General features: G+C 44.5%; 2 protein-coding genes across 2 annotated transcripts; both read left to right on the top strand.

Moving 5' to 3' along the window:
- Positions 1-188,555: 188,555 nt before the first annotated feature.
- Positions 188,556-332,097, top strand: LOC146817888 (N-acetylglucosamine transporter UNC93A-like). Its single transcript, XM_085609261.1, has 8 exons — positions 188,556-188,645; positions 198,838-199,019; positions 221,316-221,545; positions 224,921-225,049; positions 246,985-247,196; positions 286,123-286,258; positions 304,037-304,168; positions 331,645-332,097. The coding sequence occupies exons 1-8, from the start codon at positions 188,556-188,558 to the stop codon at positions 331,875-331,877; spliced, it is 1,344 nt and encodes a 447-aa protein (XP_085465387.1). The 3' UTR covers positions 331,878-332,097.
- A 214,954-nt stretch (positions 332,098-547,051) lies between these two features.
- On the top strand, positions 547,052-1,062,265 carry LOC146817887 (N-acetylglucosamine transporter UNC93A-like). Its single transcript, XM_085611375.1, has 8 exons — positions 547,052-547,141; positions 612,661-612,842; positions 701,735-701,964; positions 729,958-730,086; positions 769,063-769,274; positions 803,996-804,131; positions 861,892-862,023; positions 1,062,036-1,062,265. Exons 1-8 carry the CDS (start codon positions 547,052-547,054, stop codon positions 1,062,263-1,062,265), a joined length of 1,341 nt encoding a protein of 446 aa, XP_085467501.1.
- The last annotated feature ends 91,168 nt before the right edge of the window (positions 1,062,266-1,153,433 follow it).

Below are 1,153,433 nucleotides of genomic sequence, written 5' to 3'. Positions count from 1 at the left end.
GTTCCCCTTCAGATGGAATCTGCTCAGGATTATTTCCAGCTGCCATTTTTAAATTAGTGAAAAAAACACCAAAAAAGGCAAAGAAGAGGATCAGCAAACAATAGATGTGTCTTCTGTGATGTTCTTGAAGGAATGAAAAAAATGGGTGGGGTCCTTCAAGTTCTAGAATCAAAAGGTTCTTAACCAATGAAATAGTTTCTTGTAAACTCACATGGGATTCGCGAACCCGGCGCGCACCTGGCGCGATTCCCCAAAAATTAGATTTAACAATAATTTATCTTTATTCCAGTTACAAATATATGACTTTTATAATTAGATTAAATAATCTCTTGCTATAATATACATATTAAACTTATATACATATATTTTTAAAACTTAAAGATTTGCGATGGATTCGCGCACCCGGTGCGACCCCCGGAACTACGTACACGATGTTATGCGGGCCCAGATTCGCACAACCATTGCAAACCAAACGTGCATCCTACATGACTTAACCAATATGGCAGCTTGAATTTGCGCACCCACTGAGACAGATACACGATCGTACGCGAATCCACTTAAAAAAAATGTATATTCATATTTTTGAAAAGAGAAAACATTACATTATTTTTATTACAAATAAAAAACTAAGAAAAAGTATTTTTGGGACATTATATAGCCATAGGTTTCAGGGACGTTATAGTTAGAAATTAGTCTTTTAAATACCTTAGAAATTCACTGAAAAAAACATAGGTTCAGGGATGTTATAGTTAGTTGGACATTTCACTCATACATAACCATAGAAATTCGGCCATTATAGTTAGTTGAGGTAACTATAACTGGTGCCCCCGCAAAGTAATGCTGATGATGTCACATAATACATCACTGATGACACGGTCAGTGACATCACTGATGACATCTCAATGACATCACTGATGACATCATCCACATGATAATCTGATGTACCTCCTCACACCCTAATATAACCTTTGATACACCCACTCTAAAATGCAGACTACCATTTTAGAAACCAAAGACACTACAATACCAGTTACTATATACCCACTCACTAATTTCTAGGTCTACACACACATCTACTCATTCACCCATATAGTCACTCATACATGCAGTCACTCATAAATACAGTACTATCATATGCACTCATACACTTATACAGACACTCACACACTGCCACTCACCCATAGAGTTACTCACACACATAGTCAGTCATGCAAAGAATCAATCACATTCCCATTTACTCACCTACACAATTATGAACACACCATCTCACTTAATCATACAGATACTAACACATACTTACTCTGTTATACAATCACTGACACAAGCACACACTTATCCATTCAGCCAGTCTCACGATTACTCACTCTCACATATAGTCATGTATATAGTCTAACACTCACATCTATTGCCTTTAACATATGTAGTTACTCACACATGTACCACTGAGACATCTAAACAGTCACCAACACACCCACACAACCATACACACACTCGACCACCCATGCAGCCCTTCACAGATGCACTATTAAACCCATACACCCAGTGAATCACCCACTCACACATCTATGCACAAAGTCACACCCCCACCTACCCACACACACACTCAGGCACCCATACAGATACTCAGACAACCAATCAATAACCCATATAGACAGTTTAGACACTCATGTAGCTACTCACCAACCCAGGCAGCCGCTTACACACCAACTGACACTGATACACAGTTTAGTCACTAACTCATGCATTCAGTAAGACACATTTAATCACTCACTTATACAGTCAGTTACACACCTACTAAATCATCTATACAGACACTCATACACCCACTCATTCTTCAATATACCTTGGCATATATTTATATATAAAACATGTTTAAACTTTACAGAAACACACAGTCACTGGATGATGTCATCAGTGATGTCATTTGAGATGTCATTAGTGATGTCACTGACCACGTCATGAGTGATGTAAAATGTGACATCATCAGCAGTGCATTGCGGGGCGCAAGTTATGGTTAATTCAACTAACTATAACTGCCGAATTTCTCTGGTTTTGTACGAGTTAAATTTCCAACCAACTATAACGTACCTGAAACCTATGGTTTTTTCAGTGAATATAAATATATATATATATATATATATGTAAATGTATATATAAATATATATATATATCAAACACTTCCCTTGTGTGGAAGAAAAGAACGGGTCGCACTCTGGATCAGGTTTTTGCAATCACGTGAATCTATATAAAAATATGGATAAGAGCACACATGATAAGTTTATATTTATACAATTAAAATAATGACCCTGTATAGATAGCCTTTGGGTTAAGTTTTTACCTCCTTTGTTTTCAGAATAAATCCCCAATGATGTGGAGTTCTAGTGGCATAAATGTTTGCACAAAACTTCGATTCATTCTAATAGTAAGTTTAATATTTTAACTACAAGGGAATATGAGATAGGAGGACTTTCTACAATAAAAAATAATATAGAATCCTATCTTGGTTACAGAATTAGGATCTGGATCATGTGGTTATATGTCTGGAAAACAAGAGCATCAACGTATTCCTACAACAGACGAGGAAGGCATAAGTTAGTTCAACTCCGAATATAGCGATCTTAAGGAGTGGGTCTGGAATGAATATAAATTGGATACCTTACTAATTATAAATGATACGTTTCCAGTTCCAATTATCCTCATATTTGAAGTCATTATTTATGTATGTCTTTCGACAGACAAGATGTTACTAATATGATTGGGGGCATGAGCTGCTATGGGGAAAAAATTGCACTTGAATAATATATAGAATGAAAGCTAGATCTACAAAGATGTGAAATATGGGGCCAAACATATTGAACTATATGCTTAGTGGGTGTAAGGGAAAGCAAAACTAGCGCTCCAACAGGAATCCACAATTATATTCACTAATCTGAACCAAGTAAATGCGGTGCTATCATAGTAGGGAATATCACCCAATTACCTACATAACTCAATCTAAGATTGATTAGACTAAAACAAGCTATTGATGCACACGCAATATTTTAAATGTAAGTATACAAAATCAGTAGACAAATGGCATTAATTAGAACTCTTGTTCTTCTTTATACTTGAAAGAAATCTTCCACTCCCAACGCGTTTCGTCGCAATAGGGATTAACCCAAGCGACTTCCTCAGGGCTTGAGTATTCTTAATTCATTGAATTCCTCGTTACTCCTTATACAATCTGTTTCCTTATAATCCAGAAATTCTTTTTAAGTCCGTTTTCACATTCTGCACCATAATCCCTCTAATACAAAGCCGTCGTATCTCATGCCAGTAAATATCCAAAACGCCGAACTAGAGCAATATTTAATTCGAAGGTACCTCAGATTCCAGGACCTTACAAAACGTGTTTTTCAAAATTGCCACGATTTTGAAAAACAAGTACAAGAGTTCTAATTAATGCCATTTGTCTACTGATTTTGTATACTTACATTTAAAATATTGCGTGTGCATCAATAGCTTGTTTTAGTCAAACATATTGAATCTGTTTTTTTGTCTTTTAGGTAATATACAATGGTGCCGATCACGATCCGGTAAAAACCGGGTACGAACCGTCGGTCGGAGCGTTTTCCCCGTCCGACTCGTACCCGGTCGTAAAACTTTACAAACATGGAATTACGATTCGCACGGAAACACCATTTCCGTACGAATCGTAAAAAACACCGACCGACGAAAATATACATACGAATGTGATCCGGGAATGCTGCGACGTGACGTCGGGACGCTTTCAGGCAGCGTTTCACGACCCAGGAATTACGATTCGAACCGACAGCAGTCCGGACGGCAATATTTTCACGGCACCCAAAAAGTGCCGCAAAAGCGAAGTACGGCGCGAATCGACCAGAGTAGGTGGCCCGGTATGCACCGTACCCCCCCCGCCCCTGTAGGTACGCGCCGTCCCCCCCCAGCCCCCGTAGGTACGCGCCGACCCCCCCCCAGCCTCCGTAGGTACGCGCCGAACCCCCCTGTATGTACACCCGTGTACGTGTCGAACCCCCCCGTGTACGTTCGAGTTGAACCCCCCGTGTACGTTCGTGTCGTACCCCCCCCGTGTATGTACGGTGCGTACCCCCACCCGTGTATGTACGGTGTGTACCCCCAGCGCGTACATACACGGGTGGGGGTATGACTCGAACGTACACGGGGGGGTTCGACTCGAACGTACATGGGGGGTTCGACTCGAACGTACATGGGGGGGTTCGACTCGAACGTACACGGGTGGGTACGCACCGTACATACACGGGGGGGGTACGCACCGTACATACACGGGTGGGGGTTCGACTCGAACGTACACGGGGGGTACGCACCGTACATACACGGGTGGGGGTTCGACTCGAACGTACACGGAGGGTTCGACTCGAACGTACACGGGGGGTTCGACTCGAACGTACACGGGGGGGTTCGACACGTACACGGGTGTACATACAGGGGGGTTCAGCGCGTACCTATGGGGGCTGGGGGGGGTCGCCGCGTACCTACAGGGGCTGGGGGGGTCGGCGCGTACCTACGGGGGCTGGGGGGGGTCGGCACGTACCTACGGGGGCTGGGGGGGGTCGGCGCATACCTACGGGGGCTGGGGGGGGTCGGCGTGTACCTACGGGGGCTGGGGGGGGTCGGCGCGTACCTACGGGGGCTGGGGGGGTCGGCGCGTACCTACGGGGGCTGGGGGGGGTCAGCGCGTACCTACGGGGGCTGGGGGGGGTCGGCGCGTACCTACCGGGGCTGGGGGCGCGTATGCGGGCATGTCTCCATGGTTGCTATGGGAGTTCGGTGCGGACGGTGATTTTTCCATCCGGTTGTAACCTCGGACGCACGGGATGGATCGTGATTCCTCGGTCGGACTTCACCTTTCACGTTTGTACGGTAAATCGTCCGAGGACGTGTCGGACACATTTTCCGACCCGAGGACGTGTGGGGAATGATTCCCAATGCGGTTCGTATGGACTTTTTACCATGCGAATCGTGATTGCCAGTTCGTACGGCACTTGTACGATTCGTACGGTGAAAAGACCGGATACGAGTCGCACGGGGATATTTTTTACCGGATCGTGATCGGCACCAATATGTTTTAGTGTGTCCTGAAGAAGGTGGGATGAACCACTCTATGTACCACCGAAATGCTGCGTTGACAGAATTTTTTTTTTTCATAAGTGTGTTTATGATATATGAATACTAATAGCCTGTTGTTTTAATTGAGACATAATATGACAATATTTTATTGAGCTAATAAGGGGTGTGTACTGTATATTAAATGTGAAGAATTTGTATGAATATGTATATGAATATTTTTTTTAAATGAATGTTTGAAAATGGATAGTGATAAATAAAAAATGTAATGTATTTTTTACATTTGCAGTCAAACTTGTTCTCATTTTTCATATATTTGTTAAGAAGTATATCGATTTAGGCCTCTTTTACATCCATAAAATTGATTAGTGCATCTTGTGAACCCTATCTATAAGGAGTCTCATACTCCAGTTAAGTTACAGCACAAAAGGGACATTTTTTGTTTACAGCAGTATACTTACCCTGATCCTTTTGGCGCAGAAGTGTGTCTCTCCTTGTTTTGTAGGGTAGGTTTTAGAACCCCATCAATATCTTCCCCAGCAAATTCACACGGATCGTTCTCAGCATATGCTAAATACCAAATATTTACACATCTCCTGATCAAGTAGAGCACTCTTTTAATGTGTCCACGCACAGAATATGACATCGCTGTAAAGACACTAGGTGGGACTGATCTCTTGAACTCACTGTACAGAATATCCTCAAATGTGTGACAGTCAGAACTTGCTTTCCACACTTGCACAAGGTATTTTTCTACTTCTTCTGTCTCAGCAAATCCTTTTAGATACTTTACTGGTTCAACAGTTATAGCTCTGGGGTTTGTTCAAGTTTTACTCATAGTGTCATCACCCGTAAGAATATGTGCCTTGATAAGAACACTGGGCATCTGTGGGTCAAGTTTCTGGTACAGAATATGAAGCAGGATTAAGTTTTTTTTCTCACATGTGTCATAATATATCCATAACTCTGATAATCCTTGACTTATGAACAATGCAACAAATCTAAGTAGCACAATAATAACATCTATGTCATTTGACAGTACAATGACTCGATTGGAACCATTTCGAACAGCTCACTCAACATGTGGCACAACACGAAGGTCAGCTTCCTCCAATTTGCTGTTAAGTTCTTGAACAATATGGCCCAAACCTTTTGAATACATCTCTGCAAGCACCAACTCCTCGTTGACAATCATTCCACTTGCAATAATTGGAAATTCAGTGTTTACTGAACCAACAGCAATGTTTTGGTGAGTTAACATCTACAAGTTCATCTTGTTCGATGTTGATGGCAAGAATTTATCAAATTGACAGGTATAGGTGTCAAAGTTTTGATGCAGGCAAGGCTAATTGTTCCACTTGTAAACATTCGTCTGATTCTTTCACATTCTTTGACAGACAGATAGTTCAAGATAACTGTCAAAGAGAATATGCAGTTCTTGCAAAATGCACACTGCTGAATTTAATATCCGTAGAACAGTCTGAACGACCTCTCCAACATTATGCATGAATGAAATCTTGACCATTCGCAATTGTGACATCAACAGCAGTTTTCAATAAGGACACCTTTTCAAATGGAAATTCTTCAGGTGAAAGTTTTTTTAGCTCTTGTACGAGTTTGAGCTTCACTGGTTTGGTTGCAGCATTTCCATAAAATAATGTGTTTGTTGGAAGAAGATCATGCAACAGAATGTCCTCGATAAATTCACCTCTTTTTTTTGCAACATCCATCTCTCGATGTGCTTGCCAAAGTTGTTTTTGTAACCTGTTTTGTAGTGGCTGGTGGATGATACTCTTACTATGGCAATTAAAGCATTGAAGTTTAGCTTTAGTGATATGTCAAACAGCTTTTTCTCTTTCAGTACAAATCTTTCCTGCTTCATTTCTGCGTGTAGTTTCAAGCCATGTTCCAGGACATCTAGTAGACGTGTCTTTATATCGTTATCCACATATGGTTTTGTCACGAAGTTGAGTAGTAACTTACGCTCAGTCATTTCAAAGGTAGTTCATTGCTGCTGCACGAAATGAAGAAGGCTGTCAACATGTTTATTGAAACATTCACCTCTCTTTCCCACAAATTCGTGGTGAGGAACTGTTTCCCAATGGTGCATTAATTTCAAATTTGTCATATTTCTGAAAACATTGCAAATAGAAAGAACTTCATGGTAAACTAGCTGCCATTGAGCAATGTATTAAATTTTACATGGCTGACCAACAATTCCCTTGGGGCTTCTCTGTGATCTCTGGATCATCTATTCCAGTTTCATATCTGCATTGAACCTTCCCTCTCACATTTTCTGTAGAAGTATGGTTTTATCACCTCTAGTTTATTCACTCTTTCCAAATACCAGGACCCATATCCCAATCCAATTTGCAAAACACACTAGCCAATGACCCCACAGTCTTCACATACAGCTTCCAATCACCTTCCCGATCTGCAGGTACCAAAGTTGTTCACCAAAGCTATCATGTGTAAAACATTTCCCTGGTATTTGCAAAGTTCTTTTCTCCCTTCAGATTCTATGACAAACTCTACAAACTTGGTTTTCAGGTTTTCTGATTTTGAACTGAGTGTATTAAACATTGCCCGGCTTTGCATTATGTCTTTTGAATGAAGTGCACCCTGTGCCTTGTTCACTTCTGAGATAAGATATGAAAAACCTAATTTGTCATTCTTGTTCCAGATAGCATTCCAATGTAGAATTGATGAGCAGAACTTGTAACAAATTAGCATATTGAGTTCCACTCAATACTGACTGGACTGTTCTTGCTTTCAAAGACTTCAGCCTCATTAGGTGCATTGCCTATACCACATGCACTGAGATACATTCTTGCACGCTGCAATACAACGTTTGTCATGTAGAAAACATCCATCATTGGAAAAAGATCATCGAATTCTACTGGGTTGCTCATAAAAATGTCAGCTACAATAGAGAAAACACCTTCATCACAGAAAATCGGCAGGATGGATTTGTCTTCAAGTTGAGCACAAACATTTTGGAACTTTTTTAGAGCTGTGTATACTGTTGCATAGTTTGTGACTGGAGATGGTATTACTCGTAAAAATCCAACCTTCTTCTTTGAGATGCTATTCTTGGAGATCAGAGCATGAATTCTAGACCACGGAGGAACTGGCTTTTCTTCATCCTTCCGTCCGCACCGAATAAGCTATACGATAAATTCAGTTAAATCAGCTTTGTAGACCTCAGCTTCAGGTGGAAGAAGATCCATGTACTCAGCCGCTTTGAAACTTTCTGGTAGGCTGGGACGTGTTGTTGGCTTGTAGTGATTTTGTACACATTGGCAAGGTAGTTGAGTTAGAAGTTTACAGCTTCGTTTGTTTATGCCTACAGCTGACATAGCTAGTTTTCCAGCAGCTATTTCATTGTTACAGTCTTGAAAAAGCACCATGGGAGTATAATGTGCACTTGATGTTCCAGACAAAAAAGAGCTGTCTTCAAAATCAAAATTATCAAGAGCAGCAATTGTAAATCCTTTTCTGGTAAAGTGACTTGGAAGTGGTGTGCTGTTAGATTCAGAAGATTTTACAGCATGAGCTGCTAACAAGTTCCTGATACGTACCATGTCATTATAACTTGTTGATACACCAATTCTATTCATTGAAGTGATGGTCTCTCTTCTTTTTCACTTGTCATATATTGCATGGGCAGTCATAATGTGTAGCGGAGTTTTCTTTTTGCTGTGATGTAATCGATAAAACATGATTTGGAAAAGACAGTACATTTGCACAGCATAAGCCTGTCAGTTCATGGGATTGTCTTCCACTTCTTCGCTTATATCTTCAAAGCCATCATCAATGTTGTTGGCTTCTGTTCCAAACTCAAGAATTTTAGTTTGTATCACTTTTACTTTGCTGATATTAAACAATGATGTAAAAAGCTTTAAGACATCAAGCTTTCTTTTTGGCTCTCATGATTTGCGGGGCTCTGGGGCATCACACAATTTGTCATTTCTTAAATGGTTCCTGTTATTTTACAGCATCTGGTGATCTTACTTTGGCAGCATGAATTTCTGGAACCAAATCAGCTGAGAACACCATAAGCGGCTCATTTTTTTGTTGGACTGATAAAAGCCAATTCTGTAACTGTACATTCTCACCAGAAAAACTTTAATTTCATGGTTATGGATCAATATAGTTTCATCAATGTTGACTATTATTTCTCTGATCTCACTGAGTTTGAACCCCGTAGCCAGCACTCAAGAGTGGCTTTAAAACTTAATTCGCTTTTTCAGAGAGTGCAAATATAACTGAAGGCTGGTGGTTTGTTTGCTGCTGGGAGCTCAAATGTATGCACGCATGCAGTTTGGATGGACATACAAATCTGCTGCAAATACACTCACCTCGCTGTTGAGATCAACTACTCTGCTGAAAACTTCATCTTGGAAGAAACTAGCTGCAGGTAAAAACATGTTTGCCCTTTAACACTCATATACTCTGTACTTTGTTCTTTAGTCAATCGCTTTGGCCCTTGTTCTGGCTAAACCACAGATAACACATTGAAGGTCCTCTGCTTTCTTATCAGTTGCTGGACATGGACTGGGGGTAGCTATCAATCTTCGAAGTGGATTGGCATTGGGTTGGGTTGTAGTCACTTTCTCAGAAGACTAGGATTCTTTTTGTGATTCACTGTTTTCTGCTATTTTTTGCCAAATTGTTTCCAGACTTTTTTCATTTGTCTAAGATTTGTAGCACTTGTTGCAATGATAATTTATTTAATCCTCTTCACCCATCAGTTTCAATCTTTTGTGAACCTCGTTTTGCCGTATTTCTGCAGTATCTCAAACTCTCTTTGGCCTGCTGCAGTTGATGTTAGATTTTCTTTCTGGATTAGTTTGGTATATGACACATTTTTCTTTGTTGAAGGAGTCCTCAGATTTTGTAGTTAGCAACACTCTGTCAGCTTCGCACATGTTTTCAAATTTAAATCAACGGAAAACCTGAAACAAAAACAATATTTAAAATAAATTGGCAATATGATGGCGAAAACACATCATTATAGAGCACCATTTTGGAAAATGGTGCAAGAATTGATCTGAGGGGTTATTTTCTGTATCTACTACTTGACCCCCAAAACCTATGTTTTGACAACAAAATTAAGTATATAGGTCTCATGGTTCCTGAAGTATTACACAATTACTGCAACACATCTGCCATTTTGAAAAATGTCATCCCGAAAAATTTGTCCTGAACTAGCAATGTCTACCCAAGCTAAATTACTTCTCTAATGATACAAAAACAGAAATCAAAAATGAAAATCTCTAAACAACAATTTGTTTGCCGAGGTATATCAAGCGGCCGGGACTACCATTCCACTTCAGTGTGGGTCCAGCCATATGCAAATCAGTATTGACCCTGCTCTAATGAGAACAGTCCAGCTCGAGCTGCCATGTACTATACGAAGCGGAACACAAGCAACCCAGGACTGGTTTCCCCCTAGTTAGGGCTCATCAGCCAGGGATAGCTAACAGAACTCTAGTAGAGCAGAGAGAGTAAGATAGAGTAGAAAACATGCAGATTTAGACTGCCATAGGTTTATAGTAGGGAGTCATAAGCAATATTATAGAGCCAATTAATTTTTGAAAAGTCAGATTTTAAGGCCTTTCTGAATGTAGTAAGGGAGGGTGCGAGCCGTAAGGCCGCTGAGTGCTTATTCCAAAGCTTCAATTCAGTCACTGCAAAGGATTTATCGACTGCCTAAACACATTACTAGTGAGGAATAACTAATAGATTAGCTCTGGCTGATCATAAATTGCAAGCCAGAATGTATTGATGGAACTTCTCCAGGAAATAATCAGGACCACTAAGGCCACTTTTAGACTAGGCAGATCTATTTAAACATAACCTTTTTGCTCACTGGCTGCCAATGAAGAGCTATGAGTGCGCCTGTCGAAAAAGAAGAACGTGGCCAACCAAGTGTTAACTTGGTACACCGTTCTGTGTTCTTTGTAGTTTCTTCATAGGCCTTGCATCAAGGCCTAAGAAAGGGGAGTTACAATACTCCAGGTGACCCAAGATTTTCACCTGGATCCCACTTGATGAACCTGCCGGGGCAGGAAAGGCATGCTCTTCCTCAGCTGTTTTAAAAGGAAGAAACACTTGAATGCAAGGTGAATAATATGACAGTCTTAGGAGAGCTTTGGTGCATATGCATCCCTAGGTTTTTTTACATTTTTACAGGTGATGGATATGAGGTCTAGGAGTTGAATTCAATTTGAGGGAGTTTGAATGTAGTCACTCTGATATTGCAGACATACACTGGTGAAATGGTTCAAGTGGGTTTTCAGCTACTTTTAGATCCATTGTGATGATCAGCTGGATGTCATCTACATAATTCAACACACTGAGACCAAAAGATTTTATTAATTTCACCAGTGTACAGATGTATTTATAAAACTTCACAAACTTCAAATTTGTGATGACCCCTGCTACACTCCGTAACTCAAATATTTAAACTGAGATGTGTAGATAGGGTGGTAGGAAGGCTGCTTGTGATCTCCCCTGTTGATAAAACCTACACTATTCAAGTGCCTTTCCTGTTATGACAATCTCCTTCATCCTAGTGAGTGAGATGTCGTGAGACACTGTATCAAATGCTGCAAACAGATCTAATAGGACTAAGGCACGCATTGCACTTGGTCTGCCAGCCTTCGTAAGTCATCTACCACTGTTACAAGGGCCATCTCTGTGCTGTGAAATGGGTGAAACCCTGACTGAGCTATCTCAAGTTGGTTGCTTTAGGCAAAGAGTCAGATAATAAAAGCTTGACATGTTTTTGGACGAGTTTTCCAGCAAAAGGCAGGAGGGAAATAGGGTTGTAGTGTGACAATATATCATAAGATCAACCTTAGCCTCTAGGTCATTCCAATTATTCATGGGTGTAGAACTCAAACCCTTGTTTAGTACCGCCAATTTATCAGCCACAAGTGATCTGTCAAAAAGATTATTAACAGTGGACTTTACATCGATGTTTCCTTCCTCAGTTGTGATCTTGTTTTTATTCCTTGTTTTTCTCTGCCTCTTTCTTCCTTCTCCTTGTGTTCCCTCATCTGGTCCCCGTTATCTCTAGCTCATTTCTTTTTTTTCGGTGAAACTCCCAAGTCCAACATCCTCATCCTTTTCAGTTCCTCTTAAAAAGTGCTTGCCATTCCACATCTCTTAGGAATAGCCCCAGAAGGGTTTTCCAAATCTGAATTACTATTACTGGATGCAATACTAGACAAACTATTAGTACTTGGTAATTCTGTCTCATTTGAAGGCTCAACTTTCTTAATATCACTAGACCTTTTAAGTGTAGGATCACATTTCTTAGCTTGCACTCCAGGGAAGATGGCAGAGTAGCTCTTCGGCTCCACTCCGAGAGGCTCAAAAACAGCAAAGAAAAGGAAGAATAGCAACTAACACAAGACAATAAAACCCACATTCTGCAATCGGAAGATGTAAGGAACATCGGACACCACAATTTAGAGGAAACAATTGTGTTTAACTGAAAGATCTATGTGAGATCGCCACCCGACCACTATCCGTCTAGAGACCCAAAATGGCGTGGCTCAGCTAATGGAGTGACCGCGTCTCTGAACCAGCCACTGGAAGGAAGAAATTCAGCATCATCCTCACAATGAGGAGGTAAGACTCACCAATAATGGGAGAATTCCCAAGTGTTTTACAAAAGCAGACTGCACAGGACATGTCCCAACTAATCCACTCGCTGCTCAACAAAAAAGTCAGGAGTGTTACTGGGACCGGTGTGTAATGCTCCTTGTGACCCAGATGCCCCGTCTACATCCAGCTGCAACCAGTCAACCTTTGAGACATCTGCTTCTAATTCATCCCCGACCAAGACGGGAAGGCATTACACCCCAGAAAACGCATTATTCTGCTGTCTCAGACCAGATAAACGTGTAATGCTTAAACATAAGGCAACTGCGTAAGGCGACCACATGGTGCAGCGACATGGGACACTGACCGGGAAATGTGATTACAGAGCCTCAGTAAGATGACATATTATTGAATGGCCAAAATGATTGTAGGCCCAAATGGTCTGAAAGTACTGTGAGGAAAGTTAACAAACTACTGCACACCTTAATTGAAAGTGACAAAGGCAGATTTGGGTGCTCTAAAGGGGACTACCGATCAATAAGAAGATCCCAGAGGATTAGTGAGGAATAGCGATGAATGCAATACCATCATTCAAATACCAGTAACTAAACCTTCTCCTCACTCACAAGGAAGAGGGGAAGAGGGGAGGAGATACAAATGAATCTATAAAACAGCTCTAGAGATGGTAACAACACATAATCTTACCATGCGCTGCACAGAAGAGTGCTAAAGTGAAGAGGGTCAATGAACCTGTGTGTACTGCCTGAGTGTGCTTCCTCGTCCATGGCAATACAGGCATACAACTGAGCCCAGAGCATTGCTGTACTAACTTGCACTAGCTTACATGCCCACTTGCCAGAGAAAGCTCTAGGAGCAAGGACATCACATGGGCGGTGTCACCGGGAACCCAGTAAGAAGAGAGCAGTGAAAAGACGTACACATGATGGTACAGCCTCATACAGCCTAATAACATTTTCACAACGGAAGGTTAAGGCACTGCTAAGTCTTCAGAAGCCAAATATAATGATATCATATGAGCCACTGTCGCCGGGAGTACGGGGGGGCAGTGACCCTACATCAGCCTTGATTGTCCAAAACACTCTGAGCTAATTATCTTCAATCTAATACTAAGTGAGACTCCCATTCACATTGGCTCAAACATCTCAGCTCAAAGAGCACAAATTATGCACACACAGCCCACAGAACAAACAGGTATTCTGCCAGTAGACCCACACAGCAGCAACAAAAACACACAATACAACAAGAACTACAGACACCCCATTGAAAGTGACAGCTGAAGAGGATGTAACATCTTTGTACCTGACCATGGCAAAGAAAGACTTAAACCAACGCATATAAGGCCTAAATATGATCCGCCTACTAAGGAATCCCCAATCAAAGGGGAAAATGACATTAATGCTACAATGGACACAAATACAAAATAAGTTGGCAGAAGTACACAACTTAGCCAAGTCAACTTCTAATACTGATCCTATACAAAATGATATTGCAGCAATCAGATCGGACATAACCAAAATAAAAATCAGATTAACAGAAAAGGGAAAGAGACTAAGCAACTTAGAAGACTTCCACACAAAAGCAAAAAAGATATTATTCATCTAATGTCTAACTCTAAAAGAAAACTTACATAGGCAAATATCATAAAAGGAGGACCGCAGCAGTAGAAGGAACCTCTGCATATTTGACCTCGCGGAAGGAGCAGAGGATAATGCAGGCTCATGTGCTAAGGTTTTTGAAACATGGCTCCCAAAAACAACAGGATTTCGCTTCAATAAGACCTAGAGATGGAAAGGGCACACAGAGTTCCCACCTTCAAACCCTCTCGTTCGGAGAAACCCAGACTAATTGTATGTAAGCCTCTGAGATATCAGCATGTCAAGCCAATCATGAGCTACATGAGGAAGAACAAAGCCATTGACTGGAATGGCAACACAATCTACATTTCACAAGACTTCTCTGTGGACTGTGGAAACTAGATAGGGTTTTCTTATGCTACGTCAACGATTGCGTAACAAAAACATCATGCTCTCCTTTGTTGGTCCTACAAGATTCAGGATAAACATGGATGGTGCAACTCATATCTTCAATGACCATACAGATCCACAGAGATATATTTTTTTTAATGGGGAAGCTGAGATGGACACCTCACATCCAGAATATACCACCAGATACACAAAAATGTTGACCTACCAGGTTCAGTAATCTGAATCAGTGGCGTAACAAAGGGCCCTGCAGCCACCGCGGTGCGGGGGAGGGCCCTCTGCATAGTATCCTGGTTTGAGTGTGCTCCTGATTGCGTCCGGAGGGGGGGCCTCCGTGTACTTTGCAAGGGGGCCCCCTCAAGTTTCGTTACACTACTGATCTGAATTTTTGAATTGATCAGTTAGACAGAATCTTCTAGATAGAGGTACATTTGAATACCTCCAGCTGCATGTGCCTCTATATTACTGGATCTCTTTCACAGGTTAAATAGCTGGAAAATTATAGTTGATTTTATTATGGGTTTCAAAGCTACTGTTGATCTTACCACGTAAGATTGTCAATATAGTATTATGACTATGAACAGTTTGGTAACACTTTGGTAATAAGGTTGTCAATATATATATATATATTCACAGAAAAAACCATAGATTTCAGACACGTTATAGTTAGGAATTAGCATTTAAAAAACTTCAGAAATTCACTGCAAAAACCATAGGTTTCAGGGGTGTTATAGTTAGCTGGACTTTTCACTTGTACAAAACCATTGAAATGACATCACTGATGACATCATCCAGTGAATGTGTGTTTTTCTGAAAATTAAATATGTTTTATATATGTATATCTCAAGGTCTTTGGAAGAATAAATGGGTATATAAGTGTCTAAATGGATGATTTGTTTTTGAAAAATTGATTGTGTAACTGACTGATTAAGTGTATCATAGTGAATGCATGGCTTAGTGAGTAATGTTTAAATATGTAAATATCTGTATCAGTCTCTCACTTTGTGTATAAGTGGCTGCATGGGTTGGTGAGTAGCTACATGGGTGTCTATATAGGTTATTAGTTGGTTTTTTGAGTATCAGTCTGAGTGTCTGCATGGTTCGGTGGGGGGTATTACGTAGTTCATAGGTGCATGAATTAGTGACTCACTCTTTGTATGTGTTGAAGACAGCATGTGTGCAGGACTGTATGGGTGGATGAGTGTGTGTATGGTTGTGTTAGTGAGTTAATGACTGTCTCAATAGTGTATTTATGAGTAACTACATATGTTTTAAACTAGTATATGTGACTTTTGGTGTATATAAGTGAGTATATGTGAGAGTGAGAGATTGGAAGAGTTCCTGTATGAATAAGTATGTGTTTCTATAAGTGATTGTTTCAAAGACTAAGTATGTGTAAGTTTCCGTAGAAGTAAGTGTGGTGGTGTGTGTATAACTGTATATGCAAATAAATGTATGTTTGATTCTTTATTAGCATGAGTGACTATATGTGTGAGTAACTCTATGGATGAGTGGCATTGTGTAACAGGATGTATAGGTGTATGAGTACATATGATGAGTGAATACATGTATGAGTGACTGTATAGGACTGTTGGTGAATGAGTGGATGTGTATGTGGATCTTAGAATTACTGAAGAGGTTGTTGTAACTGGTATTGGTATGTCCATTGTTTTGAAAAGTTTAGTCTCTATTTTTAAATGTGTGTATCAAAGGTTATATTAGGGTGAGAGGAGGTCTGCCACTCTATCACAAGGATGATGTCATCAGTGATGTCATTTGAGATGTCATCAGTGATGTCATGAGTGATGTCACTGACCATGTCATGAGTGATGTAATATGTGACGTCATCAGCAGTGCACTGCGGGCGCGCGAGTTATAGTTAGCTGAACTAACTATAACGGGGGAATTTGAATGGTTTTGTACAAGTGAAAAGTCCAGCTAACTATAACACCCCTGAATTCTATGGTTTTTTCAGTGAATTTCAAAGGTTTTTTAAATGCTAATTTCTAACTATGCCTACAGAGATAGGACATGTGAAGAAAGAAGACAAAATGCACAGGACGAAAAAAAAGAAGTGCAGAAAGAAGCAACAGAAGTCCTCAAAGACGAAGAAAAGTGCAGGAAGAAGGATAACGTGCAGAAAGAACAAAAAGAAGAGCAGAAAGAAGCCCTGTTGCAAAATCATCCTGTACCCTTAACTTTTTCAGACGGATACTGGTGGTAACTGAGTCTGACTAACCAGTCCTAGAGCCAGTGCTATGTTAAAAGACACTTAGAATACAGTGAAAACACCTACATACACTAGGGAACATTATGCGTTGGGGTCCCCCTGTGATTAGCATGACCTCCTCTGTAAGCCCCTAGTATATAATAGGGCAGGTGGATTAAAACTACCTCTTAAAACAGGCCACAGGGCGTTTTTGCACACGTTAACTCAGGCCCCGTCCCCTCCCTTCACCACTGTGTAAACACGCCCTGTGTCCGTTTTTAGTTGGGAGATTAAGTTCATTTGAATCCTGAGAGTCCCTAGGGTCCAACTAGCCCACTAGGTACCTCCAGTAAGTGCCACAGAGCTGCGTTGCAGAGAGGTGTAAAAAGTGGCACGGCCTGGACCACCTCTCTGCAATGCAGCTCAGTGGCGCTTACTGGAAGCACTTGGTGGGCTAGTTAGCCCCCAGGGGCCCTCAGTATTGAAGGAAAATTATATCCCCAATTTAAAACGTGCCATAGTGCGTGTTTGCACACGTCACCTCAGGCCCCGTCCCCTCCCTTCACCACTGTGTAAACGCGCCCTGTGGCTGTTCTAAGTTGAGAGATTAAGTCCCCTTGAATCCTAAGGGTCCCTAGGGTCAAACTAGACCACTAGGTACCTCCAGTAAGCGCCACAGAGCTGCGTTGCAGAGAGGTGTAAAAAGGGGCTTGGCCTCAGAACACCTGTCTGCAGCGCAGCTCCCTGGTGCATACTGGAGATGCCTGTTGGGCTAGTTGGCCCTCAGGGACCCTCAGTATTGAAGAGGAATTAATTCCCCAACTTACAACTCGCCAGGGGGCGCGTTTGCAGAGTGCTGCAAGAAGGGGGCCTGGCCTCCGGCACGATGCCAGTCTTTTATTTATTTTAATTTTTTAAGAAGGAGTCTGTGTGGTTCCCCTTCTTATTCTAATTTATTGGCCCTGATGTCCCCACCCCCCAGGGCCTGTCTCTTAATTATATTTTTTTGACCCCAATCCCCAGGGCAGGCCACTGTTTTTTATTATTTAAAAAAAATATATATTTATAGACACACCTAGGACATGCTGGACAAACCGTACGTACCTATCACCATGACGATTTGCGTGATATTCACTAAAAGGCGACTATGCATACAATGAATCCACGTGGAATGTATTTACACCACTAGTGAAGCTCTGACATGTCTGATGCCCTACCGTGCCTAATCCCGGTAGACACCCTTGTCGTTTATTTATACAAACATGGGTAGCTATTGACGGGCACATTTAATACACATGCACACCAAGCCATTCAAAGGGAATTCGACAAAAATTCGACCAAAACTATGCAAGAAACCCCCCTCACGGTTAATAAAACACACATCCACTGCCGGATGTGTAATACTTTTTATTTTACTCTCTGGAAAGGGAACAAACATCACTTGAGAGTCACAGCGCGCTCCTGACAGAGCCCAATGCTGTGTTACACTCACCATTGCCTGCTGAGTGCCACACACCTCTGTGTTGTATTCCACTAGCTAGTGCATATGCTATGACACTCTCTAGCCCATGTGCACTGTAACACCACCCCGTGAATATGTCATGCCACACTTGTCTTCGCACGGGTTATATTGCCCCATCTAACGTGCCTTCCTCGATGCCTATGTTATAACGCACAGTGCTATGCCATACATATTACAATCTGGGATCCATATCTTTGTCACAGTGCATATGCAACGTTACACTCCCCAGCACATATTTTATATTACAACTTTAGAGACTATTTAGGTTACACAACACTGCCCTGTGCATATTACACTCCAAGGCGCATATCGCATAGCACGCGCTAGTGCCTGTGCTGTCTCGCGCTCTCCAATGAATCTGTCATTGCGCACAATGTATTGCATATTATATTTCACGCCCGGTTCACCTTATATCACACTTTTTGGTGCATAGTTTATACCATACACTATATCTAGTTTTCATTTTCAATCGTGCTCTCAGGACTATGTTCTATATAACACTGTGTTCACCTACCCTTTTCACGGGCATTACATTTTGCGATAGGGGGTGGAGGGTCAGGGGGTGTTTCTGCCAAGTGAGCCCGGAGTCACAGTCACAAACGTCCTCTTCTTCCTGAATAAAAGTGAGATTATGCTGCATACTTGTTCATATTTTAAGTAGTTCGCACAGACACACGTTTTAAAAACAATAAAGTTCCTAACACCCGCCTTCTCTGAACAGTTAGCTTGCTGCCCCATCCCCCTCCTCCCTATCCTCTGTTGTGTGAATCCATGGACTAGCCTCCTCCCTCCTGCCATGCATGGTCTGATGTGCTGCCACTGCCCTCAATTTAGTATGGTGTACCAGTCCCCTCCTCCTGCCCTCCATTGCCCAATTCTATGCCCCATCATTGACCTCCTGCTTAAACTCTGTGCTTAGCTTGCTGCCCCTATTCTCCTTCCCCCTGCCCTCCGATGTCTTTGTGCATGCCCCTGCTCCATCCTTTTTGCCCACCATGTTCCATGGACCTGCCACTCATATCTACTCTGAGTGTTCTGTTGAGCTGCCACTCCCCTCCCACCTGCCTAGCATTGTCAGATGACTGTAACCTGTCCCTGCCACCTCCACCCTGCCTGTCCACATGCCATGCCCCTATCTTCTTCCTCCTGTCCTACATGGTCCATTGTACTGCCACACCCTTCTGCCCTCCCTGGTCTGTTGTGCTGCAACTGCTCCTCCTGCCTGCCCCGTGCGGTCTGTTGTCAGGCCCCTTCCCCTGAACTTTCTTGTCTGTGCACAGGTCCTGACCCTCCCTTCTATCCTCCATCGTCCTTTGTGCATGCCCCTGCACCCTCCTTCTTGCCCATCATAGCCATTGTGCTACCACTAACCCTCCCACTTGCCATGCATGGTCTTCTGTGCTGCCATGGCCCCTCCCACCTTCCCTGTGTGGTCAGTTAGCTGCCCCTGAACCCCTCCCACCTTCCCTCCATGGTCTGTGTGTATGCCATCACAGTCTCACTGTTGCTCTTCATGGTGTGTCTTGCTTCTAGTGCCCATCCTGCCTGACCTCCATGGCTATCTTGCTGCTCCTGCCCTGCCCCCTTGCCCCCAGCCCTCTGTTTACATGTGCAGACCCCTACTCCCTCTCTCCTGGCTTGTCTGTTCCATTGTAATGCCCCTGATCCATCCCTCCTGCCCTTTATGGTCTGTTATGCTGCAGCTTTCTCTCCTGTCTGTCCATTATGGTCCTGCCTCTTGCCCCTCTGTTCTCTGTTGTCCATGTGCATGGTCCTGTCCCCTCCTTCTTGCTTTCTATGGATTGTTGTGCTGCACTCCCGTCCCGCATGCCCTGTGTGGTGTATTGTGCTGCTGCAAACCCTGATGCCTGCCCTGCAGGGTCAGTTTGGTGCACCTCTCCATGTCCCTCCTGTCCTCTGTTATACAAGTCCATGTCCCTACCCCATTTCCTTCCATGATCCAATGTACCATACTGATGGATACAAGCCCCAGCTAGGCCCGCAGAATACAAGGGTTCGCTCTCCTGTAACAAAGGTTAGAAGGAAGTTGGCACGGAAGCTGCAAATACAAAGACAAAGTTTATTAACCCTTAAGGGTGGTCCTACAACCTATACAACACTCTTCAGCATTGCACAGAGTAGTACAAAGAACTTGCGTACACGGTCCCCTTTTATACACAACAGAGGGGCTCATAAGTGGGTGGATACAACATGAAGCAAAGTTCTTTACCTTTTATGGACATTTTCGATACAGAACCAATATGTGGACGGAGTAACCAATTTCCTGAGCCCGCGAAAACATGGTCAAGCAAGGACTAACTGATTACAGATGTGGTCAAGTCTGGGCATGCGCCAGACGGACAAAGGAGCTATTTATAGACTGTTACTAGGCAGATTACAAGAGCAACTAGCGAGAAGGAAGGACTCTTCTCGTGCACAGCACGTGGAGACATGACAATACAAAATGGAGTCCAGACATTAGTCAACATAAGACGACAAACATTTTCAGAGACAGGAGAGTTAATGTCTTTAGTGAATGCTTAATCATATCGCTGTTTTAGTTTTCAACAGACGACCCTTTCAGCATTTATTGAAGACATTCTGCCTATTAGGATAATCATCATATATGTCAATTTTCATCATCTCTTCCACCTCTTTGTTTAAATGTTTCTGATAGGTGACATTGGCAATAGCTTTCTTATCAGGAATACAGAATGAAACACATAAGGAACAGAGTAAAGGACCACACTGAACACAGATGCAACAGGAAAACAGAACTGCTACAATAATACAGAGACCAGTTAAAACTTTCCATCCCCATGTAGTGATCAATGCCCAAAACCATCCAGAAAAGGTCCAAGTGCCATTTTCTGTATGGATCTCAGCCGCAATTTTATGTAGTTTATTAATAGCGCTATAAACTGATGGCGTATGATCAGGAATAAACACACAACTACTTCCGATAATTTTACATGCTCCACCTCTATCAGCTAACATAACATCTAATACCATGCGATTCTGTAACGCAACAATTCTAGTAATTTGTAATTCTTCCGTAAGATTCCCAAGTGCAGCAGCGGTTTGATTCGTCACAGCTTCTACAACTCTTGTCAATCTTCGAACCTTCCTACTATTTAGGGCAGCTCCAACAAAGAAAAACAATCCTAAGTTAAAATCAATATACTGTTGCAAACTCGTATCAGTGTGATCAACATCATCAATAGATAGAGTACGTTTATACCTATTTACAGTTACATTGTTCAGCAGCTTCAAATCTTTATGATAGGATGCAGGTGCTAAAAATACAGGAGGTAATAAAAACGCTACATAACATACTCTGGACCAGCCGGCTGGTAAGCGGTAATAACCCTTATTCCCACATACAAAGTATGTATTATGGGAAGCTAAGAAAGTACTATTATTTAGCCCATCTATGTTCAAAACAATAATACAATCACTAACACCGACAGGAATATGACCCACACTCTGGACACACAGGTCCGCTTGAGCTTGTGCCACTTGAATCACAAAGCGCTCTTGTCCTGTAGTGTCTCTGGTGTTCGTGAAGATGTAGGGAATCGATTCATTGTCTGGTCGATATTCTTCCCATTCCCATATTGTTCCGTTCGCTTGTGGATAGCCATCTCTATCTTGATGACATTCCCTATTAAGTCTGAAAAGTAATCGTCCCACTGTAGGTTTCCGTGTGGCAAAAAGCAAAGTGTACCATGCTCTACAAGAGCCATTATGAGAAAAAGGAAGAGGTATGAATGGCGTTCCTCCTTTCTTCTGATGAGCTGGCATCATACCACATATCCAGCAGTTCGTAGCATTCGTGGCAACGTGGGTATGATGCAACATCTGGATGAAAGTGTTATTCAAATAAGACTGACGATGCTTCAGTTCTTGATACGGAAGGGTATAAAAGTAGTGCTCCTCAGGCACTGGAGTAGTCAAAACAAGCAACTCCCGGGCAGGAGTCACATCCTCAACGAACCATGTAGCTATACCAACAATCGCTACAGTAATAATAAAGCCTGTCGCACAAAGAATCTTCTTCTTTTCCATCTTGCAGTAAAAAGTCAATATCTTCCTGAAACTAAAAGGTTGTCAGAACTCTTCCCCTTAGGCAGCGGTTGATTTCTTCACCAGCGGGCCAAGACGGGTGTCGCTACACTAATGCAGGGCTGATCCCCCCCCTTGCCTCATTGGCTCTCCGTTTCACTAACCTAAGGGCCGTTCTGACAACGTATCTGGATACAGAAAAGAAAAATCACTTCCTCGTTTGAAGATGATATCTCCCTCCTCCGGGGATCACTTGGTCCGGGAAGAGCTCCGCAGTGTCGTTTGGTTCCACGGCACGGCCTTTCTCCGCAGTCAGGATTTCTCGATGGTCGGTCAACGCAGCAGGATCCACCAATCCAGACGGCACTTTACGACAGTGCAAGGAGTGGATCCAGTTCTTCCGATTGGAAACTCGCACAGCTGTCCTTGTTGCGAGCAGAACTTGCTCAGGGCCGACCCATCTTGGTTCCAGACTGTTCGTCCTTTGGAAAGCCTTCACCATCACCAAATCACCGGGTCGGAGGTTATGGCCTTCACCTGTGGACCGATCAGGGAGCGCTTCTCGAACCTGTTGATGAATAGAAACCAAATTATCCGTTAACTGTGCCAGATAATCACTCATCATTACACAAGGTACATCATACATTGACTGTGGTTTTGGTGGGCCCCAAATATTCATTGGGCGCCCAAACACAGTCTCATAGGGCGTGAGACCGGTCTGAGAATGCGGTATCGATCTAATTGACAATAATGCCAGCGGTAAAGCATCTGGCCAAGTCAAAGAAGTTGAAGCTTGAATCTTAGCAATTTTTAGCTTCAGTGTACCGTTATATTTCTCAACCAGTCCCGCAGACTGCGGGTGAAACACCGCATGGAACTTCTGCGTTATGCCTAGTCCTTTCAGGACATACTTAATGACATCTGCTACAAAATGAGGCCCGTTATCACTCCACAGCAATCTGCAAACCCCATATCGAGGGAAAAACTCCTTCAATAGCATCTTTGCTGTAGTCATTGCAGTATTGTCTTTCGTAGGGTAGGCCTCCACCCATTTACTGAAGGCACAAACCACTACTAGAACATACTTCAGATTGTTACAGCGCTCAAGCTGAATGTAATCCATCTGCAGAACCTCAAAGGGTGCAGTGGGTGTCGCAAACCCTCCTGCTGGAGTTCGTGTACCCTTCCCTGGGTTATACCTCAGGCAAATCATACAGGTCTGCACTACCCTTTTTGCCGTACTAGCGATCTCCGGATGCTCCCAAACTCGTGTGAGTAATTTGACAATTGCGGAAGCTCCGACATGCGCTAGTCCATGTGCCATCTGGACCATAGGTTGTACGAAAGCAGTGGGTAACTTCCATTTATCCATCTGCTTACTTCTCCAACACCCTTCATCATCTAATTCTCCATCATTGGACCATTGCTCCCGTTCCTTATCGGAAGCGGTCCTCTGTATCTCCAGTACTTCTCTCCTGGCATCGTGCCATCTTTCTGTCTGCGACTTCACAACATACATTGCAGTAGCACCAGGCTGCATCGAAGTCTCTCGCGCCACCCGGTCTGCTAAAGCATTCCCTTCTCCAACTTTATCAACCACCTTCTTATGGGCACTACATTTAACTATAGCAATCTTCTTTGGATATGTTAGTGCAGTCAAGAGGTTGTGAACTAACTCCCCATACATTATCTGGGTTCCATGTGACGTTAGAAACCCTCTCTCCTTCCAGAGTAGGCCGAAATCGTGCGCTACCCCGAAGGCATAGCGGCTATCTGTATAAACATTCACACGCAATCCTGCACTGAGCTCACACGCTCGTGTTAATGCTATCAGTTCCGCTGCTTGAGCTGATTTCTGCGGTATGCGTGCTGTCTCCACTATTGTTTGTAATGTGGTAATTGCATACGCTGCTGAAGTCGTACCATCTGATAGCTTCAGGCATGATCCGTCCACCCACAGTTCTCCATCTACATCTGTAAAGGGCGTATCCTGGAGATCGATACGACCCTTTGTCTGTTCCTCTGTCACAAGAATACAGTCATGTGTTTCTCGTGCTTCAGGCTGGTTTTCCGGAAATGGCAACAATGTGGCTGGATTTAACGTTACACACCTTTTTAACGTAATATGAGGAGCCAAAAGCGTCAACTCATATCCCGTTAAACGGGCACTGGTCAGATGCTGCGTCTTTATCTGATTGAGCAGGGCATCCACAGCATGGAGAACTAATACCAGCAGCTTGTGAGATAACACAATTCCCTTGCTTTGGCGTATTGACACAGCTGTCGCCGCAACCGAGCGAAAACACCCTGGTAATGCTCGGGCAACAGGATCAAGTACAGCCGAAAAATATGCACACGGGCGTTGCTTGTCGCCGTGCATCTGCACTAGAACTGATAATGCACATCCATCTTTCTCATGCACATATAGTGAAAATGGCTTCATATAATCAGGGGTACCTAACACTGGTGCTGAACAAAGAGCTTGCCGTAATTGCTGAAAGGCAGTTTCACACTCATGGGACCAGGGGAGCGGAATCGGAGTGTCTTTTGTCAAAAGTGCTAACAATGGCTTAGCTATGTGTGAGAACCCCAATATCCATTGCTTACAGAAAGAGGCTAAACCCAAGAATGCACGCACATCCTTCTGTGTGGACGGTACTGGTGTGTCCAAAATTGCTTGAATACGATCTGGTGTAAGTGCACGCTCCTCCTTAGACAAAAGGTGACCCAAATAAGTCACCTTTGGTCTACAGAACTGCAATTTCTTCCTCGACACTTTGTGATTGTGGGATGCCAAAAAGGAAAGCAAGGATAACGTAGTCTGCTCACACAGCTCAGGAGTGTCAGCTGCCAACAAGATGTCATCGACATATTGTATGAGGGCGACACCGTCAGGCAGAACAAAAGAATCCAATTGCCTTTTCAATGCTTGACTGTAAATACTGGGACTCTCTGTATAGCCCTGAGGGACTCTGCAAAACCTATAAGACCTATTATTCAAAGTGAAACCGAAAAGATATCGGCTATCAGGGTGAATAGGGATCGAAAAGAAGGCATTTTTCAAATCAATGACTGAAAACACAGTCGCCGTTGGCGGGACCAAAGTGAGTAACGTCGTGATATCAGAAACCACTGGATACTGAGGTATCACTATCTTATTCACCTCTCTTAAGTCAATGATAAAACGATAAACCCTGGTGTCAGTATCTTTCTTCAAAATGGGTAAAATAGGATCGTTGCAAACATTATAGGGAACTTCCTCCACTACTCCCACCTTAATCAAATCCTGCACAATCTGTATGAGTGCCTCCTCCCCCTCTTGGGAAATACGATACTGAGGAAGGCGCGGTAACACTGCACCCTCCTGGACACTAATGTGGACCGGCGGGATCACCATCTGTCCTACATCAGTATCCGAAATGGCCCACAAAGAATGGGGAAGAGAGGCTAATGCAGTATCCTCCGTAACCACACACATCCGATCTGTCAGGGGGTGATTATCGTTTAAGATCACACGTACTCCAGTAGGGGAGCAGCGGATCGTAGCTCTGAAGTGCTTAAGCATATCGAGACCCATAATGTTGTCGGGCTTGTTCGGAGCGAGCAAAAACGGACAGGGTGCAGAAAAGTGATCAACATGGAAGAGAAGGGGTCAAGAAAGAGGGCTGCGAGAGTGTGTACCATCAAACCCTACCGATGTAACCATTAAGCCAGATGGGGGAGCCCTCGGAACCAATTGTTTAGATAGCGCACTGCGAGTAGCTCCGGTATCAACTAGGAACCGATCAGTAGACCTCAAAACACTCGCTGAAACAGAAGGACCCTGCTGATCAACCGGTACTTCAACTGATTCCAACCCCCATCCAACGCAATCCTATGCATGCTGCGAATCATAGTACCCAGGGCGGTCATTCCCAGTCATTTGATACTGATTTTGCCGATCAAATACGTGAGGTCTATCTCGTTGCTGCACGCTAGGCTCAAAACGAGCACGATCACTGGAATGCCCTCTGAAGTTCGAAAAGCCCCCTCTACCTCGCGGTGGTCCCTGGCCACGTCCCTGATGAGATGCATATAATACCGGACATTCTCTGGCCCAATGGCCCGACTGTTTACAATATGCACATTGGTTTCTATTAACATCTGATCGACCGGAAGGGGGACCATAAGATCCTCCTCTACCTCTGTCGACACCTCGACGAGGCGGACCATATACTTGTGCTAACATCACCTTAGTTTTCAAATCTTTTGATTTCTTCTCCTCATGCCCCTTCGCTTCTTGTTCCTGATGCTCATAATACTGAGCCATAGTCAGGAGGGATGCCGGAGACGACGTGGACCAGGAACTTTCACTCGCTTTTAAACGAGCTGCTATTCCCGGCAATAAATTCGCCACATATTTATCGACAAAAAGATGTCGACCCGTATCATCCGTAAGTGACTGACCACTGAAATCATGAAACGTCTCCTCAAAACGTGTAAAAAAGTCTGAAACTGATTCGTCAACCTTCTGTTTACATGATGCTAACATATTCCAATCAATCTTTTTAGGGGGAATAATTGTTTTCAATTTAGTCAAGATAGCAGCAGGAAGATCTAAAATAAGCTGGGGTGGTTTTTGCGCGGGTTTTCTCTCCCTATCCTCATCCTCAATCGCAGACCACCTAGCCTTAAAAGCAGTAACATCATCCACCTTCCACACAGATCGCCACATATCCGGTGGTAAAATGAGCCCGAAAAACAAATCTATATCTGCTAAAGTCATCGTACAAGAATTCAAGGCCCCTTCGACCTCTTCGTAAAAGGCCGCTGGATTCTTGCGGGGATCAGGTAATGCATTCTTTAATGCCATAACATCAGCCCTATGCCAGGGAGTATAAACCCAATTATACACAAAATATCCCCTAACATCGGGGGAAGATGTATCTGAACTATTTCCTGCTCCTTTAGGAGGAACATACAAAGGTGCCGCCTCTCGCATCGGTTTAGCATGCACTAGTTCACTCTTATCTGAATGGGAAGTAGATGATTGGTCGCCGCTGGTACGGGAATCCAATTGTTCCGCCTCCCCTGCCTTTAGGCGCGCTTTCTCTTTAAGTTCAAACGCCGCATCCCGCAATGTAAACAGCCGTCGGACCGCATCGGGTACCTTAGAGGGAGAAAAAGTACCGTTACGTAATGCTTTAGCATCCGATACTACATCATCAGGCTCAAAAACATCACAATATTTCAGAAAGGCAGTAATCACATCATGAGAAAAGGTGTCAAGAAAATACAGCTGCTCTTTATCCCGCCAATTTTCCAAAGACTCCAATAATTCGGAAAGAGATAGCTTGCCCTTAAGCGCACGAAGAGAAATTTTCCGAAGCTCACCCATACGGTCAGTTGATAGCATGGACCGCGTGTCTACCTTATCCGAAACCAATCCAGAATCCTGTGTTCTCGGGGCGGACGCGCCAACATAAGGGGGCGGAGAGCGATCTAATAAATAAAAATCATCTTCAAGATTAGTAAGGACAGGATAAAGTGGCTGGCGGACAGCATACTGACCCGAGACTTGCAACCTACGCTCTTTCTCCTGTCTCTCCGCCAGTTCCCTTTCCTCCCGACGCTTCGCTTCCTGTGCTCTCACGTGATCATTTTTCCGTTGTTCTTTATCTAACAGCGCTTTCTCACGTTTCTCTCGTTCACGCACTTCCTTCACCCATAACCGTACACATTCAAACATGTCTTGCCGAGCACGCCGTTTCCACATACTCAATCTTACGCATATCAAACGATCCATACAAAGGCCATCGCAAATCAGGATCCTTTTTGGTGTATTTCCTCCACACTGTGCTGTACATTATAGAGGAAAGACCATGCTTCACATACATATCCCTATTAGGAGTCCCCTCTGGGGGGGCTGGAGCAGATTCCTCGAGATTTAACCGGTTTCCAAAACAGCAGCACCACTTACGGAGTGCGCTGAAAGCAGGCATGCTCAAAAAAAATGCAGAATATGCAGTATTATCAAAAAAATGGCACTTAAACTTTGTGCCGTTCAAATTGTCACAGTTCCGGAGAAATATCTCCACATTACCTGCCTATATGTGTTGCAACGCATATATTCTCACAGTAATCAATACAAAATATGACCGGTCATCACAAATCAAACTCAAATAGCCAACTCAGGCTTCAAAACTCGGAGCAAGTACCGTACAACGGTTCTTACCAATCAAGAGTGTCCAGATTCCAACTGCCAAGTTCCAAAATTCGCCCAAACGGCTATCGCGGCAAACCGACAGAAGAGGTCTCAGTCGAGGACCGGCGCCACCCAGAAGGTCAGTTCGGAAGGAAAGGAAGAAACCTCGGGATGCCAGGACTAAAAACCGCCGCTGGCAGTAATCACATCCCCGGCCAAATTCCTCACCTTCGTCACGACCAATCCTTCGAGCATCCGAGTCGCCGATGAGCCCCACGTGACGGGCGCCAATTGATGGATACAAGCCCCAGCTAGGCCCGCAGAATACAAGGGTTCGCTCTCCTGTAACAAAGGTTAGAAGGAAGTTGGCACGGAAGCTGCAAATACAAAGACAACGTTTATTAACCCTTAAGGGTGGTCCTACAACCTATACAACACTCTTCAACATTGCACAGAGTAGTACAAAGAACTTGCGTACACGGTCCCCTTTTATACACAACAGAGGGGCTCATAAGTGGGTGGATACAACATGAAGCAAAGTTCTTTACCTTTTATGGACATTTTCGATACAGAACCAATATGTGGGCGGAGTAACCAATTTCCTGAGCCCGCGAAAACATGGTCAAGCAAGGACTAACTGATTACAGATGTGGTCAAGTCTGGGCATGCGCCAGACGGACAAAGGAGCTATTTACAGACTGTTACTAGGCAGATTACAAGAGCAACTAGCGAGAAGGAAGGGCTCTTCTCGTGCACAGCACGTGGAGACATGACAATACAAAATGGAGTCCAGACATTAGTCAACATAAGACGACAAACATTTTTAGAGACAGGAGAGTTAATGTCTTTAGTGAATGCTTAATCATATCGCTGTTTTAGTTTTCAACAATACTTGCGAACATTTTGAACTTGGTAAGAGGGAGATTTTGAAAAAAAACTGGGGTATTGATTTTCCCCTTTGAGTTACATTGAAAAAGAGGAGATTGTAGACAGGAGACAGATAAAATAAAGCCCATTTGAGCTTAAAACATTGGACGTTTCCTGGCTGAATCGGGTCTGTTGGCATGTATGGTTGTACTACCATTGCCTCTTCCTTCTGCCAACAATGGTCTATTACATTGCCACAGCCTCTCTTGCAAGTCCTGTATTGTTGGTTTGTTGCCCCTGCCCCCCTTTCCACTGCCCTCCATAGTCTGTTGTGCTGCCAAGGCCCTTCCTGCCTGCTCAGTGTGGTTACATTGTTGCCTTTGCACCCTCCTACCTGCCTTCAATTTTCAGAGTCCGTGCCCCTGGCCTCTGCCTCTCAACAGTATCCTAATGAAAAACTAGATTGCTAACATTCTATATTTATTACAAAAGTGTGGAACGCCTGACGTCATCTTGTACAAAACTGTAATACCTAGAGCATTTCCTTTAGAAATTACATATATGAGAGGGTCTTATTGGCATCAAAATTATGGTTAGTGCTCTAAAAGACTAAAATAAGGACATATTTTCTGAGTTTTCAAATAGCGAGAAAGCACTTTTAAATTATTTGTTACCTTTATGTTTTTTTATCCAGTTGACCACTTGATTGAATGTTGCACTTAGGGGAGAGGATGTGGTGTTACTTCCAGAACTGCAGACTTTGCAACTGGGGAACCAGGTTGGAGTTTCTGCTTCAACTCGACATTCTGTGATTCTGGTCAAATCACTTAGTCTCCCCATGTCTACAACCAAAATGAATTCGTTCTTGTGTGATGTAACCAATGCTCATGTAAAGCACTCCAATACCTGACAAGTCTGCACTATATAACACTGCAAAAACACAAAATAATAAGTGTTTTGCACACCTATGTCATTGGGCTATATTTGGGCTACATCTGGGTGATTTTGGGCTACATTTGGGCTCTTTTGTCTCCAATGGCTATCTTGGGAGATTTATTTGTTATGAAGTTTCCTAATTTCCTCATGTAGTGCAGTCTCCTCAGTAGGAAATGCTTTCAGTTTTTTACTTTGATTCCATCATGAAGGTATTCAGATATGTCACACATTTGCCATAAATTCTGAATGTTAGCACTCTAGTTGCTCATTAGATTACTGTAGTAAAACTACTGTTCACCATGGAAGTCTGCTCCTGGTATTAAAAGTGCATGTTTCAGTCTGCATGTCAGAATTTTTTAATGAAATAGAAGAGGATTTGAGAAGTCACTCAAAATGTGCCCTCATTTTCTTTCTTCAGCATTAATCAAAATTTCTATGGCAAAATGAACCCCCTCATTGAGTTCCTTTTTAAATTAAATGTTTTAAATGTTACCAGTTTATTCCAATCAAGATGGCTTCAGGTGTGCCATACTTTTGTCATAATGAAGACAGTAAGCGCTCTAGTTGTTTTTAAGAACACTCTGGGACATTCTGTCATTGGGCTATACTTGGGCTACATCTGGGTGATATTTGGGCTACATTTGGGCTCTTTTGTCTCTGGTGGCCATCTTGGCAGACTTATTTGTTATGAAGTTTCCTAATTTCCTCATTTACTGCAGTCTCCTCAGTAGGAAATACTTTCAGTGTTTTACTTTGATTCCAAAGGCATTCAGATGTGTCACACATTTGCCATAAATTCAGAATGTTAGCACTCTTTTTGCTCATTAGATCACTGTAGTAAAGCTACTGCTCACCAGGGAAAACTGCTGCTGGTATTGAAAGTGCATGTTTCAGTCTGCATGTCAGAATTTTTTTATGAAATAGAAGAGGATTTGAGAAGTCACTCAAAATGTGCCATAATTTTTCTTTCTGCAGCACTAATCATATTTTTTATGGAAAAATGAACCCCCTCATTTTGTTCCTTTTTAAATTAAATGTTTTAAGAGTTACCACTTTAATCCAAGCAAGATGGCTTCAAGTGTGCCATACGTTTATCATAAGTAGGACTGTTAGCGCTCTAGTTGTTCTTTGGAACACTCTGGGGAAGCTGCAGTAGAACACAAAGGAATCAACTGACAGTCTCTGCCCTTGTTGGATGTACATGTTTTACTGAGAATGTCAGACTTCATTCTCACATGACTGAGAAAGATAATGTGAATTTACAGAAAATAAGCTCTCAGTTTAGCTTATAGATCACCTTCCAAACCTCTGTGAGAAAATATTTTTCTCTCAATCATGATATCCCAGCAGAAGGCTTTTTCACATGGTGAAATCACCTTAGAACATACCACAATTCCTAAAATGAGTATGGTACCATCAACAAATGATTTTTAATGTAACTAAATTCTTAAAACCTTCTATTAACTGCAATGCTTTTTAATGAGGTGCTATCATGTATATTGGTCCCAAGATGGCTGCCAACGCTTCTTGGATGAAGTGCTGACAGCCAATCAGATCTCAGGATGAGATGTGTGGTTAGGCTCCGCCCACATATATATATGATTTTACTTTTGATTTTCTCAGGAACTACTGAACAGATTGACACCAGACCTACAAAAGGCACATCCCTGATCTGAGGACTACCTCTCTGCCAAATTTCAAGTAATTCTGTTCAGCCGTTCGGGCTGTACCTTGGACTAAAGGTCCCTATGGAAAATTGCATGGGGAAAACGTGTTTTGGGACCCCCCGTTTTTCTCAGCCCCCGCTTGACGAATCCCCCCGAGACTTTCAGGGTAGGAGCGGAACAGAGCGCCCCACCTATTTTCAAAATTTCGCGAGGATTCGTTAACCGGCGCCAAAGTTATTCCAAATAGAATGTTGCGGATTTCCTATGGAAACACGGTCCTAACTATAACTATCTACTGGCGACCGCCAGTAGATAATATATATATATATATATATATATATATATATATATATATATATATATATATATATATATATATATATATATATATATATATATAACCTACTGGCGGTCGCCAGTAGGTAGTTATAGTTAGGACCCCTTTTCCATAGGAAAACCTCAACATTCTATTTTGAATAACTTTGGCGCCGGTCGATGAATCCTCGTGAATTTCTCAAAATAGGTGGGGCGCTATGCTCCGCTCCTACCCTGAAAGTCTCGGGGGGATCCGTCAAGCGGGGGCTGAGATAAAAGGGGGGTCCCAAAACACGTTTTTCCCATGCATTTTTCCATAGGACCTTTAGAACGAGCTACAGCCCGAACGGCTGAACAGAATTACTCGAAATTTGGCAGAGAGGTAGTCCCTAGGTCAAGGAAGTGCCTTTTGTAGGTTTGGTGTAAATCTGTTCAGTAGATTCTGAGAAAATAGCCTTTAAATCAATATATATATCTGAGCCCGCTTACGGTACGCTTACCGTACGCTTACCGTAAGCGTACGGTGGCGTGCGCGAGCGCGATTCTGATTGGCTCTTAGATCTTAGTAAACATTCGAATCGGCCGAAACCAGGAAGCGGCGGCCGCCATTTTGTGTATTTCACTCTGAAAAAAAAGAGTGAAAACAAGAAAAGGGGGCAATGAGGAGAGTTACAGACCCCCTAACATTTGTAAGGGGGTCAAAGAAGGACAGAAAAGTACAAAAAAAACATTTATTGATTTTTAAAAAAATCACGGGGTACGCGTACGGTAAGCTTACGGTAAGCGTACGGTAAAAAAAATAAAAATAAATAAATGAAAAGCAGATTTAAGAGTTTAGATATTAGGGAGCTCTAAAAAGAGCTGTTGTGTTTATGAAGTCATTTTTTTAGTGGTACCTACAAGTGAGTACCGATGCAGAGTCTAAGGTTCAAAAGGAAGACTCTGTTCCCTTCATCATTGAAGTGCACACCATCTCCTCTATAAATGTCTTGCATGTCATAACGCAAGTTGTTGTGGTAAATGGCACCCATACCATAGTCACGGAGGAAAGCAGAAACAGATTTGTTGACGTGCTTTCTTGCTTTGTCAATCTGTGGACAGAAATGATTGGACCAGTTCCATTTTTGCCTTTGGCATATGTTGGAAAACACAAAGGCAGTTTTAGGGAAAAGTGAAAACAGTTGTGCAAAGGTGTCCTTCATAAGCATTTCCAGACCTACCCCAGTCAAAGTGCCTAGGTCATTGCCACCACAGTGCACTATTATGAGGTCAGGGTGTTGGATTTGCATGAAGGATTTCACCAATGGCAGCAATTGGTGCCACTTTAACCCTCTCTGACCAATCCATTTAATGTCTACATTTGGCAAAGCAAGGTCTCTCACCATATCTGTTTTCTCTGCAAACTTTTCACTCCAGAAGACATAGCTGTGCCCTACAATCCACACTGTGAACATCTTCAAAGGAGATCTGGATGCACTCAGGAGGTGTCTTTCAGTAGAATGGCAATATGAAAAGAAAGACAGTTTGGAAATGGAGGCATACATATTTTTTTCAAAACAAAAAGAACTGATTGGCTGTTTCATACCATTCTAGAATAAAAACTAGGCTGTATGTGTAAATTAATAGAAGCATGTTTTGTATTGGTACAAAAAAATGTGTAACCAAAGAACAGTACTATGGATTTGCTGTTAGGTTTGAAAAGTCAAGCACTCTTGCTCTGTGGAATTGAAACATTGTTTGGCGAACTTCTTACCTAACTCAACACAGCAGTGTTCCATGAGCTGTTGCTATGGTAGCAGGCAGAAGTCAAGTTGGGGGAAGGGTACTAGGCAGAAGTCAAGTTGGGGGAAGGGTACTTTTGGAAAAGGGTTGGTTTTCAACCAATAGAAATGTGTGATTACATTTGAAAAAAAGGGGGAAGCACTGAGATTTGAAACTTACATGTATATGTGTGGAAAAATAGAGGGAAAGTTTGCCATTATCTGGTTCTGCTGAGAGGAGAGAGGTGAACACAACAGAGATCCTGGCTCTGATAATCTGCTGTTTGAGTGTCACATTTCTTTCACAACTAACTAATTTTAAAGGTGAGTTTACAGTTTGAGAGGGGATGTATGTGGTAACTTAAGAAATGAATAATAGAAATGGAAATTGTTTTTGTTGCGTATTGCTCTGGTGATTTCCCAGTTGCATTAGATGGAAAGGGGGAGCGAATTTTTGGGGGAAGAAGCAGACTCTTAGCACACACCCATGTGCTTGCCATGTATAATCATGCACAGTATTTACAAGCGAGTGGGGTTTTCAGGTTTCAGTCTGTAATGCAAATACATTCAGCATCACTAAGGCTGGTTGCCCTTGCTGGAGTGTAGGCAGTCACCGAGAATACACATGGTGGTGGTCTGAAAAAACAGTTTGGACATGTGCATTTAAATAAATCAAAAAAAGTGGTTTCATAATGTGTCAGTCTGTAAAAGTGATTTTCACTTGCCCCGAAAAAAAAAGAGCAGTAAGTGTGCTTTCAAATTGGCAAAGAAATTTCGTTTTGGGACTAATGTGAAAACATGACTCTGTGTGCAGAGAGGAATTATAGGCAGAGATTTATTGCGTATTGCTCTGGTGATTTCACAGTTGCATTAGATGGAAAGGGGGAGCGAATTTTTGGGGGAAGAAGCAGACTCTTAGCACACACCCATGTGCTTGCCATGTATAATCATGCACAGTATTTACAAGCGAGTGGGGTTTTCAGGTTTCAGTCTGTAATGCAAATACATTCAGCATCACTAAGGCTGGTTGCCCTTGCTGGAGTGTAGGCAGTCACCGAGAATACACATGGTGGTGGTCTGAAAAAACAGTTTGGACATGTGCATTTAAATAAATCAAAAAAAGTGGTTTCATAATGTGTCAGTCTGTAAAAGTGATTTTCACTTGCCCCGAAAAAAAAAGAGCAGTAAGTGTGCTTTCACAAACATTTTTAAAACTATTTTTCAAAAAAACAAATGAATAAATATTTTTTCAGTGAGTATGGTAAGTCAATAATAATAATTGTAGTCTCTCAAGGACCTTGTAATGTGTTTATTGATTTTTAGTGTTTTTTTTTTTTAAAAAAAAAAAAAGTACGCGCACCGTACGCGTACGGTAAAAAAAAAAAAAAAAAAGTTTTTAAAAACATATGTAAAAAAAAGATGAAAGATAAGGTTGGCTCTTAAAAGAACCGTTGTGTTCATGCAGGGACAGAGGAAAGGAAGCATGGGAAAATTATTCAAAGCGACAAATGTGCTGATCTATTTTGTTGTTCACTAGGGAAACACTGGTCTCCCTATAGCAAATTAGATCTTGACAAAATGTGCATCGAATATCAACCTTCCGAAATCGAGGGTTGATTTCCAGAGGGCCAGCAAAAGGAGATTATCCCCCCACAGATGAAGGGCTCACCTGACCTGCAGAAGAAGGAGTCAGCCCTGCAGATGATGGTCCAGGCTGAGCTGCTGTGGATGTACTGGCTTGTCTTTCTGAAGAGTTACCTCCAAAAAGATGACCATGTGTCCTTCTGTGTACATCCTGGAGGTGTCTCTTCATGGTGTGATTCCCAAAGGAATACTTCCTGTTAGGATTACCTCTAGAAAGTACACGCTTACACAGCTTACAAGTCACTAAGGGTGCATTTACCTTTTGCTGGCCTTCAGGAAAAGTAAAATAATCCCATACATAAGAGGGCTTTTGTTTCCTCGATCTCTGCTTCAAGACAGTGCTGCTAGTGCTAGCCTCACTCTCAGAAGAGCTCTGCTGTTCTGCCATCGTATCCCAAAGACAAACCAGCTCCTTCTCCCAAGGGATCACAAGCAGAAATGAGGGGAATGGGTGTGGTGTAGGAGAGTTCTAGAACTGAAAGTAGTTTCAACCAATCAAAAGTTGTGTTTCATGATCACATGACCTACCGTACGCTTACGGTACGCTTACGGTACGCTTACGGCAAAAGTGCGCATGCGCGTAAAAAAGACATGCGCTTGCGCGCATGCGCATAACAGTCACTCCCGGCACTTCCGCGTAACGTGCGCGTGTAGCGTACACGCGTACGCGTCCCACGCGGAGTACGCGCGGCTACGCAAATTGCGTAACTATACGCAAGCAGCGTAGGAAAATTACGGACGTTGCGTAAACCGTACGCTTACCGTGAGCTTACGGTACGCGTACTAAAAAAATTTAAAAAAAAATAGAAAAAAAGTACTGCAAATAAATTTTACATGTTTATTTTAAAAAATATATAAAAAAAAACATATTAAAGAATTTTAAAAATTTAATCATAGTCTTTATAAAAGGTAAGAAAATTAAAATAAAAATATGTTAGAAAAAATAGAAGAAAAAAAAAATTTGCATTTAAAAAACCTTGCAAATTCACTGAAAAAACCATGGGTTTCACACACGTTATAGTTAGGAATTAGCTTTTAAAAAACCTTGCAAATTCACTGAAAAAACCATGGGTTTCACACACGTTATAGTTAGGAATTAGCATTTAAAAAACCTTAGAAATTCAGTGAAAAAACCATAGGTTTCACACACGTTATAGTTAGGAATTAGCATTTAAAAAACCTTAGAAATTCAGTGAAAAAACCATAGGTTTCACACATGTTATAGTTAGCTGGACATTTTACTCGTAAAAAACCAATGAAATTCCCCCGTTATAGTTAGTTCAGCTAACTATAACTCGCGCGCCCGCAATGCACTGCTGATGACGTCACATATTACATCACTCATGACATGGTCAGTGACATCACTCATGACATCACTGATGACATCTCAAATGACATCACTGATGACCTCACTGATGACATCATCCTTGTGATAGAGTGGCAGACCTCCTCTTCCCCTAATAAAACCTTTGATACACACATTCAAAAATAGAGACTAAAATTTACAAAACAATGGACATACCAATAACAGTTACAACAACCTCTTCAGTAATTCTAAGATCCACATACACATCCACTCATTCACCAACAGTCCAATACAGTCACTCATACATGTACTCACTTATCATATGTACTCATACACCTATACATCCTGTTACACAATGCCACTCATCCATAGAGCTACTCACACACATAGTCACTCATGCTAATAAAGAATCAAACATACATTTACTTGCATATACAGTTATACACACACCACCACACTTACTTCTACGGAAACTTACACATACTTAGTCTTTTAAACAATTACTTATAGAAATACATACTTATTCATACAGGAACTCTTTCAATCTCTCACTCTCACATATACTCACATATATAAACCAATAGTCACATATACTAGTTTTAAACATATGTAGTTACTCATAAAGACACTATTGAGACAGTCATTCACTCACTAACACACCCATACACACACTCATCCACCCATGCAGTCCTGCACACATGCTCTGTTCAACACATACAAACAGTGAGTCACTCATTCATGCAGCTATGCACTACGTCATACCCCCCACCGAACCATGCAGACACTCATACTGATACTCAAAAAACCAACTAATAACCTATATAGACACCCATGTAGCTACTCTCCAACCCATGCAGCCACTTATACACAAAGTGAGAGACTGATACAGATATTTATATATTTAAACATTACTCACTAAGCCATGTATTCACTATGATACACTTAATCAGTCAGTTACACAATCAATTTTTCAAAAAGAAATCATCCATTTAGACAGTAATATACCCATTTATTCTTCCATCGACCTTGAGATATACATATATAAAACATATTTAATTTTCAGAAAAACACACATTCACTGGATGATGTCATCAGTGAGGTCATCAGTGATGTCATTTGAGATGTCATCAGTGATGTCATGAGTGATGTCACTGACCATGTCATGAGTGATGTAATATGTGACGTCATCAGCAGTGCATTGCGGGCGCGCGAGTTATAGTTAGCTGAACTAACTATAACGGGGGAATTTCATTGGTTTTTTACGAGTAAAATGTCCAGCTAACTATAACATGTGTGAAACCTATGGTTTTTTCACTGAATTTCTAAGGTTTTTTAAATGCTAATTCCTAACTATAACGTGTGTGAAACCTATGGTTTTTTCACTGAATTTCTAAGGTTTTTTAAATGCTAATTCCTAACTATAACGTGTGTGAAACCCATGGTTTTTTCAGTGAATATATATATATATATTATCTACTAGCGGTCGCCAGTAGATAGTTATAGTTAGGACCGTGTTGCCATAGGAAATCCGCAACATTCTATTTTCAAAATAGGTGGGGCGCTCCGCTCCGCTCCTACCCTGAAAGTCTCGGGGTGATTAGTCAAGCGGGGGCCGAGAAAAAAGGGGGGTTCCAAAACGCATTTTCCCCATGCTTTTTCCCATAGGGACCTTTAGTCCAAGGTACAGCCCGAACGGCTAAACAGAATTACTTGAAATTTGGCAGAGAGGTAGTCCTCAGGTCAGGGATGTGCCTTTTGAATATCTGGAGTCAATCTGTTCAGTAGTTCCTGGGAAAAAAGTTAAAAGTACATATATATCTATAGGCGCGCACCGTGCGCGTACGGTAAGCATACCGTACGCGCACGCTGCCGTGCGTGAGCGTAATTCTGATTGGTGGTTACATGACAGTAAACATTCCAGTTGGTCGAAATCAGGAAGTGTCGACTGCCATTTTGTGTGTCTCACACTAAAAAACAAAGGTGGAGAACGTGAAAAGGGGGCAAGGTAGAGAGTTGCAGACCCCCTAGCCTTTGTCAGGGGGTCCAAAAAGGACCCAGAAGTGTGAAAAATAAAATCTTATTTTTTTTAAAAAAATCGCGGCGTACGGCGGAAATAAAAAATAAAAAAAAGAATTAAAAATCAAAATTAAATGTTTAGATGTTGGTTGGCTCTAAAAAGAGCCGTTGTGTTCATTGAGTGTTTTTTTGTACCTACAAGTAAGTACCGATGCAGAGTCTAAAGTTCAAGATGAAGACTCTGTTCCCTTCATCATTGAAATGTACACCGTCTCCTCTATAAATGTCTTGCATGTTGTAACGCAAGTTGTTGTGGTATATAGAACCCATACCATAGTCTCTGAGGAAAGCAGAAACAGACTTATTGACGTGCTTTCTTGCTTTGTCAATCTGCGGACAAAATTGGTTGGACCAGTTCCACTTTTGACTTTGGCATATATTAGAATATACAAAGGCAGTTTGTGGAAAAAGTGACATCAATTGCACAAAGGTGTCCTTAATAGGCATTTCCAGACCTACCCCAGTTAAAGTGCCTAGGTCATTTCCACCACAGTGCACAATAATAAGGTTAGGCTGTGGGAGAAGTAGAAAGGTTTTCACCAAAGGCATTAATTGGTGCCACTTTAACCCTCTCTGACCAATCCATTTAATGTCTACATTTGGCAAAGCAAGGTCTTTCACAATACCTTTTTTTCTGCAACCTTTTCACTCCAGAAGACATAGCTGTGACCTACAATCCACACTGTGAACATCTTTCAAGGAGATCTGGATGCACTCAGAAGGTGTCTTTCAGTAGAATGGCAATATGAAAAGAAAGATAGTTATAAAATGGAGGCTAACATACTTTTTTTTCTTTTTTAAAGAACTGATTGGCTGATTCAAACCATTTTACAGTTAAAACTAGGCTGTATGTTTAGATTTTTACAAGCATGTTTTGTATTGGCTGAGAAAAAAATATATATATTATCTACTGGCGGTTGCCAGTAGATAGTTATAGTTAGGATCGTGTTTCCATAGGAAATCTGAAACTTCTATTTTGAATAACTTTCGCGCCGGTTGGTTGACGAATCCTCGCAAAATTTTCAAAACTAATGGGGCGCTCCGCTCAGCTCCTACCCTGAAAGTCTTGGGATGATTCGTCAAGCGGGGGCCGAGAAAAAAGGGGGGTCCCAAAACGCGTTTTCCCCATGCATTTTCCCATAGGACCTTTAGTCGAAGGTACAGCCCGAACGGCTGAACAAAATTACTTGAAATTTGGCAAAGGGGTAGTCCTCAGGTCAGGGAAGTGCCTTTTGCATATCTGGAGTCAATCTGTTCAGTATTTCCTGAGAAAATTGCATTTAAAAGCATATTCAGTGAAAAAACCATAGGTTTCACACACGTTATAGTTAGGAATTAGCATTTAAAAAACCTTAGAAATTCAGTGAAAAAACCATAGGTTTCACACATGTTATAGTTAGCTGGACATTTTACTCGTAAAAAACCAATGAAATTGCCCCGTTATAGTTAGTTCAGCTAACTATAACTCGCGCGCCCGCAATGCACTGCTGATGACGTCACATATTACATCACTCATGACATGGTCAGTGACATCACTCATGACATCACTGATGACATCTCAAATGACATCACTGATGACATCATCCAGTGAATGTGTATTTTTCTGAAAATTAAATATGTTTTATATATGTATATCTCAAGGACGATGGAAGAATAAATGGGTATATAAGTGTCTAAATGGATGATTTGTTTTTGAAAAATTGATTGTATAACTGACTGATTAAGTGTATCTTAGTGAATACATGGCTTAGTGAGTAATGTTTAAATATGTAAATATCTGTATCAGTCTCTCACTTTGTGTATAAGTGGCTGCATGGGTTGGTGAGTAGCTACATGGGTGTCTATATAGGTTATTAGTTGGTTTTTTGAGTATCAGTCTGAGTGTCTGCATGGTTCGGTGGGGGGTATTACGTAGTGCATAGGTGCATGAATGAGTGACTCACTGTTTGTATGTGTTGAACAGAGCATGTGTGCAGGACTGCATGGGTGGATGAGTGTGTGTATGGGTGTGTTAGTGAGTGAATGACTGTCTCAATAGTGTCTTTATGAGTAACTACATATGTTTAAAACTAGTATATGTGACTATTGGTGTATATATGTGAGTATATGTGAGAGATTGAAAGAGTTCCTGTATGAATAAGTATGTGTTTCTATAAGTGATTGTTTAAAAGACTAAGTATGTGTAAGTTTCCGTAGAAGTAAGTGTGGTGGTGTGTGTATAACTGTATATGCAAGTAAATGTATGTTTGATTCTTTATTAGCATGAGTGACTATGTGTGTGAGTTGCTCTATGGATGAGTGGCATTGTGTAACAGGATGTATAGGTGTATGAGTACATATGATGAGTGAGTACATGTATGAGTGACTGTATTGGACTGTTGGTGAATGAGTGGATGTGTATGTGGATCTTAGAATTACTGAAGAGGTTGTTGTAACTGTTATTGGTATGTCCATTGTTTTGTAAATTTTAGTCTCTATTTTTGAATGTGTGTGTCAAAGGTTATATTAGGGGAAGAGGAGGTCTGCCACTCTATCACAAGGATGATGTCATCAGTGATGTCATCAGTGATGTCATTTGAGATGTCATCAGTGATGTCATGAGTGATGTCACTGACCATGTCATGAGTGATGTAATATGTGACGTCATCAGCAGTGCATTGCGGGCGCGCGAGTTATAGTTAGCTGAACTAACTATAACGGGGCAATTTCATTGGTTTTTTACGAGTAAAATGTCCAGCTAACTATAACATGTGTGAAAGCTATGGTTTTTTCACTGAATTTCTAAGGTTTTTTAAATGCTAATTCCTAACTATAACGTGTGTGAAACCCATGGTTTTTTCAGTGAATTTGCAAGGTTTTTTAAATGCTAATTCCTAACTATAACGTGTGTGAAACCTATGGTTTTTTCAGTTTATTTTTTTCGTTTTTTTAAATGCTAAGTTACTTTACGCCATTCGTGGCGTGCGCGCCCACTTAACGCCACCAAAAGCACAGGGGGTGGGGTCAATGTGGATAGTGGTTTTTTATTTCGATTTTATATTTTTATTATAATTTAATGCAATTTTTTTTATTTCATTTTTTGTAAGCCTTTTTTTAATAATTTATGTACTATATCCTGCATTATCGAAAGGTTTTTTTTAATGCATTTTTTTCCGTGCGCGTACGGTAAGCTGACGCTATGCGCTTGTAAAATACGCGTACGGTAAGCTGACGCTACGCGCTCTGGACGTAATTAGTGCAGCGCGCCTACGTGATACGTGCGTGCCGTACGCGTATACCCGGAAGCAACGTCGCGGTTACGCAGGGGCGTGTAATGCGCATGCGCGATACGTGATACGTGCGTGCCGTACGCGTACACCCGGAAGCAACGTCGCGGTTACGCAGGGGCGTGTAATGCGCATGCGCGATACGTGATACGTGCGTGCCGTACGCGTACACCCGGAAGCAACGTCGCGGTTACGCAGGGGCGTGTAATGCGCATGCGCGAAAGTGACGTAAGCGCACCGTAAGCGTCACGTGCGCGCACGGTAGGTCATGTGACTTACAAAGAACACTTTTTATTGGTTGAAATTACTTTCACTTCCAGAAACTTCCCACACCACACCCATTCCCCTCTTTACTGCTTGAAAGAACACTTTTCATTGGTTGATACTACTTTCAGTTCCAGATTCTTCCCACACCACACCCATTCCCCTCATTTCTGCTTGTGATTCTCTAGGAGCAGGAGCTGGATTGACATTGGGATACAATGGCAGAACAGCAGGGCTCTTCTGAGAGTGAGGCCAGCAGCACCACCATGATCCAGAGAAGGAGGAAACAAAAGACTTCTTTTGTATGGGAGTATTTCACTTTTCCAGAGGGGGAGAAAAAGGTCAATGCTCCAAAGGTCACTTGCATACTTTGTGATCGTGTTTTATCAAGAGGAAATCCAAGTAGGAAATATTCCTTTGGAAATCACTCTATGATGAGACACCTTCAGGACAAACACCCAAGGACCTTTGCTCAACATACTGGAGAAAACTCTTCAGTAAGTCACCAGAGCCCAGCCTCAGATGCTCAGCCGAGTACATCATCGGCAGCTCAGCTGAGCCCTTCCTCTGTTGTTGGAGCATCACCTTCTTCTTTTCCTTTGGACATCAACCCTCGATTTGCGAGTGTTGAAATGAGGTGTACAAAATGTGGTGGTCTTATTGTTTTTGGGGAGGTTAGTCTTCCCCTTATTAACAATAAGATAGACCAGCATGTTTGTAGACGCTCATAATACTCCCATTCTTTCTTTCCTCCATCCCTGTATGAACCCAACGGCTCTTATAAGAGCCAACCTTACCTCACAATTTTTTTTATTTTTTTTTAAGCTTCCCTTTTCGCAAATTTTTTTTTTCCGTGCGCGCACGGTACGCGTAATTCCGCAGGTCGCCGTGCGCGTACGCTACGCGCATACGGCGATTTTTCGAAAAATAATTTTTTTTTATTTTTGCCCTTGAGGGTCTTTCTGGAACCCCCTGACCAAGGCTAGGGGGTCAGGAACTGTCGAGCCTGCCCCCTTTTCACATTATCCACCTTTTTTATTCACCCCCCTGACAGTTCAAGAGAGAAAATGGCGGCCGCCGCTTCCTGGTTTCGACCGATTCGAATGTTTACTAAGATCTAACAGCCAATCAGAATCGCGCTCGCGCACGGCACCGTACGCGTACCGTAAGCTTACCGTAAGCTTACCGTAAGCGCACGGTAAGCGCACCGTAAGCTTCCACAGATATATATATTGATTTAAAGGCTATTTTCTCAGGATCTACTGAACAGATTTACACCAAACCTACAAAAGGCACTTCCTTGACCTGAGGACTACCTCTCTGCCAAATTTCTAGTAATTCTGTTCAGCCGTTCGGGCTGTAGCTCGTTCTAAAGGTCCTATGGAAAAATGCATGGGAAAAACGCGTTTTGGGACCCCCCTTTTATCTCAGCCCCCGCTTGACGAATCCCCCCGAGACTTTCAGGGTAGGAGCGGAGCGTAGCGCCCCACCTATTTTGAGAAATTCGCGAGGATTCGTCGACCGGCGCCAAAGTTATTCAAAATAGAATGTTGAGGTTTTCCTATGGAAAAGGGGTCCTAACTATAACTACCTACTGGCGACCGCCAGTAGGTAATAAATATCTATAAGCGCGCACAGTGCGCGCACGGTGAAAAACCTTAAAAAAATATATATATATTAATAAATACATAACTTAGCATTTTAAAAACCGTACAAATTCACTTAAAAAACCATAGGTTTCACACACGTTATAGTTAGGAATTAGCATTTAAAAAACCTTGCAAATTCACTTAAAAAACCATAGGTTTCACACAGGTTATAGTTAGGTGGACATTTCACTCGTAAAAAACCAATGAAATTCCCCCGTTATAGTTAGTTCAAATAACTATAACTCGCGCGACCGCCACTCTATCACAAGGATGATGTCATCAGTGATGTCATGAGTGATGCCACTGACCATGTCATGAGTGATGTAATATGTGACGTCATGAGCAGTGGATTGCGGGCGCGCGAGTTATAGTTATCTGAACTAACTATAACGGTGGAATTTCATTGGTTTTTTACGAGTGAAATGTCCACCTAACTACAACCTGTGGGAAACCTATGGTTTTTTAAGTGAATATATATATATATATATATCACACCAACGAGTTGCCTGATGAGAGAGGACCACACTCAGGTAAGTTTTCTTTGGTCACCATTTATTGAGCAAAGGCGATCCTGCCACGAACATCGCTCCACAACAAATAGTCCTCCTGACGCGTTTCGTGCATAGAGAGCACTTCTTCATAAGGTATGGACTCGCAAGGATTGGAACCAGCATTTTTTCAAGCACGACATATATGACAACTTCCCCGGCCTTTTGGGCGTGGCCACCCCTGTGGCCTGATGGTCAATGTAGGCTTGTCTTACTGCAGTGAGTTGCGGGTTCCACCCTCGTTGATGTGTGTGGTCCTCTCTCAGCAGGCAACTCGTTGGTGTGATGTTTTGCGGCCCCGCCTGAGCCGCGAGAGTGACCCCGCTGCGCTCTGCGCAGTTCCGCTGATGTGTCAACCGGCATTTAGCTTTGGAACAGGAAGGGTGATTGAGCAAAGTGAAGCGGCAATCCTGAAACCTGCACGCTGTCTGCACACCCCACTTGGGAATTCATTTCAATCAACGAGGGTGGAACCCGCAACTCACTGCAGTAAGACAAGCCTACATTGACCATCAGGCCACAGGGGTGGCCACGCCCAAAAGGGCGGGGAAGTTATCATATATGTCGTGCTTGAAAAAATGCTGGTTCCAATCCTTGCGAGTCCATACCTCATGAAGAAGTGCTCTCTATGCACGAAACGCGTCAGGAGGACTATTTGTTGTGGAGCGATGTTCGTGGCAGGATCGCCTTTGCTCAATAAATGTTGACCAAAGAAAACTTACCTGTGTGTGGTCCTCTCTCAGCAGGCAACTCGTTGGTGTGATATATATATATATATATATATATATATATATATATATATATATATATATATATATATATATATATATATATATATATATATATATATATATATATATATATTACCTACTGGCGGTCGCCAGTAGGTAGTTATAGTTAGGACCACGTTTCCATAGGAAATCCGCAACATTCTATTTTGAATAACTTTGGCGCCGGTCGACGAATCCTCGCACATTTTTCAAAATAGGTGGGGTGCTACGCTCCGCTCCTACCCTGAAAGTCTCGGGGGGATTGGTCAAGCGGGGGCTGAGATAAAAGGGGGGTCCCAAAACGCGTTTTTCCCATGCATTTTTCCATAGGACCTTTAGACACAGCTACAGCCCGAACGGCTGAACAGAATTACTTGAAATTTGGCAGAGAGCTAGTCCTCAGGTCAAGGAAGTGCCTTTTGTAGGTTTGGTGTAAATCTGTTCAGTAGATTCTGAGAAAATAGCCTTTAAATCAATATATATATCTGAGCCAGCTTACGGTGCGCTTACGGTGCGCTTACCGTACGCGTACGGTGGCGTGCACGAGCGCGATTTTGATTGGCTCTTAGATCTTAGTAAACATTCGAATCGGTCGAAACCAGGAAGCGGCGGCTGCCATTTTCTCTCTCGCTCTCTGAGTTGGGCAGCAAAAACGAAGCCAAAAAATGGCTAAAGAGGCAGTTTCGTCACATCCTAACCACCCAGCATTGATATAGGGGTCCCCAAACAACCCACCAAGCCCAAAAAATTTTTTTTTTTTTTCGGAAATTCGCCGATTACGCGTACGGTAAAAATAAAAAAAAATAAAAAAATCCACATTCTCCCCACCCCGTGTGCAAATGGTGCCCGTAGTGCACCATTTGTGCATGGCTTATAAAAGCTATAAAATTAACAAAGAATACATTTCAAAACGATGCGCATAATATGTCCCCCATGTGCGCACGGTGCACGAAGCGCATCGTGCGTACATGGCCCATCCCGCATAATGTGGGCACGCGGTGCGCGCAGCGCACCGCGTGCTCACTGTGCGCGCACACGTGCGCGCGCACGTGAAGCGCACCGTGCGCGCACGGAACGAACTGCGTTAAGTGGGCGCGCAACGCCACGAATGGCGTAAAGTAACTTAGCATTTAGAAAAACGTACAAATTCACTGAAAAAACCATAGGTTTCACACACGTTATAGTTAGGAATTAGCATTTAAAAAACCTTGCAAATTCACTGAAAAAACCATAGGTTTCACACATGTTATAGTTAGCTGGACATTTTACTGATAAAAAACCAATGAAATTCCCCTGTTATAGTTACTGTAGGCAACTATAACTCACGCGACCGTAATCCTCTGCTGATGACATATGTGTCTTTATGAAAAAAAAATACTTGTAATATATGTATAGCTAAAATTTAATGGAAGAAGACATGGGCAAATAAGTGTCTAAATACAGTATTAGCATCAGCAGAGGATTGCGGTCGCGTGAGTTATAGTTGCCTACAGTAACTATAACGGGGGAATTTCATTGGTTTTTTATCAGTAAAATGTCCAGCTAACTATAACATGTGTGAAACCTATGGTTTTTTCAGTGAATATATATATACATATATATATATATATATTATCTACTGGCGGTCGCCAGAAGATAGTTATAGTTAGGACCGAGTTCCCATAGGAAATCTGAAAATTCTATTTTGAATAACTTTGGCGCCGGTTGACTTATCTTCGTGAAATTTTCAAAACTAATGGGGCGCTCCGCTCAGCTCCTACCCTGAAAGTCTCGAGGTGATTCGTCAAGCGGGGGCTGAGAATAAAGGGGGGTCCAAAACACGTTTTCCCCATGCATTTTCCCATAGGACCTTTAGTCGAAGGTACAGCCCGAACGGCTGAACAGAATGACTTGAAATTTGGCAAAGAGGTTGTCCTCAGGTCAGGCATGTGCCTTTTGCTTAAATGGTGTAAATCCATTCAGTAGTTCCTGAGAAAATCAAAAGTAAAATCACATATATATCTGGGCGGAGCCTAACCACACATCTCATCGTGAGATCTGATTGGCTGTCAGCACTTCATCCAAGAAGTGTTGGCAGCCATCTTGGGACCAATATACATGATAGCACCTCATTAAAAAGCATTGCAGTTAATAGAAGGTTTTAAGACTTTAGTTACATTATAAATCATTTGTTGATGGTACCATACTCATTTTAGGAATTGTGGTGTGTTCTAAGTAAGCCTGGGCAAAGCACTGCGCTACGCTCGCGTAGTTTGCGAAGTTCGCGCTACTTCGCACTACGCGTACTGCACGTAGCACAGTGCGAACACGCGTAGCGTAGTGTTGCGTAGTGCTGCAGTCATTTTTTGCTTGCTCGCGGTCCTCAACGTCAAGTTGGCGACCGCGAGCAAGCAAAATGACATCCTGGCGAGACTTTTTCCTTGTTCGCGATCAGCAACATCAAGTTGGCGATCGCGAGCATGGAAAATATACCTCCCGGCGAGATTCCCAACGCGAGGAGGTCAGGTTTCTCATTGCGAGTGGTCACGTATACTCGCGACCGCTTGCGATGAGAAACTACCAGTTTGTGTTGAGAAAGCTGCCGCTCGAGTAAAAATCTACTCGAGCAGCAGAAAACTACAGCTCGCACTGTGCAAGATGCCATTTTCAATTATTGCACAGTGCCGGTTGCTTGTCCGCACTGTGCAATCGTTGAAAACGACATCTGGCACATCTCGCAAGGTACTACGCAGTTCGCGAAGTGCTATGCGTAGCTCGCGTAGTGCGAACTGCACTTTGCGTAGCTTCGCGAAGTGCTACTTCGCGAACTACGCCCAGGGTTAGTTCTAAGGTGATTTTACCATGTGAAAAATCCTTCTGCTGTGATATCATGAATTATGTTTGAGAGAAAACTATTTTCTCATGCTTTTCCCACAGAGGTTTGGAAGGTGATCTATAAGCTAACTGAGAGCATATTTTCTGTAAACTTCATAACAAATAAATCTCCCACGATGGCCACCAGAGACAAAAGAGCCCAAATGTTGCCCAAATATCACGCAGATGTAGCCCAAGTATAGCCCAATGACAGAATGTCCCAGAGTGTTCTAACGAACAACTAGAGCGCTAACAGTCTTACTTATGACAAAAGTATGGCACACCTGAAGCCATCTTGATTGGAATAAAGTGGTAACACTTAAAACATTTAATTTACAAAGGAACAAAATGAAGGGGTTCATTTTGCCATAGAAAATATGATTAGCTCTGCAGAAAGAAAAATTAGGGCACATTTTGACTTCTCAAATCCTCTTCTATTTCATAAATAAATTCTGACATGCAGACTGAAACATGCACTTTGAATACCAGCAGCAGACTTCTCTGGTGAGCAGTAGTTTTACTACAGTGATCTAATGAGCAACTAGAGTGCTAACATTCAGAATTTATGGCAAATGTGTGACACATATGAATGCCTTCTTGATGGAACCAAAATAAAAAACTGAAAGTATTCCCACTGAGGAGACTGCAGTAAATGAGGAAATTAGGAAACTTCATAACAAATAAATCTCCCAAGATGGCCACCAGAGACAAAAGAGCCCAAATGTAGCCCAAATATCACCCAGATGTAGCCCAAGTATAGCCTAATGACAGAATGTCCCAGAGTGTTCTTAAGAACAACTAGAGCGCTTACTGTCTTACTTATGACAAAAGTATGGCACACCTGAAGCCATCTTGATTGGAATAAACTGGTAACACTTAAAACATTTAATTTAAAAAGGAACACAATGAGGGGGTTCATTTTGCCATAGACATTATGATTAGTGCTGAAGAACGAAAAATTAGGGCACATTTTGAGTGACTTCTCAAATCCTCTTCTATTTCATTAAAAAATTCTGATATGCAGACTGAAACATGCACCTTTAATACCAGCAGCAGACTTCCGTGGTGAGCAGTAGCTTTACTACAGTGATCTAATGAGCAACTAGAGTGCTAACATTCAGAATTTATGGCAAATGTGTGACATATCTGAACACCTTCTTGATGGAATCAAAGTAAAAAACTGAAAGCATTTCCTACTGAGGAGACTGCAGTAAATGAGGAAATTAGGAAACTTCATAACAAATAAATCTCCCAAGATGGCCACCAGACACAAAAGAGCCTAAATGCAGCACAAATATCACCCAGATGTAGCCCACATGTAGCCCAATGACAGAAGTGTGCAAAACACTTATTTTTTGTGTATTTGCAGTTTTATATAGTGCAGACTTGTCAGGTATAGGAATGCTTTACTTGAGCATTGGTTACATCACACAAGATCAAATGCATTTTGGTTGTAGACATGGGGAGATTAAGCGATTTGACCACAATCACAGCATGTTGAGCTGAAGCAGAAACTCCAACCTGGTTCCCCAGTTGCAAAGTCTGTAGCTCTAGCAGTAACACCACATCCTCTTGCCAAGGTGCAACATTTAATCAAGTGGTCAACTGGATAAAAAACATAAAGATTACAAATAATTTAAAAGTTCTTTGTCGCTATTTGAAAACTCAGAAAATATGTCCTCATTTTAGTTTTTTAGAGCACTAACCATAATTTTGATGCAAATAAGACCCTCTCATATATGTAATTTCTAAAGGAAATACTCTAGGTATTACAGTTTTGATTACATCAAGATGACATCAGGCGTTCCACACTTTTGTAATAAATATAGAATGTTAGCAATCTAGTTGTTCATTGGGATACTGTTGAGAGGCAGAGGCCAGGGGCACGGACTCTGAAAATTGAAGGCAGGTAGGAGAGTGCAGAGGCAACAATTTGACCACACTGGGCAGGCAGGAAGGGCAGTGGCAGCACAACAGACTATGGAGGGCAGTGGAAAGGGGGGCAGGGGCAACAAACCAACAATACAGGACTGGCAAGAGAGGCTGTGGCAATATAATAGACCATTGTGGGCAGAAGGAAGAGGCAGTGGTAGTACAACCATACATGCCAACAGACCTGTTTCAGCCAGGAAACGTCCAATGTTTTTAAGCTCAAATGGGCTTTATTTGATCTGTCTCCTGTCTACAATCTCCTCTTTTTCAATGTAACTCAAAGGGGAAAATCAAAACCCCAGTTTTTTTTCAAAATCTCCCTCTTACCAAGTTCAAAATGTTCGCAAGTATGGTACATTGAATCATGGTAGGCAGGAGGAATTGGGGTAGGGACATGGACTCGGATAACAGAGGACAGGAGGGACATGGAGAGGTGCACCAAACTGACCCTACAGAGCAGGCATCAGGGTTTGCAGCAGCACAATACACCACACAGCGCATGCGGGGCGGGAGTGCAGCACAACAATCTATAGAAAGCAATAGGGAGGGGACAGGACCATGCACATGGACAACAGAGAACAGATGGGAAAGAGGCAATGGTAGCTAGCTGACCATCATGGACAGACAGGAGAGAAAGCTGCAGCATAACAGACCATAAAGGGCAGGAGGGATGGATCAGGGGCATTACAATGGAACAGACAAGCCAGGAGGGAGGGAATAGGGGGTCTGCACATGGAAACAGAGGGCTGGGGGCAAGGTGGCAGGGCAGGAGCAGCAAGATGACCATGGAGGTCAGGCAGGATGGGCACTAGAAACAAGACACACCATGGAGAGCAACAATGAGACTATGGTGGCATACACACAGACCATGGAAGGAAGGTGGGAGGGGGTCAGGGGCAGCTAGCTGACCACACAGGGAAGGTGGGAGGGGCCATGGCAGCACAGAAGACCATGCATGGCAAGCGGGAGGGTTAGTGGCAGCACAATGGCTATGATGGGCAAGAAGGAGGGTGCAGGGGCATGCACAAAGGACCATGGAGGATAGAAGGGAGGGTTAGGACCTGGGCACAGACAAGAGAGTTCAGGGGAAGGGGCCTCACAACAGACCACGCGGGGCAGGCAGGAGAAGCAGTTGCAGCACAACAGATCAGGGAGGGCAGAAGGGTGTGGCAGTAAAATGGACCATGGAGGACAGGAGGAAGGAGATAGGGGCATGGCATGTGGACAGGCAGGGTGGAGGTGGCAGGGACAGGTTACAGTCATCTGACAATGCTAGGCAGGTGGGAGGGGAGTGGCAGCTCAACAGAACACTCAGAGTAGATAGGAGTGGCAGGTCCATGGAACATAGTGGGCAAAAAGGATGGAGCAGGGGCATGCACAAAGACATCGGAGGGCAGGGGGAAGGAGAATAGGGGCAGCAAGCTAAGCACAGAGGCTAAGCAGGTCAATGATGGGCCATAGAATTGGGCAATGGAGGGCAGGAGGAGTGGACTGGTACATCATGCTTAATGGAGGGCAGTGGCAGCACATCAGACCATGCATGGCAGGAGGGAGGAGGCTAGTCCATGGATTCAGACAACAGAGGATAGGGAGGAGGAGGATGGGGCAGCAAGCTAACTGTTCACAGAAGGTGGGTATTAGGAACTTTATTGTTTTTAAAATGTGTGTCTGTGCGAACTACTTAAAATATGAACAAGTATGCAGCATAATCTCACTTTTATTCAGGAAGAAGAGGACGTTTGTGACTGTGACTCCGGGCTCACTTGGCAGAAACACCCCCTGACCCTCCACCCCCATCGCAAAATGTAATGCCCGTGAAAAGGGTAGGTGGACGCAGTGTTATATAGAACATAGTCCTGAGAGCACGATTGAAAATGAAAACTAGATGTAGTATATTGTATAAACTATGCACCAAAAAGTGTGATATAAGATGAACCGGGGCGTGAAATATAATATGCAATACATTGTGCGCAATGATAGATTCATTGGAGAGCGCGAGATAGCACAGGCACTAGCGCGTGCTATGCGATATACGCCTTGGAGTGTAATGTGCACAGGGCAGTGTTGTGTAACATAACTAGTCTCTAAAGTTGTAATATAAAATATGTGCTGGGGAGTGTAACGTTGCATATGCACTGTGACAAAGATATGGATCCCAGATTGTAATATGTGTGGCATAGCGCTGTGCGTTATAACATACACATCGAGGAAGGCACGTTAGATGGGGCAATATAACCCATGCGAAGGCAAGTGTGGCATGACATATTCACGGGGTGGTGTTACAGTGCACATGGGCTAGAGAGTGTCATAGCATACGCACTAGCTGGTGGAATACAACACAGAGGTGTGAGGCAATCGGCGGGCACTGGTGGGTGTAACACAGCATTGGGCTCAGCCAGGAGCACGCTGTGACTCTCAAGTGAGTTTTGTCTCCTTTCCAGAGAGTAAAATAAAAAGTATTACACGTCCGGCGGTGGATGTGTTTTTTATTAACCGTGAGGGGGGTTTCTTGCATAGTTTGGTCGAATTTTTGACGAATCCCCTTTGAATGGCTTGGTGTGCGTGTATATTAAATGTGCCCGTCAATAGCTACCCATGTTTGTATAAATAAACGACAAGGGTGTCTACTTAGAGAGTACCCACCGGCGGGGGCACCGGGATTAGGCACGGTAGGGCGTCAGACACGTCAGAGCTTCACTAGCGGTGTAAATACATTCCATGTGGATTCATTCTATTCATAGTCGCCTTTTAATGAATATCACGCAAATCGTCATGGTGATAGGTACATACGGTTTGTCCAGCATGTCCTAGGTGTTTCTATAAATATATATATTTTTAAAATAAAAAAAAACAAAGGCTGGCCCCGGGGGATGGGGTCCCCGGAGCCATAAGTGGCCTGAGGAGGGGGGCAACGCAGCCCCCTCCTAAAGAATTTAAATTAAAAAAAGGCCATGACCCGGGGGTTGGGGTCCCCGGGGCAATTAAGGCCTTGGGAGGGCCAAATTTATTTTTTTCAACAAAAAAAATTAGGGTGCAGGCCCTGGGGGATGGGGTCCCCAGGGCCAGTAAATTAGAAAAAGAAGGGAGGCAACACAGCCCTCCTTCTTAAAAAAATAAAATAAATAAAAGACCGGCATCGCACTGGAGCACACGCCCCCTCCTTGCAGCATTCTGCAAACAAGCCCCCTGGCCAGTTGTAAGTTGGGGAATTAATTCCCCTTCAATACAGAGGGTCCCTGAGGGCCAACTAGCCCAACAGGTATCTCCAGTGTGCGCCAGGGAGCTGCGTTGCAGACAGGTGTTCTGAGGCCATGCCCCTTTTTACACCTCTATGCAACGCAGCTCTGTGGCGCTTACTGGAGGTACCTAGTGGGCTAGTTTGACGCTAGGGACCCTTAGGATTCAAGGGGACTTAATCTCTCAACTTAGAACGGCCACAGGGCGCGTTTACACAGTGGTGATGGGAGGGGGCGGGGCCTGAGGTGACGTGTGCAAACACGCCCTGTGTCGCGTTTTAAGTTGGGGAAATAATTCCCTTTCAATCCTGAGGGACCCTGGGGGCCAACTAGCCCACCAGGTGCTTCCAGTAAGTGCCACTGCTCTGCGTTGCAGAGAGGTGGTGCAGGCCGTGCCCCTTTTTACACCTCTCTGCAATGGCGCTTACTGGACGTACCTATTGGGCTATTTTGCCCCTAGGGATCCTCAGGATTCAAGGGGACTTAATCCCCCAACTTAAAAAATGGCCACAGGGCATGTTTACACAGTGGCGAAGGAAGGGGACCGGCCTGAGGTGACTTGTGCAAACACGCCCTATGGTGCGTTTTAAGTTGGGGAAATAATTCCCCTTCAATCCTGAGGGCCCCTGGGGGCTAACTAGCCCACCACGTGTTTCCAGTAAGCGCCACTGAGCTGCGTTGCAGAGAGGTGGTCCAGGCCGTGCCACTTTTTACACCTCTCTGCAACGCAGCTCTGTGGTGCATACTGGAGGTACCTAGTGGGCTAGTTGGACCCTAGGGACCCTCAGGATTCAAATTAACTTAATCTCCCAACTAAAAACGGCCACAGGGCGTGTTTACACAGTGGTGAAGGGAAGGGACGGGGCCTGCGTTAACGTGTGCAAACAAGTCCTGTGGCGCGTTTCAAGTTGGGAAAATAATTCCCCTTCAATCCTGAGGGCCCTTGGGGGCTAATTAGCCCACCAGGTGCTTCCAGTAAGCGCCACTGAGCTGCGTTGCAGAGAGGTGGTCCAGGCCGTGCCACTTTTTACACCTCTCTGCAACGCCTCTCTGTGACGCATACTGGAGGTACCTAGTGGGCTAGTTGGACCCTAGGGACCCTCTGGATTCAAATGAACTTAATCTCCCAACTAAAAACGGCCACAGGGCGTGTTTACACAGCGGTGAAGGGAGGGGACGGGGCCTGAGTTAACGTGTGCAATCAAGCCCTGTGGCGCGTTTTAAGTTGGGGAAATAATTCCCCTTCAATCCTGAGGGACCCTGGGGGCCCACTAGCCCACCAGGTGCTTCCAGTAAGCACCACTCCGCTACGTTGCAGAGAGGTGGTCTAGGCCGTGCCCCTTTTTACATCTCTCTGCAACGCAGCTCTGTGGCGCTTACTGGAGGTACCTAGTGGTCTAGTTGGACCCTAGGGACCCTCAGGATTCAAGGGGACTTAATCTCCCAACTTAAAACGGCCACAGGGCGTGTTTACCAGTGGGGAAGTGAGGGGACGGGGCCTGAGGTGACGTGTGCAAACACGCCCTGTGGCGCGTTTTAAGAGGTAGTTTTAATCCCCTGCCCTATCATATACTAGGGGCTTACAGAGGAGGTCATGCTGATCACAGGGGGACCCCAACGCATAGTGTTCCCTAGTGTATGTAGGTGTTTTCACTGTATTCTGAGTGTCTTTTAACATAGCACTGGCTCTAGGACTGGTTAGTCAGACTCAGTTACCACCAGTATCCATCTGAAAAAGTTGAGGGTACAGGATGATTTTGCAACAAGGCTTCTTTCTGCTCTTCTGTTTGTTCTTTCTGCACGTTATCCTTCTTCCTGCACTTTTCTTCGTCTTTGAGAACTTCTGTTGCTTCTTTCTGCATTTCTTTTTTTTCTTTCTGTGCGTTTTTTCTTCTTTCTTCACATGTCCTATCTCTGTAGGCATTGTTAGAAATTAGCATTTAAAAAACCTTTGAAATTCACTGAAAAAACCACAGGTTTCAGGCACGTTATAGTTAGAAATTAGCATTTAAAGAACCTTAGAAATTCACTGAAAAAAACATAGATTTCAGGGGCGTTATAGTTAGCTGGACTTTTCACTCGTACAAAACCATTGCAATTCCCCCGTTATAGTTAGTTCAGCTAACTATAACTCGCGCGCACGCAATGCACTGCTGATGACGTCACATATTGCATCACTCATGACATGGTCAGTGACATCACTCATGACATTACTGATGACATCTCAAATGACATCACTGATGACATCATCCTTGTGATAGAGTGGCAGACCTCCTCTTCCCCTAATATAACCTTTGATACACACATTCAAAAATAGAAACTACAATGTTCAAAACAATGGACATACCAATACCAGTTACAACAACCTATTCAGTAACTCTAAGATCCACATACACATCCACTCATTCACCAACAGTCCTATACAGTCACTCATACATGTACTCACTCATCATATGTACTCACACACCTATACATCCTGTTACACAACACCACTCATCCATAGAGTTACTCACACACATAGTCACTCATGCTAATAAAGAATCAAACATCCATTTACTTGCATATACAGTTATACACACACCACCACACTTACTTCTACAGAAACTTACACATACTTAGTCTTTTAAACAATCACTTATAGAAACACATACTTATTCATACAGGAACTCTTTCAATCTCTCACTCTCACATATACTCACTTATATACACCAATAGTCACATATACTAGTTTAAAACAAATGTAGTTACTCATAAAGACACTATTGAGACAGTCTATCACTCACTAACACACCCATGCACACACTCATCCACCCCTACAGTCCTGCACACATGCTGTCTTCAACACATACAAACAGTGAGTCACTCATTCATGCACCTATGCACTACGTAATATCCCCCCACCGAACCATACAGACACTCAGACACTCATACTGATACTCAAAAAACAACTAATAACCTATATAGACACTCATGTAGCTACTCACCAACCTGTGCATCCACTTATACACAAAGTGAGAGACTGATACAGATATTTACACATTTAAACATTACTCACTAAGCCATGTATTCACTAAGATACACTTAATCAGTCAGTTATACAATCAATTTTTCAAAAACAAATCATCCATTTAGAAATTTATATACCCATTTATTCTTCCATCGACCTTGAGATATACATATATAAAACATATGTAATTTTCAGAAAAACACACATTCACTGGATGATGTCATCAGTGATGTCATTTGAGATGTCATCAGTGATGTCATGAGTGATGTCACTGACCATGTCATGAGTGATGTAATATGTGACGTCATCTGCAGTACATTGCGGGCGCGCGAGTTATAGTTAGCTGAACTAACTATAACGGGGGAATTTCAATGGTTTTGTACAAGTGAAAAGTCCAGCTAACTATAACGCCCCTGAAACCTATGGTTTTTTCAGTGAATATATATATATATTCTTGAAAAAGCACTCAGTGGCCACAGTTTTTAAAAGGGCCCATGGGCTCACAAGATGGCCTTACAAAATGCTTCCTTTTGTTCGCTAGTCAAAGCCTAGCCAGATTATAGACAAAACACACTAATTTGGCACAACCACAAATTACAAGTAGGTTCTATTCCCCAAACAAGAGAGAGAAACAACTCTATCACTCAATTAGGTTTACCATCAGAACAACCCGTGAGTACAGTAGATCACCTTCACACACTTGCCCCCACGCAATCAAATGCATTAGAAGGTTTTCATTTCCGGTCTACAAAACAGCGACAGCTAGGCGTCTTTCCCGGTATGAATTTAAAGGTCGGACAATTTCGTGTCCCATGTATCACTTCAACCATACATATGAATCTCATATTGGAATCATAATTCGCCCTTCCCTCTTCACTAACACTGTCATTACAGCAACAAACAAATGTCCTCACCATTGCACAATAATCATAAGTAATATAGAGTACGCATTTGCCTACAACATCACTATCACTATCGGTATAAGCAGCAACTCCCCTGATTGCCACGTTCTATGATGACAAATGGGGGAGGGCCTGAGGGAGTGGGAGGGTGTCAGACTATGAGGGTTACCAAAGTCTGTTTTTTGCTCATTTGTATTTGTATATTTTGTTTAATAATTTGTCAAGTTCACCTCAGTAACTCCACCATGACCGCTCTTACAACAATGATGGGTTTACAGGATGGATCTTGCTTCAAAGCTCTGTACAATACACAAGAAAACTGCAACAGGAATGTTAAACAAATCCACTATTTAGAACTGCATAACAAAAATACCCCTCCCAATTTGGTGGTAATTTGATCCTGTTAGATGCTTATTTAAATACACTGAGATATTAGGGCACTACACAAATACATTACTAAGGCATGACACATATACCACCACCACTAAAAGTAGTATCACTAAACACCAAAGGCTTGAACCATGTGGTCAAGAGAAAGAAAATGCTAGTCTGCACTCTTGCATTAAAAGGATAGATAATTATTTTACAAGAATGCAAACTCAATCAATAATGAGCTCTTTATCTTAGCACATATGCAGAAGAATCTTACTCTCCAGAATTAGCAAAGAACAACAGGGTGATAACTTAGATTTCTCACGCCACCAAAATTAATATGCTATAATCCAAAGTAGATATGGAAGGGAGATGGATAATAGCTAAATTGGCCAAAATGTGGGTCACTTTTATGTTGCGAATGTGTACACTGCCAACGTAAATGATCAAGATTACTGGACCAAATTTACACGAAGCCTTATATCTATCCCCAAGTACTCCTTGCTCATACTAGCTGGAGACCTTAACCTACCTTTCGACCCCATCATTGATAGGGATTTAATGTTCAAATACAAACCTCGGAAATTGCACAAACTACTAAGACAACTTTTTAACAAGTTTAAACTCAAAGACTCATGGAGGCTGCAACATCCTTCAGAAGGGGATTACACATTCTTCCCACCCCCTCAATCAACGTATTCACGTATTGATTACATCCTGATTTCTGGAGACCATTCACACAATATTGCTCAAACAACTATAGAGCTGAAACTGGTTTTAGATCACTCCTGCATAACCCTAACGCTATCAGACTTTAAAACTAGCAATATAAATCCCTTCTGGAGGCTGAACGATGAAATCCTATCATCCTCTGATAATGTCTAGCACACAAGCTGTGCTATAAGAAACTTCCTTAATGACAATATCGAATCTGACAGCTCCCCTCTAACTAGATGGGACGCCCTAAAAGCATTAATAAGATGCTCTCTGATCCAGATAAGAACAAAAATGAACAAAGAAGCTAATGCAAAACTACTAGCCCTTGAAAAGGAATTACAAATCTTTAAACACCACCACATATGCTCGAAGGACGAATCCTATCTTGAATCCCTGACTACAAAGAAATACAAATATAACCAGATCTTAAGTAACTGAGCAGAATCTTGGATAAACAAACAAAAGAATATAGGACCTTGCGGAACAACAAGGCAAGGAAGATGCTGGTAGCCTATCTTAAGTACAAGCAGACATTAAAGATAAATCAGACAAGATTCTAATAAAGCAAAACCAAAGGGGGTGATGGACAGAGTGTTGAACAATGCAAGCACACACCCCCAGTCAACTGATCTGGGTTTAATCCATCATCATTCTTTAGCTCACTCCGCCACCCCAGTTCAGACATGGCCATATGCAAATCAGTCTGACCCTGTGCCTCATGGGAATAGTCCAGCCCGAACTGCCAAGCCATGACTCCCCGGGACCGGAAACAAGCTTCCTGGGACTGGTTTCTGGCTAATCAGCCGTCATCAGCCAGGCTAGTTTGAATCCAGTGGCAAAGTGAGCAAGGGACCCACGTCTGGGCATACCCTGCCAACTTAGGGCGAACAAAATAAAACCAAAAGGGATGATGGACAGAGTGTTGAACAATGCAAGCACTCACCCCCAGTCAACTGATCTGGGTTTAATCCATCATCATTCTTTAGCTCACTCCGCCACCCCAGTTCAGACATGGCCATATGCAAATCAGTCTGACCCTGTGCCTCATGGAAATAGTCCAGCCTGAACTGCCAAGCCATGACTTCCCTGGACCGGAAACAAGCTTCCTATGATCGGTTTCTGGCTAATCAGCCGTCATCAGCCAGGCTAGTTTGAATCCAGTGGCAAAGTGAGCAAGGGACCCATGTCCGGGCATACCCTGCCAACTTAGGGCGAACAAAGCAAAACCAAAGGGGATGATGGACAGAGTGTTGAACAATGCAAGCACTCACCCCCAGTCAACTGATCTGGGTTTAATCCATCATCATTCTTTAGCTCACTCCGCCACCCCAGTTCAGACATGGCCATATGCAAATCAGTCTCACCCTGTGCCTCATGGGAATAGTCCAGCCCGAACTGCCAAGCCATGACTTCCCTGGACCGGAAATAAGCTTCCTGGGACAGGTTTCTGGCTAATCAGCCATCATCAGCCAGGCTAGTTTGAATCCAGTGGCAAAGTGAACAAGGGACCCACGTCCGGGCATACCCTGCCAACTTAGGGCGAACAAAGCAAAACCAAAGGGGATGATGGACAGAGTGTTGAACAATGCAAGCACTCACCCCCAGTCAACTGAAACCCCGAAACCGGTCCTAGGATGCTTGTTTCCAGTCCAGGGAGGACCTGGCTTGGCAGTTCGGGCTGGACAGTACCCATGAGGCACAGGGTCAAGACTGATTTGCATATGGCTGGGTTCAAACTGGAACAGCATGATGAGCAAAAAAATGATGGATTTAGGCCCAGATCTCTGTACTGGGGTGAATGTATGACATTGTTCTGCGTTCTGTCCATCAACTGTTGTTTTTGCATTTGTCACCCTGAGTGGAAAGGGTATGCCCAGACGTGGGTCCCGTGCTCTCCATGCCACTGGAATCAAGCTATTGTGGCTGAAGAGGGGTGAAACCCCGAAACCGGTCCCAGGATGCTTGTTTCCAGTCCAGGGAGGACCTGGCTTGGCAGTCTGGGCTGGACTGTACCAATGAGGCACAGGGTCAAGACTGATTTGCATATGACTGGGTTAAAACTGGAATGGCGTGGTGAGCAAAAAAATGATGGATTTAGGCCCAGATCTCTGAACTGGGGTGAATGTATGACATTTTTCTGCATTCTGTCCATCAACTGTTGTTTTTGCATTTGTCACCCGAGTGGGAAAGGTATGCCCAGACATGGGTCCTGTGCTCTCCATGCCACTGAAATCAAGCTATCCTGGCTGAAGACGGGTGAAACCCTGAAACTGGTCCTAGGATGCTTGTTTCCAGTCCAGGGAGGACCTGGCTTGGCAATTCGGGCTGGACTGTACCCATGAAGCACAGGGTCAAGAATGATTTGCATGTGGCTGGGTTCAAACTGGAACGGCATGGTGAGCAAAAAACATGATGCATTTAGGCCCAGATCTCTGCACTGGGGTGAATGTATGACATTGTTCTGCATTCTGTCCATCAACTGTTGTTTTTGCATTTGTCACCCCGAGTGGAAAGGGTATGCCCAGACGTGGGTCCCGTGCTCTCCATGCCACTGGAATCAAGCTATCCTGGCTGAAGAGGGGTGAAACCCCGAAACCGGTCCCAGGATGCTTGTTTCCAGTCCACGGAGGACCTGGCTTGGCATTTTGGGCTGGACTGTACCCATGAGGCACAGGGTCAAGACTGATTTGCATATGACTGGGTTCAAACTGGAATGGCGTGGTGAGCACAAAAATGATGGATTTAGGCCCAGATCTCTGTACTGGGTTGAATGTATGACATTGTTCGGCATTCTGTCCATCAGCTGTTATTTTTGCATTTGTCACCCCGAGTGGGAAGGGTATGCCCAGACGTGGGTCCCGAGCTCTCCATGCCACTGGAATCAAGCTATCCTGGCTGAAGGGGGGTGAAACCCCGAAACCGGTCCTAGGAGGCTTGTTTCCAGTTCAGGGAGGACCTGGCTTGGCAGTTCGGGCTGGACGGTACCCATGAGGCACAGGGTCAAGAATGATTTGCATATGGCTGGGTTCAAACTGGAACGGCATGGTGAGCAAAAAATGATGGATTTAGGCCCAGATCTCTGTACTGGGGTGAATGTATGACATTGTTCTGCATTCTGTCCATCAACTGTTGTTTTTGCATTTGTCACCCCGAGTGGGAAGGGTATGCCTTGACATGAGTCCGGTGCTCTCCATGCCACTGGAATCAAGCTATCCTGGCTGAAGAGGGGTGAAAACCCAAAACCGGTCCTAGGATGCTTGTTTCCAGTCCAGGGAGGACCTGGCTTGGCAGTTCGGCTGGACTGTACCCATGAGACACAGGGTCAAGACTGATTTGCATATGGCTGGGTTCAAACTGGAACGGCATGGTGAGCAAAAAAATGATGGATTTAGGCCCAGATGTCTGTACTGGGGTGAATGTATGACATTGTTCTGCATTCTGTCCATCAATTGTTGTTTTTGCAGTTGTCACCCCGAGTGGGAAGGGTATGCCCAGACGTGGGTCCCGTGCTCTCCATGCCACTGGAATCAAGCTATCCTGGCTGAAGAGGGGTGAAACCCGGAAACCGGTCCTAGGATGCTTGTTTCCAGTCCAGGGAGGACCAGGCTTGGCAGTTCGGGCTGGACTATACCCATTAGGCACAGGGTCAAGACTGATTTGCATATGGCTGGGTTCAAACTGGAACGGCATTGTGAGCAAAAAAAGAATGGATTTAGGCCCAGATCTCTGTACTTGGGTAAATGTATGACATTGTTCTGCATTCTATCAATCAACTGTTGTTTTTGCATTTGTCACCCCGAGTGGGAAGGGTATGCCCAGACGTGGGTCCCGTGCTCTCCATGCCACTGGAATCAAGCTATCCTGGCTGAAGAGGGGTGAAACCCCGAAACCGGTCCTAGGATGCTTGTTTCCAGTCCAGGGATGACCTGGCTTGGCAGTTCAGGCTGGACTGTCCCCATGAGGCACAGGGTCAAGACTGATTTGTATATGGCTGGGTTCAAACTGGAACGGCATGGTGAGCAAAAAATGATGGATTTAGGCCCAGATCTCTGTACTGGGGTAAATGTATGACATTGTTCTGCATTCTGTCCATGAACTGTTGTTTTTGCATTTGTAACCCCGAGTGGGAAGGGTATGCCCAGACGTGGGTCCCGTGCTCTCCATGCCACTGGAATCAAGCTATCCTGGCTGAAGAGGGGTGAAACCCCAAAACCGGTCCTAGGATGCTTGTTTCCAGTCCAGGGAGGACCTGGCTTGGCAGTTCGGGCTGGACTGTACCCATGAGGCACAGGGTCAAGACTGATTTGCATATGGCTGGGTTCAAACTGGAATGGCATGGTGAGCAAAAAAATTATGGATTTAGGCCCAGATCTCTGTACTGGGGTGAATGTATGACATTGTTCTGCATTCTGTCCATCAACTGTTGTTTTTGCAGTTGTCACCCCGAGTGGGAAGGGTATGCCCAGACGTGGGTCCTGTGCTCTCCATGCCACTGGAATCAAGCTATCCTGGCTGAAGAGGGGTGAAACCCCGAAACCGGTCCTAGGATGCTTTTTTCCAGTCCAGGGAGGACCTGGCTTGGCAGTTCGGGCTGGACTGTACCCATGAGGCACAGGGTCAAGACTGATTTGCATAAGGCTGGGTTCAAACTGGAACGCCATCGTGAGCAAAAAAATAATGGATTTAGGCCCAGATCTCTGTACTGGGGTAAATGTTTGACATTGTTCTGCATTCTGTCCATCAACTGTTGTTTTTGCATTTGTCACCCAGAGTGGGAAGGGTATGCCCAGACGTGGGTCCCGTGCTCTCCATGCCACTGGAATCAAGCTATCCTGGCTGAAGAGGGGTGAAACCCCGAAACCGGTCCTATGATGCTTGTTTCCAGTCCAGGGAGGACCTGGCTTGGCAGTTCGGGCTGGACTGTACCCATGAGGCACAGGGTCAAGACTGATTTGCATATGGCTTGACCGGCATGGTGAGCAAAAAAAATGATGGATTTAGGCCCAGATCTCTGTACTGGGGTGAATGTATGACATTGTTATGCATTCTGTCCATCAACTGTTGTTTTTGCAAGATTCTAATAAACCCAGAAAAAATTTCCGACACCTTCAAAATATACTGTGAAGTCCTATATTTCCCAAACATGGAAATCACAGAACACGAAACAAACAGTACTTAGAAAAACTTACTCAATGAAGAAGAGCTAAAGGAGCTGAATTCCCCCATCCCCAAGCAAAACATTTAAAAAGGAACTAATCATCTAAAAACTAGTAAAGCCCTGGGCCCAGAAGGCTTCTCAGCCCTTTTTTACAAGGCATTTAGAGAACTACTCAATGATCCCCTTCTCAAATTGTATGCATGCTTGGCTGAAGCAGGTACGGTTTCGGGCACGCCTGTTGAGTCCGTAATAGCGGTCTCAGCAAAAGAAGGGAAAGACCCACTGCTAACTAAGATCTATAGATCAATATCATTGATCAATATTGACTGTAAAATCTATGCTAAGCTACCTGCCAAAATAATCCATCAATACATGCCAAGACTCATACACCCCTCACAAGTGGGCTTTCTAAAAAATCTACTTTCCAGTGATAGTACTAGACTACTTTGTCATGTGATAGAGAAAGCCCAAACACTAGCAACACCAACAGCCGCTATCTTGTTAGACACTGAAAAGGCATTCAACAAAGAGAACTGGAATTACCTTTCTGCAGTACTAAGGAAATGTAACCTTGGCACCACCTTCATCATGGCCTCTGTCATGGCCATATATACTAACTCCACCACCAGAGTCAGTGCCTGTGGTTTCCTCTCACAAGCCTTCCCACTGAGTCAAGGCACACAACAAGGATGCCCACTATCTCCTTCTCTGTTCCTCCTGTTGCTTGAACCACTGCTAACAAATATTAGACACAATAATAGTATCACAGAAATTGTATTCAGTAACATAATTGTTTAAGTTGCTGAATACACATACAATATTTCGATAGTAACAGAAAAAGATGGCCACGCCATCTCCCAAATAATGAATTCCATACCCAAATTTGCCAAAGCCTCAGGCTATGCCCTCAATAAAGATAAGTCGAAGGTTGTACTATTTAACAGCATTGGCTCCAGAGATCTATTAGGATACTCTGGTTCGACTTGGCAATCACACCATATTAAATAGCCGGGTCTCTAATTCTCAAACAACATAATCAACTCGCTCAAACACAACAAAGCCCTGACCCTTAAGAAAGTATTGGATCTATTAAAGGGTTGGTCTCCAAAGTACTTAATATGGTGGGAAAAGAAAGAAACAGCGAAAATAATGATCACACCAATCATAAATTACATAATTAGCATGCTACCACTGTCCCTCTCCGAAGAATGTTTAAGAAAAATAGATGGGCTCATTAACAAGTTCCTCTGGCAAAGGAAGAGGTCTGGAATATCATTGAAAAAGTTGGGACCTCCCAAAGACATGGGAGAGTCAATCTTCTGAACTTTAAAATATATCAAACTACTTTCCTATTCAAACAGGGTACCCACTGGTTAACCAGGAGGGAGGATTACACTTCAGTACGGCTAGACCTTGAAATATCTAGTGGGAGCCTTATGTCTTTCATCTTGATGGGAAAAGTAAGTCTTCTACACTCAGAGTATATACTAAATGCCACAAAAGAAGCCATCGAAAAATAGACTTCCTCTTGGAAAACCCGGTACGCTCATCCAACGTAGCCTCCATATGGAACAATCTTAAAATCAAATTAGATAGTTCTTCGTCCACTGGGAGGATTTGGCCTCGCGAGGCCTTGTAACCATCAACCAATTAGGATCAAACAAATTCCTGCTATCATTTGCGAACCATCAACATACATATTCTCTAGCCAATATGGATTTCTATAAATGTTTAAGGCTCAAAACTTGCATACGGAAACTAACTTACACCGATATAATACCATCATTACCCCAGTTCATTATAAACTAGTTCAAAGGGGGCACAGTGTATCGAGAATCTATATATATATATATCCCAAACATCCCTTAAGCCCATGAAAACTTTGCTTGACAAATGGAGGGATGACAGCCTGACACTAGAGAATAATAAGCAATGGTCCAAAATATTAAAGTTCCCCTTCTTGTATATGATCATCCCAGTCCTGGCTCAACCTAAATTTATGCTCATACATAGAACCTTTTGGACCCCTTCCCATCTACATAAGCTAAGACTTAGAGATGTACCCACATGCTGGAACTGCAATCAAGGGATTGGCAATCTTGCACACGTTCTTCTACTGCCCATCACTAAAAAATACTGGGACAGTAGTTTTGAATTCATTAGCGATCTATTTCATTTTCATTCCTGTAGGGATTTCACCTTCCTACTCAATGGCTCCTTAGACCCAAACCTAAACAGCGAGGAAGACAGGCAGTTATTGGATCTCCTGCTCACACTAGCATCTTTAACAAATGGCAAAGCAAAGCTGTGATTTCATCCAAAGCCTAGAGAAACTGGATTTCCTTCATTAGGGGCGCTGATAACATTTCATTCCAGACCACACCCAGGAAACCGGGAACCAAGAACACGAGCAATTTGGCCCACACTAGACAACTTTATAGCCAACACTATTTCCCTGTAGACAATTCTCACTCCGAGCTTACTCCAGGCATTGGAGAGCTCATGATAGCATCTGTTTCCTAAAAGGCACTCACAAGGAGATGATGGAAGGAGTGCTGAAACTTTTCAGACACTCACCCCAGTCACAGATCTGTGTTGAATCCATCGTCATTCTTTAGCTCACTTCGCCACCCTAGTTCAGAAACAGCTATATGCAAATCAGTCTTAACCCTGTGCCTCATGGGAACAGTCCTGCCCTGCCTGCCAGGCCATGTTTTCCCTGGAGTGAAACAAGCATCCTGGGACTGGTTTCGGGGTAACACTCCTCATCAGCCAGCCTTGCTTTAATTCTGTGACAAAGTGAGCAAGGCACTCACGTCTGGGCATACCCTGCCAAATTAGGGCGAACAAAGCTAACACAAAGAGATGATAGATGGAGTGCTGAAACATTTCAGACACTCACCCCCAGTCACAGATCTGGGTTGAATCCATAATCATTCTTTAGCTCACTTTGCCACCCCAGTTCAGACACAGCTATATGCAAATCAGTTTTGAGCCTGTGCCACATGGGAACAGTCCAGCCCGAACTTCCAAGACATGTCTTTCCTGGACCGGAATGAGATCCTTGGGCCACCATAAACCCCGCTCCACCTTCAAGTTAAGTTTGTCCCTGGGGGATGGAGTCCCCAGGGCCGATTAAGGCTTCCTTCTCTTTAAATATATGCTTAAGCCACAGTCCAAGGAATACTCAAGCAAATATTGGCTCAGAGAGGGAAGCTGTGCGTCCCTCCCCATAAAGTCCCCTAGGGGGTCCATGGGCCCCCCAGTGGCTTGGGGAGGGAGTCCGAGCACTCCCCTTAAAAAAAGTCTAGGGCCCAGGGTATTAGGTCTCCGGGACCTGAAGTGGCTCAAAGGGGGCACGTGCCCCTGTCTCTTTAAAAAAAAGGCCCAAGGGGGATGGGATCCCTGGGGCTTGAAGGGCCTTAGGAATGTAGGTTATGCAGCCAGACCCTGTGGGAAATCCCATGCCACACAATTCCTGAGGGCCGTGCGCAGTGTTGAGTTAGCTGCCTGCAGGGGGTTGATTGTAGTGCCTGGCTACCTGCCAGGCACTGTGGTTAACCCCACGCCTTGCATGGCCAAAGGCTGCCTAGATGGGGAATTATGGCCCTGGGGGATGGGTCCCCTGAGCTGTAAAGGTTAGGGGAGGAGGTCGTGCACCCCATCCCCTTTAAAAAGAATATGGCCCCAGGAGAAGGGGTAAGGGGGGACTGTAAAAGCTCAGGGAGGGGGCCAAATGCCTCCTTCCCTTTAAATGAATGTTTGCTCTGGGGGATGGGTTCACCGGGGCCTTCTGAGGCTTGCAAGAGGGGCATGCACGCCCTCTCACCTTTAAAAGCATAAGTGTTTTTCCAGTTTAAACAATTTACACATTACGGGCCTGATTCACAAAGGTAAACTTACACTTTTGTGTAAGTTTACCATTGTTTGCTGTTCACAAATGTATTTTGCTAGTAGGATAGAACAGTCTTTCCCAGGGTCTAGCTATACCAAATAACCCACCACATACTTGAGCAATCACTTCTCCGACAGTACTCAGGCTCCGTTTTTCTCATTCAGTGATTTTAAATAGCCGGAAGAAGATCTTGACTCACTGCTGTTGAGATATTTACAGTGAACAACTGAGTCAAAATTCAAAACATAAATTAAGCATTAGCAGGGAACCAGTCTGTGTTCTCAATTTACCCTTGTATAATCATATTAATGTCTCTCTTTTATATAATGAGAGCTTGCCCATGTATTAAAGGAGATGCAGTCTATCTTTAAAGAAGTATTTATCTTAGTATTGTTGTGCATTCAGCACAAGGAAGAGTGTTTTTCATGAGCAGAAAATGGATTGACAGCACCCAGATCAGATTTTAACTCAGCAAATCTTAGACGAGTGATCTTCGGTGAACGAAGGAAGAAACCTGTTTGACAAATAAGGTAGGAGCCAGAAATAATTGATAAGTTATGTGCAATTTGTGAATCTATATACTTTCTTAAGAATCAAAATGGGGAAAAGTGTATGAGGGTCTTCTCCAGTGTACCCTTCACACTGGCCTCGGTTCATGAAAGCATTGAAAGTGTTGGGTGATGTAATAATTTAAAGGGGGTTTTCTCAGGTTTCACACATGTTATAGTTAGCTGTACATTTTACTGATAAAAAACCAATGAAATTCCCCCGTTATCGTTACTGTAGGCAACTATAACTCACGCGACCGTAATCCTCTGCTGATGCTAATACTGTATTTAGACACTTATTTGCCCATGTCTTCTTCCATAAAATTTTAGCTATACATATATTACAAATATTTTTTTTTCATAAAGACACATATGTCATCAGCAGAGGATTACGGTCGCGTGAGTTAAAGTTGCCTACAGTAACTATAACGGGGGAATTTCATTGTTTTTTTTTCAGTAACATGTACAGCTAACTATAACATGTGTGAAACCTATGGTTTTTTCAGTGAATTTGCAAGGTTTTTTAAATGCTAATTCCTAACTATAACGTGTGTGAAACCTATGGTTTTTTCAGTGAATTTGTACGGTTTTTTAAATGCTAACTTACTTTATGCCATTCGCGGCGTGCGCGCCCAGTTAACGCAGTTCGCAGCTGCGCGCACCGCGTGCCCACATTATGCGGGATGGGCCATGTACGCACGATGCGCTTCGCGCACCGTGCGCACATGGGGGACATATTATGTGCATCGTTGTGAAATGTTTTGTTTATTATTTTCATTTGTTTGATCTACCAGGCGCAAATGGTGCACTTCGGTCACCATTTGCACTTGGGGTGGGGAGAGTGTGGATACTTTTTTTTTTTATACAAATTTTTACTGTACGCGTAATCGGGGGTTTAATTGGTAGGCCGGAAGTCCGAAATACAAAGCGTTGGCATAATCCAACCTGGACAAAATAAGTGCCCGTGTTACCATTTCCTTGGCCTTTTTAGGAAGCAATGGCAAAAACTTCTTAAGACATTTAAGCATGCCAAAACATGCACCCGCTAATTTGCTAATCTGGGTCAAGAATCTCAAGTCCTCGCCAAACCAGATACCCAGGTTTTTTGCTGGGCATCCTGAAGAACTCGGCAAAGGATAGCCAACCGGCCAAATCTCTTCCCTAAAGTTAGAGGGAAAGGCACCATAAAGAAGCACTTCGGATTTTTCCTTATTACACTTTAATTGGGCCTTTACTAACCATTTAAAGACCTCTGCTAGGCAAGTCTTGGCAATGGTCGGGCAGAAGTCTGTTTTGCTCCATGTGAAGAGGAGCTGGGTATCATCAGCGTAGATTATAATCCTCGCACCCAGCTCCTCAGCTAGATAAACCAAGGGAGTCATATAAACATTAAAAAGAAGAGGGCTGAGTGTAGAACCCTGCGGGACACCCGTATTCAAACTTCGCGGGGTAGTAGAAAAGGGCGGCAACCACACTTGCTGCGATCTATTAGCAAGGAAAGATTCAATCCATTCAATCCAATGTCAGAGTACAAAAAGTACTAATATACTTTGCATACTCCCTTAAATGGAAATAAAATGGAAATATTCAGGAAATATTCCTATACAGCTGGTGCAATTAGAAAGGACTCTGCCCTCCTTACACCGTTAATAATAGGGAGTTGGGCATCTTCGAGTCGATTCACAAAGGAATGTTAGAGTAGGTAAGTAAGTAGTCCTGCAGTAGTACTTTCTGTACTCAAACATTTTTTAGAAAAACAACCCAGGTTGTCCATCTCAAAAGTGTGAAAGGATGAGTTGCCCGGGCCGCATAGGAACTCTTGCCCGTGAAGTCGCACGCAGATAATAGCAGCCTGCCCTGGTTTAACCTTATTTTATACCATTGTAACCCATTTAAATCACTGAACCAGAACATCGCAGTCAAGAAAATATATTTTATGTGAAGAGAAACAAACATTTCCTTATTTATGGACCCACAAAAATATGTTAAATGTGGGCTATCACCCAACCCCTATTGGAAGGTACACAAACTCAAATCTCACTTTATCTGGAGTTACCAAAACTTGAAGGTAAAAAGTGTGTCACATAAAAGCAACTTTCCGTTTCTTTCACTAGACTCTTTCCAAATGGAGTTCAGGTCATGTCATCTGGGTGTGTATTTGTGGCTGGACTCCGTGGTTGTTTTGAGACAGGAGCTAATATTAAGCAGATAGAGGCCTTTAGAGCATGAGCTCTTTTTGTGTATGAATAAACATGCATGGTGTTTACATATCTATCAGGTCTCACAACTAATTGCATCCATGAGTTTGACCTTGTGAGGGTGAGGGCACCTCCCTCTTTTGAAGAGATGAAGACGCCCTCAATGCTTATGTAATAGGCACCCAAGACTCTTCAAAGGCAAGCTCATTTAGTCACTAGCTTACATTTATTTATGATCCACAAGTCATCAAGTAAGAAGATTAATTCTCAATTTTCACCCAAATTTTAAAGCCTTCTGTCTCTATGGAGACATATAATCACAGAATCCAAGTGTGGAATTTAATAAGATGTACAATTAAAGCCAATGTGAGTTTCGCAACTCAGTCGCTTCTTCAGGACAAATGATTGCGAACAATGGTACCCTTCAAACATCAACAAACTCTGACAAGCGAATTCAGCAACCTCAAATAATAATATGGGTATGTTTAAAACCACGCAGTATACATATCCTCAAGAACGGATGAGGGACTCCATGAAAAGGGAATCAAACGTCATTCAGAACACCAACAAAAACCTGATCTTACAGCATACCTCCAAAAACATTTTGGGATGTATGCTGTAAGATCAGGTTTTCATTGGTGTTTCAAATTACGTTCGATTCCCTTATTATGGGGTCCGAATTGAAGTCTTTTCGGCATTACGTCTTTGAAGGATGTGTTCTTACCCCTCTATTGAAGCTCTTTCATCAAGATGAATCCCACCAACCCTTTGGGGATCTCTTAACTGGATGGGCAGAGGAGAGGGACCCCAGCACCGGAGGGCTTGCTGGGCACCCTCCCATCTTTAAATGACCTTCTAAGTGTAAAGAAACACAAAAATGGCCTCATACATGAATTTGTATACTTCATGTGGATTAAGTACAAGGGAGATAGGAGGCACTAATTTATTAATTGATTAACAATGATGCAAATGTGTTGGATACAAAATAATCAAAACATTTTACACTTCCACCTGAACTCATGCTGGATTGCAGAAATATCTCTGCCTTCATTTATTTATGCCCAATGTGTCAGCAGAGATATTTTGCAGTTCTGTTGGAATATGAGAAGTTACTCATTTTGCTAGAGTGTAATCCTGTAATAATAATAATTTGTTTAAAAATGGAATTCCCAATGCACTTCTTCCCTTGCTAATCACTGTAAAAACCAGGTCTCACTATTACCCAATTTATTGTAACTTAACTTACAACCTCAAAACAATGGAAGGCGGAGTTGGCTTTTCAAGGATTCCAACTAATAAACTGCAGGTCATTAAATCGTAGCAAAGAGAATGTGACTAACTGGACCATCTTGCCCTTATGTGAACAAGTGAATGTCTCATTGCTCTAGTGCGTACTCTAGAAAAATGGACACCTCTGAAAGGGCAAAGAATTTAGACCACGCGCGGGTGGTGCACCTTGTACACTCGCTCTATGAGTGCCTTCTGGATTGGACAATGAAAGTCCACAGATCCTCTACAGTAACCGCCAAGAGGAAACTCTTCCCCCTTGAAAAGAGAATGGCAGTTGGTTTCAGATACAAAACCAGCTATTGTGGAGAGGGACACCTGTCTGGCCCAGCACACCCTTGCACCTGATTTCTAAGGGCTTCCTTTCGCCTTCCTAAAACCACAGCTGGGGCTTCAGCCACATCCTTACCGGGTCTGGTGTGGTCTATGCTGAGGTGTTTCTAACTTAGGTGGTAAATGTATACTGCAGTTCCAACCATGACTCTGTTATATGTGCAGGGAAATGTCACAGTCCTGTGCATGTAAGATTATCTAATCAAACCACTAACCTATTCTTTTAATTGGGGCAGGTGTTTTTTGTAACAGCAAGGAAAATATTAGCATGTTCAACAACAAGGACATGGTCGAGAGTAACCTAAAAAAAGACTAATTTTCAAAGATGTACATTTTTATAGTAAATTGAACATCAAGCAAACACTGATTAATTTGTCACGCTTTTTCGTGATCAGAAATTGAATGGCCAAGGCATTGTTGTGGTTGATGGCCTTTGTAAGCAGCATTTGTGTGGGGTTAAATTGTCTGTCCCTAACTTGCGTCCTTTCCTACCTAATAAAGAATCCTATTCAGACTGTATTTGAGTTAAATGGCGTTTGACATTATAACAATAGTAATGATTATTTATACCTTCTGGTTCACTGCTTGAGGCTAACTGCCCAATTTATCACAATCATTTTTTTCTGACAAAAAAACTTGATCTTAAAAAAAACATTTACAATTAAAGACAAGCATAATTATTATGAATGATGTACTAATGATGGTAAGAATGGGCAAATCGGATTAAGCTTGGTTCCCGTAGACATGGTATGAGAAGGTATAAAAACTAATTAAAATTGACAGTAGATGTGCTGTAGCCTAAATTCACGACTACCTGAGGTGTCATTCATGCCATGGGTTCCCTTGTCAGCTATGCCAGTCTGATGGTTGACCTTTGTGTGGTTTGTGTGCAACTCTGCATTGCCTACAATGAATGAAGGTTTCCAGGACTTCACATAAACCTGTGTCTACAACCATTATGTTACCACCAGATGGTGGGATGTGGGTTTTAGCATCATACATACATTCTGATTTGATTTTCGGAGGATTAAAATTTGTCAAAGTCTTACACATTACCTAGTTTTAGTTTAGGTAAGCTACATTTCCAAACCTGCTTTTACTTAGATTTATGCTAATATTTTTTGTTACATGTATTGTTGTAAAGGCTGATTTTTTACTAGTTGAGCTGTTTCAGATAATCTTGATTTTGAGTGTGTATATTTATTGCAATATATAACTGAGATTTGACCAAGGTGCATGATTCATGGGGTGTGTCCAATCTACCAGATATCCTATTGAAGCTAAAATTCGGATTGGAGCCAGGACTGTTTATTTTACTCCTATAGTCTGACTTTTCTTTTTGGATGCTGTTTGACAGAAAGTGGTACAACAATTGTTAATAAAAATAGAGCTCCATTTAATGCTCACATTGCAATGAATATTAGAAGTTATTAATAACAATGTTTACGTTCATCTCTGTATGGTGAACTACTGTACATGTGCAAGCATCTAAACAGTAGATATCTTTTCACATAAAGATGCACATTTTACATTAATGCGCACTGGACTTTTATACTGTTTAAATTTTAGATTTTATAAAACCATTACAAGGGAATCTACATTAGGATTCCTGGAAATAGTTGTGTCATGATGTGGAAAGAGTTGTAATAATGATTCGTTTTCAGTATTATATCAAAAAGATTTCAGGCTCTTAAGACCTCGCTATTAGTTTATTGAGGAGGCTGACTTTTCCCCAATATCACATGGGTCAGTATATCCTGGGGATGATATCCTTGAGTTTTTACACATTTTGACCCTTTTATTAGGGAATATCAGTGTGAACCTGTATTTGCAATGATTTCACCCAAAACAATCCTTTTGCCCCTTCATGCATTTCAACAGGTTTTACCTGCCCAAATGTGAACATAGGAAAATAAAAGGGTGTGTAGGTCAAATGCACAACTTGCAATTTCAATGCAGCTGGATACTCCCTTATTCACCAGCTATAGAATTACAAGAGACTTCACAATAGGGGTGGGGAGAAATGGGATTGCATAGATATTCTTTGATTGTCTTGTGTTACACCTCAGCCAAAATAATTGGCTAGTATTCTGAAAAATGTAGGCAAATGATGTGTATGCATACATTAAGAACATTTGATTGGATGTGGTTTGATGATATCCTGTGACAATTAACTGGATACAGTCTTTTGTTTGTCTATGTTTGAGACTGGGCACTACCAGATGGTAAAGGACACTCCAAGGCTGGCTGCTGGCCTTCACTCCTACATTAACAGTACTGAAATCCAGAAGGAGACTGTCTTTCCTGAGAGCTAGAGAGAGGATGTCCTGTTTGGCCCACTGGAGTCTCATGCTGGGAACTGCGGAGCATTGTGGCCCTTGACAGAAATTGCCCACTGTTTTTCACCTTCCTGCTCAAAATCACAGAAAGCTAGAGAGAGAGAGAGAGACCATAGTGGACAATCAGAGTTTGAGGCTGTGCACTATGCCAAATACCAGAAGATGATTAGTTTGAGGAGAAAACGTCTTTTGTTGAAGTATTACTGCTGATTTAAGGCATTTGCTTCTCACATCAGTCTCCTGTGAAATTTCGCTAGCATAAAAGGTTGTCCATGCTACTTATCAGCTACTGTACTTCGCAAGAACACACAATCTTGTAAAGTTGGTGAGAGTCATGATATTGATTTCTATCAGTTCTAGCTCCACTGAAAAGCACACTTAGCTCACCTTGCCCACTAAGTTATCTAATGTGTTTGTCTATTTCACTTTAATACTAAAGGATGTTCTATGTCCATGCTCTGCGCAATCAAGAACAAAGTTGTTCCAACTCTAGTTGAAGTTTCTGCCATCTGTAGGAAAACTCTTTCCTCTTTGTTCTATGCAGATGAATGAGGGCACCGTGAAAATATGTTAATTAAGGTCCCAGTGAGGCTCTTGACCCATCAAGCTTACTAAGAAAATTTAAAAGGCAGATTATGATATTTTTCCTCTATTTTATTGATCACCCCCTCAAGGAAAGGGGACAATAGGGCTAAAAAATATAATCAGGTACAAAATGTATTACAATTCTACTGAATAGTTTCCTCCTCTTCTCTGTGACTGAAGGGTTGTTTTTAGAGAGAGCCTTCCTGCTCCCTTACATTGTTCTGGTCCCCTCCACTGAACCTTCTGTAACAACATAAAAAGGGGTGAAGAACTACCACTCTTGAAAGAGGTTGTCTATTTGTAAAATGCTGCTATATGCATGGGCAGCCTTACTCTAAACTAGTGTCTCATATTAAACTACATGTTTCCCTTTACCTCGTCATTCCCTCACATTACTGCGTCAGTTCTCCCTAAATAAGATTTTTGACATTCAAAAACATTAACCATGTTTCATCGCTGATCCTTGAACAATCAGAACTTCTTTCTATCTCTATCAGAATGAATTTAATGACCTCAGCAATCTTAAGAAGTTCCTGTAATTCTGTTCTCACTGAAATGCCTTCTTCATGTAAGATCAGAAGCCAGATACACACTCAATATTGCAGGTGTGATCCTAAAGAAAACTTTAGACACATTGTTTTTCATATAGGAAAACACAGCTAAATGAATTATCTCATTCAATTGTTGACATTCTCATTCTATAGGATTACCCAATAATCTAATCAGAATGTTGGTACAAATAGTTGGAGAATTGACCACTAGTTAAAATGTTTTTCAGATATAAAATCTAATAAATGACTACTTCTATGCTTTCCCAAGTCTATCTGCTAACCTGATTACCGATGAATGGCGCCACACTAAAGGATACATCATTCATCACCACTCATAAGTAGTCTGACAAGTGTATAGCAATTTTTTTTTTTGTCTCTATTCATGACATGTGACATATTTTTATAGGATTGCAACTTACTATTGGTGATAATGAGAGCTATGCTGTCTCTGGTGGCCTTTATTGCCTTAACAATGGCCATTTTTAACCAAGCTCAATAACACTCCTGAAAAGAGGAAATCCTTGTTTTACTAATTACTTAAGAGGATCTGTAAAGCCTGCAGCCTTATCTTAAGGTTGGCTTGTCTTTTTTATTTCATAATCATTATTTATATTGTACTCTTTGGAGTACTATTTAATGGACAAACTAAGTGACCAAAGCACTGGACCAGGGATACAAACATGCCTCCTCCTCGATAGTATGACAAGTCTAGTCATATCTACAATCACTTCAGAAGACCAGCATGTAAAATCTCTTGTGGAACGTCACAATGAAACAATGACCGGGATAATCATTGAAACAGCTACCCTTCAAACAAAAAAGCCCAAAACTCAAGAAATGTTCTTTAGGATTCAAAAAGAAAGAAAACTAAACAATAATTCAGAATACAATGATTGTGTCAAAACCTCTCCTCTTCCAACCTTTTAAACTTTTGTAAAGATTGCATGAAGTATAAAAAAACATCTTTGAGGACAAATCCACTTCCTTTAGCTCAGATTGGTCTCCTAAAAAAAAATCAGCCAAGAAAGTAAACATAGCATTATCCAATTGACCAGCCAAACAATCTTCCTTGTGCAGCTTTAGTAAGCGATCCCAAAGAAAAAGGTAAGAAAATCAAAACAACTGAAAGATCAATAGCCAACTCTGATCGATAACCAAGGACTAAACTCCGCGGTTCAGAAATGCAAGAAATGTAAGAAGGTCTGGTTGACTATAAAACTGAGTACACAATATGAGGCAAATAACACCAAATTAACCTTGACCCAAACCTCTCAGTCAGTCAACCAAACTTTATTCAGCCATATTTTGACCATAAAAGCACAAAAGGACTAAACAGCACATATACACAAACCATGAATAAAAATGTTTTAAAGGTGGTAAAATATGTCTGCTCCAGAGATCAATATAAAATCCACAAAAAAACGTAACATTTAAAATATCTTGATCCGAAAAATCATCACAGGTTCAAGACCCTGGTTTGGAAAACCCCTTTGCAAATGTAAGACACCAGTGGATACAGTTAAACCTAAATCTTATTAAAAGAAAGCGATGGTGTACATTTTTTATATAAGAGCTATAAGGTTGTTCTAGGGGTCCCAATTTCAAAATTATGTTATTTCTTATTATTGGTTTTTTAAGTTCTATATTTTCCCTTTCCAGCGCCCACATGACTAAAAATTGATTTTTAATAGCTTTCAACTCTCCAGGATACATCTTTCTTGGATGTGTAAAGAGATCAGGACACCCTAGATTAGCTAGTTGCTTAGAAATGTAAGCTAACCAGGGTGCCTCAGCAGAACTATCCAGCCTCATACAGTCTTTTAATACGAATTGATTCAAGGTAGGTATCTGATCAGAAATGTAACCCTGCCCGAATTCTTCATGCACCATAAAAGACGGTGTAAGGGGGAACAGCTAACAGCTTCCGCAAATATTAATTTTCAGCCGCTTGCAGATCACCGGTCTCCTCATATCCCCATACTTCACTGCCATATGTGGCCATTGGTAAACATTTCTCATTATAGATCTTCAAAAGTAGGCACAAGGGTTTACTCCCCAATCTCCTAGCAAATTCCAAGGTAGCTTCTGCTGCTCTGGAAAGAGTATTTTTCTCAAGTAATCGTTGCACCACCCATGACCCCTTTTCATCAAACAAAATCCCTAAATACCAGAATGTGGCAACATTTGTCAGTTTCCCACCTTTACATACAAGCGTGCACTTTTCCTGTTTTAAATAACCTAAGGACAGTATGTGGGATTTGGAAATATTTATCGAAAGGTCAAGTGAGACCATAAAATCAATGAAGGAGTTTACAAGTCATTTTAAACTTATCAGTGTCCTAGCTAGCAAAACGGCATCATCTGCATATAGAAGAGCTGGTATTGATTTAGAGACTGCTCTAGGGATGTCGTTACTAGTAGGGGTGGGTGTAATTTGCGTAGTCGCGCTACGCAAAGCTCCGCGAAATGGTAAAAAATCTCCGCGAGTACGCAGAAATTACGCGAACATGCAGAATTGGTTGTTTGCGATGTTTTTCCCTGTTTGCGAACACTGTTTGCATGCTCGGAGGGAAATATCTCTCAAACACGCATTTTGAGAATGCGAACAAGCAAAAAATTTCGCCAAGCCGCGGGACGCAGAGTTTTGGGCAATTCCGTGTTCTCCGCAGAACGCAAAATTACCCAAATTCCGCGAGCGGAACGGAATTTACCGCCCAGGCCTAGTTACTAGCAATTTCCAAAACAGAGCCATATTTATTAATATATTGAGTAAACAAGACAGGAGCCAAAATGCACCCCTGTCTTACCTCTGTATTCAGATCCCAGGACTTTTTGAGGGAACCATTTTCATTAAATCTGACAGAGACAGTCAAATTTAGGTGATATCAATGTAAAAAAAACACCAAATTGGCTTCTATTTCCTAAACCAGTATTAAGGGCCATAGTTGTGAATTATTCACTCGATCTAAGGCAGATGTTAAATCCATGAATGCCATATACGTACAGCCCTTTTTTGCAAATGCATATTGGCCGGTCTGCATGAGCAGATTTATACACTGATCCACAGTCCCCATACCTTTTCTAAAACCATATTGCAGTTCTGAGATTACATTGGTGGCATCTATCCATATTTTTTATCAATCTAGAATCACCTTCTCCATAATTTTTGCGGACAAATCTAGTAATGATATTGGGCTGCAGCATGCAGGATCATCCCTGGAACCTTTTTTAAAAATGGGTAAATTACCGCTGTTGACCATGAAGGCGGAAGACCACCTTCTGTTGCTGAATTAAAGACCTTAGTTAAAATCTTTTTCCATGTCCCTGGGTCAGGCTTATAAAGATCCGCAGGACCCCATCAGGCCCAGGTGCCTTTTGACTAGCAAAATTGCTTTCTGAACCTCATCTATCCCAAAACTTAACAGTTGTGTCTCTATGGTAGGTTCCCAGGTAGCAGTATGTTACTCTTGGTCCACTCCTTTATAAATCTGTTCAAAGTGGCTAACCCATCTATCGGCAGGGATGACGCAGTCGATATTCGCCATATGCTGTTCCGCAAAAAAGAGACTATTTACAATTTTTCAAAATTTTGGACTGTTACGCAGAACACTAACCCAATGTAGATCCAGCCATGCCTGCTCCCGTTTCTTATCTTTCCTTTGAGTTATAGCTAATTTATAAGCTTTCCTACAACCCTTAATCATTTCTGTGTTCTTTGGCTTTTGTTTTATAGCAAGCATTAAAGCCTTATGGGTTTTAGAGCAGTCTGTATCAAACCATTTTTCCTTGTTATGCTCCCCTGTCCTTTGCCTCCCTGTTAAATTGCCTGCAATTCGCTTTGCAAGGTTACCAACGACCTCTATATTCATACTGGCATTTGAAAAATCATCAAGACACAATTCAATATCCTATTTTCCCTCCATATATAACTTGGCTAAAAAGGCTTCTGGAATCATCTTCCCCCACCTTATTTTTCGAGCCTGGTCTATTGGTATGAAGTCCCTCTTTGCCAGGCTCTTTCCCTCACCCCCTTGGAAGATCGACTCCTCTGTCATTTCTAAAGTTAAAGGTTTATGGTCCCTATAACAACTCCGGATAGGGTTTACTTTTAATCAACAGAGGGGCCGATACAATATTAAAATCTATAATCAAATCACACCCCCTGCCATTAAAAGATGGCACTGAGTCTGTCTCCCCGTGTACTCAAGACAGTGTAAATTATTTATTGCAAGTAAGCTCTTTAACCGAGAACCATGGGCAGAGTGTTCGAAGTGATTTGAAGGGGTCCAGATATTCCCAAATCTATCACCTTGGGAACAATTAGAGGGACAAAGATGTATGTTAAAATCTCCCATTAAAATAACCTCAAATTAGGAGCTCCTCTCCATATTGCTCAAAAAACCCCTCTAATGCTGCAATGTGCTCGTTATCGTTTTCCCTGCAGAAGGAATTGTAAAAATTAATTATTACCAATGTTGGACACTTGGCAAAAATGTATTCTACAGCTAACACATGGGGAGAAGAACAAAATAACCTCTACATCATGCAGGGTAATTTAAGTGATACCAAAGTAAGCAGACCTACCCTTGCGCGGCCTGCAGTGGAGGGTAAAGCAGCTTCATAAAAGGGTGTAAAACCTTCCAAAACAAAAGAGTTTGATGTGCCCCAGGTTTCTTGTAATGTAATGATGTGGCATGACTGAGTATTTGCGACCACCCCAGATAATTGAGGGAGCCTTCCGAGTTCCCCACCCTCAAGGTGAACCGGTTGTCAATCAATGCTATCTAGGTCCCTTAATGGGGCAATTCAATTTTCAAAGGAAATAGTGTTTTTCACAAATGAGGGTTGAAGTGGCCTTGCTGGCATAAGCCTTCGATGTGGTACCACTGAATGATAGAAGAAATGAAGTGGGGGAATCTTAATTCCAGTTTTAGAATCATGTCTATAGTGGCTTTGAATCATGGCTTTAGTATGTATCGGGTAAGTTAGGTTAACCACTATACAATCACCCTCCCTGTCTTTTTCTACAGTAGTTCCAACCCACCCACTCTTCTGGCCATGATAACATCGGATGATAAGTGACAATCATTTACTAGTGATTTATCCAACCAATGAATCACTTTGTGGATCAAATATATTGTGAACTCCTTAGTACCCTGTTTAGCGGGGGAATGCAGGTCATGACTGCCATTAAGGGAGCTGACTCTGTGGGCAAGTCAAGAATATTATTTCTCGCAGCTATATCTGGAGGGGGGTGGAAGGAATTTGTGCCCTGCACATCAGACCTTGGATTATTTCAAGGGCATGACTTCTCAATAGCTAAGGTCATCCTTGATGCTACAATGAAGCGGCGGACCTGGGGCTGTAGTCTCCTGCCCCGGCTCATTAAATGATGGGTCCCAAAACCTCCCATTGACACCTACCTTTAATATATTCTTCTGTCCTTGATAAAAGAAAAAAGTACATAAAACCATGTATTACCAAAACAGTCTAAGTGCTTTTAATTCCTTTTTCGCTTTGATTACTGCAAGTTATGATTTAGGAGTTGAATTATTTGTTATAGTATTGTGATCTAGGTTAGATGCTACCTTATCCAAATTATGTAGGACTAAATTGTTAGACAATGTATATTATTTTAGTTCATATCCACTGTGTTGTGCATACACTTATAGAGATAATTTGCATGTGTGCTGAAAATAATATTTAAACTTATTGAGAGCTATTGAAAAAAGGCATATGAGTACATATGAGTACTTTAGTAGCACTCTTCTACATACTCTTACTTGGCTTTGTGACTCATTCCCAAAACATCTACATTTGTAATAAAGCAGGAATAATCAATGATATTCATATGCAGTTAGTGTAAGGACTCTTCCCTGTTTGTACTTGTAATATTAAGGAGCTGGACATTTCAGGGATCCTTCACAAAGACTTGTAAAAATACATAAAAGAGTACTCCTGTAGAAGTACTTCTTATTCTCATGAATGCTTTTGAGAATTGGCCGCATTATTGATAATAGCCAAGCAAACCATAACTTACACTCTCCCAATGCTCATGACTGCACCCTTCATATAATAGATGCAATTACAAATGTCATAACGATCTTTCAGGTCAGATCACACATCACATTACCATTAACACTATCACAACTTCGAATGCAGAACGGTTTATTGTTTAGAGTATCTGTTGGTGTTTTACGATATTGTGCTTTTTGTTGTTGTTAATTATTGGTATTAATAATGGGAGACTGTAAGCATTGTATTTGGTGTGTGAGTTGTGATTTGCATGAAGGTTGCTTGAGTTGTGGATTGCTGTGCTAACTGGCCAATTTAATGATTTTGGCCTTTAATCCATAACCCTAACTGTATGTTAACAGGGCTTGAGAGTGAATTATAGAGTTTTTCTAATATGCATTAAGGTGTTATAACTAATTGTAAACACAACTTCACCTAAACTGTATGTATTCAGTAAATCTGTGATGTTTTTGATAATATGCTAAATCTAATATCTATAAAGCATTCTCTTCCAAGCTACAAATGTAGTTTGGCCATGCACACTGTTGACTGGCTGCAGGACCTAGCCCTTGGCAACCAATGTGCCACATATGAGCAAACCCTACTGCGCTCAATTTCAGCCATATGGAGTAGGGGTTGGCTTTAGAGCCCTAATGTTCCGAGGTAACCAACCCATGGTGCTCCTGTTCTTCTATCATGTACAATGGCCTTTGGCTGTGCACAGTAGGGGTTGACTGCAGGGCCATGCCTATGGCCAAGCCCTGCAACCAACACCCCATAGGAAGTTTTGCTATGCCTGAGAGTTGAAAGGTGCAAGCTCTTTTTTCAGTTTTCTTGTGATTCTGAAAATAATTTGTTCTTGGATTTTTGAATGCTTTGGGGGGGGAGGGTTCGTGTTTTCTGTCCTTTTACTGGTATTTTTCAACTTTGATGGCAACAGCCAATTATACACTCTCAGCTTTTTTAAATTGATGGAATTTTCTGTAATGTTCTTCTGTTATTTCATTCCCAAACATAGGATTCTTCTACGCCGGATGCTGCTTTTTCACCCAATGCAATATAGAGAAAAGATGCAAAGCTAGGGATTCTTATGTTCTGTTTCCTGCAACAGCTCTTGTGGAATGTTTTGGGGGTATCTCTGATTCCTATCTTGGTGGTGTTTGTTGTTTCTTTTTCTGCCCTTCCAGTAACTTGACATTATCCTTCTCATGCTTCATTGAAAGGTGTTATTTAATGATCAAAATCCTAAACAGAGGGAGTCATTACTGCCTCCCTGCTTAGCTTCTGGTCATGTAGCTTGGGTTATATGACACAATATCAACCAGCAAAATATTGATTTACCCCAATATAACTAAAAGAATATTGTTTACTAAAATATTGTCACGCTGTACATAAGCAAGAAATACAAACATATTGATAGACAAAATATCACTGTTGAAATTATCTAATATATAATCTTGAATACAAAAAATGTCTAAGCAAAATATTGGTTACACATGAAATCAATATGTAAAAGGAAAAAATATCAAAAACAACAAAATCGTCTACAGAAATATTGTTGAAAAAATGTACAAAAATGAAACCAATTTATTGTTATTATTAACTACCATAAATGAGCCAAGTTTATAAAATATGACACTAACCAAATAACACAACATAGAATAATATAAGTTATGTTTAAACTACATTTACTTACTAAAAAACTCAAATAAATGATAAACAATTTTGAATATACAAACACAGATAATAATATAAAAATAATAAACCTATAGATATATACTTTGACCGTGCAATCAAAAGCTTACACAAGATAAAGACGAACCCAAACGCGACAGAAAGGAGGAAATGCAACAAACATGTAGAGCAAAAAGCAACAGGGCCTGTCTAATATTCAGCTAAATAAGGCAGAAATCACTTGGTCTCACATTCTGCCCTAAGAGCAATTTCAACTACAGTCAGACACAGATTGATGTCTTTAAATTCAATAGGAAATTAAAACTTGCCAAATACTATAAAATCAAAAAAGCCTCGAATCAAAACACGCGGGAAACGAAGTCTGCAATAACTGACTCACTCAGTCTTCAAGTATCGGATATTCCTTCATCGTGAACATTGCAAGAGTTACATAAAGAAGTAAAACATCAATGATACGACAGAATCAACTCAAGGTGTTCTGAGTGATGAGGATATCAATCCTTCAGAAACATCTGTGAGTCCATTCAAATTGCATTAACGTTTATGCCTATGATGCCAAGAGATGCGGTTGACATTTCAGTGAACGAATTGTGGAGGAAATTAAAGTGCTCAGTAGCAAGACCAAGAAATCTTTTGGAAAGCATAACTATCAATGGAAACAGTACCACAATTTAAAATGCAAATTACAAAAAGACTCTGAAGTAATAATCAATAAATCCGATGAAGGAGGTAATGTGGTACATTGGCCAAGGAATGAATACCTTCAGGAGGCTTACAAACACCTCAATGATCCTATATGTTACAAAAGATCAAATATGAAACATGTGAGAAAAATCAAAGGTGAACTAAAAGAAATATCTAAATAGGTGGAAGCATGAGAGTTTGATTTCTAAGAAGGAAAATTTATTTTTGAATAATGATTTTCCAGTAACGCCAGTGCGCTATTTTTTACCAAAAATTCACAAAGGCATATCTCCAGTACCCAGATGACTGATTATTTTGGTGACTGTTTTCTCCAAGAATTTGTTGTCCAGTTACCATTTTACATTAAGGACACTGCTATAAGGACTATATGCTATATCTTGGTCAAAAAATAAATTGTGTTCTAATGACTATGGACATAACCTCCCTTTACACCAGAATTGTGCATATGGATGGTACAATAGCAGTTGAATATTATCTTAAGAAAATACCTATTCAATTTCATACCATAACTCTATGCTATTGCAAATGATTGATTGGTGTTTAAAGAATAATTTCTTCCTATTTGGTAATGAGGTGTTCTAACAACTAAAGGGGAGTTGCTATGGATGCCATCTTCTCCCCCAGCTATGCGTGTTTACATGTGGGCTGGAGGGAGGAGCGGGTACTCATGCAAGACTTCCGTACAGATTTGGATGAACATGGGATGAGATGGATGCAATACATTGACAATGTGTTTGTAATCTGGAATGGGAGTGAGGAGACTGCAAGCAAATTTGGCAAACACATCAGTAACAATGTATTGAATTTGGAATTTAACTCTCACATTGATGCATGATCCATAGAATGTTTAGATGTACAAATATATGTTAATGGCTTCAAATTTGAATCTAGATTACATTGTAAAGAGACCGCAGGAAACTCTACTTTACACGCATCCAGTTTTCACCCCAAACTTCTGATCAACAGCATCCGATACGGAGAAATGCTGAGATTACACAAAATCTGCAACTGAGAAGGAAATTTGGGTGCATGACAACATGAAGCGAAAAAATGTTTCATTGAGAGAGGTTATGTAGCAAATTTGATAAATTGGGCAATGTTAAAGGCCAATGATAAATCTATTCATTCTATTTTGTTCCCAGTATCTAATGTTTCAGACTCAACTGCAATTCCATGCCTTACCAATTAAGATGAGATTATCAACATCAGGCTGATCACTACATATATCTGCAAGAAAGATCAATCAGATCTATCATTAATAGCCAGTGGCCGATAGCACTCACTGATTCAACTTCAGTCATTCTCTTCCCAATAAACCAATCTTAACATTTCGTCAGGCTCCATCAATGAGAAAGTCACAAGTTAAAGGCAGTCCAGAAGTCATCAAGAAAAACAATTGGCTATCTTCTAAAAAAAGGTTTTTTTAAATGCAGTTCCTGCAGGCCATGCCGCATTGGTGTAAATACTTTGAACTAGCATTCAGTTCGAAAACGATTGATTTGAAAGGTCTTTACAACTATAAGACAGATTTTGCAGGGTTCTAATTGCACACAACCACTGGAGGTTTTAATTTAGAGGCACTTCCTACATGTTCCAGCATGCAACAGAAAAGGTTAATAAATAATGTCACACCGGAGGCCGGTTAACTAATTAAGCTAGCACGCAGGGAACTGTGGGAGCCTGATACTATGAATGCTAAGCCTCCCTGGCATAGGCATAACAAGGAGAAATATCTTTATTTTTCTTCCTTACTTCCACTTTCTATTTGTTCTGCATTCTGCAGCACACATAGAAAGTTTATGTGTATTTAGGTGTCTCTTACTGCACAAAAACAATCCTGCTTACAACACAGGCACTCTTGCACCGTGGTGCAAGGGTGCCTGCATTGGCACTTGGCAGCATAGTCTGTACCAGCACTGGGAAATGACCATAAAACACCATAGATTGTTAAGTATGGTGCATTCCTGCTCTTTCCCTATCATGCAGCGCAGCAAGGTGACTTGCTGTGCTGCATGACTATTTGTTAAATATGCCCCTTGGTTTAAAGTTAGTAGTGAATTTATTTTACCTGCTTGTAATTTTCGATTTGAATACAGCAGTAAACTGGTGACTGAAACTGGCAGCTCCTCCCTCTCGAACTGCATCGGTTTCACTGGTGTGCTGTATCTTTCTATATGTACTACACATAGTTCTTATGTCAGAGAGATCTGTTAGAGGAGAGGCCAGTTTTTTTCTACATCCTATTATGCTCACTTGATATGCAAGAGCGATGTCTTAGTATTTACTATAGAGTTTGCAAAGGACAGATCACAAGACAGGCAGAGTTCAGGCCCTAATAATCAAGATCGACTTGGCCAGCCTGTAATTGTCAACGAGACATGCATAGCTATGAATAAAGTGGAAAATGCTATGTCCCAAGTGAGGATTGACAGCATTTATGTAAACAATTTGATATCTCAGCTGAATCAAAAACAGCTCGCAATGTTTGAACAAATATATAAATCAGTAGAGCATGGACTATTATATGATAAGTCTGAATGTTCCTGTACAACATTCAAGCCAGCACTCCTCTATGTTAGTGGTCAGGCAGATACAGGCAAATGTTTTCTGATTAAATTAATGACTGCATTTGTTCACACGAAGACTAGTTGTGATCTTTCATATGTTCTGACTGCTCCTACTGGACTAGCTGCACATAACATTAAAAGAATCACATTGCATCGACTACGTATGTTGAATGTGGAACATGACAACAAGATAGAGTAATTGAAATTACCTGGTTATGTTTTTCATGAGGTCTCCAGGGTTCTGAAATAATTGAAGGTCCTCAATATTGATGAGGTTAGCAGGGCATCAAACCTAATGCTAGCTTTCATTCATCTGAGGAAGCAAGAGGTCCTCAGAGCTGAATATAATGTTCTGTTTAATGGTAAGCATGTCAACGTTTTGGAGACATTCTACAGTAGACTGCTGTGAAAGATCAACCAGTTTTTAAGAAACTGCTTCATGAAGAAACCAAAAGGTTGTTAGGAAGCATTAGAAATGTTAACACATGGTTATATTTTCAGCATGCTGAGTTGACTCAAAATATGAGACAGGCTGCAGATGTAGAGAATAACAATAATTTACAAGATATGAAAATAGGAATTATTAGTAAAGAAACAAAGAAAGCTCTTGCTTCTCGCATGGTTAGCTTTCTGTTCCCACACAATGACTCACCTGCTTCTATAATGTGACATCTGTTGAAAAGTCACAAACAGGTTGTGTGCCTCATGCCAACATTGAATGACTGACCTCAACTTAACTTTGAAATGCTTCATTTGGAAAAAGAAGAGATTGTGCATCTTAATAGTTAAGAGAAAATTAGACATCAAAGTTTAAACATAGCACTATATCAATAATCAGTGGTAAAAAATTGAAATCACTAGAGAAAACAGTTTCACATACTGCTCGTTTAGAAAAGACTGTTAATCTCTGTAAAAAGTGCTGAATATTTGTGCGGTAAAATCTTAACATCATGGAGGAATAAGTGAATGGTGCAATGGGGAATATGATAGACTTTGTTACATATCCCAATAGAGCAGAGCACGAGTATATTTTGGTTATATTTGATCACATTGCACAGGGTAAAAACATTGATTGATGCACTACTAGATTTCTGTCAGTAAAATACCTCTATGGGAGAAGACATCTGTTTCCTCTGTGGTTGGCCTATGCTGTCACCATTCTCAAATCTCAAGGATTACATTTGGATGCAACAATGATAAATATAGGTCACACAGCCTTAAAAGAAGACATATTATTTTGCTTTATCAAGGGTTAGGTCATTGTCAGGGTTGTACCTTTTACAGTTTGATGATAGAAAAGTCAATGTTGCCCATCATGTGTGATAGAATACAATCATTTGAGAGGGCTATATGCTCCTCATATGAGCTTATATCTCATTGTTGAGAAACAAGAAGTTATAGGATGCAAAAAAGTGCTAACTACGTGAAGTAGCTACAAAGACTTCACAAAAGTTAAAAACTAATGAAGTCAAGAATGTAATAGGTTTTGCATTTTCAAACATTTCAGGAGTTTCATGTTACTGCAATGTAGTAGTTAATGTTCAATGCCACATACAACCGGTGTTTGAAAACCTTCAGCAGAACAAATACAAACCTTTAAGCCAAGCTTTCACACCTCTGCTCAGTTTAGTACAGACTGAAAAACTTGTGTTCTTCAACCGCATTTATACGCAGTATTGTTGATCACTATAATGGTGGTTCATAGTTCACTCCGAATGTGCAACAGGATGCACAGGAATTTTAATGATAGTGCTAAATATACTAGTAAAGGAGGGAATTGCAATTAATAATTTTCTTAGAACTAGCTATTCATGGAATCACAAGTGTGGTAATTGTTCCTATTCAGGCAAAACACACACTGATTCAGAGTGATTTGTGTACCTTACATTACCAGAGTACATGTCAGTAGCTTTTGAACAACATTTGGTTAAAGCTGGACAGAATAACTTCTGTCCAGACTGCAGATCAGGAGTGTTGTCTACATTAGTTTTGAGACACAGTTACAAGTACCTTCATCTCATGCAACAGAGGTGTAGAACAGATGGCAGTAAAATAAACACTGATATCACCAACTTTAAAGCTGGTCAGATATCAATTTACAAGAAAACATACACTGCTGCTGCCATTATTTTCCACCAGTTGATCAGCTCTGGTTGTTGCACTGCATACCTTATATAGTCATCTGGCTCAACAGAATGTAATGACACATACCTTACGGTAAAGCAAAGGGTAAACACAGTTTCTATTAAATTATTTATTATTTATGAATCTAGAGCAGATTACTTTGCTAATAGAGTTATTTTTAGAACTTAGCATTACAATAACGACTTACTGACAGTAGCGTTCAGCAATTACGTTTTAGTAGTCTACTTTGACATAGTTTTAAGATATGATTAATCTTTCCCCATAGTTCAATGAGGGTCTGCAATACTGTGATTTATTCACAGTATATGCACTTTTTGTATTCCAATTAAAACATATGTCATATATGAAATCAAGATATATTCAGTATGAATGTAATTTCTGAGAACAAACAAAATTCAGTTCAGTAATTAGTAACGTTAATAAATATATTGAATCAGTAACATATACATAATATAGATAACATAATATGTTCTCTTTTTTATCAGGCTTGGAAGATCTAAAAAACATAGTATTGAAGAACAGAGTCAGTCATTATAGAGCCTACTGTACAACATTGGCACTCTATTGAGATCTTTTACCATAAATTTCACTTACTGCACGCCCTCTAGTGCAAATAGCCACCATTCTGAGGAGAAATGACCGATTATAGGTGTATACCTTTACACATTATAATAAATATATATATAGTAGACAGGAGATCAGTATCCTTGAACAGGGTAGTCTATCCTTACACCTTACTACATACACCAAAGACTAGTGCGTCTCTATATACTACTAACGATACTCAACATCTAAGACGGAGGCCAGTCTGAAGGTCTTACTTCTTCTGTATATTCTATACTACACTTCTATCATCCTGATGAGTACTGTCAAACATGAGACAGATGTGTTGGTATATACTACGATTTTGAACTATAACTCTAGTAACGTCTCTCACTGAGCAGGCTATTTTCCGCACTCACTCCATTAAACAGCGTTTTTTCTGAGAATCACTGTCACTTAACAGGCTAGTCTTTCCCGTTACCCTCATATCAACAGATATTACTCTTTTAAGCAGTCTAAAGAGAAAACTAAGAATGCTGTTATACCTTACTAAATACACCCAACACTGTTACAAGATGTTTTACATTAGAGATCATTACTTGTACGGATTATACACACACGTCTGAGACAAGAGTAAGATCTTAGTAGACAGGCACGTTCCTGTATAAAATCTACTATACAGATTAGTTATTGAAAAGAAAAGTGCCAGTGGAGTCATGACACCTTTTCTGCAACCCAAAACAAACATTCAGTGTAGAAGACAGTGGTATGAGCAGAGATGCCACAGTTTTGTTATAGTCTACTACATACACCTCTCAACAAATAGGCCGTTTCCTCTTCATACTATACTATATACACTGTGACACTATAAACATTTATTTGTAAAGAGGTTTGTGTCTTTACATGCCCTACAAAGCAAACACAAGGAGATGATGGACGGAGTGCTGAGACTTTTCAGACAATCACCCCAATCACAGATCTGGGTTGAATCCATCATCATTCTTTAACTCACTTTGCCACCCCAGTTCAGACACAGTTAAATGGAAATCAGTCTTGGCTCTGTGCCTCATGGGAACAGTCCAGCCCGAACTGCTAAGCCATGTCTTCACAGGACCAGAAACAAGCATCCTGGGACCGGTTTCTGGGTAACACCCTTAATCAGTCAGGCTAGCTTGAATCCAGTGGCAAAGTGAGCAAGGGACCCATGTCGAGGCATACCCTGCCAATTTAGGGCGAACAAAGCAAACACAAGGAGATGATGGACGGAGTGCTGAAACTTTTCAGACACTCACCCTAGTCACAGATCTGGGTTGAAACCATCATCATTCTTTAGCTCACTTTGCAACCCTAGTTCAGACACAGCTATATGCAAATCAGTCTTGACCGTGTGCCTCATGGGAACAGTCCAGCCCGAACTGCCAAGCCATGTCTTCACTGGACCAGAAACAAGCATTCTGGGACCGGTTTCTGGGTAACACCCTTCATCAGCCAGGCTAGCTTGAATCCATTGGCTAAGTGAGCAAGGGACTCTGTTCTGGGCATGGACGGAGTGCTGAAACTTTTCAGACACTCCCCTCCAGTCACAGATCTGGGTTAAATCCATCATCATTCTTTAGGTCACTTTGCCACCCCAATTCAGACACAGCTATATGCAAATCAGTCTTGAACCTGTGCCTCATGGGAACAGTCCAGCCCGAACTGCCAAGCCATGTCTTCACTGGACCGGAAACAAGCATCCTGGGACCTATTTCTGGGTAACACCCTTCATCAGCCAGGCTAGCTTGAATCCAGTGGCAAAGAGAGCAAGGGACCCACGTCTGGGCATACCCTGCCAACTTAGGGCGAACAAAGCAAACACAAGGAGATGATGGACGGAGTGCTGAAACTTTTTAGACACCCACCCCCAGTCACAGATCTGGGTTGAATACATCATCATTCTTTAGCTCACTTTCCCACCCCAGTTCAGAGGGGCACAGGGTCAAGGCTGATTTACATATGGCTGGGTTCAAACTGGAATGGCATGGTGAGCAAATAAACGATGGATTTAGGCCCAGATCTCTGTACTGGAGTGAATGTATGACATTGTTCTGCATTCTGTCCATCAATTGTTGTTTTTGCATTTACATGCCCTACTACAAAGAGTTGTTACTCAGGGAAGAACTTTTAGTAGAGACGTCAGTTGCTCTTTATACCCTGCTGTGCACAGTGAACACAATGAAAATAAGTGTAAACAAACTGATCAGATTTTCCACACACAACCTTTTCAGTCTGGAAAATAGAATCAGCACAAAAGCAGTCCCTTTCAAGCCAGAGAGTTTGTCTTAGTTCAAAGGAGACTTCTTTTTCACATTTTATTATGTAGATACTTCATTGAAGACAGAGATCTAGATGGAGAGAAGTGTGCATCCCCCTACTCTACTATGCACACATGTTACTCTGTGTATAAGTCTCATTAGAAAGTCGAGTCAATGTTAACACTAATATGAAGCACACATACTCTCAAGAAACATGCAAAAGATGATTGTAGTTTTTAACCATACCTTATCATGCAGTAGTCTTATCCTTTGTTTTAACCTTAGCATAGATGGCAGTTGATATCTCTACCCTGAAAACATGTTCATAATTTAATTAACAGAGGAGTCACAAGAGTTATCTGTCTTCCTCAAGAATGTGATATGGACACCCATCATAGAAAACAAAGATTTTCTGGTGAGGCTAGCGTCTCTCTGCACTCTAGTATATAGGTCATTTATACAACAAAGACTTTCAATGTATAATGTTGTGGAACTTGTAAAAATGTAGAAAAATCATGTGGATTAGGTCCTCAAGCTCGCGTGGGAGCCATCTGTTTTCTTAAAAAGGGGATGTTCTAATATAAATGTGATAGAGCATTAGTTTATAGGATAGCTCTGAAAGCTTTTTGAGGAATTTCCCAACTTTTTTGTTGTATTTTTTATTTTTGAGGAGAAAAAAACTAAAGAATAATGCTTCTTCAAAAAATGTGAAAAATACAAGAACTTTGATTTTCTAAAAGGCTGGAAAGGATAACTTGGAGGAAAACAATACCTACCTAAAATCTATTGTCTGCGGGGGGCACTGTTCCTGTGCAAGCTTATCCTGGGCAACTCTTCTCACTTCAGAAGAAAAGATTATTTGATAACACAGGCAGCTAAACATAGCAAATAAGATGGATTAGTAGCAGCCTGCCTGAACAGTACTTGAGGTGGTACTGCATTCCCAGGTGCAAAAGATGTAGAACCTCCTGAGGTGCTGTCCATTTCAGTAGAGTAAGCCATCTCAGTACAGGCAAGTCTCCATGGATGCATAGATCTTCAATGCTGCCATATGCTAGTAGTGTCCGTGCGGTACTGCTTCTTTGTCCCCCTGCTAAATTCTTTTTTTACAAAGTTTGCAAGTAGCACTCTTAAGGCAGATCACTTTTTTCCTCTTGCTCTCATGTAGAAAACTGTCGATCAGGAGACTGGTTTGCAGGTTGACCATCTTGAGGTGGTGAAACTGCTGATGTCTGCTTATCAGAGTCACAGGATTTTCAAGCTGCAAAAAAGATGATGTTGGTAGGACTGCCCACACTGAAAGGAAAGGATGGATTTGGTCTTTAGCAAGTAATGAAATTGATGTTACTCAGTAATAACCTGTTTGATGGGTGTGTCTTTACTCTTTCAGACCTCTCATGAGTAGCTGGTGGGTGTCTCATGTGATCGCAAAAACTTTGAAAAAATCATTGTAGCTTTGTAATGTTGTCATGCATACTCATTTTTTATTTTCTCAGATAACCTGTAGGATCAGATTTCCTTAACAATTACTATAAGGTAGTATTATCAACTCAATGTACAATGTACGGACTCGTAAATCAAGTCGTTTGCGAGAGCGTAACAGGAAGTTCTGCCCCCTCGGACTGCATGCAGAGAATTATGTGCCTGACTCTCTCTCGAGCCTCTCGTGGGGGTCATATATTGTAATAAAATAATAATAAGTGAACTATAGGTACTTACATGACACCCTTACTGAACATTTGTATTAACCACACACATAACAAATAAATTACATCTATAGTAGAGCATTAAACAAAAAGTATGAGTGTACGATCTTGCAAGACTCTCACAAGAGTAGAGGCACAGCAAAAAAAGGTATTTTATTGGTTAATACTAATACCATACATTATTGAGTGAAGTGTTCATCCTCCTTTTGTCATTTAGAATCAGCTGTTTGATGTGAAAAGATCTCCTGAGCCCTGGGAGGATCTTCTCACACAATACTATTGAACCTGCGAGAAAAGATGGCTTAATTAGCCATTGATGAAGAGAGAGAAGCTGGACCAGCTAAACTTCCTAAACCACCTAAGGAGACAATTGCATGGCAATTTTTCAAGATGTAACCTGATGGGAAGAAGGTGTCAGCGAAAGCATTTAAAATGCAAACGGTGCATAAGGAGTTTAGTAGGGGCACTGAAAAACAGTACACTATGGGAACAACAAGAATGTTGTGCCTCTTAAACTCAATCCATCGACAACATCTAGCTTGTGCAGAGATGCAGGGGGGGCAGAGGTACGTGCCTCATCAGATGCCTCTTCATCTTTTCAAACAAGCCAACCAGCACCATCTGAGGTGGTAACAAGGCAGGTCAATAACAACCTAACATATTTAAATAAGGCACTATTCTTCTTCCTATGTAAAACAATCATATTCTAATTATAGCCAATGGAGCAGCCCATGATAAGTTGCCACAGGACCATAAATGCCCTCCTAGGTATTAGATGTTTTTGTTCTTATACTTTTTCTCCCAGTTCAGAGTTCCTAATTTTTGTGAAATCTCCTTACTTTTCTTTTCCTGTTTAAAAAAACAAAACTCTCTTTTTAGAGACGCCTATTCTGGTTAAATAAAAACAACATTTTATATAGTTTTTGTTTACTGTATGTATCATGTTATCATTGCCTATCGCTCAATGCGCTGAAATAACTTTATTGTAATAAAACTCAACTTTAAGCTTACTAGTGAAACCTTTTTTTGACTCATTTGTAATTTTAGGTTTCATTTCAGTTAGAATATTGTAATGTTAGATGCTCCATAGAAGTCAATGAAGTGGCTCACAAGTTAGAATAGATGGTATAAGCCTTGTGCTCCAACATCAACATTCCAATGTTTATCTTTCTATATGTTCTTTTTGGATTTAGAACATTCTATCCTCTGTGGGTGGAGTGTTCTAATACTTTTACAGCTGTTCTGCCTTGGGCTATACTGGTTGCTAAAGGCCCTCTCATTTGTTATAGGTGTTCCTCTGTGGCTCAGGCCTATAACTCGAATTCAGCGCCTTCAAAAATTGATATGACCCTCAATAGGGGGTTGTAAGCTTATGATCAGATAGCGGGGTCTCTTCCCACACCAATCATCGAAGAGAAAGGTCTCAGCAGGGTATTCTACCTTTACTACAGGTCATTACTTCATATTACCATTACTACGCATGTTTTAGTTTGCAGATGCTATTACTCAGCATGCATTTACTACGCATGTTCCATTACTTAGCATGCACTTACTAAGCATAACGGAGTTACTGTGCAAATTAAAGTTTTGGGGTACAGGGGTATTTTTAGGGGTCAGGGTGGGTTAGGGTTTTGGGGTGTAGGGGTATTTTTAGGGTTCAGGGTGCATTTAAGGTTTTGGGGTGCTGGGGTATTTTTGGAGTTCAGGGTGCGTTTAGGTTTTGGGGTGCTGGGGTAATTTTAGGGGTCAGGGTTGGTTAGGGTTTTGGGGTGTAGGGACTAATTTTTGGGTTCAGGGTGCGTTTAGGTTTTGGGATACTGGGGTATTTTTAGTGGTCAGGGTGGGTTAGGGTTTTGGGGTGCATGGTGTTTTTTGATGGTTCAGGGTGTGTTTAAGATTTTGGGGTGCTGGGGTATTTTTGGGGTTCAGGGTGCGTTTAGGTTTTTGGGTGCTGGGATATTTTTAGGAGTATGGGTGGGATAGGGATTTGTGGTGTAGGGGGTATTTTATGGGTTCAGGGTGCATTTAAGGTTTTAGGGTGCTGGGGTATTTTTGGGGTTCAGGGTGCGTTTAGGTTTTGGGGTGCTGGGATAATTTTAGGGGTCAGGGTGGGTTAGGGTTTTAGGGTGTAGGGGTAATTTTAGGGTTCAGGGTGCGTTTAGGTTTTGGGGTACTGGGATATTTTTTTGGGTCAGGGTGAGATAGGGTTTTGGGGTGTAGGGGGTATTTTTAGGGTTCAGGGTGCATTTAAGGTTTTGGGGTGCTGGGGTATTTTTGGGGTTCAGGGTACGTTTAGGTTTTGGGGTACAGGGGTATTTTTAGGGGTCAGGGTTGGTTAGGGTTACGCCCTATCAGCATGGACACGCTAACGCGTGAATTCATGCCTTTGTGCCCATTTTTGTATCGCCTCGCCTCGCATCGCTAATGAGATGCGAGGTAGGCGTTCCCGACTGAAACTCAGTGGGAATAATCGCTAACAGGGCTACTCTCTATTAACTAGTTAATCGCTAACACGTCTAGCGACATTAAAATTTGCGCTAACCGGGTATTTCACCGGTTCCTTACGCCTGATAATTTCCCGACTTAGCAATATGTTGCATGAGAGGTGGATCATAATGCTAGATCCACCTCTCCCTATCTACAAGGTTTTCTCTAACTGTTTGTTACATCGCTGGTATTCCTGCGATATATAATGCCTATCGCTCCTTTTGCCGGGATTTCTATCACCTCGGCGATGCGCGTTGTAAATATTGCGCTGACCGGACGATAGAATCCGGCGTTAGGCAGCGTTAGAATTTTGCACGCTATATGTGGCCAGTGATAATTATCGCTGCCACTTGCAGATATGCCCCCTAGTCTCTCATCACATCCTATTACGCTCACATATCAGTCAATAAAGAGGTTTCAGCGAACAATGCAGTCTCTTCCCATAGACTACATTACAAAATCATTCCCCTTGGAAGGGATGAGTATAGACAGGATACTTCCTCTCCACATCTTACTATGTGCACCTTGGAAATAAAACATTACTTTACATTTGAAAGTAACAGAAATCTACTGTAAAAAAAGGTTAATATAACTTGACAGTTAGGTATAATAAAAAAGATCTTTTTTTTTGTTTAAAAAAATAAACCTTAGAAATTCACTAAAAAACAAAGGTTAAAGTGATGTAATAGTTAGACAATTATCTCAGTGATAACATTAACATTTTGAACAAAAAAAAAAAGCACCCAAATTCACCAGTTATAGTTAGCCGAGCTAACTTTAACTTGTGCCCCCCATTCACTGATGTCATGATCTCACATATTACACCACTTATAACATGTTCTATTACATCATTTAGGTAGGTCATCACTAATGGCATTTCAAATGACATAATTGATGACATCAATGATGACATTACTCAATTAGTGTGTTAGTTTGCTTTATAGGTTACATAGTGGCAGATAACTACCTTAATGGTACACCCAATTTGGTAGAAAGCTGAATCTTAGTCTAGAAAGCGGGCTTTTTGTGATTTGGCTAAAATATTTTGTATATATCATACTACACCTGAATAGAACTTAAAGCTCCCGGAGACTCTTAAGACCCCAGGGACCCCATCCACTGGGGTTGGCTCACCGACTGTGTCCCAGGGAACTTACACCTGGGGCACAGTTGTTTCCCTGCCCACGCTGATGCATACAAATGTTTGCTCCCATTTTTAACTCTGCCACCTTGTGGGAGCAAACATCCATTCCCTGCCTTCAGGAGCATAGGCAGGTAAGGAAAATCTGCTCTCACTTGAAGGGAGCTTTAAAAATGCCGCCACCGGGTGAGAGCAGACTTCTGCTTCCCTGTCCATGCTCCTGCGGGCATGGAAACACAAAATCAGCTGCTTCAGCGGGGACGGTAGCAATGCCAGCTACTGCAATATGCGGGGAGCTGGCTGGGGCCGTGGGGGCCATGGGGTGCCCCCACGGCCCCAAACCTGCTGTTTGGTGGGCCTCCTGGGTGGGCACTGGGGCACCTACTTAAAAGAAAAAAGGGATGTCCGCCCTTTGTTATAGCAATTGGCCCCAGGAAAAAGGACCTTTTAAGGCTCAGGTAGTTAGGTCACGAGACCCCCTCTCCTTTTAAGTAGCGTTCAGCCCTTGGGATGTGGACCCCAGGGCCTATTAGGGCTTGGTGAGCCGAGTCACATGCGCCCTCCCCTCTTCTAAGGAATTTGGCCCTGGGAGATGTGGTCCCTGGGGCCTATTAAGGCGTAGGGAAGGTGACCAGGTGGTTCGGGGAGGTCGAGTACCAAAAAACACTATTGGCTCAGGGAGGGGAGGGGAGAGGTCTTGCCCCCACCCCTTAAAGGGCATGGGGGTAGGGGTGCTCGGGCTCTTTGTGGCTGAGGGAGGAGACTCGTGCACCCCTTCTTTTACAAATATCTTTTGGCCCTAGGGGCCCGGGCCAACACCGGCTCAGGAAGGGGGCAGCGCTCTCCCTACCCTTTCTAACAAAGGGCCTAAGGGGATGCGGCCTGAAGTGGCTTTGGGACTGGGGTGCCCTAATTGTTTGGATGCACGGCGTGGGGTTGGCTTCACGTATGGTAACAAAATATTACATTTCGATTAAAAAAAAACTAAAGATTGACTGCAAAAACAAAGGTTAAAGTAAAGTTATAGTTAGGTGAGAATATCAGTGACAATGCAACATTTTAAACATACAAAACCACTTAAAATCACCAGTTATAGTTATCTCAAGTAACTATAATTCGTGCCCTAAGGTAACTATAACTCTCACTTTGTGTGCTTTATGTGTTTAATTTTTTTTTTCCGGCCTCGGGGACCAAATCCTAAAGTACAGTTAATGGTGGGGCTGCAATGTGTTCTCCTGAAGTGGTAGCCAGCCAATCAGATTATTTTGGTGCTGAGTGTCGTTAACTTTAAAACTCATTCATGCCCAACACAGCTCACTGTGCCACTGGATTCAAGCTATCCTGGCTGATGAGTAGTGAAACCCCGTAACCGGTCATGGGATGCTTGTTTCCGGTCCAGGGAGGATCGTTGTATTCCGCTTTAGGTGTTCGTACATAGGTTTTCCTGATACATGTCCTTAAATAGGTACAATTCGCATTGCCCTTATATAGGCATGGGATCCCAGTCCTTATTTAGGTATTAGCCATGCTATCCAAATACAGGCATGGTCACCTACATCCGTCCACCCCAACATCACAACGAGTTCTTAGAAACAAACCCTTAAGCTGTTGGGAGTTTCCCTAGCCCAGGATTATTGATTTCTCCATGAACTCATTTATTATGCATGAACCGCTATACATTACGGGTTTATTCATGACGTCTTTCTCTGCCCGACTTTACGTCAATGCAAACATTCCTAAGCACCTTCCAGGTATAAATATACCTTCATTTACCATGGCAAGCCACGACTCGGCTGCAAGACTTGATATTGCTCGCCACGGCGGCAAGCAAAGAGGAGACCTCAAGTTAGAGGAGCCCGTGTCCCGGCCTGACGCACTGAAAAGACGCTGTCATCCCTGCTCACAGAGAATCCAGCTTCCAGTGTTCTGACTCCCTTCGCTGGTGTTAGAGTTCGAGAACCGGACAGAGATTCCAACCTCTCTCATTCTTAAGGTATGGAGCTGACTGGAACCTAGAGGGACTCTTGGAATATCAGACTTGGTATCCTAGACTATAGCATACAGCACTTACTTCTTCCCTTGTCCTAGACTTAAGTACACTGGGGTAGAATTAGTTAGAGAACGCATCGCATGAGTACTCGCATTTTTAGCCTATGTTATTTGAGTATATGAATATATGTCATAGCTAAAAGATAATGCTAGCACAGTATTATTTCTTCCCGCTGTTTCTGCTGTACATAATACATCTTGCATACTGTCTTATGACTGTAACATCACATATCTCTTACACGAGAAATAAGACTGTTCAATAAATCCTTTTATTAAAACGCCCATCTACTCTTTCTGTGTAAACTCTGCAGAAACTAAGCATGCACGATTAGCTGAGTGAAACTGTTATCTATTGTTTCCACGATTCTGAGAGTGTTCCGATTCTACAGGAAAACAAAGTTGTCATGTTTATACGGTTGCCAGAAACTACTCCCTTCTTGTTTCACAAGGAGTTTCTAGTGGCCTCTGAATTAACTGGCACACAAAGTAATGAAGTTTAATATATTCGATAGGGGCATACTGATCTCAGTCGTATGCCAAAACTATAGTGTATATTATTCCAATGCGCAGAGCCTATTAGGGAAATAGGAACTACACTACATGGCGTCCAATGTTTGGTAAGGCAGTAATTTAACGCTAGATACTGAAGTAACTCAGTCGTGCTTTTCTCAGAGACCCCTACTCACATACTCCAAAGACGTTTGTAGTGAGTAATGTTAAGTATCCACCAAAAACTGAATAGGACAAAATATCCTATATTAGCTGTTTGGTTTGTTCAACGTTGAAGGATACAGTGTTCCAAAATATTCTGCACCTTATCTTTGTTTCCTTGAAACTTGTTCTACATTTTTCAAAAATGTCCAATTTCGGGGATAATGCTGAGTCTCTTCCAGCCGACGAAGCATTACATATCATTCTACCGGTTTAAATTAAACCGATGAGGATGCGATTCCTATCCATCCGAATATAAGAAGAGCCATCACTCTAAAACTTATACAACATGGTCTAACACCAACAGGTGGTAGAGCAGTTTTCGTGATAGAGGTACATGAATCTTTTCAGACAGAGGTATTCTATTCATGGATAGTATTCCCAGAATCAAATCCAATAACAAAAGTGTTTCACTTCTTTAAAGAAGATGATCCACCTGAGGAATATATTCCCTTCGAGGATACTGAAATTCCACTCACATACCAGGAGCATGATCTCTGGTTTAAAGGCGCCCTAAAACATCACAAAAACATTACAAGGCTCGGTCCACTAGGTAGACCAGGAGCAACATGGCCAAATTTAGCCGGCTACACACCTCATCCTGACATCGAAGAAATGTCAGACGAGGAATTACTCACTCAATTAAAAGAGTTAATACAAATTTACAGACAGTTAGTCCAAAATGTCATGCTGACTTTCACCGTCCAACCACCATTGACCATTTCAAATCAAACCCCTCAACAGGGTAACACACTGAAAATTACTCCACAGACTTTACACGCAGTCATGGGTAAAATGCCCACAAAACGTGAACAAATTCCGCTTTGGTTAGCTCAAAAAATTACTCAAATCAAAGCTGTATTTCCTAATACTAGCCCTTATGAGAAACACAGAATACTAACAATCTGTTTCCTAATGGGGATCACACCACAACTGCAAGACTGCACCACACGGGGCACAGTCTTTGCTTCCATCTATACTAAAACACATGGTGTTCCATTAATTGCGGTAATACCAGATGTCCTGAAACATATTCAAAACGAATACGGGGCAGAGCCTGCTCTGAATTTAGGTGTGAAATTACTGTAAAATTTCGACCAGGTCTCAACAATAATATTATCTAATATTAAAGGGGAGGCAGCATCAGTGGCGATCCACCAACGCTTAAGGGAATTTGATGTAACAGAACATCAACATGAACTACCCAGAATAATTGGAAAATCTTATGCAGAATTAGGCAGAGACAGTTTGGGTGGAAAACCTTTGAAGCCACAGCTGTGTGAAGGCCCTAAAAGGGACTCTATTAAACAAAATCCTACATCTTCTAAAAAGAAGTGGGAAACTAATGAATACATTTCAAAAGAGAGACGTTCTCAATCCCGAGGTAGGTCTCCTCAAAAGGAGCCCTCTGAAAGGAGGTATAACCTCAGGAATAGGGATAATTTGAGAAAACCTGACAGGTATGAGGATACTGATACACGTTCCTCTCGTAGCTTTCAGATATTGTCACAGACATCCAAAAGAAGAGGACGGTCAGAACACAAAGAAGAATGCGTGAAGTCCAACGACGATCAACACGTTAAGAAAAATAAATCAAAACCTCAATTCACCAAAAAAAAGGTAGCAGGTCTGAAGATCAGACATGCCGAGAATACTGAGAACACAGCTCATGAACGGAGAATGGGCTCAGACAATGCTGGACAGTGCAGCAGAAGTAACAATAGCTCGCCAGAACCTGAAGGAACTTCTGGAGATAGTGGACTTGAATGAGTACATAACAGTAGAGTCTGTAGACACCAGGGTTAGTAATTTACACCACAGACCGAACAGAAATTCAACCACAATAGTGGGAACAATACAAGCCTTGACTAATTTGTCATTTGCAGCTAATAACATTGCACCACTGTATCGCCGTCAACATCCAGTTCTTGCTATTGGAAAATGATTGGCAAATTCAGCATTTTGTGTATCACATCCCTTTATGTCCAAGATGCTCTTATCAATAATCATTTTTTGCAGATGCAAAAGTGGAATTACTTTAATACAGCTTACAACCACATCGCCTTCTAGACTAACTCTTCCTTCATTTAAAAAAGAAAAAAGCTTTGAAGTACCCCTCTCAAGTTTTTCTTTTTAGACCACCCTTATGGGTAAACTTCTTAACCTTTTCCAGGCACGTGTGCTTGGTAGATTCTAATTCGCAACAGTACTTAGAAAATCCATCTTCTTATAATCAAAACCTGTTTTAACAGCCATACTGGTAAAACCCCACTTCACATTCCCACTCATTCTTAGAGTCACTCACTTCAGACAGCCGAATAGACATTTTAGGCATGAAATCCACTTTGAGTTTCCGTACTCAATGTTGATTTAAGATGCTTGAATTTTGGATGACAATTTTGGCAAGCTTGCAGTTAATGTGTATCCTCCACTGTGAGAAAGAACACTTACCAAAGACTTATGTTAAGTCTGGATGTTAAATGTTTTCTCCCACAATTGGGAAAATGTTCTTTCTTACAACAATGCACTAGCAACTCCTACTCTTTCACAGAGTAATTCCTTTCACTTATTCTCGGAGTATTCAAAGCAACTGCTACTATTTATTCTATTTACTCATCTTTTTGTGAGAATACAGAAGCTAAACCATATTTACTCGCATCCACTGATATATTTCTTATCCATAACAAAAGATTTTAGAGATGGTGCATTAGCAATATCCTGCTCAAGACAATCAAAGACAATGTTTTGCTTCTGCCACCACACAAATTTAGCATTCTTCATAAGGAAAGGACAGGGAGTCACAGCCATGCTTGCAAAGTCTATGATTATTTGAGAATAAAATTATGCAGGTCCTTAAAATAAATTAGTGTTTTTTAAGACGGTTCAGGTGCTCAATTCCTTTACCTTAAATGGAATGGCTGAAATACTCTACACATTTTTGTTAAAATTTACATTTACCCACTTTTAAAGTAAGCCAATTGCCCTCTAATATTCTAAATAATGATTCCAAATAAGCATCATGTTTGCTCTGATCTTTTCCAAAGACTAAGGTGCCACTCGCCGAAGGAGTACTTGCCTGATCCAAGCCCTTGCCAGAAGCTGTGCGGAGCCCTGCCGGGCATTGATTTTATTGAACCTGGAAGCGGGGAGCCCCTGTGGACCTAGTGAATCGCCAGAGGGAGTGTGGGGGAGGAGGACGGGACTGCGAGGTCCAGCAGGCTGTGCGGGTTGTATTGAGCACACCTGCAGCCTCTTCCCGTGACCCCGCCCCCTCTATTCCCGACTAATTTAAGACCGGAGGACTTCACGCGTTAGCGGGACGCGTGTGCGGGACATCGCCCGGGACAAAGCCCGGACTAAGGGCGGACCCTCTAAGACCCTCATAGACACGAGGAGACTGGACTGGGCAAGAACCTCTGCCCGACCATTGTTCAACATAGACTAATCGTGTAAGTGTTTGTTTGTGGGGCTCATCGTACGTACATCATGTCCATTGAAATCCCAACATTGGAGTTACCTGGCCATGTGAAGTCGGTGGGCTTGGTAGACGGAACATTAGACAGGTATTTTAAGAAATCCCTACTCGATCCTTCTATTACCCCTACCCTTGAAGAACTACGAACTGAACGACGGCGGTCGATTGAAAGCTTAAAGAACAGACCATTGCCGCTGTCACCGGTGCTAATGAGCTCCAAGGGCGATATTTGCACTACCTCACAGGATAGTATCCCTCTAATATTTAGAGAAGGTACATCTATGAGGGAACCTGAACTCTTGGGCACAAATAGCAATCAGGTAGACACAGTTACTACTCCCGGTATCATTAATCCAGCTGTGATAACTAAAGCGCAAATTACCCCAATTCCTACACATATAAAAGTAGTCAACAGTAGGGTCAAAAAAGTTACGCAAGTTAAAATTCATGGCCCCCCTCCGGCTAAACGGCGTAAAAGTAACCTTTCCAAGAGGAAATTTAATCATGCAGACTTTGGTACGAAAAAGGGTGTTAGTACCAAAGGAGGATTGGTTAAAGTACTAGACGAAGGAAGGAAAGGAATTTCTCCAACGCATACATGTGTAACTACGTTTACCGACCCTGTTATTCCTATTATCGATAGCCCCCCTGCGATGGGAAAGATACAGGCATCTCCAGACAGGGTCCTGATTGGGAGCATAGAGTCCATAATGAGGACCTATTCCCTGGCTATCATAGAAAGACTTGATAAACTAGAAGACAGACTTGGGAATATAGAACAAGAACTGGAGAAAAAGCTCGTACCCAACAAAGTACCGTTTATTCTCCCTATACAAGCCCCAACGGTACCTTCTTCATCAGGGACATCCGCTACAATAACATTAACTACCCCTGAACAGATTATTACTCAGCCTCAACCCTCAACTTGTATGAGTGGAAGTGTATCAGGGAATATCCCTGTTGGACCTAATAGTAAATCTATATCAGAACAGGCTGAAATGTCCAACGGACAGCGGAATAACTCTGGCCAAGCCGTAGGGAATATAAATAGAGAGAGAGGTAACGAGCAACTGGCCCGAGATAAACTTAACAAGGGTCCTCTTCCAGAACTTCCGCCAGAAGCAGTACCCCTAGTGGTAGTTCTTACTGGGGTGCCGGAGCTGGAGAAAGATAAACGGGAGAGCTTTACCCAGTTGAGAAATAAAATATCACACTGGCTAAGTCTACATAGACCTATTACAAATAATATAAATGGAGAAATTATTCATGTCCGCCGCCTTCCCTGGTTGGGAGGAAGACCCAAGGATATTGAGGGAGATATAGTGGTCATTAATTTTAGAGATCGGAATGCCGTCCACTTTATACTTAATTGGCCGACAGACCACGATAGCAAACCTATTACCCCCCGCCCTCTAACCTATTTTTACCCTCGCTCAGTGGTGTTTCCACCAAATCATCATTTACAGCGAGCTCCCCCCCCATTTTTATCGAGGCAATTGCAACCAAACCCATATTGCCCACCCATCTACAATAATGGACCTATGTTTAGTGAGAGGCAACCTCCACCAGCAGTAGATCTGTATGGGTGGAATATTATAGGCCCAAGATATAACCCTCTAATACATAGGAGAATGGAACAGCTCAAACCTTTTACACCCCTAGATACCACCAACAGGTTTGAGGTGTTTAGTGGACTGGAAGATTGCGATTGATGCCATCGAGTCATAGGGAAGGGGGAGAGGGATTTTGGTGGGGATAGCGGGGGAGATATGGGCGGACGAACGGGGGAAAAAGGTCTAATAGATATTGATACACCCATTGGATACAACGTTATATGTAGTACTGGGGGTTGCACAAGTAATTTTGCCCAGTTTGACTGCAACCTCAAGGCTCTTTCCCCGGCTAACGGAAGCAGTAGTCAAATCTTACCAATTGTAGATCACGTGCCAGGGGATTTAACCCATGTTCACATCTTGCCCCCTTTATCCACCGAGGCTGATAGTTTAATGGAACGGGGTTATAAGATGGCGAGCTGGAATATAGCGGGATGGAATAACAAGGTAGAACGTCTTGGATGGTTAGAATTTATAACCCAGTTTGATATTCTGTGTCTCCAGGAGACTTGGGCGGCCGAAGATGTCTATCTTGATGGGTATGTTGCCTATAATTGCCATGCCCAACCATCCAACATGGGGAGAGCCAAAGGAGGAATGGTAATACTGCTTTCTGTGAGTCTACCGGTTCGAGTAAAAATACACCGGATAGTCGGTCAACACTCTCAGTTGCTGTGGTTACAAAATAGGAATGGGCGAAATGTTTTAGTTATAAATCACTACAACAATGCCTTTAACCACTTAAATACTGACACGGTTGATGAACTTGAAGCTGAGGTGGAAAGCCTATATGGGTGTAATGACGTGCACTTTGACATTTTGTGGGGTGGTGATCTTAACATCTACATGTGTCCACTTGCTGGCGATAGGGTGTGTGGGTATGAGGATGATGGGGGGGATGAACAGACCCACTTTATGCACTCGGTTTATGGGGATTCTCTTAATTCGTTTTTGTTAAAAATGGATTTATGTATTATGACACCTAGGGGTGACAGTGAGGGTAATTCGGTACCAACCTTTATTGGTAGGAACTGTGCCACGATTATCGATTACCTCATTGTCTCTACCAGTATTGTAGCCAAGTGTTCCTTACCTGTAATAGTAGATCCGTCACTTAGTGATCATAATTGTTTAACAATGTTTCTTTCTTTGTGGGGGGTCAAAGAAATGATGGTACATGGTGTAGTGACAGATATAGTCCCACACAGACCCAATGGCCCTAGAATTAAATGGGGTAGGCAAAACGAGGAACATCTACTTTGTACTATCGTGTCAGCCTGTATAGAAGAGGTGGAATGCTGTCTTGAACCTGGAAAGAATAATGTTGACATTCTAGTTAGTTTCGACACTATTAATAAAAATGTTGCTGAAATTTTAACTGGAAGAATAAAAAAGGGCCCTAGGAGTAATGGGGGATGGTTTAACAGAGAATGTACCAAATCTTTACAAAGACTTAAAGCTGCTCTCAAGGGAAAACCGAGAGATAAGGAAGCAGTTAATACCCTCAGAAGGGAATATACAATTCATCTGAGGGATAGGAAACAGGAATTAAGGGAAGAGGCTTGGAACAACCTGACTAAAGCAGTGGACCTTAAGGATACCAAGCTTTTTTGGTCCACGGTAAATAGCCCCTTCCTTCAAAACGAAGATGTCCCGGTAATGTCAGCCCAGGTATCTGAGGAACAATGGGTGTCTCACTTCACTAGTATTTTCAACCCCGAAGGATTAGCTGAAGGGGGGGATAATGAAAGTATGGCATTAACCCCCATACCTCTTAATATTACAATCTTAGAGGTAGATGCAGCCATTCAGGCTAGCAAGGGGGGAAAGGCACCGGGCCCGGATGGGGTACCCGTTGACCTTTATAAAGCTGAGATCTCCATTTGGAGCCCATTGTTAACAAAGGTTTTCAATGCAGCTGCGACGATTGCGGCTCCACAGACCTGGGGGGAATCAATCATTATTCCGGTATATAAAAAAGGGGATAGGGGCGAGGCAAAAAATTATCGCCCGATCTCCCTTCTTACTGCTTCCCTAAAAATAATGAGTAGAGTATTATTAAGTCGTCTGGAAGAATGGGTAGAAGACAACGGGATCCTTGCGGATTCACAGTATGGATTTCGCAAGGGGTTGGGCACTATAGAACAGTGCATCAATCTAGATCTCATTATATGTAAATATACACGAGCCAAACAAGGCTCGTTGTTTCTTTGTTTTGCCGATTTATCCAGTGCCTTCGACTTGGTTGACCATGGTCTTCTGTGGTCAACCTTGTTGGATATGGGGGCACCTCAAGATATTATTTATTTCCTGGCCCAATTGTACAGGAATCTGACAGCAAAAATACGATATGGGCAATCGGGGGAGTGTACCCCTAGTGTTAAAATAGGATCAGGTATCAGGCAGGGATGTGTTCTTGCACCTCTTCTTTTCTCCCTTTTTTTTAATGCGATTGAGACGGAACTTCGCTCCATAAGTGCAGATGTACCGACTGCAGGCGGCTTGCCCATCCCAATTCTGCTCTACGCGGATGACGCGGTTCTGCTCTCTCAAACCCCTTTAGGGCTGCAAAAACTAATGAATAAATTTGCAGATTTTATCAAGGGGAGGAAATTAAAAATTAATAATTCAAAAACTTTTATAATGCCCTGTGGGAAGAAAATTAAGAACTTAAGGCCCTTCACAGTTATAGATCAAACCATAACAGTGGTGGATAAATTTTGTTATTTGGGTATCACTTTTAATAGTGGGGGGATGTGGACCTCTGAAATGACAAATGTTAGAGCCAAGATGGCTAAGTGCTCTTTTGGCCTATTTAGGTTTGCATCCAAGCTAGGCTCAAGACGGATATTCGACATGTTATACCTATACCGACATAAATGTGTTGCTCTGGCTCTATACGGATCAGGAGTGTGGGGCCACTGTAACAATAACATGCTCCAGGTAGAGGAGAACAAATTTATTAAAAAACTTCTTTGTCTGCCATCTTCTTCTTCAACAAAGTTGATCCATCAAGAGTCTGGCTTAGAACATCTATCAGACCTGATTAGATTAAGACCCCTGTTAGTATGGAGATCTATCTGGTCGAAGGAACAGACTGGTTTTACTAGAAAGATAATCTCCGATTGTCTAAACCTGGATAAATGTTCCCGTATCCCGTGGCTTAACTATATCATTCGAACGTTTGATGACCTTTTTAATTTTAGGGTTTGTGATAACCCTTCCTGTGTTTTAGACATCACGAAGACTGAGATTAAACATGAATTTCTGAGGGTTAGCAGGATGAAGCGTATCGCAGCTACTGTCCAGTTCTCCACACATGTTTTTTATGACAAATATAACAAGGAAGAAATGGGGCCCCCAGGATACCTCAATATGGTTAATATTCGTTCCCACCAATTTGTGTTAACAAGACTTCGGATGGGGACTGTTCATTTGCTTGTTGCATATCCTGAAATGAAGATATATACTACTGCCCCCTGTCCGTGTGATGGGACTACTAAACAAAGTACGGAGCATTTTTTACTGCTATGCCCTCTTTATCTCCATCTTCGAAAAATATACCTGAAACCACTTTTTAAAAAATATAAAGTATTTAATATTGTTTCAGCCATGGGGCTTTTATTTGGGCTTAACTCACAGGACATTTGCTATTTTACTGCTGTATATATTTTAAAATCGATATGTATGAGGAAAAGCACCGTTTTATGACATGTGATTAATTTAAAATTTGCTGAAACCTCATGTTTTTATATCTATGTATGTATGTACTTTTATGATCATTAATTTATGATCGAATAAAGTTTTTTGAATTGAATTGACTAAGATGTCAACTTGGAAGGCCAATGCACCACAATGATTGCTCAGCATGGTTCTTTGAAATACTGAGACTTTGCTTGCAAGAGCCTTCAAGTTTTGCAAATGCTAGAGTTGTCTTCTAACTCTACATGGTGCAAGGCATTAGCTAGGTAAAGCATACAGTTGCACCAGCCAATGAAGATAACAATTCATGAATATTAAGTAGAGAACGGCAGTTCCTTAAATCAATGTATAATCTTAAATCGCCAGAAGACTTAAGATGAATTGAAACTATAGGTAAGTCAATAGGTTTGATTATATATTTTCTTACATACATACTCTTATAGTTCTTTCAAAGCAGCCCTATAAATAAAAGATACATTTCTTAAAAATGTCTCACAAGTGCTGCATTTTCTTTCATAACAGTTCTTTCCTTGAAACACACCAAATTTGTTAAAGTTCCACTAAACAATGTTTACATTTATTTTCTGATATTTAGTATTGCTAGTATTCCAGCCTACCCATTTGTGATTTTCTCACTCACGCTATAAACAGAAGGATTTCTGTTCGGGTCTAATTTAATGCCTTCTCTTCTAGATGTGGCCCCCCAACAGTACTTAACCCTTTCTTCACAAAATAAACCTTACCTCTTGTTTTTCCCCTTTAAAAGAAATATCAGCCCAAACGTATCCTGTCAAATCTAATTAATGTTAAGTTTAACTATCTGGACATATATACCTAGCATTTGTAGATCCCCTGATTCTCATACTTGCCTCAGTAAACTCTCTTGTTTAGTGGCGTACCATGCTCCAGGATGTATCTTAACCTCAATTTCCCCACCCATCAATTTCTATGAAACAGTGCGGTTATCTCTTTCCATTCTTCTTGCTCCTAGCTATATTCAACCCAATATTGCAATTTGAGCAAACTTCTTCATGAAGGTCCCCATCCTTCACTCAATTAATATCTGATTTCCTTGTATCGATGCAAACTCTGCTAAAATTATCACCATGGACACACTTATTGATTTTTTCACAACACCTTATCAAAATTTAAGTGGAAAAAGTATGACTGACTCACAACGTTTGAATGAATAATTTTTCTTGTTCTTGAGACTTTCGTCAGTCTTGCTGTCCACTTGATCCATATTTTTCTAGGATGTTTTTGTATACACAATATAAACTTCTATGTTACTTTTTGCTCGTATCTTCTCAACATACTTTTGTGACTGCTCAATATCTCTCACTATGTTTATGTCATGACCTATGGCTCTCTTTGTGCTTGACTACTCAGGAAGCACAATTTTCCAAATTGCATGATGATGCACGTAATCAGAAGCAGGAAATGCTGGCAATTTTGAGCATTTAGTGTTGGTACGACTTGTAGAGAGGCTTAGCATCTTTTCCAGATAAGCTAAATGAGATGTCTGAGTTCAGTGAAGCAAACCACATGTCCTGTGAAGCCACAGGACTCTCACACGGGCTGAAAGCAGCAGTAGCCCTTTTGAAGTCAGAGTTTAAACTCTTTGTGTACCAGCGTGTCCTTGCTTGGTAATTGAGACACATTGTTGATGCAACCAGGATCTTGTTGCCAGAATTAAGAGAAACCTTGAAGACTGTTTCAATACGTTTGGATTTGAGGAAAGACTGAACTGGATACAGAAAAGTATTATACCAAACCATTTTTGTTAAAGGATTTAGACTACATTTTAAAGTACTGTTTCAGTAGCTATCTTTTAAGAAATATGAATCCATATTTTTCAAAACTTCTGCATCATGTGAAAAATGAAAAGGATCATCACCACTTCATAGTCTTTGATAACATTACTTCTCGATGCTCATATTATATTATGATATCAATATAGGTTGGAAAAGTGATTTCTTATTTTCAGGGGAACTTTATATTCCTAATTTGTGTTTAAAATATTGCTGTTTAAGAACCTGTCTCTTGGAGAATAATTGAAATAATACAGTGTTTTCTTATAATACAGAAAGTCATTGCCTGTATTGAGACCAGCAGAATGAATAGCTCTGAATACCTTTAATATTTATTTCACAGATGATTTTGTATTCTGCTTCTAGAAGGACTCAGAGTTTAACCAAGTTTGGAGAGTAGAAAACACAGAAAAGTTTAGAAGGTATATCAGAAGCCATATTAGAAACTAGATGCTGTATCATGATTGATAAGATGCTAAAAGCCTCTTCTTAGCTCCTTGTTGATGCTCCTCCATCTGAAGGATATGTACAGCTGAAAGACAAATCATAGTGTTGATATCCAGAGTCTCTATTTTCTCTCATCCCATTTCAATTGTCCCATGCTTACTTCTAACCAAAATATTATTTGGTGCATGATTGGTGGTGGATTCAGACTGCTGGATCCACACTACAAGATTGGCCCTTTCTGAAAGTTTAAGGTTGCATCTAATGTAACATCCATTCACCAAATGCACATTCTTCACTTACCATATGCTCTTATTTGTTCCTGTTTTATGTTGTATGAAATAGTAAGCCGTTCAGGTTGAGTGTATGCCTTATTCATGAATGAATTACAGTCACTGGGATTGATTATGTGTTAAGTGTGGAAGAATTCCCCATACAAGTAAAGGATCTTTTTGGTGCCCTTTTGCAAAGCTGTATACCAATGTGTTGGGTCTAATGCTTGGTAATTGGAACAAAGGCACTTTCTACTGGACCTAATTGGTCTGTGCTATTCTTCCAGAATGGGCGATTAATCTCCTAGAAAGGCATCCTACCTAGAAAAATGTAACTTAGGTGTGAAAGTAGTTTCGCTCACACCTAGAGAAGTGGGGATGATTAATTTGCATGGTGAGGTTCTTTGAGGCACGGGGACAGTAAGTTTGGCAGAATGGGGTCTCTGATGAATTACAGTAGATGCCCCAATCCACTAAACTCCAAAAGACCTCATAGGTGTATGTTCACGTGAAAAATTGGGTGGTTGGTTGACTGGGGTGTGAGCGCTGACCAAGCAACAGCGACAATCCCTGACAGGGTGAACCACAAAAAGTCACTAAATTAACCTGTGCTTAAACTTGGTTAGCTTGGCACAAAAAGTAGTCAGGCTTAACTTAGAGGCAATGTGTAACATTTTATGCAGCACACAAACAGTTATAACGTGAAAACACAACAAAAGAAAAATCTCACACCAATTTAGAAAAATAGAGTAAATTTCAATAAATTATTTTACACCTATACAAAAAGAATCGAATCAGTAGAAACAGTGTAATGAATTTTACATTTTTTAGTAAAAACTAGTGCCTAAAAGATCAAAGCACCAACAGCGGACTTCTAGTCTTGCATGACTGGGTTCAAGTCGATATTTTTCGACGTTGACCCAGTCTTGCTGGACTAGATTGACAACCCCGATGGGGCATAGGCCGGAAACAAGGAGTAGATTTGACCCAGTCAGCACTTACCTTTGGACTTACAAAAAATTTAGAAGAAAAGTTATGAGAAGGTAAAAGTTCACGAGGACAAGGCTGCAGGTGGTGTCTGAGGAGGTAGCATCATAGTTGGGGAGCTTCTGGACGAAGCTGAAGTGGAAATTTCTACGTTCGCACTTAGTCACTTTTTTGGAAGTCAAAAATCTCCAGTGGGATGAGGCAGGAGGCTGTTGCCAAAGACATTACCACGAGGCTGGATACCCCTTTGGTAAAGGACCGCTGAACAGGATTTACTGCGGACATGAGCGTAGCAGGAGCAGCCGCAAGGTCAGGTCGACTGGCAATGCACCTTGGGCAGATAGATGCGCAGGTTGGTTCTGGTCTCCTCTCGGTTTTCAGAGAAGTTTTAAGCCAAAAATCACAAGTTTGGGATTTTGACTCTCTGGCCACCGTTAGCACCCCAACAAAGGGTCCAGGACTGATGGGACACAACTTGGGGTGTTGAGGACTCATGTCAGGCTGGTTCCAGGTGCAGGTCCATGATGGTGGGAGACTCTTATGTCCTTGTGTCTCAGACAGGAGGCAGCATACTAGCCCTTGGAGTCACTCTGGTAGTTCTGGGTCCAAAAGGCCATGTGCAGGAAAATGTAAACTTTCTAAAAGTGGCATTTTCAAAATAGTATTTTAAAACCAGAATTTATCAATAAAGTGGATATTTCATTACCATTTCATTGATAACAAACAGGAAGTGCTTTCCTGGTCCCAATAAAAATGTAGCACTAGTGTTTTCCTATGAGACAGATAGGCTACACAGGAATGAAAAATGAAGGTAGGATGTTTCACTACCAGCACATCAAATTTAAATGTGCATGGCCAACCTTTTAATTACAATGTACCCCACACTATGGCTACCTAGGGCCTACATTAGGGGTGACATACATGCAATAAAAGGCTTGACAAGGATATTATATTTTTTTTATCACACGCTTGTATCCAAACCCAGAATAGGTCTATAAGTCTCTAACTCTCCTATTGTTTGATATACTCCGCTGTTGCGGGAAGGAAAACAATTCCTTTTGTTAATTAACCCTCACACACCCTATTGGTGTCATGCTTCATCATGAGAGGCAAACTCTTTAGGGTCGTAGGACCATCAATTCCGAAGAGACCCGTTTTTCATTTTTTAATATCCATTGCATCCCCGCGAATAAAGGGATACCTGGTGAAACAATAGGATTTTTAATCTTTAAACCCCCCTGGCCTCTATATTCTAAGAGCTCCCTGAAAGACGGTTGAGCCCACCCAGACCTTTAGGAGTCTGGGTGAACCCAATAATGAAGCATGACACCAATAGGGTGTGTGAGGGTTAATTAACAAAAGGAATTTTTTTCGTTCCCGCAACAGCGGAGTATATCAAACAATAGGAGAGTTAGAGACTTATAGAGCTATTCTGGGCTTGGATACAAGCGTGTGATAAAAAGTTTACTAGGGAGGAAGTATCCATACGTCAACCTTTCCCACCCCTTATGGTATCAGTGAATTCTTCACTGGACACCTAGTGGTTATAAAGGACATTATATTGCCACATTGAACTGGCAGTTAAGACTGCATTCAGGCTTCCATGGAAGGCCTGGGACAGGTATTAAGGGGTTACTTAAGTTGGTGTCACAATGAGTGCTGCAGGCCAGCTAGTAGCATTTAATTTACAGGCCCTGGGTAAATAGTATACCATTCTACAAGCAACTTATACGTAAATTAAATATGCCAATCACGTGTTAAGAAATGTTACCATGTTTAGGGGAGTGAGCACAAGTACTTTAGCACTAGTTAGCGTGGTGAAGTGCACAGAGTCTTAAGTCCAACAAAAACAAATTTCAGCAGAAAAATAGAAGTAAGTAGGAAAAAGGTTTCGAGAAAGACCACCATAAGGCTGACACATCAAAAATTCAGTTTCCTTTCATCAAATGTCTCATAAATTCAAATTGACTGTATAGAAGTAGTGATGTAGAAAGTGGTGCTGGGTTTTATGTATTCTCTTCTTAAACTGTCATGGCCTTTCAGGCTCTTTGATATGACCTCTTTTATTCTCCGTAAGTTATTATTCATGATCTGTCACTGTTGCAGCGTGTCACAATAAGAATTGTATTTGGCGTCTCCATCAGATGGGTTGTATATAACAAAGAAAACATAAGAGTGGATGGTAATGTCAACATATAACTGGAAGGGAGGGCGGATGTAGGGAACCTGTCTTTTCTGCGAGATCAACCCACATGTTTTGCCTTTTTCTGGAACCTATTTTTGGTGGCTACAAAACTCTTCACTTTTCCCCTTCTAAACAGTAATAAAGTGTTTTTAGTCCCCCTTTAACTCAGGCTAAATTGACATATTCCTGGTTGGTAGATTTAACATGCCTATAATTCCCTAGTACATGGTGTGAAAAGTACATCCAGTACCTGGAAGTTAAATGCCACTTCTTGACTGCGCACTAAATGTGCCATCCACTATAATGAGAGTGCAAATATGGCTACAGGCCTACCGTGTTTAGCCTGATTGGTGCAGTGTAATACCTACTTTGCGATCTGTTAAAATAACCCTTTTGGACAGGCGAAAACCTCCCTTTTAAATATTAGTAAGTTGTCCATGGAAGCTTTGTAGCCCACAAGGTAGATGACATGGTTTCTGAAACTGGGACATGCACAAAATGTATATAACAATGTTCCTACAGTGAATAGACCCAGAAAGCTACTTTAGATGTGGCAGGCCTAGCTGTCCTATGTAGAAAACCAGAGTGTAGATTAAATACCAATACTGCAAACATTGAAAAGGGACCAAATAGAAAAATAATAACAATTGTAATAATTATTACAAATCCAATTCAATGGTGAATTCAGATTTGTGATAAATATTAAGGAAAGTAACTTTAATAATGCTACCTTTTCCCTGCCAGAAACTCCTGGAGGCAAATATGCATGAGCTCTCCAGCAGTAGCCCAGCCAGTGAGAAGCATTCAGTAGGTTTTATAGAGGTGTGAAATGCCTCCCAGGAGCAAACAATAGGCTGAAATTAATAGGCAGCTATGTCTCCTCTGAGCACAACAGAATATGCAGGATGTGGCTGTGAGCTTCCTTCTGACAGCACAGTGGAAAATAGGTGGTGGAAAATAGTATGCTTTATTGTTTGATTGATATAAAATCATTACAATAGTAAACGTACGAACAATAAAATATATTTTTTAAAAGATCATTCATTTCTAATTCCATACTGCATGTTTTCTTAACATTCTGTAGGAATCCTAAGTACAGACCTTAATCCATTATTAACTTCACATTTAAATAGAAAGTGATAAGAGATTGAAATATTTGGCAATTAATAATTACATAAAAAACAGTGGCCATTAAAATGTAATCATTTTTCTAATTTCATACTACTTTGGATTAAAACTGTATTCCGAGAAAGTCACAGTACTAATTCAAGAAGAGAGTCCTTTTTATTAGATCACAGTTGAGGAGCAGTAATACATTAATAGATTTTTACTTTATACTAAACGAAGGGGTCGGGGCTCTAATCGTTAAAAACCTGCTATTAATTCAACTGGCTTTATGACTTTATTTATAAAAGAATGAATCGTTACAGAAGGGTGGCATAAACTTTAATATCACCAAAAACACAAAGCCTTAAAAGGGGGCAGCCAGTGTACCAGACAGGGCCGCTATCAGTTAGTGCAGTACAAAACTATACCTATTCACGTCTTGTTGGATTTAAGGCAGCCCAATGCAGGATAATAGTTTTTAATTTACTGGCTCTTCCACTGAGTAAACCTTTTTGCAACTCTTACGACAAACTTGGTAAACCAAATGTTGAGCATCAAATTCTCTGGGTTCATGATGCAAGGATACCTTGTCAGCAGGAGCAAACACCAAGTTTGTTCCATTCGACCCTTAACAGCATCCTTTGATCAGTGAGTAGTGCAGGACAAACACACACCACATACTCAATCGATTCATTGCTGTACCCGCACCCCCTACACATAGTATTGTCATTTGTGGGGTGCCAGCCAGGTAGACGATGCAAAAAGGGCCATTCCCCCTTCCTGAGGATCATGAATCTTTTCTCCAAACAACTGCGTAGGTACATGACAGGTGTGGCGCCACAATCCCTGGCTTAAACCCCGATATAATCATCCAGGCATGTTTACGTTTTGCCAGTTGTGCTCTATCCGAATGAAAAGACTAAGAACGAACACTCTTTTTAATATACATTTTAAGGTCCTGCTGAGATGGATTAGTACCCCATATTTCTTTCGCTTCCAAGAGTTGCAAGTTTCTTCTAGGCGACAGCGATATTTTCATCCCAGCTGACTGGTTGATATTTTCTGCCACAGCATAGCCTCCAAGCTTCCTTGTCTGGACATGCAAAGCTTATTGCACAGTTTAATAAATGCTCCAGTCCGAACCGCTCAGTGATCTAGAAGGCCAAACTCAAGTCTTATCTAGGCTGGTGATGAGGTTTTTGGTAGACTAAGCACTTGCTTAAAAATTCTTGTTGTTATTTTGTTCACAAGGCTGCTGTCTTTCCCTAACATGATCTCCTGACCATATGATAGATAGTTAGAGATTTTAGTCTTCTTAACGGTTATTAAAGGGGTCCAACTTGGTCCGGATAGCCGCCTTGCAAGGTTCATAAGTGGTACCTGGATAGTCAGTGCGTTGGCTCCGACCTCATCCCTATGTTTTGAAAAAGTGCATCTAATGGTGCTATCCGCCGCCTTGATGTTCTCTTGTCCCATTGGTGATTGCCCTTGTCTTTGCTATATTTAATTCCAACTCATTAAGGGTTGTGTAGGAAAGCAACTGATTGAGCAGCCTCTGCAATCCAACCCTTGTATTACTGAGCAGGACGAGGTCATCTGCATACAGTAAGTTACTGACACAGGTTCCACCAAGTTTTGGAGGGTGTGAATTGACGTTTTCAAGTGACTGCAAAAGATCTGAGATGAAAAGGTTAAAAAGGAGGGGCGCCAACACACACCCTTGTTTTACTCTGCGTGATGTTTGTATTTTTCTTGAGATGTGCGATCCATCTCTCAATTTTATACAGATCCATGTGTTTGTATGGAGCTGAATTATAGCCTTTAAGAGGATGGGTGGAATCCCTCATTTATGCAGTTTGGACCAAAATAGTCCACTAGGCACATGATCTAAGGCTGCAATGAAATCCACAAAGCAGCAATGAATTAGCATTCTTGAGGCCACGCTTTATCCATCAGAACTGAAATCGCAACCAGGTTTGGTATAGTTCTTGATTTTGCCACAAATCCTGTCTGATTAAAGGGTAGAAGATGATTTTCTGTAGCCCACAATGACAGATCTTCAAGCAACAGACTGGCGAAGTATTTAGATTCGACATCCAAGAGAGCCATCATCCTTTAATTTTTTGGGTCAGAGTGTGTGCCACGTTTGTAAATTGTATGTATGATGGCTTCACGCCAGGACTCTGGAATAAACTGGCTAGACCAACAATAGCCACATAAGGGTGACAGATGTCCAACCCAAACTCAATATCCTGCTTGTCCAAGGCCTGGGTGAGACTATTTGGCCTAGGGGGCCCATCTGAACAGCCAATGTTTATGATTCGTGCCAATCGGGTCATCAGTGCTTCCGATGCCTTTGATGCCTGTTGAGAATGCTCCTCTTGTGGACTGGGAATTTAGGGTCAGTTACTGATGGTATCTGGATAGACATATCTATTAGTTGCTCAGATATCCCGGATGGCATTGTGCCTAGGGGGGACGACAGATGACTTAGATTGTTCAGGAGGACCGATGTTATAGATTTGACAGATGGACCCACTTCCTTTTCAGGTACTTTGAAGTGAGCCGTTAAGAAGGATACCCATTGCTTTATCCTCTTTGGCCATATATTCTCCCATTTACGAGGGACCAAAATGCCTTTGGATTAGGTTTTTTGCTTTCATGGACTAATTTTGTCCAGAACTGGTCAGAGCATTTTGTTCCTCCAGGACTATTGCTTGCCTAAATGCTTTTTGAGCTTGCTTGTAGGTGTTATTTAGCTGTTAGTCCCCTGGGCACCTCCATGCTTGTCTTAATGCTGAGTTGCATGGATTTTTTTAGTTTCTTGATCTCTACAGATGTGATTGTGTAGTTTCTCTTTTGATTTTTCGTTGGGTGGAAGAAAAAAGTTTTAAGCAGTTGGCTGGAAAAATCTCCCATGTTGTACTAGGCGAAATGTCGTCAAGACTCCTTGCACCTAACAGAGCTCTACATGTTGTCATTATTGTTGGTGTAGAGAAGTCTGTCATTTTTAACCCTTTTTAAGGCTCTCTGTGAAAATTCCGATTGTTGTCAGGCTTGTCATAGCATGCTGTGCTACAAAGGGGGACAGGTAATTACTTGGTGTCGATGGTCACCGTCTCCCCGTGCCACAATAGCATCATTTTCGAACATTTCCTTATTGCATATAGTGTAGTCTAGAAAGGAATGAGCACAACCATTTGTTCTTGTCCAGTTTGGGGTTTTGTCCATGGGAAAACGACCGTTCAGTGTTGGGTAGCCCAGAATGCTGAGCTGTAATACCATATATTCATCGAATTTACTGTATTTGTTACCGCTAGTTTTATTTGTTCTGTGGTATACTGGTATCTCCCCAAGCATGTTTCATCGTGCTCATCTGGAGGAGATTTGTGTTATAATCCCCTGAAATTAGACAGGCTATACTGTCGTCTGTAGTTTGCACATGATCCAGATCAGATGGTCAAACTTGTTCCTTTTCTCTCTGGAGCTTGGTGAAATATATACATTGATCAGAAGCATTTATTCAATGAATTTGGGTCTTCTGATCCTTATACAGGTAATCCAGTCTTCATCAAATCATAGCTGGTCAATGTTTGTATTTATCATGCCAGCAACATAGAGAGTCCACCCCTAGGTCTGCTGAACTTGTTTGATCTTAGAGCGGGGGACCTATATTCCAAGTATCCTTCAATTGGGAGGCTTACCTCGGACCATGTTTCCTGAAGAAGTATGACATTGTGTTTTTTTAAGAAACTTTATCACATCCGGTGACTGGAGTTTTGTGATGGCCCATTGATGTTCTAGGAACACACTGAAAGTCCGAGTTGGGCACTATTTCAATCATGAATTCCCCCAAAGAGAGCCACTGGCAACCAGGCCCGGTAGTTATTCATGGAGTCTAACTTCTCTGTTAGTAATTGGTTAATTCCTACAGGGGCTCGACTTTGAGCAGGTTTTAATATTGAAAAGGGTGGGTTGCTGGGATTGTCAGGAGGAACCAATATTTTTGGTGGTATCGACAGGCACCGCGGTTCTATTTGAGGATTTATTTTGATACACCAGCTGTTAAATTGGTCGGACCTTGATTCTACCGGGACGGAACGGCTGTTTAAAAGTCTTTCAGCGGAGTTTAGTGGCTTGCTTCTGGTTCCTTGTTTCCTGTATTAATTTCTCACTTTGCGCTATGCTCGTTAAAGACAGTCTGGGCGATTAAATCAGTTGAGTATAATTACGGGTACTGAAGCTGGTCTTGAGGATGTACGGGTAATTTCCTGTTTTCTGTCAGGACTGTAGCAAGGAACCGAGGGAGGGAGGACAGACTGTCAATTATTGGAGAACAGCAACATACTGATTGTACCATATTGGTGTGGGATTGTGCTTTCATAATCAGTTTACTAAGGCCTTCCAGTTTGTGGACTAACCCTGCCGTGCATACTGCAAGTGTATTTAAAAGATCAACTTGTAGGTCAACTTTATCCAAGTGAAAATTTAATGCATTTACTGTGGATTGTAAGGTTTGCAGAAGTTAAGGTCAAAGTGCATTAGGCTCAATCACAGTTGCGTCCCAAACTTTGTGTGTGTAAGTAATCCTGTTTAAATCTGCCTGGAAGAAAGATAGATCCAATAAAGAATGAGCGTTGGGCTCTCCTTGCTTTATTTTGGGGTAGTCGTAGATTATACTTAATACCACACTATAATTACCATATTTATGGGGCGTGGCTACGCCACAATGGAGACAGAGGTTCTCTTGTAGAGCTCCGTCGGCGGCTCTCCTCTCCAGCTGCATATCTCCGTTTATATGCATCCAGTGGGACCAGATGCCTTTCTATTAATGTCTGAGATGAACCCGATGCCCCGGTGAAAGTTTTGGCGGATGAAGGTTTCTGTGCCGCGTTATACAAGCTCTGGAGATGCCCAACAGGTCGCTGCCACTTTGGGGGACATTACCACGCATGTCCGCAGGCAGGTTCCTCCCACTAGGCCTAGCACAGTGGCGCAGACAGCTGCAGGGACGCTGGGGTCTACTGCCGCCGCCAAACCTGGCCGCAATTAATCTGCAGACGATTGGAGGGCTCCTTGCGGTGAGGTACCACTGTGTGGCTGGTTGCTCCTTTGGAACAACTACGTGCTTGCACAGTCACATGCCCGTCGGCGTGCTACATATTCGGCGCTCTTGCCCCACGCACCACTTGGACCGCGTGGCCCAGGAAAATCGCCCTCCCTTATAATCAGGCGTTTCCCTACCTGTCTGGTGACATGGGGTGAGAGGAGTGATATCACTCACGACTGCACACGAGGTATGGCAGCACTTCTAAAGAAGGGAGGGGGTCCCTGGCAGAGGGAGGCATCGGCAATGGTGAAAACAAAGGGGCAGAAATAAAGCACTATGCAGGAAGGCCCAGCCATGGACTGGCACAAAATCCCTGAACTGCCACCCTGAGACCAGAGGGGCCTCATGTGCACGTGGCGACCCATAGTGGTAGGGAGGCCTAGAAGTCACTGGAGTGGTGGCCTCCCCCTACATGTTCTACGCTTTATGTGCAAACGACCGACTGCCTGCGATACCCACAGTGTTGCCCTGCCCGCTGCCGATTCTCCAGCTCGGACGCCCCGAGACTCATGTTGTGCGGAGGTCGCAAAAAATCTGGTATTGGGGGCACACCAGCCCCACCCCCACAGACCCGAGCCCAGGCAGACAAGATGGCGGTGGTGGGATCGCCTGACCCAATGTCCAGCAAGCTAGACGCTGTGCTGGCGGCGGTGGAGAAACTGGGTGAAACACTGAACCAAACCTGCACTTCTCTGGAAGACAAGATTGACAAGGTGGCCATCGACCTAACCTTACTCCGTGCGGATCATCGAAAGCTCATGGATCAAACCACCACTATTGAAACCGTTATTGCTGACATTTGCCCGTGGGTAGACGCGGCGGATAAGCACATTCAAGGCCTTCTGATTCATGTGGAGTACTTGGAGGATAAGGCCAAAGATGCCAAAGACCGGGCTTGGCAGAACAACGTCCGAGTGGTGGGTCTGCTGGAGGGGACGGAAGGTAGAGATCCAGTGGCCCATGTCGAATCCTGGCTCCGCACGCTGCTGCCTGAGGAAACACTCTCTCCATACTTCGTCATCAAAAGAGCGCACAGAGTGCCGGCCAAGCCCCCGCCTCCGGGCTCCAATCCAAGAGCGCTCCTAATCCGCTTACTGAACTATAGAGACAGGGACACTATACTTCAGGAAACGAGGAAATTGCAGGACATACAGGTCGACAATCATAGAGTCATGTTTTTCCCAGATTGCATGCTACAAGTACAGAAGCAACGGTACTCGTACATGGCATTGAAGAGGCGGCTTCGACAATATAATCTCAAGTATTCCTTAATGTTCCCTGCGAAATTGAGAGTCGTTGCGAACGGAAAGTCTCACTTCTTTAATACTTCAGAGGAGGTGGAGGATTGGCTCAACACGTATGACTCCACGGGCACCAGAGCCCAGACCACTGGCATGAGAGAAACTGCACCTGGCGCTTTTCGGGCCGTCGTCGCAGGGAGAAGAAACAAGCCTCTCAAACTCTCAGGCCAGATCAGGAGCAGATTCTAAGCGACCATGCTGGGCCTTCCAGGCAGCCGCGGTCATCAACAGGACACAAGAAGATGAAACCACCTCGACTTCTAGCCAACATGGACAGGCCAGCAATGACGAACTCTCAGTTGGTTTCCCGGCCTCAAAGGACTCATGTGAACTACCTCAGGTCACCCCGCAGACCTCTGATGACTTTGTTTAGTCCCGTTTTCTCTCTTTTTCTTTTGGACTCCCCTGTCTGGCAAGGATAGAGCTGCGACGTCATGCACGCAAGTATCATATGTTTGCTCTAGGCCACCTTGTAGAGTTACTTGCTCACAGATGTAGAAATGTTGTACTGCAGCCGAAGATACAGACGTAAGTGGGAGGCGGGAGCCACAGCCAAAATGAACCTAAGTGTTAACATACTGGGGACAACTGCTTTATCTTTCCCCCCAAAGGTAACATCATATCCGATTTTAGTAATAAGGCCCTGATTCACACAAACGTGGCTGGAGGGTGGGACGCTGTTGAGGCACAATCCCTATCGTCCGACACTTGCAGCTTGTTGCGTACAATAACCTGCCTAGACATTGGTTACATTTTACTTCCACTAATTGTTTGGATGATTGCCTGTTGCACACTCGCCTTTTTGGTATTCTTGTATACAGTTTATGTTTGTTATGCCATCATTTACAAGCTGGGATGTGTTAATTGGAGACTTAGCTTGATGGAGTTACGGCGACTGCAACTGTTCTCAGCCGCAATGCTCCAACTTTACATGGCTGTTAGCTTGATACAGTCTTATACAACAATATTAACCGAATACCATGGCCCCAATTAGAATAGGTACTTGGAATGTGAGGGGTATGCACAGTCCCTCATGCACGTATCTCATTTACTCATACCTCAAAACACATCACATCTAAATAGCCCTCCTCCAGGAGACACACTTGCCTAAGTCAGAAGTGATGCAGCTGCACAGGAGATGGAGAGGGCAGCTATATGCGACAGGCTACTCAGCGTTTGCTAGAGGAGTCTCGATATGGGTGTGGCCAGGGACTCCCTTTCGAATCATGGATTCCTTAATAGATGCAGAGGGTTGCTATGTGGTAGTGAAAGGCATATTGGATGGCAGGCCGGTGGTCATAGCGTCATTATATGCGCCAAACTCCGACCAGGTCTCCTTTTTTGAAACCATGTCACACAAGCTGGCCGCCTGGAACGAGACCCCCATGGCGCTGGGAGGTGACTACAATAGCGTCCTTGATGTTTCACTAGACTGTTCCTTCCCCCCCTACTTGGCACAACTATACATGCCACAATGAAAGCGCTTAATAACTGGGCAACGCAATGGCACTTGACAGATGCATGGAGACATAGAAATCCACAAGATAGAATGCACTCCTCCTATTCGGGAGTGCATGGACTCCATGTACGCTTAGATCGATTCATGGTCTCTGACGACCTGTTATCGAATGTCTCCGCGTCGCATTATCTGGGACGGACGCCTTCGGACCATAACCCACACGTGCTGGAACTGGAGTGGGTGAGCGGCACGCCTCCGATCCCTATCTCGCACCTGCAACCTGACACCCTGCTTGACGTACAATTCCGTGACCTATTGGCAACTACAATAGCACAGTCCTTTGATGAAAATGCAGACACGGCTTCGACGCCATTACTAGAGTGGGACGCTTTCAAGGTGGTCACAAGGGGACACTGCTTGGGAACACAGGCAGGAATGCGCATACAGCTAGAAAAAGATCTCACCACCCTAGAGAAGAAACTGGCAGCTAGTGAAAGGGAGGCGGTCGAGGGCTCAGCTGGAATGTTAACACGGTATAGGGAGGAACATGCTCAATTATTAGAACGGCTCCGAGGCCTCAACTATGCAGCGCACTCAGCACGGACGCACCAAATGGGGGACAAAGCAGGCAAATTACTGACGTGGCTGATACACCAAGATGAGGCGACATCGCCGATGACATCGCTATGCACTACACAGGGTGTTACAGTATACACATAGCAGGACATACACCGCGAGTTCACAACACACTACACGGCAATATACATGTCTCACATGCAGGCCACCTCAACTGACATGCAGGCCTACCTCACGGAGATTGCCCTACCCCACCCCACTCACGAACAGAGAGTGAAACTGAATGACCCTATTCTCCTAGAGGAAGTTAGGGAGAGCATATTTTTGTTGTCGAACGGTAAGACGGCGGGGCCTGACAGCCTACCGGCAGAGTTTTACAAGGCCAATGCACACATACTAGCACCACATTTGCTGAAGGTATATGAGGCTGCTGTAGACAACTCTACTCTTACTGACACACAAAATGCAGCGCTGCTGATCTCTCTCCCCAAACCCGGTAGAGACCCTGAATCCCTAGGATCCTATCGTCCACTAGCCCTCTTAAACACTGATTATAAAATGTTTGCGTCAATAATAGCCAAACGCCTTGCCCCGTTAATAAAAACACTGGTTCACCTGGACCAGAATGGTTCCGTTCCCACTAGAAGTACATTCCTCAATATCCGTAGATTTTTCAGGGTACAGAAATACGCACTGCATAGATGGCCACGATCTGGCTGTCTAGTGCTAGATTTGGAAAAGGCTTTTGATTCCCTGGAATGGCCTTACCTGTCAGCGGTATTAAGTAAATATGAGTTAGGGGATCACGACATGAGTATGATCCAATTACTCTAGCAATGCCCCACTGTCAAAGTCCGGACAGGATGGCTTATCTCAGATACTATTCAGGTGAGAAGAGGCATGCGACAGGGTTGCCCCCTGCCCTCTTTACTTTTCTCCCTAGCCATGGAGCCACTAGCGATGCTACTCCGACAGGCTGGTGATGAATGGGGCATACGATTGGGAGGCGGAATACATGCCGTCTCTTTATATGCAGACGACCTACTGTTGTACATACGTGACCTACACACCATCCCCACGACAATAGCGGATACCCTCAGGGACTTTGAGAAAATGTCGGGACTCAGGGAAAACTGGAATAAATCGGGAGCTTACCCATTTAGTGACAGCACAGCGGAAATAAACGTGTCTATAAATACCTCCACCCTTGCCTGGTACCCAACCACGTTCTGTTATCTTGGCATCTTTATGTATCGGTCCCCCGCTGATATATTGGAAGGAAACCTAACTAGAGCAATCGCTGGTGTTAGAGCTCAGGTGCACTTTTGGAAGACCCTTCCGTTAAGTGTCATGGGCCGCATAACACTGACAAAAATGATAATACTACCAAAACTGCTATACTATTTTTCGCACATCCCGATCTATGTCCCGGCCAAAATATTTCAAGAATTGGAACGCCTGTTTCGTGACCTAATCTGGAATAAGGGCAGGACCCGGGTTGCGCTGTAGAAATTATATGCCCCCGCCAGCCATGGAGGGCTGGCAATTCCAAATATGGAACTGTATTACCTAGCGGCCCAGCTACAGTGGGTGATGAGATGGTTAAGTGGGGTGGGGTTGGATGTCAAGGCTGACACGCAGCAGCTGTGGTCTAAATCTTAGATTTACCACTTGTTTCACCCCACTGCTCATCTCCTATGTCCATCTCAGATATATCTGGTGCTGGCGCACAGGTGCTATAAGAGAGGTCTAAACCTTGCCTGGGGTGTGACCCCCTATGCCCCACTGATACCGCTCACGGGGATGCCCAGGGGGATGACGGGCACTTCCGATGGGGTGCTCGTGCACTGGCACGGGGCAGGCCTAAAGACACTGGGCGACCTTTACGCTGATGGCTCCCTGCTCTCTTTCGAGACACTGATGGCGGACTATGATTTACCTGCAGGACAATTCCTTCTACATAACTCCATTGTGAGGTCCTTGACAGTAGCGTGGGGAGACATAACGACTGAGCCAGAAACCCACCTGCTGCTGCAGTACTTGCATATCATGGGTGCAGGCTCGCATATAGTACACTGGCTAGTAGAGGCCCTACTCACACATACACTTAAACCCATGTCGAGCCTCCGGGAGCGGTGGGAAACAGATAGAGGGCAACCATGGACAGAGAAGGAATGGGGCATAATACTCGCCAGCCCCTCATACATACCAAGGAGTTCAACATTTAAACTCATACAAACGTACATAATACAGAGGGCGTATATTTCGCCAGACAAAATAAATAGGTATTTTAATACCACCACTTCTGCGTGCCCGCGATGTCAACACATAAATGCAGATCTCCTACATATGCTATGGTCCTGCACCTCCCTCAATGCCTACTGGTCTGCGGTCACCGCAACTCTCACGCAATGCACGGATGTACCACTGGCACACTCGTGGGAGGTCTGTATATTGGGCCTGTATACTAGATCCAAGAAGAACAGAGTCACCTCCAGATTCCGAGATTTGGGATTGATCGTGGCGAAGCGCCTCATTACAAAGAGATGGAGGCATGGCACCCCCCCCCCCCCCAGTAATAGACAGTTGAGTAAAATCCCTCACGGTATGGGCACAAGCAGAAAGCACAACACTGCTTCGGGAGGAGACTGTGGGACTACGCAAGTACACGATAGACACCATCCTCATGGCATTCACACAAGGGGGCAAAGTAGACAGCACTGCCTCCTCACAGGAAGCTAATGAGAGTAATGCAGCCATAGACACATAGCTGTATTATATCTCATGCACCAGCTGTGGCTTACACTACTACTAGGGCACAGCCTGCATTCACCGACACGAGCAACACCCATGGCATTAATCGCATGCCTGTTGATCTAGGTCCCTGACTGCATGGACGAGCCGGCATGCCACCCCAACGAGCTACTGGATCGCAACATGTATAAGTCGCACATACCCCATCCCAGCTGTGATAAGTTCTTGATTACAGTTTTAGTTGAGTTAATAGTTTGATAGACTAGAATACACACATCTTACTAGCACAATCCATAGACCCCTTGGTTGCAGGAGGAGATGACCCTTTACGAGCCACCCCAATGTAATATACAACTGAGCATTGACTACTGTAACTGGATACAGCCGTGCTTTTAACGACTGTGTGTCACATAGGCAACACTACCTGTGAATACAGAAGTGACATGGGATGGAAAGGACATGGTGCATAATTGTTCTCTTTACACTGTTGTATGCAGAAAGATATTAATGTGCTTTGCATTTGTAACGGTATTGCGAACCCCAACCATATGTTCCATTTAGCACTATATGTCCATATATGACTCAATGCAATTCTGAATAACCTTTACAAGTCTGTATAACCAAAGAAAAAAAGAAATGCAATAAAGATATTTAAAAAATAAATAAATTATAATTACCATATTTATAATTATCATAGTATAGTCCTTTCACCGACCCAGTCCTCAGAGCCAAGTTTAGTGACTTATGCCATCTTGGATTTGCCCTGACGCATTGTCTTTTGGGCCTGTTTGCAATATAGCAAAAAGGACCTACTGCAAAGGTAGGAAGGTCAAAATCTGGAAATTTTACCCAGTTTGGTTAGGGAGAGGATGGGAGTCACCCACAACTAGCGAGTGTGAGGCATAAATGAGGCATACTCAGGCACCCTCTTCAGTAATCCTGTTTAAATCTGCCTGGAAGTAAGATAGATCCAATAAAGAATGATCATTTGGGTCTCCTTGCTTTGTTTTGGGGTGGTCGTAGATTGCAAGGACTGGTAGCATCGTTGGAGTTAACTATTTGATACTGCCTGGTGAAATCCTGGTCCACTGAGCTGCTTGGGGGTTGAAAGTATTCATGATTCTTGCTAATTCTGTACTGTATGTGTGTGGGTTTAATTCCTGTTGCAGAGATGGCCTAAGATTAGTGGTAAAATCATCACTTGAGATGATAATTGGTGAAGAACTTTGTAAGTTGTGACTTTTTTGAGTTGGTAACTTGTGGTTGGTTTCATCACCTGACTGAGAAGATAGTCTTAACTGAAGATTTACTGAGGTAGAGCGTTCATCCGCTTTAAGGGAACCATCTGGGTATTGACAGGACCCTGCTTGTGGGACTGCCCGTGAATCATAGCCCGAACTTTGATTTGCACAGGATCTGCTTTCAGGCATGCTCGTGAAGACTGTATGGGCAATGTTGTCATTTAATTGGGGCCAAATCCTGCTTCAAAGGGACTATGAGCCAAATTAAACACTTGGGGCACACTTGCAACAGAGAGAATTGAATTGAATTGAATTGAATTGAAGGTAAATGTGTAGAGCGCGAATTAATGCCCAGGGGCGTCCAAGCGCTGGGAATAACAGAGGTGACCTCATAGAGTGGCTAGCGGAGAATTAATGAGGGAGGTTGAATAGGAATGTCTTTAACTGCTTGCGGAATGAAGAAAGGTTGGGGTTGACTCTAAGATGTGGGGGTAGAGTGTTCCAGGTCTTGGAGGCATTGTAGGAGAACGTCCTGCCGCCAGACCTAGTCTTTTTTATTCTTGGGGCCGTGGCCATAAAGGTCTGGCTTGAACGGAGGTTTCTGCTGGGTTGGTAGTGGGTGACTAAGTCACGGGTGATCATAGGACCTGTGTCCCAGAAGGCCTGATGGGCAATGCACATGGCCTTGAAGAGAATTCTCTGGTGCACTGGCAACCAGTGAAGGCTGACCAGACCGTCTCTCACTGATTGCCTGCGAGGAAGCTCAAGCAGTGTGCGAGCCGCACAGTTCTGCACTGTCTGGAGTCTGCATAAGGTGTCATCAGGAGCGCCAAGGTAGAGCACGTTGTTAAAGTCTAGGCGGGACTGTATTAAGCCCTGGATGGCTACCTGCTTAGCTTCCATGGGTAGAAGGGGGAGGATTTTTTTTAACATCCTAAGGAGGCCAAAACAGGTAGCCAAGAGTTTTGTGGCCTGAGTATTGAATGAGAGGGATCTATCCAGCCACACCCCCAGGCTCTTGATGTTGTCCTTGGGTGCTGGAGAGGAGCCTAGACAGGGGGGCCACAAAGAGTTGAAGAAACTGGGGTCGGAGGGGCCCAGGAGCATCAGCTCCGTTTTGTCACCATTTAATTTGAGGGATGAAGAAGACATCCAACTCTTTACTTCCTGTAGGCACTCTCTAAGTCCGCCTGACATTGGCGTGTTGGCCTCCTGCGCCACTGAGACCACCAGCTGGGTGTCGTCCGCGTAAGAAATAATCTTAACCCCAAACAGACGGACGACCTCAGCCAATGGCCTCATATAGATGTTGAAAAGGGCAGGGCTTAGAGAGGAACCCTGAGGGACTCCGCACCTTAGTGGTCTACTAGTGGACACAGACTCACCATCGAATACTCGGAAGGATCTGTCCTCCAGGGAGGATTTGAACCAAAGCCAGGCTTTGTCCTTGATTCCGACGCTAGCCAGACGGCACAGCAGGGTGTCGTGGCTGACCGTGTCGAATGCCGCACTGAGGTCGAGGAGGATCACTGCCACTGATCCTCCTTGATCCAGGATTTTTCTGGATTCCTCAGTGACCATAAGGAGGGCGGACTCGGTTCCGTGTTTGGGTCTGAAACCCGACTGGGTGGGGTCTAACAATTGGTGGTTTTCTAAGAAATTCACCAGTTGGGAATTAATGTATCTTTCCAAGATTTTACTCACCCACGGGAGCAGGGAGATAGGTCGGTAGTTGCTAAAATCTGCGGGATCCAGATTGGGTTTCTTTAACAATGCTCGGACCATGGCCCGTTTCCAGAGAGGAGGGACAGTGCCGGAGGTCATGGATACGTTCAGGACATCCCTAATGGTTGGCAGTGTGATCTGGGATGCTGACATTATGATATCTGGCGGGGCTGGATCGTCAGGGGAACCGGATTTTACTTTCCGAGCCACGGATTCTAGGGATGCAAGATCAAGGAGGGGGAAATGGTCCAAAGGAGGTTGAAGCTGAAGGGGGAGGGTTGCCATGATTATATTGGTCAGGGCTGAGGGGGTGGTAACTATGGGAGGGAAGGATGAATAGATTTTGTTAACTTTTTGGTGGAAAAACTCTGCTACGTTATTGCAATGGGTTGTAGATTTTGTTTCGTGCAGGCTAGAAGGGGGTTTGGTGAGTTTTTTCACAATTTTGAAAATTTCTTTTGGTTTTGATTTTATTAGGATAATTCTGTTCGAGAAATATACAGCTTGGCCAGCTTTGACATCTGCTTTGTAGTTATTGATTGACTCTCGGTAGCGAATTTTATTTCCTGGAGAATTGTCTAAACGCCATCGTCTTTCGGTTTTCTGCATTGGCGTTTCTTTTCCCTGAGAGCCTCTGAGTACCAGGGGGCGGTTTTATGGGAGCGTTTCAGCGTGGTTTTACTTCTTGGAAGGGTGTCTTCAAGAGATTGTGTGATCCAGTCTTCGTAAGCCTGGTTGGCTAGACAAGGATCCTCATTGTAGAGGGGTTGGTTGCTGGCAAGCTTGATGGACCATTCGTCGACTGGGAGGCGAGACCAGGCTCTGGTGAATCTTGTTGTGGGTCCCGTCGGTGGAGGCTTAAGTGTGGTCCAGGTGAAGGGGACCAGTAAGTGGTCCGTCCATGGGAGAGGGATTGGTAGCCCAGCTACAAGGTCTACACAGTTGCTGAACACAGGGTCCAACAGACGGCCCTTAACATGAGTTGGGGTCTTGACATGTTGGGTTAGTTGCAAAGCAGCTAAGTCATCTACGAGCGTAGTGACTGTGGGATCCAATGCAGCATCGAAATGAAGGTTGAGATCACCTAACAGAGTGAAATTAGATGTAGAGCTAACGCGTTCCGCCACAATCGAAGGAAGCTGATTGTGGAACTGCTTAGGGGGACCTGGGGGGCGGTAATGAGTGTTCCTGAAAAGCAGTTATTGGGGGAAAGTTCGAGACTGAAGGCTAGGCTCTCACAGTCAGGAATAGTTTCAGGAGTAACTCGGCAATGAAACTGTTCTTTATAAATGATTGCTAAGCCTCCTCCTCTCCCCTCAGGTCGGTCCTGTCGAGTGATTTGGAAGCCTGGAGGGAGAGCAGTTACTAGGGCAGGGTCGGAGTCTGTGGTGAGCCATGTTTCCGTCAGGAATACTATGTCCGGCATGCGTTCTTCTAATAGTAAGGCCATTTCCGCTCTGTGTTTCGGCAGGGATCTACAATTTAGCATAAACATACGGTAGTCGTGTGTCAGGTCTGGTGCCGGCTTAGGTTTAAGGGTTGATTTGCATTTTGGACAGGTTTGTGGAATATCTTCAGCATGATAGGGATGCAATAGGCAGGTCGTGGCAGGGGGCCTGTGTTAGACCTGGCACCTTGGCGTGAGTTTCCCTTCCACTTTTTGATGGTGTGCCTCGATTGTTTTGCTGGTGTTGTCCGCTCAGGGCACTGCGCCACGGCTAATCCGTGCCGCAGTGCAAGTGCTCCCTAGGTAAGGTGTACCTGTAATTGATGTCCATGATTGGGTTATTGGATTCACTGTCAGTCCCCAGTAAAGTGCACCAGGGGTGCCAGGGCTTGTGAATGCCAATGCTGCTGGTGGGCTTGCAGCGCTGGTTGCGCCACCCACAGAAGCGGCCTTGTAAAATGTGCCTAGGGTCTGCCACCGCAGACCCTGTGCGCGGTCCGGGACCGTCGCGCTGACTGCGCAAGTGCCCCCACTTGCCAGTCCCTAAACCTTCCCTTACCTACATATTAGCCACCCCTCTGGTAGGCCCAAGGGCAGGGTGCATTGTAGGCATAAGGTAGGACATGCCCTGATGTGTGTGGCATGTCTTAGTAGTGAATTACAGCCCTTGTCGTTCTTCACTATTGAAGGCTACCTGCTCTCCATAGGCCAGAATGGGCTGCCGGGATCACGCCGACGCTGTGACCCCAGTGGACTCAGAGAGCATGGTAGAAGTGTCAAGTTTAGTATGCCTGAACTCAGGATGATAAAATACTTCTTGTAGTCAAGTTTATTTTAATATCCTGGGTTTGTAAATACTACTTTTAGAAAGTTAGTATTTACTGACCTGACCATCTCAGTCCGCCTCTGCTGTATGTGTGTGTGTTCTGCCCAGCAACAGTAAGGAGCAGGGTTGGGGAATCCCCAGAGACAGGTTGGCTGCCAGGTGGTGGGTAGAGAGATTACACCTGGATGGGTGGGAGGAGTACACCTTGACTCTTGAATAGACCTGTGCTCTGCCACCACAAAGCCGGCGCCACCCCCTGTGGGGCGGCTGATGTCTCTGCCCTGCTGCTGAAAGGAAAGAGCAGAGTCACCATAACAAAGTGCTCCAGAACTGGACTGAGCCAGGCCTAGGCCCCCTGGCGCTAAAGAACAAAAGAATCATGGTATAAAAGTAGGAGCCTGGCTCCTAAGAAATCAGAATCCTGTTTACCACAAAGAACCTCTGCCCGACTAGAAGGAGAAGAAGACGCCGGAGGAGCTGGCCTGCTGCTTGCCTTGCTGAGAGAGGAGAGGAAGAGACTAACTAAAAAGACTTTGCTACTTTGTGCTTGAACATTCTCCAAGGGCTTGATCTGAGCTTGCCCCCTGAACTGAACCCCAGGAACAGTGGGTTCTCTGTGCTTCTTGCTCGTCCTCCAATTCGAGCCGTGTGTGCATCCCGCTGGAAAAGAGACTGCGCCCCTCATCGCCCCTCCTAGGGCCGTGACACCCAGAAGCTCGCCTGCCTCAAACCCGTGAGAGCCCCGCTCCGTCCCGAGCCGCTCTCTGTCCCCGGGCCAGGCCGCCTGCATCCCTGTCACCGCCTGCTACTGGAGCGCGCTGAACGCGCTATCACCCCTCCTGCCGGAAGCCGTCCGACGACTGTGATCTACGCCGGGTCATCCAGCTGCACTGACCGTGCCCTGCGACCCCGCTTCGCTATCCCCGGACATCTCAGGCCGCGCCGCCCCCGCTGTGGAGACCCTCCTGCACCGCCGTGCTAAAGGGTCGCTGGCCGCGCCTGCCTACGTGCCCACACCTGCTGATTGAGGACCCAAGAACACTTCCCAAGCTGAGAGTCGCACCGACCTGTGCCGACTCTCCACATCACGAAAGAAGCTCCAGTATCGGGCTCGGGGCCCGCAACGCCTTATTTCCCCGTTCGCAGGAACCGATCTCTGTGAGTACTGGAACTACAAGTAAAGAACCTACGAACTATCCATTTGAAACTACGAACCAAGAACATTTGCCTGCGGTATAACCTGGTGGCCTCGCGAAAACGTTATTGGTCTTGTGATAAGTCTGTTGAGATATATATACCTTATTTTTACATAAATAATCGTATTTTTATATATATCCAAGTCTGGTGTCCGTTTCTGGGGGGATTGATGTATTTACTGTGTGTACGATTGTAAGTGCTTAACCCCTTCAGCGCTGGGCGAATTCCGCCGCGGTGCTGAAGGGTTCGAGCGCGGGCGGGACCATGACGGAACGGTTCCGTCATGAGCACAGCTCAACCGTGGCTCATGACGGAACCGTTCCGTCATGAGCATGGAAGGGGTTAACCAACAACGCCTGAGGAATCGCCTTGGCTGCTCACGCCACGCACCTAGAGGGTGAGCAAGGGTCATTCGCGAGGGGTTATCCTGCGCCCTGACGTGGAGGAGAGGGTTCCTGCTTGACACAAGGGCAACCTTGCGCCAACCAGAGATCCCCGACTCTAACATTGTTGGCAGCGGGTGGGATTTCGGATTTGCACTTGTAATTTGCATACAGTGAATTATTAATCACCAGATAGTGAGAGCAGACCAAATAACGCCGCCACAGGTTTGTAATTGTTGAACTTTGTTGAGACATCTGCCATTACTGCAACCATGCCTGGCTCACACTCCGCTGGGAGGGCACTCTCTGTGATTTCTGGAATCGATGAGGTGGATTGGGAGAGACTGGAAGGCTACACGATGGAGCAATTGAAAGGCTACAGTGTACAATTCAGAGTCCCCCATGCTGGATGCAAGAGGAAGCCCCAGTACACCAAGGCGTTGAGAGCCTGGAAGGAGTCACGAGACCTACGGAATGCGGGGGACATCGTTCCACCCGACAACCTTGAGGAGCCCAGCAGAGTCCGGTCGCCAGAGGAGCTGGCAGACCGGGCAGCAGACAGGGCGCATGCAAGGGAGATGGCAAAGTTGGCAGGACAAATGGAAATGGAAAAGCAGAAGTTGGCCCTGGAGGCACAACAACGCCAAATGGATCATGATATCAGATTGAAGGAGTTGGAGCTGAAGGCGAAAAGTTTGGACACCGCTCCTTCTGGTGGCAGCGCTCCACCAGCGCAGGTAGAGTCCAAGGTGTACATCCCCAAAGATGTAGTAAAGGAGTATTTCAGAAAGGATGACATAGGGCAGTGGTTTAGGGCCTACGAGGTGGCCATGTCCTCACACCGGGTCCCTGAGAAAGACTGGGGAGCGGGGTTGTGGGGAAGGTTCCTTGCTGAAGGGCGTGACACGCTGTTAGATTTACCCTTAGATCTCCAAACCTCCTACCCCCATATGAAGGAAGCTTTAATGACCAGGTATGGGTTAACTCCGGAGCTATATAGACAGCGGTTCAGGGAGACGAAGAAGATCCCTGAGAATACGTATGTGGAATATGTGACCTTTTTCTGCAGAGCGCTGGATGGTTGGGTGAAGGGTAGCAAAGTGAATGATTATCAAGGGCTGCTTGATTTAATTGCATGGGAGCACTTGTCCAGTCAATGTTTTCCTGAGCTACGCCAGCACCTGATAGATAGCAAGCTGTCCAACCCGAGGAAGCTTGCTGAGGAGGCGGACCGCTGGCTCAGCACCAGGGTCCACAAGGGTCAAGTGGGAGACTCCGCCAAAGGTGGGCAGGGTCCCCAGCAGAAGAGTGGGGGGGACAAGGGTAAACAGAAGGGGTTCCAAAAAGGCCCCCAAAGTAATTCCCAAGGGAACCAGCAGAAGGGTTCTCAGCCTCCCCCACCCCCGCAGCAGAACGGGGCCCCGACAGGTAGACCTGTTCCAAAGGGGCCCTTCAATTGTTATAAGTGTGGTGATCCGGGTCACATTGCCTCTGATCCTAAGTGTCGCCTGTTTGGTAAGACCGCACCCACTGGTGCTCCACCCCGGCAAGTAGCTAGTGTTAACTTTGGGGAGGAGGTAGCAGTCCAGGAGGGTGGGGGTCCCGGGCAGATGACCCTAGTCTCGCTAGGAGACAGTGAGATGGTCCCTGTAACCTACCTGCCCTCTAACACTAAGAAATATGGGCAGGTGGTGACCATCAATGGAAGGAAGGTGGAGGCTCTTAGAGATACAGGAGCCAGCGTGACCTCGGTGAGGCAACACCTGGTGTCTCAAGAGCAGATTGTACCCAATGCCTACTGTAGGGTTGTCAATGCTGACAACGTAGAGAGTCGTTGTCCAATGGCTCAAGTTCCCTTTGAGTGGGGGGAGGTCTCTGGTACTCTACAAGTCGCTGTGAGAACTGACATGCCTGTAGATTGTCTGCTAGGGAACGACCTGGAGAGCTCCCCTTGGGAAAAGGTGGAGAAGACCACGCATCTGAGGATGGTGGGTCTACCCGACTGGGCGTGCGTGACCACCCGGTCCATGGCAGCCAGTAGGGGTGTTGAGAGGGCCCTGGAGCCTGAGGGAGAGGTCCAGGAACCGGCCTTAGGGAGAAGGCGCAGGAGGCGCGGGAAACCGGCCCCCGAAGTTCCCACGGCCCAGGAGGAAGTAGACCCTGAGGGGGATGCTCTGGAGCCTACCGGGGAACAGATTGCCGAACTGGGAGATCTGCCTGAGCTGACCCATTGGCAGCAAGAAGGAGGTCCCTCCAGGGAGGAATTCTGCAGGGAGCAGAAAGAATGCCCTTCTCTCGTAGGTATGCGGCAACAGGCTGCAGACCAGGCCAATGGTGTTCAGGCCAAAACACACTACGTGTACTGGGAGAGTGACCTCCTGTATTCCGAGCCTAAGGCTGCTGAACCTGGGTCAGCCCGTGTGCTGGTGGTACCCCAGAAGTTCAGAACCTTCCTACTGGGGCTGGCTCATGATGTGCCGTTAGCAGGACATTTGGGGATGGACAAGACCTATGACAGGCTTGTCACCCACTTTTACTGGCCCCAAATGCATAAGAATTCCGATTCCTACTGCAGAACCTGTCAGACTTGCCAGGCAAGTGGTAAGAGCGGAGGGAAGCACAAGGCTCCTCTGCAACCTTTCCCTGTGGTCGGTACGCCATTCCAACGAGTGGGTATTGATATTGTGGGGCCTCTGGATCCCAAGACAGCCCTGGGCAACAGGTTCATCCTGGTCTTGGTGGACCATGCCACCCGGTACCCTGAAGCCATCCCTCTGAGGACAGTGACGGCCCCCGTGGTGGGACGGGCACTGATGGGAATTTTCTCCCGAGTGGGATTCCCTCTAGAGGTGGTGAGCGACAGGGGGACCAATTTCATATCCACATATATGAAATCCCTGTGGAAGGAGTGTGGGGTAACTTACAAGTTCACCACCCCTTACCACCCCCAAGGAAATGGGTTGGTTGAGAGATTCAACCGAACCCTCAAAGGCATGATCATGGGCCTGGACGGTCCAATGAGGCGTAAGTGGGACGTCCTCTTGCCATGCCTGCTCTTCGCTTACCGAGAGGTGCCACAGAAGTCTCTAGGGTTCAGCCCCTTTGAGCTTCTGTACGGTCACCCGGTAAGAGGACCTCTGAGTTTGGTAAAGGAAGGCTGGGAGCAATCTCCCAGGAAACCTCCCCAGAATGTATATAGTTACATGCTGGCCTTCCGAAACCAGACTCGGCGTTTCAGGCAACTTGCTGAGGCAAATCTGGAAGCCAGCCAGGAGGAGATGAAGCGGTGGTACGACCGGAATGCCACTCTGGTAGAGCTTCAACCTGGACAAAAGGTGTGGGTCTTGGCCCCAGTGGAGCCTTGTGCACTTCAGGATAAGTGGACGGGTCCATTTGAGGTTGTGGAGCGCAAAAGTCCTATCACCTACTTGGTGGACATGCAGACTCCCAGGAACCTTTTGAGGGTCCTACATGTTAACCGCCTTAAGCCCCACTTAGAGAGGACCGAAGTGGGCATGCTGCTGGCCACTGATGATGGAATGGAAGAGGAGACCGAGCCTCTCCCTGACCTCTTAGTGACCTCTGAGAAAGATGGGTCAGTGGATGGAGTTAACCTCTCACCCACCCTGACGCCCGAACAACAGGAAGATTGCCGCCACTTGCTGGGACAATTTTCCGACCGATTCTCCCTGATTCCTGGTGTCACAGATTGGTGCGTCCATGATGTGGACACCGGAGACAGCTTACCTGTGAAGCACAAGGCTTACAGGGTAACTGACAGGGTCAGAGCTTGCATTAAGGAGGAGGTCTCCAAAATGCTTGCGCTAGGGGTGGTTGAGTCCTCCAGCAGTCCTTGGTCCAGCCCCGTGGTCTTGGTCCCAAAGGCTGCTGCGCCGGGAGCCACACCTGAACTCCGGTTCTGTGTGGACTACAGAGGACTCAATTCAGTCACGAAGACTGACGCGCACCCCATCCCCAGAGCTGATGAGCTCATTGATCGGCTGGGGGCTGCCCGGTTCCTCAGTACGTTTGATTTAACGTCTGGGTACTGGCAGATCGCCTTGACCGATGGGGCCAAAGAGAGGTCCGCATTCTCTACACCAGATGGGCACTTCCAGTTCCGAGTCATGCCATTTGGGATGAAGAATGCCCCTGCCACCTTTCAGAGGTTGGTCAACCAGGTACTGGTTGGGCTGGATGCGTTCAGTGCCGCCTACCTGGATGACATCGCAGTGTTCAGTGCCACCTGGCCTGAACACCTGCGCCACCTCTGGGAAGTGTTGATGGCTCTGCGCCGAGCAGGCCTCACGATCAAGGCAAGCAAGTGCCAGATCGGGCAGGGTTCCGTGGTGTACTTGGGACACCAAGTGGGGAGTGGCAAGGTGGCACCCTTGCAACCCAAAATTGAAACCATCCGGGCTTGGGAACCCCCCAAGACGCAGACCGCAGTGAGGGCCTTCCTGGGGCTCACTGGGTACTACAGGAGGTTTGTCAAGGGCTATGGAACAATCGTTGCCCCCTTGACAGAGCTGACTTCGAAGAAGCAGCCCAGGAACGTGATTTGGACTGACACCTGTCAAAAAGCTTTCGACACCCTGAAGACTGCCATGTGCACGGCGCCCGTGCTCTTGGCCCCTGACTTCTCCAAGGAATTCCTAGTCCAGACAGACGCTTCAGAGCATGGTGTAGGGGCTGTTCTCTCACAGATGACGGAGGAGGGCTGGGACCAACCCGTAGCCTTCATCAGTAGGAGGTTACTTCCACGGGAAAGTAGGTGGAGTGCAATTGAGCGAGAAGCATTTGCTGTGGTCTGGGCGCTGAAGAAGCTAAGACCCTACTTGTTTGGGTCTCACTTCCGGGTTCAGACGGACCACAGGCCCCTCAGATGGTTGATGCAAATGAGGGGTGAAAACCCGAAGCTGTTGAGGTGGTCCATCTCCCTACAGGGTATGGACTTTACGGTGGAACACCGTCCTGGTACAGATCACGCCAACGCTGACGGTCTGTCCAGGTATTTCCGCCTTAGTGACGAGGAACCCCCTGGGCAAGGGTAGTTCTCCCCACATTTCAGCTGGAGGGGACACGTGTTAGACCTGGCACCTTGGCGTGAGTTTCCCTTCCACTTTTTGATGGTGTGCCTCGATTGTTTTGCTGGTGTTGTCCGCTCAGGGCACTGCGCCACGGCTAATCCGTGCCGCAGTGCAAGTGCTCCCTAGGTAAGGTGTACCTGTAATTGATGTCCATGATTGGGTTATTGGATTCACTGTCAGTCCCCAGTAAAGTGCACCAGGGGTGCCAGGGCTTGTGAATGCCAATGCTGCTGGTGGGCTTGCAGCGCTGGTTGCGCCACCCACAGAAGCGGCCTTGTAAAATGTGCCTAGGGTCTGCCACCGCAGACCCTGTGCGCGGTCCGGGACCGTCGCGCTGACTGCGCAAGTGCCCCCACTTGCCAGTCCCTAAACCTTCCCTTACCTACATATTAGCCACCCCTCTGGTAGGCCCAAGGGCAGGGTGCATTGTAGGCATAAGGTAGGACATGCCCTGATGTGTGTGGCATGTCTTAGTAGTGAATTACAGCCCTTGTCGTTCTTCAGTATTGAAGGCTACCTGCTCTCCATAGGCCAGAATGGGCTGCCGGGATCACGCCGACGCTGTGACCCCAGTGGACTCAGAGAGCATGGTAGAAGTGTCAAGTTTAGTATGCCTGAACTCAGGATGATAAAATACTTCTTGTAGTCAAGTTTATTTTAATATCCTGGGTTTGTAAATACTACTTTTAGAAAGTTAGTATTTACTGACCTGACCATCTCAGTCCGCCTCTGCTGTATGTGTGTGTGTTCTGCCCAGCAACAGTAAGGAGCAGGGTTGGGGAATCCCCAGAGACAGGTTGGCTGCCAGGTGGTGGGTAGAGAGATTACACCTGGATGGGTGGGAGGAGTACACCTTGACTCTTGAATAGACCTGTGCTCTGCCACCACAAAGCCGGCGCCACCCCCTGTGGGGCGGCTGATGTCTCTGCCCTGCTGCTGAAAGGAAAGAGCAGAGTCACCATAACAAAGTGCTCCAGAACTGGACTGAGCCAGGCCTAGGCCCCCTGGCGCTAAAGAACAAAAGAATCATGGTATAAAAGTAGGAGCCTGGCTCCTAAGAAATCAGAATCCTGTTTACCACAAAGAACCTCTGCCCGACTAGAAGGAGAAGAAGACGCCGGAGGAGCTGGCCTGCTGCTTGCCTTGCTGAGAGAGGAGAGGAAGAGACTAACTAAAAAGACTTTGCTACTTTGTGCTTGAACATTCTCCAAGGGCTTGATCTGAGCTTGCCCCCTGAACTGAACCCCAGGAACAGTGGGTTCTCTGTGCTTCTTGCTCGTCCTCCAATTCGAGCCGTGTGTGCATCCCGCTGGAAAAGAGACTGCGCCCCTCATCGCCCCTCCTAGGGCCGTGACACCCAGAAGCTCGCCTGCCTCAAACCCGTGAGAGCCCCGCTCCGTCCCGAGCCGCTCTCTGTCCCCGGGCCAGGCCGCCTGCATCCCTGTCACCGCCTGCTACTGGAGCGCGCTGAACGCGCTATCACCCCTCCTGCCGGAAGCCGTCCGACGACTGTGATCTACGCCGGGTCATCCAGCTGCACTGACCGTGCCCTGCGACCCCGCTTCGCTATCCCCGGACATCTCAGGCCGCGCCGCCCCCGCTGTGGAGACCCTCCTGCACCGCCGTGCTAAAGGGTCGCTGGCCGCGCCTGCCTACGTGCCCACACCTGCTGATTGAGGACCCAAGAACACTTCCCAAGCTGAGAGTCGCACCGACCTGTGCCGACTCTCCACATCACGAAAGAAGCTCCAGTATCGGGCTCGGGGCCCGCAACGCCTTATTTCCCCGTTCGCAGGAACCGATCTCTGTGAGTACTGGAACTACAAGTAAAGAACCTACGAACTATCCATTTGAAACTACGAACCAAGAACATTTGCCTGCGGTATAACCTGGTGGCCTCGCGAAAACGTTATTGGTCTTGTGATAAGTCTGTTGAGATATATATACCTTATTTTTACATAAATAATCGTATTTTTATATATATCCAAGTCTGGTGTCCGTTTCTGGGGGGATTGATGTATTTACTGTGTGTACGATTGTAAGTGCTTAACCAACAACGCCTGAGGAATCGCCTTGGCTGCTCACGCCACGCACCTAGAGGGTGAGCAAGGGTCATTCGCGAGGGGTTATCCTGCGCCCTGACGTGGAGGAGAGGGTTCCTGCTTGACACAAGGGCAACCTTGCGCCAACCAGAGATCCCCGACTCTAACAGCCTGAAACTGTGAAGGGTTTCAGCACTGTAATACCTGGGCTCTTGTGACTGAGGTATAGGGGGCATGGCCCTTGGCCCGGACTCGGCGCGGACGAGCGCAGACGAGCTTGCCTTAAGCGCGCCTTCGGCGCGCATTCGTCGCGCCCGCTGCGCTTCCGGTAGATGCACATGTTTATGGGCAGAGGGAGGGTACGGGGGGCATGGCCTCACAAGTGGGCGTGTCCCGTGGCTGGGCGTGGTAATGGCGGCAGAAGTTTGTAAGAGATTCTCCCTCTTCAGCGCTAATTCCGCTGTGTGGGGGTGCCTGCACCAAGTAGATCGGGTGCCAGAAGCTCGGTAAGTGGTTTTAAAAACGATTTCTGCACAAGTTTAAAAAGGGTAATGCGAGCGAAAATGACTACTCCCGGCTGAGCCTCAGGAGGTTCCAATGTTAAATGTGACGCTTGTATTCAGCGTGCTTTAAGTAGTTGTTGCGGGGGGCGTGGCCTCACAAGTGGGCGTGTCCCGTGGCTGGGCGTGGGTAATGGCGGCAGAAGTTTGTAAGAGATTCTCCCTCTTCAGCGCTAATTCCGCTGTGTGGGGGTGCCTGCACCAAGTAGATCGGGTGCCAGAAGCTCGGTAAGTGGTTTTAAAAACGATTTCTGCACAAGTTTAAAAAGGGTAATGCGAGCGATAATGACTACTCCCGGCTGAGCCTCAGGAGGTTCCAATGTTAAATGCGATGCTTGTATTCAGCGCGCTTTAAGTAGTTGTTGCGGGGGGCGTGGCCTCACAATTGGGCGTGTCCCGTGGCTGGGCGTGGGTAATGGCGGCAGAAGTTTGTAAGAGATTCTCCCTCTTCAGCGCTAATTCCGCTGTGTGGGGGTGCCTGCACCAAGTAGATCGGGTGCCAGAAGCTCGGTAAGTGGTTTTAAAAATGATTATTGCATAAGTTTAAAAACGGTAATGCGAGCGATAATGACTACTCCCGGCTGAGCCTCAGGAGGTTCCAATGTTAAAAAGAGAGAACAGGATGCTAAGACAATTCTTGTGGATCCCTGTTTGATTGCTGAAGGACCCTGCTTTTGCCCTACCAGACATCTGGCTCCGAGTTGGTTGTGGGTACAGTGCTTGTTTCAAATTTGATTTTAGTGTTAGATGTGCGAAGACACTATAATTACCATATTTATAATTACCATAGTATAGTCATTTCACCGCCCCAGTCCTCAGAGCCAAGTTTAGTGACTATTGCCATCTTGGATTTGCCCTGATGCATTGTCTTTTGGGCCTGTTTGCAGTATAGCAAAAAGGACCTACTGCAAAGGAAGGTAGGTCAAAATCTGGTAATTTATACCCAGTTTGGTTAGGGAGAGAATGGGAGTCACCCACAACTAGCTAGTGTGAGGCATAATGTGGCATACTCAGGCACCCTCTTCAGAATTTTTCCTGGACCTGCTGAAGCACAGAAGAGGATTGGACCCCCAAAGGACTTGAACTGCTTCCTTTTGTACCCAGGACAAGAAAGTGGATTCCAAGGGTGTAAGAAATTGGAGTATTAGCTGAAGGTGGTGAGAAACTAGCTAAAATAATAGTCAGTCCTTTTCAGGGTGAACAACAAAAGTCACTAAATAAACCTGTGCTTAACCCCCTGATCGCTAAGCAAAAAGCAGTCAGGCTTAACTCAGAGGCAATGCGTAAATGTATGAAACAAGTTACTTACCGGTACACTATGGTTCTCCAGTATTGATATCTTTCATAGATTCACATGCTTGTATCTTACCCGTCGTCATGGTGGGAGTCTCACGGTAAAATAAATAAATAGCAGTAAAAAGAAAAAAACTGCCTAGATACCATAGATAAGCATAGACTTTGGTAGTCCAGTACCATCATTATGCGGTCCAAATGCCAGCCAATGAGACGTCATCCCTGAGATCACACTCCCCAGCAGAGCCACCATACCTCAGATTTCCAGCCCTGAGTGAGAGCCAAGGAAGTAATCAGAGATAAAAAAAAGTGGTCTACCTGAGAAACGGGGAGGCGGGCGGGTCTATGTGAATCTATGAAAGATATCAATACTGGAGAACAATAGTGAACAGGTAAGTAACTTGTTTCTTCTCCAGTATTGAATCTTTCATAGATTCACATGCTTGTATCAGAATAGAAAGCAGTACTCTTACAAGTAAGTGTTTCCAGGAAAGTACCCTTTTTTCTGAGGCTCTGCTTCCTGTTTGTGAGGTTAATAAATTTCCTCTAGAAGATAAAACAGATTGTATGCTTCAACATGTATCATAACGCCATAAATTACGCAAATTTGAATGACATATAGTAAAAAAAGTATTCAATGTAGCATTTTAGGAAAAGACATTCACATGAAAAAAGAGCAATTTTTTAGAGAAAACATTATCAGGTAAATACCTTAATGAACCAGATGACGTAGCACGGCTTGTCCCACTGCTGAATCTGCCTTCCAAGCTGTGTCCAGACAGTAGTGCTTGGTAAACGTGTGAACATTGTTACACGTTGCCGCTCTGCAAATATCCGGAAGAGATACTCCCGCAAACAATGCAGCCGAAGTCGTCATTTTTCTGGTTGAGTGAGCTCGAACCGTCGAGCTAAAGGACTTCCGGCTTTCTTGTGACACAAACTAATGGCTGAGGTTATCAATCTGGATATGCTAGTCCTTGATAAAGCCACACCTTTCCTGGGACCAGCAAACGCTATTAACAACTGACTTGACTTTCGAAAGGGCTTTGTCTTATCAAAATAAAATGTTAAACACCTCTTGACATCTAGTGTGTGCAAAGATTTTTCTGCTGCAGACGATGGGTTTTTAAAATATGTGTGAAGAACAATAAGTTCATTGAGGTGAAAATCTGAAGGAACTTTCAGAATGAATTTAGGGTTTATTCGTAAGATCACCTTGTCTGTCTTGAATTGAAGGCAAGGCTCTGTGATGGAAAAAGCCTGAATTCCACTGACCCTTCTCGCTGACGTCAGAGCCAGGAGTAGGGCTACTTTCCAAGATACAAACTGCAGCTCAGCTTTGTGAATCGGTTCGAACGATGGTTTCATAAGTTGTGCCAAGACTGTGTTCAACTGCCATGGAACTGATCGATGTCTAATTGGAGGGAGAACTCTGAATAATCCTTTTAAAAACTCCTATATCACTCTCTGTGACCAAAGAGATGGATGATTTGGTTTCCTGTGATACCTTGAAATGGCAGCCAGATGCACTTTGACTGATGCATGAGAAAGGCCTGCCTTGGCCAGATGAAATAGGTAAGGGAGAACCTGCTCTGGAGAAGAATGCAAGGGGTGAAGAGATTGTGTCAAACACCATTGGCAAAACCTTCTTCACTTTGCTAGATAGGTTTTATTTGTGGAAATTGCACGAGAGTCAGAGAGGATATCCCGGCATTCTTCATTAATGTTCAAGGACTGAAATTCGTGCTCATGAGGTTCCATGCCGACAAGTTCAGTGAGGCCAACTGGGGATGAAGAACTTGCCCCTTGTTCATGGAGATCAAATCCTGGATTAGAGGAAACTACACTCTGGGATTTGCTGATATGTGGAGAAGCTCCAAAAACCAGAATTGTCTCGGCCATGCCGGGGCTATTAGAATTAAGTGACATGGTTCCCATCTCATCGTTCTGAGCACCTTTGGGATCAGCGGGAATGGGGAAAATGCATATGCGAACATCCCTGTCCAACAGAGCTGAAGGGCATTCCCCCAAGATCCTGGCTGAGAGAATCTGCTTGCAAACTGTTTGGATTCCTGCAACGAGTGCTAGAATTAGGAGCAGACCACCTGACGCCGAGTGCACAAAGTTTGGAATCATTCCGAGGACTGCCTGAAAAGGTGTTAACAGTCCGAAACATATGCTTTTAAATACATGTACAATGCCGGTCGTATCAGACATGTTGAAGATACGTTCCATCATTTCTATGAAATGTATAGGGCAGTTTGTACTTATTAAAGCCAGTATCTCAGCCGAAGTCCTTGCAATTTGTAGATCATAGGTATCTTTGGCCGAGGTCAAAGGCACGGTTTGTTGTAAAAGCATGGCTTTCATTCTGCTTAAAGTATCAAACGGTATAGAAGAAACATTCAATGAAGGCCATAAAGGCGACTCCCTGACTGTGTCTGTTTGGGGGAATAATACTTGCATACAGCAAGTGACCCTGGCACCAACCGTTACCAGAAATGAGATTCCTGACAGCATGCCACAGCAACTCTGATCATTCAACATGAGGTAACTCCCATTCGAAAGTTGGCCAAACGTTGTATTAATCACATCAGCTGGTGTTCCCGGCAGGTGGAAGGACAGGTTTGCCACAGAACCGTTACAAGCCCCATGTAAACTAATATCCCGACAAATGAGTGACCCGCTCAGTGCATTTTCACAGTGTGTACCGCTAATAAACACTTCATGACCCCCCCAACATCTGTGTGTGTAAGGTAAATCCCAGGATGTCTTATTCTTTACCCAAAGTTTCATATTTGTCTGCTTGCATTTGTTTTAGGCAATACTGAAAATGGAAAGTTGTAACAGACAGAGTTATTTTTCCATGAATGATCCATTCTGTAGCTGGTTTTTCTGCTACCATAAATGGCAATTTTTCCAGTTTTTCAATGTTCAGCACTGTATACTTTGCTCCCCTTTGTGCCAGTTCAATCTGTTTATCAGTGAGATTGTATTCTGTAAACAGAGACAACGTGTTGATGGAATACCACGGCACATAGCCTGCACGCAAGTTTTGTAGCGTCCAGCCTAATAACATAAAAGAACGTAATTGAGATTGGCCTTGTTGCAGCATGGCTAAATCCTGTTCCAGTATGTCAATAGCAGAGGATACAATGTTGCCCAGTGAATATATCCTGTATGACAGTCATTAACCCATTGTCGATCATAGCGAGAGATTTCTCTAAATGAATATGATCAATTTCTCGTATTCTCTCTGCGGCTTCTGCTTGTGTAACCTTCCATATTTCATTATAAGCAGCATAGATTCCGACATATATGAAACATTTTTGACGCGTTGTTTTTGGTCCTAGCAAGAAATCCCTAAGGTCTGCACCTTCTTTAAGTAAAGATAAGTGTTGTTTCACATCCTTGAGTGTAGATTTCTGTAGCCAATCGAGGCACAGTTTTCCTACATTGTATGTTGTTACTATCCCTGGATGCTATCTTTGAACATAACATGGGTGTGGCCTAATGACAGTAAAACCCTGTATTCTATTCAGGAATCTTTCTTGACAGATGTTTGTGTCTGTGGGCCAAAGCAACCATTTTTCCCAATCAGGATCTGATCTGTTGTGTTGTAGTACGGTGTCTACTGTGACCGCTTCCTGTAAAGTGCTATTACTTGCAGGTGTTGGCACAGAAGCTGTGTTTATGTCCTTGATCTTGGCTAATCCAAGGCAAGATGTTCGTTGCACAGTGTCATTCAAAAACATTATTTGCTGTGGGATGATAAAGGCTCTAAACAAAGCTTCCATCCCCTGCACTTGCCAATCTTTCGAACCCCAAACAGATTTTGTGTCAATTGTGTCTTTCCAAAAGTCAAACCCTTGTCTAGACAGTTCGGCAATAAAGGCTGCAGAATAAATCTGTTTACTATTTGTTAACATACTTTTCTGTCCTGTTTTGTTTACATTTTTATAGAAAAAATAATCTGGATCAGATGTATTGTACCCTGAAAAATATGGAAACTTATTTGCAAATGTTTTTGAACTACTTTTTAGTGGTGTAGGACAATGTTCCCATTGGTCAAACATAAACAAATTTCTAGGTGTTGCAGATTTTTGCAAGAAATGATGACCACAGTGATTATAACAATAAAGCTGTTCGTAGTCTGATGAACCCTCTAAGTTTTCATTGTTAGAAAATGCTGCAGACCTTTCGAGATCAGACATAATGTTATTAACAGTCTCAATGTCCCAATCATCAGAATAGGTACTAGAGGTAATAAAGTAACTTAATGAAATTTTAAATAAGTGTGGAATCTTCAAAAGTTCCGACGGTCCGAATATATCATAATCGGTTTTGTCCCAAACTATACTATCTTGTATAGGAACGGCTGTGATGTTCACTGCTGACAAGTCTCTTGCTTCACGATGGGATGATTTGTGTGTCTTTAAAAGTAAGTTCACATGTTTACTTTCAGTGCCCAAATGAATATATCTGCCATTCACGAGCACGCTAATAGTCATTACTAAAGCTAGCCAAACCAGAAAGAAAAATATTCCAGAAATAAGCCATAGTTCAATCCATGGTGAAACCAGATATGTCTCTTTCAGAAAATGAAAAAAGTCTTGTACTTGTTCTTTGAAAGTTTTTTGGGCTGGCGTAGTTTCGGGCTCACTTGGATCCTCAGAAAACGTATCAAAGTTAATGTAGTAGCCAGAAGCAGTTCGGTCAATCATAGGAATTGCATCAGGATTCATTGAAATTGCTGGAACCAGTTGATCACGTGTTACATTGGCGTAGACAGGTGTGTCTGGACAAACTGTTATTTGAGTTTCAAGAGGGACGAGTTCCATTGCATGGTTGCATAGTCCTTCATCTGTTACTGCTGAATTCTCGATGGTGATGAGCATTTCAGTCTGAACCTCTTGTATATTAGCGAGAGGAGTGCGTTTGCTACTAGGTCGGAGTCCACGTGGCCTACTGTTTAGTATTGGCCACAGAGTGTAGTTTGATAAGGTCGATTGACACAAATCTTTTCTCCTTTCTTCCAGCAAGGGACGGCAGAAGTACTGTTCTTGTTCCGTGGATAGCTAGGACAGGTACTGGTTGTCTGTAAGAAGGCCCACATTCCTTCTTGTCCGCAATCTTCTCTCTGACTAGATCCCCAAGCTTTGGGATCCAGACAGGCCTTGCTGGGACGGCTGGTTTTTTCCCAGTGGGGGTTGGCTTCAGGAAAACGTTGCTTTGTTTCGTTCTTAGTTCATTTAGATCCTGTAAAACAGCCTAACCATCTTTGATATCAAAGGGCTTATTTTCCACCACTGTGCCTTTACATTCGAGATCAGGAACCCACATTCTTGTCTCAAATAGGACCTCATATGGAGTGAACCCCCAGAGAACTTCTTGGCAAATTGTTTAATGAGAGTTGGACCCCGTAAAGATGTTTGACCCACCCATCACCCGAACCTAATACTCTAGCGGTTATAGACTGCTTTATGTCCCGGTTTTTCCTTTCCAGAACAGAATTTCCCTCAGGATGAAACGAAGAGGAGTACAGCAATGCTACGCCCAAACTGGCCATGGCTTCTTGGTAAGCCCGAGAGCTAAACGCAGGGCCCTGATCAGAATGTAGTGTGCCAATTGCGTATGTGCTGATAAAGACTCGGAAATCTTTTATAACAGGTTGAGCTTCAGCCGAACGCTGAGGCCACATCCATAGGAACCTTGAGTTAGTATATTTGGGATTGCACTTGTCCAAATAGGAACCTGCACGTAGATAGTCTAATGCTGTCTAACAATGGTGTCTGTACTGGGCAGGCTACTATGTAGTCCTGTGTCTTGTGGCATTCTTTACTACGCTGTCTATTGCAGTCTATGCAGTTATTGATGAAGATGTGAATAAGTGTATTCATTCCAGGCCACCAGTACATCTCTTTTAATTGTAATATTGTTTTAGAGATCCCCTCATGTGACAGACCCTCCCCAATATGTGCTTCATGAATCAAAGCTGCTCTACGTTCCTTGTTTGGTATCACCCTATGCCCCACTCCAGGGATTCGAGCAAAGGGAACGTTGTTCACATCAATTACATAAGAGTACTTAAGTGGAAATTTTTTTGGGAACGCTGCACCACTTTGCTTGAAGCATTGACAGCCAACAATATCTCACTGTCTATTTTCGTTTTTGAATGAGTGATCGCAGCTACAGAAGCCGTTTGCACTGCCCCCTTCATGGCTTCATCAGCCAATGAATTCCCTGCAACGTGAACGCCATCTCGTTGATGACTCAGCGTGTGTATCACGTGAGTATTTTGTAGTCCGTTTCACAACTGAACTACTTGTTCCCAAAGTGTTTTATGCTGTATTGTGCCACCCTGTGCATCTTTAAATCCGTTTTGAAGCCAATACTGTAAATATTCATTTTATGACTGAACACAGTAAAAGGAATCGCACACTATAAGTGTTGGGAGTTCGCGATCCGTATTTTCAAGTGCCAGTTTGAATGCTTGTAGTTCAGCTCGCTGAGCTGTACAATCTCCTAGAGATTGAGTTTTAGTGACCATGGGTCTGAAGATACCATCTAGCATGCATCCTTTTACGATTGCACATGCTGCACTGTAAGCTTGCTTACTCCCTGTAGCAGGTTGTGCTGATCCGTCAGTATAAATTATAAATTTGTTCTGATCAAGAGGAAGAATCTCAGTGGGCAGAGGAGATTCATGTTCATATTGTAGGAATGCTTGTGTTTTTAAATCTGGATCAAAAACATATTCAACATCTGTTGCAGTAAGAAAATTAACCTATTGTATCCATCTTGGATGTAAAGCTTTTGCATTTAAATGCTCGCTTTTGTAACCGCCTCTAGGGCTGGTACAGGAGTCACGACAATAATGCGTTTTCCCTGAGCTAGAGCTCTTTCTTTTGCTACAGCGGTTTGAACTGAGGTCAGAATGTTTTCTGTTGAAGTGAAGCGCATTTCTGTTTGTGTATACAAATGTGATTTGTATGCAATCGGTACTTTTCCACCCTCATTAAATGTTAAATAGGTGAATACGCATTGACCCGAAATGATTCGGATCACTAAATTACGTGTATTTACGCATGTTCGTAAGTGATTTGTTGCTAACATGTTAGCTTGGAGTAAACGCAATATTTCTGTGTGTTTTTTTGTCCAATCTTTGATTCCAAAATTGAGGAAACCAAGAATCAACTGTCAATTTTTCCGCATTTTTGGAGGTTGGAGCAGTGCACATTTTTCTAAAAAGTTAGCTGCCAGGCTTTTGCCTTCACTTGTAAGCTCATATCCTAGGAAAAGGACATTGAGATGGGCAATTCTAGATTTTTTAACGTTGAATTTATAACCCTCAGAGTCGAAGCCCAGTATAATGGTACTCACCCTGTTCAAGTACCTATCTAGGTCATTGTCTGTCAGATAGATGTCATCGACATATCACAATGCCTCATCATCATAAATTTGTAGTAACTCTGTTACTCTTGCTGAGAATAACCCTGGGCTATTCCTAAACCCTTGTGGGAAATGTCAAAAGTGACGCCTAGTTCCCATTATTGAGAAAGCTGTTAAGTACCTGCTTTCAGGTGCTATGTTTTGACAAAAGAAACCATTTTAAATGTCTAATGTGGTTTAATATTTTTTTACGCACAATGTTATTCATTAATGCTGTACTATGTGCATTTTGCACTGCAAATGTTTTAGAACAATTGTTCAAGTGTCTCTAATCCAAAACTAGACGATATGTATTGTCTGGTTTGGATACAGGAAACAAAGGATTGTTCATTGAGGAGGTGCATGTTTTAATCACTCCTTGATATTCAAGTTGATCTAAGATCTCACTGACCTGCTTTTTAGCTTCTTGCTTTATTGGGTACTGCCTTTGTGCATGTTATGTTTGGTTTCATGTAATGTACTCTACTGTAAGTCGCCTTCCATAGAATATTGCCTGGACGTGAGACTGACCGGTTTATCCTGTGTAATCGCAAGCTTCACTCAATAAATACCTTACTTCCTCAAATCTGCGGTCATTACTTAACAAATTTGGCAACGACCTGGATCATTGGAACCATGCTGTACACTGAGGAGATTTATTTATTTTTTAAAAGAAGGTAGTTGAAATTGAAACAGCGACGGAGTGCTACTACATCGTTAAAATGGAGCTGAATACATACGAGAACTGGTAACTACGAGCATCGGGCATATTCGTGGTAAGCACATCTACATTAATAACTTTAAAGATTGTACCTTGAACCGGCTTCCGTTATTACATCGAACTTTTAAGTTGAAAGCTGCCATTGCTTAGCAACGTTGAGTCCTTGCTCGTGGCCACCCTCTCAGAGCTTCTCGCGCGTAACGTTCTGCTGGGAATAAAAGAACGTAGCGAGTCATTTTGTACATGCACGAACAGGAAACAGCGCGTCATCACGTCAACGCGCATCGGCCATTTTGAAGTGGGAAGGTCGCTTTATAAAATAAAAAAAGAATCCACTCGTCATTTCAAAGTTTAAAGCGATCCACATAATTACTGAAGAAACGCTTCAGAAACGCTTCAATACCGGTCAGTCAGCACTAACAATCGCTTTCCATTATTGCTTTTAGTAAACTGAACTGTCATTGTCTGTACTATCTGCATTTCTGGTGAAGTTATATTTCTGACTATTTTTACCATCACCTGCTTGTTCTGAGTTTCAACATCTTTTTGTCTGGATTCAAGTGGTGAAGTATGGACAGTGCTAAAGACCATATCACTGAACTATTCCACTAAGTTTTAAAAAACATATTTGTGCTTGTTTATTCAAAGTGTGACTCAAACTTTTTAATACTGATTATCATGTTTTTGGTTCTGCCATGAGTCAACAAACATTTTCTTTCAGCCATCCTCAAGCCTTTTGGTCATCTGGATCCGAACCTACTCTCAAATGGACAGAATGGAAGGAATATTTTTTAAATTATATTGAATCCGTAGATTCAGATGGAAAAATGGCTGCTCAACACAAAAAGTGGATTCTTTTACACTCTTTGGGTCCTCATGGTTTGAAAACATATAATCAAATGAACAAACCTGTTGTTGGAGATGGTGACAGTAATGTATTTACAGTAGCACTTGCCAATTTAGATAAGTATTTTGCTCCAAAAGTTTGTATTGGTATAACTCGCTACAAAATTTTTCCAGAGGAAACAACTTAAAAATGAATCTGTTGATGATTATGTCGGAGAGTTAAAGAAATTAGCTGTTGGTTGTGCTTTTGGGGGATTGTTGGAAGATTTTGTGCGTGACCAAGTCGTTATGCACGCTTCTAACCCAACCATTCAAGAACGCTTGTGGATAAACTGTGATGCACGTCTAAATGACATCCTCGCTATTATCCTCAAGGCAGAAACCTCCAGCAGGTGTGCTAATGCTTTAAAAACGGATGAGGCTGTAAAAGAAACTGTGGCTAAAATAAAATCCAGTTCTAAAAAAAAGGTTTATGTTAAAACTAAATCTGATGTAGGGAACAAGTATAGACCTAATAACCAACCTCCCAAATGTTACAGGTGTGGTAGTTTAGAACATTTAGCTTTTGCAAAGTCTTGTCCTGCTAGGAAAGTTAGATGCAGTGCATGTGGAATATATGGTCATTACACAAAATCCTGCGGGAGAAAGACGAAATCAGGTAAATGTATTCAAGATGAACCAGATTCGGATAGTGATTTAAGCAGCAATCATGATCAAGTTTCTGAATGTTCTGTGGCAGTCAAAAAGAAATTGATGTTAAATATTAGAGATGGATGCCTTATAATTGAAAACAAACCTGAGTGTTGGATCCATATAGGTCGTGTGCGTGTAAAAGTGTATGCTGATTCTGGCTCACCCTATTCAATTGTGAATGAGGAGGTATGGCAGAAACAGTTTACGAGTAAAGTTGGCTCAAAACTATTTCCCTCTGATATAGACCCTGAGGGGTACGAGGGAGAAAAAATTGACATACTAGGGTATCGTTGGTTTAAGTTTGAATTCAAAAATCGTCACGCTTATGGAAAATTGTATATTTCGAAAAAAGGACCATCGGTGCTCGGGTGGAAAGACCAAAAGAATTTACATATAATTCTTGATCCTAACTCTGATGAGCAAGTTTTAGTTATGGATGAAGGCATCAGAATTGGTGAAAAACTGTTAAAAGAATTTCCCTCAGTTTAAAAAAAAGAAATAGGCAAACTTAAGGGTTTGGAACATAAAATAATTCTTAAGGAAAATGCACTTCCCAAGATTCACAAAGTCAGGAGTATTCCTATTTCCTTAAGGGATGATGCAGCTAAAGAACTAGATAGACTTATCTCTGCTTACATAATTGAACCCGTTGAAGCTTCTGAATGGGTTTCTCCCTTAGTTATTGTTAAATGCAGCTATGGTAAATTGAGACTATGTGTTGATTTGCGCCATCTCAATGAAAACATAGTTATTGATCAATTTCCTTTGCCCAAAACAAATGAAATGTTAGCTTTATTGGATGTTGCAAAGTTGTTTTCCACAGTCGATCTATCTGCTGCCTACCATCAGATACCGTTACATAAAGACAGCAAAAAGCTCACCACTTTTGTCACACCACAGGGGTGTTTTCAATTTAAAAGGATGCCCTTGGGGCTAGCGTCTGCTGCTGCTGTTTTTCAGCGCTTAATGCATCATTTATTTTCAAATATTAAAAACACCAAATTCTTCCAGGATGACACCTTAAGTTTTGGAAAAGACAAAGCAGACCATGACAAAACTCTACAGGAGGTGTTGTCCATTTTGGATTCTAAGGGTTTGACTATAGGACTATAGAATATTCCAAATATACTTTTGCAAGCGATAGTGTCTCTTATTTAGGACACGTTATTGATAGCAAAGGAATTAGACCCAAACCGAACCTCGTCGACTCTATTAGGTCTGCCCCCGCTCCAAATTGCAAGGACAATGTGAGATCATTCATTGGTCTTGCTGAATTCTGTTCTAAATACATCCAAAATTTCTCATCTAGAACATACAATATCAGACAATTGTTAAAGAACAAAAACAAATTTGAGTGGTCCTTAGATTGTCAACGTGATTTTGAAGACAGTAAAGATTGTATATCCCAAGGTTGCCTCTTTAAAAAGTTTCAACCCTGAAGCCAACAGCATAATACCTACCGATGCTAGCATTAAGGGTTTAGGCGATGTCCTTTCACAGATTGATCCCCATGGAGAGGAACATATAATAGCATATGCCTCGAGATCCTTGTCACCTACTGAGGAAAAATACTCAGTGATTGAAAAAGAAACACTAACCTGTGTTTGGGCCGTTGATCATTTCAGAGCTTTTGTGTGGGGAAAACAATTCACCTTGCGTTGCGACCATAAACCTCTCCTTAAAGTTCTTACTACTGAAGGCACAATAAATACTTCTAGAGTTGCCCGGTTAGCAATCAGGCTACAGGGCTATTGTTACAAAATAGAATATATTCCGGGAAAAAGATTTCTTATCTAGGATGCCTAAACAACTCGATGAGTGTGAAGATGAAATCTGGAGCTCTTTCCGGATTGCTTTTGTTCAGGATTATGGTAACAATGGTAGTGCTAAAAAGAAATGGGATGAAGAATATATGAAAGATAGTGTATTGTGTGAAGTCAAATCTCATCTCACTCAATCTTGGCCCAGGAAATGATGTTCTAACCACCCTTTGAAACCCTATTGGGAAGTCAGATTTGAGTTAAGTGTCCGTGATAATGCCTGGAGAGGTGAAAGAGTTATTCCGCCTAAAATCTTACGCTCTCCTATTATTGCTTTATGTCACGAGGGCCATTTTGGCATCGTTCGTTCTAAACAAACTGTCAAAGCTTCATTTTGGTGGCCAAACATGGATGCTGAAATTGACTTATTCGTTCGCAACTGTGATGTATGTAACTTTGCTGATAAGTCTCTTTTTTTGTGTAAACCTCCTTTAGGCATTATGTCAAGACCCAGTTCTCCTTGGGAACATACTGCAATTGACATTATGGGTCCTATTGGCAGTGAACAAAAATTAATTATGGTCTTAATGGATTTATTTTCTAGATGGCCCATTGTTAAAATAGTTTCCAGGGCTGATACTGACTCCGTTCTTAAATTTCTTGACAAGTCTTTTCAATTAGAAGGTATTCCTTCTGTCCTGCTGAGTGATAATGGTGTTCAATTCACATCAAACAGGGCTAAGGAATACTTTGACAAACTTTGCATAAAACACAAAACCACCACGCTATATAACCCAAACAGCAATGGAATGGTTGAGCGTTTCAACAGAGTTATTAAAAAGACAATCCGAATGGCTGCCAAACAAGGTGATTGGGAAACGTAAGTTCAAAAAATGGTATGGGCTTATAGAGTGTCAATTTGTGAAGCCACGGGTTATCCACCTTTCGTTTTGATGCGTGGCAGGAATCCCAATACAAAATTTGCTCCTGGTTGGTTATTGAAGCACAACATTGTGCATTGGTCTGAAGAGGATGTTAGAGAAAAGTCTGTCACTCTTCAAACAAAAAGGAAGGATTGGTATGATTCCAAACACTATACTAAAGATTCTGATATAATGATTGAGCAGTGGGTCTGAGTTAAAAAACCTGGCAAAATTGCTAAAGAAGTTAGCAAGTTTTTTGAACCATTGCAAGTCATTGAAATCATGAATAATGCTGTTCGTCTTTCAGATGGGAAGGTGTGGAATCTTAAAAGAATTGCCAAATGTGCTCCACCTTCTTCTTGCACAAATACTGTTCCTTCTTTGTTTGATCTGGAGGATTGTGTTGACAAGGATTTGGCTGGTGACAACATCAATGTAAACACTGATGAATCTACTAATGTAAATTCTTCCACAAGTGTTCTCAATGATGCTCCCAGTACCTTGGTAACCTTGGTACAATCCTCTAGTACATCTGATCAGAGTGGCGAGGGTGTTACGTCCACTTCTGATGCCACTCATCGTAAGCTGTTTGGTTAAAGGATTAAATTTCTGAAACTTTTCCATTGTAACTGGCATAAGCATAAATGTAATGTGTATTTATACATTATGCTTTTTTTTGTTTTGAAGAAAAGGGGATGTGTTATGTTTGGTTTCATGTAATGTGCTCTACTGTAATTCACCTCGTGCTGTTTCACGTTCCATAGAATATGGAACGTGGAGCGAGCAAGAGGTCGTAGGACAGTTATTGCCTGGACGTGAGACTGACCGGTTTATCCTCTGTAATGGCAAGCTTCACTCAATAAATACCTTACTTCCTCAACTCTGCGGTCATTACTTAACAGTGCAGTAGGTTGATTTTTTAACTGTATTTTGTGGTGAGGTGAGTCCTCATCCCATCCTACATGATTTTTGTATAATGCTGGGGCCTGGGCAACTGCCCATTTCCTGGCATAAGTGTATTTTAAGTGAATTCGAATATGGTTGGAGAAGACTGGCATGTCCTCGCAATGTGGGCACTCCCTGACAAATTCTGGATGCCAGTCCTGTTCTGCTAGAAGTCTATCATAACCCCTTGAAAGTTTCTCCCAAAAGAGTGGAGTACTAAACTGGTCCTTGACATTGTGGGTCCATTTGCCACTTTGGAGCAGAAGGAATTTTTTTAGCCAAATAGTTTGTTTCTAGCAAACTGCAGTTATTTCAAGGAAGTCTGGTACTGTGCCTAGTGGGGTTGTTTTTTTCACCTAGGGGAGATGGAAAAATAGAACAAATGAATTTGGTTGTTCAGGAAGCTTACAATTGGCTGTGAAGTTGAACATATATTAGTGTAATGTGCATCGGAATGTCTAATTGAGCTTATAGATCAACACCACATTTTGCTGACCTTCTTCGCAGACGGAATTGGCCCTTAATGGATGATGGAAAGATGTTGTTCCAAGATGAAGGGAATAGACTAGGATATGATGCACAAAGTGAAGGCTCAGTATGGAAAGATGTTGAGGTACATGAACCGTAAGCAGAATTCAAAGAACTGTGAGCGTTGGTGGTTTCGGTGAATAAAAACATATGATGATAGTAAGGAAAAGTGTAAATGATCTAACCCCATAAGCATGGTGAATCTTTGAGAAAGATGGAGAGGATAGGGAATGGTAGGATATGGAAGTTTTGTAGGGTGGCAGTTTGCAAAGAGGTGGTGACTGGACCAGGGGGAGAGGAAACAATGAGTGATGCAAGGTTCTATGATACAATGAGTGAGCACGGAAGACCGCAAATTTCATATGGGATGGTTGGAGAAGGATATTGAGTGGGAGGATATAGTTAATGTTAATGTTAGTGGGATTTATAGAGCGCATGAATACCCGGGGGTGTCTTGGTGCTGAGAACACAGTAGGCCCGACCCAGGGTCTAATTCTGGAATAACCAGGTTTTTAGCCTTTCCTAAAGATGGTGAGGGAGCTGGTACTTCTGAGCTCACTGGGGAGAGTATGCCAGAGTTTAGCGGTGCCGTAGAAAAAACTACGACCGCCCCAGTGAGAAAATCGAATTCTTGGTACTGCCAGAAGTCTGCCCCCTGTAGACCGAAGTTGTCTGGCTGGTTTATACCAGACAACACGATTTTGGAGAAAGAATGGTCCTGTGTGGCTCAGTGCCTTGTATGCCAGACATGGGGCCTTGAATTTGATACGTTGTGTTACCGGAAGCCAGTGCAGGCCACGAATCTCTTTGGAAACAGATTTGTGCCTGGGACTGTTAACCAGCAGCCGAGCCACTGTGTTTTGAACATGTTTTTAGACATTGCTTATGTATGTTCAGATAGAGCCCATTGCAATAGTCCAATTTGGACTGAATTAGCGATGTAACCACTGTCTTCCTAGTGTCCGCGGGGATGTAAGGAAAGATCTTCCTTATTTTCTTAATGAGAAAATGGGAGGCGGAGAGAATGGCATTTGTCTGATGTGAGTGCTAGTTTGTTGTCGAACCATACTCCCAGATTTTTAGCCTTGTTTTGGTGGTTCACCCATCTCTGCCAGCCACCACAGGTTACCCCAGTTGGGTTGCATGTTGTCAAAAATTAGGACCTCGGTTTTTTTCAGAATTGAGTTTGTGACAATGTGTACCCATCCATCTATTTATTGCACTCATGCAATTCTGAAATTGTTGAGCAGGAGAGGCCTGATTTCTGTAGACAGCCACCACTATCTGGGTGTCAACGGCATAGGATGTCAGGTTAAACCCAAAATTATGGCTCAGCGGTGCAAGTTCCGAGACAAAGACGTCAAAAAGAGATGGGCTTAAGGAAGAGCCCTGTGGAATTCCGCACAGGGGGATACCCGGGAGGATACCCATCTACCGATACTGTAAGTCTCCTGTCCTTGAGAAAGGAGGACAGCAGGGCTAATGCCGCTCCCTTCACCCCCAGGCTCTACAGCCACTGCTGCAGAAGAGAGTGATCCACAGTATCGAAAGTGTCTGACAGATGAAGGAGTACCAGGGCGGCTGTTCCTCCTTCATCCATCACCGCTCTGATCTCTTCAGTGGCTTTGATGAGAGCCGTTTCCGTACTATGCTCGCGACAGCAACCGAACTGGGAGTGATCGAGGAGATTGTTTTCCCGAATAAATTGGGATAGTTGAGTATTCATAATTTTTTCGATTATTTTTGCTGGCAGCGGCAGCCGGTCTATAGGACGATAGTTGTTCGGGTTGGACCCATCCAGATTTCTTTTTTTTAGCAGTGGAAGGATGGAGGAATGTTCCATCTAGATGGAAAATTTCCAGTGTCGAACATAGAGTTGAAAATTTCTGTGAGACCCAGGGTTCACCACTTCCGCTATCTCTTTTACAAAGGCCGGCAGGCATGGGTCGGAAGGAGTCCCTGACTTCGCTTCTCTTATATATTTTTCCACTGTCTCCGATGATGTTGGGGAGAAACAGAGGAGGGTGTTATTTTTGTACTCAGGACATGTTGGTCGAGTGGTGGGAAGGTGGGCTGATGTATGTTGATCATTATTGTGGTTCACAAGATGTGAGGATTCTGAGAACAGTTGACTTGGGTCACAGGATGTTGAGGATGTTTTTTCAGCTTGGACTTCTTAGGAGGCATAAGTTATCTGATGATTATAAGGATTTTGTTTTGGATTCCTATTGATTTTTCTTTGATGCTGTATTTACTTTTTAGTGTTTTTTCTTTCTTAGGGAGACAGTTTTGTGGTAGGGAAAGAATTTGTATCTGGTGAGGTCCGGTGTCCTCTTTGGAATATGGGTGAGAATGTTGATGTTTGGGTGACAGGCAGGTGGATAGAATGGAGGAATGAAGGAAGTAACTTGATTGCTTCTTTTGGAACACTGTACGTCTTTCTGGTAATGAACTTTGAATAAGGTATTAAAGCTTACTGTGTTGTAATCTTGTCTTTGCAACAATGCGGAAATGAGCGAAATCAAGAGAATAGTGAAAGAGGGAAACGTGTTTGATAAAAAAGACTATTTTCAGGATGCAATAGATCTTCATGAGGCAACAGAGTTAACAACAAGTCTTTTATAGTGTCTAAAAAATATACTGTTGGACACCATTAGCAAAATGGTAGAAAGATACTATGATGTTGATAGAAATACAAAACCCAACTTATGCCCTGATTTACAGTTTGCTGAAGAGGGTACTCCATTGCAACGGAGACAGAGTATACTCACCACCAAATTTTCAGCCCGTTCCTCTCATTTAGAGCTAGGCGGACCAAAAGTATATCAACGATGGAGCTTACTCCAGCTCTGTCACTGACATACTCCTTCAATGGACCGACGGAGTGCAGTTCATCAGATGTTAGCCATTCACTGCCCACCCTACTTAGAGTTAGTGGTCGGATGGCATTTTTTGCTGTCAGTCACCACCAGGTTTTACCTTGCGGTAAAGGAAGGGAAAAAAAATAATGACCTCCACACCATGATGAGGGGGCCATTAGTTTTAGATTTTTCAATAACAAAATCCAATGTTTTAATGGTTTGCTGGAGGGCCATCATGTTTGATGGAGCCGTTCTTCAACCTTTTACAACATTGACTGGAACTGCTGTGACTGTGATTTGGCAGAGGTCTCTCAAGATGGCAGGAGTAATGTCCTCTACAATCTCGACAGACTCCTCTGTATTCCTCAATATTTAAAGCAGCCCCTAAATCAGTGTCAGGAAATGGTAATCAAAAAGCCTACTTTTTGTTCTGGATTTGTGCACCGGAGCCAGCAAAGATGGATCTCGCTGCTAGAAAATTACCCTGAAATGCTGTAACAGCCGACCAACAAAGCGAAGGTGGCTCATAGAGATTTCAGGCAACCATGCTACTAAGATAGCATAATTAAGCACGTTATCACAATGAAAATGCAGTGCACTCAAAGGCAATATTGTTCTAATAAACATGCATGTTGTTGAGGGCTTCAATAGGTGTTGAGTAGTTCGAGCAATCTCTAACAGCTGTGCCTAGATGCCTGCTCTCCACTGCAACTTTATCATTTAGAGTTAGGATATGGGTGAGGTGTGTCAGAAGAAGACTTTAGAGTCACATTTTTATAAAACTACAAGTGGTTTCACATTGTAGCACTGCATAGTTTTGATTAGTATAAGCAGAAAAACAAAGCAACACATGTTGGCATACATTAAAATAAAAAAGTCATTCCATATCTCTTCATTTGTTATTGGTCAGACGGGCCTGATGCAATAAGTGTTAGAGAAAAGTTTGGGATTTCATTTATGACTTGTGTAGATTTCTGACTTTTCAAATATTCACAAACTTTTTCTGAAATGTCCATAGAATTCTATGCAAAGAACACATTTCTGTGTTCTCTTGTTCCTCCATGTGTACTCCATTGGATTGTCTGCATGACTGGCAATCTGCTTGAATGCAAGTGGCAAAAAGTGCATTTGCTATTGTTTTCTGCTTTGGATCTTGCCAAGGTAAAATAAATTAACTGTGGGGAACCATTTCGATATACTGCCATGAAATCTGTGCTGATTCCTTGAACTAGCATGCAAAATATACTCTTACAGCATTTTTTAAGCTGTGTTATGCTCATTCCCACAGTCATAAAAATCTTGAAAGATGTTTGTGAAATGTGCTCCCTTTCTCACCTCTACTCCGAAACTTAGTTTTCCTTAATATCCACCATGCTAGCAGATTTATTGGAATACACAATTTACCCTGCAAGCATGAACCTCAATATGTTCTGTTTTTAGAACACAAGTTATTAGAATGTACTACAGCAGATGCCACTGTTCCTACAACAAAGTTTAACAAAAAACAGCTCTTAATCAGGTTCGCTTTTTGTAGTTCATCTGTATGTTGCCCAATATATAAGGGAGAAAGTACCCCCTACAGTACATGAAAAGGATATTGCAAGTCACTGAGGAGTTCCAAAACCATATAGAGGAACAGCCCGAAGGCCGAGTTCTTTTATAGGAGTATGGAAACTCTGAGGTGATGCACAATATCCTTATCATGTACGGCAGGGGGTACTTTATACCCTATAATACCATCACCTTTTCCACAACCCACTTAAAATCTTGGTGCATAGTTCTTTCATATGAAAGAGAGAGCATGTTTGTAAACATGCAGAATAAAAATAGTACCACTAGTGCAAAGTAAAACACGTCAAAAACCTGGACACATTACAAATCAGTTTTTTCAACAACAAAAAAAGCTGCAGTAATTTTCAATGCATAGAAACATGCAGAAGGACTCTAACTGTTCTATAATTATCTAAATAATGCACAAAATAAACGTGTTCTTTCTGCTTATCACTGTAGGCTAGAAAAATAGAGCAGAAGAAAGAAAATAAATGCTTTATTTCCTTGCTTTAAACAGCTGCTCTGTGTCCTGACCTGTCTGTTGCCTTGACTGCTGGCTCTGGCAGCAGGCATTGTAATGTCAGAACTCAACTGCAATAACTTATTAAAGTTGAGCTCTGACGTCTTTTCTTTATAATCGGTGATTGTGTGCATCACAAGTCGGGATTTGAAAGAAATAAGAGACGGGCCTTTATACAGGGATTACAGAATCCCATGTATTATAGTTTGATAATGTCTTTGAGTACACCATTGGTCTGTCAGAGGATTAAGCCTGCATGCCTTACATTTCTGGTGAGCCTGATTATTATGCACATCCACAACTGGTGGTGCTGGAATACAGTTATTTAGGTTTGGTGGCAGATTAGTCCTGCTTTAGAGACATATCCAGAGAGAATATATATTGATTTTTTTACTCACCACCAATAAAACTGAATTTGTGGATCTTGACATTAGGATCACTCATTATACAACACCACCAGTGTCTCCAAACTTTGCTTCACTACTTGTGAGAGATCTCCAGTGTGACACCAAAAATATCTGTAGATATTTGAACACAGCTGACAAATCACATGTGAAAGACAGGTGGAAAAGAGAGAGTATGACACAATAAAATGGAAGAAATGTGTTGTTCTGTTGATGGAGATGTTTAACAATGATTATTTCATTTATTGTTGAGGGGTTGACTCTCTCCTTTTCTAGATCCCTCCCCCTCAAAACTCAAATGAAAGGTTTAGCAGAAAATAAACACAATGAAAAATATTAATTTAAGAGTTTTCATTTTCAAATCTGTTCAACAGATGTTATTCAATATAAAGGGGCCGATTTTGATGTCGGGCGGAAGCAACTCGGTCCTAGAACCGACTGACCTCAGGTCGGTACTCCGACCGCCTCATTAGGATACAACCGAACACTTTTCTATCGCATTCCTGCATTTCCATATGGGAGCCTGCATTACGGCCATAAATCAGCCGTAATACATGCTCCCATAGGGCAATGGGAGGTGCTGTTCATCCCTGCATTTTGTGGAAAGCACCTCAAGGTGCCTGCCATGGTGTGTAGGGATCAACAGGGGGGCACCAGAGATGCCCCATCTGCCCCCAACTAGAGGCTGCGCACCCAAGGGGCCCCTGCTCTGGGCCGCCAAACACGCTTTCCGCCATGGTTTCCATGTCGTACATGACGGCATAGAAACCATGCAGGAAATCATGCATCGTAATCACAAGGGCAGAAAGGCCCGCCCTATGGGATTACGAGCCAGTTGCGATTGGCCAATGGGTTCCTTAATCCCGTGGGAAGCCAGCCAAAATGACCAGCTGGTTTAGTTTCTGACCTCCAGCATTTTCGGGCCACATCGTAATCGGCCCCATAGTCTTTATACCTTTAACACATATGCTAAGCTGCGCTTTCTGGATATATACAAAAGACATGTTCTATAAACTCAAACCTCATTTAAAAAGCAATGAACACTTAGCAGAGCAGTTTTTTGCAATTCTGTGCACTGAAATGTCTTTCAAACCAATTTGCATTTGGGTTGAGATTCATCTATTTAAAAAAACTAATTTTTGTAACCAAAAAATAAGCAGAAACATCCCCACAGTTAGTGCAAATGTCTCTTATAAGATTGACAAAACATCGCTGCCTGAAAACAGCTCTCAGTTGTTCTAATTTAAATATCTCTCCATTTTATTATTTCTGAGTCCTTCTGTTATATATGTATGTATGCATGTTTGTATGTATGTGGTGTAGTATAAACCTGGCCCTAAGGCAGCAGAGTGCTGTGCACAGCCAGAGACAAGAATAAAGTCAACGAGTTATAGGAGAGGTAGCTAGTTGTTTGAAGGATAATTCATTGTGATGTGGTTTATTTAAATAGGTGCGTCTTCACCTGTTTCCAAAACTGGAGCAAGGTTGGAATGGTCCTGATGGATTCAAATATATTGTTCCAGATCCTGGGTACATCTATTAAAAAGGCCTGCTACATTGTTTTTTATTTCTTAAATTTCTTTGTCTGCAGTCTGGTGTGTTCTGGCTGCGGGTCTGCCAGGAACTATCAAAGAAGGTGATATTACCCATAAGTTAAGCAGGGCTACTGGTTGTGATGGTTTTGTGAATGATGCAGCTGGTTTTGAAAATGATGCCTGGCAGCAAGGGAGACAATGGAGTTCAAACAGGATGGGGGTGATTTGATCATATTTCTTCAAGTCCTTAATAAGGCATGCTACAGCTTGTAGATGCCATTATGGGGTGTCAGTCTGGAATCTGGGAGGCCATGGAGTAAGGGTTTTTCACCACCCAGTTGCAAGAGTATGAGGGTTTCAACAGCAGTTCTGAAATCGCTTTCTGGAAGAAATGGTTTTACTTTGTTTAGAAGAGAGAGATGGTAATAGGTCTTCTTTGTGTTTTTTCGCAATGTATTCCATGAGGGTGAGGTTGGTTTCCAGGGTGAATCCAAGTGACTTGGCATTGTTATGATTCCCAATGTTCCCCAATATAGACCTGGGTAGTCACCTACCCTTTCATGTACATTTACCCTGCCATTGCACTACATAACGGTTCTGGTGCTGACCTTTTACCTAGTTAGGTGCTGCATAAATATCGTGTGGTTTTCTCCGAAACATAGATTCATTTATTATCCATGAGGTTTCTCAGAATCACAGCAGGATTACCATCTTTTGCATAATAACTCTGTATAAGGGTCATCATGATCATCATCCTTGGCCGACATGACACATCTAGGCAGAACCCCTGAGGGTACCTTTTTGGTATATAAGCACCACATCTCTGCTGGGCAAGGCAGAGGAGAAAGACTTCCATGCTGACACAAGACGCTGAGGTCCCTGCACCCAGATACTCCAGTACTCAGTGGTATGACATCCTTCGCGGGGTGTCCAACTCAAGACCAAGACGGGGTCCTTCATTCTCTTACATCAGGTAATGGGGTTGGCTCGTTCCTATGGGGATTCTTGGCTAAACACTTACATGCATGACAGGTACTTTTAGCTACATCTAGTTAGGGTTTGCATTGTAAGAGTACGCATTATTACTCTCATGTATCTATTAACCTGCATATATCCATTGTTTTAGCACTATGGTAGAATTCTGCCATCTATTTACTCTGCTGGTGCTTATAACCATATATATCTGTTTCTGTCTTATGGTTGTTGCAGCACACATATTTTATACTAGAATGACACTGGTTCAATAAATACTTATTGAAAACGTCCCCTTGTAGAGCTCCCTGAGACAAAGTGAGCACAAGTAACTGAGCGAAAAGTACTGTACTGATTCCACGATTCCTGAGGGGTCAGGGTTGTCATGTTCAAAAGTTGCAAGAAACTATTTTACCCCTTTGTAAGAGGACTTCTTAGTGCCACTGTGAGCTAGCTGGTACACAGGCGAGCATATTCGGTGGGGGTATCTGGAATCAGTCTGGACACCAATACCATAGTTTATGTTATCTAAACGCTCAGATCATATATAGATTTATAGGAACTAAACGACAGCATCTGACGAAAGTTGGGGTCCGAAAATGTCGGTTCATATCATTGAGCCAGGTTTGTTATGTTTCTTGTTTGTTGTCATCAGGAATTTTATGTTGGATGGTTTGAGCTTCAGGTATGCGCTGGATGCCAGATCTTGATGATGTGCAGGCAGTGTTTGAGGTGTTGGATGTTTAAAGCAGGGGAGTTTGAAGGAGATTGTGCATCATAGGTACATTGATAAATCTTGATTCTGTTATCTGTGATTAGCGCACCAAACAGCTCCATGAAGAGGTTGAAGATGACAGAAGACAGTATGGCATCAGGGGGAACTCTGCAGGTGATAGGGATGTTTTGGGACCTGGAGGTGTCCATGTGAAAAAAACTGGTGTTGGTTGGTAAGGTAGACCCAGTGAAGGACATTGCTGGTTAATACCATTTGAGACTCCAGGGTGCGTATGAGGGTGGGATGGTTGACTGTTTCGCAGTCAGCTAAGAGGTCCCGCAATATCTGGAGGCAGGGGTAATTTTCATCTGTGGCCAGGAGGCATCGTCTATGATGTGATATGCACAAAACATTTTTCAATTTTAAAACTGTCATTTTAAATCAAATTATACAAATATATCAAATAAATATGAACGGTTGCAACATTGCAAATATATTTTATATTAAATCAATACTTTAAGACATATGTTGATGTTGACTTTCACACATTGCATGTGTAGGAACCACATTTCATTGTAACATGTTTTGCCAAAAACAACATCTTTCATTATTGAAACCAGTACTTAATTTGTCAAAATAAAAAATAAAAGTGCCAGTGTACACGGTCTTTCTCAGGGAGCATCTGAAGCTTTAATCTCCCACTGTTCCTGCTAGAGCTACCAAATGCCACTCACAACTCTACAAATTTACCATCACATTCCTACAAATGGGACAATTTAGATTATTGTTGCCCATGCACAGTTGTTAGAATGACCTGGATGCAGTGGCATTGTTAAATTATTCAAATATGCTTTAACAGTAGACAAACAGCTCCACCATGTGGTGGGCTGTCATATAGAAGTGCCAGTGTTAAGAAATAAGTGCTGGTGCGAGCATGCAGCAAAAACCGGCACCATCAAGCAACGATCTCAATCAACCCCAAGTCTGCTTCTATGCTTTGGGTGTATTTTTAAATGGCAAATATAAGCTCTCTGCGATCCATTTATAATTATTTTTAATAAAAAATGTTACCTGCGTTGCTCTGTGGAACTGGAATATAATACACTTTCTTATAAATTCTGTTGCAAGAAGGCAAAATGATTATTTATTTTTTATAAAATGCATTTTACGAAGTACAACTCAAGTGGCTGTTATGTGGAGGCTGTAGCCAATTAGATAGCCAAAATAGAGCTCATTACGCCTCAGCGCCTTCAGACACAACCTTTAAGGTTAGCCAAATTCCAACAGTCCAGACTTGATCTAATGTTATGCTTTATCAATTGACTTTTTTGTCTGTTCTAGAGTAAAACTGTGATATTCTTCTGGATAATGTAACCCTTTGGCCCCTCCCGCCCTCCTACCCTACTGTTTTTAAAGAAAATTCCTCCTTTTAGCATTTAAGTGTGTTGGAAAGTGGTTTATTATTAGATGTAGGTAGGGACCTATCACTAATAATAAGGCCACAATCACAATATAAGGTCTCAATAAATTGTTCCCTTAGTAGCTCGCATCGAGCAGGCATTCTTAACTTAAGAGGCAGGTGTTTAAAGCATTTAAAAACACAAATACATTAAATAAGTAAAAGACAACACACAATAACAATCCATCACCAATTTATAAAAATAGGAAATATATGTATCTTCAAAATGACATAAAGCTAGCGCTTAGAGGCAAATAGTACTTAAATGGTTAAAATAGGTCGCGCTGGACCAGGACAAAGGCACAAGTTTGGGCCGCTCACCATATCACACTTCTACACTTACTTCTAGAAGTCTTTCTTGATCAGGAAAGGGTACACCCGCCAAGGGTCCAGAAGCTCTGATTTGCCTCTTAGAGGTTTGAGACTACAATTCTCACAATGCACCTGGTCAAATCCCTTAAAAGTGTACTGGACGCTGTTCAGCTGGGCTATTATTGGTGGAGTTGATGCAGGTGACTTCTTGAAGCTCTTTTGTATCTGTTGCTTCCAAGGATCTTACTCTTCAAACTTTAAAGCGGGTCAAAGCCCTCCTTTGTGAGGCCCAATGTTTGCAGCATGGGCAGTGTTTATGATTTCAGTCCTCTGTTGTGCAGACAAGGGGTTCAGCAAGGCAGTCCTTACTCTTCTTGTTGCTTCTTTTGTTCTTTGAAGTGTCCACAACACCAAATCCTGAATCTCTGAGTTGCTCCTTGGGAAGTTGGGGCTACAACACCCACAATGCACCTGGGCAAATCCCTAAAAGTCCAGCTGAAGGTGGTCGGCTGGTTTCCTCTTGGTGGAGATGATGCAGGTGGAGCACTTTTAACCTCGTTGCTTTCAGGGAGTCCACTCCTTAATCTTTCAGAGCTAGGCAAAGTCCTTAGAGCAGTAGTTCCCAAAGTGTGAAGTAGGTGCAGTCATTCAGAGTGCACTTCTCTTAGTGCAGGCCGGGGTTCCAGAAGGGCATTCATTTTTCTTCTTGTAGTTTCAGGAAGGGATCTGAGTTGCTAGGCAGCTCTTCCATCTTTATTCAGTGTTCCTGGGTGACAATCAGGGAGGTGCCACTGACCAATGGCATATTCTTGGCCCAGAAAGCATTATTCTTCCAAAATCCAAACTGGAGAAACTCTCTCCTGGAGTTTAAGATGTGGCTAAGATTCCATAACACTTCCAGCCCCTCTGCTAATCTAATTACTGGGGCTCCTGTCTGGCTGGGGGTGCAGGATATGGGGGTGAGCCTGTGCTGCTCTAAACTGTCATTGCCTCTTTGAAGACCAGTTTGGCTACTTCACCCCCATCCTTCCTTTTGCTTTGCAGCTTGCAGTTCTCCGTCCACAGGAAATCCTTTGCCTCTAATCAGGCCACTTCACACCTCATTAAGACAGGTTGGCTCAGCCTGGCAGAGGCGGGCCTATCAGAGAAGGGCTGCTGGAAGACTGGATTTTGGCTCCCAGAAAAGAAAGTGCTATAACTTATTTTATGTGATAGTCAGTGGCAAGTTGTTGAACTTTTTCTAGCTATCATTGTGATACTTTGAAGTATATTCTTGGCTCCTTTCTTTCAATAGTTACACTTCAATAAAGTATTTCCATGTTCCCAGGCTAAAGATACATTGTGCTACAATCTGGATAAACGTAATTGGCAGTTTCTCCCTCACCAGGGTATATAAAACATCTTATATAATGTCCCTGCTTCTAGGTACAAGGCACCCTACTCCTGGGATGCCTAGGGGATACCCTAGGGGTGACCTTATGTAAAGATAAGGTAGTTGGAGACTTTGGAAGTACCTTTAATTCCAAAGTCGAAGTTGCATATAATTTTAAGTTTGAAAGCAGCCCGCAAGGCAGGGCTGGCTTTTAAAATGACAGCAGGCACTGCAGCAGTGCACACTTAAGTGCATTAAATCTACTGGACATCTAAACCTACATGCCCTACTATATACTAGTGACTTACAGGTAGGTTGTCAGTACCAATTGTAACTATACCAAATTACACCTAATAACCATTTGAAAATTGTAGGGGTGCATCATATTCACCGTTAGTGGCACCCGCATATAATGAGTGTATCTTTTATTATTTCTGCTTGAACGTATAAAGAAATGTTTTAGCTATATCGTCATATAAAAGTGTTAGAGGGTGCGACAATGTATAATGGATATATTTAGTAAAATGCATAATGATAAGTTTTGTTTTAATGCAATGTATCAGACTAAATGTGTAACTCGATTGAATTAATTCATGTATGTCGTTTATCCACGTATGTGAAAGTAAAGGTACTAATGTTAGAATGTAATTTAGTAGTGTGTTTAACTTAGTAGAGGCCTGGAGACACATATATCGTTAGGGAGAAAGGCCTGGAATTTCTTATGTTAGCTGAATGCGGTAGGCCGCAAGTGATTTATACTAGTAGAGGTTTTGGGCTGCAGTAAATTGTAGAGTTAAAAGATGCGAAGTATTTCTTCATCCCATGATCTCACCGCAGGTGCAAGGACAGTTGGTTCGTTAGTAAAAAGGTCTTTGTTAAACCATTGAATTATGGAGAAAGCCAGGCATGGGAGTGCATTGGAATGTGCCAATTGTAACTCCTCGTACTGACAGTGTCTGGGACTCAAGGCCAAGCTGATGGACGAGGGAAGATGGACGGAGCCGAGTGGAAAATCACTGGAAGAAGACCCGGTCGAGGAGGTGTGCCAGAGGGCGTGTTCTATGTTTTGGGGTTTCGTATTAGGGACAGCACCCCGAGGGTTGAGCAGTTGAGAGTAGGACAGCCGAGCAGAGAGGAGAGGTAGGCGAGGAGTTAGAAGGAGCATTTTAGATCAAGCTCTCCAAGTGAAGACTTCTTAGGAAGTTCACTTCTGACACCTTTTTATGATTTTCGGGTCTTAAGGGAATGTTTAGCAGGGACGTCATCCAGCATAAAGTAGGGACAGAAATGCTTTGGTTTAATGATTCCTAATATCGACATTAGCTTGGTAGTTATCTACCTCATGCTTTTAGAAGCTGTATTGTTGTTCATATTCAGTCGTATGCGGATTCTTCGTAGAGTGGCATTTGTATTAGTACCCATTTACCTGCTGAGCCTTGTGTTAAGGTGCTTGTATCTGCAGATGTTTTTCCTGATAATAGAATCCCGATAGAAATAGTAATTGACGTCTGAGTCTTCAATTATGTCAAATTGCGGAAGGTATTCTTTGATAATTGTATTTGCTCCCTCCATGCTATCAGGCAAGTAAAAAGGTTCAGTCGACCAGAGTGGGTTCTTGAGATAAATGGATACAAGAAAATTGAGCCCCAGCAGTTGGTAGTAGAGGATGGTTACTTCCGATAGCGAGGGATGATTAGATAAGATAAGTGATTCTTGAGACCCATAGACGATAAGTAATGGTGAATCGTTAGATGGTGACCAGCAGACGACGGCGGATGATGAACATAGACGGCGAGTAGCAGCGCGGCAGGAAACAGCAGTTCGTGGAGTGAGTATGAACAGGATGAGATGCTGTAGATTGCGGTGTTGATTTTGTGTGATGTCTTGCGGAGTTAGAGTGAACGTTGAATGATTGTGAGATCAGGCTGTGAGCGCGCGCAGCCCGGGAATTGTGGTGTAGAAGACACCCGTGGTAGATATTGTTGACCACCCAAAGGAGATCGTGAGGTACCATCGATCACCTGGACCGAGATAGGGGGAGCGAATGTGTGAGTGCATGACAACTTGACGCTGGTCGTGGGTTGCTGTATGTGGCTTTGAATATTTGTAACCTATCAGAGGCGCTCTGTCTGATCGGATGGGGACAGACAGTTGCCAACCGAGGTCAACAATTTCGAGAGACTGCGGACGAACAGTCAGAGGCTGTGGACGGACAGCCAGAGAAATAATTTGTTTGGGACAAACGGTTATTTCAGTGTATGAATGGGACGAATGCAGGTGTGAAACGTAAACAGTAAAGAGAGGGAACTGCTGCGAACACAGGAAGGTGACGTCAGAGGGTGTCGCGCTGTGATAGGTCGGTTGTTGTTAGTCACGCTGTTATTGGAGGGTTTGACATAGAGTGGTAAACAGTGTGTGAGAACGAATTTTATTAATCATGAAGTGTTTTAAGGTCTTTCGAGAAATGTGTAGAGGCGATAAGCATGTGGTTACTCGAGAGGGAGAAGAAGCCCCTCCCGAGGATACTCCAGCACATTACATGGCAAAGCATGTGGGGTTGCATACGATTATTTGGCTTGAGAATTGGCATAAAATGACCCAAAGTGAAGGGGAATTAGCATTCCCGAGGTATGGTTCGTTCAGGCTAGCAGTGTTGTACCAGCTGAAATCTGTAATGGCGGGGTTACGACCTTTGCCAAGGCCGACACAGTTCAAGGCACTACATGCGTGGATTAGAGCAGACAGAGGGAGGAATCAGGACAGAGTGAAAAAGTCGATCAGGGCTTACCAGGATGCTAGATGGGACGCAGTGGAGAAAAGATGGCGGGTACAGACACTAGAGGGAGAGAGACTTTATCCCTTATTGATCACATCTGAGGGGGTAAAAACCGTAAAGTCAGAAGAGGAGGATGAGAGTGAGTTAGATGATGATTTTATGGAAAGATTATTGTCAGAGAGACCACCTCCGTATAACTCAGAGGTCCCAGAGGAGACGTTAGTCCAGATAGACGATGACAGGAGAGTGACATTCCGATCAGAGACGAGAGTAGAAGGAAGGCTCTCGATAGGAACAGAGAGTACGAGGAGCCCGTCTGAGGCAAACGAAAGGGGTGAGAGAGAGGGGAGGTTACCGGATGCCTTTAAAGTACCGGTTACCATAGGACCCATAGTTTCGATTTATCACCCCGATAGGGAGGAGAGTGAAAACCCAGGGCAGACAGCTGAGGGGGTTAGGAGAGAGGTCACTGAGAGTGGCCTGGAGGGTGCGATGACCCGAAACCCGAACCCTATAGAATGGAGTACACCCTTGCCAGCCATGTCGGATTCCTCAGGAGAACAAAGAGAACAGAGACCCGAGAGGTCGAGGTCCCTGATGGAGTCGGGAGCAGATTTACGATCATGGGTACTGCCACAGAGAGGTCAGGACCCAAGGGTAGGCATGGCAGAGAGAGAGCAGGCCGGCTCCAGAGACCAGTCCGCTTCAAGGGAAATGTTCCGAGAACGGAGGCCGCAGGACCAGGAATGTGAGGAAGACGGTAGAGGAGGGGTGGTCTGCCGAGAGGTGCTGAGAGGAGCCCTGGGAGCCGGTAGGATAGATGTAGTAAGGTTAAAAGCAGAAGTGGATGAGATAATAAGCGGAAGCCTGCCCATTGAAAGAGTGGTAACATATGGACCGGATGAAATACTTTTTGTGGCAAAGGATGTGACTCGGAAGGCACGAGCCGCACATGAGAAATTGTCAGAATTGGCTAAGCAATACGGGGTAGATCTGTCTAGAACGAAAGCATTGCAAGGAAACCATAGGTTGCAGTACAGTGACCAGGAATTGGAGGAGAAAAGGGTCATCGGATTGAGGGCTTATAGCAGAGAGTTGATCTTGTCCATAAGAATATGGATGACCCTTGACAAATGGGAAGAGAAGTGGTCTAGGAAGAAAGGCTCCAGAGGAATGATAGGAGAGACCCCACCTCCGGGTGGAGGGCAGGTGAGGATAGGGAATTTCCCTTTAAGGGAAGTGCAGAATGGAGGATATGTGTACGTACTCTGGAGCAGGGGCGATTTAGCGGCATTTACCAATGACTTCCCCCGGCTTAGGGAGAAGCCAGTAGAGTGGTATAAGCAAGTTGATCGTTTTGTTAAGATCTCAAAGGTACTGTGGACCGATTTGAATACCTTGTTCGACATTGTGGTCCCGGGAGATTTGTGGGCGGCATGTAAGACTGCCATTGACTGGCCAACTCAGGAGCCTGAGAGAAATGCATATACGAATGGTCCATCACCGGCAGTAATGAGGTTGTATGATCGGATGATTGCCTGGTTAAAGGAGAAGGTTTCACCCCAGGACATCGATTGGGTAAAGATAGACAGGACAGTGCAGGAACCGAAGGAGACAGTGCAGGAACCGAAGGAGACGGTGCATGAATTTTATGAGAGACTCTTGCAGGCTTTTAAGCAGTATAGTGGTTTAGACGCGTTGGACACAAAGGACATGGGACAGTTTGTTTCAAAGTTTGTGTTGGGACTGAGGCCAGAGGTTAGCCTCATGATACAGCAACATTTGATTTGCTGGCAGAATAAACCGGTTGATGTGATTTTACTTTATGCCCAATATTGCACAGATGAGATTGAATCCAAACATAGGAAATTGAAGGATAATTTGCTGCTAGTTCAGATGCAAACCACTCAGGGACAGTCTAATGGAGGAGCAGTAGGAAGGAGACAGGGGAATTATCAGGTAGGAAATCAGAATGCTCAGGGGCAAGGAAGGCCGAGGCCAGTAGACCCTAGAACGGGGATGGATGTGGCGATATTGAAAAAGACTACAGCCTGTCACCAGTGTCACCAGATTGGACACTGGAGACGCGAGTGTCCCCTGAACCCGTGGAATCAGGTGCAGCCAGAACAAGAGGTAGCTCAGGTCCCTGGGACGGACGCGGTTCAGACAATAACCCGACCTAAGACGATGAAAGGGGGGACTGGCGTCCCGCAGGTGCAGGTGCAGGTTCCCCAGCCACCCAGAATACAGACGATACAGCAGGGAGCTCGCACTTATTTGCAGATGCCAATGTTTGAAGTGAGTGAGGGAAATGATATAAGCTTGGCGGCCCAATTAGGGTCTAGCAGGGATGTGGACTGTATGCTTAGGGCCGTTCTAGAAGTAGATCAAGCAGGACCCTTTGTGGAAGCAGATCTTGACGGTCATCCTACGACCTTTTTGGTTGACACGGGGGGCTACTAGATCGACTTTAAGGTCGGCAGTGGTTCCACGGCTGGCCCTTTCTGGACAAAGCATTCAGGTGATTGGAGTGGCAAATAAGAAGCTGGTTAGTCCATTAACGGAGCCAATTCCAATCAGGATAGGACATTTCAGTGATCGACACCAGTCCGGTTTGCCTGCTAGGAAGAGACTTGTTGTGCAAGCTCAACTGCACGATTTACTGTACCCCGAAGGGAGTGGAGGTACAGATGAGAGACGATGACGCGACCTTCAAGGTTGCGAATCAGCAGGTGTGCATAGAAATGTATCCAGCGTTAACGGTGGAGGAACTTCCAGTTGATTTGATGGACTCAGTGTCCATCGATGTATGGGACCTTAGTGGCGAGGAGATTGGTTTAGTCAAAGGAGTAGATCCAGTGAAAATCCGGATTAAACCAAATGTAGAATTTCCGAGGACACCCCAGTATAAGTTATCCCCTGAAACTATCGCAGGGATTAAACCTGTGATTGAGTCGATGATTAGGCAGTGAATATTGATGGAGATTATTGGTAGCCCATGTAATTCACCTATCATGGGACTGCAGAAGCCAAGCGGAAAGTTTAGGATTGTGCAAGATTTGCGAAAAATAAATGAAATAGTTGTTCCATGTTGTCCAGTGGTACCAAATCCATCTGTGATCCTATTTCAGATCCCATGCGAAGCTGAATGGTTCACTGTGATTGACTTGTGTCAAGCATTTTTTCCGATTCCCTTACATGAGGATAGCCAATTTCTTTTTGCATTTAGGCTGGAAAATCGTGTGTTAACGTGGTGTCGTATCCCACAGGGTACACGGAGAGCCCATCTATCTTTAATCAGATCCTGAAGAAGAATCTCGAAGGGCTTGTGTTGCCGCAAAACTCCGTTTTAGTGCAATACATTGATGATCTGCTCGTTGCGTCAGAAACGGAAGACGCCTGCAGAATCGACACAGTTGCCCTGTTGAATTACTTGGGAGAGAATGGTCATAAGGTGTCTCCAAGCAAGCTGCAATACTGTTTGAAAGAAGTACAGTATTTGGGGCACCGAATTGAGAAGGGAAAAAGAAAGGTGTCTCCGGATCGCATTGATGCGATTCTGAGAATGCCAGTTCCCTCAACTCAGAGGGAGGTCAGAATGTTTTTGGGAATGGTGGGCTATTGCCGCCAATGGATCCCAAACTTCTCCTTTGAAGCGAAGCCTTTACAGCGGCTGACGCGAAAGGATGTGAGTGACCCGGTACCATGGGATGACGAGTGTTTGAGGTCATTCTTGACGCTGAGAGAAGCTTTATGCAGCGCTCCGGCTTTAGGGATGCCAGACTATAACAAGGCGTTTGCCTTATTCTGTTGCGAAAAGGAAGGTTGCGCATTAGCAGTGTTGACTCAGAGTCACGGAGGTGTCCGCAGACCAGTTGCCTATTTCTCTGCTACTTTAGATCTAGTAGCTTCTGCGTTGCCCAGATGTCTCAGATCCGTTGCTGCAACAGGTGTCTGTATCGAAAGATGCGAGAGCATTGTGATGGGTCACCCGCTTACTGTTCATGTGCCACATTCTGTTGAATTGTTGATGACTAGGACTAAAACACAGCACCTAACAAATAACAGGTTGACTCGTTATGAGCAAGTCATACTTGCTGCAGATAATGTGACGCTGAAAAGGTGTTCTGTTTTAAATCCTGCTACACAGTTGCCTATTCCAAATGTAGATGATGATGAAGATTGTGAGGACCATGATTGTCTCGATGTGACTGAACTATGCACCAAACCGAGGCCTGATATTGTTAATGAACCGCTCCCAGTTTCAGATGAGATTTTCTTTGTGGACGGTTCATGCTTAAGAGACAGTGTCGGTCGACTGAGAGCAGCCTTTGCTGTGTGTACTATCACAGGGGTCGTTGAAGCCGCTTGTCTTGAAGGAGTACATTCCGCACAGGTGGCTGAGCTTATTGCACTGAGCCGTGCTTGTTTAGCCGCTGATAAGATTCGTGTAACGATTTACACAGATAGCCAATATGGGTTTGGTGTGGTTCACGATTTCGGACAGCTATGGTCCCAAAGAGGGTTCAGGACATCTTCTGGTTCACCCATTAGAAATGGTGATTATGTGCGACAATTATTGGTTGCCCTACAAAGCTCAGAGGAAATTGCTGTTGTTAAATGTTCTGCACACACTAAGGGAACTGATTTTGTGTCTTTGGGTAACAATTATGCAGATGAAGTAGCTCGATTTTGTGCAGAGCAGGGATGTAATTATACTGAAAGTCACGTTGTGGAAATCGAAGGGAAAACAGATTATACTGTGATGTTAGCTATAGCGAACTCATGGGAGGAACTGAAGCAGTTGCAAGATGGGGTCACCGACCACGAGCGGGACAGTTGGATACGAGCGGGATGTGAAAAAGGAGAGGTGGATATATGGGTTTCGAGTGATGGACGTGCTGTGTTACCAGAATGTTTGTTGACTCCCATGGCGAGGCTAATACATGGTGCTGTGCATCTTGGCAGAGATGCAATGATGCGAGTGTTTCGCCAAACGTGGTACAATCCGAAGTTTCGGACAGTAGCTGAGGCTGTGTGTCAGAGGTGTGTTACCTGTCAACAGATGAATGTAGGAAAAAGAACCGCTGTGACGTTGAGTCACATAGGCAGGTCAGGTGGACCTTTTAATAGGATGCAGCTTGATTTTATCGAAATGCCGAAGTGTAATGGGTTGAGGTACATATTAGTTATAGTATGTGTCTTTTCCAGGTGGGTGGAGGCTTACCCAACACGTAGCTGTGACACCCTCACGGTAGCTAAGCTGGTATTGAGGGAACTAATCCCGAGGTACGGTTTCCAGACCTCTTTTGAATCAGATAGAGGAACCCACTTCCACAGTGAAATCATGAAGCTGCTTTGTGCTGCTTTAAATGTAGACCAGAGATTACACTGCAGCTACAGACCAGAGGCTTCTGGGATTGTGGAGCAAGTAAATGGAACTTTGAAAGCCAGAATGGCGAAAGTATGCTCTTCCACATCTTTGAAATGGCCAGATGCATTACCTTTAGTTCTCATGAGTATCCGCGTGTCCCTGATAGAAGGACTGGATTGTCACCCCATGAGATAATAATGGGGAGGGCGATGCGCTTGCCAGCAATACCTGCTACTGCTTTGATTAACATCACTGATGACATGATTTTGGACTATTGTAAAGGCCTGGCTGACGTGGTCCGTTCTGTGTCTCAGCAGGTGCAGACAGCAACGGTTCCCGCTGCAAGCGACCTGTGCCACGACTTGTGCCCAGGCGACTGGGTGTTGGTGCGCAAACACATGAGGAAGAGTTGCCTGGATGCTCGCTGGCGTGGGCCCTACCAAATAATCCTCATCACGAATACAGCAGTGAAGTGTGGGGGACTGCCGAACTGGGTACACGCTTCCCATACCCGTAGAGTTCCAGCACCCTTGGAAGAAACAGCCCCTCTTGAGAACGAAAATCCAGTTGAGGTGGCAGAGCCATCTGAGAGGGCAAGTCAAGCTGTAGGGGTTGCTGACGCAGCTGGTTGTGCACTGAATCCAGAATGTGAAGAGAACGTTGAAAGAGACTCAGAAGAAGAAGAAAGAGCTGCGGGGGGCAGTACCGAGTCTGATTCTGCTGAAGAAGAAAGCAGTGCACAGGGTATCAGTAGGGAGTGCGGAAGTGCCACAGAAGCGGAAAGAGTTTGGCCCGCGAGTCAGAGGTGGGGAAACTCGAAATCGGCACCAAGAACAGATCTTGCACCAGTTTCTGAAGAATCTGAAGCGGAGCAAGAAGACGTAGATCGGCCCCAAAGTGCCTTAAGCAGGTCGAAGAGAACAAGAGTGCCGTGCCAAAAGTACGCCTCACCAGAGTGGGCATACACTGTGACAGATGCCAAGTTTGTTGAACACGGGAAGATTGAGATCGATCACACTGGTCAACAGTCTCCCATTTCCGAGAGTGGAAGTGTTGCTGAAGGTTCCAGGTTTGGAGATCGAAGGAGTATTGACCATCAACATTCCAATCCCGCCATTCTTGAGTATTATCCGTGGTTTGATTTTGGAAACGCTAGACTTCCCAACCTTTGCAGTCATACCTGCACCCCAAGAACTGACAACCCTTAAGCTCGAAATCCTGCAGGCGGTCCTAGAGCTGTTGGGACCGGCAGTGATTCTGGATTGACTGTGAAGTAGCTGTACATAAACGTTGATGCGTAGATAAATTAGGCCCGAGAGGAAGAAGAATAAATTTAGGGATTTTCTGTGAAGAAACGAACAAGAGTTGGGGAAGCCTTCCCAATTAGAAGAAACAAGAATTTGGACTTTGCTCAAGGTTCCCCCAGTTCAAGAGGAAGTAGTTTGGATTGTACTCATTGGATGAGAAGGAGACTTGTATCCTTAGAGACTGTGCTAAGTATCGAGGACATTTCAGAGATAGCGGAACCTGGGCATGTGCATCGTAGAGCCAAATTAGTGATAGGCACACTGTTAGGAGTAGTGATAGCGGTCATATTAGTAGTGGTAGTAACTTCATACATGGTGGCCCATAGACAGGAGGGGGAGGTACAGGGAGCACCCACACCTACCACTCCAGGACAGGGAGGGGTCACTATTAGTGATCAGAGAGCTCAGACGCTTGAGGAGAATCGGATGCTCCATGTAGATTTGTCCAGAGAGGATTTTAAACTTAATGCTTATGCGAAGTTGTTGTATGAATACGTGGATGCGATGGATGCGAAAGATTGTTATGTGTGCATGCAGTTGCCTGCTTCAGTAGATGAGGGTATTAGGAACCATCATCTCCCCTTGACATATGGGATCTCTTGCAGCTTATTGCTTAGCTTGTTTTATGAAAGGAAACAGTTTGAGTACTTTTTCTCAAATTATGACACAGTACTTCCCGAAGTTCCGGCATACAAGCATTTGAATAAGTATGACTATTACAAGTTAGAGGATAGGCTTCAGAAGTATTTTAGACCGACTGTGAAGCTGGACACCGCATATGCTCATAGACATAATTTGACATGCTGGTTGTCCGAAACGGAAAAGAAGTTCATAGGTCAGATAGAGTATAGGTATAGAAAACTGACCCAGACATGCAACACGGTAGATAGCCCAGTGGATTGGACGGATGAGGAGAGATGGCATAAATCTAAGGGAAGCTATGGTCCGATTGCATTAGACGAGGTACAGAGGGGGGAATTGTGTGTTGCCCGGCCACAAACTCCCAAGGAGAAGATTCTAGTGGGGCATAGTATGTGTGAACATACTTTTACCATTAAGGACTCTGCCAAGAATTTCTTGCAGAATACGATACAGGTGATTCCGACTGTGTACTATGTGTGTGGGAGAAATGCGTATGTGATATTGCCTGCGAATTGGTATGGTACGTGTTATTTGGCGATTATTTTCCCAAATATTTATCACACAGAAGATTTGAAGCTGTTAGAGACAGGGCACCATTCTAAGGTGCGTAGAGCTGCGAATGCAGGGATGGTGATTGGGGACATATATGGCGTGACCATACCTAGTTTGGGAGTGGTTCTGAATGATGTAAAGATAAGAAAGTTAGCGACTGTAGTGGATGAATTGTCAATGAATTCGGCGAGGTCATTGCTATTGGTGAATGGAGAAATGTTATCGATACGAAATATGGTTTTGCAGAATAGACTTGAGTTAGACGTATTATTAGCAAAGGAGGGCGGAGTCTGTAAATTGCTGAAGGTCCAAGAATGCTGCACGTATATTCCAGACAATAGCAAGGATTTGGCGAAGTACATTGTCAACATTACCACGATCCATAAGGAAATAGAAGATTTGACAGAAGAGAATGTGTGGGAAAAGATTAGCCAAGGATTTGGTCGAGTGGGGGCTTGGTTTGCGAACTTGGGAATGGGATTCCTGGGTTCTGTGTTGAAGCCAATCATAATTGCAGTGGTATGTGTGATCTGTTTGTGGGGACTTCTAAGGGTCTGGAAGTGGTATAGAGGGAATAGGGCCGAAAGAGCCCTCAGAGCGAATGAGCAGAGAATGGAGAGATTACAGGATCGTCAGTATCAGAATCTCAAAAGGATTGAAGGGATTCGACATGGTGGGATGGTAGCGACTGCAGTTTAGAGGAGTTATCCCAGAAGAAATGAGAATGATGGTGTGATGACAGTTGTCATCAAAGGGGGGAACTGATGTAGCGCTTAAAAGTTTGAAAATTGTAGGGGTGCATCATATTCACCGTTAGTTGGCACCCGCATATAATGAGTGTATCTTTTATTATTTCTGCTTGAACGTATAAAGAAATGTTTTAGCTATATCGTCATATAAAAGTGTTAGAGGGTGCGACAATGTATAATGGATATATTTAGTAAAATGCATAACGATAAGTTTTGTATTAATGCAATGTATCAGACTAAATGTGTAACTCGATTGAATTAATTCATGTATGTCGTTTATCCACGTATGTGAAAGTAAAGGTACTAATGTTAGAATGTAATTTAGTAGTGTGTTTAACTTAGTAGAGGCCTGGAGACACATATATCGTTAGGGAGAAAGGCCTGGAATTTCTTATGTTAGCTGAATGCGGTAGGCCGCAAGTGATTTATACTAGTAGAGGTTTTGGGCTGCAGTAAATTGTAGAGTTAAAAGATGCGAAGTATTTCTTCATCCCATGATCTCACCGCAGGTGCAAGGACAGTTGGTTCGTTAGTAAAAAGGTCTTTGTTTAACCATTGAATTATGGAGAAAGCCAGACATGGGAGTGCATTGGAATGTGCCAATTGTAACTCCTCGTACTGACAGTGTCTGGGACTCAAGGCCAAGCTGATGGACGAGGGAAGATGGACGGAGCCGAGTGGAAAATCACTGGAAGAAGACCCGATCGAGGAGGTGTGCCAGAGGGCTTGTTCTATGTTTTGGGGTTTCGTATTAGGGACAGCACCCCGAGGGTTGAGCAGTTGAGAGTAGGACAGCCGAGCAGAGAGAAGAGGTAGGCGAGGAGTTAGAAGGAGCATTTTAGATCAAGCTCTCCAAGTGAAGACTTCTTAGGAAGTTCACTTCTGACACCTTTTTATGATTTTCGGGTCTTAAGGGAATGTTTAGCAGGGACGTCATCCAGCATAGAGTAGGGACAGAAATGCTTTGGTTTAATGATTCCTAATATCGACATTAGCTTGGTAGTTATCTACCTCATGCTTTTAGAAGCTGTATTGTTGTTCATATTCAGTCGTATGCGGATTCTTCGTAGAGTGGCATTTGTATTAGTACCCATTTACCTGCTGAGCCTTGTGTTAAGGTGCTTGTATCTGTAGATGTTTTTCCTGATAATAAAATCCCGATAGAAATAGTAATTGACGTCTGAGTCTTCAATTATGTCAAATTGCGGAAGGTATTCTTTGATAATTGTATTTGCTCCCTCCATGCTATCAGGCAAGTAAAAAGGTTCAGTCGACCAGAGTGGGTTCTTGAGATAAATGGATACAAGAAAATTGGGCCCCAGCACCATGTACTTTTAATCAAAGCACAGACTGGTTTGCAGAGCCCAGGGCACAATCAGAGTCAGAAGACCAGCATCTAGTAGCCAAAATGGGAGCAAAAAGTGGGGGGACACTGCAAAAGGTCTTGGTTTCTCACAAAGAGCCACAGTAAAATGTGAAGAGCATTTATTGGGAACTCTTTAGAATATATTACATCTCTGGTATAGGCAATGACTGCAGTAAGATACACCCCTTATCTGGATATTTGGAAGGACCCATGGAGCCATGAGGCAGCCCAGAATGCTGGCTACTGTTTCCCAACCCTGTGTGTTGTTAGGATTCCCCAGCAAGGTTGGTATGAACTGATCCCTCTCCTGATGTCATCTCATGATGAGTAGATATGAAAGTATGCTGTTCCTAGAAAGAGCTACTAATGAGTAAAGAGATGTATGTGTCCCCGAAGTCAGGAGGAGAGTCCTCCTTCAGGAAAAAGACCCTCACACATCCGGCAAACTAGCTGTCATATGTCGTCAGCATGTGGCCCAGATGTTAAGTGTCATCATCGGGTCTGCTCCGAATCGGGGCGGCGCTGCAATCCCCGATCGGCGACCCCAGTGGCGCCTTTTAGTGGAGATCTTTATTCCATAGTTGCCGGTGGGTGAATGCAGGTGAGGGCCTTGAAGTGAGGAAGTGTGTGGTGAAAGGAGTGTATTAAAAATAAGTAGTGGGGAACCTAAATAACGTTTATTAAATGACGGGGGTCCCACTCTTATTCTAAAAACAATAGAGTGCGTAATATTACAGTTAAAATGACTGTTTTACGCTGTGGTCATAAATGGTCAACATGTTTCTTGCTTTAGTAAAGTAACCGCAATTCTTCAGGACCAGGTGATTCACACACTTATTGGTAGTGGTAGTGGCTACTGTGGCACTTACCACACGTACAGCACCCTAATAAGTGGTGCCACTGTGTACCCCCCGCATCGGGCACTCTGAAATTTCTGCCATAGCACTAATCACAGTGTGGGCTGGTCATTTTTAAATAATACTCTTGTTTTAGTCCACTTCTTAAGGGTGTTCACACTTAGTACCACCTTATAGCTGAACACCTGGCAATATTGAAATTGCATGACAACTGATGATTGTAGTTTTTAAAGATAAGATCTACAATATTTGTCACATTGCGATTGTTATTTACATGTGTGTTTGTGTCCCTGTATTTTTCTCTTTCAGGCGTTGTACCTCACCTCCACTAGTCACCACTTATTAGGGTGCTGTACGTGTGGTAAGTGCCACAGTAGCCACTACCACTACCAATAAGTGTGTGAATCACCTGGTCCTGAAGAATTGCGGTTACTTTACTAAAGCAAGAAACATGTTGACCATTTATGACCACAGCGTAAAACAGTCATTTTAACTGTAATATTACGCACTCTATTGTTTTTAGAATAAGAGTGGGACCCCCGTCATTTAATAAACGTTATTTAGGTTCCCCACTACTTATTTTTAATACACTCCTTTCACCACACACTTCCTCACTTCAAGGCCCTCACCTGCATTCACCCACCGGCAACTATGGAATAAAGATCTCCACTAAAAGGCGCCACTGGGGTCGCCGATCGGGGATTGCAGCGCCGCCCCGATTCGGAGCAGACCCGATGATGACACTTAACATCTGGGCCACATGCTGACGACATATGACAGCTAGTTTGCCGGATGTGTGAGGGTCTTTTTCCTGAAGGAGGACTCTCCTCCTGACTTCGGGGACACATACATCTCTTTACTCATTAGTAGCTCTTTCTAGGAACAGCATACTTTCATATCTACTCATTTGTATCTGGGCTATGTATGCTGGACCTGTCATAAACAGCCCCTGTTCCTCCCCTTTTTGAGAGTCATCTCATGATGGCCACGATCCAAAACAATGAAAAATCCTTGAAGCAGACAGAAACGTCAGCAGAAGCTTTGCCAAAGACAAAACAAGAATTCCTCAGCAAAGACCAACAACCAGAGTGAAGATCCAGCTACACAAGCCAATCAAAAAGATCAATCCCTCTCTGTCCCTGCTAATAATATGGCCAAATGTGGCATCTCTCTTTCTGGAGGTATCTAGTAAAGGAAGGTGAGTTATCTTATATGCAATTTTATACAGACTCGAATCAGCATTGAATGTTGTGTGATGAATGATTATTTTATCTGAAACTTATCACATTGGATTGATTTATTTATAAAGTTTTATATAGCACGAACTTGACCCAAGAGGGTATCAGAGCGCTTTACATTTGGGATTGTTGCGTTAAAAGTTACATCAGATATAAGAGCATAGTAAAGTACAGTACACATAAACAATGTTTGAAGAATTCAAAGGAGGGAGGGGAGGAAGGAGTAAAAGCGGGGAGACGAGGAGGAACTGTGCCCAATGTCCGGCTGGGTAGGTGATGGTCAAGGGGGAAACCAGGGCCAATCTCCTCATTAGCTGCCTAGCAGCTCCACCGGGCATCAGCCATGTTGCTCAGGTCTCAGCATTCAGGAAAACTAGTTTTTAGTTTATTTTATTTGAGAAGGTTATATAGCGCTGGCTAGACTCGGAGGTATCAGAGCGCTATACCAGAGGAATATTGCGTTGCAAATTACATAAGTTACGCTAGCGTAGTAAGGTACAGTAAACAAACAACGAGGTTGAGAGAATTTGATGGAAAGGAGGGGAGGAAGGAGCCATAGCAGGGAGACGAGGAAGAACTGTGTCCAATGTCCGGCTGGGTAGGTGACGGTCGAGGGAGAAACCAGGGCCATTCTCCTCATTAGCTGTGTAGCAACTCCACCGGGCATCAGCCATGTTGCTCAGGTCTCAACGTTCGGGAAAAGAGTTTTGAATAGATACATATGCTATGAGGATAGAGGTAACAGAAGGAGGCGGGGGGGAGGGAGTAAAAACAAACCAGAGAAGGAGCTGAGGCTACCATATAGGCGATGGGGGATGTGATCAAGGTCTGGTCGGAGTACGGTGGTAGGGAAAAGTGTGGCAGCCATCTTGGGGTCTGGCTAGGGATTCTGACCTTGGAGTTAGATACAGCCGGTACCCATTTTAGTCTTTCATTTGAGGGGGGCCTCGAGCGGGGACACGCCTGCATCTGGATGAGTAGCGCCAGGATTAGGGTTGAGAGAGAGCTTCTGGCCGCCATGTGCATGTCAGGCATGACCCCGGAATGCCACCGATACCCAGGAGCAATCCGATCTCTCAAAGTGCAGGGGTGCCCCCCGTCACCATTTGAATCAGCGTGGGCCGATTTAAAACCCCCCCACTCATTAGGAGGGTGATGTCCCTCATGGTGGGCCGCCGCCTCAGTGCTCCACAGCCCAGTCACAGCACACTCAGGCAGCCTTGCCACTGTTTAAACACCTCATACACCAAGCCCAATCTCATCAGAAAGATAAAGCGATCCACTTCGCCTTAAACGGCCGCCATTTTAGAGTCAGGCACCGTACAGCTGCAGGACAACATGAAACTGTGGTCGGCCCCGTTATCAATTGCTCCTCAAAAACTGATATTTTTTCATCCTTGCAACCTCCTTCATGTAGTTTTTATCATGGAGGACAGGTAAAAGAAATTGTGCATAGTGAAGGGCTATTCTCGATAAGTTTACTTGTTTGATGCAACATTGATTTATAGTCTTTACTTAGCTTTGAAATGTATCCTTTAACTAAGCATACAAATCAAATGTTTCTTAGCATGTATTTGATGTACTTTTCAGAATCTCACATAATAAATCATTAATCAGTGTGTACTTTTATTTACTTTGGGATTTCCATTAGAAACTGTTCAATCTCAAAATAATTCCAGAATATGTTTAATTTTAATAAAATTATTTGATGCATAATGGTGGTGGATTTTTGTGTAGATCTGCAACTATTCTTGTTGGGTCGTATTTTTAAGATGTTTTCCAACTGTGATGTTTCTTCATATACTTTCACTTGAATCAGTTTAAAAAAAAAAATGTTTAACACTTAAATATTGAAGACGTTTTCCAATACCCAGAAGCAAGCAGCACTATCTATTCCATTTGGTAAATCTGTGACGATGTAGGTTTGCTTGTCAGATATCGCTGCTAATGCTGAATATAGAAAAAATATCGGGTTCTATTACACTTTATTTGAGATTGTTTTCCACTGAAACTTAAAGGTCAGTAGCTTTACTGACTTTTGTTATTCTGTGAGCACTTTAATATCACACCTATGCTACTTCTTTACATTATGAAGCATTACATTTTATGGATTTTATTTTTCAAACAATCAACATAGATCTTGGAGATAAAAAATAGTCTCTATAAACTGTGGCAGCTGTAATTGAGTTCAGCTTTCCAAAATATGATTAACTCCAATGTCAACACAGTAAAATGTTGTAATTCTGATCTCCGCTTGGTTAATACAGGGATAATGATAGAGACACAGGGGACTATACACAAAGAATATTTTACAAGAGAGTAAGGGCCTTCATATGACTTTGGCAGTCTCGGAGAGGGGCTGCCACGCCCCTGACCACCAAAGCCATAAAACAATGCCTGCCAGAGTACGACTTTTAAAGTTTCTGGCAGCCAGTTCTTTGGCGGTCCCACTGCGGTGCCTTTGAAAAATCAAAGGCTGTTCCTGCAGGGCATGGACTGCCAAGTCCATGCTCTGCAGGAACTGGGGGTGCATGCAGACAGAGGGCACAACATGTGCCCCACTGCATGCACCCCATGGCGCCGAGGCACAGGGGGGGCCTGTAGGGCCCCCTTTGTTTCCTCATGCCACACTTTCATGGCGGTCGCACCGCCATGAAAAGTGTGGTGGTGAGGTAGCTTGTAAAATGCTTGGCAGGGCCACAGCAGCCCCACAAAGAATATTGTGGTTTCAAGAACGCAGTGCAACAACCTCGTGATTGTGGTAGTCCCAGGGCAGCTCCACGGCCCTGGTCGTAATAGGGTGGTCTGAAAACAGCCAATGCCGTGCCCTCACGGCCTTGAATCTAAAAGTACAAATGTATTCATACAGTTTGTAGTAAATTTACTTCTTTTGGTGATTCACCATTTTCAAAGGAAAATGTACTTCCAAGTGTAGACCTACAAGTCTAAACCCTCTGAAATGGGACGGAACCAAATTTACGAGTGTTAAGTTGCTACCAGTAACTTTTCACATGTAGGCACAGGTCCCCTCCACTGGGGCAGATTTCTCCCCATAGTAAAATATACGGAAATTTTAAAGAGTGTATTGAACTTTAAAGTAATAGTAAAAATATGTTATATTAATATTAATGTAAATGAATGTTATACATTTATTTTAAATAGAGAACAAAATAAAAACATAATACAGCACTATCAACTTAATTTGGAATTAAAAATGTAATTAATTTAGACATATTAAATGAACTTAAAATATTTTTTTAAAGATGTTTTGAAAAATAAAGAAATCCAACAGAAAACTAAAGTGTTTCTGTTTATTTATTACTCATTAAAATTTGCTAAAAAATATCTATGTAATTAAAAAAACGAATTTAAGTCATTTTATAAAAAGGCACATTTATTTTTAAATGAAAAAGGTTATTCAAATATGTCATAATAAAATGTTAGTAATTTTTCATTTATATTCAATTTCAACATTACATTAAAGGCATCTAAATATATAGTTAAACAACAAAAACAAACACATTTATTTTAACTTTATTTCCCCAGGGATTTTATTTTAACCCCTTCAGCGCGACGCGGATTACCGCGCTGTGCTGAAGGTTCTATTGGGCGGGCGGGGCCATGACGGAGCGGTTCCGTCATACGCACAGCGCAACCGATGCGCATGACGGAACCGCTCCGTCATGCGCATCAAAGGGGTTAAGGCCCTTCTTTAATTATTGTCTATGAGAATGTGTTGCAGCACCACTGGTTGACCATGTGTTTTGGATTTACACCAGGTCTGAGCTGGGGTACATTTACGACTATTTGGGTCCATTTTGGCTGTAGTAAGTATAAAATTGCAGTTTGTGAATAACAATGGGCTTACTCTTGTGAGTGAGTGTTTGTCCCTCTCCAACTCCTCTTTAACCCTCCTTTAACCCCACTTTACCCCTCTTTAAATCCCTCCCATTTTGTAGTAAGTATGAATTTCCAGTCACTCCCCTCATCCCTCCTACATTTACTACTAAAACATAGGCATACGTATGCAGACAGCACAGACATCTCTGCACCAGAAAAAAAGGAGAAGCAGAGACATTCACACGGAGGTTTGAAAACTGCATTTTTGTATTATGTGAGTAGCACTATTGTAGCACTACTAAATACAATATAAAATGCAGTTTGTAAATTGGCCTGCTGTTTTTATTTGCCACATATCATTGACTACACTTCCATAAACCATAACACAAGTTATACTTCATGCATTGCCTTCTGAATTAAAATTACTGATCACATTTCATCATTTACAAGGTGGAGTCATGGCTTCTTGCTCCATAGCATGCACTTTGCACGTGTGATGTCCTCTGTGGATGTATGTCGTTACAACGCACACTTTTACAACGCATGCACTTACAACGCATTTTTTACAACGCAACATCCATTACAACGCATTCCATTACATAGCATGACACTACAACGCATTTTTAAAAACTACCTTTACAACGCATTCCATTACAACGCATACTACCTTTACAACGCATACCATTACAACGCATAATATTAAATTGCATTTAAGGTAAGTATTAGATAGTATAGGGGTAAAAATTACTTTTCTAACTCCAGGGTGTGCAACAGTAGGGTAAGTGTTGGATAGTATAGGGGTAAAAATTACTATTCTAACTCCAGGGGGTGCAACAGTAGGGTAAGTGTTGGATAGTATAGGGGTAAAAATTGCTATTCTAACTCCAGGGGGTGCAACAGTAGGGAACGTGTTGGATAGTATAGGGGTAAAAATTACTATTCTAACTCCAGGGGGTGCAACAGTAGGGTAAGTGTTGGATAGTATAGGGGTAAAAATTACTATTCTAACTCCAGGGGGTGCAACAGTAGGGTAAGTGTTGGATAGTATAGGGGTAAAAATTACTATTCTAACTCCAGGGGGTGCAACAGTAGGGTAAGTGTTGGATAGTATAGGGGTAAAAATTACTATTCTAACTCCAGGGGGTGCAACAGTAGGGAAAGTGTTGGATAGTATAGGGGTAAAAATTACTATTCTAACTCCAGGGGGTGCAACAGTAGGGTAAGTGTTGGATAGTATAGGGGTAAAAATTACTATTCTAACTCCAGGGGGTGCAACAGTAGGGTAAGTGTTGGATAGTGTAGTGTAATATTATGCGTTGTAATGGTATGCGTTGTAAAGGTAGTATGCGTTGTAATGGAATGCGTTGTAAAGGTAGTTTTTAAAAATGCGTTGTAGTGTCATGCTTTGTAATGGAATGCGTTGTAATGGATGTTGCGTTGTAAAAAATGCGTTGTAAGTGTAGTGCGTTGTAAAAGTTGCGTTGTAAATGTTGTTCCCCGTCCTCTGTATGGGACAGAATTATGATTAAAATGCAGAACAAAGAAGTCCAAGAATTCTCTTGCCAGAAGGAGATTTACTTGAGAAAACTCTGTTCAGGACTAATCCAACAGGACTACGAGATGATTAAATAAATGTGCTCTTCCTGTGTACCGAACATGTTTCTCTCAGGCTGTATAGCAGATATATTCGGTTAAACCCACTGTTTATTTGTGGCAAAACTCCAAGACCACTTAAAAGAAAGAAAAATTGGATTTATGGGATCATTATCTCTCCTGAATTCTATACTTTTCTAACCAGACTCCTGCACTGTGCACTACACAATGTCATAATGAATTTGTGACGCCATAATGAGACGTCTGTGCCTCTTCCCTCTGCAGCATCTGCCTCACTTCCGGTTCCTGCTCAAAAACCCGGAAACCTCTGATAAATAGGTCTACGTGCTCAGCTGAAAGTGACAATGGAAATACTTCACCTGAAGAACATCCTCATCCTTGGTGTTGGGTTTCTGCTTTTATTTACTGCCTATGGAGGGCTTCAGAATTTGCAGGTAAGCGATGTGGACTCCTAATACATTTTCAAATGTTCTTTTTACATTCTCGCCCATTTGTACTCTGAGATGTACACTTATTCTATCCTTTTTACTATGTCTTTACACATTTGAGTTTTTGTACCTATTCAAAATGTTCGGAGTGATGTAACTGGGCTTAAACAAAACACCAGCACACACCTGTCTGTGAAGATAAAATAAATGTGAATTATAGCCGCAACTAAAAAATGTATTATTTTCTGGTAGAATATTTATCTTTGTATAATTTATCATCTGTAGGTAACCCATTGGCAGATCTCACTGCATCAGTGTAAACATGAAATAGCAACAGAGATGGACAGAGTCTGTATGTGGAATTCCAGTGAATTCGCCTCAATAGGAACGAGGGGTGCACATGTTCTTACGCTGGCTGCCAATTAAAATAATTACATTTGCATGTCTGCTTGTGTGTCCACTGGTCGTAGGAAATGTCTCAAGCAGATTGGTTTCCCCTTGCACTGATTTCTAGACTGCATAAGAGCTGTGTGTCGGTCTGAAGAACAGAGCCTTCTGGCACCTGCAGTTTCCAGACTCCACTGCCTGGCAGCACAGCATGCCTCCATAGCCTTTCAGCCACCACTGCAGTGGGAGGGGCTTAGTCTAATGAAGACTGAGGCTTGTACCTGCCCCACAGTTGCCCTGCAGAGGTCTATGTGGTACTGTTGGTGGGAAGGGGTCTCCCACTCGGGGTAGAATCACTTCCCATTCGAGGGGGTTGCTGCTTTTGATTCTCTTGTCCTGGCTATTCCAGCAAGGTTTACTTTATATAGTCCGGCTCACAGGCCACTGTGCACAATGAGGAGGCTAGCGTCACATCCTCACCTCTTCCTCGGCCTTGCCAGAGGGGCCTATGTACAGGAATGGCCATAATAGTCAATGTTTCGCAGCACCGAGCACCATGTGTAGGCGTGGAGAGCATTATAGGAGTTCAGAAGAGCTCTGGCTCTTTCTCTCGGGAGTGGTAATCACACCTGCCAAAGAGCACTGGAAGCACTGCCTAAAATCGAGTTCCAGGCCCAAGGTTTGCTGAGGGGAAGGTGTGTAAGGCATAGAAGACCTTGCTATATAAGTTATATTACTTTTGACTGGGAAATGAAACACAGCATACTCCAGAAATGGACAGAGCGTGCATTGAGATTGGCAGACAGGCCTGCCAGTCACTCTGAGGATTGAATGCAATATTAGAAGCCCTCTGGTTGGTGCTCAGGGGAAGTTGTTCTTTCCTATGGGACTTCTCAAGAGAGAGTATCTTTCCTCTGCAGGCATGGGGTCCTCTATGCTTACTGTCAGAAATAGAGCTTGTCTGAGGGGTGGTAGTTCTTATACTCTGGTGGGACGTCATTCCTCTTACAATTACCTGCCTTCCTATCCAACTTGTGTCTCCAGTACCAGTGTACCCAGATACTACCCAGTGTGTACAAACCTTTCCTACTAGAAGATGAGAAACCTGCTGGGATGGGCATGCCCAAATGATAAAGACTACTTGTCAGGGATTTGGTTATCTGCCCTTTCGGATCAATATAGGGATTCCTGATCCAATTTTGACTGTTTGAATGTTTCTTCACTATTTGACTTTTTGATAGTGCATCCTCAGGGCTCCTAAATGTTCAATGTTATCTTGCTTGATTTCGGCTATGAAGTGTTTTAGGGAAGTGGTCCATTCCTGTAAAATGTGGCCCTATCTTTGTGCAAATCTCCTTATTTTTTATGGCCCAACCATTACACCATTGAGTCTGTGTAAGATCCTCTGACATCATTACTCAGGAGTGGTAGGGATGGTTGCTCAGAAATGTGTTTCTAGACATTGCAAGTCCTTCCATCTACCTGGTCGCCCAGCTGGCTATATGTTTATCTGACAACTGCTGTGCTCTGTTGTGCCAGTCATATTTTATGCAGTCATTTCATCACCAGCTCACACAGCTATGCTTTATGTGTTGACTTATTCAAAAGCTGGTAGCGAGTTATGAACTATATGCCAAGTCAGCATGGATTCCAATAGTCCTCACGAGCAGGTACATTTTAGAAAGAACTCAAAGTGGGACTTTAGGACATTTGCCAAGGGAGTGGTTTTACACACTTGGGGCCTTATTACAATGAGGCTCGGAAAGCCTTTTGAACACAGGTCAGAGGCTTTCCGAGCCTCATCGCGGTTTCACTACCGACCCCCTAATTACATTCTAGGTGGTCAAAAGTGAAACCGGACGGTCAATCCGACCGGATTCTGACAGGCTCAAGGAGCCCATCGGCCAGTCAGAGACAGGCACGTAATCCCAATGGATGGCTTCTCTGCCATTGTGATTACGATGCTAGGTTTCCAACAGGCTTTCCAGCCCGGACTTTCCGACATGGAAAGCTGGTCGGAAAGCGGGTAGCCTTGAAACCACCCACTACCATTTCTTATAATCACACTGTGGATACTTTTACACATTAGTAAGGTCTGCTTGACCAGAATAGTATGTTTCGCAATCATATTTGATTGCATTTTTAAAACAGTAACAAAACTTAACTTCAATGTTTAAATAAGTCTAGACATAATTAAACATTGGCAGTTTAATAAAATAATTGTGAAAAATTTTGAGAGGCTGCCCTGGTGATTTGTGTTTTTATTGGGGCGGGGGCACGGCGTTAAAACGTTTGAAAACCACTGCCTTACACCTCCTTCAGGCAGGTGTAATGGTGGGGAAATGTTTTCATTTTTTCCATATTTTTCAAAATTTGCATGTGTGCTGCAAGGCTCCCTTCCCACTACAAAATCTATGCTTATATGCGCATGAAAAGGAAGTATAAGAGTGGAGGATTTGATGAAGAAGTAGGCAAATCCTACAAAAAAAGACAATATTTGTAAATGCATTTGCCCATGCACTGAACCACATATTTTAAGCCTGGAATTTGAGAAGCGAATGTCTTTTGGAACTGTCTGGTTGCTCTCATCTCTCCAGAAAGCTTTATACATACCCATGTCTTGCTATAAAGCGACATGATAGCTTTCAGCAGTTTATTCGGGATATTCCAATTTTGTAACTTCTATCAAGGTTTGTTACGGGCCACTCCATCGAACGTAGTGGAGTAGTAGACTAAGCAAGCAAACACGTGCAGGCTTTTTGAATTGGCTGCTTGTGGGACTATATATGACAGGGCTACGATGTTATCTACTGCTGATCCTCCCTCACAACAGTTGGTGTGATAGAATGGAAGCAGACCGTCCTCTGTGAGCAAGACAACTGACTTATTGTCAGTGAAATTGCTCCCCCACCCTCGCTGCTCCACCATCAAGTGAGGAGTTCCTGAGCCCCTGCACTTTCGAGTATTGGTGTTCGAGGCCCTCCTCCACCCGCAGGCCATACCTGCGCCTCATCCCTGGTGGTCCAGTGGACCTCTTACTCCTTCTCTTGCTCCATTTTTCCTCTTGCCTTATCCTTTCACTTCTTTCCTTTCACCTTCGTTTTCCACCCCATTTACTCTCTTTCAATCACTGTCCATCCTCCTTTTTCAATTTTTACTCTGTTTTCTCTCCTTTTCTGGGCACCTCTCTAATGTTTTCCCTGAAGCTGCTGACCCCGCAGCCCCTAGCACTACTATCCCAAGCCAGTTTCCCCTCCCCGTCCTGCCTCCCAGCTGTCCAACCCTCCCTGACACCTACTTAATGGCAGCCGAAGGTGCGCCATCTGCGCCCATCTCTGCCCATCCGCGACCATCGCCAGAAACCCTGGACCTCCAACCTGCCAACGCTACAACCCAGCGACACTCTACACAATCAACTCAGGTCGCAAGAACAACTGCAAGCTAGCATCACCAGCCGACACCCATGGACCCTGCAGCTGTCACCGCTGCCGCCACTCCTGCAGCACCGCCAAGACCACAGATGCAGCACAACCTGCCTGCAACAACGCAACCGCACCAAAGACCCGGCAATGCATCCTCCTCAACGTCTGATCCCATCACAAACACGCCACCGAAATCTGGGAACTCCTCGACAGCACCACCCCGGACGTCGCATTCCTCACTGAAACCTGGACAAACACCACCTGGGGACCTGACATCGCCATTGCCATTCCCAAAGGATACAAGATCTCCCGGAAGGATCCTCCACCTCCCCCGGGGGGGGGGGATTTGCCATCGTCCACAAATCTACCCTCCGACTGAGCACACTTACCGACGAGCCCACAGACCTGATGGAACACCTTGACTTCAAGATACAGGCCAGCCCTGTCACCACCCTCTGGGAACCCCCATCTACCGTCCCCATGTTTTGCCACACCATCAACCGATCCATCGCCAACACCTCCTTTCCCTATGACTGGAAACACTCTGAGATCAACCCCCTCCTAAAGAAACCCTTGGCGGACCCCACTGACCTCAAAACCTACACACCCATCTTCCTTCTCCTGTTCCCAGCGAAAGTCATCGAGAAAGCCATCAACAGTCAACTCACTACCTTCATCGAAGAGCACAACATCCTTGACTCCTGCCAATCCGGCTTCAGAAAGAACCACAGCACGGAAATTGCTCTCCTTGCTGCAACAGACGATATCTGCTCCCTCCTGGACAGAGGAGAGACAGTGGCCCTCATCCTCCTCGACCTCTCAGCGGCCTTCAACACAGTCTCTCACCGCATCCTAACACGCAGCCTTCATGACGCAGGGATCGGGACAAGGCTCTCGACTGGACCCGCTCATTCCTCTCCAGCAGAACGCAGCGGGTCAGACTCCCTCTCTTCCTCTTGGACCCCACACCGACCACCTGCGGAGTCCCCCAAGGATCCACCCTCAGCCCCACGTTGTTCAACATCTACATGGCTCTGCTCACCCCCATCGTCAGAACCCACGGACTCAACATTGTTTCATACACAGACAACACCCAACTCATCCTCTTCTTATCCAACGAATCCAACGCAGCCAAACACAACTTTCAAGAGGGCATGGAAGCAGTCGTCAAATGGATGAAGAGCAGCTGTCTACAACACAACACGGACAAAACTGAAATACTCATCATGGGCCCACACCCCGACGCCTGGAACTACACCTGGTGGCCCCCCACCCTCGGAAGCCCGCCCACCTCAACCAACCATGCACCAACCTCAGAATAATCTAGTATACTGATTACTGCTTCCACAAAAACATGCTCTAAGATGGCTGATGGATTACATGTGCTACCCATCTATCCGCTGGTACTGATTGCGCCTTTCACTCTTGGTGTAACATAGAGTGTTTATATACCTCCAAAATTGCTGTTTATTCCGGGCTATTATGTCAAAAACGTTTATCCATTTGGCCTCTCGCAGTTTCCTCTTTTGGGGTCATGCTAGCTTTTTATGTTTTTTGTGGCCACAGCTAGCTCCTGCTCGGTGGTGGTGGTTCCTAATCTGTTGTTTGCTTAGAGTTCTGATCTTAGTTTGTGTGTGCTTGTTTTGACCTACCTCATGGGAAATTGTTAAAGTTATTACGTTTCTGTCGAGGCTTACCTAGTAAAAGTGAGTGCAGGTTGATGACCAAAGGCCAGCCATGGATGAAATTCTAAGTTTGGAAATTGATTGGCCAGCCCCCTACCAATGGTCTTTCCAGCCTTCCACCTTGGCTAAGTGACTAAATCATTTCTCTATTACAGGGAACTAAAGACATCACAAGTCGTCTGCAATAAAGAAATTAGAGACAGGCTTTTATACAGGCTGTGCAGGCACCCACATATCATAACAAACTATTACAGCTATGCCAAAGCGCAGAAAGCAATTCTGTGATGCACAATGGAATGGGATTGGCTCTCATGGCAAGATGTGCTGCTACTTGGTGAGCAAGGCATTGCCTTGTAGTTCCAAGGCTTTTAATGATATAATTCTATCAGGTTAGTGGCACCAATTACTATTTGTCGGCCCTCACAAAAACTTCAGGCCAAATTATGTTGGCGGTTGTACGTCGCAGCGGGTTGGAAACAGACGACATGTAATCGGTGGTTCCACCCTCCAAATTAAGATGCGACCGCTATGTCGGAAAAATCCCCTTTTCCATTGTGGCTTGTGCTGTGGCCCAGTGAAGGGCCGCAGCAGAAAAGGGGATGTTTTGAAACATCCATGCACCGTGTGCTAGGCACCATGTGGTGCCTGGCTCATAGGGCATGGATGTTTGGGGGCCTCACAGCGGAAGCCCACAGGGGACAGGGGCCCTGCTAGGGGCCCGTAAAGTCCCTTTTCAACAGCTTTTCCCTGGCGGTCCGACATCATAATCCCTACACCGGTGCCTGCATAGACATCACCCCTATTGTAGGGATTTCGATCTGGCTGATAACCCGATGGACTCCTTGAGCCTGTTGAAGGGGTCAGTCAGTCCCTCCGACCACTGCGGTTGGACCGACTACATCATAATGAGGCGGTAGTGCTACAAGGCTGCATGGCAGTCAGACAGCCGCCGATGGCCTGTCGGTGGCGGTCCAACCTCCATCCTAATCAGGTTCTTAGTATACATCCTTCACAACTCATAAAAGTTCATAAAGTTACTCTGGAGATAGACAGGGATATTTTATCAACATATTTACTTAACATATTTCTCAGTGATTTTTGCAAGCACCTGACTTCCATTACTACAAGTCAACATGATTAGATTCTACAAACATGTGTATGCTATTTCTTCTGATAATTTGTTATAGTTGGACCACATAGTCAAATTTCTACACAGAGTGATTAATATATTTGCCAAGTATTCCTAGACAGACCATCTAGTCCTTAAGTAAACAAATCAACTGCTAACGTTTGGCAAGTTGAGTTACAATGAGTATTCCCTATCAAAACACTAAGGGGGAAGATTTACCAAATCTACAGGCAATGCAGAGCAGCCTCCCATGAGGCTGCGTTGCGCGTAAGGGAAGTAGCAGGAGAGCGCCGTATTTTCAAAGATATGGTTCTCTCCGCCCCTTTCCCTTGCGCCGGCACTGATTTCAGCTGCTATGCGCAATACACCACCTTAGCGACATAGCGCTAGGGTGTGTGTGTGTGTGTGAGTCCAACATAGGTTTTGTATAGGAAGGGTACCCTTCCTGTACAAAATACTATGCCTAGTCATGAGGGAAAGTTTTTTCCACTTTGTATGTATGCTGCACGGTGCAGCACACTTGCAAAGTCGGAAAAGGAAAGAGAAAGTAAAGCATTTCTCCTTTCTTGCACTTAGTTTATAAGGGCGCAGTTTTCTCACTCTAAACCCAATCTACTGTGTTTAGTAAAGTGGGTTTAGTGTAAGAAACCTTAAGTGGTTGCATGGGAATGCCCATGCACCACCCTTGGCACGCCCCCATGACGCAAAGGAATGCGAAGCAGAGCTATGCGCTGCTTCGCATTACTTTTACGTTATTTCCACTTTTATGACGCAAACAGGGCACAAAAATTTAGTAAATCCCCCCTAATTTTCAGTAGTGACTGCATTTAAAGTATTGAGGCATTCTTTTGCCCAAAGACTGTTACAGTATTCTCTCTTCAAAGCTAAAAACTGTTGCTGTGAAAGCATTGTCGAATGGTCTTTAATATTTAAGGTCAGTAGCCGCAGTATGATCTGAAAGAGGCTAGGTTACCAGAGGTCGGGCATCTGTCAAAGGGCATTGTTGCACCAAGCTAATAAAAACATGGCAAATCCTGCTGGCAAACACAATGTATGCTGGCTGGGGCCACAAGAGTCCTGCCCCCGCCCCGTTCTCTCAAACTAAAATCAAACATGTGGGTGTGCCGGGGCGGCACTCTTGTGAAAAACAGAAACAAGTGAATAATAAGTGAGCAGCAGGATTTATTATTCACTGCTTCTTGAAGGAATGCCCCATAATGCCCTGCAAGGGCTCTATATGTTCTTTTAGCTTGGTGCTGTACGTAGAAAGGACAGGGGCACAACCAAGCATTTATTTTAATGTGGTGGGGGCTGCAGAGAGTGCAGCAGCCCCTCAGCAACATTACAAAAGCAGAACATCTCCTGGGTCATACAATCCATGAACCTGTCTCGATTCACTCCATGTGCTCTCATTCCCACCACCAGAGGGCTGAACTGTGGGGATTTCCAGTGGTCTAATAAGCTTCCAGACCCTCCCCTTCATGTAGATACTGACTTTCAGACATTTAAATTCTACTTGCAAATTGCGATCCATTCCCACTCCATGCCGGGTTTTGTGGAAGCCAGCCTGCTCATTCTGGAAACTCCATTACCTAGAACTCACTGCTCTGTCTCCACCCCTGCAGGCCAAGGATGGATGGAGAAATCCAGTTCAGTTGTGGCTAGCTGCTGCTTGCCTGCTCACACCTGATGCGCATGAGTACTGTGAGCTCTTTTAAGCCCCAGCTCCCTTCAACCCAGTGTTGGTCATTGGAGCTGTTTTCCGGTGAGAAAAATCCTTGTTTCCTGAGCTTTTGATATTCCTTGATTCCTGAGCAATAGTTAATCCTTGTTCCTTGATTCCTGTGCTATAGCTATTCCTTGTGCCTGAATTAGCACTGCCTGCAGTTCTACCTTGTTTACTGAGTAGCTCAGGAACTCAGGAAACAATGTAGCACTGCAAGCAGTGCTAATTCAGGCACAAGGAATAGCTAAAGCTCAGGAATCAAGAAACAAGGATTAACTATAGCTCAGGAATCAAGGAATATCATTCCCCAGTCCTTGCTCAAGTCCCTGACTGTGTTCCCGACATAGTCCTGGACAGTCTCTGACAGAACACAGGAGAAGTTATCATATTTTGTTAATGCACTCCAAGTTGGAAATCTATGCTCCTCAGCTGGAGTGCAAGGCCCTATTGTGGTTGTTTTTATGATTGCATTTTATGGGCAGAAAGATGTAGAAAAAGAAAGAGTCAGAAACATGTTGATTTTATTTTTGAAAAATAAACATCTCTGAGTCTTTCTTTTAATATTTTTCAGTCCACAAAATGCAATCATAAAAGCTATGTTAAAAGAAAGACTCGCAGACATGTTGATTTTTTTTTACCAATTAAAACTTTATTAAACATTGTTATAATAATCACTGGTATTAAACATTGCATTGTGTAAATTACTCAAATATATATTTAATTGAAAATATTGGTGATTTTTGGACAAAGATCATGGATCTGCCTTATATATATTGATATGCACACCCCTTGATAAAGTGATAAAGCCAATAGGTCCACTTTTAATATGTTGGTGTTGTAACTATTTGACAAAGTCAGTAAGTCAGCCTCAGTGGGGCTAGGACCTGCGAGACCAACCACACGATGCACATGCCAGAAGGCTGTGTGCTGAGGGGGTAGGGCTCTCACAGAAATTCACTGAAAAAACAAAGATTAAAGTCACACTGTAGTTAGAAATTGTAATGATATCTTACTTTATATATTTTTTAAACTGATTATACCCTGGGAAAAAAAAGGTAATGTTAAAGTTGGAACTTTCAGTCACAATGTCACGTTTTAAACTCCAAAAACCACTGAAATTAACCAGTCATAGTTATCTCAAGTAACTATAACTCATGCCCTAAAGTAACTATAACTAGCATATGCTCATGACCTCACATATTACAACACTCATGGTGTTTTCTATGACATCATTTATGACATCACTGATGACATCTCAATTGAAATCATTGATAACATCCCTGAAAATAATAATATATGCGCAGAATCTTATTGTTTAATTAAATTTATTGGAAGCATATGGCTGCCACGTTTTGGCAGTGACTTGTATTTTTTACTTGTTTTTGTTGTGTATACTTGCAATAAAAATGTAACCATCACAGCAGCTTGCCCTGGCGTGTCCCATTGGCTTTTTTAATGCTTGTTTTCCACTGGATCACTCTATCCCATATATTACTTTCCGCAAAAAGCAAAACAAAATTGTGATCTGTTTTGGTTGCGGTGTCTACAGTACTCACTCCAAACGCAGTCTTACAAGAAGAAAGGTTAAAAACGCATTAAACCAAAATTGAGGGGAAGCTTCCAATGAAACGTTTTCTGAGAAGCTGAATTACCCCAACTTTTGAATGGCCACATACTTCACAATCAAGAAAGACACGTGTTTAATGCTCTTTTATAAGCAGATATGTATTGCGAAAAACATTTGTGTAACTAGTCATTACACCGCAACAACATATTCTTTCGATTATGCAGTTTATTTTTTATTTTGAGTGCCCCTGTCTAATTATGCTTGTTGTTTATGTTTTTACAGAGTAGCCTGAATCCTGCTAAAGGGATGGGTGTTGCCTCACTTAGTGTCATTTATGTGTCCCTCATCATCTCCTCAATGTTCCTGCCTACCATAATCATCAAGAAAATTGGTTGCAAGTGGACACTTGTTATCTCCATGTGCTGCTATGTCACATACACAGTGGCAAACTTCTACCCACAATGGTAAAGAACACATAGCCCAAATTTCTTCTAATTGAAAATAGTAACATCTGTAGACAGCTATTGAAGTGAACCGATGTCATGTTGTAAGCACTCACTCTTTATTGTTCTGACAAGCATTAACCAGACATTTACATTATGTGACCTTTAGGCTCTTTCGTGTTTTAGGAAAAGTGAACTACAAGTCCCAGAACGCAAAGTGCTTCTTGCTAGGTAAACAAATAAAGGACAGGATTAGCTCAAAGTGTCACAGGTGCCATTTGGCCACTTAATAGCTGGGAGTTCTACTTTTTGAGGGATATCGCAATATGGGTAATTCCTATCAAGATGGCTCGATTTAAAAGTCTGTAATACTGCAACCGATATCAGGAATATCTTTAACGCTTGGTCCTGGTTTTACCAGGAGTTCATCCTGAATCTTGCATGTAAGACCATAATTAGCAGAGACAAAGCCCTTTTGGTATAACCTTTAACACATGATGGTTTACTGCATCCAGAGATAGTGAGGGCCAGATTTACTAAGGGCTTACCTTCCCCTTGCATGACGCAAGTATTCTCAAAGCAACACACGTCCTTATGTCTTGTCAAATGTTTTCATTTCTCCTCTTTACTTCCTTTTTCTATGTATGTTGGATTATGAGTCACACATAGAAAAAGGAAAATACCTTTAAGGATTGTTTTTGAGCAGGAAGGTTTTCCTTCCTGCATGAAAACAATTCTGCTTGTAATGCAGGCATCCCTGCACCATGGTGAAAGAGTGCCTACATTGGTGCTAGGCAGCACGCATTGTGCCTGCACAAGGAGGCAGCAGAAATGTGTCATATCTTTGTAAACATGGTGTATTTATAATATCTCCCTTTCACACAAAGCATTGCAGCAAGTTGCCTTCTGTTTTAGTACACCTGTGCCTGAGTGTGATAATACTGTATCACTTGTCAAGAAGGCCTTATTCTCGAAATTGAGGTAGACTCTTCAGAAATCAGTACTTCTAACAGGTAAATAAAGGTGCGTAGCTATGTGAATGAATGTGCCATGCTTACTGATTTTCAAAGAAATTAATGTTTTTTTCCATTTTAAGTATTTTCCTAATACATTGCATTTGTAACACAGGCACAAGAGTGCATCTTAGGCATCAAACAAAGCAGTAGAAATCTTGAGCGAATGAAAGTATCATATATGTAAAAGTTAGTACTCTTGTAACTTATACAATTAACTGTCCAATAGTCAAAATGTATACAATGCATAACTGTACCAAACAAACATTTCGGATTATGTTTTTTAGGTGAGAGCAAGAGAAAGAGAGGAAGATGAGTAGTGGAGAGTGTGATGCAGGGTTTGGAACGGTTTATCCGTGTAGACGTAGTTTATCATTAGCAGTATAGGAAAGCAATGTCGTTGCCTGCCTAAGAGAGATCTTGAGTAGAGAAATGCAAGGTTATTTTCATCAGGGAGTTTATGGAAGATAGACGTTGAGAGAGTCGCACACCTTTTTGAAAGAGTAGAGATTGTAAGATTTTCAGAAGCCTATTTTGTCAGCACTACTAGCAAGCCCACCACGTGTGGAAAGATATTAACATAGTCTTCCAAACTGAAATAATTTGTTTTGTTCCCAAGGCAATCATGAGGTCAATTAGTAAGAGGTCATTGGAGCGTAAGGGAAGCAAAAATACCCAGCAAGGCAATTGTAGCGTCAATGTTAAGTTGAATATTGAAGGATTTTTAATCAAGCTTTGTACTTTGGTCTATAGTGGAAGAGCACGCTTGCAAATAAAGAGCATGGGGGTTAGGTCGTCAGGTTCTAAATTACAGTTCCAACGATGTAAAAACTTGGTGAGCCTAGTTTGTGGAGTTTCTTTGGGATCTAAAAGGCATTGTGTAAAGTCCAAAACTTTGTTTGTGAAAGGGTTTTGTAACTTTACAATTGAATGGAGAATTCCATATCTTCTGGGGGAGGATAATATGGTCTGAGTGTTCACTTTTAATATTGTTCCATGTGGAAATAATTTTGCTGGAGGGATGTGATTTTGAGGGTGAATGTAGGTAGTATATCTTTGAAGCAGCGAGGTCTAGTTTGCCATTTCTAATTTTCTGAATATAGCTTTTAGTTATAGAAATTTGTAAAACATCATTGTTAAAGAATTTGTGTTTATGCAGTAATTCTGCAAATTAAAATGTTTATCTATGGATTCCATGTCACATATTGGGTTGATGCCTTTAAGGTCCATATGTTCCCAGAAAACCTTATTATTATCAATCTTGATGTGCTTGTTATGCCACAGGGATACTGATTCAGATTTTGGCATTTGTTTTTTTTGTCTAGTCTGTGTGGTGCATCAAGAGTGTTTGCTATTAATGATGCTGTGAGAATGTTCAATTTTGACGAGGATAGAGTTATAAATCGTGAGTGTAGCACTCAGCTGAAGCAACCACAGTAGATCCCTCCCTATGGGGAGACAAATAGGGATTTTATGGTTGCATGATGTAAACCACCATGAGCCTTGTATGACCAAGAAGATTGCTTGATATCTCATAAAACTAAGGTATTTTACTTCCCCCTCATTTTCGATCAATCTATGCTTATTTTGAGAGATGTGTTTTTTTTTATTTCTCCAGAGGAATTCAGATACCAATTGTCTATTGTTTTGTAGAAAATCTCATTGGGAGTATGCTTGTCAGGAAATTAATCAGGGGGGAAATCATTATCCTGATGGTTTCTAACCTTCTCCACCAGGTTAATGAGTTTTGGTGACCATTGTGAAACTAATTCCTTGATTTTTGTAATAGTCTTGTTTTCGATTGTAGATCGTTTGTCTTTAAGATCACTCCCAAACAAGATGCCAAGGTATTTTAGATTCTTATTTTGCCATTTAAATCTGGTGTCTTGTATAAAAGAGGAAGAGCAATTTATATTTAGAAGGAATACTTTAATTTGTACTCTGTTTATGGTATTGCCCAAAACTTACATTATTCCAGGATCGTTTCAAGGATCTGTGGCAAAGCTTTATCCGGCTTTTCCCTAAACAACAATGCGTCATCTGCATAAGCAGCGACTTTTTGAGCTCCCACTGAGAAGGTTGTGTTAAGTGAGGACCAGAATGCTGGATCATTGTTATTTGGTGCATATATGTTTATGAAGAAGAATTCAGTATTATCCTTTTCAAACGAGGTAACTAGCCATCTACCTGAGTTGTCTTGTTGTTGGGACATAATACTAGTTTTGGATTTCTTACAGATCATTAGGGTTATTACTCCATTCTTCTTATCTTTTGTAGGGGAGCTGGAACAATCCAAATATAATTGCATTTTAGGGCATGCCTGAGACCTACTCTTGTTTCTTATAAAATATTACGTCAATTTGCCATTGGCCGCTTTCAATTCGATCACCCCTAGCAGGACCTCTGCAACAATCTCTCTCAATGAATTTTTCAGCAACAAAATCCCTGCCATTTACAGCAACTTTGCCCACAACTGGGCTCGACAAAACTCACCAAAAGCCTCCAGGTCTTATCTAATTACCAATGCTAACCATGTGGGCCATCATCACCCAGAAAAAAAACACCACCACCATGAAGTCCATCCACTCAGGAGTAGAGGAACTCCTTTCTCTACCACGCCTACTCCAGAGGAATGCAACCCATCAGCACAATGCTCACATCCATTCTGAAAGCCTCCGCCTCTTCTGTGACCCTCCCAGATGCTTGAAAATACACAACTATAGTCCTATTGCTGAAGAAACGCTCTACAGACCCTTCACCGCTTGCCAATTACAGACCGATCTCTTTGCCAACTTTCTCAGCCAAGGTTTTGGAGAAAATCATGAACAGACATCTTACTGAATACCTCAACGGACAGCAACTACATGACACCACTCAGTCTGGTTTCAGATCCAACCACAGCATGGAAAATGCCCTCATTGGTGCCACATGAATCTAGACAGAGGAGACAGGGCGGCTCTCATCCTCCTGGACTTCTCTGTAGCACTTGACATAGTCTTCCACCCCATGCTCATTAAAACACCTACACAACATCGAATTCCAAGGACACGCACTCCTATGGATCTGCTCCTTTCTTATTGGAATGTTATAGTCAGTCAACCTGGCACCGTACTCCTCAGATGCCTGTGACCTCATCTATGGCATTCCACAAGGATCCTGAAATGAGTTTGACCCACTTCAACGCATACATAAGCCCTCTAGCAAAAATTGTCTGGTCTCACAATATCAACACACACTCCTAAGCAAATGACACGCAGCTCACTCGCTTCCTCATGAACAAGACACCCAGTACCCAGATCAAGTTCAATGCATGCATGACTGCTGAAGACCAACTGTCTAAAGGTAAACAACAACAAGATCAAAATCATGGTCTCAGGAACAGCACATCATTATAGGACTCCAACTAGTGGCCATCAGAGCTAGGACTGACACTACCCCCACCACCCACGCCAGGGACATGGGGATCATCATCACCCAAGTCAATACCGTCACCACCTCATGCTTCCATAGTCTGAAGATGCTGAGAAAGATTTTTAAATGGCTTCCAATCAACACCCAGAAAATTGTCACGCATGCCCAGGTCACAAGCAAGCTGGACTATGGAAACATCCCCTATGCCGGGATCAACAAAAGACTCACCATAAAGCTGCATATCATTTCGAACTCGGCAGCCAGAACCACTCTCAAGCTGCCAAGCGTACTCAAAACACATCACACCTGAAGGAGCTCCACTGGCTCCCCATCTACAATGAGCACAATTCAAACTCCTCACCCCCACTTTCGAGGCACCATGTAACACTGGCATAGAATACTTCAACAATTCAACTGCTTTCACAAGCCTTCCAGGTACTGCCTCTCATCCAGACTCCTAATTGCAAAATCCCACACATATGGAAAACCATATCCGGCAGTCAAGTCTTCTCCTACATCACTCCTAAACCATGGAATGACCTGCTGCTACACATAAGAGCCTCCCTCTCCATCCAGGCCCACCTTAGCTCTCTATTAAAGTGCTTTTATCAGCAGCTATCCTGCTCTGCCAGGTGTAATGTTACCGCCAAACCTCCACTATATCTCAGCGATCCCACAGTGGGTCCTTTGAGCCCGCAGGAGCTGCCACGATTGTGCCTCATGTGCTTATTTGCAGGGACATGGTGAAAGCCGCATGGTGGAAACTGCGATGGTAATGCAACCCTGGAGCACCTGTCCTGCTGAGGCTACAATGGCACTCCCCGGATGAACGGAGGTGTCCTTACCCACTAGCAGGGTTGGGCTACAGCCTGAAGAGAAGGTGCCTGCTGTGACTGTAGCTGCCTTCTACCACTCCTAACCTATGGCTGCTGTCATTTCCACATTGAGGGCACCCCCTGACATGGTGCAGGACGCATGGTGATGATGCTGCTGTGTCCTGGGCTATGCCAAGTTTGGGCTTTCTTGTCTGTGGCCTTTTGGTGGGCTGGTGTGCCCTACCCTGTTCTGATTGAGGAGAAGGATTACCGCTGGAGTGAGGCGCACCTTCTGTCCAAGTGAGCTGTTGTTCTCTGCTCTGCTCCCTGGCATGCTGGATGAGACAGGAGTCATGGCCGCCAGACCGAGAAACCTGTGTTTGGGCCCATTGTCAGATAGGGAGCGCCTGGGATCCTGGACATCCCCAGAGAGGCCTGACAGATGTGCTGGGAGGTTGGCACATGGCTGAAATCCCCTGCTGTGACTCCATGCTGTGTGGTCCTGGGAACGTTGGCGTACTGTGCTGCCTGCTCTTGGGGAAGTTGGAGCCAGGGGCCTTGCATGAAGGGAGGTAAAGGAGGGCCTTGGGACAGGGCTCTCTTGTTGAATTTGGTCCTCCGTGAGGGCACATAGATGCTGGAGGCTGCTGGCGGGTGGCTCAGCGCCAGATGATATGATGTAGCTGGGACTGACCTCCCTTCTAGTCTACCCTGTCTGCTGTTCATTTTGCCCTCCTCCTTATACCTTTTGGAGAAGGGCTACTGGGAGAGGGCCTTGTGCATGCTTGGAGGCATGAACTAGTGTGCTATGGCCATTTGCCATCATCTCTGGGCTCCATCATTATTTTTGAGGACTCTTTTGACCCACTATCCACCTCTTGATGCTCTGGTTGCCACCGGAATACAACAGCTTGGCCTGTTGCCCTGGTAATTGGGGGAGAGGGTTCCTCAGTGTTGAGACCCTGGTGTGGCGGATGAGAAGATTGTTGCTGGCACTACACCTTGCTGAGTACTAGGTGGCTGGCCTGCCAGCTGAGGCAGTGCCTTGTGGAAGACTCTCTCCTATGAGCCGAAGGACTGCACAGTGGGTGACGACCTACTGGCCTCAGCGTTCCAGGGCTGGTGTGGTGCCGGGTGAGTCGGCACAATGGTGAAGCCACGTCATATTAAACCGCCGGTGACTCCCTTGCCACACCTGGATGACAATGTGGTGTCTCCTTTGGCTGCTGGATCTGGCCCTGGGGTGCCCTGCACCTGGCTGTGCTGCCTGCTGCTCCTGACCCAGGCTGCATAGCACAAATCCTAGAGGCGTTCAATGCCTCCAGATTATCAGTTGATTTCAAAATGAATGCTGTGGCCATTGTCGTGACTCTTCTCCAAGAGGATCAACGTAAGCTGCAGTACGGAGTTGCCACCATGGAGTCGGCCATAGAGCAGCTTCAGCACCAGGTGGCAGTTCCCCAGTTTAGGTAGGGTCCGGGAGCTTACGGATCGACTCCATATTCTCGAGGAAAGGGCCGAGGATGTGGAAGGCCGCGCTCGGCGAAGCAATATCAGAGTAGTGGTCTCCTCCACTCATGCTCGGGCATCACAAAAATGGTCACAAAAGTCCTGAAGCTCTTGCAGATCTTGGAAGAGCAACTTCAAACAGTCAATCTGCCTTAGTTTCCGCCAACTCTGAGAAAGCTTCTGATAAGGAATTGGCACTGGGGGGCGCCGCGGCTATCTAAAAAAGGGACCGAGGTTTTTGCTTCCGACTCAAGTAGCGATAGAGCCACTCCTGAACTCCTTAGTAGCTCCGAGGATGAGGTGGAAGTACTGCTGAAAATCTAGTCGCAATCTGCTGATGATATCTTTTAAATAAAGACAAGGGCCCATGGTTCTTACCTGGAGAAAACTGCATCCTACATTTCACTGTACATCCAGATGCCATTTGTTGAATTCGGGCTCCTGTGGGACCCCACAAATGTGCTGACTGAATTGCTGAAGGTTATTGCCCCACCTCTTTTTTATTCCTCTTGCTTGATTCACGATAGGCAAGCTAGATGTTCATATGATTCCCCTGGGGGCCTGTCTCTTCTGTGTTATGACTGTTGTTGCCTGGGCACCGTGATCCGTTCTTATGAGCAGCATCGTTACTCCGCCCCCTTGACAACATTTGTTCTTTCCTCTATTTTCCTTCTTCCCCCTTACACCCTTCCTTATCTTACCCTTCCTCTCTTTCCCCACTGTTATTGTATTGCCCTTGCTTTTATTTGTTGCTTCAATTGGACAGGGTGTGTTTTTTTTTCTTCCAGCCTTGGGTGGGGAGACTGTTTTATCATTGTTAGGTTGTTCTACTTTTACAAGCTTTTTCATACCTACATAAGTGACTGATACCATTGTATTGCGAGACATTGGCTTAATAATTCACCATGGCATTGGATTGTTTGTGGGTTGATCCGTAATTCATGTGGCTGTGCTGATGTACTGCAGTAGATGAGGTATCCTTGCTCCCCCTTCCCCCTCTACCGACTACCATGTAGCGCCATGTCTAGTTTGCATACATTTACTTTTTTGACATGGTATGTTTGGGGTATGGGATATCCTGCTAAAAGACTATGAATACATTCATACCTCAGTGGGTGCAATATTCATATTGCCATATTGCAGGAAGCCTATCCCACTCAGGTGAAAGGTCAACGTTTGCAAGTGCGTTGAGGGGTCAACTGTATTATACCACATTTTCTGCATTCTCTAGAGTGCTGCTTACCTGGATTAGGGAAAAGGTCCTCTTTCAACTTGAAACCCAGAGAGTGGATTCAGAGGGGAGGTATGTTTGTATCTCACCTGAATAGGTCTCCTAGTCACATTCTGGGCCTTTATGCACCCAACACCGGGTAGGTTACCTACCTGCATTCAGTGGATGGCTTTACTGAATCCTCCTTATCGTAGCCTCTAGTGCTAGGAGGGGATTTCAATTGTGTGCTGGATACTTCCTTAGATAAGTGCCACCCCCTTTACCAGGCTTACTTTTCCATGCCATGTCTTCAGCCCTGCACTCCTGGATAAAAGCCTGGAATTTGACCGACGCTTGGTGTGTGATCCACCTGTTGCTGCTAGAATACGACCACTTCTCTCTCATTCATGCCTTACACACATGTAAAGATATGTTTATGGTCTCACCACACCTCCTGGGTTCGATGCTGGCCAGGATACCATCAGGTCATTGTGCCCTTTTGCTTACTCTACTCTGGTGCCCCTTGCGGGCCAGAATCCCTATGTGGAACTTTCAGTGCTCAGCGTACCACAACACAATTGAGGAGGAGATCCGGAATATCTTTACAGAAAATTCCGGCTCTGCATCCAGCCCCCTCATCAGATAAGATGCATTTAAAGTGTATTTTAGTGGGGATATGTCTTAAGACATCAACTGGAGTTTGCTTGGTCCTCCGTGCTCAGTTAGACCAGATTGAGTATGATTTACACACTACATCTGATACCTTGTCTGAGCAGTATTGGGGACTCACACCGTCTTCTTGTGCAAAAGCACCGGCATCATTCCGAAGTATGTACACAATTATCACACCATGATTATGGCATGTATATGGCTACCAGGCATGCGGAAGGGGATAGAGCCTGAAGACTACTTGCAGGGCTCCTCCGGCCAGAGACTCAACACCATCCCATTGCCACAATCTTTCACCCTGATGGCCATAAAGTACACAGGCAAGTGGTCATTAATGCAGTATTTGCCATGCATTACCCAACATAGTATGATCAACTGGAGGGCTCGGATGTGGAAGTTCTGAATCGCTTCTTGCACAATACCCTTTTGGTGGTGTTGGACCCTGATGACCATTTGGAGATAGAGGTTCCCATTACAAATCACAAAATCAATGTTGTTATTTAGCAGTTAGCCTCTGGTAAAACAAAGGGCACTTATGGTCTGGCATTAAATTTTACAAATGCTTTTAGGAGGACCTCACTAAACTCTTGGTAGTGATGTATCAGGCTGCATGGGAGGAAGAACCTCTACCACACTCCTCCAGAGAAGCCCTTACCCCATTGCTTCCTAAAGATGTAGGTGACCCACTGGACAGGGGTTCATATCACCCGTTGTTCACTTGTAACTTAGATTGCAGAATCCTTGGGAAAATAATAGCCAATCGTATCCTTCCGTGGCTGTCCATCTTGATCCATCAAGATCAGTTGGAATTTATACTTGGGCTAGTCAGCTAATATAAGGCTGCTTTTTCATATTCTGGATTGTCTTCCTGCACAAATGACGTGGGCTGTGGCACTCTTCATTGGCATGGAGAAGGCTTTTGATAGCCTCTCCTGGACTTCCTTGCTTGCCGGGGTGAAGCGCATGGGCTTTGGGCATTCCACTGTGTCGTGGATTTGTATCCTTTACTCTGCCCTGTGTGTGGTGGTCAGGAGTTCTCTGATCCTTGGCCCATACGCTGCAGTACCCGTCAGGATTGTCCACATTCACCATTACTCTTTGCTCATGCCATAGAGCCCCTAGCTTGTGAGATATGTCTGCTTGGTGATAAGCATTGACTGCTGATAGCCACCCATACGCATTCATGTCCCTTTATGCGGCCAACCTCCTTCGATATCTCCAGGACATTAACTCTGTGTTGAATTCAGTTATGCAACTCCTAAACTACTTTGTTCATTTTCTGGATGCCATGTTAATGTGCAGAAGTCCTGTATCTTTCCTTTGTTAGACACATATGCTGCTCTGCTGGAGGAAGGCAGGCTGACCACTCACAAAAAACAATTTCTGCTAGACTAAATCAATGAAGAAAATAGATGAGCTAGTCGACATTTCGGTGTGGATGGCATGAGTCTGTAAGTCCATCTTCAGGACGGTGAAAGGAGATTTACAATTGACCCGCAAAGCCGGTCAAGCATATATCAAGAACCAGATACTTCACTATGTGTAAAAATTCCAGGTTACTAACGCCGGAACGGTAACTTGTTCAGTATGCTTGGGTGAATATCCAAGCTGGCCATTCAATAAAAGCAATCTCACGGGATTTGCTTATGCTGACACTCAGTTCAATCGAGCAACATGTACGGGGCAATGCTCCTCTGAATTACTGCTGCCTCCACAGACGGCATGTACATGTCGCTCGATTGAACTGAGTGTCAGCATAAGCAAATCCCATGAAATTGCTTTTATTGAATGGCCAGCTTGGATATTCACCCAAGCATACTGAGCAAGTTACTGTTCCGGAGTTGGTAACCTAGAATTTTTATACACATAGTGAAGTATCTGGCTCTTGATATATGCTTGACCGGCTTTGTGGGGCAATTGTAAATCTCCTTTCACCGTCCTGAAGATGGACTTATGGACTCATTAAGAAAATGACAAAGCTGTTCCTAGGGAGAGGACGCACCATATAAGGGGAGGACTGTTATGGATATTGGAGCCCTCACACAGCCATCAGGATATTGTGAATCACATACCCTTCAGGATGTAATGTAACATCATCGGGCTGCTCCTACGTCGGGTCGGCTGGTGCAATACCCGATGGGCTCTTGTTTAGAGAGCACTCTTATGGAGATCTTTTATATCCAAGATAGCCGATAGTTCAAATGGAAAGGTGGGGCTCGATGAGAATGTAGATGAATGTTAAAAATAGGAGAGGAAGTACTATCTCAACAATTTTATTACGATGTCTCCTCACCTAATTAAAAATATGAGGTAAAAGTGTTAGTGACTCAGATCTATGTTCTTGGTTGCCAACACTGCCTCGTCATGGTCAACATGTTTCTCACTATAGCTGAGATGTGCTCAAGTGATTCATCAGATATTGTATAATAAGGGGGGCACCCAATATTCCCAACGCATCTGGGTGAAATAACTAACAAAAAACAGAGTGATGCAACGGAACAGATCAAAATGATATTTCTTTCAAAACATGAAGGGTACCATAAATTACTCCTTCACAGAAAATTACTTATATATTGAAATAAATCATCCATTAGTCATATCATTGTTCGGACACAGTTTTGCTCGATAAATCTCTTTTTATCAACATATCAAGACGATTTCAAATATTCATCTCATACAAAATTAAATAAGCAACAGTCCATTACTCGAAAAAAACATACAAAACAGAGGACATTTAATCCATTCCTTATTCCCCTACAAAAAATATATAATGGATGTAACCACTATTATCATAAGCATTCCATAGTATTAGAGTCGCCCCATGGGACAGTACTGGGGAAAGGAAAAAAGGTTTTACACCCCTAATGTAATTTATTGGTACTGTCTATGTCTCAATTCCATCAAAAGTTTAAATTCTTCCGGGGCTCCTAATATTAAACAATAGTCGACGCGTTTCAGCCCAACTTGCTTGGGGGCCTCATCAGGACTAGGGTATATAAGGATATATCTCCTGGAACAATATCTAAAATATAAACACAGACATATTTTACAATATGTACACCTATCTATATATGTACATAAATTATATACAAAATCACAACGATATGTAGAACCTCTCTAAGGGTGGCAGTATCAAGAAGTCACCACTTAACACCAATTGTGAAAATCAAATAATAAATGGAAAGAAACTACCACCAAAGAAGTACTGACACCCGTGCAGTAAGGTCTCAACTTTACCAGGGAAGCTATTAGAAAACCAACATCAGGCCAAACAAACACACGTGTAACATCTACAGATACGTCAAGACGCCATATACAAAGTACTTAAAAGTTACCAAAATCCGCAGCAAATCCAGTAGTCTCTTTAAGAAGCAGCCAAATATCTATGGCGAGAGAAATAATCTAAATAGAAAAATGGGGGACTAAATCAGTTTCTTTCTATTTATTATTTGATTTTCACAATTGGTGTTTGACACGCCGAGTCCGTGTCGCCCGTCGACCTACCCCGCACTTGTGCGGGGTAGGTCGACGGGCGACACGGACTCGGCGTGTCAAACGCAAGGAACTCCTTGCGCAACCTACCAGGGACTGCAGTGGCTTATCCTATGGAGTATATAGGGTAGACCGAGCCGCAGGTAACAATACCAGCTGTATATATGAATGCTTATTGTCTATCAAACAACCCATTCGGTATACACTTGTAGATAGAATTTTTTAAGGTCCTGATGAATCACTTGAGCACATCTCAGCTATAGTGAGAAACATGTTGACCATGACGAGGCAGTGTAGGCAACCCAGAACATAGATCTGAGTCACTAACACTTTTACCTCATATTTTTAATTAGGTGAGGAGACATCGTAATAAAATTGTTGACATTCATCTACATTCTCATCGAGCCCCACCTTTCCATTTGAACTATCGGCTATCTTGGATATAAAAGATCTCCATAAGAGTGCTCTCTAAACAAGAGCCCGTCGGGTATTGCACCAGCCGACCCGACGTAGGAGCAGCCCGATGATGTTACATTACATCCTGAAGGGTATGTGATTCACAATATCCTGATGGCTGTGTGAGGGCTCCAATATCCATAACAGTCCTCCCCTTATATGGTGCGTCCTCTCCCTAGGAACAGCTTTGTCATTTTCTTATTGTATCTTTGGGCACACTTAGCTGGACCTTTCCAAAAGCCCATTTGCCCCCCCCCCCCCTCTTTTGTTGACTTATGGACTCATGCCATCCACACCGAAATGTCGACAAGCTCATCTATTTTCTTCATTGATTTAGTCTGGCAGGAATTGTTTTTTGTTCCATTAGATTCTTTTCCTGCCGCTATATGTTTGAAATAGATGGTAGCACAAATGATTTGAAGGCTAAATTTCTGTATATGGGTTGTTTGCCTCTGCAATTGTGTTTTTGTTATCACAATTTGTACCCCCCTCTTTGTTTACCTTCATTAAATGAACAAGAAATTCAGAAACTTACACCTGTGTTGTAAATTGTTTAAGATATATTAAGTAAGATGTAATTGAGCAAATTGATGTTTATGATTTTTCAAAGGTTAGTTACCACTCAGGACTTAACCACAAAGTAATTTGCATAATTAGCTTCACTGAGCATCATAAATAAAATCCCTTGTAGGCACAGTTACCTTATACTTTTTGGAAGTGGCTCCTGTCAATATAACTTTATTTTGGCTATCAAAGCCATAAAAGTTCATACATAAATACATTTTAAATGTATATACAAAAACAAAAAGCACAAATGTTGCCAATAAAATGCAAGAACACATAAATAATGATATGTAAAGGATACTCAAAAGGCCCTATAAGTAAGTAGCACCAATATAAACAATAAACATATAATATAATAGTTAAAACCAACCTTAAAGGCAGTATTATACATATGCAAAAAGAGGGCCTTTCGCCGAACCCGCCACATAGCACCCAGAAATTTAGCAATTGCACAAGCATATAAGGGTTTACAGTCGGATCTGAGGATGGGAAGGGCGGAGCCATGACTGCTGGTGCCTAGCTGCCTAAAAAGAGGAGACAGCCTGACAACACAATCATCGACATATGCAGGGCAGGCAAAGAAAGCATGGGAAACAGTTTCCTTAGGGGAATCACACATTAGACAAACCATGGAATTAGATGCCACCCACTTATAAGTAAATGGTTTTAGAGGTAGAGTTCCCACTCTGAACTTAAAATACAGTTTTCTATCCAATGGCACTGTGATGATATCCCAAAACTGTTCATAACCACAGAATGATTTGAAGTCAAGAAGCTCTCTTGACAGTGTTGCATTAGCACCTTTATGGGCATCATCAGAAAATATTTTCGCTAAATAAAAATAAAGCTTTTTCAGAGTTTCTTTTGATGGACTGGGGGACTCCAATGAATTCGACCATAGATCACCCAAGCCAATAGAAACCCATGACTGTTTGATGTTATGTCTCCAGGGGCCGCATCACATTGTCCAAGATGGTGGTATTGCCTTGCCTCTTGTATTTATTTGCCAATGTCCCCATGTTTATCCCTTAGAAGGCATTTAGGGAGCTTAACACTTGGCTTTCTGACCTGACTTGGGCATCTGGCAGGCATCAGATTGTGCTGGAAGGATTGTTACTCCCTCTAGTGTCCGAGGGCCTTGCTGCTCCTGACTACGAGGCATATTACTTAGCCGGACAAGTATAGTGGATGATGACTTGGACCACGTCGGAACCCCTTTGGAGGCATGATGTTTCTAGCCTGTGGTTGACCGGCCTAGTGGTGGGTGATGAACTCAGCTGGCAGAGTTCATGGAGTTTTGCCCACTCTGTGGTACGCTTGTATTGCAGAGTTTCACAAAACTCCACCAGTTTTCTCATGAGAGAGATATTTTGGGTCCCCTATTGTGATTTTTGGGTGCTAGAATGCCACCTGTCAAGATTTTCTCAATGTGGGCAGTCACGTCAGTGCTCGACTGTTAGTGTTGAGAAAGTTGCCACTTGAGTAGAAAATCTAATCGAGTGGCAGAAAGAAGCAGTGCCCTCTGGTGCATGGTGCAGTGTGAGCTGATTTCAATCAATCAATCAATCAGGGGATTGTAAAGCGTGCTACTCACCCGTGAGGGTCCTAAGGAGCTGGATGGGGGGTGGAGCCACTCTGTTCAGTGGCAGAGCCAGGTCTTGAGTGTCTTCCTGAAGATGGTCAGAGAGGGGGTGCATCTGATGTTGATCGGGAGCTCGTTCCAGGTCTTGGCCGCGATGTAGGAGAAGGCTCTTCCACCTGTTCTGGCTCTGCGGATGCGCCGGATGTTGGCGAGGGCAACAGATTAGAGGTTTCTCTTGGGTACATGGAAGGAGATTCTCTCATTGAGGTATTGGAGTCCGGTGTTGTGGAGGCATTTGTAGGCGTGGGTGAGTATCTTGAAAGTTATTCTCTTCTCAACAGGGAGCTAGTGGAGGTTCCAAAGGTGTTGGGTGATGTGTTCGTGTTGAGGGATGCCGAGGATGAGTCTGGCTGCAGTGTTCTGTATGGTCTGGAGTTTGCCGATCAGAGACTTGTTGATCCCGCTGAAGAGGGCGTTGCCATAGTCCAGTCTTCTGGTTATGAGTGCGTGGGTGACGGTCTTCCTTGATTCGGAGGCGATGGCGTTGACCTGTCGGGTCATGGAGAGGGAGGAGTCGAGTAAGATGCCGAGGTTTCGGGCATTGTCCGTGGAGGCGGGCGTGGGACACAGTGCGGAACAAGCACCTGCCACAAAAAATCAGTACGATGTGCTGAATAACCCCTGCTCGCAGAATTCTGTGGAATCTTGCAGAGTTTTTATGTAACTCTGAGGAATTCTGTGGAGTGAAACTCTGCGAGTTTTGCCCACTCCTACCTACAGCCCTCAGAGATGTGCGAGGGGACTCGCCACGCAGTGCGGTTGTTCCACTGCGCCTTTGGGTGGTCAGGTACTGCTGGATCAGGTATCTCCGGTACCGACATTGTAAAATAGCATACTCACTGGATCTTCACCTATGGGTGCTGCCGGGTCTCGCTGAGCTCGGCGGTCGAGTAAATCAGGTTCACTGGCAACTCGCAGACATAGACTCAGTGGGGCAACTCTTTGCCTCTGAGGGTGTCCTTTCATTTGATGAGCTATGAAAGACTTATGATTTACCCCCTGGCCAGTTCTTGGAACACGCTGACTTGCTCCCTGGTTTGCGCGCTCTCTGGGGTGACTCCGACTCTGAGCCGATCACTGACCCCACGCTACAGATGCTGTTGATGTGGAGCCCTGAACATTATAGAGTCATCAATGTCTACAGCACAGTTTGACTCATTATTTTCCACTGGAGCGCAGAGATGGGGTCAGGACCTGCAATTGGATCTAACCGATAAGGGCTGGTCCAATATCCTTGATTATATCTAGTGGATTTCCAGCTAAGTCAGACTAACGTTTTTGCCATTTAATTATGTTCGAAGTACTTACTTGACCTCATCTCGGTTACACTGGATATTTCTGTCAGACCCATATGAGTGCCCTCACTTTGCGTCGGATCACACTGATTTTTTCCACATGACGTGGCAAGCCTCATGCTGCGCCCCTTCTGGACTGCTGCCTGTGACTCCTTTACCTGGGTGACCAGTAGTCGCCATATCAACATCCCATAAGCCTGCTTTGTTGGTTGGATGCCCCAGACTAAAACTGACAGAGTCGGGCCAAAACTAATCAACTTTGCTTCTGTACTGGCCAATCATGCCACCACGATGAATTGGAGAGCGAGGGAAGCCCCATCAATCCGTGCCTGGCAACTCGAGTTGCAACGTTGGACTCAGAGGAAAGATATTGTGATGTGTAGGCTGCAATATCAAGCAGGGCGGGGTGCACAGATCACTGGTTGGGATATTACATTGCTTGCCTTGGAGCTAGCTTCCGACCGGAGACCACCGTAAGCTAACAACTTCGTACTATGTGCACGGTATCTGTTTATGCTCCAGTGCACCTGGGTCATCAATTCCTGCAGTTGTGTCCGTGCAGCTTTTCTCTCTTTTGCACTGTAGTTCCCCTCTTATTTATAATTTCAAGAAGTTACGCTTCTGCATGCCTACTTATGTATTCCAACTCTTTTATGTACATGCATTTTAGTGTGATTGCTTACACTGCTGCCAATTGATGTATACTATTGCCTTGTCTCCCACTCTGCTTGTCAACTCTGCATTATGTCTCCTTTTCCCTTTCATTTTTTAGATCTCCTCATCATATGCTGTAATGGGTATCATGTCTAATTATACTGTTGTCCAGCCTGATGATCTTCTATGTACATTTAGCATTGTCTCAATAAAGAAAAATGTCAAATAAACAAAAAGTGGCATTTTCAAAACTGTAATTGAAAATCCGACGTCACCGTAAGCTAGGATTTTTCATTGCAATTTCAAAGACTCCAAACATTAGCTGGGTACATGTTCACATTTGTAAAACTTAAAATTACATGTTCAACTTTTTTAATAGACTGCACCCTGCCCTTGAGGCTGTCAATGGCCTCCCTTAAGTGTAACTTATATGTATTCAAAAGGAAGGTTTGGGCCTGGCAAACGGTTCATTTTGTCAGGTCGACTCGGAAGGTTACAAATGCACACACAGGCTCTTCAATGTCATGTCTGAGACATGTTTAAAGGGCTACTTAGGTGGGTGGCACAATCAGTGCTGAAGGCTCAGTATTAGCATTTAATTTACAGGCCCTGGGCTCTTGTAGTGGCACTTAACTGGGATATACAAGTAAATTAAATGTGCCAATTGGGTATAAGCCAATGTTACCATGTTGTAAGGAGAAGGCACATGCACTTTAGCACTGGCTAGCAGTGGTAAAGTGTCCAGAGTGGTTAGCAATGGTAAAGTGTCCAGAGTCCTAAGGCCAGCAAAAACGAATTCAGCGAAAACAGTAGGTTAGAAGGCAAAAAGTAAGGGGGAGACCACACCAAGAAGGCCAGTTCTAACAATCAATTTATATCACTGTTTTGAGAGGCATTTATTAAAACTGTTAATAAATGCCTCTCAGTATAGTGATATAAACTGATGTACTAAAGTGTAGAGCTCCCACATCAAAAGCATTCAAGATACTAGAGCACTTTAAAAAATGTAAGTGGAGGATGTGTGCATCCTGACATGAATTTTTTAAAAGTGATCCCTTGTATGTTTTTAACATGTGGGAGCATTTCACTTTAGTACATCAGTTTATATCACTATAATATTAACAGTTTTAATAAATACCTCTCAATAAAGTGATATAAACTGATGTGCTAAAGTGAATTGCCCCAGCATGATAAAAGTACACAAAGGGAGCACTTTTAAATACAAGTTTAGGTGCTGTGCCAGCCTGCAGTTTGTTTTTATTCTTTCAACAACAGTTCAAATAAGCAGGCTGGCAGGCATGATTAAATGCCTCCATCGCCCCCCCCCCCCCACCCATACGTCCTACTTACCTAGCAAATCCTGCCCTGGAACACGCAGGGTGGCCCACAACAGGATGTGCTGCTGCTGTCTAGTCCAGGAGAGGAGGCTTGAGAGCGCCAACAGTGCCCTCTCAGCCTCCGAATAAAATTATGTGCTATGAACAGATACTCTGTATATGATAAAGCACGTGCAGTGTTTCTGTTTACAGAATGCATGTGACGCGAGGTCACAGAGTCTCATGACTCTGTGACTGCAAATCACATGCCCACAATCCTTCACAGGCTGCATGCAACACCCGTTCCCAACATGTCACAGGTGACGAGTTGGGAAAGAGAGTTGCTTGCAGCCTGTGAAAATGATTGACAAGCAGTACCGGGAATACAGGGTTTATGCCATAGATGCCCGGGACTGCTTGTAAATATCACGCTGCAGCATGTCACACATGGATTATCTCTTCAGACCCCCGAAAATTGCAGGCCAGGGCTGGTGCTAGGTTAGCCCTTAGCCTGCTTAAGGATTTAGTTTTTTAAAGGATAATGTTGTGGGACATATGCTCACTAGAGCATGAGTCCCTCTCAAAAGTGCCTGGCTGCCTTACACTCATCACAGCAAGTGTGAGATGCAGCCAGACACGGAGGCAGCACCCGGCACAGGCTTAATGCCCTTATTTAATAAATAAAAAATAAAAACAACTTACATGGATGGCAATTGCTTTAGGCAATTACTATACAGATAACTTGAAAATTGAGGTGGGTGGCGCCCTGGCAACCTCTAGTGGCAGCCACTGCTGTAGAGGAGAGAGATGTCCAGGTGGAGGAGGAAGAAGAGATTCCACACCCCTAAAAAGAGTCCCTGATATGGAAATGTTTCAACATTTCATCAGGAGAAAAACAAAGGCAGAGTAGATATTGGAGTGCAACATCTGCCACAAGCAATCTTCGCGAAGAACTTGGAAAAGATACTCTCTTGGGACCATAGGCATGTGGAAACACATGTGAGCCATTCACCACAGCACCTGCCTCGAGCAAGATGGTGAACACTCATCAACATAATCAGCGCAAAGTGATGCTGCTAGGGACACTGCCCCAACAAACCTTTTGGAGCAGGGACAAGAGATCATCCCTGAACATATGAAGATGGTGATTTATTGTGGGAAGTGTAAAACTTGGTGGTAGTTGGGGAGCAGTGGACCTCTGCATGAGGGAGCACCAATGTCCCACACAGTAATTTATTTTTACAACTTCCAAGTTTTGATGCTCTTTTTTTCCAGTTTGAGAACAACTCACTGTTTAAAAAATAATTGCAAGAAATTTACCAAATGAAAAAAGTTTTTTTTAAAATGGTTCTTTTAAGAGCCATCTATTATGGTTTCAAAGATATGTGTTTTTATGTTTCGGTATGATTATAGTCTGCTACAGAAGTCTGTTCTTAATATTAAAACTCAAGCACATATACTAATAGATTTATTTTACAATTGTAAACATTTTGTGTTACTTATGAAAAGCATATCTGATATGAAAGATCTTTCTAATTTAACAGAAAGTACTTTTTCAGTTTTTTTATAATCAACAGTTATACAATGCAATACAATGCACGGCCTTGAATATTTTTGCATAAAGATGGTGTTCTTTGGGTCTTTACGGCCACAAAAATAGAGTTATCCAGGGAGTTAGATGCCATTCCAAATTTGCAATGACTTGTAAACATAGATTTGTGGCAAACTACTGCACCCTCTGAGGGTAGCGTAACAATGACAAATATTTTTATTCTCTTTTTTTGCACGTTTGCTATATTCTGCATTACATATACACAAAGGAATTAGCCTTAACTGATAATTTCATTGCACAAAGGGACTCCTTCTTGTACAAAAACGATCTTAAATAAAACGCAGACAATATTGCACCGCAAAGGTGTCTGTCTTGTGTACATAAAGTGTGAGAGTGCATTTAAAGAGTACAACAGTGCCCTTTCTTTAAAAATGTGAAAGAATATTGTACAAGGTGAAGACTGTCTGTAGTAGCGGATTGGCCACCTCCTTAGGCTTGAATGTGTAAATGAGTAGGTACTCTGTAAACAGTTGTGTACAGTATCAATACAATATAAAGTAATGCCTTAGCAACCTAAAAGAGCTTAGAGCCATATTCACTATGATTTTATGTCAGGGTTGTGTCACTTTCATGGGAAGGTCTAGATGCAAAATCCTTTCTGGCATTTACTAAGCCATGCAAAGTCGGTTTGTGTGGATTTATGTCGTGTAGCAAATACAAAGTAAAGCAGCACAGGGCATAATGCTGCCTTGCGTTACTTTGCATCAGGTAGGCATTACATAGGTGGATCATGGGTGTTCTCGTGCATCCACCCATGTATTTTAATGCAAACCCAGATTTACAAACACCTCTAAACCTTGTTTTGTGGTCAACTAGTGGGCATAATTTACAGAGGTGTAACAAGGAGAAAGACCTTAACTTCTCCTTGTTACTTCCTCTTTTTGTGTGTGCTGCATACTGCTTGCCTGGAGGGGGTGGGCTCTCCATGAAGACATCCATACCAGGCAAAGAGTAGGGGCTTTCACACCTAATGGGATGAGGCTGTCTGCGCAGAAACTGATGTGATACCTCGTGCATTGTCATTGTTAGCTCTTGACCCACTGGGGGGGATGTATGTCGTTACAACGCACACTTTTACAACGCATGCACTTACAGCGCATTTTTTACAACGCACAATCCATTACAACGCATGACATTACAACGCATGACACTACAACGCATTTTTAAAAACTACCTTTACAACGCATTCCATTACAACGCATACTACCATTACAACGCATACCATTACAACGCATAATATTAAATTGCATTTAAGGTAAGTATTAGATAGTATAGGGGTAAAAATAACTTTTCTAACTCCAGGGGGTGCAACAGTAGGGTAAGTGTTGGATAGTATAGGGGTAAAAATTACTATTCTAACTCCAGGGGGTGCAACAGTAGGGAAAGTGTTGGATAGTATAGGGGTTAAAATTACTATTCTAACTCCAGGGGGTGCAACAGTAGGGTAAGTGTTGGATAGTATAAGGGTTAAAATTACTATTCTAACTCCAGGGGGTGCAACAGTAGGGTAAGTGTTGGATAGTATAGGGGTAAAAATTACTATTCTAACTCCAGGGGGTGCAACAGTAGGGTAAGTGTTGGATAGCATAGAGGTAAAAATTACTATTCTAACTCCAGGGGGTGCAACAGTAGGGTAAGTGTTGGATAGTATAGGGGTAAAAATTACTATTCTAACTCCAGGGGGTGCAACAGTAGGGTAAGTGTTGGATAGTATAGGGGTAAAAATTACTATTCTAACTCCAGGGGGTGCAACAGTAGGGTAAGTGTTGGATAGTATAGGGGTAAAAATTACTATTCTAACTCCAGGGGGTGCAACAGTAGGGTAGGTGTTGGATAGTATAGGGGTAAAAATTACTATTCTAACTCCAGGGGGTGCAACAGTAGGGTAAGTGTTGGATAGTATAGGGGTAAAAATTACTATTCTAACTCCAGGGGGTGCAACAGTAGGGTAAGTGTTGGATAGTGTAGTGTAATATTATGCGTTGTAATGGTATGCGTTGTAATGGTAGTATGCGTTGTAATGGAATGCGTTGTAAAGGTAGTTTTTAAAAATGCGTTGTAGTGTCATGCGTTGTAATGTCATGCGTTGTAATGGATTGTGCGTTGTAAAAAATGCGTTGTAAGTGTAGTGCGTTGTAAAAGTTGCGTTGTAAAGGTTGTTCCCCCACTGGGGGCATTGGTGCCACCTGAAACATGAAATATCAGGTAAACACTTATTCTCTGTTTTTGATCTGTGCTTTCTTCCACTCAACGCCCCAGGCTATAACAAATCCAAGAGCCAGTGCTTTTTTGTAACTGGAAATGCTGGCCCCAGTCTGCGTCTGGTGGTCTCAGTGTGGTAGAACACTGATGCAAACCCAAGCTCTGTACTTAAGACCCCTGTAAAGTAACTGACCCTTGCTTCCATTTCCTACCGTCTAGCATGGCAGTGTGTGCGATAAGGAAGAGAGTACTGTATATTAGGTGTAAACTGCATCTGTTTGCCATATACCATATGTGAAATAACTTTAGAGAGCCAGAGACAGACAAGTTAATACACAAACCGATTACATAAAAATAATACATGTCACTGAAAAAGAAAATGGTTTGTGGGTGGTCTTTCTAATTCTCATTTTTTCTCTATAAAATTGTATCCATAAATTACTGCGTTTCTTTTCAGGTACACTTTGATGCCGACTTCTGTAATCTTGGGGTTCGCAGGAGGCCCTCTTTGGACTTCAAAATGCACATATCTTACAACAAGTGGCATCAGATATGCAGAGAAAAAAGGCAAAGACAAGACACACGTTGTGAACCTCTACTTTGGAATATTCTTCCTGTTGTTCCAGTCAGCAGGCGTATGGGGAAATCTCATCTCTTCTTTGATATTTAGTCAGAGAGCCGCTAATGGTAAAGATTGTGTGTGTGTATTTGTTTCATTATTACCACACAATTACTTCACTTAGAACAGGCTTCTCCAATGAGTAGCTCGTGGGCTACTGGCAGCTCACCAGCTACCTGTGAGTAGCTCTCCTTTGTGTAGCCCAGCCTGCTAACTTACAAGCTCGTTCTTGGTTAACTTGATAAATGTATATCAAAATTGAGAATATGTATGCAAGTCGGAATTGTGTGTATTTTCAAAACTATTTGGTTGGTGTCTGCAAAAAAATAGCAGAATTTTTAAAATTCATATTTGAATATTAAAATAATCCGGCACAGGGAAGACTTATTACTAATATAATCACACTGACAAAGACGTTTTTTTTACATTAATGCTGGCAACTCTGCCTGGTGCACCAAGCCGATCACTGCTAGAAGCCTTACATATGTGGCCGTAATCTTGTCTAGCATGGTCACTATTACAACACTAATAGTACCAGTAGCTCTGGATGGTTTTCATTGAACTTAAGTAGCTCTTTTTACTAAAAAGGTTGGAGACCCCTGATGTATTGTATCAGGGCACAATGCACACAATTCCTTGAATTAACAAAGCCAGCTCAAATGGCTGCCCGAATGGAAAGTCCCAATTTGTAATGCACAAAAGGGCCTTACAATTCATAACTACTCTTGATAATCATGATACGCACTTTGTGAAACCTTGAAAATTTCAAATAAAAAGGAGAGGCAATGGAGTGTTTTTTTCTGTAATTTATTATATAGCGCAAACTTGACTTGAAGGTAATAGAGCGCTTTACATGAGCACCAGCTACATTGTACAAGGAAACATTCATTTTTTTGGGGCATGGGAAGATTGAGTGATTTTCCCAGAATCACGGGATGTAGAACCCAGGGGGATATGTACAAGAAAATGTCGGACCGCAGTGTAACGTCAAATTTGGCAACGCTAAGCTCCGACATTTCCAAAATGCAGGGATGAGATGAAAGTTCAAAAATACGGTGCACCCCTGCATTTCGCCTAGTGCTGGCACTAAGAAAGCTGCCTAGCTACAGCGCAAGCACCCTTGCGCCATGTTGCAAGGTTGCCTGCGCTGCAGGGTTGATTGTTTATGTGCAGAAAGGGACACTGAATGCAGCACACATAGAAAGAGCAAAATACAAGGAGAAATTATTAATTCTTAACGTATTGCTATCCTAAGACCAGGTTTTACCTGACCTTAGTTTTTGGTGCTGCCCCATCTTTGTAAGAATGGGGCAGCGTAAAAAATCAATGGGTGGTGCGGTGGAAAGCCCAATGCAACACCAATTGCCTGCCCTTTGCCGCAGCGGACTGCTGCGGAAAGGGGCATGTTTACAATGTGGCATTAAGCCATATTTAGTGACTTAACGCCACCTTGTAAACACGGGGTATTGAGCAACGCCACCGGATCATCAGAAAAAGTGACACTTCGTTGGCATTAGGGGCTTATAAATATGCCCCACAATTCCCCAGTCACACTGCTGGCAGCTCTGGTTGTTATGCCACATCCTTTCAGGGGGTTTGCTCCCCCTTAGGACTCACCATGGAATGCACAAATTATTTGCAACATCGAATGCAGTCGAAAATCAAGACATGGTACCAAATGCAGAGAGCAGCCAGCAACCATTCACAAAGTGTAAGTCAATAGCTAACAATGGACATTCTGCGTTTGCAGTCTTCTAACACTGGGAAGACTATACAGCTTTCCCAGATACTCCTGCATGCTCTCCCCAATGTCTAATTCACAAAGTGCCATTAAAGGGGGCGATCCAAATGGTGCCACATTACAAACCTGAATGCTGGGAGAGGTCTGCTGTCCCATTCAGACCTCGGTCCAGTCATTCACTAATGTTCATATTGAGGTGCAAGAAAGTGCCCATCTATTAATAATAATGAGTCAGGCAGTTTGCATCACACGGCGAACAATGCCTTTCTGCTGGGATGGATGACAGAATCCCTCACAGCAAAAATGGTGTGGCTGCTTGTAGCACATCACAAAAGCAAAGCTCTGCAAGCAGCTTCTTTGTGCATCATGTGCCATGAGTAGTTTACTTGTTTCATTGATGAAAAATTCGAATATTTAATGAACAAACATTTTAATCCAAACATCTCTGCCTTTGTAACTGCCACCATTAAGGTGTTGCACTGCAATGCCCTGTAAGAATATCTTCCCATATAAAATGTGTGTCCTAAAAATGTGCTAGAAAAATATCATCCCGTTGGGTGTGTATTTTATATTATTAACTTCACTTTGATGGTAATTTTGTAACCAATATTTAGGATACCTTATTTATGGCAGAGTATGTTTCTGTAGGTAAACATTCTCACAGTCAACCCACTATGACCACTGTAGCTTTCCTCTTAAGTGCTTCCGGATTAGGCACCACAGAAAAGATAAGTCATGGTGTGTGGGTCCTGCCACATGCATTAGTACTCACTGCCCGATCTACACGCCCTCCATCGAGTACCTCTATCCATGAAGACCACGCAGAAGCAAAATAAGAAATCACCATTTCTGAAATTCCATTAATGAAGAAGTCCTCTTAAGCAATTCAGTTTGTAGAGTAATACCATACAAGTCTGTTCAGTCATCCATTTATCTGTTCATTCATATCATTCATCAATTCAATTTTATTGATTTCCAGTAATTACTTTCCCATCATTTGTACTTTCACATCATCTGTGCACAAGCAAACAGAAAATACTGTCATTAGCAGGGCAAGAGGAAGCTGAAACAGGTGGATGGTTGCACCTCCGTCTTGTTTGAGAAACAAGAGATTTGTGTGTGTGTGTGTGTGTGTGTATATATATATACATCTTTTTTTATTTTTTTTATTATATATATTTTTTTTCTTAAAAAATATTTTTTACATTGACAGCTAAACCATTCAGAAGAGATTCTAGGTACAATGGCTTTCTACTTGGTCCACCTCATTCCTGAGTCTCAAATGTGTCCATCTGTATTGGAATAGAAAAACAGTTGTACAACAGGGGTGTGCGTTCTATCACTGTACTGAGGACAGTGCAGGTGTCAACTGCTTCTCGTAATCATGATCAATTGGGCACTGCATTTATCCAACCAGCCCAGGATTATTTTGTTTCATTCATTTTATACAGACATCCAACCATGGGTGGTAACATTATATGGTTATCTTACTTTCAGAAAGTGATACATGAGTTTCTATTATGAATCTGGTGGATTGAAGGTTGATTGACTTTGTTTTACACAATGTTTTATGATGTCTTAAAGATTATATTCTGCGTTAGCAATGCTGGTATCCCAAAGGTCATATGAAAACAAAGTCTTGTGTTTAACAATGTTTTAAAGTGACCTTTACATTTCTAATGGCTTCATTTGCATTCTCCAGGGACAGGACTGAACTACACAAACTGTGGAGCTGTCAATTGCCCAGAACTGAGCATTAATGCTATTAATTCTACAGAAACAGCTCGACCATCAATTCATTTAATTTACACTTTGATGGGAGTTTATACAGGTACGTGCTTCTGCAGGTACTTAAGATAAGTCTGTAACGTTGCTTAAATAAATGTTATTACCCATAGAGAGAGAATAACAACTTCTGAAAATTGTAACCGAGGCTCGTTGTTCCTTAGCAGAGAAATCACAAGTCCTTCCTTCATCGTGTTTCACGGTAGAAAAAAACGGATCAATTTGAACTGTTGTGAACTTTTAAAATGACTGGCAAGACATAAATTAAAGAAACAAGGTTTTTTAGTTAGCACAGATACAATACCTTAAATGAACTCGACTTCTACACTTCTTGAGTCATGGGTAAAATATTATGAAAATGATGCCTAAAATAGAGTTTTAAGTGTTGAGGTAAATTGTTTATGAAAAGGCACAATGTTGACCCATGCCCAACCGTCTTGCCTGGCAAACATGAAAAAATTTGTTTACAGTAATGATCCCAAAGAACTTTGAGATTTCTTGCCAAAAGAAATGTAACTTCAACAAGATTTAAGAAATCCACCCTACTCAAAAGAACCCTGGCTGATCAATATGGTACATATGGAAGGATTTTCTATCGGATTCCTTTTGTACAAATATTGAGAACATTTGTGTTTATCTGTTATCTGTTATCTGTTTAATTTGCTGGTTAATGGTTACCTAATATTTTGGCCTGGACTACAGATATCTGTAACTGTCAGCTGACAACACCTCTTGCTTCCAATACAAATTACTTATATATTTAGAGAGGGTATTGGATCAAACCGATGCTCATGATTGGATTGCATTGTTGTCCGTTTCAGGTGGCTTGTGTTTGTCCCACCCATGAGCATTTAAGTTTTACTATGCTTTTGATTGGATTTGCTGTATGGCTCCAATGCAAACATCAGGCAACTATCCCTCCTTTTTCTGGATACCCACCCAAGTTTGATTTTTAATAATATCTAGTGTTCCATTTAATAAAGGTATTTCTCAAGGTACACTAAGGTATTTTTAAGTTTACGCCTGGATCCCCATTTCTGTCGGTGTTGTCCAGTAAGATTTATGTAAGAACTCCCTCCTTCTAGTCAGTCTTTGAGGAGGTTGAGTCCGCCTTGGTGGCACTGTCCTACCGGAGTGGGGATAGGACTCCTATGATGAAGCATGAAACTAAAAAGTGTGTGAGTTTTCCTCTTCCACTAAGGATGACTTTGCACAGACAGTAATCTAAGGTGAAGCTCTTTTTAGTCTATAAACATGTAAGTGCCAATAATCTTGGAGCATTGATTACACGGCTTATCATTCTTTTATAAGTGCCACCGTACTAATATTTTGTGTTAGGTATAATGTAAAGGGACGTACAGTGTCATACCCTTCCCTTCTCCTTCAATTGTGTTTCCATTCTATGTTATGGGCCAGCCACTTATTTCACTCTGATCCCTCCATACTCATCGGTTTCCTTGCCACCTGTAATTGTTTGTTTTGTTACAAAGCTATACATGTTTTGATATTTTAGAGAAATGGTGGTGAAATTTAAATTACGCTGGCATAGTTTGCAAAAAGTTAGGAATTGTGAGTTACCCTTGTAATGTAAAATGCCAAAATTATGCCATTACGCCAATCCACGTAATTAAGCACAAAGTGGCAGCTTTACAAATGCACAGGAACAGCAGAACGCAAGCAGCTGTTATTCATGGTACTTGTTTTTTTGGACTATTTTTTCGAGTGAAATGTGTTTCTAGGGCAAAACTTAAAGAAATGATGCAGTTGGTGCTTGGTGACAGATTTGCATTTCACGCAATTCTGTGTGGTTTTGCATAATTTTGCTGAAATGTAACATAATTAGGTGGAAGCAAATTATGTACATTTCTCATACCCCTACTCTTTTTCTAAAGTCTGTGCTGCTTGTTGTTTTATGAACAAGGGTAATACTGCTCATTAACCAAACTGAACTGAATGTAGAAATGTCCTATCACTTACCGGTAATCTTCATTACTCCGGGTCCCGTAGTCCTTGACACCGTCATGGACTAGTGAGATGTAACTATCTCGCTGACAGAAAAAGAACGAAGGAATGCTGGACCTACCCTTCCCCCTCCCACTGGGAGTACATAAGGAGTACCGTCCCAGCATTCCTCCTGAAATACCAAGCCATAATGAAGGCCGGCAGACAGGGAGGGAGGGAGGGAAGTCATGACGGTGTCGAGGACTACGGGACCCGGAGTAATGAAGATTACCGGTAAGTAATAGGACATTACCCCCAGGTCCCTCCGTCCTCGACACCGTCATGGACTAGTGAGAAATACCAAAGCAAACCCCGGCATTCATACTAGAAAACACAACAAACCACCAGGACAGCAAACAAACCCAGAGATTTATTGGAATAAAGCAGAAAAACAATCAGGAGCGAACAGAGCTCAACACCCCCAATGCAAAACCTCCATCATCCCCCAACAGATTGAGAAGGCGATAATGCCTGATGAAGGTATTGGAAGAGGCCCACGTGGCAGCCCTACAAATCTCAGAGAGAGGAACACCCTGAACCTCCGCCCAAGAAGCAGCCACCCCTCTCGTAGAACGACCCTGAACCCCCAGAGGAGGAGGAGAACCAGACAGAGAGTAGGCCAAGGAAATGACTTGCTTCAGCCAACGGCCGATGGACACAGAAGAAGCCTTACTCCCAAGGGAAGCCGCACCAAAGGAGACAAAAAGGGAGTCCGATTTGCGAAAAACCGCCGAACGGTCCAGATAAATGCGCAAAGCCCTGCACACATCCAACAAAGACCACTGGGGACCACCAGGAGAATCCAAAACAGAGCCCAGGGCAGGTAAAACCAACTCCTGACACCTGTGAAATTGCGAAGAAACCTTCGGTACAAAAGAAGAATCCAGTCGGAGCACCACACCCTCCTCCGTGAAGGAAAGAAAAGGAGGCCGAGCCATCAAGGCTCCCAACTCCCCAAGACGACGAGCAGAGGTGACCGCCACCAGAAAAACCACCTTGAGAGTCAGAAATTTTAAGTCCACCACATCCAAAGGTTCAAAAGGAGGACCGATTAAAACTCGCAGGACCAAAGGCAAATCCCACAGGGGAAAAGAAGGACGAGGAACAGGCCGAGAAACAGCAAAACTGCGAAGAAGACGAGAAACCAAGTCCTCAATATCCGAAAGGTTCCCCCACGGGGAACGAAAAGCCCGAACAGCGGCCCACTGTGCCCGCAGAGTAGACACAGCCAAACCCTTCTCGAAACCTTCCCACAAAAACTGAAGGACAACCTGCAAGGAACAGTACAAAGGGGAGACCCCCAACGTTGAACACCAACGGTCAAAATTACCCCAATGCCTATCATAAGCCTTAAGGGTGGAAGGCCGCCGGGAACGCTGAAGAGCCACCGCTAAATGTTCCGGGAAACCGCGCCGTCTCCAACCCTGCCTTTCAACTTCCACACCGACAACCGCAACCGGAGAAGCGACAGGGACGGGGAAGACCGAAGTGGAGACGGAGACAGGGGAAGAAACCAGGGACCCTGCACCGCCAAAAGACGCACCGTCGGAAACCAAGACCTCCGAGGCCAAAACGGCAGGACCGCCACCACCTCCCGATCCTCCTGACACAAACGGGCCAGAAACCTGGGAACCAGAGCCAGGGGGGGGAAGGCATAGAGGAGACGCGACGGCCACGGGAGAGACAGAGCGTCCACCCCCCAGCAACCCTCCTGCAGAAACCGGGAGCAAAACCGAGGGAGCTGAGCATTGTGCCGGGAGGCAAAGAGGTCCAGAAAGGGACGCCCAAACCTCCCGCACACAAGCCGAAACGCAACCGGGGTGAGAGACAACTCCAGAGAGTCCGGAAAGCACCGACTCAGGGCATCCGCCACAAAGTTGTCCACTCCCCGAAGATGAACCGCCGTCAGAGACAGCAGATGTCCCTCCGCCCAACAAAACAGGGGCACCACTATCGCATTCAAGGAAGCCGAACGAATCCCCCCTTGATGATTCAGATAAGCCACCGTCACCATGTTGTCGGACCGCACCAACACGTTCCGACCGAGCAACAGAGCCCGAAAACCCATCACAGCTCGGGACACCGCCGTGAGTTCTCTCCAGTTGGACGACCGGCGGCTCTCCAGGAGGGACCAACGACCCTGAAGGGAGTGAGATTCCAAGGTCGCCCCCCAACCCAAGGCGCTGGCATCCGATGTCAAGACCAGAGAAGGAGAAGACTGCAGGGGCAGACCCAAAGACAGATGATCCCTCACAGACCACCAAAGAAGAACCGGGAGGACCACCGGAGACACAGGAATAAGAACGTCCATGTCGCGGGACAGGGGATCCCAGAGAGACAGGAGGTACACCCAAAGGGGGCGCAGATGAAAACGAGCCCAGGCCACCGTGAAAACTGTTGCCGCCATCAGACCCATAAGACGCAACCAAAGGCGCACCGGAAAGGCACCCCCCACCCGGAAACGACGAGCAAGGGACACCAATGTCAAAACCCGAGGCTCGGGGAGGAACACACGGTTCAGATCCGAACGGAAGCGGGCCCCAATGAAAACCATGTCCTGCGACGGCGTCAGCTGACATTTGGGCAAGTTGATCAGAAACCCATGGGCCCGCAACGCCGAGCACACCACCTCCCTGGCCTCCAGCAACAGGACCCGAGATGGAGCATGGATCAACCAGTCGTCTAAATAGGGGTACACCATCACCCCTTGGAGATGAAGCCACGCGACCAAAGGCGCCACCACCTTTGTAAACACCCTTGGCGCCGACCGGAGACCGAAAGGCAACACCATGAACTGGTAATGACGCCCCTGAACACAAAACCGTAGAAACCTGCGGGATCGAGGATGGACCGCGACATGGTAATACGCATCCTGAAGATCGAGGGTACACATGAAGTGACCCGGCAGCACTAATGGAATCACCCTCTGCAAGGTCTCCATGCGGAAAGGAATCCTGGCCACCCATTTGTGCATGACCCGCAGATCCAAAATCAAGCGGAAACCCCCCGTGTTCTTTGGAACCAGAAAGACCAGGGAATAGAAACCCAACCCCATCTCCAACGGAGGAACCTCCTGAATGGCACCCTTCCGAAGAAGGTCCAGAATCCCGAGAGAAAGATGGGACCGCTTCACACGACTCGAAGGCCAAGGAGTCGGCCGAACACCCGAGTCTGGTGGAGGTGCCGTAAATTCCAGGACATAACCCTGGCGAATGATGTCCAACACCCAGACGTCGGAACACGACTGAACCCAGGCATCCAGGAAGAAGTGCAGCCGCCCTCCCACCAACAACCCGGGAACCACCGCCAAAGAGTCAGGAACGCGGCTTGGCAGGAGGAGGGGACTTACCCTTACGGTCCCGACCACGGCCAGAAGCAAACCTACCCTGGCCTCTCACAAACTGCCTACGAGAAGCAGGGCGAAAGAAAGATTTGGGTTTAGAAGGGACAGGAGCAGTAGTAGAGACTTTAAAAGAGGAAGAATGTTTCTTTTCTTTAAACAACTTGTGCAATTTCGTCTCCAACTCTCCTCCAAACAACATCGTACCCTGAAAGGGCAACCTCAAAGCGCATGCCTTCTGCGCAGAGTCAGTCTTCCAGTCCTTGAGGACAAGACTGCGACGAGCAGCCACACAAGCCCCCCCGGACAGAGCAGAAGCACGCACAACGTCAAAGGAGACATCAGACAGAAGCTCCACCTGACGCTCAATTTGCTCCAGCAAGCCAGAACAGTCCGTGGCATTATCCATAGACTGATAGAGAGACTTCAGGTCAGACAACAGGGACTGCGACACATAAGTCCCGTAGATGCCTGCCCTCAAGGCCAGGTGGGAGCCAGAATACACCTTACGGAGCGCCACATCCGCCTTCTTGTCAACCGGATCCTTCAGAACAGCATCTTCAGCAAGGGAAGTACGCCCCACCAAACTAGCCACAAACGAGTCAATAGGAATTGAATCAGGCAGTTCAGTGGCCATATCCTGCAGAGGATAGAGTTTCGTCATGAATCGAGGAATCAAAATGCGATCAGGATCAGCCCAGTCGCGCTTCAAAACATCTTTGATGAAGGGATGGACAGGCACATCGACAGTGGCAGCACTCTGAAATTGACGCAACAAAGGGCCCCTAGAGGTACTAGGCGCGTCTCCGTCAGGGAACCCCATGTTCTCTTTAACATGCTGCACAATAACTGTCATAGTATCCTTGTCCACATATTTGCCCTTCAACTCGTCATCCCCCAAATGTCCAGCAGACTCATCGCCACTAGAAGCTGAAGAAACAGGAGCAGGACACTTGCGACGGGAACCAACATCACCCATCTCAGTCAAGGTTTCCCTGATTAAGCGCTTAATATGCGCATCAGCACCAGCATCACGGCGCCTGGACCTGGCAGGAGAGGGAGACCTGGAATCACTAGAAGAAGAGGAAGACCTCTCCCGGTGATGTCTTTTCCTGGAATGCTTTCCCATCGTAAAGAATACACCAAACACAGCAAAAACGCCAGAGATAACAACCGCTATGCGGTACTCACCCCAAACGCTCGTTATAACGAGTCTCCCAAGCCGGTAACCTCGAGGCGCCTGACTTCCGTCCCCACGATCAAAAACCGGAAGTCAGGCATGACGACTTCCGGCCGGGGAAGGAGCTCCAACCAATCCAGAGGAGCATCACGGCCGCGCCCCCTAGCAAGCCCAGCAGGCCAGGAGAGGCGGCCATCGGGCCAAGAAGAAACCAACGCGGTATTACACCGCCGCGTGGAACTAGGAAATGGAGAGGCCCGCGCCACTCCCCCCAAGCCCAGCAGGGAGGGAGAGGCCAACAAGGAAGGGCCGCCGGCACCAGGTAAGAACCAGCGGCCACAACGATAAATCCAGAAAGAAGGCAGGAGCGCCCCCGCTCCTGCCGCGTCCTCTTACACCGTCAGGATGACAGAAAAAGAACAGGAGGAATGCTGGGACGGTACTCCTTATGTACTCCCAGTGGGAGGGGGAAGGGTAGGTCCAGCATTCCTTCGTTCTTTTTCTGTCAGCGAGATAGTTACATCTCACTAGTCCATGACGGTGTCGAGGACGGAGGGACCTGGGGGTAATAAACCCCTGTGCTGCTCATGACCCGTATGAGATGCAGGGCAATTTACCAGTGTGCGTTACCTTCTTGCTCGGTGGGGCGCTAAACTCTCCAGCAGCCCTTCTGGCTTCATGGAGTTTTTTCTTTGTTTTTTCTTTGGGCAAAACAGTATTGCCACAGGTGACCAGTATTGACAGCCTACTGGTCTGAGGGCTGTGGGATTAGAGGTTAATATCAACTTCGGTGGACTGCGGTCCTTCACACAGGAGTTTGAGTAACTCATCTAGAGCTTGGTAAGTGGCTTGCCATCGACAAAGGGGTTGAAGGTAATAACCTCTGCTGCCTTGGCTGACTACCGCCCACCATGTTTCGAGCTCTTCTTCTGCCTTGTAGAGATTTCCATGCATTCACAGGCAGCACTGCCATGTCGGCTCCCCTGGACACACTGAAATTTGCTGTTTGGCCGCCATGTTTCATGCAGCTGCTTTCCAAAGATTTTTATTTTACCAAAAAAAACTCTCAAAGTAGGAGTTAGTTTTTGAAAAACAAAAAAGAATGACCCTGATACGCTAGGAAAAAACCTACCTTAGTGTGGGGGTGATTTCTACATTTTTACTGTTACGGACTGCAGGATTTCTCTTGTGGACCCAAACATTAGAAAACACCTCAAATTGTATACTGAGTATTAAATGTAACCCAAAACTGTCTGGTTAAAGTATGCTCTTCAGTAAATTCTTTTGTGAAAATACATTGCAAAGGGAGACAAGCTATTGATTTAATCCATGTTGCTTAGCTTTTCACCCTTTCAAGTTTGGTAAATTGAGTACCATAAATTGGTTAAGAGTAACACTTGTTATTTAGAGTCTTGAAGCAGCAGTGGTATAAACAATCTATTATTAGTAATAATTTCCACAGTAGCATGGGCCCAAATGTCATCCAGAGCACCCTCGGTCTGGATGCTGTCTCTAGCTATCTGTATAACACACAGAACCCCCAACCCATGGATAGATTTGAAGGGTTTCAGAGGTATTGTCTACTTTTTTGATCAGGAGCCATCTTCCAACTGGCACCTCTCAAACACCTATAAAACGTTATTCTCCTCAATATCCTATGGCCCACAAACCTCCATCCCCTCACTTATTTTGCAGTCTCTTTTTGTTCAGTACACATCTATTTTTCTCAGCTAATCTCAGACTCACCCCCTCCGGACCTCAGTGCTTACCACTGATGAGCCCCGGCTTTTATAGTAATAAAATTTGGCATTTGGTGAGCCAAATATTCAAGCAGAATATTAGAAAAATGTTCAGGTCAACGTATATTTATATATTTTTGCAGTTTAAACAAACATCAACCTTTTGCTAGCAGAGCACTGTGTCACAATCAGTACAACATCTGTAAAACATCATAGTAGAAGATTGTTTAAAGATAGTAGCACCATTTTTTAAAATGTGCCCTTATTCTGATTTACTGGAATCTTAAGTTTATGTAGGTTAATTTATAAAGCACATTGGTGCCAACCAGGACTCCCCAGCAATAATGAATGACCATTAGCAAGTCAAAGCTGCCCAGCTAAATAGGTTTTTCGCTGTTTCCGAATAATTCCGCTCCACCACCAGCGGAGGTCGTGAAATTTTACCTACTCTACATTACTCTTGGAATGCTGAGTTGCGACACAACTTCTCCAACAGCCACGTGGCGGAGTTTTTTTCGGGCATGGTAACGTGAGAAAGTATTTGCCTCCTTTTGCGTGATTTTCAGGTGCTAGAACGCCTCCCAGTAAGATTTCTCAATGCTGTTAGTCGTGGCAGGTATCAAACGCTCCCATTGAGAAAGCTGCTCCTCTAGTAGAATATCTACTCGAGCAGCAGAAAGAAGCAGCGCCCTCTGGTGCTTCGCGTGGTGCCATTTGGGCAAATTTTACAGCATGGAGCAAGCTCCCGGCGCTAAACATCAGTGCAAGCAGCGTGATGTGCCGAATTGTGCCTGCTTGCAGAACTCCACGAGTTCCGCCCACCCTTAATTAGTACTATGCCGAAGGTGAGGAGGGGGCAATTCCAGCAATTGGAAGCCAGACATTTAAATAACCTGCCATCCACCTTGTCTCTTCTAAATCTAAGATGGATGGCTAGGTTGGAACTAGCAGATTTAAGTGCTCTAGCAGGAACAAAGGGCTGTACAAAAGAGTTAAGCAATATTGCCTGCTCTAAAAGATTTCTAATTGTAAAGAGTGGTGTCTTGAATTGAATCTGCTTTTCCACCGGAAGACAAAATAGACCACACAGCTTAGAGAACACAGATTGCCACTTAGGCATGTGTAAAAGCAGTCAAGCTGCGACATTTTGAATAGCCTGCAAATGCTTAATCGAGGAATGGGAAGTACCCAGATAGAGAACATTCCATAGTCAAGGCGAGAGATTATGACTGCCTGCACAGTTGTTTTTGGCTGGAATTTGTCAAAGTTCAGAGAAATATTTTAAGGCTTCAATTAACCCCACTGTTACTGGGCGATATGCGCCATCAGAAATGAGTGGGTCTTCTGTATTGCCAAGAGAGGGTTTTGTCAAACTTGGAGGGACCTGGCAGACTTACCTATTGCCAGGTATAGGGTCTCAAGTGAATATTTCTTCCCATGGCTCCAGATGAATTATCTCTGGTGGGGTGTGGCTCGTGTGCTGCATGGTTCAGGATCTTCAGTACATTTCTGTGCATGGCTGCAGGTCGACAGTTGTACTCTATATCCATGACCTTTAGTGCTTTTCAATAATTCACCACACACCAGTGCACTCACTCTGCCCCTACCATTTAAGGGAGACATTGCAGTCCCATGGACAGCATTTAGGGGTCGCCAGGGGTCAAAGCTGTGACCCCTGGCTTGCCCTTTGCGACTGACAAACCCTGGGGATTTTCACAGTGTTGTTTCTTGTTGGGCCCTAAAGAAAGGGGTTGTATATTGTTTTACAGGCTGTATTTTTTTTACATCATTGTACTTTTATAACTATATACATGAACGTTGACAGTTTATGTGCACTTGAATGAGCCAATGTTGGGTAGGTGTAAATCCGATGGTAAATAAAGGCTTCCTCAGATCATTGAGAAAAGTAATGCCATATTTCATCGGACTGATCTACTTATTATGAAATGTTCTAACACAGCTGAAGGCCTGGCCAACTTATTGTGAATAGCCTGTGTTAAAGATCTCTTTAAAGGATGGATTGTTATTTTACTGTGCTAAAGCTTGTATTTTCTTACATGGAATTTCACAGATTACAGTACTAAACAAATATTTGATGTTGGTAATTTACCTTAAACCGTGGGGATAGAATATGTGCATTAAAATAACCATTGTTAGGCTCTTTTTGGACAGATAGAATTTTGCTTTGCCATCTGTAATTGTGTATTGTTTGTACTATTATTACTGTATGCAGGACTCTTGCCTTGTAGAAAGTTTATGCTCAGTATAGCAGGCTTTAGTTGGTTTTGGTGACATGCCAATGTTAAAGGTTATAAGCCTGATTTTTTATAATGAAAAGTTACAATAAAGGCTGTAGACCTGTTATATTGATTGTAAAAACATATGTTAAAGTCAATAGGTATTTATGTGTGGTTTGTTATTACTCTGCATTAAAGCCTACAGATAAGTTTTTGTTAGATGTAACCTCACAGATGACCTTAGTAGACATGGGTGTTGGTGTTGGTTACTGTTAGATTTGGGGGTCTCTAGTAGGCACAGGTAGGTACTTGTGACAAATAGGGATCCTTGCCTCTAGTCAGGTTACACTCCTAAAATAACCCCTGCTCAACCCCTTGGTAGCTTGGCACGAGCAGGCAGGCTTATCTCAGAGGCAGTGTATAAAGCATTTGTGCCCACATACAGTAATCGAGTGACAACACTACAAATGGACACCACACAGGTTTTATATCAAAAATAAGTATACTTTATATAGATTTACCACAAGACCATAAACAACAAAAATACACAATACTACTACTTTAAGATGGTAGTTTTTAGCTTAATTCAGTTCAGTTCTTAAGATGCGACACTTTGCGTCAATGGACCTTATGATGCGTTGCGCTTCCACGACAAGCAATGTCGCAGCGATGGAAATGCGGCAAAGTTCTGGTGCAAAGAAATAAAGACGTGAAGATCTTCCAGATGCGGCATGCTTCTCCGGGGATGCGAGAAGTTCTCGGTTCGATGCGTGGACTGCAGCGGCGACACCCTTGTTCAGAAGTGCGATGGCAACAGCTTCAGCTGCGACACTCTTCTCCCAGTTTGAGTGAAGCTTCCGCACTATGCGACAACTACAGGGGCGACATCCTTGTTCAGAAATGCGACAGCACAGCTCCGACGGCGGCACGCTTCTCTTGGGATGCGAGGCGCTTTCCTCGATGCGGTGCAATGCGACACCCTTATTCAGAAGTCCGACGGCAGGCAGCAGCAACGGCAACACACTTCCTCTTCGTTGAGTCGCGCTTCCGGATCCTTGCGACACGCAGTCCCTCATAAGGCCCAAAACAGCAGCAGGCACTTCCAAAGAACTCTGGGGAGCTGGGGGTTGAAGTCTGTTGTTCCTGAGACTTCAGCAGGAGGCAAGCTCAGTTCCAAGCCCTTGGAGATCCTTACAAGTTGAAATAAGCACACAAAGTCTCTTCTCCTTCCTTTGGCAGTCAGGCAAACCACTGCAGGCCAATCCCCCAAGCAGCACTTCAGCTTAGGGGTAGTCTCTCCTCAGTTTCTTCAGGTTCCGCTCCTCAGTAAAGGTTTCTTCTTGTTCCAAAAGTGATCTCATTTCTTGGGATCAGGGTCCCAATATTTATACCCCAAAAGCCTTTGTCCTCTGAGGGCAGAGAGGCCTTTGCCCAGTCCAAACCAGTTCTGGAGCACTCTGTTTATATGACTCCTTCTTTCCTTTCACAGTGTAGAGCAGAAAAATCAGGCGCCCTACAGGAGGTGGAGCCAGCATTGTGGAGGGAAAGCACAGCCCTGGAGCACTTTGTTGACATGATTCCTTCTCTCCTTTCACAGTGCAGGGCAGAGACATCAGACGCACCACAGTGCTGGCTCCACCCACAGGGGGTGGAGCCAGCACTGTGGGGGGCAGGCACTGTCCTATTCAGGTCCCAGGTGCAACTCCTCCTTCCCATCTTGATGTAGATCTCTCTGTTCACCACTGGCGGACTCACCCTGTCTCCTGGAATCCCCCAGCCCTGTCACTCAAACTCCAGACAAGGAATACACAACCTAGCAGAGGCAGGCTTGAAAGGTTAGGCAAGAAAATACCTACTTTCTAAAAGTGGTATTTTCAAACACAGAATGTTAAAACCACCTTCACTAAATGATGTATTTTATCACTCTGAGTTCAGGCATACTAAACTCGAATTTCTACCATGTTCTCTGAGTCAGTTAAGATTATAAACATGTAATAATCTAACAGCCCATTCTGGCCTATGGAGAACAGGTAGCCTTGCAATATTGAAAAACGAAAATGGCTGTAATTCACTATTAGGTCATGCCACTCACATCAGGGCATGTTCTACCTTATACTTACAATGCACCCTGCCCTTGGGCCTACCACAGGGGTGTCTGATATGAAGTAAAGGGAAGGTTTAGGGACTGGCAAGTTGGTGCACTTGCCCAGTCAGCATGACAGTACCAGACTGCACACAGGCTCTGCAATGGCAGACCTTGGACACATTTTACAAGGCTGCTTCTGTGTGTGTCACAACCAGTGCTGGAAGCCCACCAGCAGCATTTGGATTTACAAGCCCTGGGCACACTCAGTGCACTGTACTACGGTCTGACAAGTAAACCAAATCAGTCAATTATGGAATCACCAATTCATACATCAATTTAAAATAGGGAGAGCATATGCACTTTAGCACTGATCAGCAGTGGTAAAGTGCCCAGAGTCATAAAGCAGCCAACAACAGGTCAGAAAAAATATAGGAGGAAGGCAAAAAGTTCAGGGATGACCCTGCAAAAAGGGCCAAGTCCAACAGTTACACCATATGACAAACAATGGGCATAGAAAATGTGCTCTGTGAGAATCCTTGTGTAGGCCTGTTAGTATTTTCTTCGCCAACAGTCATTTTGTATACATTTGCAATTTTATGACTGGATGCCTGATGGTTGCCTTGGGGGATAGCTCACACTAAGCACAGTAGGTCTGAGTTGGTTATGGTGACAAGCTAATGATAACAGCAGAAGGCTTAAATGGTGTAAAGGAAAATGTCAGGCCAGGTGCCATATGTTTGGCCTGTGTATTATGAAAAGTTATTACAAACGCAGTAGACCTGGTTAACTTCTAGTGGAAAGCACATGGGAAATACAATAGGCCTCCAAATGTAGATTGTTGTCACATTGTTACATCCTGTAAAAAGGTATTTATTTACATGTAATCACACAGATTACGATCATAAGAAAGGTTTTTGGTGTTGGTCATCGACTCTGACAAAGCAAGGAAACAGAGTTTCACTGTGATTATTCTTGTTAGGGCTCATAGAGAAGGGCTGTACATTGTTTTGTCAACTATAATTGTATAAATATTTGTAATTTTACACTGTATGCGTGGTTGTTGCCAGTTTATGCATATTTTTGTTGACCTGTGTTGTATTTAGTGTCATGCCATTGGTAAAGGCTAGAAGGCTTAAAGGTTCAGTTGGAAAAAGTTATGTCTGATTCCTTACATGTGTTCTATTATTATGACAGAGCAAGTAGGCATTACATACTTTATTGTGAAGAGCATGTGTTAAAGGCAATATGCTTTTAAAGGTGAATTGTTATTACACTGTGCTAAAGCTTCAAAGCAGGTAATTTGTTATGTGGAACCTTGCAGACCTTAGTAAGCAAGTGTTTAGGTGTTGGTGACCGAGCCAAACAAACCATGTGGATACATGATTTACACTATATTGATCCTTATAGGCTCTATTTATGGGTGTCAGGAGAACAATACTTATGCTAAGACTGGGCATTTTGCCTTTGAATGTGTACAATAGACACTGATCTGGCACTGTTAGTACGTCCAGAATATGTGATCTTTGTGATACGGATACAAGACCGCAGGCATGCACTCTTTTTCTGTCTGAACACAGTTGTTTTTGAAGCTAGAAATTGTTTTATAATACCATTGCATTTTAAATGCAAAATAACAATAGCTGATGAATTGATTAATATGGTAAAAGCTCCACCAAATGAAGTAGTCTGTTTCAATCTTTTTACATTTCTTAAATTGTTTTAACTGTCGTAGATATGTGTCATGCTTGTTTATATTTAAATCTTATTATATTGTGGATCTCCAATGAGATCTAAATAAATAAAAATGTTGACTTTGGCTTTTGATCTGTTTAGTCGGAAAATTTATGATAAATGTAGTAGTCCTCAAATCTTGATTGTGCTAAAGTCAATAGGCATTTAAGAGTGTATTGGTATTACCCTATATTAAAACTTACAGATAGGTAATGAAATTTCACAGATTACCCTTACATGCAAGGTGTTTGTACTGCAGTAATTCTTGCCAGAATCTCTTCTTAGTTGCCTGCCTGTAACAAAGAAAATCATTCAAGGCAAGCAGGCCCAGTTTTCTTCCAGGCCTCAGGCAACAGTGCTGCCCTTCCTATGAGTCTCCACGGGACCAGGGGTGTTCTGATGAGAGGTTCTGGGGTTGCCACTTTTAAACCCAGTTCCTGCCAGTGTGTGAGGTACATCCCTTTTGCCTAATCCTAAACTGGTTATGATCAGTTCTTCCCTTTCCCCTGGGTCTAGCTACAGCCTGGTTAGTGAAACAAAGGGCAGGCTGGTCCAGGTGTAAGCTGAGTTACACAGTGACAGAACAGGCATCTTCAGAAGTCAGAAAGGGGCAGCTCACAGCCCCCAGGCTACCATTTGAAGCACAGAAGGGGATGAGTACTATCCCAGGAGCTCAGGAGAGGAACACTCTTCTTCAAACCAAAGGCCTTTTTGTCCCCTGTCCAAAAGGAATACATATTACTTCACAAGAGAGCCATTAACAATCATGTGACTCTTGACACTGGCAAAAAGACACATCTGATTTAGACACAACAATGTCAACTTTCTAATTTTCAAAATAGTAATTTAAAATCCGAATTTACCATTAAAGTGGATTTTAGATTACCAGTAAAAGGAGTATGTCATATCCTTAGTATTACATTTAATTGTAATCAGCCTAGTTCCTCCTAGCTGCTCAGCCAGAGTGAGAGATGGTAATGAAATATTGGTGTGACTGTGATGCATGGAATGCCTGGGTGCCTGTGTGGATGAGTGGTGACAGTTGGAGATGGGCTGAGCAGCTAGGCAGGCTGCTCCTGGTGGGGCTGGTGTGGGAGCTGGTACATGGCTGATCCTTGATTGATACCACTTGACTTGGAACTAATAAAGAATACATAGAAACTTACAACATGGCTACCAGTGTCTTCATGTACAGAGCACAACATAATTTTGGCCACGAGGATGGGATCTGGACCCAAGTGTGCTTAAGGACTGAACAGTAACCCAGAGTCTACAAAGAAACCATTGTAACCAGCGCAACTACAAAGAAAAAAGAAAGAAAAATACATGAAGCAGAATGGAGTAAAAGGCAAGCCAGCCCCACCAGTGTCCTGTCATCGGATGGCCCCAACCTGAGTCCTGCCTGATCTTACTCCATGGACTTAGGGTATGCCTGATTTAAGATTCACCCTACCACTTCCTTTAGTATCTGCCGTATGGATGTATCCACTGCATAAAGGAAATGTGGCTGCACGGATTAGAGTTATGGACTAATTCTGTGAAGTAAATTTCACAGGTGCCACACAGGAGCGGTGTGGTTCTTCTGAGATTGCTGTTTTATTGGCACATAGGAAGTTCTACTTTTGTCAGTGAACTCTGTGGTAGTAATGTGCCTGGGGATCTGTTCACATCAGACTATTATTATGATATGACCCCATGAAATCCACAAGCGCTGTGAAAGAGGTGGTCATCTAGTGGAGGATTAACAATTATTAATGCCTTGCCTGCTGACAAGTTTGTTTTTTCTTCAAGTGGTCATGAGGATATGACAGCAAAAGGATTGGTTTTTACAACTGCCTAAGTGATGTCGTTTGACTGGTTGCCTGTCGACTAGTGTTGACTCATTTGCATCTATAATTGGATTACCAGAAAGTATATTTCTGCACACCATGTCTGCATGTTTTTAACATTTATTTTGACTGTATTGATTGAGCTGCATGTACTTCCTCTATCAGTAACCTGGCAGCAAAAGCGTTTATTGTCTTTGGCACACTACTAGGTCAAGTGTCAGTTTAACTGCATTATTGTGGTTTGAAAGTGAAGCGCGTGATCCTTTCAGCATGTGCACTCCTACCTGCATGGTGACTCTGATCTTCAGTCATCAGGCTCTTCATGATGCACTGTTCCTCGTGGGATCCACTATGACGTTTGCTTCTTTGCCGCATCACAGCTTCTTTGAAGTGCACTGGGGTAACGTGAGCCACTCTGCAGTGACATCCAAAGCGTGCCGCCATCTTGTGGTTGGCTTTGGCACTCAATTCAGCTATATTGTTTTTCCATCTCTCTGCCAACCACGCTGTTTTGGTTTGTTAAAATAAAGTTTCAACAAGGCCTGACGGAGACCGGGGACACTGCGGTGCTCGTTTCAGTACAGCAAGTTGAGAAATCATCCTCGAGGGATCCCTTTTGGTGGTTTGTTCTGCTTTGCTCTCTTTGAGGTAATCTTTACATTGGAAGTATAGGTTCCTTGTCTCAAAGTGTGTCGCTGCATGCCAGTAGTTTCTCCCGGTCACATTTTTATGGGGGGATTCCTTTGGGTGCTTGTCATCAACGATACTTACGAACACAGACTTGTTACGATAATGACTAGTTATTGGAAGCATGATGTATGTCCATGAGCTCTCCTCCATGGATGTGCTACATTTTTCAGACTGTATTTTTGGGGGCATATTGCTGCGGTGCCGGAAAGATTCATTCCTGTTATTTTTTGGGTGTCATATTGCAAGTAACATTTAATTCAATTGTATTAGATCTATACAATGTGATGTTGCTGGTGTACTTACACTCAACATATTGAGGATTTATTTGTGTAAGCTAGGTAACATGGTACAGTATTGTCAATACTTGTTATTGTTACTATCTCTGCCATGTTTTGCTCCTTGTGTATCATTACTTGTAGGTCTGTTCTCAATTTAGTTCCCTTACGCAAGGGTGTTTGTTTCCTGGCACAACTCGGGTGAGAGATCGCTCACCAGCGTGGGACACAGGTCACTAGTGTTCTACTGTAGATGGAATTGTATTAATAGTATCAAAAGTTTCATATTTCGTGATGCCACAGTTTTTCGCTGTTTAATCGGTTGGGACGTCCTAGTCTCCTGGTGGGTGGGCATCACAGTTTATCCCTTATTAGGGTGGTTCTGGTCTTGGTGGGTGGTTCCCATCTTCTTCGTGTTGTGTGTGTAAGTCGTGTTACGTCGCACGTTGGTCTGATGTGTCGGTAAGTCGCCTTGCACTGCACGTCTTGTCTGTGTGTATGTGTGTAAGTCGCCCTGCGCCTCACATGTTGTCCTGTGTAAGTCGCTCTGCGCTTCAGATGTTGTTGTGTGTAAGTCGCCCTGCGCATCACATGTTGTCCTGTGTAAGTCGCCCTGTGCTTCAGATGTTGTTGTGTGTAAGTCACCCTGCGCATCACGTGTTGTCCTGTGTAAGTCGCCCCGTGCTTCAGATGTGGTCGTGTGTAAGTCGCCCTGCGCCTCACTGTGTGTACCCTCTATGTGGTCCATATTGTGGTACACGTGTATCTGTAGTGTTGGTTCACCCTTGTTGTCTGTTTCTGGCCTCTGGTGTTTGTCGTGGGGTGTGTGCACCCTTCACTACCTGATTTTCAAATGTTCATGGGGAAGGATGGGGTTATTGCTAGTTTGTAATTTAAATTGCTTGACAATTTTTATTCCTTCCCAAAAGTATGCAGTGTTAGTCTGTTTCTCTGCGTTTTAACATGGTTTGTGATTTAATAACTATATGACTTAATAATCTTCATGAGGGAGGATGGGGGATTTTGATGCATGTTTTTTATATGTCGTATTTTGCCCATCTTTTCTTTATTTGCATTGTTCTCTCTTTTGCGATGTTTTACTTTTAGTTGCATCCTTGAGTTACGAACATTACTGCTTCTTTTGTGTATAGTTCTCTGCTTTAGTATCGTAGTCTTTGTTTTCATTTTAAAAGGAAAGGTATAATGTTATATCCTTAGTATTACATTTAATTGTAATCAGCCTAGGTCCTCCTAGCTGCTATTCCAGAGTGAGAGATGGTAATGGAATGTTGGTGTGACTGTGATGAATGGAATGCCTGGGTGCCTGTGTGGATGAGTGGTGACAGTTGGAGATGGGCTGAGCAGCTAGGCAGGCTGCTTCTGGTGGGGCTGGTGTAGGAGCTGGTACATAGCTGATCCTTGATTGATACCACTTGACTTGGAACTAATAAAGAAGACATAGAAACTTACAACATGGCTACCAATGTCTTCATGTACAGAGCACAACAGAGTGGAAGAAGTATTTCTCTACTGCTGCCATACTGAATCTATCACTTATTAAATTTTATAATTTATGGGAGATCTAACCTTGCTGCTGTGAATAACGAAATTGGAGTTTTTTCACTGCCAGGACATCTTAAAACACGAAATATACATGTCCTACGCATTACATACCATTCCCTCTGCCCTCTGAGCCTTTGAAGCTAACTTAGTGGTTACTTATATGTATTCAAAAGGAAGGCTCAGGCCTAGCAAAACGTTTATTTTGGCAGGTTGAAATCGCAGTTTTAAAACTGCACTATAGGTTGCACTGGCAGGCCTGAGACATGTTTTACAGTGCTAGTTTATTGAGTGTAACAATGAATGTTGCAGCCCACTGTTAGCATTTAACTTATATATACACAGTTTTTATTAATTTGATATACATATTCTGGATAGACTTAGTACTATTTTCTACAGACTTATATGTAAATTTAATGTGCCAATTAGCTGCATGCCAATTTTACCATGTTTAGAAAGGAGAGCAAAAGCACTATACCGCTAGTTAGCAGGAGTAAAGTGTGCAGAGTCCTAATGTCAACAAGAACGGTTTCACCCAAAAAAGGTTAGTGAAGGCAAAAATATGGGGAAATACCACACAAAAGATTTCATTTTCAACAATGTCCATATAGGTGCTTCGAAAGCCTTTTGGTTAATTCTGTTGTACCATTGGTCTGTCTGAGGGTCATTTACACTCTGCTTCCATCCATGACAAAATACTGCAGGAGGTAATGGTTCAGTCCACATCAGTCATTGGTTCTCTTACCCTGTGAATGCCTGCATATTCTGATCACATGTGTACATTCACCTGAAAATGAGTGAGCTTTAGTGTAAGTGTTGGTTGGCAAGAAACCTGAGACACGTTTTACTTGTTCTATGTGTGCTACACAATGCAGTACATATAGAAAGTGGAAGCAATGAGGAGAAATAAAGATATTTCTCCTTGTTATGTCTCTCCTGGGAAGGCATATCCTTTTTGGCACAATACCAGGTTTACCGATTCTGGTAAATCTGGGAATGCTTGAAATACCAAGGTAACACCCACACAACACCTATGTAATGCCTCCCTTGCGTGAAGTAAGACGATGCAGCGATTTGTGTTGCATTGCCTTACTCCAGATTTATGGAGCCACTCAGAGCCAAACAAAGTGGCCTTGCATAGCTTTAAAAATCTCACCTAAGGTTTGCGTTGTGCATGTACAACGTTGTGTGGTGCAAACACAGCTCAAACCGGCTCGCAAATAGGTCCCTTAGAGTTCATTATAAAGCATGTGTTGACCTTCAATTTCAGGGGTTTTGCAGTAGTTTGAATGTGTTTTTGAGCCTTTCATTGCTCAAAAGGATGTGATTTCTGATATTTATATATTTCCATGCACTTTCTTTCTTGGTGTTACTCACAAGAAAGTGTCACTCTAAGTGTCACACATTTGGTATTTGAATGTCACTCATAAGTGAACTGAAATTTGGAAATGCCATACATAAGCAATCTGCAAACATGGCAGCTATATGTACTCAAAAAAGGATTTGTCCATTAATTATCTAAAAATAATATGTAATGTAGTGCCAAACAATATTATGCCAACATAGACGTTAAGGTCTGGAGTAATCTATTTCCATTAAATATTGTAGTAATATATTTGTATTAAAGAAAACTTCATTAGTATAGCTTAATTTTCCTTTTATTGCATGTGAAGATAATATTGAGAACACTCTGGTAAGCCACGCTAAAGTATTCGCTAATGCATTTGCCTCATAAAAATATAGAGCCTGATTTACAAAGTGTATTGGAAGGGTAGGTGTGAATTATGAATAGGACAATTTACCTCGCACAGTTTTACTCTGCGTGCCATTACCCCGCAGTTTTCACACGGCAAAAAATATTATACAACACAGGGCTTTACAACGCAATCCATTACAACGCATTCCCCATTACAACGCAATTTACTATTCTAACTCCACGGGGGCGTTACTTTGGGGAATGCATTGTAATAGTTTGCGGTGAAAAGCCATGCATTGTAAAAGATTTTGTGGTGTAAAAAATGTGGGGTAATTTAATGCAGAGTAACGCAAGCGGGGTGAAGGATGTTTCCCATGAATTACTTCTGTCTTGAATGTAAATCAGTTCTAAATAATCAGGAGTTTTTCACAAAGCACTGTTTGTGAGTAGTTACATTTTACGGCAGGTATAGGTGTCACTAACTCATGATTTGTTCCTGAGTAAGACGCCTTTTCATGGAAAAAATTGTGAATCATGAAAGTTTTTTCTATGAATAAGAATGTTGACATCTGTTAATTTGGGGAGATGACAGTTCAGAAATATCAGTAACCAATCAATATTTGTCTACTGGTGTGAGAACCTTTTCTTCAAGTATTGCTTCTCTTTTAGTGTAAGTGAACATTTAGGCCCAGATGTACTAAGGCTTTGCCCTGGATCACAGCCACACAAAGCCATGCAATCCCACGAAAAGTCTCGCAAGGGTATTTACTTTCCAGCTCAAAAGTTATTTTGTGCTGGAAAGATGCTCTATTTTCACTGCAAATGGCACATTATACTGCTTTATGTGGCTTTGCGTCAAGGGGGCGTTACTGGGTTGTTACTTGAGCAGGTCAGCAAACACTCATATGTTTTGATGCAAATCCTGACCTTCTAATAAAGCCAGACTTGTCTTTGCATCAATGCTCCTCCTTGAAGCAAGCTCAAACAAGGAGATGTGTTTTGATTTCTCATAAATAACCACATGCTGCGTGTGTGGTGCAGAGAACAACACAAAGCCAAAGAATTGGATGCTTCAGAGTTTATCTAGGCATAGGAATTGTAGCTTTCAGTACAATGTTTATGCTAGACGCACACACCAACCTCTGCGAGGCTCTGAGCCTCTTTGCATACCAGTGCAGGGTATGCCAGCAACAGCTGGCCAATCTTAGTAGATATGGCTCTCTGCTGTTTTTCCCCTCACGCAATGTAGTGCAGCAAATATGGTTGCTGCACTGTGTTGCGTGAAAATTTAGTGAATCATACCCTTAGTGTCAGACTAGCCATGAAGAATAATTAGATTCCTTAACAAATTACACCTGGGCCTGGATTCCAAATAGGGAGCACTGAACCCTGTTGGTGCTGCGGTGCACCCTTAACCAAGAGCGCCCGTCGCAGACAGTGACAGTGCTCCTGATCATACTAAAAAATGTGCTGTACTTAATGCAGGCACAAACTCTAATCGCATGCCAGCACTGATGAGTGCTCAGGCTGTCACTGTGTATTATGTACTGTGCTGCAAGCAGTACTCGACACCAATAATGAGCTTACCTCCTGATTGTTCTTTTGCATTTATTGCAGGTTGTGGTGTGCTGGCAGTGCTGATTGTTGCAATATTTCTGGATCAAATTGATCTCAAAGAAGGCCAGGAAAAGGAAGAAGAAGATGTGACCATGTCTACATACTTTCTAGCTACCTTCTGGCAAATGAAAGATAAACGGCAACTTCTCCTGATCCCTTTGACCATGCTCAGTGGTTTCCAACAGGGATTCCTTTCTGGTGATTATACACTGGTATGCAGTGGCTTGGAAATATGCTCCTTCAGTTTGCCTTTCACAAATATATTCAATATTTATTATCAGTATTCTGTTATGGTTAGTTATTTTATTGAATCTAGTGCATGAACCAGGATTCACTGCCAGATCCCTTTTGTATGTTCATAAGGCCAGCAGGGGCTACTGGGACTCAGACATTGGACTGAGGTTGTTTGCCTCTAGTACAACCCCTTCATCACTTGATTCTCAGCAGTAGCAATAGCAAGCAGTCACAGACTCTTCAGGGAGGTACTGTGGGGGTGCACAAACTCACAATTCAGTGATTATCCATCAGAGCGATAACCAATTCCACAATGCTTTTCTTTAGAATTGAAAGAAATACTTTTTTTTTTGTGAATCTGTTTTATTGAGTTTTAAGTTACGGTAATGCATTAGGTATACCAGATCAAGCACTGTTGGGGAATACATCCAGCATATATGGTTCAGTGCATACATACATTAGAGTAACAGCCCATGTCTAGCTTAGCAGGCGAAATAATCAAGGACATGGTTTACAGGTACTTTTGCGAGTTGACAGCAGCAACCAGGTGCATGAAGGAAAAGTGGATAATGCAAGTGGGTAAGTACACACAATAATCATATCTTTAGCCTGCACATTAAGAGTCCTGCGAAGCAGGAGTATTGGCGAGTGTCTATAGCCACATGCCACTGCATGTATTGTGTCATTGATCCTGCAGGAATGCTGGTGTTCAGCCGTAATTGAGTGCCAATCATAGATTCGTAATTAGATAAAAGAAATTGAGAACTGCGAGTATAACAAGGAAGGGGAAGAAAAAAGTAAAGGGGAGGGAATGCGCAACACATGTAACCAAACGTATTTGAAAGAAATACTTTATGACACATTTAAAAAGAAATAGTCCACAGGAAACAGTAACTCCCACAAGTGAAAGAACTGGCTCTAGAGCTACTGTGCCTTGGGATACCAATTAACACTTCCCCTTTCCTGGGTGTCCCTCCTCTGGTAGGCTAGGCAGGTTTCCCCTAAGGTTAGAGCATCTATGCAGCACAAGTAATTCAAAGCTCAGCTGCAGATAACCCCTGTTAAGAAGCGGTACCGAGTTCAGTACAGTCCTATTTGAAGTCTCACCAACTGCAGGTCTCCATGTTAAAATTTCAGCTAGCAGGGAACTAGCATATACACCTTCACTTATGTCAATGCCAATTGGCTGGATCAAGCCATGTGAGTCCCAAAGGAAGACTGCCCTACGCATTGAATTGAATTACACGAAACCCCACACAGAAAAATCGACACAGGATAATCCACACCAGACAAGTACAAACCAAGAAGGTTTATTTAAAATTCATTACAGAAGGCAAAAAGGCAAATGGTTAGTCAATTCAATTCAGCATCATTCAATAGAAAAATATTCTAAGTATAAAGTCAAATCACAATCTGTCATAAAGACTGGTGAATAAGAACAAGGGACGAGCTCTCTAAATATTCCATTCATCAGTAAATAGACTGACATGAAGACTGTCTCTACAGAATAGTAAAACAACTCTCTACAGAATAGTAAAACAACTCTCAAAATATTCTAAGTATAAGAGGAACAAGTGACTTAAGGTGAGGTTCACCTCTAGGGAGACCAGGGAAAAGTCTTTAAAATATATAAGTCTCATTCACATAACAGACTAACATGGAGCTTCTCTTTCAGAAAAGGGAAAAGCTTCTGAAACAGAGTGAATATATTGTAAATGTAGTGTGAAACAAATGATGTATCACAATATTTAATAGTAAAACAAAAAAACACATCACATGGAAAATGGCTTTTGCTCCATTACTAATGACTAATCCTCTATTATGTATGAATGATAATTAAGGCACATTCAAATTATATACTCAGCCTCTACTAGCCAGAGGAAATGGCCTTGTAGAGATACAGTTGAGCTCCACTCCTTCCTCCAAGAACGAGGGTAGCACAAATAGGAATACATTTTAAAAAATACAACAGTGCAGGACCATAAAACTGCATGAATTAAAAGTATTTTACAAAATGCTGAGGGATACATTTTGACTTGAGCTGCATAGATAGAGGAACAAGAGAAAATGTTTGCTTTAAAATGTATAAATGCAAGTGAAGTTGAGACATGAGTAGGCCTACTTACGCTTTGATATAGTAAACTCAGATCAATTATATTGTTTGCAACTCATTCATGTTACCTAGACACACATAATTTGTTAAATCCAAATTCACTCAATCAGTCGCTCCCGCTTCTGGGACAAGATGCAGAGTTCACAGTAGCAGCCTCTGTCAGACCAGGAAGACCCCTGCAAGAGAGGAAAATGGAGTACAAGTCATACGTCTTGGGGTGTGAACACAAGTATTTTGTGGGGCCAGGTTCCTCTTGGTGTCTGATCTGGTCAAATGTTTCATGTGGGCCACACCATATGAAAGGGGGTGTTACGATGGCACTATAGACAGTGACAGGCACCCTCCTAGATCATCCCAACATTCATATAAAAAGAGTTTGCTTTTACGTAGAGCTCCATAATGCACCTCTGCTGTTTCTCAGCTCTATTATGAAAAATGTAAGGATGAGTTGGCCTTGATGGCGTTCAAACTTGTGGTCTGCAGATTATCAGCAGAGTTTGCTAGTGCATGGAGCCCTTTGCGGCAGATTGGTCTGCTGTTCTCTTGTTGCCAAAATGAACAGTTAAAGAGTAGTAGGGCAGTGGACAGATGCAAATTGAGCATTCAGAGATGTTAAACGTCAAACACTCATGCTCAGTGTGGTTCTGAGAGGCAGTGAGGAGGACAATCTAGTGCTGCCGTAAGTATTGGTGTCTTTGCGGGCTCAGGGTGAGCAATCTGCTCAGGTAAGAACCAAGCCTAATCTGCAAACCCCACTTCCTCTTATTACTGGATTACTCTAAGAGGATCAGTCAGTGAGAGGATGAGGAAGATCTGGCAGGCATAGTGAGTGCAAAGCAACTGTTGCTGCCTGATAGCGTCCCTGCTATCATTGTTGTCAGCCTTGTTCCACTGTCTCCAGCCTCATATAACCTTGTCTCAGTTCTGACTACTGTGAAATGTCAAATGATTTATCCAAGAACTGAACTTAGACAGAGGTACCTGGCACTTGCACTGCCAAGAACATTTTATGGGAGCTCCATTCTAATGGAAATTCTGGTTCGACACTTGGCCCCCTTAAAGCAATCCTCCATATAGCTGCCGGACTGAATGAGTTAATTCAAACATATTTCTCCAGGCCTTACTTCATTAAATTTGCTTCCCACCAAATCGAGGATGCCTTTCATGCTTGCATTTAACACCTATAAGGCAATTCATTTGAAAGAACCAAAGACTCTTTACCGCAAACATCAAATTTCAGGTGGACAATGACAACTTAGAAGTGCAGATAAGAACCCAACTGTGAACAAATCCAGAACACTGAAGTAATCCTTTGTGGAAGAGTCCCAAGACTTTGGATGTCTAACCCACTAATCATCAGGGCATTACAATCTTATAATGGATTTAAATAGGACATTAAAATACTTCTTTTCAGACACCACCCGCATCCATGATGACATATTAATATAACCAATTCAAAACTGAATTGAAAATGCTGCATTTCAGACACTATTGCCATCTTGGACTTGATAGCCTCAGCTGTCACATGGTTCAGCCCCGTCTTAAGGAATTACTACATAGCCTTCCGATGCACTTTACTACTGGGTCGTTAGTCCTGCAGAATGTGTCTGGCTCAATTCAGAGTGTTCAATCCTGTATACTTTGCAGATCTACATTGCTATGGCTGGAAGATGTTTAAACTTTCAAAGATGAAATTGTTAAACCTCCTCATTTCTCTATCCTATTCCTTCTTCCTGCTTGGTCTTATGATAGCCCCAACCTTTTGTGTACTGTATAGCACTCTGGCACATACAGGTCTGTTTCACGCTATGTAAAATGGCAAAATAAATAAATTAACCTCATCCCTGAACCCCCATCCTGTCATTCCTATAGTCTCTTCCCCCAAGCCCTGGATTTAGCATTTCCTACCCAAACAAGCAAATTTTCTGCTACCACCCAGCTTACAAAATATTGAAACCTCTGAGAGGGATCATGAAAATATATGTTCTTTCTTTCAACATTGAAATGGATAGAAACAATTACCAATGTAATCATTGGACTTGAATATTGATCAAAGCAGAGTTCCAATAAAAAAAAAAAGCTAAGTGTTCTTCAGTAGGAGTTTTCTAGCTTAGTCTAGATAGTATGAAACTCTTGTTTTGACCAATTGACAGTCCTGTGAGTGGTGCTAGAGATGTGGTGACATAGGTCTAAGAAGAAGATGTGGTTTAACTAAGCCAATTAGATTCATAGAATGGATGGTGAAACAAAAAGGAAGCCCACTCCTGCTTAGCAGGATGGAGATATCTTTTGACTCAATTTGAAGCATGTCGGTCTAATAAAAAAGGTTGCAAAGACAATATCATGGCCTGGTTTGAATTTAGGTAGAGATAATTCATGTGGGTAAGAGAATTAAACTCCCTTGCAAGTGGAAACTTTACTGTGCTTTCAATGAATAGCTATTTAAATCTACATATGCCAAAGAAGTGTTCTCCACTGTGTGGGGCACAGAATATTCTTGAAGCTAAAGTTAAGAGAAATTGATGGTGATAGTGTTGGGTAAACTGAGTCTTTGGCTCAGTTCTACAAGGTTTGTTTCACACCCAAGGGTGACACGAGTGAACCTAATTCAATGTACCAGCTCTGAATGTGAAAGAGAGGTTATTGTAGCCCTGCAGAAATCCATCTAAGATATAAAAGAAGTGGTGTCAATGCTTATGGGTGTTAACAGGGAGTAGAAGTAATCTAAACAATCATTCATTAGTTCACATGACATTTATAGTACCACACAAGATAAAAAAGCAGCTAAGCTTAGCAATAACATTGAAAGCAGGGAAAAAATGTAACATTACAATTTATTGCCATTAAACCCTCCTTATCCTATCTCTAAGCGATATGCTAGTTATAGCTGATGAATAAAACTTAAGCCTGAGATTTGGAGGTGGCAGGCATTCCTGGACAACAGGGTTTGTTGTGTTGTCTGTTTGGAATAGCTTGTCAGCTGTTTTGAGCACAGGGCCAAGAGCTAGGAGATTGCATCTGAGAAAGAACACAGTCCTGGCACCAGTTCATGAAGGCAGCATGGAATGCTTCGCAGAGCCTTTGGGAGTCTTGCTGGAGGCTTCTTCTGTAGAGATGGAATCTGGTGCTGTACTTATCTGCATCTGCGGTCTGCATCTGTGACTCAGGTGAAGTTTCTCTCCTAGGTAGTCAAATGGTAGTTCTTATATATTGTATCTTATCTAAGATGAAATTTGCAATGTCACCTTAGGAATGTTTTGACATAATCATATACATCAGTGGATGTAGTAAAAAGGTACACATGTCAATATACACTACATTACTTGGGCTAGAGTTATGATTTAACCTTGGAAAAGGCACCCGTCTGTTGTCTATATCTGAATGATTTGACACTTTCACAGTTCTTGGAAAGATAGGCAAACGCCACATCTGCATCAAAGGCAGACATGTTGATGATTCTACATAATTTGAGGAACAATGGCAACTTCCATTACCTAAGATGGTGACTTCCATTACCTAAGATTCATTTGTGACCTATTTAAAATGGAATCATACCATAGGACTTTACATCAGAATGACATGCAGTATCTGGTCCAAAGGTATACAGGATGGGCAGGCTATCTAAACTTCTTTAACTAAAAATGGAGGCTATAGCTAAAACGAAACCTGTTATGTATGTGTTTAAGAAAGAAAAACTAAAAGGAAGAAGCCTAAATGCAATTGATTCAAATAGATGAAAAAATTGAATTACAGAGAGAAACAGTCATAAGATTTATGGCATTCTTGGAATAATTTCAAAACCAAATAGTCACTGATTTATCACTAACTGTGTTTTTGATTGATCTTGATAATTATTATACATTTATAAAATAAAGGCACATGCCAGAAATGTGCATTTGATGAAATAATAATTCATCACTTTTTGCATGTTCAAAAACATATCTTCAAACTGAAATAAAAAAGGGGTATCTGTCCTGGAAAACATGATCCTTACAATATCCCCCAGTTGATAAGAAAGAAATATTTTTTTTAAATCATTACAAAGTTGAACAATATATGCAAGGAACATAAGCAAGGTTTTATGCACAATGATAAATAAAAGGAAGTAGACAAATGTTTTAATTTTCTGATTTTTGCGGCTAAGTGCTGAAAGAGAAAGAAAATTATAAAGACTGCAAAAAAGTGTAAGTAGAAAAACTATGTTAAACAAAAACCTAGCAAACAGGTACAGTTACATTCATGCACAGGGATGTGATCCTAAGCACCTGTGTTTCTTTCCGCTTATGATGTGGACGTGAGCTTGCCACTGAATTTAAGGGTTGAACATAGTTTAGTCTTTGGTGATGGCTTCTGAAAACAACAATACAGTAGCAGTTGGATTAGATATCACTGCTCTCGATTTGAATGTGAGAGATCCATTGTTTTACTATGAACAAATCAGGACTATTAATAACCCTTAAATGATTCTATATAGAAATCTAAAAATACTGAAACCAAGAAAATGTGAACAAATAATGTGATTAGATACTGTTTTTTGGGGGCGCTATCTTTTAGCTGAAAAATCAATTCGGAATGTCCAGGGTTATTTGAAATGCATATTTTCATTAGGTTGACTTTTAATCTTATGTTGTGATGTGCATGCATGCGTATATGGATGTCTAACTTTATATAGACCAATACTATTTTATAGGGTCGGTCAGATTTATTAAAACCTGAAAAAGGAGGAGTGTTCACTATAGAACTGGAAGACACTATACAACTTTGATACTGTAGCTAGCATAAATAGGTTCGTGTCTTGTTTATCTTCTGTCTTTGGAGGATTTTAAGCCTTCACTTGGGGCTCACTCTCTACGGGAATGACATATGGAACTGAATTTATTATCCCACCTATTGTACTTCTGTACATGGCTGGAGCCGGATTTGAAAGTCCACTTGCTTGAATATTTGTTACTTGAGCTCTTCAGGTACTAAGGAGAAAAAATTGCCAGTTGTAATACCTCCTCACTTTGAGGTATATCTCTTTATAAAGACTGGAGGGCAACTAACCTCTACAAAAAAGGATGTAAAAAACATGATGTTACAGAGATCAGATAAATGTGGATGGAATGTTGCTTTAATTTTGTGTAGTAATCCGACTTCAATCTGTATATGGTTTAATTATATTTACCACCAAGATTATAGTGAACTGTTGTCACTTCTACTGCACTAGTCTGAAGTACTATTTATGAATTGATTACATGTATTGTATGTATTGATGTGTTGCATGTGTACACATGTTGTGCAGATCTGGGATGAGCTACTCCTATAAAAGTCATTTGCATGACCTATTGTCTAAGTCGAATACAGAATGATACTACTTCATTTCGTTAGTGCGTTACTTGTAGAAGTGTAAAAATGCTTATGTCAGCGCCTGCCCTAAACCCAGCTAACATGTGACAGATGATTCTGTCACTCTTCAGCAAACCTTTACTATTATTCTGCGATGTATGGGGCAATTGACCACCAAACCATGTTAGGTTTTCATGATGTCTCAAAGAGAATTAAAGGTCTCAGTGGAGTACCTAGGTAACTACAAACTTTGTAGGTCTGTATGTCTAAAAGCTCCCAGTATTGGATACTATATCATCAAACTCCAAAACTCAAACCATAAATGAAAATATTTTCAAGAAAAATGCAGTGAATGCAATTATAAATATTTCAAAGAGGTATGCAGTGTGTGCATTCACCCTCTCTTCCAGTTAGGAACACATCTAGAAAAGAGATTTGTGTGTGTGCCCTTCAATAACTCCTATTGTAATGGAAGCTATTTGTGCCATGTTAGCAAACAGATTCAATTAACAAGAGATTCATTCTCAGAAGTCGTATGAGTAATTACTTTTTATCTGACAAGCACTTAGCAAACATATGTTAATGTTGCTCACTATTTAACAAGTAGGAAATAACACCAATATTACCCCAGATGGTCCAGACATCAATTTTTAAGCATAAAATTGGTCTTTTGGGTGTGCAATCTAAAACTACTAAAGTTTACTATCTTAATGTCTTAATGTATGGCTGTGTCTTTGTCACGACTATATCCACTATAGTTTTAGCAAGAATTCTGTGATTAATACTGTTTTGCAAGAATCAAGGTCTAAACACTGATATACTGATTTCAGGGCCCCGTGGATGATTTTAGCAATCTATGCAGCCATCTCATTCTGTGCCCAGAGCAACATCTTATCATTACTGCTGGGCATTTACATTTGAAAATGTACTAACCGAGCAGGTGCCCAGGACATTTGAATGAGTAAATCTATGCAAAGGTTAGTTGGTTATGGTCACTCTATGGTCTGTGTACGACCCAAAATGCCAAATACGTTTGAAAAGGGTCCACTAACCAATACATAGTCAGTCATACTTGTGGGAATCCTATGTGTAGATATGAAGAAAGTTTCATACACACCACCTTTGTACGGCCAACCTTGTATCTCCCACTGCTGCCACAGGACTGCCCTTCTCCAACTTCTCCTCAAGCTTGTGGCAATGCAGCTTGAGATAATTAGAACCCACCTTTGCTTGAAAGTCTCCTGATATGAGGCCGACATACCCAGATTCACTAGACTAACATGTTTGAAAAGTATGGTTGAAAAAGTCAGAAAGGATTACCATAATTGGTTATATTTCCCTCCCAAAAGAGTTGCTCTAGCAGTTAGCTGAAAGGTAAAGAAGAGCATTCTCAAACCTGTACTCCACCACTAAAATATTACTCGACTTGCTCCCCTATTTTCAACAGGGAAGGAAATGTTGACAGATACTTTCAGAAACAACACCCCACCCCATGGACCGCCCAAAGTACATGTGGACTGGAAGCATTGACATCCTTGAAGGTGACACACCTTTTCTGCAAAGTTACAAAATCGAATGTCTTAATGAAAGAAGCCCAAGCTATGTCATTTAATTTAGAGGCTAACCACAGATATGCTATGATTATATCGTAAGTAGACTAGTGGAGTTAGTACATCAGCTGCTGGGTTCTACAAATCTGCAATCTATATGCCCAGAGCTCAGAGTAACATCCTATTTCATTTTGGCAATGTACCTCCTCTAGACAACTGTAAATCATAGACAATTCTTCCTGGTTCTGGGGTTTTTGGGGGCTAACAACCCCTTAGAAAGTCAATTGTTTTGGCCTGGTGAGGGCATGTGGTCAGATCCATTCTAGATCTACAACTTTGGTGCACAAGACCCTTTTTCATTTTGAATTCACGCCTCAGAGTGATCTCTCGCTCTCAAGTAAGTTACTAAAAATTGTAATGCCATGAGGAAACCTACTGGACGCTCTCTGAATCTGAAGCTGGGGAACTCATTGATATCGGTACTCCCTGAAGAGTTATCAGTGAGCCCAGACCTGGAGAATTGTCATTGTAGAAAGGTAATACAAGCCCTATTTTTTTTAATGGTCTATACGTAAAAATTAGAAAGGTATGTACGCAGTTTCTAAAAAAGTTCCTGAAGGGAAATATATTGATATAAGTTTGATGGCCCACCCATCTATGGTGGAAGTGGTTCTCCTTGGTATGGGCAGGAATAAATGTAAACAACACACTAAAGTTACCTCATAAACCTTGGAAGAGACTCCCACGTATGCTACCATGGACGCTCTCTGAATATCGCGCAACTTCTGATGTGTGACAAATGTATTGTGCTTTGCAAATGCAAGGTAATGCTAATTGTTGACACTGTATCCTTATATTGTATTGTTGTCTAGTTCCTATAAACCTATATAGGATCTGCACCTTTAGACAACATACACTGCAGGATTGGTGTCCAGACTGATTCCAGACACCCCCATGAATATGTTAGCCTGTATACCACCTAGCTCACAGTGCCAATATAAACCCCTATTACCAAGGAGAGGATAGTTCTTGGCAACTATAGAACATGACAACTCTAATCCCCGTCAGGGATCGTGGGAACAGTACAGTACTTTTTGCTCAGTCACTCTTGCTCACTTCATCTCAGACAAATACACAGAATAAACAGTGGGACGTTTTCAATAAAGATTTATTGAACCAGCGTCATTCTAATGTAAAATAGGTGTGCTGAAACAACCATAAGACAGAAGAGATATTGATGATTGTAAGCGCCAATAGAGTAAAAGGATGGTAGAGTCTTACCATAGTGCTAAGACAATGAATACAGGCAAGTAAATAAACATACATGATAGTAATAATGTGTACTCCTATGATGCAACCCTAACTAGATGTACCTAAGTGTACCTAGCATGTATGTAGATGTAGAGCCAAGAATTCCGCTAGGATAAAGCCAACCCCATTTCCTGAATTGAGTGACTGTGGGACCCCGTCTTGGTCTCAAGATGGACACCCCGCGAGGGATGTCAGACCACTGCAAGCCAGAGTGTCTGCGTGCAGGAACCTCAGTGTCTCCTGTCAGTGTGTCAGCATGGAAGTCCTTCTTCTCCTCTCTCTGCCTCTGCAAAGATATGGAGTTTATATACCCAAAGCGGTACCCTCAGGGGATATACCTTACTGTGTCATGTCGGGCAAGGATGGCGGAAGGAATGACCCTTATACACAGTTATTATGCAGGAGATGGTAGTCCTGCTGAGATTCCAAGAATCCTCATGCAGAATACTGTAGCTAGGTAAAAGGTCAGTATAAGAACCGTTATGTAGTGTAATGGCAGGGGAAATGTAGGTGAAAGGTTTATCCACTACCTCAGCCTATATTGGGGTACCTGTAGGAAACATAACAGTATCCTTAAATTTGTCAGTTATTAAATGAAGTGGAGGGATTTATTAGAACAGCTACAAACAAAGGGAGAGAGAATGTATAAACCCTTATGAAAACAAGAACAGAGGAATCATCTCCCTAATTCCCAATTTTCTCCTGTCTGGATCACAGTATGCACACTCTACTAAAGGCTAAGGAAGATGACGTTCTTATCTTTATATATCTGGCAGCTTTATAGTTGGTGCAGACAATATGAGTTCCAAGACATATACAGACCTTAGGGTGATGACAACATCAATAGAGAGTGGAATCTAGTTTATCATTCCTCCTTTCACCTTTTTCGTGGATTGTGATTTAGGCTTAAATCTAATTGAAGTCTTTCATGTCTTCCATGTGTAGCCAGACGTTTTCCAAGGAACAATCATTTCACAGCCCATTAGATCATTGTTGGGACAAAGTCTTGATATTAGCCACCTGGTTACTTCGCCACAAGGTAAGGCTTTTCCAGACGGTATGGCAGCAGTCTGGAGAGATCATTTAGTAAGGGAGGATCTTTTCTTCTAATGTGTTAATCAAACAATTTCAAAAGATGGTCTATTGGGACTGAATTTAGTAAAAAAATGTTCACTACATATTACGAACTGACTTCTATCTTTTCCATGGTTGTCACCTAAGAGGAAATACTTTTAACCCAAATAGCCATTGACTAAAATGTACCCAGTTAGAATCATGTGTTAGGTTTCAGACAGAGATGCATTTCTGCATCTAAGATGAGTCAGTGTATCAGTCCTTGGAAGTCTGTACAGATGCTAGGCAGGTAAAGCACATACTTCATCCAAGGTCCCCACACTCAGATCACAGCACTTTTTAGATTGCATTAAGTTTACAGTTTAATTTATGAAGGAACCACCATCAAGACAAAAACCTATCATTTGGGATGGGCCAATTAGACTATAGCCCAGATTGTGTACCTCAAGATAGTACAATGATACATTTTCTTAAAATAGAGCGGGAGCTCGCAAATGAAATGGTTTGCAGTCATGCCACTACCTCAGTGCAGGAGCACAGATGAGCCCACTCTAGGCTGGCCTGTTGCTTGACAGCTGCTAAAGCAGAGCCCATGAACTTTAGTGCTTACTCAGTCATGGGTATGGACAAATGTAACGGCTGGTACTTCCCTCCAGCTCCAGCTGCTCCCACACAATGAACAGGGCTTTGGTTTCTGTGTGTATTTGGTGATGGGCGTAGCCTACTATAGAATGATGTACTAGGGTGGCTAAAAGTCCCAAGTTAGAGAAAATTACTGATGGTTTAGTCTATAGTAATCATTTATTGGCCCACTACTATAGAAAGTTCCAAGAAAATCAAAAAGAGCAAACTGGAGAAAAGAACTTTTGACGCTTCATTGAAAGTCAGTGGGAGTGACTGTTAATGACGAGGGGTGTGGATTAATACTTTTCTCTCTGTATCGTAGGACTGAAGATACACCTCACTGAAAATCCCAAAGAAGGCAAAACATGTTTCATATCGCTCATGTTACCTTAAAAAGGCTTGGGCTGGACAGAAGTGAGATTAACACTTATTTTCATATAGGGATTTCAAATAGTATTGGTGCAATAAGAAAAAATATGAAGGACAGGAAGGTGGCCTTTAGTGACTACCAGTGGCTGAGATTATTTGAAACATTTTTTATAGCAAAACTCTACTGAACGGAGTCACAGACTGTGTAAATAAACAGTTGATAGGAGTGCATGCTTTTTGACAAGGAACCACTATAAAATCAAGGATCAACACTAACCAAAGAGAGATCAACATCTAGTTCGGCAATTTCCTTAAAAACATTAGACATTGGTCATTAATATGTTTGGTAGGAAAAGGAAGACTCCAGAGCAGAGAGTGTAACAGTGGAGGTGAGAGAAGCACAGATTGTGCAAGTGGCATGAATATTGAAATAGGGAAGGAAAGCAGTGAGAGTCTGTAGAAAGTGGGGAATACAAGGAAGATAAAAGAGATGGATAAGTGAGGAGGTGCCCAATCTTTCCCAGCAATATTTTAAACAAGTGTGATTTCAGCCTTTAGAGGAATTGCTTTGGTGTCTCTAAGCATCTCAAGTCAAGAGGAGGGCCAGGAGGAGGGGGCTGCTTCAGAAAAAGACGTTGTGGCTACTTTATGAGTTATATTTTTCTTTTTGTTTCAAGTATGAAATATATATAGGTTCCTTAGATTTTGTTGCCACCAGAAATCTTCAGAGATGAGCAAAGGTATTCTGACTGTTCAGAAGAAGAGTTTTAAAAGTAATGGCCAGCAGTTTGAACTTTAATTTGGGTTCTAGTGGGGATAAAGAAGATGTTGGAGTGTTGGCCTAGATGATATTTCCATAATAGATGCTGGTTATCACCAAGGCCTGTACTACAGGTCTCTGTGTAAAATTAAACTTTCAGTTTACAGAGTGAAGTGTGTCTTTACCTTTATTTGCTGTAGGTTTCATGACATTAGGTCAGAGGGGAACTAAGTATTAGTCATTTAGAGGAAGTTATATATTGTTTAGGCCTGGGCGGTAAATTTTGTTCCGCTCACGGAATTTGCGGAATTTTGGTAATTTCGCGTTCCGCGGAGAACGCGAAATTGCCCAAAATTCTGCTTTCCGCGACTTCGCGAAATTTTTTCTTGTTCGCGTTCTCAAAATGCGTGTTCGCGAGATATTTCTCCCCGAGCATGCAAACAGCAACTGTGAACAGGAAAAAAGCATTGCGAACAAGCAATTCCGCGTGTTCGCGGAATTTCTGCATGTTCGCGGAGATTTTTTACCGTTTCGCGGAGATTTGCGTAACGCGATTACGCAAATTCTGCCCACCCTTAATATTGTTGCATTTTATTCTGTATTGTGAAATGTAGAGAACATATATCATGTTGCTCACTTCTTGCTGACTGTACGATGTTTGCTGATTATTTTGCTATAAAAGAGGGTTCATTTTGGAGAAAAGACAGACTTGCTTTGCCTGTGTTTTAGGGATCAGATTTGTGTTATTGAGACAGACCTTAAGTCATCTCATGCTACACCTATTAGCTTATAACATTGACAGATGCGGATCAGTCCAAAATCCAGTGATTTGACTTTCCTGGTCTTTGAGGGGCCACAGCCTTTATTGTCTAACGCTATTGGCATTCTCTGTTAAATTTCAAATCTTTTGGCTCACGGATAAGAATACATTCAGTTTCTAAGGAAAGAACTTGAAAAGCTTTAACCATTGAGGCCATGGATTGAGGAGACTTTTCAGAGTGAGGACACCCCTCATACATTGAGGAGATCATCCAACTATTTTGTTTGTTTTTCTCCATGAGGCTAATGTGCTATCTTGTCAGATAATCTAAAGATAAAGTGCCTATGCAGGATCGGGGGATTGGGGATTCTCCTCAACAATGTATGAGGTTATATGCCCTTAATAGATTAGGAATGTCAACAAATCAAGTTGCATAATCATTGAAATAAACCTTCACGAGTAAGTAACCATGAAGGTTTATCACAAGTTTAAAATCATTATAGAAGGCAAAAATCTGGGCAATCATTCAATGAAATACATCGAATTAGCATACATTTCTAAAATATTAGGTGCAGCATGAGATGACTTAAGTTCTTTCTTAATAACACAAATCTGTTCCCTAGGAGACAGGCAACACAAGTCTGGCTCTCCTATAAAGCGAGCCCCCATTTATAGCAAAATACTCTGGAAAAACCATAAAGCCAGCATGAAGTGAGAAAAATCATACATGTGCTATCACAATTCAGAATTAAATGCAACAATACCTAATACAGTTGTCTAAATGAATACTAATTTGTGCCACTCTGGCCTAATGACTTCGGACATGACAGTATAAATCTCATTACTCATGAAACAATGGCAAATTCATGAAATAAATAGACTCACTGAGTTTCAAGCAGAAAAAAACCTCAAACAGTTACATTCAAGAGGAAAATATTCCTCCTGAGTTTACCAAAAACATCATATTATTGATAGCACAAAACATTATCTCAAAGCATTACATCTAATAACATTTCTGTACACATTTTGCTGGGTGTGGAGAGAAAGATAATTAAAACACAGTCACGTTCTGATTTTCAAAAATGGAGTTGGGCCTAGTTTAGGCCTAGGTTAACCAATTTAAGGAAAACAGATTCATAAAGTAGAGCTAATGTGTTTCAAGTGCAAATCATTCCGGGCCATAAACAAATTTTACTTATTGATTAGAAATATCTTTCTCATATACACCAAGAACAATGGGTATGCCCAAGACGTGGGTCCAATACTCACTGCTCCTCAAGGATGACCCCAAAAAACTGTAATATGTCAGAGGTTGTTTGAATTCTCTTTTGGATGGGGCATATCCTAGCAGTTCCTACTGGAATATCCCTCTTGGGGCTGGGCCAGACCAGATTTGTTTGTGGTTGATTCCTGACTTTAATGACACAGTGAGAAAAATCAACTGGCATGCAGCTACGAACAATTACCTGTAACCGCTAATTATTAACTCATTCCATCCATCTATTTTTGTTCAATGAGAAGTGGTCAAAACAGGGTCAAAGGGCCACAATGGGTCTTTTTTGTGGGACCAATGAAAGTCGGGTCAACGTGCAAATGTAACTGGTCTTACATGATTTTCTCTAATAAACAAAAATGACTGATTTGAATGTTTCTAAAGAGCACACTACTCTCCATCACTTTCTGTCTTGAAGGAGTACCTTAATAGGGCTTGGGAGGTTCAAATAGGTATAGCAAGAGATTGCGGTGGAGAAGGCATGGGAAAGATAAATAGTTCTAATTTGTAAGCACATGTAAAAACTGGGGAGTTCTCTTCTTGTGCCCACTATTGAATAAGACACTGATTGAAAAAGAGGTACGCTTTTACTGCTGGCAATCTTGGGAAGTCTTCAAATTCAGCTCACAGGAATTCTGCAGACAGTGGTGGTTTAGACTTTAATTCCTCAATCTAGGGAGGGTCGACAGTCTGAATGCCAAAAGACCATAGTTAAAACCTGTATACAAACTAGTGGGTGTCAATTTCTTTCTCACTGCTCCTGTACAATGCTAGTTGTAGAGATAAAAGCAGTCACACACTTAGATTCATAGCTTCAAAGAGTGCCTCTGCAAGTCTCTATATTCTAGTTCTTCCTGGAATCTTCAGCTATCACACTATCAGCTCTTCTTAACATGAAAGGAGAGCTGGAATTCAGAAGAAATCATGCACCAACCCTGGTGAGAAGATAAAAAAGCTAATTTCACCTACTTTGCTAGGTAAATTTAATGGACAATAGATGAAAGGGAGTTCTTCTCTGCTTTTGCATTCAGGAAGTTAGGTATTTTGACTTAATCCAACACTGCTCCAAGATTCTGCAGGTTATCATTTTTAGCAGTAAAACCTATTCTTAATAGGGCAATTTCCAAGCCTTCAAGAAACTAATCCAAAAATGAAATTAAGATGGCACACATGGACATTAATCTGCAAGATATCTTGTGAGATATTATTTCAGCTGTTAGTTTTATACATCACTCTTCTTCCCAAATATTGAATGTCACCAGGCTCTACTTCCTGTTAAGAGCTCTCTCTTGCTCTTTTAAATCACAACAAAGGATGTATTTCAGGCAGAACTAGCCACATCAGCCAGACTGGAAACAGTAGTCCAATAAGGCCCCTCCTGAAACAATAGTTATACCTCCCTGATTCATTGATACCATAATTATTTTGCTTGATTCTCCACTGTGTTTTTGGCCATGCTACTATTTGTGGCAGTGCCATCTGCACCACCCCCACAAGAGGAACTGTATTGGATTATGCTGCCTAACTAGAGAAACAATTTTTATCTTCTGGCAAAAGTATAATATAATTTAAAAGACAAATCTTGGAAACTATCTTTAGATTCAGAAGATTCACGAAAAGTAGTATCTAGGGATTTTCACCAGAGAGAAGTGAAAATATACTTTGATTCCAATACTGAGCATCTAGAGGATCTGCTCTGTTGTGACTTGTTTGCTACTTAGCAGACAAGGGGCCTGATTTAGAGTTAGATGGGCAGGTTACTCTATCGCAAACATGATTGAGTAGCCACACCGCCAAACTCTTGGTTTGCTTCTCTATTTATAGCCAAGCAGACTGTCTACTTTCATTTGGCCATGCCCTTGTGGGCTCGGTCAACATAAAACGTATTCCCGCAACCTGTGCGTGTGCTAGCCACCAGAGTAAGGGCAACACACCACCATCTTATTTAGCGCTGACGGTCTGATGTATTTTTTTTAACAGAAAAATTAAAATAATGACCTCACTCCCTGGGAAAAGCTTCCTTGGTATGGAGGTCACTAGTTATTTGTTTTTCAAAAACAATGTCCCACTTTGGGAGCTTATATTTGAAAAACAAAAAGGCTGATGGATGGTCATCAAAACCGTTGTTGGCCTTTCACCAAACATTTGGTAACTTTAGAGGAATTTTTGTGATGGTGGTTACTCTGAAGGTACTGAGCTCATTGCTGGGCTGGAGGTGATCTCTGAATTTGGTGAACGGTAGTTTGTTGTTTTGTTAGACGTCATGTATTCTGCCACCCAGATGGGTGGCCAGCCAACCTCCAGATATAAATGACGCCCTAGATCCTTATAAAAGAGAGTTGTGGCATGCAGAGAGAAATAATAATGTTTCTGCAATTTCAATAATTGTTAGGCCCAGACTGCTGACAAAAGGGCACGGAAAACTATTTTCTGTGAGCACTTTTAGCAAGAAAAGAGTCCCCATGCACACTTCAACAGGCTTGTCTGGTGAAAGCTACACTTATATTACCTATTTAGTTTGAACATTTCTGAAGCGCTGATGAATTACACAGATGTACATGAGGACTGAGTAAAAAATGCATACATCAGTTCCCTGCTGATGTAAAAAATTAAGATTAAAAAACCCAAAATGTCTCAAAGTTCACAAAAGGCAAACTCACAACATCTTTACAAATGGAAGGAGGTGAAGGAGAGTTATGGAATTTGGTGTTCCCAATCTTCCTAAGAAGAAAGAGGTGCCATGAGTCCAGTTAATAATGGTATTATTTTTGTTGCTTTACAGGGGGATTCCCCTTCAAGAGACAATACTGTACAATACACTAAGGCAGTCATTCATAGTCACTTGCCTATTTGGCAAAGGAAGTTGCTTGGTGTTTTCGGGTGATACTTAATCTTCTCTATCCTCTGGCCTCTGACACAGTACCTCTGCATGTGATAGTGTTCACCTGGTCTTCATGTGTTTCATAGTTGACTATTCCTGCAGGTGCTGGGTAGGACCAATCCAGGGAAGCAAAACCAACTCAGGCAAAAATGCTCAAACCAGTTCCTCTCTGTCAGGAAAGAATCCAACGCTTCGCAGGAATGGCACGATGCTAAGAATGGACCCACCTCCAGGCACCACGAGGTTTATATAGGAGCCTAAGGATTAGCCAAGTATGGTTCAAGATTTACACACCCACTTACAAATATCATCCACAGCCACAGACTCTGCTCCTGGTCGGTGACTGTATGTTTTTGTTTCGACAGCACCCCCATTTCTCTTAAATTCCTGCTATCTGTGTATTATGCTAATTTGTTTAGTGGACCTATGAATTTTATATGTATTTTACACTGTTTTTAAAATCGCATTATTTACTGTGCGTGTATATTTGTAAAATCCCCGGATCTAAAACCCATCACTCGCTGCTTTTGCTCTTTTGCACACTTGTTTGTTCTTGTACTGGCTGGTCCCTGTTCCGCCACGGCTCGTGCCGATTGATGCGGAGGGACGTTGAGGCCATTTGCGTTGTTCAGGGCGGACGTGTAACTTTGGTCTAATCAGGTCACCGCTCTAGTCTCCATTTCAGCTGCACGCCCCGCCCTTTCTTGCCTACATAACGCGGCCTAGGGCGCGGACGCGCGCAGTGGCGCGCCGGCGGCGCGCCGAAGGCACGCCAAAGGCAAGCCCGTCTGCGCCCGTTCGCGCCAGAACGCCGCCTGACGTCCCGACTTCTTGGAGGAATTCAGTGAGTATAGATCGCCACTATGTTGTGTTACTCGAGTTTGGAGCTCCATCTCCTAAATCCCAGTAGACTCTCTCTGCCCAGCCCTCATCAACCCCCTTTAGTGACAAACAGTAGAGAGACGGCCTGCAGTTGCCCTCTGGTGCCAGATACTCCTCCCTCTAAGCCCACTAAAACCGCCCCGAACCCCCTGTCGGCTTTGTATTTAAACGCTCGGTCCATACCTAAGCACGCTTTTGAGCTCTGGAGCCTCCTTGATGAAGAAAAACCTGGAATCTGCTTTATCACCGAGACTTGGCTCCATGACCTCTCGTCAGCGTGCGTAGCTTTAGCGATCCCCCAACAATATCATTTGACACGGCTCGACAGAGTGTCGGGAAGAGGTGGCGGCATTGCAATAGCAGCAACAGCCCCGATTACAATTCGAATATTAGATTCAATTTCCTCCATACAATTGGAGATCCTAATCTTTGCCTTAGACATGTCGGGCTCAGAATCATGGAACGGGGCATTGATTTATAGACCTCCAGGCTCGAAGTCACACTTTGTCAACCAACTGTTAGAACTTATTGCACCTCATGTACTTGCGGCAGACAACTTCATCTTACTTGGCGATTTTAACTATCATGCCGAACAGTCACTCGACCCTGATACAGGCCATCTCATTGGGGCAATGTTAACACTGGGTTTGACTCAGAAGGTGGTTGGACCAACCCACTCTGCGGGCCACACCTTAGATCTAATATTTACTAATTCCCCTAAATTAACTATTAATCCTCCCCGCCCGACAATATGGACCGATCACTTCATTCTTGACTTCAGTATGCCCTTAACCATGCCTACCAATGATAGTTCAAAGATAAACACCTGGATACGGCCTTGGCGCAAACTTTCAATCGACACCTTTTCATCTCACTTTGGGCCTCTCTCACAAGGAGTAAAGGTGGATGCAGTTGATTCCGCTGTTAGTAACCTAGAATCATCTATCACACAGACCCTTGACAAAGTTCTTCCTCTTACAAGGGTCCAAGTAAAAAGTAATGCTTCACCATGGTTCACTGAGGCACTAAAAATTGACAAGCAAAAATGTCGGGCCGCTGAACGCCAGTGGAGGAAATCAAAGACTGATGAGCACCGCAGAAATTATATAAATTTTCACTCAATTTATATGAATAAGATTAAATCCGCAAAAAGGGCCTATCTTACTCAGCGTATCAACAAAGCGGCCCACTCTAGTAAAGAGCTATACAAGATACTGAAGGAATTTACCGCCCCTCAGGTTGAGCGATCTTCTTTTGTACCTACCCAAGACTGGGTCGACTCCATTGCCTTGTTTTTTGATAACAAGATCAAAACTATCTATGCCTCATTTCTCTCTCGGGCAGCCGTTCATGTCTGCCATACCACCAATATGAGTCAAACTAGTTCCTCGCCTCAACAGAATAACATTCCTTTATTAACGGAGTTTGATCCCATAACCAGCATCGAAGTCAGGGAGAGCCTAGGAAGGGTTAAGTCCGGCTCCCCCGCCGACCCCTTTCCTCCCCGCTCCTGTGCCAAAATTTTACCTCTATTTGTGGATATCTTAACCTTTGTTTTCAATCAGTCTTTTAATCAAGCCACATTCCCCCGAAGATGGAAACAGGCACAGGTGAAGCCCATTCTTAAAAAACCCTCGGCTGACCCTAGCTTGCCAGCCAACTATCGTCCTATCTCCTTGCTCCCCTACTTTGGGAAGGTCCTGGAGCTCCTAGTCAATAAACGTCTCATGACCTATCTTGAGACCCACAGGCTCCTCGATCCTTCCCAATCAGGCTTCCGTGCGGCTCATAGCACGGAGACCGCAGTCATTGAGGTAGTGGACAATATCAGACTGGCCCTGGATCGCCGAGAGTCGGCAATCCTGGTCCTTCTGGACCTGTCGGCAGCATTTGACACAATCTCCCACAGTATTCTCAAACATCGTTTGTGGGAGATTGGTGTCAGAGGGAGGGCCCTGGACTGGTTTGCGAGCTATCTGGCAGATCGTTTTACTAAGGTTTCTGTGGACGGGATTACCTCCCGTTCCTACCCAGTAACGGTCGGGGTCCCGCAGGGCTCGATCCTCAGCCCAATGCTGTTTAATGTTTACCTAGCCCCGTTGGCTGACATCATCAGGTCTTATGGTTTTGACACACTATCATATGCCGATGATACTCAGCTGTTAGTGACTTGTGATCCTGACCAGTCTGATGTCCAAACACGTTTCAAGAGCTGTTTAACTAAGATCAATGACTGGATGCATTTAAACAGGCTTCAGCTTAACGGTGGGAAGACCGAGGTAATCCTATTCGGGAAGGCCGAAAAGTTCTGGACCTGTGACTGGTGGCCTCCAGAGCTGGGTACCTGCCCTACGCCCAAGCTCGCAGTCCGTAACCTGGGTATTACAATTGATAATTCTTTATCTCTGAAAACCCACGTAAATCAAGTGCTGGGGACCTGTTTCGGCATCATGCGTCTGCTACGCAAGATTTTCAAATGGCTACCCATAGAAGCCAGGAAACCGCTGGTCCAGGGTCTAATCATCAGTCGATTAGATTATGGCAATGCCTTATTTACAGCACTTAACCAGGATCAACTCTGCAAACTACAGATTCTCCAGAACACGGCCGCGAGGCTCGTTCTGGACCTCCCTCCACGTACTCCCTCTGCCCCCATTTTGAATACCCTACATTGGTTGTCTATTCGCCAAAGAGGGCGCTTTAAAATCCTATGCCTTACGCATAAGCTAATGCAAGGCACCGGCCCTCTATACTTGGCGAAAAAACTCCAAAGGTACGTCCCAGGACGCTCGCTGCGGTCCAGCGCTAGACCTCTACTTGTCCAACCCCGTGTCCGGACTGCCCGTAATGGAGGTCGCTCTTTTTCATACCAGGCTCCCACGCTATGGAATAGACTTCCTTTGGATTTACTTTCCATAACCGACCATCCACTTTTTCGTAGAAAGCTGAAAACCTGGCTCTTTTCTCAAAAAGCTTAGGCACATCAATATCACGTTACTGCCCAGTCTCTTTGTCTTGGTTGCTAGCGCCCTGCGACCTTTGGTGATTTGTGCACTATACAAAAATCTTTGACATTGACATTGACACCCGTGGCGATTGAGAGGTCAGATGGACCTTTTTCACTGTATGAAAAATTGAAGGTAGAACAAAATAATACCATACATATATCATCGACACTCAGGATTTTAAGTTCAGTCAATGACAAGATGTTGGAGAAGGTTTCAACACCTTTATTTATATTTCAAGATTAGTATTGTCTTTGTAATCTTTATTCAGTTTAGTTGGCTTACAGAAATCTCAATAAAAGATTGGTTAGATACAGCATAAAATCAATACACAGTGCTCCATAAAGGAAGAATCTATAAATTAGCTAAAGCACCTAACTTAGCCTTAACGGAAAAGAGCTGGAGTGAGAGGATCCTCCCATTAAAAATCGTTCTGGAAAATCAGCTCAGTTTCCTACAGCCGCTGTAGCAACTGTCTGCAATAGGAAGGTATCTGCAGTAGCACTGATAAAAGAAAGGACACCAGATAGGAGAAGGTAAGTCACCTTAGCAGAAGCTGTCGGTAACAAGCAAAGAATCAACTCTTCATAAGGAAGAGTCTCCGAGCAGGGGAAGACTATCAGCCATCCGAAGATATCAATCCCCCAAAGGCAGTCATCAAAGAAATAGAATAGCAGTCTCTCCTCAATAATTCCAATATTCCAATACTAATCATACTCCTACTAACTAGTAACACTCATTAATATTAAGTCACATGAATTGTATCAAGCATTATCAGGCATTCCACTCTCCTTGTCCATTGGGGACAGATTATCCAATGCTGTTATCAATCTTCCAGTGCATTTCCTTCCGATTCCTGCAGAAAATATTCACATCAATATATGATTCTACATTATTGCAAGACTTTGTAACATAGGGGAAGATCTCATGAGAACCTTCTTTCCTAAGCTAAAGGATGCGCTATTAGCTCAGCATGAATATAAAGGCTTTTCAGAGATGTGGAGGAAAACTATCAATAATATTCGGATGTAGTGTGCATAAAATGGATGTATGATGTTACAACGCACACTTTTACAACGCATGCACTTACAACGCATTTTTTACAACGCATAATCCATTACAACGCATGACATTACAACGCATGACACTACAACGCATTTTTAAAAACTACCTTTACAACGCATTTCCATTACAACGCATACTACCTTTACAACGCATACCATTACAACGCATATTATTAAATTGCATTTAAGGTAAGTATTAGATAGTATAGGGGTAAAAGTTACTTTTCTAACTCCAGGGGGTGCAACAGTAGGGTAAGTGTTGGATAGTGTAGGGGTAAAAATTACTATTCTAACTCCAGGGGGTGCAACAGTAGGGTAAGTGTTGGATAGTATAGGGGTAAAAATTACTATTCTAACTCCAGGGGGTGCAACAGTGGGGTAAGTGTTGGATAGTATAGGGGTAAAAATTACTATTCTAACTCCAGGGGGTGCATCAGTAGGGTAAGTGTTGGATAGTATAGGGGTAAAAATTACTATTCTAACTCCAGGGGGTGCAACAGTAGGGTAAGTGTTGGATAGTATAGGGGTAAAAATTACTATTCTAACTCCAGGGGGTGCAACAGTAGGGTAAGTGTTGGATAGTATAGGGGTAAAAATTACTATTCTAACTCCAGGGGGTGCAACAGTAGGGTAAGTGTTGGATAGTGTAGTGTAATATTATGCGTTGTAATGGTATGCGTTGTAATGGTAGTATGCGTTGTAATGGAATGCGTTGTAAAGGTAGTTTTTAAAAATGCGTTGTAGTGTCATGCGTTGTAATGTCATGCGTTGTAATGGATTATGCGTTGTAAAAAATGCGTTGTAAAGGTAGTGCGTTGTAAAAGTTGCGTTGTAAAGGTTGTTCCCCGCATAAAATATCTAAATCATTATTTATTATAATAGTCACAGCAAGTCTCATTGTGTTTGAATAAATATTCTAACATGGGTGAGGAGCTAAATGAACATGAGGTTTAATTAGCGTATTATTAAGTGAGTTTCTAGTGTTAGGCAAAATATTCCACACAAATGTCTATGAAGCCATGAGCAAGAGTCGAGAGAAAAATGGCCTCTTTGCTCCTACCTAAAGGAGCACAATTATGAATGACTGCTCAGTGTGAAAAAAACTTTAACACATTAATTAGTAAACATTCTATGAACACTCTTAACCCTACATTTGCAAAGTTTGTACACATTTCATGTGATGTGCACCTTTTAACTACGTGTCATTTTTCTATGAAAAACATTTCTGCAGCAGTTTAAACCATTCTAAAGTCCCTCTCTAACATGGTCTACAAGTCAAATTTTAATTTAAATCTAATTTCCCTCTGTTCCCTCCCTTTTGATGATTGTAAAGTGTAGAAAGCACTTGCATCCCCAGGTGAGTATTGACTTATTGTTTTTATTCATCGGTTAAGCTGAAGTGATTTCATGTAGTCATCATTCATTATTCCTATCAAACCCATGTCCTTTTGTATCTTTTTAGTTGGAAAGCATCCTGTCTTTTGTGCATAAAATATTTACAGATCAGAAACAGGACATAATTAAGAAATATTAAGCATAGTTCTATCATCAGTATAGGCATTGGTATAGCTTCAATTATTTCCTTCCCAGCTGTTGAAAACCAGTTGCCAATTGTGCTCAATTCTTTTCCAAACTTGGTGTTCCCAATTCATATATCCGGGTTCTAATACTGATATGTTATTTGGAAAAGATTCTTTTTTGTTGCTTTCGTCTGGCATGTACGCACAGCAGTGGATTAATTTCAGCATGGGACAAACTCCCCCTTTCTCTGCGAGAAGTATGTCTAAAAGAAGACAGTCACCAATAGTCAATATTAATTAAGAGTAAAGCTCCTGATGTGATTGTCACAGTTTTATCAACTACAGTAGCCAACTTCCTGCATTTTCATCATTCAATATGATTCCCATATGTATTCTTGCACTAATCTGGAATAATTTTAAGACAATGTCAAGGCGACAGTCGGAGTCCATGTTTAATTCAAGGCATCTTGAAGGATACTTTAATGGGTGCCAGTGGGTATCGCCTTCTGATCAAGAGGCATGTGGATTTAAATATTGAAATAATGCATTTTCCTGAAGAGGCCAAAACGTCCCCACTTGGCACACCTATGAGTCCGCTTCCTAAATTAGACCGTTCATCCATATTTAATATTCTTCTTTTCTTCATCTTTCAAATTTTCAAAGAATATATAGTGTTCAAGGACAAACTACATTGTAGTTTTATCTTTAATTTTTCATATGTGATAAAACCCAATGCATTTCAGGCTTGGCCCTTTGTCAGGGGATAATTCCTAAAAAGTATTATCACTAATTCATCCAAAGATTCTGATTACCACCTAAATCATGTCTGAAGTGCCCATGTACAAAAACTGATAGAGCAAAAAGAACTAGAATGTATGGAAACCTCAATACATTCCTTAATCAATTATGTAAAAATAAAGTGCAACGCATTTGTGTGAAAAAGCAGTGAATAAACCGTTAACTGATTGCTGTACATCAATGTGATGGTCATATCCAAAACAGTCACCGCAACGTATGCTTAAACATAGATTTCACCATAAAGTATAAAGTGAGTCCATCCAGTGTGTAAAAGCTGTTCAGAAACGCAAGGAACATATCAAAAGAGTCAACGTGATACTCATCTGTGCCAAGATACGTATGCTTAAACGCAACCAACTGGTGTGTAATGGCTGCTCACCAATGTGATAATTATTTCATAAAACTGACAGTGCTTATCATAAGTGCCCTAATAAGCATGCTGCAACGCAAATCGCCATTAAATCAAAAGTACATTTCTGCGTACCATACATATGTAGTACTGTCAAACAGAATCCAGGAAAGTGAATGATCTGAGGTCCGCTGAATTCGGCGAGACCAGAAAGGTACTGGTACCAGGGTAGGAAAAACTGATATTGGCGGGTTGTTTTTCACTCGTTTGATGCCTTTTTCCATGTCACTTATCTAAAGTCTTATTCTATTTCACTTTACTGGTCCCTGCACATTTCCAGTTGCACTCTTTTGAAGGCCGTTATTAGTTTCATCATTTCAGAAATGGTCAGTAAAGGAAACATCCTTATTTCAGCATTTAATTTAATCAACTTGATGTCGGCATCCTCATCACGAGTCTGGAATGCTACACGGTCCGGTGTACAGTATAATGTGCAATTTAAAATACACAACACATCTCTTACTAATAGGTTTACTGGGCTTGAATCACAAAGTAATACATGGTGTTTCCCTTTGAATGAGCCTATTTTTACTGGAACCTCTTTTGAAATCGTTTTTGACATTTTATTTATTTGTTATCCCCTACGACTTTTATTTTCTTCCCCTAGAGAGGCAAGTCTGTAACTTCCACTGTTCTAACTGTAGATGTGGTAGCTCCTGTGTCAATCAAAAATGACGCGTTGTGACCAAAAACATTTGCATCTAAATATGGGCTTTGGTCTACCTCTAAGACTGTGCCAAGTATGCAATCCTCTTCATCTCTCAGGCACTTTCATTGGGAATTATCAGAAGTCGATTCTTTCCTTACTTTCTTTGTCTTTATTAGATCTTCCAGAGGCAGATCATAAAAGATACACAAAAGAGATCATACAATAAAAACAGAAATATTAAAAACATTTACAATAAAAACTTTTGATAACTTACATCCATGGAAATAAAAGTGCTTAGATCTTGGTTCAATGATTCAAGATGAGAATGGCAACATATTGTGCAAATAAACTCATGTCCCCCAATTCAGCATCATGGTAAGAGGCCCACAAATCATGATACATATTGATATATTTACACTATTATTTAACAGCATACTCCTTCTTTGTGCTAAAATGCTCTATAAAAAACTAGCAACTGAATAACGTGTTACAATCGTTGAGTTGCAATAAAAAAATGGAGCAGTTTTACACTTACAATTTATATCTACGCAACTAAGGTAATAGAAACCTCCTTGTAGATGGCAAATAATATCGATAGAAAAATACAAAATGTAATAGAGTTTGGCTAGATTGCTCATCACATGGGCAGGTACTAATGGTTGCTGAGGAGTATTGGCACAAATGAAAACATAATAGCCAACGAATAGAGCCTAACCTAATTCTAGCCAATAATGTTCTCTCGTACACATTTGACACATATAGTAAATAAGGGGGAAATCACTGGCACCATCTGGATTATACAATAATCTCTAACCAGGGGTTTGGCCACTTCCGTTAATTCCCTGGTGGCCTGTCTATACTTAAAAAAGCTGTCCTGAAGCCAATATTTATCCTTTTTTGTGATGGTCTTGGGTGCTCAAACAAATGTACACTACCAAGAGCTAGGAAGCGGTCTTTGGTATTTTTGAACCATGAAATTGCCAAGCAACAGGCGCAAGACAAGCAGTCTCTAATGACTGCCCGATTGAGATCAGTTTATTTGTTAGACCAAATTGAGAATCAGAGTACCAAAGGGGCGGCATTGATAGTCTAATGCACATCCTACATACCTAGCTCCTGGTACAGGGAGAAGTGCAGGGTGGGGGGGGCCTAATAACTGGTGGCAAAATCTATTCTCCTCCATCTGAATAACACCAACATCCCTGCATCCCCAAATACCCATTCCATAAGTTAAAATTGGCAAACATTTCCAATTGTATATCTCCAAAATCGGTGCAATAGGTTTTTTTGCCAATAATAACAGAAGTGAATTTATTAAGCTCAAACAAAGGACATTATCCCAAAGCATCGTGATTCTGATTTTGAATTTGTGGTATTATATTTTGGAATGGATTTGTATTAAACCTCTGCATTTGATTTAAATCTATTCCAGGGTTTGCTATTTGCGTAGGAGTAATGGGCATCATTTGGCTTTGATTATGTATTGGGATCTGTATTTGTTGTGCGGGCATTCTCTGACCTGTCATACCTTGGGGATTTTGGATTAAACTGACAGCAATTTCAGAATTAAATCAACATTCTCGTTTCCAATGCCCCACCTGATTACAAACATGACAAGTTGTAATGTTTTTCATGGCAGCCACATCTGTCCCTGATCCCACACCTGCAGAAACACCTATGCCTCTACCTTGGGGCATTCTCATCCCATTCTGATTTCCTGTAGAGCTAGCCTGTGGAACAACCACTCCCTGCATCATTCCATGATTTCCTACAAACGAAGGATTTTGAAAACCTTTCTGAGCCAATCTTATTTGAACCAACATGAATTTCCGCTTTATTTTCCTCTTTTCACGTCCAATTCATAACTGTAATTCTTTGCATAACGCAAAATCTCATCTAGTGTTTTTGTCTGCCAGCAGATAACACTTTGCGTGATGTGAACACTAATTTCAGGTTTTTAACCTAAGACAAACTTTTACACAATAATTTCCATATCCTTCTCAGGATACTCACAGCCAATGTGCTGTTTGAACACCTGCAACAATCTTTCATAATATTCATGAACCGTTTCGTTTGGCTCCTGCGAAGTTCTTATACTTTTTAACAAATCAGTGTCTCTGGGAGGTATCTTTCCTTTCATTAAAGTCATTACTGCCTCATATTTCGCCATCACCACTGGTGGCAGTGCACCTGTTCATCTCTCATTGCAGGTCCTGCTTTAGGTCATTATACTGCTACCTTACATTCTGCTGCTAAATCAGCTGGAACCACCATGTCAAGAAATGTGTCCAAGTCCCTCCACAAAACTTTTGACATCTTTACAAACCTCTCCACCTGATCATACAACTTCACTGGTTTGTCTCTCAGCTTTTGGAAATTGTTGGTAAATGCAATCAAATCACCTCTATTCCATGGAACTTCCCTCAATGAATATGCTGTTGCTTCATCTAATTCATCCTGTTTCCCTCTTTATCTTCCATCTTTTTCTTCTCAAGCTTCTTTGCACGTCTAAGTTCCAACTTCTCCACATCCTTCCTTTTGCATATTGTAGGACGATGGCTCTCTATATAGGACACTAAAACTAAGTGGATGATTAGAATGGCGTTGCGTTGCTTGGGACCCACCGCCTGTAAGGCAGTGGTCCCGCTAAGCTCATTACGATGCGCCCGACACTATGGCCGGCACATCCAGGGCCCTTAACATTGTGGATGGTGCTGCTGGCTGCAGCACAGTTCGCAATTGAAAAATGACACATAGTGCATTTCCCTGCACTACGTGGCAGGCACCACGCGGTGCCTGCCACTTTGTGCAGGCAAATCCCCCCCCCCCCAGGGCACCACCACCCTCCTCCCACAGAGAGGGGGCCCGCAACGGGCCCCCAAATCCATTCTCCGCCAGCCTGGCTGAGGCTAGCATTGTTATCTGGCGGACGGTGCCTGCTTGGCATGCCACCATTCACCTCCATCTGTCTGCTATATCAAGCAATCATAACGATTGCCTCTGACGGAAGAGTGGCGGGTGGTCTTTGCGCCCGCAATGCTTGCGGAACGATTCCCCACACCATCTTAATGTGGCGGTGGAGATTGCCAGTCAGATGGTGGAGGGCCCGCCACCGCACTGCTGGCGGTGGTGGGCCTTCCACCATCATAATGAGCCCCTAAGTACCCTGTGCAGAGAGTCCAGTGGTTTCCTCAATTGGTAAACAGAGGTAAAAGTAGATAATTCTAATGTTCTTTTTGTGGTAGTGTGGACAGTAAGATAGACTTATCAGAGGGTAGTGCTAAGCGTTTGTTGTACTCCACATAGGCAATAAAGGAGACTAACACTCAAGAATAAATATAAAACTAATTTGTATAAAAATAATAATTATCTTTATATATTTTAGAAGCAAGACTTCATAATTGGATAAATACTTGCTATACTTTTGGATAATGTGGAGAAAAATGCAGTACAGTTCAACATATGCAATTCTTTCAGTATCTCAGCACACAGTGGAAGATACCATCAAATATTTACCGTCGCTGTCAGTAGTTTTTAATGGAGTTCGGAAGTCTGCCAACAGAGCTACCACTGCGGTTGCTGGAAGAAGGCAATGAAGTTTAATATAGTTGGGGGACCACCACAAAGTTACCATGGATGTCGCTGGGAACAGGAGTCCGCTGTGGGGTTTCGGTCCACAGCGGTCTCTATTAGGTTTCTGAGGTGGTGTTCAACAGAAGGATGGAGGTCTTTGGTGGCACATGCCTCAGGCACAGCAGGTAATTTCGGACAGCATGACTGGGAGTCACCAGTGGTCATAGGGGCACTTTCAGTCATCACTGGCAGTGGTTGGGCCACAGGTGAGATGCAGGGCAGTCCGTTGAGGAAGGCGGTCATGCACAAGTTGCTGCTTTAGCGCAGTCGATGTAACCCACACAAGGGTGCAGGGTCTCAGAGTAGGGCTGCTTCCAGCTTTGGTCACTGGGCAGTGAAGAGCCCTTGGAACTGATAGATGCGCTGTAGGGGTCGAGGGTGGTGAGTTGTGTGGACACAGTCCATGCTGATCCTCACCACGATGGTTTGCTTTACAGGTGGAGGTCGGGGACTAGAGCTTCTAGCTCACAGAAAGGTTCTTGGCAATTTGAAAAGGCTGCAAGGGCTCCATGGTTTCTTTGAGGTCGTGTAGGTTTCAGGAAGGACAGCAGGTCACAGTTGTTGAGTTCTGTTTGCAGCAGTGTTTGTGCTGGTTTCTTCTGCAGCAGGACTCTATTCCTGGTCAGCCAACGGTCTTCTTCCATCTTCTTCTCTTAGGCCTGTTGAATCAGAAGTCAGGTTCTTCGGTAGCCCCCTGAATACTGAATTTAGGGTTGTTAGAGGGAAGGTCAGACAGTAGCAAATTTGCTGTTGACCTTCAGGGTGCCTACGCCCTCTATATGCTCATTCCACATGGAGGGTGTGATATCCTTGGCTCCTAATAGGCTTCTATCCCCATACTGAAGATGGTGGCTAGTGAAAAGTGGTATCTATCTCATCTGTCCCACCTGAGGGGTGGTTCAGGGTGAAGGTAGATACAACTCCTAATTTACCTGATTTTCCCAACAGCCATCCCATCAAAAGTAGAGCCGGACTGGGGGTCTCCATCCGCTTCTAATAGCAGGGGGGCAGGGTTCAAAGGCAGCATGTCCTCTGAAGCTTCCCGCTTCTTCTAGGCAGATCCTGCAGGGAAGGTGTGGCACCTCCACCCTGAGCAGGCTTTGTTCCTGGATCCGGAGAGCACTGGCCCTCACTCCATGGGTCCAGAAACATGTCTTGTGGTAACAGACTGACCAGAACCAGTCAAGCAACACCAAACATAAAGGGGAGCCTCAAAAAGGGTCTCATGTGTGAATTTATTAATAAGTCACAAACTGGCATCAGTAAGTAAGAATTTATTAACACAGGATGTTTGGTACCAAACATCTTAGAAATCAGTTAAGCCTTCATGGAGCTAGGAAACTCTTTTTGACAAGGATCCAGCCCATGCACCCCTGTTCACTTACAATACCCAGAATGGACTTCGCATGGTAGGGACATATCTGCTCATGCTGATATGCCCACACATAGGATATAGTGCACCCAGCCTTAGGGCTAAAGTCCTCCTGTGGGGGTGACTTACCTATATATTATGCAGTTCAAGGGTGGCATGGCACACAGGCACCATGTCAACTCTTCGGTTTTCTCTGCACCGAGAAAAGCAGCCACCAATGGCAGGGTGCATAGCCTTGGTGAGGGGCCCGAGAGGGTGGCACAAACAGTGCTGCAGCCCCGAGGATCCTTTTCAGTACTCACACCCCCGGTTAGAAGGTCTCATTTAGCAGGGACTTACAGGGAGATCTGAAGGTGTTTCAATCATGTTACAGTTTTGGGGAAAGAGCTCTGGCACTGAGAACCTGGCTGTAAGCTGACAGTTTGAAATCATCAGGCAAAATGTGGGAGCTAACCAAGCAAAAAGAGGCCCTTTCCTACACATATGTGCTTAATTAGTTCCATAATATGCACTCACATTCCTGCAATCCTCAAATTTTCTATGGCCTGTTCATCAAATTCGACTCTTTAACTATGTTGCAGATTTACATTGTTAGTGAGGTCTGTATCATATTTCTTGGCTACTCCTATCAAATGACTATTGTGTTGCAGCTGCTTTTCAAGCAATCTTCTTACACAGGTTAGCCAACTCATGTCTCTGGTATTGAACCAAATGATCAAAATCCAAACACCCTCTAATCAATTCTTCTAAATTGATTTTTAGTGTAGGAATGTCCAATGGCTCATCCTTCTTAGTTTCTGTGTCCTTTTTGAGGTCCTGTAGCCTCAGCTCTTCTGCCTCTAGTTATTTCTTCAGTCCAACCTGGTAAACCTTCATCTCCATTCCCAGCCAATTCATTTGAACACAAAGGAGTCGTAAAGACTAAGGTTCCACCTCCATCTATTAGAGCTTGCAAAATGGTGTGGAGGTCTCCACATCATTAACTGTGTATTCTAAGTTTTCAGTACATTCCCAACTACAGCCATCATCAAGATCTCTGGAGTTCTCTCACTTTAAGGTGGTGCAGTAGGGACCACTCGAGGTGTAACTGGCTCAGTATCAATAGGAACCACCGCTATTGGTCATCTCACAACTGGTAAAGTAAGGGTCGTTCAATGGGAGTTGGGCCTGAAACCACTGGAGCAGTAGCTACAGTTTGACTGGCACTAACACTTATCTCTCTGGGATCAGAATACATTACAGGTGGTGGTGGTCGCAAAGACAACATTTGTTCCAATATTTCATCTCCTGAATTAGAATCTGAGCCATCCTCTTCTTTTTTTTAAACAAATTTTATTATGTCAAAAGTTATATACAGTGCAGTGCTCCTTGACCCAGGAAACATCTGCCACATCAAACATTACAGATCTTTGTCTTTGACAGTTTGTTTATACATTATTATCATCGAAATTATTAAATACAATATAACATAAACACCTCGAACCGCCTCCTATCTTCTTCTTTTCATGCACATTCTTACCTTTACTGTACTTTCTGTTGTAAGGACCGAATATAACCTGGTTCCTTCAATAATCACCTTTCTCCATCTATGCTGTTCTTTATCCCATAGGGCATTTGCATAATTTTCCATTGCTTTCCCCAATCCTCTCTGGTATTTCTCCTTCTCTTTCTCCCTCACAACCTTTTTCCAAGCACTAAAATCATCATGTTGCCTAGGAAGGGTGGATGGCTTCATCTCATACAATGAACCCTTCAAATGATCTAGGATTCTGGTATTAAATGTCATATATCTTGAAAAATGTATTGCAACTTCACCCTCCGCAATTCTTTCCCATTGCTTTAGCCACGCTCAGTAGTCATTATATATGGTGGAGTACCATCAAGAGGTGCCTCCTCACCTTTTTGTACAGTAATAGTGATATCACCCCTAACAAGCTTCTTTAAATCCCTAAAAAAAATTTATTGACAGTCAAATTTTCAAAGTTTCATGTAAACCCAAATGTTTTGATTATGTTCCGTATACGTAAATTTTCGTACACCAATTAAATGACAGCTTTGATTTTCCCTACAAGTCCTCACCAAATCCAGAAATAGATCTCTCCTGTCAATATCCTATCACAGCGTGATAAAGAAAATCAACTGGCCAATGGCAGTGCAAAAGTGCACCAACCGTCCAATCTCAGCACGAAACACTATGACATCTGACTCACTCCTCACAGCATTCAACCTCCTTCAGTTTTCCCCATATTTGCACACACTTCTCAAATAGCTTCTTAAAACAATTCCTTGTTTGCTCTTTCTCCTAAAGAAATCAAGTTGACAATCACTCACGAAGTTGTACACTCGCAAGTGACTTTTAGACCATTGAAAATTCACACAAATTAATGCAGCTTGACCCGTTCACGCAATTAGGTTTTGCCAACCTTAACAAAGATTAATCACACATAAACGTTTGTCCCTAATGTTACTGATGGAAGTGATGGTATCTCACACTCCATATCAACTTGCTCCAGCAAACAAGTTTAATATCATGGGATATTTTGACTTTAATGAGCATAAAAACAAATTCTCTTTAACATCACATCAACTTTTCAATATTTCTTATTGCTCATTCAAGCCACCTAAAAAGGAAAAGAAACATCCAAACACTTCTCTTAAATTTACAACATCCCTATTAATACTCACACCTCCAAAACTACAACCGTCAAGACCGCAAACGCTTTGTCTGGATCTGGACACTGGAAACTGGAATCGGGATTATTTGAAATAGCTTGGGTACTAATATTAAAGCTCCAATCAAGGTGTGAACCATATCCCTGCTAGCAGAAACTGCTAGAGCATAAGGATTAGTCAAGCATGGTTCAAGACTTACACACCCACTTACAAATATTGTCCTTGGAAATCCCATGGCTCTTGAGAGGGCAGATGGACCTATTCCTCTGTACAAAGAATTGGAGCTAGAACAACATATTACCATACATATATCATCAACTATCAACATTTTAAGTTCAGTCAATTACAAGATTTTGGAGAAGGTTTCAACACCTTTATTTATATTAAAAGATTAGTAAGGTCTTTGTCATCTTTATTCAGTTTAGTCAGTTTACAGAAATCTCAATAAAAGATTAGTTAGAGACAGTATAAAATCAATACACAGTATTCGATAAAGGAAGGAACAATAAACTAGCTAAAGGACCTAACCTAGCATAAGGAAGAATCCATGAAGAGTCCTGTATGGAAAAGAGCAAGAGTGAGACAAATGGTGCACAGACATATTATCGAGTTTTAAACGTCGACATACACAAATATAGAGTTGAAAATATTGTGATGCAACAATATCGGGAGCAAGAATATCGTGGTCAAGAATATCGACTTAGAGGTAAGAAATATCGTTTTTGAAAATATCGAAGTGTGAACAATTGTTTTGTATAGGTATTGATTTTGTTTTTTGATATATGTGTTCATATAACTCCAACATGGTCCACAAGTCACCTTTTTATTTTAATCTAGGTTCCTTCAGTTCAAGAAAGCTGCTAGGGGTTGTTGAGCAATACTTAATCTTTTCTATACTTTTGACCTCTGTCACTGTACCTCTGCATGTGATAGTGTTCATCTGGTCTGCATGTGTTTCATAGTCGACTATTCCTGCAGCTGCTGGGTAGGGCCAATCTGGAGAACCAAAACCAACTCTGGCAAAAATACTCAAATATTTTCCTCTTTGTCAGGTCTGTTAGGAAAGAATCCAACTGTTCCAGCGAGTTACCAGCTAGAGATACTCACTAAACCACATACTCACCTGGGCCCAATACACACATTTATATAAGCTAGTAATTACCGCTGGGGTCAATTTGTTGTGCTAATACCTCTAAGATGATTTTATCTTATCATTTCTTACCAACCCTTTTCCATTCGTATATGAACTTTCCTCTGGTCAATGGATCTATTAGTTAACTTTTATAGGCAAAATGGACATAGGATAAATCTCGTTAAATAACCACAGACTGAGGAGAGTTTTAGGTGTTTATCTAATTAGAATCATGTGAACCAAGAACCAAAGTACAATTAAAACACCGTATTCCTCCAAGGAAGGGAATACATTTTAAGACAGAATAATCATTAAACAAAGGTATTACGATGACAGTACCTGAATAGGAGGAAACAGAGAGAGAGCAGTACAATGACATTCTTGTGGCCACCAACCCCTTTGCCAAGGAGCTGGAATGGGTCCCCTGGGACAGATCAGGTGACAAAGGCTCAGGACAGGATTCAGGGACAGGATAGGTGACCTCTTCTAAATGCAACGTCTGCGTTGCACCACTCCCTGATACTAACTTCCTCCTCGATTCTTCTGCAATCTTCTTCTATTATGTGTATCCTTGGTTCTTCTTCTTAGGCTCAAATTCTAAGTCTGGTATCTTATTCTTCTTCAGCATTTATTCAATTCTCAGACAGCATCCCGGTCTCTCAGCATTCTGGTCTCGCTGTGTTCTCCAACTGACTAACTAACTACCTCAATTATACCCTTCTAATGGCATGTACCACCCCTAAATGTTTCAAATTTATGAAACTCCTAACTCTGATTGGAAAGGACAAGGGAAGATGATCGTCACACCATGCTAAGTTTTAATATTTTTCTTTTAGCTTATTGTTCAGTGTTCCCACCCCTTAATTTACTTTCCCAAGCTTTATTTCCCATCCACGTTCACATTTTTATCAATCAAAATTATACATTTTAATATTTTCTCCATTCATCAGTCAGGAAGACAACTTCGTTCCCAGGACATGTAGAGGTCGTGGCCTTGGCGGAGGTTCAAGTATATTCGTCATAGTTCCTGGCGGGTTACAAGTGTGCCTGTGCGGAGACCACGTGGGGTAGGAACATCGGTCACCCTTTGAGGCCCACAATACGAACTAGTAAAGAAGTCAGAAAGAGACATATTAAATTCAAATTAAAATGATTTCACTGTATACCACCTATCTCTACTCTAACCCCCTTTACTTATATAGATCTTTTGCATTAGCATTTTATTAAAATTGCATGGTTTAGTTTTAGCAAAAGCATGTGCTTTAACATGTGAGTTTCAAGCGGCCATCTTGAAAGCGATTGCGCAGCTGCAAAGATTTCCCTCCAAGCAAGAACTCATCATTGCTACATAGATGTAGTTGGCGCATGCGCAGTACAGAATTTTGCATTAGCAGCCATTTTTAGCTATTAGTATTTACAAACACAATTATTACGGTATTACAAGTTATTTGAGAGGATTGCATCTGAGCAAGTCTCTTTTATATGAGCTCTTGCTCCATCACAACGCTTTCCAGAAATGGCACGATGCTAAGAATGGACTCACCTCTAGGCACCACTTGGTTACTAAATTAAACTAACATACTACCCTGAAATGCTTTGTGATGATAAGGAGGAGGCAAAGGGAATACTGAAAGAAGATCGGAAATGGCAACAATTAGAATCATTAGAACACTGGAACGTTGAGCACTCAAATGAAGACAATGGAGTGCTCCAGGCTTCTAATGACTGGTAGAAGCCCGGAGCACCAACATTCCAATGTATTCCTTTCACAGCTCGGGCTCTGTGAGGCCTTTCTCTTACTAATTAGCATTCAGCTTGGGCCTTAAATGCTGGAGCGGGGCTTAAATGGCCGGTATAGCCCACTACAGTGGGCTATACCGCGCTTCCACAGGGATGCTTATAACGCACATTACAAAGGTGTAACAGAGGCTGCATTCACTGGGCAGATTTACAAGCTCCATGAGGAGTCTAATATGCTGTAAACTCACAAACCATCATTCCAACTGCAACTGCAAGTCAGAGAGAGAGCACTTCTCCTCTCTGTCAAGCGAGGGAGAATTTGAATAGTAAGCATTTGTAACTGGGTGTGGCTATCTTATATACAGGGCACCCAACCATGTCAAAGCAATGGATCATGGTACTCGTAGTCCTCTAAAATCAAGGTATGTTTTTTCTGTGCTTATTGGCCTTGTCCAAGGGGATACGAATGAAACTGTCACCTCATTTCTGATCATGACACTCTCCCTTCATCTCCATGCAATCTCTGTCTTACCATCTATCCATTCTCTCTCTCACCATCTCTCCTATCTCTCTGATCAGTTTCACTCTACTTTCCTCCCCTTCGCCCTTACCCCCATTTCGTAGTAAGTAGTTCAAATTTTTCAAGCCACTTGCCACTTCCACATTTTCTATTAAAATATAGACTGCTCTTTTCTTAGGCCCAATATGTGAGGTACGTTGGGCTAAAAAATTAATACATTTACCTCATTATAAATTGTATATTATTTTGTTTTACATTTTCATATTGTAGCCTTTTTTGTTTTCATTTCTTTGGTTCAGCATATTGATGAAAGTTGATGTTAACGTTTTTCTCATTTAATTGTTCTCATTTTTCATTTCTCACAGTTACAGTAATCCCTTTGGTACAGTGTTCCCTGTATATTATACTTACAAATAATAAATATTTCTTAACTAAATATATATATATATATATATATATATATATATATATATATATATATATATATATATATATATATATATATATATATATATATAAACACACAAGTGCTGTATTTTCTGACACCCTGACAGAGATAACCATGTAGAAAAGATAGTAGAGGCGGAGGCAGAGGTCTCCCCCTACAGATTAGTGAATAGCATTTTATAGCATGTGAAGTAGTACTACTTCATGTATTACAAAATGCAGTTTGTGAATCAGGCCCTATCAGTTCGAGGTGATATCAAAGGTTATGGTCTCGATGCTGGGGAGAGAAGATACATAGCAGTTCATGTGCAATAAAGTGTTTTATGATTAAAATATTAAAATGATTGAAAATGTGTTGTATTGATGGGGGAGTGAATTCAATGTGAAGTTGGCACAGGAATGCCTGTAGGGCTTCTTCCTTCAGCCCTTGGACAGACACGAATACCAGATAAACACTTATGCATTCTGTCCTGGGCCATTACGTTCTCAATGTGTTTACAATCTCAGTTGCATGGCGCTGGAATAATATGGAATAAATATTGTCCAGAAAAATATTGTGTCCTAAATATAATTTGCAAAAATATCACCCTACTGGATTTAATAATAGGCAATCTATACTAATGAAACTGCTTAAACAATATTTAGGACACACTTTTTATTTCACATGGCATATTTAGCAAGAATATTCTGGCATGCAACCCTTCTATTTCAATGCTCAACTGATCACTTGTCCGATTACTGAACATAAATGCTGATACTGTTGAACTGTCTACAACCTTGTTCAGGAGATTTTGAGACATTGTTCCACCCTTCCTCAACCTTGCGAAAAAATAAAATGGCGTCCTGTTGCTAAAAATAGTACTTGGATGTATTTCCACCATTCTATTTTGTCTTTCATGTACATGCTCCTAATAATGAAATAGGTTTTGAGATAGCTTCTTAAAATAAATATTGTTTAAGAATGAGAATCAGTTAATCACAAGTGTTAAAATGTATGAACTTCTTTCCCTCTCTTAGTACTATGTAACCTGTGCCCTTGGGATACAGTTTGTGGGATATTTCATGATCTGTTTTGGAGCTGGCAATGCCATTCTCTCAATGCTGGCTGGAAAGGTTTCCCAGTACACCGGTCGGATTGCCTTGTTCATTTTAGGTAAGGATATCTATGCGTGCAGCTGAATGACTGGATGATGATCGGAGTTGTCAACTTTATTGGAAATAAAATGTGGACTTGAATTACTGCATGTGTTAGTGACACATTACTTGCAGCACCTTTAACTACAAATGTACTCAATGTAAGAATCCATATCTTATCTTATCTTATCTTATGCTATATTTATAGAGCGCACTGACACCAAAGGTTTCCTGGCGCTATGATTGAGATTGGAGGTGGGAGTCATAGTTTACATGAGTTTTGAGAAGAGCCATGTTTTTAGGCTCTTTCGGAAGCTTAGTAGGGTACCAGAAGTTTTAATGTGAAGAGGGAGGGAGTTCCATAATTTGGGTGCCAAGTAGCTGAATCTACAGCCGCCCAGTTTTTTTAGTTTGGCCGTCGGCGTGGTGAGAAGATGAAGATGGGCAGAGCGGAGGTTACGAACCGGACAATGAGGGTTCAGAAGGGATTCTAAAAAGGCAGGGCCCTTGGACTGCCGGGCCTTGTATACCAGGCAGCCAATTTTAAAAGCAGCTCGCTGTTCGATAGGCAACCAGTGCAGCTTGGCCAGGAGAGGCCTGGCGGATTGCCATTTGGGAGTTTTGCAGATAAGTCTAGCTGCCTGGTTCTGCACCAGCTGGAGACGATGGAGGAGGGACTTGGGTAGCCCCCAGTAGATTGAATTAGAAAAATCCAGGCGGGAGAGGACGAGGGAGATGACAATTTGCACCAGGGATTCGTGGGAGAATAAGTGGGAAATCTTGCGAATTTTGCGTAGCTGAAACATGCTGGCAGAAATGGTGGTACCAACATGAGTTTTAAGAGAGAGATCAGTGTCGATGGTAACGCCCAAGCTTTTTACCGAATTCAAAGGTTTAGGTGGAATGCCAAGCTCCTTAGGCCAGAAGTGAGGGCCCCAGTATAGAGGGCTGGTACCAGGCAGGAGGAGTTCCGTCTTCTCAGGGTTTAATTTGAGCTGGTTGGAGATCATCCATTGTTGGATATGCAGCATTGCTCCCTGAAAGTTAGATGCAGCATCCTGGGAATCTAATGGAAAAATGATTTGCATGTCGTCAGCATAATTGAGGACAGTGCAATTCCAAGAGCTCAGTGAATGGATAAGTGGGCGCAGATATAAATTAAACAATAATGGAGACAGAGAGGAGCCCTGGGGGACTCCACAGGTGGTGGGGACCTGGGTGGCGGTAAAGGGGCCTAGATGGACTGTTTGAGCTCGGCCCGAGAGGAAGGACTTGATCCATTCCCAGGCGGGTCCCTTGATGCCTGCCTGTCCGACACGGTGGAGAAGGATGTCATGATCCACCGTGTCGAAGGCGGCCGAGAGGTCCAAAAGGACCAACGCCTGAGGGGACCCTCTATCGGCATTCTCCCGAAGGGTGTCCAAAACTTTTAGAATGACTGCTTCGGTTGAATGCGCCGGTCTGAAGCCTGCCTGGTTAGGTAGCAAGAACCCGGAGCTCTCGACGAATGCCGAGAGGCAGGTGGTGACGTAGGCCTCGAGAAGTTTAGAGATATAAGGCAGAAGAGAAATGGGCCTATAGTTGGCAGGATTGGCGGGGTCGGCTCCTGTCTTCTTTAAGAGGGGGACCAATATGGCTTCCTTAAAAGCCCTGGGGACCGAGCCGGAGCTGAGGGAGGTATTCAGAAGGGGGAGAATACAATCAGGCAGAGCAGAGAAGGTTGCCCTAAGAACTTGGGGGGGGCAGCAGTCCCTAGGAGATCCAGATTTAACACGAGTGGTAAGCTCAGCGAGAGTGCTGGCGGTGATTGGTGGGAACTGGATGAAAGAGCAAGGGTTAAAAGGGGGGGAGTCAGGAAGGCTAAGAGGGGTAGAGGGAGGAATAGCATTCTTGATGTTTATAATTTTTTGGATGAAATAAGAATTGAGCGAATTACAGGTTTCCTGGGTGGGGGCCTGGGTTGGAAGTACTCTGTGGTCAGATGAGAAATCGTTGAAGATTTTAAAGATTTCTTTAGATTTATCACTAGCTGTATCGATTCTTTCCATGATGTGTAAGGCCTTTGCTTTAGTAATAGCGTTCTTATATTCATTCCGGGCCCTCACAAACTCGGTGCGGTCCTCCTTGGAGTAGCCCCGTCTCCAGTTTCGTTCCAGGTGACGCAGTTTAAGTTTCTGTACTTTCAGTTCCTCTGAGAACCAGCGATGAGAGTTACCATGTCTAGTATGAGCAAATTTGGTGAGAGGGGCGAATATGTCGCTGGCTGATGACAGCCAGGTGGTGATCCCATCCGACATAGAATCAATATCTGATTCGGGGAGGGTAGTGGGGTAGGTGTTGGTCAGGTGATCAATAAATCCCTGGGAATCATAAGAATTCCATTTGCGACTCAGCCCCCCGGGGAGGGGAGGAGCCTTAAGTTTCCCTTTAATTGAAATAGTGACGTCAATCAGGTGATGGTCAGACCAGAGGCAGGGGGAGATGACTGGGCAAGACAGGACGAGGTTGTGAGTGCAGATGTGGTCCAAAATGTGACCCTTGATATGAGTTGGGGAAGAGATGTGTTGGGACAGATTTAGGTTTGTCAAGATTTCAAACAGTTCGATGGCGTGGGGTCCGGCTTGGTCATCGTCAAACCAGTAATTGAAGTCGCCAAATACGGCGAGTCGGGAATGGTGGGTGAGCAGGTCGGCTACTTGCTCACTGAAGGACAGTGGAAATTATGGCATTGGCTGGGGGGGGCGATAGAGGAGTACAATCGCCAAGGCACCCCCAGAGGTTTCCACGCTGATAACTATGTTATCTGCCCCTGGTAGGGTAAGTGAGGCGGAGGTGAGGAATCTGAGATTCTTGTGTATGATGGCCGCTACTCCCCCTCCCGGGCGACTAAGAGGGCGGTTTACATTGAGGATGTAATAGTCCGGGGGGAGGGTCGCCAGGATATCCGGGTGGGAATCCGGCGTGAGCCAGGTCTCCGTTAGGAGCAAGATGTCGGGTTTATCCATGTTGAGCAGCAAGAATAAATCAAGCTGATGCTTCACCATGGAACGACTGTTAAGGTAGAGCACACGGAGATGGGTGTCATTGTTAGATGCCAAAGGGGGGGCCATAGGAAAAGAATGGACAAGACCATGGTCAGAGTGAGTGCCAGGGTCAGGCAGCTTACTAGTGATCTCCAGGAGGGCAGTGCGCTCCCACACACCAGGCGGCAAAGGGCAGTTGGAAAGCTGCAGGTCCCTGAGTGTTTTCGCAGGGTATGTGATGAGGGGGCCAGGGGTTGTGGCCCCTGGGCCCGTGCGGGCGCGGACGGGCGAAGACGGGCTCGCCTTTGGCGCGCCTTTGGCGCGCCGCCGGCGCGCCCGCTGCGCCCGTCCGCTGCGCCGACAGAATGGGGGTTCCATTTTGTAGTGGTCGAGGGCGGGAGGGCGGGAGGGGCGAAGCACAGGAATGCTGACCCTGGTCCGGCTCCTCACCTAAGATGGCGGCCCCCCGAGCAGCGTCCAATCGGCTGCGAGGGGTGAGATCAAGCGCGATCAGCAGCCAAGAGATCCCCTATTTTTAAGAGCGAATCTGTGTTCAGGGAGTAATTAAAAGCGCCAAGATACAACAAAGTGAGCAGGTAAATAAAGTGCTGATGACAGATTTTTCGTGGTACTTTTTTAAAAATGCGACGAATTTAAAATTAGCAATTCTACAAAGAGTGCATACAGAGTCCCGGCTTCCGCCTCAGGACGAGGTATCACTGACACACACACACACAATCGAATCAATCGTGGTGTGGGTTAAGAGGGCTTTTGTAGTGATCGAGGGCGGGAGGGCGGGAGGGGCGAAGCACAGGAATGCTGACCCTGGTCCGGCTCCTCACCTAAGATGGCGGCCCCCCGAGCAGCGTCCAATCGGCTGCGAGGGGTGAGATCAAGCGCGATCAGCAGCCAAGAGATCCCCTATTTTTAAGAGCGAATCTGTGTTCAGGGAGTAATTAAAAGCGCCAAGATACAACAAAGTGAGCAGGTAAATAAAGTGCTGATGACAGATTTTTCGTGGTACTTTTTAAAAATGCGACGAATTTTAAATTAGCAATTCTACAAAGAGTACATACAGAGTCCCGGCTTCCGCCTCAGGACGAGGTATCATATACATATGCACTTGCTTTTTATGGGACATATGGTTAACATGACAAGCAAGCTGGGAGAGAGAGGGGTCATGGTCTTGATAGGAGCTTTGACTAAGTTCCCATTCTGCCAGAACAGTAGGACCCACAAGAGTAAACCCTCTTGTCCATAAGAACATCCTTGTCTCACCTTTGGCAGCTTTGCTTGGGAAACCAGGCAAATCTCCAGAGAAATGTACATAAGGTTCATGTGTAACAAAAGTAAACATTGAATAAACAACTGGAAACATAAGCAAAGTTCTAGCAGTAAGAAATAAATAAGGATGAAAATGTTGCCCATCGTCTAAAACCAGGTGGGCTGGGAGAAGAGAAGATGGGTGTGGGAGTGTTCCTAGGAATAAGAACGTATGAATTTTTGAAGAATTACATAGGAGTACCAAGGGAGAGGGATAAGGATCAAGACGTGGAGCTTGGGGGATGCAGTGTAGGTGCACTTCAGCAGCTTGCACATCCTGAGTGGAATGAAGGAAAATCTTGATATCACTAAATAATACGAGCTAGGGTAGGAGAATAGATGGACGATCTCAGGTAGAAGAACACAAGAACACAAGAAATGCAGACAATCACAGGAGGTCGAAGATATCAGTTAGGGCATGTGAGTCAGATGATGTCGGAAATGGTAAGACTTTAGATATTGTTGGATTAACAAAAGGATCGGTTGAGTCTTGAGGTTGGCTGATAGAGAAGGGGCATGAGTGGTGTTGAAGCTTGGAATCTCAGGAGAAGTGTGGCTCAATGGTTAGAGCGGCAGACCTCGATGCAGAGCACTGGTCCGGGACCAGGGTTCGATTCCCGTCGCGGCAGGGTCTCGGGCTATAAATTTCGCGGACTGGATATTCTCGCCTCAGTGCCTATTCTAATCATGGGTCCCATGCTGCAACTCTGGGCAATAGCTTGCTTAATCTCCACAACGGCCCCCCCGCGGCGGGATGCCTGGCTTTCACCTTGGGGATGCCCAGTACGGGTTATCTCACAGGGAAAAACCAGGACGGGTTCCCAATGCAAGCGCCAAGATGCCCAAGGGTAAGTTGAGCGCTATATAAGAACACATAATAATAATAATAATAATAATAATCTGTCAGCAATAGCCACAATTATGTCATTCTATATGTTAAGAATGAACACCATTTTGCTAGGGCCAATCAGTGCCTAATAGTAGAAGAGACAGGTGGAAACTGTCATGAATTATAGCTTAGCTGGCCTGCCTAGGACCTTGTTTCCTTTTGTCTTGGCTGAGGCAAGGCAGACGTCACAAATCAAATGAGAACGACGGGATCTAGAGTTATGTTTGCCTTGCAAGGGCTGTTTATACATATCCCTTCACACAGGTAAAGCTGTATGTTCTTTATTAACATGTGCACTTCATAACTGTTTATGAGACATAATTCCACAGTATTGGAAGAGGTCCATGAATGTCTATATTCAGGTAGAGGTTAGGCCTACTTGCCTTATATTGTGCTCCCGGAAGCAAGGTACAGAATCTTCCTTCTCTTTTCCTTTCCAGGCTACACATGGCAAGCAGTGCTTCATCACAGATTCTAGCTTACTATAGTATTGCACTAACAAATTCCACTTGTATTCCATGCCTTATGTACCTATAGTGTGATGCCTACCCTTACCTATGACACTTGTCTTATGGTTGTAAAAATTGCATATCCCACTTTCTAATGACTCCAATATGGTGAAGCCCTCTCTTGCAGGACTAGAGGTCTGCAGGACCTTGAACCCAGTTGCTAATTCAAACTCTTTGCATAACAAGGGGCCTGATTTAGATCTTGGCAGATGGATTGCTCCATCACAATGGTGCATGGATATCCTGTCCTCTGAAATATAAATCCCATAGGACAGAATGAGATTTATTTTCGGTGGACGGGATATTCGTTACTGTTGTGACAGAGCAATCCGCCCACCAAGATCTAAATCAGGCACAAAGAGATTCCTCATCTCCTTCCTAACAGGGAAGAGAGATGTCAGCCTCAGAGTATAGCACCCCAGAGTCTGGGGACAGGGAAGCATTCAAAGTGAAGATTGTAAGCTCCATTTAGAATCTACCTGAGAGTTCGAGGCAAGGCGTACAACATCGCATCTACGTTATATTGAAATGACAATCCACCATAGCAGGGGAATGATTTATCCCTAAACTGTCATTTGCTGCATTAAAATTAATATGATGAACTTCTTAAATTGGTTTGACAAATTAACATAATTGAAATCTGATTTGGAATTCTGGGTTTTTTGCCCAAAATTCATAATCAATCAATCAGTAATTTGTAAAGCGTGGCTACTTGCCCGTGTGGGTCACAAGGCGCTAAGAGGGTGGGGGAGCTCCTGGTCCATCTGGGTGTGGAGGTTCAGTCTAAGAGCCAGGTCTTGAGATCCTTCCTGAATTGGGTCAGCTACGGGGAATGCCTGAGGTGGAGGGACAGGATGTTCCAGGTCTTAGCGGCGAGGTAGGAGAAGGATCTTCCTCCCGTTTAGTGTAACCTGTTACAACAGTGACCTAAGCCAGTTGTGTGTAACATAGATACAGAAGGGTGAGATATACATACTACATTTTCATCATAACTACTGGCTATTACATACATTTAATTTACATTCTTCTTTATGTATATGTACCTAATGGTTAGAATTTGACAATTTGGAATTGATACAACCTCCTCCGACCTTCATTGAGCTCCCCATCTTAAATGATAGTGTGAATCAATATGCATTCTGTCAATATGTTTTAATGTGTGACCGGGGGCAGATTTATATACTTAATGATACTAGCAGGGATGACCAAGACTATTATGGACTATGTAAAGTTTCTCTACAGCCAGATCTTTCTGTTTACATTTGCATTCAATCAAAGATAAACCTTTTTAAGGCGTTGGTAATTTAAACATATACCATTGTAAAATAGTTGCCTGCTTTAAATTTAGTAAAGTTCAGCAGCTAGCTTTACATGAGAAATATCTCAAGTCTGACATATTTTAAACAAGTCTCCATATCACAGCTCAAATTTATTGCACTGATTCCACATCTAGGCTTCATTAAAATATTAACGAGGCATTATTGTGCCACTTACTGCCCGTAGGGCTGGCAGATCATCCTGGCATTCTTAAATTCCCAGTTTTCACAGTATGGTTCCACAGTGTCAATTATTTATGTACATAAGCCTCTCCTCACCCAACAAGCTCCAAGTCCTAAGACTCAAAAATATAGCTTATTTAGCATGTGGATCTAACAAGGTCCTCTGCCTGCCTCTTACTTCTAGGTCATGCAACCAGACTAAAACAGTCATGAAAGTTCCTATTTTGAGGGATTTACTGCACACAACAGAAGAGACCATCTACTTTGGACTCACATCTGTGTATGCCTTTGAACTTGCACACCAATGATGTGATCTGACAGACCATGAGAACAGAAGTCATAGGAGCACATCAGCAGCCTGAATGAGGGAGAATAATTGGTGTGGTGATGAAAACAGGAATGCTTTTGATATAATTTGAGAGGAGATAGCTGTGGGCCCCAACGAATATACCGATGAACTAAACCTATAGCACCCCTGAAGCCATATTAAACAAAGTGGTCTTTGGTGCAACAGGCATGTGCACCTGTTGTTTTCAACCACAAGGCACTTTGGTATTACAGAAGGTGATGGCGGTGTGTGTGATCCTTTGTGTAAAATGTATCACGCAGCAGCATTCCCTCATTTGCATGTGGTGTGACCCCTTGCAAATGATGAAACCCTATTCTATTGCACCCACGCTGTATTACCATGTATTACAGACACGAGTCCAAGGATAAAGAAACTGTCAGGAAATGCACTGATTGTGCGCCATATAGAATGTGGTCCACAGCCATTGTGCCTTTCTGTAGTCACTCTTTGGGAGGAATTCACAGGGGTCCCAGGGACCCAAAGGCATGCCCCTGCAGGTAGGTGCAGTTATTGAACTCGCCTAGAGAGGGGATCCCTGCCTCATCTTCAGCCTGAGGTCAATCTGCCTTTAGTTAAAGATGGAGATGCATTTTCAAACTATAACTCTGTCTGTCACTAATGCGCTCTCCTCAGTGCAGGCACAAACTGCCACAGAGCTCACACTTGTGTTGAGGACAGCACATTATTTAGAGTAATTGGCCATACTGTTCTGGTTGGTGCTGGGTGCACAGAGTTAAGGAGCTGTGACCCAAACAGAGACAGTGCGTCTGATGTATAACTCAAGTCACGGGCATCTGTTAACACCATATTAAAGGATGTTTCAGCCTGGAGTAGGAAAAGTAAAGAAGAGCTAAAAGCATAACACAGCAAAGCTGCTGACATCACACTAGAGGGTGAGGCGCAGGAGAAGGAAGCTGAAGTGAGAAAATGGACTAAGTGTTTAGCAAACCAAGGTTTCTGCTAACATCATGCGAGTGGAGGTTTCAACTAGGGGTGGAAATGAGAAGAAGGACTAAATACAAACAACAGAGGGTCTACTGGCAGTGAAGAGATGCCTCCTGCTGCACACAGGACATGTGCTAGCAGGGGAGCCAGCCAGGTTGTGGGGCCCCTGGGCCTTCTCCCCTCCCCAACGAGGTACCTGCTCTGGGATGACCTGGGTGGGCAGCCCACTTAAAAAAAATTACAAAAGTTGATGATGCCAACTCCTGCAGTAAAATGGTGGGGCCGCAGAGGTTCTTGCACCCCCCCCCCCCGCTCCCAAGACAAATAATGGTCTGGATTGCCCCTGATTAATTTTAACAAACTGCCACAGTGGCCCTTGGACCCCCCCTACAGTCCACAAACAAATCAATAACAAAAGAGGGGGCCGGGACACAGAGAAACATAAAAAATTGAAAAACGTTAATAAATGAGTGGCCAGAGCAGCTAATGTATTATTCATTGCTCCTACCAATGAGCACCCCATAATACCCAAGGCAATTTCAGAAAACATAATTTTATTGGTGACCTAGGAAGAGAAAGGAGCACCACCAAACTTTTTTTTAATTGAGTTGGGGGATATAGGCAGCTTTTCAGCCCCCAAGCACCATTAAAAAAAAAGAAAGTATCTTGGGTCAGTCAGTCAAAAGATTCTTTATTCAGCTAATAAAAGCCATAAAAGCATAAGGATAAAAGTAAATGTACCAAGAGCAGTTGTTATAACAAGTCATTTAAAAGCCATAAATGTGTGACTGGTACTATTTGCACATATACATTTTCCTAAAACCATAATTACAGAAGATAAAATAAAGATATGAGTCATTAAAAACAAAATACTATGAGTAGTCAACATATAAAATTCATCAGGTAAAGTGCATATACATTTCATCAAATAGGGTGCAAATTCAGCTAAACAAAAAGGGTCTTTCTCCTAATCCTTAGAGCACCTGAGAAGAAGCTAGCAACTTCAAGGCAAACCATAGGCGAGGAAAGCATCTGCAAGTATAATAAAGCTTGCCTTGCCTGGACAAAATGACATGAGCTCAATAGCAGAAGAATGTATTTTTATCACAGGGAGACATAAAAAAAAGTAAAGTGCAAAGTGTCCTGGTCAAAGAAGTTGCCGCATGGACATGGCCTTGAATCCCCAGGCTTCAGAAAGCCTTTTGGAAAGGCTAGTAACCAATGGATAATGTTCGATCTGAATCTGGTTAGCAAAAAGTGGTGGTCTTCTGGGTCATTAAATCCATGATCCCAGGGCGCTTACTGTAGTTTTTCAAAACACTCTTAACTGTAGCTCTATGCTCTTCAGCTACAGAGCAAGGCCTCCTTGTGGTGGGTTTTACAGGTGCATGTTAAAACATAAAAAAAGAAACTAAAATACATGTTTGTTTTCTTTTCAAGAAAAACGTAATTTTTGTATTACTTTACTTTAAAAATACACTGAAATCCACTTAAAAACTTAGGTTAAAACAACAGGAATTGTTAGTTATGGTAAAAATATATTGTTTTACATAAAAAAAAAGTGTTAGGATTTCACTGAAAAAACAAAGCTTAGAGGGGCCGTTATAGTTAGGTGAAATTGTCAGTTAAAACATGCCATTTTAAATAAGCAAAACCCTTGAAATTCACCAGTTATATTTATCTCAAGTAACTATTACGTATGCCCTAAAGTAATTATAACTTGAATACTTATGACTAAATGGAAAGGATTTAGGGATGAGTAAGGTGGAATTAAGTGAGTGTTAGGAGGGGTTTAGGGAGGGACATGCACCCACTCACAAAACAATATGCCCTTTTTTATTCACAAACTATATTTCTAAAGTTACTGCACCCAAAAAGGACTCAAATCTTTCGTAAATGGGAGGAGGAGCCTAGCGCGCAACCAAGATGGCCGCGTAGGTGAGAGGCTCCCGAGGACCTCCGCAACCTCCTACGTTTATCCTGTCTTCATCCTGCATTGGTTGAGGGGACTGTGTCGGTGAGCCTGAGCCGAGGTGGTACCCGTTTTCCATTTTTGAATCGGACCCAGGGTGCCGGGGTGAGCACCGACTGACGTTTGCGGCCTACTTCCCTCCTGACCCCGGATTCGAGTTTGGGGGTAACCCAGTGGCGAAGTGAACAACAACGGCGGGCTGGGCCTGGCGAGTCGCGCACCCCGCACTTTCACTTTCGCTTTTGACTCCCCTTGCCGTCATCGCAAGTGGGATTACAGCTTTTCTTTGTGTTGGGGTGGCCTCGCTGGGAGACCCTGCCTGCCTGCCTGCGGTGGCCCGCTCTGCCGTCCTGGGGCTCTCGGCGTTGATTGATTGCTTGCTCTCCACTGCGTACCTGGTGAGGTCGCGAGCCACACGACGATGGCCACGAAGCAGGAAGGGGATCGGTTGAAGGCCAAGTCTACCCGGCGTGGCACCGCGCATCAGGCCAACATTATGGACCGCTACACCCTCCCGAAGGGGTCTCCCGGCGGATCGCACAAGTCCTCCGAGTGCCCCTCGGATGCCCCGGATTTGCCTGCGGATCTGACTTTGCAGGATGTTATGGGCGCCATTGCTGAGATGAAGACCTCAGTGGGCCAGCAATTCGACACCTTGGCACATAAACTCGACGCGGTCCTCATCGATGTCAACCTTGTTAGAGCCGATCTCTCTAAGACAAATGACCGGGTCGACTCATTGGCCCACACCGCGTCGGGCCTCACGACTGAGGTGGCGGCCCTTCAGACGGAGGTGCATCGGCTCCGTCAGGCAAGTGCGCTCCTGGATCGGCGCCTGGAGGACTCCGAGAGCAGGGCCCGGAGGAACAATATCCGCATTATTGGAGTGCCCGAGGGACGGGAGGAATCGGCGGCGGATCTCTTTGTGGAGGACCTGATCTCTACCCATCTCCAGCCTAAGGGGCTGAGTAAATTCTTTGCGGTGGAGAGGGCCCATAGAGTTCCCGGAGGCAGGCCGAAGGTCGGAGCCCCTCCGCGGCCTCTTATTGCCCGTATTTTTAACTTTCGGGACAGGGATGCGATTCTGCAAGCTTCCAGACTGCAAGGGCCGATTAAGCTGGAAAACATGGAGGTGAACTTTTATCCTGACTTCACGCAGGCGGTCCAGAAGCAGAGATTGAGTTTCCTGGGTGTCAAGCGGCGGCTTCGGGACATGAACCTAAAATATGCCATGCTCTTCCCGGCCAGGCTGCGGGTGGAGGCGGATGGTCGCACTCACTTCTTTGACCGTCCTGACATGGCCGGGGACTGGCTGGACACTTTGACTGGGGGACATGGTCGGGATGGGGGGGGGGCGACGGGAGGTGAGCGCTCACCGGACCGGGTCTGAGGTACTAACACCGTGGCTCAACCCGGGTGATGCCACTTTTGGCCATGCTTAGGGTCTTTTGCCTATTGTGCCTTGTTTCCCCTCCATGGGAGGTTGTGCTGGGTCTCGAGGGGGTTCACCCTCCTCCTCTAGGGGGTCTTAGTAGTTCCATTTATATAGGGGCGACAGGCACACTGCAAGTTGGGGGGGCTGTTTGGGCTCATGCAGGGGTGCAGGGAGGGGGGAGTTTTGTTGGGGCTGTTGGGTTGGGGTTGGGTATTGTTTATTTGTACCACAAGGCAGATGTATTGTTGTGCTACTTCTACAGTGCTCCCTGGGGGGAGATGGCTCGATTTCGGTTATGATGGGGGGTAGGGGACTGAGTCTTTTGTCCTGGAATGTCAATGGACTGGGGGACAGGATAAAACGGGGTGTGGTCCTGCAGTTTTTAAAACGTATTTCTCCCGATATAGTATTTCTGCAGGAAACGCACCTCATTGGAAACTCCTTTCGTGCTATGAATAGACGGGGCTATCGCCTTATAGCCCACTCGGGCTTCACCTCTGTTTCGAGGGGCGTGGGAATTATGGTTAAAACCTCGCTCCCGTTTGAGATGGATGAGGTGTTCCACGATGACAGGGGACGATACACGGCTCTGGTGGGTAGATTGGAGGGTAGAGTGATTGTTTTAGTTTCTGTTTACGTACCGCCAGGGTTGCAAACAACTACTTTCGCTGATCTGGGACGCCTCCTCCTTGGCCTTCCGGAGGGGATTCTAGTGGTTGGGGGAGATTTTAACGCTGTGGTTTCCGGTACTGAGGACCGTCACCCTCCTAGAGATCTCCCCCGTGCCCAAGCGTGGCTTTCCCGCCTCTTGGATACATTGGGGCTGGTGGATTGTTGGCAGCTGAAACACCCTACACAGATACAGTACACCTTTCATTCCAGGGCTCATGGCAGTCTTTCTAGGCTTGATTATGTTCTGATGCCAGCGGCACAGGCGGGGAGGGTTGGGGAGGTACGACATTTGGCGCGGGGTATTTCGGACCACTCCCCGCTCCTGCTGCATTTCGACATTGTCCCGAGGGGTGAGGGGAGGGTGGTCCCGGTCAATCCCTGGTATCTGCGTGACCCCACAATTCGCGCAGATTTGGTTAAATCTCTGGAGCGGTATTTTGAAGATAATGTGGGGTCTGTATTGTCTGCGGTCTCTCTGTGGGAGGCGTTTAAGACGGTAATCCGGGGGGAGGCCCTGTCCCTCATTTCCCATTCCCAGAGGCGTGGGCGGGAGGAGGTGACCCGTATTGAAACTGAGATAACTGAATTGGAGGGTGATCTGGAGTGTGGGGTAACGGATGATAAACTGCATGCTCTCCGACTCAAACAGGCGGACTACAAGGCCCTAGTCACGGAGGCAGCCAGGGGCCTGAGTAGAGAGCAACAAGGGCGAATGTATGATGTGGGTGATAAGGCTGGTAAATTGATTGCGTGGCTGGATAAAAAGGAGAGAGCGAGTCGAGTTGTCCCGTCGATTGAGAGACTGGATGGTGTGTGTGTCACTGAGCCGGAGGAAATTGTTGAATGTTTCGCTGAGTATTTCCGTGGGGTGTATTCCCCGGTATCTTCCCGTTCGGAAGAAGATTCCCATGACCTGCTTAAAGACATTGCGCTGCCTTCCCTTTCGGAAGAGGATAAAGTGTCGTTGGATGCCGCCCCTACATCTGAGGAGATTGCCCTCGCCATACGGTCGGTCGATTCCGGCAAGGCCCTGGGTCCTAATGGCCTTCCCATCGAATTGTACAAGCTGCGACCGGATACGCTGGCGCCACATCTTCGCGCTATGTTCCTCGCGGCCCGTTCGGCGGGCTCCCTCCCGCTGGACCAGCGTCTGGCCACTATCATGGTTATTCATAAAGAGGGGAGGCCGCGGGATCGGGTCACGTCCTACAGGCCCATTTCTCTGTTGAATGCGGAGCCCAAAATTCTCGCCAAGGTGCTGGCTAATCGGCTGGTTGGCGTGGTGTGCGATCTGATTCACCAGGACCAGTCCGGCTTTATCCCTCATCGCAACACCGCTCTTAATCTGCGGCGTCTGCACGGGGTGCTCGCGCGGGTCCCGTTCATACGAGAGCCAGCCATTTTGGCGTCCTTGGACGCCACTATGGCGTTCGACACGCTTGAATGGCCATATATTTGGGCGATGCTGGCGAAGTTTGGTTTTGGCCCGGGATTCATTGGCTGGGTGAAACTGTTCTACTCCGGACCTCTGTCGCAGGTGGTGGTGAACGGTAGAGTGTCGGCTCCGTTTGAGCTGGGCAGGGGTACGCGGCAGGGCTGCCCGCTGTCGCCGCTCCTCTTCGCGCTTGCCTTGGAGCTCCTGGCGGAGTGGCTGCGGTGGGAGCCTTCCATTCGTGGTCTCCGTTGGACCCCTGAGTATGAGGATCGCGTATCTCTTTACGCGGATGATATCCTTTTATACCTTGCTTCCCCGCGTAAATCGCTGATTGTATTAGTGGATGTTTTGCCTTCCTTTGGCCGTAATTCTGGCCTAGTCATCAACTGGGCTAAATCCTGTGTGTATGTCCTCTCCGGGGAGACTCCTATCCTACCGCGGGGCTGCCCTATCCAGGTCGCCTCGCAGGGATTTAAATACCTGGGTATCTTTATTACCCTGGATGCTGAGGCCGATATAAACAAAATTTGCTCCCCCCCCTCCAGCGCCTGAAGGAGGACGTGGCGCGTTGGAGGCGCCTGCCGCTCTCGTCGCTTGGCCGTGCGGCATTGTTTAAGATGATGTCGCTGCCACGTTTCCTATATGCTTTACAGAACACGATGGATGTTGTCCCGGCGCGCTACTTTCGCGAGGTAGAGAGTTTGCAGCGCCAACTATTCTGGGATGGGAGACCGCGTATCGCCCTTGCGAAGCTGACACTCCCGTGGTATGACGGGGAGGTCGCCCTCCCAGACATCAAACGGTACTACTGGGCCTCCCAGCTGGCCGCGATAAACCACGGCCTTTACGGGCCTGCTTTAAACCCGGTCTTTGAGATGGATAAACTATTACTGCCGGGTGGTGACTACAATCGGGCGCTTTATTCTCGATCGCTCGACGCGCGTCTGACGGGCCCTACGCGGGTCATGGTACGGGTGTGGCACGCGGCAAACTTGGCGATGGGGTGGAAGGATCGATTGACCCGGGCGACGCCACTGTATGCCTCTGAGCGGCTAGGCTCCCTGTGGACCTCAAAGGGTTTTGAGAAGTGGGACATGATAGGCATCAGCAGGGTGGGCGATCTCTGGACGAGGGGGGATTCAAGACATTCGATGTGCTGCAGACGGAATTCCAGTTGCATGACAGGGAGTACTTTCGGTATCTACAGGTCCGTCACGCGCTGGTCTCCGTATTCCCGGATGTTGCCTCCATCCCGGAGTACTCCCCTCTGGAAGATAGAGTGCTAGATGGGCATGTGCCGGATGGCACGATTTCCTTGATTTACAAAAAGCTCATCAATGATCGCTCGGGACTGTTGACTAGCCTTCGTGAGGCGTGGGTCGCCGATGGATTGGAGCTGGACGACGAGGACTGGGTGTCTGCGGTGGCCTCCCCGAAAGAGGTGGCCATACCGGCCCGCCTTCGCTTCGTCCAGCTCAAAATACTCCATAGGGTCTATGTTACGGAGCCGGGTTTGCTGCGTATGGGATATTCCGTGGATGGGTTGTGTAAGCGTGGGTGTGGTTCATTGGGGACCTTCGTCCATATTTTGTGGGAATGTCCGGAGGTGGCGCGATTCTGGCGTGGTGTGCATGCGGTGTTGCGGGCGGTCACACATGTGCCGCTGCTTCCTGAGGCGAGGAGGTGTCTGCTAAATGTGTGGGAGCCGACTGATTACTCAGTGCCGCAGACGTGGTGGGTGACTCTGGGCTATATGGTGGCAAAGCGTGACATAGCGCGACTGTGGGGCTCCCAGAGGTCGCCTACGATCTCGGCATGGAAGGACAACATGGATTGGTGTATGTTTCGGGAAAAAGTGGTGTATGTCGCGAGAGGTAAGCCTGGGAAATGGGTGAAAGTGTGGGGCCCCTGGAACTCCTACCGTGGCGGAATTTGTACCCCGCCGCTGACACCTGAACTGGCACTGGCCCCGTCTCCCTAGTCTCCTTGTCTCCTTGGTTCTGGGTACGGAGTCCGCTTTGTCTTCGCTCTGGCCTGTCCCCCCCCGCTTTTCCTGTGTATCGGTAGGGTCCTCCCCGGGGGAGCGCATACTGCTGCTTCGATTTTTTTGCTGCCTTGTGGATTTGTTTGTTATTTCTTACATAAAAATGGAACCGCCATCTGGGGGGTCCGGACGGTGTGGCCGCCAATGTTTTTTCTTTCCAACTCCTGTGATCTCTCTCTCGCTGCAGCGTGTGTTTCCCACTTGTATTCTATGTTCTTATCGTTTGCTAGCGGCCGGCCCGAAGGTTGTAGGCCCATTTTTGTAACTCTTTTGACTTCTGTAATAAAGGTTTAAAAAAAAAAAAAAAAAAAAATCTTTCGTAAATGGATCACAGCTCAGATCTGGCCAACCAATTAGTAGTAACATTCCACTTGGAAATTGGGCTCCACCCCTAAATTCAGGGGTGGAGGCATGCATGTATACACTTTGTGGTAAGTTTACACTCATAAATGGTGAATAACCAAAAATAGTAAATTGACTCCAAAGAGTACATTTACACATGTAGATTTACTCCCATGTATATTTTTCCCCTTATTATAGTAGCATACCAAAGTAATGCAAAGTAGTACAAACCCTATTTTGATTACTCTTTTCTGGCTACTTTCCAGATCAAATAACGTTTTGTGCCAAGATATTGCAGCATCTTGCATTACTTCTTGTGACTTTGCAAAATGTTGATCAATCAGCCACATTGTTTCTTTTTCCTATGCAAGTACGCTACTGCTCCTTAGGGGCCTCATTTATGGGGTTTTGACACAAGGAAGTGCAGCAAGTTACGTCAAAGTGAAAGGGAAAGAATGCACCATAATTATCCAATACATTGCATTCCTGTCCTTTTCCCCTTCACTGGTGCTGTTTCTTCAGCCTCGTACCAACGCAGGCACCCTTTCACCATGGTGCATGGGTGCCTGTGTTGTAGGCAGGATTGTTTTTGTGCAGGAAGGGACACATTCCTGCACAAAAACAATCCATAGAGGTGTTTTCCTCCATCTATGGAAAAAACTAGGAGAAATAAAGATATTTCTCCTTGTTACTCCTGCCCTGGGGAGGTGTAAGATTTTGACGCATTCACAGGTTTACAAGTCCTTGTAAATCTGGGAATGCATCAAAACCCATGGGAGTTGCGTGGGAACACCCACAGCAATGCCCATGGAAAGCCTCCCTTGTGCAGAGTAAGGTGATGTAGAGATTTATGAGGCCATTTAAAGCCACGCAATGTGGCTTTTTGTGGCTTCATAAAGCTGACTCAGAGGCTTGTGTCATACGTGTACCACTTTGCGTGGTATAAACGTGGTGCAAGGCTCTCATAAATATGCCCCTAGGTGTTGGTGCACAGGTGTGAAATTTCTTTTGCTGGTTGAATGGTTGGCTGGTTAATGGAAAAAAGGAGCAAAGCGTTTCTTGCATTGGTGACTGATGTGTGCCAGCCTTCGCTCTGAAACTTTGCTCTAGCTGATAATGCACATCTCTTGATGATTAAACAATATTTTTGATCAACTTCGTATGAAAGGGATTTCCTCTTCCTTTTTTCAAATTTGTGTTATCTTAATTCAATAGAATCTGAATGCCGTAAGCTCAATTAATTGATATATTTAATTTTTTTCACTACGTAGATATGAAATGAAAGGTTTTTGAGATAAGACCATAGCACAGATCATCGATACTAATCCTACATGTGTTATGATTACTTTCACCTACACAGCTGCAGTTACAAGCGCTTCCTGTATCATTGCCCTACTACTGTGGAGACCTCACCCTGATCAGTTTGCGGTGTTTTTTGTCTTCCCTGCTCTCTGGAGCATGGCTGATGCCATCTGCCTGACACTGCTGAATGGTAAGAACTGTTCATGAGATGAACTTGTTTTGTATACCAATCCTTGTTGGTCTACTTAATGTATGCGTGGCCTTGTTAGATCCAGTTTTTCCCAGTGTCTCAACTGAATCTCCTGTAATTCTTTTGCCCTCAGAAAGTAATTTGGTGTGAGCGGTAATAGAGATTTCTATTCCTCACTTTTAGAGTTACACATATAAATGGGGGGATCCGAGATCCTGAACTCAGCATTGCTAGAAGTTTGCAGGAATGGCAAAATACAATCAGCACTCGAGAGTCAAAGAAACAAGTTGAGTTGTCAACTTTTTAAGAAAGCCAAAAGTTTTCTCACAATCTTACAAATCTGTTTGATGCATTTTTTTGCATTTGCATCAATCAATCAGATTTTGCATGTGTTCGAAAATATTATCACTAGTGCGGAGTTGCTTATATCAGCATGACATCACATTAGCACTAGAGCTAATATAATTTGCACATGTGTGCAGTCTAAATGAGAGGCACGAACACACACACAAATTGATAAGACTACTGTAACAGATGGTGGCCCTGCACATGCTGAGACAAATAGTGACCAAAAAATGCTTTTATCCCCTCAGTCTCTGGACCAGATGAGGCCCCAGTGGACTTCTTTTTGCTGGAATAGATTGGGGTCAAAACAGACTTGTGTCCCCTCAGATTCTGGGACAGGTAGTAGGCACTATGCATTTCTCATTCTGCCGATGCTGGGACAGATTAGGGCATTAACTTACTTCTGTGCACACAGAAGCTAGGACAAATTGTGGCTGAAAACATTTGAGTCCTCGCTAATGCTGGAACAGTTTGTGGCCAAAACACACTCCTGACCTTGCAGATACTGAAACAGATTATGGATTCAAAGTATTTAAGTCCCAGCAGATTCTGGGACCAACTGTGACATAGCTAAAGCTGATGAGACAGCAGCAAAAGGCATGGGGAGACAGGGAAAGGCAGGGAGAGACAGAGAGCTTAAGGGAGGGATAAAAGAGTTAGAGAAAGACATTGAGGGACACAGAAAGGTGGTGTAAAACGAAAGCGAGAGAAAGGAAGAAAGCGAGAAAAGAGAGACACAGAAATGCAGGGCAAGAGAAAGACAAGAATAAACTGAGATACTCTTTTTTGACACTAGCAGTCACCCAGATGCCCACAACTGGTGGCCCTCTGAGATAGGCTCCCTGCCTACCCCTTCACCTGTGGTACGAAATAGTGGGGTCAAGTTTGACTCCAAATTATCCTTTGAACCCCAGGTTAGGGCTGGGACAGTCAGCTGCTTCCTCACACTGAAATTGGTCAGGAAAATGATCCACTTGATTCCTGTAGTAAACCAAAAAAAGTAATTCATGCCCGGTAAACTCAAAACTTGATTACGCAAATAACCTCTACCAAGGTCTACCAACCTATCTTTTTCAACACCAGCAGATTATTCAGAACGTGCAGCTCAGCTGATTCTGAAGATTCCAGCCCGGTCTTCTGTTGCAGGCTCCTTGTATGGTCTGCATTGGCTGCCGATTGCTATTCACATCACATTTAAAGTTCTAACATTTGCTTACAGAGCATGCAAGAAAATAGGCCCCTGCTATCTAAGGGAAAGATTGCATCCATACCATCAGGAGAGATCACTACGTTCTAATGAACAAAAACATCTACATGTACCTAGGGTCCACAGGGCAAGAAGAGGTGGTCGCTCCTTTTCCTTCTTAACTGCCAAGCTCTGGAACTCCTTGCCTTCGACTCATCGCTTTGTCCCCACCAAATCAGTCTTCTGTAAACTCCTGAAGACCCATCTGTCTGATACATAGGCCTGCCGTTCTGGGCTTGTTTCACTTTAAAGCCGCTAGCGTTGGGACTCCTCAATGGATGCAGCAGTAAAGTGAGAGAAACAGAAAGATATATATATAGAGAGAGAAAGATAGAGAAAAAGGCAGTAACACAGACAGAAAAAACTGTGACAGGGAGATACGGTGAAAGAGAAGGAATGAAAGAAAGACAGGGAGACACAGAAAAATACAGGGAGAGACAGGAAAATACATGGAGAGACAAAAAAGGCAGAGAAATACAGAGAAAGCCAGGGAGAGCCACATTGTTGTCACATTGAGTACATTGTCAAATTTAATCCTCTCTTCCCTTGTTGTTTATATCTTGACATTTTCTTACAATCATTTGTGGTCAAATGGGACAGTTGATCACCTCCATATTATCACGTGATTCCCCATATTGTCACTCTTGATTTTCTTCTCTCACTTCTTCTCTTTGTGTTGGAACATAAGCACCCATGATGTCCCATGAGTCACAGCCCTTCACAATGGGTTAACACACTGCGCCACTGCCCTTTTGCTTGACAAGCCCTGGTATCTCATAAGAAAGAAATCAAAAAGAGGACATGGGACGATCTCCTTCAGAAAAATATATTGAATAACAGTGCTAAATTAGGGGGTCTATTTTTTACGGAATCGGGTAATAGTGTGAAAGATTCATTGCCCCAGATATTGGGGTTTCATATTTTCAAAATGTATATGGCAATGTGTCAGAAGATTCCCAGAATCCAGATCAGGTACCACCTAGGGGTGATTATGTTTTGTATTTTTCCGAGGGGGAGGTATTAGAGGCCATTGCAACCATATCCAAAGATAAGACTCCCGGCCCTCACGGTGTTCCAGCAGATTTATATAAAGTGGATTAGCTCATTTGGGCTAAAATCTTAACTCTAGTGTGTACCGCAGCATGTAGAAAAGGTCTTCCATCGTTTTGGTCTAGGTCCATAACCGTCCCTGTTTTTAGGAAGGGATCGAGATCAGATCCAAGATGTTACCGACCAATCTCCCTTATAGACACATCCGTAAAAGTAATGGGAAGAGTGATCCTCTCGAGGTTAACAGAGTGGCTGTAGCAAAATAATGTAATTTGCAATTTACAATATAGGTTCAAGCTGGTGAAAGGCATGTTAGATCAATGCCTAAACTTACAGCTGCTAATTGGAAAATACACCGTGGGGAAGAGAGGCACATTATAAATGGCTTTCATGGATCTTACATCAGCGTCGAGTCAACAGATGTAAACTGTGGAGTGTGCTGACCAACCTGGGGGTGGATCGTAACATAGTTAATTTTCTATATGAACTTCATTTAGATCTTGTAGCATCAGTGAGTTATAATCAGGATGGGAGTCTGTTTGGTCAAACTTGTACAGGGGGCGTAAGACAACGCTTCATTTTGGTTCCACTTTTATTTATTAAATATATTAATAATTAAAACTGCTGATTTCAGGCAGCCGTCTAGTCGATCGTTTAGTGTACTGCATATACACAAACAGATCAAATCATTTGCCCACTGGGGCGTTATTATGGGTGCAAAACATGGTGGGTCAAGCGTTGACTGTGTGATAATGGTGAACTACTGGCTTTTGAAGAACGTGTATTAAGCCCACTTGGGCTACACCTTGTCCCTTGCTTTTTCTTTTCAGTCCGTTGCTTATATGTACCGGTTTTGATGAATTCATATTTTTGTGTGTTCATATATTTATCAATATATATTGACACTTTAAGGAATTCTATGTTAGTTGGTCAGTATGTATATACTTTTTTCACCACTCTTGAACCTTTTCACCATTCATGAATTTGTCACCATTTATTTTTGCTTGTGTATTTGATTAAGCATTAGCATTATGTATGGCCATTATGGTGGCAGTGTGGTATTCTCATTGCAATCAACTATGAAGTATTATACAATTTATTTTGTACTTAAAATAACAATCACCAATATGTTAAGATGGCCGCCTTGGTTTTGTACTGCTGTATATACTTTCGTTAAGAATCAGTCCTTTTTCTATGTCTATATCACTATGATAATGGAGGATATGCCATTTGCCTGCTTAGAGCATGATCAAGGCAAAAGCTGAAATGCGTTGTTTGGAGCCATTTAATAAACTTTTCTGCAACTTCCAAGATTGTTCGAGTAATTTTCGGATATCACAGAGGAACTGAATTGCAATTACAGGGTTGCCGGTAACCCGTACTCGAACTGCCTACAATTGACATCCTCGTACCAAAACCGGGATCTGCTTTGTTATATATATATATATATATATTCACTGGAAAAAACATAGGTTTCAGGCACGTTATAGTTAGGAATTAGCATTTAAAAAACCTTAGAAATTCACTGAAGAAACCATAGGTTTTAGAGAAAATTATAGTTAGCTAGACATTTCACTCGTACAAAACCTGTGAAATTCCCCCGTTATGCACTGCTGATGACGTCACATATTACATCACTCATGACATGGTCAGTGACATCACTGATGACATCACTGATGACATCTCAAATGACATCACTGATGACATCACTGATGACATCTCAAATGACATCACTGATGACATCACTGATGGCATCATCCAGTGACTGTGTGTTTCTCTAAAGTTTAAATACGTTTTATTATATATAGGGAAAGGCGTGTTGAAGAATGAGTGGGTGTATAAGTGTCTGAATGGATGATTTACTAGGTGTGTGACTGACTCTATAAGTGAGTGATTAAACATAACTTACTGAATGCATGGGTTAGTGACTAAACTGTGTGAATGTCTAAATTCGTCTGTCTGTTGGTGTGTAAGTGTAGGGGGCACGTTTGCAGAGTGCTGCAGGGAAGGGGCGGAGCCTCCGGCACGATGCCGGTCTTTTTTTAATGATTTTTTATTATTTATTCTTTTAAGAAGGGGGGCTGTGTGGCCCCCTTCTTTTCCTATTTTACTGGCCCTGGGGACCCCATCCCCCAGGGTCTGACCCCAATTTATTTATTTATTTTAAATAAATTGGAAGGGGGCCGCGTGGCCCCCCTCCCGAGGCCATAATCGGCCCCGGGGACCCCATCCCTCGCGGCATGGCCATTTGTTTTTTCCTATTTTTTCTGGAGGGGGCAGAGTGGTGTGAAAAGGGGCATGGCCTCGGACCATCTCTCTGCAACGCAGCTCTGTGGTGCATACTGGAGGTACCTGGTGGGCTAGTTGGCTCCTTGGGACCCTCAGTATTCAAGGGGAATTAATTTGCAGAGTGGTGGAGAAAGGGGGCGTGGCCTCCGGCTAGATGCCGGCTTTTTTTTAAAACTTTTATTTTTACAAGGGGGGCTGTGTGACCCCTTTTAATAATTGTTTTTTTTAATCGGGAAGGGGGCCACGTGGCCCCCCTCCCGTGGCCAATTTCAGCCCCAGGAACCCCATCCCCCAGGGCATGGCCAGACTATTAAAAAAAATTGTTTTCAATAATTTAGAGGGGGGCCGCGTGGCCCCCTCCTCAGGCCAATTATGGCCCCAAAAACCACAGCCCCTGGGCCGGCCTTTCTGTTTTAAAAAATATATATTTTTGAATTACAGGGGAGGGGTGCCTCGTGGCCCCCCTCCCAGGCCACTTCTGGCCCCGGGGACCCCATCCCCAGGGCTAGGCCTCTCCATTGGGGACCGTGGGGGGAGCCCCAATGCCCCCACGGTCCCGCCGGCTCCCTGCCTCCTGTGGGAGTGGCATTGATTTTGCACAAGGGGAGCTGCAGACATGCAGCTCCCCTTGTGCAAAAGCAATCCTGCTATGCTTGATTGAAGCGAGAGCAGGTTTACCTGCTCTCGCTTAAATCAAGCAAAGCAGAGTTTGCTATGGCAGGGCGGGAGCCATGTTCCCTTCCTGCCATAGCAAACGGCAATGTCCCGGGGGTGGGCACCCCGGGACATTGCAGGAGCCGGCCCTGGGGGGGGTGGCGGTCCCCAGGGCCATCAAGGGCTCCAGGAGGAGGACCATATGGCCCCTTCCCTTCATTTCTAAAGCCCCGGAGAGGTGGTGGTCCCTGGGGCTGGGGGTCCATGTCGGACCCCCAAATTTGAATATTTAGTGCCCCAGGAAGGTGGTGGTCTCTGGGGCTGCGGCGGGGCTGTGGGGTGGGCTGCGTGCCCCCACGTTTAATTGGCAAAGCCCCGGGGAGGTGGTGGTCCCTGGGGCATGTGGGGGGCTCGAGCCCCCTACACACATTTTAGTTTAACAAAATGAGAGCCCCAGTGAGGTGGTGGTCTCCGAGGCTGCCGGGGGGGGGGGGGCTGCGTACCTCCCGTAAATCATCAATGGAAGCCCGGAGGAGGTGGCGGTCCCCTGCTATATCATTTGGGATTGCCCCCAGGGTTCGTTTTTGGAAAAATGTTGCCGGCAGGATTCGAACACCCAGTGGGAATTCTGCTGTTTAAAATAAAAAAGGCTTTTTTGCCCCCCCCCCTCAGCAGGCCTAGGGGGTCAGGGTGTTTCTACCCTGCCCCCTTTTCTTGTTTTTAATGTTTTTTTCACTGTTTTCTTGTGACTCGGTTACTGAGTCACCAGAAGGCTGCCAACACTTCCTGGTTTGGAGTATTGGCAGCCAATCAGAAGTCAGCTCATGCTCAAGAGGAGTCCTCGGTGCTCAGATATCAAAACTTTTCATTTTCTAATTTCTCAGGAACTACTAAACCGATATCTGAACTAAGAGCTACCTTTCTACCAAATTTGGTGTAATTCCGTTCAGCAGTTCAGGCTGTATCCCCCCTCCCGAAGTGCTTGCTCTCCCCTTCCCTTAGCTGCCCGCTTCCCCACTCCTTGCACAATTGATATCCCCACCTCTCACTGGGTGCCTTGTCTCTCACTTTTCCTGGGTGCCTGCTCTTCCGTCTCCCTAGGTGTCTGCTAGCTATTCTCTTGCTGGATCACTGATCTTTCTGCTCTCACTGGGTGCCTTTACTCCTCCTCTCTAATACACTCTCTCTGCCTCTCACTGTGTGTCTGTGCTTTCTCCTGTCCCTGTTATCTCCCATCTCCTTCGGCCGTGAGTTCCACCTCCCTCCCCTCTTTATAGATGCTGAACAGAAGTCTTCCTGGGTGTCTGCTGTCTCCTTATGCCTAGTTGTTTCATCTCTGCCAGATTGTTACCCTGACAGAGTGGTTGCACTCTTCCTCTCAATTGGTGGCCGCATTCCCCCTCTGCATGGTGAGTGCTCTTCCCCTTTCCCAGCACAGCTTTCTCATCTCTCTCCTGCCCTTCACCCTTCTCTGAGTGCATGCTGCAAGCTTACTCTCCTCCCTCTCCCTGGGTATCTGCTGTACACCCCCCCTTCCTGACACATTCCTTTCTACCGGCTCACTGTGTGCTTGCATACTTTCTAACTCTTTCTCTCTCTCTGGACACCTGCACTCTCCATGCCAGTGGGTGACTGCAATCCCCTTTCCCAGCAAGACTTCTGTCTCATCTCTACCTCTCCTTTAGCATTGCTCGCCCTGTGTGCTTTTTGACTGCCTCTCCCTCTGTATCTGCTCGGTGCCTTGTCCCTATTCTTTCCCCCATTCGATTCAATTTCATCTTTATTCGATTCACACAAGGTGTATCATAAAAGAGTACATAACACTACAACACATTAGAAAAGCAGATATGGTAAAGTAAAAATATAGATACTAAAAATACACATTTTAGCATACCACAGGTAGAGACTTCTCATTTGAGTTGCCCTAAGAAATCTAGCAAGTACCACGCATGTGTAAAGATTTGGAAGAAGTTGCAAGTGTAAAAATGCCGGTCTACATTGTTTAAAATTTGAGGATTTCAATAAAGGTATGATAAAAAATCATCTCAGGTCAATATAAAATTTACAAAAAAACACTATATGTATGGTTGATTGTTTAGACGCGTTATCACAGGGGCAAAGCAGTAGATCAATTAACCAATTGTTAACAGTTATGAAACTTATCAGGCGGTGGAATATATTTAGCCTAAAGCGAGTTAAAACCAATCTGTGCTGGGCATTAAGACCATTAAAAAGGTATGGTTGCATAGAAAAAGTGGTCAAGACCATTTGGTTATGTTGCACAGTTGGTTTGGCCAATTCCACACACAATCTTCAGTTGATTTAAACACTCTGATTTTAGTGCTTTCCTCAAAATAGTTGTCAAAGATTCAGGTTGATCATAAAATTCTGGGTGACCAATGTCTGACATAAAGTTCTTAATAAACTTTAATCAAGGAATTTTTAAAGGCAACTCTGAGTCACAACAATCTTTTACTATGGCACGATTCAGATCCATATAGTCCGATGTCCATATTTTGTGCCAAAGCAGGACTGTCTGAATCTTGACCAAATCTATTAAGTGATTAGCTCCCAGTTCAGAGTGGCATACAAAGTTTGAACAGCTAGAAGGAAGTGCTAAAAGACTTTTTGAATAGGCATTTTCCACCACCTGTAGTAATTCAACATTTGCATGACCCCATATTTCAGAACCGTACATTGCAATACTTCTACCTTTTGATTAGTATATGGTTAAAATTATGAAGGGCCATAAAAGATCTAACAAATTGCAATCTTCTCGAGTTAATAGCACTTTTCCAATTAACTTCACAGTCAAATAAAATTTCCAAGTAGGAGAAGGTCGGGGGTTAAAGGTAAAATATCTTTTCCTATAAAAATATTGTGACAGTAGAATTACGGCCCACTTTCATCACATATGTCTTACTTATATTAGTTCTTAACCTCAAATTTTCCATAAAAATCACAAAACTGTCAAGAAGACGCTGCAGAGCCAGAGGGAGCCATAAGTACTGCGTCATCCGCATAAAGCTTAACGGGTATTGGCCGGTGCTTAACTTGTGGCAGATCCGCGGACGTACTCGCAAGTATGTTACCCAGATTATTAATATACAAGTCGAATAAGAAACGGACAAGTATGCACCCTTGGTGAACCCCTTTTTAAAAGCTAAAGGGGCGTGTGCACTCGCCCTTTATACTGAAACGTACCCTTGCTTAACATATTTGAATATGTGTCCTAACATGTTAATAATAGTACAGTCAATACCCATCGAGCTCATTACAAACCACAGCTTATTGTGGATTACACAAATGGAAAGCGGATGATAAATCAACAAAAATCATGTACAGGTTGCCACTTTTGATATACGCATATTTACCCATTAGCAGATTCAAATTGAAGGCTTGTTCCGTGGTGCCAATTCCCTGATGAAATCTATATTGTAAGTCAGAGATCTAATTAGGGCAATCCGCGCAGCTTTGTAGTCTAGCTAAGAGAATACGGCCAGCCACCTTAACCATCGAATCTAGTAAGGAGATTGGTCTATAATGTGCTGGGCAGTTGCGATCACCTTTTTAAATATAGGTCCAATCTAAGACTCTGCCCATGACGAAGGGAACCCCACACTCTGATAAGATCTAAAAACATGGGTAATAATGGGGCCCCAAAGATCGATATTAGCTTTAAAAAAGTCAATCGGGACCCCATCTGGTCCTGGAGCTTTATTTCCCTTACTTAAACTAATAGCAAGGGAAACCTCTTCCAGGGTGAAGTGTAGAGCAGACCAATCAGCGGCAGAAGTGAGTGTCGGTGGATCTACCGTATGAGCTGGAACAGGATGATAGATGGCACAATCTGTAGTAGCCGAGTATAAGGTGGTAAAATGTGCTACCCAATCCTCTTCAGTCACTGCCGCCTCTATTTTTGGTTTATCACCTTCACAAAAAAATGGGGAGTTGATAACACGCCAAAATGCAGTGGTATCGTTACTGTGGCTTGCCTCATACAGTTTCTCCCAGGTCTCCTTTTTTAGGGCTTTTTAACGTTTTTTTAAGGTAAGCCTATATTCTCGTCTCCAATGCTGAACCGCCTCCTTGTTCCTAGGATTGTTTTTCAGACCTCCTATGAGTTTTGTGTGGGTCTCACTGCATGCCTGGTCAAACCAACCCTTCCTCTTTGCCGTTCCTGTTTTCTGCTTCGATGTTAACCCCGTTTTGATAGCTCTGGTAATTTGGCCGAAAGACTCCATAATATCAGAGGCATCCTCTGAATTATCCAGACAAACACTGAAAGCACTCTTTTGCTGCTGGATTAATTGTTCTAAGAAACCAGTCAGGTCAATCACAGACCAACGTAAGGTGAAACCATTCATTCAAGAGAGCTCTAGGTTCTCCACAGCTAGAGTGTGGTCTTTTGCTAACCCAGGGTTTAGCACTAAACTCTGAGGGTAATGGTCACTCATTGCAAAGTAAAGTTAGTGACTAGTGCCAAGTAACGATTGGGGAAAAGCAGAAAATCTATGACACTGTTACCCATAGTGCCATCAAACGTACAAGCTACCTCAGTGGGACTGTTGCCAAATTCATTACTAAAGCCTAGATCATATTTAAAAATAATCTCATTAAGCTTCTTACCATAATCTGAGTGTAAAAAATGAGTGGCTTCATTTAATGGTGAGGTCATGCCACAAATACTTTTTTAAGGCAGTTTACAAGGTTGAATGTTGTTGTCCCCCACCCAAATTACGATTTTATCCCCATTCTCCTTCGAAAGAGTGGATTCCAATTCCGTATCAAGTAAAGCTAATATGACCAATATATCTGCATCACAAGTATTATTTTAAAAATTGACTAAGATCAGTTTAGAAGATACAGAAAAATCAATACATACAATTTTATAAAAAGTGCTAGGTGACTTACTTTAGAGGAGGGTAGTTTATTTGACACATAAATGCAGAGACCACCCTTGTTTCTGCCATATCTTGATGAAATAGCCAGAGAATTAAATGTTTTAAAACCATTGAGGAGACACAGATCGACAACCCAGGTTTCTTGTAAGCAAACAGTAGTGAAGTTAACTATGAATTTAAGCCAATCGGAAGAGTTGAGCTTACTACGCAGCCCCGCTACATTCCAAGATAGAACTGTAATGTTGTTTGGATCTGGGGACATAGAGTCCACAATTATCTCCTTGCTTGGGGAGGATTGTTTCACGATCGTTAGGACTATAAAACCCATCTCTGGCTGTGGATTATTAACAGAAGTCGGGTTTGTAGGACCAGGATTTTGCAATGTGGTGCCCACGAATGCTTTTTCTTTTAATCAATCTACCCCAGTAAGGCTGGAGAGAGCGTCAAACCTATTGGAGGTTGCAATGGAATACAGGGGGAGATTTACGTAGTATAAATTTGTAGGTGGTTGTTGCAGTGTGCGTTGAATTGGGGGGAGCCGTTGTGTCAAAACATTTGGCTGGCAGAACGGTTGCCTGAAGGGCTTATAAAATAAATCAAGTGGGAGGACTATAATTTGGTTTTGGGTTGAGAGAATTGAATTTGCCTGACCCAGTATGTCATTAACCAGTCCTGGGGATTTGAAAGAGAGCACCACACAATCACCTTGAAACACTTTGGTACCCTTTCCGACCCACCCAACCCATCTGGCCATCTTGAAATCTGCAAAAAGTGTTCCCCCAGCTCCACATTAGAATTTATCCAATTGAGAGATTTGTTTCTCAGTGAGTCCCATGATTCAAGGTGCGGAGACTCTATGGGCAGAAAATTTGCCAAGATGACCACATATGGGGTAACATCAGGAGGGAGGTCTAGTTGGTCCCTGACAGGTGGGGGGTTTCTAAGGGCTGTGCTCCCCGCATAGGTATTAAACTTGGAAGTTGGGGATGTTCCCCTATTATGAGCCCTTACCGCATCCGCAGGAGGAGCGCGTTGTGTCTGGGTCACTGTAGTAGACGCTTCGTGAAGGGGTTGGAATGGTTGAAAGGGCACCTCGGAAGTCCACATAATAGTTTGCTGTCTCGGGGGGGGGGGGTTCATAAGCATTCTAGAAGCAGCACCATCAGTACTACAGTAATCAGTTGACCCTACCCTCCCATTCCCAGTATACATATTCGCTGAACCCAATGGGCCCGATTCACAGAACTAACTTAAGACAAAATCCTAAACTTACTACCATTTTGGTATTCACAGAAGGCACTTACTCATTTTGGTATTCACAGAAGGCACTTACTCATTTCGGTATTCACAGAAGTTAGGAGTCCTAACTTTAGGACTCCTAAATGCCTTCTGTGAATACCGAAAGTCTTAAAATTAGGATTTTTCTCAGTTTAGTAGTAGTATAGTTAGGACTCCTAACTTTAGGACTCCTAAATGCCTTCTGTGAATACCGAAAGTCTTAAAATTAGGATTTTTCTCAATTTAGCAGTCCTAAATCTAAATTTAGGACTACTAAATTGAGAAAAATCCTAATTTTAAGACTTTCGGTATTCACAGAAGGCATTTAGGAGTCCTAAAGTTAGGAGTCCTAACTATACTAATACTAAACTGAGAAAAATCCTAATTTTAAGGCTTTCGGTATTCACAGAAGGCATTTAGAAGTCCTAAAGTTAGGAGTCCTAAACTTAGGACTACTAAATTGAGAAAAATCCTATTTTTAAGACTTTCGGTATTCACAGAAGGAATTTAGGAGTCCTAAAGTTAGGAGTCCTAACTATACTACTACTAAACTGAGAAAAATCCTAATTTTAAGACTTTCGGTATTCACAGAAGGCATTTAGGAGTCCTAAAGTTAGGACTCCTAACTTCTGTGAATACCGAAATGAGTAAGTGCCTTCTGTGAATACCAAAATGAGTAAGTGCCTTCTGTGAATACCAAAATGGTAGTAAGTTTAGGATTTTGTCTTAAGTTAGTTCTGTGAATCGGGCCCATCATTTCTGCACATGATAACACAGCACATTCAACAGCTTTAAGTCGATCTGTAAGACTGCACACAGAAGATTTAATAAGATCTATCAGAGCTTGCACTGAGGCCGCTCGTGAAGAGCAGTCCAGGGAATCAGACGGTACAGAGGGAAATAATTTGCTCAAATCTCACTGTGATTTTGAGCTAGGGCCCGGTTTTGATACAGATACCCTTTTTGTAACCTTGATTTTTCCATCTCATAGCGTCGTGTTGGCCTCAGCAGAATGGATTTTGGAGAGTTTGGGCCGTTTAGGTGGGGGGATAGGGATCGAGGTTCCCGGTGAAACAATAGTAGGGTTTTGGACAGACTCAATCTTTTTCACCTTATCAAGACTTGTAGGCTTCAATTCAGGTACTTGGTCCGAGTTTGAGGAAGATATACATATGTTTGGAGGTTCAATGCCACTCTCAGTGTAAGTAGTTAGCGTTTCCTCCACACTCAAAATTTGCTTCTGATGGCACTCATTGCCCCTGTTATGAAATTCATGATGGACTGACGCAATTTTAGAGGTGATTTCGCTAGGGCAGAACTCGGTTGTTTCCTTTTCCCCATGGCCACGTAAGAAGACACCACAAGATAAAAGCAAATAAAAACTACGCATACTAACAATAAAGTAACAACAATATGTAACAGTCAAGGTTTACAGTACCATAACAGGAGAAATCGTTGCAGGCCCAGAAGGTGGTAAATCAAAATTGTTGCTAGAACACACATAAAAGAGGGGGGGGCAGCCCTGCCTCCTCCTGCCGCTGACGGGTGCAGATTGGCCCGCCCTTGGCCCGGGCACGCCCGCACGCTTTCAATGCTGCGGGAGCCCTTGGTGGTTTGTTAAGCGCCTCCTGGCACAGTTGATGATGCTGGCGCCGGGCAGGCAGGCCGCTATGAGGTCTGGGTCTTGTAGTCCTGACCCTCGTCCTGTCAGGCAGTAAGCAGCAGAAGCTCAGAAAACGGCCTGTTTTTTAAGCCACTATCACTTTTTGAGCCTTTGTATACTAAATGCCAGCACTACAAATCCCAGAATGCAATGTGCAGTTTTGCTTAAAATCTAAACCTGGCTGAAAGTGCTATTCGGCAGCTGTGCTTGAGACTACTTGTGAGTGGCTGAATGCCCACTAGAATTCGCTCTGTCTCGCTCAGTAATTAACTGCAGCGCAGCAGGTTGACGCAGAGAGCAGCTAGGCGCACTTTAATTCTGCATTGTTATAGATCTTTCGATATCTCCTTCGCGACTGTTTGTGACCAGTGGGCTGCCGTACTTTGTTAATGTTAGCAATAATGCCCCCGTCAATGGACAGCCAGTGTCTCTAGAAAATTGTTTGGGTCTCCAACATACCTCTGTGGTGCGTAAATTGAGCCGCCTTTCCTCTGGTCCAGTACTGACTCCTGGATCTCACACCACATTCCTGCTCTGCCTCCTTCACAGGTCTCCGGACGCGAACATGTTGCTCGTGTGGTCTGAGTGCGGCCACTCCTGTCGACCACCGGGTGTTCTCAGCATACCACTGTGCCCAGCAGTCCCTCCACACAAGGCCCAGCATTCTTGTTTCGCTGCTGTAATCCTGGGCCTGGTTGCCCAGACCTCTCCCCACTAGTTGGGTGCCTTCTCAGCACTGTCTCTTGATGCCAGCTCTCCCAGAATACCTGCTTTCCTAATTGCGTGTGCCTACATTTATCCTCTATTTGTGTGCACGCACTGCCCCTTTCCCTGGATACCTGATCTCTCCCACTTTACCAGCTTGCTTGTTCCTTCCTTGGGCACCTGCTGTCTCCCAGCTCCCTTTCTTATTTCTCCTCTCATGCTCCTTCTAGAGGCTTTCTTTCAGTCAATGGCTCTTTCTGCTGTGCTTTTATTAGTGGATATATCTACTCTCCCACCTTGTCTGGCCACAGACTAATTTGTCTTTAAACTCAGTCCACCTGCCTCAGAGTGCCACAACATGTCCTCACCTTCTCTACTCCTGAAGGAATTGTGCCACACACTTTCAAAACTGTCATTGTGCTGATGCTTCTTTTTTAGGGACACTAAAACATGGTACCTCTAATGGGAACCAGACAGAGTCTATCGGCCCTTCGACTAATCGCTTTGTTGCAGAGACAGGAGTGTTATTTGGGTACAGTGGGGCAATAGGCAGTGTAACTAAACCTTTCCAGGATATAGAATGGTGCTGCTGAAACATGTACAAATATGCTTTGCACATGCACACCGTTTATTATATGGCCCATGCTCGGTCAGCGTTGCCCTGTCCTACTAGCTACTGGGTCATCATGCAAGCCATGGCCAACTTGCTCATTGTCATAGTCTTTTGCATAGGGTATATTGCTATGTTGCCTGGCTTCTGGTTGGCTCACTCCCCAGCATGATGATGCCTTTCTAGTTCTGGATTGGGTAGTGACACGCAGGAACCAGGCAGACAAAATTCAGGAAGGAAGCAAAAAGCATTTGATCAGGACATCGAAGCAAGGGATCTGCCTCCACACCTGATGCATGCAGGCCTTATGTTAATCTGTGTGACACATATTGCGATGCTGATTATGACTGATATGTAGAGCAATCGTCACCTATCAATAAATCCAGTTGTTATGCATCATTATCATTTGTCTGCCTGATAATTTTGTTGGGTGATTCTCTGCCACACCTGACTGAAGGTGAGAAATCTTACATTGGCAATGAGGAAGGCACACAACACACATTGTGACACCGCCCTTGGTCTTGCACAACTGACACATCAACACTACAGCCCACAGCATGATCACTTTTGTATCTGAAGAAAAGAAGCCATTCGTCACTGCAGGTAAAGGATCTTCTGAATATTTACTTGGACAATCAACTTCGCCTTCTGCATCACCTCTCCTAAGTTATTGCCCTTGGTAGGGCCACTGCCTTTAAGTTTAACTGATATCAACAATCATGGTTCCAGGTGGGGTCGATGGATGTAGGACTTTGACATTTACACAGAGGCCCTGGGCGTAAGAATGTAAAGCACCCTATTTGTTTGTTAATGGATTGTGTGAGTTCTGATACTTGTGACATCATTTACCAGTCTGATGATAAACAACAATCATCATATGATGGTCTGAAAAATTGATTCATGATAAACTTTCAGTCCAAGAGGAATGTTGATTATCAGCACTATCAGTTTCATTCAACGAGGCTGAAGGAGCATGTACATTGTGGGTTTATCAACTACAAAAGTGAAGAAGACCTCAGATCTCAAATCTTTGCTGGCTGTGAATTGGCTGCTTTCAGACTGAAGCTACTACAGAAACCTAGAAAGCTTGAAGCCATCCTTTTCATTGCGTCTACATCCAGAACTATAGAATATCAAGCAGAAGTCATGAGTAGACACAAAATGAAAACTGAAACAGGAGAATCAGTAATTCACATCAAAGATCTGCACTTTCCTGATGTCAGCCCCAAACAGATGTGTTCCCACAAAAGAGAAAATTAAGACCTATGTTGATCAAGGGCAGAGAGCTCATTCCACATACTGATTGCAAGGGAGATTTGTACTTGTCAAATCCTGGAGTAATCGTAAGAAAGATTCTAACTATGACCCCAAGCTATATGTGGTCAATTGATGACACTGGGTTCATGACTATTTTATGTTGAGATGGACACTACATTACACAAAAGTCTTCTTTCTCCTGGACATTATATCAAGATGCTTTTGAACAGTTATCTGAAGGAGAATTAATTCTCGCAGACAGTTACTCTGCGGAAGAAGATGAAGAAGACAGTGAAATTCCAGATGAAGGCTGAAATATCTCTGATGACCAAGTATCCTGCCATTCACTCTCCATTCCATTCTCTCTCCAGACTGTCACACTGCTTCACCCTCTGTCTGTCAATCTGAAGCAGTCTCAAATTTAAATACTTCTCACTCTGTCACTCATGTTGAATCTCTTGTCTTTTCCACTTATCTGCCAAGGCCAAAAAGCAAAATTGTAGCTCCAGAGCACCTCATAAACAAATGAACTAATGTGGTCAGTAAATTTAATTTAGGGGGGGAGAGGGTGTAGTTTTATTATGATGCTTGGCTTCCGAATGCATCACTCCACTCCATGATGATGCCTCCCTAGCTATGGGCTGGGAAGAAAAGTGTGTGCAGGATCTAGGCGGGTCATAATCAGAAAGCATAAGAAGTGCACCCCAGCAGAACATCTGCACGAGTGCTTCAATTCAAGCCTGATGCATGCAGGCATCAAGTTATCCTTCATGACAAGTACTGGAATGCTGAATGTGATTGATACATGCAGCTATAGTCACTTCCATTGTCCAAATCCAGTTGTTATGCTTAGTCATTATTTGTCTGCCCGACAACTACATTTGGTGTCTCTCTACAGTACCTACCTGAAGGTGATAGATTTTGCTTAGGGGGTGGATCAACGTCCTCCTCTCGGGAGTATGAACATCCATCTATCTTTACTGCCAGGCACTAATTCAATGATGCAAGGTCAACTCAGGCATCATGCAAATGTCACTCATAACTGGTCCGGGAAGAAAATTCCCACTTGAACATTGGTCAGAATCTGATCAAATATCTTGACCACAGTAGGGCACACTGCACTTCTAAATTCAACAATATGTGGCTTTTAGCTACTCACTCAGCATGCTGCCCTGTTACCTGGCAAGGAGTGAAACAGGATTGCCGTTAACAGGCGATAAGAGCATGGCATTAATATACTAATATTCAAAATAATCCATCTTAAAACAAATTTATTTTATATTCGAATAAATAATGGCAGGATATGCTTGAAAATATGCAGAAGATATGATAGACCAATTTTGCATACTCCCTCTTTACTATCAACTAAAGGGGAATCATGCATATGTCAACAAATAGAGGAAAAAAGATTACATTTTCTTTTTCCTGAAAACGAACACACTTAAAAATCTAACTCATAATCCCATCAGATTTCAATATAAACATAGAAAGGGAAATTTGAAAAAGGTAAAAGAATAATGAATGAAAAGTAAAGTATTTAATTTTTGGAAATATTATATATAACAATGAGGCTTTGAAAGGTACAAAGAAAATACCAGAGGAACTCAGAAAACGATTCAGTGTTAACTTTATGTTCTAACAATATCTATCCAACTATCTACTCTCATTCTTAGCAAACCTAACGTCAAACCAGTGGCAACGAATAATGTGCCACAGCAAAAACAAAACCGATATTATTAATGTACATTTTTAGGGCTATTAAGTACTAGTCCACACGTTTCATAGATTCCCCTTCCTTTTCAAAACAAAGAGTAGCAACAGCATTATTGCTCAGTATGAAAGTTGGATTGAGGACATCAGGTAGCTTTTACAGAATCAGATCATAAGATACTCTTACTAGGATTGAGAATTGGTTTGCAGGACAGGAAGACAGGACTGATGCCTGGTTCAGCATCTCATTTTGCCAAGATAAGCACAGGAGAAACCTGCTTTGAAGACTGTTTGTTCTTTTGTTTTCTGTTCCTGATAACCATGTATTTGTGACTGAAGAACCACATAAGAACCTGCAACTCTAGACTGGATCATCTGATCACAGCAATACCCATCAATTTCCAGCATAGCTTCTAGTGTAGTGCTTTATGGTTGAATGTGAAAAGAATACTGATAAGTCGGATGTGGAGAGTGTGGATAAGAATCCTCGGTTTATCAATCATAAATATAAGATCAGCAGCAACACAAGGAGCACTCACTTCTGTCACTATCAAAATAGGTCTACACGTGGATAATTACGGTTGAAGGTATGATGATATTTACATATCAAGAATGTCATTAATCCTTTTATGATAACATGAGATCTTGAGAAGCAGGGCCGGACTGACTACCGGGCGTTTTGGAATGCTGCTGAGCTGGGGGCTGATTTCGTTGATGGGGATCTGCGTGTACTGAACGAAATTCGTTTTGCTTTAATTATTTCGAAGTACACGCAGGTCTCCATGAACGAAATCAGCCCCCACCGCAGTGAAATCAGCCCCCTGCTCGGCAGAATTCCAAAACGCCCGGTAGTCAGTCCGGCCCTGTTGAGAAGTATGGGAGAGATCCCAACTAAGGTGGTAGGAAGCATTGCTAATGATCATATGTGGAATCATTTTAACCACGACACAAATTTCATGGCAGGTATTATTTAGATCATCAAAGAGCACTCAAACTCTTCCAGGTTGTAGGTATTGCCCTCCATTAGCCACCAAGCTCTCCGCTTGACTCATGCCCATCGCTTGAGCTAAGACATTGAGCTCGGTAATTGCTAACTCTCCTTGTGTCACTCTTAATCAGTCTCTCTTGAAGGTACTGTTCCTCCTGAGTTCAAGGGTGGAATTGAGTCCTTCCCTGTCAAGTAACAAATGTCTTAAACCCTTTTCGCCAGCCAACTGTAGAATATGTCCATGATGCTCTTGGCTGTGAAAATTATTGAAAGTCATGTTCATAACTAGCCTATAATCTTCCTAGTGACTAATCTAATTGTTTATGATGCAAAGACTGGGCTCCATCTGCCTCTGGGCAGAGAGTCATTTCTTGTGGCTGTCTTAACAACCTATGGGTAGTAACTGATGATGGTGGTGTCAGAGTCTGATACATTTGGATCTATCAGCACGATCTCACATTATTTTGCTAAACAGGCTGCAGGAATTCCTTTATTGGATGTCCTATTTTGATTGAACTTTCCCAGAGAGTATCCCTTCCACCATTTCAGACCTTCAAGCATAAGATGGCTGTTGATACTCCACAAGATTCTGCCCTTTACCCTACCTCTGGCCAGACTTATATCTTCTCAAAAGCCCTCATCAACCGGTGCAGTACCCCTTGGGAGGATACCGTCCCACCTGAGTGTCTCGAGGTGTGAGAATGAACAGGTAAAACCAAATGTATTTTTGCGCACATTTCCCTGCTGCTGGAAGTAATATGAAAATCTGTGCAAAAACAGACCCAGCAATTGAAATCACATGTGGAATACGACTTGGTAAATCATGGTCCTGAATATTTTCCTCAGTTCTGGGTTCAAAAACTCATACCAGCCCAATTCTTAGGGTGGAGTTACTAACCAGACTCGGGATCTCAAGTCCCATGATTTTTCTTCCAATTACTGGCAGACTTGTGTTGGCAATGTACGTCTCCAAATGTTTATGTGATCTTATGACATCCACATATCATTCTCTTTGGCTTGCTGTGGCTTCTGGGTGTCTGTTCAAACTTGTGTGAAAAAGGTTTCAGAGTGGATGTGTGCCATCTGACTCACACTAAAAACCATCAAAACTGAAATCATGTTAGCAATGCAAAAACCCAACATTGAATGCAGGGATATTGGCCTTCTGAGATGGGCTCCTGTGCTGTTTGAACTAAAATTGTGAAAAATCTTGTTTTCATAATTGATGCCAATCTTCAATTATCATCTCAAACCATGAGGAAAATTCTACCTTAGCCTACTGATTAAGTAGATTAAATCTGTAGTTGCTCTATCACTGCAGAAAAGGATCAGGGCAGGAATACTTCATCCCTCTGCATTTGAGTATTGCGAAAGGCCTTTGTATATGCCTACAAGGATTCAAGAAGAGAATGCTGCTGGTAGGACCTTATCCAATCCACCCACATTTTACAGTGCCTCTTCAATTTTTTACACCTAACAATGGGCCCGATTCACAGAACAAACTTAAGACAAAATCCTAAACTTACTACCATTTTGGTATTCACAGAAGGCACTTACTCATTGATGAGTAAGTGCCTTCTGTGAATACCAAAATGAGTAAGTGCCTTCTGTGAATTCCAAAATGGTGGTAAGTTTAGGATTTTGCCTTAAGTTAGTTCTGTGAATCGGGCCCATTGTCTCCGATTGAATGCCAAAATCTGTTTTAAGGTATCTTTTCTTGCCATAATGTTCGATTAGGAACTGTGCCTTAATGCTGAAAAAAGTTTAACTGAGCAATGCCTTGCTTCTTGCTTAGACTATACAGTCCATACCTCTTTGTCATTTACCATTACCAGTGTCAAAAAGCCATTTGCACTTTCTTCTGACACTTGACCTTACGCTTACCCTATAAAATCCTCACCCCAACCCACTGAAAGGTGTTCTGAAAGTGAGCTTTTTTTCCTAGCTTTCTCTAATTTCTTCTGGTCTAGTTTCCCCTCTTAAACCATCATTCTGAGTGGCTTGCAGTTCCAGGTTGTGACTTGCTGAATCAGAAATAACAATTAATGTGGTTTGCAGGTCTTCTTCACCTCGAACATTTCACCATTAGAAACCTGGTGAAAATGTCTGGATGGGGAAAGGGCCTAAATGGGTGATTACCACTACAAATTGGGCGACAAACCCAGATTCTCACAAAATTCCTCATTTACCAGATGTTAATCAAGGTTTATCTTAGATTACCATTATATTCCTACACATTGAAATTACCAATACTCATTTAACTCTCTATTCTTAAGTGCTGGAATACCTCATCAGTGTTCTCAAACGATCTATAACGAGAGTCTTAGTGCCACAAGACCTGCCTGCATGTACGGGCTCTTTAGAAAAGCTGCATAACATAACATAACATAATGTAACATAGCATAGCTATCCACGCTATCATCCGTCTTCGCTACACAGGTCACCGAATTGAAAACCATAAACTACACATGCTTTGTTTGTGGCATACAGGGGGCAATCGAAGGGGGGTCTCATGTGTTCAATACACGGTCCTCACTGATGGACACACAGCCAGAATCTGAAAATCCAGAGCGAGCAGAGACCGAGGAGAACAACCGGATCTAAGCGAGGAACTCAACTCTAGTAACACACTGAAAGAAAAGCCTATGGTAAATAATGCAGGTTCTACAAGTGCAGAGGATGGGACTGAGCCTTTCACAACTTCATTGTTAACCCAGAGAGCAAAGAAACACTTAAAGAAATGCCAGAAACAAATGAAATCACAGCTAATGAAAACAGATGCCCTTAAAGCCCGCAACGAAGCTGCAGTAAGCAGGGCCGGACTGACTACCGGGCGTTTTGGAATTCTGCCGAGCAGGGGGCTGATTTCACTGCGGTGGGGGCTGATTTCGGTCATGGAGACCTGCGTGTACTTCGAAATAATTAAAGCAAAACGAATTTCGTTCAGTACACGCAGATCCCCATCAACGAAATCAGCCCCCAGCTCAGCAACATTCCAAAACGCCCGGTAGTCAATCCGGCCCTGGCAGTAAGAAAAGAAGAATGGACGGCTGCCAGAGCCTCAACAAAACCCTTATATCCAAGTTTTCAAATCGGGTCATAACATTCGGCCCAGATTAATGGGACTAACGCAAACCTCACGATTACAAATAAGCCTACATATGCGTAGGTCATGCACAGCTCGCCCAGTGACAGCAATAAACCGATAACCAACATGGACATGCCGGCTGCATACAGGCAGACCGAGCAACTCGTAGGACAATGGCAAGAAGAACAGACTTGCCATTCAAGGCAGGTAACCCCTCATCTGGTCAGAGTACTCCAAGACACGGGAGCATTACATGGCATGAAACCAACCATCACACACCCCACAACATCCATTCTAAGCAGGGATACAGTACAAAGAGCACACAGAGAAAAAAAGGTCTCAATAAGCAATAAAGAAAACAAGGGGGATATATGACTGGACTGTAGAAGCTATGAGGCCTGCCATACTTGCCATACACAACAGATTGAAGGAAGACAGACCCGTACCAGACCCATGGGACACAGAACAAGCAACACTGGAATTAACTTCATGATATAAGAGGAGCCCCCACCCCTGGTAGGACCCGCCAGCGACATACCGAGCTGCCCAGTGACACAATTGCCCCAACCAGGGGACCACCTTCATTCCTATACAACAGCCAGATACAGCACATTGGAATGGGCCGATCCTCACAAAATGATATTCACTCCGCAGTACAAATCCAGAGGCAAATCGGACACTCTCAACAGATCAAACATACAAAAACTTGTGCAGCACATCCCCTTATTGTCATTCATCATCAAAAGTGAAGACATAGCAAGGATACAGTTTGATGTCATAGGGTAAGACAAATTTGAGAGAATCAACAATAATAACATGGTGAGATGCTAGCACATTAAAAAGTGATTGACAAGAAAGGCCGGTTCATGGAATGCAGGATCTTAGTACAGACGATGGAGAGAGAAACATTTCCATACATTCTAAGTCAACCCTCCACATACAGCCCAAAGAAAGGGATTACTAAAGGAAACAAGGAGGGCCGAAAGCGACCTAGCTTATATGAACCTCAACATTCAGTATCGGCCAGAAGGCTCAGAAGTATGCTGAAGAGTCATCTCCACTCAGAGTATCACTCCAGATCACATAACCGGCGTCGCAAACTTGAACTGGGTCGCCCCAGCCTATCCTTAGGGAATCTGAGATACTCCTAGCACAAGGCATGCCAAGGTCTTAACATAGTGACCTGGAAAGTGGCAGGAATCACTAAGATCATACAGAGAGATGATGTATTAGCATTTCTGTAACAAACAGACATCATCTGTCTCCAAAAGACATGGGCATTAACACCCGAATTGCTACCCAGGTATGCTGAACATCATAAGCCAGCCAAAAGATCCACTTGTTTGGGAGACCCTCAGGAGGGGCATCAATCCACATTAAGCACTCAGTACATCGGTCCTTCTATGAAATAAACAGCAAATCAGAAATACTTCAAGCAGGCATTATAAAAGGTCTCTGTGGCTCCAGAAGATCACAGCCAACACTAATCATTAACGTCTACTTTAAAGCTCACGGAGGCAGAGGGCTGGAAAACATAGAAATCTCGATTAGGCATCCAGAATCACTAAAAGGCATTCACACTGGCATGGAAATGATCCTGGTGGGGGACTTCAACATGCATTACCTGGGAGAAGATGGAACAAACACCAGGACATGCAGTGAGACAACTTTGAAGTTCAACACTTTCTTACGGTCCTATATTTTAGAATCAGTACAGAGCTCAGCAAAAAAGCACAAACCGTGGATCAATTACCCCCCGTCCCTTTCAACAATCAAACCACAATTGACTCATGGACCAACCTCAAAAATGACAGGCTTCTATTGGTGCTGGACATTGAGGGGAAGCCGGTACTAGTATACTTCTTCAGAAGATAGCCAACTGGGCCTGCGCTGAGGGCTTGCTGCCCTTTTACCAAACAGGAGTTCGAGCGGGAGGATGTACAATGGACAACATCATCACCATCTCTTATCTTGCCCATCAGGCTGTCAATCATAACTGTCATACGGTTTCCACTTTCTTAGTAGGAACTGTTCGTTTGTTCGACAACATAAAAATTGGGATGGTGTCAGACTGATTCCATGCACCCCCTCAGGATATGTAGGCCTATAGTCCTACTAGATCACAGTGTCACAATAAGTACCCCTAAACCTAATGAGGTAACATATGGTTTGAGCAACCTCAGAACATGACAACCCTGACTCCCCAGGAAATCGTGGTAACAGATCTAGAACCTTTTGGCTCAGTCACTCGTGCGTGCTGAGGAGGATACACAAGAAATACACAAAGAGGCGTTTCAATATCTATTAAACTATTGTGATTCTTGTATAAAATATATGCACTGCAATGATTAATAGACAGAAGCAGATAAAAGTGATTAACAATATAAGAACAGTGAAAAAGATGAACGATTCTACCACTGTGCTAAAACAGTGTATGTATGCTGGCATATAAGTGCTGAACATAGTGTACTCCTACCATGCGCTCCCTAACCTAGTTGTCTCGTGTTGGTGTTCTGCCAAGAATCCCCTGCTGGATGATCTAACTCCCCATTACCTGTAGGTAAGTGTGTGCAGGTCCCCGTCTTGGTCACAAGTTGGACTTCCCTCCTCGCTGAGGGTAAACAAGGAATCAGCTGGGCTGCGACTTCAACTCAATAACCTCGCAATGACAGCAGAGTGCTCCTCTGATTTGAGCACGAAATGTGTGTTTATTTATAACATCATCCATGCTTCTGTGTCGAGGCTTCAGCCAGGCTGACATTTGTTTATTCTCTTGTGATAGCCATGTCTCCTCATGGATGAATAACAAACAAAAACATTTGCACAATTGTGTTCAGGCCTTGTACTAAATGTTCAAGATGTCATGATAGGGTACTTATGAAGTGGAACTGTAAGCACCGTGGTTTCAGAGAAACTAGTCCTGCACTGTCATGCAAGCAAAAGTGTGTCAAAAGTCATTGTGTAGAAAAGAAGGAAACTTAAGAAACGTGTGTATGTAAAGATGGCAGGGTTTCTTCCTGGGCCTAACCTAGCCACATTACTTAATACTCTATCCGTTTTCACTTATTTCATTGACTACTCCTCAGACTATGATGGCGTGGTCCAGCACATCCTCTGGCAGAAATTAGAAAGGTGGAACATCTGTCCCAAATTACTGCGGGTCATCATGTCACTCTATACCAGTACATGGGTGAGAGTTAAGCTCTCGGGCGATACAGCAACAGCAAAAGTTACCACCAACCAGGGGTTAAAACAGGGGTGCGTACTCTCCCCAATCTTATTTAACCTATATACAGCTGATTTGGACCCGACAATATCCCAGGCCAACCTAGCTACCCTGAGGATTGGAGTCAGGAAAATTCACTTCATGCAATATGCAGAAGACCTCGTCCTTTTAGATGATACAAAAGTGGGGCTACAGAAGGCCCTGAAAGCCCTGAATGCTTATAAACAAACTCGTGGCCAATGCTAGCAAAAATAAAATTGTGATTTTGGGGCGCTACCTGAAAAAAAGGCTCATGAAATGGAGGCTGGGGTCACAGGGGCTCAACTGCGTACAAAACTACAACTATCTTGGGGTTCTGTTGAGCGAAACGGGCAAACCAACCATGCATCTACAAAACATGAAGGCCAAAGGAAAGATAGTCACACACGCCCTCTGCAAATTAAACAACCCCCTGACAGTCCAACGACCATGGCCATTAGGATGGTGCTCAGGGCTAAACTCCTGCCATCGGTAAACTACACGCAACAAGCCTTCCCATGTATGCTGGCGATAAACTCCAATGCACTGGGTACAAGAAAGTGTTTCAACTGCCACCTTACACAAGACACACTTTGATTAGACTTGAATTTGGCCTCCTTAATCAAAAACTCAGGTGCATGGCCGCCATGGCCAAATATTTTTATCAGATACCTGCTGCACCTGTACGATGAAGGCAGTAATCAAGTCACTCTTTGAAAGCAAGAACAATCCCTGGTCCTCTAACCTTGAAGCGGCACTGGATACCCTAAGCATTCCAGTGAAGAACTGGGCCCCAGACACCGCTGATTACACACCCATCTAATTGGCCATAAAAAAACAACTGCACTCTGCTCAGGGGAAATGGATGCCAAAATGCTACATGTGAGAGACCTACACACTTCCCTAATGACACCCCAAATAAACCAGTCAAGCAAACCACATCTTTACCAGGCATTGGGAAAATGTGGTTTAAAAAACATTTTTTGGGCAAGACATGTACCACTTCAAATCAGGGAACTGAGCCTGGCCTGGAAATCACTTGAAAATATCACACATTGCAGACTGTGCAACTACAGAAGGGAATTGCTGGCTCACATAATACTTTGTTGCTCGGCACTGCAAATCGCCTGTCACACACTCCTGAGGCCTATTCTTCTACAGCAGGGCACACACTGGGTAACAGAGGCTCAGTAGAGGCTCAAAAACTCTTATCCTCCCTGGAAACATTCCAAACTTGGAAAATGTAAATCCCAAGCCCAACCGCTTTTGAAGGGCAAGCCGTCAGAGGCCCCTGTCCAATGGCCGGTTTTCGCCCTGCCCTGGAGCACAGAGCAGTCAAGTGCACAATTGACTCTGCCACCTCTACATCAGACCTAGGGCACTGGAACACTTTGACCCCTGCACTTGAGAAGGTTTGTGCTTTGAAATACCCTGTGTTGCTGCTCTGAAAAGCTTTTATTCTTTTATCCACCAGGTCATGAACTAATCATTTTTATAATAAATTAATTTATCTCAAATATGTTTTTATATTGGCTATGGTCTTATTTTACACTGCTTTTACATGTGTGATGGTTTCAAGTAATCATACAATAAAATATTCATTCATAACATAGCATAACATAACATTCTGCAGTCTGCTCTGGGCATAAGATGCATTTTAGTCATTCAAGCAATTTTGGAAGGTTGTCTTGGTCCAGGTTTCAGCTTGTTAAAGATTTCAGCCAGTTACTGAAACACCTTCTGTTTCAGGCATGCAGCTGTCCAGTGCCAATATAGTGCTCAGTAATCGCCATCAATTTTTTCACTAACACACACAAGGCTGAAGATTAAATGTATCTACTGAATGGAGCAGTGCGTCTGGCAAACTCATGTCACTCCTTTCTCTCTCCTTAGACAGATCCAATGAGTTTCCATGACTACGTCCTTTGAGTTTATGTTCACTTATAACTCTTCTAAATAGAAATGTGCCCTAGTACTCCTGTCAAAGCATTCTATTCCTAACCTATTTCAAAAGCAGTAGCAAAGCATAACGAATCCACAAGCCTAGTGAAGATTACATAATAAAAATATAAATATTTCAATATATACTGTATCGTGCCACAAACTACCCATATATCATTGCTAAGCAGGGCAAACTGATTATAAAAATTGTAATTTGTACTTGTTATTAATTATTGAAAGAAATCACTATTTAAAACATTTAAAATGTATTAGCAAGCCTTTATGCATATAAACACACTACAGGATATTAGATGCATGAGTGAAGAGTCAGTATACAACATGTTTGGAGCTTTAGATTTATGTGTGCTCCATTGATATTATTAGCTCTAAGACTGTAGTCAAAATTCCCTATTTCACATATAAGATGTATTCACCAATTTTTTAGCAATGCCTTTTCTGGAGGGATCCTTTTAACTTTGTTCATTTTTTGTCATATTTCCACAGCTCTGTATGGGGTTTTATTTGATGAGCATAAGGAGGCTGCCTTTTCTAACTATCGTCTCTGGGATTCATTAGGATTCGCCATTTCCTTTGGATACAGCGCAACCCTGTGTGTCTATGTGAAGCTTTACATCGTACTGTCATTTCTGGTGCTTGGAATGGCCCTCTATGGAATTGTTGAATACATCGAATGCAGGAAGCAACCTGTAACAGCTACAGAGATGCAAGAAAAATAAAGTCTCCTGGTTATCAAAAAAACAAGCATCCCTACATACCTATACAAGCAGGGATGAATAAATGGACAACAAAAAAAACTAAAAAAGCTGTTCAGAAATAGATTTTATGGCAGTACAGGAGGCTAGCATTATGCATAAATCTTGTTGTCTCTCCTTCTGAACAGCAACCTAAAAGCCTCCAAAACATCACAATGTAATTTAGAACTCTCTGTCACATAAATACTCCATATCCTCCATCTACTTCCTCTTTTGTTTCATGCTTCTGAGCAGATAAGTATATTGAACTTTGCTTAGAGTCTTTTAGTGGTTGATTATATCCTATAAGTTTGATGTCTGTATGAGGTTAACTTTACCCAATTTATGGGTATCTTTTGGGAAGAAGATTGTCTTTATTGGAGAATTTTTCTTTGAAGAAATATCTTTATTTGTGTGTTAAACAAGATTAATTGCTATGCAAGTTGATGTTATTTGAAGTACTAAACGATTTATTAATTTTCGCATTGGTTTCTTCGCGTGTGAGTGTGGTAATAAGTGTTCGCCCAAAACAAACTGACCCTCACGCATCTTTGTATAGTAGAAAGGCCACTTTATTTAGAACAGGTAAACTCTCAAATAACTCTGCAATTTTATTATTTCACTTTATAATTTAGAATACTGAGCCAAAACCATTTCTAAAATCACATTTCCCCATTTTAAAACTTTAAACCAACCTTCAAACTTCTCTGTGTTATCTTTACCTTGTCATTCTTTTCTTCCCCTTTTCCTATCCGTCTTCCTGGGATGCCGGGTAAGACCGCTCCTGCCTCACCCACCCCAAACCTTGCCACCCAGGAAAACTGAAACGTTTTCCTGTCCCCGCCAACCATCACAGCCGTAACCTCCCTTCAGCAATCTTTGCGGTTGCACCAAAGGTCGACAGCCAATTCCATTGACAAACAATCCCTGATTTCCAGGCCCAAATCTGACAAATGAACCCCATCCGTTCTGAATAACTGTCCCTCTTTACTAGTGATGTTTCCATGTGACAGATACCTTATGCCCATTCCTGCACAATAGTTTTTCCTTTCCTTATTCAGCTTTTTGCGTGCTCTTTCCATTGCCACTTGGTCTCTTGCTTGCCTCCAATGCTGCCGATAAACAAATTCAGTCCATTCAACTGTCATTCCCAACCAGTTGTCCTTGATCACCGCTAGATCTAATTTCATGTTTTTTAACAGCGTAAGGCCTGAAAGCGATACTAGATCGTTCTCTCCTAAATGTATCAACAGCAAGTTTGGCGGCCGTCTATCATACATCAATCTTCTGAGAGTTGGGAACAGTTCCTCCCATTTCATGCCACCTTTTCCTTGCCAAAGCAACTCATGTCCTGCACTTGGGAGGCCGAGGCTGCGACCATAAATCTGTCTTTCAGCGAAGAGGCCTGCCCATTTGACAAACGAATGTCTGATGATCCATACGTGACATTTCCCGGACAAGGTGCAGATATCACCTAATATAAAATAAAAAGAATTAGCACAGCTTACCAACATTTACTAAATCTATTTGCGTACATATCGTATACAACACCTGGATTTCCACCTGCCTATTCTCTGAATGGCATCCCACCCTAACCCCAACTTCGCAGCATCCGTCGCTGCTCCTATTCTGAATGAATGAGTCGCATACTCTGAAGGTGATTCTCCCACTAACAACAAAACCTTCCTCAGCACCCCCAACAGCTGTGTACTGGTAACGTGGTGGCCTGATTTATGCACGAAAATATAAGCTGCTGTGGTGGTAATGGATTTGTCCTGAAATCCCTCCCACTCTAAAACTGGGCAACATTCCACCAGGCCACTTTTATTCAGAAAAACCCAAACACCCCTCCCCAATTGGTCAGTTTTTGAACTTCGCAACCAAATCCGAAGCCTCTGCTGTTCACAAATCACTTTGTCATAACGTATGCCTCCTGTCCCTCTAACCCCCAATATCTCTGACACTCGAAACGCTCCAAAAAAGAGCCAAATCATTGCCAGCCTGAACAATGCTGTCTCATGAGCGCTATAACAACAATGTGGTAACTGTTGCACCAGTCTCTGCAGCAGCTGAAAAGAAATGGGGGCTCTAGGCAGCTGCCTTGTTACCCTCCTTTTGCTCAAACCTTTCAACATTCTTCGCACAAGAATGCCGTCAACAGGGTCAAAGCCCCAGTGTTACTGTCCATAAAAGGATACCCCAGCCAGTTTACCCGCTATGGTATTGGATGACAACCCTTGCTTTGCCAGCCATAGAACAAAATGTAAGATAATGTAAGTGAACTGTTGCTTCTTCCACCCTTCGCTGTTACATTGTACATAACTCATAAATTGTAACCACGCTTGTCTGTAAGATTTCCTTGTGGAGTCCGCTACTGAGTTTTCCACGAGCCTTTATATTGTCACTTCCCCAACGCCCAGATGTTGTCTGACAGAAGGGTTTTGCTGTTGTCCGCCCCTGGTGCCAGTTCGCGAAAAAGCTGCCAATTAAAACGTGAAAGGGCGTCAGCAATGCAGTTATTTACCCCTGGTATGTGTTTGGCTCTGAACATAATATTCCATTGTAAACTCACCAACATAAACTCCCGTAACAAGCGTAACACTCTCACATCTTTGGCTTTTTGGTGATTGAGTAGATTCACCACAGACATATTATCAATATTGAACAACGCAGATCTATTTTGAAGCTCTTTGCCCCATGTGACCAGCGCTACTAAAACCGGAAAAAGTTCTAAAAAGGCAATGCTGCGCCCTTGTGTCATCCAATGCGCTGGCCACTGCTCCGAACACCACCGACCGTCCCAAAAGATACCAAAACCTTTGGAACCAGCCGCGTCTGAATATATCTGTACTTGCCAGATAAAACGTTCTTCAATGAATTGTAAAGGCACTCCATGGAAATCCTCCAAGAAAACCAACCATATTCTCAAATCTTCCTTCACCATTTTGGATATGCGGACTCTATGATGTGGCCGCCGGGCTCCCAACAGTGCCATGCCTAAGGCCCGACAAAACGTCCTACCTGCCCTTACTACTCTGCAAGTGAACGTCAAATAGCCCAGTAGGGGCTGTACCTGCCTAAGCTCCAGTTTCGTTTTTCCCAATGTTTCCTCCACACATTCTCGAATTTCACGTACTTTCCCTGCTGGCAGCCTGGCTATTTGTGCTACCGTGTCTATTTCAATGCCAAGAAATGTTAAACAGGTCTGTGGCCCTACTGTTTTTTCCGGCGCCAATGGCACTCCCAGTTCCTTCATCAATTTACAAAAAACATCCAAGGCTGCGTGGCACTGCCTAGAACCTGCCTGACCCATGAAGAGTAATAGTGACAGGAAGCTCCTTGCTGGTAACTCTGCGAAAAAAAACAATGCAAGAAGGTGCTAAATCGCTCAAAGAGGGCGCAAGACACCGCACACCCCATAGGTAACACTTTGTCAACATAATAGTGCCCCTCAAAATACATTCCCAACAATTCAAAATCGGTTGGATGAATCGGGAGGAGCCTAAATGCCGACTTAATATCACATTTAGCAAGCTGCGCACCTTTACCTAATAAATTCACCTGCTTCAGGGCTGCGTCAACTGACGTGTAAGGCACTGCGGTGTCTGCTGGGGCAATAAAATCGTTAATAGAATAGCCTTCTGGCCAAGACAGGTGCTGAATCATTCGAAATTCCCCAGCTGCCTTTTTAGGGATGACCCCAATAGGCGAAATGATCAAATTCGGCAAGGGACACATCTCGAACGGGCCGGCTACTCTGCCCAATGACACTTCTTCCGACAGTTTAGCTCGAACTATGTGAGGGAAATCCATTGCGGATTTCAAATTATCTGCCCACTGACCTTCTCTGAGCCCTTGATAACTAATCTTGAAACCCTCCAATAAACCCCAAAACAATGTACTAGCCGCTGTCTTATCATGATATGCTTCTAGCCATGGTATCATCGTCTCCAGATTAATTGGCGTAGCCGCCTTTTGGCATAAATTGTAATGGTGCCCCTCTACCCCTGGCCCCCATCACTGCTCGGGCCCTCTCTGCCCACCAGCTGCATTAAATGTGGTGAAGCACTGGGTAATTGCATGTCGCCCCCCCACATTGTGAACATTCGTGTCGAAAGCGACACGCCTGCCTGGTGCATAATCCCCTATTAAAATTCCAGCAGGCTCCAATCCCAGCCGCCTGCCCCCGCCCTGTGACACCCGCCCCTGATAGAGCGGGACGTGATAGAAAGGGCCTATATGTAACCGGCAGACCGCTGGCAGTATGACTAGTCGCCAAAGGGTGAGCAGAAGCCATCCATTGGAGCCACAATTCTGCATCTACCTCACCCCATGGTTTATTAACTGCAATGCTCATCCTGGCCCTAAATTCCTCATCATAATTGAGCCAGCAATAACCCCCAAACTGCAGCTGAGCTTTTCGTACTATATCCATATATTTAAAAATGGACACGGCTCTCTCAGGGTATTTCTCCGTATATATGCTGGCAAAATTGAGAAAGGCAGACGTCCAATTTTTCCACATTTCGTAGAACCCTTGGCCGCCTTGCCAGTTCCCACTCCTCTTCCTTAGAACCTTCTTTTGCCTGGACCTCCCTGTGTAGTAATTTAAAAATGTCTACAAACTCATGGTCCCAAATTTTCTGTTTTGTCTTTAAAGATAAATGTGTGCCCAGGGGCATCGCTAAACCCATGTAAGGTAATTGTTTAGCTACCTTACCCACTGGCTGCGTCACGTCCCCCTCCATCCTCTGCACCGTCATACTCCCTAATTTGTCTTTGCTTTGTACGCCGACTGCAGCCTCTTCCCCCCCAACCTTACCCGGCAATACCTTTGGCTGACTCGAGCCGCTGTGTATATCCCTCACCTGTGGTAAGTCTAAATGTGTAACCGAAGGAGCCCACACCTCCCACCATGGTGTCGTACCTCGTACCTCTTGGAAGATGTTCTGCTCTGTCCCTCATGCCCACTGGCACACTCGCTCTACATCTTTTCTTTTGAGACTCTTCAACTGGCAGGTCCGCACGTGACTTCTGTAAGGTATAAACAGAGGCAGTTGACCCCTTCCCTCCCTCCCTTACTCCTTTTTTTGTTCCAATTTGCTGCATGACTGTATTGTCTTCCTCTCTAACTTCATTCCAAATCACCTCTTCATCTCCACCCTCTTCTCCATACCCCACATTTTGTCTACTACTGCTAGGCAGGGCTCCATCACCTATCCCCCCCATCAAAACAGCGCCAATCTTGAACACAACTCGGCACTTGAGCTCTGCGTCTTTGTGAAAAATCCACACTGAACCTCTCTTGCTGAGGTGCTAAATCGTTAACCACCGCTACCTGTGACGCTTGTCGAGACCGCTGCTCGCTTTGGGCTACAGTCCGCCCAGAAACAGCTTCCGACCTCCGGGCGCTCTTCCCGCCTGTAGGCTGCTCCGCAACTGGTACTCTCGTAAAAGGTGATTTTCTAGCAGCCTCCCTCTCTTGCGCCTCGCCTCTTTGCCCAGAGTGTGGCACCCACACCCACCGCCCTTCATCTCACCCTATCTCTGCTAACTCCCCTTGCGCTATTTGACCTGGTGGTAACCTAGGCTCCGGAAATATACTGTCCTCCATGTCAGGCTCTAAACTATGATAGAGCCCATTATCACCCTGCCACAAACTCCCACCCAGCTGATCTACGCCATATACCCAAACATCTTGTTCTTCACTGGACCCACCGCCTGTCTCTACCACTTGCGCCACAGAATCCACACCGCCTTCCCCTATACCACAACCTTCACCCCTCACTTGCTGTAACCTTTTTCCCTTGCTACCCATACCCCCACCAGGCCCTTGCTTATTCCTTTTCTGCTCAGGCCGCAAAATGCCCACCACCTCTTCTTGGTCCCTGTCACTCTCTGTGTCTGAAGAATAATCCACCTACGGAAAACCTTGTTCCCCCCTAGTGTGCAAAATCATACCCAGAGGTTCTGTCACATCACTAAACTGCTGATCCTCTGTTCCCCCCTTCGCAACGCTACGTTGCTGCTCCCAGCTGAGGAGGCATGGTGCAGCCCCCCTCCCCCAAGCCCTCCTGCCCCTCACTCTACTTCTTCTTGAAATGAGCCCCCTAAAAATTGCCATTGGGGCCCCCTCCATGCTAACCTCCTGCCTTACTATGGTGCCATTTAAAACCCAGAGGCATTGCTATCACCGGGCGCAGTGCAAGGCGTTTTGCCATACCTCTGTCCTCACTGCCATGTGCACCTCCGCTCCTGAGGCGCGTGGCTCTCCATGTCCTCCGAGCCTGCTGAGGCAAGCAGGCCGCTATTGCCCTCTGCACTCCGCTTGCAGCACGACGCCTCATTGTCCTTCCCTTGGGCGCAGACGCAGCCCTCGCCTCAGCTGACAGCAGGTCTTCTCTCCTTGCCTTCTTTGATAGCTCCAATGCTGTCCTCACTTGTTCATCGTCCTCCATGCCTCTCCTGCTCCTCCCCGTCGATTCCAGTCCGTTTTCCACCACAAAGCAACTTTTTTAAAATATTTTTTTTTTACTTCAGCTCTGACTTCGTTTTTCTCCTCTCCACTTCGTTTTTCTCCTCTCCACTTCGCTTTTCTCCTCTCCACTTCGCTTTTCTCCTCTCCACTTCGTTTTTCTCCTCACCACTTCGTTATTCTCCTCACCACTTCGTTTTTCCTTTCTCACCCCCAGCTTGCGCTTCCCTACTCTCGCGCGTCTGACTGTTCTCCGGGTGCATGAGGCTGTGATTGCATGCGCAAGCTCCGTGATTTAACAATGTGTCAGAGCGTTGGGCGACTTTAATTATTGACACTCGGCTATGTTGATGGCGTGTAGGCCATTTTCTGAAGGAAGTTGGGCATTTGTTGGCATCACGGCCTATTTCTAGAAGAAATTGGCATGCAAAGCTGTTTCTATGGCAACATACTGCCTGTTCGGAGCGTTTGTTGCCAGGAACAAACAGAGAGTGCATTGTTTTGATGAGAGAGAGTTTGTTTAAAAAAGTGTGAAAATGTGGAATTAATTGAAAATACACGGAGGAGATTGTAATATATAGTCAAAAGAAAGAAAAAGACATTTCATAACTGTAAGTTGAAGACAAATGTCATTATGACTGAAAATCTGAATGAGGGCTCCAATCAGGAGGAGGCAATAAGGAGAATTGTGAGTAAGGAGGTACAGGCAGCCATACAGGAGACTGTTAGACAGGTTTTGGTCAAAAGAGATAGGCGAAATGTGGATGAGGAGGAATATTTCTCCGTATCAGATGATGAGGACCTAAATAGAGGTCCTGGTGGAAAGTGCCTTAGAAAAAAGAGACATATGGATGGTTCACCCAGTGACAAAAGAGCACAAAGTGGCTCACATAGAACATGTGTCCGAAGCGGCACACAGAAGCGTCAGTTTTACACTAAGAGAGTAATTAATCCCAAAGAGGAGTTGGGGATGCTGGGAGAAAAATCAAATGAAGATCTAGATGAGTATATTTTAGATTAGAAAATGTGTAACCACTGATAACCACTGTATTTTTAAGGTATTGAAAACACTGGAAAAAAACCACCAGAATTTAACAAAAATAGGAACTGAAAACAGGAAAGCCTAAATATAATGATGGATTGGACGAGGAGAGTGAGATAAACAGTAAGAATAGGATTAAAGATATGACAATGGTGGTTGATCCATTTGGGGAAAAATTGTTTGACCCAAGGGAAGTTAGACATCCCAGGGTCAAGGACTGGTTGCCTTTAGATCATGTTTCAGAATACATTGAGGCCAGATTAAGTAAATCCTTGGAAAAGGGAGACAGAAATATTTTGTGGGCAGAGTGTTCCAGACCCATAATAGATGAAAAGGTGATGTTAATATCACATGTGGACCTCAAGTTAATTACTTATATGTTCTAAATGGGAAGAAATCCCAGAAAGGGGCTAGAACAATCACTACAATTATGCCAAGACAAGGTGTTGGACATCCTGGGCCCCTTAGCAAAAATGTTTGATGCTGTGAAGGAAGCTTTTTAAAGGATACTCATTTGGATCACAGTGTGGTAAGAGTGTGGTGTCAGTGTGAGGTTTGCTTTTTAGGCAGCGCAATTGCAGGCCTTTTGACAGAGAGGCTTAAGACACTGCTTACGTGTATTCATCTAAAGTGAGTTGGCTAGAAAAGAGTTGAGTGAAGATGCAAAAGGTTTATTATTTGGGGATGGGATGGTGTAGTCCCTAACCAAATACGTAAAAACATTCACCAGTCTGGATAATGCACAATACTTGATGTGCAGGGTATTCGCAGGCAGCTTTTGGCAGGACTGGTAGGAGAAGGCACTCTTCCAGCCACACAAATTTTAGAGCCCATTATCAAAATTCAAAATACTAAGAGTATGGATCTTACAAGAGAAACCATGGAGGATCTTAATTTTACTCCCAGAGGGGCAGAGGATGAGACTGTAGTTAACAGAGAAAGGGGAAAAAAATCTCAGTCAAGGACAAGGTGAGTATGAGGACTGTTTCTGTTTTCAATCCCAACAAGTGTGGGAGGAAGGTTGAGATATTTCAAGGAGCAATGGAAGTCAATAATAAAGAATACATGGGTGTTACAAACAATAGAAGGTTATCAAATAGAATTCGGAACCATGCCAGTCGAGAGAGCCAAGTGAGTTGGTGTTCCAGAGAGATCTGGAGAATATTGTTCAAGAGGAGGTGTTGCAAATGTTAAGAGAAGAATGCTGTAGTAAAGGTAGGAAAGGAGTAAAATAAATGTGTAAACACTATATTCCTTGTGGGAAAGAAGGACAATGGATGGAGGCCAGTGATACATTTAAGAAATTTGAATCACTACGTGGCGTATCGACATTTCAAAATGGAAGCAATTCATTTGCTGTGGGATTTATTTCAGGATTTGGATTGGATGGTGAAATTGCATTTCACGATTCCAATAGCGAGGGAGAGTCAAGGGTATTTGCAGTTCAGATGGAAGGGAAAGTTGTATCAGTTCTAAAGTCTCCTGTTCGGGCTGTCAGCAGCTCCTTGGTGTTTCACAAAGGTGCTAAGGCCAGCTGTAGATTTTCTAAGAGAAATGGGGATATGAATGATTATTTACTTGAAGGATATATTGATAATGAATCAAAATGCAGACGAGTTAAAAAAGGAGCTGGATATGGTAATAAGTTTGCTTCAGTATTTAGATTTTGTGATAAATTTAGCCAAATCTGTTATGATCCCAACACAGACAATAGTGTTTGTGGGTTTTGTGTTGGACACAGTAGTAAGTCAATTATGGTTACCAGAAAAGAAAATGAGGAAGGTAAGTAAAGAGGTGAACTCGTTGTCAAGGAAGGAAGAAGTGAAATTGAGAGAGCTGCCTAGGGTGATTGGCCTTTTGTCATTATTAATTCAAGCAGTATTTCCGAGGGCCATTACACTACAGGGCCCTTCATCATTTAAAGTCTCATGGTCTGGCGGAGAGTTTGTGGTACAGAGACATGGTGTCTCTGAGCAAAGATGCGAGAGAGAAATTAGAATTTTGGAAGGAAAATTTGGAAGCACGGAATGGTCGGGCTATATTTGGGACAAAGACGGATTTTGTTTAGAAACAAATGCGAGCAATCTAGGTTGGGGAGCTTCTTGCTTTTGTCAGGAAACAGTTGGAGTTTGGGCACTGGTAGAGAAGAAAGAGCATATATTTTTTTGCAAATGCAAGCAGCTTTGTTTGCACTTCAGAGTTTCAAGAGAAATTTGAGGAAAAGTTTGGTGCTATTAAAGATGGACAATCTGACTTTAGAATCATATATAAACAAATTGGGAGGAAGCTGGTAAAAGAGATTGTTAGAATTAGCAAAGGAAAAGTGGGAATTTTGCTTAGAGCACAAAATAGATTTTAAAGCAGAATATTTTCCTGAAAACCAAAATGTGATAGCGGATGGATTAACCCAATTGGAAGTTAGGAGAGGATATTTTTCAAAGGATTCTGAGGTTGTGGGGACCTTTGGAGGTAGATATGTTTGCTTCCAGGCTGACTTATTTTTTGCCAAGTCATGTCAGTTGGAGACCGGATCGGGGAGCAGTGGCATTAGATGCTTTTTGCAGGATTGGAGGGGAATGAGAGGTTATGCATTTCCCCCATTCTCTATGATTCAGAGAGTATTGGTACAGGTGAGGAGGCAAAGAAGTCAGGTGGTACTAGTTTCTCCTTTTTGGAAAACTCAGCCATGCTTTCTAACAGTGATGGAATTGGTGATAAAAGAACTGTACTTGATTATGTCATGCAAAGGAAGGTCTGTTATTAGGCATAGAGAACAAGGAGCACTCTTAGGTGGAGTTGGGTTCTCTCAACCTTCTGGTTTGGTGGTTATCAGGTGTTCACAGGTTTACTCAATGAGTCATGGGCTCCAGATACAATGAAGAGATATAGAGGAGCATGGAAAGTATGGTTACGTTGGTGCGTGGAAATGGATTTGGATTCCATGGAGGCAGATGATGTAGAGGTGGAATACTTCTTATCAGAGTTATTTGAGAAAGGGATGTCATACAGGATGGTAAATTGCTACAGATCGGCTTTGGCAGCCGGTCATTCATTACAGCAAGGTTTGCTGTGGATAGGAGTCCTCTGGTCTGCAGAGATGAAAGGGATTCGGTTGGAGAGACCACCTAATGCAAAGTATCAGACTTTGTGGGATGTGAATCTAGTGTTACAGTTATTTGTGTATTGGCCAAGTAACAGAGATTTGGATGTAAGGGAGTTAACTAGGAAGTTAGTGACATTATTATGTCTCATTTCATACAGGAGAGTTTCAGATGTTCGAGCATTGAAGGTGTCTCATAGATTTCTTCCACCAGATGGAGTAGTTTTTGAGATTTGTAAGCAGACAAAAACTATGTCAGGGTCTATTTTTTACCCTAGATTTGAAAATTCGCCAAATGTGTGCGTTATTTAAAGGAGTTTGGAACAAGAATGTTAGATAAGCGATGTGCCTGGGTAGAGTGGTTGTTAATATGTTATGTAAAACCGTTTAAAGCTTTTACAAATGCAACTATAGCTAAATGGGTCAAGGCTTTGATGATGTAAAACAGGTGTAGAAATGTGAAAATGTACAGCTCATTCTGGCAGGGGTTCTATGGAACGTAAAGTTTGTATGATGGAAGGACGATTGGAGGACATCATAAAGGCAGCATATTGGTCTACTTCAGAAACATTCAGGAGGTTTTATTTCAAAGCAGTGTAAAATGTTTCAAACTGTGTTTTGAAAGGCTTTAAACATGCATAATGCTAGCTTCCTGAGGAAACCTTGCTCCTGAGGCGGAAAGCCGGGAGAAAAAGCTTGTGAATTTTTTAAAAATTGGAAACTGTATTGTCATTTTTAACCTACTTGCTCCCTTCCATCTGAGCATTCCCCTTGATACCAGCTGTGGCAGCTCTTCGTGCAGCGGACCTTAGCGCTGTCAAGGCTTGAGTATACACCCGCCGGCATTCCCCACTGGCCCACAGGACACGCCCACGGCCGCGAGGCCACGCCCTTTTTTCTCTATAATTATGTGCATACCTCGTACGCGCAGCGGGCGCGCCGTCAGCGCGCCGAAGGCACGCCTAAGGCAAGCCCATCTGCGCCCGTCCGCGGCCGACCGGGGCAAAGGGCACATCACTATGCGCGTTTCTTAACATATACTACTGAACAACTGTGCTCCCTCAACAAAGATTGGCCTCTCAACTCTGTAACATTGTCTCACGTCCAAGATCTTGGCATTGCCTCGCCCAAACCAGATACGTTCGTCCCCCCCCCTCTCCCCACTGCCGCCCTCCTTCTGAACACGAGGTCAGCTGTCAAGCACCAGACCGAAATATTTGATCTCTTAGATTCTAACTCTCCAGACCTACTGTTTTTAACTGAAACATGGTACCGGCCTGACTCCTTGCCGAGCGTCCTGACGGCCCTTCCGCCCCACTACTCTATGCTCCGTGCAGATCGACTGTAGGAGAGAGCGGGTGGCGGGGTAGCTCTGATTGCCCGCAATGGACTTCATTTTCAGCCACTCGCTTCGCCCACGATACCAGCAGCTGATTGCCTCGTAGTACGCTCTACTTCTTTTAAGATCCCAATCACCTGTGTATTAACATACCGGCCACCCCACCCATCCCCTGGCTTTCTCTCTGCCTTCCAGGACTTACTGGCCACCTTAGCAGTCAATAGCGCCTCTGTCCTCGTTCTGGGAGATTTTAATTTCTGGCCCACCGACCCCGCCGAGGATACCATATCCAAAAATTTTACTCAACTGCTTCTCAGTCTCAATTTCACTCAGCACGTTCATGGTCCTACCCACACCCAGAGCCACATCCTCAATCAGATATGAACACTAAACATCCCGACTTCCGCTCCAACTATCTCGCCCTGTCCATGGTCTGACCACTCCATGCTCGCCTTCTCCCTGGATCTGAGCCATAAAATAACACCTTCCTTCCCCAATAACATCTGGGCAAGGAATTGGAATCGAGTCGACATTCCATCCTTGTGCAACTCGCTAACTGCCACCTTCAAACTACCATCCTAGATCGCTGGCTTGCCAAAGCCTGCGACCTAGTGGCCCCTCTGAAGCGGACCACCATCAACCGCACCCACAATGCCAATAAGTGGTTCAGCCCTGGCCTTAAAGCCAAGAAACTGGAGGTACGGCAGGCTGAACGAGCCTGGAGAAGAGCATACTGCCCGACCCGGAGGCTACACTATGTTACTACACTTAGCGAATATAAACAAGCCATCTTGGCAGCCAAGACAGAATATTTTTCGGGGCGTATTCTAGCTGCAGAAAGCAAGCCACGTGAGATATTTGCCACCGTCCACGAGCTGGCATCATCGGACAGAACTCTGCCCAAGATCCCCCCCTCTCAGGCCCTATGCGACTCGCTTAACGAGTTTTTCATCGAAAAAATAGATTGCATTAAAGCCAACATTCCCTCCCCTTCGCCCACTTTCACCCACCCCCAACCACCTGGTAATAATTTGTCCCTCACCTCTATTCCCGCACTGACTAGAGAAACTCTGTCTCCCCTACTTAGGCATGTCAAGTCGGGCTCTCCAGCTGACATCTGTCCGGCACGCACTCTCCGTCAGATTTTTGCTGAGTGCCCATCCCCTGTCCTCACTCTCCTGAATGATTGTCTCACTCATGGCTTTGTCCCTGCCCCCTTCAAGACTGCCATAATCATCCCCATATTAAAAAAACCCGGAGCGGACCCTGCTTCCCCGGCAAACTACCGCCCTATATCCCTTCTCCCTTATTTGGGAAAGGTAGCTGAGTCCCATGTCACCCAGGCGCTCAGCTCCTTCATAGAGGACAGTAACTACCTTGCACCCTGTCAGGTGGGTTTCCGCCCCCGCCACTCCACTGAGAAGGTGATCATTTCGGTCATGGACCAACTCAGGGAGGGGCTTGATACCAACACCCCCCAGGCCCTTGTCCTCCTGGATCTGTCCGCCGCTTTTGACACGGTGGACCATTCCATCCTTTTGTCCCGTGTCAGGGCGGCGGGCATAGGGGGACAGGTGTTGGCCTGGATAGGCTCCTTCCTGGCAGACCGCACTCAGGCTGTCCATCTGGCCGAATTCTCTGCCCCGCCTCGAAGAGTGCATTGCGGTGTCCCTCAGGGCTCCTCTCTTTCCCCCCTTTTATTTAACCTTTACATTTTCCCCCTTATTTTTGCACTGCAACAAATGGAGGTCACAGTCTACAACTATGCCAATGACCTCCAACTTATTTTTAATTTCTCCTCCCCCTCATTAGGCATCACTAGCTTCTAGTCCGTCATGCTGTTTATCCGGGATTGGATGAATGCGAACCACCTCAAACTCAACCCGGATAAAACAGAGCTGGTACTGACTGGCGGCAGCGGTAACCCTTGGTCTCCCTCATTTTGGCCCCCCTCTCTTGGTTTACCCCCCACCCCCTCTCATTCAGTTAAGACCCTTGGCATCACACTCAATTATCATTTGACTCTTCATTCCCACATTAGCTCTGTTGTTTCTTCTTGTTTCTTCTCCTTGCGTATCATTAGGAAAGTATCCCGGTTTTTCTCTTTCTCTGCACTCAAATTGATTGTAATGGCCATGGTCTTATCTAAGATCGATTACGGAAACATTATTTATAATGGTGCTCCCGCCTATGCACTTCAATGCCTTCAACTGGTGCAGAACCAGGCAGCCCGCCTGGTACTTGGCCTATCCAAATCCCACCACTCCTCTCCCCTCCTCACTGCCCTTCATTGGCTTCCCATCAAACAACGGGCCCTTTTCAAACTTGGCTGCCTTACTTTTCAAGCTCGGGCGGGTACAGCTCCTGTTTTTATCAACTCTGCTATCACCAATTACTGCCCTTCTAGAGACCTACGCTCATCCACTAAATCCCTACTTGTCATTCCCCGCTTCAAGAAACAAAGATTGGGAGGCCAGAAATTCTCGGTCCTCGCACCCACTTTCTGGAACACCTTCCCGCTCACCATCCGACTCTCCCCCTCCTATATGGAGTTCCGCAAGGCCCTTAGGACCCTATTGTTCCAGCAAGCTTTTAGTCCCTAGCCCCCTAGCCTCCCGGGCCATTCCCCGCCCAGGAATTCCTCCAGCGCCAAGAAAATGCATAGTGAACGTGCGCTCTATAAATTTTAAAAAATTCAAATTCCTGTCTTGCCATTAAATGACGATTCTTATAGGTTTTGTGAATAAAGAATTGCAATTTTATTAAAGACAAGGAGTCTAGCATTATCCCACCCACCCTTCCCTTGTAAAGTAGCAAAGTGGGCAGGGAAATCTTCAGAGACCTTACTGCCTTTCAATCTGATGGACATTTTAAGAAATATAATTGTTTGAAGTAGAGTTAACCGTTGATATTTTAGAAATGGATATATGTGTTTGATTTATTTTGCAGATATTTAGGAGTGATTAAGCGATCGTATTGTGGAGTAAATATGGAAAAAGTTTGAGGGAAGAGACAAACAAAAGAGGAAGAAGATGGAGCACATGGAGTATTAATGGGTCTGAACGTTCTAAGTTACAATGTGATGTTTGAAGTTCTGTTTTGGAAGCTTTTAATGTTGGTGCTCAGAAGGAGTGAATAAAAGGTTTATGCATAAAGTTAGCCTCCTTGTCTTTAATAAAATTGTGATTCTTTATTCAGTAAACCTATATGAATCATCCTTCTTCTTTACAATACTATTGGTAAAAGTGAAATTAGGTATTTCAAGTTGTGCTCAGCGCTTGAAATTATTGCCTTGAAGACACCATGCATTCCTTCACAGGGACCTCATCTAATTTAGCATGACTATTATGGTGCATATACCCTAAACTGGCACCAGCGTTCAACCAATGTTTTTTTTATATTTATTATAATGTATCATTGATTTTTAACATAGGCACAGATTTTGCTAAATCGGTCAGCACATTTTAAAATGGAAACTTTTAATAAGTAAATGAAAAGTAAGTTTGATATCTCCATAACTCACTTGTATCATGAGAGAATTAAAACAATGTAAATATGAGACTACTGTAAGATGTCACATGTATTATTCCCAGTGTTTTCATGTAAAGTCTGAGATTTCACTACAATAACTAAATATGAAAATTCTGGAGGGGATTTACTAAGCTTTTGCGCCATGCTTGCGTCACAAAAGTGGCGCAAAACGATGCAAAATCTTTTTTTTGTGTGTAATTTACCTGTTAAGCCTGGAAATAACGTAAAAGTTATGCGGAGCAGCGCATTGATCTGCTTTGCGTTACTTTGCTCCATGGGGGCATACCAAGGGTGGATCATGGGCGTTCCCATGCAACCACCCAAGGTTTCTCACGCTAAACTCAATTTACTAAAAACAGCAGATTGTGTTTAGCGTGAGAAAACTGCACCTTTTTAAACCAGGCGCAAGGAAGGAGAAATGCTTTCCTTTCTCCTTCCTTTTCCGACTTTGTATGCGTGCTGCACTGTGCAGCACGCATACAAAGTGGGAAACACTTTCCGTTGTGTCTTGAATAGTATTTTGTGCAGGAAGCGTACCTTTCGTGTACAAAACCTCTGCTAGTCTCACACACACACCCTAGCGCTATGATGCTAAGGTGTGTGCGTGGCGCATGACGGCTGTAATCAGCGCCGGCGCAAGGGAAAGGGGAGGAGAGAGTCATATCCTTGAAGATATGGCACTCTGCTGCTCCCTCCCTGTTGCGCAACGCAGTGCAGCCTCGCGGGAGGCTGCTTTGCGTCGCGGGGAGATTTGTTAAATCTACCCCTCTGTGTTTTATTAAGATTATTTAACATTTTGACCACGTGGACTGCACCAATAAGCTCTTTAATAATGTGACAGTCCATGTTAGCTACAGGTGCAAAATCACATAATTCTGTGGCTGGCATTTCTCCTTCTACATTTTTAAGGATTGAACGGCTGCTAAGGCATCATCACTGGAAAACAACATGCGTAAAGGATTGAGAATCGTGAGGGTGTAAGTTGGAGCTGTGACCAGTGATACATGATAAATGCTAAGATGAAAGATCAGAGGTGCTCAGCGAAGACCCTTCCACAGATATCCAAACACACGGACACTATACTGGGGCTTCTTGCTTCTGGCAAAATAAACAATCACACCTTATGCAAAAAAGGCTCAAAAGGTTCTCAACAGGTCACTCCGTAGGCAGTTTTTGAAAGTGGCAATGTTTTTTGCTTAGATTTAAGTATCAATTTTGTCTTTCGAACCCTTCAAAACACATCGCAGGGGCTTGACTTTGTTTTTCGCTGATAACTGTATGTGCTTTGCTGAATCCAGCCATAGTAATAACTTACCTTTCTATTTGAGATATGCTATGACTTGTTTTTTTTTAAATGTCCTTATTGGCATTTCAAAAGTCCAAAATAATAGAAAAAGAAACAGCATGCATAATCGTTTACAATCCCTTGTCTCATTATCAGTGGGCGCTTCATGCGAGAACAGTCACCGTAATGCCATTGCGATGTGTATTCCATAGCACTCACTGACTCTCTCATCGCCCATGCGAATGCCCATTTGGCATTTGGAGTGCCAATATGGGCACCTACTAAGAATACTACGGGGCAGATTTATATCAGACTTGCGCCACTTTTACGCCGCCGTTGCGTCACTTTTGTGACGCAGCGGCGGCGTAAACCCTGCGCCACGTTGCGCCCTATTTACATCGTGACGCATCTATGGAGATGCGTCACGGTGTAAAGCCCTGCGCCACATTAAACCTGAATCAGGTTTAATGTATGCAGGGTGGGCGTTCCATCGGAAAAACCCTCGGAAAAGTGACTCAGTGAAATCTATAGTCACTTTTCCGCTGCTGCTGCGTCAAAACCCTGCGCCTGCTTGAAGCAGGCTTCAGGCATGACGCAGCATGATAGGTATGGGCAGCCCCTAAACATTGCTGGAGTTGCGTCGTGCTTGCGACACGACTCCAGCAATGCGCCGCCTTACGCCATCAGATGCGTCACGCATCTGTTTATCCTTGTGCCACGATGCACTGCATTGTAAATGCGACGCATCTGTGGTGGCGCAAGGGTAAACTTGCGTGACGCATATTTCCTGGCGCATCCATGCTGATTTGCAGGGATGCGCCAGGAAACATAAATCTGCCCCTACGTCATTAGACATTTCAGCATCCTTCACATCTCTAATACATTCAAAGTCATGAGAAGGGAGAAACATGTAAGTTAAAGGAAATTCTTGCCCAGTAATAGGTGCCCAGCGAACCATATGTATCTGCTAGCGTGCTCCCTTATGGATATTGATAGGAAAGGGAGAGTCCTCAGATCTCCAAGACTCAGGGGTCATGCAGGTCCACCCAATACGCACTCTAGTCCATCCCTGTGCAGGGCATCAGCGCCTCTAACCCAACTACTATACCCCTACCGACCTTCTTTCCCAATGCAAATAGCACAGGGGGCACGAAAGTAGTCCACTCCAGTGGGATAATTTCTAGGTCTGGTAGTCCCCCTGAAGCTTTTGAGCACCTCCCCCACAAGTCTGCAATGGGTTTTTTATGCAGCCCTCTACAATCCTGCACCCTTCGCATCTGAAACATGCTATGCCTTAAAACACATTTTTTATTTTCGTTTTCTGTTGTCATTTCAACAGCAAGGTTGTCCAATATAAGACAGTTGCGAGATTTACCCTGCTAATGATGAATGCTTGCAATTTCGAACTTGTACTGTTTGTTTGCAAGCCTTCCTCTCTTACGTGTCTGATCTCATAAGAGTGAATTGTTCTCGCCTTTGAGCAGCTATGGCATTATGTTTTACCTTAGGCATGTTTTATTAACAGCTCTTTTTTACAGTAGCTTAGGGTAAAAATTACAAACATATGTAATGAAGCACCTGATATTTGGCCATTTCCATCAACCAACTGAAAGCACTTACCTTGCAGATAGTAAACTTACAGAACAGACAGTAATGTTAAAACAAGCATTTGCAATGCAACCGGTCTCGCCTTTGGGACCTTATATGTATATAGCTATGCAGCACATTAGCCTGGGTGCTGAAACATCTACTGTTCTTTAACATGAAGGGAAAGTAAGCACCAAACTGCGTGACACGGTAGGTATGGGAACACATGGAGAGAAATATTGCCTTTCAGCGGAAAATGGTATAGTCCAAAGCTCTGCTTTTAATATGAAATCAGGGCCTTCAGTGGTCATCTCACTGAAAATACAAGATTTGAAAAATATATTATTGTCTATGGGTGCTTGTGGAAGACAATTTCTATGGACTGGTTCTGGTATTTTACTGACCTCTGCTGGTTGTTTTTTATCAAGACAATTAAATAGAGGCACGTGAACAGAAAAAAAGTCCCTAGGCGGAAGCAGACCAGTCCTAGGGCTAATCTTAAGAGCCCACACAGTATATACACATACGTATATACTAAAGTATATAAGTATATACTAAAGTAAATACAAGAGGTCTCGAATGCTCGACCTAAAAAAAGAAGAGTTCTGAAATTCACCATCAAGGCCACCACAAAATCGAAATCTCCTTCCTAATGATGGGTACAGATGATGGCTGCTTATGTTGGGTGTGTGTTATGTGCTGTAGGAGTACTTACAGCTTCATCTGTAGCTTTTATGTCTTGAGGCTTCTTTTCTTAGCATATATTTACCTGAATATTTTCAGTCTAGTTAAAGACTTTTTCTGGTATAACTCTGCTTTTTTTATGTTATTTAAGTGCTGCTGCCCTTTTAGGCTTCCAATATACGGCATTCAGATAGCGATATCTGATTTAGCCCAAGTGTTCTGAAAATCATTAAACAAAATGTCATGGTTTTAGAAAAAACACATACATCAAAAGACGATCTGAAAGGATGGCAAATTTGATGATGGTTTCCTTCACTGCATTCTGGACACACAATCCCAGTCGAGTCTCAAAAAGGACTGAAAGGCAAACAACATTTTTAGTCTCTCTTGATGATCTACACCTCCTTCACACAAACTGCATACTATTTAAGAGTGGAAAGTTTTTTTTTTATAAATCTGTCTAGAAGGGTAGTTATATATGACAGTTTGTTTTAATCAAACCAGGAAAGTAAGCTGTGAAGTAGCAACTTTTTTGTAATACGTTTTGACAACTAGCGCCTCAGGAGCACACCAACTGTCACTTGTGGAATACGCCTAAGGCGACTACCACTGTGAAACTCTGAGTGAAAACATTCTACCACCTCCTTGCCTCAATACAAGATAACCAAATAACATCTCCTTTTTTGCATTGTAATAAGACACAAAATAAAAATAACATGATAAATAAAAAGATCAATACAATAATAATAAAAATAGGAAACAAAACACAACACATATTTTCGACTATAAATCTAGGGATGGCAACCACCCAAACATTCGATACCCAAACAGAATACCCACCAATGTTGTCGTTTACAGTGCACAGACAATTATCTGTATTTCAAAGGTACACATTTCTCCCGGGTTGTCCTTCACAGTTTACCATTGTCCTCAATGGGCCTTTTCTGGTGCCCTGGACTCACAGAGACAATGCCTCTAGACCTGGGCTTAATAGCTTTCCATGGTAATGACTCCCCTTCAACCCTTATGGCATTTCCACATACATTTTCTACAGTCACTGGTTCTCCATAGCTGGCATCTCCTTTTTATTATTTTTTTGTACAAAAAGAGCTTTTTTTAACTAACACCACATCTCCAAAATGAATAAAATGAGATTTGGTACACTTCCTGAGATCAGATGTATGACGTTACAACGCATACATTAACATTGCGGTACATTACATCGCGGTTTTGTCAACGCAAGTCGTTACAACGACTTGCGTTGGAGGGCGCTGGATTTAGGAGTAGTATAATTTACTATTCCAACTCCAGTCTACGTACAGTAGGGAAGGTGTTGGATAGTAAATTATACTATTCCTTGTCCTAGAGTGCCATCTAGCGCAAGTCGTTGTAACGACTTGCGTTGTCAAAACCGCGATGTAATGGCATCGCGATGTAATCCCCGCGTTGTAAACGATGTTTCCCCCTGAGATCATACATGACCTTTTGTTTCTTTTGAGCTTCACACACATGTTAACTTTGTACCCAATTGATCTTAATAACCACACAGGATACAGAACACATTTTGGCTGTCTTTCTTCAAGTAGCTGGAAGGGAGACACCTTTGTGATTCAATGTGGAGTTGTACGATAGAACCCCAACATGCTCTTCACAGCCCATTCAACATCATATCCATTATTTTTCGCCCAATTGATACATTCCACAACCACCCTATTTATTTATTTGGTGATGGCAGAGAGAACTCATGAGATGCTTCAATCCTGATTCCTGTAGAAACATTTCCATTTCCGCATTCACAAATTATACCCCATTGTCGGGAATTGTATTCTCAGGGAACCCCTCTCTTGTGAATATCTCCTTCAGGAATAATAATGTATTGCCAGCTGTGAGTGCACAAACGTGCTGTGATAGTCCATTAATTCAAATGCATAATTCTGCTCATGGGGTAGAATGAATGGTCCTACCATATCAATTCCTAACTTAGCCCAAGGCGTTTTAGGAAGCTGGATAGGTTGTAAAGGAGGAGTCAATATTTTAAGTCCCTTTTCTGCACTATTGCAAATCACACACTCTTACACCACGGCATCAACATCTTTGTCCATTGAATGACACAAAGCTCTGGTTCTTCTTTTTGTCAAAGTGGATCCTAAATGAACTTCATGGGCAGCCTTTATAAGTTGGGACCGAATGGCCACAGGCGGAACACACTTGTCACCCCTCACTAGAGCTCCATCTTCAATCAAGGGTTCTTCCGCTATCTTAGAGAATGGCTCAACTTCAGGACACAAGTTCCTTTCCCTGGGCCAACTGTTCACTATAAATTCTTTGAGTCATTATAGAATTTTCTTGACACGCATTACTCCATTCAGCTTCCAAGCATGCTTTGATTTCTGATACATCAATGCAAACAACAAAAAACGTTCTCTGTCCTCTTAAGAATCACCCTTGTTTCTCTCACGCCCAAAAAGAAATGCCCCCGTCGTTGCAGCTGCCCACAATCTGGCGGCGCAGCTGTGCACACAAATCAACACCAACAGTGTGCCGCATCAGCCCCACTTTATGGGGCTTCTCTTTTGGACATTGCAGCTACCCGCGATCTGGCTGTGTAGCTGGAAACCAAGACTGGCACCAACCGGATGCCTTCCCAGCCCCACTCACCGGGGCTGTCCTTTCCTCTGGCACTACACTCGGGACTTCAGCACGGAGCGAAGTTGCAGTCGGCCCCGTCTTCGTGGCACCACACGCGGGGCTCTCCTCAGTGCAACGGGAGCCCCGCCTTGGTTCAGGCACAGGATTGCCTGACTTTCCCTTTCCGGCCATCTCCACATAGGTATCACGCGGGGCTCTCTTCTCTTCCTGGGAACCCTGCCCAAAACCAGGCGCCCGCCGCCTGGCTTCCGGTGGCTTTGGTAACGCGCTGGGTAATCAGGGCCCCCCTCCTTGGTCTGAGGAGGGGCAAAATTGAAGCGCTCTCAATGCGCTTCCCATGGGCAGGACCCTCTCTCCTCAGGGCTCCTCGAAGGCAGTGTTTCCCTACTCCTGCCAGCGCCGCCCACAGTCAGGCTTTCACTGCCTGACTTCCGGCTGCTGAAGACTCTCGGAGCGAAGTCTCCATTGCTCCTGCCGCCCCCTCTACTCCAGCTCAGGAAACAAAATCAGAAGCGCTCACCCTGCGCCAGAAAGCAAGAGCCACTTCGGGGGCTCAAAGGCCAAGGAAGAAAAAGTGCTCACCACGCGCTTTTTGCAGATTACCACCTAAAGTCTGGGCAGTGCCCTTCTCGCACCGAGCACGCTCTTTAGTGCAATTGCAATCAGCTCCCAAGCAAGCAGGGGAAAAATCCAGTGCTTGCCGCATGCTAAGTCCAATGTCACCAGGGGCAGAGCTGGGCACAGAAAGGCCAGCACATAGGGACCCCCAGGAAGCAGCAGCTGAGTGGGTCCTTCAGCTTCACAGCTCCACATAAGCACAAACAACATCGGGTCCAGCCCCAATACTTATACTGCATGTGTCCTTTGTTCTCCCCCTGGCACAGGGCTCAGTGCCCAGTCCAAACCATTTCTGGGGGTCACTCCAACATTTGTTTACAGTGCACAACAGTCCCCATTGACAGAGTAGGTCCTGGCCCCAGTCACACCACAGAGGGGGCAGACCCAGCATTGTACAAGGCAGGCACAGACATATTCCAGGTCAGGGACTACTTCCCCCACTACTCCAAATGCAGATCAGGCCCATTCAACCTAGCGCTGACTCACCCAGCTCCTCTAGAGTCACTGCACCTCACCAGCCCCTGTCACTCCATAGCCAGACATGCAATACACATCAGGCAGGCACAAGGACACATGGTACACTGAAATGCCCACTTCTAAAAGTGCCATTTCTAAAACCGTGATAATAAATCTGAGCACACCGTTACGCAGCATTTATTATAATTATTCCAAACATACCAAACTTGACCACGCTGCTCCTCTCATATCAGGAATTACCACTAAAACACTTATCAGGGAATACCCAATTAATTCCTGTGAGAGGGCAGCATCACAGTAGTGAGAAACCAAAATGGCTGTTTGTCACTACCAGGACATTTCACACAGTTAAGGTACATGTCCTACCTTTTACCTACAGCGCACCCTGCCCATAGGGCTAGCTAGGGCCTACCTTAGGGGCGACTGATATGTAGTAAACGGGGGTCACAGATGTGGCACCCACTTTATGTGCCATGTCCAAGCGGCAGTAAACTGCACGCACAGGCCTGCAATGGCAGAAGTCTGAGACAGGTTTGAAAGGCTACTTTGGTGGGTGGCTGCCTGCTCACCAGTAGCATTTAATTTACTGGTCCCAGGTATATGAGATACCACATTACTGGGGACTGATAGGTAAATTTAAAAACGCCAAACAGGTGTAGACCAATCCTACCACATTTTACCATAGAGAGCACATGCACTTTACACTGGACAGCAGTGATAAAGTGCACAGAGTCCTAAAACCACCAACACCATATCAGAAAAGATACTAGGAGGGAGGCAAAAAGTTTAGGGATGACCCTGCAAAGAGGGCCAAGTCCAACACCCAATAACAAGCATATAGTTCTTTTTCTATCACTTACTAATTCAGCTCTGTTTCACTGAGAACTCTGAATGCGTAGCTCAATGTGACTTCCCCATTGTTGGGTCTTGGGTAAGAAAGGCCCCTAATCCATATTTACTTGCATCCACCATTATAGTGCATGGGAGAGAGGGATCACATGACTTTTTAATACCCTAGCATTATTCATTTCTAATTTTACCACATAAAACATTTCCTGACATCCCACACAAACGGCTTGTTTTTCTTCAACATGTTAGTTTGACTCTTCATTTTTGTTGCAGACCCTGTAATGAACCTGGAATAAAACTCACAGAGCCAATGAATAAGTGCAGCTCATTCTTGTTTTTAGGGTTTAGACATTCAACCACCACCTTAATCTGACCAGACTTATGGAAAACCCGATTCCCTGAGACACTATGACCCAGGAATTCAATGCTCTTCTTTCAAAATTTGCATTCCTCCTTTTTTACCATTACTCGTTTTGCATCAAAGAACTAGTAAATGACCTAAGCACTTGATCATGCTCCTCCAAATGCTCTGCATAAATCAACATGTCATCCTGAAACACAAGGACTCTACGTATGTTACCCAGCAGCGGATGCGTGATGCGCTGAAAGACAGAGGCAGGGGAGGCCAAGCCAAAAGCCATCCAGCAGAACGGATACATGCAAAAAGGTGAATTAAAACCAGTATAATGACTGGAAGACTTCTCGAGCACCACCTGATGACAGGCAGATGCTAGATCAATCTTAGAAAGCCATTCCGCTCCCCCTAGCCCTTCCAACAAATAACTGATTCTAGTAAGGGATGGGAATCCAGATCTCTCTGTTCAGGCTTCTAAGATCTACACAGAGCGGTATGTCACCAATGCATATACGAACCATCACCAAAGAAGACAACCATAAACTAGACTCAATGAGTTCAATCAAACCTTTAGGCTGCAAGCTGACCAATTCCTTCTGTAAATCATCTCTTATACTGAACGGCACTAACCTTATCTTATGCTTAACTGTGATGGCTCCCTGTTTCACCTTTATCTTGTGTTTTTCCAGGTCTAACAAAAAGACCATAGGAAACTCAAGTTCAATGGAATCTGATGTTGACAATTGTTTAACAACCAGAACCTGTTCACTCATTCCAGGTTTGAGTACTAATCCAAAGAGTCCCTGATGGAACCACCGTACTATGTTGAGGCCTTTAACCATTACATATTTTTACCTTTGATTTTACGTCCCTTGAATTCTAATACCTCTTCAATGAAACCCTCCAATTCAATTTTCCTGCCTCCTTACGAAACCAGGGCTCTATCAGGGGAAACAATTTCCTGTCATCCCACGTATTATAGAACAACTCAGATGTTATCATGAAAATTGTTGCTCCAAAGTTCACCAAAAGATGTAAATAATTATCCCCCACCAAAACATCAATGTACGGATCAACGCACTTGTTAGGATCACCACTCACCACTTCTTGCTCAGATACCACAAGAGTCATATCCTGGAACTCTTTCATCAAATGTTACTCCACATTCTCAGAACCATACTAATTAACCAAACTTCTACTTTAGGCACATTTGCCTGACTCATTTTGCAAACCTTGGAGAAATGTCACAATTTAGCACATTTGCAGCATGTGATATTCCTAGCTGGACACCCCTTACCTTCCCTTCCATGGGGATTGTTACCGCACCTGACAAAATGTTTTGTACATTTAAAGAAATTCATTTGTAGACTTCACGTCCTTCCGCACCTGTAGATTACTGTGAGCTACATTGACATTCTCTTTTACAGAAGTGGAAACATTCAATTCCTTCAATGAAAATTGTGCCAATTCAACACTTTTTGCCACCTGATGATTTCTTCTAGCAAAACTTCATCCATGCTTGATAACTTTTGTTGAATGTGTTTGTCACAGCAGTGACCAATAAACTGATCTCTAATTAATTGATCAGTATACGCTCTGAATTGACACTGTGAGCATAGTTTTCTCAAAACACTTATGTATGCATCCACGTTCTCACTTTGTGTTTGGACTCTTTTGAAAAACTTGTGACGTAGAACCACTAAGCTAGGTTGAATGTCAAACCTTGCTTTAAATTGTTTGACATCTTCCAGGTACTCATCTAAACCATCACCCGCCACTCCTGCCAAATCCGGAAGGTGTTTGGAAATTTCCCTACCTTCAAATCCCAGGGAATGTAACAATTTTCTTTTTTCCCTTTCTCATCTGAACCGGGATGCCCCTATAGCTCCCAAGTACATTTCAAATGCATCAAACCATTGTTTCTATGGAACTGCTGGATTCCTCAGTGATTCCAGAAATGGTGGTGGTGGATTTACTGACCGCATCTCACACACTTTAGCAAAACAAAAACTTAAGAAAGAGACTGATCTGGGCGTGGCCAAGATGGCAGCGAGTGCGGACGCGCTTTGTTGAGCTCCGTGTGCGGCAAGCCAAATTATCCTGTATTTCATCGATATGAGCCACTTATCTGGGGTTTAATGTGCAGCGGAAGCCCCCTGCATGTATACTCACCCCCAATTGCGGAACGGAGGCAGACCAAGAGTAACGCCTGAGGTGTGACGCAGTGCCTGCCGGCGACCGCAGACCTCGACTGAGACTGTGCTGCCCAGCATCATCGGAGGGAGGGGAAGATAGAGAGGAACATCAGCAAAGGCAGCGAGAGAAGTGGCATTTTCTTCCCCCTGGAGCCGAAAATAACTGTCGTGGGTGAGCCCGGAGCCGAACACAATTATCGGTGGTGAGCGCTTAGTGTGCCGGGCCCTGCCGTTGCTGTGATCTCTGTGGCAGGCACCCGACTCGACATGTGTGTGGCTGGGCTTGGGCCTGTATGGCACCTTTGCCTCCCCCTCCCCCTCCCCATCCTGCTTCGAAGATCGGATGGCCGGCGGCGCTGAGTGCATCAGCCATGCACAAAGACTCTCCCCCTCTAACAAGGGTATTGGGGCTGGGCCGCACCCATGAAACTGCGCAGTGGGCACTGGGCGGCCTGCAGCGAGATAATAAATAAGGCACATTACTGGAGGGCTTGACCGCTCCCGCAGTGAGGCTTTGCTGATAACAAAGCTGTGTTTTCCCCCCATGTCTGGAGCACCATCCGTAGTGGAGGCCCAGTGATTCGCGCTGTGCCCTGAGGGCCATTAGCGAGGCAGAAGCACGGAGTCAATCGCAAGCACTTGTAATATGCAAAAGGAATACCACAAGGCTCCCTGGGCTGCTGCTGATTCCATAGGCGATACAGGTGCCACCATTGGGGCGTTCAAAGATGCTGGAAGTGGCGCCTTTGTGAGGGAGTAAGAAGCTTGGGACCTGTGATACGCTGAGAACCTTTCTAGCCACACCTGCTGAGGACATGTCCTGGGTGGCCTGGCATCCACCAGAACGCGAGTGCACATAAAACCTGGAAATGCAGAGTGGACCGCTGTGCAGAGCGTGGACCGCAATTGCCTCCCATATGTTCTGAGACGCCACACATGCTTTCTCCCCCGACCCCCGGGGGTCACTAGAATATAAGGATTGTATCACTTGGTGTAATATGATTAACGGAGTGAGGGTGGTACAGCACGACGCCCTGCGTGGTGGGGGAGGATGAATACTCAACTGCTCATAAAGGCCCGCCACATGGGAAAAGGCCTGTGCCTCCGTTGCTAGACGGCCCAACCAGCTCCCATTGACACAATGGGAAAGCCACAATCAAACAAACCTGCCACGACCAGTGGTGGCATGGTTGTTCAATTATCGAGACCGAGACCATATCCTCCAAGTGACTAGGTCCAAGGGCCCTTGGCAGGTGGAGAATGCAAACAATACATATCTACCCTGATTACACTCTGATTGTCTGAAGCCGTAGATCTTTGACAAACTCTACAACCTTGGTTTCCTGATTTTTAACTGAGTGTATTGAACATTCCCTGTGCCTTGTACACTTCTGAGATGAGATATGCAAAACCTAACTTGTCATTCTTGTTCCAGAAAGCATTCCAACGCAATGTTTCTATAGCCCCAGATACAATGAGAATACCTTGTAACGAATGAACATAAAGAGTTCCGTGCAATACTGACTGGACAGTTTTACTTCCAAAGATTTCAGCCTCAATAACTGCATTGTCTATGCTACATTCACTGAGATAACTTCCTGCACACCGCAACATAGCTTTTGTCATATGGAAAACACCCATCATTCGATAAAGATCATCAAATTCTACTGATTGCTCATAAAAATGTCAACTACAATACAGAAAACACCTTAGTCGCAAAAAAGTGGCAGGATAGACTGGTCTTCAAGCTGAGCACGCACATTTTGGAAATTTTTTAGAGCTGTCTATACTGTTGTATAGTTTGTGACTGGTTATGGTGTTACTGGTAAAAACCCGACCTTCTTCAGTGGGATGGTATTCTGAGAGATCAGAGCATGAATTCCAGCCCACGGAGGAACTGGCTTTTCTTCATCCGTCAGTCCGCACCAAGAAAGCGATATGATAAATTCAGTTAAATCAGCTTTGCAGACCGCAGCATCAGATAGAAGAAGATCCAGGTCCTCAGTCACTTTGAAACTTTCTGGTAGACTGGGACATGTTGATGGCTTGTAGTGATTTTGCACACCATGGCTAGGCAGTTTGGTTGTAAGTTTGCAGCTTCGTTTGTTTCTGCCCTTAGCTAACACAGCTTGTTTTCCAGCAGCTACTTCATTGGTACAGTCTTGAAAAAGCACCATGGCAGTGTCATTGATTTTACAGACAACGAAGAGCTGTCTTCAAAACCAAAATGATAAAGAGCCGCAATTGTATATCCTTTCCTGGTAAAGTGACTTGGAAGTGGTGTGCTTTCACAAGACTTTACAGCATGAGTTGCTAACAAGTTCCTGAGCCATACTATGTCATTATAACTTGTTGATACAGCAATCCTAGTAATTGAAGTGATGAGCTCTCTACTTTTGCACCTGTCATAGATTGTGTCGGCAGTCAAATTATGCAGCGGAGTTTTCTTTTAGCCGTGATATCATTCATAAAACATGATTTGGAAAAGACGGTATATTCGCACAGCATACACCTGTTGGTTTTTCCACTTCTTCACTTCTTCACCTATATCTTCAAATACATCATTAATGTTGTTGGCTTCTGTTTCAAACTCAAGAACTTTAGTTTGTAACGGTTTTGCTTTGCTAATATTAAACAATGATGTAAAGAATATTAAGGCAGCATCAGGCATTCTTGTTGATTCCCATGATTAGTAGAGCTCTGGGGCATCCCAAAATGTGTTGTTTAGTCCACAATTTAAATTTTTCAGGACGTTTCTTAAAATGGTTCCTGCTGATTTTACTGAATCCTGTGATCTTAGTTTGGCAGCAAGAACTTCAGGAGTCAAATCAGCTGACAGCACCATAAGTGGCTCATTCTTTTTGTTAGACTGACAAAAGCGAATTCTGTTATTGTACATTCTCACCAGAAAAATATTCATTTAATAATTTTGGATCAATACGTTCCATCAATGTTGACCATTATTTCTATGATCTCACTGAGTGTGGAGCCGTTGCCAGCACTCAAGAGTGGCTTTCAAACTTCATTTGCTTTTTCAAAGATTGCAAATTTAACTGAAGACTGGTGGTTACATTGCTGCTGGGAGCTCATTGTACATTCATATTTTCGAATGTATGCATGCATACAGATTGTTTGGGCATACAAATCCACTGCAAATACACTCCCCTCGCTTTTTAGCTCAGCTACAAGGCTGAAAACTTCGTCTTGGAAGAAACTAACTGCAGATAAAAACATGTTTGTCGTTTGAGACCCCCGTACTCTGTACTTTGTTCTTTCATCAATCCTTTTTCTCCTTGTTCTCGCTAAACCACAGATAACACATTGAAGATCCTCTGCTTTCTGATCAGTTGCTGGAGGTGGACGAGAGGTAGCCACCAATCTTCTAAGTGGACGGCCATCAGATTTGGGTGTCGTCGCTTTCTCAGGATTTTCGAATTCTTGTTGTGATTCACTGGTTTCTGCTACTTTTTGACAATTTTTTTCCGGGACATTTTTCAATTGTATACAACTTGTAGCACTGTTACAATGATCAAATATTTGATCCTCTTCACCCATCAGTTTCAATCTTTTGTGAACTTCATCTTGCCGTACTTCTGCAGACTCTCGAACTCTCATCTGTCCAGCTCCAGTTAATATTAGCTTTTCTTTCGGATTAGTTTGGTATATGACAAATTTTTCTTTGTTGGAGTCCTCAGATTTTGTAGTTAGCAATACTCTGTCAGGAGGTAAAGATCCTCTGCTACCACCTGCTTTGCTGATGTTTACGAATTTGAATCAACAGAAAACCTGAAACGAAAACAATATTAAAATAAATTACCAATATGATGACTAAAACTCATCATTATAGAGCTGCCATTTTGGAAATTGTCAGAAGGGTGGCTTTGAGAAGTTATTTCCTGTCTCTATGAGACTACTTGACCCCCAAAAAACCTATGTTTTTACATCAAAATGAAGTATATAGGTCCCATGGTTCCTGAAATATTACATCGTCACTGCAACACATCCGCCATTTTTAAAATGTCGCCCAGAAATATTCACCCGGGATTAGCAATGTCAACCAAAGCTAAATTACTTCTTTAATGATACAAAAACACAAATCATAAATGAAAATCTCTGGACAACAATTTTTTTACATGGACATATCAAGGGGCCAGGACTACGATGCCACTTCAGTTTGGACCCAGCAATATGCAAATCAGTCTTGATCCTGCAGGAACAGTCCAGTTTGAGTTGCAAGGTCCTCAACAAAGTGGAACACAAGCAACCCAGGACTGGTTTCACCCTAGTTAGAGCTCATCACCAGGTATAGCTAGCAGAACTCTAGTAGAGCAGAGAGAGTAACAGGGAGTGAAAAAACTGGCAGATCGAATCTGTACTTGGGTTATATTAGGGAGTCCTAAGCAATATTATAGAACCAACTGATTTTTGAAAGGCCAGTTTTTAAGGCCTTTTCTGAATTTCATAAGGGGGGTACAAGCCGTAAGGCCACTGAGTGCTTATTTTAAAGCTACAATGCAGTCTCTGCAAAGGATTTACCTCTGCGTAAACACATTTGTAGCAAGGAATCACTAACAGATTAGCTCCTGCTGTTGCTAAATTGTGAGCCAGAATGTATTGATGGATCATCTCCACCAAATATTTAGGGCCACTAAGGCCATTTTTAGACTAGACCGATCAATTTAAACATCACCTCTTAGCTCACTGGCTGCCAATAAAGAGCTATGAGTGCGCCGGTCAAAGAAGAAGAATGTGGCCAACAAAGTGTTAACTCGGCTGACCGTTCTGAATTCTTTGTAGTTTCTTCAAAGGCCCCACATCAAGGTCTAAGAAAAGAGAGTTGCAGTACTCCAGGTGACTCAAGACCTTCACCTGGATCACCACAAGATGAACCGGCTGGGACAGGAATTGTAGGCTTTTCCTCAGCTGTTTTAAAAGGAAGAAACACTTGAATGCAAGGTGATTAATCTGACCCTCTAAAGAGAGCTCTGGGTACATATGCATCCCAAGGCTTTTTAACATTTTTGCAGGTGATCGAGATGAGGTCAAGGAGTTGAGTTGAATTTGAGTGAGTTTGAATGTAGCCGCTCTGATATCGCAGCCATACACCGGCAAAGTGTTTTTTCAGCTACTTGATCCAGTGTGATGATCAGCTGAGTGTCATCTGCATAACTTAACACACTCAGGCCAAAAGATTTTATTAATTTCACCAGTGGACAGATGCATATATTAAAAAATCTCAAACTCGAAGCTGATCCCTGCTGCACTCTGTGACTGAGAGGTACAGGGGGGTAGGTAGACTGCTTGTGATCTCCCCTGTAGATAAGACCTACACCATTCAAGTGCCTTTCCAGTTATGCCAATCTCCTTCAACCTAGTGTGTGTGATGTCATGAGACAACGTATCAAATGCTGTGGACAGATCTAATAGGAGTAAAGCTGTGCATTGCACCAGGTCTGCCAGCATTCGCTGGCCAACTACCACTGTTACAAGGGCCATCTTTGTGCTGTGAAACGGGCAAAACTTGGACTGAGATGTCTCAGGTAGGTTGCTTTTAAGCAACCAGTCAGATAATAAAAGGTTGACATGTTGTACGACAAGCTTTCCGGCAAACGGCAGGGGGGAATTAGGGCGGTAGTTTGACAATACATCATAAGATCCACCTTGGCCTCTATGTCATTTCAATAATTCATGGGTGCAGAGCTCAAAACCTTGTTTAGTACTGTCAATTTATCAGCTGTAAGTGATCTGTCAAAAAGATTATTAACAATGGACTTTATATCGATGTGTCTTTCCTCAGTTGTGATCTTGTTTTTATTCTCTCTTTTTCTCTGCCTCCTTCTTCCCATCCTTGTGTTCCCTCCTCTGGTTCCATTGAGCCTTGTTGTTTATCTGTACCTTGTTTCTTTCTTTTTGGTGAAACTCTCAAGTCCAGAATCCTAATTCTTTTCAATTCCTCTTAAAACGTGCTTGACATTCAACTTCTCTCAGAAATAGCCCTAGAAGGCTTTTCCAAATCCGAATCACTATTACTGGATGCAATACTGGACAAACTATTATTACTTGTTAATTCTGTCTCATGTGTAGGTTCAAACTTCTTAATATCACTAGACCTGCCAGTGCAGGATCACATTTCTTAACTTGGACTCCGGGGAAGATGGGGACATCGCTCTTTGGCTCCACTCTGAGAGGATCGAAAAAGAGCAAAGAAAAGGAAGAATGGAAGCTAACACATGACAATAAAACCCACTTTCTGCAATAGGAAGATGCGAGGAACATCTAACGCCACAATACAGAGGAAAAGAGTGTGTTTAACTCAAAGATCTATGTTAGACCACTACCCGACCGCTATTCCTCCAGAGACCCAAAATGGCGCTGCTCAGCTAACGGAGTAGTCAAGAATTTCAGCATCCTCCCAAGTGTTTTACAAAAGCATGCTGCACAGGACATTTCCCAACTCATCCATGAGCAGCTCAACAAAAAGGCAGGGAGTGTTACTGGGACAGTCGTGTAACGCTTCTTGTGAGACAGATGCCCCGTCTACATCCAGCTGCTACCAGTCAGCCTTTGAGACATCCTGCTTATAATTTATCCCCGATCAAGACAGGACGGCAATTACACCCCGGAAATAAATTAATCTACTGCCTCAGACAAGATAAATGTGTAATGCGTAACATTAAGGTAACTGAGTAAGGCGTCCGCATGCTGCAGCGACATGGAACACTGACCGGAAAACACATTTACAGGGCCGCAGGAAGACGATGTATGGTTGAATGGCTAAAACAATTGTAGGTCCAAATGGACTAAAAGTACTGTGAGGATAGTCAACAAACTGCTTGTACGGGCTGGACAATACCGTCCCTTAAATTACCTTTATTCAGGTTGCAGATGAAAGAAAACACTGAATTTTCCTTGGAATTGGCTTCGCCGATCTAGCCCATGAAGACTGTACAGAAAAGGTTTAGGCTCTGTTGATTTTCCCTCTCAAGATGGCAGCTGCCAGTTGTTCTCCCTTTGTAGTGCTGAGTTCTAGTGTATAATAGTATTTGTGAGTGTTCAGGGAATCACGCGTGCGTGCCTTTCACACCGCGCACTTCAACCGTCATCCCTGAGGAGAAGGTAGCATGACTGTGCTGCGCTCTCTCCGTGACTAAAATCTTGTCAGGGGAATTGCGTTTCATTGCGTATTTCCGCCTGACAATCCCCGCAGCTTGGAAGGTGTATTCTGGTGCGGTGTTGAGCTCTCTTTCTAGTGAGAATTTCTGAAGTAAGGTTGGGCTCCAGTCAGCACTTCATCTTTTGGCGGTTTGAAAGGGGTTACTTCTTTGAGGAAGATACAAGTAAGTCCAGGATTCCGTTCTTAGTTTTCACTGTGCTCTTCAGTGCAGCAGCAACAGTCAAAAGTCCCAGTCAGTGCTACTTCATTTTCTGGACTCTTGCAAGGCGCTAGTCAGGCTTGCAGCTAAGTGAGAGAGGCTTTTAGTGGCGCTAAGCTGGTGACTAACTTCCCCACATTTCTGTAGCAGTGAGGCTTGCTGGCCATTAAGACTGTTTAAATATATTCTTGCGCATTTGAACTGAACCAAATCTTTCATCTAAAGGCATATAAAGACTACAGATAAGATAAGGAATCCACAAATTGAAATCCTTCAAGAACAGTCTCAGTAGAGTTTCTCTTTGCCAAAGCTTCCCAATTTCAACAGAGTGCGTATGTAGCAATATATATATATATATATATATTATACTTACCAACAAGTGCGCCAGCTGAAAATAGAAGCAGACAAGGAAGATTATCAGACAGTATGAGATAAAATCTACATTACAATTTATGCTAGAAGAAAGAGGCTAACCACTGTAATAGACAGGTAAAAGATTCAAAGTGAGAGTTTAGTCAATAGCATATGTGTAGGCATAGAGTTGGGCTAGGAAAGTATAAAAGTTTTATTTGTGTTTACAGATGGCGAGCAGTCCCTCGCTGAAAAAACCTGTGAGGAAGATGCACAGCAGTGGAGTCTCCCTTGTCATTCCCATTCCCCTTTCCCCTGCTTTACTGAAAGTGAACCAGGCGTTCGCTGGCAGTGGAGCGTGGGAGTTGGTGAAAAGTTATGTTGTCCCTGTGGAAGCCCAAGTAATTCAGGTGTGTGGTACTCTCGTTCTGACATACTTGACAGATTGGAGTGCCCTTACCAAACTTTCACCTGGGCAGAATGGCTGAGGGACTGGATGTCAAGGCCTTGGCCACAGTTTTGGAGGATATGCAGAAACAGTTAAGCGAGACTATGGAGGGAAAAAATAATCTTAGAGATGAGGTGAGGAAGTCTAATCAAGAGGCCAGTTTCCTTAGACAGAGATTTGATGACTTCGTAGTAGGTTACAGCACTGAGCCAAAAGAACAAAGACCACAACATTTCACCCCTCAGCAGCAGAGTTAACCACACAAGTAATACATGCCATTCCCCTACTATATCCTTGGCAGCTCCTGAGAGGTTTAATGGAGATCCCCATAAGGCCCAAATGTTCCTTACACAATGCTCCTTACATTTCCTTTGTAGACCAATTATTTTTAAGGAAGATCAATCCAAGGTGGCCTTTTTACTGTCTTACCTGAGTGGAGATGCCGCAGCATGGTCCATGCCATTGGTCAATTGCGATGATCATATTCTCTACAATTCCAAAGAATTTAAGCAAGAATTCCTTCGTATATTCGATCGAAGAACTATTTACCAAGCCACAGATAATGAACTTTTGGGTTTGAAGCAAGGATATCAGGAGTTAGTAGCATACCTTGCTCAATTTATCAAATTAATTGTGGAGACCAAGTGGTCAGAAGCGAAAAGAGTGGCGATTTTCTACAGAGGGCTCAAAGACGAGCTAAAGGATGGGTTAGCTCAGATTCCTAAATGACCCACCGATGTTTCTGAACTAAAAGAGTTGGTGCTTCAGATAGATCAGTGTCAAAATGAAAGAAGGAGTGAGCGTCGCAAAGACATGAGACCTTTCCCACCTTGCATAGATAGGGTAAAATTGGATTTAGTAAAACCCAGTGAGTCTGTCTCCGGAGAGGAGGCCATGCACATAGGTTCCCAGATGTGGCCCATTGACCAAGGAGGAGAAAGAGCGACGAAGAAGTGGGAAATTGTGCATGTACTGAGGAAATTCAGGACATTTTGTGAAAGAGTGTCCCAAGAAGCCCCAGACCAGTTTGTGGGAAAAAGACAGGCCCCACCAGTAGGAGTTGCTCTGGTGGGAACGTCCGACAAGGCGACTAAGAATCACAATTTGTGGAAAATACCCTGCAATCAGAGGCCCAGCATTTGATCATCTGCAGTTTAATTAGATTTGGAACCGTGGAAGTGGATGAGATTTCTGTTATGATAGACTCCGGGGCAACCGGAAATTTCTGTGACATAAGATTTGCTAAGTCCCAGGGAATTCAGTTTATCTGTAAGCACAAACCAGAAGCTGTACAGGCCACTGATGTAACCAATCTATCTTCGGGTCCAATTACTTATGATACAGAAGAAATCACCTTGATTGGTCCAGGTCAGCACAGAAGTTTTTTGAAATTCTGTCTAATAGATGCCTCTCAATTTCTGCTTATTTTGGGGCTCCAGTGGCTGACGGAATACAATTCGGAGATTGATTGGGCTAAAAGAACCGTGGATCTGAACTCAGATTATTGCAAAGAGCATTGCTTCCAAATGGGTAAATCTTGTAGTCAACCATCCCAACTGCTGGCAATACAGAGAAAACACACCACTCTGCCCAAAGTTAGCTTAATCTGGCGCTGGTAAGTCACCGGTAAGGAAAGCTCGATTCTACAAACAAAATGTTCTCCCAAATGTAATACATATAAGTAAATTGGAAAAATACATATATTTATTAATGATGAATTTAATGATTTAATGTTTTATCGGATTTTATTCTTTTAAATTGTTGCCTCGTTTCAAATATTTTTATGGTTTGTATAAATTGAAAGTTGTAAGTTTGGAAATGCTTTTAAGATATTGGCTATCGAAATAAAGCAATTTTGATTGATTAATTGATATATTTATTAATATTATTTGATCAATACAGCACAAAATACATAAAAATCAATGTCACAAAGGTCAATATCAATTTACATTATGAGTCACGCACACTCATTCTATCAACCTACGACACAACCACATACTCAAGCATACTCAGACATCCCGTCAAGTAACAATTCATTGGATCACAATAGCAATCTTCAAGTGATGCCAAGAGTCTTCCCCAAGATATATTAGCAAATATGCGATGTCAATATAACATGGACAGTTATGCAAGAGGGATACACAATCCTCAACTTTTCACACAGTTCAAGATTACAGTTTCTTTTCCAGGAGGGAAATAGATATGGGGGAGACACAGGGGCTCCAGCGCCAATGTCCGTTTCGGTGTCTAAACCGGATCTGGGTCACAACTTCATCAGGACAAAGCAAGACAGTGTGGGACTCATGAAGGAAGATACCTAAAAGAACAACAAAGATATATATGCAAATACAGACACCATGTTAAGATAAAACTTAAAAAGGGGTGTCGATATATAGATCATCCCCTTTGCTGTATCACATTCAGAGGGAGGCAAAGTTTGTAAAGACTGAGACAATAATATTCGCTATTTAGGAAACAATATAGATACTAGGAGGGGTGTGCACAGAGATGGAGTATAACTAGGAAAGGAAGGTGACGAAAGATGAACCAAGATGTGGTATGGTGTACTGAGGATCATCAGCATTAGCCCAACTCCCACACGTGTGAGAGAAAGAAAATTATTTGAACCCCATTGTACAAATTAGCAATGGAACAGTGCCATAAATAACCAATAAAAGATGAAGTGAGACTGAGATATGTATTAAGTTTGATGATCAATACCTGAAGATTAACATCAGAAGCTGGTCGCAGAATGAGAACAAACATAGCACAACAATAGAGAGCACCCAGGGATGACCTGAAATAAAAAAAGTGTATGCACTTGAGTACTGATAGAGCCAATATATAACGAGAAAGTGCTGGTGAATACTTAAAGGTAGACCGGCTTACCCGATATGGCCGAAGATTGGGCAGGCCAATATAAACTCATTAGTTATTCCATGAGAGAGAAGCAAAATTGACAACATGAAGGATGCTCAGAGCCAATGTGTTAAGGCCAAATTTAAAGAGAGGTTGCCATGAGGGCAAACAATGTTGTTAGGCTATCGCAAGGGTTCATCAGAAAAGACCCATATATAAAAACAGACGTTATGCCTAAATAAAGACTAAACAACCAAGTAAAAGAACATACAAAACCATAGAAAAAAGAGACGGGGACTAAACGTAGATAAAGATAGAGGAACACTCGGGCTGAAAATGTCGAGTTAGCGTTTATTTGGCTAAATGGAAGATAGCGCGTAGGGCATAATTTCAAAGAGGGATATATGAACTGATCGGGCCTGAAACGTGCCATCAATAAAATGAGTGTCTGTGAGCAACACATTAAGGACAGACATTCGTAACAAATAAACAAATAACTGTTCTGAGGGCCGCAGGTTTCGGCCTCAAAAGAACATTTAAAAAACTAAAAGGCGACATAGAGGTTAGAAAAGGAAAAAAAGTGAAGTGTATAATAAGTAAAAAACCAAGACCACTAAGACAAAGGAATCACGAGGCAAAAAAAGATAAGAACACAGCCAATAAGGCGAAGAACCAGATTCCTCAGCTTGGTAGAAAGCAAAATCAGAACAGCAGAGCTCTTACTTCAAGCAAATCTCTAGCGCTGAGTGCAAAAGCCAAGGTCCAGAGGGTGTGTAGGTCCTCCCACCAGTGATATCCGGCAGCTTAGAATGCTCGGACGAGTACAGATGGAAGTTTAAATGCGCAAAACTGCGCGAAAAAGACAGACCCGGCAGAACCATCTCAGATGATTTGTACTTTGGAAATTCCAGAAATTCCTTGTGAGTATCAGGACTTGGGGGCGGTGTTTGATGGACAGGAGGCAACAAAGTTACCCCCACATCAGGAGTATGATTGTAAGATCGAGCTGGGACCTGGAGCTTTGTTGCCCTGCAGCAGAATATACGCCCTGTCTGAATCTGAAAATGGCAACCTAAAGGAATATTTGGATCAATACCTAGCAAACGGGTTAATCAGACCTTCCCAGTCTCCAAGGTCCTCATCTCTGTTCTTTATTCCGAAGAAGGATGGTAAACTTAAAACCTGTATTGACTATCGTGCCCTGAATCTGGTTACTAAGAAGAACAGATACCCTCTGCCATTGATTTCAGAGCTCATGGATCATGTGAAGGATGCCCGAGTATACACAAAATTAGATTTGAGAGGGGCCTACCATTTGGTGAGAATGGCCGAAAGGCATGAACGGAAGACCGCATTTCACACTCGATTTGGTCTATTCGAGTACCAGGTCATGGCCTTTGGCCTGTGCATCGCCCCAGCTGCATTTCAGCATTTTGTCAACGATGTTCTCTGGGAATTTTTAGATCGCTTTGCGGTGTTCTACATCGATGATATCCTGATATTTTCAGCGAACTTGGAGGATCACATTCAGCACGTGAGAGCCATTTTGAGGAAGCTATTAGACCATCAGCTTTTTGTAAAGTTGGAGAAGTGTGTGTTCCATTCTACCCGAGTTGAGTTTTTGAGTTTCGTCTAGTCCCTGGAGGGTGTGGAAATGGATGATGCCAAGGTGAAAGCAATTCAGGACTGGCCCTCGCAGCGTCAAAGAAATCCAATGCTTCATTGGATTTGCCAATTTTTATCGACGCTTTATTCTTAATTTTTCTGAAAAGGTTAGCCTTCTCACTCGTCTTTTGAAGAAGAAGGAGAATTTGTTGTGGAGTTCAGAAATGGAGGAGGCTTTTCAGCTTTTGAAGAAAATCTTTACGACAGCACCGATCCTGTTACATCCCAATTCGGAAGAATCCTTCTTTGTAGAAGCTGATGCGTCTAACCAGGCCATAGGAGGTATTCTGTCGCAAAGACAAAAGAACACCGGACAACTCCATCCCGTTGCATAGCGGTCCCGGAAATTAACTGCAGCAGAAATTAACTACTCTATTGCGGATAAGGAGTTGTTGGCAGTTAAAGATGCTTTCCAAGAATGGCGGTATTATTTGCTTGGGGCTATGCATGAAATCACGGTGTTTACTGATCACAGAAATTTGCAGTTTCTGAAATCAGCTCGAACTCTTACCCCACGACAACTGACATGGTCCCTTTTCTTTGCAGATTACAATTTTGTGCTGACTTATAAGCCTGGAACCGCTAACGGCAAGGCAGACGCCTTGTCTCGTCTGAACATGAGCGATCTTAAAGAAAACAGCTGTGAAAGTCACATCATTCCTGAAGAAAAGATAATTGGTTCCATTTTATATGTCGAACTGGAAGATGAGATCAGGAATTCACTTTTTGAACAAGAAATGCAAGAGTGGGTTAAGGAAGGTTCCGAGAGAGAAATTAAGAATGGCAAACCGTATCATCAAGGAAACCTTTACGTTCCTCTGGAGGAATTACGCAAGAAAGTGATACAGCACGGTCATGATGATCAATTGGCCGGACACAAGGGACTGAAGAAACCCTTGACCTGATAAGATGTGAATTTTGGTGGCCCAATATTGAAGCTCAGGTGAGACAGTATGTGGCATCTTGTGAACAGTGTGTGAAAGGAAAAGTGTTAAGGCAGGCCCACAAAGTTTGCTCATGCCTATGCCCGTGGCTCCATTCCCTTGGCATACAGTTTCAATGGATCTCATTGTTGACCTTCCTTCCAGTCAAGGATTCTCCACTATTTGGGTGGTGGTTGACCATTTTTCTAAGATGGCTTACTTTGTTCCATTAAGACCAATCCCTAACTCCACTTAACTTGCTACCTTGTTTATTCAACACATAGTAACATCTCATGGATTTCCCAAGGTGGTTATCTCTGACCGGGGACCCCAATTCGTTTCACGATTCTGGAGGGCTTTCCTGGGAAGACTGGGAATCGACTCTTGTTTGTGTACCATTTTCCACCCGGAGACTGGCAGACAGACAGAAAGAGTCAACCAAGAACTAGAGCAGTATTTGCACCTGTACTTGATGGACCAAGAAGGAGATTGAGCTGAATTGATTTGGGCTTCTGAATTTGCCTATGATAACGCAGTGCACACATCCACAGGCTATTCCCCCTTCTTTCTGAATTCTGGTAGGCACCCAAATACATTTGTAGGTAAAATGGAGAGTGACGTCCTGGCAGTAGAGGAGATGGTATAAGAATTGCAGAGGGTCTAGTGAATTGCAACCCAAAATGTAATGAAGGCAATAGAGTCTTATAAGAAACAGGCAGACAAGAAAAGGAGGGGAAACCCAGTTTTTGAACCTGGAGACCAGGTCTGGGTTTCCACTCAGAATATGCACTTAAAAAGGAATCCAAAGTTCCAGCCTAGGTTTGTGGGCCCTTATGTTGTGGACATAATGATAAATCCAATAAGTGTGAAGATCAGACTCCAAACTAATTTAAGGATACATCCAATGTTCCATGTGTCTTTGGTCAAGAGAAATCCAATAGGTTTGAGAAAAGATCAACCACCAGCTCCAATCTAGTGTCAGTCAGGTGAAGAGTTCAAAGTGAAGAGAATTATTGACTCTAAGTGGAAGAAAGGATAGGTTTTCTATCTGGTTGATTAGAAAGGATTTGGTCCAGAGGACCGATCCTGGGAACCCAGTTCTTATGTCCATGCCCCAAGATTGGTTCGTGACATGCACAAGACTCACCCCAACAAACCAAAAGGGGGGGTAGGAGAGCTTTCGGTGGGGGGTACTGTCAGTGCTGGACAATACCGTCCCTTAAATTACCTTTATTCAGGTTGCAGAAGAAAGAAAACACAACATTTTCCTTAGAATCGGCTTTGCCGATTTACCCCATTAAAAACTGTACAAAAAAGGTTTAGGCTCTGTTGATTTTCCCTCCCAAGATGGCGGCCACCAGTTGTTCTCCCTATGTAGTGCTGAGTTCTAGTGTTTAATAGTATTTGTGAGTGTTCAAGGTAGTGCGCGTGCGCGCCTTGCACACCGCGCACTTCAACCGTCATCCCTGAGGAGAAGGTAGCGTTCCTGTGCTGTGCTCTCTCTGTGACTAAAATCTCGTCAGGGGAATTGCGTTTCGTAGCGCATTTCCGCCAGATAGTGCTTGCAGCTTGGAAGGTGTATTTCGGTGTGGTGTTGAGCTCTCTTTCCCGTGAGAATTTCTGAAGTAAGGTTGGGTTCCAGTCAGTGCTTCATCTTTTGGCAGTTTGAAAGAGCTTACTTCTTTGAGGAAGATACAAGTAAGTTCAGCATTCCGTTCTTAGTTTTCACTGTGCTCTTCAGTGCAGCAGCAACAGTCAAAAGTACCCCGGTCAACGTAACTTCATTTTCTTGACTCTTGTAAGGCGCTAGTCAGGCTTGCAGCTAAGTGAGAGAAGCTTTTAGTGGCGCTAAGCTGGTGACTAAATTCCACGCATTACTGTAGCAGTGAGGCTTGCTGCCCATTAGGACTGTACAAATATATTCCTTCACTTTTGAACTGAACCAAGTCTTTCATCTAAAAGCATATAAAGACTACAGATAAGATAAGGAATCCACAAATTGAAATGCTTCAAGAACAGTCTCAGTAGAGTTTCTCTTTCCCAAAGCTTCCCAATTTCAACAGAGTGCGTATGTAGCAATATATATATATATATTATACTTACCAACAAGCGCGCCAGCTGCCAGCTGAAAAGAGAAGAAGACAAGGAAGATTATCAGACAGTATTAAACCAAATCCTAATTACAATATATGCTAGAAGAGAGAGACTAACCTCTGTAATAGACAGGTAAAAGATTCAAAGTGAGCGTTTAGTCAAAAGCATATGCGTAGGCATAGAGTGGGGCTAGGAAAGCATTAAAGTTGTACTTTGTGTTTACAGATGCCGAGCAGTCCCTCGCTGAAAAAACCTGTGAGGAATAGGCACAGCAGGGGAGTCTCTCTTGTCATTCCCATTCCCCTTTCCCTTGCTTTACTGAAAGTGAACCAGGCGTTCGCTGTCAGTGGAGCATGGGAGTTGGAGAAAAGTTGTTCTGTCCCTTTGGAAGCCCAAGTAATTTGGGTGCGTGGTACTCTCGTTCTGACATACTTGAAACTGCTTCACACCTTAATTGAAAATGACATATGCGGATTGGGGCGCTCTGAGGAGGGGCTACCGATCAATAAGAGAATCATTATGGCGTCCTCAGCAGAGATGTCAGAGGATTAGTGAGGAATAGCAAGGAATGCAATACCCTCATTCATGTACCAGTAACTAAACCTTCTTTTCACTCACAAGAAAGAAGAGTAGGAGATAAAAATTCATCAATTAACTAATTGCTCTAGAGTGGGTAATAACACGTAATCTTACCACGTGCTGTGCAGAAGAGGGTTGAGATGAAGGTAGCAGAACGGTAAAACAGGATGGTAAAGAGGGTCTATGAACCTGTGTGTACTGTTTGAATGTGCTGCCTCATCCATGGCAATACAGGCATACAACTGAGCCCAGCGCATTGCTCTACTAACTTGCACCACCTGACATGCCCATTCACCAGAGAAGCTCTAAGAGGAAGGAAATCACGTCACCAAGAATGCAGAGAGCAGAGAGCAGTGAAAAGGCATACACATGATGGTACAGCCTCATAGAGCCTAATAATATTTCCACAACAAAGAGTTAAGGCATAGCTAAGCCTTCAGAGGCCAAATGTAAAAATACCATATGCGACCCTGTCGCCCAGAGCACAGGGTCAGTGACCCTAAATCATCCTTCATTGTCCAAAACACTCTGAGCTATTCATCCTCAATCCAATATCTATTGAGCCTCCCATTCACATTGACTCAAACATCTGAGCTCAAAGAGCGCAAAGTATGCACACACAGCCTACAGAACAAACAGGTATCCCACCAGTAGACCTACACAACAGCAACAAGAACCACTGACACCGCATTGAAAGCGACAGCTGGAGAGGAGGTACCATCTTTGTACCTGACCATGGCGGAAAAAGACTTTAAACCAACGCATAAGAGGCCTAAACCTGATCCGCCTACTTAGGAATCCCCAATCAAAGGGAAAACGGACATTAATGCTACAATGGACACAAATAATAAATAACTTGGCAGAAGTACACACCTTAGCCAATTCAACAAAGTCTAATAGGGATGCTATACAAAATGGTATTGCAGCAATCAGATCGTACATGTGGAAAATAAATACCAGAGTAACAGAAATGGAAGACAGACTAAGCAACTTTGAAGACTTCGACACAAAAGCAAAAAAATATATCACTCATCTAATGTCTAGCTCAGAAAACTTACATAGACAAATATCGGAAATGGAGGACCACAACAGGAGAGGCAACCTCTGCATATTTGGGGTTGCGGAAGGGGCAGAGGATAGTACAGGTTCATGCTTTAGAAACATGACTCCCAAAAGCAGCAGGGATTCGCTTCAACCAAGACCAAGAGATGGAATGGACGTACAGAGTTCCCACCTTCAAACCCTCACGTTCAGAGAAACCCAGTCCAAATGTATGTAAGCCTTTGGGATATTAGCTTGTCAAGTTGATCCTATGGTCTACACGAGGAAGAGCACATCCATTGAATGGAACAGCAACACAATCTACATTTCAAAAGATTTCTCTAAAAGTTCTGTGGAAACTAGAAGGGTTTTCTGATGCTAAGGCAAAGATTTTGTAATAAAAAACACCATGTTCTTCTATGTTGGTCCACAGAAGAATCAGGATAAACATAGATGGTCAACTCATATCGTTAATGACCATAGAGCTCTGTAGAAATGTTTAAATTAAATAGAGGAAGCCAAGATGGACACCTCGCTTCTACAAACAACAACAGAAACACAAAAAAGTTGACCTGTCAGGTTTGATAATCTAAATGTTTGAATTCATCGGTTAGACATAGTCATCTAGATAGAGGTACATTCGAATCTCTCCAGCTGCACTTGCCTCTATATTACTGGATCTCTGTCACAGGTTAAATAGTGGGAAAATTATAGTTGATTTTATTGTGGTTTTCAAAACTACTGTTGATCCTACTACATAAGGTTCTTAATGTATTATTATGACCACAAAAAGTTTGGTAACAGTTTGATGATAAGATTGTCAATATATGAATTTCTTGAAATAGCAATCAGCGGCCACAGTTTTTAAAAAAGCCCATGGGTTCACAAAATGGCCTTACAAAATGCTCGTATGTCAGGAATGGTTTTATATTATTTGCTAGTCAAAGCCTGGACAAATTCTAGACAAAACTCACAAATCTGGCACAACCACAACTTACAAGTAGTTTCTATACTCCAAACAAGAGAGAGAAACAACCCTATCACTCAATTAGGTTTACCATCAGCATTACCCAAGTGTACAGTAGATCACCTTCACTCACTTGCACCCACGCAACCAAAGGCAATTACAGGTATTCATACCTGGTCTATGAAACAGCGACAGCTAGGCATATATCCCGATACGTATTTAAAGGTCGAACCAATTTGTGTCCCACACATCACTTCAACTCTAGATACAAACCTCATATTGGAATCATAATCCCCTCTGTAGGATTGACTGACATGGTCATTGCAGCCACAGCAATATGCAAATGTCCTCTCCATTGCATTATAAGTCATAAGTAATATAGAGTACACATCTGCCTTCAACAACACTATCACTATCAGTGTAAGCCGCATCTCCCCTGATTGCCACATTCTAAAATGACAAATGGGGGCTAGGGGGAGAACAGGGAGGGGGAGGGTGGCAGACTAGGAGGGCTACCAAGGTCTGTTTTTTGCTTATTTGTATTTGTATGTATTCTTTTATAATTTGTAAAGTTCACCTCATTAACACTGCAGTGACCGCAATTACAACAATGGATTTACAGGATGGATCTTGCTTCAAAACTCAGCACACTAAACAAACATACTGTGACGGGAATGATAAAAAATCCACTATTCGGAACTGCATAACAGGAACAACCCTACCGATTTGGTGGTCATTTGATCCGGCAAGACGCTTCTTTCAATAAACTGAGATATTAGGACATTACACGAATACATTAATAAGGCATGACACATAAACCACCACCACTAAAAGTAGTAATACTAAACACCAAAGGCTTGAACCACCTGGTCAAGAGATAAAAAATGCTAGACTATGCTTGTAAATTAAAAACAGACCTAATTATTGCAGGAAGGTATGATCTGACTGCATGGGTATCCCCACTTTTTTCCTGGATCCTGCTAATCAGCACCCCAGTCTATCTGCTTTCTCCCTAAATTGGTTGTGGTATGTACTTAGGTACACTCCAGATTGGATACTGGGGTGCCCTTATCAGTCCATAGTATATGGTACACATGTACCCAGGGTATAGGAACCCCAGATGCCTCCCATGGGCTCAAGCATGTATTATGCCACCCATGAGAGGCAATGCAAAATGGAACTGCCGGACTGCCATTGCAGCCTGTGTAAGCTGGTGCTTGCACCACTTACGAAAGATATAGGTTTACTATATCTATATGTCACTACACTTAAAACCTATCAGTCACCCCTGTAGCAGGCCATATCAATCCTGAAGGCAGGGTGCTGGGTTTTACGTGAGAGGGGGCCCCTGCATGAGCAGAGCCCCTCTGCAGCCTTCGGAGACCATTCTCCCGGGTTGTCTGTGACACAGTCAGACATATAGGTGCATTATATGTTCGCGTAAAATGTTTTCTCGAAAACGGCAGCAACAAAATATGTTGTGTTTGGTATCAAACACCTTGGAATCATACCTCCACACCACTAACTGGTGTGGGAGGTATGATTCCCCCCTTCTGAAGCAAGCTTCATTGGGTCCCTGGTTCTACTGGTACCAGCCTTCCCGACCCGGACAGCACAAAATGGATGCTGCCAGCCAGAGACATATTTCTGCCCTCCTGCTGCTGAGCCAAGCTCGAGCAGGGGAAGGCAGAACAATAGGAATCCTTTTTAGAGAGAGGTGTGATCACCTCCCAGACAGGAATTAGTGTATTGGGGATGGGTGGGTACTAGGCCCGGGCTAAAATTCCGTTCCGCTCGCGGAAATTGCGATAATTTGACATTTTCGCGTTCCGCGATGAGCGCGAAAATGTCAAAATTTCCGCAATCCGCATTTTACCGGAAATGTTTTGCTTGCTCGCTCTGTAAAATAATACATTCTCGTGTGTGCGCGATCGCCTTACCTGAATCCCCACGTTCGCCGACAAGTTTTCCCGATCTGGTCGCGTTCTCCACGAGATGTTGGATTGTTGGTAGCCATTTGCGCTGTCTCGCGACAGTTCGCGCCCGCAGTAACATCATTCGTCGCGCGATCATGTCTTTCTTCTCGCGATCATGCACCGCGAGACAAGTGAAAACAAGATGGCCGCGCCCGCGAGCAACCGCATGGGTAAGTTGGCGAGCCGCGACCACGCAAAAAATACCGCGAACGGGCGTGAAAAAAACTTCCGCATCTTTGCGATATTTCCGCGTGTTTGCGGAGATTTTTAACATTTTCGTGATAATTTGCGAAAGTGAATTTCGCAAATTCCGCCCACCCCTAGTGGGTACACTGCCCAAGTACCAGAAAGTCTGCACGAGGGGCACATTTGGTGTCCTTGTGCATAGTCCAGCTCAAACAAGTTCAGGGATGCATTGGCTCCTGCTCTGGTGCAAAACTGTACAAAGGACATGGGCGTATCCTCCCCCCTGTTCAGACCCTCCCCTAGGAGGATCCCCTGAATCTGTCCAAAAAGGATACCTGACTACAGGACATTAGATTTTATGTGGGCAAGATTCTGAACAAGAAACCACTGACCTTCGGCCATCTGGACAAGCTGGACTTCGCTTGACCACGACTGGGCCAGACTTTATCTCCCTCTCCATCCAAAGCCTCATCTGTGTCTGTGCTCCATACAGGCTCTGTGCAGGACCCTGTGGAACTCCAAGACAACTGAAGAATCTCCCTTGGGGTGAAGGAGTCACTCCCCTGCATTTGCAGGCACCATAAAGAATCTGACTGGTCTTTTGATCCTGAGCTCCTGCGCACTCCAAAGGCTCCAGCAACAGAGGAGGTGGGTTCCGAAGGTCTGTGAGGATGAGCTGCTCTCTCACCAAGTTTGAGGCCAGTATCCCTCATGGGGACCGCATAACCCTTACCCCTGTGCACCAAGTTTATTTGCATATGCATATGCTTGTTGGTGTGCAACAACTTTGTGCATTAGCCCCGACCTCTGCGCACATTTTCTACAAAGGACTCCGGCCTCCTTGCACTCTGTGCCATGCCAGCTGTTGTCTTGCGAAACTGCCTGAGGTCCCAATGCGACTGCTGTGCCTCCGGCCTGTGGGTGCTCTTGAGGGTCAAAACTGCTTTTATTGGGCTGCCCTGGTTGCTCCAGGCCTGCCCTGATTCCCCTTGTTGTGGTGAGTCACCTGGTCCTTGCTGGGCCAGACCGAAACCAATCTTTGTGGGTTGCCCATACCATGGCTTGTTGGTGCTCCCGCCAAACGATGACCCCTCAGCACTCTATATCATTTATGGGACAGCTCGTATGCGGCTCCTGGACATCCTAGACGTCTCTTGGTCCCTGCAGCTGAAGATTCAAGAACCCTTCATCACACCTGAAGCACCCGACATCGGTGGGCATTCGTCTCCCGAGCCCCTGATCACTCCTGAGTGACCCAGACTCTGTCCCATCTGCTTTCAGGTTCCTTTTTTCAAGAATCCACGTGTGGATTCCTTCGAACATTCTTCTTGCTTCCAGCAGTGGCATTTCTTTGATGTCCTCCATAAAGAACGACAACGATTTTCGAAAGCACTTCAAACCTATGCACCCAGCTTCCCTGGGATAGGTAACTCTGGTTCTACGGTATCCTAATGTGGGGTGGCTCTCCAACCTTCTAAGTTTTAAGGGGTTTCCTAGTAATCCACTGGGAAGGGTCCTTAATCTTTAAATCTTCAGCCGCGTTCTCACTCTGCACCCGTCCTCTGTGAGGTCCCTACGCACTCACCTTGGGTGGTTCCTTGGAGTTCCAGCAATTCTACACCTCCTAGACATTGTCTTGACTCGAGTCGTGGTACTTATACCACTATTTTCGTATATGGATTGGTCTCCCCCTGGAGCCCACTGTGTATTGTGCTGCTTACGATTGTTTCTTTGCTACAGTCTCTTTTTGATTTGTGGTGTATCCTTGTGTAGAGGATATTAAAGAGTGTTATATTAATAAATACATATTTTTATAATTACTATGTGGTTTCCCTTTCATTTAACCAATACTATTAGGTTACATTCTGGTAAAACGAGCTGCTTAAAATTCCTTCAAGACTTAGCCTGAAGGCTGCTCTCCACATCTACCACTTGGATAGCTTTCTATAAAGGTTATCTTTAACCTAATCACCATAAGGGTTGTTTGGACTGGTGCAAGGTGCCCACTTTAATTAGTGGACAGCATATACCAGGTCAACTTCTTACAAAAATGCTAACTTAATCAAGATTGAGTTCTATTTCCATGTTGAGAACTTTGGAGACCAACCCACCAAGTGAGCTCTTGTCACCATCAACCAGTTAGGATCAAACAAATTCCCGTTATCATTTGTAAACCTTCAACATACATATTCCCTATCCAATCTGGATTTGTATACATTTTTAAGCCTCAAAGCCTGCATCCGGAAACTAACTTTACACCGATATACCATCATTACCCCAGTTTGCTAATAAACTAGTTCAAAGGGGGGCACAAGGTCTCCGGAATCTATATATATCTATCCCAAACATCCCTTAAGCCCATGGAAACTTTGCATTACAAATAGAGGGAAGACAGCCTGGCACTCAAGAATAATACACAATTGTCTTCTTGTATAATATCACCCCAGTACTGTCTCAAAATAAATGTATGCTGATACATTAAACCTTCTGGACCCATTCCCATCTACATAAACTAAGACCCAGAGATACACCCATATGCTGGAATTGCAATAAAGGGATTGATATTTAGGACACATGTTCTTCTACTGCCCATCACAAAAAAAAAATACTAGGACAATATTTTTGAATTCATTAGCGATCTATTTCGTTGTAATCCCTGTAGGGATTTCACCCTCCTAAGCCCCTTAGACCCAAACCTAAAGAACGAGGGAGACAGGCACTTATCGGATCTCCTGCTCACACTAGCGTTTAAACTCATCCTTAATAATTGGAAAAAACACAGCTGTGATTTCACCCAAAGTCTGGAGAAACTGGATCTCCTTCATTAGGGGTACTGATAACACTTCACTGCAGACTACTCCCTAGAAAGCAAGAACAAGAGCAATTTGGTCAACACTAGACAACTTTATCGACAACACTAATCCTCTGTTGATAAATCTCACTCCGAGCTTACTCCAGGCATTGGAGCGCTCATGATAGCATCTGTTTACTAAAATGTATTACCATGATCCATCAAGGTACACTTAGCAAGATTTATCTTAACGCTTCACACCTTCAAGTAGTCACTTAAAGTAGATTCCTTAATTTGTTTATTCAGTTATGTTATGCTGAATTTTTACGTATGCTGATGTCAATTAACATGTCATATTAGTAGTCGCTAATTTTTATTTTCATCTTCATCATTATTATTTGATTTCATTTCCATATCATAACAGTTATTGCACTGTGTCCTGAGCAAGGCCATATTAGGATCTTACTAGCAATACATTGAACTCTTTATGCTAGAGACCATCAAAAAAGCCCTTGTACTACTCATTTATGACGCCACATCACAATGATTGATCGTCCAATTGTATCCTACCTCTTTACCCAGTACAAATGGAATGATGCACTATCACATATATGTATTTATTTTGCTTTGCCCTTACTGCCTATGTCACTAAAAAACAATAAAGGTTTTTGAAGTCAAATTTCTCAGCAGAAGTATACACACGACCTTGTTTATATTCCCGTTCATCACAGACATTTTTTAAATCTATTTCTAGGTTGCTAAGCTCAATTTGATGTTTCCCTATCACTTCCTCTAAAATCTCAATTTAGTTTCTTAGGGCCATATGTAGGTGTCATACAATTTACCGATTCTTAAATACCGAATTTTACCGATTCGGTATTTGAGAATCGGTGAATTGTATGTAGGTAATAATTCGGTAAATGTTACCGAATCTGAGAAATTCGGTAATTACCGAATCGGTATTTACCGATTCGGTAATGAGGCATACCTTCCCATTGATTCCTGTGGGCCTGGAGGCCCATAGGAATCAATGGTAAGGTATGCCTCATTACCGAATCGGTAAATACCGATTCGGTAATGGGGGGAGCACATTCAAGGGTGGCAGGGTGTCACATTGACACCCTGTTGCACCCCTGATTCCTGCATGTGTGCACATGTAGCGGACATACATGCCCTAAGGGCATGTATGTCTGCCACATGGCACTCTTATTTCAGCAAAATATTGCTTTTTGCAATGTATTCGGTATTTATCACCAACCTATATTTGGTGGTAAATACCGAATTCTAATTCCTACACAACACTCATTAGAGTGTTTCCTACATCTCATTTCAGGATTCGGTATTTACCGAATCGGTAATTTTACCGATTCGGTAAATTACCGAATCCTGAAATATGCCCCCTACATAGCAAATGCCTAAATACCGGTCGGTAACGGGATATTTACCGAAAATCGTCCGTTACCGACCGGTATTTGGCTTCCTACATATGGCCCTTAGTGTTTTCTGGACAATTCACAAATCAGCATGTACATTTCTCTTTTAATGTGTTCTATTTCTTTAATAGAATTTTCTCCTTGTTTCTCAGTGAAATGAATTAATGTGCCAATCAATTCTCACGAAGTTTGATTTAATTTATCTTCTTATCTTCCCATTTTTTAGCATTGTCTTTGCCAAAATTCTCCACAGAAGGAAAGCTATTAACCCCTGAGCCCTCTTGGTTAGGATCGTGATTCCATAGAAAAAGTGTTTTTTGGTTTGCTAATAATTTTGGCGACTTTGACGATTCTTCAGAAAACCTTCCTCAAACATTTTCTTCCACCATAGCTCCTTCCTGAAAAGTTTCGTGGTGATCCATCAAGTGGGGGCTAAGAAAAAGGGGTGGCCCCAAAACACATTTACCCCAAGCATTTTTCCATAGGAACGGCTGAACAGATTTACATCATATTTTGCAGAAAGCTTTACCTTGGTCAGAAAGAGTGCTATTTGTGATTTAGTATAGATCCTTTTCAAGTATTTAAGGGTCAAAACAATTGTATATATCATACTGCAGAGGCTCTGTGGACCCAAAAGATCTCATGCTGAGATCTAATTGGCTGCCACCACATCAATGAGGATGTGGAGGCAGATTTTGTAGGACTTGGCACTCAATCCAGAATCGTAAAAGAAAGATAAGAAAAGACATCAGGGGGCAGGGTAGGGCTACCCTGACCCCCAAGGCCTGGTTGGGGGGTGTCCGAGTGGGACCCTACCTGAGGCCTAAAATGTGTTATTTTTTAATTTGCTTCAAATTCACAGAGGAACCCCAAAATCTGCGGCAAAATAAAAAAAGGAGCCCATGGTGCTATAAAACACCCCTGTGGGGTGGACCAGTGCCTGGGGAGTGGCAAAAGACATTCTTTTGGAGAGAGGGGCATGTGGATCCCATCATGTGAAATAAGGGGAGGGGTCGTGCAGCCACCCTCCCCAAGCCACAATAGCCCCAGGGACCCTATCCCCATGGTCCCAATTCCAGTAAAAGAGTTGAGGGTGTGGGGCTCCCCTCCTGAGCCCTAATAGTCCTCAGGACCCCATCCCATGAACTGAATTAATCTTCAAGGCGAGGGGGCATGCAGCCCCCCTTCCTGAACCTGTAGAGGCCCAGGGGACCCCATCCCACTTGGCCAGCTAAATTACTGTGACCTGGGGAGCCCTTCCCTGGTACACCCTAGTTTCCCTGCAGGCAATAGCGTGTGCAGGGAAACTTATGTCTGCTCCTACATGGCACAAGCATTTTTAAAGGTCCCACTGGGTGGGAGCAGACATGTTTTTTCCTGCCCACAGGAATGTGCTCCTGCAGGCAGGGTAACCCACATTGCTCTCGCCTGGTGGGAACAAACAAAAACTGCTGCTCCCAATAGGGCAAGAGCAATGCCAACTCCCTCAGCACCCAGGATGGTTGCATGCAAGGAGCTGGCTGGGGCAGCGAGGCCCTGGGGCACCCGCAGCTGCCCCCAGCTTACAGTCTAGAGGGTGCCCCAAGTGAACACCTAGGGCACCCATCCACGAGCACCACAGTGCCAAGGGATGAGTTCCCTGGGCTCATGCCCCCTTCCCCTTCATTTAAGTTTGGCACTGGGGCATGGGGTCCCTGGGGCCTACTATGGCTCAGGGTGGGGGTCTGTGATCCCACTCCTCTTAAAATATATCCTTTGGCCCAGACAATGGGATACTCAGGCCAATATTGGCACAGGAAGGGGTGCAGTGAGTCCCTCCCTATAAAGCCCCCAGGGGAGGGGGTCGGTAGGGCCCTCAGTGGCTTGGGGAGGTTGGCCTTTCACTCCCCCTATAAAACAAACAAAGCCCTGAGGAATTGGGTGCCCGGGGCCTGTCCCTTTGGTCGTGAGGCACGAGGTTCGGTTTATGTAAGGTAATGAAATATTACTAATAAACCTAGAAATTCATTGAAAAAACAATTTTAAAGTGGCATTATAGTTAGGGATTGTAATTATATCTTCCTTGACATAATAAAAAATCCTTAGGAATTTGCTGAATAACTAAAGGTTAAAGGGATGTTATAGTTAGGTCAAAATGTCAATTAAAACATACTGTTTTTAAACTAATAAAAACACTGAAATTCACCGGTTATAGTTATCTAAAGTAACTATAACTCGTACCCTAAAGTAACTATAACTCACACCCTCACCATGCACTGCTAATTACCTCCCATATCCCATCACACATGACATGTTCTATGACATCACTACGAACATCACAGCAACATCTGAAATGACATCATTGATGACAACACTGTACATGGTGGGTGAGTGAGTTATAGTTACTGCAGTGCAAGCCAGCACAGCAATTATAAAACCTAAGCGGGAAGTTCACTAACATTAGTTGATTGGGAACATGAATACTTAAGGCATCAGAACATCCACATATTTCAGCAGGTTTGTATGAGAAGTTGGCCTGGTATATGCTGTCCACTAATTAAAGTGGCCACCTTGCACCAGTTCAAACGACCCTTATGGTGAGGTCAAAGATAACCGTTATAGAAAGCTATCCCAGTGGTAGCTATGGAGAGCAGACTTCAGGCTAAGTCTTGAAGGAATGTAAAGCAGCTTGTTTTACCAGAACAGAACCTCCTGAGTGATCAAATGAAAGGAGAACCACACAAGTGTTATGTAAAAAATATGTATTTATTACTAAACACTCTCTACTAATCTCTATATGACATTAGAACATAAGGCACACAATACTTAATCAATAGAACATCAGTAAATAGCACACTACTGTTTGTAGATCTTGGAGTTACTAAATAGGTTTGTTGTAAGTGGTATTGGTATGTCCATTGTTTTGAAAATATTAGTTTCTATTTTTGAGTGTGTGTATCAAAGGTTATATCAGGGTGAGAGGAGGTCTGCCACTCTATCACAAGAATGATGTAATCAGTGATGTCATCAGTCATGTCATTTGAGATGCCATCAGTGATGTCATGAGTGATGTCACTGACCATGTCATGAGTGATGTAATACGTGACGTCATCAGCAGTGCATTGCGGGCGCGCGAGTTATAGTTAGCTGAACTAACAATAACGGGGTAATTTCAATGGTTTTGTACGAGTGAAAAGGCGCACAGCTTTGAAAAGTGTTGGGGAAGGGAATCAATTACGGGGCAGATGCAACTTTCAAAATGCAAAATGGAAATAAAAGAAGGGTTTTGCCTACCTGCTGTCGAGTGCATCCTTGCTGCAGAGCACTTGGAATACAAATAAATATATAAATATACATATATTTATTTTTGTTTGTGTTTTTGTTGTTTATTGTTTACGAGTAGTCCCTGGGTTTTCCCATTGCATCTCATTTTAGGGTCAATTCTCAAAGGCAAGTAAGAATTCATAAAAGAGTGCAACAGGACTACTATGTTACGTACACCAAAATGCTTTTGTGGTTATCCCCCTTTGTCAATCAACCCGAAAACATCTAGGAGACCAATTCACAAAAGCATTTAAGAGTATAGGAAGTAGTTATACATATTTCCGGAATATTCCCATTTTAAAGGGTTTAGTGCCAATTTACAATTTCAGAGTGCAAAAAGTACTAGTATACTACAGGAGTAGTACTTTACATACCCCCTTAAATGGAAATAAAGGGGGAATATTCAGGAAATAATCCTATACATTTGGTGCAAATAGAAAGTACTGAGCCCTTCTTGCACCTTCAATAATAGGGAGTTGGGCATCTTAGAGTTGATTCATAAAGGAATGTAAGAATAAGTAAATAAGTAGTCCAGTGGTAGTACTTTCTGTACTCAAAAATGTTTTAGGAAAAGGACCCAAGGTGTCCCTCTCAAAACTATGAAAGGATGAGTTGTCCTTGACTGCTAGGAACTACTTCCCCGAAGGTCACACAGAGATAATAGCAGCCTGCCCTGGTTGAACCGTATTTTTTTGAGTCACTGAACAAGAACATCGCAGTCAAGCAAATATCTTTTCGCTAAAGAGAAACCACAATGTCCTTACTTATAGCCCGCAAAAATATGTTAAATGTGGGCTATCACCCAACCTCTACTGTAAGGTACACAAACTCAAAGCAAATTTTATCTGGAGTTACCAAAATGTAAAGGTAAAAAGTGTATGGACAATGTTCCGTTTCTTACACTATACAATTTTCAAATGGAGTTCAGGTCATGTCATCTGGGTGTGTATTTCTGGCTGAACTCCGTGGGTATTTTGAGTCTGGAGCTAATATTTATCCAAATAAAGGCCACTACAGCATGAGTTCTTTTTGTTTAAGAACAAACACACATGGTGTGTTTACATATCTATCAGGTCTTACAACTAATAGTATCCATGAGTTTGACGTGGTAAGGGCACCTACCCTCTTTTGAAGAGACGAAAATGCCCTCAATGCTTGTGTTATGGGCAACCAAGAATATTCAAAGGCTAGCTGATTTAGTGGCTAGCTTACTTTTATGTGTGATCCGTAGGTCATCAGGTAAAGAGATTTATTCCAATTGTTATCCAAATTATAAAGCCTTCTGTCTCTATGGACACATATAATCTCAGAATCCAAGGATGGAATTTCATAAGAAGTACGATTACCGCCAACACTTGTTTCGTGACGCAGTTGCTCTTCAGGGCAAGGCAAATGATTGCCAACAATGGTACCCTTCAATCATCAATGAATGCTGAAAAGCGAATTCATCAACCTCAGATAATAATATCTCGTGTTTAAAATCACGCAGTATAGATATCCTCAAGAACGGATAAGGTACCGCATGATAAGGGAATCAAACATCATTCAGAATACAAACGAAATCCTGACCTTGCAGCATGCCTCCCAAAAACGTTTTATTTTTTATTCTCCTATTATGGGGTCTGAATGGAAGTCTTTTCGGCATTACAGCTTGAAGGATCTGTTCTTGCCCCTCTATTGAAGCACTTTCATCAAGATGAACCCCGCCACCCCTTTGGGTATCTCTTACCTAGGTGGGCAGAGGAGAGGGCTCCCAACACCGGAGGGATTGATAGCCGCCCTCCCATCTTAAAATGACCTTCTAAGAGTAAAAAAAACCCACAGAAATGGGCTCAGTACATGGATTTGTATATTTCATGTAAGTTAAATACAAGAGAGATAGGAGGCCCTAATTCATTAGTTGAAAGATAATGATGCAAACGTACAAATGTGTTGGATCCAAAATACTCACAATTGTTTACACTTCCACCTGAACTCTTTCTAGAATGCAGAAAGATCCCTTCCTTCATTTCTTTATGCCCAATATGTCAGTAGAGATATTCTGCAGTTATGTTGGAATAGGAGAGTGTAATCCTGTAATAATAATATGAGTAGAAATAATAATAATAAAAATAAAAACAGCAATAATAATATTATTAATAATTAAAATAATAATTTGTTTTTATAATGAATTCACACTGCACGTCTTCCATTGCTTATCACTGTAAAAAACAGGTGTCACTATTACCCAATTTAATATAACTTAACTTACAACCTCAAAACTTTGAAAGGCGGAGTTGGCTTTGCAAGGATTCCAACTAATAAACTGCAGGTTATTAAATGGTAGCAAAGAAAATGTGACTCACTATACCATCTTGCCCTTATGTGAACAAGTGAATGTCTCATTGCCCTAGTGCATGCTCTAGAAAAATGGACACCTTCGAAAGGGCAAAGAATTTAGACCACCCGCATGTGGTGCACATTTTACACCCCTTTTGGATTGGACAATGAAAGTCCACAGACCCTCTGTAGTAACCACCAAGCGGAAACTTTTCCCTCTTGAAAAGAGAATGGCAGTTGGTTTCAAATACAAACCCAGTCATTGTGTGTTGTATTACTTTATAATTGACTGCCTATCTGGTATACATTTCTTGATAGCACTTGACGATCGTACCAGTACTGTAAGGGGCTTGGGGGGCCAGTTTCTGTGTCGGCTCAGTGTTCCAGCCTACCCGCCCTGGTCCGACTCGGTATCCAATACCGTTAAGCGGAGGGCGGGTAGACAAGAGCAAGACACGCCCAGTAACCCCGGAACAGTCGAGCGGTTAGCGCTCTAACAGCACTCCACACAAGGCTATTTAGCCCCTCGTCGGCCAAAGCGCGCAGCAGTTGCGCGCAGAGGGGCGCCATTGACGGCGCCGAAGACAAGCCAAAGACCTGCCCGTCTGCGCCCGTCCGCGACAGGACGGGGCCAGGGGCCATGGGGGTAGTTACAACTAACACGCAAGGACCTCCACGTATGCGGATTACCTACAATTCTCAGGTATTACGGGGATGCAATCCACAACCGATAGAGGGCTGCAGGGGAGGTGAATATCCTGAGGTAGAAGGGCCTTTTTCTTGCCTATATTGTCGTACTCAGTGCACTATATATTCCCACTATATATTCCCGGGATACGAACAGCACTGACCGCCCTATATTAATCGATCCCGCTACCAATACGGTTCTTGGAAGTAATCATTCCCTATCAGGGAGGAAGAATATTTTGTGTAATATTAGGTCACTATCTAAGCACAGTGCAGAAGTTTGGGACTTAATTTCTTCTAATCAACCCGATCTGTGTTACCTCATGGAAACGTGGTTAAAACCACATTCCACTCCTGCTATAACCTTGGGAGTCCCAAGTGACTATAAAATAGTGAGATTGGATCGCCCTACTAAATTGGGTGGTGGGATCGCTATTGTGCATAAGCAAGAAATCAGCATATCGATATTAGAAGAAATAAGTACCCCAGAAATTGAATTATTAATTTTTAAAATAACACTGTCCCCTAAAGAAAATCAAAAAGGCGCCCTAGTATACCGACCTTCTGGACCATGTAATAACTTTTCTAGTTTGCTGATGGAGCTACTTGCCCCACATGTCAATAATGATAGCGAGTTTATCTTAGTAGGAGATTTTAATGTACACAGCGATAAGCTGGACTGTAGTGAGGCTCAATCCTTACTACTTGACCTATCCTCACTAGGCCTTATAAAACGTAACTCTGGGCCTACACATCAGCCAGGTCATACCCTTGACTTGATCCTTTCCAACTTTCCGTTGGTCTCCTGTTCTCCTGCAAGACAGGTCAATTGGACAGATCACTATATTGTTGAATTTCTCACTCCTTACCCTAAGTGCACTTCTTCACGTCCCGTTTTATTACCGAGTATACGTAGACAGTGGCACAAAATTACCGACACCACTTTTAAAAACAATTTTTATTTTCCCCCTTTCTCTTCTCAAGTAAATATTGATACGGCTATCAAAAACTTTGAAAAAGCCACCAAGAAAGCTATAGACAAGATTGCTCCTCTCAAACAATTTAAACCTAGACCGGCCAAGAAACAAGAAATGTGGTTTTCTGATCATCTAAGGACACTAAAACTAAATGCCAGGAAATTAGAAAAGAGGTGGAGAACTTCTCATTTGGTAGAGGATAAGAACAAATATTGGGACTCACTATCCACATACCATAAAGCCATTCGCATTGCCCGTAAGACTCACATCGCAGCACAAATCACAGATGCAGGGAACTCTCCAAGGGTCCTTTATCAAGTTTTACAAACTTTCATTAAACCGGTAGCATGTGAAACCTCTGAATTAGCCTCTTAACAGCTGTGTGATGATATTTCATGCTTCTTTACTAACAAAATAGACACAATCTATGATAAAATAGTTTGTGCCAATAGAAGTCCGTCCACAGATACGGTATTCTTGAAGATAGATTCTGAATCCAAGCAGAACAAATTCATGCTACACTCTTTTCCTCCTATCTCCCTACAAGAGACATCTTCACTAATATCACAGATTAAAAGTGGCAGCCCAGATGATATCATCCCAGCTACGATTATGCCTGTCTTGACTGAACAGCTCTGCCCCACGATTGAAAGGTTGGTGAATCTCTCCCTTGGCTCAGGTACTGTCCCAAGAGAGTGGAAACGAGCTCTGGTTAGACCTATTAGGAAAAATACTACCATCCCATGGTCCGAACTAGCCAATCTTAGGCCCATATCCCTTTTACCATTTCTAGGGAAATTGATTGAAAAGCATGTGAATCACCATCTGTCTAATTACATAGAACTCGCTGGCGGCCTGGACTATTCTCAGTCAGGGTTCAGGCCGAAACATAGTACTGAGTCCACCCTTCTGTCTGTTACAGACGATCTTCATATGTACCAGGACAAGAGTTTTTCAGTGATCCTGGTCCTTTTGGATCTATCAGCAGCGTTCGACACCGTGTCACATACCATTCTTATTGACCGGTTGTCAAACGCTGGCATCAAGGACAAAGCCATTGGCTGGCTAAAGAGCTTTTTATCCGATCGTTCCCAGAGAGTCATCATGGATACGTATCGCTCAGCGGAGGTTGAGATCTCAAAAGGGGTGCCACAGGGCTCTTGCTTAAGCCCAACACTTTTTAATATCTATGTGGCACCCCTGGCAAGAGTGATGCGTAGCTACGGTTTCATCCCAGTATCATATGCTGATGATACTCAGCTCCTCTTCCCTTTTAAGACTCTCTCCGCTGAAGTAAAAGGCTCTTTCTCTGCCGGCATGAAGGCGGTGGCACATTGGATGTCCTCCAACTATCTTCAGTGTAATGTCAGCAAAACTGAAGTAATGCTATTTGGTGAAGCCAAAATATTATGGACCCCTGATTGGTGGCCACCCGATCTGTGAGCAGTTCCTGAACCCAAACAGGTTGTGAAGAATTTAGGGATTCGCCTAGATCGGGACCTACTGTTTGGACAGCATGTCAACTATATTTCAGGAATATGTTTTCATACTATTAGCCTGTTACGCAAAGTTTTTCCTTTACTACCTGACTCCTTCAGGAGAACCCTGGTTCAAACTTTGGTTTTAAGCCGCATTGACTACTGTAATGGCCTGTTGCTTTCTGCCAATGAAGGCGTGCTGGCTAAGCTTCAGGTCATTCAGAATACGGCGGCCCGTCTTGTCCTTAACGCTCCGCCGAGAACTGCTTCCAAACCTCTTTTGGAGCAATTACACTGGCTTTCAATCCGCCAGAGATCAAAATTCAAGATATGCTGCTTGATTCATAAATGTCTCAATGGACAAGGGCCAATTTATCTTCAAAATAAATTTGTTCCTTACGTTCCAATTCGTTCGCTCAGGTCCAGTAACAGTCTTCTTCTGGTGATTCCCCGTGCAAAAAAATCTAGACATGGAAGTAAAACACTATCTATTACGGGTCCTACACTATGGAATAGACTTCCCCTCTCTCTGAGACAGTGTAAAGAACACCTCACTTTCAGGAAACTCCTGAAAACCGTACTGTTCAAAAATAAGATCTAGCTCCTTTTTGTTCCTCTGTTTTACCGGCTCCTTACAGCGCAGAGATACTCCATTCGGAGTTGATTCCAGCGCTATACAAACCTGCAAATAAATAAATAAAATTGTGGAGAGGGGCACCTGGCTGGCCCAGCACACCCTTGCACCTGATCTCTAAGGGCTTCCTTTGGCCTTCCTAAAACCACAACTGGGCCTTCAGCCACATCCTTATAGGGCAAAAACCAAAGAAAATGATGGACGGAGTGTTGAATATTGCAAGCACTCACCCCCAGTCAACTGATCTGGGTTTAAGCCATCACCGTTCTTTAGCCCACTCTGCCACCCCAGTTCATGGCCATATGCAAATCAGTCTGAGCCTGTGCCCCATGGGAACAGTCCAGCCCGAACTGCCAAGCCATGTCTTCCCTGGACCAGAAACAAGCTTCCTAGGACCGGTTTCTGGCATTTCAGCCGTCTTCAGCCAGGCTTGCTTGAATCCAGTGGCAAAGTGAGCAAGGGACTCACGTCTGAGCATACCCTGCCAACTTATGGCGAACAAAGCAAAAACCAAAGGAAATGATGGACGGAGTGTTGAACATTGCAAGCACTCACCCCCAGTCAACTGATCTGGGTTTAATGCATCACCGTTCTTTAGCCCACTATGCCAGTTTCCGGTCCAGGGAAGGCATGGCTTGGCAGTTCCGGCTGGACTGTTCCCATGAGGCACAAGATCAGACTGATTTGCATATGGCCATGTCTGAACTGGGGTGGCAGAGTGGGCTAAAGAACGGTGATGGATCAAACCCAGATCTGTTGACTGGGTGTGAGTGTTTGATTGGTTCTGATGCTCCGTCCATCACCATCCCCTTTTGTACCGCTTTGTTCGCCATAAGTTGGCATGGTATGCTCAGACGTGAGTCCCTTGCTCACTTTGCCACGGGATTCAAGCAAGCCTGGCTGAAGACGGCTGAAATGCCAGAAACCGGTCCTAGGAAGCTTGTTTTCGGTCCAGGGAAGGCATGGCTTGGCAGTTCGGGCTGGACTGTTCCCATGAGGCACAGGGTCAGACTGATTTGCATATGGCCATGTCTGAACTGGGGTGGCAGAGTGGGCTAAAGAACGGTTATGGATCAAACACAGATCTGTTGACTGGGTGTGAGTGTTTGATTGGTTTTGATGCTCCGTCCATCACCACCCCCTTTTGTACTGCTTTGTTCGCCATAAGTTGGCAGGGTATGCTTAGACGTGAGTCCCTTGCTCCCACTGCCACTGGATTCAAGCAAGCCTGGCTGAAGACGGCTGAAATGCCAGAAACCGGTCCTAGAAAGCTTGTTTCCGGTCCAGGGAAGCCATGGCTTGGCAGGGGGGGCTGGACTGTTCCCATGAGGCACAGGGTCAGACTGATTTGCATATGGCCATGTCTGAACTGGGGTGGCAGAGTGGGCTAAAGAACGGTGATGGATCAAACCCAGATCTGTTAACTGGGTGTGAGTGTTTGATTGGTTCTGATGCTCCGTCCATCACCACCCACTTTTGTACCACATCCTTATAGGGCAGCGGTCTTCAATCTGTGGGGCGCGACCCCCAGGGGGGTCGTGGAGTCATGGGAAGGGGGGCGCGCATTCCCCAGCCTTATTGTCTGCACGCAAGGATTGTTCAATGGCATCAGCTCGAGGCGGTTTTACCACAGAGCCTAGCACTGGGAGCTACTCTGAGAAGCACAGCTATTGTGCAAACTCCACACCAGCTGATAAAAGAGGATGGGTCTTGCTGGGGAGGTGGGGGGGCAAGTATCAGCTTAATTGAGAACAGCACGCCTGTTAATGTACTGCGCCCACAAGGGAAGATGCGAGCTGGGCTTGGGGGTTGGAGGGGGCCGTTCTTTCCGAGGTGAAAATTGGATGGAAGTCACAGGCCTAAACCACCCAGCCACAAACTTTCCTTACCTTTTGCCATTTGTCATTTTACGGGTGGCCTTTGAAGGCATGGATTACAATGATGTCATCAGAACCCCTGGATGGCATTTCCTCTCATGCACCCTCTATTTAAAATATCTGCTCCTTGTCGACTTTTTTTTGGGTGCTCTAGATGCTTTCGAAACCACTATGAGTACCAATGTCTCCATTTTGGAGAAGACAACAAAGAGCATGTATATGTGTATAATTTGTGATGATAACATTTACTCTTGGTAAAACTACTTCCAAACAAACAATACACTTTCATTTGAGGGAAGAAAAATGCCTTTGCAAGACAAAATTCTCTTGCATCATTAGATGAGTGTTTATTTGCCTGTGCAACTTACATTTCCTATTTTGGAAGCTTTTCGTCGATTTTACCTGTTAGAAAACTGCTTCACAAATGTTCTTAGTTTGAGTGGTACATTCCTTCATTTTCTGGCATATCTTTTTCGATGGTGGTTATTGGCAATGGAAATGTGCTTACAGTCAGTGGTAATTTTACCTTCCAGAGTGGATTTTTGCAGGGAGTGAGTTTTCTTGGTCTGTAATACGCATTGTATTATTCTAGTGGCAATCATCAATTGCAGCTGGCGGTATTTGCTTTGCAATTTTCCTGTAAAGATGATCGAATTCATATGGGGAAGTAGCCGTCTTGTAGTATTGGCGCCTTCTGTGCAACTTGCCCTGCGTGTCATCCCAGCTCCTCCATTTGCAAAAGAGCTGTGTGTTCCTGAACACGTTTTTATCTACCTGCGCCACGGTTGTTCTATCTACTAGTATTGGAAGCACTTACAAACAGGACAGGATTGCACACAAAAACTATTGACATTTGCCTCAAGAAAGCACAGCAGGTGCTAAATAAAGAAGTGCATGGCTATTAAAGAGTAGTTGAAGCACTTTTTGCATGTCTGATCCGGCAAGGCCTTTTTTGGGTGATGTTTGCCTTTGTTGGTTTTAGCGAGATATTCGTGTAGGTATCAATTTGCAGACGAGGGCATCAAGAGTTCAGGGTTCTGATCCTCATTTGCCAAATTGAGCACACTGTGCGACCCTGCTCCCATCACCCAGACCCAATGTGCATCGTTGTATTGAAAGGTACAGAGCGAGTGCGCTTAGAAGCCTGCTAGCCTAACCCGAGCACCAAGCGGCGTTTAAAGTGCACAATTTGTTCAAGAAAGCAAAGAAGGGCCCGGAAAGCAGACCCTTGGCAGTTAACTACGAGACTCGTATTGCCTGCTCATTGTTACAACTGAGAGGACGTTTAGATATGAAAAAACACACGGCCTTAAAGTTGTCTAGTGTCTAAAATGACTGCAATGGGGACAGAAGCCAGAAATGTCAGCTTCTTTCCCATGTGCAAGCTTTGTGATCCTGAGCAAATCAATATGTTTCTAAGTGTTATTTGAACTTAAAAAATATGTTTCTAAGTGCCTCCATTCTCTTAAATGCAAAGTTAGGGAGCTCTTGGAAACCGACTAGCCCACACTACTTAGCACTATATATTTTTTTAAAGCCCGGACACCCGCAATACAGCTGTATCCTCGTGACGGATAATATCTACCTAGAGGCCCACAGTTGACACGGGTATCTGTAGCACATTGAAGCCCGGTTCCAGTTCCCTGGCTGGCTCCGTCTGAGCCTGTGCGCATGTTGTGTTCATTTGAGGGGCAGCTGTCTGATAAAAGCAGGAATGCATATTAACAATATTCCACAGCCTTCACTCCCCCCAGCAGACACTGAATCTATTAATCTCCGTTCCGCCTCCAGCAATCATGATTTCACCAGTTATTCTTCTCGGCTGATCCGCGCTGTGAAATGGGATCTCTGCGGGGACATGAGCAGTGCTTCACTGGGGCATAGTTTGCAGGATTACACCCGCTTCAAAGGCAGGCTCTGTCTCCAGGCGCTCCCGTCCAGAAACGGCAACGCGGTGCCCCTGTGCTCAAGGGTACCCCGGCATTTATCAGGTAATTGTCAGCACTGGAGGGTACAATACAACCACTCACCCAAATAATGAATGGATAGATGAAATGATGGGTGGTTGTGCGGATGGATGGACGCCTGTACGAACAGATGGTGGCATGTATTTATGGATAAACGGATGGATTGTGCTTGGAGCGGTGGATGGAAGATTGTGACCTAAATAGGTGGCTGGATGGATAAAAAGATATGTGCACGCTAGAAAAGACATTTCCACAATTTAATTTGCAAGAAAGATGTGACCTGTTTGCCACACACAGAACAGGAAGTGAAAACATACTCGTTTTATAACCTACGACAACATCAGCATTACAGGGTTAATTCAGGCATTCCTGTTGTATATATTTAGAATGTCAGCACATCCTGGAAATCCCCTATTCTTCCTGACTGTTAACTATTGCTCTGAAAGGGAAAAAAAGCAAGGGCCAGCGCAAGCGCAATCTGTTTCCAATTAATGCGAACGCGAGACGCGGGTGCAATAATTGGAAACACATGGCGCTGATGCTCGCTCTCGCAAGCCTTAGACCGTGGGCGGATGCAAAAGTGACATGCACCCACCTTTGCCCAATTGCGTGCTGTCTTTCTTAGATGCACGCAAAGGCCAATAGAGTGTGAGCAAAAAAAAAAAACACGCACGACCGTGTGGTCCGAGTTGGAAGTCCTTACAATAAGCCTCGCAGAGCAGCGCATGCGCGCTGGCTCAGGCGAGACCTAAAAACAAAACAAACAATTGCTTGCAATCTGGGTATTACTAAAATGCAAGATTTAAATAATGACTTAAATATTCACAGTGCTTTCTGTCACAAGCTGTGACCTTCTAGCACAAAAAATGCATGTCACTATTCTCCACTGCATCATCCAAGATTTAATTCTGCGGGTCTCTGGTTACACACAGACCGCTGTTGTGTATTAACTAATACAGTTTTCATAACGTACTATTGAGGATTTCCCACCGAGTAACAACGTTTTATATTTATTTTTCATTTAAGCTACCCGTTAATTTATACCAAGCTACCTGGCAGTGAAATACCTAAAAATCTTACAGAATACACTATTTTCAACATTATTTCCCCACCGTAAAAATGATTTGCCATTGGAATTGAGGGTGTTTATTGTTATTGATGATGAGTAACAGGTTCTAGAATTTTTCGTCAGGAGGGGGTCCTTACACCTATAAACTTTTGAGCAGTGAGTCTCGGCATCAACAAGTTTGAAGACCTCTGTTATAGGGTCTAGTGAGACAGGCACTCTATGCTGAAGTGTTTCTAACTTAGGTGGTAAATGTATACTGCAGTTCCAACCAGGACTCTGTTATATTTGCAGGGAAATGTCACAGTCCTGTGCATGTAAGATCATCTAATCAAACCACTAACCTATTCTTTTAATTGGGGCAGGTGTTTTTTGTAACAGCAAGGAAAATGTTGGCATGTTCAAAAACAAGGACATGGTCAAGAGTCACCTCAAGAAAAGACCATATTCCAAAGATGGTAATTTTTACAGGACATTGAACATCGAGAGAACACTGAATAATTTGTCACGCTTTTTCATGTTCAAAAATTGAATGGCTAAGACATCAAGAAGCATTTGTGTGGGGTTATATTTTATGTCCCTAACCTACGTTCTTTCCCATCTAATAAAGAACCCTATTCAGACAGTAGTTGACTCTTAAAAATAGGTACAGTGCAGTTAATGAAGTAAAATGGCATTTCACATTATAACAATAGTAATGAAGAATATTTATAATTTCTGGTTCAGTGTTTGAGACTGTCCAATTTATCACCCAAAAATAGTTTCTGACAAACAACCTGATCTTAAAAAAAGATTTACAATTAAAGACAAGCATAATTATTCTGAATGATGTACCAAGGATAGTAAGAATGGGCAACTCGGATTAAGCTTGGTTCCCATTGGCATGGTTTGAGAAGGTATACAAACAAATTAAAATTGACAGTAGATGCGCTGTAGCAAAAAATCAGGACGACCTGAAGGTGTCATTCATGACATGAGTTCCCTTGTCCGCTATTCCAATCTGATGGTTGACCTTTGTGTGGCTTGTATGCAACTCTGCATTGCCTACAATGAATGAAGTTTCTTAGGGCTTCACATAAACCTGCATCTATAACCATTATGTTAGCACCAGATGGTGGGATGTGGTCATGCACTTCTTCATTATGGATTAAAGCATGACAGAACATGTTGTTTGGTGCATAAATACATTGTCAATCGATTTTGGGTGGACTCAAATTTGTCAAAGTCTTAAACATTACCTAGTTTTAGCTTAGGTAAGCTACATTTCCACATCTGCTTTCACTTAGATGATGGTTATATTTTTTGTTACATGCTTTGTTGTAGAGGCTGATTTGGTAGTTGAACTGTTTCAAATTATCTTGATTTTGAGTATGTCTATTTACTGCAATATATAACTGAGATTTAGTTTATTTGACCAAGGTGCTTGATTCGTGGAGTCTGCCAATCTATCAAAGATCCCATTGAAGCTAAAAATAAGGGCCTGATTAAGATGACGGTGAGACCGCCACTGACAGCCTGTCAGTGGTGGTCTCACCGCCATCATAAGCATGTTTACCGCCCGCCATATTACCTTTGAAAAGACCAACTGTCATGCATCCGACAGGCTCAAGAAGCCCATTGGTGCATTGGAGGCAGCCATAATCCCTACAATGGTGGCGGTGCCTGCCAGGCAATGCCGTAGAGATTATGACATCCCTCCCCGCCAGCTGTTTCATGGCGGTTTACCAGCCATGAAAAGGCTGGCAGAAAGAGACATTGGGTTCCGTAGCAGGCTCCCCTTCCCCCCTGGCCCTTAGGTATGGGTATAGGGGGCATCTATGATGCCCCCCTACATATCCCTGCACCGTGGGGCAGGCACTGCATGGCTCCTGCCACGTAGTGCAGGGATATGTTATGTCTATTTTTTGTACTGCGGCGTGTGCTGAAGCACGCAGCACCCACAGCAATACAAAACATAGACATTGAGTCTACCTTAGAGGCGGTTGCATTGTAATTTCATTGGCGGGACCCCCAACAGCAAGTCGAGCGGTCCTGTCTCCGATATAATGACGGTTGGCATAAGTCTGACCACCATCATAATGAGGACCTAACATTGGAGCCAGGATTGTTATCGTTTTAATCTTATAGTTTGACTATTCTTATTTGATGCTGTTTGATAGAAAGTGGTACAACAATTGATAATCAAAATAGAGCTCCATTTAATGCTCATATTGCAATGATTATTAGAAGTTATTAATAATCATGTTTACGTTCATCTTTGTATGGTGAACTACTGTACTCGTACAAACATCTAAACAGTAAATATTTCTTTGCATAAAAGATGCACATTTTACTTTGACACACACTAGACTTTCATACTGCCTACATTTTAGATTTTTTTTAAACATTGCAAGAGACTCTACTTTAGGATTCCAGGAAATATTTCTGACTCCTAAGACCTCCCTATGAGTTTATGAAGGACACTGACTTGGAATTTCCACCAATATAACATGGGTATGTATATCCTGGAGTTGAAATCTTTAAGTTTTTACACATTTCGATCCTTGAATTGGGGAATGCCAGTGTGAATCTGTATTTGAAGGGATTTCACCCATTACGATCCTCTTACTCCTGCATGAATTTTGAAAGGTTGTGAAAAGAGTAAAAGAAAAGGGTGTGTAAGTTAAATGAACAACCTACAATTCCAATGCAGGCGGCTACTCCCTCATCTGCCAGCTATAGAGTTACAAGAGAATTCACAATAGGTGAGGGGAGAGAGGGGATTGCATAGATATTCTTTGGTTGTCTTGTGCTACAACTCAATCAACATAATCGGCTAGTATTTTGAATAATATAGGCAAATGATCTGTATGCATAAATGAAGAACATTTGATTAGATGTGGTTTTATGAGATCCTGTGTCAATTAACTGGATACAGTAATTTGTGTGTCCATGTTCGAGACTGGGCTCATCCAGATGCTGAAGGACACTCCACAGGCTGGCTGCTGGCCTTCACTCTTTCATTAACAGAACTGAAGTCTAGAAAAGACTGTCCTGCCTGAGAGCTAGAGAGAGGCTGTCCTGTTTGGCCCACTGGGTATAAACTGGGAACTGCTGAGCAATGAGGCCCCTGACAGAAATTGGCCACTGTTTTTCACCTTTCTGCCCAGAATCACAGAGAGCTAGAGAGAGCTAGAGGTAGCGAGAGAGAGACCACAGTGATCAATTAGAGTTTGAGGCTGTGCACTATGCCAAATTATAGAAAGGGACTGGTTTGAGGAGAAAAAGTCTATTTGCTGAAGTATTATTGCTGATTCAAGGCATTTTCTTCTCGCCTCAGTCTCCTGGGAGGTTTCACAAGTGTAACAAGTTACCAGTGCCTACTTATCAGTTTCTGTACTTTGCATGAACACACACCACCTTGAAAGGGTGGTTAGAGTCATGATATTGATTTCTATCATTGCTAACTCCACTGAAAAGCACACTAAGCTCACCTTGCCCACAAAGTTGTCTGATGTTTTTGTCTATTTCACTTTTGGACGAAAGAATGTTCTATGTCCATGGTGTGAGCAATTAGGAACTAATTAGTACCAACACTATTTGAACATTCTGCCATCTGTTGGAGTACTCTTGCCCCTTTGGTCTATGTAGATGAAGGAGGGCACAGTGAAGTTAGCTAAGGTCCCAGTGAGGCTCTTGACCCATCAAGCATTCCACATTTTAAGGCAGATTATTATATTTTTTTATTGATCACCCCCTCAAGAACAGGGGACATTAGGGCTAAAAATGTAATCAGGTACATACTTGATTACCATTCTTCTGTATAGCTTCCTCCTCTTCTCTGTGACAAAAGGGTTGTCACATGTTTAGAGAGAGGCTTCCAGCTGTCCTCCATTGTTCCGGTCCCCTCCACTTAACGTTCTGTAACAACATAAAAAGGAGTGGAGAACTACCACTCCTGAAAGAGGTTGTCTATTTGTAAAATGCTGCTTTATATATGGGCAGCTGAACTCTAAACTATTGTCTCATATTACACTATGTTTTTCCTTTGCCTTATCATTCCCTCACATTGCTGCATCTGTTCTCCCTGAATAAGATTTTTGTAATTTGAAAACATTAACCATGTTTTATCGCTGATCCTTGAACAATCAGAACTTTTTTAGATCTCTAGCAGAATTAAATTGATGACCTTAGCAATTTTAAGAAGTTCCTTGCCATGCTTTCCAAACATCCTTAAATGCTTCAATAAATGCTGTGAAACCAATAAATGCCCTATTGTAAACACTATGATAAAAATACCAATTTCGTTGATCCTTTCTAGAAATGTAACTCTGTTCTCACTGAAATGCCTTCTTCATGGAAGATCAGAAGCCAGACAGAAAGTCGATATTGCAGGTGTGATCCTAAGAAAGCTTTAGACATATTAGACCCTATTCACAAAGGTAAACTGAGACAAAAGTCTAATTTTATGATTTTCGGTATTCACAAAGGGCATTTATGTATAGTAAAGTTAGACTTTTGTCTCAGTTTAACTTAAGTAATGTCTCAGTTAGACTTAAGACCAAAACGTAAGTTAAAATGAGACAAAAGTCTAACGTTACTACTCGTAAATGTCCTTTGTGAGTACCGGAAGTCGTAAAGTTAGACTTTTGTCTCAGTTTACATTTGAGAATCGGGCCCATTGTGTCTCATATAGGGTAACACAACTAAATGGATTATCTCATTCAGTTAATGACATTCTCATCGCACATGATTACTCCATAATCCAATCAGAATGTTGGTACAAATAGTTGGGACTACCCGTAAAATTCTTCTTCTCAAATATAAAAGTAATAAATTAACACTTCTACCCTTTTCAAAGTCTATCTGATAACCTGATTACAGATGAATGGTGCCACACTAAAGGACATCTCATTCATCACCACTCATAAGTAGTCTAACAATTGTATAACAATGTATTTTATTTGTGATTATTCATAACATTCTTATAGGATTTCAACTTACTATTGGTGATAATGAGAACTATTTTGTCTCTGGTGGCATACCTTTGCCTTAACGATGGCCATTTTTTACCAAGCTCAATAGTCACTCCTGAAAAGAGGAAATCCTTGATTTACTAATTGTTTAAGAGGATCGGTTAAGCCTGAGACCTCATCTTAGGTTGGCTGGTCTTTCCATATCTTAATCACTTTTTCTATTGTACTCTTTGGAATACTAATTATTGGACAAACTAAGTGACCAAAGCACTGGTTCAGGTATACAAAACATGCCTCCTACTTGATAGAATATCTACAGTCACTTCAGAAGACCGATATGTAAAATCTCTTGTGGAACATTACAATGAAACAATGACAGAGACCATCAATGAAGTAGCTCCCTTCAAACAAAAAAGCCAAAAACTCAAGAAATGTTTTTTAGAGTTCAGAAAGAAAGTAAACTACAAAAGAATTCAGAACAAACTGATTGTACCAAAACCTCTCCTCTTCCAACATTTTGAGTCTATATAAGTATTGCATGAAGAATAAAAAAGCATCTCTGAGGACAAATGCACTTACTTTAACTCAGATTGGTCTCATTAAAAAATAAACCAAGAAAGTAAACACATCATTATTTAATTTGCCAGTCAAATAATCTGACTTGTGCAGCTTTAGTAAGCGGTCCCAACGAAAAAGGTAAGAAAATCAAAACAACTGAAAGATCTATAGCCAACTCTGACCAATAACCAAGGACTAAGCTCTGTGGTTCAGAAATGCAAAAAGGTCTGGATGACTATGAGTACACAAAATGAGGCAAAGAACACCAAATTAACCTTGACCCAAAACTCTCACTTTTATTAGCGATATTGACACTTAACTTTATTATGTTCTTCTGTCCTTGATAAAAGGAAAAAGTTCATAAAACCATGTTTTACCTAAACCGTGAAGGCGCTTTTAATTACCTTTTCACTTTGATTACTGTATATGATGCTTTAGGAGTTGAATTGTTTTTTTATAGTTTTGTCACCTAAGTTAGGTGCTCACTTTATCCAAATTATGTTGGACTAAATTGGTAGAAAATGTGTATTATTTTAGTTCATATCCACTGTGTTGTGCATACACTTATAATGATAATTTGCATGTGTGTTGAATATAATATTATTATTTTAAAATTATTGAGACCTATTGAAAAAGGCATATGAGTACATATAAGAGTACTTTAGTAGTACTCTTCTACATATTCTTACTTGGCTCTGCAAATCGTTTCCAAAACATCTACATTTGGAATAAAGCAGTAATATTCAAATAATATTCATATGCAGTTGGTGTAAGGACTCTTCCCTTTTTGTAATTTTACTAATAAGGAGTTGGACATTTCAGGGCCCATTCACAAAGACTTGTAAGAATACATAAAATAGTACTCCTGTAGAAGTATTTCCAATTCTTATGAATGCTTTTTTGAATTGGACACTATATCGATAATAGCCATGCAAACCACAACTCACACTCTAAATGCAATACTCATGACCGCACCCTTTATATAATAGATGCAATTACAAATGTCATAACGATCTTTCAGGTCAAATTACACATCACATTACCATTAACACTATCAATATGACAACTATGAATTGAGTATTATTTATTGTTCAGAGTATCTTTTGGTGTTTTACAATATTGTGCTTTTTAAGGTATTAATTATTAGTATTACTAATGGGAAACTGTAAGCAACGTATTTGGTGTGTGAGTTATGGTTTACATGAAGGTTGTGCGAGTTGTGGATAGCTGTGCTAACTGGGCAATTTTAATGTTTTTGGCTTTTAATTCATAACCCTAACTGTATGTTAACTGTGGCTTGAGAGTAAATTTTTGATTTTTTAACATGCATTAAGGTGTTATATGACTCAATAGCGACCAGCAAAATATTGATTTGCCATAATATCACAAAATAAATATTGATTACCAGAATACCATCACCCTGTACATAAACAAGAAATACAAAAATATTGATAGCAAAAATATCTCTAATCTAAATCTAACCAAAATATTGTTTAAAAATGAAATAAATATTACATGAAAACATATCAAAAACAACAATATCATCTACAGACAAATTGTTTAAAAAATGTTAAAAAATTAAACCAATGTATTGTTATTATTAACTACCATAAATAAACTAAACCCAAACAAAAGTTTTAAAAATATTACTCTAACAAAATAACACAAAATAGAATAATAGAAACTATATTTAAACCACATTTACAAGATAAATGAAAAACAATTTTAAATAATCAAACACATAAAAAATATGAAAATAATAAACATATATATATATATATATATATATATATATATATATATATATATATATATATATATATATATATATATATATATATATATATATATATACAATATACAAAAAAAGCTGATATATAAATAATCTTAATATATAGAAGTATATGCTACAGTTAAACATAATTATCATCCACCAATTCAGGAACAAAGGCCCAAAAAATTCCAACAAAACGCAAAGGTCCTGATTTAGAGTTCGGTGGATGGATTACTCTGTCACACGTGACAAATATTCCTTCTGCTGTAGTACAAGTGCCATTGGATATAATGCACTTGTAATATGGTGGACAGGATATCCATCACATTTGTGACGGGGTAGCCCATATGCAGAACTCTAAATCAGGCCAAACGTAATCTATACAATTAAACATAAAACAAAGTAACTAATAGAATTCTTAAACTAATTAAAAAACACTATAAAAAGAGCAGGAAAATCACCTAAACCTTGCAGTGAACACGCTACACCTAGATTAAACCAACACTCTGCTGCATTCTGCAATGAAACTCCAGGAGTTACCCTGCACAACACTGACCATTTGTATCAAAATGTAAGTAAAATAAACCCATTCATTATATATTAAAGCAAACTAATTGCCTAAGGCTTAAATTAAATGAAACCACTAAAATAAATCTTTTTTTTATGTCCAAACTTTAGCTGCTATTACAAACTACAAACAGAACACTTTACTGCTTACCAAAAACACCAACTTAACAAATGGCAAGCTTGAATGACTGAAAATGTAAATAAATAATAAAATCTAAAAGAAGTGAAAACCTCTAAACATAAAAAAAACCTAACAAACACCTCTAAAACTAACATTTCTATTGTTTTAAACGTAAAATTAAAACAAACCTTTTCTATCCAATAAACAAGAAAGCACAAACTGGCCCATATCTTGACTGAACTTAACAGAAGAAAAAAAGCAGCACTTTAAAAGGACAGCTACTATGTAAGTATAAAATGAGAACAGTGAAAATGCATAAAAAACATTACTGTTAATCAAAAACATTTTAACGTAAATTAATAAATATTTATTTCTAATAATTACAGAAACAATGTCAGATTTAGCCACATACCTCACCCTCCAGAAAGGCAAATAATTATTATAGAACATGGTACATACAAACAGCCAGGAGAGCATAAGCACTGAGAAAATGCTATGAAAATTTACTAGGTTCCATGCTAATTCTCAATATGGAAGGGTTCCAACCAGAAATGATGTCATAATTAATGTTAGAAAGCACAACCCCCCCAGCCTATCCCCCAAATAAATAGAAGTAAGATGGTTGGAATACATTGGAAAAGCAAGAATTGGGCAAATGCCGGGAATGCCCAATTTAAAAAGATTAAAAGCACAAACAAAAAAGGTCAGAAGGGAATTTGCTGCTGCCCCCCAGAGATACCAAAACAGACATTCTTGAAATTCCAATCACTACACATACTGGAGAACCATTCCTCCTGTTCGGCAATACAAATAATTATGGGGAAGTAATAATATATGCAACAGAAAAAAACTTCCTCAGACTAACCCAAAGCCAAGTGTGGATGATGGATGGCACATTTTAATTGTGCCCTCCACCATTCATATAGACGTACATCATACATGGTGAGGTTCACAACAGTAACATGCCCCTAATTTATGGTCTGCTTGCTAATAAGTGAAGTGCTACCTACTACAAACTACTGAGCCAAATTAAAATAAGAGCTAACAACTACTAACCCCAACAAAATCATAATAGGCTTCGAAAAAGCAATGATACAAATATTTGTTTTAAATCTACGCCCACAGAGCCATGCAAGGCTGCTATTACCATTTCAACAATCTCCAGAAATCTGCACTAAGGGACTCATTAGGATGGCAGAAGGACCGCCACCGCCTGCCCGGCAGTGGCGGTCCTTCCCACATTGGACCGCAATTTTCCCACCGCCAGATTACGATGGCGGTGGGATCCAGACCGCGGCGGATGCAAAGACTGTCCGCCACGGAACCGCCATAGGCAATTGTTTGAATTGCCTGACGGAGCCGTCTGCATCCGTAAAATGGTGGCAGTGCCTAGCAGGCACAATCCCCCAAATTACGGTGCGGTCTTCAGTCAGCCTTTCCGCAGTGGGTAAACCACCATTGAAAGGCTGGTGGAGATTGGTTTCGGGGGCACGTAGTGGGCCCCCAATGTTTTGGGGGTGTATGGGCACTGGGGGTACCACTACATTTCACTGCACCGAGTGGCAGGCACCATGTGGTGCCCGCCATGTAGTGCATTGAAATACACCACATGCATTTTTTTACACCACAGCTGTGCAACGGTCAGCAGCACCCGCCGCAATGTTAAAGGTGTAGGATGCGACTGCCACGATGGCGGTCGTATCCTGATTAGGTGTGCGGAACGCCGCAGGTATTGCAGACGGTCTCGGTCTCCATTACCATGGCGGACGGACTCCAGTCCGTTCGCCATCATAATCGGCCCATAAGTGTAGAATATGCAAGGAACAGACAATTCTTTTATAATATAAAACAATTAATAGTCCAATCATATGTACTAGTCACAGAATTAGCTAACTGCTGCAAACTCTGCATAGAATCCCCCTACTACTAAACTAAGGGCCTGATTAAGAAGGCGGTCGGTTGGATGATATTGCTGCTGTCAGGAGACAGCCCGACAAGCATGCTGCAGTCCACCCAACACATTTCGATTAACTGCCATGCTAGCGGTCGGAAAGTGCTCAGTACTATAGCTAGGGCATGCTGCAGCCAAGGAAAAAGGCCGCAGTACATGCTGCCACTGTGAAGCATCTCTTGCATATCCATTCACTGTGTGCCATACACCATGTTGTGCATGGCACATGGTGCACAGAGATAAGTGTGGGCACTACATATGACCCCAGGCACTCTTACCATTGGCCTATGACAGCCAGGGGCCCTGTTTGGGGCCCGCAAACCCTTACAACAACCTTTTCATGGTGGGGTTCCGGCCATGAAAAGGCTGTCGGTAAGGGATATCAAAATTCCAATGGCGGTGCCTGCCTTGGCACCGCCGTAATTGGGGAACACTCCTTTCGACCGCCACACCGTCGGGATCTATGATCCTGGCGGAGGCGGTGGTCTTGAATCCAACAGCTCTGGGTCCAACCGCCAGTATCCTAATATGGTGGTTGGACCGAAGGGCTGTTGGCGGTCGCATCACAACCGACAGAAATCGGCCCCTAAGTCACCTAACAGACTATTTAGAAGAAACTTGGGTGGCAGACTGCACAATTCTAGCCACAAAAGCCAACCCAAGTTTCAAATACAATGGTGGAATGGCTAGCATGGGATAGCACCAACCAGAACAAACAACTCAGTGGAAAGATGACACAATGCTTTCCAAGCCAAATTAGGCCAAAGTCATCTTACCCCATACTAAGGGGTCGATTCCGATACGGGTCGGACAGCTCTCCGAGAGCTGTTCGTAGCCTTACCTTGCGACCGACCCGAAGCCGGTCCGTCCAGTTGATGAAGTACGATGCGCATAACTGCCAAAAACCCGACCACCACGTAGGCTGTGATTCAAGCTTCATTCTCCGTCCGAGCTGTAACTCCTAACGCCCAACCGAGTCGCCCAGAAGCAGTATCCATAGCAGTTTCCACCCGGACAAGTACCATGCGTACTTCCTACGCGCCGGACGGGTCGCAACGTACGGCATGTCACAGCATCCGGAAAAGAAGCATATCAGGTACAATTCGCGCCATAAATCAATCGACGCTACGAGACGGACCAGCTTGCAACGGGTACGAAACGGAGCAACAAGCAGCATGTACGAGACGAACACATCATGAATCCCATCGCGCAGGTCATACCAGTACTCTACATCTATGATCGGATCAGGAACAGACGCGGACGGCGCAGACGGTAAGTCAGACACCCACCACACAAACAAACGACACGTACCCACAAACTGTCACACATGCACAGGGGATCCATATCTTGTCCACTAACAACAGGCCACCCTAGGGGTTGTATGGATAGCACCACTACCACCCCCACCCATAGGGCTCATGTTGACCATCACTACTGCCACCCCCACCCATAGGGGACCTGTTGCCCATCACTACTGCCACCCCCACCCATAGGGGACCTGTTGCCCATCACTACTGCCACCCCCACACATAGGGACTATGTTGCCCATCACTACTGCCACTCCCACCCATAGGGGACCTGTTGCCCAGCACACCTGCCACCCCTACCCATAGGGCTTATGTTGCCCATCACTACTGCCACCCCCACCCATAGGGCTAATGTTGCCCATCACTACTGCCACCAACACCCATAGGGCTAATGTTGCCCATCACTACTGTCACCCCCACCCATAGGGCTAATGTTGCCCATCACTACTGCCACCCCCACCCATAGGGGACCTGTTGCCCAGCACTCCTGCCACCCCCACCCATAGGGCTAATGTTTCCCATCACTACTACCACCCCCACCCATAGGGCTAATGTTGCCCATCACTACTGCCACCCCCACCCATAGGGGACCTGTTGCCCAGCACTCCTGCCACCCCCTCCCATAGGGCTTATGTTGCCCATTACTACTGCTACCCCCACCCATAGGGGACCTGTTGCCCAGCACTACTGCCACCCCACCCATAGGGGACCTGTTGCTCATCACTCCTGCCACCCCCACCCATAGGGCTAATGTTGCCCATCACTACTGCCACCCCCACCCTTAGGGGACCTGTTGCCCATCACTCCTGCCACCCCCACCTATAGGGGACCTGATGCCCATCACTACTGCCACCCCCACCCATAGGGGACCTGTTGCCCATCACTAATGCCACCCCCACTCGTAGGATGTGTGATGCCCACACATCCATCCATTAGGTAAGTCAGCAAAATACATCCCCCCTAACATCATGACAACAGTGTGGAGTCTGTGACAAATGCCCACAACAGTGATCATGATTTCGAACATACAATGTAACTACCATCACATGTGTGACCAAAAACTGAGTGTGGCCTATGCAAGGAAAGCATCACTAGCACTGTGGCAATGTCAAAATAACACCCCCTCACTGTGTAGAACAAAAGTTAAGTGTGTGCTTCCAAGCTGCAGCAGATGTTGAGCATTGTGGTGATGGGGTCCAAACCCCCCCTCATCACAGTGACCAAAAGGTAAGTGTCATCATGGACAAAGCTGCAAATGCCAGCATGTATGATTTTTGGTCCCAACATATGAAACACTTTTGGGCCAAAGTAGTGGTTGTGTCTCATACCCACAGAGATGTGGTGAGGCTAACAGTGCTGTGATAACCGAACATACTCTCGGCCATGTGCAGACAAGCACCACCCATGGGGGCTGACAATGCATACAGTGTACAATGACACAAAAGCAGAAGTGACCATCACAAAGCATACACACATCTCGAAAATAGACACACAAATCAAAACAACCTGTGTAGACTGTAGGTGTCAGGTCACAAACTCCCATTCCATACCATCGATGGCACCTACCAACCAGGATGAATGTGCACAATGATGTGATATGACTCACAGGGACAGCAGGGTAAATCACAAAAACAACATTCAGACAATGGCCCACAACAGCAATACCAATGCACTGGAACACAAACAGGCAACCTCACACTGCACATCTGATACAACATGTGTGTGTGTGTGTGTGTGTCTCAGTATCCCCAGGCAACTACACAACACATGAGGGGGGCTGAACCACAGTGAGGCAGATGTGGACACAGTGCCATACAAAAGTAAGCCATCAATGGGCCCCCCTTAGTGGGCAATCAGGCATTGTGAGATGAGAGGGAACACAACAGACACATGTGACACAAGCTGAAATGAACAGCAACTAACACAGCAAGAGACTGACACACAACAGCACTACCCCCACGGACCAGACATTGGGGTGACACAAGCAAGCATGACACCTCCACTGTGCTGACAAAGGTAGATGTCGTACAAACTGTGAGACCCAGACATGTGTCCTTTGCCACAAACGTACATCACACCTACACAAACACAAATCACTCAGCATGGCCCGTTATCCATGGACAAACGGGAGCTAGGGACCCATCCATGCAAACATTTACTTCAGTCCACCCTCAACATCACACACCCTGAACTGCACCAATGTGCATCTGTGAAGCCCACATGGACAGGTGACATTGCACATGCACCCATGACAAACACAGTAATGTTGGGAGGAACTAAGGTGCACAGACCCATCACACAAGGACAGTTTACAACCCTGGTGAATGACAGACATACTGCACAGTATGCGGTACATGGCCATGACGTCAAAGCTCATGTAACCTGCGGAATACCTGCCACAGTCCCAGGACAATGCAGAAGCCAAGGAGATCCACAAGGCACACATGCTGACACCTGCAAACATTGCAGCCCTGAACCGGACAAGTGTGATCAGTCACACACACATACACATGTCTAAATCAATGGAAGGTACCACCTAGGGACAACTACATGATATTCCGAAGAAACAAGTGCCTTGGGGACCCCTGACTGTGTCCCATCTGCATCTGACAACATCATCACCATTCAGAACTGACAAATCCCAATGATGAAACACAAATTAACAGTAGTGTGTCATGCACCCACACATCTGGTAGCCCATGGCAAAGTTGTGTTATGAACACAGTATCACTCAGCAAGCATCAACAACAGGAACATATCAAGGGAACACTGCCTGTGTATGAAAAGAGATGTGGACACACACTCACATGCTCACACAACACACAGGCAAAGTCACGGAACAACACCCTTACTTGAGGGGACTCAACTCCTGTGGAAGCTCAGCTGTGCCAAACATAGCCCCAGCAGGTCTCAGTCATGTCAGCAGAACACTTGGTCAGTCAGCCATCAGTTACCACACAATGAAGGTTCTGGTCACAACAGCCTGGGTACGGCAGTGTCCCTTAAGTCATCTGCACATACTCAATACATATGTCCAGCAAGTTGCACAGAGGACCCAGTTGCTCCTACACCAATGATGCCCACACTTGCATGTCCAGAGGAGATGCGCCCACAGTCAGGGAATTAGACAAATTGGACAATGGGAAGCACATCATATGTGCATGTGTGCAAGCCACAGATGTGACCATACAAATGAAATGTTTACAGTGTCCACTAATTGTTAATCATGAAACACCCATTTAGCTGCAAAGGATGATACGGATAACGATCAGAATAGGATACACATTTCATGGACCACATGGAGTACCTCACATCAACACCTCAGTATTCAACATTTGAAATACAGCATTACAACTGCAAGTTCATGCTAAACATCATCAACATAATGTACAGCTAAATAAAATTCACAAGGATAAAGAAAAAAGCTTTATTCAGCAGATGAAAAATTTAAAGTCCGTTCAGAACAAAGGCCAATGGCCAGTCCATTATCAAATGACAAGAAGTGAACTTGAGTGACAACTGTCACACGTTTCTTGCCTGCACTGGCAAGGACAAGGGACATCCCCTCGGAGGGGCATACATGGGGGCAGGCCAGGCACCGCAGGGCCAGGATCAGGGCGCAGCAGGAGGCAGTGAAGGGGTGGTGGATGCAGGAGAGTCACTGGCAACTGCAGTGGAGCTGACTGAAGTAGTGGGTGCAGTCACAACTGTGGGGCACAAGTCAGATGGGGTGGGTGCCGGCACAACTGCAGTAGGCAGATCAGATGGAGTGGACTGGGTCCCCACTGCAGTGCCCAAGTCAGTTGGGGTGGTCGTGGACTCCACTGCAGTGTCTAACTCGATGGGAGCGGAATCAGCTTAAGGTGAGGTTGGCAGGACAGGGGGGGACACTGTCCCCACATCAGTGGCACTAACTGTCTGACCGGGAGTGGGAGAGCAAGAGGTGGGGGAGGGCCCCAGCATTTTGGGGATGGTGTTTCTGTGGGTGGGGGAACCTGGGGCAGGGTGTTGCGGGGGAACCTCTGGAGTGGTGGCCTGGGGGATGGAGGACGGAAACTTCGCCGTGGAGCTGCGGGGTAGGGGTGGGGTCTTGCTCTTCCGGCTCTGGGGGGACTTGCGGGTGTGGGCCTCAGTCTGACTGCGCCTGGGGTAGGCTGTCCGGGTGTGAGGGGCACTCCCCTCTGTGTGTGGGGACTTCCTCTTCTTCTTGTAAGATGGATCTGCTGGGTCGGTGGGGAAGAGGCCAAGGTCACAGAGGAAGAGCTTCTGTGGAGATGGGGTTGCAGGTGAGGAAAGGGAAGGGGGCTGGGAGGGAGAGGTATTGGAGGACTGCAGAGTGGTTGTGGATGACTGTGTGTGTGTCTGCAAACCATCCCCTGTGAGTGTGGTATAAGTTCCCTGCGCTTGCTTGTGTGCACGTCTAGACCTTGGTTTGGGTGTTTGTGTGCTGCCAGTGTCTGTGGGTTTGTGAGAATGTGCTGGTGTGTGTGTGCTTGGGACAGGTAGGGTGCTAGGAATCATGGGTGGTGCAGGGGTCGGAGGGGTGCGGGACTGTTGGAGGAGGGACACTGCTGCTGTCAGGGAGGAGGCCACGGTCTGATTGGTCCTCTGTAGGGCAGACATGCCCAATAAAATGCCCTCCATGAACAACACCAGTTGTGTCAACAGACTGGTGTGTGCATGGAGGACACTCAGCATTCATGTCTGCCCTACATGGATCTGTCTAAGTTAGTCCATGGACTCCTCACTCAGGGCAGCAGGGGAAACAGGGGCAGGGGGTGCGGTGCCTGGCACAAAGAAGACATGCTCCCGAACACGGGAGCCTCCACGGACCTCTGGGATGGGAGCAGATGTGAGGGTAGTGATGGTGGTGGTGGGGGCAGTGGCGGGGACAGCCTCACTAGCTGGGGTTTGGTGGCTGCTGAAACCCACCTCCACAAGGGAGTCATCCTCCGAGCTGCTGTGGCCCTCAGCTGGTGTAGATGGTGCTGAGGACTCTTCGGTGTGGCTCCACTCGCACTCCGTGCCACTGGGTCCCCCCGACTCCTCACATTCTATCCCAGTCAGGCTCTGTGGCTCCTCCTGGTCCGTGGAGCTGTCCACTCCTGTGGCTGTGGATGTATCTGGATAGAAATAGGAAAAAAGAGAACATCAGTCACCTGCACTGACTGCACACACCACAGTGAGTACATCACATCACAGGGCAAGCCCTGGCATCATCAGCTGAACACTGTAACCTAGCTGCCTGAAGTGCACAGTTGCACACACCATTGTGCACTGTCAAATGGTCACACACCTATATGTCACACAGGTCTTGTCTCTCATAGTCACATCTCAGATGTCCTGCAGACCCTCAAACTCATGAACAACCCAGTTGTACGTAACAGGAAGCCACACCACAATGACACAGAGGCAGACAACTGAAGGCACATGTCACTAAGCACAACCTGTAAGTTGATACACAGGAGTGGGATTACAGAGTGTTTCTAAATACCCTTGAGTCGGCATGACTACCCAGGTCTACTTGAAACAGTGTTTAGCCCTGGACAGTAGTCAGGTGGCTAAGCAAGTGTGACACACCTGATATACATACTCCTAAGGCACACAAATTGGAGTCCCCTGCTGCAAGGTTTTGCTTGAAATACCCCAGCCACATGTGGCGAGTCAGACCAGCAATTGGAACACATATCAAGGGCACACACAGATCATATGTCATATCTCAGGCATTGGGTAAACAATTGACCCACTCATGAAACACACAACAGAGCCACGGAAACAGATGTTTTCTGGAAGCTGAAGCATAGCTGACTGCAGGGACACAGTGCCCTAGTGACACAAGCAACAGACTGTAGGGGCTACACCTGTGGAACAGATGAGGAGGGTACATCACACAATTGAGGGACCTGAGTATTGGATACAAGACCTACGTAATGTGGAAGTGTGACCAGGCCAAAAGAATGCAATTAGCATGTCAGACATAGTACACAGATTACGCATGGACTTACCCCCTCCTTCCTGCTGTCTGGCCTTCAGCTGCCCATCCAGGTCCGGGAAGAGCACCGCCAGTATCTGGAGCATGTGGGGGGTCAGGGTCCGGTGTCCGCCCCTCCTGCGAGGAGGCGACAGCTTCAGCTGGACCCTTGCGATCCTCCGGGTCCAACCCCCAAGGTCCTGCCACCTCTTCTGGCAGTTGTGGATCCGGCACTTGTAGACCCCCACCGATCAAACTGCCCGGGCGATGGTCAGCCATATCTCATGCTTCTGGTGAGCATCAACCTGTGAGGATGACAAAGTTAAAAGTCCATTAACACACATGCCCCATACTTGTGCTGCACACAGTTGGATATACATGTCATAATCACAAAGGAAAATGAGTGACACAGGTAGTGCACCCATGGAAAAGGACAAATGCCCTGCATGTCTGACATGTTAACAATGCCTGGGAAGTTTAAGCTTGCAAAAATGCACTTTAGCTGCAGAACACCTGTTCATTACATGTACCTACACACTTTGGGGGATGAAAGCACTCAGTGAGTATGCTTGCCACTGGTGTACACACTGCTAGTACTGCTAGTCAGACAACATGCATAATTAGGAAGGCAGTGGAATGCACACTCACCTGCTCCCCTGGTTTCCCATACAGCTTGCTGTACTGTGGAAGGAGCCCGTCCAGCAGGGCCTGGTTCTCCTCCTCAGGGAAGGCTGGGGCCCTCTCCAGAGTACGTGCCATAGCAGTAGCCAGAGGATGCAGAGACAGCAGTAGTGGTAGCAGGGATGTGGTCCAGTAGCATGTAGTGCAGGCAAGTGAGCTCCCTGGGGGACAGCCAGCCTTATATCTGTGCTGCAGAGACAGACTCTGTGCCATGTGTCCCCAGTGATAGGTCCAACACGGTTGCATTCTATGAATCTGGCCAATCCATGGAAATGTACGACTCGTACACGTCTTCCGCATCGTTCAAATCTTCACGTTCATAAAACCCTAGGAACTGCAACATTGTTGTAGGCATCCAACTGAATTTCCAGCGCACAACTCGTACTAGTTTTGAATCTGCATCCATCTCCATGACAGTCCAGAGCCAATGGGTACACCCGGCTCGGTCAACTGACTGTACAACGCGTATTTTGAAAATACACATGCACCCGTCTCCATACGATTCAATGGCCAAGGCGTACGCCTGTCTCAGACCATGCTTGCTCGACACGCATGCATGATAGTCACACGCGTCGGGCCTCATTGCAGTCAATGGCAAAGCGTACGCACGGCTCGGTCATGAACCGTGCAATGCGTACGCATTGTCACCCGCGTCGGGCCTCCTTGCAGTCAATGGCAAAGCGTACGCTCGGCTCGGTCATGAACCGTGCAATGCGTACGCATTGTCACCCGCGCCGGACCTCATTGCAGTCAATGACAAAGCATAGGCACGGGTCGGTCATGAATCGCGCAATGCGTACTCATTGTCAACCGCGTCGGACCTCATTGCAGTCAATGGCAAAGCGTACGCACGGCTCGGTCATGAACCGCGCAATACGTAGGCATTGTCACCCGCGTTGGACCTCTTTGCAGTCAATGGCAAAGCGTACACACGGCTCGGCCATGAACCTTGCAATGCGTATGCATTGCCACCAGCGTCGGACCTCATTGGTGTGACTATTTGACGGCTTCAACACACAATTACTTGCCAGGGAAACATGTGCACACCTACCACACTACAGAATTGGCCACACAGTGTCCGATGACATGTAAGGCTGCATTCCCTGTGTGTTGGGGGGGCAACATTTGGTTTGTTGGGTGGCACTTTTGTTCAGCCACTCCCAGGCTGTGCACGTGTTCATGGGGGCAGAATCCTTTGTGTGTTGTGCACATTACCACTGTGATGTGCAACTGTACAGTTATGGGCATGAGTCATGGACACAGTTGCAGGTTGGATATGTTTCCGACATGTCACATACACCCTGAGTCCTAGGGGTGATGGCATGTACGTCACAGTGTGACCTGTAGCCACAATTCTGATGTACACCCACAGTCTATGTCCATGTTGTGTCGCAGATGTGGCTGATCAAATGTGCCCTATGGGAGACAGTCTCCACATCCATGTGGTTTGTGCAGCAACCTTGATTTTGTGTGTGTGTCTAAGAGACATACATGTAGGTCCTGCAGAGACAACAGTGCCCACTACCTGTGTGACTCACGCTTACCTTGTGGCATATACGTGATACGCCATGTAATGCTAGTGTCGATGTGGCAATACAGGGACCCTGGGTATCTGCATGGCAAAGATCTGTGTTGCCTGGGAGACATCAGGCCTCACTTGTCACTGTGGTGTGTGCTTGTAACTTCACAGCAGTACATAGGTAGGGTGACACAGCCCAATGATTGGCCATTGCACTACATGGGACTTATTAGGACATGTGGACTTGAGATTAGGCCTGGGCGGTAAATTCCGTTCCACTCGCGGAATTTGCGGAATTTCGGTAATTTCGCGTTCCGCGGAAAACGCGAAATTGCCCAAAATTCTGCTTTCCGCGACTTCGCGAAATTTTTTCTTGTTCGCGTTCTCAATATGCGTGTTCGCGAGATATTTCTCCCCGAGCACGCAAACAGCAACTGTGAACAGGAAAAAAGCATCGCGAACAAGCAATTGCGCGCGTTCACGGAATTTCGCCATGTTCGCGGAGATTTTTTACCGTTTCGCGGAGATTACGCAAATTCCGCCCACCCCTACTTGAGATGTGAGGTGATGTCCATGTAGGTGACATATGTGTCCATGCCCAACAGCACACACCTCAGTACATTGTGTATTGTCATGATGTATCATGTGATATTTTGCTTGGTCATGGCCACATGTGTGGATGAAACGGCAATCTTCCTTTGTGCATCTCTGTTCTTCAGGGCACCAGCTGTCCATAGACCGTTCCCAGACCTTGAAACCATGCAGGAACGCGACTGCATCTGATGGTACCGCTTCACCAGGCCACTGGTTGAGGAGTTGGCGGAGCAGTTGGCACCACATCTGTTACCTGGCCGGACATACCCTACAGCACTGACCCCAGAGGTTAAGGTGATGGCAGCCCTGCACTTTTTTGCTACTGGTACCTTCCAGTACACTGTGGCTACTGCTGGTGGTATGTCGTAAACTATGTTTAGTCGTGTACTACGCGATGTCTTGGAGGGGATGTTGCATTTCCTTAACCTGTATATCAAGTTCCCTAGCCCAGCTCAACTCCCTGAAATAAAGGATGCCTTTTATACACTGGGGAGGATGCCGAACGTCATCGGATCTATTAATGGTACATATGTGGCCCTGATACCACCACAGGCACATGAGCAGGCATACCGGAACAAGAAACATTTCCACTCCATCAATGCTCTGGTGGTATGTCTTGCAGACATGTGTATCACACATGTGTGTGCATGTTTCCCTGGTTCTGCGCACGATGCCTACATCATGAGGTGTAGTCGCATTGCAACGCTGATGTCACAGATGCCAGACCAGCGTGCCTGGCTTGTCGGTGTGTACTGACTGTTTACCATTGTGTGTGTTTGGCAATGTTGTAGTCCGCACTCCTACAAAACTCTGCTAATTGTTCAATTGTTTGTGAGTAGGTGACTTCGGATACCCCAACATGCCGTGGTTGCTGACACCCCTCAGGAACCCTGTGACACCAGCCGAGATGCGCTACAATGAGGCACATGGCCGGAGCAGGAGGGTGATTGAGCGGACCTTTGGTCTCCTGAAAAGCTGCTTCCGCTGCCTGGACAAGAACGGAGGGGTCCTCCCATATGACCCTGCAAAGGTGTGCAAAATTATCCTTGTATGCTGCATGCTACACAACATGGCAGTGCGGAAGAAGGTGCCTCTCATCCAGGATGACAATGACCGACCTCTGCCACCTGTGGAGGATCCCGACCTGGGACACGATGCCAGTGATGATGATGATGAGGGTGACATCTGCACACGGCTCATCAACAACTTCTTCACCTGAATGTGAGTTTACAGGGTTGTTATGTCAATGTATGGAGTTATCCTGAAATGTGTTGTGGCTGCTCTGTTGCTGTCTGAGTGTGTCTGTGTGCCACTTGACTGGATGTGTGCAGTGATGTGACCATTCAGGTGGTCTATACTCCACAATAGTGTAGTACTGCTAACTTGTTTCTGTGTAGGTTTCTTGTGACATGTTTTGTGCATGTGTATTGCATTTCTCTTCTGTTCTGCTGTGCTTTTGACTGTGTCATGTGTCTGTCCTTCCCAGGGTACTTTGCCTGTTGTTTGGTCAACACTGACCCCCAACACACAGAATCCAACACCAGTGTGGGAGTAGTTAATTGCCATGAAGTGATGTGCCACACACCCCTGGACTTCAATTCTCAGACACTCTGTGACCGTGTGTCCACCGTAACATACAATTGCCTTGCAACTATTTTAGAATAAACATGTTGCTGATGTGTAATGAACCTGTGCTATGCTTTGTTCGGTGCGTTGTCTGTCTTCTCATATCTGAGTGACATTTGCTTACCTCACCTGTAGACTTGTTATCACTGACTGTGGATAGGTGTTGTGTCTGTGCATACCAATGTGTTTCAGGTCAACATCATTGTGTGGGACAGCACCGACACCCACCGACCATGCATGCAAGCTAGGATTCATCCTCGACTCCTCCCTCTCCATGTCCAAGCAAGTCGTCACCGTCTCCTCCTCCTGCTACAACACCCTACGCATGATCCGCCGGATCTACAAATGAATCCCGACCGAAACAAGAAGAACAGTGAAAAAGGGCCTCGTCAGCAGCAGACTGGACTACGGCAACGCACTCTACGCAGGAATCCCAGCCAAATACCAACGGCGGCTACAACGCATCCAAAACGCCTCCGCCCGACTGATCGTCAACGCCCCCGCCGCAGCCACATCACCCCCCTCCTGAGAGACCTGCACTGGCTCCCCATCGACAAGAGGATCACCTTCAAGCTCCTCACCCACGCACACAAATCACTCCACAACGCTGGACCAGCCTACCTGAACAGCAGACTCAGCTTCTACACCCCCACCCGCCAGCTCCGCTCTGCCAGCCTCACCCTCGCAGACGTCCCCCGCATCCAACGAACGACCGCCGGCGGCAGATCCTTCTCCTACCTCGCTGCCAAAACCTGGAACACCCTCCCAACCCACCTACGACAGACCCAAGACCTACTCGCATTCAGAAGACTCCTCAAGACCTGGCTCTTCAAGCAGTAGCGGCACCCCCCCCCCCACCCCCAGCGCCTTGAGACCCTCACGGGTAAGTAGCGCGCTTTACAAGTTCCCCTGATTGATTGATTGATTGATGGCCATGGTGAATATGTGTTGTGGTGCCATAGTGGTGTGTCTCCCTCACGTGTCACATAACCATGACTCACATAACGGTGGTCGCATTGTTGTAGTATTTGGCATGCACTGTGTTGTTTAGCAGATCAACATCTCCATGACACATGACAAGTTGGAACACAACAGAGGCAAGTATGGAGTACTGGTGAGTTTATTTACGAACATGTGTGAGGATAGTGCACAGGATGGTGGGTGCGGTACATTGGGTTTTGAATTCAAAGTTCACAGTAGAGTTGGAAGTGTTGGTAGATGAAATGTCCAGAGTAAAGTCCACAGTCATCTGCTACATTGGACCAACATGAACCCTCCATGTCATGTGGGCGAGTTGTGTCCGATCGGACAAGGTGAACGGGTTGCGCACAAAGAACATTGTCCAGAACAGGTTTAGAGGCCCTGGGGGATGTGCAGGGACATCTGCGTCTCACATGTCCTTCTTCGGACAACCCCTCTTGTTCTTGGGGGTGGATCCTCAGGTGCAGGGGACTCTCCGCCAGAGTCCTCCTCCCTCTCTGTGGCACTAGCAGATGGTGTGGCAACAGATGTTGTGCAAGTCAAATAAGGTAACCCCCTAAAACGAAAAATACTTTGAGGTCAGGGAGCAGGGGGAAGAGGAACAGAAAAATTGAGTACACAATATCCCTCTAGACCTATATCACTTTATATCAAACTTATGTAGGCTCACATATAGAAAGCACAAAACACCATTATATACGCATTACTATTGTGTCTTTTTATTATGTTTTATTTCTTTTTTCATCATTTTTACATATGAGTGAAATTCATCTCCTTTTTAATTTTTTTTTTTTTTTTAAAAGCAATCCAAGCCATACAGAAATATAACAATCTCTGCACATATATAAAATATTTGGAAGACAGAATTTATACAAAATATGAAAAAAATGCGTATCTATTAGAACCAACATACGGATATTAGCATTTATTTAGAATATCCAAAGACAGAAAATCCCCATACCTTTTCACACCTCTTCACACTTCACATCCATATCACTGTCATCCATAACATACATACTACCCACCCCAGAGCCAAAATACATTCACAGATGAAACCAACAGGGGCGAAGAGCTCAACCCTCTGATGCTGTGCTGAACGCTAGGGTGTGTCATTCAAACTGGGCGACGCACGTTTCGATGGCTTAATCCTCTTTTTGTGCCATCTTCTTCAAGACCTGTTACTTTGAAGTTTTTGTAACGGGCAAGATGAGGGGGATAAGCTTTCTGAAATGACAATATGGAATATTATTTTGCTGGATGTCTATTCTTATATTTATTTATTTAGAGCCCACAGGAGATATCTTACATTTTCTCCAAAATCAATGACTAAAATTATATATTTATGCTATCAAAGTTGCAAATGTGCCACTTAGGGGCGTTCTCAGTGAATAAAGTAGACCCACATCCATAGGAAACATCCAAAGGGTGAATAGAAGAACATAGACAACACCTGATACTGAGGCAGGTAGTTTTAGGTCATAATCAGAAAGAAAAGATTCTAATGTTTGTAACAAAGAGAGTACTGCTAAACATACAATGTCTGTCAAGTCATTGGTGCCCCCCTATATATTTCAAAAGAAGACAGGCATGCCACAAGAGAAACTGACTAGAGGGAAAACTCATACTTTTTATTCCTACCCGTTTTATTTTGCTGTGTCGATATCTGCAGGTACTTATGACACTTTACATAGTTGCATTCATGTGCCAACCGCTACTGTCTTGCTCTGTGCGCGGCTATCAAAAGAGCATATAACTGGCGATTATTTGTTAGATCTCATAGCAAACATAGAGCACCCCCTCTTGATAGGCTACGAGACAGTACCCACGTCTGAAAGATGTTTGTGACTGATAAGCTCTCATGAGAACAGAGTAGCCAGAGCCTATTTGTTCTGTGTACCATAGCACATCTCATCATAAGCTATAAATTTCTAGCTGGAGTAATTATGAGTCAACGTATGTCTCTTTTGAAGACATCACTTTGTTAGTACTTTGTGGAGTCACCGTACTTTGAATATATCTTTTTAAAAAAAAATGTTCTTTCTTTTTGTAACTTTAATCCCTATTCTGTATTACTACTAGGGTCATCCTATAATGAGCGAACCGCCTACTCTTACAAATAGGCCTTTAATATCGTGGTCCAAAAAAAAGGATATAAAGGAAAAATTATAAGGAGAAGCCAAAAGACACTGATGTGGCAAAGTAGGTTATCTAAAAAATATTCATTTTCTTTATAAAAAATAAGTATTATCTGAATTTCTATATACATAATACTTAATAAATAGTGACAAGTAGTGACAACAACTTTGCTTGTTATATTTGTCTTTCCTTATATGCAGTGACTAGATGACAACACGGAACATGGCACCCCAATCTGCATCCTAAGAGCTATGTTGCAGAGCACTCTGTTTGTGATAAGACATTTCCATCAAATTATTGTATCACAGAGCAGAACGATAGGTAAATATATATGCATGTGGGATTCGAACATGTTAGACATTAATAAAATCTTTTAGATAAATCCCCAATCTGTTCATACAAATATATGTGTAAGCCTAATCGCCAGTTATATGCTCTTTTGATAGCCGCGCACAGAGCAAGACAGTAGCGGTTGGCACATGAATGCAACTATATAAAGTGTCATAAGTACCTGCAGATATCGACACAGCAAAATAAAACGGGTAGGAATAAAAAGTATGAGTTTTCCCTCTAGTCAGTTTCTCCTGTGGCATGCCTGTCTTCTTTTGAAATATATAGGGGGGCACCAATGACTTGACAGACATTGTATGTTTAGCAGTACTCTCTTTGTTACAAACATTAGAATCTTTTCTTTCTGATTATGACCTAAAACTACCTGCCTCAGTATCAGGTGTTGTCTATGTTCTTCTATTCACCCTTTGGATGTTTCCTATGGATGTGGGTCTACTTTATTCACTGAGAATGCCCCTAAGTGGCACATTTGCAACTTTGATAGCATAAATATATAATTTTAGTCATTGATTTTGGAGAAAATGTAAGATATCTCCTGTGGGCTCTAAATAAATAAATATAAGAATAGACATCCAGCAAAATAATATTCCATATTGTCATTTCAGAAAGCTAATCCCCCTCATCTTGCCCGTTACAAAAACTTCAAAGTAACAGGTCTTGAAGAAGATGGCACAAAAAGAGGATTAAGCCATCGAAACGTGCGTCGACCAGTTTGAATGACACACCCTAGCGTTCAGCACAGCATCAGAGGGTTGAGCTCTTCACCCCTGTTGGTTTCATCTGTGCATGTATTTTGGCTCTGGGGTGGGTAGTATGTATGTTATGGATGACAGTGATATGGATGTGAAGTGTGAAGAGGTGTGAAAAGGTATGGGGATTTTCTGTCTTTGGATATTCTAAATAAATGCTAATATCCGTATGTTGGTTCTAATAGATACGCATTTTTTTCATATTTTGTATAAATTCTGTCTTCCAAATATTTTATATATGTGCAGAGATTGTTATATATCTGTATGGCTTGGATTGCTTTTAAAAAAAAAAATAAATTTAAAAAGGAGATGAATTTCACTCATATGTAAAAATGATGAAAAAAGAAATAAAACATAATAAAAAGACACAATAGTAATGCGTATATAAGGGTGTTTTGTGCTTTCTATATGTGAGCCTACATAAGTTTGATATAAAGTAATATAGGTCTAGAGGGATATTGTGTACGCAACAGATGTTGTGGCCACACAGGGAGGTGTGGACATGTTTGTGCTGATATGGCAGAGGCATTGGAGTATGTCCCGATGCACCGAAGTAAGTGCATCCCACTTTGTCTCCATGCGGGCATGGTGGGCAGCCTGCTCCTGTTGTATGTCCTTGAGGATCCCCACTACCTGGCCAAATCCTCCGGTGCTATCCTGGTACACATCTATGATGCATGCCAGTTGGGGGTCATCATGCAGTCCAGACCCCTCTGCAAGGCGCGCTCTCTGCCTCCCACCCCTCCCAGCATCCATATCCACATGGGCAGGACCTGTGGCGGCACGCACAGGTGACACTGGGACCCCTTGGGTGGTGTTGCTGGTGGTGTTGGCTGTAGCTTCCGGGGGGTCCTGTGTCCCTGTGCTGTGGGTGTTCTGTGGCCTTGGTCTGTCCGTGTTGGCAGGGGTGCCCTGTCTGTTTCCAGATGCTGGAGGCGTGGGTACAGGGGGTGCAGATGTTGGTGCGGCTGGTGCTGCATGATGACTCACACCGGAGGTGCCAGGTTGTTTGTCGTCATCCGAAGAGGACAGAGACAGATTCTAAACAGAGAGTTCAGTGTCCACCAGAGTCTGGGACTGGTAATCCTCTTCATTTGGTGCTGTGTCCCCAGCACCACCTGGGTTTGGAAGAGACACACAATGTAAGTTAGGTTTCTACAGGCATCAATGGTTCACAAACATGACATTTTCTACTGTACGAACGGATGCTTTGTTCCGGGTTGTCACGGACAGAGATTGATATTGTTGTTGCACAGTGCCCAGCCAAAACAAAACATTTCAATGTGCATGTCAAAGTGTGTGCATGCCCAGCTCGTGGATAGATTTGTCTGTACATGACCATTACTACTCAAGGGCCATCACGTTGCTGACACAGGTGTATCATCCCTCTACACATGTGAGCTTTAACAAGGACATACGTGCAATTCCACTGGGGATGTTGTACTATTGGGGCATGTGTGGTAGCAGAGTTTGCTAGTCTTTGTGTGCCACATTGGTGTATTGGTACGACATGGTCACAGTCCGGTATGCCTGTGATCTCTTTGGAGGAAGTGTTCCTAGTTCCCATCTCATTTCATACAAGTGATGATGTCACCATCGTTAATGAGTCTGGTGCTGAGTTTTGTACATGCATATGTGATTTGACTTGTCAATATTCTTCATGGTGACATGGATTGGGCAAGGTAGCACTCTGGCTTTTCAATGCTCATGACAGTGAGTGCCGGTGTTGTGTGTGTTGCAGTTTGGCTGATGTGAGTAGCATGTCTCCTCCAATGCAGTCCAGGTTTGACCTTGTGTCTACAGTGTCTATGTCAGTGAGTAGATCGTTGTGTGAAGGATGCCTATGTTTCAGCATGATGTAGGAGTGGAATGCAGCTCACAACAGCACAGAGTGTGAATGAGAACATGCTATGGTGTCGGCTATATTGGTGTGTCCATTCCATTCACTGTCAGATGTCCCCTGTCAATGATGTATATGTGAGTTCCTGTGTGTTTTGTGCAATGTACCATATATGGGTCTCCACATTTGTCATCTGCAACACACACCTTCCCTGCCCGGCCAGGGGGCACCCCTGGACACTGCATCCCCAGACAATGATTTGGAACATATGGTTGCAATGGCTGTGTGTGTGACCGGGTTTTGTTTGGCCAGTACATATGTGTGATTGTCAGCCATATCATTTCTCAGGCCCAGTGTCAGACATCTTGTCAGTCCCTTCCCACTCCCTGTGATGTGAGCATGGTTCAGTGTGAGCTTGCTGGGCCACGTGGGTGGCTGGGGATTGTCTGTGACTGCAACTCCCATCATGTTCTTGGCTACACCCCCCTTCCCAGCATGCCCATACTTCCTTCCTCTTGACTCTGCTTCCCTGTGAGGGGGTGTGACAGCAATGGCAAGATGGCTGACTGTGAAGTCCTGGTGTTTGTTGGTGCCCAGTTCCCAGCATGGCCGTGTGCTCCCCACAACAGAGTCCAGTGTCAGACATCCTGTCAGTCCCTTCCCACTCCCTGTGTCTCCACATGCTGGTAAGTATGGTCAGAGCTGTCAGTCCTCCTTCCCACCCGGCCCGACATCCCACCATGGAACGTGCTTCCATTGGAGGGCGTGCAAGTTGTCTTTCAGGATGTCAGTCAGTGGTGTCCTGCTTCTGATTTGCGCACAACCCCTGCCAGGGCCTTGTGCTCCCCACAGCAGGACACAGTGTCAGACATCTTGTCAGTCATTTTCCACTCCCTGTGATGTGGGCATGTTTCAGAGAGGTCTTTATGGGCCAATTTGGAGGGGGAGTATTATCTGTGACTACAAACACCATCATGCTTTTGGATACACTCACTTCACCTGCATACCCACTATTCCTTCCTGTCAGTCAGCTGCACTGTGAGGTAGTGTGTTTGTGTTGAAAAACTGTCTAACAGTGTTCATCTGGCTTTGTGCCACTGCCTTGCTCTATTTGTTGGTAGGTTTGTACATGTCATGATACAGTTCCAAGTCACTATGAGATAGCAGGTATTGTGTTTGTCTGACTAGCATACACATCTTGGGATGATTATCTATTGGTTACTGTGGCTTTGCTAACGGTGCATGGTTTCACTGTCCCCTTGCCACACAATATTGAGTATGTTGGTTGTGTACTCACCTGGCTCTGGTATGTCTGCTAGACTGCTCTCTGGTGGTAGGATGTCCTGCACCGTCTCCTCCCAGGTCCTGAAATAGACTGGTGTGGCAGGAGAGCCACCGCCAGTGCGCTGACTCAAGGCGTGATCTTTCTCGATGTGTTTCTTGACCCTCCTGCGAACGTCATACCACCTGTTCTGGATATCGTCCTCTGTGCGCAACGTTGGTGCTTGTGCATTCACCTTGTCCACAATCCTCGCTCACATCTTTGTTTTCTGTGACATGGGGGTCCTTTGGACCGATGTACCAAACAAATGTGGCTCTACTCTGATGATCTCGTCTACCAGCACTTCTAACTCATCATCTGTGAACTTTGAATTCTTCTTTGGGGGCATGGTGATGGGTGGTGGTGGTGAGTGATGTGTGTGTGAGGGTGCAAGTGAGGGTGGGTTAGTGTTGGTTTTGCTAGCTGTATGTGTGTGTGCTTTTGGTGAGGTGCTAATGGTGTGTGAGTTGTGTGATGGGTGAGTTGTGAGTGTGTCTGTGGTTGCTGTGTGATGGTGTTTGCTGCTGGCTGTTGTCTACTATTTGTAAAGGATCATGGTAGTGATTGATGTCCTTTATATAGGTGGAGTTGTGGGTGTGTCTTTGTCTCAGGTTTTTTATTTTTATTTTATTGGCTTTGTCATTGCTTGTTTGGTCCTTTTTTGTCTTTTTTCCTTTGGGTTTTCTAGGCATGAAGGAGACGTTCTTCTGACCAAGACGGACGCTGATGTTGGCTCGTGTGGGCTTCTCCACCTCGTTCACGCTGACTTTCTTCTGTATTTGATACACGTCGGTCGCGGAGATCTCTATTGCTTGGGCTCCCTGTTTTCTGTGCGTGTCGTTCATGCGGCTTGGGCTCCGTGCGAGTCGGTCTGGGTTTATACGCATTGCATCATACTGCGCGGATCGGACATCGCGGGTACGTGTCGGTCGGGTTCATTCCGGGTACGTGTCGGTCAGTGCAACTCGTGTCGGTTTTCCGACCGAATCACTATTTACCCTACGACTCAGTCGTATGGCTTGTATTCCGTACGTGTCTGTTGTAATTCACATGCGTTGCATCGTACTGCACGGGTTATACGGCGCCGGTCTGTGTCGGTCGGTCTCCGGTCCGGGTCCGTGTCGGTTGGTATGTTTTACGGCGGGAATCGGAATCGCCCCTAAGTCCTAGAAATGCTAGAAAAAAACAAAGATACCAATAATTTAGAAGAAAGCAGTCTTTAACCCAAATTAATCCTAAAATATCCAAACAGACCAAAAGAAATGTATTAAAAACTACAATGCAAAGTAAAACTCTTTATAAATAATATAGGCCTCCACTACCTAGAAAGCATAGCAAGAACGATACTATGAACCACATACCAATCCAGCTACAACTCACATTCAACATAAATCAACAAAACAATACAATACGTTTATATAAATTATTTACATTATATTTATTAATCAGTCAAACTAAACATTTTCATTTAATCAATATCCAATAAGACTAAAAAATAAAAATGAATTTAACAAAAAATCAACAAATAAATAAATACATAGAATAAAACACAATAATAAACATAGTACAAAAAAATATTTTTGGGTAGGTCAAGCAATAGACAAGGACCGTGAAGCTATCAACATTTGGATCTTTCAACAAATGGATGATCACATTGCACAGGTTCCAAATAACGCTGTTAATAAATATTGGTAGGTACCTTAGAATTCAGGAATATAACAGCTTGATTAAGTGAGGTTACTACCTAGGCCATAAATGTCACTGGCATTATTTATTAGATGAGGTTTCCTAGATATGCCTGTAGTTAGCATACTTGGCTGATTTTTGATTATGAATCTGGTTTGTCCCTCATATAATGAAATATGACACTAAAATTACACAAAGTAGAGAAGTAATAAGACAACTAAAATCCCTCACCACCACCACCCATCACCATGCCCCCAAAGAAGAATCCAAAGTTCACAGCTAGTGAGTTAGAAGTGCTGGTAGACGAGATCATCAGAGTAGAGCCACATTTGTTTGGTACATTCTTTCAAAGGACCCCAATGTCACAGAAAACCAAGATGTGGGTGAGGATTGTGGACAAGGTGAATGCTCAAGCACCAGCAAGGTTCACAAAGGACGATATCCAGAACAGGTGGTATGACGTGAGCAGGAGGGTCAAGAAACTCATCAAAAAAGATCACGCCCTGAGTCAGTGCACCGGCGGTGGCCCTCCTGTCAAACCAGAATACTTCAGGACCTGGGAATCGGAATCGCCCCTAAGTCCTAGAAATGCTAGAAAAAAACAAAGATACCAATAATTTAGAAGAAAGCAGTCTTTAACCCAAATTAATCCTAAAATATCCAAACAGACCAAAAGAAATGTATGAAAAACTACAATGCAAAGTAAAACTCTTTATAAATAATATAGGCCTCCACTACCTAGAAAGCATAGCAAGAACGATACTATGAACCACATACCAATCCAGCTACAACTCACATTCAACATAAATCAACAAAACAATACAATACGTTTATATAAATTATTTACATTATATTTATTAATCAGTCAAACTAAACATTTTCATTTAATCAATATCCAATAAGACTAAAAAATAAAAATGAATTTAACAACAAATCAACAAATAAATAAATACATAGAATAAAACACAATAATAAACATAGTACAAAAAAATATTTTTGGGTAGGTCAAGCAATAGACAAGGACCGTGAAGCTATCAACATTTGGATCTTTCAACAAATGGATGATCACATTGCACAGGTTCCAAATAACGCTGTTAATAAATATTGGTAGGTACCTTAGAATTCAGGAATATAACAGCTTGATTAAGTGAGGTTACTACCTAGGCCATAAATGTCACTGGCATTATTTATTAGATGAGGTTTCCTAGATATGCCTGTAGTTAGCATACTTGGCTGATTTTTGATTATGAATCTGGTTTGTCCCTCATATAATGAAATATGAAACTAAAATTACACAAAGTAGAGAAGTAATAAGACAACTAAAATGGATAGGTGTGAAATCTTAGTGGTTTGTTATATCTATAGTATAAATCTTATTAGACTTGCCTCAATGTATAGAATTTAAATGTACTTGTTTATTCCTTTTTCTAGCAGTCGGGTGGTTATGCACAATTATTGGACATGCTATGATAGTACTATGGGAATAACAATTTTAGTTCAGTGTTTTTTAGGAGACATCTTCTGTCTTGATGGACAATGTGATTAATATGTAATACAATGTATTAATTGAATTATTACAATTTGTATTATACATGTATTTTAAATGTTTTTACAGCCCTGACACAGTTCTGTGTAAAAGAACGAAACGCGTTGGCTGTCTAAGAATTGTGAAAACGCAAAGAAGAATAAAGAGAACATTTTGAAAATATACATGATATTGGATGGACATTCATCTAACTATTCAGTTTATGGACTCAAATGAGTGGTGCGACCTGCAGTGGGTTGAAGGTTTTGGATCTAGCTGATCACCCCCGGGAAACGGTGGGGGTAGTGGAGTTGCACACTGCATTAGCTTAACAGCTTGGTTGTTTCATATAAAACGTGGGAGGGCTGGCAAGAGAAGTGTTGAGAGAGGTGCGACCTGAACCCGTGTGGGTCCAGCAAATTGAGCCGTTTCCTTTTGGTTTGCAGTAACAATAATAAACATTTTAACAATTCCAAGGCAGCAAACAATGGAAATATGAAAATACGAAAATTATATACAGTACATAGGATTTTATTTGTTTACAATGACAGAATAATACAAAACTAGAAGCTTACCAAATATTTCCCACACAAAATATAAATTTATATCAACTCACAACAACAACCACGAAATTAGAGTAACCCAAACCCAAATAAATTAATTTAAAAAAGCTCCTGGAAAACTGAAAAATCACAGGAAATTAAAAAATAATGTTATATTAAAACATACCCATGATATTTTCATTTTAAAAACACATCCTAAAATAAGTAAAGGCTTCCACTCTGACCACAAAAAGTACAAAAATACAACATAACCGCCCACATATAAAATACACCTTAAAAACATAAAAAACAATTTAAAATACATTCACAAATGTTCGCATCATAAAAATAACTAAATAAAGTAAGTACATCTCACATACCATGCTAAGACCCACCTTGCTTTACTACATAACTACAAAACACAACCCAACACAAAACAACACAACTAACCACAAGACTATTCTACACTAACTTCTCCTACTCACACGCCCCCTGTCACATAACTTCAAATAAAAACTTAAAAGTGGTCTTACTTTATCCGCAGACCTTGCGGAGTTTCACTTTGCAGAATCAAGCAGACTTACAAAACAACTCTGCAAGATTCTGTGGAGTTCCACCAATGGGTGGAAATTGCACAGTTGCGCTGCTTGTACTCTAATTTTAGCACCGGTAGCACATTCCACACTAAAAAGCCAATGGCACTATGCTATTTTTGAGTTGATTTTGCTGCTGCTTAAGTACAAAATCTACTCTGGAAGCAGGCCTCTCACTGCAACCACTTCTGACCTCCCATGTTTCTAAAATCGTGCCATTAGGGGGGATACCAAATCTTGCTTGTGACCCCCAGCTCGCACTCCAACTAGAAAATAATTCCGTGAGCGGACTTGGAATATTTTGGTGACATAGGGGCCGATTCCGGCAACAAAACGAACCGACCGACACGGACCCGGACCGGATACCGACCGACACGGACCAGCGCCGTATGACCCGTGCAGTACAATGCAACGCGTGTGAATTACAACCGACACATACGGAATACAAGCCGTACGACCGAGCCGTAGGGAAAATAGTGATCCAGCCGTAAAACCGACGCGAATTTCACCGACCGAGACGCACCCGGAATGAACCCGACCGACCCGTACCTGCGATGTCCGATCCACGCAGTACGATGCAATGCATGTAAAACCAGACCGACTCGCACGGAGACCAAGCCGCACAACCGACACGCACAGACAACCGGGCCCACAAGCAATAGAGACCTTCGCGACCGACGCGTATGAAACACAGAAGATAGGCAGCGTGAACGAGGCGGAGAAGCCCGCACGAGACAACATCAGCGTCCGTTTCCATCAGATGAACGTCTCCTTCATGCCTACAAAACCCAAAGGAAAAAAGACAAAAAAAAGGACCAAACAAGCAAAGACAAAACCAATAAATATCAAATAAAAAACAACTGGGATAAAGACACACCCACAACTCCAACTATATAAAGGGCTACAATATCTACCATCATCCCTTGCAAACAGGAGACACAGCCAGCAGCAAACACCATTACACAGCAACCACAGACACACTCACAACTCACCCATCACACAATCCACACACCATCAGCACCTCATCCAAAAGCACACACACATACAGCCAGCAAAACCAACACCAACCCACCCTCACTTGCACCCTCACACACACATCCCTCACCACCACCGCCCATCACCATGCCCCCAAAGAAGAATCCAAAGTTCACAGCTAGTGAGTTAGAAGTGCTGGTAGATGAGATCATCAGAGTAGAGCCACATTTGTTTGGTACATTCTTTCAAAGGACCCCAATGTCACAGAAAACCAAGATGTGGGTGAGGATTGTGGACAAGGTGAACGCTCAAGCACCAGCAAGGTTCACAAAGGACGATATCCAGAACAGGTGGTATGACGTGAGCAGGAGGGTCAAGAAACTCATCAAAAAAGATCACGCCCTGAGTCAGTGCACCGGCGGTGGCCCTCCTGTCAAACCAGAATACTTCAGGACCTGGGAGGAGAAGGTGCGGGACATCCTACCACCAGAGAGCGTCCATGGGCTAACAGACATACCAGAGCCTGGTGAGAACACAAACAACATACCCAAGATTGTGTGGCAAGGGGACAGTGAAACCATGCACTGCAAGCAAAGCTACACTAACCAATAGATAATCATACCAAGATGTGTATGCCAGTCAGACAAACACAATACCTGCCATCTCATAGTGACTTGGAACTGTGTCATGACATGCACCAACCTACAAACAAATAGAACAAGGCAGTGGCACAAAGCTAAATAGACACTGCCAGACAGTTTGCCACCACAAACACACTACCGCACAGTGCACCTGACTGACAGGAAGGAATTGTGGGGATGCAGGTGAAGTGAGTGTATCCAAAAGCATGATGGGGTCTGTAGTCACAGATAATGCTCCCCCTCCTGATTGGCCCATCAAGACCTCTCTGAAACATCCCCACATCACAGGGAGTGGAAAATGACTGACAAGATGGCTGACACTGGCTCCTGCTGTGGAGAGCACAAGGCCCTGCTAGGGAATGTGCACAAATCAGAAGCAGGACACCACTGACTGACATCCTGAAAGACAACTTGCACGCCCCACAATGGAAGCACGTTTCATGGTGGGATGTCTGGCCGGGTGGGAAGGAGGACTGACAGCTCTGACCATAATTACCAGCATGTGGAGACACACATACCCCTCAACACAAACTCCACACAACTCACCGGGTAGAATGCATTGACCCACACCTCTGTGAAATATCAGCAAAAGATACACCATACTGGGTGCTGCTGTGTGAAGCACAGGGGCTCTCTTAGGACTTGTAGCCAAACAAACACCAGGACGTCACAGTCAGCCATCTTGCCATTGCTGTCAAACCCCCTCACATGGAGTCAAGAGGAAGGAAGTATGGGCATGCTGGGAAGGGGGGTGTAGTCAAGAGTATGATGGGAGTCGCAGTCACAGACAATCTACACCCACCCACATGGCCCAGCAAGTCCTAACTGAACCATACTCGCCCCACAGGGAGTGGGAAGGGACTGACAGGATGTCTGACACTGGGTTCTGTTGTAGGGAGCACAAGGCCATGCTGGGAAATGTGCAACAACAAACACCAGGACTACACAGTCAGCCATCTTGCCATTGCTGTCACACCCCCTCACAGGGAAGCAGAGTCAAGAGGAAGGATGTATAGGCATGCTGGGAAGGGGGGTGTAGCCAGGAGCATGATGGGAGTTGCAGTCACAGACAACCTACACCCACCCACATGGCCCAGTAAGCATACACTGAACCATGCTCGCCTCACAGGGAATGGGAAGGGACTGACAAGATGTCTGACACTGGGCTATGTTGTGGGGAGCAAAAGGCCCTGCTGGGAAATGGGCTACAACAGACACCAGGACTTCACAGTCAGCCATCTTGCCATTGCTGTCACATCCCCTCACAGGGAAGCAGAGTCAAGAGGAAGGAAGTATGGGCATGCTGGGAAGGGGGGTGCAGTCAAGAGTATGATGGGAGTCGCAGCCACAGACAATCTACACCCACCCACATGGCCCAGCAAGTCCTAACTGAACCATACTCACCCCACAGGGAGTGGGAAGGGACTGACAGAATGTCTGACACTGGGATCTGTTGTGGGGAGCACAAGGCCATGCTGGGAAATGGGCAACAACAAACACCAGGACTACACAGTCAGCCATCTTGCCATTGCTGTCACACCCCCTCACAGGGAAGCAGAGTCAAGAGGAAGGATGTATAGGCATGCTGGGAAGGGGGGTGTAGCCAGGAGCATGATGGGAGTTGCAGTCACAGACAATCTACACCCACCCACATGGCCCAGTAAGCATACACTGAACCATGCTCGCCTCACAGGGAATGGGAAGGGACTGACAAGATGTCTGACACTGGGCTATGTTGTGGGGAGCACAAGGCCCTGCTGGGAAATGGGCTACAACAGACACCAGGACTTCACAGTCAGCCATCTTGCCATTGCTGTCACACCCCCTCACAGGGAAGCAGAGTCAAGAGGAAGGAAGTATGGGCATGCTGGGAAGGGGGGTGTAGTCAAGAGTATGATGGGAGTCGCAGTCACAGACAATCTACACCCACCCACATGGCCCAGCAAGTCCTAACTGAACCATACTTACCCCACATGGAGTGGGAAGGGACTGACAGAATGTCTGACACTGGGATCTGTTGTGGGGAGCACAAGGCCATGCTGGGAAATGGGCAACAACAATATCAAACTCTGTCCGTGACAAGATGGGAAAAAGCAGTGCAGCAGAGCTGCTCTAGAGGCACAGAACCATGTCAGTAGAGCTGATTTAGAGGAAGAGAACCAGGTCAGCAGAGCTGCTTTAGAGCCAGAGAACCAGGTCAGCAGAGCTGCTCTAGAGCCAGAGAACCAGGTTAGCAGAGCTGCTTTAGAGCCATAGAACCAGGTCAGCAGAGCTGCTTTAGAGCCAGAGGACCAGGTCAGCTGAGCTGCTCTGGGGCCTAAGAACCGGGTCAGCAGAGCTGCTCTAGGGCCAGAGAACCAGGTCAGCAGAGCTGCTGTAGAGCCAGAGAAACCAGGTCAGTAGAGCTGCTTTAGAGCGAGAGAACCAGGTCAGCAGAGCTGCTTTAGAGGGAGAGAACCAGGTCAGCAGAGCTGCTTTAGAGCCAAGGGACCAGGTCAGCAGAGATGCTCTAGAGCCAGAGAACAAGGTCAGCAGAACTGCTCTAGAGCCATAGAACCGGGTCAGCAGAGCTGCTTTAGAGCCAGAGCACCAGGTCAGCAGAGCCGTTGTAGAGCCAGAGAACCAGGTCAGCAGAGCTGCTCTACAGCCTAAGAACTAGGTCAGCAGAGCTGCTCTAGAGCCAGAGAAGCAGGTCAGCAGAGCTGCTGTAGAGCCAGAGAAACAGGTCAACAGAGCTGCTTTAGAGGGAGGGAACCAGGTCAGCAGAGCTGCTTTAGAGCCAGAGACCCAGGCCAGCAGAGCTGCTTTAGAGCCAAAGAACCAGGTCAGCAGAGCTGCTTTAAAGCCAGAGAACCAGGTCAGCTGAACTGCTTTAGAGCCAGAGAACCAGGTCAGCAGAGCTGCTCTAGAGCCAGAGAACCAAGTCAGCAGAGCTACTCTAGAGCCATAGAACCAGGGCAGCAGAGCTGCTCTAGAGACATAGAACCGGGTCAGCAGAGATGCTTTAGAGCCAGAGAACCAGGTCAGCAGAGCTGCTCTAGAGCCAGAGAACCAGGTCAGCAGAGCTGCTTTAGAGCCATAGAACCAGGTCAGCAGAGCTGCTTTAGAGTCAGAAAACCAGCTCAGCAGAGCTACTTTAGAGCGAGAGAACCAGGTCAGCAGAGCTGCTTTAGAGGGAGAGAACCAGGTCAGCAGAGCTGCTTTAGAGCCAAGGGACCAGGTCAGCAGAGATGCTCTAGAGCCAGAGAACCAGGTCAGCAGAACTGCTTTAGAGCCATAGAACCGGGTCAGCAGAGCTGCTTTAGAGCCAGAGAACCAGGTTAGCAGAGCTGTTGTAGACCCAGAGAACCAGGTCAGCAGAGCTGCTCTACAGCCTAAGAACTAGGTCAGCAGAGCTGCTCTAGAGCCAGAGAAGCAGGTCAGCAGAGCTGCTATAGAGCCAGAGAAACCAGGTCAACAAAGCTGCTTTAGAGGGAGAAAATCAGGTCAGCAGAGCTGCTTTAGAGCCAGAGAACCAGGCCAGCAGAGCTGCTTTAGAGCCAGAGAACCAGGCCAGCAGAGCTGCTTTAGAGCCAAAGAACCAGGTCAGCAGAGCTGCTTTAGAGCCAGAGAACCAGGTCAGCAGAGCTGCTCTAGAGCCATAGAACCAAGTCAGCAGAGCGGCTCTAGAGGGAGAGAACCAGGTCAGCAGAGCTGTTCTAGAGCCAGAGAACCATGTCAGCAGAACTGCTTTAGAGCCATTGAACCGGGTCAGCAGAGCTGCTTTAGAGCCAGAGAAACAGGTCACCAGAGCTGTTGTAGAGCCAGAGACCCAGATCAGCAGAGCTGCTCTGTAGCCTAAAAACTAGGTCAGCAGAGCTGCTCTAGAGCCAGAGAACCAGGTCAGCAGACCTGCTGTAGAGCCAGAGAAACCAGGTCAGCAGAGCTGCTTTAGAGGGAGAGAACCAGGTCAGCAGAGCTGCTTTAGAGCCAGAGAGCCAGGCCAGCAGAGCTGCTCTAGCTGACACTGACTGACTGACTGACACTGACTGACTGACACTGACTGATTGACACTGACTGACATTGATTGACTGACACTGACTGACTGACTGACACTGACTCACTGACTGACACTGATTGACTGACACTGATTGACTGACACTGACTGACTGACACTGACTGACTACTCTCTACTACTCTACTATTCACTCTTTACTACTCTCTACTACTCTCTCTCTCTACTACTCACTCTCTACTACTCTCTACTACTCACTCTCTACTACTCTACTACTCTCTACTACTCTACTACTCTCTACTACTCACTCTCTACTACTCACGCTCTACTACTCTCTACTATTCACTCTCTACTACTCACTCTACTACTCTCTACTACTCTACTACTCACTCTTTACTACTCTACTACTCACTCTCTACTACTCTCTCTCTACTACTCACTCTCTACTACTCACTCTCTACTACTCTACTACTCTCTACTACTCACTCTCTACTACTCTCTACCACTCACTCTCTACTACTCTACTACTCACTCTCTACTACTCTCTCTCTACTACTCACTCTACAACTCCCTCTACTACTCTCTACTACTCACTCTCTACTACTCACTCTCTACTACTCTCTCTACTACTCTCTACTACTGACTCTCTACTACTCACTCTCTCCTACTCTCTACTGCTCACTCTCTACTACTCACTCTCTACTACTCGCTCTCAACTACTCTACTACTCACTCTACTATTCACTCTCTACTACTCTACTACTCTCTCTTACTCTCTCTACTTCTCACTCTCTACTACTCTCTCTGCTACTCACTCTCTACTATTCTCTACTACTCACTCTACTACTCTCTACTACTCTCTACCACTCACTCTCTACTATTCTACTACTCACTCTCTACTACTCTCTCTCTACTACTCACTCTACAACTCACTCTACTACTCTCTACTACTCACTCTCTACTACTCTCTCTCTATTACTCTCTCTACTACTCACTCTCTACTATGCTATACTACTGACTCTCTACTACTCACTCTCTCCTACTCTCTACTGCTCACTCTCCACTACTCACTCTCTACTACTCGCTCTCAACTACTCTACTACTCACTCTACTACTCACTCTCTACTACTCTACTACTCTCTCTTACTCTCTCTACTTCTCACTCTCTACTACACGCTCTACTACACACTCTCTACTACATGCTCTCTAATACACGCTCTCTACTACACGCTCTCTACTACTTGCTCTCTACTACTTGCTCTCTACTACTCTCTAGTACTCACGCTACTACTCACTCTACTACTCACTCTCTACTACGCTCTACTACTCCCTACTACTCCACTACTCTCTACTACTCACTGTCTACTACTCACTCTCTACTACTCTCTACTACTTACTCTCTACTACTCTCTCTCTACTACTCATTCTCTACTACTCACTCTCTACTACTCTCTACTAGTCACTCTCTACTACTCACTCTCTACAACTCTCTATTACTCTCTCTACTACTCACTCTCTACTACTCACTCTACTATTCACTCTCTACTACTCTACTACTATCTCTGCTACTCACTCTCTACTATTCTCTACTACTCACTCTACTACTGTCTACTACTCTCTACCACTCACTCTCTACTACTCTACTACTCACTCTCTACTACTCTCTCTCTACTACTCACTCTACAACTCACTCTACTACTCTCTACTACTCACTCTCTACTACTCTCTACTACTGACTCTCTACTACTCACTCTCTACTGCTCACTCTCTACTGCTCACTCTCTACTACTCACTCTCTACTACTCGCTCTCAACTACTCTACTACTCACTCTACTATTCACTCTCTACTACTCTACTACTCTCTCTTACTCTCTCTACTTCTCACTCTCTACTACTCTCTCTGCTACTCACTCTCTACTATTCTCTACTACTCACTCTACTACTCTCTACTACTCTCTACCACTCACTCTCTACTATTCTACTACTCACTCTCTACTACTCTCTCTCTACTACTCACTCTACAACTCACTCTACTACTCTCTACTACTCACTCTCTACTACTCTCTCTCTATTACTCTCTCTACTACTCACTCTCTACTATGCTATACTACTGACTCTCTACTACTCACTCTCTCCTACTCTCTACTGCTCACTCTCCACTACTCACTCTCTACTACTCGCTCTCAACTACTCTATTACTCACTCTACTACTCACTCTCTACTACTCTACTACTCTCTCTTACTCTCTCTACTTCTCACTCTCTACTACACTCTCTACTACACACTCTCTACTACATGCTCTCTAATACATGCTCTCTACTACACGCTCTCTACTACTTGCTCTCTACTACTTGCTCTCTACTACTCTCTAGTACTCACGCTACTACTCACTCTACTACTCACTCTCTACTACGCTCTACTACTCCCTACTATTCCACTACTCTCTACTACTCACTGTCTACTACTCACTCTCTACTACTCTCTACTACTTACTCTCTACTACTCTCTCTCTACTACTCATTCTCTACTACTCACTCTCTACTACTCTCTACTACTCTCTACTACTTTCCCTCTACTACTCTCTACTACTCACTCTCTACTACTCAATCTCTACTACTCACTCTCTACTACTCTCTAATACTCTCTCTCTGCTACTCACTCTCTACTACTCTCTACTATTCACTCTCTACTACTCTCTAATACTCTCTCTCTGCTACTCACTCTACTAGTAACTCTCTACTACTCTCTACTACCCACTCTCTAATACTCACTCTCTACTACTCTACTACTCACTCTCTACTACTCACTCTCTACTACTCACTCTACTACTCTCTACTACTCACTCTCTGCTACTATCTCTGCTACTCTCTCTACTACTCTTTACTAGTCACTCTCTACTCTCTATTACTCACTCTCCACTCTCTACCTCTCCACCTGTCTCTACCTCTCTGTCTACTACTCTCTACCTCTCTACCTCTACCTCTCTACCTCTACCTCTCTACCTCTACACCTCTCTCTACCTCTCTCTACAAGCACACATATGCACATATATATATGCATATATAGGCATATGCGTTTATATATATGTATGTGTATATATATACATACATATATAAACATATACATAATCTGCATATCTATATATATACAAATATAAATGCATGCATACATATACATGTACATATATGCATACATATGCATGTTATGTACATGAAAGTTTGAAAAACACTAATACAAGCAAAGGTAAAAAGTCACCTAGTTACAAACAGAATTGCTTTAACGTAAACGAGGGCGAGACCTATTGCATTTTCAATGCTTGTTTACTTTGGTTCGATCAAGAAGGCATTCAGATGTGTCACACAATTGCCATAAATTCTGAATGGTATCACTCTAGTTGCTCATTAGATCACTGTAGTAAATCTACTGCTCACCCGGGAAGTCTGCTGCTGGTATTCAAAGTGCATGTTTCAGTCTGCATGTCAGAATTTTTAATGAAATAGAAGAGGATTTGAGAAGTCAAAATGTGCCCTAATTTTTCTTTCTGCAGCACTAATCATAATTTCGATGGCAAAATGAACCCCCTCATGGTGTTCCTTTTAATTTAAAATACTCACTCTCTACTACTCACTCGCTACTACTCTCTGCTACTCACTCTGTACTACTCACTCTGTACTACTCTCTACTACTACTCTCTACTACTCACTCTCTACTACTCACTCACTACTACTCACTCTGCTACTCTCTACCACTCACTCTCTACTACTCCCTCTCTACTACTCACTCCACTACTCTCTACTACTCACTCTCTACTACTCTCTCTCTACTACTCACTCTCTATTACTCACTCTCTACTACTCAATCTCCACAACTCAATCTCTACTACTCTCTTCTACTCACTCTCCACTACTCACTCTCTACTACTCACTCTCTACTACTCACTCTCTACTACTCTACTACTCTCTACTACTCTCTCTACTACTCACTCTCTACTACTCACTCTCTACTACTCTACTTCTCTCTACTACTCTCTCTACAATTCACTCTCTACTACTCACTCTCTACTACTCGCTACTACTCTCCACTACTCACTCTCTACTACTCACTCTCTAATACTCTCTACTACTCACGCTCCACTATTCACTCTCTACTACTCACTCTCTACTACTCTCTACTACTCACGCTCCACTATTCACTCTCTGCTACTCGCTCTCTACTACTCTCTACTACTCACTCTACTACTCACTCTCTACTACTCTACTACTCTCTACTACTCTCTCTACTACTCACTCTCTATAACTCTCTACTACTCACTCTCTACTACACACTCTCTACTACTTGCTCTCTACTACTCGCTCTCTACTACTCTCTACTACTCACTCTACTACTCAATACTACTCCCTACTACTCACTCTACTGCTCACTACTACTCACTCTCTACTACTCTACTACTCCCTACTACTCTCTCTCTACTACTCACTCTCTACTACTCTCTCTCTCTACTACTCTCTCTACTACTCTCTACTACTCACTCTACTTCTCACTCTACTACTCACTCTCTACTACTCACTCTCTACTACTCTCTACTACTCACTCTCTACTACTCACTCTCTACTACTCACTCTCTACTACTCTCTACTACTCACTCTCTACTACTCTACTACTCCCTACTACTCTCTCTCTACTACTCACTCTCTACTACTCTCTACTACTCACTCTCTACTACTCACTCTACTACTCACTCTCTACTACTCTCTACTACTCACTCTCTACTACTCACTCTCTACTACTCTCTTTCTCTGCTACTCACTCTCTACTACTCTCTACTACTCACTCTCTACTACTCACTCTCTACTACTCTCTACTACTCACTCTCTACTACTCACTCTCTACTACTCACTCTACTACTCACTCTCTACTCTCTATTACTCATCCTCTACTCTCTACCTCTCTACCTCTCTCTCTACCACTCTCTACTTCTACCTCTCTACCTCAACCCCTCTCTACCGCTCTCTACACGCACACAAATGCACATATATATATGCATATACATTTATATATGTATGTGTGTGTATATATATATTCACTGAAAAAACCATGGGTTTCACACACGTTATAGTTAGGAATTAGCATTTAAAAAACCTTGCAAATTCAGTGAAAAAACCATAGGTTTCACAGACGTTATAGTTAGCTGGACATTTCACTCGTAAAAAACCAATGAAATTCCCCCGTTATAGTTAGTTAAGCTAACTATAACTCGCGCACCCGCAATCCACTGCTGATGACGTCACATATAACATCACTCATGACATGGTCACTGACATCACTCATGACATCACTGATGACATCTCATATGACATCACTGATGACATCACTGATGACATCATCCAGTGAATGTGTGTTTTTCTGAAAATTAAATAGGTTTTATATATGTATATCTCAAGGTCGATGGAAGAATAAATGGGTATATACGTGTCAAAATGGATGATTTGTTTTGGAAAAATGTATTGTGTAACTGATTGATAAAGTGTATCATAGTGAATACATGGCTTAGTGAGTAATGTTTAAATATGTAAATATCTGTATCAGTCTCTCACTTTGTGTATAAGTGGCTGCATGGGTTGGTGAGTAGCTACATGTGTGTCTATATAGGTTATTAGTTGGTTTTTTGAGTATCAGTCTGAGTGTCTGCATGGTTCGGTGGGGGTTATTACGTAGTGCATAGGTGCATGAATGAGTGACTCACTGTTTGTATGTGTTGAAGACAGCATGTGTGCAGGATTGTATGGGTGGATGAGTATGTGTAAAGGTATGTTAGTGAGTGAATGACTTTCTCAATAGTGTCTTTATGAGTAACTACTTATGTTTTAAACTAGTATATGTGACTATTGGTGTATATAAGTGAGTATATGTGAGAGTGAGAGTTTGAAATTGTTCCTGTATGAATAAGTATATCTTTCTATAAGTGTTTGTTTAAAAGACTAAGTATGTGTAATTTTCCGTAGAAGTAAGTGTGGTGGTGTGTGTATAAGTGTATATGCAAGTAAATGTATGTTTGATTCTTTATTAGCATGAGTGACTATGTGTGTGACTAACTCTTTGGATGAGTGTCATTGTGTAACAGGATGTATAGGTGTATAAGTACATATGAGTGTGTACATGTATGAGTGACTGTATAGGACTGTTGGTGAATGAGTGGATGTGTATGTGGATCTTAGAATTACTGAAGAGGTTGTTGTAACTGGTATTGGTATTTCCAATATTTTGTTAATTTTTAGTCTCTATTTTTGATTGTGTTTATCAATTGTTATATTAGGGTGAGAGGAGGACTGCCACTCTATCACAAGGATGATGTCATCAGTGATGTCATTTGAGATGTCATCAGTGATGTCATGAGTGATGTCAGTGACCATGTCATGAGTGATGTTATATGTGACGTCATCAGCAGTGGATTGCGGGTGCGCGAGTTATAGTTAGCTTAACTAACTATAACGGGGGAATTTCATTGGTTTTTTACGAGTGAAATGTTCAGCTAACTATAACGTCTGTGAAACCTATGGTTTTTTCACTGAATTTGCAAGGTTTTTTAAATGCTAATTCCTAACTATAACGTGTGTGAAACCCATGGTTTTTTCAGTGAATTTGTATGGTTTTTTAAATGCTAATTCTTATATTTAAAGTGTGTGAAACAGTTCTTTTTTTTTTATCTTTGCAAGGTTTTTTACATCTTTTTTTTAAACTTTTTTTTCCCTTTATATATAAATTTACACCTTTTTAAAAAAAAAGCAGGTAAGATATAGTAGTATAACATAGTGAATCTTTTTTCCATTTTTAAAAAAAAAATAAAAAATGTTTTACCGTGCACGTACGGTAAACTTACCGTAAGCGCACGTTTTGCTTCATGTACGTAATATTTCTACTCTGTTTGCCTATGGTTACGCAATTTGCGTAGACGTCCGTACTGCGTACGTGACGCGTGAGCGCATACTTTACACGCGTACGCGCGCGCGCACGTTACGCGGAAGTGTTCGAGCGTGCTTGTTATGCTCATGCGCGCGTGTCTTTAATACGCGCATGCGTACTTTTACCGTAAGCCCACCGTAAGCGCTCCGTAAGCGTAACGTACGCGCACGGTTGGTCATGTGATCAAGAAACAACACTTTTGATTGGTTTAAACTACTTTCAGTTCTAGAACCTTCCTACACCACACCCATTCCCCTCATTACTGCTTGTAACCCCTTAGGAGAAGGAGCTGAGTTGTCTTTGTGATACGATGGCAGAACAGCAGTCCTCTTCTGAGAGTGAGCCTGGTAGCAGCATCATCAGAGAGAGAAGGAGGAAACAAAAGACTTCTTTTGTATGGGAATATTTTACCTATCCAGAGGGGCAGAAAAAGGTAAATGCTCCTTTAGTCACCTGCTCACTTTGTGAGCGTGTCTAATCTAGAGGGAATCCAAGGAAGAAGTATTCCTTTGGAAATCACTCTATGGTTAGACACATTAAGGATAAACATCCCAGGACTTATGCTCGACATACTGGAGAAAGATCTCCAGTAAGTCACCCGAGCACACCTGCAGAAGCTCAGCCGAGTACATCTTCGGCAGCTCAGCTGAGCCCTTCCTCTGCGGTGGGAGCATCACCCTTTTCTGCTCCTCTGGATATTAACCCTCGTTTTGGGAGGGTTGCAATGAGGTGCACAAGATGACATGGCCTTATTGTTCATGCGGAGACCAGTGTTTCCCTCATAAACAATAGGATAGACCAGCACATCTGTGGTCCTTGTTAGTATTCCCATTCTTTCTTTCCTCTTTCCCTTTATTAACACAACGGTTCTTTTAAGAGCCAACCTTACCTCTTAACTTTTAAAAAAAAATGTAAATGATTTTTTTTTTTTTTACCGTACGCGGAATTTTTTTTTTTTTTTTTTTAAACAAAAACATTTTAAACACCCTACAAGGTCCTTGAGGGACTACTACAGAAATGAGAAAAGCATAGAGAAGAGTAGTGAAAAAAGTGAGCATTACAGTAAATGTGTGATAATTCCAGAAATTTCACACTTACCTGACAATGAAAATAACTTAATAAAAAATAAGTGATTTATTTAACTTTATATAAAGAAGTTTATTTTTCATATTTTTCCTTTCTCAATCTGTAAAAAAAGAAAAAGGTATTAATATTTAACAATACATTTTAGAATACAGTGCACATATTTTCATATTTCAACAAACATTTTTTTGCCCGTTTTTTGCTGTTTTCAGAATATATTGCATTTCACTGTAAATCGTAAAAGCAATTGCATTCATCACTTAACAGCGGGCAAAAAAAAAAAACAATCTGAAAGATTGTTTAAAAAAAGCCCAGAATCTCTTCTCACTAAAACATACCGTAATAGAAATGTTACATTTGCAATAAAAATCTCACCTAAGAACAATAACTAATTCCAGTAAATATCGTCTGAAAATTGTGTTGCATAAGCATAATCACCAAAATAATTTGTGTCAAAGAAGTCCACAATGCAAATTATTACCTTTCCTTTAGGCCAAATGGTAATTTTTAAAATATTTTTTGATGACATTTCCAATGGTAATCCAATTAAATTGTAATAATGTTTTGTACAGATGTTGCAATTTCTGTCTAAAATTTTGGTTTCAGAAAAATTAAATAGGAATTTGCTAAATCAAAAGGCAAACGTTGCTTAAAAAACAATTGAGAATCATTACACAGTGTCCGGCCTTTTTCACATTTAAGAAACACTGTGTAATGACCAGAAGTTACAATAGGTCCATCATGGAAAATTATTGCAACTGTGACAAAAGTTTTTCCAGAAATTGATTATTGCTGTCCTGTAAATTTCTTTATTAAAGTGTCCAATTTTGTTCCATCAGCTCTACAACGTTGCATCATTAAAATTACATACTGTCCATATTTCTTTAAAAATAACGTTGAAAACATGTCTGATTTACATTTAGAACATTCCATGTTGTGATTGGCATCTTTAACTAATTTACTAAAAGTCACTGATTTAGTCTCTGGCAATGTTAAATAGATAAACCTTTCTGAATCAACATTAGAGCTGCATGTGTAGAAACAGTTTTCACAACTATGTTCCCATTTATAACAGAGACCAAACAAATTTTCAATTTCTATCCCTTCATCTTCAAGTACCAAAAGGATGTACATCAAGAATTCCTGTGCATCTTGCTGGACATTTTGAGAAAACTGTGTTCGTCCTGAACAAACATCTAATAGATTTCTAATTTCAGTCGCACTTTCTATTTTAGCTTTATCAACACTCAGCTTCTCATAAAGAAGACTTAGCACAGAACAGAATCTTTTTTCATGATTTTCTATTATCTGCTCTTGCAAACTTTCAAGATAAAATACAACATTCAGCACTACATTTGCGTAGCAGTTGACACCAGAGCTATTTTCAAAATGGCAACCAACAACCTCTTCAACATTGTCCTTTTTCTTTTTGCTTGCAATCACATGACTCTCTTTTTGTTTTCTCTTCTGTACATCCTCATTACAGATATTCTCAATTCTCCTTTTCCGACAAACAACATGTCAGGGCTGTGGTAGGCGCAGCTAGATTTCCGACATTTTGCATACACTCTAGGAGTCAGGTTGGTCGTTTGGTAGGTAGGCGTAGAAAGGTTTCAGTTCGATCGCTTGCTGCCTTCTTGCGATCCTTTAGCGCTTAGGATTCAGGTACACACCCCCCTCAAGATGGCCGCTGGCTGGTACATCTGCTTTCCAGTTATTTTCAGGTTCATGCAGCGGTGTAGTCTTTTCTCAGTTTTTGAAGTGCGCGAGCGCGTCCTCAGCGCGGCGCACTTCAACCGTCAAAATTGGTTTGACAAGACGGAGTTTCCTATCGCTCCGTATTTCGTTTGAATCAATCCCCGTCAAGATTCAGGCAGTTAGTTCTGAGAGAGCCAACTTCCCCTAAGGTTCCTTCCCTGCCCCTAGTCTTTTGGGTTCCAGTTATTTGTTCCCTCACCTCAGGAGTACAGTTCTAGTTTTTAGTCACAGCTTGAGGTGAAGAGTCCAAATCCTTTCCTGTTCCACCACATCTCGACGGACAAGAAGAAGGTAGAATCAATTCTCGAGCTTGCCCTTCAGAGAAGTAAGTGCTGATTTTTTCCTATATCTCGTGGACTCCGGATTCCACTAAAGGCTTTGTGACTTTCTATCAATTTAATGAGAGAAGAGTCAATCTCTCAGGAGGTGAAATCTAAGCGGCAGTGAGAGTATAGAGATGCGCTATCTCTGAAAATCCACAGAGCTCCAGAACATTTTCAGAAAGAAAGACTAGAGAGAAAGAAGTCGCAAGAAACAAGTAAGAACTAAGGAGACCTTGCAAGAGAAGCAGCAGAGCATATATAATATATATATATATACATATATGAATTGAACTTTCAACCTAGTTTTTTCTGCTTCGCTCTGGAAGTAGAAGAAAGAGTATTTGGTGAACATTTATTTGAACATTACTCAATCTTCTAGTAGAATACAGGAGTGGTACCCACCTTTCAACTCTACTACTCACCCACTAGAAGGTATCAACTAAGAGCAGAGAGCGGCAAAACACAGTGTCAGGACAGGTACAGTAGGTAGAAGTCAATGTCATTTCAGTGTAGAGAGAGTGGTAAGAATTGTTGTTAAGTAACTCTCGTTGCAGGAATCGGAAGACAAGATCCGAGTCCAGTCCAGGAAGAAGACGCAGTGTTGTCTCTCTTTTCTGTCCAATTCCCCTTTCCCCCTCTCTGCTGCTCGTGAGCCTTGGAACTCGCGGTAGCGGAGTGGAGGAGTGGAGATCAAGCATCGGCTCCTGTGGAAAAGGCTCAATCGACTCAGGTACCTTGACAGAACCTTGACAGATTGAAGTGCCAGCAATTAAAATTCCACCCGAGCACGATGGCCGAGGGAATTGATGTAAAGGCTCTAGCAACGGTGTTAGATAGTATTCAGAAACAGCTAAGTGACACCTTGGAAGATAACAAGTCCCTGAGAGAAGAGGTTAGGAAGTCTGCCCAAGAAGCTCGTTATTTGCGTCAGCAGTTTGACGAGTTTTCCGGAGGTTCTCCTTCCTCAGTTAAGGAAGATAAGCCTCCTTCTTTTGCTCCTGCCCCGTCTGCTGCAGAACTCACTACTCAGGTAATTCATGCTATCTCTCCGACGATTCCATTGGCAGCTCCAGAAAGATTTAGTGGGGACCCACACAAGGCCCAAATTTTTCTCACACAATGTTCCTTACACTATCTCTGTCGGCCAATCATTTTTAAGGAAGATCAATCTAAGGTGGCTTTCATGCTGTCGTACCTGAGTGGAGATGCTGCTGCCTGGTCCATGCCCTTGGTGAACAACAATGATTCCATTTTGTATGATTTTGAAGGATTCAAGAGAGAATTTCTACGGATTTTTGACAGAAGAACCATCTCCCAATCCACGGACAATGAGCTGTTAGATCTTAAGCAGGGGAATCGTGAATTAGTGGCATACCTGGCCCAATTCAACAAACTAATTGTGGAAACCAGTTGGCCCGAGGAAAAACGAGCTGCAATTTTCTATCGAGGTCTAAAGGATGAATTAAAGGATGGTCTATCACAGATCCCAAGGCGTCCTACTGAGGTTTCTGAATTAATTGACTTAGTCCTACAGATTGATCAGCGACAAAGTGAAAGAAAGAGTGAGAGACGTAAGGAATTTCGGAATGTCCCGCCTCGGTTTGACAGAATAAAATCAGAAGGATCAAGGTTAAAAGAAGCTGTGTCTGAGGAAGAGCCTATGCAAATTGGTTCAGTAAGAGGGCCTCTGTCGAAGGAAGAAAGGGAGAAGAGACGATTGGGCAAGTTGTGCATGTACTGTGGGAACTCTGGTCATTTTGTGCGGGAATGTACAAAGAGGCCCAAGAACAATTTTGGGTTAAAAGATCGGCTCCACCAGTAGAAGGGGTTGCCCTGGTGGAAGCGAAGGAACAGTCAACTCCAGAACCAAAGTTAGTGGCAAATACCTTGCAATCCTCGGCGCCACATTTGATCATTTCGGTGCAAATAAGATTTGGAGGTCGGATCAAGGATGGGATTTCTGTCATGATTGACTCAGGGGCAACTGGAAATTTTTGCGACATAGGTTTTGCCAAGTCTCTCGGAATCACCTTTTTGAGAAAAGAAAGGCCTGAGCCGGTTCGCGCAGTGGACGGAACGAGCTTGTCCTCCGGTCCTATCGTGTATGATACTGAGAAGATCCTGTTGAGTGGACCCGGACAACATCTTAGTTCCTTGCAATTTAGTCTGATCGACGCTCCACAATTTCAGCTGATTTTGGGTCTGCCTTGGCTCACTGAGCATAATCCGCAAATTGATTGGGCCAGACGTTCAATTTGCATGAACTCTGAGTATTGTCTACGTCATTGCTTTCACACGATTCCAGATCCCCCAGAAGTTTCACAATCCCAACTTTTAGCAAGCTTCCCCAAGACAATTTGTGCGATTGACACCCAAGAAATTCCCCTTGAATACGAAGATCTGGCCTCAGTGTTCGACGAAAGAGAGGCAGAACGTTTGCCACCTCATCGGGAGTACGACTGTCGAATCGAGCTTGAGCCAGGAGCCTCCCTTCCCTGTAGTCGGATTTATGCATTGTCTGAAGCGGAAAATGTCCATCTCAAGGAATATCTGAACAGATACCTGGCCAACGGTTTCATTCGCCCTTCCCAGTCTCCGGTCTCGTCCCCACTTTTTTTCATCCCCAAGAAAGATGGCCAATTAAGGACTTGCATAGACTACCGCGCCCTTAACTTGGTAACCAAGAAGAACCGTTATCCGCTCCCCCTGATCTCGGAGCTGTTGGACCAGGTGAAAGGAGCGAAAGTTTACTCTAAATTGGATTTGAGAGGGGCTTACCATTTGGTACGTATGGCAGAAGGCGAAGAGTGGAAAACCGCCTTTCGTACCCGTTTTGGTTTATTTGAGTACCAAGTCATGCCATTTGGCTTATGCAATGCTCCGGCAGCATTCCAGCATTTTTTGAACGATGTTTTGCGAGAATTTTTAGATCGCTTTGCAGTGGTTTACATAGATGATATCCTCATATTCTCTGCCAGCGAGGAAGAACATATCCAGCACGTCAGATCCATTCTGAAGAAATTGCTTGAAAATCAACTTTTTGTCAAACTGGAGAAGTGTGTTTTTCATACGACTCAAGTTGAGTTTTTGGGATTTGTGTTGTCCTCAGATGGAGTTTCAATGGATGAGTCTAAGGTGCGAGCAATCAAGGAGTGGCCCTCTCCGCGTTCAGTAAAGGAGGTACAGAGTTTCCTGGGATTCGCCAATTTTTATAGGCGATTTATCATCAACTTTTCTGAGCGAGTTTGTCCTCTTACGAGATTATTGAGGAAGAAGACCAAATTTGAGTGGAATGCAGAAACGGAATTAGCATTTAACGAGCTCAAGAAAATCTTTGTATCATCTCCAGTCTTACTCCACCCGGATCCGGGAGAACCATTTTTTGTGGAAGCAGATGCCTCCGATTTGGCCATCGGTGGGGTTTTGTCCCAGCGTCATAAGCAGACAGGTCAGCTACATCCAGTAGCTTTTCGCTCTAGGAAGTTGTCTGCGGCTGAAATCAATTATCCCATTGCGGATAAGGAACTGTTGGCAGTCAAGGATGCCTTCACTGAATGGAGGCATTATTTGCTGGGAGCAAGGCATGTGGTGACAGTATTTACTGATCATCGGAATCTCCAGTTTTTGAAATCTGCCCGTACCTTGACCCCACGCCAATTGAGATGGTCTTTATTTTTCGCCGATTACGACTTTGTTTTAACTTACAAACCTGGATCGGCAAATGGGAAGGCAGATGCCTTATCTCGCCTAAATGTGAGCGCTGACAACAAGACTGCAGAAAGAGGAGTCATAATTCCAGCAGAACGGATAATCGGAACACTCTCCTACTCCGACATAGAACAGAAGTTACCAAACTTGCAGTCTTTGGAAGAAGTTCGAGATTGGACGGCTAAAGGGAAAGAATATCAAGTCAAGGATGGAAGACCCGTCTACCAAGACAAGTTGTTTGTGTCTAGTCGAGAGCTGCAAGAACAAATCATTGAACACTTTCATGACAATATGCTGGCCGGGCACAAGGGAGTGAAGAAAACTACAGAACTGATTCGAAGAGAGTTTTGGTGGCCAGCAATGGAAGCTCAGGTGCGGCAGTATGTAGCTACTTGCGAGTCTTGTATCAAGGGAAAGACACTTAGAAGGGCTCCCCAAGGGTTTTTGCAGCCATTGCCCCAGCCCCGTACCCGTGGCATACTATTTCAATGGATTTCATAGTGGAACTACCTTCCAGTGAGGGACTATCTGTCATTTGGGTTGTGGTGGACCTTTTTTCTAAGATGAGTCACTTTATCCCTTTAAAGGCCCTCCCCAATGCTACCCAGCTGTCCAAACTGTTCACACAGCACATAGTCAAGGCCCACGGAATCCCAAAGGTTGTTATCTCTGACAGGGGTCCTCAGTTTATCTCTCGCTTTTGGAGATCCTTTTTGAAAAGATTGGGTGTAGACTCTCGTTTGTCTTCCAGTTTCCATCCTGAGACTGATGGACAGACCGAGAGAGTGAATCAGGAGCTGGAGCAGTTCCTGCGCCTGTTCTTGATGGACCAGGAGGGAGATTGGCCAGACCTGATTTGGGCGGCAGAGTTCGCTTATAACAATGCTGAGCATGCTTCCACAGGTTTCTCCCCGTTTTATTTAAATTCTGGTCGTCATCCAAACGCTTGGGTAGACAAGGAGTCTAGTGATGTTCCTGCCGTGGAGACAGTGGTTCAGGATTTACATAAGGCCTATCAATTAGCTACTAGAAATCTGTCTCAGGCTAAGATTTCCTACAAGAAGCAGGCCGATAAGAAGAGACGTCCCAATCCTGTTTACAAGAAGGGAGATCTAGTCTGGTTGTCTACTAGAAATTTACGTTTGAAGGGGAACAGAAAGTTTCAGCCGAGGTACATGGGTCCCTTTCTGGTAGACAGAATGGTGAATCCAGTCAGTGTGAAGTTATGTCTTCCTCCTAGGTTGAGGATACATCCAGTTTTTCATGTTTCCTTGCTTCAGTGTAGTCCAAAAGGGGTTAGGTACAGAAATTCTCCTTCCCCAGTTTTGGTACAGGGGCAGGAGGAATTTGAGGTGAAAAGAATACTCGACTCTAAAGTTCAAGGTGGGCAAATTTTCTATCTCGTAGATTGGAAAGGTTGTGGTCCAGAAGAGAGATCTTGGGAGCCCCAATCCAATATCCATGCTCCCCGTTTGCTGAGAGATTTTCACCGCACACACCCCACTAAGCCCAAAGGGGTTAGGGAGGGGGTTTTGGTGGGAGGTACTGTCAGGGCTGTGGTAGGCGCAGCTAGATTTCCGACATTTTGCATACACTCTAGGAGTCAGGTTGGTCGTTTGGTAGGTAGGCGTAGAAAGGTTTCAGTTCGATCGCTTGCTGCCTTCTTGCGATCCTTTAGCGCTTAGGATTCAGGTACACACCCCCCTCAAGATGGCCGCTGGCTGGTACATCTGCTTTCCAGTTATTTTCAGGTTCATGCAGCGGTGTAGTCTTTTCTCAGTTTTTGAAGTGCGCGAGCGCGTCCTCAGCGCGGCGCACTTCAACCGTCAAAATTGGTTTGACAAGACGGAGTTTCCTATCGCTCCGTATTTCGTTTGAATCAATCCCCGTCAAGATTCAGGCAGTTAGTTCTGAGAGAGCCAACTTCCTCTAAGGTTCCTTCCCTGCCCCTAGTCTTTTGGGTTCCAGTTATTTGTTCCCTCACCTCAGGAGTACAGTTCTAGTTTTTAGTCACAGCTTGAGGTGAAGAGTCCAAATCCTTTCCTGTTCCACCACATCTCGACGGACAAGAAGAAGGTAGAATCAATTCTCGAGCTTGCCCTTCAGAGAAGTAAGTGCTGATTTTTTCCTATATCTCGTGGACTCCGGATTCCACTAAAGGCTTTGTGACTTTCTATCAATTTAATGAGAGAAGAGTCAATCTCTCAGGAGGTGAAATCTAAGCGGCAGTGAGAGTATAGAGATGCGCTATCTCTGAAAATCCACAGAGCTCCAGAACATTTTCAGAAAGAAAGACTAGAGAGAAAGAAGTCGCAAGAAACAAGTAAGAACTAAGGAGACCTTGCAAGAGAAGCAGCAGAGCATATATAATATATATATATATACATATATGAATTGAACTTTCAACCTAGTTTTTTCTGCTTCGCTCTGGAAGTAGAAGAAAGAGTATTTGGTGAACATTTATTTGAACATTACTCAATCTTCTAGTAGAATACAGGAGTGGTACCCACCTTTCAACTCTACTACTCACCCACTAGAAGGTATCAACTAAGAGCAGAGAGCGGCAAAACACAGTGTCAGGACAGGTACAGTAGGTAGAAGTCAATGTCATTTCAGTGTAGAGAGAGTGGTAGGAATTGTTGTTAAGTAACTCTCGTTGCAGGAATCGGAAGACAAGATCCGAGTCCAGTCCAGGAAGAAGACGCAGTGTTGTCTCTCTTTTCTGTCCAATTCCCCTTTCCCCCTCTCTGCTGCTCGTGAGCCTTGGAACTCGCGGTAGCGGAGTGGAGGAGTGGAGATCAAGCATCGGCTCCTGTGGAAAAGGCTCAATCGACTCAGGTACCTTGACAGAACCTTGACACAACACATTTCTCCAACACAGGATACTGACCTAAATGAGGAGCATAGGTTCTTCTTAATCTATTATACTCCTTAACACAATTTGCATCAGCACTAACTTTTGAGTCATCAAAGTCTATCATGAATAAACCAGATAATGTTTTCACTCGTGACAAAGCAACATATGCCATACCTTCTTTGAACACAGTAGATCCAATGTTTACAAATGCACTATCAACAGTTAATCCTTGATACTTGTGAATAGATACAGCATATGCTAGAGAAAATGGAAACTGCTTCCTACGTACATATAAGTCTTTCACAAGCAAAAAACGGACTGAACAACGACTAATGTCTTTTACCTCTTCAGTCTGATCAAATTTTATTTTTAAAAACTAAATTCCTTCTTTTTTCTGGTAGTTAACAAAACCCACAACTTTACCCATAGCTCCATTTACTAAACCTTTTTCAACATCCAAATTTCTCCTTAAAAATACTCGACAGTTCATGCAAAGATATAGATTTTTTTCTAATCCAGCTGTTTTCGAAATGTTCTTCTCTAGAGAATCCAATTTATTTTTCAGTTTGCCTGTTAATGTAATAGTAATTCTTTCATGTTGGATTTTGTCCACTGCTTCCATTTTCTTAATCTCTTCCTTTTCCAATTTCAAAAGTTCCTCATTAAATATTGAACATTCACGTAGTGTTGGCATTAAGCAGATTACAGTATTTTTTTCTGCAATGTTCTTGTATATTTTCTCTGCAACTATTTCTTCACTTGGAAATAAATTATGTAGCAACCGACTCTGTAATGCTTTTCTGCCAACTTCTGTGAGTAGTCCAATTCTGATATCTTTCAGAATACTTCCATATTCTTCATCATTTGCTTGCCTCATATTGGTAGTGAGTTCTTTGTACTCAAAGAATGACCAAATATTCGCATTACCAATGCTTCCTAATGACTTCTTCGTGTACTCATGTGTCACAGTATTAAATACTGGTTGCCCTTTAACTGGAGTGAGCTGCAGTAGATCCCCAAAAACTATTACATGTTTTCCACCAAATAACACGTCATAGTCTCTTTTTAGAATTTGCTGCATTCTTAAATGCACAAAGGTAAGCATTAAGTTTGATACCATGCTTACCTCATCAGTAATGAGAACTTGCATCTTTTTCAACACTCTTGAAACTTCGAAACATGCTTCGCCAGTTAGCTTGTGATATTCTATTTTGTTCTCATGCTCCACTGGTAACATTAGCAAGCGATGGAGAGTAATTCCTTTAATATTATATAGATGCTAACCCAGTTGGAGCAGTAACAACACAAGATAAAGTTGAATCAGTTTTTTGCTGTAGGTAGCTTCTGATGACTTTAATTAAGAAACTTTTCCCAGTTCCAGCTTGTCCACTCACATACAACCTAATTGGTTCAAATGATGTGCATGTGCACTCTTTATTTTCATGTAGTAATCCGTGATACATTTTTTTTCTGACTTCTTCATAAATTTGTCGTTGTTCTTCATTCAGTTGTTGTTCCAAATCTGGTAAGTCTATTAAATCTTCCTGAGCTTGATTCATAGCCGTTTCCACTTCAGTCATGGCTATTGCAGCTTCATTTTCTAAGATTGGCTGTCCAAGTGGATCTTGACTGAGCGTTCCAGAACTTTGGCTGTCTTGAGAACTGTCTCTAGCTACTTCAGCTGCAATTGTAGCTTCCTGTTCAATTTCTTCATTTAACATTTGGACATAATTCCTGAAAATACTGCATTCAATGGTATCTTTACATGCATTGAATGAATCCTCATAGCTTTGAAATTCTCCAAGTAGTTCGTCCTCTGTACGCCATGGTTTAAACAGCTGTAAAAGTGCCAAGTAGTAAAATTCCTTTTTGTCAGGAGTGTCACAACTCAGCTTCCTGCGATTAATCAAACTTCCTTTTGTTTGCTTCACTAAACATCCTTCCTCACCAATGACTTTATATTTTCCATTGTTGATGTCTTCTGTGGCTTTCCGTGAAAAAATGTAGTTCTGCAGTACTTCATAAAGACACATGTTCTCAAGATGATGACTTCTTTTTGGGTAATATGTGTCCAACATGTTTGTTTTCAAAATATCTGTACTTTCTGGGTCGTTCTCGGCCAAATATTCAATTTCTCCAACAGATTTCAGTACCCGATTTTGCATTCCTGCAAGGCCTAAACTGACCCAAATTATTCTTCTTGATTTCGAGTAGAGACTTGCAGATGATAACCTATCTGAACATTCGTAGGATCCAATTTCTCGATGTGATAACATCTTTAAACTGAAACTGTACAGCTTCTTACTGACAGTCTTCTCGTGAGAAATCTCTTCCCACATTTCCTTCAATTCTGTTTTCTCAGATTTAGTGATGTAAGATGTGACATACCGAGCAACAGCAATAGAATTGTCTGCCACATACTGAATATCCATGTTAGCATTCCACATGGATAAAATGACTGGGTTGTAGTCATTTATATATTTTGACTCTTCTTTTCTTCTTAGGTTGTACGTATTTTTGGGAGATTTTCTTGTAATAGTATGTCGCACAGCTGACATAAAACTGTTGACTCTTCCTTTTGAAAGAACAGGTCTAGGAAATCCAAATCGACATTTTGTGTAGAATTTATCTTTGGTCTTGTACTTCCGTCGACAGTATTTTCCACACCGATGACTTTGGAAACGTAAAACTTGCTCTTTTAACTTTTTCTCTTCTGTGCTTTTAGGTATAGCACATGTTGCATATTCTTCAATGAAATATAACACTGCTTCATCAGCATCTGTTACAAATTTTGGTGCATCCTTGATCCACAACAGCATATGAATGTGAGGAGCACCTCTTGCTTGGTACTCTTTTCTCCAAAAGAAATCCACAACTTCTCCAAGTGGTGGATTTTTTTTATTGCAGATGAAGGACATCATAGCCTCAAATCTATGATTGAAATATCTGCAAACATTAACCGGATCCAATGAGCACAGTTCTCCTGCTGTCTTGTATACGATGTTTTTAACGTTTGAATTTGCCTCTCGTAGAAAATCCAGTAAATCATCCCAAGCGTACTCGGCACAGCTTAGGGTTAGGAACCATGTTGGAGTTCCTAAATTTCGTAACATACATTTCAATTCTCCATGGCGTCGGTACCAATATTCATTCGTCCCACGCTGACAAGCCATTAGATTGATCAATTGTGATTCCAAATGATCATCTCGCTGCTGCACTTTGTTCATAAAATCCTTAGCAGACACATTATGTAGATGTGTTCCACTTTTTAAAATGTGGTTTACTGCATAAGATAGTGCAGACAAGTCACTTTCAAATAATAGATGGAACAAATAAGGAATACTTTGACGAAATCTAGGATCTTCTGCATATAATCTTGTAGTCCGATACTCAGAAGCAGGAATCTGGACTGGACGTTCATCGTATCGTCCGCCTTCTCCTGTAGGAAACAGCTGGGGAAAACAACGAGCTTCTAAGCTCTCCTCCCATACACTCACAGGAGTTCCTTGTGCTTTTTTCATTTGAAACAGATCAATGGTGTTTGCCATTACTTCTTTTGAATGAAGAGGATGTATGCTGAAATGTTCATACATTTCTTCTTCTTTTGACTTGTCAACTTTTTCAATTTGCCCAGTTGGTGTTTGTGTGTCTCCTAGTACATCCTCTTCATCTTCTTCTATATAAATTGATTCATACCATTTATTATTTTTTTTCAAATACAAATTTGCTCTTTGTACTTTTCGTACATCTACCAGCTCCTGCCAAATTTTCTTACTCTTTGTAGGTACACCATTAACCAGAATAACTAATGGTTCAGTTTCCAAAGTATCTGTATCAATAGTTTCCATATTTTTTTTCAAATCCAACGGCAAATAGACAACTCTTCCTTTTAAACCTCTCTGTAAATCTGAAGGAGGTAATTTGCCTGTTTTTGGCTCCATACGTACTATGGTCTGGAACGGATGAACACATTGAATGAGTATAGACTCATACATATTTAAATCAGAAAGTTCTGCAGGAACTTCAACCAATTCTAAACTATTATGTACAGCTCTAGCTGGCATTTTATTTTCTTCTAACTTGTTGTAACAGTATTTACAAATACGATGATCTTCACCCAATTCAAAACAATTTTCAAGAAATATATATGTTGCAAAATCCTTCCACTTATAATTATCTTCTTCTTCACTTTTTTTGTAGAGATCAACATTCCTTGTTTGGATTTTATAATGGCTTCTCCGGCAACAAATACAAGTAATATTTGGTCTTTCATTAGAGATGATAGCAAATTTTGTTATTTGATCTTCAAATTTCTTATTTACGGAGGGTTCTACATTCTCTTCCAAATTTTCCTCAATAACTGTGTCATTCCCTGCACTTTCTTGTTCCGGACCAAAGTAACTTAACTGAATTTCATCAGTAACCTTCTCAACATCTGATACAGATCCACGGAACAGATCCTTATTCAACTCATTTAACTTTAGTGCTGGACTTTTAGCAAAATACAATCTTCTCACAAATTTTCTAATTTCAGTATGATGAACTGCCAGCATCCTAAAATGGTGAAAAACACTTTGACACACTTTCCTAGATAAACAAGCCAGAGAATGTCCTTGCAAACCAGTATTCTCTCTCACTCTGCATGGATCTAATCCTTGAAGCACCTTAATCTTCTGTTTAACACTCTTTTTACTATATTCTCATAAAAACTCACGTAATTTATCAATAGATTCCTGTCGCACAGTACAAATACTACTACAATTCCAAGTATACACTGGGGCTTTAGGACGTCTCCCCATAACCTCATCCGCAATCACTTCTTCCTCATTTCTTGGAACCATTTTCTCCTTTTCCATTATACAACCATCTTTTACTTCATATGCTAGTCCACTGGTGTCAACTGCATGCAGCAAACTATTACTTTGAAGATAACTCTCTTCATTAAAAAATGGTTCAGTACTTGAACTATGCATCCATTCTCCTAAAAACACTTTCCAAAAGTTATTTCTTTTTACTACTCTTTCCGTTTTGCTTTGTGACTTCATTACATTAACTGTTTTTTCTAATGTACGCATCCTGTTCAAAATTAAAATGAATAGTTTTCTTTTTAAATCTAAAGCCTTAGCTACAATGGCCTCATTATCTTTTTTTCTCTTGTAAAATTTAGCTCTTTTCTTATATTGTTTCACATCCTTTAGCAAATTGGACATCACTCTTCTCTGAAACATTTTCCTACGGATCTCTTTAAATGCTGATTTTCTTTTCAAGTTAATTTTTATAGCTTCTGCTTGTACATTAGCATTTAGTAAATTCTCACTATTCTCTTGTAGTTTTCTACTTGAAACAGTTTTTCCAATGGGGGCATTTTTTACATTTTTCCTTTTTTTGAATATATTTTTAAAGAATTCCTTTGTCTGCTTACCAGAAGACTTTTTTTTTCCCAACATGAGCATCTTCAACTAACTTGGGTCCTCCAGTTGTCTTCAAATATACATTTTTTTTCTGTATTTTTCGCTGTCTTGATTTTATAGGCATCTTATATTTCCTTCACTGCTCTGCAGCAATACCTGAAAGAAACTAAAAAAAAATACCTTTTTGTAATTTTAATATATTACTATATTTGTTATGATCTTTTATTATCTTATAACACTATCTACCCCTTTCCTACAAGTGAAAAACACAAGAAAACCAACACGAATTTAATCTCTAAGAACAATTCCTGTGTACACACAGACTCTTGGTGTGATTCTAGGCAGAACACGATATTTCATTTGCAAATCAAAAGCACACTTATTTTTTTTTTTTTCCAACTGTTAATTACTCTAACAGTCTGACACATTTTCTTTACAGTTTAGAGAGGCAGAAAAGAGCACATGTCCAATCAGCTTTTTTAGAGCATGTACATGTGTAACCTGGCTGACTGACTACACTCCATCAAAGATAATGATCCTTGGTGATGTTCAATGCATTAGCGTACCTCACTCCTACCTAAAACACCACACAGTGCTGATTAGTAAGCATGAGTGTACAGGAAAAACAGCTACCTCTGTGCTAAGAGTGTGGTTCTGAAGACTATCTGCTGTCAGGTGCAAGAGAGACTTGAATGGACCCTTACATAACTGCATAAACACTGTAAACATGTATGTAACACTACATGTATGGTAAGGGTTAATATGAGTTTTTAGCATGTAGCAACTACATGACCCATTGCAGAGTGGGAAAAAAATCTACCATGTTGATTTCAAATATGTTAGCATTTGCCTCTTATTTGAGATACTGTTTTGGGCTGAATGCTAACCACCACATTTCCAGAAAACAAGCTTCCCCTTTCACACGAAATACATCTCTGACAGCTATTCCTCTGTGCTCCCAGACTCATGCTGTGATTTTACGCAGAAAACGAAATTTGCTTGCCAATTTCAAAGCACACTTACTACTGTTTTCTGTGATTTTAGGCAGAAAATGAAATTTGCTTGCCAATTTCAAAGCACACTTACTACTGTTTTTTCCTGCAAGTGTTAAGTACTCTAACAGTCGCATACATTTTCATTACAGTTTTCAGATACAGAAAAAAGCACATGTGCAACCTGCTTTTTGAGACCATGAACATGTGTGACCTTGGTGACTGACTACTCTCCAGCAAAAGAAATCAGCCTTAGTGATGTTGAATGTATTAGCGTTACTCACTGCTACCTGAAACACCACTCACTTGTGAATACTAAGCATGATTCTACAGGATAAACTGCTGGGTGTGTGCTAACAGTCTGCTTATGCAGACTGTGTATTTTCAGTTGCAAGAGACATATGCATGGTTACTTCCAAAAAGAACCAGAGAGACACGAAATACATCTCCGACAGCAATTCCTCTGTGCTCACAGACTCATGCTGTGATTTTACTCAGAAAATGAAATTTGCTTGCCAATTTCAAAGCACACTTACTACTGTTTTTTCCTCCACGTGTTAAGTACTCTAACAGTCGCATACATTTTCAATACAGTTTTCAAATACAGAAAAGAGGACATGTGCAAACAGCTTTTTGAGACCATGAACATGTGTGACCTTGGTGACTGACTACACTCCAGTAAAAGAAATCAGCCTTAGTGATGTAGAATGTATTAGCGTTACTCACTGCTACCTGAAACACCACTCACTTGTGAATACTAAGCATGATTCTACAGGATAAACTGCTGGGTGTGTGCTAAGAGTCTGCTTATGCAGACTGTGTATTTTCAGTTGCAAGAGACATATGCATGGTTACTTCCAAAAAGAACCAGAGAGACACGAAATACATCTCTGACAGCAATTCCTCTGTGCTCCCAGACTCATGCTGTGATTTTACGCAGAAAATGAAATTTGCTTGCCAATTTCAAAGCACACTTACTACTGTTTTCTGTGTTTTTAGGCTGAAAATGAAATTTGCATGCCAATTTCAAAGCACACTTACTACTGTTTTTTCCTCCAAGTGTTAATTACTCTAACAGTCGCATACATTTTCATTACAGTTTTCAGATACAGAAAAGAGCACATGTGCAAACAGCTTTTTGAGACCATGAACATGTGTGACCTTGGTGACTGACTACACTCCAGCAAAAGAAATCAGCCTTAGTGATGTTAAATGTATTAGCATTACTCACTGCTACCTGAAACACCACTCACTTGTGAATACTAAGCATGATTCTACAGGATAAACTGCTGGGTGTGTGCTAACAGTCTGCTTATGCAGACTGTGTATTTTCAGTTGCAAGAGACATATGCATGGTTACTTCCAAAAAGAACCAGAGAGACACGAAATACATCTCTGACAGCAATTCCTCTGTGCTCACAGACTCATGCTGTGATTTTAGGCAGAAAATGAAATTTGCTTGCCAATTTCAAAGCACACTTACTACTGTTTTTTCCTCCAAGTGTTAAGTACTCTAACAGTCGCATACATTTTCATTACAGTTTTCAGATACAGAAAAGAGCACATGTGCAAACAGCTTTTTGAGACCATGAACATGTGTGACCTTGGTGACTGACTACACTCCAGCAAAAGAAATCAGCCTTAGTGATGTAGAATGTATTAGCATTACTCACTGCTACCTGAAACACCACTCACTTGTGAATACTAAGCATGATTCTACAGGATAAACTGCTGGGTGTGTGCTAAGAGTCTGCTTATGCAGACTGTGTATTTTCAGTTGCAAGAGACATATGCATGGTTACTTCCAAAAAGAACCAGAGAGACACGAAATACATCTCTGACAGCAATTCCTCTGTGCTCCCAGACTCATGCTGTGATTTTACGCAGAAAATGAAATTTGCTTGCCAATTTCAAAGCACACCTACTACTGTTTTCTGTGTTTTTAGGCTGAAAATGAAATTTGCATGCCATTTTCAAAACACACTTACTCCTGTTTTTTCCTCCAAGTGTTAATTACTCTAACAGTCGCATACATTTTCATTACAGTTTTCAGATACAGAAAAGAGCACATGTGCAAACAGCTTTTTGAGACCATGAACATGTGTGACCTTGGTGACTGACTACACTCCAGCAAAATAAATCAGCCTTAGTGATGTTAAATGTATTAGCGTTACTCACTGCTACCTGAAACACCACTCACTTGTGAATACTAAGCATGATTCTACAGGATAAACTGCTGGGTGTGTGCTAACAGTCTGCTTATGCAGACTGTGTATTTTCAGTTGCAAGAGACATATGCATGGTTACTTCCAAAAAGAACCAGAGAGACACGAAATACATCTCTGACAGCAATTCCTCTGTGCTCCCAGACTCATGCTGTGATTTTACGCAGAAAATGAAATTTGCTTGCCAATTTCAAAGCACACTTACTACTGTTTTCTGTGATTTTAGGCAGAAAATGAAATTTGCTTGCCAATTTCAAAGCACACTTACTACTGTTTTTTCCTCCAAGTGTTAAGTACTCTAACAGTCGCATACATTTTCATTACAGTTTTCAGATACAGAAAAAAGCACATGTGCAAACAGCTTTTTGAGACCATGAACATGTGTGACCTTGGTGACTGACTACACTCCAGCAAAAGAAATCAGCCTTAGTGATGTTGAATGTATTAGCGTTACTCACTGCTACCTGAAACACCACTCACTTGTGAATACTAAGCATGATTCTACAGGATAAACTGCTGGGTGTGTGCTAACAGTCTGCTTATGCAGACTGTGTATTTTCAGTTGCAAGAGACATATGCATGGTTACTTCCAAAAAGAACCAGAGAGACACGAAATGCATCCCTGACAGCAATTCCTCTGTGCTCACAGACTCATGCTGTGATTTTACGCAGAAAATGAAATTTGCTTGCCAATTTCAAAGCACACTTACTACTGTTTTCTGTGATTTTAGGCAGAAAATGAAATTTGCTTGCCAATTTCAAAGCACACTTACTACTGTTTTTTCCTCCAAGTGTTAAGTACTCTAACAGTCGCATACATTTTCATTACAGTTTTCAGATACAGAAAAGAGCACATGTGCAAACAGCTTTTTGAGACCATGAACATGTGTGACCTTGGTGACTGACTACACTCCAGCAAAAGAAATCAGCCTTAGTGATGTTAAATGTATTAGCGTTACTCACTGCTACCTGACACACCACTCACTTGTGAATACTAAGCATGATTCTACAGGATAAACTGCTGGGTGTGTGCTAACAGTCTGCTTATGCAGACTGTGTATTTTCAGTTGCAAGAGACATATGCATGGTTACTTCCAAAAAGAACCAGAGAGACACGAAATACATCCCTGACAGCAATTCCTCTGTGCTCACAGATTCATGCTGTGATTTTACGCAGAAAATGAAATTTGCTTGCCAATTTCAAAGCACACTTACTACTGTTTTCTGTGATTTTAGGCAGAAAATGAAATTTGCTTGCCAATTTCAAAGCACACTTACTACTGTTTTTTCCTCCAAGTGTTAAGTACTCTAACAGTCGCATACATTTTCATTACAGTTTTCAGATACAGAAAAGAGCACATGTGCAAACAGCTTTTTGAGACCATGAACATGTGTGACCTTGGTGACTGACTACACTCCAGCAAAAGAAATCAGCCTTAGTGATGTTAAATGTATTAGCGTTACTCACTGCTACCTGAAACACCACTCACTTGTGAATACTAAGCATGATTCTACAGGATAAACTGCTGGGTGTGTGCTAACAGTCTGCTTATGCAGACTGTGTATTTTCAGTTACAAGAGACATATGCATGGTTACTTCCAAAAAGAACCAGAGAGACACGACATACATCTCTGACAGCAATTCCTCCGTGCTCACAGACTCATGCTGTGATTTTACGCAGAAAATGAAATTTGCTTGCCAATTTCAAAGCACACTTACTACTGTTTTCTGTGATTTTAGGCAGAATACGAAATTTGCTTGCCAAATTCAAAGCACACTTACTACTGTTTTTTCCTCCAAGTGTTAAGTACTCTAACAGTCGCATACATTTTCATTACAGTTTTCAGATACAGAAAAGAGCACATGTGCAAACAGCTTTTTGAGACCATGAACATGTGTGACCTTGGTGACTGACTACACTCCAGCAAAAGAAATCAGCCTTAGTGATGTAGAATGTATTAGCATTACTCACTGCTACCTGAAACACCACTCACTTGTGAATACTAAGCATGATTCTACTGGATAAACTGCTGGGTGTGTGCTAAGAGTCTGCTTATGCAGACTGTGTATTTTCAGTTGCAAGAGACATATGCATGGTTACTTCCAAAAAGAACCAGAGAGACACGAAATACATCTCTGACAGCAATTCCTCTGTGCTCCCAGACTCATGCTGTGATTTTACGCAGAAAATGAAATTTGCTTGCCAATTTCAAAGCACACCTACTACTGTTTTCTGTGTTTTTAGGCTGAAAATGAAATTTGCATGCCATTTTCAAAACACACTTACTCCTGTTTTTTCCTCCAAGTGTTAATTACTCTAACAGTCGCATACATTTTCATTACAGTTTTCAGATACAGAAAAGAGCACATGTGCAAACAGCTTTTTGAGACCATGAACATGTGTGACCTTGGTGACTGACTACACTCCAGCAAAATAAATCAGCCTTAGTGATGTTAAATGTATTAGCGTTACTCACTGCTACCTGAAACACCACTCACTTGTGAATACTAAGCATGATTCTACAGGATAAACTGCTGGGTGTGTGCTAACAGTCTGCTTATGCAGACTGTGTATTTTCAGTTGCAAGAGACATATGCATGGTTACTTCCAAAAAGAACCAGAGAGACACGAAATACATCCCTGACAGCAATTCCTCTGTGCTCACAGATTCATGCTGTGATTTTACGCAGAAAATGAAATTTGCTTGCCAATTTCAAAGCACACTTACTACTGTTTTCTGTGATTTTAGGCAGAAAATGAAATTTGCTTGCCAATTTCAAAGCACACTTACTACTGTTTTTTCCTCCAAGTGTTAAGTACTCTAACAGTCGCATACATTTTCATTACAGTTTTCAGATACAGAAAAGAGCACATGTGCAAACAGCTTTTTGAGACCATGAACATGTGTGACCTTGGTGACTGACTACACTCCAGCAAAAGAAATCAGCCTTAGTGATGTTAAATGTATTAGCGTTACTCACTGCTACCTGAAACACCACTCACTTGTGAATACTAAGCATGATTCTACAGGATAAACTGCTGGGTGTGTGCTAACAGTCTGCTTATGCAGACTGTGTATTTTCAGTTACAAGAGACATATGCATGGTTACTTCCAAAAAGAACCAGAGAGACACGACATACATCTCTGACAGCAATTCCTCCGTGCTCACAGACTCATGCTGTGATTTTACGCAGAAAATGAAATTTGCTTGCCAATTTCAAAGCACACTTACTACTGTTTTCTGTGATTTTAGGCAGAATACGAAATTTGCTTGCCAAATTCAAAGCACACTTACTACTGTTTTTTCCTCCAAGTGTTAAGTACTCTAACAGTCGCATACATTTTCATTACAGTTTTCAGATACAGAAAAGAGCACATGTGCAAACAGCTTTTTGAGACCATGAACATGTGTGACCTGGGTGACTGACTACACTCCAGCAAAAGAAATCAGCCTTAGTGATGTAGAATGTATTAGCATTACTCACTGCTACCTGAAACACCACTCACTTGTGAATACTAAGCATGATTCTACTGGATAAACTGCTGGGTGTGTGCTAAGAGTCTGCTTATGCAGACTGTGTATTTTCAGTTGCAAGAGACATATGCATGGTTACTTCCAAAAAGAACCAGAGAGACACGAAATACATCTCTGACAGCAATTCCTCTGTGCTCCCAGACTCATGCTGTGATTTTACGCAGAAAATGAAATTTGCTTGCCAATTTCAAAGCACACCTACTACTGTTTTCTGTGTTTTTAGGCTGAAAATGAAATTTGCATGCCATTTTCAAAACACACTTACTCCTGTTTTTTCCTCCATGTGTTAATTACTCTAACAGTCGCATACATTTTCATTACAGTTTTCAGATACAGAAAAGAGCACATGTGCAAACAGCTTTTTGAGACCATGAACATGTGTGACCTTGGTGACTGACTACACTCCAGCAAAATAAATCAGCCTTAGTGATGTTAAATGTATTAGCGTTACTCACTGCTACCTGAAACACCACTCACTTGTGAATACTAAGCATGATTCTACAGGATAAACTGCTGGGTGTGTGCTAACAGTCTGCTTATGCAGACTGTGTATTTTCAGTTGCAAGAGACATATGCATGGTTACTTCCAAAAAGAACCAGAGAGACACGAAATACATCTCTGACAGCAATTCCTCTGTGCTCCCAGACTCATGCTGTGATTTTACGCAGAAAATGAAATTTGCTTGCCAATTTCAAAGCACACTTACTACTGTTTTCTGTGATTTTAGGCAGAAAATGAAATTTGCTTGCCAATTTCAAAGCACACTTACTACTGTTTTTTCCTCCAAGTGTTAAGTACTCTAACAGTCGCATACATTTTCATTACAGTTTTCAGATACAGAAAAAAGCACATGTGCAAACAGCTTTTGGAGACCATGAACATGTGTGACCTTGGTGACTGACTACACTCCAGCAAAAGAAATCAGCCTTAGTGATGTTGAATGTATTAGCGTTACTCACTGCTACCTGAAACACCACTCACTTGTGAATACTAAGCATGATTCTACAGGATAAACTGCTGGGTGTGTGCTAACAGTCTGCTTATGCAGACTGTGTATTTTCAGTTGCAAGAGACATATGCATGGTTACTTCCAAAAAGAACCAGAGAGACACGAAATGCATCCCTGACAGCAATTCCTCTGTGCTCACAGACTCATGCTGTGATTTTACGCAGAAAATGAAATTTGCTTGCCAATTTCAAAGCACACTTACTACTGTTTTCTGTGATTTTAGGCAGAAAATGAAATTTGCTTGCCAATTTCAAAGCACACTTACTACTGTTTTTTCCTCCAAGTGTTAAGTACTCTAACAGTCGCATACATTTTCATTACAGTTTTCAGATACAGAAAAGAGCACATGTGCAAACAGCTTTTTGAGACCATGAACATGTGTGACCTTGGTGACTGACTACACTCCAGCAAAAGAAATCAGCCTTAGTGATGTTAAATGTATTAGCGTTACTCACTGCTACCTGAAACACCACTCACTTGTGAATACTAAGCATGATTCTACAGGATAAACTGCTGGGTGTGTGCTAACAGTCTGCTTATGCAGACTGTGTATTTTCAGTTGCAAGAGACATATGCATGGTTACTTCCAAAAAGAACCAGAGAGACACGAAATACATCCCTGACAGCAATTCCTCTGTGCTCACAGACTCATGCTGTGATTTTACGCAGAAAATGAAATTTGCTTGCCAATTTCAAAGCACACTTACTACTGTTTTTTCCTCCAAGTGTTAAGTACTCTAACAGTCGCATACATTTTCATTACAGTTTTCAGATACAGAAAAGAGCACATGTGCAAACAGCTTTTTGAGACCATGAACATGTGTGACCTTGGTGACTGACTACACTCCAGCAAAAGAAATCAGCCTTAGTGATGTTAAATGTATTAGCGTTACTCACTGCTACCTGACACACCACTCACTTGTGAATACTAAGCATGATTCTACAGGATAAACTGCTGGGTGTGTGCTAACAGTCTGCTTATGCAGACTGTGTATTTTCAGTTGCAAGAGACATATGCATGGTTACTTCCAAAAAGAACCAGAGAGACACGAAATACATCCCTGACAGCAATTCCTCTGTGCTCACAGATTCATGCTGTGATTTTACGCAGAAAATGAAATTTGCTTGCCAATTTCAAAGCACACTTACTACTGTTTTCTGTGATTTTAGGCAGAAAATGAAATTTGCTTGCCAATTTCAAAGCACACTTACTACTGTTTTTTCCTCCAAGTGTTAAGTACTCTAACAGTCGCATACATTTTCATTACAGTTTTCAGATACAGAAAAGAGCACATGTGCAAACAGCTTTTTGAGACCATGAACATGTGTGACCTTGGTGACTGACTACACTCCAGCAAAAGAAATCAGCCTTAGTGATGTTAAATGTATTAGCGTTACTCACTGCTACCTGAAACACCACTCACTTGTGAATACTAAGCATGATTCTACAGGATAAACTGCTGGGTGTGTGCTAACAGTCTGCTTATGCAGACTGTGTATTTTCAGTTACAAGAGACATATGCATGGTTACTTCCAAAAAGAACCAGAGAGACACGACATACATCTCTGACAGCAATTCCTCCGTGCTCACAGACTCATGCTGTGATTTTACGCAGAAAATAAAATTTGCTTGCCAATTTCAAAGCACACTTACTACTGTTTTCTGTGATTTTAGGCAGAATATGAAATTTGCTTGCCAAATTCAAAGCACACTTACTACTGTTTTTTCCTCCAAGTGTTAAGTACTCTAACAGTCGCATACATTTTCATTACAGTTTTCAGATACAGAAAAGAGCACATGTGCAAACAGCTTTTTGAGACCATAAACATGTGTGACCTTGGTGACTGACTACACTCCAGCAAAATAAATCAGCCTTAGTGATGTTGAATGTATTATCGTTACTCGCTGCTACCTGAAACACCACTCACTTGTGAATACTCAGCATGATTGTACAGGATAAACTGCTGGGTGTATGCTAACAGTCTGCTTATGCAGACTGTGTGTTTTCAGTTGCAAGAGACATATGCATGGTTACTTCCAAAAAGAACCAGAGAGACACGAAATACATCTCTGACAGCAATTCCTCTGTGCTCCCAGACTCATGCTGTGATTTTACGCAGAAAATGAAATTTGCTTGCCAATTTCAAAGCACACTTACTACTGTTTTCTGTGATTTTAGGCAGAAAATGAAATTTGCTTGCCAATTTCAAAGCACACTTACTACTGTTTTTTCCTCCAAGTGTTAAGTACTCTAACAGTCGCATACATTTTCATTACAGTTTTCAGATACAGAAAAGAGCACATGTGCAAACAGCTTTTTGAGACCATGAACATGTGTGACCTTGGTGACTGACTACACTCCAGCAAAAGAAATCAGCCTTAGTGATGTTAAATGTATTAGCGTTACTCACTGCTACCTGAAACACCACTCACTTGTGAATACTAAGCATGATTCTACAGGATAAACTGCTGGGTGTGTGCTAACAGTCTGCTTATGCAGACTGTGTATTTTCAGTTGCAAGAGACATATGCATGGTTACTTCCAAAAAGAACCAGAGAGACACGAAATACATCCCTGACAGCAATTCCTCTGTGCTCACAGACTCATGCTGTGATTTTACGCAGAAAATGAAATTTGCTTGCCAATTTCAAAGCACACTTACTACTGTTTTTTCCTCCAAGTGTTAAGTACTCTAACAGTCGCATACATTTTCATTACAGTTTTCAGATACAGAAAAGAGCACATGTGCAAACAGCTTTTTGAGACCATGAACATGTGTGACCTTGGTGACTGACTACACTCCAGCAAAAGAAATCAGCCTTAGTGATGTTAAATGTATTAGCGTTACTCACTGCTACCTGACACACCACTCACTTGTGAATACTAAGCATGATTCTACAGGATAAACTGCTGGGTGTGTGCTAACAGTCTGCTTATGCAGACTGTGTATTTTCAGTTGCAAGAGACATATGCATGGTTACTTCCAAAAAGAACCAGAGAGACACGAAATACATCCCTGACAGCAATTCCTCTGTGCTCACAGATTCATGCTGTGATTTTACGCAGAAAATGAAATTTGCTTGCCAATTTCAAAGCACACTTACTACTGTTTTCTGTGATTTTAGGCAGAAAATGAAATTTGCTTGCCAATTTCAAAGCACACTTACTACTGTTTTTTCCTCCAAGTGTTAAGTACTCTAACAGTCGCATACATTTTCATTACAGTTTTCAGATACAGAAAAGAGCACATGTGCAAACAGCTTTTTGAGACCATGAACATGTGTGACCTTGGTGACTGACTACACTCCAGCAAAAGAAATCAGCCTTAGTGATGTTAAATGTATTAGCGTTACTCACTGCTACCTGAAACACCACTCACTTGTGAATACTAAGCATGATTCTACAGGATAAACTGCTGGGTGTGTGCTAACAGTCTGCTTATGCAGACTGTGTATTTTCAGTTACAAGAGACATATGCATGGTTACTTCCAAAAAGAACCAGAGAGACACGACATACATCTCTGACAGCAATTCCTCCGTGCTCACAGACTCATGCTGTGATTTTACGCAGAAAATGAAATTTGCTTGCCAATTTCAAAGCACACTTACTACTGTTTTCTGTGATTTTAGGCAGAATACGAAATTTGCTTGCCAAATTCAAAGCACACTTACTACTGTTTTTTCCTCCAAGTGTTAAGTACTCTAACAGTCGCATACATTTTCATTACAGTTTTCAGATACAGAAAAGAGCACATGTGCAAACAGCTTTTTGAGACCATGAACATGTGTGACCTTGGTGACTGACTACACTCCAGCAAAAGAAATCAGCCTTAGTGATGTAGAATGTATTAGCATTACTCACTGCTACCTGAAACACCACTCACTTGTGAATACTAAGCATGATTCTACAGGATAAACTGCTGGGTGTGTGCTAAGAGTCTGCTTATGCAGACTGTGTATTTTCAGTTGCAAGAGACATATGCATGGTTACTTCCAAAAAGAACCAGAGAGACACGAAATACATCTCTGACAGCAATTCCTCTGTGCTCCCAGACTCATGCTGTGATTTTACGCAGAAAATGAAATTTGCTTGCCAATTTCAAAGCACACCTACTACTGTTTTCTGTGTTTTTAGGCTGAAAATGAAATTTGCATGCCATTTTCAAAACACACTTACTCCTGTTTTTTCCTCCAAGTGTTAATTACTCTAACAGTCGCATACATTTTCATTACAGTTTTCAGATACAGAAAAGAGCACATGTGCAAACAGCTTTTTGAGACCATGAACATGTGTGACCTTGGTGACTGACTACACTCCAGCAAAATAAATCAGCCTTAGTGATGTTAAATGTATTAGCGTTACTCACTGCTACCTGAAACACCACTCACTTGTGAATACTAAGCATGATTCTACAGGATAAACTGCTGGGTGTGTGCTAACACTCTGCTTATGCAGACTGTGTATTTTCAGTTGCAAGAGACATATGCATGGTTACTTCCAAAAAGAACCAGAGAGACACGAAATACATCTCTGACAGCAATTCCTCTGTGCTCCCAGACTCATGCTGTGATTTTACGCAGAAAATGAAATTTGCTTGCCAATTTCAAAGCACACTTACTACTGTTTTCTGTGATTTTAGGCAGAAAATGAAATTTGCTTGCCAATTTCAAAGCACACTTACTACTGTTTTTTCCTCCAAGTGTTAAGTACTCTAACAGTCGCATACATTTTCATTACAGTTTTCAGATACAGAAAAAAGCACATGTGCAAACAGCTTTTTGAGACCATGAACATGTGTGACCTTGGTGACTGACTACACTCCAGCAAAAGAAATCAGCCTTAGTGATGTTGAATGTATTAGCGTTACTCACTGCTACCTGAAACACCACTCACTTGTGAATACTAAGCATGATTCTACAGGATAAACTGCTGGGTGTGTGCTAACAGTCTGCTTATGCAGACTGTGTATTTTCAGTTGCAAGAGACATATGCATGGTTACTTCCAAAAAGAACCAGAGAGACACGAAATGCATCCCTGACAGCAATTCCTCTGTGCTCACAGACTCATGCTGTGATTTTACGCAGAAAATGAAATTTGCTTGCCAATTTCAAAGCACACTTACTACTGTTTTCTGTGATTTTAGGCAGAAAATGAAATTTGCTTGCCAATTTCAAAGCACACTTACTACTGTTTTTTCCTCCAAGTGTTAAGTACTCTAACAGTCGCATACATTTTCATTACAGTTTTCAGATACAGAAAAGAGCACATGTGCAAACAGCTTTTTGAGACCATGAACATGTGTGACCTTGGTGACTGACTACACTCCAGCAAAAGAAATCAGCCTTAGTGATGTTAAATGTATTAGCGTTACTCACTGCTACCTGAAACACCACTCACTTGTGAATACTAAGCATGATTCTACAGGATAAACTGCTGGGTGTGTGCTAACAGTCTGCTTATGCAGACTGTGTATTTTCAGTTGCAAGAGACATATGCATGGTTACTTCCAAAAAGAACCAGAGAGACACGAAATACATCCCTGACAGCAATTCCTCTGTGCTCACAGACTCATGCTGTGATTTTACGCAGAAAATGAAATTTGCTTGCCAATTTCAAAGCACACTTACTACTGTTTTTTCCTCCAAGTGTTAAGTACTCTAACAGTCGCATACATTTTCATTACAGTTTTCAGATACAGAAAAGAGCACATGTGCAAACAGCTTTTTGAGACCATGAACATGTGTGACCTTGGTGACTGACTACACTCCAGCAAAAGAAATCAGCCTTAGTGATGTTAAATGTATTAGCGTTACTCACTGCTACCTGACACACCACTCACTTGTGAATACTAAGCATGATTCTACAGGATAAACTGCTGGGTGTGTGCTAACAGTCTGCTTATGCAGACTGTGTATTTTCAGTTGCAAGAGACATATGCATGGTTACTTCCAAAAAGAACCAGAGAGACACGAAATACATCCCTGACAGCAATTCCTCTGTGCTCACAGATTCATGCTGTGATTTTACGCAGAAAATGAAATTTGCTTGCCAATTTCAAAGCACACTTACTACTGTTTTCTGTGATTTTAGGCAGAAAATGAAATTTGCTTGCCAATTTCAAAGCACACTTACTACTGTTTTTTCCTCCAAGTGTTAAGTACTCTAACAGTCGCATACATTTTCATTACAGTTTTCAGATACAGAAAAGAGCACATGTGCAAACAGCTTTTTGAGACCATGAACATGTGTGACCTTGGTGACTGACTACACTCCAGCAAAAGAAATCAGCCTTAGTGATGTTAAATGTATTAGCGTTACTCACTGCTACCTGAAACACCACTCACTTGTGAATACTAAGCATGATTCTACAGGATAAACTGCTGGGTGTGTGCTAACAGTCTGCTTATGCAGACTGTGTATTTTCAGTTACAAGAGACATATGCATGGTTACTTCCAAAAAGAACCAGAGAGACACGACATACATCTCTGACAGCAATTCCTCCGTGCTCACAGACTCATGCTGTGATTTTACGCAGAAAATAAAATTTGCTTGCCAATTTCAAAGCACACTTACTACTGTTTTCTGTGATTTTAGGCAGAATATGAAATTTGCTTGCCAAATTCAAAGCACACTTACTACTGTTTTTTCCTCCAAGTGTTAAGTACTCTAACAGTCGCATACATTTTCATTACAGTTTTCAGATACAGAAAAGAGCACATGTGCAAACAGCTTTTTGAGACCATAAACATGTGTGACCTTGGTGACTGACTACACTCCAGCAAAATAAATCAGCCTTAGTGATGTTGAATGTATTATCGTTACTCGCTGCTACCTGAAACACCACTCACTTGTGAATACTCAGCATGATTGTACAGGATAAACTGCTGGGTGTATGCTAACAGTCTGCTTATGCAGACTGTGTGTTTTCAGTTGCAAGAGACATATGCATGGTTACTTCCAAAAAGAACCAGAGAGACACGAAATACATCTCTGACAGCAATTCCTCTGTGCTCACAGATTCATGCTGTGATTTTACGCAGAAAATGAAATTTGCTTGCCAATTTCAAAGCACACTTACTACTGTTTTCTGTGATTTTAGGCAGAAAATGAAATTTGCTTGCCAATTTCAAAGCACACTTACTACTGTTTTTTCCTCCAAGTGTTAAGTACTCTAACAGTCGCATACATTTTCATTACAGTTTTCAGATACAGAAAAGAGCACATGTGCAAACAGCTTTTTGAGACCATGAACATGTGTGACCTTGGTGACTGACTACACTCCAGCAAAAGAAATCAGCCTTAGTGATGTTAAATGTATTAGCGTTACTCACTGCTACCTGAAACACCACTCACTTGTGAATACTAAGCATGATTCTACAGGATAAACTGCTGGGTGTGTGCTAACAGTCTGCTTATGCAGACTGTGTATTTTCAGTTACAAGAGACATATGCATGGTTACTTCCAAAAAGAACCAGAGAGACACGACATACATCTCTGACAGCAATTCCTCCGTGCTCACAGACTCATGCTGTGATTTTACGCAGAAAATAAAATTTGCTTGCCAATTTCAAAGCACACTTACTACTGTTTTCTGTGATTTTAGGCAGAATATGAAATTTGCTTGCCAAATTCAAAGCACACTTACTACTGTTTTTTCCTCCAAGTGTTAAGTACTCTAACAGTCGCATACATTTTCATTACAGTTTTCAGATACAGAAAAGAGCACATGTGCAAACAGCTTTTTGAGACCATAAACATGTGTGACCTTGGTGACTGACTACACTCCAGCAAAATAAATCAGCCTTAGTGATGTTGAATGTATTATCGTTACTCGCTGCTACCTGAAACACCACTCACTTGTGAATACTCAGCATGATTGTACAGGATAAACTGCTGGGTGTATGCTAACAGTCTGCTTATGCAGACTGTGTGTTTTCAGTTGCAAGAGACATATGCATGGTTACTTCCAAAAAGAACCAGAGAGACACGAAATACATCTCTGACAGCAATTCCTCTGTGCTCCCAGACTCATGCTGTGATTTTACGCAGAAAATGAAATTTGCTTGCCAATTTCAAAGCACACTTACTACTGTTTTCTGTGATTTTAGGCAGAAAATGAAATTTGCTTGCCAATTTCAAAGCACACTTACTACTGTTTTTTCCTCCAAGTGTTAAGTACTCTAACAGTCGCATACATTTTCATTACAGTTTTCAGATACAGAAAAGAGCACATGTGCAAACAGCTTTTTGAGACCATGAACATGTGTGACCTTGGTGACTGACTACACTCCAGCAAAAGAAATCAGCCTTAGTGATGTTAAATGTATTAGCATTACTCACTGCTACCTGAAACACCACTCACTTGTGAATACTAAGCATGATTCTACAGGATAAACTGCTGGGTGTGTGCTAACAGTCTGCTTATGCAGACTGTGTATTTTCAGTTGCAAGAGACATATGCATGGTTACTTCCAAAAAGAACCAGAGAGACACGAAATACATCCCTGACAGCAATTCCTCTGTGCTCACAGACTCATGCTGTGATTTTACGCAGAAAATGAAATTTGCTTGCCAATTTCAAAGCACACTTACTACTGTTTTTTCCTCCAAGTGTTAAGTACTCTAACAGTCGCATACATTTTCATTACAGTTTTCAGATACAGAAAAGAGCACATGTGCAAACAGCTTTTTGAGACCATGAACATGTGTGACCTTGGTGACTGACTACACTCCAGCAAAAGAAATCAGCCTTAGTGATGTTAAATGTATTAGCGTTACTCACTGCTACCTGACACACCACTCACTTGTGAATACTAAGCATGATTCTACAGGATAAACTGCTGGGTGTGTGCTAACAGTCTGCTTATGCAGACTGTGTATTTTCAGTTGCAAGAGACATATGCATGGTTACTTCCAAAAAGAACCAGAGAGACACGAAATACATCCCTGACAGCAATTCCTCTGTGCTCACAGATTGATGCTGTGATTTTACGCAGAAAATGAAATTTGCTTGCCAATTTCAAAGCACACTTACTACTGTTTTCTGTGATTTTAGGCAGAAAATGAAATTTGCTTGCCAATTTCAAAGCACACTTACTACTGTTTTTTCCTCCAAGTGTTAAGTACTCTAACAGTCGCATACATTTTCATTACAGTTTTCAGATACAGAAAAGAGCACATGTGCAAACAGCTTTTTGAGACCATGAACATGTGTGACCTTGGTGACTGACTACACTCCAGCAAAAGAAATCAGCCTTAGTGATGTTAAATGTATTAGCGTTACTCACTGCTACCTGAAACACCACTCACTTGTGAATACTAAGCATGATTCTACAGGATAAACTGCTGGGTGTGTGCTAACAGTCTGCTTATGCAGACTGTGTATTTTCAGTTACAAGAGACATATGCATGGTTACTTCCAAAAAGAACCAGAGAGACACGACATACATCTCTGACAGCAATTCCTCCGTGCTCACAGACTCATGCTGTGATTTTACGCAGAAAATGAAATTTGCTTGCCAATTTCAAAGCACACTTACTACTGTTTTCTGTGATTTTAGGCAGAATACGAAATTTGCTTGCCAAATTCAAAGCACACTTACTACTGTTTTTTCCTCCAAGTGTTAAGTACTCTAACAGTCGCATACATTTTCATTACAGTTTTCAGATACAGAAAAGAGCACATGTGCAAACAGCTTTTTGAGACCATAAACATGTGTGACCTTGGTGACTGACTACACTCCAGCAAAATAAATCAGCCTTAGTGATGTTGAATGTATTATCGTTACTCGCTGCTACCTGAAACACCACTCACTTGTGAATACTCAGCATGATTGTACAGGATAAACTGCTGGGTGTATGCTAACAGTCTGCTTATGCAGACTGTATGTTTTCAGTTGCAAGAGACATATGCATGGTTACTTCCAAAAAGAACCAGAGAGACACGAAATACATCCCTGACAGCAATTCCTCTGTGCTCACAGACTCATGCTGTGATTTTACGCAGAAAATGAAATTTGCTTGCCAATTTCAAAGCACACTTACTACTGTTTTCTGTGATTTTAGGCAGAAAATGAAATTTGCTTGCCAATTTCAAAGCACACTTACTACTGTTTTTTCCTCCAAGTGTTAAGTACTCTAACAGTCGCATACATTTTCATTACAGTTTTCAGATACAGAAAAGAGCACATGTGCAAACAGCTTTTTGAGACCATGAACATGTGTGACCTTGGTGACTGACTACACTCCAGCAAAAGAAATCAGCCTTAGTGATGTTAAATGTATTAGCGTTACTCACTGCTACCTGAAACACCACTCACTTGTGAATACTAAGCATGATTCTACAGGATAAACTGCTGGGTGTGTGCTAACAGTCTGCTTATGCAGACTGTGTATTTTCAGTTGCAAGAGACATATGCATGGTTACTTCCAAAAAGAACCAGAGAGACACGAAATACATCCCTGACAGCAATTCCTCTGTGCTCACAGACTCATGCTGTGATTTTACGCAGAAAATGAAATTTGCTTGCCAATTTCAAAGCACACTTACTACTGTTTTTTCCTCCAAGTGTTAAGTACTCTAACAGTCGCATACATTTTCATTACAGTTTTCAGATACAGAAAAGAGCACATGTGCAAACAGCTTTTTGAGACCATGAACATGTGTGACCTTGGTGACTGACTACACTCCAGCAAAAGAAATCAGCCTTAGTGATGTTAAATGTATTAGCGTTACTCACTGCTACCTGACACACCACTCACTTGTGAATACTAAGCATGATTCTACAGGATAAACTGCTGGGTGTGTGCTAACAGTCTGCTTATGCAGACTGTGTATTTTCAGTTGCAAGAGACATATGCATGGTTACTTCCAAAAAGAACCAGAGAGACACGAAATACATCCCTGACAGCAATTCCTCTGTGCTCACAGATTGATGCTGTGATTTTACGCAGAAAATGAAATTTGCTTGCCAATTTCAAAGCACACTTACTACTGTTTTCTGTGATTTTAGGCAGAAAATGAAATTTGCTTGCCAATTTCAAAGCACACTTACTACTGTTTTTTCCTCCAAGTGTTAAGTACTCTAACAGTCGCATACATTTTCATTACAGTTTTCAGATACAGAAAAGAGCACATGTGCAAACAGCTTTTTGAGACCATGAACATGTGTGACCTTGGTGACTGACTACACTCCAGCAAAAGAAATCAGCCTTAGTGATGTTAAATGTATTAGCGTTACTCACTGCTACCTGAAACACCACTCACTTGTGAATACTAAGCATGATTCTACAGGATAAACTGCTGGGTGTGTGCTAACAGTCTGCTTATGCAGACTGTGTATTTTCAGTTACAAGAGACATATGCATGGTTACTTCCAAAAAGAACCAGAGAGACACGACATACATCTCTGACAGCAATTCCTCCGTGCTCACAGACTCATGCTGTGATTTTACGCAGAAAATGAAATTTGCTTGCCAATTTCAAAGCACACTTACTACTGTTTTCTGTGATTTTAGGCAGAATACGAAATTTGCTTGCCAAATTCAAAGCACACTTACTACTGTTTTTTCCTCCAAGTGTTAAGTACTCTAACAGTCGCATACATTTTCATTACAGTTTTCAGATACAGAAAAGAGCACATGTGCAAACAGCTTTTTGAGACCATAAACATGTGTGACCTTGGTGACTGACTACACTCCAGCAAAATAAATCAGCCTTAGTGATGTTGAATGTATTATCGTTACTCGCTGCTACCTGAAACACCACTCACTTGTGAATACTCAGCATGATTGTACAGGATAAACTGCTGGGTGTATGCTAACAGTCTGCTTATGCAGACTGTGTGTTTTCAGTTGCAAGAGACATATGCATGGTTACTTCCAAAAAGAACCAGAGAGACACGAAATACATCCCTGACAGCAATTCCTCTGTGCTCACAGACTCATGCTGTGATTTTACGCAGAAAATGAAATTTGCTTGCCAATTTCAAAGCACACTTACTACTGTTTTCTGTGATTTTAGGCAGAAAATGAAATTTGCTTGCCAATTTCAAAGCACACTTACTACTGTTTTTTCCTCCAAGTGTTAAGTACTCTAACAGTCGCATACATTTTCATCACAGTTTTCAGATACAGAAAAGAGCACATGTGCAAACAGCTTTTTGAGACCATGCACATGTGTGACCTTGGTGACTGACTACACTCAAGCAAAAGAAATCAGCCTTAGTGATGTTAAATGTATTAGCGTTACTCACTGCTACCTGAAACACCACTCACTTGTGAATACTAAGCATGATTCTACAGGATAAACTGCTGGGTGTGTGCTAACAGTCTGCTTATGCAGACTGTGTATTTTCAGTTGCAAGAGACATATGCATGGTTACTTCCAAAAAGAACCAGAGAGACACGAAATACATCTCTGACAGCAATTCCTCTGTGCTCACAGACTCATGCTGTGATTTTAGGCAGAAAATGAAATTTGCTTGCCAATTTCAAAGCACACTTACTACTGTTTTCTGTGATTTTAGGCAGAATATGAAATTTGCTTGCCAAATTCAAAGCACACTTACTACTGTTTTTTCCTCCAAGTGTTAAGTACTCTAACAGTCGCATACATTTTCATTACAGTTTTCAGATACAGAAAAGAGCACATGTGCAAACAGCTTTTTGAGACCATAAACATGTGTGACCTTGGTGCCTGACTACACTCCAGCAAAATAAATCAGCCTTAGTGATGTTGAATGTATTATCGTTACTCGCTGCTACCTGAAACACCACTCACTTGTGAATACTCAGCATGATTGTACAGGATAAACTGCTGGGTGTATGCTAACAGTCTGCTTATGCAGACTGTGTGTTTTCAGTTGCAAGAGACATATGCATGGTTACTTCCAAAAAGAACCAGAGAGACACAAAATACATCTCTGACAGAAATTCCTCTGTGCTCACAGACTCATGCAAAAATCACCACATACATACCCTCTCAAACTCATAACTCACCTTTAAAATTAGTTAGTTGAGAATGAAATGTGGCACTCAAACAACAGACTATCAGACTCAGAATATCAGAGCTGTACACCTCTCTCCTCTGAGCAGAACCAATTAATGGCAATGTTTCCCTCTCTTTTTTCACACATATACATGTTAATTACAAATCTCAGTGCTTCCCACATGAGTGATGTTATATGTGACGTCATCAGCAGTGGATTGCGGGTGCGCGAGTTATAGTTAGCTTAACTAACTATAACGGGGGAATTTCATTGGTTTTTTACGAGTGAAATGTTCAGCTAACTATAACGTCTGTGAAACCTATGGTTTTTTCACTGAATTTGCAAGGTTTTTTAAATGCTAATTTCTAACTATAACGTGTGTGAAACCCATGGTTTTTTCAGTGAATTTGTATGGTTTTTTAAATGCTAATTCTTATATTTAAAGTGTGTGAAACATTTCTTTTTTTTTATCTTTGCAAGGTTTTTTACATCTTTTTTTTAAACTTTTTTTTCCCTTTAAACACTATGGTAAAATTTAATGCATTCTGCAATATATAAATTTACACCTTTTTAAAAAAAAAACAGGTAAGATATAGTAGTATAACATAGTGAATCTTTTTTCCATTTTAAAAAAAAAAAAAAAATGTTTTACCGTGCACGTACGGTAAACTTACCGTAAGCGCACGTTTTGCTTCATGTACGTAATATTTCTACTCTGTTTGCCTATGGTTACGCAATTTGCGTAGACGTCCGTACTGCGTACGTGACGCGTGAGCGCATACTTTACACGCGTAGGCACGCGCGCACGTTACGCGGAAGTGTTCGAGCATGCCTGTTATGCTCATGCGCGCGTGTCTTTAATACGCGCATGCGTACTTTTACCGTAAGCGCACCGTAAGCGCTCCGTAAGCGTAACGTACGCGCACGGTTGGTCATGTGATCAAGAAACAACACTTTTGATTGGTTTAAACTACTTTCAGTTCTAGAACCTTCCTACACCACACCCATTCCCCTCATTACTGCTTGTAACCCCTTAGGAGAAGGAGCTGAGTTGTCTGTGTGATACGATGGCAGAACAGCAGTCCTCTTCTGAGAGTGAGCCTGGTAGCAGCATCATCAGAGAGAGAAGGAGGAAACAAAAGACTTCTTTTGTATGGGAATATTTTACCTATCCAGAGGGGCAGAAAAAGGTAAATGCTCCTTTAGTCACCTGCTCACTTTGTGAGCGTGTCTAATCTAGAGGGAATCCAAGGAAGAAGTATTCCTTTGGAAATCACTCTATGGTTAGACACATTAAGGATAAACATCCCAGGACTTATGCTCGACATACTGGAGAAAGATCTCCAGTAAGTCACCCGAGCACACCTGCAGAAGCTCAGCCGAGTACATCTTCGGCAGCTCAGCTGAGCCCTTCCTCTGCGGTGGGAGCATCACCCTTTTCTGCTCCTCTGGATATTAACCCTCGTTTTGGGAGGGTTGCAATGAGGTGCACAAGATGACATGGCCTTATTGTTCATGCGGAGACCAGTGTTTCCCTCATAAACAATAGGATAGACCAGCACATCTGTGGTCCTTGTTAGTATTCCCATTCTTTCTTTCCTCTTTCCCTTTATTAACACAACAGTTCTTTTAAGAGCCAACCTTACCTCTTAACTTTTTTAAAAAAAATGTAAATGATTTTTTTTTTTTTTACCGTACGCGGATTTTTTTTTTTTTTTTTTTAAACAAAAACATTTTAAACACCCTACAAGGTCCTTGAGGGACTACTACAGAAATGAGAAAAGCATAGAGAAGAGTAGTGAAAAAAAGTGAGCATTACAGTAAATGTGTGATAATTCCAGAAATTTCACACTTACCTGACAATGAAAATAACTTAATAAAAAATAAGTGATTTATTTAACTTTATATAAAGAAGTTTATTTTTCATATTTTTCCTTTCTCAATCTGTAAAAAAAGAAAAAGGTATTAATATTTAACAATACATTTTAGAATACAGTGCACATATTTTCATATTTCAACAAACATTTTTTTGCCCGTTTTTTGCTGTTTTCAGAATATATTGCATTTCACTGTAAATCGTAAAAGCAATTGCATTCATCACTTAACAGCGGGCAAAAAAAAAAACAATCTGAAAGATTGTTTAAAAAAAGCCCAGAATCTCTTCTTACTAAAACATACCGTAATAGAAATGTTACATTTGCAATAAAAATCTCACCTAAGAACAATAACTAATTCCAGTAAATATCGTCTGAAAATTGTGTTGCAGAAGCATAATCACCAAAATAATTTGTGTCAAAGAAGTCCACAATGCAAATTATTACCTTTCCTTTAGGCCAAATGGTAATTTTTAAAATATTTTTTGATGACATTTCCAATGGTAATCCAATTAAATTGTAATAATGTTTTGTACAGATGTTGCAATTTCTGTCTAAAATTTTGGTTTCAGAAAAATTAAATAGGAATTTGCTAAATCAAAAGGCAAACGTTGCTTAAAAACCAATTGAGAATCATTACACAGTGTCCGGCCTTTTTCACATTTAAGAAAAACTGTGTAATGACCAGAAGTTACAATAGGTCCATCATGGAAAATTATTGCAACTGTGACAAAAGTTTTTCCAGAAATTGATTATTGCTGTCCTGTAAATTTCTTTATTAAAGTGTCCAATTTTGTTCCATCAGCTCTACAACGTTGCATCATTAAAATTACATACTGTCCATATTTCTTTAAAAATAACGTTGAAAACATGTCTGATTTACATTTAGAACATTCCATGTTGTGATTGGCATCTTTAACTAATTTACTAAAAGTCACTGATTTAGTCTCTGGCAATGTTAAATAGATAAACCTTTCTGAATCAACATTAGAGATGCATGTGTAGAAACAGTTTTCACAACTATGTTCCCATTTATAACAGAGACCAAACAAATTTTCAATTTCTATCCCTTCATCTTCAAGTACCAAAAGGATGTACATCAAGAATTCCTGTGCATCTTGCTGGACATTTTGAGAAAACTGTGTTCGTCCTGAACAAACATCTAATAGATTTCTAATTTCAGTCGCACTTTCTATTTTAGCTTTATCAACACTCAGCTTCTCATAAAGAAGACTTAGCACAGTGAGGAAATATGAATTTTTATGGTTAATTGTGTCCCCTATCTTAGACCCCAACGGCTCCATGTACATGCTACAAGTACATGTATGTTCCCTCCAGTTCCAGCTATGAAGACGCAAATACATGTGCGTCCAACGTCAACATGTCCTCTTTCAGATCCGCCATGAATGGGTCGAATATTCCATTCCTAAATATGATTGGCCACCGACTTTATATGGTTCACTTTTCACATTTTACAGTTCAGGCGAGTAGGCCCTGGATTCTACCATCAAGCCTTTTTCTGCTTCTGCCTCTGAAATGCTCCAGCTTGGACCTGCATCTGTATCTATGAACTTTGTCCTACTCCCTGCGCGGCTAACGGTGCCTGACGCGGCCTGTTGCCTGCCAAAAACTGTATTCAGCCTTCAAGTTATCTGCTCCGCCCCTTATCCAATGCATTCCTGTCTAGTAGTTTAGGTAAACATCCTTCCAGCTACCGAGCAAAGAGCTTGGCCTCGCTGTCTTTATGCAAGTAATTCATAGCCCCTGTTATCATGGAAGATTCCTGCCCCCTCGCATCTCATGTAGACACATAGACGCTTGTACATGCACTAACAGTCAGTATAGAATAGATTCTGTCCGAGAGACCTTTCCTTCTGGATAAAACAGTTCCTTAAACAAAGATATTAGATACGATTTGGGATTAGGTTGACCTGACCCCCCAGACTTTTGTCTCCACATGTAGAGCTAAATGTCAATTCCCCTTCACCCTCTAGTTGCACGTCAATCACACGTCATGCGGCTGCGCGCGCATCTCTGCCAAACATTTCTGCTGACACTGCAGGATTCTCTTATGGATCCACCCACTTGTGACATCATTTTAAATGACGTTTCTAGTATACGCCTGTTATTACGCCCATTTTCATTACGTATGTGTATTCTTATCTGTATTATCAGCTGTTACGCCTCCTGCATCTGTCTTAGTGCAATGCTTTTCATATATATATTGTTACTTGTCAATAATGTATTGCCTATCCCTTCCTGAACCTTCGTGGTGATGGAATAAAATTGCCTAGTTCGAACTATGATTCCTTTGTAAGGAATAAAGCCCTTTTCAAAACCTCTAATACCACGGATTCTGCCTCTTATTTTGACTGAGTTATTCTTACTAGACTTTACCGCATAAAAAATAGTACAGGTAATTTAAATATTTACCACATAAATTGGCGCCCGAACAGGGACACTTTCTCATCTCACGCGCCGGAGGTGCGTTGCAGGCCCGGTCCTCTGCCATAGCTGGACGGACAAAAACGTGTACCCGCAGGATTTCCTGTATCTCCCTCCGGCCAAGCGGGGGTGACTGAGGCTGCGATCAACACCCAGACGAGGCGGTGAGAAGTGCGAAGTATCCCGACCAGAGCCTAGCTGAGAGAGCAAGATCCGAGGTATACAGAGGCCCACCAGGTTCCGAAGTTTCCGAGTCGAGTCGAGTCCAGTCCGGTCCAGTTCAGTTCAGTTCCGAGGCCTTCCGTTCCGTGCTACCCGGTGAGTACCATTGCTGGGGAGGCAGTTAGACGTGCACATTGGTTTGTGCCGGTCCTGACGGGTTTGGGTACACAAATCCGGTCTGCACTGTTTTAGCAGTGTATCTGTACTGTTTAGCAGTATATCCAGTATGTTCATGTATATATAATCTAGTATTACCTAGTATTAGTATTATGTCAGTAGTTAGTTGTCTCTTAATTATCATTGTTCGTTAAATGTTAAATGTTAAATGTTTTACTGTGTTCAAAAATTGTGGTATGAATGAATGTTCATTATTGTGTTTTTCGTATTAATTGTGTTCAAGTTCAGTTCAAGTAAGAATTAAGTGGCAAGGTTTAAAAATGCCGTTCTTTTCAAAATTAAGACAGATCAAAACTAGAAAAGGAGTACTCGAAGAAGCTGTTCCCATTCCACCTAGGGATACTCCAGGGTATTTTATGTACCATAAGCATGGCCTAGATGCCGTATTATATCTTGATTTATGGGTGGACTACACCAAGGATTTAGCAGAGAGTCAGAGATGGCCCGTTGCTGGGACATGGGATGCAGATTGCATCATGAGAGTAGAAGAAGAATTATGGAAAAAGAAAGCCAGACAGTCGCAGAAAGATGCCATTGAACTATGGCGTAAAGAATCGCATCGGCGCACAGAGAAAGCGCTCAGACTGGAAGAGAAAAGTAGGGAGAACTTAAATAAAGCCCGAGAAAATATGTTAATTGAGGAGGGTACCCGAGTAAAAACAGAACAAGTAGACAGACAACGAAACACTCTTATGAATGGTATGTATCCTCTCTTGGCCGAAGGTTTACCTAAGGCCACCCCGGAAATACCGAAAGATTTGCCACCCCCATTACTCCCGATTAAAACACATCCCAAGACCGCAAAAGATATTTTCCTTTCCTCCTATTTAGACGATGTAGCTCCCGAATATGTTAATGTTCCGCCACACACACCACCTGTCGAGGGTGCTGAACGCCGAGATCATCCGCCCCCAACTCCGCAACCACAAACTCCTCCGCACAATCCAACTTTTCCTGCATCCGCAGTTTCTACATTACATCCCACAAACCCTTTTATGCCTAGCACCTCAGAAGGTGCGACAGGAGGTGCGACAGCAATTTTCGCCACGCCACCATTACGAAGCAAATCGTCTCTTAGAGATTTAGCAAACCAACGTACACCACAAATAGCAACGTCCGACATGTTTAAGGAACATCTTATAGATTGTAGATATGATCCAGTGCCCGGTAAAAATGACAGAATGCTGTTATCATCACTACGTATACGACGAGCTTCAACGTATTTAACGAAATTACCAGGAATGATTAAACATTTAGACAATATATATCGCTTTGTCCAAACAGGGCAAGGCCCTGAAAGTATTGACGAAGCCATGGAATACCAGAAAGTGGATGTACAGAGACTACTGTTACGTTTCTTCATAAACTGCTTGATCAGAGACAGAGATAGGTCCGAGGTAGATCAGGATGAAATGCAAGTCCTTACCAGATGGGGTCAGAATATATCAGAGGGAAAGCACGATAAACAGACATGTATAGTAGCTATGTGCCGAAAGATCCGCAAGGAAGTAGAACAAACACATAAAGCCAGATCGGAGGCAGACAAAACTGAATCAGAGGGAGAGGAGGAGGAAGAATCAGAAATGCCCACAGGACCATTAGAAACGATTGCTTATGTAGGTAGGGGAAGACCCTGTAACAATACCAGATACTTTAATGAACCGATACGTCCGATACGTCCAGAATGTAACAGACATTTTCAAGCCCCTATGCTAAACGCGAAGTCCCCTGAACACTTATTCCAGGCCGCTGATAAATTACTCCGAGACCGAAGGGGGTATCATATGCTCGACTCTATGGATGAACAAGAATTAGCCAGGTCAGCAGTACAATGGGCTGACAGTTCTGAAAAATACAGTGATGATGCTTTAGCACACACGTTTTTGAATCTTACTCCAGACGAACAGCGTTTAGCTGGTATATACATGATACAGCACCTCGTTATATTGTATAGAAGCCAACGTTCCGATCCTGGTCCCCTACCTGATATATTGGTAGAATTACTCACGAATAAATGGAGAGGTTCGGGTACTGATTTAATTAAAGAAATTCTAGAATATCGACACCAGTACATTGTCTTCGTATGCCCAGAACATGTTTCAGTTCCCCCCAAATTGGAAAGAAAAACGTATCACATAGACAGACAGAATCCCTTACGCGAAGCACACCCAATCAGAGGTGAAGACAATACTTTTAAACGCGTGTTTGTGTACACGCCCATAACAAAAATTGAATTATTAGAAATGAAGAAAGTAGTACCTAGCCATGACAAAGACCCAGCAGGTTTCCACCGTGAGATAAAAGACATGTTACTCATGGGAGAGTATACTTATCCTGACATTATGAAAATATTAAAGGTTTTATTGCCTGCCGGTATTTACGAGAAACTCAAAGAAAAGGAATGGGAGGTGGGAGACCAAAAGATAGAGTGGACAGCATTAGAAAACGAAGAAAAAGCCCGAGCTGCAGGTTCAGGGCTTGGGGAAAAGACCACAGCATTACCAGGATTATTAGTGCAGGTACTACCACGTTTACTAACTACGAAAAAGTAAGACTGGGGTGCAATTTCAGCCTGTAAACAAAAACAAGATGAAGACACTAGTGATTTCTATTCCCGATTTGAAAAATGTTTTGGTATTAATAGTGGCATAAAAGCAAGTAGTGAGTCGTATCCACATCTGTTTGTGACAAAATTAGTTGAGAATTCCCTGCCGCAAGTTAAAGGTAGAGTATTAAAATTCGAGAGTACCTGGCAAGGTAACACACCGTCACAGATGTTACAAATGTTACAATATCATCACAATAGAATTAGAGAAGAACAAGAAAATGAACAAAGACGTATGAAAGACACGAAAATGAAAATGCTTGTTGCGCAGTCAGTTCCAGCTGATGGTCATAAAAAGGGTACAACACAGTCCAATGATTCAGTACGTCCTGTTAGAGGGACATGCAACTATTGTAAACAGCCAGGTCATTATATACACGATTGTGCAGTTCTAAAACATAATATCTCTACGGGTATAACGAAAGAGAGACCACGTCCGCCTAGACAGGATCAGATCCAACAACAAGTACCTCAGAATATACAGCCTATGCCAGTTCCACAACAGACCGCACCACAACCACAACAACAACAACAACAGCCACAGCCTATTGCTGCAACACAAAACACGACACAACAGATGTACCAGTATGCACAAAATGACTATCCAGAGTATCAGCGCTACACATGAAATAGCCTAGAGAGGGAAGTTGGCCCACCCCTTATTGAGGTTCCCGTAGATCAAGAAGGTCCTTACGTACAGAGTCAAGTATTAGGGAAAGACAGAAAGTTTCTACTCGATACAGGGGCAAGCAGAACCACTATCCGTTACAGCGAAGTCCCAGGGGTACCCCTCTCAGGCTCACAAAATATTTCCCTTGGTTTTTCAGGAAAGCCCACTGTTAATGAAGTATCGCAACCGCTTGCATTAACGGTCGGTCCATTAACACGGACTACAGATCTATTGCTCACAAAATCATGCCCAGAAAACTTGTTAGGTATAAAAACATTGAAAGCTCTAGGAGCTGTAATATGTTGTTCTCCGGAAGGAGTACGACTATTTTTGCGTGACTTTAAAGGTCACTATGTGTCTAGAGACATGGATCACCGGTTACAGAATCTACCTGCACATTTATGGGCACAAGGCCCCACTGATGTAGGTTGTATGCACATTACACCATATCGAGTTACACTCAAAACAGGAGTAGTATTACCACGAATACGACAATACAAGTTACCGCCAGATGCTGTTGTGGCTTTACTGCAAATCATTGACGAGCTCATTGCACAAGGAGTGGTTGTAGAAACGGACTCCAATATATGTAATTCCCCGATAATTCCGATTCTTAAACAAACTGATCCAAAAGCACCACCAGTATATCGATTAGTTATTGATCTGCGAGAATTAAATAAATGCATTGTACCACAATACCCCGTGGTCCCAGATATCTCTTCATTGCTAACAGCCATAGATTCAGAAGCAACGTTCTTTACTGTAATTGATCTCAAGAACGCTTTCTTTAGCGTCCCAATTGACCCGGAAAGCCAATATTTGTTCGGATTCAGTTTAAATGGACGAAGTTTTAAATTCGCACGCGCACCTCAAGGATTCACAGAAAGCCCCAGCATCTATAGCCAAGCACTGAAAAGAGAACTTGACAGTATCCACATGCCAGCTAACACTGCCTTGCTTCAATACGTCGATGATCTGCTGATCACCGCCCGAAGCGAACCTGAATGTGAAAAAGCATCACTGACGGTTTTACATTTCCTAGCCGATAAGGGGCACAAGGTGTCCCCTTCAAAGCTGCAATTCTGTGTCCAGCAAGTTGTGTACCTTGGGCACTTGCTGTCCAAGGGGGGAAGACAGCTTACACCCGACCGTATCCAGTTAATTGTTAACATGCCGATACCCAAGACACAAAAGGAGGTACGGGCATTCATAGGCCTCACTTCGTACTGTAGGCAGTGGATCCCTCAATATGCACTTCTAGCAAAACCACTCATTCAGTTGACAACACAGGAGGCAGCAACATCAACTGTCCTCCCTTGGACTCAGGAACATACGCAAGCTTTTGAAAGCTTAAAGAAAGCTTTATGTCAAGCACCTGTTTTAGCAACACCATGTTACAACAAACGTTTTACACTTTTTGTTACAGAACGTGAAGGTACTGCTTTATCAGTACTCGCGCAGGAACAAGCAGGATCACACAAGCCATGTGCTTATTTTTCCAGTACATTAGATCCCGTAGCTCAGGCTCTTCCTGCGTGCCTGAAATCAGTCGCAGCAACAGCTTTAGCAATCAGACAAAGCGATGCCATAGTGTTAGGACATCAATTGACAGTACAAGTACCACACGCAGTAGAGGTTCTCTTGAACCGGACCCAAACACAACACTTGACCATAGCAAGACTGACGGGTTATGAATTAACATTGTTCCAGCCACACATAGAAATCAGACGTTGTAGTACATTAAATCCTGCCACACTTTTGCCAGTAAGTGGAACAGACCCATTGGCACATGATTGTATTGAAGTCATTACTATTACGACGAAACCCAGACAAGACTTGACAGATATTCCATTATCAGATCCAGACCTGACATTGTATGTAGATGGTTCATGCATGAGAACAAGTACAGGAGAGTTAGTGGCCGCTTATGCAGTCACAACAGACACTGAAGTTATTGAAACAAATTGCATAGATACCTTGTCAGCTCAAGCAGCAGAGCTCATCGCTCTGACACAAGCCTGTATTCAAGCCAAAAATAAGAAAGTCAACATATACACAGATTCACGTTATGCATTCGGAGTCGTCCATGACTTCGGCGTGCTTTGGCGAGAGAGAGGTTATTTAACCTCTCACGGTGCCCACATCCAGCACGGTCCCCTTATTCAAGCTCTGTTAGATGCAATACATCTGCCGACTGCAATATCGATTATGAAGTGTAAAGCCCATACAAAAGTGACTGACATTATTTCTCAGGGTAACGACCTAGCTGACAGAACAGCTAAACAGACTGCTCAGAATCAGACTCATACAACAGACACGACAAAGACAATAGTTCCGACACCAACACGCTGCATGACAGTTAAGGATCCCGCCCTTGATGTAATTGACATACAGACACATGCTACACCAGAAGAAATAAAGAAATGGACTGAATTAGGAGGGATCCAAACGGATCAAGGATGGAAGACAAAGGGAAAATCTATATGGTTTCTCCCCGACTCAATGGTTCCAGTCATCATTAACACAATACATAGTCCAGCGCACCTAGGAGAGAAAGCTATGCTAGACAGTATTCAACACATTTGGTTCAATAAACACTTGCGAGCAGCAGCTAAACAGAAAGTACGTACCTGCATGATTTGTTGTCAGTTCAATCCAGGAAAAGGCGTACCTGTAGAACAAGGTGGATTTCAACCCCCCGATCACCCTTTTGAAGTCCTCCAGATGGATTATATCCAGATGGAACGATGTCGAGGATTCAAATATGTCCTCGTAGTTATATGCGCTCTTTCCCGGTGGACAGAGGCGTATCCCGTCTCAGATTACACTGCCCCGACTACTGCCAAACAGTTAGTTCGAGAATTCTTCCCACGGTATGGTTTGCCCCGTGTCGTGTACTCAGATAATGGCCAACCGTTCTCATCCGAGCTAATGAAACATGTTTCACTTTTGTTAGGCTATCAATGGAAATTCCACTGTGTCCGACATCCCGAGGCAGCAGGTCTCGTGGAGCGGCATAATCAAACTTTGAAAATTAGACTGTCCAAAGTATGTAGAGAAAAAGGTGTCGACTGGATAGTAGCTTTACCAGCTGCGCTCTTTTACATGAGAATGGTAGCACACTCTCGAACGGGGCTATCCCCGTATGAGGTGATCTTCGGTAGACCACCAAATATGTGGGGGACGCCTATACCCCGTAAAATAACTGATGTTGATTGTAATATGCTGACAGATTACCTGGCTTCCTTGATGTCTGCACTACAATCTTGTCGTTCACAGGTAGCTGCAGCTTTTCCCGATAACACTGAGGTGAAGCCCCATGACGTGGTTCCGGGAGATCTGGTACTGATAAGGAACTTCGACAGAAGGAACCCGCTGGAGCCTCGCTGGCAGTCGCCTAAACTCGTCTTATTGACCACAAGGACAGCTGTGAAGATTGAGGGACGTAAAGGGTGGTTGCACTCGAGCCATATTAAAAAATTTCATGGACTATCATCCGACTTGAATTATCAGCCCTGCATTCCCTCACAGACTGACTCAAAACTCCCCCTGGTTGACAAAACCGAAAAAGAAAACTATAAACTGAAACTAAGGTCTAGCAAGTCAGACAATTTGATTGTTTAAGTCCTCTTCAAGGTGAATCGGTTGAATTTGTCTCTGACATGTATCCTCTAGACCGAAATAGAGAGAGAAATAGACAGAAACAGCTAAAAAAATATGCGTACTGTAAATCACTTCGTAGTCACTGCATAGTGACATTGTTAATTATGTTTTTTCTAAGTCTTCTGATTATCATTACCAGTATGTTATTACACATGTATTACCCTATTTCCAAGCGTGCTTTCAATGTTACTGCCGAACATTCTTTTAGCAAACTACCCCCGCATGAGTTGTCCTATAGATTTGCGCTGCGCAACAACACATTCATTAGTATGTTACATCATTCTCATCAGACCAGCAATGCTACAAATTGTTGGATATGTGGCCGACTCCCTCCCTATCAGAAATACAAGGGAGTTCTGCCTCTCTTTCCGTATCCATTCACCCACAATGGCTCCTGTGGAGCATGGTTTAGTTTGATTAATTCCCTAGATTCAAATTCAGTAGTTTATCAAGACAACTGGGTTTGGGGAAACCTGAACCTAGTTTTACTTAAAGTCTGCTACCCTAACAAGGAGGGACTTCCCAAAAGAACAGGAACTGATCTAGAAAATGAAGTATATGGATTAGGTAACTTTACACTTAATCTCATGATCCTGAATGTTGAATCTGAAGCTACACCAATCTTGCCCGCTATGTCAGTATTTCCAGTTAGAGGCGAATTATGTGTAAGAAAGAATGGTTCAATTCACATGGGCCATAGTAAATGTACCACTGTAATAGAATTCAGTGATAAAGGCAAATCTACGTTTAGAGCTTCTCGTCACTCTTACTTCATCTGTGGTCACACCGCATACATACGCCTACCCCTAGATTGGGATGGTACCTGTTACATTGCATTCCTTCTGCCACCTGTTTTCCTAGCCCCGCCTGATTACCATAGGAATACCCATTTAGTACACAATAGACAGCAGAGAGATCTCCCGATTGTCGACTACACCGAAACAGCATGGGAGCAATACACAGATTTCAATAAAGGTTTATTTCCCTACATAGGTACAGTCACCAATAGTAAGCTGATACGTAGATTAACTAGAACCCTTGAAGCAGTAGTGAATGAAACTACTTCCGCCTTAGGTAACTTAACAGAGGAGCAGTCTGCGATGCGGATTGTTGTTCTCCAAAATCGTCTTGTCCTTGACGTCATCCTGGCCGATAGGGGTGGAGCTTGTAGGGTCATCAGATCAAGTTGCTGTGTTTTCATACCAGAAAACGCGCCGTCAGTATATAAAGCCATAACTCGACTTCATAAGATCGTAAGCCAGATACACCAGAATCCAGGCACCTGGACTTGGTCCGGTTGGTTCTGGAGCGTGTTGTCAGCCTGGGGATGGAGGATCCTATCCTTCCTAGGTATTGGCTTACTCATTCTATTCAGTTGCTGCTTGTGTCTACAATGTGGGCCAGCGATTTGTGGTCTGTGTGCCACATCGTGTATCCCGCCTTCGAATTTTCACTCAAGATCCCGGAAGAAGAAAGAAGAACAAATGATGCTATATGAACAGATTGATGGATTGATGAAGATGGATATTTCATAAGGGTCCGTAGGGGACAAGGAGGGAATGAGGAAATATGAATTTTTATGGTTAATTGTGTCCCCTATCTTAGACCCCAACGGCTCCATGTACATGCTACAAGTACATGTATGTTCCCTCCAGTTCCAGCTATGAAGACGCAAATACATGTGCGTCCAACGTCAACATGTCCTCTTTCAGATCCGCCATGAATGGGTCGAATATTCCATTCCTAAATATGATTGGCCACCGACTTTATATGGTTCACTTTTCACATTTTACAGTTCAGGCGAGTAGGCCCTGAATTCTACCATCAAGCCTTTTTCTGCTTCTGCCTCTGAAATGCTCCAGCTTGGACCTGCATCTGTATCTATGAACTTTGTCCTACTCCCTGCGCGGCTAACGGTGCCTGACGCGGCCTGTTGCCTGCCAAAAACTGTATTCAGCCTTCAAGTTATCTGCTCCGCCCCTTATCCAATGCATTCCTGTCTAGTAGTTTAGGTAAACATCCTTCCAGCTACCGAGCAAAGAGCTTGGCCTCGCTGTCTTTATGCAAGTAATTCATAGCCCCTGTTATCATGGAAGATTCCTGCCCCCTCGCATCTCATGTAGACACATAGACGCTTGTACATGCACTAACAGTCAGTATAGAATAGATTCTGTCCGAGAGACCTTTCCTTCTGGATAAAACAGTTCCTTAAACAAAGATATTAGATACGATTTGGGATTAGGTTGACCTGACCCCCCAGACTTTTGTCTCCACATGTAGAGCTAAATGTCAATTCCCCTTCACCCTCTAGTTGCACGTCAATCACACGTCATGCGGCTGCGCGCGCATCTCTGCCAAACATTTCTGCTGACACTGCAGGATTCTCTTATGGATCCACCCACTTGTGACATCATTTTAAATGACGTTTCTAGTATACGCCTGTTATTACGCCCATTTTCATTACGTATGTGTATTCTTATCTGTATTATCAGCTGTTACGCCTCCTGCATCTGTCTTAGTGCAATGCTTTTCATATATATATTGTTACTTGTCAATAATGTATTGCCTATCCCTTCCTGAACCTTCGTGGTGATGGAATAAGATTGCCTAGTTCGAACTATGATTCCTTTGTAAGGAATAAAGCCCTTTTCAGAACCCCTAATACCACGGATTCTGCCTCTTATTTTGACTGAGTTATTCTTACTAGACTTTACCGCATAAAAAATAGTACAGGTAATTTAAATATTTACCACAACAGAACAGAATCTTTTTTCATGATTTTCTATTATCTGCTCTTGCAAACTTTCAAGATAAAATACAACATTCAGCACTACATTTGCGTAGCAGTTGACACCAGAGCTATTTTCAAAATGGCAACCAACAACCTCTTCAACATTGTCCTTTTTCTTTTTGCTTGCAATCACATGACTCTCTTTTTGTTTTCTCTTCTGTACATCCTCATTACAGATATTCTCAATTCTCCTTTTCCGACAAACAACACATTTCTCCAACACAGGATACTGACCTAAATGAGGAGCATAGGTTCTTCTTAATCTATTATACTCCTTAACACAATTTGCATCAGCACTAACTTTTGAGTCATCAAAGTCTATCATGAATAAACCAGATAATGTTTTCACTCGTGACAAAGCAACATATGCCATACCTTCTTTGAACACAGTAGATCCAATGTTTACAAATGCACTATCAACAGTTAATCCTTGACACTTGTGAATAGATACAGCATATGCTAGAGAAAATGGAAACTGCTTCCTACGTACATATAAGTCTTTCACAAGCAAAAAACGGACTGAACAACGACTAATGTCTTTTACCTCTTCAGTCTGATCAAATTTTATTTTTAAAAACTAAATTCCTTCTTTTTTCTGGTAGTTAACAAAACCCACAACTTTACCCATAGCTCCATTTACTAAACCTTTTTCAACATCCAAATTTCTCCTTAAAAATACTCGACAGTTCATGCAAAGATATAGATTTTTTTCTAATCCAGCTGTTTTCGAAATGTTCTTCTCTAGAGAATCCAATTTATTTTTCAGTTTGCCTGTTAATGTAATAGTAATTCTTTCATGTTGGATTTTGTCCACTGCTTCCATTTTCTTAATCTCTTCCTTTTCCAATTTCAAAAGTTCCTCATTAAATATTGAACATTCACGTAGTGTTGGCATTAAGCAGATTACAGTATTTTTTTCTGCAATGTTCTTGTATATTTTCTCTGCAACTATTACTTCACTTGGAAATAAATTATGTAGCAACCGACTCTGTAATGCTTTTCTGCCAACTTCTGTGAGTAGTCCAATTCTGATATCTTTCAGAATACTTCCATATTCTTCATCATTTGCTTGCCTCATATTGGTAGTGAGTTCTTTGTACTCAAAGAATGACCAAATATTCGCATTACCAATGCTTCCTAATGACTTCTTCGTGTACTCATGTGTCACAGTATTAAATACTGGTTGCCCTTTAACTGGAGTGAGCTGCAGTAGATCCCCAAAAACTATTACATGTTTTCCACCAAATAACACGTCATAGTCTCTTTTTAGAATTTGCTGCATTCTTAAATGCACAAAGGCAAGCATTAAGTTTGATACCATGCTTACCTCATCAATAATGAGAACTTGCATCTTTTTCAACACTCTTGAAACTTCGAAACATGCTTCGCCAGTTAGCTTGTGATATTCTATTTTGTTCTCATGCTCCACTGGTAACATTAGCAAGCGATGGAGAGTAATTCCTTTAATATTATATAGATGCTAACCCAGTTGGAGCAGTAACAACACAAGATAAAGTTGAATCAGTTTTTTGCTGTAGGTAGCTTCTGATGACTTTAATTAAGAAACTTTTCCCAGTTCCAGCTTGTCCACTCACATACAACCTAATTGGTTCAAATGATGTGCATGTGCACTCTTTATTTTCATGTAGTAATCCGTGATACATTTTTTTTCTGACTTCTTCATAAATTTGTCGTTGTTCTTCATTCAGTTGTTGTTCCAAATCTGGTAAGTCTATTAAATCTTCCTGAGCTTGATTCATAGCCGTTTCCACTTCAGTCATGGCTATTGCAGCTTCATTTTCTAAGATTGGCTGTCCAAGTGGATCTTGACTGAGCGTTCCAGAACTTTGGCTGTCTTGAGAACTGTCTCTAGCTACTTCAGCTGCAATTGTAGCTTCCTGTTCAATTTCTTCATTTAACATTTGGACATAATTCCTGAAAATACTGCATTCAATGGTATCTTTACATGCATTGAATGAATCGTCATAGCTTTGAAATTCTCCAAGTAGTTCGTCCTCTGTACGCCATGGTTTAAACAGCTGTAAAAGTGCCAAGTAGTAAAATTCCTTTTTGTCAGGAGTGTCACAACTCAGCTTCCTGCGATTAATCAAACTTCCTTTTGTTTGCTTCACTAAACATCCTTCCTCACCAATGACTTTATATTTTCCATTGTTGATGTCTTCTGTGGCTTTCCGTGAAAAAATGTAGTTCTGCAGTACTTCATAAAGACACATGTTCTCAAGATGATGACTTCTTTTTGGGTAATATGTGTCCAACATGTTTGTTTTCAAAATATCTGTACTTTCTGGGTCGTTCTCGGCCAAATATTCAATTTCTCCAACAGATTTCAGTACCCGATTTTGCATTCCTGCAAGGCCTAAACTGACCCAAATTATTCTTCTTGATTTCGAGTAGAGACTTGCAGATGATAACCTATCTGAACATTCGTAGGATCCAATTTCTCGATGTGATAACATCTTTAAACTGAAACTGTACAGCTTCTTACTGACAGTCTTCTCGTGAGAAATCTCTTCCCACATTTCCTTCAATTCTGTTTTCTCAGATTTAGTGATGTAAGATGTGACATACCGAGCAACAGCAATAGAATTGTCTGCCACATACTGAATATCCATGTTAGCATTCCACATGGATAAAATGACTGGGTTGTAGTCATTTATATATTTTGACTCTTCTTTTCTTCTTAGGTTGTACGTATTTTTGGGAGATTTTCTTGTAATAGTATGTCGCACAGCTGACATAAAACTGTTGACTCTTCCTTTTGAAAGAACAGGTCTAGGAAATCCAAATCGACATTTTGTGTAGAATTTATCTTTGGTCTTGTACTTCCGTCGACAGTATTTTCCACACCGATGACTTTGGAAACGTAAAACTTGCTCTTTTAACTTTTTCTCTTCTGTGCTTTTAGGTATAGCACATGTTGCATATTCTTCAATGAAATATAACACTGCTTCATCAGCATCTGTTACAAATTTTGGTGCATCCTTGATCCACAACAGCATATGAATGTGAGGAGCACCTCTTGCTTGGTACTCTTTTCTCCAAAAGAAATCCACAACTTCTCCAAGTGGTGGATTTTTTTTATTGCAGATGAAGGACATCATAGCCTCAAATCTATGATTGAAATATCTGCAAACATTAACCGGATCCAATGAGCACAGTTCTCCTGCTGTCTTGTATACGATGTTTTTAATGTTTGAATTTGCCTCTCGTAGAAAATCCAGTAAATCATCCCAAGCGTACTCGGCACAGCTTAGGGTTAGGAACCATGTTGGAGTTCCTAAATTCCGTAACATACATTTCAATTCCCCATGGCGTCGGTACCAATATTCATTCGTCCCACGCTGACAAGCCATTAGATTGATCAATTGTGATTCCAAATGATCATCTCGCTGCTGCACTTTGTTCATAAAATCCTTAGCAGACACATTATGTAGATGTGTTCCACTTTTTAAAATGTGGTTTACTGCATAAGATAGTGCAGACAAGTCACTTTCAAATAATAGATGGAACAAATAAGGAATACTTTGACGAAATCTGGGATCTTCTGCATATAATCTTGTAGTCCGATACTCAGAAGCAGGAATCTGGACTGGACGTTCATCGTATCGTCCACCTTCTCCTGTAGGAAACAGCTGGGGAAAACAACGAGCTTCTAAGCTCTCCTCCCATACACTCACAGGAGTTCCTTGTGCTTTTTTCATTTGAAACAGATCAATGGTTTTTGCCATTACTTCTTTTGAATGAAGAGGATGTATGCTGAAATGTTCATACATTTCTTCTTCTTTTGACTTGTCAACTTTTTCAATTTGCCCAGTTGGTGTTTGTGTGTCTCCTAGTACATCCTCTTCATCTTCTTCTATATAAATTGATTCATACCATTTATTATTTTTTTTCAAATACAAATTTGCTCTTTGTACTTTTCGTACATCTACCAGCTCTTGCCAAATTTTCTTACTCTTTGTAGGTACACCATTAACCAGAATAACTAATGGTTCAGTTTCCAAAGTATCTGTATCAATAGTTTCCATATTTTTTTTCAAATCCAACGGCAAATAGACAACTCTTCCTTTTAAACCTCTCTGTAAATCTGAAGGAGGTAATTTGCCTGTTTTTGGCTCCATACGTACTATGGTCTGGAACGGATGAACACATTGAATGAGTATAGACTCATACATATTTAAATCAGAAAGTTCTGCAGGAACTTCAACCAATTCTAAACTATTATGTACAGCTCTAGCTGGCATTTTATTTTCTTCTAACTTGTTGTAACAGTATTTACAAATACGATGATCTTCACCCAATTCAAAACAATTTTCAAGAAATATATATGTTGGAAAATCCTTCCACTTATAATTATCTTCTTCTTCACTTTTTTTGTAGAGATCAACATTCCTTGTTTGGATTTTATAATGGCTTCTCCGGCAACAAATACAAGTAATATTTGGTCTTTCATTAGAGATGATAGCAAATTTTGTTATTTGATCTTCAAATTTCTTATTTACGGAGGGTTCTACATTCTCTTCCAAATTTTCCTCAATAACTGTGTCATTCCCTGCACTTTCTTGTTCCGGACCAAAGTAACTTAACTGAATTTCATCAGTAACCTTCTCAACATCTGATACAGATCCACGGAACAGAGCCTTATTCAACTCATTTAACTTTAGTGCTGGACTTTTAGCAAAATACAATCTTCTCACAAATTTTCTAATTTCAGTATGATGAACTGCCAGCATCCTAAAATGGTGAAAAACACTTTGACACACTTTCCTAGATAAACAAGCCAGAGAATGTACTTGCAAACCAGTATTCTCTCTCACTCTGCATGGATCTAATCCTTGAAGCACCTTAATCTTCTGTTTAACACTCTTTTTACTATATTCTCATAAAAACTCACGTAATTTATCAATAGATTCCTGTCGCACAGTACAAATACTACTACAATTCCAAGTATACACTGGGGCTTTAGGACGTCTCCCCATAACCTCATCCGCAATCACTTCTTCCTCATTTCTTGGAACCATTTTCTCCTTTTCCATTATACAACCATCTTTTACTTCATATGCTAGTCCACTGGTGTCAACTGCATGCAGCAAACTATTACTTTGAAGATAACTCTCTTCATTAAAAAATGGTTCAGTACTTGAACTATGCATCCATTCTCCTAAAAACACTTTCCAAAAGTTATTTCTTTTTACTACTCTTTCCGTTTTGCTTTGTGACTTCATTACATTAACTATTTTTTCTAATGTACGCATCCTGTTCAAAATTAAAATGAATAGTTTTCTTTTTAAATCTAAAGCCTTAGCTACAATGGCCTCAATATCTTTTTTTCTCTTGTAAAATTTAGCTCTTTTCTTATATTGTTTCACATCCTTTAGCAAATTGGACATCACTCTTCTCTGAAACATTTTCCTACGGATCTCTTTAAATGCTGATTTTCTTTTCAAGTTAATTTTTATAGCTTCTGCTTGTACATTAGCATTTAGTAAATTCTCACTATTCTCTTGTTGCTTTCTACTTGAAACAGTTTTTCCAATGGGGGCATTTTTTACATTTTTCCTTTTTTTGAATATATTTTTAAAGAATTCCTTTGTCTGCTTACCAGAAGACTTTTTTTTTCCCAACATGAGCATCTTCAACTAACTTGGGTCCTCCAGTTGTCTTCAAATATACATTTTTTTTCTGTATTTTTCGCTGTCTTGATTTTATAGGCATCTTATATTTCCTTCACTGCTCTGCAGCAATACCTGAAAGAAACTAAAAAAAAATACCTTTTTGTAATTTTAATATATTACTATATTTGTTATGATCTTTTATTATCTTATAACACTATCTACCCCTTTCCTACAAGTGAAAAACACAAGAAAACCAACACGAATTTAATCTCTAAGAACAATTCCTGTGTACACACAGACTCTTGGTGTGATTCTAGGCAGAACACGATATTTCATTTGCAAATCAAAAGCACACTTATTTTTTTTTTTTTTGCAACTGTTAATTACTCTAACAGTCTGACACATTTTCTTTACAGTTTAGAGAGGCAGAAAAGAGCACATGTCCAATCAGCTTTTTTAGAGCATGTACATGTGTAACCTGGCTGATTGACTACACTCCATCAAAGATAATGATCCTTGGTGATGTTCAATGCATTAGCGTACCTCACTCCTACCTAAAACACCACACAGTGCTGATTAGTAAGCATGAGTGTACAGGAAAAACAGCTACCTCTGTGCTAAGAGTGTGGTTCTGAAGACTATCTACTGTCAGGTGCAAGAGAGACTTGAATGGACCCTTACATAACTGCATAAACACTGTAAACATGTATGTAACACTACATGTATGGTAAGGGTTAATATGAGTTTTTAGCATGTAGCAACTACATGACCCATTGCAGAGTGGGAAAAAAATCTACCATGTTGATTTCAAATATGTTAGCATTTGCCTCTTATTTGAGATACTGTTTTGGGCTGAATGCTAACCACCACATTTCCAGAAAACAAGCTTCCCCTTTCACACGAAATACATCTCTGACAGCTATTCCTCTGTGCTCTCAGACTCATGCTGTGATTTTAGGCAGAAAACGAAATTTGCTTGCCAATTTCAAAGCACACTTACTACTGTTTTCTGTGATTTTAGGCAGAAAATGAAATTTGCTTGCCAATTTCAAAGCACACTTACTACTGTTTTTTCCTGCAAGTGTTAAGTACTCTAACAGTCGCATACATTTTCATTACAGTTTTCAGATACAGAAAAAAGCACATGTGCAACCTGCTTTTTGAGACCATGAACATGTGTGACCTTGGTGACTGACTACACTCCAGCAAAAGAAATCAGCCTTAGTGATGTTGAATGTATTAGCGTTACTCACTGCTACCTGAAACACCACTCACTTGTGAATACTAAGCATGATTCTACAGGATAAACTGCTGGGTGTGTGCTAACAGTCTGCTTATGCAGACTGTGTATTTTCAGTTGCAAGAGACATATGCATGGTTACTTCCAAAAAGAACCAGAGAGACACGAAATACATCTCTGACAGCAATTCCTCTGTGCTCACAGACTCATGCTGTGATTTTAGGCAGAAAATGAAATTTGCTTGCCAATTTCAAAGCACACTTACTACTGTTTTTTCCTCCACGTGTTAAGTACTCTAACAGTCGCATACATTTTCATTACAGTTTTCAAATACAGAAAAGAGGACATGTGCAAACAGCTTTTTGAGACCATGAACATGTGTGACCTTGGTGACTGACTACACTCCAGTAAAAGAAATCAGCCTTAGTGATGTAGAATGTATTAGCCTTACTCACTGCTACCTGAAACACCACTCACTTGTGAATACTAAGCATGATTCTACAGGATAAACTGCTGGGTGTGTGCTAAGAGTCTGCTTATGCAGACTGTGTATTTTCAGTTGCAAGAGACATATGCATGGTTACTTCCAAAAAGAACCAGAGAGACACGAAATACATCTCTGACAGCAATTCCTCTGTGCTCCCAGACTCATGCTGTGTTTTTACGCAGAAAATGAAATTTGCTTGCCAATTTCAAAGCACACTTACTACTGTTTTCTGTGTTTTTAGGCTGAAAATGAAATTTGCATGCCAATTTCAAAGCACACTTACTACTGTTTTTTCCTCCAAGTGTTAATTACTCTAACAGTCGCATACATTTTCATTACAGTTTTCAGATACAGAAAAGAGCATATGTGCAAACAGCTTTTTGAGACCATGAACATGTGTGACCTTGGTGACTGACTACACTCCAGCAAAAGAAATCAGCCTTAGTGATGTTAAATGTATTAGCATTACTCACTGCTACCTGAAACACCACTCACTTGTGAATACTAAGCATGATTCTACAGGATAAACTGCTGGGTGTGTGCTAACAGTCTGCTTATGCAGACTGTGTATTTTCAGTTGCAAGAGACATATGCATGGTTACTTCCAAAAAGAACCAGAGAGACACGAAATACATCTCTGACAGCAATTCCTCTGTGCTCACAGACTCATGCTGTGATTTTAGGCAGAAAATGAAATTTGCTTGCCAATTTCAAAGCACACTTACTACTGTTTTTTCCTCCAAGTGTTAAGTACTCTAACAGTCGCATACATTTTCATCACAGTTTTCAGATACAGAAAAGAGCACATGTGCAAACAGCTTTTTGAGACCATGAACATGTGTGACCTTGGTGACTGACTACACTCCAGCAAAAGAAATCAGCCTTAGTGATGTAGAATGTATTAGCGTTACTCACTGCTACCTGAAACACCACTCACTTGTGAATACTAAGCATGATTCTACAGGATAAACTGCTGGGTGTGTGCTAAGAGTCTGCTTATGCAGACTGTGTATTTTCAGTTGCAAGAGACATATGCATGGTTACTTCCAAAAAGAACCAGAGAGACACGAAATACATCTCTGACAGCAATTCCTCTGTGCTCCCAGACTCATGCTGTGATTTTACGCAGAAAATGAAATTTGCTTGCCAATTTCAAAGCACACTTACTACTGTTTTCTGTGTTTTTAGGCTGAAAATGAAATTTGCATGCCATTTTCAAAACACACTTACTACTGTTTTTTCCTCCAAGTGTTAATTACTCTAACAGTCGCATACATTTTCATTACAGTTTTCAGATACAGAAAAGAGCACATGTGCAAACAGCTTTTTGAGACCATGAACATGTGTGACCTTGGTGACTGACTACACTCCAGCAAAATAAATCAGCCTTAGTGATGTTAAATGTATTAGCGTTACTCACTGCTACCTGAAACACCACTCACTTGTGAATACTAAGCATGATTCTACAGGATAAACTGCTGGGTGTGTGCTAACAGTCTGCTTATGCAGACTGTGTATTTTCAGTTGCAAGAGACATATGCATGGTTACTTCCAAAAAGAACCAGAGAGACACGAAATACATCTCTGACAGCAATTCCTCTGTGCTCCCAGACTCATGCTGTGATTTTACGCAGAAAATGAAATTTGCTTGCCAATTTCAAAGCACACTTACTACTGTTTTCTGTGATTTTAGGCAGAAAATGAAATTTGCTTGCCAATTTCAAAGCACACTTACTACTGTTTTTTCCTCCAAGTGTTAAGTACTCTAACAGTCGCATACATTTTCATTACAGTTTTCAGATACAGAAAAAAGCACATGTGCAAACAGCTTTTTGAGACCATGAACATGTGTGACCTTGGTGACTGACTACACTCCAGCAAAAGAAATCAGCCTTAGTGATGTTGAATGTATTAGCGTTACTCACTGCTACCTGAAACACCACTGACTTGTGAATACTAAGCATGATTCTACAGGATAAACTGCTGGGTGTGTGCTAACAGTCTGCTTATGCAGACTGTGTATTTTCAGTTGCAAGAGACATATGCATGGTTACTTCCAAAAAGAACCAGAGAGACACGAAATGCATCCCTGACAGCAATTCCTCTGTGCTCACAGACTCATGCTGTGATTTTACGCAGAAAATGAAATTTGCTTGCCAATTTCAAAGCACACTTACTACTGTTTTCTGTGATTTTAGGCAGAAAATGAAATTTGCTTGCCAATTTCAAAGCACACTTACTACTGTTTTTTCCTCCAAGTGTTAAGTACTCTAACAGTCGCATACATTTTCATTACAGTTTTCAGATACAGAAAAGAGCATATGTGCAAACAGCTTTTTGAGACCATGAACATGTGTGACCTTGGTGACTGACTACACTCCAGCAAAAGAAATCAGCCTTAGTGATGTTAAATGTATTAGCGTTACTCACTGCTACCTGAAACACCACTCACTTGTGAATACTAAGCATGATTCTACAGGATAAACTGCTGGGTGTGTGCTAACAGTCTGCTTATGCAGACTGTGTATTTTCAGTTGCAAGAGACATATGCATGGTTACTTCCAAAAAGAACCAGAGAGACACGAAATACATCCCTGACAGCAATTCCTCTGTGCTCACAGACTCATGCTGTGATTTTACGCAGAAAATGAAATTTGCTTGCCAATTTCAAAGCACACTTACTACTGTTTTTTCCTCCAAGTGTTAAGTACTCTAACAGTCGCATACATTTTCATTACAGTTTTCAGATACAGAAAAGAGCACATGTGCAAACAGCTTTTTGAGACCATGAACATGTGTGACCTTGGTGACTGACTACACTCCAGCAAAAGAAATCAGCCTTAGTGATGTTAAATGTATTAGCGTTACTCACTGCTACCTGACACACCACTCACTTGTGAATACTAAGCATGATTCTACAGGATAAACTGCTGGGTGTGTGCTAACAGTCTGCTTATGCAGACTGTGTATTTTCAGTTGCAAGAGACATATGCATGGTTACTTCCAAAAAGAACCAGAGAGACACGAAATACATCCCTGACAGCAATTCCTCTGTGCTCACAGATTCATGCTGTGATTTTACGCAGAAAATGAAATTTGCTTGCCAATTTCAAAGCACACTTACTACTGTTTTCTGTGATTTTAGGCAGAAAATGAAATTTGCTTGCCAATTTCAAAGCACACTTACTACTGTTTTTTCCTCCAAGTGTTAAGTACTCTAACAGTCGCATACATTTTCATTACAGTTTTCAGATACAGAAAAGAGCACATGTGCAAACAGCTTTTTGAGACCATGAACATGTGTGACCTTGGTGACTGACTACACTCCAGCAAAAGAAATCAGCCTTAGTGATGTTAAATGTATTAGCGTTACTCACTGCTACCTGAAACACCACTCACTTGTGAATACTAAGCATGATTCTACAGGATAAACTGCTGGGTGTGTGCTAACAGTCTGCTTATGCAGACTGTGTATTTTCAGTTACAAGAGACATATGCATGGTTACTTCCAAAAAGAACCAGAGAGACACGACATACATCTCTGACAGCAATTCCTCTGTGCTCATAGACTCATGCTGTGATTTTACGCAGAAAATGAAATTTGCTTGCCAATTTCAAAGCACACTTACTACTGTTTTCTGTGATTTTAGGCAGAATATGAAATTTGCTTGCCAAATTCAAAGCACACTTACTACTGTTTTTTCCTCCAAGTGTTAAGTACTCTAACAGTCGCATACATTTTCATTACAGTTTTCAGATACAGAAAAGAGCACATGTGCAAACAGCTTTTTGAGACCATAAACATGTGTGACCTTGGTGACTGACTACACTCCAGCAAAATAAATCAGCCTTAGTGATGTTAAATGTATTAGCATTACTCACTGCTACCTGAAACACCACTCACTTGTGAATACTAAGCATGATTCTACAGGATAAACTGCTGGGTGTGTGCTAACAGTCTGCTTATGCAGACTGTGTATTTTCAGTTGCAAGAGACATATGCAGAGTTACTTCCAAAAAGAACCAGAGAGACACGAAATACATCTCTGACAGCAATTCCTCTGTGCTCACAGACTCATGCTGTGATTTTAGGCAGAAAATGAAATTTGCTTGCCAATTTCAAAGCACACTTACTACTGTTTTTTCCTCCAAGTGTTAAGTACTCTAACAGTCGCATACATTTTCATTACAGTTTTCAGATACAGAAAAGAGCACATGTGCAAACAGCTTTTTGAGACCATAAACATGTGTGACCTTGGTGACTGACTACACTCCAGCAAAATAAATCAGCCTTAGTGATGTTGAATGTATTATCGTTACTCGCTGCTACCTGAAACACCACTCACTTGTGAATACTCAGCATGATTGTACAGGATAAACTGCTGGGTGTATGCTAACAGTCTGCTTATGCAGACTGTGTATTTTCAGTTGCAAGAGACATATGCATGGTTACTTCCAAAAAGAACCAGAGAGACACGAAATACATCTCTGACAGCAATTCCTCTGTGCTCACAGACTCATGCTGTGATTTTAGGCAGAAAATGAAATTTGCTTGCCAATTTCAAAGCACACTTACTACTGTTTTTTCCTCCACGTGTTAAGTACTCTAACAGTCGCATACATTTTCATTACAGTTTTCAAATACAGAAAAGAGGACATGTGCAAACAGCTTTTTGAGACCATGAACATGTGTGACCTTGGTGACTGACTACACTCCAGTAAAAGAAATCAGCCTTAGTGATGTAGAATGTATTAGCCTTACTCACTGCTACCTGAAACACCACTCACTTGTGAATACTAAGCATGATTCTACAGGATAAACTGCTGGGTGTGTGCTAAGAGTCTGCTTATGCAGACTGTGTATTTTCAGTTGCAAGAGACATATGCATGGTTACTTCCAAAAAGAACCAGAGAGACACGAAATACATCTCTGACAGCAATTCCTCTGTGCTCCCAGACTCATGCTGTGTTTTTACGCAGAAAATGAAATTTGCTTGCCAATTTCAAAGCACACTTACTACTGTTTTCTGTGTTTTTAGGCTGAAAATGAAATTTGCATGCCAATTTCAAAGCACACTTACTACTGTTTTTTCCTCCAAGTGTTAATTACTCTAACAGTCGCATACATTTTCATTACAGTTTTCAGATACAGAAAAGAGCATATGTGCAAACAGCTTTTTGAGACCATGAACATGTGTGACCTTGGTGACTGACTACACTCCAGCAAAAGAAATCAGCCTTAGTGATGTTAAATGTATTAGCATTACTCACTGCTACCTGAAACACCACTCACTTGTGAATACTAAGCATGATTCTACAGGATAAACTGCTGGGTGTGTGCTAACAGTCTGCTTATGCAGACTGTGTATTTTCAGTTGCAAGAGACATATGCATGGTTACTTCCAAAAAGAACCAGAGAGACACGAAATACATCTCTGACAGCAATTCCTCTGTGCTCACAGACTCATGCTGTGATTTTAGGCAGAAAATGAAATTTGCTTGCCAATTTCAAAGCACACTTACTACTGTTTTTTCCTCCAAGTGTTAAGTACTCTAACAGTCGCATACATTTTCATCACAGTTTTCAGATACAGAAAAGAGCACATGTGCAAACAGCTTTTTGAGACCATGAACATGTGTGACCTTGGTGACTGACTACACTCCAGCAAAAGAAATCAGCCTTAGTGATGTAGAATGTATTAGCGTTACTCACTGCTACCTGAAACACCACTCACTTGTGAATACTAAGCATGATTCTACAGGATAAACTGCTGGGTGTGTGCTAAGAGTCTGCTTATGCAGACTGTGTATTTTCAGTTGCAAGAGACATATGCATGGTTACTTCCAAAAAGAACCAGAGAGACATGAAATACATCTCTGACAGCAATTCCTCTGTGCTCCCAGACTCATGCTGTGATTTTACGCAGAAAATGAAATTTGCTTGCCAATTTCAAAGCACACTTACTACTGTTTTCTGTGTTTTTAGGCTGAAAATGAAATTTGCATGCCATTTTTAAAACACACTTACTACTGTTTTTTCCTCCAAGTGTTAATTACTCTAACAGTCGCATACATTTTCATTACAGTTTTCAGATACAGAAAAGAGCACATGTGCAAACAGCTTTTTGAGACCATGAACATGTGTGACCTTGGTGACTGACTACACTCCAGCAAAATAAATCAGCCTTAGTGATGTTAAATGTATTAGCGTTACTCACTGCTACCTGAAACACCACTCACTTGTGAATACTAAGCATGATTCTACAGGATAAACTGCTGGGTGTGTGCTAACAGTCTGCTTATGCAGACTGTGTATTTTCAGTTGCAAGAGACATATGCATGGTTACTTCCAAAAAGAACCAGAGAGACACGAAATACATCTCTGACAGCAATTCCTCTGTGCTCCCAGACTCATGCTGTGATTTTACGCAGAAAATGAAATTTGCTTGCCAATTTCAAAGCACACTTACTACTGTTTTCTGTGATTTTAGGCAGAAAATGAAATTTGCTTGCCAATTTCAAAGCACACTTACTACTGTTTTTTCCTCCAAGTGTTAAGTACTCTAACAGTCGCATACATTTTCATTACAGTTTTCAGATACAGAAAAAAGCACATGTGCAAACAGCTTTTTGAGACCATGAACATGTGTGACCTTGGTGACTGACTACACTCCAGCAAAAGAAATCAGCCTTAGTGATGTTGAATGTATTAGCGTTACTCACTGCTACCTGAAACACCACTGACTTGTGAATACTAAGCATGATTCTACAGGATAAACTGCTGGGTGTGTGCTAACAGTCTGCTTATGCAGACTGTGTATTTTCAGTTGCAAGAGACATATGCATGGTTACTTCCAAAAAGAACCAGAGAGACACGAAATGCATCCCTGACAGCAATTCCTCTGTGCTCACAGACTCATGCTGTGATTTTACGCAGAAAATGAAATTTGCTTGCCAATTTCAAAGCACACTTACTACTGTTTTCTGTGATTTTAGGCAGAAAATGAAATTTGCTTGCCAATTTCAAAGCACACTTACTACTGTTTTTTCCTCCAAGTGTTAAGTACTCTAACAGTCGCATACATTTTCATTACAGTTTTCAGATACAGAAAAGAGCATATGTGCAAACAGCTTTTTGAGACCATGAACATGTGTGACCTTGGTGACTGACTACACTCCAGCAAAAGAAATCAGCCTTAGTGATGTTAAATGTATTAGCGTTACTCACTGCTACCTGAAACACCACTCACTTGTGAATACTAAGCATGATTCTACAGGATAAACTGCTGGGTGTGTGCTAACAGTCTGCTTATGCAGACTGTGTATTTTCAGTTGCAAGAGACATATGCATGGTTACTTCCAAAAAGAACCAGAGAGACACGAAATACATCCCTGACAGCAATTCCTCTGTGCTCACAGACTCATGCTGTGATTTTACGCAGAAAATGAAATTTGCTTGCCAATTTCAAAGCACACTTACTACTGTTTTTTCCTCCAAGTGTTAAGTACTCTAACAGTCGCATACATTTTCATTACAGTTTTCAGATACAGAAAAGAGCACATGTGCAAACAGCTTTTTGAGACCATGAACATGTGTGACCTTGGTGACTGACTACACTCCAGCAAAAGAAATCAGCCTTAGTGATGTTAAATGTATTAGCGTTACTCACTGCTACCTGACACACCACTCACTTGTGAATACTAAGCATGATTCTACAGGATAAACTGCTGGGTGTGTGCTAACAGTCTGCTTATGCAGACTGTGTATTTTCAGTTGCAAGAGACATATGCATGGTTACTTCCAAAAAGAACCAGAGAGACACGAAATACATCCCTGACAGCAATTCCTCTGTGCTCACAGATTCATGCTGTGATTTTACGCAGAAAATGAAATTTGCTTGCCAATTTCAAAGCACACTTACTACTGTTTTCTGTGATTTTAGGCAGAAAATGAAATTTGCTTGCCAATTTCAAAGCACACTTACTACTGTTTTTTCCTCCAAGTGTTAAGTACTCTAACAGTCGCATACATTTTCATTACAGTTTTCAGATACAGAAAAGAGCACATGTGCAAACAGCTTTTTGAGACCATGAACATGTGTGACCTTGGTGACTGACTACACTCCAGCAAAAGAAATCAGCCTTAGTGATGTTAAATGTATTAGCGTTACTCACTGCTACCTGAAACACCACTCACTTGTGAATACTAAGCATGATTCTACAGGATAAACTGCTGGGTGTGTGCTAACAGTCTGCTTATGCAGACTGTGTATTTTCAGTTACAAGAGACATATGCATGGTTACTTCCAAAAAGAACCAGAGAGACACGACATACATCTCTGACAGCAATTCCTCTGTGCTCATAGACTCATGCTGTGATTTTACGCAGAAAATGAAATTTGCTTGCCAATTTCAAAGCACACTTACTACTGTTTTCTGTGATTTTAGGCAGAATATGAAATTTGCTTGCCAAATTCAAAGCACACTTACTACTGTTTTTTCCTCCAAGTGTTAAGTACTCTAACAGTCGCATACATTTTCATTACAGTTTTCAGATACAGAAAAGAGCACATGTGCAAACAGCTTTTTGAGACCATAAACATGTGTGACCTTGGTGACTGACTACACTCCAGCAAAATAAATCAGCCTTAGTGATGTTAAATGTATTAGCATTACTCACTGCTACCTGAAACACCACTCACTTGTGAATACTAAGCATGATTCTACAGGATAAACTGCTGGGTGTGTGCTAACAGTCTGCTTATGCAGACTGTGTATTTTCAGTTGCAAGAGACATATGCAGAGTTACTTCCAAAAAGAACCAGAGAGACACGAAATACATCTCTGACAGCAATTCCTCTGTGCTCACAGACTCATGCTGTGATTTTAGGCAGAAAATGAAATTTGCTTGCCAATTTCAAAGCACACTTACTACTGTTTTTTCCTCCAAGTGTTAAGTACTCTAACAGTCGCATACATTTTCATTACAGTTTTCAGATACAGAAAAGAGCACATGTGCAAACAGCTTTTTGAGACCACGAACATGTGTGACCTTGGTGACTGACTACACTCCAGCAAAAGAAATCAGCCTTAGTGATGTAGAATGTATTAGCGTTACTCACTGCTACCTGAAACACCACTCACTTGTGAATACTAAGCATGATTCTACAGGATAAACTGCTGGGGGTGTGCTAAGAGTCTGCTTATGCAGACTGTGTATTTTCAGTTGCAAGAGACATATGCATGGTTACTTCCAAAAAGAACCAGAGAGACACGAAATACATCTCTGACAGCAATTCCTCTGTGCTCCCAGACTCATGCTGTGATTTTACGCAGAAAATGAAATTTGCTTGCCAATTTCAAAGCACACTTACTACTGTTTTCTGTGTTTTTAGGCTGAAAATGAAATTTGCATGCCATTTTCAAAACACACTTACTACTGTTTTTTCCTCCAAGTGTTAATTACTCTAACAGTCGCATACATTTTCATTACAGTTTTCAGATACAGAAAAGAGCACATGTGCAAACAGCTTTTTGAGACCATGAACATGTGTGACCTTGGTGACTGACTACACTCCAGCAAAATAAATCAGCCTTAGTGATGTTAAATGTATTAGCGTTACTCACTGCTACCTGAAACACCACTCACTTGTGAATACTAAGCATGATTCTACAGGATAAACTGCTGGGTGTGTGCTAACAGTCTGCTTATGCAGACTGTGTATTTTCAGTTGCAAGAGACATATGCATGGTTACTTCCAAAAAGAACCAGAGAGACACGAAATACATCTCTGACAGCAATTCCTCTGTGCTCCCAGACTCATGCTGTGATTTTACGCAGAAAATGAAATTTGCTTGCCAATTTCAAAGCACACTTACTACTGTTTTTTCCTCCAAGTGTTAAGTACTCTAACAGTCGCATACATTTTCATTACAGTTTTCAGATACAGAAAAGAGCACATGTGCAAACAGCTTTTTGAGACCATGAACATGTGTGACCTTGGTGACTGACTACACTCCAGCAAAAGAAATCAGCCTTAGTGATGTTAAATGTATTAGCGTTACTCACTGCTACCTGACACACCACTCACTTGTGAATACTAAGCATGATTCTACAGGATAAACTGCTGGGTGTGTGCTAACAGTCTGCTTATGCAGACTGTGTATTTTCAGTTGCAAGAGACATATGCATGGTTACTTCCAAAAAGAACCAGAGAGACACGAAATACATCCCTGACAGCAATTCCTCTGTGCTCACAGATTCATGCTGTGATTTTACGCAGAAAATGAAATTTGCTTGCCAATTTCAAAGCACACTTACTACTGTTTTCTGTGATTTTAGGCAGAAAATGAAATTTGCTTGCCAATTTCAAAGCACACTTACTACTGTTTTTTCCTCCAAGTGTTAAGTACTCTAACAGTCGCATACATTTTCATTACAGTTTTCAGATACAGAAAAGAGCACATGTGCAAACAGCTTTTTGAGACCATGAACATGTGTGACCTTGGTGACTGACTACACTCCAGCAAAAGAAATCAGCCTTAGTGATGTTAAATGTATTAGCGTTACTCACTGCTACCTGAAACACCACTCACTTGTGAATACTAAGCATGATTCTACAGGATAAACTGCTGGGTGTGTGCTAACAGTCTGCTTATGCAGACTGTGTATTTTCAGTTACAAGAGACATATGCATGGTTACTTCCAAAAAGAACCAGAGAGACACGACATACATCTCTGACAGCAATTCCTCTGTGCTCATAGACTCATGCTGTGATTTTACGCAGAAAATGAAATTTGCTTGCCAATTTCAAAGCACACTTACTACTGTTTTCTGTGATTTTAGGCAGAATATGAAATTTGCTTGCCAAATTCAAAGCACACTTACTACTGGTTTTTCCTCCAAGTGTTAAGTACTCTAACAGTCGCATACATTTTCATTACAGTTTTCAGATACAGAAAAGAGCACATGTGCAAACAGCTTTTTGAGACCATAAACATGTGTGACCTTGGTGACTGACTACACTCCAGCAAAATAAATCAGCCTTAGTGATGTTAAATGTATTAGCATTACTCACTGCTACCTGAAACACCACTCACTTGTGAATACTAAGCATGATTCTACAGGATAAACTGCTGGGTGTGTGCTAACAGTCTGCTTATGCAGACTGTGTATTTTCAGTTGCAAGAGACATATGCAGAGTTACTTCCAAAAAGAACCAGAGAGACACGAAATACATCTCTGACAGCAATTCCTCTGTGCTCACAGACTCATGCTGTGATTTTAGGCAGAAAATGAAATTTGCTTGCCAATTTCAAAGCACACTTACTACTGTTTTTTCCTCCAAGTGTTAAGTACTCTAACAGTCGCATACATTTTCATTACAGTTTTCAGATACAGAAAAGAGCACATGTGCAAACAGCTTTTTGAGACCATGAACATGTGTGACCTTGGTGACTGACTACACTCCAGCAAAAGAAATCAGCCTTAGTGATGTAGAATGTATTAGCGTTACTCACTGCTACCTGAAACACCACTCACTTGTGAATACTAAGCATGATTCTACAGGATAAACTGCTGGGGGTGTGCTAAGAGTCTGCTTATGCAGACTGTGTATTTTCAGTTGCAAGAGACATATGCATGGTTACTTCCAAAAAGAACCAGAGAGACACGAAATACATCTCTGACAGCAATTCCTCTGTGCTCCCAGACTCATGCTGTGATTTTACGCAGAAAATGAAATTTGCTTGCCAATTTCAAAGCACACTTACTACTGTTTTCTGTGTTTTTAGGCTGAAAATGAAATTTGCATGCCATTTTCAAAACACACTTACTACTGTTTTTTCCTCCAAGTGTTAATTACTCTAACAGTCGCATACATTTTCATTACAGTTTTCAGATACAGAAAAGAGCACATGTGCAAACAGCTTTTTGAGACCATGAACATGTGTGACCTTGGTGACTGACTACACTCCAGCAAAATAAATCAGCCTTAGTGATGTTAAATGTATTAGCGTTACTCACTGCTACCTGAAACACCACTCACTTGTGAATACTAAGCATGATTCTACAGGATAAACTGCTGGGTGTGTGCTAACAGTCTGCTTATGCAGACTGTGTATTTTCAGTTGCAAGAGACATATGCATGGTTACTTCCAAAAAGAACCAGAGAGACACGAAATACATCTCTGACAGCAATTCCTCTGTGCTCCCAGACTCATGCTGTGATTTTACGCAGAAAATGAAATTTGCTTGCCAATTTCAAAGCACACTTACTACTGTTTTCTGTGATTTTAGGCAGAATATGAAATTTGTTTGCCAAATTCAAAGCACACTTACTACTGTTTTTTCCTCCAAGTGTTAAGTACTCTAACAGTCGCATACATTTTCATTACAGTTTTCAGATACAGAAAAAAGCACATGTGCAAACAGCTTTTTGAGACCATGAACATGTGTGACCTTGGTGACTGACTACACTCCAGCAAAAGAAATCAGCCTTAGTGATGTTGAATGTATTAGCGTTACTCACTGCTACCTGAAACACCACTCACTTGTGAATACTAAGCATGATTCTACAGGATAAACTGCTGGGTGTGTGCTAACAGTCTGCTTATGCAGACTGTGTATTTTCAGTTGCAAGAGACATATGCATGGTTACTTCCAAAAAGAACCAGAGAGACACGAAATGCATCCCTGACAGCAATTCCTCTGTGCTCACAGACTCATGCTGTGATTTTACGCAGAAAATGAAATTTGCTTGCCAATTTCAAAGCACACTTACTACTGTTTTCTGTGATTTTAGGCAGAAAATGAAATTTGCTTGCCAATTTCAAAGCACACTTACTACTGTTTTTTCCTCCAAGTGTTAAGTACTCTAAGAGACGCATACATTTTCATTACAGTTTTCAGATACAGAAAAGAGCACATGTGCAAACAGCTTTTTGAGACCATGAACATGTGTGACCTTGTTGACTGACTACACTCCAGCAAAAGAAATCAGCCTTAGTGATGTTAAATGTATTAGCGTTACTCACTGCTACCTGAAACACCACTCACTTGTGAATACTAAGCATGATTCTACAGGATAAACTGCTGGGTGTGTGCTAACAGTCTGCTTATGCAGACTGTGTATTTTCAGTTGCAAGAGACATATGCATGGTTACTTCCAAAAAGAACCAGAGAGACACGAAATACATCTCTGACAGCAATTCCTCTGTGCTCACAGACTCATGCTGTGATTTTACGCAGAAAATGAAATTTGCTTGCCAATTTCAAAGCACACTTACTACTGTTTTTTCCTCCAAGTGTTAAGTACTCTAACAGTCGCATACATTTTCATTACAGTTTTCAGATACAGAAAAGAGCACATGTGCAAACAGCTTTTTGAGACCATGAACATGTGTGACCTTGGTGACTGACTACACTCCAGCAAAAGAAATCAGCCTTAGTGATGTTAAATGTATTAGCGTTACTCACTGCTACCTGACACACCACTCACTTTTGAATACTAAGCATGATTCTACAGGATAAACTGCTGGGTGTGTGCTAACAGTCTGCTTATGCAGACTGTGTATTTTCAGTTGCAAGAGACATATGCATGGTTACTTCCAAAAAGAACCAGAGAGACACGAAATACATCCCTGACAGCAATTCCTCTGTGCTCACAGATTCATGCTGTGATTTTACGCAGAAAATGAAATTTGCTTGCCAATTTCAAAGCACACTTACTACTGTTTTCTGTGATTTTAGGCAGAAAATGAAATTTGCTTGCCAATTTCAAAGCACACTTACTACTGTTTTTTCCTCCAAGTGTTAAGTACTCTAACAGTCGCATACATTTTCATTACAGTTTTCAGATACAGAAAAGAGCACATGTGCAAACAGCTTTTTGAGACCATGAACATGTGTGACCTTGGTGACTGACTACACTCCAGCAAAAGAAATCAGCCTTAGTGATGTTAAATGTATTAGCGTTACTCACTGCTACCTGAAACACCACTCACTTGTGAATACTAAGCATGATTCTACAGGATAAACTGCTGGGTGTGTGCTAAGAGTCTGCTTATGCAGACTGTGTATTTTCAGTTACAAGAGACATATGCATGGTTACTTCCAAAAAGAACCAGAGAGACACGACATACATCTCTGACAGCAATTCCTCTGTGCTCACAGACTCATGCTGTGATTTTACGCAGAAAATGAAATTTGCTTGCCAATTTCAAAGCACACTTACTACTGTTTTCTGTGATTTTAGGCAGAATATGAAATTTGCTTGCCAAATTCAAAGCACACTTACTACTGTTTTTTCCTCCAAGTGTTAAGTACTCTAACAGTCGCATACATTTTCATTACAGTTTTCAGATACAGAAAAGAGCACATGTGCAAACAGCTTTTTGAGACCATAAATATGTGTGACCTTGGTGACTGACTACACTCCAGCAAAATAAATCAGCCTTAGTGATGTTGAATGTATTATCGTTACTCGCTGCTACCTGAAACACCACTCACTTGTGAATACTCAGCATGATTGTACAGGATAAACTGCTGGGTGTATGCTAACAGTCTGCTTATGCAGACTGTGTGTTTTCAGTTGCAAGAGACATATGCATAGTTACTTCCAAAAAGAACCAGAGAGACACGAAATACATCCCTGACAGCAATTTCTCTGTGCTCACAGACTCATGCTGTGATTTTACGCAGAAAATGAAATTTGCTTGCCAATTTCAAAGCACACTTACTACTGTTTTCTGTGATTTTAGGCAGAAAATGAAATTTGCTTGCCAATTTCAAAGCACACTTACTACTGTTTTTTCCTCCAAGTGTTAAGTACTCTAACAGTCGCATACATTTTCATCACAGTTTTCAGATACAGAAAAGAGCACATGTGCAAACAGCTTTTTGAGACCATGAACATGTGTGACCTTGGTGACTGACTACACTCCAGCAAAAGAAATCAGCCTTAGTGATGTTAAATGTATTAGCGTTACTCACTGCTACCTGAAACACCACTCACTTGTGAATACTAAGCATGATTCTACAGGATAAACTGCTGGGTGTGTGCTAACAGTCTGCTTATGCAGACTGTGTATTTTCAGTTGCAAGAGACATATGCATGGTTACTTCCAAAAAGAACCAGAGAGACACGAAAAACATCTCTGACAGCAATTCCTCTGTGCTCACAGACTCATGCTGTGATTTTACGCAGAAAATGAAATTTGCTTGCCAATTTCAAAGCACACTTACTACTGTTTTCTGTGATTTTACGCAGAATATGAAATTTGCTTGCCAAATTCAAAGCACACTTACTACTGTTTTTTCCTCCAAGTGTTAAGTACTCTAACAGTCGCATACATTTTCATTACAGTTTTCAGATACAGAAAAGAGCACATGTGCAAACAGCTTTTTGAGACCATAAACATGTGTGACCTTGGTGCCTGACTACACTCCAGCAAAATAAATCAGCCTTAGTGATGTTGAATGTATTATCGTTACTCGCTGCTACCTGAAACACCACTCACTTGTGAATACTCAGCATGATTCTACAGGATAAACTGCTGGGTGTGTGCTAACAGTCTGCTTATGCAGACTGTGTATTTTCAGTTGCAAGAGACATATGCATGGTTACTTCCAAAAAGAACCAGAGAGACACGAAATACATCTCTGACAGCAATTCCTCTGTGCTCACAGACTCATGCTGTGATTTTAGGCAGAAAATGAAATTTGCTTGCCAATTTCAAAGCACACTTACTACTGTTTTTTCCTCCACGTGTTAAGTACTCTAACAGTCGCATACATTTTCATTACAGTTTTCAAATACAGAAAAGAGGACATGTGCAAACAGCTTTTTGAGACCATGAATATGTGTGACCTTGGTGACTGACTACACTCCAGTAAAAGAAATCAGCCTTAGTGATGTAGAATGTATTAGCGTTACTCACTGCTACCTGAAACACCACTCACTTGTGAATACTAAGCATGATTCTACAGGATAAACTGCTGGGTGTGTGCTAAGAGTCTGCTTATGCAGACTGTGTATTTTCAGTTGCAAGAGACATATGCATGGTTACTTCCAAAAAGAACCAGAGAGACACGAAATACATCTCTGACAGCAATTCCTCTGTGCTCCCAGACTCATGCTGTGATTTTACGCAGAAAATGAAATTTGCTTGCCAATTTCAAAGCACACTTACTACTGTTTTCTGTGTTTTTAGGCTGAAAATGAAATTTGCATGCCAATTTCAAAGCACACTTACTACTGTTTTTTCCTCCAAGTGTTAATTACTCTAACAGTCGCATACATTTTCATTACAGTTTTCAGATACAGAAAAGAGCACATGTGCAAACAGCTTTTTGAGACCATGAACATGTGTGACCTTGGTGACTGACTACACTCCAGCAAAATAAATCAGCCTTAGTGATGTTAAATGTATTAGCATTACTCACTGCTACCTGAAACACCACTCACTTGTGAATACTAAGCATGATTCTACAGGATAAACTGCTGGGTGTGTGCTAACAGTCTGCTTATGCAGACTGTGTATTTTCAGTTGCAAGAGACATATGCATGGTTACTTCCAAAAAGAACCAGAGAGACACGAAATACATCTCTGACAGCAATTCCTCTGTGCTCACAGACTCATGCTGTGATTTTAGGCAGAAAATGAAATTTGCTTGCCAATTTCAAAGCACACTTACTACTGTTTTTTCCTCCAAGTGTTAAGTACTCTAACAGTCGCATACATTTTCATTACAGTTTTCAGATACAGAAAAGAGCACATGTGCAAACAGCTTTTTGAGACCATGAACATGTGTGACCTTGGTGACTGACTACACTCCAGCAAAAGAAATCAGCCTTAGTGATGTAGAATGTATTAGCGTTACTCACTGCTACCTGAAACACCACTCACTTGTGAATACTAAGCATGATTCTACAGGATAAACTGCTGGGTGTGTGCTAAGAGTCTGCTTATGCAGACTGTGTATTTTCAGTTGCAAGAGACATATGCATGGTTACTTCCAAAAAGAACCAGAGAGACACGAAATACATCTCTGACAGCAATTCCTCTGTGCTCCCAGACTCATGCTGTGATTTTACGCAGAAAATGAAATTTGCTTGCCAATTTCAAAGCACACTTACTACTGTTTTCTGTGTTTTTAGGCTGAAAATGAAATTTGCATGCCATTTTCAAAACACACTTACTACTGTTTTTTCCTCCAAGTGTTAATTACTCTAACAGTTGCATACATTTTCATTACAGTTTTCAGATACAGAAAAGAGCACATGTGCAAACAGCTTTTTGAGACCATGAACATGTGTGACCTTGGTGACTGACTACACTCCAGCAAAATAAATCAGCCTTAGTGATGTTAAATGTATTAGCGTTACTCACTGCTACCTGAAACACCACTCACTTGTGAATACTAAGCATGATTCTACAGGATAAACTGCTGGGTGTGTGCTAACAGTCTGCTTATGCAGACTGTGTATTTTCAGTTGCAAGAGACATATGCATGGTTACTTCCAAAAAGAACCAGAGAGACACGAAATACATCTCTGACAGCAATTCCTCTGTGCTCCCAGACTCATGCTGTGATTTTACGCAGAAAATGAAATTTGCTTGCCAATTTCAAAGCACACTTACTACTGTTTTCTGTGATTTTAGGCAGAAAATGAAATTTGCTTGCCAATTTCAAAGCACACTTACTACTGTTTTTTCCTCCAAGTGTTAAGTACTCTAACAGTCGCATACATTTTCATTACAGTGTTCAGATACAGAAAAGAGCACATGTGCAAACAGCTTTTTGAGACCATGAACATGTGTGACCTTGGTGACTGACTACACTCCAGCAAAAGAAATCAGCCTTAGTGATGTTAAATGTATTAGCGTTACTCACTGCTACCTGACACACCACTCACTTGTGAATACTAAGCATGATTCTACAGGATAAACTGCTGGGTGTGTGCTAACAGTCTGCTTATGCAGACTGTGTATTTTCAGTTGCAAGAGACATATGCATGGTTACTTCCAAAAAGAACCAGAGAGACACGAAATACATCCCTGACAGCAATTCCTCTGTGCTCACAGATTCATGCTGTGATTTTACGCAGAAAATGAAATTTGCTTGCCAATTTCAAAGCACACTTACTACTGTTTTCTGTGATTTTAGGCAGAAAATGAAATTTGCTTGCCAATTTCAAAGCACACTTACTACTGTTTTTTCCTCCAAGTGTTAAGTACTCTAACAGTCGCATACATTTTCATTACAGTTTTCAGATACAGAAAAGAGCACATGTGCAAACAGCTTTTTGAGACCATGAACATGTGTGACCTTGGTGACTGACTACACTCCAGCAAAAGAAATCAGCCTTAGTGATGTTAAATGTATTAGCGTTACTCACTGCTACCTGAAACACCACTCACTTGTGAATACTAAGCATGATTCTACAGGATAAACTGCTGGGTGTGTGCTAACAGTCTGCTTATGCAGACTGTGTATTTTCAGTTACAAGAGACATATGCATGGTTACTTCCAAAAAGAACCAGAGAGACACGACATACATCTCTGACAGCAATTCCTCTGTGCTCACAGACTCATGCTGTGATTTTACGCAGAAAATGAAATTTGCTTGCCAATTTCAAAGCACACTTACTACTGTTTTCTGTGATTTTAGGCAGAATATGAAATTTGCTTGCCAAATTCAAAGCACACTTACTACTGTTTTTTCCTCCAAGTGTTAAGTACTCTAACAGTCGCATACATTTTCATTACAGTTTTCAGATACAGAAAAGAGCACATGTGCAAACAGCTTTTTGAGACCATAAACATGTGTGACCTTGGTGACTGACTACACTCCAGCAAAATAAATCAGCCTTAGTGATGTTGAATGTATTATCGTTACTCGCTGCTACCTGAAACACCACTCACTTGTGAATACTCAGCATGATTGTACAGGATAAACTGCTGGGTGTATGCTAACAGTCTGCTTATGCAGACTGTGTGTTTTCAGTTGCAAGAGACATATGCATGGTTACTTCCAAAAAGAACCAGAGAGACACGAAATACATCCCTGACAGCAATTCCTCTGTGCTCACAGACTCATGCTGTGATTTTACGCAGAAAATAAAATTTGCTTGCCAATTTCAAAGCACACTTACTACTGTTTTCTGTGATTTTAGGCAGAAAATGAAATTTGCTTGCCAATTTCAAAGCACACTTACTACTGTTTTTTCCTCCAAGTGTTAAGTACTCTAACAGTCGCATACATTTTCATCACAGTTTTCAGATACAGAAAAGAGCACATGTGCAAACAGCTTTTTGAGACCATGAACATGTGTGACCTTGGTGACTGACTACACTCCAGCAAAAGAAATCAGCCTTAGTGATGTTAAATGTATTAGCGTTACTCACTGCTACCTGAAACACCACTCACTTGTGAATACTAAGCATGATTCTACAGGATAAACTGCTGGGTGTGTGCTAACAGTCTGCTTATGCAGACTGTGTATTTTCAGTTGCAAGAGACATATGCATGGTTACTTCCAAAAAGAACCAGAGAGACACGAAATACATCTCTGACAGCAATTCCTCTGTGCTCACAGACTCATGCTGTGATTTTACGCAGAAAATGAAATTTGCTTGCCAATTTCAAAGCACACTTACTACTGTTTTCTGTGATTTTAGGCAGAATATGAAATTTGCTTGCCAAATTCAAAGCACACTTACTACTGTTTTTTCCTCCAAGTGTTAAGTACTCTAACAGTCGCATACATTTTCATTACAGTTTTCAGATACAGAAAAGAGCACATGTGCAAACAGCTTTTTGAGACCATAAACATGTGTGACCTTGGTGCCTGACTACACTCCAGCAAAATAAATCAGCCTTAGTGATGTTGAATGTATTATCGTTACTCGCTGCTACCTGAAACACCACTCACTTGTGAATACTCAGCATGATTGTACAGGATAAACTGCTGGGTGTATGCTAACAGTCTGCTTATGCAGACTGTGTGTTTTCAGTTGCAAGAGACATATGCATGGTTACTTCCAAAAAGAACCAGAGAGACACAAAATACATCTCTGACAGAAATTCCTCTGTGCTCACAGACTCATGCAAAAATCACCACATACATCCCCTCTCAAACTCATAACTCACCTTTAAAATTAGTTAGTTGAGAATGAAATGTGGCACTCAAACAACAGACTATCAGACTCAGAATATCAGAGCTGTACACCTCTCTCCTCTGAGCAGAACCAATTAATGGCAATGTTTCCCTCTCTTATTTCACACATATACATGTTAATTACAAATCTCAGTGCTTCCCACTTTTTTTCAAATGAAATCATACATTTCTATTGGTTGAAAACTTTAACCCTTTCCAAATGTACCCTTCCCCCAACTTGACTTCTGCCTGCTACCATAGCAACAGCTCATGGAACACTGCTGTGAGGAGAGAGGTCAGAAGTTCACCACACAATGTTTCAAATGGAAAGACCAAGAGTGCTTCACCTGTCCAACCTAACAGCAAATCCAAACTATTCTTCTGTGGGAACACAATTTTCTGAACCAATACAAACATGCTTTTAAAAATGTACACATACGCCTACTTTTTACTGTAAAAAGATTTGAATCAGCCAATGAGTTCTTTTTATTTAAAAAAAATATGTATGCCTCCATTTTCAAACTGTCTTTCATTTCATATTGCCATTCTACTGAAAGACACCTTCTGAGTGCATCCAGATCTCCTTGAAAGATGTTCACAGTGTGGATTGTAGGTCACAGCTATGTCTTCTGGAGTGAAAAGTATGCAGAAAACAGAGGTATGGTGAGAGACCTTGCTTTGCCAAATGTGGAGATTAAATGGATTGGTCCGAGAGGGTTAAAGTGGCACCAGTTATTGCCTTTGGTTAAAACCTTTCAACATCTCCCACAACCTAACCTTATTATTGTGCACTGTGGTAGAAATGACCTAGGCACTTTAACTGGTGTAGGTCTGGAAATGCTTATTAAGGACACCTTTGTGCAATTGATGTCGCTTTTTCCTCAATCTGCCTTTGTATATTCTAACATATGCCAAAGGCAAAAGTGGAACTGGTCCAACCAATTTTGTCCACAGATTGACAAAGCAAGAAAGCACGTCAACAAATCTGTTTCTGCTTTCCTCAGAGACTATGGTATGGGTTCTATATACCACAACAACTTGCGTTACAACATGCAAGACATTTATAGAGGAGACGGTGTACATTTCAATGATGAAAGGAACAGAGTCTTCCTCTTGAACTTTAGACTCTGCATCGGTACTTACTTGTAGGTACCACAAAAAACACTCAACGGCTCTTTTTAGAGCCCCCTAATATCTTAACACTTAAATTTGTTTTTTTCTTCTTTTTTTTTTATTTTCTACCGTACGCGTACGGTAAGCTTACCGTACGCGCACCCCGCGATGTTTTTTAAAAAAAATTTAAATGTATTTTTCATACTTTTATGGCCTTCTTGGACCCCCTGACAAACGCTAGGGGGTCTGCAACTCTCTTCGTTGCCCCCTTTCCACGTTCTCCTCCTTTGTTTATCAGTGTGAGACACACAAAATGGAGGCCGACACTTCCTGATTTCGACCGATTCGAATGTTTACAGTCATGTAACCACCAATCAGAATTAAGCTCGCGCATGGCAGCGTGCGCGTCTGGTAAGCTTACCGTACGCGCTCGGAGCGCGCCTATAGATATATATATTGATTTAAATGCTATTTTCTCAGCAAATACTGAACACATTTACACCAGACCTACAAAAGGCACATCCCTGACCTGAGGACTACCTCTCTGCCAAATTTCAAGTAATTCTGTTCAGCCGTTCGGGCTGTAGCTTGGACTAAAGGTCCTATGGAAAAATGCATTGGGAAAACACGTTTTGGGACCCCCCCTTTTCTCAGCCCCCGCTTCTCAGCCCCCTCGCCAGGATTCGTCAATCTGCGCCAAAGTTATTCAAAATAGAATGTTGCGGATTTCCTATGGAAACACGGTCCTAACTATAACTACCTACTGGCGACCGCCAGTAGGTAATATACATACATATAATCTGCATATCTATATAAAAACAAATATAAAAACAAATATAAATGCATGCATACATATACATATATGCATGCATATGCATGTTATGTACATGAAAGTTTGAAAAACACTAATAAACACTAATAAAAGCAAAGCTAATAAGCCACCTAGTTACAAATAGAATTGCTTTAACTTTAACTTAAACGAGGGCGAGACCTATTGCATTTTCAATGCTTGTTTACTTTGGTTCCATCAAGAAGGCATTCGGCTGTGTCACACATTTGCCATAAATTTTGAATGGTAGCACTCTAGTCTACTGCTCACCAGGGAAGTCTGCTGCTGGAATTCAAAGTGCATGTTCCAGTCTGCATGTCAGAATTTTTTAATGAAATAGAAGAGGATTTGAGAAGTCAAAATGTGCCTTCATTTTTCATTCTGCAACACTAATCATAATTTCTATGGCAAAATGAATCCCCTCATGTTGTTCCTTTGCAAATTAAATGTTTTAAGTGTTACCACTTTATTCCAATCAAGATGGCTTCAGGTGTGTCATACTTTTGTCATAAGTAAGACTGTTAGCGCTCTAATTATGCTTTAGAACACTCTGGGACATTCTGTCAATGGGCTATACTTGGGCTACATCTGGGTGATATTTGTGCTACATTTGGGCTCGTTTGTCTCTGGTGGCCATCTTGGGAGACTTATTTGTTATGAAGTTTCCTAATTTCCTCATTTACTACACTCTCCTCAGTAGGAATACTTTCAGTTTTTTACTTTGATTCCATCAAGAAGGCATTCAGATGTGTCACATATTTGCCATAAATTCAGATTGTTAGCACTCTAGTTGCTCATTAGATCACTGTAGTAAAGCTACTGCTCAGCAGGGAAGTCTGCTGCTGTTATTGAAAGTGCATGTTTCAGTCTGCATGTCAGAATTTGTTAACGAAATAGAAGAGGATTTGAGAAGTCACTCAAAATGTGCCCTAATTTTTCTTTATGCAGTATTCCAGCGTGGAATGCAAAATCCCTCATACGCTGGTGGGGCCCATAACACCAACACATACCCATCTAATAAACCTGTTTCAAAGATGTGATTGTTCCACTCTCTGTAATGGAAGAGAGTACTCACATAACCCTATTCATAAAGATCTAAACTTCACCTTTAGTACTCCTCCCATGTATAGGCCATGGATCTACTAGCTGCAGGTTGAAGTGATAACAAAATCTATAACATCATTTATATCAATACATTTTCTCAAATAAAAACGACCCAACACAGTTCTTGTAATGAATATTAAATTTTATCTAAATAATTGAATTCGATTCTCTGGGTTTTAATCAAACAAATTAGATCATCATAGTTACCTATTCTAGCTAAGAAGTCGCCCTCTAAGTCAAAATCTCGGTCACCAGTTCATACTGTCAGAGTCTTTGGAAACAGCTGTCCTGCAGTGTCACCGTCCTCTCCGTCAGCAAATCGCAAATCTTCTGAAGGGTCTCGAACCATTGAAAGGCAAAAGCTAAGGCCCCTCTCTAATCTACCATTTTTATAGTAAATTTACATTTCAAAGTGTAACAAATCATATTTTGAACGAATCCCATTGGTCCGTTGGGGAAAGTTTGACTTCTTTCCCATACATATAATGTGTCTTTAGATATAGTTCCAATGCACGCAATAGTATCTTTTCATTGTTTCTTTCAGAGCAGCTTGGCCGTAAGCCCGGGAAATAGCCTTGGTTGTCCCAGTTGGGTCGGGGTCATGTAAAGGCTGCGGCAGCTGATGGCGACGCATGCGCACTTCACCCAGAGATGCAGATAATGGAGTTGTTCTCGTCTAACAGGGACGTCGGCCATTTTGTGGCCACCAAATGGTCAACTTAAGCAAAGAAACACAAAATGTAATTAATACATAGAAATGACTAATAATCTGTTATCCCCTTACTAATACCCATATGTGTATGTATTTATCTAGCAGAAGCAACACTTAATGCGGGTTATATTCACATTAATAAAGCACGAATCACAGATACATCACGAAAGCAACATATAATCATGCAATTTCTGAATATCTATTATTAATAAGCATACAAATTTAGTTTACATCATTAATTAAGCCATGCAAAAGCAATTTTCCACGTGTATTTCTTATATTAGTAATGTTGCTCAATTCACACTGCAAACCATTAGTATAAGTACCATTAATTAATTAATCTTATTAATCTAAACATGCAAAATGGAGAGGGAATATGATTTTTTTTAAGAAAACCCCACTCCAGCAATCCCCCCTTTGGTGATTTTATCACCATCACAACGCTAAATTGATTCACCCTTTTATGGAAAATTGAAATGTATTCTTGCTCTTAATTATAGTTCAGTTTCTTCTTCATCTCTTTTTGCTTTTTTATACAAACTTTCTTTCCACTCTTCTAAAGTATATCTGTTAAGTCTCCATCTGCATCCTTCTTTCTTTTTAGTTTTTCTCTTTTTATTTTATTCTTTGTTTTCTTGTTTCTACAACACATACATCCTAATCTTAATATTAGTAAGATGAAAATCACACAAGTTAATGGGAATACAATTTTACCTATAACTGTACTACCTATTTTAACTAAGAAATTTTTAATAGTAGCAATTTTCTTCCCAATCTTTTCCCAAACACCTTCAACCTCCAGTGGTACAATTTCGTCATGCAATTCAGTAATATTTCTAATGTAAACTTTTAGATCTTTGCTTTCGTCTGGAATGTAAGTGCAACAATGTTGAACTTTCAGCATTCCACAGACTCCACCCTCTTTTGCCAATAAGATATCAAGGGCAAGTCGATTTTGCATTACCATAGCACGCATGGCAACCATTTCAGTATTAACCAATAAAAATCCTCCAGCGGTGCTTGTTGACAAGCGATCCACTACTGTTGATAATCTTCTAATATTGTTCGCATTCAGAGATATTCCCACTGCTGGTATCAATGCTCCAAAAATGTCACCTACAATTTCTGCCCAAGATTCTCTTTTACTACTTGTTAATTGTTTACCTAACCTATGTACACCATCTTTATCTCTGTCCATGTGAAAGATTTTTGGAAAGACTATGCCTAATTAACATGTACCATACCAATGGTCTGGCAAACGATAATATGCCCTGTTCCCACAGATAAAATAAAGTGCAGGAAAGACTGGATCTCTTCCACCTTTAAATCCCCATCCACCTATGATTCGATATGTATCATGGCACTCACTATTCCCTACAAAATGATTATCGTAAGCTGTTTGATTTCTTCTTATACGCAGTTTCCCTTTCTGAGGCCGTCCAAGAGCCAAAGTTGGATTAGACTCTCCCTTCATATGTTTTTCCATTTCTACATCCCAGACTGTTTTCTCCCCTTTTCCTTCAGATCCCTTCCTTCTCATTTTCAATCGCCTTTCCTCAATCATGTCTAGGAATGTCTTTTCTTCATTCTTCAAACTGCATGTCAAATTATTTTTAAATATATATTTTAATGTTAATTCCTTAGTTACTAAGAAAAATTCACCTAATACCTTAGCAGATCTCACTTTGTTTAGTTTATTATTAGCAGGTACTTGCGAAAAAATGTTATCTACATCTGAATAATAATATTCTAATTTGCCTGTTTCATAAAATAAGCTTGCTATCACACTACATGCTATTCCATATGTTGCTGGAAGGTGATCATATGTCACTCCCTCTGACACAGAAGCAGGTAACTGCATACATACGTAGCAATCCCTTACGTCCATGGTCTTTACATATTCATACAATAACTTTGAAAACACATTATTTGAAAAATCATTAATAGACGTATCCTTATGTAAATAATTATTATCTATTCTAGTCGGAACTACTTTTGGAATCTTTTTTATGTTAGTTATGTTCTCAGTGTGTCCTTCTAGTGTATCTATAGTGACCTTAAAAGAAATCAGAAGAGCAAGTATACTCCACAGAAGCATTAATAATCCTGTACAACAACAACACATTTTCCACCATCTCTTCATGAATGTACATTTACTTTTGCTACTTTCTATGTTAGCCATCTTGTTAGTTTGGACTGTGTCTTTTGACTTAGCCTCTTTTATTTCACAACTAGTTATCTAACCTTAGGCCTCTAAGGCCCTACTTAGTTCTACCAGTATCTTTTGTTTGATTCATTTGTTACTACTTCATCAGTAGTTTTCTAGTTTTTCTCAGTTTGGCATTTCATCATTTTTCACTTCTTTCAATGCATCCAAAAACAGAATTTCCTGATCTTCCGTTTCTTCTTCTCCAATGTCGGATAAGATAACTCTCAGGATTCCTGCCTCTTCCTCTTCTTCAACCACTTTCAGTACAGCCTCCTCTGGATTTCCTTGACTATCTGCCTCTTCCTCCATTTTCGGCAGTGCCACATACGTCCATTCTGGTGACTTATACTTCTGGTTGGGTTTTCTTGTTCTTTTTCCCTCTTCTTGATTAGCCTCTTCTTCTTTTGATTTGTCTTGGCTTGTCACTTCATTCACCTGATCTTCTCTTGGTGATTTTACTCGTGTCAGCCGATACCTCAATCTGTTTATTTTATTTGGCCACACTTCATCCTTTTTGACTCTTTTCTGTTTACTTTCTTTATTGTTCTTTTCCTCTCTCCAAGCTCTTTTTCTTAGAACTCGTCCTTCTGGTATCTCATTCTCACTCTCTTCGGATTCTGTCTCAACTTGCTTTTTCTTTTTGACAACCTCTTTTTCCACCACTGTTTTCCCTACTTCTGTCCCTCCTCGGGTCTCCGACACGCAATCTTCCTGCTGGCTACTTGTCCCTTCACCTAGCTGGATGTTCCAGTTCCCTACACCTCCTCAGGGGTCTTCCGCAATCTGTCCCTCTCTCTCTGTACCTGTCCCTGTTCCACTTTGATCTATTATTTCGGGTGGAATTCTCTTGGTCTTTCATCTGAAACTTCCTTCTCTCGAATTTCTTTCACTGCTTCTTGGTTGTCTTTTCCTTTCTCCCTTCTGTGTTCTTTTCTGGGACCTTGGCTTCCCTGTTCGTCTTCAGAATCTGAACGGATATCAGAAATCTGCAACCGTCTTCTCAGAGAGATACTTCTGGGGACTAATATCTGATCAGGTTCCTTTTCCCCCCTTTCAGGATTTTCTCGGGTTTTTGGCTCTTCGTTATCTGATTCAGTACTTGACTCTGATTCGTCATAGTACTCTTTTCCTTTGCTGTCAACTGGATTTGGTATCCTCAAAGTATGGCTGGCATGGATCCAGTTTTTCACTCCAGCACACTTCACAGCTGTTGTTGTGGTCAGAATGACTTGTCTTGGTTTTCCCCACCTTGAAACCAAACAGTTTCTTCTTCTGTGGACTTTTATCCTTACCCAGTCTCCTGGGCTCAGATCATGGGCTGGCTTCCTTTCAAGGGTGGTGGCATCCACTCCAACCTGATGAAACACAGAATGAACTGCGTCAGCCAGGCCTTTACAGTACTCCAACACCATGTCATCAGTTATTGTCATCAGCTTGTTGACTGGAATATAAACATGCCTCATCGCTCGTCCCATGATTATTTCATGAGTACTTAATCCTGTGGTTCTGTCTGGTGTTGCTCTAATGGTCCTTAACCCCTTCCATGCTCATGACGGAACGGTTCCGTCATGAGCATCGGTTGAGCTGTGCTCATGACTGAACCGTTCCGTCATGGCCCCGCCCGCGCTCGAACCCTTCAGCACCGCGGGGGAATCCGCGCAGCGCTGAAGGGGTTAAAACAAGAGGCAAGACATCAGGCCATTTCATACCAGTGGCTAAACACATTTTTCCAATCCTGTTTTTGATTGTACCATTCATCTGTTCAACCACACCAGAAGCCTCTGGCCGGTAGGCACAATGTAGTTTCTGTTGTACATTTAACGCTTCGCTAATCAATTTTACAATCTCATTATGAAAATGTCCTCCTCTGTCTGATTCAAGAGTCACTGGGAACCCAAACCTAGGGATGAATTCTCTCAAAAGTAGCTTTGCCACTGTCAACCCACCATTTCTTCTTGTTGGGTATGCTTCCACCCACCTGGAGAACAGGCAAACTACAACCAGAACATACCTCAGTCTGTTACACGGAGGCATTTCAATGAAGTCAACCTGCATTCTGGTAAAAGGTCCACCTTCCCAGCCTATGGTCCCTAGACTCACCACTGTCTTTCTCCCAGGATTGTATTGCTGACATATCAGGCATCTCTGACACAGGCTTTCTGCTACAAGTCTGAATTTTGGATTGTACCAGGTCTGCTTAAAAGACCTTATCATAGCGTCTCTCCCTATGTGTCCCTGGCCATGATACATACGTGCCATTGTAGACATCATGCTATCCGGCATTACTGGTCTTCCATCTCGATAGACCCACACACGTTCCTTCTCTCTTGGTGCACACCCTGCTTTTATCCATTGTTTCATTTCCTCATCTCCTGACTCTTCCTGCAATTGTCTCACTTCCTCCCAGGTTCCTACTGCGTTAGTAAACATTACTGAGCAAGAAGACATTTCTCTCTCCTTAGCCCGATTGACTGAATTCTGGTTCCGTGCACAATACTGTGTCATATCATTAGCATACCTATTCCCAGTAGTGATGTAATCGCTTCCCTGACTATGGGCAGCACATTTTACCACAGCCAATTGTTTAGGCAGCTGTATCGCCTCAATCAACTTCCCAACCACTTCAGCATTCTTTATAGGGGTTCCACTTGAGGTCAGGAAACCTCTTTGCAGCCAAAGCTGGCCAAAATCATGGACGACCCCGAAGCCATACTGGCTGTCTGTTATCACAGTCACTCTCACACTTTTCCCAATTTTACATCCTTTGGTCAAAGCAACATGTTCAGCTACTTGAGCTGACCTCACTCCTTTCAAATACGATGCTTCCATCACTGCTACAACCGTGCATACTGCATATGCTGCGCTTAGCACTCCTTCATCTGTTCTCAAACATGACCCACCAACAAACAACACAAAATCACTCTCAGGCAGTGGTACATCCTTTATATCTGGTCGTGGCTTTGTGCAATACTCAAGCACATCCAAACAGTCATGATCTGCTTCATCTCTCACTTCCACATTCTCAGCATCAGGTAACAACGTTGCAGGATTCACGTTCACACATCTCGCAAGGCTCACATTCGTTGCACCTATTATGACCTTCTCATACTTAGACAGCCGACTATGTGTCATATACTGAGTACGACTCCTTGTTAAAAGAATCGCCACATCATGAGGTACCAACACTTTCAACGGATACCCCATCACAATACCTTCACTCTGCTCCAAACTTCGACATGTTGCAGCCACTGCTTTCAGACACCCAGGTAAAGCTGCAGCCACTGGGTCAAGCATTGAGGAAAAATATGCAATTGGTCTCCTCAATCTTCCATGCTTCTGGATCAACACAGAGCGTGCACATCCATTTCTCTTACTGCAATACAACTCAAACTCTTTCTCATAGTCAGGCATGCCCAGTGCTGGTGCTTCACACAATCCCTCTTTTAATTTTTTGAATGCTGCCAATTCTTCCTTGTTCAATTCAAGGGGATCGTTTACATCACTCCTTGTTAATCGCACTAAGGGCTTTGCAATCAGGGAAAAGTTACTAATCCACTGACGGCAACACCCCACCATTCCCAGAAACATTCTCACTTCTCTTTGGGTCATGGGGGCTCTCATTCCTTTTATAATTCTGATTCTGTCTATTGTTATTTTTCTCAGTCCTTTCTCAATTTTATGTCCCAAATATTGCACTTCTTTCTGGCAATACTGTAATTTTGTTGGTGACACTTTCAAACCTCCGTCTGCCAAATGATTCAGTAGTGCTATTGTGTCTACCTCACAAGCTTCATGTGTTTTCGACGCCACCAAAAGGTCGTCGATATACTGCACTAGTGCTGAACTCTCAGGCATTTGCAGACTTTCCAACGATTTCTTCAACAATTGATTGAATATTGAGGGGCTCTCTGTATACCCCTGTGGGATTCGGCACCATGCCAAAATCCGCTCTCCAAAACGAAATGCAAATATTGGCTGACTGTCGTGGTGCAAAGGGATAGAGAAGAATGCATGACATAGATCAATTACTGTATACCATTCCGCATCATGAGGAATCTGGTACAGAATTTCTGATGGGTTTGGCACGATAGGACAGCATGATACCACAATTTTGTTTACCTTTCTCAAATCTTCCACTATCCTGAATTTCCCATTAGGCTTTTTCAGTCCCATTATCGGTGAATTACATGGACTACTCATAATCTCTCTAAAAATTCCTTGCTTGATCATTTTCTCAATTATTGGAGTAACCCCGTCAATTATCTCCGGTGTCAATCTGTACTGAGGGACATTTGGATAACTTATTCCTTCCTTCACAGTTATCCTGACTGGATCTACATTTCTCATTAACCCTACATCTTCTCCAGTAAAATCCCACACTTCTGCCTTCACTGACTGTTTTAATTATTTAGGTAATTCATCAGGGTTGAATATTGCATAAGTCTCAGTTACCTCATTTTCTCTGTTAGCTATAGTCATTTTATATAGCACATCCTCATCTGGTGTTTCAAAAGCTATTCCATCTGGGGTACAGAATATAGTGCAATTCATCTTGCACAACAGGTCCCTACCTAATAAATTCACTGGACTGGTGTCACACACAATAAAGCGGTGCATTTTTGTAAATTTCGCTATACTGACTTTCACTGGTTCTGTCAAAAATGTTTTTAACTGTCTGTTGGACACACCAACCACTTGGATTGTTTCATCCAGAAGAGGAAGATTCTTAACATCAGCTGATCTAACAGTTGATCGAGTAGCACCAGTATCCACTAGGAAAGTAATATTTTCATCACTAACCTTTCCATCTACAAATGGTCCTCTCTGGTCTACTTCTAGAGTTGCACCAAGTACGCACTCTTCTTCCTCTTTTCGGCACCGTCAATAGCTTTCCTCTGAGTCACTCTCATCGTGTTGCAGCCATTACTGTGAAACGGCGCGAGCACGCGGCGGTTTATTTACCTGTTCTTCATTGTAGAATCCCGATTCATTACTATACTTCTGAGTGTTTCTGCTCTGCGGGAAAGGTGGTTTTGGCACCTGATTCTGTGAAGTAACCACCTGCTGCTGTTGCTGCAGTTGACCACTCACCTCATTCTGCACCTGCAGATTCAATGATGCATTTTCATTATTAGTATTTGGAGGGTATTTACACTCGGATTTCCAATGCCCTAACCTTCCGCAATTATGGCATGGGAACTTCTTTTTAGCTTCTTCTATATTACCTTTCCCTTTTCCTAGGCCAAATCTCGGTTTAGTTCCTGGGTTATTTGCTTGTTCGACCAATTGAGCTTCCTGCCGTTCAGCTACCTTTACTTGTGCCCACATTGCATTTTCGCTGTTTAGCCTCAATTTCGTCACTGAAATATTTAGCATGTCTCAGTACTTCATCTATTTTCTTATTCTGCCAATCAACTGTATGCTGTTTTATCATGTCACCAATTTCTGGGCGTAAACCATATACAAATCTGTATACGAAATGACTCAAATCCTTATCATTTAGGTTCTCATCTCCACTGAACTGTTTAAAGGCTTGAATTAGTCTCTCATAGTATGCATGTACTGATTCCTTTACTTCCTGATGTGTTCGATCAATCTTTACCCAATCTGTCTCTTTAGGGGGCACTTTGTTTTTCAAAAATACCATAACCTGTTCATACTTTTTCATTACTTCAGGGTCTGGGGCTCCTGTCTTAGGATCCCTAAGGTACTCCTGAGTTGGCCAGTTGATCATCAACTTGCACTCAGACCACAAATCTGCTGGTACTATTATGTCGAACAGACTATTTAAGTCTATCCACAGTACTTTTGATAATTTTACAAATCTGTCTACCTGTCTGTACCACTCGACGGGCTTTTCGCGTAGTCGAGGGAAATCATTCGTAAATGACAAAATGTCCTGTCTTGTCCATGGGACATGTACATATCCTCCTCCTGGGATCTCTCTCATGGGGTATTCAGTCGCTACCTTTTCTTTTTCTCTAACAGGGAATTACGAAACTGTCATGTCTGAGGCATCATTACGTTTTCTATACCATTTACGTCTCCATTTATCCACATCTCCCCATTTTCTCAAAACAATGATTATGTCCTTAATCTGACCTATCTGTCCTGTGGTGTTTAAATTTTCAATGTCTTTTTCAGTAAAATCAACTCGATAGGGTTTCTGTAAGGCTTTTACCTTATAAATATCTATTCCCATTTCATTCGCAACTTCTCCCAGTCTTTCATGCAGATTCCTCGCTCTCCATGTCACACTTTTACACAGGAATAACAGCTCCTCATCCTGATAAAACTTGAATTTTTCTACCGGAATAGTCCCTACAATCAATCCTTCCAATACCATCTGCAATTTCGCCACATCTATCGACTGAGAATCTTTATCTGGTCTCTGCAACCCCTTTAACCATTCACTCAGTTCTTCCACAGATGGTCCTACTGGGTTCTCTACACTACTCTGTTCTGGATTTCTTTGGGGTTCCAACAAAGTTTCTACTGTAATTCTACTCCTTTCAGCATAATTCTGATTTATAAAGGGATTATTTGAAACGTGTGGTTCAAACATATTTACTGTCGGTCCCCATGGATTCTCAATTTGACTCCGTTCTGAACTCTCGACCACATTATTGTTCCGGTATGGTACCGTTAAACAATGTTCGCTATCCTTTTGCTTCTCAAAAACGGGCATCACTGGACCTATAGTCACTGGGACTGTTGCAGCTTCCAGATTTTTAGTTAATTCTCTTATCTTCTCTGTTAATTCTAGAGTGGTTTTGCCAATTCTGTTGAATTTTCGTTATGTATTTTATTCTCTAATCTCTTTTCTATCTCTCTGATGGAGTTTCTTTTTTCTAAATCTGGTGACATAGTCTCTGTCTTGATAATTCGTAATGTTTCTCTCATTGGGGCATTTGGTGTCAACATTTCTGGGTCTGGTCGGTACGGTGGTGGATTTTTATAAAACACATCATCCAACACATCATCATCCGAATCCTTTGCTCCGTAACCTCTTGATTCCACATTATTCCTCTTTTCCACACATTTTCTACCTTCATTCTCTCCTACTGCTCTTACAGGAAACAAACCCTCAGTCATACTTGCATTCCTCCATCTTTTCATCCGATCATCATGCGTTTCATGTCCATATGACCTGCCAAACATATATCTGTAACCTCTACCATTTCTCCGTTTCTCTCGCTCATGCGCTTCGTCTTCCCACTCTGTCAATGCCTCAAACTGCGTCGGTCTAGGTCTTGGTTCTAAGTACATCATCTTCTGGCGCAAGTTGCTTAAAACAGCCAAATTAAAGGAACCATGTTCTGGAAATGCCAGGACTCCATCGTCCTTGGTATATTTTTCCCAATTATCTACCCAAATACAAGTATGATATCCATACTTTGCAATCATTAAAGCTGCGGGGGTTTCGGTGGAGGAATGAACTGTCCTTCCCTAGTTTTGACCTGCTTATCCTTCTTGAACCACCTTTTAACTTTACCAAACCAGGATTTCTTTTCCCTCTCTGGTGGCTGGTAATACATTTTCTTGGTTTCTGTGTATTGCTAGTCTCTTACGACTGTACCGCTATTCTGTCCACTCGCAGCGTGACTTAACGCTAACGCACCAATCAAAAGCGTTTACGTCACTGTCTCAGTCCTCTAATCCCAGCGCGACTCACAGTAACGCACCAATGAAGAGCGTTTACGTCACCCTGTACTTCTCCAACCCCAGCGCGGCTTTATACTAACGCACCAATCCGGAGCGTTCTACACTTCTGACCCACTGTCCAATCCCAGCGTGGTCGTTTGACGTCAGCAGCCGCTGCAGCAGCTCTGCTCCTGTCTACCACTCCTTTACAAGACCGCTCCGTGAACTTTTACTGCAACTTTTACAATTCTATTAGTAACAACACTAAAACATCTCCATTGTCTGCTCCGCTAACCAAAGAATAGCAATAGACCTTTCTCATGAGAATTCCGTCTTTCCCGAGAGCAGCGCTTACCTCTGCCCTACTACAGAATCGTTACTTCCATTGATAAAGTAGCACATCCCTCTACTTTACCCTTCTAGCAAGCATTAGCTAATTGTTTCTTCCGGTATTTTTAAATAAACCTAGAGTTTTGCAATCAACCCGAATGCCTTTACATTCACACTCGTTCATACAAGAAAATGTAGTACATACGCACGGAATCCTGTCTTTCCCGAGAACAGCAAACAGTCTGTCCTACTACAGAATTATGACACACGTTAACAAAGCAGCGCTTCCCTCTACTTTGTCCTTCTAACAAGCTCAGAGAACACATGCTACCTTTTTAGTGATAAGCGTTATCGGTATGCCAATTGGTTTCCTGGTACTTAAAGACCAAAATTTCACAGGTAACCTTCGCTTTCATACACACTTCTTTCACACCGAGAATATTTCTAGTGGCAACACCCGAAGATGCCGCCGAATCGAACCCAGACAATGCGCCGTGCAACTTCACTTGTCACACGTTTCCCCTGTGTACCTACAGGGCAATAACAATTCCGTCTTTCCCGAGAGCAGCGCTTACCTCTGCTCTGCTATGGGACTGTTACAAACTTCCGACTTCCTACATCCCAGAAGCCGTGCAAACAACATATAACTCAACGCGACTCAACATAGAATGTTAGTACATAAATCAATACCAATCAATAATCAATAAGCTATTTACAAGCAATGATCACTAAACCAAAACAGTAGTTAACCATATCTCTGCTACCAAGAAAAACTGTTCCAGCGTGGAATGCAAAATCCCTCTTTTCGTCACAGGTCATAGATCACACACAATACTACATACGCTGGTGGGGCCTATAACACCAACACATACCCATCTAATAAACCTGTTTCAAAGATGGGATTGTTCCACTCGCTGTAATGGAAGAGAGTACACACATAACCCTTTTCATAAAGATCTAAGCTTCACCTTTAGTACTCCTCCCATGTATAGGCCATGGATCTACTAGCTGCAGGTTGAAGTCATAACAAAATCTATAACATCATTTGTATCAATACATTTTCTCAAATAAAAACGACCCAACACAGTTCTTGTAATGAATATTAAATTTTATCTAAATAATTGAATTTGATTCTCTGGGTTTTAATCAAACAAATTAGATCATCATAGTTACCTATTCTAGCTAAGAAGTCGCCCTCTAAGTCAAAATCTCGGTCACCAGTTCATACTGTCAGATTCTTTGGAAACAGCTGTCCTGCAGTGTCACCGTCCTCTCCGTCAGCAAATCGCAAATCTTCTGAAGGGTCTCGAACCATTGAAAGGCAAAAGCTAAGGCCCCTCTCTAATCTGCCATTTTTATAGTAAATTTACATTTCAAAGTGTAACAAATCATATTTTGAACGAATCCCATTGGTCCGGTGGGGAAAGTTCGACTTCTTTCCCATACATATATGATTTTTTTAAGAAAACCCCACTCCAGCAGCAGCACTAATCATACTTTCTATGGCAAAATGAACCCCCTCATTTTGTTCCTTTTTAAATTAAATGTTTTAAGAGTTACCACTTTATTCCAATCAAGATGGCTTCAGGTATGCCGTACGTTTGTCATAAGTAGGACTGTTAGCGCTCTAGTTGTTCTTTAGAACACTCTGGGAAGCTGCAGTAGAACACAAAGGAATCAACTGACAGTCTCTGCCCTTGTTGGATATACCTGTTTTACTGAGAATGTCAGACTTCATTCTTATATGACTGAGAAAGATAATGTGAATTTACAGAAAATATGCTCTCAGTTTAGCTTATAGATCACCTTCCAAACCTCTGTGGGAAAAGCATGAGAAAATAGTTTTCTCTCAAACATGATTCATGATATCCCAGCAGAAGGCTTTTTCACATGGTAAAATCACCTTAGAACATACCACAATTCCTAAAATGAGTATGGTACCATCAACAAATGATTTATAATGTAACTAAAGTCTTAAAACCTTCTATTAACTGCAATGATTTTTAATGATGTGCTTTCATGTATATTGGTCCCAAGATGGCTGCCAACACTTCTTGGATGAAGTGCTGACAGCCAATCAGATCTTACGATGAGATGTGTGGTTAGGCTCTGCCCAGATAAATATGTGATTTTACTTTTGATTTTCTCAGGAACTACTGAACGGATTTACACCATTTAAGCAAAAGGCATGACTCTGAACCAAGGTCTACCTTTCTGCCAAATTTGGGGTAATTCCGTTCAGCAGTTCAGGCTGTAGCTGCGGCTAAAGGTCTTATGGGACCCCTCTTTTTTCTCGCCTCCTGCAACACGAATCATCCCGAGACTTTCAGGATAGGAGCGGACCGGAGCAGGCCAAAAGTTTTGAAAATTTCGTGAAGATTTGTCAATCGGCGCCAAAGTTATTGGGAATAGAATGTTGCGTATTTCCTATGGAAAATAGGTCCTAACTATAACTACCTACTGGCGACCGCCAGTAGGTAATATATATATATATATAGATATAGATATAGATATATAGATATAGATATAGATCTATATATATTTTTTTTTGTTGAAACATTTTTTATTGTTTTCCAACTCAACAAGGCAACAATCATCTCACCCTCCCCACCCGTCCAGGAAATACCACACATGTATCAGCATCCCCGACTCTCCTGAAGACGGCTCAACCTTCCCACCCGGTCCCCTACCCCCCCTCCCCCATCCCCTGTCAGTGCGCCCCCGTCCCCTACCCCGTTCCCTCTTTCGACGTGCCCCCCCTCCCTAGACAATAAAATACAGGAGCTCAGCCTCTCCCTAAACCAACAGAACCTTCCAGCTTATATAGATCTATATATATAGAGATATATCCAAAAGCAAAGTTGCCTGCTAAGGAAGAGCCCATAACAGGTAGGATTCTGCCAAATTCTTTATTTGCTGAAAGCACTCGTGGAAAGCAACAGCATTGTCCACAGAAAATCTCACACCCAGCCCAACGCATTTCATGTACAACACTTCATCAGGGGCTTCGGATAAGTAGTCCCGGTAACGGCAATTTTGGCGGCATCATTTGTAATAAGATTACCCCGCCTCCATGGGTGTGACCATCACCATGGCCTTGTGGGAATCGTAGTGCCGCCGGATTACTGAAGTGAGCTGCCGTATGTGGAACGGCTGGCCCTCAGGTTGGAGACCTTGGGCCGAATGCCCCCACGGTCTCTGTCGGCTCCCTGCCTGCTGTGGGAGCCGGCATTGCTTTTGGGCAAGGGGAGCTGCTAGCATGCAGCTCCTCTTGTCCAAAAGCAATCTGTTTTGCTTTTTGGAAGCGAGAGCAGATTTCCTGCTCTTGCGTCCAAAAAGTAAAGCAGAGTTTGCTATGACAGGGCAGGAGTCGTCACAGCTACCGTCCCGCCATAGCAAATGGCAATGTCCCGGGGTGGGTACCTCGGGACATTGCAGGAGCTGGCCCTGGGGGGTGGCGGTCCCCAGGGCAACGGAGGGCTCCAGGAGGGGGCCCTCCATCCCTTCATTCGCATAGCCCCAGGGAGGTGGTTGTCCCTGGGGCCGGGGGGCCGTAACGGACCCCCATATTAGCATATTCAATGCCCCAGGGAGGTGGTGGTCATCAGGGCAGTGTGGGGGGGGGGCTCGAGCCCCCCACACTAATTATTTATAAAAGCCCTGGGGAGGTGGTGGTCCCTGGCGCTTGGGGGGCCCACAAGGCCCCCACCCCTATTTAAATAAAGCCCTAGGGAGGTGGCGGTCCCCAGGGCTGTGGGGGGTCCTCGAGGCCCCTGCCCTTCTTTGAACAAAGACCCGGGCCTTGGGGGACATGCGAGGCCCCCCACCCATAACTAATAAAGCCCCGGCGAGGTGGCAGTCCCCAGGACTGAGGGATCCCCGCGGGCCCCCACAGGCCTCTGCTATATAATTAAACATTGGCCCCAGGAACTGGCCCAACCGGGGGATTAAGAAAAATGATTTTCTTTTGTTATCTAGGCCGTATTTGCTCACCCAGCGTGAATTCGGACGATTTTTTTGTTGTCGCTTTGTTTGGACCTGGGGGTCCTTGTGGGAACCCCTGTGCAGGCCTAGGGGGTGTTTCTACCCCACCCCCTTTTCTTGTTTTTTATCTTTTTATTCTGTTTTCTTGTGACTTGGTTCTACCGAACCACAAGATGGCTGCCTACACTTTCTGGTTTCGAGTGTTGACAGCCAATCAGAATGAAGCTTGGGAGGGTTCACGAATCCTCCTCGGTGCTCAGATATCGATATTTTAATTTTTTTAATTCCTCAGCAACTACTGAATGGATTTAAACCATTTTAAAAAAGAGGGTTGCTTTCTGAACTAAGAGCTACCCTTTTGCCAAAGTTGGTGTAATTCTGTTCAGCAGTTCGGGCTGAAGCCTGTTACAAAATTTCCTAAGGAAACTAACATGGAGAAAACGGGTTTTGGGATCCCCCTTTTTTCTCGGCCCCCGCTTTATGAATCACCCCCAACTTTGCAAGACAGGAGCTGACCAGAGCGGACAGTTTTGAAAATTTTGTGAAGATTCGTCAACCGGCGCCAAAGATATTGGCAAATAAAAAAACGTTTTTCCTATGGATGATAGGTCCTAACTATAACTACCTACTGGTGACCGCCAGTAGGATTTATATATATATATATATATATATATATATATATATATATAAATCTACACAAACTAGATATCGAGTTGTTGAGGCTACATAATGAGGTTAATACATCATGTGAAGCTACTAAGACCCTGGAGGCTAAGAAACTAGTGGTCAGACTTATAACGACTTTCAGCTGTCATGAAAAGCAGGTCAGGAAGATTATAAACAGAAATTGGTCTATTTTAAAAACTGATATTACTCTTGCCCCGGAACAAGAAGTACTTCCTGCCATTACCTTTAAAAGGGCACCGTCAATGAGAGATGCCCTCGTAAAAACCAGTCCGGAAGTACGTGAGACAGGACATTGGTTGTCCAATAGAACAGGATTTTACAAGTGTAGTTCTTGTAGGGCATGTAAATTTGGAGTAAACAAATATGAATTTTTAGATTCCATTTCCTCCATTCCGTGCAAAATCAAAGGATTATTCACATGTAAGACTGACCATGCAGTTTATGTTTTGGAATGTACGTGTCACCTTCAATACATAGGAAGTACCACGCTTCAGGTTTTTGACCGTATTTTGCAGCATTTATGTGCTATAGTCAACTCAGATTCTTCATATCCAGTTGCACGTCATTTTAAATTGGTACATCAAAACAATTTAAATGACCTTAGTTACTTTGTAATTGACGCAGTCCAAAGATCAATAAGGGGAGGTAACAGAGAGAAAAAATGGCGTCAATTAGAAAGTCAGTATAATTTTACGGTTAGACACGAAAATCCCAAATGGCCTCAATACCGGGGATGATCTATACAATTTTTTTTAGTCATTGTATCTGAGATAAACTCCTGCTATATCATGAAATGAAAGAAATAAGAAAAGAACAAATCTATCTCTGAAGCAATTTTATATATTTGTATATTTTTTTATATATGGAATAATTTATTCGTCTGGGTTTGTATTAGTACTGTATATTTAATTTCTTAGGCATGTATTCACTTTTAATATTATTATAGTAAGTTAATTATGGAGGCAATAAGTTGACTCATAAATTAATAGGATGAATATATTTTCTTGCACTAGTGGATTTTTATGCACTTGCTGTCCAGTTTGAGGACATAAACATATTGCACTTTGCACTTTAAATTACTGAAACAGACATAAATGAATTGTGTTCATTACATTGCCAATATTGAAATAGGTATTTATAATGGGCACTTGTCCTTTATTCTGAAATCCTATATGCAATTTGAACACTTGGCACCATTTAAATTGTGAAGTATCCTAATTTTTACAATGATTATTATAACAATAACTATTACCCTGTGGGAAAAGTTTTTTGTTGAATATTGTATTTAAATCACAGGATGCATGTCATCATAAGTCTGTTTTCTAGCTCCACAAAACAAACTGGGTGGATCTTATTGACGTGGATACGTATATAAGATCGTGATTGGTTTCAACATATCATGTGATCAAGACCGGGGAAACCCAGTCGAAACGCGTCATGTTGCTGTTCGTGGAATAAAAGAAGCACTTTATAAACATTCTACTGCGTGGTGGTCCATTTCTGCGCTTTTTGCTGGAGACGTACGTCTTGAAGTCAGGATTGTGAGTATATATATATATATATATATATCTATATATCTCTATATCTCTATATCTCTATATATCTATATATCTATATCTATATCTATATATATATATATATATATATATATATATCCAAACGAATCGTTACGCCGTTTTTTTCAAGAAACGATGCAATGGCCACAAACTTTTCTCAGCGTGTATTTATTTAGATGGTTTTGTCACTTTGAAAAAAACGGCGTAACGATTCGTTTGGATATTGGGAGTCGCTTTCCCGCCGTGGCCCGCTACTGCAAGTGGCTTTGGTCTTCGTAGCGAAACAGAAGAAGTGGATATATATATATATATATATATATATAAACAGTCACAATCGGGTCCTTCCGGGATCGATCCCTCGTCAGGTGGTGCGCTGTCCGGCGAACCCAAAGCCGGATAATCCAATGTCAATTTTCAAGAAAAACGCACTCTCGGAGGTTAATTGTTATTTAATACCACTCGCTACGCGTTTCGACACACCTGTCTCGAAACGCGTAGCGAGTGTTATTAAATAACAATTAACCTCCGAGAGTGCGTTTTTCTTGGAAATTGATATATATATATATATATATATATATATATATATATATATATATATATATATTATCTACTGGCGGTCGCCAGTAGATAGTTATAGTTAGTTATAGTTAGGACCGAGTTCCCATAGGAAATCTGAAAATTCTATTTTGAATAACTTTGGCGCCGGTTGACGAATCCTCGTGAAATTTTCAAAAAAATGGGGCGCTCCGCTCAGCTCCTACCCTGAAAGTCGCGGGGTGATTTGTCAAGCGGGGGCTGAGAAAAAAGGGGGGTCCCAAAACACGTTTTTCCCATGGATTTTCCCATAGGACGTTTAGTCGAAGGTACAGCCCGAACGGCTGAACAGAATTACTTGAAATTTGGCAAAGAGGCAGTCCTCAGGTCAGGGATGTGCCTTTTGCATATATGGTGTCAATCTGTTCAGTAGTTTCTGAGAAAATTGCAGTTAAAAGTACATAAATATCTATATGCGTGCACGGTGCGCGGACGGTGCGCGCACCGTGCCGTGCGCGAGCGTAATTCTGATTGGTGGTTAGATGTCAGTCAACATTCGAATAGGTCGAAATCAGGAAGTGACGGACGCCATTTTGTGTGTGGCAGTGAAAAACAAAGGTGGAGAGCGTGAAAAGGGGGCAGGGTAGAGAGTTCCTGACCCCCTAGCCTTTGTCAGGGGGTCCCTGAAGGACCCCGAAGGGTGAAAAAAACATTTTTTTTTTTTTAAATCGCGGTGCGTGCACGGTGCGCGCACGGTGCGCACACGGTGAAAAACCCTTAAAAAAAATTCCATATTACAGGATACAGTCAGTCTATAACTATATACATAGGTAGTTTATTGTAAAATAAATATATAAAAAATATAATAATACATACATAAATTAGCATTTAAAAAACCTTACAAATTCACAAAAAAAAACATAGGTTTCACACACGTTATAGTTAGAAATTAGCATTTAAAAAACCTTGCAAATTCACTTAAAAAACCATAGGTTTCACACACGTTATAGTTAGGAATTAGCATTTTCAAAACCTTGCAAATTCACTGAAAAAAACATAGGTTTCACACACGTTATAGTTAGAAATTAGCATTTAAAAAACCTTGCAAATTCACTTAAAAAACCATAGGTTTCACACACGTTATAGTTAGGAATTAGCATTTTCAAAACCTTGCAAATTCACTGAAAAAAACATAGGTTTCACACATGTTATAGTTAGCTGGACATTTCACTCGTAAAAAACCATTGAAATTCCCCCGTTATAGTTAGTTCAGCTAAATATAACTCGCGTGACCGCAATCCACTGCTGATGATGTCACATATTACATCACTGTATTCACTAAGATACTGTTAATAAGTCAGTTATACAATTAATTTTACAAAAAAAACCATCCATTTAGACACTTATTTACCCATAATATTTATTTTTCAGAAAGACACATATTCACTGGATGATGTCATCAGTGATGTCATCAGTGATGTCATTTGAGATGTCATCAGTGATGTCATCAGTGATGTCACTGACCATGTCATGAGTGATGTAATATGTGACGTCATCAGCAGTGGATTGCGGTCGCGCGAGTTATATTTAGCTGAACTAACTATAACGGGGGAATTTCAATGGTTTTTTACGAGTGAAATGTCCAGCTAACTATAACATGTGTGAAACCTATGGTTTTTTCAGTGAATATATATATACATACATATATATCAACACCAAGACCAGACTCCCTTGCTAGAAAGAAGTTCAAGCACACACGGCTCACCAGGAGAAGTGCTCATTTATTTTGGCATACGGCACGATGCGTTCCGTCATGAAACTGACTTTCTCAAATGCCGCCAAACAAATCAGTTCTTTCCAAGCCCACATTTCAAGCACCAAGCCCCGCTACGATTGGTTGAGACAATGATGACATGCTGGCGAGGGGAGTGTCCCGAACTCGGAGCTCCGAGTCCATGTGGAGCAGAAACTTTAGCGTCAGTACTTCCCTAGTGGGCGGTGTCTGCTCCTTCTCCACGCCTTACCTGGATCTCTTTGTGGGTGGCGAACAGCTCTCTGGGACCCTCACCCCACCACTTCTATCCCGCATCTGGCTTTAGAATCCCACTTAGGTAAGTGAAATCCTTTTGTGTAATAACAGTCCCAAACAGTGCTGGTTCGCGGGAAGAAGCAGCGGTTCAGCGGTTCCAAAATGTTATTAGACTCCCACAGTTTTGCCACTAGTCCATCAAACTGCTTGTGGGGTGGGCGCTCATAGGTGCTCGTAGCCGCACCAAAACACCAAGACCAGACTCCCTTGCTAGAAAGAAGTGCACACACGGGTCAGCAGGAGAAGTGCTAATTTATTTTGGCATATGGCATGACGCGTTTCGTAATGAAACTGACTTTCTCAAATGCCGCCAAACAAGTCAGTGCTTTACAAGCCCACATTTCAAGCACCATTCCCAGCTACGATTGGTTGAGACAATGATGACATGCTGGCGAGGGGAGTGTCCCGAACTCGGAGCTCCGAGTCCGTGTGGAGCCGAAACTTCAGTGTCAGTACTTCCCTAGTGGGCGGTGTCTGCTCCTTCTCCACGCCTTGCCTGGATCTCTTTGTGTGTGGCGAACAGCTCTCCGGGACCCTCACCCCACCGCTTTGTATCCCGCATCTGGATTTAGAATCCCACTTAGGTAAGTGAAATCCTTTTGTGTAATAACAGTCCCAAACAGTGCTGGTTCGCGGGAAGAAGTAGCGGTTCGGCGGTTCCAAAATGTTTTTAGACTCCCACAATTTTGCCATTAGTCCGCCGAACTGCTTCTGGGGTGGGCGCTCATAGGTGCTCGTGGCCACACCAAAACACTGAAACCAGACTCCCTTACTAGGAAGAAGTTTGAGCACACACGGGTCACCAGGAGAAGTGCTCATTTATTTTGGCATATGGCATGACGCGTTTTGTCATGAAACTGACTTTCTCAAATGCGGCCAAACAAGTCAGTGCTTTCCAAGCCCACATTTCAAGCACCATGCCCCGCTACCATTGGTTGAGACAATAATGACATGCTGGCGAGGGGAGTGTCCCGAAAGGGCCTCAGAACACCTCTCTGCAACGCAGCCCCCTGGTGCATACTGGAGGTTCCTGGTGGGCTAGTTGGCCCCCAGAGACCCCCAGTATTGAAGGGGAATTTGTTCCCCCTCTGCAAACGTGCCAGGGAGCGCGTTTGCAGAGTGATGAAAGGAGGGGTCGCGGCCTCCTCGCCGAGCCCGTTTTTTTAAAATAAAATTCTTTTTAAGAAGGGGGGCTGTGTAGCCCCCCTTCTTTTTCTTATTTTTTGGCCCTGGGGACCCCATCCCCCAGGGCCTGCCCCCTAATTTTTTAATTTTTTTTATACTGAGGCCTTAATCTGCCCCGGGGACCCCATCCCCCGGGGCATGGGCCTTTTTTTAAAAAAAAAAAGAAACATATTTTTAGGGAGGGGGGCTGCGTAGCCCCCCTCCTGTGGGTGGGTACCCCGGGACACTGCAGGAGCCGGCCCTGGGGGATGTTTTTTTCACCCTTCGGGGTCCTTCAGGGACCCCCTGACAAAGGCTAGGGGGTCAGGAACTCTCTACCCTGCCCCCTTTTCACGTTCGCCACCTCTCTTTTTCAGTGTCGCACCCAAAACAAACAAAATGGCGGACAACACTTCCTGATTTCGACCGATTCGAATGTTGACTGACATGTAACCACCAATCAGAATTACGCTCGCGCACGGCACGGTGCGCGCATATAGATATTTATGTACTTTTAACTGCAATTTTGTCAGGAACTACTGTACAGATTGACTCCATATATGCAAAAGGCACATGCCTGACCTGAGGACTACCTCTCTGCCAAATTTCAAGTAATTCTGTTCAGCCGTTCGGGCTGTACCTTCGACTAAAGGTCCTATGGAAAATAACATGGGGAAAATGCGTTTTGGGACCCCCCTTTTTTCTCGGTCCCCGCTTGACGAATCACCCCGAGACTTTCAGGGTAGGAGCTGAGCGGAGCGCCCCATTAGTTTTGAAAATTTCGCGAGGATTCATCAACCGGCGCCAAAGTTATTCAAAATAGAATTTTCAGATTTCCTATGGAAACACGGTCCTAACTATAACTATCTACTGGCGACCGCCAGTAGATAATATATATATATGCACATAGAAATTTCCACAAATATTTGCAGAAAAGACGAGCCACTCCAGTTCTGTGTTCTCAATATTGCAGGTTTATTTGGCTGACAAACGACGCGTTTCGATCTCAGTCGAGATCTTGGTCATAAATATATATATATAAACACATTTATTTTCACTTTGTTTCGCCAACCATTGTACCCTACCTCCATTATTTTCTATGAGAGGGTGATGCAGCACCAGTGGTTGACCATTTGTGGTGCTGGATTTACACCAGGTCTGACCTGGGGTACATTTATGACTGTTTGGGTCCAAAAAAATATAAAAGTGCAGTTTGTGAATAACACTGGGCTTAGGGCCTTAGTATGACTTTGGCGGTGCAGGACCGCCGGAGTCATAATAAGACCCTTACTCTTTTATGACTGAGTGTTTGTCCCTCTCCAGCTCCTCTTTAACCCTCCTTTAACCCCACCGTACCCCTCTTTAAATCCCTCCCATTTTGTAGTAAGTATGATTTTCCAGTCACTCACCTCATCCATTCCACATTTACTTCTAAAACCTAGGCGTACGTGTGCAGACATCTCTGCAGTCAGGAGGGACATCTCTGCATCAGAAAAGAAAAGAGAAGCAGAGACACGTAGGTTTGTAAACTGCTTTTTTGTATGTGAGTGGCACTATTGTAGTACTACTAAATACAATACAAAATGCAGTTTGTAACTAGGCCCGCTGTTTTCATTTGCCAGATATCATGACTACACTACAGTTGCATAAACCATAACACACGCCATACTTCATGTATTGTCCTTCTGAATTAAATTAATAATCACGTTTCGTCATTTACACCAGGAAGCCATGGCTTGTTGCTCCATAGCATGCACTGTGCAGGTGTGGTTGCCTCTCCATGGGGCAGAATTATTAATAAAATGCAGTACAAAGACGTCCAACAATTCTCTTGCCATAAGGAGGTTTACTTGAGAAACATCTGTGCAGAACTAATATAACAGGACTACGAAATGAACTGTTCTTGTGTCCCAAACATGTTTCCCTCAGTATGTATACCGGATATATTCGGCTAAACCCACTATTTATTTGCGGAAGATCCCAAAGAGCACTTAAAAGAAAGTAAAATGGGATTTCTGGTATGATTATATCTCTCTTAACGTAAATCCTGAATTCTACACTTTTCTAACCCGACTCCTACACTGTGCACTCCACAATGTCATAATGAATTTGCGACGCCATAATGAGACGTCTGTGCCTTTTGCCTCTGCAGCATCTGCCTCACTTCCGGTTCTTGCTCAAAAACCCGGAAAGCTCTGAGTATTTAGGTCTACGTGCTCGGCTGAAAGTGACAATGGAAATACTTCACCTGAAGAACATCCTCATCCTTGGTGTTGGGTTTCTGCTTTTATTTACTGCCTATGGAGGGCTTCAGAATTTGCAGGTAAGAAATGTGGACTCCTAATACATTTTCTATACATTTTGTTTTCAACATTCACGGCCATTTGTACTCTGGGGTGTACAGTTCTCCTATCCTTTTGACTCTGTCTTTACACATTAGAGTTTTTCTTCCTATTCAAAATGTTTGAAGTGATGTAACTGGGCTTAAACAAAGCACCAGCACACACCTGTCTGTGAAGATAAAAGAAATGTGAATTATAGCCTCAACTAAATTTTTTTATAATTGGTAGTATATTTATCTTTGTAGAATTTATCATCTGTAGGGAACCCGTTGGCAGATCTGACTGCATCAGTGTAAACATGAACTAACAACAGGGATGGACAGAGTCTGTGTGTGGAATTTCAGTGATCTCGCCTCAACAGGAATGAGGACTGCACATCTTCTTACGCTGGCTGTAAATAAATAATTACATTTGCATGTCTGCCTGTGTGTCCACTGGTCGTAGGAAATGTCTCAAGCAGATTGGTTTCCCCTTGCACTGATTTCTAGACTGCATAAGAGCTGTGTGTCGGTCTGAAGAACAGAGCCTTCTGGCGCCTGCAGTTTCCAGACTCCACTGCCTGGCAGCACACGCATTCCTCCATAGCCTTTCAGCCACCACTGCAGGGGGAGGGGCTTAGTCTAATGAAGACTGAGGCTTGTACCTGCCCCACAGATGCCCTGCAGAGGTCTATGTGGTACTGTTGGTGGGAAGGGGTCTCCCACTCGGGGTAGAGTCACTCCCCAATCGAGGGGGCTGCTGCTTTTGATCCTCTTGTCCTGGCTATTCCAGCAAGGTTTACTTTATATAGTCTGGCTCACAGGCCACTGTGCACAATGAGGAGGCTAGCGTCACATCCTCACCTCTTCCTCGGCCTTGCCAGAGGGGCCTATGTACATTGTGAGAAGTTGGCCTGGCATATGCTGTCTCCTAGTTATAGGGGACACCTTGCACCAGTCCAATTCGACTCTTATTGATGATAGGTTAAAGACAACCTTTAAAGAAAGCTATCCTAGTGGTAGCTGTGGAGAGCAGCCTTCAGGCTAAGTCTTGAAGGAGTGTTAAGCTTATTGTTTTACCATTGATAACCTCTTGAATGACCAAATGAAAGAGTAGCCCACACAGGTATATATATAAATTGTATTTATTCTAAACAGAATCCCACAAGTCTCTTTATGAGGCTGAGTCAAAGTTACAATTCAAACAAGCATTGATAGATACAATAAATAGCACTGGAATCATAGGGCCCCAGGGGGGGACCAAACCATATATTAAAAAAGTGGTATAAGAACCACGACAATTCTACAGACAATGCCTAGGGCATTTAGGATCGCTGGCCCCTTAAGAATCCACCCCAGGTTATGAGGAAGGGGACCCACGGGAGGCGCGTGCAGTGGAAATAGCTGCTATCGGGATCTCTATTAAAGCCTATGGAGAATGTTGCGGTTTGATTCAAACAGATTAAAGTCAATTCTAGCAGGAGTACAAAGTTAAAACTTTAGAGTTATGCTTTTGAGGAGCCCACTACCATGAGAGTACAGGAGTACCACTGTTACCTGCCCCAGGGAAGCCGGGTGCATAGGTCGTTTTCGATGTCGGGTCGCGGGCTGATTTTCAATGGGAAAATGTACAAAACTGCTGCTAGCCAAAAGCGTTGATGATGCCGTGAAGATTGAAGTTGTAGATCTTGCAGAGAAGAACCTGAAAGCAGAGGGGACAGAGTCTGGGTCACGGCACAGTGACCAGGGAGCTCAAAGGAAAGAGCCCGTCAATGTCGGGTGCTTCAAGTGGAAAGAGGTGTAGCTTAGATCTGCAGCCACGGGCTCCGGGAGGCTTCAAGGAAGGCCAGCTTCAAGAGGGCAACTGTCCCACATTGGATAAGGGTTGCTGCGGTGTTAGTGTCCGGATTGGATCCACTAAGCCTTGGCAACCACAACCCACGCAAGATGAACAAATCAGCTACTGGTGCAGACCCACGAGGTCTGTGAGAGGTCTCCTTTGGAGAGACTGTAGAGCAGGCCTGGAGCAACCAGGGAAACTCTTAAATGTTGAGATTGTCTTCCGCTCGGGCCCACAAGTCGAGAGACAAGGGACCGCAGAAGGCAGCAAAATGAAGTGCATAAAAGGGAGCCCACGGGCCACTGGAGTGGGCTAGGGTGCTGATCTTTGGCACAATTGCTGCTTGGTGGTTGGCTCAATAATGGGCCAAAGCACAATTTCCCCACTGGTCAGGGTCGTGTGCTATGCAAGAGGTGGCTGGTGTCCTGGGGTATTGGGAATCTCGGCACCCACGCGGTCCACGGTGCTCAGGTTTGCTGTGCACACTCACTGGCCTCTGGGATGCTTAGGAAACCCACCTCGAGGTTGCTGGAAGTCAATGAAGTTCATGAGAGCAGCGAAGTTCCAACCGGGTCACTTGCAGTGTTTCAGGTGCCTGCCAAGCAGGGGTGTAACTCCTTTACCCCAAGGGAGAGTTCTTCAGTCAGCTGGGCAGCAGCTCGTCGAAGGTCAAGTCTGTGAAGTCCAAGATTAATCTGAGGCTCTGGGGCCACGTTATTCACCTTTATCCCCAAGATTAGGGGAGTGTCCAGAGTAGTGTCCACCAATGAGAGGTGAGGCGGGAAAGGGTGGCTACACCCTCTCCCCTTTGTGTGTTTCCCACCTGGGTGATGGGCAGGATGCCCCTGAACCGGTTCCAGGCGGTGTATGCAGAATGTAGGCGCTGTAGCTGCCTACGTGCAACTCTGAAAGGCAACATATGGTGCACCCACACTGTTCCAATCCACATATCCTGGCTGGGGAGATGCTAGCACCTCCCTGCCACAGGAGCCCTATTGTCCAGCTGGCGAGGCTGGGATTTTCCCCAGCAACAGCCAGCCAGAGTCGTGTGGGTGGCGGGTAGTAGCCATTTTGTACTACGTGTGCACTTTTAAATTGGTGTCTGAATTCTGCCGCTTTTCCCATATCGCCCCTCTAACAGGGGGGAAGCGTGCCCTCTTGCCCATGGCTGGACTGGGGGTAGGATTTCTACATGTTTGACACCAAACACGATATGGTTCTGTGTAGCCATTCTCAAGTTATCACGCTATCGCGATAGACTTATAATGAGGTTAAGAGTATATGGTATGGCTACACTACAAACAACCCAGCAATGATTTTACGAGGGTTGCAGAGAGGCCCTACTCAGGTAGGGGTCCCCCCTCACACATACCTCAGCACCCTGCCTTGTAGGATTAGCAAGGCCTGCTATAGGGGTGACCTATGAGAGTATATGTGTTGTAATGGGGTGGGATATAGGGTATCTATATCCCGGTAAGGGGTGCTAGCACCACCTTAGCCAGACTACAGTAGTGGTCTGGTGGTGTCAGTTTGTATGGCTGTCCCAGGGTGGCACAATAAGTGCTGCAGCCCTGGTAGGTCTACTGAGGGACCCATGCCCTGGGTACCTAGGGTACCATCTAAAAGGGACTGTCAGGGTATCCTCAGCATCCAATTGGGTTTGTACCTAGGGTACTCACATCAGTTCTAAGGAGAAAGAAGATAGGCTGGGGTCCTGGATAGCAGGATCCCAGGCAGACTAGTCAAAAAACACTTAAATACCAGGCAAAAAGTTGGGGGCAACCATTAGTCAGATTCCACCTTCTTACATACAGTCAGGGCCATCATAGTCAATGCTTCCCAGCACCGAGCACCATGTGCAGACGTGGAGAGCATTATAGGCCTTCAGAAGAGCTCTGGCTATTTCTCTCGGGAGTGGTAATCACACCTGCCAAAGAACACTGGAAGCACTGCCTAAAATCGAGTTCCAGGCTTAAGGTTAGCTGTAGCTGGGGGGGAGGTGTGTAAGGCATAGAAGGCTTTTCTATATGAGTTATTTTACAAATTTACTGGGAAATTAATGACATCATACTCCAGAAATGGACAGAGCTGTGTTGAGATTGGCTGCCAGGCCTGCCAGTCACTCTGAGGATTGAATGCAATATTAGAAGCCCTCTTGTTGGTGCTCAGGGGAAGTTGTACTTTCCTATGAGACTTCTCAAGAGAGAGTATCTTTCCTCTACATGCCCCGGTTCCTCTATGCTTGCTGTCTGAAATAGAGATTGTCTGAAGGGTGGAAGTTCATATACTCTGGTGGGAAGTCATTCATCTTACAATTGCCTGCCTTCCTCCCATCCTGTTCAGCCTGCGTCTGCTTACTCAGATACTACTCAGTGTGTACAAACCTTTCCTACTCGAAGATGAGAAACCTGCTCGGATGGGCATGCCCAAATGATAAAGACTACTTGTCAGAGATTTGGTAATTGCCCTTTAGGATCAGAATACGGATTCTCGAACCAGTTTTGAATGTTTGAATGTTTCTTCACTATTTAACTGTTTGATGCTGCATCCTCAGGGCTCCTAAATGTTCAATGTTACCTTGCTCGGTTTCGGCTATGGAGTATTTTAGGGAACTTGACTATTCTTGTAATATGTGGCCCTAACTTAATGACTTTGCACAAATCTCCAGTGTCCTTTTTGTGTTCTATGGCCTAACCATTACACCAATGAATCTGCTGACAATCCTCTGACATCATCACTCAGGAGAGGTAGTGATGGTTGCTCAGAATTGTGTTTCTAGATATTGCGAGTCCCTCCATCTGCCTGGTTGCCCAGCTGGCTATATGTTTATCTGACAACTGCCGTGCTTTGTGGTGCTGTCATATTCGATACAGCCATTCCATTACTAGCTCACACAGCTCTGCTTTATGTGTTGACTTATTCAAAAGCTGGTTGTGAGATAGGAACCATACGCCAAGTCAGTAAGGATTGCAATAGTGCTCACCAGCAGGTACATTTCAGAAAGAACTCTAAGTGGGACTTTAAGGCATTTGCCAAGGAAATGCTTTTCCACTGACCAAACTTAGTTGTCTAACTCGGAAACATCCATTACAACGCAGTCATTCGATCGCACTACCTTTACAACGCAACTTTTACAATGCAAGTACCTTTACATTGCATGCCATTACAACGCATGTCATTACAACGCATGCCATTACAACTTATTATAAGGTAAGTAATGGAGAATATTATGTTTTAAGGTGGGTATGGGTTTTGGGGTAGTTGGGAATAGTAATTTTTACCCCTAGGCTATCCAAAACATTCCCTACTGTTGCACTCACTGGAGTTGGAATAGTAATTTTTACCCCATGCTATCCAACACTTTCCCTACTGTTGCACTCACTGGAGGGGGAATAGTAATTTTCACCCCTACCCTATCCAACACTTACCCTACTGTTGCACTAAAAGTATTATGCGTTGTAATGGTATGTGTTGTAATGGTATGCGTTGTAATGGAATGTGTTGTAATGGTAGTTTTAAAAAATGCGTTGTAATGGTATGCATTGTAAAATCATGCAATGTAATGGTAGTTGCGATGTAAAAACTACGTTGTAACAGCATACGTTGTAGTTGTTTGCGTTGTAACATCACATATTCATCTGACTATTTCATTTCATCTTGCACATTTTAGTATATGTTTTTTTTTTTACATTCCCGCCAGAGGATTTGGTAATACATCAGGATGTGTACTGGAAAGCGAAATAAAGTAATGCCAAGTAGCTCTCTGTGCTACTTTGCGCCTCTTTTTTCATACTTCATGGGTGGTACAAGGCCACTCCCATGCAACCACCCATGGGTTTTGATGCATTTCCCTATCTATAACAATTTTAGATAGGGATTTGTGCCACAGGTGTAACTGTGGGGAAATGTTTTCATTTCTCCATATTTTTCAAACTTTGCATGTGTGCTGCAAGGCTCCTCTTTCAGTACAAAACCTTTGCTTAGGGTGTGCAATTTGGCACATGGCAGCTTAAAGTGCACCAGCACAGGGAGAGATAAAACTAGTGTCATATCTTAGTAGATATAGTGCAGTACTGCTCTGTTCCTTTGACACAACATATAACAGCAACTTTGCCTGCTGCTCTGAATTTCATCATATTTTAGTTAATTTCGCACTAAATGATTTCAAGGTATACCAACTTTGCAAAAACGTCTCAGGCAGAATCCTATTCTCTTTGAAAGATATATTCCTGGTTGCTCTTGTAATACTGTTTCACCTGGGAATGAGAGTTAGAAGTGTTGGCAAGAAAGCTTCACCTATAGGAAAGGGAATGTCTTTTGCCCTCATACTCAGTGAATGGTGAGGGTGGTGCTCTCAGTGCACTGTCAACATTAATGCCACAACAGCATGGAAGGTTCTGCTTGCAGTACAAAGTGCTGAACTGAAGAATCCTCTGGTGAAGGGCAGGAGCATGGAGGAAAAGAAGGATGTTAAATATGAGGTCCTTCTTCTTATGTCTGCACCATTCTCCTGAAGCAGTAAGTGGGGTTATCCTCACATTCATTCCTATTCAAGGTGACCAACTTTAAAGTATTTGTTGTCAGAGTTTTCCACTCCAAGGTTACGGTGAACATGTTTCCTGTAAACATATTTCCTGTGTAACCCATAGATAAGAAAGCTTTGATCAAAGATGAGTGTGTCATAAAGCTTCCATTTCACCTTTTTTCATCACATTCATTATCCACTTAGATGTTTTTTCTCCCTGAGTTTCGCTGCATTTTTCTTTAGCAATATTTCTTCCTGGATTGTTTGCTTTTAAGACTATATGCTGGACTGTTTCTTAACCCTGTCTCAGGGCAGTGTTAGTACCTTGCTTTTCAGCTTCTGTACCAATCATCAACTACAATAAAGAACTAACAATATTTCCAAGTAGGTGTTTCTGCCGCTTATGGCTGTTCTCTCCTGTTACCCTGTTAAGGAGACACTTGACACAATTGATGTGTGTGTTAAGAGCAGGTTGACACTGTGGTAAATGGGGCAAGTCACCCTTTCTTTGGGCAACCAAGAGGGAACTTATAGATATCTCCACAACGTCCAATCCTTGACCGATATTTTCTTTGAAATGGGCTATTTTGATGTTATCATACCATATCATAGGGATGGATTGATGATGGTCAAAAAGTAACAGGTCTGTCTTCCAGAATGAGGTTTGATGAAGGGAGAGGTACATATGTGCAGAACAAAAAAGGATAGGGTGAAGCAGTTGGTGAGTATTTAGAGATTTATAAAACCGAAGTGAATGGTAGCAAGTCATCTTTTTAATTGCTTTTGTTGCTTCTTTCAATAGATATAAAACATTACAAAAACTGCAAAGCACAAATATGGCACAGGCACAAATTATTACATTTGGGAGCTGGGGGAAGCAATTGAAGAATTAGATTATATGTGATTTTAGAGACATGAGCTATTTTGCAAAGTAGATCATATGGCTATATGATGGAGGTAAGGCTGATGTACTCAACCAATTCATTTCAGAAGTTTATTTCGGTGGCAGATCTTCCGCTAAGGTAGAGGAGCATCGCCGCACTATTTTTTTCAGCAGTTTAAGAAAAAAATTAAATGATAATAACCCAGTTATTATCATTTTATTTTTTCCTTTTTCGAAAATGCCAACTGAGCATTTGTGAGGTGAGGTGGGGCAGGCGGGGCTGACAGAGCAGCCTTCGAGTGGTCTGCCCCCACTCCTAAGTGAACATGACTGTTTGTCCGGCCCTCTCGGGTCACCCAAAACAGTCATGAGCACGTTCCATCTTCTCTACCCAGGCTGCATTACAGCCTATGTGGAGAACGTGCCCAGTCCCCCATGCCCCGCCTGAGCGCCGAGCCTTGGTGCTCAGACCAATCACAACGCTGTATTGCAGCCTTGTGATTGGCTCAGGGGAGCCTGGGTGTTTCCATGCTGCTTCCTGTTTCTGCTGGCAGGAGGAGAGAGGCGAACAGGAGGAGTGGCCAGGAGGACGCAGCAAGAAATTTCTTTATTTCTCCACCCCGCTGCCGCCACCCCTGCACCCCCGATCGGTGCCAGCCACCGCTGGTTTATTTTAGTTATTTTGTCAGGCTTCAATGTGGTATCTGTGATGTCTTTAGTAGGAAAGAATGATGCAGGAACCACGATTTAGAAAGCATGTAAGTTTTATTCACCTCAGCCAACAACAGCAAGTCTCCAACTGACAAACATGGAATACAGTAACACAGATATTCTACACATCAGAGATTCTACATGGAATGTAAAGTGAGATTCTATAAATAACCTAATACAATGTCACACATCTTCCCTCTTTACAACAAAGTAATTACAATGAAACAGAAGAAAGAAGAAAACTAAAAGAACCAAAAAGAACAGAGATAAATTTTAAGCTTGTCAGACATAATCTTTCATGTATACAGGAAGTCTGCGCACCCTCTGACTCATCTCTCTCACATTGGAAGGCAAACCAGAAGATCTTGTGAGAGAGAGAATAACACCACTCGATGAGGGATAAGAGCCAGTACCACCTCCAAGACTCTCAGAGGAAGAGAAAGTTGGATTAACCAACACCACATGGCTCTTATTCCAAATTCTTCCATCTTCAGTCTTAACCGCATTTTTAAAGAGCTTCACCACACTCCTAATTTTAGAATGCTCGGACCAGGGTTGTCGCCCAACATAAGTTTTGATCTGCACATGATCACCCACCCTCACCTCATTGGTTTGAGTACATTTCTTTTAATCAAAATACACTTTTTTATTAAACTGCTTATCAAGTTCTCTGTCTCTCCAATCACTTATCTGATTGTCAACCAAACCTTTATTCAATCTCATCCACCCTGGACACAATTTCGAGTTAGATGCCCTACCCTTGAATAATTCAAAGGGGGTTCTCCCCGTGGTTAAGTGTGGAGAGAGATGCGATAAGCAGTAATCCTGTCTTGAAGAACATCTTTCCAGTTCAAACCATTGACTCTGGCTAACTGTATAGTCTCTTTGAGAATCTTATTCACCCTTTACACAGCCCCATTGGTTTCTGGGTGGTATACAGCACTTCTCTTATGAATGATGCCACAGTCTTTTAAAAAACTTTGAAACTCATTCGAACAAAACTGTGGTCCATTGTCAGAGAGTTTACTATTAGGAAATCTTTCTCTCTTACAAATGTCTTCTAAAAACGTAATGACACATCCCGTTGAAGTGTCCCTAACAGCATTCACTTCAATCCATCTGGAGTACAGGTCTAAAACAACAATCAAATAGGGGGTATCACTCACACCATGCAACGAACCAACAATGTCAATATCAATTTCATCCCTGGGGTGAATTGGTAATTTTCTACAGACCATTGGCATTTGCTTAGTTTTCCATATTTTATCACTGGCACAACACTCCACACAATCCCGGACCAACCTTTCAACCTCCAAATCCATGCCCGGCCACCAAAATTGCAATCTTTGATACTCCTTAGTCTTCACCATCCCAAGATGACCAGTGTGAGCAAGACTCAGAAGTTTGTTCCGTATGCCTAACGGACGAACCAGTTTAGTGCCCCGAACAAGTACACCATTGACAACAGACAATTCCTCACAAATCAGAGACCAAGGCTTATCAAGACGCTTATCATTCAGCATCATGTCCATAACTTCCTTTATTTCCTGATCATTCTCAATTTCATCTCTCCACTCACTAACTGCACCGGGAGTGATTTCACAAACATTAACCACATCATCAACCAAAATTTCTTCATCTGTATCAAATTCCTTAACATTAACAAGCCGAGAAAGACAATCTGCAGATTTATTGACAACACCAGGAATATAATCAGCCTCAAAATCAAATTCCTGAAAAGAAATGACCCACTTCTTAATTCTTGAAGAGATGGAATCAAGATCTTTTTAGAAAACACCTCCTTGAGATGCTTATGATCAGACAACATCTTCACCTTGGTACCCCATATCAAGTTTTTGAACTTCCAAAGTGCACAAAAGATGGCCAACGATTCTTTCTCGATAACCGAGTAATTAAGTTCAGATCCTCTCAGACACCTGGAGGCACAAGCAATCAAACGCTCAACACCATCATATTTTTGAAGTAACACTGCACCTAAACCCTTTGCGCTTGCATAAGTCCATTTTTGAGTCACCTCACCCGGCACAAAAGCTTGTAAAGAGGGCGCTTTCCTCAACTCCTCATTAATGGAAATAAACTCTTTCGCACACTCACCACACCATTGAAACACAACACATTTACCAGTGAGTCTCCTAAGATTTTTAGTTTTGTCTGCTTGTCTGCATAACCTGGAATTAATATACTATAACATTCTACCATACCTAAGAAAGATAACAACTCCTCTTTATTGACTGGCTCGCTGATTTTCACAATGGAATCAACAATTTCCTTCTTAGGAAAGACACCTTGTCCAGAGATACAATGACCAAGATAGTTCACCTGTTCAACAGCGAACTTACATTTCTCTTTTTTTAGAGTCAGACCAGCCTTCCTAAGATGTTCCAAAGAGCACACACTCTATAGTAATGTTCAGCCTTAGTACTGCCATAGATCAATAAATCATCTTGGTAGCACCCTACACCTGTAACCCCTTTCAGAATTTTAGACATTATGCGTTGAAAAACCGACGCAGCAGAGACAAGCCCAAATAGCATCCTACGAAACTTATAAGTTTCCATAGGTGTCACAAAGGCTGTCAAATCCTGCGAAGGTTCGTCCACCTCCACTTGATGATAAGCTGATGCCAGATCAAGGGTAGTGAAATACTTAGCGCCTACCAAAGTGCCAACCATCTCGTCAGTGTTGGGCAAGGGAAATCTGTCCACTATCACCTCCTTGTTAAGCGAGCGTAAATCAATGCAGAGGCGTAATTCACCACTAGCCTTCTTAGCCATGACTATTGGAGCCAACCATTCTGTCGCTTCAACAGGTTCGATAACTCCCATTTCAACTAACTGCTCAATCTCTTTCAGAACCCCTGCCTGTTCATTCAATGGACTTCTTCTTACTTTAGGAACAACTGGTACAGCTCCTACTCTCAATCTAATGTGATGCTTGTACCCCTTGAGGCATACAAGTTTGTCCCCAAACACATCAGCAAATTGTTCCTCAAAAACTGAGAAAGAGTCATCCACCTCTTGGACTTGAACTTGTGGAACTGCATTCGGATTAAGACGAACACCAAGCAAACGTTGATGGGGCCACCCTAAAAGAGCAGCCCCACGCTTGGCCACATATACTTTGCCCGCAGTCATACGTCCACACAATTCTATGGTAGCCAAAAAATATCCTAACATTCTAATGGGTATACCACCATAACCCAGAGGAGAAACATCATTTTTAATCAGCTTAACTTTAGCACTAAAATGCTTCCTAAAAATGTCTTCACTAATCATGGTGAATTGTGAACATGAATCAAACTTCACCTCAAGTTGGACACCCTCAATACGAACCACATGAGAAGGATGTACAGCCTTCTGTTCATCAACCTGAAAGATAATTTCCTTAACCTGAGGTTGATCTTTGGCCAACGATTGATCTCCTTTCTAAGCTTTGCTTTTGCAACATATGGCAAAATGACCCCTCCTACCACAGGTACTACAGCTAACTCGCAAGGCTGGGCAGAAAGAAGCATTTGCCAGATGTCCTATCCTACCACATCTAAAACAGGTAGGTTTGTTGTCAAAAACAGAAGCACCACTAGTAGCAGACAAAAATGTGTCTCTATCCTTGGCCACAGGATTTTTGTTTTGAACTTGACATACAACCTCTTCAACACTCGTGCTAGTTATATTAGATTTACTTTTATCAGAACTCAACTCATCAACACATTTCATCATATGTTCAACCTGCTTAGCGATCGTTAAAACCTCATCTAACGGAGGGTCATCTTTTAACCACAGTTCTTTTCTAATTTTGTCATGAGCACATTTCAACACAAATTGATCCCTGATTCTTTCCTCCAGAGCACCGCCAAACTTGCAAGAAGATGCAAGTTTTCTTAATGCTGAGACAAACTCTTCAACCGATTTATCCTTCTTTTGTTCAGGAAGACCAAAATGATATCTTTCCATTATCGTGCTCAAACAAGGAAGATAATGTCGATCCAACTGTAGTATACAGATTTCGTATTTAATCAGATTTCTCTGGTCAGCAGCACTGAGCTCAGGTAAATGCTCCAGTACTTCCTGACCTTCTCACCCATGAAAATGTAAAGAATGTTTTGGTTCTGCACTCACATTTTTCCCACAGACTCTTGCGTAATTCACAAATATCTTTTTCCACTTTTGCCGTTTTACACTTGGCTCACCTGGACTGGTCCGGAAGAAAGGTGGTTGAGTTACATTCTGCATGGTGCTACAATATCTTCTTCAAACCAATAAGATTCTATTTTTCCAAAATAAACGATGAATGACACCACAAGTGGGAGAATTCAACAATAAATTTCAACTAAAATTATAATATGATATCCTGCAATAAATGAATAGGAGATGAACTATGTCTTTTTCCTTTGAACAATAAAGTGCTGTGACACACTGTGAAGAAGCAAGACTCCTCAAAGCAAACAGCAAAAAAAAAAAAAATTCTATACAAGCAATGCCATAAAGATGTGTCAATCATCGATGAACCGATGCTGACACAACATATGACGGTATGCTAACCAAATCCGTTGCGCCAATGTGCTAGTTGTCAAAAATTCTAGCTAAAGAAATTGCTTGCTTAAAGTTACTGGTGTGCCAGTCATCAAAAATACTGGCTTGAAGATGCTTCGCCAATAACTAAAATTCACCGATGTGCCAGTTACCATCAATACTTGCTCCAGGAAATACCTAGCTTAAAATTGCTGGTGTGCCAGTCACCGTAGATATTGGCTTGAGGACGTTCCGCTGATAAGCCAGAAGATTGCCGCATGAACCACTCTAAACGACGAAATGCTTCCCAATTGCACAAAATGGCCCCGTGCATGACAACGCACGTAACTTCAGTGTAGAACAGCTTCCAAATGCTTCCCAATAGCACAAAATGGCCCCCGTGCATGTCGACGCACGTAACTTCAGCGTAGAACAATTTCCTAAACTCTGAAGATGATGCCTGTATGTTACAACGCAGGCGAGAACGTCACCTTCTCCTCGTCTGGAACGCGGAAGCGTTCCAGGCCTCAACAAGGCCTTACGTTTCCGATGCCGGTGGAACGCAAGTGCATTCTACCACTTGCCCCTCCATCTATCCTCCTTACCAGAAATTTTGAGCCGGAGCCACCAGACCACCGGTGCTTTTCCCGAGGGAAATATGGCATCTACTGCTGGATGTTGAGGTGAGACAAGGCCCTCTTTAGTCACCAAATAAATGTAGTGTCTTTAGTAGGAACGAATTATGCAGGAACCACGATGTAGAAAGCACGTAGGTTTTATTCACCTCAGCCATCAACAGCAAGTCTCCAACTGACAAACATGGAATACAGTAACACAGATATTCTACACATCAGACATTCTACATGGAATGTAAAGTGAGATTCTATAAGGAATCTAATACAATGTCACAGTATCCACTAAACCTTGCTGGATCTGAAAATTGGAGATTGTTTATGTGGACCGAAGCAAGTGAGTTGATGGGACTGGGTGAATCAGTGCCTCTGAATGAGACTTTTCATCTAGAGTACTGAAAATGATACAATTCTAAGTATCTATTTAGAAACTATAACATTGTGGAGAATCCAAAGAAGGCAAAAAGGTACTGACAGAGGCATGGTGATTTTTTATAGGTGCTTAGGATATCCATAGGCATGGCTCATAGGTACTGAGTCCGCGGGCATTTACAGATCATATGTATGAAGGTACCAACTAATATACAGCAGTGTCAGTGTCTATCAGATCTATCTGCGCCTCTTGCTTGTAGTTTCAATGGAGAGACAAATGATTGATGGAGACATTTCAAATTAATTAGTCCATGTCTGGAATAGATCAATGGTAATTCTGAGTTTAACAGATTTCTGATACTTGTTCGACCGAACAAGTAGATGGGGTGGAATAGGTCCCTTAAATTGTATGAAGGTTATTTGCAGCCTGGGTGTCCCAAAATAAATTAAGGGGGCTAAGTTAGTATTAGAAGAGATGTTAGAAGAGAACAGGTAGGTTCATCTTCTAATATTTCTTAATAACATGCCTATGATAGGACAAGAGTAAGTATGGATCACTGTACTCAGAGATTAAACTGTTCAGAGTGTTAATCCATAGGTTAGGGACCTCTAAAATGTTTCCAAATTATCTTCAGTATCTTAAACGAAGAGACACATATATGTGCCACAGTATACCATTCCAAATCCCTTTTAATCCAATTTCTTGTTTTTTCATACCATTCAGTGTTTGTATCAACAATGTATTGGTGCTATCCTATGAGACAAAATAAACATCTTCAGAAATGTATAACGATACTCAGAAAAATCTAGTCTCTACCGAGGGGTAAGACATTTTTGCTTTCATTAACAAATATCATTAGCAATTAAAGGAGTTACAAAAGGGGCTTGTAATTAGAGGAGAGAAAATCTTTCTTAATTCAATTCAATTCAATTATTTATTATGATTTGGAACTCCAAGGAGTTCCGCATAAAAATCTATACAGACAACTCCAATTTACCAAATACTGGCACTTAAAAACAAGCTGATAAAAGACATAAGACATCAGAAATTACAGTTTTCGTAAAACAATACAAAATTCATAATCGCATGTAGATTACAAAGAAGCAGGCTGTGAGCGCAAAATCAGTTTCGAAATCCTTTAAAATACAAAACTAACTAGGACAGTGGAAAACGAGTTATACCATTAGATTATTTGATGATTTCAGCTATGCAATACGAAGATCCTAAAATATATTTATATCAAAATTAATTTAGCTCAGCGATGATTATGTTACAAAGAAATTTAACAGTTCTAACTTTCGGTATACAGTACACAGTAAATAACAGCATAAAAGATGATGAAAGTGCAAGTGCTCGAGCATGATAACCAATTCAAAAATCCTTTAGAAAATCTGATTATTCATATTACATGCAAAAATATATTTATAAAAATGCATTTAGCTCAACGATGATTATGTTACAAAGAAATTTAACAGTTCTAAATTTCGGTATACAGTACACAATAAATAGCAGCATAAGAGGTGACGAAAATGAAAGTGCTCGAGCATGATAACAAATTCAAAAATCCTTAAAAACATCTGATTATTATTCAGATTACATGCAAAAAGTCTAACAGATAACATTTTCCTGACTAATAAGTATTCAATTGCACGTGAAAGTATTCATAGCAGCATAAGAGGTGTTGAAAGTGCAAGAGCGCAACTACAGTATCAATTTAATAAACCCTTTAGGGTACTACATTACCATAGTCAATGTGAGACATATCATACCATTAAATACTCTAACAATTTCAGCTGTTTGATAAAAACAACCAGATAATTCTATTTATAAGATTCATTAGATTTTGCCCGTAAAGAAGCCTATGCAACCAACTACAGCTAAGCGGAGCAACATAGTCCTTCTCAAAAATATATTTTAAAATTATTTAAAAAACAGAAGAGTTTGAAGCAAACTGGTTCGGGGGGTGGGGGCAAGAGACAGTTTTGGGCCTCAGCTGTAGCAATGTTATATTTTAGGAACATTGGTCTCAAGAAACCATGTCGTGAGGGTTCTAGTAGGGGACAGACAAATAAAACATGATTTAAATCCTGCACCCAGTTTTCACATAGGTGACAAAGTCTATCCTGCCTAGGAAGACCCTCCCACGCACTGTTATTATTCGTAAGGGAAGCAAATTCAACCGTAGCAGCACAATGGTTCTGTGCACTCCATGGGGAACATTCCATACAACATAAGGTTGGGGCTGTTTATAAATAAAGCTCGCCGCTATGATATGATTATTGGAATGCGCTGCACACAGTGCGGTATCTCTTTTATGAGAGACTTCATAAGTTATTTTTTTAATTCGAGTTTTCAAAAGTTGTTTAGGAAGAGAGCCTGTTCCGCTATGCTCTGAATCAAACAAGTTTACAGCTTTCTCGTAATTCCTAAAGAGAACACTTTTCCTCTTCAGGGAGGAAAGAATTTTCTCACACAATGCTACCCATAAGGGGTTCTCAACACTATTCAGGGGTGCATTGCTCCATCTTAAGCACGCAGCCATAGCGAACACATAAGCGGAGAGTAGCCCGAATTCGAGCTGAATCGCTGCTAGCGAGGCTGTACGGTTCAGATTACACATTTGGCACCCAAATACGCCCCACTACGTTCTCAAAGTAATCCCACTGCTGTTCACCTACTGATTCACAGGCGTAACTCAGCGCAGGAGGGATTTTCATTTTATAAACTGATAGGACATGTGCGAAATGTCTTTTCCCACAATGTTTCTAGAGTCTACCAATTGCAGAAGCCTGAGAAATTGCCTCACTTCTGCATTGGTCAATGTGGTCACTGCTGGAGCACTTGCTTATAAAAATTCTTCCTAAGTATGGATACAACTTCACTACAGCAAGTTTGGCTTTCCCCAAGAACCAGTGTGTATTTTTCCTAACTCTGCATCCCCGATATCTAAAAAACATAATTTTACTTTTTGAGATATTTTTTTTTTAAAGTAATCATCTGAGTAAAGGGCAAACTCATTAAGTCACCTTTGTAACCCAGTTGGAGTTAGGTCTAACAGAATGGCAATGTCCATGTATAGCAGACATCTCAGTTTCATTAATGCTAGTTTCGGTGAGTCCCCTTTGCAGAGCCCCACCATACTCAGCAAATCAAAAATATAAAGAGAGTAAAGCAGAGGAGCCAGTAGGCACCCTTGCTTCAGCCCGTTATGAGTCTCTACTTTACTTGACAGGCCCTGGGTACCTCCCATCAGGACCTGAGCCCAGGTGGAGGAATGCAATGAGATGATCAATCAGAGCAGGTGCTTGGGAGGCAGGTGCTATTGTGGCCAGTTTCCTCCACAGTGTCCCCCGGTCAACCCGTGGAGAAATCTATAAAGGCAGCATATAAGGCCATACCCTTGCTCATTGGATATTTTCGATTAGAGTTTGCAGGGCAGTAATGTTGTCTAGAGTTCCACTATGTTTGCGGAACCCAGCTTGCTCTGCAGGGACAAAGCCGCTTCCAAAAACCCAATCCTGGAAGTGGAGAAGTATGCTCTTGGCAAACAATTTTCATGTTGCATCCAATAATATGATCTGCCTAAAGCTAGCAGGATTTTTTTAGGACCCTTCTTTATAAAATGGGACCACAATACTTCATTTCCAGGAGGACGGAATAGTCCCATGTGCATAGCAGTAAGAAAGTACCGAACAAAGAAATTGTGCCCATGGTGAGCTATCTTGTTTGACTATAGCTTTTGGTAAGTCATCTTGGCCCATCATGCCTGAATACCTCGCCCCTTTAATAGTGCTCTATTTCCTTACAGGGGGGGCCGTAATCGATCCCCATGGGAAACACCAAGACTAATTCTGGGTACGACCCAGCCAAGGGATTTAATGCATATATACATGTGAGATCTAAAAAAGGTCCATTCTACATCTGATGATAAAGTGGCTTTTGCCTTAGTTCTCCCATCACAATATTTAGCTATTAAAGCCCAATATTTGCGTGAATCACCGTACTGGACTTAATTTAATCCAATTTGTATCTTCCACCCCTTTACACTACGATGCCTGGATTATTTTTCTTTCCAGCTTTAATCTATTGATTTCCCTTTGTCTAGTCATCAAAGACTGCTTAAATTGTTCCCTTATTAGGGCATGGAACCTGGAGATGGGATTTTCCTGTCTGGGGCCTAAGCTCGCATTTTCAGTAAACCTTCCAAGACATGGGATGTTTTTATAAGACCAAAAAGTACGCCCATTTGTTTTGTTATACAAAATGCTATCATACCTTTGATTCCAAAGTTCCAGCAAATCATGCTTCCGGTTCACATCTACTGATAAAATGCTATGATCACTCAAATTTGTCCTCAGTACCTTAAATTGTGTACATGCACCAAAGAGCTGATGGGATACCACCAGATAATCAATTAGAGATTGCCAATGTGAAGCATGAAATGTAAGAGAGGTTGGAGAATCGTCTGAGAATCTACCATTTAGTATAACAAAATCATTAATTCTCAGATTATGAAATTAAGACAGGCTCCGCCCATCGGATCTAATATGGCTGGGCAGTGATGATTCAGGGATGGACCATACATCCTCCAATTCTTGAACAGAAACAGCCATGGAAAGAGGTTAAAATTTTGGCATTGAAGTCACCCACCATCAATATCAAGGTTCACTCCTCTGAATTACTCGTTTTATGCACAAAAAAAATAGATTCAACCAGAGAATCGGATGGTCTCCCAGGCAGAATATATACATTTACCAAAAAACACTGATGAATGTGGACCTTGTGTCCCATTACCCAACATGAGTTTGAAACCCATGCAAAGTTTAGATGGATGAAGAAAAAACACAGGATTCCAATTTATAGTGCAGCTGAGTAAAATAGCTAGGCCTCCACTTGCTTGACCTTTTGTTGAAGGTTGTGCTGTACAACAAAAAACAAAAGAATTCTCAAAGTTAAAATCCACACAGCTCCATGTTTTCTGAAGGCAAATTATTTTAGGATCATATATCAGTAAGGAATGTAACTTGGAGTTAGGATTTCCAACACATGCCAGGTTTCAAGACAAGATATTTCCCAGGGGGCTACCTCTGCAACATAGGGAGTTTTGTATTTTCGTTTAAGCCATTCAGTCAGCCAGCTACCCAACTACACTGGGCCAAATCTTCTTTCCCTCTATGTTTGATGGCCCTTTGGACCTCAGGACCTACAATATTAGTCACTCTTTTTCCAGAGGAGCTACCCACTGAGATTGTAATATCTTTCGGATTTATAGCACCCCTAATGTTAGATAACATACTACCTAGCTCCTTACAGTTTTTCCTATGGGATTCAAGCGGGACGAAAATAGCTCCTCATATGGGAACACATCAATCCCTTTTTTTTCTAAAATTATCACCGTTAGCCAGAACTAGCACTGCAATTATCCATGAACTTGATGGGACTCTAGAGTTTGGAGGTCCACTCTTAAGGTCTAAGTAAACCTGCTTAGTATCTTTACTTCTATATCAAACAGTGAAGCAAAAATCTGAATATTAGATGCTTGCCCTGGTCTATGTCCTACATATACATTGTCACTCAACCTTAAGGTAATCCCTAAATCTGACATTTGCCCTGTGCTAGAAGCAAGGTCAGGTCCCCCTTCCAAAGACCGCCCTTGGCTGGGATCAATCCGTACAGGAATAGTACCCCTGCTAGGAAGGATTGGGAGGACATTATCCACAGCCTGCCCTACAACTAGCACAACATCATGAGTCTTTATTGCTAAGCTCAAACAATGAAAGGGAACCGGGGTCGGTCCCTATCACCAAATCATGGTCTTTCCCGATTCCACAGGGTGCTATAACTGGGTCAATACTTACTTTGTAATTCCCCCCTCCATAAATCTGGTTATCCCTATGTCTTCCTGCCCTTTCGTCTCTTCTAATCCCTCCCGAAAGGTGTCATCTATCATAGTAGTGGGAGGGGGAGGATTTATCTCCAACGCCCCAAGTTCTGGCCTTCATCTGAGTCGGTAGGCTTTGGCTCTTTCCTAATTTGGAGCAAAGTCAAGGGCCCGATTCACAGAACAAACTTAAGACAAAATCCTAAACTTAGTACCATTTTGGTATTCACAGAATGCACTTACTACTACTGGTATTCACAAAATGAACTTACTACTTTTGCGATTCACAGAATAAACTTACTACTTTTGCTATTCACAGAGTGGATTTAAGACTACTAACTTTACGTCCGCACTCGGGCCGGAAATTCCGGCCCGGAGGCGGAGCTTCTGACCCAGAGGCGGAGCTTCTGGGCCAGAGGCGGGGCTTCCAGGGTGGAGGCGGAGATTTAAACTCTCCACCTCTGGGCCGGAAGCGCCGCCTCCATTTCCCAGCACCAGCAACGGCCGCGCACGCCAGTGACGCCACGCGGCCGCGCCGGACTCCTTGAAAGCCTGCCAAGGGCCCCCGCAGCGCGGGACGCTTAGCCCTTGGCTCCTATAGTTACCTTAATCTTCGCCTTGCCGTGAGGGGAACGGCCCTGTGGGGATAATTGCGGACCTGCCATCCTTCGTGCTTCTTAGAGCAAACATCGCCGTGAGGGGAACGGCCTACATTTCTCAGCACCAGCAACGGCCGCGCACGCCAGTGACGCCACGCGGCCGCGCCGGACTCCTTGAAAGCCTGCCAAGGGCCCCCGCAGCGCGGGAGGCGCGCGGGCAGCGCCCGGGCAAAGCCCGGGCCAAAGGCGGGCCCGTCCTTGCCCGTCAGGGACCATTAGAGGCTGGGCAGGGCCACCCCACTGACGTCCTTGCAGACGGATACAGCAACAAGCAAGGTACTGTGTTACAAGCCTGACACGCATTTCAAATCCATGGCTCACTATATCTGTTTGAACCCATTGACACTGTGAACTGTAAGATTAATAGCATTCCCCCTCATAGCCCTGTGTTATTTAACACCCAAGGGAAGTATTGGAATTATTTGCGCGATTTTGTGCTTCTTACACTTCGTCTGTAACCATGAAACGAAATGGCAAAAACCCTAGCCTATCTACCTCCCGGCCAACAACTAGACAACAGACTACAACAACGCAACCCCTTCCAAGTCTGACACCTATTGATAAAATGCTGCAGCAAACAATTGGAGCTGTGGCCTCAGCCATTGAAAATACAGAGCGGCGTTTATCAATTACTCCTGTAATTCTCCCCCTTCCCCAAGTAGTGGAGGATGTGTCAATTGCTACAACCAACGCCCCTGATCTAATTCTTCCTTTATCTGCTCCTTCGCTGACCTCCCCTGTGCACAGCCCACAACTAGTGATACGCACGTCTTCCAGGTTCCCAACTCCCCACCCCACCCTCCACCTAACAAGGTTTCCGTGACTCGCACTGTAGTCAAGAAACCCAGGGCCGGGAAGAGTAAAACACTAAGGAAAAATAAGCCTTCAATTAATTCTTCCATACCGAACGACACTCCCTCTACCTTGTCCCCTACGCAGGCTCCTCTCTGGGCCACCCATATGATATTAGATCTCCAGGTCCATATTGAACAACTACTTGGCTCTCATTTCAAATCCCTGCTGTCTAGACTGGATAGACTGGTTTCTACCATTAACAATGCAGGCTCTGGTAAAACCAAGCTGACTACTGCTTCCATAAATCCTCCCTCTTGTTCTGCTCCTACCCATGATAATGCCCCCGCCGCCTCTGAGACTTTGCCTGTTCCCTCTCAATCGGCTGGCACGATTGCCCCCGTCACAACTATTTCTTTGACTAGGGACACTGACTCAGAAAGTTCCAGAGTACAGAGGACAATAACTAATGTGGGGGAAAAATGTTTAGATAATCAAGCAAAAGAGTACAGAAACACTTCTATTGAGGGCCTTAACACCGCATTACCTTGTATAGATTTGCCGCCTGAGTCTCTTCCATATGTCGTTGTGCTTGCTGGTGTTCCCCCCCTACTCCAAGGGAAGAACGAGGATTTTCTGGAATTGAAAAACAAATGTATGCACTGGTTTAATTCAAACATCCCCCTCCCTTATAACATCTCTGGAGAAATTTTGGGTGTTCGGAGATTAGATTGGATTGGGCCCACTCCTAAATCCATCAAAGGAAACTGTGTCATTGTCAACTTTAGGCACCCGCTTGCTGTGGATTATATCTGCAGCAGGACACCCCTTAGGCCTAATACCCAAATCATCCCATTGCATCTGTCATATTTCTATCCAGCACCACAGCACAGAGCAGGGCAGAATAGAGGTGCTAGTTGGGTGGGGGGCCAAAACAAATTGTATGCTAGACCAGTGGAAGAAACCCAGAATATGTCCCTACTGTCACTTTTCGCTCAAAAAAATAGATTCAGTACACTGGAGGAGGTGGACTGACCAGTCGTGATACTGAGTCCTGTACTCCAACCTGATAAAACTATGGGCACCCAAATAGCTGTAGATAAGGGTAGACGTGAGAGCGGTACCCTAGAATCGGCTTTAGCATCCCCTTCTTTGAGCATAGGATTGGAAACAAGACAAACTATGCACAAAGATTTGCCTGTTCCCTCCGATGATTTTTTGTTTGGTGTTAACCTTGCGGACACCACATTAGTAACCATCCCTCAAATACCAGAAGTCTGCACAAACCCTATGGCTGGCGACCTAGTAGATAGGAACAAAGCACCAGACGGGGGAATAGAAATACTGTCATGTAATGTGGCAGGGATAAAAAACAAGTTATCTAACTTGGAGTGGAGTAATTTTATAGGTACTCATGACATCTGCTTCATGCAAGAAACCTGGGCAATGGAGGAAAATTCAAGTATTGGCTACGCCACTTTTGACATTTTGGCAACCTCAAGTGGTAGAGGGAGACCTTCGGGTGGTCTTTCAATATGGGTGGGGACACATTTGGGCGCTCAGGCAACTGAGATTCCAACTAATTCCCTGGACGTTCAATGTGTCCTCCTAACCCTAAAGGACAATCCATCGGTTGCTTTAATAAACGTCTACTCTAGACCAGTTAAGAGTGGCCAAGAATCTGGTGCCATTGACGCATTAAAGCATTTTATACTGTCTCTAGACGCCCCACCACAACTAATAGTAGGAGGTGACTTCAACTGCCAATTTGAACCCCTCGAGTCTCCTGATACGGGCGAACCAGACGAAGAAGACCAGTTCTGGCATGTCTGTGAACCACAAATCTCCCCTATCAGAGCCTGGACTCCTCTCGTCCTCCAAATTAAATCCTTATCCCTTGCACTGTCCTTAAGGGCCTGTAATGGGAGACTGAAACCCGATCGCCCAGGCCTTCCAACGTTCAACAGACCAGGCCAAAACTCTAATATTGATTATATGTTAATGGAAATAAGACATTGGGACAACCTATTAGAGTTTGAAATTCACCCTAGGCAAGACAGTGACCATAACGCCCTTGTTTTAACCCTGAAACCGGGCAGCTTTGGCCTAACAAACCCTCCTCCCAACTCAAATAGCCCAACGCCCCCAGTACTCCTTTCTAACAACAGGAGGAGGATAAAATGTTATGTTATGTTATGTTATGTTATAATTTTTTTGTATAGCGCACAGCTGCCGCAGCAAAGTGGCGTCCTGGCGCTGAGGAGACGGTAGAACATAACAGAAAAGAAATGCTAATCAGAGTAAACTAAAAGGAACTAAGTCGTGGCAAACAGAAAAGTTTTCAGAGATTTCCTAAAAGGAAGAAGACTGGTGATAGAACGAAGCGAAAGGGGGAGGGCGTTCCAGAGCGAGGCAGCCAGCACCGAAAAAGAGCGTCCACCCATTCTGGCTCTTTTAAAACGGGGAACAACTGCCAGATTTGATCCTGCAGAGCGAAGCGCTCTGTTAGGGAGATAAGGGGATATAGTCTGGGCAAGGATAGGGGGAGTAGACAGCTTTAAGATTTTAAAGGTAATACAGAGTGCCTTGAATTTAATTCTCTGTTCCACCGGGAGCCAGTGCAAATTATGGATGGTTTGACGGGCGGAACAGAAGCGAGGCAATCCGACCAACATCCTGGCCGCCGCGTTTTGGATACGCTGAAGGCGGAGAAGATCGGCTTTATTCAGTCCCAATAGAAGTGAACTAGCATAGTCCAGTCTACTTAGGACCATAGCCTGAACTATAATTTGCCTGGTTGTGGGGTCAAAAAACTTAAAAATAGGTCTAAGACACTGTAAGGTGCCAAAGCAGATCCCGGCCAGTCTTTTGGTGTGGGGAATGTAGGACAACTTATTGTCGAACCAGACCCCAAGATTCCTGACTTCCTCAGCGGGCGTTGGGGCAGGGCCAAGCTCCGGAGGCCACCACTGGTTGCCCCAGAGGTCAGTGTTTCTTCCAAAGATTAAGACCTCGGTTTTTGAGGCATTTAGCTGCAACTTGTTGTCCGACATCCATTCCATGATCCCTCGCAGAGCGACCTGAAAGGCAGCAGCGTCCAAAGCGGACTCACCATTCAGCGCCACCACTAACTGGGTGTCGTCGGCATACGACACCATGGTCAGGCCGTATCTCTGGGCAACCTCTGCCAGGGGTTGGACGTACAGATTAAACAAAGTCGGGCTGAGGGCCGACCCCTGAGGGACACCCTGCAGTATGGGATGGGAGGTGGAGACAAAAGGCGGAGTAGACACCTGAAAGGATCGGTCAGTGAGAAACGACCGAAACCAATCAAGTGCAGTCAGGCCAACCCCCGCCTCAGAAAGCCGCTGAAGAAGGATGGAATGAGAGACGGTATCAAAGGCAGCGCTGAGATCTAACAGGATCAGCGCTACCGTTTGGTCTCTATCAAGCAGCTTTCTAATTTGTTCCACTACCGCAAGGAGAGCGGTCTCAGTGCTGTGATGCGCTCGAAACCCATTTTGCGAGGGGTCGAGGATATTGGCTTCCAGCAAATGAGACGACAAAACATGGTTGGCATGAGATTCCGCCAACTTGGAGATCCAGGGGAGGAGGGAGATGGGACGGTAGCTTTCAGGAAGAGAGGGGTCCAAGGAAGGTTTTTTCAAAATAGGTACAACGGTTGCCTGTTTCCATTTGACCGGAACACTTCCTGTTACAAAGGATAGATTAATGAGATCAAGGATCGCCGGGTAACAGCACTCCTCGAGTTCTTGGAATTGTATTGGGCGCAAAGGGTCCGTAGGCGAACCTGACCTGACTTTCCTAGTTAGTTCTTTGAACTCCTCTGAGTTGGGGCCACGAATAGAGAGAAGTTGTGGGATGGTAGGAAGCTTGGTACTCGGCGGACATAGAGCTCGAGAATCTTGGGAAAAGGATCTATAAATTGTCTCAACTTTGTCTATAAAGAAGGTGGCTATTTTTTCACATTGATGCAATGTAGCTTTGGCAGAAGTTGCAATCTGTTTACTAGTCAGCTCCTTACAAATTTGAAAATGGCCCTATTTTCTGAAATCCCCTGCTAAACTTGCGGAAATATATCAGATAGCTTTGCCATCTCTTTCCGCAATGGGGGACGTAAGTATAGATAACTTGAGTGATCCTATCAAGATTCATACTCACCTAGTTGACAACTTGAGGGGCCTATTTAATCCTGTGGGAAACAAACAACATCAGCCCAGGTCTCATCCCTGGTATAAGGAACCCTGCAGAAAAGCAAAAAAGGATTTGCTTTTGGCAATAAAAGGCAATGATAGGGCTAACATAAAGAAACTTCGCCTAGACTACAAGAAGGCTATCATCAGCGGGAAGAGGGATTGGGAGGAGCAAAGATGGTAGGAGTTAAGACTAACCCTCTCATGTAGAGATCCTAAGGCGTTTTGGGCCATTGTGAACTTGGACGAGAGTGTGGCAGCTTTGCCCCCCACTGCAAATATAGCACCACAAGTGTGGGAAACCCATTTTGGGGAACTGTACGGGGACTCGGTCGACCTCCTTCCTACTGATATATCTCTCGAGTACAGCCCGATGAGAGGAACTGACCCTACTATACGTAATATTGAGTCCCGTCCCCCCTTCCCTATTCCAGCGCCCCTATATGTGCGTCAGTTGTGTCCCTCTTTGGTGGGTGTAACCACTCCTGTGTTAGAACTCCCTGTGGCTATCACTCTCAAAGAAGTAGAGACCGCAATATCAAGGCTCCTCTCTAACAAAGCCCCTGGCCTAGATAAAATGCCACCGGACTTATTCCGCTCCCAACCAAAAGTTTGGGCCCCGTATTTGGTGGTACTATTCAACTCTATTCTCAAGGGGGCTGTCTTGCCAGACACTTGGTTGGGCGCGGAGATAGTCCCCATATTTAAGAAAGGCTGCCCGTTAAAGCCGGCTAATTACAGGCCAATCAGCCTTATTGACACCACCCAGAAATTGATGGGCAGAATTATCTTAGACAGAATCCAGGGATGGATGGATGAAAACAAAATTCTGACTACATTACAGGCAGGGTTTAGATCTGGGATCTCAACCATAGACCAGATCTTCCGGTTACAGGTCCTATATTGGAAAACGGTGAGAGTAGAGGGTGGCAGCCTCTACCTCATCTTCGTTGACCTGCGCGATGCCTTCGATCTTGTCCCAAGAGAAAAACTATGGAAAGTTCTGGCAGAAATGGGCCTCCCCCCCTACGTGCTGAATATCTTAATCAGATTTCACAACGGCAATTATGCCCAGGTTAGGTGTGGGAGACATGGCGACCTATCTTCACGCTTTCCCGTTAGGAAGGGCGTGCGCCAAGGGTGTGTCTTAGCTCCAACGTTGTTCAGCCTTTACATCAATGGCCTTGTTACCCACTTGGCTGACGTAGCTAACAATGATGCCCCTAGGTTGGCTACTGGTAGAGTGCCCGCTCTGATGTTTGCTGATGACACTCTGTTGATATCTAAAACATCATCGGGCATTCAGCGCACTTTGGATGGTTTCCTGGCATTTTGTATCGCCAGAGGCTTGGAGATTAACTTAGAGAAGACTAAGTTCATGATCTTCAATTCTCCTAAACAGACCCGCCCAAATCCTACCCTAAATGGCTCCCCTCTTGAGAGAGTCAGGACTTTTGTTTATCTTGGAATCACATTGACCGAGAACTTTGATTGGGGATCACAAATCGCAAAATCATGGCTGAGGCTGTCCCAAATAGTAGGGGGCCTCTGTAAGGTCCAGCGAGCTTCGGTCTACAAACCAGCAGCCCCGGCAGTTGAAATATATCGGCTGCAAGCCAGAACAGCTTCACTGTATGGGGCCGAACTATGGGGTCACAAAACCATCGCCAAATTAACCTTGGTTGAGCAGGGCTTCATGAGAAGTCTTGTGAGCTTGCCTGTAAGCACACCGCTCATCCCCCTACGTCTTGACCTGGGGATAGAACCTATCGAAGACTTGGCAATCCTTCAGCCCTTACTTTATTGGAAAAGGGTCTGGACGGTGTATGAACTGGCATCCTAGAGAGAGGAATTCTTGGAGGTTTGGACACTAATTAAAAGCAAGAACATCCCATGGTTATCCCATATTAAGGATCTTAGTACAAAGATCGGTAGGACCGATCTCTGGGAATTTCCGGAGGTAGCCTGTAAAAGGATTTCCAAACCTGATTTAAGAGGCCATATAAGGCAGCTGAGATTAGCTACTCTACATGGTTCAAGCTCCTTCGGGAAACTCACTAACGAGTTCCTCCTAATAAAATCAGAAACAAGAGCAGAGGTCTTTCTCGATGTAATTTATCCATCTCTTGCTAGGAAGCTTTATTTGCAGTTAAGGCATGGTACTTTACCGCTCAGAGCATTCACTCATAAATGGGCAAGATCAGAAAATGCAGCCTGTCCGGCTTGCAATTATAACCTTGAAGATATATGCCATGTCCTGTTTTTCTGCCCCGCATACCACTCAATAAGGAAAAAGTGGCTTATTCCCCTATGCAAGAACCTAGGGTTTAGGCACTGCATGCTTGCATGCAGGGTCTTAACATATGACACTCACCCCCCAATTGTTTTTGCTATGTCTCGCTTTTTACATGGCTTTTGGCGTAGAAGGAAAAGCTTTCTTTAAAATGTTTTGTCTTTTTATCAAATGAGTCTTCTTGATAACACCAGTTTAATTAATTTTTAATCATTGTATTAACTTGACTCTATTTATTGTTTTAATGAAATGTGCAACTTTCTTGTAACTTACTCTGTGCTTTTATGGTCTCTGACCGAAATAAAGTTATCAAATGAATGAGTAAGTTTATTCTGTGAATCGCAAAAGCAGTAAATTCATTCTGTGAATACCAGAAGTAGTAAGTGCATTCTGTGAATACTAAAATGGTACTAAGTTTAGGATTTTGTCTTAAGTTTGTTCTGTGAATCGAGCCCAAAGTGTCTGGCTCCTCGGATACCATAGGGAACTTCAGTTTTTTGGGCTTACACTTTGTAATACGCTGAATCCTGTTCTTCTTCTCCCTGTGTCCTTTTAATCCATTACTTTCTTTGAGGGGGCACCCTCCCCTGGGGGAACTGCATCTAAATTACCCATGGACCATTTGACAAAGGGTGGGTCAATTGATGATTCAGTGGCACAGGACATATTGGTGTTCCCTTTTTTGAAAATAGGGTAAACCTGCAATGGATTCATAATTGCTGGTAACCCCGGGACTGACGTGCGAATGGTCCCCTAACACTTGATTTTCGGGGGCGGTACATAATGTGGGATTATCTCTGAGCAATATTGTCTCCACCTGGATTCCCATTTCCGACACCCCTATGTTTGTTGGCTTGCCAGAGATTTTACTTCAATGACCTTTTCTGCCTTGCTTATATTGGTACTGGCAGAATTCAGCTTCTGGACCCCCATTAAAATCGGTGAAAGAACATCCAGCATATGATCAGAATTAACAGTGGTTTTCTCAAGCAGGGATAAAATAGATGAAAGAATCCTCTCTAATGCATAAAGTATGTCAAAATGTCCCACCCCCCGATCTGTTATCACCTACGTTTAATAGTTGCCAAGAATCTTGTACCCCTTTATTTGGAGACACCTCAGAATTTGACAGACCCAATGATTGTGCAAGGGACACACTAGAAGGGGTGCTACTATACAAAGCTGGCATACGGGGCAACTTTGTTTCGGTTTGAACCTTTACATTTTCCATAACCATGTCCATTTCCATCTCCTTATCTTCAGTCGCAATCATTAAAGCGCGCTCAGCTCATCAGTGACCTGAGTTAGTGGGATTATCTCCCCTGTATTCTGATAGGTGAACTTGAGGTAATGTGGGACAGTCAAATCGGAAAGAGCAGAGCAAACACCCGCCTCGTCCTCACTACCTACACATGAAGCCACTTCCGGGTCCTTATCCTTTAATACTGTGCCCGTCAGACCCTTCGATAACATCTACAACACAGTGTGATGGGATTTTAGGTGTGAGAGGTGACCCCGGGATTTATTTTGCCTAATGGTTTTTTGTAACTTGAGGGGGCTGGTGTGATCAGATGTACCTTTAGCTGGCCCTGGTGCGGACCCTGGTGACCCTGTGGATGATCCTGAAGGAGCGATTGAGCGCCCTGAACTCCCTGAGTGCAGGCACTTGGAGGGCATCACCAGCAAACTTTGTGGGTTCGTGGAATCGCAAACAGTAACCAACCTCGTTAATAGTCCGTGGATATCCACGGTAACGCTTGAGCCACTAGTATAAACGATTTGCGAAATAGGAGATCCCCATGGAAGAGATAAAATAGCTGCCCACTGGCATCACTAGGGATCAGTAGAAGCACATAAAATGGCACATTTAACAGAGGGAATGTATATAGGCCCCCTTTTGTGACCCACTTACAGCCCCGGTAAGTCATTCAAGTGGATGCAGATAAATGCAAATGAAACAATGTCCCAAATTGCCTTGCAGTAGGTGAGTACCAATATTTGAGTAAAAAAGAGGTAGCGGTAGGCCGGTAAGTAGTAGGGAGGTAAGCAGGAGAACAAGCAGAAGAACAAGTGAGCCAACAGGTGAGCCAACAATTGAACAAAAGGGCGAGGTAGGACTGAGCGGAGCTAACCAGGCCATTCCACAAACCGCACCCAGGCCTAGCTTGGCAGTCTTTGTGGGGGGCCCGGGCTTGCTCTCCACAGAGGATCACTATGCCCTCCACACTCAGTCCACACTCAGTCTCCTCACCTTCTTCTTACAGGCTGATCCCTGTAGGTATGAGGGTCACAGCTTCGCTTTGCTTGCAGCTCAGATAATGCACCCAGATCTAATCTAATCAGTCGGGGAGCCTGGAACCCCCACTGAGCACCTGATGCCACCAAACTCCAGACTCTACAACCGACAACTGATGAAGGTGGCGCAACGGCACAACAGCCACCCCCTTGTACGCGATGGGCACTGTGGTGACTGTTGGGCACGGTCGCTGTGGGCTATGATAGTGGGCTGCAATAGCCGGGCAGAGCCCTTAGACCCTCAGATCCTCAAGACCTGATCCTCAAGTCCTGTGTGACTCGGTGACTCTCGGCGGTGGCGGCGGTGGTGACTGCAGTGACGGCAGGGGGTAGCTAAGGTGTCGCAGAGGCAGCTGCCTAACTCCTTCGTTCGCCTGGCCGGCCAACCCACTACACGCCACTCGCGACTCTCTGTGCGACTCCTCCCCTTTGTGCCCTCGCGTGCTATATATCACCACTCCTGCTGCTACAGAACAAAGTTCTTCATTCAATATTATGACTTATTTTATTTATTTTTCTAAGCACTGCAGGGTAAAATCTAACTGGACACAAATTATTGATGCATGTTGCATCATTCATCTACAAAGAGAAGGTGAAATAGGACCAAAATTCAAAACTTCTGTGGGTTTAATAATATTTATAGAGGATTATAAAACGAGGAGGTCCACATTTTTGCCACCAATAATTGTGTTTTTCATTAAGCCCCCGTTTGCTAAGTAGAGATTCAGAATCTTTCCCTAATGAACCTCTTTGCATCCAGATTTCCTCCTCTCTTATGTCTCGTGGCCTTTTCCTGCCCCCACCATCTCAGATCATCTGGGCCACCTCTTTTTCCTAACAATTAATGGTGCTGTCAAATGCTCACACCCAAGTCTTCCTGCCAAAAGCCCTAAATCATTGTTTATGCTCTGGGGGCAGATTTCATGTCTCATTAAAGTGAAGCTCTGGCAGGGGCCAGCTGCTGCCAATCTAGTGCTAAGTAGCCTACTGGCGCTTCAGGCCGACAAAGTCATACTTTAGAACAGAACTTTTGCTATATATTTATTAAAACTGCAACTTCACAATTGAATAGGATATTTAATATGTCACACTTTATATATTTTTGGGGGGATATCATCCACATGTCCATGAAATATGTAGTTACTAATATGTTTTGCAGCAAATGGAGGTAGGCTTACTGCTAAAATTAAGAGTCATGAAAGGGTGGTATAAGAGTGGAGGATTTGATGAAGCAGTTGGGCAAATCCTACAAAAAAGACAATAGTTGTAAATGCATTTGGAAAAATGCATCTTAAGATTATGTTGCCATGCACAGAACTGCATATTTTTAGTCTGGAATTTGAGAAGCTCGTGGCTTTTGGAACTGTTTGGTTGCTCTCATAAACCCAAGGCATATTTAATAAGACTGTGTCAAAGTTTAAAAATTCTGGAAATAAGCCTTCAAAAATGATGCCTTGTGGACCAATCAGAATCCCTACAACAGATAGAGACTTTGCTGAGACCTTCACTTTTCAATTTGAGAAATTGGCTATAATGTTAAAAAAAATCAGAAGTGAATGTCCAAGCTTTCTGTAAAACATTGGCAGTAATAACCTTTGAAGCAGGCCACTTTGGAGTGTGTGGCTTTCAAAAGCAAGGGCTGTTTAAGCAAGATTCAAAATCCCCATCTGCCTGTCCGGCCTGTGAGAATCAGGAAGAGTCCCTTACACATGTTTTCTTTTTTTGCCCAGGTTATAATGCAACTAGTAGGTACTGGCTCCTACCAGTATGCAGGAACTTGGGGTTCGGACAGACACGGGAGGCTCTTAGAGTCCTGCAAACTGGAACGCACCCCCCCGATTGTTTTTGCAGTGTCCCACTTCCTCAACTCCATGTGGCTTAGGCGCCGCAAGTTTTTAAATTCCACTAGTTCAGTCTAAACGTACCTTTTCCGTCTTTCACAGCTTTGAACTTATTAAATATGAACTCATTGTTTTAAATCTTTTTTAAATTTTAATAACTTTTTAACTTGTCATTAAGGTTGTATAATGAACTGTTATCGGTTATATCCTGTGATGCTTAAAAAAGTTTTTTTTATGTATTATATGTTTTTTTAGCTTCTGCTTTTATGGTCTGTTATGATCGAAATAAAGCTTGGAAATTGTAATTGGCAAAAGGATTTCCACTCTATTGTTAGAGATGTATGCTGAAGAGGCAAAAAGTTAATGGCTAGTTTAGGATGGTCCAGAATCTGATGTAATGCTAGCATCTTGTGCATTTGTAAAAAAAAACAAAATATTTAAATACACGTTTTGAAATTTTTATCAATAAAAATGAAGCGACAACAAATATTGTAATTGAAGGTATCTCATTGAATGACATCTTTGCAGTAGGGCTCATTTCCATTTTACATGTAACTCTTCATTGCTCTGTTATTTCGAAGTGTGGCACTTTTATTTCTTCATGAGCTGACCACTTTCCAAAACCATGAGGTCATCAAAGTCTGTATCGACAAAGCCGTGAATTTGCACTGAAGAAAGTAAACACATAGATCCAGATCACAGATGTTAGAAATGGGATTCCTGGTTGGCTGAGGAATGTACCCAGGCCAAACAGGAACCACCACTCTAGTCAGGGTAATCTAAGTACACACTAAAAGATAGCCTGGGCTTTTCCCCTGGCACAGAGCAGTTAGCCTTATCTAAAGAGGAATGTATAAAGTATTTGTGCAACACACACACACACACAGAGTACCACAATGAATAACCAGAAAAAGACTCCACACAGGTTTAGAAAAATAGATGATTATATTCTGAATAAAACAATACCAAAACGATAACAATACAATATATGGAAGTTGAAATATTGAATTCCAAAAGAATAGGTGAAAATTTGCACTTAGAAGCAAATAGCGCTTTAGAGGTTACTTGGAGTGGGGCTGGACCAGGGCAAGGTCAAAGTTAGGGCCAAACACGATGGAGAGCCGGCCGGCTACAGGACCCACGCAGGCTCTGGTGAACAAAGTACCTTCCCTGATCGCAACAGCGAGATGCATCGGGAGATGCATCGATGTCAATCCTGCAGGTAGAGGATACCTAGATACTTCTTTACTAAGGGATGGTGATGTGTCAGTTCTGAAGGCACGATGCCAGGCCAAGATGCGTTGATTACGAAGAGCAATGCACTGCGTTTCTCCACGCAGTTGAGGGATGCGTCGATCTCTCCCAGTTGCTGTGACGGTGATGCACGATTCCAAGATTTCAGACTTTCAAGACGCTGCGTTGGTTCCGAGAGGGAAGCACTGGTTTTACTTCTGCAAGCGGGTTGATGGGCTGATTCTGCTACATGCAGACAGGAGATACTCGATGTCTATGTTGCAAGTATCTGCATCCACTTCCAGTGAACCAGGAGCAGGAGTGGAAACACTAATATCCCTGAGTCTCAAGCAACCGGAGGCAAGCAAATAAACCCTTGGAGCGCACTTGAAGGAAGGCAGAGTCTAGCTCTCCTCTAGCAAGGTCATAGAGCAGCAGGCAGCAGGGCAACAAACAGAAAAGCAGGCATTCCAGATCAGCAGTCCAGTTGAGTGCTTTAAGCAGCACAGAAGTTCTTCTGGCAGAGCTTCAGTTACACGTCCAGTAGTGTCCCATCTTGGTAGAGTCAGAGCCCCGGTACTTATGCTCACTTGTGCCTTTGAAGTGGCGTTGCCACAATAAGTCCTGAAGGCCCACTAGTAGCATTTAGGTTAGAGGCCCTGGGCATATGGTAAACCATTTTACAAGGGACTTACAAGTAAACTAAATATGTCAATTGTGTATACACCAATGTTACCATGTTTATGGGAGAAGAACATACACTTTAGCACTGGTGAGCAGTGGTAAATTGCTTAGAGTACTAAAACCAACAAAAAGAAGGTCAGAAAAATAGTAGGAGGAAGGCAATATGTTTGGGGTGACCCTTTAAATAGGGCCTTTTTCCAACAACAGACCATTTGTGTCTGGCACTATTTCAGGTCCTTGATTATAGGTTAAGGCTGCTCTTGCTCCAAACACCTTTTATCACTGCATTAAGAAAAATGAAAGATTCAGGAGACGATAACAAATGGTAAGTTTGTGCGTATTTACTGTGTGGAATTTTATTGTAAGGGTGATCTGTTGTTTTTGTGCTGCTGTGTTTTTGTTCTGCATTATTGCAATGGGATTTTGTTTTCATCTACTGCGGTTGTCAATCAGTCAATCAATGAGGATTTTTAAAGTGTGGCTAGTCACCCGATAGGGTATCCAGGTGCTTGCATGCCCCGGAGGCTTATTTGAACAGCCAGGTCTTGTGGGCCATTCGGACTTCTCGAAGTGAGGTAATGGTCTGTACGTGTGTGGGGAGGCTGTAACAGGCCTTTGCTGCGATGTGGGAGAAGGAGCATCCTCCACTTCTGCTTCAGTTATTGCAGGGAGTATGGACAAGTGAAATGGGAGGCAGAACGTAGTCTTCTCGATCATTGGTGTAAATTCAGGTGGCGGTTAATGTAGGCGGGCCCCTGTTTATATAGAGTCCTGTGTGCATGGGTCAGCAGCTTGATTTGGTATCTCTTCTGTATGGGGAGCCAGTGGAGTTTCCTGAGGTAGAGAGTGATGTGGGTTCATTGGGGAAGCCCGAGGATTAATCTTGCTACGGCGTTCTGTATGGTCTGAAATTTCTGTTGAAGGTGTGCAGCAATTCCTACATAGAGGGCATTGCCATAGTCCTGTAAGCTGGTGATGAGGGCTTGCGTCACAGTGCGTCTCGTGTGTAGGGGTAGCCAATTGAACATATTATGTAGCATGCGCAAAGTGAGCAAGCTGGTGGAAGAGACAGCGTTGATCTGTGATTTTATGGTGAGCTTGTTGCCAATGATGATTCTGAGGTTTCTAGCATGGTTGGTGGGAATGGGTGTGGGTCCTAGGTCTGCTGACCACCAAGAGTTGTTCCATGTGTTGCTGATGCTTCTAGTATACCCACCACCATTGAAATATGGTGAAACAAAGGTCATCATTACAGTAATCATTCAGGTTATAATACTGCAGTCACTGCTAAGTGAAGCCAGTGCCTTGATCATAAAAAGTGTCACATCACTGTTCAGAAATTAAAACTAGAACTGTTATTTAAAAACCATTTATATTTAGAAACTCTCAAAATATTTGTGGTTCACATTAATTATTGGTTTTTAAGACCTTCTAGTACATGATCACATGATCTTTGATATGAAAGAGTTAGAATGTTTATAAAGATGAACAATAAAATTAGTATTTCTAGTGCAAAATTAAACACACCGAAAAGCAGTTATATACTAGTTCCCAAAAAGATATTAGAATCAGTGTAATATGTCAAATTTGTATAAATGCTGTAAGTCAGACTGTGTAGAAACACCAGAGAGATTCTATCTTTCCTATAATTACTTAAAGGGTGGAAAAAATAAACACATTGCCATATATACTCCTTTTTGGATTATCACTGTTCGCCAGAAAAACAGAGCCGAAGGAGGAAAACCCCGGTTTGGTCTGCTACTGAAACTAGCTTTAATTATGCTCTGTGCTTGCCTTTCCCCTCAGCTGCTGGCTCTGGTAGCAGCCATTGAGATTTCAGAACTCAACTCTAATAAGTTATTACAATTGAGCGACTATGAATGAATAAATACTTTATTGTATGATTAATTAAAATCATTGCATTGATAAAAACTTAGCAAGGTGAAATGGACTAAAGACATTGTGTTGTCTTTGGGCACATTCCTTGGGACCCTTGTTGATTTGACCAGTGAAGTGAATCCTGGTGCTCGAGGAGCAGTATGTACTAGGACAGGTCCTTATGTTCTATTCCAGGTGACCTGTTGACCTGTTGTTTAGGAACGTCTCCATATGTTTAATGTATTTTCCTAATTTTGATAGTTTAAATGCCTCCATCACTCTGCGTGATCCATACTGTAGAAAGATTTACTTTAAGAACCTGAAGCGAGCATTGAGCAAGACTTGGCAGCAGCATATCAGGTGAAACAATGATTCTTTTTTATAGTCACATAGTCTGCAATGTGTGACCTTGGAGAGGGATTTCCAGCTAATGTTCAGTTCTTTTATAGGTAGGGGGACTAGTCTAGCCCACATTATTTGTCTTGGGGAACATTTCCCCAGTGCTTGGTATATGAATGCTTGTGTATTGTGGTGTTGTATAAGACTGTGTTAGGCGAGCATATGTGCCTGTCTCCAGTAGCTCCTTGGTGTCCTTGATAGCTGAAAAAGCTGCTTTCTAATGGAGGATTTAACAGCAGTAAAAGAAATCACATCATTTCCCCAATTTTCTACTGCCAGATTTAGGTTTTTGGAGCTGTATGCAAATAGTTATGTCAAGGGGTATTCCTAGAGGTAAAGATGATTTTCAGAGCTGATTTCATTGCATTTTTGGAGGCTCTAGTTATCCAAAAGAAATATTTGGTATGTGCGGCCATACATCCTAGTACTTGAGATACTAAGCCAAATTCCAAGTGAACCGATGTGTTTCATGTGTGTAGGGGTACTTTGAAGACTCTTTTATACCCCATTTTTTATTTTATCGAGTTCAGTCCCTAGTAAGCCAGGATGTGTTTGCTGGCCATAGTTGACAGTGGGCATGAATTTTGCCTTTATCACCCTCCGAATTGCTTCAGTCATGGTGCTATGGAGGCTAGAATTCAATTTGCACACAGCATATGTGGTCACTTTCCCTTTAATCTTCATATTTTGTTGATGTATAGTGGGTTGCCCTGTGTCTGTAAACCATACACGAAGATAATTATAGCTCCGGAATCAGTTAATCGTCTGTGACCCAAGCCTCCACTTCTGGGCCCTTTTGTTTCACTAGCTGCTGAAAATGACCACTTTAGGGCATCCAGTGCCTTCTGGAGTCTTGACTTTGCGTGGTCTAAGAGGAAAAGATCATCGACATACTGCATTAAGAAGATCTTGTTTTGTCCTATCCTTGGAGTCGCCAAGTTGACTCTTGATAGTGCAGAGCCTAGATAGCTGTATATACGTTAAACAAAATGGGTGCAAGGATGCATGTTTAAGCCCACAGTTTGTGGAAGTTTTTGACATGCCTATCTCTCCAGGAAGCTTTATACATACCCATGTCTTGGTATAAAGCGGTATGATGTCTTTCAGCAATTTATTTGGAATAATCCAATTTTGTAACTTCTACCAAAGTTTGTTATGGGCCACTCCGTCGCACGCAGTGGAGTAGTCGACGAAGCAAGCAAACATGGGCAGGCTTTTAGAGTTTGCTGCTTGTTGGGTATATGACAGGGCCACAATGGTATCTACTGCTGATTCTCCCTCACAAAAGCTGGTTTGATAGAATGGAAACAGACCCTCCTCTGTGACCCATTCAACTAGTTATTTTAGTAGAATACTAGGTATGACTTTCCTTCAATATCCACTAGTGCATTTAATCTGTAATTTTTGGGGTTCATGTTGTCCCCCTTCTTGTGGATTGGATGGAGCAGGGAACCCTGCCATGAGTCTGGGACATCTTTCTTTGTTTTGCACTCCAAATATAATTTAGAGATTACAGCTGTTCAAAAGGGACCCGGGAAGCCCATTGGGGCCTGGTGCTCCGTCCCTTTGGATCTTCTTTAGCGTAGTGATTACGCTGTTCTTCCGCAAATACATGCTCTAAGTTGGTTGATAGAGCGTTTTGTTTTCCCGTTACCATGCCCAATGTCCAAGATGATCCCATTTGATTAGGTGTTTTTTCTGTGTATAGAGTTGTGACTTGTTAACCATCTATCCTCTGGTACCGAGTTGCGCCTTTCACTCTTTGTGTAACATAGAGGTGTCGATTCCGATCCTGTAAAACCCGGGTACGATTGGTCGTACGGAGCGTTTTTTCCGTCCGACTCAAACCCGGGAAAAACACCTTACAAACTCGCAAGTACGATTCGCACAGAACTACCATTTCCGTACGAGTCGTAAAAAACACCGACCGGCCAAAAAATACATACAAATCTGATTCTGGATGGAGCATACGCGACGTCCGGACGAAGTCAGGCAGCGTTCTACGGACCAGCAAGTACGATTCGTGCCGACGTCACTCCGCACGCAGCATTTACGGGAGCCAAAAACTGCCGGGAAATTGAGGACAACGCGAACAAGGAGCCCCGGTACGCGACGGACAGCGATGGACCCCAACCTACACGTCATCCCGGCCCTCATAGCCTACCACCTCATGTACAGAAACCGATGCAGACGCCGCAGAAGGTCAGAACAACCCCCAGGGGCAAAGGGGGGGGGTGTGTGTATGTGCAAGGGGCATGAAACACAACCCACACCCCACAAATTGCTAAAACATCCTGCACATTAATTACCTCCATGGTCTGGTCACTTTGGGGGGTGTGTCCACCAATCCCACGTCCCGCCACAACGGAAGTGGACGTGGACGTGTACCCGTCACCACCACAATGGTGGTACGGGACGTCCCCACGCCCCTCAGAGCGTGGGTACGGGCTGTACCATGCCTACCCCTACGTCACACCAACAATGGCAGTACGGCCCGTACCCACGTCCCAAAGGCATGGATACGGGCCGCACCCCCAAAGTTGGGGTGCCGTAGGGGTACGGGCCGTACCCAGGCCATCAGCGGGTGGGTACGGCACATACCACGCCTACCCCTACGTCACACCAACAATGGCAGTACGGCCTGTACTCACGTCCCAAAGGCATGGGTACGGGCCGCACCCCCAAAGTTGGGGTGCCGTAGAGGTACGGCCCGTACCCAGGCCATCAGCACGTGGGTACGGCTCGTACCACGACAGTGGACAGATACATAGGGGTGTGTGCCTATCACTCCCAGCAGTGCCCAGACATATGAGGGGTGTGTGCCTATCACTCCCAGCAGTGCCCAGACATATGAGGGGTGGGTGCCTATCACTCCCAGCAGTGCCCAGACATATGAGGGGTGGGTGCCTATCACTCCCAGCAGTGCCCTGACATGTGAGGGGTGGGTGTAGAGGACCCCCAGCAGTGGACAGACACATGGGGGTGGGTGCAGAGGACCCCCAGCAGTGGACAGAGACATGGGGGTGTGTACATCACCCTCCGATGAGCAAAACTCCATGGGTGCATGAAGGCATTCACAATGTGCGACAATGTGGAGAGTGCCATGACAACACATCACTGACAGCAGTGTCCCACTCCCATGAGGATGGATGTCCTTCCCCCACTGCATGACACACCACATGTGGGTGTGATGACAAATTACACATGCATACCCACCCCTGGCGGAGGCAGCAGAATACACACACTGAGATCATGCAACAAGACTGTATCCTCATGTCCAACACCACTAAACTAAGAGAGCCTAAGGAAACACACACTGTCACCCACATTTCAGGACTGATAGGAATGTACAGGTGCCGGGGCAGCCAACAAGTTGTAGCCTCCCATGGAAGGAAAAGGGTAGAGTACACACAGATACAATGCCCACAATTGTCAGTCAGGTGCCCAAATACCCTGCAGAACACGTAACACATGTGTGTGAGGCAGGGAGTACACACATGCATAGTGCATAAAAGGGAAAATGTCCACATGAAGTCATGTCAATATACTCCATACACAAGTACAGTGTCCAGCAAGGATGCCACAAATGATGCAGGTGGAGACATTGCAGAGCATGCATGGCCAAAGTCGAAGGGATGTGTCACACACCGAGGAAATGTTGACACAGCTCAGCACAACAATTGGGAAACACCCTGCAGGGAAGATGTCAGGTGCCACAGAGGAAGGAACACACCTTGGGACAATGCCACCATGCAGTAAGAGCTAACATGACCCACGAATATATGCAGACACCTTGTGACGGCATGCAGATACCAGGGTCCACCCCATGAGCAGCACACTACAACATTTCCCAGACACCCAACACATTATCACCACCCCAACTCAGGGAGCAGCAGCACCAACAGCAATACCAGAAAAGCAATAGTGTGCAAACGAAAAACAAAAAACCACATTCAGCATTTCGAAGAAAATTAGCTACAGTACACTATTCACCAGGCCCATAGACCACGCCAGATGCGAAGTCCTGGGGGGGACACGTTGGGACGCGTCTCCCCTAGCTTGCCTGCACAGTTCACTGTACCATATCATCCACAGAAGGGGGGGCATCATGTGGGGGAGAAGAACCAGGCACCGCAGGGACAGGAGGGGCACGGGTGGGTGTCATGGGTGCAGGGACAGACGACTCCACCACAGGGGGTGGGGCAGCGCCAAAGGAGGAGGTCAGTATGGCGCTGCACACGGCCGCAAGCTCTTCCAGTGTCTCCCCTGCACCCGAAGGAAACACAGGCCCCAAGGAGGGGGGGGGTCAGAGGGATGGGTCGCAGCGCAACTGGGGGAGGGTGTGGACGGGGGGAGGAATCAACTACCCTGCCCGGGGAATCCCTCAAACGCTTGCGGGGTGGTGTCACACTGGGGCTGAGGGACAGACTGGCCATGAAGGACTCACTGTCCGACTGTTGGGCAGGAGAGCCAAGGGGAGTGGTTTTGGAGGTAGTGGGTCGTGAGGACGGCGGACTCCTACTGTGACAGCATGGCTGCTGTTTGCCCCCCGACCCAGTGGCTGTGCCTTCTCCCCCCTGTGTGTGCGTGACAGGAGGTGTGCGCTTGGCCTTCCCTGGTGGTGTGTTGCCTGTGTCTGGTGGGGTGCGTGCATGGGGACGTCTGGGTGTGTATGGGACAGGCATGGGAGTGGGAAGTGCGGATGGTGCCGGGGTAGGGGGGGACGGAGCGCTGCAGGAGACCCACTGCTGCCGTCAGTGACGAGTCCATGGACCTCAGCAACATCCGTTGGTCAGACATCGCTGATGACAGGCCCTCCATGTACGACACCATCCGTGTCAGCAGTCTGGTGTGTCCATGGAGGACACGCAGCAGCGATGACTGACCAACCTGCAACTGGCGCTGAATGTCCACAGACTCTGCATTGACGGCAGCAGGGGAGACAGGGGCAGGGGGTGCGGTGCCTGGCACGAAGGAAACATGTTTGGTGTACCAAAAACTCCCCTCAGAACCCAGAACCCCTTATCCGACTAGCTTAGTGTCCCATTTGTTAGCCGAGGTTGAGCTCGGCGGTCCCAATGTATAGACAACCCAGAACAAGCGACTGACAATATTCTCAGGAATGGTGGGAATCAGACATACCTGTTCGTCATTATTCTCAGATCAGTCCACAACAGAATAGACAAATCAGGGATAGATCCAAGATCGCCATGCCTTGGTTTACTGCTGAGCTGTCGCAATTGAAGCTTTGCTGTAGACGTGCGGAGCGAACCTGGAGAAAACACTATCTGGAATCTAAGAAAGTCCTTTTTAAACAGACCTTATTGACTTATAAGACACAGATCAAGGGTGCGAAAGCGCGATTCCTTGAGGAATCGCTCCTAAATGCAACAAATAAAATGCAGGCCTTGTTCAAGATTGTTAGGGATCTCTCTCGTCCTGCTTGTGCTGCCAATGACATCCCTGCCTCCCAAGCTCTATGTATTTCCTTGGCGCAGGCTTTTGAAGATAAGATCGCTTTGATCTTGAGCAAACTTGCTCCGTCGACTATACTTGCTACTCAGCCTGTGCGGGGCCCCGTACTGGTGGCCGACATGGAGACGAAAGGGGTAGATGGTAGTCAGGCACAGTTGGATAGTTTTCCCCTTCCGTCTTTTGAAGAGTTTTGTCTGCTGGCTAACAGTGTATCCTCTGGTTCCCCTTGGGACCCACTACCACACAAATACTGGAAAGTATTCCAGGCGGAGCTCTTCCCCCCCGCTGTATGCTATCTGATGCCAGTCTCTTACTATGGCACGAGTTCCGGAGTGTTGGAAACTAGCAGTGGTCTCACCTTTATTGAAGAAAGAAACTCTGGATCCCACCTGCCCAGCGAATTATAGACCTATATCGCTGCTCCCTTTACCCATTAAGATTCTGGAGAAACTGGTCACTAAACATCTGTCCAGTTTTATGGAGACCAATTTCTGCCTGGACGCGGCTCAATTTGGTTTTAGACCAGCACATGGCACAGAGTCTGCTCTGGTGACCGTTTTGGACGATCTTCGTTCACGAGCCGACACTGGACGAACAGCCTTTTTAGTGCTGCTAGACATGTCGGCCGCCTTCGACACAGTCAACCATGACATCCTGGTCAGAAGACTTGAGGATGTAGGGGTGAAGGGTTTGGCTCGTGACTGGCTGATCTCCTATTTGGGAGACAGGCGCCAGGTAGTGGCCTTGCCACCGTTTCAGTCGGACATCAAAGCGGTCGAGCAGGGCGTCCCGCAAGGGTCTGCCATCAGCCCTATTTTGTTTAATCTTTATCTTCGACCGCTGGTGAGTCTGATCAAATCATTCGGCATTTCGGTTATTAACTATGCCGATGATACGCAGCTCATCTTTTCCATCGAGGGCAAGGATGCGGTGTCTCTGGAGACTTTCCATCAGTGTATGGCGTCAACTGCGGATTGGCTGAGGCAAAACTCCCTGCAGTTTAATAGCTCCAAAACAGAGGTACTACACTGCTCGAGGGATCGGGTTCCCTGGCCACTGCCTCCTGATTTCTGGCCTACCTCCTTCCAGGATGCTCCCCTGGCAGCAGTCTCCGCCAGGAATCTAGGCGTGGTGTTTGGGCCTAATCTTCAATTAGACCTTTTTGTGAACAAAACTGTGGCCACCTGCATGGCGCTGCTTCGCATGTTGTGGAAGATTCTTCCGCTGCTTCCGGCTCATGTTCGGCCAGAAGTGGTGCGTGGCACCATATTGAGCAGGTTGGATTATTGCAACGCACTACTGTTGGGAGCACCATCTAATCTGGTGGCTAAGCTGCAGCGTGTGCAGAACATGGCGGCCAAATCGGCTCTTTCGCGGTGCCGCTCTGATTCCTCCTCCACGGCGCTGGCTGATCTTCATTGGCTGCCTGTCCCACAATGAATTATTTTCAAAGCACTATGCTTAGTGTTTAAAGGGCTCCATGGGCAAGGACCCGCCCCGCTGCAGGAATTGTTTATGTGGTATGTGCCTACTCGCTCCCTTCGATCATTATCAGCATATTTTGTGGTAATTCCGAAGGTTTTGAGGGCTCGGATGGGCAGGCGGTCTTTTAGATTCGTGGCAGCCAAACATTGGAACGATCTACCCCTGTCGTTGAGAAACCTGGGGGACTTTTCCTCCTTCAGGAAGAAACTAAAAATGTATCTTTTCCCTAGGTTAGTTTAATTCTCTTGCTACCGTTTTGTGTGCTATCGGTAGAATGTCTAAGCGCCAGGATACCCTTCGGGTGGCAGTCTGCGCTATACAAATACGCGATACATACATACATACATACATACATACAAAGACACGGTAAAGTTGAATGAGTTCATTCAATGAACCTCGCGTCCTAAGATGCAGTACTGTGGCTAACATAAGCAGACAAATGGTTAAGTTCTGAAGCATCAGCATTGTTGCAATATCATAGACAATGAAAGGAGCAATCATGAGAAAATGACAGTGGAAACAGCAACCTTCCTGTCGCCAGTAAACCAATAGTAGTATCATTCGACTAATAGAAGGTCTCTAGGCTTGAATGGGGGACCCCCCACCGTACAGATCAGCTCAGTGGAATCACATCACAGGATCCTCTAGTCTCGTCTCCTGCGAAAGTTCTCCATCACAATGAAACTAAAACGTGCTGCACTGCAATATGGCAAGCACTCGTCTATCAGGTATCTGCAGCTGCGTGCATGTAATGGCTAAATAGTGGGACGATCAACCTGCACACAACAACATGCACCGTCTAGTCAACCAGACTGTTTGTGTACACAATGTACAGTACAAGCTCGCTGCTCACTGTGAAGGATGTCAAACAACAGACAGTTCTCATGTGAAGCAAACTCGAGTAGGCATTTTTCAGTTATTACCACGCAACTACAGTGTCGCGTGCAAAAGCAGAAAAATTGGCAAGATGGCTTACTAACAACTAATGCAGGGGTGCCAACTTAGCATTGTACATAAGGTGATAGGAATCATCACTACACCCCTCCTTGTACGCACCACTAACCACTAGGGGCGCAAATTCAAGAACGCAGAGTTCAAGTTTGATAGAACGGAACCAAGGGCATGAACTGGAAGACCATAAAAGGGAAGCGAAAAAGTCAGAAAAGAAATTTCAATAATGAACGATGTTGCAGGGAAAAGGGCAAAAAATATAACATCGATGGATGCACCATGAAATGAGCAGGGCCAAAGTCAATCCATCAAGGTATAAGCACAATAAGTTGCAACAGCTTCCAAGAGGAAATCATTTGAACGTTCCGCAAAATTATCTGCCATCCAGTTCAGCAGGGGGAAAGAACACACGTGTTCCTCAACAATCGGGGCATCCAGCACCATTTGTGGACAACAGGTGGGGACATCAAGATAACTTCCAGATAAGAATTCAGTTGCAGCCGTTCCGATGTCCCAATTCCCTAGGACACCATGTGCTGCAGCACAGGCCATAATCCTGACACCAGAACAGTCCAACTCATGAGCCACTAAGGGGCTCATCAGTCGATCATAATCCGGGTCAGGAGACACCGAGTTAGACAGGCACAAATCCAGAGCCCATTCGAATGGACAATCTAGGCAATGAAAGACAGGTTGCACGCAGGTAAAGAAGGAAAACCGGAAGGACAATCCATAGGCACTGCTTAAGGTCGCCAGCGGCAGAGTGCCGTAGAATTCAAGCATCTGTTTCCGAAGATGGAGCAGCCGGTGCATGCTCTCTTGTAACGCAAGTTGTGCAGCCATAGCGTAGTACGCAGATCAATAATAGCACCCCAGCTACGAGGGCGAGAAGCAAAGGGAGACCTCCGAAGACGCTAGAAAAAATCGAATGATGAAACAGAGTTTGGAAGGAGGTCACGAGGCCGGAGCCCACAATTTAGAAAAAAACAGCCAGGCCACTTGTTGACGAGGCATGAAAGATAGTCTGAATCCGAGTCCCAAAATGTAGTGGGAGATCAGTGTTCAAAAGCGCTTGCACCTCTGTGCGCGTGTTAGCTACGTGAAGGACAAATGTTTCTCGGGATGAAGTCAACACGACTTGTTTTTGAGACAATCGAGCCCTTATTCTGCTCATCTTGTTGAACTCTGCTTTCAAGGTTGGAATGGAAGGCCAGATGGATACATCGAGCCAGCCATGCGTGGGTGGGAAAAGGACGTAATTACAGAAAACCACTCGTAGTGATACAGTCACAATGTGAGGAATTCCCAGCAGCATCCCACAGCAAGCTTCATCATTGAATAGCACATAACTACCATTAGCAAGCAGTGTACAAGACGGGGTCATAACTGGCCCATGAATCCCTTTCAGAATACCAGCTAAATTATGAGCGTGGATATGACAAGCACCATGCAATTGAATGTGCCTACCCCCCACAGAATGATCCGGAGTGGAAGTGCACCCATCACCTTTTAAATACACCTCCTTGAAGTCTCTCACGCACCTGTTGTCGCCTAGCATGGACACAAGGGACCCGAGCAAGTGGGAGGGCGGTGATGGGAATGGAGGGTGCGGCGAGAGATGGAGTACTGCTTTCAGCTCTGGGAGCAGTCACCGTCCCCTCTGGGAGCTCTGCCTCGGACCCGTCAGCATCATAGTCGGTGTTGGGACTGGACAGGTCCTCCGCCTGACTCCCCTCGGCCTCCGTGCCACTTGCTGCGCCAGACTCCCCAGCACTGGTGGCCTGGTGCTGGATCCCTCCTCCACGTCCGTGCCAGTGTCATCCTCGGTTTCCCCCGACGATGCTGTGGGCAAGGTGAAGAGACAGGAAATGATCAGACACCTGTATACATATGACACATGAGTCCATACTACATAAGACACAGCGCATAGCATGAACAGCAACATGAGTAACATCTACAATACTACAAACATATGTAAGCCCTGCACCACACAGTTGGTTTACCCACCATGCCACTGGGAAACAATGGGGAGCATGACACAACAGAAAATTACTTGATATCAATTTATACAGAGGAGCTACTCTCTGGGGACAGTGGAGCACTGCATCACTGGCATGGCACAGTCACCTACACCCGCAACTGTCCCCTGATGCCAGGGACATGGATAATGACACCTGACATGTAACTACCGGCGTTGCACGATGTGATTATATCATGTGTGTGTCATGTGTTCCCATGAGCTTGCTGTAGTTGTTCCGTGACATGCATCTGCAGTTGCTGCATCCAACATGTGTCTGCGTGTCGATGGGCATGGCACACTATTACGCACACCAGGCCACATGTGGAATCAGACGTAACGGGTGTATGTATGAGTCGCACATGGACTTGCGAGACAAGGACATATCTGCGTAGTTTCAATGTATGTGTGATCAGTCTTGACATGTACCCCTTCATGGCAAGGTGTGTGGACTGTCCTATTTCAAGGACATGTGACCTGTGCCTCTAGTGTTCCGCAACCTGTCTGTATGATAAACATGCTTCTTTTGCACACATGTGGATATCTGTCACTCCTGTAATGCGTCTGCCTGTTCACTTACACTGGCCCACAGCTAGTTTCATGGCATGTCATGTTGAGCTTGAGCACCCACGTGTGTAGCTGACTCACGGTAGGGGTATCACCTGGCTGGCTTACGTGTCCTGGATGCATTGCACAGAACAGACTCTGTATGTAGCATATGTGTATTAGGTGTTGAACATGTGCTCAGTTCATTGACATTAGTGTAGTGCTGTCCTCAATCTTCGTTATTCCTTCAAAATTTCTGCAGGGCACCGCCTCTCCCCCGACCAATGTCAGACTTGGCTGCCATGAGGGAACGTGACTGTATACGCCGCTACCGCTTCTCCCAACCGTTGATTGACAACTTGACCGCAAGGCTGGCACCACACCTCCAACCGCTACACAGGTATCCTACTGCACTGACACCCAAGATGAAGGTGATGGCAGCCCTACATTTCTTTGCCATGGGTACGTTTCAATTGACCATAGCTGATGTAGGTGGCATGTCCCAGACCATGTTCAGCCGTGTCCTGCATGATGTGTTAGAGGCCATGTTGGTACACCTGGATGAATTTATACATTTTCCAACTCGTGAGCAGTTGACAGGTGTCAAGGGTGAGTTCTATGCCCTGGGAGGGATGCCCCATGTCATTGGGGCCATTGATGGGACACATTTGGCTTTGGTACCACCACAGGCACAGGAGGTAGCCTTCCGTAACCGCAAACATTATCACTCCATCAATGCCCTTGTGGTATGTCTTGCTAACATGCTGATATCCCATGTCTGTGCCCGTTTTCCAGGATCAGCACACGATGCCTACATCATGAGGCGTAGCAGGGTGCCTGAAATGATGCTGCAGCTGCATAACGAACGTGCATGTCTTGTTGGTGGGTATACTCTGTTAGTCCTGTATTTAGCGGTATCTTAATATCTTACTGCTTCTCCTGACCCACTTCTGTCCATGATGCTTCCATGTAGGGGACGCTGGCTATCCCAACATGCCATGGCTGATGACGCCTCTCCGCAACCCCAGAACAGCCGCAGAACACCGGTACAACGACACCCATGGGCAGACGAGGCGCGTGATTGAGAGGACGTTTGGACTCCTGAAGAGCAGATTCCGGTGCCTCCACAAGACCGGCGGCGCACTCCCATATGCCCCGGTGAAGGTCTGCAAAATCTTCCTTGTGTGCTGCATGCTGCACAACATGGCAGTGGAGAAGGCCGTGCCACTCATCCTGGATCCGGATGAGCAAGATCATCCACCCGTGGAGGATGAAGGGCTTGGGCACGGGGCAAGTGAGGATGAGGAGGAGGATGAGGATGAGGACATCCGGAGTCAGCTTATCCGCAACTTCTTCTCATGATGGTGAGTCCCTGTGTCTGAGTGTACACGCTTAGAGCCTTGTGTGGCATGTGTTGCAATGTGTGTGTCGAGCTGACTGTGTGCTGAGTGACTTGGAGGTGTGTTCTGATGTGTCATTCAAGTGATGATGTCATTCCACAAATTTTTTCGGGAACACAGAAATCATTAATAGCATGGTGACACCATCATTCCTGTAGAGTACATGTACATGTCTGCGGATTACTAGCTCTTCGCTGACTTGTTGTGTGTCTGTCCTCCCCAGGTTCCTGCAGCTGTCGTCTGCTCATGTCATCATTGCCCTCCTGCTATCCCTCATGAGTATTGCAATGTGTGCTGGATCAGAGTTACATGCACAGACATGGTGAAAAGTCATTTTGGGTAAGGAGTGCAGCAAGGCGTTTTGTGGGTGGTACGTGTTTGTGATATGTGGGGACTGCTCCTGTGCATGTTGTGTTACCATGCATACATGTCGACTCACCATGGGCCACATGATGTGTTGCATGGATCCCATGAATTGATAGTCACCCTTCCTGACAGTCATCTGTCATGGATTGTGGATTCTGATGAAGGCATCAATGTGTGTATAACGTCCCTCAGGAACATACGGGATGCTAATGGAGGACATAGTGTGGGACATCCCCATATGAGGCTCAATGGGGAATTGTAGACTCTCCGTGTGCAGCAAGGGGTGTGAGGCTCAACCCCTTCACTTGTGTGCCAGCTCAGTAGGATTTACCACATCTGTGTGTTGAAGGGGGCGTCCAGTGTAGGTCACACATGTTCAGCCAACTGACCTGTGAGTCTGTTCCAATGGATATATTTCCATTAGTGTGAGGCTGAGTAATAAAGGTGTTCGCCACACTCCAAGGTGCCTCATCTCTGTCAATGCAGGTCTCTTGCCACTTGGCATGCGGCATCTCTGGCATACATTAAAAAAAAAAAATTCTAGTCCTCATTGTGTAATCCTGATAGTATAGGAGATCTCGGGGTCCCTTCTCCTCATCCCACTTTCGCCATCCTGGCAAGGTTGATTTTCCCGGAATTTTAAAGAGAATAGGAACCCCTTACTTCCAAATACTTTAGGAAAGACTTCTTATAAAGTGGGGGGGGGGGGTGAGCTAGCCATTCTGGCTACTCTTTGAAGCCTTCATCAACATTGTGTTGCCCACACATAATCATCGGACTTTGCAACCACATTTCCAGAGGGGCGCCGACCCAACTAACAAGGTAGGTGTCACAACCACATATATTTATAAAATTAGCCCATATGCAACTTTTCCCATATCTCCCAAAACTTATACTTCTTAGAGAATGGTTTCTTTTTTTAATCTAAATTATACACTTTTAAAACTGAAGATAGCCAATCCCTATGAAGTGCAGGAGAAGGACTTAGCCACTTTATACACACCTCTCTCCTGGCCAAGAGTATCAATAAAAAGATCAGGTTCTCCTGAGCCTTATTTACATTTCCCACTACATTTCCGTCTGACACCCCGAAGATAACTAAATCAATACTTACAGTTAGCTGTCTTCCTACTGCCTCTCCTAGAGTCTTACCCACATCCCTCCAGAAATCAACGAGGAGGGGGCACAGCCGAAACATGTGCAGGTTATCTGCATTCTGGAGTCCACATTTCGGACAACTCTTCACTGCTGCTCCACTAAATTTAAATAACTTCTTCGGGGTCCAATATGCTCTATGAGTGGTAAATAAGTGGTTTCTTTTTAATGCAGCAGAAGTTACAATGGACCAGCATTTGCTCATTGATACTTGCCAAAGATTATTCGTATCCAGCGTCGGCAGATCTTTCCCCCATATTCTCTCCGGGATATGGAATACTTCCTCGCCAGCATCGATAAGGGACCAGTACCAGTATGATATTTCTTTCTTAAATGGAGCCTTCTCCAGCATCTTCATTTCTAAAGGACAATTACCCTTTCTGTTTTGTTTAAGAGACCTTGCCCAGCTCGATAGTTGGTAATATTTAAAATTTGATAGAGGGATGTTCATATTTTCAACTAATATCTCCCAGTCTAATATTTTGTTTCTGGACAACAGTTGCCCCCATTCTGTTATTCCTACTGATATTAGGGGGAGCGCAAGAGTGTCCTTAAGGCATTCTGGTGTACTTGGTGAATCCCAGCTTTATCACTGAAAAGAGGAATATCTACCGTAGATCTTACACAATACCACAATTTTGCGGCAGACTTCAAGACCTTCAGTTTTATTTTTTTGAAGTATTTTGGGTGACCGAACTTATATAAAAAATGGCTTGTGTTATTTGTCATTTTCTGCAAGTATAATGGGTAGTGTACATATGGGCCTAACAAAGTCCTGCACGATTTAAATTGAAAGGCTCTACAATATTCCAAGAGGTCAGGGCTAGCAAGACCTCCTTGTTCTTTCTTTCTCCTAATTTTATTCCAGGCAATTCTTGGTTTTTTAGAGGACCAGATAAAACAGCTCTCCTTGGATTTTCTTTAGGGTGACCCTATTGAACTCCAGCGGGATAGCACCAAAAATAAAAGTGAACTTCGGCAGGACTGACATTTTGACAATGTTTGATTTACCCAGGATCGTTAATGGGAGACCACTCCATACTTTCAACAACGTTTTCACCTCAACCTCAATTCTATGGATGTTAATTTGAGATATTTTATCCAAGTTTTTAATGTATTTTAATGTATTTTAATGTATTTAGCGGTATCTTAATATCTTACTGCTTCTCCTGACCCACTTCTGTCCATGATGCTTCCATGTAGGGGACGCTGGCTATCCCAACATGCCATGGCTGATGACGCCTCTCCGCAACCCCAGAACAGCCGCAGAACACCGGTACAACGACACCCATGGGCAGACGAGGCGCGTGATTGAGAGGACGTTTGGACTCCTGAAGAGCAGATTCCGGTGCCTCCACAAGACCGGCGGCGCACTCCCATATGCCCCGGTGAAGGTCTGCAAAATCTTCCTTGTGTGCTGCATGCTGCACAACATGGCAGTGGAGAAGGCCGTGCCACTCATCCTGGATCCGGATGAGCAAGATCATCCACCCGTGGAGGATGAAGGGCTTGGGCACGGGGCAAGTGAGGATGAGGAGGAGGATGAGGATGAGGACATCCGGAGTCAGCTTATCCGCAACTTCTTCTCATGATGGTGAGTCCCTGTGTCTGAGTGTACACGCTTAGAGCCTTGTGTGGCATGTGTTGCAATGTGTGTGTCGAGCTGACTGTGTGCTGAGTGACTTGGAGGTGTGTTCTGATGTGTCATTCAAGTGATGATGTCATTCCACAAATTTTTTCGGGAACACAGAAATCATTAATAGCATGGTGACACCATCATTCCTGTAGAGTACATGTACATGTCTGCGGATTACTAGCTCTTCGCTGACTTGTTGTGTGTCTGTCCTCCCCAGGTTCCTGCAGCTGTCGTCTGCTCATGTCATCATTGCCCTCCTGCTATCCCTCATGAGTATTGCAATGTGTGCTGGATCAGAGTTACATGCACAGACATGGTGAAAAGTCATTTTGGGTAAGGAGTGCAGCAAGGCGTTTTGTGGGTGGTACGTGTTTGTGATATGTGGGGACTGCTCCTGTGCATGTTGTGTTACCATGCATACATGTCGACTCACCATGGGCCACATGATGTGTTGCATGGATCCCATGAATTGATAGTCACCCTTCCTGACAGTCATCTGTCATGGATTGTGGATTCTGATGAAGGCATCAATGTGTGTATAACGTCCCTCAGGAACATACGGGATGCTAATGGAGGACATAGTGTGGGACATCCCCATATGAGGCTCAATGGGGAATTGTAGACTCTCCTTGTGCAGCAAGGGGTGTGAGGCTCAACCCCTTCACTTGTGTGCCAGCTCAGTAGGATTTACCACATCTGTGTGTTGAAGGGGGCGTCCAGTGTAGGTCACACATGTTCAGCCAACTGACCTGTGAGTCTGTTCCAATGGATATATTTCCATTAGTGTGAGGCTGAGTAATAAAGGTGTTCGCCACACTCCAAGGTGCCTCATCTCTGTCAATGCAGGTCTCTTGCCACTTGGCATGCGGCATCTCTGGCATACATTAAAAAAAAAAAATTCTAGTCCTCATTGTGTAATCCTGATAGTATAGGAGATCTCGGGGTCCCTTCTCCTCATCCCACTTTCGCCATCCTGGCAAGGTTGATTTTCCCGGAATTTTAAAGAGAATAGGAACCCCTTACTTCCAAATACTTTAGGAAAGACTTCTTATAAAGTGGGGGGGGGGGGTGAGCTAGCCATTCTGGCTACTCTTTGAAGCCTTCATCAACATTGTGTTGCCCACACATAATCATCGGACTTTGCAACCACATTTCCAGAGGGGCGCCGACCCAACTAACAAGGTAGGTGTCACAACCACATATATTTATAAAATTAGCCCATATGCAACTTTTCCCATATCTCCCAAAACTTATACTTCTTAGAGAATGGTTTCTTTTTTTAATCTAAATTATACACTTTTAAAACTGAAGATAGCCAATCCCTATGAAGTGCAGGAGAAGGACTTAGCCACTTTATACACACCTCTCTCCTGGCCAAGAGTATCAATAAAAAGATCAGGTTCTCCTGAGCCTTATTTACATTTCCCACTACATTTCCGTCTGACACCCCGAAGATAACTAAATCAATACTTACAGTTAGCTGTCTTCCTACTGCCTCTCCTAGAGTCTTACCCACATCCCTCCAGAAATCAACGAGGAGGGGGCACAGCCGAAACATGTGCAGGTTATCTGCATTCTGGAGTCCACATTTCGGACAACTCTTCACTGCTGCTCCACTAAATTTAAATAACTTCTTCGGGGTCCAATATGCTCTATGAGTGGTAAATAAGTGGTTTCTTTTTAATGCAGCAGAAGTTACAATGGACCAGCATTTGCTCATTGATACTTGCCAAAGATTATTCGTATCCAGCGTCGGCAGATCTTTCCCCCATATTCTCTCCGGGATATGGAATACTTCCTCGCCAGCATCGATAAGGGACCAGTACCAGTATGATATTTCTTTCTTAAATGGAGCCTTCTCCAGCATCTTCATTTCTAAAGGACAATTACCCTTTCTGTTTTGTTTAAGAGACCTTGCCCAGCTCGATAGTTGGTAATATTTAAAATTTGATAGAGGGATGTTCATATTTTCAACTAATATCTCCCAGTCTAATATTTTGTTTCTGGACAACAGTTGCCCCCATTCTGTTATTCCTACTGATATTAGGGGGAGCGCAAGAGTGTCCTTAAGGCATTCTGGTGTACTTGGTGAATCCCAGCTTTATCACTGAAAAGAGGAATATCTACCGTAGATCTTACACAATACCACAATTTTGCGGCAGACTTCAAGACCTTCAGTTTTATTTTTTTGAAGTATTTTGGGTGACCGAACTTATATAAAAAATGGCTTGTGTTATTTGTCATTTTCTGCAAGTATAATGGGTAGTGTACATATGGGCCTAACAAAGTCCTGCACGATTTAAATTGAAAGGCTCTACAATATTCCAAGAGGTCAGGGCTAGCAAGACCTCCTTGTTCTTTCTTTCTCCTAATTTTATTCCAGGCAATTCTTGGTTTTTTAGAGGACCAGATAAAACAGCTCTCCTTGGATTTTCTTTAGGGTGACCCTATTGAACTCCAGCGGGATAGCACCAAAAATAAAAGTGAACTTCGGCAGGACTGACATTTTGACAATGTTTGATTTACCCAGGATCGTTAATGGGAGACCACTCCATACTTTCAACAACTTTTTCACCTCAACCTCAATTCTATGGATGTTAATTTGAGATATTTTATCCAAGTTTTTAACTAGATCGATACCCAAGTATCTAATTTTATCCCTACAGTAGGGGCTCGAAAAGGGTTCGTTCCAAGTCATGATTTCAGTTTTGGCCTGGTTTATCTGATATCCCGAAACTTTTCCAAAGTTGAGTAAGGTCTCTTCTAATGCACCTAGGGCTACTTTCAAGTCTGACGTAAAGATCATAAGATCGTCGGCATAAAGAGCCACTTTTTTATTCCAGCCATGATAACAAAACGGAGGAATAAAAGGATGCATCCTGAGACTTTCTGCCACTGGCTCGATATAGAAGTCGAAGAGCAACGGAGAGAGAGGACACCCCTGACGAGTGCCTCTCTTTATATGGATGTTCTCAGTAAGATTGCCGTTTATTAATATTTTAGCTTTTGGAGAATCATAGATATTAGTTACCATATTCAAAATATTATCTCCTAGATTAAACTTCTTCAAAACTTCAATTAAGTATGACCAGTTCACTCTATCAAACACTTTAGCTGCGTCGACGGTAATTATTGAGAGAGGTAACCTTTCACTAATGGCAATATCTATTGTTCCGATCAGCTCCTGTGTCAAATCCTGTAAATAGCGTCCTGCCAAGAAGCCCTTTTGATTGGAGTTTATCAACATCCCTGCAATTCTTCCTAGTCTTTTTGCCATGATTTGAGTGAAGATCTTATAATCACAGTTCAAAATAGATATAGGGCGGTAAGACTCACACTTTTTAGGGTTTTTCCCTGGTTTTAACAAGATGGAGATCGTTGCATCTTTCCATGACTCAGGAATTTTACCCTTATGCAGAAAGATTTTATTAAAGAGCGTCGTTGGGGGGGGACGAATTTTTTTTAAAATTTTATGTAGAACTCATTAGGGAGGGCATCCGGGCCTGCCGCCTTGCCTCTTTTTACATTTTTTATGACACTTTCTACCTCATGCATTGATATTTCTGCATTTAACTTTTCCTTCTCTTCAAACGAGAGACTAGGGATGTTTTGGGCATCTAAGAAATTCTTTATTTCCCTGATAGTAGGGTTACCATCTTCCGTATAGAGGTCTGTAAAAAAGGCGGTAAACTCCTGTTTTATTATAGCCTCCTCTGAACCATTCTGGGATGTGTTACGAGGGTCTATACACTCGATTTTATTTCTCACTCGATCCGTTTTGGTTTTCCAGGCTAGCATTTTTCCACAACCTTCCCCATATTCATAATGGGCCAATTTGCTACATTCTCATTTCTCTCTAATTCGTACTTCCACTAGATCAGCTAACAAGTCTTTTTGCTTAGATCTTTCAGACTCTAGGTCCTGAGACATGGGAGAGCATCTATCTAAGAATATCTTCTGGTCAAGTGCTTTGATATTACCCTCCAGTTTCTGTATCTCGTTCTTAAGCTCCCTAGATTTAAAAAAGGCTAAGCCGAAGACCTTCCTCCTTATCACCGCCTTGTATGCATCCCATATAATTTGGGGAGCGACACCCTCACTGTTATTCTCAAAATACATGTCAGTCTCTTGGTTAAGTTGGTCAATAATTTGGGGGTCCAGAAGGATTGTGCGGGCTATCGTCCATCTTGGAGCTACCATATCATCTTTCAGACATAAAGTGACCTGAACTGCCGAATGATCCGAGAGATGGGCAGGAAGATTGACCACTGATTGGGTTTTTTCTAAAAGCCCAGCATCTAGTAGGAAATAATCAATTCTAGATTGTATTCCTAATTTCTTATTCCTGAAGGTACACTTAAGCTGCTTGTCTCCCTATCTTTCCAAATGTCGATTAATCCCAGGACCCTTTTATAGAATCCTAACCATTCTCTCATTTTAGGGAGATTATTCGATCTTCCCCTGGGATACCGATCCACTTTCGGGTCTAGAATATTGTTAAAATCCCCGCCTAAAATCACAGGATTTATAGCCGTGATCAAATGAGAATATAGCGATTGAAGAGGGGTAGGATCGTCCAGGTTTGGACCATAATAGCCTACCACAGTAAAAGATTCGGTAAGTATACTAATATTAGCAATCGCCCACCTTCCCTTTGGGTCGGTCTCTGAAGCTACTATTCTTACTTTCATGGATTTTTTAAATAGAATGGCCACCCCTTTAACGACGCACTCTTGATTTGTACATATGAAAGAGTCCACCCAGTGGAGTGTTTTCATGATTTCCTCCCATTCTTTTCTTAATAAGTGGGTTTCTTGTAAGATTATTAATTCGCTGTCGATCGATCTCAGATATTCAAAAATTCTCCTTCGCCTACTCTTTGTACGTAACCCATTAGCATTCCAGGAAGTTATTTTTACATATTTCAGATTCTTTTTCATCTCTTTCTACCTTTTGGGTACCTCCCCAACTCCCTTCGCCTTACCCCAATTTCCCCCTTCCTTATATAACATACCATGTACTGAGGACCATTTTTATATTTTTTTCCCCTAACTTGCTCCCCACCCACGTGCATTCCTTTTTTCTTCTTCTTCCTTCTTTCATTAAGTAACTTAATAAAAAAAAGAAAAAAAAGAAAAGGGACTGTTACCCCCCCTGGAGAAGCCTCCCTTTCTTCTTTGGGCTTTACTATTAGCCCACTTTGAGCTCCGTGCAACAGAAAACAAAAAACCAAAAAAAAGTCTGAAGGTACGCTGCTACTCATTACTTACTACCGCAAAGTATATTGATGTTGTATCTGTATCTGAGCCAATAGCCCCCATCATTTCCGAACCTGCTCCCGCATTTGGTCTAGGAGAGCTTCAACTTCTTTGGGGTCTCTGATGTTGTACATCTTATTCCTCCACATAATCCTGAGGTAAGCAGGAAATTTCATCTGAACAGTTGCTCCAAAAGATTTCAAATCTGGCATCAACTGTCCTAGCTCCCACTGCCTGTCTTGCGTTACCTTTGCAATGTCCGAGCGGAATTTAATGGACCAGTCCTCTTTATTATATGTTCCCTTTTTCAAAGCTTCAGTTAAAAATCTTTCTTTGATGTTGTAAGTCCTGAAGTTTATTAGGATCTTCCTTGGATTTTTCCTTTCCTTACTTTTCCCATAAGGGTCCCTATGCACCCGTTGAATGTCGTCTTCCAGACCAAGAGATTTACTCCAAGGAAACTGCTCCTCTAGGAGTGAGATTATAAATTTCTTTATATCTGAGCCCTCACGCCCTTCAGGAGCATTAAGAAGTCTTAGATTGCATCTCCTAGACTGGTTCTCTAACGCTTCCAGTTTTTCGTCAATGCTTTTATCCTTTGCCTTTAGAGCACTGATTTCCTTTTGTGTTGTTTCTACTTTTTTAGTCAATCCTTCAACTTCTGCTTCCACAGAGGATACACTCTCACTCAGGGAATTTAGCTTAGCGTCCAGCAACTCACACTTTTCCTGAATCTTATTCTGATTCCTCTCAGATATTTCAAACCTTGATTTTATTTCGTCCAGCACTCTCCCCAGCAAGATGTCAGTGCTGCTTTGTACTTTGTCTTGGGATATATTTAAGTTTTCTAAAAGACATATATCTGGACTAGTGGATGTGGCTGTGACCAGACTCTGTACTGGACTGAGGATCAGACTTTGGGACTGAGTTGAAATAGAGGTCGGAGAATGATTTTGAGCTAGGATCTGGACAGAGTGATCAACTACCTCCCCTGCTAAGCCTTCTGTCTAGCCTTCTGGCTCAGCCATGATAGTAGGGTTTTCCATTCCTATTTTAAGATTAACCTGGTTTCTCGGGGCTTTGTTTATCTCCCCCACCCTCTTCTCTCTGAGAAGAAAGCAAGTCAGGGTATGACACTTTATTAGAGTTAACCAGTCCCTGGATTACAGGGGGCAGAGTAGTGATCTTGGAAAAATTCTCGGAAGTATTATCTGCTTTATTAGAGCTCGTTTTAACCCCCTCCACCTTTGCCACAGAAGGCCTGCTTACCCGAATCATGTGTTGGTTGCACCTGGAGTAGGATCTACCTGAATCCTTAGCTCTGAAAGTATTTGATTCCAACTCCTTCAGAGAGTCCACATCCGGCTCTTGAATTTGGCATGCACCTTGAGAAATCTGGGGGAGCACTCTGCCAGTATGCTTATCAAAAGCATATGAGTTTGAAAAGCAGCCCCTTGAAGTATCTCTTTCTCCTTTTCCCGAGTAGAGATTGAAATCCCGCTCACGGCTCTCCTGTAGTTTCTCTGAGCCAGAGAAGCCGCCTCCCACCTACCGGAGCAAGACTGAAACACGGAGCCACGAACAAACGAGCACCGTGCAGACGCTTGTAATTTCGCCTGATCCACCCCGAGGAAACCACAGGCACAGGCACAGACAGAGTCGACAACCATGCCCCAGCAAGCCTGCACTCCCGACGCCGTCACCGACGGCAGGTAAGAAAATCAGAATGTAGGCAAGCGCGTCAATAGGTCCAAGGCTTCACAAAAAAAAAAAAAACATTTCTTAGAAAAATACGCGCATATGAAAGTCTTCGCGCTCCCCCGTTTACAACGGTAGCGTTATCGCGGGTAGAGAGCAGCAGCCTCCCCAGCTAGTTCAATTGTGCGGCTGCATTCTGTTACCGCAGCACAGAGCTCCCGACCGGACTCATCGACCGGCCGCCATCTTCTCCTTCCTGACCCAGGGATGTGTTGTTGTCGCGTGCATCTCTGGCATGCTTGCTGTAGATAATGCACAGGAGTCCATGTGTAGTTTAGCGACATGCATGCAGTTGCTCATGGATTAGGCTCCCTATTGGGCATGAAGTACATGGTCGTGTATGTTTTTTAGCAAGGTCGACCGAACAATGGACCATCAACAGCTGCTGAGGGTGTGTCTCCTGTGCGCAGGTCGCCCTTCAGTTTCCTGATCCGGAGTAATGGCACTTTAGTGATTGTGCATGCATTGTCTCTGGGTGTGCCATGTGACACTGGACACTCCTTACTTGACACACGCGCCTGTTGCAGTTGTCCTTCTGACATCCTAGTCTTTGTGTGCAAAATGGGGCATTTTTCAGGGAGATGGCACCTGCTGCTGCGGGCCCTGCACAAGCACCCAGTGGCCACACACACAAGATGGTGTGCATCATGTTTGGCTCGCTCACATATGCCATGCTAGTCCACAGCATCTGGACCTCATGCTGCAACGCCCTCTGCATTATGCACATGATCCACAGATAGATCCACTCCAAGTAAAGACAGACCATCCGCCAGGTCCATGACAACATCCGTCTCATATACTGCCCTGCCCTCTACGGAGCAAGTACATCCAAACTCCAAGGAAACTGGTCCACTTCCAGGGGGCATCTGAACACCTCAGCTTCAACACCCTGCGCCCCAGCCACCTCACCGTCCGCCATAGATGGCTGCAATGGATCACTGTCTGCTGCAGGATGACCTCCACACTCCCCACCCACACTCAGGAGGCAGTCCACAAACCCGACCCCACACCAACCTTGTACGTCTTTCATCCTAGAACCCGTTGGTCCATCTCAGTGCATCCAACCTTGCCCTGGCCACCGTTCTTCACATCCACCGTACTCCAGCATACAGGACATTGTTCTCCCACCTGGCCACACATACCTGGGACTCCCTACCCGGGTACCTCCACATGGGCCATGACCTCTACGCCTTGATGATGATCTCCCAAATAGGTCTGTCCGCACAGTTTAGCAAGCACCCCCTCAGCAGCCAGAGGCCATCACAGATGAGTGTTGTGCTCCATGCCTACAGTGAATGATACCTTGTGACCCATGTGTGTCCTGTACCAGACTCTGATCCCAGGGTATGGATGGCTGGAGTTAGTTCAACACTCAGGCATAGTTAGACTTTTCCACACACATATGTCGTTGAATAATGCCAAATGACAGCAACATCTCATGTGCAGAACAATAAGAATTTATTTTTGGTGGGGTGAGTCTTCTGGTAGATGTGCTAAGGTGCTCTACCGGGGGAATAGAATCCAAAGTTCACAGGGGGAGATGGCATCCTTGTCAGTTGGAGTCATCAGAGTCCAGACCACAGTGTTGGTCATCATTGGTCAGACTGTGACCAACAAGTCCATGTGGCAGAGAATGTCATTGGATGAGGTGCTGCTGTTGCGCCAGAGGCCCAGGGGCCAGGCAAGGTGACCTGGGAGATGGGGATGGTCTGCTGACTCTCACGGTCTTTTCCGTGGACGACCCACCTTCCTCCGGGGACCCTCAGATGCAGGCCTTGACGATGTTTGGGACGCTCCGTCAGACGAATCCTCCTCCTCCTCCTCCCTCCCTGTGTCTGGTGCTGGTCTATGCCTGGTGGTACAGGGAGGGTTTGCCAGGCTTTGGGCGATCTGACGGAGTGATTGGCTCACGTCCCTGTGCACCGCCAGGAGCTCAGCCAGTCTTGCCTCCATCCGTCCTTGGTGTTGTTGATGACTGGCATGATGCTCGACCTGCAGGTTCTTTATCTCATCGAGGGTCCCCTGCATCCCGGAAAGTCTGGACACGACCTGGTCGATGCCTCTGGTGTCACGCCGGTATGAGTCCAGGATGTTGCGTATGTGTGACATACCGGGGTCCTGAGCTGGCTGGTCAGGTTCGCGCCTCCGCCTGCCTCCACTCCCACCACCCCTGCCCACACAAGCCTGGCCTGCCGTTGTGGGCACATCGGGTCTACGGGACCCCTGAGGGATGGCATTTGTAGGGTTGTCTGCCTCCTCCTGGGTGCCCGCAGAACCTTGTCCCTCCTGGTCAGACTGGCTGTGTTGTTCAGTGCGAGCAGAGCTCCTGGGTGTCTCCTGGGATGTGGCAGGAATGGGGGTGGGGGTTGGCACAGATGTACCTGACGCAGGTGCTGCAGGGGCTTGGACACCAGAGGGGCCAGGTAGGTCGGGGTCGTCCACGGAGTGGTGAGAGTCGTCGCTGCCAGTGGGATCGTCTTCACGCGGTGCCTGGGACTGTGATTCTTCCCCCCCAGTGTCGGGCGGAGATCGTCGACGTTGCCCTGTGTGTGAGAGAGAGACAATGTTAATGCTGTTTCATGCCACATCCATGTTTCATACATATTCAAGTTGACACAGTTCCTCCAGGTAGTTGTATGTCCCTAGCATTTCTCTCAGTGTCCACTTGGGGATGGGTATGTTGCGGGGGACGGATTGGGATGTTCTCCTGAGTGTGTGACCTGTAGATAGTTGGCTCTGATGCTTACTTGGCTCTGGATTGGTCTTGTTGTGTCACATGTCCATTGTGGGAGTGTGTGAATCCGTTGCCTGCCCCGGGGGTGTGTGCTTGTGTTAGGGGGGGTGTGACCGGGCGTGCTGTTGTGTGTAGTGTGAGTTGTCATTGGGTCTCCCAGGTGATGTGTGTGTCCCCTCATGGTGCATGCTGGCATGACAGTGAGTTTGAGTTCCTGTGCTAGATAGCTGTGCTTGTGGAGTTGGTGTTTGAGTGTACAGTGGTCCCAGTGTATGTGCTGCATACAGCAGGGCCAAGTGTCAGCTACCTTGTCAGTAGTTTGCCAGTCCCTGTGCATTGTGCATGGGTATGTACCTATGCCATATGGGCTGAGGGCATTGTTGTCTGCGTCTCATTTTCACAATGTGTTGTGTGGGGCCCACCCTCCCAGCCTCCCGGTCATCCAGTCTAGTGTTTGTGGTTGTTGTAGCCTTGGACATGGCCTTGCCTTGATTTGTGAAGGGTGCATGGTGACGTTAGTGGCATGGGCGTGGTTTTTGAGTGCGGTTGTGTGCGGTGAGTGCTTGGGGGTAGGTGCGTGCATTTGTTGTAGTTGGGGTGTGGTTGCCATTCCCCCCATGTTACATGAGTTGTTTGTGTACTCACCAGGCTCTGCGACTCCTTCGACTCCGTGTACTCCCACCGGCGATAGCATGGCCATCACCTTCTCCTCCCAGGGATGGTAGTGTATGGGTCTGCGGGGCGGCCCACCGCCAGTGATGTTAGTCTGGGCATATTCTTCATTCATTTTCCTCTTGACCGCCCTGCGCAGATCGTACCACCTGGCTTGGCATTCATGCCTGGTCCTTCGGATGGGCGCAACAGCATTCACCTTATCGACAATCCTCTGCCACATGGCCGATTTTTCAACTATGCTGGTCTGTCTGACCAATGTTCCAAACAGCTGTGGCTCGACTCTGATGACTTCGTTGGCAAGGAGGTCCAGCTCCGCCGTTGTGAACTTTGGATTCTTGTCTGTGGGCATGGTGTGGGGTGTGGGTGTGGGTGTGGATGGTTGTGGGTGTGTGGGTGTGAATGTAAGTGTGTGTGTGAATGTGAAGAGGGGGATGTTTGTGGAGGAGGTTGTGTGAAGGTGTGTGAGTGAAGGTGTAGCGCAGGTATGAGTAATGTGGGGTTGTTTGTGTGTGGGCTCTGTCAGCAGTAGGTCTGTTGCAAAGGCTCATGGTTTGTGTGTGTGGGCCCTTTTTATTGGTCAGTTTTTGGGTGTGGCTGTGTTTGAATTTTGGTGGGTGTGTTATAAGAGGTGGTTGTGTTTGGGGCCTCTGTTGGCCTGTTTGGATGTGGCAGGTCAGTCATTGAGATGTATTTTGTCGTATAGACGTGTTTTGTGTTGTTGTGCGAGTCGATTTGACCCTCCTTGTGCTGTTTTACAGTGTCCTGGTTCTGTATGAGTCTTTTTCGCGTAGTTACGATCCGTGCATACGCGATGCTGGGTGAGGGTGCTGGGGTACGGTGTTGGTGTGCGGCGCATACATGCGGTGGGGGTACGGTGCGTACATGCGGTGGGGGGGCTGGGGGTACAGTGCGTACTTGCGGTGCTGGGGTACGGTGCGTACATGCGGTGGGGGGGCTGGGGCTACAGTGCGTACATGCGGTGGGGGTACGGTGCGTACACGTGCGGCCCTGGGGAATGGCACGTACATGCGGTGGTACGGCACGTACATGAGGGGGTGCTGCGCATACATGGGGGGTACGGCGCGTACAGTTGCGGGCCTGGGGTGCAGTGCGGACAGGGTGGTGTACGGTGCTGACATATTTGGGGTGGGGGAGCTGTACGGATCGTACACGGGCATGAGTTTACCCGTGTACATGTGTGCTACTGCGTTGGCTCTGAACAGGCCTTTTTACGTGCGATTGTGTATTCGGACAGACGGTCGAGATCGTACTTGCGCGCCTGGACTTGTGTTTTACGATTTGTACGTGAAACTGTCCGGCTCACTTTCGTACACTTTTCCCGACGATATTCGGACGTAGACACTTTCCGACGCACTCTCGTAGACTTTTCCCGACGCTATTCGTAGTTATTTGTCACGGACGAATCGTACTTGCCAGTTTGAACGGTACTTGTACGACTCGTACGTGAAAAAATACGGATACGGGTCGTACACAAATTATTTTCAACGGATCGGAATCGGCACCAGAGTGTTTATATAGCTCCAAAATTGCTGTGGTTTATTCCTTGATATTAGGTCAAAAATGTTTGACCATTCAACCTCCTGCTGTTTCCTCTTTTGGGTCCATACTAGCTGTTTATGTTTTTTTGTGGCCATAAGTAACTCCTGCCGGGTGGTGGTGGTTCTTAATCTGCTGTTTGCTCAGAGTGCTCTTAGTTTGCGTGTGCTTGTTTTGACATCCCTCATGGGACCTAGGGTGTAGTTGTTAAAGGTATTCCATTTCTGTTGAGGGTTACCTAGTGAAAGTGAGCGAAGGTTGATGACCAAATTGGGCCAGCCTTGGGTGAAATTCAAAGTTTGGAAATTGGTACGCCAACCCCCCTACCAATGGTCTTTCCAGCCTTCCATCTTGGCTGAGCGACTAAATAATTTCTTTATTGCAGGGAACTAGAGACATCACAAGTCGCCTGTAATAAGGAAATTTGAGACAGGCTTTTATACAGGAATTGAAGGCTCCCCCATATCAGAACAACATATTACCGCTATGCCAAAGCACAGAAAGCAATTCTGTGATGCACAATGGAATGGGATCGGGTCTCATGGCAAGATGTGCTGCTACATGGTGAGCAAGGCATTGCATTGTTCATCCAAGGCCTTTGATGATATACTACAATTACGTTAGTGGCCTAATTACGATGGCGGTCAGATGTCGCAGCGGGTTGGAAACCGACCAACATGTAGTCAGTGGTTCCACCCTCCAAATTAAGATGCGACCGCCATGTAGGCAGTCAGAAACATCCCGTTTTCCATTGCAGCTTGTGCTGTAGCCCGGAAAAGGGCAGTAGCACAAGCTGCAGTGGCAAAGAGGATGTTTTGAAACATCCATGTCCTGTGTGTCAGGCACCATGTGGTGCCCAGCACACAGACCAAGGATGTTTCTGCTGCAGTGAAAGCATTGTCAAATGGTCTTTAATGTTTAAAATCAGTAGCCGAAGTATGATCTGGAATAAGCAAGGTCACCAGAGGTCGGGCATCTGTCAAAGGCCAGCATTGCACCTACTTAATAAACAACCTGCCAAATATTGCCGGCACACACAATGTGTGCCTGCTGGGTCCACAGGAGTCCTGGGGCTCCAACCGTAACCCCAAAATGAAATCAAACATGTGGGTGTCACCGGGACACTCCCAAAAATATTATAAACAACAGAAACAAGTGAATAATAATTGAGCAGCAGGAGCTGCTCATTTATTATTCACTGCTTCTTGAAGAGATGCCCCATAATGCCATGCAAGGGCTATATACATTTGTTTTAGCTTGGTGGTGTCCCCAGAAGGGACAAGGGGCACAACCAAGTATTTATTTTAATGCTGTGGGGGCGGCAAGGAGTACAGGAGCCCCCATCAACATTACTAAAACAGTAAATCTCCTGGGTCATACAATCCATGAACCCAGGAGAAGTTACCATATTTTTTAAAAGCACTCCTAGTTGGAGCTCTATGCTCATTAGCTGGAGTGCAAGCCCCTATTGCGGTTGTTTTTTTGATTGCATCTTATGGTCAGGCAACTGTAGAAAAAAAAGAGCCAGAGACATGTTGATTTATTTTTTAAAGAAAACCCATCTCTGAGTCTTTCTTTCAACACTTTTCAGCCCACAAAATGCAATCATCAAAGCTATGTTAAAAGAAAGACTCACAGACTTGTTGATTTTTTTTCAATTTAAACTTTCTTAAACATTGTTATAAACTGTTATTAAACATTGCATTGTGTTAATTAATAAAATATACATTTAATTGAAAATATTGGTGATTTTTGGACAAAGATCATAGATCTGCTTTATATATATTGATATACTCACCCCTTGATAAAGTGATAAAGCCAATAGGTTCACTTTCAATATTTTGGTGTGGTGACTCTTTGACAAAGTCAGTAAGTCAGCCTCAGTGGGGCCAGTACCTGCGATACCAACTTCACGTTGCGCATGCCAGAAGGCTGAGTGCAGCGGGGGTAGGGCTCTCACAGAAATTCACTGAAAAAAAACAAAGGTTAAAGTGACGCTGTGGTTAGGAACTGTAATTATGTCTTACTATATATTGAAACAAAATGTAATAATTCTCCGAAAAAACAAAGGTGACATTATAGTTAGGTGAAAATTTAATTGACAGCGTAACATTTTCAACTCTAAAAATCACTGAAATTCACTAGCTATAATTATCTCAAGTAACTATATTTCATGTCCTAAAGTAACTATAACTAGCATCCTTGCCATGCACTGCTTATGACCTCACATATTACAACACTCATGATATGTTCTATGACATCATTTATGACATCACTGATGACATCTCAATTGACATTATTTATGACATCACTGATAATAATAATTTATACGAGGAATCTTAATATTTCATATAATTTATTGGAAGCATATGGCTGCCACATTTTGATGGTGACTTGTTTTTGTTACCTGTTTTTATGGTGTATACTTGAAATAAAAAAAATAAAAAATGTAACATTCACAGCAGCTTGCCCTGACAAGTCCCATTGGCTTTGTTAATGCTTGTTTTCTACTGGATCACTTTATCCCATGTATTAATTTCAGCAAATACAAATTGTGATCTGTTTTGGGATTGAATTAACAGATCTTGGCATGTGAATGGGTTTCCCCTGGTTGTGGAAGCTTGTAATGCAACATTTTCTGAAACGCTCAATTACCCCAACTTCTAAATGGTCACATACTTCACAGTCAAGAAAGAAACATGTTTAATGCCCTTTTTTAAGCAGATCATTTGCAAATAAAATGTGTGTAACCTGTCATTACACCAACATTTTCTTCAGATGATGCAGTTTAACTTCTATTCTGAGTGCTCCTGTCTAATTATGTTTGTTGTTTATTTTTTACAGAGCAGCCTGAATTCTGCTAAAGGGATGGGTGTTGCCTCCCTAGGTGTCGTTTATGTCTCCCACATCATCTCCTCAATGTTCCTGCCTACCATAATCATCAAGAAAATTGGTTGCAAGTGGACACTTGTTATCTCAATGTGCTGCTTCGTGACATACACGGTGGCAAACTTCTACCCACAATGGTAATGTACACACATCACATCTTTCTTGTATTGGAAAATAGTAACATCTGTAGACAGCTTTTGAAGTGAACTGATATGTCATGTTTTAAGCACTCACTCTTTATTGTTATAACAAGCATTAAGCAGACATTTACATTATGTGACCTTTAGGCTCTTTCGTGTTATAGGAAAAGTGAACTACAAGTCCCAGAACACAAAGTGCTGCTTGCTCAAAAAACAAATAAAGGACAGGATGGCTCAAGGTGTCATGTATGCCATTTGGCCATTTAATAGCTGTGAGTTCTACTTTTTGAGGGACATAAAAATACGGATAATTCCAGTCAAGTTGGCCACTCCCTACCAATCTCCTGGATTTAAGAGTCTGTTATACTGCAACCAATACCAGAAATATCTGTAACACTTGGTCCTGGTTTTACCAGAAGATCATCCTGATTCTTGCATGTAAGACCATATTTGCGGGTTTTTTAGCAGGGACAAAGCATTTTCTGTATGATCTGTTACACATGATGGTTTACTGCATCTAGACATAGTGAGGGTCAGATTTACTAAGGGTTTGCATTCCCCTTGCGTGACGCAAGTTGTCGCAAAACAACACACGTCCTTATGTCTTGTCAAATGTTTTTATCTCTCCTCATTACTTCCTTTTTCTATATATGTGTTGCATTCTGAATCACACATAGAAAAAGGAAAATGCCTTTAAGGATTGTTTTTGTGCAGGAAGCTGTTCCTTCCTGCACAAAAACAAACCTGCTTGTAACACAGGCATCCCTGCACCATGGTACAAGGGTGCCTGTATTGGTGCTAGGCAGCACACATTGGTCCTGCGCAATGAGGCAGAAGAAATGTGTCATATCTTTGTAAATATGGTGTATTTCTGATATCTCCCTTTCACACAACGCAGAGCAGAAAGTTGCTTTATGTTTTAGTGCATCTGGGCCTGAGTGCGATAATACTCTATCACTTGTAAAGAAGGCCTTTTTCTCGAAATTGAGGTAAACTCTTTGAAAATAAGTCTTTCTGACAGGTAAATAAAGGTGCATAGCTTTGTGAAGGATGGTGCCATGCTTACAGATTTTCGAAGAAAAAAATGTTTTCTTCCATTTTAAAGTTTTTCTTAATACATTGCATTTGTAACAAAGGCACAAGAGTGCATCATAGGCATCAAACAAAGCAGTAGAAATCTTGAGCGAATTAAAGTATTATATATGTAAATGTTAGTATTCTTTTATCTTATACTATTAACTGTCCAGTGGTCAAAAGTTACACGATGCATAACTGTATTGAACAAAAGTATTGGATTACGTTTTTTTAAATTAGAGCAAGGGAAAGAGAGGAAGATGAGCAGTGGAGAGTGTAATGGAGGGGTCGGGGACAGTTGTTCCGTATAGACGTTGTTTATCAGTAGCAGTACAGGAAAGCAATGTCGTTGCCTGTCTAAGAGTGATCATGAGTAGAGAAATGCAAGGTTATTTTCATCAGAGAGATTATGGAAGATAGACTTCAAGAGAGTCGCACAGCTTTCTGAAAGAGGAGAGATTGTAAGATTTTTTGCAGCATATTTTGTCAGCACTACTAGCAAGGCATAACCAAGCCCACCACGTGTGGAAGGATAGTAACACAGTCTTCCAATCTGAAAGAATTCATTTTGTTCCCAAGGCAATCATGAGGTCAATTAGTAAGAGGTCATTGGAGTGTAAGGGAAGGAAAAATGCCTAGCAATGTTAAGTTGAATATTGATGAATTTTTTATAAAAAATTGCATTTTGGTCTATAGTGGAAGAACATGTTTGCAAATAAAGAGCATGAGGGTTCGGTCATCAGATTCTAAATTACAGTTCCAAAGTTGAAGAAATTCGGTGAGGCCTAATTTGTGGAGTTTCTTTGGGGTCTAAAAGGCATTGTGTAGAGTCCAAAACCTTGTTTGTGAAAGGGCTTGTGTAATTTTACTATTGAATGGAAGATTCATAATCTTCTGTGGGTGGATAATATGGTCTGAGTGCTCACTTTTAATATTGTTCCATGTGGAAATAATTTTTCTGGACGGATGTGGTTTTGAGGTTGAATATGGGTAGTATATCTTTAAGGCAGCAGGGTCTAGTTTGCTGAGTGTCTCTATCAGGACCAGTAGATCTGGATTTTGAATATTTCTAATTTTCTTAATATAGCTTTAAGATATAGAAATTTGTAAACAATCGATGTTAGAGAATTTGTGTTTATGCTGTGATTCTGCAAATTAAATTGTTTATATTTGGATTCCATGTCACATATCGGGTTGATGCCTTTAGAGGCCATATGTTCCCAGAAAACCATAATATCATTAATTTTGATGTGCTTGTTATGCCACAGGGATACTGATTCAGATTTTGGCATTTGCATTTGGAGCTTTTTGTCTTGTCTTTGTGGTGAATCAAGAGTGTTTGTTGTTAATGATGCTGTGGGAGTGTTAGATTTTGAGGAGTATAGAGTTATAAATTGTGAGTGTAGCACTCAGCTGGAGCAACCAAAGGAGATCACTCCCTCGGCGGAGACAAATATGGATTTTATGCATACATGACGTAAACCACCATGAGCCTGTCTGACCAAGAATATCTCATAAAACCAAGGAATATTACTTCCCCCTCATTTTTGTACAATCTGAGATTTTTTAGAGACATCTGGGGTTTTTATTTCTCCAGAGGAAATCAGATACCAATTGTCTATTGTTTTGTAGAAGGTCGGAGAGAATCTTGTTAGGAGTATGCTTGTGAGGAAATTAATCAGGGGGGAGATCATCCTCTTGATGGTTTCTAACCTTCTCCACCAGATTATGAATTCTGGTGACCATTGTGACACTAATTCCTTGATTTTTGCAATGGTCTTATTTTTGTGTGTAGCTAGTGTGTCTTTAAGATCCCTCCCAAACAAAATGCCAAGGTATGTTAGATTCTTATTTTGCCATTTAAGTCTGGTGTCTTGTATAAAAGAGGAGGCGAAATGTATATTTAAAAGGAATACTTCGATTTTTTCTCTGTTTAGGGTCTAGCTCAAATCTTAGATATTTCAGAATCATTTCCAGGATATGTGGCAAAGCTCTATCCCGCTTCTCCGTAAAAACAATAAATCATCTGCATAAGCAACTGCTTTTGGAGCTTACACTGAGAAGGGAATCCCTTGTTTGGTTATGTTAAGTGAGGACCAAAATGCTGGATCATTGTTATTTGGTGCATATATGTTTATGAAGAAGAATTCAGAATTATCCTTTTTAAACAGGGTAACTAGCCATCTACCTGAGTTATCTTGTTGTCGGGACATGACACTAGTTTTGAATTTCTTGCAGATCATGGGGTTATTACTCCACTATTTTTATCTTTTGTGGGGGAGCTGCAACAATCCAAATATAATTGCATTTTAGGGCATGCCTGAGAACTATGCTTGTTTCCTATAAAATATTTACATCACTTTTAAGCCTATAGCAATAGTTACATAATTTGTTTTTCTTTTGATGGTATGGTTTAGACCCTTGGGGCCTGATTACGATGTGGTTCAAACCGCGACCGACAGTTTGTCGGTTGTGGTCCGATACGCATCTACTGCTGAAGTCTGACCGATGAATTAGGATGGATGCGGTCGGATGCAGCAGTAGAGGGACTGACCGACACAATCCGACAGGCTCATAGATCCCTTGGTCGGTTGGAATCTCCTCATAATCCCTTAAGGTCGGCACCACCGCCGTCGGGATCATGATGTCGTTTTCCGACAGCCTTTCCACCCCTAGCAGGGCCCCCTTCGCATGTAGCCCTAGGGGGCACCTACGGTGCCCCTCTTAACATCCCTGCATGGTGCAGGGATGTTTAAAAACGTACATCTTTCAATGGGAGCTTGTGCTGTGGGAAGTTTCGGCACACCACACTAGCTCCCATTGAAAAATAGAAGTTTGCGACAGCACAGTGTGCAGTCGCATCCTAGTTGCGGTGTCAGAACCGCCAACCTGAGGTTGGTCAGTTCCCCATCTGCAGCGATGTTGGTCAGAGGCAACTCCGACCGATATAGTAATAAGGCCCTTAGTGTTTTATTCTCTGACTACTAGAGGAGTGTGTTATCCATAAAGGAGCGTGTGATGTATTGTGTGTCTCAGTCCATCTACTCATGTCTACAAATTAATGTACTGCTCGCAGTGTAGGCCTTCCAAAAAACTGTGCCAACAAGTTTTATAAGAGTGGAAGAATGGATATGAGAGAGAAAGAGAAGGAGAGAAGTAAATGCAAAAATAAACAAGAACGGTAACAACTTTAAATCCGCCGTGGACCCCCAAAGGAAGTGACAAGGCTCTCGTACCCACCCCACTTTAGACAAAGTTGGGGTGAAGGAACACCCCGAGGAAGCCCCCAAAAGCTAATGTAACAGTTAGCTTGTTGAGTTATTGACATTTCTAAACTTAGAAAAAAATAAGAAAACCTTAATTAGCTACACCTTGCTAAAATACTGTAGAGAAATGTTCTTTTAGTGCAGAAGAATGACTAAATGATAATAACAGAGAGAAGATCACTTATATAGCTTGGATGTGGCATAAATTATAATCAACAAATATTGGTTCACAGGGGAAAACTCTAGCACAGTTAGAGACCAGTGAGAAAAATTGGAGAGCACTCAAACATACCTTAGAACAGAGTAGCAAAGCCTCTTATAGATAACCTATCTTTTACGTTGCTAAGTTTACTATCAGAGTGCAAATGGTGAATCAGCCAGGACAATGCAGACAGGAGAATGTTCAGATAGTTCTTAAAACGCTAATAACAAATGTTTTCGACCACCCAATGTGCCGCTCTGGCGAACTGCATTGTTGCCAATAGAAGCAGCAAAACAATCTTCGCCATTGTGAAAAAATTAAGCATTGGCCGCTTTCAATTCGATCATCCCCTAGCAGGACCTCTGCAACAATCTCCCTTAATTCTTCATAACACAAAACACAATGGTCCTAGACCCTCTTTTAGACAGACATAAATCAGTTCCCTGTTAGGATATAATTTAGTGATAATTCACATGAGCATTCAACGGCACCGCGTACCAGCTCAAGATATAAAATACCTTATTTAAACATAGAATTTAAAGAGTGCAATAACCCATTACTTTGATCACCACGCATTTTATTCCTATGTCGATGGTGTACAATTCAAAAAACATTTTTCAAGATAGTAAGCATACATCATTAAATATAGAGTTACTCCAGATGGAACGTGCGTAGGGAGAAAGTGCTCAAGTGTAGGAGGATGTGAAAGAAAGGACTTCAAAGTAGTGACATAGAAAAAGGGAAAAAAATAGTATTTTAAAACAACTGGACTAGTTGTAATTCACCGTCCTATCAGGCCTGGCCAAGTTCGCAATAAACTATAAGTTGATCACACTTTACAATTACGCATCAATAAATTCTTGCGTTGCACGTTATTGGGAAAAGAATATAGGGTCCAGGCTAAGTATTGGGGCGTCAACGTTTCGACCCGTCTTGTGGCCAAGAGGGTAGTTCAAGCCTCGGCCTTGCGGATCTTCCTCAGGACAGGGTGGAGCAACCTGATTCGATATAGGGCTTAGTCATATACCTGAAGAGGCGAAAGTAGGGAAACTGGAGTCAGGGTATTGCACTGGAGGATAAAATAATTACTAAGGGCCACTGAATGAGGCTTACCCGTTAGCAACATACAGGTAATGGGTTCCTATTAAATAGAGGTCCATGAAATTTCTGTGGGCCAGAAAGCATCCCCACCGGTAGATGCGTGTCAAGGCAGTCGCCTACAGATTAAAAAGAGGGGAGAGCAAATTAGGTGAATATCCCCAGGGGTACGAAGGATCACAGTTGGAGGTATGAGTGAGGAAAGTAAGTGATTTTTACCTTAATTATACTCCATATAAGCACTGTAAGGTAAACGGTCCTTGAAACGAGTGGATCGTCACTTCCGCCGTGAATGCCAGTTCATTAACTGAAAAGAATAAAAAGGGGGAAATTGAAAGCGAGGGAAGGCTCTTGTGACCGAATCACTAAATGAGCCTAATGCGGGATCCAACATACCTAACATCTGTGAGTGAATGTATCCGTTAATCGGTGCGACTGGAAGGGGGGGAAAAAAGCCGCCATAATGCAGTTATAGCTGCGAGCGTCATTATCGCGTGAGGATGACGCCGCCGGTACGTATTAGACAGTGACAAAAGACTGTACCGTGAGTGTCATAAGTACCGTCATGTTCACTGCAAGAGGTATCCGAATGGGAAAATGCTATAAAATTACATCAGGTAATGGAAGCATCTCTGGCAGCAATGTCCACCTTTTATAATAAAAACAAGTTAACAACATTGGCAATAAACAATGATACTGTCAGAAAGTTACAGAAAATAATAAAGAGCCGCACATGATAAAATACAATCATACCATATCAAAGTGGTATTCCATGCGGGCATTAAGGGCAGTAATATCAACCAGTAGGTTTAACGCTAGTAATCAATGAACAAGCGAGTTTAAAGACAATAAAATACTGTCTTACATGGTGACATCATGTGCAATAATGATAACCGTTTAGATTTTGAAGACTGAGGGAAAAGTTAACAAACCCTTATACATAGTAGCTACAATGGGTAGAAAGACAATGATGTGTGTATAAAGTCTAATCTAAGAGCATGACTTGTGTCGCAAAAATTACATCAGAAGATATAACGGGTAATACTATTGGTACATGACGGTACTTATGACACTCACGGTACAGTCTTTTGTCACTGTCTAATATTTTAGAGTAGAAAGACTCGTTACCTAATCTAGAAGGCCAGAGTGCATATCATCCGTTACTAAGCAACGAGACCTGTCTACTGATTTCTTCAAATTCGTTCAGGCCTCATGCAATCGTGTCCAACGAATGTATCCATCTGCATTCGCGCTTACTGAGAATATTAGCAAAATCTCCCCCTCTGGGGTTGGGTTTCACCCTCTCAATTACCCACCATCTTAGGCTCTCTACTGTATGGTCAAAAGTACTGAAGTGTTCTTAGGCCTGAACGAATTTGAAGAAATCAGTAGACAGGTCTCGTTGCTTAGTAACGGATGATATGCACTCTGGCCTTCTAGATTAGGTAACGAGTCTTTCTACTCTAAAATATGTGATGGCTAGTTTTGCCCTTTGAGGTTTACCATAGTTTCAATCCCACCTGGGAAATGTACTGAAACCAATGGTATTACCCGTTTTATCTTCTGATGTAATTTTTGCGACACACATCATTGTCTTTCTACCCATTGTAGCTACTATGAATAAGGGTTTGTTAACTTTTCCCTCAGTCTTCAAAATCTAAACGGTTATCATTATTGCACATGATGTCACCATGTAAGACAGTATTTTATTGTCTTTAAACTCGCTTGTTCATTGATTACTAGCGTTAAACCTACTGGTTGATATTACTGCCCTTAATGCCCACATGGAATACCACTTGGATATGGTATGATTGTATTTTATCATGTGCGGCTCTTTATTATTCTCTGTAACTTTCTGACAGTATCATTGTTTATTGCCAATGTTGTTAACTTGTTTTTATTATAAAAGGCGGACATTGCTGCCAGAGATGCTTCCATTACCTGATGTAATTTTATAGCATTTTCCCATTCGGATACCTCTTTAACTGAACATGACGGTACTTATGACACTCACGGTACAGTCTTTTGTCACTGTCTAATACGTACCGGCGGCGTCATCCTCACGCGATAATGACGCTCGCAGCTATAATTGCATTATGGCGGCTTCTTTTCCCCCCCTTCCAGTCGCACCGATTAACGGATACATTCACTCACAGATGTTAGGTATGTTGGATCCCGCATAAGGCTCGTTTAGTGATTCGGTCACAAGAGCCTTCCCTCGCTTTCAATTTCCCCCTTTTTATTCTTTTCAGTTAATGAACTGGCATTCACGGCGGAATTGACGATCCACTCGTTTCAAGGACCGTTTACCTTACAGTGCTTATATTGAGCATAATTAAGGTAAAAATCACTTACTTTCCTCACTCATACCTCCAACTGTGATCCTTCGTACCTCTGGGGATACTCACCTAATTCGCTCTCCCCTCTTTTTAATCTGTAGGCGACTGCCTTGACACGCATCTACCGGTGGGGATGCTTTCTGGCCCACAGAAATTTCATGGACCTCTATTTAATAGGAACCCATTACCTGTATGTTGCTAACGGGTAAGCCTCATTCAGTGGCCCTTAGTAATTATTTTATCATCCAGTGCAATGCCCTGACTCCAGTTTCCCTACTTTCGCCTCTTCAGGTATATGACTAAGCCCTATATCGAATCAGGTTGCTCCACCCTGTCCTGAGGAAGATCCGCAAGGCCGAGGCTTGAACTACCCTCTTGGCCACAAGACGGGTCGAAACGTTGACGCCCCAATACTTAGCCTGGACCCTATATTCTTTTCCCAATAACGTGCAACGCAAGAATTTATTGATGTGTAATTGTAAAGTGTGATCAACTTATTGTTTATTGCGAACTTGGCCAGGCGTGATGTATGCTTACTATCTTGAAAAATGTTTTTTGTATTGTACACCATCGACATATGAATAAAATGCGTGGTGAGCAAAGTAATGGGTTATTGCACTCTTTAAATTCTATGTTTGAATAAGGTATTTTATATCTTGAGCTGGTACGCGGTGCCGTTGAATGCTCATGTGAATTATCACTAAATTATATCCTAACAGAGAACTTATGTCTGTCTAAAAGAAGGTCTAGGACCATTGTGTTTTGTATTATACTGTACCCAGGTTCTTGACCAAAAGGGTTACCCCATTTTTTGTAATGGCTCCCTTAATTCTTCAGCAACAAAATCCCATCCATTTACAGCAACTTCAGTCCGCAACTGGGCTCGACAGAACTCACCAAACGCCTCCTGGTCTTATCTAATTACCAGTGCTAACCCCATGGGCCATCATCACCACTGAAAAAAAACAGCACCACCATGAAGTCCAACTTCGGACCCATCCCTCCACCACGCCTACTCCAGAGGACGGCAACCCTTCGACCCCATGCTCACATCCATTCTGAAAGCTGCCACCTCTTCTGTGACCTTCCCCGATGCTTGAAAATACACAACTGTCCTCCTATTGCTGAGGAAACCCTATATGAACCCTTCAAGGCTTTCCAACTAGAGATTGATCTCCCTGCTTTTGACATTAGTCGTATCCTCCAGTTAGCAGATACTTTTGACATTAGTCGTAACCTCCAGTTAGCAGATACGGGTTTCCATGGGCACCAGATCGCCAGAACCCGGTTATATCTGGTTTTTGTTCCCCTTAATATCTGTACGTAAGACTCTGGGCATAAGCACCACGGTTCTATAACATAGAGGAGGTAGAACCTCTGCAACACATGTATTGGCACTTATATTCAGTGATAGGACAGATGTGTGGGCATCGCTTCGCAAGACTTGGGTTATAGTCTGATATGGCCCCCCCCCAGTCACCAATCACGGCACCACCGGCTTCCCATTTTAAATTAATGATAATTGAGGACTTGTATTATGGCACAGCCCCAAGATATGGGCTAATTTCGTACATAATAAGGAATTATCTTTCATCCTACGACGTTTAGCTGCAATAATGCGCTTATGGGCTTGTGTTCCCATGTCTGGTTACATAAACGCGATGTTTACACCTTTTGAGGGTCGGTCTGTACCAGTTTTGACAGGGTACACTGACTATAATGCATAGCACTTTTTGTGGTGTGAACGCACTCCGGCCTTCGGTGGGCAGCCGTGCACTATCACCTACAATTCCCGTTTACATGATGCTAGCAAAAATAACCATATTGGTTCTTCTATTTGAACCATTTACCTGGGCCTAGACAGTATCAGTGATTCATTGAATAGAGCACACACACCCCTGATCTCATGCTAATGGTTCTGGGTTTTGAGTTGACTCTACCAAACTTTAAACTTCTGACTAAAAAACATTTTTGTGCACTTGGTATCTCCGTGATCTGTTCTTCCTCATAAACACTGTTTGTAAGGAGTAGTGTCAATACAATTGTTGGTATGTTTTGACACTCCTACATCCTTTTTATCAGAGTGGTACCCCTTTCCCTGAGCTGTCGCCAGGTTGAGGTGAGGCCTCTTATCCGTACACTACGGGTAAGCAAATTTTGCAGTAACTATGCATGCCAGACGCATTGCATATGTGGTAATAAGAGTATCCCACATCGTTTCATTATGTACTCACAAACATGTTCAGAGTCACTTATCTATTGGTTTTCCCTTGTTTTTTGTGTCTTTCTCTAACAGGAACGATCAGTAAATCAAAAGTGAAAATAGCAGGATTACTGGGTGTGTATTTCATTTATAATAATATATTTTCATCACTACTCACAAACTATTTTCGCAGTAGCATTTTCCCAGGTCCTGACGAAAGCCGTGACACCTTCTGGGTCTTCTAGGCTGAAACATGTAGACCTGTTTTCGTCTGACACATTCAGTTCTAAATCCATACTGCAGGTGCACTGTTTTAATCCGGGCAGAGGGAACAAGCTAATAAAGGCAACTTCTTCGCTCTCGTTAGGTAGTTTTAACATCACTACCCACACAGTTTGATGTTTTTTGTTGCACTGCACCCTCACCATAACCTGTCCTTGCCCCTCTCATCTGCAGGATTCAGTATATCCTAAACAGAGTAGAAATAAAACATCCCTGAGCTCCTTCCTCACAGAGATGGAGTTGTAGCCCTTGACAGGACTAGGCGTTCCCGCCAAGAGGAGAATCCCAGATGATGAAGCATGCCACCTTCGGTGGGTGAAGGATTTCGTCCTGAAAGGGATTCCCCCACAGGCTCCTCGAGTTAACCTTTAGTGCCTCTGTCTGTTTCCTAGGTACCCCAGATCCAAGGATTTCTTTGTTGTTTTTTAAGCAATTATTTGTGGTTTGAATCCTTGTGGGTCTTTAAATTTCTCTTGGAACCTCCTCTAACTGTTTTTTGTGAATCAACAAAAGACTCACCAGAAAGCTGCCGATCATTTTGAACTCAGCGGCCAGAACCACTCTCAAGCTCCCACGCAGCACTCAAATCACATCACAACTGAAGGAGCTCCACTGGCTTCCCATCTACAAACAAACACAATTCAAACTCTTCACCCAAACTTTCAAGGCACTGTGTAACACTGGTCCACCATGCTTCAGCAATTGCATCTGCTTTCAGAAACCTTCCAGATACCGCCTCTCATCCAGACTCCTAATTGCAAAATCCCACGCATATGGAAAACCAGATCTGGCTTTCGAGTCTTCTACCACATCACTCCTAAAGCGTGAAACAACCTGCTGCTACACATAAGAGCCTCCTTCTCACAGCTGTGCGAGTTAGGGTCTGAATTGAGGCAGATAATACTACCAAAAGTACATTTTGCAAAAGTTGCTGGATTACTGTTCCATTTCTGTATGGTTAGTGCTCACTAGGAAATCCTGAAGACAATCCAGTTTGTCATAGATCTGGACTTAAACTTAAAGGTGATTTTGAAGTGGGATGGTCCTACAAAGAAAAAACAGTTAGTTACATCACAAAGATTTTTTCTGAGTGCTAAGAACCCTTTCCTTCTTAGCACTGTGTTTGCGGCACAGTCTTGAACAATGTTGATTCTCGGACTTTCCTAAGAAATGTTTTTATCCTTTTTGTATGATTAAGAATTTCTTAAACATGTTTATATCTCCTGGGTTTGAAGATCATAACTCTAGGGTGTTTAATAGCTTGATTGAGTTGGCAGAAAGCTTGCCTGGCTGAATTTTTTGTGCTCTCACTATTTCAAAGTATTTTGTATAGGGGAAAACCAAGTTTCTCGGAATTCTGTGCAGGGTCCCTCTGGCAAAAGATCTTTAAGTTTCCTCTTTGATTTCAGTATTCAATTGCCATGACCGCTTTAGATAAGGATGAGACTTTGGCACTCAATATTCCTGTGATTTGGGAATTAGTGCAGGTCGCTATTTTGTTGAATGTCTGAACATCCGACCATTTTGTTCAATGCTTGACATTCCTCTCCAAACCGCATCATGCCGGAGCAGTAAAATGGCTGGCTGTAAATAATTGCAGGTCTTCATTTAGAAGCAATCAGCATATCAAGATTTTATCTTGGTTCAGTATTGATAAAGAGGTCAGCATTGCATGGTGACAGCCATGTCAATCCCTGCTTGGCCTCATCACCACAGCACTCAATCTGTAGGTATTCGACTCAGCAGGAAATACCGCTCATACCAGGGAGTAGACAGAGAGATGTCTCCGAATCCGATGTTTGTCCTACAAAAATCAGGCATAAATAATACATGATATCAAAAGGAGCACTCATCAGTATGGAGCAATCGCTGTAGTCAGCAAATTTGCTTATGCACTAGCCGCACCCCAAAAATCTGTTTTTAAATCAACCATGGTGATGTTTACAAAAGGTTTTATGTTGAATGTAGCACTTGAGAATAAGTTTGACACAAGACTCATGCGGCATAATTAAAAAAACACCTATATAATTATTTTTTCACAGTACAGCACACATAGAACTGCTAGTGTTTCCTTTTTTGATCAAACAGACGTTCAACACAAATCAGCAACTTGATGTATGCCAATTGACTAATTCCTTATTGCCTCAACTACTTCCACATCAAACCAATCCTAAACAAACAAGGCCTCACACTGGCAGATCTGTCCTATTTAGTGCCATATATAGGTTTATTAGACATTAAAAAAAGTATAGCTAATATTTTTTTTCACATTCAAAATATTGGAAACAAGCACTTAAATTAATGTAAAATTATAAGTATCTAAGTGACATTTTTTATGTTTAGACAAAATATCGATTTGGAAATATCGGTTGTAGAAATATCAGAGACAAAATATTGTGACCCAACAATATCGTGATGCAGAAATATCATTCTCAACAAAATCAATTTTTTAAGGTAAGTAATATCGTTTTCTAGAATATCATTGTAGTAAATATTGTTTTCAATAATATAGTTGTTAAAAAATATCTTTATGTGTGTTAGTTTATATATTAATTTTTGGATTATTATTGTTTGTATGATTGTTACTAATATTTTTAAATATAGTTTGTAATGTTAAGTGATTTATAATTTTAAATTTAAATATAATAATAATTTATATTGTTGTAGCGGGTTGCGAGGATTGTAGGGGTGTAGGGTGAGAAGTTAATTATGTATAATTAATTAATTATTTAATTGGTTATTAATTATGTACATTGTGTAATAATTATATTTTTGTAAATATTTGTGAGGTGCGGGTTGCTGGGTTTGTAGGGTATAGGGCAGGACATTAATTAAGTAATAGCTTATTAACAATTAATTAACAATATCTTAATAAATATTAAATTGATTATTATGTTTGTAAAACTAATTATAATTATATTTTGTACGTTATTTGTTTAGTGCAAGTTGGTGTGTTTGTAGGGATATAGGGTTTGGAAGTTAATTAATATTATGTAATTAATTAATCATTATTCATTAATTCATTGGTTACTTAATTAATGTGTTATCGATTAATGAATTAATACTTTGTTAATTCTTGTTTAATTAGCTATTCATTATGTTAACTGTGTTACATTTATTTATTTTAGTACTATTTTAAGTGTGAGCTGCTAGGTTTGTGGGGGTGTAGTGTGGTAAGTTAATTAAGCTGACCCTCTAGCATTTCACGATTTCACGATTAACGAAAAAATTGCGAAATCAGCCCACTAACACGATATGTACAATTTTGGCCACAATATTTATAAAAAAGTGTCTACCGGGGGGAAAGGTAATCAAACAATGCTCTTTTATTGGCTGTGCGCGCACGCGTCACTACGTGCCACCAGCCAATATTTGCTTCCTCCTGGCCAAAATACAGTTTTTGAATAGGCCTCTTTGTGTTTTGCTGGTGTATACATGTCTCACTACACCTGACAGAAATAAACACCTCTCTCGTTTACCGTCCCTTTAGTGGGCATGCTTTGTAATTTCTGTGTGTTGGGCCCAAGCGAGGGAGAGACGAAATGGGGGTAGCGGAGGAAGCAAACCTACAGGGAAAGTGTGGGAAGTGCTCTGACTTCTCTGCCTGGCCCACAGAAGAGTTAACATCTCAATGACTCTCCTGGAGTTGCCCGCTCTGCACTCGCTTGGCTGCCGGCCCTTCCATTGTCTGGCCTGCCCTTCCTTTGATGTCTGCCTATGTTTGTTTATTAGCGCCGGTGGCCTGTGTTAAGTCTGCGACTCTGAATGAACCCTTGTCTTCTGTACCCCGACCTAGGAGCTGATCAACATGTCCTGTGCCTTTCGAGGTTGAACTTCATTTATACCTGCTGCTGTTTGCACCTGCTTCTCGATATGACACGTTAGAAAAGAAATACCTCTCCCCCCCTCAGCTTAGTGGGTATTAGTCTGACTTCTGCTGCTGTCAGAAGGTGGAGTGCTCTGTTCAGTGACTATGGGAGTTTGACAAAGTTCAGCACCTCTGGAAGGCCCAAAGGACTGGGCAAGGGTGTAACACGGAATGGGGCAACTCTTCAGATGGGCCCCATTCCTCCCAAGGCCATTGAATGCAGTATAATCTTGCACTATATGCTTGGTCACATAGAGACATAATGCAACTTGAAGTTGGAGGCAAGATGGTGTCCACGCGAGTGGATGCGTAAGCTGACCGCTCCTGTCTAAGCCTGCAAGTTATGTCGCTGTAAGGACGGGAATTGCGGAGGCTTACCCTGATTCAAACTGAACTCGCATAACCAACAGACTACGTGCCGCAATATATTTAGGTGAACTCAGTGTTAGAAGTGGGGGGGGACGGAAGGGCACGGCGTGCCCCTACTTTTAAAAATTATGCTAGTCCGTTCCCCTACTTCTTGATTTAAAAAAAGCGTCCCGGGACTGCCCTAATTCAGGCCCGGTTCTAGTAAGGGCTTGAAGGCAGGCGCGAAACGCCATGGGGCTCAAAGTGCTTCAAAGCCCTGGCGCGCACACCCAGACAGTTTCAGAGATTATCGCAGCCGTACCTGAGTACTTCACAGGTCTTTAAAAGACCATTTACATGTTAACGAGGCTTTGTTTATTTTTTCATCCCTTCATCTCCAACAGGGGCATGGCGAAAGGCGAGAAATCCTTTCTTTGGCCACGGTAACCTTTGCCTACTGTGCTGCTGCGTGGATATTCTTTTTCTATGCAGCGCAGGAGAAAAGAAGTTTGTTTATTTCGATTCACCTTTCCCAACCCATGCAGCTGCTTATCACATCAGGCTGCGACACTAAGTTTGACTAATGGAGTAGGTAGGAGAATGTGTCACTATTTGTTTTTCTTTTTAAATTCTGCACAGGCGCAGCAGGACATGTACTTTGTGTGTGCTTCATTTAATCCGTTTTTATCATTATCATGGCTGATGCAGGGCAACAATAGGACAATAAAAAAATGCCCAGATAACGCTGGGTATTAATGATCCTGCTGGAGAGCAATCATTTCTCTGTTAGTAGTTAAGTGCAGATGAACTGTATTTTATGTGGAAGCTCAGTGGGTTACTGTCATTGTGACAGAGATCCTTGTGTTACTTGCAGTTCAGAAGTTACAATCCTAACATAGGACAGTGACCAATGAACTGTCATCAAAGAGCTGCATGCAAACCTGAATGGTATAGTTAGAACTTCGCGTTTTTTGTTTTGTGATATAGTTAGAACTTCCCCAGTCTTTCATTATTCTAATGTTGCTAAAATGAGTATCTTTGGGCAGATATACATTTTTATCAGTAAAGCCAACCCCTAACCACTGGAGTACTCTTTAAATCCTGAGTTTGTGCTTCTCCAGACCAAACCCTCTTAAAATAACTGCCCACCAGTATGGATGACATGTGATTCATACACCTTGTAATCCTCATTGGCTTATGTGACATTCCCTGTAGGCTGATTTACATACTTGTATGATTCATTGTCTCTGGATAATGTGTGCGTGGTGTAAAGTACTGACACACACTACACTGATATGAGTAGCGCTACACAACAAATGAAATGCATATGAGAGAGGGGCTACATAAAGATGAGGGGCACTGTTGGAGGGTGGCAGTGAGGGAATCCGAGGAGGAGGTAGTGGGAGTGACTATGGAGCGATGAGGGGCACTGTTGGAGGGTGGCAGTGAGGGAATCCGAAGAAGAGGTCATGGGGGGGAGGGAGGAGCTAGGGAGCGATGAGGGGCACTGCTGGAGGATGGTAGTGAGGGATTCTGAGGAGAAGGTCATGAGGGGGAGGGGTTACAGCGAAATGAGGGGCACTGGTGGAGGGTGGCAGTGAGGGAATCCGAGGAGGAGGTCATGAGGGGGAGGGGCTATGGGGAGATGAGGAGCACTTGTGGCGTATGGCAGTGATTATTGGTGTGGCGCCAAAAAAGACTTTCGCATCAGCGCTAAAGCCGGCCTTGTCATGGCCTTTCTGTTTTTGTTTATTTAATTAGCAGTCGGGTCATAAGGGCTACTGTGGAACATACTTTAAAGTGTGTGCTAATTATATTTACTGCTATATTCAATGTTTTAAGTTTGAAGGTGATTTTACTAATGTTTTTACCGGGAAAAATGAAAGTGGAGCCCGATGGTGCCTGATATGGGGCTGGGGCCCAAGGTCAGCTGTGAGATAAGGTGCACTGGAGAGGAGTAGTGGATAATCAAGCCTGTAAGGGAGTGCGTTGCGGAGTCTGGGGTCAGGTGGAGGTAGCAATGAAGAGGGATCCTCCATGAAGGCTCGAACAGAGGGAGCCCAAGTAGTGTCACTTGCCTGATACTACCACCTCAGAAACCTCCTCTTCCCATCAAAGGAAAATTACATAGAAAAAACAGTTTATAATGATAGTGATAATATTTAGAAAGATTTGGAAAAGAGTGCGATTTACTGGGCCTTGTAAGACTAAGAAGAGATAAAGGAGGGCCCGGAGGATTTGCAGTCTGGGTGTTGCTACTCCCAAGATAATTTTGAAAAAAAAACTATAGGGTCAAATACTGCATTTTATTTTCAACACCCCATTTTTACACAAATTCTCTCCAAAGCCATTACTGTGCCAAGACAACATCCCCAGGAGTTGACCACATTTTTTTTCAAGATGCACAATATGTTCCTCCCATAAGTAAATATTTACCTCCACTTTGCCAAGGCTTGTGTTTTGTCCTGCTTGCTCACATGTTATCTCACTCAGGCTCACTACCCCCATTATTCATTCTCATTCACTTTCCCTTTTACTCAAAATTGCTCACTTGCACTCACTCTTCAACATTCGGTATCACATTCTCACTCACTCAGTCTCACCACTTTTTCCTACTCTGATTACCTCATTCTAACTTACAGTTTCACTTACTCTATGTGACTCCTTCTCACTCACTTTCTCTCACTTTCATCGACATACACTCTTTCACTCATGCTCAGTTACATTCAGGCACTCAATCATTCACACCCACATTTACTTACTCGCACTCATTCTTCTTTGCAGGACACTTGAATACATATGTGCTATACTATGTTTGAGCAGCTAGCTGGCTAACATGAATAAGAATTATTTTTTTATTTATCTCATTTGTAAAGCGCACTCTCACCTAATAGGCATCCTGGCGCTGACAATCAAGAGTGCACAATTTGTGGATAAGAAGGAGCCCTTGTGGGTTTCCGCGAGTCAGATCAGATTCTCTTGAAGAGTTCCTTTGTCTCTGAGCCCTGCTTAACACATGTGTACAGGAGGAGCCCTATATTCATGTCCTCAATGTTTGAGACAAAAAATACTCATTGATTTCTGAACAAGAGTAAAAGCGTTAAGGTAACAAGTCGTTCCTGCTTATATTTTGCATGCTTTACATAATCCTGCATTCCCTAGGAGTATTTGCTTTTCCCAGAATTTTGTTACTTTTTTTCAGGCACTGCATAATTTGAAATGAGTCACATCCAGGTGCTTATAATGGGGCAGAATTGGGTTGTAGGTGAAGACAGTGCGAATTTCACTCAGTGGGGCAGAAGGGTGTTCGGTGGGGATAGGATGTGGCATTATGGCCAGAGCTACTAAATTTGGAACTGGGGAACCTGGTTCAGCCTTCATGCCTTGTCCATCAGACCACTCCTGAGGGAGCACCCATGATAGACTTTAGAAGGCCCCACTAGACCTTAGAAGCCCTGGTCTCTTAGCACCAGCAGGTGAACCCTACCGGTGGCCAGTTGGGTAAACTTGAAGCCCTGTCCACCACAATTCATACCCAGGTTCACCACCAGTCTTGCGGGGAGGTTTACAAAGCAGCACACCCTAGAGCAGCAGCGGCTTTGTCACGCAGTAGTTTTCCTGCAATAATAAAAGTCTCCCACACAACCCCCACGGTTTTTGACGCATTCATAGATTTACAAGGACTTGTAATCCTGGGAATGCGGCAAAATCTTGCGCTGCCCCAGAGGAGGCATAACTAGGAGAAATATCTTTATTTCTCCTTGCTTTTTCCTCTTTCAAACTGTGCTTTATTCTGCAGCCCACATAGAAAGATGAAAAAGCCTCTCAAGATTGTTTTTGTACAGGAAGGTGCCCCTTCCTGCACAAAAACAATCCTGCATGCAAAGGAGGCACCCTTGCACCATGGGGCAAGTGTGCCTGTGTTGAAGCTAGGCTGTCGAAATGGCGCCAGTGCAGGGGGAAAAGACCGGAATGCACCATATTGGATAAATACGGCACATTCCCGCCCTTTCCATGTGACGCAGGGCAGCGCAGCAAAGTAACTTGCTTTGCTGCCCTTCGCCACCATTCCCATAAATATGTCCCTAAGCTCACAAATAGTAAATTGACCACACTAATTATCTGTGTAAGAGCATGTATTGATAAACACAATGAGCCACTGACCTTTTTCTTGGACCTTGTTGAGTTGCCAAGCACAGCAGCAGATCTAATCTTAGATACCTTACTTGCATGCTTAGAGAGACACGGTTTTACTGATGAGTATTTAAAAAGTCATTTGGTTCAGCTTGTAACAGATGGTGCTTTCAGTAAGATAGGTAGGAAATCCGGTGTGGCAACTCTTCTGAAACTGAAATATCCACAGTTGAGTGTATGGCACTGTGCTAACCACAAGCTGGAGCTTGCTGTGGGTGATGTTTGTAAAGAAGTCGCAGGCATTAATCAGCTCAATTTTTTTTGGATAAACTATATACCACCTACCATGCCTCTCCGAAAAATCAGAGAGAGCTTGGGGAATGTGCTCTGGAGGTAGAAGTAAGAATTCTGGCAATTGGAAAGGTGCTAGATGTACGTTGGGTGTCCTCAAGTGAAAGATCTGAGAGCTGTTTGGAATAACTACAAAGGACTTATTAAACATTTCATGGAATCTTCCGAAGACTCAACGAGGAGTGACATTGAGCAGAGGAAATATGCTGGTTTAAACCGTTTATTAACCTCCCTGGTGTTTGTTGAAAATATGGGCATTTTATATGATGCTCTCACAGAATTGGGTGACCTATCCAGAAGGCTGCAGCGGCGTGATATGACCATATATGAGGCTGATCGTTCAACACAGATGCAGATTTTAGTGTTTGAATCAATGGCTGATGCACCTGGGCCCTTTGTTTGCTACAACTGCATTAGATGCTGCTGAACGGATGCAGTTTGCTGGTGTAGGACTGCAACAGAACAAAGGCTGTGTTAGCATCAATAGGGCACAGTTCTTTAGGAGCTTAGCAAATAACCTGCGAAAAAGGATGACAATGTCTAATGCATCAAATGTTTCTAGATGCACAACCACAAACAATGATGAAATAGAATACAAAGAGTTAGTACATAGAATGAAACTCCTACAACCAGTTTATTGGCCAGATCCAGTAGACATCTTATACGGTGAGGGAGAATTACAAAACCTTTGTAGCAGGTTGCATGTATTTGATACCAGGCAGTACATCCTTGGTTTCAGAGAGTACAAACAAAATAAAAATTGCATCTCTGAAAGCCTGAAACCATTAATGCACATTATAAACACCTTTTGTACCTCAACTGCTGAATGTGAACGTGGCTTTAGTGTAATGAATGATGTGCTCACACCACTGCGGAACAGAATATTAAAAATCGTCTGTCTTCTACAATGTTCATAAATATCGTGGGGCCACCTGTCATAGAATTTAAACCTGAATTTTATGTTCAGAAATGGTTAGAAAAAGGGAGGAGAAGTACAGATGAAAGAAACTGCATGGCTCGGAGACAAATGGCTTATGATTCCACTTATAAGCGTTTTTGGAATATTCTGTGATTGGAAACATGTCCCACATTGTAAATGAATTAAATATAAACAACTTGTATATTAAACCTCAAATAAACATGTTTACTGATTCTTTGAATTAAATAACGTTATAAGCTGTAACTGGTCAGTGAAATGCCAAACGTTCAAAAATTGGTATGTTTTGCTATTTCTAGCCACACCTCCGACTCCGCCCACTAATCCAAACCTTGGGTTATTCCCGCCCCCTGAGTCTCCGCCCACAGTTCCCCTACTTTTTTTCCCCACTTCGACCACTGGGTGAACTTACTATTTTCGTAATTATCGGCAAGGCGGTGGATATGGTTGATGCATGACCCGCTGTTTCACTTTTGAGTATCGGCTGTAAAATACCTGTGCGAGCTCCCTGTTGTCGATAGATGAATTGCGGAGGGGCAAGCGGAATGGCAGACGGATGCGGCTGATCTGTGAATTGCTGCGAGCTGTGTTGTAATTCCGGGATTTTTTTCTCTTGAATTGCTTATCACCGGTAGAAAGGCTGGAGGAGCTGAAAGGCCGCGGAAAACGAATGCTACTAATCTCTGTGGTGGGTTACCTCAGGTATTGGCGTACTAGGTGGGCGGTCTCCCTCCGTAAAGGGTTGACTGCTTTCACCTGGGGCTGCTCTCGTATTCGCATTGCAAGACGTGAGCGCAGAGATGCCACCGAAAGGGGCTCAAGGAAAACCACGAGCTCAAGAGGAACAGCATGTTAGTGGTGACCTGAACTCGGGTAATCCTCCTAGAACCGCAAAAAAAGTTTCCACTTATTTGGATCATACAAAGGCTACGTTGGGTGGCTCTGACAGTAGAACTATTCCTACGATTTTTTCCATGACTAAAGATAAGCGCAAGGGGAAAAAGGTGCTTGAAAATGAATTACAGGTCTCAGAATTAGTAAATATACCGGTGATAGATGCAGCAAGGAGTGACAGATTGAATAATTCAGCAACTATGACGGCTAATTCGAGCCCACACATACAGCCAAATACAACCCCTCCTATTTCTGCTACCAATGAAGAAGGGGGGCATGGTTCAAACCAGGAAATCGATTAACATGTCAACCCCCGGCTTGGTATACCCCCGGGAGCGGAGCAAGTTCAAATACAGTACGCAGAATCAGGGGACTTTTACTCTTTATCAGAAGAATCTATATCATCTTGTGAAGATTTAGCTGAACAATATGCCAAACAGATGATCATGACCGGTGGCAGCGCTCATAGTAGCATCAGTTTGGATGACTCAGCGGATTTGGCTGATGGAGCCCATGCACAGTGCGTAAAAAACCTGAAATGTCAGCTGAAAATGAGGAGGTGCAAAGTCTAAATCAGCAATCTGTGTATGAACCTACGGTACACGTGGAAGAGGAAATTTCGTTATCATTAATCTATCAGTCAATCATGTCCCTTCGTGAGGAAACAAGGGAGGAGAGTCTAAGAGTCCAGAGCTTGTGTCGTAAATTGCAGAATTCAGTGCGCCGGTTGGCCAAATCCCTAGCTGACTTTACGTCTAGGTTTAACAACTCAGAGACTCGGATAGCAAACATAGAGGATGAGCTCGTACAACAGAAGGCTATGACTGAATCACTTTGTGCAATAAAGGAGGATACTTAATGGAAACTGGCCGATTTTGAAAACCGCGCACGTAGGAATAACTTGAGAGTTCTTCAGATTCCGGAAGGAAAGAAAGGGCAAGACCCTCGCAAGTTTATTGTGGAATTGTTTAAAAATGCGTTTCCAGAGCTTAGCAAATGGGACTGGGATAGGGAGATCGCGCGAGTGCATCGTTTTCCTTTTAACATTCGCCTTCGGGCGGGACAACCTGATGATAAACCCCAAGCATTTCTAATTTCTTTTAACAGTTTTTTGGCTCGAGAAGAGGTTTTTAAGTTGGCTCATCCCGATAAGAAGAGAGCGGGGGTTGGTTTTGAATTCTTTGTTAGACCTGATTTTTGTAGATACACGATGGAGAATCGCTGGCAGTTACGCCAGGTAATTGCTCAGTTTCAAGCTAAAGGGGCGCAGGCATACTTAATGAACCCTGCTAAGCTGAAGATTATTTTTCAAGAACACACTAGTTTTTTTACCTGCGAGGGTCCTGCCAAAGAGTATCTAAAAACCATCTAGCGGTATTAGAGCTAAGGAAGTAGTACGTGTGTATGTATATTAGGGTGTTATTTTTATTTTTACTTGCAATGTGTTTTTTTATGGATGAGGTAGGCCATTCTTGCTCCGTCCAAATTTGAAAAGTAATAATTTGTAAATTGATTTCCTACCATTTCGGGCAGAGAGAAGGTTTCTCTCCGTTCCAAATGGAGGAACTTGTAGTTGAGGGCAGGTGACCACGGTAGCTGACATCTGCAGGACCATAGGTCCAAAAGCCTTCTTAAAGGGTGGGGGTGGGTGGGGGAGGAGGATGAGGAGTCGTGGGAGGGTAGGGAGGGGTGTAGGGCCATGGGGGTGGGGTAAAAAAGAGGGAAAATCCACAGTCTCAACGAGGAAAAAGTGTAATAAAATAGAAATGCAGCAAAGAGTATGGCGTTTATTCAGCCTGATAAAAATGCTATTATGTTATCTATTATTGAATTTGATTTGGCTATCTAATGGCTCCTAGAGGGATTAAAATATGTTCTATTAATGTCTCCAGTCTTAATAATATTAATAAAAGGAGGAGGATAGCTGCCGAGTTACGAAATATTCAGCCGGATTTTGTATGTCTTCAAGAGACACATTTGCCTTGAAGCAAGCGTTATTTCTTAACTGATTTAGGGTTTTCAGTGGTTGTGGCTTCTCAACAATCAGTAATGAACCGGGGGGTTGCGATCTTAGCTAGTCCTAATGCTTACACAGTTAGTCGCTGTTTGGCAGATAAGTTTGGTCGTTGGGCCATAGCGGAATGTAGAGTCGGCAACTGTAATTTTACTTTATGCACTATTTATGGGTCTAATTTAGATGAGGCTGCAATTCTAGAGGAATTAAATTTACAGCTAGCGACTTGGGTAACTCCACTGATTATTTGTGGAGACATAAACATTAATTTAACTAAATCAGGATTTGATGAGACGCTTTCAATGTTATAGAGGGCGCAAACCCCGGGTCTTTAAGGCCCTATACAATTTACTTAAGGATCATGCTTTGACAGATGCATGGGGTAAACTACAGCCGACGGACCCAGGATATATGTTTTATTCTTCTCCCCACCAAAAATGGTGAGATTGGACTATTTTTTTTTAACTACTGCTTCTTTAGTGGGGCTGGTATGCAAATATTTCCTAGGATTTCGTCGGATCATGCTCCTATTGTATTGGCAATGGCAGGTTTGGGAGACGAGGTTAGATCCAAAACTTTCTCCTTTGACCGGAAACTATGTGTGAATGACCATTTTAGAGAACACATTTCCAAGTGGCTTACGGAATTTTTCGATAATATTAGACAATCGGCCCGAATAGAAATCGTATGGGATACTTTCAAGGCTTGCTTCAGGGGCGAAGTATTGAGTTATGGTTTGTTCCATCAAAAAAAACGTAAGTTAGAGATGCAGGGTCTCTATACTCCGCTTGAGAGGGGCAGAGGAGAAACTGACTCAGGGTATAGCACATCAGGGCAACCTTTCGGACCTAGAGGATATTGTGGCTAGAAGCCGTGCTAAAATAAGGGGAGTGTGGGATAAGGAGAATGCAAGAAAATCTCTGATTTACAAAAGGCAATGTCATGAGTATGGGGAAGCAGTTGGGAGATGCCTTGCACTCAAGTTACATATGAATGAAACTTCCCAGCGTATTACTGCATTAAAAGATAGCTCAGGGATATTATGCTCCGACCCGCAAGGGATCTTGTCTATTTTTCGCCAGTTTTATACATATCTTTATACACAGCAGAGAGGGGTGGTAGAAGGTGATAAGTTAATGCAGTGGGGGCCTTTCCTGAATCGAATGCAGAGGTAGCTGATCAGCTTGATGCCCCAATTTCTATGGAGGAGCTAGAAACTGCAGTCAAGACTTTAGCGATGGGAAAAGCCGCAGGCCCTGACAATATTCCGGGAGAGATATATAAGCTCTTTTTTGATCAATTGAAGGAAATGATGTTGGCTACATTTAGAGCAGCTCAATTGGGGCTGGCTCCCAAATCCTGGGATGAAGCCACGATAGTTGTTTTCAGTAAGAAGGGCAAAGACCCAGAGATGCCTGGTTCATATCGCCCGATTTCGCTATTGAATTGTGATTGTAAAATATATTCGAAAGTTTTGACTAATCGTCTATCCAAGGTTATTATCACATTAGTATCACACATGCAGCACGGATTTATTCCTGGCAGAGGTACAGTATCGCATGTCAATAAAGTGATTACTCTTTTTGATATTGCCCAGGCCGAGAAACGTCAATTTGGGATAATTTTATTGGACGCAGAAAAGGCGTTTGATCGCGTAGAATGGGACTACCTGTGGCGCTTGATGAATAAATTGGGCCTTTTGTTGTGCATGAGGTCCTTTATTCGGTATTTGCATATGCAGATGACATAGCTGTGGTTTCTGAGGATCCGGCTACTGCACTTCAAGAGATTGAGCGGTTAGCTTTTGAATTTGGCCAGGTGTGTGGCTATAAATTGAATGTTACCAAAACACAACTTGTATGTACTGATAATATTGTAATACAAGATCCTAGAGTGGTTACTGAAGCTACATACTTGGGCATAAAAATCAGGACATCGATGACAGAATTGGTAGACGCTAACTGGGGAACATTACTGTGCAATATTAGTGAATCTTTGGAGAGATGGGGACGAATATATCTTACTCTGATAGGTAGAGGGAATATTATAAAGATGAATGTTCTCCCCAGGGTACTATATTTATTTAGATCTATCCCACTTGAAATATCGACAAATAAATTGCAAATTTTACAATCACTCTGTTTCAAATTCCTTTGGGACCCCGGAAAACCTCGGCGTGCAGGTAGATTTATGACTCTTCCAATTCTAAGGGGAGGTCTGCAAATACCTGATTTTCTCTTTTATTACTATGTCTGCTTTTTGCAGAAAATGCGCGTACTACTGACTGGTGAGGATGTGGGCAATATAGCAGAGGCCCCTTCGATTTTTCAGCTAATATTAGGATCAGAAGCCAAGCAATGCTTATTCAAAGAAATAGACGGCAGCTATTATAAAAGGACCAGGTTTAAAGTTTTGGAAGCCGCTTTTAAAGTCTGGAAAAAAATCCGTAAGCTAGTTGATCTAGAAGGACTAACATACTATACACCAACGAATGTGACAAAGCTCCTCCCAACAATATTTTGGGACACGGTGGCTTTAGGGTGGAGACATAAGGGTATTTGTCAGATTGGAGATTTGTATGTGGACGGGGGTCTTATAAAGCTGTATGAAGATCTAGCAAGACAATATAGTTTGCCTAATTTTCAATTTTTTTAATTCTTGCAAATGCGGGATTTCCTTAGTCATAGAAACTTGAAATTGAAACCAAACTCGATTATTGAAGCTGTAAGGGCCCAGGGGAAAATAGGGGTGTTATATAAAATATTATTGTCATTTAGAACGGACGATTTGGGGAAACATAATGCACAATGGACTGCGACTCTGGGAGATTCTGATATATTTTTAGAAGATGCAATTGCTAGATCTATCGAAGTTTTTTTATCTGCAAATTTAAAAGTACAATTCTTCAAAACGGTATTTAATTTATATTATACTCCTGCGCGTATGTATAAGTGGGGAGATCGATATGATGGGAAATGTTTTTGATGTGGGGGAGACAATGCAGATAGTATCCATATATTCTATAGTTGTGTTAAATTGAGCAAATATTTGAGGGATATTGAAAAATTCCTATCAAATATTCTTGGATTTTCTCTAAACATAACACCGGCCTTAATGCTTTTGGGGATTGGTCAGGTTGTAAAAAAGGGTGACTTTTTCTATAAACATCGTTATTTCTTGTTTGTGGCAATGACTGTTGCACGACTTTGTATAGGTTCCGATTGGGTACGACCTGACCCTCACAGTTTTGAGAGTTGGCGGATCAGAATGTATCATTTAGCCAACATAGAACTAAGCTTGTACTCTATAAAGGGGACAAGGAAATGAAAATTAGGATTGCATATATGGGGAGCCTTCTCTGAATATATGAATGCATGATTTAGTGTGCATTTACTTACCTCATTTATTCGTTTGTCGTTCATGTATTTATGTATTTCAATTTTCTTTTTTTGGCTATGTGGCCAATCTTGGCCACACTGTGGAATTTAAATAAAATAAAAATAATTAAAAAAAAGAGACATAATGTAACATTGACACAGGGCGGGAGATGTAAATGCTTGCTTTGGGGCAGATGTTGGCCCTGTAAGGTGAACAGGTGAGAAAAAAATGCGAAATCAGCTCACTAGCAATGGGCCTTGATATTTACAATTTTGGCCCGGATGTTTGCAAAAAAGTGTCTAACCAGAGACAGCAAAACAAACAATGCCCTATTGGCTGTGCTCACCCACGTCACTATTTGCCGCCCTCCATCCGTCCAATATCTGCTTCCTCCTGGCCAAGCTGTTAGAGGAGATGTGCGCATTACAAATTCCCATTTCGATTCAATGAGAGAGCAAGTCAGTTTCCAGCCATGGGAGCCTTCTGCGGCAGATTATCTATCAGAGGGAGCATTGGAGTGCAGAGATATGCAGGTCATCAATTGCATGGCCACATTGTGTTATATATCTGGTTGAATGGACAGAAGCAGCAAAATACCATTCGGGGCAGTACACTATACTAAGTGCAGATTTTTAGCTTAAGTGTATTAAGCCACGCCCTTAATTACATCGGCCACACCCCTATGAGAGAGCCCCCAGTTTTTTCATCCCACTTAAAGCCCTGCACACACTATACACAATACTGGGGGCCCTGGGGGCCAACTAGCCCACCAGGAACCTCCAGTATGCGCCAGGGGGCTGCGTTGCAGAGAGGTGTTCTGAGGCCACGTCCCTTTTTACACCTCTCTGCAACACAGCTCTGCACCGCTTACTGGAGGTAGCTGGTGGGCTAGTTGCATCCCAGGGACCCTCAGTATTCAAGGGGAGTTAATTTCCCAACTTAAAACACGCCACAGGGCGCGTTTGCACAGTGGTGAAGGGAGGGGGCAGGGCCTGAGTTGACATGTGTGCAAACACACCCTGTGGTGCACTTTAAGTTGGGGAATTAATTCCTCTTCAATCCTGAGGGTCCATGGGCCAACTAGCCCACCAGGTACCTCCAGTAAGCGCCACGGAGCTGCGTTGCAGAGTGTTGTAAAAAGGGGCATGGCCTCTGAACACCTGTCTGCAACGCAGCTCTCTGGCGCATAGTGGAGGTACCTGGTGGGCTAGTTGGCCTCCAGGGACCCTCAGGATTGAGGAGGAATTAATTCCCCAACTTAAACTGCGCCACAGGGTGTGTCTGCACACATGTCCCCTCAGGCCACGCCCCCTTTCTTCACCACTGTGCAAATGCGACCCGTGGCGCATTTTAAGTTGGGAGATTAACTCTCTTTCAATACTGAGGGTCCTTGAGGGCCAACTAGCCCAACAGGTATCTCCAGTATGCGCCAGGGAGCTACGTTGCAGACAGGTGTTCAGAGGCCACGCCCCTTTTTACACCTTTCTGGAACACAGCTCTATGACGCTTACTGGAGGTACCTAGTGGGCTAGTTTGAACCTAGGGACCCTTAAGATTCAAGGGGACTGAATCTCTCAGCCACAGGGCGTATTTACACAATGGTGAAGGAAGGGGACGGGGCCTGAGGTGACGTGTGCAAACACGCCATCGGGCGCGTTTTAGGTTGGGGAAATAATTCCCCTTCAATCCTGAGGGACCCTGGGGGCCAACTAGCCCACCAGGTGCTTCCAGTAAGCGCCACTGCGCTGCGTTGAAAAGAGGTGGTGCAGGCTGTGCCCCTCTTTACACCTCTCTGCAATGGTGCTTACTGGACGTACCTCGTGGGCTAATTTGCCCCGAGGGACCCTTAGGATTCAAGGGGAGTTAATCTCCCAACTTAAAATGGCCACAGGGCGTGTTACACAGTGGGGAAGGGAGGGGACGGGGCCTGAGGTGACGTGTGCAAACACGCCCTATGGTGCGTTTTAAGTTGGGGAAATAATTCCCATTCAATACTGAGGGCCCATGGGGGCCAACTAGTCCACCAGGTGCTTCCAGTAAGCGCTACTGCACTGCGTTGCAGAGAGGTGGTCCAGGCCGTGCCCATTTTTTCTGCAACGCAGCTCTGTGGTGCTAACTAGAGATACCTGATGGGCTAGTTGTACCCAAGGAACACTCAGGATTCAAGGGGACTTTATCCTCCAAATTAAAACTGCCACAGGGCGTGTTTGCACACGTCAGCTCAGCTCTCCCCTCCCTTCGCCAGTCTGCAAACGCACCTTGTGGCGTGTTTTAAGAGGTAGTTTTAATCCCCCTGCCCTATTATATACTAGGGGCTTACAGAGGCGGTCATGCTAATAACAGGGGTACCCCAACGCATAGTGTTCTCTAGTGTATGTAGGTGTTTTAACTGTATTCTAAGTGTCTTTTAGCTTAGCACTGGCTCTAGGACTGGTTAGTCAGAGTCAGTTACCACCAGTAACCTTCTGAAAAAGTTGCGGGTACAGGATGATTTTGCAACAAAGACCTCTTTCTGCTCCTCTGTTTGTTCTTTCTGCATGTCTTCCTTCTTCCTGCACTTTTCTTCGTCTTGGAGGACTTCTGTTGCTTCTTTCTGCATTTCTTTTTCTTCTTTCTGTGTGTTTTTTTTCTTCTTTCTTCACATAGCCTACCTCTGTAGGCATAGTTAGAAACTAGCATTTAAAAAAGCTTTGAAATTCACTTAACAAACCATAGGTTTCAGTTACGTTAAAGTTAGAAATTAGCATTTAAAAAACCTTTGAAATTCACTGAAAAACCCATAGGTTTCAGGCACGTTATAGTTAGGAATTAGCATTTAAAAAACCTTAGAAATTCACTGAAAAAACCATAGGTTTCAGAGGCGTTATACTTAGCTGGACATTTCACTTGTACAAAACCATAGAAATTCCCCCGTTATAGTTAGTTCAGCTAACTATAACTCGTGCGCCCGCAATACACTGCTGATGACGTCACATATTACATCACTCATGACATGGTCAGTGACATCACTCATGACATCACTGATGCCATCTCAAATGACATCACTGATGACATCATCCTTGTGATAGAGTGGCAGACCTCCTCTCACCCTAATAAAAACTAAAACTTCTCCAAAAAATGGACATACCAATACCAGTTACAACAACCTATTCAGTAATTCCAAGATCTACATACACATCCACTCATTCATCAACAGTCCTATATAGTCACTCATACATGTACTCACTCATCATATGTACTCATACACCTATACATCCTGTTACACACCGCCACTCATTCATAGAGTTACTCACACACAGTCACTCATGCTAATAAAGAATCAAACATCCATTTACTTGCATATACCGTTACACACACACCACTACACTTACTTCTACAGAAACGTACACATACTTACTCTCTTAAACAATCACTTATAGAAACACATACTTATTTATACAGGAACTCTTCCAATCTCTTACTCTCACAATTACTCACTTATATACACCAATACTCACATATACTAGTTTAAAACATTTGTAGTTACTCATAAAGACACTATTGAGACAGTCATTTACTCACTAACACACCCATACACACACTCATCCACCCATACAGTCCTGCACACATGCTCTCTTCAAAACACATACAAACAGTGAGTCACTCATTCATGCATCTATGCGCTAAGTAATACCCCCCACCGAACCATACAGACACTCATACTAATACTCAAAAAACTAACTAATAACCCATATAGACACTCATGTAGCCAACCCATACAGCCAATTATACACAAAGTGAGAGACTGATACAGATATTTACATATTTAAACATTTCTCGCTAACCCATGTTTTCACTAAGATACACTTAATCAGTCCATTATACAATCAATTTTACAAAAAAATCATCCATTTACACACTTATTTACCCATTTATTCTTCCATCGAGCTTGAGATATACATATATAAAACACATTGGGCCCGATTCACAGAACTAACTTAAGACAAAATCCTAAACTTACTACCATTGTGGTATTCACAGAAGGCACTTACTCATTTTGGTATTCACAGAAGGCACTTACTCATTTCGGTATTCACAGAAGTTAGGAGTCCTAACTTTAGGACTCCTAAATGCCTTCTGTGAATACCGAAAGTCTTAAAATTAGGATTTTTCTCAGTTTAGTAGTGGTATAGTCAGGACTCCTAACTTTAGGACTCCTAAATGCCTTCTGTGAATACCGAAAGTCTTAAAATTAGGATTTTTCTCAATTTAGTAGTCCTAAATCTAAATTTAGGACTACTAAATTGAGAAAAATCCTAATTTTAAGACTTTCGGTATTCACAGAAGGCATTTAGGAGTCCTAAAGTTAGGAGTCCTAACTATACTACTACTAAACTGAGAAAAATCCTAATTTTAAGGCTTTCGGTATTCACAGAAGGCATTTAGGAGTCCTAAAGTTAGGACTCCTAACTTCTGTGAATACCGAAATGAGTAAGTGCCTTCTGTGAATACCAAAATGAGTAAGTGCCTTCTGTGAATACCAAAATGGTAGTAAGTTTAGGATTTTGTCTTAAGTTAGTTCTGTGAATCGGGCCCATTTAATTTTCAGAAAAACACACATTCACTGGATGATGTCATCAGTGATGTCATCAGTGATGTCATTTGAGATGTCATCAGTGATGTCATGAGTGATGTCACTGACCATGTCATGAATGATGTAATATGTGACGTCTTCAGCAGTGCACTGCGGGCGCGCGAGTTATAGTTAGCTGAACTAACTATAACGGGGGAATTTCTATGGTTTTGTACGAGTGAAATGTCCAGCTAACTATAACGCCCCTGAAACCTATATTTTTTTCAGTGAATATATATATATATATATATATATATATTCCACAAAGGCGTCCAACGGTTCCGGATTAATTGGCGCTCTTTTTTTGAAGGTGCGGGGTCCTTGCGGCTTGGACCGCCGCTAATATGCCAACAATTTTTCTCCGTTTAGAAAGAAAAAATAGGGTCGCACTCCAGCGAGTTGTGATAATCCTTGGTTTTTATTCACAAATCCACAGATTCCGAGATGCACAAAAGAAACCAACGCGTTTCGTCAGCGTCCGCTGACTTGCTCACGGTTAATTTACAACATTCAAATCAAGTTTTTTTAAAACAAAAGGACAGGAAATTGACACACCTTTCCTGTCACGTGAGGGGTGGTTTGAAATTCCCCGGATTTCTGGGATATGTAGTCCCGTTCATTAATTCACGTTTGTTTGTATATTCATATGGATTTGTTTAACGGGAGGCTCAATATCACAAATTTTGAACGTTAATTGCAATGTCATTAAAGATCAAAAAATTAAACAAGTTTCATGGTTAAACCAAATATTATCAATTTCAATGTTTGCATCGATAATAGAAACCCTCTAGTGGGTCGTTATTACTAAGTTGTCAATTTCAGAACCACTTTGTGAATAAATATCCTCTAGTGGATTGACATCGCTATTCATCCTCCGGTGGGCCTACATCTTGGAGACAGTATTAAATTTAAAAATTCATATACATAGTAAATTACAAGAACTTGTTAACACCATATAACCATTTTGTTCAAATATCAGGCCGTTTTTAAATGAAAACAATCAAAAAATAATGTTGTGTTACTGTCTAAAGATGTATATATAGTTCTTCCGACTGGTTCAGACCAAACGGTGTCATGCTTCTAAAGTTGATAATATGTCGAGATTCTTTTTGCCTCAATAATCTCTCCCGATTTCCTCCTCGTGTATTGATTGGTACAGTTTCAATTCCATAAAACTTCAAAGACTTCCAATTACTGTTGTGGTGTGTCTCCATGTGCCTTGCTACCGCGTTATTTTTGTCCTTGTTTTTGGTGGCCCTCGTATGTTCCAAAATTCTTTTCTTTAACGCACAAATGGTGCTTCCCACATATTTTAAATTGCAGGGACACTCGATGATATAAACCGTGTATTGGCTTTTACACAATATTAATTGTTTAATTTTCCAAGTTGTTTTATTTGCCATTCTGATCTCACTTGAGGGTTTAACAATTTGGCACACCTTGCATTTTTGACACTTGATGAAGCCAGTCTTCTTTAGCCATGCTGTTTGTGCTTTGTTTGATTTGAAATGACTATGCACCAATTTGTCTTTTAGGTTTGGAGCTCTTCTGTAAGTAATTACAGGGTGCGGTCCCATTATTTTTCCCACAGTTCCATCCAGTTGTAATATTTTCCAGTTTTTTTTAATCACATTCACAATTTCTTTAGATTCCAGAGTGTAATCCAAGATTAATCTTATGGGTTCCTCCTTGGTCTCTGGCTCTTTGGTTTGTGTCAAACAATCTTCCCGAGTTTTCTGATTGGCTCTATTCCAACACTGGTTCACCATGTTTTTGTTGTATTTTCTCTTGAGGAATCTGTTTATTGAGCCTGCACTTTGTTTCTTCCATTCCTCTTCCTCACTGCACAGTCTACGTAATCGGAGAAATTCTCCGTACGGTATGCTTGACACTAGGGAGGGTTGGTGGAAGCTCGTTGCTTCAAGGGTGGCATTTGATGCTGTGCTTTTGCGAAACAATGTTGATTCCAGACGGCCATTTTTCACATATATTGTGGCATCCAAAAAATTGATCTTGTTCTGATTAGTTTCATATGTGAATTTCAAACTTTCGACACTGTTATTGAGGATTTCAAAGTATTCACTGAATTCCTTCTCATTTCCATTCCAGATTATCAATAAATCATCGATAAATCTTGCCCATTTGATGATTTTGTTTGTGTGTCGTAGATGTTGTTTGTTCCAGGCCACCTCTCGCTCCCACCAGCCCATTACTAGGCAAGCATAACTTGGGCTAAAAGAAAAACCCATGGCCGCTCCATTCTTTTGACGGTAAAGGTCATCTCCAAAGAGAAAGATATTGCGAGTGAGGCAGGACAGAATCATATCACCCAACATGTTGTTATGATCTTTAAAGTGGATATTTCTCTCTTGTAGGAAGAATTGGATGGCTTTCAAACCTAAATCATTGTCAATGTTCGTATATAAAGCAATTACATCCATCGTTATTAGCAGAAAACTGTCTTGCCAGATCACATCACGCAGTTTATTTAGGAGATCAGTGGTGTCTCGGATGTAAGATTCTAATTTCACTACATGTGGGATTAAAAAATGGTCGATGTAATTGGCCATGGGTTCAAAAAGGGACCCTTTCGCTGATAAAATTGGTCTGCCAGGTGGTGTCTTAGAGTCTTTGTGTATTTTCGGGAGAAAATACATTGTCGCAAGTTTAGGGAAATCCACAGATAGATATTTTCGTTCTTCTTCATCTATCAGGTGTTTCGCTGTCCACAGATTTAAATTGTTTTCCATTTCCAGCTGATATAACATGGTGGGGTTAGTACTTAATTTCTCATAGTATCTTTCATTTTGCAACTGGCGTTGTGCCTCAGTGATGTACAATTGACGGTCCCATATGACCACGTTGCCCCCTTTGTCCGCCATCTTGATTTCAATTTCCTTGTCATTGGCTAATTTATCCAAGGCCTCCTTTTCCATTTTTGTTAAATTCTCCTTGCGATTCACTTTGTTGATTTTGTATAAGTCATGGATAACAGCCTCCTGAAATATATCAATTTTGTTGCCCGGTGGCAGCTGGGGGTAGAATTTCGATTTTGAGCGTTTGTTGCTGAGACTGGCACCTAATTGTGGGATTGCTGACTGTAGAGGTATCTCCCCCCCTTCCTCTGCATTTAAGTTGAGTAATGTTAGATAGTCGTCAGCCTCTTTTGCCAATAAGGTTGACGTGGGGGTTTCCGCCATGTAGGCTGTCCTCGGTTTTTTCGGGTTTTCTAGAAAGTATTTTGCCAATTTGATTTTGCGGACGTACAGATAGAGATCAACTCTGGTTTGTGCTAGATCCATTTGTTTTACCGGACAAAAATGTATTCCTCTTTTTAAGAGTGAAGTTTCCGGTTCTGACAGTTCCCTGTTTGAGAGGTTGACCACTTGAAGTTCATTGCTTATTGATCCGTTCGTTGCCTCATACTTCTGGTCTTTGTACCAATCCTTTCGCTTGAGGTGCTGGGTTCTTCTTTCCCTTCGTTGCGTCTTCTTTGGTACCAGGTTTTCCCCCTTCCCCTTCCTCTGTTTTGTCTTTGGGGCATTTGATTTTGTTCCCACTGTCGTTGTTGCAGGACTAGGCGCATGTCCCCTAAAAAAGTTGACCTTGCCCCTTCTGTTGTTGACTCCTGCTCCTCTGTGCTTAGATCTGTAGAGGCTAGGGATGAGAAACTACTGGATGTTCCCGCTGAGGCTGCCATTCTTTGTTGTTTAAAAGGATCACATTTCCGTGCAAGTGTGAATATTCTCCCCTGGGCATAATCATTTGCATCACGGATGAATTTATTATGTTTTCTTTGACGGACCACATCCTCATGTTTATTGATTTGGGTTTCTAAATCATCCTTGAATTTTTGCATTTCCGCGTTGAGTTTTGCACTCTCTAGATCTTTTTCCACTTCTTTAAGTTGGTCTTTGATTTTATTTAGGGCAATCTCAATATGTTTAACCAGTATTTTGATTAATCCGAGAGATGAATTAAGGGTGTGTTCTCCCCACTCCTGTAACAAATCATTTGTAGAATCTTGGTGGTTGGGCATCAGCATAATTCGCAATCCTCTGGGGACTCTTCCCACTTCTAGATATTTCTGCAAGGTTACCAGTTCCCAAAATTTGTTTATTTCCTTTTTGCTGAGCCTTTCCCATGATCTTATTTTGCTTTTTATATCAGTTTTATCTGGTAAGGTCGATTTTTTTGTGGAGTCCTGCTGCACAGTGCCTTTATCAAACATGGTCGATATCTGTTCCAGTCTTTTGGCCTCACGTTTATCCATGCTGCGTCTCTACTGTGGATTTGTTTTAAAGAAATATAAAGGATTCTCGCTGTTGGGACTACTTTGTAACAAAGCGATCTGGAATACTTCAAATATGGCCCTTTTCAATGAAAGAATGTTGCCATTGATCTCTGAATGCTTTGTGTTATTCGTCCCACCTCGATAGCCGATGCAATCACTACAATGTTTGGAGACTGAGTGTCAATACACGCATTGAAACCAACATTAGCACACAACCACCCTTACCTGACGTCCCGGCTTCGAGTGGCGTGTTCGTTTGGTTCGGCGTGTTCCTTTTTGAGTGAACGGCGAGCACCATCCGGTGATTAATAATCCACAAAGGCGTCCAACGGTTCCGGATTAATTGGCGCTCTTTTTTTGAAGGTGCGGGGTCCTTGCGGCTTGGACCGCTGCTAATATGCCAACAATTTTTCTCCGTTTAGAAAGAAAAAATAGGGTCGCACTCCAGCGAGTTGTGATAATCCTTGGTTTTTATTCACAAATCCACAGATTCCGAGATGCACAAAAGAAACCAACGCGTTTCGTCAGCGTCCGCTGACTTGCTCACGGTTAATTTACAACATTCAAATCAAGTTTTTTTAAACCAAAAGGACAGGAAATTGACACACCTTTCCTGTCACGTGAGGGGTGGTTTGAAATTCCCCGGATTTCTGGGATATGTAGTCCCGTTCATTAATTCACGTTTGTTTGTATATTCATATGGATTTGTTTAACGGGAGGCTCAATATCACAAATTTTGAACGTTAATTGCAATGTCATTAAAGATCAAAAAATGAAACAAGTTTCATGGTTAAACCAAATATTATCAATTTCAATGTTTTCATCGGTAATAGAAACCCTCTAGTGGGACGTTATTACTAAGTTGTCAATTTCAGAACCACTTTGTGAATAAATATCCTCTAGTGGATTGACATCGCTATTCATCCTCCGGTGGGCCTACATCTTGGAGACAGTATTAAATTTAAAAATTCATATACATAGTAAATTACAAGAACTTGTTAACACCATATAACCATTTTGTTCAAATATCAGGCCGTTTTTAAATGAAAACAATCAAAAAATAATGTTGTGTTACTGTCTAAAGATGTATATATAGTTCTTCCGACTGGTTCAGACCAAACGGTGTCATGCTTCTAAAGTTGATAATATGTCGAGATTCTTTTTGCCTCAATAATCTCTCCCGATTTCCTCCTCGTGTATTGATTGGTACAGTTTCAATTCCATAAAACTTCAAAGACTTCCAATTACTGTTGTGGTGTGTCTCCATGTGCCTTGCTACCGTGTTATTTTTGTCCTTGTTTTTGGTGGCCCTCGTATGTTCCAAAATTCTTTTCTTTAACTCACCAATGGTGCTTCCCACATATTTTAAATTGCAGGGACACTCGATGATATCGGGCCCATTTAATTTTCAGAAAAACACACATTCACTGGATGATGTCATCAGTGATGTCATCAGTGATGTCATTTGAGATGTCATCAGTGATGTCATGAGTGATGTCACTGACCATGTCATGAATGATGTAATATGTGACGTCTTCAGCAGTGCACTGCGGGCGCGCGAGTTATAGTTAGCTGAACTAACTATAACGGGGGAATTTCTATGGTTTTGTACGAGTGAAATGTCCAGCTAACTATAACGCCCCTGAAACCTATATTTTTTTCAGTGAATATATATATATATATATATATATATATATATATATATATATATATAAACACACCTGGTCCTTAGTGAACTTGCAGCTTTCCTTTTCGCCGGCCCAGTCACCAAGGAATCACGAACCACGGATTTAAAGCAGCAATAAGTTTATTTCAGCTGTAGAATCCTTTGAAGACGCGTTTCGGGCGACACTCGCCCTTGTTCACATCAACGAAATAGAGGTAAAATTGCCATTTTTAAATTGTGATGCTACACCCATGTGACCACACAACGTGAATGAACATAGACAAAATACTGCACACATTTGAATTAAAGGTATATATCTCAAGGGATGTCACAGTCTTTTTACAGTAATGTCATTTCATTTCGAAAACGTGCCCCTTAATTCAATAATATTGTTATATTGAATTAACATCTTATTTGGTTAGAGTGGAAACAAAATTAATGTATGTCAACACATGATACACAGAACAAGTCCTTGAGAATTCATATTGAATTTCTTCTCATAATCGGGAACACCAGATCCTGAGATAAATCTCACAATATATAGTTGTATGGACGGCACATTGCAACCATTCAATATAAATTTCATCTGTAACAAGATAGAAATATAAAATATATAAATATATTAAGAATATTAAAAACCATTCAGTAATATTATTGAAAATACTGTATGTGCAAAGTCGCTGTCATTTCAATCTGCTACCTATAAATAACGATCCGGTAATGCTGATATTACTGCATGAATGCAAGTTAACGGCCATGATCTAATAGCCGTGCCGATTTCTGTATTTTTTAACTCGAGATGCGGGCAACCTAACTATTTTAATAAAAAGACCTTATCCTCAACATAAAATAAACTCCTACAATGTCAATATAATGTGCAAAATTAGCAAAAGTGTAACTGTGTGAATTACAATAGTGTTAAACCTGTGGTACATGTATCTCTAAAAAAACATCTCAGTCACATATAAAAATTGAACATATTACAGTTAGTTAGTATTTCACTAACCAAATACGTATGTGACAGTAGTGAATATACATGCAGCATATCTAAAAAATATTTATATAGACACAAAGATAAGATACATAAGAAGAACCGGACTTAAAACAGATTTGAAAAATCAGACCTATAGAGGCTGGTTTATAAAAAATTATGCAAATCCTCTGTGTTGTTGAGGCCAGATGGGAACATAGTGTCAAGCTCAAGAATTAATTTGGATTCTAACTGTCTTAAGGCTTTCTCTCGATCTCCACCTCGACGTAGTTTCGGGATGGCTGCTGCCACAAAATAATTTAAACAACTGAGGTCATTGTTATGTGTAGATTTAAAATGGCGAGCCACCGGGTATGCGGAGTCGTTATTCACAATAGCGCGTAGATGTCGCAATATTCTGACATGCACTTGTAACTTAGTACTGCCAACGTACTTGAGTCCACAAGTGCACGTCAGGACATATACAGCGAATTCTGTTTTGCAGGTAAGGTTGCCCCTAATGGCTATTTTGTCAGGGCTGAAAGGAGAAATATAATGTGTGGTGTTGATACCAAATTTACACGCCCTGCAAGTGGTGCATTTAGTAAAACCATTTTTGGGCTGTAGCCACGTTCTGGCAGTAGTTAATTCCGGACATGCCTTACCTATTTGTGTGCGCATAGAGATGCCCTTTCTGTATGTGACAGTTGGTTGGGATGGTAATCTAGTCGATAATACCCCATCTGTTAAGATAATCGGCCAATGACGTTTAATTATGGCACGGATTTTCCTCTCTTGCTTGTTATAAGCTGTAATCAACCTTAGAGCAGATTTGTCATTAGGTAAAATTTCCACTTTGTTAGTGAGGAGAGATGCCCTAGATCTTTCCCTAGTTTTATTTAGAGCTGTTTTTAAAATTTTCTCACTGTATCCTCTTTCTTTGAATCTGCTGTATGCTTCCTCAGTGCATCTATTAAGATCTTCATGGTTGTTACAGATTCTCTTGAGACGCAGAAATTCCCCATATGGGATGTTATCAACCATATGTTTGGGAGTGTGAGCTGCTGGCATGTAAAATCAAATTGCCAGCCGTTTCTTTTCTATGCAATGTCGTACCTAAAGCTCCATCCCTTTTGTACACCTTCACATCTAAAAAGTCAATACTATTTCTGCTCATGTTGGATGTAAATTTAAGATTGGCAGTGTTGTCATTCATTGTCATTCATTTCATCAATGAATTGTAATGTATATATATATATATATATATATATATATATATATATATATATATATATATATATATATAACCTACTGGCGGTCGCCAGTAGGTAGTTATAGTTAGGACCTTTTTTCTATTCAAAAAGCATTTTTTCTTTTCCCAATAACTTTGGCGCCGTTTGACGAATCATCGCGAAATTTTCAAAATTAGTGGAGCGCTCTGGTCAGCTCCTGTCTTGAAAGTTTCGGGGTGATTCGGCAAGCGGGGGCTGAGAAAAAAGGGGGGTCCCAAAACGTGTTTTCGCCATGTTATTTCCCGTAGGAAACTTTAGACACGACTACAGCCCGAACTGCTAAACGGAATTACACCAAATTTGGCAAAAAGGTAGCCCTTGGTTCAGAAAGAGACCTTTTTATTAAATGGTGTATATCCGTTCAGTAGTTCCTGAGAAATTAGAAAAATAGAGGTCAAAAAATCAATTTTCCATTGGAAACTTTAGACACGGTTACAGCCGAAACTGCTGAACGGAATTACACCACATTTGGCAAAAAGGTAGCCCTTGGTTCAAAAAGAGACCTTTTTTTAAATGGTGTAGATCCGCTCAATAGTTGCTGAGAAAATAAAAAAATAAAACATTCGATATCTATGGCCGTGGTGGATCCGCGGACCCTCCCGACCACGAGCTTAATTCTAATTGGCTGTCAACACTCCAAACCAGGACGTGTTGGCAGCCATCTTGTGCCTTGGTAACCGAGGCACAAGAAAACAGAAAAACAAAAGGTGGAAAATAACAAAAGGGGGCAGGGTAGAAACACCCTGACCCCCTAGGCCTGCTCAGGGGGTCCCACAGGGACCCCCAGGGCCATAAAAAGCATTTAAAAAAAAAAGAAAATCGACAAAAGTCGCGACTGATCCGTGCATCCGGGCGCAAAAATAAAAAAAAACGAAGCGGGACTCCGCGCTTCATTGTATTGAAGCCACCGGGTGGGCCAGGTCCCGGGGCTGGAAAAAAAAAGTATGGGGGCCCAAAACCCCCACACTGCCCTGGGGACTGCCACCTCCAAAGGGGAAAGTTTAGTGAGTTGCGGGGGGACCACCACCCCTGGGGCTTCTTTTTTAATTTTTTGGGGGCCTCCAAGGCTCCCCCAAGCCCCGGGGACCACCAGCCCCGGGGCTTTCATTAATTATTTGCAGGGGGTCCACTGCCTCCCGCAGCCCCGGGGACCACCACCCCCTGGGGCATTTAAAAAATAACAAAATACACCTGTGTGGGAGAGGCTCTGGCCACCTCCGCATGCCCTGGGGACCACCACCTCCCCGGGGCACTAATATTTAAATTTGGGAGTCCATTACGGACCTCCGAGCACCGAGGACTACCACCACCCGGGGCTTTGCATTATGTGGGAGGGGGGGCCCCCTCATGGAGCCAGTGATGGCCGTGGGGACCGCCACCCCCCTGGGCCGGCTCCTGCAGTGCCCTGTCATAGCAAACTGTGGTTTGGATTTTGAAAGCGAGAGCAGGAAACCTGCTCTCGCTTTCAAAAATCAAACCACATTTCTTTTCCACACGGGGAGCTGCATGTCAGCAGCTCCCCATGTGGAAAAGCAATACCGGCTCCCGCAGGAGGCGGGGAGCCGGCAGGGATGTGGGGGCATTGGGGGTCCCCAAGGGAGAGGGACAGCCCCAGGAGATGGGGTCCCCGGGGCTAGAAGTGACCTGGGAGGGGGTCACACGGCCCCCCTCCCCTGTGTATTTTTTTTTTTAAAAGGAGAGGCCAGGCCCCGGGGGATGGGGTCCCCGGGGCCATATTTGGCCTGAAGAGAGGGGCCACGTGGCCCCCTCACCAAAAAAAAGGATGGCCAGGCCTCGGGGGATAGGGCCCCGGGGGCCAGGAGTGGCCTGGGAGGGGGGCCACGCAGCCCCCTCCAAAAAAATATATAAAGGCAGGCCCCGGGGGATGCGGTCCCCGGGGCCAATAGAGGCCTTAGGAGAGGGGGACATGCAGCCCCCCTTCCTATAAATAACAATATGTTTGGCCATGCCTCGGGGGATGGGATCCCCGGGGATGGAATTGGCCATGGGAGGGGGGCCCATGTGGCCCCCCTTCCATTTACATTTTAATTTTTTTTAAAGGGGGCCAAGCCCTGGGGAATGGGGTGCCCAGGGCACAAAAAAAGGAAAGAGAAGAGGGGCCAAATAGCCCCCTTCTTAAAAAAAAATTACAAAAAGCCGGCATCGCGGCTAGGCCCTGTCCCCTCCCTGCAACACTCATCAAACGCGCTCCCTGGTGCGTTTAAAGTTGGGGAATTAATTCCCCTGGAATACTGAGGGTCCCTGGGAGCCAACTAGCCCACCAGAAAACTCCAGTATTCACCAGGGAGCTGCGTTGCAGAGAGATGTTCAGAGGCCACACCCCTTTTTACACCTCTCTTACTGGAGATACCTAGTGGTTTAGTTGGACCCCAGGGACCCTCAGGATTCAAGGGGACTTAATCCCCCAACTTAAAACGCGCCACGGGGTGCATTTGCACAGTGGTAAAGGAAGGGCCTGAGGTGACATGTGTGCAAACACACCATGTGGTGCGTTTTAAGTTGGGGAATTAATTCCTCTTCAATTCTGAGGGTCCCTGGGGGCCAACTAACCCACCAGGTACCTCCAGTAAGCGCCACAGAGCTGCGTTGCAGAGAGGTGTAAAAAGGGGCATGGCCTCTGAACACCTCTCTGCAACGCAGCTCCCTGGCACATAATGGAGGTACCTGGTGGGCTAGTTGGCCCCCAGGGACCCTCAGTATTCAAGGGGAATTAATCCCCCAACTTACAACGCACCAGGGGGTGCGTTTGCACAGTGGTGCAGGGAGGGGGTGTGGCCTGATATGACAAGTGTGCAAACACGCCCTGTGGCGTGTTTTAAGTTGGGGAATTAAGTTCCCTTGAATCCTGAGTGTCCCTGGGGACCAACTAGCCCACCAGGTACGTCCAGTAAGTGCCACAGAGTTGCGTTGCAGAGATATGTAAAATGGGGTGTGGCCTCGGACCACCTCTCTGCAACGCAGCTCTGTGGTGCTTACTGGAGGTACATGGTGGGCTAGTTGGACCCCAGGGACCCTCAGGATTAAAGGGGACTTAATCCCCCAACTCAAAATGAGCTATGGGGCGCGTTTGCACAGTGGTAAAGGGAGGGGCTGGGCCTGAGGAGACGTGTGCAAACACGCCCTGTGGCACATTTTAAGTTGAGGAATTAATTCCCCTTCAATCCTGAGGACCCCTGGGGGCCCACTAGTCCACCCGGTGCTTCCAGTAAGCACCACTGCACTGCGTTGCAGAGAGGTGGTCCAGGCCATGCCCCTTTTTACACCTCTCTGCAACGCAACTCTGTGGCGCTTACTGGAGTTACCTGGTGGTCTAGTTGGATGCCAGGGACCCTCAGGATTCAAGGGACTTAATCCCCCAACTTACAACGTGCCAGGGGGCGAGTTTGCAGAGTGGTGGAGAAAGGGGGCATGGCCTTTGTCTACCTCCCACCAATCCCACTGCCTGGGGCTTACTGGAGGTAAAAGGTAGGGTAGTTGGCCCCTAAAGGACTCCCAGCAGTGAAGGGGACTTCATTCCCCATTCATGAGCATGCCAGGGAGCTCGTTTGTAGAGTGGTGGGCAAAGTGGGCATGGCGTGGTACGAGGAACTTACCATTGCTGCTGTGTGGGACTGACTGGACGTAATAGTTTGGGAAGTTGGCCCCCAAGGATGCCCTTGGGGGCCAACTACCCCTCTTGTTACCTCCAATAAGTCCCACCCTGTGGAATTGCTAAGACCTCTTCGGAGGCCATGGCCCCCTTTCTCTACCGCTCTGCAAAGGTGCCTCGTGGCAGACTACGGGATGGGAGATGAAGTTCAATTTAGTCCTGAGGGAGTTTGGGGGCCAAGATCCCCTTATGGTACCTCCTGTAAGTCCTACGCAGCGGAATTCCTGAGCGTTGGTTGGACGCCCAGCACCCTTTCTCCACCAGTCTGCAAACGTGACTACTAGTTAAAGTAACATATTTCTGAACCTCTGACTTAGAGGTAGTTTTAACCCCCCTACCCTATTATGTACTAGGGCCTTAAGGAGGAGGTCATGCTAATCACCGGGGTACCCCAATACATAGTGTTCCCTAGTGTATGTAGGTGTTTTCACTGTATTCTAAGTGTCTTTTAGCATAGTACTTGCTCTGGTCCTGGTTAGTCAGAGTCAGTTACCACCAGTACTCGTCACTAAAAAGTTGGGAGCACAGGAGGACTTTCTTCTCCTCTGGTGGCTCTTTCTGCACATCTCCTGCTTCTTGATACACTTTTCTTCGTCTTTCTGGACTTCTGTTGCCTCTTTCTGCATTTGTCTTGCTTCTTGCTGTGCTTTTCTTCCTCTTTCTTCACAAGTCCTAACTTTGTAGGCATAGTTAGAAATTAGCTTTTAAAAAACCATTGAAATTCACTGAAAAAAACATGGATTTCAGGCACCTTATAGTTAGAAATTAGCATTTAAAAAACCATTGAAATTCACTGAACAAACCATAGGTTTCAGGTACGTTATAGTTAGAAATTAGCATTTAAAAAAACATTGAAATTCACTGAAACAACTATAGGTTTCAGGCACAATATAGTTAGAAATTAGCATTTAAAAAACCTTAGAAATTCACTGAAAAAACCATAGGTTTTAGGGAAAGTTATAGTTAGTTGGAAATTTCACTTGTACAAAACCATAGAAATTCCCCCGTTATAGTTAGTTCAGCTAACTATAACTCGCACCCCCGCAATGCACTGCTGATGACGTCACATATTACATCATTCATGACATGGTCAGTGACATCACTGATGACATCACTGATGACCCTGTCGTGGAGGTTGCACCATCTTTAAGAAAACTTGAAACAGTGAGAGGCTGCGCAACCCTGCACTGAGCTCTGTTGCGGTCGGCACAGCAAATGTGGACTAATTGAACCTACCTGGCATCGTGGTGCCCATTGGAGGGCTTTTGAATGAGAGACAATGCTGCATGAATTGAAATACGGACACAGAACCCACTGAGGGAAATTAATGTATTCCAAGGACCACAAGTCCCTGCATGCACCACTAATGAACAGCGATGAGTGCGGGCCACTGGGGGCAGTTTAAAACAGGTGCAAGCAATGGTAATCTAAACCGCATTTCAGCAGCTGCCTAGGAAGAAGAGGCTGTAAGCCTCGAAATGCGTTGGCATATCAATAAAAGGATTCCTGGTATGTCAGGCTGGTTTCCGTGCATTAATGCATGCAAAGGTACATTTGCTGGGAGTGTGACCTCAAAAGCTTTTGGGCATTTGGATAAACATATCAATATATATATACATATCCTTTCCCCTGCCTGCTCAAACATCCAAACAGACTCCAGCACGCTCGGGCTCACTTTACATAGAGTTTTATTGTGGCTATATACAGCTAGGTAACACGTTTCAACTGCAAACATGGTCTTTGTCAAACCCAATGTTGCCACCATTTTTGTCAGTTTTTATACACCCTGATAAAGTTTCAACAACCTTAAAGTGACAGTGGCAAATTCATAAAATTAAAGTGACCAGTGCATCCTTAATCTTAGAATAGGGAAGTGACATGTGTCTGTTCACTGCAATGTTGTGCAAAATGTCAAATTTCTTCATACAATATGATAGATTGAGCACCAGTGGTAGAATTCATTCATAGTTGTTTAGAAAAATAGTTAGTACATTAATTAAACTCTATTCCTAAACTCACCATAAAATATACATAAAATATTTTCTACTTGATGTTGATATTACTACTGAGTCTAATTCTGTATTTGGGACAAATTTAGGTGCAGCATGTTATATAACACTTAATGCCTATTTATTATATTAATGATGGCATCCTCTAAGGACAAGTGCTCATTCCCAATGTTAGCATCCTCTTGGGGCAAGTGCCTATTCATGATCCTAACTTTTTTAACATTTGCAGACAGGTCTCCTCACTCCCAATGTGCAGTGCGAATAAATGAAACTATAACAATAAGTGAAATATTGCTCACAGGGGTGTTCTAAAAATAGATAACCATTGGGTACAGTAAATTTTTCATAAGTCTAAACCCAGTTCAAGATGCTGCGGAATGACCTACTCCATTATATTTTACTACAGTATCATAGATGGATATGTAAATCTTCCTCAGTGTTGAGGCCATTACGGATCTTGGTATTGAAAAGCAGAATATTTCGCAATTCCAGCTGCCTCAGACATTTCTCTCTGTTGTGACCCCTCAATCTCTGTGGTACCTGATCTAGTACAAAGTATACCAGATCTTGTGCTACATTCTGATATACCTGTCCAAAATGCCTAGCCACCGGATATGTCTGATCCCAGTTTTTGTTGGCTCTAATGTGCTGTAGAATGCACTGATGGACAGGTAAAATAGCACTGCCAATGTACATTTTGGAACAACTGCATCTTAAGACATACACAGCAAATTGGCTTTTGCAATTCAGCGGTTTCATGATCTTCCACTTTTGTCCGTGAAAGGTAGGGGCACTTCCGTGATGTAAACCACAAACTTACATGCCTTGCATTTATGGCATTGTCTGAACCCCTTACTCTCACTCAGCCATGTTTCATGTTGTGGTGTCCCTGGTCTATTAACCACAAAATCCTGCCGCAAAGATTTAGCTGTGCGAAAGGTGATAAAGGGCCTCTTGTCTGTCTTTGGCCCCAAAAGGGGGTCACTGCGAACCTGGTGCCAATGTTTTTGCAGTATGGCTCTAATATTTTGATGTTGTGTGTTGTACCCCGTGATAAAGCAGGCTTTTTGTTCTCTCTTGTGAGGAGGGACATTTGTGCTGTGTCTGTTTGTGAATATTAGCTGTTCCCTACGCTTCTGGATGGCTTTATCTTGAGCTGTATTCAGAATGGCCTTGTTGTAACCTTGTTTTTCAAATCTCTCATTTAATTCACCCTGCGCTTTGGACAGTTGTTCTGGGCAGCTGCAGTTTCTCCTCATACGCAGATTCTCCGTGTAGGGGATACTGTTCTTGAGTTTATTGGGACGGAAACTGCGGGCATGTAGTATCGTGTTGCGCGCAGTGCTCTTCTGAAATGTTTTAGTGTGAACTTTTCCTTCAACAACATACACCGTTAAATCTAAGAACTGTACCTCCTTCTCACTTAGATGTGATGTGGAGTGTAAATTTAGATCATTCATGTTTATCCTCTCAATGAAACTTTATGCTGACAATTTGTTCCCTCGCCATATGACTGCCAAAGGAATCCACACCATCACCGGGTTGGATGGTTAAATATACATTTTGGAAACAAAGACTTCATGCAGTGAAAAGCCTCTAAAGATGAAACAAGGGATTAAAGCACGAAAAAGGCAGCCACATTCTCCTAAGATGACAAGTATGAAAGCAACATAACACCATACAAAAGAAACATTTCTATAAATTATGCAATATACATGAAAACTATTAAAGTCGAGAAGGTCCTGACGTGTTCATGACTTTGTTAGCATGACATTGAATACATTTCCTGAGGTCCTTTGGATCATAATAAGTGGTAGTTTCCTCTTTGTAGTTGACTTTGAAGAAACATGAATGAAAGAACCCATAATGTGCCCCTAAAGAACGAAGCGATGGACGAGGATTTAAAAATTATTTCTGTCTATTGGCTATAGCTCCATCGATATCTTGCGTGAGAAAATCATATGGCCTGACCACAACAACTGTTTCTTTGCTTTTGCAGCATTCAGAACCTTGAGGAGATGCATAAATTCCCAAAACAAGTTATTAACTCCTCTGGGTTTGGAAGCAGAAGTGTTGGAAGACGGACATTGACCAAGCCTGTGCAACTTTAGATATTGAGTACAACAGATGGTGGGAGGTTGACAAGTTACGGTAAAAAGGAAGCAAAAATGAGACAGCGTCATTGCCTTCCAGTTCCTTCGGTAAACGATAAATTTATAGGTTGTTCCACCTATTCCTATTTTCCAAGTCTTCTTCAGTAGTGTCACCTCTTTTTCCAGTGAGGCAATTTTGTGTACATCATCTTGGATATCACTAACTAATTTTCCCACCTCAGAAACTCTTCTTTCAGTGACAGACCATCTGTCATTAAAGCTCTGAATAGATTTGCTTGTTTCCTTCACATAGGAGCATAATGCCCTAATTTTTCCAAGTAACGTGTCCAGAGAGATGGGTGAGGATGCTTATCAGGTCAGGGTGGATCACGTTTGATTCTTTTGCTGGCGGAGGATGTAGTTTGAGTTTTTGAGGAAGAAGAAGAAATGATCTAGGTATGATAGATCACATTGGCTCATGAGATGTAAGAGCAGTAGCCTTTGAATTTAAACAGGACATCCGGTTTAAGGGCACAGGTGCAATCAGGGACGTTTATTTTATTAAACTTACGGAATCTTCCCATATAATGTCAGTGAGCAGCAAAAATTGAAAAAATACTGTCGACAGGAGGAGGAAAGTTGAGTGATAAGTTCATATATAAAAATCAGCAGATAAAATAGGATAAAATAGACTTTATTAATATGATGCATTTAAGAAAATCTCAGACATACTTTATAAGGATGACTTGCAGGCAAAGTACAATGCCAGTGTATAAAGGCTCCTTCAGGGAAAATATGGTGATGAAAATGTAACAAAGTTAGAAATTACTGAGTCTGAAACTGGCATCAGGTAAATAGGTACCATAAAACTTGCCAAGCATCAGCAAAGTGTTCATGAAGTGAAAATGCTGCTGCATAACCAGCACCCTGACAGGAATTCAGTTGAAGAGAAAATGACCGCCGCAACAGGCACTTACCTCAGAGGTGGCGACAGTAGAAGAGAAAAGCCAGGAGAGCCATTCGTGAAGAAATGCAGAATGCTGCACTCTCCTCAGCACCCGCTCACATTCCTCCAGCCAATTATGCGTCCTTTCAGTGCCAAGTGAGCAGTGCCGGAGACAAACTGGAGATTGTGCAGCGTGGAGCTCTGACTAGGTGGCCATCTTCACTGTCATCAAAGTTACAGGCTAATTGTAGCATCATTTTTGATAGCTTATTGTGTGCCATGTTATGTAGATGGCAACATTTCTAATCATCTTCTATATGAAAAAAGAATTGATAATCCCCACCCACTGCTTATACCTCCTGCTTACTGATGACCCCAAATCCCATCTGATGCTTAGGTTAGGCTAAAGTACACAAAAAATTGTTTGATGGAATACTTGAATTAATCTAGGCCACTGGAAATTACTCGGGCCGCATCCCAATACATCATTATTTTGCACGCTATGTCACCTCAGTTTGGACCCAGGTATATCCAAATCAGTCTTGACCCTGCTACATTCGGAACAGTCCAGCCTGAACTGCCAAGCCAGGCCCTTCCTGAACAGGGAAACAAGCAAACCAGGTAGTTTTTACAAAATATCACACCATTGGCGCTAATATTATAGCATTATTTTCCGCTGCCGAGAGCTATAAAAGTTGTTAAAGGTCCTTGTAAGAAATTGGGTTACTGCTTGAGTGGGTTGTGAGCCCTGGTCAAGCAGCAACCAAAATTCTTCTTAGGGTGAAGTTACTAGCAAACCCTATATTTTACCTTTGCTCAACCCTTGGGTAGCTTGGCACAGAGCAGTCAGTCTTAACTCAGAGGCAATGGGGCGATTATTTGTGCAACACTTCAAACATTAACACATGATAAACACACCACAAAAGAAACCTACAACAATAGAAAAACTGAGCAATTTTTAATCGATGAAACAAGACCAAAACCACTAAAAGCCAAGAAGTAAAATCGGAGGAATTAAATTTAGTGAAAATAGTACCAAAAAGCACAAAGCGTCAACTGTGGATATCTGGCCACGCTGGATTGGGACAAAGTCACAAGTTCACGCCGACCACGATAGAGTGCGGCCAGCTATAGGGGTTCAGTTAGGCCAGCTGTATAGGTGTCCCTTTGAAGTCCCCAGACATTCTATCTTCCCAGTCCTTGCTCCAAACTAACTACAGAGGGTATGCAGCCATTTGTGTGGAGGCAGGACACAGCCTATTCAAGTGTACGTAGAACTGAACCTAGCTCTTCCTTCCCATCCTGCCAGTGATGGCCCATTCAACACACCGTAGCTCTCTATTATAGGGATTTTCTCTGCTGCTATCCTGTTGTGCCAGGTGTAATGTTACAGCTGGACCTCCACTACATCTTGGCGATCCCACAGTGGGTCCTTTGAGCCCACAGGAGCAGCTACGATTGTGCCTCAGGCGCTTATCAGCAGGGACAGTGAAGACCACATGGTGGGAACTACGGTGGTTCTGCAACCCTGGAACACCTGTCCTGCTGAGGCTCATGACCCTCCCCGGAAGGACGGAGGTGTCCTTACCAGCTTGAAGGTGGGCAGGCTACAGCCTGAAGAGAAGGTGCCTACTGTGGCGGCGGCTGCTTTCTGCCACTCCTAACCTGTGGCTGCTGTCATTCCCACATTGCGGGAACTGTCTGATGTGATGAACGCCACAGGGTGATGATGCGGCTCTGTCCTGGACTATGCCGTGTTTGGGCTTGCCCGAATGTGGCCTTTTAGCGGGCTGGTATGGGCCACCCCATTTTGATTGAGGAGGAGGGTTGCCGCTGGAATGGGGCACACCTTCTGTCCAAGGGAGCTGTTGTTCTCCACTCTGCTCCCTGGCCTGCTGGGTGAGACTGGAGTCGCCAGCCTGAGAAGCCTGTGTTTGGGCCTGTGGTCATAGAGGGAGTTGCCTGGGCTCCTGGACAAGCTCAGAGAGGCCTCACAGCTGTGTTGGGAGGTGGGTGCATGGCTGAAATTCCTTGCTGTGACTCCATGCTATGTGTCACTGGGGACCTTGGAGTATGGTGCTGCCTGCTCTTGGGGAAGTTGGAGCCAGGGGCCTTGCCTGAAGGGAGGTGCAGGAGGGCCTTGGGAAGGGGCTCTCCTGTTGGATCCGGTCCTCCATAAGGGGACATAGAGACTGGGGGCTGCCAGGGGTGGCCCAGCTACGAATTATTAGATGTACCTGGGGCTGACCTCCCTTCTGTGCCGCCCTGCCTGCTGATCACTTTGCTGTCCTTCTGGGAGGGGGCCATTTACGTTCATCTCTGGGCTCCGTCCTCATTTCTGAGGACTCTTTTGAGCCCTATCCACCTCATGTTACTCTGGTTGCCACTGAAATACAACAGCTTGGCTGCTGCCCTAGTAATTGGGGTGGGGGGGTGCTTCCTCTGTGTTAAGACCCTGGTGTGGTGGATGAGAAGTTTGTTGCTGGCTGTGGTCGACCTGCCAGCTGAGGTAGCGCCTTGTGGAGGACTCTCTCTTATGAACCGGTGGACTGCTCAGTGGGTGACTGCCTGCTGACCACAGCTTTCCAGAGCTGGTGTGGTGGCTCTACGGGTGGGTTGGAGCCATGGGGAAGCCATGTCCCACTAATGCACCGGGGGCCCCCTTGCCACACCTGGATGACAGCGTGGTGTCTCCTCTGGCTGCTGGATCTGGCCCCTGGGAGACCTGGATCTGGCTGTGCTGCCTGCTGCTCCTGGCCTAGGAGGCATAGCACAAATCCTAGAGGCGGTCAATGCCTCCAGATTATATGTAGAGGTCAAAATTAATGCTGTGGCTTTTGACGTGACTCTTCTCCAAGAGGATCAACGTAAGCTGCAGTACAGAGTTGCAAACATGGGGGCAGATTTACAAGCCCCTTGCGACACTTTTACGCCACGTTTGTGACACAGCAGCGGCGTAAACCATGCGCCACGTTGCGACTTATTTACAACGTGATGCATCTAGGCATATGCGTCACGTTGTAAAGCCCTGCGCCACATGAAACCTGCGTAAGGTTTCATGTGGGCGTTCTGTCGCAGGGTGGGCGTTCCCTCGCAGGAAAGCCCCGTAAAACTGACGCAGTGAAATCTACAAGATTTCACTGAGTCAGTTTTACAACGCTGCTGCGTCAAATCTTTACGCCTGCTTGAAGCAGGCGTAAGAAGTGACGCACCACGTTAAGTATGGGCGGCCCCTGTGCATTGCAGGAGTTGCGTCGCGCTTGTGATGCAACTCAAGCAATGCGCCACCCGTACGCCACAAGATGCGTCACGCATCTTCCCCTCCTTGCACCATGGTGCGCCGCATTGTAAATGCGACGCATCCGTGATGGCGCAAGGGGGGGATTACGTGATGCATCTGTTCTGGTGCATCCCTGCTGATTTGCAGAGATGCGCCAGAAGTTATAAATCTGCCCCATGGAGTCAGCCATAGAGCAGCTTCAGCCCCAGCTGGAAGATCCCCAGTGTAGGTAGGGTCCGGGAGCTTATGAATCGTCTCCATATTCTTGAGGACAGGGCCAAGGATGTGGAAGGTTGTGCTCGGCGAAGCAATATCAGAGTAGTTGGTCAGCCTGAAGGCAAGGAAGGACAAGATATGGTGATCTTTTTAGAATTGTGGCTAGCCAACACAGTGGTTCCCCGGAAGCTATCCACTTTCTTCTCCCTGGAATGTGCACACAGGGTGCCGGCGCAGCTGCGACTCCCCAGTGCCCCACCCAGGCCTGTGAAGGCAAAACTCCTCCACTTCCAGGATCCGTATGTTATCCTCCAAGCAGGAAGAATCGCTGGTCATTACATGGTTGGTGACAGCAGAGTGCTTATCTTACTGGACTACACTGTGGCTGTGCATATACAGCGTGCATGTTTCCTTGCAGTTAAACATAAGCTATGCAAGATAGGACTCCACTATGCTTTGATCTTCCTGGCCAAACGTAAGCTTATTTCAGACAATAAATCCTTTTTCTTCACTGATCAGTAGGATGCCTGGAGCTGGGCAGAGGCACAGGGATCCTCCTCTCTTGCTCGGTCATCACAGAAATGGTCACAGCAGTTCTGAGGCTCTTGCAGATCATGCCATGAGAGGAAGCGGGGAAAAACAGCTTCAACACTAAGTCAGCCTTAGTTCCCGCCAACTCTCAGAAAGCTGCTGAAGAGGAATCGGCACTGTTGGCCGCCTCGGCTATTCAAAAAAGGGATCAGACATTTTTGCTTCAGACTTGAGTAGTGATAGAGTCACGCCTGACCTCCTTAGTAACTCTGAGGGGGAGGTGGAAGTACTGATGAAAACCTGCTACAATCTGCTGATGAGATCATTTAACTGAAGACAAGGGCAAGGGCCCATGTTTCTTAGCTGGAGAAAGCTGCATCCCACTTTTAACTGTACATCCAGATGCCTTTGGTTGAGTTCGGGCTCCTGTGGGACCACACAATTGTAATGTGCTATAACTGAATTGCTGAAGGTTATTGCACCACCTCTTTTTTATTCCTCTTGCTTGATTCACTATAGGCATGCTAGATGTTCATATGATTTTCCTGGGGGCCTGTCTCTTCTGCGTTATGACTGCTGTTGCCTGGGTGCCGTGATTTGTTCTTATGAGTGGCATCCTTTACTCCGCCCCATGACAACATTTGTTGCTTTTTAACCATGTTCTTTTTCCTTTCCTCTATTTTCCTTCTTCTCCCCTGACGCCCTTCCTTATCTTCCCCTCCCTTTATTTTCCCACTGTTACTGTATTGCCCTTGCTTTTATTTGTTGCTTCAACTGGGCAGGGTGTGGTTTTTTTTCAGCCAGCACTGGGTGGAGAGGTATTGTTGAGACTGATTTAATATTGTTGGGTTGTTATACATTTACAAGCTTTTCATATGTACATAAGCAACTGATACCATTGTATTGTGAGACATTGGCTTAATAATTCACCTTGGCATTGTATTGTTTGTGGGTTGATCTGTAATTCTTGTGGCTGTGCTGACGTATTGCAGAGGATAAGGTATCCTTGCTCCCCCTTCCCCTTCTCCCGACTACCATGTAGCAGCATGTCTTGTGTGCATACATTTACTTTTTTGACATGATATGTTCGGGGAATGGGGTATCCTGCTAAAAGGCTAAGTATACATTCATATCTCAGCAGGTGCAATATCCATATTGCTATATTGACGGAAACCTATCTCACTCAGGTGAAAGATCAATGTTTGCAAGTGCGTTGAGGGGTCACCTGTATCATACCACATTTTCTGCATTCTCTAGAGTGGTGCTTTACTTGGATTAGGACAAAGGTCCTCTTTCAACTTGACATCCAGAGAGTGGATTCAGAGGGGATGTATGTTTGTATCTCACCTGAATTGGTCTCCTAGTCACATTCTGGGACTTTATGCACCCAACACTGGGAAGGTTACCCACCTGCATTCCTTGTGTGGCTCTGTTAAATCCTCCTTGTCAGAGCCTCTAGTGTTAAGAGGAGACTTCAATTGTGTGCTGGTTACTTCCATAGATAAGTCCTACCCCCCTTTACCAGGCACGCATGTTCATGTCATGTCTTCGGCCCTGTGCTCCTGGATTCAAGCCTGGACTTGACCGACGCTCGGTGTGTGATCCACCTGTTGCTGCGAGAATACTCCCATTTCTCTCACATTCATGCCTTATACACATGCTTGGATATGTATGGTCTCACCACACCACTGGGGTCGATACATAACACCGAGCTGCTGGCCAGGATACACTCAGATCATTGCGCCCTTTTGCTTACTCTACTCTGGGGCCCCTTACGGGCCAGAATCCCTATGTGGTGTACTACAACAAAATTGAGGTCCAGAATCTCTTTACAGAAAATGCCCCTCATCGGATGAGATGCATATAAAGTGTATATCAGTGGGGATTTGTCTTAAGACATCAACCTGAGTCCGCTTGGTCCTCTGTGCTTACTTAGGCCAGATTGAGCGTGATTTGCACCTTTGGAGATCTGAGCGGTATCGGATGTGGACTCGTGCCACCTTCTTGTACAAACGCACTGGCAACATTCTCGAAGTATGTACACAATTATCGCACCATGATTATGGCATGTATATGGCAGCCAAGCATACAGAAGGGGAGAACCTGCAAATGTCTTGCAGGGCCCCTCTGGGCAGAGACACAACACCATCCCATTGCCACAATCCGTCCCCCTGATGGCCATATAGTACACAGGCAATCAGAAATTAATGCAGTATTTGCCACGTACTACCCGACATTGTATGACCAACCGAGGGGGTCGGATGTGGACGTTCTAAATCGCTTCTTGCACCATACCCCTATGGTGGTGTTGGAGCCTGATGACCATTTGGAGACAGAGGTTCCCGTTACGAATTGTTGCAGGGATTCTGCTGATACACAGAACTATGCGAAGAACCCCAGGACCTCAGTGAATTGTGGTGTACCAGAAACTCACCTCAGAACCCAGAACCCAGTATCCGGCTAGCATAAGTGTCCCATTAGTTATCCGAGATTTAGCTCGGCGGTCCCAATGTGTAGACAACCCAGAACAAGCGACTCAGTACATACTCAGGAATGGTGGGAATCGGAAATACCTGTTCGTATATTATTCTCACATCAGTCCACAACAATAATCAACAGAGACACGTTGTAAATAAAAGGGGTTTATTTTTATAGACCACGTGTCCTAAGATGCAGTACTTTGGCTAATACAAGCAGACAAATGATTAATATCAAAACCAGCAACATAGTTACAATACCATAGAATATAAAAGGGGTGATCATTTTATAATGACAGTGGATACTACCACCTTCCCTTTACTAAGAAGCTAATATTATTATTATGCTAATAGAAGGTCTCTTAGGCTTGAATAGGGGACCCCATACCTCAAAGATCAGCTTAGTGAAATCACATCACAGGAGCATCAGGAGACTTCTCGCAGGAAGGCTCGTCTTCGGTCTGAATAATAAACATGATGTCTGTGATACTAAAAGCACTAATTTTCAGGCATTTGCAGCTGCGCGTGTGTTATGGCTAAATAGTGGGCCGATCAACCTAGAGTGAAAAACATGCATTGTGTAATACCCCAGACTGTTTGTCACACCATGTACAGACCAAGGTCGCTGCGCAGAGCTTGGGATAGTAGCAACAGATCGCGCTTGTGTGAAGCAAGTCTCGAGTCAACAGTCTGTTTTAAGAAATAACATGTAAACGCAGTGCCGTGTGCAAAAGCAAAAAGATGGCTTTCTAACATCTAACGTGGTTATGCTAACTTAACAATGCCTGTACGTATTCAGAGAGAACTCACTACACGCCCCCTTGATCGAAGCACTATTTAGTAGGCAAGAAAAGAGAGAACGCAGAGTTCAGTTTCGTCAGAGCAGAACAAGGCGTAACCAATTCAAAGGTTCAGAATGAGTTAAAGTCTGAAACGAAAAAAATTGAAAAGCAACAGGGGAAACTGTGGAGTCCGGAAAAAAAATATAATCAATTAAAAAAAAACTCAAAACAACCATCATGGAGAAAGCAAAAAAATAAATGCCGCGGCAGGGTGCTGTCCAGGAGCGACAGGTGCCAAGGACGATAGTTCAGTCAATCCATGAATGTATAGGCAGCATATGTGGCAACCGCTTCCAACAAAAAATCATTTGCAGGGCCAGCGAAAGTCTCAGCCATCCAATCCATCAACGAGAAGGAACACACGTGTTCTTCAATCAGCGGAGCTTCCAGCACGATCAGAGGGCACCCGGAATGTTCCTCCAAATAGCTCATAGCCAAGAAGTTGTAGGCAGCTGTAGAGATGTCCCAATTACCCAGGATCCCATGTGCTGCTCCACAAGCCATTATCCGGACACCAGAACAGGTCAACTCGTGAGACACTAAGGGCCTCATTAGTCGATCGAAATCCGGCACCGGAGACACCAGGCTGGTCAAGCACAAATCCAAAGGCCATTCAAAGGGGCAATCCAGGCAGTGTAGCACAGGCTGCACGCAGGTGAAGTAGCAATACCGGAAGGACAATCCATACGCCAGGCTTAATGTCGCCAATGGCAGAGTTCCATAAAAGTCAAGCATCCTATCCCGAAGAAGCTGCAGGCGGGACAGGTGCACGAGTGGCACAGATGGAGCAGCCATTTCGTAGTATGAAAAGGAAAAGCAGCACACCTGCCGCTAGCGCCAGAAGTAGCGGAACACCTCCAAAGATGCTCGAGAACAGAGAATGAAAAAAGCCCGGAACCACACCAAAAATAGTTTGGAAAGAGGTCACGAGACCCGAGCCCACAAGTTTAAAAAAATGAGCCAGGCCGGTCGTGGACGAGGCATTGAAAATAGTTTGGATCAAAGAGCCGAAATGTAGGGGGAGGTCAGTATTCAGAAGCGCCTGTACCTCTGTGCGCGTATTAGCAACGTGAAGGTCGAATGTTTCACGAGAGGAAGTCAAAGACACCTCTTTTTGGGACAATAAGGCTCTTATTCTGCTCAACTGGTTGAACTCTGCTTTCAAGGTTGGAATCGAAGGCCAGATAGAAACATCCAGCCGCCCATGCGGGGGTGGAAAGAGAACATTATTGCAGCAGACAACTTTCTGCGAGACAGTTACTATGTATGGGATTCCCACTAACATCCCACAGCAAGCTTCAGTATTCAAAATTAAATAACTACCGTTAGCAAGCAGCTTAAAAGAAGGGGTAATCATAGGCACTGGGATACCTCGCAGAACGCAGGCCAAATTCGGGGCTTGTACATTGCACGCGCCGTGTAATTGAATGTGCCTACAAACCAAGGAATGGTCTGGTGACGTGGTGCATTCCTCGCCTTTCAAATAAACCTCAGTTCCGTCCCTAGTACATCTATACTCAAAGGGGAGGGACCAAACCTCGTGTATGAAAGCGGTGCCTAGCGGTTCATATCTACCTAAAGCATAATGTTTCATACAAGACGTAAACTTAAAAAGCGCAAAAGGGAGAGTTATCAATCCGTGTGCTAGCCACGTAGCCGAATTGATCTCCGCTACTGAGAAGGGCAATGGCTCTAATTTTTCAATATGTAACAATGAATATGTAGCATCCTTCATGGACATAAAGCGCTGCTTGTCAGTAAGGTTAAAGGGAAGGAATAACGATGTTATTTATCAGTTAGTCACGGGTAAAACACAGGGCACTGATGGTTAGGCTAGGCACTAGAATCTTACAAATACTTTCAGGAGGTTTTCTTGTGGTGATGTATCAGTCTGCATGGGAGGAAAAACTTCTATTACACTCCTCCAGAGAAGCCCTTATCGAATTGCTTCCTAAAGATCGAGGTGGCCCACTTTCTATCACCTGTTGTTCACTCATAACTTAGATTGCAGAATCCTTGGGAAAATAATAGCCAATCAGATTCCACAGCTGTCCCTCTTGATGCATAAAGATCAGTTGGGATTCATACTTGGGCATAGTCAGCTAATATTAGTCTGCTTTTTCATATTCTGCATTGTCTTCCTTCGGAGATGACAGAGGCAGTAGCACTCTTCATTGACATGAAGAAGGCTTTTGATAGCCTCTTGGAATTCCCTGTTTGCCGGGGTGAAGCGCATGGGCTTTGGGGATTCTACTGTGTTGTGGAATCATATCCCCACTCGCCCTGGTGCGTGTTGGTCAGGAGTTTTCTGATCCTTGGCCCATACGCTGCGATACCCATCATCGATGTAAACATTCACATTACTCTTCGCTCTTGCCATTGAGCCAATAGCTTGTAGGATACATCAGCTTGGCGATAAGCATTGACTGCTGATAGCCGACCCATAATAATTCCATCTCCCTTTATTCGGTCGACATCCTTATATATCTCCAGGACATTACCTCTGTGTTAGATCCAGTTGTACAACTCCTACACAACTTTGGTTCATTTTCGGGACTCCGTGTTAATGTGCAGAAGTCTTGAATCTTTCCTTTGTTAGCCCCATATGCTGCTCTGCTGGAGGAAGGCAGGCTGACCACTCTGCCGGCAGTCCTTCACAACTTCAAATATTTAGGTGTCTGGATGTATCATGATCTGGACGTCGTTCAGGGAAAGTAATTTTGGGAGGGCCTTGACGGGGATACGGTTCTCTGCCACTTTTTGGAAGCGGCGCCTACTGTCAGTCAGTAGGAATAGCTTTTTTTCAGCTATCAAGGTTCATACAAAAATACAATTTAGAGTGTATATACACATACAAAAAGCTAAAATGTTGTCAATAAAATGCAAGAACACATAAATGATGATATAAGAAATATACTCAAAAGGCCCTCTAAGTAAGTAGCACCAATATAAACAATAAACATAAAAAATAAAAGTTAAAACAAACCTTAAAGCCAAGGGGGCCTTTCGCCGAACCTGCCACATAGCACCCAGAAATTTAGCATTTTCACAAGCATATAAGGGTTGACAGTTGGATCTGAGGATAGGAAGAGCAGAGTCATGACTTCTGGTGCCTAGCTGACTACAAAGAGGAGACAGCCTGACAACACGAGCACTGGCATATGCAGAGCAGGCAAAGGAAGCATGAGAAACAGTTTACTAACGGGCATCATACATGGGGCAAACCATGGAATCAGATGTCACCCACTTACAAGTAAATACATTTATAGGTGGAGTTCCCACTCTGGACTGAAAATACAGTTTTCTATCCAATGGCACTGTGATGATATCTCAAAGCTGTTTGTAACCGCAGGATGATTTGAACTCCAGAAACTCTCCTGACAGGGTAGCATTAGCAGCTTTATGGGCATCATCAGAAAATATTTTCACTAAATAAAACTTTTTCAGAGTTCCTTTTGATGAATAGGGGACCCTAATGGATTCAACCATATATCACCCAGCCAATAGAAACTAATGACTGTTTGATGTTATGTAGCCCCTGTCTCCAGGAGCCCGTTGCATTGTCCATGATGGTGGTATTGCCTTGTCTCTTGTATTACTTTGCTAATGTCCCTATGTTTATCCCTTAGAAGGCATTTAGGAAGCTTTACGCATGGCTTTCGGAGCTGATTTGGGTATCTGGCAGTTATCAGATTGTGCATTGTTTCTCCCCCTAGCATCCAAGGGCCTTGCTGCTCCTGACTACGTGGCATATTACTTAGCCAGACAGGTATAATGGCTGATGACTTGGATCGCATCGGACCCCCCCTTTGGAGGCGTGATATCTCTAGTCCGTGGTCCACCGGCTTAGGGGTGGGTGATAAACTCTGCTGGCGGAGTTCATGGAGTTTTGGTCACTCCTTGTTACGCTTGTAAAGTGGCATTCCACAAAACTCCGCTAATCACCGCATGGCTGAGTTTTTTCGTGAGAGTGAGATTTTGCATCCCCTTTCGTGATTTTTGGGCACTAGAACGCCACCCGTCAAGATTTTGTCAGTGGGGGCAGTCACATCAGGGCTCGACCGTCAGTGTTGCGAAAGCAGCCACTCAAGTGGCAGAAAGAAGTAGTGCACTCTAGCACGCCGCATGGTGCCATTCGTGCTTATTTTATAGTGCGGAACATGCACCCGGCACTAAAAACCAGTACGAAGTGCCGAATACCATCCGCTCAAGGAATTCCACGGAATCTTGCTGAGTTTTTATGTAACACTGCAGAATTCTGTGTAGTGAAACTCTGCGAGTTTTGCCCACCCCTCCCTGCAGTGCTAGGGCCCTTGTCACACAGTACAGTTGTTCCACGGCTCCTTTGGGCGGTTAGGTACTGCTGGATAAGGATGCCCGGCGCTGACATTGTAAAATAGCACACTCACTGGATCTTTCCCCTATGGGTTCTGCTGGGTCTCGCTGAGCTCGGCAGTCGAGTGAATCAGGTTCACTGGCAACTTGCAGACTTAGACTGAGTGAGGCAACTCTTTACCTCTGAAGGTGTCCTTCCATTTGTTGTGCTATGAGAGACATACGCTTTGCCTCCTGGCCAGTTCTTGGAACACGCTACCTTGCTCGCTGGCTTGCGCGCTCACTGAGCTAATCACTGACCCCATGCTACAGACGCTGCTGACGTGGAGCTCTAAATATTATAGGGTCACCAATGTCTACAGTTCAATTTGACCCACTATTCCCCTCTACAGCACAGATGGGGACAGGACCTGCAATTGGATCTAACTGATAAGGACTGGTCCAATATACTTGATTATAACTCAAGGATTTAATTTCAAGACCGGAGGCTACCATTATGCATAATAACCTTTAATTGCCACTCCGCAGCATCTTTAAAGGAGTACAACACACCAAAACACTGGAACTAGAACACTCCAGTCCATAAATATCCCTGGTCCTCAACATTCCTCCTCTTTTAATTACTGCTTAGGAGAAGATAAGTACCTTTAACCTTATATATTAGAGATATGTTCGGCTGTTTTGGCATGAATATTGTTAGTAGTATGCTGGTATGTTGATATTGTATGTACACTCCAGCTTCTAATTTTCAGGAGCTGAGGTGTATGAAAAAGAGTTAGCTTTTTTTTCTTTTGACAGCTTTATAACTTAACTAATACAGTTATACTTGTCAGGAAATAGTTTTTTGATATGGACAATAAGGTTACCAATGCTTTCTAAGTAGCAGAATAGGAGTTTGTTTATGATGCGTTAGTAATAAAAAAATAAAAAGGAAAGCATTGTTTAAATTGTGCGCTTATCTGTAGAGCGAGTGAGGGGTCACGTGGCATTCTTGCACGCAGTCTCCGTTTAAAAAGAAGAGCAGAGCGATCGCGTGGCGGTTAGTTGTTAGCGCGATCACATGTTAATAAGAGAGGGTGAGAGGTCGCGCGGCTTCCGTCGCTTGCGGCCTCCGTTGCCCTAGTAACCAGCAGAGCGTCTGCACGTGACTCTGGCTGGTGCTAGGATCGGCACGTATGTGAAGAGGTGATACTGCGCGCATGCGCAACACATATTGGCGTGCATGGGCAGCACGTGGGGATAAACAAATCGCGAGATTTAGGAAGACATTTTAGATTGGGATAAATAAGAGAGGTGGAAATTACATATAAGTGAGGGCGGTGACGGTTCAACGGTCAACCAACGGTGAGATTAGAATTTGGTCAAGAAGCATTTTGAGGAGTTTGTATGAGCATTTTGAGGAGGTTGGTTATTATTGAGCCTAAACAAGAAAAATTTTGAAGGAAGTTTATTGTTTGAAGTTGGAGAAGGATTTCAGAATGTCAGAGGAGCAGAGCAGTGGGTTCACTGTGACATTAGAGATGGTGAATGAAGAGGTTGTGAAAAGATTAATAAAACATGAAATGAAGAAGCAAGTTAAGGAGGTTGTAGTTTTGAAAAGTAGTAAGAGAGATAAAGATTGTGGTGAAGAATATTTTTCATTATCAGATGGAGAAGGAGTAAGTGCTGAAGTGGGTAGAAAGAGAAGTAAAAATACGAAACATGTAGAGGATGTGGTGATTACTAATAAGCAAAAAGAGGGCATAAATCCCAGAATAAATGTGGGTGTCCTTGGCGGCACGCAGAAGAAAGGTGTCCTTAGCAGCACACATGGAAAGGTGTCCGTTGGCAGCACACATGAAGATGAAAATTTTGAAAGAATAGGGAATGAAAGAGACGTAGGCAATGAGAGGGATTTGGATGAATATATATTTTAATTAAATCAGGATGAGAATATGGATGAGGAATTTGAGGAGATAGCGGGGTCAACTTCAAATGACACCATTAAGGATCCATTTGGAGGAGAGATGTTTACGCCTCTAAATATTAAACATCTACGCAGTGGAGAATGGTGGCCATGGAGTTTGTGATAAAGATCATAAAATCATGGATTCACAAACCTCTGAATAGGGAGGTGCGAATGGTGATGAGGTCTGATTGTTCAAGACCAATTATAGAGGAAAAGGTATGCAAAACTCCAAACTTGGATCCTGAGTTGATTAGCTTTTTATTTCGGCTTGGGAGAGACCTGAGAAAAGGTCTTTAGAGATCTTTGAAGATATGCCAGGATAAGCCCCTGGATGTGTTAGGACCCTTGGCAAGGATTTTAGACATGGCAGAGGAGGCGTATGCCAATGAAGAGGCAGTAGATATAGAACTGCTAAAAGGATGGTGCCAGAGGGCTTTAGAGTTCTTAGGAAATGCAAAGGCAGGCCTTTTATCGGAGCGTAGAATGGCTATCTTAATGAAGATAAGTCCTAAACTGGGGGACATGGCACAGAAAGAAGGTAATGAAGATGTTAAAGGTCTGCTCTTTTGAGAAGGATTAATTAAGAGCATTGGGAAATATGTGAATATGTTCACAGTGCTGAATAAGGCACAAGTTAATATGAGAAAGGTCTTCTGAGGAGGTGTTTGGGTAAGGCCAGTAGAATGGGACAACCTCCTGGCCGATGAATGCAGTGGTCCCAGTATAGTGGACAGTATTATGCCCAAGGCAGGAATAGCTATAGAGGAAGAGGCTATGCTTCAGGAGGATTCTACCCAAGCAGAATAAGAATGGGAAGAGCAGGTCGAGGAAGTTTTTCAAGAAGGCGGGGCAAGTTTCAAGGAAGACAAGGTGAGTACGGAGATTTTAACTGGTTCTAGCCTAGGAAACGTAGGGGGACGGCTGAGGTATCTTGTAGAAGAATGAAAGAAAATCACACAGGATCCTTGGGTATTGGAGACAATACAGGGATATACAGCGATATGGAGTAGAGTTTACAGAATATCCCAGCCAAAGAGAAGAGGCAAGATAGATAAGGATGTCAAAAGATCAGGAGGAAATAGTGGATTTGGCTCATTCTGTAAGAGGTGCGGGAACAAGTAAAATATATTTGTGCGGAGGTAGATTGGAGGAAATATTGAAAGCTGCAGATTGGTCTAATGTAGGAGTTTTTGCTAAGCACTATTTTAGACCAATAAAGCATGTGTCTAATGTGATTCTAAAAGGCTTTCAACATGCATAATGGTAGCCTCCAGTCTTGAAATGAAAGGCTGTTTCTCCAAACAAAGTGAAATGTGAATCAAGATTTCATTAAAGACACAGGGCACATTTACAAGCCCCTTGCACCACTTTTCACTGCCGTTGCGTCACTTTTTGTGACGTAGCGGCAGCACAAACAATGTGCCACGTTGCGGCCCATTTACAACGAGACGCATCTAGGGAGATGCGTCACATAGTAAAGCCCTGCATCACATTATACCTGCGTCAGGGTGGGCATTCCCACGCAGGAGCACTTTGTAGACCTGTGCCACTTCTAGGACAGCACTGCGTCAAAACCTTATGCCTACTTGGAGCAGGCATATTGGGTGACGCAGTGTATTAGGTATAGGCCTCCCTCTGCATTGCTTGTGTTGCGTCGTGCTTGTGACATGACTCCAGCAATGCGTTACTTTTGCGCCAACAGATGTGCCAGAATTTCTGATGCATCTGTTTTTCCTTGCGCCATGGTGCGCCGTATTGTAAATACGACGCATCCATGGTGGCGCAAGGTTGTTTTTGCCCGGCGCAAGGAAACTGACAAATCTCTGCTCTAATGCAGAGATGCCTCTGTTTCTTGTAAATCTGCCCCACCAAGGCTAACATTATCCCTCCCACCTCACCCTAAGAAGAAAAAAAATATGAATTTGAAGTTCTGGGTTATTTCATCTCTAAGGTATAGCATCGTAGTTTTGGTTTGATAGGATAATTTTGTTTTTCTTAAGGAAATATATTATTAATGAATTGCATTAATGTTGCGAATTTGAGAAGATGTGGACAGACAAATGTTAATGGTTTGTTTTTATTCTCAACAAAATAGTGAAAAAGGTTTTGGAGAGGTTGGCGGATAAAAGTGGATGAAAAGGAAGCGAGAAGAAGAGGATGTTCACAAATTTAAAGAGGAGGACCAAGGATATTTATGGACTGGAGTGTTCTAGTTCTAGTGTTCTGGTGTGTTGTACTTCTTTAAAGGTGCTGCAGAGTGCCAATTAAAAGGTTACTATGCATAATGTTAGCCTCTGTGTTGTTAATGAAATCTTGATACTCATTTCACCTTGCTTGGAGAATCGCCATTTCCAGCTAAGCCAAACTAAAGTTGTTGCAATATAACTATGTTTGACGTACTTACTTGACCATATCTCTGGATATTTCCATCAGTCCCTCATGAGTGCCCTTGCTGTAAGTTGGATCACGCAGATTTTTTCCACATGACCTGGCAAGTCTCATGCTGCTGCCTGTCACTACATTACCCGGTTGACCAGTAGTCGCCATATCTACATCCCACGAGCCATGCTTTTTGGGTTGGATACCGCGGCCTAAAACTGATAGAGCCAGGACAAAACTAATCAACCTCGCTTTTGCACTGGCCAATCATGCCATCACGATGAATTGGAGAGCGTGGATAGCCCCATCCATTCCGTTCCTGGCAACTTGAGTTGCAGCGTTGGGCCCAGAGGAAAGATATTGTGATGCGTAGGCTGCGGGGAGTGGTGCACAGATCACAGCCTGGCATATTATATTGTTTGCCTTAGAGCCTGCTTCCGACCTGAGACCACCGTAAGCTACCAACTTTCTACTATGTGCACGCTATCTGTTTATGCTCCAGCGCACCTGGGCCATCCATTCCTGCAGTTGTGTCTGTGCAGCCTTTCCCTCTTTTGCACTGTAGTTCCCCTCTTATTTGTAATTATATGAGGTTAGGCATCTGCATGCCTGCCTATGTATTCCCACTATTTTATGTACGTACGCAATTTAGTGTGGTCGTCCACACTGCTACCCATGGATGTATACTATTGTCTTGTCTCCCACCCTGCTTGTCTCCTCTTTGTTATGTCTCCTTTTTATTTTTCAGATCTTCTTGTCATATGCTGTAATGGATATCATGCCTAAATTATACTGTTGTCAAGTCTGATGACCTTTTTATGTACATTTTTATTTTCTCAATAAAGAACATTTTTAAATAAACAAAAAGTGGCATTTTCAAAACTGTAATTTAAAATCCGACTTCAACATAAGTTAGGATTTTTCATTGTAATTCCAAAGACACCAAACATGAGTACCTTTTCCCATTTGGAAATTCCAGCTTATTAAATTTAATATGTGACCCCAATATTATCGTATGGGAGAGATAGGCCTTGCAGTAGTGAAAAACACATTTAAGGGTTTTTCACTACCAGGACATGTAAAACTTAAAGTACATGTCCAACTTTTAAATAGACTGCACTCTGCCCTTGAAGCTGTCAAGGGCCTCCCTTAAGGATGACTTATATGTATTAAAAAGGAAGGTTTGAGCATGGCAAAAGGTTCATTTTGCCAGGTTGTCATGGCATATTAAAAATGCACGCACAGGCTCTGCAATGTCAGGGCTGAGACATGTTTAAAGGGCTTCTTAGGTGGGTGGCACAATCAGTGCTGCAGGCCCACTATTAGAATTCCATTTATAGGCCCTGGGCACTTGTAGTGACACTTAACTGGGGACTTGCAAGTAAATTAAATGTGCCAATTGGGTATAAGCCAATGTTACCATGTTTTAAGGAGAGTGCACATGCACTTTAGTACTGGTTAGCAACGGTTAAGTGTCCAGAGCAGGGGTCTCCAACCTTTTCAGTAAAAAGAGCTACTTAAGTTCAGTGAAAACCATCTAGATCTACTGGTACTATTAGTGTTGTAATAGTGACCGTGTTAGACATGATTACATTAGTGGCCACCACATGCAAGACTTCTAGCAGTGATCAGCTTGGTGCACTAGGCAGAGTTGCCAGCATTAATGTAAAAAAAACAGTTTGTCAATTTTAAATGTCTCTACATGGGTAACACATAATCACCATATCTGCAATATCCCTGGTACCAATGTGATTATATTGGTAATAAGTCATGCCTGATGATGTTATCATTCAAATATGAGCTCTTAATATATTTTGGAAATTCAGTCATTTTTCTGCAGACACCAACCAAAGAGTTTTGAAAATGCACACAATTTCGTCTCAAATACATTTTATCAATTTTGGTATACACATATTAATTCAACCAAGCAAAAGCTTCTAAGTTAGTTGGCTGGGCTGCACAAAGGAGAGCTACTCACAGGTAGCTGGAGAGCTACCAGTAGCTCATGAGCTACTCATTGGAGAAGCCTGGTCCAAAGTATTAAGGGCAGCAAAAATAAAGTAGGCACAAGCAGGAGGTCAGAAGACAAAAAGTTAGGGGGAGACCACGCCAAGGATGCCAGGTCTAACAATCAATTTATATCACTGTTTTGAGAGGCATTTAGTAAAACTGTTAATAAATGTCTCTCAATGTAGTGATATAAACTGATGTACTAAAGTGTAGAGCTTCCACATTAAAAGCATACAAGAGACTAGAGCACTTTTAAATATGTGAGTTCAGGATGTGTGCATCCGGAAATTAATTTTTTAAAGTGGTCTCTTGTATGTTTTAACATGAGGGAGCATTTTACTATAGTATAATATTAACGGTTTTAATAAATGCCTCTCAATAAAGTGATATAAACTGATGGACTAAAGTGAATTTCCCCGCATGATAAAAGTACACATAAAAGTTCACAAAGGGAGCACTTTTAAATACAAGTTCAGCTGCTGTGCCAGCCTGTGGTTTGATTTTATTCTTTCAAAAACAGCAAGAACAAACAGACTGGCAGGCATGATTAACCCCTTCGCTGCTAGGCCTTTGCCCCCCCTGTGCTAAGCCTTTTTTGGGCTTTTTGGGATAGTACGCGCTTAGGCCCCTGTAACTTTTTGACCACATAAGGTATCCACGCCAAATTTGCGTCCTTTTCTTCCAATATCATGGGGATTGTAAAGGTACCCAGGGTTTGTGGATTCCCCTGGAGGGGTCCCAGATATTAGCCAAAATACAGCAAAAAATTTTTTTGGGGGGGAAAAACGGGCTGCAAATGAAAGCGTCTGGGTTTTTCTCTGCAAATGGTATCAAAAAAGGGGTTGTGGGGCTGAAACCACCATTTTCCTTGCTTTTAGGGAATGACAGACTTTTGTCAGACAACCAACATTTTTTACACAGTTTTGGCATTTTTCTGGGACGTAGCCTATTTTTGCTAATTTTTCTGCTTTCAACCTCCTTCCAGTTAATGGTAGAAATGGGTGTAAAAGCAACAATGGATCCTGGAAAGCTATACATTTTAGAAAAGTAGATACAATTCTGAATTCAGCAAGGGGTCATTTGTGTAGATCCATCAAGGTTTCTTTATAGAAACTAACAGTTAAATATAGGAAAAATTGAAAATTAGGTGAAAAACAACAGCCTTTTGTGTCAACATTTTCATCTGTAACTTCTTCTAATTATGACAGCTCTTAAAAAGCAATATACCGTTACATTCGCTGGACCTTCCTGGTTGTGGGGATATATAGGACCTGTATGTTCACCAAGAACCTGATGAACCCAGAGTCAAAAACTGAGCAGCAATTTGCAATGGTTTTTTATTCTGTTCCGGGTATATAGCAATTATTGTGGGAAAATGTATACATGGAAAAATCGTTATGAAAGACACCTATGTATTTCTGAAATAGGAACAAATTATAGAGTTTAGAAACAGTACATATTTGCAATTTCGCAGTGAAAAAAGACCCTTTTTTGGCAAAGTGCCTAGCTGTCGTTTTTTAACCATAGGTCTGCCGGGACCTAGGGAAACCTAGCAAACCTATACATTTTTTAAAACTAGACACCGAGGGGAATCCAGAATGGGGTGACTTAGCTGCCTCCCACCAGGTTCTATTAGCCATAATCCCTTGCAAACCTAAAAAAATTGTCCAAAAAAACACTTTTTCCCCACATTTCTGTGGTGGAAAGTTCTGGAATCTGTGTGAATCCATACATTTCCACCCACCCCGCGTTCCCCAAAGTCTTCCGAGAAAAATGGTACCTCACTTGTGTGGGTCGGACTAGTGTCCGCGACAGGAAACGGCGCAAAACTCAACATGGTCACACCTCAATTTCGCAGTGAAAAAAGACCCTTTTTTGGCAAAGTGCCTAGCTGTCGTTTTTGAACCATAGGTCTGCCGGGACCTAGGGAAACCTAGAAAACCTATACATTTTTGAAAACTAGACACCCAGGGGAATCCAGGATGGGGTGACTTAGCTGCCTCCCACCAGGTTCTGTTACCCAGAATCCCTTGCAAACCTAAAAAAATTGTCCAAAAAAACACATTTTCCCCACATTTCTGTGGTGGAAAGTTCTGGAATCTGTGTGGATCCATAAATTTCCACTCACCCCGCGTTCATCAAAGTCTTCCGAGAAAAATGGTACCTCACTTGTGTGGGTCGGACTAGTGTCCGCGACAGGAAACGGCGCAAAACTCAACATGGTCACACCTCAATTTCGCAGTGAAAAAAGACCCTTTTTTGGCAAAGTGCCTAGCTGTCGTATTTTAACCATAGGTCTGCCGGGACCTAGGGAAACCTAGAAAACCTATACATTTTTGAAAACTAGACACCCAGGGGAATCCAGAATGGGGTGACTTAGCTGCCTCCCACCAAGTTCTATTACCCAGAATCCCTTGCAAACCTAAACAATTGTCAAAAAAAACAAATTTTTCCGACATTTCTGTGGTGGAAAGTTCTGCAATCTGCGTGGATCCACAAATTTCTACCCACCCCGCGTTCTCCAAAGTCTTACGAGAAAAATGGTACCTCACTTGTGTTGGTCGGCCTAGTGTCCACAACAGAAAACGGCGCAAAACGCAACGTGGTCACACCTCACTTTCGCAGTGAAAAAAGACCCTTTTTTGGCAAAGTTCCTAGCTGTCGTGTTTGAACCATAGGTCTGCCGGGACCTAGGGAAACCTAGAAAACCTATACATTTTTGAAAACTAGACACCCAGGGGAATCCAGGATGGGGTGACTTAGCTGCCTTCCACCAGGTTCTGTTACTCATGATCTCTTGCAAACCTAAAAAATTGTCAAAAAAAACCACATTTTCCCCGCATTTCTGTGGTGGAAAGTTCTGGAATCTGTGTGGATCCACAAATTTCCACCCACCCCGCGTTCCCCAAAGTCTTCCGAGAAAAATGGTACCTAACTTGTGTTGGTCGGCCTAGTGTCCGTGACTGAAAACGGCGCAAAATGCAACGTGGTCACACCTCACTTTCGCAGTGAAAAAAGACCCTTTTTTGTCCAAGTGCCTAGCTGTCGTTTTTGAACCATAGGTCTGCCGGGACCTAGGAAAACCTAGCAAACCGATACATTTTTGAAAACTAGACACCCATGGGAATCCAGGATGGGGTGACTTAGCTGCCTCCCACCAGGTTCTGTTACCCAGAATCCCTTGCAAACCTAAATAATTGTCCAAAAAACACATTTCCCCCACATTTCTGTGGTGGAAAGTTCTGGAATCTGAATGGATCCACAAATTTCCACTCACCCCGCGTTCCCCAAAGTCTTCCGAGAAGAATGGTACCTCACTTGTATGGGTCGGACTATTGCCCGCGACAAGAAACGGTGCAAAACGCAACGTTGTCACACCTCAATTTCGCAGGGAAACATGACCCTTTTTTGCAAGGTGCCTAGCTGTAGTTTTTTAACCTTAGCTCTGCTGGCACCTAGGGAAACCTAGCAAACCTATACATTTTTGAAAACTAGACACCCAGGGGACTTCAGGATGGGGAGACTTGACTGCCTCCCACCAGGTTTTGTTACCCAGAATCCCTTGCAAACCTAAATATTTGTCCAAAAAACACATTTCCCCCACATTTCTGTGGTGGAAAGTTCTGGAATCTGAATGGATCCACAAATTTCCACTCACCCCGCGTTCCCCAAAGTCTTCCGAGAAAAATGGTACCTCACTTGTATGGGTCGGACTATTGCCCGCGACAAGAAACGGTGCAAAACGCAACGTTGTCACACCTCAATTTCGCAGGGAAACATGACCCTTTTTTGGCAAGGTGCCTAGCTGTAGTTTTTTAACCTTAGCTCTGCTGGCACCTAGGGAAACCTAGCAAACCTATACATTTTTGAAAACTAGACACCCAGGGGACTTCAGGATGGGGAGACTTGACTGCCTCCCACCAGGTTTTGTTACCCAGAATCCCTTGCAAACCTAAACATTTGTCAAAGAAAACACATTTCCCCCACATTTCTGTGGTGGAAAGTTCTGGAACCTGCGTGGATCTACAATTTTCCACCCACCCCGCGTTCCCCAAAGTCTTCCGAGAAAAATGGTACCTCACTTGTGTGGGTCGGCCTAGTGTCCGCAACAGGAAACGGCGCGAAACACAACGTGGTCACACTTCAATTTCGCAGTGAAAAATGACCCTTTTTTGGCAAAGTGCCTAGTTGTAGTTTTTGAACCCTAGCTCTGCCGGCACCTAGGGAAACCTACCAAATCTATACATTTTTGAAAACTAGACACCCAAGGGAATCCAGGATGGGGTGACTTGACTGCCTCCCACCAGGGTCTGTTACCCAGAATCCCTCGCAAACCTAAAACAATTGTCCAAAAAAACACAATTTCCCCACATTTCTGTAGTGGAAAGTTCTGGAATCTGCATGGATCCACAAATTTCCACCCACCCCGCGTTCCCCAAAGTCTTACGGGAAAAATGGTACCTCACTTGTGCGGGTCGGCCTAGTGCCCGCGACAGGAAACGGCACAAAACACAACGTGGTCACACCTCAATTTCGCAGTGAAAAATGACCCTTTTTTGGCACAGTGCCTAGCTGTAGTTTTTGAACCCTAGCTCTGCAGGCACATTGGGAAACCTAGCAAACCTATACATTTTTAAAATTAGACACCCAGGGGAATCCAGGGTGGGGTGACTTGACTGCCTCCCACCAGGGTCTGTTACCCAGAATCCCTCGCAAACCTAAAAAAATTGTCCAAAAAAACACAATTTCCCCACATTTCTGTAGTGGAAAGTTCTGGAATCTGCATGGATCCACAAATTTCCACCCACCCCGCGTTCCCCAAAGTCTTACGGGAAAAATGGTACCTCACTTGTGCGGGTCGGCCTAGTGCCCGCGACAGGAAACGGCACAAAACGCAACGTGGTCACACCTCAATTTCGCAGTGAAAAATGACCCTTTTTTGGCACAGTGCCTAGCTGTAGTTTTTGAACCCTAGCTCTGCCGGCACCTAGGAAAACCTACCACACTCACACATTTCTGAAAACTAGACACCCGGGGGCTTCCAGGGAGGTATGGCTTGTGTGGATCCCCCAACGTTTCCTTACCCAGAATCCCCTGCAAACCTAAATTTAAGCTGAAAAATCACTTTTTCACACATTATTGTGTGGGAAAGTTGTGGCATCACCAGGCTCACACAAATTTCCCACCACCCAGCGTTCCCCCAGGTCTCCCGGTACAAATGATGCCTCACTTGTGTGGGAGGCCCAAGTACCCGCGACAGGCAAGGGCCCAAAACGTAGTGAGGCGACATTACAATTGCCTATCTCTAAACCACCTGGTTTTGCAAGGGGGGTCACCTGGGTTTTTGGCCCCGTGCTCAGCGGCCATCTAGGGAAACCTGCCAAACCCACACATTTATGAAAACTAGACACCCGGGGGCTTCCAGGGAGGTATGGCTTGCATGGATCCCCCAACGTTTCCTTACCCAGAATCCCCTGCAAACCTCAATTTTAACAGAACAAATCACTTATTTCACACATTTTTGTGTGGGAAAGTTGTGGCATCACCGGGCTCACACAAATTTCCCACCACCCAGCATTCCCCCAGGTCTCCCGGTAAAAATGGTGCCTCACTTGTGTGGGAGGCCCAAGTACCCGCGACAGGCAAGGGCCCAAAAAATCTTTTGATAGGCAATGTTGATGTCGCCTCACTACGTTTTGGATGTGGGAGGAATGTAATCAGGAAAGTTGCGATCTTTCAATCGAGCCACATCCTCCACCACTCCAACTCTAGGAACACTTGCCTGTTTCACAACAACAAGGCTGCCTATCACAGATTGCTGAAACTGAACAAAAGTCAACTTTGATGCAGGGGAACACTCCTTGAACACAACAAAAGCATTGAAAGTTGCTAAATTAAAGAGATGGATGGCCAATTTCTTATACCAAACGTAAGCCTTACGAATAGCAGTTTAAGGTTGCAACCTCTGATCTACTCTATCAACACCACCCATGTGCTTATTGCAGTCTAAAAGGCACACTGGTTTGCGCACTTCAGAAATCTGACCCCAAACAGCCACAGGTGAGTACTCTCATCATGGAAGGTCGTCAGCATGTAGACATCCCTCACTGTCCACAAATTTGACAGCTAGTAGTTCATCACTATGCAAGGAATTGCACTGTCCCCTCTGACGTTTTCTGCAAACAAGCTCTTTTGGATGACCTTTACGGTTAGAGCGGATTGTGCCACAAGCAAAAGTGTCCACTTTGAACAATTCCTTAAACAATTGCACAGCAGTGTAGAAGGTATTAAGGTACAAATGGTGGCCTCTGTTAAACAGTTCTCTAGCAAGATCCCACACAATTTTCTCTGAAACTCCAAAAGTGGACGGACAACCAGGGGGGTCAATAGTGGAATCCCTACCAGTGTACACACGGAAATTAAAAACATATCCTGTCCTACTCTCAGACAACATATACAGCTTAATTCCATAGCGTGCCCTCTTGCTAGGGATGTACTGCCTAAAAACCAATCGGCCCTTGAACAAGACCAAAGACTCATCAATAGATATTTCTTTCCCTGGAGTATAGATCTCTGAAAATCGATCTACAAAGTGATCAAGAACAGGCCGAATCTTAAAAAGACACATTCAGGGTGATCTCATGGCAGCGCCAAAGAATTATCAACAAAATGCAGCTTCCGTAGCAAAAGTAAATACCAATCACGAGTCATAACTGCAGGAAATATGGCTGTTGCCATCAAGGGGCTGGTAGACCAATATGAAGTCATGGACGGCTTCCTTATCAAACCCATCAATAAAGTAAAACCCAGAAACTTCTTCATCTCTTCCAAATTTGTGGGAGTCCACCGGGTAGCTCTAGAGTGGGGCCTAAGTTTGTCACTGTTGTCCCTCAAAAACTGTTCAGCATACAAATTAGTCTGCTCAACAATCACACCCAAAAATACATTATCCATAATCAACTGAAAAAACTGTATTGGCAAAAAATTTTCACAATCCACTCTACACCCTGCATCACCACTAAAGGCAGGCAACACCGGCTGCACCATGTTTGGATCAACCCAGAGTCCAGCACTTCCAGTAGGAAGCCTAGCAGCCTCAGGCTGCAATCCAGATGCCTCTTGCACCATCGGCACAGCAGCATCCTCCTCTAAAACAGGCTCTTCATCCGCACTGAGAGTAGCTTCATCTGCACTGAGAGTACCTTCATCATCCGATGATTCCATGTGGATAGAAAACTCACTGTCTGAATCTTCCCCTCCCTCCTCTCCCTCAGACGCACTGTCAGTCTCATAATCCTGCTCATAGGAAGATTCAAGAAGCATACCAACCACCTGTTGAGCAGTCATTCTACGGCTAGCCATACTGCTTACTAAAGTAACTTGTCAAACAAGTCAACAACAACAAACACTTTGTAAAATAAGTAATAAACAAAATGCACCTTTATCAGAAATACCTATATACTCCAAAACGATACCACTCACTTGCCAGAAGCAACTAAATTCACCACCACCTACTCTGCACAGACACAGTATGGATCAACAATATCCTACTAAAAAAGAAAGAGAAAAGAAAATTACACATAAGACAATGCAAAACACATTGCAAAGAATTCCATGCACAAAACACTAACTAGATAAGCTACCATTATGACACCACTTACAAATAAATTCATTCATACATGACAAAAATACTCATTTGGAGAAAATACAACAAAAATGTTTTTCTTACCAGAAAAATGCAACTGCGCAAAACTGCAGAACACCACTGTTGAAATCGCAAACAGGAATCAAAAGCTTTACACTAGAATAAAAAGGAGAAAAAAACATTACAATCACATATGCAAATAATGCACCAGTCCACACACAATCCACCAGCCAAGCTAAGGGGGAGGTGGGCCTAAGAGTATAAATTAAATATTCACCCCCATAAAAGGGGAGCAACCCTTGCCCTCGAGGCCATTCCCAAACACAAAAATTCAAAAAAAACAGGTGTCTAGTGGCTTCTGCCCCCCTTGAGGGCAGATGGGCCTAAAAACATACTGCTATTCTACCACCCAAAGAGGGCAGAAATGACCACAATCATCCTCCCATAAAGGGGAGAGACCCTTGTCCAAGGGACCGCTCCCCGACATAAAAAAAACCCTGGTGGCTTAGTGGCCCTGCAAAAAAACAAATCATCCGATCTGCCCCTCAGTGTGGCAGAAACGGCCAAATTAATGCTCACCAAATGAGATCAACCCTTGCCCAAGGGGCCACGCCCCACAACAAAAATCCCTGGTGGTCTAGTGGGCCCAATAAAAAAAAAAACATGGCGATCTGGCTCCCTGCGGGGCAGACACAGCCACAAATATTGATCCCAAAGGAGAGTGACCCTTGCCCAAGGGGTCACTCTCCACAAATAACTCCCTGGTGGCCTAGTGGGCCCTACATTAAACAAGCATTTGCAATGCAATCGGGCTCGCCTTTGGGACCTTATATGTACTTAGCTATGCAGCACATTAGCCTGCGCCCAGAAACATCTGCTGTTCTTTGACATGGAGGGAATGTAAGCACCAAACTGCATGACACGCCAAGTATTGGAACACACGGGGAGAAATATTGCCTTTCAGCGGGAAATGGTATAGTCCAAAGCTCTGTTTTTAATATAAAATCTGGGCCATCGGTGGTCATATCGCTGAAAATACAAGATTTTAAAAAAAATGTTATTGTCTATGGGTGCTCGTGGAAGACAATTTCTATGGACTGAAAACTAGAGAATGCTGAAGTGATTCTGGTATTTTACTGACCTCTGCTGGTCGTTTTCTATCAAGAAAGTTAAATAGAGGCAGTTGCCAGAAATTTTTTTAAAAATTTAAGTCCATCAGCAGAAAACAATTCTGGTATTATACTGACCTCTGCTGGTCACTTTCTATCGACAGTTAAATAGAGTCAGTTGATCAGAAAAAGAAGTCCCTAAGCGGAAGCAGACAAGTCCTAGGGCTGATCTCCAGAGCCTACAAACCATATAAACATATAAGTATATACTCAAGTATATACAAGAGGTCTCAAATGCTCGACTTAAATATGGTGAAATCTGCCCCCCCAATGGGGTCAGACAGCCAAAATCATAAGCCCCAAAAGGGGAGTGACCCTTGCCCAAGGGTCCAATCCCCACTAAACACTCCCTGGTGGTCCAGTGGGCATTTTTTTTTATATATAGAAAATCTGCCCCCCCAGGGGGGCAGACAAAGTGTAAAATATACCCCCCATAAGGGGAGTGACCCTTGCCTAAGGGGCCGCTCCCCCAAACAAAACACACATACACTGCCTAAAATAAAATGGCCCCCAAAGGGGAGTGACCCTTGCCCAATGGGCCACTCCCCACAACATCTCTTTTAAGGCCAGTGGGCTGATTTTTAAAAAGAATAATAAGTCTGCACCCCCCCAGGGGGGCAGACAAAGCCAGAACGTATTGCCACCAAAAGGGGGAGTGACCCTTGCCTAAGGGGCCGCTGCCCCCAAACAATAAATCCATGTCCCTTTAAAAAAAAAAATCCCTGGCGTCTAGTGAGCATTCCTGCTGCACGATCGCACGATCGTGCAGCAGGAATGCACAAAAGAGGCATCAAGGGAAAGGAAAACCATTTCCTTTCCCTCGATGTCTCTTTTGAGAAAATACCCCCCATCCCCAGCCCCAAAACTTACCTCTTGGTTCACCGACGCACAGGAAGCAAATGGCTTCCTGCGCATCGGTGATCAAAGGGAAACCTCAATGACGTCAGCGCGCCTTGCGCGCTGACATCATTGATGACGCGGAAGGGGGGGCGGGAGTAGACAGGTGAAGGTGTTCCCCTGCCTTCCCCAGTAACGAAACCCAGATCGACCGCCAACGGGGGGAGCGCATGCGCTTCTCCCGTGGGTGGGTGTCATGACGGGCTGGACTCGTCATGAGCACACGGCTACTGTGTGCCATGACGAGTCCAGCTCGTCATGAGCACCGAAAGGGTTAAAAGCTCCACTGCCCCCCCGTCCCACTTACCTAGCAAATCCTGCTCTGGAACACGTAATGTGGCCCGTAACAGGATGTGCTACTGCTGTCTAGTCCAGGGGAGGAGGCTTGAGAGTACCAAGTGTGCCCTCAGCCTCTGAATGAATTACGTGCTATAAACAGAGACTCTGAATGTACTAAAGCCCGCGCAGTGTTTCTGTTTACAGCATGCATGTGGTGCGAGGTCACAGAGTCTCATGACTCTATGACCTCTAGTCACATACCCACAATACTTCACAGGCTGCAAGCAACACCCTTTCCAAACACGTCACAGGTGGCGAGTTGGGAAAGAGAGTTGCTTGCAGCCTGTGAAAATAATTTGACAGGCAGTACCGGGAATCCAGGGTTTTTCCATAGATGGCCGGGGCTGCTTTAAAATATGACGCTGCTGTAGGTCACGAATGGGAGGTCTCTTCAGACCCCCGAAAAGTGCAGGCCAGGGCTGGTGCTAGGTCAGCCCTTAGCCTGCTTAAGGTTTTTTTTTAAAAGATAATGTTGTGGGACGTATGCTCATTAGGGCATGAGTCCCTCTGAGAAGTGCCTGGCTGCCAGACGCTCATCACAGCAAGCGTGATATGCAACCAGGCACTGAGGCAGCACCCGGCACAGGCTTAAAGCCCTTATTTAACAATAAAACCAAAAAAAACCTATGTGAATGCTAATTGCTCTAGGCAATTACCCTCCAGATAACTTGGAAATTAGGTGAGGGGCGCCCTAGCGACCTCTAATGGCAGCCGCTGCTATAAAGGAGAGAAATTTCCAGGTGGAGAAGGAGGGGGAGATTCCACATCCCTAAAAAAAGTCCCTGATATGGAAATATTTTAACATTTCATTAGGAGAAAAACAAAGTCGGAGAAGATAGTAGGGTGCAACATCTGCCAAAATAAATCATCCTGAAGAACTGGGAAAAGATGCTTTCTTGGGACCACTGGCATGTGGAACCACATGTGAGCCATTCACCCCAGTAACTGGGTCGAGCACAGTGGGAGTGAGATGGTGAACACTCATCAACATAATCAGCACAAAGTTATGCTCCTAGGGACGCTGTCCCAACAGACATTCTGGAGCAGGGACAAGAGATCATCCCTGAACATATGAAGATGGTGATCTATTGTGGGATGTGTAAAACCATTGTGGTAGTTGGGAAACAGTTGACCTCTGCATGGAATACACTTGAGAGGGAGCAGAAATGTCCCACACAGTAATTTATTTTGACATCGTCCCAGGTTTGATGCCCTTTTTTACACTCACTTTATAAAAAAAAATTACAACAAATTTACCAAAAGAAAAAAGTTTTTAAAAAAATGTTTCTTTTAAACGCTGTCTATCGTAGTTTAAACATATAAGGTGCACATGCATCAACATCCCGAAAAGCGATTCCTGATTAGCGAGAAATAAAGAATCGGTCATAAGGAATCGCTTTTCGGAATGCATGAAAAGATTCGGTAATTTTCAGCGATTCCTTAAAAATCGCTATTAATTACCGATTCCACAATAGCGAGTACAGTAAACACCGATTAGCAATTTGCGAGTTCGGTATTACCGAAATCGGTATTTGCGATTTCGGTAATCGCGAATTCACAAAAAACGGGTTGCTCCGGGAGCGGGCTGATTACATCACTACCAGGAAGTCAAGCTGCCCCACCCTCATTCACTGGCTTGAGGAGCTCACAGGAGGAGGCACAGGACACAGGCTGAGGCAACTGAATCCTCTCTCAGAAACCATCCACCCTACCCTTATCCAGGATGGACAAGGATGCACCAGGCACTGCAGAAACTGCCAGGAAGAGGAAGAGAAAGTTCTCTGACAGGGAACTGGAGCACTTGATTGAGGGGGTGAGCAGCAAGCATGACAGGCTGTTCGGTACACTGTCCCTCAAGGTGCCCGAGGCTGAGAAGAGAAAAATTTGGCTTCGCATCAGGGAGAGGGTGAATGCCGTGGGAGTGACGCCCCGCAGCATCGATGACCTAAAGAAGAGGTGGTATGACCTCAGGAAGAGGGCCAAGGAGAGAATTGCAGAAAGGGTCAAGGAGGTAGCTGGCACAGGAGGGGGGCCATCCACAGTGCCTGCAAACACTGCCCTTGAGGAGCTCGTCGAGGGGACCATCGAGCCAGAGGCGGTTGTGGGAGTTACGCAGATGGACACCTCTGACGCAGCCACCACGGAACAAGGTAAGATGCATGCCTGCGCCCATACTCTGCGTATCGTATACCCATCCCCATCCCCCCAGCTCAATCACAGTGTGCAGGCAGAAGTGCACAACACATATGCCCTCACATCAGTATTGCATCATGGGAGTCGTAGTCATGTCAGCCAAGTGTGCATGTATAGTCATAAATGCAAAAATAAAATAGATCAGCAGTACAGGCCCAATATAGAGTCAAATAATGTAATTCATAGTAGGACATTAATGCAGAATGACAAACAGATGTAGTTTCAAAAATAACTAACCATGCACTGTTTCACACACAATCCTGGGGATTCGGATGATAGTGGGCGCCTCATCATCTCAGAAACATCGGCTGATTCCGATGGTGACAGTCCGCAGGAGGGTCAATCCCCACCTCCTCCAGCAACAATACCACCACCACCACCACCAACACCTGCGACAAAACCACCAAGATGCAGGGCACAAGTCCCCTCCATGCAGGTGATGGATGCATGCCCGAGTCCTGCAACCACAACTGGGCCAAGTCCTACAGGTGTCACACCGCCGGCACCACCGCCAGCACCACCACCAGCACGTGGCCGAGTCACGCAGCGGCGCAGATCCCTGTGCAGTACTGCCGATGGAGCCGACCAGGCAAGGTACATTTATGGTGGCATCGAGGCTCAGATGCTGCGTGTTCAGCACCTGCAGGGGAGACACATGGGGACAATGAACCTAAACATGTCACGTCTCGCAAAACACATGTGCACTCTGACTGACGCAGTGCGGAACATGACCACAGTTGTGGCAGATGGCAATGAGAAAATCAGTGAAGATCTCCAGGAACTCACCCGTGCCATCCGAGCAGGACAACACAGTGAGCGCCGGAGGCATAGACAGAACTTGCTCCATTCCACAGCATCGACCAGGGCCATCACAAGGCTCTGCAACAGCACTGCTGTGTTGTCCCGTCACTCCGTGTCACTGCAGGTGGACCTCGGCCATTACTGTGGTGACGTGGCAAAGGCCTTAGGCCAGGTGACCACTGCAGTGGAACACTTGCAGTCAGGAACATTCAGTGGCAGCAACTTGGGAGGGGAGGATGGCAGTGAGACACAGCGTGGTGAAGTGGAGGAGACACGTGATAGGAGGCTGGACGTTCGTGGGAAGCGCCACTAGTCATTCTGTACAGCATCCCTGACCATGGTGGGGTAACCGTGGCTCACTTTAATTTAACTATTGCACTCCCGTGACTACAACGGGCATGTTTTTGTCCACAATGTGTGGGGGAACTATAATTTGCATTTCTGTGTGACATTACATACATCAGTGCTCCTGTGAATTAAACAGTAGCACTACTAATGATATCGTCATGGCCCATTCTTACCTGGGTCAGAAATTATGTTGTGTGATGTATGTCCGCCTCCTTTGACCCTCAGCTGTGTTTGGAACGTGTGCCTGTCGGTGTTGTGCGGGTGGTTGGTCATCCCGGTAGTCGTCATTCCTGTCCACCTCTATGGGTATCCCCCTTCTGGTTGCAATGTTGTGCAGCATGGCACATACTGCTACAATCCTGCAGCAGGTGTCTGGTTTATATTGCAAGGCACCACCAGTCTTATGTAAGATCCGGAAGCGACTCTTCAGAATCCCAAAAGTCCTCTCAATCACATTTCTGGTGCTTATGTGGGCCGCGTTGTAGCGTTGCTCCTGTGGTGTTGCTGGATTGATGTAGGGGGTGAGGATATATTCACGCAGGGCGTATGCACTGTCACCTACAGGATGGAAGCAAAGGATTAGCGTCAGTCATGATGATACATGTGTGATGCTGATGTTATGAAGAGGTATGTGTACGTACCAAGCAGGAGTCCCTCTCCGAATTCTCCATTGAGTAGACGCCTGTGGATGCCACTGTGTCTGAATATGTAGGAGTCGTGCGTGCTCCCTGGAAATTGTGCCACTGTGTCCGTGATGATGTGCTTGGCATCGCACATGACCTGCACGTTGATGGAGTGGTAGGACTTCCTGTTACGGAAGATGTACTCATTGGCTGAGGGTGGACAGATGGGGACATGCGTGCAGTCAATGCATCCTATGACATGGGGGAATTGAGCCACCTGGTAGAATTCCTGTTTGGTGTGGTCCAACTGCTGTGGGGTTGTGGGGAAGCTGATGTGGGTATGTATCATTGTCATCATGGCATCAATGAATTTACGGAAGAAGCGTGATAGTGCGCTTTGTGATACGCCTCCCGCTACCGCTATGACCCCCTGAAAACTTCCAGACGCCAGTAGGTGCAGGCTGCATAGGACCTGGACGTGCGCAGGAATGGCATAGGTCCGACGTGTCTGGTGCTGCAGTAGTGGTTCCAGGTCTGCAATTAGGCGCATTATCATAGCACAATTGAGACGATACTTGTCGTAGACCTCATCCTCATTTTGGCCAAGCAATGTGATGCGCACTCTGAATACTCTCTCCTGGATCCTTCTCCTGCGCTGTGCTGCTGCATTTATTCTCATCCTCCTTGCAAGCACGTAGAGGGCTGCCATTTTGTGAAAGGAAACAGGGTCTCCTGGCCCAATTTGTATGGCTTTCTGATTGATTGCATCTGTGGCACACTTGGGATTTTTTATGAATTTTTTTTTTTTCTGCAACTTTACCTCCTGGTTCTGATTCCCCTTAATCTGCTCATGCAAAATAGCGATTTTTGGGATTTTCGGTATTTGCGACTTTTGATGCATTCATTAACGATTCTTTATTTGCGATTGGCAAATGCCAGGCGCTATTAGTGATTTCGGTATTTCCGATTTTAAATTTTGCGATTCTTTATTTTAACGGGGAATTTTTTTGCGATTCTTTATTTTACCGGGGAAATATTTTGCGATTCTTTATTTTTTCGCTATTGGTGTTGATGCATTGGGATTCGTTTTTTGCCACTCGCTAACGGGTGATTTTTGCGAATCGGTACTTTTGCGAGTTGATTTATGGTTGATGCATGTGCCAGTATGTGTTTTTATGATTATAGTGTGCTAAAACTCAATTTTTATGTGTTGAAATTAAACTCAAGCACATATAATAATAGATTTATTTTACAATTGGAAGCATTTTGTTTCAGCCTTGTGTTACTTCTGAAAAGCATGCCTGATATATTTCAATTTATAATTTAACAGAAAGTACTTTTTCTGTTTGCCTATAATCAACAGTTATACAATCCAATGCAATGCACTGCCTTGAATTTCAACAGGGTGTTCCATGGGTCTTTTATTGCCATACAAATAGAGTTATCCATGGAGTTTGATGCAAGTCCATATTTACAATAACTTGTAAACATAGATTTTTGGCAAACTACTGTACCCTCTGTGGGTAGCACAACAAAGAAAAATATTGTTATTTCTCTTTTTTCCTCTCTTTGCACGTTTGCTATATTCTGCAGTACATATACACAAAGGAATTAGCCTTAACTGATAGTTTTATTGCACAAAAGGACTCCTTCTTGTACAAAACTTAAACTTAAGTTCAATGCAGCCAATATTGCACCACAGCACAAAGGTGACTGTTTTAGCACAAGTGTACATAAAGTGTGGCAGTGCTCTTTCTTTACAAATGTGAAAGAATAGTGTACAAGGTGAAGACTGTGTGTAGTAGCGGATTGGCCACCTCATTAAGCTTGAATGTGTAAAATGAGTAGATACTCTGTAAACAGCGTACTATATCAATACAATGAAAAGTAATGCCTTAACAACCTAAAAGAGTTTAGAGCCTTATTTACTAAGGGGCAGATTTACAAGTCCCCTGCGCCACCACTACGTCACTTTTCGTGACGTACTGGTGGCGCAGGGGGCTCCTCCATATTTACAAGGAGAAGAAAAGCCACCCTGCGTGACTTTTCCTCTCCTCGTAAATATGGCCCCTTCACACGCAGCACTGTGCGTTGAAGGGGCATTCCATGGGTGTTGCTGTGCGTGTTCCCACGCAACACCCATGGAACAAGACACATCTCCAGATTTACGAGAAATCGTAAATCTGGAGATGCGTGTGAATGCTTTGCCACCCTAGAGGTGGCGTAGCGAGGCGCAACGAGGAGAAATGTTTTCATTTCTCCTCGTTTTTTCCTCTTTCAATGCGTGCTGCATTCTACAGCACGCATTGAAAGAGGAAAAAGTCTCTTGTGATTGTTTTTGTGCGTGAAGGTGTCCATTCCTGCACAAAAACAATCTCCCAACGAAGCAGGCATCCTTGCACCATGGTGCAAGGGTGCCTGCGCCGATGCATGGCTGCAGTTTGTGCGCCAGCGCAGGGGAAGCACAGAGAAATGCGACATATTCTTGTAAATATGTCGCATCTATGTGCTTTCTAAACTAACGCAGCACGGCGCCGCAAAATGACTTGCTGCACCGTGCTGCGTTACTTTGTTGTAAATCTGCCCCTAAGGTTTTATGTCGGGTTGTGTCACTGTAATGGGGAAGTCTTGACGCAAAATCCTTTCTGGCATTTACTAAGCCACACAAAGTCGATTTGCAAGGCTTTGCGTTTTGTAGTAAATACAAAGTAAAGCAATGCAGGGCATAATTTTATATATATATATTTTTTTAATGTGTTTTATAGAGCGCGAACTTGACCCGTTAGGGTATCAGAGCGCTTTACAGGAGAGCAAAGCAATATACAGACAGACTTAGGATCAACCCAGTACCAGCTCGAGTAGTAAGTCGGATACATTGGGGAAGAAGAGCACGTATTTACAGTTTACATAACCAGTTACTCAACGCGAGATACCAAATTTACAGAATACGTTTACAATTATTCGAGCCAGGCCCCAGGTTTCTGATGGGGTGACACGGAAGTCCGAGGGGAGGTAGTGGGCGGCCCTAGGTCGGTCTATGGTGGTGGTTGAGGCAATATTTAGCCGAGGAATTTGCCCATAAGGAAGGTTTTGGCATCCTTTTTGAAGCGAGCCAGTGAGGGGATTCTTTTGATGTCGGGTGGGAGAGAGTTCCATATTCTTGGAGCAGCCCCTGAGAAGGCCCGGTTGTAAGTTTTTTTTGTCCGAAAGCGTGCAGGTTGGAGCACGAGGTCTCTGGCAGATCGGGAGATTCTGGTTCCTCCGGAGATCGCAAGTTTCTGTGTCAGATATGCAGGTGAGTTAGAGTATAAAGCTTTGTGCGTGATGCATGCTAGTTTGAGCTGTATTCTTGCCTCCAGGGGAAGCCACTTGAGAGCTTTCAGGTGTGGGGAAATATGATCGTATTTCCTAGAGCCGGTAAGTAGTCTGGCAGCCGTATTGAGGCAGGCTTTAAGAGGTGCGAGGGAGATCTTGGGTAAGCCAGAGAGGGTTGAGCAGCCGTATTCCAATCCAGAGATGACGAGTGCTTGGACTGCCATTTTAAGGTCAGGAGCTTCGAAGAAGGGTTCCAATTTCCTAAGGTAGTTCAGGTGGAATCTGGCTGTTTTGGCCATCGAATTGATGTGGTCCCGCATGTTCAGGTTGGTGTCAAGGGTAATTCCCAGGGATCTTGCCAAGTTCACAATGGTTGGTGGGCAATTTAAGGCTATGATAGCCTTAATCCATGATTGGGACTCGAGGTTAGTATTGGGAGGGGAGATCAGGAGAAATTCAGTTTTCTTTGCATAAAGTTTAAGTTAATTGGATGCGAGCCATTGGACAGTGAGTTTCAGGGCTTCGTTGAGGGAGAGAGTCTCTTCAAGAGACGAGGTTTTGATGTAGATCTGGGTGTCATCAGCGTACATATGATAGGAGATGTTAGCTGCACGTAATATTTCGGTAAGCGGTTCTAGGTAGAGGTTGAAAAGGTCGGGGGATAGGGTTGATCCTTGAGGGACTCCCACCGTGACCGGGGATGGTGATGAAAGGTTGCCATTGATTAGGAATCTCTGTGAGCGGTTGTGGAGGAAGGACCTAAACCAGTCTAGAACAGTACCATCCAATCCCATCCTGTGTTTGAGGCAATCAAGTAGTTTTTATGGTTGATCGTGTCGAAAGCCGAGGACAGGTCCAGGAGGATTAGGAGACAGGATTTGCGTTGGTCAAGGGCTTGGAGGGCATCATCCATGATGTGGAGCATGGTGGTTTCGGTGCTGTGCCCTGGTCTAAATCCGGATAGGGAAGTCATCAAGTAGGTGGAAGTTATTGATGTGGTGACTTAGTTGCTGTTGCACACATTTCTCCAGCACTTTGGCTAAGAGGGGGATGTTGGAGATAGGTCTGAAGTTGTCAGGGAAGGCTGGATCCAGCGACGGCTTTTACAGAATGGGGAGGAATTGGCCGGCTTTTAGAGAGTCAGGTAACATTCCCTGCTGGAGGGAGGCGTTGATTATTGTAGTCCAGCTGGGAATAATGGATTGGGCGACGGCAGCTAGGCAGTTGGCCGGGAGCGGGTCATTGAAATGGTTGCTCGGGTGTAAGGCAGAAAGGATTTTAGAGATGAAGTCTTCGTTACAGTCTTTGAAGACAGTCCAGTGAGCATGATTTTTGGGTGGAGCCTGAGGGTGCATCACGGTGGGAGCAGGCGGGTCAGGAGGGGGTTGAGGGTGTGTGATGGCGCCAAGTTTGTTTCCAAGGGCCAAGATTTTGTCAGCAAAGAAAGAGGAGAATACCTCTGAGGATATAAGAGACTCGGGGGGTTTCTTTCGATGTTTTGGCCAGTTTATTAGATTGGTGTTTGACCAGTTCGAAGAGTTTGTGGGGTCTGTTCTTGGCTTTCTCTAGTTCAGTTCTGAAGAAGTCTTTTTTTTAATTGAGTATGTTCCTGTTGTAGATGTTTCTGGCCTGGCGGAGGAGTTTTGGATGTGGGGTAGAGGGGTGCTACCTCCAGGATCTTTCGGCTTGCCGGAGGGCTCTACTCTCGTTATTAAGGGATCCTGTGAACCAGGGGTTTCTGTCTTTGATTTGGGTTCTTTTCAGTTTTAGTGGGGCTAGATCATCAAGGATGTTTGGAATGGTCGCAAAGTAGTGATCATTGAGGCCACTGACTGTTGTGATATGCGAAGGGGGGAGGCGGATTTGCATCGGGCCTCAAGTTCACTTCGGTTCAAGTTCTTGGTGTCTCTGATCCAGTGTTTAGGAATCGTCGGTTGCGGTACTTTTGATTTGTGGGTGCCAGGTAGATGGAAGGTGATGGCATAATGGTCAAACCAGTCGCAAGGGTCAATAGAGATGAGCTTGACAGTTAATTCTTTGGAGATGATCCAGTCAAGGGTGGCCCCTTTTGAGTGAGTTGGTAGTGAGCAGGCTTGGGTTAGAGCTTGATCTGCCAGGAGGTCTTTGATGGCGTTGACATGTGGGTCCTTGGGATCATTCCAGTGTAAGTTAAAATCACCAAGGAAAATATCTTTGGTATTAGTGGGAAACTTAGCTGTGATGATTTCCATGAGGTGGTCGGTGAAGGAGTCATTCTTGCCTGGGGGGTGGTAAAAGATGTGTAGGTTGCATAGTTGGGTGGAGTTGCTGCAAATAGCGAGGGCAAGGTATTCGCAGGATTCGGTGGTGTCCTCTAAAAGTTCCGTGACAAGAAGGTTAGAACGGTAGATGCAGGCGATGCCTCCTCCTTTCTTTTTAGATTGTCTATCCAGCCTTGCGATGTTGTAGTTGGGAGGGACTAGAAGGTCCAGGCATGGAGCCATGATTCTGTTAGGATTGCTAAGTCGAGGTTTTTGCAAAGGATGAGATCAGCAATATCTGTGGCGTGTTTAGCTGCTGATCGGCAATTGATTAACAGACCAGACAGAGATGATTTAGATGGAGTTTCGGGAGTCTGGGCGGCCAGGTGAACAGGTGCTAGATTACTCTTAACCACAGTTCTGTTACAGACGGTGGCTGGCCTGTTGGGGTTGCTAATGACCGGGCGGATAGCATTCCCGTCAAGAGGATAAGGGGTAGCTGGGGTAGAGTTGTAGTCTCGGAGGATGGCCAGAATTTCCATTTCAGTGAGGTCTAGTGGACTTGTGGCAGCAAGGGAAGAGGTGTAGGAGAGGACCAGGGTGAGGGCCTCTGAGAGGTGACATGGTTGCTTACAGGGACGAAGATGCCTCAAGGCTAGCGGAAGAGGTTGTTTAGGGTGCTCTGTCAACTTCGGGGGGTGGAGTTAGGCAGGGGCAAGAGGTTAGCGAGGGAGAGTTCAGCGAGGTGAAGGAGGTTAATTAATTCCAAGATAGAGATATGGATGCTCTGGGTTAGATTGGTAGCTCTGGAGAGCAGGGAAACCGTTTCCCTATCGGGTGGAGGCGTTAGAGGGTGGGGGGCAGTGGTTCAGAAACCGTTCTGTCGGCATGTATAGGCGAAAGTAGGGGAGGGCTAGTACGGCCTGTGTTGTAGGTCATTTGAACTATGCTGGGGCCCCATTGCGGGTTGGGTTGAGGGCTGGGAGGGCAAGCACGACCTGTATCATAGGTCTTTGGGGGCATACAGGGGGCTAGTAGGGAGGGGACCAAAGGTCTAGGGGTGATACTAATGGCGAGGCCTGGCGCCATGCTGGAGTGGATAGGGGGGTTTGTGATGGAAGACCTTAGAGGGGTTTGTGAGTGGCTGGCTACGCTGCGTATGCTGGATGAGGAATCTTCGGGGCGGGAGTTGGTTTCCCTACCAGAGTCATGCACGTGGTTTCTGAGGAGGGTGAAAAGGTCTGCAAATTTATCCAAGTTTTTGGTTGAGGCTTGGATCAAGATAATGCCATTTTTGTAAAGAGTGATGGTGAGGTCAGCTTGCAGGGTTGGAGAGGGAGTTGTTGTTAGCTTGGTGCCGTATGGAATGTTCTTTGTTGCATGTATATTGAGGAATTGGGCAAAGGTTTTGCGCCAGGCAGAGGTTCTACTAGAGTAGAAAATGAGGTCATTAATGACTGTGCTGTTGTCCGCGCTATAACGAAGGTCAGAGATCAGTGACTCTGGGTGCCTTTTCAGGGTGGCATCTTTGAAGGATTTAGCGGCGGTTTTGGAGAGGTTGGGGGATAGACCAGAGTGTACGAATTTGCCCCCGTGGCGGAAACGCCAGGATTTGCCATGCTGGCTCAGGTAGGCTACTCAAGGACCAATAGGGACAGTTATGCAGCGGAATGGGCTGGTCGCCGTACGGGAACTGGAATTGAGAAGTGTCAATACCATGGGAGAGCGCACTATTGAGGTAAGAGCCTGGTTGGTAGCTCTCTGGAATATCTAGCGAGGATGAGAATGATTGGTAGGCAGCTCTCAAGGAATAATTAGTGAAGGTGAGGATAGTCTGGATGTCTTTAGGATTTTCACCATTTTGGGGTCAGGCAAAGAGAGGTGGTTGTATTGTCTTCAAACTGTTGCCATTTTATGGTCAGGCGAAGAGCAATCTGCCAGATATAAGACTACTGTGGCGATACCGACAGTAAATCACGGTTGGTGATAGGCAGTATATATTTCCATAATGCTAAATGCTCATCTTTGATGATGTTTGTGTGATCAGATCATGGGAGAACCACTGCGGAGCCGCCATTTTAGGTCCAGGCAGCCGTCGGTTTCAAGATGGTTTCAGTTTCCTGCAATTGATCCTTAAGGGAGATCCGGGTGAGCAATGATCCCCGTAATTATCAAGGCACCTCCATGGGACCAGGCGGTCATCGGTTCCTGCAGTTTAAGATAACTAGGGGAGATCGGGAAGAACAATGATCAGGTCGCCACCATTTTAGGTCCAGGAAGCCGTTGATGCGTTGCGTTTCTTTGCATCAGGTAGGCATTACATGGGTGGAGCATGGGCATTCTCGTTCAACAACCCATGTATTTTGATGCAAACCCAGATTAACAAGCACTTGTAAACCTGGGTTTGTGGCAAAATGATGTGCCTAATCAACAGAGGTGTAAAGAAAAGAAATACCTTAATATCTCCCCATTACATCCTGTTTTTTGTGTTCTGCATTCTGCTTGGAGGGAGTGGGCTCTCCATGAAGATATCCGTACAAGGCAAAGGGTGTGCTTAGTAGGGACAGGATGTGGCCTAATGGCTAGTGCGGTCAACCTCGAAGCTGGGAACCCGGTTCGAGTCTCGGCAAGGACACTCAACATCCTGTGATTCTGGGCAAATCACTTAATCTCCCCATGCCTAACAAAAAATGAATGTGTCCGTCTGTAACGCGACTGGTGCTCATGTAAAGTGCTCTGATACCCTCGGGTCTAGTCTGTGCTACATTAAACAAAACAAAAAATGTAAGGGCTATCACACCTAATGGGGTGTGGCTATTTGCACAGAAACTGATGTAATACCTGGCTCATTGTCCCTGTTAGCTCCTGACCCACGGGAGGGAGAGGGGGGGATTGGAGCCACTTGAAACTAGGAATATCAGGTAAACACTTATTTTATGTTTTTGGTCTGTGCTTTCTTCTATGCAATGCCCCAGGTTATCACAAATCCCAGAGGCAGTGTTTTTGTCACTGGAAAGGCTGTCTCCAGTCTGAGTCTGGCGGTCTCAGTGTGGTAGAACACTGATGAAAACTGAAGCTCTGTACTTAAAGCCCCTGCAAAGTAACTGACTCTTGCTTCAATTGCTTACCTTCTAGTGTGGCAGTTTGTGCGATAAGGAAGAGAGTACTGTATATTAAGTGTAAACTGCATATACCATATGTGAAGTGTCTTTGGAGAGCCAGAGGAAGAAATGTTAATACACAAACCAATTAGATAAATATAATGCTGTCGCTGAAAAGGAAAATGGTTTGTGGATGGTATTTCTAATTCTCATTTTTTCTCGATAAAAATGTATCCATAAATTAATGTGTTTATTTTCAGGTACACTTTGATGCCGACTTCTGTAATCCTGGGGTTTGCAGGAGGCCCTCTTTGGACTTCAAAATGCACATATCTTACAACAAGTGGCATCAGATATGCAGAGAAAAAAGGCAAAGACAAGACACACGTTGTGAACCTCTACTTTGGAATATTCTTCCTGTTATTCCATTCAGCAGGCGTTTGGGGAAATCTCATCTCTTCTTTGATATTTAGTCAGAGAGTCACTAAGGGTAAAGATTATTTCTGTATTTGTTTCATTATTACCACGCAATTACTTCACTTACAGAATGTATTGTATCAGGGCATGATGCACACAAGTCCTTGAATTAACAAAGCCAGCACAAATGGCTTCCCAAATGGAAAGTCCCAATTCGTAATGCACAAAAGGGCTTTACAATTCATAACTACCCTTGACAATCATCATGCACACTCTGTGAACCCTTGAACATTTCAAATGAAAAGAGGACGCAATGGGGTGGGTTTTTTTGTACGGTTTTTATATAGCGCTGATAGAGCCCTTTCAGCATTTTGTATGGGTGCACTATACTCATGGTTGATACGCACCTTCATATATTCCTATTATTTGCTGTGTCTTAAGATCATTAACATGTATTCAGTAGACTCATTCAAACATTCATTGTAGTGAAATGTTATAGTATGATTATGTATGTATCGTTATGCCTGCATATACAGAGAGCAGGACAGTCTTATAACCACACCATGCAACGGTGTCTAGTTTAAGTTGCCCAAGTTTCTAGGCCTAAGACTATAACTGTTTTTGCACCTCCTTGGCTTCTCGAGAAATACAGAATTAAATGCATGTTGTTTTCAAGAAATAGCAGTGTTTTCATCCTACTGCAGGTATCAGAATTCCAACTCGTTATTTTCAGATTGGAAAAGATACAAGGAATATTTTGAAGACAGTTGGAAGCGAGAAGGGAAGATGTCTCTCTTGTCTGGCTGGTCTGGGAACCAAGGTCGACTTGGTAAACAAAGAACTTTAATTAACAGAGCATGAACCTCCCCGCTTAGAAAAAGTGGCAATGGAAATCTTTTCCAAGATGAATCAGAAAATCGAATTCTATATTGTATGATGTGCAGGGACAGAGACCCCAGACTTCTGGTTGCTTTTGGAGAGAAAGGAGCATCTTAGAACTAGCTCCTAACCTTAAGCACTTTAATTCATTTTGACGTGAGTACTTCTCAGGAAGTCAACACATGCTGACACCTTTGGGATTAGATGGAAGGGTAGTTGGGTAGCGTCTCCTTTTAGTATAGTGTACGGACAGATTTGTTGTATTTCTAATGAAAAGAGATTTAGACTCTGCTTCCATCCTTAGTTGTATCTTGATTCTTGAATTTACAATTGTATTCTTGTTATGCCGAATTGCTTATATTCATAGAATCGGCTCTGTATTGATTTTTCTATATCTATATATGCTAATTTTACGATGGGTATACATCCTATTATTCTTGGCCTTATAATAAATTGACAAACCCAAAGTCAGAGTCTGTGGTACTTTCAGGTATGCTATTGACATCTTGTTATGAAATGTTTCTGCGCCTCCACTACTTTTAGTAGGTAAATAAAAGATCATCGGCGCTAAATTGTTAGGAAGAAGACAGGGGTGCAATTTAGCAATTTAGCGTAATCAGCGCAAACTTGACCCGAAGGTATCGGAGCGATTTACAAGAGCACCGGCGACATTACATAAGGAAACAGGCATTATTTGTAGGCATGGGGAGATTAAGAGATTTTCCCAGAATCACAGGATGTTGAGCCGACACAGAGACTTGAACCCAGAGAGACAGGTACAAGAAAATGTCAGAGCGTGATGTAACGCCAAATTTGGCAACGCAGGGCTCCGACATTTTCAAAATGCACGGATGCGCCTTATTTACAAAAATACAGCGCACCCCGGCATTTCCCCTGGCACTGGCGCTAAAAAAGATCCCTACCACCAGCTCAGGCACCCTTGTGCCATGTTGCAAGGGTGCCTGCGCTGCAGGAGCGATTGTTAATGTGCTGGAAGGGACTCCAGCAACAGGGGTTCCCTAGTCACATTCCCAGCAGCTCTGGTTATTACACCACACCCTCTAAGGGGGGTTACTCTCTCTTAGGACTCGCCATGGAATGCACAAATGCTTAGCAACTTATAATGATGTCGAAAATCGACATGGTACCAAATACAAAGGGTAGGCAGCAACCATTTGCAAACTGTAAGTCAATAGCTAACAACTGACTGTGTTTGCAGTGCCTACACCTGAAAAAACATACAACTTTCCCAGATACTACTGCATTCCCTCCCCAATGTCTAATTCACAAAGTGCCATTGAAGGGCAGCGGTCGAAATGGTGGCACATTACAAATCTGAATGCTGGGAGAAGTCTGCTGTATCATTCAGACCTCGGTCCAATCATTCACTAATTTTCATAATGAGGCATAGGAAAGTGCCCATCTATTAATATTAATGAGTCAGGTGTTTTGCCTCACACTGTGAACAATGCCTTTCTCCTGGGATGGATGACAGAATCCCTCACAGCAAAAAGGGCGAGGCTGCTTGTAGCATAACAAAAAAGCAAAGCTCTGCAAGCAGCTTCTCTGTGCATCATGTGCCATGAGTAATTAACTTGTTTCATTGATGAACACTGAATATTTAATTATCAAACATTTGAATCCAAGTATATCTGCCTCTCTAACTGCCACCATTAAGGTGTTGCACTACAATACCCTGTAAGAATATCTTCTCATATAAAAATTGTGTCCTAAGTTTGTGCTGGAAACAAATCATCCCATTGGGTCTGTATTTTCTCTTAATAACTTCACTTTGATGATAATATTGTAACAATATTTAGGATACCTTATTTATGGCAGATTATGTTTCTTGAGGTAATCATTCTCACATTCAACCCACTATGACCACTGAAGCTTTCCTCTGACGTTCTTCTGGATTAGGCACCACAGAAAAGACAGGTCATCATGGTGTGTGGATCCTGCCACATGTATTAGTACTCACTTCCCAATCTACGCACCCTCCACTGAGTACCACTATCCATGAAGACCACTCAGAAGCAAAATAAGAAATCACCTTTTCTGAAATTTCTGATCACCCCTCTTCATTAATGAAGAAGAAGTCCTCTTAAGCAATTCAGTTTGTAGAGTTTGACCATGCAAGTCTGTTCAGTCATTCATTTATCTCCGCATTCATATCATTCATCGATTCAATTAAATTGATTTCTGGTAAATCCTTTCACATCATTTGTACTTTCACATCATCTGTGCACATGCAAACAGAAAATGCTGTCATTCGCAGGGCAAGAGGAACCGGAAACGTGTCAATGGTTGCACCTCCTTCTTGTTTAAGGAACGAGAGATTTGTATGTATATATATATTCACTGAAAAAACCATAGGTTTTACAGACGTTATATTTAGGAATTAGCATTTAAAAAAACCTTAGAAATTCACTGAAAAAAAACATAGGTTTCAGGGACATTATAGTTAGTTGGACATTTGACTCATATAAAACCAGAGAAAGTCACATATTACATCACTCATGACATGGTCAGTGACATCACTGATGACGTCACTGATGACATCTCAAATAACATCACTGATGACATCACTGATGACATCATCCAGTGAATGTGTGTTTCTGTAAAGTTTTAATATTTTTCATATATATCTATGCCAAGGTGTATTGAAAAAAGAGTGAATTTACAAGTCCCTGAATGGATTATTTAGTAGGAGCGTGCCTGACTGTATAAGTGAGTGATTGAACATGTGTTACTGAATGTATGGGTTAGTGACTAAACTGTGTGAAAGTCTGTATTAGTGTCTCAGTTGGTGTATAAACGGCTGCATGGGTTGGTGAATAGCTACATGAGTGTCTATATGGGTTATTGATTTGTTGTCTGAGTAGCTGTATGAGGGCCTGAGTGTCTGTGTGGGTGGGTGTGTGACTCTGTGCATACATTTCTGAGTTGGTGATTCACAGTTTTTATGGATTCAAAAGTATATCTGGGAAGGGCTGTATGGGTGAGTTAGTGTGTGTATGGGTGTGTTGGTGAGTGAATGAATGTCTCACTGGTATATGTGTGAGTAACTACATATGTTTTCAGGCAGTATATGTGAGTGTTGGAGTATATAAATGACTATACATTAGAGTAAGTTATTTGAAGGAGTGGTTGTATAAAAGAGTGTCTGCTTGTATCAGTGATTGTATAAGATATATGTGGTGTGTGTATAAATAACGCAGTTGGTGTATATAACTGTATACATGAGCAAATGGGTATGTGATTGATTCTTTGCATGACTGACTAGGTGTGTGAGTAACTCTATGGATGAGTGGTGGACTGTGACTGTATGTATAGGTGTATGAGTGCATATTATAGTACTGTATTGATGATTAACTGCATGTATAAGTGAGTGGATGTGAGTGTAGACCTCGGAAACAGTCGGTGGTATGTAGTATCTGGCATTGTTGTGTATATGGTTTCAAAAATAGTAGTCTGTATTTTAGAGTGCGTGTATCAAAGTTTATATTAGGCCATCAGTATGTGCATCAGATTATCAGGTGGATGATGTCATCAGTGATGTCATTTGAGATGTCATCAGTGATGTCATCAGTGATGTCATGAGTGATGTCACTGACGATGTCATGAGTGATGTAATATGTGACGTCATCACCAGTGCATTGCGGGCGCGCGAGTTATAGTTAGCTCAACTAACTATAACGGGTGAATTTCTCCGGTTTTATATTGTAGTGAAGGCAGCGATATAGATGCATACATTGCTATGTTAGCATAAGTGCGTTAGATGTTAGAAAGCCATCTTGCCACTTTTGCTGCTTTTGCACACGACACTGCAGAGACATGTTATTCTTTAAATACTGCTTGCTTGCTTTTTCTTCACATGAGAACTGTCTGTTGTTCACATCCATAGATGTGCACTGCGACCTTGGTCTGAACATTGTGTGCAAAACACTCTGAGCAGCCAGACAATGTATATTTTTGAGTTCAGGTTGATCGGCCCACTCTCTAGCCATAATATGCACACAGCTGCAAATACCCGGGTGTCGAGAGCCTTTAATATTACAGTTTGCATGCGTTAGAAACACATCCTGGAGAAGAACATTTCCAGGCGCAGAGCAAAGCTGATCCTGTGATGTGATTCACCTAAGCTGATCTTTACGGTATAGGGATCCCCATTCAAGCATAGAGACCTTCTCCTAGTCTAATAATATTAGTTTACTAGCGAAAGGAAGGTGGCTGTATTCCACTGTCATTTATACTATGATTTCTCCTTTCATTTTCTATGGTATTGTAACAATGCTGATGGTTTTAATTATAATCATTTGTCTGCTTATGTTAGCCAAAGTACTGCATCTTAGGACACGTAGTTTATAACATAAACCTTTTAAACTTTACTGTGTCTCTGATTACTCTTGTTGTGGACTGATATGAGAATAATAACAAACAGGTATTTCTGATTCCCACCATTCCTGAGAGTACTCTAAGTCGCTTGTTCTGGGTTGTCTATACATTGGGACCTCTGAGATAATACGGATAACGAATGGGACACTGATGCTGGTCGGATAGGAGTTCTGGGTACTGAGGTGAGTTTTTTGGTACACCACAATTCACTGAGGTCCTGGTTTCCTGCGCATAGTTCTGTGCATGAGCAGAATCCCTGCAACATGCCGCACCTAACGTTTGGTCTTTTAAATTGAAATGCCTTAGTAGTGCTTATATTAGTCCACAATACCCTCACTCTTGTTTTCCGGATAGCGGGAGTGACGGATTTCACCTACCTGTTAGTAACCTAATAGGTTCATACAAGCTTGTTAATTAAAAAGGTGTTTTATATTTCTGAACCCTTGTGCTACTGTAAAATCCGTAGTTGTTCTTCTCTGTGTCCTTATGGCGGTCGAAATTGCAGCGCATAGTCGTACTCCTTTGCGGCGTCATTTGACGCAGTATGGGGTACCGGACGATAGGAAGGCCGTAATTTTTGTGGTGAGTGCGGACACGTCCCACCCTTATGAGTTGCTTTACTCTTGGGTGACGCTGCCGGAAGTGAATACGAATGGTAAGACGTTTCACTCATATACTCACACACGGGTCCCAGCAAATTATACGCCATACAGGAAGTTAGAGATTCCCCTATCAGCCTGGCAGCATAGCATTTGGTTTAATGGCGCCCTTCCCCATGCGGTTGCACCGGCTAGACTCGGCCCTTTGTCAATTCCAGGGGCCACGTGGCCGGTGCTGGCCGGATTTACGCCTCACCCCCGCTATTTGACTATTGTGTTGGATGAATTGTGTACACTCCATACTGCCCTGATTACAGTTTATAGGGCTTTGGTGCAATACGTTTCACGCAATGTGCAGGTGGGGGCACCTGCTGTTGCGGGTCTACCAGCTGGTCATCCTGCGGTTGTTATTAGCCCAGTCATAGTTAATTCGGTGATGGGCAAGCGCCCTCAGAATAAGGACAATTTGCCTTATTGGCTTGCCGAGAAATTTGACCAACTGGAAGCAGTGTTTCCACACTCTGCAACAGTGGAGAAACACAGAATACTCACCATTAGTTTGCCGAAAGACTTAGTCCCAGAAGTGTCCGATTGTGACAACTGGGGTAAGGTTTTTGCCGCCGTCTACTCAAAGTGCTTTGGCACTCCGTCTATGGCTGTGCTTCCCTCCGTCATTAAACGTGTTCAAGATAACCACGGTCCGAAGGCGGCTGTAGAGTTGGGAATGCGACTTGTCGGAGTGTTCGACGTAGTTGCCTCTCTCGTCCTTGGTAATCTCAAGGGAGATGCGGTACAATTCCAAGTGGCTAATGGCTTAGCCCGCGTCGATGAACTCGATAAGCCCAAAGAGTTCTCTAAAATTATTGCGGAGGCTTATAGAACTATTGGCCGCAGTAGTTTAGGGGTTAAACCAACTATAGTCATTTCTGACTTGATACAACAAACTAAAGTGAGCTCGTCTGTTAAAGACCATCGTCGAACTTTTCCAAAGCAAACTTTGCGACAAAAGAAACAGGGAAAGCAGCAACAGAAACAGGGGTCTGGTCCTGCATCTCCTGTACAGCCGACTAGTGAACACACATACGATTTGCGCGATCACACTAGTAGTAAGTCACCTGATAGATTTCAGGTTACTGAACGTTCTCCTCGTTCTTCACAGGAAACATCTGCCTCGCAGTCCGGTGGCAGAGAACGTGGCGAAGGTCGGGGTGCCCAACAAGGACGTGAGCAACCCCGTCAGGCTGACGGTAAAGGAAAGCAAGACGAGTTTGCACGTCAACGTCCCCCGTTTCAGAAGAAGAAGGTTGCTGCGCTAACAGCGAGGTATGCCACAGATAGTGCGGACGCAGCTTCGGAACCTGACATGGGCGATAACGCTGCTCAACAGCGCAGCAGAGGTTACAGTAGTGCGGCAAGCACTACGTCCATTTCTGGAGGCGACAGCAACTGACACGTTCATTACTGTAGAAACTGCGGACACTAGAGTGGCTCCCCCTGACAGACTATGTGACATAGTCCTCTTAATTGAAGATGACATACAACGCACAATACAAGGGATTTTTGGGATAATCTGACCTCTTCCTATGACATACTCTTGGCGGAGGCAGACTGGCCCCCGACTTTCATTTTAGATGCTCCCAGAGGGGAGGAGGTAATCCTCCCGTCCTTTTCGCATACGGTGCCAAAGGAGCATGCTGAAAGGTTTGCCGAAGAGTGGGCTCAGGTGCTTGCACCGGCTTTGTATCGTACTCAGGTGGGCTGGGATAAATTGTCCCCCAGCCATGAGATTCCCTTACGGTCTATGCCTCAACCACAACCCCAATATCCCATGCGCCGCAAAGCTAGATCTCACGTCGCGGTAATCCTTGAGCAATTGGAATATCAGGGTGTGATTGAAACATGTGTGTCACCAATGAATAATCCTTTATTCACTGTAACGAAACCTGATGAGTCGTACCGCCTAGTTTTGGATTACCGGCAGCTAAACTCTCATTGCCGGACATGCGCGGTACAGAATACCCACAGTTCTGCCCTCGTTGATAGTCTTGTGCGTAAAAGGTTTAAAACCACACTTGACATATCCAATGGCTTTTACAGCCATAACCTGTCCTCTATTAGTAGTCAGTGGACAGCGTTTACTTCTGGCGGCAAGCAAAAACAATTTAAAAGATTGGCCATGGGCTATAAAAACAGCCCTGGCGTCTTTGCCGCATGTGTAGTCTCTCTGTTAGAGAGCATTGACCCAGATGTGTACTCGTATGTTGATGATATCTATCTCACAGGCGATGAGTTGCGGCCGCATCTGTGTCGCGTTGATCGCATTATTGTTATGTTTGCAGACTTTGGTTACAAATTCAACTTTGCGAAGTCTCACATTGCAGAGTATACAGTGTTGTTTTTGGAATATGAGCTCAACAATGAGGGTCGAGGATTAGCTCCTCACTTTCTGGAGAAGTGCGCATGTCTGCGTGCTCCTACAACATTGAAAAAATTACAGTCTTTGCTGGGCTTTCTGAATTTCGGTCGTACGTGCATTCCTGATTATGCCCAGCGTATCAAGCCGCTATATGCCTTGATACAACCTACTTTTTCCAAATCGAGCTGGCTGCCAGAGCATTCAGCCATTTTGCAATCATTTCAGGCTGATCTTGCTTCAAAATACTTACTGAAGCGTGATACCCACACAAACCTGGTAATAAGAATTGTGCCAGGCGCAGTGGGTTTCACATACTTAACGTTCAATGAGGGTGATACAGTCCCCATTGCATACAAATCACACCTGTACACTTCGGCTGAACTGCGCTTTTCCTCTGTCGAAAAAGTTTTGACTGCGGTGCAGATGGCGATTCTTAAAGAACGAGCGCTGTCGCAAGGAAAGCGCATGTTGATGGTCACACCGTATCCTGCCCTAGAGGCAGTGACGAAAAGCCAGTGTACCCAATTCTAAAGCTTTGCATCCACGTTGGATACAATGGGCCACTTCTTTGACATCGCCAGATGTCACTTATAACTTTGATGCCTCATTGCAGACGCAGGAGTACTTACAATATGAATTCGTTTATCTGGCTCCTCTGTCTTTGCACCCGCTCGAAGATTACCATTGTGTCATTTATACTGACGGTTCGGCGCAACCGGCGACGGGATCAAAGCACGCCTATTCGGCAGCTTGCGCAATTGTTGCAGGTACTTTCGTGAATGGTGAATTCCAATCTGATGTCGTGCATACGCAGTCATTGGGTGATTGTACCGCACAGTTGGCGGAGCTCCGTGCTCTGGTGCTTGCACTGGAGTTTGCTGATCCTCGTGTCACTACTCTTATAGTGAGTGACTCGTTTTACTGTGTTCAGTCCTTCAACGACAATCTATTCTTTTGGTCTCAAAATGAATATCGTGATTCCAAAGGTAGTACAATTAAGCATAAAATGCTTTGGATTCGAGGGGCGGAACTTAAAGAACATCTGCCTCTCGTGAATGTAATTCACACTCTTGGGCAACAGCGAGTTGGTGTCCACGCTGTCGGTAACAGCTTAGCTGACGAAGCAGCGAAAACAGCAGTGGCGACATATTTAGTAGTAGCAGTTACAAGATCCAAAAGTAAGATCGATGATGACATCTTGGCAGCTATTGCTGCTACAGAGAAGGGAAGTAATTACCCGAGGGGTTTCCTTTCTCGTTACCATTATCACTTAAGTCCTGATAAAGTCTCATTAGTGAGAATTAACAACGTTGGTGACAGATTGATTCCCAACGCGGACTGCAGACCATCGCTGTTATCAGCGGCTCACGAGGGTATGGCGTCTGCCCATGCCGGCGTTGCAGCAACTGTTTCTCTGTTACAACAACGTTACCGGTGGCGTGGGTTATATAAACAGGCTTGCACGTATGTCCTTGATTGTGACATTTGCCAACAGATTAAACCTTCAACTGCTGCGCTTCCACCACAAACTCAGTTGTACATATCCAATAAACCACTTGGGTGTGTTTATCTGGATCACTGCTGTCTATTCTCCTCTGATACTGCATACAAGTATATCTTAGTTTCAGTGGATTCGTGCACACGTTTTCTGTGGGTATGGCCACAAAGGAGTGCTGATGCCCGTACTGTCATCAGGGATTTGTGTGTCTTTGTGGGAAGTTTTGCGTGTGGTACCTTTCATTCTGATCAGGGCCCTGCCTACAAAGAAGCCATGAAAAGTTTGGGGGTCCAAGTCAAATTTTCATCTCCATACCGACCTGAGGGTAATAGTGTAGTGGAGCGGATTAACCGTGACTTAAAGCAATCCTTGACAGCTAGGGTTTTAGGCACTGGCAGGAACTGGTTAGCCCATCTGTATAACGTCCAACGTGCACTTAATAATCTCCCTAGAAGGTCTCTGGGTGGGCGGACCCCATACATGATGCTCTTTGGCATACAAATGTTTGTCCCGGAACTTGATGGTCTAGACATGGCGGTGTCTGCCGCACCCTTTGATGTAGATGATCACGGTGCTGTGTTACAGACTCTACAAGAGGATAGAGATAGTCTCGCGAAGGAACACATGCCCTCCACATCTGATGCTGCACTTCAGATGCCGGTAGTCGGCTGGCTACCTCGAGTTGGTGACCTGGTCCGTGAGAAGGTGGAGAACAAGAAGGAGTTCGGCCCCTCTTATCGTGCCCCGGTTCTAGGGCTTGGCGTGCAGGGTACAAGAACAGTCATTTTACCTCCACTTCCTGGTCGCAAGGATAACAGGTACATCTCCATTCACAATGTCAAACTACAGCGAGTGGCCGATTCTTCTTAGTATGACTCCAGCGGTCTCTTGCCCTGCGATGCTGAGAAATTCTGTTTTGGCTCCGCCTCCTGCCACCATGCCTGATGTTGCCATCGAGATGCATACAGTTACTGATCCTTTGTTGCTACCACCGGCTGGTGGTCTACCTGAAGATACTGAGTATTCTTATCCTACAGATGTAACATTACCTGTTTTACAATCAACCGCAGTTACCCAGTCACGTTTCTCATTTGATACTAACTCTATGACTTCCAGGGCCCCATCAAAAGTTTCTATTTTTGCTGTTTGGTTTAAAAGACATTTTTTGATTCCCCCTTGGACTTACATTTGGCTAATGCTCATATGCATTTTTTTATTTATGTCCATCGGTTTTGTGGTGGTATTTTTTCGTCTGGTGAACGGACACTATCTAAAAGAAAGATCTACAATTAGACTAATTGATGGAACTTTGGCCCCCCACTCCTCATCACACATCATGAAGAGTGACCAGACTTTTGTGAATATTACTGCCTGGCCTGTGTTAGATGGGATTGCGTGGGATGCTGTTAAATTTCAAATTCATGGACCCACTGAGGTTATTAATGTTCCGAATGTATTTCGTGTTTCTATGGGTGATGTGGTTAAACAAAAGCACTGTTTTCTGATTGGAAATATTATGCCGCTTTTGATGCTGAAGATTTGAATTTAGACACTGCTAATTACGGGGAGTTGTTTTGCTATCAACATTATGGCAATCATTTCCTACATAAAGCCAATACGTTTCGTAATTTTGTAAATTATACACAATGGGAACATTGTCCAACGACAATGTTAGGCAGCTCCAGTACATTGGTGAACAAATTTGCCTATTTTACTGATTTCAGTGTTTCAAAACCTACTGCCTTTTACTTTAAAATGGCAGCGGAGTCTGCCTCGAAGGTTAGGCTGACACACACTAAATTATTATATTCCAAATCCTTTATGGATGAATTAGCGGTTAGGGGTTATGATCTGTGGAAAGATACTATTGATCTTAAATCTGTCTGGTGGTTCTAAACCATGGCAGGTACAAGGAACAGAAGCTTTGCATCGTGCCTGCTTCATCCTGAACCACATATTATTTTTGAATTTGACTATCTTTCAGACCACCTGTTTTGGAATGGCTACTTCTAAAAAACTGAATTCTCCCTCCATTCCGGATCTGGCTGCTTATCCAAATTGGGATAATCATACAGATCTGTCCCTTGATGCGTTGCAGTCATACATTACTAATTCATCCTTCAATATTTCCAAATTCCACTCCGAAGGATGGTTGACTTGGCAGACAAGCTCAGATTCCTGTCAACATAGTTTTTTCGGTCTGCAGCCTGGGTATACGCAGGTTCGCGTAGACCCCCGTTTTGAATTTCTCATTCTGTTACTGCCTATTCAGTTGGGAAGTTATGCCAATCTTGGCTGCATCATTCCACCTTGGCATCTGTTAAAATTCATTTATCTAAATTACATGACAAAATAGATCTGAATGATTTTGTTAAGGGTCCTGTGGGTGGCAGATCCAAAAGATGGGTGTATGCTATTTATAGCGAGGTTTGGAAATTATCACAAATTGAAGCTGCTTCCAGATTGAGAGCTATTGATCAAGCCAATTTGGAAAAAGTGCTAGCTGTTATAGATAATAGCATTAACACCCTTTCTTCCAGAATTTACACATTAGATAATATTGTTTCATCTGTTGTTGATATCGTGCAGGATGATGTGTCTGTTTTGTATCATGGTCAGAATCAATTGCGTTCTATAATGCAGTTTGCATGGACATTGCAAACGTTAAAAGCTGGGAAAGTCCCCTGGAACTACATAAATACTTCATCGTTATTCCTTCCTTTTAATCTAACTGCGAAACAACAATTCATGTCCATGAAGGATGCAACATACTCATTACTGCATATTGAAAAGTTAGAACCTTTGCCTTTCTCAGTGGCCGAATTGAATTCAGCTGTGTGGCTTATCCACGGGTTAATCACATTGCCGTTTCCTTTATTTAAATTCAGTTTGTGCATGAAACATTATGCCCTAGGCAGATATGAACCATTGGGTACTGCTTTCCTGCATGAAGTATGGTCACTCCCATTTACATACAGGTGCATGAGAGAAGGTAAAGAAGGGTGAGGAATGCTCTTCCACACCTGATCATTCTGTAGTCTGTAGGCACATTCAATTGCATGGCGCGTGCAATGTGCAAGTGCCTAATTTAGCATGCGTCCAGAAAGGGATTCCAGTGCCAGCTATTACACCCTCTTTCACGTTATTAGCAAACGGTAGTTATTGCTTTTAAATAGTGAGGCTTGCTGTGGGATGCTAGTGGGAATTCCCTACATTGTATCACAGAGAGTAGTTTGCTGTAAAAATGTCCTTTTCCCACCCCGCATGGGCGGCTGGATGTATCCATCTGGCCTTCCATTCCAACCTTGAAAGCAGAGTTCAACAAGATGAGCAGAATAAGGGCTCTATTGTCTCAAAAAGAGGTCGCTCTGACTTCGTCCCGTGAAACATTTGTCCTTCACGTGGCCAACCGAGGTGCAGACGCTTTTGAATACTGATCTCCCACTTCATTTTGGTGCCCTGATTCAAACTATATTTAACACCTTGTCAACAACAGGCTTGGCGCATTTTTTCAAAATTGTGGGCTCCGGCGTCGTGACCTCCTTCCAAACTATTTTTGGTGTGATACCGGCCTTTTTTCATTTTATTTTTTCCAGCGTCTTTGGTGGGCTCCCGTTGATTTTCGCCCTCGCGGCTGGCGTGCTGCTGTTGGTCTGCGTACTGCGCAATGGCTGCACACTTTGTGTCGCGCAACAGCCTGTCCCGGCTGCTCCATCTTCGTAACCGGATTATTGAATACTATGGAGCTTTACCACTGGCAACCCTGAGCATAGCCTATGGATTATCCTTCCGGTTTGCCTACTTTATTTGAGTACAACCTGTTTTTCATTACATAGATTGTCCTTTCGAATGGGCTCTGGATTTGTGCTTGTCAAACTCGGTGTCTCCTGCCCCGGATTATGATCGACTAATGAGTCCGTTAGTGGCTCATGAGTTGAACTGTTCTGGTGTTAGTATTATGGCCTGTGGAGCGGCACATGGAGTCCTTGGTAATTGGGACATCGGAACGGCAGCGTATGACTTCTTGGCACAAAGTTATTTAGAAGAACACGCCAGTTGTCCTCTGAATGTGCTAGAGGCTCCAGTGGTCGAAGAACATGTATGTTCGTTTACCTTATTAGACTGGGTGGCGGACACCTTTGCAACTCGTTCCAATGACTTCCTTTTGGAAGCTGTTGCTACGTACTGTGCTTACACATTGATGGATTAGCTTGATTATCGTCCAGCTTCCCTTGCACAAACCACACCTTTTTTGTGTGTACCTAAATCTGGGCTCGTTGAGCCTTTGCATGATGTATTGACTTACCATCTTTTCTTTTTCCCTACATTTTGTTTTTTTTACGTTTTTTTTTTTCTCGAACTTTCACTCCTCTTTCTTTGGATTTCCAATACATGCACTTGGTTCCGCTCTATCGAACTTGAACTTTGCGTTCCTTTTTGTATCCCTATTTGTTCGTGGTCCGATCAAGGAGGGGTGTAGTGAAGGCAGCGATATAGATGCATACATTGCTATGTTAGCATAAGCTCGTTAGATGTTAGAAAGCCATCTTGCCACTTTTGCTGCTTTTGCACACAACACTGCAGAGACATGTTATTCTTTGAAAACTGCTTGCTTGCTTTTTCTTCACTTGAGAACTGTCTGTTGTTCACATCCCTAGACGTGCACTGCGACCTTGGTTTGAACATTGTGTGCAAAACACTCTGAGCAGCCAGACAATGTATGTTTTTGAGTTCAGGTTGATCTGCCCACTCTCTAGCCATAATATGCACACAGCTGCAAATACCTGGGTGTCGAGAGCCTTTATTATTACAGTTTGCATGCGTTAGAAACACATTCTGGAGAAGAATATTTCCAGGCGCAGAGCAAAGCTGATCCTGTGATGTGATTCACCTAAGCTGATCTTTACGGTATGGGGTTCCCCATTCAAGCCTAGAGACCTTCTCCTAGTCTAATAGTATTAGTTTACTAGCGAAAGGAAGGTGGCTGTATTCCACTGTCATTTATACTATGATTTCTCCTTTCATTTTTTATGGTATTGTAACAATGCTGATGGTTTTAATTATAATCATTTGTCTGCTTATGTTAGCCAATTACTGCATCTTAGGACACGTAGTTTATAAAATAAACCTTTTAAACTTTACCGTGTTTCTGATTACTCTTGTTGTGGACTGATATGAGAATAATAACGAACAGGTATTTCTGATTCCCACCATTCCTAAGAGTACTCTAAGTCGCTTGTTCTGGGTTGTCTATACATTGGGACCTCCGAGATAATACGGATAACGAATGGGACACTGATGCTGGTCGGATAGGGGTTCTGGGTACTGAGGTGAGTTTTTTGGTACACCACAATTCACTGAGGTCCTGGTTTCCTGCGCATAGTTCTGTGCATGAGCAGAATCCCTGCAACAATATGAGTCACATGTCCAACTAACTATACCGTCCTTGAAACCTATGGTTTTTTCAGTGAATTTCTAAGGTTTTTTAAATGCTAATTCCTAACTATAACGTCTGTAAAACCTATGGTTTTTTCAGTGAATTTCAAAGGTTTTTTAAATGTTAATTTCATATTTTAATAATTATATAACCTATATTTGTTCTATTTAAAAAAAAAATATTTTGGAACTCTATTATCCTTTTGTGTTTTGAATTTGAAAAAATATGTAATGTTTTATATCTTCAAAAAAAAGTATGTATATTGGGGGTTTTTTTTGGTTGAGAAAACTGAAGTCCCGTACCGGTAGTGTACCAAGCTCCATCAGCACGCGAATCCTATCCGCCATATTGCTAAACTCGTAAAGGATGCGCATTTCGTATCCGACGGGTTTGTGGTACCGCGTCCTGCGTAACATCATATACGTATGTGGTCGCGCCAGCTGCTACTTTGGTATGCGAAGGCTACGCAGTAAAAAGCCACGCCTTACTTCATGTACATATGGGGTCGCACCCGCTGCGCGTTGCGTATGAAACGAGTGCACGCTGCCAGGCCCTGTGTTACGTCATAGACGTATGGTTTTGTGCCGGGAACGCCATTCCCTCATTTTTTTTCCGTCTCAAAACTATATCTAAATAAGTTTAAAGTGTATATGAGAACAAGCGATAATCTAAAATATTTTAAACATTTATATATTTCCAACTGTAATAAACTTATATTATGGTAATATTTTCTCAAAATCGCATCGGGTGCGGCCTCCTTACACGCTCGCTGCGCGGCTGCCATGTGACCTTAAAGAAAAGCATTTGATTGGTTCATAACATTTCCCATTGTAACAGTTGGAGGACCCCACCCATTTTAGCCATTCTCTCTACAGCGTTTGATGAGAGACTCCTCTTCTGCCTACAGAGCTTTTTTAAAAACGTTTTGCTATGTACACATATCTCACACTACACACAACATGCAACCATCATCTTCATCAATATTCATGCTCTGTAAAGCAGCCTTCTAACTGTGATAGCCATGCATCTAAAAGCTACATAACAGAACTTATCTCCACTGCCAGAGGTAACATGGTTATATACGCTGTCCACAGCACAATGTAATGTGGAACGGCCCAGGGGCAGTATCATGCATACATAATGAACACACGGACACAGATAGATAGTGGAAGTAGGTACGGGCACATGCACTGGACTCCTTTTGATTACCAGGGTCACATATCCAGTGACGTCTGTGCTGGATGCGTGTGGGGTGAGTGTTAACCAGCCCTCAGTGAATGGTTGCTGCTAGCATAAACTACAACAGTAATCATTGGATCACACACAGAGATTCAATAATAAAAGGGTCAATAGTTTGTGCTGCAGTAAGGTAGGGACACTAGATGTGAAATAACACAGAAAAGATTATATCGTAAAACAACCATAACTTGTGGTATACTAAGATACAGGCAGTAGATCTGAAATAATACACAAAAAGATTGTATCATAAAGGGTCCATCAGGTCTAGTGCACTTAGATAGCCACATCAAAAGGATTCAGCATGTGCACAGCCAGCGATAATGCGTGCTGCGGGCGGGCCAACTAGGAGCAATGTCTTTTGCCTACAACACTACATCATCTGCAATAGCGACTCGATCTGAATTGTAAACACTGCTGTCTGCAGTGTAGGCCAAAGAGTGGTCAGCAAGGGCCCACAGCCACGTGGCGTTGACTTGAGCTGTCCTGTTTGCCGTTACCGAAGCAACAAAAACCGTGTGCGGACCCTATGATGATGCGTATGCGTGGTGCGGACAGAGCGTACTGGAGCAATGTCTTTTGCCTACAGGACTGCGTCATCTGCAATAGCGACTCGATCTGAATTGTGAACACTGCTGTCTGCAGTGCAAATTGAAGGCAGTAGTGAGCACAGTCTTCCATTAATACTTTTTCTCACTTCCTCTTCACAAAATACACCAACATAAATTACACAAAACTCTGCAATAAATAAATCAAAACAATTCAAATTGCGATCTCTGCTGTCCACTGTGTACACTGTTATTCAGTGTTCTTTACCACTACCAAGAAGGATTTGGTGATTGTACTAGACCTATAAGTCATCTTAAAAAACTTCTTCAAGCAAGTATACTAAAAGGCTATTGTATATATTTCAATAGACATTGTAGTTAGTTGCCTACTGGATTCTCTAATTAAACAATCACCACTCAATCTGAATTTTGAGCCCTGCTGACCGCAGTGTAGGCCAGAGGCAGTGGTCATTAACGCCTCACAGCCACGTGCCGCTGGATTGGTAAGCACACAGTTGGTTGCACCTGATCGGAGGGGGTACACACAAATCATCACAAACTTTAACTTCTGACATCCTCAATCACAGAATCAAGACCCCGTTTCACTCTTTGGACCTGCTGTACTGCGGTGTACTCCACTGACTGCAGTCAGCCAAGCCCAACGTGCAGCACTTAGCTCTGGAAGCACAGAGTCTGATTCACCTCAACGGAGGGACATCGGTGAAAACACACAAGCAGCAGGTAATATCGGACATCGTCCATTCTGGGATCAAGACACCGTTCCACTGTTGGGACCTAGAGTTGCTTGCACCTGGTCAAAGGGAGTACCTTCATCTCCACTCTCAGATGTAGTTCTAACATCGTCCATTGTGGGATCAAGACACCGTTCCACTGTTGGGACCTAGAGTTGGTTACAGCTGGTCGAAAGGAGTACCTTCATCTGCACTCTCAGATGCAGTTCTAACATCGTCCACTGTGGGTTCAAGACACCGTTCCACTGTTGGTACCTCTTCGGCTACTGTGTTAGTAGTATACATAGCACTCCACGGTGCTGGGCATCAGGCTGAGCGCTGTCTGCCTGTGACGTAGTAGCCAGCGTTGATCTCAGGAGACTTCGCAGCTCGCAGACCTCGGCCCAGGAGCTTCCGCCAGCACGTGGTGGGCCCTCTTTCACATACGACGGTGTTGAAAGGTGAACTGTGGGGCATATGTGCATCGCAGCGGCCATGACGGTTTCTGGGTAGCAGCAGGCTGGGAGCATTATTCCCGCAGCCACCTTCCCTCACGGCGTCAGCCTCATGGCGGTGTAAGCTGCACAGACCTTATGGACATGTATTCCATTCCAGAGAGAACCACACCCAGAGAAACGTGCCTTTTATTCATACCCCTACACTAGCCTTGCGTACGCCGAGCCAGCCCACTACGCTAAAGATTTTGGGGGGGAAGGGGCAGGTACGCGCTATGTTTTCATAATCTTCCCTTCTGACTGTACTATCATGGTTGCGTCCACTGTTGACTTCACTCAATAGACCATCAGTGTATGTTGACATGTAAATGTCTATGCTCTGCATACTCAAGTCTGTCCGGCACATCCCCTCAACACTTTGCATTGTTTACTTTTATAATCGACAATCACTTGCCACCTTCGCACATACTTTGCTCCAATCTCTCGCTGCATTCTGCATTGTGTGGCACAGATGACATGCCATGTTTGGTTTGTGTACATGGCTAGCCACGGTTCCCACAGTACGTAGTGTTGTTGTGTCTGCTAGGTGTACATGTTGTTTGTCATGTTGTATGTGATTATATAAGGAAGCGCATTTATTCACGAGCAGTGGTTTCTCCCACTTACATATCGCTGTCTTAAAGAGGATACCGAAGTGTTTCTCACAGGTGAAAAGTGGGACCACAATGGCAATCATTCATTACTATGCAAGAATGTCCAACTGCACGACGCTTCTAAGCTTACAGCCCCAAATATTGCGATCTTTCTTAAAAGCACGCAAACACCCACAATCAGACCAACATTCACACAGCTTTCTAACAGCAGTTATCTGCTTCTTAATAACATGGACTGCAACGCAATGTGAGCTGGCATACCGTATGTCCTTACTGTTTCAAACCGGATAACTTCCTCTGGCAATCTCTATTCCCACCCACACAAAGTAACTCCCAAAGTTCAACTTGGCCTTCAATACCTACTTTGAAAACAGATTTTATTAAATGGAGCAAACTGAAAGCGCTTTTGTTTCAAACAGAAGTGTCCCTCACTTCTCCAAAACTAATTTATCGACTGCAGATAGCACGAACTTCAAGTAAAATACACTCCCTTTTAAATACGAACCTCCCATTACACTTTGTGAATTGTTACACAATTTTCAACACATCTGACATTTAAGGTCTGGCACACTTTTTTAACATTGTCTCCTCTGACCTTCTCACAGGCTTTCAAACTGTTTTTAGTCTAATACCAGACTTCATTCATTCGATCATCTCTGAAATAACAGCAACAGTGCTCATAATTCTCGCTCTGTTTGCGGCCATCCGACTTCTATTTTAGCTTGTTAAAAATGGCTACACTCCCTGTGGTAACAAGCATGTCCGACAGAATACGCCTCTACGCGAAGCTACATCAATACCGTGAAAAAATGGAACAACTTTTCGGCTGCCTGCCTCTATCTATTATCGGAGCCAGCTACAACATGACATTTATTTACACATATACAATCTGCGTGCAACCATCTTTTTATTGCAAAACTTGCCCAATCGACTGGCGAATGGATCTATGCCTTGCCAGCATCCCAGCAAAAGCTCCTGATATCCAGCAGGTGATGGTGTATCTTGAAAACTATGAACTTGATTGTTCGGGCAGTGGAGCAATGGCGGATGCAACGCAAAAAAGGTATCCTGGCGGAATGGGATTTCTATGCAGCCGCGAAAGATCTCCTGCAACGTGTGACCTTTGACAACATCGCAAATTGCCTGCCAATTCAAATTGCCGCTCCAACATTCGAGGAACATTGCTGTCCCTTCGAAGATATGAATTGGATCACTTCCTTTTCTCACACAATGGCAACAATCGCCTCTTGGAACATTACGCATCTCAAGCCGCTGAAGAACTTCCGGACAGCAATCTCCAAGACTTGTAAGAAATTCACTTTATTCTTGGATTGATTTTTTCCATCTTTTTTGACTTTTTCCTATTACATTTTTTAATACACTTCAATTGAACTATTTTCATATAATACCTTTCTAAGTAAGCTTAGGAATTTAAACTCTGTTTTCATTATTGGCCCTTACCTCTCATCACTAACCAGGGATGGATGATGTATGGCCTATGCAAATACGCTATTTACTTGCTAAATTAGCCTAAACCCGACATCCATTTTGAAACCATATCTATTCTTTGTACATACGTCTCTCTGCCTGCCTCTTATCCACGAAGTCCTTTCAAACAAATTAGCTCATCCTCAGCCTCTGCTCATGAACTGGCGATCAAGAACAAAAAATACAGCATTGTTTAGGAACTGGTTGGCACAGTGTGGTTATCGTATGCTACCTTTATTTTCATTCTACAATTTACAGTCATTCATGTCTAATAGGTATTGTTTATGTCACATGGAACTGTAACATGTAATGTGGAATTGACTGATGCAGAAGCTTAGCTTTGAATACAGCAGAAGCGGTTGGAGTTTGCCTCAGCTGGATGCCTTAGCTCTTGCACCAGTGGTTCCATTTATGGCACTTACATAAAGACACTTTTTATATAACTTGCAGATTCCATCACTTTATCCCCCACAGCCACTTTCTTAACCCCTTCGCTGCCAGGCCTTTTCCCCCTCCTGTGCCAAGCCTTTTTTTGGCTATTTGGCGTAGTGCACGCTTAGGCCCCTGTAAGTTTTTGACCACATTAGGTATCCACGCCAAATTTGCGTCCTTTTCTTCCAACATCATGGGGATTCTAAAGGTACTCAGGGTTTGTGGATTCCCCTGGAGGGGTCACAGAAATGAGCCAAAATACAGCAATTTTTTTTTTTGGGGGAAAAATTGGAAAAACAGGCTGCAAATGAAAGCAACTGGGTTTTTCCCTGCAAATGTTATCAAAAAAGGGTTTGTGGGGTTGAAATCACCATTTCCCAGCTTTTTGGGGATACCAGACGTTTGTCAGAAACCCAACATTTTTTACACAGTTTTGGCATTTTTCTGGGACATAGCCTATTTTTGCTATTTATTGTGCTTTTGACCTCCTTCCAGTTAATGGCAGAAATGGGTACAAAAGCAATAATGGATCCTAGAAAGCTATACATTTTCGAGAAGAAGACAAAATTCTGAATTCAGCAAGGGGTCATTTGTGTAGGTCCATTAAGGTTTTTTTATAGAAACAAACAGTTAATTATAGGATAAATTGAAAATTAGTTGAAAAAAACAGCCTTTTGTGTCAATGTTTTCACCTGTAACTTCTTCTAATTATGACAGCTCTTTGAAAGCAATATATCGTTGCATCCGCTGGACATTACTGGTTGTGGGGATATATAGGACTTGTAGGTTCACCAAGAACCCGACGAGCCCAGAGCCAAAAAATGAGCAGCAACTTGCAATGGTTTTTTATTATGTACCGGGTATATAGTAATTATTCTGTAAAAATGTGTACATGGGAAAAATCGGTATGAAAGACACCTATGTATTTCTGAAATGGGAACAAAATATAGAGTTTAGAAACAGTAGATATTTGCACATTTCTGAAATTGGGAATACTCATACTAGCATGAAAATTATCAGTCATTTTTTAGAATGACTTATTTTTTACACAAGGTCTTTCATTTGGAAGGCAGAAATGCATCGAAAGTCAATAGATAATAACAGTTCCTTTACAAATCTGAATTACCCTAAGTCTCCCGATAAAAATGGTACCTCACTTGTGTGTGTAGGCATAGTGCCCGCGACAGGAAACGGCGCAAAACGCAACGTGGTCACAACTCAATATCGCAGTGAAAATGTACCCTTTTTTGGCAAAGTGCCTAGCTCTAGTTTTTTAACCCTAGCTCTGCGGGCACCTTGGGAAACCTAGCAAACCTATACATTTTTGAAAACTAGACACCCAGGGGAATTCAGGATGGGGTGACTTGACTGCTTCCCACCAGGGTCTGTTACCCAGAATCCCTTGCAAACCTAAACCTAAAAAATTGTCCAAAAAAACACATTTTCCCCACATTTCTGTCGTGGAAAGTTCCGGAATCTGCGTCGATCCACAAATTTCCACCCACCTCGCGTTCCCCAAAGTCTTACGAGAAAAACGGTACCTCACTTGTGTGGGTCGGCCTAGTGCCCGCGACAGGAAACGGCGCAAAACGCAACGTGGTCACACCTCAATTTCGCAGTGAAAAATGACCCTTTTTTGGCAAAATGTCTAGCTGTATTTTTTTAACCCTAGCTCTGCGGGCACCTTGGGAACCTAGCAAACCTATACATTTTTGAAAACTAGACACCATGGGGAATCCAGGATGGGGTGACTTGACTGCCTCCCACCAGGGTCTGTTACCCAGAATCCCTTGCAAACCTAAAACATTTTTTTTAAAAACACATTTTCCCCACATTTATGTGGTGGAAAGTTCCGGAATCTGTGTGGATACACAAATTTCCACCCACCCCGCGTTCCCCAAAGTCTTACGAGAAAAACGGTACCTCACTTGTGTGGGTTGGCCTAGTGCCCGCGACAGGAGCGGCGCAAAATGTAGTGAGGTAACATCAAAATTGCCTATCTCAAAACCTCCTGGTTTTGCAAGGGGGGTCACTTGGGTATTTGGCCCGGTGCTCGGCGGCCATCTAGGGAAACCTACCAAACCCATACATTTCTGAAAACTAGACACCCGGGGGCTTCCAGGGAGGTATGGCTTGCGTGGATCCCCTAACGTTTCCTTACCCAGAATCCCCTGCAAACCTCAATTTTACCTGAAAAAATCACTTTTTTCACACATTTTTGTGTGGGAAAGTTGTGGCATCACCGGGCTCACTCAAATTTCCCACCTCTCAGCGTTCCCCTGGGTCTCCCGGTAAAAATAGTGCCTCACTTGTGTGGGAGGCCCAAGTACCCTAATTGTGCCTGCTATAAACACTTGGATGTGGCTCAATTCAAATTATGCACTTGATAAGAGTAATATGCTGCCTAAAAAACAAAAAAAAGCAACCACTCATAGGGAATGCAAAGCATATGAAATGTAAGCAGAAACAACATGGTTACCTAAACGATCTCTCACTAACTATTCAGAAATCAGCGAGTGGTTTCACCTGAAAAGTTATGGACATGACTAGAGGGCCCTGAAGGGAACCGTTTCACTGTCCATTGCTTACATCCTTACAAAACGTAAGCAGTATGGTATAAAAAGACCACATCCATAAACACAGAGCCATGGTACACATTGTGTTTTCCAATCCACCCATCAACCAGGTATTGCAGTACTTCCATGAATGGTGCACTCTCCCAACCTGGAAACAACAATGCTCTTCAAAGAAAGAAGAGAAAATGAAAGTAGCACTTCACTGGCAAACTCTGTAAAGTGATGCTGGTGTATTGGGATGTAAAAAAAAAACAATCTGGCCCTCTGTCTTGCTAATATTCTCATATAAGAAATTCTATTTCTCTACATGCTGCTGCACTTTGGATTTAAAAAATAGAAGGGCATTTCTCGGCATTTTTGGATCCATTTCACAGGGAAGCAACTAGAAAGACGAGCGTTTTTCAAATTTGGATCCATTTCACAGGGAAGCAACTAGAAAGACGAGCGTTTTTCAAATTTGAATCCATTTCACAGGGAAGCAACAACAGGCACACAGGAACGAAGCCGAGCCTCGTGGCATGCCTGGGCATACCAAAGTGCCCCCACCCTAACCCAAACCCACCGATGCAAAAAAAAACCCTCCCCAGCCCCAAAACTCACCTTTACTCTCCGACGCGCAGGAAGCCATTTGCTTCCTGCGCCACGGAGAGCAAACGGGAAACCTCCAATGACGTCAGCGCGGCTCGCGCGCTGACGTCATTGATGACGCGGGGGGGCAAGGGGAGGCAGGGGAAGGTCTTCCCCTGCCTTCCCAGTAAAAAAAAAAAAGATCGACCACTCACGGGGGGAGCGCCAGCGCTTCCCCCGTGGGTGGGTGCCATGAGGAGCTGGACTCGTCATGGGCACAGCGCGACTGTGCTCCATGACGAGTCCAGCTCGTCATGGGCACAGAAGGGGTTAAACACACCTGATTTCACCATTTGTCTTCTGTGGCACTGAAACATTCTGCATTATATTCTTCATGATTATTTCTTTATTCCTGCTTGCTAAAACACTCCATTCGAGTCTTCAGACCGGTAGGGGCGAGTAGTTTGCTTCTCACTCCCGCTATAGTCTAAACCCATACTATCACCACTTGCACAGCTATGCTACAGCGGCCAGTATGCTACAGCGCCCAGAGCACATCAGTTTACGGCAATCAGCTCACGGTGTCATCCCCGAGTGTACTGGCACCTCACCTCAGCACCATCTCATTCTGGTCAAAACAGCACTTTCACACCGCTAGGGGTGAATACTTCACTTCACACTCCCTGTATAGCACACCCTAACCACCCCACAGAGCTCACACTGCTATACTCTAAACCCATACTAACACCACTTGCACAGCTATGCTACAGCGGCTAGTATCCTACAGCGCCCAGAGCACATCAGTTTACAGCAATCAGCTCAGGGTTTCATCCCCGAGTGTACTGGCACCTCACCTCAGCACCATCTCACTCTGGGCAAAACAGCACTTTCACACCGGTAGGGGTGAATACATTGCTTCACACTCCCTGTGTAGCACACCCTAACCACCCCACAGACCTCACAGCGCTCCTACCCTACTCTTTCCTACTCTTTTTGCCCTTTTTCCCCCTTACTCGCTTCTACGGAATCACAAAATGGCTGCCAACACTTTCTAGTTGCAACCGCTCGCACCGCTCGCAGACAATAAGCAGCAAGCTCGTGCTCGTAACGCCTCAGCCAATCAGAAGGCAGAATTCCCAAATATCGATATCTGTAAATTTCGATATTTCTTCAAAACTACTGAACGGATTTACACCAAATAAACAAAAGCGTGCTTTCTAGACCAAGACCCTTCTCCCTGCCAAATTTGGGGTAATTCCGTTCACCCGTTCGACTTGTAGCTTTGTCTAAAGTTTCCTATGGAAATTAACATAGAGAAAACACGTTTTGGGACCCCCCTTTTTTCTCGCCCCCCCCATCCTTGATGAATCACAGCCAAACTTTCAACATAGGAGCTGATATGAACAAAGAATCCGTTTGGAAAACTTCATGCAGATTCATCAAACGATGCCAAAGTTATAAGCAAAACAAAAAATGCTCTTCCTATGGAAACTTGGTCCTTACTATAACTACCTACTGGCAATCGCCAGTAGGTAATATTTATATGTACATATATAAATATATCTATTATATATATATATATATATATATATATATATATATTACCTACTGGCGGTCGCCAGTAGGTAGTTATAGTTAGGACCACGTTTCCATAGGAAATCCGCAACATTCTATTTTGAATAACTTTGGCGCCGGTCGACGAATCCTCGCGAATTTTTCAAAATAGGTGGGGCGCTACGCTCCGCTCCTACCCTGAAAGTCTCGGGGGGATTCGTCAAGCGGGGGCTGAGATAAAAGGGGGGTCCCAAAACGCGTTTTTCCCATGCATTTTTCCATAGGACCTTTAGACACAGCTACAGCCCGAACGGCTGAACAGAATTACTTGAAATTTGGCAGAGAGGTAGTCCTCAGGTCAAGGAAGTGCCTTTTGTAGGTTTGGTGTAAATCTGTTCAGTAGATTCAGAGAAAATAGCCTTTAAATCAATATATATATCTGAGCCAGCTTACGGTGCGCTTACCGTACGCGTACGGTGGCGTGCGCGAGCACGATTTTGATTGGCTGTTAGATCTTAGTAAACATTCGAATCGGTCGAAACCAGGAAGCGGCGGCCGCCATTTTCTCTCTCGCTCTCTGAGTTGGGCAGGAAAAACGATGCCAAAAAATGTCTAAAGAGGCAGTTTCTTGAGATCCTAACCACCCAGCATTGATATAGGGGTCCCCAAACAACCCCCAAGCCCAAAAAAAAAAAAAAATGTTTTCGAAAAATCGCCGATTACGCTTACCGTACGCGTACGGTAAAAATTTTTTAAAAAATTAATTATCCACACCCTCCCCACCCCGTGTGCAAATGGTGCCCGAAGGGCTCCATTTGTGCATGGCTTATTACAGGTAAGAAATAAACAAAGAATACATTTCACAAAGATGCGCATAATATGTCCCCCATGTGCGCACGGTGCGCGAAGCGCATCGTGCATACATGGCCCATCCCGCATAACGTGGGCACGCGGTGCGCGCAGCGCACCGCGTGACCACCGTGCGTGCACGGCACTAACTGCGTAAAGTGGGCGCGCGGTGCGCGAAGCGCACCGCGTGCTCACTGTGCGCGCACGGTGTGCGAAGCGCACCGTGCGCGCACGGAACGAACTGCGTTAACTGGGCGCGCACGCCACGAATGGCGTAAAGTAACTTAGCATTTAAAAAAACGTACAAATTCACTGAAAAAACCATAGGTTTCACACACGTTATAGTTAGGAATTAGCATTTAAAAAACCTTGCAAATTCACTGAAAAAACCATAGGTTTCACACATGTTATAGTTAGCTGGACATTTTATTGATAAAAAACCAATGAAATTCCCCCGTTATAGTTAGTGCAGGCAACTATAACTCACGCGACCGCAATCTTCTGCTGATGACATATGTGTCTTTATGAAAAAAAAATATTTGTAATATATGTATAGCTAAAATTTAATGGAAGAAGACATGGGCAAATAAGTGTCTAAATACAGTATTAGCATCAGCAGAGGATTGCGGTCGCGTGAGTTATAGTTGCCTGCACTAACTATAACGGGGGAATATATATATATATATATAATATATATATGCCCACAGTGCATTAAATTAAAAATAAATACATAACTTAGCATTTAAAAAACCATACAAATTCACTGAAAAAACCATAGGTTTCACACACGTTATAGTTAGGAATTAGCATTTAAAAAACCTTGCAAATTCACTTAAAAAACCATAGGTTTCACACAAGTTATAGTTAGCTGTACATTTCACTCGTAAAAAACCAATGAAATTCCACGTTATAGTTAGATCAGGTAACTATAACTTGCGCGACCGCAATGCACAATGTGTCATTTCAGATGTCATCATTGATGTCATGAGTGATGTCACTGACCATGTCATAAGTGATGTAATATGTGACGTCATCAGCAGTGCATTGCGGTCGCGCAAGTTATAGTTACCTGATCTAACTATAACGTGGAATTTCATTGGTTTTTTACGAGTGAAATGTACAGCTAACTATAACTTGTGTGAAACCTATGGTTTTTTAAGTGAATATATATATATATATATATAATATATATATGTATATATAATATATATGTGTATATTTTATTATTATTGTATTTTATTGTTTACAATCCTGGCAGACAGCTAAGCCCTTCTGAAGAGGATCTAGGAATAATGGCTTTCTGCTTGGTCCACCTCATTCCTGAGTCTCAAATGTGCCCATCTGTATTGGGAGAGAAAAACAGTTGCACAACAGGGGTGTGCACTGCATCACTGTGCTGAGGACAGTGAGGGTGTCAGCTGCTTCTAGTAATCATGATCAATTGGGCACTGCATTTATTCAACCAGCCCAGGAGTATTTTGTTTCATTCATTTTATACAGACACCCAACCATGGGTGGTAACATAATATGGCTATCTCACTTGCAGAAAGTGATGAATCAGTTTCTATTATGAAGCTGGTGGGTTGAAGGTTGATTGAGTTTGTCTTACACAATGTTTAAGATGTTTTAAAGATTATATACTGTGGTAGCAATTCTGGTATCCCAAAGGGTATTTGAAGACAAAGTCTTGTGTTTAACAATGGTTTAAAGTGATCTTTGCATTTCTAACAGTTTAATTTGCCTTCCCCAGGGACAGGACTGAACTACACATACTGTGGAGCCGTCAATTGTCCACAACTGAGCATTAATACTATTAATTCTGCAGGAAAAGATCGTCCATCAACTCATTTAATTTACACTTTGATGGGAGTTTATACAGGTACGTGTTTCTACAGGTATTTAAGAGAAGTCTGTAACGTTGCTTAAATAAATGTTTTTACCCATAGAGAGAGAACAATGACTTCCGAAAATTGTAATCGAGGCTCATTGTGTTTCACGGTAGAAAAAACAGATCAATTTGAACTGTTGTGACCTTTTATAATGACTGGCGAGACAAAAATTAAAGAAAGAAGATTTTTTAGTTAGCACAGCTACAATACCTTAAATGAAGGCGACTTGTACACTTATTGATTCATCAGAAAAAACAGGAAGAATACTATGAAACTGGTTCCTGAAATAGAGGTTTAAGTGATGAGGTAATTTTTTTATGAAAAGAGAAAATGTTGACCCGTGACCATCCGTCTTGCCTGGTAAACATGAAAACTTTGTTATAATAATATTCCCAAAGAACTTTGAGATTTCTTGCCAAAGAGAATTTAACTTAACCAAGACTTAAAATCCACCATATGTAACAGAACCTTGGCTGATCAATATGGAACATATGGAATGTTCTTCTACTGGATTCCTTCTGTCCGAATATCGAAAACTTTCATGTTTATCTGTTCCCTGTTTCATTTGCTACTTAATGGTTACCTAATATATAGGTCTTGGCTACAGATAGCTGTAACTCTTGCTTCCAATAGATATAACGTATCATATATTTAGAGAAGGCTTTGGATCAATCCGATGCTCATGATTGGATGACTTGGTTGTCTGTGTCAAGTGTTCTTGTGTTCGTCCCAGCTATGAGCATTTAAGTTAGATTTGTAGTATTGTTCCATTGCAAACAACAGGTAACTATCTCTCCTTTTCCTGGAACATGATTTGATTTTTGCTGCTCAAATGGAGTGCATGTCCTTTTTATTTTCCCTCATGTGTGTCTGTCTATCCCCACTCATGCTGACTCTGTCTCTCTCCATGGAGAGGTGTGACGCAGCGGGCAGAGCAACAGACTCCGGCGTGAGGGGGCTCAAAGTTCGATATCCGGCGGCAGCTCTGCTTAACACCATGTGACTCCAGGCAATAGCTCACTTAATCTTCCCGATGACCCGAGCACCTTGAGACCCTTAGGGGGGATTAACTTGTGGTTAACAAATACCAGATTCATTTATGGATCAATTCTCCATCACCCCCTCCCATCGGTTCATATCTCTCTCAGGCAGCAGCAATCGTCTCTCCCTTACCCCGGCCCCACCCACCACTCTCCCTCTGTCCGCCTCACCTGCCAACAATCGAGCATGATTGCTTAGTGTTTCTATGTCCAATACTGCATTGCAGGACAGTTTCTCTCTTTCTCCTTCTTCCACCACTGGACTCCAGACTGTCTCCCAAGCAAGCTCCATGGCACCTCTATGGTTGTCCATTCTGTTTCATGGTCCAGTCACTCCTTCCACTCTGATCCCTCCATGCTCATCGTTTCCCTTGCCACCTGATATTGTTCATTTTTGTTACAAAGCTATATATGTTTTACTTTTTTTAGAGCAATGGGGGGAGGGGTTAAATTACACTGGCATAATTTGCGTAAATTTGGGAATTTCAAGTTGCTCTTGTTACGCAAAATCCCCAAATGATGCCATTACGCCAAGTCACATAATAAAGCATGAAGTGGTGCCTTTACAAATTGCATAGAAAAAGCAGAACGTCAGCAGGTGTTGTTCATGGTAGTTTTTTTTGCACTATTTTTGCGAGTGAAATGTGTTCCTAGGTCAAAACTTAAAGAAACGATGCATTTAGTGCTAAAATATAGTTCTAGGTGACAGATTTGCATTTCATGCAATTATGTGTAGTTTTGCATAATTTTGCTGAAATATAACATTATTAGGTGGAGGGTATATCTGCCAAGCTTTGATGCAGCATCCCATCCCCCAAACCCTCAATAAGGCTGAAAATGTAAATGAGAGAGCAAAATGTGAAAAGCCATGGTTTCCAATTAAGCTTCAATAAGGCTTATCTTTAGAGAATTAAGAGGTTTTGATCAGCCATAGACTAAAATGCACTTGTAATACGGAGGACAGGACATATATATTCACCCAAAAAGGTAAAGCGCGGTTGTGGTTATGAATAAAATCCCCTCGAAAATGTGAAAGTTATGGTCAAGACCACAATCCATAACTCACACAACAGCACTGTAAACCATAACTTGCACACCAAAGGGTGATGCACATACCTCACCCGTAATAAAGCAGATGCTCCTCCTAGCCATGCCTAGGCCCTGCACACCCCATTGGGCAGCTAATCCCCATGGCGCATGACTTTCAGCCAAACACAGGGCAAGTTGCTTACTGCTCCTGACCTCTCGCAGCGGGGATCAGATGAAAAATCAGGCGGCCCAAAACAATGGTTAGCCACAGGGTATGGCCTATGGGCAGACCCTGCGTGCAACACATACCCTGTGGCCAAGCCCCACTGCACACTGTCTTTAGCCATGCATATTGTGGATTGATGGCAGGGTCTGGCCTCCTTCTATGGGGATTGGTAGTAGGGCCTGGACACCCCACTCGCTGAGGGCACAACCCCCCACAGCACACAGGTTTTAGACCTGCACACTATGGGTTTGTCACAGGGGCTGGACTACGGCTAAGTCCAACACCCAATCTGCTTCTGGTGGCCAACCCTCTCCTCACACAAACCTTTAGCTGTGTACAGCAGAGATTAGCCTCAGGGATTGGAGCATGTCTGAGCCCTGCTCCCAAACCACTGATTGTAGCTAACACCCACCTGTGACCATTGGTCAACCAAAGCAATGAGGCACAGAATACTTGTTTTGCCATTTGTGTTGTGCATTTGCAAATTTGGTATTGAAGTTGGGAATCCTGGACATCGGTTCCTTGGTCTTGGGGACCCAGTGAGTGTTTAAGTGTTTTGAATCCAACATTAGGTTGTGAATCCCATGATAAAAATGATGTTTAATATATCTTTTTACAGGGGGTCTCCCCCAGGCCTGGGAGCCAGTTTGAGGTGTACTCACCCTTCCCCCTTATCCCCTTTTACTTTTGATTATTCCCAATATGCAGCTCATTGCCCCATGTTGCCCAATTTGGGCCACAATGGCAAAAGAATGGGAGGAAAATGTCCCTCATCCACTTATATGCCTTTATGTGTTTTTTAACTAGATTCACAAATCTTCCGTGGAGATGTGAACCTGTTGAGGATTTGTGAACTAATGCTGCAGATGTCTCCCTTTTCATACACAAGAGCACCTTTGTAATACAAATTTCTCTAAAACTGATTTACACCAAACTAAGCAGTAAAGTGCTACCTTTTTGCAAATGTAAGTGTAATTTCTTTCAGCCATTTTTTTGTATCAACGTACAAAGAATCAATTAGAAATTGGATCTTTAGTTGGTAGAGGTATGCACTTTGTCTAAGTAGGGACCACATACCTAGTCAGGGTAAGTCAGATACACACCCTAAATTAACCTGTGCTCACCCTCTGGTTGCTTGGCACAGTGTAAAGTATTTGTGCCACACTTACAATAATAAAACAGTGAAAACACCACACAAAAATAATCCACATCAGGTTAGAAAGATAGAGCTTAATTTAGGGAACAAAACAAGAAAAAAACGACAAAATCCAATAAGTAGGAGTTATGAATTTTTAAAGAATAGCTGCAAATATAGTGCTGAAAATCATTTAGCACCACCTGGGGCTATCTGGTCACGCTTTACCGGATTAAATCCATCCAAAAAGTTAGGTCAACCGCGATGGGGCGTGGGTCCGATACAGGGACCAACCTTGTCCCACTGAAAAAGCATCTGGATGCGCTGTCGACAGGGCCCAATGCGTGGAGCAGAGGAGGGAATGCATCAGTGTTGTTCCCTCTGGATGTATATGATGCGTCACTGATGCAATGTCCTCTAAGCAGGCAATGCATCAGTGCTACCGGAGATGCGTCTGTTCTGTTCGGCCCAACAACGGCGATGCATGGATTTTGTCAATTGCCGCACAGAAAAGACCCTTCCAATGGTCCTGGACTGGATTGGCACCACTTGGCATGGCAGGGCTCACAACTGGCAGAGTGTAGATGTTGTAGTAGGATTGTTGGAAGTCTTTGATGTTCCTGAGATTTCAAAACTCGAGGCAAGCCAGCAAGCCCTTGAAGTCACTTTGGTTCTGGGGTGTAGACATGCAGGTCCTCTCCTTCTCACTCCCAGGCAAGTAGAGCAGCAGGCACAAGGGCAGACACAGCAGAGCAGAGCAGGAGTCCAGCAAAGTCCAGCAGAGGGACAGTCCTTTCAGCAGCACAGCAGTCCTTCCTCCTGGCAGAGTATACTCAGGTCCAGAAGTGTACTGAAGTGGTGGTGTCTGAGGTCTATCTATAAAACTTTATTTCAGCCAAATGGCCATAAACGTTGCAAGCAAAACAATCAAAAAACAAATTATTTTTTCACTGCAAACAAACATCACATTAATTCCACATTAATTTGGTGAGCATTTTGGCAGAAAAAGTGCTAGCACAAAAGTTCTCTAACACCATATAGTGCTGGTTCAATAGGCAAGAAGCAATCATGAAAATCTAACATGGTCCTTCATGTCCTATGATTGAAACTATGCATATCCCCAGCTCATGAGGAACTGAGAAGATAAACAAGAAGATAAATAGATCCAATTGGCACATTGTTCGGTAACAATAGGAAAAGAAAACCAATCTTAGGTTTGCCATAAACGTGTCATAAAAAAGACAATTACATTAAAGAAATTCAGTTCAGCAATTAAAATCTGTGAGTTTAAAACCTTTGCATTTAAAAACATAATTGGATTATGAGCCTCATTAAAATGACAGCAGTAGCAGGGACTCAAAAGTTCAGAAATTGTGATAGCAGCAATTATTTGGTTGGGAGAAGGCCAACAATCACCCCCTGGGATCCTGACAATCTATAACATTCCTATATGCTCTAAGTCTCTAGGCCCGTAACAAGAACCTAGAGGTGGCAAATACTATGTATTCAGATGTGTGACTTCTTAAGATCCTATATGCCTCCCAGTAGTGTGAGGCACCCATATTTCTACATACTGGAGTATTCCACCTTCTTCGCAGATGGGAGTAGCCTGGGCAACAGAAAAAAAAGTGCTCTAATGATTCTACGGTCATCGAGCAGAAGAGGCAGTTGGAAATTTGCGGTGCATTTGTCTGCCATCTGCTCATCAGTGATTTTAAGGGCAGGGTGTCTATCTTAAATTTGACATATAGATTGCTGCCTGCCAAGGTTTGATCCGGTCCAGGTAGGGTTCAAACATGGCTGTGCATTTAATTTGAAGGAATTTTTTCGAGGTGCTCCCCTATTTAGCTTAATTCCAGGGGCTAACCAATAGTGTTTTCCAGAAAAGTTCCTTTAGCTTAATGGAAGTTCATTTGGAAGGTTCAGTTGGAGAATACCATACATCCTACAATGTAATAGTTGTGCATTGCTGTTTAATTTTTTTGAGCCAAGGGATACACAAATTTCTGTCTTGGGTGTATAATTCGGATAAGACTTCCCTATAGGATGCCAGCTCCGAAGTAGTATAGAGGCGTACCCAGTATAGGAGAACTTTCAGTAGGGCCGATGAATCCACCTTTTTTATTGCCAGGTCAATGCCTAAAGGCAACGGGGGAGTGCATTATGGCAAACAAAGCAGTCAATGAATTAACTTATTTTCGGATTGATCTAGGTAAGAGAAGTCGGCATAGCCCCAATCTCTGCCGCAGCCACTGCAGTGGCCCTGTAAACTTTCAGAGCTGGGTTCACTGCACTGCTGTTGGTAGCCCGATACCACTGCAGATCCCCTTTGCTGTAAAACACCTGTACTTTGTACTATTTGGGGAGCCTAGGTCATATTGTCTGCCAACCTAACTCCCACGTAGTTGAATTGACTCACTTGCTGAAGGGGCGACCCCTCCACCACCATTCTGCATCTAAGGGATTGGCGGGGCCTCTAAAGGATTGGGGGATTCAGCAGAATGTATCTCCAGTCCCCAAGATTTACAAGTGACAACATGCGTCAAAAGAACCTGGAGTCCCATAGGAGTTCTGGAGAGAAGAGAAGTATCACCTGCAAACTATAGGATCAGTCCTTTTGTTTGCAGATTTGGGTGTATCGGGCCTGCAGTCACAGAACCAGTCAACCATATCATTGATACACAGGCTGAACAATTTAGGAGCAAGGACACACCCTTGCCTTACTCCACATTTCACAGGTATTCTCTGTGTGAAGGCGCCCCCGAGGTCCACCGGACTTGAGCATATGTTTCCTGGTGGAAAACCTTCAGGATCCTCAGAGGATCTCCAGGGATCCCATATTCCTCCAGGACCTTTAACAGGCTATCCCTAGGGACTAGGTCAGAAGCGGCCCTCAAATCCATGAAGGCCACATAAAAATGATCCTGCTTCAAGACAATGTATTTCCAGCACATTGTCTTGAAGCAGAAGACCCTGTCCATTTTGCTGACCCTGCTCCTGAAGCCAGTCTGGGAATTCAAGAGGACATGATTGTCATTCCCCCACAGGTGGAGTCTGGACAGCACTTGCCTGCAGAAGATCTTTCGGCTGTTGTCAAGAAGGCTAATCGGCCTATAGTTGGAGGGGACATAATGCCTGCGTTTCTTGTAATTAGGGATGATAGTAGCGCCTAGCCAAGAAGGCGGAATATCCTTCCCTCTCACAATAGCATTGCCCAGTGCATTTGAATAAGGGACCCAGATTTCTGACTGTGATAGAAACACGATTCCTGGGAGGCCATCTGGGCGAGGTGCTTTATCCCTGCACATTTGATGAAGAGTCTGTTCAGTCTCTTTAAATCAAGTTCCATAGGGGTGCTGTCCCTTTCCTCTTCCATGAGTAGGGCATACTCAGCTTATACCCAGTTGTGCCTTTGAAATGGGGGATACTTCACAGAGAGGCCTTTGAAGTTGACAGGGTCCCTGAGCCTCCTGCCTTTGCTCCAGACTCACTACAGGGGGGTATGCATCCCTTTGTGCAGGGACAGGCACAGCTTATTCAGGTGTAAGTGTCAGCTCTTCCCTACCATCCCACCCAAGAAGGCCCATCAGGATGTGGATGGGCCAGCAGTCACACCTAAGCTCCCTTTGTGTGTGGTTGTCTGGAGAGAATGCACAAAACCCTGCTGTCACTCACCCCAGATGTGTATTCTGAAACCGGTAGAAGGCACAGAATGGTTAAAGTGAGAAACTGGCAACATTCTAAAAGTGGCATTTTCAGACTTGCAACTGAAAATCATACTTTATCATAAGTTGTGATTTTATGTTGTAATTCCAGAGACACCAAACTTGAAAATTCTATCTTTTACCAATTGGAAATTACACTTATAATTAAGGTAATCCCAATGTTAACTTATGGGAGAGATTGGCCTTGCAGTAGGCAAAACCAAATTCTCTACCAGGACATGTACAACTTAAAAGTACATGCACAACTTTTAAATACACTGCACACTGCCCTTAGGGCTGTCCAAGGCCTACCTTAAGGGTGTCTTATATGTATTACAAAGGAAGGTTGTGGCCTGGCAAGAGGGTTCACTTTCCAGGTTGACATGGCAGTTTACAACTACCCATAGAGGCACTGCAGTGCCAGGCCTGAGACATGTTTAAAGGGCTACTGAAGTGGGTGGCACAATCAGTGCTGCAGGCCCACTAGTGGCATTCAATTTACAGGCCCTTGGCTCATTTAGTGCACTTTACTAGGGACTGACAAGTAGGTTTAGAATGCCAATTGTGGACATGCCAATGTTAACATGTTTTAAGTAGAGAACACATGCACTTTAGCACTTGTTAGCAGTGGTAAAGTGCCCAGAGTCCTAAAGCCAGCAAAAAGGAGTCAGCAAAACAGGATGTCAGAAGGCAAAAAGTCTGGGGAAACCACACCAAGGATGCCAGGTTTAACAGAATCCTTTGGGAACAAAACAGGAAATGACACTTTTGGGAACCCTCTTTTTCTTGACCCACACTAGTAATTGAGAACCCCAACTGGATGTGCTGTCTTAAGAACATTTCATGCAAATTCATCAAACAGCACCAAAGTTATTAGGAATAAAATTACTTTCAATGTAAACTTTGATTTAACCATAACACACTGGGCCACCACTGTGCTATCTATCTATCTATCTATCTATCTATCTATCTATCTATCTATCTATCTATCTATCTATCTATCTATCTATCTATCTATCTATCTATCTATCTATCTATCTATCTATCTATCTATCTATCTATCTATCTATCTATCTATCTATCTATCTATCTATCTATCTATCTATCTATCTATCTATCTATCTATCTATCTATCTATCTATCTATCTATCTATCTATCTATCTATCTATCTATCTATCTATCTATCTATCTTATCTATCTATCTATCTATCTATCTATCTATCTATCTATCTATCTATCTATCTATCTACTTATAGATACATATATATATGTGTGTGTGTATTTATGTATACATACATACATATTTTACAAGGACTCACCAGCTGCAAATCTTTTTTTTTGCATTTATGCACACTATATTTTACTTTTTGCATTTTTAATTTACTGGTTGAACAGTTAATTAGAAATTACTGCCATGCATCACCACACACTCATGCACATGCTGTATGTCTTAACAGAGAGGACCTTCAAACTCAAATCTACTCTATATCAAATTATTTTTCAAATTGATTTCAATTGTTCAAGTCTTGTCTTTATTCTTTGACAGAGCTTCTTCGGTGAGAGCCCCCTGTCAGCCAACACGTGTTTCGTCCTGACTATGTTACGTCATGGACTTCATCAGGGCTGCAGGCAAACAAAAATATATGATAACCAAAATACATAAGCATATATCGCTAAACTAAACGTATTACTTCAGGCGGTCAATATACCATTTATAATCAAATCTTATGCGAACAGCGCTTACCTAAAAGTATTCAGACCGGTCCTGTATCACGACCGCGTATCATTGTGTCGGCGTCTGCAACCGGCATAGATCAGGTTCTCTCTTGGCCGTTTGCTGGCGAGATTAACTTAAATTCACTGATTATTGACGATAGCCACTTCATATTTGAGTCCGTGTTATTATTAGACAAGTATGTTATCGTCTGGTATTTTTCTTTACTTTAGGGAACATGACTAATTATTAGTGCGGAATACTACAGATCGGTAAAACGTGAAGAATTCGAAATAAGCCCACTTGCTGGTAATAACTGGTACGCTTTTTTGTATATTTTAAGCTAGCGCCTAATAAGGATATCTATTTGGACCAGAACCACTCAAGTCGATAATTTTCTGTTTATTATTCTTAGCTAATGAATGCAACATTAGGTTACTGGACCTAATAGTTAAAGCCCTTGATTACACTTAATATAGGTGAGTTCATATTCTTTTTCGATTCAACATAGTGGTACTGTCATAGGCAGTAAGAATACACTTGGGTGTTTATTACTAATTCATGAAATTTTTGCCGTTACCTAGGAGATTAGTGGTTAAGATAGTGGTTGTCGTCTTTAAGGTTTATACAGCCTTGTTTTTTCTCTCTTCACTCCTATTGGTCTGTTATCAGGTTCTTTTCTACCAAATTATTCCCCTTCTGGCGTTTCACTTCCTTTCCTACAATCACAGAATATTTTCTACTTTTCGGTGAATACACCATATTATATGTTTTGCTCCGATCACCATTGGCTAATTAGCATCACAAATTGTATTCTTAAGACTATAGCTTACCATGTTAATTTAGATGTATGAATTTTTGATTAGCGATATATGCTTATGTATTTTGGTTATCATATATTTTTGTTTGCCTGCAGCCCTGATGAAGTCCATGACGTAACATAGTCAGGACGAAACACGTGTTGGCTGACAGGGGGCTCTCACCGAAGAAGCTCTGTCAAAGAATAAAGACAAGACTTGAACAATTGAAATCAATTTGAAAAATAATTTTTTGTTGTGCACTAGCACCATTACTTGGACTTCACTTTAGAACCCTATTGCTCGGTTTCAAAAATTGTTGATGCCACCAAAAGATCATTGGGAGTATCAAAAATGCCATTAATATTTTTTAAAAGATGAACAAGTTGCAGATATTCAAAAAAAGCCGGTTTCCTGGGGTTTTCTAACCTAGTCATTACCTCTTCCCAAGTGATCATCCTATTCTGTATGCCAAAATGTCTTAGCCCCTGTAGCCCACAGTCTTCCCAATGTTTTTAATGATTTTCCCAAAATTGGAGACCAAGGCTAGTGCATTCTCTTAATCTCAAATATTGCAAGCCCGAGGAGCCAGTTTTTTAAAAAAAGGACTGAAGTCTAAAAGAATATTCCTTTAGAGTCTTGTATCTAGTTTTTTTAGGAAGTTTGGAGGTTTTTAAAAACACTCGACTTTGACAATGAATTTCTTGTAGCATTTTGTCAATAAAACAACTATCTCGATTACATTTGGATCCTATCAGGCCTGCCACTATATCCAAAAAAGCAGCCTCATAATGTTTTTAGATGAGGCATAGCTAACCCCCCTTGTATGATTGGTAATTGCACTACAGTCAACTTTACCCTAGCTGTTTTCTTTCCCCAAACAAATTCTCTCATCAATGTTTCCATTTCTTTAAAAAGGGACATATTTACTTTTATAGGGATATTACTAAAAAGAAATGTAAGCAACAGGAGTATAGACATTTTGATTAAAGAAACTCTGCAAATTAATGATAAAGGAAGTAAAAGCCATTGATCCAAAAGATTTTTGATTTTGTCGTTCATTCTTATATAGTTAAGTTTAGATAGCTGTTGATAATGGCTGGAAACATAGATCCCAAGGTATCTAATTGGGTCTTGTTTAATAGCTTGAGCCCTCAAACATTGTGGTAGAAGATTAAGATCATTATTGAGGGCTAGGACCTCGGTTTTATTAGAGTTTATTTTGTAGCCCCCAATTAATTCGAAGTCTCTAAATTCCCTCAATACAGTCTCCATATTAGCTTTGGCAGGCATCAAATATAGAATTATATCGTCTGCGAACAGTTTCAACTTTGACATAGCCGAGATGGGGGGGGGGGGGGTCGAATAGCAGCATTATTCCTAATTTTAATTGCCAAAGGCTCATTAAAAAATATGAAAAGTAATGGTGAAAGCGGGCAGCCCTGTCTTGTCCCCCGGTTTATTTTTATATTTCCAGCTTGTTTTGAATTTATAAATACCTGAGCTGAAGCCCCTTGGTAGATATTACGTAGCATACTTATAACTTCAAGGGGAAAGCCAAATTGACTGGGGGCAAAAAACAAAGTTCTCCAATTTACTAGGTCGAATGCTTTCACCGTATCCACCATTACTATACACGCTGGGGTAGAGTTAGAATTAAAATAAGCCAAAGCATGAATTAAAAACTCGGTATTAGCTGCCATTAATCTACCCGCGATAAAACCAGTTTGATCTGTATGAATAGTTTCTTGGGCGGCAAGTGAAAAACGTTTGGCCCATACTTTCATTAGGATCTTATAATCTGAGTTCAGGAGACTAATGGGCCTGTAAGAAGTAACGTCCGCTGGATTTTTATCTTTATTCACGAAGGACACTATTATCGTATCTTTGAAAGAAGAGGGAACCAAACCTCCATTTTTGATAAAATTAAATAGTTTTTTCAAAGGTGAAATTAACACCTTAGAAAAAGCTTTATAGAATTCTATAGGAAAACCATCCTGTCCGCTTGCTTTGGCTCCAGCAGATGCTGTAATAGCTGTCGATATCTCGACAGAATCTACCTCATATCTTAATTGACTGATCCGGTTCTCTGAAAGTTTAGGACAGTTCACGTTGGAAAAATAGTCCTGGATCAGTTCTTCCCCTATCGAATATTCTGTCGCATAAAGTTGATAAAAGTGTTCCAGAAAAACCTGTGGGATCAAATCCCCATTAACCACTTTTAGACCAGTCTGAGGGTCAAGCACCTTAGTTATTATCGCTGCTTCTTGTTTTTTCCTGGTGGAGTTAGCCAGAAGTTTACCTACTAACTGGCTATCTTCATAAACCTTTTGTTGGTTCATTTTTGAGCTGGAAATCTCTTCTAGAGTAAAAAAATCCCTCAGAGCTGATCTTGTCAGATCAAGTGGGTTAGGGCGTTTCTGGAGCTGGAGAGCGTATTCTATTTCGGCTGCAGTTTACAGCTCAACTATTTTAGGCCTCCGAGCGTTTGATCGAGCGGTCGTATAGGCGATTATTTGCCCACGAGCTGCCGCCTTAAACCCACCCCACACCGAAAATGGATCTGCTGTGTTTTCATTAATCTCGAAAAATTCCAATATCCATGCCTCAAAAGTTTTCAACAAATCCTGATCTTGGAGGAGGAGACGGTCCAGCTGCCACCTGGGCCGTTCTCTACTCTCAGCTTCAAACCTAAGTTTAAGCCCTATAAAAGCATGACCAGAGAAGGGATTACACCCAATGTCTATATCAATAATCTGAAGGGATCTGGATATAAAAAAATATTCAATTCGAGATGCAGTTTTAAAACGATGTGAATAGCAGGTAAAAAAAGTTTTATCAGGATTTCTATCTCGCCAGGGATCTATTAGTTGATACTCAAACTTGATGGCCTCCACCATTTTTTTTGTATTAGGTTTTAATTGTTTTTTATTTTTGTTTGAAGTGTCCTTCGTTAAATCCTGAATATAGTTAAAATCACCTCCTATGATAAACTGTCCGGGGGCTCCTCTCATAAGCTCATTAATTTTAACCAGACTGGAGGGATCATCCGAAACCGGACCATAGTAAGATATAAAATTCAAAATCCTTCCGTTTACCTTCATTGCCACCCAAATCCACCTTCCGTATGGGTCCCTATGAATTTCAAACGGTTCCCATAGCATTTTTCTGGAAAAATAAATAGCAACCCCTCTCTGGGCAATACCAGCAGATGCAAAAAAAGCATTAGAAAAAATCCTAGGTAGAAATAATTTGGGGAAATAAGTTTTCAGATGTGTCTCCTGTAAGAACAAAACTTGAGGTTTCAAGGATGCCAACCATTTTATGAGAGCCCCATACTTTTGCTTATTTAAAATTCCGTTGGCATTGACCGATAAGATTTTATATTTACTGGTTTCTATTAGGTTTTTCATAATAATTTATTATTTGCACCTTTTTGCTCTGCTCTTTTCTCTGCGTTAAACTCCCCCACTTCCCCCCCACAAACCCTCCCCTCGAAATGTGTGAACATCCCCTTTAACCACGCTACCCACATTTCACCCCCTTTTCCCTGTCTTCTGGGTGTCTTGGAATTACACCCCCGGTGATCCCACTGTCCCCATCCCCCAACACAATCCGAAATACAGAACTCCCCCTTTTTTTCCCCCTATTTTCCTCCCCAATTGAGGGGAAATAACGTTTAACCCCTATACATCAAGGACGCTTGACGGGACTATTTCCTGTAAAATATATGAGTCTTAGCATTTACAAACTCTATACTACTCTTTTAATTTCCTGGTCCGCTCGAAATCTCTTTTAGTAGTGCCTGCGCTTCTTCTAAATCTGAAAACATAAAAAACTTGCCTTTAACTAGAACCCTCAATTTCGACTGTTGGGGAATAGAGGCTTGGGCGCCATATGCTTTAAACAAGTGAAGAAGCTTAACAAATTATTTTCTTCTACGAGCGGCAGCGGCAGTCATATCTGAAAATATTCAACATTTAGTAGTTTCATTTACAGGAAACTGTCTCTGCTGAATAGCTTTTGACAATATCCTTTCCTTAATTCTGAAGTCCGCAAGGTTCAACAGGATTGTTCGCAGCATCGTGGAGTTGGGGAAGGGATGAGCTGGAACACGATGTGCCCTAGTGACTGTCAAATCTCCTTCGAACTCTGGGAGAACTGTCTGTTTAATAAAGGAGTTAACCCATTGTAAGGTTTGTGAGCCTTCAATACCTTCCGAAACTCCTACGATCCTAAGATTGGACCTCCTAGAGTGGTTTTCTAACTCTTCCAGCTTATTCTCCAAATAGTTCTTTTTTTTTGTAACCTCTTTTACTTCCCCGATAACTGTATTCATTTGATCTTCCAAAGCTGAAATTCTAGTTTCTGCCTCCTGGAGTTTGGCAGGAAAACCTGACATTGCCTCTTCAATCTTCCCAAGTCGTAAATGCAGCGCAGCAATTTCCAATCTCTGGGTCCTTTTTATCTCACAAAACTCATCCAGTATGAGATTGAGCATATCTCTAATGTCCAATTGGCATGCACCCGGTGTTTCTGTGCTTTGAATAAAATTATCCTGAAAATTAGTGATATCGCTGAATGTTTTTTCTGACATGGTAGCCTCCTGGATCCGTGAGCCTTCAGGTAGATTTGAATTCTGCAGCAACAACACTGTAAGACTTGAAGGTGCTGATGGGGCCCTTAATTCTGGACTTAGGTCTCGAGCTTGACCCCGATCAAGGCACTTAACTGACTCGAGGACTATCGGACAATCCGACTCGTGAATAAGTTGGCATCTCTCTGGATCTAAAGATGTTGAATTTATTGAATTTATTGATACTGAAGACGGCACAAGTCCTACTGAGTGATCTTTGGATTTTTTGAGGTTAGTGGAGTTAGCGAGGGAGGTTGAAGGATAGCTTTTTCAAAGAACAGTGGAAATTGTTTAGTCCCATTTAGTTATTCCTTTAGGCCATCCAATGCAACATTATCTTGTTCTGCCCCTTGTTCCTCACACCCCGGAGGGGTGGTGGAGGGCAGCTCTTCTTCTGAGGTTAGGATGGGAAATGCACACAAAAGGGTAGCGCTCTTTAGACCTCAAGTGAACAGATTGGTGGAGAGGGTTAATCGCCTTATTATGGAGAATGCTCAATTGTCCCTAGCTAATGGATTGCCATGAAAAAAGGAAATATGGAAATTAATATGGGCACATAGAATAACTTCTCATTCTAGGTGTAACACCATTTGTGTCTTTGGAGGGAAGAGAACCGGGTAGGAAAGAGTGACCAGTGTGGTTGTGTGATAAAAATAGGGTGTGGATTGATGGTGAGGAGATTAAGAGAAAACTTGTGAAGGTGCAGAGGAAGTTGCAAGAAGGGTACAACATGAGAAAGAGTGTGAAGAATTTGTGGGTGCAAGGTGGTGATTAGGTGATGGTACGGAGGAATGGACAAATTTGCAAGGGTGAAAGCAAATATTCCAGTCAGTATCAGGTTACGGAGGTGAAACGTAATGCAGTAATTTTAGAAAATTTTACTACTTGGAGTATGGGAAATGTATGCAAAGCCTATAAGCCATAAAATGTAAATTGTGAAGCATATGCTGAGATCATATGTTTTTTTTCATGAAATATAGAGAAGAAATGTGCTGTTCTGTAAATTTTCATTGTTGTAAACTATTTTATTGATAGTGTTCTGTTATTGTTTTTTTATGTGGGGTTATTTCCTTTGTTGTTGTTTTTTTTTAATTATTATTAAAGAGGGAGAAATGTGGAAATATGAGTATTGTGGGTTGCTTAGGTGATCAAAGAACTCCACTGACATCATAGAGATTGCTGGGAGAGAGCGGAGAGCGAAAGACAGTTACTGGAAGGAGAAAGATGTAACTGCTGGTGTTGCTGGAGGTGCCACTGTAATAAAGAAGATTTTAAGGAAGCTTGGAGTATATTTACACTTTCTCCTTCCAGTTGAATTTGAAAAGGGCGTATTGTATGGTTTCCATCAGGAAATCACAGGGAACCTGAACATGGTTAGCGGAGTTAGCGAGGGAGGTTGAAGGATAGCTTTTTCAAAGAACAGTGGAAATTGTTTAGTCCCATTTAGTTATTCCTTTAGGCCATCCAATGCAACATTATCTTGTGCTGCCCCTTGTTCCTCACACCCCGGAGGGGTGGTGGAGGGCAGCTCTTCTTCTGAGGTCTCGAGAGTACTGTCAAGGCCAGAGTGATTAGTAGTATTTTCCTTGTTGGACAAACGTGCGACTTCTTTTGCCTGCGCTAAGCGTGTTTTAGTCTTTAGACGAGTTGCTGAATCAGATTTGGCGTCGGCATGTTTTGCAGGTTTACCCATTTTTGTTAACTTTTCCTTAGTTTTTCTTAACATTTTACAATTTTCTTGATTTTGTATTTTATTTTTTACGCCCAACGTCTCTTGGTGAGGCTCCTTCACCCCTTTATATATATATATATATATTTTTATTTTTACCAAATTCACTACAACACCAGATGGATCTCCTCAGTTTAGAGTCACTCCCTAGTCACGCCGACCAGAAAGCCCAGAAGTCCACTCAATTACAATTTCGCTTCACAGCCAAGCCCTCCTTCACCATAATCTTGTTGTAATACTCTTCCAATGTATAGAGGGGATATAGGGGAGGTAATTTGGTCTCAGAATGACCTGACGCACTGCGACACTCAGATCACAGGCACAGGCATAGTTGCACCAAGCCTCCTGGAGAGAGTAAAATGTATTGTGACTCACGACTTATTCATTTTTTATTAATCATGTATTTTTGCCCTGCTGTAACTTCATTCACCCAAACGGGTCTTTTTACTGTGGGGGGGCTCTTCAACGATTTATTTATATGCCTTTCTCATGTTTTGTCAAGCTCTCCCAGTTCGTGCTCCTTTTTTTTTTTTTCCTTCCCCAGACTTAGCACCTCGTCTTTTATTTTCCTCTCCTTCCGGTCCGATCAAACATCTATCGCGGTCATATCCTCCGCTGCCCTAAAATCCGCTGGTGATCGGGGTACCCGCCTCCGTCTCCGCCTCCTCCTCACCTTACTGTAGAAGGCTGAAAACAGGATACCACCGATATTCACAAATTTAATATTATTAATGCCTGGCTTCACACACGCCCGGAGTGCAGTACCCAGGGCGCACAAACTCAGTCCAATTTAGAAAGGTCTATTAGCACACACATACTGAAGCAGCAAGGTCATGAGGCTCCCGCGCTAGTTATATGAATTATCACGCACATCGGAAGGAATCCTCCACATTAGACTAATGTAAAATACAAACATATTTGGCAAGTTAAAGGGCTTACTGTCTTCCCGTCTCAGCAGCAGAGACCAACTCAGAGCACATGTCGTCTACCTGAATATTCAACAGCTTATCGCCATCCAGGCTCTTCCAGGTGTGGAGATGTCTTGTACTTGTCTGCACAGGATCCTAATCCCGTCGCCAATGTAAAGATACTCCAACTCCAAGCTTCTTTAAAATCTTCTTTATTACAGTGACACCTCCAGCAACTCCAGCAGTTACATCTTTCTCCTTCCAGCAACCATCTCTCTCTCTCTCTCTCTGCTCTCTCCCAGCATTTGCTATGATGTCAATGGAATTATTTAATCACCTAAGCAACCCAGAATACTCATATCTCCACAGAAAGTCATCGACCACACAACAATAATAGTTGCCATCAAATCGAAACATACACCATCATATCAATTATCTCAACAGCTGTTTTCGTGTAGAGCATTAAACAATCTAAAAGACTTACAATATTGAGTATCAGTTTACAAACAGGTTTTTCATATCAATTCAATACTTAAATTAGCATAATTGATTTACATTGGGACGCTTGTCTGAAATTCTATGACTATTATGTGTATGACATGAGATGTGGGGAACATATCAAAACGAATGAACATTGGATGCCACCATCTTTACTTGTGGTGTATGATGTTTGAAATTGATATTTATGGTTGAATTGTGATACAGGCCTGACGAGGACGATCACACCTCAAAATACGTGTTGGCTAGCTTTATAATGATCCTAATAAAGACTGATTAAAGAAACAACATGATCTGGATCTAATTGGTTTTAATTTGCTATTAATACATACTTTGATGTTATTTGCGATTTTCTGAAAATGATTGAGATGTTCATGCACCTCCAATTAGGTTAAAAACATTTTTGGACTCAGAGGGTGGAGTTTAACCCCACCTCAAGGAGAAATAATTGAGCACAATGTTTAAACTAGTATACCATTTTGATTTCTAGTTCTTAGGTGAGATGTGTCACACTTTGTGATTCCACTGCACATGTGATGTATAGATATGCTAACATTTCGCTGGTACTGTGATACGTGATTTCACCCATGTGGAGGGAGCAGGAATGAATCCAACTTTCTCCTTCCAATCAAATATTTTAGATGTTATAATTGCAAATAAACTTTACTGTAAGCTGTAAGTGGAAACTGACTTTGAGGTCCTTATCTAATTTATGATTTTATTTCTATGTCACTATGGAAAATGTACCGTTAATTGGTTGTTACTCACTAGCAGGTTTGGTCATATATGATTGTCCTGTTGATTGAATTGCCAATTATTTAAAGAGGTGAAGAAGTATACATGACGGTCCAATACTGAGGCATTGTGATAATTAAAAGTTAGATGTGGAGGGGTTATGGTCTAATAGGTTACTCACAATATAGATCTCACTTTATTTCAGTCTTTTTAGATGGTTTTCACCACTTATTAGCTAGAGAAGTCCTGCTGTATGCGTTTTCATGGCAGCAATGAAAAACATTGGCAAATCCAATTGCTTAGCCTTTTAGAGTTGAGGCCTATTAGTTTTACCTTTGCTTGTTGTAAGTGTGCCTAGCACTTAGAATCCTGGAAAAACATTTTACCATTGTAGAAGCACAGAAATAGGCATACACTGATTCATACAACCATTGACAGAGACACACTCTAACACATTACCCTAACCAGAGATTCAAGCAAAAACACACCCTTACATATCAATACAGCACCAATCTCAAATTGTCCACAAACGTAAAAAATAATACACTTTCACATGTTCTGTTTTACTCTACACAGACAGAATAATATAGTTTGCTATGTGTAGGTACAGCAATTGGGCTACTTTCATTTTTGTATGTAGTATTGGAAGCAAAACATTTGCCAGCTGGTCAAACTATTGACATATTCTTAGAACCACCATTGCAAACATTTTGAAGCCCAAATACACTGAAGTCATCAATGAATGCATATGTGTGTACACCCTCCCATTGATCATGTTCATGGGTGGAAAAGGCAAAAGAGAAACATCGACGTTTGCAATACCTCATGCCAAATAAAATACCTTAAGATTTCCTGGCCAAATAAAATCAGATGAATGGAATCTAAGAGCCAGTATTAGACATTTTGCTCTCTATTCAGTATAGGTCAGTAGTCCATTTCCCAAAGAAAACTTGAGTTGACATTTACATAAGTAGTTTCAATGTCATTTTATGCTTATATGCTGACATGCATAACCTTAATGACCAGCTCGGCGGTCATTTCTAAAATTGGTGGGTGGCACCTTTTTCAGGGCAACAGAATAATTTACTCTATCTCCATGAGGAGGAACGGGCCGCCCACCTACATGTAAATTAAGCCATAAAGAGTATCAAGCCCACAACACCTCCACTGGGTAAGCCTTGGACTGCTCTGTCTCACAGCCCTGAAATTCGGGTGCTAAAAGAAGGGTACTTGGTTGTTAATTGGTTGTCTGCAGTATGGTGGTGAATTGGGAGTTATCACTAACGATGCATAATTATGAGTCAAAATAAATAAGGTGAGCATAAATATCTAACTTCACTACCTATAGAAGAATTATAGAAATGCATATCTAGCCTCATATGTCCTTCTGTAATTTTCCTGTAAAACAGAGGTATAAACGAAATGTAAGCTTTTTGGGAAATTCCATTCCAGCACATGGGAGCTAAACTTTAATTTTTAACGGGGTACCTGGCTCACTAGGGCCAATAAATGTTCAATCTATGCATAGATGTGAATAAGGTAGGCTGAATGTGTAAATCATTGAAAAGGTTGTTTGCTTCTGGTCCTGGGTTGATATTTGGCAGTAATAGACACCAAAAACCTTTTAAATTGTTTGTATGCACTGTTACTGTTTTGGTGGAGATGTCAGACGTATTCGAAATCTACTATTTAATCTTGGATTTGTGAATCATAAATATGCACTCATAAAAGTGCTTCTGTGCATGGGGTGGATTTAATATTTAAAGATGCACTAGTTACAGCTTAACAGGTGTTCTGGGTGGAATGGCTTATGATATTTTTTGCTGTCACTATTTCCTCAATGTGGAATTGACCCCAATGTGCCATTTCACACAGGAGAAAGACAATAACGAATTCCATCTTTCTTTTTTTTTCTTCTTCATGTGGCACCGAGGAAAGGATATTGAGAGCTTTTGAGTGAGATACTCTAAGTGCAACAAATATTTTCAGATGTGAGACCCGTGCTCACAGTTATTGGACTCGGGCCACACCTCACTGATAAAGCTCAATAAGCCAAAACTGACCTTGGGTTCCTTATGTTCCTCTCTGGAGGGATACTGGACTGGAAATCTGAGCTGCACGTTTCCCTTTTGGAGCAGGACCATGCCTGATTTGCATTTGGCTGGTGTCAGTCTAGAGTGGTATAGTGACAAAAAGATAATGACCTTGAATGCAACCCTGAGTAATTACCCAAGGCTGGGATTAATTCATGCATTCTACCCATCACTTTTCAAGGTCTGGGTTGGCAGTGCAGCTGTCCCCAGGCAAGTGTGTGAGATTCACTAAAAGGGGCTTTACAGTTCCACCCACATGTTGGGAACCAGTAGTACATGCTTTGGTCAGGCAGAAGTTTTGTGCTTCCACAAAATACTACTTGTTCTTCACACAGCTGCGATCATTTCGATTGCTTATCCTGCTTCCTAAGCTTGAATGTTCAGGTGCACAAACATGATATTTTAGTGCTGTAAAAGTGTCTTAGATAACTAGATAGGTTATGGTGTTTGACTTTCTCTGGCAGCAGCATAGATGGTAGGAGGGCAGCCATGAGGAATGGTTTACAGTTCCAGCACCCTCCCCTTCTATTATTAACTGTAGACATCAGAGTACAGATTTATGTTTGAGAGTAGTAATGGATACCCAGGGCTACACTAATCTACATGGATGTTTAGGTTTGGTTTGACAGTGCAACTGTCATCTGCACTTACGTGATCAAAAATGTAGAGCTTTCTGTACTACCGAGAAAGGGGCTTAGGTTCCAGCCACATGTTGTTTCTCCTGAGTACAAGATTAGCTAGGGTCAAATGTGTGTCCTTTCACTAAAAAGACTGCTTCTGGTGCACTGTCTGGCTTGTGGTAAAGCTTATAGTCAGATCTGTTTATGGTGACAAGCCAATGATCATGGCTAAAGGCCTGAACTGTTTAGAAAATGTTATGATAAAGGTGCTAGGCCTGATGTATTTACTGTTAAAAGTATATCTTAAAGTGAATAGGTATTTTAGTGGTGATTATTATTACTCTGTATTACATCCTATTGATAAGTATTTTGTTAATGGAATCTCACAGATTAGCATAGTAAGCAATGGTGTTGGTGTTTGTTACTCCATGTGACAAACCATGGGTATAGAAAGTTTCCTCTGTGAGAATCCTTGTCAGACTTTACACCTGCATTCAGAATATATTTGTAATTTTGCTATGGTATAGCTGATGGCTGCCTTGTGGGAAGGATTATAACACATACAGCAGGTCTGAGTTGGTTATGATGACAAGCCAATGGTAACACCTAGAGGCCTGCTTGGTTCACTAGGAACATTTTTTTACCAATGCCCTATATCTGATCTGTTTATTGCTATAGTTCAAACCTTAGTTGGCAAATATGTGCTGTCAAAATAATACATTTTATATTCTGTTTTTGTTGACTTCTCAAAAGCATTTGACAGGGTGCATAGACCTACACTCTGGAGGAAACTGGTCAGACTGAGGATGCCTTTAAATTTATTAAGAATGATTATTGCATTACATTCGTCCACCTGTTGTAATGTCCTGATGGGTGGGAAGAAGGGCTTCCTCTGAATAGTCCCACAGATAATAGTATGAAACAGGGCTGTATTGTAGTTCCTCTTTTATTCTCCAGTTACCTTTATGATTGACCTGCTCACTTTATTAAAATTAAGAATTTCCCTCCCAGAATTGTTTCATAAGACTTGCATGTTCTAATGTATGCAGACGATGCTGCTATTTTTGTTGTTACTCTAATTGGTCTCCAGTGAAACTTGAATGCTTTATTCTTGTATACTGAAGAAAACATTTTGAAAATAAATATTTCCAAAGACTAAGGCTAAGGCGATGCCCTTTAGAGGAAAAAAGCAGTGCTTTTCCTTTAATTGGAACCTTGGTGGAGCTTCATTAGAAATTGTTAAAACATACATCAACAAACGCATGATGTTTCACCAAGCGACCAGACACCTACAATCTGCCTACCTCTTTCCTCAGGCACCTCCACCAGTGCAACAGCAGAGGACACTCCTTCTCACACCTGTTGGTCAAAGCTTGGAATGACCTTTCCCTGCACCTCAGGTATGCCTGATCGCTGCAGCAATTCAGGAAAGAACTCAAGACATGGCTGGTATAATGAACAGATCATCATCAAGCATTGATCAACTCCAGCACCTTGAGACCCTCACGGGTGATTTGCCAGGCTTTACAAATCCTTGATTGATTGATCTAACTGGGTAGAGTCTTTGCACAGACTTTAGAAAAGAAGTCGCACCTCTTGCATATAGGAAACAAGCCACTACTTCATATCGGCGTGCTCACATTTGTATTATAACTCTTTCAAAAGGTGCCACTTTAAGTCTTTATTGAAATTTACAGAGTAAAAATCCCTCCTATTCGTTTTTATACTCTTTAGTACACTACCTTTTGCAAATAGTCATCCATGAATTTATACGAATGGAAGATTCTTCACAAATTACTTTCCCTCAGTCAAGCAATCCCAGCACACCCCTTGCGCTTGGAATTCATACTTACTAGTGTTTATTGCCTATCAATGACAAATGTACTCACATGGACATGTAATTTACTACATCCTTCTGATGACAGAATTCTTCCAGTTTCTCTATGGCAGCCTCCCAGATAAAAAAGATGTCATCTATGTAGCGGTACCAGCCCGCTACATTTTCATAGAATGGGGCCACCTCATTGTAGATATGTTTAATTTCAAACTGACCTACATACAAACAGGCCAGACTAGGAGCACAGGTGGCCCCCATGCTGGTCCCTTTGAGCTGTTTCAAATACTCATCTTTGAATAGGAAGACATTATTCTATAGAATCAGGCTGACGCAACTCACGATGAAATCACCATTAGCGCCGCCAAGTCCTGATCCTCAAGAACATCACGAATCACATTAACCGTATCCCCCTGTGGGATGTTCGTGTAGACAGACTCAATGTCTAGAGTAACCAGACACTGAGTCTATCCACAGAACGTCTTTCCCTCAATAAGGGAGACAATGTGGGCAGAGTCTCTCAAATAGGATCATAGACCACATACAATGGGACGTAGAAAATGATCAACGTATTTGCTAACAGGTTCCAGAAGGGAGTCAATGCTGCTCACTCTCGGTCTAATTTCAGTGTCTGCATAGATCCTAGTTCTGGGACTATCCTATTTTTATCGCTTCGGGGAAAAAAAACCACAATACTTAAGGTAATGTTTATTTATTGTTTTTTTTTTATGACCGGGCTATTTATTTTGGCACCGGTATTTGCAACAAATGATCAGCCATATCCTCTATATGCAAGGACAAGGCTTTGTGGTAGAGTTGTATTGATTGTTAGATGAACGCTGGAATAGCAGCAATAAACGTGTGGACGGTGAATATATTGACAATCGCGTGTCTCAGATAGGGGTAACAGCTGACTCTACGCTATGTCACACTAAAAACTTAATTTATGTAGGTCATTATAGGTATGGTTCTCTTCTAGATATATATCCATTGATCATCCCTGTAAATCATCATTTAAGCACAGTGACGGCCCAAATATATGGCTGGAACCTGCATTCAGTACTTGCTTAAGGTAAATATAGGGGCGTACCAATATGGAGGGACACTTTTAGTAATCCATGTTCTCCCTCTTCAATAGGCACAGATTTTTATGAGTTGAATATCTACGAGGACCGCACTTGAATAAACGGACGAACATTTGGCAGTTGGTATAAGTCTGTAATATACGTGTCTAAGGTAACCAGGAATAGCCGAAATATAGGCTCAAAGATTATATGTAGCCTCAATATAAGCTCATTGTAGCAATGTTATAGTATTTTATGTTCTGTTTAAACAGGCTTTTCATTGATTCAACTTGAAATGGCAGTTTGAGTTCATAGACGAGAATTCCTGGCTAGACTTACAGGGAGATCTATTCTAAACAAAACAATTGTGAGTCTCTGACACTATAATAAGGAGGCATTGTTGGCTAGCATAACATTATATAAATTGTTAGCCTTTGATTTGTATAAGTAACACGGGTTGTGTATGGATATGCTTGGTAAGAATGACATAGATGTTGAGCATATTTTGCATGAAAGTGCTAAGTTTTTTTCACTAGCTGTTAAGCACTATAATTGTGCGTTAAACAATTTCCTGATAGCGCTGTTATTTTTCACTAGCCGCTAAACACTATCAGTGTACATTAAACAAGTAGTACAGAGTCTATGTGTGTATGCCTCACATTTTTTATTCTAGGGGATGAGCTTTGGAAATTAGGATGTATCAAATGGTATTATTATTAATGTATGTTGGTATTTACTTAAATTACAAACTATATATTTTCTTTCAGTTTGTTATATTTTAATTGGGATCTTATACAAAATTGCTGAAGAAGGTGATGGCTGTGTATTAGTGCCCACCGAAACGCGTCGATGCTCTATGGAAACTACATAAAATCTGTGATGACAATTGTCTCTGACATATGCATTTGGATTAATATTTATTGTGGTCACAATTGATGAATCTTTGATTTGGTGGTTTCCTCTTTTTAAATGGGATTTACTTTTCCTTTTTTTGTTCCCAATTTGCAAATATTTTGTATTGTAGGATAATTCATGTGCTTTTGATTCTACATGTTATATGTTTTTTAATAGTTTTTTTTTTTAATCTCCTTTTGTACAAATTCCTGAGATTGTCAGGTTTTATTAAAATAATATTCATTTATATTTTGTGATATATGTGATTATCTGAGATTTGTGAATACATTTGCTAAACAATTTTTTCTTAGATATTGTTTTTTGATTACATCCTTTGTGTCCATTCTCACCCTACTACTCTGAGGTTTGTGTGTATTACTGGTTGGTGAAGTGTGAAGTTTCCAAAGGGTTTTTTTTGTGACTAAGGTAATTTGTGGTGCCCCTCTCCTTTGGTCTGGGGGTCCCTCTCTCTCTCAGTTGTTATTCATCCTGGACCTCCCCAAACAAACTCACATTGCCTGCCACCTGAGAGACTTCCACTGGTTCCCCATCGAGAAAAGATGCCAGTTCGAGTTCCTCACGCACACCTACAAAAGCCCTCCACGACCTAGGTTCTGCCTACCTCAATCATCAACTGAACTTCCACCAACCAGCTAGACATCTGCGCTCCTATTCACTCACCCTCCCACACACACCCTGCATCTGTTGCAGCCGCAGCTGTGGCAGATCCTTCTCCTACATCACTGCCAAGACCTGGAATGACCTTCCCCTCCAGCTCCGTACAGCCCCCTCACTGCCATACTTCGGAAAGAGACTCAAGGCCTGGCTCTTCGATGGAGACATCGCCCGGATACCCCTCAGGGTTACAGTGCTGCGCTCTATAAATGCTGATTGATTGATTTACAGATGTGGACTCCTGCTCTACCTCAGTTGTTTTTTTTACAAAAGGCAGCCCATTTAATAAGTTATTCAAGTGACATTTCCCACTGTTTGTTTAAAAAAATATATACATCTTATCCAGATATAGTCACTTTTAAGCAGACTCAAAAATATCTATCCCTTTTGTTGGACCATTGTGTCAGACAAACAATACTTATGCTAAGACTGGGCATTTTGTCTGTGAATGTGTACAATAGGCACTGATCTGACAATGTCAACACAGTCGGGATATGTGATCTTTTTGATGAGGGGTACATGACCTCAGGCATGCACTCTTTTTCTGTTTGAACGCAGTTCTTGTTGAAGCTAGAATGCCATTGTATTTTAAATGCAAAATAACAAAAGCGGATGAATTGATTAATATGGTGAAATATCCACCAAATTAATTAGTCTGTTATAATCTTTTAACATTTCTTAAATCTTTTTTAAAATTGTTTTAAACGTTGTAGATATGTGTTATGATTTATATGTAAATCTTATTATATTGTGGATACGTCATGAGATATAATTCAATAACATTTTTAACTTTGACATTTGATCTGTTTAGTGCGAACATTTATGATAAATGTAATAGGCCTGGCATCTTGATTGCATTAAAGTCAATAGGTATTTAAGTGTGGATTGTTATTTATCTTTATTAAAACTTACAGATAGATATTTTGTTTACCGTTGTAGGCAAGGTGTTTGCACTGCAATATATCTTGCTAGAATCTCTTCTTAGTTGCCTGCCAGGACCCTATAACAAAGAAAATCATTCAAGGCATGCATGCCCTGTCTTCCTCCAGGCATTAGACAGAAGGGCAATCCTTCCTCCGAGTCTCCACGGGACCAGGAGTGTTCTGATGAGAGGTTCTGGGGTCTTGCCATGTTTATGCCTAATGCCAGGCTGCGGGTGAGGGATTTTGCCTAATCCTAAACTAGTTTTCATCAGTTCTTCTCTTTCCCCTGGGTCTAGCTCCAGCCTGGCTAGTGAAACAAAAGGCAAGAAGGCCAAGGTTTAATCTGCATTTCCCAGTGACAGGACAGGCATCTTCAGAAGTCAGGAAGAGGCAGGGTACAGCCCTTAGGATACCCTTTGAAATGCAGGAACGGACTGGGTAAAACCCTAGGCCATCCTGCTCTGGAGAGGAACATCCTTTCTCACATCAAAGGACCTTTTGTCCCTGTTCGATTGGAATACATATTACTCCACAGGAGAGCCATTAAAAGTCATGTGACCCTTGACACTGGCAAAAGGGCACATCCGATTTACGCAGAAAAATGCCAACTTTCTAATTTTCAAAATAATAATAAAAAAATCTGGCTTTACTATTAAAATGGATTTTAAATTGTTATTTGTAATCCTGTAGTGGATTTAATCTCAAGCAAATGTTCTGTGGTGAAACGCTAAGGCTTTTGGAATGTATACTGGCAGTTGCTGGAGCCAGGTCCAGAGGCATGCAACATTAGCCTGTATGCTGATGGTATGCAGAATAAATATTCAAAGTGCGTCTTGATTGAGAGTGATTTGTAAATTGCCACATTGGCGATGAGTCGAAGAACTATGTATCGCGTGCAACATCATCTAAAGCAAGGTTTGCCAGCACTCACAGGTAAGAGCCCAAAGTGTTTGACTGTGAAGGCATTATTGCGCTCTGAGCTCGGTCAGCCGACGTTGGGAGCTACTGTGGGGCGAGCGCTTCAATTGGCAAAGGATGCGTACTGGCTGGGGACACTGTGTGAGCCTGAAGGAGTGGGGTGTCACCGGCCAATTTTGGAAAAAGCTGGTATTTGTGGTGGCATGCATGCGCGTTGTTGCATTTTGAATGTCGCGATTTTAAAGTCAGGCATTCTGCAATACAACCAAAGCACTTGGGATGAAGAGTCCCATTCTAAAATCCGGCAAATCCGGCAAATTGGTGCAGCACTACAAGAGTAAATCTCAGTGGCCAGAGTGATTTTGACAAAAAAGTTTCACAAACAAGCACAGGAATAAAAATTCAAGTGCAAGGATCCAGAAGTAACGCAAGACTTTGGTCACATCTCAGTGGCCATTTTATAACCAGCCATATCTAATTGAACTTCATTGGAAACCAATGAGGCACTTTTTTTGAGCCAGGCAAAAAAATAGTTTTTGATTATAGTTTTCTTCTTCCTCTTTCAGCAAACAGTTATTGTGTTTTTGCTCCTGTGTTAAGTTACAATATTAATATTGTTAAAAACAGCGGAGGTGATGTCAAGTGAAAAAACAAGCAGTGAAGTAACAATAAATATGGCTACAGAAGCATATAATAATGAATAACGTGTAGAAAGTGTCTCAAGTATAATTTTTCGAAGACCTTTATCATTTGACATATCAGATCTACAAAATATTGCACAAAGATGGGAAAATGGTGGCACAAATTTGAACACTTTTTAAGAGCCACATACAAAAAATGCTCTGCCGAACAAGCAAAAGATTTGTTGCTTAACCTTGTGGGAGACGGAGTAGAATACTTAATAATAACATTTCCTGGCCAAGAAAGAAATACATATAAAGATCCCATGAAATGCCTGAATGAAAGATGTGATCTATAGAGAAATCTGGATTTTGAAAGATATAAATTCAATACAGTGTTTCAAAGTGAAGAAGAATCAATGGACGAATATGTAACGTGGCAAAAAAAAATTAGTAATCTTTTGTGAGTTAAAAAAATTTTGTGATGAAGCAATAAGACTGAGAATAATACAATGTTGTAGTTCAGTGGAATTCAGAAAAAAAGAACTATAAAAAACATATGACTTGCAAGAAAGTCTACGCATGGGCAGAACGGAAATGCAAGCACAAAAACATGCTACAAACATGGAACAAGGTTGAATGAAGACTAGAACAAGTTAGACAAATGTAATAAAACACAGCAATGCAGAAAAGATGTAGTCTCAGGAAAATCAAAGAAGCTATGTTACAGATGTGGATTACAATTTCCACATTTAAAAATGTGTCTGGCTTTAGGACAGCTAAGTAGAGAATGTGGAAACCCCAATCATTTTTATAGTGTATGTAGGTCTAAGAAAGACAAAAAGGAAAGTTGGAACAAAAAAGAAAACTGGAACAGACAGAACATGCCAGATAGCTAGGAAATACTAAATATTTGAGGCAAATGAAAGGCATTGAACATGACTTTATAAGGAGCCTGAGCAATCTGAAAGATTGTATATCATGTGTGAGAAAAATGACATAAATCATGTTAACATGATAAAAAGAGAAAACATAAGAAAAACCACATCTATGAATATTATGGTTGGCTCTCAGAAAGTTTTGTTTGTCCCTGACAGTGGAGCAACATGCAACATCATGTGTATCACTCAGTATAAAAAAACAAAAGAACAACTGACTCTAATTCCGTCAAGTGTCGGTGTATTGCAATGGGAAACCAAACATCCTGTTTCCTGTTTAGGGAAGATTGAAGAAATCCTGCAGTATGGAGATGTATTCAGTAAAGAAGAAATACATGTTCTAGAGAGTGAAGATACTAGTCCATGTCTATTGCGCAGGGCCAGTGCTCAAGTCATGGGTTTACTAGCAATGAATTGTAATGTCAGTTTTCTGCATCACAATGGGTGTTGCAGTGGGATGTTGCTGTGGGAGTTCCCAGCAACACCCATGGCTTTTTGACACTGCCTCAGATTTACAAGAATCTGTAAATCTGAGGCAGAGCCAAAAACAAATGCCTTTCAAAAGGAGGCGTTAATGTGGGGCAACCAGGATAAATACTTTTATTTCTCCTTGTTTGTTGCTTTTTCTATTGGTGCTGCCTTCTGCAGTACATATAGAAGGAGCAAAACACCCTTAATGATTCCTTTTGTGCAGGAAGGTGTCGCTTCCTGCACAAACACAATCATCTCTGCAATGCAGGTACCCCTGCACCATGGTGCAAGGGTGCCTGTGTTGGTGCTACGCAGCTATTTTAGTGCAGGTGTGAGCACAGGGTTGCGCTGTATTCTTGTTAATAAAGCACATCTCTCCATTTTGAAAGTAATTAGCTTGTGGCACCCGCTGCGCCATGTTCATGTATATATGCCCCTAGGAATTTGTGAAGCAGCAGCAAACAAGAAAGTTGCAAAGTAGATTTCATCCTGTTCCTTTGCTTTCAAGAAAACGTGATCGACTAATTGAACATTGTTGAATAGCTAGATATGAGATCACTTAAAAAGGAGTTTTTGTTTTTATTATTATTAGGTTTTTTCTTTCTTTTCTCTTCTTTTCTCTTTTGATCTTGTTGAAAATAAAAGGGGAGTAGAAATGTAATAATGTGGTGTATACAATTTGAAGGTCATGGTCTGTGGTGGAACATTAAGGCTTTGGAATGTATACTGGCAGCTGCTGGAGCCAGGTCCAGAGACAAGCAGCATTATCATGTATGCTTATTGTATGCAGAATAAATATCCAAAGGCCGTCTGGATTCAGAGTGATTTGTAAATTGCCACACTAGTAAAATGACTATTTCTCTAGCTGCTCCCATACTGAATCTATTACATATTAAATGTAAGAAGGTAAGTAGTGTTAGTCTATGGGAGGTCTAGAATTGCTGCAGTGAATAACGACATTGTTTTTTTTTCACTGCCAAGACATGTAGAACCTGAAATATACCTGTCCTACATTTTACATACCTTTCCCTCTGCCCTATGAACTTTTAAGGCTACCTTAGTGGTTACTTATAGGTATAAAAGAGTTTATTTTGCCAGGTTGAAATGGCAATTTTAAAACTGCACTATAGGTTGAAGTGGCAGATCTGAGACATATTATACAGTGATAGTTTAGTGGGTGGAACAATTAGTGTTGCAGCTCACTTTTAGCATTTAATCTACACAATTTAATTAAATTTACATATTTGGGTTAAATGTAGTACCATTTTCTAGAGACGTATATATACATTTTATGTGCCGATTAGGTGTATGCCAATTTTACGATGTTTTGAAGGCAGAGCATAAAATAGGGTAGTGAAAGCAAAAATCTTTGGAAATACCACACAAAAGAGGTCATTTTTAACAATCTCCATAAAGGCATATGAATGCAAGAATGAGTCAGTGGATGGATGAATGGTTGCATGAGTGCAAAGACAAGTGACAGAGAACATGTATGATAACTTATTGAGTGCCTAAACCCATCAGTGATGCAAGAGGCACTTTCATTCATAAGCCAGATTTATTGGCATTGCCAATGCTTGCTTACATTGCTATGTGACATTCACTCAGTGCAATGGATATGCCTAGACATGGGTCAGAGTTTCAATCTGCCAGTGGAGTAAAGCTTCAGCTCACTTATAAGGCTCAAATAGACTTAGTGGTTCCCTGTGCACTTGTGTGGAGTGAAACTGGGGCCGTATTACAGAAAGTGCTGTGCGGGAGACACGGGGTGTGTGCGTTTGCTTTGTGCGATCCTGGGGCACTTTGGGTTTCCAGAAGAGGCCGCAGATCCCTGTGTGACCCCTTCTGTAATACTGATAGCGCTAGCGCACATTTAGCACCAGCTTTATTGTGAGAGGGTGTTCCCTCATTTGCATTGGAGCATGGCCCTATGCAAATGAGGGAATCACTTTGACTCTGCGCATGTGCCCTCTTACTGACAAAGGCTTAGAGGCAAACCTGCCCTCAGGAGGTGCACTGAAAGTGCGCCACAATAAAGTGGTGCACTGAATTTCCACCCCCTGTGGACAGCCTGCTCAATGGGGCAAAGGGACCCCTCAGACATACCCCTGCAGGTGGGTGCAGGCACTGGCTGCACCTGTTGGCAAAAGGATCTCTAATCCCTCTTGAAAAGGCAGGTGCGATTACGTCTGCAATGTGAAATACAGAGCAGCTTTTAAACAGCTGCTCCGTATTTCATGAGTTTGCAGCTGCACGGGGGCAGCACCTTCTCCATAATAGGGCGCATCCCTGTTTGAGGCCAGCACACCTGTTTAAAGCTGCTCTGTGGTGCAAGCAGGGAAAATGCACCCTTTAAGTAAATGAGCCCAGGTTTGCTAGTTCGAGTTGGACCTTTCCTTTTGGTCCAGGCCTTGCCCATGCCCAGGCAGAGATTAAACAAAACAATTATGTACTGGAATGAGTTACCAGTGATTCATAGCACTGAGAATCGACTTGAAAGTGGCAGAATGTAAATGTCAAATAAAATACAACATAAAAGTGATAAAATATATTATATACATTTTAAAAACTGATAGGCCATGTGAAATTACAAAGTTCGATTTGAACTTCTAATATATATGACATTTAGCTTTTTTTAGTGAAATTGTTTTGAATCCCACCATTCTTTCAAGCTTCTTTTTGGAAAGGTTGAACGCATCAAACACTTGAAGAGGGTTTAGGTTGCATTGTAAATAATTAAAAATGTAATTTAAATATTTAATTTATGTTCTTTTACCAATGTAGGTAACATGAATGCTCGAAAAAGCCCTATTGGGCTTGCAGTTTTAAAAACAGATAAATATGCATGATGTTTCTATTTTTAAGTCTATAACCGCTTCAAGACATTTTAAATTACCAAAAAATTGGTAGAAGAGTTATGGACTTTTATGCTAAGATTTTTTTAAATGTTTAATGTAAATAGCATTCATATAATTTTCTGCATGTCCGTATTTTGACCGGGAAGCCTCATTGAATCTGTCAGTAGTAAACAATGAAACGTTCTTGACTTGCCTCTCATTAACCATGGACACCTTTGGATGTTGTGATGTATTCTGTACTCAAAAACAGATTCTTCTACTAATTATATGAAAATAAAGTGTAAAGTAGTCCCAAAAAAAAAATTGGGGTATATTCACAAGAACGTGTGTTAAACATCTCCAAAAAATGTTAACGCAACTTTACACATCGCAGCCTATTACGGGAAAATAACCCTGTGTCAACGTGGAATTCACAACAAGGCGGCCGCATGCTATATTTTGCGGAAACTACGCCCAATTCCCGTGATACAACCACCTCGACGGAGATAAAAACACAAACCCCAACGCGAAAAAACCTGCGATGGGCCAAAAGCGTGATGAGGAAATCAGCGCTAAGCAGCGCCAGGCCTGCAACACACACCTGGCAGGCGGGAAAAATCACCATAAAAGTAGAAAAAACACCTAAACACAAACTGACCAACACCCAAGCACCATGGAGGTGGCTGGAGCAGGCGCAGAGGACGAGCGCAACCCCACAAGCACCCCGGACGACCAGCCCAGGACCTCGGGGACAGGGAAGGGCAAGGACAAGAAGAAGAGGACGATGAAGTTCAGTCCGCAGGCGAACAGGATCATAGTCACAGAGGTGATGGAACACCATCAACAACTGTTCGTCACCTCCAACATGTCATTGGGCACCAAAAATGGAATATGGCGGGACATTGTGGACAAGGTGAATGCCGTCGGAGAGCACAAGAGGACAAGGTCAAGAGGCGATGGAATGACATCAAGCGAAAGACCAAGGAGAAACTCGCATCCAACCAGAAGGCAGCAATGCAGACTGGAGGTGGGGGCCCAGTGCCACAGCTTGTGCTGGATGCCATGGAGGAGCTGGTGTCGACAGTCATCAGTGTGGATATTGTGGCCAGAGTCGGAGGACCGGACACTGCTCGACAGGACACAACACAACCGCAACAGGGTGAGTGACCACCAGGTACTGGGAGGACAGGTGGAGATGGTAACGATGGCACACATGCACAATCAAGCACAGCACAGTACACACCCTCAATGACTGGGTCATCGCCCAGATCTATAGACTTTCACAATGTACAATGCCATGCTGTCTGAATGTCAACATGTACCATGCGGCTACATACATGTGGACACATTGCAATACATCATCTCCCCTTCACATTGCAGGGCCACCGTCAACACCCCCTGCAGAGCAGTCCCAGACACTCTTCACTGATGATGAGGAGGACAACCTCAGCATCGACGCACAAGCCCTCCTAGACATCATTGACATCATCCGCAACTCACCTCCTGGATCAGGCTGCCCAGCTGCATCGAGGAGACCCCACCCACCACCCAAACCACCCAGCAGGAGGCACCCACGACCATGGAAGTCTCCCAAGACCCCCAGGAACAACACACGGCCTTCCAACACAATGTGCTGGAGGGCCAGAGGGAGACGGCTGAGCAGGTGTGGGTGGGGTTCGACCTCATGGGTACCAAACTGGACGCCATCCATGGGTGTCTAGGCCCACTCTATGGTCTCCAACGAGCCCTGACTGATATCGCTGGAGTCTTGACGTGGAGAAAAGAACACCTGTCCACTCAGGGGGGCTTCAGCGATACCAGCCGTGAGCTGGCACACATGCGGAGGCTCATGGAGGACATGGTGCGGATAAAGGCGGAAAGGATGGCGACCACCGCTGCATACCAGCGAAATGTATCTGGGATCTACCATTCCCTGCAGCTCCTCATCATGGCATTACTGCCACAAGGCGTGGTGGTGATGAATGCTGTTGCCCCCACACCATCCACATCTCCGCCCCCTAGTGTGCCATTGCCTCACAGTGTGGCAGACGTATCCACTCCGGCACCTGATGTGCCAGTGGCACACAGTGCTGCAGCCGGTACTGCAACAACCACAGATGGGGCAGAGCACACATCCGGGGATGAGGACGTGGATGGGTTTGTGATCAGGAGGCACTAGCATTCATTTCCGCCACCTGGCCTGTTTCTGCTTGATGCCGCATATGGCCCCATGACTTTCCACTGACACCCGATACACTCCGATGCACTCACCTTGGACCGCGAAATGGACTGCCATATCCTGTTTGATGACCAATGACATGGCGACCAGACTGCGGACTGTACCCTTCCTCTTCTGCAGTACTTGTCATCCCCGGATGGACTCTGGCTGGCCCTCCACGGGCCCATATTGTGTAGTGTGCTTGGCATTGCCCTGTACCGCTCCAGGTTCAAAACTGCACTGGATGTGCAATAAACATCCAGTAACGCACTGCTGTGTTATGTCTTTCATCATTCATGTATGAATGTGTGGATGAATGTAGGGATATTGATTTCCCTTGCGTCAATGATGCTCATCCTGTTTGATGCCAGTCAGAGGGTGCTACATTGCATATTGTGTACCGGGTGCCGTGTACACTACAACACGGACACTTGCATCAGTCACATGGACTGAACCACGCCCAGAGCCCATGAGGTATTGTTGCAAGCCCTGCGCTGGTCCAGCGTACCACAGGCCAGACCACTCCGCTTACGCTCCGAGGGGGGCCCTCATTGCTTCTCGTCGCAGGCGTACTCGCTGGTGGTGTGCAGGTCACTGGTCTAGTTGTCAGCATGTCACAGCCACTCCCTGAGGGCAGGTTTGCACACACACCACACCCATCCGGCACAGCCGTCACAGGCCATGCCACTCTGCCAACTTAAGGGGCCGACGACATCACATTCCCCTCTGCCAGTGGTGACTGGATGACGGACGCTCCACGGTTCTCAATCATAAAGGGCCCATCAGTTGTTGTGCACAGGGTTAGTGGCACCCGAGGCCTTGTAGCTGTCATGGGCCTACCAACACGTGGCGCTGACTGAGGTTGCACAGGGTAAGTGGCACCCGAAGCTTTGCGGCCGGCACAGGCACCCCGCCATCATCAATCAATCTTTTTGTAGTGCGCACTACTCACCCATGACGGTCTCAAGGCACTGGGGGGGTGGGGGGGTGCTGCTACATGGGGCGGGGACTTTGGGTGCACTGAGGTAGGGGCACCTTAAGTGCTGAGCTGGTGTGCAGCCTGCGATGATGCCCCGTCCCGGCGGTCCGGACAGCTCAGGTGGTTTTGTGTGCCCTGCTGGACCACAGTGTAGGCCAGAACCAGCAACCAGTGCGGGCCTACCGCCACATGGCGTCGCTTCCAGATCACAGAGTTAGTGGCACCTATTGGACTGAGCGGGTGTGCAGCCTGCAATGAGGCCGGGTGCATTGGTATGTCCCCTGCCATAGAGTAATCAAGACCCAGCACCAAACATGAGACCTGGTGGCCTGCGGGGTGGGGCTGCATGATGTGGAGGGTGCCATGTCTGCAGGCCCCGGGCTTGTGGCTTGCAGCAGCACGTGGTGAGACCTCTTGTCTGCACGCCGGTGGCGGAAGGTGAGCAGTGAGGCCTGGATGTACATGGGCAGGCATGCTCCGATGGGTGGCAGGAGGGGCTGAGGTGCCTCTGCCTGGGTGTGAATTGGCGGGCATGCTCCGATGGGCGGCGGGAGGGGCTAGGGTGCCTCTGCCTGGGTGTGCATGGGTGGGCAGGTGATGTTGTTTTGTGCAATTGTGTGTACTGTGCCAATCATATATCTGGACTCTGTTTCAGATGACAAGTCTGTCTCAGATGTGTGTCCCGGTGAACTGCAATATATACTGGCAAGTAGTTGGAGACACACCGGTGGCAGCAGGTGAGCAGTGTGGCCTGGGTGCACTCTCTCTCTCTCCCCCCTCTCTTCTTCTCTCTCTCTCTCCCCTCTCTTCTATCTCTCTCTCTCCCTGTCTTCCTCGCTCTCTCCTTCGCTCTCTCTCTGTCCTTTCATGTGCGCAGGACACACGTTCTCATCATGATTTTTGTCTTGCAGGCTGTGACCTACGGATTGCCCAAGGGGATCCGCTATGTGTCTTCAATTCATTTCAGTGTTCATTTTAATAAAGTTTCATTTGTTGCTTCGAAAGTGAATGTGTGATGCTCATTTTTGTGACGACACATGCATGTCACCAGTTGTGCGACATCATGCAGATTATTTTGTACATGTTTAGGTGTAGCTGATGTGGCATGTCTTTGGTTGGGGGGTGCCAGGGAGGGGGGGTCATGGGGGTGGTTTTGACGGGTGTTGTTGCCCTTTCGGCCCTCCGGGCTGCATGTTCAGTTGCCCGGGTGAATCTGTTGTTCTTCAGGTGTGGCTCTGGGCTGGGCTCCCTTTTGTGGTGCCGGCTGTGGTCCGACATTGCACCAGGTCAGAGCAGGTGTTATTTTCCTGCTGCTAACGCACCTTATTGCCTGTTTTGTGTTCTTATCGCAGTTCTGGCTGGTCGTTGTGAATGTTGTGGAGTGGTGTTGTCGTGGCTTTTGGCACAGGAATGCCTACTCTGCATTTCATTAGCGATAGTTGCGGGGGTTATCTGTGGTGATGTTTTTTGCTGCTGCTATCGCGAGTAAACTGGTGCTGTGGGATGTTAACACCAGCTTCTGATTGGGGCGATACCTTTATCGCTACATTGACTGTGATAAAGTGCCGTTGACTCGGCGATAGATCCTTGTGAAAATGCCCCATTGTCCCTACACAGACGTTAAGGCCTGGCATTATCTATTTCCATGAAATATCATAGTAATATATTTGTATTAAAGACAAACTTCATTGATATAGTTTAATTTCCCTTTTATTGCACGTCAATATCCTGTTAAGAGCACTCTGGTAAGTCACTCGAAATTATTGGCTGATGGATTTCTTTCATAAAAATATGGGGTCTGATTCACAAAGTAGGTGTGAATTACTCCTGTCTTGAATTTAAATCGCTTCTAAATAATCAGGCATATTTCACAAATCACAATCTGTGAGCAGTTTACTTTTTACTCCGGGCATAGCTGTCACATACTCATGATTTGTTTCTGAGTAAGACATGCCTCTTCATAGAGAAAAACTGTCACTCATGAAAGTGTTTTCTATGAGTAAGAATGTTGACATCTGTTACTTTGGGGAGCTGACAGTTCAGGAACATCAGTAATCAAGGATTGTTTGTATACTGGTGTGAGAACCTTTTCTTCAATCATTGCTTCCTATTAGTGGAAGTAAACATTTAGGGCCAGGTGCACTAAGTCTTTGCCCTGGATCAAAGTCACACAAAGTCATGCAATACCATGAAAGCTCTCCCAAGGGTATTTACTTTCCAGTTTAAAAGGTATTTGTCTTTTGTGCTGGAAAGGTGCTCTATTTTCACCGCAAATGGCACCTTGTACTGCTTTATGTGGTTTTGCGTCAAGGGGGTGTTAGTGGGTTGTTACTTGTGTCGGTCAGCAAGCACCCATGTGGTTTGACGCAAATCCTGACCTAGTATAGCCAGACTGGGCTATGCGTCAATGCTCCTCCTTGAAGTGGCTCAAAAAAGGAGATATGTTCTCATTTCTAAAAAAAAAACACTTGCTGCATGTGTGCTGCAGTGCACAACTCATAGCCAAAGTATAGGATGATTCAGAGTTTATCTCGGCATAGGAATTGTAGCTTCCAGTACAATATCTATGCTAGACAGCTCACACTCAGCTCTGCGAGGCTGTGAGCCTCGTTGCATACCAGTACAGGGGATCCCAGCAGTAATTGTCCGATCTTAGTAGATATGGCTCTCTGTTGTTTTTCCCCTCAGGCAATGTAGTGCAGCAAATTTGGATGCAGCACTGTTTTACGTGAAAATGTTGTAACTCTGGCACTTAGTATCAGACTAACCATGAACAATAATTTGATTCCTTGATAAATTACACCTAGGCCTGTATTCCAAACTGAGTGCACTGACCCTGTTTGTGCACTTTATGGATTTAGGCCCAGATCTCTGTACTGGGGTGAATGTATGACATTGTTCTGCATTCTGTCCATCAATTGTTGTTTTTGCTGTTTGTGCTGCGGCACACCCGTAGCTAGGAGCACCCGTCGCGGACCGTGCGCCTGATCATACTAAAAAATGTGCTGTACACAATGCAGGCACAAACTCTGACCACCATGCTGATACTCTTGAGAGCTCAGTCTATCAATGTGCATTATGTATTTATGTATTTAAACGGTTTTAAAGTTTATATAGCGCTGGCTAGACCCAAAGGTATCAGAGCGCTTTACAAGGGTTGGGAGAGGAACAAATTGCAATATAACATTTGTACAAAAAGAAAAAGTGCAAGATAAAAAGAACAATATGCAAAGAACAATAAATACATGGACAAAAAAATCAGGAGTAGAATTAGGCCATTAGGGGGGGGGGGAGTATGGAGGTAGGGGGGAACTAAGGAGGGTGATGGGAGACGAGATAGCATACAGGAGTAGGCAGTGATTAAAAGAGAACTAGTAGGGGAGGGGTAGAAGTTTATGTAAGAATGAGAGGAGGGGGGGTAGTAAGTCAGGTATAAGGTGGTGAGAACAAAGCACCATCATGAGCAGGTTGTGAAACCCAGTTAGATGGCAGGGTTAAGGACCCCAGTATTTGTTGAGAAGGTGCCGCTTGAGGTCTTTTTTTAAGCTGAGGTAGGAGGGGTTGCAACGTAGATCTTTGGGGAGTGAGTTCCAGATGGTAGGTGCATTTCCGGAGAAAGAGCGTAACTGGGTAGATTTATTGTTAATACTTGTTATGTACTGTGCTGCAAGCAGTATTTGACACCAATAATGGGCTCACCTCCTGACTGTTCATTTGTATTTTTGTGCAGGGTGTGGTGTGCTGGCAGTGCTAATAGTTGCAACATTTCTGGATCAAATTAATCTCAAAGAAGGCCAGGAAAAGGAAGAGGAAGATGTGGCCATGTCAACATATTTTCTAGCTACCTTCCGGCATATGAAAGATAAACGGCAGCTTCTCCTGATCCCTTTGACCATGCTCAGTGGGTTCCAACAGGGATTCCTTTCTGGTGATTATACAATGGTATGCTGTGGTTTGGAAATGTGCTCCTACAGCTTTGCCTTTCACACATATTTGTTATCTGTATTCTGTTATGGATAGTTATTTTATTGAATCTATTTCATGAACAAGAATTCACTGTCAGATCCCCTTTGTATATTCATAAGGCCAGCAGGGGCTATTGGTACTCAGCCATTGGGGCTGAGGTCGTTTGCTTCTAATATCGGGGGTCCATACCAGGGTCGGACTGGCCATAGCAGGCACTGGGCCTTTCCCCGGTGGGCCACCAGGGTGGGGGCTGGTTTTGGGCCCCTGGGGGGACATTTTTGTTACCGGGGCCGGCAATTTTGGCCCCCTTTTACAAAATTGGCTGAAACCGGCCCTAGCAAACAGCTCGGCCGCACCGTCCATGTCCCCAAGGGGGGCCGGCCGAGCAGTTTTCCAGGGCCGGTTTCGGTTCCCAGTCCGGCCCTGGTCCATACTACTGTGGCATTGTAAAATGGGCAAGTTCAACCACTTCATCACTTGATTCTCAGCAGTAGCGATAGCAAGCAGTTGAGACTCTTCAGGGAGGTACTGTGGGGGTGCATAAACTCACAATTCAGATTACTCATCTGACTAATAACCCATTTAACCATGCTTTACTTTAGAAATGAAAGAAATACTTTATTACACATTGAAAATGGAAAATTCCCCAGGAAATAGTAGCACCCACAAGTGAAAGAACTGGCACTAGCGCTACTGTGCCTTGGTATACCACTCACAACTTCTCCTTTCCTGGGTGTCCCTACTCTGGTAGACTAAGCAGGTTCCGCCTAAGGTTAGACGATCTATGCAGCACAAATAAATCAAAGCTTAGCCGAACCCCTGTTCAGCAGAAGCAGTACCAAGTTCAGCACAGTCCCCTTTGAAGTCTCACCAACTGCTGCTCTCCAGGTTCAAATTCAGCTAGGAGGGAACTAGCACATACACATTCACTTATGTTGATGCTTTTTTACTATTAATAGGACTAATTGGATGGATCGGACCATGTGAGTCCCAAAGGAAGAAGGCCCTAGGCATTAAATTACAGGAAATCCCACACAGAAAAAGCCACACAGGATAATCCACACCAGACAAGGTTCCAAGTACAAACCATGAAGGTTTATTTCAAATTAAATATTCATTATAGAAGGCAAAAGGGCAATGGTTAGTCAATTCAATTCAGCATCATTCAATGGAAAAATAATCTAAGTTTAAAGTCAAATCCCAATCTGTCATAAAGACTGGTGAGTACGAAGAAGGAAAAAGCGCTCTAAATATTCTATTAATCAGTAAATAGACTGACATGAAGACTGTCTCTAAAGAATAGTAAAACAACTCTCCAAATATTTTAAGTATAAGAGGAACAAGAGGATTGAAGTCAAGTTCACCTCTAGGGAGACCAGGGAAAAGTCTTTACTATATCTAAGTCTCATTCACATAACAGACTAACATAGAGCTTGCTCTTTAACAAAAGGGAAAAGCTTCTGGATCACTTCCTAAATGCAGCGTGTTATTTCATTTTTCAAATAGAGCAAACATATTGTAAATGTAGTGTGAAACAAATGTAATATCACAATATTTAATAGTAAAACAGAAAACACATCATATGGAAAACTACTTTTGCTGTATTACTAATGACTAATCCTCCATTACATATGGAAGTGAAAAATAAGACACATTCAAATTATATACACAGCCTCTGCTAGCCAGAGAAAATGGCCTTGTAGAGATACAGTTGAACTCCACTCCTTCCTCCAAGAACATCAGTAACACAAATAGGAATGCATTTTAAAAATACAACAGTGCAGGACCATAAAAATGCTTAAATTAAATGTATTGTACAAAATGCTGAGTGATACATTTTGACATGAGCTGCACAGACAGAGGAACAAGAGAACATGTTTGATTTAAATTGAACAACTGCAAGTGAATTCGAGACATGAGTAGGCCTACTTAAAAAGCTATGATATATTAAATTCTGATCAGTTATACTGTTTGTGACTCATTTATGTTACCTAGACACGCATAGGGGTATATTTATATGGGAACGTCACTTTTTAGGACGTTCCTGTGGCGATAGGGGCTTTGCCTTATTTACAAAGCATTTGCCTTGTAAATAAGTCCGCCTTTCATGCTATGCTTAGCGTGAAAGGGGAGGGCTTTGGGTGTTCCACCGGAACACCTGTTGATTCTGATGCTGCCTCCAATTTACAAGGCAGGCATAAATAGGAGGCAGTGCCAGAATTAAGACCAGGGAAAACCTGGTCTTACCCTCGGGCAACAAGGAGAATTGTTTTATTTTTCCTCGTTTTGCTGTTTTCATGAGTGCTGCGCTGTGCAGCACACATGAAAACAGCAAAAGGCCAATGATTGTTTATGTATAGGACGGTCCCCCTGCCTCCACATAAACAATCATTTTTTTAAAATGCCATTTTGCAACTTCTATGTGTGCTGCATTAAGCAGCACACATAGAAGTTACTAAACAGCATTTAAAGATTGTATGTGCAGAAAGGGGGACCAACAATCATATAAAAAGAGCTAGTTTTTACATAGAGCTCAATAATGCACCTCTGCTGTTTCTAAGCTCTATTCTGAAAAATGAAAGGATGAGTTGGCCTTGATGGTGTTCAAACTTGTGGCCAGCAGAGTTTGCTAGTGCATGGAGCCCTTTGCGGCAGATTTTTGTCTGCTGTTCTCCTACTGCCAAAATTAGCAGTTAAAGAGTAGTAGGGCAGTGAACAGATGCAAATTGGGCATCCAGTGATGGGAAACTTCAAACACTTATGCCCAGTCTAGTTCTGAGAGGCTGTGAGGAGGGCAATCTAGTGCTGCTGTAAGTATCGGTTTCATTGCGGGCTCAGGGTGAGCAATCTGCTCAGGTGAGTCCCCACTTTCTCTTATTATTACTCTAAGAGGATCAGTCAATGAGAGGATGAGGAAGATCTGGCAGAAATAGAGAGTGTAAAGCAACAGTTGCTGCCTGTGAGCATCCTTGCTATCCTTGCTGTCAGCCTCGTTCCGCTGTCTCCAGCCCCATCCTACCTTGTCTCAGTTCTGACTACTGTTAGGTGTCAAATGATTTATCCAAGAACTGGACTTTAGACAGATGTGCCAGGCACTTGCCCTGCCAAGAAAAGTTTATGGGAGCTCCCTTCTAATGGGAATTCTGATTCTCCACTTGGCCCCTTAAAGTAATCCTCCATACAGCTGCCAGACCGAACTCCCACACAAGAAAATTCCAACATATTTCTCTAGTCCTTACTTCATTAAATTTGCTCCCCACCAAAGCAAGGGTGTTTTTCAGACTTTGATTTATCACCTGTAAGGCAATTCATCATCATAAATAACTTTATTTTGGCATAGCCACAAAAGTAGACAGTAAATAAAACATGTCACATTAACACAATGCCACAGGAACCGTGACCGAACAACCTTCTGTCGTCGGTTATCGCCCTGCAAGTACGATGCGACCGAACCCTGTTCGGTCGCTCTCGTATGTTTCACAATGGGAGCATGCATTCCGAGCGGAATGCATGCCTGCATTGTGAAATGGAGAGGTGCAGTTCATCCCTGCACCCTGTGGCTGGCCCCGCAAAGTGCCTGCCACCGGGTGCAGGGATCAACAGAGGGGCACCATAGGTGCCCCCAGGCCGCGATTCGGCGGCCTCGCACCCATAGGGGCCCTGCTAGGGGCCCCCAAAGACAGTTTCCGACTGCCTTTTCGGGCCAGAAACACCGGCACTAAAAGGTAGTGAAAACTGCCATCGTACTCCCTCGGTCGTAAAGAGGCACCTGGGAGAGTACTGAAGGATTTCCGCACGGCGGACGGGCTCTCCAAACCCGTCGTAAGCCATCCGGAAATCCAAGTCAGATTCCCTTCCAACCGAGCCCATCGGAATGGCTCGGTCGGAAAGCAATCCGGCCGGCACGTTCCGATATGGCCAGAAGGGCTCCGACCATCGTTTGGAGCCCTTCCATCTGAAATCAGAATCGGGCCCTATATGTAGTTAAAATTAATGATAAAAGTCTACACAATCAATTGAAACCTTTAGGAAACGTTTGCATTATTAGCACCAATAGTGGCCCTCCATTCTTAAAGCTACAAGGTAGCTAGCAGTGCCTAACTGCCTACAGACTGGTGCAATCCAAGCAGAATGGAACTTAACATACATAGGACAAACAAATAGTACATGCGGAATGGTCTCTTTTTGTCCTTCGCAGAACGGGCAGTCCACCCGGTGACCACGCTTCTATTTTACAGTAAACACCTTTACAGGGAATGTGCCCACTCTAAATTGATGATAGAGCTTTCTGTATAGCTGGACAGTTATCAAATCCCAATACTGCTTATAACTGTGGGCAAACCTACAGTTTAAAAATTCACTGGTAAGTGAGGCATTCCTGGCTCTCTCCTCTTCTTTCTGCAGGACATCGACCCAATAATATTTTTTCATGACAATTTTGATGGGATTTTGTCAATCACCGGGTGGAAAGCACCAAAGAATCTTTCCCCCCAAACATCATATGTCAGGTGGACAATGACAACTTAGAAGTGCAAATGAGATCCCAACTGTGAAAAAATACAGAACACTGAAGCGATCCCTTGCGGAAGAGTCCCAAGACTTTGTGGATGTCTATCCCACTAATCACCAACACATTACAATCTTATAATAGATTAAAAAAGGAAATTAAAATACTTCTTTTCAGACACCACCCGCATCCAGGATGACATATTAATATAACCTATTCCAAACTGAATTGAAAGTGCTGCTTCTCAGACACCATTACCATCTTGGACTTAGTAGTCTCAACTGTCACATGGTTCAGCCCCATCTTAAGGAATTACTACGTAGCCTTCTGATGCACTTTACTTCTGGGTCCTTAGTCCTGCAGAATGTGTCTGGCTCAGTTCAGAGTGTTCAATCCTGTATACTTTGCAGATCTACTTTGGTCTGGCTGTAAGATGTTTAAACATTCAAAGATGAAATTGTTAAACCTCTTCATTTCACTATCCTTCTTTCTGCTTGGTCTTGTGATAGCCCAATCTTTTGTGCACTGTATAGCACTCTGACACATACAGGTCTGCTTCACGCTATGTAAAATGGCAAAATGAATATATTAACCTTGTGCCTGAACCCCCATCCTGTCATTCCTCTAGTCTCTTCCCCTAAGTCCTGGATTCAACATTTCCTTCACAAACAAGAGAATTTTCTGCTACCCCCCAGCTTACAAAATATTGAAAGCTCTGTGAGGTTTCCTGTAAATATATGTTCTTTCCATCAACATTCAAATGGATAGAACAAATTACCAGTGTAATAATTGGTCTAGAATATTGATCAAAGCAGAGTTCCACTTTCAAAAAATCTAAGGGGTCTATTAGGATGGTGTGCAGATCGCCACCGCCCTACCGGCGGTGGCGATCCGCATGCCAAAGCACCCCGCCGGACGGCCTTTTACCCCCACTACATTAGCATGGTGGGGGTACCACCGCTAGGCAATTGTCACGATTGCCTACCGGGCAGAAAAGGTCCATAATATGATGGCGGTGCCTTGCAGGCACCGCCATCCATATTATGATGCCGGCTGTTGGATGCCTTTCCATGGCAGAGACTCTGCCATGGAAAGGCATGCAGGAATTCAGTGCTGGGGCCTGTTATGGGCCCCTGGATGGGGTGGGGACTGCACAGGGAATACACAAGGTGCCTGTCACGTTGTGCATGCCATTGCACAACATGCTTATATTGCATCGTTCCCACCACAATGCAAAATATGCGGAATGCGACCGCCAGGGTGGAGGTCGCACCCTAATTGGTGGTGTGGGCCTGCCGCACCACTTGTGGCTGTTACCTGCACCCCTAGGGGGGCGGGCGGACAGGAGTCCACCTGCCATCCTAATAGACCCCTAAGTGTTCTTCAGTAGGAGTTTTTTATCTGAGTCAGGACAGTAAGAAACCCTTGTTTTGACCAAGTGACAGTCCTGTGAGTGGTGCTAGAGAGGTGGTAAGCCAATTTAGATTTATAAAATGGATGGTGAAACAAAAAGGAAGCCCACTCCTGCTTAACAGGATGGAGATAGCTTATGGCTCAAAATTAAGCATGTGGGTCTAATAAAAAAGGTTGCACTCACAATATCATGGCCTGGTTTGAATTGAGATAGAGATAATACATATGGGTAGGAGAATTTAACTCCCTAGCAAGTGGAACATTTACTGTGCCTTCAATGAATAGCTATTGAAATCTACATATGACAAGGAAGTGTTCTCCACCGTGTGAGGCACACAATATACTTGATGCTAAAGTTAAGAGAAATTGAGTGTTGGGTAAACTGAGTCTCTGGCTCAGTTCTACAAGGTTTGTTTTCACATGAGTGAACCTAATTCAATGCACCAGCTCTGAATGTGAAAGGTTATTGTAGCCCCCTGGAACCCCATTCAATATATAAATGAAGTGATGTCAATGCTTATGGGTGCTAACAGGGAGCAGAGGTAATCCAAACAATCATTCATTAATGATTTACACAGGCAGGATCACTAGAAATTGAATATGTAGGGTGCAGAGACAGAATATTGAATCAAAAATATCGATGTACACAAATTATCGTGGTCAAGAATATCGATTTTAGGTAAGTAATACTGATGTTAGAAATATCAATGTGTAAAATATCGTTTGCAAAAATATAGTTGTTAAAAATATCGATTTTTTATTAATGTTATGTCTTTTAGTATAAATTTTATATTTATGTGATGTATTTTTTTTGTATAAGAATTGTTTGTATTTTTAATATATGTGTTAAAGTTTTAGTAGACATTAATTTTTTTTATAATATTTTTGTGTTTTTAGTTCCGTAGCAGGTTGTGGGTTTATAGGGGAATAGGGTGGGAAGTAATTTAATTATATAAAATTAATTGATTATTTTTAGTAGTTATTAATATTTTTTTATTTGAACTTTGCGTTTTTAGTTCCGTACCGGGTTGTGGGTTTATAGGAGAATAGGGTGGGAAGTAATTTAATTATATTAAATGTATTGAATATTTTTTGTTTATTAATATTTGTTTAATTGAACTGTTATAGTGTTAAATGTGTAAAGTAATTTATTATTAATTAATTAATAATTGGTAGTAATTAATTTTAATTAGTTAATTGGTAATTAATTATGGTAATTTTGTAATTAATTTTATGTGTGTGTTATGGAGTTTATAGATGTAAAGGGTAGGAAGGGTGGGAAGTAATTTATTTTTAATTGATGAATTAATAATTAGTTGTTCATTGATTTTGATTAATTAATTAGTAATTAATTATGGAAATTGTGAAATTGATTTTAGGTGTGTGTTGTGGTGTTTATAGGAGTAAAGGGTTGTAATTAATTTGTGTTTAATTAATTAGTATATAGTTGTTAATTAATTTTAATTATTTGATATTTATTTTGTGTAATTGTTTATTTTTGTGTGTGTTGTTTTTACTTTTAAAGGGGTAAAAGTTTGGTATTAAGTACAGTCAGTCAAAAACTTTATTCGGTCATTAGGACCATCAAAGTGCAGAAAAATACAGTACAATGGGTTCACCAACACATGCAATGGACTATTTCATTATACGGAAAAAGTTGACTGACGGATCAAAGTGTATCAATTTCATAAAAACAATGAAAGTTAAAACATGGGATGGTGAGTATACCAGATGGAAACTTTCACACATACGTAAAAGTGCAAGTGCGTATAGTGCAAAAATACATTGTTGAGTGCTAAATGTTGTTACAATACGAGTGCAACGTTCATGTTCCATTTAGATAGCTTCATCAATTAAAACAGCATGCCTAACAATTAAAACAGTGATCTGTAAAAACGATACCTTGTTAAAAATCATCACACCAATAAAATGGAACCTAGAAAAGGACATACTGGGGAGAAGACTCCCACAACTTAAAGCTCTTGGGGAAATGGAGGAAGTGCAAGTATGATCGAATGCAGAGATACAATTTAGGTGCATGTTGGAGGAATCGTTAGTGACACAGCTTGGTCATTTTGCTCCAACGGAAATGGAGCAATGACTCCGGTAACAAAGAAACAACAATATCTGAAAAGAGCTGTTGATCAATGATGCCATAGTACAGAGAATGCCCAACAGGAATTTTACAGGTGACCGATGTGTTAAGTTTCCTATACATAATTTCGAAAGTTATGGTAAAAACTAGATATAGTAAAAAAACATGTGCAAGCTATAGATGCTATTTATCCTTTCTACAGTGCAAACCTCTTAATGAACCGCATTTTACCCAATAATTTGGCTACTGCGCAAGCTATTAGTATTCTTGAATCTGTTTTTAAAATACATATTGCCTCTTGGTGGCATTGGGCCCCTATCTGCCTGCAGAAGGGAATAGCCAATTGGCTCTCGGGGTATAATAAAGGGGACATGCAAAAAAAATGTGATTGATCATCTCAGAGACCCCTGGGCAACAAGGACAGTAACATAATGCGGCCAAGGATTCCCGTTGCCATGCTGCTGTGAACGATTTCAAAGGGAGGGTGCCAAGTCTGAATTGTATATACTACTTTCTATCACCTGGAATGGTGATGGCCTCCATGTACTGCTCGTACATGCCTAGTAACTTGAACTCTAGGAATTCAGATGTAGGATGGCCTCCTGTTGTGTGTGTAGCATTTCTCTGTTCTACTCAAATCCAATAGTGTGCCTTAACATAGTCTCTACTAGGCAATAAGGTGGCATCAGACTCATCCCGCAGATTCCTCAGGCCTATAGTCGAGTAGTGAGTGGATGTTGCTATAGCACCTAATTTTTTTTTATCGATCTAGCTTAAGGACTTCTTGAAGAGCGGATGCATAGTGGATAAACTCAGGTGTTTGCTTTAGGCGCAGCCAGAAGAGAAGGGGACGTAGCCTTGCTTTATCTACTATGGTGGCTCTGCCCATTTTAAACCGTAGCGGAAGGAGCGGAGAGCTCTGAGGTAGTGAACAGAGTGACCTCAGGAATTTATTTTTTGTACAAAGAAGGCTCCCTAGATTGTCAAACCCCCAGCTTTCAGCCCCATACAGGGCTGAGCCTACCACCTTCTAATCGTATATCTGGTGCGGGGCTGCTATGGGCCTAGTTTGCGAAGCCCTATGTTCCATAATCAGTACCACCGTGGTTTTCCTCTGCTGGAGGATTCACTTTAAAATGTGATGTTTCTAGGACAATTTCTCTGTGAGGGTTACGCCCAAATACTCAAAAGTGTCAACTCTCTCCAGAGGAGTCCTCCCCAGCAACAGTTTGCCCCTGAACGATTTGTGGGGGTTCATTATCATGAGCTTTGTTTTAGAGGTATTAACCTCCAATCCTCTCAATCCACAAAAGGCCATAAAATGATCGAGTAGCAACTGAAGGCCACTGGGGGTCTTAGAAACTAGCAGTGTCATCCGCGAACAATAAGGTTGATATTTTCACTCCTCCCATTGAGGGGGCATCAGCGTGGACTTCTGCCAAATGTTTCACCACTCCATTAATGAAGAGCAAAAATAGAGTGGGAGCTAAGACTCATCCCTGCGTACCCCTCTTGCAACTTTAATTGGGTCTGATAACTGCCCTTGTTCCCCCCAGCGCACCCTTGTGTAGTTATCCTCATGCAATTGAATTAGAAGTACCAAGATGTCAGATGGAAGCCCCAGATCATGTAAAACCTCCATAGTTTAGGCCTGGAGATATGATCGAAAGCTGACTTTAAAATAATGAAGGCAGTGTAGAGGCTGCCCTGCTCTAATAACACTGTCTTCCAGACCAGCAAAGTAAAACGAAAGACCTGGTCAATGGTGCTGATTTTCCTCCTGAACCCCGCTTGGAAGGGGGATAGTATGCTATTTTCCTCCATCCAGTCGGTGATTTTGTTAAGAAGGGCACGGGAGAAAACCTTCCGTACGCCATTGATTAGGCTAATAGGCCTACAGTTGAAGGGCTGTGAACGATCCCCCTTCTTGAAGACTGGGATAACCTCTGCTCCCTTCCATGACGGTATTAAATACATTGTATTTATTTAATTATTAGTTGTTAATAGTAATAGTTTTTCTTTTAAAAATAATATTTCATTGTGTTTTATTATTTTGTAGTTTAATTTAGGTGTGTGTTGTGGATATTATAGTTTTAAAGCATGTGCACTCAATTAATATTTTTTCTTGTATTAATAAGATGTTTTTAATTGATTAATATTTATGTTAAATATGGAAATACATGTAATTAAAAGTGTTTAAGTGTTTTGGTGTTAGTGTGGTGTTACAGGGTAGGAAATAAAATAAATACATTTATGCTTAAAAGTTTTTACTGCTGCATTCACTGGAGTGGAAATAGTAATTTTTACCCCTTCGCTATCCAGAACTTTCCCTACTGTGCACTCACTGGAGTGGAAATATACATTTTTACCCCTCCGCTATCCAGCACTTTCCCTACTGTAGCACTCACTGGAGTGGGAATATTATTTTCTGTCCCTTCACTATCCAACACTTACCCTACTGTTGCACTCACCAGAGTGGGAATAGTAATTTTTACCCATCCGCTATCCAACATTTTCCCTACTGTTGCACTCACTGGAGTTGGAATAGTAATTTTTACCCCTCCGCTATCCAACACTTTCCCTACTGTTGTACTCTTTGAAGTGGGAATAGTAATATTTACCCATCTGCTAGCCAGCATTTTCTCTACTGTTGCACTCACAAGAATTGGAATAGTAAATGAAATGTTTCCGCTATCCAACACTTAACCTACTTTTGCACTCACTGGAACGGGAATAGTCATTTTTACCCCTCCGCTGTCCAACACATTCCCTACAGTTGCACTCTTTGGGCTGAGCAATAACAGTGAAAACAGGGACAAAATGTAATTTCACAATTTATAGCCATTACACCCTCCTTGTCCTGTCTCAAAGCGATATGCTAGTTCTAGCTGATTAATAAAACTTAAGCCTGAGATTTGGAGGTGGCACACATATGTGGACAACAGGGTTTGCTGTGTTATCTGTTTGGAATAGCTTGTCAGCTATTTTGAGCCCAAGGCAAAGAGCTAGGAGATTGCGTCTGAGAAAGAACACAGTCCTGGCACCAGTTCATGGAGGCAGCATGGAATGCTTCGCAGAGCCTCTGGGAGTCTTGATTGAGGCTTGAGAGATGGAATATGGTGCTGTACTCATCTGGATCAGCGGTCTGCATCTGTGTCCTAGATGAAGTTTCTCTCCCAAGTAGTCAAGTGGTTATTATTATAAATTGTATCTTATCTAGGATGGAATTTGCAATGTCACCGTAGGAATTTTTTGACATAATCATATATATCAGTAGGTGTACTAAAAAGGTACACATGCGCCAATATAGACTACATTATTTGGTTTATAGTTATGATCTGACCTTGAAAAAGGCACCCGTCTGATGTCTATATCTGAATGATTGGACAATTTCACAGTTATTGGAAAGATAGGCAAAGAAAACATCTGCGTCAAAGGCAGAAATGTTAATGATTCTACATAATTTGAGGAAAATGGCGACTCCCATTACCTAAGATGGCGACTTCCAGTACCTAAGATGCAGGCTAACTAAACATCTTTAACTAAAAATAGAGACTATAGCTAAAAAGAAACCTGTCATGTATGTGTTTAAGGTAACATAAACTAAAAGAAGGAAGCCTAAATGCATTTGATTAAAATAGATAAAATAATAGAATTATGGAGAGAAGCATTTTGATTGACCTTGATTATCAGACATATTTATTATACATGTATAAAATAAAAGCACATGCCAGAAACGTGCATTTGATGATATAATAATTCATCACTTGTTACATGTTCAAAAACACATCTTCAAACTGAAATAAAAAAGGGGTATCTGTGCTAGAAAACATGATCCTCTCAGTATCCCCCAGTTGATAGGAAAGACATTTTTTTTAATCATTATAAAGTGGAACAATATATGCAAGGAATATAAACAAGGTTTTTATGCACAATGAAAAATAAAAGGAACTAGACAAATGTTCTCATTTTCTGATTATTGCGGCTGAGTGCTAAAAGAGAAAGAAAATTATGAAGAATGCAAAAAATTGTAAGCAGAAAAACTCTTTCTGTTAAAAGCACCTGTGTTGCTTTCCGCTTTAGATGTGGAGCTCCCCAATGAATTTGAAGGTTGAACAGTGTTTAGTCGTTGTTGATGGCTTGTGAAAACAACAATGCAGTAGCTGTTGGATTAGATAGCACAGATCTCGATTTGAATGGAGCAGAGAAAGCACATCATTTTCCAATGTTGCTGGAGCAGATGGAAAACAGCCTTGCTGTTGATGGAATCCAATGAAGAAGAGATGTCTTGTGGCCTCACATTGCTGAGAGCAGGTTTATACACTGCTGATGGATAATTATTTGGAGATTTTTTTTTTTTTTAACAGATTTTATTTGTCAAATGGCACATATACAGCAGGGCCCTGTACCCCTGAGGCGTCTGCACAATCAGAGTATGTTATACTGAATTTGTCATTTTCATATTGAAACACAAAAAAAGAAGAGCAATACAGATACAATCTAACTCTCTCCCACCTCAAACCCCTCCCCCCGATCGCACTAAACACCCCCAACACACAGAGCCATTTTGATAATACGCTAGGGCTAGCCACCGGAGATCCAAATCATGCCCCACTCCCTGGATCCTCCCAGGAAAAACCGAATCTCTATAGATGAGGGTCCCGTGCCACTGGAGTTGGCTCTAGCAGCAATCACCAGTAGTCTGCCCATCTTTTCCATATTTTAAAATGTTTGCGGGGGCACCTCCTGGCAGTGAAGATGGGTTTCTCCAGCCCCATGCAAAAATCCAAACCATTCTTCCACGCAGCCACTGAAGGGGGCCCGGTGCCTTCCACTCCCTCGCTATATCCCTTTTCGCCAATGTAAGACCCAACAGCAATAAGTGTTGTTTGTAGATGTTGCCACCTATCCCCTCCACGACATGTAACAGGGCAAGTTTTGGCGCGCTGGGAAGGTCCCAACCCAGAACCTCTGATAAACAGGTGCGAACCCCCCTCCAGAAACGATCTAGGGGCTGCCAAACCGTGTGTACCAGCGTACCTTCCTCCAGATTATATTTAAGGCACACAGGAGAGGCGATCAACCCTGCCTTCCACAAACGTACTCGTGTACAGTAGGCCCTATGCCGGTATTTAAACTGGACTAGGCGCAAACGCACTGCTATGGCCGCCCCTCGTGGAGTAGGCAGGCCTAAGCCCAGTCTGCTTCATTTAAGGGACCCACATCCCCCTCCCTATCCCCCGGGAGTTTCTGTAGCGTGGAGGAGCAATGAGTAACTAGGGATTGATAGATCTTGGAGATCTTGCGATCCTTGATATCTCCCATAAAACCTTTGGCCTCAAGGGGGCTGAACTCAGCCATGGACTCCAAGCCCTCCAGGCTGGGGGACAGGGCATGCGGAATTGAAGGTACTTAAAGAATTGGTATTTCGGCATATAAAATTCAGTTTGGAGTTCCTGGATGGATTTCAAAACCAGACCCCTCATAACATCTCCCAAGACTGATATCCCTATATGATCCCAGCCCCGGAATCCCTGCAAGGCAGCTAGTTGCGGCAAGCACCCATTATCCCAGAGGGGAGTCTCCCGCGTCAGTGTGTTCCACCATCCCATCCTCCGCAGTACTTGCCTCCAGACATGAAACACGACCTTTGTTGCCGATGGCAGCGATCCCCGCAGCGGTGCTGAGTACAATATCCTATGCAGCGAGTGATCCCCCATAAGCCACCGCTTGACAGCGTATGCCAGACCCTCCCTACTGCCATACCACCATTCGTCAATACGAGCAGGTGTGATGCCTGATAGTATGAAAGAATGTCTGACGACGCTAGCCCCCCACAATAGGTAGATAAAAAACCCGTCCGCAGGGCCACACGCGCCTTGCCCCTTCCCACAAGAACTGCCCAAGAGCCGCATTGACTTGCCGGAACCATCTAGGGGAAATCGGATAGGGGTGGTACTGCAACTGATATAGAAGAGAGGGGAGCGTGACCATCTTAAATATAGCCGATCTGCCTTATATGGTCAGGGGCATGCAGGACCAGATCTTAAGATCATCACGCACTAGCTCCCACACCGGAACCAGATTGCGCTCCCAGGAAAATGATTATTTGGAGATTTTGATGACCCATCAGCTTCTGCATGCTTCAGGAGGGGCAACTGCAGTGTACTGCAACAGGTTAGTGGAACCTATTTGTTTGAAACAGTTTATTGTAGATTGATAGAAGACCAGTGCTCACAGATAGTTGTTCCAAAACTAGAATGCCACCTCTATGTGGATAATTGTTTCCACGTTACTTGTTTTAAAAATAGAAGTTGTTGCGCAACAAAGTCAATAAGAAGTCCAGTCTTTGAAAGTTTTTTAATCTCAGATGAAAAATAAGCTGTTAAGGGAAAAAAAATTCTTGCCACTTGAAGATAAAACACCTCATTTGGAATATAGAGTCTGGGAGGAGTTCACGGAGTTCTGCGAAGTGCAAAATAAACTCAGCTGTGCTACGTGGAGCTCCGCAAGCGGCAGAGTGCATTAGATAAATGCCGTTTGTGGTGATTTTCAATGCCAGATGCTTGTCCGCACTGTGCAATCATCGCGAATGTCACAATGCACAGCGCAAGTGGGCGCTGCTTCCTTTCTGCCGCTTGAGTCGATATTTACTAAAGTGGCAGCTTTCTCAAGGTGAACGGACAGTTTCTCAATGCGAGTTGTTGCGAGCACTCGCGACCACTTGAATTGAGAAATCTGACTGCCCGCGTTGAGAAATGTTGCCGGGAGGTTGATTTTCCACGCTTGCGCTCGCCAACTTGATGTTGACGATTGTGAATGATGAAAAATCTCACCGGGAGGTGGATTTTTCTCACTTGCGCTTGCCAACTTGACGTTGCTGAACGCGAGCGAGGAAAAAACTCAGGAGCTAAGTTTTTCGGAACATCGCAAGCTCCGAGTAACACGGAGTGTGGAAAAATCAGCAAAGTACGTGACCGGAGTTCGCCACCCAGAGTTAGGGCCAGATTCGGATCTCGCTAGGAAAGCCCTCTGAACAACTCGGATCCGGAGGGATTTCTGAGTGAAACGTACTCCGGGAGTCCGTACGAGCGAGTACGATGCTGCCATAGGCTTAGGAACTCGGTTCACTCAGTCTCCCAATGAACTCTATGGGAGCCCGTGTACAGATGCATACACAGGCTCCCCTAGCAGAAAAGGGGTGGATGGGGAAAAACGTGCACTTTGTGGAGCCCGCCATACTGGGGGCCTGATATGGCCCCCGAAGGAAGCTTCTGACAGCCGTTTCGTCTCGCTGAGACTGAGGCAAAGCGGCTGTCGGAATCCTGCATCGTACTCGCTCGGTCGGAAATCGGCTCCATAGGGCGGAACAATTCAGCTACAAATGAGTCGTACCGAGCGGTTTGGTTCCGGAAACAATTTGGTTGGCGGTTACGCGATCTTCGCATTGTACTTGGTCATTCGGACCTGTGTACAATTCGGTTGAAAATAAGGGCTACAAATCGGATCCGGCTAAACAAATCCGATTCTGAGGCCTTCCGAACGACATCGGAATCGGGCCCTTAGAAGTAACAAGCTATTTTTAATTTGCTAATGCACATAATCTATCAAATCTATTTTTGTGCCGAGGCACACTTTCAAAATCTTGTTCATGAGGAAAAATAAAGTAATACCTATAAGTTTTAATTTGTTTTCGCACATTTAACATGTGCATATAGTAAGACATGAATGATTGCCTAGAGGTATATGTAGTACTCTTTAAGCCTTAAGGCTTTATATAAAAATGACATCTAGTCAAATTAAAAACACCATTCTGAATACAGTCAAATTGAAAATACCATTAAGAATCGTTTCAGTTAAATTACTATCAGTAACATTTTCCTGCCAATGCTTGTAGTCTTGGGCAATAGGATTTTCACAAAAATGTTCAGTGGAACAGAGGGCCTTATTCTGATAGTAGGCAGCGGTCCGACCGACCACTATCGCGGCAGTCAGGAGACTGCTCTACAAGCATGCGGAGGTCTGAGCACCGCATTATGATATTAACACTGTGCTGACAGTCAGAAAGTGGTCCATACCAGATCTGCTTGTGCTACGGCCAAGGAAAAGAGCTGCAGCACAAGCCGCTGTGGTATGAACCACCTCCTGCTTATCAATGCACTGTGTTCTATGCACCATGTTGTGCATGGCACACGGTGAATGGTGGTGAGTCGGGGCACTACATTTTCCCCCAGGGCCACGACGGACAAGGGCCCCTGTTTTTGGCTCCCAATTTCCATTTCTGACAGCCTTTTCATGGCGGTCTTCCTGACATGAAAAGGCTGTCGGAAAGGAATATCACAATCCCAACGGCAGTGCCTGCCTCAACACTGCCCCTATTCAGGAATACGATTCTGACTGCCACCCTGTCTGGATCACTGATCTTGATAGAGGCGGCGGTCTTCCCCCCGACCACTGTGGGTCCGACCGCCAGCATTGTATCCCGTGTTCGGACTGAAGGGCTGTCAGCAGTTGGTCCAACCGCCATCGTAATAAGGCCCTTAGTCTGAGTGTTATTCGTGTTCAATCAGATTTTTCTGAAGTTTATGTTTCTGCATGTAGCAAAATGCAGATGTGCTTGATGTGTCAGCAATGTTGAATATGAATACTTTCTCTGAAAGTTTTATTTTTATTTGTCTACAAAGGCTTGCAATGTTCCTATTGTGTATATGTGTTTAATTGTACACTTCTCAGGATTCAATGCTTTTGTGAATTTCATAATAACCACAATTATGAAAACAACACATTTCTTTGTAATTTAGACGATGAAACTGAGAACCTTCATTTTCAAAGGTAGCATAAACAGACAAATCAATCAGTAATTTGTTGTACAGTATCAAAGTCCAATGGACCTGAAAGTAAATCAGGAATAATTACATAATTCATTGGAACCTTCAACACATATGCCAACTGCAATGTCTCAATAGGGTCTATAAATTAATAAGGAACCCTTACCAGGCAAGGCCATCTGGCATAGGATAAGCTGTAATGTTGCCAGTGTAAAGATCTTGTTGATCTCTGTAGGATGAGAGATAGAGCTGAAGTGCTCAAACCAAGGGTTGTGGAACGGTTCCTTCAGGGACGTTATGTCCATTCAGTAGCAGTAGAAAAACAGTCAGTGTTGTCAGCCACATGATGAAAAAGAAGCACTGTTGTAGTAGTCCCAGCATAGGACCACAGTGGTATCAGGTATCTGCCTCAAAACCAATGATATGCAAGAACAATTCAAGGGTGTAGAGTGACGGTGAATTGTGATGAAAAGTCCTCTGTGTAGAATTAAGATTCCTTTTCAGATTCTTGTTGCTCAAAAAGGCATCGATGTTGACTCATGCTGAGGTTCATGGTACACCAGAGCTTTAGTTATTTATTTATTTATAGTGTTTTATAAAGCCCAAACATGACCACCAGAGTATCGGAGCGCTGTACAAAAAGGTCGTTGATGAGGGTTACTGTACAAAAGGAACACAATACAAGGCAAAACCATTGTTACCATAGACTTGTTAAAACTGTAGCAGCAGGTTTGTCTGTGGAATCTGGAACTTGGTGTAAAGCTAGAGACCCAGTAGGCTCTTAAAGTCCCTGGATTGGAACACAGGATACCAGCATCACTGTACTCTTCCTGAAGTAGTTTCTCCAGAGTAGAGAGAGACTGAGAGGTTGTACTCGGAAGGCACTTTGCTCTCAAAAGGCGGTCTGTTGAACAGATTCGGACACATGATGCTTTTAATGTGAGCGAGGGACACGTTCTTGTTGTTCTTTGCATCAGGTAGTGAAAGCACGATTACAGTCACTATGTCTTCTCTCCCAAGAACTGCAACAGGTTGATCTATAATATGGCTTTAATACTTGTTTATCAGGAATCTTTTCTCAGATTTTAATTAGAAACCCATCAGCAGCTTTGGAAGCATTGACTTCACAGCTGGCAGAGTTGCAATGCATCGGACTGGAGTCCTGACTTGAATGTCTTGCAGCACCGTTTGATGAATTCCTGGGTCAGACAATTTTGCTTCTGCCACGTTCCCAGGGAGATCCACAACAGATATATACTCCAGAGAGCATATAATTTCAATTGCAACCACCCATTATTCCTCCAGGCACATTATTTAATGCTCTCTAGACTTCCTACAGATTATGCAACCAACTCAGTCCTGCTTTCAATACCCCAGCAGTCAGGACTTGTTGGACATATCAAAACTCCTTCACCTAACCAATTGCTAACTCATTGAAATAGGTTGGTGAATTGCAGATACACACCCAGAGCAGACGTAGCGTCCCTGGAAGCCTTTGAGGAGAACGCAGGACAATTGTCTGAATGAGAAGAATAAAAGCTGCTCCAGTGGGTTTGATATTACAAGTCATTTTGAATGCCTAAGCATCTCAGTATTTCTTTGTGGCCCAAACCCTTGAGAATCTGGAGCCTCAATCAACAGAAACGAAATATCATTGGTTACATCTGTGTTCAGCCCTGAAATTGTCATGGAAAAGATCACAATATAAGGGCAATCAAACTAGTGTGGGGTGTCTGCATGGGTCTTACAAAAATAAAATGTGTCATTTGTTGACAAAAATATTGCATCATTGCACATATTTATTTGCCTCTAGTTTGTTTAATTGAGGATGGCAACATTAGATACCAGTTTTGGTGCTTTAGATTTCACACTGCAGATTTTATGCCAGCATGTGCAGATGCATTAACCCTCTGAGCTGCCGTGGGTAAATATAATGTAGCTCACTCATCTAATAGTAGGTTTCTCTCTCACTTCCGGTTTAGAAACTATTAGAGTGTTATCTGAATTGAGGTTGTAGGAATGATCGAAGACTCATCTACTTTTGAAGTTCCTTAAACCACTGTTAAAATATCTGTGCCAACCTTGACTTTAAATTGAATTACCTGCAGATTCCTTAGTAACGTATGATCTGCATCTGCAGCAAAGCAATGTTTGCCACACAGTTCCCTTAAATGTGAATTCTTTCACTTTTATGGTCCATGGTGCTTGACACAGACCGATGGACAGCACCTTCCCCAGAACTTCTATTATTATTATTGAGTTCTTATATAGGGCGTAGCTCCCCGTAGTGTTTTCCAGTGCTTGAGGACAGGTGTCAGCAGCATAGGAACATGATCTAAAATAGCCAGGTTTTTGGCTCCTTGCAAAAAGAGGATAAAGAAGTGCAGCATCTAAGAGACTCAGGGAAGGCATTCCACATCTTGAGGCCCAGAAAGTAGAAAGAGTGGCAACCTAACTGGTAGCATCTGACTTTCGGCACTATGAAGAGGGACTAGTTTCTTGAGCGCAGCGTGCCTAGAGGATGGTAAGACATGACCAGATTTTGTAGGAACTGCGGTTCTGAGTAAAGCTTGATTTTGTATATGAAGCAGAGTGCCTTGAAGTTGATGTGCTTGTCCACTGTAAGCCAATTGAGGTGATGGAGGAGATCAGAAATAGAGGAATATTTGGGAAGTTGAAATAGGAGCCTGGCAGCAGCATTGTGCACCATCTGAAGACGTATAATCACGGTCTCGTTAGCCCCAAGGTATAAGATTTTACCATAATCCAGCCTAGCTAGTATCATGGCCTAGATAACGTTACTCTGAGCAGAGAAGGGAAGTATCCATAAGATCTTGTTAAGCCATTTCATTATGGCAAAGCAGGAGGATGCAACCATGGCTACTTGTGGCCTAATAGACAAGGTGGAATCAAGTCAGAAGCCCAGGTTCTTTACCTTGTTGACAGGTTCGGGTAGTAATACCAGAGTGGCCAGCCAATGTTAGGGACCCCAGAGCTTGGGGGTTTTATCCAGTATCAGAACCTCGGTCTTGTCTCCTGATTTTAGGGAGTTGGTATTCATCACAGTGGAGACATGGTGGAGGCAGGAGTTAAGATCTTCTGTGTTAGCTTCCTGCACAGTCAACAAAGAGAAAATGATATGGGTGTAGTCAGTGTATGAGAATAGGGCCAGGCTACAGCTTTCCACAAGGTCTGCAAAAGTGCAGACATAGATATTAAAAAGGAATAGGCTGAGGGCCGACCCCTGTGGAACTCCTGTGATAAGTGACTGGAGACTTGACATTGTGTTAGTGGAGAAGACCTGAAAAAAAAAAGTTTAACCAGGCAAGAGCCATGTTTTAGAAGCCTAGTTGAGCCAATCTTCCAACAACAATGTCATGAGACACAGTGTCAAAAGCCACGCTTCTATCTAATAGGATCAACGTGGCTGTATCACCTCTATCCAGGACTCGGCGTAGATGTTCATTGACTCATAGAAGGGTGGCTTCTGTGTTGTGCTCAGGCCTGAATCCTGACTGGGAGGGCTGAAGGGCATTCTGGGCTTCCAGATATGTGGTAAGTTGAGTGTTAATGTGCTTTTCTTTAATCTTTGAGAGAATAGGCAACAGGGAAATGGGTCTATAGTTGGCCAAGTTAGAAGGATCCAGGTGGGGGGTTTTCAGCAAGGGAAGCACCGTGGCATGCATCCAGACTTTGGGTAGGTGACCTTCGCATAAGGAGGAGTTTAGAAGGTCAACAAATAAGGGCATGAGATGTTGGCTCAAGGTGCTGAGCACTTTATCAACAAAGACATCTGACAGCTCTTACATTGAACTGGGGTAGAAAAGTGAGCTAAAGAATGATGATGGACCAACCCAGATCTGTGACTGGGGGTGAGTGTTTGAAAAGTTTTAGCACTCCGTCCATCATCTCCTTGTGTTTGCTTTGTTCACCCTAAGTCGGCAGAGTATGCCCAGATGTGGGTCCCTTGCTCACTTTGCCACTGGATTCAAGCTAGCCTGGCTTAAGAGAGCTGTTATCCCAAAACCGGTCCCAGGATGCTTGTTTCCGGTCCAGGGAAGACATGGCTTGGCAGTTCGGGCTGGACTGTTCCCATAAGGCACAAGGTCAAGATTGCTTTGCATATAGCTGTGTCTGGACTGGGGTGGCAAAGTAAGCTAAAGAAGGATGATGGACCAACCCAGATCTGTGACTGGGGGTGAGTGTTTGAAAAGTTTCAGCACTCCGTCCATCATCTCCTTGTGTTTGCTTTGTTCGCCCTAAGTCGGCAGGGTATGCCCAGATGTGGGTCCCTTGCTTACTTTGCCACTGGATTCAAGCTAGCCTGGCTGAAGAGAGCTGTTATCCCAAAACCGGTCCCAGGATGCTTGTTTCCGGTCCAGGGAAGACATGGCTTGGCAGTTCGGGCTGGACTGTTCCCATAAGGCACAGGGTCAAGATTGCTTTGCATATAGCTGTGTCTGGACTGGGGTGGCAAAGTGAGCTAAAGAATGATGATGGATTCAACCCAGATCTGTGACTGGGGATGAGTGTTCGAAAAGTTTCAGCACTCCGTCCATCATCTCCTTGTGTTTGCTTTGTTCACCCTAAATTGGCAGGGTATGCCCAGACATGGGTCCCTTGCCCACTTTGCCACTGGATTCAAGCTATCCTGGCTGAAGAGGGCTGTTAGCTCGAAACTGGTCCCAGGATGCTTGTTTCCAGTCCAAGGAAGTGATGGCTTGGCAGTTCGGGCTGGACTGTTCCCATGAGGCACAGTGTCGAGACTGATTTGCATATAGCTGTGTCTGACCTGGGGTGGCAAAGTGAGTTAAAGAATGATGATGGATTCAACCCAGATCTGTGACTGGGGGTGAGTGTTTGCAAAGTTTCAGCACTCCGTTCCTCATCTCCTTGTGTTTGCTTAGCTCTTACATTGAGCCTGTGAAAGTGAAGGAGAGACAGTAATGTTGCTAGGGTGAGATAGGCCTTGGATCACTTTGAAGAGGGTTTTGCGACAGGTTTGGGCTTTTGATATTTTATCATAGTAGAAGACTGCTCTGGCATTTCTGCAGTGCATGTGATAAGTATTCAGAGCTGCCTTATATTTTAACTTTGAATCATTATCAACCGCTTCCTCCAGACCCTTTCAAGTCTCTTACAGACTTTCTTTTCTTCCTGTAAGGTCTCACTAAACCAGTGAGCAGGGGGATGTCGCCTGGACACAGATTTGAGTTTAGCTGGCAAGATTGAGTCAAGAGAACTTCGAAGCCAGTTGTCGACCACGGGGAGATCTAGGGCGACTTGCTGTACTAATTGAGGGAGGGTATCCAATAGACACTAGTTGAGGGTAGTGATGTCGAGTTTGGCCCAATGTATGGCCATGACTTTAGGCCCGATTGCCACAGGGTTTGAGTAAAGAGAGGGAGGATATGGAGAAGGGCACTGCAAGATGGTCTGACCAGAGTAGTGGACAATGGGGTTCAATAGATGACCCACTTTGTGAGTAGGAAAAGAGTTAATCAACTCCTATATTGAGTTCCCTTCTGAATCTCTAAATCAGTTTACACACTAATCTATGCAATGTAGATTTTATGCTGTCAAGGGCATTAAAACTGAACCCTACACTGCTTTAGTGTGGGAACAGAAGTATCAGCTTCACATAATGAAAGTAACCGAGATTGAGTTTTGCTGTGCAGGGTTAGAGACCTAAAAAACCTAAGTGTGTGTGTAGCACTTTGAAGTTGCTAGCCCCAAAAGCGTCATGCATTGCATCACAAGTTAGCGCCCAGCTGTGGAGTCATTCACAGAGAGGAGCTCTTTTGTACTTGTAGGGATAAAATGTTTAGAAGTTGCTTATGATATATAATTATTTATTAATGTTAACGTTGTAAAGACATTGCAAAAAATATGCTGCTTGCACTGCATGAGATGAGATACAAACTTTGTATCGATCAGCATTTGAAAGACGGAACTTGCTGCACCCAGAATTCTCTGTGGGGGAGTGAAGCTTGCTTTCGGCTGTGAAAATAGGATTAGTACAGGATTGGAACTTCTGTAGGGCCTTCGTGTAAATTATGTGCATGTAGTTGTAGTTTAAAAAGAACTGAGAAAAAAAACATTGATTGGTTTGTTTTGTCTCAAACATGTCCGTTTCCTGTCCATGTGAGACAACTGTATGCGTTTTCATACAATGTATTTCAGAAAACATGCACACAAAAAAATCATTACAAAATGCATCACTTGATCGACCTAACGTAGCAAGTAAACTCTCAAAAGTGTGAAATCCCCAGCAGGGATTATATAATTGTTAGCAAAGACTGTGAAATAATCATGCAGTGTAGTGCTAGATAACTCTCTGTTAAGCAAATATATTTTAAAATCCATAATTTAGCATTTTTAAGTGTTAAGTTTGTAACTGTGTTTGGTCAGAAATTTTCTACCCAGGTGTTTAGAAAAGCCTATTATAATTTGCGATGTAAATGTTTAAGGTTTGGATCTCTTTGTGAGATATCCATTGTTTTACTATGAACAAATCAGGATTATTAATAGCCATTAAATGATTCTATATAGAAATCTAAAAATTCTGAAACCAACAAAATTTGAACAAGAAATGCAGTTAGATACTTTGTTTTTGGGTGCTATCTTTTAACTGAAAAATCAATTTGAAATATCCAGGGTTATTTAAATGCATATTTTTATTAGGTTGATTTCTAATCCTATGTTGTGATGTGCATGTTTGTGTATATGAATGTTTAACTTTATATACACCAATACTATGTTATAGGGTCAGTCAGGTTTATTAAAACCTGAAAAAGGAGGAGTGTTCATTATAGAACCTCAAGGCATTATAATACTTAGATACTGTAGCTAGTTTAAATAGGTTCATGTCATGTTTATCTTCTGTCTTTAGAGGATATTAAGCCTTCACTTGGGGCTCACTCCTCAAGGGAATGACATGTGGAACTGAATTTATTATCCCACCTATTGTACTTCTGTACATGGCTGGAGCCTGATTTAAAAGCCCACTTGCTTGAATATTTTTTCCTTGAACTCTTCAGGCACTAAGGAGGGAAAAATGCCAATTTTAATACCCCCTCACTTTGAGGTATATCTCTTTAATGAAGACAGGAGGCCAATCAACCTCTGCAAAAAAGGATGTAAAAAATATGATGCTACAGACATCAGATAAATGCGGCCAGAATGTTGCTTTAATTTTGTGTGGTATGCCCTCTTCAATCTGTATATGGTTTAGTTAACTTTACCACCAGATGTTCTTTCAAGATTATAGTGAACTGTTGTCACTTCTACTGCACTAGCCTGAAGTACTATTTATGGATTGCTTACATGTATTTGTATGTATTGATGTGTTGCATGTGTGCACATGTTGTGCAGATCTGTGAGGAACTAGTTCTATAAAAGTCATTTGCATGACCTATTGTCTAAGTCGCTTATAGACTGATACTACTTAATTTAGTAAGTGTGTTACTTGTGGAAGTGTAAAAATCCTTATGTCAGCGCCTGATCTAATCCCAGCCAACATGTGACAGGTGACTCTGTCACTCTTCAGCAAACCATTACTAGCATTCTGTGATGTATGGGGCAATTGACCACCAAACCATGTCTGGTATTCATGATGTCTCAAAGAGACCAATAGGTACCTATGTAACTACAAACTTTGTAGGTCTGTATGTCTAAAAGCTTCCAGCATTGGAAACTGTATCATCAAACTCCAAAACTCAAACCATAAAAGAAAATATTTGCAAGAGAAATGCAGTGAATGCATTTATAAATATTTCAAAGAGGTATGCAGTGTGTGCATTTACCCTCTCTTCCAGTTAGGAACACATCTAGAAGAGAGATGTGTGTGTGTGTGCCCTACAATACCTACTATTGCAATAGAAATTATTTGTGCCATGTTAGCAAACAGATTCAATAAACATGAGATTCATACTCAGAAGTCATATGAGTAATTACTTTTTATCAGAAAAGCGCTTAGCAAACCTATATCAATCTTGCTCACCATTTCACAAGTAGGAGGTAACACCAATATTACACAGGATGGTCCAGACATCCATTTTTAAGCTTAAATTTGTCTTTTGAGTGTGCAATCAGCCACTACTAAAGGTATACTATCTTTATGTCTCATTGTATGGCTGTGTCTTTGTCACCACTATATCCACTATAGTAATTATCTGGAATTGTGAAATTACTACTTTTTTGCAAGAATCAAGGTCTAAATACTTCTACTGATTTCAGGGCCTCACAGATGGTTTTAGCAATCTATGCAGCCAGCTCATTCTGTGCCCAGAGCAACATCTTATCATAACTACTGGGCATTTACATTCGAAAATGTACTAACCGAGCAGGTGCCCAGGACATTTGAGTGAGTAAATCTTTGCACAAGATTAGTTGGTTGTGGTCACTCTATGGTCTCTGTACTTCTCAAAATGCCAAATAGGTTTGAAAAGGGTCCACTAACCATTACATAGTCAGCCATACTTGTGGGAATTCTACATGTAGATATGAAGAAAGTTTCAGACACACCACCTTTCTACCGCCAACCTTGTACTGCCGCCACAGTACTGTCCCTCTCCAACTTCTCATCAACCTTGTGGCAAGGCAGCGTGAGATAACTAGAGCCTACATTTGCTTTAAAGTCTTCTAATATGAGGCTGACTTACCCAGACTCACTAGACTAATGTTTTTCAAAGGTATGGCCCAAAAAGTCAAAAAGGATTACCATAATTAGTTATATTTCGCTCCCAAGGTAGATTCTCAAGTAGTTAGTTGAAAGGTAAATAAGAGCATTCACAAACCTGAATTCCACCACCAAAATATTACTCGACTTTGGCACCTATTTTCAACAGGGAAGGAAATGTTGACAGATAGTATCAGAAACAACTCCCCACCCCATGGGCTGCCCGTACCCCTGGTAGCACATGTGGACTAGAAGCATTGACATCCTTGAAGGTGACACACCATTCCTGCAAAGATACAAAACCAAAAGTCTTAATGAAAGAAGCCCGAGCAATGTCATTTAATTGTGAGGCTAATCACAGATATCCTATGATAATACCACCAGTAGACTGGTGGAGTTAGTATGTCAGCTGCTGGGTTTCTACAAATCTGCAATCCATATGCCCAGAGTTCAGATTAATGTCCTTTTTACCTTCTGCAATATACCTCCTCTAGACAATCGTAAATCAGAACCATACAATCCCTCCTTGTTCTGGGGTTCTTTGGGGCTAATGAACCCTCAAAAAGTCAATTGTTTTGGCCTGGTGAGGGCATGTTGTCAGATCCATTCTAGATCTACACATTTGGTGCAAAAGACCCTTTTTCATTCTGAATTCATGCTTCACAGTGACCTCTATTTCTTAAGTAAGTTACTGAAATTGTTATGCCATGAGGAAACCACTGGACGCTCTTTGAATCTGAAGCTGGGGAGCTCATTTATCTCAGTACTCCTCTGAAGAGTCGTCAGTGGGACCAGAACTCGAAAATTGTCATTGTAGGAGGGTAAGTCATGCCCTACTTTTTTTAACTGTCTCCTCATAAAAATTACGAAGGCATGTAGGCAGTTTGTAAAACAATTCCTGAAGGGAAATATATTGATATAAGTTTGATGGCCCACCCATCTATGGTGGAAGTAGTCCTTCTCTGTATGGGAAGGAATAAATGCAAACACCACACTAAAGTCACCTCATCTAGCCTTGGAAGAGACTCCCACCTATGCTACAAAGGGAGCTCTCTGAATATAGCACAACTCCCTGTTGACACTGTATCCTTATATGTGTATCCTTATATTTGTCAGCTATTAAATGGATTGGATGCATTTATTAGAACAACTACAAATAAAGACCATTGAGTTGGAGAGAAAGTACAAACCCTTATGGAAACAAGATCAGAGGAATCATCTCCCTAATTCCCAATTGTCACCTGTCTCGATCACAGTAAGCACACCCTACTAGAGGGTAAGGAAGGTGACTTTCCTTATCTTCATATAGCTGGCAGCTTTATAGTTGGAGAATTAAATAAGTGATATAACAGTGTACCGACGGATAGAGCGGTGCCCCTTTCCTGAGAGGTTGCCAGGTAGAGGTGTGGTGACTTACCCAGTAGTTACGGGTTATTCACTTTAAGTAACAGGCATCAAGAAAATCTTTGTTCCTGTATCCTTTTCTGTTATATCACTTATTTCATTCTCCAAGCAGCAGCATTATAATGTCCTGATGAAAGCCTGGCCCATTGTTTGGCACTATGGCTGAAACAGATTGATTTTTTTCATCATAGCGGTTTATAATTCCGACCGCTGATGCTCTGTATTTTTAATCCTGGCAAAGAACGTCTTATAATAAAGTTTCCTCTTGACGTCCTTTAGTCAGTTTTAGACTTCACTTTCCTCACAGTTTTGGTTTTGTTTTGCGCTGCGTCCTCATTCATACTATTAGCTCTTCATTTGTGGATCTATAACATCCAATTTAACTTACTAAAACATCCCTGAGCTCCTCCCTCTTAGAACTAGGTTTTTCCTCTGGGAGGAGAATCCCAAATGATGAAGCATGTCACCTTTGGTGAGTGAGGGATTTCGTCCTGTAAAGGGATATGCCCTTAAATAACTCTGTATAGCTTAATTACAAGTTCAGTTTCACTTTTTTCTTCTTTTTTTCATAACTGATTAGTAGTGGTTTTTCCACACTTGTTTATAACGTTTTTGTAGACCTCGGGATTTCTTACTGTTAATTGCTCTGTTGTTGGGGATTAAATCCTGTGTGGTCTTTAAACTTCCCTGGGACCCTCCGGCTTTGAACCGTATTTTGTTTCAGCTTTATAGTTGTGGCAGACAATATGCGTTTCAAGACATATACAGACCTTAGGGTGATGACAACGTCAATAGAGAGGGGAATCTAGTTTATTGTCTGTCATTTATCATTCTTCCTTTTCACCTTTTTTGTGGATTGTGATTTAGGCTTAACTCTAATTGAAGTGTTTTCTGTGTAACCAGAAATTTTCAAAGGAACAATCACTTCACAGCCCATTAAACTATTGTTGGGACAATGTCTTGATGTTGGCCACCTGGTTCATTTGCCACAAGCAGGGAAATCTTGCATTTCTCAAGCATTAAGACTTTTCCAGAGTTGGACTATATAGCAGCAGTCTTGAGAGATCATTTAGTGAAGAAGATCTTTTCTTCTAAATGCGTTAATCAAATAATTTCAAAAGATGGTCTATTTGAGGCAGAATTTAGTACAGGTTTTTCACTACATATTTGCACACTGACTTCCATCTTTGCCATGGTTGTCACCTAAGTGAAACTTGGCAGAGGAAATACTTTGTACTAAAACACCAACAGCCCTTGACCAACATGTACCCAGTTAGAATCATGTGTTCGCTTCAGACAGAGATGTATTTCTGCATCTAAGATTGGTCAGTGTATCAGTCCTTTGAAGTCCAGATGGATGCTAGACAGCTAAAGCACATACTTAATCAAGGTCCCCAACCTCAGCTCACAGCACTTTTATGGATCGCATTAAGTTTACAGTTTAATTTATGAAGGAACCACCATCAAGACAAAAATCTATAATTTGGGACACACTTTGGCAAGCTAGACTATAGCCCAGATTGTGTACTTGAAAACAGTACGATGGTACATTTCTAAAAATAGATGGAAGCGTTTACAGGAGCTCACAAATGAAATGCCTTGCTGTCATGCCACTTCCTCAGTGCAGGAGCACAGATGAGCTCACTCTAGGCTGGTCTTTTGCCTGACAGCTGCTAAAGCAGAGCCCATGAACTTTAGTGCTTACTCCGTCATGTGTATGGACAAATGTAGCACCTGGTCCTTCCCTCTAGCTCCAGCTGCTAACACACAAAGAACAAGGCTGTGGTTTCTCTGTGCATTTGGTGATGGGTGTAGCCCACTGTGGCATGAGGTACTCAGTGGCTGAAAGTCCCAAGTTAGAGAAAACTACTGATGCTTTAGTCCTTAGTAATCATTTATTGGCCGACTGCTATAGAAAGTTCCAAGAAAATCAAAAAGAGCTTTTGTCGTTTCATTGAAAGTCAGTGGGAGTGACTGTTAATGACAAGAGATGTTGATTAATACTTTTCTCTCTGTATCATAGGACTGAAGGTGCACCTCACTGGAAATCCCAAAGAGGTCAAAACATGTCTCATATTGCTCATGTTCCCTTGAAGAGACTTGGACTGGACAGAAGCGGGATTAACGCTTATTTTCATATGGTGATTTCTTATGGTATTGGTGCAATAAGCAAAAATATGAAGGACTGGAATGTGACCATGAGTGATTACCAGTGGTTGAGATCATTTGAAATATTTTGATGTTGCATTTTAAAAGCAAAACTCTACTGAGTGGAGTCACAGACTGTATAAATCTACAGTTGACATGAATGCATGCTTTCTTACATGGAACCACTATAAAATCAAGCATCTACAGTAACCAAATAAAGATCAACGTCTAGTTCAGCAATGTCTTTAAAAACAGGAGACAATGGTCATTAATATGTTTGGTACGAAAAGGAAGACTCCAGAGGAGGGAGTGTAACAGTGGAGGTGAGAGAAGCACAGAGTGTACAAGTGGCATGAATATTGAAATGTGGAAGGAAAGCAGTGAGATAGTCTGTAGAAAGAGGAGAATGCAAGGACGATAGAAGAGATGGATGAGTGAGGATGTGCACAGGCTTTCCCAGCAAGAGTTTAAACAAGTGTGATTTCAGCCTTTAGATGAATTGGTTGTATGTCTCTAAGCATCTCAGGTCAAGAGGAAAGGAGATCCCGAAGGAGCGAGCTGCTTCAGAAAAGGACTTTGTGGCTGCTTTAGGAGTTATATATTTTTTTGTTTTAAGTATGAAATATATATAGGTTCTTTAGATTTTATTGCCACCAGAAATCTTCAGAGATGAGGGAAGGTATTCTGACTGTTGCAGAAGTAGAGTTTTAAAAGTAATGACCAGCAGTTTGAACTTTGATTTGGGTTCTAAATGTAACAAATGGAGATGCCATTGACATGGAAAAATAGGGTCCCTGAAGTCATCATGGCTGTTGCAGGAAGCATTTCTTTGAGTGGGGATAAAGAAGATGTTGGAGTGTTGGCCTAGATGGCATTTCCATAATAGATACTGGTTAACACCAGGGCCTGTATTGCAGGTCTCAGTGTAAAAATAAAACTTTCAGTTTACAGCGTGAAGTGTGCCTTTTGCTTTATTTGCTGTAGGTTTTATGACATTAGGTCAGAGGGGAACTAAGTATTAGTCATTTAGAGGAAGTTATTATATATTGTTGCATTTTATTCTGTATTGTGATATGTGGAGAACATATATAATTTTGCTCACTTCATGCTGACTGTATAATGTTTGCTGATAATTTGCTATAAATGAGGGCTCATGCTGGAGGAAAGACAGACTTGCTTTGCCTGTCCTTCAGGGATGAGATTTTTGGTATTGAGACAGACCTTAAGACATCTCATGCTACAACTATTATCTCATAACATTCACAGATGTGGATCAGTCCAAATGATTTGACTTTCCTGGCCATTGAGGGGGCACAGCCTTTATTGTCTAACTCTGTTAGGCATTATCAGTTAAATTTAGAATTGCCTGGCCTACGGATAAGAATACATTCAGTTTCTAAGGAATTAACTTGAAAAGGTTTAACCGTTGAGGCCATGGATTGAGGAGACCTTTCAGATTGAGGACGCCCCCTTCAATACATTGAGGAGCTCATCCAACTATTTTGTTTGTTTTTCTCCATGAGGCTAATGTGCTATCTTGTCAGATAATCTAAAGATAAAGTGCCTATGCAGGATTGGGGATTGGGGATTCTCAACAATGTATGAAGTTATGTGCCCTTAATAGATTAGGAATGTCTACAAATCAAGTTGCATATTCATTGAAATAAACCTTCTTGAGTCAGATGTAAGTTAGAAACAATGAAGGTTTATCAAAAGTTTAAAATCATTATAGATGGCAACAATCTGGTCAATCATTCAATGAAATACAGGGAATTAGTATAAACTTCTAAGTTAACAGGTGCGGCATGAAATGACTCAAGTTCTGTCTCAATAACACAAATCTGCTCCCTAAGAGACAGGCAAAGCACGTCTGACTCTCCTATAAAGTGAGCCCCACTTATAGCAAAATACTCGGGAAAAACCATACAGTCAGCATGAAGTGAGCAAAATCATACATATGCTCCACATCTCACAATGCAGAATAAAATGCAACAATACCTAATACAGTTGTCTAAATGAATAATAATTTGTCTCACTCTGGCCTAATGTCATCGGACATGACAGTACAAATCTCATTACTCATGAAACAATGAAAGATTTATGAAATAAATAAACTCACTGAGTTTCATGCAGAAAAAACCTTGAACAGTAACATTCAAAAGGAAAAGATTCCTCCGAAGATTACCAAAAACAACATATTATTGATAGCAGAAAACATAATCTCAAAGCATTGCATCTAATAACGTTTCTGTACACATTTTGCTGGGTGTGGAGAGATAAGAAATTAAAACACAGTCACGTTCTGATTTTCAAAATGGAGTTGGGCATATTTTAGGCCCAGTTTAGCCAAATTAAGAAAATAGATACATAAAGTATAGCAAATTTGTCTCAAATGCAAATTATTCAGGACCACAAACAAATATTACTTATTAATTATAAATATCTTTCTCATGTATACGAAGAACAGTGGGAATGCCCAAGACATGGGTCCCATACTCACTGCCCCCAAGGATGACCACCAAAAAAGCTGTAATATGTCAGCGGTTGTTTGAATGCTGTTGTGGATGGGGCATATCCTAGCAGTTCTGACTGGAATATCCCTATTGGGGTTGGGCGAGATCCGATTTCTTTGTGGTTGATTCCTGACTTTTATGACAGAGTGAGAAAAATGGACTGGAATGCAGCCTGAACAATTACCTGTAACTGCTATTAATTAAATCATTCCATCCATCTTTTTTGTTCAATGAGAAATGGTCAAAAAAGTCAAAGGGTCACAATGGGTCTTTTTTTGTGGAACCAACTTGCAAACTTAACTGGTCTTACTTGATTTTCCTGATAAACAAAAATGACTTTGATTTGAATGTTTCCAAAGAGCACACTACTCTCTATCACTTACTGTCTTGCGGGAGTACCTTAATAGGGCTTTAAAGGTTCAAATAGGTGTAGCAAGAGATTGTGGTGGAGAAGGCATGCGGAAGATAAATAGTTCAAAAATTTGTAAGCACATGTAAAAGCTGGGGAGTTCTTTTCTTTTGCCCTCTATTGAATAAGCCACTGAATGAAAAAGAGGTAAGATTTGACTGCTGACAATCTTGGGAAGTCTTTGAATCCAACTCACAAGAATTCTGCAGTTAGTGGTGGTTTAGATTTTAAATCCTCAAACGAGGAAGGGTCTACAGTCTGAAGACCATACTCAAGCCCTGCATACAACTAGTGGGTATCAATTTCTTTCTCACTGCTCCTGTACAATGCTAGTTGTCGAGATAAAAGCAGTCACACACTTAGATTCAGAGCTTCAAAGAGTGCCACTGCAGGGCTATAGATCCTATGTTCTTCCTGGAATCTTCAGCTATCAGAGTATTAGCTCTTCTTAACATGAAAGGCCAGCAGGAAGTCAGAAGAAAGCAAGCATCAACCCTGGTGTGAAGTTAAAAAAGTTTATTTCACCTACTTTGCTAGGTACATTTAATCAACAAGAGGACTTGGATGAAAGGGACAACAGCTATTCTCTGCGTTTGTATTCAGGGAGATAGGTATTTTGACTTAATCCAAAACTGCGCCAAGGTTCTATAGGCTCGGGTTATTACTTTTTAGGGGTAAAACCTATTCCTAATATGGTAATTTTTAAGCCTTCAAGACACAAATCCAAAAATGAATTTAAGATAGCACACACCAACATTAATCTGCAGGATATCTTGTGAGATATGGTTTCAGCTCCTAGTTTTATACATCATACTCCCTCCCAAATATTGAATGTTACCAGCCTCTCTACTTCCTGTTAAGAGTTCTCTCTTGCTCTTTTCAATCACAACAAAGGTTGTATTTCAGTCAGGCCTGGCCACATCAGCTAGAGTAGTCCAATATGGGCCCTCCTGAAACAATAGCTATATCTCTTGTATTCATTGATACCATAATTATTTTGCTCGATTCTCCAGTGTGTTTTTGGCCGTGCTATTTGTGGCAGTGTCATCCGCATCACTCCCACAAGAGGATCTGTACTGGATTATGCTGCCTAACTATAGGAACAATTTTTATCTTCTGGCAAAAGTATAATTCGAAAAACAAATCTTTGAAAACTATTTTTAGATTCAGAAGATTCATAAAAAGGTACATATGCCATTGAATTTTTTGTATCTAGGGATTTTCACCAGAGAGAAGTGAAAATATACTTTTATTCCAATACTAAGCTTCTGGACGATCTGCTCTGTTCTGACTTGTTTGCTACTTAGCAGACAAGGGTGGGTACTCTGTCACAAACAAGATTGAGTAGCCAGTCCGCCAAACTCTTGCTTCCCTCACTCTATTTAGAGTCAGGGAGACCGTCTACTTTCTTTTGGCCTTGCTCTTGTGAGCTCTGTCAACAGAAAGCTCATTCCAGCAACCTGACCAGGTGCTGGCCACCAGAGTAAAGACAACACACCAACCCCTTATTTAGGGCTGACAGTCTGAAGTCTTTTTTTTTTACAGAAAAATTAAAGGAATTACCTCACTTCCTGGGAAAAACTTCTTTGGTGTGGGGGTCATTAGTTCTCATATTTGATTCCTTACAGTGACAGTGGTCACTTTGGTACAGTGTTTGTTGTGTATTATACTTAAAATTAATAAATATTTCTCAACGAAGAAGAAAGATATACAAACTCACAAGTGCCGACATTTCTGTCACCCTAGCAGAGGTGTCCTCGTACAAAAGATAGTAGAGGTGGAGGCAAAGGTCTCCCCCTATATATTAGTGAATAGCATTTTATAGTACGTGAAATAGTACTACTTAATTACTACTTCACGTACTACAAAATGCAGTTTGGCCCTATCAGTACAAGATGATATCCTGGGTTATGGTCTCGATGCTGGGGAGAAAAGGTACATAGCAGTTTGTGTGCAATAAAGTCTTTATGATTAAAACATTAAAATGATTGAAAAATGTGTTGTATCGAAGGGAGAATGAATTCATTGTGAACTTGGCACATGAATGCCTGTAGGGCTTCTTCCTCAGCCCTGGTCTTTCCTTTTGCTTTCCTCCACCATTTCTTCAAAAGAACAGACACGAATACCAGATATACACTTACACAGTCTGTCCTGGAGAATTACATTCTGAATGTGACTACAATATCAGTTGTGTGGTGCTAGAATATTATGGAATAAATATTGTCTAGCAAAATATTGTGTCCTAAATATAATTTACAAAAATATCATTCTACTGGATTTAATTATAAAAGAAAATCTATACTACTGCAACTGTTTTAACAATATTTAGGACACACTTTTCATTTTACATGGTATTTTAAGCAAATATATTCTGACATGCGACCCTACTACTTCAGTGCTCAACTAATCACATGTCCAATTAACGAACATCTATGCTGATACTGCTGAACTGTCTACAACCTTGTTCAGGAGATTTGGAGACATTGTTCCTCCCTTCCTCAACCTTTGGAAAAATAACATGGCGTCCCTGTGCTAAAAATAGTACCTGGATGTATTTCCACCGTTCTATTTTGTGTTTAGTTTTCCTGTTCCTAATAATGAAATAGGTTTTGAGATAGCTTCTTAAAATAAATATTGTTTAAGAATTAGAATCAGTTCCTCACAAGTGTTAAAATGCATGCATTTCTTTCCTTCTCTTAGTACTATGTAACCTGTGCCCTCGGGATACAGTTTGTGGGATATGTCATGATCTGTTATGGAGCCGGCAATTCCATATTCTCAATGCTGGCTGGAAAGCTTTCCCAGTACACCGGCAGGATCGCCATGTTCATGTTCGGTAAGGATCTCCATGTGCGCAGCTCAATGACTGGACGATGATTGAGGTTGTCAACTTTGTTGAAAATAAAATGTGGACTTGGCTGCATGTGTTAGTGACACATTACTTTCAGCACTTTTCACTACAAATGTACTCAATATAAGAATCTATATACATTTGCTTTTGCTTTTTATGGGACATATGGTTAACAAGACAAGCAAGCTGGGAGAGAGAGGGGTGATGATCCTGATAGGAACTTTGACTAAGTTCCCATTCTGCCAGAACAGTAGGACCCACAAGAGTAAAACTTCTTATCCATAAGGACATCCTTGTCTCACCTTTGGTAGCTTTGCTTGAGTAACGAGGAAAATCTCCAGAGAAATGTACATAAGGTTCACGTGTAACAAAATCAAACATTGAATAAACAACTGAAAACATAAGCAAAGCTCTAGCAATAGGAAATAAATAAGGTTGAATATTTAGGCCATCGTCAAAAACTAGGGGAGCTGAGAGAGGAGAGGAGGGTGTGGGAGTGTTCCTAGGCATAAGAGCATATGATTTTTTTTAGAATGACTTAGGAGTAAATAGGGAAAGGGATAAGGATCAAGTCTTGGTGGTTGAGAGAAGTAGTCTAGGTGCACTTCAGCAGCTTCCACATCGAGAGTGGAATGAAGGATAATCTTGATATCACTAAATAGTATGAGACAAGGACTAGGGGAGGAGAATAGATGGACGATCTCAGGTGGAAGAACACAAGAAATGCAGACAATCACAGGAGGTCAAAGATATCAGTTAGAGCTTGTGAGTCAGATGAAGTCTGAAATGGTGAGACTTTAGATATTGTTGGAATTACAAAAGGATCGGTTGAGTCTTCAGGTTGGCTGGTAGAGAACTGTGTTTTAGGGTTGCAGCTCCTGAGAAGGGGCATGAGTGGTGTTGAAGCTTGGGCTTTGCCAGCAAAAGCCACAATTATCTCATTCTATGTTAAGAATGAGCACCATTTTGCTAGGGCCAATCAGTGCCTAATAGTAGAAGAGAGATGTGAAAACTGTCATGGTTTATAGCTTAGCTGGCCTTCCTAGGTCCTTTTTTTCCTTTTCTCTTGGCTGAGGCAAGGCAGACTTAAAAAATCAAATAAGAACAGTGGGGTCTAGGGATATGTTTGCCTTGCACAGGCTGTTGTATACATATCCCTTCACACAGGTAAAGCTGTATGTTCTTTATTAACATGTGCATTTTATAACTGAGCCAAGACACCTTCTGGTAGTCGAGCGCTCTACAAGCTTCTTTTATACTTAAACTTATAACGAAGGAGGGTAATGGTTCAGGTGAGCTTCTATCCACTGTAGCTAAGATGATGGCCAGAGATGTTTGAGCTTAACTAATAACTGGTCGATCATGCTCCAGAAGCAGTATCCGCTACAGGATACAATTTTTACACAGTAACCAAGTTTCCAGTTACACTCAGAGACTGTTTATGAGACATACTTCCACAGTATTGGGATAGGTCTTTGCATGTCTATATTCAGTTAGAAGTTAGGCCGACTTGTCTAATAATTTGCTCCCGGAAGCAAGGTGCAGAATCTTTCTTATTTCCAGGCTACAAATAACAAGCAGTGCTTTATCACAGATTCTAGCATACCATAGTAGCGCACTAACCAATTCCATGCCTTATGTACTTACAGTGTGATGCTGTCCCTTACCTATGACACTTGTCTTATTGTTGTGAAAATCGCATATCCCACTTTCTAATAAATCCAAGATGGTGAATCCCTCTCTTGCAGGACTAGAGGTCTGCTGGACCTTGACCCCAGTTGCTAATTCAAACTCCTTGCCTAACAAGGGGCCTGATTTAGATCTCGTCGGACGGGTTGCTCCGTCACAACGGTGATGGATATACTGTCCACAGAAAAATTAATCTCATAGGATAGAATGGGATTTATATTCGGTGGATGGTATAATTGTCACTGTTGTGATGGAGTAACCCGCCCACCAGTATCTAAATCAGGCCCAAAGACATTCCTCATCTCCTTCCTAACAAGGAAGAGAGATGCCAGCCTCCGAGTAAAGCAGCCTAGAGTCTGGGGACAGGGCAGCATTCAATGTCAAGATTATAAGCTCCATTTAGAATCTACCTGAGAGTTCCAGGCAAGGCGCAGAACATCTCATCTACATTGATTTTCCATTGAAATGACAATCCACCATACCAGGGGAATGATTTATTCCTAAACTGTCATTTGCTGAATTACAATTAATACGATGAACTTCTTAAATTGGTTTGACAAATGACATAATTGAAATCTGATTTGAAATTCTGAGGTTTTGATTCCGGGGTTTTGGCTCAAAATTCATAATCAATCAATCAATGAATAAGGGGTTTGTAAAGCGCGGCTATTCGCCCATGAGGTGTCGCAAGGCGCTGAGGGTTGGGGGGGCTGCTGATCTGTCTGGGTGTGGAGGTTCAGTCTAAGAGCCAGGTGTTAGAAAAGGTAGACGGACCGGGAGGGCCGGCCGGGGTCAGGGGGAGAGGTCTCCGGGGAGAGCCGTCTCCAGCGATCGTACAGACAAGTAACTTCCCCCCCACAGACAGATATCACACACGGATAAGGTTCAGTGTTCTTTATAAGCACTTATTTAAGATACGGTTGAATGGTACAAGGAGGTCTGGACTCAGGGGTCCCCTCGATTAGAGTCTCGCAAGGTAGGGAAGGGGGTAGCGGGACAGTCTATTTACCAATCAGGTAGTTCGGATGAGATGATGATGAGCTCACAATCCTCGAGCTTGGTGGTTAGGTGGTACGGACCGCGGCAGCGCCAGCAGGTCCCGGTGCGGGTGGTCGATACAACGGGCCGCGGCAGCGCCAGCAGGTCCCCGGAAGATGTAAGGTCCGCGGCAGCGCCAGCAGGTCCCGGTGCGGATGGTCGTTACAACGGGCCGCGGCAGCGCCAGCAGGTCCCAGGAAGATGAAGGTTGCAGAAGGCCGCGGCAGCGCCAGCAGGTCCCGGTGAGGATGGTCGTTACAACGGGCCGCGGCAGCGCCAGCAGGTCCCAGGAAGATGAATGTTGCAGAAGGCCGCGGCAGCGCCAGCAGGTCCCGGTGAGGATGGTCGTTACAACGGGCCGCGGCAGCGCCAGCAGGTCCCAGGAAGATGAATGTTGCAGAAGGCCGCGGCAGCGCCAGCAGGCAGGACGATGGTTCACAAGAGCGGCTACGGCAGCGCCAGTAGACCGTCAAGGTTGAGTTCACTCGGTGTCTCTCGACTCCAGGATACAACTGCCTTCCTGCTCCGGAGCTGCCTCAGTTATAGGGCTGGTGCCCTTTGATGTCCGGACCCTCGCACTTGGAGGTCGGAGGGTCCGGGATGAAGGTGTCCAGACACCCAGCAGGGGGTGGAGCCAGTGCCTGGGGGAGCTGGGGGCGATCGGCACCTGGCGGGGGAGAGCCCTTGACACTTCGTTCTCCCATTGACCTGCCAAGTGGTCCGCTCACCTCCTGGGTGGATGGTGGTGCCGGGATGTCGGGGCCGGCCAGGCCCGGGGTTAGGGTCGAGGTGAGGCCATGCGGCCGCGTGGTGCAGGGCCCAAGAGGGCGCCTTGACTCGGCCGGGGAAGCCGGTGGGGCTGGACCCCGTGATGAGTAGGGGTCCGAGGGCAGAGGGTCCGTCGGGAGACGGAGTACGGGTGCTTGTCGCGGGGATATGCCAGGTGGGCCGGAGTTCGGGCCCTGTCGTGCGGGGAGGGAGCAAGCCGTCTGTGAGGCCTGTCCAACATGCGTCCCCCCCAGCTGAAGGCGGGGAGAGTCACCCATCTCCTTGGGGACTCTCTTCGTCGAGGCGGAAAAAGCGGGACAGGCCATCCGCGTTGGCGTGGTCTTGGCCTGGTCGGTGCTCCACGGTGAAGTCCATTCCCTGCAGGGAAATGGACCAGCGCAAGAGTTTTGGGTTCTCCCCCCGCATCTGCATCAGCCATTGCAGGGGTCGATGGTCGGTTTGTACCCGGAAGTGGGTACCGAAGAGATAGGGTCGGAGCTTTTTGAGGGCCCACACTACTGCAAATGCCTCCCTCTCGATGGTGCTCCAACGCTGCTCTCGGGCCAGGAGACGTCGACTGATGAAGGCCACCGGCTGGTCATGACCTTCGGGGTTCAACTGAGAGAGGACGGCTCCGATGCCGTGGTCGGAGGCGTCGGTCTGCACCACAAATTCCCGACTGTAATCGGGGGCCTGGAGCACAGGGGCGGTGCACAGGGCGGCCTTCAGCTCCTCGAAGGCCGCTTGACAATCAGGAGTCCAGTTGACCCGCTTCGGTTGGTTCTTGGATGTGAGACCCGTGAGGGGCCCCACGATGCTGCCGTAGTCCTTCACGAACCGCCGGTAGTAGCCGGTGAGCCCCAAGAAGGCTCGGACCTCGGTCTGGGTGACGGGGGGCTGCCAGGACTGGATGGCCGCAATCTTAAGTTGTAGTGGGGCCACCAGCCCGCTTCCCACTTGGTGCCCAAGGTAGGTCACAGACCCTTGGCCAATTTGGCACTTGCCGGCCTTAATGGTGAGGCCGGCCCGCTGGAGGGCTTGTAGGACCTCTTGGAGGTGACGGAGGTGGTCGGACCAGTGGCGGCTGTATACAGCGATATCGTCCAGGTAGGCAGCGCTGAATTCTTCGAGCCCCGCCAAGACCTGGTTCACAAGGCGTTGGAACGTGGCGGGGGCATTCTTCATGCCAAAGGGCATGACCTTAAATTGATAGTGGCCATCGGGGGTGGAGAAGGCTGACCGTTCCTGAGCCCTGGGTGTGAGGCCGATCTGCCAGTAGCCCGCCGTTAGGTCTAAGATACTAAGGTAGCGGGCGGCCCCCAGCCGGTCGATCAGCTCGTCTGCTCGGGGGATGGGATGAGCGTCGGCCCGGGTGACAGCGTTCAAGCCCCGGTAGTCGACGCAGAATCTCAGTTCAGGTGCGGTGCCGGGGGCAGCGGCCTTGGGAACTAATACAACCGGACTGGCCCAGGGACTGTCCGAGGGCTCGATGACCCCGATCGTGAGCATCTTGGCCACTTCCTCCTGTATGCAGGCCCGTACCCGATCTGGTACGCGGTAGGCCCGGTGCCGGACAGGGGGACTGTCCCCGGTGTCTACGTCGTGCAAACACCAAGGGGTGACCCCGGGGGTGAGGGAGAACAGGGCAGCGAACTGCAGCAGGAGGTCCCGGCAGTCCTGGCGTTGCTCCGAAGTGAGGGCGTCAGAGAGCCAGACCCCGTCCACGGAGCCGTCCTTCTCCTGAGTCTTCAGGAGATCCGGGAGGGGCTCGGAGTCTTCTTCTGTACCACTGTCTGTAGCCATCAAGAGGCTTAGTTCGGAGCGCACAAAGTGTGGTTTGAGACGGTTGGTGTGGAGGACCCGAAGGGGGTTCCGGGAGGACCCCATGTCGATGAGGTAAGTGACGGGGCTTTTACGCTCGACCACTTTGAAGGGCCCCGTCCACTTATCTTGCAGGGCACATGGTTCGGTGGGGGACATCACCCATACTTGCTGCCCAGGCTCGAATTCAACGGAGGAGGCATTGTGATCATACCACCTCTTCATGTCCTCCTGGCTGGCCTCGAGGTTCGCCTTGGCCATCTCCCTGAAGCGCCGGGTCTGGTTTCGTAAGGCCAGGATGTATTTGAAGACGTCTGGAGGGGTCGTTAAGGGGGCCATCTCCCAACCTTCCTTGACTAGGCTGAGGGGCCCTCGCACAGGGTGCCCGTACAGGAGTTCGAAGGGGCTAAAACCGAGGGACTTCTGGGGAACTTCCCGGTAGGCGAAGAGGAGGCACGGGAGCAGTACATCCCACTGGCGACGGAGAGGCTCTTCCAATCCCCCAATCATCCCCTTGAGAGTGCGGTTAAAACGCTCCACTAGTCCGTTCCCTTGGGGGTGATAGGGGGTCGTGAATCTGTAGGTGACCCCGCATTGTTGCCAGAGGGACTTCATGTATTTAGATATGAAATTCGTACCTCGGTCGCTGACGACTTCTCGGGGGAAGCCTACCCGGGAGAAGATCCCCATCAGGGCCCGGCCAACCACCGGAGCTGTCACTGTCCGTAGGGGCACCGCCTCGGGGTAGCGGGTGGCATGGTCCACTAGTACCAAGATGAACCTGTGTCCTTGTGCCGTGCGGGGGTCCAGAGGCCCCACAATGTCTATCCCCACCCTCTCGAATGGGGTGGTGACCACAGGGAAGGGTTGCAGAGGGGCCTTCAGCTTCCGACCACTCTTCCCGCTGGCTTGGCATGTGGGGCAAGATCGGCAGTGGTTCAGGACGTCATTCCTCATTTTCGGCCAGAAAAAGTGGGTCACCAGGCGACTGTACGTTTTGTCCTGGCCCAGGTGTCCAGCCAGGGGGACATCGTGGGCCAGGTTGAGCAGAAAGTCTCGGAAGCGGAGCGGTACTACCAGAACTCGACCGGCCCCCAGCTCGGCGATTCTTTGCTCGCTGTAGAGCAGGTCGTTATCCCAGTAGACCCAGTGGGTTCCGGTGGTGTCCCCGGCGTTTTGGGTACTGGCTTGTTGGCGGAGTCCCTCGAGGGAGGGACAGGTCTTTTGTTCCTGGCGGAACTGTTCTTGGGTGGGCCCCCCTTCTTGACGCCACTGAGCCAGATCCGGAAGGTCCTGGTGTTGCGCGTCTTCTTCGGTAGTCGGGTCCGGGAGGTCGGACTCGCCGTTGTCCTCTACGGGGGCAACCGGGGGCGGAGGTGCTGGCCATTCGGTTTCTTCTGATCGGGGGGCGGCACGGGCGGCCATGGATCAGGTGGTTATGCAGGCCCAGTCCGGGAGGCCCAGCATCCCCAGGTGCTCTCTTTTCTCGACGGTGGCCCACGGGGAACTCTCGAGGTCATTCCCCAGGAGGCAGTCCACGGGGGCATCGTCCCGGACCGTCACCTTCAGTAGGCCGGAGACCCCTCCCCATTCAAACGGGACGCAGGCCATCTTACACATACTCTCAGAGTTATCTGCCGAGCGGACGGGGCAGAGAATGTTCGGCAGGATCTGCTCGGGCTTCACCAGATGACAGCGGACGGCCGTCACGCTGGCGCCGGTGTCACGCAAGGCCTCGGCTCTCTGCCCATTAATGGTCACCCACTGACCGTATTTTCTGGTGTTGGCGGGTAGGGGAGCCCGCGGAACCATGTCTCTTCCCCCTAAGCACGCCAGGACCATGGCGGCCGGTTCCCACCCTTGCTGGGCCGGCTCGTACTCTTCGGGTCCCTCCGATGATTGCTCTTCCCCTAGGGCAGCGGCAGCTACCTGGCGGGGCTTGGGTGTTTGGTTTAGCGGGCAGTTCGGGTCATTGGCGTAGTGGCCTAGTCGCTGGCACCGGTGGCACGTGACGTTGGCTCGGTACCCAGGCCGCAACGGGGGGTTGCCCCGGCCGGCCGGAGGCTGGGTGCTGGCCACGGGTGTTGCTGGTAAGGCGTCTCTCCCTCGCCCCTGGCCCCCTCCTCCTCCCCGAGGACGGTGCTGGCCTTGGTTGCTTCTGTTCTGGTCGTGTGGCCCTCTCCGGCCCACTCGGGTGCTTTCCCACCGGTCAGCTTCGGCGGCGAGCTGCCGGGGGTCAGTCAGCTTACTGTCGAGTAGGTGCTGCCTGAGCTCGACGAAACAGTTGTTTGACAGGTGCTCCCATACCATAAGGTTGAAGAGTTGTTCGTAGGTGGTGACCTGACTTCCCTTGATCCAACCCTCGAAGGCCCGGCTGAAATAGTTCACGTATTCTACCCAAGTTGTACCTGGGATCCGGGTGCAATCTCTGAACCTCTGGCGGTACATCTCGGGCGTGAGGCCGTAGCGGGTGAGGAGGGCAGCCTTCATGTGGTCGTAGGACGACATTTGGTGATCGGGGAGCTGCAGCAGGGCATCGCGACCCTCGTTGATAAATCTCCCCCAAAGTCCGGCTCCCCAATCACTCCGGTCGATCCGGTGGGAGGTCATTGCGATCTCATAGGCTTTAAACCACTGTTGTATGTCGTCTTCTCGGACATATTCGCGGACAACATCCTTGGGGATGTGAACTTTTTTCTCACTTGGCCCCGGGGTGTGTGGTCGCTCAGGCACCCCCAGTTCCTTATTCTGTTTGCGCAGTTCTATTTCCGCTAGTCGGCGCTCGTGCTCGAGCGTTATTTTTTTCTCTTCCAGCTCTCTCTGTCTCTGCTTTTCTTCTCGTTCCTCTCGAAGCCGCATATGCTCGAGGTTGAGTTTCTGTTCAGCTAACTTGAGTTCCCCATCCATCTTGAGTCGTGCCATCTCCAACTCGTGTAATCTGACTCTGTCTCTTTCTCGGATCTCCTCTTGCGAGAGGCCCGTTCCCCGCTCCTCGGGAGCCGTGGCGTTCCCCTCTGGTGTGCTGCTGTTTTGGTCTGGTGTGACGCTGCTTTGGTCGGAGGGCCCTGTGACCCCAGTTTCTGTCCATGACTCAAGAGCGCGCTTTAGATCATCCTTGGTACTCAGGCCGGTGGTAGCAATGCCAAGTTCTATGCAAAATTGTCTCAGTTCGCGGTGGTTGTATTCTTCTAATTTCTCCATTTGGAATTTCTCGGTGGAGCTGCTATCTTTGGTCGACATCGTGCTTATGTCGTGGGGTGAGCTACTCTCTGTACGATTACGCGTTGATTCGGATCGCGCCGCTGGCCACCAATGTTAGAAAAGGTAGACGGACCGGGAGGGCCGGCCGGGGTCAGGGGGAGAGGTCTCCGGGGAGAGCCGTCTCCAGCGATCGTACAGACAAGTAACTTCCCCCCCACAGACAGATATCACACACGGATAAGGTTCAGTGTTCTTTATAAGCACTTATTTAAGATACGGTTGAATGGTACAAGGAGGTCTGGACTCAGGGGTCCCCTCGATTAGAGTCTCGCAAGGTAGGGAAGGGGGTAGCGGGACAGTCTATTTACCAATCAGGTAGTTCGGATGAGATGATGATGAGCTCACAATCCTCGAGCTTGGTGGTTAGGTGGTACGGACCGCGGCAGCGCCAGCAGGTCCCGGTGCGGGTGGTCGATACAACGGGCCGCGGCAGCGCCAGCAGGTCCCCGGAAGATGTACGGTCCGCGGCAGCGCCAGCAGGTCCCGGTGCGGATGGTCGTTACAACGGGCCGCGGCAGCGCCAGCAGGTCCCAGGAAGATGAAGGTTGCAGAAGGCCGCGGCAGCGCCAGCAGGTCCCGGTGAGGATGGTCGTTACAACGGGCCGCGGCAGCGCCAGCAGGTCCCAGGAAGATGAATGTTGCAGAAGGCCGCGGCAGCGCCAGCAGGTCCCGGTGAGGATGGTCGTTACAACGGGCCGCGGCAGCGCCAGCAGGTCCCAGGAAGATGAATGTTGCAGAAGGCCGCGGCAGCGCCAGCAGGCAGGACGATGGTTCACAAGAGCGGCTACGGCAGCGCCAGTAGACCGTCAAGGTTGAGTTCACTCGGTGTCTCTCGACTCCAGGATACAACTGCCTTCCTGCTCCGGAGCTGCCTCAGTTATAGGGCTGGTGCCCTTTGATGTCCGGACCCTCGCACTTGGAGGTCGGAGGGTCCGGGATGAAGGTGTCCAGACACCCAGCAGGGGGTGGAGCCAGTGCCTGGGGGAGCTGGGGGCGATCGGCACCTGGCGGGGGAGAGCCCTTGACACTTCGTTCTCCCATTGACCTGCCAAGTGGTCCGCTCACCTCCTGGGTGGATGGTGGTGCCGGGATGTCGGGGCCGGCCAGGCCCGGCGTTAGGGTCGAGGTGAGGCCATGCGGCCGCGTGGTGCAGGGCCCAAGAGGGCGGCTTGACTCGGCCGGGGAAGCCGGTGGGGCTGGACCCCGTGATGAGTAGGGGTCCGAGGGCAGAGGGTCCGTCGGGAGACGGAGTACGGGTGCTTGTCGCGGGGATATGCCAGGTGGGCCGGAGTTCGGGCCCTGTCGTGCGGGGAGGGAGCAAGCCGTCTGTGAGGCCTGTCCAACACCAGGTCTTGAGAGCCTTCCTGAATTGGGTCAGCGATGGGGAATGCCTGAAGTGGAGGGGTAGGGTGTTCCAGGTGTTGGCGGCGAGGTAGGAGAAGGATCTTTCTCCGGTTCATACTTGTCACTAGACCTTATAATTTATCATAGGCTTAAAATACAATTTAGTAAAGATGAAAGTGCGGGAAATGGGCTGTCATTCTTCTGTGTGACACATAAATATGAGACAAGACACATTTGTCTTTGGTGGAAATGTACTCGGTACGAATTGACCCCCCACATGGTATATGGGTGCGCACCTTGCACTGAGTGGCTAACTATGTGTGTATCTAGTATCTTGACTGTTAGTTTTGGCTCTAATGATAAACTAATCTAGTGTATGTGCTAAGGCCAAGGCCTGTTGTCCCTGACAATGTGAGATTCAGGACCTGTCCTGTTACCAGGAGAGGTGTACCAAGCGTGTGATTACAGTGAACTGAGAATTACTGTTCCTCTCTTGGGTTTAGTACATAATGCGGTGGTGACAGTATACCATGATTTGTGACCTCATATAGTTGGCCAGACCTTTTTATCTGTGTCAGGGGGAATATGGGCTAGCTACTAGCCCTCTTGTATAAAGTTTCACTGTTATGTGAAAACACAGAATCTTGCACTGACATCCTGTTTATGTTGAGGACAGCTACCCGAGACAGTAAAAGCTTATTGCCTACATTCCTGTATCTGGAAGGCAGAGATCCAGACACTGAAGTGATAAAGATGGAGAAAAGACTACCTGTAGAAATTCCATAGAGACTTTGTTATCAACGAGCTGCTGATGACTTCTTCCTGAGCACTGCCATTTTGTAAATGATAGGGGTAAGGGTAAGGGTTGGAATGCCATTTCTGTTCTGAAAGGTGAGGAAGTTTCTAGATCAAGCCTGCCCTTTGGTCTGTCTCTCATTACTAGGTCAAAGAGGCTGATAGTAAGATGACTGCAAGATGCAGAAATCTCACATTTGATTATGCCCATGTTGTGAGTACTCATAATTGTTCCACAGTATCTATTATGTATGTACATAAGCCTCTCTTCACCCCAGAAGCTTCAATTCCTAGGACTCAAAAGTATAACTTATTTAATATGTGGATCTAACAAGGTCCTCTGCCTGCCTCTTACTTCTAGGTCATGCAACCATACTGAAACAGTCATGAACATTCCTATTTTGATGGATTTACTGCACCCAACAGAAGAGACCATCTCCTTTGTACTCACATCTCTGTATACCTTTGAACTTGAACACCAATGATGTTAGTTACATCTCGTATTGACTGCTTTTGGACCAACACTCTTCAAGCAACATGTCCATCGGTAAGATGTCATGCCTTTTAATAATAGGATGCTGTACTTTGTTCTGTAGAACAATCACAGCTGAAAGAGGACAGCTTCAGGTTGTTCCTATAAAAATCGAGCTGCTCCTATTTTCTTATGTGATCTGACAGATCATGGGCACAGGAGTCATAGGAGCACCTCTGCAGCCTGAATGAGGTAGGAGAAATGGTGTGGCGACAAAAACAGAATAGCTTTTGATATCAATTTAGAGGAGTTAGCTGAGGGCCAGAACAAATATAGCGATGAACTAAACATATATCACCCCGGGGCCATATTTTACCCTTTGTGAAAATTTATCACGGAGGAACATTCCCTCATCTGCATGTGGTGTGACCCCATGCAAATGATGAAGCCCTATGCTATTGCACCCACACTGCATTACCATGTATTACAGACATGGGCCCAAGGATAAAGAAACTGTCAGTGGATGCACTGATTGTGCGCCATATAGAATGTTGTCCACAACCAGTGTGCCTTTCTGTAGGCACTCTTTGGGAGGGATTCACAGGAGTCCCAGGGATCCACAGGCATGCCCCTGCAGGTAGGTGCAGTTATTGAACTCGCCTGGACAGGGGATCCCTGCCTCACCTTCAACCTGAGGCCCATCTTCCTCCAGTTAAAGATGGAAATGCATTTGCAAATGGTAGCTCTGTCTGTCACTAATGCACTCTCCTCCGTGCAGTCACAAACTGCCACAGAGTTCACACTTGTGTTGAGGACAGCACATTGTTTAGTGCAATTGGTGATACCTTCCTGGTTGGTGCTGGGTGCACAGAGGTAAGGAGCTGTGCCCCAAACTGAGACAGTGCGTCTGATGTATAACTCAAGTCACAGGCCTGTTTTAACATCATATTAAAGAATGTTTCAGCCTGGGGCAGGAAAAGTGAAGAAGAGCTTAAAGCATAACATCACAAAGCTGCTGACATCACACTAGAGGGTGAGTAGCTGGAGAAGGAAGCTGAGGTGAGAAAATGGACTAAGTGTGTAGCACACCAAAGCTTCTGCTAACAACATGCGAGTGGAGGTTTCAACTACGGGTGGAAAAGAGAAGAAGGACTAAATGCAAACAACAGCATGGCTACTGGCAGTAAAGAGACGCCTCCCGCTGCACGCGAGATGGGTGCAAGCAAGGCAGCCGGCGAAGTTGTGGGGACCCTGGGGCTCCTCTGTCTCTCCAATGAGGGACCTGCTGTAGGGTGACTTGAGTGGGCAGCCCACTTACATTTTTTTTTAAAAAGACGATGATGATGACAGCTCCTGCAGGAAAATGGTGGGGCCTCAGGGGTCCTCGGGCTCCCCCTCTGCTCCCAACAAAAATAATGGTCTGGGGTGCCTTGAAATGAAGATGCTTGCAGGTAGCCAACAGGGCCACAGTGGTCCTTGGACTCCCCCCACATCCCACAAACAAAAGAACAACAACAGAGGGTACCATGTGTGGAACTGGGACACTCATATATATAAAAAAATAGAAAAAAGTTCATAATAAAGCCGTGACTAGAGCCGCTCATTTATTATTCACTGCTCCTATAAATGAGCACCCCAGAATGCCTAAGGCATTTTCAAATAACATCATTTTTAAATCAATCAATCAGCACATTTGTGCGCTGGGAGGGGGGTGCCGCTACTGCTCGAAAAGCCAGGTCTTGAGGTGCTTCCTGAAGGAGAGATGGTCCTGGGTCAGACGAAGGGGGGTGGGGAGTGAGTTCCACGTCTTGGCCGCCAGGTAGGAGAAAGATCTTCCTCCGGTGGTGGTTCTGCGAATCCGTGGGACGATGGTGAGGGCGAGGCTGGCGGAGCGGAGCTGGCGGGTGGGTGTGTAGAACGTGAGGCGGGTATTGAGGTATTCGGGGCCCGCGTCATGGAGAGCCTTGTGTGCGTGGGTGAGGAGTCTGAAGGTGATCCTCTTGCTGACGGGGAGCCAGTGCAGGTCTCTCAGGTGAGCAGAGATGTGGCTGTGTCGGGGAATGTCCAGGATGAGTCGTGCAGCTGCGTTCTGAATGCACTGGAGTCTTTGTTGTGGTTTGGCGGTGGTCCCAGCGTAGAGGGCGTTCCCGTAGTCTAGTCGGCTGGTGACGAGGGCCTGGGTGACTGTCTTCCTGGTTCCAGTGGGGATCCACCGGAAGATCTTTCGGAGCATGCGGAGGGTGTTGAAGCAGGAAGATGTGACGGCGTTGACTTGCTTAGTCATTGTGAGGGAGGAGTCAAGGATGAAACCCAGGTTGCGTGCGTGGTCCATGGGCTTGGGGACGGTGCCCAGAGCAGGGGGCCACCAGGAATCGTCCCAGGCGGAGGGGGGTGGTCCGAGGATCAGGACTTCCGTTTTGTCTGAGTTCAGCTTCAGACGGCTGAGCTTCATCCATTCCACGACGTCTTTCATTCCTTCCTGGAAGCTGGCTCTGGCGATGGCGGGGTCGTTGGTGAGGGAGAGGATCAGTTGGGTGTCGTCGGCATAGGAGATGATGTTGAGGTTGTGTTTGCTTGCGATGGCTGCGAGGGGGCTCATGTAGACATTGAAGAGGGTGGGGCTGAGCGAGGATCCTTGGGGTACGCCACAGATGATCTTGGTGGCCGCTGCGCGGAAGGGCGGGAGACGGACTCTCTGAGTTCTGTCGGAGAGGAAGGAGGTGATCCATTCCAGGGCCTTCACTTGGATCCTGGCGTGGTGGAGGTGGGTGGTCAGGGTGCGATGGCAGACAGTGTCGAATGCGGGCGACAAGTCGAGGAGGATGAGGGCGGCAGTTTCACGGTTGTCGAGCAGGGTCCTGATGTCATCGGTGGCTGCGATGAGGGTGGTCTCTGTGCTGTGGTTCGCTCGGAATCCGGACTGCGATGAGTCGAGGGAGCCGTTCGTCTCGAGGAAGGTGGTCAGCTGTTTGTTGACGGTTTTCTCGATGACTTTAGCGGGGAAGGGGAGGAGCGAGATGGGACGGAAGTTCTTGAGGTCTGTGGGGTCCGCGGTGGGTTTCTTCAGGTGGGCGCTGATCTCTGCATGCTTCCAGCTCTCCGGAAATTTGGCTGATGTGAAGGAGTTGTTAATGATGTCCCGGAGATGGGGTGCGATGATTGTGACCCAGGAAGAAAAAAGGGCAACACTCAACATTTTCTTAATGTTTTAAGGGGCTGTAGGCAGCTTTGCAGCCCCCTAGCAACATTAAATAGAAAGTAAGTCTCCTGGGTCATTAAATTCATGACCCCAGCAGACCTTACTGTAGTTTTTCACAACACTGTTAGTTGGAGCTCTATATTCTTCAGCTAGAGTGCAGAGCCCCCTGTGGTGGGTTTTATAGCTGCATGTTATAATTTTCAAAAAAGAAACTCAAATACACGTTGATTTTCTTTTTAAGTGAAACTTTATTTTTTGTATTACTTTACTTAAAAACACACTGAAATCCACTGAAAGAACATAGGTTAAAGTGACATGTATAGCTATTTATGGTAAAAATATCTTACTTTACATTACAAAATCCTTCAGAATTCACTGAAAAAATTAAACTCAAAGGGCAGTTATAGTTAGGTGAAATTGTCAGTTAAAACATGCCATTTTAAATAACCAAAACCACTCAATTACCAGTTATATTTATCTCAAATAACTATAACTCATGCCCTAAAATAATTATAACTTGCACCATCACCAAAACAGATGGATGATTTTGTCCTGGACAATATAATTATACAAAGGCTGTTGGTGAATATGGTAAGTGTTTCATGTGGTATCAACAATAATTGTTTCCTAATCTGAAAACGGACCATGTGCTTGTACATATTTAATCTATGCAGACTGGATTCGTCTTATTTATATGTCTGCGTACTGGTATTCATTTCACTTGGTTTGACAGAAGTGTTCTGTTCTGAAATGCATCACCTGGAAGAAAAACTTGGATTGCTTCTGCTCATGAGGGCCAGAGTCTTTCTTTTTGTAGGAAATTGTACCTTTAAAGATAGAGACAGAATCTGCCAGTATAGCACCAGCGTTGTTAGTTGTCAAGCCACCTTATGGGAGCAATATACAATTAATTTAATATATTTTTCAGTTAATGTATTTTTTATATTTATTATAATGTCAGTTATTTTAAAAATATGTGCCTACCTATATAATTTCAATATTTTTGTCTACTAAATTCTTTCAGTCGATAGTTTTGTACTTGAGGGTCTATTCACAAACTGAATTTGCAGAACATTTAGTAGTACTTCAGTAGTACTAATTGTACTACTTAATGCTATCCACTAACCTACATGTAGAGGTCTCCACCTCTCCTGTCTTTAATAAGCAGGGATCTCTGCCTCTAAGGCTGAGTATCTGCACACATATGCCTATATGTGGGAAGGACAGGGGGGATTGGCTAGAAAATGGGGACTACTTATTACTAAATGGGATGGATTTAGGGAGGAGTAAGGGGTGTTAAGAGAGTGGTAGGAGGGATTTAAAGAGGAACATGCACCCACCCACAAAAGAGTATGCCCATGTTCTGGGTTTGTGAATCCGGCTGAGAAAATTTAAAAAAACGAAGCGCGGCCTTCCACGCTTACTTGTACTTAAGCCCCCGGGTGGGCCAGGTCCCAGGGGCAATGAGTAATTAATTTGGACTGCCACCTCCCCGGGGCTTAGTTAATAGTGTGCGGGGAGGATACGTGGCCCCCCGCAGCCCTGGGGAACCCCACCTTCAATAATAAATGCATGGGGGAGTCCCAACCCCCCACGCTGCCCCGGGGACCGCCATCTCCCTGGGCCTTTTTTTAATAGGGTCAGAGGGCCTCTTGGGCCCCCCAAGCCTCAGGGACCACCACCTCCCTGAGGCTCTCTTGATTAGTGGGGGAGCCTTGCGGGCACTCCCAATACCCGTTGACCGCCACCTCCCGGGGTACTGTTATTAATCGGGGGGCCTACTGGGCCCCCCAAGCCCCGGTGACCACCACCTCCCTGGGGCTTTTGAAACATTGGTAGGGGGTCGCGTGGCCCCCCTCCTGGAGCTCTTGATGGCCCTGGGGACCACCACCCCCCAGGGCCGGTTCTTGCAATGTCCCAGGGTGCCCACCCCGGGACATTGCTGTTTGCTATGGAAGGGCGGAAGCTGTCATAGCAAACTCTGCTTTGGTTTTTGGAAGCCGAAGCAGAAAACCTGCTCTCGCTTGCACAAAGTGAATGGTATGTCAGCAGCTCCCCTTGTGGAAAAGCAACGCTGGCTCCTGCAGGAGGCGGGGAGCTGGCGGGACCGTGGGGGTATTGGTGCGCCAGGAGCCGCGTTTGAGTGGTGTAAAAAGGGGCGTGGCCTCGGACCACCTCTCTGCAATGCAGCTCTGTGGGGCTTACTGGAGGTATCTGGTGGGATACTTGGCCCCCAGGGAACCTCAGGATTCAAGGGGACTTAATCCCCCAACCCAGAACCTGCCAGGAGGTGCATCTGCAGAGTGGTGGAGAAAGGGGGCGTGGCCGGTGTCCACCTCTCAGCAATCCCACGTTATGGGGTTTACTGGAAGTAAGAGGTAGGCTAGTTGGCCCCTAAAGGACCCCCAGAGGCGAAGGAGACTTCAATCCCCATCCAAGAGCGCGCCAGGGAGCGCGTTTGCACAGTGGTGGGCAAAGGGGGTGTGCCCTGCTATAAGAACTTAGCAATCCTGCTGTGTAGGACTTACTGGAGGTAATAGGAGGGTTAGTTGGCCCCAAGGGATGTCCTTGGGTGCCAACTACCCCTCTTATTACCTCCAGTAAGTCTCACACAGTGGGATTGCTAAGACGTCTTCGGAGGCCATGCCACTTTTTCTCCACCACTCTGCACACGCGCCTCCTGGCAGACTACGGGATGGGGGATGAAGTCCAATTTTCTCCTGAGGGACTTTGGAGGCCAAAAAGCCCTCCTGGTACTTCCTGTAAGTCCTACGCAGCGGAATTCATGAGCGCTGGTAGGAAGCCAAGCACCCTTTCTCCACCACTCTGCAAACATGACTACTACTTAAAGAAACATCTTTCTGCACCTCTGAATTAGAGGTAGTTTTAATCCCCCTGCCTTATTATGTACTAGGGCCTTACAGGGGAGGTCATGTCAATCATAGGGGGACCCCAACCCATAGCGTACCCTAGTGTATGTAAGTGCTTTCACTGTATTCTAAGTGTCTTTCAGGATAGCACTGGCTCCAGGCCTGGTTAGTCAGTCAGTTACCACCAGTCAGCAAAAAGTTGGGGGCACAGGGTGACTTTGCAAAAAGGCTTCTTTCTGTACCTCTACTGGTTCTTTCTGCATATCTCTTGCTTCTTTCTGCACCTGTCTTCGTCTTTCTGGACTCCTGTTGCCTCTTTCTGCATTTCTTTTGCTTCTTTCTGCACCGTTCTTCCTCTTTCTGCACATGTCCTACCTCTATGGGAATAGTTAGAAATTTGCATTTAAAAAACCTTTGAAATTCACTGAAAAAAACATAGGTTTCAGGGACATTGTATTTAGAAATTAGCATTTCAAAAACCTTTGAAATTCACTGCAAAAAACCATTGTTTCAGGGACGTTATATTTAGAAATGAGCATTTAAAAAACCTTTGAAATTTACTTAAAAAACCACAGGTTTCAGGGACGTTATAGTTAGTTGCACATTTCACTCGAACAAAACCAGTGAAATTCGTCAGTTACAGTTAGTTGAGCTAACTATAATTCACTGCTGATGACATCACATATTACATCATTCATGACATGGTCAGTGACATCCCTGATGACATCTCAAATGACTTCACTTATGACATCATTCATGTGATTATCTGATGCACCGCCTCACACCCTAATATAACCTTTGATACACCCACTATAAAATGCTGACTGCCATTTTTGAAAGCCTAGACACACCAATACAAGTTACTCCATACCCACTCACTGATTCCTAGGTCTACTCACACATCCACTCATTCACCCATACAGTCACTCATACAGTCAGGCACTCATCAATACAGCACTATCATATGCACTCATACACCTATACAGACACTCGCACACTGCCACTGATCCATAGACATACTTACTCTCTTATACAATCACTGATACAAGCACACACTCATCCCTACACCCACTCTCACAATCACTAACACTCACATATAGTCAAATATATACTCCAACACTCACATATACTGCCTTTCACATATGTAGTTACTCACACATATATCACTGAGACATCCATTTAGTCACCAATACAGCCATATGCACACTCACTCACCCATACAGCCCATCGCAGAACCCATACACCCACTGAATCACCCCACCCATGCACACAAACACTCAGGCACTCATACAGGTACTCAGACAATCAATCATTAACCCATATAGACACTCATGTATGTACTCAGCAACTCATTCAGCAACTTTCACAACAACTGACAGACTGATACAGACATTCACACAGAATAGTCATTCACCCATGCATTCACTAATACAAGTTTAATTACTCATTTATACAGTCAGTTACACACCCACTAAATCATCCATTCAGACACTTATACACCTACTCATTCTTCATTACACCTGCGCATATATATATATAAAACATACTTAAGCTTTTCAGAAACACATTCACTGGATGATGTCATCAGTGATGTCATCAGTGATGTCATTTGAGATGTCATCAGTGATGTCATTTGAGATGTCATCAGTGATGTCATCAGTGATGTCACTGACCATGTCATGTATGATGTAAAATGTGACGTCATCAGCAGTGCATTGTGAGGGCGCGAGTATAGTTAGCTCAACTAAGTATAACGGCCAAATTTAACTGGTTTTGTACGAGTGAAATGTCCAACTAACTATTACGTCCCTGAAACCTGTGGTTTTTTTCAGTAAAACAAAAAAATATATATATATATATATTATCTACTGGCGGTCGCCAGTAGATAGTTATAGTTAGGACCGTGTTTCCATGGTCAATCCACAACATTCTATTTGGAATAACTTTGGCGCCGGTTGACAAATCCTCGCGAAATTTTCAAAATAGGTGGGGCGCTCCGCTCCGCTCCTACCCTGAAAGTCTCGGGGGGATTCGTCAAGCGGGGGCCGAGAAAAAAGGGGGGTCCCAAAACGCGTTTTTCCCATGCATTTTTCCATAGGGACCTTTAGTCCAAGGTACAGCCCGAACGGCTGAACAGAATTACTTGAAATTTGGCAGAGAGGTAGGCCTCAGCTCAGGGAAGTGCCTTTTGCAGGTCTGGTGTCAATCTGTTCAGTAGTTCCTGAGAAAATCAAAAGTAAAATCATATATATATGTGGGCGGAGCCTAACCACACATCTCATCCTGAGATCTGATTGGCTGTCAGCACTTCATCCAAGAAGTGTTAGCAGCCATCTTGGGACCAATATACATTATAACACCTCATTAAAAAGCATTGCAGTTAATAGAAGGTTTTAAGACTTTAGTTACATTATAAATCATTTGTTGATGGTACCATACTCATATTAGGAATTGTGGTATGTTCTAAGGTGATTTCACCATGTGAAAAAGCCTTCTGCTGGGATATCATGATTGAGAGAAAAATATTTTCTCATGCTTTTCCCACAGAGGTTTGGAAGGTGATCTATAAGCTAAACTGAGAGCCTATTTTCTGTAAATTCGTATTATCTTTCTCAGTCATGTGAGAATGAAGTCTGACATTCTCAGTAAAACATGTACATCCAACAAGGGCAGGGACTGTCAGTTGATTCCTTTGTGTTCTACTGCAGCTTCCCAGAGTGTTCCAAAGAACAACTAGAGCGCTAACAGTCCTACTTATGATAAACGTATGGCACACCTGAAGCCATCTTGCTTGGATTAAAGTGGTAACTCTTAAAACATTTAATTTACAAAGGAACAAAATGAGGGGGTTCCTTTTTCCATAAAAAGTATGATTAGTGCTGCAGAAAGAAAAATTAGGGCACATTTTGAGTGACTTCTCAAATCCTCTTCTATTTCATTAAAAAATTCTGACATGCAGACTGAAACATGCACTTTCAATACCAGCAGCAGTTTTCCCTGGTGAGCAGTAGCTTTACTACAGTGATCTAGAGCAAAAAGAGTGCTAACATTCTGAATTTATGGCAAATGTGTGACACATCTGAATGCCTTCTTGATGGAATCAAAGTAAAAAACTGAAAGTATTTCCTACTGGGGAGACTGCAGTAAATGAGGAAATTAGGAAACTTCATAACAAATAAGTCTCCCAAGATGACCACCAGAGACAAAAGAGCCCAAATGTAGCCCAAGTATAGCCCAATGACAGAATGTCCCAGAGTGTTCTTAAAAACAACTAGAGCGCTTACTGTCTTCATTATGTCAAAAGTATGGCACACCTGAAGCCATCTTGATTGGAATAAACTGGTAACACTTAAAACATTTAATTTAAAAAGGAACACAGTGAGGGGGTTCATTTTGCCATAGAAATTATGATTAATGCTGAAGAAAGAAAATGAGGGCACATTTTGAGTGACTTCTCAAATCCTCTTCTATTTAATTAAAAAATTCTGACATGCAGACTGAAACATGCATTTTTAATACCAGGAGCAGACTTCCATGGTGAACAGTAGTTTTACTACAGTGATCTAATGAGCAACTAGAGTGCTAACATTCAGAATTTATGGCAAATGTGTGACATATCTGAATACCTTCATGATGGAATCAGAGTAAAAAACTGAAAGCATTTCCTACTGAGGAGACTGCAGTACATGAGGAAATTAGGAAACTTCATAGCAAATAAATCTCCCAAGATGGCCACCGGAGACAAAAGAGCCCAAATGTAGCCCAAAATCACCCAGATGTAGGACAAATATAGCCCAATGACAGAAGTGTGCAAAACACTTATTATTTTGTTTTTTTGCAGTGTTATATAGTGCAGACTTGTCAGGTATTGGAGTGCTTTACATGAGCATTGGCTACATCACACAAGAACAAATTCATTTTGGTTGTAGACATGGGGAGACTAAGTGATTTGACCAGAATCACAGAATGTCGAGCTGAAGCAGAAACTCCAACCTGGTTCCCCAGTTGCAAAGTCTGCAGTTCTGGAAGTAACACCACATCCTCTCCCCTAAGTGCAACATTTAATCAAGTGGTCAACTGGATAAAAAAACATAAAGATAACAAATAATTTAAAAGTGCTTTGTCGCTATTTGAAAACTCAGAAAATATGTCCTTATTTTAGTCTTTTAGAGCACTAACCATAATTTTGATGCCAATAAGACCCTCTCATATATGTAATTTCTAAAGGAAATGCTCTAGGTATTACAGTTTTGATTACATCAAGATGACGTCAGGCGTTCCACACTTTTGTAATAAATATAGAATGTTAGCAATCTAGTTGTTCATTAGGATACTGTTGAGAGACAGAGGCCAGGGGCACGGACTCTGAAAATTGAAGGCAGATAGGAGGGTGCAAAGGCAACAATTTAACCACACTGAGCAGGCAGGAAGGGCCGTGGCAGCACAACAGACTATGGAGGGCAGTGGAAAGGGGGGCAGGGGCAACAAACCAACAATACAGGACTTGCAAGAGAGGCTGTGGCAATGTAATAGACCATTGTGGGCAGAAGGAAGAGGCAATGGTAGTACAACCATACATGCCAACAGACCCGATTCAGCCAGGAAACGTCCAATGTTTTTAAGCTCAAATGGGCTTTATTTGATCTGTCTCCTGTCTACGATCTCCTCTTTTTCGATGTAACTCAAAGGGGAAAATCAATACCCCAGTTTATTTTCAAAATCTCCCTCTTACCAAGTTCAAAATGTTCGCAAGTATGGTACATTGGATCATGGAAGGAAATGGGGTAGGGACATGGACTTGGATAACAGAGGACAGGAGGGACATGGAGAGGTGCACCAAACTGACCCTGCAGGGCAGGCATCAGGGTTTGCAGCAGCACAATACACCACACAGGGCATGAGGGACGGGAGTGCAGCACAACAATCCATAGAAAGCAAGAGGGAGGGGACAGGACCATGCACATGGACAACAGAGAACAGAGGGGCAAGAGGCAATGGTAGCTAGCTGACCATAATGGACAGACAGGAGAGAAAGCTGCAGCATAACAGACCATAAAGGGCAGGAGGGACGGATCAGGGGCATTACAATGGATCAGACAAGCCAGGAGGGAGGGAGTAGGGGTCTGCACATGTAAACAGAGGGCTGGGGGCAAGGGGGCAGGGCAGGAGCAGCAAGATAGCCATGGAGGTCAGGCAGGATGGGCACTAGAAGCAAGACACACCATGAAGAGCAACAGTGAGACTGTGATGGCATACACACAGACCATGGAGGGAAGGTGGGAGGGGGTCAGGGGCAGCTAACTGACCACACAGGGAAGGTGGGAGGGCCCATGGCAGCACAGAAGACCATGCATGGCAAGTGGGAGGGTTAGTGGCAGCACAATGGCTATGATGGGCAAGAAGGAGGGTGCAGGGGCATGCACAAAGGATGATGGAGGATAGAAGGGAGGGTCAGGACCTGTGCACAGACAAGAAAGTTCAGGGGAAGGGGCCTCACAACAGACCGCACGGGGCAGGCAGGATGAGCAGTTGCAGCACAACAGATCAGGGAGGGCAGAAGGGTGTGGCAGTACAATGGACCATGTAGGACAGGAGGAAGAGGATAGGGGCATGACATGTGGACAGGCAGGGTGGAGGTGGCAGGGACAGGTTACAGTCATCTGACAATGCTAGGAAGGTGGGAGGGGAGTGGCAGCTCAACGGAACTTTCAGAGTAGATAGGAGTGGCAGGTCCATGGAACATGGTGGGCAAAAAGGATGGAGCAGGGGCATGCACAAAGACATCGGAGGGCAGGGGGAAGGAGAATAGGGGCAGCAAGCTAAGCACAGAGTTTAAGCAGGAGGTCAATGATGGGGCATATAATTGGGCAATGGAGGGCAGGAGGAGTGGACTGGTACATCATACTAAATCGAGGGCAGTGGCAGCACATCAGCCCATGCATGGCAGGAGGGAGGAGGCTAGTCTATGGATTCACACAACAGAGGATAGGGAGGAGGGGGATGGGGCAGCAAGCTAACTGTTCAGAGAAGGCGGGTATTAGGAACTTTATTGTTTTTAAAACGTGTGTCTGTGCGAACTACTTAAAATATGAACAAGTATGCAGCATAATCTCACTTTTATTCAGGAAGAAGAGGACGTTTGCGACTGTGACTCCGGGCTCACTTGGCAGAAACACCCCCTGACCCTCCACCCCCCATCGCAAAATGTAATGCCCGTGAAAAGGGTAGGTGAACACAGTGTTATAAAGAACATAGTCCTGAGAGCACGATTGAAAATGAAAACTAGATATAGTGTATGGTATAAACTATGCACCAAAAAGTGTGATATAAGATGAACCGGGCGTGAAATATAATATGCAATACATTGTGCGCAATGACAAATTCATTGGAGAGCGCGAGATAGCACAGGCACTAGCGCGTGCTATGCGATATGCGCCTTGGAGTGTAATATGCACAGGGCAGTGTTATGTAACCTAGCTAGTCTCTAAAGTTGTAATATAAAATATGTGCTGGGGAGTGTAACGTTGCATATGCACTGTGACAAAGATATGGATCCCAGATTGTAATATGTATGGCATAGCACTGTGCGTTATAACATAGGCATCGAGGAAGGCACGTTAGATGGGGCAATATAACCCGTGCGAAGACAAGTGTGGCATGACATATTCACGGGGTGGTGTTACAGTGCACATGGGCTAGAGAGTGTCATAGCATATGCACTAGCTAGTGGAATACAACACAGAGGTGTGTGGCACTCAGCAGGCAATGGTGGGTGTAACACAGCATTGGGCTCTGCCAGGAGCGCGCTGTGACTCTCAAGTGATGTCCGTCCCCTTTCCAGAGAGTAAAATAAAAAGTATTACACATCCGGCAGTGGATGTGTGTTTTATTAACCGTGAGGGGGGTTTCTTGCATAGTTTTGGTCGAATTTTTGTCGAATCCCCTTTGAATGGCTTGGTGTGCATGTGTATTAAATGTGCCCGTCAATAGCTACCCATGTTTGTATAAATAAACGACAAGGGTGTCTACCGGGCTTAGGCACGGTAGGGCATCAGACATGTCAGAGCTTCACTAGTGGTGTAAATACATTCCACGTGGATTCATTGTATGCATAGTCGCCTTTTAATGAATATCACGCAAATCGTCATGGTGATAGGTACGTACGGTTTGTCCAGCATGTCCTAGGTGTGTCTATAAATATATATTTTTTAAAAATAAGAAAAACCAGTGGCCGGCCCTGGGGATTGGGGTCAAAAAAATATAATTAGGAGACAGGCCCTGGGGGATGGGGTCATCAGGGCCAATAAATTAGAATAAGAAGGGGAACCACACAGCCCCCCTTCTTAAAAAATAAAAATAAATAAAAGACTGGCATCGTGCCGGAGGCCACGCCCCCTCCTTGCAGCACTCTGCAAACGCGCCCCCTGGCGAGTTGTAAGTTGGGGAATTAATTCCTCTTCAATACTGAGGTTCCCTGAGGGCCAACTAGCCCAACAGGCATCTCCAGTATGCGCCAGGGAGCTGCGCTGCAGACAGGTGTTCTGAGGCCAAGCCCCTTTTTACACCTCTCTGCAACGCAGCTCTGTGGCGCTTACTGGAGGTACCTAGTGGTCTAGTTTGACCCTAGGGACCCTTAGGATTCAAGGGGACTTAATCTCTCAACTTAGAACAGCCACAGGGCGTGTTTACACAGTGGTGAAGGGAGGGGACGGGGCCTGAGGTGACGTGTGCAAACACGCACTATGGCACGTTTTAAATTGGGGATATAATTTCCCTTCAATACTGAGGGCCCCTGGGGCTAACTAGCCCACCAAGTGCTTCCAGTAAGCGCCACTGAGCTGCATTGCAGAGAGGTGGTGCAGGTCGTGCCACTTTTTACACCTCTCTGCAACGCAGCTCTGTGGCACTTACTGGAGGTACCTAGTGGGCTAGTTGGACCCTAGGGACCCTCAGGATTCAAATGAACGTAATCTCCCAACTAAAAACGGACACAGGGCGTGTTTACACAGTGGTGAAGGGAGGGGACGGGGCCTGAGTTAACGTGTGCAAAAACGCCCTGTGGCCTGTTTTAAGAGGTAGTTTTAATCCCCCTGCCCTATTATATACTAGGGGCTTACAGAGGAGGTCATGCTAATCACAGGGGGACCCCAACGCATAATGTTCCCTAGTGTATGTAGGTGTTTTCACTGTATTCTAAGTGTCTTTTAACATAGCACTGGCTCTAGGACTGGTTAGTCAGACTCAGTTACCACCAGTATCCGTCTGAAAAAGTTGAGGGTACAGGATGATTTTGCAACAAGGCTTCTTTCTGCTCTTCTTTTTTTTCTTTCTGCACGTTATCCTTCTTCCTGCACTTTTCTTCATCTTTGAGGACTTCTGTTACTTCTTTCTGCACTTCTTTTTTTTCTTTCTGTGCATTTTTTCTTCTTTCTTCACATGTCCTATCTCTGTAGGCATAGTTAGAAATTAGCATTTAAAAAACCTTTGAAATTCACAGAAAAAACCATAGGTTTCAGGCACGTTATAGTTAGGAATTAGCATTTAAAAAACCTCAGAAATTCACTGAAAAAACCATAGGTTGTAGGGGTGTTATAGTTAGCTGGACTTTTCACTTGTACAAAACCATTGAAATTCCCCCGTTATAGTTAGTTCAGCTAACTATAACTCGCGCGCCCGCAATGCACTGCTGATGACGTTGTCAAGGTTCTGTCAAGGTACCTGAGTCGATTGAGCCTTTTCCACAGGAGCCGATGCTTGATCTCCACTCCACCACTCCGCTACCGCGAGCTCAGAGGCTCACGAGCAGCAGAGAGGGGGAAAGGGGAATTGGACAGAAAAGAGAGACAACACTGCGTCTTCTTCCTGGACTGGACTCGGACCTTGTCTTCTGATTCCTGCAACGAGAGTTACTTAACAACAATTCTTACCACTAGCTCTACACAGAAATTACATTGACCTCTAACCAACTATACCTGTCCTGACACTGTGTTTTGCCGCTCTCTGCTTGGGTTGATACCTTCTAGTGGGTGAGTAGTGGAGTTGGAAGGTGGGTACCACTCCTGCAAATAGAAACATATGTAAACCTGATCTACCTCATAATCCTTCCACACCTCCTCCCCTAGAAGTCCATCGTTACCTGTCTTTTACTAGAAGGTTGAGTATGTTCAAGTCAATGTTCACTAATTCACTTTCTTCTACTTCCAGAGCGAGGCAGAAAATAGGTTGAAAGTTCAATTCATATATGTATATATATATATATATTATATATGCTATGCTGCTTCTCTTGCAAGGTCTCTTTTAGTTCTTACTTGTTTCTTGCGACTACTTTCTCTCTAGTCTTTCCTTCTAAAGATGTTCTGGAGCTCTGTGGATCTTTAGAGATAGCGCTTCTTCATTCTCTCAATAAGTTGATAGAAAGTCACAAGCCCTTTGTGGAATCCGGCGTCCACGAGATAAAGAAGAAATCAGCACTTACTTCTCTGAAGGGGAAGTTTGAGAATTGATTCTACCTTCTTCTTGTCCGTCGAGATGAGGTAGAACTGGAAAGGATTTGGACTCTTCACCTCAAGCTGTGACTAAAAACTAACTGTACTCCTGAGGAGAGTGAGCAAATAACGGGAACCCAAATGACAAGGACTGGGAAGGAACCTTAGGGGAAGTTGGCTCTATTCAGAACTAACTGTCAGAATCTTGACGGGAATTTCTTCAGACGAAATACGGAGCGATAGGAAACTCCGTCTAGTCAAACCAATTTTGACGGTTGAAGTGCGCCGCGCTGAGGACGCGCTCGCGCACTTCAGAAACTGAGAAAAGACTACACCGCTGCATGAACCAAACAATAGCTGGAAAACAGATGTGCCAGCCAGCGGCCATCTTGAGGGGGGTGTGTACCTGAATCCTAAACGCTAAAGGATCGCAAGAAGGCAACAAGCGATCGTACTGAAATCTTTCTACGCCTTCCTAACCGACGACCAGCCTGACTCCTAGAGTGTATGCAAAATGTCGGAAATCTAGCTGCGCCCACCACAGCCCTGACAGTACCTCCCACCAAAACCCCCTCCCTAACCCTTTTGGGCTTAGTGGGGTGTGTGCGGTGAAAATGTCTCAGCAAACGGGGAGCATGGATATTGGATTGGGGCTCCCAAGATCTCTCTTCTGGACCACAACCCTTCCAATCTACGAGATAGAAAATTTCCCCTCCTTGAACTCTTGAGTCGAGTATTCTTTTCACCTCAAATTCCTCCTGCCCTTGTACCAAAACGGGAGAAGGAGAATTCCTGTACCTAACCCCTTTTGGACTGCACTGAAGCAAGGAGACATGAAAAACTGGATGTATTCTCAACCTAGGAGGAAGTCTTAACTTCACACTGACTGGATTCACCATTCTGTCTACCTGAAAGGGACCCATGTACCTCGGCTGAAACTTTCTGTTTCCCTTCAAACGTAAATTTCTAGTAGACAACCAGACTAGATCTCCCTTCTTGTAAACAGGATTGGGACGTCTCTTCTTATCAGCCTGCTTCTTGTAAGAAATCTTAGCCTGTGACAGATTTCTAGTGGCTAATTGATAGGCCTTATGTAAATCCTGAACCACTGTCTCCACAGCAGGAACATCACTAGCCTCCTTGTCTACCCAAACGTTTGGATGACGACCAGAATTTAAATAAAACGGAGAGAAACCTGTGGAGGCATGCTCAGCATTGTTATAAGCGAACTCTGCCGCCCAAATCAGGTCAGGCCAATCTCCCTCCTGGTCCATCAAGAATAGGCGCAGAAACTGCTCCAGCTCCTGATTCACTCTCTCGGTCTGTCCATCAGTCTCAGGATGGAAACTGGAAGACAGACGAGAGTCTACACCCAATCTTTTCAAAAAGGATCTCCAAAAGCGAGAGACAAACTGAGGACCCCTGTCAGAGACAACAACCTTGGGGATTCCGTGGGCCTTGACAATGTGCTGTGTGAACAGTTTGGAAAGCTGGGTAGCATTGGGGAGGGCCTTTAAAGGGATAAAGTGACTCATCTTGGAAAATAGGTCCACCACCACCCAAATGACAGATAGTCCCACACTGGAAGGTAGATCCACTATGAAATCCATTGAAATAGTATGCCACGGGTACGGGGCTGGGGGCAATGGCTGCAAAAACCCTTGGGGAGCCCTTCTAAGTGTTTTTCCCTTGATACAAGGCTCGCAAGTAGCCACATACTGCCGCACCTGAGCTTCCATTGCAGGCCACCAAAACTCTCTTCGAATCAGTTCTGTAGTTTTCTTCACTCCCTTGTGCCCGGCCAGCATATTGTCATGAAAGTGTTCAATGATTTGTTCTTGCAGCTCCCGACTAGGCACGAACAACTTGTCTTGGTAAACGGGTCTTCCATCCTTGACTTGATATTCTTTCCCTTTTGCCGTCCAGTCTCTAACTTCTTCCAAAGATCGCAAGTTTGGTAACTTCTGCTCTATTTCGGAGTAGGAGAGTGTTCCTATTATCCGTTCAGCTGGAATTATGACTCCTTTTTCTGCAGTCTTGTTGTCAGCGCTCACATTTAGGCGAGATAAGGCATCCGCCTTCCCATTTGCCGATCCAGGTTTGTAAGTTAAAACAAAGTCGTAATCTGCAAAAAATAAAGACCATCTCAATTGGCGTGGGGTCAAGGTACGGGCAGATTTCAAAAACTGGAGATTCCGATGATCAGTAAATACTGTCACCACATGCCTTGCTCCCAGCAAATAATGTCTCCATTCAGTGAAGGCATCCTTGACAGCCAACAGTTCCTTATCCGCAATGGGATAATTGATTTCAGCCGCAGACAACTTCCTAGAGCGAAAAGCTACTGGATGTAACTGACCGGTCTGCTTATGTCGCTGGGACAAAACCCCTCCGATGGCCAAATCGGAGGCATCTGCTTCCACAAAAAATGGTTCTCCCGGATCCGGGTGGAGTAAGATTGGAGATGATACAAAGATTTTCTTGAGCTCGTTAAATGCTAATTCCGTTTCGGCATTCCACTCAAATTTGGTTTTCTTCCTCAATAATCTCGTAAGAGGACAAACTCGCTCAGAAAAGTTGATGATAAATCGCCTATAAAAATTGGCGAATCCAAGGAAACTCTGTACCTCCTTTACAGTACGCGGAGAGGGCCACTCCTTGATTGCTCGCACCTTAGACTCATCCATGGAAACTCCATCCGAGGACAACACAAATCCCAAAAACTCAACTTGAGTCGTATGAAAAACACACTTCTCTAGTTTGACAAAAAGTTGATTTTCAAGCAATTTCTGAAGTATGGATCTGACGTGCTGGATATGTTCTTCCTCGCTGGCAGAGAATATGAGGATATCATCTATGTAAACCACTGCGAAGCGATCTAAAAATTCTCGCAGAACATCGTTCAAAAAATGCTGGAATGCTGCTGGAGCATTGCATAAGCCAAATGGCATGACTTGGTACTCAAATAAACCAAAACGAGTGCGAAAGGCGGTTTTCCACTCTTCGCCTTCTGCCATACGTACCAAATGGTAAGCCCCTCTCAAATCCAATTTTGAGTAAACTTTCGCTCCTTTCACCTGGTCTAACAGCTCCGAGATTAAGGGAAGCGGATAACGGTTCTTCTTGGTTACCAAGTTAAGGGCGCGATAGTCTATGCAAGTCCTTAATTGGCCATCTTTCTTGGGGATAAAAAAAAGTGGGGACGAAACTGGAGACTGGGAGGGGCGAATGAATCCGTTGGCCAGGTATCTGTTCAGATATTCCTTGAGATGGGCATTTTCCGCTTCAGACAATGCATAAATCCGACTACAGGGAAGGGAGGCTCCTGGCTCAAGCTCGATTCGACAGTCGTACTCCCGATGAGGCGGCAAACGTTCAGCCTCTCTTTCGTCGAACACTGAGGCCAGATCTTCGTATTCAAGGGGAATTTCTTGGGTGTCTAGCGCACAGATAGTCTTGGGGAAGCTTGCTAAAAGTTGGGATTGTGAAACTTCTGGTGACTCTGGAATCGTGTGAAAGCAATGACGTAGACAATACTCTGAGTTCATGCAAATCGAACGTCTGGCCCAATCAATTTGCGGATTATGCTCAGTGAGCCAAGGCAGACCCAAAATCAGCTGAAATTGTGGAGCGTCGATCAGACTAAATTGCAAGGAACTAAGATGTTGTCCGGGTCCACTCAACAGGATCTTCTCCGTATCATACACAATAGGACCGGAGGACAAGCTCGTTCCGTCCACTGCGCGAACCGGCTCCGGCCTTTCTTTTCTCAAAAAGGTGATTCCGAGAGACTTGGCGAAACCTATGTCGCAAAAATTTCCAGTTGCCCCAGAATCAATCATGACAGAAATCCCATCCTTGATCCGTCCTCCAAATCTTATTTGCACAGAAATGATCAAATGTGGCGCCGAAGATTGCAAGGTATTTGCCACTAACTTTGGTTCTGGAGTTGACTGTTCCTTCGCTTCCACCAGGGCAACCCCTTCTACTGGTGGAGCCGATCTTTTAACCCAAAATTGTTCTTGGGCCTCTTAGTACACTCCCGCACAAAATGACCAGAGTTCCCACAGTACATGCACAACTTGCCCAATCGTCTCTTCTCCCTTTCTTCCTTCGACAGTGGCCCTCTCACAGAACCAATTTGCATAGGCTCTTCCTCTGACACAGCTTCCTTTAACCTAGATCCTTCTGATTTTATTCTGTCAAATCGAGGTGGGACATTCCTAAATTCCTTACGTCTCTCACTCTTTCTTTCACTCTGTCGCTGATCAATCTGTAGGACTAAGTCTATTAGTTCTGAAACCTCAGTAGGTCGCCTTGGGATCTGTGAGAGACCATCCTTTAACTCATCCTTTAGCCCACGATAGAAAATTGCAGCTCGTTTTTCCTCAGGCCAACTGGTTTCCACAATTAATTTGTTGAATTGGGCCAGGTATGCCACTAATTCACGATTCCCCTGCTTAAGATCTAACAGCTCATTGTCCGTGGATTGGGAGATGGTTCTTCTGTCAAAAATCCGTAAAAATTCTCTCTTGAATCCTTCAAAATCATACAAAATGGAATCATTGTTGTTCACCAAGGGCATGGACCAGGCAGCAGCATCTCCACTCAGGTACGACAGCATGAAAGCCACTTTGGATTGATCTTCCTTAAAAATGATTGGCCGACAGAGATAGTGTAAGGAACATTGCGTGAGAAAAATTTGGGCCTTGTGTGGGTCCCCACTAAATCTTTCTGGAGCTGCCAATGGAATTGTCGGGGAAATAGCATGAATGACCTGAGTAGTGAGTTCTGCAGCTGACGGGGCAGGAGCAAAAGAAGGAGGCTTATCTTCCTTAACTGAGGAAGGAGAACCTCCGGAAAACTCGTCAAACTGCTGACGCAAATAACGAGCTTCTTGGGCAGACTTCCTAACCTCTTCCCTCAGGGACTTGTTATCTTCCAAGGTGTCACTTAGCTGTTTCTGTATACTATCTAACACCGTTGCTAGAGCCTTTACATCAATTCCCTCAGCCATCGTGCTCGGGTGGAATTTTAATTGTTTTGGCACTTCAATCTGTCAAGGTTCTGTCAAGGTACCTGAGTCGATTGAGCCTTTTCCACAGGAGCCGATGCTTGATCTCCACTCCACCACTCCGCTACCGCGAGCTCAGAGGCTCACGAGCAGCAGAGAGGGGGAAAGGGGAATTGGACAGAAAAGAGAGACAACACTGCGTCTTCTTCCTGGACTGGACTCGGACCTTGTCTTCCGATTCCTGCAACGAGAGTTACTTAACAACAATTCTTACCACTAGCTCTACACAGAAATTACATTGACCTCTAACCAACTATACCTGTCCTGACACTGTGTTTTGCCGCTCTCTGCTTGGGTTGATACCTTCTAGTGGGTGAGTAGTGGAGTTGGAAGGTGGGTACCACTCCTGCAAATAGAAACATATGTAAACCTGATCTACCTCATAATCCTTCCACACCTCCTCCCCTAGAAGTCCATCGTTACCTGTCTTTTACTAGAAGGTTGAGTATGTTCAAGTCAATGTTCACTAATTCACTTTCTTCTACTTCCAGAGCGAGGCAGAAAATAGGTTGAAAGTTCAATTCATATATGTATATATATATATATATTATATATGCTATGCTGCTTCTCTTGCAAGGTCTCTTTTAGTTCTTACTTGTTTCTTGCGACTACTTTCTCTCTAGTCTTTCCTTCTAAAGATGTTCTGGAGCTCTGTGGATCTTTAGAGATAGCGCTTCTTCATTCTCTCAATAAGTTGATAGAAAGTCACAAGCCCTTTGTGGAATCCGGCGTCCACGAGATAAAGAAGAAATCAGCACTTACTTCTCTGAAGGGGAAGTTTGAGAATTGATTCTACCTTCTTCTTGTCCGTCGAGATGAGGTAGAACTGGAAAGGATTTGGACTCTTCACCTCAAGCTGTGACTAAAAACTAACTGTACTCCTGAGGAGAGTGAGCAAATAACGGGAACCCAAATGACAAGGACTGGGAAGGAACCTTAGGGGAAGTTGGCTCTATTCAGAACTAACTGTCAGAATCTTGACGGGAATTTCTTCAGACGAAATACGGAGCGATAGGAAACTCCGTCTAGTCAAACCAATTTTGACGGTTGAAGTGCGCCGCGCTGAGGACGCGCTCGCGCACTTCAGAAACTGAGAAAAGACTACACCGCTGCATGAACCAAACAATAGCTGGAAAACAGATGTGCCAGCCAGCGGCCATCTTGAGGGGGGTGTGTACCTGAATCCTAAACGCTAAAGGATCGCAAGAAGGCAACAAGCGATCGTACTGAAATCTTTCTACGCCTTCCTAACCGACGACCAGCCTGACTCCTAGAGTGTATGCAAAATGTCGGAAATCTAGCTGCGCCCACCACAGCCCTGACAGACGTCACATATTACATCACTCATGACATGGTCAGTGACATCACTCATGACATCACTCATGACATCTCAAATGACATCACTGATGACATCACTGATGACATCATCCTTGTGATAGAGTGGCAGACCTCCTCTCACCCTAATATAACCTTTGATACACACATTCAAAAATAGAGACTAAAATTTTCAAAACAATGGACATACCAATACCAGTTACAACAACCTCTTCAGTAATTCTAAGATCCACATACACATCCACTCATTTACCAACAGTCCTATACAGTCACTCATACATGTACTCACTCATCATATGTACTCATACACCTATACATCCTGTTACACAATGCCACTCATCCATAGAGTTACTCACACACATAGTCACTCAGGCTAATAAAGAATCAAACATACATTTACTTGCATATACAGTTATACACACACCACCACACTTACTTCTACGGAAACTTACACATACTTAGTCTTTTAAACAATCACTTATAGAAACACATACTTATTCATACAGGAACTCTTTCAATCTCTCACTCTCACATATACTCACTTATATACACCAATAGTCACATATACTAGTTTAAAACATATGTAGTTACTCATAAAGACACTATTCAGACAGCCATTCACTCACTAACACACCCATACACACACTCATCCACCCATACAGTCCTGCACACATGCTGTCTTCAACACATACAAACAGTGAGTCACTCATTCATGCACCTATGCACTACGTAATACCCCCCACCGAACCATGCAGACACTCAGACTGATACTCAAAAAAACAACTAATAACCTATATAGACACCCATGTAGCTACTCACCAACCCATGCAGCCACTTATACACAAAGTGAGAGACTGATACAGATATTTACATATTTAAACATTACTCACTAAGCCATGTATTCACTATGATACACTTAATCAGTCAGTTACACAATCAATTTTTCAAAAACTAATCATCCATTTATATACCCATTTATTCTTCCATCGACCTTGAGATATACATATATAAAACATATTTAATTTTCAGAAAAACACCCATTCACTGGATGATGTCATGAGTGATGTCATGAGTGATGTCACTGACCATGTCATGAGTGATGTAATATGTGACGTCATCAGCAGTGCATTGCGGGCACGCGAGTTATAGTTAGCTGAACTAACTATAACGGGGGAATTTCATTGGTTTTGTACAAGTGAAAAGTCCAGCTAACTATAACACCCCTGAAACCTATGGTTTTTTCAGTGAATATATATATATATATATATATATATATATATATATATATATATATATATATATATATATATATATATTATCTACTGGCAGTCGCCAGTAGATAGTTATAGTTAGAGCCTATATTCCATAGGAAATTCACAGCCAATATAACAAAGGGGAACCCCTGACAGATTAATGTAGGTAGAGAATCAGGGGAAAATTCTAAATTCACAAAGAGAAAACCTTTCTCTACCTACATATTTCAATATGTACACCGTATCATCTATTCAAGCATTAACACTCTGACTGGACCAACGAACAGAACATTTAACACATCAGGAGGAATCTATTCATTCTTAGATTTTATTTTGAATTTTTTTCTAGGTCAAAAAAGATCAGTTCCTATGCAATCATATATTAGCAATTTATAGATAATAATACATTAAAAGGACAAAAAGTTTTTTTATATACAGTAGTGTTGATCAAACCCAGAGAAAGGTCCCATTGACAATCAATCATTCACAGCACACACTCAAACTCAAACCAATGTCATACAGCACCGCCAATACATACGTCACACTCATGCCAACAATAACCTAAATATGCATGAAGGCCCCGCTTACAATGAAATCAATATTCGAAAATCAGTATATAAATACTCAATACTGTACATGATTATACATATTTTGTTATAATTAAAAAAAATATATATATTTGAAAGATGAAAAAAGACGAGGGGGCTTCATTTAAAGTGCCGACGCGCATTTCGGTGACCACACCCTAATTTGGGTACCACCTTCTTCAAGGCGTAAGAAAACCGTATGAAATGGACTAACAGTGTAATGGGACCTGTGTTGAATAGGAGGAACTAATCAAACTGTGACTGGCAGAGCCCAGTCATAAGAAAATTCAGGAATGCAGTCCTGACCTCCACCGGAACGCCAACAGTCTAAGTAAATCACATTAACATGGTAGACAGATTGATCTCCTTGTTTGTAAGAGCGTGCAAACTGAGCGAATATTAGAAAATTAGAAAATGCTCGGGCCCCGTCAGTATTTATTGAAAAGAACACTCAAGATGGTTGAGGAAATTCGATCTTAAGTGTTAAAGAGGCGAAGTCTGTGCTCAAAGGAATTCAAGGGGCAATAGCTGTTCTGGTCCCGGGAAACTGGAAATACAGATCTCTTGATTGCGAGGAACCAGACGGTGAGTAGACACGGGCATTGATCCGAGGTTGCGTATATAGTGGCAGCGTTTGAATAAGCTAATTTGCTGGAATGATGTATCGCATCAGAGTCAGAGTGTCAATAGTTGAATAGATGAAAAGGTGACCATAGGAAATTTACAACATTCTATTTCAAATAACTTTGGCGCCGGTTGACGAATCTTCGCGAAATTTTCAAAACTCGTAGGGCGCTCCGGTCCACTCCTATCTTGAAAGTTTCGGGTTGATTCGTCAAGCGGGGGCTGAGAAAAAGGGGGGTCCCAAAATGTGTTTTCCCCATGCAATTTCCCATAGGAAACTTTAGCCCCGACTACAGCCGGAACTGCTGAATGGAATTACACCAAATTTGGCAAAGAGGTAGTTCTTGGTTCAGAAAGAACCCTTGTTGTTAAATGGTGTAAATTCGTTCAGTAGTTGCTGAGAAATTCAAAAGTAAAAACACATATATATCTATGGCCACACAGGATCCGCGAACCCTCCCGATCACGAGCTTCATGCTAATTGGCTGTCAACACTCCAAACCAGGAAGTGTTGGCTGCCATTTTGTGCTTCGGTAGAACCGAGGCACAAGAAAACAGAAAAAGTAATGTGCAAAACGCAAAAAGGGGGCAGGGTAGAAACACCCTGACCCCCTAGGCCTGCTCAGGGGGTCCCACAAGGACCCCCAGGGCCCAAAAAAGCATTTTTTTTTAAATCAGTGATATTCGCACACCCAGCGCGCATTTTGGCCAAAAAGTTTTACAAAACGAAGCGCGGACTCCCACGCTTCGTTAATATTAACCCCTGGGTGGGCCAAATCCCGGAGGCAATATTTGCATTGGGATGGGGGGCCCAAAGGGGCCACCTGCCCCAGGGACTGGGGCTTTTCAAACATAATTGCGGGGTGGCTCACTGCCCCCCCCGCAGCCCCGGGGCCCGCCACCCTCCGGGGCTTCTTAGTTTAATGTTGGGGGGGCCTCTAAGGCCCCCCAAGCCCCGGGGACTGCCACCCCCAGGGCTCTACTTAATTTTTATTGCGGGGGGGTGGCGGTCCCCTGCAGCCCCGGGGAGCGCCACCCCCCAGGGCTTTTAAAAAAAAGTAACCTGTGTGGGGTGGCTAAAGCCCCCCCACACGCCCCGGGGACCGCCACCTCCCGGGGCTCTAAATTTTAAAATTGGGGGATCTGTGACAGACGCCCCAGCCCCAGGGACCACCACCCCCCGGGGCGTTGTAAATTGTGGGAGGGGGGCCGTGCGGCCCCCCTCCTGAAGCCTTGTCATGGCCCTGGGGACCGCCCCCCACAGGGCTGGCTCCTGCAGTGTGCCGGGGTGCCCACCCCCGGGACACTGTAGTTTGCTATGGCAGGGCGGGAACCTCATGACTCCCGCCCTGCCATTGCAAACTTGGTTTGGATTTTGAAAGAGAGAGCAGGAAGCCTGCTCTCTCTTTCAAAATGCAAACCAAATTGCTTTTCCACATGGGGAGCTGCATCTTAGCAGCTCCCCATGTGGAAAAGCAATGCCAGCTCCCGAGGGATGTGGAGAGCCGGCGGGACCGTGGGAGGATTGGGGACCGCCCCACGGTCCCCAACGGCGAGGGCCAGCCCCGAGGTATGGGGTCCCCGGGGCTATAAGTGGCCCGGGAGGGGGAATTCAAGGGGAGTTAATCCCCCAACTTAAAACGCGCCACGGGGCGTGTTTGCACAGTGGTGAAGGGAGGGGACGGGGCCTGATGTGACGCGTGCAAACAGACCCTGTGACGCATTTTAAGTGGGGTAAATAATTCCCCTTCAATCCTGAGGGCCCATGGGGGCCAACTAGTCCACCAGGTGCTTCCAGTAAGCGCCACTGTACTGCGTTGCAGAGAGGTGGTCCAGGCTGTGCCCATTTTTACACCTCTCTGCAACGCAGCTCTGTGGCGCTAACTGTAGATACCTGGTGGGCTAGTTGTACCCAAGGGATACTCAGGATTCAAGGGGACTTTATCCACCAAATTAAAACGGCCACAGGATGTGTTTGCACACATCAGCTCAGCCCCCCCCCCTCCCTTCACCAGTGTGGAAACGCGCCCTGTGGCACATTTTAAGAGGTAGTTTTAATCCCCCTGCCCAATTATATACTAGGAGCTTACAGAGGAGGTCATGCTAATAACAGGGGTACCGCAACGCATAGTGTTCCCTAGTGTATGTAGGTGTTTTAACTGTATTTTAAGTGTCTTTTAGCATAGCACTGGCTCTAGGACTGGTTAGTCAGGGTCAGTTACCACCAGAACCCATCTGAAAAAGTTGAGGGTACAGGATGATTTTGCAACAAGGCCTCTTTCTGCTCCTCTGTTTGTTCTTTCTGCATGTCTTCCTTCTTCCTGCACTTTTCTTCGTCTTTGAGGACTTCTGTTGCTTCTTTCTGCATTTCTTTTTCTTCTTTCTGTGTTGTTTCTTCTTCCTTCACATGTCCTACCTCTGTAAGCATAGTTAGAAACAAGCATTTAAAATACCTTAGAAATTAACTGAAAAAACATAGGTTTCAGGCACATTATAGTTACAAATTAGCATTTTAAAAACCATTGAAATTCACTGAAAAAACCATAGGTTTCAGGCACGTTATAGTTAGAAATAAGCATTTAAAAAACCTTAGAAATTCACTGAAAAAACCATAGGTTTCAGGGGTGTTATAGTGAGCTGGACATTTCACTCGTACAAAACCATTGAAATTCCCCCGTTATAGTTAGTTCAGCTAACTATAACTCGCACCCCCGCAATGCACTGCAGATGACGTCACATATTACATCAGTCATGACATGGTCAGTGACATCACTCATGACATCACTGATGACATCTCAAATGACATCACTGATGACATCACTGATGACATCATCCAGTGAATGTGTGTTATAGCTGAACTAACTATAACAGGGGAATTTCAATGTGTTTGTATGAGTGAAATGTCCAGCTAACTATAACGCCCCTGAAACCTATGGTTTTTTCAGTGATTATATATATATATTTTTCATTTTTTCCTTTTTTCCTTGTGGCCATTGCAAGGCGTGCAAAAACAGCACTTTTTGCAAGAGCGTTGATTATAATGGTATTAACAAGGAAATCAATCAGTTCCTGACCTGTAGTTCAAGGTGTGTCATCTATGTGATTGAATGCCCATGTAAGCTGTGGTACATTGGGAGTACCACCAACATGGCCAAAAAACGCATCTTAGAACATTACCGGGCCATCATACACAAAGATGACAAATACCCTGTTGCACGGCACTTTAGGGATAGACATTTTTCTAACTCTTCTCTACTTAAATTCTTCATTTTGGAACAAATTTTTGGCAACCCCAGGGGTGGCAATCGAGTTCTCAAACTCAGACAAAAGGAGTCTAAATACATTGTCAATTTCCAAACTAAATACCCTGGGGGGCTTAACCAGGATGAAGAACTGGCAATTCATCTTAGAGAATAACCATGGAGGTTGCCGTACATCCCTTGGTGATAGGCTGATCTCCTTGTGTGACTTGTTTTATGTGATGTTTACTAACTAGTTTTTAGCACATGTGTATTCCGTCATTGTACAACATGTATACAGTTGCTTACTTTGCTGCCTCTCATCTTTAGCTCGTCCAGTTACATTTGTGCAGTGAGAAAACAACATGTGTTTTGACATATGTATATATATTTACGTGAAGTACTTTTCTTAATAACTTTTTCTTAATTATTTTTCCTCATTTATATTTTTTCTGAATTTTTTCTGAAGCTTGTCGCACACTGTTTTTCTCAACTATTTTATGTTTATTCATTTTTTTCAGGAGGAAAGGAAGGGGCCCAAGCCATCGGCACTCACCCCTCACGGGCAACCTACCCTTTTCCCCTATTCATCACTCTCATGGGCGATTGAAGGATACTGTTTGTGATTCGACAGGGACTTGTTGACAATAGGGTGGTAAGGACACTGGTCCTCTTTATTCTTGTGAACTATTGCTCTTCATCCAGGTTTTCAAGGCTTAGTACACATTGGTACCCTTATTCTCTTGAACACTTTTTCTTGGAAACTTGACTATTGTGTTCTTGTATATATGTGCACACTACTATGTTCCTTATCGCAACAGGCTCTTATTATGTACGTTCTTTCCTTCAAGCTGATTTGTACTCATGCTGTACTTCTTAAAAACACCAGCCGTAGATTAATGTGAGTATTTTCGATTCGGCTGTGTATTTGGTTTGGTAACTTACCATGTCATAAATTTCATGAATGGATTTTATCCACGTAATCTTCATGACAGATATATTGTGTGCATTTGACATCATGATATGAGGGATTTGCATGTGTACTTTACGAGTGTGCTAGGCTTCAATGTGTTGCACACCGATCCAACATTTCCGCCGTACGTAAGAAATGCATTTGATATGTGATATCCTATCAGGTTAACATTACTGTGAATGATTCTATTTTGACACAATTGTTATATATACATTTTGGACCATTAAGTTTTGAGGGACATGCACTTGTACATCATTGTTATGTTTAGTCTCGAGGTATTTTACACCGTTCCAACATGTCCGCCATACACAGGACACCTGGATGTAAGCTTTTCTGTTGTCCCTTGTCGGTTTTTCAAAATTAACTTTATCTATCACCTGGCGTGTATGCACAAGGTATTACGTGAACAAGGCTTCGCTGGAAGCTGAAACGCATCGTATTAAACACCTCTTGTTGAATCTTTGCTGTGGAGTGCTGTGTTAATGAGAGCGCATTTACTGGTCACTATATTTGGATATATATATATGTCCACTCTGGGACTAGTATTTTCAATTGAGTCACGTGAGTTTGTAGAACTTTAAAACACGCAGCTGAATGCAATGTGCGTTTGAATTATTGACCTTCTACCTGTGAACAAGGCTGAAAAGGCAGAAACGTTAGGTGAAAGAAGGAACCTGCAGTGTTTGGACGATGAATAAACACTGTATCTGTGCCAGTATTAAGCCTCTTGTTGTTTTGCTGTGTTAAAGAGATGGGCTGCTCCGTGCCCATTGTGAAGAGGCTACCATGAAGGGTCGGGGGCTCCGGTAACAGGAGGCTTGTTTGTTGATATATATATATATATATATATATATATATATATATATATATATATATATATATATATATATATATATATATATATATATTCACTGAAAAAACCTTCGGTTTCAGGCACGTTATAGTTAGGAATTAGCATTTAAAAAACCTTAGAAATTCACTGAAAAAACATAGGTTTCAGGGGCGTTATACTCAGCTGGACTTTTCACTCGTACAAAACCATTGAAATTCCCCCGTTATAGTTACTTCAGCTAACTATAACTCGCGTGCCCGCAATGCACTGCTGATGACGTCACATATTACATCACTCATGACATGGTCAGTGACATCACTCATGACATCACTGATGACATCTCAAATGACATCACTGATGACATCACTGATTACATCATCCAGTGAATGTGTGTTTTTCTGAAAATTACATATGTTTTATATATGTATATCTCAAGGTCGATGGAAGAATAAATGGGTATATAAGTGTCTAAATGGATAATTTGTTTGTGAAAAATTGATTTTATAACTGTCTGATTAAGTGTATCTTAGTGAATACATGGCTTAGTGAATAATGTTTAAATATGTAAATACCTGTATCATTCTCTCACTTTGTGTATAAGTGGCTGCATGGGTTGGTGAGTAGCTACATGAGTGTCTATATAGGTTATTAGTTGGTTTTTTGAGTATCAGTATGAGTGTCTGAGTGTCTGCATGGTTCGGTGGGGGGTATTACGTAGTGCATTGGTGCATGAATGAGTGACTCACTGTTTGTATGTGTTAAAGACAGCATGTGTGCAGGACTGTATGGGTGGATGAGTGTGTGCATGGGTGTGTTAGTGAGTGAATGACTGTCTCAATAGTGTCTTTATGAGTAACTACATATGTTTTAAACTAGTATATGTGACTATTGGTGTATATAAGTGAGTATATGTGAGAGTGAGAGATTGAAAGAGTTCCTGTATGATTAAGTATGTGTTTCTTTCAGTGATTGTTTAAAAGACTAAGTATGTGTAAGTTTCTGTAGAAGTAAGTAAGGTGGTGTGTGTATAACTGTATATGCAAGTGAATGGATGTTTGATTCTTTATTAGCATGAGTGACTATGTGTGTGAGTAACTCTATGGATGAGTGGCGTTGTGTAACAGGATGTATAGGTGTATGAGTACATATGATGAGTGAGTACATGTATGAGTGACTGTATAGGACTGTTGGTGAATGAGTGGATATGTATGTGGATCTTAGAATTACTGAATAGGTTGTTGTAACTGATATTGGTATGTCCATTGTTTTGAAAATGTTAGTTTCTACTTTTGAATGTGTGTATCAAAGGTTATATTAGAGGGAGAGGAGGTCTGCCACTCTATCACAAGGATGATGTCATCAGTGATTCCAGCCTTCATTAACACACTTTCCCCGCTGTGCCGTGACCCCATATTGAATCTCATCAATATGTCACTGTCTTGTGGAACGGTACCCGCGGCATGGAAACAGGCAGTGGTCACTCCGATATTAAAAAAAGCCAACTCTGACCCCCGATTGCCAGAAAACTATCGACCTATCTCCCTGTTGCCTTGGATTGCCAAAGTAACAGAAGCCCATGTCAACTCTGTTCTGTCCGAGCATCTGGTTCGCAACCAGATTCTGGATTCCAGTCAGAACGGCTTCCGGTCAGGACACAGTACCGAGACGGCATTACTTTACATCACGGAACATCTTCGCCAGGTACTTGACTTAGGTCATACTGCAGCGCTTATACTATTAGATCTAAGCGCTGCCTTCGATACTGTGTCCCACCATATACTTATCCAACGCTTACAGGAGGCGGGAGTGACGGATGTCGCTCTCCAGTGGTTTCGGTCTTTTCTGGCAGACCGCTCCTTTAAAGTGGCTATACCACCTGGTCAATCTGCCACCTATCCTTTGGAGCTCGGGGTACCACAGGGATCTTCGTTGAGCCCGACAATGTTCAACCTCTATGTGAAACCGTTGGCTGGTGTCGTCAAACAGTGGGGTCTCACGATGGCCTCATACGCGGACGACACACAGCTAGCGGTGACACTTAGTGAAGACCCTGAGGTGGAGGCCCCCAGATTCCGTGCGGGTCTCTTGGCAGTAGCCGGCTGGCTTCGCACCAACTGCCTTCAGTTGAATGCCACCAAAACGGAGGTGTTGGTTCTAGGGAAGCACGCGGAGTTATGGGGAAATCAGTGGTGGCCATCGGAGCTTGGTGTCACTCCTATTCCAGCTGCTGGAGTGAGAAATCTAGGAGTATGGGTAGACTCTGCGCTGACCTTCAGAGATCACACCAAGAAGGTGGCTGCCACGTGCTACGGAATTTTGCGTGGTACTAGGCCGGTCCTAAAGTACTTTGATCCCCCTACCAGACAGCTTGTAGTCCAGGCCTCAATACTTTCTCGGCTGGACTACGGCAGCTCATTGCTGTTAGGGGTGAATCAAGCGGAGGCCTCTAGGCTTCAAAGAGTACAAAACGCCGCGGCACGAGCCATTGTGGGCCTTCCCAGACATTGTTCAGTGTCTGGTACCATCACGGCCTTGCACTGGCTCCCGGTTAGACAGCGAATTAAGTTCAAGGCGCTGTGCCTGGCCTTTAAAATTCTGAAATCTTCTTCGCCGCCGGCACTTGTTCCTCTTCTTACGCCCTATATGCCTTCGAGATCCTTGAGATCGGAGGGGCTTCATCTGGCCATCTGTCCACGCTTCAAGCTGAGCAGAATGGGTGGCCGCTCCTTTAGGGTGCTAGCGGCAGGCTTATGGAATTCGCTCCCTGTTCACATTCGAGCTCTTGAAGATCTGCTCACCTTCAGGCAGGCGATTAAAACCTTCCTGTTCCCGGTATCTAGTTAATTTCTTTTCCTTTATTGTGTGTTATGTTATAGCATCTGTCAAAGCGCCAGGACGCCCCTTTGCTGGGGCAGCTGTGCGCTATAAAAATACCAAATAACATAACATAACATAACATGTCATTTGAGATGTCATCAGTGATGTCATGAGTGATGTCATTGACCATGTCATGAGTGATGTAATATGTGACGTCATCAGCAGTGCATTGCGGGCACGCGAGTTATAATTAGCTGAACTAACTATAACGGGGGAATTTCAATGGTTTGTACGAGTGAAAAGTCCAGCTAAGTATAACGCCCCTGAAACCTATGTTTTTTCAGTGAATTTCTAAGGTTTTTTAAATGCTAATTCCTAACTATAACGTGCCTGAAACCTATGGTTTTTTCAGTAAATTTCAAAGGTTTTTTAAATGCTAATTTCTAACTATGCCTACAGAGATAGGACATGTGAAGAAAGAAGAAAAAACGCACAGAAAGAAAAAAAAGAAATGCAGAAAGAAGCAACAGAAGTCCTCAAAGACGAAGAAAAGTGCATGAAGAAGGTTAACGTGCAAAAAGAACAAACAGAAGAGCAGAAAGAAGCCTTGTTGCAAAATCATCCTGTAACCTCAACTTTTTCAGACGGATACTGGTGGGAACTGAGTCTGACTAACCAGTCCTAGAGCCAGTGCTATGTTAAAAGACACTCAGAATACAGTGAAAACACCTACATACACTAGGGAACACAATGCGTTGGGGTCCCCCTGTGATCAGCATGACCTCCTCTGTAAGCCCCTAGTATATAATAGGGCAGGGGATTAAAACTACCTCTTAAAACGCGCCACAGGGCGTGTTTGCACAAGTCACCTCAGGCCCCGTCACCTCACTTCCCCACTGTGTAAACACGCCCTGTGGCCGTTTTAAGTTGGGAGATTAAGTCCTCTTGAATCCTGAGGGTCCCTAGGGTCCAACTAGGCCACTAGGTACCTCCAGTAAGCGCCACAGAGCTGCGTTGCAGAGAGATGTAAAAAGGGGCATGGCCTAGACCACCTCTCTGCAACGCAGCGCAGTGGCGCTTACTGAAAGCACCTGGTGGGCTAGTTGGCCCCCAGGGTCCCTCAGGATTGAAGGGGAATTATTTCCCCAACTTAAAACGTGCCACAGGGCTTGTTTGCACATGTTAACTCAGGCCCCGTCCCCTCCCTTCACCACTGTTTAATCACGCCCTGTGGCCGTTTTTAGTTGGGAGATTAAGTTCATTTGAATCCTGAGGGTCCCTAGGGTCCAACTAGCCCACTAGGTACCTCCAGTAAGCGCCACAGAGCTGGGTTGCAGAGAGGTGTAAAAAGTGGCACGGTCTGGACCACCTCTCTGCAACGCAGCTCAGTGGCGCTTACTGGAAGCACCTGGTGTGCTAGTTAGCCCCGAGGGGCCCTCAGGATTGAAGGGGAATTATTTCCCCAACTTAAAACGCGCCATAGGACGTGTTTGCACACGTCACCTCAGGCCCCGTCCCCTCCCTTCCCCACTGTGTAAACACGCCCTGTGGCCGTTTTTTAAGTTGGGATATTAAGTCCCCTTGAATCCTGAGGATCCCTAGGGGCAAAATAACCCACTAGGTACGTCCAGTAAGCGCCATTGCAGAGAGGTGTAAAAAGGGGCACGGCCTGCACCACCTCTCTGCAACGCAGAGCAGTGGCGCTTACTGGAAGCACCTGGTGGGCTAGTTGGACCCCAGGGTCCCTCAGGATTGAAAGGGAATTTTTTCCCCAACTTAAAACGAGCCACAGGGCGTGTTTGCACACGTCACCTCAGGCCCCGTCCCCTCCATTCACCACTGTGTAAACGCGCCCTGTGGCTGTTCTAAGTTGAGAGATTAAGTCCCCTTGAATCCTAAGGGTCCCTAGGGTCAAACTAGACCACTAGGTACCTCCAGTAAGCACCACAGAGCTGCGTTGCATAGAGGTGTAAAAAGGGGCGTGGCCTCAGAACACCTGTCTACAACGCAGCTCCCTGGCGCATACTGGAGAGACCTGTTGGGCTAGTTGGCCCTCAGGGACCCTCAGTATTGAAGGGGAATTAATTCCCCAACTTACAACTGGCCAGGGGGCGCGTTTGCAGAGTGCTGCAAGGAGGGGGCGTGGCCTCCGGCGCGATGCCGGTCTTTTATTTATTTTATTTTTTTAAGAAGGAGGGCTGTGTGGCCCCCCCTTCATTTTCTAATTTACTGGCCCTGGGGACCCCATCCCCCAGGGCCTGCATCCTAATTTTTTTTGTTGAAACAAATAAATTTGGCCCTCCCAAGGCCTTAATCGGGCCAACCCCCGGGTCATGCCCTTTTTAAAAAAAAAATCTTTAGGAGGGGGCTGCGTTGCCCCCCTCCTCAGGCCACTTATGGCCCCGAGGACCTCATCCCCCGGGGCCGGCCTTTGTTTTTTATTATTTTAAAAATATATATATTTATAGAAACCGTATGTACCTATCACCATGACGATTTGCGTGATATTCATTAAAAGGCGACTATGCATTGAATGAATCCACATGGAATGCATTTAGACCGCTAGTGAAGCTTTGACTTGTCTGACGCCCTACCATGCCTAATCCCGGCGCGCCCGCCGGTGGTTACTCTCCAAGTAGACACCCTTGTCATTTATTTATACAAACATGGGTAGCTATTGACGGGCACATTTAATATACACGCACACCAAGCCATTCAAAGGGGATTCAACAAAAATTCGACCAAACTATGCAAGAAACCCCCCTCACGGTTAATAAAACACACATCCACCGCCGGATGTGTAATACTTTTTATTTTACTCTCTGGAAAGGAGACGAACCTCACTTGAGAGTCACAGCTTGCTCCTGGCTGAGCCCAATGCTGTGTTATACCCACCAGTGCCTGCTGAGTTCCTCACACCTCTGTGTTGTATTCCACCAGCTAGTGTGTATGCTATGACACTCTCTAGCCCATGTGCACTGTAACACCACCCCGTGAATATGTCATGCAACACTTGCCTTCGCACTGGTTATATTGCCCCATCTAACGTGCCTTCCTCGATGCCTATGTTATAACGCACAGCGCTATGCCATACATATTACAATCTGGGATCCATATCTTTGTCACAGTGCATATGCAACGTTACACTCCCCAGCACATATTTTATATTACAACTTTAGAGACTAGTTAGGTTAAACAACACTGCCCTGTGCATATTACACTCCAAGGCGCATCTCGCATAGCACGTGCTAGTGCCTGTGCTATCTCGCGCTCTCCAATGAATCTGCCATTGCGCACAATGTATTGCATATTATATTTCATGCCCCGGTTCATCTTATATCACACTTTTTGGTGCATAGTTTATACCATATACTATATCTAGTTTTCATTTTCAATCGTGCTCTCAGGACTATGTTCTATATAACACTGCGTCCACCTACCCTTTTCACGGGCATTACATTTTGCGATGGGGGGTGGAGGGTCAGGGGGTGTTTCTGCCAAGTGAGCCCGGAGTCACAGTCACAAACGTCCTCATCTTCCTGAATAAAAGTGAGATTATGCTGCATACTTGTTCATATTTTAAGAAGTTCGCACAGACACACATTTTAAAAACAATAAAGTTCCTAATACCCACCTTCTCTGAAAGAGTTAGCTTGCTGCCCCATCCACCTCCTCCCTATCCTCTGTTGTCTGAATCCATGGACTAGCCTCTTCCCTCCTGCCATGCATGGTCTGATGTGCTGCCACTGCCCTCCATTTAGCATGATGTACCAGTCCACTCCTCCTGCCCTCCATTGCCCAATTCTATGGCCCATCACTGACCTCCTGCTTAGCCTCTGTGCTTAGCTTGCTGCCCCTATTCTCCTTCCCCCTGCCCTCCGATGTCTTTGTGCATGCCCCTGCTCCATCCTTTTTGCCCACCATGTTCCATGGACCTGCCACTCCTATCTACTCTGAGTGTTCTGTTGAGCTGCCACTCCCCTCCCACCTGCCTAGCATTGTCAGATGACTGTAACCTGTCCCTGCCACCTCCACCCTGCCTGTCCACATGCCATGCCCCTATCCCATTCCTCCTGTCCTCCATGGTCCATTTTACTGCCACACCCTTCTGCCCTCTCTGGTCTGTTGTGCTGCAACTGCTCTTCCTGCCTGCCCCGTGTGGTCTGTTGTGAGGCCCCTTCCCCTGAACTCTCTTGTCTGTGCCCAGATTCTGACCCTCCCTTCTATCCTCCATGGTCCTTTGTGCATGCCCCTGCACCCTCCTTCTTGTCCATCATAGCCATTGTGCTGCCACTAACCCTCCCGCTTGCCATGCATGGTCTTCTGTGCTGTCATGGCCACTCCCACCTTCCCTGTGTGGTCAGCTAGCTGCCCCTGACCCCCTCCCACCTTCCCTCCATGGTCTGTGTATGCCATCATAGTCTCATTGTTGCTCTCCTTGGTGTGTCTTGTTTCTAGTGCCCAACCTGCCTGACCTCCATGGTCATCTTGCTGCTCCTGCCCTGCCCCCTTGCCCCCAGCCCTCTGTTTCCATGTGCAGACCCCTATTCCCTCCCTCCTGGCTTGTCTGTTCCATTGTAATGCCCCTGATCCGTCCCTCCTGCCCTTTATGGTGTGTGATGCAGCAGCTTTCTCTCCTGTCTGTCCATTATGGTCAGCTAGCTACCATTGCCTCTTTCCCCTCTGTTCTCTGTTGTCCATGTGCATGGTCCTGTCCCCTCCCTGTTGCTTTCTATGGATTGTTGTGCTGCACTCCCGTCCCGCATGCACTGTATGGTGTATTGTGCTGCTACAAACCCTGATGCCTGCCCTGTTGGGTCAGTTTGGTGCACCTCTCCATGTCCCTCCTGTACTCTGTTATCCGAGTCCATGTCCCTACCCCAATTCCTCCTGCCTACCATGATCCAATGTACCATACTTGCGAACATTTTGAACTTGGTAGGAGGGAGATTTTGAAAAAAAACAGGGGTATTGATTTTCCCCTTTGAGTTACATTGAAAAAGAGGAGATTGTAGACAGGAGACAGATCAAATAAAGCCCATTTGAGCTTAAAAACATTGGACGTTTCCTGGCTGATATGGGTCTGTTGGCATGTATGGTTGTACTACCACTGCCTCTTCCTTCTGCCCACAATGGTCTATTGTATTGCCACAGCCTCTCTTGCCAGTTCTGTATTGTTGGTTTGTTGCCCCTGCCCCCCTTTCCACTGCCCTCCACAGTCTGTTGTGCTGCCACTGCCCTTCCTGCTGGCCCAGTGTGGTCAAATTGTTGCATCTGCACTCTCCTACCTGCCTTCAATTTTCAGAGTCTGTGCACCTGGCCACTGCCTCTCAACAGTATCCCAATGAAAAACTAGATTGCTAACATTCTATATGTATTACAAAAGCGTGAAACGCCTGACGTCATTTTGATGTAATCAAAACTGTAATACCTAGAGTATTTCCTTTAGAAATTACATATATGAGAGGGTCTTATTTGCATCAAAATTATGATTAGTGCTCTAAAAAACTAAAATGAGGACATATTTTCTGAGTTTTCAAATAGCGACAAAGAACTTTTAAATTATTTGTAATCTTTATGTTTTTTTATCCAGTTGACCACTTGATTAAATGTTGCACCTAGGGGAGAGGATGTGGTGTTACTTCCAGAGCTGCAGACTTTGCAAATGGGGAACCAGGTTGGAGTTTCTGCTTCAGCTCAACATTCTGTGATTCTGGTCAAATCACTTAATATCCCCATGTCTACAACCAAAATAAATTTGATCTTGTGTGATGTAACCAATGCTCATGTAAAGCACTCCAATACCTGCAAATACACAAAAAATAAGTGTTTTCCACACTTCTGTCATTGGGCTCCATGTGGGCTACATCTGGGTGATATCTGTGCTGCATTTGGGCTCTTTTGTCTCTGGTGGCCATCTTGGGAGATTTATTTGTTATGAAGTTTCCTAATTTCCTCATTTACTGCAGTCTCCTCAGTAGGAAATGCTTTCAGTTTTTTACTTTGATTCCATCAAGAAGGTATTCAGATATGTCACACATTTGCCATAAATTCTGAATTTTAGCACTCTAGTTGCTCATTAGATCACTGTAGTAAAGCTGCTGCTCACCACGGAAGTCTGCTGCTGGTATTAAAAGTGCATCTTTCAGTCTGTATATCAGAATTTTTTTAATGAAATAGAAGAGGATTTGAGAAGTCACTCAAAATGTGCCCTAATTTTTCCTTCTTCAGCACTAATCATAATTTCTATGTCAAAATGAACAACCCCCTCATTGTGTTCCTTTTTAAATTAAATGTTTTAAGTGTTACCAGTTTATTCCAATCAAGATGGCTTCAGGTGTGCCATACTTTTGTCATAAGTAAGACAGTAAGCGCTCTAGTTGTTCTTAAGAACACTCTGGGACAATCTGTCATTGGGCTATACTTGGGCTACATCTGGGTGTTATTTGGGCTACATTTGGGCTCTTTTGTCTCTGGTGGCCATCTTGGGAGATTTATTTGTTATGAAGTTTCAAAATTTCCTGCAGTCTCCTCAGTAGGAAATACTTTCAGTTTTTTACTTTGGTTCCATCAAGAAGGCATTCAGATGTCTCACACATTTGCCATAAATTCTGAATGTTAGCACTCTAGTTGCTCATTAGATCACTGTAGTAAAGCTACTGCTCACCAGGGAAGTCTGCTGCTGGTATTCAAAGTGCATGTTTCAGTCTGCATGTCAGAATTTTTTTATGAAATAGAAGAGAATTTGAGAAGTCAAAATGTGCCCTAATTTTTCTTTCTGCAGCACTAATCATAATTTCTATGGCAAAATGAACCCCCTCATTTTGTTCCTTTGTAAATTAAATGTTTTAAGTGTTACCACTTTATTCCAAGCAAGATGGCTTCAGGTGTGCCATACTTTTGTCATAAGTAAGACTGTTAGCGCTCTAGTTGTTCGTTAGAACACTCTGGGACATTCTGTCATTGGGCTATACTTGGGCTACATCTGGGTGATATTTGGGCTACATTTGGGCTCTTTTGTCTCTGGTGGCCATTTTGGGAGACTTATTTGTTATGATGTTTCCTAATTTCCTCATTTACTACAGTCTCCTCAGTAGGAAATACTTTCAGTTTTTTACTTTGATTCCATCAAGAAGGCATTCAGATGTGTCACACATTTGCCATAAATTCAGAATGTTAGCACTCTAGTTGCTTATTAGATCACTGTAGTAAAGCTACTGCTCACCAGGGAAGTCTGCTGTTGGTATTGAAAGTGCATGTTTCAGTCTGCATTTCAGAAGTTTTTTTATGAAATAGAAGAGGATTTGAGAAGTCACTCAAAATGTGCCCTAATTTTTCTTTCTGCAGTACTAATCATACTTTCTATGGCAAAATGAACCCCCTCATTTTGTTCCTTTTTAAATTAAATGTTTTAAGAGTTACCAATTTATTCCAACCAAGATGGCTTCAAGTGTGCCATACGTTTGTCATAAGTAGGACTGTTAGCGCTCTAGTCGCTCTTTAGAACACTCTGGGAAGCTGCAGTAGAACACAAAGGAATCAACTGACAGTCTCTGCCCTTGTTGGATGTACATGTTTTACTGAGAATGTCAGACTTCATTCTCACATGGCTGAGAAAGATAATGTGAATTTACAGAAAATATGCTCTCCAAACCTCTGTGGGAAAAGCATGAGAAAATAGTTTTCTCTCAAACATGATTCATGATATCACAGCAGAAGGCTTTTTCACATGGTAAAATCACCTTAGAACACACCACAGTTCCTAAAATGAGTATGGTACCATCAACAAATGATTTATAATGTAACTAAAGTCTTAAAACCTACTATTAACTGCAATGCTTTTTAATGAGGTGCTATCATGTATATTGGTCCCAAGATGGCTGCCAACACTTTTTGGATGAAGTGCTGACAGCCAATCAGATCTCACGATGAGATGTGTGGTTAGGCTCCGCCCAGATATATGTGTGAATTTACTTTTGATTTTCTCAGGAACTACCGAACGGATTTACACCATTTAAGCAAAAGGCACTTGCCTGACCTGAGGACTACCTCTTTGCCAAATTTGGTGTAATTCCGTTCAGCACTTCGGGCTGTACCTTCGACTAAAGGTCCTATGGGAAAATGCATGGGGAAAACGCATTTTGGGACCCCCCTTTTTTATCAGCCCCCGCTTGACGAATCACCCTGAAACTTTCAGGGTAGGAGCTGAGCGGAGCGCCCCATTAGTTTTGAAAATTTCACGAAGATAAGTCAACCGGCACCAAAGTTATTCAAAATAGAATTTTCAGATTTCCTATGGGAACTCGGTCCTAACTATAACTATCTACTGGCGACCGCCAGTAGATAATATATATATATATATATATATATATATATATATATATATATGATCCCACAATCGTCCAATACTGCGCTCTCAGTAGCCAAAGAAAGCAAAATCCGGGTTAGTGCAAAATAGAGGTGTTTATTCCTCACAACGCGTTTCAACTCGTTGCAGAGTCTTGTTCACGTAAGGAAACAGTGATGTGTGACAGATGGATAAAGCTTTTCCGGAGTAAACAGTGACAACAGACAATCATGTGTAATACATCAGTCAGATAGTCAGAAGCGGCAGACATGTTGTAATGGCACCTTGAGCCAAGAAAATGATACTGAAGGATATGCAATGTGGAACATCGAGACACGTAATGACGATAAATATCAACATAAATCACAAAATATGAGAAATGTAGTAATGTGTCAGTATACGGGCTTATCCCCAGTGCGAGAGGTGTCCCAAGGTCGTATCCATGTTCATGGCCCTGAGGTTGCTATGAGGAAAATACTCCAACTTGTCCCACGGTTGGGCTAGCACGGGACAAAGTTATGCATCCACAGTGTCTAGCGGAGTGTGTCACAGACTCGGGGGTGCTTAACAAGTATGATACATCCGTGAGTGAGCTCAAATGAGCAGAAGTGACTTTACTCCAGGCTAAATTGGAACAAGAACGATATAGTTATAATGACATGAGAAGTGCTGGCAAGTGCCAGAGGACATGTATGTCGGGAGGAGTGTGTCACAGACTCAGAGGTGTAGACAAGTCTAATGCAACAACTAATAAGCAATTATGATTAGAAATGTGATTAGCCGCGTAGTTCATGATAAACAACAAAGTCACTCAAATATATTTCTCATAAATCCAGCCATTAGTGGGCTATCCAAAAGAAAGCAGACAGTGTTGCAAACAATGATATGCCGACACGATGGACCGGGGATCGGCTCCATGCATCCAGAGCCGTCGGCCCGCTTTTCTTGCGGTAGTGCAGTCCCCACGGCAAGGCTGCCGTGCATTACATAAAGTTTCACATTTGCCAAAGCTTTTAGGACGCACTTTCCATCGTCAAAATAAGGCAACAACACCATCTGCAGCTCCCTGGATAAATAAATTGCCTTACACGTTTCAGACATCAATCGTCCTTATCGTGCTTTCTTTTGGATAGCCCACTAATGGCTGGATTTATGAGAAATATATTTGAGTGACTTTGTTGTTTATCATGAACTACGAGGCTAATCACAGAACTGCTGTTCCCAGAATGCTATTTTACTTTGATTGCAAGGCTCCACCTGTGGCTAATAAAAGGTATTTGTTTTACTCAACAGCATTCTGTGCCTTACATGTGAGGTTGCTCTGCCTATGAATAAGGACGATTGATGTCTGAAACGCGTAAGGCAATTTATTTATCCAGGGAGCTGCAGATGGTGTTGTTGCCTTATTTTGACGATGGAAAGTGCGTCCTAAAAGCTTTGGCAAATGTGAAACTTTATATATATATATATATATATATATATATATATATATATATATATATATATATATATATATATATATATATATATATATATATATATATATATATATATTCACTTAAAAAACCATAGGTTTCACACATGTTATAGTTAGCTGGACATTTCACTCGTAAAAAACCAATGAAATTCCCCCGTTAGTGCAGGCAACTATAACTCACGCAATCGCAATTCTCTGCTGATGACGTCAGATGTTACATCACTGTATTTAGACACTTATTTACCCATGTCTTCTTCCATTATTCTTTAGCTATACATATATTACAAATATTTATTTTTCATAAAGACACATATGTCATCAGTGATGTAATATCTGATGTCATCAGCAGAGGATTGCGGTCGCGTGAGTTATAGTTGCCTGCACTAACTATAACGGGGGAATTTCTTTGGTTTTTTACGAGTGAAGTGTCCAGCTAACTATAACATGTGTGAAACCTATGGTTTTTTAAGTGAATTTGCAAGGTTTTTTAAATGCTAATTCGTAACTATAACGTGTGTGAAACCTTTGGTTTTTTCAGTGAATTTGTACGGTTTTTTAAATGCTAAGTTATAAATTATTTTTTTTTCAGGTTTTTCACCTTGCGCGCACCGTGCGCGCACCGTGCGCGCACCGTGTGCTTCGGGCACCGTGCGCGCGCTGTGGGCACTCGGTGCGCTTCGCGCACCGAGCACCCACGGTTTGCCGTGCGCGCGCCGTGCGCGCACCTCGCGATTTAAAAAAAATAAATAAATAAATGTTTTCGCCCTAGGGGGTCCTTCTGTGACCCCCTGACCAAGGCTAGGGGGTCAGGAACTGTCCACTCTGCCCCCTTTTCAAGTTCTCCACCTTTTTTTTTCACCCCCTCAGACTGCGAGAGACAAAATGGTGGCCGACACTTCCTGGTTTTGACCGATTCGAATGTTTACCGACATCTAACAACCAATCAGAATTGCGCTCGCGCACGGCAGGGTGCGCGCACAGTGCGCGCGTATAGATATTGATATGCTTTTAAATGCTATTTTCTCAGGAAATACTGAACAGATTTACACCAGACCTGCAAAAGGCACTTCCTTGACCTTATGGCTACCTCTCTGCCAAATTTCACGTAATTCTGTTCAGCCGTTCGGGCTGTAGCTGCGACTAAAGGTCCTATGGAAAAATGCATGGGGAAAACGCGTTTTGGGACCCCCCCTTTTTCTCGGCCCCCGCTTGAAGAATCACCCCGAGACTTTCAGGGTAGGAGCTGAACGGAGCGCCCCATTAGTGTTGAAAATTTCGCGAGTATTCGTCAACCGGCGCCAAAGTTATTCAAAATAGAATTTTGAGATTTCCTATGGAAACTAGGTTGTAACTATAACTATCTACTGGCGACCGCCAGTAGATAATATATATATATATATATATATATATATATATATATATATATATACCAATAATATAAAATTTAGTTAAAAAAAACATTATATTATATATTAAAACATTAAACTGTTTAAAAAATCTTTAAACTTACATTTCCCACTCCATTCAGTGCAACAGTAGGGAAAGTGTTGGATAGCAAAGGGGTAAAAATTACTATTACCACTGCAGTGAGTGCAACAGTAGGGAAAGTGTTGGATAGCGGAGAGGTAAAAATAACAATTCCCACTCGAGTGAGTATACCAGTAGGGAACGTGTTGGGTAGTGGAGGGGTAAAAATTACTATTCCCACTCTAGTGAGTGCAACAGTAGAGAAAGTGTTGGATAGTTGTGGGATAAAATTTACTATTTCCACTCCAATCAGTGCAACAGTAGGGATAGTGTTGGATAGCGTAGGGGGAATAATGAATATTCTCACTCCAGTCAGTGCAACAGTAGGGAAATTGTTGGATTGCGGAGGGGTAAAAATTACCATTTCCACTCCAATAATTGAAACAGTAGGGAAAGTGTTGGATAGCAGAGGGGTAAAAATTACTATTCCCACTCCAGTCAGTGCAACAGTAGGGAAATTGTTGGATTGCGGAGGGGTAAAAATCAATATTCTCACTACAGTCAGTTGAAAATTAAAAACCAAAAAAATATTAACCATAACAAAAATATTTAAAAAACAAAAAGAATAAAGAAATATATAAATATGTTTAAAATGAAAATACAAATATATTTAATATAAAAAAACATATTATAATGTTAAATATATATGACAAATACCTACAAATATAATATTAAATCAAATAAAAAATAATTTAGAAACAAATAAATATGTTTAATTGCAAATTAATCAGAAACATAAACATGAATTATTACATAAATGTACTTTTTTATTTCCTACCCTATCACATTACACAATTCACAAACCACATCTAAATTTAAAACAAAATGAACTTCAATAAGTAACATAATTACTTACCAATTAAAGAAATATTAATAATTAAAAAACAAATTAAAACTCATAATAAAGTAATTAACATTGTATTTAACAACTAATTATTCACTTTCACTTCCATAAACTCCACAACCCACACCTACAATTAAAATATTTACAATAAATTAATTAATATAAATTAACAACTAATTATTAATTAATCAAAAACTACTTCCCACCCTGAACCCCTATAAACCCCACAACCTGCACTTTAAGAAAATTACACAATTAACATAATTAATTACTAATTAAATAATTAATATTACTTAACAACCAATTATTAATTAATTACAAATAAATTACTTTCCACAAAATACTATAAAATCTCATTTGAATAAATAATATTAATTTAAAAATATTCATTAATTTATTATAATTAAATTACTTTTCTCCTTATTCCCCTATAAACCCACAACCCGCTACGGAACTAAAACACAAAATTTACTTAAAATAAAAATGATTGCTAACAATTTAACACATATATTAAAAAACATAAACAATACTTTTACAAAAAAAGCACATCACTTACATTTAAAATATAAACTAAAATACATAACAGTAATTAAAAAATCGATATTTTCAAACAACTATATTTTTGCAAACGATATTTCTTACCTTAAATTCAATATTCTTGACCACAATATTCTTGCTATCGATATTTCTGTGTCACGATATTTCCAACTTGATATTTGTATAGGTCGACATTTCCAACTCGATATTCTGTCTACATACCCGACACTTTGTGGTAAGTTTACACTCCTAAATAAATACCCAAAAATAGTAAATTGACTCCAAAGAGTACATTTGCACATGTAGATTTACTCCCATGTAAATGTTCCCTTTGTTATAGTAGCATACCACCTAGAGGGTGCCCTTCGGTACAAAGTAATGCAAAGTAGCACAAAACCTTATTTGCATTACTCTTTTTTGGCTACTTTCCAGATCAAATAAAGTTTTGTACCAAGGCATTGCAGCAGCTTGCATTACTTTTTGTGACCTGGCAAAGTGTTGATAAATCAGACCGACTGTTTATTTTTTTCTAATGTAAGTACGCTACTGCTCCTTAGGGGCATCATTTATGGAGTTTTGGCACAGTACAGCGCAGCAAATTATGTCAAAGTGAAAGGGCAGGATAGCACTGTATTTATCCAATACAGTGCATTCCTGTCCTTTCCCCCTACTGGCACCGTTTCTTCAGTCAAGGACCAACGCGGGCACCCTTTCACCATGGTGCATGGGTGCCTGGGTTGTCGGCAGGATTGTTTTTGTGCAGGATAGGACACCTTCTGCACAAAAACAATCCATTGAGGTGTTTTCCTCCTTCTGTGGAATAAACGTGGAAAAATAAATATATTTCTCCTTGTTATGCTTGACCTGAGGAGTTGTAAGATTTTGACGCATTCCCAGGTTTACAAGTCCTTGTAAATCTGGGAATGCGTCAAAACACATGGGAGTTGTGTGGGAACACCCACAGCAATGCCCATGGAACGCCTCCCTTGTGCAGAGTAAGGTGAAGTAGCGATTTGTGCTGCGTTGCCTTATTCAAGATTTATGAGGCTACTTAAAGCCACGCAATGTGGCTTTGTGTGGCTTCATAGAGCCTTCCGTCACGCATGTACCACTTTGCATGGAGGAAACGTGATGCAAGGCTTTCATAAATATGCCCCTAGGTGTTGGTGCACAGGTGTGGAATTTGTTTTGCTGGTTCAACAGTTGGCTGGTTAACGGGAAAGAGGAGCAAAGAGTTTCTTGCGCTGGTGACTCATGTGTGCCAGCCTTCACTCTAAAACTTTGCTCAAGCTGATAATGCACATCTCATGGTGAATAAACAATATTTTTGATCCACGTCATACAAAGGGATTTCCTCTTCCTTTTTTAGAATTAGCATTATCTATATTCAATAGAATCTGAATGCCGTAAGCGATGCAATTAATTTCTTTTTTTCTTTTTTTCACTAAGTATATATGAAATGAAAGGTTTCTGAGACCGTAACATAGATCATCGAACACTAATCCTATATGTGTTATGATTGCTTTCCCCTACACAGCAGCAGTTACAAGCGCTTCCTGTATCGTTGCCCTACTACTGTGGATACCTCACCCTGATCAGTTTGCAGTGTTTTTTGTCTTCCCTGCTCTGTGGAGCGTGGGTGATGCCATCTGCCTGACACTGCTGAATGGTAAGAACTGTTCATGAGATGGACTGGTCTTGTATACCAATCAATGTTGGTCTACTTAATGTATGTGTGACCTTGTATGATCCACTTTTTCCCAGTGTCTCAACTGAATCGCCTGTAATTGTTTTGGCCACAGAAAGTAATTTGGTGTGAGCTGTAATAGAGATTTCTATTCCTCCCTTTGAAAGTAGTGTGATCTGAGAGCCTGAACTCAGCAGGGCAAGAAGTTTGCAAGAAGGGTAAAATACAATAAGCACTCAAGAGTCAGAGAAACAAGTTGGGTTGTCAACTTTTTAAGAGAACCAAAAGGTTTCTCACCATCTTATATTAACAAAGCTGTTTGATACATATTTTTAACATTTGCACCCATTAATCAGATTTTGCATGTGTTCAAAAATATTATCACTAGTGCTAACGTGGAATTACTTATATCAGCATGACATCACATTAGCACTAGAACTAATATAATTTTCAGATATGTGCAGTCTAAATGAGAGGCACGAACACACACACAAATTTATGAGACTACTGTAACAGATGGTGGCCCTGCAGATGCTGGGACAGATAGTGACCAAAACATGCTTTTATCCCCTCAGACTCTGGGCCAGATGAGACCCCTGTGGACTTCTCTTTGCTGGAATAGATTAGGGCTAAAACACACTTCTGCCCCTTCAGATTCTGAGACAGATGGGAGTCACTGTGCACATCTGCAGATGCTGGGACAGATTAGGGCCACAATTTACTTCTGTGCACACAGAAGCTGGGACAAATTGTGGCTTAAAAACATTTCAGTCCTCACTAATGCGGGACAGTTTGTAGTCAAAACGCACTCCTGTCCTTGCAGATACTGAAACAGATTGTGGATTCAAAGGGGCAGATTTACAAGCCCCTTGTGTCACTTTTGCACCGTCGTTGCGTCACTTTTGTGATGCAGCGGAAGCGTAAAAGTTGCGGCCCATTTACAACGTGACGCATCTAGGAAGATGCGTCACGTTGTGAAGCCCTCCACCACATTAAACCTGCGTCAGGTTTAATGTATGCAGGGTGGGCGTTCCGTCGCAGGAAGCCCCGTAAAAAAGTGACGCAGTGAAATCTACAAGATTTCACTGAGTCACTTTTACGTCCATGCTGCGTCAAAACCCTGCGCCTCCTTGAAGCAGGCGTAAGAATTAACGCAGCATGGTAGGCATAGGGCGGCCCTGAGCATTGCTGGAGTTGTGTTGTGCTTGCGACACGACTCCAGCAATGCGTGACTTTTCCATCAACAGATGCGTCAGAATTTCTGACGCATCTGTCAATCCTTGCGCCATGGTACGCCGTATTGTAAATATGGCGCATCCATGGTGACGCAAGGATTTGGCATGTTGGCGCAGCGAAAGTGACGCATCTCTACAGATGCGTCACTTTCTGGTAACTCTGCCCCAAAGTATTTAAATCCCAACACATGCTAGGCCAACTGTGACATAGCTAAAGCCAATGAGACAGCAGTAAAAGGCATGGGGATACAGGGAAATGCAGGAAGAGGCTGGGAGAGACAGAAAGCTTAAGTGAGAGACAAAAGAGTTAGAAAAAGTCAGTGAAGGACAGAGAAAGGTGGTGTAAAACGAGAGCAAGAGAAAGGAAGAAAGCAAGACAAAGAGAGACACAGAAATATTGGGCAAGGATAAACTGAGATACTTTTTTTCACCCAGATTCCCACTACTGGGAAGCCTACCCCTTCACTTGTGGTAATAAATCTTGGGGTCAAGTTTGACTCCAATTTATCCTTTGAACCCCCAGATTAGAGCAGTGTCAGCCAGCTGCTTCCTCATGATGAATCAGTCAGGAAAATAATCCACTTGATTCCTGTGGAAAACCGGAAAAAAGTAATTCATGCCCTGGTAACCTCAAAACTTGATTACATAAATAGCCTCTACCTAGGTCTACCAACATATCTGCTTCACCACCCTCAGATTATTTCAAATGCCGCAGCTCAGCTGATTCTGAAGATTCCAGCCCACTCCTCTGTTGCGGCCTCCTTGTGCAGTCTGCATTTGCTGCCCATTGTTAACCGCATCAAACTTAAAGTTCTAACATTCGTCTACAGAGCAAGCGAGAAAATAGGACCCTGCTGTCTACGGAAAAGTTTGCATCCATACCATCAGCAGAGATCACTACGCTCTAATGGACATAAACATCTACATGTACCTAGGGTCCGCAAGGCAAGAAGAGGGGGTTTCTTCTTTTCTTTCATAACCGCCAAACTCTGGAACTCCTTGTCTTCAACTCTTCGCTCCCACCGAATCAGTCTTCTGTAAACTACGGAAGACCCATCTGTTTAATATATAGCACTGCCGTTCTGGGCTTGTTTCAACTTCTTGTTTTATTGTTTTGTCAAATTATACCCTCTATTCCTTTTTTTTTTTTTAATATCAGATTGTATCATCATTCTTTAACCATATAATCATGAAAAGCCCCCCAAATATATATGCCAATCTTTCACTTCCTTGAGCCTTTAGCAGAAAATAAACTATATTCTAAATTATAAATATTATACATCCTGGCTCGACACACTTCAAACACAGGGGCCTCAGGTTGCAGCCAAGCAGCAGCAGTGGTCCAACGTGCAACAGTCATAGCCAAAAACAAAAAATGGCGGTGTTTATACATCGGTTTCCCGAGCTCTACATCGGGCCCAGTACCTAATAACATCATTGTTCCAGTAATTTTGATAAGCATCCCCACAATTGATGACAAAAACATTTCAATATTACTGATATACAAGGACAACTTGCTGCAGGCATAAAAAACATGTAAACAATCAGCATTATCACTCCCACAACGAAAACACTTGCCATCTTGCCTCCCACCCCATTTCATCATCTTTGCAGGCGTATGATATAAATTAAAGACAGTTTTAAAAAATTGAGCTTTCAAATTCGCAGACAAAAATGTTTCTCTGGCCATTATAATAGCCTTCTCTAAAGACACATCATGCTCACCCAAAGCATTGGCCCATTTAAGATTGTGTCTCTCCAAGTCATCAGGCTTAGAAGCTAACAGAATTTTATATAACACCCCTATTCTCTCCTGGCGCCTAATTGATTCAATAAGTTTATGCTGTACCCGTGCCAGCTTTTTCCTGCTTAAAAAATCCCGTATTTGAAGGAACTTAAAAAACTGTGTCCTAGGTATACCATATTGCCTAGCAAAATCCAGAAATGAAAAATAAAGCCGCTCCTTCTCATAAAAATCACCAATTTGCAAAATGGCCTTACTTCTCCAATTTCTAACCACATGATCCCAGAAGATGGAAGGCAGAATGCGTAGGGCACTAGTAGGAGTGTAGTATGTTATCCCTTCTAAAGAAAACCTTTTACGGATAGTTTTCCAAACTTTAAAGACGGCATCCATGATCTTAAAACGTATCCTCTTAAAATAGCTACCATCAATTTCCTTGAACAAGCAATTCCTAGCTTCCGCCCCCAGTTATACTTAAAAAAATTGATGGGGCTTCTGCTATATTACTGACCTCTTCTCCGGACAGCAATATACGCATTTTCAACAAAAAACATGCATAATAATAAAGCGTGAAATCCGTTATTGACCAACCCCCCCTTTCCCTCGGTAACATCATAAACCGTATGGCTCTTCTAGGTCTACCTGGAGCCCAAAGGAATTTAGCAAAAACGGTTTGCAACTGCTGAAGTTGCTCTCTAGTGACCTCTAAGGGAACAGATCTAAAAAAATATAAGACCCTAGGTAGGATATTCATTTTTTAAATATTACCTCTACCCATTAGTGTAAGTTGGAGATGCCCCCATCCTGCTAAAGATTAATCTTAAACATAATAACCAACCAATTAACTTCCACTAATTCTTTCATAGAATCCTGGATTTTTTTCCCTAGATATGTTACCTCCTTGACAGATCTTAAGTCCCCAGACATCATATTATTAGTACATAGTATTTGCGTTTCTGTCCTATTAAGTTTATAGCCAGATATTTGTCCAAATTCTTGTGCAAAGCGCTCCACTTCTACAATCGCCGTAGCCGGGTCACTAGTAGCAATAGCTATATCATCCGCATAAGCAAATACGGAATGCTGGATTTCCCGAACAATAAACGGTCTCACTAGGGGGCTACTATCCAACATATTGACAAAAGGATTAATATAAAGAGCAAATAATAGAGGAGAGCAGGGACACCCCTGCCTAGTTATTTTCACTGGTTCCGACACTATACCCCCTACGCATATCCTAGCTACTGGTGACTTATATAATACCTGAACCGCAAGGATAAACCCTTGCCCGAACCCCGCCCGATCCATGATGTTCCATAAATAATCCCACGCCACGTGATCAAACGCTTTCTCAGCATCTAACAATATTAAGCCCAAATCCCTCCCCTCAGCCTGCGCAACATCAAATAATGTCACAACTTTATTAACATGGGCTACTGTCCCTCGAGAGGGGATAAAGCCATGCTGATGCAGAGATACTAATGGAGATATAACTTTTGCCAACCTGTTCGCCAATATTTTAGCGTATATTTTCCCATTGCAATTAACCAAGGAGATCGGACGGTAAGACCCCGGGTTCTCAGGAGGTTACCCCTTTTTTTTAAAGACGACAATGGTAGTTTCATCCCAAGTTTTAGGTGCGTGGCCATTTTGAGCAGCGCACACCATCTCTCACATCTCTTTCTTTAAATCCTGAAAGAATACCCTATACAGCTCCCCAGGGAACTTATCCGGACCAGCAGCTTTCCCGATCGCTAATCCATTAACGGCCATCTCTAATTCATCCATGGTAATTTCATTGCCTAAACCCTCCACTTCCTCCTGATCAAGCTGCACAAATTCACCCACCAGCGGGATATTATTCAAATTAATCGGTGACTACTGTGTATACAAGTCCGTGTAATACTGATGAAAAATTGCCAGAATTGCCCTAGGTTCAGTCGAGATTAAGCCTGAACTATCCCTAGGATTAGAAATCCTCTGGGACGACTCTTTCATCCGCATTCGAAGAGCCAAGCAGCGATCTACTGCCTCACTATACTCATGACACTCCCTTTTATGAATCAAATATTTCCTGGCATTCTCCTTATTCCAAAGAGTGTTAATATTCGCTCGACATCGTACTACATCAGATTCCAACCCCTCAATAACCTTACACTGTGCAATTCCCTGAGTCCATTTTTCCTCAGCAAATGTCAATTTTAAATATAATTCCTGCAATTCTACCTCAGCCAGTTTTTGATAGAGTATGCCAAAACTCATTACTTCTCCTCTGAAGCAAGCCTTACAAGCATCCCATAGCACCAGAACTGAAACTGAATGTTTATTATTCTCAAAAAATTCCTTGATCCATTTCCGCATATGTTCCTTACACCCATTGTCAAGGAGCAATTTCCTATCAAATGTAAAGGCTCTTGGAGTAAGATCGACTATAAATGCCGAAAGTTCCAGTGCTATAGGAGCATGATCAGAGGTTATCCTAGGATATATATATACCTGTGCCCCAGAAAGTAACTCAGTTGATATAAAAAAATAATCAAGACGGACCAGTTTCTGATGAGGGAAGGAATAAAACGTAAGGTGTTGATATTTGAAGATTATCCCATTCATCTAATAACCCATGATCTTTCAATAGGTCGAATAATGCCTGAAACACTCTAGGTTTCAGTCCAGTATATGCTTGCCTTCCCTTTTGTAATTCTTTGTTAACCAAATCAATATTAAAATCTCCGCAGAGTGCTAAAGATGTCGGCCATAATGCAAGTTCTCTATTTAAATCTTCTAAAAGAGGAGGTTCGTCAAAATTAGACCCATAAACAGTGCAGACTCTAAACTTAGATCTACCAAAAATACATTCCACGATTGCCCATCTCCCTAGTTTATCAACTAAGACATGGCCTGTACTTTGAACAGCAGGTTTAGCCATTATTGCCACCCCCGTATCGTTGATGTCTGCTGTGACGCTGCAAGAAGTACAAACCCTAAATCGGTCAATACCGAGCGTTTTCCCCAGGGGACGTGAGTTTCTTGAATACACAATAAATCTGGTTGAATCAACCGCAGTTCCGCAGAAACCCTCTTTCTTTTATTGTAGTTATTAAGGCCGCACACATTTAGAGAGCAAATTTTCAATCCCCTGCTAGCCATAAAAAGAAAAACAAAAAGTAGATAACATAAACCACACCATGCTAACGTTTTAACCAATACAACATTTCCTCTGTTGCCAACAGTTTTTTCCAATCTGATACTGCGAAACTTTCCCCTGTTTGCCCCCCCACCACCCCTGCCCTCAACCTACCCATGGCCCCCTCCCCACCTCCCCCCCTCCCATCAACAAGGCTTTAGGACTCGTGGTCCTTGAGATGAAGAAGCTCTCAGTCATCCTGTGCCGTTGCTCCCATCTCCTCTCCAACAAAAGTGGAGGACACCAAAAAACACACCGCACAAAAGTAAGCACGCCTTTGCAAAAGGAGCAGAATTTCCTCATCTTTCACCCAAACTTTCCCGGCCACCCAACAGTGATACAAAACATATACCATTCCATTAACTGAAACCCTATAACCAAAAAGATCCTATATAGTTTTTAAATACACTTTTGCAGAGCTCACTGAGGAGAGAAATCGAGTATGATCCATGAAATATTACTTTAAGTTTGGCCGGATTTAATAAAATGCTTGAGCCCCTTTAGCTTGTAACATTGGTATGAGCTGGCGGAGCTGCCACCGATTTTCTACAGTAAAGTGACAAAAATCTGGCCGAACAAAAAACTCAAAATCCTTCCCTGACCTTTTTCTATCTGGCTGGGCTAACTGAAATACATCCTCCCTAGCTAAAAAGCTATTAAAGGAGATCAAAAACGCTCTGGGCTTATTATTTGCTTGGCAGTGATTCAAACGAATATTAAATGGAAATCGGTGCGCCCGTTCAAACTCTCTATTCCAGTCCCATCTGGTGAGCTCAGGAAAGGCATCTGTAAACAGGTCAACAATAAATTTACGGGAGTCCTGCCCTTCCCGCCCTTCAGGAATCTGCAAAACTCTCAGATTTAATCTTCGTGCGCGATTCTCTAAGTCCGCTAACTTCCACTGAGTGTCGTCTTTCATACTGCGGAGGGATTCGGTCAAATCTTTCTGTGTCGCAAGTTCATCCTCCAGATTTGAGATACGTGCGTCTGCCTCGCTGAATCTGGTGGAAAACTGCGAGCACCTCTTTGCACCTCTGCGCACTGAATTCTGCAACTTCCGGCAAAGATTCTGTACTCTCTAGCTTTCAACTCTGGTTTCTTCACGATGTGACATTATCGATTGATCGATCAGCGTCCGAGAAATATCTTCAGCTGGTTGCTCTATATCCAGTTGTAGACCAAGTTGATCATTCCCAAACTCCGTACTACAGGTCTTGTGATCCAGCCTTTTGCGTCCTGTGTGGGAACTACCTTCCAAAAACTCACCCGATTCTTCCAGATACGCACTACTATTGTCACTGCCACCAACCCCATTCACCTGTGTAGAAAATATCACAGCTAAGTCCTCACATATGAGGTGGAGTGATCTGATAATGTATAAACCAACGAAGTCAGTGTAATCTCAAGAATGCACTCACCATCCAAGGAAGCACCGGTCTCCAAGGTCAGAACCTGCCCGATCAATTACAGGGAGGAAAACAGACCTACGGAGGTAATACAAATTATGTATGAAAAGCCCTCACTCACCAACCTGGTTGGTGACATGCTTCATCATCGGGCTCCACCGGGCATGGCCGAATGCCATCCCAGTGTGCTGCAACGCCAGGTTACTGCGGAGCGGGGTTGTGTGTGGTGACAGTGAATTTAAAATTCCCAATTAAGTCAAAAAAGTATTTTATTCGTTTTGCTAATTGGAAAATTAAAACATAATAAAAAGGAGTGATGGTCAAAAAATAACAGACCGGGTTCACTCCATGGCGGTCAACATGTTTCTGCCTTTATGTGTGATCTACAGGCTTTCATCAGGACCAGAGTGGAAGTGTGGGTGCCCCGGTGGTGTGAACGCGCTAAGGTTCACCCTCCCGTGGGCTGCTGTGTGAAAAATAATATATAAACACAGGACAAAATCCGCCAAAAGAATAAAATGGTGGAGAGAAACGAGTTTACTTGTGAGGCTAGACCGTTCGTCGCCTCAGGGATCCCGGGGTGGAGGTGCGAGCAAATATGGCACACCGCCCTCGCTGCTCGGCACCAGTTAGAAACCTACACCGCCTCGAGCCACCGGGTCCATGATAATGAACAAAAGTCTCCAGATTCAGCGTCATGTATTAAAGCTTGTTCCCCATCATGAGTGACACCATTTTTGTAACCATAGTTTACAGCGCCCAAATCCACTGCGCTTGATTTGGAGGTATTAGGGGTATCCATATTCACATTCGTGCCACTTTCCACCTCCTCGGTCCGGCCCAGCACTGCCACACTTGGTATGGCTATAGTTGCACTTAATGATGCAGCTACCCCTACTAATTGTTGTGAGTCCTTACATATCTGTCTGTCCGAGGGTCCAACAGGATTGGGACGACTTGATGGCAGAAATACTACAGACTCAAACATGGGAGTTCTATTTTCCTCCAAGGTTAATGCAATATTTATTACTGATCCCCCCCCCACACAACTCATTTTCTCCATCTGCCCCCTCCAGCGATCTGGGGGCCACATTTTTACCCTTCTTCCTAGCATCCTTACCAGTTAAGAACAGTCCCGGAATAGTTTTTTTAGATAAATCATCCATTTTGGCTCTATTAATATTTGCGTCCCCTTTTACTGTTCTATCGGGGTTACCTAGGGTCTTTTCTCCGGCTCCCCCGATCCCCTCACATACCCCATCTTCCTGCTGGCGATGTCTTCCAAGGGCACCTTTGGGAGGCATTGCTCAACTAAGTTGTGTCCCCCTTGAGCCTCTCGAGCCACCGTATCGGCACAAGCCTGCAGTCTGAGACAGAGATCCAATCAGTAGAGCCAACCAGCGGCTACGGGAGAGACCGCAACGCTTCACTGCGGCCGCCGCCAGGAAAATCAACATCTCCCGCAGTCCATCAAAGGTGAGCAGCCAGTGCGTTTTCCAAATAGCGCTCACGGAGTTTTCACAGAGTGGCTCCGTACATCGTTTTTTCCCCCAATCCGTCCAATCCGTCTAAGCGTCCTTTTTCGATCCAGTTGCACCGTTTACTTTAAAGATTCTTCAGCATTTCCCCCTGAGATAGAGTTGCGGGCCCCGGCATCGGCGAATGACCAGCTTACGTGTCCGCCCTCACGGACGCCCTCTTGCCTCTCCCTATACCCTCTATTCCTATGTTGTTTATGCCTTGACATTTACGTATTATAATATGTGGTCAAATGGGATAGTTGATCACCTCCATATTGTCATGTAATTCCCCATACTGTCACTCTTGACTTCCTTCTCTTACTTCTTCTTTGTCACATGAGTCACCCCCCTTCTCAATGGGGTAACACACTACGCCACTGCCCTTCTGTTTGACAAGCCCTGGCAGCCCATAAGAGAGAAATTAAAAAGAGGACATGGGACGACCTCCTTCAGAAAAATGTCTTGGATAACAGTGCTAAATTCTGGAGATAATGAATCTGTTTTTTACGGAGTCTGGTAATAGTGTGATAGATTGCACCATTGCCCCAGATATTTGGGTCTCGCATTTTCAAAATATATATGGCAATGTGTCAGAAGATTCACAGAACCCAGATCAGGTACGGCCTAGGGGTGATTATGTTTTGTCTTTTTCTGAGGGAGAGTATTAGAGGCTATTGCAACCATGTCCAAAGATAAGGCACTGACTGGGTTCCAGTGGATTTATATAAAGTGAATTCACTCATTTGGGCTAAAATCTTAACTCGAGTGTGTACCTCTGCATGTTGAAAAGATCTTCCATCTTCTTGGTCTGGGTCCATAATCTTCCCTGTTTACAAGAAGGGAACGAGATCAGATCCAAGATGTTACAGGCCAATCTCTCTTCTGGACACGGCTGTAAAGGTAATGGGAAGAGTGATCCTCTCGAGGTTAACAGAATGGCTGGACCAAAATAATGCAATTTATAATATGTGTTCAAGCTGGAGAAAGGCACGTTAGATCAATGCCTAACCTTACAACTTAATATTGGAAAATACACTGTGGTGAAAAGAGGCACATTGTTAAATGTTTTTTATGTATCTTCCATCAGCGTCGAGTCAGCAAATCTAAACTGTGGAGTGTGCTGATTAACCTGCGGGTGGATCGTAACGTAGTTAATTTTTTACATGAACTTCGTTCAGACCTTGGAATATTAGTGAGGTATAATCAGGATGGGAGCCTGTCTGGTCATGTAAACTTGTACAGGGGGTAAGACAAGGTTTCATTTTGGCTTCACTTTTATTTATTTTATATATTAATAATTTAGGCCCAACTTTATGTGCAGCTTGCAAGGATATCCCTAGGGCAGGATACCAGCTAATATCCACGTTTTCATATGTTGAAGATCTATCCCTAATATCCAGGACTACAGTCGGATTGCAGCAGCTGCTAAATTTCTTTGTAGCCTTTACAAGTTCATTGGATTTCAGTATTAACTTTTCCAAATCCCACACCATGGTTGTGGGCTCCAATGCTATGCCAGAAAAAATGTTTTGGAGGTAGTACAGAAATATCTAAGGTGTCAGGTTTCTCATATTTGAGGCTGCTCTTTGATGAGCAGGGCTTGTGGGTCTCCCATAGAAAGGCTAAAAGGGATACATTCTCAAGAGCTACAGTTGAGATTTCTGATTTTGCAAAAAGATTGGGGACGAAACCTGTTCAGGCTCTTATTGGGTCTACCAAATGAAGTGTATTTCCATTGCCAATTATGGGAACAATCTCTGGCACTATATGGACACCATGGAGGCGCACATAGTGGGAAATAAATTCCTAAGACAGTTGTTAGCGGTTCCACAGTCAGTATCCTCATATATAGTGAATGAAGAGTTGGCAATGGGGTGTATTTATGACCTATTAGCAATCTCCCTTTTGTTGAGATGGGTGAGGATATGGACTAACCCAGACATAGAACCTTAATCAGGCAGTGATAAATGATTGCTTGGTATTGGATAGGGTATTCACATTTGGTGGCTCAAATATAACAGCTAAATTGTGACGTCCTGAGCTATTTGAGAACTCGACAGGTATTATAAAGAGAGCTCTGATTTGGGTGAAAAGGTATTGCCTCTCAAACATAGAATCAGAAAGAGAGGTGAGGGAACTTATCAAACCTACTGTACTTTTACTAAAACGTGTCCGTCATTAGTTCCCTATTTAGTTATGGTCACAATACCACACCATTGCTTCCTGCTGACAAGGTTTAGATTAAACCTTTTACACTGGTTTTTGGCGTTTCCGCAGGGAAAATACAAGGTGGATAAGATGGATCCTTGTTCTTGTGAGAATTTCTCTTCCCAAGATACTACGCTTTTCAGCATGTTTTGAGACCATTATCGTGCTTTGCGGCAATGTTTCATAGTGCCTTTGCTAAGAGAGGAATGCTTTTAGTATGTAAGACCAGCTTTGATATATCTACAAATCCTTTCAAGTTCTTTAGTATGTTTTATTGTTGCTAGTTTTTTGTCAGGAGCTCCTAGAACCAAAAAGAAGCAATTAGGAAAAATGTTTTGTGCATGTTATCTGTCAGTGACATGTTTTTCTATTAAAGTGTATTTTAAGCTGTCAGTATCTGTACAATGTATTTTTAGCAACTTTTTTGTAATATGACATTTATGACATTTATATCAGAGTATATGTTTAGAAAATATATATAGAGAGAGATAAATCTATATATATATATATAGATATATATATATCTCTCTCTCTATATATATATAACACGAAAATAACCATAGGTTTCAGAGATGTTATAGTTAGTTTGACATTTGACTTATATAAAACCAGAGAAATTCGCCCGTTATAGTTAGTTGAGCTAACTATAACTCGCGCGCCCGCAATGCACTGGTGATGACATCACATATTACATCACTCATGACATGATCAGTGACATCACTCATGACATCACTGATGACATCTCAAAGTACTCCAAGCATAACCATCAGAAATTCTTGTGCATCTTGTTGTATATTAGCACTGAATGTTAAAGATCCAGTACATATATCCAACAGTTGGCAAATACCAGAAGCGGAATGGATCTTACTTCTATCAGTTCTCAATTCTTGAAATAAAGTATAAAGTGCCAAACATAATCTTTTTTCCTGACTTTCCATAATTTCACCATAAACATCTTCAAGATAAAATATAACTTTTAGAATAACATTACCATAGCAGTTGACACCAGAAGCATTTTCTAATTGGTATCCGACAACATCATCACTTGTTTGTATTTTCCGTTTCTTTAATTCTTTTTTTTTCTCTTGATTTTGTTTCTGCTTTCCAACCATAGTTAATTCTTCAACATGTTTGCCTTTTGAACACACAACACGTTTCTCATAAATAGGATATACACCGAAACTTGGAGCATAAAGCCTTCTCAAACGATTATATTCTTTTACACAATTAACATCAGCACTAACCTTGTTCTCATCAAAATCAATTAAATACAAAGCAGACAACGTTCTAACTCGAGATAATGCAACATATACCATTCCCTCTCTAAACACAGTTCTTCCTACATTTACCAAAGCATTATCTACACTTAAACCTTGAGATTTATGAATAGTTATTGCATATGCTAAACAGAAGGGAAACTGTTTTCTACGAACATGCAAGTCTTTTACAAGCAAAAAACGGGCAGCACAACATGCAATCTGTTTTACCACTGTAATCTGCAAATGGTAAACTATTTTCCTGGAAGTAACTTTCCTCATTAAAAAAAGGCTCACTAGTAGAAGTATGTTTCCAATGTCCACTAAAGATTTTGCAAAAGTTGGTTCTGTTCACAAGTCTTTTTCTTCTACTTTTCTCTTTCAACACTTTGATTACTTTATCCAACATTTTGATCCTCTTCAAAATCACAATGAATAACTTCTGTTTTAAAGTGAAAGCAGTATCCACTATACTTTCAATACGCTGTTTCTGTTTGAATTGCAGCACTTTCTTTTTATATTTCCAGCATGTTTTCATTAAATTCTGAATCACTCTAGTTTGAAAAAGTCTCTGACGAATTACTTGAAATTGTTTTTGTCTCCGGGTAACAGATACTGTTTCTTTATCATGTTTTCTTTTCCTGGTATTTGAAATTGAAGTCTCATTCTCCTTAATTGAAAAATTCTTCTTTTTCCTTTGTGTGATATTATTTTCATTAAATGTCCGTAATATTTTTTTCAGAAATTGTCTAGTGTTTTTACCAGAAGAAACTGTTTGTGTAGTACTCTCATTTTTTTCTAATTGAAAATCTTTTCTTTTCTTTAAAATATTTATTTTTTTCTCTTGTCTTGGTTTTCAGTTCTTCTAGGCATTTTCAAATTTTAATCCAAACGAAATAATTTTCTGAAAAAAAAATAGATTCAATTATTTTTTACATCAGTTCAATATATTAAAATAATAACATACAATTACATAAGTTCTACTGACGGCTTCCAGAGGCAGTGCTGCAACGTGATGGAGCAGGGCAGGGGAGCAGTAGGATGACGGGTAGTGCCATAGAACATACAGCAAGTATTTATTTAATTATTTACATACACCTTCACAATTTACATGTAACTGCACTACCTCGTACTTTTCACCGCTCCACCGCACCCCACCACCCCACAGCACTCCCTCTGCAACCCACCGCAGACAACTTTATAGATAGTATTTTTAAAAATTGTAATCTATGTATTTAGGATGATATTATCAACCAACGTCACACAGAAAAATTACCATTATTAGCCTAACAATTTTATCTACAACTTCGCAAACATAACACTGCACCGAAAGCTTTAAGTGGGGTGGGGGGTCTGTGGGGGTCTGAGCACCGGCAGTTTATTTTTGGGGGCCTTGAAACAGATCTCTATGGGGCTCTATTTTCGGGCCTCGCAAAGGTAGTCCGTTGTATTTTTTTTTTTTATTGGACTGTAGTGCGACAGTGAGAGCATGCACATTACTCACTACTGAGAAGTGGAGGCATCATGCCAGGTGAGTCGCGTTGTAGGAGAAAAGAAATCCTTTAAAGAGAGCCATTTTCTCTCACGATTTACCTTCTCTTTTTGCAGCGCAGGAGCAACATCATTGTGGCGTAATTAGCAGAGAGACCACCAGGCGCGCAACGCCCATTGCCCCAGACTCCCTGAGACAGCTTCTCAATCGCACACACAGAGCCGCACCCGAGTACTTCACAGGTCTTCAAAAGACCAATTGCTTGTAAATGATGCTCTGTTCTTTTTCACCCCTTTTTAGAGCCCCTACATCCCCACTCTGCCTATTGCTGAACGAATTTGCCCCCCCAAAATTTCGCTCTGTTTGAGCCTTTGGAGACGACCACACGCTGCCAACTCCAGCACAACCCTTTTCTCACCTTTCACAGTGTCTTGTTGTAGTGCTACGAAAACACATGCTTTGCCTGGCTCACTTAGGGGCATATTATCAAGAACGGCGTTAAAATGATCGCCGCTTTAGCGGCAGGAAACTGCCGCTAAAGCGGCAGTAATAAGCTTGATAATATGCCCTTGTGAATTCCCATAGAAGCCCAGCTTCACACCAGAACCTGGGCTGCTATGGGAATTCACATGGGCATATTATCAAGCACATTATCGCTGCTTTAGCAGCAGTTTCCTGCCGCTAAAGCGGCAATAATTATAACGCCGTTCTTGATAATATGTCCTGTTATGTTTCTAAATGAACGTCTTACACTGAAAAGCTGCTTTACATTTCTTTCACTGGATCAACCTCTGTTTAAAACACCACCAGAGAAGGGTGGTGAACTATGGTCCACAAAGAGCAACTCAAAGCTTTCTTGCTCTTTATCAGAAACATCTGCCTGTCAATGATTATCGCCAGCCTTTTCGGCCCCTAAGAGGCTGGGTGGATGAGTATAATACGTTGTATTTAGGATCGGGGCGGAGGGCACACGGAAATAAGGACGGATAGTTGAATAAAGTGCGAGTGGATGGATGGCCAGATGGATGAATGGATAGCTAGATGGATGGATGTATGGATGTATGAATGGATGGAAGAATGAATGGATTCATGGACCAGTACTTAGGATAGACGGGTGGGCTGATAGATGCATAGGATTGGTTCTCGGACAGATGTATGTATGGATATATGGGCGTATGACTGGATGGATGGCACAGTGCTTACCATAGGTGAGTGGGCTGATAGATGCTTAGGATAAGTGCAGGGACAGATGTATGTATGTATGTAGGTAGGAGTGTATGAATGAATTGAAAGATGGTTGGATGGTGCAGTGCTTAGGATGGATGGATGCAGGGTTTTAAGTGGACCGGCTCTGAGCACCGGCAGTTATTCTCAGAAGGCCTTGAAACGGGTCTCTATCGGGTTCTATTTTCGTCCCTCACAAAGGTAGTCAGTTTTCCTTTTTTTTATTGGACTGCAGTGAGAGCATGCACATCGATGTGCGCATGCTCATTTTGCTTACTACTGAGAAGTGAAGATATCATGCTAGGTGAGCCACGTTGTAGTAGGAAGGGAAATCCTTTAAAGAGCGTGTTTTCCGAATGTAGGATAATTGGAGGGGATTTTCTTAAGCACACAATGCTGTTATCTTGATGTAGACCACGCCCCTACTTGGATAGCCCAGACCCCTTTAACAGGTTTGCCCCGCCCCTTTTAGAGCACCCCCATTTTTTTCCCACTTAAAGCCCTGACTGCAACATAGTAACAAAGAAATGGTCCAAGCTTCCATTAAAATGTACAATGGCACCAACTTTCATAATTTGCCATCAACGCTGGCAGCCTTCTACCACAGTGCAAGAGTGTCTATCAGCGCAAAGATTTGTTATCCACAGAAATGTTGTGTGATTTGCGTAGCTGTCTAATGGAACACTCATCACCAAAAGGTATTAAAACATGCAAATTTGCGAGTAAAACATATACCATACTATAAAGTGGTTCGTAAATGGGCCCAGTGCCACTACACCACCCTCATCCCCATTCTTGGTTAACCTTACGAAATCAAAGAAAGAGCCCCAGCAAACCTGGTAGAGCCACTATTGCAATACAGGGACTTAATTTCAACAAGTGTCTGCCGGAACGCTCAGCAACAAAAGGTATTAAAACATGCAAATTTCCAGATAAAACATATACCATGCCATAGAGCGCTTTATAAATGGACCCAGTGGCACTACATCACCTTTACTAGATACACATGTGCATGTTACAAATATCCGTGTTATAATCAGCAACATACCCACCTCTCCCACCCCCACTCCTGCCCTTGCTTAACCTTTACGAAATCAAACAACGAGCCCCAGCACTCCCGTGAGCGCCACTATAGCCATACATAGACTTAATTTCAACAGGTGTCTGCCGGAACACTCATCAGCAAAAGGTATTGAAACCTGCAATTTTGCAAGTAAAACATACACCATACCATAAGGCGGTTTATAAATAGTTCCTGTACCACTACACCACCTCCACACCCGCCCTTGCTTAACTTTACGCATCAAAACAAAGAGCCACAGCAAACCTGGAAGCACCACTATAGCCATACAAAGGCTTAATTTCCACAGATCTCTCCCGAAACATTCATCAGCAAAACGTATTAAAACATGCAGATTTGTGGGTAAAACATATACCATGCCATAGGGCGCATTATAAATGGTCCCAGTGGTACTACATCACCTTTAGTAGCTAGATATCTGCACGTTACTAAAGTCTGTGTTTTAATCACCAACATACCCACCTCCCCCACCCACACCCCCGCCCTTGCTTAACCGTACGAAATCAAACAGAAACCCCCACCATTCCTAGTAGCTCTGCTATACCCATACACGGGCTTAATTTTAACAGGTGTTTTCCGGAACGCTTATCAGCAAAAAGTATTCAAACATGCAAATTGGCGGGTAAAAGATAAACCATCCCATAGCATGATTTATAGATGGGCCCAGTGGCACTACACCACCTTTACTAGCTAGACATCTGTATGTTAATAAAGTCGTTTAAACACTCAGGTGCCGATTCTGATCCGGTAAAACCCGGGTACGAACCGTCGGATGGAGCGTTTTCTCCGTCCGACTCGTACCCGGGAAAACCACCTTACAAACCCGCAAGTATGATTTGTACAGAACCACCATTTCCGTACGAATTGTAAAAAAGAACGACCGGCTAAAAAATACCCACAATTCCGATCCGGGACACCGCGTACGCGACATTCGCACGGAGTCAGGCAGCGTTTTACGGACCAGCAAGTACGATTCGTACCCACAGCACTCCGCACAGCAATATTTTTACGGGAGCCAAAAAGTGCCAGAAAAACTAAGTACGGCACGATGCGTGAGGAAAAGGGGGCCCGGTACGCACCGTACCCCAGCCCTACAAGTACGCACCGTACCCCCAGTGCCCCCACCACATGTACACACCGTACCCCCAGCCCCCCCACTGCATGTACGCACCGTACACCAGCACCGCATGTACGCACCGTACCCCAGCACCGCATGTACGCACCCTACCCCCAGCGCGTAGCGCTGGGGGTAGGGTGCGTACATGCGGTGCTGGGGTACGGTATGTACATGCAGTGCTGGGGTACGGTGCGTACATGCGGTGCTGGGGTACGGTGCGTACATGCGGTGCTGGGGTACGGTGCGTACATACCTTACCTTTGTGTAATACTCTCATTTTTTTCTAATTGAAAATCTTTTCTTTTCTTTAAAATATTTATTTTTTTCTCTTGTCTTGGTTTTCAGTTCTTCTAGGCATTTTCAAATTTTAATCCAAACGAAATAATTTTCTGAAAAAAAAATAGATTCAATTATTTTTTACATCAGTTCAATATATTAAAATAATAACATACAATTACATAAGTTCTACTGACGGCTTCCAGAGGCAGTGCTGCAACGTGATGGAGCAGGGCAGGGAGCAGTAGGATGACGGGTAGTGCCATAGAACATACAGCAAGTATTTATTTAATTATTTACATACACCTTCACAATTTACATGTAACTGCACTACCTCGTACTTTTCACCGCTCCACCGCACCCCACCACCCCACAGCACTCCCTCTGCAACCCACCGCAGACAACTTTATAGATAGTATTTTTAAAAATTGTAATCTATGTATTTAGGATGATATTATCAACCAACGTCACACAGAAAAATTACCATTATTAGCCTAACAATTTTATCTACAACTTCGCAAACATAACACTGCACCGAAAGCTTTAAGTGGGGTGGGGGGTCTGTGGGGGTCTGAGCACCGGCAGTTTATTTTTGGGGGCCTTGAAACAGATCTCTATGGGGCTCTATTTTCGGGCCTCGCAAAGGTAGTCCGTTGTATTTATTTTTTTTATTGGACTGTAGTGCGACAGTGAGAGCATGCACATTACTCACTACTGAGAAGTGGAGGCATCATGCCAGGTGAGTCGCGTTGTAGGAGAAAAGAAATCCTTTAAAGAGAGCCATTTTCTCTCACGATTTACCTTCTCTTTTTGCAGCGCAGGAGCAACATCATTGTGGCGTAATTAGCAGAGAGACCACCAGGCGCGCAACGCCCATTGCCCCAGACTCCCTGAGACAGCTTCTCAATCGCACACACAGAGCCGCACCCGAGTACTTCACAGGTCTTCAAAAGACCAATTGCTTGTAAATGATGCTCTGCTCTTTTTCACCCCTTTTTAGAGCCCCTACATCCCCACTCTGCCTATTGCTGAACGAATTTGCCCCCCCAAAATTTCGCTCTGTTTGAGCCTTTGGAGACGACCACACGCTGCCAACTCCAGCACAACCCTTTTCTCACCTTTCACAGTGTCTTGTTGTAGTGCTACGAAAACACATGCTTTGCCTGGCTCACTTAGGGGCATATTATCAAGAACGGCGTTAAAATGATCGCCGCTTTAGCGGCAGGAAACTGCCGCTAAAGCGGCAGTAATAAGCTTGATAATATGCCCTTGTGAATTCCCATAGAAGCCCAGCTTCACACCAGAACCTGGGCTGCTATGGGAATTCACATGGGCATATTATCAAGCACATTATCGCTGCTTTAGCAGCAGTTTCCTGCCACTAAAGCGGCAATAATTATAACGCCGTTCTTGATAATATGTCCTGTTATGTTTCTAAATGAACGTCTTACACTGAAAATCTGCTTTACATTTCTTTCACTGGATCAACCTCTGTTTAAAACACCACCAGAGAAGGGTGGTGAACTATGGTCCACAAAGAGCAACTCAAAGCTTTCTTGCTCTTTATCAGAAACATCTGCCTGTCAATGATTATCGCCAGCCTTTTCGGCCCCTAAGAGGCTGGGTGGATGAGTATAATACGTTGTATTTAGGATCGGGGCGGAGGGCACACGGAAATAAGGACGGATAGTTGAATAAAGTGCGAGTGGATGGATGGCCAGATGGATGAATGGATAGCTAGATGGATGGATGTATGGATGTATGAATGGATGGAAGGATGAATGGATTCATGGACCAGTACTTAGGATAGACTGGTGGGCTGATAGATGCATAGGATTGGTTCTCGGACAGATGTATGTATGGATATATGGGCGTATGACTGGATGGATGGCACAGTGCTTACCATAGGTGAGTGGGCTGATAGATGCTTAGGATAAGTGCAGGGACAGATGTATGTATGTATGTAGGTAGGAGTGTATGAATGAATTGAAAGATGGTTGGATGGTGCAGTGCTTAGGATGGATGGATGCAGGGTTTTAAGTGGACCGGCTCTGAGCACCGGCAGTTATTCTCAGAAGGCCTTGAAACGGGTCTCTATCGGGTTCTATTTTCGTCCCTCACAAAGGTAGTCAGTTTTCCTTTTTTTTATTGGACTGCAGTGAGAGCATGCACATCGATGTGCGCATGCTCATTTTGCTTACTACTGAGAAGTGAAGATATCATGCTAGGTGAGCCACGTTGTAGTAGGAAGGGAAATCCTTTAAAGAGCGTGTTTTCCGAATGTAGGATAATTGGAGGGGATTTTCTTAAGCACACAATGCTGTTATCTTGATGTAGACCACGCCCCTACTTGGATAGCCCAGACCCCTTTAACAGGTTTGCCCCGCCCCTTTTAGAGCACCCCCATTTTTTTCCCACTTAAATCCCTGACTGCAACATAGTAACAAAGAAATGGTCCAAGCTTCCATTAAAATGTACAATGGCATCAACTTTCATAATTTGCCATCAACGCTGGCAGCCTTCTACCACAGTGCAAGAGTGTCTATCAGCGCAAAGATTTGTTATCCACAGAAATGTTGTGTGATTTGCGTAGCTGTCTAATGGAACACTCATCACCAAAAGGTATTAAAACATGCAAATTTGCGAGTAAAACATATACCATACTATAAAGTGGTTCGTAAATGGGCCCAGTGCCACTACACCACCCTCATCCCCATTCTTGGTTAACCTTACGAAATCAAAGAAAGAGCCCCAGCAAACCTGGTAGAGCCACTATTGCAATACAGGGACTTAATTTCAACAAGTGTCTGCCGGAACGCTCAGCAACAAAAGGTATTAAAACATGCAAATTTCCAGATAAAACATATACCATGCCATAGAGCGCTTTATAAATGGACCCAGTGGCACTACATCACCTTTACTAGATACACATGTGCATGTTACAAATATCCGTGTTATAATCAGCAACATACCCACCTCTCCCACCCCCACCCCTGCCCTTGCTTAACCTTTACGAAATCAAACAACGAGCCCCAGCACTCCCGTTAGCGCCACTATAGCCATACATAGACTTAATTTCAACAGGTGTCTGCCGGAACACTCATCAGCAAAAGGTATTGAAACCTGCAATTTTGCAAGTAAAACATACACCATACCATAAGGCGGTTTATAAATAGTTCCTGTACCACTACACCACCTCCACACCCGCCCTTGCTTAACTTTACGCATCAAAACAAAGAGCCACAGCAAACCTGGAAGCACCACTATAGCCATACAAAGGCTTAATTTCCACAGATCTCTCCCGAAACATTCATCAGCAAAACGTATTAAAACATGCAGATTTGTGGGTAAAACATATACCATGCCATAGGGCGCTTTATAAATGGTCCCAGTGGTACTACATCACCTTTAGTAGCTAGATATCTGCACGTTACTAAAGTCTGTGTTTTAATCACCAACATACCCACCTCCCCCACCCACACCCCCGCCCTTGCTTAACCGTACGAAATCAAACAGAAACCCCCACCATTCCTAGTAGCTCTGCTATACCCATACACGGGCTTAATTTTAACAGGTGTTTTCCGGAACGCTTATCAGCAAAAAGTATTCAAACATGCAAATTGGCGGGTAAAAGATAAACCATCCCATAGCATGATTTATAGATGGGCCCAGTGGCACTACACCACCTTTACTAGCTAGACATCTGTATGTTAATAAAGTCGTTTAAACACTCAGGTGCCGATTCTGATCCGGTAAAACCCGGGTACGAACCGTCGGATGGAGCGTTTTCTCCGTCCGACTCGTACCCGGGAAAACCACCTTACAAACCCGCAAGTATGATTCGTACAGAACCACCATTTCCGTACGAATTGTAAAAAAGAACGACCGGCTAAAAAATACCCACAATTCCGATCCGGGACACCGCGTACGCGACATTCGCACGGAGTCAGGCAGCGTTTTACGGACCAGCAAGTACGATTCGTACCCACAGCACTCCGCACAGCAATATTTTTACGGGAGCCAAAAAGTGCCAGAAAAACTAAGTACGGCACGATGCGTGAGGAAAAGGGGGCCCGGTACGCACCGTACCCCAGCCCTACAAGTACGCACCGTACCCCCTGTGCCCCCACCACATGTACACACCGTACCCCCAGCCCCCCCACTGCATGTACGCACCGTACACCAGCACCGCATGTACCCACCGTACCCCAGCACCGCATGTACGCACCCTACCCCCAGCGCGTAGCGCTGGGGGTAGGGTGCGTACATGCGGTGCTGGGGTACGGTACGTACATGCAGTGCTGGGGTACGGTGCGTACATGCGGTGCTGGGGTACGGTGCGTACATGCGGTGCTGGGGTACGGTGCGTACATACCTTACCTTTGTGTAGTACTCTCATTTTTTTCTAATTGAAAATCTTTTCTTTTCTTTAAAATATTTTTTTTTTTTTCTTGTCTTGGTTTTCAGTTCTTCTAGGCATTTTCAAATTTTAATCCAAACGAAATATTTTCTGAAAAAAAAATAGATTCAAGTATTTTTTACATCAGTTCAATATATTAAAATAATAACATACAATTACATAAGTTCTACTGACGGCTTCCAGAGGCAGTGCTGCAACGTGATGGAGCAGGGCAGGGGAGCAGTAGGATGACGGGTAGTGCCATAGAACATACAGCAAGTATTTATTTAATTATTTACATACACCTTCACAATTTACATGTAACTGCACTACCTCATAATTTTCACCGCTCCACCGCACCCCACCACCCCACAGCACTCCCTCTGCAACCCACCGCAGACAACTTTATAGATAGTATTTTTAAAAATTGTAATCTATGTATTTAGGATGATATTATCAACCAACGTCACACAGAAAAATTACCATTATTAGCCTAACAATTTTATCTACAACTTCGCAAACATAACACTGCACCGAAAGCTTTAAGTGGGGTGGGGGGTCTGTGGGGGTCTGAGCACCGGCAGTTTATTTTTGGGGGCCTTGAAACAGATCTGTATGGGGCTCTATTTTCGGGCCTCGCAAAGGTAGTCCGTTGTATTTTTTTTTTTTATTGGACTGTAGTGCGACAGTGAGAGCATGCACATTACTCACTACTGAGAAGTGGAGGCATCATGCCAGGTGAGTCGCGTTGTAGGAGAAAAGAAATCCTTTAAAGAGAGCCATTTTCTCTCACGATTTACCTTCTCTTTTTGCAGCGCAGGAGCAACATCATTGTGGCGTAATTAGCAGAGAGACCACCAGGCGCGCAACGCCCATTGCCCCAGACTCCCTGAGACAGCTTCTCAATCGCACACACAGAGCCGCACCCGAGTACTTCACAGGTCTTCAAAAGACCAATTGCTTGTAAATGATGCTCTGTTCTTTTTCACCCCTTTTTAGAGCCCCTACATCCCCACTCTGCCTATTGCTGAACGAATTTGCCCCCCCAAAATTTCGCTCTGTTTGAGCCTTTGGAGACGACCACACGCTGCCAACTCCAGCACAACCCTTTTCTCACCTTTCACAGTGTCTTGTTGTAGTGCTACGAAAACACATGCTTTGCCTGGCTCACTTAGGGGCATATTATCAAGAACGGCGTTAAAATGATCGCAGCTTCACACCAGAACCTGGGCTGCTATGGGAATTCACATGGGCATATTATCAAGCACATTATCGCTGCTTTAGCAGCAGTTTCCTGCCGCTAAAGCGGCAATAATTATAACGCCGTTCTTGATAATATGTCCTGTTATGTTTCTAAATGAACGTCTTACACTGAAAAGCTGCTTTACATTTCTTTCACTGGATCAACCTCTGTTTAAAACACCACCAGAGAAGGGTGGTGAACTATGGTCCACAAAGAGCAACTCAAAGCTTTCTTGCTCTTTATCAGAAACATCTGCCTGTCAATGATTATCGCCAGCCTTTTTGGCCCCTAAGAGGCTGGGTGGATGAGTATAATACGTTGTATTTAGGATCGGGGCGGAGGGCACACGGAAATAAGGATGGATAGTTGAATAAAGTGCGAGTGGATGGATGGCCAGATGGATGAATGGATAGCTAGATGGATGGATGTATGGATGTATGAATGGATGGAAGGATGAATGGATTCATGGACCAGTACTTAGGATAGACTGGTGGGCTGATAGATGCATAGGATTGGTTCTCGGACAGATGTATGTATGGATATATGGGCGTATGACTGGATGGATGGCACAGTGCTTACCATAGGTGAGTGGGCTGATAGATGCTTAGGATAAGTGCAGGGACAGATGTATGTATGTATGTAGGTAGGAGTGTATGAATGAATTGAAAGGTGGTTGGATGGTGCAGTGCTTAGGATGGATGGATGCAGGGTTTTAAGTGGACCGGCTCTGAGCACCGGCAGTTATTCTCAGAAGGCCTTGAAACGGGTCTCTATCGGGTTCTATTTTCGTCCCTCACAAAGGTAGTCAGTTTTCCTTTTTTTTATTGGACTGCAGTGAGAGCATGCACATCGATGTGCGCATGCTCATTTTGCTTACTACTGAGAAGTGAAGATATCATGCTGGGTGAGCCACGTTGTAGGAGGAAGGGAAATCCTTTAAAGAGCGTGTTTTCCGAATGTAGGATAATTGGAGGGGATTTTCTTAAGCACACAATGCTGTTATCTTGATGTAGACCACGCCCCTACTTGGATAGCCCAGACCCCTTTAACAGGTTTGCCCCGCCCCTTTTAGAGCACCCCCATTTTTTTCCCACTTAAAGCCCTGACTGCAACATAGTAACAAAGAAATGGTCCAAGCTTCCATTAAAATGTACAATGGCACCAACTTTCATAATTTGCCATCAACGCTGGCAGCCTTCTACCACAGTGCAAGAGTGTCTATCAGCGCAAAGATTTGTTATCCACAGAAATGTTGTGTGATTTGCGTAGCTGTCTAATGGAACACTCATCACCAAAAGGTATTAAAACATGCAAATTTGCGAGTAAAACATATACCATACTATAAAGTGGTTCGTAAATGGGCCCAGTGCCACTACACCACCCTCATCCCCATTCTTGGTTAACCTTACGAAATCAAAGAAAGAGCCCCAGCAAACCTGGTAGAGCCACTATTACAATACAGGGACTTAATTTCAACAAGTGTCTGCCGGAACGCTCAGCAACAAAAGGTATTAAAACATGCAAATTTCCAGATAAAACATATACCATGCCATAGAGCGCTTTATAAATGGACCCAGTGGCACTACATCACCTTTACTAGATACACATGTGCATGTTACAAATATCCGTGTTATAATCAGCAACATACCCACCTCTCCCACCCCCACCCCTGCCCTTGCTTAACCTTTACGAAATCAAACAACGAGCCCCAGCACTCCCGTTAGCGCCGCTATAGCCATACATAGACTTAATTTCAACAGGTGTCTGCCGGAACACTCATCAGCAAAAGGTATTGAAACCTGCAATTTTGCAAGTAAAACATACACCATACCATAAGGCGGTTTATAAATAGTTCCTGTACCACTACACCACCTCCACACCCGCCCTTGCTTAACTTTACGCATCAAAACAAAGAGCCACAGCAAACCTGGAAGCACCACTATAGCCATACAAAGGCTTAATTTCCACAGATCTCTCCCGAAACATTCATCAGCAAAACGTATTAAAACATGCAGATTTGTGGGTAAAACATATACCATGCCATAGGGCGCTTTATAAATGGTCCCAGTGGTACTACATCACCTTTAGTAGCTAGATATCTGCACGTTACTAAAGTCTGTGTTTTAATCACCAACATACCCACCTCCCCCACCCACACCCCCGCCCTTGCTTAACCGTACGAAATCAAATAGAAACCCCCACCATTCCTAGTAGCTCTGCTATACCCATACACGGGCTTAATTTTAACAGGTGTTTTCCGGAACGCTTATCAGCAAAAAGTATTCAAACATGCAAATTGGCGGGTAAAAGATAAACCATCCCATAGCATGATTTATAGATGGGCCCAGTGGCACTACACCACCTTTACTAGCTAGACATCTGTATGTTAATAAAGTCGTTTAAACACTCAGGTGCCGATTCTGATCCGGTAAAACCCGGGTACGAACCGTCGGATGAAGCGTTTTCTCCGTCCGACTCGTACCCGGGAAAACCACCTTACAAACCCGCAAGTATGATTCGTACAGAACCACCATTTCCGTACGAATTGTAAAAAAGAACGACCGGCTAAAAAATACCCACAATTCCGATCCGGGACACCGCGTACGCGACATTCGCACGGAGTCAGGCAGCGTTTTACGGACCAGCAAGTACGATTCGTACCCACAGCACTCCGCACAGCAATATTTTTACGGGAGCCAAAAAGTGCCAGAAAAACTAAGTACGGCACGATGCGTGAGGAAAAGGGGGCCCGGTACGCACCGTACCCCAGCCCTACAAGTACGCACCGTACCCCCAGTGCCCCCACCACATGTACACACCATACCCCCAGCCCCCCCACTGCATGTACGCACCGTACACCAGCACCACATGTACGCACCGTACCCCAGCACTGGGGGTAGGGTGCGTACATGCGGTGCTGGGGTACGGTACGTACATGCAGTGCTGGGGTACGGTGCGTACATGCGGTGCTGGGGTACGGTGCGTACATGCGGTGCTGGGGTACGGTGCGTACATACCTTACCTTTGTGTAGTACTCTCATTTTTTTCTAATTGAAAATCTTTTCTTTTCTTTAAAATATTTATTTTTTTCTCTTGTCTTGGTTTTCAGTTCTTCTAGGCATTTTCAAATTTTAATCCAAACAAAATAATTTTCTGAAAAAAAAATAGATTCAATTATTTTTTACATCAGTTCAATATATTAAAATAATAACATACAATTACATAAGTTCTACTGACGGCTTCCAGAGGCAGTGCTGCAACGTGATGGAGCAGGGCAGGGGAGCAGTAGGATGACGGGTAGTGCCATAGAACATACAGCAAGTATTTATTTAATTATTTACATACACCTTCACAATTTACATGTAACTGCACTACCTCGTACTTTTCACCGCTCCACCGCACCCCACCACCCCACAGCACTCCCTCTGCAACCCACCGCAGACAACTTTATAGATAGTATTTTTAAAAATTGTAATCTATGTATTTAGGATGATATTATCAACCAACGTCACACAGAAAAATTACCATTATTAGCCTAACAATTTTATCTACAACTTCGCAAACATAACACTGCACCGAAAGCTTTAAGTGGGGTGGGGGGTCTGTGGGGGTCTGAGCACCGGCAGTTTATTTTTGGGGGCCTTGAAACAGATCTCTATGGGGCTCTATTTTCGGGCCTCGCAAAGGTAGTCCGTTGTATTTTTTTTTTTTATTGGACTGTAGTGCGACAGTGAGAGCATGCACATTACTCACTACTGAGAAGTGGAGGCATCATGACAGGTGAGTCGCGTTGTAGGAGAAAAGAAATCCTTTAAAGAGAGCCATTTTCTCTCACGATTTACCTTCTCTTTTTGCAGCGCAGGAGCAACATCATTGTGGCGTAATTAGCAGAGAGACCACCAGGCGCGCAACGCCGTTTGCCCCAGACTCCCTGAGACAGCTTCTCAATCGCACACACAGAGCCGCACCCGAGTACTTCACAGGTCTTCAAAAGACCAATTGCTTGTAAATGATGCTCTGTTCTTTTTCACCCCTTTTTAGAGCCCCTACATCCCCACTCTGCCTATTGCTGAACGAATTTGCCCCCCCAAAATTTCGCTCTGTTTGAGCCTTTGGAGACGACCACACGCTGCCAACTCCAGCACAACCCTTTTCTCACCTTTCACAGTGTCTTGTTGCAGTGCTACGAAAACACATGCTTTGCCTGGCTCACTTAGGGGCATATTATCAAGAACGGCGTTAAAATGATCGCCGCTTTAGCGGCAGGAAACTGCCGCTAAAGCGGCAGTAATAAGCTTGATAATATGCCCTTGTGAATTCCCATAGAAGCCCAGCTTCACACCAGAACCTGGGCTGCTATGGGAATTCACATGGGCATATTATCAAGCACATTATCGCTGCTTTAGCAGCAGTTTCCTGCCGCTAAAGCGGCAATAATTATAACGCCGTTCTTGATAATATGTCCTGTTATGTTTCTAAATGAACGTCTTACACTGAAAAGCTGCTTTACATTTCTTTCACTGGATCAACCTCTGTTTAAAACACCACCAGAGAAGGGTGGTGAACTATGGTCCACAAAGAGCAACTCAAAGCTTTCTTGCTCTTTATCAGAAACATCTGCCTGTCAATGATTATCTCCAGCCTTTTCGGCCCCTAAGAGGCTGGGTGGATGAGTATAATACGTTGTATTTAGGATCGGGGCGGAGGGCACACGGAAATAAGGACGGATAGTTGAATAAAGTGCGAGTGGATGGATGGCCAGATGGATGAATGGATAGCTAGATTTATGGATGTATGGATGTATGAATGGATGGAAGGATGAATGGATTCATGGACCAGTACTTAGGATAGACGGGTGGGCTGATAGATGCATAGGATTGGTTCTCGGACAGATGTATGTATGGATATATGGGCGTATGACTGGATGGATGGCACAGTGCTTACCATAGGTGAGTGGGCTGATAGATGCTTAGGATAAGTGCAGGGACAGATGTATGTATGTATGTAGGTAGGAGTGTATGAATGAATTGAAAGATGGTTGGATGGTGCAGTGCTTAGGATGGATGGATGCAGGGTTTTAAGTGGACCGGCTCTGAGCACCGGCAGTTATTCTCAGAAGGCCTTGAAACGGGTCTCTATCGGGTTCTATTTTCGTCCCTCACAAAGGTAGTCAGTTTTCCTTTTTTTTATTGGACTGCAGTGAGAGCATGCACATCGATGTGCGCATGCTCATTTTGCTTACTACTGAGAAGTGAAGATATCATGCTAGGTGAGCCACGTTGTAGTAGGAAGGGAAATCCTTTAAAGAGCGTGTTTTCCGAATGTAGGATAATTGGAGGGGATTTTCTTAAGCACACAATGCTGTTATCTTGATGTAGACCACGCCCCTACTTGGATAGCCCAGACCCCTTTAACAGGTTTGCCCCGCCCCTTTTAGAGCACCCCCATTTTTTTCCCACTTAAAGCCCTGACTGCAACATAGTAACAAAGAAATGGTCCAAGCTTCCATTAAAATGTACAATGGCACCAACTTTCATAATTTGCCATCAACGCTGGCAGCCTTCTACCACAGTGCAAGAGTGTCTATCAGCGCAAAGATTTGTTATCCACAGAAATGTTGTGTGATTTGCGTAGCTGTCTAATGGAACACTCATCACCAAAAGGTATTAAAACATGCAAATTTGCGAGTAAAACATATACCATACTATAAAGTGGTTCGTAAATGGGCCCAGTGCCACTACACCACCCTCATCCCCATTCTTGGTTAACCTTACGAAATCAAAGAAAGAGCCCCAGCAAACCTGGTAGAGCCACTATTGCAATACAGGGACTTAATTTCAACAAGTGTCTGCCGGAACGCTCAGCAACAAAAGGTATTAAAACATGCAAATTTCCAGATAAAACATATACCATGCCATAGAGCGCTTTATAAATGGACCCAGTGGCACTACATCACCTTTACTAGATACACATGTGCATGTTACAAATATCCGTGTTATAATCAGCAACATACCCACCTCTCCCACCCCCACCCCTGCCCTTGCTTAACCTTTACGAAATCAAACAACGAGCCCCAGCACTCCCGTTAGCGCCACTATAGCCATACATAGACTTAATTTCAACAGGTGTCTGCCGGAACACTCATCAGCAAAAGGTATTGAAACCTGCAATTTTGCAAGTAAAACATACACCATACCATAAGGCGGTTTATAAATAGTTCCTGTACCACTACACCACCTCCACACCCGCCCTTGCTTAACTTTACGCATCAAAACAAAGAGCCACCGCAAACCTGGAAGCACCACTATAGCCATACAAAGGCTTAATTTCCACAGATCTCTCCCGAAACATTCATCAGCAAAACGTATTAAAACATGCAGATTTGTGGGTAAAACATATACCATGCCATAGGGCGCTTTATAAATGGTCCCAGTGGTACTACATCACCTTTAGTAGCTAGATATCTGCACGTTACTAAAGTCTGTGTTTTAATCACCAACATACCCACCTCCCCCACCCACACCCCCGCCCTTGCTTAACCGTACGAAATCAAACAGAAACCCCCACCATTCCTAGTAGCTCTGCTATACCCATACACGGGCTTAATTTTAACAGGTGTTTTCCGGAACGCTTATCAGCAAAAAGTATTCAAACATGCAAATTGGCGGGTAAAAGATAAACCATCCCATAGCATGATTTATAGATGGGCCCAGTGGCACTACACCACCTTTACTAGCTAGACATCTGTATGTTAATAAAGTCGTTTAAACACTCAGGTGCCGATTCTGATCCGGTAAAACCCGGGTACGAACCGTCGGATGGAGCGTTTTCTCCGTCCGACTCGTACCCGGGAAAACCACCTTACAAACCCGCAAGTATGATTCGTACAGAACCACCATTTCCGTACGAATTGTAAAAAAGAACGACCGGCTAAAAAATACCCACAATTCCGATCCGGGACACCGCGTACGCGACATTCGCACGGAGTCAGGCAGCGTTTTACGGACCAGCAAGTACGATTCGTACCCACAGCACTCCGCACAGCAATATTTTTACGGGAGCCAAAAAGTGCCAGAAAAACTAAGTACGGCACGATGCGTGAGGAAAAGGGGGCCCGGTACGCACCGTACCCCAGCCCTACAAGTACGCACCGTACCCCCAGTGCCCCCACCACATGTACACACCGTACCCCCAGCCCCCCCACTGCATGTACGCACCGTACACCAGCACCGCATGTACGCACCGTACCCCAGCACCGCATGTACGCACCCTACCCCCAGCGCGTAGCGCTGGGGGTAGGGTGCGTACATGCGGTGCTGGGGTACGGTACGTACATGCAGTGCTGGGGTACGGTGCGTACATGCGGTGCTGGGGTACGGTGCGTACATGCGGTGCTGGGGTACGGTACGTACATGCAGTGCTGGGGTACGGTGCGTACATGCGGTGCTGGGGTACGGTGCGTACATGCGGTGCTGGGGTACGGTGCGTACATACCTTGCTGGGATACGGTGCGTACATGCGGTGGGGGGGTACGGTGTGTACATGCGGTGGGGGGTGGGGGGGTATGGTGCATACATGCGGTGGGGGGGTATAGTGCGTGCATGCGGTGGTGGGTACAGTGCGTACATGCGGTGCTGGGGTACGGTGCGTACATGCGGTGCTGGGGGTACGGTGCGTACATGCGGTGCTGGGGTACGGTGCGTACATGCGGTGGGGGGGCTGGGGGTACGGTGCGGACGTATGCGGGAGGTGTGGGAGGCTGGGGGCGGCCGTACGACTCGTACCCCTCGCCCAGGTGTACCCGGGGTAGGGGTGGTACACAGTTCGCTCCTTACGGGACGTTTTACATACGAATGTGTCTTCGGAACGCCAGTACGGATCATACTTGTGCGCTCGGACTTCAGTTTTACGATTTGTATGTACAAACCCGCAAGTATGATTCGTACAGAACCACCATTTCCGTACGAATTGTAAAAAAGAACGACCGGCTAAAAAATACCCACAATTCCGATCCGGGACACCGCGTACGCGACATTCGCACGGAGTCAGGCAGCGTTTTACGGACCAGCAAGTACGATTCGTACCCACAGCACTCTGCACGGCAATATTTTTACGGGAGCCAAAAAGTGCCAGAAAAGCTAAGTACGGCACGATGCGTGAGGAAAAGGGGGCCCGGTACGCACCGTACCCCAGCCCTACAAGTACGCACCGTACCCCCGCGTAGCGCTGGGGGTAGGGTGCGTACATGCGGTGCTGGGATACGGTACGTACATGCAGTGCTGGGGTACGGTGCGTACATGCGGTGCTGGGGTACGGTGCGTACATGCGGTGCTGGGGTACGGTGCGTACATACCTTGCTGGGATACGGTGCGTACATGTGGTGGGGGGGTACGGTGTGTACATGCGGTGGGGGGGTGGGGGGGTATGGTGCATACATGCGGTGGGGGGTACAGTGCGTGCATGCGGTGGTGGGTACAGTGCGTACATGCGGTGCTGGGGTACAGTGCGTACATGCGGTGCTGGGGTACGGTGCGTACATGCGGTGCTGGGGTACGGTGCGTACATGCGGTGCTGGGGTACGGTGCGTACATGCGGCTGGGGTACGGTGTGTACATGCAGTGCTGGGGTACAGTGCGTACATGCGGTGCTGGGGTACGGTGCGTACATGCGGTGCTGGGGTACGGTGCGTACATGCCTTGCTGGGATACGGTGCGTACATGCGGTGGGGGGGTACGGTGTGTACATGCTGTGGGGGGGTGGGGGGGTATGGTGCATACATGCGGTGAATGGGGGGTACAGTGCGTGCATGCGGTGGGGGGTACAGTGCGTACATGCGGTGCTGGGGTACGGTGCGTACATGCGGTGCTGGGGTACGGTGCGTACATGCGGTGCTGGGGTACGGTGTGTACATGTGGTGGGGGGTACGGTGCGTACATGCGGTGGGGGGGCTGGGGGTACGGTGCGGACGTATGCCGGAGGCGTGGGAGGCTGGGGGCGGCCGTACGACTCGTACCCCTCGCCCAGGTGTACCCGGGGTAGGGGTGGTACACAGTTCGGTCCTTACGGGACGTTTTACATACGAATGTGTCTTCGGAACGCCAGTACGGATCATACTTTTGCGCTCGGACTTCAGTTTTACGATTTGTATATAAAACTGTCCGGGGACGTGTCGTACACTTTTCCCGAGGTCATTCGTATGTATTTTTATGGTACGAATCGTACTTGGCCGTTTGTACGGAACTTGTACGATTCGTACGTAACAAAATACCAATACGAATTGTACTTGGCCGTTCTTAGGGGACTTGTACGATCATACGTAAAAAACTACAGATACCAGTCATACGGTAAGTCTTTTTTTACCGGATCGGAATCGCCACCTCTTTGTATAGCAGAGGATGGGTAGAGTAAACAAAGTTCTAATTCCCAAACTTTTGATATACCGTCCCTTTACTGTATGTATATTAAGGCCATTAAATAAAATGAAAAAATTGACGAATGTCTCAAAAGGGATAGTGAAGCTGAGCACCGGTAAAACCCGGACCACTTAAACACCTACGTATATTCAGCACAGGGACACAGCCTGACAATTATTATCACTTATAATCACATGTAGTTTACTAATGTCATGAAAGTCATACAGAAAATATACCGAACATTTTAATTTCTTTTTTATCTCTCACACATTTACAAAACATCTCTTCTAAAGAAACACTCCCCAACCACTTCTATTTCAGAAGAACAGACAATCATTAATACGTTTACTACCATATATTTTAGTATATCTACCTTTTTATTATTCACTAGTCACAAACTACTAAAACTATTAACTATACCCAAATGCAAACCAGAAACCATGTTCAAATTATATCTCAACCTATGACAAAATGATTCAAACTATGCGTACATATAAATGGAACATATCACTTTTACTATCTCCATCTCCTCTCCATGTAATCTCCAAACACTGTAGACGGCCTCACAGTACAACAACCTACCTAGACTTATATTCAAATCTACCTCTCACTCTCAAAAATGAAACCACAGCCTGTCCACATAACATTTCTGGGTTTGTTTTTATCGCTTTTAACTTAATAACACATACATCTCCTACCCCCCTTCCCCACTACTTCCACAAAAAGTATAATTTGCAAACATAGGACAGTTTTGTTTATCTCGCCTGAATACATTAGCAAAATGAATGCTGTACCTCATTTTCAAAACCATACTGTCCTTTAAAGATGACAAACATTTCTTCTTTGTGAAAAATTCCTAAACATATATAAAGTACTTATTTAACAACAGGTCAAACTTTATGCATATTTTATAACCAATATGAAACACCACACTTTAATAACAGTAGATTATTTTGAAATAAAAAATACTTTCAAACTTAAAAATATCACCTCAAATGTTTGATCACTACTACAGAACGCATAACACACCTTGTTCATTTCTAACCCACCTTTGTAGTTGGTATGCAGATTTCAAATGTCACACACACATGCAATTCTTTCTTTGTCACACAGTACATGTAATGCACCGCTTTCATCAAGAATGGAACCAGTAGGGGGGAGGAGCCTAGCGCGCAACCAAGATGGCCGCGTAGGTGCGAGGCTCCCGAGGACCTCCGCGACCTCCTGAATTAATCCTGGCGATATCCTGTCCTTGTTGAGGGGACTGTGTTGGGGAACCGGAGCTGAGGCGCCACCTGCTTTTTGGGCTCGAATCGGACCCCGAACGCCGGTGGGAGCATCGATCGAAGGTTGCGGCCTTCTCCTCGCCGGCCCCCCGGATTGGAGTAGTGGGGCGATCCGGGGACAAAGTGAATAACAGCGGCGAGCGGGGCTGGGCGACTCGCGTACCCCGCACTTTCACTTTCGCTTTTGCGCCCTCCTAGCTTTCAAGCGGGGTCGGGCTGCGGAGCGGGGTGCGGTGGTGTGGCCTTGTCCAGGAGCCCGGTTGACCCGCCGGTGGTGGGTTGACCCGCGGTTCGGTGGTCGCCCCCGCCCCCCCCCTGGCACCCGTGATTTGGTATAGCGGCCCGTTTGGGGAGCTTGGCACGACGGTGGAGAAGCCAGCATGTCCACCAAACAAGATGGCGACCGGCCGAAGGTGAAGACGACCCGCCGTGGCACGGCGCACCAGGCTAACAGTATGGACCGCTACACGCTCCAGAAGGGTTCTCCGGAGACATCGCGTGCATCCCCGGTGGGCCCGACGGAGGCATCTGCTCATCCGGTGGATCTGACCCTCCGGGACGTCATGGGCGCCATCGCAGAGATGAAGGCCTCGGTGGACCAGCGTTTCGACACCTTAGCGCAAAAAATAGACTCGGTCCTGGTGGATGTGAGCCTTGTGAGGGCAGACTTGTCCAAAACAAACGACCGAGTCGACTCCCTGGCCCACACCACAACGAGCCTCACGACAGACGTGGTGGCCCTCCAGAAGGAGGTGCGCCGGCTTGGCCAGGCGAGCGCCCTGATGGACCGGCGACTGGAGGACTCCGAGGGTCGGGCCCGGAGGAATAATGTCCGTATTGTGGGGGTGCCGGAGGGACGAGAGGCGGAGGCGGCGGATCTTTTCGTGGAAGAGTTGATCCAGACCCATCTCCAGCCCCGGGGGCTGAGTAAGTTTTTTGCGGTGGAGCGTGCTCACCGGGTCCCCGGGGGCAGACCTAAGACTGGTGCCCCGCCACGGCCTCTCATTGCCCGGATTTTTAATTTTCGGGACAGAGATGCTATTCTCCAGACCTCCAGACAACAGGGACCGGTCAAGCTTGACAACATGGAGATACATTTCTACCCAGACTTTACTCCGGCGGTCCAGAAGCAGCGACAGAGCTTTCTTGGTGTTAAACGTCGCCTAAGGGACCTTAACCTCAAGTACTCAATGCTCTTTCCAGCTAAGCTGAGGGTAGAGGTGGATGGTCGCACGCACTTCTTCGACCGGCCCGAGGCGGCTGGGGACTGGCTGGACACTCTGCCTGGAGATCGGGGCCGGGGGGGCGGGGGGGGCGCGGCTGGCGAGGAGGGCCCGCCGGATCAGAATTGAGGGGTGACTGAATAGGCCTTGCTCTGGACGTTGTTCCTTCACCATTTATTGATTGCGTATGTTCCCCTCCTATGGAGGTCGTGTGGGGTCTGCTGGGGGCTTCCCTCCTCCTCTGGGGGACTAGTTAGTATTTAGCTATGGGGCGACAGGCACACTGCACTTTGGGGGGGCTGTCTGGGCTCATGCAGGGGTGCAGGGAGGGGGGAGTTCTGTTGGGACCGGGGGGTGGGGGGGGTGTGTTGTTTGTTAGCACCGCAGGGCAAACCCGCTACTATGTTGTTGTTTTTAGGATGCTCGATGGGGGACGACCGATTGTTTCGACGTATGATGGGGGGTAGGGATTTGACTGTGTTGTCATGGAATGTTAACGGCCTGGGGGATAGGATTAAGCGTGGTGTGGTCCTGCAGTACTTAAAACGTATTTCACCAGATGTTGTCTTCCTGCAGGAGACGCACCTTATAGGTAACTCCTTTCATGCAATGAATCGGCGGGGATATCGTTTGGCGGCCCATTCCGGCTTCACTTCGGGCTCGCGGGGGGTGGGTATTATGATCAAGAACTCGCTCCCGTTGGAGATTGATGAGGTGCGCCATGATGAGAGGGGACGCTACACGGTTCTAGTGGGAAGAATGGAGGGCAGAGTGTTTATCTTTGTATCAGTGTACGTCCCGCCTGGGTTACAAGCCACCACATTCGCGGACCTGGGGCGCCTCCTTCTGGACCTTCCGAGTGGCCTGCTGGTGGTTGGAGGGGACTTTAATGCGGTAGCCTCTGGGTCTATGGATCGCCATCCCCCTAGGGACCTCCCCCGGGCACAGGCCTGGCTGCCCGGCCTTCTGGACACGCTGGGCCTGGTGGATTGCTGGCGATTAAAGCATCCCGCATTGCGACAGTACACTTTCCACTCGGGTGCCCATGGTAGCCTCTCGCGGCTTGATTACATCCTTGTCCCGGCGGCCCATGCAGGGAGGGTGGGGGAGGTGCGCCATCTGGCGCGGGGTATCTCAGACCACTCCCCATTGTTGTTGTATTTCGATGTCTTCCCGAGGGGGGATGGCAGGGTGGCCCCAATCAATGCATGGTATTTGCGCGACCCCACCATTCGTGCCGATTTGATCAAATCCTTACAGCGATATTTTGACGAGAATGTGGGGTCGGTCTCTTCGGCCATCTCCCTGTGGGAGGCTTTCAAGGTAGTCCTTAGAGGGGAGGCCCTCTCCTTTATCTCCCATGCCCGGCGGCGCGAGCGGGAGGAGGTGACCCGGGTAGAGGCCGAGATTGCAGAACTGGAGGGTGACCTGGGGAGCGGGGTAACAGACGCCAAGTTGCATGTTCTACACCTAAAGCAGGCGGCCTATCGGGCCCTCGTTACGGAGGCGGCCAGGGGCCTCAGTAGAGAGCAGCAGGGGCGATTGTATGATGTGGGTGATAAGGCTGGCAAATTGATTGCGTGGTTGGATAAGAGGGAGAGAGCGAGCCGCGTGGTGCCTTTGATTGAGAGTGTTGATGGTGCGCGTGTCACTGAGCCGGAAGCCATTGTCTCCTGCTTCGCGGATTATTTCCGCGAAGTCTACTCCCCGGTTTCCCCCTGCTCGGAGGAAGATTCCCATGCCCTGCTTCGGGACATCGCACTGCCCTCCCTTACGGTGGAGGACAGGGATTCGCTGGACGCCCCTCCCACCTCGGACGAAATTGCCTTGGCTATTCGCTCGGTTGCATCCGGCAAGGCCATGGGCCCCAATGGTATTCCCATCGAGCTATACAAGCTACGCCCGGATGTGTTGGCGCCCCACCTGCGCGCGATGTTCCTGGCGGCCCACTCGCAGGGTTCCCTCCCGCCGGACCAGCGTCTGGCCACAATTGTGGTGATCCACAAGGAGGGGAAGCCCCGTGAACGGGTCACATCCTATAGGCCGATTTCGCTCTTGAACGCGGAGCCCAAAATCCTCGCCAAGGTGTTGGCCAACCGGTTGGTTGGCGTGGTGGGCGACTTGGTCCACCAAGACCAATCTGGCTTTATACCGCACCGCAACACGGCGCTCAATCTGCGGCGCTTACACGGGGTGCTCGCGCGTGTCCCATTTGTGCGGGAGCCGGCCATCTTGGCGTCCTTGGACGCCACCATGGCGTTTGATACGCTTGAATGGCCATACATCTGGGCGATGCTGGCGAAATTCGGGTTTGGCCCGGGTTTCATTAGCTGGGTCAAATTGCTATACTCGGGCCCATTGGCGCAGGTGGTAGTGAATGGGCGAGTCTCGGCCCCATTCGCGCTGGGGCGGGGTACGCGACAGGGTTGCCCCCTGTCGCCTCTCCTGTTTGCCCTGGCCCTGGAGCCCCTGGCGGAGTGGCTGCGGTGGCACCCTTCTATCCGTGGTCTCCGCTGGACCCCCGAGCATGAGGACCGTGTGTCCCTCTACGCTGACGATATCCTTCTGTATCTCGCCTCCCCGCGTAAATCACTGATCGTCCTGGTTGATGTTTTGCGCTCATTCGGTCGCAACTCAGGCCTGGTCATCAACTGGGCGAAATCCTGTGTCTACGTGCTTTCCGGGGAGGCTCCGGTCCTACCACGGGACTGTCCGATCCAGATTGCCTCTCAAGGTTTTCGGTACCTGGGTATCTATATCACTCTTGACCCGGAGGCCCGCTATGAACGGAATTTGCTACCCCCCCTCCAGCGCTTGAGGGAGGACGTGGTGCGCTGGCGGCGTCTGCCGCTCTCGCCGCTCGGCCGAGCGGCCTTGTTTAAAATGATGTCCCTGCCGCGCTTCCTCTACGCCCTCCAGAATACTATGGACTTGGTCCCGGCACGCTATTTCCGTGAGGTGGAGGGCCTCCAGCGGCGCCTGTTCTGGGACGGGAGGCCGCGCATTGCTCTGGCTAAATTGACGCTCCCGTGGTACGATGGGGGGGTCGCCCTCCCGGACATTAAACGGTATTACTGGGCCTCCCAACTAGCTGCAATTAATCATGGCCTTTACGGGCCCGCCTTGAACCCGGCATTTGAGATGGATAAGATGCTCCTACCCGGTGGCGATTACAATCGCGCGCTCTACTCTGGCGCGCCCGACTCCCGTTTGACGGGACCGACGCGTGTCATGGTGCGTGTCTGGCACGCGGCTAATGCAGCTATGGGGTGGAAGGACCGTTTGACCCGGGCGTCACCGCTGTATGCGTCTGAGAGGTTGGGCTCCCTGTGGACGTCGAAGGGCTTCGCGAAGTGGGACACGATCGGAATCAGCACGGTGGGAGATCTCTGGACGAGGGGGGGATTCAAAACTTTTGAGACGCTGCAGGCGGAGTTTCAGCTGCAGGGCAGTGAGTACTTTCGGTACCTACAAGTCCGCCATGCGCTGGGCTCCGTCTTCCCGGATGTCGCATCCATTCCGGAGTCTTCCCCCCTGGAGGACAGAGTGCTGGATGGCCATGTACCGGACAGCACGATCTCCCTCATATACAAAAAACTGATCAACGATAGATCGTGCCTGCTGACTAGTCTCCGCGAGGCCTGGGTTGCCGACGGGCTGGAGCTGGACGACGAGGATTGGATTTCCGCGGTGGCCTCTCCGAAAGAGGTGGCCATCCCGGCTCGCCTTCGTTTCGTCCAGCTCAAGATCCTTCACCGGGTGTACGTGACGGGGCCAAGGCTTCTGCGTATGGGTTTTGCTGGTGACGGAATGTGTAAGCGTGGCTGTGGTGCTTTGGCGACTTTCATGCATATACTGTGGGAGTGCCCGAAGGTGGAGCGATTCTGGCGTGGTGTGCATGAGGTCCTGCGTGTGGTGACGCGTGTCACGCTGCTGCCTGAAGCGAGGAGATGCTTGCTGAATGTATGGGAACCGAATGACTATTCGGTCCCGCAGACGCGGTGGGTGACTCTGGGATACATGATAGCTAAGCGTGACATTGCTCAATTGTGGGGATCCCAGAGGCCCCCTGCGGTGTCGGCCTGGAAAGAGCATATGGATTGGTGTATGTTTCGTGAAAAGGTGGTGTATGTGGCGAGGGGTAAGCCTGGGGCGTGGGTGAAACTCTGGGGCCCCTGGAACGCCTACCGCGGGGGTATTTGTGAGCCACCACTGCTACCGGCTGCCTCGCCTGCTCCGTCTCCCTAGACTGCCCCCCTCCCTCGGCCGCGGGCGCGCGGTCCCCCAGTCCCTGATCTACTCCCATTCCCCTCCTCAGAGTTCTGCTGCTGGTTTGGATCCCCCACTTATGGAGCACGTGCTGTCACTTTGGATCGCGGGTTGCCTTGCGGGTGTGGTTTTTTGGTGTTGTTTTGTTTTAAGAAAAGGGAACCGCACTGTGGGCTTGGAGCTGTGTGGCCTGCACCATTGACTACTCCTGTTTCACTGCTCTGCACTGCCGAGAGACTTTTACTGTATCTATGCAATATGCTTTTGTCATTCTAGCGGCCGGCCGGGTGGTTGTAGGCCCATACCTGTAACTTTTACAAACTGCAATAAACGGTTTCAAAAAAAAAAAAAAAAAGAATGGAACCAGTAATGGCACAATTTCTCTGTCGCTCCACATATAAATACATGTTAAAGAACAAATCAGAATACTTCATTCCTTCATCGACATTCCAAAACTTATCTCCATTGGTTATTTTTGAATTTTCCATCTGAAAAGCTTCTTAATATTCCACGCCACATACAGCTCAGAAGTTCAACCTATTTTATCACCACACTTTCTGTAACATTCTACGACACCTGCAGGTTAAAAATTCATGATTTTTTTAAACGTAACTTTTTTTTTTCAGCATATTCTTGAACATTTAACAGCACCTGCGGGTTAAAAGTTCACCATTGTTTTAAGTTCCAAATGTACCTTCCAAATGCAAGTAGCACGTCTGGTTGAGCTGAGCACATTTCATCCTATCATATGGACTCCACGTTTAGACTGCTCTTTATTAACCAATGCTTTTTCACCCAACTAATATGCACCCTAGTTTTTAGTACCCAATGCTTCTTATCTTCCAATCAAATATCATTTTCTGTGGGGAAAAAAAGATTTTTCCCCATCTTTAAACATATCTCTTACTCTCCGAAGGAACTGCATGGGCTACAGACATCTTTCCATACCTTCCAGCCATACCTTCAAAATGCTAGTGTGGATCGTAGGACATAGCTATGTTTTCTGGTGCAAGAGGTATGCAGAACAGAGACGTATTGACTTAGACCTAGGTTTACAAAATGTGGACATTAAATGGTTTGCACAGAGAGGATTGAAGTGGCACCAATTGTTGTCTTTGGTTAAAACCTGTTTCCATCTCCAACCCCCTGACCTCATGATTGTGCATTGTGGTGGAAACGACCTAGGCACATTGACTGGGGTAGGTTTGGAAATGCTAATGAAGGACACCTTTCGACAATTGACGTTGCTTTTGCCTCAAACTGTCTTTGTATATTCCAATATGTACCAAAGACAGAAGTGGAAATGGTCAAACCAATTTTGTCCTCAGGTTGAAAAATCTAGGAAGAATGTCAACAAAGCTGTGTCTGCATACCTCAGAGACCATAGAATGGGGTCGATCTACAACAACAACATACGTTTTGATATGGCTGATATCTACAGAAGTGATGGAGTACACTTCACAGATCACGGAAATTGAGTTTTTCTGAATAACCTGAAGCTGTGCATCCGCACTTATATGTAGCTCCAACTAATAAACACAAGGGCTGTTTTTAGAGCTGCCTTCTAACTGACAACTTAGGCCCGCTATTTTAGGGCCAGGTAGCAGCAACTCCTGCACCCTCACCAAAATGTATTCTCCACACAGCTGTGGCGCAGCGGCCACACCATCTGACTTTGGAACACAGAGCTCTCGCTTTGATCACCGACTCTAGCGACAGCTCAGGATAGCACCATGTGACTCTGAGCAATAGCTCACTTAATTTCCACGCCGGCCCCCAGCGCCTGCAGAATCATACGAATGAGTAGTTTGCACTTTACAAATACCGCATTGATTGAAAACGGCAGAATTGAACTTCACACTCCCTCCGTAGCAGCCCCCAATCACCATACAGATGTCACACTGTTTAAAACAAAACTTCCTCCTAGTACATATGCACACATGCTGACACTACTTAGACAGGTGTGCCGCAGCGGGCAGAAAACATGAGTTCAGAGCACAGGGCTCACGGTTTAATCCCCTGCTCCACCAGCAGCTCAGCTCAGCACCATGTGACTCAGGGCAATAGCTCACTTAATAACTCGCATAATTTCCACGCCGGCCTCAAGGGCCTTCAGACCCATAGCGGTGAGTAGTTTGCGCTTTACAAATACCGTATTGATTTACCTTCGCACCCCCTGTGTAACACCACCTAAGCACCATATACAAATTACCGTGTTCCAAACAAAACTTCCTCCTACTACGTATAAAATATTACTGACACTACTTGGACAGGTGTGGCACAGCGCCCAGAGCACTTGACTTCACAGCATAGGACACACAGTTTGGGCTCACGGTTTCATCCCCGAGTCCAGCAGCAGCTCAATTTAGCAGCATAACACTCTAGGCAATACCTCACTTAATTTCCGTACCCCCCACTTTCAGACTGGTAGGGGTCAGTAGTCCAGCGCCTTTATCCCCGAGTCCGGCAGCAGCTCAGCTTACGCCCCCAGCGCCATCAGACCCGTACGAATGAGTAGTTTGCACTTTCCAAATACCAAATTGATTTGATACACGCAAATTTACCTTCGCACTCACTGTATAACACCCCCTAAACACCATACACAACTTACAATGTTCTAAACAAAAGTTCCTCCGAGTAGGTATAACTACATGCTGCCACTACTTGCACAGATGTGGCACAGCGGCCAGAGCACATGACTTAACAGCATTGGACACACAGTTTGGACTCACGCTTTCATCCCCAATTCTTCTCCTCCTCAATTCTTCTTTCTGTACCTCTCTTGCTCCTTCTGCACCTCTCTTGCTTTTTTCTGTACCATTTCTTCCTCTTTCTGTGCCTTTCTTTTTCTTTCTGCACCTCACTCACTTCTTTCTGCACCTCTATTGCCTCTTTCTGCACCTCTATTCTATCTTTCTGTACCTCTCTTGCTTCTTTCTGTACCTCTCTTGCCTCTTTCTGCACCTCTCACTTCTTTTTGCACCTCTCTTGCTTCTTTCTGCACCTCTCTTGCCTCTTTCTGCACCTCTCTTACCTCTATCTATACCTCTCTTTCCACCTCACTCTCTTCTTTCTGTGCCTCTCTTGCTTCTTTCTGCACCTCTCTTGCTTCTTTCCTCACTTCTCTTGCTTCTTTTTGCACTTCTCTTAATTCTTTCTGCACCTTTCTTCCTCTTTCTACACCTTTCTTCCTCTGTATGCAGTTCTCTTGATTCTCTCTTGCTTCTTTCTGCATCTCCCTGCCTCTTTCTGCACCTCTCTTTCCTTTCTGTGCACCTCACTTTCTTCTTTCTGTTCCTCTCATGCTTCTATCTGCACTTATCTTGCTTCTTTTCCGTACCTCTCTTCCCTCTTTCTGCACTTCACTTGTGTCACTCTGCACCTCAATCTCTTCTTTCTGCAAATCTCTTTTTCTTCTTTCTGCACTTCTCTTGCTTCTTCCTGCACCTTTCTTCCTCTTTCTGTGCCTTTCTTCCTCTTTCTGCACCTTCCTTCCTCTTTCAGCACCGATCTTCCTCTTTTTGCACTTCTTTTGCCTCTTTCTGCACCTCTGTTTCTTCTTTCTGCACTTCACTCACTTCTTTCTGCACCTCTCTTGCCTTTTTCTGCATGTCTCTTGCTTATTTCTGCATCTCTCTTGCCTTTTTCTGCATGTCTCTTGCTTCTTTCTACACCTCTCTTGCTCTTTCTGTCCTTTCTTGCCTCTTTCTGTACTTTCCTTCCTCTTTCTGCACCTCTCTTACCTCTTTCTGCACCTCTCTTGCCTTTTTCTGCATGTCTCTTGCTTATGTCAGTACCTCTCTTGCCTTTTTCTGCATGTCTCTTGCTTCTTTCTGTACCTCTCTTGCCTTTTTCTGCATGTCTCTTGCTTCTTTCTGCACCTCTTTTGCCTCTTTCTGTCCTCTCTTGCTTCTTTCTGTACTTCAGTTGCCTCTTTTTGCACTTTACTCTCCTCTTTTTACACCTCTCTTGCTTCTTTATGCACCTCTCTCACTTCTTTCCACACCTCTCTTGCCTATTTCTGCACTTCTCTTGCCTTTTTCTGCATGTCTCTTGCTTATTTCTGTACCTCTCTTGCCTTTTTCTGCATGTCTCTTGCTTCTTTCTGTACCTCTCTTGCCTTTTTCTGCATGTCTCTTGCTTCTTTTTGCACCTCTCTTGCCTCTTTCTGTCCTTTCTTGCTTCTTTCTGTACTTCAATTGTCTCTTTTTGCACTTCACTCTCCTCTTTTTGTACCTCTCTTGCTTCTTTCTGCACCTCTCTTGCCTCTTTCTGCACCTCTCTTGCTTATATCTGCACCTCTCTTGCCTCTTTTTGCACCTCTCTTCCTCTTTTTGTACATTTCTTCTTCTTTCTGCACCTCTCCTGCCACTTTCTGCACCTCTCTTGCCTCTTTTTGCACCTCACTCTCTTCTTTTTGCACTTCCCTTGCTTCTTTCTGCACCTTTCTTCCTCTTTCTGCAGTTCTCTTGCTTCATTCTGCACTCTACTTGCTTCTTTCTGTACCTTTCTTTATTCTTTCTGCACTTCTCTCGCCTCTTTTTGCATCTCTTCTACCTATTTCTGCACTTCTCCTACTTCTCTCTGCACTTCTCTTGCTTCTCTATGCACCTCTATTGCCTCTTTCTGTACCTCTCTTACCTATTTCTGTACTTCTCTTGATTCTTTCTGCACTTCTCTTGCTTATTTCTGCACTGTTCTTACTTCTCTCTGTGCCTTTCTTATTCTTTCTTAACCTTTCTTCCTCTTTCTGCAGTCATCTTTCTTCTTTCTACACCCCAGTTGCTTCTTTCTGCACCTCTCTTGCTTCTTTCCATACCTCTCTTGCTTCTTTCTGCACCTCTCTTGCCTCTTTCTGCACGTTTCTTCCTCATTCTGCACATCTATTGCCTCTTTCTGCACTTCTGTTCCCTCTTTCTGTACCTCACTTGCCCCTTTCTGAACCTTACTCTTTTATTTCTGCACCTCTCCTGCTCTTTCTGCACTCCATTCTTCTTTCTGTACCTCTCTTGCTCCTTCTGCACCTCTCTTGCTTCTTTCTGTACCATTTCTTCCTCTTTCTGTGCCTTTCTTTTTCTTTCTGCCCCTCACTCACTTCTTTCTGTACCTCTCTTGCCTCTTTCTGCACCTCTATTCTATCTTTCTGTACCTCTCTTGCTTCTTTCTGTACCTCTCTTGCCTCTTTCTGAACCTCTCACTTCTTTTTGCACCTCTCTTGCTTCTTTCTGCACCTCTCTTGCCGCTATCTGTACCTCTCTTTCCACCTCACTCTCTTCTTTCTGTGCCTCTCTTGCTTCTTTCTGCACCTCTCTTACTTATTTCCTCACTTCTCTTGCTTCTTTCTGCACTTCTCTAACTTCTTTATGCACCTTTCTTCCTCTTTCTACACCTTTCTTCCTCTGTATGCAGTTCTCTTGATTCTCTCTTGCTTCTTTCTGTACCTCTCTTGCCTCTTTCATCACTTCTCTTGCTTCTTTCTGCATTTCTCTTGCTTCTTTCTGTATCTCCCTGCCTCTTTCTGCACCTCTCCTTCCTTTCTGTGCACCTCACTCTCTTCTTTCTGTTCCTCTCATGCTTCTATCTGCACTTATCTTGCTTCTTTTCCGCACCTCTCTTCCCTCTTTCTGCACCTCACTTGTGTCTCTCTGCACCTCAATCTCTTCTTTCTGCAAATCTCTTATTCTTTTTTCTGCACTTCTCTTGCTTCTTCCTGCACCTTTCTTCCTCTTTCTGTGCCTTTCTTCCTCTTTCTGCATCTTCCTTCCTCTTTCAGCAGCGATCTTCCTCTTTCTGCACTTCTTTTGCCTCTTTCTGCACCTCTGTTTCTTCTTTATGCACTTCACTCACTTCTTTCTGCACCTCTCTTGCCTTTTTCTGCATGTCTCTTGCTTCTTTCTGTACCTCTCTTGCCTCTTTCTGTCCTTTCTTGCCTCTTTCTGTACTTTCCTTCCTCTTTCTGCACCTCTCTCACCTCTTTCTGTATTTCTCTTGCCTCTTTCTGCACTTCACTCTCCTCTTTTTACACCTCTCTTGCTTCTTTATGCACCTCTCTCACTTCTTTCCACACCTCTCTTGCTTATTTCTGCACCTCTCTCACTTCTTTCCACACCTCTCTTGCTTCTTTCTGTACCTCTCTTGCCTTTTTCTGCATGTCTCTTGCTTCTTTCTGCACCTCTCTTGCCTCTTTCTGTCCTCTCTTGCTTCTTTCTGTACTTCAATTGCCTCTTTTTGCACTTCACTCTCCTCTTTTTGTACCCCTCTTGCTTCTTTCTGCACCTCTCTTGCCTCTTTCTGCACCTCTCTTGCTTATATCTGCACCTCTCTTGCCTTTTTCTGCATGTCTCTTGCTTATATTTGCACCTCTCTTGACTTTTTATGCATGTCTCTTGCTTCTTCCTGTACCTCTCTAGCCTATTTCTTTACCTTTCTTCCTCTTTCTGCACCTCTCTTGCCTCTTTCTGTACTTCTCTTGCATCTTTTTGCACTTCACTCTCCTCTTTTTGCACCTCTCTTGCTTCTTTCTGTACCTCTCTTGCTTCTTTCCGTACTTTTCCTGCTTCTTTTTGCACTTCTTTTGCTTCTCTCTGCACCTTTCTTCCTCTTTCTACAGGTCACTTGCTTCTTTCTGCACTCTACTTGCCTCTTTCTGTTCCTCTCTTTCTTCTTTCTGTACTTCTCTTGCCTCTTTTTGTACCCCTCTTGCCTCTTGCTGCACTTCTCTTGCTTCTTTCTACATCTCTTTTGCTTCCTTCCGCACCTCTCTTCCCTCTTTCTGCACCTCACTTGTGTCTCTCTGCACCTCAATCTCTTCTTTCTGCAAATCTCTTATTCTTTTTTCTGCACTTCTCTTGCTTCTTCCTGCACCTTTCTTCCTCTTTCTGTGCCTTTCTTCCTCTTTCTCCATCTTCCTTCCTCTTTCAGCAGCGATCTTCCTCTTTCTGCACTTCTTTTGCCTCTTTCTGCACCTCTGTTTCTTCTTTATGCACTTCACTCACTTCTTTCTGCACCTCTCTTGCCTTTTTCTGCATGTCTCTTGCTTCTTTCTGTACCTCTCTTACCTCTTTCTGTCCTTTCTTGCCTCTTTCTGTACTTTCCTTCCTCTTTCTGCACCTCTCTCACCTCTTTCTGTATTTCTCTTGCCTCTTTCTGCACTTCACTCTCCTCTTTTTACACCTCTCTTGCTTCTTTATGCACCTCTCTCACTTCTTTCCACACCTCTCTTGCTTATTTCTGCACCTCTCTCACTTCTTTCCACACCTCTCTTGCTTCTTTCTGTACCTCTCTTGCCTTTTTCTGCATGTCTCTTGCTTCTTTCTGCACCTCTCTTGCCTCTTTCTGTCCTCTCTTGCTTCTTTCTGTACTTCAATTGCTTCTTTTTGCACTTCACTCTCCTCTTTTTGTACCCCTCTTGCTTCTTTCTGCACCTCTCTTGCCTCTTTCTGCACCTCTCTTGCTTATATCTGCACCTCTCTTGCCTTTTTCTGCATGTCTCTTGCTTATATTTGCACCTCTCTTGACTTTTTATGCATGTCTCTTGCTTCTTCCTGTACCTCTCTAGCCTATTTCTTTACTTTTCTTCCTCTTTCTGCACCTCTCTTGCCTCTTTCTGTACTTCTCTTGCATCTTTTTGCACTTCACTCTCCTCTTTTTGCACCTCTCTTGCTTCTTTCTGTACCTCTCTTGCTTCTTTCCGTACTTTTCCTGCTTCTTTTTGCACTTCTTTTGCTTCTCTCTGCACCTTTCTTCATCTTTCTACAGGTCACTTGCTTCTTTCTGCACTCTACTTGCCTCTTTCTGTTCCTCTCTTTCTTCTTTCTGTACTTCTCTTGCCTCTTTTTGTACCCCTCTTGCCTCTTGCTGCACTTCTCTTGCTTCTTTCTACATCTCTTTTGCTTCCTTCCGTACCTCTCTTGCTTCTTTCTGCACCTCTCTTGCCTCTTTTGTCACTTTTCTTGCTTCTTTCTGCATCTCTCCTACCTATTTCTGCACTTCTCTTGCTTTTTTCTGCACCTGTCTTGACTCTTTCTGTACCTTTCTTCCTCTTTCTGCAGTTGTCTTGCTTCTTTCTACACCTCAGTTGCTCCTTTCTGCACCTATCTTGCTTCTTTCTGTACCTCTAGTGCCTCTTTCTATACCTCTCTTGCCTCTTTCTGTACCTTTCTTCCTCTTTCTGCATGTCTATTGCCTCTTTCTGAACTTCTCTTCCCTCTTTCTGTACCTCACTTGCCCCTTTATGAACCTCACTCTCATCTTTCTGTACCGCTCTTGCTCTTTCTGCACCTCACTATTTTCTTTCTGTACCTCTCTTGCTCCTTCTGCACCTCTCTTGCTTCTTTCTGGACCCTTTGTTCCTCTTTCTGAGCCTTTCTTTTTCTTTCTGCACCTCACTCACTTCTTTCTGCACCTCTCTTGCCTCTTTCTGCACCTCTATTCCATCTTTCTGCACCTCTCTTGCTTCTCTCTTCACCTCTTTTGCCTCTTTCTGCACCTCTCTTGCCTCTTTTTGTACCTTTCCTCTTCTTGCTGCATCTCTCTTGCTTCTTTCTGCACCTCTCTTGCCTCTTTTGTCACTTCTCTTGCTTCTTTCTGCATCTCTCTAACCTATTTCTGCACTTCCCTTGCTTCTTTCTGCACCTGTGTTGCCTCTTTCAGTACCTCTCTTGACTCTTTCTGTACCTCTCTTGCTTCTTTCTGTACTTTTCTTACTTCTCTCTGCACCTTTCTTATGCTTTCTGTACCTTTCTTCCTCTTTTTGCAGTTGTCTTGCTTCTTTCTACACCTCTGTTGCTTCTTTCTGCACCTATCTTGCTTCTATCTGTACCTCTCGTGCTTCTTTCTGCACCTCTCTTGCCTCTTTCTGTACCTTTCTTCCTCTTTCTGCACGTCTATTGCCTATTTCTGAACTTCTCTTCCCTCTTTCTGTACCTCACTTGCCCCTTTCTGAACCTCACTCTCATCTTTCTGTACTTCTCTTGCTCTTTCTGCACCTCACTCTTTTCTTTCTGCACCTCTCTTGCTCCTTCTGCACCTCTCGTGCTTCTTTCTGGACCCTTTCTTCCTCTTTCTGTACCTCTCTTGCCTCTTTCTATACCTCTATTCCATCTTTCTGCACCTCCCTTGCTTCTCTCTGCACCTCTCTTGCCTCTTTCTGCACCTCTCTTGCATCTTTTCCACCTCTCTTGCCTCTTTTTGTACCTTTCTTCTTCTTTCTGCACCTCTCTTGCCTCTTTCTGCACCTCTCTTGCCTCTTTTTGCACCTCACTCTCTTCTTTTTGCACTTCTCTTGCTTTTTTCTGCACCTTTCTTCCTCTTTCTGCAGTTCTCTTCTTCTTTCTGCACTCTACTTGCCTCTTTCTGCACCTCTCTTTCTTCTTTCTGCACTTCTCTCACCTCTTTTTGTACTCCTCTTGCCTCTTGCTACACTTCTCTCGCCTCTTTTTGTACTCCTCTTGCCTCTTGCTACACTTCTCTTGCCACTTTCTGCACCTCTATTCCATCTTTCTACACCTCTCTTACTTCTTTCTGCACCTCTCTTGCCTCTTTCTGCACATCACTCTCTTCTTTCTGTGCCTCTCTTGCTTCTTTCTGCACCTCACTTGCTTCTTTCCACACTTGTCTTGCCTCTTTTTGCACCTCACTCTCTTCTTTCTGTGCCTCTCTTGCTTCTTTCTGCACCTCTCTTGCGTCTTTTCGCACTTCTCTTGCTTCTTTTTGCACTTCTCTTGCTTCTTTCTCCATCACTCTTACCTATTTCTGCACTTCTCTTGCTTCTCTCTGCACATCTCTTGCCTCTTTCCGTACCTCTCTTGCCTCTTTCTGCACCTCTCTTGCTTCTTTCTGCACTTTTCTTACTTCTCTCTGCACCTTACTTATGCTTTCTGTACCTTTCTTCCTCTTTCTGCAGTTGTCTTGCTTCTTTCTACAACTCAGTTGCTTCTTTCTGTACCTCTCTTGCTTCTTTCTGTACCTCTTGTGCGTCTTTCTGTACCTTTCTTCTACTTTCTGCACGTCTATTGCCTCTTTCTGAACATTTCTTCCCTCTTTCTCTACCTCACTTGCCCCTTTCTGAACCTCATTATCTTCTTTCTGCACCTCTCTTGTTCCTTCTGCACCTCTCTTGCTTCTTTCTGGACCCTTTCTTCCTCTTTCTGCGCCTTTCGTTTTCTGCACCTCACTCACTTCTTTCTGCACCTATCTTGCTTCTTTCTGCACCTCTATTCCATCTTTTTGCACCTCTCTTGCTTCTTTCTGTACCTCTCTTGCCTCTTTCTGCACCTCTCTTGCCTCTTTTTGCACCTCTTTTGCCTCTTTTTGTACCTTTCTTCTTCTTTCTCCACCTCTCTTGCCGATTCTGCACCTCTCTTCCTCCTTTTGGACCTCATTCTCTTCTTTTTGCACTTCTCTTGCTTCATGTTGGACAGGCCACACGAAGGGCTTGCTCCCTCCCCGCACGACAGGGCCCGAGCTCCGGCCCACCAGGCATAACCCACGAAAAGCACCTGTACCCCGTCTCCCGACGGATCTTCTGCCCTCGGACCTCTACTCATCACGGGGCCCGGCCCCACCGGCTCCCCCGGCCGGTTCAAGCCGCCATCTTGGGCCCTGCACCACGAGGCCGCGTGGCCTCGGCCCGACCCTAACCCCGGGCCTGGCCGGCCCCGACATCCCGGCACCACCCTCCACCCAGGAGGTGAGCGGACCACTTGGCAGGTCAATGGGAGAACGAAGTGTCAAGAGCTCTTCCCCCGCCAGGTGCCGATCGCCTCCAGCTCCCCCAGGCGCTGGCTCCACCCCCTGCTGGGTGTCTGGACACCTTCATCCCGGGCCCTCCGACCTCCACGTGCGAGGGTCCGGACATCAAAGGGCGCCTGCCCTATAACTGGGGCAACTCCGGAGCAGGAAGGCAGTTGTATCCTGGAGTCGAGAGACACCGAGAGAACTCAGCCTTGACGGACTACTGGCGCTGCCGTAGCCCGCTCTTGTGAACCATCGTCCTGCCTGCTGGCGCTGCCGCGGCCTTCTGCAACATCCATCCTCGTCGGGACCTGCTGGCGCTGCCGCGGCCCGTTGTAACGACCATCCTCGTCGGGACCTGCTGGCGCTGCCGCGGCCCGTTGTAACGACCATCCTCGTCGGGACCTGCTGGCGCTGCCGCGGCCCGTTGTAACGACCATCTTCGTCGGGACCTGCTGGCGCTGCCGCGGCCCGTTGTATCGACCATCCTCACCGGGACCTGCTGGCGCAGCCGCGGACCGTACATCGACCATCTTTCCGGGACCTGCTGGCGCTGCCGCGGACCGTGTACCGACCATCTCAACCGGGACCTGCTGGCGCTGCCGCGGCCCGTACCAACTAAACCACCAAGCTCGAGGATTGTGAGCTAGTCATCATCTCATCCGAACTACCTGACTGGTAGACAGACTGTCCCGCTACCCCTTACCCTGCTTTGAGAGACTTGAATCGAGGGGACCCCTGAGTCCAGACCTCCTTGTACCATTCAACCGTACCTTAAGAAGTGCTTATAAAGAACACTGAACCTTATCCGTGTGTGGTATCTGTCTGTGGGGGGGAAGTTACTTGTCTGTACGATCGCTGGAGATGGCTCTCCCCGGAGACCTCTCCTCCTGACCCCGGCCGACCCTCCCGGTCCGTCTACCCTTTCTAACATTGGTGGCCAGCGGCGCGATCCGAATCAACGCGTAATCGTACAGAGAGTAGCTCACCCCACGACAAAAACACGATGTCAGCCAAAGATAGCAGCTCCACCGAGAAATTCCAAATGGATAAATTAGAAGAATACAACCACCGCGAACTGAGACAATTCTGCATAGAACTTGGCATTGCTACCACCGGCCTGAGTACCAAGGATGATCTAAAGCACGCCCTAGAGTCGTGGACAGAAACTGGGGTCGCCGGACCCTCCGACCAAAGCAGCATCACACCAGAGGGGAACGCCACGGCTCCCGAGGAGCGGGGAACGGGCCTCTCGCAGGAGGAGATCCGAGAAAGAGAAAGAACCAGATTGCACGAGTTGGAAATGGCACGACTCAAGATGGATGGGGAACTCAAGTTAGCTGAACAGAAACTCAACCTCGAGCAGATGCGGCTCCGAGATGAACGAGAAGAGAAGCAGAGACAGAGAGAGCTGGAGGAGAAAAAAATAACGCTCGAGCACGAGCGCCAACTAGCGGAGATAGAACTTCGGAAACAGAATAAAGAACTGGGGGTGCCTGAGCGACCACACACCCCGGGGCCAATCGAGAAAAAAGTCCACATCCCCAAGGATGTTGTCCGCGAGTATGTCCGAGAAGACGACATACAACAGTGGTTTAAAGCCTACGAGATCGCCATGACCTCCCACCGGATCGACCGGAGTGATTGGGGAGCCGGACTGTTGGACGTGGCCCATCTGGCAGGTCCGCCCCTGAAGATTTTATGGTATATGTAACCTGGGGATGGTGATTCCCCCTCTGAGTGAGTGTGAGGAGAGAGAGAGACCCACCCTTCCATAGGAATACATGGGGAATGGATGAGTCCTGGGTAGTTCCCGGTGCGTAGGGTGTGCCGGGTCAAGTCTGGTATGTATGAACTCGTGAGGTTGAATGCTGCGCAACGGTATATGAGGTATGAGTGTGTCTAGTGTAGAAGTCCCCCTTTTGGGAAGTGGCATATTTGTGGAATATGTGCCTGGCGTATGATTGGCCGGGGCTGGCTGGTGAGCCTGGCTCCCAGGATCTGGGAGGGTCTGCCCGGTGGTGAATGGAGTGTTTAGCATACTGATGTGAGGGGAGGAGTGAGCCTGGGTCTGCTTGTGGATTGACCGTCTGGTTTGAGTGTCATGAATGAGGCTGGGTTTTCCCCAGACATTGCTGGCTCCACCCCCTGGGGTGCGGCTGATGTTCCTAGCCTGGCCAGTGTAAAGAATCCCCCCATAACCAGTTCCAGCTGGTTCTCCCCCTGCCTGCCCCTTCAGACCAAGAATGTGTGTATAAAAAGGGTGCTGTGACACTCTGGACTTGTTCTTGTTCTGTACTTGAATCTGCCAGGGGCGTGCTGCTGCTGGGGCTCAGGGGAAGGCTTGCCTCCCTGGGCCCTGCCCAGCCCCTGATGCCCTGGACGCTGGAGGACTTCTGGGACCATTCTTTGCCATTGCCCCAAATTTTCTAAAGGCCTCTTTGCTGGGAGCTTTTTGCTCCATCTCTTTGTGCCTCCAGGACTTTAGAGACTTCAGGCAGCCGTTTTTAGCGCCCTGGGAGCGCTGGGGTGCTTTATTTCTTTTAGGAAGCGCTGGATTGTCGCAGCACCGGGCTGCACCTCACCGTAGAGGCAGGGAATCCCCAGCGTAGGGATCCCCCCCGCATTTGCCTGGTCGGGCGGGAGCCCACCCCGCTTCATCCTGATTCTAAATTGCGGGTGCCCACCCCGCGATAGTGCTCCTAGCGAGAGCCCACCTCGCTTCATCTTTATCTACGGGTGCCCACCCCGCATCTGAGCCGTGATGGAGTCACCGCCGCGGCCCGAGCCGCCTTTGAAAATCACCGCGGCCCGCCTGGTTGTGGGCGGGGCCGCGGGACGGAAGCGGAAGTGCCGCCATTGTCCCCGGAGCCTCGCAGGCTCCACCAGCAGAGAAGTCCCGGTCCCGGAAGAGGGACCGGGCGAGGAGAGGAAGCCCGAGACCCGGGTTTACTGAGAGCACAGCGCGGGGCTCCCATCTGCGAGGGAAGCCCCGCGCCGCATGAGAAGTGCCACCGCCGCCTCTGGAGAGCAGCCTGGTGAGTAGAGCTGCCTGGAGGGGGGAGGTCGCCAGATGGAGGCACCCGTGCAGTGCTGAGCGGCCCCTCGTTACAGTGGGCCGCTCCAACATGCCTCTCCCGTGTGCGTGCCAGACGAGGCACTGCACTGGATCCCGTCTTTCCCCGAGCAGCCCCCGCTTGATAGTGGGGCTGCTCCAACGAGGGGGCACAATTGTTTTGAGAAGGCTCCAACGATGGGGCGATCTCTGAAAGAGCCCAGCGAGGTTCCACCCACAAGGGGCACCAGTTGTTTCTTTACGGAGCGGCCCCAGATGGCAGCGGGTCGCTCCCCCTTTGCCCCCCCCAGTAACGTTTAGGGCCACGAAGGCTCTAGGGGGCCTTTCAATTGTTTTATAGCCCAGAGAGGGCTACAGTGGCACGCCGGTGCCTGAGTTCGTTCCACAGCTGCCCAGCACTTAGTGGGCAGCTGCCACGTTTAGGTCGTGCCCCTCTGAGTTTTGGACTGGGCCTCCTGCGCAGTCTTGCCCCTGACTTTGCTGGACACAGGGCGTCTTAGCCTGGACAAGGCCAGTGGGCCTGGGGACTACCACAGGTGGTGGCATATGAGTTCTGGCGCAATTGTTCCTTGCTCTACACCTCTGAATGTGTTCATGCATCATGTGTAACGTTCTATTACCCCTACAGGTATGGTGATACTTAGGTGGTTGTTTGCTTTCTCCTAGTACAGGTAGTGCTAGTGAGGTCCTGATTCCCTGCGCAATATTTCTCCTAAGGTGGTTAGGGTTGCGTAGGTGGTGCTTTCCGATACCAGTAGTTACCGGTTGTGGCTACACGTTATTTTGTGCTACTGTGATATTATTCCTATGTTCTAAATGCTAATTTCTACACAGTGCTGATTCCGGACAGTGGTCCATGTGGCCCTGTCCCCTGTATATATAATCCCTTGTAAATTCTCCCCGTGCCTGTGGGCACCGTGTAAAGTGTGTGCCTTTATTTTGTGGTGTATAATACAGAGGCTATTTTTATAGAATACCTTGTGTGGAGTTTCCTGTGTGGTGGGCCTGGGGTGTTGTTGCTGGGTGCTTGCGCAAATGCTTCATATGTCCTCCGAGATAGGCCTGGCTGCCCGCGCCGCGTTACCTAGAGGGCGAGCAGGGGTCGACCTTTCATAGGAGTGGTGGTCTCTGACTGGCTGGGGCGCCAGCCCTGGCCGGCCGGGGGCCCCATTTCCTACATTGGTGGCAAGCGGTGGGATCCGGACTTGTGTTTGCGCAGTACCCCAACGATAACTGGCCTCCCTGCAAAACTCTGTATTGTACATGGTTGCAAAGAAAGGAGATTATTGTTTTAAGAGGTTACGTAAATGTCCGTTCTGTGAAAGATGTGTTCAAGTTAGGTGTCCCTAGCTTGGGAGGGTAAATCATCTCCCTAGAGTAATATGGTTCTCTGGATTCACCAGAAGGGTGGGATCCAGTAGTGGTTGCGAAATTGTGGTCAAATATGTATGGTCCGTGTCCCTGCCCTAGAGTAATGGTACCCGTGCCCCGAGGGTCAGGTTGAGGAATCAGGGGCGGTGGAAAAAAACTGTCCTACCAGTCTAGGGGACGGTATGTGCATGAATGTTGAGGTATGATGAGTAATAGAATATAAGTTCCCCGGGATGGGGAGCTTGCTGAGTCAACGTTAATACTGTCCTTCCTTACCCCGCTGAGTGTGTTGGAGGCATCATGTGTTCCGTGCACCGCTGAATGTGTCTGATGCGTCAGGTGTCCTGTCCTTCCGTACCCCGCTGAATGTGGTTTAGGCGTCAGGTGTCGCCCTGGCTGAATTTATGTTAAGTTGTATCCCGGACAAGGAAGACCTGCTGGCGCTGCCGCGGCTTGCCTTGGGGAGAGCTGAACGTTGAGACCTGCTGGCGCTGCCGCGGCTCATTTTTGTTAAAGTTATGGTAGTTGTATCCCGGACAAGGAAGACCTGCTGGCTCGGCCGCGGCTTGCCTTGGGGAGAGCTGAACCTTGAGACCTGCTGGCGCGGCCGCGGCTCGTTTTTGTTAAAATTATGGTAGTTGTATCCCGGACAAGGAAGACCTGCTGGCTCGGCCGCGGCTTGCCTTGGGGAGAGCTGAACGCTTAGTTCCCAGGTGGAAGACCAGTGGAGGGAGGAAGTTCCAAGACTGATAAGAAAGTGTGTTCTGAGGGTGTTCCTCCTGGGAGGACGCGGAACCTCAGAAGTAGAGGTAGGGTGGGGCATTCTTGCCCGTGACCTCTGGCAAGCCTGAGGGTGCGGACCCTAGGTGGAAGGAACAGTGGTAGGCGTGGCTACCCCGAGAAAGGGAGGGGAGAAGGGCTATTGTGGGCCCGGGGTTACCACCCCCCACTCCGGATTAGCAGGGACCAGTGGTGTCTGGGTAGCCCAGGGCCTGGTCCCGGTCACGGACAACTAAGGCGTGTCCGTGGGGTAGCCTGGTTGGGCCTATGTCTTTATTATTTTTTATTTTTTTATTTTTCTTAATCTTTAGCGTGTGTGTGTCTATCGGTCCAGGTGGGCGTTGAGCTGGAGGGTGGCTCGGTAGCGCGGGCCACGTCCATGTTCTATCGCCCTGCATGCAGGGAAGTCCATCACGGTAGTGATTGGTCTGCCCTGCCTTTGGGCTGGGAGGGGCATGTGTTGGACGTGGCCCATCTGGCAGGTCCGCCCCTGAAGTTTTTATGGTATATGTAACCTGGGGATGGTGATTCCCCCTCTGAGTGAGTGTGAGGAGAGAGAGAGACCCACCCTTCCATAGGAATACATGGGGAATGGATGAGTCCTGGGTAGTTCCCGGTGCGTAGGGTGTGCCGGGTCAAGTCTGGTATGTATGAACTCGTGAGGTTGAATGCTGCGCAACGGTATATGAGGTATGAGTGTGTCTAGTGTAGAAGTCCCCCTTTTGGGAAGTGGCATATTTGTGGAATATGTGCCTGGCGTATGATTGGCCGGGGCTGGCTGGTGAGCCTGGCTCCCAGGATCTGGGAGGGTCTGCCCGGTGGTGAATGGAGTGTTTAGCATACTGATGTGAGGGGAGGAGTGAGCCTGGGTCTGCTTGTGGATTGACCGTCTGGTTTGAGTGTCATGAATGAGGCTGGGTTTTCCCCAGACATTGCTGGCTCCACCCCCTGGGGTGCGGCTGATGTTCCTAGCCTGGCCAGTGTAAAGAATCCCCCCATAACCAGTTCCAGCTGGTTCTCCCCCTGCCTGCCCCTTCAGACCAAGAATGTGTGTATAAAAAGGGTGCTGTGACACTCTGGACTTGTTCTTGTTCTGTTCTTGAATCTGCCAGGGGCGTGCTGCTGCTGGGGCTCAGGGGAAGGCTTGCCTCCCTGGGCCCTGCCCAGCCCCTGATGCCCTGGACGCTGGAGGACTTCTGGGACCATTCTTTGCCATTGCCCCATACTTTCTAAAGGCCTCTTTGCTGGGAGCTTTTTGCTCCATCTCTTTGTGCCTCCAGGACTTTAGAGACTTCAGGCAGCCGTTTTTAGCGCCCTGGGAGCGCTGGGGTGCTTTATTTCTTTTAGGAAGCGCTGGATTGTCGCAGCACCGGGCTGCACCTCACCGTAGAGGCAGGGAATCCCCAGCGTAGGGATCCCCCCCGCATTTGCCTGGTCGGGCGGGAGCCCACCCCGCTTCATCCTGATTCTAAATTGCGGGTGCCCACCCCGCGATAGTGCTCCTAGCGAGAGCCCACCTCGCTTCATCTTTATCTACGGGTGCCCACCCCGCATCTGAGCCGTGATGGAGTCACCGCCGCGGCCCGAGCCGCCTTTGAAAATCACCGCGGCCCGCCTGGTTGTGGGCGGGGCCGCGGGACGGAAGCGGAAGTGCCGCCATTGTCCCCGGAGCCTCGCAGGCTCCACCAGCAGAGAAGTCCCGGTCCCGGAAGAGGGACCGGGCGAGGAGAGGAAGCCCGAGACCCGGGTTTACTGAGAGCACAGCGCGGGGCTCCCATCTGCGAGGGAAGCCCCGCGCCGCATGAGAAGTGCCGCCGCCGCCTCTGGAGAGCAGCCTGGTGAGTAGAGCTGCCTGGAGGGGGGAGGTCGCCAGATGGAGGCACCCGTGCAGTGCTGAGCGGCCCCTCGTTACAGTGGGCCGCTCCAACATGCCTCTCCCGTGTGCGTGCCGGACGAGGCACTGCACTGGATCCCGTCTTTCCCCGAGCAGCCCCCGCTTGATAGTGGGGCTGCTCCAACGAGGGGGCACAATTGTTTTGAGAAGGCTCCAACGATGGGGCGATCTCTGAAAGAGCCCAGCGAGGCTCCACCCACAAGGGGCACCAGTTGTTTCTTTACGGAGCGGCCCCAGATGGCAGCGGGTCGCTCCCCCTTTGCCCCCCCCAGTAACGTTTAGGGCCACGAAGGCTCTAGGGGGCCTTTCAATTGTTTTATAGCCCAGAGAGGGCTACAGAGGCACGCCGGTGCCTGAGTTCGTTCCACAGCTGCCCAGCACTTAGTGGGCAGCTGCCACGTTTAGGTCGTGCCCCTCTGAGTTTTGGACTGGGCCTCGTGCGCAGTCTTGCCCCTGACTTTGCTGGACACAGGGCGTCTTAGCCTGGACAAGGCCAGTGGGCCTGGGGACTACCACAGGTGGTGGCATATGAGTTCTGGCGCAATTGTTCCTTGCTCTACACCTCTGAATGTGTTCATGCATCATGTGTAACGTTCTATTACCCCTACAGGTATGGTGATACTTAGGTGGTTGTTTGCTTTCTCCTAGTACAGGTAGTGCTAGTGAGGTCCTGATTCCCTGCGCAATATTTCTCCTAAGGTGGTTAGGGTTGCGTAGGTGGTGCTTTCCGATACCAGTAGTTACCGGTTGTGGCTACACGTTATTTTGTGCTACTGTGATATTATTCCTATGTTCTAAATGCTAATTTCTACACAGTGCTGATTCCGGACAGTGGTCCATGTGGCCCTGTCCCCTGTATATATAATCCCTTGTAAATTCTCCCCGTGCCTGTGGGCACCGTGTAAAGTGTGTGCCTTTATTTTGTGGTGTATAATACAGAGGCTATTTTTATACAATACCTTGTGTGGAGTTTCCTGTGTGGTGGGCCTGGGGTGTTGTTGCTGGGTGCTTGCGCAAATGCTTCACATGTCCTCCGAGATAGGCCTGGCTGCCCGCGCCGCGTTACCTAGAGGGCGAGCAGGGGTCGACCTTTCATAGGAGTGGTGGTCTCTGACTGGCTGGGGCGCCAGCCCTGGCCGGCCGGGGGCCCCATTTCCTACACGGACTTTGGGGGAGGTTTATCAACGAGGGTCGCGACGCCCTACTGCAGCTCCCAGATCACCAAATGTCGTCCTACGACCACATGAAGGCTGCCCTCTTCACCCGCTACGGCCTCACACCCGAGATGTACCGCCAGAGGTTCAGAGATTGCACCTGGATCCCAGGTACAACTTGGGTAGAATACGTGAACTATTTCAGCCGTGCCTTCGAGGGTTGGATAAAGGGGAGCCATGTCACCACCTACGAACAACTCTTTAACCTTATGGTATGGGAGCACCTGTCGAACAACTGTTTCGTCGAGCTCAGGCAGCACCTCCTCGACAGTAAGCTGACTGACCCCCGGCAGCTCGCCGCCGAAGCTGACCGATGGGAAAGCACCCGAGTGGGCCGGAGGGGGCCACACGAACAGAACAGAAGCAACCAAGGCCAGCACCGTCCTCGGGGAGGAGGAGGGGGCCAGGGGCGAGGGAGAGACGCCTTGCCAGCAACACCCGTGGCCAGCACCCCGCCTCCGGCCGGCCGGGGCAACCCCCCGTGGCGTCCTGGGGTCCGAGCCAACGTCACGTGCCACCGATGCCAGCGAGTCGGCCACTACGCCAATGACCCGAGCTGCCCGCAGAACCAAACACCCAAGCCCCGCCAGGTAGCTGCCGCCGCCCTGGGGGAAGAGCGATCATCGGAGGAACCAGAAGAGTATGAGCCGGCCCAGCAAGAGTGGGAACCGGCCGCCATGGTCCTGGCGTGCTTAGGGGGAAGAGACATGGTCCCGCGGGCTCCCCTACCCGCTAACACCAGGAAATACGGTCAGTGGGTGACCATTAATGGACAGCGAGCCGAGGCCTTGCGTGACACAGGCGCCAGTGTGACGGCCGTCCGCTGTCACCTGGTGAAGCCCGAGCAGATCCTGCCGAACATTCTCTGCCCCGTCCGCTCGGCAGACAACTCTGAAAGTATGTGTCAAATGGCCTGCGTCCCATTCGAATGGGGAGGGGTCTCCGGCCTGTTGAAGGTGACGGTCCGGGACGATGCCCCCGTGGACTGCCTCCTGGGGAATGACCTCGAGAGTTCCCCGTGGGCCACCGTTGAGAGAAGAGAGCACCTGGGGATGCTGGGCCTCCCGGACTGGGCCTGCATAACCACCCGGTCCATGGCCACCCGTGCCGTCCCTCGATCAGAAGAACCGGAATGGCCAGCACCTCCGCCCCCGGTCGCCCCAGTAGAAGACAACGACGAGGCCAGCCTCCCAGACCCGACGACCGAAGGGGACGCGCAACCCCAGGACCTTCCTGACCTGGCTCAGTGGCGTCAAGAAGGGGGGCCCACCCAAGAACAGTTCCGCCAGGAACAAAAGACCTGTCCCTCCCTCGAGGGACTCCGCCAACAAGCCAGCGCCCAGAACGCAGGGGACTCCACCGGAACTCACTGGGTCTACTGGGATAACGACCTGCTATACAGCGAGCAAAGAATCGCCGAGCTGGGGGCCGGTCGAGTACTGGTGGTACCTCTCCGCTTCAGAGACTTTCTGCTCAACCTGGCCCACGATGTCCCCCTGGCTGGACACCTGGGCCAGGACAAAACGTACAGCCGCCTAGTGATCCACTTTTTCTGGCCGAAAATGAGGAACGACGTCCTGAACCACTGCCGATCTTGCCCCACATGCCAAGCCAGCAGGAAGAGTGGTCGGAAGCTGAAAGCCCCTCTGCAACCCTTCCCTGTGGTCACCACCCCGTTCGAAAGGGTGGGGATAGACATTGTGGGGCCTCTGGACCCCCGCACGGCACAAGGACACAGGTTCATCTTAGTACTGGTGGACCATGCCACCCGCTACCCCGAGGCGGTGCCCCTACGGACCGTGACAGCTCCGGTGGTTGGCCGGGCCCTAATGGGGATCTTCTCCCGGGTAGGCTTCCCCCGAGAAGTCGTCAGCGACCGAGGCACGAACTTTATATCCAAATACATGAAGTCCCTCTGGCAACAATGTGGGGTCACCTACAGATTCACGACCCCTTATCACCCCCAAGGGAACGGACTAGTGGAGCGTTTTAACCGCACTCTCAAGGGGATGATTGGGGGATTGGAAGAGCCCCTCCGTCGCCAGTGGGATGTACTACTCCCGTGCCTCCTCTTCGCCTACCGAGAAGTTCCCCAGAAGTCCCTCGGTTTTAGCCCTTTCGAACTCCTGTACGGGCACCCTGTGCGAGGACCCCTCAGCCTCGTAAAAGAAGGTTGGGAGATGGCCCCCCTAAAGACCCCTCCAGACGTCTTCAAATACATCCTGGCCCTACGCAATCAGACCCGGCGCTTCAGAGAGATGGCCAAGGCGAACCTCGAGACCAGCCAGGAGGACATGAAGAGGTGGTATGATCACAATGCCTCCTCCGTTGAGTTCGAGCCCGGACAACAAGTATGGGTGATGTCCCCCACCGAACCATGTGCCTTGCAAGATAAGTGGACGGGGCCCTTCAAAGTGGTCGAGCGCAAAAGCCCCGTTGTTAGAAAAGGTAGACGGACCGGGAGGGCCGGCCGGGGTCAGGGGGAGAGGTCTCCGGGGAGAGCCGTCTCCAGCGATCGTACAGACAAGTAACTTCCCCCCCACAGACAGATATCACACACGGATAAGGTTCAGTGTTCTTTATAGGTACTTAGTTATGATACGGTAGAATGGTACAAGGAGGTCTGGACTCAGGGGTCCCCTCGATTAGAGTCTCGTAAGGTAGGGAAGGGGGTAGCGGGTCAGTCTATTTACCAATCAGGTAGTTCGGATGAGATGATGATGAGCTCACAATCCTCGAGCTTGGTGGTTAGATGGTACGGTCCGCGGCAGCGCCAGCAGGTCCCGGTGAGGATGGTCGATACAACGGGCCGCGGCAGCGCCAGCAGGTCCCCGGAAGATGTACGGTCCGCGGCAGCGCCAGCAGGTCCCGGTGAGGATGGTCGTTACAACGGGCCGCGGCAGCGCCAGCAGGTCCCAGGAAGATGAACGGTCCGCGGCAGCGCCAGCAGGTCCCGGTGAGGATGGTCGTTACGACGGGCCGCGGCAGCGCCAGCAGGTCCCAGGAAGATGGAGGTTGCAGAAGGCCGCGGCAGCGCCAGCAGGCAGGACGATGGTTCACAAGAGCGGGCTACGGCAGCGCCAGTAGACCGTCAGGGTTGAGTTCACTCGGTGTCTCTCGACTCCAGGATACAACTGCCTTCCTGCTCCGGAGCTGCCTCAGTTATAGGGCTGGTGCCCTTTGATGTCCGGGCCCTCGCACTTGGAGGTCGGAGGGTCCGGGATGAAGGTGTCCAGACACCCAGAAGGGGGTGGAGCCAGCGCCTGGGGGAGCTGGAGGCGATCGGCACCTGGCGGGGGGAAGAGCCCTTGACACTTCGTTCTCCCATTGACCTGCCAAGTGGTCCGCTCACCTCCTGGGTGGATGGTGGTGCCGGGATGTCGGGGCCGGCCAGGCCCGGGGTCAGGGTCGAGGGAAGGCCATGCGGCCGCGTGGTGCAGGGCCCAAGATGGCGGCTTGACCCGGCCGGGGAAGCCGGTGGGGCTGGACCCCGTGATGAGTAGGGGTCCGAGGGCAGAGGGTCCGTCGGGAGACGGAGTACAGGTGCTTGCCGCGGGGATATGCCAGGTGGGCCGGAGTTCGGGCCCTGTCGAGCGGGGAGGGAGCAAGCCGTCTGTGAGGCCTGTCCAACATGCGTCCCCCCCAGCTGAAGGCGGGGAGAGTCACCCATCTCCTTGGGGACTCTCTTCGTCGAGGCGGAAAAAGCGGGACAGGCCATCCGCGTTGGCGTGGTCTTGGCCTGGTCGGTGCTCCACAGTGAAGTCCATTCCCTGCAGGGAAATGGACCAGCGTAAGAGTTTTGGGTTCTCCCCCCGCATCTGCATCAGCCATTGCAGGGGTCGATGGTCGGTTTGTACCCGGAAGTGGGTACCGAAGAGATAGGGTCGGAGCTTTTTGAGGGCCCACACTACTGCAAATGCCTCCCTCTCGATGGTGCTCCAACGCTGTTCTCGGGCCAGGAGACGTCGACTGATGAAGGCCACCGGCTGGTCATGACCTTCGGGGTTCAACTGAGAGAGGACGGCTCCGATGCCGTGGTCGGAGGCGTCGGTCTGCACCACAAATTCCCGACTGTAATCGGGGGCCTGGAGCACCGGGGCGGTGCACAGGGCGGCCTTCAGCTCCTCGAAGGCCGCTTGACAATCAGGAGTCCAGTTGACCCGCTTCGGTTGATTCTTGGATGTGAGACCCGTGAGGGGCCCCACGATGCTGCCGTAGTCCTTCACGAACCGCCGGTAGTAGCCGGTGAGCCCCAAGAAGGCTCGGACCTCGGTCTGGGTGACGGGGGGCTGCCAGGACTGGATGGCAGCAATCTTAAGTTGTAGTGGGGCCACCAGCCCGCTTCCCACTTGGTGCCCAAGGTAGGTCACAGACCCTTGGCCAATTTGGCACTTGCTGGCCTTAATGGTGAGGCCGGCCCGCTGGAGGGCTTGGAGGACCTCTTGGAGGTGACGGAGGTGGTCGGACCAGTGGCGGCTGTATACAGCGATATCGTCCAGGTAGGCAGCGCTGAATTCTTCGAGCCCCGCCAAGACCTGGTTCACAAGACGTTGGAACGTGGCGGGGGCATTCTTCATGCCAAAGGGCATGACCTTAAATTGATAGTGGCCATCGGGGGTGGAGAAGGCTGACCGTTCCTGAGCCCTGGGTGTGAGGCCGATCTGCCAGTAGCCCGCCGTTAGGTCGAAGATACTAAGGTAGCGGGCGGCCCCCAGCCGGTCGATCAGCTCGTCTGCTCGGGGATGGGATGAGCGTCGGTCCGGGTGACAGCGTTCAAGCCCCGGTAGTCGACGCAGAATCTCAGTTCAGGGGCGGTGCCGGGGGCAGCGGCCTTGGGAACTAATACAACCGGACTGGCCCAGGGACTGTCCGAGGGCTCGATGACCCCGATCGTGAGCATCTTGGCCACTTCCTCCTGTATGCAGGCCCGTACCCGATCTGGTACGCGGTAGGCCCGGTGCCGGACAGGGGGACTGTCCCCGGTGTCTACGTCGTGCAAACACCAAGGGGTGACCCCGGGGGTGAGGGAGAACAGGGCAGCGAACTGCAGCAGGAGGTCCCGGCAGTCCTGGCGTTGCTTCGAAGTGAGGGCGTCAGAGAGCCGGACCCCATCCACGGAGCCGTCCTTCTCCTGAGTCTTTAGGAGATCCGGGAGGGGCTCGGAGTCTTCTTCTGTACCACTGTCTGTCGCCATCAAGAGGCTTAGTTCGGAGCGCACAAAGTGTGGTTTGAGCCGGTTGGTGTGGAGGACCCGCAGGGGGTTCCGGGTGGACCCCATGTCGATGAGGTAAGTGACGGGGCTTTTACGCTCGACCACTGTGAAGGGCCCCGTCCACTTGTCTTGCAGGGCACATGGTTCCGTGGGGGACATCACCCATACTTGCTGCCCAGGCTCGAATTCAACGGAGGAGGCATTGTGATCATACCACCTCTTCATGTCCTGGCTGGCCTCGAGGTTCGCCTTGGCCATCTCCCTGAAGCGCCGGGTCTGGTTTCGTAGGGCCAGGATGTATTTGAAGACGTCGGGAGGGGTCGTTAAGGGGGCCATCTCCCAACCTTCCTTGACTAGGCTGAGGGGCCCTCGCACAGGGTGCCCGTACAGGAGTTCGAAAGGGCTAAAGCCGAGGGACTTCTGGGGGACTTCTCGGTAGGCGAAGAGGAGGCACGGGAGTAGTACATCCCACTGGCGACGGAGAGGCTCTTCCAATCCCCCAATCATCCCCTTGAGAGTGCGGTTAAAACGCTCCACTAGTCCGTTCCCTTGGGGGTGATAGGGGGTCGTGAATCTGTAGGTGACCCCGCATTGTTGCCAGAGGGACTTCATGTATTTAGATATGAAATTCGTACCTCGGTCGCTGACGACTTCTCGGGGGAAGCATACCCGGGAGAAGATCCCCATCAGGGCCCGGCCAACCACCGGAGCTGTCACTGTCCGTAGGGGCACCGCCTCGGGGTAGCGGGTGGCATGGTCCACTAGTACCAAGATGAACCTGTGTCCTTGTGCCGTGCGGGGGTCCAGAGGCCCCACAATGTCTATCCCCACCCTCTCGAACGGGGTGGTGACCACAGGGAAGGGTTGCAGAGTGGCCTTCAGCTTCCGACCACTCTTCCCGCTGGCTTGGCACGTGGGGCAAGATCGGCAGTGGTTCAGGACGTCATTCCTCATTTTCGGCCAGAAAAAGTGGGTCACCAGGCGACTGTATGTTTTGTCCTGGCCCAGGTGTCCAGCCAGGGGGACATCGTGGGCCAGGTTGAGCAGAAAGTCTCGGAAGCGGAGCGGTACCACCAGAACTCGACCGGCCCCCAGCTCGGCGACTCTTTGCTCGCTGTAGAGCAGGTCGTTGTCCCAGTAGACCCAGTGGGTTCCGGTGGTGTCCCCGGCGTTTTGGGTATCGGCTTGTTGGCGGAGTCCCTCGAGGGAGGGACAGGTCTTTTGTTCCTGGCGGAACTGTTCTTGGGTGGGCCCCCCCTCTTGACGCCACTGAGCCAGATCCGGAAGGTCCTGGTGTTGCGCGTCTGCTTCGATAGTCGGGTCCGGGAGGTCGGACTCGCCGTTGTCCTCGACGGGGGCAACCGGGGGCGGAGGTGCTGGCCATTCGGTTTCTTCTGATCGGGGGGTGGCACGGGCGGCCATGGATCGGGTGGTTATGCAGGCCCAGTCCGGGAGGCCCAGCATTCCCAGGTGCTCTCTTTTCTCGACGGTGGCCCACGGGGAACTCTCGAGGTCATTCCCCAGGAGGCAGTCCACGGGGGCATCGTCCCGGACCGTCACCTTCAGTAGGCCGGAGACCCCTCCCCATTCAAACGGGACGCAGGCCATCTTACACATACTCTCAGAGTTATCTGCCGAGCGGACGGGGCAGAGAATGTTCGGCAGGATCTGCTCGGGCTTCACCAGATGACAGCGGACGGCCGTCACGCTGGCGCCGGTGTCACGCAAGGCCTCGGCTCTCTGTCCATTAATGGTCACCCACTGACCGTATTTTCTGGTGTTGGCGGGTAGGGGAGCCCGCGGAACCATGTCTCTTCCCCCTAGGCATGCCAGGACCATGGCGGCCGGTTCCCACCCTTGTTGGGCCGGCTCGTACTCTTCGGGTCCCTCCGATGATTGCTCTTCCCCTAGGGCAGCGGCCGCTACCTGGCGGGGCTTGGGTGTCTGATTTAGCGGGCAGTTCGGGTCATTGGCGTAGTGGCCTAGTCGCTGGCACCGGTGGCACGTGACGTTGGCTCGGTACCCAGGCCGCAACGGGGGGTTGCCCCGGCCGGCCGGAGGCGGGGTGCTGGCCACGGGTGTTGCTGGTAAGGCGTCTCTCCCTCGCCCCTGGCCCCCTCCTCCTCCCCGAGGACGGTGCTGGCCTTGGTTGCCTCTGTTCTGGTCGTGGGGCCCTCTCCGGCCCACTCGGGTGCTTTCCCACCGGTCAGCTTCGGCGGCGAGCTGCCGGGGGTCAGTCAGCTTACTGTCGAGTAGGTGCTGCCTGAGCTCGACGAAACAGTTGTTTGACAGGTGCTCCCATACCATAAGGTTGAAGAGTTGTTCGTAGGTGGTGACCTGACTTCCCTTGATCCAACCTTCGAATGCCCGGCTGAAATAGTTCACGTATTCTACCCAAGTTGTACCTGGGATCCTGGTGCAATCTCTGAACCTCTGGCGGTACATCTCGGGCATGAGGCCGTAGCGGGTGAGGAGGGCAGCCTTCATGTGGTCGTAGGACGACATTTGGTGATCGGGGAGCTGCAGCAGGGCATCGCGACCCTCGTTGATAAATCTCCCCCAAAGTCCGGCTCCCCAATCACTCCGGTCGATCCGGTGGGAGGTCATTGCGATCTCATAGGCTTTAAACCACTGTTGTATGTCGTCTTCTCGGACATATTCGCGGACAACATCCTTGGGGATGTGAACTTTTTTCTCACTTGGCCCCGGGGTGTGTGGTCGCTCAGGCACCCCCAGTTCCTTATTCTGTTTGCGCAGTTCTATTTCCGCTAGTCGGCGCTCGTGCTCGAGCGTTATTTTCTTCTCTTCCAGCTCTCTCTGTCTCTGCTTTTCTTCTCGTTCCTCTCGAAGCCGCATATGCTCGAGGTTGAGTTTCTGTTCAGCTAACTTGAGTTCCCCATCCATCTTGAGTCGTGCCATCTCCAACTCGTGTAATCTGACTCTGTCTCTTTCTCGGATCTCCTCTTGCGGGAGGCCCGTTCCCCGCTCCTCGGGAGCCGTGGCGTTCCCCTCTGGTGTGACGCTGCTTTGGTCTGGTGTGACGCTGCTTTGGTCGGAGGGTCCTGTGACCCCCGTTTCTGTCCATGACTCCAGAGCGCGCTTTAGATCATCCTTGGTACTCAGGCCGGTGGTAGCAATGCCAAGTTCTATGCAAAATTGTCTCAGTTCGCGGTGGTTGTATTCTTCTAATTTCTCCATTTGGAATTTCTCGGTGGAGCTGCTATCTTTGGTCGACATCGTGCTTATGTCGTGGGGTGAGCTACTCTCTGTACGATTACGCGTTGATTCGGATCGCGCCGCTGGCCACCAATGTTAGAAAAGGTAGACGGACCGGGAGGGCCGGCCGGGGTCAGGGGGAGAGGTCTCCGGGGAGAGCCGTCTCCAGCGATCGTACAGACAAGTAACTTCCCCCCCACAGACAGATATCACACACGGATAAGGTTCAGTGTTCTTTATAGGTACTTACTTACGATACGGTAGAATGGTACAAGGAGGTCTGGACTCAGGGGTCCCCTCGATTAGAGTCTCGTAAGGTAGGGAAGGGGGTAGCGGGTCAGTCTATTTACCAATCAGGTAGTTCGGATGAGATGATGATGAGCTCACAATCCTCGAGCTTGGTGGTTAGGTGGTACGGTCCGCGGCAGCGCCAGCAGGTCCCGGTAAGGATGGTCGATACAACGGGCCGCGGCAGCGCCAGCAGGTCCCCGGAAGATGTACGGTCCACGGCAGCGCCAGCAGGTCCCGGTGAGGATGGTCGTTACAACGGGCCGCGGCAGCGCCAGCAGGTCCCAGGAAGATGAACGGTCCGCGGCAGCGCCAGCAGGTCCCGGTGAGGATGGTCGTTACAACGGGCCGCGGCAGCGCCAGCAGGTCCCAGGAAGATGGAGGTTGCAGAAGGCCGCGGCAGCGCCAGCAGGCAGGACGATGGTTCACAAGAGCGGGCTACGGCAGCGCCAGTAGACCGTCAGGGTTGAGTTCACTCGGTGTCTCTCGACTCCAGGATACAACTGCCTTCCTGCTCCGGAGCTGCCTCAGTTATAGGGCTGGTGCCCTTTGATGTCCGGGCCCTCGCACTTGGAGGTCGGAGGGTCCGGGATGAAGGTGTCCAGACACCCAGAAGGGGGTGGAGCCAGCGCCTGGGAGAGCTGGAGGCGATCGGCACCTGGCGGGGGGAAGAGCCCTTGACACTTCGTTCTCCCATTGACCTGCCAAGTGGTCCGCTCACCTCCTGGGTGGATGGTGGTGCCGGGATGTCGGGGCCGGCCAGGCCCGGGGTCAGGGTCGAGGGAAGGCCATGCGGCCGCGTGGTGCAGGGCCCAAGATGGCGGCTTGACCCGGCCGGGGAAGCCGGTGGGGCTGGACCCCGTGATGAGTAGGGGTCCGAGGGCAGAGGGTCCGTCGGGAGACGGAGTACAGGTGCTTGCCGCGGGGATATGCCAGGTGGGCCGGAGTTCGGGCCCTGTCGAGCGGGGAGGGAGCAAGCCGTCTGTGAGGCCTGTCCAACACCCGTCACTTATCTCATCGACCTGGGGACCTCCCGGAACCCCCTCCGGGTCCTCCACACCAACCGACTCAAACCACACTTTGTGCGCTCAGAACTCAGCCTCCTGATGGCTACGGACAGTGGGGCAGAGGAAGACTCCGAACCCCTCCCGGATCTCCTGAAGACTCAGGAGAATGACGGCTCCGTGGACCGAGAACAGCGCTGGAGCACCATCGAGAGGGAGGCCTTCGCAGTGGTGTGGGCCCTCAAAAAGCTCCGGCCCTATCTCTTCGGTACCCACTTCCGGGTACAAACCGACCATCGACCCCTGCAGTGGCTGATGCAGATGCGGGGGGAGAACCCGAAACTCTTGCGCTGGTCCATTTCCCTGCAGGGAATGGACTTCACTGTGGAGCACCGACCAGGCCAAGACCACGCCAACGCGGATGGCCTGTCCCGCTTTTTCCGCCTCGACGAAGAGAGTCCCCAAGGAGATGGGTGACTCTCCCCGCCTTCAGCTGGGGGGGACGCATGTTGGACAGGCCACACGAAGGGCTTGCTCCCTCCCCGCACGACAGGGCCCGAGCTCCGGCCCACCAGGCATAACCCACGAAAAGCACCTGTACCCCGTCTCCCGACGGATCTTCTGCCCTCGGACCTCTACTCATCACGGGGCCCGGCCCCACCGGCTCCCCCGGCCGGTTCAAGCCGCCATCTTGGGCCCTGCACCACGAGGCCGCGTGGCCTCGGCCCGACCCTAACCCCGGGCCTGGCCGGCCCCGACATCCCGGCACCACCCTCCACCCAGGAGGTGAGCGGACCACTTGGCAGGTCAATGGGAGAACGAAGTGTCAAGAGCTCTTCCCCCGCCAGGTGCCGATCGCCTCCAGCTCCCCCAGGCGCTGGCTCCACCCCCTGCTGGGTGTCTGGACACCTTCATCCCGGGCCCTCCGACCTCCACGTGCGAGGGTCCGGACATCAAAGGGCGCCTGCCCTATAACTGGGGCAACTCCGGAGCAGGAAGGCAGTTGTATCCTGGAGTCGAGAGACACCGAGAGAACTCAGCCTTGACGGACTACTGGCGCTGCCGTAGCCCGCTCTTGTGAACCATCGTCCTGCCTGCTGGCGCTGCCGCGGCCTTCTGCAACATCCATCCTCGTCGGGACCTGCTGGCGCTGCCGCGGCCCGTTGTAACGACCATCCTCTTCGGGACCTGCTGGCGCTGCCGCGGCCCGTTGTAACGACCATCCTCGTCGGGACCTGCTGGCGCTGCCGTGGCCCGTTGTAACGACCATCTTCGTCGGGACCTGCTGGCGCTGCCGCGGCCCGTTGTATCGACCATCCTCACCGGGACCTGCTGGCGCAGCCGCGGACCGTACATCGACCATCTTTCCGGGACCTGCTGGCGCTGCCGCGGACCGTGTACCGACCATCTCAACCGGGACCTGCTGGCGCTGCCGCGGCCCGTACCAACTAAACCACCAAGCTCGAGGATTGTGAGCTAGTCATCATCTCATCCGAACTACCTGACTGGTAGACAGACTGTCCCGCTACCCCTTACCCTGCTTTGAGAGACTTGAATCGAGGGGACCCCTGAGTCCAGACCTCCTTGTACCATTCAACCGTACCTTAAGAAGTGCTTATAAAGAACACTGAACCTTATCCGTGTGTGGTATCTGTCTGTGGGGGGGAAGTTACTTGTCTGTACGATCGCTGGAGACGGCTCTCCCCGGAGACCTCTCCTCCTGACCCCGGCCGACCCTCCCGGTCCGTCTACCCTTTCTAACACTTCTTTCTGCACCTTTCTTCCTCTTTCTGCAGTTCTCTTGCTTCTTTCTACACTCTACTTGCTTCTTTTCCGCACCTCTCTTCCCTCTTTCTGCACCTCACTTGCTTCTCTCTGCACCTCAATCTCTTCTTTCTGCACCTCTCTTTTTCTTCTTTCTGCACTTCTCTTGCTTCTTCCTGCACCTTTCTTCCTCTTTCTGTGCCTTTCTTCCTCTTTCTGCACTTTCCTTCCTCTTTCAGCACTGATCTTCCTCTTTCTGCACTTCTTTTGCCTCTTTCTGCACCTCTGTTTCTTCTTGATACATTTCTCTTGCTTCTTTCTGCACCTTTCTTCTTCTGCCTTTCTTCCTCTTTCTGTGTCTCTCTGCCTCTTTCTGCACTTCACTCACTTCTTTCTGCACCTCTCTTGCCTTTTTCTGCATGTCTCTTGCTTATTTCTGCATCTCTCTTGCCTCTGTCTGTACTTTCCTTCCTCTATCTGCTTCTCTCTTGCCTCTTTCTGTACTTCTCTTGTCTCTTTTTGCACTTCACTCTCTTCTTTTTACACCTCTCTTGCTTCTTTCTGCACCTCTCTCGCTTCTTTCCACGCCTCTCTTGCTTATTTCTGCACCTCTCTTGCCTTTTTCTGCATGTCTCTTGCTTATTTCTGCACCTCTCTTGCCTTTTTCTGCATGTTTCTGCACCTCTCTTGCCTTTTTCTGCATGTTTCTTGCTTATTTCTGCACCTCTATTGCCTTTTTCTGCATATCTCTTGCTTCTTTCTGCACCTCTCTTGCCTTTTTCAGCATGTTTCTGCACCTCTCTTGCCTTTTTCTGCATGTCTCTTGCTTGTTTCTGCACCTCTCTTGCCTTTTTCTCCATATCTCTTGCTTCTTTCTGCACCTCTCTTGCCTTTTTCTGCATGTCTCTTGCTTCTTTCTCCACCTCTCTTGCCTCTTTCTGTCCTCTCTTGCTTCTTTCTGAACTTCAATTGCCTCTTTTTGCACTTCACTCTCCTCTTTTTGCACCTCTCTTGCTTCTTTCTACACCTCTCTTGCCTCTTTCTGCACCTCTCTTGCTTATTTCTGCACCTCTCTTGCCTTTTTCTGCATGCCTCTTGCTTATATCTGCACCTCTCTTGCCTTTTTCTGCATGTCTCTTGGTTCTTTTTGTACCTCTCTTGCCTCTTTCTGTACTTTTCTTCCTCTTTCTGCACCTCTCTTGCCTCTTGCTTTACTTCTCTTGCATCTTTTTGCACTTCACTCTCCTCTTTATGCACCTCTCTTGCTTCTTTCTGTACCTCTCTTGCTTCTTTCTGTACTTTTCTTGCTTCTTGTTGCACTTCTCTTGCTTCTCTCTGCACCTTTCTTCCTCTTTCTACAGTTCTCTTGCTTCTTTCTACACTTTACTTGCCTCTTTCTGTACCTCTCTTTCTCCTTTCTGCACTTCTCTCGCCTCTTTTTGTACCCCTCTTGCCTCTTGCTGCACTTCTCTTGCTTCTTTCTATACCTCTTTTGCTTCCTTCTTCACCTCTTGTTTCTTTCTGCACCTCTCTTGCCTCTTTTGTCACTTCTCTTGCTTCTTTCTGCATCTCTCTTACCTATTTCTGTACTTCGCTTGCTTCTTTCTGCACCTGTCTTGCCTCTTTCTGTACCTCTCTTGCCTCTTTCTGCACCTCTCTTGCTTCTTTCTGCACTTTTCTTACTTCTCTCTGCACCTTTCTTATGCTTTCTGTACCTTTCTTCCTCTTTCTGCAGTTGTCTTGCTTCTTTCTACACCTCAGTTGCTTCTTTCTGTACCTATCTTGCTTCTTTCTGTACCTCTCTTACCTCTTTCTGTACCTTTCTTCCTCTTTCTGCATGTCTATTGCCTCTTTCTGAACTTCTCTTCCCTCTTTCTGTACCTCACTTGCCCCTTTCAGAACTTCACTGTCACATTTCTGTACCGCTCTTGCTCTTTCTGCACCTCTATTCTATCTTTCTGCACCTCTCTTGCTTCTCTCTACACCTCTCTTGCCTCTTTCTGCACCTCTCTTGCCTCTTTTTGCACCTCTCTTGCCACTTTTTGTACCTTTCTTCTTCTTTCAGCACCTCTCTTGCCTCTTTCTGTACCTCTCTTGTCTCTTTTTACACCTCACTCTCTTCTTTTTGCACTTCTCTTGCTTCTTTCTGCACCTTTCTTCCTCTTTCTGCAGTTCTCTTGCTTCTTTCTGCACTCTACTTGCCTCTTTCTGCACCTCTCTTTCTTCTTTATGCACTTCCCTTGCCTCTTTTTGTACCCCTCTTGCCTCTTGCTACACTTCTCTTGCCTCTTTCTGCACCTCTATTCCATCTTTCTGCACCTCTCTTGCTTCTTTCTGCACCTCTCTTGCCTCTTTCTGCACCTCACTCTCTTCTTCCTGTGCCTCTCTTGCTTCTTTCTACACCTCGCTTGCTTCTTTCCGCACTTGTCTTACCTCTTTTTGTACCTCACTCTCTTCTTTCTGTGCCTCTCTTGCTTCTTTCTGCACCTCTCTTTGCTTCTTTTTGCACTTCTCTTGCTTCTTTCTGCATCTCTCTTACCTATTTCTGCACTTCTCTTGCTTCTCTCTGTACCTCTCTTGCCTCTTTCTGTACCTCTCTTGCCTCTTTCTGCACCTCTCTTGCTTCTTTCTGCACTTTTCTTACTTCTCTCTGCACCTTTCTTACGATTTCTGTACCCTTCTTCCTCTTTCTGCAGTTGTCTTGCTTCTTTCTACACCTCAGTGCTTCTTTCTGCACCTCTCTTGCTTCTTTCTGTACTTGTTGTGCCTCTTTCTGTACCTTTCTTCCTCTTTCTACACGTCTACTGCCTCTTTCTGAACTTCTCTTCCCTCTTTCTGTACCTCACTTGCCCCTTTCTGAACATCACTCTCTTCTTTCTGTACCTCTCTTGCTCTTTCTGCACCTCACTCTCTTCTTTCTGCACCTCTCTCGTTCCTTCTGCACCTCTCTTGCTTCTTTCTGGATCCTTTCTTCCTCTTTCTGTGCTTTTCTTTTTTTTCTGCACCTCTCTTGCCTCTTTCTGTACCTCTCTTGCCTCTTTCTGCACCTCTATTCCATCTTTCTGCACCTCTCTTGCCTATTTCTGCAACTCTCTATCTTATTTCTGCACCTCTCTTGCCTTTTTCTGCATGTCTCTTGCTTATATCTTCACCTCTCTTGCCTGTTTCTGCATGTCTCTTGCTTCTTTCTGTACCTCTCTTGCTTCTTTCTGTACCTCTCTTGCCTCTTTCTGTACTTTTCTTCCTCTTTCTGCACCTATCTTGCCTCTTTCTGTACTTCTCTTGCATCTTCTTGCACTTCACTCTCCTCTTTTTGCACCTCTCTTGCTTCTTTCTGTACCTCTCTTGCTTCTCTCTGTACTTTTGTTGCTTCTTTTTGCACTTCTCTTGCTTCTCTCTGCACCGTCCTTCCTCTTTCTACAGTTCTCTTGCTTCTTTCTACACTCTACTTTCCTCTTTCTGTACCTCTCTTTCTTCTTTATGCACTTCTCTCGCCTCTTTTTGTACCCCTCTTGCTGCACTTCTCTTGCTTCTTTCTGCATCTCTTTTGCTTCCTTCTGCACCTCTCTTGCTTCTTTCTGCACCTCTTTTGCCTCTTTTGTCACTTCTCTTGCTTCTTTCTGCATCTCTCTTACCTATTTCTGCACTTCTCGTGCTTCTTTCTGCACCTGTCTTGCCTCTTTCTGTACCTCTTTTGCCTCTTTCTGCACCTCTCTTGCTTCTTTCTATACTTTTCCTACTTCTCTCTGCACCTTTCTTACGCTTTCTGTACCTTTCTTCCTCTTTCTGCAGTTGTCTTGCTTCTTTCTACACCTCAGTTGCTTCTTTCTACACCTATCTTGCTTCTTTCTGTATCTCTCGTGCCTCTTTCTGCACTTCTCTTGCCTCTTTCTGTACCTTTCTTCCTCTTTCTGCACGTCTCTTGCCTCTGTCTGAACTTATCTTCCCTCTTTCTGTACCTCACTTGCCCCTTTCTGAACCTCACTCTAATCTTTCTGTACCTCTCTTGCTCTTTCTGCACCTCACTCTTTTCTTTCTGCACCTCTCTTGCTCCTTCTGCACCTCTCTTGCTTCTTTCTGGACACTTTCTTCCTCTTTCTGCGCCTTTCTTTTTCTTTCTGCACCTCACTCACTTCTTTCTGCACCTCTCTTGCCTCTTTCTGCACCTCTATTCTATCTTTCTGCACCTCTCTTGCTTCTCTCTACACTTCTCTTGCCTCTTTCTGCACCTCTCTTGCCTCTTTTTGCACCTCTCTTGCCTCTTGTTGTACCTTTCTTCTTCTTTCAGCACCTCTCTTGCCTCTTTCTGCACCTCTCTTGCCTCTTGTTGCACCTCACTCTCTTCTTTTTGCACTTCTCTTGCTTCTTTCTGCACCTGTCTTCCTCTTTCTGCAGTTCTCTTGCTTCTTTCTGCACTCTACTTGCCTCTTTCTGTACCTCTCTTTCTTCTTTCTGCACTTCTCTTGCCTCTTTTTGTACCCCTCTTGCCTCTTGCTACACTTCTCTTGCCTCTTTCTGCACCTCTATTCCATCTTTATGCACCTCTCTTGCTTTTTTCTGCACCTCTTTTGCCTCTTTCTGCACCTCACTCTCTTCTTTCTGTGCCTCTCTTGCTTCTTTCTGCACCTCGCTTGCTTCTTTCCGCACTTGTCTTGCCTCTTTTTGCACCTCACTCTCTTCTTTCTGTGCCTCTCTTGCTTCTTTCTGCACCTCTCTTCCTTCTTTCCGCACTTCTCTTGCTTCTTTTTGCACTTCTCTTGCTTCTTTCTTCATCTCTCTCACCTATTTCTGCACTTTTCTTGCTTCTCTCTGCACCTCTCTTGCCTCTTTCTGTACCTTTCTTGCCTCTTTCTGTACCTCTCTTGCTTCTTTCTGTACTTTTCTTACTTCTCTCTGCACCTTTCTTATGCTTTCTGTACCTTTCTTCCTCTTTCTGCAGTTGTCTTGCTTCTTTCTACACCTCAGTTGCTTCTTTCTGCACCTCTCTTGCTTCTTTCTGTACTTCTTGTGCCTCTTTCTGTACCTCACTTGCCCCTTTCTGAACACCACTCTCTTCTTTCTGTACCTCTCTTGCTCTTTCTGCACCTCACTCTCTTCTTTCTGCACCTCTCTTGTTCCTTCTGCACCTCTCTTGCTTCTTTCTGGATCATTTCTTCCTCTTTCTGTGCCCTTCTTTTTCGTTCTGCACCTCACTCACTTTTTTCTGTACCTCTCTTGCCTATTTCTGCACCTCTATTTCATCTTCCTGCACCTCTCTTGCTTTTTTCTGCATCTCTCTTGCCTCTTCCTGCACCTCTCTTGCCTCTTCTTGCACCTCTCTTGCCTCTTTTTGTACCTGTCTTCTTCTTTCTGCAATTCTCTTGCCGATTCTGCACCTCTCTTCCTCTTTTTGCACCTCACTCTCTTCTTTTTGCATTTCTCTTGCTTCTTTCTGCACCTTTCTTCCTCTTTCTGCAGCTCTCTTGATTCTTTCTGCACTCCACTTGCCTCTTTCCGCCCCTCACTTTCTTCTTTCTGCACTTCTCTCACCTCTTTTTGTATCCCTCTTTCCTCTTGCTGGACTTTTCTTACCTCTTTCTGCACCTCTCTTCCATCTTTCTGCACCTCTCTTGCTTTTTTCTGCACCTCTATTGCCTCTTTCTGCACCTCTCACTTCTTTCTGCACCTCTCTTGCTTCTTTCTGTACCTCGCTTGCCTCTTTTTGCACCTCACTCTCTTCTTTCTGTGCCACTCTTGCTTCTTTCTGCACCTCTCTTGCTTCTTTCCGCACTTCTCTTGCTTCTTTTTGCACTTCTCTTGCTTCTTTCTGCATCTCTCTTACCTATTTCTGCACTTTTCTTGCTTCTCTCTGCACCTCTCTTGCCTCTTTCTGTACCTCTCTTGCCTCTTTCTGCACCTCTCTTACTTCTTTCTGCACTTTTCTTACTTCTCTCTGCACCTTTCTTACGCTTCCTGTACCTTTCTTCCTCTTTCTGCAGTTGTCTTGCTTCTTTCTACACCTCAGTTGCTTCTTCCTGCACCTCTCTTGCTTTTTTCTGTACTTCTTGTGCCTCTTTCTATACCTCTCTTGCCTCATTCTGTACCTTTCCTCCTCTTTCTGCACATCTATTGCCTCTTTCTGAACCGCTCTTCCCTCTTTCTGTACCTCACTTGCCCCTTTATGAACATCACTCTCTTCTTTCTGTACCTTTCTTGCTCTTTCTGCACCTCACTCTCTTATTTCTGCACCTCTCTTGTTCCTTCTGCACCTCTCTTGCTTCTTTCTGGATCCTTTCTTCCTCTTTCTGTGCCCTTCTTTTTCTTTCTGCACCTCACTCACTTTTTTCTGTACCTCTCTTGCCTCTTTCTGCACCTCTATTCCATCTTTCTGCACCTCTCTTGCTTCTTTCTGTACCTCTCTTGCCTCTTTCTGCACCTCTCTTGCCTCTTTTTGCACCTCTCTTGCCTCTTTTTGTACCTTTCTTCTTCTTTCTGCACCTCTCTTGCCGATTCTGCACCTCTCTTCCTCTTTTTGCACCTCACTCTCTTCTTTTTGCACTTCTTTTGCTTCTTTCTGCACCTTTCTTCCTCTTTCTGCAGTTCTCTTGCTTCTTTCTGCACTCTACATGCCTCTTTCCGCACCTCACTTTCTTCTTTCTGCACTTCTCTCACCTCTTTTTGTACCCCTCTTGCCTATTGCTGAACTTTTCTTGCCTCTTTCTGCACCTCTATTCCATCTTTCTGCACCTCCCTTGCTTCTCTCTACACCTCTCTTGCCTCTTTCTGCACCTCTCTTGCCTCTTTTTGCACCTCTCTTGCCTCATTTTGTACCTTTCTTCTTCTTTCAGCACCTCTCTTGCCTCTTTCTACACCTCTCTTGCCTCTTTTTGCACCTCACTCTCTTCTTTTTGCACGTCTCTTGCTTCTTTCTGCACTCTACTTGCGTCTTTCTGCACCTCTCTTTCTTCTTTCTGCACTTCTCTTGCCTCTTTTTGTACCCCTCTTGCCTCTTGCTACACTTCTCTTGCCTCTTTCTGCACCTCTATTCCATCGTTATGCACCTCTCTTGCTTTTTTTTCTGCACCTCTCTTGCCTCTTTCTGCACCTCTCACTTCTTTCTGCACCTCTCTTGCTTCTTTCTGCACCTCTCTTGCCTCTTTCTGCATCTTAATCTCTTCTTTCTGTGCCTCTCTTGCTTCTTTCTGCATGTCTCTTGCTCATTTCTGCACCTCTCTTGCCTCTTTCTGTCCTCTCTTGCCTCTTTCTGTTCTTCTCTTGCCTCTTTTTGCACTTCACTCTCCTCTTTTTGCACCTCTCTTGCTTCTTTCTGCACTCTACTTGCCTCTTTCTGCACCTCTCTTTCTTCTTTATGCACTTCTCTTGCCTCTTTTTGTACCCCTCTTGCCTCTTGCTACACTTCTCTTGCCTCTTTCTGCACCTCTATTCCATCTTTATGCACCTCTCTTGCTTTTTTCTGCACCTCTTTTGCCTCTTTCTGCACCTCACTCTCTTCTTTCTGTGCCTCTCTTGCTTCTTTCTGCACCTCGCTTGCTTCTTTCCGCACTTGCCTTGTCTCTTTTTGCACCTCACTCTCTTCTTTCTGTGCCTCTCTTGCTTCTTTCTGCACCTCTCTTCCTTCTTTCCGCACTTCTCTTGCTTCTTTTTGCACTTCTCTTGCTTCTTTCTGCATCTCTCTCACCTATTTCTGCACTTTTCTTGCTTCTCTCTGCACCTCTCTTGCCTCTTTCTGTACCTCTCTTGCCTCTTTCTGTACCTCTCTTGCTTCTTTCTGTACTTTTCTTACTTCTCTCTGCACCTTTCTTACGCTTTCTGTACCTTTCTTCCTCTTTCTGCAGTTGTCTTGCTTCTTTCTACACCTCAGTTGCTTCTTTCTGCACCTCTCTTGCTTCTTTCTGTACTTCTTGTGCCTCTTTCTGTACCTCACTTGCCCCTTTCTGAACACCACTCTCTTCTTTCTGTACCTCTCTTGCTCTTTCTGCACCTCACTCTCTTCTTTCTGCACCTCTCTTTTTCCTTCTGCACCTCTCTTGCTTCTTTCTGGATCATTTCTTCCTCTTTCTGTGCCCTTCTTTTTCGGTCTGCACCTCACTCACTTTTTTCTGTACCTCTCTTGCCTATTTCTGCACCTCTATTCCATCTTCCTGCACCTCTCTTGCTTTTTTCTGCATCTCTCTTGCCTCTTCCTGCACCTCTCTTGCCTCTTCTTGCACCTCTCTTGCCTCTTTTTGTACCTGTCTTCTTCTTTCTGCAACTCTCTTGCCGATTCTGCACCTCTCTTCCTCTTTTTGCACCTCACTCTCTTCTTTTTGCATTTCTCTTGCTTCTTTCTGCACCTTTCTTCCTCTTTCTGCAGCTCTCTTGATTCTTTCTGCACTCTACTTGCCTCTTTCCGCCCCTCACTTTCTTCTTTCTGTACTTCTCTCACCTCTTTTTGTATCCCTCTTGCCTCTTGCTGGACTTTTCTTACCTCTTTCTGCACCTCTCTTCCATCTTTCTGCACCTCTCTTGCTTTTTTCTGCACCTCTATTGCCTCTTTCTGCACCTCTCACTTCTTTCTGCACCTCTCTTGCTTCTTTCTGTACCTCGCTTGCCTCTTTTTGCACCTCACTCTCTTCTTTCTGTGCCTCTCTTGCTTCTTTCTGCACCTCTCTTACCTATTTCTGCACTTTTCTTGCTTCTCTCTGCACCTCTCTTGCCTCTTTCTGTACCTCTCTTGCCTCTTTCTGCACCTCTCTTACTTCTTTCTGCACTTTTCTTACTTCTCTCTGCACCTTTCTTACGCTTCCTGTACCTTTCTTCCTCTTTCTGCAGTTGTCTTGCTTCTTTCTACACCTCAGTTGCTTCTTCCTGCACCTCTCTTGCTTCTTTCTGTACTTCTTGTGCCTCTTTCTGTACCTCTCTTGCCTCATTCTGTACCTTTCCTCCTCTTTCTGCACATCTATTGCCTATTTCTGAACCGCTCTTCCCTCTTTCTATACCTCACTTGCCCCTTTATGAACATCACTCTCTTCTTTCTGTACCTTTCTTGCTCTTTCTGCACCTCACTCTCTTATTTCTGCACCTCTCTTGTTCCTTCTGCATCTCTCTTGCTTTTTTCTGGATCCTTTCTTCCTCTTTCTGTGCCCTTCTTTTTCTTTCTGCACCTCACTCACTTTTTTCTGTACCTCTCTTGCCTCTTTCTGCACCTCTATTCCATCTTTCTGCACCTCTCTTGCTTCTTTCTGTACCTCTCTTGCCTCTTTCTGCACCTCTCTTGCCTCTTTTTGCACCTCTCTTGCCTCTTTTTGTACCTTTCTTCTTCTTTCTGCACCTCTCTTGCCGATTCTGCACCTCTCTTCCTCTTTTTGCACCTCACTCTCTTCTTTTTGCACTTCTTTTGCTTCTTTCTGCACATTTCTTCCTCTTTCTGCAGTTCTCTTGCTTCTTTCTGCACTCTACATGCCTCTTTCCGCACCTCACTTTCTTCTTTCTGCACTTCTCTCACCTCTTTTTGTACCCTTCTTGCCTATTGCTGAACTTTTCTTGCCTCTTTCTGCACCTCTATTCCATCTTTCTGCACCTCCCTTGCTTCTCTCTACACCTCTCTTGCCTCTTTCTGCACCTCTCTTGCCTCTTTTTGCACCTCTCTTGCCTCATTTTGTACCTTTCTTCTTCTTTCAGCACCTCTCTTGCCTCTTTCTACACCTCTCTTGCCTCTTGTTGCACCTCACTCTCTTCTTTTTGCACTTCTCTTGCTTCTTTCTGCACTCTACTTGCGTCTTTCTGCACCTCTCTTTCTTCTTTCTGCACTTCTCTTGCCTCTTTTTGTACCCCTCTTGCCTCTTGCTACACTTCTCTTGCCTCTTTCTGCACCTCTATTCCATCGTTATGCACCTCTCTTGCTTTTTTTCTGCACCTCTCTTGCCTCTTTCTGCACCTCTCACTTCTTTCTGCACCTTTCTTGCTTCTTTCTGCACCTCTCTTGCCTCTTTCTGCATCTCAATCTCTTCTTTCTGTGCCTCTCTTGCTTCTTTCTGCATGTCTCTTGCTCATTTCTGCACCTCTCTTGCCTCTTTCTGTCCTCTCTTGCCTCTTTCTGTTCTTCTCTTGCCTCTTTTTGCACTTCACTCTCCTCTTTTTGCACCTCTCTTGCTTCTTTCTGCATCTCTCTTGCCTCTTTCTGCACCTCTCTTGCTTATTTCTGTACCTCTCTTGCCTTTTTCTGCATGTCTCTTGCTTATTTCTGCACCTCTCTTGCCTCTTTCCGAACTTTTCTTCCTCTTTCTGCACCCCTCTTGCCTCTTTCTGTACTTCTCTTGCCTCTTTTTGCACTTCACTCTCCTCTTTTTGCACCACTCTTGCTTCTTTCTGCACCTCTCTTGCTTCTTTCTGCACTTTTCTTGCTTCCTTTTGCACTTCTCTTGCTTCCTTTTGCACTTCTCTTGCTTCTCTCTGTACCTTTCTTCCTCTTTTTGCAGTTATCTTGCTTTTTACTGCACTGTACTTGCCTCTTGCTGCACTTCACTTGCTTCTTTCTGCACCTATTTTGTTTCCTTCTGCACCTCTCTTGCTTCTTTCTGTACCTCTCTTACCTATTTCTGCACATCTCTTGCCTCTTTCTGCACCTCGCTTGCTTCTTTCTGCACTTTTCTTACTTCTCTCTCTTTACCTTTATTACGCTTTCTGTACCTTTCTTCCTCTTTCTGCAGTTGTCTTGCTTCTTTCTACACCTCAGTTGCTTCTTTGTGCACCTCTCTTGCTTCTTTCTGTACCTCTCGTGCCTCTTTCTACACCTCTCTTGCCTCTTTCTGTATCTTCTTCCTCTTTCTGCACGTCTATTGCCTCTTTCTGAACTTCTCTTCCCTCTTTCTGTACCTCACTTGCCCCTTTCTGAACCTCACTCTCTTCTTCCTGTACCTCTCTTGGTCTTTCTGCACCTCACTCTCTTCTTTCTGCAACTCTCTTGCTCCTTCTGCACCTCTTTTGCTTCTTTCTGTACCCTTTCTCCCTCTTTATGCGTCTTTCTTTTTCTTTCTGCACCTCACTCACTTCTTTCTGCACCTCTCTTGCCTCTTTCTGCACCTCTGTTACATCTTTCTGCACCTCTCTTGCCTCTTTCTGCAACTCTCTTGCCTCTTTTTGCACCTCTCTTGCCTCTTTTTAGACCTTTCCTCTTCTTTCTGCACCTCTCTTCCTCTTTTTGCACCTCACTCTCTTCTTTTTGCACTTCTTTTGCTTCTTTATGCACCTTTCTTCCTCTTTCTACAGTTCTCTTGCTTCTTTCTACACTCTACTTGCCTCTTTCTGCACCTCTCTTTCTTCTTTCTGCACTGCTCTCACCTCTTTTTTTTACCCCTCTTGCTGCACTTTTCTTGCCTCTTTCTGCACCTCTATTCCATCTTGCTGTACCTCTATTGATTTTTTCTGAGCCTCTCTTGCCTCTTTCTGCACCTCTCTCTTCTTTCTGCACCTCTCTTGTTTCTTTCTGCACCTCTCTTGCCTCTTTCTGCACCTCAATCTCTTCTTTCTGTGCCTCTCTTGCTTCTTTCTGCACCTCTCTTGCGTCTTTTCGCACTTCTCTTGCTTCTTTTTGCACTTCTCTTGCTTCTTTCTCCATCACTCTTACCTATTTCTGCACTTCTCTTGCTTCTCTCTGCACATCTCTTGCCTCTTTCCGTACCTCTCTTGCCTCTTTCTGCACCTCTCTTGCTTCTTTCTGCACTTTTCTTACTTCTCTCTCCACCTTACTTACGCTTTCTGTACCTTTCTTCCTCTTTCTGCAGTTGTCTTGCTTCTTTCTACACCTCAGTTGCTGCTTTCTGTACCTCTCTTGCTTCTTGCTGTACCTCTTGTGCGTCTTTCTGTACCTTTATTCTACTTTCTGCACGTCTATTGCCTCTTTCTGAACTTTTCTTCCCTCTTTCTCTACCTCACTTGCCCCTTTCTGAACCTCATTATCTTCTTTCTGCACCTCTCTTGTTCCTTCTGCACCTCTCTTGCTTCTTTCTGGACCCTTTCTTCCTCTTTCTGCGCCTTTCTTTTTCTTTCTGCACCTCACTCACTTCTTTCTGCACCTATCTTGCTTCTTTCTGCACCTCTATTCCATCTTTTTGCACCTCTCTTGCTTCTTTCTGTACCTCTCTTGCCTCTTTCTGCACCTCTCTTGCCTCTTTTTGCACCTCTTTTGCCTCTTTTTGTACCTTTCTTCTTCTTTCTCCACCTCTCTTGCCGATTCTGCACCTCTCTTCCTCCTTTTGGACCTCATTCTCTTCTTTTTGCACTTCTCTTGCTTCTTTCTGCACCTTTCTTCCTCTTTCTGCAGTTCTCTTGCTTCTTTCTATACTCTACTTGCTTCTTTTCCGCACCTCTCTTCCCTCTTTCTGTACCTCACTTGCTTCTCTCTGCACCTCAATCTCTTCTTTCTGCACCTCTCTTTTTCTTCTTTCTGCACTTCTCTTGCTTCTTCCTGCACCTTTCTTCCTCTTTCTGTGCCTTTCTTCCTCTTTCTGCACTTTCCTTCCTCTTTCAGCACTGATCTTCCTCTTTCTGCACTTCTTTTGCCTCTTTCTGCACCTCTGTTTCTTCTTGATACATTTCTCTTGCTTCTTTCTGCACCTTTCTTCTTCTGCCTTTCTTCCTCTTTCTGTGTCTCTCTGCCTCTTTCTGCACTTCACTCACTTCTTTCTGCACCTCTCTTGCCTTTTTCTGCATGTCTCTTGCTTATTTCTGCATCTCTCTTGCCTCTGTCTGTACTTTCCTTCCTCTATCTGCTTCTCTCTTGCCTTTTTCTGTACTTCTCTTGTCTCTTTTTGCACTTCACTCTCTTCTTTTTACACCTCTCTTGCTTCTTTCTGCACCTCTCTCGCTTCTCTCCACGCCTCTCTTGCTTATTTCTGCACCTCTCTTGCCTTTTTCTGCATGTCTCTTGCTTATCTCTGCACCTCTCTTGCCTTTTTCTGCATGTTTCTGCACCTCTCTTACCTTTTTCTGCATGTCTCTTGCTTATTTCTGCACCTCTATTGCCTTTTTCTGCATATCTCTTGCTTCTTTCTGCACCTCTCTTGCCTTTTTCTGCATGTTTCTGCACCTCTCTTGCCTTTTTCTGCATGTCTCTTGCTTGTTTCTGCACCTCTCTTGCCTTTTTCTCCATATCTCTTGCTTCTTTCTGCACCTCTCTTGCCTTTTTCTGCATGTCTCTTGCTTCTTTCTCCACATCTCTTGCCTCTTTCTGTCCTCTCTTGCTTCTTTCTGAACTTCAATTGCCTCTTTTTGCACTTCACTCTCCTCTTTTTGCACCTCTCTTGCTTCTTTCTACACCTCTCTTGCCTCTTTCTGTACCTCTCTTGCTTATTTCTGCACCTCTCTTGCCTTTTTCTGCATGCCTCTTGCTTATATCTGCACCTCTCTTGCCTTTTTCTGCATGTCTCTTGGTTCTTTTTGTACCTCTCTTGCCTTTTTCTGTACTTTTCTTCCTCTTTCTGCACCTCACTTGCCTCTTGCTTTACTTCTCTTGCATCTTTTTGCACTTCACTCTCTTCTTTATGCACCTCTCTTGCTTCTTTCTGTACCTCTCTTGCTTCTTTCTGTACCCCTCTTGCCTCTTTCTGCACCTCTCTTACTTCTTTCTGCACTTTTCTTACTTCTCTCTGCACCTTTCTTACGCTTCCTGTACCTTTCTTCCTCTTTCTGCAGTTGTCTTGCTTCTTTCTACACCTCAGTTGCTTCTTCCTGCACCTCTCTTGCTTCTTTCTGTACTTCTTGTGCCTCTTTCTGTACCTCTCTTGCCTCATTCTGTACCTTTCCTCCTCTTTCTGCACATCTATTGCCTCTTTCTGAACCGCTCTTCCCTCTTTCTGTACCTCACTTGCCCCTTTATGAACATCACTCTCTTCTTTCTGTACCTTTCTTGCTCTTTCTGCACCTCACTCTCTTATTTCTGCACCTCTCTTGTTCCTTCTGCACCTCTCTTGCTTCTTTCTGGATCCTTTCTTCCTCTTTCTGTGCCCATCTTTTTCTTTCTGCACCTCACTCACTTTTTTCTGTACCTCTCTTGCCTCTTTCTGCACCTCTATTCCATCTTTCTGCACCTCTCTTGCTTCTTTCTGTACCTCTCTTGCCTCTTTCTGCACCTCTCTTGCCTCTTTTTGCACCTCTCTTGCCTCTTTTTGTACCTTTCTTCTTCTTTCTGCACCTCTCTTGCCGATTCTGCACCTCTCTTCCTCTTTTTGCACCTCACTCTCTTCTTTTTGCACTTATTTTGCTTCTTTCTGCACCTTTCTTCCTCTTTCTGCAGTTCTCTTGCTTCTTTCTGCACTCTACATGCCTCTTTCCGCACCTCACTTTCTTCTTTCTGCACTTCTCTCACCTCTTTTTGTACCCCTCTTGCCTATTACTGAACTTTTCTTGCCTCTTTCTGCACCTCTATTCCATCTTTCTGCACCTCCCTTGCTTCTCTCTACACCTCTCTTGCCTCTTTCTGCACCTCTCTTGCCTCTTTTTGCACCTCTCTTGCCTCATTTTGTACCTTTCTTCTTCTTTCAGCACCTCTCTTGCCTCTTTCTACACCTCTCTTGCCTCTTTTTGCACCTCACTCTCTTCTTTTTGCACTTCTCTTGATTCTTTCTGCACTCTACTTGCGTCTTTCTGCACCTCTCTTTCTTCTTTCTGCACTTCTCATGCCTCTTTTTGTACCCCTCTTGCCTCTTGCTACACTTCTCTTGCCTCTTTCTGCACCTCTATTCCATCGTTATGCACCTCTCTTGCTTTTTTTTCTGCACCTCTCTTGCCTCTTTCTGCACCTCTCACTTCTTTCTGCACCTCTCTTGCTTCTTTCTGCACCTCTCTTGCCTCTTTCTGCATCTCAATCTCTTCTTTCTGTGCCTCTCTTGCTTCTTTCTGCATGTCTCTTGCTCATTTCTGCACCTCTCTTGCCTCTTTCTGTCCTCTCTTGCCTCTTTCTGTTCTTCTCTTGCCTCTTTTTGCACTTCACTCTCCTCTTTTTGCACCTCTCTTGCTTCTTTCTGCATCTCTCTTGCCTCTTTCTGCACCTCTCTTGCTTATTTCTGTACCTCTCTTGCCTTTTTCTGCATGTCGCTTGCTTATTTCTGCACCTCTCTTGCCTCTTTCCGAACTTTTCTTCCTCTTTCTGCACCCCTCTTGCCTCTTTCTGTACTTCTCTTGCCTCTTTTTGCACTTCACTCTCCTCTTTTTGCACCACTCTTGCTTCTTTCTGCACCTCTCTTGCTTCTTTCTGCACTTTTCTTGCTTCCTTTTGCACTTCTCTTGCTTCCTTTTGCACTTCTCTTGCTTCTCTCTGTACCTTTCTTCCTCTTTTTGCAGTTATCTTGCTTCTTTCTGCACTGTACTTGCCTCTTGCTGCACTTCACTTGCTTCTTTCTGCACCTATTTTGTTTCCTTCTGCACCTCTCTTGCTTCTTTCTGTACCTCTCTTACCTATTTCTGCACATCTCTTGCCTCTTTCTGCACCTCGCTTGCTTCTTTCTGCACTTTTCTTACTTCTCTCTCTTTACCTTTATTACGCTTTCTGTACCTTTCTTCCTCTTTCTGCAGTTGTCTTGCTTCTTTCTACACCTCAGTTGCTTCTTTGTGCACCTCTCTTGCTTCTTTCTGTACCTCTCGTGCCTCTTTCTACACCTCTCTTGCCTCTTTCTGTATCTTCTTCCTCTTTCTGCACGTCTATTGCCTCTTTCTGAACTTCTCTTCCCTCTTTCTGTACCTCACTTGCCCCTTTCTGAACCTCACTCTCTTCTTCCTGTACCTCTCTTGGTCTTTCTGCACCTCACTCTCTTCTTTCTGCAACTCTCTTGCTCCTTCTGCACCTCTTTTGCTTCTTTCTGTACCCTTTCTCCCTCTTTATGCGTCTTTCTTTTTCTTTCTGCACCTCACTCACTTCTTTCTGCACCTCTCTTGCCTCTTTCTGCACCTCTGTTACATCTTTCTGCACCTCTCTTGCCTCTTTCTGCAACTCTCTTGCCTCTTTTTGCACCTCTCTTGCCTCTTTTTAGACCTTTCCTCTTCTTTCTGCACCTCTCTTCCTCTTTTTGCACCTCACTCTCTTCTTTTTGCACTTCTTTTGCTTCTTTATGCACCTTTCTTCCTCTTTCTACAGTTCTCTTGCTTCTTTCTACACTCTACTTGCCTCTTTCTGCACCTCTCTTTCTTCTTTCTGCACTGCTCTCACCTCTTTTTTTTACCCCTCTTGCTGCACTTTTCTTGCCTCTTTCTGCACCTCTATTCCATCTTGCTGTACCTCTATTGATTTTTTCTGAGCCTCTCTTGCCTCTTTCTGCACCTCTCTCTTCTTTCTGCACCTCTCTTGTTTCTTTCTGCACCTCTCTTGCCTCTTTCTGCACCTCAATCTCTTCTTTCTGTGCCTCTCTTGCTTCTTTCTGCACCTCTCTTGCGTCTTTTCGCACTTCTCTTGCTTCTTTTTGCACTTCTCTTGCTTCTTTCTCCATCACTCTTACCTATTTCTGCACTTCTCTTGCTTCTCTCTGCACATCTCTTGCCTCTTTCCGTACCTCTCTTGCCTCTTTCTGCACCTCTCTTGCTTCTTTCTGCACTTTTCTTACTTCTCTCTCCACCTTACTTACGCTTTCTGTACCTTTCTTCCTCTTTCTGCAGTTGTCTTGCTTCTTTCTACACCTCAGTTGCTGCTTTCTGTACCTCTCTTGCTTCTTGCTGTACCTCTTGTGCGTCTTTCTGTACCTTTATTCTACTTTCTGCACGTCTATTGCCTCTTTCTGAACTTTTCTTCCCTCTTTCTCTACCTCACTTGCCCCTTTCTGAACCTCATTATCTTCTTTCTGCACCTCTCTTGTTCCTTCTGCACCTCTCTTGCTTCTTTCTGGACCCTTTCTTCCTCTTTCTGCGCCTTTCTTTTTCTTTCTGCACCTCACTCACTTCTTTCTGCACCTATCTTGCTTCTTTCTGCACCTCTATTCCATCTTTTTGCACCTCTCTTGCTTCTTTCTGTACCTCTCTTGCCTCTTTCTGCACCTCTCTTGCCTCTTTTTGCACCTCTTTTGCCTCTTTTTGTACATTTCTTCTTCTTTCTCCACCTCTCTTGCCGATTCTGCACCTCTCTTCCTCCTTTTGGACCTCATTCTCTTCTTTTTGCACTTCTCTTGCTTCTTTCTGCACCTTTCTTCCTCTTTCTGCAGTTCTCTTGCTTCTTTCTATACTCTACTTGCTTCTTTTCCGCACCTCTCTTCCCTCTTTCTGCACCTCACTTGCTTCTCTCTGCACCTCAATCTCTTCTTTCTGCACCTCTCTTTTTCTTCTTTCTGCACTTCTCTTGCTTCTTCCTGCACCTTTCTTCCTCTTTCTGTGCCTTTCTTCCTCTTTCTGCACTTTCCTTCCTCTTTCAGCACTGATCTTCCTCTTTCTGCACTTCTTTTGCCTCTTTCTGCACCTCTGTTTCTTCTTGATACATTTCTCTTGCTTCTTTCTGCACCTTTCTTCTTCTGCCTTTCTTCCTCTTTCTGTGTCTCTCTGCCTCTTTCTGCACTTCACTCACTTCTTTCTGCACCTCTCTTGCCTTTTTCTGCATGTCTCTTGCTTATTTCTGCATCTCTCTTGCCTCTGTCTGTACTTTCCTTCCTCTATCTGCTTCTCTCTTGCCTTTTTCTGTACTTCTCTTGTCTCTTTTTGCACTTCACTCTCTTCTTTTTACACCTCTCTTGCTTCTTTCTGCACCTCTCTCGCTTCTCTCCACGCCTCTCTTGCTTATTTCTGCACCTCTCTTGCCTTTTTCTGCATGTCTCTTGCTTATTTCTGCACCTCTCTTGCCTTTTTCTGCATGTTTCTGCACCTCTCTTACCTTTTTCTGCATGTCTCTTGCTTATTTCTGCACCTCTATTGCCTTTTTCTGCATATCTCTTGCTTCTTTCTGCACCTCTCTTGCCTTTTTCTGCATGTTTCTGCACCTCTCTTGCCTTTTTCTGCATGTCTCTTGCTTGTTTCTGCACCTCTCTTGCCTTTTTCTCCATATCTCTTGCTTCTTTCTGCACCTCTCTTGCCTTTTTCTGCATGTCTCTTGCTTCTTTCTCCACATCTCTTGCCTCTTTCTGTCCTCTCTTGCTTCTTTCTGAACTTCAATTGCCTCTTTTTGCACTTCACTCTCCTCTTTTTGCACCTCTCTTGCTTCTTTCTACACCTCTCTTGCCTCTTTCTGTACCTCTCTTGCTTATTTCTGCACCTCTCTTGCCTTTTTCTGCATGCCTCTTGCTTATATCTGCACCTCTCTTGCCTTTTTCTGCATGTCTCTTGGTTCTTTTTGTACCTCTCTTGCCTCTTTCTGTACTTTTCTTCCTCTTTCTGCACCTCACTTGCCTCTTGCTTTACTTCTCTTGCATCTTTTTGCACTTCACTCTCTTCTTTATGCACCTCTCTTGCTTCTTTCTGTACCTCTCTTGCTTCTTTCTGTACCCCTCTTGCCTCTTTCTGCACCTCTCTTACTTCTTTCTGCACTTTTCTTACTTCTCTCTGCACCTTTCTTACGCTTCCTGTACCTTTCTTCCTCTTTCTGCAGTTGTCTTGCTTCTTTCTACACCTCAGTTGCTTCTTCCTGCACCTCTCTTGCTTCTTTCTGTACTTCTTGTGCCTCTTTCTGTACCTCTCTTGCCTCATTCTGTACCTTTCCTCCTCTTTCTGCACATCTATTGCCTCTTTCTGAACCGCTCTTCCCTCTTTCTGTACCTCACTTGCCCCTTTATGAACATCACTCTCTTCTTTCTGTACCTTTCTTGCTCTTTCTGCACCTCACTCTCTTATTTCTGCACCTCTCTTGTTCCTTCTGCACCTCTCTTGCTTCTTTCTGGATCCTTTCTTCCTCTTTCTGTGCCCATCTTTTTCTTTCTGCACCTCACTCACTTTTTTCTGTACCTCTCTTGCCTCTTTCTGCACCTCTATTCCATCTTTCTGCACCTCTCTTGCTTCTTTCTGTACCTCTCTTGCCTCTTTCTGCACCTCTCTTGCCTCTTTTTGCACCTCTCTTGCCTCTTTTTGTACCTTTCTTCTTCTTTCTGCACCTCTCTTGCCGATTCTGCACCTCTCTTCCTCTTTTTGCACCTCACTCTCTTCTTTTTGCACTTATTTTGCTTCTTTCTGCACCTTTCTTCCTCTTTCTGCAGTTCTCTTGCTTCTTTCTGCACTCTACATGCCTCTTTCCGCACCTCACTTTCTTCTTTCTGCACTTCTCTCACCTCTTTTTGTACCCCTCTTGCCTATTACTGAACTTTTCTTGCCTCTTTCTGCACCTCTATTCCATCTTTCTGCACCTCCCTTGCTTCTCTCTACACCTCTCTTGCCTCTTTCTGCACCTCTCTTGCCTCTTTTTGCACCTCTCTTGCCTCATTTTGTACCTTTCTTCTTCTTTCAGCACCTCTCTTGCCTCTTTCTACACCTCTCTTGCCTCTTTTTGCACCTCACTCTCTTCTTTTTGCACTTCTCTTGCTTCTTTCTGCACTCTACTTGCGTCTTTCTGCACCTCTCTTTCTTCTTTCTGCACTTCTCATGCCTCTTTTTGTACCCCTCTTGCCTCTTGCTACACTTCTCTTGCCTCTTTCTGCACCTCTATTCCATCGTTATGCACCTCTCTTGCTTTTTTTTCTGCACCTCTCTTGCCTCTTTCTGCACCTCTCACTTCTTTCTGCACCTCTCTTGCTTCTTTCTGCACCTCTCTTGCCTCTTTCTGCATCTCAATCTCTTCTTTCTGTGCCTCTCTTGCTTCTTTCTGCATGTCTCTTGCTCATTTCTGCACCTCTCTTGCCTCTTTCTGTCCTCTCTTGCCTCTTTCTGTTCTTCTCTTGCCTCTTTTTGCACTTCACTCTCCTCTTTTTGCACCTCTCTTGCTTCTTTCTGCATCTCTCTTGCCTCTTTCTGCACCTCTCTTGCTTATTTCTGTACCTCTCTTGCCTTTTTCTGCATGTCGCTTGCTTATTTCTGCACCTCTCTTGCCTCTTTCCGAACTTTTCTTCCTCTTTCTGCACCCCTCTTGCCTCTTTCTGTACTTCTCTTGCCTCTTTTTGCACTTCACTCTCCTCTTTTTGCACCACTCTTGCTTCTTTCTGCACCTCTCTTGCTTCTTTCTGCACTTTTCTTGCTTCCTTTTGCACTTCTCTTGCTTCCTTTTGCACTTCTCTTGCTTCTCTCTGTACCTTTCTTCCTCTTTTTGCAGTTATCTTGCTTCTTTCTGCACTGTACTTGCCTCTTGCTGCACTTCACTTGCTTCTTTCTGCACCTATTTTGTTTCCTTCTGCACCTCTCTTGCTTCTTTCTGTACCTCTCTTACCTATTTCTGCACATCTCTTGCCTCTTTCTGCACCTCGCTTGCTTCTTTCTGCACTTTTCTTACTTCTCTCTCTTTACCTTTATTACGCTTTCTGTACCTTTCTTCCTCTTTCTGCAGTTGTCTTGCTTCTTTCTACACCTCAGTTGCTTCTTTGTGCACCTCTCTTGCTTCTTTCTGTACCTCTCGTGCCTCTTTCTACACCTCTCTTGCCTCTTTCTGTATCTTCTTCCTCTTTCTGCACGTCTATTGCCTCTTTCTGAACTTCTCTTCCCTCTTTCTGTACCTCACTTGCCCCTTTCTGAACCTCACTCTCTTCTTCCTGTACCTCTCTTGGTCTTTCTGCACCTCACTCTCTTCTTTCTGCAACTCTCTTGCTCCTTCTGCACCTCTTTTGCTTCTTTCTGTACCCTTTCTCCCTCTTTATGCGTCTTTCTTTTTCTTTCTGCACCTCACTCACTTCTTTCTGCACCTCTCTTGCCTCTTTCTGCACCTCTGTTACATCTTTCTGCACCTCTCTTGCCTCTTTCTGCAACTCTCTTGCCTCTTTTTGCACCTCTCTTGCCTCTTTTGAGACCTTTCCTCTTCTTTCTGCACCTCTCGTCCTCTTTTTGCACCTCACTCTCTTCTTTTTGTACTTCTTTTGCTTCTTTTTGCACCTTTCTTCCTCTTTCTACAGTTCTCTTGCTTCTTTCTACACTCTACTTGCCTCTTTCTGCACCTCTCTATCTTCTTTCTGCACTGCTCTCACCTCTTTTTTTTACCCCTCTTGCTGCACTTTTCTTGCCTCTTTCTGCACCTCTATTCCATATTGCTGTACCTCTATTGATTTTTTCTGCACCTCTCTTGCCTCTTTCTGCACCTCTCTCTTCTTTCTGCACCTCTCTTGTTTCTTTCTGCACCTCTCTTGCCTCTTTCTGCACCTCAATCTCTTCTTTCTGTGCCTCTCTTGCTTCTTTCTGCACCTCTCTTGCGTCTTTTCGCACTTCTGTTGCTTCTTTTTGCACTTCTCTTGCTTCTTTCTCCATCACTCTTACCTATTTCTGCACTTCTCTTGCTTCTCTCTGCACATCTCTTGCCTCTTTCCGTACCTCTCTTGCCTCTTTCTGCACCTCTCTTGCTTCTTTCTGCACTTTTCTTACTTCTCTCTCCACCTTACTTACGCTTTCTGTACCTTTCTTCCTCTTTCTGCAGTTGTCTTGCTTCTTTCTACACCTCAGTTGCTTCTTTCTGTACCTCTCTTGCTTCTTTCTGTACCTCTTGTGCGTCTTTCTGTACCTTTCTTCTACTTTCTGCACGTCTATTGCCTCTTTCTGAACTTTTCTTCCCTCTTTCTCTACCTCACTTGCCCCTTTCTGAACCTCATTATCTTCTTTCTGCACCTCTCTTGTTCCTTCTGCACCTCTCTTGCTTCTTTCTGGACCCTTTCTTCCTCTTTCTGCGCCTTTCTTTTTCTTTCTGCACCTCACTCACTTCTTTCTGCACCTATCTTGCTTCTTTCTGCACCTCTATTCCATCTTTTTGCACCTCTCTTGCTTCTTTCTGTACCTCTCTTGCCTCTTTCTGCACCTCTCTTGCCTCTTTTTGCACCTCTTTTGCCTCTTTTTGTACCTTTCTTCTTCTTTCTCCACCTCTCTTGCCGATTCTGCACCTCTCTTCCTCCTTTTGGACCTCATTCTCTTCTTTTTGCACTTCTCTTGCTTCTTTCTGCACCTTTCTTCCTCTTTCTGCAGTTCTCTTGCTTCTTTCTACACTCTACTTGCTTCTTTTCCGCACCTCTCTTCCCTCTTTCTGCACCTCACTTGCTTCTCTCTGCACCTCAATCTCTTCTTTCTGCACCTCTCTTTTTCTTCTTTCTGCACTTCTCTTGCTTCTTCCTGCACCTTTCTTCCTCTTTCTGTGCCTTTCTTCCTCTTTCTGCACTTTCCTTCCTCTTTCAGCACTGATCTTCCTCTTTCTGCACTTCTTTTGCCTCTTTCTGCACCTCTGTTTCTTCTTGATACATTTCTCTTGCTTCTTTCTGCACCTTTCTTCTTCTGCCTTTCTTCCTCTTTCTGTGTCTCTCTGCCTCTTTCTGCACTTCACTCACTTCTTTCTGCACCTCTCTTGCCTTTTTCTGCATGTCTCTTGCTTATTTCTGCATCTCTCTTGCCTCTGTCTGTACTTTCCTTCCTCTATCTGCTTCTCTCTTGCCTCTTTCTGTACTTCTCTTGTCTCTTTTTGCACTTCACTCTCTTCTTTTTACACCTCTCTTGCTTCTTTCTGCACCTCTCTCGCTTCTCTCCACGCCTGTTGGACAGGCCTCACAGACGGCTTGCTCCCTCCCCGCTCGACAGGGCCCGAACTCCGGCCCACCTGGCCTATCCCCGCGGCAAGCACCTGTACCCCGTCTCCCGACGGACCCTCTGCCCTCGGACCCCTACTCATCACGGGGTCCAGCCCCACCGGCTTCCCCGGCCGGGTCAAGCCGCCATCTTGGGCCCTGCACCACGCGGCCGCATGGCCTCCCCTCGACCCTAACCCCCGGCCTGGCCGGCCCCGACATCCCGGCACCACCATCCACCCAGGAGGTGAGCGGACCACTTGGCAGGTCAATGGGAGAACGAAGTGTCAAGGGCTCTTCCCCCTGCCAGGTGCCGATCGCCTCCAGCTCCCCCAGGCGCTGGCTCCACCCCCTGCTGGGTGTCTGGACACCTTCATCCCGGACCCTCCGACCTCCAAGTGCGAGGGCCCGGACATCAAAGGGCACCAGCCCTATAACTGAGGCAGCTCCAGAGCAGGAAGGCAGTTGTATCCTGGAGTCGAGAGACACCGAGTGAACTCAACCCTGACGGTCTACTGGCGCTGCCGTAGCCCGCTCTTGTGAACCATCGTCCTGCCTGCTGGCGCTGCCGCGGCCTTCTGCAATCTTTATCTTCCTGGGACCTGCTGGCGCTGCCGCGGCCCGTTGTAACGACCATCCTCACCGGGACCTGCTGGCGCTGCCGCGGACCGTTCATCTTCCTGGGACCTGCTGGCGCTGCCGCGGCCCGTTGTAACGACCATCCTCACCGGGACCTGCTGGCGCTGCCGCGGACCGTACATCTTCCTGGGACCTGCTGGCGCTGCCGCGGCCCGTTGTACCGACCATCCTCACCGGGACCTGCTGGCGCTGCCGCGGACCGTACCACCTAACCACCAAGCTCGAGGATTGTGAGCTCATCATCATCTCATCCGAACTACCTGAGTGGTAAATAGACTGACCCGCTACCCCCTTCCCTACCTTGCGAGACTCTAATCGAGGGGACCCCTGAGTCCAGACCTCCTTGTACCATTCTACCGTATCGTAAATAAGTACCTATAAAGAACACTGAACCTTATCCGTGTGTGATATCTGTCTGTGGGGGGGGGGAAGTTACTTGTCTGTACGATCGCTGGAGACGGCTCTCCCTGGAGACCTCTCCCCCTGACCCCGGCCGGTCCTCCCGGTCCGTCTACCTTTTCTAACATTGGTGGCCAGCGGCGCGATCCGAATCAACGCGTAATCGTACAGAAAGTAGCTCACCCCACGACATAAGCACGATGTCGACCAAAGATAGCAGCTCCACCGAGAAATTTCAAATGGAGAAGTTAGAAGAATACAACCACCGCGAACTGAGACAATTTTGCATAGAACTTGGCATTGCTACCACCGGCCTGAGTACCAAGGATGATCTAAAGCGCGCTCTGGAGTCATGGACAGAAACGGGGGTCACAGGACCCTCCGACCAAACCAGCGTCACACCAGAGGAGAACGCCACGGCTCCCGAGGAGCGAGGAACGGGCCTCCCGCAAGAGGAGATCCGAGAAAGAGACAGAGTCAGATTACACGAGTTGGAGATGGCACGACTCAAGATGGATGGGGAACTCAAGTTAGCTGAACAGAAACTCAACCTCGAGCATATGCGGCTTCGAGAGGAACGAGAAGAAAAGCAGAGACAGAGAGAGCTGGAAGAGAAAAAAATAACGCTCGAGCACGAGCGCCGACTAGCGGAAATAGAACTGCGCAAACAGAATAAGGAACTGGGGGTGCCTGAGCGACCACACACCCCGGGGCCAAGTGAGAAAAAGGTTCACATCCCCAAGGATGTTGTCCGCGAATATGTCCGAGAAGACGACATACAACAGTGGTTTAAAGCCTATGAGATCGCAATGACCTCCCACCGGATCGACCGGAGTGATTGGGGAGCCGGACTTTGGGGGAGATTTATCAACGAGGGTCGCGATGCCCTGCTGCAGCTCCCCGATCACCAAATGTCGTCCTACGACCACATGAAGGCTGCCCTCCTCACCCGCTACGGCCTCACGCCCGAGATGTACCGCCAGAGGTTCAGAGATTGCACCAGGATCCCAGGTACAACTTGGGTAGAATACGTGAACTATTTCAGCCGGGCATTCGAAGGTTGGATCAAGGGAAGTCAGGTCACCACCTACGAACAACTCTTCAACCTTATGGTATGGGAGCACCTGTCCAACAACTGTTTCGTCGAGCTCAGGCAGCACCTACTCGACAGTAAGCTGACTGACCCCCGGCAGCTCGCCGCCGAAGCTGACCGGTGGGAAAGCACCCGAGTGGGCCGGAGAGGGCCCCACGACCAAACAGAGGCAACCAAGGCCAGCACCGTCCTCGGGGAGGAGGAGGGGGCCAGGGGCGAGGGAGAGACGCCTTACCAGCAACACCCGCGGCCAGCACCCCGCCTCCGGCCGGCCGGGGCAACCCCCCGTTGCGGCCTGGGTACCGAGCCAACGTCACGTGCCACCGGTGCCAGCGACTAGGCCACTACGCCAACGACCCGACCTGCCCGCTAAACCAAACACCCAAGCCCCGCCAGGTAGCGGCCGCTGCCCTAGGGGAAGAGCAATCATCGGAGGGACCCGAAGAGTACGAGCCGGCCCAGCAAGGGTGGGAACCGGCCGCCATGGTCCTGGCATGCCTAGGGGGAAGAGACATGGTTCCGCGGGCTCCCCTACCCGCCAACACCAGAAAATACGGTCAGTGGGTGACCATTAATGGACAGAGAGCCGAGGCCTTGCGTGACACCGGCGCCAGCGTGACGGCCGTCCGCTGTCATCTGGTGAAGCCCGAACAGATCCTGCCGAACATTCTCTGCCCCGTCCGCTCGGCAGATAACTCTGAGAGTATGTGTAAGATGGCCTGCGTCCCGTTTGAATGGGGAGGGGTCTCCGGCCTACTGAAGGTGACGGTCCGGGACGATGCCCCCGTGGACTGCCTCCTGGGGAACGACCTCGAGAGTTCCCCGTGGGCCGCCGTCGAGAGAAGAGAGCACCTGGGGATGCTGGGCCTCCCGGACTGGGCCTGCATAACCACCCGATCCATGGCCGCCCGTGCCGCCCCCCGATCAGAAGAAACCGAATGGCCAGCACCTCCGCCCCCGGTTGCCCCCGTAGAGGACAACGGCGAGTCCGACCTCCCGGGCCCGACTATCGAAGAAGACGCGCAGCACCAGGACCTCCCGGATCTGGCTCAGTGGCGTCAAGAGGGGGGGCCCACCCAAGAACAGTTCCGCCAGGAACAAAAGACCTGTCCCTCCCTCGAGGGACTCCGCCAACAAGCCAATACCCAAAACGCCGGGGACACCACCGGCACCCACTGGGTCTACTGGGACAACGACCTGCTCTACAGCGAGCAAAGAATAGCCGAGCTGGGGGCCGGTCGAGTTCTGGTGGTACCGCTCCGCTTCCGAGACTTTCTGCTCAACTTGGCCCACGATGTCCCCCTGGCTGGACACCTGGGCCAGGACAAAACATACAGTCGCCTGGTGACCCACTTTTTCTGGCCGAAAATGAGGAATGACGTCCTGAACCACTGCCGATCTTGCCCCACGTGCCAAGCCAGCGGGAAGAGTGGTCGGAAGCTGAAGGCCCCTCTGCAACCCTTCCCTGTGGTCACCACCCCGTTCGAGAGGGTGGGGATAGACATTGTGGGGCCTCTGGACCCCCGCACGGCACAAGGACACAGGTTCATCTTGGTACTAGTGGACCATGCCACCCGCTACCCCGAGGCGGTGCCCCTACGGACAGTGACAGCTCCGGTGGTTGGCCGGGCCCTGATGGGGATCTTCTCCCGGGTAGGCTTCCCCCGAGAAGTCGTCAGCGACCGAGGTACGAATTTCATATCTAAATACATGAAGTCCCTCTGGCAACAATGCGGGGTCACCTACAGATTCACGACCCCCTATCACCCCCAAGGGAACGGACTAGTGGAGCGTTTTAACCGCACTCTCAAGGGGATGATTGGGGGATTGGAAGAGCCTCTCCGTCGCCAGTGGGATGTCCTACTCCCGTGCCTCCTCTTCGCCTACCGAGAAGTTCCCCAGAAGTCCCTCGGCTTTAGCCCTTTCGAACTCCTGTACGGGCACCCTGTGCGAGGGCCCCTCAGCCTAGTCAAGGAAGGTTGGGAGATGGCCCCCTTAACGACCCCTCCAGACGTCTGCAAGTACATCCTGGCCCTACGAAACCAGACCCGGCGCTTCAGGGAGATGGCCAAGGCGAACCTCGAGGCCAGCCAGGAGGACATGAAGAGGTGGTATGATCACAATGCCTCCTCCGTTGAATTCGAGCCTGGGCAGCAAGTATGGGTGATGTCCCCCACCGAACCATGTGCCCTACAAGACAAGTGGACGGGGCCCTTCAAAGTGGTCGAACGTAAAAGCCCCGTCACTTACCTCATCGACATGGGGTCCCCCCGGAACCCCCTGCGGGTCCTCCACACCAACCGGCTCAAGCCACACTTTGTGCGCTCCGAACTTAGCCTCTTGATGGCTACAGACAGTGGTACCGAAGAAGACTCCGAGCCCCTCCCGGATCTCCTAAAGACTCAGGAGAAGGACGGCTCCGTGGATGGGGTCCGGCTCTCTGACGCCCTCACTTCGGAGCAACGCCAGGACTGCCGGGACCTCCTGCTGCAGTTCGCTGCCCTGTTCTCCCTCACCCCCGGGGTCACCCCTTGGTGTTTGCACGACGTAGACACCGGGGACAGTCCCCCTGTCCGGCACCGGGCCTACCGCGTTCCAGATCGGGTACGGGCCTGCATACAGGAGGAAGTGGCCAAGATGCTCACGATCGGGGTCATCGAGCCCTCGGACAGTCCCTGGGCCAGTCCGGTTGTATTAGTTCCCAAGGCCGCTGCCCCCGGCACCGCTCCTGAACTGAGATTCTGCGTCGACTACCGGGGCTTGAACGCTGTCACCCGGACCGACGCTCATCCCATCCCCCGAGCAGACGAGCTGATCGACCGGCTGGGGGCCGCCCGCTACCTTAGTATCTTCGACCTAACGGCGGGCTACTGGCAGATCGGCCTCACACCCAGGGCTCAGGAACGGTCAGCCTTCTCCACCCCCGATGGCCACTATCAATTTAAGGTCATGCCCTTTGGCATGAAGAATGCCCCCGCCACGTTCCAACGTCTTGTGAACCAGGTCTTGGCGGGGCTCGAAGAATTCAGCGCTGCCTACCTGGACGATATCGCTGTATACAGCCGCCACTGGTCCGACCACCTCCGTCACCTCCAAGAGGTCCTCCAAGCCCTCCAGCGGGCCGGCCTCACCATTAAGGCCGGCAAGTGCCAAATTGGCCAAGGGTCTGTGACCTACCTTGGGCACCAAGTGGGAAGCGGGCTGGTGGCCCCACTACAACTTAAGATTGCTGCCATCCAGTCCTGGCAGCCCCCCGTCACCCAGACCGAGGTCCGAGCCTTCTTGGGGCTCACCGGCTACTACCGGCGGTTCGTGAAGGACTACGGCAGCATCGTGGGGCCCCTCACGGGTCTCACATCCAAGAATCAACCGAAGCGGGTCAACTGGACTCCTGATTGTCAAGCGGCCTTCGAGGAGCTGAAGGCCGCCCTGTGCACCGCCCCGGTGCTCCAGGCCCCCGATTACAGTCGGGAATTTGTGGTGCAGACCGACGCCTCCGACCACGGCATCGGAGCCGTCCTCTCTCAGTTGAACCCCGAAGGTCATGACCAGCCGGTGGCCTTCATCAGTCGACGTCTCCTGGCCCGAGAACAGCGTTGGAGCACCATCGAGAGAGAGGCCTTCGCAGTAGTGTGGGCCCTCAAAAATCTCCGACCCTATCTCTTCGGTACCCACTTCCGGGTACAAACCGACCATCGACCCCTGCAATGGCTGATGCAGATGCGGGGGGAGAACCCAAAACTCTTGCGCTGGTCCATTTCCCTGCAGGGAATGGACTTCACTGTGGAGCACCGACCAGGCCAAGACCACGCCAACGCGGATGGCCTGTCCCGCTTTTTCCGCCTCGACGAAGAGAGTCCCCAAGGAGATGGGTGACTCTCCCCGCCTTCAGCTGGGGGGGACGCATGTTGGACAGGCCTCACAGACGGCCTGCTCACTCCCCGCTCGACAGGGCCCGAACTCCGGCCCACCTGGCCTATCCCCGCGGCAAGCACCTGTACCCCGTCTCCCGACGGACCCTCTGCCCTCGGACCCCTACTCATCACCGGGTCCAGCCCCACCGGCTTCCCCGGCCGGGTCAAGCCGCCATCTTGGGCCCTGCACCACGCGGCCGCATGGCCTCCCCTCAACCCTAACCCCGGGCCTGGCCGGCCCCGACATCCCGGCACCACCATCCACCCAGGAGGTGAGCGGACAACTTGGCAGGTCAATGGGAGAACGAAGTGTCAAGGGCTCTTCCCCCTGCCAGGTGCCGATCGCCTCCAGCTCCCCCAGGCGCTGGCTCCACCCCCTGCTGGGTGTCTGGACACCTTCATCCCGGACCCTCCGACCTCCAAGTGCGAGGGCCCGGACATCAAAGGGCACCAGCCCTATAACTGAGGCAGCTCCAGAGCAGGAAGGCAGTTGTATCCTGGAGTCGAGAGACACCGAGTGAACTCAACCCTGACGGTCTACTGGCGCTGCCGTAGCCCGCTCTTGTGAACCATCGTCCTGCCTGCTGGCGCTGCCGCGGCCTTCTGCAATCTTTATCTTCCTGGGACCTGCTGGCGCTGCCGCGGCCCGTTGTAACGACCATCCTCACCGGGACCTGCTGGCGCTGCCGCGGACCGTTCATCTTCCTGGGACCTGCTGGCGCTGCCGCGGCCCGTTGTAACGACCATCCTCACCGGGACCTGCTGGCGCTGCCGCGGACCGTACATCTTCCTGGGACCTGCTGGCGCTGCCGCGGCCCGTTGTACTGACCATCCTCACCGGGACCTGCTGGCGCTGCCGCGGACCGTACCACCTAACCACCAAGCTCGAGGATTGTGAGCTCATCATCATCTCATCCGAACTACCTGAGTGGTAAATAGACTGACCCGCTACCCCCTTCCCTACCTTGTGAGACTCTAATCGAGGGGACCCCTGAGTCCAGACCTCCTTGTACCATTCTACCGTATCGTAAATAAGTACCTATAAAGAACACTGAACCTTATCCGTGTGTGATATCTGTCTGTGGGGGGGGGGAGTTACTTGTCTGTACGATCGCTGGAGACGGCTCTCCCTGGAGACCTCTCCCCCTGACCCCGGCCGGTCCTCCCGGTCCGTCTACCTTTTCTAACAACGCCTCTCTTGCTTATTTCTGCACCTCTCTTGCCTTTTTCTGCATGTCTCTTGCTTATTTCTGCACCTCTCTTGCCTTTTTCAGCATGTTTCTGCACCTCTCTTGCCTTTTTCTGCATGTCTCTTGCTTATTTCTGCACCTCTATTGCCTTTTTCTGCATATCTCTTGCTTCTTTCTGCACCTCTCTTGCCTTTTTCAGCATGTTTCTGCACCTCTCTTGCCTTTTTCTGCATGTCTCTTGCTTGTTTCTGCACCTCTCTTGCCTTTTTCTCCATATCTCTTGCTTCTTTCTGCACCTCTCTTGCCTTTTTCTGCATATCTCTTGCTTCTTTCTCCACCTCTCTTGCCTCTTTCTGTCCTCTCTTGCTTCTTTCTGAACTTCAATTGCCTCTTTTTGCACTTCACTATCCTCTTTTTGCACCTCTCTTGCTTCTTTCTACACCTCTCTTGCCTCTTTCTGTACCTCTCTTGCTTATTTCTGCACCTCTCTTGCCTTTTTCTGCATGCCTCTTGCTTATATCTGCACCTCTCTTGCCTTTTTCTGCATGTCTCTTGGTTCTTTTTGTACCTCTCTTGCCTCTTTCTGTACTTTTCTTCCTCTTTCTGCACCTCTCTTGCCTCTTGCTTTACTTCTCTTGCATCTTTTTGCACTTCACTCTCTTCTTTATGCACCTCTCTTGCTTCTTTCTGTACCTCTCTTGCTTCTTTCTGTACTTTTCTTGCTTCTTTTTGCACTTCTCTTGCTTCTCTCTGCACCTTTCTTCCTCTTTCTACAGTTCTCTTGCTTCTTTCTACACTTTACTTGCCTCTTTCTGTACCTCTCTTTCTCCTTTCTGCACTTCTCTCGCCTCTTTTTGTACCCCTCTTGCCTCTTGCTGCACTTCTCTTGCTTCTTTCTATACCTCTTTTGCTTCCTTCTTCACCTCTTGCTTCTTTCTGCACCTCTCTTGCCTCTTTTGTCACTTCTCTTGCTTCTTTCTGCATCTCTCTTACCTATTTCTGTACTTCGCTTGCTTCTTTTTGCACCTGTCTTGCCTCTTTCTGTACTTCTCTTGCCTCTTTCAGCACCTCTCTTGCTTCTTTCTGCACTTTTCGTACTTCTCTCTGCACCTTTCTTACGCTTTCTGTACCTTTCTTCCTCTTTCTGCAGTTGTCTTGCTTCTTTCTACACCTCAGTTGCTTCTTTCTGTACCTATCTTGCTTCTTTCTGTATCTCTTGTGCCTCTTTTTACACCTCTCTTGCCTCTTTCTGTACCTTTCTTCCTCTTTCTGCACGTCTATTGCCTCTTTCTGAACTTCTCTTCCTTCTTTCTGTACCTCACTTGCCCCTTTCTGAACCTCACTCTCATCTTTCTGTACCTCTCTTGCTCTTTCTGCACCTCACTCTTTTCTTTCTGCACCTCTCTTGCCCCTTCTGCACCTCTCTTGCCCCTTCTGCACCTCTCTTGCTTCTTTCTGGACCCTTTCTTCCACTTTCTGCGCCTTTCTTTTTCTTTCTGCACCTCACTCACTTCTTTCTGCACCTCTCTTGCCTCTTTCTGCTCATCTATTCTATCTTTCTGCACCTCTTTTGCTTCTCTCTGCACCTCTCTTGCCTCTTTCTGCACCTCTCTTGCCTCTTTTTGCACCTCACTCTCTTCTTTTTGCACTTCTCTTGCTTCTTTCTGCACTCTACTTGCCTCTTTCTGCACCTCTCTTTCTTGTTTCTGCACTTCTCTTGCGTCTTTTTGTAGCCCTCTTGCCTCTTGCTACACTTCTCTTGCCTCATTCTGCACCTCTATTCCATCTTTATTCAACTCTCTTGCTTCTTTCTGCACCTCTCTTTCATCTTTCTGCACCTCTCACTTCTTTCTGCACCTCTCTTGCTTCTTTCTGCACCTCTCTTGCCTCTTTCTGCACCTCACTCTCTTCTTTCTGTGCCTCTCTTGCTTCTTTCTGCACCTCGCTTGCTTCTTTCCGCACTTGTCTTGCCTCTTTTTGCATCTCACTCTCTTCTTTCTGTGCCTCTCTTGCTTTTTTCTGCATCTCTCTTACCTATTTCTGCACTTCTCTTGCTTCTCTCTGCACCTCTCTTGCCTCTTTCTTTACCTCATTTGCCTCTTTCTGCACCTCTCTTTCTGCACTTTTCTTACTTCTCTCTGCAACTTCCTTACGCTTTCTGTACCTTTCTTCCTCTTTCTGCAGTTGTCTTGCTTCTTTCTACACCTCAGTTGCTTCTTTCTGCACCTCTCTTGCTTCTTTCTGTACCTCTTGTGCCTCTTTCTCTACCTCTCTTGCCTCATTCTGTACCTTTCTTCCTCGTTCTGCACGTCTATTGCCTCTTTCTGAACTTCTCTTCCCTCTTTCTGCACCTCTCTTGCCTTTTTCTGCATGTTTTTGCACATCTCTTGCCTTTTTCTGCATGTCTCTTGCTTGTTTCTGCACCTCTCTTGCCTTTTTCTGCACCTCTCTTGCTTCTTTCTGCACCTCTCTTGCCTTTTTCTGCATGTCTCTTGCTTCTTCCTGCACCTCTCTTGCCTTTTTCTGCATGTCTCTTGCTTCTTTCTGCACCTCTCTTGCCTCTTTCTGTCCTCTCTTGCTTATTTCTGCACCTCTCTTGCATTTTTCTGCATTTCTCTTGCTTATATCTGCACCGCTCTTGCCTTTTTCTACATGTCTCTTACTTCTTTTTGTACCGCTCTTGCCTCTTTCTGTACTTCTCTTCCTCTTTCTGCACCTCTCTTGCCTTTTTCTTTACTTCTCTTGCATCTTTTTGCACTTCACTCTTCTCTTTTTGCACCTCTCTTGCTTCTTTCTGTACCTCTCTTGCTTCTTTCCGTACTTTTCTTGCTTCTTTTTTACTTCTCTTGCTTCTCTCTGCACCTTTCTTCCTCTTTCTACAGTTCTCTTGCTTCTTTCTACACTCTACTTGCCTCTTTCTGTACCTCTCTTTCTTCTTTCTGCACTTCTCTCGCCTCTTTTTGTGCCCCTCTTGCCTCTTGCTGCACTTCTCTTGCTTCTTTCTACACCTTTTTTGCTTTCTTCTGCACCTCTCTTGCTTCTTTCTGCACCTCTCTTGCCTCTTTTGTCACTTCTCTTGCTTCTTTCTGCATCTCTCTTACCTATTTCTGTACTTCTCTTGCTTCTTTCTGCACCTGTCTTGCCTTTTTCTGTACCTCTTTTACCTCTTTCTGCACCTCTCTTGCTTCTTTCTGCACTTTTCTTACTTCTCTCTGCACCTTTCTTACGCTTTCTGTACCTTTCTTCCTCTTTCTGCAGTTGTCTTGCTTCTTTCTACACCTCAGTTGCTTCTTTCTGCACCTCTCTTGCTTCTTTCTGTACCTCTTGTGCCTCTTTCCGTACCTCTCTTGCCTCATTCTGTACCTTTCTTCCTCGTTCTGCACGTCTATTGCCTCTTTCTGAACTTCTCTTCCCTCTTTCTGCACCTCTCTTGCCTTTTTCTGCATGTTTTTGCACATCTCTTGCCTTTTTCTGCATGTCTCTTGCTTGTTTCTGAACCTCTCTTGCCTTTTTCTGCATGTCTCTTGCTTCTTCCTGCACCTCTCTTGCCTTTTTCTGCATGTCTCTTACTTCTTTCTGCACCTCTCTTGCCTCTTTCTGTCCTCTCTTGCTTATTTCTGCACCTCTCTTGCATTTTTCTGCATTTCTCTTGCTTATATCTGCACCTCTCTTGCCTTTTTCTACATGTCTCTTACTTCTTTTTGTACCGCTCTTGCCTCTTTCTGTACTTCTCTTCCTCTTTCTGCACCTCTCTTGCCTTTTTCTTTACTTCTCTTGCATCTTTTTGCACTTCACTCTCCTCTTTTTGCACCTCTCTTGCTTCTTTCTGTACCTCTCTTGCTTCTTTCCGTACTTTTCTTGCTTCTTTTTTACTTCTCTTGCTTCTCTCTGCACCTTTCTTCCTCTTTCTACAGTTCTCTTGCTTCTTTCTACACTCTACTTGCCTCTTTCTGTACCTCTCTTTCTTCTTTCTGCACTTCTCTCGCCTCTTTTTGGGCCCCTCTTGACTCTTGCTGCACTTCTCTTGCTTCTTTCTACACCTTTTTTGCTTTCTTCTGCACCTCTCTTGCTTCTTTCTGCACCTCTCTTGCCTCTTTTGTCACTTCTCTTGCTTCTTTCTGCATCTCTCTTACCTATTTCTGTACTTCTCTTGCTTCTTTCTGCACCTGTCTTGCCTTTTTCTGTACCTCTTTTGCCACTTTCTGCACCTCTCTTGCTTCTTTCTGCACTTTTCTTACTTTTCTCTGCACCTTTCTTACGCTTTCTGTACCTTTCTTCCTCTTTCTGTAGTTGTCTTGCTTCTTTCTACACCTCAGTTGCTTCTTTCTGCACCTCTCTTGCTTCTTTCTGTACCTCTTGTGCCTCTTTCCGTACCTCTCTTGCCTCATTCTGTACCTTTCTTCCTCGTTCTGCACGTCTATTGCCTCTTTCTGAACTTCTCTTCCCTCTTTCTGCACCTCTCTTGCCTTTTTCTGCATGTTTCTGCACATCTCTTGCCTTTTTCTGCATGTCTCTTGCTTGTTTCTGCACCTCTCTTGCCTTTTTCTGCATGTCTCTTGCTTCTTTCTGCACCTCTCTTGCCTTTTTCTGCATGTCTCTTGCTTCTTCCTGCACCTCTCTTGCCTTTTTCTGCATGTCTCTTGCTTCTTTCTGCACCTCTCTTGCCTCTTTCTGTCCTCTCTTGCTTATTTCTGCACATCTCTTGCCTTTTTCTGCATTTCTCTTGCTTATATCTGCACCTCTCTTGCCTTTTTCTGCATGTCTCTTACTTCTTTTTGTACCGCTCTTGCCTCTTTCTGTACTTCTCTTCCTCTTTCTGCACCTCTCTTGCCTTTTTCTTTACTTCTCTTGCATCTTTTTGCACTTCACTCTCCTCTTTTTGCACCTCTCGTGCTTCTTTCTGTAACTCTCTTGCTTCTTTCCGTACTTTTCTTGCTTATTTTTGCACTTCTCTTGCTTCTCTCTGCACCTTTCTTCCTCTTTCTACAGTTCTCTTGCTTCTTTCTACACTCTACTTGCCTCTTTCTGTACCTCTCTTTCTTCTTTCTGCACTTCTCTCGCCTCTTTTTGTACCCCTCTTGCCTCTTGCTGCACTTCTCTTGCTTCTTTCTACACCTCTTTTGCTTTCTTCTGCACCTCTCTTGCTTCTTTCTGCACCTCTCTTGCCTCTTTTATCACTTCTCTTGCTTCTTTCTGCATCTCTCTTACCTATTTCTGCACTTCTGTTGCTTCTTTCTGCATCTCTCTTACCTATTTCTGTACTTCTCTTGCTTCTTTCTGCACCTGTCTTGCCTCTTTCTGTACCTCTCTTGCCTCTTTCTGCACCTCTCTTGCTTCTTTCTGCACTTTTCTTACTTCTCTCTGCACCTTTCTTATGCTTTCTGTACCTTTCTTCCTCTTTCTGCAGTTGTCTTGCTTCTTTCTACACCTCAGTTGCTTCTTTCTACACGTATCTTGCTTCTTTCTGTACCTCTCTTACCTCTTTCTGTACCTCTCTTGCCTCTTTCTGTACCTTTCTTCCTCTTTCTGCATGTCTATTGCCTCTTTCTGAACTTCTCTTCCCTCTTTCTGTACCTCACTTGCCCCTTTCAGAACTTCACTGTCATCTTTCTGTACCGCTCTTGCTCTTTCTGCACCTCTATTCTATCTTTCTGCACCTCTCTTGCTTCTCTCTACACCTCTCTTGCCTCTTTCTGTACCTCTCTTGCCTCTTTTTGCACCTCTCTTGCCTCTTTCTGTACCTCTCTTGGCTCTTTTTACACCTCACTCTCTTCTTTTTGCACTTCTCTTGCTTCTTTCTGTACCTTTCTTCCTCTTTCTGCAGTTCTCTTGCTTCTTTTTGCACTCTACTTGCCTCTTTCTGCACCTCTCTTTCTTCTTTATGCACTTCTCTTGCCTCTTTTTGTACCCCTCTTGCCTCTTGCTACACTTCTCTTGCCTCTTTCTGCACCTCTATTCCATCTTTCTGCACCTCTCTTGCTTCTTTCTGCACCTCTCTTGCCTCTTTCTGCACCTCACTCTCTTCTTCCTGTGTGTTAGAAAAGGTAGATGGACCGGGAGGGTCGGCCGGGGTCAGGAGGAGAGGTCTCCGGGGAGAGCCGTCTCCAGCGATCGTACAGACAAGTAACTTCCCCCCCACAGACAGATATCACACACGGATAAGGTTCAGTGTTCTTTATAAGCACTTATTTAAGGTACGGTTAAATGGTACAAGGAGGTCTGGACTCAGGGGTCCCCTCGATTAGAGTCTCGCAAGGTAGGGAAGGGGGTAGCGGGACAGTCTATTTACCAATCAGGTAGTTCGGATGAGATGATGATGAGCTCACAATCCTCGAGCTTGGTGGTTAGGTGGTATGGGCCGCGGCAGCGCCAGCAGGTCCCGGTGTGGATGGTCGATACAACGGGCCGCGGCAGCGCCAGCAGGTCCCCGGAAGATATACGGTCCGCGGCAGCGCCAGCAGGTCCCGGTGAGGATGGTCGTTACAACGGGCCGCGGCAGCGCCAGCAGGTCCCAGGAAGATGACTGTTGCAGAAGGCCGCGGCAGCGCCAGCAGGTCCCGGTGAGGATGGTCGTTACAACGGGCCGCGGCAGCGCCAGCAGGTCCCAGGAAGATGAAGGTTGCAGAAGGCCGCGGCAGCGCCAGCAGGCAGGACGATGGTTCACAAGAGCGGGCTACGGCAGCGCCAGTAGACCGTCAGGGTTGAGTTCACTCGGTGTCTCTCGACTCCAGGATACAACTGCCTTCCTGCTCCGGAGCTGCCTCAGTTATAGGGCTGGTGCCCTTTGATGTCCGGACCGTCGCACTTGGAGGTCGGAGGGTCCGGGATGAAGGTGTCCAGACACCCAGCAGGGGGTGGAGCCAGTGCCGGGGGGAGCTGGGGGCGATCGGCACCTGGCGGGGGAGAGCCCTTGACACTTCGTTCTCCCATTGACCTGCCAAGTGGTCCGCTCACCTCCTGGGTGGATGGTGGTGCCGGGATGTCGGGGCCGGCCAGGCCCGGGGTTAGGGTCGAGGGGAGGCCATGCGGCCGCGTGGTGCAGGGCCCAAGATGGCGGCTTGACCCGGCCGGGAAAGCCGGTGGGGCGGGACCCCGTGATGAGTAGGGGTCCGCGGGCAGAGGGTCCGTCGGAAGACGGAGTACAGGTGCTTGTTGCGGGGATATGCCAGGTGGGCCGGAGTTCGGGCCCTGTCGAGCGGGGAGGGAGCAAGCCGTCTGTGAGGCCTGTCCAACATGCGTCCCCCCCAGCTGAAGGCGGGGAGAGTCACCCATCTCCTTGGGGACTCTCTTCGTCGAGGCGGAAAAAGCGGGACAGGCCATCTGCGTTGGCGTGGTCTTGGCCTGGTCGGTGCTCCACGGTGAAGTCCATTCCCTGCAGGGAAATGGACCAGCGCAAGAGTTTTGGGTTCTCCCCCCGCATCTGCATCAGCCATTGCAGGGGTCGATGGTCGGTTTGTACCCGGAAGTGGGTACCAAAGAGATAGGGTCGGAGCTTTTTGAGGGCCCACACTACTGCAAATGCCTCCCTCTCGATGGTGCTCCAACGCTGTTCTCGGGCCAGGAGACGTCGACTGATGAAGGCCACCGGCTGGTCATGACCTTCGGGGTTCAACTGAGAGAGGACGGCTCCGATGCCGTGGTCGGAGGCGTCGGTCTGCACCACAAATTCCCGACTGTAATCGGGGGCCTGGAGCACCGGGGCGGTGCACAGGGCGGCCTTCAGCTCCTCGAAGGCCGCTTGACAATCAGGAGTCCAGTTGACCCGCTTCGGCTGGTTCTTGGATGTGAGACCCGTGAGGGGCCCCACGATGCTGCCGTAGTCCTTCACGAACCGCCGGTAGTAGCCGGTGAGCCCCAAGAAGGCTCGGACCTCGGTCTGGGTGACGGGGGGTTGCCAGGACTGGATGGCAGCAATCTTAAGTTGTAGTGGGGCCACCAGCCCGCTCCCCACTTGGTGCCCAAGGTAGGTCACAGACCCTTGGCCAATCTGGCACTTGCCGGCCTTAATGGTGAGGCCGGCCCGCTGGAGGGCTTGTAGGACCTCTTGGAGGTGACGGAGGTGGTCGGACCAGTGGCGGCTGTATACAGCGATATCGTCCAGGTAGGCAGCGCTGAATTCTTCAAGCCCTGCCAAGACCTGGTTCACAAGGCGTTGGAACGTGGCGGGGGCATTCTTCATGCCAAAGGGCATGACCTTAAATTGATAGTGGCCATCGGGGGTAGAGAAGGCTGACCGTTCCTGAGCCCTGGGTGTGAGGCCGATCTGCCAGTAGCCCGCCGTTAGGTCGAAGATACTAAGGTAGCGGGCGGCCCCCAGCCGGTCGATCAGCTCGTCTGCTCGGGGGATGGGATGAGCGTCGGTCCGGGTGACAGCGTTCAAGCCCCGGTAGTCGACGCAGAATCTCAGTTCCGGGGCGGAGCCGGGGGCAGCGGCCTTGGGAACTAATACGACCGGACTGGCCCAGGGACTGTCCGAGGGCTCGATGACCCCGATCGTGAGCATCTTGGCCACTTCCTCCTGTATGCAGGCCCGTACCCGATCTGGTACGCGGTAGGCCCGGTGCCGGACAGGGGGACTGTCCCCGGTGTCTACGTCGTGCAGACACCAGGGGGTGACCCCGGGGGTGAGGGAGAACAGGGCAGCGAACTGCAGCAGGAGGTTCCGGCAGTCCTGGCGTTGCTCCGAAGTGAGGGCGTCAGAGAGCCGGACCCCGTCCACGGAGCCGTCCTTCTCCTGAGTCTTCAGGAGATCCGGGAGGGGCTCGGAGTCTTCTTCTGTGCCACTGTCTGTAGCCATCAAGAGGCTTAGTTCGGAGCGCACAAAGTGCGGTTTGAGCCGGTTGGTGTGGAGGACCCGAAGGGGGTTCCGGGAGGACCCCATGTCGATGAGGTAAGTGACGGGGCTTTTGCGCTCGACCACTTTGAAGGGCCCCGTCCACTTATCTTGCAGGGCACATGGTTCGGTGGGGGACATCACCCATACTTGCTGCCCAGGCTCGAATTCAACGGAGGAGGCATTGTGATCATACCACCTCTTCATGTCCTCCTGGCTGGCCTCGAGGTTCGCCTTGGCCATCTCCCTGAAGCGCCGGGTCTGGTTTCGTAGGGCCAGGATGTATTTGAAGACGTCTGGAGGGGTCGTTAGGGGGGCCATCTCCCAACCTTCCTTGACTAGGCTGAGGGGCCCTCGCACAGGGTGTCCGTATAGGAGTTCAAAGGGGCTAAAACCGAGGGACTTCTGGGGAACTTCCCGGTAGGCGAAGAGGAGGCACGGGAGCAGTACATCCCACTGGCGACGGAGAGGTGCTTCCAATCCCCCAATCATCCCTTTGAGAGTGCGGTTAAAACGCTCCACTAGTCCGTTCCCTTGGGGGTGATAGGGGGTCGTGAATCTGTAGGTGACCCCGCATTGTTGCCAGAGGGACTTCATGTATTTTGATATGAAATTCGTGCCTCGGTCGCTGACGACTTCTCGGGGGAAGCCTACCCGGGAGAAGATCCCCATCAGGGCCCGGCCAACCACTGGAGCGGTCACTGTCCGTAGGGGCACCGCCTCGGGGTAGCGGGTGGCATGGTCCACTAGTACCAAGATGAACCTGTGTCCTTGTGCCGTGCGGGGGTCCAGAGGTCCCACAATGTCTATCCCCACCCTCTCGAACGGGGTGGTGACCACCGGGAAGGGTTGTAGAGGGGCCTTCAGCTTCCGGCCACTCTTCCCGCTGGCTTGGCATGTGGGGCACGATCGGCAGTGGTTCAGGACGTCATTCCTCATTTTCGGCCAAAAAAAGTGGGTCACCAGGCGACTGTACGTTTTGTCCTGGCCCAGGTGTCCAGCCAGGGGGACATCGTGGGCTAGGTTGAGCAGAAAGTCTCGGAAGCGGAGCGGTACCACCAGAACTCGACCGGCCCCCAGCTCGGCGATTCTTTGCTCGCTGTAGAGCAGGTCGTTATCCCAGTAGACCCAGTGGGTTCCGGTGGTGTCCCCGGCGGTTTGGGTGTTGGCTTGTTGGCGGAGTCCCTCGAGGGAGGGACAGGTCTTTTGTTCCTGGCGGAACTGTTCTTGGGTGGGCCCCCCTTCTTGCCGCCACTGAGCCAGATCCGGAAGGTCCTGGTGTTGCGCGTCTTCTTCGGTAGTCGGGTCCGGGAGGTCGGAGTCGCCGTTGTCCTCTACAGGGGCAACCGGGGGCGGAGGTGCTGGCCATTCGGTTTCTTCTGATCGGGGGGCGGCACGGGCGGCCATGGATCGGGTGGTTATGCAGGCCCAGTCCGGGAGGCCCAGCATCCCCAAGTGCTCTCTTCTCTCGACGGTGGCCCACGGGGAACTCTCGAGGTCATTCCCCAGGAGGCAGTCCACGGGGGCATCGTCCCGGACCGTCACCTTCAGTAGGCCGGAGACCCCTCCCCATTCAAACGGGACGCAGGCCATCTTACACATGCTCTCAGAGTTATCTGCCGAGCGGACGGGGCAGAGAATGTTCGGCAGGATCTGCTCGGGCTTCACCAGGTGACAGCGGACGGCCGTCACGCTGGCGCCGGTGTCACGCAAGGCCTCGGCTCTCTGTCCATTAATGGTCACCCACTGACCGTATTTTCTGGTGTTGGCGGGTAGGGGAGCCCGCGGAACCATGTCTCTTCCCCCTAGGCATGCCAGGACCATGGCGGCCGGTTCCCACCCTTGTTGGGCCGGCTCGTACTCTTCGGGTCCCTCCGATGATTGCTCTTCCCCTAGGGCAGCGGCCGCTACCTGGCGGGGCTTGGGTGTCTGATTTAGCGGGCAGTTCGGGTCATTGGCGTAGTGGCCTAGTCGCTGGCACCGGTGGCACGTGACGTTGGCTCGGTACCCAGGCCGCAACGGGGGGTTGCCCCGGCCGGCCGGAGGTGGGGTGCTGGCCACGGGTGTTGCTGGTAAGGCGTCTCTCCCTCGCCCCTGGCCCCCTCCTCCTCCCCGAGGACGGTGCTGGCCTTGGTTGCTTCTGTTCTGGTCGTGTGGCCCTTTCCGGCCCACTCGGGTGCTTTCCCACCGGTCAGCTTCGGCGGCGAGCTGCCGGGGGTCAGTCAGCTTACTGTCGAGAAGGTGCTGCCTGAGCTCGACGAAACAGTTGTTTGACAGGTGCTCCCACACCATAAGGTTGAAGAGTTGTTCGTAGGTGGTGACCTGATTTCCCTTGATCCAACCCTCGAAGGCCCGGCTGAAATAGTTCACGTATTCCACCCAAGTTGTACCTGGGATCCGGGTGCAATCTCTGAACCTCTGGCGGTACATCTCGGGCGTGAGGCCGTAGCGGGTGAGGAGGGCAGCCTTCATGTGGTCGTAGGACGACATTTGGTGATCGGGGAGCTGCAGCAGGGCATCGCGACCCTCGTTGATGAATCTCCCCCAAAGTCCGGCTCCCCAATCACTCCGGTCGATCCGGTGGGAGGTCATTGCGATCTCATAGGCTTTAAACCACTGTTGTATGTCGTCTTCTCGGACATACTCGCGGACCACATCCTTGGGGATGTGAACTTTTTTCTCAATAGGCCCCGGGGTGTGTGGTCGCTCAGGCACCCCCAGTTCCTTATTCTGTTTGCGCAGTTCTATTTCCGCCAGTCGGCGCTCGTGCTCGAGCGTTATTTTTTTCTCTTCCAGCTCTCTTTGTCTCTGCTTTTCTTCTCGTTCCTCTCGAAGTCGCATATGCTCGAGGTTGATTTTCTGTTCAGCTAACTTAAGTTCCCCATCCACCTTGAGTCGTGCCATCTCTAATTCGTGTAATCTGACTCTGTCTCTTTCTCGTATCTCCTCCTGTGAGAGGCCCGTTCCCCGCTCCTCGGGAGCCGTGGCGTTCCCCTCTGGTGTGATGCTGTTTTGGTCTGGAGTGACGCTGCTTTGGTCGGAGGGTCCTGCGACCCCAGTTTCTGTCCATGACTCAAGAGCGCGCTTTAGATCATCCTTGGTACTCAGGCCGGTGGTAGCAATGCCAAGTTCTATGCAAAATTGTCTCAGTTCGCGGTGGTTGTATTCTTCTAATTTCTCCATTTGGAACTTTTCGGTGGAGCTGCTATCTTTGGTCGACATCGTGCTTTGTCGTGGGGTGAGCTACTCTCTGTACGATTACGCGTTGATTCGGATCGCGCCGCTGGCCACCAATGTTAGAAAAGGTAGATGGACCGGGAGGGTCGGCCGGGGTCAGGAGGAGAGGTCTCCGGGGAGAGCCGTCTCCAGCGATCGTACAGACAAGTAACTTCCCCCCCACAGACAGATATCACACACGGATAAGGTTCAGTGTTCTTTATAAGCACTTATTTAAGGTACGGTTAAATGGTACAAGGAGGTCTGGACTCAGGGGTCCCCTCGATTAGAGTCTCGCAAGGTAGGGAAGGGGGTAGCGGGACAGTCTATTTACCAATCAGGTAGTTCGGATGAGATGATGATGAGCTCACAATCCTCGAGCTTGGTGGTTAGGTGGTATGGGCCGCGGCAGCGCCAGCAGGTCCCGGTGTGGATGGTCGATACAACGGGCCGCGGCAGCGCCAGCAGGTCCCCGGAAGATATACGGTCCGCGGCAGCGCCAGCAGGTCCCGGTGAGGATGGTCGTTACAACGGGCCGCGGCAGCGCCAGCAGGTCCCAGGAAGATGACTGTTGCAGAAGGCCGCGGCAGCGCCAGCAGGTCCCGGTGAGGATGGTCGTTACAACGGGCCGCGGCAGCGCCAGCAGGTCCCAGGAAGATGAAGGTTGCAGAAGGCCGCGGCAGCGCCAGCAGGCAGGACGATGGTTCACAAGAGCGGGCTACGGCAGCGCCAGTAGACCGTCAGGGTTGAGTTCACTCGGTGTCTCTCGACTCCAGGATACAACTGCCTTCCTGCTCCGGAGCTGCCTCAGTTATAGGGCTGGTGCCCTTTGATGTCCGGACCCTCGCACTTGGAGGTCGGAGGGTCCGGGATGAAGGTGTCCAGACACCCAGCAGGGGGTGGAGCCAGTGCCGGGGGGAGCTGGGGGCGATCGGCACCTGGCGGGGGAGAGCCCTTGACACTTCGTTCTCCCATTGACCTGCCAAGTGGTCCGCTCACCTCCTGGGTGGATGGTGGTGCCGGGATGTCGGGGCCGGCCAGGCCCGGGGTTAGGGTCGAGGGGAGGCCATGCGGCCGCGTGGTGCAGGGCCCAAGATGGCGGCTTGACCCGGCCGGGAAAGCCGGTGGGGCGGGACCCCGTGATGAGTAGGGGTCCGCGGGCAGAGGGTCCGTCGGAAGACGGAGTACAGGTGCTTGTTGCGGGGATATGCCAGGTGGGCCGGAGTTCGGGCCCTGTCGAGCGGGGAGGGAGCAAGCCGTCTGTGAGGCCTGTCCAACACTGTGCCTCTCTTGCTTCTTTCTACACCTCGCTTGCTTCTTTCCGCACTTGTCTTACCTCTTTTTGTACCTCACTCTCTTCTTTCTGTGCCTCTCTTGCTTCTTTCTGCACCTCTCTTTGCTTCTTTTTGCACTTCTCTTGCTTATTTCTGCATCTCTCTTACCTATTTCTGCACTTCTCTTGCTTCTCTCTGTACCTCTCTTGCCTCTTTCTGTACCTCTCTTGCCTCTTTCTGCACCTCTCTTGCTTCTTTCTGCACTTTTCTTACTTCTCTCTGCACCTTTCTTACGATTTCTGTACCCTTCTTCCTCTTTCTGCAGTTGTCTTGCTTCTTTCTACACCTCAGTGCTTCTTTCTGCACCTCTCTTGCTTCTTTCTGTACTTGTTGTGCCTCTTTCTGTACCTTTCTTCCTCTTTCTACACGTCTACTGCCTCTTTCTGAACTTCTCTTCCCTCTTTCTGTACCTCACTTGCCCCTTTCTGAACATCACTCTCTTCTTTCTGTACCTCTCTTGCTCTTTCTGCACCTCACTCTCTTCTTTCTGCACCTCTCTCGTTCCTTCTGCACCTCTCTTGCTTCTTTTTGGATCCTTTCTTCCTCTTTCTGTGCTTTTCTTTTTTTTCTGCACCTCTCTTGCCTCTTTCTGTACCTCTCTTGCCTCTTTCTGCACCTCTATTCCATCTTTCTGCACCTCTCTTGCCTATTTCTGCAACTCTCTATCTTATTTCTGCACCTCTCTTGCCTTTTTCTGCATGTCTCTTGCTTATATCTTCACCTCTCTTGCCTGTTTCTGCATGTCTCTTGCTTCTTTCTGTACCTCTCTTGCTTCTTTCTGTACCTCTCTTGCCTCTTTCTGTACTTTTCTTCCTCTTTCTGCACCTATCTTGCCTCTTTCTGTACTTCTCTTGCATCTTCTTGCACTTCACTCTCCTCTTTTTGCACCTCTCTTGCTTCTTTCTGTACCTCTCTTGCTTCTCTCTGTACTTTTGTTGCTTCTTTTTGCACTTCTCTTGCTTCTCTCTGCACCGCCCTTCCTCTTTCTACAGTTCTCTTGCTTCTTTCTACACTCTACTTGCCTCTTTCTGTACCTCTCTTTCTTCTTTATGCACTTCTCTCGCCTCTTTTTGTACCCCTCTTGCTGCACTTCTCTTGCTTCTTTCTGCATCTCTTTTGCTTCCTTCTGCACCTCTCTTGCTTCTTTCTGCACCTCTTTTGCCTCTTTTGTCACTTCTCTTGCTTCTTTCTGCATCTCTCTTACCTATTTCTGCACTTCTTGTGCTTCTTTCTGCACCTGTCTTGCCTCTTTCTGTACCTCTTTTGCCTCTTTCTGCACCTCTCTTGCTTCTTTCTATACTTTTCTTACTTCTCTCTGCACCTTTCTTACGCTTTCTGTACCTTTCTTCCTCTTTCTGCAGTTGTCTTGCTTCTTTCTACACCTCAGTTGCTTCTTTCTACACCTATCTTGCTTCTTTCTGTACCTCTCGTGCCTCTTTCTGCACTTCTCTTGCCTCTTTCTGTACCTTTCTTCCTCTTTCTGCACGTCTCTTGCCTCTTTCTGAACTTATCTTCCCTCTTTCTGTACCTCACTTGCCCCTTTCTGAACCTCACTCTAATCTTTCTGTACCTCTCTTGCTCTTTCTGCACCTCACTCTTTTCTTTCTGCACCTCTCTTGCTCCTTCTGCACCTCTCTTGCTTCTTTCTGGACACTTTCTTCCTCTTTCTGCGCCTTTCTTTTTCTTTCTGCACCTCACTCACTTCTTTCTGCACCTCTCTTGCCTCTTTCTGCACCTCTATTCTATCTTTCTGCACCTCTCTTGCTTCTCTCTACACTTCTCTTGCCTCTTTCTGCACCTCTCTTGCCTCTTTTTGCACCTCTCTTGCCTCTTGTTGTACCTTTCTTCTTCTTTCAGCACCTCTCTTGCCTCTTTCTGCACCTCTCTTGCCTCTTGTTGCACCTCACTCTCTTCTTTTTGCACTTCTCTTGCTTCTTTCTGCACCTGTCTTCCTCTTTCTGCAGTTCTCTTGCTTCTTTCTGCACTCTACTTGCCTCTTTCTGTACCTCTCTTTCTTCTTTCTGCACTTCTCTTGCCTCTTTTTGTACCCCTCTTGCCTCTTGCTACACTTCTCTTGCCTCTTTCTGCACCTCTATTCCATCTTTATGCACCTCTCTTGCTTTTTTCTGCACCTCTTTTGCCTCTTTCTGCACCTCACTCTCTTCTTTCTGTGCCTCTCTTGCTTCTTTCTGCACCTCGCTTGCTTCTTTCCGCACTTGTCTTGCCTCTTTTTGCACCTCACTCTCTTCTTTCTGTGCCTCTCTTGCTTCTTTCTGCACCTCTCTTCCTTCTTTCCGCACATCTCTTGCTTCTTTTTGCACTTCTCTTGCTTCTTTCTGCATCTCTCTCACCTATTTCTTCACTTTTCTTGCTTCTCTCTGCACCTCTCTTGCCTCTTTCTACACCTCAGTTGCTTCTTTCTGCACCTCTCTTGCTTCTTTCAGTACTTCTTGTGCCTCTTTCTGTACCTCACTTGCCCCTTTCTGAACACCACTCTCTTCTTTCTGTACCTCTCTTGCTCTTTCTGCACCTCACTCTCTTCTTTCTGCACCTCTCTTGTTCCTTCTGCACCTCTCTTGCTTCTTTCTGGATCATTTCTTCCTCTTTCTGTGCCCTTCTTTTTCGTTCTGCACCTCACTCACTTTTTTCTGTACCTCTCTTGCCTATTTCTGCACCTCTATTCCATCTTCCTGCACCTCTCTTGCTTTTTTCTGCATCTCTCTTGCCTCTTCCTGCACCTCTCTTGCCTCTTCTTGCACCTCTCTTGCCTCTTTTTGTACCTGTCTTCTTCTTTCTGCAATTCTCTTGCCGATTCTGCACCTCTCTTCCTCTTTTTGCACCTCACTCTCTTCTTTTTGCATTTCTCTTGCTTCTTTCTGCACCTTTCTTCCTCTTTCTGCAGCTCTCTTGATTCTTTCTGCACTCTACTTGCCTCTTTCCGCCCCTCACTTTCTTCTTTCTGCACTTCTCTCACCTCTTTTTGTATCCCTCTTGCCTCTTGCTGGACTTTTCTTACCTCTTTCTGCACCTCTCTTCCATCTTTCTGCACCTCTCTTGCTTTTTTCTGCACCTCTATTGCCTCTTTCTGCACCTCTCACTTCTTTCTGCACCTCTCTTGCTTCTTTCTGTACCTCGCTTGCCTCTTTTTGCACCTCACTCTCTTCTTTCTGTGCCTCTCTTGCTTCTTTCTGCACCTCTCTTGCTTCTTTCCGCACTTCTCTTGCTTCTTTTTGCACTTCTCTTGCTTCTTTCTGCATCTCTCTTACCTATTTCTGCACTTTTCTTGCTTCTCTCTGCACCTCTCTTGCCTCTTTCTGTACCTCTCTTGCCTCTTTCTGCACCTCTCTTACTTCTTTCTGCACTTTTCTTACTTCTCTCTGCACCTTTCTTACGCTTCCTGTACCTTTCTTCCTCTTTCTGCAGTTGTCTTGCTTCTTTCTACACCTCAGTTGCTTCTTCCTGCACCTCTCTTGCTTCTTTCTGTACTTCTTGTGCCTCTTTCTGTGCCTCTCTTGCCTCATTCTGTACCTTTCCTCCTCTTTCTGCACATCTATTGCCTCTTTCTGAACCGCTCTTCCCTCTTTCTGTACCTCACTTGCCCCTTTATGAACATCACTCTCTTCTTTCTGTACCTTTCTTGCTCTTTCTGCACCTCACTCTCTTATTTCTGCACCTCTCTTGCCTCTTTCTGCACCTCTCTTGCCTCTTTTTGCACCTCTCTTGCCTCATTTTGTACCTTTCTTCTTCTTTCAGCACCTCTCTTGCCTCTTTCTACACCTCTCTTGCCTCTTTTTGCACCTCACTCTCTTCTTTTTGCACTTCTCTTGCTTCTTTATGCACTCTACTTGCGTCTTTCTGCACCTCTCTTTCTTCTTTCTGCACTTCTCTTGCCTCTTTTTGTACCCCTCTTGCCTCTTGCTACACTTCTCTTGCCTCTTTCTGCACCTCTATTCCATCGTTATGCACCTCTCTTGCTTTTTTTTCTGCACCTCTCTTGCCTCTTTCTGCACCTCTCACTTCTTTCTGCACCTCTCTTGCTTCTTTCTGCACCTCTCTTGCCTCTTTCTGCATCTCAATCTCTTCTTTCTGTGCCTCTCTTGCTTCTTTCTGCATATCTCTTGCTCATTTCTGCACCTCTCTTGCCTCTTTCTGTCCTCTCTTGCCTCTTTCTGTTCTTCTCTTGCCTCTTTTTGCACTTCACTCTCCTCTTTTTGCACCTCTCTTGCTTCTTTCTGCATCTCTCTTGCCTCTTTCTGCACCTCTCTTGCTTATTTCTGTACCTCTCTTGCCTTTTTCTGCATGTCTCTTGCTTATTTCTGCACCTCTCTTGCCTCTTTCCGAACTTTTCTTCCTCTTTCTGCACCCCTCTTGCCTCTTTCTGTACTTCTCTTGCCTCTTTTTGCACTTCACTCTCCTCTTTTTGCACCACTCTGGCTTCTTTCTGCACCTCTCTTGCTTCTTTCTGTACTTTTCTTGCTTCCTTTTGCACTTCTCTTGCTTCCTTTTGCACTTCTCTTGCTTCTCTCTGTACCTTTCTTCCTCTTTTTGCAGTTATCTTGCTTCTTTCTGCACTGTACTTGCCTCTTGCTGCACTTCACTTGCTTCTTTCTGCACCTATTTTGTTTCCTTCTGCACCTCTCTTGCTTCTTTCTGTACCTCTCTTACCTATTTCTGCACATCTCTTGCCTCTTTCTGCACCTCGCTTGCTTCTTTCTGCACTTTTCTTACTTCTCTCTCTTTACCTTTATTACGCTTTCTGTACCTTTCTTCCTCTTTCTGCAGTTGTCTTGCTTCTTTCTACACCTCAGTTGCTTCTTTGTGCACCTCTCTTGCTTCTTTCTGTACCTCTCGTGCCTCTTTCTACACCTCTCTTGCCTCTTTCTGTATCTTCTTCCTCTTTCTGCACGTCTATTGCCTCTTTCTGAACTTCTCTTCCCTCTTTCTGTACCTCACTTGCCCCTTTCTGAACCTCACTCTCTTCTTCCTGTACCTCTCTTGGTCTTTCTGCACCTCACTCTCTTCTTTCTGCAACTCTCTTGCTCCTTCTGCACCTCTTTTGCTTCTTTCTGTACCCTTTCTCCCTCTTTATGCGTCTTTCTTTTTCTTTCTGCACCTCACTCACTTCTTTCTGCACCTCTCTTGCCTCTTTCTGCACCTCTGTTACATCTTTCTGCACCTCTCTTGCCTCTTTCTGCAACTCTCTTGCCTCTTTTTGCACCTCTCTTGCCTCTTTTTAGACCTTTCCTCTTCTTTCTGCACCTCTCTTCCTCTTTTTGCACCTCACTCTCTTCTTTTTGCACTTCTTTTGCTTCTTTTTGCACCTTTCTTCCTCTTTCTACAGTTCTCTTGCTTCTTTCTACACTCTACTTGCCTCTTTCTGCACCTCTCTTTCTTCTTTCTGCACTGCTCTCACCTCTTTTTTTTACCCCTCTTGCTGCACTTTTCTTGCCTCTTTCTGCACCTCTATTCCATCTTGCTGTACCTCTATTGATTTTTTCTGCACCTCTCTTGCCTCTTTCTGCACCTCTCTCTTCTTTCTGCACCTCTCTTACCTCTTTCTGCACCTCAATCTCTTCTTTCTGTGCCTCTCTTGCTTCTTTCTGCACCTCTCTTGCTTCTCTCTGCACTCGTCTTGCCTCTTTTTGCACCTCACTCTCTTCTTTCTGTGCCTCTCTTGCTTCTTTCTGCACCTCTCTTGCTTCTTTCCACACTTCTCTTTCTTCTTTTTGCACTTCTCTTGCTTCTTTCTTCACCTTTCTTCCTCTGTATGCAGTTCTCTTGATTCTCTCTTGCTTCTTTCTGCACCTCTCTTGCCTCTTTCATCACTTCTCTTGCTTCGTTCTGCATTTCTCTTTCTTCTTTCTGCACCTCCCTGCCTCTTTCTGCACCCCTCTTGCCTCATTTTGTACCTTTCTTCTTCTTTCAGCACCTCTCTTGCCTCTTTCTACACCTCTCTTGCCTCTTTTTGCACCGCACTCTCTTCTTTTTGCACTTCTCTTGCTTCTTTCTGCACTCTACTTGCGTCTTTCTGCACCTCTCTTTCTTCTTTCTGCACTTCTCTTGCCTCTTTTTGTACCCCTCTTGCTACACTTCTCTTGCCTCTTTCTGCACCTCTATTCCATCGTTATGCACCTCTCTTGCTTTTTTTTCTGCACCTCTCTTGCCTCTTTCTGCACCTCTCACTTCTTTCTGCACCTCTCTTGCTTCTTTCTGCACCTCTCTTGCCTCTTTCTGCATCTCAATCTCTTCTTTCTGTGCCTCTCTTGCTTCTTTCTGCATGTCTCTTGCTCATTTCTGCACCTCTCTTGCCTCTTTCTGTCCTCTCTTGCCTCTTTCTGTTCTTCTCTTGCCTCTTTTTGCACTTCACTCTCCTCTTTTTGCACCTCTCTTGCTTCTTTCTGCATCTCTCGCCTCTTTCTGCACCTCTCTTGCTTATTTCTGTACCTCTCTTGCCTTTTTCTGCATGTCTCTTGCTTGTTTCTGCACCTCACTTGCCTCTTTCCGAACTTTTCTTCCTCTTTCTGCACCCCTCTTGCCTCTTTCTGTACTTCTCTTGCCTCTTTTTGCACTTCACTCTCCTCTTTTTGCACCACTCTTGCTTCTTTCTGCACCTCTCTTGCTTCTTTCTGCACTTTTCTTGCTTCCTTTTGCACTTCTCTTGCTTCTCTCTGTACCTTTCTTCCTCTTTTTGCAGTTATCTTGATTCTTTCTGCACTGTACTTGCCTCTTGCTGCACTTCACTTGCTTCTTTCTGCACCTCTTTTGTTTCCTTCTGCACCTCTCTTGCTTCTTTCTGTACCTCTCTTACCTATTTCTGCACATCTCTTGCCTCTTTCTGCACCTCGCTTGATTATTTCTGCACTTTTCTTACTTCTCTCTCTTTACCTTTATTACGCTTTCTGTACCTTTCTTCCTCTTTCTGCAGTTGTCTTGCTTCTTTCTACACCTCAGTTGCTTCTTTGTGCACCTCTCTTGCTTCTTTCTGTACCTCTCGTGCCTCTTTCTACACCTCTCTTGCCTCTTTCTGTATCTTCTTCCTCTTTCTGCACGTCTATTGCCTCTTTCTGAACTTCTCTTCCCTCTTTCTGTACCTCACTTGCCCCTTTCTGAACCTCACTCTCTTCTTCCTGTACCTCTCTTGGTCTTTCTGCACCTCACTCTCTTCTTTCTGTAACTCTCTTGCTCCTTCTGCACCTCTTTTGCTTCTTTCTGTACCCTTTCTTACTCTTTATGCGTCTTTCTTTTTCTTTCTGCACCTCACTCACTTCTTTCTGCACCTCTCTTGCCTCTTTCTGCACATCTATTACATCTTTCTGCACCTCTCTTGCCTCTTTCTGCAACTCTCTTGCCTCTTTTTGCACCTCTCTTGCCTCTTTTTAGACCTTTCCTCTTCTTTCTGCACCTCTCTTCCTCTTTTTGCACCTCACTCTCTTCTTTTTGCACTTCTTTTGCTTCTTTCTGCACCTTTCTTCCTCTTTCTACAGTTCTCTTGCTTCTTTCTACACTCTACTTGCCTCTTTCTGCACCTCTCTTTCTTCTTTCTGCACTGCTCTCACCTCTTTTTTTTACCCCTCTTGCTGCACTTTTCTTGCCTCTTTCTGCACCTCTATTCTATCTTTCTGTACCTCTATTGATTTTTTCTGCACCTCTCTTGCCTCTTTCTGCACCTCTCTCTTCTTTCTGCACCTCTCTTGTTTCTTTCTGCACCTCTCTTACCTCTTTCTGCACCTCAATCTCTTCTTTCTGTGCCTCTCTTGCTTCTTTCTGCACCTCTCTTGCTTCTTTCTGCACTCGTCTTGCCTCTTTTTGCACCTCACTCTCTTCTTTCTGTGCCTCTCTTGCTTCTTTCTGCACCTCTCTTGCTTCTTTCCACACTTCTCTTGCTTCTTTTTGCACTTCTCTTGCTTCTTTCTTCACCTTTCTTCCTCTGTATGCAGTTCTCTTGATTCTCTCTTGCTTCTTTCTGCACCTCTCTTGCCTCTTTCATCACTTCTCTTGCTTCTTTCTGCATTTCTCTTTCTTCTTTCTGCGCCTCCCTGCCTCTTTCTGCACCCCTCTTTCCCTTTTGGGCACCTCACTTTCTTCTTTCTGCACCTCTCTTTCCTCTTTCTGTACCTCACTTGAGTCTTTCTGCACCTCAATCTCTTCTTTCTGCACCTCTCTTTTTCTTCTCTCTGCATTTCTCTTGCTTATTCCTGCACCTTTCTTCTTCTTTCTGTGCCTTTTTTCCTCTTTCTGCACCTTTCTTCCTCTTTCAGCACCTTTCTTCCTCTTTCTGTACTTCTTTTGCCTCTTTCTGTACCTCTGTTTCTTCTTTATGAATTTCTCTTGCTTCCTTCTGCACCTTTCTTCTTCTGCCTTTCTTCCTCTTTCTGCGTCTCTCTGCCTCTTTCTGCACTTCACTCACTTCTTTCTGGACCTCTCTTGCCTTTTTCTGCATGTCTCTTGCTTATTTCTGCACCGCTCTTGCCTTTTTCTGCATGTCTCTTGCTTCTTTCTGCACCTCTCTTGCCTCCTTCTGTCCTTTCTTGCTTCTTTCTGTACATTTCTTCCTCTTTCTGCACTTCTCTTGCCTCTTTCTGTACTTCTCTTGCCTCTTTTTGCACTTCACTCTACTTTTTTTACACCTCTCTTGCTTCTTTTTGCACCTCTCTCGCTTCTTTCCATACCTCTCTTGCTTATTTCTGCACCTCTCTTGCCTTTTTCTGCATGTCTCTTGCTTATTTCTGCACCTCTCTCGCTTCTTTCCACACCCCTCTTGCTTATTTCTGTACCTCTCTTGCGTTTTTCTGCATGTCTCTTGCTCATTTCTGTACCTCTCTTGCCTCTTTCTGTCCTCTCTTGCCTCTTTCTGTACTTCTCTTCCCTCTTTTTGCACTTCACTCTCCTCTTTTTGCACCTCTCTTGCTTCTTTCTGCAACTCTCTTTTCCCTCTTTCTGCAACTCTCTTGCTTATTTCTGCACCTCTCTTGCCTTTTACTGCATGTCTCTTGCTTCTCTCTGCACCTTTCTTCCTCTTTTTGCAGTTCTCTTGCTTCTTTCTGCACTGTACTTGCCTCTTTCTGTACCTCTCTTTCTTCTTTCTGCACTGTTCTCGCCTCTTTTTTTACCCCTCTTGCTGCACTTTTCTTGCCTCTTTCTGCACCTCTATTCCATCATTCTGCACCTCTCTTGCTTTTTTCTGCATCTCTCTTGCCTCTTTCTGCACCTCTCACTTCTTTCTGCACCTCTCTTGTTTCTTTCTGCACCTCTCTTGCCTCTTTCTGCACCTCAATCTCTTCTTTCTGTGCCTCTCTTGCTTCTTTCTGCACCTCTCTTGCTTCTTTCTGCACTTGTCTTGCCTCTTTTTGCACCTCACTCTCTTCTTTCTGTGCCTCTTTTGCTTCTTTCTGCACCTCTCTTGCTTCTTTCCACACTTCTCTTGCTCCTTTTTGCACTTCTCTTGCTTCTTTCTTCACCTTTCTTCCTCTTTCTGCACCTTTCTTCCTCTGTAAGCAGTTCTCTTGATTCTCTCTTGCTTATTTCTGCACCTCTCTTGCCTTTTTCTGCACCCCTCTTTCCCTTTTGGGCACCTCACTTTCTTCTTTCTGCACCTCTCTTTCCTCTTTCTGTACCTCACTTGAGTCTTTCTGCACCTCAATCTCTTCTTTCTGCACCTCTCTTTTTCTTCTTTCTGCACTTCTCTTGCTTTTCCTGCACCTTTCTTCCTCTTTCTGCACCTTTCTTCCTCTTTCTGCACTTCTTTTGCCTCTTTCTGTACCTCTGTTTCTTCTTTATGAATTTCTCTTGCTTCCTTCTGCACCTTTCTTCTTCTGCCTTTCTTCCTCTTTCTGCGTCTCTCTGCTTCTTTTTGCACTTCACTCACTTCTTTTTGGACCTCTCTTGCCTTTTTCTGCATGTCTCTTGCTTATTTCTGCACCGCTCTTGCCTTTATCTGCATGTCTCTTGCTTCTTTCTGCACCTCTCTTGCCTCTTTCTGTACATTTATTCCTCTTTCTGCACTTCTCTTGCCTCTTTCTGTACTTCTCTTGCCTCTTTTTGCACTTCACTCTACTCTTTTTACACCTCTCTTGCTTCTTTTTGCACCTCTCTCGCTTCTTTCCACACCTCTCTTGCTTATTTCTGTACCTCTCTTGCCTTTTTCTGCATGTCTCTTGCTTATTTCTGCACCTCTCTTGCTTCTTTCCACACCCCTCTTGCTTATTTCTGTACCTCTCTTGCCTTTTTCTGCATGTCTATTGCTCATTTCTGTACCTCTCTTGCCTCTTTCTGTCCTCTCTTGCCTCTTTCTGTACTTCTCTTCCCTCTTTTTGCACTTCACTCTCCTCTTTTTGCACCTCTCTTGCTTCTTTCTGCAACTCTCTTTTCCCTCTTTCTGCATCTCTCTTGCTTATTTCTGCACCTCTCTTGCCTTTTACTGCATGTCTCTTGCTTCTCTCTGCACCTTTCTTCCTCTTTTTGCAGTTCTCTTGCTTCTTTCTGCACTGTACTTGCCTCTTTCTGTACCTCTCTTTCTTCTTTCTGCACTGTTCTCACCTCTTTTTTTACCCCTTTTGCTGCACTTTTCTTGCCTCTTTCTGCACCTCTATTCCATCTTTCTGCACCTCTCTTACTTTTTTCTGCATCTCTCTTGCCTCTTTCTGCACCTCTCACTTCTTTCTGCACCTCTCTTGTTTCTTTCTGCACCTCTCTTGCCTCTTTCTGCACCTCAATCTCTTCTTTCTGTGCCTCTCTTGCTTCTTTCTGCACCTCTCTTGCTTCTTTCTGCACTTGTCTTGCCTCTTTTTGCACCTCACTCTCTTCTTTCTGTGCCTCTCTTGCTTCTTTCTGCACCTCTCTTGCTTCTTTCCACACTTCTCTTGCTTCTTTTTGCACTTCTAGTGGAGAAGTGTGGCTCACTGGTTAGAGTAGGCAGACCTGGGAGCAGAGGTCAGCCCGGGACCAGGGTTCAATTCCCGGCTCGGCTGGGTCTTGAGTCCATAAATTGTCCATGGACTCGATAATTCTCACTCCAGTGCATACTCTATTCATGGGTTCACACTCTGCGACTCTGGGCAATAGCTTGCTTAATCTCCACAATGGCCCCTCGCGGTGGGATGCCTGGCTTTCACCTTGTGGATGCCCTGCTGGGTTATCTCACAGGGGAATACCAGGACGGGTTCCCTAAGCAAGCGCTTAGAGACCGGTTGGTGATTTGCGCTATATAAATATCTGCACATTTACATTTACATTTACATTTACTTCTCTTGCTTCTTTCTTCACCTTTCTTCCTCTTTCTGCACCTTTCTTCCTCTGTAAGCAGTTCTCTTGATTCTCTCTTGCTTATTTCTGCAACTCTCTTGCCTTTTTCTGCATGTCTCTTGCTTCTTTCTGCACCTCTCTTGCCTCTTTCCGAACTTTTCTTCCTCTTTCTGCACCCCTCTTGCCTCTTTTTGCACTTCACTCTCCTCTTTTTGCACCACTCTTGCTTCTTTTTGCACTTCTCTTGCTTCTTTCTGCACTCTACTTGCGTCTTTCTGCACCTCTCTTTCTTCTTTCTGCACTTCTCTTGCCTCTTTTTGTACCCCTCTTGCTACACTTCTCTTGCCTCTTTCTGCACCTCTATTCCATCGTTATGCACCTCTCTTGCTTTTTTTTCTGCACCTCTCTTGCCTCTTTCTGCACCTCTCACTTCTTTCTGCACCTCTCTTGCTTCTTTCTGCACCTCTCTTGCCTCTTTCTGCATCTCAATCTCTTCTTTCTGTGCCTCTCTTGCTTCTTTCTGCATGTCTCTTGCTCATTTCTGCACCTCTCTTGCCTCTTTCTGTCCTCTCTTGCCTCTTTCTGTTCTTCTCTTGCCTCTTTTTGCACTTCACTCTCCTCTTTTTGCACCTCTCTTGCTTCTTTCTGCATCTCTCGCCTCTTTCTGCACCTCTCTTGCTTATTTCTGTACCTCTCTTGCCTTTTTCTGCATGTCTCTTGCTTGTTTCTGCACCTCACTTGCCTCTTTCCGAACTTTTCTTCCTCTTTCTGCACCCCTCTTGCCTCTTTCTGTACTTCTCTTGCCTCTTTTTGCACTTCACTCTCCTCTTTTTGCACCACTCTTGCTTCTTTCTGCACCTCTCTTGCTTCTTTCTGCACTTTTCTTGCTTCCTTTTGCACTTCTCTTGCTTCTCTCTGTGCCTTTCTTCCTCTTTTTGCAGTTATCTTGATTCTTTCTGCACTGTACTTGCCTCTTGCTGCACTTCACTTGCTTCTTTCTGCACCTCTTTTGTTTCCTTCTGCACCTCTCTTGCTTCTTTCTGTACCTCTCTTACCTATTTCTGCACATCTCTTGCCTCTTTCTGCACCTCGCTTGATTATTTCTGCACTTTTCTTACTTCTCTCTCTTTACCTTTATTACGCTTTCTGTACCTTTCTTCCTCTTTCTGCAGTTGTCTTGCTTCTTTCTACACCTCAGTTGCTTCTTTGTGCACCTCTCTTGCTTCTTTCTGTACCTCTCGTGCCTCTTTCTACACCTCTCTTGCCTCTTTCTGTATCTTCTTCCTCTTGCTGCACTTTTCTTGCCTCTTTCTGCACCTCTATTCCATCTTTCTGTACCTCTATTGATTTTTTCTGCACCTCTCTTGCCTCTTTCTGCACCTCTCTCTTCTTTCTGCACCTCTCTTGTTTCTTTCTGCACCTCTCTTACCTCTTTCTGCACCTCAATCTCTTCTTTCTGTGCCTCTCTTGCTTCTTTCTGCACCTCTCTTGCTTCTTTCTGCACTCGTCTTGCCTCTTTTTGCACCTCACTCTCTTCTTTCTGTGCCTCTCTTGCTTCTTTCTGCACCTCTCTTGCTTCTTTCCACACTTCTCTTGCTTCTTTTTGCACTTCTCTTGCTTCTTTCTTCACCTTTCTTCCTCTGTATGCAGTTCTCTTGATTCTCTCTTGCTTCTTTCTGCACCTCTCTTGCCTCTTTCATCACTTCTCTTGCTTCTTTCTGCATTTCTCTTTCTTCTTTCTGCGCCTCCCTGCCTCTTTCTGCACCCCTCTTTCCCTTTTGGGCACCTCACTTTCTTCTTTCTGCACCTCTCTTTCCTCTTTCTGTACCTCACTTGAGTCTTTCTGCACCTCAATCTCTTCTTTCTGCACCTCTCTTTTTCTTCTCTCTGCATTTCTCTTGCTTATTCCTGCACCTTTCTTCTTCTTTCTGTGCCTTTTTTCCTCTTTCTGCACCTTTCTTCCTCTTTCAGCACCTTTCTTCCTCTTTCTGTACTTCTTTTGCCTCTTTCTGTACCTCTGTTTCTTCTTTATGAATTTCTCTTGCTTCCTTCTGCACCTTTCTTCTTCTGCCTTTCTTCCTCTTTCTGCGTCTCTCTGCCTCTTTCTGCACTTCACTCACTTCTTTCTGGACCTCTCTTGCCTTTTTCTGCATGTCTATTGCTTATTTCTGCACCGCTCTTGCCTTTTTCTGCATGTCTCTTGCTTCTTTCTGCACCTCTCTTGCCTCCTTCTGTCCTTTCTTGCTTCTTTCTGTACATTTCTTCCTCTTTCTGCACTTCTCTTGCCTCTTTCTGTACTTCTCTTGCCTCTTTTTGCACTTCACTCTACTTTTTTTACACCTCTCTTGCTTCTTTTTGCACCTCTCTCGCTTCTTTCCATACCTCTCTTGCTTATTTCTGCACCTCTCTTGCCTTTTTCTGCATGTCTCTTGCTTATTTCTGCACCTCTCTCGCTTCTTTCCACACCCCTCTTGCTTATTTCTGTACCTCTCTTGCGTTTTTCTGCATGTCTCTTGCTCATTTCTGTACCTCTCTTGCCTCTTTCTGTCCTCTCTTGCCTCTTTCTGTACTTCTCTTCCCTCTTTTTGCACTTCACTCTCCTCTTTTTGCACCTCTCTTGCTTCTTTCTGCAACTCTCTTTTCCCTCTTTCTGCAACTCTCTTGCTTATTTCTGCACCTCTCTTGCCTTTTACTGCATGTCTCTTGCTTCTCTCTGCACCTTTCTTCCTCTTTTTGCAGTTCTCTTGCTTCTTTCTGCACTGTACTTGCCTCTTTCTGTACCTCTCTTTCTTCTTTCTGCACTGTTCTCGCCTCTTTTTTTACCCCTCTTGCTGCACTTTTCTTGCCTCTTTCTGCACCTCTATTCCATCATTCTGCACCTCTCTTGCTTTTTTCTGCATCTCTCTTGCCTCTTTCTGCACCTCTCACTTCTTTCTGCACCTCTCTTGTTTCTTTCTGCACCTCTCTTGCCTCTTTCTGCACCTCAATCTCTTCTTTCTGTGCCTCTCTTGCTTCTTTCTGCACCTCTCTTGCTTCTTTCTGCACTTGTCTTGCCTCTTTTTGCACCTCACTCTCTTCTTTCTGTGCCTCTTTTGCTTCTTTCTGCACCTCTCTTGCTTCTTTCCACACTTCTCTTGCTCCTTTTTGCACTTCTCTTGCTTCTTTCTTCACCTTTCTTCCTCTTTCTGCACCTTTCTTCCTCTGTAAGCAGTTCTCTTGATTCTCTCTTGCTTATTTCTGCACCTCTCTTGCCTTTTTCTGCACCCCTCTTTCCCTTTTGGGCACCTCACTTTCTTCTTTCTGCACCTCTCTTTCCTCTTTCTGTACCTCACTTGAGTCTTTCTGCACCTCAATCTCTTCTTTCTGCACCTCTCTTTTTCTTCTTTCTGCACTTCTCTTGCTTCTTCCTGCACCTTTCTTCCTCTTTCTGCACCTTTCTTCCTCTTTCTGCACTTCTTTTGCCTCTTTCTGTACCTCTGTTTCTTCTTTATGAATTTCTCTTGCTTCCTTCTGCACCTTTCTTCTTCTGCCTTTCTTCCTCTTTCTGCGTCTCTCTGCTTCTTTTTGCACTTCACTCACTTCTTTTTGGACCTCTCTTGCCTTTTTCTGCATGTCTCTTGCTTATTTCTGCACCGCTCTTGCCTTTATCTGCATGTCTCTTGCTTCTTTCTGCACCTCTCTTGCCTCTTTCTGTACATTTATTCCTCTTTCTGCACTTCTCTTGCCTCTTTCTGTACTTTTCTTGCCTCTTTTTGCACTTCACTCTACTCTTTTTACACCTCTCTTGCTTCTTTTTGCACCTCTCTCGCTTCTTTCCACACCTCTCTTGCTTATTTCTGTACCTCTCTTGCCTTTTTCTGCATGTCTCTTGCTTATTTCTGCACCTCTCTTGCTTCTTTCCACACCCCTCTTGCTTATTTCTGTACCTCTCTTGCCTTTTTCTGCATGTCTATTGCTCATTTCTGTACCTCTCTTGCCTCTTTCTGTCCTCTCTTGCCTCTTTCTGTACTTCTCTTCCCTCTTTTTGCACTTCACTCTCCTCTTTTTGCACCTCTCTTGCTTCTTTCTGCAACTCTCTTTTCCCTCTTTCTGCATCTCTCTTGCTTATTTCTGCACCTCTCTTGCCTTTTACTGCATGTCTCTTGCTTCTCTCTGCACCTTTCTTCCTCTTTTTGCAGTTCTCTTGCTTCTTTCTGCACTGTACTTGCCTCTTTCTGTACCTCTCTTTCTTCTTTCTGCACTGTTCTCACCTCTTTTTTTACCCCTTTTGCTGCACTTTTCTTGCCTCTTTCTGCACCTCTATTCCATCTTTCTGCACCTCTCTTACTTTTTTCTGCATCTCTCTTGCCTCTTTCTGCACCTCTCACTTCTTTCTGCACCTCTCTTGTTTCTTTCTGCACCTCTCTTGCCTCTTTCTGCACCTCAATCTCTTCTTTCTGTGCCTCTCTTGCTTCTTTCTGCACCTCTCTTGCTTCTTTCTGCACTTGTCTTGCCTCTTTTTGCACCTCACTCTCTTCTTTCTGTGCCTCTCTTGCTTCTTTCTGCACCTCTCTTGCTTCTTTCCACACTTCTCTTGCTTCTTTTTGCACTTCTAGTGGAGAAGTGTGGCTCACTGGTTAGAGTAGGCAGACCTGGGAGCAGAGGTCAGCCCGGGACCAGGGTTCAATTCCCGGCTCGGCTGGGTCTTGAGTCCATAAATTGTCCATGGACTCGATAATTCTCACTCCAGTGCATACTCTATTCATGGGTTCACACTCTGCGACTCTGGGCAATAGCTTGCTTAATCTCCACAATGGCCCCTCGCGGTGGGATGCCTGGCTTTCACCTTGTGGATGCCCTGCTGGGTTATCTCACAGGGGAATACCAGGACGGGTTCCCTAAGCAAGCGCTTAGAGACCGGTTGGTGATTTGCGCTATATAAATATCTGCACATTTACATTTACATTTACATTTACTTCTCTTGCTTCTTTCTTCACCTTTCTTCCTCTTTCTGCACCTTTCTTCCTCTGTAAGCAGTTCTCTTGATTCTCTCTTGCTTATTTCTGCAACTCTCTTGCCTTTTTCTGCATGTCTCTTGCTTCTTTCTGCACCTCTCTTGCCTCTTTCCGAACTTTTCTTCCTCTTTCTGCACCCCTCTTGCCTCTTTTTGCACTTCACTCTCCTCTTTTTGCACCACTCTTGCTTCTTTTTGCACTTCTCTTGCTTCTTTCTGCACTCTACTTGCGTCTTTCTGCACCTCTCTTTCTTCTTTCTGCACTTCTCTTGCCTCTTTTTGTACCCCTCTTGCTACACTTCTCTTGCCTCTTTCTGCACCTCTATTCCATCGTTATGCACCTCTCTTGCTTTTTTTTCTGCACCTCTCTTGCCTCTTTCTGCACCTCTCACTTCTTTCTGCACCTCTCTTGCTTCTTTCTGCACCTCTCTTGCCTCTTTCTGCATCTCAATCTCTTCTTTCTGTGCCTCTCTTGCTTCTTTCTGCATGTCTCTTGCTCATTTCTGCACCTCTCTTGCCTCTTTCTGTCCTCTCTTGCCTCTTTCTGTTCTTCTCTTGCCTCTTTTTGCACTTCACTCTCCTCTTTTTGCACCTCTCTTGCTTCTTTCTGCATCTCTCGCCTCTTTCTGCACCTCTCTTGCTTATTTCTGTACCTCTCTTGCCTTTTTCTGCATGTCTCTTGCTTGTTTCTGCACCTCACTTGCCTCTTTCCGAACTTTTCTTCCTCTTTCTGCACCCCTCTTGCCTCTTTCTGTACTTCTCTTGCCTCTTTTTGCACTTCACTCTCCTCTTTTTGCACCACTCTTGCTTCTTTCTGCACCTCTCTTGCTTCTTTCTGCACTTTTCTTGCTTCCTTTTGCACTTCTCTTGCTTCTCTCTGTACCTTTCTTCCTCTTTTTGCAGTTATCTTGATTCTTTCTGCACTGTACTTGCCTCTTGCTGCACTTCACTTGCTTCTTTCTGCACCTCTTTTGTTTCCTTCTGCACCTCTCTTGCTTCTTTCTGTACCTCTCTTACCTATTTCTGCACATCTCTTGCCTCTTTCTGCACCTCGCTTGATTATTTCTGCACTTTTCTTACTTCTCTCTCTTTACCTTTATTACGCTTTCTGTACCTTTCTTCCTCTTTCTGCAGTTGTCTTGCTTCTTTCTACACCTCAGTTGCTTCTTTGTGCACCTCTCTTGCTTCTTTCTGTACCTCTCGTGCCTCTTTCTACACCTCTCTTGCCTCTTTCTGTATCTTCTTCCTCTTGCTGCACTTTTCTTGCCTCTTTCTGCACCTCTATTCCATCTTTCTGTACCTCTATTGATTTTTTCTGCACCTCTCTTGCCTCTTTCTGCACCTCTCTCTTCTTTCTGCACCTCTCTTGTTTCTTTCTGCACCTCTCTTACCTCTTTCTGCACCTCAATCTCTTCTTTCTGTGCCTCTCTTGCTTCTTTCTGCACCTCTCTTGCTTCTTTCTGCACTCGTCTTGCCTCTTTTTGCACCTCACTCTCTTCTTTCTGTGCCTCTCTTGCTTCTTTCTGCACCTCTCTTGCTTCTTTCCACACTTCTCTTGCTTCTTTTTGCACTTCTCTTGCTTCTTTCTTCACCTTTCTTCCTCTGTATGCAGTTCTCTTGATTCTCTCTTGCTTCTTTCTGCACCTCTCTTGCCTCTTTCATCACTTCTCTTGCTTCTTTCTGCATTTCTCTTTCTTCTTTCTGCGCCTCCCTGCCTCTTTCTGCACCCCTCTTTCCCTTTTGGGCACCTCACTTTCTTCTTTCTGCACCTCTCTTTCCTCTTTCTGTACCTCACTTGAGTCTTTCTGCACCTCAATCTCTTCTTTCTGCACCTCTCTTTTTCTTCTCTCTGCATTTCTCTTGCTTATTCCTGCACCTTTCTTCTTCTTTCTGTGCCTTTTTTCCTCTTTCTGCACCTTTCTTCCTCTTTCAGCACCTTTCTTCCTCTTTCTGTACTTCTTTTGCCTCTTTCTGTACCTCTGTTTCTTCTTTATGAATTTCTCTTGCTTCCTTCTGCACCTTTCTTCTTCTGCCTTTCTTCCTCTTTCTGCGTCTCTCTGCCTCTTTCTGCACTTCACTCACTTCTTTCTGGACCTCTCTTGCCTTTTTCTGCATGTCTCTTGCTTATTTCTGCACCGCTCTTGCCTTTTTCTGCATGTCTCTTGCTTCTTTCTGCACCTCTCTTGCCTCCTTCTGTCCTTTCTTGCTTCTTTCTGTACATTTCTTCCTCTTTCTGCACTTCTCTTGCCTCTTTCTGTACTTCTCTTGCCTCTTTTTGCACTTCACTCTACTTTTTTTACACCTCTCTTGCTTCTTTTTGCACCTCTCTCGCTTCTTTCCATACCTCTCTTGCTTATTTCTGCACCTCTCTTGCCTTTTTCTGCATGTCTCTTGCTTATTTCTGCACCTCTCTCGCTTCTTTCCACACCCCTCTTGCTTATTTCTGTACCTCTCTTGCGTTTTTCTGCATGTCTCTTGCTCATTTCTGTACCTCTCTTGCCTCTTTCTGTCCTCTCTTGCCTCTTTCTGTACTTCTCTTCCCTCTTTTTGCACTTCACTCTCCTCTTTTTGCACCTCTCTTGCTTCTTTCTGCAACTCTCTTTTCCCTCTTTCTGCAACTCTCTTGCTTATTTCTGCACCTCTCTTGCCTTTTACTGCATGTCTCTTGCTTCTCTCTGCACCTTTCTTCCTCTTTTTGCAGTTCTCTTGCTTCTTTCTGCACTGTACTTGCCTCTTTCTGTACCTCTCTTTCTTCTTTCTGCACTGTTCTCGCCTCTTTTTTTACCCCTCTTGCTGCACTTTTCTTGCCTCTTTCTGCACCTCTATTCCATCATTCTGCACCTGTTAGAAAAGGTAGACGGACCGGGAGGGCCGGCCGGGGTCAGGGGGAGAGGTCTCCGGGGAGAGCCGTCTCCAGCGATCGTACAGACAAGTAACTTCCCCCCCACAGACAGATATCACACACGGATAAGGTTCAGTGTTCTTTATAAGCACTTATTTAAGATACGGTTGAATGGTACAAGGAGGTCTGGACTCAGGGGTCCCCTCGATTAGAGTCTCGCAAGGTAGGGAAGGGGGTAGCGGGACAGTCTATTTACCAATCAGGTAGTTCGGATGAGATGATGATGAGCTCACAATCCTCGAGCTTGGTGGTTAGGTGGTACGGACCGCGGCAGCGCCAGCAGGTCCCGGTGCGGGTGGTCGATACAACGGGCCGCGGCAGCGCCAGCAGGTCCCCGGAAGATGTACGGTCCGCGGCAGCGCCAGCAGGTCCCGGTGCGGATGGTCGTTACAACGGGCCGCGGCAGCGCCAGCAGGTCCCAGGAAGATGAAGGTTGCAGAAGGCCGCGGCAGCGCCAGCAGGTCCCGGTGAGGATGGTCGTTACAAGGGGCCGCGGCAGCGCCAGCAGGTCCCAGGAAGATGAATGTTGCAGAAGGCCGCGGCAGCGCCAGCAGGCAGGACGATGGTTCACAAGAGCGGCTACGGCAGCGCCAGTAGACCGTCAAGGTTGAGTTCACTCGGTGTCTCTCGACTCCAGGATACAACTGCCTTCCTGCTCCGGAGCTGCCTCAGTTATAGGGCTGGTGCCCTTTGATGTCCGGACCCTCGCACTTGGAGGTCGGAGGGTCCGGGATGAAGGTGTCCAGACACCCAGCAGGGGGTGGAGCCAGTGCCTGGGGGAGCTGGGGGCGATCGGCACCTGGCGGGGGAGAGCCCTTGACACTTCGTTCCCCCATTGACCTGCCAAGTGGTCCGCTCACCTCCTGGGTGGATGGTGGTGCCGGGATGTCGGGGCCGGCCAGGCCCGGGGTTAGGGTCGAGGTGAGGCCATGCGGCCGCGTGGTGCAGGGCCCAAGAGGGCGGCTTGACTCGGCCGGGGAAGCCGGTGGGGCTGGACCCCGTGATGAGTAGGGGTCCGAGGGCAGAGGGTCCGTCGGGAGACGGAGTACGGGTGCTTGTCGCGGGGATATGCCAGGTGGGCCGGAGTTCGGGCCCTGTCGTGCGGGGAGGGAGCAAGCCGTCTGTGAGGCCTGTCCAACATGCGTCCCCCCCAGCTGAAGGCGGGGAGAGTCACCCATCTCCTTGGGGACTCTCTTCGTCGAGGCGGAAAAAGCGGGACAGGCCATCCGCGTTGGCGTGGTCTTGGCCTGGTCGGTGCTCCACGGTGAAGTCCATTCCCTGCAGGGAAATGGACCAGCGCAAGAGTTTTGGGTTCTCCCCCCGCATCTGCATCAGCCATTGCAGGGGTCGATGGTCGGTTTGTACCCGGAAGTGGGTACCGAAGAGATAGGGTCGGAGCTTTTTGAGGGCCCACACTACTGCAAATGCCTCCCTCTCGATGGTGCTCCAACGCTGCTCTCGGGCCAGGAGACGTCGACTGATGAAGGCCACCGGCTGGTCATGACCTTCGGGGTTCAACTGAGAGAGGACGGCTCCGATGCCGTGGTCGGAGGCGTCGGTCTGCACCACAAATTCCCGACTGTAATCGGGGGCCTGGAGCACAGGGGCGGTGCACAGGGCGGCCTTCAGCTCCTCGAAGGCCGCTTGACAATCAGGAGTCCAGTTGACCCGCTTCGGTTGGTTCTTGGATGTGAGACCCGTGAGGGGCCCCACGATGCTGCCGTAGTCCTTCACGAACCGCCGGTAGTAGCCGGTGAGCCCCAAGAAGGCTCGGACCTCGGTCTGGGTGACGGGGGGCTGCCAGGACTGGATGGCCGCAATCTTAAGTTGTAGTGGGGCCACCAGCCCGCTTCCCACTTGGTGCCCAAGGTAGGTCACAGACCCTTGGCCAATTTGGCACTTGCCGGCCTTAATGGTGAGGCCGGCCCGCTGGAGGGCTTGTAGGACCTCTTGGAGGTGACGGAGGTGGTCGGACCAGTGGCGGCTGTATACAGCGATATCGTCCAGGTAGGCAGCGCTGAATTCTTCGAGCCCCGCCAAGACCTGGTTCACAAGGCGTTGGAACGTGGCGGGGGCATTCTTCATGCCAAAGGGCATGACCTTAAATTGATAGTGGCCATCGGGGGTGGAGAAGGCTGACCGTTCCTGAGCCCTGGGTGTGAGGCCGATCTGCCAGTAGCCCGCCGTTAGGTCGAAGATACTAAGGTAGCGGGCGGCCCCCAGCCGGTTGATCAGCTCGTCTGCTCGGGGGATGGGATGAGCGTCGGTCCGGGTGACAGTGTTCAAGCCCCGGTAGTCGACGCAGAATCTCAGTTCAGGTGCGGTGCCGGGGGCAGCGGCCTTGGGAACTAATACAACCGGACTGGCCCAGGGACTGTCCGAGGGCTCGATGACCCCGATCGTGAGCATCTTGGCCACTTCCTCCTGTATGCAGGCCCGTACCCGATCTGGTACGCGGTAGGCCCGGTGCCGGACAGGGGGGCTGTCCCCGGTGTCTACGTCGTGCAAACACCAAGGGGTGACCCCGGGGGTGAGGGAGAACAGGGCAGCGAACTGCAGCAGGAGGTCCCGGCAGTCCTGGCGTTGCTCCGAAGTGAGGGCGTCAGAGAGCCGGACCCCGTCCACGGAGCCGTCCTTCTCCTGAGTCTTCAGGAGATCCGGGAGGGGCTCGGAGTCTTCTTCTGTACCACTGTCTGTAGCCATCAAGAGGCTTAGTTCGGAGCGCACAAAGTGTGGTTTGAGCCGGTTGGTGTGGAGGACCCGAAGGGGGTTCCGGGAGGACCCCATGTCGATGAGGTAAGTGACGGGGCTTTTACGCTCGACCACTTTGAAGGGCCCCGTCCACTTATCTTGCAGGGCACATGGTTCGGTGGGGGACATCACCCATACTTGCTGCCCAGGCTCGAATTCAACGGAGGAGGCATTGTGATCATACCACCTCTTCATGTCCTCCTGGCTGGCCTCGAGGTTCGCCTTGGCCATCTCCCTGAAGCGCCGGGTCTGGTTTCGTAAGGCCAGGATGTATTTGAAGACGTCTGGAGGGGTCGTTAAGGGGGCCATCTCCCAACCTTCCTTGACTAGGCTGAGGGGCCCTCGCACAGGGTGCCCGTACAGGAGTTCGAAGGGGCTAAAACCGAGGGACTTCTGGGGAACTTCCCGGTAGGCGAAGAGGAGGCACGGGAGCAGTACATCCCACTGGCGACGGAGAGGCTCTTCCAATCCCCCAATCATCCCCTTGAGAGTGCGGTTAAAACGCTCCACTAGTCCGTTCCCTTGGGGGTGATAGGGGGTCGTGAATCTGTAGGTGACCCCGCATTGTTGCCAGAGGGACTTCATGTATTTAGATATGAAATTCGTACCTCGGTCGCTGACGACTTCTCGGGGGAAGCCTACCCGGGAGAAGATCCCCATCAGGGCCCGGCCAACCACCGGAGCTGTCACTGTCCGTAGGGGCACCGCCTCGGGGTAGCGGGTGGCATGGTCCACTAGTACCAAGATGAACCTGTGTCCTTGTGCCGTGCGGGGGTCCAGAGGCCCCACAATGTCTATCCCCACCCTCTCGAACGGGGTGGTGACCACAGGGAAGGGTTGCAGAGGGGCCTTCAGCTTCCGACCACTCTTCCCGCTGGCTTGGCATGTGGGGCAAGATCGGCAGTGGTTCAGGACGTCATTCCTCATTTTCGGCCAGAAAAAGTGGGTCACCAGGCGACTGTACGTTTTGTCCTGGCCCAGGTGTCCAGCCAGGGGGACATCGTGGGCCAGGTTGAGCAGAAAGTCTCGGAAGCGGAGCGGTACCACCAGAACTCGACCGGCCCCCAGCTCGGCGATTCTTTGCTCGCTGTAGAGCAGGTCGTTATCCCAGTAGACCCAGTGGGTTCCGGTGGTGTCCCCGGCGTTTTGGGTACTGGCTTGTTGGCGGAGTCCCTCGAGGGAGGGACAGGTCTTTTGTTCCTGGCGGAACTGTTCTTGGGTGGGCCCCCCTTCTTGACGCCACTGAGCCAGATCCGGAAGGTCCTGGTGTTGCGCGTCTTCTTCGGTAGTCGGGTCCGGGAGGTCGGACTCGCCGTTGTCCTCTACGGGGGCAACCGGGGGCGGAGGTGCTGGCCATTCGGTTTCTTCTGATCGGGGGGCGGCACGGGCGGCCATGGATCGGGTGGTCATGCAGGCCCAGTCCGGGAGGCCCAGCATCCCCAGGTGCTCTCTTTTCTCGACGGTGGCCCACGGGGAACTCTCGAGGTCATTCCCCAGGAGGCAGTCCACGGGGGCATCGTCCCGGACCGTCACCTTCAGTAGGCCGGAGACCCCTCCCCATTCAAACGGGACGCAGGCCATCTTACACATACTCTCAGAGTTATCTGCCGAGCGGACGGGGCAGAGAATGTTCGGCAGGATCTGCTCGGGCTTCACCAGATGACAGCGGACGGCCGTCACGCTGGCGCCGGTGTCACGCAAGGCCTCGGCTCTCTGTCCATTAATGGTCACCCACTGACCGTATTTTCTGGTGTTGGCGGGTAGGGGAGCCCGCGGAACCATGTCTCTTCCCCCTAAGCACGCCAGGACCATGGCGGCCGGTTCCCACCCTTGCTGGGCCGGCTCGTACTCTTCGGGTCCCTCCGATGATTGCTCTTCCCCTAGGGCAGCGGCAGCTACCTGGCGGGGCTTGGGTGTTTGGTTTAGCGGGCAGTTCGGGTCATTGGCGTAGTGGCCTAGTCGCTGGCACCGGTGGCACGTGACGTTGGCTCGGTACCCAGGCCGCAACGGGGGGTTGCCCCGGCCGGCCGGAGGCGGGGTGCTGGCCACGGGTGTTGCTGGTAAGGCGTCTCTCCCTCGCCCCTGGCCCCCTCCTCCTCCCCGAGGACGGTGCTGGCCTTGGTTGCTTCTGTTCTGGTCGTCTGGCCCTCTCCGGCCCACTCGGGTGCTTTCCCACCGGTCAGCTTCGGCGGCGAGCTGCCGGGGGTCAGTCAGCTTACTGTCGAGTAGGTGCTGCCTGAGCTCGACGAAACAGTTGTTTGACAGGTGCTCCCATACCATAAGGTTGAAGAGTTGTTCGTAGGTGGTGACCTGACTTCCCTTGATCCAACCCTCGAAGGCCCGGCTGAAATAGTTCACGTATTCTACCCAAGTTGTACCTGGGATCCGGGTGCAATCTCTGAACCTCTGGCGGTACATCTCGGGCGTGAGGCCGTAGCGGGTGAGGAGGGCAGCCTTCATGTGGTCGTAGGACGACATTTGGTGATCGGGGAGCTGCAGCAGGGCATCGCGACCCTCGTTGATAAATCTCCCCCAAAGTCCGGCTCCCCAATCACTCCGGTCGATCCGGTGGGAGGTCATTGCGATCTCATAGGCTTTAAACCACTGTTGTATGTCGTCTTCTCGGACATATTCGCGGACAACATCCTTGGGGATGTGAACTTTTTTCTCACTTGGCCCCGGGGTGTGTGGTCGCTCAGGCACCCCCAGTTCCTTATTCTGTTTGCGCAGTTCTATTTCCGCTAGTCGGCGCTCGTGCTCGAGCGTTATTTTTTTCTCTTCCAGCTCTCTCTGTCTCTGCTTTTCTTCTCGTTCCTCTCGAAGCCGCATATGCTCGAGGTTGAGTTTCTGTTCAGCTAACTTGAGTTCCCCATCCATCTTGAGTCGTGCCATCTCCAACTCGTGTAATCTGACTCTGTCTCTTTCTCGGATCTCCTCTTGCGAGAGGCCCGTTCCCCGCTCCTCGGGAGCCGTGGCGTTCCCCTCTGGTGTGCTGCTGTTTTGGTCTGGTGTGACGCTGCTTTGGTCGGAGGGCCCTGTGACCCCAGTTTCTGTCCATGACTCAAGAGCGCGCTTTAGATCATCCTTGGTACTCAGGCCGGTGGTAGCAATGCCAAGTTCTATGCAAAATTGTCTCAGTTCGCGGTGGTTGTATTCTTCTAATTTCTCCATTTGGAATTTCTCGGTGGAGCTGCTATCTTTGGTCGACATCGTGCTTATGTCGTGGGGTGAGCTACTCTCTGTACGATTACGCGTTGATTCGGATCGCGCCGCTGGCCACCAATGTTAGAAAAGGTAGACGGACCGGGAGGGCCGGCCGGGGTCAGGGGGAGAGGTCTCCGGGGAGAGCCGTCTCCAGCGATCGTACAGACAAGTAACTTCCCCCCCCACAGACAGATATCACACACGGATAAGGTTCAGTGTTCTTTATAAGCACTTATTTAAGATACGGTTGAATGGTACAAGGAGGTCTGGACTCAGGGGTCCCCTCGATTAGAGTCTCGCAAGGTAGGGAAGGGGGTAGCGGGACAGTCTATTTACCAATCAGGTAGTTCGGATGAGATGATGATGAGCTCACAATCCTCGAGCTTGGTGGTTAGGTGGTACGGACCGCGGCAGCGCCAGCAGGTCCCGGTGCGGATGGTCGTTACAACGGGCCGCGGCAGCGCCAGCAGGTCCCAGGAAGATGAAGGTTGCAGAAGGCCGCGGCAGCGCCAGCAGGTCCCGGTGAGGATGGTCGTTACAACGGGCCGCGGCAGCGCCAGCAGGTCCCAGGAAGATGAATGTTGCAGAAGGCCGCGGCAGCGCCAGCAGGCAGGACGATGGTTCACAAGAGCGGCTACGGCAGCGCCAGTAGACCGTCAAGGTTGAGTTCACTCGGTGTCTCTCGACTCCAGGATACAACTGCCTTCCTGCTCCGGAGCTGCCTCAGTTATAGGGCTGGTGCCCTTTGATGTCCGGACCCTCGCACTTGGAGGTCGGAGGGTCCGGGATGAAGGTGTCCAGACACCCAGCAGGGGGTGGAGCCAGTGCCTGGGGGAGCTGGGGGCGATCGGCACCTGGCGGGGGAGAGCCCTTGACACTTCGTTCTCCCATTGACCTGCCAAGTGGTCCGCTCACCTCCTGGGTGGATGGTGGTGCCGGGATGTCGGGGCCGGCCAGGCCCGGGGTTAGGGTCGAGGTGAGGCCATGCGGCCGCGTGGTGCAGGGCCCAAGAGGGCGGCTTGACTCGGCCAGGGAAGCCGGTGGGGCTGGACCCCGTGATGAGTAGGGGTCCGAGGGCAGAGGGTCCGTCGGGAGACGGAGTACGGGTGCTTGTCGCGGGGATATGCCAGGTGGGCCGGAGTTCGGGCCCTGTCGTGCGGGGAGGGAGCAAGCCGTCTGTGAGGCCTGTCCAACAGCACCTCTCTTGCTTTTTTCTGCATCTCTCTTGCCTCTTTCTGCACCTCTCACTTCTTTCTGCACCTCTCTTGTTTCTTTCTGCACCTCTCTTGCCTCTTTCTGCACCTCAATCTCTTCTTTCTGTGCCACTCTTGCTTCTTTCTGCACCTCTCTTGCTTCTTTCTGCACTTGTCTTGCCTCTTTTTGCACCTCACTCTCTTCTTTCTGTGCCTCTTTTGCTTCTTTCTGCACCTCTCTTGCTTCTTTCCACACTTCTCTTGCTCCTTTTTGCACTTCTCTTGCTTCTTTCTTCACCTTTCTTCCTCTTTCTGCACCTTTCTTCCTCTGTAAGCAGTTCTCTTGATTCTCTCTTGCTTATTTCTGCACCTCTCTTGCCTTTTTCTGCACCCCTCTTTCCCTTTTGGGCACCTCACTTTCTTCTTTCTGCACCTCTCTTTCCTCTTTCTGTACCTCACTTGAGTCTTTCTGCACCTCAATCTCTTCTTTCTGCACCTCTCTTTTTCTTCTTTCTGCACTTCTCTTGCTTCTTCCTGCACCTTTCTTCCTCTTTCTGCACCTTTCTTCCTCTTTCTGCACTTCTTTTGCCTCTTTCTGTACCTCTGTTTCTTCTTTATGAATTTCTCTTGCTTCCTTCTGCACCTTTCTTCTTCTGCCTTTCTTCCTCTTTCTGCGTCTCTCTGCTTCTTTTTGCACTTCACTCACTTCTTTTTGGACCTCTCTTGCCTTTTTCTGCATGTCTCTTGCTTATTTCTGCACCGCTCTTGCCTTTATCTGCATGTCTCTTGCTTCTTTCTGCACCTCTCTTGCCTCTTTCTGTACATTTATTCCTCTTTCTGCACTTCTCTTGCCTCTTTCTGTACTTTTCTTGCCTCTTTTTGCACTTCACTCTACTCTTTTTACACCTCTCTTGCTTCTTTTTGCACCTCTCTCGCTTCTTTCCACACCTCTCTTGCTTATTTCTGTACCTCTCTTGCCTTTTTCTGCATGTCTCTTGCTTATTTCTGCACCTCTCTTGCTTCTTTCCACACCCCTCTTGCTTATTTCTGTACCTCTCTTGCCTTTTTCTGCATGTCTATTGCTCATTTCTGTACCTCTCTTGCCTCTTTCTGTCCTCTCTTGCCTCTTTCTGTACTTCTCTTCCCTCTTTTTGCACTTCACTCTCCTCTTTTTGCACCTCTCTTGCTTCTTTCTGCAACTCTCTTTTCCCTCTTTCTGCATCTCTCTTGCTTATTTCTGCACCTCTCTTGCCTTTTACTGCATGTCTCTTGCTTCTCTCTGCACCTTTCTTCCTCTTTTTGCAGTTCTCTTGATTCTTTCTGCACTGTACTTGCCTCTTTCTGTACCTCTCTTTCTTCTTTCTGCACTGTTCTCACCTCTTTTTTTACCCCTTTTGCTGCACTTTTCTTGCCTCTTTCTGCACCTCTATTCCATCTTTCTGCACCTCTCTTACTTTTTTCTGCATCTCTCTTGCCTCTTTCTGCACCTCTCACTTCTTTCTGCACCTCTCTTGTTTCTTTCTGCACCTCTCTTGCCTCTTTCTGCACCTCAATCTCTTCTTTCTGTGCCTCTCTTGCTTCTTTCTGCACCTCTCTTGCTTCTTTCTGCACTTGTCTTGCCTCTTTTTGCACCTCACTCTCTTCTTTCTGTGCCTCTCTTGCTTCTTTCTGCACCTCTCTTGCTTCTTTCCACACTTCTCTTGCTTCTTTTTGCACTTCTAGTGGAGAAGTGTGGCTCACTGGTTAGAGTAGGCAGACCTGGGAGCAGAGGTCAGCCCGGGACCAGGGTTCAATTCCCGGCTCGGCTGGGTCTTGAGTCCATAAATTGTCCATGGACTCGATAATTCTCACTCCAGTGCATACTCTATTCATGGGTTCACACTCTGCGACTCTGGGCAATAGCTTGCTTAATCTCCACAATGGCCCCTCGCGGTGGGATGCCTGGCTTTCACCTTGTGGATGCCCTGCTGGGTTATCTCACAGGGGAATACCAGGACGGGTTCCCTAAGCAAGCGCTTAGAGACCGGTTGGTGATTTGCGCTATATAAATATCTGCACATTTACATTTACATTTACATTTACTTCTCTTGCTTCTTTCTTCACCTTTCTTCCTCTTTCTGCACCTTTCTTCCTCTGTAAGCAGTTCTCTTGATTCTCTCTTGCTTATTTCTGCAACTCTCTTGCCTTTTTCTGCATGTCTCTTGCTTCTTTCTGCACCTCTCTTGCCTCTTTCCGAACTTTTCTTCCTCTTTCTGCACCCCTCTTGCCTCTTTTTGCACTTCACTCTCCTCTTTTTGCACCACTCTTGCTTCTTTTTGCACTTCTCTTGCTTCTTTCTGCACTCTACTTGCGTCTTTCTGCACCTCTCTTTCTTCTTTCTGCACTTCTCTTGCCTCTTTTTGTACCCCTCTTGCTACACTTCTCTTGCCTCTTTCTGCACCTCTATTCCATCGTTATGCACCTCTCTTGCTTTTTTTTCTGCACCTCTCTTGCCTCTTTCTGCACCTCTCACTTCTTTCTGCACCTCTCTTGCTTCTTTCTGCACCTCTCTTGCCTCTTTCTGCATCTCAATCTCTTCTTTCTGTGCCTCTCTTGCTTCTTTCTGCATGTCTCTTGCTCATTTCTGCACCTCTCTTGCCTCTTTCTGTCCTCTCTTGCCTCTTTCTGTTCTTCTCTTGCCTCTTTTTGCACTTCACTCTCCTCTTTTTGCACCTCTCTTGCTTCTTTCTGCATCTCTCGCCTCTTTCTGCACCTCTCTTGCTTATTTCTGTACCTCTCTTGCCTTTTTCTGCATGTCTCTTGCTTGTTTCTGCACCTCACTTGCCTCTTTCCGAACTTTTCTTCCTCTTTCTGCACCCCTCTTGCCTCTTTCTGTACTTCTCTTGCCTCTTTTTGCACTTCACTCTCCTCTTTTTGCACCACTCTTGCTTCTTTCTGCACCTCTCTTGCTTCTTTCTGCACTTTTCTTGCTTCCTTTTGCACTTCTCTTGCTTCTCTCTGTACCTTTCTTCCTCTTTTTGCAGTTATCTTGATTCTTTCTGCACTGTACTTGCCTCTTGCTGCACTTCACTTGCTTCTTTCTGCACCTCTTTTGTTTCCTTCTGCACCTCTCTTGCTTCTTTCTGTACCTCTCTTACCTATTTCTGCACATCTCTTGCCTCTTTCTGCACCTCGCTTGATTATTTCTGCACTTTTCTTACTTCTCTCTCTTTACCTTTATTACGCTTTCTGTACCTTTCTTCCTCTTTCTGCAGTTGTCTTGCTTCTTTCTACACCTCAGTTGCTTCTTTGTGCACCTCTCTTGCTTCTTTCTGTACCTCTCGTGCCTCTTTCTACACCTCTCTTGCCTCTTTCTGTATCTTCTTCCTCTTGCTGCACTTTTCTTGCCTCTTTCTGCACCTCTATTCCATCTTTCTGTACCTCTATTGATTTTTTCTGCACCTCTCTTGCCTCTTTCTGCACCTCTCTCTTCTTTCTACACCTCTCTTGTTTCTTTCTGCACCTCTCTTACCTCTTTCTGCACCTCAATCTCTTCTTTCTGTGCCTCTCTTGCTTCTTTCTGCACCTCTCTTGCTTCTTTCTGCACTCGTCTTGCCTCTTTTTGCACCTCACTCTCTTCTTTCTGTGCCTCTCTTGCTTCTTTCTGCACCTCTCTTGCTTCTTTCCACACTTCTCTTGCTTCTTTTTGCACTTCTCTTGCTTCTTTCTTCACCTTTCTTCCTCTGTATGCAGTTCTCTTGATTCTCTCTTGCTTCTTTCTGCACCTCTCTTGCCTCTTTCATCACTTCTCTTGCTTCTTTCTGCATTTCTCTTTCTTCTTTCTGCGCCTCCCTGCCTCTTTCTGCACCCCTCTTTCCCTTTTGGGCACCTCACTTTCTTCTTTCTGCACCTCTCTTTCCTCTTTCTGTACCTCACTTGAGTCTTTCTGCACCTCAATCTCTTCTTTCTGCACCTCTCTTTTTCTTCTCTCTGCATTTCTCTTGCTTATTCCTGCACCTTTCTTCTTCTTTCTGTGCCTTTTTTCCTCTTTCTGCACCTTTCTTCCTCTTTCAGCACCTTTCTTCCTCTTTCTGTACTTCTTTTGCCTCTTTCTGTACCTCTGTTTCTTCTTTATGAATTTCTCTTGCTTCCTTCTGCACCTTTCTTCTTCTGCCTTTCTTCCTCTTTCTGCGTCTCTCTGCCTCTTTCTGCACTTCACTCACTTCTTTCTGGACCTCTCTTGCCTTTTTCTGCATGTCTCTTGCTTAGTTCTGCACCGCTCTTGCCTTTTTCTGCATGTCTCTTGCTTCTTTCTGCACCTCTCTTGCCTCCTTCTGTCCTTTCTTGCTTCTTTCTGTACATTTCTTCCTCTTTCTGCACTTCTCTTGCCTCTTTCTGTACTTCTCTTGCCTCTTTTTGCACTTCACTCTACTTTTTTTACACCTCTCTTGCTTCTTTTTGCACCTCTCTCGCTTCTTTCCATACCTCTCTTGCTTATTTCTGCACCTCTCTTGCCTTTTTCTGCATGTCTCTTGCTTATTTCTGCACCTCTCTCGCTTCTTTCCACACCCCTCTTGCTTATTTCTGTACCTCTCTTGCGTTTTTCTGCATGTCTCTTGCTCATTTCTGTACCTCTCTTGCCTCTTTCTGTCCTCTCTTGCCTCTTTCTGTACTTCTCTTCCCTCTTTTTGCACTTCACTCTCCTCTTTTTGCACCTCTCTTGCTTCTTTCTGCAACTCTCTTTTCCCTCTTTCTGCAACTCTCTTGCTTATTTCTGCACCTCTCTTGCCTTTTACTGCATGTCTCTTGCTTCTCTCTGCACCTTTCTTCCTCTTTTTGCAGTTCTCTTGCTTCTTTCTGCACTGTACTTGCCTCTTTCTGTATCTCTCTTTCTTCTTTCTGCACTGTTCTCGCCTCTTTTTTTACCCCTCTTGCTGCACTTTTCTTGCCTCTTTCTGCACCTCTATTCCATCATTCTGCACCTCTCTTGCTTTTTTCTGCATCTCTCTTGCCTCTTTCTGCACCTCTCACTTCTTTCTGCACCTCTCTTGTTTCTTTCTGCACCTCTCTTGCCTCTTTCTGCACCTCAATCTCTTCTTTCTGTGCCTCTCTTGCTTCTTTCTGCACCTCTCTTGCTTCTTTCTGCACTTGTCTTGCCTCTTTTTGCACCTCACTCTCTTCTTTCTGTGCCTCTTTTGCTTCTTTCTGCACCTCTCTTGCTTCTTTCCACACTTCTCTTGCTCCTTTTTGCACTTCTCTTGCTTCTTTCTTCACCTTTCTTCCTCTTTCTGCACCTTTCTTCCTCTGTAAGCAGTTCTCTTGATTCTCTCTTGCTTATTTCTGCACCTCTCTTGCCTTTTTCTGCACCCCTCTTTCCCTTTTGGGCACCTCACTTTCTTCTTTCTGCACCTCTCTTTCCTCTTTCTGTACCTCACTTGAGTCTTTCTGCACCTCAATCTCTTCTTTCTGCACCTCTCTTTTTCTTCTTTCTGCACTTCTCTTGCTTCTTCCTGCACCTTTCTTCCTCTTTCTGCACCTTTCTTCCTCTTTCTGTACTTCTTTTGCCTCTTTCTGTACCTCTGTTTCTTCTTTATGAATTTCTCTTGCTTCCTTCTGCACCTTTCTTCTTCTGCCTTTCTTCCTCTTTCTGCGTCTCTCTGCTTCTTTTTGCACTTCACTCACTTCTTTTTGGACCTCTCTTGCCTTTTTCTGCATGTCTCTTGCTTATTTCTGCACCGCTCTTGCCTTTATCTGCATGTCTCTTGCTTCTTTCTGCACCTCTCTTGCCTCTTTCTGTACATTTATTCCTCTTTCTGCACTTCTCTTGCCTCTTTCTGTACTTCTCTTGCCTCTTTTTGCACTTCACTCTACTCTTTTTACACCTCTCTTGCTTCTTTTTGCACCTCTCTCGCTTCTTTCCACACCTCTCTTGCTTATTTCTGTACCTCTCTTGCCTTTTTCTGCATGTCTCTTGCTTATTTCTGCACCTCTCTTGCTTCTTTCCACACCCCTCTTGCTTATTTCTGTACCTCTCTTGCCTTTTTCTGCATGTCTCTTGCTCATTTCTGTACCTCTCTTGCCTCTTTCTGTCCTCTCTTGCCTCTTTCTGTACTTCTCTTCCTGTTAGAAAAGGTAGACGGACCGGGAGGGTCGGCCGGGGTCAGGGGGAGAGGTCTCCGGGGAGAGCCGTCTCCAGCGATCGTACAGACAAGTAACTTCCCCCCCCCACAGACAGATATCACACACGGATAAGGTTCAGTGTTCTTTATAGGTACTTAGTTACGATACGGTAGAATGGTACAAGGAGGTCTGGACTCAGGGGTCCCCTCGATTAGAGTCTCGTAAGGTAGGGAAGGGGGTAGCGGGTCAGTCTATTTACCAATCAGGTAGTTCGGATGAGATGATGATGAGCTCACAATCCTCGAGCTTGGTGGTTAGGTGGTACGGTCCGCGGCAGCGCCAGCAGGTCCCGGTAAGGATGGTCGATACAACGGGCCGCGGCAGCGCCAGCAGGTCCCCGGAAGATGTACGGTCCGTGGCAGCGCCAGCAGGTCCCGGTGAGGATGGTCGTTACAACGGGCCGCGGCAGCGCCAGCAGGTCCCAGGAAGATGAACGGTCCGCGGCAGCGCCAGCAGGTCCCGGTGAGGATGGTCGTTACAACGGGCCGCGGCGGCGCCAGCAGGTCCCAGGAAGATGAAGGTTGCAGAAGGCCGCGGCAGCGCCAGCAGGCAGGACGATGGTTCACAAGAGCGGGCTACGGCAGCGCCAGTAGACCGTCAGGGTTGAGTTCACTCGGTGTCTCTCGACTCCAGGATACAACTGCCTCCCTGCTCCGGAGCTGCCTCAGTTATAGGGCTGGTGCCCTTTGATGTCCGGGCCCTCGCACTTGGAGGTCGGAGGGTCCGGGATGAAGGTGTCCAGACACCCAGCAGGGGGTGGAGCCAGCGCCGGGGGGAGCTGGAGGCGATCGGCACCTGGCGGGGGGAAGAGCCCTTGACACTTCGTTCTCCCATTGACCTGCCAAGTGGTCCGCTCACCTCCTGGGTGGATGGTGGTGCCGGGATGTCGGGGCCGGCCAGGCCCGGGGTTAGGGTCGAGGGGAGGCCATGCGGCCGCGTGGTGCAGGGCCCAAGATGGCGGCTTGACCCGGCCGGGGAAGCCGGTGGGGCTGGACCCCGTGATGAGTAGGGGTCCGAGGGCAGAGGGTCCGTCGGGAGACGGAGTACAGGTGCTTGCCGCGGGGATATGCCAGGTGGGCCGGAGTTCGGGCCCTGTCGAGCGGGGAGGGAGCAAGCCGTCTGTGAGGCCTGTCCAACATGCGTCCCCCCCAGCTGAAGGCGGGGAGAGTCACCCATCTCCTTGGGGACTCTCTTCGTCGAGGCGGAAAAAGCGGGACAGGCCATCCGCGTTGGCGTGGTCTTGGCCTGGTCGGTGCTCCACAGTGAAGTTTATTCCCTGCAGGGAAATGGACCAGCGCAAGAGTTTTGGGTTCTCCCCCCGCATCTGCATCAGCCATTGCAGGGGTCGATGGTCGGTTTGTACCCGGAAGTGGGTACCGAAGAGATAGGGTCGGAGCTTTTTGAGGGCCCACACTACTGCAAATGCCTCCCTCTCGATGGTGCTCCAACGCTGTTCTCGGGCCAGGAGACGTCGACTGATGAAGGCCACCGGCTGGTCATGACCTTCGGGGTTCAACTGAGAGAGGACGGCTCCGATGCCGTGGTCGGAGGCGTCGGTCTGCACCACAAATTCCCGACTGTAATCGGGGGCCTGGAGCACCGGGGCGGTGCACAGGGCGGCCTTCAGCTCCTCGAAGGCCGTTTGACAATCAGGAGTCCAGTTGACCCGCTTCGGTTGATTCTTGGATGTGAGACCCGTGAGGGGCCCCACGATGCTGCCGTAGTCCTTCACGAACCGCCGATAGTAGCCGGTGAGCCCCAAGAAGGCTCGGACCTCGGTCTGGGTGACGGGGGGCTGCCAGGACTGGATGGCAGCAATCTTAAGTTGTAGTGGGGCCACCAGCCCGCTTCCCACCTGGTGCCCAAGGTAGGTCACAGACCCTTGGCCAATTTGGCACTTGCCGGCCTTAATGGTGAGGCCGGCCCGCTGGAGGGCTTGGAGGACCTCTTGGAGGTGACGGAGGTGGTCGGACCAGTGGCGGCTGTATACAGCGATATCGTCCAGGTAGGCAGCGCTGAATTCTTCGAGCCCCGCCAAGACCTGGTTCACAAGACGTTGGAACGTGGCGGGGGCATTCTTCATGCCAAAGGGCATGACCTTAAATTGATAGTGGCCATCGGGGGTGGAGAAGGCTGACCGTTCCTGAGCCCTGGGTGTGAGGCCGATCTGCCAGTAGCCCGCCGTTAGGTCGAAGATACTAAGGTTGCGGGCGGCCCCCAGCCGGTCGATCAGCTCGTCTGCTCGGGGGATGGGATGAGCGTCGGTCCGGGTGACAGCGTTCAAGCCCCGGTAGTCGACGCAGAATCTCAGTTCAGGGGCGGTGCCGGGGGCAGCGGCCTTGGGAACTAATACAACCGGACTGGCCCAGGGACTGTCCGAGGGCTTGATGACCCCGATCGTGAGCATCTTGGCCACTTCCTCCTGTATGCAGGCCCGTACCCGATCTGGTACGCGGTAGGCCCGGTGCCGGACAGGGGGACTGTCCCCGGTGTCTACGTCGTGCAAACACCAAGGGGTGACCCCGGGGGTGAGGGAGAACAGGGCAGCGAACTGCAGCAGGAGGTCCCGGCAGTCCTGGCGTTGCTCCGAAGTGAGGGCGTCAGAGAGCCGGACCCCATCCACGGAGCCGTCCTTCTCCTGAGTCTTTAGGAGATCCGGGAGGGGCTCGGAGTCTTCTTCTGTACCACTGTCTGTCGCCATCAAGAGGCTTAGTTCGGAGCGCACAAAGTGTGGTTTGAGCCGGTTGGTGTGGAGGACCCGCAGGGGGTTCCGGGGGGACCCCATGTCGATGAGGTAAGTGACGGGGCTTTTACGCTCGACCACTTTGAAGGGCCCCGTCCACTTGTCTTGCAGGGCACATGGTTCGGTGGGGGACATCACCCATACTTGCTGCCCAGGCTCGAATTCAACGGAGGAGGCATTGTGATCATACCACCTCTTCATGTCCTCCTGGCTGGCCTCGAGGTTCGCCTTGGCCATCTCCCTGAAGCGCCGGGTCTGGTTTCGTAGGGCCAGGATGTACTTGAAGACGTCGGGAGGGGTCGTTAAGGGGGCCATCTCCCAACCTTCCTTGACTAGGCTGAGGGGCCCTCGCACAGGGTGCCCGTACAGGAGTTCGAAAGGGCTAAAGCCGAGGGACTTCTGGGGGACTTCTCGGTAGGCAAAAAGGAGGCACGGGAGTAGTACATCCCACTGGCGACGGAGAGGCTCTTCCAATCCCCCAATCATCCCCTTGAGAGTGCGGTTAAAACGCTCCACTAGTCCGTTCCCTTGGGGGTGATAGGGGGTCGTGAATCTGTAGGTGACCCCGCATTGTTGCCAGAGGGACTTCATGTATTTAGATATGAAATTCGTACCTCGGTCGCTGACGACTTCTCGGGGGAAGCCTACCCGGGAGAAGATCCCCATCAGGGCCCGGCCAACCACCGGAGCTGTCACTGTCCGTAGGGGCACCGCCTCGGGGTAGCGGGTGGCATGGTCCACTAGTACCAAGATGAACCTGTGTCCTTGTGCCGTGCGGGGGTCCAGAGGCCCCACAATGTCTATCCCCACCCTCTCGAACGGGGTGGTGACCACAGGGAAGGGTTGCAGAGGGGCCTTCAGCTTCCGACCACTCTTCCCGCTGGCTTGGCACGTGGGGCAAGATCGGCAGTGGTTCAGGACGTCATTCCTCATTTTCGGCCAGAAAAAGTGGGTCACCAGGCGACTGTATGTTTTGTCCTGGCCCAGGTGTCCAGCCAGGGGGACATCGTGGGCCAGGTTGAGCAGAAAGTCTCGGAAGCGGAGCGGTACCACCAGAACTCGACCGGCCCCCAGCTCGGCGATTCTTTGCTCGCTGTAGAGCAGGTCGTTGTCCCAGTAGACCCAGTGGGTTCCGGTGGTGTCTCCGGCGTTTTGGGTATCGGCTTGTTGGCGGAGTCCCTCGAGGGAGGGACAGGTCTTTTGTTCCTGGCGGAACTGTTCTTGGGTGGGCCCCCCCTCTTGACGCCACTGAGCCAGATCCGGAAGGTCCTGGTGTTGCGCGTCTGCTTCGATAGTCGGGTCCGGGAGGTCGGACTCGCCGTTGTCCTCGACGGGGGCAACCGGGGGTGGAGGTGCTGGCCATTCGGTTTCTTCTGATCGGGGGGTGGCACGGGCGGCCATGGATCGGGTGGTTATGCAGGCCCAGTCCGGGAGGCCCAGCATCCCCAGGTGCTCTCTTTTCTCGACGGTGGCCCACGGGGAACTCTCGAGGTCATTCCCCAGGAGGCAGTCCACGGGGGCATCGTCCCGGACCGTCACCTTCAGTAGGCCGGAGACCCCTCCCCATTCAAACGGGACGCAGGCCATCTTACACATACTCTCAGAGTTATCTGCCGAGCGGACGGGGCAGAGAATGTTCGGCAGGATCTGCTCGGGCTTCACCAGATGACAGCAGACGGCCGTCACGCTGGCGCCGGTGTCACGCAAGGCCTCGGCTCTCTGTCCATTAATGGTCACCCACTGACCGTATTTTCTGGTGTTGGCGGGTAGGGGAGCCCGCGGAACCATGTCTCTTCCCCCTAGGCATGCCAGGACCATGGCGGCCGGTTCCCACCCTTGCTGGGCCGGCTCGTACTCTTCGGGTCCCTCCGATGATTGCTCTTCCCCTAGGGCAGCGGCAGCTACCTGGCGGGGCTTGGGTGTCTGATTTAGCGGGCAGTTCGGGTCATTGGCGTAGTGGCCTAGTCGCTGGCAACGGTGGCACGTGACGTTGGCTCGGTACCCAGGCCGCAACGGGGGGTTGCCCCGGCCGGCCGGAGGTGGGGTGCTGGCCACAGGTGTTGCTGGTAAGGCGTCTCTCCCTCGCCCCAGGCCCCCTCCTCCTCCCCGAGGACGGTGCTGGCCTTGGTTGCCTCTGTTCTGGTCGTGGGGCCCTCTCCGGCCCACTCGGGTGCTTTCCCACCGGTCAGCTTCGGCGGCGAGCTGCCGGGGGTCAGTCAGCTTACTGTCGAGTAGGTGCTGCCTGAGCTCAACGAAACAGTTGTTTGACAGGTGCTCCCATACCATAAGGTTGAAGAGTTGTTCGTAGGTGGTGACCTGACTTCCCTTGATCCAACCTTCGAATGCCCGGCTGAAATAGTTCACGTATTCTACCCAAGTTGTACCTGGGATCCTGGTGCAATCTCTGAACCTCTGGCGGTACATCTCGGGCGTGAGGCCGTAGCGGGTGAGGAGGGCAGCCTTCATGTGGTCGTAGGACGACATTTGGTGATCGGGGAGCTGCAGCAGGGCATCGCGACCCTCGTTGATAAATCTCCCCCAAAGTCCGGCTCCCCAATCACTCCGGTCGATCCGGTGGGAGGTCATTGCGATCTCATAGGCTTTAAACCACTGTTGTATGTCGTCTTCTCGGACATATTCGCGGACAACATCCTTGGGGATGTGAACTTTTTTCTCACTTGGCCCCGGGGTGTGTGGTCGCTCAGGCACCCCCAGTTCCTTATTTTGTTTGCGCAGTTCTATTTCCGCTAGTCGGCGCTCGTGCTCGAGCGTTATTTTTTTCTCTTCCAGCTCTCTCTGTCTCTGCTTTTCTTCTCGTTCCTCTCGAAGCCGCATATGCTCGAGGTTGAGTTTCTGTTCAGCTAACTTGAGTTCCCCATCCATCTTGAGTCGTGCCATCTCCAACTCGTGTAATCTGACTCTGTCTCTTTCTCGGATCTCCTCTTGCGGGGGGCCCGTTCCCCGCTCCTCGGGAGCCGTGGCGTTCCCCTCTGGTGTGACGCTGGTTTGGTCTGGTGTGACGCTGCTTTGGTCGGAGGGTCCTGTGACCCCCGTTTCTGTCCATGACTCCAGAGCGCGCTTTAGATCATCCTTGGTACTCAGGCCGGTGGTAGCAATGCCAAGTTCTATGCAAAATTGTCTCAGTTCGCGGTGGTTGTATTCTTCTAATTTCTCCATTTGGAATTTCTCGGTGGAGCTGCTATCTTTGGTCGACATCGTGCTTATGTCGTGGGGTGAGCTACTTTCTGTACGATTACGCGTTGATTCGGATCGCGCCGCTGGCCACCAATGTTAGAAAAGGTAGACGGACCGGGAGGGCCGGCCGGGGTCAGGGGGAGAGGTCTCCGGGGAGAGCCGTCTCCAGCGATCGTACAGACAAGTAACTTCCCCCCCCCACAGACAGATATCACACACGGATAAGGTTCAGTGTTCTTTATAGGTACTTAGTTACGATACGGTAGAATGGTACAAGGAGGTCTGGACTCAGGGGTCCCCTCGATTAGAGTCTCGTAAGGTAGGGAAGGGGGTAGCGGGTCAGTCTATTTACCAATCAGGTAGTTCGGATGAGATGATGATGAGCTCACAATCCTCGAGCTTGGTGGTTAGGTGGTACGGTCCGCGGCAGCGCCAGCAGGTCCCGGTAAGGATGGTCGATACAACGGGCCGCGGCAGCGCCAGCAGGTCCCCGGAAGATGTACGGTCCGCGGCAGCGCCAGCAGGTCCCGGTGAGGATGGTCGTTACAACGGGCCGCGGCAGCGCCAGCAGGTCCCAGGAAGATGAACGGTCCGCGGCAGCGCCAGCAGGTCCCGGTGAGGATGGTCGTTACAACGGGCCGCGGCGGCGCCAGCAGGTCCCAGGAAGATGAAGGTTGCAGAAGGCCGCGGCAGCGCCAGCAGGCAGGACGATGGTTCACAAGAGCGGGCTACGGCAGCGCCAGTAGACCGTCAGGGTTGAGTTCACTCGGTGTCTCTCGACTCCAGGATACAACTGCCTCCCTGCTCCGGAGCTGCCTCAGTTATAGGGCTGGTGCCCTTTGATGTCCGGGCCCTCGCACTTGGAGGTCGGAGGGTCCGGGATGAAGGTGTCCAGACACCCAGCAGGGGGTGGAGCCAGCGCCGGGGGGAGCTGGAGGCGATCGGCACCTGGCGGGGGGAAGAGCCCTTGACACTTCGTTCTCCCATTGACCTGCCAAGTGGTCCGCTCACCTCCTGGGTGGATGGTGGTGCCGGGATGTCGGGGCCGGCCAGGCCCGGGGTTAGGGTCGAGGGGAGGCCATGCGGCCGCGTGGTGCAGGGCCCAAGATGGCGGCTTGACCCGGCCGGGGAAGCCGGTGGGGCTGGACCCCGTGATGAGTAGGGGTCCGAGGGCAGAGGGTCCGTCGGGAGACGGAGTACAGGTGCTTGCCGCGGGGATATGCCAGGTGGGCCGGAGTTCGGGCCCTGTCGAGCGGGGAGGGAGCAAGCCGTCTGTGAGGCCTGTCCAACACTTCCCTCTTTTTTGCACTTCACTCTCCTCTTTTTGCACCTCTCTTGCTTCTTTCTGCAACTCTCTTTTCCCTCTTTCTGCATCTCTCTTGCTTATTTCTGCACCTCTCTTGCCTTTTACTGCATGTCTCTTGCTTCTCTCTGCACCTTTCTTCCTCTTTTTGCAGTTCTCTTGCTTCTTTCTGCACTGTACTTGCCTCTTTCTGTACCTCTCTTTCTTCTTTCTGCACTGTTCTCACATCTTTTTTTACCCCTTTTGCTGCACTTTTCTTGCCTCTTTCTGCACCTCTATTCCATCTTTCTGCACCTCTCTTGCTTTTTTCTGCATCTCTCTTGCCTCTTTCTGCACCTCTCACTTCTTTCTGCACCTCTCTTGTTTCTTTCTGCACCTCTCTTGCCTCTTTCTGCACCTCAATCTCTTCTTTCTGTGCCTCTCTTGCTTCTTTCTGCACCTCTCTTGCTTCTTTCTGCACTTGTCTTGCCTCTTTTTGCACCTCACTCTCTTCTTTCTGTGCCTCTCTTGCTTCTTTCTGCACCTCTCTTGCTTCTTTCCACACTTCTCTTGCTTCTTTTTGCACTTCTCTTGCTTCTTTCTTCACCTTTCTTCCTCTTTCTGCACCTTTCTTCCTCTGTAAGCTGTTCTCTTGATTCTCTCTTGCTTGTTTCTGCACCTCTCTTACCTTTTTCTGCATGTCTCTTGCTTCTTTCTGCACCTCTCTTGCCTCTTTCCGAACTTTTCTTCCTCTTTCTGCACCCCTCTTGCCTCTTTTTGCACTTCACTCTCCTCTTTTTGCACCACTCTTGCTTCTTTCTGCACCTCTCTTGCTTCTTTCCGCACTTCTCGTGCTTCCTTTTGCACTTCTCTTGCTTCTCTCTGCACCTTTCTTCCTCTTTTTGCAGTTCTCTTGCTTCTTTCTGCACTGTACTTGCCTCTTGCTGCACCTCTCTTGCCTCTTTCTGCACCTCTCTTGCTTCTTTCTGCACTTTTCTTACTCCTCTCTGCACCTTTATTACGCTTTCTGTACCTTTATTCCTCTTTCTGCAGTTGTCTTGCTTCTTTCTACACCCCAGTTGCTTCTTTGTGCACCTCTCTTGCTTCTTTCTGTACCTCTCGTGCCTCTTTCTGCACCTCTCTTGCCTCTTTCTGTACCTTTCTTCCTCTTTCTGCACGTCTATTGCCTCTTTCTGAACTTCTCTTCCCTCTTTCTGTACCTCACTTGCCCCTTTCTGAACCTCACTCTCTTCTTTCTGTGCCTCTCTTGATTCTTTCTGCACCTCGCTTGCTTCTTTCCGCACTTGTCTTGCCTCTTTTTGCACCTCACTCTCTTCTTTCTGTGCCTCTCTTGCTTCTTTCTGCACCTCGCTTGCTTCTTTCCGCACTTGTCTTGCCTCTTTTTGCACCTCACTCTCTTCTTTCTGTGCCTCTCTTGCTTCTTTCTGCACCTCTCTTGCTCCTTTCCGCACTTCTCTTGCTTCTTTTTGTACTTCTCTTGCTTCTTTCTGCACCTTTCTTCTTCTTTCTGCACCTTTCTTCCTCTGTATGCAGTTCTCTTGATTCTCTCTTGCTTCTTTCTGCACCTCTCTTCTCTCTTTCATCACTTCTCTGGCTTCTTTCTGCATTTCTCTTACTTCTTTCTGCACCTCCTTGCCTCTTTCTGCTCCTCACTTTCTTCTTTCTGTACCTCTCTTTCCTCTTACTGTACCTCACTTGAGCCTTTCTGCACCTCAATCTCTTCTTTCTGCACCTCTCTTTTTCTTCTTTCTGCACTTCTCTTGCTTCTTCCTGCACCTTTCTTCTTTCTTCCTCTTTCTGCACTTTTCTTCCTCTTTCAGCACCTTTCTTCCTCTTTCTGCACTTCTTTTGCCTCTTTCTGCACCTCTGTTTCTTCTTTCTGCATTTCTATTGCTTCCTTCTGTACCTTTCTTCCTCTGACTTTCTTCCTCTTTCTGCATGTCTCTTGCTTCTTTCTGTACCTCTCTTGCCTCTTACTGTCCTTTCTTGCCTCTTTCTGTACTTTTCTTCCTCTTTCTGCACCTCTGTTGCCTCTTTCTGTACTTCTCTTGCCGTTTTTTGCACCTCATTTTCCTCTTTTTACACCTCTCTTGCTTCTTTCTGCACCTCTCTTGCCTTTTTCTGCATGTCTCTTGCTCATTTCTGCATCTCTCTTGCCACTTTCTGTCCTCTCTTGCCTCTTTCTGTACTTCTCTTGCCTCTTTTTGCACTTCACTCTCCTCTTTTTGCACCTCTCTTGCTTCTTTCTACATCTCTCTTGCCTCTTTCTCCACCTCTCTTGCTTATTTCTGTACCTCTCTTGCCTTTTTCTGCATGTCTCTTGCTTATTTCTGCACCTCTCTTGCTTTTTTCTGCATGTCTCTTGCTTCTTTCTGCACCTCTTTTGCCTCTTTCTGTACTTTTCATCCTCTTTCTGAACCTCTCTTGCCTCTTTCTGTACTTCTCTTGCCTCTTTTTTCACTTCACTCTCCTCTTTTTGCACCACTCTTGCTTCTTTCTGCACCTCTCTTACTTCTTTCCGCACTTTTCTTGCTTCCTTTTGTACTTCTCTTGCTTCTCTCTGCACCTGTCTTCCTCTTTTTGCAGTTCTCTTGCATCTTTCTGCATTGTACTTGCCTCTTTCTGTACCTCTCTTTCTTCTTTCTGCACTTCTCTCGCCTCTTTTTGCACCCCTCTTGCCTCTTGCTGCACTTCTCTTGCTTCTTTCTGCACCTCTCTTACCTATTTCTGTACCTCTCTTGCCTCTTTCTGCACCTCTCTTGCTTCTTTCTGCACTTTTCTTACTTCTCTTCTTTCTGTACCTCTCTTGCTTCCTTCTGCACCTCTCTTGCTTCTTTCTGTACCTCTCTTACCTATTTCTGTACCTCTCTTGCCTCTTTCTGCACCTCTCTTGCTTCTTTCTGCACTTTTCTTACTTCTCTTCTTTCTGTACCTCTCTTGCTTCTTTCTGCATGTCTCTTGCTCATTTCTGCACCTCTCTTGCCTCTTTCTGTCCTCTCTTGCCTCTTTATGTTCTTCTCTTGCCTCTTTTTGCACTTCACTCTCCTCTTTTTGCACCACTCTTGCTTCTTTCTGCACCTCTCTTGCTTCTTTCTGCAGTTTTCTTGCTTCCTTTTGCACTTATCTTGCTTCTCTCTGTACCTTTCTTCCTCTTTTTGCAGTTCTCTTGCTTCTTTCTGCACTGTACTTGCCTCTTGCTGCACTTCACTTGCTTCTTTCTGCACCTCTTTTGTTTCCTTCTGCACCTCTCTTGCTTCTTTCTGTACCTCTCTTACCTATTTTTGCACATCTCTTGCCTCTTTCTGCACCTCGCTTGCTTCTTTCTGCACTTTTCTTACTTCTCTCTTCACCTTTATTACGCTTTCTGTACCTTTCTTCCTCTTTCTGCAGTTGTCTTGCTTCTTTCTACACCTCAGTTGCTTCTTTGTGCACCTCTCTTGCTTCTTTCTGTACCTCTCGTGCCTCTTTCTACACCTCTCTTGCCTCTTTCTGTATCTTTCTTCCTCTTTCTGCACGTCTATTGCCTCTTTCTGAACTTCTCTTCCCTCTTTCTGTATCTCACTTGCCCCTTTCTGAACCTCACTCTCTTCTTCCTGTACCTCTCTTGGTCTTTCTGCACCTCACTCTCTTCTTTCTGCAACTCTCTTGCTGCTTCTGCACCTCTTTTGCTTCTTTCTGTACCCTTTCTTCCTCTTTATGTGTCTTTCTTTTTCTTTCTGCACCTCACTCACTTCTTTCTGCACCTTTCTTGCCTCTTTCTGCACCTCTATTACATCTTTCTGCACCTCTCTTGCTTCTTTCTGCACCTCTCTTGCCTCTTTCTGCAACTCTCTTGCCTCTTTTTGCACCTCTCTTGCCTCTTTTTAGACCTTTCCTCTTCTTTCTGCGCCTCTCTTCCTCTTTTTGCACCTCACTCTCTTCTTTTTGCACTTCTCTTGCTTCTTTCTGCACCTTTCTTCCTCTTTCTACAGTTCTCTTGCTTCTTTCTACACTCTACTTGCCTCTTTCTGCACCTCTCTTTCTTCTTTCTGCACTGCTCTTGTTAGAAAAGGTAGACGGACCGGGAGGGCCGGCCGGGGTCAGGGGGAGAGGTCTCCGGGGAGAGCCGTCTCCAGTGATCGTACAGACAAGTAACTTCCCCCCCACAGACAGATATCACACACGGATAAGGTTCAGTGTTCTTTATAAGCACTTATTTAAGGTACGGTTGAATGGTACAAGGAGGTCTGGACTCAGGGGTCCCCTCGATTAGAGTCTCGCAAGGTAGGGAAGGGGGTAGCGGGACAGTCTATTTACCAATCAGGTAGTTCGGATGAGAGGATGATGAGCTCACAATCCTCGAGCTTGGTGGTTAGGTGGTACGGTCCGCGGCAGCGCCAGCAGGTCCCGGTGCGGATGGTCGTTACAACGGGCCGCGGCAGCGCCAGCAGGTCCCAGGAAGATGAAGGTTGCAGAAGGCCGCGGCAGCGCCAGCAGGTCCCGGTGAGGATGGTCGTTACAACGGGCCGCGGCAGCGCCAGCAGGTCCCAGGAAGATGAATGTTGCAGAAGGCCGCGGCAGCGCCAGCAGGTCCCGGTGAGGATGGTCGTTACAACGGGCCGCGGCAGCGCCAGCAGGTCCCAGGAAGATGAATGATGCAGAAGGCCGCGGCAGCGCCAGCAGGCAGGACGATGGTTCACAAGAGCGGCTACGGCAGCGCCAGTAGACCGTCAAGGTTGAGTTCACTCGGTGTCTCTCGACTCCAGGATACAACTGCCTTCCTGCTCCGGAGCTGCCTCAGTTATAGGGCTGGTGCCCTTTGATGTCCGGACCCTCGCACTTGGAGGTCGGAGGGTCCGGGATGAAGGTGTCCAGACACCCAGCAGGGGGTGGAGCCAGTGCCTGGGGGAGCTGGGGGCGATCGGCACCTGGCGGGGGAGAGCCCTTGGTACTTCTTTCTCCCATTGACCTGCCAAGTGGTCCGCTCACCTCCTGGGTGGAGGGTGGTGCCGGGATGTCGGGGCCGGCCAGGCCCGGGGTTAGGGTCGAGGTGAGGCCATGCGGCCGCGTGGTGCAGGGCCCAAGAGGGCGGCTTGACCCGGCCGGGGAAGCCGGTGGGGCTGGACCCCGTGATGAGTAGGGGTCCGAGGGCAGAGGGTCCGTCGGAAGACGGAGTACGGTTGCTTGTCGCGGGGGTATGCCAGGTGGGCCGGAGTTCGGGCCCTGTCGTGCGGGGAGGGAGCAAACCGTCTGTGAGGCCTGTCCAACATGCGTCCCCCCAGCTGAAGGCGGGGAGAGTCACCCATCTCCTTGGGGACTCTCTTCGTCGAGGCGGAAAAAGCGGGACAGGCCATCCGCGTTGGCGTGGTCTTGGCCTGGTCGGTGCTCCACGGTGAAGTCCATTCCCTGCAGGGAAATGGACCAGCGCAAGAGTTTTGGGTTCTCCCCCCGCATCTGCATCAGCCATTGCAGGGGTCGATGGTCGGTTTGTACCCGGAAGTGGGTACCGAAGAGATAGGGTCGGAGCTTTTTGAGGGCCCACACTACTGCAAATGCCTCCCTCTCGATGGTGCTCCAACGCTGTTCTCGGGCCAGGAGACGTCGACTGATGAAGGCCACTGGCTGGTCATGACCTTCGGGGTTCAACTGAGAGAGGACGGCTCCGATGCCGTGGTCGGAGGCGTCGGTCTGCACCACAAATTCCCGACTGTAATCGGGGGCCTGGAGCACCGGGGCGGTGCACAGGGCGGCCTTCAGCTCCTCGAAGGCCGCTTGACAATCAGGAGTCCAGTTGACCCGCTTCGGTTGGTTCTTGGATTTGAGACCCGTGAGGGGCCCCACGATGCTGCCGTAGTCCTTCACGAACCGCCGGTAGTAGCCGGTGAGCCCCAAGAAGGCTCGGACCTCGGTCTGGGTGACGGGGGGCTGCCAGGACTGGATGGCCGCAATCTTAAGTTGTAGTGGGGCCACTAGCCCGCTTCCCACTTGGTGCCCAAGGTAGGTCACAGACCCTTGGCCAATTTGGCACTTGCCGGCCTTAATGGTGAGGCCGGCCCGCTGGAGGGCTTGTAGGACCTCTTGGAGGTGACGGAGGTGGTCGGACCAGTGGCGGCTGTATACAGCGATATCGTCCAGGTAGGCAGCGCTGAATTCTTCGAGCCCCGCCAAGACCTGGTTCACAAGGCGTTGGAACGTGGCGGGGGCATTCTTCATGCCAAAGGGCATGACCTTAAATTGATAGTGGCCATCGGGGGTGGAGAAGGCTGACCGTTCCTGAGCCCTGGGTGTGAGGCCGATCTGCCAGTAGCCCGCCGTTAGGTCGAAGATACTAAGGTAGCGGGCGGCCCCCAGCCGGTCGATCAGCTCGTCTGCTCGGGGGATGGGATGAGCGTCGGTCCGGGTGACAGCGTTCAAGCCCCGGTAGTCGACGCAGAATCTTAGTTCAGGTGCGGTGCCGGGGGCAGCGGCCTTGGGAACTAATACAACCGGACTGGCCCAGGGACTGTCCGAGGGCTCGATGACCCCGATCGTGAGCATCTTGGCCACTTCCTCCTGTATGCAGGCCCGTACCCGATCTGGTACGCGGTAGGCCCGGTGCCGGACAGGGGGACTGTCCCCGGTGTCTACGTCGTGCAAACACCAAGGGGTGACCCCGGGGGTGAGGGAGAACAGGGCAGCGAACTGCAGCAGGAGGTCCCGGCAGTCCTGGCGTTGCTCCGAGGTGAGGGCGTCAGAGAGCCGGACCCCGTCCACGGAGCCGTCCTTCTCCTGAGTCTTCAGGAGATCCGGGAGGGGCTCGGAGTCTTCTTCTGTACCACTGTCTGTAGCCATCAAGAGGCTTAGTTCGGAGCGCACAAAGTGTGGTTTGAGCCGGTTGGTGTGGAGGACCCGAAGGGGGTTCCGGGGGGACCCCATGTCGATGAGGTAAGTGACGGGGCTTTTACGCTCGACCACTTTGAAGGGCCCCGTCCACTTATCTTGCAGGGCACATGGTTCGGTGGGGGACATCACCCATACTTGCTGCCCAGGCTCGAATTCAACGGAGGAGGCATTGTGATCATACCACCTCTTCATGTCCTCCTGGCTGGCCTCGAGGTTCGCCTTGGCCATCTCCCTGAAGCGCCGGGTCTGGTTTCGTAAGGCCAGGCTGTATTTGAAGACGTCTGGAGGGGTCGTTAAGGGGGCCATCTCCCAACCTTCCTTGACTAGGCTGAGGGGCCCTCGCACAGGGTGTCCGTACAGGAGTTCGAAGGGGCTAAAACCGAGGGACTTCTGGGGAACTTCCCGGTAGGCGAAGAGGAGGCACGGGAGCAGTACATCCCACTGGCGACGGAGAGGCTCTTCCAATCCCCCAATCATCCCCTTGAGGGTGCGGTTAAAACGCTCCACTAGTCCGTTCCCTTGGGGGTGATAGGGGGTCGTGAATCTGTAGGTGACCCCGCATTGTTGCCAGAGGGACTTCATGTATTTAGATATGAAATTCGTACCTCGGTCGCTGACGACTTCTCGGGGGAAGCCTACCCGGGAGAAGATCCCCATCAGGGCCCGGCCAACCACCGGAGCTGTCACTGTCCGTAGGGGCACCGCCTCGGGGTAGCGGGTGGCATGGTCCACTAGTACCAAGATGAACCTGTGTCCTTGTGCGGTGCGGGGGTCCAAAGGCCCCACAATGTCTATCCCCACCCTCTCGAACGGGGTGGTGACCACAGGGAAGGGTTGCAGAGGGGCCTTCGGCTTCCGACCACTCTTCCCGCTGGCTTGGCATGTGGGGCAAGATCGGCAGTGGTTCAGGACGTCATTCCTCATTTTCGGCCAGAAAAAGTGGGTCACCAGGCGACTGTACGTTTTGTCCTGGCCCAGGTGTCCAGCCAGGGGGACATCGTGGGCCAGGTTGAGCAGAAAGTCTCGGAAGCGGAGCGGTACCACCAGAACTCGACCGGCCCCCAGCTCGGCGATTCTTTGCTCGCTGTAGAGCAGGTCGTTATCCCAGTAGACCCAGTGGGTTCCGGTGGTGTCCCCGGCGTTTTGGGTACTGGCTTGTTGGCGGAGTCCCTCGAGGGAGGGACAGGTCTTTTGTTCCTGGCGGAACTGTTCTTGGGTGGGCCCCCCTTCTTGACGCCACTGAGCCAGATCCGGAAGGTCCTGGTGTTGCGCGTCTTCTTCGGTAGTCGGGTCCGGGAGGTCGGACTCGCCGTTGTCCTCTACGGGGGCAACCGGGGGCGGAGGTGCTGGCCATTCGGTTTCTTCGGATCGGGGGACGGCACGGGCGGCCATGGATCGGGTGGTTATGCAGGCCCAGTCCGGGAGGCCCAGCATCCCCAGGTGCTCTCTTTTCTCGACGGTGGCCCACGGGGAACTCTCGAGGTCATTCCCCAGGAGGCAGTCCACGGGGGCATCGTCCCGGACCGTCACCTTCAGTAGGCCGGAGACCCCTCCCCATTCAAACGGGACGCAGGCCATCTTACACATACTCTCAGAGTTATCTGCCGAGCGGACGGGGCAGAGAATGTTCGGCAGGATCTGCTCGGGCTTCACCAGATGACAGCGGACGGCCGTCACGCTGGCGCCGGTGTCACGCAAGGCCTCGGCTCTCTGTCCATTAATGGTCACCCACTGACCGTATTTTCTGGTGTTGGCGGGTAGGGGAGCCCGCGGAACCATGTCTCTTCCCCCTAAGCATGCCAGGACCATGGCGGCCGGTTCCCACCCTTGCTGGGCCGGCTCGTACTCTTCGGGTCCCTCCGATGATTGCTCTTCCCCTAGGGCAGCGGCAGCTACCTGGCGGGGCTTGGGTGTTAGGTTTAGCGGGCAGTTCGGGTCGTTGGCGTAGTGGCCTAGTCGCTGGCACCGGTGGCACGTGACGTTGGCTCGGTACCCAGGCCGCAACGGGGGGTTGCCCCGGCCGGCCGGAGGCGGGGTGCTGGCCACGGGTGTTGCTGGTACGGCGTCTCTCCCTCGCCCCGGGCCCCCTCCTCCTCCCCGAGGACGGTGCTGGCCTTGGTTGCTTCTGTTCTGGTCGTGTGGCCCTCTCCGGCCCACTCGGGTGCTTTCCCACCGGTCAGCTTCGGCGGCGAGCTGCCGGGGGTCAGTCAGCTTACTGTCGAGTAGGTGCTGCCTGAGCTCGACGAAACAGTTGTTTGACAGGTGCTCCCATACCATAAGGTTGAAGAGTTGTTCGTAGGTGGTGACCTGACTTCCCTTGATCCAACCCTCGAAGGCCCGGCTGAAATAGTTCACGTATTCCACCCAAGTTGTACCTGGGATCCGGGTGCAATCTCTGAACCTCTGGCGGTACATCTCGGGCGTGAGGCCGTAGCGGGTGAGGAGGGCAGCCTTCATGTGGTCGTAGGACGACATTTGGTGATCGGGGAGCTGCAGCAGGGCATCGCGACCCTCGTTGATAAATCTCCCCCAAAGTCCGGCTCCCCAATCACTCCGGTCGATCCGGTGGGAGGTCATGGCGATCTCATAGGCTTTAAACCACTGTTGTATGTCGTCTTCTCGGACATATTCGCGGACAACATCCTTGGGGATGTGAACTTTTTTCTCACTTGGCCCCGGGGTGTGTGGTCGCTCAGGCACTCCCAGTTCCTTATTCTGTTTGCGCAGTTCTATTTCCGCTAGTCGGCGCTCGTGCTCGAGCGTTATTTTTTTCTCTTCCAGCTCTCTCTGTCTCTGCTTTTCTTCTCGTTCCTCTCGAAGCCGCATATGCTCGAGGTTGAGTTTCTGTTCAGCTAACTTGAGTTCCCCATCCATCTTGAGTCGTGCCATCTCCAACTCGTGTAATCTGACTCTGTCTCTTTCTCGGATCTCCTCCTGTGGGAGGCCCGTTCCCCGCTCCTCGGGAGCTGTGGCGTTCTCCTCTGGTGTGACGCTGTTTTGGTCGGAGGGTCCTGTGACCCCAGTTTCTGTCCATGACTCAAGAGCGCGCTTTAGATCATCCTTGGTACTCAGGCCGGTGGTAGCAATGCCAAGTTCTATGCAAAATTGTCTCAGTTCGCGGTGGTTGTATTCTTCTAATTTCTCCATTTGGAATTTCTCGGTGGAGCTGCTATCTTTGGTCGACATCGTGCTTATGTCGTGGGGTGAGCTACTCTCTGTACGATTACGCGTTGATTCGGATCCCACCGCTGCCACCAATGTTAGAAAAGGTAGACGGACCGGGAGGGCCGGCCGGGGTCAGGGGGAGAGGTCTCCGGGGAGAGCCGTCTCCAGTGATCGTACAGACAAGTAACTTCCCCCCCACAGACAGATATCACACACGGATAAGGTTCAGTGTTCTTTATAAGCACTTATTTAAGGTACGGTTGAATGGTACAAGGAGGTCTGGACTCAGGGGTCCCCTCGATTAGAGTCTCGCAAGGTAGGGAAGGGGGTAGCGGGACAGTCTATTTACCAATCAGGTAGTTCGGATGAGAGGATGATGAGCTCACAATCCTCGAGCTTGGTGGTTAGGTGGTACGGTCCGCGGCAGCGCCAGCAGGTCCCGGTGCGGATGGTCGTTACAACGGGCCGCGGCAGCGCCAGCAGGTCCCAGGAAGATGAAGGTTGCAGAAGGCCGCGGCAGCGCCAGCAGGTCCCGGTGAGGATGGTCGTTACAACGGGCCGCGGCAGCGCCAGCAGGTCCCAGGAAGATGAATGTTGCAGAAGGCCGCGGCAGCGCCAGCAGGTCCCGGTGAGGATGGTCGTTACAACGGGCCGCGGCAGCGCCAGCAGGTCCCAGGAAGATGAATGTTGCAGAAGGCCGCGGCAGCGCCAGCAGGCAGGACGATGGTTCACAAGAGCGGCTACGGCAGCGCCAGTAGACCGTCAAGGTTGAGTTCACTCGGTGTCTCTCGACTCCAGGATACAACTGCCTTCCTGCTCCGGAGCTGCCTCAGTTATAGGGCTGGTGCCCTTTGATGTCCGGACCCTCGCACTTGGAGGTCGGAGGGTCCGGGATGAAGGTGTCCAGACACCCAGCAGGGGGTGGAGCCAGTGCCTGGGGGAGCTGGGGGCGATCGGCACCTGGCGGGGGAGAGCCCTTGGTACTTCTTTCTCCCATTGACCTGCCAAGTGGTCCGCTCACCTCCTGGGTGGATGGTGGTGCCGGGATGTCGGGGCCGGCCAGGCCCGGGGTTAGGGTCGAGGTGAGGCCATGCGGCCGCGTGGTGCAGGGCCCAAGAGGGCGGCTTGACCCGGCCGGGGAAGCCGGTGGGGCTGGATCCCGTGATGAGTAGGGGTCCGAGGGCAGAGGGTCCGTCGGAAGACGGAGTACGGTTGCTTGTCGCGGGGGTATGCCAGGTGGGCCGGAGTTCGGGCCCTGTCATGCGGGGAGGGAGCAAACCGTCTGTGAGGCCTGTCCAACAGCTCTCACCTCTTTTTTTTACCCCTCTTGCTGCACTTTTCTTGCCTCTTTCTGCACCTCTATTCCATCTTTCTGTACCTCTATTGCTTTTTTCTGCACCCCTCTTGCCTCTTTCTGCACCTCTCTCTTCTTTCTGCACCTCTCTTGTTTCTTTCTGCACCTCTCTTACCTCTTTCTGCACCTCAATCTCTTCTTTCTGTGCCCCTCTTGCTTCTTTCTGCACCTCTCTTGCTTCTTTCTGCACTTGTCTTGCCTCTTTTTGCACCTCACTCTCTTCTTTCTGTGCCTCTCTTGCTTCTTTCTGTACCTCTCTTGCTTCTTTCCACATTTCTCTTGCTTCTTTTTGCACTTCTCTTGCTTCTTTCTTCACCTTTCTTCCTCTGTATGCAGTTCTCTTGATTCTCTCTTGCTTCTTTCTGCACCTCTCTTGCCTCTTTCATCACTTCTCTTGCTTCTTTCTGCATTTCTCTTTCTTCTTTCTGCACCTCCCTGCCTCTTTCTGCACCCCTCTTTCCCTTTTGGGCACCTCACTTTCTTCTTTCTGCACCTCTCTTTCCTCTTTCTGTACCTCACTTGAGTCTTTCTGCACCCCAATCTCTTCTTTCTGCACCTCTCTTTTTCTTCTTTCTGCACTTCTCTTGCTTCTTCCTGCACCTTTCTTCTTCTTTCTGTGCCTTTCTTCCTCTTTCTGCACATTTCTTCCTCTTTCTGCACCTTTCTTCCTCTTTCTGTACTTCTTTTGCCTCTTTCTGTACCTCTGTTACTTCTTTATGAATTTCTCTTGCTTCCTTCTGCACCTTTCTTCTTCTGCCTTTCTTCCTCTTTCTACGTCTCTCTGCCTCTTTCTGCACTTCACTCACTTCTTTCTGGACCTCTCTTGCCTTTTTCTGCATGTCTCTTGCTTATTTCTGCACCGCTCTTCCCTTTTTCTGCATGTCTCTTGCTTCTTTCTGCACCTCTCTTGCCTCCTTCTGTCCTTTCTTGCCTCTTTCTGTACATTTCTTCCTCTTTCTGCACCTTTCTTGCCTCTTTCTGTACTTCTATTGCCTCTTTTTGCACTTCACTCTACTCTTTTTACACCTCTCTTGCTTCTTTGTGCACCTCTCTCGCTTCTTTCCACACCTCTCTTGCCTTTTTCTGCATGTCTCTTGCTTATTTCTGCACCTCTCTCGCTTCTTTCCATACCCCTCTTGCTTATTTATGTACCTCTCTTGCCTTTTTCTGCATGTCTCTAGCTCATTTCTGTACTTCTCTTGCCTCTTTCTGTCCTCTCTTGCCTCTTTCTGTACTTCTCTTCCCTCTTTTTGCACTTCACTCTCCTCTTTTTGCACCTCTCTTGCTTCTTTCTGCAACTCTCTTTTCCCTCTTTCTGCAACTCTCTTGCTTATTTCTGCACCTCTCTTGCCTTTTACTGCATGTCTCTTGCTTCTCTCTGCACCTTTCTTCCTCTTTTTGCAGTTCTCTTGCTTCTTTCTGCACTGTACTTGCCTCTTTCTGTACCTCTCTTTCTACTTTCTGCACTGTTCTCGCCTCTTTCTGCTCCTCTATTCCATCTTTCTGCACCTCTCTTGCTTTTTTCTGCATCTCTCTTGCCTCATTCTGCACCTCTCACTTCTTTCTGCACCTCTCTTGTTTCTTTCTGCACCTCTCTTGCCTCTTTCTGCACCTCAATCTCTTCTTTCTGTGCCTCTCTTGCTTCTTTCTGCACCTCTCTTGCTTCTTTCTGCACTTGTCTTGCCTCTTTTTGCACCTCACTCTCTTCTTTCTGTGCCTCTCTTGCTTCTTTCTATACCTCTCTTGCTTCTTTCCACACTTCTCTTGCTTCTTTGTGCACTTCTCTTGCTTCTTTCTTCACCTTTCTTCCTCTTTCTGCACCTTTCTTCCTCTGTAAGCAGTTCTCTTGATTCTCTCTTGCTTATTTCTGCACCTCTCTTGCCTTTTTCTGCATGTCTCTTGCTTCTTTCTGCACCTCTCTTGCCTCTTTCCGAACTTTTCTTCCTCTTTCTGCACCCCTCTTGCCTCTTTCCGCACTTTTCTTGCTTCCTTTTGCACTTCTCTTGCTTCTCTCTGCACCTTTCTTCCTCTTTTTGCAGTTCTCTTGCTTCTTTCTGCACTGTACTTGCCTCTTGCTGCACCTCACTTGCTTCTTTCTGCACCTCTTTTGTTTCCTTCTGCACCTCTCTTGCCTCTTTCTGCACCTCTCTTGCTTCTTTCTGCACTTTTCTTACTCCTCTCTGCACCTTTATTACGCTTTCTGTACCTTTATTCCTCTTTCTGCAGTTGTCTTGCTTCTTTCTACATCCCAGTTGCTTCTTTGTGCACCTCTCTTGCTTCTTTCTGTACCTCTCGTGCCTCTTTCTGCACCTCTCTTGCCTCTTTCTGTAACTTTCTTCCTCTTTCTGCACGTCTATTGCCTCTTTCTGACCTTCTCTTCCCTCTTTCTGTACCTCACTTGCCCCTTTCTGAACCTCACTCTCTTCTTCCTGTACCTCTCTTGGTCTTTCTGCACCTCACTCTCTTCTTTCTGCAACTCTCTTGCTCCTTCTGCACCTCTTTTGCTTCTTTCTGTACCCTTTCTTCCTCTTTCTGCATCTTTATTTTTCTTTCTGCACCTCACTCACTTCTTTCTGCACCTCTCTTGCCTCTTTCTGCACCTCTATTCCATCTTTCTGCACCTCTCTTGCTTCTTTCTGCACCTCTCTTGCTTCTTTCTGCAACTCTCTTTCCTCTTTTGCACCTCTCTTGCCTGTTTTTAGACCTTTCCTCTTCTTTCTGCACCTCTCTTCCTCTTTTTGCACCTCACTCTCTTCTTTTTGCACTTCTCTTGCTTCTTTCTGCACCTTTCTTCCTCTTTCTACAGTTCTCTTGCTTCTTTCTGCACTCTACTTGCCTCTTTCTGCACCTCTCTTTCTTCTTTCTGCACTGCTCTCACCTCTTTTTTTACCCCTCTTGCTGCACTTCTCTTGCTTCTTTCTGCACCTCTCACTTCTTTCTGCACCTCTCTTGCTTCTTTCTGCACCTCTGTTGGACAGGCCTCACAGACGGCTTGCTCCCTCGCCGCACGACAGGGCCCGAACTCCGGCCCACCTGGCATATCCCCGCGACAAGCACCCGTACTCCGTCTCCCGACGGACCCTCTGCCCTCGGACCCCTACTCATCACGGGGTCCAGCCCCACCGGCTTCCCCGGCCGGGTCAAGCCGCCCTCTTGGGCCCTGCACCACGCGGCCGCATGGCCTCACCTCGACCCTAACCCCGGGCCTGGCCAGCCCCGACATCCCGGCACCACCATCCACCCAGGAGGTGAGCGGACCACTTGGCAGGTCAATGGGAGAACAAAGTGTCAAGGGCTCTCCCCCGCCAGGTGCCGATCGCCCCCAGCTCCCCCAGGCACTGGCTCCACCCCCTGCTGGGTGTCTGGACACCTTCATCCCGGACCCTCCGACCTCCAAGTGCGAGGGTCCGGACATCAAAGGGCACCAGCCCTATAACTGAGGCAGCTCCGGAGCAGGAAGGCAGTTGTATCCTGGAGTCGAGAGACACCGAGTGAACTCAACCTTGACGGTCTACTGGCGCTGCCGTAGCCGCTCTTGTGAACCATCGTCCTGCCTGCTGGCGCTGCCGCGGCCTTCTGCAACATTCATCTTCCTGGGACCTGCTGGCGCTGCCGCGGCCCGTTGTAACGACCATCCTCACCGGGACCTGCTGGCGCTGCCGCGGCCTTCTGCAACCTTCATCTTCCTGGGACCTGCTGGCGCTGCCGCGGCCCGTTGTAACGACCATCCGCACCGGGACCTGCTGGCGCTGCCGCGGACCGTACATCTTCCGGGGACCTGCTGGCGCTGCCGCGGCCCGTTGTATCGACCACCCGCACCGGGACCTGCTGGCGCTGCCGCGGTCCGTACCACCTAACCACCAAGCTCGAGGATTGTGAGCTCATCACCATCTCATCCGAACTACCTGATTGGTAACTAGACTGTCCCGCTACCCCCTTCCCTACCTTGCGAGACTCTAATCGAGGGGACCCCTGAGTCCAGACCTCCTTGTACCATTCAACCGTATCTTAAATAAGTGCTTATAAAGAACACTGAACCTTATCCGTGTGTGATATCTGTCTGTGGGGGGGGGAAGTTACTTGTCTGTACGATCGCTGGAGACGGCTCTCCCCGGAGACCTCTCCCCCTGACCCAGGCCGGCCCTCCCGGTCCGTCTACCTTTTCTAACAACCTCTCTTTCTTCTTTCTGCACTTGTCCTGCCTCTTTTTGCACCTCACTCTCTTCTTTCTGTGCCTCTCTTGCTTCTTTCTGCACCTCTCTTGTTTCTTTCCACACTTCTCTTGCTTCTTTGTGCACTTCTCTTGCTTCTTTCTTCACCTTTCTTCCTCTTTCTGCACCTTTCTTCCTCTGTATGCAGTTCTCTTGATTCTCTCTTGCTTCTTTCTACACCTCTCTTGCCTCTTTCATCACTTCTATTGCTTCTTTCTGCATTTCTCTTTCTTCTTTCTGCACCTCCCTGCCTCTTTCTGCACCCCTCTTTCCCTTTTGTGCACCTCACTTTCTTCTTTCTGCACCTCTCTTTCCTCTTTCTGTACCTCACTTGAGTCTTTCAGCACCTCAATCTCTTCTTTCTGCACCTCTCTTTTTCTTCTTTCTGCACTTCTCTTGCTTCTTCCTGCACCTTTCTTCATCTTTCTGTGCCTTTCTTCCTCTTTCTGCACCTTTCTTCCGCTTTCAGCACCTTTCTTCCTCTTTCTGTACTTCTTTTGCCTCTTTCTGCACCTCTGTTTCTTCTTTATGAATTTCACTTGCTTTCTTCTGCACCTTTCTTCTTCTGCCTTGCTTCTTCTTTCTGCATCTCTCTGCCTCTTTCTGCACTTCACTCACTTCTTTCTGGACCTCTCTTGCCTTTATCTGCATATCTCTTGCTTATTTCTGCACCGCTCTTGCCTTTTTCTGCATGTCTCTTGCTTCTTTCTGCACCTCTCTTGCCTCCTTTTGTCCTTTCTTGCCTCTTTCTGTACATTTCTTCCTCTTTCTGCACCTCTCGTGCCTCTTTCTCTACTTCTCTTGCCTCTTTTTGCACTTCACTCTCCTCTTTTTACACCTCTCTTGCTTCTTTTTGCACCTCTCGCTTCTTTCCACACCTCTCTTGCTTATTTCTGCACCTCTCTTGCCTTTTTCTGCATGTCTCTTGCTTATTTCTGCACCTCTCTCGCTTCTTTCCACACCTCTCTTGCTTGTTTCTGTACCTCTCTTGCCTTTTTCTGCATGTCTCTTGCTAATTTCTGTACCTCTCTTGCCTCTTTCTGTCCTCTCTTGCCTCTTTCTGTACTTCTCTTCCCTCTTTTTGCACTTCACTCTCCTCTTTTTGCACCTCTCTTGCTTCTTTCTGCATCTCTCTTTTCCCTCTTTCTGCAACTCTCTTGCTTATTTCTGCACCTCTCTTGCCTTTTTCTGCATGTCTCTTGCTTATTTCTGCACCTCTCTTGCCTTTTTCTGCATGTCTCTTGCTTCCTTCTGGGTCTCTCTTCCCTCTTTCTATACTTTTCTTCTTCTTTCTGCACCTCTCTTGCCTTTCTGTACTTCTCTTGCCTCTTTTTGCACTTCACTCTCCTCTTTCTGTACCTCTCTTTCTTCTTTCTGCACTGCTCTCGCCTCTTTTTTTACCCCTCTTGCTGCACTTTTCTTGCCTCTTTCTGCACCTCTCTTGCTTCTTTCTGCACCGCTCTTGCCTCTTTTGTCACTTCTCTTGCTTCTTTCTGCATCTTTCTTATCTATTTCTGCACTTCTTTTGCTTCTCTCTGCACCTCTCTTACCTCTTTCTGTACCTCTCTTGCCTCTTTCTGTACCTCTCTTGCTTCTTTCTGGACTTTTCTTACTTCTCTCTGCACCTTTATTACGCTTTCTGCACATTTCTTCCTCTTTCTGCAGTTGTTTTGCTTCTTTCTACACCTGAGTAGCTTCTTTCTATACCTCTCTTGCTTCTTTCTGTACCTCCCGTGCCTCTTTCTGCACCTCTATTGCCTCTTTCTGTACCTTTCTTCCTCTTTCTGCACGTCTATTGCCTCTTTCTGAACTTCTCTTCCCTCTTTCTGTACCTCACTTGCCCCTTTCTGATCCTCACTCTCTTCTTTCTGTACCTCTCTTGCTCTTACTGCACCTCACTCTCTTCTTTCTGCACCTCTCTTGTTCTTTCTGCACCTCTTTTGCTTCTTTCTGTACCCTATTATCCTCTTTCTGTGCCTTTCTTTTTCTTTCTGCACCTCACTCACTTCTTTCTGCACCTCTCTTGCCTCTTTCTGCACCTCTATTCCATCTTTCTGTACCTCTCTTGCTTCATTCTGCACCTCTCTTGCCTCTTTCTGCACCTCTCTTGCCTCGTTTTGCACCTCTCTCTCTTCTTTTTGCACTTCTCTTGCTTCTTTCTGCACCTGTCTTCCTCTTTCTGCAGTTCTCTTGCTTCTTTCAGCACTCTACTTGCCTCTTTCTGCACCTCTATTTCTTCTTTCTGTACTTCTCTCACCTCATTTTACACCCCTCTTGCCTCTTGCTGCACTTCTCTTGCTTCTTTCTGTACCTCTTTTGCTTCTTTTTGTACCTCTTGTGCTTCTTTTTGCAACCTTCTTGCCTCTTTTGGCACTTCTCCTGCTTCTTTCTGTACTTCTCTTGCTTCTCTCTGTACCTCTCTTGCCTCTTTCTGCACCTCTCTTACCTATTTCTGCACTTCTCTGGCTTCTTTCTGCACTTCTTGCTTCTTTCTGTACTTTTCCTTTACCTTTCTTCCTCTTTCTGCAGTTGTCTTGCTTCTTTCCACACCTCTCTTGCCTCTTTCTGCACCTCTTTTGCCTCTTTCGGTACCTTTTTTCCTCTTTCTGCACATCTATTGCCTCTTTCTGCACTTCTGTTCCCTCTTTCTGTACCTCACCTGCCCCTTTTTGAACCTTACTCTTTTCTTTCTGCACCTCTCTTACTCTTTCTGCACCACACTCTTCTTTCTGCATCTCTCTTGCTCCTTCTGCACCTCTCTTACTTCTTTCTGTACCCTTTCTTCCTCTTTTTGCGCCTTTCTTTTTCTTTCTGCACCTCACTCACTTCTTTCTGCACCTCTCTTGCCTCTTTCTGTACCTCTATTCTATCTTTCTGCACCTCTCTTGCCTCTTTCATCACTTCTCTTGCTTCTTTCTGCATCTTTCTTCCTCTTTCAGCACTTCTCTTGCCTCTTTCTGCATTTCTCTTTCCTCTTTGTGCAGTCCACTCTCTTCTTTCTGAAACTCTCTTACTTCTTTTTGTAGCTTTCTTGCTCTTTCTTCCTCTTTCTTCTTTCTGCACCTCTCCATCTTCTTTCTGCTTCTCTCTTGCATATTTTCTGCACCTCTCTTGCCTCTTTCTCTACCTCACTTGCCTCTCTCTTCAACTCACTCTTTTCTTTCTGCACCCCCCTTACTACGTTCTGCACTTCTCTTGCTTCTTTCTGCACCTTTCTTCCTCTTTCTGCACCTTTTTTCCTTCTTTCGGCACCTTTCTTCCTCTTTTTGCACTTCTCTTGCCTCTTTCTGATGTGGTGTAGTTCCTATAAAACGTATACAGTATCTGTGCGTTTAGACAACATACACTATAGGATTGGTGTCAGACTGATTCTAGACACCTCTACCGACTAAGTTAGCCTGTATACCAGCTAGCTAACAGTGCCAGTAGAAACCCCTCTTACCAAGGAGAGAATAGTTCTTGGCAACTATCGAACATGACAAACCTGATCCCTCAGGATCGTGGAAACAGTGTACTGCTTTTTGCTCAGTCACTCATACTCACTTCGCCTCTGAGAGATACACAAAATAAAGGGTGGGGACATTTTTCAATAAGTATTTATTGAACCAGTGGCATTCTGGTGTTAAGTAGGTGTGCTGAAACCACCATTAGACAGTAACAGATATAAATATGTATAAACACTAACAGAGTAAAAAGATGGTAGATTTCAACCATTGTGTTAAAATGAATACAGGCAAGTATATAAAATACATGACAGTAGAATGCGTACTCCTACGATGCGACCCTAGCTAGATGTACCTAAGTTTATCTAGCATGTATGTAGGTGTACAAGCCAAGAATCCCTCTAGGATAAAGTCAACCCCATTACCTGAAGTGAGAGACTGTGGGACCCTATCTTGGTCTCGAGATGAACACCCCGCTAGGGATGTCAGACCACTGCAAGCTGGAGTGTCTGCATGCAGAACCTCAGCGTCTCGCTTCAGTGTGTCGCATTGAAGTCCTTTTCTCCTCTGACTACCTCAGCAAGATATGGTGTTTGTTGGAAAGGCGTTCTCCTGGGGTGGGGGCTTCGGACTACGTTCCTGACTGCCCTTTGACCCACCTCTCCCAGAGTTAGGCCGAGCACGGGCGGGGAGGCCCTTCCTGGAAGGGTCTTGTGCCTAGGATCGCACGCGCTGATCTTGCACTATCTGACAGAGGGACACCACACAGTAGTTCTTCGTAAGACAGTATACTTTATCGATGGTTTCAAGGGATCTTTATGATCCGAAATGCAGGTATTGAATCAATGCCACAAGCGGCGGCGAGCTCGTGATGGGGGTATGGGGGTAGCAGGACAGTCTTTGAGTTCAGTGTCTCTGCGGAGTATCCTTCGCACAGTTCTCAATCCTCGAGCTGGGGGATGTTGTTTCCCTCGGCAATCGCTGCCGATTCTCCTGGAGGGGAGTGCCGTGACTCACTCAGCAGGCACAGGTGGTTTTGGTGTCGGGGAGCCGCGACAGCGTCAGCAGGGCTCAGATGGTGCGGAGCTCGGGGAGCCGCGACAGCGTCAGCAGGGCTCAGATGGTTCAGAGTTCGGGGAGCCGCGACAGCGTCAGCAGGGCTCAGATGGTTCAGAGTTCGGGGAGCCGCGACAGCGTCAGCAGGGCTCAGATGGTTCAGAGTTCGGGGAGCCGCGACAGCGTCAGCAGGGCTCAGATGGTTCAGAGTTCGGGGAGCCACGACAGCGTCAGCAGGGCTCAGATGGTTTAGAGTTCGGGGAGCCGCGACAGCGTCAGCAGGGCTCAGATGGTTCAGAGTTCGGGGAGCCGCGACAGCGTCAGCAGGGCTCAGATGGTTCAGAGTTCGGGTAGCGTTCTTCGGTTCAGGGGTCGATGGAACCGCGACCAGATCAGCAGGGCTCTCGTAGGTCCAGGTCTTCTCTGCCTCCCGTCCTTTCAGCACCCCTTGTTATACTCCCCCTCCTCTTTGAAGTCCGGAGTCCTCGCTGAGAGGGGTCTTGGTGCCTGGGGGCGGTGTGTCGGGATTTCCTGTCGCTCGGCCCTTTGATCCGTTCAGGTGGGTCTGGGAGGGACTCCAGACGCCCAGCAGGCGAGGCGCCCGCTCACCGGGGGCCTGGTGGCCGATCGAAACCCTCCTTGGGGAGGAGACCAGAGGTGTGACACGGACGGCGTCTCCTGGTCTGGCTTGGGGGCTTCTCGCTCTCTCGGCAGGGCATGCGTGGTAGGGTCTTGGGTGTTGCTGGGGCCCCGGCCGGCCATCTGGTTGTTGGGCCATGGTGGCCGGAAGTCTGTGACATCGGGGATCAGGTGCGGTTGCAGGTTGGCTTGCTGGTCGGGAGGGCCCATGCCACGAGGCCGGTCTCACACGTGCCCCCCCCCAGCTGAAAGGCGGGGAGAACCACCCATCCACTTGGGGGTTCTCCTTGCTGAAGCGGAAGAATCGGGACAGGCCGTCCGCGTTGGCATGGTCAGTCCCGGGGCGATGCTCCAAAGTGAAGTCCATCCCCTGGAGGGAGATTGACCATCGTAGCAGCTTGGGGTTTTCTCCTCTCATTTGCATCAGCCACCGCAAGGGTCGATGATCCGTTTGAACTCGGAAGTGGGTTCCGAACAAGTAGGGCCGTAGCTTTTTGAGGGCCCAGACTACTGTGAAGGTCTCTCTTTCAATGGTGCTCCACCGCTGTTCTCGAGGTAGCAACCTTCGGCTGATGAAGGCGATGATCTATGCCTTTGTCGTTGAACTGTGAGAGAACTGCCCCGATGCCGTATTCCGAGGCGTCTGTCCGGACCACAAACTCCTGAGAGTAGTCGGGGGCTTTGAGTACCGGAGCAGTACATATAGCGGCTTTCAAGGCGTCGAACGCTTTTTGGCACGGGAGAGTCCATTGTATTTTCTTCAGGTGCTTTTTGGAGGTTAACTCTGTGAGGGGGCCTGCGATGCTGCCATAATTCTTAATAAACCCCCGGTAGTAACCGGTGAGGCCCAGGAAGGCCCGGACTTCCGTTTGGGTCATTGGGGGTTCCCAGGACAAGATGGCGTCGATCTTCGGCTGGAGGGTGGCGACCTGCCCGCTCGGGGGCGACACCAGGGGCAGCCGCTTTCGGGACCAGGACTACCGGGCTGGCCCAGGGGCTGTCGGAGGGTTCAATCACCCCGAGGGCCAACATCTTGGTTACTTCGTTCTGGATGCAGGTTCGGACCCGATCAGGGACCCGGTAGGCTCGGTGTCTCACTGGCGGGCTGTCGCCGGTGTCTACGTTGTGGACATACCAGTCGGTGACCCTAGGGGTTAGGGAGAAGAGGTCTGTGAATTGTCTTAGTAGCCGGCGACAGTCGTCGGACTGTTGGGGGGTGAGGGTGGTTGACAGTCTCACCCCCTCTACGGAGCCATCTGTCTCTTTAGCACACAGGGGGTCTGGAAGGGGCTCTGTGTCTTCTTCAGTCCCATCGTCGGTGGCCAGGAGCAGACTCAACTCCGTCCTCACAAAGTGGGGTTTGAGGCGGTTCACGTGGAGGACCCGGAGGTGGTTTCGCGGGGACTGCACATCAACTAGATATGTGACTTGACTCTTCCGCTCGACCACCTTGAGGGGACCAGTCCATTTGTCTTGGAGGGTGCAGGGTTTCACCGGAGCCATGACCCAGACCTGTTGGCCCGGCTGAAACTCGACCAGCGTGGGATTCTGGTCATACCAGCGCTTCATCTCTTCTTGGCTAGCCTCGAGGTTTGCCTCGGCGAGTTCTCGGAATTTCCGGGTCTGGTTGCGAAGCGCCAGGATATAGCGGAACACGTCAGGAGGGGTCCCCCGGAGAGTCGTTTCCCAGCCCTCCTTGACCAGGCTCAGGGGCCCCCGGACGGGGTGTCTGTAAAGTAATTCGAATGGGCTGAACCCCAGAGATTTTTGGGGTACCTCTCGGTAGGCGAACAGGAGGCAAGGGAGGAGGACGTCCCATCTCCGGCGTAGGGGTTCTTCGAGGCCCATGATCATCCCCTTCAGGGTCCTGTTAAATCGCTCGACTAGGCCATTCCCTTGGGGGTGGTATGGGGGGGTGAACTTGTATGATACCCCGCACTGCTGCCATAGGGACCTCATGTATTTGGAGATAAAGCTCGTGCCACGATCACTCACGACTTTGCGAGGGAACCCCACGCGGGAGAAGGTCCCCATCAAGGCCCGGCCTACCACGGGGCCGTCACAGTGTGGAGGGGAATGGCCTCGGGGTAGCGGGTGGCATGGTCCACCAGGACGAGGATGAATCGGTGGCCCTGGGCGGTCTTGGGATCCAGGGGTCCCACGATGTCGATTCCCACCCGCTCAAAAGGGGTACTAACAACGGGGAAGGGTTGTAGCAGAGCCTTGCGCTTCCCCCCACTCTTTCCGCTGGCCTGGCACGTGAGGCATGCCTTGCAGTGGGTCTCCATATTCGCTCGCATCTTGGGCCAATAGAAGTGGGTAACTAGTCGCTGGTAGGTCTTGTCTTGGCCTAAGTGTCCTGCCAGGGGTACATCATGGGTTAGGCCCAGGAGGAGATTTCGGAAGCGCAGGGGTACCACCAGTACTCGGGCCGATCCCAGCTCGGGCGACTTCTGTTCGCTGTACAGGAGGCCGTTTTCCCAATATATCCAGTGTGTTCCGGACTGGTTGCCTGCTGCCTGGGCTTCGGCCTGCTGTCGGGGTCCAATGAGGGAAGGGCAGGTGGCTTGTTCCTGGCAGAATTCATCTCGGGAGGGACCTCCCTCGCAGTGCCACTGGGCCATCTCGGGCAGGTCCCCGAGCTCGGTCAGGGGCTCGGGATCTGGATGCACTTACCCGTCATCGGGAACGGTTTCTTCTTCCGGACGAGGGTCGTCGGGCTCGGGTAGCGCGTCCCGGACCTCGGGGACGGCGACTGTGTTCAGCGGCATGGCCTCAACTCCCTCGGAGGAAGGCAATCGGGCAGTCATAGAGCGCGTGGTGGCGCATACCCATTCGGGTAGGCCCATTATCTCTAGATGGGATCTTCGTTCCAGTTGTCCCCACGGGGAACTCTCGAGGTCGTTGCCCAGGAGGCAGTCTACGGGTTGGGAGGTTCGGACTGCCACCCTCAATTTACCGGTGACTCCCCCCCATTCGAAGGGTACCAGGGCCATCCGGCATAGGCTCTCGGAATTGTCCGAAGATATGACTGGACAGAAGGCGTCGGGCAGGATCTGGTCTTCGGAGACCAGGTGGCAGTGGACCGCTGTGACACTCGCCACGGTGTCGCGGACAACCTCGACGCGGTGACCGTTGACCGTCACCTGCTGTCGGTACTTCTTCGTGTTGGCGGGTAGGGGTGTTCCGGGGACCATCTCTCGGTCCCCTAGGGAGACCAGGGCCATGGCGGCTGGTTCCCACTCTTCAGAGTCTTCCATCTCTTCTCCTAGGGCTACGGAGGCCATTTGTCGAGCCGGAGGGGTTGTCGTTGCGGGTCGTTGGTACATGGGACACTGGGGGTCACTGGCATAGTGTCCAGTCTGTTGGCAGCGGAAACAGGTGATCCTGACTCGGGGTCCCGACCTCCCCGGTGGCCCGGTTCTGGCTGGAGGTGGGGCTGGAAAGTGCGGAGGTTGGCCTCTGGGGGGACTGTGCTGGGAGCCCCCCGGGAATTCTTTCGGTCGGCCTTGGTTCCCTCCGCCCCTCTGGCGGGGGGGTCCCTGACTGTGGCGATCGTAGTCTCCCACAGGACCCCGGGAGGCCCGGGTGTTCACCCATCGGTCAGCTTCGACAGCCAGTTTTCGCGGGTCAGTGAGCTTGCTGTCTAGGAGGTGCTGGCGTAACTCCACAAAACAATTGGCGGACAAGTGTTCCCACGCGATTAGGTCGAACAGCTCCTCAAAGGTGGAGACCTTGCTGCCCTTGATCCACCCGTCCAAGGCCCGGCTGTAAAAGTTCACGTACTCTACCCATGTGGTACCGGGTATCTTCTTGCAGTCTCGAAACCGTTGCTGGTACATTTCGGGGGTGAGCCCATATCTGGCTACTAGGGCCTCTTTCATGTGACTGTAGGAGTTCAGCACCGTGGAGGGCAGGTCCAGCAGGGTATCTCTCCCCTCGCTCAGGAACCGGCCCCACAATCCAGCCCCCCAGTCTTTCTGCGGAATTCGGTGGGAGGTCATGGCAACTTCGTAGGCCTTGAACCATTGCTGTATGTCGTCGTTCTTGTAATATTCCTTCACCACATCCTTGGGGATGTGGACCTTTGGTTCCACGGTGAAGGAGGGTGGTTGATTTCCCGAGGGTCTGGACTCCTCACTTTTAGCCTTGAGCTCGATCTCCTTCAGGCTGCGTTCGTGTTCTAGTTGGAGTTTTCTTTCTTCGTGTTCTCTCTGGCGTTTCTTTTCCTCAAGTTCTCCTTGTAGTCGTAATTGTTCTACCGCCAACTTTTTCTCAGCCAGTTTTAGCTCTCCCTCGATTTTCAGTTTTGCTAGTTCTAGTTCGTGGTTGCAGCCCCTTTCTCGGTCCGCTAGCTCCTCCGGGGATAGGCCCCCTTCTGGGGCGCTGCTCCTTACCGGGATGCTTCGTGGTTCGTTTGGCGGCTCTCCTTCTGTTTGGGCCAGGGAAGCTCCTGCCTCGACCCAGGTCTTTAATGCTCCCTGGAAATCTTCTTTCGTGCTTAATCCGGTGGTAGCGATTCCAAGGTCTTTGCAGAATTGTTTTAATTCTCGGTGCGTATAATATTCCAACTGGTCCTCTCGGAATGTCGGGCTTGTGTTGGTCCCTGCGGCACCTAGGGAGGTTTTTCCTTCCATCTCTTTTTGGTAGTGCGTCAGCCGTTTACTGCACGATCTCTAGGTGTCGGCTCGGATCCCGTCGTCTGCCACCAAATGTTGGAAAGGCGTTCTCCGGGGGGGGGGGCTTCAGACTACGTTCCTGACTACCCTTTGACCCACCTCTCCCAGAGTTAGGCCGAGCACGGGCGGGGAGGCCCTTCCTGGAAGGGTCTCGTGCCTAGGATCGCACGCGCTGAGCTTGCACTATCTGACAGAGGGACACCACACAGTAGTTCTTCGTAAGACAGTATACTTTATCGATGGTTTCAAGGGATATTTATGATCCGAAATGCAGGTATTGAATCAGTGCCACAAGCGGCGGCGAGCTCGTGATGGGGGTATGGGGGTAGCGGGACAGTCTTTGAGTTCAGTGTCTCTGCGGAGTATCCTTCGCACAGTTCTCAATCCTCGAGCTGGGGGATGTTGTTTCCCTCGGCAATCGCTGCTGATTCTCCTGGAGGGGAGTGCAGCGAGTCACTCAGCAGGAACAGGTGGTTTCGGAGTCGGGGAGCCGCGACAGCGTCAGCAGGGCTTAGATGGTGCGGAGCTCGGGGAGCCGCGACAGCGTCAGCAGGGCTCAGATGGTTCAGAGTTCGGGGAGCCGCGACAGCGTAAGCAGGGCTCAGATGGTTCAGAGTTCGGGGAGCCCCGACAGCGTCAGCAGGGCTCAGATGGTTCAGAGTTCGGGGAGCCGCGACAGCGTCAGCAGGGCTCAGATGGTTCAGAGTTCGGGGAGCCGCGACAGCGTCAGCAGGGCTCAGATGGTTCAGAGTTCGGGGAGCCGCGACAGCGTCAACAGGGCTCAGATGGTTCAGAGTTCAGGGAGCCGCGACAGCGTCAGCAGGGCTCAGATGGTTCAGAGTTCGGGGAGCCGCCACAGCGTCAGCAGGGCTCAGATGGTTCAGAGTTCGGGTAGAGTTCTTCGGTTCAGGGGTCGATGGAGCCGCGACCAGGTCAGCAGGGCTCTCGTAGGTCCAGGTCTTCTCTGCCTCCCGTCCTTTCAGCACCCCTTGTTATACTCCCCCTCCTCTTTGAAGTCCGGAGTCCTCGCTGAGAGGGGTCTTGGTGCCTGGGGGCGGTGTGTCGGGATTTCCTGTCGCTCGGCCCTTTGATCCGTTCAGGTGGGTCTGGGAGGGACTCCAGACGCCCAGCAGGCGAGGCGCCCGCTCACCGGGGGCCTGGTGGCCGATCGAAACCCTCCTTGGGGAGGAGACCAGAGGTGTGACAGTGACGGCGTCTCCTGGTCTGGCTTGGGGGCTTCTCGCTCTCTCGGCCGGGCATGCGTGGTAGGGTCTTGGGTGTTGCTGGGGCCCCGGCCGGCCATCGGGTTGTTGGGCCATGGTGGCCGGAAGTCTGTGACATCGCGGATCAGGTGCGGTTGCAGGGTGGCTTGCTGGTTGGGAGGGCCCACGCCACGAGGCCGGTCTCACAGTGTTTATATACCCAAAGTGGTACCCTCAGGGGTTCTGCCTTGCTGTGTCATGTCGGACTTAGGATGATGGAAGAAATGACCCTTGTACATAGTTACTATGCAGAAGATGGTAGTCCTGCTGAGTTTCCAAGAATCCTCATGCAAAATGGATGACAAACCCTACGTCCTCTATGCAGTACCTTTACTAGGTAAAAGGTCAATCCCAAGAACCGTTATGTAGTATAATGGTAGGGTAGAATATAGGTGAAAGATTAAGTTTCTACCTGAACCTATATTGGGGTATCTATATGAAACATAACACCCACTCCTAATCCGACTGGACGACATACTAAAAATTCTAACATATGGCTAAATGTTGTACGCAAACTGTTAATAAGTCCATTAAAAATAGTACTTAAAAAACTTAACATTTTGGAAAAATGTACTGGAAGCCATGCAGTTTAGAAAAAGTTTCTTGTTTAAAATTCCAAATATGGTTGTTTAGAAAAAGCCAAAAATGTTCACAGCACATGATTTGCCAAATGTTTATGTGTCCTGGCTGGGAGACGCAACATTACTGTTGCTTGCCATCGCAGACAATGATCCCTGCAACACCTGGCAGATAAGGTCAATCGTGCACAGATGTTCTTCTGCACTATCCACAGCCGATGCTGGGGTAGCCTGTGTGCCATCCAAGGCCTGAGTAGCTGTTGAGGAGCCAGTTCCAGTAGGAGCTGAAGCATCCTGTGGTGGCTCGAAGACTGCAGACATCAACATTGGAATACGCTGAGAACACTGCAGAACATGGGCTGTTATCGGGTCCAGAAAAGCATCAACGTCCGGTGACGCAACTGTTGGAAGTGTTAGACCGGGATCCAACATGCATTCTTGTCCACAGAACAGGCTTTGAAGGACAGGCAGAACACAGTCGATCCAGACTGGTCTAAATGACAGGAACCAAGACTCGATTAGTTCTCGAAGGCGAGGTGTGCCCAGATGGATTGCCATGCAATCACGGTATCGGCTCTCCAAGAGCATTCTTTCCATCTCCTTGCTGACTAGGATGTCCATTGCGTGGCAGAAAAATGACAATCAGGATACCTGCTATTAGGAACAAGATCAGAGGAAGCCCTGCAAAAATGCTTCCGAATACGGAGTGTATGAAGTTGGGAATAACTCCGAGGATTGTCCAAAAGGTGCTTAACAGTCCAGAACCTATGGTCTTAAACAGGTATACTATACTCATCATAGCAGACATGTTAAAAATACGTTGTACCATTTCTGTGAAATGGAAAATGCAGTTTGTCAGTACAAGTGCCTGTATCTCAGCCAAGGACCTTGCAACCTGGAGATCATACGTTTCTTGGGCAGAGGTTAAGGGTACAGTTTGCTGTAAAAGCATGGCTTTCATTCAGCTCAGAGTATCGAACCGCATAAAGGAAACATTCGACAAAGGCCATAACGGCGCATCCCTGACTGTATGAGTTGGTGGAAACAATACTTGCATACAGCACGTAACCCTTGATGTTAGAGTGACAAGGTATGCGATGCCCGGGAGCATCCTGCAACAACCTTGATCATTCAGCATCAACTAACTCCTATTCGAAAGCAACTTGAACACCGGATTAATCACAGCAGCTGGGAAACCTTTCAAGTGACAGGATAAGTTAGCAACTGAACCATTACAGGCCATGTGCAGTATGATATCCTGGCATATAAGAGATCCACTCAAAGATTTCTCGCATTTGTACAACTAAGAAACACTTCCATGTCCCCATTCCTACATCGAAATCTATGCAGTAATTCCCAGTATTCCTTGATGAATTCCCTACCCATCGCTTCATATCTGCCTGCCTGCCTGTTGTTGTTCAAGGCAATACTGAAACTGGAAACTTGTGACCGGTAGTGTTATATGGCCATGGATTAACCATTCAGTGGATGGTGACTCTGCCACAATAAAAGGTAACTTGTCCAGTTTTTTAATACGCAGCATTGTTATTTTGGTCCCCTTTGTGCCATCGTTATCTGCTTCTCAGTTAGGTTGAATGCAAAAAATAGGGATGCGCTGGTGATAAATTTCCAAGGCACATAACCAGCACGCATTGATTGCAGCATCCAGCTTAATAACATAATAGAACGTAACTGGGATTGTCCGTGCTGTAGTATGGACAAGTCTTGTTCTAGTGTAGCTATAACAGAAGATACAATGTTGTCCAGTGAATAAATCCTGGATGTTAATGTAGTCATGCCATTGTCAACTACAGCTAATGCCTTTTTACAGGTTAATTCTATCTATTTTGCGAAGTCTCTCCGCAGCTGCTTGTTGAGAGGTTTTCCAGATTTCAATATAGACCGCATAATAGAAATGTTTCTGACGTGGCTTTCGGGGACCTACTAAAAGATCCCTTGGATCCACCTCATCTGTAAGTAAGGATAAGTGATGTTTCACCTGGGACAGTGTTGGGGTTTTTAGCCAATTGAGGCATAACTTCCCAACACTGTATGATGTCACTGCCCCTGATGTTCTCTTTGCACATAGCGTTGGTCTGGCCTATGGATACTAAACCCTTCGGTTGTATCCTTGAATCTTGATTGACATTTGTTTGTGTCTGTGGGCCAAACTAACCATCCGTTCCAATTGGTGTCTGAAGTATTGTACTGCATGATGTCATCTGTTGTATCCCCTCCACGTGATGTAGAATTGATGTGTGAAGGTGTGGGAATCCGAGGTGTGTTCAAATCCTTGTTCTTGGCTAGTCCAAGACAGGAAGTCTGTTGCACAGTTTCTTTCAGAAATATCTGTTGCGGAATGAGGCACGCTCTAAATAGTACTTCTATTCCCTGAACTTGTCATTCCTTTGAACCCCAGACTGATTGTATGTCTATATTGTCCTTCCTTAAGTCAAAACCCTGTTCAGACAGTTGGGAAATAAAGGATGCGGAATAAATCTGTTTAGTGTTTCTCAGCATATTTTACTGTGCATGTGTAGATGCAACCTTATAGTAAAATGAGGTTGGGTCAGAAGTGTTAAACCCTGAAAAAGAAGAAACTTTCTGTGGAAACGTTTTCGAACTATCTTTCGGTGGTGTTGAGCAATGTTCCCATTTTTGGTATGTGAAGATATTTTGTGGGATACTGGATTTGTGTAAAAAGTGATGGCCATAATGATGATAACAGGACATATTGTCAAAGTCAGATGTTTTCCTCTAACATTTCATTACTTGAAAATGCATTGGATTTTTCTAAATCAGACAACATGTTATTTACAGTTTCAAAGTCCCAATCATAAGAAAATGTACTGGAGGTAATGATATCATTTAGATACATTTGAAACAAATGTGGTATTTTCAAAAGTTCAGTAGGGTCAAATACATCATAATCAAATTTGTCCCAAACTATATAATCAGGAATTTGAACAGCTGTAATGTTCACGGAAAACAGGTCTCTTTGTTCACGATGAGATGATGAATGAGGTTTCAACACCAAGTTCACATTTGATACTGCAGAGTGTTCTAGGAGATATTTTCCATTTATGAGTAAGCAAAAGACAGTCACTAGGCCAATCCAGAACAGGAAAAACAATATTCCAGTTATGATCCAGAGCTGAAGCTGAGGTGAAACTAAGTATGTCTTTTTCAGAAAAGTGTAGAATTCACGACTTTTTTGCTTATGGGAGACTGGAGCTGGCATTGTCTCAGGTTCCCTGGGATCAAGAGAGAAGGTTTCAAAATCGATGAAGTAGCCAGATGCAGTCCGACCTATCTTTGGCAGCTCAGCAGGTTTTGTTGAACTGGCAGATGTCTGTAGAGCATGTTGATATAGACATCGGAAGAAGGCCGAATTGAAATTTGTCTTTCATTTGTGTTTTGAAGTTCTGTTTCAAGAGGAACAAGTTCCATTTCATTGTTGGAAATTCCATCATTTTGTATTGGTGACCCTTCAAATGTTATGAGTCTTTCTGTCTGAACTTCCTGTATGGTAGCGAGAGGAGAGCGTCGGCTACCCAGGAGCCCACGAGGCCTACTATTCAGTAGCGGCCACATAGTGTGGTTTGATCAGATCAATTGAGACGAATCTCTTTTCTTTTTTGCCGGCAAGAGGTGGAAGAAGTACTGTTCTTGTTCCTTCGACTGCTAAGACAGGGACTGGATTTCTGTATGATTGCCCAAATTCTTTCTTGTCCTTGAGCTTTTCTCTGACCAGATCCCCCACTTTTGGGATCCAGACAGGTCTTGCTGTAACTGATTTGACTTCCCCAGTGGCGGTGCGTTTTACTTGCATGCTGCTTAGTAGTGCCCGGGATTCATTCAGATCCAGGAAAACAGCCATTAAATGGTTTTTCATCCGCCACTTGCTTTAATAATCGAGATAAGGTACCCACATTCTCGTCCCAAATAGGACTTCGTAAGGAGTGACACCCCCTAGAGAACTTCTTGGCATGTTGTTGAGGGCTCGTTGTACACCATATAAGTGATTGACCCAACTACCACCCAAACCTAATACTCTTGCTGTTAAAGATTGCTTTAAGTCACAGTTTTTCCTCTCCATGACCGAATTTCCCTCGGGATGGTACAGAGAGGAGTACCGCAAGGCTATACCCAAACCTTCCATGGCTTCCTTGTAAGCCCTAGAACTAAACGTGGGGTCATGGTCAGACTGTAATGTGCAAACTGTGTATGTCCCTATAAAGACTTGCAAATCTTTTATAACAGTTCAAGCATCAGCCAAGCACTGAGGCCATACCCATAGGAATCTAGAGCATGAATACACTACCACCAAGATATACTTGTGAGCCCCATCCGATTGTAGGGGCCGCAGTGGTCCAAATAGACACGCCGGAGTGGTCTGTCTGATATTAGTAATGGTCTCTGCTCTGGGCGTGCTACGGTGGAACCCTTCATCTGCTGGGAGATGTCGCAATTAAGGGCAAAATTATTTGTCTGTTTTGCTAAACCAGGCCACCAATAGCGTTGTTTCAGTAAAGAAACCGTTGCAGTAATCCCTGCATGTGCAGAACCTAGACCCTCGTGTGCAGCTAATATTAAGCCTAATCTGCGATCCATGTTTTGTATTACTCTAAACCCCACTCCTGGAATCTGAGGATACGGAATGTTGTTTGCATCTAACTTGTAGGAATACTTCAGTGAAAAACCTTTCGGTAAGGCTGGGTTGTTTTTGCGTGAAGAAATGACAGCTACCATTATCTATCCATCTATCCTCATTTTTGAACCAGTGGCTGCAGGTACGGCAGCAGTGCGTACTGCCTCCTTTGCGGCTTCATCAGCTAATGAATTCCCTTTAACATGAATACCATCATGTTGATGACTCAGCGTGTGTATCACGTGAGCTCTTGGTAGTTCGCTTTTCAATTCAGCTACCTGTTCCCATAGCATTTTATGCTTAATTGTGCCATCTTTTGAGTCTTTAAACCCATTTTGACCCCAGTAGTGTAGCTATTTGTTGTATGACTGGACACCGTAAACTGAATTGCACACTATGAGTGTGGGTAATTCTCGATCTGTATTTATTAGTGCCAGTAATAGGGCTTTTAATTCTGACAGCTGAGTCTTGCAGTCTCCTAGAGATCCTAGAGACTGTGTCTTCCTATCGCTGGGATGGAACTTGCCATCCTGCATACGGCCTTTCACAATCGCACACGCGGAACTGTATTGCTGTTTACTTTCTATGGCCGGCTGAGCAGATCCATCAGTGTAAATAATATATTCATACTGATCTAGAGGCATTATTTCATTTGGGTCAGGATATTCTTGTTCATATTGCAGGGATGCTTGTGTCTTTATACTAGGGTTATATCTGTATTCTACATCCGTTGCATTGAGAGAATTAGGGGTTTCTCTGTCTGCCGGTGCTGCTGGTGGGGACTACATTGCCCACAACTCTACAGTACCCCAGGAGGAGGAGGAGCTGCGAACGCGCTCAAAAGAGCCGCTGACATCCCGCGGTGTGGGTCTCTCTGTTTGCCGGTGCTGCTGGTGGGGACTACATCACCCACAACTCTTCAGTACCCCAGGGGGGGGAGGAGCCGTGAACGCGCTCAAAAGCGCCCCTGACAGTTCGCAGCTTCTTTGGAGATTGAGACGTCAGTCAGAACTCAGCCAACACATCAAGCTACTTTTTTTACACCCCATTAAATGTGACCATCCAAGTACTCCATCAAGACTTCATACAGAGACAGGGGGCTTTAGTGGTTCAGCGTCCAAAATGGGCAAAAGGAAAACACTCGCTACACAGGGGGGTTCTTCGGGGGGTTGCACGGCGGGTTAAATTGATTCATTTTTGACTAAAGCTGCCCATGCAATCAGGTAGGAGATAGCCTTGACTGAGCGAAGGTTATCCTTAGAGGCTGGAAAATGTCTTCAGACCCACATTAATAGGGAGGAGGGAGAACAAGGAAATTCAGCAGCTGTTATGGGCCCTTTAGAATGCTCAGAAACTCGAATAACCTCTGCACCCCCAAGTAAAACATTTACCGCAGATGAACTTAACAGGTCTTCTAATATTTTAGCTGATAAAACAACAGAGGGAAATGAAGCGGCCCCAGACTTACCACCGCCCAAGAGAAAACGAACTGCCTATAACAAGTCTTCAAGGAAATCCCCATGGTCACAAACACGGACACAATCATCTTTACAACCTGATTTGACCCAAGAACAGTTATTAAACTCATTATTTACAAAGCTTGAATTAATGACAAAGACCCTTTGAGCGCCAATAATACAAAAATTTGAAAAAGTCGAGAACTTAGTCCACAATTCGATCACTAACTGCAATAAATGTGCTATATCTTTTGCGCCACAGCTAACGGGGGAAGGGGCAGAAATTTTACCTCGAAATAAGAATCAGACTCAACCTGACCTACTTGGCCCATGTCTAAATGTTTTAGGGACTAATGGCACGCTTAGTGGACAAAGTCAGTCAAATATACCCGAGGTGACAGGACCGGTAGCCCAGAGCCCCGAGGTAGCCCATGTTAGAAGAGCCCTGAACCCTGAGAGGCCCCCTCTACTCATGTAATCAGCCTAATTACGGCATTCCCAAAGTTGTGAACCAAAGAATCCTTGATTTGCCCCCTGCATCTGCCCCGCTAGTACAGTCTTATTGGAGGTCCCTTCTCTCTCTCAAGAAATTAGGAAAACCACCCAGGATCTAATACATAAAGTGACCCATTGGTGTACTAAAAGTGTAATAAATGGCCAGAACATATCATCTGACATTATTATGGCCAGAAGAGTGGGGTGGATAGGTCACCAAACAAAAAAGATTGGTGTAGGTGACTGTATAGTTGTCAACTTTAAGGATCCAGGGAAAACCAAGATGTGCACAACAGAGCAGTTCAAACTCCCTATTTAGAGTAATCTCTCTACAATATTTTTACCCCCCAAGCCAACGCAGATGTTCTATGCAATGGCAATGGCAAACATCTTGAAAAACAGGTTGGCCTGTTGCTAAAACTAACAGGACAATAACTTACCAATGAGTAACACATTCCAACCCCTGGCAAATCTGCAAAACTTGGATGAAAATGACTGACTAGAGTTAGAAGATAAAACTCGTCAAAGTATACCGCCAACTAACATGACCATAACGCACAAAAACAACTGGTTCCGGATTACGTTGAAATAACTACTACAATCCCAGAATCTCTCTCCATCCCAATTCCCACTGTGACCAAGCATGAAAAGGTCCTCTCATGGAACATGGCGGGAATAAGGTCCAAAAGAGGAAACTTATTATGGGAAAACTTTCTTTCAATGCATCATATCATTGGCCTTCAGGAAACTTGGGAAGTAAATGATTGTTTTTATCTAGATGGTTTTATTTCGTTTCACAAATGTGCTATTCTATCGAATATGGGTAGAGCCAGAGGGGGTTTACTGCTAATGTTCGCACTAAAGATCTCTTGTAAGTCACACTTGATTGATTGTAAATCTCAGAATGTTTTGGCAGTATAACTGTCTCTTAAGAATCGTGCCACAGTGTTAGTGATACATTTTTATAATTATTTTTCTATAGGGCATGAGCTGGAACATCTACAAGATTTAAAGGAGTTCTTGGAATGTTATGAGGAGATTAAACAAACTTATTATGAAGTAATAATTCTAGGGGATTTTAATATTCATCAATGTCATCTAAATTGATTTATAAACTAGGACCAGGGGAAATCTCTTTCTTCACTAAAGCATTTTGAGCACACACCCTCAGGCATTTTGCTGGAAGGTATTCTTTCAAATCAAAATGTATGCTGCCTCCAACAAACGAACAATGTGGCGCCAGTACCCACTTATGTAGTAAATGGAAGATCTAGCATTATTGATTATATCTTATTGTCTGCTCCATTAGTTTTATTTACTGAGGATTTATTGGTCACTTGGCTAAGTTTTAGTGACCATAACCCACTTACTGTTGGTATATTATTCTCTGCTATTAAAACCGGAGAATCTGCCACTTGTCTGACAAAAACAAATATTAGCACTAAAGATCAGGCCCGCAGATTAAAGTGGGAAATGATAGCCCCAGCTAACTTCTTTAATAATTTGTACACAGTTTGCGCCCCTGAGTCCTGTCTAGATCCCGATACACAGGACAGTTCTATCTTAACAGCCTTCGGGACATTAACAAAACAAATTTAATCTGACCTCACAATCACTGGTGGTAAACAAAAGCCAGAAGGCTGCATGATGGTTTGATGGAGCATGCTCAGCAACTCATACGGAGCTTGTACAGGCCCTAAAAAATACTCCTAGAGATAAAACTGAAATCAGGGACAAAAGAAAGGCCTATAAGATAGCAGTCCACAACAGGAAGAAGGAGTTAAGGGAACATGCATGGGATGCCCTACAACAGGTAGCATACTGAAAGACAGCTCAAACTTCTGGTTGGTAGTCAACAGTCCCTTTCTTTCCAAAATCCCTAACTCCAACACTGACTGTCTAATTCCAGCAGACAAATGGGTATCGCATTTTGGAAATATTTTTAGTGATGTAAACCTGGGAGAAACAAAGGAGCATAGGTGGTCTACGAAGCAATTGCAACGACATCTGCCGGAAAGGCCCCAGGCCCCGATGGGGTACCGGACGACCTATACTGAGCAGATCCAAATGTATGGGCTAGCATTTTGACAAATGTTTTTAATGCTGCATATTTACACGGATTCCCACTTTTTAAAAGGGCGCAAGGGATGCGCCAATATGTTATAGGCTGATCTCACTTTTAGATTCGGCAGCCTAAATTATGGGAAAAGTCTTCCTTAATCACTTAACGACATGGCTGGATGACCGACATGTTATTTCTAACCCGCAATATGGTTTCAGGCCAGGCAAAGGGATCTTGGACCAATGCTTATATTTACACTTATTGTTAGGGAAGTACATCATTGTCAAAAAGGGCATAATACATCTGGTGTTTATGGACCTGACACAAGCCTTCGACTGTGTTAATAGATCAATGCTGTGGTCAAGCCTAAGTGATATGGGTCTCCAACCAGAGCTCATGGATTTCTTTCAAGCTATTCACGAGAATAACCCAGCGGCTGTCAGATACAACATTAATGGGGATTTGACAACTGCCTGGGATGTCAAAAGAGGGGTACGCCAAGGTTGCATCCTGGTCCCCGTCTTATTTACACTGTACATAAATAAATTGGGAGATTTTTTAATAGCTAGCTGCAAAGACATCCCTAGATTCAGCGACCAGATGATCCCTGCACTTTTATATGCGGAAGACACAGTCATATTAGCCAGAACGGCAGTGGGCCTCCAATCACTTTTAGATGCTTTTATAACTTTTATGCACTCCTTAGATCTATCAACAAATTTTAAGAAATCGCACACTATGTCTATTGGCCCTGGTAAGTCCCAAAAAAAGTTCAAATTTTATTGTAAAGGGACAAAACTAACAAATGGTTCCAACCTTCCCTTACTTGGGGGTACTTTTTGACGAACACGCGTCATGGTGCCCACAAATTTCGCAAAAAAAGAATACTCTTGCTAGAGCCACAGGGGCAACACTAAATTTTGCTAAAAGATTGGGGTCATAACCAATTTTGGCCCTGATGAAGATATATAAGGAAACATGCATCCCCATGGCAACTTACGGCAGTGACATCTGGGGATATAAAGAAGGAAAGGATATTCAGCATGAGGAAGACAAGTTCTTATGTAAGATTTTAGCAGTTCCGCATTCAACCTCTGCATATGTAATACATGAAGAACTAGGGGTGGGTTACATATCAGACCAGATTGCAGTGGCTCCATTAATGCGCTGGCTGAGAGTATGGGCAAGTCCCGTTATAAACATAAACCAAATAATAATTACTGACTGTCTAGCGCGGGATAGAGCCGAACATATCCCCTGGCTAAAGTATTTAAGGGAACTAACAAATTGTCTAGGTTGCCCTGATTTATTCCTAAATCCCAAACCCATGGCCAAACTCAAAATTAGAAATATTAAACACCAGCTTTTGACTTAGCGCCAGGGACTAAGGGAAGAAAAGGAGTTGATAAAACCAACGGTAAGATGCTATGTAACATTATCCATGCAAAACCAAGTTCAACCCTACTTATCAATTGTCGGTAATCCCTTTCATCGCTTTGTTTTAACAAGATTTAGTTTACAAATGGCCCACTGGCTTTTGTCAGTTCCTCAGGGCTTTTCTAAACCTGGCACCTTAGAACCCTGTCCTTCTGACAATTTCTCTGAACAGGATACTCTCCACTTTATTTTCTTTTGTGACTATTATGTTTCCTTACGTAACAAATTTATATTACTATTACTCAGAGATTGTCACTTTGTGCAAGTTAGGCCAGTCTTACTGTACATTCAAATGGTATCCTCCCCCATGCTTTGTTTTGGGGTTGCAAGTTTTTTAAAAGGAGCCATTAGGTGCAGGACAAAATTGTTTTTTGAACTGTCATAATGTTTTTATAGGTCTTTATTTAGAGGCCCTCTATGTGTCATAAACGGGGATTATCTTATTTGGTAGAGTTCGCCCTCTTGCACTCTGCACTTTACACAATGTTTTTGTACTGTAGGTATAGCGGGACTTGGTTCTCTGACTGATACCAGGAATTTCACAAATGTGGACTATCTCATTTTGAGTCTGCTCTTTTCTGCACTCTGCACTTTATAAAATGTCTCTGAACTACATGCATCCCATGACTTTATTTTTCTGGCCGATTACTGGAACAACACAAATGAAGTCTATTTGTACTTGATTATGTTTTGCTCATCTGCACTTTGCATTTAATAAAAGGTTTCTGTGTCATACATATTTTAAACTTTGGTTACCTGGTTGATATAAGGAATGCTTTAAAAAAATATATATATATATTTTTAAAATGTGTTAATGAAATGCACTGTTGTATATGTTTACTTTTAGGACATTAAGTTGTTGAATAAAGCATTCTTGACTTGACTTGAGAGAATTAGCCCATTGTATCCATATTGGATGTAAGGCTTTAGCATTAGCAACACTTGCCGTTGTAGCAGCCTCGAAGGCTGGTACCGGAGTTACTACAATTATTCGTTTCACCTGAGTCAGTGCTCTTTCTCTTACTACAGCGGTCTGTACTGCTGTCAGTATTTTTTCTGTAGAAGCAAAGTGCATTTCAGCGTTTGTGTACAAATATGATTTGCATGCTATCGGTACCGTTTCGCCTTCATTGAAGGTTAGGTAGGTGTACCTAGATTGACTCGCTGTAACACGGGTCACCAGGTTGCGGACATTTACACGTGTCTGCAAGTGTTTTGAAGCTATTATCTCAGCTTGTAGTGAATGAAGGATATCTGTGTGTTCCTGTGTCCAATACCTAACTGAAAAATCAGGTCTGATTAAGTCGTAGAAAGGTTTTACTTTTTCTGAGTAATCCAAAATGTATGTTCTACCAAAATTAAAAAATCCCAATATGGATTGTAAATTCTTCAAAGTTTTAGGAGGCTGGAGCAGCGCACACTTTTCTAAAATATTAGCTGCCAGGCTTTTCCTTTCACTTGATAGCTCGTATCCCAAAAATAGGACATTGGGGTAGGCTATTTTTGGTTTTTTAAAGTTGAATTTGTAGCCCCGAAACCCCCAAATTACGTTGCTCAACCTGCCCAAGTGATTCTTTAAATCATCATCCGTCAGATAAAAATCATCTACAAAGGACAATGCCTCTTCATCTAAATTCTGAAGTAATTCTTTTACCCTAGCGCTGAACATCACGGAGATGCTATTCTTATACTTTTGGGGGAGTCAACAGAATTGACGCTGGAAACCTAGCACTGAGAATGCTGTTAAATACCTGCTTTCAGGTGCTATATTTTGGCAGAAAAATCCCATATGAGATATCTAGTGTTGTTTTGTATATTTTCCGCAAAATGATATTCATTAATGCAGTACTGTGTGCATTTTGTACTCCAAATATTTTATGTGTTCAGATGTCTGTAGTCTAAGACTAGACAATATGAATTATCGGGTTTCATTTCGGGAAACAAAGGATTATTCATTGGGGAAGTGCAAGTTTCTATTACACCCTGGTATTCAAGTTGATCTAAGATCTCCCTGAACTGTTTTTTCACTTCTTGTTTTATTGGGTGCTGTCTCTGTGGGGTTGGAGTAGTTTTTACTGGGATTACATGGTGAGGTGACTCAGCATCCCACCCAACATGGTGGCGATATAGTGCTGGAGCAAGGGCTACCACCCACTCCTGTGCGTATGTGTGTTTTAAGTAAATTGGAACGAGTTTGGAAAAGGACGGTAAGATTACCGTTTCTCCCTTTGGGCAATCCATAACAATTTCAGGCGGCCAATCTTTCTCAGCTAAAAGGTTGTCATAGCCGTAAGTCAAGTTCTACGAAAAGAGACCTTTAATTTTTCTGTGTTTGTCCCCCTCCATTTGGAGTGTTATTTCATGTAACCTATGCGGGATACTTACCCTCGTGTCAGGTATTTCCACTGTGATGTGCTCATTCAATTCCGCTGTCACCAGAAATTCCATCAGGTTCTGGCTAGCTATTGTTACTTCTGTTGCACTGTAAACACTATGAACTTCTTGGGTCTAAAAGGGCTTTAAACAATAAAGAAAGAAATGAATGTTGAAACTGAGTCTCATTCCCAAAACCATAATAGGGGAAGGAATCCCTTTTTAGGACGAATGCCCTCACTCACCATAGGTGACATGCTTCATCATTTGGGCTTTCTCTTCTCAGTGGGATAACCTAGTCCCACTGAGGGCTACAACCACCTCTCTGAGAGGTGGGAGCTCAGGGATGTTTTAAGTTGTACCTAAAGTATGGATACTAAAATCCCAAAGACGAGCAGTATGGTGATGTAAGGGTACAGCGTAATACGTGAGTGAAAAATAGTGTAGAACTAAAACTGCCTAGTGCAGATGAAAAAGAACTTTTTTAGCTCATCTGTAATGGCAGGATTAAAAAGTAGTGCAAAGCAGGAACTATTGAAAACTGCTAGATTTAGAAAAAGGTTGACATGTTTCAGCCATTAACCATCTAACAAGTATGACTGGCTTTCTTCAGGACCAATAAACAAAGTTGCTACTGTAAAGAGCAAAAATAGGTATATATAAAAAATACTTAATACAAAACCAGTAATCCAAAAGCAGATTCAGTATCACTGGAACTTGTCTAAAGAAAAGAGACACAGAAAAACAATCATTCCAATTCCTAGAATTTTACCAAATAATGTATATACTGTGTGAGGATGATTCTCTATGCATTTCCTCAAACAAATGTATTTTGAAGTCCATTTGGGTACTCCCCAATGTATTTACTCACCCAATTTAAAGAACAAGTGAGGCCACCTCAACCTGGTTACAACTCAGGGAAGGGAGCCCCACTCTGAAAAACAACAAGCAAAGGTCCAACAATTAATGAGTCCGTTATGCTATGTTGTATATAGAAATATAGAGGTAGTGTCACAGACCACCAACAAAAGTGGACAAAAAATAATATGTATACAAAAAGAAAACTGTGAGTCAAAAAAAGTTTTGTGACCGTAACATAACCACTCAGTATGTACTAATCCAGATATAACTGCTGTCAACAAGGTGCAAAATGTGTCAATAGGTGTATGTATGCGTGAGAAAGATTCCCATCACCCACAACAAGTGGCTCGCTTCATCATTTGGGAACCTGGGAGCTTCACCAAAGAACCATCCTCTACCAGATGGACGTAGATACTGGTTCAATGTGTGTCCCAAATGTATCTGTTGGTATATTCTCTGAATCGAGGGAACCACAATGATAATGATAAGGAGTGATGTATGCAGTGCACGTGGTAAGAAAGTGATGATTAAAATTGGTTACCAAGGTACAAATATGTATTTATTATAGTGCTACCTTGATACCAAAATAAAACAAAACAGTGCTATAACAGTTTGAACAAATAACTGTGTTGGAAAAGACTGGTCTACATGTTTCAGCTCTTGGATAAGTTATATCCCAGCTTTCGTCAGGACCAGGAAGCTACTGCAAAATTACGGTGTAATTAATACAAAAACTCGAAAAACATACAACCTGGACCTTGTTCTCGGTACAGGGGGAAATACCTGTGAAGATAACAGCAGTAATCAATACAAACAGACAAACAGAGTGGTAAGGTGTTACAAAGTGGTCAAAAACCGCAAAGATATTGAGTCTGTCGGTTTTGCGAAGGTACCATTTAGTGTACTAAACAACTCTAAAGCCATCACCTCAAGTGGAAAAATTTTTGAATTGTAACTCACCCGAATAATTCTGGGTATGTGCCTCACCCCACCTGGCAACTGCTCAGGTATAGGAGGCACCGCTCTGGGGAATAATATAAGTGTGAAACATTATATCACCTGACCATGGTTATAGAAATGTTAAACACTTAAACTTTAGCGCAACTTTAAAAACAAAGCGGATGAAACACGGTCGACTGAACATCGAGAAAGCTTATCTACAATCGTGTCTCGTTCTGTAGGAAAAAAGTGCCATAAAGGCATGTGCAGATTGCTATGGCTGCATTTTCTACTAGTCATCAAAGTATTAGAAGTGTAGATGCACATTTCCTACTTATGAATCATGTAATTTAATGCAAGTGACAAGTGTAGTTATGTTTTTCGTTGTGGAATTGCCGCATAATGAGGGTAAATACTCGCGCTAAGGTGAGCCTGTTACTTAGAAAGGCGTGTGTTGTGGTAACTAGGCAACCTGTTGGTAAAAGGTTGTTGGTTCGTTGCACGAACGAAGCACGAAGATATAATGTAAAATAATATTGTAAAAAGGCAGGAACTCTGATCAGTCGTAAATGAAAAGTGGGCAAGCTTATACCACATTAAAATAAAATATCTCCCAAAAATATATAGACCTTGGTTCAAAATGCCTAACAATCAACAATACAGTGAAGCCAGTAACGTACTGGCATTCACAAACGGCTTTGTAGGCAAATGGTTAAATATGTAATTAGATCACAACCATCACGGTCTGTTAGAAAACACGCAAAGTAGTTCAAGGACTGTTCAAAGCGCTGTTCAAAATATTATCAGAACATTCAGTTGATATATCGGTTGGAAATCAAGCTAGTATTGGCCAATCTTAGAAAAACAACGCACACAAATTGTTCAACATCGAAATGCAATACTATGCAAATTGTAATATTTTCAGAACAATTGTTGTAATAAAACTAGTCTTAGAAACAAAAAAAGAGGTATTGCCGTAAAATCCCTGGCGTCTACTGGGCTTTTTGCCCCCGGGGGGCATATTGGGGGCTAATTACCCCATCTGCCCCTCAGGGGGGGCAGGAAGGCCGGTATTTTTGCAGGGGAGGGGGTGGGTGCATGGGCATGTCTGTTTTGGGCAGCCCCCACCCTAATTCAAATTTGCCTAAAAAAAATCCCTGATGACTAATGGGCTTTTTGCCCCCCTGGGGGTGCAGATTGGGGGCTCATGCCCCCATGTGCCCCCCAGGTGAGCAGAAAGCCTACTAGACACCAGGGATTTTTTTGGGCAAATTTTAATTAGGGTGGGGGCCTGCCAAAAATGGGCATGCCAATGCTCCCACCCTAATAAAAATTTGCCCCGAAAAATCCCTGGTGTCTAGTGGGCTTTTGCCCCCGGGGGGCAGATTGGGGGCTACTGCCCCTTCTCACCCCCGGGGGGGCAGGAAGGCTGTAATTGTTGTGGGGAGGGGGTGGGGGCATGGGCATGCCCATTCTGGGCAGCCACCATCCTAATTCAAATTTGCCCCAAACTAACCCTGGCGTCTAGTGGGCTTTTTACCCCCGAGGGCAGATTGGGGTCTACTGCCCCCATCTGCCCCCCAGGGGGGCAGAAAGGCAGTAATGGTGGTGGGTGGGTGGGGGCATTGGTGTGCCCATTTCGGGCCATCCTCACCCTAAAAAAACATGGTGCAAAAACAAAATCCCTGGTGTTTAGTGGGCTTTCTGCCCCCCCGGGGGGGGCATTTTGGGGGCTACTGCCCCATCTGCCCCCCCAGGGGGGGCAGAAAGACTAATTTTGTGGCCAGGGGGTGGGGGCATCGGCATGCCCATTTTGGGCAGCCCCACTCTAATTCAAATTTGACATTAAAAAAACATGGCTACTAGTGGGCTTTTCACCACCCCCGGGGTGCAGTTTGGGTGCTAATGCCCCCATCTGCCCCCCAGTGGGGGCAGAAATCCTACTAGACGTCAGGGATTTTTTTTAGGAAGTTTTAATTAGGGTGGGGGTTGCCAAAAACGGGCATGTCAATGCCCCCACCCTAATAAAAATTTGCCCCAAAAAATCCCTGGCGTCTAGTGGGGTTTTTGCCCCCCCGGAGGGGGCAGATTGGTGGCTACTGCCCCATCTGCTCCCCAGGGTGGGCAGGAAGGCTGCAATTTTTGCAGGGGAGGGGGTGGGGACATGGACATGCCTGTTTTGGGCAGCCCCCACCCTAATTCAAATTTGCCCCAAAAAATCCCTCGTGACTAGTGGGCTATTTGCACCCCCTGGGGGTGCAGTTTGGGGCAAATGCCCCCATCTGCCCCCCAGGGGGGCAGAAAGCCTACTAGACCTCAGGGATTTTTTTGAGCAAATTTTACTTAGGGTGGGGGTTGCCAAAAATGGGCATGCCAATGCTCCCACCCTAATAAAAATGTGCCCCAAAAAATCCCTGGTGTCTAGAGGGCTTTTGCCCCCCCCCCCACGGGGGAGATTGGGGGCTCCTGCCCCATCTGCCCCCCTGGGGGGCAGGAAGGCTTTTTTTTTTGCAGGGGAGGGGGTGGGGGCATGGGCATGCCTGTTTTGGGCTGCCCCACACTAATTCATATTTGCCCCCAAAAAAACCCTGGCATCTAGAGGGCTTCTTGCCCCCTCCCTGGTGGGGCAGATTGGGGGCTAATGCCCCCATCTGCCGACCAGGGGGGTTAAAAGTCCACTAGATGCCAGGGTGTTTTTTGGGCAAATTTTAATTAGGGTGGGGGCTGCCCAAAACGGGCATGCCAAAGCCCCCACCCTAATTAAAATTTGCCCAAACAATCCCTGGCATCTACTGGGCTTTTTGCCCCCGGGGGGCATATTGGGGGCTGATTCCCCCATCTGCCCCCCAGGGGGGGCAGAAGGCTGTCATTTTTGCAGGGGAGGGTGGGGCATGGGCATGCCTGTTTTGGGCAGCCCCCACCCTAATACAAATTTGCCTAAAAAAATCCCTGACCAATGGACTTTTTGCCCCCCTGGGGGTGCAGATTGGGGGCTACTGCCCCATCTGCCCCCGGGGGGGCAGGAAGGCTGTAATTTTTGCGGGGGCACGGGCATGCCCTTTTTGGGCTGCCCCACTCTAATTCAAATTTGCCCCCCAAAAAACCCTGGCATCTAGAGGGCTTTATGCCCCCCCGCCGTGGGGCAGATTGGGGGCTAATGCCCCCATCTGCCCCAAAGGGAGGCTAACAGTCCACTAGACGCCAGGGAGTTTTTGGGGCAAATTTTAATTGGGGTGGGGGCTGTCCAAAACGGGCATGCCAATGCCCCCACCTTAATTAAAATTTGGCCAAAAAATCCCTGGCGTCTACTGGGCTTTTTGCCCCCGGGGGGCATATTGGGGGCTAATTACCCCATTTTGCCCCTCAGGGGGGGCAGGAAGGCTGGTATTTTTGCAGGGGAGGGGGTGGGTGCATGGGCATGTCTGTTTTGGGCAGCCCCCACCTTAATTCAAATTTGCCTAAAAAAAATCCCTGATGACTAATGGGCTTTTTGCCCCCGTGGGGTGCAGATTAGGGGTTCATGCCCCGATGTGCCCCCCAGGTGAGCAGAAAGCCTACTAGACACCAGGGATTTTTTTCGGCAAATTTCAATTAGGGTGGGGGTTGCCAAAAATGGGCATGCCAATGCTCCCACCCTAATAAAAATTTGCCCCGAAAAATCCCTGGTGTCTAGTGGGCTTTTTGCCCCCCAGGGGCAGATTGGGGGCTACTGCCCCATCTGACCACCAGGGGGGCAGGAAGGCTGTAAATGTTGTGGGGGAGGGGGCGGGGGCATGGGCATGCCCATTCTTGGCAGCCACCATCCTAATTCAAATTTGCCCCAAACTAACCCTGGCGTCTAGTGGGCGTTTTACCCCCCGAGGGCAGATTGGGGTCTACTGCCCCCATCTGCCCCCCAGGTGGGCAGAAAGGCAGTAATGGTGGTGGGGGGTGGGGGCATTGGCGTGCCCATTTCGGGCAGCCTCACCCTAAAAAAACATGGTGCAAAAACAAAATCCCTGGTGTTTAGTGGGCTTTCTGCCCCCCCGGGGGCATATTGGGGGCTCCTGCCCCATCTGCCCCCCTGGGGGGCAGGAAGGCTGTAATTTTTGCAGGGGAGGGGGTGGGGGCATGGGCATGCCTGTTTTTGGCTGCCCCACACTAATTCATATTTGCCCCCCAAAAAACCCTGGCATCTAGAGGGCTTCTTGCCGTCCCCCCTGGTGGGGCAGATTGGGGGCTAATGCCCCCATCTGCCCCCAGGGGGGGCTAAAAGTCCACTAGATGCCAGGGTGTTTTTTGGGCAAATTTTAATTAGGGTGGGAGCTGCCCAAAACGGGCACGCCAATGCCCCCACCCTAATTAAAATTAGCCCGAAAAACACCCTGGCATCTTGACAATGTTGCTGCACTGAAAAGCTATTATTCTTTTATCCACCAAGTCATGAACTATATGATCTTAAAAAGAAAATAATAATACTAATAACCTGTTTGCGCTTTGATAAGTTTCATTTTCTTATAGACTATGGTCTTATTCTATGCTGTTTTTACATTTGTAATTATTTTAAGTAATCATACAATAAAGTATTCATTCATTCATAGCATAGCATAACATAACATTCTGCAGTCTGCTTTGGGCATAAGATACATTTCAGTCCTCTGACCAATTTTGGAAGGTTTTTTTGGTACAGGCTTTCAGCTTGTTAAATATTTCAGCCAGTTACTGAAGCACCATCTGGTTCAGGCATGCAGCTGTCCAGTGCCATGATAGTGCCCTGTAATCACCATGATTTCTTTCATGAACACACACAGGCTGCAGATAAAATATTGCTACTGGATACAGAAGTTCGTCCAGCAAAATCACTTTTCTCCATTTCTTTCTCAGACAGATCGGATGAGTTTCCACAACAACGTCCTTTGAGTTTATGTTCTTGACGTCACTTGGAACTCTTCTAAACAGAAATGTGCCCTAGTAGTCTTGTTGAAGCATTCTATTCCTAAACTATTTCTAAAGCAGGACCAAAGCGTAACGAATCCACAAGTCTAGGGAAGATTACATATTAAAAATATAAATATTTCCGTATATGCTGTAGCGTGCCACAAACTACCCACATATCATCGCTAAGCAAGGCAAACTAATTATAAAACATTTAATTTTTACTTTTTATTCATTATTGAAATAAATCACTAATTGAAACATAAAATATAGTAGCAAGCATTTATGCATATCAACACACTACAGGATCTTAGATTCATTAGTGAAGAGTCATTATACAACATGTTTTGAGCTTTAGATTTATGTGTCCTACATTGATATCAGTTATTATTAGCTCTGAGGAAAGAGTAAAAATGTCCTATTTCACATATCAGATGTATTCACCTATTTTGTGCGATGCCTTTTCTAGAGTGATCATTTTAACTTTGTACATTTGTTGTCATATTTTCACAGCTCTGTATGGAGTTTTATTTGAGGAGCACCAGGCCGCCTTTTCAAACTATTGTCTCTGGGATTCAGTTGGATTCGCCATTTCGTATGGATGCAGCCCAGCCCTGTGTGTCTCTGTGAAGCTTTACATGGTGCTGTCAATTCTGGTGCTTGGAATGGCCCTCTATGGAACTGTTGAATACATCGAACGCAGGAAGCAACCTGTAACAGCTACAGAGATGCAAGAAAAATAAAGTCTCCTGGTTATCAAAAAAACAAGCATCCCAACATACCCATAACTATACAAGCAGGGATGAATAAACGGACAACAAGAAAATACAAAAAAGCTGTTGAGAAAATAGGGTTCATGGCAAGATAGGGGGCTGGCATTATGCATAAACCTTTTATTCGCTCCTTCTGAGCAGCAACCTTAAAAGCCTCCAAAACAGAACTTCAAAAAGCATCACAATGTAATTTAGAAATTTCAGTTCCTTAAATACTCAGGGGAAGATTTACAAGCCCCTTCCGCCACTTTTGCATCACTTTTCCCATGTTAAAAGTGACGCAAAAGTGGCGCAAGGGGCTTGTAAATCTGCCCCACAATGTCCTCCATCTACTTCCTCTTTTGTTTGCTGCTTCTGAGCAGATAAGTATATAGAGTTTTGCTTAGAGTTTTTAAGTGGTTGATTATATGTTTGATGTATGTATGAGGTTAACTTTACCCAATTTATGGGTATCTTTTGGGAAGAAGATTGTCTTTATTGGAGGATTTTTATTTGAAGGAATGTATTTATGTGTTAAACAATATTAATTGTTATGTAAATTGGTCTTATTCGAAGTACTAAACGATTTGTTAATTTTCACATTGGTTTCTTAGAGTCGCTGTGTTGTAGTAAGTGGTTTTTCCCTTACTCTTTAATCTTGTATTCGTTTTTGCCTCACGCTGAGCTGCTAATTGGCTCGAGTGCGGAGAGCGGTTGAACATTGTTCAGAAGCACGAGGGAGTTCTGCTGTTCTCCGTGTGTATACTGTTCTTCACGTGCATGAGGCTGTGATTGCAGGTGCAAGCTCCATGATCGAACAATGCGTTAGAGCGTAGGACGACTTTAAATATTAACTAACCCTGGGCGTAGTTCGCGAAGTAGCACTTCGCGAAGCTACGCAAAGTGCAGTTTGCACTACGCGAGCTACGCGTAGCACTTCGCGAACTGCGTAGTACCTTGTTCGCACTGTGCAGATGTCGTTTTCAATGATTGCACAGTGCGGACAAGCAACCGGCACTGTGCAATCATTGAAAATGGCATCTTGCACAGTGCGAGCTGTAGTTTTCTGCTGCTCGAGTAGATTTTTACTCGAGTGGCAGCTTTCTCAACGTGAACTGGTAGTTTCTCATCGCGAGCGGTTGCGAGCATACGCGACCACTCGCAATGAGAAACCTGACCTCCTCACGTTGGGAATCTCACCGGGAGGTTTATTTTCCATGCTCGCGATCGCCAACTTGATGTTGCTGATCGCGAACAAGGAAAAAGTCTCGCCGGGATGTCATTTTGCTTGCTCGCGGTCGCCAACTTAACGTTGAGGCCCGAGAGCAAGCAAAAAATTACCGCAGCACTACGCAACACTACGCTACGCGTGTTCGCACTGTGCTACGTGCAGTTCGCGTAGTGCGAAGTAGCGCGAACTTCGCAAATTACGCGAGCGTAGCGTAGTGCTTTGCCCAGGCTTAATATTAACGCTCTGCTACGTCGATGGCGTGTAGGCCATTTTGTAAAGGCATTTATTGACATCGCTGCCTATTTCTAAAGGAGATAGCCATGCAAAGCCGGTTCTAGGGTAACGTGCTGCCTGGTAGGGTCGTTTGTTCCCTGGAACGGTCGGAAAGTGCATTGTTTAGATGAGAGAGAGCTTATTTGTTTAAATAAAGCATGAAAAACGTTGGATTAATTGAAAATAAACAGAGGAAATTATAAGATATATTAATAGGAAAGAAGGTCATGTGAAGAAAAAGGCAGGTAAGTTGAAGACAAATTTCATCATTACTGAAATCTGAATGAGGGTTCCAATTAGGAGGAGGTAAGAAGGAAAATTGTGAGTAAGGAGTTACAGGGAGCCGTACAGTACACAGTTTTACAGGTTTAGGGCAAAAGAGATAGGCGGAATGTGGATGAGGAGGAATATTTCTCTGTATTGGATTAAGAGGACCTAAATAAAGGTCCTGTTGGAAAGTGCCTTAGAAAAAAGAGACATATGGATGGTTCATCCAGTGACAAAGGTGCCCAAAGCTGCTCACAGAGAACAGGTGTCTGAAGCACCACACAAAAGGGTCAGTTTTACACTGAGAGAGGAATAAATCCCAAAGAGGAGTTGGAGATGCTGGGAGAAAGAGCAAATGAAGATCTAGATGAGTATATTTTAGATTTAGAATATAAGGATGGATTTAAATGAGGAGAGTGAGATACGCAGAAAGAATAGGATTAGAGATATGACAATGGTGATTGAAACACAGCTGCCTACAACTAAACACGAACAAGACGGAAGTACTCATCATGGGCCCACACCCCAACGCCTGGAACGACATCTGGTGGCTCCCCACCTTCGGAAACCCGCTCACCCCCTAGGACCATGCACGCAACCTGGGAATCATCCTGGACTCTGAGCTCAAAATGGACTGCCAGATCAACTCAGTCTTGTCCTCCTGCTTCCACACCCTCCGCCTCCTACGTAGGACCTTCAAATTGATTCCCCTTGAACACAGAAAGAGCGTCACTCATGCCCTGGTCACCAGCAGACTTGACTACGGCAACGCACTCTACGTCGGAATAAACAAAAATCTCACCGCAAGCTACAGAACATCCAGAACGCCGCCGCAAGACTGGTCCTCAACCTGCCAAAACACTGCCATATCTCCCAGCACCTGTGCACACTCCACTGGCTCCCCATCGAGGCAAGAGTCACCTTCAAGATGCTCACCAACACACACAAGGCCCTCCATGACACCGGACCAGCATACCTGAACAGCCGACTCAAATTCCATGCACCCCAAAGGACCCTACGATCAGCCCGACTCTCCTACGTCGTGGTCCCACGCACCAGAAAAACCAGATCGGGAGGCCACTCCTTCTCCTTCCTCGCGGCCAAGGCCTGGAACGCCCTTCCGCTCCACCTCAGACAGACAACATCGCTTTCCATCTTCGTAAGAGGCCTCAAGACCTGGCTCTTCGAAGGCCCCCTCCTTGATGGACTGGAACCTGCACCACCCCACCCATCAGCTCCTTGAGACCCTTACGGGTGAGTAGGCGTGCTTAACAAACGCTTGATTGATTGTGATTGATCTGTTTGTGGGAAAATTGTTTGACTCAAGAGATATTAGGCATCGCAGGGACAAGGACTGGTGGCCTTTGGATCATGTTTCAGAATACATTAAGCCCAGATTAAGTAAATCCTTGTAAAAGGAGAAAATAAATATTATGCAGACAGAGTGTTCCAGGCCCGCAATAGATGAAAAGGTGACTTTGACACTTAGGAAGGCCTCCTAACGGCATTTGCTCCTTCTGGATTGGATCGAGAGCGTGTTTTCCCAACTGTAGGCCCGATTGTGATGCAGTTAGGAACATAGGCTTCCATTGAAGTCAATGAGAGTCCAACCAAATCGTATCTGGAAGCATCCGGATGCATCGTACCTCGGTCGGACTCTCCAGATCCAAATGGGTCGTAAACCATTTCCAAACTGATTTGGTCGGGAAGCTTTCCTAACTGCATCGTAATCGGGCCCTAGGTGTTGGACATTCTGGGGCCCATAGCAAAAATATTTGATGCTGTGGAGGAAGCTTTTTAAAGGGTACTGATTTGGATCTCACTCTGGTAAGAGTGTGGCGTCAGTGTGCGGTTTGGTTTTTAGGCAACACAAACGCAGGCCTTTTGGCTTATGCTTAAGCATATTAATCCAAAACTAAATGAGTTGGCTGGAAAAGAGTCAAGTGTAGATGCAAAAGGGTTATTGTTCAGGAATGGGATGGGAAGGTGAAGTCCCTAACCAAATGCGTAAAAACATTCACAAGTCTGAATAAGGCGCAATACTCTATGCGCAGGGTATTCACAGGCAGTAGTTTTTATGGCAGGACTGGTAGGAGAGGGCACTCTTATGACCAGACAAATTTCAGAGCCCATTATCAAAATTCAACATACCAAGAGTATAGATCTTACAGGGGAAACCATGGAAGATCTTCATTTTACTCCCAGAGGGGCAGAGGACGAGACCGTAGTCAACAGAGGAACAGGGCAAAATCCCAGTCAAGGTCAAGGACAAGGTGAGTATGAGGACTGTTCCTAGTTTTATCCCAACAAGTGTGGGAGAAAGGTTGAGATATTTCAAGGAGCAGTGGGAGTCAATAACAAAGTATACATGGTGTTACAAACAATAGAAGGTTATCGAATAGAGTTTGATTCGGAACCAAACCAGCTGAGGGAGGCCAGGCATGTTGGTGATCCAGAGCTATCCGGGGAATGTTATTCAAGAGGAGGTGTTGCAAGTGTTAGAGAAGAATGGGATAGTAAAGGTAGGCGAGAAGTAAAATAAATATTTTCAGCACAATATTCCTAGTGGAAAAGAAGAACAAGGGATGGAGGCCAGTGATAAATTTAAGAAATTGTAATAACACTCTGACATATCAACATTTCAAAATGGAAGGAATTCATTTGCTGAAGGATTTACTTCAGGATTTGGATTGGATGGTGAAATTGGATCTCAAAGAATGCATATTTCACAATTCCGATAGCGGGGAGAGTCAAGGGTATTTGCAGTTCAGATGGAAGGGACAGTTGCATCAGTTCTAAAGTTTCCCATTCGGGCTGTTGGCAGCTCCTTGGTGCTTCACAAAGGTGCTAAGGCCAGCTGTAGGTTGGAAAGGGGAATCAGAATGATCATTTACTTGGACAGTACACTGATAATGAATCAAAACGCAGACAAGTTAAAAAAGGAGCTGGATATAATTTTGTGATACATTTATAAAAAGCTGTTATGATCCAGATACAGATAATAGAGTTTGTGGGGTTTTTGGTGGACACAGTGGTAAGTCAATCACGGTTACCAGAAAAGAAAATGAGGAAGATAAGGCAAGGGGTGAACTTGTTATAAAGAAGTTAAATTGAGAGAGTTGGCTTGGGTGATTGGCCTTTAGTCATTGTCAATTCAAGCGGTATTTCCGGGGACAATTACATTACAGGGCCCTTCAGCGTTTATGGTCTGGCAGAGGGTTTGTGGTACAGAGACATGGTGCCACTGAGCAAAGATATGAGGGAGGAATTAGTGTGGTGGAAGGAAAATTTGGAAACATGGAATGGTTGGGCTATATTTGAGACAAAGCTGGATTTCGTTCAAGAAACGGATGCAAGCAATCTTGGTTGGGAGCTTCTTGCTGAGGTCAGGAAACAGGTGGAGTTTTGACAATGGAGAGAAGAGAGAGCATATGCATTTTTGAGAAATGCAAGCAGGTTTGTTTCCACTTCAGAATTTCAAGAGAAATTTGAGGGAATGTTCGGTGCTATTAAAGATGGGCAATCTGACTTTGGCAAATTGGGAAGAAGCAGGTCAAAGAGATGGAAATGTGGGAATTTTGCTTAGAGCACATAATAGATTTTAAACCAGCATACTTACCTGGGAACCAAAATGTGATAGCGGATTGAAATTCACAAAATGCGATGGATTACAGCAATTGGAAATCAAGAGAGGATATTTGTTAAAGGATTCTGAGGTTGATGGGACCTTTGGAGGTGGGTCTGTTTGCTTCCAGGCTGATTTATCAGTTGCCAGGTTATGCCAGTTGGAGACCGGATCGAGGAGCAGTGGCATTAGATTTTTTTATGTAGGATTGGAGGGGAATAGGAGGTTATGCATTTCCCGCGTTCTCTATGATTCAGAGTATTGGTACAGGTGAGTAGGCAAAGATGTTGGTACTAGTTGCTCCTTTTTGGAAATCCCAACCATGGTTTCCAACAGTGATGGAATTGGCGATAAAAAACGTACTTGATAATGTCATGCAAAGGTCTGTTATTAGGCACAGAGAACAAGGAGCACTCTCTGGTGGAATCGGGTTCTCTAAGCCTTCTAGTTTAAAGGATATCAGGTGCTCGGTAAGATTCATAAGACTTTAGAGTACAGATTCAGGTTCACGCAATGAGTCATAGGCTTCAAGTACAAGGAAGAGAAATAGAGGAGCATGGAAGGTATGGTTATGTTGGTGCATGGAAAGGGATTTTTATCCTGTGGAGGCACATGATGTAGAGATGCCATACTTCTTAACAGAATTATTTGAGATAGGATGTCATACAGGATGGTGCATTGCAACAGATCGGCTGTGGCAGCTGGTCATTCATTACAGCAAGGTTTGTCTGTGGGTAGGAGTCATCTGGCCTGCAGAGTGATGAAATGGATTCAGTTGAAGAGACTACCTAATGCAAAGTATCAGGCTTTGTGGAAAGTGAATCGAGTGTTACAGTTATTTGTGGATTGGCCAAGTAACAAATATTTTGAGGAAAGGGAGTTAATTTGGAAGTTAATGACATTAATATTTCTAATATTTCTCATTTAATGCAGGCGAGTTTCAGATGTTCGAGCATTGGAGATGTCTTGTAGATTTGTTTTAGCCAGATGGAGTCGTTTTTGAAACTTGTAAGTGGATAAAACTATGTCAGGGTCTACTTTTTTACCCTAGATTTGACAATTCACCATCTTTGTGTGTTGTATGATGTTTAAAGGAGTATGAAACAAGAATGTTAGATAAGAGATGTACAGGGGTAGAGCAGTTGTTAATATCTTATGTAAAACCGTTTAAAGCTTCTACAGATACAACTATAGCTAGATGGGTAAAGGCTGTAATGAAGGAAGCAGGTGTAGATATGTCAACATATACAGCTCGTTCTGGCAGGGGTTCTATGACAAGTAAAGTCTGTGTGATGGGAGGACAATCGGAGGACATTATGAAGGCAGCAGATTGGTCTACGTCCAAAACATTCAAGAGGTTTTATTTCAAAGCAGTAGAAAATGTTACAAACTGTGATTTGAAAGGCTTTGAACATGCATAATGCTAGCTGCCTGTCTTGCCACCAAATTATGATTCGTTTAAGTTTACTGACTAAAAAAATCACAATTGTATTAAAGACTAGGAGTCTAGCATCATCCCACCCACCCTTCCTTTGTAAGGAAATACAGTGAGTATGGAATTCATCAGAGATGTTACTGTTTTTCAATCTGATGGACATTTTAAGAAATGCAATTGGTTGCAGTAGATCGAACTGTTGATATTTGAGAAAAGAATATATGTATTTGATTTATTTTGCAGATATTTAGGAGTGTTTAAGTGATCGTATTATGGAAGAAATTTGGAAGAAGTTTGAGGGAAGAGACAAACAAAGGAGGAAGAAGATGGAGGACATGGCATATTAATGGGACTGAAAGTTCTAAATTACATTGTGATGTGTTTTGAAGTTCTGTTTTGAAAGCTTTTTAGGTTGCTGCTCGGAAGGAGTGAATAAAATGTTTATGCATAAAGCTAGCCTCCTTGTATTTAATAAAATCGCGATTCTTTATGCAGTAAACCTATAAGAATCGTCATTCTTCTTTACGATATGATTATTATAAATGAAATCAAGTATTTCAAGATGTGCCCAGTGCTTGAAATTATAGCATTGAAGACACCATGTTTTTCTTCACAGGGACCACATCTAATTTAGCATGACTCTTATGATGCATGTGGCCTAAATTGGCACCAGCGTTCAACCAATTTTTTTTTTTGTTTAAATAATATTGTATCATTGAATTTAACATAGGCACATATTGTGCTAAACTGGTCTGCACATTTTGAAATAGGAACTTTATATATGCAAATGAAAAGTAAGTATGATATCTCCATAACTTACTTTTATCATGAGAGAATTAAAACAATGTAAATATGAGGCTACTGTAAGATGTCAGATGTATCATTCCCAGTGCTTTCATGCAAAGCCTGAGATTTCACTACAATTAACCAAATATGAAAATTCTGTGTTTTATCAAGATTATTTAACATTCTGACCACGTGGATTGCACCGCTAAGACCCTAAGACCCTTAATAATGTGACAGTCCTTATTAGCTACAGGTGCAAAAATCGCATAATTCTGTGGCCGGCATTTCTCCTTCTATATTTCTACCAGAATGCCATTGCGATTGCATAGCACTCACCGACTCTGTCATCGACCATGCTTATGCGCAGAGTGACATTCGGAGTGTCAATATGGGTACTTACTAACAATACTGCGTCATTAGACATGTCAGTGTCCTTCACATCTTTAATACATGCAAAGTCATGAAACATGAACTACAACATGTAAGTTAAAGAAAATTCTTGCCCAGTAGTAGGTGCTCAGCAAACCATATATGTCTGCTAGCTTGCTCCCTTATGGATATTGATAGGAAAGGGAGAGTCCTCAGATCCCCAAGACTGAGGGGTCATGCAGGTCCACCCAATACGCACTATAGTCTATCCCTGTGCAGGGAAGCAGCGCCTCAAACCCAACTAGTATTCCCCTCCCCGACCTTCTCTTCCAATGCCAGTAGCACAGAGGGCACAAAAGTAGCCCACTCCAGCAGGATAGTTCCTAGGTCTGGTAGTCCCTGAATCTATTGATCACCTCCAACCACAAGTCTGCAATAGGTTTTTTACACAGCCCTGTAAATTCCCCTGCGTGCAGCGCTGCACCCTCTGCAACTGAAATAGGCTATGACTTAAGCACAATTTTTATGATTAAATCAGTTTTTATTGATTTTTTTGATGAAAAGATGACACATAACACAACAGCTCACCTATATCAAGATGGGGATGTGAAACCATCAGCAGCACATCATCTCCATAGAGAGCTCGTTTTTGACACTGAACTCCCAAAGAAATACCGTCTTTATCATGATGCCGCCTGATCCACTCAGCAAAGGGCTCCATATACAAGCTGAACCGGAGCGGTGACAATGGACACCCTGTTGTGTCCTGCAGAAGATGGGGAAGGAGCAGGACTGCAGGCCATTAACCCGGACTGACACTGTGGGGCCAGAGTAACCTGACGCATTTCAATTGCGAAATCGGGGACCCAGACCTACCTTCTCAAGGATGAGCCATAAGAAAGGCCAATGTACCTAATCAAATGCTTTTACATCGTCGATTGATACCAACAGAGCTGGGGTGCGGGATCTGCTAGTCTTATCAATGAAATGGGGGATACGTTTAGTGTTGTCGCTGCAACTACGCCCCTGGATGAAGCCCGTTTTATCCGGAACTATCAAGCCAGTCATGTAGGGCCCCAGGTGGGCTTCCAAAATGCCCATAAAAATGTTGATGCCAACATTCAAGAGCAAAATAGGGCGATAAGAAGCGCAATGAGCAGGATCATTCCCCGACTTGGGTATTACCGTTATAGTTTCCATTTTCATAGTACCAGTGAAGGTAATTTGCGTGCTGAAGAAATAATATAATCTAGTAAAAACTGTGGCCAATTGGGGAGTGAACATTTTGTAAAAGCTCGCAGTGAGCCCATCTTGACCTGGAGCTTAGTCTAATTGCATTTTCCCTATTGTTCTCAGGACCTCATCCACTGTAATGTCCTTATCTAAAAGCTGGGTCTCCCTCTCTGGCATTTGGACTAAAGGGGCATGCGCAACATAGGCAGTGGCATCCTGGGGGTGTAGCGGATCAGCAGCATATAAATTGGTATAGAAAAGCTCAAATTCCACTGCAAGCCCTGCATCATGTCAAGCCCCGTTACCCAATGGATCGCTAATCTCCGAAACCTGTTGGCGCTGTGTCTGGGCGCATCAACGGTGGGCGAGGAGGTGCATCACCTTGTTGCCCCCAGTGTACTATTTTTGTTAGGTGCGTAGTAGTGCATGCTCTGCCGTGTCCACATCCAGTACTCTAAGCTGTTTTCTAGCTAAGGTGAGCAGCCTCCACGTTCTATGTGAACCTGTCTGCCTGTGTGACTCCTCTAAATCCTTCACTTGGTCTCCAAGGCAGAGCATTTCCCCTGTCTGTCTTTGTGTAGTTTCGTGGCTACAGCTATAAAAGCCCCTGACCACAGCTTTGAGTGTATCCCACAGCAACGCTACAGGAGTGTGGTGATTATCATTAATCATAAAATACATCTCGATAACCTCCTGGATTTCCTTGATAGTGTGCTCATAGGCCAGTAGCTTGTGATTCATTCATTATGTACACAATCATGGGCAATGTGCAGGTAAATATAGAGTAATGGAAATCGGAGCGTGGTCCGACAGGGCCATCACTCCAATGTCTGTGTGTTAGACTGCTGATGCAAGGGAGCTGGTAACCAGAAAATAATCTAGTAAAGTGTATGTCTGGTGGGCGGCTGACACAAAAGAACACGCTTTCCCAGGAGGGCTCATGGCTCTCCACATATCCACCAGGCCTGCCTCCATGAGCCATTGTAGTCCTGAAACAGTGAAGGACCCTGTCAGGCCCACCTGCTGAGACGAGCGGTCTGAATGAGCGTCCTAAGTAAAATTAAAGTCTCCTCCTAACAGAACGTTGGTGTCTTGGGAGATGAGAACTTTCCCAGTCGCTTGCTGATTGAACACTTCTTGATGATCGTTGGGGGCGTATAGATGGGCCACAGTGTAGTTATGCTGATGGAGGGAATTTTGCAAAGACAGCAGCCGGACAGTAATTTCAGAATGCATCTGGAGAACTTGCCCCTGGAGATGTGTGGCCAGGAGGATTGCCACTCCCGCTTTCTTCCCAGGGCCCGAGGAGAAGAACTGTCTATCAAATCATTTCTATATTTTAGGCTGCCCCAATCACATCGAAGTAGATGAGTTTCTTGTAAGAGACATGTATCTCTCTGGGAGGCTTTTAAGGAGGCCAGTAATGTCAAGCACTTTGCTGGAGCATTGAGACCCTGTATGTTAAGTCTCAAATCTTCACCATGGTTACAAAGAGGTAAGGTCACTAGGGAGTCCAAAAATGGGGTATAGGCTAAAAGCCGCTCTCAGAGATCAGTAGGCTCTGAGTAACTGGTGGTGGGTGCAATATGGGAACAGGCTGGGAGCATCTTAGGAACTGGGGGACAGTCAAACAAGAGAAGATAAACCAGTGGCATAGCAAAACTTGAGGGGGCCATCTTTCAAAGTATATGCAAGTGGCCCCCGACACTTCCGGATCCGGTTCAGAGCTCTCAGGCCAGGGACCAGCCAGTGCCAGAGGTGGCCCCCCGGAGCTCGAACCCCCCACACCACTGGGTCTGCGGGAGCTTTTGTTACGCCACTGAGATAAACATTTCAACCTGTATGATCCAATAAACTGTGTGTTGTGGGTCCATGTCTCTGCCGAGAGTATGGCTTGGAGGAGAAAGGGAACACACAGGAGATCTGCTGCATACAGAGAGGAACAGATAAGGCTTTCTTAATCTTCATGAGGTGTAAGTACACAGCTGGGTGGGCTAGGCTTCCCTGCAGGGGCAGCAAATCATCAGAACTACGGGATGAGCCAGTAATGTCCGGGGACGGAAAGTTCCCTCATAGGCGATGAGGCGACTTCTCATTCTGTGGCAGAGACTGGGGACCACTCCCTCTGTGTAAGGTGCTGTAGCAGGACCAAGCACTCCCTTTGACTCTCAGCGGCCGGCGGTTTGCCGGCCTTCTTCTAGAATCAGTGGCGGATCTTCTCATGGTATGAGGTGGTGGAGAGTGGGACTGTTGATGCTTTGTTGACTTAAGATCAGGTTTCTCCTGTTCCAGTCCCAAAATTGAAGAGGCCTCCCCCAGTGTGTGGACTGCATGTGTTTCCCCATTCCATACAAAAATAAGGAGAAACGGGTGGCGCCACCTATAGCGAATTGCCTTCTCCCAGAGTACTGTGGTCACTGGTTTCAGGGCCCTGCACCATTGGAACATGATAAGCAACAGGTCTTGATAGATCCACAATTGCATGCCTTCAAATGTAATAGCACCTTTGTGCCTTACTACACCATTTTCATTTCTTTCTGACGATAGTTATGCAGGCTTGTAAGAATGTCCTGTGGGGTTCTGGGCAACCTGGAGGGGTAGCCAGCCCTGTGGGTGCAATCCAATTCTGGGACTATGTGGCAGAAGAGGTGGAGGACATATTCCTCCAGACGTCCAGCAGCTGCCTGTAAAGTAACTCTCTTTATACGAATGTTGGACCTTCAGGACCTCTTCTCCAAGTCTTCTAGATGATAGTTGAGATCTGAATTTTGATCTTGAAGCTCAAGGATTTGGTGACAGCATGTTTGTAGCTCCTCTTCTCTAGCATCGTTTCCTTGCTCCATCATGTCAATTTGTTGACCTAGCCCCCCACCTCTCGACTAATTTCCTTAATGTCACCAGCAACTTGCTACTTCCTGTTTTAGGGTCACTATATCTTCCCGCAGTGTTAGGAAGAGGGTTTCAATTAAATCACAAGTCACATTGGATTCATCCTATTATGGGTTTCTTCTGAGGATATTCCTGTGTGGAGCTTCTATGGGGTTCAGAGTCCTTCATGCCATCCCCCTGCTTTACTGCAGTCTTAGAAAGCAGGTCCTTAATGGATGAATCCATCCTGCCACGTGGAGTCATCATTTCTACAGGGCGGCATCTCCCACTTTGTGGCCATTCTGCGGGTGCGCAGAGAAGAGAGGCCCCCCTTCAGACCGCTCCCCCACGTCGCAACTACGGCTGGTTCAAAGAAAAGGCAACGCTAGTTATTGGCAGAACCCTCTGACTGGGAAAGAAGGTCTCAACAGGTCTCCCCTTTAGGATCCAGCAAGGTCTATGCCACAAAGGATCGACCAAAAGGCCCGGCCACCTCAGCTAGCCCGGCCTCCCAAGCAGTTGCGACCATCCATAAGGCACTCTTCCTCAACCAGGCCTCAGTCGTAGTAAAGGCAAATACATTGGGTCGAGGGCAGCCACCAGGTGCTGCCGGGCCACCAAATATGCAGTCCCACAGGGCCCAACACCAAGCAGGAAGCAGATGCAGCCACAGCCCCGCCGCTGCTCTCATGGCTCACTGGATTCACCCGTGTCAAGTTCCAGGCTTTTCACCATCCAGTGGGGCGCTGCTGCTCACTGGTCAAGAGTCTATGGGGATGCACTGGGCCCTTATGAGACCCAGCGTGGTCGCAATCTGCCCAGGGACGGTATCCCAGCAGGCCGCTCCGGGACTCCAATTCACCGCCCACCTCAAAGGACACAACCCACCAGACACTCCAGGGCAGGCTGTGGTACCATCCAAGCCATGTGGCTCTCCCCTGGCAGGATCCACGACTACCAGAGGACAGCGGGGGAGTTCAGGAGGTTTTTGCAGGTTTGGGAGCACTGCTTATCTCCAGAGGGGAGCCCGCTGGGCAGTCGACTCCACCAGGAAACTGGAGTCAGCAGACATCCCAGACATCAGGGCGTAGTCCTCCGACCGCGACTCTCCCTCCGCGCAGCTCTCCCGCATGAGGGGTCTCTTAGGGGAACCAGGGGCCCACTGTAAGTCAGGGCATAATGGGCACCACCACTAGGGCGGGCTCACTGGCCAGGGCACACCGCTGGCCCTTCAGGTCTGATGGGGCCAGCAAAGCTGCGCGTCAACTCTCTCAGCCCCTATCTCACTGTCCAGCAGCCGTTCATCTGCAGAAACGGCTCTGTTCTTCTTGAGGCTCAATTTGTGCAGCAGAGCTCCATAGTCAAGCCCCTACACGGGGGCCATCTTGGACACGTCCCCTTAAACACAATTGTTCATTTTACTTTTGTTATTTCAATAATATGATTATCCAATACAATACAGTTGTGAGATTTACCCTGCTAATGCTGAATGCTCACAATTCTGAAATTGTGCTGTTTGTATGCTAGCTTTCCTCTCTTACGTGTCCCATCACATACGAGTGAATTGTTCTTACCTTTGAGCATCTATGGCATGATGTTTTTCCATATTCATGCTCTTATTAACAGCTCTTTGTACAGTAGCTTAGGCAAAAAATTTCAAACATTTGTAACAAAGCAACTGATATTTTGCCATTTCCATCAACCAACTGTAAGCACTTACATTGCAGACAGTAAACTTACATGGCAGCCAGTAAAAAGAAGAGTTCTGAATTTCACCATCAAGGCACCTACGCAATCTAAATTGTCTTCCTAATGATGGGTACCGATGATGGCTGCTCATGTTGGGTGTGTGTTTTGTACTGTAGGAGTATTTAAAGCTTCATCTGTAGCATTTTTGCCGTGAGGCTTTATTTCTTAGCATATATTCACCCGAATATTATCATTCTAGTTAAATACTTTTTTTTGGTATAACACTGCTTTTGTCAGTTATTTAAGTGCTGCTTCACTATTGTGGCTTCTAGTATACTGCATTCAGATAGTGATATCTGATATAGCCCAAGTGTTCTGAAAACATTAAACAGACTTTCATGGTTTTAGAAAAAGCATACACATCAAAAGACACTGAAAGGATGGCATATTTGATGATGGTTTTCTCCACTGCATTGTGGACACGCAATTCCATTCGAGTCCATAAAAGGACTGAAAGGCAGACAGCTTTTTTGGGCACTCTCTATAATCTACAGCTCCTCAAAATTATTCATAAAAACTGCCTACTATTTCAGAGTGGAATGTTTAAAAAAAAAAAAATAATCAGTTGAAAAGAGTAGTTACATTTGACAGCTTGTCTTAATTAATCCAGGAACAGTGAGCTGTGAAGTAGCAACTTAATTGTATTAAGTCTCGTCAACGAGCCACCGCTGTGTAGCCGCCTCAGGAGCACATCAACTGTCACTCATGGAATACTCCTAACGCGACTACTGCTGTGTAACTCTGAGTGAAAACATTCTAATATCTTATTACATCAATACAAGATCACCACAGAACATCTCCTTTTTGTTATATAAAACAAGCATTGCATTACAATAAGACACAAAATAAAATGATAAATTAAAAGATCAATACAATAATGAAAAATAGGAAACAAAACACACTATAAATCAAAGGGTGGCAACCACCCAAAACATTTGATACCCAACCAGGATACCTGCCAATGTTGTTGTTTACAGTTCACAGACAATTTTCTGTATTTCCAAATTTCTCCCGTGTTGATCTCCGCAGATTACCATTATCTGCAATGGGCCTTTTTTGGTGCCCTGAACTCACAGAGACATCTAGAGAAATAGACGATGCCTCTAGACCAGGGCTTAATACCTTTCCAGGGAAATGACCCCCTTCAATCCTTACGGCATTGCCACATACTTTTTCTACAGTCACCGGTTCTCCATAGCTGCCAACTCCTTCTTTTACAAAAATATTTTTTTTAACTCAAACCACATCTCCGACTTGAAAAGAATGAGGTTTGGTACACTTCTTGAGAAGATACATAACCTTTTGTTTCTTTTGAGCTTCACACACCCTACTAAACATAGCTTCTTGATCCACATCCACATTAGCTTTGTACCCAATAGATTTAAATAACCATGCAGGATACAGAACAGATGTTGGCTGTCTTCCTCCTAGTAGGAGGAAGGGACACACCTTTGTGATAGAATGTGGAGTTCTACGATAGAACCACAACATGCTCTTCACAGCCCATTCAACATCATATCCGTTATTTTTTCGCCCACTTGATACATTCCACAACCACCCTATTCATTCTCTCTACTAGCCCATTGGTTTGGGGATGGTAGAGAGATCTCCTGAGATGCTTCAATTCTGATTCCAGCAGAAACCTTTCCATTTCCACATTCAAGAATTGTACCCCATTGTCGGAAATTATATTCTCAGGGAAACCCTCTCTTGTGAAACTCTCCTTCAGGAACAATAATGCATTGCCATTTGTGGGTGCATGTACTTCTGGCCATTTGCTGTAATAGTCCATTAATACAAATGCATAGTGATGTTCATGGGGTAGGAAACTAAACATTTCTACCATAACAATTCCTAACTTGACCCAAGGTTTTTCAGGAAACTGAATAGGTTGCAAAGAAGGAGTCAATATTGTAAGCCCTTTTTCCTCATCATTGCATATCACACACTCTTTCACCACTGCATCGACATCTTGGTCCATTGAATCACACCAAGCTCTGATTCTTCTTTTTTTCAACGTGGCCCCTAAATGTCCTTCATGGGCAGTCTTTATGAGTAGGGACCGAATTGCCACAGGCAGGACACACTTGCCATCCCTTAACAGAACTCATCTTCAGTCAAGAGTTCTTACACTATCTTAGAAAAAGGCTGTACTTCAGCACACAGGTTCCTTTCCCTAAGCCAACCGTTCACTATAAATTCTTTGATACATTACAGAATCTTCTTGACATGCATTTCTCCATTCAGCTTCCGAGCGTGCTTTGATTTCTGATACATACACACAGGCAACAAAATAACTTTCATTATCCTCTTCAGGATCTACTTCGTACTTTCTTGCACAGGTAACCTGGATAACAAATGTCCATAACATTCTCTTTACCTGGGATGTACATAACTTCAAAGCCATACCCTAACAGTTTGGTGGTGGGACGGACTATACGTGGCTTGGCATATTTAATCTTCTTATCCTTTAAAATGTAAATTAGAGGTTTGTGGTCAGTCTGGAGATTACATTTTCTACCCCAAACGTACGTTCTAAATTTCTCAATAGCCCAATAACAAGCCAATAGTCATTTTTTTCTATTACTGACTAATCCAGTGCCGGTTTACTGAGAACTCTGGATGAGTAACTCAATGTGACTTCCCCCTTTGTCATGTCTTGGGTAAGCATGGCCCCTAATTTATTGCCCTAGCTTCAGTCATTTCTGATTTTACCACATCAAACATTTCCTGACACTTTTCATCCCACACAAATGGCATGTTTTTATTCAACATGTTAGTTAGACTCTTCATTTTTGTTGCTTACCCTACAATTTGCCTGGAATAAAACTCACTGAGCCTGATAAATAAGCGCAGTATATCCTTGTTTTTGGGGTTTGTGTTGTAAATTGAAACGACGATGTGATTAAGCATTTACTAAAGACATTAATTCCCCTTTTATAGATCGTGTTTTCTCTGTTATGTTGACCGAAGCTCGGACTCCATTTTGTATTGTCATGCTTCCACGTGTTCCCCACGAGAAGAGTCCAACCTCTGTGTTAGTTGCTCTTGTAATCTGCCTAGTAACAGTCTAAAAATAGCTCCTTTGTCCATCTGGCGCATGCCCAGACTTGACCACATCTGTTATCAGTTAGCCTTGCTTGACCATGTTTTCGCGGGCTCAAGGAGTGTGTTAGCTCCGCCCACATATTGATTCAGTATCGAAAATGACCATAAATGGTAATGTTCTTCGGCCACATGTTGTATCCACCCACTTATGAGCCCCTCTATTGTGTATAAAAGGGGACCATGTACGTAAGTTCTTTGTGCTACTCTATGCAATACTGAAGAGTGTTGTGTGGATTGTAGGACCACCCTTAAGGGTTAATAAATGCTGTCTTTGTACTTTGCAGTTTCCGTGCCAACTTCCTTATAGATTCCATTACAGGAGAGCGAACCCTTGTGTCCTGCGGGCCTAGCTGGGGCCTGTATTCATCAATTGGCGCCCAACGTTGGGCTCATCGGCGACTCGGATGCTCGAAGGACTGGTCGCGACGAAGGTGAGGAATTTGGCCGGGGACGTGATCACTGCCAGCGGCGTCTTAGCCCTGGCATCCCGAGGTTTTTCTTCCTTCCCTTCCGAGCTGACCGTCTGGGTGGCGCCGGTCCTCGACTGAGACCTCTTCTGTCGGTCTTGCCGTGAAAGCCGTTTGGGCGATTGTGGAGCTTGGCAGTTGGAATCTGGACTCTTGATTGGTAAGAACCGGTGTACGGTACTTGCTCCGAGTTTTTGAAGCCTGATCTGGCTATTTGAGTTTGATTTGTGATGACTAGTCATATTTTGTATTTGTCTTTATGAATATATATGCGTTGCAACACATATAGGCAGGTAATGTGGAGAGATTTCTCCGGAGCTGTGTAACTTTGAACGGCGCAACGATTAAGTGCCATTTTTCTATAATATTGCATATTTTGCATTATTTCTGAGCATGCCTGCTTTCAGCGCACTCCGTAAGTGGTGTTGCTGTTTTGGAAACCGGTTGAACCTCGAGGAATCTGCTCCAGCTCCCCCAGAGGGGACTCCTAATAGGGATATGTATGTGAAGCATGGTCTTTCTTCCATAATGTACAGCACAGTATGGAGGAAATATACAAAAAAAGATCCTGAGTTGCGATGGCCTTTGTATGGATCGTTTGATATACGTAAGATTGAGTATGTGGAACAGTGTATGTGTAAGCGGCGTGCTCGTCAGGATATGTTTGAGTGTGTACGGTTGTGGGTGAAGGAGGTGCGTGAGCGAGAGAAGCGCGAGAAAGCGCTGTTTGATAAGGAACAACGGAAGAATGATCATGTGCGAGCCCAGGAAGCGAAGCGTCGGGAAGACAGAGAACAGACAGAGAGACAAGAGAAAGAGCGTCTGGCCGCATACAAGTTTCGGGTCAATATGCTGTTCGACAGCCACTTTATCCTGTCCTTAATACTCTTGATGATGATTTTTATTTACTAGATCGCTCTCCGCCCCCTTATGTCGGCGCATCTGCTCCGAGGCCGCAAGATTCTGTCCCGGGTCCGGGTAAGGTAGATACGCGGTCCATGTTATCAGCCGAACAAATGGCTGAGCTTCGGCAATTTTCCTTCCGTGCACTTAAGGGCAAGATATCCATAGAGGAATTATTCCATACTTGGGGGCCGTGGCAGGAGAGAGATAAATTGTATTTTCTGGGTCATTTCGCGGAGGAAGTGATTGATGCTTTCCGGAAACGTTCTGCTGTTTTTGAGCCCGACGAAGTGTCATCGGATGCTAAAGCATTGCGTAATGGTGTTTTCTCTTCTTCTAAGGCTCCAGATACGGCTCGGCGGCTGTTCGCCTTGCGGGACGAGGTGCTGGTCTTTAAAGAGAAAGCGCGCCAGCGAGCAGGGGAGGAGAAGCAGTCGGATTCGTGCACAACAGAGGGCCACTCATCCACCTCCCAGTCAGATAAGGATGACATAGTGCATGTTAAACCAATGCGAGAGGCGGCGCCTTTGTATGTTCCTCCTAAAGGAGCGGGGACTAGCTCGGACATTACCTCCGCCGATGCTAAGGGATATTTTGTGTATAATTGGGTTTACACTCCATGGCATAGGGCTGATGTTATGGCATTGAAGAATGCGCTGCCCGACCCCCGCAAGAATCCAGCGGCCTTCTATGAAGAAGTTGAGGGGGCCTTGAATTCTTGCGTTATGACTTTAGCAGATATAGATTTGTTCTTTGGGCTTATTCTACCACCAGATATGTGGCGATCTGTGCGAAAGGTAGATGATGTTGCCACTTTTAAGGCTCGATGGTCTGAACTGGAGGATGAGGATAGGGAGAGGAAGCCTGCGCAGAAACCGCCCCAGAATATTTTAGATCTCCCTGCTGCTATTGTGGCTAAGTTGAAGACAATTATCCCCCCTAAAAAGATTGACTGGAATATGTTAGCTGCATGTAAACAGAAAGTTGACGAGTCAGTTGCGGACTTCTTTACGCGCTTTGAGGAGACGTTTCATGATTTTAGTGGACAGTCGCTTACCGACGATACGGGACGCCACCTTTTTGCGGATAAATATGTGGCTAATCTGCTGCCGGCAGTTGCGGCCCGTCTAAAAGCGAGTGAAAGTTCTTGGTCCTCCGCTACACCGACGGCCCTCCTGACTATCGCCCAGTATTATGAGCGTCAGGAGCAAGAAGCAAAGGGCCAGGAGGAAAAGAAATCGAAAGATTTGAAAACAAAGGTGATGTTGGCACAAGTCTATGGCCCGCCTCGACGGGGTAGTAATAGAGGTAGGGGAGGATCTTATGGTCCTCCCTCGGGCCGATCTGATTTGAACAGGAACCAATGTGCGTATTGTAAGCAATCGGGTCATTGGGCTAGGGACTGCCCGGTGTTGCATGCATCGCGTCAGGGGCATACCCACGGTGGCCCGCGAGGTAGAGGGGGTTTCTCGAACTTTCGAGGGAATACTAACGAACAGGCTCGTTTTGACTCTGCTGGGCAGCACCGAGATAGATCAAATGTTTTCGATCGCCAGCATCAGTATCAAGCGTCAGGGATTGACCGGTCGGGGTACCATGACTCTCAGCATGCATAGGAATGCGTTGGATGGGGGTTAGAATCAGTTGAGGTGCCGGTCGATCAGAAGGGCCCTTATGTATCGGCTGAGGTTTTGGGCTCTACTGATCAGTTCCTAGTGGATACAGGAGCGACACGTAGTGCGCTATCTAAGCAATTGGTTCCGGGGGCTCCCCCATCCGGCTTCATGGTCACATCGGTAGGGTTTGACGGTACACTCTCCCGAAGCCCTCTTTCACAGCCCCTCATGTTTAAGGTTGATTCCTTTTCTGCACCCTGTCCGTTTCTGCTTGCCCCGTACACACCGGACAACATTATGGGTCTTGATATGTTAAAGCATTTTAGGGCTACTATCCGCTGCTCCCCTGCTGGTGTGCGGGTAATATTGAATGACAATTACCCCCGATCTGAACGGATGTGTACGATGTCAGAGGATGCGCTGTTATCTACCCTCCCTCGTGCTTTGTGGGCAACTTCGGATACTGATGTGGGACAAATGGTGATTCCACCGGTCCACATTAGCGTCCAGGAGGGGGCGGTGTTACCACGCCTCCCACAGTACCGTATTTCCCAGGAGGGGGAGGAGGCTCTCATACAGATAGTGCAGGATTTGATGGTGGTAGGGGTAGTGGAGGAAGTCCCCTACAACATTTGTAACAGTCCGATTCTTCCCATACTGAAAAAGGATACGGATGCCAGAGTTTATCGGTTTATAATTGATTTGAGAGAAGTGAACAAGATCGTGATACCTCAATACCCAGTGGTTTCCGATATCACGACGTTGCTTACCTTGGTCCCGCCTACGGCGACCATGTTCTCAGTGATTGATTTGAAGAATGCCTTCTTTTCCATTCCCATTCACCCTGATAGCCGATATCTTTTTGGGTTTACATTAAATAATAGATCTTATCGTTTTTGTAGGATTCCCCAGGGCTACACAGAAAGCCCTAGCATTTACAGTCAGGCTTTGAAAAGACAATTGGATTCTTTTGTTCTGCTCGAGGGGGTCGCCCTCATTCAATATGTTGATGACATCTTGCTGGCGGCTGACACCCTGGAGTTGTGTGAAAAAAGTACGTTATCCTTACTTTCCTTTCTAGCGTCCCACAATCATAAGGTATCTAGGAAGAAATTGCAATTCTGTAGACCAAAGGTGACTTATTTGGGTCACCTTTTGTCTAAGGAGGGACGTGCACTCACACCGGATCGTATCCAAGTAATTTTGGATACACCGAGACCGTCCACACAGAAGGATGTGCGTGCATTTTTGGGCCTTGTTTCTTTTTGTAGACAGTGGATATTGGGGTTTTCGCACATAGCTAAGCCATTGTTAGCCCTCTTGACAAAGGACACGCCTATCCCAATCCCTTGGTCAGATGAGTGTGATACTGCTTTTCAGCAACTACGACAGGCCCTTTGTTCAGCACCAGTGTTAGGGACCCCTGATTATGCAAAACCCTTTTCGTTGTATGTGCATGAGAAAGATGGATGTGCATTGTCAGTTTTAGTGCAGATGCACGGCGATAAGCAGCGCCCATGTGCATATTTTTCGGCTGTACTTGATCCTGTCGCCCGAGCATTACCAGGGTGTTTTCGCTCGGTTGCGGCGACAGCTGTGTCAATACGCCAAAGCGAGGGAATTGTGTTATCTCATAAGCTGTTGGTATTAGTCCCCCATGCTGTCGATGCCCTGCTCAATCAAACGAAGACGCAGCATTTGACCAGCGCCCGTTTAACGGGATATGAGTTGACGCTTTTGGCTCCTCATATTACGTTGAAAAGGTGCGTAACGTTAAACCCGGCAACATTGTTGCCATACCCCGAAACCCAGCCTGAGGCGCGGAAAGCGCATGATTGTATTCTCGTGACTGAGGAACAAACAAAGGGTCGTATTGATCTCCAGGATACGCCCTTTCCAGATGTAGATGGAGAACTGTGGGTGGACGGATCATGTCTGAAGCTACCAGACGGTACGACTTCAGCAGCGTATGCAATTACCACGTTGCAAACGATAGTGGAGACTGCACGCATACCACAGAAATCAGCTCAAGCAGCGGAACTGATAGCATTAACACGAGCATGTGAGCTCAGTACAGGATTATGTGTGAATGTTTATACAGATAGCCGCTATGCCTTCGGAGTAGCGCATGACTTCGGCCTACTCTGGAAGGAGAGAGGGTTTTTAACGTCACATGGAGTACAGATAATGCATGGAGAGTTAGTTCATAATCTTTTAACTGCACTGACATACCCAAAGAAAATTGCCATCGTTAAGTGTAGCGCCCATAGGAAAGTAGTTGATAAAGTTGGAGAAGGGAATGCGTTAGCGGATCGAGTAGCACGGGAGACTGCGATGCAGCCCGGTACTACTGCCATGTATGTAGTGAAGTCACAGGTGGAGAGATGGCATGATGCAAAGGAGGAAGTGCGAGAAATGCAAAGGACCGCTTCTGACAAAGAGCGGGAACAATGGGCTAGCGAGGGAGAACTGGATGACGAGGGCTGCTGGAGAAATAAGCAGATGGATAGATGGAAATTACCCACGGCTTTTGTACAACCTATGGTTCAGATGGCACATGGGCTAGCACATGTTGGAGCTTCCGCAATTGTGAAATTGCTTACCCAAGTCTGGGAGCATCCAGAGATTGCTAGCATAGCGAAGAGGGTGGTGCAGACCTGTATGATCTGCCTGAGGTATAACCCAGGAAAAGGTATTCGAACTCCAGCAGGAGGATTTGTGACACCCACTGCACCCTTTGAGGTTCTGCAGATGGATTACATCCAGCTGGAGCGCTGTAACAATCTGAAGTATGTTCTAGTAGTGGTCTGCGCTTTCAGCAAATGGGTTGAAGCGTACCCTACGAAAGACAATACTGCAATGACTACTGCGAAGCTGCTGCTGAAGGAGTTTTTTCCCCGATATGGCGTTTGTAGACTTCTGTGGAGTGATAACGGCCCTCACTTTGTAGCGGATGTTATAAAGTATGTCTTGAAGGGCCTAGGCATCACTCAGAAGTTCCACGCCGTGTTTCACCCTCAGTCTGCAGGCCTAGTTGAGAAGTATAATGGTACACTGAAGCTTAAGATCGCCAAAATTCAAGCTTCGACGTCTTTGACTTGGCCAGACGCTCTGCCACTGGCGTTATTGTCAATTAGATCGGTACCGCACTCTCGAACTGGCCTTACACCATATGAGATTGTTTTCGGACGCCCAATGAATATTTGGGGTCCACCAAGACCTAAGGCTGTGTATGATGTACCTTGTGTAATGATGAGCGATTATCTGGCACAGTTAACGGATAACTTGGTTTCTATCCATCAACAGGTCCGAGAGGCGCTCCCTGATCGGTCTACGGGTGAAGGACATGGTCTCCGGCCTGGGGACCATGTGATGGTGAAAATATTTGACAGAACAAACAGCTTGGAACCGAGATGGGTGGGCCCTGAGCAGGTCCTCCTCGCAACGAGGACGGCTGTGCGAGTCTCCAACAGAAAGAATTGGATCCACTCTCTGCACTGTAGGAAGGTGCCGCCCGGATTGGTGGAACCTGCCGTGCTGACCGATCAACGAGAAATTTTGGCTGCAGAGACAGGCCGTGCTGCGGAGCCAAACGCCACTGAGGAGCTCTTTCCGGACCACGCGACTTCTGGAGGAAGGCGATATCATCTTCGACCAAGGAAGTGAGTTTTCCAGTACCGGGACATACTGTCAGAACGGCCCTTGGGTTAGTGAAACGGAGAGCCGATGAGGCAAGGGGGGGGGATCAGCCCTGCATTAGTGTAGCGACACCCGTCTTGGCCCGCTGGTGAAGAAATCAACCGCTGCCCAAGGGGAAGAGTTCTGACAGACTTTTAGTTTCAGGAAGATATTGGGTTTTATTTTTGCTTTGATATGGAGAAAAAGAAAATCCTTTGTGCATTAGGGTTCATGTTGACAGTAGCCATTGTTGGGATAACCACATGGTTCGTGGAGGATGTAACTCCCGCTCGGAAGATTCTTGTGTTGACAACTCCGGTGCCTGAGGAGCACTACTTTTATACATTACCGTATCAAGAGTTGAAGCATCGACAATCTTACTTGAATAACACTTTCATCCAGATGCTGCATCATACCCACATTGCTACGAATGCTACGAACTGTTGGATATGTGGGATGATGCCAGCTCATCAGAAGAAAGGAGGAACGCCATTTATACCACTTCCTTTCTCTCATAATGGCTCTTGTAGAGCATGGTATACTTTGCTTTTTGCCACTCGGAAACCGACAGTGGGACGATTGCTTTTTAGACTTAATAAAGAATGCCATCAAGACAAAAATGGGTATCCACAAGCGAATGGGACAATTTGGGAGTGGGAAGAGTACCGACCCGACAATGAATCCATTCCCTACATCTTCACGAACACAAGAGACACTGTGGGAAAGGACAAATTTGTGATTCAAGTAGCACAAGCTCAGGCGGACCTGTGTGTCCAGAGTGTGGGTTTTATCCCTGTTGGTGTTAGTGATTGTATTACTGTTCTGAATATTGATGGGTTGAACAATAGTACCTTCTTAGCCTCCCATAATACGTACTTTGTGTGTGGAAATAAAGGTTATTACCGTCTGCCGGCTGGGTGGTCTGGGGTATGCTATGTATCATTTCTATTACCTCCTGTATTCCTAGCACCCGCATCTTATCATAAGGATCTGAAATTATAGAATAATGTGACTGTAAATAGGTATAAACGTACTTTATCAATTGATGATGTGGATCAGACTGATACCAGTCTGCAGCAGTATATTGATTTTAACTTAGGACTGTTTTTCTTTGTTGGAGCTGCCCTGAACAGTAGGAAGATCCGAAGATTAACAAGAGTGGTAGAAGCTGTGACAAATCAGACTGCTGCTGCTCTTGGGAATCTTACGGAGGAATTGCAAATTACTAGAATTGTTGCATTACAGAATCGTATGGTATTAGACGTTATGCTAGCTGACAGAGGAGGAGCATGTAAAATTATTGGAAGTAGCTGTTGTGTGTTTATCCCTGATCATACGCCATCAGTTTATAATGCCATCAATAAACTGCATAAAATTGCAGCTGAGATCCATACAGAAAACGGCACTTGGTCCTTTTCTGGATGGTTTTGGGCGTTAATTACTGCCTGGGGATGGAAGGTTCTAACTGGTCTCTGCATTATTGTAGCGGTTCTGTTTTCGTGCTGTATCTGCGTTCAATGTGGTCCCTTGCTCTGCTCATTATGTGTATCATTCTGTATCCCTGATAAGAAAACTATTGCCGATGTTGCTCACCAAAAACGTTTAGCTAAGGAAGTTAAAGAAATGATGACAATTGACATACATGATGATTATCCTAACAAACCGGATGTCTTCAGTAAATGCTGAAAGGGTCGTCTGTTGTAAATTGAAACGACGATGTGATTAAGCATTTACTAAAGACATTAATTCCCCTTTTATAGATCGTGTTTTCTCTGTTATGTTGACCGAAGCTCGGACTCCATTTTGTATTGTCATGCTTCCACGTGTTCCCCACGAGAAGAGTCCAACCTCTGTGTTAGTTGCTCTTGTAATCTGCCTAGTAACAGTCTAAAAATAGCTCCTTTGTCCATCTGGCGCATGCCCAGACTTGACCACATCTGTTATCAGTTAGCCTTGCTTGACCATGTTTTCGCGGGCTCAAGGAGTGTGTTAGCTCCGCCCACATATTGATTCAGTATCGAAAATGACCATAAATGGTAATGTTCTTCGGCCACATGTTGTATCCACCCACTTATGAGCCCCTCTATTGTGTATAAAAGGGGACCATGTACGTAAGTTCTTTGTGCTACTCTATGCAATACTGAAGAGTGTTGTGTGGATTGTAGGACCACCCTTAAGGGTTAATAAATGCTGTCTTTGTACTTTGCAGTTTCCGTGCCAACTTCCTTATAGATTCCATTACAGGAGAGCGAACCCTTGTGTCCTGCGGGCCTAGCTGGGGCCTGTATTCATCATTTGGACATTCTACCACTGCCTTAATCAGACCAGGCTTGGGGAAAACCCCATTCCCTGAGACACTATGAACAAGGAATTCAATGCTCTTCTTCCAAAATTTGTATTTCTCCTTTTTTACCACTTCTTATTTTGCAGCAAAGACCTGGAGAACGTATCTAAGCACTTTGTCATGCTCCTGCAAAAGCTATGCATAAATCAACACGTCATCCTGAAACACAAGGACTCCACGTATGTTACCCAGAAGCTGATGCATGATGCGCTGAAAAACAGAGGCTGGGGATGCCAACCCAATAGCCATCTGGCAGAACTGATATGTGCCAAAAGGTGAATTAAAAGCAGCATAATGCCTGAAAGACTCTTCTAGCACCACCTCATGATAGGCCGAGGCTAGATCAATTTTAGAGAACCATTCTGCTCCCACTAACTCTTCCAACAAATAACTTATTCTAGATAAGCGATGGGAATCCATCTCTCTGTTCAGGCTACTAAGATCAACACTGAGCCGCATGTCACAAATGAGTATACGCGCTACCCCCAAAGGTGACAACCATAAACTAGACTCGATGAGTTCAATCACACCTTTACTCTGCAAGCTGACCAATTTCTTCTGTAAATCACCTCATAGACTTAACTCCATGTCTGAGGAAAAGACCATAGGTAACTCAAGTTCAGTGGAATCTGATGGCGACATTTCTTTAACGCAGCAAACACAAGGAGATGATGGATGGGGCACTGAAACGTTTCAGACACTCACCCCCAGTCACTATTAGATTTGGGTTGAATCCATCATTGTTTTTTAGCTCACTTCACCACTCCAGTTCAGACCCAGTTAAATGCAAATCAGTCTTGATCCTGTTCCTCTTGAAACAGTCCAGCCCAAACTGCCAAGCCAGGTCTTCCCTGGATCATAAACAAGCAACCATGGGACCGGTTTAGGGGTAATACCTCTCATCAGCCAGGATAGCTTGATTCCAGTGACAAAGTAGGCAAGGGACCCACATCTGGGCATACCCTGCCAACTGAGGGCAAACAAAGCAAACAAGGAGATGATGGGCAGAGCGCTGAAACTTTTCAGACACCCACACCCAGTCACTAACTCTTTAACACCTAGAACGTGTTCACTTGTTACAGATTTGAGCAGTGATCGAAGAGTCCCTGATGGAACCACCCCAATATGTTGAAGCCTTTAACTGTTACATATATTTTATCTTTGATTTTACGTCCCATGAAATTTAATACCTCTTAAATGAAACCCTCCAATTCGATTTTACTGCCTTCGTGTGAAACCAGGGTTTGATCAAGGGGAAACAATTTCTTGTCACCCCACGTTTTATGGAACAACTCAGATGTTATCATGATAATTCTAGCAGCTCCAAAGTCCACCAAAAGATGTAAATATCTATTCCCCCACCAAAACATCAATGTACGGATGAACACGCTTGTTAGGATCACCGCTCACCACTTCTTGCTAATATACAAAAAGAATCATATCCTGGAACTTGCTCATCAAATGTTGCTCCACATCCTCTGAAGCATACTCTTCAACTACATTTCCTACTTTAGGCACATTTGCCTGGTTAATTTGGCAAACCCTGGCAAAATGTCACAATTTGGCACATTTGTGACATTCCTAGCCAGACACTCCTTACCTCTCCTGCCATGGGGATTGTTAACAAACGTGAAACAAAGGTTTGTACATTTAAAAAAAATCTTTTTACTAGATATCACCTGTAGATTACTTCGAACTACAGTAACATTCTCTTTTACAGAAGTGGAAACATTCAATTCCTTCAACGATAATTGTGCTAATTCAACACTTTTTGCCACCTTAATGACTTTATCTAACAATGGATCACCCATGGTTTATCACTTTTGTTGAAAATGTATGTCACATCAGTGACCAATAAAATTATCTCGAATTCATTGGTCAGCATACACCCCGAATTGACACTGAGCACAATTTGCTCAAAATACTTACGAATGCATCCACATTCTCACTTTGTGTTTGTACTCTTTTTGAAAAACTTGTGATGAAGAACCACTAATCTAGGTTGGATGTAAAATCTTGCTTTACATTTTTTGACAACTTCCTGGTACTCATCTAGCTCATCCCCCGCCACTACTGCCAAATCCAGAATGTGTTTGAAAATGTCCCTACCTTCAAATCCCAGGGAATGTAACAATATTTCCCTACCTTCAAATCCCAGGGAATGTAGCAAAACATGTTTTTCTTTTCTGCTATGAAGTGGGATGCCCCTATATCTCCCAGGTCCATTTCAAAGGAATCAAATCATTGTTTCCATGGAACTGCTGGATATGTGATTCCAGAAACGGTGGCAGTGGATTTAATGATTGCATCTCACACACTTTAGCTGAGCAAAATCTTAAGAAAGAGCATGATATCAATAGGTGATTAACATGGCATACACAATATGTAATAGCTCTATACCCTCTAAAGAATTACTGAAAAGAACCTATAATAGAGACAATATGTGACTTCGTTGTGAAAGTGTCTGAAAAATGCACTATTTGTCAAGTAAATGTTATGATGATCTAAATGCTGTTCAAGGTGTGTGTGTCACCGTGCTTCTACGTGCTTCTAAATTATGAACTTTTATACAGCACAATGCCATCACCGTCGTGGAGAGAGGTGTGTGTGTCAGCATGTTTCAACATGCCTCCGTAGGAACCATTGAAACCTAGTACATTTACATTGAGGAAAAACTGATTTGCGAGGCTCTACCACTGTTTTTGTATATTGATACGCTTAAAGAAAAGCCCTTCACACCCGCAAAAACATTGTGAAGTGCTGCCAATACTTGCACTGAGACCGTCACTGTGAAATAAACTTACCCAGCCTGGCAGTGTGGGTGAGTGGCAATGAGCGTTCTGTATGCGATTAAAGCCGTTGTGTTGCCTGGTCTTAAAATGGCGGTGTAAGAGAGTGGAAATGAGCATTCTGTATGCCGTCAGTACTGTTGCATTGCCTGATCATAAAATGGTGGTATGAAGATGCATTGGACAGCCAATCAACACTGACCCAATGGTTATTAGCTGCAGTAGGGTGGGAACATATATGCTGAATAACTAAGATAGAATTTGTTCAGCGCTGAGCACCGCCTCTCACTCCGTCCTTCTTGCCCTCATCTACCCTTGAAAATGTTTATAGAAACTCACCCTTATGAGTGGTGTCTGACGAAAGAGCTCCTCCTCACGGCTTCTCCTCGCTTAAGCTGAGAGCGAACGTCCTGACCTTAGTGTAGTGATGAAAGCCAAAGTCCTGACTATCTTCTGACGCGATCTCAACCCTGACGGGTGGCGCTGGATGAGGAACAGACAATGGATAGGTTCTTAGCAGTGGCTCTTACTCAACTCATCATCAATATTTATGTCATAATCAAACCAGGAACAGTAAGCCTTGACGTAGCGACTTTATTGTAATAAGTCTCGACAATGAGCCACCACCATGTAGCCCATCTCAGGAGCACACCAACTCATGGAATGCTCCTACTGCTCCTATCGCTGTGGAACTCTGAGTAAAAACATTCTACTACCTTATTACATCAATGAAAGATCACCACACTGTTAGCTATAATCAGTTTAAGACTACCAAACCTCAATAGGGCATGATTGCTTACTTCTTTAACTGATGTGGCATAGTCCTGCAACCAATTTCATTGGCCACTCTGACTATTGGGCGTATGAAACCAACAACCAGGGGCGTAACATAGGGCCCGCAGTCCCCGTGGTGCAGAGGGACCTTCATCTTCCTGGGGAACCCTCAGCACCTGCAAAGACAGTGAAAACATAAACTTGTGCAAGCCTCTGCCACCGCACAGCTAAAATACAAAACATTGCAACATTATTACCGTAATGTTGCCGAGTGCAGGCCTCTCCACGGACATAAGAAACAACACTGCTGGAGTGGTAAAGGTGGTCAGTGTTCAGCTGTCTGAGCTGAGCCTGGGGAAAGTTACAGGACCGGAAAGGAAGGGACGTTCTGTCCTTCTCTGCTGTATCTAGTCTCTCATGAGGAGGCCCAACCACTTTGCCTGCCATATTACTGTGGCCACTTCTCCTCATCCACCCCAGCAAGCGATTCCAGCCCTTGCCTAGTACAGTTCCAAAGATGTCACAAGTAGCAACTCACGAGGAGAAGCAGTACTACTGCAGCTGCGTTTATAGAGGTGAAATGAACATTTATTTTACTTAGCTTACAAAATAATTACAGCCTGACGCATAGTGATAATGTTTGCATGGCAAATCACTCACTCGCAGGCAGTAGGTAGTAGAACTTAGGCTAACATATCACATTTTATGCTAAAAAGCGATAAAAAATTCTTGTTTTTGACATTGCAGTTAACAAGCATTTTCCTTTCATAGCAGTAACTTAAGAAAGCACTGGCAATACAGAACATACCAGTAGAACTAGTGACGCGCTGAATGAGGTCATTTCACCTGCTGCGGTGATCTATGCATACCAAGCAAACCTCTGTGAATGATTCTAGTAAGGAAGCTCAGATGATTAATGCCCGTGCAACAGAGGTGTGTGTTGAATCTGCTATGCACACGTTTCAAACGGCACAAATATATGAATATTCCTAGTGCGTAGAACTGCCGTAACCGCCACGTCACAAAGTAGCCTTCTAAGATTATTTTAATAGGTTATTTTCTGATATTATGGTAATTAGTTGTTTCAAAACGTGTTAAATCCTACTTCTTTTTGATCACCTAATTCTGACCTGGAATATATTAAGAAAATAAATACACAAAAATGATTGATATTGCTAGAAGCAGCATTGTGGAACAGAAGACGGGCATGAATCCATTCCTACCGCATAAATGCAAAATAAATGCTCTGTAGAAGTACTGCTATGCGAATAAATATTGATGGTTATTAATTTATAGAGGAGTACTCATACAGAGAAATTCCTTTGCATTAGTGTAATAGAAACGAATGCTACTTCAGCCAAGTGATCAGCCACTTTCTTAATTATGTCCTCTGATGGTTACTGGATGGGACATGAAACTGGTCTCTTTACACCCATGAGAGAGGAATAATCCTCTGTATTTTGGTAGTACTGTGTTTTGCTCAGTTTAATTGTACAGTGTGTGGGTTTTACACTGTATTGCTTTTTCACATAATGCACATGTAAGATTGTTTATATGAAATTAATATTATGATTATAAGTGTTTATTTGGGACTAAGGACAAATTACTTCTTGAATGTACCTCAACATGTTGTGGATGCCTTTCAAGAGTGCATATTTAAGATCATTTTAGTCTGCATAATGCACTATTTGACCATATTGTTTCAAGAAAATTCTCAGTGGGAGAAACCATCAATTCCACCTTTGAGAAAGATGGTTTCTTTGTTAGCTGGCTACACTCCACTTTGGACATTGTTCATGGACGCAATGGGTAGCACCACTAGAAAAGTGGGCAGCACCATTGAGGAAGAAGGGACAAAGTCAGTGAAGAAAGTGAGTGGTGGCCACCTAATAAAAGGACATGCAACCATTTATTTTTTTAACAAAATCTCATATTAGTTATCATTCACATTCCATTTAATTAATAATCTGCAAATGTTATACAGTATATGTGTCACAGTCACCACCAGGCACACTCTACACCTGTCACGTTCGGCCTCGTTTAACTTACACATCAGTTTGATTCTGCATTAGTTGTATCCTTTGGTGTTCATATTCTCTACTGGGTGCTCAGTCACACCCTACACCAGTCACACTCTGCAATAGACTTGCAGTGGCTAGGAAAACAGTAGCAGTTCAAAGTGCTGCTTGAGATAAAGTCAACACCAAAGGTGTCAACAATGTGGTAGTCAGTTGAAGCAGCTCTGTTTCAGAGGATATCTTTGGACATCCTTCTCTGGATATCTGCCTGGCCAAAGAGAATCCTCTTCTGCACCACAGTGTTATCTGACAGGCTTTCCTTTGAATATGTAAACAGTGTAATACTCTCTCCTTGTAAGCCACTATTTCTGCATCTCACCAACTCTATTGGGAATCACTATTTGGGTCACAATTATACATTCTCTGGTGAATGCTGTGAATGCTGTGCTATCTTTGTAACTTTCATGATGTTGCATAGTTGCTCACCTTCACCAAGCCTTGCCATAAAACCTAGATTTTTTAAAGGAATTCACCAACTTGCGTAGATGCAACAACAGGTAACTTGTTTGAGAGCAAACATCTACCTATAATGCTTCTTTTGCAGGTCCGGTGATCCGATGTGTATGGGAATCGTGATTACAAGTAGTGTAGATTTACCACAATCTTGAGTTGTTTTCTCATGCACATTTTGGCAGGGAGAGATTTTTGGTATTTGTATGAGTAAAATAAGTGAGAAACAAGTAGCGCTTTCAAATATCAGGCGACACAAGCTACAATAACACATATTAAGCCCTCATACTCACCTCTCCTGATCTGAGTTGGCAAGCACGTTTGGCCTAGTGAAATACTCACTTATAGTATTAGCATTTCTCTGTATGGTTTCAAAGTGCCAAAATACCACATTACTCGCTAAAAGTCCCTCAGAGTGATCAGCTACAAACCACAGCAAATACCTCACTCATTTTAAAGAACATATCCAGAGCCTCAGAAATGTGGCCTGTGACTGTGAAGGAGCTGATGAAGTCAGTGCGTAGGAGATTTATGGATCTGTATGGTACAAAAAGCTAGACTACACAAGTGATTGCTACAGGAACGGTTGCATAGTCACTTTATGCAAGTTCTGATAAGCAGTAGGAGTTGTAACACTGACCATAGCAAGGACAGAGTATTCAATCTGATACGAGTGAAGATCCATTCCAGTAGTATAGAACTTTTAAGTCAGTCCATGAATTGACCAGTAACACAGGGCTATCCAATATTTCTGGGATGTCATTCCCTAGTAATAATGAAAGCAGAATATTTACACATGCAGCAGAGAAAGGACAGAGAGTGTCCAATTGCACTCAACAGCTGACTGCTCCTCTGTGGCTCCAGTTGTTTTGGTAGTTTGCCTTCCCAACAACCCAAAAGTTACTGTACAGTGTCAAATTGGAGTATCAATATATAGCACTGGAGAACTTTGTAAGTGGCTCAGCACAGATGCTAATATCTTATATGACTGTACATATTTCTTTGTACCAAGGTATTTAGCCTAGGCTTGCTTTGTATGCTTTTGCCTCAAGGTAACTTGTTAGATCTTCGTTGAGACTTGCTTTCTTTTGAAAAATACTGTTTTACATATCTATCTATCTATCTATCTATCTATCTATCTTTCTATCTATCTATCTATCTATCTATCTATCTATCTATCTATCTATCTATCTATCTATCTATCTATCTATCTATCTATCTATCTATCTATCTATCTATCTATCTATCTATCTATCTATCTATCTATCTCATTGAGTTGGTGGAACACATAAGGCAACATTTCACACCTTTTTTAAGTTCGAAAGATCATTTTTGGAGAAATAAAGGTGCCGATACACAAGAAAAAACATTTCACACTTAATTGAAAAAATTCGTAACTATGGGCCTAATTCACACTTCGGTGGGACGACCTCCGTTTGAGGAACTGACATCATGTTCCAAGAGGTCATTCACCAAATATTTTCGTTTTCCAAAAACTGAAGGTATATTTTTGAACAACAAAAACAACATGACCCTGACAGCCTTGCAGGTTTTTCCCAGTTTGCGGGGTCATTTTTCTATTTTTTCTGTTCAAGACTGCCAGGGAAACCTTAGTGGTCCCCAACAAAAGAAATAAAAAAACACCAGACTGTCCACGCAAAATAGGGCTGTTGGTCTCTATTTGGGTATTGGTGTAGGGTTTCTGATGGAGGAGTCAGTGTGGGTACCACCGTTGGAAATATGTCAGTCTGCCCATCTTTAATTAGGATGGGTGGTTGAGGTAGTAACACGTGGCAAAAAATGCAGACACAATTGCTCATTGGAAAAATGCCCTTGTCTTTAATTTAAAGACAGTCATCTAGTGAGGAAGCAGTCTTTGAATGAAGTAAAGAAATTGAGTAAGATGTCAACAACTTCTGTTCTGGCTGCCAGGGTAAAGTCGAATGCCTTCTCCCAACTCTTCTCCTACTCCCAATGCAGAGCCAGTGGTTTCAACGTTAAAATGCTTCATACTAATCAAGGGCATCACATTTCTGACAGGCTATGCCCTCATCTTTGAGAGTCTTAATTGATATAGAGGAATAGAAGAAAATATCCAATAAACAAAGAAACACTTGTTTTGGTTGGTTACAAGGAAGTACTCCTGTTTGACGTAGATTCTAATAGTTGTCTGCAGGCATGTGTACTTCTTTTTATGAAGCTCAATGTTAAGTCAATCAATCAATTCTTTCTTTATTCGTCCTTCCAAAGACAGAACATAAAAGATACACATAGATATAAACATCATATAAAATCAATCACAGCAAATACAAACTCATTTTCCATTTAAAAAGAATACAACAGCTCACAAATACAGTACATTTCCTTGAAACTAAAGTAGCAGTGCAAAACACTTAGGTTCGTAAGTAGCAGCAGATTTATCAGATGTGGACTACAGTGACAGTGCAAAACGCTTTGGTTCGTAAATAGCAGCAAATATGATCTAATAGTGCAACAAATTGGCAGAACAAGGCGGACCTGCTCACTCTTTATACCTCTCTCTGAGAGGGGACGGTCCTCACTGCATTGGACTGCCTGGAGTCCATTATGTCGGGCAAGGCAGAAGGAGATCGGCTGAAGACTAAGTCCACCAGGCGGGGAACGTATTCCCAAGTCAACAGTATGGACCGCTACGCCCTCCTGAAGGCATCGCCGAGTGGATCGAGCCAGGCGCCGGATGCCCAGAAGGAGGACTCGCCTGGGACCCCGGAGCTCTCCCTGCAGGATGTCATGGGCGCGCTTGATGTGTGGAAATATGGATTTTTATGATCAGTTATGTCCCCTATCTTGGACCCCAACGGTTTCATGTATAAATCACAAATACATGTATGATCCCTCCAGTTCCAGTTATGAAGACGCAAACACATGTGCGTCCACCGCCAACATGTCCTCTTTCAGATCCGCCATGAATGGGTCGGATATTCCATTCCTAAGTATGAAAGGCCACCGGCTTTATATGGTTCATTTATCCCATTTTACAGTCCAGGCGAGTAGGCCCTGATTCTGCCATTAAGCCTTTTCCTGCCTTCTGCCTCTGAAAGCTCCAGTCTGAGCTCGCATCTGTATCCATGAACTTTGTCCTACTCCCTGCGCGGCTAACGGTGCCTGACTCCAGCCTGTTGCCTGCCAAAAACTGTATTTCACCTTCGAGATTATCTGCTCCGCTCCCTACCCAATGCATTCCTGTCTAGTAGTTTAAGTAAACATTCTTCCAGCTACCGGGCAAAGGGCCCGGCTTCTCTGTCTTTATGCAAGTAATTCATAGCCCTGTTACTATGGAAGATTCCTGCCCTCGCATCTAGTGTAGACACTTAGACGCTTGTACACGCACTCACAGTCAGTATAGAATAGATTTTGTTCGAAAGACCTTTCTTTTTAGATAACATAGTTCTTTAAACATAGGATGTTAGATATGATTTGGGATTAGGTTGACTTGACCCCCCAGACTTCTGTCTCCACATGTAGAGCTAAATGTCAAGTCCCCTTCACCCCCTAGTTGCACGTCAATCACACGTCATGCTGCTGCGCGCGCATCTCTGCCGAGTATTTCTGCTGACATTGCGAAATTCTTTCATGGAACCACCCTATTGTGACATCATACCTGATGACGTTCTTTAAGTTCTTTAAGTTACGCCTAGTTACACCCACTTTAATTACGCATGTATGTTTTATCTTTTGTCACGCCTCCTGCATCTGTTTCACTGTAATGCCTATTGTATAAAAATGATTACTTGTCAATAAAGTATGGTCCTTCACTTCCTGAACCTTCGTGGTGATGGAATATGGAGTCCATCAATTCGAATTGATTTTGGAATAAAGCCCGTTCCGAACCTCTAATACCACGGATTCTGCCTCTTATTTTTCTGAGCTATTATTATTAATTTTCCGCATCAAATTAAGTTCCGGTAATTAAATTATTTACCACATATATGGCGCCCGAACAGGGACACTTTCTCATCTCACGCGCCGGCGGTGCGTTGCAGGCCCGGTCTCCTGCCACAGCTGGACGGACAACAACGCGTACCCACAGGATTTCCTGTATCTCCCTCCTGCCGAGCGGGGGTAACTGAGGCTGCGATCAACACCCAGACGAGGCGGAGAGAAGTGCGAAGTATCCCGACCAGAGCCTAGCTGAGAGAGCAAGATCCGAGGTATAAAGAGGCCCACCAGTTTCCGAGGTTCCGAAGTTTTCGAGTCGAGTCCAGTCCGGTCCAAGTCCAGTTCAGTTCAGTTCCGAGGCCTTCCGTTCCGAGCTACCCGGTGAGTACCATTGTCGGGGAGGCGTTCTGACGTGCACATAGTTTGTGCCGGTCAAGACGGGTTTGGGTACACAAATCCGGTCTGCACTGTTTCAGCAGTGTATCTGTACTGTTTAGCAGTATATCAAGTATGTCTAGTATATAATTCAGAATTACCTAGTTAGTGTCGAGTATTATGCTTAGTGATTAGTTCCCTAAATGGCCATCATTGTTGTTCATTAAATGTTAAATGTTAAATGTTTTAAATACGTTCTGCATACTGTGGTGTGAATGACTGTTCATTATTGTGTTTTGCTGTATTAAACGTGTTCAAAATTAGGTATCAGATCAGTTCTCAATATGCCGCTCTTTTCGAAATTAAGACAGATCAAAACTAGAAAAGGGGTACTCGAAGAAGCTGTTCCCATTCCTCCTAGGGACACTCCAGGGTACTTCATGTATCATAAACATGGCCTAGACGCCATATTATTTCTTGATTTATGGGTGGACTACACCAAGGAATTACCAGAAAATCAGAGGTGGCCCGCAGCTGGGACCTGGGATGCAGATTGCATCATGAAAGTAGAGGAAGAATTATGGAAAAAGAAAGCTAGACAGTCACAGAAAGATGCCATTGAATTATGGCGTAAAGAATCATAAAGACGTACAGAAAAAGCGCTCAGACAGGAAGAGAAAAGTAAGGAGAAGTCAAATAAAGTTCAAGAAAATATATTAATTGAAGAAGGTACTCGAGTAAAATCAGAACAAATAGACAGACAAAGAAATGCCCTTATGAATGGTATGTATCCTCTTCTGGCCGAAGGGTTACCTAAGGCTACTCCGGAGATACCAAAAGACTTGCCACCCCCATTATTTCCGATAAAAGTACATCCCAAAGGGCATCCCAGAACCGCAGAAGATGTTTTTCTTTCCTCTTATTTAGACGACGCAGCTCCCGAGTATGCTAATACTGCGCCACATAGACCGCCTGCCGAGGGGGTTCAACGCCAAGACCCTCCTCCGTCTGTACCTCCGCAACAGCAAACACCGACACAAGTTCCGGCAAGCACATCTGTTTCTACATCTGTATCCACACCTATGGTTGCTATATCACGTTCAACAAATCCTTTCACACCCAGCACCCCAGGTGGTGCTACCGGAGGTACATCAAACATTTTTTCCACGCCACCCAGAGCAAATAAACTTTCCTTTCAAGAATTAGCCCACCAACGTACGCCCAAACTAGTAACTCCCAACACGCTCAAGGAACTTTTAATAGATTGTAGATATGACCCTGTGCCCGGAAAAGGGGACGAAATGATGCTGACATCATTACGTATCCGACGAGCTGCAATGTATTTAGGGAAGCTACCAGGAATGACTACACATTTAGAAAATATATATCACTTTGTCCAGTCAGGGCGAGATTCTGAGAGTATTAACAGAGCCATGGAGTACCAAAAAGTGGAAATACAGGGGGAACTGTTACGTTTCCTCATAAACTGTGTGATCAGAAATCAAGACCAACCAGGGGTAAATCCGGAAGAAATGCAAATTCTTACCACATGGAGTCAGAATATATCAGAGGGGAGACATGATAAACGATCATGTATAGTAGCTATGTGTCGCAAGATCCGCAAAGAAATAGAACGAATACACGAAGAAAGATTAGCAGTAGACGAACCTGAACAAACCGAGGACGAGGAAGAATTAGAACTGCCCACAGGACAGTTAGAAACCATGGCCTATGTAGGTAGAGGAAGATCTTGCAATAATACTAGATGCTTTACTGATCCGATACGTCCGATACGTCCAGATAATAGCAGAAAATTCCAAACTCCTATAATAAATATAAGGTCCCCCGAACATTCGTTCCAAGCCGCTGACAAATTACTCCGAGAACGAAGGGGTTATCATATACTCGATTCTATGGACGAACAAGAATTAGCCAGGTCAGCCGTTCACTGGGTTGATAGTCCCGGAAAATATAGTGATGATACACTAGCGCACACGTTTTTGAACCTCACCCCAGATGAACAGCGTTTAGCTGGTATCTATATGATTCAACAACTCCTTATATTATATAAAAGCCAACACTCCTATCCTGGTCCCTTACCTGATATATTGACTGAATTACTCACGAATAAATGGAGAGGTTCAGGTACTGAGTTAATTAGAGAAATTCTAGAATCCAGAAAACAGTACATTCTTTTTGTATGTCCCGAACATGTCTCACTGCCCATCAAGGAAAGAACGACGTATTATATGGATAGACAGAATCCCTTACGCGAAGTCCACCCGATAAAAGGTGAGGACAATCAGTTTAAACGTGTGTTTGTATACACACCCATATCCAAAATAGAACTATTAGAAATGAAGAAAGTGGTACCCAGTCATGACAAAGACCCAGCGGGTTTCCACCGTGAAATTAAAGATATGTTGCTCATGGGAGAGTATACCTATCCCGACATTATGACAATATTGAAGGTATTAATGCCTGCGGGCATTTACGAAAAACTCAAGGAAAAAGATTGGGAGGTGGGAGATCAGAAGATAGATTGGACCGCATTAGAAAACGAAGAAAAAGCTCGAGGTCCAGGTTCAGGGCTTGGGGAAAAGACCAAAACACTACCAGGTTTACTAGTACAGGTACTGCCACATTTATTAACTACGAAAAAGGAAGACTGGGGTGCAATCTCAGCCTGTAAACAAAAACCAGATGAAGATACTAGTGATTTCTATTCCCGATTTGAAAAATGTTTTGGTATAAATAGTGGAATAAAAGCAAGTAGCGAATCGTATCCACATCTGTTTGTGACAAAATTGGTTGAAAATGCCTTGCCCCAAGTTAAGAATAGAGTATTGAAATTCGAGAGTACTTGGCAAGGTAACACTCCGTCACAAATGTTACAAATGCTACAGTACCATCACAATAGAATTAGAGAGGAACAAGAACATGAACAAAGACGCATGAAAGACACGAAAATGAAAATGCTAGTTTCCCAGACAGTTCCAACTGACGGTCATAAAAAGGGTATGACACAGTCCAGTGTTTCAGCAGGTCCTGTAAAAGGGACGTGCAACTATTGTAAACAGCCAGGTCATTATGTACACGATTGTCCAGTTTTAAAACATAATATCGCCATAGGTAACACAAAAGAAAGACCACGGCCACTTAGACAGGATCAGAACCAACAAGGAGCCCCGCAGCATGCACAGTCCATGCCAGCTCCGCAACAGTCTATGCCTGCTCCACCACCGCAGCCTATTGCTGCCACACAAACAACCACACGACAGATGTATCAGACCGCACAGTATGACTATCCTGATTATCAACGATACTCATGAAACAGCCTAGAGAGGGAAGTTGGCTTACCCCTTATCGAGGTCCCTGTAGATCAAGAAGGACCTTATGTACACAGTGAACTATTAGGCCAAGATAGAAATTTTTTACTTGATACGGGGGCAAGCCGAACAACAATAAAACGTAGTGAAGTTCCAGGGGTACCCCTCTCAGGCTCACAGAATATTTCCCTTGGCTTTTCAGGAAAACCTATCATTAACGAAGTATCACAGCCTCTTCCACTTACGATTGGTCCCTTGACACGAACTACAGATTTATTACTTACTAAATCATGTCCAGAAAACCTGTTAGGTATAAAAACATTGAAAGCTCTAGGAGCTATAATATGTTGTTCTCCGGAAGGAGTAAGATTGTTTTTACGTGATTTCAAAGGGCACTATGTGTCCCGAGATATGGATGACCGACTACAGACTTTACCCACACATTTATGGGCACAAGGCCCTACCGATGTTGGTTGCATGAACATTACACCATATCGAGTCACACTAAAGGCAGGAGTGGTACTACCACGAATGCGACAATACAAGTTACCCCCAGATGCTGTAGTGGCTTTACTGCAAATCATTGACGAGCTTATTACCCAAGGAGTGGTTGTGGAAACCGACTCCAATGTATGTAATTCACCGATAATTCCGATTCTTAAACGAACTGATCCAACAGCCCCGCCAGTATATCGATTGGTTATTGATCTGCGCGAATTAAATAAATGCATTGTACCACAATACCCCGTAGTCCCAGACATTTCTTCATTACTGACAGCCATTGATTCCGAAGCAACATTCTTTACAGTAATTGATCTCAAGAATGCCTTTTTCAGCGTCCCAATAGATCCAGAAAGCCAATACTTGTTCGGATTTAGTTTAAATGGACGAAGCTTTAAATTCACACGCGCACCTCAAGGATTCACAGAAAGCCCCAGCATCTATAGCCAAGCACTGAAACGAGAACTTGACAGTATCCACATGCCAGTCAACACTGCCCTGCTTCAATATGTCGATGATCTGCTGATCACCGCTAGAAGCGAACCTGAATGTGAAAAAGCCTCACTGACGGTTTTACAATTTTTGGCCGAAAAGGGGCACAAGGTGTCCCCTTCTAAGCTGCAATTCTGTGTCCAGCGAGTTGTTTACCTTGGGCACTCGCTGTCCAAGGAGGGAAGGCAGCTTACACCAGATCGCATCCAGTTAATTGCTAATATGCCAATACCCAAGACACAAAAGGAGGTGCGGGCTTTCATAGGCCTCACTTCATATTGTAGGCAGTGGATCCCTCAGTATGCATTTCTAGCAAAACCACTCATTCAGTTGACAACACAGGAGGCAGCCACATCGACTGTTCTCCCTTGGACTCAGGAACATACACAAGCTTTTGAGAGCCTAAAGAAAGCTTTATGTCAAGCACCTGTTTTAGCAACACCATGTTACAATAAACAGTTTACACTCTTTGTTACAGAACGCGAAGGTACTGCCTTGTCAGTACTCACACAGGAACAAGCAGGATCACACAAACCATGTGCTTATTTTTCTAGTACATTAGATCCTGTAGCTCAGGCTTTGCCTGCGTGCCTGAAATCAGTGGCAGCGACAGCTTTAGCAATACGACAAAGCGATGCCATAGTGTTAGGACACCAATTGACAGTACAAGTACCACATGCAGTAGAGGTTCTCTTGAACCGCACACAAACACAACACTTGACTATAGCAAGACTCACTGGTTACGAATTAACATTATTTCAGCCACACATAGAAATCAGACGTTGTAGTACATTGAATCCTGCCACACTGTTACCAGTAAACGGAACAGACCCACTAGCACATGATTGTATTGAAGTTATCACTATCACGACGAAACCCAGACAAGACTTAACAGACGTCCCATTGTCAGATCCAGACCTGACATTGTATGTAGATGGGTCATGTATGAGAACAAGTACAGGAGAGCTAGTGGCTGCGTATGCAGTCACAACAGACACTGAAATCATTGAAACAAATTGCATAAATACCTTGTCAGCCCAAGCAGCAGAGCTTATCGCTCTGACACAAGCCTGTATTCAAGCCACAAATAAAAAGGTCAACATATACACCGATTCACGTTATGCATTCGGAGTTGTACATGACTTCGGCGTGCTGTGGCGAGAGAGAGGTTATTTAACTTCTCACGGTGCCCACATTCAGCACGGACCCCTCATTCATGCCTTATTAGATGCAATACATCTACCCACTGCAATATCAATTATGAAATGTGAAGCTCATACAAAAGTTACTGATATCATTTCCCAAGGCAATGACCTAGCTGACAGAACAGCTAGACAGACTGCTCAAACTCAAACATCTGACATGACAAAGACAATAGTCCCGACACCAACACATTGCATGATGGTTAAGGATCCCGCTCTTGACGTAATTGACATACAGACACATGCTACACCAGATGAAATAAAGAAATGGACTGAATTAGGAGGGATCCAAACGGATCAAGGATGGATGACGAAGGAAAAATCTGTGTGGTTCCTTCCTGATTCAATGGTCCAAGTTATAATTAATACTGTACATAGTCCAGCGCACCTAGGAGAAAAAGCTATGCTAGACAGCATTCAACACATTTGGTTCAACAAACATTTACGAGCAGCAGCTAAACAAAAAGTTCGTACCTGTATGATCTGTTGTCAGTTTAACCCAGGTAAAAGCATTCCCGTAGAACAGGGTGGATTTCAGCCTCCTGATCACCCTTTTGAAGTCCTCCAGATGGATTATATCCAGATGGAACGATGTCGAGGATTCAAATATGTTCTCGTAGTTGTCTGTGCTCTTTCCCGTTGGACAGAGGCATACCCGGTTTCAGATTACACTGCCCCGACTACTGCCAAACAGTTAGTTCGAGAATTCTTCCCACGGTACGGTTTACCACGTGTTGTCTACTCAGATAACGGCCAGCCGTTCTCATCCGAACTAATGAAACACGTTTCACTTTTGTTAGGCTATCAGTGGAAATGTCACTGTGTCCGACACCCCGAGGCAGCAGGCCTCGTGGAACGACATAATCAAACTCTGAAAATTAGATTGGCCAAAATTTGTAGAGAGAAAGGTGTCGACTGGGTAGTAGCCTTACCAGTTGCACTCTTTTACATGAGAATGGTAGCACACTCTCGAACAGGGCTATCCCCTTATGAGGTGATCTTCGGTAGACCACCAAATATGTGGGGGACGCCTATACCACGCAAAATAACTGATGTTGACTGTAATATGCTGACAGATTACTTGGCTTCCTTGATGTCTGCACTACAATCTTGTCGTTCACAGGTAGCTGCAGCCTTTCCCGATAACACCGAGGTGAAACCCCATGACGTATTTCCCGGGGACTTAGTGTTAGTGAGGAACTTTGACCGGAAGTCTCAGCTGGATCCTAGGTGGAAATCGCCTCAACTCGTACTGTTAACGACGAGAACAGCCGTGAAGATCGAAGGTCGAAAAGGCTGGAAACATTCAAGTCATATCAAGAAATTTCATGGACTACAATCAGATGTAAACGATACACCTCGCGTGTCTTCACCCATTGACTCAAAGCTTCCTTTGGTTGAACTGAATGACAAGGAACAATATAAACTAAAACTACGGTCTAACAAGTCAGGCAATTTGATTGTTTAAGTCCTCTCCAAGGTGAATCGGTCGAATTTGTCTCTGACATGTATCCCCTAGACCTGAATAGAGAAAGAAACCGAAAGATGCGACTGAAACAACATGCGTACTGTAAATCACTGCGTAGTCATTGCACAGTGACGTTATTAATTTTGTTTTTCTTAAGTCTTTTAATAATAGCTGCAAGTATATTGTTGCACATATATTATCCTATTTCTAAACATGTTTACAATGTTACTGCTGAACATTCTTTTAGTGAATTACCCCCGCATGAGTTGTCCTATAGATTTGCGCTGCGCAATAACACTTTCATTAGTATGTTACATCATTCCCATCAGGCTAGCAATGCTACAAATTGTTGGATATGTGGCCGACTCCCTCCCTATCAGAATTATAAAGGAATTCTGCCTCTCTTTCCATATCCGTTCACACACAATGGCTCCTGTGGAGCATGGTTTAGTTTAATTAATTCCCTAGATTCGAATTCTGCAGTTTATCAAGACAACTGGGTATGGGGAAACCTGAACTTAGTTTTACTCAAAGTCTGTTACCCTAACAAGGAGGGACTTCCCAAAAGAACAGGAACTGATCTAGAAAATGAAGTATATGGATTAGGTAATTTCACGCTTAATCTCATGATCCTGAATGTTGAATCCGAAGCTGCACCAATTTTGCCCGCCATGTCAGTATTCCCAGTTAAAGGTGAATTATGTGTAAGAAAGAATGGTTCTATACATATGGGCCATAGTAGATGCACTACTGTAATAGAATTTAGTGATCAAGGCAAATCTACATTTAGAGCTTCTCGCCATTCCTACTTCGTATGTGGTCAGACTGCATATATACGTTTGCCTCTAGATTGGGATGGTACCTGCTACATCGGATTCCTTTTGCCACCTGTTTTTCTAGCTCCTCCTGATTATCATAGAAATACCCATTTAGTACACAATAGAGAACGGAGAGATCTCCCAATAGTCGATTACACTGAGACAGCATGGGAAAAATACACAGATTTCAATAAAGGTCTCTTTCCCTATATAGGTACAGTTACCAATAGTAAGCTGATACGTAGATTAACCAGAACCCTTGAAGCAGTAGTAAACGAAACTATTTCCGCCTTAGGCAATTTAACAGAAGAGCAGTCTGCTATGCGGATTGTTGTGCTTCAAAATCGTCTTGTCCTTGACGTCATCCTGGCCGATAGGGGCGGAGCTTGTAGGGTCATCGGATCAAGCTGTTGCATTTTCATACCAGAAAATTCGCCATCTGTATATAAAGCCATAACTCGCCTTCATAAGATTGTAAGCCAGATACACCAGAATCCAGGCACCTGGACTTGGTCCGGTTGGTTTTGGAGTGTATTATCTACCTTTGGATGGAGGGTCCTATCCTTCCTAGGTATTGGCTTTCTCATACTATTCAGTTGCTGCTTATGCCTACAATGTGGACCAGCGATTTGTGGTCTGTGTGCCACATCGTGTATTCCACCACCAAGATTTCGTTCATCCCAGAAGAAAAAAGAAGAACAAATGATGCTATATGAACAGATCAACGGATTGATGAAGATTGATATCTCTTAAGGGCAAGTAGGGGACAAGGAGGGAATGTGGAAATATGGATTTTTATGATCAGTTATGTCCCCTATCTTGGACCCCAACGGTTTCATGTATAAATCACAAATACATGTATGATCCCTCCAGTTCCAGTTATGAAGACGCAAACACATGTGCGTCCACCGCCAACATGTCCTCTTTCAGATCCGCCATGAATGGGTCGGATATTCCATTCCTAAGTATGAAAGGCCACCGGCTTTATATGGTTCATTTATCCCATTTTACAGTCCAGGCGAGTAGGCCCTGATTCTGCCATTAAGCCTTTTCCTGCCTTCTGCCTCTGAAAGCTCCAGTCTGAGCTCGCATCTGTATCCATGAACTTTGTCCTACTCCCTGCGCGGCTAACGGTGCCTGACTCCAGCCTGTTGCCTGCCAAAAACTGTATTTCACCTTCGAGATTATCTGCTCCGCTCCCTACCCAATGCATTCCTGTCTAGTAGTTTAAGTAAACATTCTTCCAGCTACCGGGCAAAGGGCCCGGCTTCTCTGTCTTTATGCAAGTAATTCATAGCCCTGTTACTATGGAAGATTCCTGCCCTCGCATCTAGTGTAGACACTTAGACGCTTGTACACGCACTCACAGTCAGTATAGAATAGATTTTGTTCGAAAGACCTTTCTTTTTAGATAACATAGTTCTTTAAACATAGGATGTTAGATATGATTTGGGATTAGGTTGACTTGACCCCCCAGACTTCTGTCTCCACATGTAGAGCTAAATGTCAAGTCCCCTTCACCCCCTAGTTGCACGTCAATCACACGTCATGCTGCTGCGCGCGCATCTCTGCCGAGTATTTCTGCTGACATTGCGAAATTCTTTCATGGAACCACCCTATTGTGACATCATACCTGATGACGTTCTTTAAGTTCTTTAAGTTACGCCTAGTTACACCCACTTTAATTACGCATGTATGTTTTATCTTTTGTCACGCCTCCTGCATCTGTTTCACTGTAATGCCTATTGTATAAAAATGATTACTTGTCAATAAAGTATGGTCCTTCACTTCCTGAACCTTCGTGGTGATGGAATATGGAGTCCATCAATTCGAATTGATTTTGGAATAAAGCCCGTTCCGAACCTCTAATACCACGGATTCTGCCTCTTATTTTTCTGAGCTATTATTATTAATTTTCCGCATCAAATTAAGTTCCGGTAATTAAATTATTTACCACAGATGGGATGCAGACCTCGATGGGGAGGCAATTCGAGGCCCTGGCGCATAAGGTGGACGCCATCCTGGTGGATGTCAACTTGATCCGCTCGGACCTGGGCAAGACAAACGAACGCGTTAAGGACCTGGACCACAAGACCACGGGCCTCGCTGATGAGGTTGCGGATCTGCAGAACGAGGTCCGGAAGCTGAGGGCCGAGAGTGACCTCGCCGCCCGCCGGCTGGAGGACTTCGAGAGCCGGTCCAGGTGCAACAACGTGCGCGTAATCGGGGTCCCGGAGTCATCGGATGAGGCTTCGGCGGACCTGCTTGTGGAAGATTTGGTCCTCAATCATCTGAAGCCTAAGGGCCTTTGAAAGTTTTTTGCGGTGGAAAGGGCCCATAGGGTGCCGGGCGGACGGCCCAAGGCGGGTGCCCCGCCGCGGCCGATTGTCGCCCGGCTCTTTCATTTTCGAGATCGGGACGCTATCCTGCAAGCTTCGAGGGTGACGGGCCCAGTCCCCTTCCAGAATGCGTCGGTGAATTTTTGTCCGGACTTTACCCAGCAGGTGCAGAGACAGCGACAGAGCTTCCTGGGGGTGAAGCGAAGGCTTCGGGAGCGGGACCTAAAGTATGCCATGCTTTTCCCCGCCAGACTACGGGTGGTGCATGAAGATCGGACATTCTTTTTTGACTCTCCTGTTATGGCCGACGAATGGCTGGACGCTTTGCCCCGGCGACGGACCGGGGACGACACAGCTGAGCATGGAGACAGTGGCCGGGATGGACAGGGCTGATAACTCAAAGCCGGCCTGACTTGATTTGACCATATTTGAAGATTTGAACAGAGTGCAGTAACTGTGGAGGGTTGCGGGAGGACGAGGGGTGCTCTTTTCCTCCCTTAGGGTACTTTTTGTAGATTTTTGTTTTTGTAGGGCGACAGGCACACTGCAAGTTGGGGGGGCTTTTTAAGCTGCAGCAGGGGTGCAGGGTGGGGGGAGTTATGGGGAGTTTGAGTTTGTTGTTGGGGGGTTTATTTCTGCAAGGCATGATGACTATCCTCAGGGCTGTTCCATGGTGGCGCCTCGGGTGTGGGGTGGGCCTCTTTCCGTTTGAGGATGGGGGGTAGAGGCCTAAGTGTTATAAGCTGGAATGTTAATGGTTTGGGGGATCGCATTAAGAGGGGGATTGTTTTGCAATTTCTGAAACGCTCAATGCCAGACGTTGTACTGCTGCAGGAGACGCACCTCATAGGCAATACGTGCTATGCCCTGAATAGGAAGGGGTATAAATTCATTGCACACTCGGGATTCTCTTCTGGGTCCAGGGGTGCGGGCATCCTCGTTAGAGCATCGCTGCCTTTTGAGGTGGACTCCACCATTGTTGACGATAGGGGGAGGTTTGTGGCGGTGGCGGGGCGGTGGGAAGGAAGGACTTTGGTTTTGGTTTCGGTTTATGTCCCGCCGGCCCTGCAGGCCGCCACATTTGCTGAATTGGGCAGGGCTTTGCTGACTCTCCCGGGGGGCATGCTGGTAGTGGGAGGGGATTTCAACGCTGTGGGTTCCGGACTGCTGGATAGATACCCGCCCAGGGACACAGGGGGGGCACAGAAATGGCTTCCAGACCTCCTAGACACGTTTGGCCTGATAGACTGCTGGAGGCTCCGGCACCCCACACAGAGTCAATACACGTTTCACTCCGGGGCGCATGGTAGCCTCTCCAGGATTGACTACCTGCTCACTCTGGCCGCACATGCCTCGTTGATATCCGAGGCGAGGCACATGGCACGTGGTATCTCTGATCACTCGCCAGTGTGGATCCGGCTGGATCTCGGTCGGGAGGGAGGAGGGAGGGTGGCCCCCATTAACCCTTGGTATTTCCGAGACCCCAAGATGCGCAGCGCCCTGGTAAAGAAGGTAGATAATTACTTTAAGGACAATCTGGGATCCGTGGACTCGGCGATCTCGCTGTGGGAAGCTTTTAAGACCGTGCTTCGGGGGGAGGCCCTCTCTCTGGTGGTGACTGCCAAGAATCGGAGGGATGGCGAAGTGCGGCAAGTGGAGGAGGAGATTGCGGCCCTTGAGGGGGATATGGAGGAGGAGGTCACAGAGTCCTCATTGCATGAGCTTTGCTTGAAGCAGGCGGAGTATAGGGACCTGGTGACGGACGCCGCCAAGACCCTCAGCAGGGAACAACAGGGCCGTCTGTATGATGTTGGAGATAAGGCAGGGAAACTCCTGGCGTGGCTGGACAGGAAGGAACGGGTCAATAGAGTGGTGCCAGAGTTGATTGGAGAGGGGGGAGAGGCGATTGTGGAACCTGAAGGGATTGTGGAGTGTTTCGCGGAGTATTTTCATAGGGTTTATTCCTCTGTGTCGGACAGGCCGCCGGAAGACTCGTCTGATCTCCTCCGTGATATCGAGTTGCCCTGCCTCTCTGACATAGATAGGGACGATTTGGATGGCGACATCACGGTTGACGAGGTGGCGGGGGCGATTCGCGCGTTGAATTCGGGTAAGGCCTCTGGACCGAACGGACTGCCGATCGATCTGTACAAACTGTTCCCGGATAGGGTCGCCCCTCACCTGCGCGCCATGTTTTTGGAGGCGCGGGGAGATGGGATCCTTCCGTTGGATCAGCGGCTGGCGTCGATCGTGGTCATACACAAAGAGGGTAAACCCCGAGATAGATGCGCCTCCTATTGGCCCATTTCACTCCTCAACGCTGAGCCGAAAATTCTGGCCAAACTCCTGGCTACCCGTCTGATTAGGGTACTTGGCGATCTGGTCCACCCGGATCAATCTGGCTTTATCCCGCACCGAAACACAGCATTGAACCTTAGGCGTCTTCATGGCGTCATCGCCAGGGCGGGCACGCTGCGTGAACCGGCTGTTGTGGCATCTCTCGATGCCACGATGGCCTTTGACACGGTGGAGTGGGCATATTTATGGGCCGTGCTGGCCAAGTTTGGTTTCGGTTGCGGGTTTGTGAGTTGGGTCCGGTTGCTGTACGAGGGGCCACTAGCGAATGTTGTGGTGAATGGTCGGGCATCTGCTCCGTTTCAGCTTGGAAGGGGTACTCGGCAGGGCTGCCCCCTGTCGCCTCTGTTGTTCGCCCTCGCCCTTGAACCGTTGGCTGCGTGGATACGTTGGCACCCGGATATACGGGGCCTTCGGTGGTCGCCTGATCACGAGGACCGTATTTCGCTTTATGCCGACGATATCCTGCTGTATCTTGCCTCACCAAAGAAGTCACTTATAGTAGTCTGTGACGTACTCGCATCGTTCGGTAGGAACTCGGGGCTTGTGATTAATTGGGGCAAATCGTACTTGTACGTTCTTAGTGGCGAGGTCCCACCGATCCCTAGAACATGTTCGATACAGGTTGCCCAGCAAGGTTTTGTGTATTTGGGGATTTTTATATCCATGGATCCTGTTGTGCGCTATGAGAGGAACCTGCTCCCCCCCTTGGCACGCTTGAGGCGAGATGTTGAAGGTTGGCGGAGGCTGCCGCTCTCCCTTGTTGGGCGTGCGGCCCTGTTCAAAATGATATCTCTTCCCCGCTTCCTCTACGCCCTCCAGAACACCTTGGACTGGGTACCGGCCAAATACTTTCGGGAGGTCGAAGGCCTCCAAAGGACGTTGCTGTGGGATGGGCGGCCGTGAATAGCTATTTCAAAGTTGACGCTCCCATGGTACGATGGGGGCATTGCGCTCCCAGACATCCGACGGTACTATTGGGCCACGCAGTTGAGCGCGATCAACCATGGGTTTTACGGCCCTGCCCTCAGCCTTGGGTATGCCATGGATAGGTGGCTGCTGCGCGGCGGCAACTACTACAGGGCGTTGTATTCGCGGTCCCTAGACTCGTCCCTCACGGGGCCCACAGGTGTGGCGGTGCGCGTATGGAAGATGGCGACCGACTCGCTGGGCTGGAAGGATAGGCTAACCCTCGCTACCCCATTGTTTGAATCGGAAAGGTTGGGAAGACTCTGGCATACGAAGGGCTTTGATAAGTGGGATCTGATAGGTATATCCAAGGTGGGGGATGTGCTGCATAAGGGGAGGGTGAAGTCTTTCGAGGAGTTGCAGACTGAGTTTGAGCTAGGGCCTTCAGAGTATTTTAGGTATATCCAGCTGCGTCACGCCCTCCGATCAGTCCTAGTGGAGGGTGAGAAGGTGCCGGAGTCCTCTCCCCTTGAGGACCGAGTCCTTGATGGTCATATGCCCGAGAGCACGATTTCGCTCATATATAAGAAGTTGATAAACGTCCGGGCAGACTTGCTATTGGGGCTGAGAGAACAGTGGACCAGGGATGGCCTCGAGTTGGATAATGAGGACTGGCAGTCAGCGGTTTCTTCGCCTAAGGAGGTTGCGATCCCGTCGCGTCTGAGGCTGGTGCAGCTTAAAATACTGCACCGGGTGTATGTTACGGGGCCAAGGCTGGTCCACATGGGATTCTCGGAGGATGGCCGGTGCAGAAGGGGATGTGGTATGGTGGGTACTTTCCTGCACATCATTTGGGAATGTGGTGTCATTGTGGAGTTCTGGAGGAGAGTCCATGCAGTTATGGGGGAGGTGACGGGCATTGTGGTACAGCCGGAGGCGCGGTGTTGCCTCCTGAACGTTTGGGGGCCCACTGATCTCGATGAGGCACAGACCCAATGGGTGACTCTGGGTAACATGGTAGCTAAAAGGGATATCGCGCGATTATGGGGCTCCTCGGGACCCCCTACACTGACCGCGTGGAAGGAGAACATGGATTGGAGCATGTTTAGGGAGAAGACGGTCTACTGCTCTAGAGGTCGCCCCCGGAAGTGGCATGCCATCTGGGGGCGGTGGAACCAATACAGGGGGGGAATATGTCTTGCCCCGGATCTGGAACCTCCCGAGGAACAGCTTTCCCCCTGACCTACCTTCCAGCACAGTTTGGTTTTGGTACCCGTTCTGGGCCTCTGCTGTTCCTCTTCTTCCTCCGCACACAGTCTTATACTTAGTAGATGAGTGGGGTCCTGCCTCCCCTGGGGGCTTTCGCCATGGGATTTCAATGTTCTGCCTTGCTGGGGTTTGTTGTGTGTTTTTTCTGTGTTTATTTAAAATTGGACCTTTGCATTACTCATCGTACTGTATCCGGGACACATTACTGTATCTAACTTGCAATGCTGCCGAACCTTCGGGCTGTCGGCTGAATAGCTGTGTCCTGAATTTCGAAATAAAGGTTTTCAAAAAAAAAAAAACAAAAAAAAAATAGTGCAACAAAGAGAAACAACTGCAGCCATCAATAGCAGCAAATGTTATCAGAAAATACATGAGTAATAAAATAGGGCCTAAAAACAAATCAGTAAATCAGGTAAACATTTTACCAGCAATACCAATGCATTCCATGCAGAAAATGATAAAATACATTAAAATTAAAACTGCATACTCCTTCTCTTTACTAAAATGCACTTCAAAAAGCTGCCAACAGCAAAACAGACATCGAGATCATTCAGTTGCTGCAAAAAGTACAAAGCCGCTTTGCACTTAGAGAGTTTGTGTCTGCGCAAGAGAGGTATTAAAAATGTCCTGGTAAATGGAAGATAAGATTGACAAAAAATACAAAATGTAAAATGGTTTGACTCGAATGTTCATCACAGGGGCAGACCATAATAGATTCTGAAGAATACTGACCCAAGGGGAAGCCTATCAACCCACAAAAAGATCCCAGCCTGAATCTAGATAACAGATTCCTTTCATACACATTATTTACATATATTAGATACGGGGCAATGTAGGGAGGAACTTGTATAAGGCAATAATCCCTGACTGCGGGTTTGGCTACTTCAGACAATTCCCTGGACAAATCTTTGTGTTTTCAGAAGCTCACCAAAACCTGCTGTCGATCCCCTTTAACAATTTGATCTGGGTGCTCAAACATAGAGGGATAACCAAGTTCCGTAAACAGGTTTTAATGTATTGGAGCCAGGGGATACAAACTCCACGAGTACAGTTTAGACAGTCTCTAATAAGTGCCCTATTACAATCATCTTCTTCATTTGTCCAGATGGAAAACCAGGTAGCTAAAGGTGCCACATTTATAGTATATTGGATATACTCGAGACCCAACTCCAAATGGAGGGGAAAATGCATCGAAGAAGGGGGCACTCCTAAGACTCTACGGAAAAATCTGTTCTCCTCCAGCTGCATAGCATGTACATCCCTACAACCCCAGATCCTCATACCATATGTTAAAATCGGAATACATTTACGCTTATACATCTCCAAAATAGGGGCTATGGGCTTTTTACCTATTGACATTGCAAGTGAGTAAGTGGTACCAACTGCGCGTGTAAATCTTGTTATTCTATTTTTTATGCAGGTATGCCACGTACAATCTTCATTGAAGTCCAGACCTAAATACGGGAAGGAGCTAACCCTTTCCAGCTTTTTACCCTTGATATTCAGGCTACAGGACTTAGTGTTTTTGGGGCCACAAATGAGTACAAAAGTCTTCTTATAGTTTGGCTCCAACCCCAAATCCTTCATAAAGTTAACATAGCTGGAAATTAGTTTTTTAGACCGATTGCAGTCCTTGCATAAGGACTGCGTCATCCGCATAAAGGAGCACTGGCACAGCCTTATTCTCCACCTGCGGCACATCCGCCCCAACCGTAACTAATGTTTTCTCCAAATTTTTTGTATAAAGGAGAAACAAGATTGGGGTGAGGACGCATCATTGGCGTACCCCTCGCTTAATACTGAACTGTTCTGAACATTCACCAGCATTACCATACCTCACTGAGGCAGCGAAATCGTGGTGGAGGAGCCTGAGAAAGGAAACCAGACCCGCGCCGACACCCATATTTCCTAAAATGTCCCACAACCTAGAGCGTGAGATATAGTCGAACGCGCTGGTTAAAACCATGAATGCTAGGTGAGTAGAGGTGCCCTTCGCATATTTATATTTGGCCAGAATAAGGTGGAGATTAAGACATTGTTCGATCGTGCCTAGACCTTTCCTAAACCCATACTGGGTTGTAGCCAGAATATGGTTTGCACTAATCCAGTCCAGGAGGCGATCTAGTACGACTCTCCCAATAACTTTAACAGAAGAAGACAAAAGAGATATTGGACGATATCATTTGGGATCATGCACATCACCCTTTTTAAAAACAGGCACTACCACAGAGGTATGCCAGGAATTTGGGACACCCTCACTGCAAACTGGGTTAAAAACAGCGACAAGTACTGGGGACCAGAATGCGGGATCTTCCTTAAATAAATCCAAGGGAATTCCATTTGGGCCTGTCGCCTTCTTACCTTTACAGTTATCAATTGCTTGCCGTACTTCCCCTACATTAAAAACAAGGTTTTGATAAGTTAAATTCAGCTGTAATGGGGCATTCTCTGCAGCAAGGGCAGCGGAATAAAGGCCAGCATAGTGAGTCACCCAAATCTCAGGGGGGATATGGACAGTAACTTTGTCTGTTGGTAGGGTGTGAGATAAGACAGACCGTATGGCCTTCTAGAAGGCCTGAGGGTCTCTTGACATGCTAGCGCTCACCACTAGATCTCACTTTTTTTCCTTCAATGTTGCCTTTCTTTTCTTAAAGGCAATCTTATACAGCTTCCTACTTTCCCTTATCACTATCGGGTCTCTAGGGTTTTGTTTTAAAGACCTACGTATGGTATTATTAGCTTCTGTACAAGCCTTGTCAAACCAGGAATGCGCCTGATTACAGGACTGGGACGTCGGTTTAGAAAGTAGATGTTTGACTTTGTCTAACAGGATTGCGAAACCTTGTAAGATGCGAGCTGGCTCACATGGTATACAATCACAGCTAGATACCAGGGCAGAACTAAAGGAAATTATGTACGAAATAATACTATTCATGTTTGCTGAACGCCAGACCACCCTGCGCCCAGGATCTTTAGTGGATAATGACCAAATCGATAAAGGCTTGGGCTTCAGTCCCCAGGGCGGTAACACTACTTTAGCAGAGATAGAATTGTGGTCACTATAAGGCTCGATAAGAACCTCACAATCCTTAATAAAAGGAACCATGCCCCAGGAGGCGAATTCATAATCAATAGTAATTCCTATAACTTGTCCAGTAAAGGTGGGAATATAGTGGTCAGTCAAATTGGGCGCCATAATAACCAAACCTCTTTCTAACAAGTGGCTAAGTAGGACCCGTCCCCTAGCGTCTATTACATTTTGTTCTGGCTCAGCAGCGGCTGGATCAAAAGAGGACTGGGAAAGCGATACTGGAAAACCCAATTTCACATTAAAATCCCCCGCCACCAACAGCTTAAAAGGACGATCCACTCGAGCCTCTCGCTCCACAAGCTTATCAATCAGCATAAACAGCCCTTGAAAATTGCCTTTGGATGTAAAGTTATTATTATAAACATTTACCAGGTACAGCTTAAAAGTATAATTCCAGGCAAAACAAAACACCTGCACCTCCCACTGCTCCTGGAATAGCTGAATAATCATGCCAGCAATTTCCACTTTAAACCAGGCCGACATACTCTACCTGATGTAGAAGGAACAGCGGGCAGGTTAAAACACATAAATCCCTCAAACACAATGTCCTTACTCTCCCATGTTTCTTGCATGAAATCTATATCATAGGTCATAATAAAAGACCGCCATCCCTCCAGTACAATCTTTGAGGCTATAACTGCTATATTCCAATGTAGGATCTTCAAACAAGCATTATCTATTTGGCCTTTAACATTGATTGTACTCACACTTACCCCGACGGGGGGCGGAAACAATAAGGGACCTGAGGTCAAATGGGAAGCAGGGGTTAAATTTGCAGGGTCCTCCAGGATAGTCCCAATTCAAGGTCCTGCCCCAGAATAGTCAAACTGTAAAATATTGTTCCTCCATACACCAGATCTACAATTACAAAATCCCCTACCCGCCACCTCTATACCAGGCTCTGAAGGTGCGGGATTAGGTTGAGAAGGGGATGGTATTTGGATAGCAACCACTGGACTAGCAAGTAATCTATCAGCCTCCTGAGAAACTGGGTAGGCTGACTCCTTCCCATACCATCAATCTATTTCTTCCAAGCCAGCCAGAGGGGCAAATCTACTGGACAGGTGAAGTGATAGTGAAGAGGGAGGTTCAAACAGTGCCGGAACTCTGGTAGGAAAACTGCCAGAGGTGCCCACTTGATTCCCCAAATGCTGGTAAAAAAGCCAAGTGGGACTATCTTGATAGAACTATTCTTGACCATTCCCATTCTTGCTTTTTACAGTATTTCCTGAACTACCTTTGGCGAACGAAAGTTTACTACAATAACATCTCCATTTTTCCGCAAACCCCTACCCCCAATATCACTCGCCCGCCTGGCATTAAAATGTCACTTGAAATATCCCAACTACCAATAACATTGTTGTTCAGCCAATGAGTAGATTTATTTATTAGGCCTCTTGTGGATTCCGCATTAATTTCCGTGAGCCTGGGCACATTTGTCAGTGCTACCACATATGGGGCTGATGCTGAGGAGGAAGGTCTATCACCGGAAGAGTGGCAATGTTAAGTCATAAATGGCAGACACAATTGATTACTGGAAATGTCTCTCTGTTTTCTCACACTCAGCTGTAGTGTAAATTAAGCACCACAATTGCACTCAACAAGGAAGCCGCCTTTCATTGTAGTATAGACATTGTGTTGACTTAAAGGAACTCAGAGCAACCACAAGTGTGTGCCCTCAACACTTCAGCTCTGAGTTCAGATAAGACGGTTTCAACTTGGAGTCACTTAAGAACATTCAATAATAAGCACCACCTTCTTTTTCTGTCCATTTTGTGGCTGTTACTTGATGAAGAAGAATAGAAGGAAATAGCCATCATTAAAGGAGAATATTTTTTTTCAAATCCTGAGGAATTAAAACATTGTAAAAAAAAAAAAGAATATTCACAGTGTGGTCTGCACATGAACATGAGTACTGGAGCATGGTCTGTTGTAGGCCAGGCCATTACAGCCAAGAGCTATGTGTAGGAGGGCTAGTGGCACAGGGCGTGATAATAGGCAGTGTAGGAAAGTAGATCTGCCTCTTATGTTGCCCCCACTATTTTCTCTGATGTTTACACTGGTTTCTGGCTATAGTCTGGCTGGGACCCTGCTAATCAGGGCCGCAGCCTCTCTGCTCTCTCTAAACAACATGGAGTGCATATTAGGTGCACTAGTGATTGGATACTGTGGTGCCTTATGAGTCTTTAGTATATGGTACCTTAGGTACCAAGGGCATAGGTACTTCACAGGCCTACCAGGGGCTGAAGCATGTATTATGCCACCCCTGGGAAGCATACTAAACCTGACACCACAGGCCTGCTACTTGCAGCCTGGGTGAGGAGGTGCTAGCACTCCTCACTGAGATATAGATTCACTATATCTCTCCTGCACACACATTTAAACCTATCAGTCACCCCTAAGGCAGGCCCTATCAATTCTGAGGGCAGGGTGCTTGGTTTCCTTGTGAGGGGGTGCCTCTGCCTGAGCAGGGCCCCTCTGCAGCTCTCAGATTCCATTCTCTGGTGCTGTTTGTGTATGCAGTCAAACCATATACTCTTAAGTGCATTATAGCCTTGCGGTAAATGCTCACTTTGGAATAGCTGAATCAAAACATGTTGTGTTTGGTGTCAAACGCTTTGGAATCATACCCCCACACCAGTAACTGGTGTGGGAGTATGATCCCACCCTTCTAGAGGGATAGACATGTACCTACTGTGGAAACACAGTAGAATCCTGAAGAGCCCTGGCATCACAAAATGGATGCCACCAGTCACAGACACTGGGCTGCCCTCCTGCTGATGACCGAAACTCGCAGTGGAGGAAGCCCAACAATAGGTATCCTGTCACAGGGAGGTGTGACCACCTCCCAGACAGGGTTTAGTGTATTGGGGCTGGGTGGGTGCACTCCTAGAGTGCTTTGAAGTCCTGCACTGGGGGAGCAGTAGGCTCCTCTGTGCATACACCAGTTAAAACCGGCTCAGGGGCTACCTGCCCCTGCTCTGGCGTGAAACTGGACAAAGGGAAGTGGGTGTAGCCACCCACTCCCCTGACCCTCCCATCGGTAGGGTCATAGAGCTAGTCCCTCCCTTCCTTCTAGTATAAGTTAGGGAACCCTTGCCATTGCAAACTAGATACCCCTGGATGACAGACTGAAGATGAATCCTGGACCTTCGACGTTCCACTACCTCTGGATGATGGAAGAATCTCCCTTGGAGTCAAGGAGTGACTCCCCTGCTTGGCAGGCACCCAAAACTGCAATCAATGGTCGCAAACCCCACTGCTCCCGCCAGGGCCCGAAGTCCCTGCAGCCCCGGAAAAGGATTTCCTGACTTCTCTAAGGCCATCGTGAGTCCCCAGCGACGCTGAGGCAAGTGGACCCCACGAGTGACAAGGAGCCACAATCCCTGGGTACCGTGCACTATTTTTGAGTGCAACTCCTTCACGACGTTCTACGAACCTGTGCATTGGGCCACGTGTGGTCCAAGCCTCTAGCAGGAATCCCTCTGAAGATCAGAGGCCTAACCCATCCCGAGTGACCGTGGGCCCCTGTTGAGTGGATTCTCCTGAGGCGTCTTCGCGATCCCTTGCCGGTTGGCTTGTGGGTCCCCTGAAGACTTTTCTACAGTTCCAAAGGGCTCTCCTGGTTGCTCCAGGCCTGCCCTGACTTTCCCTCGCTGGGTGAGTCCCTCAGACCTTGCTGGTCTGCACCGCTGACTTTTTGTCCTTTCCACAAGACTTGCTGTTACCAAGGCTTGTTGGCTCTAATCTGGTCACCCACACCGCAGTAAGCTGCAGACTTCGTGGGACACGCCGAATCCAACTCCTGGTCATCGTCGACACCTCCTGGACCTCATGGCTGAAGAGTCAAGACACCCGTGAACTACCTGAAATCACCCGACGACTGTGGGCATCCAGCTTCCTGGCCCGGGTCACTGCCAAGTGACTTTGAACACTGTCCCCTCTGCTTTCAGATCTTCCTTCTTCTGAATCCAGGCTTGGATTCCACCGGACACTTCTTCTGTCTTCACAAGCAGCAAGTCTTCATTGGCTCCCATTGAAAACGACGCCGCGACCCGACACCAAAAGACACCTATGCACCCGGCTTCCCTGGGTGAGGTAACTCCAGCACTACGGTGCTTCTGTGGGTGTTGGCTCTAGAACTACTTACCCTGTAAGTGACTTGCTTGTAGACTCTCTCGAAGTACCCTTAAACACTTAATTTCCAATCGCGACTTGCTCCATTGAAGTCAATAGGGATTTGCGGCTGTGTTAACACACTGCATGCGTCCCCCCGTGGGTCCTTTACTTACCTATAGTATATGGTCTGGTATGCCCCTAGGGCCCCAGCCATATTTGTGCTTAATTTATTGTGAAACGTTGATTTGTGTTTATGTTCCTGACTTCTAATCTCATAAAGAGATTAGTAGAGAGTTGTTTAGTGATACATTTACATATATATATATATATATACCTGTGTGGTGACCTTTCATTTGGTAAATCCAGATATTATAAGGTAAAACAAGCTGCTTTACATTCCTCTAAAGACTTAGCCTGAAGGCTGCTCTCCACAGCTACCACTAGGATAGCTTTCTTTAAAGGTTGTCTTAAACCCACTACCATAAGTCGAATTGTACTGGTGCAAGGTGTCCACTTTAAATAGTGAACAGTATATACCAGGCCAACTTCTCACAGGCAGGGACTGAGGCAAGACTTAGCAGTAGCACCCATGTTTGTATTCTTTCTTTAAAGCATTCCTTTAATCACCTTGATATTTTCGAAGTAGTTGCCTTAAGTGCGAAGAGTATGCCAAGACATGGGTCCCATGCCCACTTAGCCATTGGACTCAAGATTTACAACACTGATGAGGTCTGAATAGGTTGAAACTGATGTGGGGTTGCCTCTGGCCTAATTTGGAGGGGACTTGCCCTTGCAGGTCAGGCTGGAATGCTCCTATTGGAGTAGGGTCAAGACTGATTTGCATAAGGTGGGTCTCTGTCTAGAGTGGCACAGTCGGCAAAAAATAATAGTCTGGAATGCAGCCCCAAGTGATCACCACTGGCTGAGATTAATTCACACATCAACTTGTTGTTTATGCATATGTTTGTGTATACAAAGTTGCAATGTGCTCACAGCCTGCAGCCATGTATAGTGAGTCCTAAGGTATTTGGGCCCATATTTATCAAGATACTGGTCACTCTTGCTCCACGTAAGGGGAAGCAAGGGTGACTCAAAACATAAATTACATTTATCAAGCCACGCAAGGCCACCTTGTGTAGCCCTGCATGGCGTGATAAATCTAGAGTAACACAAGGCAGCGCAAATCGCTCCCTTGCATTACACTGCAGCACGGAGGTGTACCATGGGTGAAGAGTGGGTGTTCCCACACATCCACCCATGTATTCTGACGTATTCCTAGATTTACCAACACTGGTAGACCTGGAAATGCATCAAAATTGTACACCCCCAAACATTGTTTCCTCTTTCTAAGTGTGCTGCATTCGTCAACACACATAGAAAGGGGAAAATTGATCTGAGGACTTTTTTTCGCAGGAAGGTTACCCTGCCTGCACAAAAACAATCCTGCCTACAATGCAGGCACCCTTGTACCATGGTGCACCACATATGTACAATGATGATCAATTAAGACAATATATATAGTCTCATTCCAATTATAAAACGAGAAAGTATGCCTTAGTTTCGTTTCTTTATTCCAAGTTCATAAAACAATTACAGTGCGGCACAGCCGACGCGTTTCGTCCTAAGACAGGACTTCTTCAGGGCTGTTAAAAATACATAGACATACAATTACAAACATGTATATACAACAATGAACAGTGTCGCATTCTAAATATCATCATGTCAATACACACAAAAAAGAAGCCTACACAAAGACAGATATTTTCATATAGATTTTGATTTTGGAGTTTTTAAATATGTCCAAAAGTATACAAAGTTAATACTACATCAGTTGTCATACAGTCCATATATACACATGAAGGGCCATAATACAGGAGTGGACTGTTCAGGTTAATAAAAAATGTTCTCCCATTACAAATATTTCAGGGACATATACCGATTTTCAAGAAGAAAGAACATGAGAAAAATGAATTGTGAGATAGAAAGTTCCTATTATCCTGGTAAGAATTATACACTATATATATGATAATTAAGTATGGATTGGTGGGAATTCAAAGAGTGTTCCACATTATGTCAGGTAGAACGATATGACAAAGATAGGTACAAGCTACACCTACCGGTTTATAAGAGAGATCTATTGAAAGTTCCAAAATAGGTATTGGTATTATGGACAGTAGTTCCTCTCGGACGTTTTCTTCCTTGTCAGGGAATCTGTAACATCATTTTCTTATTTTGAAAATGTTAAGAAATGTGGTCACGTCCACACGCAAAGATGGCCGCGATATTTACAGCAATTATCACGTGATTCATAGGGGGCGTTTCTCGCCTGCCTGACACAGGTGTTCCAGGTCGGACTAGATATCTCACGCTATAAAAAGCAAGCATGCCTAACAAAGCCGTATCGTATTGGAGGACTTTATTTGGAGCCGATCTTTGTTTGCAACTGCAACCAGCATATTGCGGTGAGTTTGTCTCCAGGATTGTTACGTTAGGGAATACGTTAGGCATATGGGACTAGGGTCCGCCTCAAACTTAGCGGGAGTATGTCCAATGGAATGACATAGAGGGTGATCTACGCTTAGAACAGTTAATTCTTCTTAAATTAAAATGGTGAATGGTAGCTTTCTATGTGGGAGCATGACATTGCCAGACCTGGGTGCTATAGGTCAGGAGTCAACACTTGCGTAATACCTAAGAGATCACACTTAGGATGGGGAGAGCAGAACTTTTTTACCCTTATCAGGTTTCACTTGACACCAGATAACAATCTAATAAGGATAGACTGGAAGAAGTTCAATTGGAATTGATTTCGTTTTTCTTTATATTTTTTTTTTTAGGTTGGTGAATATTCCTTTTAAATATATTTCTGATAATATCGTCAGCCAAACCGAAGTTAAAATCACGGTCTTGGACATATTCACTATAGGGAAGGTAGGTTATATGTTACCCCCTATACGGCCGCACTCCCTTCCCACTCTCAAACTTGAAAATAACTCCATACAATTACATGTCTTTGTCGTCAGTTATATGGCATGCCACCCACCTTTAGTAAATACGAGTGGGGAGAGCTTAATGTAGACACTATATCCCCCTATAACCGATGGTCTTATTATATGTATATAGGGGATCAATGGAAGGTGGATATCTATATTCACTTTTGCCTTCTCCTTTGACTTAAAGGGTTAAGCCTCTCACATAATCGCTATACTGTTAACAACAGAAATGGTTGCATGTTTCAATTGGAAGCTTACGGCCATTCTTGCTTCCCCCTTCATTTTGGCATTAACTGATAAGCTTTCTATGCATTTGTGAATTACCAGATAATAATAGGAACGGTCTCATGTTACAGATTCCCTGACAAGGAAGAAAACTTGCGAGAGGAACTACTTTCCATAATACCAATACATATTTTGGAACTTACAATAGATCTCTCTTATAAACCGGTAGGTGTAGCATGTACCTATCTTTGTCATATCGTTCTACCTGACATAATGTGGAACACTCTTTGAATTCCCACCAATCCATACTTAATTACCATATATATAGTGTATAATTCTTACCAGGATAATAGGAACTTTCTATCTCACTATTCATTTTTCTCATGTTCTCTCTTCTTGAAAATCGGTATATGTCCCTGAAATATTTGTAATGGGAGAACATTTTTTATTAACCTGAACAGTCCACTCCTGTATTATGGCCCTTCATGTGTATATATGGACTGTATGACAACTGATGTAGTATTTACTTTGTATACTTTTGGACATATTTAAAAACTCCAAAATCAAAATCTATTTGAAAATATCTGTCTTTGTGTAGGCTTCTTTTTTGTGTGTATTGACATGATGATATTTAGAATGTGACACTGTTCATTGTTGTATATACATGTTTGTAATTGTATGTCTATGTATTTTTAAACAGCCCTGAAGAAGTCCTGTCTTAGGACGAAACGCGTCGGCTGTGCCGCACTGTAAATGTTTTATGAGCTTGGAATAAAGAAACAAAACTAAGGAATACTTTCTCGTTTTATAATTGGAATGAGACTATATATATTGTCTTAATTGATCATCATTGTACATATGTGGTGCACCTTGGCTTTTTGATTTGTCTAATTAAGTTCCCTAGGGAACTAGCATTGTAACAGTGGGTGCTGTTCAGAGTGCACACATATCCCTAATATATGTGAATAACAATTGATTGGGGATTATAATCTGGGAGTAACTTTAGGACAGGTGCTGCAAACTAGAGGATTCCACTGTTAGTCTCAATAGTACCCTTGTACCATGGTTCAAGGATGAAAGTCCAATTGGCCGCACTCTGCTCATCCTACCAGCGTGTTACCCCAAAGCATTGTGGTTGTTTATAAAAATGGCTCCTTCGAGCTTTGGGCTGACGAGCTCCTGGACGACGCACCTGCGTGCCTGTGCTTGCACTGAGGCCCTTGACGGTTCCTTGGCGGCCCTCTCTTCCACCCCTAACTATTTTCTCTACTGAGGAGGGAAGTTATCCCGAAACCCGAGCCATGTCTCGGGCGATATTTTAAAACCCGGGACATGTATCGGGTCTAGAGATCATCTGTTCAACAAGTACTTACTTGCACCCACTGGGGTGAACCACTCAAGAACTCCATCAGAGATCATCAGTTCAACAAGTACTTACTTGCACCCACTGGGGTGAACTACTCAAGAACTTCATGTACCAGCTTCCCTTGGGGCGACCCGGAGGAGGAGCTAGCGGAGTGCGGTCCATTGCGGTTGTTTACAAACATGGTTCAAGGATGCCCTGATGGTGCTAAGCAGCATTTCGTGCACATCACAGCAGAGAGCAAGAATGTTAAATACGTTGCATTCCTGCCCTCTCCATTCCATGCAGTACAGTGCAGCAAGGTGGTTTGCTGCATTGTGTTGCATGAAATATTGATAAATATGAGTGTTGGGCTGGTGCAGGCTTTTTGCCTAGAGTACAGTGCAGAGATCCTGAGGCCGTGTGCAGCCTACATGGTGGAACTGGTGCAGATCGTAGCAACATTTCTGCACTCAGACTCCGCTAAGGAGGGCTGATGGACATATGCAGCGGCCTAGGGACATGGGGTCTAATATATGGCCTCGCCAGAACCTGTGCCGAGAGCTTGTGGCACATAGGCAGAGAAGAGTGCCAAGCCTGTGGGCAAGGAAGGATGCCTTGTATGCCAGGTCCTGTGTCCAGAGCCCGTTGTGCACAGTTATTCATGCATAGCTGGTGTGGTAGAACAAGGGTGTGTGCAAGGCCAGGCTACATTCAATGTTCTTTGTCTTGAGCCCAATGTGCATAGCTGAAGGCCATGTGCAGTGGGGCGCAGATGCATGGGTATGTGCCCAAAGCCTAATGCACTCAGATAACCATAAACCATTGAGTGCAGTCTTGCATGCACTGGGATTGACACATGGTCTGGCTAGAGGGTAGGCCCTGTCCCCAGAGTTGTGGCACGAGTGCTAATGCATGCTCTATGCCCTTAACCATTTGTGCATTGCTCAAATTAATGCATAGTGGTCTCAGCGCATGGAAAATGGTAAAAGAGCAGCACAGAGACAAGCCGCTGCACCCAGAGCCGGCTGCCCATGGCCACAGAGTATGCACATGAAATAATATAAACATGGAAGATGGATGCAGTATCTTATTAAAAAACAAATAATCAATGAAGCATGTATGGCCACAAGTATGCACATTAAATTATGCAGACATAGATGGTGAATGCAGTATCTCATGAATAAAACCAACAAAATTGAAGACAGTTGTTCATGGTAAATTATGGTTAATATTCCTCAAAAAGACAATGATGTTTGTTTAACCACTTGACTGCAAGGAATGAACCCACCTCCTGTGTTGAGCCTTTTTTGAATGCTTAAGCCTTTGTAACTTTTTTCCTCAAAACGTATCCGGACCAAAATCTGCTCTCTCTCCTCCCCACATCTTGGGAATTCTGAAAGCACCCAGGGGTTGTGGATTCCCCCGGAGCAAGCTGATAAATTAGCCAAAATATAGATAGATTTTTTTTAAAGCATGGGAACCATGCTGAGCACAAAAGCAATTTATTTTCTTAAAATGGCAAAAAGGAAAGATGCTGTGCTTGGATCACAATCTTCCCAGCTTTCAGGAACAAGCATAGTTGTCAAACAAATCACTAATTTCTTATCATACTTTTTGCATTTTTCTAACTGCTAGTCCATTTTTCCTATATTTTGTGTTATCGTCCTACATGAAGTTTGTGGAGAAAACAGGTATTAAACCCCTCTGTAAAGCTGGAAAGCTATGTATTTATGAAAGCGAAACAACATTTTTAATTTTTCTATGGGTGACTTGTGTAAATTGTTCGGGGTCTTTCCAAAGAAACTAATCATTGAAATGAAAACAATTATGAAAATTAGTAGGACAAAAGAGCTATCGGTGACAATGTTTTTATCTGTAATTGTTTGCCCCAATAGCCTATTTACAAAAGCGATATACCATTTAGTCTGTTCCACCATTCTGGTTGCAGGGATATATAGTGTTTGTTGGTTATCCTTAAACATGCTATTCATAAAGCCAACAACTGAGCTAAAGCCCTAATTGATTTCTTTTGTGTACCGACCAAGCAGTAATTAATATGGCAGAATCTAATTAATAAAAAATGGGTATGAAGGAAACCTATGTATATCTCAAATGTACACTTGTGGAATTGGGGTTACCCATGCATTCAAGTGATTTAGAGGGTATTTTAGAAAATGGGTTCTTTTTTGTGCACATGCTTATATTTGGAAGCCAAAGATAAAAAGAAAGACAATTGGCAATACAATATGTTCTACCATTCTTTGTTTCCACACTTCTACTGGAAAAAAACTATACAACGTGGAGACCCCAAATTTTCTCCATCAAAATCTGTCTTCTTTGATAATGTTGAATGCTGAGGAATTTTGACCTAAACTCAACATCCACCTAAAACAACATCCCAAACCAATATATTTCTGAAAACTAGACACCCGGTCCAATATGGTCTGGGATGCACAAATCCTACTAACGTTTCTCACTCACAATATCCAGCAAACCTCAAATGTTGGTGAAAAGCACAGTATTTTGCCATATTTCTGAAAGGGAAAGGTCCAAAATCTGTAGGAAACCTTAAACTTCAGCCCACCTGGTATTCCCACACTTCTCCTGCTAAAAACAATACTGCTCTTCTGTGGGTGAGCTTAGTGCTCAGGACATGGAAGGCCACAAAATATAACATACACCTATCAAATTTTTCCAATCAAATTCATCTATTATTGGGATGTGGGTATTTGTGGAGGTTCGGCCAGATTCAGCCGGCTTTCACGGAAACCCAAAAACTCAGACATTTTGGAAAACTAGACACCCAGAGGAGTCCAGGGTTACCTGGCTTGTGTGGATCCCACTTCCTTGCCTTACCCTAAGTGTTCTGCAAACATCAAACTTTAGCTATAAACACTCATTTCCCTCACATTTCTGTGAGAAAAAGTTTTGGAATCTGCAGACATCATCACAATTCTTAGGACTTAGCATTTTCCCACCTCTCCCCTAAAAACAGTACCCCAGTGTGTGCATGGGCCTAGCACCTGTGAGAGGCAAGGCCCCAAAATACAACTCAAATTTTCCCAATCAAAATTCACCCATTTTTGCAATGTGGGTAGCTGCCAACTTGGGAAACCCACCAAGCCCACACTTTTCTGAAAACTAAAGCTGTAGGGGAGTCAAGAATTATCTGGCAAGTGTGGACCTTATATTACCCGCTATGCCTTGCAAATCTCAAACTTTGGCTAAAAACACGCATTTTCCTTGTAATACTATGAGAGAAGGTTCCAGAATCAGCATGAGCATTCTCACACATCTCTGTATAAAATTTCTACCACACTTGGGTGGCTCAGTATGGCCTTCACCACAGAAACAGATCGAGCCAGGGCCTATTGAAGGAAGTGACCCGCTTTGGGCCACCCCTCAGCCTTCCTTACCAAATGAAGAGTCATCAGAACAGTGGAGAATATACCAATAATCATTTTGTTCTGATGCCCTCAGAGTGGAGCCCCATCTGCACAGTTTTGAAGAGTGGTACACAGGGAACTGAAATCAACAAGCATAGAGATACATTATGTACATTTCATAGCTGGGCAAAACACGCCCATCATGGAATTTTCCAGGCAGATTCAGCTTGACAGTAAATACCAAAAAATAGGTTTCGGTCCTTGTATCTCACACAACCTAGCACAGTCCAAGTTCGTCTCACCCTGCGCCCGCCACCAGACAAGTGGGAGAGGGCCTCTATCTAGTGAGAAAGGTATGCACTAATATGAACAGTCTGTTCATTACTGAAGTAAAACCTAAACAAAACTTAACAGAGGCTTTTTCTCAGAAACAGCAAAGGATTAGTTTTGATCAAAATGGCGCCAGAACAGGAAATGGTGCAGCGAATGCTAACTTATATAGGGCACTGCGTAAGCAATCTCGGGTCCATTCTGACGGACCCTCCTTTTAGCATGAGCTAAAACATTTTACGATCATAGCGGGAAGGAACAGAATTGCAAATAATAGCAAAATATTAAATTAGGGTACAATTAGGAATATTCCATATCATCAACATCGGGCAGCGAAACAGCAAGGAAAGATGAAATCTCAAATATTCGTTCATCTATGTTCATCAGATCAGCAACATCTTTCTGGAGCATTATGGCAGCATTGGTGTCATGAATTGATATTTTCTTTTTTGTGTGTAAAAACAGTGGCACAATAGGAACAACAAAAATGGAGGCGCTGCACGAGGATACAACAGAGCATCAATACCACAATAAAATAAATCACCTTTTCAAGGATCCAGCTCCAACTGCCAAAAAGGGTCCAACTCCATTTCCCACTCTCAATTCCCTTAACATGTTCAAGAATATCTAGAATATGCTTGATAATATTCTTTTCCATATTCTTAATCCCGACCACACACTTATTGCCAACAACTGCGCATACACCACCTCATTCAGCTAGGATAAAATCCACTGCATATCTAGTCTGTTCTGAATATATTCGCATACTTTCCAACTGAGTGGTGAGGTCCGCAAAGCTGCCACTGTTTGCAGCTTGCATCCAAAGTATTCTCTAGCTTTTTCACCCCTGCCCATGGAAGTACCACCCAATGTGAAAATAGAGGAAAGGGTGTATCCAAAAGTGATACCATTACTGTAATTATTGACCTCTATATCGGTCACTCCCTCACAAAATTCTTTCATTTGTGTCCTTTTAATACATCTTTTTTTTAGGTTTGGCATATTTACAAGGCACACCCAAAGGCAATACTGTTCTAAGAGCTATATCTTCTGTAACATTATAAACATTGGAATAAGTCCCATTAGACAAAAAGAAAAAACCCTGGGTGTGCATGCATCGGCCCCTCATAATCCTCTGCAGCATACCTAGAATTCATTCCAAATGTACTTGAATCCTTTTTATTCACTAAAGGGATTGTGCGTTTGTGCAACACTATTCCTGAACAATTTATATACAATGAAGTATCCATACTGTTCACAATAGGACAACAAGCAGGGTAATAACCGGTCTCTCGAGGGACAGTCAATTCCCTGTAATGCCAACCCTCTAATGTTACGTTCTGTTCTTCCATATAAAAATTATTGCAATATGTATTGTTATCACAACCTGGATAACCCACCCCCATTGGCTTTCTGTGATATAGATATGGCCCCGGATAACCAAAAGCAAACACTCCTTTCACTTCTGTAAATTTGGGTGGTTGAATATATCTGTAGTTTATGAGTGACAATGGATATGCAGTCCACAGACTGATGACAGATTGAGAGGGGTAAAAAGCGGTCCCTTCGCCAAAGAACCTCTTATGGGTTTCCAGGAATACATTACTCTGAACTGTTCTCTTACTTTGCCCCGGTGAAATGACCTTGCCTTTACTGCCTAAACGCACAATTTGAGTATTTTCCAAAACCCAGAATACCCCGCACAGTATTATTATCAGCATAATTAAAAGAAGAACACACGGCTTTGGAGCCGTTGGTGATGGCCGCTGATTTCGGGAGCTCCGCGGCGACGTAGACAGTGGAGAGCTTCCAGGCTTCTTTTCTTCTGTTCTGGGTCGCAGAAATCGACATGTCCTTCGTCGGAATACCTCAGCTATCGGTGTGAGGAATAGCGGAGAGTTTCCATGCTGTTAAGGTGATTTTATTTCGAGAAATGCAGTCAGTCAGAACAACGGCCGCCATTTTGTTTTTTGTGACGATAGTTTCCTGATACGTTCGTCACCCTTTTTATCAATACCATTCACTACGAGACTGATATTATATCATATGCACAAAAGTTTTTTCTTCATGTATGGTGTAATTTCCGGGTCTTCTTTGTGGCAATTATTGGAGTACCTCCTGCAGAATCTTTTTTCCTCAGTTTTTCGTTCTCCTCTCATCAACGCTCTGTGGCGGACTTCTTCCAACTTTGACAGATATTGTTGTCTGAATCATCTCTCCTTGTGACCGTCTCTTTCGTCACCAAAAGAGACTTTGTCTTCCGTTTCTTCATGGCAATGCCGCGCGGTGCTCGCAGTGGCGCTCGCGCTGGGGCTCACCAAGTTATCTCCTCGCCACTGGCTGATAACAACCCTTTTAATGTCCTACGAGGCGCTATGGATGAAGCTTCTCCGGAGTCTTCTGATCATAAAACCTCCTCTTCGGCGGATACTCGCCCCAAACAACTCTCCAAATTACCTGCAGCTTCGCCCTCTGGCAAACGGGCAAAAATTAACCCCCCTTCTCCTACTAATCCACCCTCTTCAGTCTCTATGGAGCTTCTCCTTGAGGAAATCCGTGCTCTGAAGCCGTATATGGCAGAAACTAATTCGCGCCTACAAAGCCTTGAAGACAACTGGTCTCACACCGTCCAGAGAGTTGGGGTCCTTGAACAAAGAGTTGACGCGTCCGAAGATACCTTACAGCAAGTACCCCTCTTACATACAGAAGTTGATCGGCTCAAACAACAAGTCGAACAATTGGAAAACCGCAACAGGCGCAACAACCTGCGTATTTATGGTCTAGCTGAAGGCCTTGAAGGTTCCAATCCAATTTCATTTTTTCAGTCATTCTTACCGTCTCTTCTTGGTCTTCCTGAATCTCCTCCTTTGAACATTCAACGCGCTCATCGTTTGGGCCGGTTGTCTGCTTCTTCCTCCTCCTCAGCGAGACCTCGAGGTACTATTTTATATTTTTTGGAATACACGGACCTCCTCAAAGTACTCCAAGCTGCCAAACAAAAAGGAAAGATCTCTTGGCATGGCTCCAATCTATTTTTTACTCAAGACTATGCCAAAGTGACTGCAGACCGTCGGAAAAAGTTCCTGGAAATGAGACCTGCTCTTCGGAGTCTTAATGCGAGATATGGCCTTTTTCATCCATGCCTTTTTAAAGTGACATATAATAACAAGACTGTTTCTTATGAGGATCCGGCTGTTCTCCAACAATTTTTGAATAACTGTCGTCATGAGTCTATGGATGTCTCCAGATTATAATTATTTTCTCTCCCTCATGTAGAATGTTTGCTGTTTTACTGTATATGGTTTTATTGTTCCACATCGTTAACATTTGTATTTGGTCTTTTTTCCCCTTAGTTTTGGATACTTGGGCCCCTGTTTGTTACCCTCTTCAATTTTCCTGGATGCCGCCTTCCCTGCCGTCGTTGCCCTGTGGTTTCCCGTTCGGCGTTTCATTTCCCTGATGTGGTTCCAACACCCTCATCCTTTCTTGTTCTCCTGTGGTATGTCTTTTGCCATTGTGTTCTTATGTTCATGGAATTGGTTGTTTTTGCTTTCTCGCTTTCTTCTCCTTATTCTACTCTCTTCTCTTACTCCTTCTTTCTTTTCTCAGTATCATTGTCTCATTCTTTCTTCATTTGCTCTTACCTATTGCTCTTTCCTTTCTTTTTCCCTCTTTCTCGGGATTCAGTTCCTTCAATCTATTTTTTATCTTTTTTTCTTATTTGTTTATGCCTATTTCATTCCCATTTTATCTCTGTATTCTTTGATTTTCTTCCCTTTTCAATATAATGTGTTTTATGGTGGTTCCTTGGTCATATTTATTAAATTATGTATCTGCTTTTCTTTCTTGTATTTGATACTATCTCTTCTCCCTGCAGGGCTTTGTCTTTCCTTCCTTTAATAATGTAAGGATTACTATCCAATTTTTCCCTATTTATGCTTTTCTGTTCTCCTTTTATTTACATTTTTCTTCTTCTATGTGAATGACTTTGAATATTTTATCCTGGAATGTTAAAGGTCTTGGGTCACCTATTAAACGCCAAAGAGTTTTATCTCATGTAGCAAATTTAAAAGGGGATATTGTTTTACTACAAGAAATTCATGTTAAAGATACTGAAATTCCTAAATTGCGTCGCAATTGGGTTGGTCATGTGTTTGCCTCTCCTGGTTCTGAGAAGCGCAATGGTGTTGCCATTCTATGCCATAAGAAGTTAGATGTTCAGCTTGTCAATCAAGATAATGATACAGATGGTAGGTGGGTAGCAGTTTCTTTGTTGATTAATAAAGTTCCTTTGACTATTATTAATATTTATGCTCCCACTGTTCCAGATAAAGTCTTTTGGCCCCATATTCTCTCCTTACTTATGCAAGTCTCCGATGATTATCTAATTTTGGGTGGAGACTGTAATATGGTTGTGGACCCCTTTTTGGATAGAAGATCTGATTCTAGATTCTCCCCTTCCCACATGCATTCTTTGTTTACTTCCACTATTTCTCAAAGAGCCCTTGTTGATTCGTGGAGGCTCTGCCACCCTACTCTTAGAGAGTATACCTTTTATTCACCTCCTCACTCTTCCCAGTCCCGGTTAGATTATATTTTCATTTCCAAAGCCCTCACTCAGCTTATTATTCACTCAGACATAGGTTCTATCTTAATTTCTGATCATGCTCCAGTCTCCTTAAGCCTGGAATTACTCCCCCCCGTGAAAGGCACTAGGAGATGGAGGTTTAATAACTCTCTTTTACTGGACACACAATTTACACCAGCTTTTATGGATTTTGCCTCCTCATTTTTTGTAGAAAATGACTCACCTCAATTAACTCCTTCCCTTATTTGGGACACATTTAAAGCCGCCTCTAGAGACTTCATTATTACATTTGTTGCCCGTAAACGTCGTAAAGCCTCTCAATCGGCCCAGTTACTTAATACACAAATTAAACAATTAGAACACTCCTTTTACCTTTCTAAGAAGCAATCCGACTTAGATAATCTTATTAAGGCTAAGATCTCCTTTAATAAAATTTCCACTGATTCTGCCAATCTATTTTTACTTAAGTCTAGTGCTAAGTATTATACTGCCCAAAATAAAGCCGGTAATCTTTTAGCTAGATACCTCAAAGTCAGGAAGGAACGTACTAAAATTGAATCCATTGTTACCTCCTCTAATGTTGTGGTTCATAAAGATGAAGATATTTTGGCCGAATTTATGGATTTTTATCAGCGTTTATATACTCCGGAATCCCTCCCAGCCGTATCCGAAATTACTCGTTATTTATCATCCATTACCCCATCTTCCTCCTCAGAAGTTGATTTTTCCCCTTTAGAGGCTGACATTACTCGCAATGACATTCTGGAAGCTATCCAAACTCTGAAGAGGGGTAAAGCCCCTGGCCCTGATGGGTTTACTATAGAATTTTATTCCCATTTCTCTTCCTTACTTCTTCCTAAGATTCACCAACTATTCTCATTCTTTATAACTTCCCAAAGATCAGAAGGTACCTTTCAGGAGGCCCTTATTTGTCTTCTCCCCAAGGATGGTAAAGATCACACCTTTTGTAAGAATTATAGGCCCATTTCCCTAATTAATTTAGACTACAAAATTTTTGCCAAGATCCTTGCACTTCGTTTAGAAAAAATTCTCCCAAAATTAATTGCCAAAGAACAATGTGGGTTTATCAAAGGACGTCACTTATCTGATAATACCCGTCTCTTCTTTAATGTTTTAAGTAAATCGCACTCTCATAAGTCGTCATTGGCAGCTATTGCATTGGACGCTGAGAAAGCTTTTGATAGAGTCAACTGGCAATTTATTTTTTCCTCCCTTTCTTGGTTTGGTTTCGGCCCTAAATTTCTTTCTTATGTCTCAATGCTTTATTCCTCTCCTAGATCTTTTATTCTAGCTAATGGCCTTGTTTCCTCTTCCTTTCCGCTTCTCCGTGGGGTTCGACAGGGTTGTCCGTTGTCCCCACTCCTATTTATATTAGCATTAGAACCCTTTTTAACTAAAATTCGTATGAACGCTGATATTTCTGGTTTTCCTTATGGTTCTACACAGTTAAAGATCTCTGCATACGCAGATGATATTCTATTATTTCTCTCGAATCCCCATACATCTCTTCCGGCATTTTTATCAGAAGTCTCGAACTATGCATCAGTGTCTGGTTATAAGCTTAATGTAGACAAGTGCGAAATTCTTCCTCTTAATAAATTTTGTTTTCATGCCGATTTCTTAACTTCTTCCTTTAATTGGAGCCCGAACAAAATCAAATATCTTGGTCTTTGGTTTACTCCTTCTATTAAGGACACAGTGGCTTTGAACTTTAAAAATTTACTTACAGCTCTCACTACCTCTACGAATCAATGGCATCCTTTGTTCTTATCTTGGTGGGGTAGACTAGACTCTATCAAGATGATGTTGGTTCCTTTAATCTTATTCCTTTTGTCGAATCTTCCGGTTCACATTCCTAAGTTCTATTACAAGAATATCTACTCCATTTTATCTAAATTTTTATGGCAAAACAAAACGGCCAGAATGTCTTTCTCTAGACTTAAATCTCCCAAACACTTAGGTGGTGTTAATTTTCCTGATTTTTCGTCGTATCATACTTCCTTTTTTCTTGCTCATTCTGCTTCTTTCATTTCTGATCATACTCCTGACCCCTCTTCTTGTCCTCTATGGGTAGAGGTTGAGACTTCCTTTTTTCAGCCTTTTACGTTTGAAGAATTTGTTTCATTGTCACAACCTCCAAAGAAATTTTCTCTTCCTATTCTCCAACATGTTTGCAAGACCTTTCAACCTATTATTTTCCATAACCTGGATGATCGTGCTCGTTTTTTACAATCCCCTATTTGGTATAACTCTCTTATCAAGATTAAAAATAGATCTATCTTTTGGAATGATTGGCTTTCCCTAGGTCTTAAATGGACTCATCAACTCTTTCATGATGGTTCTTTTATTCCCTTTTCTATTCTTCAGGATCGTTTCTCTCTCCCTCTTTCTTCTCACCCTAAATATACTCTATTAAAATCAGCGGCTCAAGCTACTTTTGATGCCCTTACGGATACTTCCATTCAACACAGTTCTTCTCTCATTTCCTTACCATCTTTGCATTCCTCTCCATCTGCTTCTCAAATTTATAAAAAATTGCGAGATACGTCTGCTAATCGAATGAAATCTCCTGTGGAGTGTGCCTGGGAATCAGATTTAGAGGATTGCTTTCCTCTTACTACTTGGGATAACATTTGGAACAAAATAAGGAAGTCATCTAGAGCGGCAAATACAACCCAAACCCTATTTTTTATATACAATCGACTTTTAATTACCCCATCCAAACTACACCACATTGACCCCTCTATCCCGTCCAGCTGTTGGTCTTGTTCGGCTTTAGTGGCTGATCTTAATCACATGTTGTTTATTTGCCCTGCTGTTCATCTTTTTTGGGGCAAAGTTTGGCAACAAATTAACTCCATTTTTTCTACCAATTTCCCCTTCTCTTTTTCCCATATTTTTCTTGGGAGTCTCTCACAACTGTGGTCCTCCTCCAACACTGATACTTCCATAGTTGACCTCCTTCTTGCTGTGGCATTTCAACAAATCACGAAAGCTTGGAAAGATACTTCCCTTATTTCCTATCAAGCATGGTGGTATGGGGTTTGTTATAACCATAGGCTAGATAGAGCATATGTCCATCCTATCTCCCTTGCGATTAAAAGAGACTTATTATGGCTACCCATTACCTCTTTTCTAAATGTGTCTGCCCAATCCATCCCCTTACACAACCCTTGCAGGGAGGAAGTATCTAAACCTCCTTAATGTTTTTGTTCTTATTAATAATTCTGATAGTATTAATATAGGTAATTTTGCCAATTTGCTCTATCTCTTGTTACATACTAATTCCTGTATTATGAAATCATATTTGTTCCTTATACTGCCACTTATTTAATATATTGTTGTAATATGTTTTTGATGATATCCCTTTTTCTTTCCCTCTTTTCTTCTTTCTCTTTCTCTCTCTACTTCTTCCATTGATCTGAACTGATTTATAATGTATTTTTTATCATAAATGTATATTATTATTGTATTGCAACTTTTTTCATTCTTCAATAAAATCCTCTTTAAACTGAAAAAAAAAGAAGAACACACATTAATTTGCTCTTTCTGGACCACTGCATACTATGCTGTGCAGCAGGAACTATTGGCCGCTCCTCCTCTATAACCTTTCTACTGAAAGGGTGCATGATTAATTCAAAAGAGTAAAATGCAAGAAAGTATAACGTTCCCAGTTTCTGTCAGAGTCTCACTGGTACAGGCTCCTATTGTCCATCAATAAGTTGGCACTCTTGAGCTCCGGCAGTGGAGCTTGCTCTGTCCTAAGCTCTTTTAATCTATCCCATGTCGACAAAGGTGGTATACCAACAGAGTATACTTTTTCCCTAACTAATGTTCAAACAGCAAAGGCAAAGTAAACACAGAATTTCCCACTTATTTCAATTATTCGTTGGTACTGTTACTCAGCACTACCTATCTTGCCCAGTTCATCCCTAATCTTTTTTCTCCTTGGACTCGGTAGCCCCCAGTCGAGGGCGCAAGTTGTTCCTGGCAGCCCCAGGCACTATATGATCAATGAAGAAAGGCTCCTGGATAGCTCGTATTTCTGGTGGAACAGCTTTGTTCAAAACATCCTCATTCTCCTCATCTGTCTACGTCCAGGTTAATTTGTCGTCACTAAAGGGGACAAACCTGGGTACTTGCTCACACTCAATGTCGCCTATGACCTCCTTGACCCACTGGTCATATGGCAACGGTAAAGGAATCCTCCAACAGTGGGTGGCATGCAGCCAGTTGTTTCGACCAGCAACCTTTACAGCCGTCCATGTCACCAATAGAACCTGTTCAGGACCTTTCCAGCGGGGCTCCAGACTTTTCTTCCTCCGGAAGTTCCACAACAGGACACAGTCCCCAGGCCTATTGTCGTGGCCAGGTCCCTCTGGTATAGGAGGTAGGGACTCCCGTACCTGTTGGTGAATAGAAGGTAGACTTTCTGTTAACTGGCCAAGATAATCAAGCAACACAGGATATTCAATATCGGAATATTTACAAGGACGTGGGATACCCCATACATTTGCATACATGACAAAAGAGTTAACGGTAGAGCATCTTGCCATTTTAACCCTGTTGTCTCTTGAATTTTTGCCAATTTCAATTTGAGAGTACCATTATACTTCTCAACCAAGCCCGCTGACTGAGGATGATTAGCAGCATTACAGTTCTGTCTAATATATAAACCTTCACAAATCAATTTAATCACTTTCCCATTAAAATGAGACCCGTTGTCACTGCATATAATTCGGTGCAAGCGGAATCGAGGAAAGTACTCTGTAAGGAGTACCTTCGCAGTTCTAATGACTGTATCATCTTTAGTGGGGTAAGCCTCAACCCATTTGTTGAACACACATATAACCACCAAAACATACTTAAGATTATTGCATCTCTCTATTTCAATGTAATCCATCTGGAGGACCTCAAACGGAAAAGTAGGTGGTGCAAAATTACCAGATGGTGTAGGGATACCCTTCCCTGGCTTATGTCTCATACATGTCATACACTGTTTCACCAAATGCGCAGCTGTCTTAGAGATGGTGTCATTATGCCACACAGAGGCTAACAGTTTACAAATACCCTTCGCAATAATATGGGCTGGACCATGGGTCATAGTAACCACAGGAAGGACATATGCATCCGGCAACATCCATTTCTGTTCTCCAGATTTATCAATCAAACATACTTCCTCATTTAACTGTGCTGTACTCTCATGCCATTTCGCTCATTCCTCTATCGTGGCTTCTCTCTGTATCTCCTTCACACTTTCAAAGGTATTTTCAAACATAGCAACTTCAGGAACCCACCTAGCTGGATATGCAGCAAACATGTGTTTCATTTTACTTTGGGCCGTCTCCTTGGCTACCTGATCTGCGACTGCATTTCCTCTACCCACGTCATCATAACCTTCCTATGTGTGCTGCTCTTAATGATTGATAGTTTCTTGGGGAGTGTTAACCCTTTCGATGCGCATGACGGAGCGGTTCCGTCATGCGCATCGGTCGCGCTGTGCGGATGACTGAACCGCTCCGTCACGGCCCCGCCCGCGCAACGAACCTTCAGCACGGCGCGGTAATCCGCGCCGCGCTGAAGGGGTTAGAGCAGAGAAAAGCAGCAGTATAAGGCGCCCATGTTGAATCTTGGTACCATGAGATGTAAGGAAACCTCTTGCCGCCCACAATCGCCCACAATTATGCGTGACCCCAAATACGTACTGACTGTTAGTATAGATATTGACAACCAGTCCTTCACTTAATTTACGAGCTCAAATAAGGGCAGCAAGCTCAGCGGCTTGAGCCGACTGATAGGGGACCCGTGATGTCTACCACCATCTGCAACGTAGTGATAGCATAAGGTGCAGGGATAGTGCCGTCTGGTAATTTAGAACAGGAGCCATCAACATATAGTTCTCCTTGGGGGTCAGATAAGGAAACATCAGTCAGGTCTACACATCCTTTCGTCTCTTCTTCCATCCAGAGAATGCAGTCATGTTTGTCATCTGCATCATTCTCCAAAGGGAGGGGTAGTAACGTGGCTGGATTCAGAGTGGCACATCTTTTGATCATAATATGTGTAGCAAACAATGTCAATTCATAACCAGTAAGACGTGCACTTGTGAGGTAATGTGTCTTTGTCTTATTCAAAGGTGTATCCACAACATGGGGTACCATAACTGTGAGGTCTGTATCAAGTACGAGTCCAGCCGATTGCCTGATTGAAGTGGCCACAGCCGCAACTGCTCTAAGAAAACGCAGAAGGGCCCTAGCGACAGGGTCAAGCACAGCAGAAAAATAAGTGCAAGGCCTCTGTTTATCCCCAAATGTTTGTGTTAAAACAGAAAGTGTGCAACCAGCCATCTCATGAACAAAGAGCACAAACAGTTTTCTATAATTAGGTGTGCCTAGCACCGGAGCTGAACAAAGTGCAGTTTTTAATTGCTCAAAAGACTGCTGACATTCTGGCGTCCAAGGCAAAGGCTCATGCACTGCTTTCATAGTTAGTGCAAGCAATGGTTTAAGTAGTAACAAATAATTCGGGATCCACTGTCGACAGTAGGAAGTAATACCTATAAAAGCACGTACATCCTTTTGAGTTTGTGGAATGGGCATCTTATTAATTATACTGATGTGCTCAGGGGTCAGCCTCCTACTCTCCTTCGACAGTAGGTGACCTAAATAGGTAACCTCCTGTCGACAATACTGACATTTTGAAAGAGAGACCTTATGTTCATGATGTGCCAAATGCAACAACAATTGCACCGTACTGTCCTTACAACCTTGTTCTGTATCAGAAGCAATTAATAGGTCATTGACATACTGCACCAATACATTACCTTGGGAAAGCGATAGTGAATCCAACTGACCTTTTAATGCGTGACTATAAATACTAGGACTCTCTGTATAGCCTTGAGGAGCACAACAGAATCAAATGCTTCTGCCAGCCAGTGTAAAACCAAACAAATATTGTATAAATATATAAAAAATGGAAGCAGGCAACTTCTTCAACAAATCCAATCTCATCAGGTTTTCACCACAATTAGATGTTACCGAAAAAGAAGATGAAGACTGAACAGTAAAAGGACCAACAGTAAGCACACAGGGGCGCGAAATGGGGCTGACAACTGGTACACCGGAAAAACCTACCGAAACATTCTGGCCAGACAGGGACGCCGCAGGGACCATATGTCGAGAAACAGAACTTTTTGTGGCACCTGAATCCACCAGAAATTCCTTAGTGGAACCTTGCAAATCTGCTGTGACATAAGGACCACGCTGATCTATAGGTATCTGAGCTGGTACCCCACCCTGTCCTTGGCTGTCCTAACTATAAGACATACCTGTCACATCATCCACATCATAATCATCATGATAATACTGCTCATCTCTAGGGTCATCAAAATAATTATTGTCAGAGCAGCCCACAGGAGCCGCAGCATTCTTATTTCTGTGGGTCCCACGGCCTCTACCACCAGAACACGTCCTCTAGAGGACAAAACCTTCTGTAGAAGCACAGGGTACTGGCTACGCCAATGTCCTTCCTCCTTACAATACGCACACTGATTTTGTTCCAAAGGTGTCGTTGGCGGCTGTCTAGTACATGAGAGTTGTCAAGCAGAACCTCCCTATCCCCTATTATTTTGCTGAAATACCTGCTGTACCAACACTTTTATATTTAAATTCTTGTATTTTTTATCTGTTTTTTTCTTCTCCTCCTGATCTCTATGATCATAATATTGAGCCATATTCAGGATAACAGACGGAAAAGACGTAGAGCAAGTACTTTCAGACTCCTGCAAATGAGTCATTATTTCAGGATGATTAGTAACAAACCTGTCAACAAACAAACAAATTCCTCCCTCCGTGGACATATCCTGCCCACTGTAATCCAAAAACATATTTTCAAACCTAGATAAGGTTCTTCTCGCCCCATCCTGCAGTGGGGCGGGAAGAACCCAATGATGAAGCATGCCACCAAGGGACCTTTTGGTGGGTGAGGGTTATTTTAACAAAACATTGTGTTTTCCTATACATTTTTAGGGAAACATACAGTTCTTGACACCATTGAACCGATCTAGGAAGGATACTATTATCGTTTACAAGGGTGGACTTTCTTTGGTTTTTCAGGTTTTGCAAACGAGCCTGACTGGATCCAAGATAGTATTGTGAGTGAATTGCACCGTGCATTCTAACAACCACACCATATAATGCACCACTTTCCTCACAATAGGCATCATTATTATATATCTGGCATTTTAACAGTCATATTTTTTTTGTCAGTTTGCCTCAAATATCTTTTTCTATTTTGGTTTTTACTTCAAATGTTGTGTCTTTTCTGCATGGTCTGTATGTAGACATGTGTTTGTATGCATTGACATGCCCTTCTTCCTTGCTCGGCTTTTGGATGCCTAAAACCTTTATACTAAAATTTTAATTTGCCAAATCACAATCGCTATTGCTATATATATATGAGTAGCAAATATAATAAATTGTATGTGACATGTGCATGGCTTGATATCAAAACAATTGTAATTATAGTAATTATATTAGAGCTTATTTCATTCATCAATTTTTATTCATTAAATATTTATATTGCAAAAAATATTTTATAACATATTTTTACACCCATGAAGGTTCTCAGAAATTAAATTAAGATGTATGGTGAATGCAAAATTATCAATGAGCCAAGGGTTTCTTTGAGTCCTTTTCCAGACAACAGACCATGAGTAGATGGGAAATGCATGAACATCAGGTGGACAAAAACAGTAGTCCAGATGCTACCATAGAGCATCACTTTTGTTTCCTTGTGTGGTATGTTCTTCGGTGTTGTCCTCAACAGGGCCAGATGAACGAGTCATCCTAAGGCACACTGAAGCAGCCTGAGTGTCAACTGGGGAGGGGTTAGTGGTGATGGTTGGCTCCGTGGACAGCAATATCATGATTTCTGTGGAGTTGCCACCTGGAGAAGATCCTGAGACTGAGCCTGCAGTAGATGGTGATTGACCACAGAAAGCTGCAGCTAAATCAGACACTACTGCAGATGTTCTGGAGCCATACTGCACCACCCAGTATGTAAAGTTTGGCACTCAGATGATGCACCAGGAGATTATTTTGGGCTGTTAGGAATACAATAATTTGGCCCAGCTGACCCATCTGCTGTGTAGCTGCACCGGTCAGGTCTCTACTCATGATGTTGATGTTGTTGACTCCACCCTGAGCTGCCCTACCCAAGCCCTTCTCAAACTGCCCTGTGGCTAAAGGTATAGTGTGCCCTGGATGCAAAGCAGGTGTTATGGCTGTGATTGTCACAGGAGCCAAAGCAGGGGTGACCATAGCTGTTGGTGATATGGGACCACAGACAATTTGTGGGTCACTGATGTTGGTTATGGAGACAGCACTCCTGTGGATGTTATTTATCTTGTGCCCTCAAGGAGAGGAAGAGGCCTAGGAAGCTGCTCACAAAAGCCTGATGGGCCAAACTGGTCCTCAAGATTAACCTCATTAGAAAAAGGTTCTGCTCAAGGCTTGTGATCTTGTTTCCTCATGCATAGTGCACAACGTAGTGGAGACTGATCAAGCTGATCTTGCTGTGTCACGTTGAAGAAAAATGTAATACATTTTATTTTTTCAATGAATAATGTGAGACTGTTCACCAAGCTCAACAATTATTTCTCTCAACCTACTTATGAAATTGAGGGGGTAGACGTAAATTTTAAGTCATATAACCAAATAAATACTGTGTGAAATACTGATGCAGAGTGAAAAAAGTGATTTGGTAGTTCACAGGGCAGGACTGGCCTGGAGTGTGTCAGCATTGGGACCTAGGGTTGTTTGGCCTCCTGTCCTGTGGTCCATCATACTATGCCTTAGCAACAACGTGCGAAGAAGAATACTTCCAACACTTACTTGTCAGTATTACTGATGTTGAACAGTCTTAGAATACTTAGGGGAGTTTGTGTGGGCATTCAACATATGAATGCAACATACAGGCTAGAATGCATTAGAAAAATAGATTCACAATGTTGTCTTTGAATTTTTATAAATAAATGAAACTTTTGGCTTTTTCTGTAGGCAAGATGCAGGTGTGAATTGAAGACAACTAGGGTTGCTGAGTTCTTATATTTCAACTAACCATGTTTTGTAGAACCAAGTCTACTAGCTAGATACACAGTGCGGTTGGAGAACTACCCCTTAGTTTGTACATACTATATATGACAGTATTTTTCCTACAGCCTGACAGTCACTGGGCATTATCTTGCAATGGTGATCCATCCCTTTATAATATTTTGTTAGCACAGGTATGTTCTGCCACAGTTGAGTGAGACAGCTTAACTACTCTGGTCAGCAGACACAAGCCTCTTTGCAGTGCGTTTGAGTGACATATGTATACATCACTCTATTTTCAATTAAATGTGGATGAGCCAATGGATATGTGTTTGTTTTTAGACTAAAAATGAGTAGTACTTGTCCTTTTTAAGGCCCAATATTCTCAATGTTATGTGGGAGGATGAGGTGTGTCACAGCAGTGTGATACTTAGTTGACAAAATGGATCAACTTCAATCACCAATTCCCACATTTTTAAATTTCTTGACTTTTACATATCATTGGAATCATGTGTGTTAGTTCAATTGTCCAAATCAAATAGTTAAATTAAACTTCTTCAATGCAGTGATATATTAATTTAAAACCCAGAACAGGAAAATGTTTGTCGCAGTGACATGAATTAATCTTTTAATTTTATTACAGGCAGTTTCTGATATATTTTAGTGGATCAAGAGAGTTATTATGGGCTATGTGAATATGATAAGAGTGGTGTGTCTTTTAGTGTTATAAGTAACTCGATAGATGTTGTTACATGGGGGTGATTTGTGGTCAAAATGTAAGGTCCCACCTCTTTGTACTTAACAGTCTTTACTCCACTTGCATTTTCCAAAATGCCTTCTATGTGGAGTATGGACAACACCTTCTCCTCCCTGAGCTTGAGGGACCTTGCAGACCCACCAACAGTTGCCAGGGCTTCCTGGTGTGTTGTTGAAGTGGAGGAACAGATTTGTCCCTGTAGATCGTTCCACTGTTTGCAGGTGACCTCCTGTTAGCATCTGATAATGAAGACATCATTCACATGTTTTACGATGCTGGTTCATATTTCCATTCTCTGGGTCATGATTGTTGTCTAGACTAGTGCTACAAACAACTGGGGCTCAACCCTATTTATCTCCACCTTCACCACAGGTAACGTATTTTATTAGAATCTGAATTGTCTTTTCCAGACATTTTACACAATATTGATAAGCAGTTTTGCATCTGGTGTTTGGTGTTCTAAGTGATATATGGTTTGTGTAGTTTTAGGAGTGTCTATTGTAGAGGGAACTGCAGGTGTAGTTGATGAGTAGATTTTGATCAAGCGTGTGTTGACAGGTCAGTACGTCAACATAGATATACGCTTCCACTGTGGAAAACCCCAACTGTCATTGGTGACCTCAGTCATGAGGGCCTTCTATCCCACTCTCACAAGAGACAACTCTAAAGGTGGCAGACGCATTACTGATCTAGCAACGTTGTCATTAAAGCCTAACACAAGATACCGAAGATAGATAACTGCTGGCCTAACAGATTAATCGTATCCGCCATGATGGAGGAATGACGGTCTATCGCCAAACTCTAGATCTGGTCCTTCATTTAAAGTCCTGCTATTTATTTTTCTAAATAATGTGAGGTCATACACATTGCATTTAATGTGTGAGTTATGGTTCACATGGCCAATATGCAAGTTATGCATTGTGGAGTTAATTATAACTGATGAACGTCAGGGGTTTTTGGTTTTAAGTCATAAACATAACTATACTTTAACTGTGGTTTCAAAGTCAATTTCAGGGTTTCTTTTATGCTTATGTAAGGTGTTATAAACCAAGCTAACAACTTTAACTGTTTTTTTCTTTTGAATTTCAGATTTTTCGGGATGATATACTACATCCAACTTTCAAAGAGCATGAAAGGCGAAGTCCTTCACTTCCCAGGATTGGCCAATCCCTGCTGTCCATGGTCGGCTCAGTCTTGCACTTTGGCTGTGTAAAGCCATTGTTGTTCATTAGGTCTTGAGTGGCAAGCCTCAGTGGTATGCAGTGGAGTTTGGCTGCAGAGCATCACCTTCAGCCATGCTATGCGTTCAACCCGAGATGGTAGACAAACCCACTCTGTGCACTGCCTTTGTCCATGCACTGCGGAGCTTGGCTGCAGCTCTAAGCATTCACCTATGAGCTGTGAGCACGCCACGCTGGCACCCATCTTAAACCGTTGGTTGGCACTTCCCCAACACCAATTATGTGGGTGGGCAATCCTTGAGGCGCTAAACCTTCATCCATGCACAGCGAGGGAAGGCCAAAGGATCTGGGCTGCAGCAGAAGTACACACCTTGTATCCATTATTTGTCTGTTTTCTTTATTTGAATGTCAATATTTGAAAGAAACAGAAGATAATCCTATTATTTCTTCTAAAATAGTTCTATTTTTTATACTTAAAAAATGGTCACAGACCCAAAGAAGCCACGGCGGGACCTTGACATTTGCAAACACAGCTGTTGATTTACAGGTCCATGATACTTGAACCTAGCTTGGGGCCCTTCTTGAAGTTTGTGAACCAAGTTTGGGCTCCAAAGGTCTGCAGACCCACCTTGAAGGTACATGGACCCAACACAATGAAAAGGAATCAACCTATTTTGTGCATGTAGAAAAGACAAGTGCTGTGGGATTAGTCTTGCTTCTGCAACACTTAAGAAATTGTCCATTTTGATCTGCTATCCTCAGCTGTCTATGTGTCCTACATTCTTGAGTGGCTTTAAAGTAAATGGGTTTAACCCATTTAGTAACTCAGAATTGTTTGCTTTTTGATCACCCGGTCTTTGTACTTTTATTGTGGGTGAGTCTCACTCACAGCAATGACATGGTAATTAGACTGCGTGAGTTTACCACCAAAGTCTGTCTTTTGAGATAAGGCACTGGGTTGATTACACATGAACATGCAGGTGAGCTGTGTGTGTTGATGACCATCATGTGCAGCTCGGTATTTGCACGCAGGAAGTTTGGCACAGAAGAGACCATGTAGAGGTAGGTGCTGATCTTGAATAAGCCTTATAATATTAGTTTTACAAACTGCAATGAGTTCTGTCGGGTATTGCAACTGCTTTACAGGAAAAATAGGTGTTGAATTGCCACACCTATATAAGAAGATCAATGTTTGTCCTTCAAAAAACTGGGAGAGTGTGGGTCTATACTGACCATTATTCAACAACCCCAAAGCACATCACCTAAATAAACAACATACAACAATTATAATTCTTGTGTATATATTTAAAGACATATATCTAAATTAAGGTACAAATGTTTTTCATAAAAGACTGTCAAAAACACAAAAATATATATCAAATGATGGAACTTGGTGATAAAGTGACAAAGAGTGGATTTTTTTATTTTATTTTTTTACATTAGTGAATCTACCCCTTTATATTGTGGTGTTGCTTCTGCTATAGATGGTGGGGTTATTGGTATTATGAGGGTCATGACCCACTAGGGGTCGAATGTGATTTCAAAATGTCACAAAAGGTATTTCCATCTGCCAGATGTAAACATTTGTAAATTAATGTGCAGTATTAGTAGTGTGGCTGTGTGTGTAACAAATGCACTTTTCCTTTTACAAAGAAAAAGCACTGACTGCACAATCATTTATTGAGTGTTGTTATTGTGTGCCAGAGGACAGAGATTACAAGCCCTGCACAATCATTTATTGAGTGTTTTTATTGTGTGCCAGAGGACAGAGATTACAAGCCCACACCACCTCCCCTGAGTAGGCCTTGGCTGCTTTGCTTCGCTACCCTGAGAGTCAGGTGCCACAATGGGGTACTTGGTTCCCAGTAAAGAGACTATTATCCTTCACAACTAATAGCCCCATTTCTTACAGGCTTGTTTGATGGTTTTTGCTTTGCCTTGTCTGATATCCTGTGCTGTTATAATTCATCTTGTCTCAGTTTTTAGCTTCTCATCCTTTTATTATGCACAAGCAGACCTATGAGGTCAATTGTGTTTTAACTTCTCTTTCTCCCCTGAAGGGTGTTCCTTGTCTCTTTTGGAGTTAGCTGACCTGGGTCCACAGCAGGGCCGTCTTAACAGCATTATAGGCCCCTGGTCAAAACAGTGCCTTGGGCCCTGCCTACAAACCACCCACAGGAACAAAAATGTTTAACGGAAAATTAGTGTTAAATTCTGGTCTGCATGGGCCCCTATGCTTGTTGAGCTACCGGGCAACTGCCCAGCGTGTCCATGTGTTAAGATGACACTGGTCCACAGGCCTCCACTCTCTCCTCTTATGGGAATTGAAGCTGCTTCTTCTGGAGTTGAATGCCTTCCGGTCAGCGGTTCTTTGTATCTTGTTGACAGCTTTATGTTGGACCAAACCCTGAACTTGACCTGCTGCAGGTATCTAGCACCCTTTCTGTTCTGGGTAAGAGATTATGGGAGGAATGTTGTGGTTGCTGGCATTCTTCATTATTCTTAGCATTACAAACCCTGGTCCCAGCAGCTGCAACCTGTCCACCCTTCCTTGACTGATCCAGCCTTTGGTTCTGGCATGCATATGTCAGGAGGAATGCTGGGAATGGAGGGTGTTTTTTGTGGCGCCCGACTGGAGTGGGTGCGCCTTACATTTGCAGCATCCTTCAGAGGTTTGACTGTCTCGATATGAGATTCACCTCACCAGTACTAACTGGACAAGTACAAGTGTAATTAAGATTATCAGTGGAAAATTGTGGCATTATCTTCTCAAACACGTTCCAGGATCTCATACTTGCCCATTGTAATCATCACATTTTAAATGATGTTTCTTCCCTGTGACTCTCATTCAGTCTTTGCTGACAGATATGAATGAGAACGGCCTGATTCCTCGCCAAACTATATAAACAGCTGGATTTATGATAGTCATTTCCTTGTCCACTCCTTTCCATTAGTGCTGCTTTTCAAAATATCCCACAGACTGCTTAAGCAATCTCTCTGTGATGCGGTCCAAGCTCCTGGCTTTCAAATCTGTCTTTTAAATATGCTGATTATGGGTTTGGCTTATATAGCTACGCAGCGGAAGTAAATACACTGAAGTGCAGCATATTAAAAAGGTGGATTAAGCACTGGTCGCATAATAAGCCCCAGTTCTCATTTGACACTTGGTTCATGTGGTTTATTTCCTTTTATTAAGCAATCGGAGACTGTCAGGACATTAATCTACTTGGCACAAACTATTTAAGTAGCTTTCTTTGTGTGTTGCAATTCATGATAACAGACGGCGTGTTTGTTTCAACTTACATCTATTGACTGTGAGCAGAGACCTTTTGTAATCAGCTGACATTAGAAGACATTCCTCATGTGAACGGTGTCAGGAAGTTGTTTGGAGAACAAGTAGTGCTTATTTGGAGAAAACAAAAGTTCCAGGGCTATCGTCAGGTGACCACTGCAGCTTGCACCACATATTGCCCCTGTCATGCTGCCAAAGACCGTAACAACATAGTGCCAATATCGGCAACTGTAGTAACATAACACACATAATACATCAATAAACCACACGACACTTTGTAAGTGGAGAAATATTGCTGCAGGTTTATTAGCATAACCAATATGCATACATGGTGGGTTATCTTACGGGAGATCCGATCCCAGGGCAGGCCAACCCCTATGCCGCCTGCCTGTCTGATAAGCCTAAATTACACCGTGGCAGTCGCCAAATGGTGCATACCAAATCTTGGGAGGGGCCACCCCCTCCCATCCGTGGACCACCAGTCCACTTGCTTACTCACGCCCCCCCCGAAAGAGGTGGGCGGAGCGTATTATGGCAGCCCTCGGTTGCTCAGACCCACAACCGCCCGTAGGACTAACGGGGCACCGTAGTTCTTCCAGGGGACAACCTAAGACATCCCTGGGTATCCTGGCTTAGCACCACGCTGTGCTGCTGCATGAAGTACCCCTTGGTATCTGCAGACTCTGGATCGCCCTGTAACTCCTCCACAGCCTTGGGAGTGGCCACCGTCACTACCAGAGCCCCCCACCAAGGTAAGCCTTTTTACCTACAGCATGCTGATACCGGGCTTCTCCCAGGTCCAGCCAAAACAAGTCTTAGCCCAACCGGACCGGCGGCCAGCATGCACCATCAGGACAGTTGCCCCCATCCTTTCTAAACTCCCTGTGGATTTTTGACTGAAATGACCTGAAACCTATAACTAGGCGTTGGTCCAATGTTACCTTTGCATGGCTGAAGAACAATACCTTTGACAAGACACTCCTGCCAGGCAGTGCCAATGCGGGAGGAGGTAAGAGTTGACAAGCCCGCCTTACTTCCTCTTTCACTCAGTTGTCTGAGTCTAGCACTAGTCGGAGTATGTCCATCGCATTCCGTCAGTCACCACCCAATGTGAAGCCTTGCCCTCCCAAAATTCTGCTAGTATACCAGGGAGAGACAGGACAGAGTGACCTCAGAGGAGAACCAACGTGTAAAATTCTTCTCTATTTTGAATACTGGGAAAGCCAATTGTTCTCCTGCTATTTTGTAGCCCAAAAGTGTTACCCAGGGGTTTCCCTTAATCATATGGACCATATCGTCCTTGTTGGATGACCACCACTTCCACAACCTGGTACTAAGTGGACCTACCAGGATCTGCACCTGAAACAGAGGTCGGACCCAAGCCCCTCTAAGTTCTGCCGCTCGACCTGCCTGTTAACATGAATCCCAGGGCAAACCACAGGCATCTAACCCATGCTTGCCATGCCTGAGCTAAAACACCTCTGGGAGGCAAAACATAGGCTAACCACCTAAATGCATTCTGAATGTTCGCTGACAACTGCCAAGGGAAACACGCATAACTGAAGCAACTGGTGCCATGCCATCAAATCTCAATTCCCCCTACTCTGACTGCAAAACGTGCTCTTGTGGTTGACTGGATTAGTGCTCCCTCCCATCCCTATGATTATGGAGCCGCTGCAGCAGATGCTAATGATGGGATAAAGAGCACCGCTAAACAGTCATGGAGTGATCCTGAGAAAGAAAAGTTTGGACCACAACCACCACCATACCCCGCCTGTAATCAGTAAGGTTTACTTTGCCATCTGCAGTAGTGCAGCCACAATTTGTCGCCATCCAACCTGTGCAGTATCCTGTTCTGGGCAGCCCCCACATTTTTCCACTGGGCATCTCTGCCTGATGTAAGTGACCTAGGTAAAATGTCTCCCTGCCAGGCAGCCTGCCATTGAAAAATACATCACCTACACCGTGCGTACCCTACCTGCCTTTGCGATTTAGCTCAAATCTTGCCTGGCCTTCCTACCTTCCCAGATGATCCAGCAAACTTTGCTGTACTCGGTCGATTGACCTGACCAAACATCAAACCCACCAGTTTGGGCCACATAACCTGCCCCCCAGACTCTACTGCAACAACCAATGAGCAGGATATGAGAGAAGGGAAGGGGCTCCCGGTAGTACTTAAAAGTTTCCTACTGCCCAACCAGCTGTGCCCCTCGGAAGGCTACCACAATCGCTTTGGATATGAGCTTCACTCAGCACAACCCTTTCATCCTGGACCTACCTCCAAATTGATGTGTAATTGAGAGGCTTGAGGTCACAAATCCTTCCTACTTATGAGGATCTTGAAGCCGACCTATTAATAGAATGGGAGAAATAATTGAGCAACAACTCAAATAAACTCATGGGTATTCTGATAGAAAACTGTGAGAGAAAGGTTATGCAGTTACAGAAGGACATAGACGTGTTAGAATCAGAAATCAAAGACCTTAATATACCGGAGGGCACGATCAAGAATTATGCTATCTTAAAATGACATCATTGAACGCCACGTTTCGGATATTAAAATACGTAAGGCACGGAAGTTAAGAAGGGATGAACTTGATTATTGCGACGGTCGTATCTTCACGTTCGCGAGGAAGTATGATCACCTGATACCTAAAGCTAGGGATAGTCCAGTTATTACGCAACGCGTTCTCACGTTTTTTCACGTCTTAATCGAGAGACTTAAGGGCACGATACCTTGCACACACGTGGCATTATGATGGAGCGGCAGGTTAGAGATAGTCCTGTTATTATGGAACGCGCACTCACGTTTTTCTCGTCGCAATCAAGATATGGTAATTCTTTTCATCTCTGAGTCTTATTGGAGATTTAACTAACTTTTACAAATATATGTATTTGCAAATAATGAGATTTTCGTTACGTATTTGTGTGTCATAATTAAAATGAATAGAGATAAGTGTAAGACTGTGAAGACATCACGGAGTCTTTTCTTTATCTTTAAGATTCTGACGCAATACGTTAGCGTCACCAGGAAGTGTTATTTGCCGAGTGGGTATCCAGAGGCATTAGACGGAGACACTCGTGACACGGGCTGCTGTACTCGGCTTAGCCGCTTTTTGCTTGGGAGGACGTTGTACCGATATATACAGCCATACTGATAGGTAAGAGGATACACTGACTCTGGGTTACGATGCGGACTTATGAGATTGGAAACTTTTAGCGACGATTAGCCTCTTTGACATTTGAGTATTCATTCTCTGCGTTAAATTTTGGTTATATTTTGGGCGCAATCTACTTAGACGACAGGGACATTTGTTTTTTTAAGGACTGTGAAAAAAAAAAAATGTTGATAGTTATTGATACTTAAGGGACATGTACTCCATTCGAGTAATCATGGGCTTCATTATTGATTTCACAGACTACTGCGGATTTACAGGGTACGTGAAAACGAAAGTGAGAGGTTTTGATATATCACCGTCCGAGAATAGAATCCTGTGTGGTCTGGAATTTGTACCACATTTCAAGTAGGTTATTTGTCCTGCCTACAAGTACGGTTTTAGACATAATCAGACTCCGTTGGATTGCTTCTGATACGGTTTCTTTTCTTTCCCCTTTTTTCCACATTTATATACTTACAGATTTATGATCATACAAAGCACTAGGTAAACATGTTTAGCCTTGGTGGAATTATGGCTGTGGAAGTCATCACGGGTTTGCATGCTTATTTGAGACTCACTACTTTATGGCGTAAAGGAACGATTTTTACCCAATTTTCACACGAAATACGAGCGTGTGCATCTTTGATGTTGTCACGTTTGGTTCCTTTCTCTCTCCATCCTTTGGGTCATAGTCTCAACAAAATTCGGCGTTCACACTTCGCCTTTTGACTTACTGTTATATGTGAGATCTGTGAATGAAATGCTTTGTAACTGATGGAATTTTCCGTATTGTAATTGTTATATATTCACAATGAGAAACCCTCTTTGTTGGAATTTCGATTCCATGTACTGGTCTTTACAACTGTTTTTTACTTGTACAGCCTTGAGGAAGTCGTGGGACCATTATCGCTAGACGACGAAACACGTGTTGGTTGTGGCTGTGGTGTTTCTTATGAAAGCTTCTTGAATAAAAGAAAAGAAGAAGACTTGACGCATGACTCTTCAAATTGATTGGCCTACTGTGTTTGTCATTAACAGACAAAAACGTTAAAGTTTTCATATTTACGTGTGCTGGGGAATTGGAATAATTTGTGCTAGCTTTGCTTCCCCTTGTAGAGTTTGTGGTTCTCTACACCTTACAGCACCGTCATATAAGTAGAGAACAGGAAACTAATGTGCAAATCCTTTTGCGGCGCCGACACACCTATGACCAATACCACGTAGCTGTCTGAAAACACAAATGGATAACTGCACTGGAAAGAGCGTGTAAAGTTCAAAGGGTCCCCCAGGAGCAGTGGGCAGCAATCTTATGGCTCTCCTTTGCAACAAAGGTAGAGATAAGCTCATCGCTGTTAGAGAAGAGGAGGCAGATGATTATAGCAGTCTGAAAAGTGCATTAATTGAAGGGTTTGGCCTAACCACTGAACAATAGAGGTTAAAGTTCAGGGATAGCCAAAAGGCACATAATCAAGACTAGGTAGACTTTGTAGATTGTGCTACTAAGGCTCTGGAGGGTTGGTTACTTGGCATCAAAGTGCATGACTTCCAAGGATTGTACAATTTG

The sequence above is a fragment of the Triturus cristatus genome, chromosome 6, assembly GCF_964204655.1.
Source record: "Triturus cristatus chromosome 6, aTriCri1.1, whole genome shotgun sequence".
NCBI classification, from domain to species: Eukaryota; Metazoa; Chordata; class Amphibia; order Caudata; family Salamandridae; genus Triturus; species Triturus cristatus.
The sequence above is the reverse complement of the archived record's forward strand: the minus strand, read 5'-3'. Positions and strand labels throughout refer to the sequence as shown.

Coding starts and splice junctions, on each gene's coding strand:
- LOC146817887 (XM_085611375.1), top strand. CDS start 547,052: ATGGAAATACTTCACCTGAAGAACATCCTCATCCTTGGTGTTGGGTTT. Junction 612,843..701,734: donor GCAAACTTCTACCCACAATG/GTAATGTACACA, acceptor GTTTATTTTCAG/GTACACTTTGATGCCGACTT. Junction 804,132..861,891: donor GATCGCCATGTTCATGTTCG/GTAAGGATCTCC, acceptor TCCCCTACACAG/CAGCAGTTACAAGCGCTTCC.
- LOC146817888 (XM_085609261.1), top strand. CDS start 188,556: ATGGAAATACTTCACCTGAAGAACATCCTCATCCTTGGTGTTGGGTTT. Junction 221,546..224,920: donor TAGTCAGAGAGCCGCTAATG/GTAAAGATTGTG, acceptor TGCATTCTCCAG/GGACAGGACTGAACTACACA. Junction 225,050..246,984: donor TTTGATGGGAGTTTATACAG/GTACGTGCTTCT, acceptor CATTTATTGCAG/GTTGTGGTGTGCTGGCAGTG.